Genomic DNA, 1,117,471 nt, shown 5'->3' with positions numbered 1-1,117,471 from the left:
CAGTCAGTAGAGCGCGTGACTCTTGAACTTGGTCGGGGTCATGAGTTCGAGCCTCGTGTTGGGTGTAGAGATTACTTAAAAATAAAATCTTTTTAAAAAAGAAAGAATGATGAAAACACTGGATTACAGGTAAAGGAAAGGATCGGCAGAGTAAAAAATTCTAAAAGAATTAGAGAAGCTCTTACTGGGAAGGTAAATAGGACAAATATGAATGGCCAAACTCCAGTACCGCCTGGTTGGTGACCTAGAAATGGCAGGCAAGGACCCAGTTTGAGGTGGGTACATCTGGTTTGGTATTCTGTCTTCCTGTGTACCTGACTCATGTATGGTCATGAATGAAGAAGCGGGAGATGAGCTCCCTCTGGCCCTTAACTGAAAGGACACAAATCTAAATGATACAAAGTTAGAAACTTGTACTTTAAGGCGAAGTTGCTGATTGTTACCACAAACTGACTAAAATTGACCCCCCAGTTTCCCTGGATTATTTCACAAGAAGGCATAGAGTGTGCCCAACAGCGTCCTTGAGCTTTCTTCAATACCTGGCAGCCTGGGCAGTGACTGTACTGTCCCGTTGGGGGCATTTTCATGTTTCCAGTGGAATCAGCAGAGAAGGAGACAGGGCTTGTTTCCCTTACACATTCATAATAACTCGATACTTTGAAACTGGGAGCTGGAGGTGGTTGTGAGTTGTCAATGGGAACCCCTAGCCAAGGATTCCCCAGGGCCTTAAAGTCTGAAGTGAGGCGCACAGCAGTGCAGACATCCCCGCCGGTAAAACAGATGGGTACAAGAAATGCCCGGGAGCCCACCAGGGCACACGTGCAAATCCTTCTGCATGGCTGGGAAACCACAGCAGCTCATACACCAATGAAGGCTGCAGGCGTGATGTGTCCTTGGGACAACCTACCACAGATGGAGAAAGATGAGCTATGTAAACTAACTATAAAGAGAAAAAGACTTTGTGAGTACTCAGTAAGAACCATGAAATGGTATCATGGTCAGCATTTAAGTGTATAATTTCAAAATTACTTAGTTGACCAATGCCCAAAGCCAAGAATGGCAGCCCTCATCAAAATCAGCTCCCTCATCGAAACTGCCTTACTGTTGCCTGGACCCCACCATAGAGCCCTCAGATCAGAATATTTGATCGGAGGGGAGGTGGGAGAGGCCAGTCAACGGTACTAGTCTTTCCCCTCGATCTAACCTACAATTGAGGCTGAGCACCATGGCTTTTTCGGGAACCTGGGACTCTTGTGCTCTGCTCCGTGACTGTTGCCAATGGGATATGCAGAGAAATACAAGGAAATCCGTGCATTCATGTAGGCCAGTGCCCTTGGGGAGCCACCCTTCTCTCTGGCCACCGTCCCACATACATCCCATCCCTGAGCAGCGTTCTTTCCCAAACGTCATCCTCTCTAACAACTGACTCAGGTGTTTCAGATGCCAGACAGGTTCTTTGCTCTTCTCCAGCGGGGGCCAGTCCATCATCCTTCCAGGCCCGTCTCCTCCTTTGCGGGGCCTTCCCTAGACCAGCCCAATCTTCACAGCCTCACTCTCCTCTCCTTGCAGGGCTTATCCTCGCTCCTGCTTCGGGGGTCTCACACTGCCCTGGGGTGGTGCTGTGCTGAGATCGCCGAGGGCCGGGACTTGTCTTACCCATGCATCCTTGAGTGCAGGACCCAGCACAGGGTGGGTAGTGAGCACTGAATGAACAGGTTTGCGTGTCGTGTGAGTTTGAGGGTGACTGAAGAGCAGCCACAGGAGAGAGAACAGGTGGAAATAATCAGGCCGATGGCTGGGCTGGAGTGGGGCAGGAAAGAGTTCACACTGATGAGTGACTTAGAGTAGTTCCAGCAGACATACCCATGCACGTGAAAATGTGCTTCGTGGAAATGGACCCTTTTAACGCATTTTGGGATGTACTCCTTCCTAACATCAGAGGATCTCCTTTGTCACTTTGGCCTGCAGAACCACCCCGCTTCTCACAAGAAAAGCGCACCCCTCACCCATTCTAAATCGAAGGTGCACTGACCTAGGGTATAAAAATCTGCAGGGCCCCAAACAAAGGGATTATTTGAACTCTTATTTGAATCCCTTAGTGGGGTGCTTAATCCAGGCACCACACCTCCAACCCCGAAACTTTCTACCTTTTCCAGTCTCATTCACTGTTCTGCTGGAGGTGAACCGTGGCCTTAGGAATGGAACCCACTGGCCCTTGTGGGGACATTCTGAAATCAGATACGTGTATTTTAAAGTATTGGGGGCGGCAGTAATGCCAGTTCTCACTTACTGACCTCCCCTTTTCCATTCCTCAATCATTGTCGAAAGAAGGGATTACTCACGAGGGAGATGGCTGACGGGAAATCAGAGCATCAGAACGTTCGCCCCCAGCCTGAGGCTTTCCCTTCGTATTTGCAGTAGTGTCTTCAGAAGAACAATATTTTAATTTTGTGTATTATTTTATTATTATTTATCTTACAGTTTGGGATTTTTCTGTGTCCTATTAAAGAAATCTCTGTTAAATATAGGGTCACTAATAATTTTTCTGTTTTCTTCTAGAATTTTTGTAATTTTTAAAAACATTTATTTGAGGGGCGCCTGGGTAGCGCAGTCGTTAAGCGTCTGCTTTTGGCTCAGGGCGTGATCCCGGCGATCCGGGATCGAGTCCCACATCGGTCTCCGGTAGACGCTTAACCAACCAAGCCACCCAGGCACCCCTAGAATTTTTGTAATTTTAACCATGACATTCAGGTGTTTGATTCATTTTGAACTAAATTTTGTACTACAAACAGCAAAAATTGAAAAAGACATAAATGTAAAGATATATTCATGGGGAAAAAAAGGAAAATCAGAGCATCAGTAAGAAAGATTAACCATCTAAATGGTGCTTTTTTTTTGGCCCTGTATTTAAGCAAAAGTAATTCTTTTCAGCTACGCTCGAGAATTATCCTTAGAAGGAGTTGGCTGGTTAGAAAAGCACCGTGGAACAGCAAAGGCGCTCACGGGTGTGCTTTCTGAGACAACCACACTTTGCAAATTTCACCAGACAAAGCCTGTGGTCATTTGTTACATGACTTCCCTGAGCTATGTGTGTATTACACAAAAAGGTGTTTAAAAGCATAATTATCCAAGCATTTAAAATATTCCAGTGGCAGTCTTGAACTTACTTCGTCTTAGAAAATATTTAGTACGTACTATTTCATATTAGCAAAAAAATAAGACGTATACTAGCTACCAGACCAATTAATTTTTAGCAGTCTGTCCTTACTCTTTCACTAAATACTTGGAAAAAGTTTGATCAGTATGTCTAACAAAATTAATGGAATCACTTTTTAATTGTATACATGATTTGTATTTATTTCCAAACACCAGAGTTCAATATACAGATGTGCACACATGTACCAAAGGAGTATCATTCCTTTCAGCATCCCCTTTGCTCAGAAATAACTTAAAGTTGTAGCTACATATTATATTGCATAAGTAAATGAGAAAAATTTACATAATGAACAATTTCTATTAGCACCACAGCATTTTAATCTTAACTGCTCTTACAGGATTTGTTGCATTCTTTATTTCTCAGTGGTTTTTATTCTATTGCTCAAAATGCATTAACAGTTTATTTGTATTGAAGAAAAAAGTCTGATTTTTTTTTTAATGACAGGAAGTAAGACTGATGTAGTGAATCATTTAGCCTGAATTTGGTAATTAGGTTCCGTGCAGACATTTTCCATTTTTTTGTTATCTAAAGCTGCACCTCCAATGTTTTGATGAAAATACAATTAAAGCACGTGATAATAGGAAAGCATTTTATTTTCAAAAAGATATTGGCAAGGGTGTGTTGAAATTGACGATTGCCCCCAACCCTTCCTGAGCGTAATGGACTAAACAGGGAGCCTGGAAGAGAAAGACGAGTGTCACCAACAGCTGGTTGTTAAGTCTGAGTGATGGAACGCTGAAGCCGAGAAGACATCTGGGCTCCTGTGTGACAGATTTGCCCCAGTGACATGGGCTGCTCACCTCAAGACTGTCATAGGGAAAGAAACACACTTGTCCATTTGACCCATACCAGTTTGAGCAGCGTGAGTCCATTTATATGCAGGGTTTTAAAAATATATATATAAATCCAGTACAGTACTGTAAATGTGTTGTTTCTTCCTTACGATTTTCTTAATAACATTTTCTTTCCTCTGGCTTTATTGTAAGAATACAGAGCATAATGCATATAACATACAAATACATGTTAATCGACTGTTATCAGTAAGGCTTCCAGGAGAGAGTAGGCTGTTAGTCGTGAAGTTTGGGGAGAGTCAAAAGTTCTATGTGGGTTTTCAGCTGCACAGGGTGGGGGATTGGCGCCCTTTACCACCACGTTGTTTAAGGATCAACTGTATATGCTTTAAGCCACTGTATTTAGGGTCTCTGTTTTAGTGGCTTAGCTTTACCCCAAATAATACAATAGGAACCTTGACAGTTTCCTGACCTGGTTGCACAGGTATAGTTATGATATTTTATTTTATTTTATTTTTGAAGATTTTATTTATTTGAGAGAGAGAGCACACATGCATGACCATAAGTGGGGGGAAGGAGCAGAGGGAGAGGGAGAAGCAGACTCCCCGCGAGCAGGGAGCCTGACTTGGGGCTCAATCCCAGGACCCTGAGATCAGGACCTGGGCCAAAGGCAGACGCTTCACCGACTGAGCCACCCAAGTGCCCCTAGTTATGGTATTTTATTTTATTTTATTTTATTTTTTTAAAGATTTATTTATTTATTTATTAGACAGAGAGAGACAGCCAGCGAGAGAGGGAACACAAGCAGAGGGCGTGGGAGAGGAAGAAGCAGGTTCCTAGTGGAGGAGCCTGATGTGGGGCTCCATCCCGGAACGCCGGGATCACGCCCTGAGCCGAAGGCAGACGCTTAACGACTGTGCCACCCAGGCGCCCCTAGTTATGGTATTTTAGATTGCAGTAAACATTTTCACATGTTTTTTTCTGTCAATTCATCTTTATATATATTTAATAATAGAAGATAGTGACATTTTGTAACAAATTCAACACATCCATCCATCCATCCATCCATTCTTTCATTTTACAACCACTTTATGTAATTTTAAGCACAATTTTCAGACATTCTTTGTTTTCACATGCTTTTTTCCTTTCTCTTCTACATGGTCTTACTGTCCAACGCCCCTCTTTTTCCCGTAGGAGTGAATGTAAGCAGTTTTGCGCACACACACGGAATACCTTTATCTCTGGGGCTAAGGTTCTTTGTCTCTCTCCTGTCCCCACCCATCCCTTTATTCTCTTTCAAATAATCATCTCTGTTCTCTTTCGAGAGTGTTGTTTGTTTCGTCAAAAGAGACTATGTGATATGGATCTGGAAGGATAAGCATGTCGAATGTCTTACCTTCCACTTGGAACTTCCGTTATGACGTCACTTTCTTAGGAGAAGACTGACAGATGGCATCGGTGGGGAAAGGTCGCTGGTCAGCCTTGCCTCGCTCCTCGCCATTTTGTTATTTTGGTCCCTGATCACCCGGTGTGTTTGGGATGCTGGTTACACCGGCAGTCGCACCACATACACCTCGGGCTGCGACTCCTGTGGTGCTCTTGCTACCCTGCTGCTTCCGACCCAGGACATCAGCTGCCAGGGTTAAGGCTGCCGCCTGTTCCCTCCTTCCACTGTGGTGGGCCTCAGGGGCCTGGGGTCCACACGGCAGGACCAGCCCCAGCTCTCTCCGCTCTCCAGCAGAGCGGTCTACTTTAGGATTGCTCTAGAAGCTCACATGCGGAAGGGATCCACACATCCGAATCCCAGTGGGGAGCTCTACGAGCACCGAGTTGTTGCCATGGAGTTAAACTTTTATTGCTTCTTCCTGTATCTGATGGCCCCCAAATGGTTATCATAAAACTAACCAGTCATTGCCCTGCTTACTTTCGATAGTCATGGAAGGCTATGGGGTAGAGTCTTGCTGAGGATTCGTGAGGCCCAGCAAATCTGATGGCCAGCCTCAGGCGTATGCCTGGAACAGTGCGGCTTTCTGGTCAACTCTTCCTTGTCTGCGTCCAGAACTATTAAAATAAGGAATGTTCTGTCACGTACCTAAAATCCTCTTGTGAAACATGCTTTGGGAAATACCGATTTAAAGATAGAAACAGGATTTCAGGAAATTATGGCCCAGAGATAATCTCATCCAAACCTCTTAATTTGGTAGAAACGAGTCTCAGAGAAGAAAGGTGACACCCATTATCACAGCTGCTCCTCACAGCAGTCCCCTTGAATTAACCATTATCCTCCTTCCACAGAAAATTGAGGGCATCATGGTTAAGTGACTGTGATTGCCCAGCTAGCAGAGTTGGGACTTCCAGAACTCTTCTTATGCATTGCCCTAAGATGAATTTTGAAGGTAGGCAATTCTGACTCTGATTCTAATACCACACACAGGGCCGCATTTCATTTCTTGCCGGGGTGTAGACTGTAGGAGCCATTCTCCAATACATCAAAAATCCACACTTTTTCCCCAGTGGGCTGGGTGTCTGAATCACCCAATTCTGTGTGATGCATGAGATGTTCCATACTGAGTGGTTCAGGGAAAAATAAACAGATAAAATATTAAATGGAAATATGTATCAAATTTGCAAAACCAAATGAACCCCCAGCCTGCTGGAGTATTCATTTAAGCAGTAAACATGTAAGAAGCAGACTATTTGCTTGCTTCAGATGTATGAAAGTCCTTAAGACTCTAGATTTAAACACTACATATGTATGTTTATGTCCTAACATATGTACACATTCAATATTATTATGAGGTTAAAAATGGAACAGGTTACTTAGAGCCTGGAGATCAGGGACAACCGGATCTCTCAGACAATGCAACCCGGTAGTCTTCCACTAAAAGTCCAGTGTCCAATAAGATCACTGAATTGGAAGTTCTTTATCCCCAGCAGACTGAAGTTCTTTAAAGACAGGGACCATGCCGTATTTCTCTTAATCCCTGCTGCTCATCACAGCGCTTGCATAAAATAGGCATTCAATAAATCTTCATTGAATGAACGATGTCTAAGCTTCTTCTACGTAGGTTTTCTTTGACACAGGACGCATGGCCTCAGTCAGTGCTTGAACCTGCTTTATGCCAACGCCTACTACTATTCAAGGCTCGACTGCCCCCTCTGTTCCAGGCTTGGGCCCCCAGGTGTTTCCCAGAGACCATGGCTCCTGGCTGATGGCTCTCTCCAGGGAAGCTCATTGGTGGAATGGATAGGATGCATACTCCAGGGCTCACTGCTCACTGCCAGCTTCCTTACAGTTGGCTGTGGCCAGAAATGAGGAGGGCCGGCTGGTGAATAAGGGAGGTGCTTGCTGAGAGGGGGTGTTAGGAGGATTGGTCAGACAGTGAGCAGTGTGCAGATGGAAGGACTGGGAGAGAGCCAGAGAAAGGCCAGCAGCACCCACCTTCCACCCCCACAGAGTGCTAGGTAGTTTTAAGACAGGTAATTCTTCCATGTATGCTAATAACAATCATTCCAAGATCCGCTGACATTAGAATGCAGACATATTTGGGGAAGGCTGTTTTACGAGTCCTAGGATGAGACAAGGGCCTAGCCTAAGGCAGAGGCAGAAGAGCAGAGACACCTCGGCAGAGTCTTCCCATCCTGACTTGAAACCACTCAGTTTAGGGTCCCTGCCTAGTTTTATCTTTTTTGTCTTGTGACATAATGAAGCACAAGGAAGGGGGAAAAAACCCCATGATCATCTGAATTGATACAGAAAAAGAATATGATAATACTTAACACCCTTACATGATAAAAACACTCAATAAAATAGAAGCAGTATGGTACTTCCTTAAGATGATAAAGACCATATGAAATGAAACACTCGCAGCTAACATCATGTTCAATGGTGAAAGGCTGAAAGCTTTTCCTCCAAGATCAGAAACGAGGCAAGCATGTCTGCTTTCACCTACTGCTATTCAACATAGTACTGGAAGTTCTAGCCAGAGCAATTAGTCAAGAAGAACAAATAAAAGACATCTAAACTGGAAAGAAGGTAAGATGATGACTGTTCACAGAAGACATCTTCTATGTAGAAAACCTCAAGAATTCACACACACAAAATTGTTAGAGCCAATAAATGAATTCAGTAAAGATTCAAATACAAAATTAACACTCCCAAATCAGTTCTATTTCTATGCATTTGCTGTGAACAATCTAAAAAGGAACTTATGAAATGATTCCGTTTGCCATAGCATTAAACAGAATAAAATACTTAGGAATTGATTTAATCAAGGAGGTAAAAGGCTTGCACACTGAAAACTACAAGACACTGCTGTAAGAAATTAAAGAAGACCTAACTAAATGGAAAGATATCATACATCTATGAATTGAAATATTGTTAAATGTCAGTAGTACCCACAGCAATGTGCGGATTCAATGCAATCCATATTAAAATCTCAATGGCATTTTAATAGAAATAGGAAAACTCACCCTAAAATTCATCTGAAATCTCAAGGAACCTCAAATAGCCAAATAGCTTGAGAAAAAAGAACAAAGTTGAAGGACTCATACTTCCTGATTTCAAAATGTACCACAAAGCTAAGCGGTGTAGTACTGGCATAAGATAAACATATAGGCCAATGGAACAAACTACGGAACCCAAGAATAAACCCTCACATGTATGGTTAATTGATTTTTTGACAAGGATGCCAAGACCATTCAACAGGGAAAGAAAAGTCTTTTCAACAAATTGTGGTGGGAAAATTTGGATTCCACGTGCAAAAGGTAAATTTGGACCCTTATTTTACACCATATGTAAAAATTAACTCAAAATGAATGAGAGACCTAATCTGAATAGCTAAAACTACAAAAATCTTGGAAGAAAACATAGGGAACACAGGGGGAAATGCTCATGCCATTGGATTTAGCAATGATTTCATGGATATAGCACTAAGAGAACAGGTCATAAAATGAAAAAATATATAAATTGGACTTCAACAAAACTAAAAACTTTTGTGCCTCAAGGGACACTATCAAGACAGTGAAAAGACAACCCACAGAATGGGAGAAAATATCCACAAATCATGTGTCTGATAAGGGATTAATATCCAGAATATATAAATATAAATAATACAACAACAAAAAATAACCGAGTTCAAAAATGGGCAAAGGATTTAAGCAGACATTTCTCCAAAGAAGATAGACAAATGGCCAATAAGCACATGAAGGTTATTCGGCATTACTCATCATTAGAGAAATGCAAACCAAAATCACAACGAGATATCATGTGACTCCTATTAAGATGGCTATTATCAATAAGATGAAAAACGACAAGTGTTGGCAAGGTTGCAGAGAAATTAGAACTTTTCTACATTGCTGGTCAGAATGTAAAATGTTGCAGCCACTGTACAAAATGGTTGGGAAGTTCCTCAAAAAGCTAAAGAATTACCACAAAACCCAGTAATTTCAGTTCCCAAGTATATACCCAAAAGGTTGAAAGCAGGGCCTGGAGCAAACACTTGTCAGCTGATGTTCACTGCAGCATTACTCCCAACAGTTACAAGGTGGAAACTATGCACACGTCCGTGAACATCATGGTGTATTCGTACAATGGAATACTATTTGGCCTTAAAAAGGAACAAAGCTCTGATACATGCTACAACGTGAGTGAGCCTTGAAAACATGATGGTTCATGAAATGACTCAGGGACATAAAGGAGGAATTAATTCCATTTACACGAGGTTCCTGGAGTAGTCAAATTCACAGAGACAGAAAGCAGAGTATAGATTACGAGGGACTGGGATGAGGAGGAATGGGGAGTTATTGCTTAATTGTTACAAGGTTTCCGTTTTGGATGGCCAAGAAGTTTTGGAAGTGTATAATGGTGATGGTTGCACCATATTATGACTGTAATCAATGCCACAAATGGTATACTTAAAAAAAGGTTAAAATGCCAAATTTTATGTTATATAACACAATTTAAAAAATGAATAATGTAATACACCAAAAACCATTGAATTGTATGCCTTAAATAAGTGAATTGCACGATATGTGAATTATAGCTCAGTAGATCTGCTTAAAAAAAAAAGCAAGGAAAGAAGGAACAACACAGCAATCAGTTTTAGGGGAAAAGGATGAAATTCAAAAATTTCATAGGTAATCAGCTGTTCAAGTGTGCAAGCAGTAGAAAGACATGTTACATATGGCAGAGCTTAGAACATCTATGTGCCCTTCTTCAACTACTTGTGACCAAGGAATACCCTTTTCCAAGGAAGCTGTCTTGGGCCTTCTTATAAGAGCCTTATCCCGTTCATGAGGGTTCTACTGTCATAACCTAAGCACCGTCCAAAGGCTCCACCTCCCAAAACCATCACATTGGGCATTTGTTCTTTGCATTTTGAATGAACGTCTTCCTTTCCTCCAGCCGATAGCTTTTCATTTGTATTTCCCTTATTCTATCTCTGGTTTGCCTGCTTTGTCTTACTTATTTATAATCTCTCCTTATCTATACTGCAGGATCTTTGGGGTAGAAATCCTATTTTGAAGATTTTATTTATTTGAGAGAGAGAGAGCCAGTGGCAGAGGGAAAGGGAGAAGCAGACTCCTCACTGAGCAAGGAGCCCGATGCAGGACTCGATTCCAGGACCCTGGGATCATGACCTGAGCTGAAGGCAGACGCTTCACGGGCTGAGCCACCAGGTGCTCCTAGAAATCCTGTTTTGAACATTTCTGTATTCCCCCACAGCACCTGACATAGTACTTACCTACTTCCGGCACTTAATTAGTACTTGTTTTATCGAATTTTTTAAAACTCTGCTGTCAATATTAGTTATACATTTTGATAGTCTGAATAATGCCATAGATTTCAATTTCTTTGAAATTAAATTAGCTCCTAGGGAAAAAAAATTCCAAGATTTAACACACTACAGAATTAACCCTGCAGTGCAAATTAATAGTGTTTGACAAGTAGAATGAATAAGTGACTGTTGGTAAGATATTTACTTGAGGAAAAACATAGATTATGTAATGTTTTTGGGCAATATTTCATTTCTGAGAGGCGTCCAAATTAATGGTTTTAATAAGGACTTTATATGAAGGTCCTTAATACCAACAGGTCTTCCAAGTGGAAAGCTACCTCAAATGTCATTAGAAGTACGTGATACTTACACGTGGGCATTCTCAATCATATACCAGGTATACTGTCGTTCTACTTCCAGTGGAAACAACTACCCCAGCATAGTTGTCTGTCTGCAGAGAAGGACCCAGGCAATAGCTGGACGACTCTGGAGGTCAAACCGTGATCTCGGGTGTACATCCCCGCTGCCCCAAACGCAAGGGTAGAGGGCCCCACTAGCGAGGTGGGCGTTCCTGAGTCCCTTCTCCGTGCCTCCATTCCTAACCCATACTCAGCACACCCAATCGCCCCCATTTGCTGAGGAATACCGTGTTTCTTTACTGGGATTAACACCTTTCATTAAAATAGAGTCCGCTTCCTCCGGGGATTATTTTGCTTTATTTAATGTTACCCCTGTGAGACTTATCATTGGAAAATAAAAAAAATCGTATCTCCAATTTTAGAGAATGATTATAGCTTTCAAGTGATATCCTGGTAAAAACAAAAGCAAGCACATCAAATCCTCTCTGTCCCTTCTATAGGGTCCATGTTTCTCCAAGTAACTTCTTTTTTTTTTTTAAGATTTTATTTTTATTTATTTATTTATTTATTTATTTTTTTTAAAGATTTTTTTATTTATTTATTTGACAGAGAGAGACAGCCAGCGAGAGAGGGAACACAAGCAGGGGGAGTGGGAGAGGAAGAAGCAGGCTCATAGCAGAGGAGCCTGATGTGGGGCTCGATCCCAGAATGCCGGGATCACGCCCTGAGCCGAAGGCAAGCGCTTAACCGCTGTGCCACCCAGGCGCCCAAGATTTTATTTTTAAACAATCTCTGGACTCAGTGTGGAGCTCACACTTAACAACCCTGAGATGGAGAGTCTCATGCTCTACCAACCGAACCGGTCAGGCACTCCCCACTAATTCTTGCAAACATTTATGCATTGGCCACTGTGTGCCCAGGGACTAGATGTTGCTGTAGATGTAGTTAGGGCCGAGCCAGAAGAAGTCTGTATTTAATAAGACTTTGCTGGGACGCCTGGGTGGCTCAGTCGGTGAGGCGTCTGCCTTCAGCTCAGGTCCCAATCCCAGAGTTCCAGGATCAAGCTCCGCATGGCATCCGGGAGTCTACTTCTCCCTCTCCTTCTGCCCCTCTCTCTGCTCATGCTCTCCCCCTTGCTCTCAAATATATAAAATCTTAAAAAAAAAAACCCAAAGCAAAACAACTTTCTTAAACTGAATAAAAGGCTTCAGTATGCAAGGCAAGAGGGCAGACAGGGTAGCAGGCAGTGCCTGACCTTCCAGACCTCGGGAAGGTCTTGTCCTAACACTCTGGGGGTGGTTTGTGATCTTCTTTGAACACTGAATTTTTATCTGTCCCCCAAAGCCACGTAGGAGTATCTTCCACTGAAAATGTGGCATACTTAAAATCCCAGGGTTTCTGGAATGAGAATGGTGTTTATTTCACTACTAAGAAAGTGGTAACATTTTTTAAACTCATGTTATATTGTAAATGAGGGCGGGGCTCCTGAGTAACAGCTGAATTGATATGCAATTTGGGACTTCGGCCCTTCTGGGAAGAGGGCTGCCCACAGGGAAGGCTTCGCTCAGCCGCAAAGTGCACAAACACTGAAACCAGTTTTTCCAGGTTTGAGGACCAGCTGCCGTGCCCTGGAAATGTGACCTTGGGCAAGTTGTTTAAGTTCTCTCTTTTTTCTTTTCCTTTTCTTTTAGGTTAATCAGTAAAGCAAGGCAAGTGGAGAAGGAACAAAGAAATCCCTAACTGGCTGTGATCATTGATGACTGGACTCCAACCAAAGTCTCTCTCCCTTGGTTTTTTCATCATGAAACAAGGGTAATAAGAGCACCTAGCTTTTGGAGATCCTCCTCCGTGGCACTAATCTTGCTTTATAATGATATACGTGATTATCATTTTTCCCACGCTCTAGGCTGCAGGACCTGAGTTTCTCATTATTTTAGCTCCAGTGCCTGGGCTGTGTCAACAATTACTTGTTAAACAAACAAATAATAATGCCAACAATTCATAGGATTTCAACAATTGGATGTTTTTTAAAAAAATTATATATATATATATATTTAATATTTATTTATTTGAGAGAGAGCGAGAGATAGAAAGAGAGCACAAGCAGGGGGACTGGCAGGCAGAGGGAGAAGCCACCAGCCGCTGAGCAGGGAGCCTGATGTGGGGCTGGATCCCATGACCCTGAGACCATGACCTGAGCTGAAGGCAGACGTTCAGTCGACTGAGCCACCCAGGCACCCAGTCAGATCTTTAAATGCCGGTACACCACAACTCTTATCTTTAATATCTCTGAATCATGTCCCAAATACCGTAGAAATTCTAGGTTTCAACTTGACTATCTTAATTGGAACTTGCCTCCCTGCTTCCCAAGCAGGGCCAGAAAGTAAAGTTTTAAATCACCTCTATTTTAAAATTTGCCCTTTAGAGGAAAAAAAACCCAAAATATTAACTGGGCTAAAATTGCTGAACTTTTTAAGCACTGAACCCTAATCAATTTCTTTTTGTAGTTGTGAGAAAAGAATTTGTTCTCAATGAACTCTTCTCAATTTAAAATTTTTTTCTGATTTCCCTCCAGGTCTATACTGTAATTTCCAGACTTCAAAGGTAAGACTTTAAAAAGTGTCAGTCACTTTGCCTCCTTATATCTCATTTATAAAAGTAAAAGTTTAGCAGTTAGCTGAAAGTTTAGCTCCCAGTTCATCATCTTACACTGATTAAATACCACGTTCCTGTCTATTAAATAAAAATGTTTGGCTGTACTTCTAGGTCAAATCAACCACCCCCCAAAAACCCAAAACCAAAAAGCCAAACCAAAGCAAATTTTAAAAAGTGAAAACCCAGGATGCCTGGGTGGCTCATAGCCTCTGCCTTTGGCTCAGGTCATGATCTCGGGGTCCTGGGATGGAGCCCCACATGGGGCTCCCTGCTCAGCAGGGAGTTTGTTTTTCTCTCTCCTTCTGCTTCTCCTCCCTTCCCCCGCCTTTGTAAAAGCAAAACCCTTCACACTTTGCTCGGATTTTCTGAAAAAGTTTTAAATATCCTCACAATTAAATCCACAAATGTTCTCCTTTCTGTTTCAGAATTGATATTTTCAGTATTTGGAATTAAGTTTTTGCTTAACTTATAACTTACAGTGTTGGGCTCTGGCTGCCTGGGTCCCTACTCTACTGCTCTTTAGTTGCATGAGCCCTTGGGTATTTCCTTCTTGCTTAATTTCTGCCTCTCTAAAATAGGAACAAATATATGGATCCTATTTTATAAGAATGAAGATTAAAATAAGAGATGGCCCATAAGAACTTTAGAGTTCCATACACGAGAGCCAGTATTATCATGTAACCAGATCAAGCGCATTTTTTGGATTTCCTTTTAGCCAGGTGCGACATACAGGTGCTGGCATAATTGGCCAGGTTAAAGATGAACTACATTTTGATAACTAAGAATGCTATTGGGGGGCGCCTGGGTGGCTCAGTCGGTGAAGTGTCTGCCTTCCACTCAGGTCATGATCCCGGGGTCCTGGGATTGAGCCCCTTCGAGTTGGCTTCTCCTTCTCCCTCTGCCCCTCCCCCCCACTCATGCTCGCTCTCTCTCTCTCAAATAAATAAATAAAATCTTTAGCCAACTGACTTCCTCAGGTGTCAAAGCCCTACAGTGAGAGATGGTAATTGTCTCCGTGCAGGAGGAAAAGTTGGGGGGGGGGGGCAAGGCCTCTCCAGGGCTATTGGTGACAATAAAATAACTTCAAATTTCCTTTGTATTCTTTTTTACTACCTTGTACTTGGCAACAAGACTGTATATCACAGAATCAGTAAATTCAGCTCAATTACTACAATCCATATGGGTTATCAAAGTGCTTGTTGACCTATGTGACTCTGGAGTGGGTCAAAATCTTGAGATTATGAAAGGATTTGAGGGAAGAAGGACAAAGTCAGGGATCTTCTGGGGAAAGCTAATGGTCGCCTTGACACCCCCCTGGGGGTAGCAATCCCTTGTTCCAGAAATGACTCTCAGTTGACATTCTTAGGACTCTGACTAGCAGGACACCAAAGCAACCCAATGGGCTTGACACACAGAGTCAAGCCCATAGAATAATGTTTTTTTTTAAAGATTTTATTTATTTATTTGAGACAGAGAGAGAGAGTGTGAACGCAGACAAGTGGGGAGAAGGGGCAAAGGGAGAGGGAGAAGCAGACTCTCTGCTGAACAGGGAGCCCGATGTGGGGCTTGATCCCAGGACCCTGATATCATGACCCGAGCCGAAGGCAGATGCTTCACCAACTGAGCCACCCAAGGTCCATAGAACAATGTATAAACTGGAATACAGTTTACTTCCTGGCGTACAGTAAGAGTGGGGGATTTAAGTTCACCAATCAGAGCTTCTTTCTGCGAAGACAAACCCACTGGGAGAGAAGCTCAAAACAACCCAAAAACAACCAATGGTTTTTTGGAGCCTTACTCTACATACTGGGTGTGTGATGAATGAGCTTAATGAGAGTGAGGGTGAAGATGCGGGTGGGGGGTGGGCTAGCAGAGTATCATCAAAATAAGGTAATAGATGCTTTGCTACAGAAATAGAGAAATCGAGGCTTTGCCTCGGTGGTCCTACCTCATCTACAGATGTATTTGTATTAGTTTCCTAGGCCTAGTGTAAGAAAGTACCACAGGATGGGTGGCCTAAAACAACAGAATTGTACTGTGTCATAGTTCTGGAAACCACAAGTCCAAAACCAAGGTGTCAGCAGGGCCATGCTGATCTCTGTTTTTGTTGTCACAAGTCTATTTTTTCCTTGTGTATCTCTCTCCTCCCAATAAGGACAGCACTCATGTTGGACTAAGGGTCCATTCTCCTTGGACCTCATCTTAACTAGTTCTGTGTGCACCAACTCTATTTCCAAGTAAGTTCCATTTTGAAGTGGAACGGTTTAGGACTTCAATGCATCTGTTGGGGGACACCCATAACAGATATTTCAACCCATAACAGTGTTCTTGGAACTTTTAAGCTGTGTGAGCTTTTGTACTGGGAATTCACTGCCCCTTTAGTCTTATTCGTTACCCCTTTAAGACTAAGAAAACACTGCCTCTGATAGTTTTAGCTGACAAAGCAAATATTTGATGACTTGCTGAACACAGACTGATCCACCATTCCTGCAATTTCTGCTAAGATAGAGGATACTAAGTAACTAGGTACCCAAAAGATTTTTTTCCCAAGGGACACCTCAACAAAATGTGAGGTAGGTGATAATTTAAAACCTTACAATCTTTTTTTTTTTTTTAAGATTTTATTTATTTATTTGACATAGAGAGAGACATCCAGCGAGAGAGGGAACAGAAGCAGGGGGAGTGGGAGAGGAAGAAGCAGGCTCCCAGCGGAGGAGCCTGATGTGGGGCTCGATCCCAGAAGGCTGGGATCACGCCCTGAGCCAAAGGCAGACGCTTAAAGACTGCACCACCCAGGCGCCCCAAAACCTTACAATCTTAACAAGATCTTCGGCTCTTTAGAGCCATCCTCTCCCTCCCACACTCTTCTTTGCTCCATTCCCCCCCCTCCGGTTTTTCCATCTCCGAGTATGACCGTTTTTGGTAAAGATGCCATACACATTATTATTATTTTAGATATAAAAAATGGAGGTATAATTACATACAGTAAAATAAGAATGGCATGCAAATTTGTACTTCAAAATAAAAAGATTAGTAAACTTCACAATTTGGTCTCCATTTTATTTGTCTAGATTCATTCGCTTTCCTCCCATCTACCATGCTCATCCTTTATTTTCAGATTCTCTCAAGTGCTGTGTCCTACTCCAGGCGCTTCTCCCCGCTGGAGAGCTCCGACTTCAGTCCCCTTCACCTGCCAGAAGCTTCCCCCAGCACCCTTGGCTAACGCAGCTCTTCAGGCACGCTCTAGGTGGTTTTCATTTTCCCCCTGTTCTAGTGTTAGTTTTAACTAGTTTGTGAGTGAGCTGCGGCTTGTCTTTCTTTGCATTGCAAGTGCCTAGCCCAACGCGCGATACATAGTCCAGTGTTCAATAAATTCTACCGTAGATAAGTGAGAATTAACACGCGCATACGTACTTCCGAGTTTCCACGGCGCGTTCGCAGATCTCATTTCCTCCCTACTACAACCCATAAAATAGCAGTTTCCTGCTTGTAGAGTGGGGAGACTGGGGTTAATTATCTAGCCCAGCGCCAGTCAGCAGCAAAACGGGACTCCGAATTCCCCGCTCTAGACAGCACAGCAGGCTGAAGGCGGCACCGACTTCGCACCACGACTTAACTCGGAGAGGCCACGCCGGCGCACTTCCGGACGTCGGGCTTGGAGATGCGCCCAGCCTCCGCAGGACTCACAGTTCTGGGCTTCAGCAACACTGCCTGCGTGCTACCTTGGACTACATCTCCCAGAGAGCCCTGGGGCGAACCCTCAGGTGATTGGTTGAAATGGAGCCGCCAATACAGCCGCGACGTGCGCGTACAGACCAATCATAGGCCAGAAGGGGCAGGACCTCCGCGCAGAGGCTAGATTGAGCGCAGACACGAGCAGCGGGGTTAAGTGTGCCAAAGCCCCAGGGGGTTGAGATCCTGGGTCCCGCGCCCCGGACGCCACGTCGTCCTCCTTTTCGGGTCCAGTCCGCGCCTTTCCTGCGACCCGACGTCGGGTCGCGAGTGTGTGGCCGCCAGTCCCGCTCCGGGGACAGGCCGGGGGACCGGGAAGGAAGCACGTGCTCGAGCGCTGTGGTGGCCGAGGGCGCGCCTGTCCTCGCCACGCCGCGCCTGGGTCCGACGGGAGGCCCTCCACGCTGCTGCGGGGCCCTTGGTGCCCCCAGCGACCTGGGCCGCTGAGGCCGGCTCCCCGGCGCTGGCTGGCGTCGCTGTTGGCCGTGCCTTCCTGTGCAGAGTGCGGCTTCCCGGCTTCGCCCCTGGCCTGCGGAGGAGGAGACTCGGCGGCATGTCGCCCGCACTGCCAGAGCTGACGCCTTCCGGTAACGCTGCCGCCCGCTCTCCGCGGCTGGGTTCTTTATGGAGTCCTGTTGCGGGCTCCTAATCCCTGGGGTAGTTCTCCCCGCCGCCTGGAGTCGCGCGGCCAGGTTTCCCCGCGGGCAGGAGGGCGGCACCTTGGAACTGGCCGAGGAGCCCAGAGGTTCCACGTTGTTCCGCTGGGTTCCCCCCCCCACCCGCACCCCTTCCTTCCCAGGCAAAAAGACCCTCAGCAGACAGGAGGCACCGCTGTCTCCCGCGCGCCCGAAACGCCTCTTCATGTCAAAGTAACTGCAGTTCGGCGCCTCATAGTCCAGCGGGGCGCGAGGGAAGTTTGGCCTGAGTTAACGTTCTCAGTTCAATACGTATTTATTGAGCACCGGCTGTGCTCATCCAAAGGAAGTTCACGGGTCGAGAGACGAGAAGGAAAGCCAGAAAACTATTTAGAACTTAAGTGAACGTTTCTTTTCCACATCAGGGTTAGGGCAGTCGTTCTCCACAAACTCAGGTGTGCATACAATCTCTGTGTAAAAGGAGCAGATCATAGGTCGTGATGGGAAGGAGTAATCTCAAGAGATTCTGGGGTTGATGGTTCTGAGATTAACATTGGGAAAAAACTAGCTCAAGAACTGACAGTAATTTCAGCTTTATAATGAGATCTGGGTTTCTAAGGTCATCCCTGGTTTAAATTTGTGGTCACACATACCCGTAAAAACATGCGAGGACGTAGGAAATGTAGAAAGAAGAGGACCAATCCTAAGTAGCTGGCTGTGATGGAATGAGGGTGTTCATCTTGGGCAGGAGGTGAATACTGAATTCATAACTCGGAAGGAAATTTATCACAGGTGAGCTAGTGACCCTGTTGATTCTAGGGTTCTGGTATGGAACTGGTAAAATTGTTCTTGAAACCAGTGGAAATGTGACCAGAAACATAACATCACTGTTGTTATAAAAGGAGGTAGATTGGAAGATCATATAGTTCTTTGAATAATATCTCTGCCTCATGACTTCTTGCCTTCCTATTTAATTAAGAAAGGAAATACGTGATTTCCTTTTCATCTAAATATATCAGCAGCAGAATACCTCAACTAAATGGCGGAAATGCAGAGATATTGTTTTCACTGTGAGAGATGTTGGGGGAGAATCTGCCCTTTTATTTTATTTTTATTTTTTTAAAGATTTTATTTATTAATTCAACAGAGATAGAGACAACCAGTGAGAGAGGGAACACAGCAGGGGGAGTGGGAGAGGAAGAAGCAGGCTCATAGTGGAGGAGCCTGATGTGGGGCTCGATCCCGTAACGCCAGGATCACGCCCTGAGCCGAAGGCAGACGCTTAACCGCTGTGCCACCCAGGCGCCCCAGAATCTGCCCTTTTAAGAACCTGATTAGTTAGGAGTAAACTGTACAGAATGTTCTGTATGCAGTGAACCAAATACAGATAAATATGAGGGTGTTTTGGTTATCATTGTTCTTCATGGAAGATCTCAGTGACTGCTCACCTTACCAAGGGAAAGGAGAATTGTTAAGGTGACTCACTCTTAGGAGAAGGTTCTGGCAGGGCAGCGGTGATTAGAAGCCAGTGAAAGATAACCCCTACTGGAAAAGCTCAGGGAATGCATCAGGATAAGAACAGTGAACACTTAAACCAACAATCTGGGAGGAAGACCTCTTTCTTTCTCTAAAAGTGAAATCTTATCCCCTAAAGGATAAATAAGCATGTGGATGATGTAGAAGCAGGGGATTTTTAAGGGCCTCAGTTGGAGGGGAGCTTTGTATCCCATGCATGCAATTCCCCTTTTACTATGTATGCCCTTTTATCTCATTTTCTGTTCACAGTTCTCTTGCTCCCACAGTTAGCCTTTTCCCATATTGTCATGTATTCATATGTTTCCTTGTACTCTAGTCTGTGTTTGTATTTTTAACTTATATAAATAATATCTTGGTAGTAGACGATTTCTGACTCTTTCACTCAGTATCCTATCCTTCTCTTACAGCAGTACAGTGTTCCCCACGAGTATCTACCACATTTTACTTGGCCATTTCCCAATGTTGTCTCCAACGTGCCACTCCTACAAACATCCTCTTCCATGTTCTTGATGGATCGATCTGAGATTTTGTTTGGGACATATACCCGGGATTGAGATTGCTGAGTTTTCTGCATACTTAATTTTTACCAAGTTCTGCTAGGCTGCTCTCCAGAATGACTCTGTGCAGCAAGCATACTGGAGGGTTCAGATTTTCTTTGGCATTATCCAGTCTTCTAATTATTGCCCATCTGTTGGGTGCAAATGGATATCTTCTTGTTTTAATTCACATCTGATCGCTAATGAGTTTGAGCATTTCTTCATATAGTTGTTCGGCATTAGTTTCCCCTCCTTGGACTTGACTATTCGTTATCTTTGTAGGAATTCCCTGTACATTATAGCTGTTAGTCCCTTTCGGTTTGAGACATTGCAGAATCTTCCTCCAATCCATAATCTGTTTATTATTTTTGTTTATGGTAACTTTCATTTCATAGGAATCCTTAGTTTTTATCAATCAAATTCATCTTTAAAAAAAATATTATAGGTTGGGCTTTTTGAGACTTAGTCTTTCCCTATTCTAAGTAATGAAGATATTCTATATTTTTCCTTTTTTTATGGGAATATAGTTTTATGGTATATTGTGATATTTAGTGGGCCAAATAACCTCTTTCTACTTTTTCAGAGTTAATTTAGCTTTTTCTGGACTTTTAGTCTTTCACATAAATTATAGAATCTGTCAAATTTCTAATAAAAAAATCAGATGTTTTGTTTTGAGTTTAGGAAAAAAACTTTGATCTCTTGCGTAGATGATGATTCCTTTCACAAGATCTCAGAATTTGTATATGTGGGGATGAGGTTGTTTCATGGTAAATAGTAAAGTGTCTTAAAGACTGGAAACAGTTTCTGTTTCTGGATTGAGAAGTGAATACAGTAGGGACCCCATGGAAAAATGCTTAGATTTCTTATGAAAATGGGAGGAGGAATAGAGGCATGCTGCACTTACCTGCAGTGGGTGCAGAATTGCTCTTCCCTGAGAGCAGAGAGAAGGAAAGTAGCGTGAGCCAAGCTGTAAAAGGATTATGAGGTAGAGGGTGGGGTGAATTTTGGAGCTCCCAGTAGAAGACTTCTTTGGAGGTATTAGGTAGAATCTCCTACAGAGGAGGGAGAGGGATTTGGAGCTAAAAGAGAGCAGGCTTGGGACAGCAGATGTGGGCTGTGTTGAGGGTAGCCAAGAAAAGCTGAACCAAGGAGGGGACTCCACGTTAGGAATTTTCAGGGACTCCAATCAGCATAGTTTTGTGGCTTTCCAGTAGTTCTTAGAAACCTTCTCACATCTTTTTTCCCCTGGTTCTGAAAGTCCACTTTTCACTTCCTTTAAAGCAGGTGTGAAGAAAAGCCTGCAGGATGAGATTGAAGCCATTCTACGGGAGAGGATCATGGTGCTGGATGGAGGGATGGGGACCATGATCCAGAGGCATAAGCTAAGTGAAGAAGACTTCCGAGGTCACGAATTTCAAGATCACGCCAGGCTGCTGAAAGGCAACAATGACATTTTAAGCATAACTCAACCCAGTGTTATTTACCAAATCCATAAGGTACAGTATCCACCATGTCTCCTATTCTTGTTCCATTACTCTTTAAGCCGCTTCATGTACTGAGGGCTCCAGAGGGTGCAGAAGAAAGGTGATTCATTCACAAGGAACGCGTGGGGCACCAGGTAAAGGTCTGGTGCTGCAGTGAGCGTTCAGCATAAGGAGAAAGGTAGCTTTTCTGCCTCCAGGACACTTACACTCCAGTGAAAGACCATAAAAATCTTGGACAAACGGGGGTTTTCACATACACTGTTTTACCTATGTCACCACAACAGCCCCGATAAAGTAAAACCAAAAGGTGGTGGTTATTCTCATTTTGAAGATTTGGAATTTGAGGATCACAGAGGTTCAAGAAGTTTCCTGATGTTAGGGAGGCTTCCTGACCTGAAATCCCACTCTCCTTCCTTCCATTTTTCTGTCTCCAGTGAAAACAGTTAGCCAAGATGAAGAAATCAAGAACAAGTAACTGGGGGCGGTAGACTTTTAAAATTTAGAAGTAAACACAGAATGAAATCGTTTGATAGGTTATCATCAGAATTTCATAGATTTACAACCAGAAGATATATTGAGGTGATTGAATCTGTTTTCCTGGTCTGGATTCAGTTAGAAGGACAAAGCGTATTTACCAGTGGAGTGAGAAAGTTTTATTTTCTGGAGAAGCGTATTGTTATAGGTGTTTCAGGCTCTTCTTAAGGAAGAAAAAAGTCATCTAAACAAATCACTTTGTGATTAAGTGATCCATCGAGAATGGATGGGATCATTCTGTTGTGTGGTCAAGACTTTGTTTTAGGTAAGATGCAGAATGGCGTTCACTTGAAGAAAAGCTAAGAATGCCTTTCCTTTGCTCATAATGGGAATTCTAGGGACTAGAAGATTTAAAATTGGTTCTTGAAAAGGTGTGATTCTGCAGGAAGAATGATAACTTAAGTTTTTCTTCTAGTCCTTGAGAATATGTAGTTAAATCCTAGTATAAAATCCTAGTCTGTTGTAGATTGGGAGTGTCATCATGGGCATGAATTGCTTGATATGGTTACAAATACACTTAAAAAAAAATTCATTTATTAGCGCACAAAGGGGGAGCGGCAGGCAGAGGGAGAGGGAGAAACAGGCTCCCTGCTGAACAGGGAGCCTGACTTGGGGGTGGATTCCAGGACCCTGAGATCATGACCTGAGCCGAAGACAGACACTTAACTGACTGAGCCCCCCAGGTGCCCCTCAAATATACTTCCTGTAATGCAGCTGATGAAATCACATGAACTGTCATGCCCTGTGGCTTTGTCGTTATTGTTCACCTGGATTATCACTACATTATAAGCTCCTGCAGGGCAGGAATTTATGCCTCTTTTTCACTACCGAATCCTTCCTGCCTAGAACATTATCTCCCACATAGGAAGTGCTCAATAAATATTTGTTAGAGGAAAGAATCCTTGCCCTGTGTATTAGGTAGGCATCTAGATGGAACAGTGAGGTTCCCACGATAGGTACATGGAGCGAAAATGGCTGTAAATACAGTAGAGTATACGCGGGTGTCCCATTTCTGGGGGCGCATTTACTAGCTGGAGATATGGAGAGCATGTTGTGTTCATGGGTGAGGAAGGGAAGCAGACCGGGTGTTTTTCACATGTGGCTATTCCTAGTGGAGCTAGTGACCATAGATCAGATCTCCTGATCTTTAATTTTAGTGGAAGGTCCAAGTTACATTTGTAATGGAGGTACCTAACAGTAAGCTGCTTTGGTTGTAATGTAAATGTATGACAGTACATTTGGTTGCCAAGAATCCATTTCAGAGGCATCCATCTTGTATTAAACATGACACAGCTACTCGCTGAACAACTAGATACCAGGCTGCTCCTGCCCATGAGTTCTGCTCTTGGAAACCTTGGATGACCCAGACAACTGACTGGCCCCGTTTTTCCCTTTCCACACCCTGATTCCCACTCTTGTGTTTTAAATTCGGCAATAAAGAGTGAAACTGTGAAACCCTCAGTGCTCCATCTTTGTACCCCTCAAAAAGGCAGAATCCCACATCTGTGCTCACCTTCCCCCCCATTGTGCCCCTTTCCCCTGGAAGCATGGCTCTGGGCATGCCTGTACCCTCCAGGACTTGTGAGTAATACAGCTTTTTCTCCCAGAAGTTCCCTGTGGTTGTTGCTGAGATGCCACAAGGGCTGATGTTGCCACACCTTGGGTTGTGCCCGGGGAACGTTTATGGGAGCTGGCAGCAGGGAGTGCGGGTGAGTGCCTCAGGCATTCCTGGCCCATAGCATCACTCTCACGAAGAAGCAGAATTCAAAACCTCTGTTAGCCTCTAGAAATGCTGTCCTCGATGTCCTTCTTTAATCCTGACAGCTTTCTCCGTGAGAAAAGTGAGGATTAGAGAAATTCAGTAGCTTGCCTCAGATCACAGTGTTTTTTAAATTGGCAAGAATAGGATTGGTATCAAGGGACGTCCTGCCTGGAGTCCATGAGCAGGATATTGAGCTGGGAGAAAAGGCATAGAGAGAGGATGAAGAGCTAGAAGAAATGCCTTCTAAACCGTATATTACGGAAATTTTCAAATCTACACAAAATTGGAGAAAACTGAACTTAGACATTTTTTGCCCTAATTGTAAAGACAGTACATGTTTATTGCTTAAAAAAAAAGTAGATAATATAGAACACCATAAAAGAATTAAAACCAGGAGATACCAATACCAAGATATAACTGCTATTCACATATTTTAACTTATATGTTAATCTAGTTTTTATACTGGGATTTTAAGAATTAAATTTTAATTTTATTCATACTGTTTTATAATTGGCATTTTTATCTGTATACCTGAGCATTAAATATTCTGAGACATGGTTTAATAACTTCATACTATATTCTATGTATATATTATACTTAACTAATTTATGTATTCCTAGGCATAAATGTTGTTTCCAGTTTTTCTTGTTCTTTTTTGAAAAATTTAATTTGCTCTTATAAAACAAAACCCATAGTTGAGGATAAATTCACTTTTGACCATTACGTGAAATTTCTATTTTTTCTCCCGAGATAACCACTTACATTAGTTGATGTATGTCTTTCCAGATCCATTTGTTATGCATTTACGTATATATGCACATATGTTTATGTGTATACATACTTATTTGTAGAAAACTCATACTGTTGTGTACATGTATGCTTTAAACTTAATGGTGTCCTATTTTACATATCAATCAATTTTGGTTTCTACTCAACAATACTTCTAGAGATCTTTCCATGTCAGTATATGTAGATACACACAATGTTTTTAGCTGCCACAAAGCATGTTATAAAGTGGGTACGTTCTAGCTTATTTAGTTTTTTCCACTTGGATATTTAGGATATTTGTGACTTACTATAAATATGTATAAATCTCGGTTTTCATTTCCCAGCCGTTCTGTAGACAGTGTTTATCGGTTTGGAAGGGGTTGGGTTTACTCAGTATTGGAAAATCAAGGGAGTCAAGAGATTCCAGAGTGTTCATCAGGTTGAGCTCGAGGAGGTGTCGTCCAAAGAGTGAAATGAGGAAGACAGGTTTGGAACAGGGAGGGCAGGAAGGCGCTGCTGAGGTTCTAGAGGGAGTGCCGTCGTTCTGGCTCAGAGGGACCCAACAGAGAGACTGAGACAATTATGGGCAGAACTGAGCTCTCAGAGATAGGCCCTCGCCAGCAGGGATCAAATTGTGCGGAGGCTGGAGAGTGCTGTCCTGGGCCAGAGCTTGTGTCATCACACAGCCACCCGTGGAGTTGGGTTCTAGTACTTTCCCCGAGGAAACCGAAACTCAGGGTCTAAGGAACTTGAATCCATTCACCCAGTTTCGCTGTGAACGGTGTCCGAATTTGAGCTCTGCGTTGGTTTCTTTACACCACATTCCTGTCTGTGAAGTCCTTCTGTGTTTTTGCATCTCTGGCCTCTCGTGGCGTGCCTGTGCCTAGTGAGTGCTCTCGAGGTGTTTGGTGGCGGTGGCGGCAGTGGTGGCAGCAAGCAGACATGTTTCTTGTGGAAACTCCGAGCACTGACACTGCTCTCTCTTGTTGCAGGATTACTTGCTGGCTGGGGCAGATATCATCGAAACAAACACTTTCAGCAGCACTAACATTGCCCAAGCAGACTATGGCCTCGAACACTTGGTAAGAATGCCGTTCTCGTATCCAAGATGTTCCTGGGCGTTTGCTGCCTTGACAGTTGCTAGTGAGAAAACTGGCAGAAGCTGCCAAGTCAAGCTGATGCCTTGCTGTCTATTGCTTGTGGTCACACTGGGAAGACGCTTTGTATCTCTTCTGCCTCTGAACACAGCAGACCATTCATTTCTAACGGATTCCTTTTATGGGCAGGTAATCAGGTAAAACTGATACTTGTTATGCCGTGGCTGCTGGTAAAGGCTCAGTGTCGGCTGTGTGTGCACCCTTTTTACGCACCGGGTGGCAGATTTGGTTCTTTTTTTTAATTGTGGGAAAACACCACGTAACATAAGATTGACCATCTTAGCCATTTTTGAGCGTATGGTTCAGTGGGGTTCAGTATATTCACGTGGCTGTGCAACCATCACCACCATCCATCTCCAGAACTCTTGTCATCTTGTAAAATGGAAACTCTGTCTCCACTGCATTCAGTAGTAACTCCCTGTTCTCCCGTCACCCTCCTGGACCCCGGAAACCACCACTGTACTTTCTTTCTCTATGAATTTGACTCCTCTAGGTACCCACGTAAGTGGAGTCGTACAGTTTTTGTCCTTTGGTGACTCTCAGCTTCATGTTTTCAAAGTTCACTCATGTCGTAGCAACAGTCAGCATTTCCTTTTTAAGGCTGAGTAACGCTCCCCTGTATGTATGTGTGTATATATCTAGGCCCGTATGTATATTATCTGTATAGGACATTAGGGTTATCCATTCATTTGTTTGGGACACGTGGGCTTATTCCACCTTTTGGTCATTGTGAACAGTGCTGCTGTGACCATGGGTGTACGGATAATCTGTTTGCATCTCTGCTTTCATTTCCTTTGATTATATACTCAGAAGTGGTAATTCTGTTGCATTGTTTGAGGAACCACCATACTGTGTTCCCCAGTGGCACCATTTTATATTCCCACCAACAGTGCGCAAGGATTCCGAATTTCTTACAGCTTTATCAACACTTGTTATCTTCTGTTTTGGGGGGCTTTTTTGTTTTATTTTTTGATAGTGGGTGTGGGGTGAAGGTTCTGCTTTCTTTTGAATCAACGTTACGCTCCTTTTTCAAATTTTGTAAAATGTGGATGATGCTGCTGTACCCATGTCTGTGTGGGATTTTCCAGACACATGCCTCTGTTTCCATGCAGCATTGATTTCTCGTGTCTTCTGGGTTATCAAGGGAAGATGATTAGTTTTGTGTGATTTAGGACTGGAGTTGGCAAACTTTTTCTGTAAAGGGCCAGATAAGTAAATATTTTAGGCTTTGTGGGCCATATACGGCAAGTACTCAGCTCTGTTATTACAGAAGAACAGCAATAGATAGTATGTAAGCGAATGAGCTTGATTGTATCCCAATAAAACTTTATTTATAAAACCAGCCCAGGATAGCTTTGCCCGGGGAGGTATAGAGTTTGCCAACCCCTGTTTTAGGATATTCTGGTTTCTTTATTACTAAATAACAAAGATCCACAGTGCATAGGATCCAAGAAGGGCTCATGAAGACCACAAGTCTAGGACCTTCTAACCTGATCTGGGAAAGTTTCAGGAGGCCTATGAACCTCTTTAAATTGTAGGCATTACTTGTACGTGTGTGCATACTTTTTATTTCCTAGTGAGGGGGTTCATGGCCCTTTACCAAATTCTAAAGAGGTTAATAATCTGCAGAAAGTTTGGAACCCCTGAGTGCAGACCACCGTACAGTGAAGGAAGTCAGGTCAGAGAAGTTGCTAAGGGAACTGCCTGGGCGGACACTGAGAGAGTTGGTCCTCGAACCCCCGTCTCCTGTCTCTGAAGCCTGTGCTTTTTCCATTCCTGTGCTTTCTCTTAAATACTTGCAGAGTATTTAACTGCATCAGCTTATTCTTTGACATACCAGATGTCCAAGACATTGCCCTTTTTTTTTTTTTTTTTTTAAATCAGCTCATGGCTTAGGGGAAGAAGCTCAGCCCAGAGGAGTTCTCAAGGAGTCTTGGCTCTCCTGTTGCCTTCACGGCTGTGGCAGCTGGGAGGCCTTCTTGGCTAAGATTTCATTCAGACCTCCTATTAATTCACTCGACATTTACTTACCAAATAACACTGGGTTTTATAAGGTCACGAATCCCTGATTTACTAGGTGAGGGGAAGAAGTGCCAGCTCACGTTTGCGTTGATTTGTAGGCCTACCAGATGAACAAATGCTCCGCGGGACTGGCCAGAAAGGCAGCCGAGGAGGTGTCCCTCCAGACAGGTAAGGGCCGTCTGCGATGGTGATTCCTTTGAGATTTGCAATTATCATGTGCTGTCTTCACTGCGCTTTTTTCCTTCCGTGACAAGTGGCCCACTGGTAACACTGCAGACGCTGTTTCGTACTTGTGGGTAGGTGACTTCTTTGCAGTTTGATAATCAAGCCCTCCAGGGTCTCTGTGAATTGATTCTGTCCCTGTGGGCCTTGGGCTCAGGGTTTACTCTCTGTTTACTGTGGGTTCTAGCTTCACTTTGTAGCTGTAGCTACTTTGTATATTTATAGTTACAGCTTCTGATTTTTATAGTTAAGGTGATCTTTTCTCCTTTTGGAAGCACTTTATGAGGTAATTCAGGTGACAGCTGCCTGTTCTGGTTATTTCGATTAACATTAAGATACTTGATCTTATCGGGTATCTTTAAAGCTACCCTCATCCTTGTGATTGTCTTATGTAGGTTAAGAGCTGTTTTCTTAGGAGCATATTCCGCGTCCTATCCCTGATGTCCTTGAAGGCTCTGTGCAGCACACACAGGAGTGTGGCATGAGATCCAGCCTTGCTGGGACGTGAAAAGCGGCCTCTTGAAATAACTAACCTCCTGGCTGGCTGCCATAACATGACTTGGGTGCCAGCTGGTGGGGAGGCTCTGAAGGAGGGAAAGGAATGGAAGAAATCTATGGAGCCCCTTAAGATTTGAAAATGTGAAATTATTGCCAACGGGAGAAAATATAAAGGAAGATTGCTAGGAAGTGAGAGCATACTGATGAAGACGGAAGCAATTTATGGGAACTCTGCTTCTGGGAGATAGTGTTTAAATCCATGGACGTGCATACGCTGTTACTCCAACTGAGTCACAGGTCAGAGAATATGAAACCAGCGAAAGCAGGGAAAGATAGGATATTTTTCTTTTTACTTCTTTTTTTTTTTTTTTTTACTGATTTTTTTTTTTAATGTTTTTTTATTATATTATGTTAGTCACCATACAGTACATCCCTGGTTTCTGATGCAAAGTTCGATGATTCATTAGTTGCGTATAACACCCAGTGCACCATGCAATACGTGCCCTCCTTACCCATCACCAGCCTATCCCATTCCCCCACCCCCCTCCCCTCTGAAGCCCTCAGTTTGTTTCTCAGAGTCCATAGTCTCTCATGCTTCATTCCCCCTTCTGATTACCCCCCCTTTCTTTATCCCTTTCTTCCCCTACCGATCTTCCTAGTTCCTATGTTCCATAGATGAGAGAAATCATATGATAATTGTCTTTCTCTGCTTGACTTATTTCACTTAGCATTATCTCCTCCAGTGCCGTCCATGTTGCAGCAAATGTTGAGAACTTGTTCTTTCTGATAGCTGAGTAATATTCCATTGTATATATGGACCACAGCTTCTTAATCCAGTCATCTGTTGAAGGGCATCTTGGTTCCTTCCATGATTTAGCTATTGTGGACAATGCTACTATGAACATTGGGGTGCATATGGCCCTTCTCTTCACTACGTCTGTATCTTTGGGGTAAATGCCCAGTATTGCAATGGCTGGGTCATAGGGTAGCTCAATTTTGAACTTTTTAAGGGACTTCCGCACTGTTTTCCAGAGTGTCTGCACCAACCTGCATTCCCACCAACAATGTAGGAGGGATCCCCTTTCTCCACATCCTCTCCAACAATTGTGGTTTCTTGCCTTGTCAATTTTTGCCATTCTAACTGGCGTAAGGTGGTATCTTAGTGTGGTTTTGATTTGAATTTCCCTGAGGGCTAATGATTTTGAACATTTTTTCATGTGTCTGTTGGCCATTTGTATGTCTTCATTGGAAAAGTGTCTGTTCATATCTTCTGCCCATTTTATAATTTGTTTATTTATTTCTTGCGTATTGAATTTGAGAAGTTCTTTGTGGATCTTGGATACTAGTCTTTTATCTGTAGCATCATTTGCAAATATCTTCTCCCATTCCGTGGGCTGACTCTTAGTTTTTTTGATTGTTTCCTTGGCTGTGCAGAAGGTTTTTATCTTGATGTAGTCCCACATGTTCATTTTATCTTTTGTTTCTCTTACCTTTGGAGATGCGTAATGAAAAAGGTTGCTTTGGCCGATGTCGTAGAGGTTGCTGCCTATGTTCTCCTCTAGAATTTTGATGGATTCCTGTCTCACATCAAGGTCTTTCATCCATTTGGAGTTTATCTTTGTGTATGGTGTGAGAGAATGGTCAAGTTTCATTCTTTTGCATGTAGCTGTCCAATTTTCCCAGCACCATTTATTGAAGAGACTGTCTTTTTTCCACCGGATGTTTTTTCCTGCTTTATCAAAGACTAGTTGCCCAAAGAGCTGAGGGTCCATTTCTGGGGTCTCTATTCTGTTCCATTGGTCTGTGTGTCTGTTTTTGTGCCAGTACCATGCTGTCTTTGTGATCACAGCTTTGTAGTACAGCTCGAAATCCGGCATTGTGATGCCCCCAGCTTTGTTTTTCCTTTTCAACAGTTCCTTCGTGATTCGGGGCCTTTTCTGGTTCCATTACAAATTTAAGGACTATTTGTTCCAGTTCCTTGAAAAATGTCATCGGTATTTTGATCGGGATGGCATTGAAAGTGTAGATTGCTCTGGGTAGCATGGACATTTTAACTATGTTAATTCTTCCGATCCATGAGCATGGAATATTTTTCCATCTTTTTGTGTCTTCTTCAATGTCTTTCAAGAGTGATTTGTAGTTTCTAGAATATAGATCCTTTACGTCTCTGGTTAAGTTAATTCCAAGGAAACGTATGTTTTTTTTTTTTTTTAAAGATTTATTTATTTATTCGACAGAGATAGAGACAGCCAGCGAGAGAGGGAACACAGGCAGGGGGAGTGGGAGAGGAAGAAGAAGGCTCATAGCAGAGGAGCCTGATGTGGGGCTCGATCCTGGAACGCCAGGATCACGCCCTGAGCCGAAGGCAGACGCTTAACCGCTGTGCCACCCAGGCGCCCCGAAACGTATGGTTGTTGGTGCTATTGTAAATGGGATGGATTCCCTAATTTCTCTTTCTTCAGTCTCATTATTCGTGTATAGAAATGCAACTGATTTGTGAGCACTGATTTTGTATCCTGCCACATTACTGAATTGCTCTATAACTTCTAATAGTTTGGGAGTGGATTCTTTTGGTTTTCCATATAGAGTATCATGTCATCTGCGAAGAGAGACAGTTTGACTTCTTCTTTGCCGATTTGGATACCTTTTATACCTTTTTGTTGTCCGATTGCTGTTGCAAGGACTTCTAGTACTATGTTGAATAATAGTGGCGAGAATGGGCATCCTTGTCATGTTCCTGATCTTAAGGGAAACGCTTCCAGCTTTTCCCCGTTGAGAATAATATTTGCTGTATGTTTTTCATAGATGCCTTTTATGATCTTGAGAAATGTACCGTCTATTCCTACACTCTGAAGGGTTTTAATCAGAAACGATGCTGTATTTTGTCAAATGCTTTTTCTGCATCTATTGAGAGAATCGTATGACTTCTGAATTTTTGTTTCTGGATAAAATCTATGACACTGATAGATTTGTGAATGTTGAACCACCCTTGCATCCCAGGGATGAATCCCACTTGGTCGTGATGGATAATCCTTTTAATGTACAGTTGGATTCTATTAGCCAGGATCTTGTTGAGGATTTTGGCGTCCATATTCATTAGGGAAATCAGTTTATAATTCTCCTTTTTGTTGGGGTCTTTGCCTGGTTTGGGGATCAAGGTAATATTGGCCTCATAGAATGAGTTTGGTAGCTTTCCTTCTGTTTCTATTTTTTGAAATAGCTTTAGGAGAATAGGTATTATTTCTTCTTTGAATGTTTGGTAGAATTCCCCAGGAAAACCATCCGGGCCTGGAGTCTTATTTTTTGGAAGATTGTTTATCACTGACTCAATTTCTTCATAATTAATTGGCCTGTTTAAAAAATCAATTTCTTCCTGTTTCAGTGTTGGTAGTTTATGGGTTTCCAGGAAGGCCTCCATCTCTTCCAGATTGCTTAATTTATTGGCATAAAGCTGTTGATAAAAGTTTCTAATAATCCTTCCAATTTCATTGGTGTTGGTTGTGACCTCTCCTTTTTCATTCATAATTTTATTAATTTGGGTCCTTTCTCTATTCTTTTGGATAAGCCTTGCCAGAGGTCTGTCAATTTTATTAATTCTCTCAAAGAACCAGTTTCTAGTTCTGTTGATCTGCTCTACTGTACTCCTGGTTTCTAATTTGTTGATTTCTGCTCTAATCTTGGTCAGCTGCTTTCTCGTGTGTGGATTAGGCCTGTCCCTCTGTTGCTGTTCCAGGTTCTTGAGGTGAGAATATAAAAACTGCATTTTAGATTTTTCTATTCTTTTGAGTGAGGCTTGGATGGCTATGTATTTCCCCCTTAGGACTGCCTTTGTAGTATCCCATACGTTTTGGACCGTCGTGTTTTCATTCTCGTTGGTCTCCATAAATTAATTTGATTTTTGATTTCCTGTTTTATCGAATCATTCCTGAGCAGGATGGTTCTTAGTCTCCAAGTGTTTGAGTTTTTCCAAATTTTTCCTTGTGGTTGAGTTCCATTTTCAGAGCGTCGTGGTCTGAGAATATGCAGGGAATAATTTCAGTCTTTTGGTATCAGTTGAGACCTGTTTTGTGTCCCAGAAGATGGTCTATTCTTGAGAATGTTCCATGGGCATTAGAATAGAATGAGTATTCTTTGGTTCTGGGGTGTAGTGTTCTATATATATCTATGAGGTCCAACTCGTCAAGGTTGGCATTCAAAGCCTTTGTTCCTTTACTGAGTTTTTGCAAGGGTGTTCTGTCTATTGCTGAGAGTGGAGTGTTGAGGTCCCCTACTATTAATGTATTTTTATCTATATGTCTGTTTATTCTGGTTAAGAGTTGGCTTGTTTGTCTTGCTGCTCCCCGTTGGGGGCATAGATATTTATAATTGTCATCTCCACTTGTTGGATACATCCTTTAAGAATAATATAGTGCCCTTCTGTGTCTCTAACTATAGTCTTTAGTTTAAAATCCAGTCTGTCTGATATGAGAATTGCTACCCCAGCTTTCTTTTGAGGTCCATTGGCATGAAAGATGGTATTCCATCCCTTTACTTTCAGTCTGAATGTATCTTTAGGTTCAAAATGAGTCTCTTATAGACAGCAAATGGATGGATCATGTCTTTTTATCCAATATGCAACCCTGTGGCATTTATGGGAGCATTCAGGCCATTTACGTTGAGACTGAGTATTGAGAGAGATGATTTTATTTTTTATTTTTTTTTAAAGATTTTTTTTTTTAAAGATTTTATTTATTTATTAGACAGAGATAGAGACAGCCAGTGAGAGAGGGAACACAAGCAGGGGGAGTGGGAGAGGAAGGAGCAGGCTCATAGCGGAGGAGCCTGATGTGGGGCTCGATCCCAGAACGCCGGGATCACACCCTGAGCCGAAGGCAGGCGCTTAACCGCTGTGCCACCCAGGTGCCCCGAGAGATATGATTTTAATGATGCCATGTTGCCAGTAAAGTCTTTGTTTCTACAGATTGTGACTGTCCGTTCTGTATCACTCTTGGGGCCTTTTTACTTTTATAGATCCCCCCTTAATATCTCCTGTAGGGCTGGTTTCATGGTTACGAAATTTGTCAATGACTGGCGATTCTGGAAGGTCTTTATCTCTCCATCAATTCTGAATGACAGCCTTGCTGGATAAAGGATCCTTGGCTGCATGTTTTTCTCTGAAAGAGCTTTAAAAATGCCCCCCAACATTTTCTCTCATTCCAGGTCTGTGTAGACAGGTCTGATGTAATCCTGATACTTTTGCCTTGGTACGTGAGAAATTTCTTTGCCCTGGCCGCTTTCAATACTGTATCCTTGGATCTAATATTTGCGAAATGCACTATGACGTGACGTGGCGTAGGTTTGTCGTGGTTGAGCTTGGGAGGGGTCCTCTCTGCCCTTTGGGCACGAATGCTTGTTTCCTTTGCTAGATTAGGTAAGTCTTTAGCTACAAATTGTTCAAATATCTCTTCTAGACCTCTGTTTTTCTCCACCCCCTCGGGGATGCCGATGATTCTGACATTGGATCGTTTCATTGAGTTAGTAATCTCCCGTAACCTACATTCCTGAGCGTGGATTTTTTTGAGTCCAGATTCTATTTTAGCTTTCTCTTCTACTAACCCATCCTCCAATTTGCTAATACGTTCTTCTGCCTCATTCACCCTGGGTGTCAGAGCCTCTAGTTTTGCCTGCATTTGGCTCATAGAATTTTCAATTTCTGCCAGATTCGCTCTCATTTCCGCTCTTAGTGATTCTATATTTTCATTAACATTTTCGTTAGTACTTTTTTCAAGTCTACACATCATCTTGACCATTGTTACTCTGAATTCCATTTCTGATAATTTGGTTATATCCATAGCCATTAGTTAGTTCTGTGGCAGAGGCCACAGACTCATTGTCTTTTCTTTGCTGGAGGGATTTCTCCTTCTCGTCATTCTGATGAGGAGAGGTTGCGGGGTGTCCAGAGCTCAAATTATTGTCCGGTACCCAGGCCGTGCGCCCTTGTTTTATAGGGATCTTAGGGATGTGGGCTTCTTGATTTTTCAGCCTGCCTCCGGGTGGGGGAGGGCTTTCCGCGCCGATACTCAGGCAACCCTATTTAGGTAGAGTCTCTGTGCCCCCTGCGAGGGGGGATGGGAATGGGCACACTGTGAGCCCGTATTTCCAGGCTTTTGTTCTCTGGCGGCTTTCCCTGGCGGTTTGCTGTGCCTCTTCTGAGAGTCAGAGCAGCAGTGGCCGAATCTCAGCCTCTGTCTCAGAACAGAGCGATCGCGGACCGTTCTCCACTGATATTCTTTTTTTTTTTTTTTAAAGATTTTATTTTATTTATTCGACGGAGATAGAGACAGCCAGTGAGAGAGGGAACACAAGCAGGGGGAGTGGGAGAGGAAGAAGCAGGCTCATAGCAGAGGAGCCTGATGTGGGGCTCGATCCCATAACGCCGGGATCACGCCCTGAGCCGAAGGCAGACGCTTAACCGCTGTGCCACCCAGGGGCCCCTCCACTGATATTCTGACCACTTTAACTCTGTTTCTGTTGGTGCTGCTCAACCCTGCAGCGTCCCGGGATGTGCGCCCCACACCCAGCATCCCAGCCCTCACTTCCAGGGCCGGGGCATCTCTGTCCTTTGTGTTTCTAACACCGCCAGCCACCAGCCGCCCCTGCGCGCTCCCGGAGCTCCTGGTCTCAGTCTGGTTCCAGTGAGCACACTGGAGCTCCGTGAGAAGTCTGGTGGCACGGGCTCCCCGCTCACGGTCCCAGGCTGTTCTCTCGCAAGTCCGCGAGTCCTCCCGCTCCCCCGTGCAGGTGGCTACTGCTTCCCGGCGCCCGAATGCAGTGGCTCCAAGGATATTTTTCTTATACACACTTTATTGTTTAGCTTTGGGGAAGGTGACTGTTCAAAGGCTGGGTTAGGAACTCATTGGTAGTCTTCTCCAGTTAAATTGTAAAACGTAACCCAGGTTACTGAGTGGTTACCATCAGCAGAGGTAATGAGCCGTGTACGCCCAGCTTTGGTTATGACATGTAGATGAACCTAACTTTTGAGGCTCTTTTAGAAGCACCTGGACTCTAGCCTGGAGGAAAGGTTACTAAAGAATTTTTAAAAGAATGCTTACAGTAAGATTTGATCTGTTTCATACTTTAATTTTAGGCTTTATAATTGTTAATCTTGATTTAATAGTTTCTCCCCAGTGAAGGGCCTACAGCACGATACTGGAGAGCATTTCAAGTTGAATGCTATTGTGAGGAGCTTTTGTAGAATCTTTAAGTTCAGAACTTTCAAGATTCCTTAAGAATAAGGGGAGATAGGGTGGGGGAGTGGGCTAGCCTGGTGATAGGTAGTAAGGAGGGCACGTGTTGCAATGAATGCTGGGTATTACAGGCAAACGATGAATCACAGAACACTACATCAAAAACTGATGATGTACTGTATGGTGACTAACATAACGTAATAAAAAAATAAAATAAATTTTATAGGAGAGATTAGTCTGCTACCAGAATTCTTTTAATGGTGGTACCCCTAGAAATTCTGTTATATCTCTTGAATTTAATGGTCATACAAAGCTAGCCCTGACTTTCCTGGGGGCCAGAGTAAATTGGGAAATATGATGGGTTAAATAGCTTTTGCTGCCTAGTAGGAGGAAATATACCCATTAATAAAATTTAACAATAAAACAAAAACAAAACAAACAGAAAAAGAGTAAGGGGAGAGAATTTATCCAAACATGGGTGTGGAGATAGAAAAGGCTTAGTTACTAAAATGCTTTGAGGCCAGATAGGAAAAGATTTGGAGTTTTTTGCATGGGCTTGGCAATCATCTGTACAAATCCCTGTATTTCATAGTTTTTGCAGTGGGGTCGGGGATAGCTCCCATCCTCAGATACACATTTGCAGTCAGGTCTGTGCACTGAGGGCATACGGGGTGTGATAGAGACTATAAAGAGTCTCTTGTTGGTTCAGGAGAGGTCAAGTTTTATTGTCAATGAATTAAGAAAATAATTTGTGCCTTTGTATTTCTGAGTTGTGGATAAAGGATTATAGACCTGTGTTCCAGGGGAAAATCTTATAGCCTGTTGAGTCATAACCAAAAGGTCAAGCTATTTAGAAATTTTTACACTTGTTTTTTTTTTTTTCCCAAAGGAATTAAGAGGTTTGTGGCAGGAGCTCTGGGTCCAACTAATAAGACACTGTCAGTGTCTCCGTCGGTGGAGAAACCAGATTACAGGAACATTAGTGAGTATCATAAATAATCTTTGACCTCCTGCAAGTATATCTGTGTTTCAGTGATCTCAAAATCTGTGAAATGGGATCAGTAACAGGCTCTGCCTCAGGGTTATTGTGGCTTAATGGACATAAAGGGCTTACAACAATCCCTAGAATGTAGTAAACATCTAAATAAAAAGTCAGATTTTATTATTAGTAGTACTATTATTATTATTATTTTGAGTTTGCTTTCAATTGTACATGGTATTGTGATCATGCTTCTTTATCAGCTGAGGAAATAAAACTAATCAAGAGAAAACTTTAAACTGAGAAGTTGAGCAAATACGGACACCAGGCCTTGGTCTATTATAGAGTAGCCCACCAGGCCCCCATTTTATGTCAGAAAGCACTCCAAACTATATAAACATAACTAGCATTGTTGACATTATAAACTAGCATACATAAACATACTTACATTGAGATATTATGAAAAGTCTAGACATCTAGGTCAATTTCTTAAGCATCAAGACAATGAAATACAAAAAGAATTAAACTTAGCTAAATAGTACTGGTACTTTGTATGGTGGTGAAGAAATTTGTTCAGATGACAAGTTCAGGCAAGTATGGTTTGTAGGTTTTTGGTTCTAGGACTTTTCATGTGGTGATATCATAGTTCTTCACCAGTGGTTGCTCATACCGGGCTTATGCGTGGTCGATGCCCTCTCTGGTCTAGGTATGACCACGAGGGGCTAAGTTTTCCTTTCTCTTTTGCTGTATACATCAAGCATAAAGGTACTACTGGGGTTTTTCTATTGCATATCCAAGCTTTTTTCTTTTTTTATTGGGAGGTGAATGGGGAGAGGGATGACCTCTCAAATGGAAATGGACAACTCAAGATGTTTGTAACAAAAATTGTACCCAGGAATGATTGAACGCTTTATTTCAGACTGAAATTGCCCCACAAGGCAGGTTTTTCTCAGGCAAGAGTGAAGTCGACAGCACTGAAGCCTTTTACCACAGCGAGTGTGAGAGAATGTGACTAGACCCGCCATGTTCCCAAGGCAGGGTGACGTGTTTCTCTACTTGTGCTCACACTCGTCCCTTAACTGACTGATTAGAACCGTCCCTGGGAAGAATGATCTGCTTGAAAGATGTTGAAAGGAAGGTACAGGGCTCACGAAACCATGTACCTTCCTGCTCGCTCACTCACTCTCAGCTTGTACGTGGGAAGTGGAGGTTGTGTGGTGAGTGTTCAGGAGGAGCTGTGTTCAGTGTACAGGTTTCGTGAACATCACTGCCCCATTTCTTCTTTTGGTTTCTCACAAAAGGTGATGTTGTCCTTAAATTAAGCATTGGAAACCAGCAGTGGTTAGTTGACAGGTGCCAGGCCTGAACACAGCGTGTCCTGGCCATTGAGAGGATTTTGATGACTGACGTCCTGGATGTGATTTATTTTTTGCAGCATTTGATGAACTCGTTGAAGCATACAAAGAGCAGGCCAAAGGGCTTCTGGATGGTGGGGTTGATATCTTACTCATTGAAACTATTTTTGATACCGCCAATGCCAAGGTGAGTTAAGGGAGATGATAGGGACAGTCGGGATGGGAGCTGTGATGAATCCCCCAATGGGGCGAGAAGACCATCACAGCCACTGTCAAAGTTTAATAAAAGTCTTCTGTTCCATTCTATTCATGAGCATGTCTAGTTGAGGCCAGTAGGATGAGAAAAACTTCAGAAGATTATCTTTTTAATTTTCAAAAACATTTTTTTGAAATTATGAAAGTAAATACACATATAGCTGTTAGGTGCACATATGCAGATACAGTAAATATATACACACGGTTCTAAATTTAAAAGGTACATAAATGTATAGAGTGAAAAGTAAATATCCTTCCTTCTCCTGTTCCCTGGGCATCCAGGTCTTTCCTGGGACAGCTACTGTTACCAGCGTGGGGGTCCTGATAGAGATGCTGCACCGGTATAGGATAGTGTGACGGAACATTCCTCTGATGACTGAGGGACAGGTTGCCCCTCTGATGCGTCTGGAATTTATTTTGGAGTGAGGAACATGGTAGAGATCTAACTAGGTACTCTCTTTCTCTAAGGTTTACCTAGTTTTCTTAACACCATCTATTAAATATCCTACCATTTCCCGGTGATAGGAATTGTGTGGGATGTTACCCATACCACCCTAAATTCAGAAGCGCATCTGGGTAGAATCTATTCCAGTCATCTGTCTGATGTCACACTCCCATCCTGCTCTTTTCTGTAACATTGCGATTAAAATACATCTTGAATAACTGGTAGGCTTTCCTAACCTCCCTCCCCTTCTGTTTTTCCCCCAGAATTTCCCTGGCTTTTCTTCCTTGTTTATTTTCCCGTAAGATCTTTAGGATCAATTTGGCTAGTTTTAAAAATAAAATAAAGTAAAATAAAATTCTCATATTGTTGATTTGGTAACTTTCTCTGCAAAAGAACCTATGAAGAAGCACATCCCCATGAAGAGACACATTAAGGACAGGTTGCATTGTGACTTCAGTACATTGTGAAAATGTGCATATCTTAGAATCAGGAAACAGAGTGATCAAAAGAAGAAGATGTTCACTGGAACTCAGTGCAACGTGGGCGTGCCCAGAGTCACTTGGTTCCTTTACAGCCCGTTCTGCGCTCTGTCTCGTTGGCAGTGGTGCCCGCTGTCCGTGTCTGCACCTCCCATGTATCTGTGAGGATGTGCAGGGTGGAGGCACCCTTAGTTAGCTGTTTTTAGTTTCGACTGGGAGAGGGAAGAAAGAGCATAGCTCTTGGGCTCCTCTTGAGAGGAGACAGCAGCTCGTAGGTAAACTCTGAGCCGGCATCTGTTCTGTGTCAGTGTGCACCGTGTTGTACTTGAGAAGGGGGTGTCGGGATCACACCTGACAGGGAGGACCTGCTTCTTCCCCCGAGAAGGCGATGTTGATCTCATCTAAAGAGGTTTTGGGAAAGGGGGTATTCTGATCAGCCAGTCAGACTGACCGGGGACAGAGTCTCTCAGAAATAAAGATGTCCTCCTTTTTGCCCCTGACAGGCAGCCTTGTTCGCACTCCAGACACTTTTTGAAGAGGAGTATTCCCCCCGGCCTATCTTCGTAAGTTCTGAAGTCTACATGATGACGATTTTTGTCTTTTATTAATACTATTTGGAGGGTAGGGTTTTTGTTTTCCTGGCGTAGGAGAACTATCTTTAGTATCTTTAAGGAACCACCCACTTCAGCTTCCTCTGTTCACCTTCCTCCTACCAGCAGCTCGAGACCAGTAGCAGTCTCAGCTCTGGAGATGCGAAGAAGGTGACCCCGAAAGTGGTTGGTGGAAGGCATGCCATTCGAAAGAATCCTGGCTGAATTAGTCCCCTGAAGTCAAAGGCTTTGGGACTCCCTCTGATAGGGGCCCCCTGAGAGGTGGGCTTGTGTGCTGACCGAAGTTCCCAGATCCAGTGACACCAGCCTGCGAGTAGGCAGACCCCTAGGAGAGTCCCAATGTTGCTTGGTGGGAAGAGGCTAGAATCAAATCAAGGGGTGTTAGACGAGCCAGAAGTGTAACAGCCAGGACAGCCTGAGGCCTCTGGGAAGGCCTGCTGCGGTGGGACTGGACGTGTGAATTCCAAAGCTTTGTTGGTCATTGCTCTTGCCTCAGTGACTTTCCCTGTTTTTGGTGTTTATGGCTTTCTGACTCTGCCCCACAAGCCCTTGCCCCAGTCCTTTCTGACCATGATGAAAAGTGCTTCCGGTGGGAGCTCCACACTCCCCTTCCTTGTAAAAGAACAGTCAGCATGCTCATTTTATTTCACGTTTGTGACCGTGTTCTTAGTTCGAGCCTCTATTGTTGACCGAGTTTACTTTGTTAATTCAGATTTCAGGGACAATTATTGATAAAAGTGGGCGAACTCTTTCCGGACAGATGGGAGAGGCATTTGTCATCAGTGTGTCTCACGCAGACCCCCTCTGGTAAGTGATCATTCTTTCCTTGACCCTGTTCCTTTTAGAGAGATCTGATGGCTACAAAAATCGCTCCTGCGTATTTCCACTGAACCATCCCCATGGGATGTCGGCTCCCTGGGAAGTACGTTCAGACTTTTCTTCAGGGCGTCCGAAGAGCCTTGCCTGAAGGGGTTGGTTTGAGGGGTTGGGCGAGTGCTTCTGCCTCTTGGATCCGGCACACGGTTGGCTGTTGTTTGTAAGTGTGCCCCTCACAATCTAAGGCTGTGCTTGGCTCCGTCGTAATGCTGTAGAAACAGTGCTTACCTCCCTGGGGCAGGGCTCTGCAAAGTGTTTTCACTCCCTGCTTATGGAGCAAACGGAAGCAGTCCAGCTTGGAGTAAAGTGGGAATTCTAAAGCTCAGACTTTGATCTTCAAAATTAACCTGGCTTTGGGGCGCCTGGGTGGCTCAGTCAGTTAAGCGGCTGACTCTTTCAGCTCAGGTCATGATCTCAGGGTCCTGGGATCGAGCCCACGTTGGGCTCCACACTCCACATGGAGTGTGCTTGAGATTCTCTCTCCCTCCTGCTCGTGCTCTCTCTCTCAAATAAATTAATAAATCTTTAAAAAATTAACGTGGCTTTTACATTCTATTTTAAAATATCTCCCGATTTTTCTTACCAAAAATATTTTAAATTACATACAGTGAATGAAATAGAACCTCCGAGAATACATACTGTTTTCACCTATGCCTTTTCCACACGTGTACTGATCTTCCTGCCTGGAAGCTGTCCCTCCCGCCCCAACACACACACACACACACACACACACACACACACTCACACACACACACACTCACGCACTCACACACTCACACACTCACACTGTGCTGTCTCCTTGTTAGCCTTTAAGAATCCTCTCCAGTCCTTTCCAGGGAACTTTCCCTCTCTTGACTAGCCCAGGTTGGTGTTCTCAGAGCACTCTGTTTACTTCATTATAGTCTTGCCGTAAAAATAACAGTAGTAGACATTTATTGAGAGTTTGCTGTTTTAAGTGCTTTATGTGAGTTAATTCTTTTAATTCTACCAACAAGACCTTGAGGTGGGCGCTGCTGTTCATGTCCTCATTTTAATGAGAAGGGAACAGAGACGCTCAGAGGTTGTAACTTGCCCAACGTCAAGTCAGTGGCGGATCTAGCGATAAGAGCATGCTCACAACCACGGGGCCGTACCACATTTTACCAGTTATTTGATGTTGTTTTTTTTGTGTTCTAATGTTTCTAATTTCGTGACATGCTTTATAGTTGAGTTAGTGTGGTGGTGTGATTTCTTAAAAGCTGCCATTAATTTAGAGTGCGTTGTTACCCAGTCGACTGGGGCTGATAATTAAGAAAGTGACTGTATTGAACGGGACTGTGATTGACTCCTTAACAGCTTATGAGCTTTTCCAGAGCCATCTCTTCATTATCTCTCTGTCTCTAGTGCTTAATAGAGTTCTTGGCATGTAGGATGGTTGCAGTGAATGTTTAACAGGAAAACTGAAGATAGGAAAATGTAGGAGTCTCTGAGCACAAACGTTATCTAGTTTACTTTGGAATTTTTTTTTGTCTTTCCTCATATTTTGAGCATTCCTCCTTTCATTCTCTTACTCTCTTCCCCACCCTCTTTACTGAGTCTTAATTCGTGTTCTGGTTGGAAGCCCTAGGTATGTACATGAAACCCTTCCATTGCCCCCAGTGTCATGTCAGACTAAAGAGTGCTGGGACTATTCCCAGAGGACATCCTTAGAGGATGTTCTCCTGGCTCCTCCCTCACCTGCGGGAATCCAAGGATGATGTTTTTGTGGAGTTTCAGAAATTTATATTTCTGTTCCTCAAGCAAACACACAGTGAAATCTAACTTTTGACCCACTCAGTGATTCATTTTTTAAAGTTGTTATCCTGTAATTCTTTCTGTGTTTTCTACCTTTATCTGTAGCCCATTCACAGAGAGAATATATCTGGTCTCTGATTTGTTAGGAATCTTACAGACTGAAGGAGTAGATGGGCAGATAGAAGACAGCCCAGGAATTGGAGAATTGTATCAGGTCCTATTTATATTGTTCCATTTTCAGAACTCTGAGTAGTGCCTACTGGTTTCCTTTCTACTTCAGTACTAAAGGTCGATCTCCGTATGGAGGAGTTCTGTTAATAAATATGTGATAATTTTTAAAATACGTGTATGTGCACATATATGCGTATGTATAAACAGTATATAACAAAGTGACTGTAAGAAACTGTTGCTTACTGATTCGTGGTTTTTGCAGACTGTGTGCATGTTCACAAAGTACAGTGGGACCGTCTTTATATTATCACTATTATTAATTCCTCGAGCATTAATTGAAATCCTACTCTGTGTCCTAGAATACAGGCAAATGTGAAACAGTGCACACTAGGAGAAATACGTAAATAAACTAAATATGAAATATCAACTGCTCTACAGAAGTATGAACACAAATCTGGCCGTACGGAGGATGGAGTAATGGTGTCCTTGCGAGATTCAAGAAGGTGACACTTGAGCTGATTTTTGAAGCACGAGTCAGAGTTCGCTGGGCAGAGGCAGATGGATGTCTCAGAATGAGCAAACAGCAGGAGGAGGACTGCGTTTTTCTGAAGCATTTTCGCGTATCTGATTTCACTTCCACTTGACCCTCACTGCTGATCGGGCATTGTTTTCTCAGGCCCCGCATGAGGAACTGAAGCCACCTCACGGTGGAACCTGATAAGTTAGGATTGGAACGGAGTTTACGAAAAGTCTAGGATCCTTTCCGTCCATAGTGTGATGATTTAAAAAATTTTTAGTTTATTACCTGGTGTTGAGTGTGGACGACAGTAGCACAAGATTAAAAAAAAAAAAAGAGTAAAAGCATTCCAAATGGAGACTGATACGGCCCATCAGGTCTCTTCAAGGCTTGTAACTTAGCCGTGCACAGGACCTAGCAATCTTTTTTTTTTTTTTTTTTTAATGGAACCATAGCTGACTTAAAATATTACATTAGTTTCAGGTGTACAACATAGTGGTTTGACATTTGTATACATAGCAAAGTGATGGCCACAGTAAATCGTCTGTCACCATACAAAGTTAACACAGTCTTACTGACTATATTCCCCATGCTGTACGTGACATCCAGTGCCTTATTCTTTTGTAACTGGAAGTTTGTGCTTCTTGATTTGCACCCATTTCCCCTCCACCCCCAAACCCCCCCTCTGGCAGCTATCAGTCTGTTCTCTGTATCTGTGAGTCTGGGTTTCATTTTGTTTGTCTTATTTTATAAATTCTATGTGTCAGTCAAATCACGTGCTGTTTCTGTGTCTGACTTACTTCACTTAGCATCGTACCCTCATTGGCTGTTGTAAGTAATGCTGCAATGAATATGGGGTTACATGTATTTTTTTTTGAATGTGTTTTTATTTTCTTTGGATAGATGACCGGTAGTGGAACTGCTGGGTCATGTGGTGTTTCTGTCTTTAATTTTTTGAGGAACCTTCGTACTGTTTCCTATAGAGGCTGTACCAGTTTGCATTCCTACCAACAATGCACAAAGGCTCCCTTTTCTCCAAATGATCCCCAGCATTTGTTGTTTCTTGTCGTTTTGATACTAGCCACTCTGACAGGTGTCAGGTGATCTCTCATTGGGGATTTGATTTGGATTTCCCTGGTGATGAGCGATGTTGAGCATCTTTTCATGGGCCTGTTGCTTATCTGCATATGTTCTTTGGAGAAAATCCATTCAGATCTTCTGTCCATTTCTTAATTGGATTTTTTTGTTGTTGTTGAGTTGCATGAGTTCTTAATATATTGGGGATATCAGCCCCTTGTCAGATAGATGATTTTCACGTCATCCAGGCACAGGGGCCCTGCTGATCTTCTCTGTGTCGTTCTGATTTAGTACATGAACTGCCAAAGCGAGCACCAGATGGATGATTTGCAGATATCTTCTCCTCTTTCGTGGGCAGCCTTTTAGTTTTGTTGATTGTTTTCTTTACTGTGCAGAAGCTTTTTAGTTTTTTGTCGTCTCAGTTGTTTATTTTCATTTTCATTTCAAGGATTATTCCCTTGTCTTTGGATTCAGATCCAAAAAAAAAAAAAAAAACCTTGTTAAGATGGATATCAGGAAGCTTGCGCCTATCTTTTCTTTCGGGAGTTTTATGGTTTCTGTTCTTACAGTCAAGTCTTTAATCTATTTTGAGTTTGTTTTTGTGTCTGGTGTAAGATGGGGATCCAGTTTCAGTCTTTTTCATGTAGCTGTCCAGTTTTCCCAGCACCATTTATTGAAGAAACTGTCTTTTTCCCAGTGCATATTCTTGCCTCTCTTGTTGTCAATTAAGATAGATGCATGTATCTATATCTATATGTATATGCATGGGTTTATTTCTGGGCTCTCTTTTCTTCCATTGATCTGTGTGTCCGTTTTTAGGCCAATACCACACTGTTTTGATGACTACAGCTTTGTAGTATGGTCTGAAATCCAGGCATGTGATGTCTCCAGGTTTCTTTTTCTTTCTCAAGATTGTTTTGGCTTTGAGGATCTTTCGTGGTTCCATATAAATTTTAGAATTATTTGTTCTAGTTCTCTGAAAAATGCATTGGAACTTTGATGCAGCTTACACTGTGGATTGCTACAGAATCTGTACATTGCTTTGGGTACTGTGGACGTTTTCACGGTATTTTATTCCATGAGCACGGGTATCTTTCTCTTTCTTTGTGTCATCTTCAGTTTTTTTCATCAGTGTCTTACAGTTTTCTGTGTACAGGTTTTTCACTCTCTTGGTTACATTTATTCCTAGGTATTTTGTTCTTTTTGATGTAATCATATGGGATTATTTTCTTAATTTCTCTTTCTGATAGTTTGCTATTAGTGTATAGAAATGCAACGGATTCTTTTTGTATATCAATTTTGTGTCCTGCAACTTCACTGAACTCATTTATTAGTTCTAGCAATTTTTTTTAGTGGAGTCTTTAGGGTTTTCTATATTTAGCATCATATCATCTGCAAATAGTGTGTTTTACTTGTTTCCAATTAGAATGCCTTATATTTCTTTTTCCCTAGTTGCTGCGGCTAGAACCTCCGATACTGTGTTGAATAGAAGTGGAGGAGTTGGCATCCTTGTCTTTTCCTGGTCTTAGAAGAAAAGCTTTAGCTTTTCATCATTGAGTATGACTTTAGCTGTAGGTTTGCCATATATGGTTTTTATAATCTTGAGGTTTGTTCCCTCTACACTCTCTTTGTTGTGAGTTTTTAACATGAGTGGATGTTGAATTTGGCAGATGCTTTTTCTATATCTTCTGAGATGATCATATGATTTTCACGTTTCATTCTGTTCACATGGTATATTACATTGGCTGACTTGCAGATAGGTTTTGGACCATCCTTGCATCCCTGGAATAAATCCCACTTGATCATGGTGTATGATACTTTTAATGTATTGTTGAATTTGGTTTGCTAATATTTTGTTGAGGATTTTTGCATCTGTGTTTATCAGGGATATTGGCCTGTAATTTTCTTCTTTGGGGCTGTCCTTGTCTGGTTTTGGTATCAGGGTAATACTGACCTCTTAAGGAGGTTTGGAAGCATTTCCTCCTCTTCAATTTTTTGAAAGAGTTTGAGAAGAATAGGTATTACATTTTCTTTGAATGTTTTGGTAGAATTCAAGAGTGAAGCCTTCTGGTCCTGGACTTTTGTTTTTTGGGAGGTTTTTGATTACTGTTTCAATCTCTTTACTAGTAATTGGTCTGTTGAGATTTTCTGTTTCTTTATGATTCAGTCTTAGGAGGTTGTTTAAGTGTCTGCGAATTTATCCATTTCTTGCAGGTTCAATTTGTTGGCATATAATTGTTCATAACTCTCTCTTATGATTTTTTGTATTTCTGTGGTGTCAATTGTAACTTATTTTCTTTCATTTCTGATTTTATTTATTTGAGCATTCTCCTTTTTTCTTAGTGAGTTTAGCTGAAGGTTTGTCAATTTTGTTTATCTTTTCCAAGAACCAGCTATCAAACTAATTTCATTGATATTTTCTATTTGTCTTTTTAGTCTCTATTTCATTTTTTTACTTTATTTTTTTAAAGATTTGTTTATTTAGTTGAGAGAGAGAGAGAGAGCACACAAGCAGGGGGAGGGGCAGAGGGAGAGGGAGAGAGAGAATCTCAAGTAGGCTGACTCCCTGCTGAACGTAGAGCCTGACTCAGGGCTCGATCTCACCACCGTGAGATTGTGACCTGAGCCAAAATCAAGAGTTGGCTTCTTAACTGACTGAGCTGCCCAGGTACCCTATTTCATTTATTTTTACTCTGAACTTTATTATTCCCTTCCTTCTACTGACTTTGGGCTTCATTATTCTTATTCTAGTTCCTCTGGTGTAAAGTTAAATTGTTCATTTGAGATTTCTCTTATTTCTTTTTTTTTTTTTAATGTTTTTTTTATTATATTATGTTAGTCACCATACAGTACATCCCTGGTTTCTGATGTAAAGTTTGATGATTCATTAGTTGCGTATAACACCCAGTGCACCATGCAATACGTGCCCTCCTTACTACCCATCACCAGCCTATCCCATTCCCCCAACCCCCTCCCCTCTGAAGCCCTCAGTTTGTTTCCCAGAGTCCATAGTCTCTCGTGGTTCATTCCCCCTTCTGTTTACCCCCCCTTTCTTTATCCCTTTCTTCCCCTACCGATCTTCCTAGTTCTTATGTTCCATAGATGAGAGAAATCATATGATAATTGTCTTTCTCTGCTTGACTTATTTCACATAGCATTATCTCCTCCAGTGCCGTCCATGTTGTAGCAAATGTTGAGAAATCGTTCTTTCTGATAGCTGAGTAATATTCCATTGTATATATGGACCACATCTTCTTAGTCCAGTCATCTGTTGAAGGGCATCTCAGTTCCTTCCACGATTTAGCTATTGTGGACAATGCTGCTATGAACATTGGGGTGCATATGGCCCTTCTCTTCACTACGTCTGTATCTTTGGGGTAGATACCCAGTAGTGCAATGGCTGAATCATAGGGTAGCTCAGTTTTTAGCTTTTTAAGGGACCTCCACACTGTTTTCCATAGTGGCTGTACCAACTTGCATTCCCACCAACAGTGTAGGAGGGATCTCTTTTCTCCACATCCTCTCCAACAATTATTTCTTGCCTTGTCAATTTTTGCCATTCTAACTGGTGTAAGGTGGTATCTCAGTGTGGTTTTGATTTGAATTTCCCTGATGGCTAATGATTTTGAACATTTTTTCATGTGTCTGTTAGCCATTTGTATGTCTTCATTGGAAAAGTGTCTGTTCATATCTCCTGCCCATTTTATGATTTGTTTATTTGTTTCTCATGTATTGAGTTTGAGAAGTTCTTTGTAGATCTTGGATACCAGTCTTTTATCTGTAGTATCATTTGCAAATATCTTCTCCCATTCCGTGGGCTGCCTCTTAGTTTTTTTTGACTGTTTCCTTGGCTGTGCAGAAGCTTTTTATCTTGATGAAGTCCCACAAGTTCATTTTATCTTTTGTTTCTCTTGCCTTTGGAGATGTGTCATGAAAAAGGTTGCTTTGGCCAATGTCGTAGAGGTTGCTGCCTATGTTCTCCTCTAGAATTTTGATGGATTCCTGTCTCACATCGAGTACTTTCATCCATTTGGAGTTTCTCGGTGTGTATGGTGTGAGAGAATGGTCAAGTTTCATTCTTTAGCATGTAACTGTCCAGTTTTCTCAGCACCATTTATTGAAGAGACTGTCTTTTTTCCACTGGATGTTTTTTCCTGCTTTATCAAATATTAGTTGCCCAAAGAGCCGAGGGTCCATTTCTGGGGTCTCTATTCTGTTCCGTTGGACTATGTGTCTGTTTTTGTGCCAGTACCATGCTGTCTTTGTGATCACAGCTTTGTAGTACAGCTCGAAATCCGGCATTGTGATGCCCCCAGCTTTGTTTTTCCTTTTCAACAATTCCTTGGAGATTCGGGGCCTTTTCTGGTTCCATTACAAATTTAAGGACTGTTTGTTCCAGTTATTTGAAAAATGTCATCGGTATTTTGATCGGGATGGCATTGAAAGTGTAGATTGCTCTGGGTAGCATGGATATTTTAACTATGTTAATTCTTCCGATCCATGAGCATGGAATATTTTTCCATCTTTTTGTGTCTTCTTCAATTTCTTTCAAGAGTGATTTGTAGTTTCTAGAATATAGATCCTTTACGTCTCTGGTTTAGTTAATTCCAAGATAGCGTGTGATTTTTGGTGCGACTGTAAATGGGATGGATTCCCTAATTTCTCTTTCTTCAGTCTCATTGTTCGTGTATAGAAATGCAGCTGATTTCTGAGCATTGATTTTGTATCCCGCCACATTACTGAATTGCTCTATAACTTCTAGTAGTTTGGGAGTGGATTCTTTTGGGTTTACATATAGAGTATCATGTCATCTGCGAAGAGAGACAGTTTGACTTCTTCTTTGCCGTTTTGGATACCTTTTATCCCTTTTTGTTGTGTGATTGCTGTTGCAAGGACTTCTAGTACTATGTTGAATAATAATGGTGAGAGTGGGCATCCTTGTCATGTTCCTGATCTTAAGGGAAACGCTTCCAGCTTTTCCCCATTGAGAATATATTTGCTGTAGGCTTTTCATAGATGGTTTTTATGAAATTGAGGAATGTACCTTCTATCCCTACACTCTGAAGGGTTTTAATCAGGAAAGGATGCTGTATTTTGTCAAATGGTTTTTCTGCATCTATTAAGAGGATCATATGATTTTTGGCTTTTTTCTTGTTGATAAAATCTATCACACTGATAGATTTGTGAATGTTGAACCACCCTTGCATCCCAGGGATGAATCCCACTTGGTCATGATGGATAATCCTTTTAATGTACTGTTGGATTCTGTTAGCCAGGATCTTGTTTAGAATTTTGGTGTCCATGTGCATCAGGGAAATCGGTCTGTAATTCTCCTTTTTTATTGGGTCTTTGCCTGGTTTGGGGATCAAGGTAATATTGGTCTCATAGAATGAGTTTGGTAGCTTTCCTTCTGGTTCTATTTTTTGGAATAGCTTTAGGAGAATAGGTATTATTTCTTCTTTGAATGTTTGGTAGAATTCCCCAGGAAATCCATCAGGTCCTGACGTTTTGTTTTTTGGAAGGTGTTTAATCACTGTTTCAATCTCTTCATAATTAATTCGTCTGTTTAAAAAATCAATTTCTTCCTGTTTCAGTGTTGGTAGTTTATGGGTTTCCAGGAAGGCCTCCATCTCTTCCAGATTGCTTAATTTATTGGCATAAAGCTGTTGATAAAAGTTTCTAATAATCCTTCCAAATTAATTGGTGTTGGTTGTGACCTCTCCCTTTTCATTCATAATTTTATTAATTTGGGTCCTTTCTCTATTCTTTTGGATAAGCCTTGTAGTGGTTTCTCAATTTTATTTACTCTTTCAAAGAACCAGCTTCTAGTTCTGTTGATCTGCTCTACTGTGCTCCTGGATTCTAATTTATTGATTTCTGCTCTAATCTTGATCAACTGCTTTCTCGTGCATGGATTAGGCCTGTCCCTCTGTTGCTGTTCCAGGTTCTTGAGGTGAGAATATAAAAACTGCATTTTAGATTTTTCTATTCTTTTGAGTGAGGCTTGGATGGTTGTGTATTTTCCCCTTAGGACTGCCTTTGCAGTGTCACATGGGCTTTGGACCGTTGTGTTTTCATTCTCGTTGGTCTCCATATATTGTTTAAATTGATTTTTGATTTCCTGGTTCATCGAGTCATTTTTGAGCAGGATGGTTCTTAGTCTCCAAGTGTTTGAGTTTTTCCAAATTTTTCCTTGTGGTTCAGTTCCAATTTCAAAGCATTGTGGTCTGAGAATATTCAGGGAATAATTTCAGTCCTTTGGTATCAGTTGAGACCTGTTTTGTGACCCAAAACATGGTCTATTCTTGAGAATGTTCCGTGGGCATTAGAATAGAATGAGTATTCTTTGGTTCTGGAGTGTAGTGTTCTATATATATCTATGAGGTCCAACTCGTCGAATATGGCATTCAAAGCTCTTGTTTCTTTGTCGATTTTCTGCTTAGGTGATCTGTCTATTGCTGATAGTGGAGTATTGAGGTCCCCTACTATTAACGTATTTTTATCTCTATGCCTCTTTATTGTGGTTAAGAGTTGGCTTGTGTATCTTGCTGCTCCCCTGTTGGGGGCATATATATTTATAATTGTCATCTCCACTTGGTGGATACATCCTTTAAGAATAATATAGTGCCTTTCTGTGTCTCTAACTATAGTCTTTAGTTTAAAATCCAATCTGTCTGATATGAGAATTGCTACCCCAGCTTTCTTTTGAGGTTCATTGGCATGAAAGATTGTATTACATCCCTTTACTTTCAGTCTGGATGTATCTTTAGGTTCAAAATGAGTCTCTTGTGGACAGCAAATGGATGGGTCATGTCTTTTTATCCAGTCTGGATCCCTGTGGTGTTTTATGGGAGCACTTAGGCCATTTACATTGAGAATGATTATTGAGAGATATGATTTTAATGATGCCATGTTGCTTGTAAAGTGTTTGTTTCTATAGATTGTGACTTTCTGTTCTGTATCACTCTTGGGGCCTTTTTACTTTTATAGAATCCCCCTTAATATCTCCTGTAGGGCTGGTTTCATGGTTACGAAATTGGTCAGTGACTGGCAATTCTGGTAGGTCTTTATCTCTCCATCAATTCTGAATGACAGCCTTGCTGGATAAAGGATCCTTGGGTGCATGTTTTTCTCTGAAAGAGCTTTAGAAATGCTCCCCCAACCCTTTCTCTCATTCCAGGTCTGTGTAGACAGGTCTGACATAATTCTGATACCTTTGCCTTGGTTGTGAGAAATTTCTTTGCCCTGGCCGCTTTCAATACTGTATCCTTGGATCTAATATTTGCGAAATGCACTATGACGTGACGTGGCGTAGGTTTGTCGTGGTTGAGCTTGGGAGGGGTCCTCTCTGCCTCTTGGACACGAATGCTTGTTTCCGTTGCTAGATTAGGGAAGTTTTCAGCTACAATTTGTTCAAATATCTCTTCTAGACCTCTGTTTTTCTCCACCCCGTCGGGGATTCCGATGATTCTGACATTGGATCGTTTCATTGAGTCCATAATCTCCCGTAACCTACATTCTTGAGATTGGATTTTTTTGAGCCAAGTTTCTATTTTAGCTTTCTCATCTACTAACCAATCCTCCAATTCGCTGATACGTTCTTCTGCCTCATTCACCCTGGCCGTCAGAGCCTCTAATTTTGACTGCATTTGATCCATAGAATTTTTAATTTCTGCCAGATTCGCTCTCATTTCCGCCCTTAGAGAATCTATATTCTTGTTAATATTTTCGTTAATACTTTTTTCAAGTCTACAAATCATCTTGACCTTTGTTACTCTGAACTCCATTTCTGATAATTTGGTTACATCCATATCCATTAGTTCTGTGGCAGAGGCCACTCACTCATTGTCTTTTCTTTGCTGGGGGGGATTTCTCCTTCTCGTCATTCTGATGAGGAGAGGTTGCGGGGTTGCCCAGAGCCCAAATTATTGGCCAGGACCCAGGCAGTGTGCACTTGTTTTATAGGGATCTTAGGGATGTGGACTTCTTGATTTTTCAGCCTGCCTTCTGGGGAGTATCACCTGCTGTGCCGATACTCAGGCAACCTTGTTAGGGTAGAGTGTCCGTGTCCCCTGCGAGTGGGGATGGGGACGGGCACCGTGTGAGCCGGTATTTCCAGGCTTTTGTCCTCTGGTGGCCCACCCTGGCGGTGTTCTGTGCCTCTTCTGAGAGTCAGAGCAGCAGTAGCCGAATCCCAGTCTCTGTCTCAGAACAGAGGGATCATGGACCGGTCTCCACTGGTGTTCTGGACACTTTAACTCTGTTTCTTTTGGTGCTGCTCAACCCTGCAGCATCCTGGGATGTGCGCCCCACACCTGGCGTCCCAGCCCTCACTTCCAGGGCTGGCGCGTCTGTGTCCTTTGTGTTTCTAACACTGCCAGCTGCCCGTCGCCCCTGCGCGCTCCGGAGCTCTCAGTGTGGTTCGCGCACTCTGGAGCTCCAGTTTTCAGACTGGTGGCGCGCGTTCCCCGGCTCACGGTCTCAGTCTCTCTCGCGGGTGCCGGTCCGTGAGTCCGCCCGCTCCCCCATGCGGGTGGCTACCTCTTCCCGGCGCTCCGAACGTGGAGGCTCCCTCCCCCTTCCGTTTATCTTCTAATATTTGTGTGTGTTTTCACGGCTCCCTGCTTCATACCTCAATACTCAGCGCTGGAGATGTTCATTTGTAGAGATCCAGATGTATCTTCCTGCGTCTCAGGCTGATTCTGTGGGTGTTCAGGATGGTCTGGTACCTATCAAGCTTGACTCAGGGGACCGGCTGAAAAAGGGGTCCTGTACTCCTCCGCCATCTTAACTCCTTTGACTACTGGTATTGTGTTTTTAATTTCTAATTTCAGTAGCTCATGGCTGGGATAGAAGTAAACAGTTGACTTTTGCACATTAACCTTGTATTTTGCAACGTTGCTGTCAGTGCTTATTGGTTCCAAGAATTTTTTAGTTGATTCTTTGGGATTTTCTACATCTTATCTGTGAACAAAGATAGTTTTATGTCTTCCTTTCAAATTTGTATACCTTGTATTTTCTTCTCTTCTAGCATTAGCTAGATGTCGATTAGGAGTTAAAAATGGAAATCCTCTGTTTTGTTCCTCATCTTAGGGGGAAAGCATCTAGTTTTACATCAAGTAATGATGTCAACTGTAGGTTTTTTGTAGATATTCTTTATCAAGGTGAGGAAGTTCCCCTCTATTCCTAGTTTGCTGAGAGTTTTTTCATGAATGGGTGTTGTGTGTGTTTGTTAAATAAACTTTTTATTTTGGGGTAATAATCAGATTTACAGAAAAGTTGGAAAGATAGTAGAGAGAATTTCCATATACTCTTCATCTAGTTCTCCCAAATGTTAGCATCTTATGTAACTGTGGTCCTTTTGTCAAAACTAAGAATAGTATTACTATTAACTAAATTCCAGACTTCATTCAGATTTCAGGTGTTTCCACAGTTGCCCTTCTTTCTGCCTCAGGATCTAATCTAGTGTACCACATTGCAGTTAGGAATCATAGTAAAAGTAAAAAATTGGAATATGAAAAACTAAAAGATCAGATAGCCTAGTAGCTTCCTAGTTAATTTCTGAATTCCTGAGGGCCCCAGGGGCCCCCTGAGAGTGGTACTGGAGGGGTTTCAGGCCCTCCACCCTGAAAACTTCAATTAGAGCAGCTCTGCTTGGATCTGTTTTATTTGCGTCCATAGTAAGTTTCATTTGCAAAATGAAACTTGATTTTATAGATAAACCAGCTTCATTTATAAGAGGACAAACTGTAAGTCCAAGGTCACCTTGCAAGTCAGTTACAGAGCAACGATTACTCAGTCTTGGTCTTCTGGACTCCCATGGATCATTACTGTGCCTCCTACCTCCGTGATTTTCCTTTTTCCTTCTCTTAAGTATTGCTTTTAGATCAGATGGCTATTAGCAGTGGTAGTTGGCTGGCACTTCTGTTTTCAGTATACCAGTAACCAAACTGAACTTCTTCAAGGTGATACCATAGGCAGGGTCTTTTAGCTGTAAGATCATCTGACGTTGGAGACATGGACAGAAACATTCAGAGCCTCAGGGTCCTCAGTGAAATGGCTTTGACTGTATCTGAATAAAGGTGCTAAAGCTAAAGTGGGGATTTATTATCTGTTTGGTCTTAGATATAGTCCTTTCTTTACTGTAACATTTTATATACATAAATACCTTGTATCCAAGATGATGCTCCAGATACCTTCTTTTTGTTTTTACAGCATTGGATTAAACTGTGCTCTGGGTGCAGCTGAAATGAGACCTTTTATTGAAACAATTGGAAAATGTACAACAGCCTATGTCCTCTGTTATCCCAATGCAGGTGTGTATTTCTAGGGAGTTGCACATGGGGAAATCCACATACACAACGACAAGGGTAGGTAGGGTTAAGAGAGTTTGGCTGTAAGAGTTTGTTTTGTGGCTCTTGGCACATAGTTGACATTCAGTGGCCATTTTCTAAATGAAGAATATTTGGGTCTAGACCAGTGCTTGCCTCTAGACTTGAAGGAACAATTTGACTCAGCCTGAAAGCTTCAGGATTGGACAGAACTTTGGGGGATGAAACCCAGTTACGTAACTGGCTAGAGCCTTGCTTTAGGTGACAGTGCTGGCCATGTGAACGTGGCCAGAAATGAGTGCAAAGAAGAGGAGAGGGAGCCCTTCTCTCTGTTCTGCTGTATTAACAACCTGTGTGTCAGCTTCTTCCTTTCTAAAAGTTAGCACTTCTAGTTTACTATAACGTGTGTGTATGTATTTTAAAGATATTTATGGACAGTTCTCAAACTATCCATTTAGAAATCGGTAATCCATTCTGGATTAGCCAAATTGCCTGGTAAGTGTTTTTGAGCATTTGCTTAGCTACGTAGGGCTAAAAATAATTTTGCAGCTTTCTTTCTCCAAATATGTATATTTTAATGCACAACAAATTTTATTTCCCACAAGGAGTAAGATAACTGGAAGGAGCTAATAAATAAAACAGGAAATTGGTTAATTCGATGCTAAAATTTTACTTGAGAAAATTTATTTGAAAATTTGAACTTGGGAAAATTTATTTGAGAACTGGTTGTGTTTTGCATTTGTTTTTAATTCATATCGCCAGGTACGTAGTAGTCCCCCAACCTCCACCCCCAAGCAGCTAGCAGACAAGATTGGGTATCCTTTGAGGGAAGGGGAGGGGGTTGAAGAAATTCTGTAGTAGTGACTCCTTTCTTTCAAATGGAAGACAAATAGTCTATGTTTATTTGCCTCTGTGATTTTTTTAGGGGGGATGTGTGGTATCTCTGCATTTACTATGTTTAGTATTAACTAATTTGTCTTTGCAAGTAATCACCATTTAATTGTAAATATAAAATTTTGTAACTTTAAAACTACAGCCTCACAAACACTAACCTATTTGTTAAGATGGTTTTCAGTAATGCCTGAAATATGCTTTTTTTAGGTCTTCCCAACACGTTTGGTGACTACGACGAGACTCCGCATATGATGGCCACGCAACTAAAGGTTAAGGATGGTCTTTCACTTGGTTTTTTTAAGAGAGAGGAAGTGGAATCTTAGATTTAGAATATTTAGGAGTGGAATTTTCTCCTAAAGAGATCCCAGTGTATATATAACAAAAGCTTAACCACTCTGAATTAAGATGGTAGAGGCAGAGGGAGGGGCTCGCCATCACCGTTTTTCTCCCTGTCTGGCCCTGGCAGTTGTTGGAAAATGCCCAGTCAGGCCAGACCCAGACTAACTGAAACTTGGCTGTCTTCTGCACTCCTCTCAGGTGATGGCCCCCCTCCCCCACTCCACCGCAACCAAACCGCTGGGTGGAGTAGATGTCCTCCTTGCTCCCTGCTGTCGCCTGCACACCTTGTCGCTCACACACCTCCCACCTTTGAATCCCAGGTCATGGGACCATAGTGCCCACTAAGCCTTGGGTCACTTCCTCATTCCTTGAACTTTTAGCTTCTGGCTCACTAGCATTCTCTCCTAAATGATTTCTGACTTCCTTCTTGTGATTTCAGTTCCTTATCTAGTAGATGACCTTCCCAGTAGTCTGACTTCTTGGTTTCTTGACTTCCTGTCTCAATTACTGTCCTTCACGAACTGCTGTGTGGTTAAACCCCAGACCCACACTGTCCAGTATGTAGCCAGGAACTACCATGTGGTTATTGGAGAGTTTGAAATGTGACTGAGGAACTGACTTTTTAGTTCTTTTGTTTTTTTAAAGATTTTATTTATGAATTTGAGAAAGAGCACGATTGGGGGGGCGGGCAGAAGCAGAGGAAGAGGGAGAGGGGGAAGAAGACTCCCCGCCAAGCAGGGTGCCTGATGATGATATAGGGCTTGATCCCAGGACCCTGGGATTATGACTTGAGCCAAAGGCAGATGTTTAACCAGAGCACCCAGGCGCCCCTGAAATTTTAGTTCTTTAAAATTAATTTAAACGTAAAAACTGATGCTCACTTTATGTGTTATTTGATACGCTATCCAGCTCACATTCAATCAGCTCAGCATATGGGTAAAAAAATAGTATGCTAAAGTAGGCAAATGGTTATGTCATTATACTTATAAATGGCGTAAAGGATTTCATAGTATCTGAACTATTTTCTGCTTTTAAACTTAAATCTAGGGCATGTGAAACCTTTATATTTGGGATTAAGTATGTTTAACTTTCTCTTTATAATGAAAAATTCTTTATTCAGGAAATGTAGATCTCCTGCTGAATTAGTGGAGGTGAGTTTAGAATTCAGATGGGCTCTGTGAAGCTTTTTTTTTCCCTCAATGCAGGACTTTGCTATGGATGGCTTGGTCAATATAGTGGGTGGCTGCTGTGGTACGACACCTGATCACATCAGGTAAGGGTCCCTTCTAAGTACTCTGTCTTTGGTTATGGGACGAATTGTGTCCTCCACCCCCGACATTCATGGGTTGTAGTGCCAACCTCCAGTTCCTTTGACTGTGACTGTATTTGGAGACAGGATCTTTAAAGAGATAACGAAGGTAAGAGGAGGTCATATGGGTAGATGCTAGTCCGGTGTAACTGGTGTCCCTGTGAGAAGAGAGTCGGACACGAGACACACAGAGGAAGGGGCCGAGTTAACCCAGGGAGAAGCCGGCAAAGCCAGAGAGGCCTGAGAGGAGAGCCGCCTGCCCACATCTTGGTCTCAGACTTCTAGCTCCGGAACCGAGAAATCGCTGTTGTGTGCGCTACGTGGCCTGTGGTATTTTATTTTGGCAGCCCAGGCAAACTGGGATTCCTTTATATTGTGAAAAATTCCAAAAACAAAAGTAGAAAAATAATAAAATGAATCTCCACGTGCCTATCATAGACTTTCCATAATTTTCAAGATTTTGCTCTTCTTATTTTGTCTGTTTTACAACTTTGTCGCCTTAGAATATTGTAAAGTAAATTCCAGATATCATGATATTCTATCCTTAAATACCTAACTAATACTCAGAAAATTAAGGAGGGGCAGTGCATATTTCTTGTGGGCAGATACATTAGTTGTCTCATGGAAGGAGAAGATGGTAAGACAACCAGGCACCTTAAGGTCGAGAGACGTCGCACAGTCATGGCTTAACCCACGTTGTTCTGTGACCCTGTGGAGCATGGGGTGTGGAAGAAGAGCCTGGCGACGTCTGTGTTCAAGTCCTTGCCATTCTGTGGCTTGTAAGAGGATTGCAGTGCAGTGGAATGGAGTACAGTTTCAGACTACTTGTAATTTGTTTTTTCTCTACTGTGACTGATGAGCCTGTTTTGGGCCAGTCATCTTACTGTTCTGAGTCTGTTTTTGTGCAGGCGATGTGTCCACTGTCCTGAATTACCTAATATTTCACTGCTTTCGTTGGCTTCTGTGAGAGACTCTGTGAAGAGCCTATGGAATTTTTAAAATATCTTTAAAATAATATCTAAAAGCTATCAATAGTTGAAGGTAGATTTCTTTTTGTGTTTAAGTCTTTAGATCTCTTTTGTTTTTAAGGTTATCTCCTCCTTTTTAAAAAGAGTCGTTTAAAAAAAACCTGTGTGTGTTTCTGTGTATATGTGTCTGTCACCTACCTCTGTGTGTGTGTGCGTGTGTGTGTGTGTGTTTGCTCCTTTTACTTAGGACTCTGCATGCCGATCTAGGGGGCAGCAGAGTGAGGAGTTAATACTGGCCCTGATAAATTTAGTGCGGTGGCCAGATTTTTCCAGGTTGAACAAAGACATAATTTACTACAGCCACTAAGGTTAAAAAGTGTATACATAACCAAAGCAAATTTTTAAGAGTAATTATCTTGGAGTATTAGTGATGTATTCCTATGGACCCTCCCTACTATGTGCTTTCTGTGCTTGGGGAAAACAGACCTAAAACACAGGCCTCTGCTCCTGGAACCTACGCTGGTCCTTCTCAGCGAGGAAGCCTTTTTTCTTTTAAACCACTAAGAAGCCAGCACATATTTCATGGAGTAAAGGGCATCTATGGGTTTGGGAAAGAAAGGCAGAGATTTGCTGTTTGCATTTGTGTAAACCGTCGCATATCTCAGTTTCTATCTCTAAGGGCAGAAACTGGTGCAGTCAGTACACAGCAGACTGGGAAAATACAGAAAAGTTAAAGCTGACACATTCATTTTCTGCATTGCTGAGAAAACTAAAAGGCATAACTGTTGCTGCACATTTGGAATTAGATATGTAATTATGTGCATAATTATGTAAAATAGACTTAATTTCATAGCTGGGAATTAGTTTAATTAAATTATTTTATTCTGAATTAATGGATGTAGTGTTTTCTCTTTTAACTCAGGGAGATTGCTAAAGCTGTGAGAAACTGTAAGCCTAGAGTTCCACCTGCCACTGTTTTTGAAGAGCATATGTTACTATCTGGTAAGTGGTAAAGACATGATTTTTATCATTTCAGAATGATAATGTGGGTTGATTTCATGTGTTTATCCTGAGTGGTAGTGATGTATGTGCTAAGCAACTTGTTTCTTAGGTCAGAGAAGCATACCTATTTTTTCTTGCATTTAAATGAATCCTAGTGAAGATCAGCGGTGAGAAATGGGCAGAAGGCACAGGTGCTTTGGCCAGGTAGGGCCCTCCCTTAGATTCAGAGCTCACATGGCCCCGGCTCTATGAGGCGCTGCTCTGACAACGTACCCGCGGCCACAGGCTAACTTTCAGTCGTCGGGCTTGCTGTTAGGGAGAATTCCAGACCGTCGAGCCTCCGTGGTCTGTCCTGACGGCAGCCGCTTCGTAGACGATTGTGCTTCCTTCTGTAACATCACTGTCGCCTCCTCAGATCCGCCCCGTGTTCGGGACTTCACACAGGGGTGTGGTATTGACTCTTCCGTTTGGTGCTCACCAGTCCCAGAGGGTGGGCAGCCTCCCTGTTTGAGAATGAGTTTTGATGTTCAAATAAGGAACATTAAAAAAAGAGTTTATCGTGCCAACCATTAGAAACATAACTTTAAGTTTTATGTTTTCCCCGTAATACTTCAGCGATGTATTCTTAGATAGCATTTCTAAGGAATGTGATAATATATATATATGCATGTATATATGTATGTGTGTATGGAAACAGATTCTTAGAGAACCTGCAAATAGCGCACGTGGGAAATTAGGCACCCTGATAATTTAGAATTTAACGTTTCTCTGAATTGAAGTATTTTTGTTCCTTATGTTCCTCTAAGAAAACTGAAATAAAGTACAAGGGACAGCAAAAGAACACCTACTTTTCTCAGTCAGAAAATATTTCATCGAATTCATCCCAGTGAGTGAGTGTGAAGTTGGGTTAAAAACCCTCTTCAGTCTTCCTTGTTTTCTTTTTATTCTCCAGAAAACAGAGAGTGGTGTGGTAGGTTAGTTTATTTCATCCTTAGGTGTTAAAACTATTGACTGACTGCAGCCAGGGACTAACAGTTAAGATAGTTAGCCTTTGCCACAATTGAAACAAGAAGAGAACCATTTAGAATATGATTTTTATTTTTTTAATTTATTTTTTATTAAGGTTTCATTTATTTATTTGGGAGAGAGAGCACAAGCAGGGGGAGGGGAGAGGGAGAAGCAGACTCCCTGCTGATCAAGGAGCCCAAAATGGGGCTCGATCCCAGGACCCTGGGATCATGACCTGAACCGAAGGCAGATGCTTCACTGACTGGGCTGCCCAGGTGCCCCTAGATATGATTTTTAAAAAGAATTTATATGTAAGAATAAAAGAATCCTCTTCTGATTTGAATTTCATGTGCTACTTCTAACTTGCTTTAAAAGTCACCCTCAATCAGATTTTAAAAGAATGATATCAAACATACTCTTTTATAGATTGCGAACTTAAGAAAAATGTAGTTTTTATATGAGACACTTCATGTGTATAACTGATGAGAAGCACTTGGTGCTCATGGGACACGACGCAGGGCCTCTTTAGTATTTACCCGTAGGTACCGTTGTTTGCCTGCCCTGTGAGCCCCGGGATCTGACTAAGGGCTGGGGCCACCCTGAGACTCACATGAAGGGTCACCACCCGTGGGAAGAGATCACAGGACAAAACTGGGAAGGGATAGCCTCCCCAGGCCCTTAAGCAGTCTGGAATACTTCCGTGATTACTCATCTCATATGCATTATTTTCCTCTCCCTGATATTTTGTTCTTCCTCAATCAGTGCTTTGACAAAGGACACAAAAGCCATTTTCTTATTGACAACAACAGCTATGATTGCTGGTGCTAATTTTATGCTTATCAGCGTTCTGTCTCATTTTTACAATAGTGGTATGAAATGTATGAAAAAAAAGTATGAAAAATCATCCTTTTATGTCTTCCATACAATCAGAAGCTATGAGAAAAGTGTTCCTGGGCTGTGCACTGAGACAGCTGGACAGGGCTTTGAACCCGCGGCTGGCTGTCCCTCCATCCTGCCTGTAACCACCCTTGCAAGACCCCCTCGCCTCATACTTTCAATAGAACGAATAGAACAAAAACAGTTAAGGGCTATTTCTGTGGTGTTACTTTACACTGCGTCTCGTTTTTTACCTCCGTGAATGTGTTCGTAATTATAAAGCTGGTATTTGCCCCTCAGTTGACCTGTAATGGGGGAGAAGTTCTGTCCCCTTGTCACATAAGGAGAGAGGTACAGAGAGCCCCGCTTTTCCCAGCGCCAGCTCATGAGTGGGGGCGGCAGCTCCTGTCTCCCAGGGCTCAGCTGGGGTCCTTCCTTGGTTCCCATTCTTCCTTACTGGTTATGGGTTCTTGGCCTCTAGATCAAAGACATAAGGTAAAGCTCTCAACTCATTGCGGTGGGATTACAAAAGCTCGCTCCTTCTGGCTTCAAGCTGATGTCTGAGTGGACAGCTGCAGAGCCATCCTTCCAATTCTAACTTCAGGGCTTCCGCCCCCACTCTCGGTGCAGTAGGGATATGATGACCGTGTTTCCTTGTTTCTCAGAGCTGGTATGAAATTTTGCACCTAAACTGCTAAGATACTTCTTTTGGGAGTTCTGGCTGTCCATGTAGCTGTAACGTGTAGCCTGTGTTGTGTTTAAATATCCCTGGGGGAGAAGGCCACAGTCCTAATCCCACGTCAGGGATCCTGTCTAGTCCTGTGGGCTGTGCCACAGGAACTTCGTTCTCCTGAAAGCATTTGTTTCTGTCTCTCATGTCATCATATGAATTTTTAGAACGTTTTCAAAATGCTTCTCCTTTTAAGGTCTAGAGCCCTTCAGGATCGGACCGTACACCAACTTTGTTAACATTGGAGAGCGCTGTAACGTGGCAGGATCCAGGAAGTTTGCTAAACTCATCATGGCAGGAAACTATGAAGTGAGCATCTCATTAAGACCCTTGAGGCATCTGCCATGTTTTTGGCTAGACAGCATGTAAATGAGACAGCTCTGCGTTCGAGAGTGTTACTAGCAGAGCTCCTGGGGACCGCGAGGAGAACGGTCACGTGTGTCTGCAGCAGGCTGGGCGGGTGGGAGGCTGCGGCTTCGGAAGACCGAAGCTGCTGTTACTAATATTTGTCAAAAAGAGCTGCCTCTGGGATCTGAAAAGGGGTGAGGTGGGAGGGATCCAGGTTCTGGCTGTTTCTATTAACTGTGAAAGAAGTTTAAGAACTTGAGAATACTCTTCCTGTTGGCTTCTCACAAATCCTTCCAGGGACGGGGAAGCCACGAGCATTTCTGGTCACTTCCTCATGACCACATCCAGCAGCTGACTAGTGCGGTGGTCTTGACGCTGCCGGCTCTCGACTAAAATAAACAAGCACACTGAAAAGAAGGAGTAGGCCCCTGCCTTGGAGCATTTACATGACGGGTTAGCCGTAGTATTGCTCAGCTGGGTCACTCTGCAGGTCAGCAAACTCTGATCCCCATAGAGCCTACCCTGAACAGCCAGATAGATTTTTTTTTTCTTATTAAAATAGGAAGTTAAACGTTGGAGGAATTTAGTCTGAGCTTTTATGATGATTTATTTTATCTTCAACTGTCACTTGGAGATTTTGCAAGCTTTAGGAAATAGATTTTCCAGAAACCAGTATCAAAGCAGACTGAATTTTTTTTTAAAGAGTTTATTTATTTATTTGTCAGAGAGAGCAAGCACACAAGCGGGGAGCAGCAGAGGGAGAAGCAGACTCCCTGCTGTGCAGGGAGCCCGATGTGGGGCTCGATCCCAGGACCCTGAGATCATGACCTGAGCCGAAGGCAGACGCTTAACTGACTGAGCCACCCAGGCACCCCAAAGCAGACCGAATTTTAATTACAAAGAAAGGCCCATTTATCATCCTTCATTGAGTTACTAGTTACTGCTCCACGTAGCCCTCGGTGGTGCCCCTCTGCGGCACACGGGCAAGGCTTGCTTAGCTGCTTTGCTGGTTCCTGACAGGTCCCCTCCATCCTGTGCCCTGCGTTCCTGCTGCTGCTTGCTGCCACCGTGAGCTCCTGTCACAGTCCTCCCCCAGATCAGAAGCTTTCACAGGGTCACATTTTGTGCAGATGGGAGAACATCCAAACTCCTTAGGCCACCATTCATTTCGCTCCACTGAGACACCAGCCTGCCTTCCCTTCCGGATCTGTCACCGGAACATTCCAGAAGCCTTGCTTCTACATCCATGCCTTTTTTTTCATGTTTGCTCCCCTCTGAAATCCTGATGACTCTTCGTAGTTTTCTTCAATTAGCCATGATTCTATTTACATTTTGATTCTTAGGGTCATTCTATGGTGTCTCTGTGAGCTGTCAGAGTTGATAGATTTGATACCGAGGACAGAGGGCATCTTAGGAAGACGAAAGCGGATGGGAGTGACAATATCTAGCCTTTAGTAAGGTCTTACTACATGCCAGTCACGGTGTGAGGCACTTTACATCATCACTCACCGAATCCTCACAGATGCATGAGATAGGGACCGTTATTACCCCCATTTCCCCGTGTACATCTGGGGGAAGGTCCACTGCCTGCCTGTTGTTTCACAGCAAGTGGATGAGACCCCGAGTCTACTGTGCTGCCTCTGCCTAGAGGACAGGAGGAGGAGGCAGTGGAATCTGGCAGGCGATCGCTGGGTTCTGACTCTGGTTCTCCTTGAGTTAGTGATCCCTTGAGGCTTTGCGGTTTCACAGAAGGAGCGCTGACCTGTGAAAGAAAGCTGCAGTGCGGATTTTTGCTCACCTTGTACAGATGACTTCATCTTAGTGAGCCCATTTGGGAAGGTTGGACCTCCACGCTTTTACTCGGTAACTCTTCTGGAATAGAAAGGTCAGGTATTCGCATCTCCGCTTTCCAGCTCTTTCTGTCTCTGGTCTCACCGGGTTGCTGGCTGTCTCGCTCTGCTTTTTGCAGTCTGTTCTCCAGGGGCCAGCTGAAGACTCTCCGTCTGAGGTGGCTTCCTCCATTTCAGTCCACAGAGACTGGCCCTCTCCTGCTTTGTGGGCCGTCTCGAGCCTGACTCACCACGGACGGCAGTGCTGCTGTTTGTGCGACTGTGTCCTATGCCCCCAGCTAGATGTAAGCCCTCCAGCCACAGGAATTAGGACACATGCTTTCAATTCTTCATAGTATTTAATACAGTGCTGATGCTGCAAAAACATTTTTTCGATGTGCTGAATTTTATTGTGATCTTTTCCTGTGTAACCTTGGGTCATGACAAATGGTCTTTCCTTGTGGCATATGCCAGAGGGTCTCATGCCTGCTCTGTCACGTTTGCTTAAAATTTCGATGTGGTTTTCTCAAGCTAAGGAAAAATTAGGACAACATCAGAAGCTACTGTTGATTTTGTCCCTTTTTATTTTATTACATTACAAAGTGTACAGTGAAACCCTACAATAAACTGTCTTATCAGTTAGTTCAAAAGCATTATGGAACATGTGTATTTTGCCCAGCATTGTTCAGAGGAGAGCAGGAGAAACCTAAGACCTTTGCAGAGTCCCAGGCACTTACACTCTGTTTTGAGGCGTAAGAAATCATGAAATCCCCAGGAAGCGATGATCTCATAAACCACAGTGTTGTTAGGAAGTTACAGAGGCAGCAGGTCATTGTGGAATAAGCAGTGTTTCCCACCCAAAGTGTGTTCTCCGGAACACTGAGCCTACAGGGTATTCCTTCAGTGGTCACAAGTGGGAAGTGCTGTGTATTCTGTTCTTGGGTATTTACAGTGTGTGACAGTGTATTAACGGATCTGAAAAGCCTTCCCATATAAAAACCTGCTGGATTTTATTTGACTCCTGTTTCATGTAACTCTTACCAACAGCCTGCAACATGCTTGGCATGTCTCGGCAAGGACTGAAGAGTCACAGAAGTTTTGGATGGTTTCTCTGAGGACTTTTTTGGAGGAGCTGGGGCTTGAGCTGGGTCCTAAACAGTATAGAAGGGAAGGGGATTATATCCCAAGCAGAGGGGACAACGTGATCTGTGACCCTGAAGTGGAAATAGATGTGGCTGGCTGAAGGGGACCAGGAGGAGCAGAGTGGGGTCAGGTCACAGAGGGCCTTCAACGCCAGGCTGGGGGAGTTGGGCTTCTTTACGGTAGGAAGACAGAGCCTTTGTGGATTCTGAGTCATGAACTGATGAGAGGAGGGGGCATGGAAGAAAGGCCAGTGGTCAGAGTGTGATGACAGATGGGAGGAGAGCAGTTCCGGACTCGGGGAGGCTGGTTCATCAGTCCGATGTGAGAGGACTGCTGGCGTGGTAGGGATGACTTCTGTAGCCTTCTCTTGAGTCACCTTCTCCTAATGCTGCCGCCTCTGGCATTCTTCCCTCAGGAAGCGCTGAGTGTTGCCAAAGTGCAGGTGGAAATGGGAGCGCAGGTGTTGGATATCAACATGGATGACGGCATGCTGGACGGTTCCAGTGCAATGACCAGATTTTGCAACTTCATTGCTTCCGAGCCCGACATCGCCAAGGTTGTACAAAATGGGGGGATTTCCGTGCCCTCATGTGTCACTCATTTAACTTTGTCATGTGTCCCGGGGTCTGTCGTCTCACACCCTGCCTTTCTGTTTTCCTATAGTGAAAGCCCAACGGTTTCTGTTTGTCACTTTCTCCCCTAATGGTAGCCTTTTGATATAAGCCAGAGAGAGCTGTGACTTACAGTCAGCTCTCTCCAAGGCTTCTGGAATTGCTCACAAGAATTGAGTTTCCTCTGATATCTGGACGGACTGAGAACCTGCTTCCCACGTCATGAAGGATACCCTTGCCTGTCCTCCCAAGATGTTAGTTCCATTCTGAGCACAGGGGGGCTCAGGCAGTTCTTCCTTATCGCGGGAGGAAGAGACCTTCTGGGGCTTATCACAGTAAACAAAATTATAAAACGAGATTAAATCAATGCCTATATGTCAACTTTTACATTAGTTCTTTAAAAGATGAAAGTAAATCTGTGTGTCCAATTCTTCAAAATTTTTTTAGGTGGATTCTAAAATCTTTAGAAATTTTACTTTGTTTCTCTACCATTGAATTTGTGATGAGAAGTGATTTGTGAAGTTCTTTTTTAAAGACACTTCCTAGTGCTTTGAAAGATGGGGCTGTCAGTGTTTCATTAGGCCTTCAGCAAATGCTTAAGTTAGACATCTTGCGGTAAGCAGTGGATTACATTAACCCATCTTTCATGTGTGTCAGTAAAAAGCCTCATCACTCCTCTGGGAGTAAATATTTTGAGAATTTAAGGTGCGGAGAAGCCAAATGACTTGTTCCCAGTCTGTCAGAGTCAAAGGGGGAGCAGCTGTTCATCAGCTGAGCTGTGGGAAAGGGGCTCTGCCAGGAGCTGGGAGACTCTTATGGTCCCTGGCAAGTCAGCTGACTATTGACCGGAGTTTCCTTCCTCTGCCCCGAAGTGGGAGCAGTCGTACCTGCAGTGTCTGACTCTCGAACCGTGAAGATAAAAGTGCCTTCACTGTGAACAGCCTTGTGTAACTTATGACATTATTAATTGTTTCGTAATTTTTTTCCACTATCTTTCCTGGATTGGACCTCCTACCAAAATTTAATTGACCGAATTATGAACAGCTTGAGTCGAGCATCAAAAGGGGTGACTAGCACGTTTTCACTAGCAGAGTTGGGACAGCAGACTCAGCCAGTGCTTTAAAACACGGGCCTGGAGTGGCAGTGGTGATTGACCCCGTTCCTTGCACGCCTGTCGTTACTAGTATGCTAGGAAAGGGTAGAACCGAAGCATCCCTTGTTCCCTTGCGCTCTCTCTCCTTTGGAGGCGTGGCCTGAGGAAGAGCCGACTGCCCTGGGAACCTCTCCTTGAATTCTCCTGCACTGCCCTCTCTGTGCCACGGGTGGGGTCTGGTGCCCCTGAAGCAGGGTTTCAGGACAGCTCTGCTCCTCTCCTGTGCTCACGTTCCCCACACTTCGTGTCGTTATTTGTTAAATCATTTATCTTACAAAGCTTGGGCAAGCCAGGGAGCTGCGTGCTCTGTCATTGTCCCCGGGTCTAGTGTGGGGCCTAATGTGGTTGTCACTTAATTATATATGTACTGAGTGACTTAAGCAATGGAGCTTAGATCAGCCACCCTGTTTCATTTCTGTGCTTGGCTCTAGTCCTGCCTCGAAACCCTTACTTTTGCCTTTCCTTGAACAGAGGCATGAATGCATGGAGACTGTTAAAAATGAACCTGTTCTCATCTGCATTCCTACTTTGTCCGTTATTGTAGTATGTATTATATGATGAACACATTTATTAAATATTATGTCTTTTCCTTTCTAAGAGTAAATCTTTGTTTGCTTGTTTGTTTTTTGCAGTCAGGCACTTGATTTTCTAAAGGGAAGATTGGATTTGAATAACTTGGCTGGAGGGCTGTTCCCGAGGGTGTGAGGCCAAATCTTAATCCCAGAGTCAGAGCAGGGATACCAGAATCCTGTTTGAGGTGTAGGCACTGGAAGGTGTAAACTGATGATGAAGCTGGTGAACTGAGCTCAGTGATTTCGTCCTGGTGTTTAGCTGTGAGCTTTGATTTGTAAATTTCTGGCTCATGCATGGGGTCTCCTGAAGGACTAGAATCACTCCAAGTATTCTGGGCTTTAAAAGATCAAGTACATTAAAATCCTTTTTCTGCCACACTACTATTATTTGCATAGTGTTTCCTTAAATAAGAAATAAGGACTGTTTGAGAGCCGACCCTTGGAAGGGAATCCATGGTGACTTGTGATTTTTCCGTGATTCTTCCCGCCCCTCTGATCTAGGTGCCCTTGTGCATCGACTCTTCCAATTTTGCTGTGATTGAAGCCGGCTTGAAGTGCTGCCAGGGCAAGTGCATTGTCAACAGCATTAGCCTGAAGGAGGGAGAGGAAGACTTCTTGGCGAAGGCTAGAAAGATTAAGAAGTTTGGAGCTGCTGTGGTGGTTATGGCTTTTGATGAAGAAGGACAGGTGAGTGATTTCTTTGAATCTTGCTCCATGGCGTTCCCTGGGCAAGACGGAGCAGTGGAAGAGAACAGAGTCTGAAACAGCCATGTCAACACCATAAATGCCGTGTGTGTACATACATACACACACATGCACATCATACACACATACAGACACTTGGCTCCACGTATGTATGTGAAAATTGGGTGTGTAGTAAAGTCGTTATATTGGTGGAGAAAGGAGTTGTTCAGTAAGTGCTATTAGAATGACTGGCTGTGCATTTGGGAGAAAATAAAGTAGAGCCCTATTCCCACATCTACTAAAATAAAGTCTACGTCGGTGAACGATTGAAATGTATAAAACAAAATTCTAAAGAGTATATGGGCAAATACCTAAGCTTGGGAGGCCTGAAGGAAAATTAATAGAGCTATCGGCATGGGCCTGTAACACTTTCCCTGGTGAAGGGCATAGTGTTACCTGCAGCATGAGTAGGAGCTGCGGGTCAGTGTCCCCAGTAGGCAGCGTTTCTGTAAATCAGAAAATAAAGCACCCAGATCAATGCAGAAGAAGATAAAGGAAATGAAGAAGCAGCTTATAGAAAAAGAAATGCAAATAGCCAATAAATCTATGAGAAGATACTATATTTTGTAGTGGTTAAAGATAGGAAAAAGGAAGCATTAAGGAGATATTTGTTTCTTTCCAGTGAAAGATTGGCACATGGCACCTCTCATAATGTCTCTGCCATGGAATCAGGGAAACATGATGATAGTCAACCAAGGGATGGGTGTGCAGGGATTATATTGTACTGTGGCTGTATTACTTTTTTAAAGATTTATTTATTTATTTTAGAGAGAAAATGTGAATGGGGGAGGGGCAGAGGGAGAGGGAGAGAATCTTAAGTAGACTCTCCACTGAGCTCGGGGCCTGATGTGGGGCGATCTCATGACCCTGAGATCATGACCTGAGCTGAAACCAAGAGTTGGATGCTCAACCGACAGAGCCACCCAGGTGCCCCTATTGTTGCTATATACGTCCTGTGATTTTTATCACTATTTTTGTGTTTATTCAATATTTTTTAAAAAACAATGAAAAAACTCCATTTCTTATGAATCAGCCCCCTCTGGGAATCTCATAATGGGCTCATATGTAAGGGTATGTGTTCACACTTATTGTAGCTCTGTGCCAGCAAAAAATGGGAAATACTCTGAATGTTTTTTAATAGGGGAATGCTTAAATTTTTACTACATGCCACATAATACTGTGTACCAGGTAAGAAGAATGAGGTGATGGAGCCATGGATACAATATATCGAAAAATGGAAACAAAACAGATGACACGATTCTGGTTTTATTTAATAAAGAATTAGATGGGTGTATGTGTGTCTGTATAAGCAGAGAAAAAATTGCTAGTTAACTGGAGGGTAGGGATGGTTTCAGATGGGGACATAGTGACTTCTTATTTTATATAATTGACAAGCGGTGGGATTATATGTGCTTTTTCTTTCTCTGCTTTTTGTATTTTTAGAATAAAATTGTTGGTAACTAAACGATTATTGCATTTGTACAAAAGATGTATTTTGTACAGGAGAGAAATTCAGATAATCCAGAAGAGTCCAGAAGAGAGAATTTCCGTAATGAACGGGTATTGAACTTTTACTCATACCAAGCAGGCACACTTCAGAGGTTCAGTCAGCTTTTCCTCCCAACGTATAAATGTTGGGTGTGTAGTAGTAGTTTTGTATTCCGTGCACTTGAGTCACCGTAGTCGCACAGGTAGCAAGCAGGAGTGCTAGGATTTGAGCCTCGATCAGCCATCCTTCACCAGAGTCCGTGCTAAGTGGTTGGGTCTGTCAGGGAAGAGTGGCTCTTTTAGAAAAAGGGGTCTCATAAAACCCCTCTGAAGAGGGAACATTGAGCACCTGAGTAAAACCAGAAAGCCGCGTGGACATTTAGGGAAAGAGGAGGAGAAGCTCTCAAAAATGGAAAATTTGTACCATGGAGTTTGCATTGGCCCTTCTGGAACTCTTGCCCTCCCTTGGCCGAATGCTGGCATGTTCCCGTCTCAGTAAATGTGAGCTGTAACTCCCATCTTTCCTGGGTGCGTTAGATTCCGGCGTTAGATGGTTTCCTTAGTCTGCTCGTGAATAAAACGATGGTGGTTTCGGATTTCTTAGTGGAATGAATGTGGTCAGCGAATACCCTGATTCATTCAGCTGTTTACCCCTACGCAGTGGCTTTCCTCATGCATCTGTGGAAGTGGGGCTGCAAGGTCAGAGGGCGCGCGCGTGGAACATTCGGGCCCATGCTGTGAAATCGTGCTTCTGCGAAGTTGTTACCCCGTCCTCTTCCACTGCTAGTTCTGTGTGGTGGGATCTTCGGACATAATTTTTATTTTTCCCTCAGATGTCTGTGTGGGTGGTTACAGAGACACATAGTTCTGTGTGGCTCCTTAGGAAAAACAGAAGCCCCCAGCCCTCCAGACCCCCAGAGGCGCCCGCTGTCAGCTTTCTCATCTGCTCGTAGCATTTGCCTCTTTATCTCCAAATCCCAGTCTCAGCTGTTAACGCGTTGCTTCTCTGTAGTGGCGACCGATTTGGCGTTTTTACTCTCCTCTGCCCCCACTTCACACATCTTTCCTTTCCTCCCCCCCACCCTGGCAATACAGTTAATTTTCGTTGCTCCCATCACTAAGCAGCGTACAAGCTGAGACAGTGTGCGACAGCTCCTGTCCTTTCCTGCACCCTGAGGTCAGACTTCTGTCTGCTTTGTTTCTTGCAGATTCTGTGTTCAGAATACCCCCTGCTTGTGTACTTTTCCGACATCCAGTGTATCCAGGCACACTCAGGAAGCGGTCATTTTGATTTCTTGGAAGAGTTCTCCCTGCCGGTCTTCTGACATGGTCTGGAAGATTGTAGACTGGCTGCCCAGCTGGCCCCTGAGCCGCCATCCTAGGGATTCTTCCTGCTCCTCTCTTGGGTTTTAGATCTCATGATGTCCTCCTTCTTGGCTTAATCTCTCTTTTGGTGGAGTGCGTGCTCTGTCAGCTGCCTGGGAAAGAGAACGTGGCATCGGAGTACAAACTTGAAATCACTTGAATTCAAAGTGATTTCTCTGGTGCTCTTCTAGCCCTTAGTTCTTTTTTGCAAAACCTATTTATGTTCCCTCTTTCTGGATGCTTCTTGGACCTTCTATGTCCCTGGTGTTCTGAAATCGCTTGACGATGAGCTGTAACATCCGTGATGTTGGGCACTCATTGGGCCCTTTCATCTGGGAAACTTGCGGCCACATTTGTAGAAAGTTTTCTTGAATGGTTTCATCTTCTCTTTTGGCATATGTGGCATTCAGATATTAGATGTTTTGGAAAGATTGCCTAATTTTCTTTTCCTTCCTGTTTTTTCAGCTCTAGCATTTTGCTCTGCCGAATGTGAGATTTCTACACCTACATTTATTCTCCAAACCCTCTGTTGAGTCTTATTTCTTCTTTTTCTAGGAGCTCTTTTTTTTGTTGTTGCTGTTATCTAAGTGTTCTTTTAAAAATTGATATGGAAATCTGTTATGTTTGATGGAGGCAGATGCTGGCCTTAATTCTTTCAAATATATCTTGAGCACCTAGTGTGTGTCAGGCCCTGGGGAGATAGCAGCGAAAAACCTAGTCTCTGCCCTTGTGCAATTTATATTCTTGGAGGGCAAAAACACAGATCACGCACATCATCCAGCATATATCGATATGTGGTAGATTTCCTTGGGAATAATTTGTACATGGATGGGATTTAAAGCCGTGAGACTGACTCTAACCAAAGGAATGACTGTGGAGCAGAGGTCCTAGGACCAAATGCATCTTGGAGCTGCAGTGCTCAGAGCTGGGGAGAAGAGGACACACCATCATCATCGGGAGGATTTGAGGAGGAGCAGCCTGTTTGGTAGGAGAGGAACCAGAAGACAGGGTTCATTTGGAAGCCAAGAGAAGAACAAGCTTCAAGAAAGGCATGATCTGTGGTAGATCAGGTTGGATGAGACAAAGAATTTGTCATTGGGTTTAGAAATGGGGTAGTTTATGATCTTGCTGTACTGTTTCCAAGGAGATGAAAGCCCGATTAGAGTAGGTTCAAGAGAGAATAGGAGAATTGGAGGCAACAGGTGTAAACAGCTTTTTTTGAGGAGTTTTGTTGTAAAAGAGAACAGAGAAATAGTGGAGAAATAATCTATACCAGAAATGGATAGAAGGTTAAGGAAGGGTGTGTCTGTGTGTCTGTATGTCTCTATGTGTGTCTGTGTATATGTATGTGTGTCTCTGTGTGTGTGTATGTATGTGTGTCTGTGTGTATGTCTGTGTGTGTCTGTGCGTATCTCTGTGTCTCTGTGTGTATGCATGTGTGTATATGTCTGCATATGTGTGTCTGTGTGTGTATGTATGTGTGTCTGTGTGTATGTATGTGTGTCTCTCTGCGTGTGTATGTGTGTCTGCGTGTGTATGTATGTGTGTGTGTGTATCTGTGCGTGTCTGTGTGTGTATGTCTGTGTATGTATTTGTGTCTGTGTGTCTCTGTGTGTGTATGTCTGTGTGTGTATGTATGTGTGTGTGTGTATGTATGTGTATGTATGTGTGTGAGAGAGAGGATGGAGGATGTGACAGTATGCATGTGTAAACTGATGGTGGGGATAATCTGGTAGGGAGGGCAGACTGATGCCAGAGAAAGGGGGCGCTTGCTAGGTCCACGACCTTGTAGGTGGAGAGGGATGGCACTCAGCCTGCTAGTGGAGGGGAGGTAGTTCGCTCACACAGCGGGAGAGAAGGTGGAGTATAAGAGTGCGGATCCAGAAGCACGCTGGGCGGTGTGCTGGTGGGAGTCTGTAATCGCTTCTGTTTTCCCAGTGAAGGTAGGAAGCAAGGTCAGCTCTGAGATGAGAACGCAGTGTTGTGTGCTGTCCTGGAGTTCCTGGCTCAGTGGGCCAGGGGTGAGACCTGGCTTCAGTAATTTTTTTTTTCAAATTTTAAATTCCAGTATAGTTAACATACAGTGTGACATTAATCTCAGGTGTGCAGTACAGCGATTCAGCAGTTCTCTACATGACCTGCTGCTCGTCACGACCCACCACCTGTTTCACTCATCCCCCAACCCCCACCCCTCCGGCGACCATCAGTTGATTCTCTGTAGTTAAGAGTCTGTTTCTTGGTTTGGCCTTCTCTCTTTTTCTTTTGCTCGTTTGTTTTGTTTCTTAAATCTAGCTTCAGGAGTTTTAAAACTGTAGAGGTGATGTATACTCTGGCGGAAAACCACCAGCGGAGTGGGTCTCGGTCCTCATAGCAACCACCTGGTGTAGCTGTCGTCCCATTTTACAGTGAGCCAAGGTCAAATGGCTAGGACAAGCTGGAGCCAAGTTTGGATCCCTGCTCTGCCAGTTTGAAGACTGATGCATGTTTCCAAGTCCTGTGTAATCCCCATGCTTTATCTGTTAGCGTTGCGTAGTGTTCGATCCTGTCTGAGAACAAGCCTTCCCAATTTAGATTTGAATGTGACTATAAATAAAAAGCAAGTGTAGGGAAAAATTTTTTAACTTGCCAGTTATGAAAGAATACAGATTAGAGCAATATTAAGGTAGTGTTTTATCCATACTAAGTTACTAAAAGTAAACTTAAAAATGATCCCGATCTGTGCTGGTCTAGCAGTAGTAAACAGAAAGCTTTACTCATTCTAGACCGTAGCATCAACTGGACGGCCCTTTTGAAAGACACCATAATACCTGCCAAGATATATAAAAATGTTCCTACCCTTTGAGCTAATGATCTCATTTCTGGGAAATTATCCCAATAAAAGAATTCAACAGCATAAGAACGCTATATATGCAAAGATTTTTCACCAGCTTTATTGAAGAAAAAAGCAACCTAAATGCCCAACTGGAGAGAAATGCTAGCTTAGGTTACATCATTCTGTTGGAGTATTATTCAGAGTATCCAGATAGTAATTATGAAGATTATGGAGCAGGATGGCAGTGCTTATAAAATATAAATAAAAAATATAAAACTGAAAATTACTTAGACACCGTGTGTATGACTACTTAAAAACATTTGCTAAAGATGGGAAGAAAATGCTGAAAAGGGAAGTAATTGCTAGAGTAAGGTGGTAGAACTGAAGATTCCTTTTAAATACTGCTTTTCCTATTAGAAAGTAATTTTTCTACTGGACTATAGACTTAAATGCTCACTGCAGGATTGCGGTAATAAGCAGTTATAAAGAGCAGAATTACAAAGAGCAAAACAAAAAACTCATGTATTTGCAAAGCTCAGAACCCAACAGTCTGGAGATTTGGTATAAAGGCGTGTCTTCTGTCGATGAGTTCTCATCACGCTGTTGGGTGTCACCCTCAGTTGAGAACCAGAATTCGTTTTGCATGCGTGACACGGTTGCTTCTAAGGAGAAGGCCGCTCTCTCAAATGGAAAACCACTGTTGCTACTGAACAGAGCAGAGGAGCTCACGCCTGCTTTTGTTGCAGTATCTGGTTGCCGTTTCAGTTCAGGTTTATGATTCATGTTGCAATGAAAACTGCCAAGTCAAAGCCATATGTGGCAGAGGGGACTGGGCCTGAAACTTCCGGAATAAAAGGCGAATAAGGAAGCATTTGTGTGTTTTTTGTTGATGTCAGTAGTTTTGATTGCCTGTTATTTTTTTTTTTTTTTTAAGATTTTATTTCAAAGAGAGAACGCAAGTGGGAGGAGGGGCAGAGGAGAGGGAGAGAGAGTTCCAAGCAGACTCTGTGCTGAGCACAGAATCCAATGCAGGGCTCGATCTCATCACACCAAGATCATGACCTGAGCCGAAATCCAGAGCCGGATGCTTAATAACCGCCTGTTATTTTGACTAACAAAATACTGAACACCTTTATCATTGAAATTTCTATGGCAAAGTAACTTTATTCCTACTTACTTCTAGATTTAATTTTCTTTCCTAATTGAAATGATTATTTTATATGATAATTTTTGATAATGTAAGATTTCTTAGAAATGTAATTATCACATGATAGAATGGGCTGTATCTTTGACTTATGCAACCTATATAAAAAGAAGAATCAATATTCTATAAATGCATCCATTATGTTCAACAAATTTTCCTATTTTAAAATGATCTGAAAAATAATTTTCCAATTTATGGAGAAATAAACCCCCATTGGGATATTGATTAAAATTTAATTAACCGTAACCTAAAAATAATGCTATCTTGGCAATATTCAGAGTTGTCATTCAGGAGCGTGATGTGTCTTTCCAGTTACTGGTAATCGGGTTTTATAGTTGTTCTTAAATAGGAAATCTCAGGAACGTTCCTAGGTGTGTTGTGTTGCTTTGTTGTTGTTGTGACAGGCTTATTTTTCTTTTTGTAAATATTTTCCCTTTGGTAGTGATTTTTTAGGTTTTTGTTTGGTAACAGCCTCTTTATTAAATTTAGATAAATTGATACTGTTTTTCAGTTGAATGTCTTGTATTTTCCAGGAAAATATGCACCATGGTATCATAAATAGTTTTAGGAAATGGAAGTAATAGTTGTTAACATTCCCTTTGTTTTCACCGTGCTAAGGGCAGTTGGACCACACCTAGGAGCTGATTCTTACGCCTTCTCCTCTGATCCTCTGAAAATCCAACCTGTGTTTCTGCATTTCAGGGGCCTCCTTTTTAGTGGCTCTAGAGAGTCCCCACTCCTTGGCTAAGCTTACATGATTGTATCTATTCTTGGGCCTTTCTTTATAAGATGGACTGTAGATCTTAAATTATTTTTTAAGTTTCTTTCTTTCTTTATTTAAGTAATCTCCATACCCAATGTGGGGCTCGAACTCACGACCCCAAGATCAAGAGCTGCGTGCTCCTCTGATGGAGCCAGCCAGGCACCCCAGATCTTAAACTCTTTGTGAGAAAGAGACTTCTCCAGATGACCCCCGGAGGTGGGAGTGCATGCAGAGATGAGAGGGGGCCTCCAAGCACTCAGGCCCAAGACCCCCACGGAGCCTGGGATGTTCACTGACCTCACAAGAGTAATAGCACAGCATACAGCTGGCGTCTCTCCTCAGCTCAGGCTCCCGGTTTCCCGGAACACGCCTAGCATTCCTCTTTGTGACAGAAGCTTCGAACGGGGTTGTGTGCCGCCTGTTAGGACAGGGTGCTGCTTCTCTGGGGCACTTCCAAGCAGGGTTTTCCAGCCAGCAGCCTCTGCCTGTGCTTTCTGGAGAAAAAGCCGTGGGTAGGCGTTGGGTCGTGGTGATGACAATGTGGATGAGTCTGGTTTCTGATTTCCTCCTTTGCTGTGTCATCAGTGGTCCCAGCCGAGACCCTGTTCTCCTCCCTGGTGTTTGCATACTGTGGTGAGTGCCTCTCATTCTTGTTTCTCTGTCTCACGTTGTGTCTGTCTCCGGCTCTGTCCTGAGTCCCTGGCCTCCCTATTCCCTGCTGGATCATGAGCTCTGCTGGGGCCAGTGCCTCACTCTTCCAGGTGGAAAGTGAACCAGGAGATGTTCCAGGTTGACCTTGCATTTCCAGTGACCCCAGCTCACTCTACTCTGCTCTTCTGCCATGGGCGGGGTCTCCCCCATCCTCCCCCCCCCCCCCCGCCCCCGCCCCGTGCCTTGTCTCCTGTCCTTGCAATGCCGCTTCTGTATCCCTTACTCCTGCCCACGGCTGCCTGTGTCTGCACATTTGCCGCAGTGGACGATCCACCCAGAAGATTTGTGAACTAAGCTGATGCCCTCAATGGTTCTGGAAAGCCAGAGTGTTTGTCCTCGTAAACTTCCCTTTCTTCGGCTTTTGTCCATCTGACTCGTCAGTGTCCTCCTGATGGTGGCACAGACGTCCCTTTCCATCACTGCTGTTGGGGACTTGGTGGCAGCAGGATGGGCCTCCTGCCATATTCCCTGGTCCGTGTGAAGCTCATTCCGCGGGGTTTGGAGCCTTTGACCCACCTCCACAGCTGGTCTTGCTCCTTCCCTGTTCCTTGTCAGGCTTCTTACAGAATGCGGGTACCTTCTACCCTGTCCCTCTCTTCCCCCCAGTATTCACCTCGATGAGTCAGTCAGAGATTGTTTTAAGTTGACCTCATTTCTCCCAGAAATATTCTAGCAAAGCCTGACTATTCGCTTCCTTAACTAAAGCGTCTACCAACTGATGGCTGGCTGGCTTTCTGAAGCTCAAGAGTAAACGGGGTAAATCGTAAAACCATTAAAAGTATTTATTCCTTCTTGACCCTTAGATCTGTGGTATTGTCACTGGGTGTTTCTCATAGCTTGACCCGAGAAGGTGGTGGCTCACCGACCTGGGGCCCCGTCCTGGCTGTATGTTAGAGTCACTCGGGGCTCCTAAAAATACTGTTGCTTAGGTCTCTTCTCAAGAGCCTGATCTGATGGGTCTAGGGTGCGGTCCGGGTATCAGCACATGAACAAGAAGCCCCCCAGTGATCATGTGCAACCAGAGCTGAGAGTCCTTGCGAATAGAGGAAGACTCCCGTTCTGTTCTTTCTTGGACCTCTCCTCTGGGTCTGTGAGATCCTCAGGCATGACTGAGACGTACCGATGTGCATATCTCATACCCTGGCCGAGGAACACAACAAAGAAAACCTTGGCGAATCTCACCTGCTATGACCTGCTCCTGGCAAAGGCCTGTACCCTGAAACTGTTCATTCTAAGGTTCTTTGATTTATCCAGCAGACAGGAGTTGTGTGTCTGTCAGTGTGAGAGGCATTCTGCTAGGTGCTACAGGAACAGTTTGACAAGGCCCCATCCTTCTGGGGCTAATGATTGGTGGTTCTGTGCCAGCCCTATAAAAGGATTCCCGTCCTGGGAGGACCCTCGTCCTTGTTGCATGTGTGGTGCTGCCTTCTCATGCGTGGCTGGACTTCTGCTCCTCTGGACGGAGCATACTTACCCTGCCAGACGAGGCCAGGTGTCCTTGGCAGCTCCGAGAAACGAGCAGGATCTTGATTTCTTGACCTGCCAACCAAGCTAGCCTCTGAGAAGCTCTAGCAGCCCCAGTAGCCCCAAACCCCTGTACCTTCTCTCTTAGGGAGCGTAGCGGGGCCATGAACCTGGAACCTCGAATCCTCATTTGGCTCGCTGGTGAAGTGAACCGAAGTCTAAGACTGAAGGCATCTCTGGGTGACCTGCTCCTGACTACTTTCTTCAGGGCCCACATCTTGCTCTTAACCTTGTCACTGTTACTGAAGGAGTAAGTAGGTTGTTGAAGACATTCAGTTAAAGAAGATGAGAGCTTGCCTCCTTCCCTTACCTGGAGCAGTGGGGCCACAGAGCCCACTCCTGTCTCCCTCTCCCTGGGCCCCTTGGTCTGCTACGTCATGGGGACACTGAGCCAGCCAGAGACGAAGTCTAACCCCACCAGCTGTGGGAAGCAGGGAGACATTCGAGACTGAAGGGAGCAGTTGAACGGATGCCAAAGTAGGTCAGCTATTGAAAGCCTCGGTGTAAGAGTGAGCTCTTTGTGTAATTCGACCCTATGGACCATCTGTACACCTTTCTCTGGAGGGTGGGGCCTCCCTGAGTACCCGGAGCTGCAGCTGCGTCCCCACCCTCAGCTGTGTGCTTGCCTGGAGAGCCCTCTCCACCCTCTCCAGAGGTCAGAGTGTGTGTGATCAGGACCTGCGTCTTCACCATGCTTAGTGTCCACATCGAGCCAAGGACGCCCTCCCTCAAAGGAGTCAGCTTGGAGACTCAGCATGCGGTTCAGTGGTGTGGGCCACTTCTCAGGAACATTGTGCACGTCTGTTGAGAGTTGTATGTGACTCGTTTTTTGGGACACACTCTAGTGCTAGCAAGTGTTTTAGTGCTAGCAAGTGTTCAGTTTTTCTTCAGAGCAGATTTGATTTTTTTAGGGTTGTTTGTTTATTTGAGAGAGAGCAGAGCGAGCAAGAACACGAGGGGGGAGGGGCAAAGGGAGCGGGAGAAGCAGGCTCCCTGCTGAGCAGGGAGCCCTATGCGGGACTCCATCCCAGGATCCTGGGATCATCACCTGAGCTGAAGCCAGATGCTTAACTGACTGAGCCACCCAGGTGTCCCAGATTTGATTTCTTATACAAGAAATCACTCAGAATGTAATTTGTGGCATAAGCCCTGTGTTGAGGTAAATTTGATAGGAAGAGAGTCTCCATGACAAAGTTTGGAAAGGCTTTGAGTAAAAAGCAGCATGCATTCATTCAGTGGGCAGACACTGCTCTAGGCTCGGGGGATCCATCAAGCCTGGCATTCTGGCTCAACAAGTTAATAATAAATGACAAAACAGATACAAAATATAAGTTGCCAGATAAATACAAATTCTAGAAAGACAGGTACCGTAAAGAAGACGGAGGAAGCAGGCAAGATGGTGGAGGGGCTGGTTTGGAGTGGGTGAGTGAGGAAGGCCTTACTGGGAAGAGCCGCCTGGGCAGAGAGGCAAGTGACGCGAGGCATAGAGCCACGTCCCCGTGTGTCCCGAGCAGTGGCAGCAGTAAACGAAAGACTCTAAGGGAGGAGGAGCTTGGCAGGTTTCAGGACCCTCAGAGGAGCAGAGGGGAGAGTAGAGTAGAGGAGGGGCAAATGGTAGGAAATCAAGCTGGAGATGTGGGCCCTGATTCTGAGGGTGAGGGGGAGTGACTGGAAGTTCGAGTCTTCGCTGGAGTCAGTTCCTTGCCTTCCAGTGTCATTATTTTGAAGAGCAATACTAATTCATACTGATGGCTTAGGGCCCACGTTACTTAGCTAGTGTTCGGGGGGTTGGGAAGAGGCTGGGGGCACATCCTTGAATCTTTGTGGAATATCAGGCAGGAAGATCCGAGAAGCCTGTGGTAGTGCTGCCTGGGTGATGCGTTAAGGTACCATGGGCAGATCAGGACAGGAGGGGTGCTAATTTGTTAATTGTTCCTTAGTAGCATTTGAATCTTTATCATGTGTGTGTATTTTTTACGAAGTCTGTTTATCAGTCTACCATCTGTGTGTGTGTAAGATGTGATTTTCACAGAAGCAGTGTAGCTGTTGTGTGGATGAAAACACAAAGCGACTTTAAACCGTCTCCTCCTCTGAGATCATTTGATAAATGCTGAGAGGCTGCTTGGCATTTGGATTTCTCTGAAATCCAAGCACTGATAGTTAAGTGCTTCGAAAAGTGAAATGTGCTTCTGTTTTCATAGATAACACTTCATTTTTCTATTTTAAATTACATCTTTTGCTCCTTTCCCCAGGCGACAGAAACAGACACCAAAATCAGCGTGTGCATGCGGGCCTACCATCTACTTGTGAAAAAACTGGGCTTTAATCCAAATGACATCATCTTTGACCCAAACATCCTCACCATTGGTACTGGGATGGAAGAGCACAACTTGTATGCTGTTAATTTTATCCGTGCAACAAAAATCATTAAAGTAAGTGTGGAAATTTATGTCATGGCTCCAGCGAATGGTTTGAGCTAACGTATCTTTATTGGCTGGGAATGTTGACAGTTTACTCTTAGGTAGTAAATTGGTTTTCTGAAAATTAGGGCCCCTTATTATTTTTCTTTGATATGATGTCTTACACTGTGAAGTAGAACATACATACTGGAGAAAATATATAAAAAATATAGGTTATAATAAATAATTATGAAGCACATAATAGCTTTCACTTGGGTCATGAAGCAGAACATGCCTAACGCCCCTGTGACTCTCCTTTTCAGATTACACCCTCAATTCTGAATTTTGTGATGCAGCCATCATCCTGTTTAATGATACCACTTTGTTGCTTTTCTTTATCATTTTATCGCTTATGTACAGTCTGAATTATCTCTGGATTTTGTATTTGCAAGTTCACCTACTTGCCAGAATTTATTTTCGACCCCAAAAATCAATACTCTTGGTGCTTTTGCACTCATTTGCAGATGTAGCCACGTACGGAGAGGTGAACAATTCAAGTGGCCCAACCCACGTGTTCCCAGATGAGGTCGACAAACTCTGCTGCTTGTTTCGACTCTCGTTCTGTAAACAAGTGTCCAGAGCGTGGTCTGTGTAGTGCCATGTTTTTCACAGTTTTGACGTTCTTCTTGGTAATTTATTTCTCTGTCTGAACTGCCCCAAGGATAGTGCTAAAGTGCTTTCTAATGTTCCTGATTGCAGGAAGGCCGTGAGGAGCTTTACGCAGACAGTGCTTGCTTAGATACGCTTTGTTTACACGTGAGTCATTGAGAGCCAGTTGGCCACGAGCTCAGCGTTAGTGAGTCAGTGATACTCGCTAAACAAGATGTCTTTACACAGAAACACGCATAAAACAAGTTTCTATATTGATGAGTAGATGGAAATTACGTGACCAGGGATTCACGGAAGTATAACGCTACTTTCCCCCTGAGGAGCAGTGGTTCTCAGTATCCCTGGATTCATTGTTTACGGTGACTTTATACAATGTAACTACCGCAAATACTGAGAATCGGCTGTAGAAACAGTGCGGTTTAGTTAGGCTGTTTTGACTCACCCAAACTTATTTAAAAAATTCATCTATGTTGTTGCGCTTGGACTTTATTCATTTTTATGAACATAACAGCATTTCATCGTGTAACTGTTCCACGATGAACTGTTCTACTGTTGATAGGCATTGGGTTTGTTTCCAGCTTTCGGACAGCATGAGCAGTGCTGCGGTGATCATTGTTGTAGGTGTGACTTGGGTGCACAGGCGTGAGTTTCTTTATAGTGTATGCCCCAGAAGTGGATGGTCGGGTCACACAGTAGGTACGGCAGGCTGTCTCCCTGAACGCTGGAGCTGCCGGGTACTTTAGCTGACAGGAAGTAAGAGTTCCTGTTGTCCCACATGTGTGCTAATGCTGGACATCGTCCTAGGGTGTGCTGGGAACCTGTTTCATTCTGTCCGGTTAGAACTAGTCACGTTTATGGTGAATTAGGGAGTTGGTTCATTTAGGCTACGGAAGCCTTTGAGTGAATGTCTGTCTGTCTCTGTGTCGTTCTTTCTCTGTTATCTACGGCACACTCATCAGGTACCATGGCCTCATCAGACCCACTGTAGAGATCTGCAGAGATAAGCAGACTTTTTTATTCCCTCAGGGAGATCCGAGTCTAGTAGGAAAAACTACTAGACTAGTGCTTTCGTGATGCCACAATATGGCAAGTTTTGGTCTCTGGCTACAAGAAGCTCCGGATTATGTCGAACTTCATGTTTTTTACTTTACACTCTTACATCTAAAGCTTGAGGGATGGGATTGCTGCTTTTGGCCAAATAGGGAAATCTTTTCACATTTTTAAATTTTTGCTAGGAAACCCTACCTGGAGCCCGAGTAAGTGGAGGTCTTTCCAACTTGTCCTTCTCCTTCCGAGGAATGGAAGCCATTCGAGAAGCAATGCATGGAGTTTTCCTTTACCACGCAATCAAGGTACGCAGAACACCTGTTTGCCCTCTGAGAGCAGCTGTGACCTAGGGCCGGGGTTTGCACACTTTGGCCCACCGACTAACTCTGGCCTGCTGCCAGTCTCTGTGAATTACGTCTTATTCGTGCTTTAAATGCTGTCCGTCGTGGCTTTTCTGGGATAGTCGCAGAGCTGAGTAGCAGTGACAGAGACTGTAGCCTAAAATATTTTCTACAGATGTTTGCTGACCTCTGATATAGAGTATCCCTGGAAATCCTCATTTTTTTCTTTTTCCTGCCCTTAGTTTGGTATGGACATGGGGATAGTGAATGCCGGAAACCTCCCTGTATATGACGATATCCACAAGGAGCTTCTCCAGCTCTGTGAAGATCTCATCTGGAATAAAGACCCTGAGGCCACTGAGAAGCTCCTGCGCTATGCTCAGGTAGAGAGAAGAGTGTCCTGACTAGGGCTTTTCCCGCCTCCGAACTCTCCACCCACTTGCAGTTATTCGACCTCCGCTGTAGAGTGGGAGTGGGCGTCTCGTCCTGTCTCTGGGTCACTGAACATTTCTGCAGAGAGTCGCAGAGCAGGGGTTGCAGTTGAGGCCGAGGGAGCAGAAGCAGAGCACACCCAGCCTGCTTCAGGATTCTGAAATAGGTTTCTTTAAATTTATGTTGAGTTGTAAAATTAATTTTGTCCCATGCCGAGGTAGCACATATTAATTCTAGAAAATTTGCAAAATATAGATAAGCAAAAGAAGAAAATAAAAATCACTCAGAATCCTACCATCCAAAGTTAGCACTGTGGAGATTTTGTTATGACCTTCCAGTCATGGTTTCGGTTTGTCTTGAGAATGATTGTGTCCTTACAGATGTGCACACACACACACACACACACACACTCACTCACATACGTTTTTACAAAAACAGTCCTCTATTCTAGGTGCTTTTTGGCAACCTGTTTGTTTAGCAGTATACTGGGGACATCTTCCCATTTTATGAGATATTTTTCTGCCTCATAATTTAAATGAGCTATTTTGGATTTTCTAGTGTGGCTGTGTTATTACCTGGTGCCCACTGCAGTGTGTTTACATTTGTTTGTGTCGGGATCCGGTCCATCCGTGGCAAGGTTCCGCAGTTCGAGGCTTGGGGTCTGTGCACATTTGATATACAGACATGAGAATATGATCATTAATCCAAAACTCGGTTCCTTGTCTCCCCCTTACCACGTGCCGGGCCGTTGTAGGTACATTAAGTATCTGTCATGGGTGCTGCTTCCCAGAATTCTGTTTCAGGAGAGATGAGATCTTTACCTCAAAAAAACTTGTAAATTTATTTCAGAAAGCAATGGCAAGGTATTTTTTTCACAAGCACGTGGGGAAAGCGGTAGAACGCTTTCATGGATGTTGTCCCCTTTGTTACTGTTTTCCGTGTCAAAATCTGAATATAACTCTGGCTCAGATGTTCACTTGTCCTCTTCCATTGCAGAGGGAGTATTAGAGTTTCTGGAAGAAGGCTGGGACGGGTTAGAATTAGTGCATCCGTGATTTATCAGCTTGATGGGTGACAAGATTTCAATTTCTGCAATTGCCGTAGGCTCAGCGAGGCTGATGGAGATAGACTGTGCTGTGGAGCACAGAACCCTCCTCCCAGTTCCTTAAAAACATTCCTGGTTTCTCTTGTGGGCCCAAGACGGAATGTCTCAGGTCCTGATTATTGCAAATATAGTCACGTTCTGTTCCTTGGCTCAGTGCCTAAGAAACAGTCTCTGGGTGTTTTTTTCCCCTCTTTCCAGGGCTGTTTTTGCTCATCTCGACAAAGTACTTAGCCTCTGAGTGTGGCACAGTACCCTGTGTTCTTCTTCGCCTGTCTTCCACTTAGTGAAATAATTTCACTTTCTTTCCACTGAGTGAAAGAACCCTCAGACAGGGTTCTGTTGAAGGACAGAAGGGTGTCACAGCTTCTAAAAGCACAGAGTGACACTAGAGAGTTCTTAACCCACGCCATCCACGTGCTGTGTCTCTGTGCTCCGCCGTCTCCTGTAGGAGAGATCAGTCTCCTCCGTTGGAAGACTGTCCTCAAGGTGTTGTTGACTTTGTATTTTATGTCCGTCATTCTTTTGGGTCTGTTCACTGTTAGCATTTGTTGACAAGTTTTTCTTTTTTTTTTATAAAATTTTTTTTAAAAAGATTTTATTTATTTATTAGAGATAGAGACAGCCAGCGAGAGAGGGAACACAAGCAGGGGGAGTGGGAGAGGAAGAAGCAGGCTCATAGCGGAGGAGCCTGATGTGGGGCTCGATCCCATAACGCTGGGATCACACCCTGAGCTGAAGGCAGACGCTTAAGGACTGCGCCACCCAGGCGCCCCTGCTTACAAGTTTTTCTTTCTGCATGTTGTGCTGAGCTGTCAAGAGGTTTTGCCCCTGGGGCACAAGCCGAACCAAGGGAAACCTTACAGCAGTAGCAAGAGCTGAACGGTCTATCGTCTAAGAAATCTCCTCCCTTTTAATGTAGCCACACAACTTATTACAAGCCATTGACCCCTCTGTCAAGTAGACTGTCTACGTTCAAGGTGACTTCTGTTACCATTAAGGGAATTAATAACCAAAGCAGGTATACTTAATAAGTCCCAGGAGTTGCCCGCTCTCTAGCATTTTCTCAGGATATACCGAGTGCAAACGGAGCATAAAAAGCAGTGAAATTAAGGGACAAATAAGGGGTGAGGATTTTTTTTTCTTTGTAAGAGAATGATTGTCTCTTTTTGTTACTAAATGATGAAGTCTGCACCCAAGTTTCCTGTGTGACGTATTATTGAAAAGATGGAGGGGTCCCTGATGGCCCAGTTGGTTAAGTGTCTGCCTTGAGCTCAGGGCATGATCTCAGGATCCTGGGATCAAGTCCCACATCGGGCTCCCTGCTCAGCGGGAAGTCTGCTTCTCCCTCTGCTGCTCCCCCTGCTTGTGCTCTCTCTCTCAAATAAATAAATAAAATCTTTAAAAAAAAAAAAAGGAAAGGTGGAAAGAGCCTTTTCTCTTTCTCTAAGCTCTTCAATCCCACTTTGGTGGAGTTAATGGTGTATTGAAAAATAATTATTTAAATTTGGCACAGGCTGACCTGTAGTAAGTAAATTAATTTTGGTAATAAAAACTTCTAGGTGTTGTGGTACTGTATGATTTCCATGGAGTTTCTTTTGCTTGCTTTCTTTCTTTCTTTCTCTCTCTCTCTCTCTTTCTCTCTTTTTTTCTCCCCTCCCCTCCCCTCCCCTCCCCTCCCCTCTCCTCTCCTCTTCTCTCCATGGAGTTTCTTTATTAAGTGGTACCTTAATAGAGGTCATGGCCCCTTGGGCCTGGAAGGATCTCTGCTCTGAATACAGTGGCTCCTGAATGACCTTGGGTTGTGAGAATATTTTTGATACTTTTCTGGGAAAAAAGTTATTGGATCCTTGGTCTGACCTTCATTTCCCTCATTGCCACTGGAGGTCATGTTCTTTTTGTCTTCATCTCGAGCAGTTTACTCCCCTCGATGCCCGCCCAGCTTTTCTGCTTGTCAGAACAAAGCACAGATGCCCGCGGGGACGCTCTGACGCGGCAGCTGCTCTAGAGCGGTAGCGACAGAGACGAGGACCCAGGTGGACGCGGCGGTTGATGGGTCGGTTTGCTCGGTGGCCTCGTGCTTGATGAGCCTCCACGATGCGGCCTGCGTGTGGTCCCACCTGTGCGGATTTTGTACTTAAATCGTGGAGAGCATTCTCGTGAATAACTGGCTGGAAACCAAGCCGGGCTCCGCACGCCATGTTGTAGACCTGAAGTAGCTGCTTTCCGATGTGCCGTTTGTCTTAAGTATTGATGTTCTGAAGCTCGGTCGTCGGGCCGGGTAGTTTCCATTCATTGCAGCCCCCGACACTTGGCCTTCCCGGGACCCTCGGTAGCCACTGTTCACCGTCCCATAGGTCCTGATGGCTGCCCGCCCTGGAGGCGCTGCACACTGTGGCATCTTCCTGGGAACGCACCAGCTCCTTTCTCCGAGAGCGTGTGGAACCCTGTCCTGTTTTCACTCCTCACACTCCATCCCACTGGCAGGAATCGCCTGATGCCGTGGCTAGTGGGGCAGATGGTGCATCACACGTACCTAGTGAGAGGAATGTGAGCTTCAGGAGGACTTTTCTTTTTTCTTTTCTCTTCTCTTCTCCTCTTCTCTCCTCTCTCCTCTCTCCTCCCTCCTCCCTTTTCCTTCCCCTCCCCTCCCCTCTTTTTGGTTTTCTTTCTGCAGTGCCACACAGCTCTAGTTCGGTTTTTTCCTTCTTCATGGCTGAACAGTATGACCTTGTATGTGTCTGCACCACATTTTCTGTATCTGTTCACGCACCCAGCACATTCAGGGTGCTCCCGTGCCCGGCTACTGGCAATAATGCTGCCAATCGTTCTTTTAAAGTCTCCCTCTTCATTTTCTTTGTCTGGGGAGGAAGCCCTTGTGCCATCAGCCTTGCCGCTAGCACCCCCGCCCTGCAGTTCTGCGGGCTCTCCCCGGGTCCTCCCTTCCTTCTCTTCTAACACATCGTCCTTTACATCCTTTGTAACGTCGTTATGCTTGTCCGTCTTTCCTTCCTGTCAGCACCACGGTGGTCCAGGTTGTGACTGTGGGCTGATACGGTCCCCTCCCCTTTCTGGGTGTTCTTAAAATGCTGCTTGGCTCTTCTAGCTTCAGAAGTTTGGATTTGGTCCTGCTCTTCCCCCAATCCCAAAATGCCTGGAAGGTTGAATCCAAACTCGATAGCATGGATTTCTGGTGCTCTGTGGCTTGGCCTCTACTACCCCGCATAAATGTGGCGCCAGAAAATCTGGTTTTGTTGGGCATGAAGTCACTCAGCTAATATTTACTGAACTTTTGTTCTGTGCTATGCACTTGACCGAGCATAGAGGATCTAACCAATAAGAGAGATGGGCCCCTCCAGGGCCGACAGTCCAGCGAGGTTTACGAAAATGCCAGAGGCAGCTGTAACCCAGCGGGGTTGGTGCTGAAATAGGGCGAGTGCAGGGCACTGTGAGAATGCGCAGGAGGGCCGCGGAACCCAAAGGTAGAGGTAGGTGGTTGGGCAGGCTTCCCAGGAGGTGCAGGTCAGGGGAGACTTGAAAGCTACGTGGACTTAGCCAGGTGGGGCTCTGGTGTCGGAGTGCAGGGCTGCCGGTCCCTGCCAGGGCGGGTGCATTTGCATCTAGCCAGGGACCAGCACGGGGGTAGGTGCTGAGTAAGCGTGTGTCACATGAATGAATGTGGAGGCCCAGAGGTGACAGGGATGACAGAGAGTGTGAGGAACTGACATGTTTGGGATAGCTGAGTGTGCTGGGCATGGCAGAAGATGAAGCGATCAGAGAAAGCCAGGTCGGGGCGTCGCATGGCATGGAGACAGCCTTGGAAGGGAGTCCTTGGCACAGAAAGCTCATCTGTCCTGGGAGGAATAGGGCACTTACAATGACTTCTGTCACGTGGGGATGGTTTGATGAGATTTGCAGTTTGGGAAGGTCCGTCTGGTTACAGTGTAGAAGATACACTGCAGACCGGGGAGGGGATTCTGGGCTGCACCAGCCAGGGGCTGAGACCGTGAAAGTGTGGAAACGGGGCAGGGAGAAGTTTAGCGGACGTGCAGCCATTGGGACTTGGCAAGGGACTGAATGAGAGGAATGAATGAGTATTAAAGAATGCTCCCTAGATTTTTGATTGGGGCGACTGATGCCACCAGGTGACGTGGAGGAAACAGATAAGGTCATGCAGTTCACCTGGGAGGCACGTTTTGTCCCTTTGTTGAGTCCATCCATGTCTTCGAAGTCTCTCTTCACTCTGGTTTGTGATGATGACTCGTTGCTCCAAATTCCTGGTCTAGTTTGTGTCCTGCAATAGTCTGTGTTATCTACTCATTTGGCCCTGGCAGGTGTCTTCTCTGGGGGCTTGCCCCCTGCACCTCCCTCAGGATGTGGCCAAGTCCTTGAGGGCGTTGGCCGTGTCCTACAGCTCTTAGCTGCCCACCTCCCGGATGCTGTCTGACTCAGCCCGTCTTCTCTCTGCACATATTTGTGGCTAACGATGCTTCTTGCGGAGGGTTCTGGAGGCCTGTCACATGTGGGGAAGAGCTTCTCTTACTGCCCTCGAAATCCTTCATTTGAAGTTATTACCTTGTAGGAAAGGAAGAACAGGGCCTCACTGTCCTTCTCCTACAAGGTCAAATCCTGAAAGACCTCTCCTTGTCTCTCCTTCCCGCAAATGGTTATTGAGATCTTAAATCATGTTGGGTACTCAGCGAGGTGCTGGCAGTATATGAAAAGAATAAGGTATAGTTTTTTGCTGCTATATAGTTCAATGAGGGCCTGTTGTACCCATCTGTCTGTCCTAATTTCAACTCAGACACATGGCAAAGGAGGGAAGAAAGTCATCCAGACTGATGAGTGGAGGAATGGCCCCATTGAAGAACGCCTGGAGTACGCCCTCGTGAAGGTGAGTTGTGGGGGCCCGGAGTGAGGTGAATGGGATGGCTGGAGGCGCCTCGTGCTTGCCTCATGCTGTTGCTGGAGGGGAGAGTCCCTAGACTACCCCCGAGTGAGTGTGTCCCCCATCCCCCACCCTACCTCCAGCACGGGTAGTCGTGTCTCTAAACTTTTTGGTTGTCACAATAGGGGGCGGGAGGTGTTCCTGGCATCCAGTGGCCAGGAATGCTGTGGACATTCTGTAGTGCACAGGAGGCCCCACATGACAATTGTTCAGCCCTATGTCCTTAGTGCCAAGGTTGAGAAACGCTGTCCTAGACCAGGTTGCTGTCTTTTGATCAACAGGCAAGTCCTGGCTCTTCTGTTGATAATTGGATTTTTCTTTTAAGGTTTTATTTATTTATTTGTCAGAGTGATCTGAGAGAGAGTGCTAGCACAAGTAGGGGGAGGGGCAGATGGAGAGGGAGAAGCAGACTCCCCGCTGAGCAGGGAGTCCTACACGGGGCTCGATCGCAGGACCCTGAGATCATGACCTGAGCCGAAGGCAGATGCTTCACTGACTGAGCCCCCAGGTGTCCTCATAATTGGAATTTTAGACAACATCATCTCTTGGCCTCAGTGTCTTCATTTGTGGTTTGGAGAATTTCAGAGTCCTTTTTTTGTTTTTGGCTCTCGAATTTAACTTTTAACTTCTTGAAGCTTTTGAGGTTTACATATTTGAAGTTGTGGAATCAGTCAGCCATATCCAAGGGGCCTCGAACCGGGGACATGGGAGATTAGGGCTTGATTTTTAGGGCTTGATGTTTTCGGGCTTGATCAGTGAAGACTGGAGAAGTGCGAGGAGGCTTCATGGGTGTGAACTTCACCTCAGGGTCCTGCCCATTGTCCTTCCTCCCCCTGCCCTGGAGCTTCCTAGTGAAACGAGCTGATTTCACGGGAGGTCTTTGGTCATGTATACTCTGCTAAACCACTAGGATGCAAAGTGTGTGAGCTTCCTGGTCTTCCTTCTCTCACTGGTGACTCACTGTTACTGAGCACTTACGTTGTGTCAGCCCAGCCAGCTAAGCACTCTACATAGGGTGTTTTATGTATTCCTCAAGATAACCACCTAGGCAGGTACTGTGTGACATTTTAATTTAGGAAACTGAGGCTTGATAAATTGCTTAGATTAGTGATAGGAGCCTGGATTTGAACTCACGCAGTCTGATTCCAAAACCTGTATCTTAAACATTTCCATGATTCGTTCTTTATGGCTATTTAGACTTAAGCCAATTTTTTTTTTTTTTTTTTTTTAAAGATTTTATTTATTTATTTGACAGAGATAGACAGCCAGCGAGAGAGGGAACACAAGCAGGAGGAGTGGGAGAGGAAGAAGCAGGCTCATAGCAGAGGAGCCTGATGTGGGGCTCGATCCCATAACACCAGGATCACGCCCTGAGCCGAAGGCAGACGCTTAACCGCTGTGCCACCCAGGCGCCCCAAGCCAATTTTTAATGTGATTTTTTTCCTAATTTTTTTTTTATAGGGTATCGAAAAATATATTATTGAGGACACTGAAGAAGCCAGGTTAAACCAGGAAAAGTATCCCCGGCCTCTGAATATAATCGAAGGGCCTCTGATGAACGGCATGAAAGTTGTCGGTGACCTCTTTGGAGCTGGAAAAATGTTTCTACCTCAGGTTGGCAAAAGATCGGGGGGTGGGGTGGGGGGATGTTTACATAGCCGAAAGAAAAAGACTTTGTCTTTTAATAAATAGTAAGTTCGGGCATATTTCTCAAGTTTTGATTTCGGTAAGAGCTTGTGGACATTGGAGATTGGGTCATTTCTCTAAATGTGTTCAGGAATAGTGTCTGGAAGGTCCATCTTTAGGGTGAGGTGCAGGTTAGAGGTCATCTGGAAACTCGTAGCATTCTTTTCTTTTTTAAGATTTTATTTATTTATTTGACAGAGAGACAGCCAGCGAGAGAGGGAACACAGGCAGGGGGAGTGGGAGAGGAAGAAGCAGGCTGCCAGCGGAGTAGGGAGCCCGATGCAGGGCTTGATCCCAAGACCCTGGGATCATGACCTAAGCTGACGGCAGACGCTTAACGACTAAGCCACCCAGGCGCCCCAAAACTGGTAGCATTCTGATCACAGTTTTGATCTTGTGTCCCATCTCTTACTCCCAACACCCATCTGCTCTTCCCCCAAGTTACAATAAAATCCAAGATGAATGTAAAGTTCATAGCATTAGCTTTTGGTTTGACCAGCCAGTAGTCATCTTTAAGGATGTGTGCTTTGAACAAATCGTTCCCATTTAAAATAGTGATATACATTACATTTTATGTTTCAAGAAAGTTAGAACTCTCATTTTGATTTATAGAAGCTGCTGACCATTATCAGTGACCAAACTTTTAGTTGAGCCATCAGGGTTAGGACTGCGAGGTTAGGACTGTGTTTTGTTTCTATTTTTTTATTACTCATTCTGTATTCAGTTAATTGCCCATTTCCTTTATAACATTCACCCCCTTTTTATAAAGCTTTATTGTTTTATAGTTAACATACAACGAAGTGCACATATTTAGAGGATACTGTTTGATAAGTTTTAACACATATGAGCCAGTGAAACTCTCGCCACACTCAAGATAAGGAACATTTCGTTGTCCTGTCCTCTTAATCTCCTCCAACCTGTGGCAGTTCCTCGGTCTTTGCTCTTCATGGTGTTGACCTATTTTTTTACTTTGCATTTTTAAGTTAACATTAGAGATAGAGACAGTTTTCACATGTCGTTTGAACAATGTCTTGTTATCCGTCCCACAACTTCTTCCCCTCATGTTAGTGTTTTTACTTGACCCTCGTGCAGTTAGCAGAACCTGGAAGTTAACATCGATATGATGCCGTTAAAGAAGGACCTCATTCAGATTTCACCAGTTTCTCCACTGCTGTTTTCTTCTTACTCCAGGATCCCATGTTGCTTTTTTGTCCTGCCCTTCTCAGTACAGTAATTATATAGACTGTCCCTCAGTTTGAGCTTGTCTGATGTTTGCTCGTTTTTTGGCAAGAATAAGAGCGATGTTGTGCCCTTCCTAGGGGATCGTATCAGGAGGCCCAGAATGTTGCTGTGTCTTGTTACTGGTTATAGGAACTCTGCTCACTCGGTTCATGGTGTCTGTTAGGTTTCTGCACTGTGAATTTACTTGTAGGGAGAAACTTGGAGACTGTGCACATATCCTGTTTCCCATCATACTTCTTAACCGTATGTTGAAGAATTTTGTTAAAGGCCCTATTCTTGCTTAAGCATGAGCCTTCATTATAAGTGGATTGTAATGCTCGGGATTGAGAAAAGAAGGCTGAGAGGGGGCTCATGGTAGAAAAGGATGCCTAGAACTTGGAGAAGTGATAGACGGCCTTCTAGGCTGAGAAATACTATTGTGTAGAAGTTCAGAAGACAGAAATCACAACATGTGGTTCCTAGCCTTGTTCTCCTTGTTCATTGTCTTTCCCCACAAGGAACTCGTTCCTTATCCTGTCTGCTGTCAAAAGTGGACTCTACTGTGACTGACCTGAGGTCAAAGCTTGCATTCTTGATTTATGCTAAAATGCACAAGTGGCCATTAGCAAACCATTCAGGATCAGGTAAGGATGCCTGACTCCGTGTGTTTTTCCTAGGTTATAAAGTCAGCTCGAGTCATGAAGAAGGCTGTTGGCCACCTTATTCCCTTCATGGAGAAAGAAAGAGAAGAGAACAAAATGCATGCTGGCACAGAAGAAGAAGAGGCAAGTCATTTTGTCCAGGCCACTGGACCCTGTGAGGAATTGACCTCAAAGACTTACTGGGGGGGGGGGGGGGTAGGGACCATGGGGCTTGGCTGTGCTTGTCATTGAAGATAAAATAGAGCAGTGATCTCTTTGACCCAGTATCAGAATACCCTGGGCTTTTCCTTTGAGTGTGGCTTTATTAATTTTTAATATGAATGTAGTTTTTCAGACAGAGCCCATGATTTCAAACCAAAACCAGTTTGTTCGTTCATCTGCTGAACATTTACAGAGCTCCTACTATGTGCCAGGCACAGTGCTCCATGCCGTAGCTATAGAGCTCGGATCCTGCCCTTGAGGTAATGGAGTGATGTTTGGCTTTGGAAGGTCTCTACTGATTTGTCTCTGTAGACTGGTAATGTCCTTGGCACTGTGTCTGGATCCACTTTAATTCCTGTTGGCTGTACCACCAGAGTAAATGATTAAGCTTTGACCTTGTGTAGCTCCCCGTGAAGCTCAGCCAGCTTTGGCCTGTAGGATTCTGCGTTTTGACATTGGTGTGAGTTTGTGAATGGCTCCAACAGACGTAGAATCCCACTTGCCTTGCGTGCCTTTTTCTTTTATCTTTTTCTTTTTAAAAAATGATTTATTTATTCACTCATTCGTTTGGGGAAAGGGGTGCCGTGCCCACAGTGCATACATAGCACAATGGTATTGAAGGAACAAAATATGACGCGATGCCCCTGCCCTGGGCTGTTGAGATGCTGGTTCCAGTTCCAGTGGGACGTATGCACTTGCCAGCTTCTCCCTCTGTTTCCTCGCTCTTCCCTTGCTGCTCACAATGACTGTTTGTCAGACAGCGTTTTTGGACTTAAGAATATGTTCTTCAGCTACGGGACTGTTTTGTAGTTGACCTTAACCTGTTCTTACAGATGATGGAACCCCCGGCTAAAGCTCCCTGGGCCAACCAACTAGACAGGCCTCCTTCACATAGCTCGGGCTCACGGCTTTTCTACTGGCAGAGCACGTGACGTGGGTTCTGGTTCTGTTTTTGAGGTTGTCTCGGTTGTATGAAAGTGCTTTCCATGCCAGCACCTGTCTGGCTCTGGGGAACTGGCGATCTGCTCTAGGTGAGCACAGTGGTGCTCAGCTGTGCGGCTTACTCCCCAGGACCCCTACCAGGGCACCATTGTGTTGGCTACCGTGAAGGGCGACGTGCACGACATAGGCAAGAACATAGTTGGCGTGGTCCTTGGCTGCAATAATTTCAGGTAAGTTCAGACCCACCTCTTTCAACCCCTTTCTTATTTAAAAATTAAAACATTAACAGGATGATTCTTTATTGGTCAGGAGGGGTAGGGTATGGCCGTGGATACTGTAGGTGGTTTTTAATTTCTGTTTCCTGACTGTGTTTTTTACATTTTCTATGTTGAACACACCTTTTCAAATTGAAATAAGTTAGTAATTAATCTGTGATCTGTTTGGTAAGGACAAAAAGAGCAGTAAAAGCTATTCCAGCAGGGTCAGAACAACCAAGAGGCTTCTTGAGAATTGACCTTGGGCCAACGCTCTAATTACTAGGACACTGGGCTCCTGCCCATAGCCAGAAGCCTGGAGCATATTTTGTTCTGCTTCTCGGTAAACTGCCATGTTTCAGAACCGAGATCTTATAAGACTTTGGCTAAATGGGGTTTTATAAGAAGGCTTTGACTGTACAATTCTCTCTTTCCTCTGCTTAGAACAGGACCATGCATCCCTCTTGGAAATAATGAAGCTAGATTTTGGAATGTTGTATAGAAGTAAAATCTCTTGCTGGTATATCTCATTATAGTGAATATTCAGCCTTCAGTTATTTCCATGTGAGGATGACCTATCATAAGTGTGTTTTGCCCAGATTTCAACATATTCTTTATGATCAGAAGCCTAATATAACTAATGCCTTCTCTGGTCCGTGTCCAGCCACCAGTCCTTTTGAGTCAGGGACTTCTTTCCAATGTGCTGTTTTCTCTGTGAAGCAGGGGCCATGGCAGCAGGGCAGCTGTGCCCCTCACAGGCGTCCCCTGCTGTCCCGTGACAAGTACCCATCGAGCGCCTCCCTCCTGTCAACTTGGTTCACCATCTCTGCATTCGAGGCCAGTTCAGTGCAGGCAGGAAGCGCTCAGGAAGGCTGGAAGTGGAGGAGCCGTGTCAGGACGGCACCTTTTTGCCTCTGACTGTCTTCACAGGTGTTCCTATTTGCTGCCTGCTCACTGTCCAAACACTTAGCACCCTCTTCTAGTCCTGGAAATGAGGACTACTGTTCTTGGAATGGATTTATTATTTTTTAAATGATACATATATTGGAGATACAGTGGAGGTTGTTGAAATGAGATTTCACCCATAGAATAAGTATTTGAATAAGGTGTTTGCTTCCTGAAATCTACGAGACATCTCTCCTCTTGTCTCACCTTTTCAAACCCCATGTGGACTTCTGTTTGCATTCATCGAAATTAATTAAAATTGAATTCAGCTCATAAATGTCTATAGATCATCTCCTACACACCACACATTGTACTAGCGACACCAAAAAGGTTTAGTTGACATTTCTCAAGAATTCAAGGAATTTACTGTTTATAAGGCTAAATAGCCAGGTTACATAGTCAGCCATGATCATGGGACAGAAGCTGTTGAAAAAAGCAATTTGTAGGTAAACTTCCTAAAATAATTCTTGAGATATTATTGACATGTGTTCATAATTTTTTATGAACTGGAGAAATGTCTTCTGGTGAAACTGTAATTATTCCTTCTATAAAAACTTGAGTGTGCAAACTTTCTATCCTGTCAAACACCCTTTTGGGTCTTGTGTTTCCTAATACATGGCTCCCCGGTCGGTTTAATTTTATGGTGTCAGCTAGTAGACAAGTGCCCCAAAAGTCTACCTTACGTAGTTAAACGTATACTTTTGCCGAGCATCAGGGTTCTAGGCTGGATCTGGGATGAACCACTCAGCTAGTGAGTGTGTCTGGCAAAAACCATCCAGCACCAGATCCTAATGCAACTTTCTAGTTCCTGGCTCTTTGTCATTGATGCAGAAAATCTCGTAAAATGGTAAGAACTTTCTTCTTTGTGAAGGAAAAAGAAGTAAAGGGTACTGAAGACGGTAGTCCTGTCTAGACAGAGAACATTTTCATGGGGATGACGCATTAGACTCTACGTTATAATAGAGTGTATAAATTTGAGAATTTGAGCAGACTTCAGGGATGTATCCACCGAGAGTCTACTAATACCTCACGTCTGTTTACCACCTCACAAATTAGATAGTGCTTTCACATCACTGATTTTTTTTCTGTCGTCTTTTCCTGATGTTTTTCTTTTCCTTTCTTTTCTTTCATCCTTCTTTTCTTTTTATGGTTGTGATTCTGCTCTGCCTGCCTCAGTTACTGTGTTTCTCACTCTACAGAGAAGGAACTGAGGCTTCGAGAAGTCAGGTGGTGTCTTCATGGTCACACAGCCAGCAGGGACCAGGCCCTGGGCTCAGGGCTTCAGATTCCAGAAGTCAGGACCCCGTGCTCTGTCGGTTTATCTTCCAGTAGTGAGTCTAGTTAGAAAATTAAACAACTTTAACTGTACTGTTTAATGTTGATATTCCAGTTAAATTCCTCTTATGTAATTTAAAATATTCAAAAATGCTTTTTGATTAGGTAGTACATGAAAACAGATATTAGATATACTCCTTACTCATTATTACATAGAAAATCAGATTTTCCCCACTTAATAGGTGATGCACACTGTTTAATTGTGTATGAAAAAGTGGGATATGTCAAAAGAAATTTTAAAATTAGATACCCTATATCTAGTACTTTAAAAATACGGATCTGGTGAAACGTAACAGAGGCCTGTTTATATTTTAACCGGTGGTTGCTAATCTACGTGTGTAGTCTGAGTAAAAATTAAGCAGCGTGCGGCTGTGAGTGCTCAGCTGTACCGAGTCTGACCTGTGCACCACACGTGCTCACTCCATCATTGCTCCCGGGCTTTCAGCCTGACATGGGGGGGGGCGGGGGGGGACATGGTTTTTCAGCTTTACTGAGATGTCGCTGACCAGTGCACCACACGTGCTCACTCGATCATCGCTCCCAGGCTTTCAGCCTGACGTGGGGCGGGGCGGGGGGGGGACATGGTTTTTCAGCTTTACTGAGATGCCGCTGACCTACAGTGTCCTGTAAGTTGAAGGTGTGCGACACACTGGTTTGATACACTTCGTATGACAGTGTGATCGCTGACACCACCATCGCGTCACAAAATTATCATTTCTTTTTTGTGGTGAGAACATTTTCTCCACGTCTTGGCCAACACTTGTCACCACTTTTCTTTTTGGTAGCAGCCGTTCTAACAGGTTTGAGGTGAATCTCGTTACGGGTTTGGTTGGCATTTCCCTGATGCTTAGTGATGCCGGGCATCTTCTCATGCACCTATTGGTCTTTTATGTCTTCCCTGGAGAAATAGCTATTCAGTTTCTCTGCCCAACTTATACTTGAAAGGGAGACTTTCCAGAATTTATTTATTTATTTTTTTAAAGGAGAAATGGAAACAGACCCTATCAGCTTGGCTTAGCGGCAGATTGGAAACGGTCCATGGGGACTGCAGAGTGGTAGGGTACTGCCATCTGGTGGTAGCACCTGTGAATTGCAGGATCAGAAACGAAATTCTTTGTTCGGTTCACTCCCAAAGACCGCAAACAAGAGGCACCCTGCAAGGTTGCAGATGCGTGGCTCTGATTTTCCTTCTTCCAGAGAGTAAAAGGAGCTTTACCTATTACAGTACTTTTTAAATTGCATGCATTCTTAGGTCATATTGGATGCCTTCGCTAAAGCAGCGAGTGCAGCTTACATTTTTTTCTGAATTAAAAGCCCAAATTAAATGCTTGCGTTTACAGTTGTTATAAGCACTTTAGAAAGATGATTTTAAAATCAGCATTTTCCCGTAACATTTATTTTTATTCTCTTTAATCTCTCACGTGGCATAATATAAGAACGTGTATGAGAAGAGGCCTGCAGACATGGGGCATAGAGCTCGAGGTGAAGAAGGGAAACCAAGGGAAAACATAGGGGAATGGAGAATGGAGGTGTGGGGGGAAAAGGACGTGGCCGTGAAGATGAGGGACAGTGGCAAGGGGCGGTGGGAAGCGGGGTGGTGGGAAGCAGTGCGGCAGCCATAGAAGGCAGGGGTGGGTTTGTAACCCATGCCCTCTCCTCCAGGCTTCAGGTCCTTCCTGCAGCCGAAGTTCCCCAGGGCCGGCTGGTTCCTCATTCTGGACCTTAGTGCTAGTCCCTTCCTGGCCTGCCCTCTGTTGTCCTTCATCTAGCTGATATCTACTTATTCTTTCAAAATTCAGCTCAGCTATCGCCCTCCCGGGAATGCTTCAAGCCCCATTTGGATAGCTAAAGAAATCTCAAATTTAGATCAGTCGACTGAGTGACTGACTCTTGGCTTTGGCTCTGGTCATGATCTCAGGGTCATGAGAGCAAACCTGAGGTTGGGCACTGTGCTGGGCGTGGAGCCTGCTTAAAATTCTCTCTCTCTGCCATCCCCCCCATCCCAAATCACTCTCCCTTTTAAGAAAGAAAGAAAGAAAAAGAGAGGAATGGAGGGAAGGAGGGAAGAAGCAAGGAAGGAAGGCATTTCAAACTTAATATTTTGAAAATTGATCTAGTTGTGGCCATTAAGATGTTCCCCCTCCCCCTCTGACCTTTCTGCCTACTGTTTCCTCCTTCCCCCATTTCTCTCTCTCCAGGTCTCCTTAACTGTTCTCAAACCAAGCCAGCATGCATAGATGTTCCTGAAAGACACATTGCTTAAAACAAGAAAAAGAAATGAGAGCAAGTTGATTCTTAATATCATACTGACGATTTTTAATGCAATTTTAAAAATATATAAAATGGAAATGTATGCCTTTTTGTCTTGATTTAAAGACAATATGCTAATTAATTGAATTTAAGTTAAAAAAATAAAGGCAATATGCTATTTTGCTTAGTTTTATATGCAACAGTCTGTATTTAGTCATAGTTTAACAAAAGATCCAATTACCAGATTTTTTCAATATGCTAAAAAAATAAATAAATACAGGTGGTGTCCTCTGACTCTTGTTGTAACCTGTGGCACCGCAGCATTTCCTCTACCAGGTTAATGGTAACATGCTGAATATGGTTACCGTTGATTTGAAATTGTCTTGGTTTTTGCTGGGAAGTCTGTATGTGCTGGTTTATTTTTTAAAAAAATGTTAAGTGACATGGGAACAAGCTAAAAAGTCAGTGTCAAGCTAAAAAGTCAGTGTCAAACGTACGCAGCAGGAAGCAAAGCTCCCCCCTGCCTGGCATCCACAGTTCCCAGATGATACTGTGTCAAGCACTTGTTCCTAAGCACTGATTTTTCTGATGTAAAATTATTTTGCCTATTTTAATGACATTATGAAAGAAGTGAAAATGAATGCTGTGAAATACTTACTCGTGATAAATTGTAAAAATGACTGGCGTGTGGGTGCTTTCTCCATCTTGACGATGGGCGAAGGGGGAATTGTTACTGAATGATCCAAGTTTCTATTTGGGGTGATGACAGGCTATTGAACACAGTGGTGATGGTTGCACAACATTGGGACTGACTGTAGTTTGTGCCATTGGACTGTAAACCTACTGGTTAACAGGGCAAACAATATTTTACATATTTTACCAGAGCTTAAAAAAATAATAACGTCATATGCCGAAAATGATTGAATCATGCGCTTTGAATAGGTGAATTTTATGCTGGGTGAATTCTGTATCAATAAAGCTGCTTTAAAAATCGTAGCATAGCACCTGGCATATGGCAAGTACGTAATAAATGGTCCTTGTAGCTGTGATGATTGTCGATACTTAGGGAGCATGTCGCCGTGACTCCAGCTGACATTAGAGGAGTGTTTGGGCTGAGTGAAAAATGTTCATCTCGGCTTTGTCTCTGATGGGTTCTCATTAATTTCCTCACATCTCCTTTCTGTCCCTCAGAGTTATTGATTTAGGGGTCATGACTCCCTGTGACAAGATCCTGAAAGCTGCTCTTGACCACAAAGCAGGTACTGTGCACCTGTGCGGGGCTTCCCACTGGCTGTGCTCACCCCCAGGGGGTGGCTGGCGGTGGGCGGCGACGCCCCAGCCCACGTGGGACCGCTGGGGCGTTCAGACAGTCAGGTGCCAGCTCCTGTGTGGGGAGCTTGCACTGTCATTTGTCCTGGGGGTTGAATCGGTGAATAGGTAACCGTGAAACTCCTCCTAGCTCTGAAGATGGGGCATGGGAACAGGATTCTTATTACAAGGTCATTCTTGATTTTTCTCTGTGTATCGTCGTTTTTATGTTTCTTCGGACACTGTGAGACATTCAAGTCTGGGAGATCATAAACAACGTATTTTATTTGCATGGCTTCCCCAAACTGTGGCAAGCATGTTATTGCACCTTGAAGCTACAGTCATATTTACTACCAGAAGCAAATAAATAAATTGAAACTCCCCAGAAAAGATGTCCTAGAATTAGAAGTTGGAAATTCATATGAGGTCTTCTGGTCTTTATTACAAAGGTTTTTAAGCGAGTCTTGCGTACTTTTCCACTTTCTCTCATTCTCCTTCTCACTCTCTTTTTTTCTTTTTTGAATTAATAGATATAATTGGCCTATCAGGACTCATCACTCCTTCCCTGGATGAAATGATTTTTGTTGCCAAGGAAATGGAGAGATTGGCTATAAAGATTCCACTGTTGATCGGAGGAGCAACCACATCCAGGTCAGTCATGCTAATGAACAAGTTGCTTTCCTTTAAGTTCATTTAAATGCCAGTGTTTAAAAACAGTGATAAAACCTGTGTTGTGCTCCTCCTGTATACGCACCTGAGCGTTCAGCCTTCCCCTGGACAAGAGCCGGCGTGCTTTTGGAGCACGTCTAGGAAACTCCTTTGTGATCTCCCCACCCTTTGCCTTTTTTTGGATTTCTTTGGCTTGTCATTGTCCTTTCCTTAATCCTCTCACCTCCTATTTGGTTCCTGAGGTTTCTGATAAACACTCCTCTTGAAAGCAAACCAAGTGGAGAAAGGTGTGTCCTTTGGCCTGAAGACAGTGCTTGGATTGTAGCCCACTCTCTGGAAGCGGGTGTCTGATGAATTTACATGTTCCCTTGAAGAAACTCCAGCTTTGTAATAGTTGAGGCAGGAGGCCAAGCTAGCAAGAATGAACCAAAAGATCACCTAGGAAGTTGTTTTTGAAAGGGGGAACCTTTTGAGAAACTCTCAGTTAAGCAGTTGAAAGAGGAGAAAGTTTTAAGTTGGTTACATGACCATTATTCAGTTTGTCAGATTTTTCCTGGGGTCATGATCCTAATGATATGAGAAATATGTTAATTATGGGTACTATTAGACTTTTTCTGACATATTCCTTTTGCCCCGTGTCATTTACTTTGGCAGGGAAAAATGCCCAGGTGGAACACTGAACTTGATGATCCTGTCAGCATGCAGTTTGTTTTTCAGATACAGAAATACCATAGAAGTCCAGTCAAAGATATTCCAAAGTTCCTTTCACACTGGAAGCATTAAGCCGTTTGTATTAATCAGGTTTTCAGAGAAATAGCAGTAGGATGTGTGTGTGTACACGTGTGTGTATGTGTGTGTGTGTGTGTGTGTGTGTGTATGGAGTAATCCGCTTCACTCAGAGTCTACTGATTTAAATGTTGATCACGTCTAAAAAATACCTTCACAAAAGCATCTAGATTGGCGTATGACCAAAACCTAGATCCCATGGTGTGGCCACATTGACACATAAAATGAACCATCATCCCATTTATAATCTGAATGGATTGTTTTCACAAGAGTAACAGTGTTACGTGTCGTTTATTCACACTTTTCATACTTGAAGGACTCCATAATGTGGCCATTGTTGCTCACCTTACAGCTGAGTTTGTTTTCCACCCAGGACTTACCCACTAGGGTATGGGTCAGATTATTCTCCAGGGACTTGACCACCCATCGAGAACTGGGGTTTCAGTGAGCAGGGTCTTGGGTAATTGATGATTTTAATGTGACTAGTCGTCAGCTTAGAGAATGATCCGAGAATTTACAGACTGTTGTGAAGATGAAGTACCTTTTAAGATCATGGTTGTAAAATGGAATAAATAGATGGGATGCTGGTTTCCGAGTAACCCACTTCATAAGGCAGGACACCACACTGAGAAGTTCAACATCAGGAAGCCACGTATTGCGCTGATGAAAATTGGAACATTACCAGTGGTCCATTCTGTTAGATCTCCTACCAAGTAAGGGTCACCAGATTGAAGAAGATTTTACAAAAACATTCAGAAGCAACATAACTAGCTTCCCAAGATATACCATATGCAAAATTAGCCACGAATGCCTCCTAACAGTTAGAACCTGGTCTCTCAAGTTAGAACTAAGCAGATCAGAAGTCACCCCGTCTCCATGCTCCTGCAAAACCTCTGTTCTCACAGGCTGGGAAATGGTGATGTGATCCTCCCCGAAGATGGAAATCTGGGTCCCACGACTTCGCCAAGTTCCTTTATTTTTTATTTTTATTTTTTTAAAGATTTTATTTATTTATTTGACAGAGAGACAGCCAACAAGAGAGGGAACACAAGCAGGAGGAGTGGGAGAGGGAGAAGCAGGCTCCCAGTGGAGGAGCGTGATGTGGGGCTCGATCCCAGGTCTCTGGGATCACGCCCTGAGCCAAAGGCAGACGCTTAACGACTGCGCCACGCACCGCCCCTCGCCAAGTTCCTGTAGTTCTCCAGGGCCTTGTTTCTGTATGAGCTCTGCCTTTCTCGTGCTGGTCTCTCCTTGCCTCTTGCAGTTTCTGGGAAATTAATTGGAAAATAAAAGCCAGTTGCCAGATACACGTTCCCTTCTCCGTTGTTTTGCTAGAACAGCCCTTGCAGGATAGATTCCTGTGCGATCTTTAAGAACCTCAGCGTAAAACTTCCCCGTGCTGATTCCATTCTAACGTAGTGACGGTGAGTGAGGCCTCGCTTCTTGCTTAATCAAGCCCTCTTCTTTAAGGAAGTCTTTTTCCTGAAGTACAAGCATCGTACAGAAAAGTGCATCAGTCAGAGATCTACAACTCGATGAAGTTTTACAAAAATGAAGCCCCTCCGGAAGCACGTCTAGCTCAAGAAATGAACGTTAATGGCACTCTGGGTGCTTGGCTGGGTTCCCCAACCTGGTCGTCCTTCACGGCAAAATGACCACTGTGCTATCTCCTGTCACCGTGGGAAGGTTTTGGCTGCATTTCAGCTTCACAGACGTGAACTCTTGCTGCATGTGTCCCTTTGCGTCCGGCCTATTTTGTGCACCAGTATGCCTGCGGGGCCCAGGTGGTGGCTATGTATATAGAAGTTGTTTTTCCGCTGTGGTGTATATTATATTCTGTCGTATGATACACTATGGCTTAGTTATCCAGGCCACTGCTGGTGCACGTTGGGTGTTCCCAGTTTGGGGCTGTTTGGCAGAATGCTGCTGTGTTCGTATTTCTGCCCTGAAGCAAAGTTGCCGGGTCCTGTGCATACGATCATCAGCATCAGACATTGCTGGGTAGTTTTCCAAAGTGATTGTATTAGTTGACACTCCCACCAGCAATTACAAGAGTTCCAGTTATTCCACACCCTTTTCAGTTTTATCCACGTTAGTAGGTATGTAATAGTGTCTTGGTGTGGTTTTCATTTGTATTTCTCTGCTGACTAATGATGGTGACCTTTTCATGTGTATGTTGACCATTTTTGGATATGCTTTCTAAGTATTTTTTTTTTTAAGTTGGGTATTCTGCCTTTTTTCTTACTGATTGGTATGCATTCTTTATTTATATTGGATGTGAGCCCTTTATTAGAAATATCCGGCAAATAGATTCTTCCATTATGGCTTGCCTTTTGCTGTCCTAGTTGTATTTTTGGATAACAAAGTTTGCAATTTTCAGGAAGTCTGATTGATCAGTCTCTTCCTTTATGGTTAGTGCTTTTTGCATCTCTACTCCTGGGAGAGTCCGCTTTGCTAGAGGGCAAGGAGAGGTGGACTGTCTCAGAAGCCCTCTGAGAGTCCTTATTCTTACCTCCTGCAGACCTTTTGAGAGCCGGGTTCCATTTTTCTGCCTTTGCGAACTGTGATTTGAGCAGATGGCTGCTCAGGACTTCCAAGTTGTCATGAAAGAAGATGAGGAACTATAACATGTCCATGGCTTTTCCAGATCTTAGTGGCCCGTGGTGGCATGATGGAATTAGAACCGTACTCCCAGGACACTCACAAGGAGCCTTACGGCTGACTGGGGGATCCCAGGACGAGTTGAGGTTCCATGCACATGGAAACATGCCTGGAGTTCCCTTTTTAACCTGAAACTCTGAGAGGATGAAAAATGGAATATTCTCTGGTCAGTAACGCATACTGTTCTGCATCACAAGCTAGAAATGACTTGAATGGAAATCTGGCCCTATTAGCTGCACGGCTTCTCAAAGGCACATGTCTGTTAGTCAGCTCTTGATTTTTAAATGGTTTAAAGGCAATAACTGCACAGTATCTTTTTCAGTTATTTTTTTGTGAATAGTGGAGAATTCAAAAGGAAGTCACATCGCTCGAAGAGAGAGGTCATTTCCCGAGTTTTTGTTTTTGTTTTTTTGTGAATTGTTAGGAGGTAAGATGCTGAATCGTGAAACGGGTGTTGTTTTCCTCTTTGTGTTGGGTAAGGGGAAGCTTGGAGCTCAGGCCTGGGGGGAGGATTTCACGGACCCGACTCCTGCATCTGACCCCACTGCTGATTGCCTCCCGTCTTTATTTCCCCTGACTCTCATTTTTCTCATCCAGTTCTAAGGGTTTTTTTGGTCATGCTGCATTTATATAAAACATTTTAATTCTGGAAGGATAAGGCATGAAAAAAAATGCTTCGAAGACTTGTTCTTTTTCAGAGTTTTTCAGAAGACCTTCTGAAGTTAACATTGTCTGCCCGTTTGAAAACCATGGGGGGCGACTCACTGAATCGCCAGTACTGGTGAGGGGCTCAGCAGAGATGGGGCTGAGCTTCAGCCCCCGGGCCCAGTGCTGTGCTGTTGGTCTGTAGGAGGGGAGGAGAGATTCCAGTGTTTTCCATCTTCTCAGGCTTCAGAAAGACATCTGCGTCCTGCTGGAGGAGGCTGCACACATGGAAGCTTAGAGGAAAGTAGAATCAATGTGGTGTTATTTTATAAGGAAACCGGAAGTGCTCCTGGTGGCTGGGCCAGCCCAGATTCCGTGGCCGTGCTCCTTTAGCTTCATCCTTGTGTGTGTGTGTGCTGGGAAGCAGCACTTTGCTTTTATTTGTTGTTGTTTTTAACTAGTGGGATCTATCAGTTTCTTCTCGGTGCCCTTGTCCAGAAGGTCATCAGTGAGAGAATGGCCAGAATTGCACTGGGAATCCTTGGGTGCTTAATAAATACTGTGTGGACTTTAAGATTTAAAACTGTACCGATTCCCTGTAAGAGAAACGTCAGCCAAGTCACATCAGGCTTAATGTTTCCCGGAGGAACTTCATGCAGAATATATGTGGAGGGTATTTGTGTGTTCCAAGAGCTGACCACCTGAGGAACAGCAAGACAGCCTAGTCTCACTTGCGTTCTGTTGAGAAGCCAGAAGCAGTTTCTTCTTTAAAACTTCCTCCTGTTTGAAAATCTTCCACCTTGTAGAATACCGAAGATACTTTCAGATCTTGGTGCGAACAGTGGGTACGAAACAGCACACCCTCAGACGGCAGTGGAGTTGGTGTGGCTGCCTCGGGGCCGTGGTCTGACTCCCCCTGCTGCTCCGCACCCCATCCCCCAGGCCGGAAGAGTCTCTTGCGCCAAGTACCTCCGTTCTTGTGACTTTGCACTTTAGTCCTTGGCCTCCTGTCCGTGTGTGGAGATGCCTGTAGAAAGGGGGCAGGTGAAATGTCAGGGTCTTGTCTGTCTGCTTGGGAATGAACTTTTAGTCCTGAGAAGCCTGTTAAAAGCACACTCACACACGTACTGTGCCTTTAATAGTCTCTTGGTTTTTAAAAATTATCTCAGTAATCCACTTATTATTAGAACACGTCAAACACTTCAGAGGAATGGAAAGTGAAATTGAGTCTCTCCCTTCCCGCCCTCGATCCCCCTGCAGCCTCCATATAACCAGTGTTGACACCTGATGTGTATCTCTGTTTTTTCTAAATGTACAGAATTTACTTACATACAAGGTTGGCAGGTTAGGGCAGGTTAAGGGTGGTAGTGTTTTTTTAATTTAAGAAACAGAATCGTATTAAACATCCTGCTCTATTACTTCGGTTTTTTCCCCATATAGTAGCATATTCTGGCCATCTTTCCAAAGGAAAATACATGTTACTTTGAGGGGGAAGAATAGGAACGCATCTGAGCCCGGGAAGAGTGCTGCTACCTTGGGGAGAAGATGCGGCGAGAAAAGACTGGGAAGGAGGGCCCATCCTGGCCGAGCTACAGCGGCCGGCCTTTAAATGCACTTGTGACAAAGTGCACACTCGCGTCCCACCTTCAGGGCCCTGTGTGACCACTGTCAGGGAGGGTGTACAAGGGGGTCTTCACTTATCACTTTAGGGTACTGTGTTCTATGATGAAAGAGCAGCTGCGGGGCCTGTGCTGTGAGAGTCAGTAATCAGAGGGCAGCTTGCTGCACCCTTGACAGAATGGGGTTAAAGGTGTTTCTTCCCCACTGCTCGAGTTTCCCAGTCTGGCAGTAGGGGTTTGGGGCTCAGCCAATGTGAGCATAGAATGTTGTTGTCGCTTTTACCTCTCTGTGTTACTCGTGTCAAATTGATTCAGGGTCTGAGGTTCCTTACTCCCAAGTCCGAGGTGGGCTTAGGGTGTCCCTCAGGAATGGAGGGCAGCAGCTAGTGCGTGCATCTCCTGCGTGGTGTCTGGTTCCGCGGGGGCCCCGGCTGCTCTCTCAGCTCATTGGGAGGAAGAAACGCAGCCTGACCTTCATGGCAGCAAAGCGCAGTTGCCCGGGCTGGTTAGCTCCCTCAGTCAGACAGGCTGCTAATGAGTGCGAGGTCCCGGTCACGTCCCCGTTGGCAGAGAGCTGACGCTGACGACAGTCTTCCACATTTTGTCACAGACTTTTTTTGTAGCATGAGCCAACAAATCCATGTCTTCCCCCCTTGGTCTCCTCATCTTTTGGTGGGGAGGGAGTCCCCTTGTTTTACAAGGGAAATGGGAAGTTCAGTATTTGTAAGTACCTTAAAATCTTTCCTTGGAAAGCACTCTGTAGAAACACATTATCTCTAATGGTTCCAAACAAGTGTCGTGGAGGAATCAGCCCTGATGGACGTGTTTTTCTTCCTGACCCTTTTTTTCAGAACCCACACGGCAGTGAAAATAGCTCCAAGATACAGCGCACCTGTCATCCACGTCCTGGACGCATCCAAGAGTGTGGTGGTGGTAAGTGTGGGGCCCGGTGTTACTTCAGATAGGTCGTCAGGAGAGGAGAAGATGCAGAGTTCGGGGTATTTCCCAAGATCTTTTATTTTTGTCCAAGTCTATTAAAAAAAATGTGGAGGAAGAGCCTACGGCTTGTCATGGTGTCACTGCGGGGGTGTGCATTGCTGGAAGGGGGGCCAGGTGAGGTGTCCTGTGCTTTGGAAGACCGCGTCCTGAGCTAGCAGCAGAACGCTGGTCCGAGTAACACAGACGTATCAAGACACTTGTGACCTTGACACTGATGCAGAGGGAGAGGGGTTTCAGCCACTTACATGCATTTACAAATATGAATATATACCATCTTAACTCCAAGCCAGCGCTAAAAGGAATGTGGAATTTTAAAAAATGAGCTATTTCCACATAGACCTTTAACCCGGAATGGGCCCGATGACCCTTCCCAAAGAGAGAAGAACATTCTCTGGATGTTCAAAACCCAGAATAATAGATGCTTTTTCTCAGTGAATGTAATAAAAATTTACCCGAGTGTGTTTTTATGCTTCTCTCCATCAGTGAAGCCCAGTATCCTCTCTCGTTGTTACGTGTTCATCGTATAATAGGAAATAATAGCTGGAGGGAATCCGTGCTCCCGTGGTTTCCAGGTTTGTTGTAGCCACAGAAACCTGGTCTGCAAGTACAGCATAGTAGGAATAAGAGCGGCCCCTTCGCTCCAGTTCTCGAAAGAGCACAACTTAAAAACCGCTCATGCTGCTCAGCCTTCAGATTTGCAGGCAAGGAGAGTTACCCGGAGGCCTGCTGATCCGTGAGACTGCCAGCTGACGTCACACAGCCGAACCCGGGTGATCACGGCTCCTGAGCCGTTTTCCAAAGGCATCCTCCAGATCTGTAAATGCATTTATATCGAAGTTGAACAGTAATTGCTGTTATTGGAAATTGATGGTGTGCCAGGCACTGTGCTAGGTGCTTTCCATATAAGCTTTTTTTTTTTTTTTTTTTAAACCCCGTTTGCGAGATGAGGACACAGGAACGGCGAGGGTAGTTCCTCTCTCGAGGCCACACGTCCGTCCAGCAGCAGGTGTGGGGTGAGAAGTCAGGTGGTCTTACTCTATGCCTCATTAAACTTGCTTCCGTTCATATGTAATAATCCTCCTTTATTAAAAAGGATACAGTTAAATCAGACTGGAATCATAAAGTCGCAGTTTTTTATTTGCCATTGACGTAGACTGATGTATAAATAAACTACATTTCTACAATTTCAGAACAGTTTTTTGTAGCTTATATGTGGATTGTGCTTCATAGGGAGCGTATATCGAGTTTACTGTTGAGTAACCAATGGGCCTCTTTTTAATGCTTGTTGTTATTTTTAAACGCTAATGAGTGACTGAACATTTCTCGTTTGGAGACCAGGCTGTTGGCCCTCTTCAAGTCCACAGGGGTAGCGTTGCCCCCGCAAGTAGGGGGAAGACTCTGGCTGGGAAGGAACCAGCCTCTGGATTATGTTTTGAGGGCACTCCGTCACCGTTGTGGGGAGCTCATGCAGCAGGGGCTGAGCGGAAAGCCAGAAGATGCGGCATGGCCACCAGTGCCCTTTCCGGTCGGTCCATCTGGACGCCAGCAGGGGTTCACTCTTCTCAGATACAGAGAGTTGGCCACCTTCTGAAATTACTCAGACAAAAGTGTGATGATAAGTTATTGGAGTTATTGCTGATGACACTTTTCAGGAGTCGATGGTACAATTCGTTTAGGCTGATCGTGGTTCAGAATCTTCCGATCCGACTGCAGTGAGTGTGGCCCAGGCCCGTGATCCGGACCACTGGCTCCAGCATGTGAAATATGCCGAATTGTGGCAGCTGTGCGATCATTGGAGCGTTAGACCTCCGGGTGCCCCTGCTTTTTTTCCTTTCTTTTTAACTAAAAATCGAGGTGCTGGTACTTAGCACCACTGGGAGCTGTCAGAGTCCTGTTAAAAGTTCTTTGGAAGTTTAGAAAATCAGGGTTTTGCTTTCTCAGAGTCTAACATGTAGCAGAGTGCATGTACTGCAGGGAGCTCAAGAGTCGGCATCCCCTTCCTGTCTTCACCTAGCTCTTCTGGCTTTCCCAAGCGAGGACCCCTCGAGCTAAGGTGGAGGGAAGGCTGGGAAGTACTTTGTGGTGTGAATACCATTCAGGAGCCCGTTGTTAGGCTTGTCACAAAGGTCTTTTCTTTGATTAGGTTCCTTAAGGTGATTTGGCTTTACACTAATTCTTAGGGGATTGGATTGCTGTTGGAGATGCTTAGAAAATTCACATAGAATTATAGACCTTTCAAGCCAGTGGGCACTCCAGCCATCGTCCAGTGTGACTTGGTCAGTTTCACATAATGATACTGACCTTCCAGGCTCTTGTGTTGGAAGACCCAGCTGGAGGCTGAGAGAGGAGATGGAGTGACGCAGGGTTTCGAGCTGATGGTGATCAGCCATTTCCTCTTTCTTGGTAGTTGTATTTTGAGCTTTGGGGTGGTTGTTCTCCCACCACCTTGATGACCCCAGTCATAAATGATACTGTGAAACTGTTCCTAGTTTTACAATTGACTGAGTCGCCTCACATTTCCCAGATGATGGGTTTCCTTTCTTTCCTTAGCAGAAGCTCATAGTTGACCGTGAGGATGAGCCTCATTCCTTCAGGAGACGTTTAGTGAGGAGGCACCTTGTATGTGCCAGGCACAGAGCTAGAAGCCGGGGAAGCGAAGGCGGTAAAGGTGCAGCCCTGCCCTCCAAGGGTCATCCTCTAGTGAGCCAAGTAGATACACAGATGCCGACAGCCTGTGGGAAACGCAGTGAGGGAGAGGTGCACCGAGTACCTTTGCAGCACAGAAGAGCGATACCTAACTCGTGTGTGGCAAGGGTCCCCAGGACCACCCTCCGCTTCAGTGATTTCAGAGAGGGACTCACAGAACTCAGAAACACCGTTATACTCACAATCATGCTGTGTTGCCACAAAAGGGTACAGGTTAGCATCAGCAGAGGCGAAAGATACAAAGGGTGGAATCCAGGAAAGACCATGCACCAGGTTCCAGGCATCGTCCCCCCGTGGAGTCCGTGGACAATGCATAATCCTTCCATGAGTGACTCAGGACACCACGGGCAGCGCATTGCCGACCAGGGAAGCTCAGTTGAACCTTGGAATCCGGGGCTTCTGCTGGGAGTCAGTCCGTAGGAATGGAATGCTTTGAGCACCTGACTGGCCTTAGTTAGTCCAGAGGTCAGACAGATCCCACATAAGCCAGGTCTCCCCCGAAATCATATTGTTTGCATAAACTGCCCGGGGTGGCCCAGGGCTCTGGGTGGATGGAGACTTACCAGGCAGAATAGCACAAGGGCTTAGATAAGCTTATCTCTCAGGACCCATTAGGAGCTGGAATGTGTGAGTTGGACGTCCTAGGTCTACTGCGGTAACCCCGACTGCACACCCCGGCAGGACTTAGCGAAGCCGGTGAGGGGTGGGGGATGGCGTGAACGAGGGAAAGCAGAACTGACCAGTGTTGTTCCTGTTTTGTCCCCTGCTGCTTCTCTGTGGTTCTTGAACTTCCATCTTGCCTGTTCAGTGCTCGCAACTGTTAGATGAGAATCTAAAGGATGAATTTTTTGAGGAGATCCTGGAAGAATATGAAGATATTAGACAGGACCATTACGAGTCTCTCAAGGTACGTGACAACAATAGGTCCCTGCTAGTTTGGGCATTAAAATGATCCTATATTTTTTAATATTGTTCTAAGGAGGGCAAAGGTTTAGGATCATTTTAGAGAAGCCCTGTTTTCTAGTTCAAATCGGAATTCTCTGGTGTCTGAGTTCCCGGTAATTTGGGGTTATACTAAAATTAATTTCTTTTATTCCATCAAACATTTATTGGGTACACAGTAGGTGTTAGGTGCTGTGCCAGATAGCAGAGTTGTGAGAACGAATAAAACATACTCAGCAGGAAAACAGGAACTGAGACGGTGTGTGGAAATGACTCCCCTGGATCCATGTTCTTGAAATAATGGAAGAAAATGAAGACGTCAGACAGGACCGTTTCCCCTCTCTCCCTACTGCCCAGCGCAGACAGTGCAGAGCAGTGTTTCAAGCACTGTCCCTCTCTAGATAAGCTTCAGGGAATCCTTGGAAAGCAGGCATAATCACTCATTAGAAGTGATTTCTTCCTGGTTCATCTGCCTGTTGGACCTTGTCCGTGGTGGGGTGCACTTTGGGGGTGGCCAGGTGAGCGAAAGGAGACAACAAACGGTGTGGAGAGAACAGGTGTTTGTGAGGTGTTGACTAGCCCCAAATCCTGTGGTTGGCTTTCCGCCTCTCCTTACATCTGCCTGCCAGTGACAGTTTCTTAGCTCTGCCTTCTGGTCCCAGGGCCGGTTGACAGCAGGCCAGTTAGCCCCAGCCTCAGGTGTTCTAAAAGGACAGGCAGGACGCCGCCCCGTTGCCAGGCTTACCGCGTGGTTAAGGGATCTACATAATGACATTTAATGGTATTTACTGAATCTTTACTCTGTACTGTTCTGCTGCTGATGTGAAGCCATATTGGGTGGAAAAGGAAGAGCTTTTTAGGGTATGCAGTTGTAGTAATAAAAGCATTTGTGGGGTTTCTTTGTGTGTGTGTTTTTTACAAAAGTCATGTACTAGCTTTTTGGACATAATTTCATAGTAGAGACTGAGGAGCTAAGTCTCTGACTAAAATTTTCTTTTTTTCATAGGAGAGAAGATACTTAACCTTAAGTCAAGCTAGAAAAAATGGTTTCCATATTGACTGGCTGTCAGAGCCCCCTCCAGGTCTGTCTGGCTGTCGGTTAGGAAAAGGCTGTGTGTGATAATGTGAGCTGGAGAGGTGTTTGCATTTACTCGGCTACAGAATCAAATAGGCAGTTGGAGACTCTTAATTGTGTCTAATAATGGTGACGAAGGACAGTGATGATTGAAAAGTAAATCGGTACCATTTGCAGAGGACCGGACTGACCACAGCATCTCTGAGTGCTTGACACAACACTGTAGTGAATGTTGTCCCCACTTACATGTGAAGACCCTGTGTTTCGGTCAGGGCACGAAAGGTTACTGGCATTCTCTCTCTGGTGTGTCTTCTGACACACTTTCCTGTGTGCGGGGCTCAAGGGGCCCCCCCGCAGCTTGACGTAAGTTCTGGAGACCTGCCTGGGTGGTGCTGTCGCTGAGTGGCCTGGGTCTCGGGGCAGGCCCAGGTGCAGATGTGGGGTGCCTGCGATTGAAGATGCCCTCACCCTGAACAGGCCTTTGGAACATTCCAGCAAAGCTAGTGCTCCTGTTTCCTGTTCACTCTCTCCTGTTCTCTCTCTGAATGCTTCCCTCTTTTTGTTCTGTTCTGTTCTGTTTTTCCCTTTCTTATTTCCAGCCACCTCTCTTGCCTTGCAGGGGTGTTCATGAGGGAATAAAACATGGGAGATGTTTTGACCCGCTCAGAGAGGCATGAGGTACAAATGCAGAACTGAGACAGGGTGAACAGGGGTTGTATTACTTGCGTCCGTGTTTCTGAGGTAATACCTCAGATCCGCTCTCCTTGCTCATAACATCTGTGTTCCACATTTGCTTGGCAGAGTGGAGAGCATTACATTGGAAATGTGGGTGAGCTTGGTTCTACTGTCAGTCCTGCTGAGTTCAGTGTGGTTCAGTAGCAACAGCGCCACATCGGGAGTCAGGAGGCCCGGGTTCTACTCCCGGTTTGGCTCCTGGCTCCGAGTCACTGAATGACATCGAACGTCTCACTTCCATGGTTGGCAGTTTCTAATGTGTCAAAAGGAGTTACCCTAGAAAGGTTGTGAGGATAAAAGAAGATCAACTTTTGAAAGATGTAAATCACTGTATAGTCCAACTATTATTTTCCCTTTACCTTTCACTATGAAATTAGAAAAACTTCCAAGGGAAAGTCCCATTTTAACCCAAACATCCAACACAATTCCGCAGACACAGTCCTCTGAAGGCCCACGGTGCCAGGCAGCAGTGGTGATACTTTTCGAATGGCCGTCTGTCCCCAGGGTGGGGCCGCTGTGGGCTCTGCATCTGCTGCTTCAGAAGGGCCGAGGCCCTGAGGCACAGCCCGCAGAGATGTTTCTGCGGACAACCCAATCTTCCAGTAGTCACAGGAAGTTGCTAAAGGGAGAAAGAAGGGCTCTTCTCTCAAGGTCCTTGGTGGTAAAATTCCAGAATAGTATCCTTCAGTGACTACAAGGCAAGAGGGAACATTCATCCAGAGGAAATCTGTAGTTTCTTCTTACTGGTCAAACACATGAACGCAATAGAGTATTAAGAAGAGATTGTTCTGAATAGTGAAAAGATGACCAGCAACAAATGAGAAAGAGCTACTGTGAGCATGTATGGGAAGATAGAGCTCTTCAGGCAGAAGTAAGAAGCAGCTCCTACTTTCCCTGGACTTTTCTCCCTCTCACGTCTACTGTGACTATCTGGTGACACAGATGTACTCTTGAGGCTCCGGTGTTATCCCAGAGCACCTGAGCTGAGTAGGAGAGGGTAAGTTCTCTGACCCCTCTTTATGGAGCAGGGACTGAGGACACAGGGGCCAGGAAGCTGGTGGCATGGTTGCCGCATCTGACTCTGGTCCGATGCCCTGCAGGCTTGGGGGGTGGGGTGCAGTAATGCCGCTCCTGGTGTCCCAAAGAGCCCCGGGGCACCGTCTGTCTCCAAATTCTTTGTCATTAATTCACTTATGGTCTATTTTAGATTCGCAGGGAGGTGTAAAGAACAATGTGTTGAACACCCATGTGTACCCACTAGCCACCTAGGAAATAATCTGGTGCGGGGGTGTTGGGTGGCTCAGTCAGTTAGGCGTCTGCCTTCGGCTCAGGTCGTGATCCCAGGGTTCTGGGATTGAGCCCTGTGTAAGGCTCTCTGCTCAGCAGGGAGTCTGCTGCTCCCTCTCCCTCTGTTCCTCCTGTCTGCGTATGTGCTTGCTCTCTCTGACAAATAAATAAAATCTTTAAAAAAGAAAAAGTAATAACCTGGCGCCCATTTTAAAAAAACAAAGCATATGTAGTGGAAGTCTCCCTAGTGCCCCTCTCGATCCTAAATTTCATGCCTTGTTTCTGTGCATTTCGTTATATTTTGCCTGCGTACGTGTATAGCAGTGGGTGGTAGAGATGATTGATTCATGTTTCTAACATTTTTCTAAGTGGCTTACTGCGTGTGTCTTTCTACAGTGACATTTATTGTAGTACTGTCTTCATTCGTGCAGGCGAGGGGAAACCCAAGTCTTTTCTCTTGGACCGGAGGGCTGAGGGAAGAATTTCCAAGGGCAGTGTAGACAGTCAGCTCCCCAGGAAGACTGGTTTAAGATTCGCGGCGGAGTTACTCCTTCTCCGTGATCATTTGAAGTTCCGCTCTTTGTAAAACAAATCCAACAGGCTGGGGCGGGGGGAGCCCCAGAGCCGGGAAGAGCGGGCTGGGGAGGCATCACATGCAGGCAGCTCAGCCCCGGGCCCCCGGCACCGGCCTTGACATCAGGACTTCTTCCTACAGTGAAGCCCACGTTTCTTGGGACTCGGGTCTTCAAAGACTATGACCTGCGGAAGCTGGTGGCCTACATAGACTGGAAACCCTTCTTTGATGTCTGGCAGCTCCGGGGCAAGTACCCGAATCGAAGCTTTCCCAAGATATTTAAGGACAAAACTGTAGGTTAGTTGAGTGAGCCCTTTCTTTCTGCTCTGCTGTTCGAGACGTAGTATTGGGATTTGAAGATGAGAAGCAGAGGGTTTGGATTCTGTCGGATATAGTTTATAGCTATCATCTAACCCATAACATAGGGTATCGTTTACTTGTTCAGCTCTGCTGTGCTTTTAAACTGCTGGATTGGTCCTTATTTATGGGATAATTGGGCATTTTGTGGATCCATTCTTTGATAAATGCTCAATGACGTCAGTTACAAGGCAGGCTCTGTGTCAGGCACCGGGGATGAGCAGAAGGTGATGGGAGTAACCCCTACCCTCCGGTGCGTGACTCCCAGCTGGTGCGGCTGCCAGCGATGGGCAGTTCCTGCGTGGCCCGCCGAGCTCCTGCTGTGGGGCTGAGCCCAGGGCTTTTGTGGTCACAAAATGAGACATCTCAGACTGGGAGTCCAGGGGAGGCTTTCTGGGGGAGGTGGTATGTGAAGTACTTTTTGAAGATGAAGTGGGAGGGATTGGGACTAGGGATATGATATGTCCCTGGAGAAAAAGGTGTCCTGGGCAGAGGAGTTGGAGGAGGGGAAGTCACAGTCACGGGTGCCCTTTGGGGGAAATGCCGGGAGTCCATGGTGCCTGGACAGCCGGTGCGGGGAGGGGGTGAGAAGCTGGAGACGTGGGTGAGCTGGTAAACCACTGGCGCCACTTCTCAGGCCCAGCCCCACCCCCAGACTCTACCCCCAGAGGCCTGGCATCACAGTGCCAAGCCCCTCAGAGGATTAGGAAAGAGCCAGAGGAGAGCAAGGTGGAGGGGTGCTCTGCTGGGAGGTTGGGTGAGGGCCGAGGGGAGCCTGGCACCCCTGCGCGGGGACAGCCACCTGAGTGCAGCACTGAAGCCACACACTTCCCTTGTCCTCCCATTCCGCGGCCCCGGAGGCCATTGTGAGGTCACTGGAGTGATGGGTGCTCGAGGAAGGTCAGTGACGGGAGGATCTGGCCGGCTTCGTTTCACCTGCTGTCTGACTATTGGGCTCTCTGCCCTTCGCTGAACAGAGGCATTTAGGGGCGCTGCAGTCAGCCTGAACCGCTAACCCTCAGCCGCAGACAAGCACCAGTGAAGTATTTGAGGTGAAAGGCGGGGACAGGAGACACGGCTGAGGAGCAGAAGTGGGTTTAAAAGCTGGCTATCATTGGCAGTTTTAAGTGAATTCTTACCATGTTTTCCTAATAGGTGAAGAGGCCAAAAAAGTCTATGACGATGCCCAAAACATGCTGGAAGTGCTGATCAGTCAGAAGAAGCTCCGAGCCAGGGGCGTGGTGGGGTTCTGGCCGGCGCAGAGCGTGGAAGACGACATCCACCTGTACGCGGAGGGTGCCACGCCGCAGGCCGCAGAGCCCATAGCTACCTTCCACGGGCTGAGGCAGCAGGTACGGGGGCCGCGCTGCTACTGACCCACGTGCATGAGAATTAAGTAAGCCTGAGCTGCCCACTCACGATAGGTGTGCCCACCTCACCCCACATGACCACACTCAGGCCCGAGGCCGAGGAGAGAAGGAGCCAGTGTGGGCTGGGAGGCCGGCCCCTCGGGCACCAGCAAGAGAGCAGTGTTTTATGTGCCATTGGACAGTCTGGTGGGACACGCTGTTGCTGCCTCGGGGGTCACACACGGAGGGACACGTCCTTGATCAAAAACATGGGTTTGTGTCCATGCATGTTATTAAAACTGGCCGTGGCTCCCTTTCTCAAGGGGAAGACAGGCGGGAGCACACGTTTGCTGAATGTCTGCGAGGGGCAGGGGCTCAGGCGGGTGCTGGATGGACCGTCTTAATTCATTTGCACATTGCCTTTGCTGGAGACAGTTTATGTTTCCATTCTGCAGGCAGTGGAGGCAGAAGGCTGATGGAGATGGTGCTAAGTGCACAGCTTTAGAGGGGAGGGCCCCGTTCGTGCATGCCTGGTGGCTGTCCCTTCACGGCACTGGCTTCTCTCAGTGTGGCAAGAACGGGCACTTCTCAGCATGGCTGCCTCTCCTGTGTCCCCACCGGGAGAATGCAGATACATGTGCATGTCCCTGTGGCCGCTGTGAGAAATAGTTGTCCTCATCCAGAATTGGAGCCAGAACTCAGCGGAGCCATTAACTAAAGTTACAGTAAATCGTCCTGCAGAGTTCCCCTGCCATTTTCAGTCCTTCAGAAGTGAAGGTGTTGCTTGTAATTATAACCACTGCGTGATTTATAATGACAGGTTGTTTTGCTGTAACAGCATCTGAAGGGGTTCTGAAATTTGGGACATTCATACCATAATAAGAGGGAGGGCAGCTCCATCACTCCTGTCAGCACACAGGCTCCAGCACCAAAGCACACGAGGCTGCCGGCTCTGGTGTTGCGTTCTGCCGATCCTCACCGGCCAGCTGGTGACTTTGCTTCTGCAGGTGTCATTCGGGTCACAGACCTCTGCCCTGGCCTGATTTTTTTATGTCCGACAGCGTTCGTGACCAGGCAGGCTGTGGCAGACTGTGTGAGGGCATTTCATAGAATGACGTCTCGATGTACGTATGTTACGCATTCAGATAGCTCTTGCTGAGGAGGTGCTCTCTTCCAGTGTTCCGGAAGATTCTGGCTGCAGCCACTCACCGCTCTGGCAGGCTTCTGTCTCAGTGCCTGCAGTGGCCGACTCTTCAGAGCTGTGGTGCTCTGTGGCCTGTCTCTCCTTGGGGTGCTGGAAGCTCTGTGTCTCCCTCTGGCTTTTGTTAGCGAAGAATGGTTGATGGACAGAGTACAGCTGGAAAGCCGCTCCTCCCCGCCTAGCAGTCCCTGGGCTCTGTGACATTTCCGGGGGCCATTATCAAACACCTTCTGGCCAGTTAACCATTTTCTGCCCAGTGTCGGTTAGGCTGTGCTGGTTTCCAGAGCCAGCCAGCAAATGACAGCTCTGAAGCCTCTGGTGTGCCACTCATGGATGAAGTGATGAGTCTTAGTGCCATACTGCGGTCAGCACCGTGGGGTGTGGTATCAGACCCCCAGACCTACCACCGTCTGACGCTGAGCCTGCAGATCAAGCTCTGTTGGCCTCAGGCTTCCCATCTGTGCAATGGAGCTGATGGTATCACTTCCTTACTTCATAGTTGTTGACAGCATGAAATTAGCAAATTTGCGTAGGGCAGCAAGAATGGTGCCTGACGTATAGTAAGCAGTCAGTAAACAGCAGTTACTAGCTGTTGGTCTTCTCAGCAAGTGTTTGTTGACTGTGAAATATACGTATGACCTTATTTGTCCTCTTGGTGGCCGGGGTGGGGGTGGGGGGGGAGTCCATCACCAACTGGGAATGAGAAACGGTCAAGGACGGGCACATGGCCTGGAGGAGAGACTCCCAGAAGCTGGGTTGCTGAATCTCGGTTTGCTGTCAGGCCGGCCCAGGGGCGTCCTCCACGGTCTCCTGAGCCACCGCGGCGGGCAGCATGGGGCCCTGGGCTGCTGACCGGACGTTTGTCGAACTGCGTCTGTTGATGCTAAGTAGAGGCTTACGCGTTTAGTGGATCCCTTTTGGATGTAACTTCAGGATTTACTGTTGATCTTGAATTGAAAACATTTTGGGGGAAATTGTTTTTGTATGAATGTTTAGGGTTCTAGTTGCTAGCACAGTGCCTGGAGGAATGTAGTAAATGTGGGAAGGAGCGAATTCATGGTTTCTTGACTGCCTGTCATATCATGTATTTTTTTAGAATCGTATTTCATTTTTTGATTCCACAAATATTTATCGAATACTCGCTACGTATCAGGCCCTCTTCTAAGTACTGGGGATGTAACAGGGAACAAAACAGACGTGCCTCTGTGAAGCTTAGATCTGTCTGAAGAGATTAGATTGCTGTCCTTTGCGTGTTGCCCCCATATCTGTGCTAACGTCCATCTGTCCACTGGTTGGGTTTGAAGGCCGAGAAGGACTCTGCCAGCACGGACCCATACCACTGCCTCTCGGACTTCATCGCTCCGCTGCATTCCGGCGTCCGCGACTACCTGGGCCTGTTTGCCGTCGCCTGCTTCGGGGTGGAGGAGCTGAGCAAGGCCTACGAGCAGGAGTGTGACGACTACAGCAGCATCATGGTCAAGGCTCTGGGAGACCGGCTGGCTGAGGTAGAGCGGCACAGGGGACGGGGCCGGGTGCTGAGCAGCCCTTAGCATCCCTGTCCTGCTGTTCTGTTTCCACTGAGTCAGATAAGGCTGGCGTTAGCATCACACAGTTTTATTTATTTATTTGTTTGTTTATATTTTATTTATTTATTTATTTATTTGAGAGAATGAACACACGTGCAAGAAAGAGAGAGGGAGAGTATAGGCCGGGGGAGGGGCAGAGGGAGTGGCAGAGGGAGAGGGAGAAGCATGCTCTCCACTGAGCAGGGAGCCCGATGGGGAGCTCGATCCCAGGACCCTGAGATCACGGCCTGGGCCGAAGGCAGACGCTTAACGACTGAGCCACCCAGGTGTCCCTCACACACAATTTTAAATCTTCTCGAATTGCTCTCATACATCATCTTTTGACCAAAGAAAGTCTCCAGAGATGCCATGGTTTGTTGCTGTCCTTAGAACTGCGACCTCTTGGCTCTTGTGCTGATGTCTCCCATTGCTTGTTGTGACATTTTCTTGAGGAGCCTGAAAATTCAGGACAGGTTTCTGTGCCAGGCTCCTCGTTCCCATGTTGCGATTGTCTGTAGATTCCTCCTCTTCCTGTACGTGGCCGGGTCCCCTCTCCTTTTCCTGAGGCTGACGGGAGGAACTGGCCGCTGTAATGGTCCCCGCCTCTCCTCCAGGCCACCATCAGGGAAATGTTTCAGTTCAAGGCCCTCGAATCCCCAGAGCCTTGACGAGGATACGTCAGAGCCAGGCTGAGGCCAAAATGAGGCAGAGAGCAGCTAATGAAGCGACTTGCGAGCAGAGAATCTGGTCCGGCCCCTCTTGCCCAGTTCCTCCCAGTTGTGGAGCAGGCGAGGGGTGCCCCGGTTGGCTTTGATGGCGGGGGGGGGGGGTGCGCCGGTGGAGGGGGCTCCTGCCTCTGCCCACGTACGCCTCGTTCCCCGCTGCAGGCCTTTGCGGAGGAGCTCCACGAGCGGGTCCGCCGGGAGCTGTGGGCCTATTGCAGCTGCGAGCAGCTGGATGTTGCCGACCTGCGGCGGCTCCGATACAAGGGCATCCGGCCGGCTCCCGGCTACCCCAGCCAGCCTGACCACAGCGAGAAGCTCACCATGTGGAAGCTCGCCGATGTGGAGCGGTGCACGGGTGCGTGCGGGGAGCGGGGGGCCTGCTTCCCCGTGCGGGTCACGGGTGTGCTGCTATCACAGCAGTGCACACGTGGCCACACGTGTCAACATGGGGAAAGGCTGAGGGTGAAATCCCACCCTTTTTCACATCGAGCTGTTGATCACACTGTTTTACATCCACATTATTGAACAGTCGTCTCGCGCTCCCGCTTTTAGATTGATCCATTTCCTTTACTTTCTCGTAACCTATAACGGATGAGAATTAGTTTATCATACCACCCGCCCATCTGCTGCCCCGATTCCCTGCTACGGGGCTGTCGCTGCTTCTGATCTCTCCATTAGCGACCTTCAGTGACGTCACCTTCTCCTCACGACACCCTCAGACCGCGTCTCTGGACGCTGCTGCCGCCCCCCAGCTCTTTCCTCTCCTGGCTTTTACCCTAAACACAATTAACAGTGTCGGTGGAATAAATGAGGAGCGTGCCATCAGTGCCGATCAGGTGAAACGGACTTGGGTTCAGGTGAGGGGCTGAGGCGTTTGGACGTACATTGGCAGGAATGGCGTGGACTCCCCAGAGTCATGAGATACGGGTTCGAGTCTTTCCCTGCCGTAAACTACCTGGTGATCTCCGGCAAAGTGTTTAAGCTTTCTGCTGTTCTGTCCCTCATCCACAAGATGAGGCAGCCGGTGCTCCCTCTGAGTCCTGCTGTGGGCTCGTTCTCAGGGCCCCACCGTTGGTGCTCCCAAGGGGCAGGAGCCTGGGGTCTAGATGGTGCCTTCCTGCCAGGGCTGGCGCTCCATCTCTGAGAGGCCCAGGCTTAGGAGCACGTGGGGGCGTCTGTCTCTGATGTCGGAGGACTGGTGGGGGGTAGGGTGGGGGGCAGACAGTCTTTTCCAGGCCTGTCCCCCTGGGTTAGAGGAGATTGGCCCGAATTTCATGCTGTGTCATGTGTCCACCTAGAAGGCATGAGCTCACTTTCATTCACCTGTTCCCTCTTACACAAGATCTTACTGGGTGCTGCCAACTGCTGGGCCCTGTGCTAGGTGCTAGGAGAAATCAGCATACCCCCCCTTGTTGCTCTCCAGGCATTAGGTTAACGGAGTCCTTAGCAATGGCACCTGCTTCGGCGGTATCCGGCCTCTACTTCTCCAATTTGAAGTCGAAATACTTTGCAGTGGGGAAAATTTCCAAGGATCAGGTAATTTAGGTGTTTCGTTGTGTATGACTTCTCTAGATGCCTGTCTTGTCTTAAATGGAGCCGTAGAAACTGTTTTATTTGACACGTGAGTGAGAATAAAAAGGGAGGGAAAGTGTGACGAAATTTACCGCGTCAGTCTCAATTTGACGTCGGCTTGTTACCCGGATCTCGCGCTCCCGTTGACACGCGCACGCCCCCCAGCACACACGCTCCAGCCAGCGTCCCGGCACCGTATGTTTACTGCGTGTTGTGTTCTGCCCAGGGAGTGAGGGACGTGGTGACCAGTAAGTACCCATCTCCATTTAGCTCAGTAGACTGCTCTCGAGACAAATGGGAGGCGTTTCACGTTTCCTAGCAAGCCCTGCAGCAGGCCCACTTCGGAAAGTCCGGTCATTTGGGTCTGATACGCCGCTTTCGTCTTTTGCAGATTGAGGACTATGCTGTGCGGAAGAACATGTCCGTGGCCGAGGTTGAGAAATGGCTGGGACCCGTTTTGGGATACGACACAGAGTAACTTTTTCTTTTTTTTAAACCCTTTTCTCTGCTTGCGGATCCTCAAGGAAATATAGTCTAGAGTGCCTTTAAAATGCACAGCGGCAGCGGCAGCACAGGAGCCCGGCTGCCCCTGGGTGACATTCGCTCTGCTTCAGGCTTTGGAAGACTGTTTGGTGGAAGCTTGTAGAGGAGCAGGGCCTTCCTGTGCCCTCGGAAAGCAAGCGGCTCCTTTCCAGGGGACCTTGAACGAAGAGCAGCAAGCAGGGCTCTGGGGGTTTTCCTGGACAGACGAGCTAGAGATAGAGGTCTTCTGCATTTCAATGCAAGTCAGCTTGCTCCTTTCATTCTTGAGTCTAGGAGGCCACTCACTGTTTTTTTTTTTTTCCTTCTCTTGCTCTCTCAGAAAAAGGCCTGAGACTTAGCTGAACAGAGAAACGTATAGAAAAATGTGACCCTGTGGCAAAATCACACTGTGCGAAATGGGGCGTTTTAATCTAAATGGTTGCAACAGCAGACTCTGAGAGGGAAGAAAGTGTAACTCCTCTCCCTCAGGAAGAGCTCATTTTCATTTTCTAAAGTCCCGATTACAGGGGTGCAGAAGTCCCTTTGGCGGACAGCCCGCGCTCACTGTCGACTGCCCAGAAATGCTCGGGCTGTTTGCCCTACTGTGCTCGAACAGGGGGTGTTCCAGTTTCCTGGTCCCTGCCCTGAGGGGGAAGGAGGAGCTGGTTGTTCAGGGTAGTTAGCATCTTGTAGCTGTTTCCTGCAATCGAGCAGGCTCTCGGCTCAGCTGCGGTTTCCTGTGGGCAGAGTTGGCCGGATGAGCAGCATGATTCCACTTGATCCCCCCATTTCTGCGCCGACCCAGCTGCAGATTTTTGCTGTGTAGGAACAGCACGTTGATGTGTTCTTGGTTATTTTGGGGGAAACAGCTCAGAACATGGACTTTGAGGTCAGACATACCTGGATTCACATTTCACCTTTGCCACTGGCTGTGCGACGTGGGCACATGGCTTCCACTCTCCAGCACTGTCTTCTCATCTGTAAAATGGGGACAGCGATACCAGCTCCTCTGTCATGGGCCTGAGGGGCGTGTGAGTGAGGTGATGCACGTGGGGCAGGTAGCCGGGGGTCTGACTCTCAGGACGTGCCTAATAAACGGTAGCTTCTGTAGAGCTCAGTGGGTAGCCTGCAGCTCAGCGCACGGTTCATCTTCCTGGGAAGGGAGTGGATGGGAAGTAGGGAGCACCAGGGGAACAGGTGATAATGACCGATGGACTGCACGAGGTGCCCTTTCTGGGATTAGACCACTGTGACTGGGACGGGGAAGCCGCCTTCGTGTCCTCTGAACTGTCTGCACTCACTCCCTCGGCTCTCGTGGTCCAAGCAGTCCTAGCAAATGTGCCTTCAAGTGCATTGGAGGCGAAGGGAAAAAACCTGACGAGAAGAACTCTGTGCGTCTGCAGTGTATCTGCGTGGACGTAGAGAGTGACGGACCTTTCAGCCATCGCTGCCTCGAAGCGAACGCAGCCGTGAGGTACAGTCAGTCTGTGCGTGAGCGAGAATGGGGCTCGGTTTCCTGAGACACTCAGGGGGAGTCTCTCAGAGGGAGACTTCTTTTCTGTTCCGTAACAAGTGCGTTGTTACTGGTACATTGTTCTGTGAGAAAGAGTAAGCTCCTCCAGATATTTGAATGTATTTCGTCTGAATTAGAGTTGCCTAGAGTCTCCTGATTTCATTATTTACCATCTCTTCCCTCAGCTGGTACGTGACAGAATGGCTTCCTTACATGTACTGTTCATCTGACCCCAGGCGGGATGCCTTTTTTCCCAAAGACAGACACAGTCGTGCAAGTTCAGGCGCATATATGTTTATGAAAGGATATAAAATACAAGTCGAAAACCCCTCCCTTATGTATGTCACACACTTGGAAGGCGGGTAGGTGGCCGTTCTGAACGCGGGGTCCCTTCTGTGTCGGTGCCTGTCCATGCAGAGCCTCTTCTGGGCGTCACTGTCTGGGGCTGTCGCACGAACCCACACACTTGTCGTCATCTTTGCTGAGGATCCCACGTTGTTCTTCCCTCTGAAGCAGCGCTGGTTTGGGTCTCCCTCTCTCTGCTGCTCACTGTGCTGTCCGCTCTGAGGAGTCTGGTTTGTGGGATGGTGGGGAGATGGGGTGTATGACACCAAATTTCTCCTTTGAGATATTCTTCTGTGTCCTCCCTGCGCTCACAGCTGAACTCACGTAGACAATAGTCCACCTTCTTTCTGTCCCCCCCACCTGCCCTCGAACAGATACTGAGTGTCTGCTGTGTGCCCCCCACCTTCTCCCCCTTTCTCTCCCGAGCCCAGTGAGTTAGGTTTTTACCTGCCTCTTCTGGCATCCGTGACCTCTCAGAGGTCAGACCCCGTGGCCTTCCCGGTGATCGTCCTCTGTGTGGCCTTGGACAGCACAAACCCACTTCTTCAGAACTCTCCTTTCCCTGCTTCCGCCTTGGCATCACTCTCTGGTTATCCTTCTGTGTTTGTGATAATTTCTCAGCCATTTTCATAGTTGTTTTTTTTTTCCTCTGCCCATTTAAATCCTGGTGTCGAGGGCCTGTCATTAGTGACGTCCTTAGCATGTAGAGTTTCAGTGGGTGATCTCGCTGACTCCGTATCCCCATCTAAGCTCTGTCCTGAAGAGCTCAGCACACATCCAACAGCCCCTTCCAGGCGGACAGGCGGACATCTCAGACCCAGTGTGTCTCGTCTCATTCCTCTCCAGTCGTGAAATTCAGTCATGAAGAATGGTGCCACCACTGCTTGACCAAACTTCACACTCAGCCTGTATCATCTTTGGCTTAGACTAGTGCAGGGATCTGAAAAGTGAGCACATGAAAGACACACTCAGCCCACTTCAGTCGGGGTGGCGGTAGAGACATTGGGGAAGGCAGTGCTTCAGTGAAGGCCTCATGTGGGACTTGAGGGATCACGATGAAGAGGCAAGGTAGGAACAAATGAAGAGCTGTCTTTGTTCATGACCGGGAGTATGAAGGGTTGAAAAGGTATCAGATCTCCCCAAATTGATCTGTAGGTTCAGTGCCATTTCCAACAGAAATTTCAGGAGAGGTTGTGTTCAGTGTGATAAGCAGATATTTAAATTTATATGGAAAAGCAAAGGACTAAGAATGGCTTAGTGCTTCCAGATGCGAAGAAGAGGTTACGAGGTAGTAGGTTTTGTTGTATGTGGTGCAGAGGCGGGCATTCTGAACGGTACCGTGAACTGAGGCCCCAGAAGGTGAGATGTGCGTGTGTTGACCTTCACGACACGGCACATCTGGGAGGACGGGTGGGGTGACTGCACACGGGGTGCTGGAACCATGCTTATCTGAAGGGAAAGGTGAAGTTTGGTTTCTGCCTCACGTGTTATGCAGCTATCAATTCCAAATATATTAAGGTCTTAAATAAATAATAATAATAATTTCAGTGTTTGTGTGGACAAGCCTTAGAGCAGGAAGGAACCCCTCGAGACATAAAGCACTAACCACAATGAAAAGATGATTAAATCAACTGTTTTTTAAGGCTGATGTTAAGCCAAGAAGCAATTTAAAGTAGTGAAAAGACAAGCCATGACTTGAGATATTTGTAATACACTTAGCTGACAAACGATTAGTAAGCAGAATAGATAGAGAATTTCTGTTTAAGAAAAAAGGGGGGGCACCTGGGTGGCTCAGTCATTAAGCGGCTGCCTTCGGCTCAGGGCGTGATCCCAGGGTCCTGGGATCGAGCCCCATGTCGGGCTCCCTGCTCTGCTAGGAGCCTGCTTCTTCCTCTCCCACTCCCCCTGCTTGTGTTCTCTCTCTCGCTGGCTGTGTCTTTCTCTGTCAAATAAATAAATAAAATCTTAAAAAAAAAAAAAGAAAGAAACTCAACAGAATTAGACTGGAAAAGGCATTTCCCAGAAGAGGAAATACACATGGTTTATAAAAAAGGTGTTCCACAGCATCGGAGACTGGAAATAAGACCTAAGGCCACAATGAGATCCCATTTACATCTGTATTTTGCAGAAGTTAAGGAGCTCGACGATACGGGTTGCTAAAGGAGCTGTGTGAGGACTGTCACAGTGCGGCCTGTGACCAGCACCTCGGCTTCAGAAGACAACACTGCCTCCCAGAGTTGAACTCTCGCACGCCTTAGGACCTGGCTTACAACTCGGACTCGGACAACAGGTCGCTAGCAGACTTGCACACATGCACCTGGAGGTGTGGGCAAGAGTGTTCGTAGAAACATCTTCATAACAGTCAAGGACCGAAAAGCCCAAAATGTCTGTCTGTCTGTCGGGGGATGGGTATGTCCATCAGGTGCATTCACGCTGAAGGCTGTTATTCAGCAGGAGAAGTGAATGAACTGTAGCTGTGTTGAACGGTGAGAATGAATGTCAGGAAATAAGAAAAAAGCAGAGTCCAGGAGACCCTGTGCTGTGATGCTGTCTTTATGGAGCTTGAAAACAAGACCAAAGACTCTATCGTCTGACCGTGTGTAAACCGTAAAACTGTGCTGTAAAGGAAAGAAGCAGCAACAATGATAAACCAAAGCTGAGCAGAGTAGTGACCCCTGAGGGGGGAGCCTGAGCAGGTCGCAGAGGGACACCTCAGTGGATGCAGGTTGTTAGTAATATGCTAGTTCTCGGCTTGTCCGATAGGTTTACGGCTGTTTGTTATTTAACGCTCTATAACAGAGTTTTATATGTATTAAATGTTGTATTTAATGCATGTATTAAGTATATTTTAAATAAAGACAGAATAATAAAAATCTGAGATGGTGACTTTGTATATAATATGGTGTATGTGTCAGATTTTTTTCAGAAAGGAAGAACGTGTCAGCCAGAGTGAACAGCAGTGCAAAGGCAGGGGCAGGGGGTGCTTTGTGCGTGGGCTGCGGTGCCCCGGGGCAAGGGACAGCGTGGCTCCCGTGTGTTGGGCTTAGGCGAATGAGTGCACACAGTACCATTTGCTGTGGAACAGGGTGTAGGAGGAGAGAAGAGGTGAGTTTGGACAAGCTTGACGTGACTGAGTACAGGCAGCCAGATACATGCCTTTGGAATTTAGGAAGACTGTCTGGTCTTAGGATTGGGAGGCTTCAGTGTGGAGATGGAGGTCAGGCCACAATTGTGGACAGGACAGCTTGTGGAGAATGTGAGGAGGAGGGAGCCCAAGACAGAGCTGGACTCCAGGAATGGGGTGGGAGGGCAGCCCTCTGGGAGAGTCCGCATCCGGATGTGCGGGAGAGGGGGTGCGGCTGCCTCATTGTCAGGGACCATGGCGGGTTGAAGAGTGAATGGGAGGTGAGGAAGCTGTTATTTAAAGAACATTGGGTGTTGAGTTTGATTAGTTTGTTATAGATTTTGGATACTAACCCTTTATCAGATATGTCATTTGCAAATATCTTTTTTCATTCCATAGATTATCTTAGTTTTGTTGATTGTTTCCTTTGCTGTGCAGAAGCTTTTTATCTTGCTGTAGTCCCAATAGTTTGTTTTTTGCTTTTGTTTCCCTCGCCTCAGGGGACATAACTCTGAGTAAGAAGTTGCCACAACTGAGGTCACAGAGGTTGCAGCCTTTGGATTTTGATGGATTCCTGTCTCACGTTTAGGTCTTTCACCCATTTTGAATTTATCTTTGTGTATGGTGTCAGAAAGTGGTCCAGTTTCATTCTTCTGCATGTTGCTCTCCAGTATTCCCAACAGCACTTTTTGAAACTCAGCACTGAAATAACAAATAATCCAGTTAAGAAATGGGCAGAAGACATGAATAATGTTTTTCCAAAGAAGACATCCAGGTGGCCAACACACATGAAAACATGCTCATCATCACTCATCATCAGGGAAATACACATCAAAAGTAGAAGGGATATCACCTCACACCAGTCAGAATGGCTAAAATTAACAACACAGGAAACAGCAGGTCTTGGCGAGGATGCTGAGAAAGGGGAACCCTCTTACACTGTTGGTGGGAATGCAAGCTGGTGCAGCCCCTCTGGAAAACAGTATGGAGGGTCCTCGGGATGTTAAAAACAGAGCTACCCTATGACCCAGCAGTTGCACTACTGGGTATTTACCCCAAAGATACAGGTGTAATAAAAAGAAGGGGCACATGCACCCCAGTGTTCATAGCATTATCAACAAGAGCCAAATTACGGAAAGAGCCCAAATGTCCACTGACAGATGAGTAGATAAAGAAGATGTGGTGTGTGCATGCACGGGCGCGGCACACGCACACACATGCACACACACACACACACACACAGGAATATTACTCAGCTATCAAAAAGAATGGACTCTTGCCATTCGCATCAACGTGGATGGAGCTCGCGTGGCTTACGCTAGGCGAGTAAGTCAGTCAGAGATAGGTGAGTACCATATGATTTCACTCATAGGTGGAATGTAGGAAAAGAAACAGGTGAACATGGGAGGGAAAAGAAGCAAACCAAGAAGCAGACTTAACTATAGAGAACAAACTGAAGCTTGCTGGAGGGCAGGTGGGTGGAGGGATGGGTTAAGTGGGTCATGGGTATTAAGGAGGGCACTGTGATGAGCACTGGGTGTTGTATGTAAGTGAGGAGTCACTAAATTCTCCTGAAATTAATATTACACTATATGTAAACTAACTAAAATCTCAATAAAAACTTGAAACAAAAAAAATAACGTTGAAGTGGTAGGTAGAATGGAGAGAGTATTTTAAGATAGAAACCAGGGATGTACTGTATGGTGACTAACATAATATAATAAAAAATCATTAAAAAAAAAAAAGAAAAGGGCTTTTATGCCAAGGGGAAATACAACTTGAGGGTTACAGATAGTGCAAAAATTAAAAAATACATGTCTTTTCACCTAAGTCCAGAGAGACTGTACTTCCATCTACCAGTTCCCCACATTTTAAACATGGGAGAGTTGTCCTTTCCCTCCCTTTTTCTGAAACATCACATCCAGTTGGTGGCCGTACTCGACCATGTTACGCACTACATACCTCTTCAGTCCCTCTGTCCTACCCTCCCCAGGCTTAGATTCTCATTTCTCCTCTGGACTCTGTGTGCTGGGTGGGTTTCCTGGCTCCTACAGCTGTTACCAGCGAGTTCTCAGAACCTTCATGCCCACCTCCATCCTGGGCCCAGATCAGTGTGCCCGTCTTGCCTAGGATCTGTCCAAAGTCCTTACAGACTTGGCAGAGCTTTCTACCTTCTCCCTGTGCGTGCCCTGAAGGAGGTGTCTGCTCACATTGTCTCCACCCCCTGACCTTACCCCGCCCCAAATCTACCTGCAGGCTTCGGGAAAGCTTCCCAACCCTCCACTCCCCGAAAAGCTACGTGACCCCTCCTCCTTCCTGGCAATAGAACCATGCATATTTCCCACTGTTATCGTGGTGACAGAGTAATCTATTTCCCCATTAGACTGGGATTCTTAGGGATGGGTTTGAAACCTTGTTCATCTGTGTATAAGTATGTTTAAAATAGAGCTCAGTTCCTGAGAGGTGCTCAGTCAAGGTTGGCTTCAGTTGATGAACAGATTCTCTCAAGGGGACAGTGGTTTGTAGGGCAGTGCGCTGACTGGGCTTGGAACCCCCAGAGCCTAGCCTGGCACCTGCATGTAGTTCATGACGTAAAGTGTTCTCTTAGTGAGCAGGGGTAGAGCCGTGATGATTTTCTCTTGCTCACAGGGAGACTGGGACATAAAGAAGCCCTAGCGCCCTAAACACTCATCTTCAGGATTTCATAGTAGAGGAAGCAGCTCTGTCCGTATTCTCTATACTGCCCCATGAAGACAGCACCTTAACAGTCCTGCAGAAAAGCCACCTCACTTCATAGCTTACTTGCTACAGATCAGCTGTATATACGGTCAGATTATAGGACACAGTAGTTTTTTAAGATTTTGCTTATTTGTCAGAGCAAGCAGGAGTGAGAGAGCAAGCGAGCACAGGGAGCAGCAGGCAGAGGGAGAAGCAGGCTCCGCACTGAGCAGGGAGCCCGATGGGGACTCGATCCCAGGACCTGGGATCATGACCTGAGCTGAAGGCAGACGCTTAACCAACTGAGCCACCGAGGTGTGTGTTTTAATTCCGTGTGTGTGTGTGTGTGTGTGTGTGTGTGTGTGAGAAAACATGCTAGTACATGCAGTGAAAATGTCTGGAAGGGTACACAAGAATTCTTAAGTGGTTACTTCTGGGGAATGGGACTGGGGGACCAGGGGTGAGGGACTCATGGTTGGGGCATGGCTCGTTTTTTCTGCACTGTTTCAGAGTTCTACAACAAGCGTCTATTGCTGTACTTTAAAAAAAGATTAGCTTGGCAACAAACTCAGCTTGAAATAGATGCTATTTTGAATAATCTGAGTGAAAAGTTAGGATTTAAATCAGTTAAGCCCCAAACTTGGTCCCATTTCTCAACACGTGGAATATCTAATTCCATTTATATTCTCCCTTCTTTGAATGTGATTTTCAAGGCTATCTTTTGCCTCGTCCTTTGCTTTTCAGTATTATTATAGCCTTTTGGAGACTCACAAAACAAGTGATTTCTGTAATTGTTGCTTAGAAAAGGATTGGATTAAATGACTTTTGAGAACCTTAAGATTAGATACCGCGTGAAATGGAAGAAACAGAAACCAGACAGACTGATGAATGATGTTTGTCCCAGTCCCTGCTTTCCGTGATGGGTACGTACAGCAGCCTGCAGCGTGTGAAGCTCATGGCCGCGGAGAAAGGAACTTTGGACTTTGGACAGTCCTGTTCGTTCTTTTACCCAGAGAGTAACTCAGAGGAGAGAAAAGTGACATTTCCTCCCACATTACCTGAAGGATTTCAGTGCTTACCTGTGTTCAGTCACGTGGCATTGTCTATCCTGTTATAGAAAAGAAGAGCCGTTTATTTTGTGCATGTCTTCAGTAAAAACCTGTGAAATCCAGCTCTCCTGGTGCATAGTGCTGAACATCACTGATTAAAAATATTTTTACCTGATGTGCTAGATTGCTTTTTAATTCTGTTGAAATGAGCACATCAAGAAAATGTGAAGAATTTCAGTGAAAAACATCTGAGTGTCAAAAGTGCTTGGTTATTTTTTAAATATTGCAACTCTTTTGAGAAAAGGCAGCAGTTAGCTCTAAGACATTTTTCAGTGGCTTGTCTCATATAAAGCCTTCTGTTCGGTCGTCTGCTTGCTCCTGGCATTGCTCTGGGCAGGTTATAACATACTGCTCTAAAGCTATGCAGGAAGTTGAAGTACAGAAAAGCCAAGTGAGCTTGGTCACGAGGCACTGTTGGTCCCAAGTTTACAGAGTCCCATTTCCCTCCAACATGCCTTCAAATTAATTAAATTTTGAATAAAGTTAGGCATCAGATATCAGTGAGTGAATATATTCCTCGCTCCCTCCCAAATTGATGAGTTATGATAAAAGGAAGGAGATGGGTACAGTTTTAAGTTTTTGAGCGTATCTCAGCTTGACATAGGGATGAGTTTGAGTACAGTTCTCTTTTATAATTAGATAAATGGGGGCGCCTGGGTGGCTCAATCAGTTAAGCATCTGCCTGGAGCTCAGGTCATGATCTCAGGGTCCTGGGATTGAGCCCCGCATCAGGCTCCTGGCTCAGTGGGGAGTCTGCTTCTCCCTCTGCCTGCCACTCCCCTGCTCATGCTGTCTCTCTCTCTCAAATAAATAATAAATCTTTTTTGAAAATTAGCAAAATGGTCAATAAACTGAAAATAATTTAAAAACCCGTTCATGTTTTACACTCTGTGCCTTATTACCCACCAGACCAGATGAGCCAAGAGAAGAGCCCTTGAAACTTCTCCGTCTGCCATAATTGACCATCAAAACAAACCTTTACTGGAAAGTCAGAGGCAAGGAAGCATGGCAGCTCTTCTATTTGATGAGGTACTCGAGGAAGGAGAGCATTTGCAATAGTTAATGAAATTCTGTCAGGCACATAGATGGAACTTAAATATTTGTTGGATGGATGAAATCATACTAGACGCTCGAGCTCCAAGAAACCAGCTAGGAAGGGAGAGAAGTCGGACAGAGAAAGATAAATACTGTATATTCTCACTCGTATGTGGAATCTGAATAAACCTGAACTTGTAAAAGCAGTGGAATGGTGGTTCCCAGGACCTGGGGGGTGGGGGGGACTGGGGAGACGTTGTTTAAGGGTATAAGCTTACAACTAGTAGAGACTTGATACACAGCATAGTGACTATAGTCAACAATACTGTATCATAAACTTCTGAGTTGCTAAGAGACCATGTTATAACTGTTCTCAACATAAAAAAGAAATGATACGTGACCTGGTAAACGTACTAGCTAAGCTCCTGCAATAATCCTATTGTGATATATATATATATATATATATAAATGTATCAAACCAACACACTGTGGGTCTTAAGCTTACACAATGTTATATGTCAGTTGTATTTCAATAATAACAATAATAATAACAAAAACAGCGAGGACTCCCTAGAGCTTTTCCAGGCGCAGACAGAGATTTGCTGCACCTGTTCAATGCAAAGAAATTGAGCTGAAACAAATCTGGTGCACCCGTCAGTGGCCTTTCCAAAACCTACTGCTCAGTGATCACGGATGCTCGGCAGGATGAGTCACAAGTATTGCAGTATTCCCGCAGTGCCTTGTGAATCACCAGACTCGTTAAAATTCAATATCACTCCAGCATTTAGTTCATTTTCCCATGCGAATTACTATATTTGAAGGTTGGCCACCCAAGTATGAGAAGCGTGATTCCTCTCCCTTAACCAGAACACAGACTAAGAATTCTTCCTTCCCCCGTTATGTCCGATACCAGAGTATCCTCTTCTGTTATCACCGTGTGGCCAGAGAGCCCAGCCTGATGGCGTCTAAGCCAGACAGAGGGGCGCTGAAGGGCAGGGGGCTCATCAGGGTGCGTGTAAAGATGCAGGAAAAATGCAGTTACAGGATGAGGGAATGTGTCGTGATAAGGATGTCAGCACATACCCTGGGAGCTTTAGGGGCTGGCGTGGGGCAGGGCTGAGTCACTTAGTGCCACTGGCACTGAGGGGGAGGGAAGATGCTAATTTTGGATGGCTTATAGCCGATTAGCAGAAGTATCTGACTTAAACAGAGTAATGATTGGGTTTTGTTTAGTGACGGCTTTACAAGGTTTACATGCCATCTTTAAACTTTTACTCACAAAGTGTGTGGAGTCCAAGGGGGTGTGGAAAGTTGAGATTTCTGGATGGTGGGAAGTGAGGGTAAATTTTTCCAAAGGGTCTGGTAACAAAAGTAGCAAATATTTGTGGGCATATTTGGGAGAGGGCGGAAGTGAATTTCCCCAAATATTTTCCTACCAGCCTTAGAGGGATAAAGCCTGCCTTCCATAGGGAAAAAGACGTGGGTGTGTATGTCACTGCCAATTGTTTTGCTATTATGAGTACAGTAGTTTCTCTTACTCGTTTCAGGTAAAAATCTGGAAAACTTTTATCTTGTAGAGTTGTTGGTAGCTTGCGATCAGGGCCCTGCTAAGATTTGCAGCCCTAGGGGAAACACCGTTGACATCTACCTTTTTCCTTCTGTCATGAGCTCAGAGAATGCTCATGATATTACAGAGGGGAAATGCTGGCCAGGCAAGTTACCTCTTTTTTGCTCTGGCTGAGATCCCCAAGAGGGGGAATGCATGCCGTAAGATGACGTTTGTGCATTCACTCAAGCTCATTCAATTCATTCATTTCTGTGCTCATACATCCATTATTTACTGGGCCTGGTGCTGTTCTAGGGCTGGGTATGCAAGCATAGCTAAGTGAGTCAGATTCCTGGGCTCAGGGAGAGTAACGTTCTCTGCAGAGTTTGTAGCCAGCTGACTCCCTCCAGTACCTTGTGTCATTCAAGCCTTAGACGTGCCCTCCACTGCAGATTTAAAAGCAGACGAGGCATCCACCCCCTCTTGGTCCCAGTGGTATGGTCTGGAGGAAGAGTGCACCATCCATGCAGATTTCAGGCCTCCTTCCCAAGATTTTGCTGGTGCTTCGGAGGGCAATCCCTGGCGGTTAGGAAGTTTTGACCTTTTGCTTTGTCCGCTCACCACCTCCAGTTTGAGACTCCATCAAGTAAGCTCAGTTGCCTTTCTTCTTGCTTAACCCAGAGTGAAACCAGTGTGCTGCGTAGTACCATCAGAAACACTGGCACAGTCCCCAGTGACAGACCTCGTTCTGAACGTTAATCTCCTTGTTGCTCTGCCAGAATCACGTACAGTGGGTGTGTGTGTGTGCGTGCACACGTGCGTGCAAGCAGCACCCGCCTTTATCTTAGCAGGAGAGGTCTGATCAGCCGTGAGCAGAAGCACGGCTCCGCGTTGCTTCATGAATGCAGATCCAAGAGCAGTTGTCAAGCTCCCCTCCATGCTCCCCTCCGCCTTATCTCACCATGGCCTTTGGGGGACAGAAGTGCACAGACATCCCCCCTGCAGATTAACAAACTATGCTTCCGAAGACTATTTACTGATAAACATCTGCCTCCAGAGAGAAACCATTATTTAACAAACTGCTCCTTAGAGATTTATGATGCAACGTGCCTTCCTGCCATTGCTCTAAATCACGATTCCCTCTTTGTTTCCTCCTCTATGTGTCTTTCCTAAAAATTTGCCTTTTGAGCATTGGTACACGAGGAGATAGGAGTTTCACAGTAACATAAATTTTAAAGAGCCCCGCCTTACTTTACCACATCTTTTCTGTTCTGTCATTGAAGGATATTTATGGTGAGTAAAATCTCTAGAACCCTGGTTTATCACACTAAGCCAGTCTGCCCTGAAATGCCTGGGAAAGATAAATGCCCTTAACCAGCAAATACCCTCCCATGACGAACGCCAGCCTCATGGCTCCCTCAGTTCGTAGGTCTCAGCCCTTCGGCCGTCACTCGCGTGCGGCTCTCTTGAGATTACATATTGCTTTGTAACTCTGTTTACATCATAGGCCATAAGGTATTAGCTCCAAATTAGATTGTAGCATATTTAAAAGGGCAAAAAACTCTCTCTTCTGCTTTCTTTGTATGTTTTGAAACTTTGAAGAGAGCAGATACTTAGGCATTTGTTAGTGAGGAACCCGACCTAGGATGACCAGCTGTGTGAGGGACTCGGGTCAGACTGTTCATCTTCTCGGTGGACAGGTGTGTGATCAGCCGTAGTATAAGTTCTGTGCTGCTTCATGAATGCCCCCCTTCCCCACTCGCGCCTCCAACTACTGCTAGCTTGGGTGACTTTGGTCAGCTGTGTCTATACAAGGACCAGGATGCTAGTGTAAGAACTCGAACGTGGTACTCTGCAGAAAGCACCAGCAACATGGGGCGTGCCGGAAGGCGGCTTGTGCAGGCACACCCCGAATGCCTGTTAACGCTATCCGGGGAAGTAGAGATCCCGTCCTCCCTCTATATTCCCATCAAGCGGAGGGTGTGGAAGAGCATGTACCTCAGCCTTCAAGGTCAAGGGCCCTGGGGTGGTCAAGCTGAAGCATCTCCTTTGTAAGGAACAGTGGATGGCGAGCCCTGATCACCTTGGGATGCTGGCGTTTAAGGAGGGAGAGGCTACAGTCAGTTGCTGGGCTGGTTGCGGCACCATAAAAGCTCGCTGCTTGTAGATCCCAGAGCAGATGCTTTGTCCGGTCAGCTGCTCCTAGACTCCCTGTATCTAAGTTCCCCCAGTACACCTGTGTCTGGATCGCTATCATGTCTTCAGTCTCTGTGGACCATCACCCACCTTTAGCCAAGAGTCCTCTGGGATCCAGCTACACACTTGGCATGGTGCTTCACTTAAAAAAAATCTTCACCAGCTGAAGAATGATAGTGAAGACCCTTGGGAGAGATTTAATTTTTCTCACTTTTTCACCATGCTACCAAAATAATGCAACACCACATCAGATATACCTCATTTACAGGCAATGTGTATAAATCTAATTATGAATGCTAGTGGCACAAGAGTTTAGGGACCAGAGACCTAACTGTGGGGAGACTGGAGACTTTCCAGAAGGAGCCATAAATATTACAGATGAGCCAACTGGGTGCAAACCAAGACCATGCTGGGAATTAAGAGCTGGGTTTTATGAAATGACTTCTAACTGTAGCATCACGTATTTTTATATTAACCTTTTTCTATAGAAGAAATTCATTTTAATTTTGACTGGATTCACGTCTGAACAGAGTTATAAATGGGTAACTTATTTTGGTTCTATGTTATAGACAACATTCCTGTTAGAGGATTGACAGCTACAGATGGATTACTGTGGTCATCGGGAGAGTTGTACAAGATTACGAGTGAAATCCATCCCACACCTGCAAGAGCACTCCCAGGACACTGAGCTATATTTGCATTTTAAGTAGTATTTTTTTATTATATAACTTGTTCATTGCAAAAAGCTTAAAAACCATATAAAAGTATATAGAGGAAAACAATTCATGATTCTAGAATCCACATTTAGCTACTATCACGTTTCATCTGTTATCTTTCCTTCTTTCTTTCCATCCATGTGTGAGTAGGCTGAATAATGGCCCCCAAATGTAGCCATGTCTTAATCCCCAGAACCTGCGAATATTACTTTCTGTGGCGAAAGGATGACTTACCTTCTGTGATGAAAGATGGCCTTAAATTATTTAAGAATCTTGAAATGGAGAGATTATTCTGGATAATCCAATGGGGCCTAAGTGCAGTTACAGGTATCCATAGAAGAGGGAAGCAGGGGGAGATTTGACACAGAAGAAGGCAAAGTCACCATTAAAGCACGATGCCGCTGATGGAGGAAAGGGCCGCGAGCCAAGGAATGCCGGCAGCTTCTAGAAACTGCAAAAGCAAGGAAATGGATTCTCCCTTAGAGCCTCTGGAAAGAGCCCAGCATCGCTGACACCTCGATTTTGGCCCAGCGATATGGAGTTCTGATTTCCAACCCCCAGAACTGTAAGACTGTAACTGTAAACACCAAATTGATGGTAATTTGTTTTAACAGTGATAGGAAATGAATATACCATGAATCTTACCACTGTTTATACCTACTAACCCATTTACCACATGTTGTCTTTTTTTATGACTTACATGTTACTATACACATATACACATAATTATATATACACTATGCATATGTACATTAGATGTTAATCTGTATCATATATTTTAGACATATTGTACACATTCATGTATGTATTTATTGTGATAAAATATACCATTTAAGAGTATGATTCTGTGGCATTAAGTCCATTCACATTGCACAGCCATCAGCACCTCCCATCTCCAGAACTCTGTCATCTTCCCCAGCCGAAACTGTTCTCATTAAACTCTAACTCCCTGTTTCCTCTCCACCCATTCCCAGCCCTTGGCAACCACTGTTCCACTTTCTGTGCTTATGAATTTGACTCCTCTAAGGACCTCATATACTTGGAACTATATGGTATTTATCCTTTTGTGATGGGCTTATTTCACTGAGCATAATGTCTTCAAGATTCGTTCGTTTGGTAGCGTGGGTCAGAATTCCCTTCCTTTTTAAGGCTGAATAATATTCCATTTATGGATGTCCCACATTTTGTTTATCCATTCATTTGTTGACAGACACTTGGGTTGCTTCCATATTTTGGCCATTTTGCATAAAGCTGCTAACAGCATGGATGTACAAATACCTACTTATATCCCTACTTTTATTCTTATGGGGTATATACCCAGAAATGGAATTGCTGGATCATATGGTTATTCTGTGTCTAATTTTTTGAGGAATTGCCATACTGTTTTCCACAGCGCCTGTGTCACTTAACATTATAATCAGCAGAGCACAAGAACTTCAGTTTCTCCACATCTTTGCCAACACTTACTATTTTTTCTTTCTTTCTTTCTTTCTTTCTTTCTTTCTTTCTTTCTTTCTTTCTTTCTTTCTTTCTTTCTTTCTTTCTTTCATAAAGATTTTGTTTATTCATTTGCGAGAGAGACAGAGCACAAGCAGGGTGAGTGGCAGAGATCATGACCTGAGCCAAAAGCAGATGCTTAACCATCTGAACCACCCAGGCACCCCGACATTTACTATATTCTTATTTTTTTTTTATAAAAGCCATCCTAGTGGTGGTTTATACATGTATATTTTCATATTACCTTTTTTCCACTCAGTTTTGTATCAAAGTCTTTAAAGATTTTGTTTTAAAGGCTATATAATAATCTATTCTAGGGAGGCCTGGGTGGCTCAATTGGTTAAGCATCCGCCTCTTGATTTTGGCTCAGGTCAGGATCTTGGGGTCATGAGATTGAGCCCCGTATTGGGCTCTGCACTGGGCGTGGAGCCTGCTTGAGATTCTCTCTCTGCCCTCCTCCCCCATCACTCTCCCTCGCTCTCTTTCAACAACAAAACAAAACCCCTAATCTATTCTAAATAAGTTCTATAATTTATATAACTACTACCCCTTGTGGAACATTAGGCTGTTTCTAATTTTTTGTCATTGTAGATTACAAAAGTGTGAGCATAATTGAGCACTAAACCTTTGTTCACATCTCTGAGAACGTCCTAAGAATGGTTTACTCCAAGGAACATTACATTGAAAACTGTTGGTGTGTTTAACCAGATTACTTTCCAAAAGGATGTTCTGATCAGCAGATAATGAGAGTGGTGAGTAGCACATTCTAAAATACATTTTTTCAGGTATAAAGTATTTCTAGAATACAGCTCAGAATACCTGTGAACTTGAAGACTCATACTGGCATAACCCATTTGTTTATTTGAGGACCAAAGGCTCATTTTTCAATGTTGGAATGTTGAATTTAAAGACAATTAGACCTGGTTTTTCCCTTAGGTTCTCAAGAGAGAGAAGTTCCATATGAAGAAAAAAGGCATATTTCTGAAGAAAAAAATATAATTTGCAAGCAGTTCATAAGATCTGAGTTCTGGTCTGGCTCAGCCACTAAAAACCATGTGACTTTGGCAAGTCATAAAACTGACTGACTTAGTTCAGTTATGTATGAGTGGGTTCAGTCCTCACATTTTAAGTATCATATAATTATGGGTTGTGAGCTCACATTTGGTGGAGCTTTATCTGCCTGTAGGCTTGAGTAAAGATGTGTCCTCTAGACAGTTCTTTCTTTCCAGCATACCAGGGGTATTATCAGCCTGAGATGGCTTTTTTATGTGAATCTTTCAATATAGAAATCCCTACACAAAGGTAGTACAAACGTGAACTGCAGACACAGGAGATAAAAGGTCCATGGATAAAACTCTCAGAGTAGTATTGATTTTAAAGACAGTTAGACTCAAAGCACAGGATGAAACCAGAAAGCTATCTTCTTACGTCTCTTGTCTGATGGGTGATATTCTTAATTCACAGTTTTCCTGAGGATGTCGGCCTTGAGGGTCCTGACTCTTGTTGAGAACTTCTTTTTTTTTTTTTTTAAAGATTTTTAAAATTTATTTGGGAGAGAGAGAGGGAGAGAGAGCATGAGCAGGATGAGGGCAGAGGAAGAGGCAGGCTCCCCACCGAGCAAGGAGCCTGACATGGGGCTCAATCCCAGGACTCCAGGATCATGACCTGAGCTGAAGGCAGATGCTTAACCACCTGAGCCACCCAGGTGCCCCTTGTTAAGAACTTCTGCTCCGTTTTCCTACCATGGTTCCAAGGCTATATTTTTGGTCCTTACATGGCTATTAAAGTGCTAGTTTCTTGGCCATAGGGGGCCAAGGGTAGGCTTCCCAAATGTGCCCTTTTGGCATATTGATGACTTTAAATTAAGAGTTACTTAAGAAACAGCCAATGCAAAAAAGATTCTGAACCCCCTTTGTCTCTAGAAAGCAGGAAATAAATTTCCCATGTAAAAGGTACTTTTCCCTCATACCAGAAGGTAGAACGATATACTCACTACTAGAGATAGGGAATTCAGAGTGGAAATGGCTGTATAAACAACTCTTGTTACTTTACTTACTACCCCAGCCCAAATTTTGTTTAGAATTTCATGCTAATTAAAGCTCCTGAATATAAGTTTTCTTTGTCATGTCAATTCTTCACAGATTTATCATTTATCTGTCTAAAAGGTATAAAAACTGCCTGCCTCAGTCATTTCTTTAGGTGTCAGTTTCATCATTGGGTTGCCATGTGCACTTAATTAAATAGGGTTTTTTCTCCCTGTTAATAGGTCTCATGCCAGTTTAATTCTTAGACCAGCTGGAACAATTTTAAGGGGAAAGAAAGAGTTTCCCTCCCCAATAGCTGTCAAGTCTGGCAAAATTCATAAGGGCTCTCTGAACTTCTGCTTTTTGATTTTGTTTCTGGATTTGCCCTTAGGGATTTCCTTTACTTTCTTGCATGTTTAGTTATGTATTTAAAAGGATGTTTACTATATTTTGTGCATCATTTCCCGGTGGGAAGTTTCTTAGTTATTGTAACCTACCATATTGCCAGAAATGGAAGTCAGCTGTCTAAACTCTATGATTCTGTGGGTATTATACCCCTCTCTCCTATTTAGCTAATTTGGATATTTATCTTATTTCATCTTCATGAATTGGGTCTTCTGAATCCATGATGTGTTGGAACTGTCCTGACTCAGTTCTCTTGGAAGCATCCTGGTAAGAGACAGCATAAATGAACTAAAAGAGCTGAGAGCTAAGGACTTGAACTTTGGTACCTAAGTGCAGTGGCTGAACCTAGCATGAAGAGATGCGATGGTCCTCCCTCAGACATTTCAGCCTATGGCACAATATAGGCCATCAAGTCACTTTTGTTACTGTGCTAAGCAGACACGTATGCTATATTGTAAAGGAACAAATGGCAGCATTGTGTATCAGCAAAGTCCAGTCAGGGATGAACTAAGGAGACTCTAGTTCTCTCTGTGCCTGGCACTGGGGGAGGTCTCACTGCACTTTGGATTGGATATACCCTTGGTTTTCTTAGACACTGGGGATGGACACACCTCAAGAGTGCAGAACGTGATCTTTGGGAGGCCTACAGATTATCAAGCCACTAATTGGAAAGATAGAAGGTAAGTGATTATAGTTTTATCTAGACTAGGTGGAGTAGTTCATGCTAGCTAAACTTTATTTTTCTCTTCCACTGATCTTTTCATTTAAAAAAAATGTTAAAACTTTCTATTATGGAAAAATTTCAAATGTACACAAAAGTAGAATGAATAGTATAATGAACATACTGTCATCATTGCCCAGTGTTACAGGCTGAATTGCATTCCCTCTGAAGTCATATGTTGAAGACCTAATACTCAGTACCTCAGAATGTAAATGTATTTGGAGAAAAGGCCTTTAAAGAGGTAATTAAACTAAAATGAAATCGTATAGGTGGGCTTTAATCCAGTATGACTGGTGTCCTTATAAGAAGAGGAGATTGATTAGGACATATATGTTCCCAGTGGAAAGGCCATTTAAGGGCACAGTGGGAAGGCCCACAATGGAAAGGGGAGAGACCTCAGAAGAAACAAAACATGCCAACACCTTGATCTCAGACTTCCAGCCTCTAGAACTGTGAAGAAATAAATTTCTGTTGTTTAAGTCACTTAATCCGTGTGATTTCATTATGGCAGCCCTAGCAAACAACTATGCTCAACTTTAGCAATTGTTAAAACATGGCTGATCGTTCTTCATCTAAATCCCATGGATTCCCTATTGTAGCAAATCCCAGACATCATTTCATCTGTAAATTTTTTAGTATGTACCTCTAAAAAGGACTTTTTTCCCCATAAAAACACGACCACAATACCATTATGACACCTAAAATTTAACGGTACTTTAATATGTAGTCTGTGTTTACATTTTCCTGATTATGTCTCCATGTTTGTTTTCTTATGGTTTGTTTGTTGAATTGGGTTACAAATAAGGCTCATATATTGCAATTGACAAATGACTGTTAAATCTCTTCGAGTCTATAGATTCTCCTTCCATTTCTTGTTTATGTGTATGGGTTTTTTAAATTGTAATTTTCTTTTTTTTTTTTTAAGATTTTATTTATTTATTTGACAGAGAGAGACAGCCAGCAAGAGAGGGAACACAAGCAGGGGGAGTGGGAGAGGGAGAAGCAGGCTCCCAGAGGAGGAGCCTGATGTGGGGCTCGATCCCAGAACGCCGGGATCACGCCCTGAGCCGAAGGCAGACGCTCAACGACTGAGCCACCCAGGCGCCCCTAAATTGTAATTTTCTTTGAAGAAACTAAGTTGTTTGTCTTGTAGATTTTCCTTGGTCTAGATCTGATCTTGGTCCCCATACTGCTGTTTCATGTGTTCCTCCGTCCCTTATGTTTCATGTAAATTGGCAGAATACCTGTGTATTCAAAGTTTTTGTTTGTCTTTTGTCTTAGTTTTGCCCAACTGCTGCATAGGTGGTGCTGGGAATGTCCATCAAGAAGAATATCCTATCTGGAATGTCTCTTCCTGTGCTGTTCCTGCCATTGATGATCATTGTCTGCATCTGTTAATTCATTAAGAGCTGCAAAATGATGATACTCTCATTCTGCCAGCCCTTTATTTTTTAGCTCAAGTACTTATGTAAATAGAAACTTGTTCTCTTCAATTATTTGGTTACAGTGCAGATAATATAGAAACAGCAAAAACTGATGCTTGATTCTTTTCCCTGTTTGTCATATTTCAAAATAACGTTTCCATCCTCCACAGTTAACCAGTGAGACTTATTGGATGACAGTATGAGCTAACTCATACATATTAACATACTTGAAGTGTTTACGTCCACTTCATTTGTTTTATTTTGATGCTCACATTTTCCTACCTTTGGCCAGATTCACTCCTGAGTCCCTGTGCTGTAAGCATAGTGATCTCTAATAGTGTCTTTGCTCTTGGTGTGATCCAGACTTTTTACATTTCCTTCCCCTTAGAATCAGCTATTTCTCTAAAATTCCTTGTCCTTTTAATGGGAAACAGTATTTCAAAACTACAGTCTTAGCTCAGGGGTGCTGGTTACTATTGTGTTGCTACATTGGTTCTTGTTTCATTCAGTGGAAAGAGCAGGGAAATGTGATTTTTAAAAATCTTTCCATTGAAACACGACTATATACAGAAAAATGCACACATCGTAAGTGAGCAGCTTAGAGAATTTTTACAAATGTAAACACCAGTGTAAGCATCATTCAGATGAGACACAGTACATCACCACCATCTGAGGAGTCAACACCAGTGTAAGCATCATTCAGATGAGACACAGTACATCACCACCATCTGAGGAGTCAACACCAGTGTAAGCATCATTCAGATGAGACACAGTACATCACCACCACCTGAGGAGTCAACACCAGTGTAAGCATCATTCAGATGAGGCACAGTACATCACCACCATCTGAGGAGTCAACACCAGTGTAAGCATCATTCAGGTAAGACACAGTACATCACCACCACCTGAGGAGTCAACACCAGTGTAAGCATCATTCAGATGAGACACAGTACATCACCACCATCTGAGGAGTCAACACCAGTGTGAGCATCATTCAGATGAGACACAGTACATCACCACCATCTGAGGAGTCAACACCAGTGTAAGCATCATTCAGATGAGACACAGTACATCACCACCATCTGAGGAGTCAACACCAGTATAAGCATCATTCAGATGAGACACAGTACATCACCACCATCTGAGGAGTCTCCCTTTTGTTCCTTCCCAGTTACTGTCACTCCCAAATGTAAACATTCTCCATTCTATCCCCACAGATCAGTTTTTGTTCATTATATAAATAGAATCCTATTATATGGACTCTTGGGTCTTGCATTTTTTGCTTAGCATTATATTTCTGAGATTAAAGCATGTGGTGTATCGTAGTAGTCTTTAATTTTTCATCGATGTATTCTAGTGTTTGAATATACAACAGTGTATTCTTTGTGCTATTGGTGGACATTGGGGTTTCCAGTTTCTCCTGTTGCCGTGAAGCGTCTGTGAACATTCTTGTGCCTGTCTGTTGGTGTTCGTACACACTCGTTTACATCAGGCGTCTTCCCAAGAGTACTTGTAGTAGTTACAGTTTGCAGCTCCAGCAGGTGGTTCCAAAAACATTTTTCAAAGTCGTTGCACCAGTTTACACGCCCACCAGTAGTTTATGAGTTCCAGTTACTCCATTCAGTACTCATTTTGGGTCATTGGGTAGACCTCCTGCCAGGATCTGCATCTTTCTTTGCCCAGGGCCTTTCTCTGAAGGCTGGAGCCTGCTCTGCCCATGCCGGTGGCATACTGGAAACACTCGAAGGTTACTGCCTACAGGAGGCGCTCTCAACCAATACTTGGCAGGAGTTGGTCTCTAAACCTGTTAGTTCCCGCACTGCTCAAGTAGGACAACGCTTAAGGCAAGTGTCCCACACTGTCTCTCAGAGTTTCCGTGGGATTAAGCTTCAGTTACCCCCGCTGCTAATTTGCTGGATAAAGCATAATTTATTTTCTGCCTTTCGTTCCCTATTTCTCGTCCATACTTTTCTACTTTCGGATCACATCCCAAATAAATTACCTGCACTTGAAAATTTGTCTCAGCATCAGCCTTTGGGGGAGCTCAAATCTGATGTTCCACATCCTTGCCACACTTGCGCTGCCAGGCCTTTAACATTTTAGCCATTTTGTATATGATGATAAATCACATCGTGTCTTCAATGTGCTTTTCCCTTATGACCATTGATGTTGAGGACTTTTCGTATTTATTTAATGATTTTCTTTAAGGTCATTTCCTCAACATGCATAAGTAAAATTGTTCTTTAGTTTTCTTCTTACAACAGTCTTTATCAGAATGTTGTACCGCTGTTATTCTTGTTTCATAAAGCAGATGTGGTTTTTGTTCCATAATTGTCTAAGTCTAATTGGGAATATCTGAAATTCAAAGGCCTGATGGAAGTACCCTGAGAAACAACCTAGGTTTGGTTTGGTTACTTTGTGTGTGTATATGCAAATAACCATTTTTTTTTTTTCTGTGGTAGGTAGTCTATTAAGACTTTCTGTATCTACTGGGATCAGTTTTTTCAAGCTGTACCTTAAACAATTATTCTTTTCATCTAGCATTTAAAGTTATTTGTGGAGAGTTGTGCAAAGCAGTCTCATAGGTTTTTCCTCACTTTTCTTTTTGTTGGTTATTCCCATTTGTCAAAGATACTTTTGTATATTTATGCTCTATTACTTCTTGTTTTGATTAGGCTGGCTATGGTTTTGCTTCTTGTGTTTAATTGGCTTTTTGATTTGTTATTTATGTTTTTTCCCGTTTTGTAAATCATTAGTTTTTTGTTTGTAGATCTCTTCTGTCCTCTGCTTTCTTTGGTTTTTCTTCCTTTTTTACTTGGGTGTTTACTTCATTTTATTTTAAAATATTTATTGGTGTGACATTTAATGCTCTGATAATGGCTTTAGTTTTATCCCACAGTTTCTGATATATACCGTTCTCATTATTGTTATTTTTTTAAAATTGCAATTTAATTTGTTTCACCTTTTATCCAAAAATTAATAGCATTTTTTTGCTTGTGACCCATACTCTGATTAGCGTTCTTGACTATTCCATGAGCAGTTGACTAAAAAAATTAAAAGATTAAAAAAAAAAAGAAATGCTACTTCATATGTACCATGATGGCTATGCTCAAAAATACAGATAAAATGAGACTGGAACTGTAAAATTCCTAGAAGAAAGCATGGAAGAAAATGTGACACTGGTCTTGCTAATGATTTCTTGGAAATGACACCAAAAACACAGGCAACAAAAGCAAAACCAGACAGGTGGGACCACGTCAAACTGAAAAGCTTCCGCACAGCAAAGGAAACAGCACAATGAAAAGGCAGTCTACAGAATGGGAGAAGATACTTGCAAACCATATATCTAATAAAAGGTTAATTTCCAAAATATATAAAAAACACCTAAAACTCAATAGCAAAAAAAAACAAAAAACAAAAAACCAATCCTTTTTTAAATGGGCAAAGGACTTGAATAAACATTTCTCCAAAGAAACCGAAGCATGCTCCTGTAAGCTTTTTGTGTTATTTGTGAAGTGATATAATACCATTTGAAGGTAGACTGTGATAAAATGTGTACTATAAACCCTAAAATAAACGCTAACATAACACAATAAGGAGTTATTGCTAATAAGACAACAAAGGAGATAACATTGAATAATAAACCCTTAATCAAAAAGCATAAAAAGAGTAAAAAGAATAAAGAACAGATGGAATATACAGAAAACAATAGCTCTATGGAAGATTTAAATCAAACCGTATCAGTTATCACATTAAATATAAATTGTCTAAATATCTAATTCTAATGTAGAGATGATCAGATTTGATAAAACAGAGATACCCAACTATATGCTGCCAACAAGAACCCCTGGGAATGTAAAGAAGCACCTCAGTTAACAAAACAGAACAAACCTACACAGCCACCACTGCCACCTTTGAACAATCTTCACATGATCTTATTTTTAAATCTTATACTATATGCCTTTTTGTAAATCTTTTCTCAGATGAGGCAAGATATATATGTTAAAATATGAATGATAGGATGAAATATACAGCCCTAAACACTTATTTTAAAAAGGAAGAAAGGGTTGCCTGTGTGGCCGTTGGTTAGGAGGCCGACTTCTGGTTTTGGCTCGGGTCGTGATCCTCAGGGTCGTGAGATCGAGCCCAGCGTTTGGGTCCACGCTTAGTGCAGAGTCGGCTTGGGACTCCCTCTTCCTCTCCCCTGCGCTCCCTCACTTGCCTTCTCTCTCTCTTTCTCATAAACAAATAAATCTTTAGATGCTGAAGTTCTTCCTGCCTTTAAAAAAAAATGAAAAAGTGAGTTGTCAATATAAAGAAATTGAGGAAAAAAACCAATAGAATACATCCAAAGAATGTGGAAGGAGAGAGAACATTAAAAATAAGAGCAAAAATCTGTAGTAATTTAAAAAAAAACCCTGAAAGTCATCAATAAAGCCAAAATTTTGTCCTCAAAAGACACTAATAAAATAGTTACATCTCTGGTGAGATTAATCGAGTACTATTGAGAGTGGCAAAAATGATATAACTACAGATATAAGCAAAATTAAAAACAAGGAATATTCCAAATAGGTTTATGTTGATAAATTTGGAAGCTTAGACCGACTGGACAAGTTCATAGAATAATATGACTTACTGAAATCATTTGAAAACAGAGACAGAAAGCCCGAACGGTCCAATATCTATAAAGGAAAGAAATAAAAATAGTAGTTTAAAATTTTCACACAAAGAAAACTCCAAAATCAGAGGATTTTTACAGGCAAATCCCAAGACATTTTCAAAGGACAAATAACTCTAATCTTAGAGATACTCTTTTAGAGAATAATAAAAGATCAGATACTCCGCAGTTTTTTCTGTGACCCGAGCTGAATCTTGATGGCAAAAGCACACATTCTGTTGAGTAGAAGAACCCAGGCATAGTGGAACACATAGTTTGGTGATTCCATTTATATGACGTTCAAGAGTAGGCTGCAGGAATCTTCGCTGATAGGCTTGAGAGCAGTGGTGTGTATGGGGGCTGGGATTGACTAGAAGAAGGGCACAAGGGCAATTTCTTGGAGGATACAAGTATTCTTTATATCATCTTGGTTGGAGTACAGGTTGATCAAACCTCTCTGAATTGTACATCTAAGATGTCTGCATTGTACTTCATGCAAATTTTACCTTAGAGGGGAAATAAATTTAACAAATACTGAACTCTAGTTAGTAGTCTTGCTTTTTGCAGTGGTCTGGGCTAACAATTCTTTTTTTTTTTTTAAGAGTTTATTTGAGAGAGAGAGAGTGAGGGAGAGAGGAGCAGAGGGAGGGGCAGAAGGAGAGGGAGAAGCAGGGTCCTCACTGAGCAGGGAGCCCGATGTGTGGCTAAGGCAGATGCTTAACCAATTGAGCCACCCAGGCATCCTGGGCTAGCAATTCTAAAACTACTTTTATTCACAGCAAAGGAAGCCAACAAAATGAAAAGGCAACCTACAGAATGGGAAAAAAAATATTTGCAAGACACCTATTTGTTAAGGGGCTAATATCCAAAATATACAAGGAATTTTTACACCTCACTAGCAATAAACCAAATAACCCAATTTTTTAAAAACGAACACCAGATCTGAATAGACAAATTTCCAAAGAAGACATAGAGTCAGGAGGTACATGAAAAACAATGAGATATCACCTCAGACCTGTTAGGATGTCTGTGACCAGAAAGATAAGAGATCACAAACCTTGGTGAGATTGCTAGGTGAAATAAACCAGACAGAAAGACTTCTGCATGGTATCACTTATATGTGAAATCTTAAAAAAAAAAAAAAAGTCAAACTCTTAGAAACACGTAGCAGAATGGTGGGGAGTGGGGAAATGGGGAGAGGTTGCCAAAAGGGTCCAAACTCTAAGTTACAACACGAATAAGGTCTGGGGATCTAATCTACAACATGATGACTGTAGTTGATAATAGTGTATTATATAATTGAAATTTGCTAAGAGAGCTTAACAGTTCTCATCAAAAAAGAAAAAAAAGGCAAATAGGTGATGGATGTGTTAATGCGATTGTGGGAATTTTTTGACAGCATATATGTCTATCAAATGATTATGTGTACACTTTTAGTGTATCGCAGCTCTATTATACCTCAATAAAGCTGAAGGAAAACTACTTTTATTAATAAAAAGCATGTTTCTCCTTGCTGGAGAAAACAAATCTGGAAAGAAGGAAAGTCCATTGCCAAAGCCAGCACTGTGGTATCTCTTTTCTAATCTAATTTTTAAAGACCTATTCCAGGGGTTCCTAGGTGGCTCAGTCGGTTAAGCATCTGCCTTTGGCTCAGGTCGTGATCTCAGGGTCCTAGGATTGAGTCCTGCATTGGGCTCCCTGTTCAGCAGGGAACCTACTTCTCCCTCCACCCCTGCTCATGATCTCTCTCTCTCTCTCAAATAAATAAAATATTTAAAAAAATAAAAGTAAATAAAAAACTATCCCAGAATTTGGACACATTTTGGATAAATGGAAATGAATGTAACTTGATAGTTACAGGTTTTTGGTATGTATTGATTGGAGTTTAGGATTATTCTAAGACCACATGTCAGATATCTAATGGATTTTTGCTTTGCTTTGGAGTCTCCAAAGGAAATTCCTTTTAAAAATTATTTCCTGTAAAAAAAAAAATCTTTCTTGCAAAAAAATATAGTGGTTTTTAAAAATGCACTTGACCCTTGAACAACAGGGGTTTGAACTGCACAGGTCCATTTTAATACCTGTTTTTTTTCCATAAATACAGTATAATCCTATAAATGTATTTCCTCTTCCTTAGAATTTTCTTTTCTATAGCTCACTTTAATGTAAGAATACAGTGTATAATACATACACAGAATATGTGTTCGTTGACTGTGTATGTTACCGGTAAAGCTTCTGGTCGAGCGTAGGCTATTAACAAAGTTTTTCGGGGAGTCGGAAGGTCTATGCCCAGGGGCAGGAATCCTGCTCCCCTAACCTCTGCATTGCCCAAGCGCTGACTGTATATGCGGTGGACACAAGGGATTTCCTCTCGAAAGTCGGCGTTGTCCTTGGTGAAGCCTGAATCGTCTGGTGTTTCTACTTCAAGCCTCCTCGCTACATTTCTCTTCCTGTAGAGCAAGAGCAGAGCCCAGAAGAGCAATTTTTCTTCTTTTGTAGAAGCTTCTTTATCTGGCAGAAAATGGTCACTTATCAAACCTGCATCAGAAGGCTACTTTTCAACTCTCGGTCAATATGATGAACATGAAGCATCCATCAAATGAAGGATTGTGAGCAATAACCTTTAAAAATCCGGCTAGGCGACTACTTATTGACTCTGTGTTCAGCCTGATGGATGAATGTGTGACGGCAACAAGTGATTGCAGAAGAGCACAGTTATGGCGGCCTGCCAACTTCTGGCAGGCCCTCTGGCCAGAAAGCACCATTTTTGGCGTTACCAGAAACATGGTGGCTCATAATGACCGGTCAGGATTCGATCCTAGCTGGCGGTCTGCTCTTCCTCGCCTTTCCTTGGGATTTGCAGAAAAGCCCAGAGAACAATTTACAATCAGACTTAATTACCTTTTAACCTGACTGTTTGCATGATTGAGACTATCTGGGGGATGAAGTTTGTGATTTATACCAAGAAGGAAAAAATCAGTATGTTAATAGTATGAAGGCGCTTGTAGGAAGGGCTTAATTTATTTTGGAGATTACATTCATTTCAGGAGCTTTAGAAGCATTGATTCATATTAAGGTAATAAATGTGCTAATTACAGTTTAATCGTTTCACCTCATTAAGCCACGACCATGAGACCTCTCATTAATCACACTACGTTAGTGGGTAAGAATGATTTTAGGTTGTTGTCCAAGGACTCCTGGAGTCAGTCAGCTGGCATACGGCTGAGCTGCCCTTGAACAGAATCAAGAAAGTGAGTGATCTTTCTGGCAGTGTCCTTCTCCCAAAGCCCACTCCTACAGGCATTCAATGCCCTTAGGTTTTCTGCCTTAACACCTCTGAAAGCTTTCCCTGACCAATTACCTTAAGAAGGATCAAGTAAGTGAACTGTGCTTTATTAAGTCACTTGTAACTTGTACGTGGCACTTAGAATGATTTATTTAGGATTCTCTCCCTACCAGACTGTAGCTTGTAGTCAATACATTTTATTGAATAAATTAACATATATTTGATGAAACTTACAAAAATGACGAAATCTATTTTGCCAATTTGAAAGTAATTAAAACTTAACTAGATGGTCAGCTCCTGGGGGACAAAGAGTAGGTCTTATTTAAGTTGCATTCTGAAGGACCACACAATATCTGGCACAAAATTGTTGCTTAATAAATAATAATGGAAAATAATGGTGATGATCTCTTACACGCAGAGGGGCAAGCACTAGTGGGTGAATTCTGACCTTGGATGAGAGCCAGCTTGGATGGGCATCTTTCCAGGCGCCCCTTGGAGTCACATGTCTCCTTCTGGGACCCCCAAAGGGGAAAATACCCACCAGAACCACAGCAAACATCTGCCTGGCACCAGTGAGTTGGCTGTCACTGGCCGTGTTCAGGGAGAATCAGGGATGTGTCAAAGTTGGGGGGCTGGAGTCCCTTCATTGGGAAGATTGCATAATCCCCGAGGTTCTGTGGATCATGAACTTATTTACTCCAGCATTCACAGAGTGACAACAGTGAACTGTCATTACTCTCCAACCAGGGCTCAGCATTACCCAGGACACAACAAGAATGTTTTCCAACACTGAGTGTGAAGTGCTTGTCGCAGCTAGCTGGGGTGCTCAAGCACATAAGTCAATTCCCGTCTTAATTAGTCAGTGTCTGCTGAACACCTTGAAAATGGAAAGAGCCGTAAAACAGAAGTTACATAACAAACCTCCAGCTGCAGCCCATCCCTTGAAAATCCTTGTCGTAACTTTGTTCTGATGATCCGTCTCAGAAATTGTGAACAAGAGGATTAAGGTGAGCAATTAACAAGAAAACATTTCGAAACCTCTCCTCCTGGATGTCATTTGGCTGAGTGACGTATATTTACTGGAGTTGATTGAAAGAGAGAAAAAGAAAAATCATCTGGCCCCATGCGAATCAGCCTCTGAAGTGTCGAGAGGGTGTGATATTTTTACAAAACAGTCCAGCTCGTTCACACTGTGGGTTTAGAGAAAAGTATCCTTTCATCTTCATTCCTAAGTTAAAGGTTTGTTTTGGAAATGGAAGGAAGCGTCATGACTCTCTCTTGTTCCTGGCTAACACTGACATGAGTGATAATGGTAAATTGAGAGACTTGTGTCTTGTGGGTGGGGGAAGGAGAGTATGGTGGTGAATGGTCCCACTTCTTCCCCCATGGCCCCCAAATTCTGTGATAATGAAGCATTTTGTGTATATGTTGTAGACTGTAAACTGACAATACGACTTGGTACTGTGAGGAAAAGGGTAACATCCGTCCTGGTTTAAAAATTTAGTCTGATCTGATCATTTGGTTGTGCCCAGCTTCTATTGACTAAAAATGCTCTTCTCTCAGATGTTTTCTCTCATTTTTCCTCTCTGAGATGGTATGTAGAGTGGAGTGAGGCTTACACATGTCTTGCATGGTGGGGAGTTGTTGGGATGCTTAGCAGGGCTCTGATCATTGGAGGTGACATCTCTTGTCCTCAGAAGCTACTCACCTTGCTAGGGCTTCAGCTGAAGCCTCTGTCTGCCCAGGGGCCAGTCTGGACCCTCTCCCTTCTGAAGCCGGGTTGTGACTCCCACTGTGGTGCCCAGAGCCACCACATTCTTGCTACTGTGACCTCCTCTGGTCAGCTCCCACCCTGCAGACTTGGTCAGTCACTAGGCATCTTATTTATTGAAGGGGAGCAAAACATAAACCCCAAGATATGCCTCTTTGGCATAAGGATTATCTTGAGTTGGTTGCTATTTTTAAGAAACAGCAGACATAGGAACATCTCTGAAAAATAGAGTAGAAGTTATTTTGTGAGGGACATTAACATTTATAAGGGAAATCTCTATCTGTAGGATTGTCTTTCTCTCTGTATCAGGAAGAGGAGAAGAACTAAATCTCTGGAAACTCTTATCAGTGGAGAAGGTACTTAAATCTATGTAACAACCATACCCTTGTTCACTGTGCTTTGCCTGGTTACCTCCCATAACTGGCCTTCCTCTTCCCCTAACACTCTCTTTTGTCTCCACCTGGAGATGGTATTTAAGGTGGTGGCTTGGGGTCATTTTGGGAAGTTACTCAGGTATACATGTTATTAAACTTCTGTTTGTTTTTCTCCTGTTAATCTGTCTTTTTATTTGGGGAGCAGAGGCAGTGATGGTGTCATAGCCTAGAACCTAGAAAGGTAGAGGGAAAATTCTTTTTCCTCCACTACAGTATATCCCACTTGAACTGAGGAAAGCCCAGTCAAGATGTGCCCAAAGCCCACCTGACTATCCTCTGTGGCCCAGTTTACCTAGACATGGCAGCATCCTGGTTTGGTACAAGGAAGCCTATTACTGTGGTCTTCTTCCAGACCCCCAAATGAGAGGGGAAGACACACCTTTCACCTTCTTCCTACAGCCCCTCAGAGTAGACGGGAGGGATTTTCTTCTCATCTTCCCTTGGTCACTATATTAGTTTGCCTGGGCTGCCATGACAAAGTACCACAAACTGGTGGCCTAAGGATCAGAAACGTCTTGTCTCCCGGTTTTGGGGGTTGGAGTCTGAGAGCAAGGTGTCGGCAGGCTTGGTTCCTTCTGAGGGCTGTGAGGGAAGACTCTGTCCCACACCTCTCTTCTTGGCTTGTTGAAGGCCATCTTTATGTTCACATGGCAATCTGCCCGTGTAGCTGTCTGTGTCCAAGTTTCCCCTTCTTATAAGGATGCCAGTCATGTTGAATTAGGGTCCACTCTAATGACTTCATTTTAACTTAATTACCACTGCAAAGCCCTTATCTTCAAATAAGGTGACATTCTGAGGAACTGGGGGTTTAGGACTTCAACATATGAATTTGAGAGGGGAGGCAATTCAACTCATACAGTCACATTCTGCTTCTACCGTAGAAGAACGCAGGTCATGAAATTATCTCCACAACATGGTTGTCATGGGCCAGTGGACTACTTCTTCTTCATTATATGGATAACTGTATGACCCACGTCATCCAGGCTTGATAGTTAATATGCCAACAGAGGAGAGAAAGATGTTTAATCTTTTATTAAACCTGCAGTCTTATTGCAAGACTATTATTGCCTTTGTAGTTAATCCTACTTTAGATGTCAAAAGCTGAATATTAATTGTATTTATCTCTGTACTTTTTCTGTGACATGTTTAATCTTCCCCATAAACATCCCCTCCTCCCAATTTGTGCCTGCCCCTAGGAAAATGGATGCCCTGGACCAACTAGGAAGAAGGTCATGCAATGAGAAAGGTAAAAAATCAAATATTCCTAAGTTTTAAAATATTATCCCCATTACAGTAAATTGATAGATGAAACCAGTAGCCTTTGGAAGGAAGACACCTTCTTGTTCTCTCATTTGCCAAGTTGATTTTTAATCAGGTATTTATTGAAACCCGTGTATCTTGATTTATCATAATACTGATTGAAGGGAGAATCTGGTGTTCAGTTTGGAGAGAAAGAGATATGAAAGCAGAAAACAAAAAATGTAATTCAGGGGAGGAATTGATTCCAGAAACGAAAAAAGTAAGTTCAGCTTAAGACAAAAACACAGATTGAAGATGAGGTGGTTGTAAGTCCTGATCCACTTTCTCTTCTGCCTGCCTCCCCCTCCTTTGTTGACGGTCTTCTCCCCACCCCTTGTCTCTCTCTTTAATTTTCCTTCTGCAGAGCCTGCCTGTAGGCCTTACAACTGAGGGTGGAACAGCTCGTACTTGGATTAACAGCATGTGAGCTGAAAGGGCTCTTATGCATTGGAGCTAACTAAAATTTGTGTTGCTTTTGGTTTCCATTTTTACTTAAAAGATATTACTGCACCAATCGGGGGCCCCTGGCTGGCTCAGTCAGTGGAGCGTGCGACTCTTGATCTCAGGGTTGTAAGTTTGAGCCCCACATTGGGTGTGGAGATCACTTAAAAATAAAATCTTAAAAAACTATAGTATCGCACCATCAAAAGAAAACTTTTGCTCCTATTATTATCCCTTTTATTCCGACTTTAATATAAGGAATTTCATTTTTCTGTGACATGCTCTTGGCAGACCCATATACATGAATATTTCCTTGAAACTGGAAGCTTGGGCCACATACCAGATACATGTTCTGACTCATTATGTCACAAACATTTCCCATGTGACAACATAATTGACATCATAATCGCTTTTAGTATTTGCATAATGTGCACAATGGCACAACACACTGATTTCTCCTAATTTATTTAACCATTTTTCTGTGTGGCACAATTTGATAGTATCTAGTTCTGTAGTTTGATGACAGGAACGATCCTTGAACACCTTGGCTTTTCCCACCCACACCGATTTGGTGGTGTGGGCAGGCTCCCTGCAGTGGGATTCCGGGGTCAGTCATTATAAACACTTCCATGGCTTCCGATAATTAATTTAATTGGAAAATGAACACTGAATTTTCCAAAGAAACTGTCATACAGATAAAATTGTACCATATTGCTGGTTTTGAAATTGAAGACGAGCTATTCTGAATTACACTTGTACTATATAAATCTATGCTTCTGAGTAAAGTATGCCAGATTTGTCAGTCTTCTTATGAGCAGCGTGTTCTTGCTGCAGAGAGCTGCAGGATTGTGCTGGAGGGCAGGATTTCTGCGCCACTTCTGCTCCCTTCCAGTCCCAGGGACGTCCTCAGCCTGCTGGGAATGCTGATAAATGCATGTAGCTGAGTTTTGCCTGTGTGCGGTGGAGCCTGGGAGGGGAGGTGGTGTCGCTAGTGCACTCATGTCTTTTTCCAGAATATTTCTGTAGGCGGAGGAGTAGGTAGTGTTGTCAAGGCCTGAGAAACAGGACCCAGCTGCTTCTCAGAGCTCTCTGAGGAGACGGGAGGTTTCCTAGTGGGCTGTCTGTCCTCTTTCAGACGACGCCACAGTTTGAATATCTCACTAATGGAGTTCTCTGGAGGAGCAGAGGTTCGGTTTTCTCGCGGCAGCCTGCTGCCAACTCTCACATACTTTCAGCAGCTGGCAGGGCTGCCAACAAACATGTCCAGAGATGGATTTGAAAGGGAAGATAGAAATGGCTCTTCCTTGTCTCCCTCCCTCCCTCCCTTCCTTCCCTTTCTATTTTATCTTTCTCTTTTTTTAAGCATTAGAAAGCGCAGAACAGTTGTCTTTATGGGAAGAGCCAACTCTGTACTGCATACTTCAGAACACGATACGTCACTCTGCAGGAGCCGTGGGAAATTTCCGGCTTGTGGGCCCCTCCCCAGAGCAGGGGGCCGGCAGCTCCTCTCTCTCTCCCAGCCTTTACCAGCTAAGATGAACTTAACCCGGAAGCCAGCACGGGGCTGGCAGTGATGTAGGCAGGAGCTTGGACTCAAGCGTGACACCTGCTTTCTAACTCACTGTGGCAGGAGGATGCTGTTGTTCATCTTGAAGTGATGGGTAATGAGGCAGGGCTTGGCTCTGTTAAAGAAGCAACACTGTCTTATTCTGGAAGTAGTTCCAGGTTGGATGGGGATGGCCGTATCCCCTGTGTGTACTATAAGCCATATTGAAGCAGGCTTAGAACAGTGCACATAGGAGGTGCTTGGTAACAACGTGGCATGATGGAATCCTGTTCAATAATCGAAATAACAAACTACTAAGACATGCTGCCATGTGGAGAAACCTCCAAAATGTTATGCTAAGAGAAAAAAAGCCATGCAGGAAAGACTGCATGTTATGTGAGATTTCAAAAAAAAAAAAAAAAAAAAGGAAAAAATAGAGATAAAAAGCCTATCAATGATGACTTCAGGCTGGAATGGGAAGATTGAATACAAATGGTCAAGGCAATGCTTTTTCAGGTGATGGAAATGTTCTAGAACCAAATGATGGAGGTGTTGCACAACTCTGTCAATTTATTAAAAATAATTGTAGCAATATCCAAAAAGATACATGCACCCCAGTGTTTACTGCAGCATTGTCTACAATAGCCAAGATATGGCAGCAGCCCAAGTGTCCATCGACTGATGAATGGATAAAGAAGATATGGTGTGTATACAATGGAGTACTACTCAGTCATGAAAAAGAATGAGATCTTGCCATTTGCAATGATGTGGATGGATCTGGAGAGTATGATGCTAAGTGAAATAAGCCAGACAGAGAAATGCAAAAATGTATGATTTCACCTATATGTGGAATCTAAAACTGAAAAAAGTGAACAAGAAAACAAAACAAAACAGACTCTGGAATACAAAAAACAAACTGGTGGTGGCCAGAGGGGAGGTGAGAGGGAAGTGGGAGAGGTAGATCAAGGGGATTAAGGGGTACAAACTTCCAGTTATAAAATAAAAAAAGTAACGGGGATTAAAAGTACAGCATCCAGAATATAGTCAATAATCGTATAACATTGTATGGTGACAGGGATGTTGAAGTGGCCTTGGGTTGGAGTCCTGGCCTGGCTGATGTCAGGACCCGCGATTTCACTGGAGCTGCTGCTGGGGTGCCGGGAGCCCACCCTAGTGGTCCACACTGGATGCTGCAAGTTCCTCCCTTCCCACCAGAAATGCTATGAACAGTGCAGATTGAGAAGCTGATACACATTTTAGCCTCTAGGGGACCTTCTGTTTTTCAACTCTCTGCTCTCCCAGGGACAGAAACTCAAACCCGTGTTAGGGATGCAATGGAATCTGTGTCACAGACCGCTCCCCTCCTATACAAAGGGTGGGACTTCTGGTTGGAGGAGCTGAGGGACTGTGGGCCTCTGTCCCGGGCTCTCAGGTGGCTCCGTCTCACAGCCAGGGCTCTGAACAGGGAGGGCCAGGCTGTGGTTTGGGAGGAGGGGGCCCTCCAGCCCCCACCCCCAGCCCAACCAAGGAAGGCCAAGTGGAGGTCAGGGTGGGGTCCAGAGAAAAGAGGCCTGGGTGCTACTGAAGAGGCTTCTGCTCTAGACTGAAAGGGCTCAAGGGGGCTCACCGCATGTGCGGTAGCCGGGGCTCTCCAGAGAACAGAAGCAAGAGGAGATGCAGAGGGGAGAGAGAGCGAGCCTGAGACTCTAAGGAATTGGCTTACGTGACTGGGGAGGGGGAAGTCCACAGTCTGCAGGGCGGCCTAGCAGCCTGGAGACCCAGGGAAGAGCTTGTGCTGAAGGCCGTCTTTGGGGATGAATGTGATTTCTTTGGATGCTTCCTTTGCGATGGTCTGTGTTTCCGTGGGATAGATACACTGGACAGCAGAGAGAAGGAATGGAGACCGCCGGGTTTATAGGCGAGCTCTGCCCATAACTGGCAGTGTGGCCTCAGCTAAGCCACTTTCAGGGGGTCCCCTGTAAAGAGAGGGGGTTAGGCCTTGGTCTTTGTCCTCTTCAGCTATAATGTTCCATGAGTCCACACGCCAGTGTTTTCGTGCTAAGATGCACAACAAGGTGTGCCCGCTCATGCTTGGCATCAAGCTGTGTTAGGAAAGTTACCACGCGAGGTGACTCAGCCCTGGGACCGCATAGCTTACAGCTGGGACGTCCGTCGTTCCTGAGAGCAGATGCCTGGTTTCTAACGGATTTCGTTTCTCGTGCTCTTGTCTTGTGTACTGATGCCCCTTCGGCCCCTCACTTCCTGTAGTCTGTACATAGTCAGAGCCTAGAGCCTATTGACATAAGGCCTGCATTCTGAATTCTTCAGAAATTAACTTTTCAGCTTATTTGGAACTTCTGAACGCTACAGCTTTTTTTTTTTAATTGATCTTGCAGAATCATTTCCCTCCCTCCCCAAAAATCTTTTCAATTTTTAATTTGAAATCGCAAATTCAACATTATGAAGTAGAGGGTAGTTTTCTCTGAGAGCAATACCATGCGCCTTGCCTCGTTTTGTAAGAGTTTAAAATTCATGGGCATTTGTTTGAGTGGTCTCTGCTTCCAAGTAGCCAGGACTCAGCTTCGCCCCCCTGTGGTTTGGGCAGGCTCCAGGTCGGGACGGGCTGTCTGAGAGAAGGATGTGCCCATGGTTCGAAGGAGCCACTCTTTCCCTACATTTCTCCAGCTCACGTGCTGTGCTTCAGAGACACAGTCCCCAGGCCACAGAATGACGAGCATGACACTTACATCCATGGGTAAATGAGGTGTAGACTCACAGTTGGATCTCTTTCTTCTTCTCTTCCATAGTCCATTCTCTATTCAGAACACCTGACTTCCCGTTTGTCCCCTGCTTCTAACTGTGTGGCCTTGAGGATGTCACTCAACTTCTCTAGACGTTAGTTCCCTTATGTGTGGATGGGTGCAAGGGACTAATCTGAGAACAGCAAACATACTACCTGCATGTGCCCAGCCACCCAGCTCATGCGAGGAGCAGACATCGCTAATGAACGATAGCTCTGCTAGCTACATAATGATTAATTGATCAGCACAGAAAAGGGCATCTATTTATCACCATTGCATGAAATGATGTGTGAGGCCTGTGAAGGCAGTTTGTTTGAAATGTCAGAAAGTGGAATAGGTTGTCAGTGGGCCAGACTCTAGTTTACCTAGATTTAGGAAAGTCCTACTGGAAGGACAGGGAATGGCTAAAATGACCTTAAAATTCCCCAGCGTATCTATGATTCTGTAGCGATTGAACTCGATTAAGCCAACATGTGTTAAACATCTACTGTGATCAGCGCTCTCTGCTAGGGGACAGTGGAAGGCACAGATAAATGTTAGTCCCTGGCCTCAAGAGACTGAAAATCAACTAGAGGAGGCAGACAGAATGGGAAGGCAGGATGGTCTGAGCATGAATAGCACTCTAAGCAATGCGTGGGAAATGTTTTCTTCCCCTGCTCTGAATGCTTTAAATACAAATCTTGTTCAGTGCTCTCCACAGCTCTGCAAGGAGAAATTTTATCCCTGTTTTTCAGGATGAGGAAACAGACCCAGTGAGACTAAGAAAATTCTCTAAAGTCACACAACTAGTTAGTAGGAAGCCAGGACTAAAACTCAGGTACTCAGGCTCTGAGAGGGGATTCTAAGCAGTTTAGGGTCACTGTTGCAAAGGGTGGACATCTGCCTTGGGAGGTGAGAATGATTTGAATAGACAAGAGAGTAGGGTCTTCCAGGGAACAGAGCCAGCCCTGGGTGGAATCATGGAAGGGCCATGGTGAGTTCCAGGCTCCGGACTGAGCACAGGCTCATGTCCTGTTTACCAATGTTCCTGAGCAGGGGCAGAGGCCCCGGCCCAAGTGGAGGCTTAATAATGTTGGTTCTATAATGGTTAGTGGGATAAATTGTATGCAGTGGGTGATGAGGTTGGAGCCAGCACTCCTGTAGGACTGAGAAGATCCATAAATGGCTGACATTATTTAAGGGTGATAATTCAGGCATTAATGTGATGAGGGCAGATAGGACAGGAAGCTGGTAGACTTTTTCTGGGTCGGGGGAAAGGAGGAGAAACAAAGAAAGTGTCTATGGGACCAAGGGAACAGTGCAGGCTTATGGGGGAGCCGGTGACTGTGGGTGGGCAAGCTGAAGGCTGCTGTTTGTGGTCTGGGTGATGGGGAAGATGGGACACACACACACAGACACGTCTCCGTCCTGGCCTGACTCTGTTCTCAGAATCATTCAGTGGCTAACTGAAATATGCTTTAGGGCAATGAGATCTGACTCCACTATATAGTGGCTCATGAGATTTACTAAATAGAAATGGACCCAACCAAATATGACCCTCCAGTTACTTAGTTTTGGAAGCAGATAGCATGTAAAGGTAGGTAGATACCTACGGAAACAAAGCAAGAGGGTGATACCAACCAGGTATCCCTTCTAGAAGCTGCAGCCCCTGCCTCTTGTTGATCTCAAACAGCGCATTTCCAAAGTGGTTCAGGGAAAGAGTCTATCTGAACACAGTCAAGGCCAGGAAGCAGTGACACGGTGCAGGAATAAAGGTGATGCAAGAAACGGTTAGAATACACATTAGGAGCAGAGAAAAACTCTGGGCTCAGCAGCTCCAGCCCACTTGCCATGCTGAAGTCTGGGTGCTTGTCATGGGAAACCAGAACTGGGGCCTGGGAGCAGTTGTGTCGCTGGGACTGGTTTCCTCCGAATGACAGCCTGCTGAGGTGGTCAGATGAGAGTGACGTGGATGGGAAGCTCTTGCTCCCTTCCTTCCCAGCTGCATGACTTTAGGATCATTCCAACCCTGCAAACGTTGATTTCTTCAGCTGTAACACGATATTAGGGCTCCTTCCTCAGAGGTGGGGCTGGCAGCACGTAGTGCTCCGGAAACAGGAGGCTGTGGCCATCTTGCTGTTCGACTTATCCGCAAATCTGTCTACATAGTTCGTGTGCTTCAGATCTCAGATGATCCAGGTAGAAACTTTATCCGTTAGATTCTGGTTTCTCTGCAGTAGGTTCCGGCAGGAATCTTACAAGTCATTTACTCTCACCTCCAGAAAGAATTCAGAGTATAATGTATGTGTTTCCATTTGTATTTCTTACACAAAGCAAAGCCTCCACACTAGGAGTGGACGTGACGCATGCAGACATCAAACAAACAGCGAGTCCCACAAGGCAGCAGGTGGACAGTGGTCAAGGCAGCTGCTCATGCCAAGGTGGGTGGTGGTGGTAAGCACGGGGACTCCGTGGGGCATAGGCTGCCTGAGTCATGACAAGACTTTCCAGTAACATTCAGGCAACTGTTTATTACCAGGGAGATGTAGGGCAGCAGAGGGGTGGGAGCGGTGGAGAAAGAGAGAGAGAAAGAGAGAGAGAGAGATCTTCTACTCCCCTCGCAGAAACAAGTTTGCAGTACAAACATTGAAGATGAGCCGAGCCTTCTTACATTTTAGCATTTTGACAAAAATGTGCGGCTACTCAGTAGCAGGTGAGAGCAGATCTAACCAGAGCTATGGAGATAATGGTGATGGAAATTCTAGATTGAGCTTGAAGACCTCCTGGTACTGAGACTCAGTTTGCTGGGCTGTCCCAGCTGCCAGCTGTTCTCATGTATCCATCTGAGCAGGTTCAGCTCCTTAGCCACTGTGAGTCAGAGGGGACTTGGGGAGGGGAGGTCCTCGCTCACCAGGTGCCCCCAGGCCACAGGGAGGGAGAGCAGCAGCTTCCTTCCTCCGTTTATGCTAGAATAGTTCTGGCCACCAGTTTCCAGCCCATTTCCCAGCTGGGTGGGGATCCCACCCCTCACCCCAGCCTGGGTGGTTGGGTCCCCGAACTCCTCGGCCAGGTTTTGTCTGCTGCTTCTCTACAGGGTCTAGCGGTCATTACAGCAGTTTGGACAGAACTTTCTGGCTTCTGATCCTTGTTCTTCTGTGGCACAGAGACTCCCTTGGCCGCTCCCCATGCCTCTTCCCAAACGCCTGGTAGGGCAGGTCTGGGTGTAGACGGCGGCCCCAGGTGTGATTTTAGGTTAGCTACTGCCCTTGGATTCTGTGACGGCAGCTGGCCGCCCCGCTTGACAAGGGGGCCCCTTGTGTTCAGGTTAGTGCCTTCCACCCAATTTTGAAGGATCTTTGGAATAAGTCCTTGTATGTGCCTTGGATTAATCCAGGCCTGGGTTTTGGAAAAAAAAAAAAAAAGTGAGGTCATATTGGTTCAATCGACAAATGGTCTGCTCCTAGATAAGGCTCTCCTTCAGGTGTTGTGAGGGCTTCAGAGGGGACCAAGACACATTTCTGGCCCCAAAGTGGGATCCCAGTTGTGGGAGAGGTTGCAGTGTAAAATTGGGCGGTCAAGGGCTGGTTTGGCCCTTTGTTCCTGGGGAAGTCCAGTTCGCACTGGCTGGAGGAGGCTGCATAGTGGCAGAGTGAGTGAGTGCACAGGCTTGACTGCAGCTAACTTGGGAAGCCAGAGACATTGTCTTCAGTGCGTCTCAATGGTGTCAGGTTTGAGTCCCGCTCTGTGGGTGACCTTGAGCAATTCACACATCTTTTCTGAGATTCTGGCTCTTCATCCACAAAATGGAGAATCTGTCTCCCTTACACAGTTGTCAGGATAAAATGTGGAATGTGAAAGTGCTTTGGAACCATATAATCCTGCACAAGGAGCAGATATAAGTGATGTAAGAACCTTCCTTCTTCCCGTTCCCGAGCTCTTCCTCCCAGTCCAACACACCATCCTTCCCACGTGCTCCGCGCCCATAATTCTTTGGGAATCTTCTCCAGACCTTTCCCTTCTTGGGAAGAACCTATTTCTCATTTCTACTCCAAACCTCCGCTAATTGACAAAGAGCTGAGGATTGGATAAAGTAATTTACCTTAAGGTGTGTGTGAGTCTGCTACAAAACACCGCACAAAACACCGCAGACCGAGCAGCTTAACAACAGCACCTTATTTTCTCACAGTCCTGGAGGCTGGAAGTCCAAGATTAAGGTGCTGGCGGGGCTGGTTTCCTCTGAGGCCCCTTTTCTTGACGTGCAGATGGCGGCCTTCACATAGTCTTGTCTCTGTGCTAATGCACCCCTGCATCTCTCGTGTGTCCACATTTCCTCTTCTCATGAGGATGCCAGTCAGATTGGATTAGGGCCCACCGTAAGATGTCACTGAACCTTAATTACTTCTTTAAAGATCCGTTCTCCAAACATAGGCACCTTTTGGGCCTCTGTGGGTTAGAGCTTCAACACAGTGCAGCCCCCAACAAAGAGTTAAGGATCACTGATTTCCCCCTTCTAGAGTTGCTTGCGTTTGTGAAGAGGTTGCTGAAGGAGGAATCGTAGAGGAAAGGAGGGCTGGATACAGGATGGTGGCTTCTAGCGTCTCATGACCAGTTGGGTGTGGGGGGGTGGATTTTTGGCTGGGGATTTTCTTGGCACCCTTCACAGACCAACATATAGGCAGCCACATGCTCTGCCCATGAAACACGGCTGGTGCTGGGTAGATGGACTGCATTTCATTTTCTTCCTGGATTCTAAAGAAATAAGCCACTCTCACCTCCCTGTCTCTAAGGAACACCAGTATTTTTTAAATAGTTCCTTGAACAGCAGCTGTTTCAGCCCTGCCTGGAGAATGGAGCCACCAGCCTTGCCAACTGTTGAGTACTACAGGGAGAGGCAGTATGTGAGTCTGAGAAAGGAAGAACTCCGAAGTGTGCAGCAGAAGGGCATAGCCCTGAATCGGCCACCGCTTCTCCCAGTCGGGAAGCCAGCCCTACTCCAGCTGCAGCAGCAGTGGAGATAAATTCCCTGCTGTGGTTTTGGGGGGAAGCAAGCGAGAAAGGGGATTTTTTTTAGCTTTTTGTGAAAAGAGCCCAGCTCTTGCCTTGGGTCGCTCAGAGACTCAGTGCTAGAATCTGGCTCCATTGTTGGCAGAAAACAGCCAACCGAGCCCTGCAGCGAAAGTGTCCTTCAGAGAAGGGTGTCAGGAAATCCACCTGTTCCCCGAAGAGATGAGGCTTCTTCAAATGATATCTCGGACTCATCCTTCTGTGCCCTGGAGGGACAGAAACTTTTCATTATGACTTTGCTTGGAGAAAATGGGTGTGTGTGTGTGCATGCGCGTGTGTGCACACACACATGCACAGACACCTTCACCACTGTGGCCTTTGAACTCAGAGATCTGTTGGAGCTTCTAGAAACAAATTTTATCTTGCTTATCAGGAGGGATTTGCTTATCCCTTGCTAATCTGAGAGGAAGGCTCTTTCATATCTAAACACACACACACACACACACAAACACACACACACACACACTGGCAGCTAGTATTATGCATTAAAAAAATAGATGAAATATTTTGCTCCAACCTGTCTGTCCTTGTTTGCAGACAATGAGGCTCAGCACATGCAGGCCATGGTAATGAGCATTGCTTTCCTCTTAGTTTTCATACAGCTCTCAAGCTATAATCGTAAGCCTGCTAGAGGATGGCCCAGAATCCACAAGGAACTGCAGCCTTTGCCAGTGGGAGTCACCCGCTGAATTCCCCGGTCAGACGGGACCTGGGGGAGCTTCTCCATCTGTCTGCAGTGGGACTCGGAGCTGAGCTGGCATAATGGCAGAGGTTCAGGGAAGGCTGGGGCCTCAGGCTGTCAGAGAGCTGACGGAGGTAGCTCTTTCCCTAGGACGTGATCTGTAGTCATTTGCTGAGAAACTTCCCTGCTGTGTTGAGCTGTAGCTGTCTGGATAAGAGGTGCTTTCTCAGAGATAAAGAAGGACACCACCTTCAACCAAGATAAATAGGGAATAGGAATAGACACAGAAAAGCTAAGGGGAAGCTACAATTCTGTTGCCAGAAAGAAAGAAAGGAAGCAAAGGTCTCCTGGTGCCAGGATTGAAACAGGAAGTAAATGGTGAAAAGCAAACATGTGAGGAGTTACACGGTGGTGACAAAGAGCCCCAATGTTTCCGCAGCTTCAAACAACACAGGTTTGTTTCTCCGGCACCCTGATTGTTCATCGCAGATCAGCCTGAACCACTGCGTCTTGTGAACATCTGGGAACTGGACCCAGTGAGGCTGCACCTTGACTTTGAGGCAAGAAGACAAGAACATACGTTAAGTTTCTATTGAGCGCCAGGTCTTCAAGCTCCCGCACAAAAGAGATGTGACTGTCACCTGTCACTGCCAAGGCAACACTGGCTCATACCCAATATCCAATTCTCATGACTACCTCAGCAAGCATCAGCGACTGAGAGAAGGATAGAGGAAGACACAGAGAGTGGTGACCAGGACCACACACATCAGAGGAGCTGGGGTCCGGGCTGGCAGGATCCTTGCGTGTGCCCAGGAGGGTGCAAATCTGGCAGGGAAGTCACGTCACCCTGTTCCTACACATGAAATCTTGACTTCAGTACAACCTTGTGCCTAAAGCTGCTGCATTGCGACGAGGAAACACACACACACACACACACACACACACACACACACACACACACACACGAAACCATCGATTCTCATCAGTGAAGTAATACCACTTTTGCCCCATTCTTGGACATAGGTTCCACAACATCAGGACTTCTCACAATGTCCTCTTTGTCTCTTGTTTTCTTTCTCCATCTTTGGGTCTCTCTTTCATCTACTTTTTTTCTGGCCTAGCTTCCAGTTTACATATTTTCTTTCCTGCTCTCTCTAACCTGATATTAAACCTGTGGTCTTCATTTCAGTCAAGATGTTTTTCCACACCAAAATTTCCATTTGGTTCATCTTTTATAATTTTTAACAGAAATTTCCAGTTATCCATCAAAATCCTTCATTCTTTTATTTCTTAAACGTGTTTGTCATGGTTATTTTGAAGTTTGTGTCTGTTTTATTATGTGGACCTGCTGTGGGTCTGTTTCTATTGTCTATTTTTGTCCTCATTTTTGGTCATGTTGTATCTTCTCCATGCCTAATCATGTCTTAATGAGTGCCAGATATTTTATATGAACATCTGCAGACATCACTGAGGCTTTTAACGCTGTGATATTCTTCCAGAGAGGATGCACTTTTGCCTCTGGTAGGCATCTAGGCTACGAACACTCATAATTCCAGATTGCCTTAATTCAATCAGGGATTTAGATTATTCTAAATTGAGCTTCAGACCCTGAGAGAGCTGGTCTGTTGGTTCACACTTATTTCCAAGGCATCCGATAGCCTTGGATAATTTCCTGGGCTTCCCTCCTCCGCTGTCTCTGAAACTCATGGTGTCTCTGTCTCTCTTTCTCTCTCTCTCTCTTTTGTATTGAAGTATAATTGACACACAATGTCATATTAATTTTGGGTGTACAACATAGTGATTTGACAATTCTATGGGTTATGCTCTGCTCATTTCAAGTGAAGTTGCTACCTGTCACCATACAACCCTATTACAGTGTCATCAGTTGTATTCCTTATGCTGTGCCTTTTATTCCCATGATTTATTTATTCCCTATCTGGAAGCCTGTATCTCCCACTCCTCTTCACCCATTTCACCCAACCACCTTCCCACCGCCCCACCCCCACCTCTCCTCCCTCTGGCAACCAGCAGCTTCTTCTCCATATTTCTAGGTCTGATTCTGCTTTTTGTTTGTTTTTCATTTGGTTCATTTTTTAGGTTCTACATATAAATGGCATGATGTAACCCATAGTCTCTTGCAGTGTGGAGAACTCTTCTCAGTTTTTCAGGCTCTCAGCTTCCATGTTCAGAATTTGCATATGCCTCTGAGGACAAGTGGTCCCAGGCGCCAGGCTCACCCTGGGCCTCCTTTCTTTCTTAGAACTGCAATTCCTCGCCGCTTTGGTAGCTCTCTGATGCCTTCAAACAGATGTCGTGATAGCTGCACCAGTTCTTCCTAGCTGTTCTCTGGGGGAGAACCACTTCCAGAAGTGGAAATACGGGAAGTGACATTTGGACTGAGACCCGAGTGAGAAAGAGCTGGCATCATCAGGATCCCAGGAAGAGTGCCAAGGCCGGGAGATATATCAAGAACAATCATTTGCAGGGAGTGAAAACATGGCTATGTTCAAGGAGTAGATAGGCCATTGTGGGTGGGGATCGGTGAGCGAGGAGGAGAATGGTATGGCAAGAGGCCAGCCAGGTAGCAGGGGCCAGATCGTGTGGGTGCTGAGGCCACGGAAAGCACCATAGGTCTTCCCTTAAGGAAGATTCAGAGGGATGTGGACACAGTGCTCCATATGTTTGTGGCATCAGCTGCTGCTGTCATGGCACCATCATTACCATAGAGTGGCTCATGGATGGTGTTCAGTTCGTAGGATATTGAAGTAAATGATCCGAAGGTCCTACTAGTAGACCTGAAAACTAACCAAAAGTCCTAAGTTTTTAGTTTATCCATAAACCAGGCAGTTTCCCTACATCAGAGCATGTGGATGTGGAGACCAAATAAGAACAAACTTGGAAATGCCATTCATTGGCACACTTAGCTGCTGGGGCTCCAGGAAAATGGCCAGTTGACTGGATGCTTTCCCCCTCCCTTTTTTTCTTTTCCTTCTTCTGCCTTCCTTCTCTCCATGACTGTTGCTTTCAGTCCATTCAGCGTGCCAGCCAAAGTCCCCACAATGTCCAGGGCTTCCAGGAAGCTCAAGCCAAGCCTCCAGTTCCCTGAGCTTTATGATTCCAGTGACTTGTGGATCTCTGCCTTGGAAGGTAATAAATATGCACTGAATAAATGTGTGACTGAGTGTCTAGGCAAAGTAATTCACAAAAAGGTCTACTATACCTGACTCTCTGGAGAGAATGTGTTTGCCTAACTGAATGTATTATCCCTAGGTGACATCTCGGAGCTAATTTTGAGCAGAATTTCAAAGTAGTTTTCTTTTCTCAGGAAACCTTCCAGGGAATAGAATGCCTGATCTCAGTGCAAAACCCTGATCAGTTATCTCAGGTCCTCTCTCACCATTTGGAAGTGGCTCAGCATGTCACGAAACTCAGGGAACAGAAGTTACTGCTTCTGGGGACACGCTTTGGTGTGGGAAGGTAGGTACTAAGACATTCAAAACTGGAAATCACGTCTCCATGGATGCAAGGGACTCACACATTGAATTCCATTCATAGGAACTTGAAATAAATGATTCAAAGTCCTACTTGTAGATTGAAGACCTTATCGGTGATGCCTGAAGTTTTGGTATGTTCATAAACCAAGCAGCTTAGCTACGGAACAGACGGCCACACATAGCAGCAGAAGCCACAGCTGGCAGGCCCAACATGAGAGGGAGAACCTCTGTCCAGAAGTTGCTTCTCATGGTGAGCAGGTGACACTTAGCAGGGCCGATCTTCTCTGGGCTTGAGGATCTTAATGTCATACGGTCGTATGATTGATCTGAATACGGGAGTGAATAGCTGCAGGATTATTCCTCCAAGAGGTATCTCTGAAAGAGAGAAAAAAAAAGGAGAAGGAAAATATCTTTCTCTGTATTGGTATTCTCTCTAATGGCGTCTTCTCCTACTGTGTCCTTCAGGCACATCTCATCCGTACTAAAGATCTTGCGAATGTGTCTCGGGCAGGAAATTCAATCCATTCCATTTAAGCGGCCCAGCATGCCTGGTCATGCTCAGCTCGGTGTTTCTTGCCATCTCCTCTCTGGCTGATGACGTGCCCTTGATACAGCTGTGTGTGCAATCTACTGTCCTTTCTGGAAGTAGTAGTTCATTCGAACTCCGGAGCCCTTTGTGAAGACACGTTCCCATGTTTTGTTGTGTCCTGTGACATGTTCGATGAGCTGAGCAGCATTCTGATCATGTCATACCAGGAAGGTAGCTCAATTCTGAGCTCTTTGCAAAGAGAATTCAGTGGTAGAAATCTTCAGGAACAGCAGCTCTGGGCCCCAGAAATGGTGCTGTTTTCCTGCCCCATAGCTTCAATTCAGGCGGTTAGAATCACAGATGGCAGTGGAACAGAGGGCCCTCCTGGAGCATTCTTAGATCTGATTCTAGAGTAAAGACAGCCATTGCACAGGAAGTGCCTGCAAACAAATGTCTTGCATCCATGAGGATGAGGCTCTGTTCCCCGCCTGATCTGCTTCATTGGCACAGGGCCTATCTGTCTGAGCAGAGTTAGGTAAGAAGCATCTCGTGGGAAAGAAGTGAGCAGTGAGAGACATGAAGTGATTTACTCGAGATCACAAGTCAGTGCCAGATTTCCCTGAGAGAACCTCACTTCCTGTTCTCCAAGCTCAAGATCTGGAAGCCTGCTGTCCCCCAGCGTGCAGGATCCAAGGGGCCAAGTCCTGATCTGTTGACACACTCAGTGATTTTAGGGGAGGGGAGTAAGGACATTTCTCATAGCTTCTGATAGCTGATGTGACCCCACATCACAGAACCTTCGTTCTAGAAACACTGTGATCAGTGCTGTGAAGGACCCACACAGGGTGAGGCTCAGGAGTGTCTGAGAGTGGTCAGGGAGGCGCCTCTGAGGAGGGGACATTCAGGATGCCAAGATCAAAGGAAGAGCCGGAGCCAGCCAAGCACAGGAGGGAGAGCACAGGGGTGAGAAGTGGGGAATGCTTTGACATGTTCTAGAAACTGTCGCAGTATCAGCAAGCCTGACAGTGGGGTGAGCAAAGGGCAGAGTGGCAAAGGAAGAAGAGAGACGAGGGAGCTGCCAGGCCGGGCCGGACTCTCTAATAAGTTAGGGACTTGAACTTGACTCTGAGGGCAGCTAGCGAAGCTTTCCAAGCAGGGGTGGCTACAGTTTGTACTTTTAAAAGATCAGTCTGGATGTATATGGAAAACAGACTTTAAGGGGCCAGAGTGGCAACAGGAGCTTACTGCATCATGGGGAGATGACGGGGGTGTGGACCAGGTGGTGGCTACGGGGTGGCGGGAGTGGGCAGAGTCTCGTTATATTCTGGGTGTAGAATTGGCAGGACATACAAATGGTGGGATGTTGGGGTGGGCAGAATGAAAGGACGGGGGAGCCCAGGATGTTACCTAGATTCTTGGCTTCAGCAACTAGCTGAGTTGAGAGAGAGAGCAGAACCCACCCTCAGCAAGATGCCCCTCTCCTGGGGGGGAAGACAAGGGCAGGAACAGGTTTGCAGGACAGGAAATCAGAGCTCTGCATTGCATATCCAAGTGCAGAAGTAAAGCAAGCTGTTGAGTATGTGCATCAGGCACTGAGAGGTGTTGTCGGGGTTCAAGATAAGAATTTGCAAGGCATCAAGGTCTAAACGGTGCTTAGACTACCAGGGAAGAAAACGTAGCTGGAAAGCAGATGTAAACCTGTAGCTCTTCCGAGTTTAAGTGTCTTATGGGGGAAGAGAAGCCCACGGGGTAACCATGCAGGTGTATTTCTTTCCTGTTGCACTGTAACTGATACCATGTACACGGTGGAAAGGCATCTAAACAATGGGAGAAAATATTTGCAAACTGCAAATCCAGTAAGGGGTTAATATTCAGAACATACAAAGACTCATACAACTCATCACAAAAAAACCAAACAATCCAATTGGCCAACAGGTCCACATAGAGATGCTCAGCATCAGTAATCACCAGGGAAACACAGATCAAAACCACAATGAGGTGATCGCCTCATACCTGTGAGCATGGCCATCATAAAAAGACAGGAGGTAGGGGCACCTGGGTGGCGCAGTGGGTTAAGTGTCTGACTCTTGATTTTGGCTCAGGTTGTGATCTCAGGGTTGTGAGATGGAGCCCCTCATCGGGCTTGGCACTGGGCGGGGAGTCTGCTTGAGATTCTCTTTCCCTCTGCCCCCCCCCACTCACTCTCTCTTTCTCTCCCCCTGAAAACAAAGAAAAACAAAAGGCAGGAGATAACAAGTATTGGCGAGGGCGTGGACAAAAGGGAACCCTTGTGCACTGTCGGGTGGGAATGGGAATTGGTGCAGCTGTTGTGGAAAACAGTATGGAGGATCCTCAAAACATTAAAAATGGAAGTACCCTGGGGTCCAGCCCTGGGACAGGCCGCGTGAAAATGTGGCCATGCCAGGTGGAAGGAACCTGCAGGACAGAGGCTCTGAGGTTTGAGAAACAGTAAAAAGGCCGGTATAATCAGGAGTTAGAAAGAGGGAGAGAACAAGGAGATAAGATCAAAAAGAGAGGTTGGCCAGATCATACAGGACCCAGGAGACCATGATAAGGATTTACGCAGGGTGTGATGTGAATCCTGTGGGGGTTTTGAGGAGTAAAATAACAATTTCTGATTTTTTTAATGAAATTTTGAAGTAATTTCAGGTGTATAGAGGAGTTGTGAGGGCAGTGGGGAGAATCCCCACACACTCCCTGCTGCTGTCCAGGCCAGCTTCCCCTCGTGGTGGGTAATGAAGGGGTAAACAGGCATTGTGGTGGGATTAGGACACGTGACCCAAGGGATAGTTTACCCACTAGGTAGAGGTCAGGAGTTGTAGGTAGACTCCCAAACTACCTATCTCCCACTGATTTTCAGTTTGCCCAAATTTCCAACAGGAAGAGGCACATCCTTGGGCAGCATCTGCCCCACCTGCTGTACTCAGGGACTTTGTTGTCAGAACTCTTCCTACAGCCCCAAGATGCCGAGGTTTCAGAAAAGGAAAAGTTTCTTGTCATGAATCGTCAAGAATCTCTTGTTGGTGGCACCTTGTATGAGGTGTTATTCTACTGTGCGTTTTTTCTCTTCTGTACCCAGTGCCTCCCTGAGATTCTGAATACCCTCCTTCCTTCCTCCTTTCCTCCTTTGCTCCTTTCCTCCGTCCCTCCCTCCCTCCTTTCCTCCCTCCCTCCCTCCCTCCTTCCTTTCTTCCCTCTGTCTTGGGATTCACACACTCCGTGGGATTCTCTCTGCCATCTGCCATTGTGGGTGAGCAGGAGCGAGTGCCCAGCCACTCAGTTGCCTGTCTAGCTGCCTCACCTTGCTGGCAAACAGGGCCCATCATGGCATACTGGGAGGAGAGGTCAGGGTGACGATAGAAAAAATTTCCTTTTCTAGTATCCCCTATCTCATAGCTTAGGTCAGTGGCATACTTTGCTTTCCCGGCTTTTGTCGATCACAAACATTTAGGGCTCTCTTCTCCCTCTTTCTGGTAGAAGAGGGGGAGGCAGTGAAAGCTGGGAGAAGGACACCCTGTGTTCCACAAATATAAAAACATAAAAATATCTCTCCTCAAGACGAAGTGATGAGAAAATATGCAAAACCTGGGAGCAGAATTCTTTTCAGGGGGGAAATGTTTTTTAGCACAGCAGTGTGAAAAACCTTTTGGCCTGTGAAATGGCAGCCATTAGATGTGGCTTGAGGAGCCCAAGGGAGCAGCAAGACATTAAAAAGTGTCTGAGCAAGGGTTTCAGGGAGCTGGTGGGAGGGAGATAGGGGGCGTCTGGGGGGAGAGAAGGGGCTGAGAACCATGCCAGAATCCCGGTACCAGGGGAGAAGGGGCCACTTGCGTAGGGATGGCTGAGGAGCTCCAAAGGACAGGGATGTCTGACACTCCACTCTAAGTTATCGGCTGAGCTGGCTTACAGTGTAAACCGCTGGCCTAACCTCCAGAATCCTCAGCAAAGTCTACCATGTCAGTGTGTCAGTGGTGGTGGTGGTTGCGAACTAAGGGGCTGCTTTTGCTCTCTACTTCCTCTGTAAAGTTCTCTGCCTGCAATTTTCCTGGTCCCAAGGAAGAGAAGAAAGGTGGGTGCATTGATATGTGTCATGCCCCCATTCTCTCACTCCATGGAAATTCTCTCCCTATTAATTTTAAGAGCCTCGCGCTTATAGAAGGAGAGCACAGCAGTTCAGGTTGTCATTATTTTTTATATCACCTGGTGAGGGAAAAGTTAAAGCTTTGTCAATGAGTATAAAATCAGCAAGTTTTCTGCTCTCAGAGTAGGCTCTACGGAAGAGCCCCAGGAATGGAGAAGGGCTTAGACGTTAGTGATGATTTTCTGTCATGAAATAGCCAGTCAGATGGGAGAAGTAGTGGTGGGGGGGCAGGGAAGCCCCTTGGTTCAAAAGAATGAAAATGAGAAAGGGATTTTGAGCTGCGTTTAATGAAGCTACCTCCTCAAAGCTGGCTCTAGGGCTAGGCTAACTTGACATTTTAAGAACGAATATCTGAGATGAGACTTGGCAGCAGTAGATGTCGGTGGTACTAGATTCAGTGGGGCCCCCACCGGTAAGGAGATCAGAGACAGACTGCAGAGAATTGGGATGTTTGCTGGTCAGTGGCCAGTAAATGCCAAGAGAGGAGAAAACCACAAAAACGAATCTGATTGTAGATTCTGTATGGACTGCATTAATGCTTAAAAGGTCACTGGGGAGGGGTGGGCAGGGTGGTGATAAATTAGTAAGTTAGGAAGGTTTGCACACACTTTGCATCACAGCTCAAGCACCTAAACTCCTAGAACTTTCTCTAGACCATATTGGATGAGAGAGAAAAGTGCTAATGGGATTATTTTGAGACTTTGGAGCTCAGATGAGATGAAGGTTCCCTCCTGACATGTATGCCCACAGTAGCTCGGCAGGAAAGCCTTACTTACCCTGGGGCACCGGGGTGGCGCAGTCTCTTAAGCATCCATCTGACTCTTGATTTCTGGTTTTCAGTCTGCTTTTGCATTATTGAAATGCAGCATTGCCCCAGAGAATATGGTTCTTTCCAAAGCTAGGGCACAGAGACCTCTCAAGGAGGCTCCTGACTTGGTGTTTGGTACCCTGTCATCTCAGACCTCTTCCAGGCAAGAACACTCCACTCTCTCCCTCAACTCAGTCTCAAAGATCTTTCTGCAGACCTTAGATATGTTCTTTGCAAGCCCAGTCTCCATCCTCCACCCAGTTTACTCCCCCAAAAGAACAGACTCACAAACAGATTAACTGTTGTTTGGCCCAGAGGAACAATCTAGAGCCCTTGTGGGGGTTACTGGGGTCATCCGAGAAAGACGTGAGCTAGGAAGTGACAGATAAGGGTGGGTTTGGAAAGACTAAAAGATATGGCAATGGTGTGTTGGCCTATGGGTCCTTGAAGGTATAGAAAACAAACCAGCATGGATATGGTTGGATAGATGGTGGATGGATGGATGGATGGATGGATGGATGGATGGGAATGATGGCAGGAAGTTCATAATGATCATCATAATTATAATTACAGCACCCGTCAGTTGTGGACTTTTAATTACTACTACACATGATGCTAAGCACTTTACAGGCATGTTCTCAGTTTGTCATCAAAACTTCCCATTTTACAGAAGGGAAAACTAAGACTCAGCAAGACTGGGTAATTTAGTCGAGGTCATCCAGTTAATAAGGCAGAACCAGGCTTGCTGCTTAGGTCTGTGTAATTCCATAGACTGTACTTCTTGGCTCAGGATAACGAAGACTGCTTTCCTGTGAAAGCCATTGCTTTGTTTAGAACATATAACTGACCAATCCAAGTCTTTCCTTATTGTCTTGATGGACTCTAAGAACCTAGGAAGGAAAACACATTGGCTCTGCAAGCATCCCTTTCCCTATCAGTAAGAGAGCATGAAAATCCTCTTATGGAAGAATAAAATAATACTTCTAAGACTAATCCTAATAGAGAAATACATTTATTGGGAAATTACTCACTAATGTCCTATGGCTGAGGTTCTGGAATATACCAGAACATTTTGTGGTTTTTGTCTCTAACTCTGCCTCTGACCTGCTCCTGTAAAAGATCATGTGACAGAGATGAGCTTTGAGTTCCTGTTTTAGCTTAGTTGTTAGAAAATGCTTCTATTATAGAGTAACGGGAGGGGTGAGCCTTTAAAAATGGAAATCAAGAGGCGCCAGGGTGGCTCAGTCAGTTAGGTGTCCAACTCTTGATTTCAGCGTGGGTCATGATCTCAGGGTCATGAGATCGAGCCCCACTTCAGGCTTTGTGCTGGGCATGGAGCGTACTTAAGATTCTCTCTTCCTCTCCCTCTGCTCCTATGCACTCCCACTCTAAAAAAAAAGAGATATTAAAAAATGGAAATCAAGGCATTTCACTCTCTTGCTCAAAGGCCTCCAGAGGTCCTCACCAAGACCTACGGTCCTGTTGGCTCCAGCATCTACTCTGACCTGATTGTCTCCTCACTCCATCCTATGACCCCCACTCTGGCCTCCTTGCTGTTCCTCAGAAACCCCAGGGTTGCTCCTGTGTTTGCACTTGTCTTTTTCTACCTAGAAGCATTTGCCTCCAGGTACCTACAGGGAGCTCCTTGTTTCATCCTGTAGGTCTGTGTGTGCTCCCGGGTCACCTTGTAAGAGGCGCTCTCTCTGACCACCCCATATGAAACTGGACCTCCAAGCTCTGTCTCCCTTCTTTGCCCTATATTTCTTCAGAGCACACCTCTCTTCTGGGCCTAGCACAGAGCCTGGCACACCGTGCTCAATACAATCTTGTTGACTAAATAAATGAATGAATGAATAATTAACATTTGTTCACTCTTACTGCTAAACTGGATCTGGGTTGTGCTTATGTTTTCTTCAGAGAAATATCAGTGTGTAATCATCCTATCATAGAAAATAGAGAAATGAAGCAATTACTGATTTTTCCACTCCCAGGGACAACTTTTACTTAAATGACCTAGAAAATTGAGATCAAACTATATTTTGACCCGAATAGAACAAGAACTGCTTCAAATTACTTCCTCATTTTGTCAGTGACAGCCACGCCCTAATTTGCCAAGATAAATTAGATTTTCGCCCAATGTGGTCATGGATCACTGGCCTAACTAATGATAAGTAAATGTAGTTTCCACTTTATTTATTTTTAAAATGAGTCCAACTTACCAATTTTTTAGATTTAAGACTATGATTTACACTCATAGCTCTTCAGGTCCTCCAAACAGAAAACTGTTTATGTGCGCCGGATTCTTTCAACAGAGAGCTTTTGTTTTAGGGCTGAAATAATCCTGTTTATATACTCTACACTTTGTCTAAATATCAACAGAGTTCCTAGTCATTGCTTATTTGTTGTATATGTGACCCAAGGTCTGCCTCTTCCCTAATTTGAAGGTATTTTTCTCAATTGTATTTAAAAAGAAGAGGTTTGTCTCATGTCCCACCTGAGTCACCTCCTTAGTGTCTATTTTTTTTTAAAAGATTTTATTTATTTATTTGAGAGAGAGAGCGCACGTGAGCAGGGGGAGGGGCAGAGGGAGAGAGAATCCCAAGCAGACTCCGCACTGAGCACGGAGCCCGACACAGGGCTCAATCTCACGACCCTGAGATCAGTACCTGAGCCGAAACCCAAGAGTCGGACGCTCAACTGACTGAGCCCCCCCCCCTTAGTCGCTATTTCTTTCCACTTCATGCTCTGTTCCTTTAATTCAAGACAAAAATAAGATACAAAATATAAAAAAAATGAGATGGAGGGATATTTTATGTTCACTGATAGGAAGACAGTATTGTTAAGATGTCACTTCTTCTCACTTGGTTCCATGCAATTTTAATCACAGTCCCAGCAAGTTCTTTTGTGTTTATTGACAAATTGATTCTACCATTTATGTGAAAAGGCAAAAGACCCAGAACAACCAACACACTCCTGAAAATGGAGACAAAGCCAGAAGGCTGACTTCTTGACATCAAGACATACTGTAAAGCCACAGGAATTCAGACAGTGTTGTACTGGTGAAGGAATAGACTGTGGATTAATGGAACAGAATAGAGAGCCCAGAAACAGACCCACAAGAATGTAGTCAACTTACCTTTGACAGAGGACCAAGGGCAAACAATGGAAGAAAGATATTCTTTTTAATAAACGGTGCTGGAACAAATGCATGACTATATGCAAAAATACACACACACACACACACACACACACACACACACACACACACACCAAAAAAACAAAAGTCTAGACACAGACCATCCAACTTCCATGCAGATTAACCCAGAATACATCTTGGACCTAAATACAGAATGCAAAACTGAAAAAGTTCAAGAAGAAAACAGAAAAAAAATCTAGTAACTTTGGGTTTGGTGATGAGTTTAGATACACCAAAAACATGATCCTCAGAAGAAAAAAGTTGGTAAGTTGGACCCTATTCAAATTAAAAAACACTTTTCTGTAAAAGCTACTGTTAAGAGAATGAAAAGAGAAGACCCAGGCTGGGAGAAAATACTTGCAAAAATGACTCATGTTCAAAATATACAAAGAAATCTTAAAACTCAGTAATAAGAAAAGAAAGAACCCAACTGAAAAAAACTGGGCAAAATATCTGGACACCTCACCAAAGAAGATACACAGATGGCAAATAAGCATATGAAAAGCTGTTCAACATTATTTGTCATTAGGGAATTGCAAATTAAAACAAGATACTATTGTACACTTACTAAAATGGCCAAATTCCAAAAAGCTGACAATACCAAATACTGAAGTCTTTCTTAATGTGTATTTAGAATATATTGTTTCTAAGAATAATTGTATATCTATCCTTGCAAGAGATGAGACAGAGGATATTTGTACCACGAAAATAACCAATAAGATTACTGAAGAATAAGAGATAATTTCTACATATCAATAGGAAAAAGAAAACAACCCAATATAGAAAAATGAGCAAAAAACAGAAAAATGTATTTTATCTAAGACAAACCACATATGGTCGATAAATACATAAAAAGATGGCAGGCCTCGGGGGATTGTACAGCATGTGCACAAGTAGACCCTATTTTAAACCCATGTGAAAAAGTTAAGTCTGACAATGCTAAGTATTAGCAGGAAAAAATGGTCATTGGGATCTCCTCTGTATTGCCAGTGGGAAAATAACAAAGTAATTTGGCATTATCATGTCTATTTCAGTGTTTGCATATTTGCAATTACACTTCTAAGTGAATACCCAAGAGAATCTTTAGCACTTGTGCATGAAGACACATGTGCAAGACTTTTCACGGAGACATTGAAAACAGCCCGATGTCCTTTGACAAGAGAATAGGTAAACTGTGTCATATCCACACAATGGACTACCACACCACCGTGAAAATAGACTAGCGCCAGCCACATGAGACAACTTGGATGAATCTTACCTGCACTTGTGAAATAGCCAGCAAAATCAAACAGTATATTGGTAGACGTACATACATATGGGGCAAAACACACAAAAAGAGGGAAAAGGAGAAGAATGAAAAACACAGAATCCAAGGTGTTAAGTTGCAGGAAGCAGGCGGGAAGGTAGATGAGCACATGGGTGGGTGCATGTCACTGGGGAATTTTTAAGTCTCAGTCGAGGTTGGCTTAGCAGTGTTTCTCATGTAATAAAAATAATCATGAAAGGAAGAGGGGTTATGTAAGGACCAGTGATGATTATGCGTCATGAGCCAAGGATTGCGCTTGGTAAAGTTCCATGCACTTAAGGTGCAAAACTAAGGGTGCCTGCGTGGCTCAGTGGGCTAAATGCTAGACTCGATCTCGGTTCAGGTCTTGATGATCTCAGGGCTGTGAGTTGGAGCCCCGTGGCGGGCCACATGCGGGGCATGGAGCCTACTTAGAAACAAACAAACAGACAAAAAAAAAAAAAAAAAAAAAAAAACCTAAACAGAAATCTAAGTTGGTAACTTTTACGATGATAAAGGCAAAATGTCCAGCCTAATCGTGGGAAACAGAGCTGCATTTGGGGAAAGCCAGCAGAGGGTAGGTGGCAGATTCTGGTGGTGGGAGGCAGGGTTTCTCCTTCTCAGACTTTCTCCTCAAGCCCCAGAAACCCCCAATTTACCCCTGCCCCCAGGGCCATGCCCACACCACCCCGTGCCTGGCCCCATTCTCTGTCCGAGCCTCCCCGTGTCTGTGCGAGTAGATCTGCCAGCCCGTTGCCAGTCCCCAGTGCCCACCGTTCCCCTCGTCGCATGGTTTTCATATTTTCATTTTATTTCCACTCCTAAATTCATATGTGATTTTGCTTTTGCCTCAGAGGTTTATTAATTAATTAATTTTGCTTTTGCCTCAGAGGTTTAGTAATTTTAAGAGTGAACCACAATAAAGCAAAGTGAGTGGAAGCAGAGGACGAGGAGTCAGGCATGCCCACCATGATGTGCTCAGTCCAACCACTGCGTCACCTCCACACGTGTCCCCTTTGTGCCTTTCAGAGAATAACTGGTTTTCATAGCAAATCGCACAAAACTAGGAATCTGGAGATTGGCAGTTTCAGAAGGTGTCGATGCACTGGTTCAACGTAGTCGGGACCCTGGATCAGCCCCTGAGCTGCTCCTGGCTTTCCCTTGCTGGGTGCCCGAGGGCACCAGGCAGCAGCGCTCACGTGGCAACACCAAGCAGAAAGAAGGAGGAGGGTTTCTCCTCACGTGGTTTTCTCGTGTCAGGGAGGGCTCTCTTTCTCGCTGGCCCAGCCACCCCTCCACTGCTTTGCTTTCCTACAGGTGTCACGAATCTGAATGAGGTCACATGCTTACTTCAAAGCAGCAAGGAGGGCACGGGATTACCAGGACTCCTGTGGATCAGTCATGATCCGTTCCTGCGCACCAGCCACAAGGCCACCTGCCAGCTGAGCACAACTGGGGTTCAGCGAGCAAGGACCAAGTAGGGAATGGCCGTCAAGAAGGTAAACAAGGGTGTCTGCCACCCCATTAGTCTCCTGTGTACCTCAGAGTCAGTACTGCAGGGGTAACAACAATGCTGTACAACACAGACTTCACAGTTTGCAGAGTGTTCACGTACATCGTTTCACTGGTTCTCACCAGGAGCAGGAGAGCTAGGACAGCTGTCCTCTCTCACAGAGAGGGGGGACTGAGGATGGTAGGTGGTAAGTGATTCACCCATGATCTTGCAGCTTCTAGAAACAGAGCAAGGGCTTCCGATACTGGCGTGCAGGGTCTCCTACTGTCCACTCAACGGGCATGTGGCAGGGTAACTGGCAGCGCCAGGACGTGGCAGGACTGTAAGTTTGGTGTGACTTTCCTCTAGGAGCCGATGCCCCACGTGCTCCGAGCAGATGTACCGCGACGGGTGCTGTCTGGGCACGGGCAGCTGCAGAGGAGTGGGTGGGGAAACAAAGTTTTTACACAGACACATCTTGTGCAGAGTAAGCGATGCTGGAGCGGAGGATGAGGTCCCACAACCGAGGAGCAGACGTGTGAAGGCTGCCTTCAACCCACGGGGTAGCCAAGGGTTCCAAGAGGCGTCCTGGCGGTCCAACTTGCTGTCAGCGTCGGCACCTAGATGGGATCCAGCTCCTAGCCTCCTCTTAGTGATTTAAACCGAGAAAGATAGAGGCAATGGCTTTCAGGAAGCCCCTGGGAACAAGCGCAGGGGACAAGAAAAGCATCTGCTCACTCTTGAAAACCCAGGACCGATAGCAGCAAGCTCTCCCAGGGTTCCGGCTCTGCCCCGAGGAGGCCCCTGGAATCTTCTTTGACAGAGCACGCTCAGCCATTGCAAGGGACTCTTTCTGCTGGAAGAGTAATTGGGAAATACATATCAAGAAGTAAAAGAATGTTAAGGCCACTTAAACCATGGACAACCCTCTTGAGACCTTCATATTAAGGAAATAACTAAAGGGGAGGGGAAAAGCTATAGATATGATGATGGCTGCTATTTTGTTATACATATATTTTTATACATAGGTGACTGGAAAGTTGGAAGCAAACACTCCACAGCAGGAAATAACCATATGATCTACTCAGTGGAATCTAGGTAGCCTTTAAAATGTATAATTGTGAAGATTAAATTTATTCAAAAAATATGTATTGGACGCCTACAGTACGCCAGGCGCTGAAACAGTGAGCTGAGCCCCCCCCCCCCCCCCCCCCCCGTGCGCCGAGTCTCTGCTTCTGCTAGTTTCTACTCTGGTGTGCAAGGCACAGACAGACAGAAGCAGCAGAGAAGGAATGAGGGTCCAGAATTCAGGGGGAAATGCGGAAAAGAAAGATCGTAAATACAATCCCTTTCTGTGCAATGCATGTACCAATTCTGTGAACAAGGACCAGAAGGAAACAAGGAAAAATACACTGCTGATGGGATGATGTGATCATGAACAAGTTCTTTCCTTTAGTGTTCCAGTGCTTTTAATGCAACTTTGCCCCCCCCAATCTAAACGGGGACAGAAATGATCTGACTCCAGTATTTTGAAACAAGTGTGCTTCTCCAATTTCGTAGAAGTCAAAGGGAAACTATGATAAAAATATTTGAGGAAGGAAGGAAAGGAAAAGGAAGGGTGGAGAAATAGGGCGGGGGGTGGGGGGAGAGAAGGACAGGTGCAGTGTTTAGGTTTGTTTCTGGCTTTAGAAAGACCCCCTTTCATTCATACGTGTCTCTCAAGGTCCAGGCCCATGAGAGTGAGGTGAAAGATCTAAGATGTCCTTCTGACTTAAATTCTTATTTGTTTGGGCAAAAAAGAAGGTTTATACTGTCCCCACCATAGTAGACTAGTGAAATCCAGTAAAGGTATGTTCTCTGAACAATGGCAAAACCAGCAAGCATTTGGTGACAACCTGTAGCCCAATTTGGTCACAACCTTGAAATTGCAAATCTGATTCTAAATATGGAAACTGTGTTTTCATGAATATCTGTTGCCTATGTCCCAGCCACCCAGCCTTCCAGACACAGATGAATTCAGGTAGACTTTGTTGTTGGTATTGTCTGGCTGTGATGTGTATTTTTTTTTTCAAATATCTTTTTTTTTCTTCTTGTTTTCTGGATCCGACACTCCTCTGTTCCAGGTTTCGGGCATTTGGGGTCATGAAGGAATCTGGAGCACTTTGAGTAAAGAAGCCCTTTTTGGCTGCTGGGTTTCTACCATCTGCTCTTTATGTCCCGGCTACTTAGAATCCACCTGCTGCTCCACTCGCTGTGTCATTTGTCTTCGGGTCCTGCACTGAGCTCCTCCGGGCCATTGCCCTGCACTGCAGGACAGCTGCTGGTTCAGCGCAGGCTGCATTTCCGTGAGCTTCAAGGTGGTCCTCGCAGGGGTCTGGTGCATGAGTTGTCAGCTTGCCAAACACTTTGAGACAGGAAGCTAAAAATACACGTGTTCGTGTGTGTATGCGATTCTTCATTGTGATCCTGAGCAGCAAGGGAAAGTGACGAGGGAAGATATGCCGTGGATGGTTGCTGCACCCTTATCATCATCAGATAATATTTAATAAGCTTCTTCTATATGGTGTTAGGGGCCACCGCTGTCATGGTTGGGTGAGTGGCATCCCAGTTGACACATTGCAACAAGAATCATCCTGAGAAAGAAAGGAAGGGAATCTTCTACTAGATTTACCAAATCAATGACCAATGAGCAAGCATCTGCTTTCACAGCTGGAAGAGCACTACAAAACAGGCTGAGCAGGTTTCCAGAAGGGTAGGCTGAGGAGACGAATTTTCCTCGGCATTGTGTTTCTACTGCTTACTCTACCACTTCCCAAAGAGCCTTGGAAGTTATTTCACAAAGGTGAATGATATTTTGGGGGGAGACAGATGGCGGTAAAGAAGACAGATCCTTAGTTATAGAATTGGCTCTTCCAACCAAAAGAATTTCCTTGGGAAAATTAATTTAGTCCAATGTGGAAAATTTAGATTTTCATCATCTAAAATTTTAGAGGGTTGGACCACATGGCACCTAGCCTGTATTAACAGTGACATGCCATGCCAATTTATGGAATTCCAGAGAGCCTTTTGGTCTGACTCTGGCTTTCAGACTGGAATATTCATGCCTGGCGCTCTATTCTGTGGTGGGAAGTCATACTGTAAAACTGTGTTGAGCGTTATTTGCCAGAAAGGGCTCTTCTGGCTTTGTTCTTATGGGAAGTCAAGAGCAGTGAATTGTATGCTTAGTCCCAGCACTAAGCTTTCTCAGACTTGGTCATGGAGAGGACTCTGGATCCCACTTGCACTCTTTCTAGAGAACTGTTCCTTCAGATCTCATAATCCTCAGTAGCCTCTTAGGAGTTACTATCTCTATGGCAACATGTTATACCATCCCATCCCCTTTTGTCCATGAAACTCTCCCATCCTGTGGCTTTCTGATGCTTTCCCCCTCCTATTATCCTACTTATTCTGGGCCACTCTTTTTCTCTCTCTCTGGGTCCCTCTGTGTTCTCCTCTCCTCAGAAGCACACATATCTCAGACTTCTGCCCTTGGCCTTCTCTCCTTTCTCTGTTGTCTCTGTAGGTGAGATTATCTGCTCCTACAACTTCAGCTGTTATTTTTGTGTATCTCTTTCCCAAAACCTATCTGTACCTCTGACCACTTTGTGGAATTCTCAATTTCTAGCCGCTTGCTAAACATTTCACCCAGAGGTCCTGCCAATGCATTGAGGTCAACATATTCAAAATAGACCGCATCAATGTCCCCAAATCAGTCCTGCTTCCTAACCAGTATTCCCCAGGTATTAAGTGTCCAAATTCAAGAGGCATCTATCATTTACCCTTGATGCCTCCCTTCCCCTCAGGCCCCCATTCAGTTTAGCCTCTACAGTGTCTTGGCAAGCCTCTCAACTTCTGAACCTTCTGCATACGCACTTAGCTGGATACCTGCAGCTCTCATCCTTCTTTTCTCATGCCCATGGTTAGAAAGCCTTATTCTTGCTGTGGTTGGTTTCTATAAAGATGCTCTGGATTCTGTCCCATCAGCTTCTTCAGGGACCCCTCTCCATCCCTTCCTCCGTCTGTTTTCTTCTCTCTTCTGTCTTCAAACTTTGTCTCTCTATCAGTATTATAACATCCTTCAAGTTTAAGAAGAAAGAGTTGTCTATACTCTGTCAGCATCTTCCTCCCATTAATTTTTTCTTAATTGAAATATAATTCATATACCATAAAATTCACCTGTTTAAAGTGTACAATTCAGTGGTTTTTAGTACATTCACAAGGTTGTACAACCATCATCCCTGTCTAATTCCAAAACATTTTCATCAACCCAAAAAGAAACCGTGAACCCTTCAGTAGTCACTCCCTTCTTTCCTTTCCCCAGCTCCTGGAAACACTCATCTGCTTTCTGTCTCTATGGATTTGTCCATTCTGGACATTTCCTATAAATGCATTGATACAATCTGTAGTCTTTGTGAGTGGCTTCTTTTAACATAATGTGGTCAAGGTTCGACCCTGTTGTAGCATGTATCAGGACTTCATTTCTATTTTGTGGGTGAATAATAATCCATTGCATGGATATACCACATCTTGTTTATCCGTGTGTTCATTGATGGACATTTGGGTTGTTTCCATCTCTTGAATATTATGAATAATGCTGCTATAAATATTTGTCTGAGCACTTGTTTTCAGTTCTCTTGGACATATACCAAAAATAGGAGTAGAATTGCTGAGTCTATGTTCAACTTTCTGAGAAACTTCAAACTGTTTACTAAACTGGCTGTATCATTTTACATTCCTACCATCGATGTTGAGGGCCCCAATTTCTCCACATTCTGCCAACACCTGTTATTGTCTTTTTAATTCTAACCATCCTAGGGGGTGTGAAGTGGTATCTTATTGGGGTTTTGATTTGCATTTGCATTTCCCTAATGACTAATGATATTGAGTATGTCTTCATGTGATTATTGGCTTTTTAAATATCTTCTTTGAGGTAATGTCTATTCAAATTGTTTATCCATTTTTCCCATTAACTTTTTTTTTAGTAAATTCACTCATTTTTAATGGAAACAATTGACGTTGCTATGAAATTAACTACAGATGGTCCCTGACTTAACAAAGTTTCGACATATGATTTTTCAACTTCACAATGGTACAGAAATGGTACACATTCAGTAGAAAGTAGACTTCGAATTTTGAATTTTGATCATACCACTAGCAAATTGCAGTGGGATGCTCTCTTGCCATGCTGGGCAGCCACAGTGAGCCACAGCTCCCATTAACTATTTTTTTTAAAAGTCAAATTCAAATCTTTGTTTTATTTTTCTGTTGGCTTTTCTTTTTTATTGAGACATAATTGGCATTTAACATTATATTAAATTCAAGTATACAATGAAATGATTTTGTTATTTGCATATGTAATGAAATGATCACCATGATAAGTCTAGTTAACATCCATTACCACACATAGTTACAATTTTTTTTCTTGTGATGAGAACTTTTAAGATCTACTGTCTTAACGACTCTCAGATATACAACACATTATTAACTAGTCACCATGCATTACATCCCCAGTATTTATACCTGTTTTATTCTGGACCATTTTTAAAAATATAAATTCAGGTTTACTGATTTTCCTCCCTCTGCTATGTCTAATAAAACCGGCAAACATTATTCATATCTGATGTTGTGCTTTCCATTTTTGGCATTTCCATTTGACTTTTTAAAAATAGTATCAATCTGCTTAAATAAATTAAGTTCATGCATTGGTCCATCTTTTTTACTAGATCCTGTAACATAAAATTCACAGTTATTTTCCAGTCCTTGTCTAAGAGTTACAACAACTGGGTCATCTCTGAATCTGGTTCTGTTTATTGCTATTTATTGTCTCTTGACCATGGGTTCTGTTTTCTTTGCTTTTCTGTGTGTCTTGTAATTTATTACTGAATGAACATAGAACAGTAGAGACAGGTAAGCAGTATTTACATCTGGAAATAGAAACTCTACTTCATTTGTTGGGCGGTGTCTTAGTGTCTGTGTGTCTGTGTCTGTCTGTGTGTGTGTGTGTGTGTGTGTGTGTGTGGTGGGAATGAGTCAATCTATTTGAGCAAAGTTTGAGTTTTCTTGCTGTTTGTTACCCTCAGTGCACCATGGCTTTGTATTCCTTCAGGGTTGGGCTTTCAGTGGGTTTTTCTCAGTGTTCTCACTCTACTTTCAGCTTTCAGCCATCTTTGTACACCTAAGAAGGCAGGGGTTCTCTCTCCATACTCTTTCCTCTTCTCCATTGGTAAACTGCTATTGTTGATTACTCGGTGCTGAATTTATTAGGAAGGGATAGGGAGGTTCTCATGGTCCTGTTGGTCCAGCCTCAGTTTTAGGCAGGACTTGTGTGCCTCAGGCGTGAGCTTTTCTGGAATTCCTATCTCTGTTCCCATCATAGGCAAACTTTTCCTTCCATCTATAGAAAGTCTTGGACAGGAGAGAGCTTCCTGCCCCTCTCCCACAATAGCAAGATGCCTGCTATGTATTGGTGCAGGATCCTGGGGCCAGAGAATATTTCCTGCCCCTCCTCTAGGGACAGATGATTGATGCTTCTACTCTTCCTCCAGACGCAGTAAATCTTTGGCTCATTGCTGGGGCAAGAAGGAGAGTTTCTACCTCACCCCTAGAAGCAGACAGGTTTCAGCCCTCTTCCTCTGCATGCAGTTTTAGGGAAAGAAAGATTTGCTGTTGCTTTCCATGGCTGAAGGTTTTTGATTCATGTGTGAAGAACATCTGGGGAAGCAGATGATGTTTTGTGCCTGGCCCCAAAGGTAGCATTCACCTCCCACACATCTGTGTCAATGAGAGGAGCTTTCTCAGGTCCTCTGCCCTGCTACCTCCAATCTTTCTTGTGAGCACCAAGGACAGGTTCATGGAAAGGTCTTGGGATGAGTGCAAACTTTCTGTGTGACTCAGGCTCCCAGTTCTAAATTGATGGGCTAGCCACACGTGGCCTTTAGGAATTGGTTCACTTTTTAGCTGATTTCATCTTACGCACTTCTACCACAGCCTCTTTTTCCTCCCATGTTCTTCCAATGGTGAAAGAGGTACTATATCCCATTGTCCTTGGAGGAACTTGTCACTCTTTGGAATTTAGCTCCCTTGATTGCCCCAAAACCACAGCTTTCTGTTGGGTTCAAGACAAGTTAGGATTCTGTGCACTATCCTGGTTTTTCTCATTGTTAATTATAGGAGCAACTTTCTCCTGGAGCTCTGCACAACATAGGTGAGAGAAGGACTCCCAGACTCATCTCCTTGTGCTTTCCCCTTTTTGCATCTCTTTGCCTCTTCTCCAAGCCTTATGTAAGCAGAACATTCTGTGATGTTGACTCAAGGCCTTGCCATTTCCTCCACCAAGAATGTCTTGCTCTATTATTACCTTTTGCTTTAATTTTTCTTGTTGCTTTATTCCATTTTTTTAACAATACAGCTTAAAAGCAAATATTTTAAAAGGCTTGCTAATGAAGGCAACACCCCCTGCTCCTTCTCCCTCCTTTGAGACCCTTTCCCAGAAAGCAACATGTTAAATAAACATGCTAAACTTCTGGATGGTTATTTCTAGATTTTTTTAGCTTTAGATAATATCAATTTATAGTCCATTATCAAAATTGAGTATTTGTCTCTCTTTCATCTTTTCCCCCACTGCAAACATCCACCTATTTGGTCCCCCTCCACCAACTTCCAAAAATATTTGCTTATATCATAATTTTGGTAAGATCAATATTTAGAGTTTACTTTAATATGACCTTTTAAAAACTATTCAAATCTGAGCCATGAAGTAAACTATAATTATTTTAACTTTCCTGAAAAATATTTTGCTTCCTCTAGAGCAGTGTGTTGCTTGCTTATTTGCTTAATTTCTATCACTAATCCAATACTGATCATTAATTCAACCCCAAACTCTGTGTTAATGTCTCAGTTTCTTCTCAATACACTTAGATACAGCAGGTATTGTATCAATTTAATCTTCTTTCTGATGTGATTCAATCTGGGCTGACTAGCTGTTGTATGCCTGGTGCTTTGGTGGTCTTGCTTGATTGAGTCTTGCCTCTATCAGTTAACCTGTTGCGTTCCCTGTTTCCTGTGCCATTTTTTTTTCTTTTTCGGTTTATTTCATTTTTTTGATGGAAAATATACTCGAATAGCTTCCACAGGTAATTAGAGTTTCTAAGGTCTTTGTCATGTAAATGTATAAGGCTTCGCACACCTCAACCTGCCTTTACCTTGTTATCAGAGTGATCATTTGATTGGATGTAGTGCTCTACATGGGCAATAATGCTCCTTTCAAAACTTTAAAACATTTTGACATTGTCCTTAGTTTCTGGTGCCATTTTGACTTCTGCTTTATTGTTTGTCTTTGGTATTCTGAAATTTTATGATGTTATCCTAGTCACTTCCTGGACCCTTTCAAATGGAAACTCATGTCATTAGGTTCTAAGAAATTATATTATTTTGTTGATAATTTCTTTCCTTCACTCTATGAATTACTGTTTGGGTGTTAGACCTTCTAAATTGGTACTTCAAATTTCTTATCATTTCTCTCCTATAATTCATTTCTTTTTTTTTCTGTTTCATTTTCTGAGAGAGTACGTCAATTTTATTTTGCATTGCTTCTGCTTAATTTCTCATTTTTGTTCTCGTGTTTTTAATTCCTTTTTAAAAATTTTTTAAATTTAAATTCAATTAATTAACATATAGTGTATTGTTAGTTTCAGAGGTAGAGGTCAGTGATTCATCAGTCTTATATAACACCCAGTGCTCATTATATCACATACCCTCCTTAATGTCCATCACCCAGTTACTCCATTCCCCCACCTCCTCCTTTCCAGCAAACCTTTATTTGTTTCCTATGATTTAGAATCTCTTATGGTTTGTCTCCCTCTCTGATTTCATCTTGGTTTATGTTTTCCTCTCTTCCCCTATGATCCTCTTTTTTGTTTCTTGAATTCCACATATGAGTGAGATCATATAATTGTCTTTCTCTGATTGATTTATTTCACTTAGCATAATACCCTCTAGTTCCATCCACGTCGTTGCAAATGACAAGATTTCATTTTTGATGGCTGAGTAGTATTCCATTGTATGTATATACCACATCTTTTTTATCCATTCATCTGTCGATGGACATCTGGACTCATTCCACAGTTTGGCTATTGTAGACATTGCTGCTGTAAACATTGGGGCACAAGTGCCCCTTTGGATCACTACATTTGTATCTTGGGGTAGATACCTAGTAGTGCAATTGCTGGGTTGTGGGGTAGCTCTATTTTCAACTTTTTGAGAAACCTTCATACTGTTTTCCAGAGGGACTGCACCAGCTTGCATTCCCACCAACAGTGTAAGAGAGTTCCCCTTTCTTTGCATCCTCGCCAACATTTGTCATTTCCTGACTTCTAATTTTAGCATTTTGACTGGTGTGAGGTGTTATCTCATTGTGGTCTTAATTTGTATTTTCCTGATGCCCAGTGATGTTCAGCATTTTTTCATGTGTCTCTTGGCCATTTGTATGTTTTTGGAGAAGTGTCTATTCATGTCTGCTGAATAGATTATTTGTTCTTTAGGTGTTGAGTTTGATAAGTTCTTTATTGATTTTGGGTACTAGACCTTTATCTGATAAGACATTTGCAAATATCTTTTCCCACTCTAGTGGTTGCCTTTTGGTTTTGTTGACTGTTTCCTTGCTGTACAAAAGCTTTTTCTCTTGATGAAGTCCCAGTAGTTCATTTTTGCCTTTGTTTTCCTTGTTTTGGAGATGTGTCTAGCAAGAAATTGCTGCGGCCGAGGTCACAGAGGTTGCTGCCTGTGTTCTCCTCTAGGATTTTGATGGATTCCTGTCTCACACTTAGGTCTTTCATCCATTTTGAGTCTATTTTTGTGTATGGTGTAAGGAAACGGACCCGTTCATTCTTCTGCATGTGGATGTCCAATTTTCCCAGCATCGTTTGTTTAAGAGACTGTCCTTTTTCCATTGGATATTCTTTCCTACTTTGTCGGAGATTAGCTAACCATAGAGTTGAGGGTCCATTTCTGGGTTCTCTGTTCTGGTCCACTGATCTTTATGTCTGTTTTTGTGCCGGTACCATACTGTCTTGATGATTACAGCTTTGTAATAGCGCTTGAAGTCCAGAATTGTGATGCCACCAGTTTTGGTTTTCCTTTTCAACATTCCTTTGGCTATTCAGGGTCTTTTCTGGTTCCATGCAAATTTTAGGATTATTTGTTCCAGCTCTGTGAAAAAAGTTGGTGATATTTGGATAGGGATTACTTTGAATGTATACATTGCTCTAGGTAGCATAGATATTTGAACAATATTTGTTCTTTTAATCCATGAGCATGAAATGTTTTTCCATTTCTTTGTGTCTTCTTCAGTTTCATTTATGAGTGTTCTATAGTTTTCTCAGTACAGATCCTTTGCCTCTTTGGTTAGGTTTATTCCTAGGTATCTTATGGCTTGTGGTGCAATTGTAAATGGGATCGATTCCCTAATTTCTCTTTCTTCAGTCTCATTGTTAGTGTATAGAAGTGCAACTGATTTCTATGTATTGATTTTATATCATGCCACATTCCTGAATTCCTGTATGAGTTCTGGCAATTTGGGGGTGGGTTCTTTTGGGTTTTCCACATACAGTATTGTGTCATGTGTGAAGAGTGAGAGTTTGACTTCTTTGCCAATTTGAATGCCTTTTATTTCTTTTTATTGTCTGATTGCTGAGGCTAGAACTTCTAGTACTATGTTGAACAACAGTGGTGATGGACATCCCTGCCATGTTCCTGACCTTAGGGGAAAAGCTCTCAGTTTTTCCCTATTGAGAATGATATTTGCTGTTGGCTTTTTGTATGTGGCTTTTATGATATTGTGGTATGTTCCCTCTATCCATACACCGTAGAGAGTTTTAATCAAGAACAGATGCTGTACTTTGTCAAATGCTTTTTCTGTATCTGTTGAGAGGATCATACGGTTCTTGTCCTTTCTTTTATTAATGTGCTGTATCACACTGATTGATTTGCGAGTGTCGAACCACCCTTACAAGCCCAGGAATAAATCCCACTTGGTCATGGTGAATAATCCTTTAAATGTACTGTTGGATCCTATTGGCTAGTATCTTTGGTGAGAATTTTGGTGTCCATGTTCATCGGGGATATCGGTCTGTAATTCTCCTTTTTGGTGGGGTCTTTGTCTGGTTTTGGGATCAAGGTAATGCTGGCCTCATAGAAAGAGTTTGGAAGTTTTCCTTCCATTTCTATTTTTTGAAACAGCTTCGGAAGAACAGATATTAATTCTTCTTTAAATGTTTGCTAGAATTCCCCTGGAAAGCCATCTGGCCCTGGGCTCTTGTTTCTTGGGAGATTTTTTATTACTGCTTCAATTTCCTTGCTGGTGATGGGTCTGTTCAGGTTTTCTATTTCTTCCTGGTTCAGTTTTGGTAGTTTATGTATCTCTAGGAGTGCATCCATTTCTTCCAGATTTTCTAATTTGTTGGCATATAGTTGCTCATAATATGTTCTTATACTTGTATTTCTTTGGTGTTGATTGTGATATCTCCTCTTTCATTCATGATTTTATTTATTTGGGTCCTTTCTCTTTTCTTTTTGATAAGTCTGGCCAGGGGCTTATTGATCTAATTAATTCTTTTGAAGAATCAGCTTCTACTTTCATTGATCTGTTCTGTTGTTCTTTTGGTTTCTGTTTCATTGATTTCTGCTCTAATATTTATTAATTCTCTTCTCCTGCTGCATTTAGGCTTTATTTGCTGTTCTTTTTCCAGCTCCTTTAGGTGTAAGATTATGTTGTGTATTTGAGACCTTTCTTGTTTCTTGAGAAATGCTTGTTTTGCTATATACTTCCCTCTTAGGACCACCTTTGCTGCATCCCAAAGGTTTTGAACAGTTGTGTTTTCAGTTTCATTTGTTCCCATGAATTTTTAAAATTCTTCTTTAATTTCCTGGTTGACCCATTCATTCTTTAGTAGGATGCTCTTTAACCTCCAAGTATTAGAATTCCTTCCAAATTTCCTCTTGTGATTGAGTTCAAGTTTCAAAGCATTGTGGTCTGAAAATATGCAGGAAATGATCCCAATCTTTGGTACTGGTTGAGACCTGATTTGTGACCCAGGATGTGATCTATATTGGGGAAAGTTCCATGTGCATCTGAGAAGAATGTGTATTCTGTTGCTTCAGGATGGTATGCTCTGTATATACCTGTGAAGTCCATCTGGTCCAGTGTGTCATTTAAAGCCCTTGTTTCCTTGTTGATCTTCTGCTTAGGTGATCTGTCCATTGCTGTGAGTGGGGTGTTAAAGTCCCCTACTATTGTTGTATTATTAATCAATGTGTTTCTTTAAATTTGTAATTAATTGGTGTACATAATTGGCTGTTCCCATGTTAGGGGCATACATATTTACACTTGTTAGATCTTGTTGGATAGACCCTTTAATTATGATATAGTATCCTTCCTCATCTTTTATTACTGTCTTTGGTTTAAAATCTAATTTGTCCAATAAGGATTGCTCCCCCAACTTTCTTTTGTTGCCCATTAGCATGATAAATGGTTTTCCATCCCCTCGCTTTCAATCTGTAGGTGTCTTTGGGTTTAAAATGAGTATCTTGCAGACAGCATATTCATGGGTCTTGTTTTTTATCCAATCTTATATTCTGTGTCTTTGATTCGGGCATTTAGCCCATTTGCATTCAGAGTAACTATTGAAAGATATTAATTTAATACCATTGTATTAACTGTAAAGTCAGTTTCTGTATATTGTCTCTGTTCCTTTCTGGGCTATGTTGCTTTTGGGCTCTCTCTTTGCTTAAAGGATCCCTTTTTTCTTGCAGGGCTGGTTTAGTGATCACAAATTATTTTAGTTTTTATTTGTCCTGGAAGCTTTTTTATCGCTCCTTCTATTTTGAATGACATCCTAGCTGGATAAAGTATTCTTGGCTGAATGTTTTTCTCATTTAGCACCTTGAATGTATCATGCCAGTCTTTTTTGGCCTGCCAGGTCTCTGTGGATAGGTCTGCTGCCAGTCTAGTGTTTCTACTCTTGTAGGTTACAGACCTCCTGTCCTGAGCTGCTTTCAGGATTTTCTCTTTGTCTCTGAGATGTGACAGTTTCACTATTATATGTCAGGGTGTTGACCTATTTTTATTGATTTTGAGGGGTCATGTTTTTAATTTCCAAGAGCTTTTTAATTCTCTGAATATCGTTTTATGAAAAAGCATCTAGTTTTTGTTTTGTGGAAGTAATATCTTCTCTCTCTGGTGATATTAAAGAATTTTTTTGAATTTTCTTATGTAGACTTTGTTTCCTTCAAGTTCTTTTTTTTTCTATTTTAAAAAACATGTTTGATTCTTGCACCTATTTTAGGAGCTTTTCTCAGATGTTGGTGATGCTTAGTTCTCTGCTCATATTTCAGAGTAGGATATGAAGAAGATTATTGGAAGCTCTGAGTTTTTGGTGGGGCTTGTAGAATTGTGGGATTCACTGTATGGAATGCAGCTAGGTGTTGCATTAGAAAACTCTGTCAGTAGTGTTAATTCTTCTTTCAGAGCTACTCAGATTCCCCAAGTATCTTCCAATCCCCCACCTCCCAGCATTCTGGGAGCTGAGTTGGTGAAGAAGGCTAGGGATCTCGGCATCTCTAAAAAAAAATGTTCACTTAATCCCCTTGCTTTCAGTATGGGTACTCTCACCCCCATCTGGCCTGCGATCACTAGAGTAGAGACCTTTTTCAGAATAAGCCCCTTTCTCTCAATGGAATGGGAAGGGGCATCCATCCATTTGTATGGCTGGAGTTAGGGAGTGGATCTCAGGTCCTTCTTGGTAAATAATTTAGCACCATTCTACTTGGTCTTGCTTCTCTATCAGTCAACCTGTGTATTCCCTATGTCCCATGCCAGTCTTTTTCTTTTTTGGTTTATTTCATTGTTTTGATGGAGAATAGTCTCATAATATTTACACCTCCCCACCCCCACACATACTTGTCTTCCAGGGGTAACCAGTCCCACCAGTTCCTAAGCCTTTGGCCGGTCTCTGATGTGAAGTAGATTGAGTTTTGGCTTCCCCAATACTCGTTTTCTTGGGTCTTCCAGTTAGTTATCACTTCCAGTAGCTTGCCAGCTACCTATCTTCTCCCATCATCTTATTTTCTTGAAAAGTTTTGCCTTTAAAAATTTTTTCTTTTGCTATTATTTTAGATGGGAACAAAAATAAATGTATAGGTTCAAGCTGCCATCTTTATGCAGAAGGCTCCAGACACCTGTTTTCACTTGGGTAGCTTCCATTAGTCTTCCCCTTGAGCCTTCTCTGATTCTTCTCCTCCATCCCTTCTCTGCCATTCCGGGCCACATGCTTCCATGACATCACTGTGCTCTCTGCAGATAGCTCCTTCATTCATCCATTTGGTAAATATTTATTGGGCACCTACTATGGGAGCATGAGGGCACTAGGGTTACAGAAATAAGTAAAGGACATAGCTGTCATGGAGCTTGCATTCTAGGGGGTTAAACAAACAAATGCCCAGGAAAGCATACAAACAAACATCACAATTTCAAGTAATGATAAGTATTATGAAGAAAATAAAACAGGGTAACAAATAGACCGGGTTGGGAATGGTAGGACCCTTTTATAATGGGTCTAAGACATCTTTTCTGAGGTAGTTAACTCACTCTCGATTTGTGAGAGTGCAAAGTAATCAGGGTCCTCAGAGCCAAGAGGCAAATGAATAGTTGAGAGAAGGGGTTGAAGATATGGAGGAGTGTTTCGACGAAAGAACACAATTTCCTTCCAAAGGACCAGTGGGAGGGTTTGGGTGGGGGAGAAAAACTGAGGACCAGCTTCTGTGAGGGAGGTATGAGTAATGCAGCTGCAGCAGTCAGGCGATGCTGAATGGGAGGTTTGAGCTTCTTGTGGGGTCCGAGGTGAGCAGGGGGAAGGGCCTGCTGGAGTCATTCTGTCGGCGTTTTTGCTGGAAAGTGAGGCAGACGTCCGTACTACACCCCAGTCAGTGTATTTGACCATTCTGAGTTCTCTCTTGTAGGAGGAGCAAGCTCCCCAGAGCCCATGGGAGATGGTGTTCTGGGATCACCAACTCCAGCGGGGTCCCCAGGTGGGGACTCTCAGGGAGCAGAGATGTCCCTGGAGTGAGCACATGGAGCCACACCGGCTTCCTTGAGGTGCTCTGATCAATGTGTGTGGGGAGCACGGGGGGGGTGGTGTACTCATTATTCATTATGATTGGTGAAAGACTTTTGCTAGGCAGAGGTCTGGGGGAGAATATTATAAAAATTCCAGACGCTGAGAAAGCAATCTGTGACCCTTGGTGTCCTTCTCTCCTCTGTGATTGTCTTTCTGGCCAAGTCAGTCACACTAGTTAGATGTTCTCTTGCCCAACTTCCTTGAATGGAGACACAGAGAGCTGTCCGTGTCATGAGTGCCCAGCCAGCGTCTCCTGTGGGTGTCACCCTGCTGTATGTCCCTTGTCACCCTTCCCCTTCTGCTGACAGGACTGTGCTCACAAGTTCTGGCAAAGCCGACAAAGACAGAATAGCTTCTTGTCATTGCTGTTGAGGTAACACCTAGGCAGGGTGGCCTTTTGTCTCCTTCTTGGCTGTGGCCCTTTTGATAGATCAGTGTCCTCATTTCCCCCACGAATCTGAGGTTACTGATATTCTGTGTCACTCAAGGATTTCACATGCCACGAGAAGGGGAATGGGGTCAGGTATGGCATATTTTCTCTTATGTTGGTGTTGCCCGTTAACCCCCAGAGCACTTTGTGGAAGGATGGGCTTTTCCCCAGACTCACAGCTGGGAAAGAAAAGAAGAAAACACTACCTGTTAAATAAAAAGACTCAAAAACTCCACCAGTACAACACCAAGAGTGAACCCTAACATGAACTGTGGATTCTGGGCAATAATGATATGTCAATGTAGGTTCCTTGATTGTAACACACGTACCACTCCAGTGGGGGGATATTCCTAATGGGGGAGGCTGTGCATGTGTGGGGACAGGGAGCGTATAGGAATTCGCTGTCCATCCCTTTCCATTTTCTTGTGAACCTAAACTGCTCTAAAAAGATAAAGTCTTAAAAAAATAAAAGCGCTGTGAATTCCTAATGCAGAATTTAAAAAAACATGGTTTAAATTATAGGACTAAATAAGGTTATCTGACTCTGTGCCTAGAAAATGAGACTGGCTCAGAAGAGCTTTGTTATTATTACCTCATCTGCAAGCCAATGAACCGGGGCAGGTCATGGATGTGCCTCACTGTGCAGAATGCGTGGGGACTGTTGGTTCAGTGCAGGCTGAGGCACACCGGCTCTGGTTCCTCCCAGGCTCTCCCCAGACATCACATGAACACTGAGCAGGATTCCAGTTCTTGTCATCTCTGTCGTTACTCCCAAGGCATAGAGGAAACTAGTGTGCCCAGGGGTCCAGGCAGGGGGAAGGCAGTGGGTGAATCTGAGTATGCTTCTTCCTCTCTCTCCATTCCCACTTGGGGGGGGTACTTTTGAGAGCAAGGAAGTTGGGGTTCCTCTGAAACATGTCACCCCTTGACCTGTCTCCTCAGTACTTTGTGAGACCAGTGGGATTCTGATTGTAACTTGTGTCAGAAAAGCCTATTCAGAGATGGGTCTGAACCAAGACCCTGGCTAAACCTCCCCGATCGTGGGCATCTGTTTTCCTCTCCATACAGTTGGGGGGACCTTGCAGGGCCTTGCAGCTCTGAATACTCTAGCTCTGCTGGCTCTCTGGATGTCCATGGGTGATGCACACTTCTGTTTTGACTTTGCTGGCAGGAGCTGGGACTTTTATTGATTTGGTTTGGCCTGAGGAGAAAGGAAGCCCGGGCACTCGTGTTCTCCTAATCAATATTTCATGCTCCATGAGCAGCTGTGGACCCTCAGATGCTTTTTAGTATCATATACAAGCAGAACTCCCTCACCTCCTGGTCACTGAGTCCCAGTGGGCTACCTGTGGGGGGCGGGGAACACAACACTGTCCCTTCTGTCTTCTCAGAGATAGCGTGGCTGAAAGCAACCAGGGAAGGAGACAGACAGAGGAAAGGCAGAGCAGGGTGGGTGGGGGGAGAAAGTGGGAGAATGTGGGCGGGGGGATGGCTTGAATAATTGAATTGCAGCTGCCCTCCCCAGGATGAAGCCACTCTTGCCCTCCCTGGGCCCGGGGGGTGGTGGTCATTTCCCAGCGGAGAGTTGCTGGAGCACGGGGTGGCCCAGTGGCTTTCCTCCAAGTAATAAACGGCACCATTGCAGCTTGAATTCCTATTGGTTCCCTTTCCTGAGGCAGAGCTGGCTTCTGTCACAAGGGGACATTTTGACCTTTCCAAATCGTCACTGAAGATAGTAATGTGTGTCACCATTTGCTGCCAGAGGACTGTTTCTTATCAGGGAAGTCCTGTGAGTCATTTTCCAGAGGGCTTTGGAGACCCGGTTGGCATGGGGCGCACCTGCGTTGGTGACCATAGCACCCTCCCCACACTTTCTTAAAGCATATGTCACAGTGGTGGGAATTGCTTGTGCTGAATTCCTCCCCCTCTGGATTCTGAAAGCTGTAAAGAGAGGAAGTCTGCCTTCTTTGTCTGGTTCCCAGGATCTCGTTCCGAGCCAGGCACACAGGAGATGCCCATCACACAGCTGTCCAGTGGGTGGGAAATAAAGATGACCCTGGCTTGTATCTTCCCTGGGACTCCTAGGCTCTGGCATGTAGACTGAATGGTCACAGTTTACGGAAGCTGGTTGTGTAAACTGTGGCATGTGAGCGCAGGAAAAGGGGGTCAGCCGAATTAAAGCCCTTCAGTGCGTGAAACGCCCTGGCGTCATTTCCAGGCTTTTTGATGTAGCTGAGAAAATCCACACTCAATTGCAAAATGATCTCCTTAGAGGTCATGTGGTACAATTCCCTCATTTTCTCCAACAAGGAGGTTCAGAGAAAATGAATTTACCAAGTGCCCCATTGGTAAGCGCCCCTTCTAACTGCCCATTAGGAACCCTGTTTTGTCATCCTCTACACATCTGACTGCATTACCCTGACTCCCTGTTTACTCACTTCCTCTAAGAATAGAAATTGCGTGGAATTTTAAAGAACAGAGATTGGAAAACTAGCATAGTAAATGCATTGTAAGGAGAATTTTAGGGGGCTCACTTCAGGATGCAGGTACCCATCTTTGTCTCATTCGTTCGGTTTCCACGAGGGCCTTGGAGGCGTATGTGTCTGGAGAGGACGAAGGAGACACACGTCTATATCCTAGTATCTCCCCCTTTCTTTCTCTCATTCTTAAGGTTTCCTGATGAGTTCTTGTTTGGTTGGTTTGTTAGGTTTGCTCTGTCTGTTTTGAAACGTAGAAGGTAAACTGACCCTATCTTTCTTTTCTCCATTTATGCTCTGGCTGCACCTCCATTCCCAGGTCAAGACTGGCTTTGGAGCTACATTCTTTTCTTTACGTATTTCTTTATGTATTTATTTGAGAGAGAACGAGCACACAAGCAGGGGGAGCAGCAGAGGCAGAGGGAGAAGCAGGCTCCCCGCTGAGCAGGGAGCCCCACGCAGGACTCGATCCCAGGACCCCGGGATCTGGACCTGAGCTGAAGGCAGACGCTTCACCAACAGGGCCCCCCAGGCACCCCTGGCACTACATTCTTGGTGGCTTCCCTCCTTCCTCTGAGTGCTGGTGAGGATGCTGAGGAGGAGGAAGAGGAGAGTAAAGATGAGGAAGAGGACAAGGAGGAGAAAGACAAGAAAACCGACCACCATCCACGTCAGCAAATGAGCAGGCCAGGCTGTCCCTGTCCTTGAGGTGACCGTGGATGGGGCCCTCTGGAGGTGCGTGTGCAGTGACAGCCGCGTTCTACGACTGCCCTGAAGTGAGTAAGCCTGGAGCAAAGGACATTGTTTCCCAAGACCCAGCAACATGCCCTCCTTTGCCTCCTCCTGGGAAGGACGGGGGAAGCTTCACCCTGGCCCTGGGTCTGGATTCAGCCCTCCAGGGAGCAGCTCCTTTCGGTTCAGGCGTTCAGAACCCACCAGCACTTGAGAGATGAGCCCTCCAGGGGCCCGGGGACCAACGTCTGCTGTGATGACTCGGGCCAGGACGAAAGCGGATGCTCACTGAATCCTTTCCCTTATTAGCCCTTCAATCCCCACCACATCCCCCCCTTCACAAACAAGGAAACTGAGGCAAAGTCCACACAGATGGCACCTCTGACGGGGTGCTCTCCCTGTCACAGCCATTTGCTGGGGTGCAGGTCTAGCCCTGCACGATAAGGGGGTTCATTCTCGTGGCTGCTGTCTGGAGGGCCCCACGCCCCCCGTTGTCTCCCTCCCTGGCTAGCACTGCCCTGCTCACTAGGGCTTCTCATGATGCCTCCTCAAAGCCTTGCTCTTTCCGCCAGTTATGTCGGCAACCTTGGGCTGTGGATAGGAGGTTGGAGGCCTTCCATTCAGGAAGGGCCTGAGGCTCCTTCACCCCATTGCGCCATTGTGCTGCGTTGGTCTGCCGACAGCGATGCTGCCATCTAGGAACGCCCGGGCCCATGTGACTCACAGCGAGCTCCCGCAGACCGGCCCTGACCAGAGCTGGTGTGGGGCTGCAGCAGCCCTGCAGTTCCTCGTTTGGTTGCAGGATGCACTTCAGCAGGAACTGTCAGGAAACGTGGAGGAACAAGATTTCTTACAGGCCCTGCAGGGTACATGGCACACGTGAAGGTCACACAGCAAGGTCCTGGGCACAGAAGGGGATGGACCTGGAGATGTGCCCTTGTTAAGGTCTGAGGGCAGGGTGTCTGGTAGGGTTTCTTGAGTTCACTATTTAGTGGCTCATTTAAAGCATAAGAGGGGGAATTAGGGCAACAGGTGGGAGAAGTGGGGCACTCAGACTGTCATTATGTCGCTTACCCAGGACTTTCTTTTTTTTTTTTTAATGTTTTTTTATTATGTTAGTCACCATACAGTACATCCCTGGTTTCTGATGTAAAGTTCGATGATTCATTAGTTGTGTATAACACCCAGTGCACCATGCAATATGTGCCCTCCTTACTACCCATCACCAGTCTATCCCAATCCCCCACCCCCTTCCCGTCTGAAGCCCTCAGTTTGTTTCTCAGAGTCCACAGTCTCTCATGTTTCATTCCCCCTTCTGATTACCCCCCCTTTCTTTATCCCTTTCTTCCCCTACTGATCTTCCTAGTTCTTGTGTTCCATAGATGAGAGAAATCATATGATAGTTGTCTTTCTCTGCTTGACTTATTTCACTTAGCATTATCTCCTCCAGTGCCGTCCATGTTGCAGCAAATGTTGAGAACTCGTTCTTTCTGATAGCTGAGTAATATTCCATTGTATATATGGACCACATCTTCTTAATCCAGTCATCTGTTGAAGGGCATCTCGGTTCCTTCCACGATTTAGCTATTGTGGACAATGCTGCTATGAACATTGGGGTGCATATGGCCCTTGTCTTCACTATGTCTGTACCTTTGGGGTAAATACACAGAAGTGCAATTGCTGGATCATAGGGTAGCTCAATTTTTAACTTTTTAAGGGACCTCCACACTGTTTTCCAGAGTGGCTGTACCAATTTGCATTCCCACCAACAATGTAGGAGGGATCCCCTTTCTCCACATCCTCTTCAGCACTTGTTGTTTCTTGCCTTGTCAATTTTTGCCATTCTGACTGGTGTAAGGTGGTATCTCAGTGTGGTTTTGATTTGAATTTCCCTGATGGCTAATGGTTTTGAACATTTTTTCATGTGTCTGTTAGCCATTTGTATGTCATCATTGGAGAAGTGTCTGTTCATATCTTCTGCCCAATTTATGATTTGTTTGTTTCCTGTGTATTGAGTTTGAGAAGTTCTTTGTAGATCTTGGATACCAGTCTTTTATCTGTAGTATCATTTGCAAATATCTTCTCCCATTCCGTGGGCTGCCTCTTAGTGTTTTTGACTGTTTCCTTGGCTGTGCAGAAGGTTTTAATCTTGATGAAGTCCCACAAGTTCATTTTATCTTTTGTTTCTCTTGCCTTTGGAGATGTGCCATGAAAAAGGTTGCTTTGGCCGATGTCGTAGAGGTTGTTGCCTGTGTTCTCCTCTAGGATTTTGATGGATTCCTGCCTCACATTGAGGTCTTTCATCCATTTGGAGTTTATCTTTGTGTATGGTGTGAGAGAGTGGTCAAGTTTCATTCTTTTGCATGTAGCTGTCCAATTTTCCCAGCACCATTTATTGAAGAGACTGTCTTTTCTCCACTGGATGTTTTTTCCTGCTTTATCAAAGATTAGTTGCCCAAAGAGCCGAGGGTCCATTTCTGGGTTCTCTATTCTGTTCCATTGGTGTATGTGTCTGTTTTTGTGCCAGTACCATGCTGTCTTTGTGATCACAGCTTTGTAGTACAGCTCGAAATCTGGCATTGTGATGCCCCCAGCTTTGTTTTTCCTTTTCAACAGTTCCTTGGCGATTCAGGGCCTTTTCTGGTTCCATACAAATTTAAGGACTATTTGTTCCAGTTCTTTGAAAAATGTCCTCGGTATTTTGATCGGGATAGCATTGAAAGTGTAGATTGCTCTGGGTAGCGTGGACATTTTAACTATGTTAATTCTTCCGATCCATGAGCATGGAATATTTTTCCATCTTTTTGTGTCTTCTTCAATATCTTTCAGGAGTGATTTATAGTTTCTAGAATATAGGTACTTTATGTCTCTGGTTAAGTTAATTCGAAGGTAACATATGGTTTTTGGTGCTATTGTAATGGGATGGATTCCCTAATTTCTCTTTCTTCAGTCTCATTATTCATGTATAGAAATGCAATTGATTTCTGAGCATTGATTTTTGTATCCCGCCACATTACTGAATTGCTCTATAACTTCTAATAGTTTGGGAGTGGATTCTTTTGGGTTTTCCATATAGAGTATCATGTCATCTGCGAAGAGAGACAGTTTGACTTCTTCTTTGCTGATTTGGATACCTTTTATCCCTTTTTGTTGTCTGATTGCTGTTGCAAGGACTTCTAGTACGATGTTGAATAATAGTGGCGAGAGTGGGCATCCTTGCCGTGTTCCTGATCGTAAGGGAAAGGCTTCCAGCTTTTCCTCTTTGAGAATGATATTTGCTGTAGGCTTTTCATAGATGGTTTTTATGAGATTGAGAAATGTACCCTACACTCTGAAGGGTTTTAATTAGGAAAGGATGCTGTATTTTGTCAAATACTTTTTCTGCATCTATTGAGAGAATCGTATGATTCTTGAATTTTTCTTTCTGGATAAAATCTGTGACACTGATTGATTTGTGAATGTTGAACCACCCTTGCATCCCAGGGATGAATCCCACTTGGTCATGAGGGAGAATCCTTTTAATGTATTGTTGGATTCTATTAGCCAGGATCTTGTTGAGGATTTTGGCATCCATTTTCATTAGGGAAATTGGTCTGTAATTCTCCTTTTTGATGGGGTCTTTGCCTGGTTTGGGGATCAAAGTAATATTGGCCTCATAGAACGAGTTTGGTAGCTTTCCTTCTGTTTCTATTTTTTGAAATAGCTTTAGGAGAATAGGTATTATCTCTTTTTTGAATGTTTGGTAGAATTCCCCAGGAAAACCGTCCAGCCCTGGAGTTTTGTTTTTGGGAAGGTTTTTTTTTTTTTATCACTGTTTCAATCTCTTCATAATTAATAGCCTGTTTAAAAAATCAATTTCTTCCTGTTTCAGTCTTGGTAGTTTATAGGTTTCCAGGAAGGCCTCCATCTCTTCCAGATTGCTTAATTTATTGGCATAAAGCTGTTGATAAAAGTTTCTAATAATCCTTCCAATTTCATTGGTGTTGGTTGTGACCTCTCCTTTTTCATTCATAATTTTATTAATTTGGGTCCTTTCTCTATTCTTTTGGATAAGTCTTGCCAGTGGTCTGTCAATTTTATTAATTCTCTCAAAGAACCAACTTCTAGTTCTGTTGATCTGCTCTACTGTACTCCTGGTTTCCAATTCATTGATTTCTGCTCTAATCTTGGTCGACTGCTTCCTCATGCGTGGAGTAGGCCTGTCCCTCTGTTCCTGTTCCAGCTTCTTGAGTGAGAATATAAAAACTGCATTTTAGATTTTTCTGTTCCTTTGAGTGAGGCTTGGATGGCTATGTATTTCCCCCTTAGGACTGCCTTTGCAGTATCCCATAGGTTTTGGACTGTCGTGTTTTCATTCTCATTGGTCTCCATATATTGTTTAAATTGAGTTTTGATTTCCTGGTTTATCGAATCATTCCTGAGCAGGATGGTTCTTAGTCTCCAAATGTTTGAGTTTCTTCCAAATTTTTCCTTGTGGTTGAGTTCCAATTTCAGAGCGTTGTGGTCTGAGAATATGCAGGGGATAATTTCAGTCTTCTGCTATCGGTTGAGACCTCTTTTGTGACCCAGAACATGGTCTATTCTTGAGAATGTTCCATGGGCATTAGAATAGAATGAGTATGCTTTGGTTCTGGGGTGTAGTGTTCTATATATGTCCATGAGGTCCAACTCGTCGAGTATGGCATTCAAAGCCCTTGTTTCTTTGTCGATTTTCTGCATGGGTGCTCTGTCTATTTCTGAGAGTGGAGTGTTGAGGTCCCCTACTACTACGTATTTTTATCTATATGTCTCTTTATTGTGGTTAAGTGTTGGCTTGTTTGTCTTGCTGCTCCCCTGTTGGGGGCATAGATATTTATAATTGTCATATCCACTTGTTGATACATCCTTTAAGAATAATATAGTGCCCTTCTGTGTCTCTAACTATAGTCTTTAGTTTAAAATCCAATCTGTCTGATATGAGAATTGCTACCCCAGCTTTCTTTTGAGGTCCATTGGTGTGAAAGATGGTATTCCATCCCTTTACTTTCAGTCTGAATGTATCTTTAGGTTCAAAATGAGTCTCTTGTGGACAGCAAATGGATGGGTCATGTCTTTTTATCCAGTCTGCAACCCTGCGTCATTATGGGAGCATTTAGGCCATTTACATTGAGACTGATTATTGAGAGATATGATTTTAATGATGCCATGTTGCCTTGTAGAGTCTTTGTTTCTATAGATTGTGACTTTCTGTTCTGTATCACTCTTGGGGCCTTTTTACTTTTATAGAACCCCCCTTAATATCGCCTGTAGGGCTGGTTTCGTGGTTACGAAATTGGTCCATGACTGGCGATTCTGGAAAGTCTTTATCTCTCCATCAATTCTGAATGACAGCCTTGCTGGATAAAGGATCCTTGGCTGCATGATTTTCTCTGAAAGAGCTTTAAAAATGCCCCCCAAGCCTTTCTCTCATTCCAGGTCTGTGTAAACAGGTCTGACGTAATTCTGATACCTTTGCCTTGGTACGTGAGAAATTTTTTTGCCCTGGTCGCTTTCAATACTGTATCCTTGGATCTAATATTTGCGAATTGCACTATGACGTGACGTGGTGTAGGTTTGTCGTGGTTGAGCTTGGGAGGGGTCCTCTCTGTCTCTTGGGCATGAATGCTTGTTTCCTTTGCTAGATTAGGAAAGTTTTCAGCTACAATTGTTCAAATATCTCTTCTAGACCTCTGTTTTTCTCCACCCACCCGGGATGCCGATGATTCTGACATTGGAACGTTTCATTGAGTCAGTAATCTCCTGTAACGTACATCCATGAGAATGGATTTTTTTGAGTCCAGATTCTATTTTAGCTTTCTCTTCTACTAACCCATCCTCCAATTCGCTGATATGTTCTTCTGCCTCATTCACCCTGGCCATCAGAGCCTCTAGTTTTGACTGCATTTGGCTCATAGAATTTTTAATTTCTCCCAAATTCGCTCTCATTTCTGCCCTTAGAGATTCTATATTCTCATTAACATTTTTGTTAATACTTTTTTCAAGTCTACACATCATCTTGACCATTGTTACTCTGAATTCCATTTCTGATAATTTGGTTATATCTGTATCCATTATTTCTGTGGCAGAGGCCACAGACTCATTGTCTTTTCTTTGCTGGGGGGGATTTCTCCTTCTCGTCATTCTGATGAGGAGAGGTTCCGGGGTTTTCCAGAGCCCAAAATATTGACCAGGACCCAGGCAGTGCACACTTGTTTTATAGGGATCCTAGGGATGTGGGCTTCTTGATTTTTCAGCCTGCCTTCTGCGGGAAGGGCCTGCTGCACCGATACTCAGGAAACCCTGTTTGGGTAGAGTCTCCGTGTCCCCTGCGAGGGGGGATGGGGACAGGCACTGTGTGAGCCGGTATTTCCAGGCTTTTGTTCTCCGGCGGCTTTCCCTGGCGGTTTGCTGTGCCTCTTCTGAGAGTCAGAGCAGCAGTACCCGAATCTCAACCTCTGTCTCAGAACAGAGGGATCGTGGACCATTCTCCACTGATGTTCTGGCCACTTTAACTCTGTTTCTTTTGGTGCTGCTCAACCGTCTAGCATCCCGGGATGTGCACCCCACACCCAGAGTCCCAGCCCTCACTTCCAGGGCTGGCGCGTCTCTGTCCTTTGTGTTTCTAACACTGCCAGCCACCAGCCGACGGCCACCCGCGCGTGCTCCTGGAGCTCCTGGTCTCAGTCTGGATCCAGTGAGCACACCAGAGCTCCGTTTCAGTTTGGTGGCGCGCATTCCCCAGCTCACAGTCTCAGTCTGCTCTCTCGCGGGCGCCGGTCCGCGAGTCTGCCCGCTCCCCCGTGCAGGTGGCTACCGCTTCCCAGCCCCCAAATGCAGCGTCTCTCTCCCCCTTCCATTTATCTTCCGATATCTGTGCGCAGTTTCACGGCTCCCCACTTCGTACCCCAATACTCAGCACTGGAGATGTTCATTTGTAGAGATCCATAGGTATCTTCCTGCGTCTCATGCTGATTCTGTGGATGTTCAGAATGGTCTGGTACCTGTCCAGCTCGCCTCAGGGTACCAGCTGAAAAAGGGGTCCCCTACTCCTCTGCCATCTTAACTCCTCCTACCCAGGACTTTCTGAAAGAGGGCACTTCATGGGCCGGGGTGGCCTGATCCCTTGTCTGGCTGTTTTGTCCTACAGCTGGTGGTGGGCTTATTGGAGATGGTTGTCTTTTCAGGGAATATCTTGGCAATGAAAAGCTTCATGTCATGCACCTACGTTACAGTCACAAAGCTTAATGTCACTTGCTTTCACTACATGTATTTTCATCAAACATTCTTGATCAAATATAAAAATATCCAGAGTTGTGTTCCACAAGAGTCCGATGCCTGGCAGCATACAAGGTGAATTTTTTTGCCGATGGAGAAAGTAGAAGTGTGAGAGGAGCTTGGGTGGGGGAGGTGGGAGCCGGGGGTCTCCTGCTGGTCCTTCTCTGCTGCTCTCTCTCCCGGCGACAGACTGAGCTCCAGAGGGGGACTTCCCACTCGCCTCCGGGCAGAATGGCAAAGAAGAGCCTCTGTCCACCACGGACCCCCTAGTTGTAGGAAGAAACGCATTTTTTAGCCAAACTGGATGAACGGTCTTAGTTTCTACTTTTTAATCTCTCAATAGTTTCTAAATGTTCCTTTCCCTTTTGCAGCCCTGAAATGACATGCCATTCTTTAAGGAATGTCAAATCAAACTGGTACACAATGGAATATTTCTTACCATTCTGATACACATAAGCTCTTCAGTGTAATTTTATGGCTATGCTTTCTGACTGAATATAAGTAATAGTCTGAAGTGAAAAGCATAAAAGAGCATTGTTGCCCTTGAGATGCTAAATATGCATAAATGCGTTTTTAGCGTCTAGTGATTTTTTTTTCAGGCTTTTGGGAAGTCTGGCTTGTTGTTTTCTAATTACAACATAACTGAAGGATAGGTCTAAAATTATAGAAGCATGCCTCAAATCATGCCATGTTTATTTTATCCTCATTTTTAGTGCCATTAATATGACTTATCACAGAGATTCAAACTTATGTTACAATTGCGTTTCCAGCAACTGAACACAATCTCTAGTCTTCTCCTCAGTTCAGATCTGCTTCATGTCTTATTTCATGTAAATGTCAGTGCTAGAGAAGAAGACACAATGCCCAGTGTTTCACACGCAGGATGCTGAAGAGCCAGTTGCGTGTCATCCTTGCACAGTTCTGTCCCAACCCTTTTTTTTTTTTAAGATTTACTTGAGAGAGGGAGGGTGAGAGAGAGCGCACACGTGTGAGTGGGTGGGGTGGCAGAGGGAGAGGGAGAGAGAGAATTGCAAGCCAACTCCTCACTGAGCGGGGAGCCTGACTCGGGGCTTGATCACAGGACCCTGAGATTAGGACCTGAGCTGAAATCAAGAGTGGGACGTTCTACTGACTGAGCTACCCAGGCACTGTCCTCACTTCCCAAGCTCTATTTTTTTAAATGCCTTTTTATTTAAGAATAAAAAGGTATTCAGTGACTATTTGTTGAGTGATTAAAAAAAAGAATGAGTGGTTGAATTCAGTGATGCTGATATATAATATTAGGTAAGTCACCTAATTATGAAGCATGTTTTTAAGCATCTATCTATTCCCCTCACTAGGATGAGGCCAGACTTGTCTGCTTTGTTCACAGGTGTATCCCAAGCACCGAGACAGTGTCTGGCACATAGAAGGCACTCCGTAAATATTTCTTGAACTACTAGTGTGTCCGAGACCATAACCACAGTTACCCTCCCTCTTCTCAGCCAGATGGCTCTTAGATGTCTATCTTTGGTCACAAAGGGAATCGGGGGAACTATTTCAGATGCGTTAAAGGATCAAAGCAGGATGCTCTGCTGTTCCTGGTCCTGCTACACAAACGTCACCTGCCCATAGGAGCCCTCGCTCAGAATGCGTGGAAGGCAGTTACAGACATGAGTCTGTGTTTATGTATTTTTAGGAACTCTTGTTTGCTTTACAGTTTCTCACCTGGGATTTTTCACTTTCTGAGTCCTCAAAACAATCACTTCTGGTGACGGCAGGAGCTCCAATGGTTACTTGTACACCCATGTTCACAACAGCATTATTCACAGTAGCCAAAAGGGGCAAGCAACCAGGCGTCCATCGATGGATGGGTGGATAAACAAGGGCATCCAGTGTGGTGCATATCCAGACAGTGAATGCTATGCAGCCTTAGAAAGGAAGGGAGGGTCGGCCCCTGGGTGGCTCAGCCAGTGAAGTGTCTGCCTTCAGCTCAGGTCATGATCCCAGGGTGCTGGGATCGAGTCCCGCATCAGGCTCCCTGCTCAGCGGGGAGCCTGCTTCTCCCTCTGCCTCTGCCCCTGCTTGTGCTCGCTCTCTCTAAAATAAATAAATAAAATCTTAAAAAAAAAAGGAAGGGAATTCTGACAATGCTACAATATGGATGAACCCTGAAAACATAATGTGAGTGAAATAAGCTAGTCACAAAAGCATAAATATTGTATGAATCTACTTTTATGAGGTACCCGGAGTCATCAGATTCATGCAGAAGAAGGCAGCATGGGGGTTGTCAGGGGCTGGAGAAGAGGGACTGGGGAGTTAGTGTTTAGTCGTTACATTCCCTACCCTGAAATGTTTAGAAAGATAAGGCAGTTCTGGAGGTGGACGTTGGTGACGGTTGTGCAGTGACGGGAAAGTCGTCCGTGCCACAGAGCTGTACCCTTGCAAATGGTTAAAATGGTGATTTTGAGGTTTATGTGTGTTTTACCACAATAGGAAAAAACTCAGACTCATTTCTATCTATTTGGCTCAGTGGTTCAGCTCACAACCTTTCCCTTACCCTTGGTTTGAGGTCCCATTTTCGGATAAATCGCCAGTCATGAACCTCAGCCTGCCTAAAGGACTCAGCCTGTGCTGTCTTGGATTTGAGTGGCTTGTTCTCAGGGAGTCCTGAGATGTCACATAAAAAGAACAACAACCCTGTATATGTCTTCCTGGAGAGCCTATGTACTGGGAGTTTGGTCCATGATCCCAGAGGAGCCCAGTTTTCCAGCTGTGCCCACCAAAGGATGGAAGCCATCCTGGAATCTCCCAATCAGGCCACCTGCCAAGTGAGTTCCACTGAGAGACCACGTGGACCAGGAGCATTGCCTGACGAGCCCTTCTGGGATCCTGACCCATGTGACTGTGAGATACTGTAGGAAAAGGTGGCTGTATTAAGCCACAAGGAGTGGGTAATTGTATTGCTGTAGATAACAGCTTTGCCACTCAGAGCAGTTTCACTTTTGGAGATTATCTGCTGTTGTTTCAGCTAACGAGGGTCAATTAATGAGGGAGATTGTCCTGCAAAGCTGCCCTGAGTCTTTAAAAATCTCTGTGTGGCTACATTTCCTCCAGCCAAGCCAAGTGAGCACCATCGAGGTTACCCAGATGATGCGGAAAACCCCACCCTTTCTGCTGCTACCATGCACATATTTGAGGTGATCACAGCCTACCCGTGCTGGGCTGCTCCTTTGCTGGCGGAGACTTGAGCAAGAAAATGAATGGAATAAAATTCCTATTGTATCTTAAAAAAAAAAATTAAGCCCCTGAACTGTTCTGTTGTTGTTGGTGGTGATGTTGTTTTTGTTTTTCATCAGAATAGGAGTGGTGAGAGTGGGCACCCTAGTCTTGTTCCTGATCTTAGAGGGGAAGCTTTCAACCCTCCTCTGTTGAGTATGATGTTAGCGGTGGCTTTGTCATATACGCCTTTATCGCGTTGAGATGTGGTCCTTCTGTGCCCAAATTGTTGGGAGTTTTATCGTGAAAGGATATTGAATGATCTTTTCTTTCATTCTATTCATGGGTATATCACCTTTGTTGATTTCCCTATGTACAATCATCGTTGCTTTCCAGGGAGAGACCCCTCTTGATCATAGTGAATGATCCCTTTAATGCGCTGTTGAATTCAGTTTGCTAGTATTTTGTTGAGAATGTTCTCATTTATGTTCCTTAGGGATATTGGCCCATAGTGTTCTTTCTTGAAGTGCCCTTGTCTAGCTCTGGTATCAAGGTAATGCTGGCTTTGTAAGGTGAGTTAAAGAGTGCTCCCTCCTCTTCAGCTTTTGGGAAGACTTTGAGAAGAATTGGTGTTAATTTTTCTTTAAATGTTTGGTAGACTCTTCTGTGAAGCCATCTGGTCCTGGACTTTTCTTTGTTGGGAGGTTCTTTATAACTGAATCAATCTACTCATTATTGGTCTGTTCAGATTTTGTACTTCTTCATGATTCAGCCTTGGTAGGTTCTATGTTTCCAGATATTTGTTCATTTTTTTCTAGATTACCCAATCTGTTGGCATATAATTTTCCTAAGTAGACTTCGTACTTTTGTAGTATCAGCTGTAATGTCTCCTCTTTCTTTTATAACTTTGAGTCCCCTCTTTTTTTTCGTAGTAAGTCTAGCTAAAGGTTCATAAATTTTGTTTTAAAAAAACCATTGTTTAACTTTGTTGATCTTCTCAATTGTTTTTCTGTACTCTATTTCATGTTTTTCTGCTCTAACCTCCTCCCTTCTAACTTTGGACTTAGTTTGTTCTTGTTTTTCTAGTTCCTTGAGTTGTAAAGTTAGGTGGTTTATTTGATTTTTTTTCTTAATATAAACATTTATTGCTATATACTGCCTTCTTAGCATTGCCTTTTCTTCAGCTCATAAGTTTTGTTATGCTATGTTTCCAGTATTTTTTAGGATCTTTTTAAATTTCATCTTTGACCTATTACTGATTCAGAAGTGGGTTGTTTAATCTCTACATATATGTGAACCTCCCAGTCTTCCTCCTATTAATTGATTTCTAGTGTCATACCATTGTGGTTAGAAAATATACTTGGCTAATGATTTTGAACATTTTTGAACATTTTTTCATGTGCATTTTTCGTAGAGCATTTGCCTCTGCTCTCCTCTAGGATTTTGATGGATTCCTGTCTCACATCGAGGTCTTTCATCCATTTGGAGTTTCTCTTTGTGTATGGTGTGAGAGAGTGGTCAAGTTTCATTGTTTTGCATTAACTGTCCAGTTTTCCCGGCACCATTTATTGAAGAGACTGTCTTTTTTCCACCGGATGTTTTTTCCTGCTTTGTCAAAGATTAGTTAACCAAAGAGCCGAGGGTCCATTTCTGGGTTCTCTATTTTTTTTAATGTTTTTTTATTATATTATGTTACTCACCATACAGTACATCCCCGGTTTCCGATGTAAAGTTCGATGATTCATTAGTTGCGTAACACCCAGTGCACCATGCAATACGTGCCCTCCTTACTACCCATCACCAGTCTATCCCATTCCCCCACGCCTTTCCCCTCTGAAGCCCTCACTTTGTTTCTCAGAGTCCATAGTCTCTCATGCTTCATTCCCCCTTCTGATTACCCCCCCTTCCTTTATCCCTTTCTTCCCCTACCGATCTTCCTAGTTCTTATGTTCCATAGATGAGAGAAATCATATGATAATTGTCTTTCTCTGCTTGACTTATTTCACTTAGCATTATCTCCTCCAGTGCCATCCATGTTGCAGCAAATGTTGAGAACTCGTTCTTTCTGATAGCTGAGTAATATTCCATTGTATATATGGACCACAACCTCTTAATCCAGTCATCTGTTGAAGGGCATCTCGGTTCCTTCCATGATTTGGCTATTGTGGACAACACTGCTATGAACATTGGGGTGCATATGGCCCTTCTCTTCACTACGTCTGTATCTTTGGGGTAAATACCCAGTAGTGCAATGGCTGGGTCATAGGGTAGCTCAATTTTTAACTTTTTAAGGGACCTCCACACTGTTTTCCAAAGTGGCTGCACTAACCTGCATTCCCACCAACAATGTAGGAGGGATCCCCTTTCTCCACATCCTCTTCAGCACTTGTTGTTTCTTGCCTTGTCAATTTTTGCCATTCTAACTGGCATAAGGTGGTATCTTAGTGTGGTTTTGATTTGAATTTCCCTGAGGGCTAATGATTTTGAACATTTTTTCATGTGTCTGTTAGCCATTTGTATGTCATCATTGAAAAAGTGTCTGTTCATATCTTCTGCCCATTTTATGATTTGTTTATTTGTTTCCCATGTATTGAGTTTGAGAAGTTCTTTGTAGATCTTGGATACCAGTCTTTTATCTGTAGCATCATTTGCAAATATCTTCTCCCATTCCGTGGGCTGCCTCTTAGTGTTTTTGATTGTTTCCTTGGCTGTGCAGAAGCTTTTGATCTTGATGAAGTCCCACAAGTTCATTTTATCTTTTGTTTCTCTTGCCTTTGGAGATGTGCCATGAAAAAGGTTGCTTTGGCTGATGTCGTAGAGGTTGTTGCCTATGTTCTTCTCTAGGATTTTGATGGATTCCTGTCTCACATCGAGGTCTTTCATCCATTTGGAGTTTATCTTTGTGTATGGTGTGAGAGAGTGGTCAAGTTTCATTCTTTTGCATGTAGCTGTCCAATTTTCCCAGCACCATTTATTGAAGAGACTGTCTTTTTTCCACCGGATGTTTTTTCCTGCTTTATCAAAGATTAGTTGCCCAAAGAGCCGAGGGTCCATATCCGGGTTCTCTATTCTGTTCCATTGGTGTATGTGTCTGTTTTTGTGCCGGTACTATGCTGTCTTTGTGATCACAGCTTTGTAGTATAGCTTGAAATCCGGCATTGTGATGCCCCCAGCTTTGTTTTTCCTTTTCAACAATTCCTTGGCAATTCGGGGCCTTTTCTGGTTCCACACAAATTTAAGGGCTGTTTGTTCCAGTTCTTTGAAAAATGTCATTGGTATTTTGATCGGGATGGCAATTGAAAGTGTAGATTGCTCTGGGTAGCATAGACATTTTAACTATGTAAATTCTTCTGATCCATGAGAATGGAATATTTTTCCATCTTTTTGTGAAAAAATGGGCAGAAGATATGAACAGACACTTTTCCAATGAAGACATACAAATGGCTAACAGACACATGAATAATGTTCAAAATCACTAGCCATCAGGGAAATTCAAATCAAAACCACCTTGAGATACCAACTTACACCAGTTAGAATGGCAAAATTGACAAGGCAGGAAACAACAAACGTTGGAGAGGATGTGGAGAAAGGGGATTCCTCTTACACTGTTGGTGGGAATGCATGTTGGTACAGCCACTTTGGAAAACAGTGTGGAGGTCCCTTAAAAAGTTAAAAATTGAGCTACCCTATGATCCAGCCATTGCACTACTGGATATTTACCCCAAAGATACAGACGTAGTGAAGAGAAGGGCCATATGCACCCCAATGTTCATGGCAGCATTGTCCACAATAGCTAAATTGTGGAAGGAGCCGAGATGCCCTTCAACAGATGACTGGATTAAGATGTGGTCCATATATACAATGGAATATTACTCAGCCATCAGAAAGAATGGACGGCACTGGAGGAGATAATGCTAAGTGAAATAAGTCAAGCAGAGAAAGGCAATTATCATATAGTTTCACTCATTTATGGAACATAAAAAAGAGGAAGTTTGGTAGGAGAAGGAAGGGAAGAATGAAGGGGGAATAAACAGAAGGGGGAATGAACCATGAGAGACTGTGTACTCTGGGAAACAAACTGAGGGCTTCAGAGGGGAGGAGGGTGGGGGATTGGGTAGGCCAGTGATGGGTAATAAGGAGGGCACATATTGCATGGTACACTGGGTGTTATATGCAAGTAATAAATCATGGAACATTAAATCAAAAACTAGGGATGTACTGTATGGTGGCTAACATAACAATAAAAAATTATTATAAAAAAAAGAAAAGATACTTGGTATGATTTCAGTATTTTTAAATTTGCTGTTTTTATAACCTAACATATGAATGTAACCTAACTTTCTTATCTGGAGAATGTTTCATGTGCACTTAAGATGAATCTGTATTCTGTTACTATTAAAGGGAACGTTCTATATGTCTGTTAGGTTCATTTAGTCTAAACTGTAGTTCAAGTCCAGTGTTTCCTTATTGGTTTTCTGTCTGGATAATCTATGCATTGTTGAAAGGGGGGTATCAAAGCACCTGCTTCTGTTATATTGTTGTCTATTACTCTCTTCAGGTCTGTTAGTATTTGCTTAATATAGGTAGGTGCTCTGATGCTGGTTTCACATATTCTTATAATTGTTATATCCTCTTGATGAAATGACCCCTTTATCATCACAATGACTTTGTCTCTTATTACAGTTTTTAACTTAAAGTCAATTTTGTCTGTTAGAAGTATAGTTGCCTCTGTTCTCTTTTGGTTTCCATTTGCAGGAATATCTCTTTCCTCCTCTTTTCTTTGTGCCTATATGTGTCCTTGAAGTTGAAGTGTGCCTGTTGTAGGCAGCATATAGTTGGGTCTTTGTGTGTGTATATGTGTGTGTGTGTGTGTGTGTGTGTGTTTTCTCTTTGTTGTTTTTTAAAGAATCTGCTCAGCCATACTGCCTTTTAAAAAAATTTTTTTTAAGATTTTTATTTATTTATCTGAAAAAGAGAGAGAGCATGATTGGGGAGGAGAGGGAGAAGCAGGGTTCCCACTGATCAGGGAGCCTGCTGAAGGGCTCGATCCTAGGACCCCCAGGATCAGGACCTGAGCTGAAGACAGATGCTTCACGGACTGAGCCACCCAGGTGTCCCTCACTTTGTGCCTTTCGATTAGAGAATTTCATCCATTTATATACACTTAAAGTAATTATTGATAGGTATAGACTTACTATTGCCATCTTGTTAATTGTTCTGTAGTTCTTTTGTTCCTTTCTTTCTCTTTCGCTGTCTTCCTTTGTGAATTGGTTTTTCCTGTAGTAGCAGATTTTGATTCCTCTGTCTTATGTGTGTGTCTACTATAGGTTTTTGTTTTGTGGTTGTCCTGTGGCTGACTTGAAACATCTCATAGATGTAACAGTCCATTTTAAGCTGATTACATCTTAACTTTGGTCACATACAAAAACTCTATCTTTTTACTCCCTCACCCCCACACTGTTTTTCGTACCAATATTTACATCTTTTTGTATTGTGTGTCCATTAGCAAATTATTGCAGTTATAGTTTTTTTTGTTTCAAATACACAATGTAATGATTTGATATTTGTAAATATTGCAAAATGATCACCACAATAATTCTAGTCAATATCTATCACCATATGTAGTTAATTTTTTTCCACTTGTAATGAGAGCTTTCAAGGCCCATTCTCCTAGTTACTTTGAAATATGCAATATGGTATTATTAACTATAGTCACTCTGCTGTACAGTAATTTGCACTTTTGACCCCCCTTGACCCATTTTGCCCACCTGGGGGTCAGGGCAAGCAGCAAGGGCTGAGGTCAACTGTGGGCACCCTGGCAACTTTGGGGACCCTGGATGTTGGTGTGAACTACCATGTGTGCTGGTTCTCACCATGGGCGCATGGGTGCATGGTGAAGCCAGTGTCAGGAGTCAGGTTGGGGGCATGCAGGTGCGCAGCTGGAGGGCTATCTGCAGGTGAGCTTAGTGGTACAGGCCAGCGACAGGGGACAGGACCAGATCCAGGCCCACGAGCAGCTGCAGGGGCCCTGGCTGTTGGTGTGCCCTCCTGTGACTGAAGGCTCTTCCCATGGATGTGCACATGGCAGTGGAGGCCATCATTGGGCGTCACTGGGGTCTTCCATCACTTCCACTGTGTGGCTGCTATTACTCGCCCCTGCTTTTCTTCCTTGTTCCTAGCCATCCCTCGACATCTGAGCTTTGCCTTTCTGGGTGGGGTGAAATCAAAGCAGGACTTTTGAGCTGTGAGCTAAAAACCTGGGGAAGCTGGTCAGTCACCCCGGCCCCTTTCCTGGTGAGGGAAATTCTTTCTAGCTAGAGAATGCCATCTTGGTGCCCAGCAATGCTGGCTTTGGGGAGGAGACGATGCAGGCAAAAGGAGGCTGTTTTCTCTTCCCATGTGGCTATTCTTTCTTTTTGTTCCATTGTGTTGGTGAGGTTTCTTAAGTGGACTCCAGAGCTGTCTCAGAATTGTTTTCACTCATGGGTGGCTGTCTAATTGTTGATCTTTGCTAGGTAGGGGTCAGAGACTGGGGACCTCAACTCCATCATCTCTGTGACATCACTCTCCCCCATCCACTCTTGAAGTTTGGAGCCTTGACAGAAGGAGCTCCCCTCCTGGCATCCCCTTCACTCTTCCCTAGTGCAGGTTCTGGACAGGAGATTCCTCCACTCTGTTTTTTCTTTTAGCTATTAAAATATTCCATACATGTACCGTATTCTAGAATTTGTCAAAAATTCTGCTTCCTTGATAGTTAACTTTTCCCATTTCTTTTACTTTTTGGGTTTTATTCCGTGTGTATCTTTTTCCCCCCTTAAGTGAATGGGATCTGGAAAGAAAAGAGCAGGAGTCATGTGTGTTCCGTTTGTTCACCTGCTTGAACCCAGAGCAGGGAGTTCACTTTTGACTGTTGTCTGGGTTTAACTCAGGGATTAGCATATGAAAGCTGTTTATTCTGGGATTGGGTATCCATTCAGCATTATTCAAGTCCCACTGAGGAGAAGTTGAAAAGGTTCATGGAAGCAGAAAACAATCAGTAGCTACAGATTATATAGTTACTAGTATAGTGTTGCAGATAGGAAGGGAATATTTTAATAGAATTCATGTATCTATGTACACCACACGCCTTTGAGTCTATATATAAATAAACAAGTGATTCGTACATTTTCTTATTGCTAGTTTCTAGCATGTTAGTTTATGAAGGGTGGGATTCTTGTCTGTTTTGTTCAATAGTCTATTCCCAGTGCCTGTTAGGAATTAGGTGCTCAGTCAACAGTGATCAAGGGAATGAATGAGTAAACTTCACACACACACACACACACACACACACACACAGACACACACACATATGGCCATTGCTGCTTCTGGCCTGTTGCCAAAAAGTATTAAGTATATAGAAACTCAAATCTATTAGAACATTTAGCTCTGGATAGGCTTTCCTTCTTCTTGCCAAACCATAATTGTGTACTGTTGGAAATGTTCTGCTCGTTCTTTGGCAGGTTGTCTTCATTTCTAGACTATTTTATCATCCAAGTTAATTCTCCCTTTCTACGCTGTGTGCATACTTTCAATTTTATGAGCAGGTTGGAAGATAAATTTTAAGGATGTTAATGACTATGTTTTGAGTCTCTAAAGTAGAAAAGCACTGACATTTCCTTTGTACAGTCTTTAATGCTGTAGGGTCCTCACGGCAATTTAACAATTATTTTTAAAGCAGAATATAGAAAGTTATGTGGATGTTTTGGACGTACTGTAATGCAGTAATTATGGGTGTTGGTAATACCAGTTTGTATGCAGCACCCATTATTTGTTACACATTTTATAATTAATTATGTTCCTTCCCTTTAGGTCATTCCTCTAAGGCATATATGTGACTAATCCTTGTAACATTCTTGGGAGCAAAATATTGTGGCTTGAAGGCAACAAATGTCTCAGATATTAACTGATTTGCCATTAAAGGGAAAGGCTGAGAATTCAGGAAGATGGGAGATTATGGTACAAATATTATGAATTGCTCTGAAAATACCTGAAATTCTGCCCAGTCCATTTTGTCCAGCAATCATGCTGTAACTTTTCTATGATTTTAGTTTTTCTTTCAATACAGGGTGGAACTAGATTTTTTTCCCTTTCAAGCAGTGAGTCCCAGCTTCCCTGAGGACAGGGTGCCCGTACTCGGTTTGAAACTCCGCAGATGCTGGGTGCTTCCTGAATGCCAAGAGAGGAGAGGAAAAGGTGGAAGGGAGTTTCATCCTTGAATTGCTACTTTAACGCCAAAGGGGCTTCTCAGGGCTTAAGTAGAGGGCAAAAAATAAAATTTAATAGGAAATGATATGGAAGGGGGCAAGAGTTGGGTGAGGAGGCAGGAATTGGGGGTGCCACTGACTTCTTTAGTTTCCCTATAGCATCATAGCATCTTATCTCGTCCCCCCCCCCATCACCTCCCTCTTCACATCAGCAGCAGGAAAGGGAAGTCAGGGCGAGAGTGCTGGTGAGGGGTCAGACACCCAAAATAGGGGAGGCAGAAGGGGAGGGCTTGCTTCTCACTCCAACAACTCAGTTTCTTCTCTCTGTTCTCTTTACTGGTCCATTTTATTTTCCCACACTGCCAGTCTTTGCATGTACAGCCACAGAGGCTCTTTTGGTTTTTTTCAAGTTTATTTATTTATTTTTTTAGTAATCCCTACACCCAACATGGGGCGTGAACTCACGACCCCTAGATCAAGAGTCACATGCTCTCCTGACGGAGCCAGCCGGGTGTCCCACCACAGAGACTCATGAATACAGCATTACAAATCAAGTTACTTAAAAAAAAATCATGTTACTGAAAGTCAATTTGTCTATGAAAACCAGGCATATAAGATAGATCTCAGTCTCTAACCACTGGAGGACAATGAGCTGAAGGAGTGGAAATGCCATGGGGCTGCACTGACCTCCAATATCCGTCACGTGGAATCCTCGTTCTGCTGGTAAGCAGCAAAATTAGACAGAACCACTTGACCTGGCCAATCAGGGTGAGAGAAGTTCTTTTGAGATTAGGAACCCAAGGCAAGGAGATAAAACTGCAAACAGAACATGCTTCCCACACAGTAACTGTGGCCTTTGCACGTAAGCAGTGGGGCTGTGGCTTAAGTGTCAGCATTTATTGTTAATATTTCTGAAAATGTTATAATCTAGAGTCAGAAAACAACCGCGTGTATCTGAAATGAATAATAAAGAATGAAGTCACTACCAGCTGGACGGCAGCCCATGGATCCGCACACTAAGTCAAACATTTTCTAATTCTTTGTGAGATATAGATTTTAAATGATTTTTAAAACAATTTCTCACATACTCTTACAATAATCCTATAAAGTAGGACGGAAATTATTCACATCCTCATTTGACCAGTGGATTGGCTAAGGGCCCTGCCCTGGTCACCTGACAGCTGGTTCTATCTTTGGGACCAACCATCGCCTGCTCACCCAGTGATTCTGAATCATTTAAAGTGTGTGTCTCCCATTCCTGGGCAATATCTCCCACTTCTTTCAAGATACCCACTTTTCTTCTGCATTCTCGCTGGGTCCTCACCAGTATAGTCCAGAGTCTCCTAGCTGAGGCCTCTCGTTTCCTACTGGCTTCCCCCACCCCCACTGCAATGCCACACCGCCATCATGCCTCTGATGTCAGTGTCCTTTGCTGGTGTCCCTGCGGTGTGTGGCACGTGGCAGGTGCTGAACAGACTCCTTTCACACTGTGTCGGAACTCCCCGGTCTTGCCAACCAGTTCTCTGGGCATGGTCCATTCCCAGGGCCTCCCAGAGCCCACACAGGCTCCCACCCCACGTGGGCTCCCACCCATGCTCCCACGTGGGGCTCTTCATCCAGAAGGTGCTCTGTCTGCTCTTCCCTTGCCCTACATGCAGTTCCCTAACAGTGCAAGGCCAGCCTAACTTCTGCCTCCAGATCCCACCGCCTCTCCCTTGCCCTCATTCCTCTGAACGGTGCATTACTGTGGAACTGTCTTGCAAATTGTCTTACTGGGATCTCACCATACCTTTGGTTTCAATTTTGTGACACCAACTGGATAATAAATCACTTGTGACAAAGGACCAACCATCTCTTCTCCCAGAATCTTATTTACTCCAAACTGTGCTGTAGTGCGCGGTCAACATTTTTTGTTGAGTGACTTGTCCAGGGCAGGGGACTGGGACTCAGGTCTCCAATCCTCTGTCCACAAGCCTGTTGTTCTGGAGGTTACAGCACTTATGTCCTCATTCTATGATATTTTCTATGTTTTGCCAGATAGCATGGAAGACAGTTCTACTAGTCAAGGAAGATCAGAATTATATCATCTCACTGGAAACTAAATAAAACTACTTGCCTTTAGTGGTTCTTATAACCAATTTGACCATATTTGCAAAAAGAGTTTATTTATATTTGAAATCACGTCATATACTTACAGAGATTTGAGTTTTTGTTTTTGTTTTTAAGAAATTGACAAATGGAAACATTTTTCTCTCCTATGATTAAAAAACATTTGAATGTTAATATTTTCTACTTTCTAGATATGATAATCTGAAAGTTGAAGTAATCTGGTCTGGCTTTATTTTATAATTCATATTTTCATTGTAGCACATGTGCAATAGTTTTGAATACTCATGGAGTCACACCATTCCATACTTAGCTCTTTGGAATATAAATAGAACACTATCTTTAAAATAATTTTAATTTGCTGACTAATCTAACAGAGAGGTGGAACGACTTCTTGTTCATCCAAGTTGATGTCTCTGAGTTATAGGGCAATGGCCAAGGGCAAATTCCTCTCCACATTGTTGCTGGTGACCCCACTTTTCTTTTGCCCAGCTTTCCACATCGGGGCCCTGGACAGTTCTTTTGAAGACCAACTTAGCTTCTGTTTCCTAACTAACTTGCATGAATGGTTCTGCCCTTCCTCTATCAGGATTCATAAGGAAGACTGTGAGGTGGGGTCCTGAGTAACACCAGAGCCCCTAGAATAAACCAGCCGTTTCTGTGTGTGGCAACTCCTCCTGCTTTCATCACTTTTTCTCCCAACATTGGAGCATTCTATAGAGTAGGTTTTGGCTGACCCCACACAGGCCGTGTACTCCACCCTCTGACAAGGTATCTAGCGTAGTAGTAGAAACCCAGTAAATTCCAGGCTAAGTGATTGGAGCCAGGAACCTTACCGAATAGGTCCCAGCTGATGACTGAATGTTCAGGTTGTCCCTGACCTTGGTGATCAGATCATTGTGCACTCTCTGTTCCAGAAGGCTGCGTCTTAGAAGTTAGCTTCCATAGTCTCTCAGTGTTCCCAGCTCCTGGTTATCCCTACCAGCACCGTACTGCTGGCAGTAAGCCACCATGTCTATGCGCATGTCCCAAGTTATGACAAGGGTGGGCCTGAACCTATGAATGATTACAATAGTGACAGTTCCATGTATTGAGTATCAGTCATATGCCAAAACATTATATGAGCGCTTGTCAAACATCTTCTTGCTTAACCCTCACAACAAGCCCACAAGGTAAGAATTTCCCCCTCCTTTTTTTGCAGTTGAGGAAACAGAGTCCATAGTATAGGTAACTTGCAAGGATATATAATGAGTAAGTGAAAGTTGGAATCAAATCCAGGGCCACATGAAGTCAAGCTCATATGCTTCACCAAGTGTAGACTTTCGAAAGGGTTTTGGATTTTCTTTCCTTCCTGCAACCATTAAAAAAAAAAAAGACTTAGAAGGTAAAATATGTGAGTCACACAAGCATGAATTTATTGTCTCACTTGCATTGTAACTATGACCGGAGAAGTGTAGGTCTTGTTTGTTTTCATATTTCCGAAGTCCTTTGTTCAGTGCTGTGCATATACTTGACGCACCGTGGCTAGAAACTGACTCATTGATGGTAGAGCCATGTTTCGTAAACATAGAGATAGTAGAGATAGTAGGACCCGGCTCAGGCTTTGTCTCAGAATCTGACACCATTGGCAAAGTCAAGTCCTTGACAATGCAGTAGCCTCTGTGGACTTGGCAATGCATGTACCCGTTGTCTACAAGTACATGTGCTTCATGTGCTGACGTCCAGTCCTGTATAAACATTTCTGTTTTAGAATGAGTTCTTAATTCCTACAGCCCTCAGTTAATCACGAGTTTCTTGAGAAAGTAATCTGTCCAGTCACAGGATGATGATTCAGGCCAGGGATCTGGGCCATTTTCTGGGCAGTAAGTAGCCGGACTTCTGGCCTTGTCCTGTTAGGATCTGAGCCAGCACACCACAGAGAGGGGCTCCTTCCACCCTATGCTACTGACGCCAGCCCTTCTGCTCCTTTCCTCCTGCCCACTCTTGCCTCTGTGGTTTCCAGAGTAACCATAAAAATATTACTCCACATGCTCTAGGAACAAAATGTCAGTGCACTTTACTATTGTTTTAATTTAAAAACTAAAGTGTGAAAATAACTCCAGCCTGGAAGAAATTCCCTTTCTGGCAGACAACTCCCTTTGGAAAGAAGAGATACAAAATCAGTATGAAGAACTCAGGAGTAGCAGCAATACTTAGGCTTATTAAAAGGACCCAAACTCCTACGTTGAGCACAGCAGTCAGTGTGCAATAAATGTGTATTCAGTGAGTGAAAGAATGAGTGAAAAATGTGACAAACTTCACTGAAAAATTTAGGGAAAAAACCTTGAATTTTAAAGTAAACCCCTGGGTGCTATTATAAATTTCAGGATAGTGGGCATAGTGGGGTTGAGTAACATCTCCCCCAAAATTGATGTCCACCTACAACACCTGAATGGACTTTATTTGGCCATAGAATCTTTGCCGATGTAATTAGAGATCTCACCGTAGAATCATTCTGGATTTAAGGTGGACCCTAAATCCCAATGACTAACACCCTTACGAGAAGAGGGGAGGATGCAGAGATAGCTATACACAGAGAGGAAGGACATATGAACATCATGTAAAGACAGGCAGAGATCTGAGCTTTGCTGGCATGAGCCAGGGAACACCAGAAACCAGCAGGAACTGGAAAACAAAAGGATGGATCTCTTCTAGAGTCTCTGGCAGGAGCGTGGCCCTGCCGACAGCTTGACTTCACACTTCTGGCCCCCAGAACTGTGAGAGAATAAATTTCTGTTTTTAACACACCCAGTTTGTGGTAATTTGCAGGCAGCCCTTAGAAAATAATACAGTGGGGACAGTTGCGATTAATACTGACATTTCCTTATTTACTTAGTAGTCAGAGAGCGTATCATGACCTCCCAAGGTATGCGGAAAAGTGAACTTATTATAATGATCATGGTAAAGAAAGATAACCTCTTTTCTGTCTATTTTCTGTTCTTTGGCACATCTTTTTGTCCATACATTTATAGTTGCTCCATGATACAGATGTTATAGGAAGAAAAACAATGGGAAGTTTGGGCTGCCTGGCTAAAGATAAAGGTGAGATGGTAAGGGAGAGGATCTTATGGGTCATGAAGGTGAGGCCTCTGGAGCCTCGTTGAGATTGTCAGTTATTTTAAAGAAGAGTTAAATTGCTTGTCATGAGAAAGTGAGAAAAACTTAGAGTTCTTTTATTTTTATTTATTTATTTATTTTATTATATTATGTTAGTCACCATACGGTACATCCCTAGTTTCTTTTCTTTTTTTTTTTTTTTCAGATGAATTTTAGCAATTTATTTTTTTATTTTTTATTTTTTAAATGATTTTTTATTATATTATGTTAGTCACCATACAGTACATCCCCGGTTTCCGATGTAAGGCTCGATGATTCATTAGTTGTGTATAACACCCAGTGCACCATGCAATACGTGCCCTCCTTACTACCCATCACCAGTCTATCCCATTCCCCCACCCCCCTCCCCTCTGAAGTCCTCAGTTTGTTTCTCATAGTCCATAGTCTCTCATGTTTCATTCCCCCTCTGATTATCCCCCCTTTCTTTATCCCTTTCTTCCCCTACCGATCATCCTAGTTCTTATGTTCCATAGATGAGAGAAATCATATGATAGTTGTCTTTCTCTGCTTGACTTATTTCACTTAGCATTATCTCCTCCAGTGCCATCCATGTAGCAGCAAATGTTGAGAACTCGTTCTTTCTGATAGCTGAGTAATATTCCATTGTATATATGGACCACATCTTCTTAAATCCAGTCATCTGTTGAAGGGCATCTCGGTTCCTTCCACGATTTAGCTATTGTAGACAATGCTGCTATGAACATTGGGGTGCACATGGCCCTTCTCTTCACTATGTCTGTATCTTTGGGGTAAATACCCAGTAGTGCAATGGCTGGATCATAGGGTAGCTCACTTTTTAACTTTTTAAGGGACCTCCACACTGTTTTCCAAAGTGGCTGTACCAACTTGCATTCCCACCAACAATGTAGGAGGAATCCCCTTTCTCCACAGCCTCTCCAGCAGTTGTTGTTTCTTGCCTTGTCAATTTTTGCCATTCTAACTGGCGTAAGGTGGTATCTTAGTGTGGTTTTGATTTGAATTTCCCTGATGGCTAATGATTTTGAACATTTTTCATGTGTCTGTTAGCCGTTTGTATGTCTTCATTGGAAAAGTGTTCATATTTTCTGCCCATTTTATTTTTTTTTTATTTTTATTTTTTTAGTCTGTTAGTCTTTATTTGAATATTTGAGTAGATTCTTTTTTTTTTTAATGATTTTTTATTATATTATGTTAGTCACCATACAGTACATCCCCGGTTTCCGATGTAAGGCTCGATGATTCATTAGTTGTGTATAACACCCAGTGCACCATTTCTGCCCGTTTTATGATTTGTTTATTTGTTTCTTGTGTATTGAGTTTGAGAAGTTCTTTGTAGATCTCGGATACCAGTCTTTTATCTGTAGTATCATTTGCAAATATCTTCTCCCATTCCGTGGGCTGCCTCTTAGTGTTTTTGACTGTTTCCTTGGCTGTGCAGAAGCTTTTGATCTTGATGAAGTCCCACAAGTTCATTTTATCTTTTGTTTCTCTTGCCTTTGGAGATGTGCCATGAAAAAGGTTGCTTTGGCCGATGTCGTAGAGGTTGTTGCCTATGTTCTCCTCTAGGATTTTGATGGATTCCTGTCTCACATTGAGGTCTTTCATCCATTTGGAGTTTATCTTTGTGTATGGTGTGAGAGAGTGGTCAAGTTTCATTCTTTTGCATGTAGCTGTCCAATTTTCCCAGCACGATTTATTGAAGAGACTGTCTTTTTTCCACCGGATGTTTTTTCCTGCTTTATCAAAGATTAGTTGCCCAAAGAGCTGAGGGTCCATTTCTGGGTTCTCTATTCTGTTCCATTGGTCTATGTGTCTGTTTTTGTGCCAGTACCATGCTGTCTTTGTGATCACAGCTTTGTAGTATAGCTTGAAATCCGGCATTGTGATGCCCCCAGCTTTGTTTTTCCTTTTCAACAATTCCTTGGCAATTTGGGGCCTTTTCAGGTTCCATACAAATTCAAGGGCTATTTGTTCCAATTCTTTGAAAAATGTCATTGGTATTTTGATTGGGATTGCATTGAAAGTGTAGATTGCTCTGGGTAGCATGGACATTTTAACTATGTTAATTTTTCTGATCCATGAGCATGGAATATTTTTCCATCTTTTTGTGTCTTCTTCAATGTCTTTCAGGAGTGATTTATACTTTCTACAATATACATCCTTTACGTCTCTGGTTAAGTTAATTCCAAGGTAACCTATGATTTTTGGTGCTATTGTAAATGGGATGGATTCCCTAATTTCTCTTTCTTCAGTCTCATTATTCGTGTATAGAAATGCAACTGATTTCTGAGCATTGATTTTGTATCCCACCACATTACTGAATTGCCCTATAACTTCTAATAGTTTGGGAGTGGATTCTTTTGGGTTTTCTATATAGAGTATCATGTCACCCGCGAAGAGAGACAGTTTACTTCTTCTTTGCCGATTTGGATACCTTTGATCCCTTTTTGTTGTCTGATTGCTGTTGCAAGGACTTCTAGTACTATGTTGAATAATAGTGGCGAGAGTGGGCATCCTTGTCATGTTCCTGATCTTAAGGGAAAGGCTTCCAGCTTTTCCCCATTGAGAATATATTTGCTGTAGGCTTTTCATAGATGGTTTTTATGAGCTTGAGAAATGTACCCTCTATCCCTACACTCTGAAGGGTTTTAATCAGGAAAGGATGCTGTATTTTGTCAAATGCTTTTTCTGCATCTATTGAGAGAATCATATGATTTCTGAATTTTTGTTTCTGGATAAAACCTAAGACACTGATTGATTTGCGAATATTGAACCACCCTTGCATCCCAGGTATGAATCCCACTTGATCGTGGTGGATAATCCTTTTAATGAACTGTTGGATTCTATTAGCAAGTATCTTGTTGAGGATTTTGGCGTCCATATTCATTAGGGAAATCGGTCTGTAATTCTCCTTTTTGAGGGGGTCTTTGCCTGGTTTGGGGATCAGGTAATATTGGCCTCATAGAATGAGTTTGGTAGCTTTCCTTCTGTTTCTATCTTTTGAAATAGCTTTAGGAGAATAGGTATTATTTCTTCTTTGAATGTTTGGTAGAATTCCCCAGGATAACCGTCCGGCCCTGGAGTTTTGTTATTTGAAAGATTGTTTATCACTGTTTCAATCTCTTCTTAATTAATTGGCCTGTTTAAAAGATCAATTTCTTCCTGTTTCAGTCTTGGTAGTTTATAGGTTTCCAGGAAGGCCTCCATCTCTTCCAGATTGCTTAATTTATTGGCATAAAGCCGTTGATAAAAGTTTCTAATAATCCTTCCAATTTCATTGGTGTTGGTTGTGACCTCTCCTTTTTCATTCATAATTTTATTAATTTGGGTCCTTTCTCTATTCTTTTGGATAAGTCTTGCCAGTGGTCTGTCAATTTTATTAATTCTCTCAAAGAACCAGTTTCTAGTTCTGTTGATCTGCTCTACTGTACTCCTGGTTTCCAATTCATTGATTTCTGCTCTAATCTTGGTCAACTTCTTCCTCGTGCGTGGTTTAGGCCTGTCCCTCTGTTCCTGTTCCAGCTTCTTGAGTGAGAATATAAAAACTGCATTTTAGATTTTTCTGTTCTTTTGAGTGAGGCTTGGATGGCTATGTATTTTCCCCTTAGGACTGCCTTTGCAGTATCCCATAGGTTTTGGACTGTCATGTTTTCATTCTCATTGGTCTCCATAAATTGTTTAAATTGAGTTTTGGTTTCCTGGTTTATCGAGTCATTCCTGAGCAGGATCGTTCTTAGTCTCCATGTGTTTGAGTTTCTTCCAAATTTTTCCTTGTGTTGAGTTACAATTTCAAAGCGTTGTGGTCTGAGAACATGCAGGGGATAATTTCAGTCTTTTGGTATCGGTTGAGACCTCTTTTGTGACCCAGAACATGGTCTATTCTTGAGAATGTTCCATGGGCATTAGAATAGAATGAGTATTCTTTGGTTCTAGGGTGTAGTGTTCTATATATATCTATGAGGTCCAACTCATCGAGTATGGCATTCAAAGCCCTTGTTTCTTTGTCGATTTTCTGCATGGGTGCTCTGTCTATTTCTGAGAGTGGAGTGTTGAGGTCCCCTACTATTAACGTATTTTTATCTATATGTCTCTTTATTGTGGTTAAGAGTTGGCTTGTGTATCTTGCTGTTCCCCTGTTGGGGGCATAGATATTTATACTTGTCATATCCACTTGTTGGATACATCCTTTAAGAATAATATAGTGCCCTTCTGTGTCTCTAACTATAGTCTTTAGTTTAAAATCCAATCTGATATGAGAATTGCTACCCCAGCTTTCTTTTGAGGTCCATTGGCGTGAAAGATGGTATTCCATCCCTTTACTTTCAGTCTGAATGTATCTTTAGGTTCAAAATGAGTCTCTTGTGGACAGCAAATGGATGGGTCATGTCTTTTTATCCAATCTGCATCCCTGTGGTGTTTTATGGGAGCATTTAGGCCATTTACATTGAGACTGATTTTTGAGAGAGATGATTTTAATGATGGCATGTTGCCTTGTAGAGTCTTTGTTTCTATAGATTGTGACTTTATGTTCTATATTACTCTTGGGGCCTTTTTACTTTTATAGAACCCCCTTAATATCGCCTGTTGGGCTGGTTTCGTGGTTACGAAATTGGTCCATGACTGACGATTCTGGAAGGTCTTTATCTCTCCATCAATTCTGAATGACAGCCTTGCTGGATAAAGGATCCTTGGCTGCATGATTTTCTCTGAAAGAGCTTTAAAAATGCCCCCCCCCCCCCAGCCTTTCTCTCATTCCAGGTCTGTGTAAATAGGTCTGACGTAATTCTGATACCTTTGCTTTGGTACGTGAGAAATTTCTTTGCCCTGGCCGCTTTCAATACTGTATCCTTGGATCTAATATTTGCGAATTGCACTATGACGTAACGTGGCGTAGGTTTGTCGTGGTTGAGCTTGGGAGGTGTCCTCTCTGCCCTTTGGGCACGAATGCTTGTTTCCTTTGCTAGATTAGGGAAGTTTTCAGCTACAATTTGTTAAAATATCTCTTCTAGACCTCTGTTTTTCTCCACCCCCTCGGGGATGTCGATGATTCTGACATTGGAACGTTTCATTGAGTCAGTAATCTCCCCTAGCCTACATTCTTGTGATTGGAATTTTTTTTAGTCCAGTTTCTATTTTAGCTTTCTCTTCTACTAACCTATCCTCCAATTCACTGATACGTTCTTCTTCCTCATTCACCCTGACCGTCAGCACCTCTAGTTTTGACAGCATTTGGCTCATAGAATTTTTAATTTCTGCCAAATTCGCTCTCATTTCTGCCCTTAGAGATTCTATATTCTCATTAACATTTTTGTTAATATTTTTTTCAAGTCCACACATCATCTTGACCATTGTTACTCTGAATTCCATTTCTGATAATTTGGTTATATCTGTATCCATTATTTCTGTGGCAGAGGCCACAGACTTATTGTCTTTTCTTTGCTGGGGGGGATTTCTCCTTCTCGTCATTCTGATGAGGAGCGGTTGCGGGCTTGTCCAGAGCCCGAATTATTGACTGGGACCCAGGCAGTGCGCACTTGTTTTATAGGGATCTTAGGGATGTGGGCTTCTTGATTTTTCAGCCTGCCTTCTGGGGAAAGGGCCTGCCGCGTCAATACTCAGGCAACCCTGTTTGGGTAGAGGCTCTGTGTCCCCTGCAAGGGGGGATGGGGATGGGCGCACTGTGAGCCGGTATTTCCAGGCTTTTGTTCTCAGGCAGCTTTCCCCGGCAGTTTACTCTGCCTCTTCTGAGAGTCAGAGCAGCAGTAGCCGAATCTCAGCCTCTGTCTCAGAACAGAGGGATCGCGGACCGTTCTCCACTGATGTTCTGGCCACTTTAACTCTGTTTCTGTTGGTGCTGCTCAACCCTGCAGCATCCCGGGATGTTCTCCCCACACCCAGCGTCCCAGCCCTCACTTCCAGGGCTAGCGCGTCTCTGTCCTTTGTATTTCTAACACCGCCAGCCGCCAGCCACCAGCCACCCCCACGCATTCCGGAGCTCCCGGTCTCAGTCTGGTTCCAGTGAGCACACTGGAGCTCTGGTTTTCAGTCTGGTTGCACGCGTTCCCTGGCTCACGGTCTCAGTCTGCTCTGTCGGGTGCCAGTCCCTGAGTCCGCCGGCTCCCTAGTGCAGGTGGCCACCGCTTCCTGTCCCCCAAATGTGGCGGCTCCCTCCCCCTTCCATTTGTCTTCCAATATCTGTGCGTGTTTTCACAGCTCTCCGCTTCATAACTCAGTACTCAGCGCTGGAGATGTTCATTTGTAGAGATCCAGATGTACCTTCCTGCGTCTCATGCTGATTCCGTGGATATTCAGGATGGTCTCGTACCTATCCAACTTGACTCAGGGGACCGGCTGAAAAGGGGTCCCCTACTCCTCTGCCATCTTAACTCTCCATCTAGAGTTCCTTTAGTTAGCCTCAAAGAAAGGGAGAGGGGATCTTGAAAAAACAGAGAAAAGGTGACATATAAAGATGTCAAGGGAGAGAGTGAAAAAAGGTGAGGAGGAAACAGAGAAGAGGTGACTGGAGAGAAATGGAGGGGAGGTGAGAGAAGGGAGGAGAGAGGAGAAATTCCCTAGGGGGGCAGGGGATGTGGTGTGGGGAGAGAGAGAAAGGGGGCAGGGTAGGAAAAAGAGAGAGGGAAGTGGGTAGAGAGAGAGGTTATTTTATCCAATCTGCCTTTTCATTGAAATGTTTGACCATTTACATTTAACGTAATTAGTAACAAGTTGGTCTTAAATCACCATCTTGCTTTTTGTGTTGTTGGTCCCCTTTGTTCTTTGTTTCTGCTTTTCTCTTTTTTGCCTTCCTTTGGATCAATCAAGGATTTTAATTATTGTATTTTATGTACTTTTTTGGGGGGTATATTAGCCAAACCTTTGTTTTACTTATTTGTTTTGTGGTTGCTTTAGGATTGAAAAGACGTATCTTTAACTTTCACAGTTCAGACTGCAAATATCACACCACTTCATATCTAGGGTAAGAATCTTGTAGCTGTATACTTCCATTTCTCCTTCCCATCCATTGTGCTATTATTGTCAAACATTTTACAAAGCATTATAAGGTGTTATAAACTTCATAACACATGGTTATTAGTTTTGTTTTTAATAGTCGACTACCACTTAAAGAAATTTAACAAGGAGAAAAATAAGAATAAATGTTTCTTATTACACACAAAAAATCAGATCATGTTACTTCCTCACTTAAAACGTTTCAACAGTTTCCTATCACACCTTGAATTAAATCTAAACTCAACATGTCCCACAGCTTAAATCTAGTTGGGGGGAGGGAACATGTTTTCAGTATCTAGTTCCATGCTCATTTCATGGAAAGTTCCCAAGATATGATGGCTAGTTTCATTATTAACTTAATTTCTATCTCAGTGTAATTTACATACCCCCAAAGAGGAGTCAATTAGTCTAAATGAGTGCCTAGTTGTAAAAGCTCCCTCCCTTCCTTCCTTTCCTTTCTTCTTCTTCCCCACCCCCCTCTCCCCTCCTCATTAGCTGTTCTTTCAGAAACAAACACTCTGCCACCTAGTCACAGAGGAGTTTTGTTGGAGAATATCACCTTTGGATTTGTCATGTTCCTCCTACATTTACCCTGTGTTTTTTAATAAGGTGTTTTGAAAACATGGGATTTTCTACAAGTTATTTGCTCTTTTATCAAAGACTGCTTTCTTCATCATCAGGGCTCCATATTCTGGTGGGAGGGATTGGCTTGTTCTCTTCTTCAGAACACTGAATTTAATTGTACTGTGGTTTCTGTTACACCAAGCTACTCAGCACCTGTTTCTCTTAACAGTTCAGTGAACACCCTGATATATTTCCTTTCCTTGTGCCCTCTAAAATGACTGGTTCTTGTCCAAAACCTCATTTACATGTGCTCCAGATGAGGCATCCCACCAATCTGTGTGGGTTATTGAAGTTCTCCGTTATTACTAACTGACCCGATTTGATATTTCCCCTGGGCTGCTGGCTTTCCCTGCTCAGTCTGGAGGCTCCGCTCCTGGCATGGTGTTACACCTCCTGGTTCTGCTTTGTCCTTGTTCCAGTCCTTCTCTGTCTTTCCAGCTCTTCCAACTCTCCTGCTGAACAGAAGAACACAAATATTGACACACAAGACCCTCCTTTCCAAACAGCTTCCCCATACTACCATTCCAGGAGAGTTGTCTGTTCACTTAGAAGTTCATTCATTCCTTCTTTCCATCAATGTCCGCAGACTCCCTCCTACAGGCCAGGCACTGGGAATGGAGGGTTCTTTGAGTACAATGAATTAGGTCACTCCCAGCAACCTGTTGGCTCCTCAGAGGCTGTAAGTGTTCTAATTATCAGAACTGGATAAGGAAGTTTGGGCGAGGTCCTCTCCTCTGACTGTATTGATGATGCTACATGGTGATGATGCTACTGTTCCAAGGTTTTGCAGCTCTCGTGTCAATCTGCTCACTGGTCCTTGTCCCCAGTCCTGTGGGGGAGAGGGGTCTACTGCTACTTAATGGGTACCTTGTTACCAAACAGAAGACACTCTTCTTTCAGCTAGAGCTCAAACACTGCAGTAAACATTCCTCATGCCACCTCAGACTCTTCACTTGGACACTTTGCTTCTGTATCACTGTTTGATAATTTGCTCCCTTTATTTTCTCCATTTTTTAAAGTTACCATGAGCTTGATGCCATATTGCTTAGATTGAGACCCCAGGCTTTTGTCTTCGTCTTCTATTCCATCTGTCTTTTGATTCCACTTCTAGGAAATCTCCTCAGTTTTAACTTACAACACTTGATTGAAATTTTTGTTTTGGTTAACATTTGGAATTCCTAAGAACTCTTGTTTTCTTTTTTCTTTCTTTTAAATCTTGTAACAAATTACGCTTCCAATTGTTTTCTGCTTAAACAGTATGTCATAATAAGATTTGCATAACAGTTTTTGCGTTTCTAGTGATAACTGCTTGTTTTTATTATTCCTTTTGCACAGGCACTCGTTCTTGCTTTATGGGTGTGCTATCTTAAAATTAACGATGATATTCTTTGTGGCTGTTGTTGTTATTTTGCTTTATTCTACACCTTGTATTTTTGGTTTCTTGAGGTCCTTTTTCCTGTTTATGCTGGTTTCTCTGTTAGAAACCTTTCCTGTTTATGCTCTTTCTCTTTAAGAAAGCCACTACTGTGGCTTTCTTAAAATATCTTCTTATCTCTGGCTTTGCATTCTTATCTAGTATATGTATAGTGTAAGTTAGGCGTCACGCTCAAGCTTCTGTAACACAGACGTTCCCAAACTACAACTGCCTAAATAAATTAGACGTTTGTTTCTCTCTCTCAGAGAGGAGAGTGGCCCTGTTTGGCGGGGAGCTCAGCTCTACAAGGTCAATAGAGTCCAACCAAAGGTGATTACAGCCATCAGTAGTGCCATGGGTGGGGGGAGGTGTGGTGGAGGGAGGAGGTAGAGATGGGAGAGCCCTGACACAACAAGGAGCTGTGACAGAGGAAAGAGGGGAAAATGAGTAGGGTTGGTGGCAGTTAGAAGCATGGGTGGAGACCTCCCCCAGCCAGCGCATGGTTCAGGGGCCAAGCGCCTGCGCCTGGGGTGCAACCTGACAAAGGCGAGGCACGATCTCAGGCTAGAAAGAGACAAGGAGTCAGAATAGGACTCAGGACAGAGCCCAAGGTGCTGTGCCCAGAGTGACCTAGAACCTTCACAATTAAAGGTTTGCTCCAACTGTGAGGCCACGGCTGTAGAAGGTTTGTTGCCTTGGGCTCTGTGATGGACTGAATGTTTGTGTACTCCCAAAATTCATTGCTGAAACCTAACCCCCGATGTGATGGAATTAGGAGAAGGGGCCTTTGGGAGGTAATTCGGTCCTGAGGGTGGAGCCCTCCTGAATGGGATTCGTGCCCTTACATGAGAGACTTCAGATTCTCCCTCATTCCTTCTGCCCTGGAAGGACCCAGCAAGAAGGTGGCCATCGGCAAACCAGTAGAGATCTGCCGGTGCCTTGCCCTTGGACTTACCAACCTCCAGAACTGTAAGAGATCAATGTTTGTGGCTTAAGCCACTCTATCTATAGTATTCTTGTTATAGTGTAGCAGCCCAGATGGACTAAGACAGGGTCAGACTGATTTAGGGATGCAGGGAAGGGACCCAGCCTATGTATGGGACCAAGTGACCCCTCCTATGATTTCCTAAATAATAAGCTTCTGTTGTTGTTGCTCTGGTTTGACTTTCGATGTTTGGAAACAAGAAAGATCTTAAAAAAAACAAACTAAAAATTTTTTTTAAACTGTTTTTTAAAAAAATTTTATACTGAACAGAATAAGATTGATGGGCAAATAATTAAAATGCATTTAAGGATATGCAAATCGAATTAGTAGAAACTGAAAATGAAATACAGCATGAAGCCAGAGCAGGAAGACTGGACATTTTTGCTTCCACCTTATTAAGAACAATATAGTAATTTCCTTATTTGGAAAAAGAGAAAAAGGAAAACTAATTGACTAAGCAAAATACTTTCTGGGACATGGAATATGAGAATATAATATAATATAATATAATATAATATAATATAATATATATAAATATATATATAATATATATATTGTAATATATAATATATAATATAATATAATATAAATGAGAATATCACAGGAATGAAAGTAGGACAGTTTACTAGAACCGTGAAGCAATGCTGACAGTTAGTAGGTAAAATGAGAAAACCAAAGCAATGTTCAAAGAGGAAAATTTGAGAAGACTAAATGTTTTACTAATAAAAGATAGAAACGAAAGTATTTTTGTTCATTAGACAGACATAGAAATCTGATTTTAAGTGACACCTCCAGGGTGGAGACGTTTGCCTACCACTCCATCCAGGTGCGCATGTCTGTTGCAACGCTACGTGATTTTACTGTGGGCGTATAAACCAAATCTAAAGTAAGGGGGAACATCTGAGGCATATATGTCCAGGAGTTTTGGTTAGCCACAGTTTTACATATAGAGAAGCATCGGTTCATTTTAGAGGATTGGTGGAGGAGAGGTTTGGACAGTAACAAAAACATTAAGTTGCTTTTCACAAAAAGAAGAACCTAGTTGTCTTCAGAATGACAAACACAATCTCCATGTTGGGAAAGAAGCCTGAAGAAAATACTTGTGAAGCCATCTGATAAATATTTGAGTAAGAATGATAGTAAATGGCATGGCTTTAGAAGGAACAAAGGCTGTCAGACTCAATTAGTCTCTTCCTATGACAGAATGACGAGTCTCTGCATTGAGGGGGAGGTAATAGGTATTAGCTAACATGACTGCAGCAAGGACTTCGATTTCTGTCTGGGGAGCAAATAAGTGAGTTAATTTCAGGTGGTGGTAACTAGTTAAGAAGGAAATAGAGCAGAATATTGAGAAGGAAATGGTGGGTGAAGGCCGGTGCCTTAAACATGGTGGTTGGGAGGTTTCTTGGAGAGGCTGCTTGAGCAATAACAACGAGCCCATCATGCAACAGTCCAAGGAGGGAGCAGCTAGTGGGTGACCTTGCCCTGTTTGATGGGTACAGAGAAGGCCAGTGGGGTTGAAGGGTAGTGAACAAAGGTGGGATATGGATGACAAGACGAGTCAGAAGAGACAGAGGATGCTGGACCTTGAGGGTGTGTGATAAAGGGTACGGATTTTAGGATTTTATTTAAGGGCAATGGGAAGGGGTTTGAGGATTGTAAGCAAGGGAATGACGTGATTCAATTTATGTTTGTAAGAAGCCCCCCCTGGCTGCTCTGCAGGGTGGATGAGAGTGGGTGACAGGGGAAGTGGAGAGAGGCCATGGAAGTAGAGCAGAGGGTGAAGCCTTGGACTAGGATGCTGGCTGTGGGCATAGTTCAGAGGGCCAGGTCTGGAACATCGTTAGCGGTGGGATTTGCCAATGGATTACACGCGGGGAGTGAGAAAAGAGAGTTGACCCAAGGACGATGCTTGGGTCTTTGGCTTGATCCACTGTGCATCATTGGCTGAGATGGGAGAAGACTCAGGAAGGAGGGATTTGGGGAAGAAATTGGGAGTTGTCAGTTCTGTTGGGGACATGTTGTGTTTGACTGCCTGCCCTCCACCCACTTGGAGGGGTTGAATAGGCAGTGGGATACTTCTACCAACTACTCTGGAGCTTAGGCGGGAAGGTTAGCATTGGAGAGAGACCACTTGTAAGTCACGGCAGAGAGATGACATTGAGATGACCTCATTTGGATCCTCAGCGTTTCTCTGTGTGGTTGTTACAAATAACAGTAGGTGAGTGGCAGGTATGTAGCAGTCCAGGTGTGACCAGCCGTGTCCATAGAACCCCAAATCCAGGAAGAACAAGAGCAAAGAGTAGGACAGACTACATCAATAAGAGGAATTCCAGGGCCAATCTCTGTCCCACGAGCATAGCTTTACCAGATTTAGCAAATAGAAACATCACATGGGACAGTCTTATACTAAACACATGTATTCGTTATTTATCTGAAATTAATGTGTAACTGGATGTTCCACGTTGTATTTGGCAACCTCACTGAGCATCCACAAGGGTTTGAAGCGCTCCATGTGTCTTCCTCTTCCTCCATCCCATACGTCCCACAACCGTAGTTTTACTTTTCCGTACACTGGGTTCTAGTGGCTGTAATCCTCTTTTCCCTCTTAGACTTTGTATGCCTCCTTCTATAACCTTGTGCAACCGTTACATTGAAAGACCAGCGCCGAGTTCAGAAAGCAACTTTATTCTTTCCTCTCACTGGCCCTTTAAAAGCACTTAAAGGCCTCTTTTGTTGTTGTTTGTTTTTCCCTGTTCCGCAAATGAAATCTCAGGCCCCTCATTTAGAGGACACTGCTGTCACTTTTAGTCACAAGCAGAGTCTTGGTTCAATGCTAGAATGTTTAGTCCAGTTTCATAGTCCTGACTTTAACCTTCATATAGAAACTTTCTCCTCCCCTGGAGCCTGGGAGCATGTGGCAGGGAATCCTAGAGTTGGGGGACAGCGTGGTCCACTTCTCTCTTATTTCCCTACCTTGATCCTCTTCCCCTCCCCCCTCAAAACCTCCAGACTTGGTCGGGGTCCCTGAGAGAGAGGAAGAACTGGAAGGAAGAGCCATGAAATTACTCCCATTTGGCAGGTCCTTAAAGGTGATTCTTTCTCTCCAGGATGTCTCCAGGGATTTTTCAGAGGGCCCACCCCTCCCCACCTCTGCTCCCTATAAGCTGCGATGCATCTCCCCACTGCCACCTCTGCTCCCAGCTTCTGTGCTGAGGTTGTCCTGCCCTGGCAGGAAGCCCTCTTGGGTAGGGTGCCTTAAAAAAAAAGAAAGATCCTAAATCGTAGGAAAATGCCTCTACTTGTGCTAAACGCAGCTGGCTGCTGGGGTGGCTGTGTCTCTTCCCCAGTGAACTCCTCTCACTATTTGCCTTTCTCAGGCGTGAATCCGATATGTATCTCCAGGGGATCCCATCAACCTTTCTGTGTCCCGTGACTGGATTTGAGTGGGGGGTACACACTCTCCTCTCCTCCCCCAGATGGAGTGGTAGGGCCAGGAATTTGGCAGCACTCCCAACTTTCTCCAAAGAAATCAGCTCTCTCAGCCACTTCAAACTCTACCCTTTTATATCCCCAAGGACTAAGGGCTTCAAAGTCAGTTTCCAGCACCTTCTCTGCAAGTCCTACTTGGGTGTTCTGGAGCTTCTCTTTGGAATGTGGGAGTCTTTGCCACTTATTTTGTCGAGTTTGGCTTTGGTGCTTTAGCTGAAGCTGAGATGAAAGACTACTGTCTTACCATCTTTTGTTATATTTGTATTTTTAGCCCCTAGCTCAATGCCTGTCGTAGAGTGTACACCCAATAACTGGTTTTTGTTTTTGTTTTGTTTTTTTAAAGATCTTATTTATTTATTTGACAGAGAGAGAGACAGCCAGTGAGAGAGGGAACACAAGCAGGGGGAGTGGGAGAGGAAGAAGCAGGCTCCCAGCGCAGCAGGGAGCCCAATGTGGGGCTCGATCCCAGGTCCCTGGGATCACGCCCCGAGCCGAAGGCAGACGGCTAATGACTGAGCCACCCAGGTGCCCCCCAATAACTGGATTTTGAACCAATTAATTATTAACAGGAAACTACAGTTAGGAAAGGAGGTTGGCAATTCCCAATCCAGACAATCCATTAATCTAGCAGACACGAAGTATTTCCCTGAACCCTGAGATTTCACAGCTGAAGTGAGACAGGACTTGAGGGAATTCAGAGTGTCTGCTCAATTCCTGACTCCCCTAAGCACAGTATGAAAGAACATCAGTAACAGGCTCTTATGTAATGTGTTGGCCCATTTCAGTTCAAGTGTGAGGCTCTTGGGAGAGTGCCGCCATTTTTCAGCTTCTTAGGCTCCTCCCTGAGATCTCTTCTCTGCCTTGGTCCTTTCTGTGCTCCTCAGTCATAAGGACCATTGCTCTTCCTGTGTCTACCCATCCCCCAAATATGAAGGACACCTCCTTACCTTTCAGCTTACAGATCATTTCCTCCTTATCGTCCTCATCAGCCTGTCCCCCCCAACTCCTCATCCTAGATACGTGGCACAGCACTTACCTTTCTGCATTGCGTACCCCCTAGAAGCTCCGGGGGGGCCAGCATTGGATCCTTCACTCTGCATTCCAAGAAGAGAGTACAGAACCAGGAAGTAAGTAGTAATGACTAAATGAGTGAATGAATGAATGAATGAATGAATGGATTGCTGCCAGAGTGTCACTTGTAAAGGCTCATAGGTTGGGTTTCAGGGTTGGGTGTGTCCTGGCATATGGCCTTCAGCTCTCATTAGAGCCGAACATATGAGCAACCTCATTCTTTATGGCTCTCATTGGCGGCTCAACGCCCCTGCTAACTGAAGTGTAAGTATAGAATTGTGCCCACGAATCGTATCACAGAGCTTGATCAATTACTTTTACCTTGAGGTTTATAGCTCCTTTTCTTATACTCACATTCTTTAGTTCACCAGCTTCAGAAATGTCACTGTGATCATGACATCCAATGGCAAATTAAAAAACATAATTCTGTTCATATCATAACACGGTTATTCAGTTTATATGCAGGTGAGCATTGTAGAAATCAGTGTCAAAATTCTCTTGGACTAGGGCGCCTGGGCAGCTCAGCTGGTTAAGCGTCTGACTCTTGATTTTGGCTCAGGTGATAATCTCAGGGTCCTGGGATCGAGCCCTGTGTCAGGCTCCATACTCAGCAGGGATCCTTCTTAAGGATTCTGTCTCCCTCTCCCTCTGCCCCTCCCCCACTCATGCATGCTCACACCCTCTCTCTCTGTCTCTCAAACAAATAAATAAATGAATAAATATTTTTAAAAATTCCCCTGGACTTTCTACTCTTCCAAAAGTATTACAGTGTTGGATGTGTGTTTCACCTTCTCTTTTCCCAGCACCAGACAAATGAATCTCTTGTTGTGAAATCAAGTTGAAGCTAGAATACGGTAGGAACTTGTGGTTAAAAAAAAGTTAAATATATTATATGGAGAAGAAGTTTAATATGTGTGACAGGAGAATCTGATCAAACTAAATATGAAAACAGGCAGGAGGCTATTTTCGTAAATTACATAATTAATTTTCTTAGGTTTTGGGGAATGCCTAAAGTATTTCCATTTGGGAATTAAGCAAATGGGTGTCCTGATTTGATGACAGAAAATACATTTCTTTTCTTACAGGATTGCAGATGTCCTTGAGGCTACCCTCTTAATGATTAACTTGTAAAATAATGTATGTACCTTGTATGAAAAGACAATTGTAAGAAGGTTGAAATCAAATCTGCTGGCTGCCTACTCAATGTTCATATTCATTTTCTTTCTTACCAACAGAGCCCTCATTTTGTTGAGGCTGTAATGTAACCAGCTAAAACCTGTATTTTGTAGCCCCTCATATAAAGAGATAGGACTTAATTCTGGCCAATGAGATAGAAGGGAAAGTTACTGGGGAATTCTAAGAATGCTCCTTACATGGTGGGTGACCCACCATACACCCCTGATTCCCATCTGGAACTTGGACCTGACATCTGGTGCTACAGCAGCCATTGGCAACAATGAGGCTTAATTCCATGACTTAAGGATGACGGAGCTGAACGATACAAGGACAATGGCACATTGACAACATCATGGAGCTGCTGTGCAAGTTTGGGACTGCCTCGCTTTAGATTTGCTAGTTTCAGGCATGTTACATGAGAGAAATGATCCCCTATGTTGTTTAGGCCCTATCTTTGTTGCCTGTAACCAAAAAAGTTCCAAAAGACAATGGTGTGTTTATTGGAAAGTAGTTCATGGGTGTCCTGCTTGAGAATGTACCAAAGAAACTCTTCTCACATTAATCATCACAAAAAAGTTAGGAACATTTTTATTTTTGAATTTGTTGCACTGAACATACCATCTGATTGATTTTATTTCAGAGAATATAATTACTTTTGGTTCTAAATTCTAAATTACACACACACAAACACACACACAATTCAGTGAGTGTGTCCATATTCCAGGCACTGTATTCTGCAAGTTATATTCATTTATCTCTTTTCACGTTCACAGCAAGCCTGTGAGGTATTATTCTTGTGCTCGTCTTATACGTGGGGACACAGACATTGAGACAAGTAAGTAACTTTGTTTTAAGTTGCAAAGAAAGGCCTAGCACTGAGTTTGTTTAGCCTCAAAGCCCACGTCGATGATCACTACCTTGTCCTAGTTCCTGGGACATGAACAGCTGAGCACGAGCCCTTGTGTTTTCAACATTCGTCAAGTCAACAGCAAGGATGGCGGAACGCAGGGTGCTTTGGTATAACAACAAATACATGTAATCCATCAAGTTGTACCTCCTAGCAAAATTCAACAGATAAAGAGAATTTGTACTCAGAGGGATGATTCCTAATACTCAAGAATTTGACATGCATAGAGCATGCAGGTTCTGGCTAGATGTTGAAGTATGTAGCCAACTGGGCCCAGTTTAAACCAGACTGAGCATACTAGGGCCTTTACCTGAAAACAGAAAACAAAAAACAAAACAACAACAACCCTCCGCCTAAAAAACAACAACAAAATGGTGGGTGTTCCCACTTGGAATGGGGCAGGATATGTACGGTGTTCACTGCCTTCCTGGCCTCATTGCCCACCACCCTCCCGCTCCCCTGCTCTGCGCACTACACTGCCCTTCTTGCTGTCCTACAAACATGCCAGCTCACCTCAAAGCTTTTACACACATCAGTCCCACTGCCTGGAATGCTCTGCCTTTAGATAGCCTTGAGGCTCATTCCTTTACTTGATTCAAGTCACTGCCATGTGACTGTATCAGCCTTCCTCCACCATGTTATCTGCACAATGGTCCCTTCTGTCACTCTCTATCTCCTTGTCTTGCTTTGTATTTCCTCACAGCATTGAATGCATCTGATATAGAGATTTATTTACTTATGTCTATCTCTCCCCTAGAATAAACCCCATGAGCATGGGACAAGGTCTGGTCCACTAAGTATTTGTTGTATGAGTGAATGAATGAATGAATGAATGAACAAAGAGTGAGTTCAAAGAACCTGCTCATGTATTATGTTATTACATGAAAACTTGGAAGACATTGGAGGGATTGGTACTATTTTAGGGTAGATTCTATATTCACAAAGGTTTCTAGGTTACTTTTGTATTGTGAACATATCAAGGTGGTTAGGAGCTTGCAATTCATGAATGACCTCCATGTAGGGGAGGTGATAGAAAAGAAGAATGGTTTCAAACTGGAGTTTCTGAAAAGGAAAATGAAGCTGGAAAACCATGTACAAAGTGGGAACAGTAACTAGCAATCTATGACTATGGACAGAAGAGATCCTTTTTTGGCAGGGGGAAGAAGCAGAGGGAGAGGGAGAGAGAATCTTTTTTTTTATTTTTATGATTTTATTTATTTATGTGTGAGAGAGCAGGAGCAGGGGGAAGGACAAGCAGACTCCCCGCTGAGCAGGGAGCCTGACAGGGGGCTTAATCCCACCACCTGGACTAAAGTCGGATGCTTAACTGACTGAGCCACCCAGGTGCCCTGAGGGAGAGAGAATCTTAAGGAGGCCCCATGCCCAGTGCAGAGCCTGATGTGTGCTCAGTCTCAATGACCCTGAGATCATGACCTGAGCTGCAATCGAGAGTCAGATGCTTAATTGACTGAGACATCCAGGCACCCCAAGAAGAGATTCTTAATTACTACTTATGGAGAATAAGCATGATAAAAAGAAGAAGCCTCTAGGTGGTTGTTGGTGCATTTGGGGGATACTATCCTTAGACACGTAGCTACAATCCTGGGCAATATAGGATGAAGGGCTGTGATTCACAGAAGGGCATTACCATCTCTAGCCAGAGTAACCCAATGCCCAGAAGTGTGTTTTGAATTACTCCTTGGAGGAGGGAAAAGATATTGGCAAGACTTTGTGGCCCTTGGTGTCAGAAGAAAGAGCAAAAGAAAAGGCAGCATTGGTGAATGCCCACATTTTATCTGAGGAACAATAGATTGGTTTGGAGCCAACACAAGAGAGTACTTGAAAGTAAATACTGAAAGGAACGTGAAAGGCTTTATTGTGGAGGGTCTCAAATGCCAAGCTGAGGGCAAATGGAATATGGTAGGTATCTGGGAGTCATTCTTCAATGGCTCCAATTCTTACTGTGCAGGGAAGTAACTCATTGGAAATATTGTTGTAGGAGGTTATTTTGGTGGAGTCTGGAAGATGGCTCACAGTAGAAAAGAGCAAAACCCAGGAAGACTAGTTACAAAGTTTGTGAAAGACAAGAATCAGAAAGATGTCTTTTTACCCATAAAAGGACATTGATGTTGGGTGGTGAAGGTCAGGGATGTCTTAGTCTACTCCAGCTGCCTTAACAAAATCCCACTAACTGGGCAGGCAGCTTAAGCAATAGAATTTTATTTCTTGAGGTTCTGGAGGTGCTCCCAAGGTAGGTTTCATTCTGGGGCCTCTTTTGGCTTGTAGGCAGCTGCCATCTCACTGTGTGCTCACAGAACCTCTTTTTTTGTCTCTTCCTCTTAATATAAGGACATTAATCCCATCATGGGGGCCACACTGTCTTGACCTGATCCAAACTTAATCACCTCCCAAAGGCCCCAGCTCTGATACCATCACCCTGGGGGCTAGGCTTCAATGTATGAATTTTGGGGGGCCACAAACGTTCAGTCTATAATACGAAAGACTCAAAGAGGGCGATTAGCTTTTGGATCCTAGTTGTGGTACAATACGTGTGGGCAAAATCAGGAGGAAGATCTACCTTGGGAGTGTGTGGCAGCCATAATGATCAACCTGTGAAGGCACTGAAGCAATTTGGGATGGCAATGTCTTTGGGGAGCCCATACCTCCTCAGGAACACCTTTCTCAGTAGAGAAGGTGATTAATTAGCAAACTTTTAGTCATGTAGGGTCAATGCTGTCTGTGATGTCAAGGGCTCTGCTTGACCCCAAGAGAGAGATCATGTTCATTTTTATCATCTATATGCAGTTCTGTCCTGACCCTGGATTCCTGAATACTAATTATAGTTTGGGGTTTCACAATTTTTAGCTCAATTTAGGGAACTGATAAGATAATGATGAATACCTTTCAAATCCTGAAAAGCTGATTTCCCCTAAGAATCCTAGCTACAAAGGAGGGCATACGTTGGATTGTATTTCTGGTCACATAATAATCCCTCTTTCCTTCTCCAGAACTCACTTGGGATTCCATGAGCTAGCGGGACCCCGAGGGCTGGCTTGAAATCAGGAATAAATCTCCTGGGGCCGCCAGAGCCTTTTTTAGTTTGTGTTAGTCCAGACTCTTCTTATGCTTTCCATACTGGGATGGGGGAGGGCCAATCACATGAAACAGTGACAATTGCTCCGGTCTGGAGACCTCGGCCTCACTACTCAGCAGCTGTGTAATCTCAGTCTTCATTTAATTTCTTTAAGCCTTGGTCTCCTTTTCTCTAAAATGGCAGTGCTGTAAAGATGGAAAAAGCAATACAAATTAAGTGCCTGGAGCACAGTAAATGCTCAGTAAATGAAACTTCATCATCACTATCAGCATACCCTCATCACCATCACCATCAACACCATCATTACCACCATCATCATCACCATCAACACCATCACCATCATCACCACCATCATCATCACCATCACTATCATCATTAGCATCACCATCATCACCACCATCATCATCACCATCACCATCAGCATCACCATCATCACCACCATCATCATCACCACCATCACCATCATCATCATCATCATCATTAGCATCACCATCATCACCACCATCATCACCATCACCATCATCATTACCATCACCATCACCATTAGCATTACCATCATTACCACCATCATCACCACCATCATCACCATCACCATCATCATCATCGTCACCATCATCATCACCACCACCATCATCATCACCACCACCACCATCATCATCACCATCACTATCACCATCATCACCACCATCATCATCATCACCATCATCATCATATCACCATCATCATCACCATCACTATCATCATTAGCATCACCATCATCACCACCATCACCATCAGCATCACCATCATCACCACCATCATCATCACCATCACCATCAGCATCACCATCACTATCATCATTAGCATCACCATCATCACCACCATCATCATCACCATCACCATCAGCATCACCATCATCACCACCATCATCATCACCATCACCATCATCATCACCATCACTATCTCATCACCACCATCATTCTGACACCATTCCTGACCACTTTGCATTAATGCAGACCCAGAGATTCAGGCTATGCCCTCCAAGGATCTACTGGAGTTTATTTTTAGTTCAGGTCCCCATCAGAACAGAACTATTTTAGTATATACATAATAAAGATGGAAATACAACGGACATTTGCTAAAATATTTGTTTGTTAACTTCCGAAACAGGATTGGAAGAAATGCTGTGAAAACTTCCTTAGGTATTGAAATTAGAAATCCGAGTTGATAAGCAATGGGCTCAGTCTCCAGATATTGGGGCCTTTCCAACCCTAATTTTATAATAATCTAATGACAATTCCAGATGCTTTCACCTCAGAATTAGGGTCTTTCCTTTATGTGATCTTAACTGAAAGAGCTGAATTAAAATGATAACACTGAGTATTTTAGTTCATTTTCTGTGGAGATCTTCAGCAAGAAGTTATTCTTTCTAAGGCCCATATACCTCATTGGTGAGATTAGTAATTTGTAAGCATAAATGAAGAATCTTATATCTGTCTTAATTTTTTCTTCTTTAAGGGTGTCTAGAGTCCCGCCAACTGAACAGTGGGCCACATTTCCCCACTTTGAATTAGATGACAATGGAAAAATTCTAATTGAGAACAAAAAAGGAAATATGTTTTTTCCCCCATCACTTGTAGGATATAATATTGGTCATAAAGTAAAACACTTTCCAGGTTTGGGCTAAAATGTGTGGAAATAATCATCCTCTAAGTTAGTTTATATTATAATTAATGAAGTCCTAAAATGGAATGTTATAGGAAACACATATGTTTCTATAGAATACAAAGATTCCAACAAAGCAATATTAAGATGACAAGTTTCAGTAACAAAAAGCAAAACAAACTATCATGTAATATGCATATAGAAAAAAAGAAACATTTTTAAAAGAACTACAAAAACCAGAGATATTAAGATTGGAGGCTTATGAAAATTATAAATAAACAAAATCTTGTTTTCTATTTTATGAACTATAGTTTTGTACCTGTGAAAATATGTACTTGCCAACTCCTTATAGCTTAAGTCTACAATAAGAATTAAAGATATTGAGTGACACCTGGGTGGCTCAGTCAGTTAAGCATCAGACGCTTGATTTTGGCTCAGGTCATGATCTTAGGGTCGTCAGATCGAACCCTGCATCGGGCTCCGAGCTGAGCGTGGAGCCTGCTTAAAGATTCTCCTTCTCTCTTCCCCCCTCACATGCGCTCACTCTCTCTCTAAAAAAAATACATTGAACATAAACTTTGAGATGTAACGAAAATTATTTTTGTCTCAATTAAAATCATATTTAAAATGGAGATTAGTTTTCATCCCATCATTCTATGATATTTTCAGTCAAAACCAATTTTTCTCACTGTGGTATTTCACCAGAAAAAACTAGGAAATCATATGTGAACTAAATAAACTGAAACAGATTTTTAAAAAAGTTTTTATTTAAATTCCAGTTAGTTAATATACAGCATAATATTAGTTGCAGGTATACAATTTAGTGATTCAACACTTCCATACATCACCCAGTGCTCATCATGACAGGTGCATTCCTTGATCCCCAACATCTATATCCCCCATCCCCCCACCCACCTCCCCTCTGGTGACCATCAGTGTGTTCTCTGTAGTTAAGAGTCTGTTTATTGGTTTGCCTCACTCCTTTTCCCTATGATCATTTGTTTTGTTTCTCAAATTCCACATGTGAGTGAAATTATATGTATTTTTCTTTCTCTGACTGACTTATTTCGCTTAACATAATACCCTCTAGTTCCATCCATGTTGCTGCAAAGGCAAGAGTCCATTCTTTTTTTTTTTTTTTTAAAGATTTTATTTATTTATTTGACAGAGATAGAGACAGCCAGCGAGAGAGGGAACACAAGCAGGGGGAGTGGGAGAGGAAGAAGCAGGCTCATAGCAGAGGAGCCTGATGTGGGGCTCGATCCCATAACGCCAGGATCACGCCCTGAGCCAAAGGCAGACGCCTAACCGCCATGCCACCCAGGCGCCCCGTGAGTCCAATTTTTTTATGGCTGAGTAATATTCCACTGTGTGTATATGTGTGTGTGTGTGTGTGTGTGTGTGTGTGTGTGTGTGTGTAATGGTGTAAGAGGGTTCCCCTTTCTCCACTTGCTCTCCAACACCTGCTGTTTCTTGGGTTGTTTACTTTATTCATTCTGACAGGTGTGAGGTGATATCTCATTGTAGTTTTGATTTGTGTTTCCCTGATGGTGAGTGATGTTGAGCAACTTTTCATGTGTTAAAACAGCCGATTTTTAAAAATACTGTAAGGAAAAAATTCCCATAGCTTTTAGTAACTTTAGTAGTTTTCTTATAAAAACTATCTCAATTTTTATAATTATGAAATATAGAAAACATATCAGAGTACCAAAAATAATATTACACCCATATACTCACCACCAATATTAAACCCCTTGCTGTATTTCCTTCAGTTCTTATAAAAATAAATATGATGTGTCATTCTCGAGCATGTTTTTATACTTTAGTACAGGTTAGAGATCTATAAACCTCATAGTATGTATTATTTGTGGTATTTATACACAATGGAATATTATGCAGATGTGGTATTTATACACAATGGAATATTATGCAGCCACCCAGAAATGAAATCTTGCCATTTGCAATTACGTGGATGGAACTAGAGGGTATTATGCTAAATGAAATAAGTCAATCAGAGAAAGACAATTATCATATGATCTTGCTGATATGCAGAATTTACAAGGCAGAGGATCATAGGGGAAGAGAGGAAAAAAAGGAACAAGAAGAAACCAGAGAGGGAGACAAACCATAAGAGTCTCTTAATCTTAGGAAATGAACTGAGGGTTGCTGGAGGGGAGGGGCTGGGGGGGAGGGGGTAATGGGGTGATGGACATTGGGGAGGGCACCTGATGTAATGAGCACTGGGTATTATGTAAGACTGATGAATCACGGAGCTGTACCCCTGAAACAATACATCAAATGTTAATTTAAAATAGAAGCTGTCTATGTATGCATAGTTCTGCATAAAATACAGAAAATCTCAATTTGATATGTCATAAATTTGGAAGATCAGATTATTTACCATAAAATTATGAGCCAATTTCAGAATATAGTCATCCCTCATGGAGGGCTTTTATCTTTTGTGAGAACTCTGATTGCTCATTTAGAGGTTCCTAGAAGTAAAAATTCACATAAATTGTAATGGTTTAAGAATTAGTTGTCATGGATCACTATCCAAGAATATGTCAAGTACTTAGGTAAGCTGACTAGTATCATTAAATAGAACAGAGCATTACTAGCCTTACCAGGTAGGGAAGTATTTATAACACATATTCTTTTTGGTATTAATTCTACTGGAAATATGCAAAACGAACTCAGCAAGTATAAAGTTGATGAAAGCTGCAAATAAAATGTATGCTACATAGAACTTACTGGTAGTTTTCAGAAACTAATTGGATGCGGCAAACGTGTAAGGTAGGTGTGCTGATGCAAGACCTTCACTTGACAGTGTCGGCATCTTTGTAGGATTCACATTTGGAAACTTCGCATGTACTTATTGTTGAGTATTTTTTTTTAATTATTTATTTGAGAGATCACGAGCTTGTGGGAGGGGTAGAGGGAGAAGCAGACTCCCCACTCAGCGGGGAGCCGGATGCAGGAGTCCCAGGTGACGTCCTGGGATAGTGACCTGAGCCAAAGGCAGGTGCTTAACCCACTGAGCCACCCAGGCGCCCTATTGTTGAATATCTTAAGTGAGAGAGCTGTGGATCAGGAACAAGAGATGAGTGCTTTCTTGTCCAAATTGTCTCAGACCCTGCATTTTGTTAGTCACAGCCGTTTGTCAGATGCGATGCGATGAGATGAGCTATTGCACGGATTTGCGCGAGGCGGCTATTGTTATTTATGCTGGAATTTCTTCAGAAATAAATGGCTTCCTGGTGAGGATAATTGGTACCAAAGTCTGTTTAGCTCATCAGTGATTCATATTTATTTCATCGCCTCCTTTATTGCAATCCCTCGTTGATTTGAAGTTTACAGTTCTCTCACGTCTGCCCTGTACCACAGGTGCCCGGCATAGGCACCCACCATGTATTTGCTGAAAGAGTTTGTTAAAGTTCTCCCCCCCTGCGTTTTGTACAGATGACCAGTGAAAAGCACGGTACACGGAGACTAGATACTGCAGAATTCTCTGTTGGTCAGGAATGGAGGAAATCCAAGTTTAACATACCCCGTCTTGGGTAACTTAATTTTAGATTACCCACTCCGTGCATCCGGGTGCAAGATGATTTTTGCGTGCCATCGGAAGTGCTGCAGCACTTGTCGCTGAAGCCCCCTCCGGGAGGAAGGAACGCTGGGCCCCGGGTTTCAAGGGGCAGGTGCAAGAGCCCCGGGGCTCCAGACCCGCGCCGGCGGAAGGCTGTGCTCTCGTCCGTGCGCTAGGGCCTCGATACCCAGCGCAGCCAGTAAGCGGCGCTGGGCCTCGGGTTTGGCGGGCCGAGCAGCCGGCTGCGGATTACCTGCAGCAGAGGGGAGCCGGCGAGCTCCTCCCCGCCCGCCGCCCCCACTCCCCGCCCCCACCGCGGCACCAGCCCGGGCTCGGCGGGCTCCGCTCACTCGCTCGCGCGAGCCGGGGCCGTGCAGTCCGCCGCGGCAGGCAGGGAGCGCGGGGCCGGCGCGGCTGGGCTGCGGGGTCGCCCTCCTCCCGCACAGTGCGGCGCAGGGAGGCTCCCGCCTCGGCCGCCCCCGCCCGCGCCTCCTCCCCCGCTCTGCAGGCGGGGACCGCCCGGCGCTCGCACCCGGCCGTCGCGGCCCCCTCCGCCCCCGGCTCGGGCGGCGCAGCGGCAGCAGCAGCGGCAGCAGGAGGCAGCGCGAGGGCCGCCAGCGCCGCCGGGCTCCGCGGGGCTCGGGAGGCAGCCCCGGCGAGAAGGCGCGGAGCCATGGCCGATGGGGGAGAGGGCGAGGACGAGATCCAGTTCCTGCGAACTGTAAGCGGCGCGCATCCCGGGGTTCCCCCGGGGACGGGGCGCCGGCGCAGCCACCCGCCGGGCCGGGCCGGGCAGAGCGACGGCGGCAGCGGGGGCGCGCGGGCGGGGCGGGGTGCCCCGGGGGCTCCGGAGGAGCCGCGTGGGGGCGACGGGAGGGCAGGGTGCGTGTCCGTGCGCGCGAGGGGGAAGCCGGGGCCGGAGCGCGGCGGGAGCGCTGCGAGCGGGCGGGAGGCGCGCAGCTTCGGTCCCGGGGCGCCTCGGAGCGGCGCCCCGGAGCCGCGGGAGTCCGTGCGGAGGGGGCCGTCCGGCCTGACCTGTGGCGGGGCTGGCGCCTTCCGGATGGCCGCGGGGGAGGGTGCGGACCGCGTGGTCCGCGGGGTGTCGCCGGGAACTCCGCCTCGGCGCGGTTTCTCTGGCTTGCGGGCTAGACCCGCGCGCTGTCGCGCAACCCGGGGACTCGCCTACTTGGCGTGGAGCGCGCCTCGCCGGCTGGTCCCGGAGGGGGTGCGGGACGCGGCCCCCAGAGTGCCCCCAAGTCCGGGTGCTGCGGAGGGGAGGGGAGTCGCCCCCGCGGTCACCGAGGTGCCCCGGCGCTGGGGCGGTGGTGCTGCGACCGCTTGCAGAACGTGGAAGGGATGGGAGACGAGTGTGTGTGTGTATGTGTGTGTGTGTGTTCGTGTGTGCGCGCGCGCGGGGGTGGCGGGGACGTTGTGAACGTGTCGTTCTCTAAATGCTGGCTTATTGAATGCCTAGTGCAGCAAAGTGTGTGTGCGTGTGTATGTGTGTGTGTAAGGGCAGGGTGGCTGCCCGGAATTTCCACACTGGGTGGCAGCAGGGAAAGGTTGGCTCCACACTAACACAATTTTTTCTCCTTAAGTACCTCTTGGCACTGCTCCTTCCTCTCGCTGATTTGTTCGAACGCTGCAGATACTTCCCAGGCTGAGGCATTGCTCACCTCAAAGGTGGGACTGGAGAACCTCTTGGCAAAAGAAAATGCCGTAACTTCGCGTTAAGAATAACCTAGTTAGCATTCGCAGCATCCTGTCCGTCCTTTTCCTGCACTTGTCTCCGAAAGATACTCCCTTCCAGGATTCCCCCACCCCCGCCTGAGGACTGCAGCTTCTGCTGTCCCTTCTTTCCTCAACAGTGCAAAAGAGATCACTTCCCAATTACCTCCATAGTTACGCATATCATAGACATATTGAAATTTTGAAATATTAAGCAGACAGCAACTTTTAGGTGTGAAAATTGTCTAGGTGATGTATTTGGTAGCTAAACAAATGAAAAGGGTAAATTTGAAAACATTGTGAGTGACTGTTTTTCCTTTTGTTCTCCTAATTGTTTTAAGGCGTTCATTTTCGCTTAATATTTAGGGTGGGGGGGGGGCGGAAATCCTTTGGAAAGGACAAAATCCAGGGTCTGCATCAGATGGAGAATGATCTGAACTAATGGTTGCCTGTTCTGCACCATTACATATGCTGTTAGAAGTACCACTGGCCCAAGATCCAGCTCTGAAGAGCCTGTATGCTAAAACCTTGCTCGTGGGGAATGTTTTAAGCCTACTAGTCATACAGGGTTTTTTTTTTTTTTTTTTTTTAAGTAAAAAACTGTCTATAAGATTTAAAAAAAGTAAGAGGCACATGAAAATATGTTTCTCCAAACCATGAGCTCTTTTGTTCAGGTGGATAAAATATTTAGTTGCTGGGTAATTTTTAAATTCAGGTTTTTTTCCCTTCAAACTCTATAGGGTTAAAATCAGCTAGAAAATTTTGGAAGGCTTCATGCCCTCAAGGGCTTCCTGCAGGCTTAAATGTTAAGCCAAGCTGGTTGGAGGTGGTGTTATCAGAATACTTAATAGAGACCGGGGCAATGTGCTTGCTGATGGGGTTGTGCACATATAAAGTAATGTTAGCTCTGGGCCACTCAACAGCTCCCTGTCAGCCAGAGCAGCACCTTTGATAAGTGGGTCCTGTGTAGAGATCTGGCAGTCCTAGGCTGGGATTTTTCTTTTATAAAACATCCCTAGGTTGTGCTGATGATACATGACCTTGAAGGAGGTGGTACAGTGGAGCAGGAGAATTTTTTTTTCTTTAGGTTTAGCTTAACATCTAAAAGGAAAACATGTGTTTTCCTCTAAGTTTTACAATTTTCATAAGGAAATTCGCAAATCCTTTAACAGCTCCTCTGCCTTCTGCCCTTGCTCCTTTTCATTTTATCCTTTTAACCTGAGTATGTGAATGGCTCAGAAATGGTAAATGGAGTTAGTACTGGAGAGAATGTAGTTCTTACAGTAAATTCATCTCTTTCTTATTTTTTCTGGGCCATTTCTGTAGTGTGCACTCTTGCAGTCTTGTCATGATAAGTCCTGTCCTCCCTTCCCTTTTCTTCCTCTTCCCTTCTTCCTTCCTTCCTTCCTTCCTTCCTTCCTTCCTTCCTTCCTTCCTTTCTTTTTTTCTTTTGCTAATAATCCAGTTAGTATTAACAATCTATATATTGGGTAAAATAATTCGGAATTATGGATAAAGCTATTGTGTTTTAAAAAAAAGAAAATCAGTTAGTCAATAGGAGACCTCAACTGTGAAGCTGACTGATCATTTCCTGTATCTGATTAGAGCACTGTAAGTATCATCTTGGATTTTTATTCAAGCAGTGTTGCTCATTGATGCATCCTTGGCATCCTGCTGTCCACGGAAAGCTATTCTTCTTTTTCTAGAAGAGGATTGCGATCATTGTTAAAGGAAGCAAAGGTGAAATCTTTAATGAACTGTGTGCATGAGTTATGGCCACTGCTGTGAATTCATTCTTCATCTGTGAAGGGAGTTTTGTCACTGGTTAGTCTGCGCCAGGCCCTCTCCCATCTCTTTTCCATTATGCAATTGTGAGTTTGCTAACATTCCTTTCAAGTGCTTCTGTAGATGAACGATCAGCTTTGATTCAGTGGCTCCCCCACCAGCTGGAAGCATGCCCACTCTGATGTATTTATCTCTGAGAGAAATTGAGAGTGGACCAGTAGAGTCTGGGTGTGCTGGAGCAGAACCCGATCATAAAATGAGCCCTCAGCCTATAATGGGTTTGTTCGCTGTCCTATCCCCACATGCTCATGATTTGGAACGTGTGGTTTGTTTTATTGTGAAATGTTCATTAACGGCCTCGTGTGTCACTGAGCTGTGATTTGGTATTTAAAACCATGGATCTCCATAGTGATGTTCCTCTTTTTCAAGCAATCTTACAACGTTTTAGAGAAGGAATCCTTGACTTGAAGAAAACCCATGATGTAAAATGACCTTGGTCAAGGGTCGATTCTTTCATTTGCGTGGACAAGTTGAGTGGCATCTGCTTTTGTACTTATGCATAGACTGAGATTGAGAACTGAATTGGGGCTGCAAAAATTATTCTGATGGGAATGCGTGAGCTTTCTCCAGCCTTCCTTTGCAGAATGAATTCTTTCACTGTGGATTTCTTCACAGTGCGTGTTCATCTTGCTGATAATGATAAGAAGCATTTAATAGTAAGCAATTAATAGTAAGAGTCATAAAGTATAAACATCAGTGCATGGTGGTGTAAAAGAGATGGGCCAGAATGTTTCGCCCCTTTGTGGAGGCACAAGAAGGTTAATTGTGCAGAGTCAGGGACTCAGCAGTGCAGAACTAAGACTAAAACTCAGATCTTAGGTTTGCGTCCTTTCCAGGAGAGAAGGGCTGCTTATCAGCGGTTCAAGTCTGTGTTAGCTTTGCAGCAAACAGGGTACCCAATCGCTTTTGTCAGCTGTAGAAATGTCAGCGAGTACAAAGGAAAAGACTCTGAGTGAGTGGTGGGAATTTGCACCTTTTGCTCTCTTGGTAATGAAGGCATGAGGAGCGTTAGATAGACATGCACTGTGCTATTTTTTTTTAAGGATCTGCTGGAAGGCACGCCCACGCTTACATAATCAGGCTTTTTTTTTTTTTAACTCAAAAATTGGTGTGTATACATTCGCAGGAAGGGCAGACTCTGAAACAGTTAGGGCACTAATTTACTTGACATTCAGTCTTACTTGTCCTTGGGCTTCCGATAAGTGTTTTTTATCAAGGCTGAATTCACTGAGAAAAGATTGCAACTTCTGGGGACTGCGCTCCTGTAGGTATAGCCCTTGGGGAGAGGGAGAGACACCGAAGCACACATTGGTTTCCTGAAAGTGTGGCATTCTGGGCGTTTTATTAATTCAGAGAAACATTTGTCGAACACCTTCTGTATGCATGGTGTGATATTCGGTGTTAAGCATCCGAAGTAAGGAGAGATGTGGTTTGCAATTGTAATTGCAAAGGAAAGATTTAGGGGCTGGCATGGGACAAGCAGGAGGAAAAACACATGTAAAAATTCTAGGATATTAGGGGCATATTAGGGGATATTAGGGGCACCTGGGTGGCTCAGTCGGTTGTGGTCCCGGGGGCGGGGTTCTGGGATCGACCCCCCCATTAGGCTTCCTGCTCAGCGGGGAGCCTGCATCTCCCTCTCCTGCTCCCCCTGCTTGTGCAGTCTTTCTCTTTCTCTCTCTCTGTCAAATGAATAAATAAAATCTTTAAAAAAATTAAAAAAAATTCTAGGATGTTAGGGAAGGAGGAGACCTTTAGAAAACATCACCTGGTCTACCTCTGCCTCCCGCTCCCCCATCATTTTACAGATAAGGAAGCCAAAGTGTAGAGAGCTGAGATGCTTTGGCCCAGTGTCATCCTCCAAATTAGGGGCTGTCTTGGTGACGGTGCTATAACAATACCATAGATTCAGTGGCTTCAACAGCAAAGATTTATTTTGTTACAGGTCTGGAGGTCGGGGAATCCAAGATCAAGGTGCTGTGACAGGTGTGACCCCTTCCTGGTTTGCAGATGGTCCTCTTGTCATATCCTCATATGGCTGAGAGAGAAAAAGCATATCAGCTGTGTTTCTTTTTCTAAGGGCATGAATTCCATTCGTAAGGTTCGCAGCCTCTTGACCTGCTGAGCTCCTACAGACCCCACCTCCTAATAGCATCCCACTGGGAGTTACCATTTCAGTGTATGAATTTTAGGGGGGTGCAGACATTCAGTCCGTAACAGTGGTGTAGAGTCACACAGAGGGGGTGAAAATTTCTGAAGAATGGTCAGAAACGTCATTTACAGAACACTGTTCTTCCTTACAGAGTAGATTTAAACCCACTGTCCCGTTTTACCCTTCTCTTCCCCTTCCCAGGGTTCACCGTCCAAATCTGCTCCCGTCCTTCCAGCCCCTGGAAGAAGTCGCAGTTTCTCATGTGTCCTAGACCGCAATGCTTGCCCCCTGGTCCAGGATGGGACTCTCCTACACATTGTCCATCCTTTCTTTGCCTCCCTCACCACTCTTCCTTCTGGTTGATCTTGAAGCACGGTCATTTCTTTTTCTTTCTTTTTTTCCTGGTCGTTTCTCCCACCTCACAGTGTCTGGGTTTGACCCCAGTGCGTCACTTAGCTGCTCAGCTCTTCCCAGTGTGGTCTCCACCCACTGCTTGTCTCTTCCCCTGCTAGTAATTGCTATCTAGCTTCTTTTATCCGTTGGAACTACTCTGCTGGATGTTTCCAGTAACCTCCTCCATGCCAAGTAAAAATGCTCCCTACCGCCCCTGTTTCTTTAGAACCCCTCACACTCTGCTAACTTCGCCCTCCCTTCGGAAGCTCCTCTGTTGGCCTTGGGACACGTGGCACATTCGGAGTCATTTTTATACATTTCTGTTCATGCTTTTTGGGGCTCTTTTTGCTTCTTGAACTCCAAGTCTGTGATGATCCCCAAAGGTTCTCCGGTTTCCTGTTCTGTCTCTTCTGCCCTCGTGAGCTTATCTGTGCCACTGAGTCTGGGATCCTGGGAATAAGAGTTTGAAAAGACTTAACAATGACCTCCTCCAACTCTGAGAGCCAGAGAAATTATAGGAACGTTCTCAAGATCTTTCCTTCCTGTAGGAGAAACCCACCACCGATCTGAGAGTCCTCATCCCCTTATTTCCAGCTCTGGCGGCCTCTGTTTTGACTCCCCTCCTGCCTCCAGACACAGCATCCTGGGCTCATGCGTATTTGGTCCTGAGTGGCCTTTCCTCCCCGTGGCTCTCTGTCGGCCAGCGGGGCTCCCTTTTTAAGCTCTGGCTCCGAAACACCAGTCAGGTCCTCACCTCCAGAAGACCTGGGTCTGAGGCCTTTCTCCACCAGCACCTAGCTTAGGTGCCTGAGGAAAATTTGAAAATGTTAAAGATCGTATTAGGCATCTCAGAGGGATTTTTGACGGTCACGTGATAGGATTCTTGTGAAGCAGCTCTTCCAGTGCCTGGCCATGGGAGACGCTGCATGCATTGGTTGAGCTCTTTTCTCCTCCTCCCATATCTCATTTGGCATTGTCTCCTGTGGTGTTTTCTTGGCATCTAGCTCAGATTTAGATTTCTTTCATACCCCAGTACTTGTTCTGACCTTCATCGGCCCCTCGCCGCCACCAGCCACTAGCAACCCGCCTTGAATTCTCCTGCCATCTGAATCATCCTAAAGCCCCGTGTTCATGCCACCCCTGCCCAGTCCCAGATTCCTGTCACAGGCAGTGTAACCGCTCTCCTTGGCCCGCGACCCTCTGCAACCTGACTTTTCAGAGCTTCCTTAGTTCCCCAGCCTGCTGCAGCTTTAGGACTTCTCCAGCCAGTTCCGATTTTAGCTTTCTCGGACCGTCTCTTGAGCGTCCCAGTTCCACACATTTTACCACTCATTCGTGGTGCCCTGGTGCTCTGTGGGAGGGTTGCAACTGTCTAGGTGAGTGGTGGTGGTGGTGGTGGTGGTGGGGGGGGCATTCATTTCCCATGATGCTTAGCACAGTGTTACCTACAAGGACAGGTTTGAGAGGAATCGTTTGGCGATGGAAGACCAGGACAAGAGAAAAGTTCCTCCCTCTCTCCTCCCGAGTTAGATGTGAAAGTCACGTGAGTGTGTTCAGGTGCAGAAAGAAGGGATCTGTGATGAGGGAAGGAGGCCAACGGTGGGGTGGGGAGTGTTAGTAAGATCCCTCCTAGAGGCAGAAGAGTAGGAGGTGGGCGGTTAGATTTCGAGAGGAGGAGAGAGGAGGGTGTGGGTGAGACAGGCACGATGGCTGGCTTGGGGGGCTGTGGGAGGGCTGCAGGGGCTCCTGGGCCGGCTGGGGAGGGCATCAGGCGCCAGGCGTGTGAGGAGCATTTGAGAGAAGGAAGTTACCGAGACAGGTGACCTAAGGAGAGAAAGAATAAACGAAGGCTTCAGTAGGTCTGAGAGAGGAAGAGAGACCCTGGGTCCCTGTCAGAATTTGTATTTCAAGTGAGAAGCTTCTAGGTGGTGAGGTGACTTCCAGGCCACGGCGGAGGCATCCCGTGGAGCAGTTTCATCCCCTTATTTTCATGTCTGTTAATCATGGGAAGAACACAGGAACATGAGGGCTTGTGTGGCTTTGGGGTCGGAGGTGTCCAAGCGGAGACTAGCTCTGAGGGGCGCTCTGAGGTGGCTTCACGTTGCCATGCTGAGTTCCTGGGGTCGGCCAAACTCAAGTCATTGAGAAGGATGACTATAGAAACAAAACTAAACAAACCTTGCCCTTTAGCTGGAGATGCATACTTTTAGTGATTCGGGGATCCCTGGAAATCCTCATCCTGCTAGATCACAGGGTTGGTCGGTCACTGAACTCCAGGTGAACTTCTTTGCTGATCTTCTCTACTGTCTCAGCTTCGAAGGGCTGCTCTGGCTTGGGTTAGTGAACGAGTGACCCATATATCTGGGGTTTTCTAAAACACGACAGTTGGCCTCAAAGTCCAGGTGGAAGGTGGATTTCCTGGTTCCTGTGGCCCAGTGTAAGTTCTGTAGTGATGTTTTTTGCAATGAAACGGAAATTGGCAAGTTTTCCCTGCTACTAACTTGGAGTGTCCCGGGCACCTGGCTGTCATTGCCTCCACACCCGCTAACCAAGCAGGGTTCTCGCCAGAGGAAGGGGCCCAGAGAGCCAGAGCCCCTGGCTGCCCGGGTGAGACCTCCCCTAGGTGGCTGTGCACAGTGACCCATTGATGGTGAGTATTTGCCAAGTTACCGGAAGAAACCTTAAATCCAGCTGGGGAGCCACGCGGATGCAGGGCCGCGTGCCCCAAACAGGAGACCGCGCTGTAGGAACTCGCAGGGCGATGGGGCCCTGCTGGGTCTGAGGAGGGCCGAAGCGGGAGTTCCCCAGGGGTGCTGTGAGCGCACACTCGTTCACAAGGACACACACTTCCTGATGTGCGCACGGGGAGAGTCACGTGGGGTTGGTGAGTGAGGGACACAGGCTCACACACCCCCGTCGACACGGCCGGAGTATTACTGTGGCCAATTTATTTTGTCTCCTACAGCAAGTACTTTTCTTTTTCCTTACAAAAGTTTACGATTTAAAAGACTTTTTGCATATTTGTTTCACTTCCTAGGAAATTTTAAAATATTTTATTTCCCCCTGAATTTAGAATCTGACTCCTAATATTCACGTGAACCCATGCATTTCATTCATATTTTAATACGTAACTCAAGATATAGAACAAAAGATATGTTTTTGGAGGACAAAAAAATAAAAGAGACAGGAAAACGGAACATTACAGGAAAAATAAAATCCTTGAGTGCTCAGTAAGTTGGGACATTGTTAACGTCAGTACTAACTGTCACACTGACTTCATAGCCATTATAAGTTGTGCTCACTGGTTTTCCACGGCAGGTTTCTGGTTACCACACTAAAAGGAATTAGGATTTAACTTCTGTGAAATTTCACTGGAGTTTGTATTTCTTTCACATTCAAAGAAATTTTCATTAAAAAATTTTGGTCTCTCACATACACACACAAAACACACTCACTCTCCTGAGAGAAAGATAGTACTCCATGGTTCTTTTTACCAAATTTTGACCCTAACGTGAAATTCCTTTGAAGTAGTTCATGGGTGGCAATGAGATGTTGGTCTCTGGTGCTGCTTCTAGTTCTTTGAAGGTCTTGGTTTTGTTTTTTGAAGGGAGTAAGCGACAGGGCCTGTGGGGGCACTGGCTGTGAGAGATGGCATTTCGGTAGTGGCAGGGCCAGAGACACACCGGCACCATTCCACGTGTCTTTCTTTGGTTGTCTGGGCGATTCTTAGGGACACCGGACAGTTCTAGAGGCTGATGGGAGTCGTCTGAAGTATGGTGGCAGCCCTGAAGGGTTACCTTCTCTCTGGAGTGGTCAGGAGGCCAGAGCTATTTTATGTAGTTACCTACTTATACTGTTGGTGACTATTTCTGGCAGGTTCATTTTTTTTATTATGTTCAATTAGCCAGCATATAGTGCATTATTAGTTTTTGATGTAGTGTTCAATGATTCATTAGTTGTGCATAACACCCAGTGCTCAACACCACACGTGCCCTCCTTAATGCCCATCACCCTGTTACCCTGTCCCTCCAGCCCCCTCCCCTCTGAAACCCTCAGTTCGTTTCCTGGGGTCCATAGTCTCTCATGGTTTGTCTCCCTCTCTGATTTTTTTCCCCTTCAGATTTCCTTCCTTCCCCTATGATCCTCTGTGCTGTTCCTTACGTTCCACATAGGAATGAAACCATATGATCATTGTCTTTTTCCTTGACTTACTTCACTTAGCATAATCCCCTCCAGTGCCGTCCATGTTGTCGCAAATGTTGTATAATCATTCTTTCTGATAGCTGAGTAATATTCCATTGTGTATATGGACCACATCTTCTTAATCCAGTCATCTGTTGAAGGGCATCTCGGCTCCTTCCACGATTTAGCTATTGTGGACATTGCTGCTATGAACATTGGGGTGCATATGGCCCTTCTTTTCACTGCATCTGTATCTTTGGGGTAAATACCCAGGAGCACAATTGCTGGGTCATAGGGTAGCTCTATTTTTAACATCCTGAGGACCCTCCACACTGTTTCCAGAGGGGCTGCACCAGCTTGCATTCCCACCAACAGTGTAAGAGGGATCCCCTTTGTCCACATCCTCTCCAATGTTTGTTGTTTCCTGTCTTGTTAATTTTTGGCAGGTTCATTTATATGCACTGTCCAGAATGTCTGCTCTAAGTATCTTACATGTATTTTCTCATGAAATCCTTACAAAAATCCCTCAGAGTCAGGGATGAAGAAGTTCAGTCATCTGACCCCTGTGGGCAGGTCCAGGCCGGGAGCTAGGGTTTCAGGCCCAGGCAGTGGGCTCTAGAACCCATACGCTCAGAGACTCTTTGGGGTCCCTTTCTGCTGTAGATTAATGTGCTTTAACAGAGGAGGGGAACTCGATGCCGTGCTTCCCTCTGTGGGAATGTACTGTATAGTATCGAGTGTGAATTTCTGGAACCACCAGCACCTCCCAGGAGACGTACCACATGACAGGCACTCATTAAATGTTTGTGGAATTGAATGGAACGGATTCGGTGAGCCGGTACTCGGATGATAAATACAGAATAGAGCATCATATGCACAGTTGACTCGGTTACCCTAACTCAAGATGCGCACGTTGGGAGCTCAGTTTGTTCCCTGCGTAATACCAGGTACGTGGGAGACACTTGGGACGTAGAAGATGGGCCCGTAGAGCTGAGGTGTCCGAAGCGCGGAGCCTTGTGCGCATCAGCTTGGGAGCCGTGAGCTCACGGCCCCGGAGGCCCGTGGTCTGTGTCATTCAGGGGGGCAGAAGGTGAAGAGGTGATGAGCGCGGCCATCACGGCGGCTCAAAGACCCCACCTCCATGAGGCGGGCTAAGCGGCCTTGAAAACAGACCAGCTTTCACACGAGATGTGAGAATTACACAGAGACCACATCCGGAATGTAGGACGACACTTAAGACGGGAATTGAAACTTAAATAAAATGCCACATAGATCTCTGAAAATAGCCCCAAATCCCACTTGTAGAGTTTCTGAAAAATTTTGATTCATTTTATTTTTGGAACAGTTGAAATTTGGGGGAATAGGCTAACGGGTGAAAATACACATCAAAGTGCCTTTTGGGGTTATTTATTTTTAAAGATTTTATTTATTTGTTTGAGAGAGAGAGAACACAAGTGAGAGGCAGAGGGAGAAGCAGGCTCTCCACTGAGCTGGGAGCCCCACACGGGGCTTGATCCCAGGACCCTGAGATCATGACCTGAGCCGAAGGCAGACGCTTAACCAACTGAACCACCTAGGCACCCCTCAAAGTAAGTGCCTTTTTGAAAGGAAAGACAGTATTTTGTTTCATGTTATGTTATTATTTATTTATTTTTAAAGATTTTATTTATTTATTTGAGAGAGAGAGCACAAGCAGGGAGAGGGGCAAAGGGAGAAGCAGACTCCCCACTGAGCAGGGAGGCTGACGTGGGGGACTCCATCCCAGGACCCTGAGATCATGACCTGAGCTGAAGGCAGATGCTTAACTGGGCCACCCAGGTGTCCCTGAAAGGAAAGACAGTATTTTAAAGAATTGTACTCTAGGGACATGTATTGTTATGAACCTATAGGGCAGATCATAATTTTTTTCTTTCAGAGAAGAGCAGCATATTGAAGGATGATTGAGCCACTTGAAAAATTCAGCAGACACACACACATGCATGCACAGACACACACACACATGCACGCACACACGCACATATAGACACACGCACGCACAGGCACGCACAGACACGTGCACACATGCACGCACAGACACACACATGCATGCACACACACAGACACACACGCATGTACAGACACACACACATGCACGCAGAGACACACACACAGACACATGCACGCACAGACACACACATGCACGCACACGTACACAGATGCACGCACAGACACACATGCACGCACAGACACACACGCACACGTGCACGCACAGACACGCACACACATGCACGCACAGACACACATGCATGGACAGACACACACATGCATGCACACACAGACACGCATGTACAGACACACACACACATGCATGCACAGACACACATGCACGCACATGTACACACATGCACGCACACACACGCACGCACAGACACACATGCACGCACATGTACACACATGCACGCACAGACACACATGCACGCACACACATGCACACACAGACACATGCATGCACAGACACACACGCACACACATGCACGCAGAGACACGCATGCACAGACACACATGCACGCACAGACACACACACACATGCACGCACACTCACACACATACTTGCGCATGTACGGATATGCACTCACACACTTACGGGATTTGATCCTCGATGCCATTTTGCATTCTTCCTTACTCTCTTTTAGAATATCCCTTCCATCCCCTCTCGTCCTGGACACATCTGACGTGATTTGTCTTCAGGGACAGTGCCCGCGGTTGGGAGTTTTGATCAGCTTACAAGTTCTGAGTCGTAGGTTCGGTGAAACATCAGGAGACTCTTTCTCCCTGAGTCACAGACAAATGAAAAGCTGAGATGAATACTTTCTGATTGACGGCTGTCAAGGCAGCTGAAAGCATCCTGTTCAACTGCTGTCCTCTTTGTGACAGTAAAGGGGGCCATCATCTCCTGGAGAAGAGGTGTCATTGAGTATAAAAGCTGATGCAGGGAACAGCGTCCCTCAGGAAAGCCTGCAGAATTGGCCTCACTTAAGTCCTGTTTAGGCAGAAGAAGGTACAGAAATTGGTAAAGGAGAAGAGAGAATTGTGGTTTTACCCTTCTGGCTCCAGGGCCCTGTCTTGTCTTTTCTGCCCCCCACAGGACTGCTCTAGGATGTACGTATGTATGTTTGTGTATTTTATTTATTTGAGATGTAGTTGACGGATAACATTAATTTCCCGCGTATAACATCATGATTCGCTATTTGTACATATTGTGGAATGGTCACCATGACAGGTCTCCAGGTCTCATTAACACCCATCACCATGCACAGCTACAAAATATTTTTCTCTTGTGATGAGAAATTTTAAGATCTACTGGTCTTAGCAACTTTCTAATTGATACAGTATTATTATCAATAATCACCATTCTGTACATTATATTCCCAGGACTTCACTTATTTATAACTGGAAGTTTGTCCCTTTTGATGCCCTTCACCCATTTCACCCACCCTCCCATCCCCCACCCCGGTCACTAGCCATCTGTTCTCTGTATCTGTGAGTTTGGTTTTTTGGTTTGGCTTTTGTTTTTACTTTCCACATATAAGTGAGTTCGTACAGTATTTGTTTTTGTCTGACTTATTGCACTTGGTATAATGCCCTTGAGGTCCATCTGTATTGTCACAAATGGCAAGATTTCATTCTTTTTCTGTGGTTGAATAATATTCCATTGGATATATACCACATCTTCTTTATCCATTCATGGACACTTAGGTTGCTTCTGTGTCTTGGCTGTTGTAAGTATCTGCAGGGAACATGGGGTGCAGATACCTTTTTCAGTTAGTGTTTTCATTTCATTCAGTTAAATACCTAGAAGTGGTGTTGCTGGATCTCATGGTAGCTCTATTTTTATTTCTTGAGGACCTTCCATACTGTTTTCCATAGTGGTTGCCCCAATTCCCATTCCCATCAACAGTGCACAAGGGTTCCCCTTTTCTTGAACACTTGTTATTTTTTGTCTTTTTGATAATAGCCATTCTAACAGGTGTGAGGGGATAGCTCATTGTGGTTTTTACCTGCCTTTTCTTTTAGTTCATTTTGAAATATTTGTTGACTACCTGCTCTGTGCTGAGCACCACACTGGGTGCTGGGACTCAAATCGGTCTGAGCCTGTTCTCCTTGGTGGAGTTTAATTCTGTCTCTGGTGGGCGGGATGGGAAACACGGGAAAGGCAAATGTCCTACTACTGAAAACTGCTATGGGAGAGGATTTTGAGGAGGGAGGGATCCGTGTCTGATAATTCCAGTTGTCCAAGGCTTCCTGGAGGAGGCAACATTTATAGTCACAGAATTTTCGGACTCAATAGGAGCGTCAGGTCTAACTCCAGGATTTTACGGTGAAGGGAAGTGAAAGTTTCTCGGGTGTTCCGGCTACCATTTATTGAGTTCAGACAGGACAGCCACCATCCATTTGATTCCTGTAGCAGTTCGGTTCGTGCGTAGAGCAGCTGAGTGCTTTTGTGCACCTCAGGAAGGAGTGGCACAGCGGTGACACGACTCGCTCGAGGACAGCGAGGGACGACGCGATGTTGGTCGGGAGCCCGCGGTCCTTCCGGTGCCAGAGCCCTTTTCTATCCTTCCCTCTCTCCCTCCTTCCATCCTCTCCTTCCATCCTTCCTTCCAACGGTCAGGAAAGTTGTGGAAGACTGCGAACATGGCCAACAAAAAGAGGACTGTGGGTGTCCCATCTGCCTCACTCACCCATTTGGGTGATCGCTGCCTCTCACTTGTCTTTGAGCTGTTCTACGATTCTGTATGGTGGGAAGCACGTAGCGGTGACTCGCGAGTGCTTGGTTCTCGGTCACAGGAAGTGCACGCTGTGTCTGGTGGAACGCGGTGGCCACGCTGCGTGGTTTTGCACTCAGCAGGCAGATTCGTGTCACTTTTCCTGGTGGACTTTCATATGTGCTCATTCTCTGGATTCTCTCTTGAACTTTTTTTTTTTTTTGGGAGAGAGAACAGGAGTGCTCAGGTGGGGGGGGGGCAGAGGGACAGGAAGGGGGAGAGGGAGAGCATCCCAGGCAGGCTCTCCACTCACCGTGGAGTCCAGAGCAGGGCTTGATCCCGTGACCCGGAGATCATGACCTGAGCTGAAATCAAGAGTCGGACGCTCAACGGGCTGAGTCACCTAGGTGCCCCCGGGTACTCTTTTGAACTTCCTGTAACATAATATTGGTTCTTTCATTACTTAGGAATTCCATAAAATCTCAGACACGTGTTCATTTTATATTTATTTACATTGTGTTTTTACGTTTTTAAAATCAATCTTTAATGTCACCCATCTGCCTTATAAAGAAGGGTAGGAGGGTGGGCAGACAGGATCCCAGGTGAACGAGAGTGGAGGCAGAGCGTTACCGTTCTCTGTTTTCCCATCCCTGACGCATTTCCCCCTCGTTTTGGCCCTGCTCTGGTCCAGGAGGCACCTGTTTTCCCTGAGCCCTGGGAACAGTTTACTCCCCTTGTTGCCCCAGACACAGGGCTGGTAACAGCTCCCCACTGTTGCCGCTTCCTCTCTGTTGGGACCCTGTCACCCTCCCTGCCCACTCCTCACTCCTTCATTAAACACCTTGCCATGAAAAACCCTTTGCAAGTGTCTCTTTTCTTGGCAGGTTCCCAGCTGAGACAGCCAGGAGACACCCGGGGCCGGGGCGAGGGGCATGGGTGTGAGCTATGGTAGTCCTGGAAGGGTGGGGGGCCTTGACACCGCCAGGGGCAGGGATTTATACTGAATTCATAAGGTAACAAGGGCCTTTGAAGTTATTCCTCTGTTCTCTTTTTCTTTTTTCCCCTCTCTGGGGAGGGAGCTGGGTGAGAGCTGTCTTTTAGGAAGATTAATGTGGCAGCAATTTATAAGATGAATTGGTATATGGAGAGATCAGACAGAGACCGCAGGCCGGAAGCCTACTAGGGGATAGTCGCCATGCAGTTGGTGCAAGATAATGTGGCCTAAATTTGTGTGGTGGCTGTGGGAATGAAGAGGCGGGGAGGAATTTAGGGGATGCTGTGGAAGAAGGATGGGTAATTGATAAGGAGAAGAATAAGACCAAAATGAGTTTAGGAGACTCCAGGAAACATGGTCCAAATGAAGGTTTCAGGGGAGGGCAGTGGGGTTAGTTTTGGAAAAAACTGAATTTGAGGTACGCTGTAGATGGCTTGTGTCCTCCCCAAGACAATACCTTGGAGTTCTAATCCTCAGCACCTCTGAACGTGATCTTATTTGGAGATGGGGTCTTTAAGGAGGTGATCAGTTAAAATAAGGTCATTAGGGTCAGCCCCAATCCAAGATGATTGGTGTCCTTATAAAAGGGGCATTTGGACTCCAACGTGTGCAGAAGGAAGAGGATGTGAAGACACACAGGGAGATCGCCATATGAAGACAGGGTTGGGGCCCTGCACCTGTGCCCCGAGGAATGCCTGAGGCCGCCAGAACCAGGAGAGAGACCTCACGGCCACCTGAGGGACCCCTCCCTGCTGACCCTTGGTCTCGGACATCTGGCCTCTGCAGCTGGGAGAGGATGAATTCCTGGACCACGCAGTTGTAGCAGTTCCCTGTTCTGGCGGCCCTGGGGAGCTAATGTGGTTGCGGTGTCAGGAAGGTGCATTTACTGTTTTGGAGAGGCTGGCCTGAGGATACAGCTCTTCGACACCGTGCCTGTGGTATGGAAACGGTGCAGTTGGATCAGGGCCTCTAGAGCACTGGGGCCAAGGCTCAGAGGAAGGCGACTGGAAGTACCTTTGATGTGGGCTCTAAGGAGGGTGGAGGGGGAAGGCAGGAAAGCCGCGAGGGGGCAGGAAGCCGGGGTAGAAGGCACAGAGGTAGATGGCAGCGACGACCCTTTCATCCTGAGATGGATGAGGGGGAGGAGGAGGGAGAGGAGGTGTTAGTGAGCTCCATGGAGTTACCGATTGCTCTTTTCCCACGAGGGAGACCATCATCCAAGTGCGGGAGGAGGAGGGGTAGTTGACGGAGTGAGGGTGTAGGTACAGGACAGGGGAGAGAGACAGAGACAGCCGTCCACCTGCGTCCGTGACCGCACATGGACACACTGACGCACCCCCTTTGTTGCAGCGGCCTAACTGGGGCTTTCCCTAATTTGGGAGCACACGCTTATTTTCGTTTGGTTTTAGATTAGCTTTGCATAATTTCGTTTTCTGCTGGAGACCTTTGGGGAAGCAGTTAAAGTCAGAGCTTCGTTGGTTCTGAACGGGCCGTGTTTGGTGTGGATGCCACGTGGCCTGGTGTCGGTGCTTGAAGAATCCACCTAGGCTGAAGCAAGCATGTCTCTTTACGGGGTGTGGACATTTATGTGGCTGGTGTTTTAAAAAGTTTTTCCCCTTAGCTACTGACTCAAAAAATGACAGGGTTTGTATAGGTATTTACAAATAATTTTTAGCCCATGGATAGCCTCGGAATACATGAGAACAATTCTCTGACAGTTCAGATCAGGGAACTGAAATATCTCAGGAAACAAAGTGATTGGGCTGAAAGCAACTGCCCTTGGCTCTCCTACTATGATAAATAGCTTCGCTGGCTAAACAAGCTTCATTTTTTAGAAAATTAAGCAATTTAAGTTTTCTGAGATATTTTAATTTCCATAAAACTCACATTTTTATCTAATTGACATTATACTGCAGATGTAATTTATAGCTTGCAAAGTTGTTATTTTTTTAAATCTAAGTAGTAAAGGCATATAGAAAATAAAAGCTTTCAGCCAATGTCTGTACTTAACAAAAGAATGTATCTTAATCTCTTTATTGCCCTCAATCACTGTCTGCAACACTTTCTTCAAATGAAACTGCTTTTGAGATGATTATTACAGGATCTGTCCAAACCTAGCCAAACCACATGCTCACCATGCATCAATACAACATTAAGATGAAAGTATGTCCCCTTTTGCCCCTATTAAATTAGATACAATACGTCTTACCTTGTCCAATGTATATAGATACGTCATTATGTCTAATAGATGTGTATGCCAAATGTCAAAAGAATTTATATACTCTGTAACATTTTATTTATTTATTTAAGAGGTGGGGAGAGCAGGGGGAGGAGCAAGGAGGGGGAGATAGTGAGGGGGAACGAATCTCAAGCCAACTCCACACTGAGTGTGGAGCCTGGCATGGGGCTTGATCTCACAACCCTGAGATCATGATCTGAGCCAAAATCAAGAGTCGGACACTTAACGGACTGAGCCAGCCAGGTGCCCCTACTCTGTAACTTTTTAAGAACTTTCTTCAATCAGTAAAGTACTAGGAGAAGCGTTCAGGCTCATCGTCTGTCGTTTGGGTCTTGCAGGGATGTACATGGGGCTGCTGACATTAGCTACATAAGCAGAGGTCCTTACAGTTCAAAGGTCAAAGATCCTACCTTTCCAGGTGCCAGAATTAAATTTTGGAATGAACCCCAGACTCAGACTTACCAAACCACACATATCTAGTTCTCACTCCTTTCTTAGAAAATGAAATCACTCTTGTGCAAATGTAAAAGAGGGTTTGGGCATGCCACGGGAGGAAAAAGGGGCTGGACCAAATGACCTAGCGGCTTCTTCCTGCCTATCCCTGGGACTCTCCCATCTTTTCACCTGGTTACACTGCTTATGGATGCTGATCCAGAGAAGGGAGATGAGGAGGATGGTAACACTGAAGCACAAATGAGAAGGTGGGAGATAGCTACCCAACATTTCATTATAGAGTGGTAAGAAACTGCCGTATCTACTGTTAGTGGAACATTTTCTCATTTCAGTCCTGCCAAGGACATTTTCTACAGAACAAAATTTTGAGTGTTTCACAGGATTGGCCGAGCAAGAAACATGGCATAAGTTATATCAAGCAAAAATATTGCTCTGGAAAGGCCTCAAGCAAGGACCTGAATGTCAGCAGAGAGCAGTACCGGTGATCCCATAAATCACACCAGTGTCATGCAGTCACACAGTGGGGATGGAGCAGGGAGACCCTTTGTCCCTTGCCCCTACTGATGGGCAGCCCGCAGCCCAGAGTTCTGTAAGAGGGGTCATGTCTACAGATAACCCGATGACTCAGGGTATGGAAATCGGCTTTAAAATCTCAGCGTTAACGGTGATGCTGCTGTCGCCCTCTGCTGTGAATAAGGGAGCCAGCTAAGATTGACCCAAACGGAGTCCGGTCAATAAATCATGGAGAAGGACTTGCAGATGTTTGCATAAGAGAGAAAATGAGTAATGGCACCCTCTTTCGCCTGTTCAGCCCATCAGGAGTCAACATAATTTAATAGTACAACTTCCAAGTTGGGGCCAATATTGTGGATAAATGGAGTCTATTTTTAAAGTTAGATAAATTCAGCCTATTTTTATAGGCAGAGGAAAATTATTGCTGACGTGTTTTTGATAAGATTGTTTGATGCCATAAACTGAACTACTGAGAACATAACAGTTTTTCACATGAGTGAGAGAGAGGGACGTAAAACTACTGTAAATTATAGGAGACGAAGGCTTTGTTTATATTTGGGCATTGAATTAATACGTTTTTGGGCACTCATTTTTATTTAACTACACGATTGGCTTTGTGGTGGCTCCAGTTCATTATGAATGCCATAAATATTGGATTGGCCATTTTTTAGGCTGATGTTTTCACTGAATGGTGATATTCTGAATTTACTGAGTGAGAGGGACCATGATTATCTCTGTGTGTGTGTTTCTGCATTCAGCAAGAATGTATTCACTACCTCCCATGTATCAGGTATATGTGAGGTGCTGTGGGCTTATCCTAGAGCTTCCTTCTTCATTTGTATTTTTAAAATAGTTTCCATAGAGTCGCTAATGAGTCTCTTAAACAGGAAAGGGCTGAGGCTAGAATCCAGTGGCCAACCTAAGATTTCCTTGTAAATCAATGTCAAATCAGTTCAACATTACAATCAAACAGTCCACATTTTTCCATTTTGTCCAAGGAGAAATTAACGAGGATGATCAAATACTGGCTGGAAGCCTTGGTATTTGTATCCATAGAAATAGAAATTACACATAAATTTATATATTGCTATTATTATTATCATGTTCTTAGTATTTCTAAATACCTGTTATTTGCAAGACATTGTACTTGACTCCATGACAGAATGAGATATATAAGCCGTATTTCTTGCCTGTAAATGACTATTCCTAAGACTAGTTTATTTGCCTTTCATAGACTTTTTTCCTGTCGAATTTTTCTTAAGTAAATTAAAAAAATTTTTTAAAAATCAAAGTGTATATAGAACATACTTATAGTAAAGCATGTAAATCTTTTTTAAGTTGGTTGAGTGCATTTTTATTAGTTTAGAAAAAAGTTTTTTTCAATATAGTTGGCACACAATGTTACATTAGTTTCAGGGGTACAACTTAGAGATTTGCCAAGTTCACAGAGGATGCTGTGTTTACCACGAGCGCGACTACCGTCTGCCCCATGACATTGCTGTTACAGTATCATTGACCAGAAATCTTAAGTGTAGAGAATTTTTGTAGCATGAACACACCCGTGTAACTACCACTCAGATCAATGTGTAAGATGTGGTGTGCGCTTGGAAGCCTCCCTCAAACTCCCTGCCAGTGTTTACCTGCCTCTCAAAGGGAACCACCATTCTGACTTCTATCAAAGTAGATTAGTTGTGTCTGTTGTTGCATTTTATGTAAATTGGAAGAATATAATATATGCTCTCTTGTGTCTGGTTTCTTTTCTTATTACGTCTGTGAGATGTGTTCGTCTTGCTGTATCAAGTGGTGGATCGTTACTGTCATTGTTTTATGCTGCAATTTGATGAGTCATTGGGTTGGTAGACATTGGGTTGTTTCCAGTTTTTACTGTTATGAATAGAGCTGGTATTTTGAATAATGCTGGTGTTCTCAAATATTACATGTTGACTGATCCCCTCAAGTACAGGTGCGTGTGCATTTCTCTTGGATGTGCGACTATGAGTGGGATTACTGACTGGGGATACTTAGGCTCAGCCTCTAAATACTTTCCTGAGGTGTGCACCAGTCAGTGCTCCCACCAACAGGACTTCGTTAATGTTAGTCTCTAAGGAAATTTGTCACTATGGTGTATTTCATTGTGATTTTGATTTGCACTTCATGATAACTCATAATATTGCACTCCTTTTTGTATCTTTCATGACCATTTGGATATTCTCTTGTGAAGTACCTATTCAAGTTTTGACCTATTTTTAAATAAAGTTATCTTTTTCTCGTTAATCTGTTGAGAGTTTTTCTGCATCTGAGCCTTTTGTCAAATACATCTATTGCAAATCTGTTCTCCAACACAGTTGCTGTCCCCTTTTACTGGCATTTTGTTCTTGTGGTGGTTGAGCCTCAGTTTTTCATTTCAATGAATTTCAAGTGATCGGGTTTTTCATTCATGATTTGTGTATTTTGTACCCTGTTTAAGAAATCTTTGCCCACCCAAAGGCCAGGAAGATTTTCTCCCATGTTTTCTTCTAGAGCTTATTTTAATGTTGACCTTGATGTCTGTAATCCATCTAGAATTGATTTTCCATTATAGCCTGAGTTAGAGTTCAGTACCCCCCCTGCACGCCCATGGGTGTGCACTCGATCCAGTACCAGTTATTACAAAGACCCCCTTTCCCCCCATTTTTTGCTGTCACCCTGTGACTGTTAAAGGCTCTAGTTTTGCATTGACTTGTTGTATGCTGGTGTTAGTTCTCTGCCTGTGCTCTCATTCTTCAGACTTTTCTTTGCTACTCTTGGCTCCTTTCATTTCAGCTTAAATTTTGGAATTAGCTTGTAAATTCCAACAAAATAAATGGCTGGGATTTTTAATGAGATGGCATTGACTCTATAGACTAATTTGGGAAGAACTGGCATCTTCACAGTATTAAGTCTTCCAGTCCCAGGAACATGAGTTCTTCTGTTTAAATTTAGCTATTCTTAGATCTCTCTCAGGAATTACATTTAGGTCACTATGAGGCATTTTGATAGTTTTTGGATGAGGTTTATTCCACAGTGCTTGATACTTGCTGACGTTAATGTAAATGTTATCATGTGAAAATAATTTTTCTAGTGGGGCACCTACCTGGGTGGCTCAGTCAGTTAAGTGTCTGACTCTTAATTTCGGCTTGAGTCATGATCTCAGGGTCATGAGATTGAGCCCCGCATTGGGCTCTGCATTCAGTGGGGGAGTCTGCTTAGGATTCTCTCTCTCCCTCTTCCTTTGCCCCCCCCCCCCGCTCATGCATGTGTGTGCACACGTGCTCTTCCTATCATTCTCTCTCTAATAAAAAAATAAAATCTTTTTTTTTAAAGATTTTATTTATTTATTTGACAGAGATAGAGACAGCCAGCGAGAGAGGGAACACAGCAGGGGAGTGGGAGAGGAAGAAGCAGGCTCCCAGCGGAGGAGCCTGATGCGGGGCTCGATCCCAGAACGCCGGAATCATGCCCTGAGCCGAGGCTGACGCTTAACGACGGAGCCACCCAGGCGCCCCCCAAAAATAAATAAAATCTTAAAAAAAATAAGAATTATTTTCTAGAATGTAAAATATAGGGAGCTTGGGTGGCTTAGTTGGTTACTCAGCTGCCTTCAGCCCAGGTCATGATCCCAGGGTCCTGGGATCCAGTCCCACATTGGGCTCCCTGCCAGCGGTGAGCCTGCTTCTGCCTCTCTGTCTGCGTGTTTTCTCTCTCTCCCCCTCTCTCTGTCAAATAAATAAAATCTTTAAAAATATATATATATATAGTTGGCATTACCTAATGACCTTGTATCCAGCAACCTTGCCAAGTTCACTTATTAATTCTAATAGATTGTCGGTTCTTTTGTTTCGGTCTACCCAGTTATGTCCTCTATACATAATGATCATTTTATTTCTTGCCTCTTCCCAGTGTTATTTCTTGCTCTTGCACTCAGTAAATGATGACTGGAAAATATGATAGCAGATCTTTGATCCTTTCCCTCAATGTCTGGGAAACTTAGAGAATTTCAAAGTTGCTGTGGTTTGCTAAGAGGTTTTGTTTTGTTGTTGCTTTAAGCAGCTGAACTCTGCCTGGTATGGGGAGTCCTACCTTGTGCCCATGCAGCTAAAAATACATGGATTTAAATCTATTATCTTACTTTTTCCTCTGTTAGTTCTCTGTACCTCTTTATTTTTTTTAAAATATTTTCCTTCTTTTAGATTAATCGCAATTGATTGATTTGTAATTATCTTGGTATATTAAAAAATATTTAATTTTCAGCAGGTGAAACATGATCTTTGAAATGTAGAAATCCATGGTGAACATTTATCAGTTGAGGGTCATCTGGAGTGGGACCAGTTGGAGAAGGCAGGGGCAGAGTGCAGAGTATGGTGGTGGGGCAGTGAGTGTCCCCCTGTTTGCAAAGGCCAGTGTCCCCAGTGCCAGTGGGGGGCGGCAGCGGGGGTTCATCTGGAAATTGGCTAGAATCAAGTCTTCCATTAACACAAGCTTGTGAGTTACATGTTCTTTTATCGCGCTTTCAGTGTTTATGGTAGAGATTACAGCATATATTCTTAACTTATTAGTGTCTACCTAAAATTGGAACTTTTCTGTTTTTCTAGAGAAAAATAGTGTTGTTGCAAGTCCGCATAACATTTTAACTTCATTTACCCCCTCCTGCTTTTTTGTGCTCTTGTGATCATGTATTTTAATTCTATATATATATTTAAACTCCACAAGACATTATTATTGTTCTTTTAACAGTCAGTACTCATTTAGGTTTATCTGTATGGGAGGCTGGCTCATATCTTTCCTTCCTCCTGGCATTACCAGGCTACATCTGGGATCATTCTTCTGCTGAAGAACTCCCTTAGGATTTTTTTTTTTTTAAATCATGGGTCTACTTAAAATAAATTCTCTGTTTTGTTGTTTGAAAACATCTTATTTCTCCTGGTCCGAGTGTAGAATTGGCAGTTGTTGGTGGCTTTTCCCCCCCAGCACTTCTGGCTTCTGCTGTTTCTATTTGGAAGGTCACCTGTAAGCCTTATTGTTTTCGTTTTTCAAAGTGATATTTTCATTCTGCTTGTCCTGTCTGGGATTTGTGACGTCACTTGAATTTGTGGCTTGATACTACTTTTCATCCATCTTGACTAGGCTTTCTTCAGACGTTGTTTCTGCCTCACTTTCTCTCTTCCCTCTTTTTTTTCTTGGAACTCCAATGATACATATTTGGTTCCTTTCCCTATGTCTGTTTCTATATTCTTTTTTCTATGTTTACTTTTTTCCCCTCTTTGTCCATCAATCTGGATGTTGTCTTCTGTCCTTTCTACCAGTTCCGAAGTCTCTCTTGCTTTATCAAGCTCGTGAACCCATGTCTTGAATTCTTAACTTTTCCGTGATTTTACTGTTTAGTAACAAGTCTTGCTTTGATCCGTTTCCTATGTGCATACTTTCTTGTGCTAGTCTTCCTCTCTCTGTTTGCAAAGATATTTTTAATAGCAGTTTTGTAATAGATAATTCCAATGTTTGTGTACATGTAGATTTATTTTTATTGTCTTTTGTTTTTCCTCTTGGTTTTCAGTCATTTGGTCTCATTTTCTGGCATCCATGGTATTTTTTAAATTGAACTCTGGGCGTTATATACGGAAAATTGTAGAGGTGGGGATGGTGTTCTCTTTTCCACAGAATATTTCACGTTCTGCCACAGATATACTAGTTAATATCCGGCAGGTAGGTAGAGTATGGGTACATCACATTATTCTAACTGAGGTTGGTTTGTTTCTAGACTGCCTGTACTGAGAGGCATACCTCTTCCAGAGTCTTTACTGAAATGCCTGAAAAACTCTGACCTGCAGGGATTGGGCTTGTGGCTGGGGTCTCACTTACCAATAGGCAAAATTTGTGCTATGGCCAAAATACTAGTTTTATGGGTCATGAACCTTGGCCGTGGCTTATGAAGAGTTGAGAGTGCTGTTGTTACATACATGCTACTGAGACTTCCTACGATGATGAGACTGTTCTGTTGTCCACTGCCCCTCGCCACTGTGGGCGTTTGTCCAAATACTCTGTTTCATTCTGCAGTTCCACATTTCCACACGTGGGTGGATGTTCTCTATTCGTAGGCGTTAAAAAAAAACAGGGTCATTTGTTAATTGAGTGTCATCCATAGGAATATAGATTCCTATCGTGGTTATATTTGTCCTGACTTTTGCAAAATGGGTTTGGGTATGGGATTTTTTTTTCTTTCCATTTCTTTTTTTTTTTTTTCACAGATTTTATTTATTTATTTGTCAGAGAGAGAGAGAGCGAGCACAAGCAGGGGGAGCAGCAGCGGGAGAGGGAGAAGCAGGCTCCCCGCTGAGCAAGGAGCCTGATGTGGGACTCAGTCGCAGGACTCTGGGATCATGACCTGAGCCAAAGGCAGATGCTTCACCGACTGAGCTGCCCAGGCACCCCCGGGAATGGGAATTTCTTTAAGAAAGTTCTGCTCTGTTATGATGGAAGCGAATATTGAAGTGAATTCTTATTCACCAAAATCCATTTTTACTTTGAGCTTAAGTAGTTTCAGGGATTCTCTTTTTTTGGCTTTTGTCGTGTATACTATGAACTTTCTGTTACTGTTTTTAGAATCTCTCTCTCCTGTGGCCTTTCACTGACATTGTCCTCCAACCTGCTTCTCGGTGAGCCAGTTGAGAAGAGATACATACAGCGGAGACATTGCTCTGGGGCAAAGTCCCCTGTATCTCTGAGAGTTTGGCATGATTGTAGTAATTGCAGGTAACAGCCTTTTTCTGAAAAGAGCTTGTTTGAATAAGAAAAGTTTAATGATGGATGGGGGAGAGCGGCTCTTCAGGACATTATGATCTCGAGCTGCTGATATTTTTTAAATGGAATTAAGGTCTTGTCTTTAGAGGCTGCTCTGGAAGAGTGTTGGTGAATGTATTGTAGGCCCAGGAAACATCGAGGTGATGTATTTGCAGCTTATCCGGGTTACGCATCGCGTGCTGATAACCTGGCTGCCTTGTGGTAAGAAAAAGTGAAGGGAATACGGAGAAAATCACTCAGATGTTTAGCACTAGAATTTAAAGGGAGTGGTTTTAAAAGGGTAATTTTGTCTTGTGTATTGATACACAAACGTACTTTTTATGGGATTTACTAGTTTAAAAAATTATTTGCATCTAGTATAAGTAATACATTCAGAGTGGGTACAGAAAGTTGGACATTTGTAGCTTGTGTGATGGGTACAGAGCGGACTTTAGTACCGGACTTAATTATTAATGTCTGTCATCTGGATGGCTAAAAGTAGTCCAAAGAAATCAGGAATGTTTATATAACATTTAACTTAAGAGAGAAATATTTCCCAAGGAAAATCCTTCATGATGCTTTTTATCAGCCAGCGCTGTTGCTTTTCACAGTTTTTTTTTTTTTTTAAACTTAAGACAAGTACTGAATTATTGGGAGTGAATACTTTCCTTCAATATTTTGACAAAGTCCATTTTTTTTGGTCTTATGAACAGTGTTAGCCGAGTTTGGACATTTTTTTTTTAGAGGTTTTATTTTCAAAGTTATTTACTTCCGCTCATTTTTATGAGGCTGTTTCTCAAAGAATATGTTTTGCTTTTTCACTTCCATACTGGTTTCTCCCTAACCATTGCTTTTATCAGGAAGTTATTATTATTATTTTTAACTTCTATTTGAAATTGAAATCCACATAGAGTGTGGTCTGGTGTTAGCAAACATTTTCCTTTATTCTCCTCACCCTAAATTTTTAATCATTTTCCGTGGTTCATCATCTTATCCTAAACTCATCACCCACTCTGAAGAAGGACCTGTGTGCCCCGGGAAGCGGTTGCGGGTGGTTTGACGTGCTGACGTGCGCGCGCAACTTTTTCCTTCTCCATTTTTTCATGTTGCTTGCTGACCTGAAGCAGACTTGGCTGCACATTCTGTCCATCCACTCAGTGCACGGCACGTCGCTCCGGGGAATTAGAAGCAGCAGGATAGACAGGCGCTGGGCTCGGGGATCCTCCAGGGCAGAAGCGGAGGGCACGCTGGCTGCCTAACCTTGTGAAGTGCGTATAATTGATGCCCAGAGAATTGTGCAGCTTTCAAAGTCAGGGGGAGTTTGGGAAGTTCTTCCCACCGGTCAGGATAGGCTTCCTGGCATCGTAGATGAGCAGATCAGGTGAGGGAGACATGGGGGACGGGGTACGACCAGCCTTGAGGCGTGCCCAGCTGCCACCCAGCAGCCAGGGCTGCTAGAGTATTTTCATCTGTGTGCCAGCCAGCACGCTGCTGGGAGTGGTTGGAGGTTTGCTCGCATCTGTTTTAAAGCTGCTCACTATTAGCACAGAATTTCTATTTGGAGACTTGTATTTAATCTTAACAACCGGGTGGGGTTTTCGGCTTCTCTTTCAGGGTGTATCAGAGCATTTTAATATAAAACTACTTTAAAATACTCAGCAGCTGGTTTAACTGGTGCTCTGGGAAGATGAGCATGTTCACTCTGTGACCTTTTACGACCTTCAACCCCCCCCCCCCCCCCCCCCCCCCCCGTGCACGCTGCAGTAGACATCTGGGACCTGAGTAGAGGCGCTACAGGTGGGAAGGTGGGGGAGTGAAAGCCTAACCTGAATGTCATCTTAAGGACTTTGCATTTCATCTTAGAGTACTTAACTCACTGACTGTTTAACAAACATTTACTGGATGTCTAATTCATGGTAGGTATTGACAGTACCAATATGGCTCCTACTTTGGGTGGGCCGCTGCCTTGAGCAAGTGAGTCAGATCATGTTAGGTGGATTAATCCAGCGGCAACATGGAACAGGGGTGGTGAGAGTGCGCCCAGGCCAGAGTGAGAGAACGTGCAGTCAGAGGACCACGTAGCAAGTTAGTGGCAGGGTCTGTATTCAAATTAATCATTAGTGTGTTTGGTATCCAATATGGTAGCCACTTGCCACGTGTGGCTGTTGAACACTTGAAACGTGGCTAGTGGGAACTGAGATGTTCTGTAATGTGTAAAACACACACCAGTTGTCAAAGACTTAGTGTGGCAAAAACAATGTAAAATAGCTCATTAATACTTTTTCAATAGGGATTGCATGTTGAAATAATATTTTGGACATTCTCAGTTTTATAAAGTATATGGTTAAAATTAACTTCACCTTTTTCTTTTCATCTTTTTTTTTTAACCATGGCTGTAAGAAAACTTAAAATTATATATGTGGCTTGCAATGTGTATATATATATATATATATATATATATATATATATATATATTTTTTTTTTTTTTTTAAGAGAGAGAGAGTGTCCAAGTTGGGGGAAGAGGGCCAGAAGAGAGAGAGAATCTCAAGCAGGCTCCACACTCAGCACAGAGCCCAATGCAGGGCTTGAACTCACAACCCTGTGATCGTGACCTGAGCTAAAATCAAGAGTCAGATGCTTAACTGACTGAGCCCCCCAGGCACCACTTGCATTGTATTTGATGAGACGGTGCTGCCCTAAGCTATGTGACAGCCGTGGGCGCAGGAAGCATGGGTGGATCCTTGGGGAGGAAGATGTGGCAGTGGTAGGAGACACATGAGGCTTCTTTAAACCACAGGGGCCTCGAGCAGGACTTACCATGAGGTCATTTGCCTGCATCCAGCTTCACCTGCTGCTTTTTACATAACCTGCTTCAGATGGTCTGCTGTTGCCCCAACTTCTCCCCGCTCAGATGTATTTATGCTGTTGTATGACCGGTCGTTCACCACGGGTATAATATATATTCAAATGCAACATCAACTCTGACCAGTGTTGAGCCAAGGTGGCCACCTGCTTTGTCCAGTGTAGAGTGTGGCCCATGCCGGGTCACTGAGGGTCAGGGAAAACCGTCCATCAGCGATGACTCAAGAGGTTTTATGTGTGTGTGATGGGAGCTCTGCTTGTCTTACTAATAGAGGTTGCAGGAGAGGGCGATGAGTCCTTGACTTCGAAGCTGCTGTGTGTCTTCAGTAGCAATATGTGGCTGGAATTGTGTGGCCGGGCCTCGAGGGAGGGGTCAGGGCTGACCCCAGTGTTTGGGAGCCCTGTCCAGATGGAGAATGGCCTATGGGAGTCAGCCTGTTGCTAGGGGCGTAGGCACTCCAGAACCGAGCCCTCCCTGCTGTGGGTTGCATGCTCAGATGCCAGTGTTGGGATTTTAAAATCTGAGGCCCTGAGCAAAGTTTTGGAAATTGTGTTTCATATTTCCGCTTCTTCAGGGTTTTCCACCTTTTCTGCCTTTGTATTTTTTTTCTATTTTCAGAAGAGGGTAAAATGTGGGAAGGAAGTTTGTGGGAAAGGATGTCAACAAAAGCTCTGAGCCACAGACGGGATGTATCTACCTTTGCTCTGGTTCAGGGTGCTGGGGTTCGTTCCTTAGTGGTCGTGCGAGGACACCCAGCACCCACCTTTCAAGGAGGGACTGTAAGCTGTGAAGGGACAAGCTGCACCTGTGAGAAGTCTCTCCCTTTGTACATATACGTAGACACACACATACGCATCTCCATATGTCTACACGCCTATAGACATGCGTACACACGTCTGTGTTTGTATACATGTGTCTGGAGTAAGTTACCAAACAAAATTCCTCCTGACAATGTAGAAATTTCTTGTTGAATTTATGCCTAAGATATGTTGGCTGTGTCACACATCTCTTGTCATAGTATCGTACCCCCAGTGACCCATCCGGACTGAAAGATGGTTTTGTTGGCGATTGTCCGGAAATGGGCACCTCCCATTGATCCCCTTGCTTCTGTCGGTAGAAGACCGCCACCTAAGGGCTGAAGACGCCAGACCTCCGCTCCTGGAAAATCATCGGTTTCTTCTCCCAGCGCCGCCGCTCCTCTCCTGCCTGCCCTCACTGGGCTCCTTTTGTCTCTTTAAGGACTCCTTGGACGGCAGGCCTTATCAGGATCTTGAGGAGGGAAAAACTAACAGCTGCAAAGCTCACCGTGAGTGTTTGACGGGGAGAGGAGGACGTGGGGGCAAGACGTTCTTCAGAGGGGAAGTCTGCCGGCCCTTGTCTGTGAGGCCCCCAGCCGGAATCCTGGCTTGTGCCGGTGAGGCTCTCCTACGCTGAACAGATTACAATGCTGCTGGCGTCAGAGAGCGCCCTATCATTACCTCCGTTTTCCCTGAGGCACGGGGAGGTGAGCCCACACAGTTCATCCTTTCCAGCCGGTGCTCGAGACCCGTGCCGGGCCTGCGTGCTCGCAGCTGTGCTAGACTGCTTTCAGGCAGAGGGATCTCGTAGGGGCCGTCCGTGAGCAGGGATGCTGACTCTTTCTGGTGGTCTGGAAGCGACGCATTGAACTGTTGTTGTCGGGGCACCTTTGTATTGATTCGTTGGTGCTGCTTTTACGCACTGCCCCATTGTGTTGCGGAATGAAAACCCCGGTATTCTGTTTCTTCGACGAGGAAGAAAATTCTATGTGCATTGTAGCAAAGAGGTGAGTGCTGTCCTAGCTGCCCCTCCAGCAGTTCTGCGGTGATACCAAGTTCTCAGTACCACGAGGTTAACCGTCAGGGCTCAGTAAGCAGATGTGTGGGCTTCCCTGCGAGTTTCTTCTGCACGTCAAAAGTGTCAGGTTGGACCCTGCTGTTGTTACGGTTTGTCTCGAGGCATTTAATAGTAAGGGAAATAAAGGGAAAGTTTGTCATTTGCACAAGTTATGTGTGAAATGAATGTTTGCATCCACACCCGCAGTGTCAGGTGACTTTAATTCTGTGTCTCTTGCTGTTCTTATAAAATGCTAGAGAGATCACAGAAGCATGAATGAAGTCTCGTTGTTTATGAAACGAAGGCTGGATGTTTCAACACGCTGCTACATGACTTACCTTCTCTATTCGCCTGTTCTCTGTTTTCTGGGAGTGTCCGTAATGTCCTGTGGGGATGAGAACGTGAATTTGCGGGACAGCAGGTCTGTGTCTCGCTGGGAAGCGAGGGGGCTGGCATCGCTGTTTATAAACATTCACAGGTCTTCCTTTTCGTATGCCACACAACAAAATGTCCCTTAACTGCACTTCACTGTCTCCCTGCCAGAAATGTCTACACGCGGCAAGGCTTTATTTACTCACTGCGCCTGATGCAGTACGGCTCACCACTTTCCGGACCGGCTGAAAGATCACCTGTGGGCAATCACTGTCCCTCAGCATTAGTCACCTTGAACTTTCCTAATAGACATGGGACTGTCCATTTATTTATTTATTTATTTACTTTTTTAAAGTTTTTTTTTTTTTTTAATTTATTCGACAGAGATAGAGACAGCCAGCAAGAGAGGGAACACAAGCAGGGGAGTGGGAGAGGAAGAAGCAGGCTCATAGCAGAGGAGCCTGATGTGGGGCTCGATCCCATAATGCCAGGATCATGCCCTGAGCCGAAGGCAGACGCTTAACCGCTGTGCCACCCAGGCGCCCCGGGACTGTCCATTTAGGCCTCAAGATCCAGTGTGAATTTTATACTTAGAGCACATCTCACTGTGGGCCAGCCACACTTCAGGTGCCCAATGGCCACACGTGATGAGCCCTTCTGGACAGCGCGGCTCAAAACCGTGGTCATTTCCCTACCCAGCCTGGTTTCCTTCGGCTTCCCATGGTTCTCCAACGGCCCGATGTGAATACCTCGAGAGTCTGGCCCTGGGTCTTGCCTCATTTGCACACTTTTCCCCTTTGACGCTCTCATCCCTGCCAGCCACCAGGGCCCTGGGGCGAGGACGCCACCCCGTGCCTTGTCTCCATTGTACCAGGTGCCCCATTGTTGCCTGCAGTTCAGCTTGTCCAAAGTCAGATGCATCCATACAAAGCTGGCCTCTCTGCTTACGTCCCTGCTTCTTGTATTTTCCTGGCCTCTAATGTTGCCTCTAATTTTATAAGGCAGTGAGAGAACCGTCAGGCCATGTAAGCAAAAAGCTGTGAACACTGAGAAGCCAAGAGCTGAGGGCGTTGTGGAGACTGAATGGCACTTACGAGAAAGCCCCGCGTACTTAATGATGTGCGTAGTTCTCCCAGGCCGCAAGGTGGCTCGGGGTGTGGAGCTATTCCTGAGCCTTACGGTGGTGACTGCTTTCATTCCTAGGCAGGGCGAGCATTTTGGGCGCAGGTGGGAGAGCGGGGGAGGGAGTGGCTTACACCCCTGCTCCCCTCCTTGTCGCTAGGAGGGGTTGATGCTCTGCTTCCATCAGTTCGAGTCCTGGGAGGAGCCGGTCTTGCTGTGTTGGTGCCGTCACTGTTCCCAGTTTTACTGCCCAGAGACTCGTGCTTTGCTTTCAGTCAGGCATTTCCTGGACGTGCGCATCCCTCTTCAGGTCTCAGGAAAGGAAACTAAATTATGAGCTGATCTGGGGCTCATTCTGAGGTGAGGTTAACTGCTGACTTGCCCTGCTGGCCCCAGGCGGGAGGCTGCGGCTGGCTCTGTCACGGACCCTGGCCTCTGAGAGCCCTCGTCCCCCGAGCCGTAGCCCCCAGAGGCTGAAGAAGGACGGGAGAGCACGGGGTGCACCTTGCCTTCTTATTAGTCCGCCTTCCGTTGAGTTGTCGTCCAGTGAAAACTATTCAAGGGCGCGATCGTCGTGTTTAGCATGATTTGTAAAATTTGAGGTGAGCGCCTCGTTTCTCTGCACGCTTACATAGTAGAGAGCGTCTGATGAATCCCAACTTAACCTTGATCTGTGTGGATGTGAGACTAGTGTTTGCAGTGACGTTCCCCCTTGAATAGAACTATTTTATAAACATCGGGCCATCTCAGCTGCAGGAAGGAAGCTGTGGCACTGGGGGGGAAAAAGAAGGACTTTGCAGTCAGAAATATCTGGGTTCAGTTCCTGGTTCCGTTCCACCGATTTGGGAAAGTTACTTTAATCTCTCCGAGTCCCTTTCCTTTTGCATAAAATAAAATCTGCCTCGTAAGATGAAAATTCTTCACTTGCTCCATAGATGTCGATGTCTTCTCTGGTGTTCTGGAAGCTGGAGGGGGCAGAAGGAAGCCGCTGCGTGCACAACAGCTGTGCTTTTGAAACACTGTAATTGTGTGTGTGTGCGTGTTTTCTTTTTTGTTGTTTTGTTTTTTTCTTGAATTTTTAAGAATTGAAATATAGTTAACACACAGTGTTCCCTTAGTTTCAGGTGTACAAATAGTGATTCAACAATTCTATATATTATGCGTGCGTGTGTTTAATCAGATTGCTTTTCTTTTTCTTTTTTAAAGATTTTATTTATTTTTATGAGAAAGAGAGAGAGAACGGGGGGGGAGGCGCAGAGGGAGAGGGACAATCAGACTCTGCACTAAGGTAGGACCCCGATGTCGGGCTCGATCCCAAGACCCCGAGATCATGACCTGAGATCACGACCTGAGCCGAAGGCAGCTGCTTAGCCGACTGAGCCACCCAGATGCCCCAGTCAGCTTTCTCTTCTTTCTTTTCTTTTCTTCTTTTCTTTTCTTTTCTTTTCTTTTCTTTTCTTTTCTTTCTTTTTTCTCTTCTCTTCTCTTCAGATTTTATTTATTTGTCAGAGAGAGAGAGAGAGCACGTGCACAAGCAGGGGGAGCAGAAGGCAGAGGGAGAGGGAGAAGCAGACTCCCCACTGAGCAGGGAGCCTGACACGGGACTTGATCCCAGGACGCTGAGATCATGACTTAAGCCGAAGGCAGATGCTTCACCAACTGAGCCCCCAGGTGCCCCTCAGGTTGCTTTTCCAATATCAAGAGCCAGGAGGGTTTTGGGGGAAATACTCTGTTACCTGTTTCAGGTGGGGGGGACAGTATGAAGACGTGGATTCTAGGGACTCGAAGGAGTATTGGGGGCTGACCACTGTGTAGACAGGGCAGGAAGAGTGCCAGGCAACTCCAGACGCTAGTCTAGGCATGGCCCATTCCTTCCTTTGGTCGTCGGCCGGGGTGGCCACAATGAAGCACTGGGGGCCTAAATGAGGTGTTGGTTTTCTCAGGGTTCTGGAAGCTCGAAGGCCAGGAGCACTGCGTTGGGAGGTCTGGCTTCCCCGAAGGCTCCTCCACCCGGCCTGTAGAGGGCAGTGTTCCCACTGGCGGCTCCACACTGTCTCTCCTCGGTAGGTATGCGTCCGCAGCCTCATTTTCTCTTCTAAGGACGCTGGTCAGATCGGATCAGGGCCACCCTCATACCTCATAGCCTCATTTTCCCTTAATTACCTCTTCATAGAGTTGACATCCAAATATGGTCACATTCTGTGTTACTGGTAGTTAGGGCTTCAACATATATATTTTGGGGGAGCACAATTCAGTCCCTAACACTTCTAGTGACTAAGATATTTTTTTAAAAGATTTTATTATTTATTTGTCAGAGACAGAGAGAGAAGGGGAGATAGCATAAGAGGGGGAGAGGCAGAGGGAGAAGCAGGCTCCCCACTGAGCAAGGAGCCTGATGTGGGCTTGATCCCAGGACCCTGGGGTCATGACCTGAGCTGAAGGCAGACGCTTCACCGACTGAGCCACCCAGGCGCCCTGAGACCAAAACGTAATTCTTTTGTGTTCTGGATTCATCTTTTCCTCCGTCCCCTTCTGTTACCTTCTCTTACTAAGGTATCTTGGTGGGAAAGAAGGGGGGGAGCTGACCTGAAGGGGGGCAGGTCAATTAATTCAAGCCAGGGCTTGCTCAGGGGAATCTGATTCCTCCAGTATCACTGGAGCCTTGATCGGGGCCCATCACCGTGCTCTGGGAGGCTGGGAGCAGCGGCGCCCTGGGAAGACAGGTGCCGGGTGGCGTAAGGGTCTCTGTGTGCAAAGACACAAGGGCCTTCATCCTCTGGCTGCGGCGGACCCCCGGCCCTAGAAATGGGCAGGTTCACGCTAAGCCTGAAGGAGTATGAGCTGCCCGTTTTTGTGGGTCCGCATACGTCCACCTCTCCGGTCACAGCTGTGGCCGGCTGTGGCGGGAACTCTCTCTGCAGATGGCACAGTGTATCTTCACGGCCTGGGCCGCGACGCAGCGTCTCCACCTGCATGTGTGAAAGACAGGAGGGCGGCCTTCACGTGAAAGCCTCAGTTCCCCCGCAGGAGGGGCGGCGCGAGGGGGAACTTGCACGTCGCCCTCTGGTTGCTTGTTGCTTTTTCTGGCAGCGCCTGAACCAGCATCTGGGCTGAGAGAGGAACGTGCTTAACGTGCCTTCCTTCGCTGGGGCAGGTGTTCATAGCGCGTTCCTAGCGGGCTGTAGGCTGTTACGTACTGTTTTGCTTTAAGGCGCAATCCGAGTCTGAAGAGACACTGCATGTTTGGCTTTGCTCCTGTCCTTCCTCCCCGCCCCCCATTGTTTTCTTTTCTTTTCTTTCTTTCTTCCTTCCTCTCTTTCTTTCTTTCCTTCTTTCTTTTTTAAAAAATTTTACTAACCTGGTACCTGCCTGTGATGAATCATCTGGTTTTATAGTCTAGTAAAGTCAGGATAAAACATGTCAATGTTTTTGTTTAAATGGAGATGCAAAGTGGGAGAACTGTAATGCGTAGTGATTCACTCTTCCAGGACCATGTGTGGATGTAGATTTATTCCTAATACCAGATGCACAGGACACATTTTTTTTTTTTCTCTTCAGCCCACAGAGATGTCAAGAAGCAGAAAATGGCGTTCCCACATTTTCTTTCAGACGCTGAGTGTACAGGAGAGAAACCGACTGGATCTCACCACATTCTTGGGCTTGAACTGTTGACGGAATTGATGTCCCTCTTTGCGTCTGGGTGGCCGTCTTCAGTCCCTCCTACCACAGTGGGCTTGGATGTGTTTCTAAAATGAGCCGTAACAAAAATTTGAGATCTCCATTCAGCTTTCTGTGGTTTTCATCTCAGAAACCCTTCTCTTGATTGAGAATAGAGAAAACATTCTGGACACTTTTAGAAGACAGTGGTCACTGCCATTGTTTGTCTGGGAATGTTGGCGGAAGTCCCTGGTGGAGTTGCCATCCGCTTGGTGTCTGCCAGCATCAGCCGAGAACTGTGTGGAGTGATGTGGAGTGATGGCTGCGAGTGCTATTCCTGTCTTTCAGGGAAGGCTGGAAGTTGAGGTAAATAGATGGAGGACATGATACTCACCGAATTTCTTCCCCCAGTTCCCAGCCGCCGATGAGCTACTCACACAGACGTGCCTAGCACGTGTGCATTCATGGGTTGGCAGCCTTCGGTGTTTGGGCAAAGTGTGGATGGTCAGTGAGGGCCTCCTGGCCACCACCGCTCTGTGACCACGACTCCTAAGTCTCGGGGCCTGACTGGGAGCGATGGGGAGCCAGTTTTTGTCCTGTGCTTTCCTGCAAGAGTGGGTCCTGTTCAGTAAATGTGCAAATGTATGTTGGGTGTCTGCCCGGTGTTGAGCAACAGGGGCAATGCTTCTCATGACCTGTCAGCCCACACACAGCCGTACGAGACAAAACCAAAGCCAAAACCAAGCCAGGGGCATTGGTGTTGTCCCTGACTTTTCTCAGGTTGTTCTATGGTTTATCATTCCATGTTTTTGGGTTCTGTTACTGCGTAAAAGATTAAACTGGGGATGTACAAATTAGCCTGTATTGGTTTTATGTTTTTTTTTTTTTTAAAGATTTTTATTTATGTATTTGACAGAGAGAGACAGCCAGCGAGAGAGGGAACACAAGCAGGGGGAGTGGGAGAGGAAGAAGCAGGCTCCCAGCAGAGGAGCCCCATGCGGGATCATGCCTTGAGCCGAAGGCAGATGCTTAACGACTGCGCCACCCAGGCGCCCCTTGTTTTATGTTTTTGAAGGAAATATTCAAGGGGCAAAGCAAGTTTTCTACCCATCGGGTTCTTTCCCGCCGGGCTTGTGTGGTAGGTAGTAGTTTTTCTGTAGGACTTAACGTGTTTAGACGAAGCTCTCACATGAAGGATACAAACGGTGGTTTATAATATATTGCCTTCGAAGGACGTGACAGGTCAGTATTCTGAGACATAGCATTTTATTGAATTTCAGTGAAGTGTCTGTATTATTTATAAAGCCAAAATAACCCTTTCTTGGCTGAGTTTTTACTCCAGCAGGAAAAACGCTCTTGCTCCTAAATGGTGATGAAACTTCTGTGGGTCACACGAAGCGGAGCCTCGCATCTGGGTTCAGAAGTGCTCTAGACTCACGAGAGGCACCGTGTGGTTTCTTGACTGTTTTGCTGCTGAGTTCTACCTTTTAAGTATTTCAGACCTTTCAGGAGCTGTGTGCTCACGCCGTCCTTTTCATCTGCCTCTGTACTAACCTGTTCCTAATGCAGTGGCTTTATTCCCTCATCGATGTCACACCAGTTTTCCTGAGGTGTAAATGAAGAAAGCTGACATCTTGGTAAGCACGTCTGAGAAGAAGCAGAGCCCGTTCTTCCCATTCCTTTGTCAGATTTTCAGATGCATTTCCAAATAAGATAGTGGTGTTAAAATGAATAACCATCCCTTTTTCTCAAAGACTTTTATCATTGGAAATCATTTTTTTTTTCAGCCTGGGACTCGTTCAGATTTGTCACTAAGAGGTAGTGAATCAGTAAGAAGTAACCAAAAGCCACATGATTTTATTTTTTTAATTAAAAAAAAAGATTTTGTCAGAGAGAGAGATAGAGAATGCGTGCAAGTAGGGGGAGTGGCAGGCGGAGGGAGAAGCAGACTCCCCGCTGAGCAGGGAGCCCGATGCGGGGCTCGATCCCAGGACCCTGAGATCATGACCTGAGCCGAAGGCAGACGCTTCACCGACTGAGCCACCCAGGCGCCCCAAAAGCCACATGATTTTAAAGAAATAAGTTACTACACTGTATCATGTTGGGTTTACGTGTGACCTCACATTTTATCACCAGAATCCCTCAAAGGATTCAACAGAATCACCACCAGTTTTGACAAATGAAAATTACATATTAGTTTAAGAAATATGGAAAGGTCAATAGTCTGTAGTTTAGAAAAATAATGCACATTGCTTAACTATTCCCAGTGTGTCCCTTGTGATGGTGCAAGTATAATACTTCAGTTGGTGAGACTACATGTAATGGATTTTTAGTCAATCCCTGGCACTTTAGAAGATTATTCTTAATCGGGTAGTTTGCAGAGATAAATTTATAAGGCTGGTGTGCTAGACAGAATATGCCCCTTTCCCCCAAAATCCATGTCTTAACCTATGGAACCTGTGAATGTTAGCATACAAGGCCACAGGGATTTTGCGGATGTGGTGACATTAAGGCTCTTGAGATGGGAAGATTATCCCGGATTATTTGGTGGCTCCAGCATCATCCCAGGGTTCTGAGAAGAGGGGGGCAGGAAGGAGGCTCAGAGGTAGAGAAGCTGCGCTGGTGGAGGCGGAGGTCAGACAGAGAGAGTAGAAGGTGCTGCACGGCTGGCTTTGAAAATGGAGGAAGGGGCGACGAGCCAACACATGGGCCCTCGGAGTCTTGAGAAGGAATGCAGCCTTGCCGACGCATTTTAGACCTCCAGCCTCCAGAGCCGTAAGAGGACAAATCTGCACTGTTTTAAGCAACTCTGTGCTAATTGGTTACATCAGCGATAGGAAACTAATACGCTGGGTGTAGACGTAAGGCTTCATAACAGGCACCCTTGGTGCCATCTGCTTGGATGGTGTGAGGCTTTGTGTACCTTCGGTTATCAGTGACTGACTGTCCTCTCTGATCTCTAAGTGGAGCGCAGTATGTGATTTGATTTCTAAATGTGAAATGTTTTTCAGTTTCCGAAAGGTCACCAAAAGGTCTTTCGACTTGGGCAAGTGTTTCAGGAGGAAGGTCCAGTGTCAAAAAGAAAGTTTGGCGATGGAACCGAAAGGGTCAGGTTATAACGCGGTGTCACGGTTACGGTGCAGTGACTTGAGAGCATTGCCGCACGTGCATTACAACTTCGAGTTAAACAGTTATGTACTTGCATTTGGTCTTGAACATTTATTCTTTTAAAAAAAATTTTTTTATTATGTTATGTTAGTCACTATACAGTACATCCTTAGTTTTTAATGCAATGTTCCATGATTCATTGTTTGCGTATAACACCCAGGGCTCCATGCAATATGTGCCTTCCTTACTACCCATCACCAGCCTATCCCATTCCCCCACCCCCCTCCCCCGTGAAGCCCTCAGCTTGTTTCTCAGAGTCCATAGTCTCTCATGCTTCATTCCCCCTTCTGATTACCCCCCCTTCTCCTACCGATCTTCCTACTTCTTATGTTCCATAAATGAGTGAAGCCATATGATAATTGTCTTTCTCTGCCTGACTTATTTCACTTAGCATAATCTCCTCCAGTCCCGTCCATGTTGCTGCAAATGTTGTGTAATCGTTCTTTCTGATGGCTGAGTAATATTCCATTGTATATATGGACGCATCTTCTTTTTTTTTTTTTTTAAAGATTTTATTTATTTATTCGACAGAGATAGAGACAGCCAGCGAGAGAGGGAACACAAGCAGGGGGAGTGGGAGAGGAGGAAGCAGACTCATAACGGAGGAGCCTGATATGGGGCTCGATCCCATAACACAGGGATCACGCCCTGAGCCGAAGGCAGACACTTGCCGCTGTGCCATCCAGGCGCCCCTGGACCGTATCTTCTTAATCCAGTCATCTGTTGAAGGGCATCTCGGTTCCTTCCACGATTTAGCTATTGTGGACAATGCTGCTATGAACATTGGGGTGCATATGGCCCTTCTCTTCACTACGTCTGTATCTTTGGGGTAAATACCTGGTAGTGCAATGGCTGGATCATAGGGTAGCTCAATTTTTAACTTTTTAAGGGACCTCCACACTGTTTTCCAGAGTGGCTGTACCAACTTGCATTCCCACCAACAGTGTAGGAGGGATCCCCTTTCTCCACATCCTCTCCAGCACTTGTTGTTTCTTCCCTTGTCAATTTTTGCCATTCTAACTGGTGTAAGGTGGTATCTCAGTGTGGTTTTGATTTGAATTTCCCTGATGGCTAATGACGTTGAACATTTTTCATGTGTCTGTTAGTCATTTGTATGTCATCATTGGAAAAGTGTCTGTTCATATGTTCTGCCCATTTTATGATTTGATTATTTGTTTCCCATGTATTGAGTTTGAGAAGTTCTTTGTAGATCTTGGATACCAGTCTTTTATCTGTAGTGTCATTTGCAAATATCTTCTCCCATTCCGTGGGCTACCTCTTAGTTTTTTTGACTGTTTCCTTGGCTGTGCAGAAGCTTTTGATCTTGATGAAGTCCCACAAGTTCATTTTTTCTTTTGTTTCTCTTGCCTTTGGAGATGTGTCATGAAGAAAGTTGTTGTAGCTGATTTAGACATTTATTCTTGAAAAAATCTTCACATGTTTGTATAGCGTAAGAGTTTTGGTTGGTGAAGGAGTGGTCTTATTTTGGAGGAAGATGTTAACATTGAGTTTGAAAATGTGGCTTGGCAAATGGATGGAATGGTAAGAAATCTGAGACCAATCACCTCTGATAACTCTAGGGGGGGGGCTCTAGAAACATCTAGAAAAAAAGGGTAGCTGCTGTAGGTTGATATGATATGCTGTTCTTCTGAGACCTGTTCTTCAAATCCTAAACCATGGCCGAACCTGAGCTTCTACTCTTGCTTCCTCTGAGTCCTGCCCTTGCCCTTGCCCTTGAAATTCTAGACCTGTGCCAGAGCACTGTTGTAGGAACAGCGCTCTGGAAGCAAAAGGCATAGCTCTTAAACCCAGGGTCCGTGGTGACGAAAAGAATATGGAGAGAGGAGCAGAGAATCAACAGGGGATGGGTTATAAAGGGAGGTATGTTTTTGATATGATACATTCTTTTATCCTTTTTTTGGTCCTGTTTTTTCCCAATCCTCTCTGGTCTTGATTTGACATGAGTACAGCTGGAAGGACAGTTGCCTGATGGACATGCCCTGGAGCACCTTTACAACACCGCTGTCGGAGGACAGGAGTCTTCGTAGAGAATTCGTTGTATAATAGGATGTGGTCTGTCCGCATCTGGGTTAAGACTGGGTCAGTGTTACCTGGGAGTCGTGTAGAGAGTTTTTAAGGTAAATAAAGGAATATAAAAACAGGTCGGAATATGCTTAGACAGTATCTACAGGGCTTTTCTGATACTTTTTAAAAGTCCCTCAAATTAAAGAATGTTCGTTTCCTTGAGAGAGAATGTCCACTGACTTCCCGCTTTGTATTTTTTCCTGTGTGTCTTTGCATATGCCATTCTGTCCCGTGAAATGTGCCCCTTTCAAACCATTTTATTTAAAATATACGTAATGTCTATTTTCCATTCCTTGTACATGCAAAGTACTGTACAGTATAAGGTAGCGTCATCATGATTTCCAAACGTAGTTCGAAACTAGCTCCCTTCATGGCATTGCTTGGATAAATCCCCTTTTTGTGCCGAACCTTGCCGCAGATATTGTGTATAAATCAGTGCCCTGTAAGAGCACCGTCCCAGAGAACTCTCCACGATGACGGGCTTGTTTATCTTCATCATCCAATCCAGTACTATAGCCGCTAGGTGCATGTGGCCATTAAGTCCTTGACATGTGGCAAGTGCCACTGAGGAATGGAGTCTATCATTGCATTTAATTTGAATTCATTTGAATGTAACTAGCCATGTGAGGCTAAGGGCTGCCATATTGGACAGCACTGCTCGATAGGATCATTTGAATAGAGAGAGTGACCAGAATCTTAGAGCCTACATGGGAAGCTCTTTGAGGGGTGTGTAGGGATTTTGGACTGGACTTTTAGATGGAGCCCAGGATAATGGTCCTCTGGGGGGAAGAGCTAAGGAGAAACTGAGACTTGAAGGAAACCATGAATATAAAAAGATGGAGGTTGATTCGCTCATGACATGAGATGCCTGGTCATTCAACCAGGAAAGAGGCGAAGAATATGGGAGATCAGGGCAGCCCACAGGGACAGTGGTCGGAGAAGTGGCAACTCAGAGAGCTTCTGTGGGGGTCCAAGCTGACACCGGCAGAGAGCAGTGCCAGCTGTGAGGACATGGGCTCATAGAGAAACCCCTCTGTTGCTGTGACCATGGGCTCTTGGGAATTGCCCCCAGCCGTGGAGGTGGGAATGAATGTTGGGGTCCTGGCAGGGAGGAGGAGGGACAGGGTGAGTCTTAGCGATTGGAGCTTCAAGGGCAGCCAGAGTATTGGAATCCTGAATATTTGAAGGGTGGATCTGTGAACTCCAAGGAGGGACAACGGAGGAGGTCTGGTAGGCTGTAGGGAGGAGCATCAGTTTGGAGCAGGGGCAGGGGAGCTGGGCCACCCCTCTGCATTTCCACCTCTGTGTTTTTGCATGGATACGTCTGGCTTTATAGGTAGGGGTATTCCTGATATGCTGAGTTGAATGATAAAGGAAAGTCAACGTACAGCTTAAATGCACTTGGGGGAGGCTTGCTACATACAACAACTCTGAAAAATTCTTTTTTTCTTGCAGATGATTGCCTCCTCACATGGTTTGTGTAGGTGCTCTGCGCTGTGCTCCACGCGTGATCTCCAGACGCTCTCCTGTGCTCTTTAAGGGTGTTCCATGCATCAGTGACTGACTAAGGAGTGAAATCCTTATGAGAAAGGAGCATAGGTGTCTTTTTTTTTCTTTTTGGGGAGAGGGTTGGAGAGTACTGTTTCTTGATAGAATTCTTAAATGTGAGAGTCTTAGTCCATTCTTAGCACCACAGACTGGGGGGCTTACAAACAACAGACATTTATTTCTGGAGCTGGGAAGTCCAAGATCAAGGCACCAGCAGGTCTGGTGTCTGGTGAGGACCTGCTTTCTGGTTCATCGATGGAACCTACTCACTTGCTGTGTTGGCACGGGGCGAGGGAATGTTCTAGGGTCTCTGCTCATGACCTGTTCACCTCTCTAATTCCCCGCCTCCCAACACTATCACCTTTGGGGGTTGGGATGTCAACATCCAAATCGGGGGTGGGGGGAGCGCAGACATTCAGACCAGACCAGTGAAGGTACTCGATAAATATTGATTGACAGAGTGACTTAATTTTATCAAGCGTCCTGTAGTTTTGCAAATGTGAACATTTGTTTTGTCTTTCCAAACAGTAGTGGCAAATAATCTACATGTTGTGTTTTGAGCACTTCTTGGGTGCCTTGTGCCGTGCTAAGCGCCTTCTATGGCTTGCGTCGCATAAACCCGGACAGCCTCCTGAGGAAAGCGTTATCCTCGTTTTATACATGGGACTTCTGAGGCTCAGAGAGCTTAAGTACCGTCTTCAGGCTGTAGCTGCCAATTAAAATGTTGGAAATACTAGATTTCTCCCTCCGCTAATTTCTCCCCCAAGTTCTAGAGAAAGATCAGGACAGGCAGAAAGTTGCAGGTGGTTGAGTTGGGGTTCCCCGAAACCTGCCTCACTCCACAGTCCTTATTTCTCCTGCCACCTGTGGATTCGATGGGCAGGAGGGAAAGGAAGCAGAGTGATGGTTCATCGCTTCTTAGGTTGGAGAGCCACAGAATGGAGTGCATTAGGGACCCAGCTGCTGGGGGCCCGCTGACGGCATTGGGTAAGGGAAGATGTGGGGCGTGCAGGAGAGACCCCGCCCACCATGAGACTGGGGCTGTGCACAAAGTGGAGATGGCAAGTTAGCTGGTGTTCCCACTAGACCACATGCCTCTAGGAAATTGCAGTCTTAAAAATAACATCATACACATAGCGACCTTTTCTCCCTTCAGCAATTTTTCCTTAGATTTTTTAGAGACAACAACGGGCACAGGGCATGTCAAGGGGATTGGAGATAAAATTTGTAAACTTAATCACGTTGCCTTGCAAAGGGAAGCCTTGGCTTCAACTTCGAAACTTGGATTATGTAAGCCAGAGTTGGGCACCGCATATTTCTAGAATTTGGTCTTCAACTAGAATACTATAAATACTCCCAAGTATGTAGCACATACTTCTTCTGTGGGGCCAGGCAGCACTCTTCCAACAGCGATGATGCAGAAGTTACAGACGACTGTCCTCCTGTGCGTGTGGGAAAAGTGTCACATTTTACTGGGACCTTGTCTGAAATCACTCTGTAGCCTAAACGTGCTACGCAAAAGAAAAGGGTTATTTATGATCATTTTAGCTGACTGCAAGGCTGCGGACACCTGTTTCTCACTGAAGGGAATGCCCTCTAGGCACACTAGTGCGTCCCCTAGCCTGGTACCTGAAGAGCAAGGAGCTAACTGTTAGCGTGCCATCTGGGAGGGGGGTTGGCTTTGGGCGGCATTACCCTCCAGCCGGGGCCACACAGTGCTCCCAGCTGGGGAGAAGTTCCACGTGGAGGAAATCAGTCGGAAAACGAGAAGGCCTGCAGTGGTGCCGGCTCAGCCTGGGTCCCGCGGGGACTCAGACAAGAGCAGCCGCCGAGTGCTAAGGCTATCGTGGTCATACAGGGAAGTAGACTTACGGTTGACCTTGAACTCTGGACATGGCAGGCAGGAGGGACACCGTGAGTCCAGAGAAAACTAAGTGTCACTTGAATTGTTCTACTAGAATAGTTTTCCTTTTTTTCATGCAGAGGTCTGAGTCTTCCAATAAATTATCGTGACAAGTTGGACTTACAGACTGTCACAGAAAAACGGTGAAGGTCGTGGCCCCTGGGATCCTGAAAATTATTTTGTGTTTTCATAGACTTTCACAGCCCTGGATTTATGGGAAGGAGGAATAAAAACTGGATTTGACCGTCTCTTCCTTCAACAGAAAGGACATGCCTTTGAGTTTATGACATTAAACAATGCCCTGTTTCAAATACCTTCCACGGAAGAAAGAGTGCCCCTCTCTGTTCAACTACCAGCCTGGGAAACCTCTCCCTGGACTTGTTTTGTTGGGGATTAAACCCCATGCAACTCCTCCCTCCATCTCTTGCTGTTTTACTAGAGACACTCCTACTTCCTCCCCATGTAATTTTTCTTTTAAACCAGAAATGAGGACTTCTAGTTCATGGTTCCTGGGGGAATAGCTTCTTTACGGCACCATGTGGAAGATAACAAGACTTCAAGTACTTGGGACGACATGCTTTTCTGTTCTCATTTCCCTGATCAGCTTTGCCTTTTGGCAAGGGAATGGACATTGCTCTCTTATTTTTCTAACCGCAGTAATGGTATCTGGGAGTGGTGTTGACTTTTATGCAGGTTATTCTGTGATCGGTGATCTGCTCAGAAAAAAAAAGTCTGAAGAACCTTCACTGTAAAATTAAGTCACTGTGAGATTACTCGGGTAACGGATGAAAGTCCCCAGAGTACGAAGTGTTTGAACGTGTCTTCTGGGACCTAGCCGCTAGAGGGCAACAGCTCATGCCCCCTTTCAGTCTGGGGGGTGTGTTCCAGAAAGCCCTTCTCCTGACTTGTGTTGAATAAGGCGCTGGGGTGGAAGTCCTGCCCCCCGGGTGGGCTGTGGGAGTACAGTCCCCAGTGGAAGCTGTTCAGTCGCACTTGTGATGTTAGTCTATTTTCGTCTAGCCTGTTTGTTCAGAACCTTACTAAAATTGGAATTGACTAATGGCCTTCTTTTAAAATTGGATTGATTTTAGCTTGAATATATATTTTCTTTTCTTTCTCCCCTTCTGGATGGCTCATGTTCCAACCGGGATGATTCAAGTATTCCAGTGCAGTAAAGGATCCAAACTATGTCCCTTAGGTAGATAAATAAATAGAGAGTGGAATTCTTTAGAGTTGCCAGACTGACCTTTTCCATCAGCGCCAAACTCTGAAAAATGGTACAGAGATTTAAAGCCTGGAGTTAAAAGGGGATGAGACCTAGCTATTTGAGTTAAGGAATCCAGAACAATCTATCCTGTCGGGTTCTTCATGCTCGTGTCTTAATTAGTTTTTCTTCTGCTCAGCGGGCACATCCATTAGCCTTAAACACAAGACCGGGTAGGTCCCCGGGAGACCACGCCCACAAGGTCGCAGGGTCCCCTCCAGGGCTCCACTTCCTGGACCAGCCAGTATGTGAGGATTTCTAGCTGCCGTGGGTCCCACTCGGTGATGCTAACTGGCTGCTAATTTTTAATAAGGAAGTGAACCCCAGATGACAGAACGGATTTTCTTTTATTGGGTGACTGTTGCGATCTATTCTGTTGCTTAAATCAGGTTAAATAAGAAAGAATTATGTTTTGGTAAGCCTGGCCTCTGGGTCTCTGGTATATTTACAGAGATTTCTACTTACGACCTATTTCTGTTTCTCAGGGATCCTCGAGACACCTCCCTCTTCTATAAGAGATTGAAAGGATAAGACAAAAGGAAAATATCCTTTATAATACAATGAAAGCAACTTTAATTTTTTTTGGCAGGGAGAATGTGGGGCTTATGTAAAGGACTTCATTTCACTCCTTCTGGGGATTTATTCTTTTTATCCGAGTGTGTACTCCATGTTCATCCATTAGCAGTGACGTCAGTGATCGCCAGTTGGGCTGGAGACCTGGAGAAACCAAACCTTGGGTCTTGGCAAGCAAATGCAGTCCTGCTGGCCTTTGTGTTGCCATGGTTTTATTGGTGCACATTTGTATTTGATAGATAAATTGGGTCATGATTTGAATTTCCAGTTGAATTTCCCTTTCCAGTTTCTTTCTCGAAAGGTATGCATTAAAATGTTTGTACTTCAGGTAAAAACCAAGATCAGCTCTGATGGTCTCTTTGGCTCCCTATTCATTTCACCTAGGAATGGTAAAAAATTTAATTATTCATGTAGGAAAATGGCATTTAAGACCTTGAAAATGGAGACTAGATGGAAGGGAAAGTCACTTGTGCCATAAGATTTCTGAACAGAGAAGAAAGGCCCGTGGTGTGTCCTTGACCACAAGAGAGGTCCAGGAGACCTGGAGCGGACCCTGCTGTCTAGGCAGCAGGGCCCAGCACGGCCTCCCCTCCCCACATCTCCCTCCTTGTCTCTGCCGCTGTCACATGCCCTGTGCCCACCACATGTGTTGGGAAAGGAATCCAGCAGCCACCCGGGTTCTTTGCCTGCGTGGACTCCACGTCCCACTACCCTTCTGATAAATGAATGGTCCTAACAATCATCTTCCAACAACGAGAACATGGTGCGAACGTTAAGGAAAAATAAAATAACTCAGGAAATGCAGTATCAGTGTAAAGCAGTCTGTAGGTCAGTTCAGCCTAGCTGGCCAGCAGACATTGCTGCTGTCCCCACATTCCAGAACCAGATGGCCAGCCAGCCTCCGTGGCTGCTTCTGGAGCTCTGTGCAGGATGAACCCAGGGGCAGGGCACACCGGTAAGGACCGATTCTAAATTAGTACCCCTGCTCTGTTTCACATCCCCTGTGGTGGATCAGTAGAGCCTTCTTTTGCTCTGATAAACATTGCATCTTGAAACAAATATTTAGATATTTATTTGGGGAGTAATGAAAGGAGGAAGGGGTGAGTATTTAGTGCCAGTCACTATTCCAAGTACTTATGTAATTTTTCCAAAAATACGATCAAGTAAGCACTTTTTTTTCTGTTTTACAAATATGGAAACTGAGGCAGAGAGGACTTTTTGTAACCACCCCCAGGGTAAGCAGCCAGTTAGAAGCAGAGCTGGTCTCGGGCCCGCTCACAGTGTCCCCCAGTTCCTGGGGTAAGGGGAGCTGCTGCCTCCATGCCTTCCCCCTCGGCCGTGCACCTGCCCTCGGAACAGCTCAGGTTAGGAGTGGGGTAGTTTCCATTTCTCTTGGGTCCCCATCAGGGCCAGTTTGGAGTTTTTCAGGGAACACTTATGGGAAAAATAAGGGGCCAGGAGCGGATGTGAGATGAGAGCGAGGTCAGTGGAAAAGCAGAGAAGGAGCTAGATAAGGTGAGAGACAGTGGACTTCTTTCCCTCCTCCTCACGTCCTGCTCTGAGCCTCTCCCGCACATCTGGGCTTTCAAGGGGTTCCCCAGCTAGAACGTAAACGGGCAGCTGCTCGGAGCAGTGGCCAGGCCGAGAAAGGCATTGTGTACCTGGAGTTCTTGGGGTCTCTGAGGCAGCCACTGACACTTACCTTTTCGTGTGGCCCTTTGGGGTCCCTCTGAAGTTACCCCGGCCCCTGAGGATGGAAGATACTTCTGCACATGGCACTGCCCCACCTCTTCCCTCCCTGCTGCTCTGACCTCTTAGTCACCCCTTCCGTCCTCTCCGTCCATGCCCCAAAGTCTCCCCTCACCCCAGACCCGTTCTCCATCCAGCTTGGTCGATCCAGGGGGGATTGTTCGCAGGGCCTGTGTTTGCCCCCACCCTGCTCAGCTGACCGAGGCTGTCATAGAGGCTGCTGACTCAGTGCTGCATGACGGTGTCTCCTTGCAGGGTCCAGAAGCTTCTCTTTTGGCGTCTGGCCTACTGCCTAATGGCCCTGTTGTCTGTGTGAGCGACAGCTCTCCCTTTTAGCTCACTGGCATGACTTCCAGGCCTGCGGCTCAGTGAATAAGCAAGTTCAGACACTTGGCTCTGGCCATTTTGTTCTCTTAGACTCGTCCCTTTGTTGCCTCCGGGGCCATTACCTGCCAGATTTAACTTCAACAAAACCTCACGCACAAAACTCTTTTTCTTTTGGGTGGAGGCAACCACGTGTGGTCTCACCATTAGGGAAGCAGTCTCATCTCTGTTTTCTGTTCTTTTAGCTGGTAGTTACCTATTTATTGAGCACTTACTAGGTTCTGTCGAGGTCACACACACACACCGAGCGAGAGAGAGAATTCCTGCTCCCATCACGTTTTCAATCTTGTGTAAAGCACATAGACGCAGAAGAGGCTAGTGAATAGTGTGAGTGCCGCAAGACGGCGCAGGAGACCTGCAGCGGACCCCGCTCGCAAGTCAGCAGGGCCCGACACCGGGTCCAGTACCACCCAAACCTTTATTTGTACAAAACCAAAAGCAAGTGCCCCGTTGTTAATAGAGGACTTATTGCCCCACATGACCCAGGAAGCTCTTACAGAATTACACAAAAGGCTTTTTTTTTTCAAGATTTTATTTTTCTTTATTTGAGAAAAAGCGAGAGAGAGAGAGAGAGAGAGTGCACGCACGCACAGGAGTGGGGGGGGGGGCAGAGGGAGAAGCAGACTCCCTGCTGAGCAGGGAGCCCCATGTGGGGCTCGATCCCAGGACCCTGGGATCATGACCTGAGCCGAAGGCAGACACTTCACTGACTGAGCCACCCAGTCGCCCGCAAATGGGACTTTATGTCTGTTTTTCACTACTTCTGTTTTTCACTGTTTAAGTAGATGGGGGCTGAGGTGAGCCCTCAGAGTTTAGACAGGGTGTTGGCAGGTCGATGGGGAACAGGACAGCAGGTGGGGGGAACACCCAAAGAGGATGAGGAATGGGAGCGGGAATGCATCAGTCTGCCCAGAGTCGGGAGTTTGTTTAGGGGAGAGGTGGTGCTTTTCTGCCTGCAGAAATACCCAGAAAGGTCGAGAACAGGTTTCTGTCCCCTACCCCAGTCCTGCGTGCATGTGCACACACACATGAACGCACCAACGATCCTTCCGCAGTCAGTGCGTCTTCCTTCCAAATGCAAAGTCCAAATCCACGTACGGCACCCAACAGTGAGAGAGGCCGGTTGCTGGGGCACGGATCGCGGAGCCTGAAGTCAGTGACGCGAGGAGCCAGGGGACGGGCTGGCGCACACTCTGGTGTGGGCGCTGGGGCACCCTAACTGCTCCCGTGTGGCTCTTGGCTGTGGGCCTTGTTCTGGCTGCCAGCTTCCTTGGGTTCCTTCCGAGCCAGGTGTTCCCTTTCCCCCGTGAGCACCCCTCAGCATTCCGGCCCAGTTAACTGTTCTCTCATTTGCAGCCAGGAGCTCTGGGCTCTCTCTGGTCTGCTTGTCTGTCTGTGGTTGCCCAGGCCTTTCCTGGTCTACATCATCCCAGGCTGAAGAGCCCCAGGGGGTCCCCCATCTCCTGTGGCTGTGACCCCATCCTTATGGCCTGTGCAGTAGGCCAGCCCCTCGTCATTTCTCACCGGGACCAGGTTGAGGTTCTCCGTGTCCAGCCCATCTCCTGCCCTTTCTGTTTGTAGTGGGACCAGGAGGGGGCCGCAGTAACCTCTCATCCCTGGCAGGTGCCTGCTGGAGGCTTGGACTGTGGGGATTTGTGTCCCTCCACTTTGCATTCGGTGCTCAGGAACTCCCCTCTGTGGCCGCCAGCTGTCCCAGCCCTGCAGGAGCTTTGCGTCATGCTCTGGGCTCTTTTCTTCTCTTCACCAAAGTGCCTTCTCCCACTTCCCGGAGTCTTCCTCAGTGGTTGGCTGGATGATTCTAGCTCATAGATCTCTCCTCGCCGCTCCTGCCTTGGTCCCAGCATACCTGGTTTCTCCCTGGGGCTCCTATGACGGCCTTTTCATTTAGGGCCTGCCAGTGAGGTCTCTTCCCTCCAGCGCCCCCTCCTGCCTGCCCCTGGCTCCCCCCAGATCTGCCCTGTTCACACACCCCACCACCTTCTCCGACCTGTAAGACAGAGCCAGCGCTCTCTCCCTTCGGCCTCATCTCACCCCGCTCCTTCCAGGTGATACTCCAGAGCAGTGACTTTATCAGCACTGTGGTTTAGAGGTGCCCTGCTGCTGACACGCTTGGTGGCTTTGCAGGGGCTGTTCCCTCCTCCTCTTTTCTTTGCCTGGCAGATTCTGGTGGTTCATCAGCCATTTGTCTTCTGTGATACTGAGGATGCCGTGCACGACTGTATTTGACCATACGGTGCTTCAGCTGTCTGTGAGCGCACGTGTCTCCCTGCTGAGACCCCGACAGCTTTGAAGGTGGGGACCGAGCCCCCTGTGAAGTTAGTGCTGCGTTTCCAAGCATGGAGCTGGCGCACGGCAGTCCCTCTGTGTGTGCTTACTGTTGTGGGTCAGAGGCTCAAGCAGACTGACAAGTTCTCGGGTGGAAATGACCGTGAGGGTCTCACCACGGTCTCTCCTCCGTAGAGGCCCCATTGATGGTCTCCTTGATATGCGAGAATTTCAGGCACTCTGGCCGACTGTTGGGAGAGAAACTTTGGTACAGAAGGGCCTTCTGGAACCTTGCAAGTAAGGCCTCAGGTCAGGGTGGCTGCTCCCTGCATGTGGGTCATGCCTCCCCCTGAGAGAAGGTTCCCGTCTGGCAAACATGGTTGGGCCAAGTGGAGCAGAGCGGGGTGGTAGCTCGGCCTCTGCCTTCGGCTCGTGCTTGGGGAAGACGCTGGGGTTTACGGAGCACCTGCTACCTTCTCGGTGACTGAGATACACTGTTGAATACACACTGTGCCCTCATGGAGCTTGGATTCTGGTGGGGGACACAGTAAAAAATAACCCTACCGAGTAAAGCGCACGGTATGTCAGGAGGTACCGTGGGGGGGAAGACGGGAAGTAGAACAGGAGACGGGGGTGAAGGAGGGAACGACTGTGAGTCCAAATACGTGGTCATCGGGATGGGTCTTCTTTAAATGGTGCGGCTGGGGCTGACGTGGAGAGGCGAGTCCAGGGGCCTCCCAGAGGAAGGAACGGCCACGCACGGAGACCTGGGTGTGCCTGGAGAGTCCAAGCAGACACAGGAGAGCAGGAAGGAGGACCCGGCTTCTGGTCAGTAGCAACCGGGGAATCACGGCAGGGTTTTGAGCGGAGGGATGACTTGTTCCTTGCCACTCTAGAAGGGCCGGTCTGGCTGCTGTGATGGGAAGAGAGGGTGGAGAGGTGAGGGGGGCAGCAGGTGGAAACGGTGCCAAGTGGCAGGACTCCGGAGGCCTTCGGGTCCTCAACGACGCACGAGTTCCTGGCGGTTCTGATGTGGGCTCTGAGGCAGCAGGAGGGTCAGGGATCTCTGTGAGGTTCCGGCAGGGGCGGTGTTGCCATTGGCTGAGACGGGCGAGCTGCGGGACGAGCAGGGCTGGCCGGAGTGCGGCCTGGAGGTTGGTTCTGGGCACGTGGGCGTTTTCCGCAGCTGCCGGGGAGTCAGGTGCAGCTGCCGCTCGGTGGTCAGTGTGGGGCTCAGGAGACAGGTCTGGAGAGACGAACCTGCCCTCGGTGTGGCGCATGTACCGTATCCCTTCCCCAGACTTGCGGACGTTATGTTGGAGTAAGAAATCTGAGACCACGTGGGGTAAGGAGGGCTGGAGGACTGAAGTCAGGAGTGACCCAGTGGAGTCTCTAATGAACATTATTACGCTGCTTGAAACCGACTGGCGCGTTACAGAACGAGATCGAGATGCTAGTGACAGCGGGGCCTCACTGCGCCGTGTTCTGTCCTTCACTTAGAGGTCATGGGAGCTGCCCTATGAATGCCCAGTTGTGAGTCCTTGCTTAGTGGGAAACATTCCCTGCAACTGTAGTTTTTCTGAGACGCTTAAAACACACCTTGTGGGGCGTCTGGGTGGCTCTGTGGGTAAAGCATCTGCCTTCGGCTCAGGTCATGGTCCCAGGGTCCTGGGATCGAGTCCTGCGTTGGGCTCCCTGCTCAGCGGGGAGCCTGCTTCTCCCTCTCCCCCTGCCGTGTGCTCTCTTGCCCCCAAATAAATAAATAAAATCTTAAAAAAAGAACAACAGAAGAAACACAGCTTGCCCTATTACAGTCACTTCTGATTTCTGGCTTAGCGCTGGTGACTTCCATCCCTGATGCCCCCCCCCCCCCCAGCACACTCAGGCTCGGACGTGGCCACAGAGATCACAGAGCTGCAGAGAGCTGCAGAGAGCTGCAGGGGCTGGGGTAGACGGCACGTCGGGGAGCCGCTGTCCCCACAGCGCAGCTCCCCCTGTCTTCTCCACTGCCCTGGACACTCTCCAGGCTGAACTTGACTTTCCCTAGCCTTCGCTTGCATCCCTGGAGCTGTCATTGGAGAACCTCTCCTCCCCTGCTGGGCTGCTTTACCTCCTGGCAGAAAGGTTCCAGCCTGGGCTCAGATTCTCTAGTTTCCCCTGTGGGGGTGGTTCGGGCCGAACTCCTCAATATGCTGTAAACCTTGGTGCAGCTGGCTCATACATACCCACATTTTGCATAACAGGGAAACTGAATTCTATAATGTTCTTTCGGGCAGTATTCCCCCGAGTTTCCAGATAGCATGAATGTCCTGGGCTCTTCGGAAAGCATCAGACTTACCTGAGCATAGTACCCGGGGGGGGGGGCAGGGAAGAGTCTGCCTCATTAGACCACACCTGGGGGGAGGTATTTGAGGGGCCCAAGGTCCACAAGTCCTCTTTCCTGCCCAGGTTCTGAGCAAACTGAGAAGAAAAACAGTGACTAGGACAAAAGGGAGGTCAAAATGTCCCTTGTTCCCTAATAGAGGCTTGGCTGGAGGGTGTTGTGTTAAGTCAGCTAGCCTCAGAGGCCTGCGGATTGAATTCCTGGAATGAGGCTTGTTTGCCTGAGTCCTGAGCAGACCCTCCCTTGGGACAGAGGCTCTGGAGCGGCCCCAGAGCCTTGCAGGCTGCAGAAGCTCACTTCCAAAGGGGATGGGGGGCCCTGGCTGGAGCTGAGCTCAGCTGAGCAGGTTGCAAGAAAATGTGCAGGGAAGTGCCATGTGCCCCTCTCTTTAAAAATTTTTATTTTTTTACTTTTTTAAAAAAGATTGTTTGAGAGATCGCGCAACCATGAGATTGAGAATGAGCAGGGAGAGGGGCAGAGGGAGAGGGACAAGCAGACTCCCTGCTCTGCATAGATCCCGACGTGGGGCTCGATCCCAAGACCCTGAGATCATGACCTGAGCCGAAGGCAGATGCTTAACTGACAGAGCCACCCAGGCGCCCCTAATTTAACTTTTTTTTTTTTTTAAAGATTTTATTTATTTATTTGACAGAGAGAGACAGCCAGCGAGAGAGGGAACACAAGCAGGGGGAGTGGGAGAGGAAGAAACAGGCTCATAGCAGAAGAGCCTGATGTGGGGCTCGATCCCATCACGCTGGGATCACGCCCAGAGCCGAAGGCAGATGCTTAACGACTGAGCCACCCAGGTGCCCCCATAATTTAACTTTTTTAAATCGAAAAAAATTTTTTTAAAGCTGGTAAGGGAACATGCGGTGAATTTCAGGCAGTTATTCAGAAAAGGGATTTGAAAAGGAAGAAGTTTTTCTTGCATTGACTTTCATCTGTGACGTTAGCTGTATGTTTTGGAGAATCTAAAAGGAGTATCTGAGTATCTGTCCTTCACATCCCCCCATCCACCAGCACGCCTGCCCATTCTCCAGACGGGCCTCCGCGGCGGCCTGGTCAGAGGGGCGGCAGGCAGCCTCTTCTCCCTGCAGCAAATGTGCGACTCTGTTGATCTGGGACGCTAGGGCAGGTGGGGGAAATGGGGAACGTTAGATGACCGCTGGCCTCCTATTTTCCAAAGAAGGGTACCTCCAAGAGCGCTGTTTGCCTCAGACGCCATCTCACAGTGTTCAGCGGCATTTATGGGGTGTGGGACCCAGCTTCGAGCTCAGGAGAATTGGCCGGTATTACAGGTTCCCGAGTTTCGCCTTGAGATGTTCACGTGGCCGGTGCACCCTCTTTGCTAAGCTGAGAAGCTCTCCTCCCCCTGCTGTGCTTTCCAAGGGTAGGGATGCTGGAGACCCCACGTCCTATATTAACTTTCCTTCTAGAATGCAGAGGCCCAGAACTAAATGGTCTGTGCTCCCGGCTTTGCTCCCTGGTGGTTCTCAAACTTGAGCAGGCCCCAGAAACTTCTGGAGGGCTCGTTAAAGCAGCGATTCTAATTAGGAGGGCCTGGGGCGCGTTTCTGACGCGTTCTCAGGCGGTGCCCGTGCTGCTGGTCGGGGACCACACTTCCAGAAGCACTGCTCTAGGCAGAGCTGGCAAATTCAGTCGGTCCCTGGTGCGCACCGCCTACCCTCCCAGGTGAGCGTTGCTCCGTCCGTCTGGTTCTTCTTGGCTTCCTTCCTCCCTCCGGTGCTTGGGGATGCCCTGGGGTGGAATCCAGCTTTACGTCGGATTAGTGCAGACTCAGTGTCCGTGGGTGTCAGCGTATCCGTGCGCACTGCTGCTGCTGGGCCATGGGCTGTGCTGCAAGGTGCCCCATTTGGCTACCTCCGCCACCCCCTCCCGAGCCAACTCCTGGGAGTCTCCCTGCCCCGAGACCAGTTCAGTGTCTTTATCAAGGTCCAGCGAGGGGATGGGTCTCAAACTCGCAGCCTCTGTGCTGGGCCCGCTGTCCTCCCTGTCGCTGTTATTAAAAAACAAAGTTCGACCGTGTGTCTTTGAAGATCTAATTGGCTTTACTAAATGATTCATGACTTGGGCAGCAGCCCATCTAGGGGCCTTGTCCGGCGGACCACCTCATCCCTTCGTTGGGGGTGGGGTGGAAAGGGCCCCCTCTGGCAGACTCTGGCGCTTGTTAGAAATTTCCTGACCAATCTTAAGCCCTTGCTGAGGGAGGCTGAAACTGCAGTTAGATTAAATGTTAAGTCCTGGTTTGGGGATTTGGCCGAAAGGATGCCATTTTGGGCCTAGGTTTGCTTCTCAATGCTGTGAGGTCTTTCTCTGGTATTTGTGTCCCGTAGGAGGAACTGGAGGGTGGAGTGCCGGGCCTGAGTATGTGTCGTGAATACCTGCTCTGAACGTGTATTTGGGGAAATTTCTGACACCGCTGTGTCCGGCTGCTCCAGGGACCACACTTTGCTGGAGGGATGTTCACGGCACTGTCTGTTCACTTGCAGGATTACCCATCCCAGCTGTTCTACTTTGCTGTCCTTTCTCTCCAAAGCAGCGGAGTGCGGAGAAGACACTGTATTTGTTTCTGAGAGGAAATGATTATACTTCACTCCTTCCCGCCGCCGACTTCCCACAAAACCTTCCATGTGTGACTGGGGATTTCCGGGGTCCTAGGCAGTGGCCTTTGCTGTGAGGATATGGCTTTTCAGGTAGTTCTTGAGGGCAAGTAAAAGTCTGAAGTCCTGAGTGTGAAGTGTGCCTCAGGAGAGGGCCTGGAAATAGAAATGGAGAATACCAAGTGGAAGTCTCTGCTACCTTTGGGATTCTCTTCAGTTTTTGCTCATTTTCGCCTCTCTGGCCAGTGACCATACAGGGTCACAGAAAGCGCATGCATTTGAGGTCCTATAAACCTGCGTGGTCTATGCCCTGAGTCTGCCCATGAGGCTCTTGGGTGAGTTGTAGGGTTGGGTGTCCCAGACTGTACAACTGGGATAAGACGTCGCTCAGACCGCAGTAGGCTGCATGGAAGCAGACACCACATTCGTCGGGTACCCTGGTGGTGTCCCTCGTGCCACCCAGCAGCCTTCAGACAGACACCTAGTAGGTGATCCTGCCAGTGGGTGGGGGGCAGAGGCTGGCCCCGGTGGCTGGTCAGGAGGAGTAAGTGAGATAATGGGTGTATGGAGGGAAGGAAGTGTCCCTGTCACTAGTTCTTTCCTCTTCTTCTCCATCTCTACTCTCTGGTTCCTTTAAAAAATTTACCTTTTCTACTAACATTTTTTAAAAAATTTAATTTTTCTGGAGAGTGAGCACTCATGGGGTGCGGTGGGCGTTGGGCAGAGGGAAAGGGAGAGAGAATCTTAAGCAGGTCCCACGCTGAGTATGGAGCCCGAGGTGGGGCTCGATCCGACGACCCTGAGATCATGAGCTGAAATCAAGACCCAGTCACTTAACCTACTAAGTGACCCAGGCGCCTCCCACCCCCACTAATGCTTTTTTGCCTCGCCTATGCCTTAGCCAAGAAGTCCAACTCAGCCTCTTTTTTTTTTTTCTGAACTACACCATTTAAAAAAATTAGTTAATGGCTCACCCCTTCCAGGAGAATTTCTGGGATTCAGTGGTTAATGTTTTCTTCCTCTGACACAAGGCTCCCCTTTCCAGCCTACATGTAGTAATCGTTCTAGTTTTACATTTCTGGGGGTCTGCGTGTGTTTGATTTATCTCCCTAGGAGGATGTAAGCCTCTTAGGAATGGGGCCCACGATGCTGTCATGACACGTGGCTGATTTTTAAAATAACAGTTGAGTTTCTGGCTCCTGTTTAGTTTATGCTTCACTGTGTAATTTGCTGTCATTCTTATGTTTAGCTGGTTTATCCTTAATCCTGTGTCATGGTTGTTTGCATTTTTTTTTTTTTTAATCCCGAAGTGCCCTACCTCACGGAGCCTAGGCATTCTATAAACATTTATTAAATACGCTTCCCAGAGTCTTCCCAGGGCTGTGTTTGCATATCTCCCCAGTGTGCTCCTTCCCACATGGGCCTGGCACTTTCTGCACCTTAGATACGATACTCTGTAGTGTAGCGAGTCAACCCCTGCTCTTCGCGTACCGAGAATTTCTGAGGTTCGGCTTTCCCCCTCCAACTGGCCGTAGGATGTCGCTGGTTCCGCTGTTACGGGACCCCATCCCGCGGTCCTGTAAGGATGATCTTTGCAGGTCAGGGTCATGTTGTACTTCTGCGTCTACCAGCACCTTGCGTGGTCCCTGGTCTGCAGAGGTCACCTCCTAAATGTTGAGTGGACTTGAAACTGCCATGCGATAGGGTAGAGAAGCATGCAGCACACGTGTGAGGAAAGGGAGATGACCAGAAATTTGCAGGCGGAGGAGTAGAGAGAGCTGGAAGGTGGAATTCCTCAGGCCAACACCTGTTGGGTGGTAGAGAGATGAATTTCAGTGACCTTTTTTTCAGTATCTCAGAGTGCATTATTTTTAAAGATCACATGAGAATAAATACTTCTTAAAATTACAGTACTGCTAGGCTGGCTCACATTTCTTTGTTGAAGTGAGGGAAAGGAAAAATCTCAGCAGGGCCCTAGGCTTGGGCAGAGCAGGTGGCCTGGGCATGACACCTGGTCGGTGTTTTCTTTCTTGCTCCAAACAGGCAGGCACCTTGCGTCTTCCTGTCTCAGCTGTTTGCCGAACTAACACAAGGTCAACCAGGTACTTCTTTGTGAAGGGGGCAGAGACTTTTATTTCACAAACAGAATATTTAAAAAACACAGATGTCCTTGGGAAACCTAATAATCTAGCTGATCTAAATTCACATCTAAGTTGTACAGACGTGATTCTACTTGGTTAGATGTCTTCACAGGGGTGTGGAGAGAGGGGAAAGGTCAAGAGGCCAGGGTCCCCCAAGATGAGACCTGGGCTGGTCACTATGACAAAGACTGACCTTGCTGCTGACCATTCTTGACATTTTGTTTATATTTTCTTATTTATCAAAAATCTTGTTAAAATTTTTTTTAAAGATTTTATTTGAAAGGGGGGGGAGTGAGAGAGGGAGGGAGGGAGAGGGAATGAGCACAAGCAGGGGGAGGGCCAGAGGGAGAGGGAGAAGCAGACTCCCCACTGAGCAGGGAGCCTGATGCTGGACTCGATCCCAGGACCCTGAGATCATGACCCGAGCCAAAGGCAGATGCTTCACGACTGAGCCATCCAGGTGCCCCAAAAATCTTGTTAAATTTGATACATAAAACGTTTTCTCCTTAAAATTTTAACTAACACAGATAACCTTTTACGTAAAAAGTCTCAGATTAACAAAAGACTTTCTACCACGTGAGAGTTTTCAAAAATAATGACACTGAAGATCTCTGTACCTTTTGGCAAGTGATACTGAATTCTAGAAGTTTCTATTTTAGAATGTAAGTGAGCTATTGGAGTTTGGACACTGCAGCTGTGTCAGAACTTGAAAACACTTGCCTGTTGAAGCTGTGATTCTTCTATCTGCCTCACCAGGGAATCCTTTTAGAAACCCTGCTCTTAAGGGAGAAAGACCTAGGGTGGATGGAGCATGACTCCACTGAAAAATGTTAGTTCAGGAAAGTAATGGGGGGAGGGGTGGTTTAGAGGGTTAAAGCCCGTGCTCTGGGGCCAGACAGCCTGGCTTCACGTCCCAGCCCCACCACCTTGCACCTGGCACAGTGGCCTTGGACCAGTCACTCAGCCTCTCAGAGCCTCGGTAGCTTCTTTCTCTGTAAAATGGGCACAGGGATGGTATTTGCCCTCGAGGGTTGTTGGGAGGATTACATGAGTTAATGCAGGTGAAGGTATGGGTAAGCAGAAGGTAACGGCTGAATGTGCATTGAACTCTGGGCTCTTGATGGTAAAGCTTATGCAGGAAACCAGAAAGGGTGAGGTAGTCCTCACCCAGGACTAGGACTTGGGGAGGGTTCCCAGACTTGGAGATCGAATGCAAAGGGGTGTGGAAGGAAAGGAGGGCCAGGTGAGGTGAGGACTCTGGGCCAGCTGGCAGCCCTCTGCTCTTGGGGGTCGGTCCGTCTGCTTTCCGGGCACTGTTTGTTGTCCCTGACAGATGTGGAGGAGAAGGCCTCTTAAGCGTCTGGATCACAGAGAGCAGCCCCTGCGCCAGCAGGCTCGTTCCTGCGAACACGAGCCCCCAGCTCAGCTTGACTGAAGCACAGAGGACCACGCAGGGCAGTTAAACAAAGAATGGGAAGTTCTGTCAAGCCTTTCTTCAGAAAATGGGATAGAATAGTTTTCCTTGTAGGACGAAAGTGTTCTTTTTGGAAATGAAGTCGATTTTGTAGTGACAACCCCTAAAGACAAAGGCTGGTTTTTGTTGTTGTTTTGGTTTTTTTCCCCACGCAGAAACTGTGTAACCCCAAACACTAGAGCTCAGCTCTGATGACGGAAAGAGGTGTGAGTGTACCGTTGCCTCTGGGCGAGAGTGAGCTTGTAGTTTGTAGTGCTGTCAAAGAGGTGACATGTTATTCTTCAAAATCTGCAAAAACTTAATAAACTCAAACTTTGCTCCAAGTTGTTGTTGTTTTTAAATCCAGTTTAAATAGGAAGGTTGAACATGATGTTGATGTGAACATACTGCCCTTTTTGGTTTTTGTGGCTCAGTTAGTTCTGTATTTTGAGCAAGGCCTTTCTTGTGTATGCTTGTCTATGGCTGAAAAGTGAAAGACCATGTGGGCCCACGAGAAAAGAGGAGGGGCCCCCGGGTGGCTCAGGCGGTTGAGCGTCAGACTCTTGATTTTGGCTCCGGTCATGATCTCGGGGTCCTGGGATCGAGCTCCACATCGGGCTCTGCACTCGGCGTGGAGTCTGCTTGGGATTCTCTTTCTCCTTCTGCCCCTACCCCCCGACTTGCATTCTCTCTCTCTCTCAAAATTGAAGATTGAGGATAGTTTAATAGGGTCAAAAGATGACTTCAGTTGATCTTAAGGTCTGCAGTTAGGATATCGGGATCTGAATACCTTCTGTTGAAGAGCTGGGATTCTTTGAAGTGATCTTTGTAAGCCTTTGGTGTTGATCCTTGTAAGGAGCCTGTAAAGAAAGGTTAGTTATGATCACGGTCTCTGTTTTTTTGCAAGGGAAAGTGAGCCAGGCAAAGTGACCTGCCCACCACCCCACCAAGCTTGCATGGACTTGTCCCCGAGGGAGAGAAGAAGCAGGTGGGAGAATTGTTCCTGCCCTTTCTTCGTTGGGGATCTGTTCCGTGTCAGAAGCGTGGCCAGGCCTTGGAGACTGGCTGCTGGCCAGGGCACCTCGTCCTCCGGGAGGCTGGTCCAGAGGAGGAGGCAGACGTCCCGGGAGACGCTGATCTAGCAGAGGCGTGAGCAGATGGTCTGCACTCCCAGATCGTAGCGGCATACCTCCGTGCGCCTGAGTCAAGGAAGACTCAGATCGTGGGGGGGCTGCGTCTAGAAGGGTAAATAAAAGACGCTCCAATAAAGGTGATGAAGAAGGAAGAGAGAACATCAAATGTAAAAATGGAGAGGGAAAGTTCTGCGAGAATTTTAGAGAACAGCGAGCAGTAGGATGTGAAGTACGTCTGGGGCAGGATGGAGGGGTTAGGTGGGTTCACATCACGGGAGACCTTCTCTGTACGCCGTGGGCTTCTGACCTGTTTCTCCAGGCCGCGGAGGTCCGCGGAGGTTCGTAAAAACAGGAGAAACTTCAGGTTGTGTTGTGAGGAAGATAAAGGTGGTAGCAGCGTGGAGGATGGCGGGTTGGGTGGAGGGACCCCTTCTGTTTGATCCTCTACCTAAATTGGGTATTTTGTTCCCTCGATGAAGTGAAGGAAGGCCTTTGCCAGGGTTGCGATGTTGGGCATCTTGGCCCTTGCTTTAATCAGTTTTTAGCCTTTATGAATTTACAGCATGTACACCAAGACCCGCAAATACCCTTTCTCCCGTTTCAAAAGAACTTGGAGGAATACGCACACGTGTAGGTACGTTTTAAATGAGAGTTGGTTGGAATTTATTTACTTTTTTTTTTTTAAAGAAATTTTGACACGGGGCTTGAACTCACAACCCTGAGGTCAAGACCTGAGCTGAGATCAAGAGTCTGATGCTTAACCCACTGAGCCACCCAGGCGCCCCTAAAGAAATTCCTTGAATTAGATTCCCAGGTGCATCTGAAACTACAGCTGGGACGGAGGATGGTCGACCTTCCCACCGACGTAACACGAAGTACTCTTCCACATCGTGGGGGCCACGTAATGGAAGCCGCAGACATTTCCCAGACGTAGCAAAGCAACTGCTGTTTTCATCATTCAGTAATTTGTTTCAACTACGTACTGGGTGCTGTGCTTGGCCCTGGGGAAACAAAAATAAAATTATTCATGGTCCCTGCCTCCAAGGGACAGGCTCATTAGTCAAAAAGGCTGACTCTGTAGTCAAATTAATAGAGATAGAAAGTAGAACGGTGGTTGCCTGGGGCTGGGGGAGGAGAAGATGAGGAGTCCTTGTTTGATGGGTGCAGTTGCAGTTTTGCAAGATGAGCAGAGGGCTGGAGGTTGGTGGCACGAGAGCAAGTGTACCTAACGGGACGCACTGCACACTTAGAAATGGTTAAGATGGTAAATTCCATAGGGTGTGGCTTTTAACCCCAGTTAAAACAAAAGCTTTGTGTGTATGTGTGCATGTAAGTTAATTACTTTTGTAAGATTTATTAGTGCGCTTGTGAGCACACGCAAGGAGGAGGGGCCGAGGGAGAAGGAGAAGCAGACTTCCCACTGAGCAGGGAGCTCAACTCGTGGCTCGACCCCAGGCCCCGGGGATCATGACCTGAGCTGAAGGCGGATGCTTCACTGACTGAGCCACCCAGGCGCCCCAGTAACTGAATTATTTTCAAAGCCGGTTTTCCATACATTGGTTGTAAGTACTTCAGGAGGACTTAGTGTCCTCACTTCTTAGGTGAGAATACTTTGTCTCAGGGACTTGGAGTGTCTACACCACGATCACACAGCCAAATCAAAAGAGACAAGATTAAAATTGTTTTCTCTTCTAAAAAATTTTTAAAAAGCTAACAGCAGCAATGAAGATTCCCTTACCCTTCTTGAGATAGTTTTGGCCTGCATCCCTATGCCTATACTGTATATGAATGTACTGTATTTTAAAAATTGGCCTCATTTTGAACATACTGTTTTGTAACTCACATTGTTTACTTAGTATGTTATGAATTTTTTCTCAGTCCTATACATTCTTCCACTACATGATTTTTAATGGCTATAAAAGAAGCCATAACACAATTTATTTAATGAGTTATTTAAATGTTGGACATTCTAGGATGTTTCTACAGGTTGCTAGAATAAAGCATGATAGGATGAACTTCCTTTTATATAAATGTTCAGAGTACTTCTGTACAAGTGGAGTTGTTGGGTCAAAGGGATGATATATATATATATATATATATATATATATATGTATGTATGTATTTTAAATATAAAATAAATATTGTAAATATTTTAAAGATTTTATTTGTCAGAGGGCACATGAGTGAGCAAGCATGAGCAGGAGAAGGGCAAGAGGGAGAAGCAGGCTCCCTTGCTGAGTGGGGAGCCCGTTGCAGGGCTCGATCCCAGGACCCTGGGATCATGACCTGAGCCGAAGGCAGATGCTTAACTGACTGGGCCACCCAGGCGTCCCAGGGATGATATATTTTTAAGGATTTTTTTTTTCTTTCTACTTATTAACATTATTCAAGTAGTTATGGCCAAATATTTAAAGGAAACTAAATTAATTTTTTGAACCTAATTCATGTGAAAAAGGAAAAAAATGAACGTGGAATGCAGTTCTGACTAGTTCTAAAGAAGTTCATTTTTAAAAAAATTTTTTATTATTATTTTTTTTGATGTAAAGTTCGATGATTCATTTGTTGCGTATAACACCCAGTGCACCATGCAATATGTGCCCTCCTTACTACCCATCACCAGCCTATCCCATTATGGGCTGAATTAGGTGGCCCCAAAATTTGTATGTTGGAGTTCTAACACCCAGTACCTCAGACTGTGACTGGAGACTGGGCCTTTATTTTTTTTTTATTTTTTTTTATTTTTTTTTTTTAATGATTTTTTATTATATTATGTTAGTCACCATACAGTACATCCCCGGTTTCCGATGTAAGGCTCGATGATTCATTAGTTGTGTATAACACCCAGTGCACCATGCAATACGTGCCCTCCTTACTACCCATCACCGGTCTATCCCATTCCCCCACCCCCCTCCCCTCTGAAGTCCTCAGTTTGTTTCTCATAGTCCATAGGGAGACTGGGCCTTTAAAGATGCTGTTCAGTTAGCACGAGGTCATGAGAGTAGGTCCTGATCCAGTATGACTAGTGTCCTTGTAGAAGTGATGAAGCTAGGACACACCGGGTCATGTGAAGGCACAGGGTGAAGGCCATCATCTGTAAGCCACGGAGAAGAGGCCTCAGAAGAAACCAACCCTGTTGATGCCTTTTATCACCAGCTGCTAGCCTCCAGGACTTAGAGAGTTCCCCTTGTTTAAGCTAGCAGTGTGTAGTGCTCAGCTCCTTAGACAAGACAGCGGGTCCTTGCTAACATCACATACACGCACACGTGTGTTCCCGTCCTGACTCACCCGAGTGAGCATGGGATCCTGGGCTGGTCCAAACAGACTGGACTCCAGGTGCCCACAGATAACCTGCAGGTGCACTGGCAGGTGGGCCATCCAGGCTCAGTGGGTCCCTCTTTGTGTGGTGGTCCATTTGTTTGGGGGATCCACACACATTTGATGAATGGAAGGACAGGCTAGCTTGGCCTCAGTGGGTATGGGGCTGCTCTGCTGTTCATGTTTTATCGGTGGAAGTCGGGGCTAGAAAAAGGGGCTGTAGTAAGGGAAGGGCCAGCCTTTGAGTACCAGGGACACCGGGAGGAAAGGCTCGTTCCCCTGGGTCTCTGAAGCTTGTCTGTGGGAACCACATCTCACTGGATCTCATCTGCGATGACTGTTACTCATAGTTTTGGGTTTGTTCACAACACGTATGCTGTTAAGTGATAAATTATTTATCGTGACACAGGTTATTAAAGGATCGAGCAGCCCCCTTTCCCTGAGTACAAACAAATGCTTTAGGCCAAACACTCAGGTGTTTGTTCTGTGAGGTTTATTTTTGTGGTCTCTGGAGTCTGACCACTTGGTTTTGACTCCTGTCTCCCCTGTTCACTTTGTATCCTTTAGAGAATTGATCAGCTTCTCTGACCCTCAGTCTCCTCATCTATGAAGTGGTTTAATAGTAGTCTTTTTAGTCCTGGGGCATTGGGAGGATTAACGAGGTAATTTATTTGTGGTCGTGTCCCGTTGTCTGACACACATAAGAGACTGATAAATGCCGGCTAGTATTATCAGCATTTAAACATCCCATTAAGAAGTACCTTAGGAGTTGCAGTATTGGGAAATGATCTTTGAGTTCCAACGACCCTGGACTACTTGGCTCAGAAATATAGGCTTGTGTCAGAAATACAGATGTGATGTCGCGGACTCACTTTAAGATACAGTTGTTCACGAGTCTGAAAAGGGACACTGTGTGCAAAAGAGTTTCACACGTGCATGGGATCTCGTAAGTGCCCCCAAATGGTGGCTCAGCGTGTACAGAGTAGAGGCACGGTGGGTCTGGGCTTGGTTTGGGTCCTTCCACGTTGTTCAAGTGTCCCTGGTAGAACCTGCCTTCTTAGGTTGATTTGAGGCCAACTGTGGTTCACGGAGCTTTGTGTTATTTTTGCTGCTGTCACTGATGTTTCCCTGATCTCCCCGCTGACTTAACTATGTGATGGCTAATGAGGGGTAAGGGCCTTCGAAAGCAGAGTTCCGCGCGGCTGTGAGCAGTCTGTGTGGTGCACCTGGCCCTGCTGGTTGCCAGGGGATCTGGAGATCTGTGAGGCCTCCTCTCCCTTCATGCCGTGCGCATCCCTCCTGAGGCTGTGAGCTGCATCCAAGAAGATGACCTTTCAGACAGGAGGGCAGCTCTGCAGGCAAAGAAGAGGGAGGAGCTTCCTTCTCCTGTTAGAACCCACAGATCTGTTAGAACTGCAGGTGTAAGCTGCGGGCTGTGTGTGTGCACGTGTGTGTTTAGTCAGACCTCTGACACAGGTGATGTGTCGAAGGCACGGTACTGACTTGTAAGGGTCAACAGAAAGGATAGATATCTCAGAGATGAGGCTCGTGCAATTTGCAGAATGCAGACAAACCAACAGACGCCATCTTTTTGGGGTTGTATTTAGGTCAAGGAGAAAAATGAAAAAGGGTTACTTTGGCTCCTGGGGAAATTGGGGAGGGAAGATAGCAAATGTTTTTAAATACCAGCTTAGTGCCAAGCTTTGAGACTGGCATTGGACAAAAATTCTCTCCTTCAGCGTAAGAGTAACTGAAGATAGAACAATCCCCTCCTTTCTTCGCTTCTGTTTTCTTGGTCAAGGAGAAGGCTGAAAAAGCTTACTTGTAAGAGAACTGAAGCCCAGGGAAGATAAACTCCAGATAAGTTGGTTTCCTGATCCAGACCAGTTCCTTCCTGGGAGTTTTCCAGAATCTGTGGCGAAGTCTCTGAACCATTGTCGTTGGTCACTGAGGTGCTGTGGAAAGTGAGGTGGTACAAGACCTAGAGTGGAACCTTACGAACTTTAGGTAGAGGTTTTGGTGTTAGTCTCCGATAACAACGTTCTGGCCCGATTGTCAAATCTATGTTCTGTGAGAAAGGGAAGCAGTAACCAACAGAGCCCATCATGGGTTCGCTCCAGCCACTGTGGTGGATTCCTAAATAGTCCTACCACACTGGAGACTGTGGCCGACTGTTGTAACTGTGGGATATACAGATTCAGACATGGTGCACTTGATCAGGTCTCTCTTGGCACCCTTGTGGGAAAGGGAGTTGAGGCGTTAAAGAAAGTACTGTGGATGCAAAACTGTTCAATTGCTGTTTTCTCAGAGTATTAGGTGGTGGGTTGGGATCTCCCCCGGGGGAAGCCTGCCTTAGCAGCTTTGGGTTCAGCTGTTCATCAGCGCCTTGAATGATGGTAGGCTTACCAGGTTTGTGGAACATGGAGCATTAATGTGAGCTGCCAGAGAAATGGGGGGCAATTAAAGGACGGGGACGCTGATGGGCACGATCCCGTCAAGATGGAAGTAATTCAGAGGCCAGGGTCCTATTTTAGCAGTGAGGTACCCTCACATAAACCTCACTGATTCAAAATGAAAAATGGGTTTCTAAATAAGGAAAGACTTAACAGAATTAGGGGTTTTTCAAAAGCTGAAAGGGACATGCACAGAAATGATGGCGTATATAGGATGAATCAAGGTTTATTCAGGAAATTCTCTGGTCCTCACTGAGGCAGGAGAAGCAGTTCGCTCTGTCCCAGGCACGCTGCTTGATTTCTGTTAGGTTTTGCAGCAGGACTAATTGTGTGATTGCGCATGGGGGTAAGCCACGTGTAAGTGTGCCGTCTCCCTCCTCGGATAATTTTTACTGGAAGTTAACACGTTTCATCTTTAAAAACTTTTCAGATGAAAACCTTATCTACAAGGGCCATGATGAATTTTCTAGAGACTGAGATGGAAAGACATTTATATCTTCCTTGAAGTTAATTAATGAACATGTGTCCATGTTCTAGCAGTTGTGAGTGATACAACTCCGCTACACACACATCTAAGACCGCGTTCGCCTTTCCTTCTAAATGATGTGGCCCTGTCTTTCCACTCCAGCGACTCAGACTCTTTGGGCTGCGACCTCAAGGAAGGAGCGTATTCTGCGCGGTGATCAGTGTGTGTCCACACACACACATACGCTCACACTCACACGCTCACACACTTCATGCAGAGCTGAAACAAAAATTCACAAATTCTAACCCTGTGTTGGATACTTCCTAATATTTTCTGCTTTGTTTGAATCTATACTGTTCATCCTGGTGAAGACCTCCTTTATTGACCCCCCCCCCCAGTCTCACTATTTTAAAAGTACTGCTCTAGCAGCGCCTCAGTCTATGTTTAAAAACTGTAGTTGTTCCTTCTGAGGAGAAATTTTTATATTATCATCCTACATTGCATCTTTATAAAGCATGTCAAGTGAAATGCTTCTAGATAGCTGGGAATTTCTATTTTACAGATGGAGGGCAGTTCCAGTGACCGGTCGCCACTGTCAGGAAACAAACTGGAGTCTGGTCGTTGGTTTATGGCCCATGTGGGGATGATTTGCCTCAAACCTGTCAGCTACCTCATGGTAGGAAGCCGGGAGAAACTGTTACCTTACAGGTCCTTAACGTTGTAAGGGGTTGTAGAAGTCTGTTATGACTTGTTGCTCAACTCGGGGCTCCTTCTGTGGTATCCTCACCGTTGACCAGTGTCTGCTTGATTACCTTTGGAAATGGGCCGCTCACTGCGTTAGTTTTCCTTTGCTCCTGTAATAAATTACCACCAATTCAGTGGCTTAAACACAAATTGATTATCTTGCTGGTTTGTAATTCAGCGGTCTGAAATGGGTCTCACTGGACTAAATTCAAAGTGGTGGCAGGGCTGTGTTCTTTCTGCAGATCCTAGAAAGAATCTGTTTTCATGCCTTTCCAGCTTCTGTAGGCTGCCTGCATTCATTGGCTTTGTTCCATCTTCAAATCCAGCAATGGCCAGCTGAATCTCACATCCCAAGAATCTGACTCTTTGATCTGCTTCTGTCTTCCACTTTTAAAGGAGCCTTGTGATTCCATTAGGTTGACTCAGGTAATTTCTTTATTTGAAGACTAGCTAATCTGATTAGCAGCCTCAATTCTATCTGCAACCTTAATTTTCCCTTGCCAGGTAAGGTAATCTATTCACAGGCTCCGGGGATTATACCCTGGGTGTCTTTGGGGGCCAGTACTGTGCTTGCCACACTTGGTCTTCTGAGCTAGTCCAGATTGTGTGTCGATTCTAATGTTGGCAAATACATGCCGTTGACTTATGACAAGGAGTGTAACAGGTGAGTTTTTAAACGTAGAATAAGGAAACTTGGGGATCTTCAAGAAAACCAGCAGTGTTGAATGCTGAGAAGGAGGAAAAACAATGGTGGGCCCTAATTCCTAGGAAGTACGGTCTCTCTCCACTGGCTGTGATGGTACTCGATGCATTTTGAAGAAAGCGGTATTTGCTTGGTGTTTGACGGAAAGAGGAGAAACCATGGATCTTGAATAAAGAGCCCAGAAGAATCTGTAAGACACTGGGCTCGTCACTCTCTTAGTTGCTGAGGTTGGAAAGTCATTTTTAAGGTGGCTGCCACCTTAGGCCCAGGGGTTGGTGGGTTGTGAGTGATTGTCGAGGATTCTTGGACTGTTCTGACCTCGTTAGAGATTCTAATCTGCTGAGCCACGTGAATGCGGTCTGCTGTCTGTGACTGTCGGCCACAGAGTGGAAATACCGAAGCAAAGTGATGACTTAGTAAAGGCTGGTGTCTTTGTTTTTTTGTTTTTTGTTTTTTTGTTTTGTGCTTTTTTTTAAACAACCCTGTGATTTACTGCTTCGTTCTGTTAACACTGAAATTACAACAGCCGAGTAACCCTTGAAGGTATTCTACTCTGAAGGGAATGGCTTCATTTTGGAGAGATTAAAATTTAATTACAGACTGAAACTGATAAGGGATATAAAAGTGTTAGCAACAGTGTTATATTAAGTTCCTCAAATGGCATTTAGAAAGTTATCAATGAAAAATCAATTTAGACAGTTCCCCCCCCACCAAATGTAGGTCCTTTATGACAAGCAAAATAAACCTGTAATAAACGGAATTCTTCTTTTTTCTTTGGTGCTGATTTCAGTTTTAATTTAGCATGGGCAAGAAGAGACCTTTGTTACTTATGAATGAAAACCTCTCTTTTCAAAATGTTATTTTCTCTAAGGAACAAAATAAAGAAAATGTTGACAGAAAGCACATGGTAGCCGTGGATGTCTGCTGCCGCTCAGCTCTGCCCTCCCCCTTCCGGAGGACCTGCTGTGAAGGAGTAGTGGGTGACAGACAGCCTTCAGCTGCTGGATTTTCAGGTGTGCTGTAGGTCGCACCCAGTCCACTCTCTGCCTGGCCAGCTTCCATCCGAGGACGGAGTCTGGCAAACCAAGCTCGGCTGCTCCCGCCCTTCGCAGGACTCTTCTGATGGGCAGTCTTTGCTCTCCCGTCCTCTACCCCTGACCGGCCTTGCCAGGACTTGCTCAGAGCTGCACTGCAGCCTGAGGCCTTCGCCTCCGGCCCTTTCGCAGATGTCAGATCTGTGTCTGGGTCTGCATGTTCTCCCTGCCTACTTCTGCTTCGTTTCCCCTTCATCTTTCATGGGTGTCTCCCCAGAAAATGGCTGTGTGTCTAAATCTTCTTTGGTGTCGGTTCTTTGGAGGACCCAAAGTGTTATACCTGTAAAGAATCCTGGAATGATTAAAAAAAATTTTTTTTTAAAAAAGATTTTATTTGAGAGAGCACAAGTGAGGTGAGGGGCAGAGGGAGAAGCAGGCTCCCCACTGAGCAGGGAGCCCAATGTGGGGCTTGATCCCGGGACTCCAGGATCATGACCTGAGCCAAAGGCAGATGCATAACCTACTGAGCCACCCGGTATCCCCAGTCATTGAATGAATTTTAAGATTGTTTCAGGGCGTTGTTGACTACCCCTTGCCAGTCTTGGGGTGCAGTTGACCCAACTCCTGTAGGTCTGCCTGAGACCTTGTGCGTTTTAGCTTTGGAGGTCATGTGTTTTATGAACCTTATCCGGGGTGAACTGTGAAAGCTGTCCACCCCAGTTGTGGTGTGTACACATGTATCTATTGATTGACATTTTCAGTTTTTTCCCCAAAGGGTTTGGAATAGCTCTCAATCAAGGACTTACATAAGTTAATGTTAAAACATTTATAGAATCAGGATTGAGCAGAGGAGGAAGCAAATATGCTTACCATAAGCACTAATCTATTTTGGGGAAACACTGTTTTTCTTGGCATTATATTAAAGGAATTTCCTACATGGGACTTCATAGAAGGACAATAAGCAGTGTAAACACTGTCCTTCTCAGTAGTTCTTTGGTAAAATCAAAAACGTTTTCATGTGGCCCTTTCTTTTGGTGATGATTGATGACAACCGGACGTATGCTATTTAGGTGTGTCTTGGCAGTGTTGATTTTATGAGGTTCTTGACTAATGAAATATAAATATACAGTGTTCTCATCTGGAGTTATCCAAAGAAAAAACTTTGAATTCCAGGAGAAGTAGATGATAGATGGTCTTAAACCTTAGAAAAGTAGCTCTCAGAGATGAAGAAACAGGCTCAAAATTTGCTCCTACTAAATCTATTTAATTAATGCCCTTGAAATTTACCATAAATGACAAATGTGACAGAATAGTTAAAAACAGAAATACTCATTTTAGGTAGAAATGGGCTTTTTGTTTCTATCAATGCATGAGACCCCAGAACTTTGAGAGGATGATTTCTGGAGCGCAAGATCAAAGATATGGAAGTTTAAAGACTACCACATTCATCCATTCAACAAATACTTATTTGTTGGATTCTGGTCAGGGTCCTGGAGATACACCAACAAACAATTTCTTATGTGGAACCTAGATCCTGGTGGGAGTAGATAGGCATGAATAAGTTTAAACAATGTATTTATGTATATGGGCATGTATAAATAAGTTAACAAAATGTATGTCAGATGGCAAAAAGTGCTATGAAGAAAAATAAAGTAGGGAAGAAAATTTTCAGTAGATCTTTGAGGAAGGCCTCATTGAGAAGGTTCATTTACAAAAAGAGCTGGAGCAAGCCAGATGACCAGGCCTTGCCCTCTGCTTGGTCATGTGTTCTGAGGAAAGCCATCCTTCTATGTGATAAAGACACTCAAGCAATCCACAGAGGGGCCAGGTGAAGAGGAACCATGGTCTTCTACCCACAACCAGCACTATGGGAGTAAGTCCTCTGGGGAGCAGATCCTCCAGCTTCAGCCAGTCCTTCAGATGACCCCAGTGTTGGATGACGTTGACACCACTTCATGAGAGGCCCTGAGCCAGAACCATCAACGAGGGTATTTTTAATTCCCAATTCACAGAAACCGTGCTTCAAGCCACTTAGTTTTGGGTTGATTTATTATATAGTAATGGGTAGCTAATATAGATGGGCTTATAAACAGGCTGGACACTTCAGAGGACAGAATCTGAACTGGAAGATGGGTCAATAAAAGTTAAACCAGAACTCAAACAATGAGAATGGAAAAACAGAACAAAATAACAGTACATGTGAAATATGTGGAGCAAATATCAAATACATGCATTTGGGTTCTCAGAAGGAAAAGAGATAAAGGTATAGGAGAAGTGTGTTTAAAAATAATTGGTAAGGGCTTTTCAAAGTTAATGAAAGACCACAAACCTCAGATCCAAGAATTTAGAGAACTCCAAGAAGGATAATTACATAGGAAAAATATACCTAGGCACATTAAGTAGTCAAACTGTTGAGAACCAAAGATAAAATTTTTGGTATACAGAGGAATAAAGGTAATGATGATGTCTGCCTTCTCCTTTGCTATCCAAGTCAGAGGACAATGGCGTGCTCTCTTTAAAGTACTGAAAGAAAAATCAACCTAGATGTTGTACCTAGATGAAACATCCTTCAAAAATGAAGATAAAATGAAGACCTTTTCAGACAGGTAAAATCTGAGCAAATTCCTTGCCAACAGACTAAGAGTAGTTGAACTTTTAAATGAAGGTCATCAGGCAGATGGAAAATAATAACGGATGGATTCTAGGTTTTGATCTCCTTTAATAATTGACTGTCTAAAGAGAAGTGTATTGTGGAGTTTATAACCTATGAACATGTGACAACAATAGCACAAAGGGCAGGAGGTTGCAAGCACAATTAAACTGTACCTTATGTGAGGTAGACAGGATAATGTATATTATAAATGCTGGATAAATAACAAATGAAGGGATATAGTTAATAGTGAATTCATAGAGCTAAAAAAATAATTCTTTTTTAAAAAAACACTTGAGAGAGAAAGTGAGTGAGGGAGAACATGAGAGTGGCAGATGGAGAAGCAGACTCCCTGCTGAGCAGGGAGCCCGATGTGGGACTCAGTCCCAGGACCCGGGGATCATGACTTAAGCTGAAAGCAGATGCTTAACTGACTGAGCCACCCAGGTGCCCCTAAAAAAAAAAAAAAAAAAAAAAAAAAAAGAATTCTTAATGGGAAAAGAAAGATACAACAAATAAAAAATGAATAGCAAATGGTAAATACACATTGAGCATATTGATGATTATATTTAATGTAAATAACTTAAATGCTTAAAAGGCAGAGGTTGTTAACTTGGATAATAAAGCAGGAACCCAAGTCTATGCTTTCCATAGGAAACCCACTTTAAATATAAAGATATGTATCAGTATTGAAAAAATATTCTCTTCAAACACTAAAAATTGGAATTCTAGGTAAATACTTAAATTCTAGATAAATATTACAAGGGATACAGAATATTACATGATAAAGGCATCAATCCATCAAAAAGATATAATTTTAGGTGTACATTCATCTAATCACAGAACTTCACAATACATAAAAGAAAAACTGATAGAATTGAAAGATCAACAAATTAACAATTATAGTTGGATAGTTCAACACTCCAGTCTCCATAATTAGTAGAAGAAATAGAAAAGCAATAAAGAATATAGAAGACTTCAACAGCATTATCCATCAACAACGTTTATAGAACACTCAGTGCTGCTCAGTAGTACCTTTCAAATACTCATGGGTCTTCATCAAGGCTGATCATATTCTGGATCCTTAAAAAAAAATAAAAAAACAAAATAAAAAACCCTCAAGTTTAAGAGGATTGAAATCCCAAAGTATGTTCCTCTGTTCAAAATAGAATTAAGCTAGAAATGAATACAATAAAGGTAACTACAAAATATCCAAATATTTGGCATTAACACATTTTAAAACCATGGACTAAAGAAGAAATGACAAGGGAAATTAGGTATTTATTCAGCTAAAAATATTTTCTAACAATAAATCTTCTAAGTCATTTCAAAAGGAGGCAACAAAGGAGGGAAGTGGAGATGGGACAAATAAAAAGCAAATGGAAAGGTAGTATATTTAAACCAAAGTACATCAGTAATTTCGTTAAATGAAAATCTAAAATTGCCAGTTGAAAGACGAGGATTGTCAGCCTGGATAAATGAATGAAACTCAAATACATACTGTTTACAAGAGACACATTCACAACATAAGGACACAAAAATTTGAGTGAAAAACTGGAGAAAGCTATACTATGTGAACACTCTATTTATTTATCTTTGAAAGACTTTATTTATTTGACAGAGCATGAGCTGGGGGTGGGAGGGAGAGGGAGAAGCAGACTCCCCGCTGAGCAGGGAGCCTGACACAGGGCTCAATCCCAGGACCCTGCGATCATGACCTGAGCTGAAGGCAGACGCTTAACCGACTGAGCCATGCATCATGGCTCTGAAGGAAAGGACAAAAACAGGATGATAGCTGGATTGGGAAGCGAAGTCAAGAGAATTTCAGTATGGGAGAAATAAAAGCATAGGGGTTCGTTGATGTGAAGGATCCAATTGAGAGGAAATATTTGATGATGCAGGAGAGAGGAGAGTAATGTCCTTGACCAGGAGAAAAGGAGGGTTGGGGTCTGGTGTTTCTAGCGAAGGGTGGAGCTTGCCAGGAGCTAAGAGAGTCATCCATTTAAACAGGAGAGAAGGCAGAGCCTATGGGTACAGTTGCACTTAGGGAATGGGTGGGAAGGAGCCTGGGCAATTTTTCTGATTGCATCTGTTTTCTTGGTGAAATAAGAGGCCTGGGCTTCCACTGACCACAGGGATTGGGGAGATGTTGAGTTTTCATGAGAGAGGAAAAATGAAGTAGCCTAAGATGGTGTGAGATTGAACAGGAAGAAGACCGAGGGATTCCCCGTAGCCCCACTTAGTTTAGCGCTTAGGTGAAATTGGACTGTTACCAGGGATGGTTTTGTCAGGCAAGTGGATGGAAGGAAGAGAGGACAGGAAATGGGGGTGGGGTGTATGCCAGGGAGTGATGCTGTGATGGCGTGTACTTACACTGAGTGAGCAGGAAGGGAGGACTTTGGAGGAGTGGAGATGGGGGTTGGAGTCCAGTGACGGGTGGCAAGATCAGGGATTGTGAGGTTCAGGGTGTCACGTACATCCTGCAGACAGAGGACTAGCAGGAATGTGAGTCAGGTGCTTGAAAGTGAGCTGCTGGTGGAGTTACCCTTAGTAAGGTCTGGGTCATGACCTTAGATAGGAGGGGTGGGCATCCGGTGGAGAACACGATCATTGGAAGAGAAGAAGTGCTAGGCCACTTGCTTGGAATTGAGATTGGACCATTGGTTTAGAATGTGCAACCCTGACTGCTTTTCTTACTTGGGATTTGGTAGGAGTTAGTAAACAGTTTTTCTAGGCTGAAACAGGAGGTAGGTTGAACCCTCTTACGGAAATCGAGTGGTCTAGTGTTCACACCCATTCCGAATGCCTTTAGGAGAACGTAGGCACAAGAAGGAAGTGTGTTGAGCCGTGGGTATCTCAGCCTTTACATAGTGGGTGTTCAGGGCCGGACTGCCTCTCAAAGGGCAAGTAGACCTTCCCCAGTGGTTTGTAGGGAGCGAGTGTGGGGGAGCCCCTGTGAAGGTGGTGGTCATCCCTGAGGAAGAGCAAGAAGGCACGTGTTCTGTTGCTCCCATTTCTGTTTGCAGCTGATAGAGGTGCTTCCTTGGTTCTGAAACACTGTGCTTGTTGGGATGACTTTTGCACGATTCATCCACTGATTGGATTGAGTCAGCATTTGGGCTGCATGGAGTGTATTGGGCTGCTTCTGGGATGCCATGGCGGGGGAGGCCTGCGACGTTCCTGGCTCTGAATACTACCCTGGACACCATTGCTGCCCACCCTGGCTTGGTGGACTCCTCCAGTCCAGCCCTGTGGTGGGCCCCTTCCTCAGAAAGAGCAACAACTGATTTTTGGTGTTGAGTTATTTTTCAGTTGAGTTGTCTGATGCTTTCTTTATAATGTATGTGTAAAATAGAATTTAATATTTCCTTTCAAAGCAAGTGGTCAAGGTACTACCAACACTTTTGATTCTGTAATAATGATATAACCCCAAACAGCCGTAGAAGGTGCCAGGGACTGTTACAAAGCCTCGGTTTATCAGCCCCTTTCATCCTTGGAACACTTTCTTGTTAGTGTCCCATCCACTCTACAGGTGGGAAAACCGAGTCCTGGAGCTAGTAAATGGCCGGGCTGGGCTTCAAAGCCACATCATTGGTCTCTAAACTCTTGGCCCTACTCGCTATCCTGTGTTCTGATGATGGCAGGAAACAGAGCTGATGGAACACAGCCAAGCCAGCAGCTTGAAAGTGGGGTGAAGTCCAGAAACCCGAAAACTGGGATCCCTTCTAGTTAACAAGTCAGCCGTTTGTAACATACCTAGTATGTGAGCTCTGGGGCCTAGATGCCTCACACCTTCAGTTCCATTTTGTGTATTTTCAGGTGTCTTCAAGAAATCTTAGCAACAGCAACCAAGGATGGTTTAGCATCACTCCTCATTTATCTTTGTGATAGAGTACCATGAGGCAAGGGAAGAAAGTTCCCGTGATAGAATTTCGCAGGGAGCAGAGGTTTCTTGATGTTCTTGTGGCTTTGAAATTCTAGGCTCATGGTCCAGCTTCTCCCATATTCTTAATACTGCTGGTGTTTTACACCAAGTTTTGATGTCTGGCTTATCGAGCATCCTTAATTTTGAGAGATTTTTCTCTCGTACAGTCTTCCGTTTCCTACATCATATCTACGTGGATGCCTCGGGAGGGTCTTACAGTGATGAATGAAGTCTTTCAAGTTGATAACACGCAGCAGAGAGAAAGGGCAGAGCCTCCGCTGGGGCTGGGCATGCAGGGGTATTAGCTTGTGACCACATCTCCGCTTGGTCACAGGGTCCTTGGGAAGAAGTGAAAGCTGCCGCAGCCCGAGGGATAGGCAGAGAAGCGCCACTCAGATCCTGCTGCCGTGCTCCTTACTAGCTCTTGGGAAAGAAAGAGGAGTGTCGTTAACTTCCTACCGTGACGCCAGTGTCCATGACGAACCGCCCTCTTAGCCTGACCCAAAGCATCAGTTTTGCCCATTGAAGTTCATGCGTGTTATTTGACGTGTGAACAAAGTAGGAGCCCTGCTCTGCTGCGTGCTCCCAGTGCAGTTGCCGCGTAAAGGGAGTGATGTGCGGTACGACAGTGCCACGATACAGAGGTTCTTGGAGAAACACCTAGTGCAGACCGGAAGGGTGCAAGGCTCTAAGTAACCGTGGGTTATTCCTACTGTCAACAGTCCTGTCCCCTCTTTCCTGTGGTCACCTGCCTGGGCGGGGTGACAGCGTACATGCTGGGTCAGAGGGCTTCTGAGGGCTCCAAATGAAGGGCCAGATCCAACCTTTCTGTCTTGCCTTTCTCCACCGTATGGATTGTCAGAGTCCCGACACGCTTATAGGGAGCACACCCTGCTTCCTCCAGCAGGTCCCAGGCAGGCTCGCCGTCTTGCACAGGGATGATTATTGAGGATGTGTGCTCAATGCATCGGATCTTTCTAGAGCAGGCTGTGCGTGGGAGGGGCAGGTACTGGGGGGGAGGCGGAGGGGGTTGCCTGCTCAAGTACAGGGCAAGGTGAAAGCAAAGTTACCGTTCTTAGTACATCAGAGGTTACAGATTGGTGGTTAAAAAGGAATCCTGAAGAAAATATTGTCGATCCCTCTAGCCAGTGTCCTCAAACTTAATGTTCATGGCCTTGTTCTAGGGACCTTGCAAAATTTTGCTTTGCTTCGTGAGTCACCAAGTAATATGATTGTGTGTGTGCACGTGCACCCCACTATAACCATTAATTTCACTTCTCTTAATGAAGGATTCTTTGCCAGTGGTATGAGTCTGAGTCAGCGAGAGTGGGGAGCGTTACTCACCCTGTCATTGTCTCTAGCACCTTGTTGCATATGTTTGTTCTGCTGGGCTGACCTTGAAGTCCGCAACTCTAAAATAATTTGCCAGAGAGCAGGCTCGGGGCTGCCAAGCAGTGTAAATATTAAGGCTTTTAGTATCTCATGTGAGATGTCCTTGCTGCTGCTAATAATTTCCTGGTGACGAGGAAGAGCAGGTGTGACCCTTGGGTTGTGCTTGGTTGAGAGTTGTCAAGCATGTCATGGATTTTATGATGTTGCAATCGATGTAATTTTCAGTAAATTGGCAGCAAATGATGTTTATTAAAGGGGAGTCACTTTGAAAAATGGGTTCTCTTTGAAGGCGAGGCTTCTGTAGAGAATAAATTGAGATGTGCAATGTGGTCTCCATTCAAAGAAGTATGAAGGATCGAAGGGAGATAATTCTCTCCTTTTAATTGTCAGCTGTGGGTGGATTTTAAGCAGTTTCTTTTGTAAAGCAAGATCTCCCACTTGATTATAAGTTTGCATGAGTAAGAATTTATTTTTAAACTTTTTTATTGTGAAATACATATATTTACAAGCAATTAAATAAATAAGAGGAGAATATTTGTTTAATCACGACCCAACGTAGCACGTTGTCGGCACCACAGAAGCTTGAAACGTGCACCCTTCTAGAGTAACCGCTATCCTGACTTTTCTGATAATCATTTATTTGTTTTACTTTCTAGTTTCACTACTTTTATGCTGGGCATATTATAAAATGTGTCTAAGATTTTTTAAATTGATTTTGTTATTGTTTATCTTATTCTGTTAGAGCTGTAGTCTGGGAGATAAGGAAGTTATTTACTTTTCATTGTTTACTGATTCATTTACTTAGACTTGCTTACTTCTTATTTCCCCTTTCCTTTTGCCCTCCAACCAAATCTAGTTTTTTTCGTTTAGAGTCTCTGGGATTATTTTCTTATATGTGGAAAAAACAAAAGAGATTTGGTTTAGATTAGTGGTTTCATACTGTTTGTTTTGTTTTTGGTAAGATGTTGTTTATGAAACTCTAATATAAGAGCAAATACATTAGTATTATGTAAGGTCAGATTTATAAAACTTAGTCATTATAAAATCAATAAATGAGAACACATTAGCACTTGGCAGTATTAAGTATGTTAAACTTTGTAATCTGGAGGTCCCTTATTTTGAAGTAATCCCATTTTCAAGGTGTGTAAAAATTGAATGTGCAGTAGCCAGTAAGCACATGGAAAGATACTTAACATCATTAGTTATTAAGGAAATGCAAATCAGGGGCGCCTGGGTGACTCAGCGGGTTAAGCGTCTGACTCTTGATTTCAGCTCGGGTCATGGTCTCGGAGTTGGGGGATCGAGCCCCATGTTGGGCTCTACACCCAGCATGGAGCTTGCTTGAGATTCTCTCCCTCTCCCTCTGCCCCTGGCCTCCCCCCATTCACACGTGCTCTCTTTCTCTCTCTCAGAATAAATAAATAAAATCTTAAAAAAAAAAAAGGAAATGCAAATCAAAACCACAGTGAGATACTACATACGTCCTAGGAGGACTATAATAAAAAAGACAAGTGTTGGCGAGAATGTGAAGGAATCGGGACCCTCATATGCTGCTGGTGACCGTGGAAGATGGTACAACCTGGCATTCCTTAAATGGTGGGACACAGAGTCATCAGATGACCCAGCAGTTCTACTCTTAGCTATACACCCAAGCCAAAGGAGGACCTATGTCCACATAAAAACTTGCACACAAATGTTAATAGCGGCATTATTCATAACAACCCGCAAAAAGGAGGAACAAGGCAAATATCCATCAACTCACGTATGGCTAGACAAAATATATGTTATGCAATGGAATATCATTTGGTTGCCGCAACATGGATGATTCTTGAAAACGTAAGAGTGAAGGAAGCCAGACACACAAGACCACATGTTGTGTGATTCAGTTAATAGGAAGTATCCAGAATGGGCACATCTTTAGAGATGGAAAGTAGATTAGTGGGTGCTAGGGCCTGAGAATGCTGGGAAGACTTGGGGGGTGGCCTCTAAAGGGTGCAGAATTTCTTTTCGGGGTGATGAACATATTCTAAAATAGACCGCAGACCACAGTTCTGGGGACATACTGAAAACTACTCCGTTGCCCATTTGTAAATGGATGAATTGTATGGCAGAAGAATCCTAGCTCAATGAAGCCATCATGAAAAAGTTGGATGTGCCAAATTGAGATAAGGATCATGCATGATCCAGCAGGAGGTAGAAAAAGGACTCTGAGAAGAACACCAGCGCAAAGTCCGTGTGAGCCGCTGGGATCTGTATCCAGCAGGCCTGCCTTTCCACACTAGTCAAGACTTAGAGACCTCTTGTCTGGCTTGCCTAGTGCCTAATGACTTTCTTGGTCTCCATTATCACTAGACATTGCATTTTCAAAATATTTATACTTATATTCATGTTTTTATAAACGTCAAGAGCAAGATGCAGAAACAGTTTCAAATAATTTCACAAACATTGTGATACTTTGTTTCATTAGTAGGGGGATGTTAACAGCATGGAATTACTGACTGGCAGGCACGGCTTGGTGATGGGATTGGCCAAAATGTGTGTACAGAGATGCACTCAAGTTCAAACTCAAGGATGAGAAGGTGATGTTTATGTTTAAGTGAGGTTTGTTCAAAAGCTGAACATAAAGTTGATGATGGAGTATAATTTACATTTGAATATATAGCTTTCTTTATTGCTTTCTTTTCTTTTATCCTTTTTTTTTTTTTTAAAGATTTTAGTTTACTCATTTGAGAAAAAGATAGATCAAGGAGGCAGAGAGAGAAGCAGGCTCCCCGCTGAGCAGGGAGCCCAATGTGGGGCTGGACCCCAGGACCCTGGGATCATGACCTGAGCTGAAGGCAGACGCTTAACCCACTGAGCCACCCAGGCGCCCCTATATCGCTTTCTTTAAGTTTGAAATCTATCAGGAAAAGAAGTCAGAATCGAATGTTCCTGGAACCCCGAAGCACTGTTGTAGAGCATAGTTTGTAAACCACTAGATTATTAATATTTTTCAGCTTTCATGTTTTGTTACTTAGTTTACACGTGAATATTTACCTCCATCCAAAGGACTTGATGGGTTGACTTTTTTGAGTAGAATAATCCTTTGTGCTTGATTATTTGCATGGCAGAGTTTAAAATTATTTTTAGTTGTATTGCATAACAAACTTTAAAAAATAAGGACTTGTAAATTTATTATTATTCTTATTTTTTTAAGATTTTATTTATTTATTTGACAGAGACAGCCAGTGAGAGAGGGAACACAAGCAGGGGGAGTGGGAGAGGAAGAAGCAGGCTCCCAGCGGAGGAGCCTGATGTGGGGCTCGATCCCAGGACCCTGGGATCACTCCCTGAGCCGAAGACAGACGCTTAACGACTGAGCCACCCAGGCGCCCCTTGTAAATTTATTATTAAGCTGGTTATCACAAGTTAGATTGTGATGAATTGTTCTCCACACTACCCTGTTAAACTGAATTTTCTCTCAAAAAGCTTAAAACACCGCTGATCTATCTGAGGGTGTCTAAGAAGCCCCAGCACAACAGCTGTTATGTATAGTTTTATTTATATTCTTACAGGAGACAAGAGTGGCGGTTAGCGATGATGTTTACAACTTTCTATTTCGAAACAGTTTGACATTGGGCACGTCTAGTTGGTGGCATTTCTTGGTGAAGTCTATGGCATCATTAAAGATTTGAGTTTAAGGTACATGAAAAAATTTTAAATATTTTGAATATTCCAGACAAGGTTTGGAAATCTGTGGAATTTCTGGGTCCAGACCATGTTTGTGCTAATTATTATCAGATGGCTTTGAACTACGACAGCTGAGTTGGCTCCCTTTGGACCATAGGCTATCTTTGGATTATCTGCATAAAAGTATGTATAGTATGGGGACTCCACGTCACCTTTCCCAGCCTCTCTGTGTCCCCTAGATATGCAGAGCTGGGCCGAGTCTGGTTTTTCTCTGTCAGCAGCTCTGGGTTAAGCAGTGTACCTGCTGTGTTCTAGTCCCTTGTAGAAACATATTGCAATTTTCAAACACATTTTCCTGTTGGTGGACATTTGGGTTGTTTCCCTTTTAACCATTTCTGCTTACAAAACAGTTCTGCAAGGCACAATCTTGTGCATGTACCTTTGTGTGCAGTGTGAGAATGTCTTCCAGACATGCTTAGGAATGGATGGCTGAGTGATAGAGCACAGGCCTATTTTATTTCTCTTTATTATCTGACTGTGCCTTCTAGAATTTCTAGCACCATAGGGAATAAAGTTCCTGCCTTTAAAGGGGATTTCTGATGTTTCACCATTAAGATGTTTCCTATAGGTTTTTGGTAGACCTCTCTGTCAGGTCAGGTAAAGGAAATTCTCTTATTCCTTGTTCGGAAAGATTTTTTTTTTTGGAAAGATTTTATTTTTATTTATTTGAGCGGGGGGAGAAGAGGGGAGAGTGGGGAAGAACGAACAAGCAGGTAGAGCAGCAGGCAGAGAGAGAGAGAGAGAGAGAGAGAGAGAGAAGAATTGAATAATAGAACTTACCGAGGAGGGAGCCCCATGAGGACTCAGTCCCAGGATCCTGGGATCATGACCTGAGCCGAGGCAGACCCTCCACCGACTGAGCCACCCAGGAGCCCCGGAAAGATTTTTTTTTTTAACTGTAAGTGGTGGCTGAATTTTATCCAATGTGTTTTAGCCAACTTTGTTTTAATCTAGTCTTCCAACTTCAAATGGGGCATCCTTCCAATTTCCTCATGTCTCTTATTTATAGGGTAGCCTGGGGGCCTCCAGTCATTTAAATTAAGCCTTTATATCTTGGGGAGGAGTCCTATAACTTTCATTTAGCCACAGCCTACCAGGAACCCCTGCTCTCCTATTCCCCTAGAGCATTTGCGGGATTCATCAACACATTCTTCCTTAAAACCAGCCAGTCAGATGTATTCTCAAAAAGCTTCGCACTGGAGATAACTTCTGGTCGGGAGGGGCCCCATATTGCACTGATTTATTGGGTCCTGTCCTCAGTCGTTGGAAGGACAGGGTGACTTCAGTAACCACAGGGGAGGTGTCTGAGCACCCCTCCCTTCTATTTGTTACACTCTTGTACAGTCGGACAGTTTATCAGGTGCTTGTATGAAACCAAGCCATTCATGGACAAAAAGAGAAATGCTGATATTTCATAACATTTTATGTCCAGTGTCCTATTGGCTCTAAAGGAACGTCCAACAAGGCTAGAAGCTGGAGCTGTGAGTTAAGGAAATGACCTCTTGTTCCATTTAGCTTAGGTAAATGTGAATAATATTTCTGGGCATGGACCTCAGGGAGGGAAGCGGTCTGGGAGGATTAAGGCAAATACTCTGTAATGTGAAGCATTCCACGGAGGCATGCAGGAAAGGGGAGTGGAACATCATTGCGAGCAGCACTGCTAGAGGTCCTGCTGCCCTGGGAGACGGGTCAGTTGGCAGGAGCACACCGATCTCTTAGAATAAAGAGATCTTTCATGCTGGGGGTCTTTGATCGCCTCTTCTCAATGAGCTCAAGGTCATGTGTACAGAAGGGGCTCTGATTGCCAGAGCACAGCAAGGTTGCTCCCTATTGACAGTTTATTTTATTTTGTCTTCTTTCTGTTTTGCTGGAAGCTGTGAATGGGGAGAGTGTGTCTGGCATCTCAGGGCTCAGTCCTCTCCAGTACAGATGGAAACCAGTTCTGCAGGTGATCTCTGCCTGTCGGACAGGCCGACGCCCATCAGCTCCCTGCCTGGAACACTGGTGGGCTCCACGTAGCTGAGACTATCTTCCAGATTCCTTCTTCCTTGAAGAGGAAAGGAAGGTTCAGTAGTTCCTTGGTGTTTTTAAATTTAACATTTGCAGTTTGGTGAGTTACCCCTACTGAAGTGTGTGACAGCACATGTGTAGATTTGCCAAGTCACAGAAGTACCCATATTTCCCTGTTGTTTTATGGCTCTGATTTGATGGTGCAGAAGCGGAAATTATTGTGCAAAACCTGAATAAAGCCATTCCTTTCAAGTTTTCCAGTAGCTTCCCAATGCATTCAGGATAAACCCCAAGCTCCCTCATACGGGCTAGCACACCTCTAGCCTCAGGGTCCTGCCTGGCTCAGGACCTTCTATAAAATCCCACTTGGAGAGTTTTGCTTCCCAATGCAGACCCCCGCAGCTCTTCCATGGAAGAGCTTCCTTTACCTGTTGTGCATGGTTGCTTTGCTTACAGCAGTGGGTATTAGTGAATTTATGTCCCTGGCCGTCCCCCAGCTCTCCCTAACTGTTCTTTATGGGGACATGAAAGCCCAGCTTCTTGCTGAGGTGGAATTTACACTCCAGAGTTCCCCTGTGGAATCAGAAACTTCAGCGGCCATAGCCTCTTTGCTTGGCTTCGCCACTCCCCCGTCCCCCTGCCCTCGCCTCCCCCAGATTCCATCCCTAAGCCAGGAAGCTAGCTTCCTGGGAGCATTTCCCTGCTAATCGTCCTGCACACAACTCTTCCCTCTAGGGTCTGCTTCATGGGACTCTAACTTAAGACCCAATTTCAGTAGCCCCTCTCCAACCACTCTTGGGGAAATGGAATTAAAAACTAAATCTTCAAAAAATAAAAAAGAAATGCCCTTCCAATCCAGAGATCTTCTCTACAGAAGTAGTAGAGAAAAAAAATAGTTCTATTATTGAATAAGCATTAACCAAAATGTGATGGGCCCATGGGCCATCTGCTAAGACAGCAAAGACTGGGAAATCTCACCTTTTTATACAGTGAAGTAGACACAGCCCACTGCATGCATGATCACAAGTCAGACGGCAGCTAGTCCCCAGGGAAGACAACAGCACCGTTTATTACACGGTTCATTCCAAATTCACCTGGCCATTGGGTGATCACCAGTGTTAACTGGTTTAACAAAGAAAGAGTTTATTTTTCTTATCTTTAGGACAGGAGATAATTTTGCAACTGGAGCCAGGCGCAGCCCACAAAGTGGGACTCCTCCCCTCCCACAGAGAGTGGGAGATGGGGGTGCGACCTCCCTTGGATGCTAACATTCCGAGGACTTGGTTCTCAGGTCCTTGAGAAAGAACTAACTGGGTCATAAAGCTGGTAGAGCCTTATTTAGCTGTAAAACAATTTACATGTATTTCAAAGAGACAAGAAAAAATCTATAATTACAAATTTTCTAAAGAAAAATACTCAAAAGGGAGATAGTACATCACTTCCCGTATTTTTAACAGTGGGAATTAAGCTTATTTTAAATGTTTATTTGCCCTTACACCATGTTTCAGTCCTAGCTGCCTTAGAGACTCTATCCTGTTACTTTCTTTATAGCTTTCTGGATGTAATACTTGATACATAATACTATGTAACACCTAACTAAGATAGAAAGCCTAGTAGTAAAATGAATACTTGTGAACCCAGCACCCAGCTTGAGCACTAAGCCTTGGGGGATCCTCTGTTCTACCCTTTGAGTCCCTTCCAGAGACTTCCTAACCTGAATTTTCTGTTTATTTCCTCGCTTGTACCACCTATTGCATATTTCCCTAACCACTAGTTCTAAACTAAACCACTAGTTTAGCTCCGCTTAGTTTTGCACTTAAAAAAAAAAAAAAAGTACAGTGTAGGTGGTCTTTGGGACTAGCCTTTCTCAATTAGTATCCTAAGACTCACCTTATTATTGCCTGCAGCTGTGTGGATTTTTGCCAGTATCTGATCCTCCATGATGGGATGTAGAAACATTTGTCCATTTTCCTTTCTGGATGACTGGGCTGATTGCCTCTTCTGTGAGAATCTGGGAACATTCTCATGGTATCTCCTGGCACCATATGCGGGAGTTGCTGATGTGTGCTAGGGGTGGAATGATGAGGCACCTGTTCGATTTTCCCTCTAGCACGACGCCTCTGAAGATGCCTTGTTCATCTGTTTGTTTCCTTGCTTATTGTGTATCTGCTCACCTCCTGCTCCAGTGTGAGCCCTGTTCGAGCGGGCTTCTGTCTCAGTCCGCCATGTGTGCATGTCGGGTCTAGACCTGCTCTACATGTGAACAGCAGTGACCCAAACCGAATCCTGATGTTGGCTTTTTCTAAAAAGACTCTCCAGGGAAAACCAACTCTTCATTCTGGTGAAGGCAGTGAAGGAAAAAAAAAAAAAAAAGAACACTAGGAAACTGATTGTTGCTAGCCCTAAAATAGACGTTTTAAGGGAGAAATTATATGTCTTGGCTGTATCTTTAAATGTAGGGGTTTCTGACTATCAAGATCTATTATTAAAGTTGAAAGGGCGTTCTCTTCCAGCTGCCACTGTGTTGGAGTAAACAATCATGTTTGAGGCATTGAAGTCGCAGTAAACAGAGTAATGTAAGTATTAATATGAATGTTAGGGTGAGATGTGCCAAGAGGTAGGTGTGCAGATATGAGATACTGACTGAAGAGGGATCCTGGATTGGCATTCCTGTGATAGGTGGCGTGTCTTTGGTGTCATGCAAACAGAATCAGCTGCTGAATTTCTCTGAAAAAGCCATCTTTTTAGAAGGCGTGGAAAAACTTCATCGGATGGCAGGGTTTGGAAACTTAGGGAGATGTCCAAGTGTGATTTAAAATCTGACTTCACTGATTTCCCTGTTTTTAATCCCACATTCTAATTTGGTGCGTGGTTGTCTATGGGCTGTAAAAAAGCTGTCTGAGGAACGCGCCGTGCTGCGGAATGCGGCGTGTGCTTTGTGTCTTTGAGAAAGTCATTCGGCTGACATGGGGAGGAATGCCTGAGAAAGTTGTTCTGAGGGTCACGGACACGGCTCTCCCGGGAGGCCCCATCCACTCCGCTGATAACGTGGTGGCCCGCATTCCGGGAGGAGACCGTTCCCACACCGTTCCCACCGGGTGTCAGATGGGTTTCTTCTCACAGCGCTTTGCTGTACTGCCAGCAGTTCTCCCTGACTAGCTCATTGGTGGCAATTTAAATCCTTTTAAAATTCATTTTCTCTTTTACCAGTTTCTGTCCACTAGTAAAAATACTTCTAGCCCTACTGGGAATTGGGCTTTTGTGAACTGTCATTTTGCCAGATTTTTCTTTTTTTTTTGTCGTTCACTTGGCTGAATGTGTTAATCTATTTCCAGAATGCATTTTAAGTATTGCCCTCTCTGTTCTAGTGGTTTAATTTTTGAATTTTAAACTTCCAAATTCGTCCTCCTGTTGAATCTTTGAACAAAGAGACTATAGTCTGGAGCTGGTGGTTTTTTCCCTCCGCTTAAAATCTGGAATAATCACCCATTTATAATTCGTTTAGCATTAAACATAATACCTTTCAAAATCTTCATTCGCCCTTAATTTTATGCCAGCTTTAAAATTGGGGTGCTGTAAATTCCCTTTATTCTGGACTGGGGATGATGAATGCCTAAAAACAAATCTCTTAGTAAGAGTCTTGGAAATATGGATTTAAAATAAGAGGAAATTCTTTTTACCCAGAAGTATTGAGTCCAGGAAGGATAGAGGATACCTCGCTGAATTATATATTTACATAAGAGGGACTGAGAAATCTTTGATTAATAGCTAAAAGGACTTTTACTGCATTTTTAGTTTAGCTTAATAATTAAGCAAGCCAGCACCTTGTTAGTCTTACTAATTTTGATAGATTCGCCTATTTCTGTTACCATAAGAGGGAAAGGGTTTGTAGCTGTTCTGGTAATTTAGCGATAGCCAATGAAATAGAGCGTTTCCAGAGGGCAGCAGGCAGGATATACACACAATGACCTGCTTAGGGTAAACTTCCTTCCATCTTTTCACTTAAACTTTTCCTCCTCACTAATCCATCCTCCTCCTGCACAAAGGATGAGTATTGTACACCTTCAGCAATTTGAATTTGTTTAGGGGTAGCCGTGTAATTTTGAGATTTTAAAATTAATTGTAGCTTTTCACGAAGAGGTTGCAGCCTCTTCCGTGATGCCTAAAGTAACCGGAAGCTCCTTGAGAAAACCATTTCTTAACTGCTTGTGCGCTCTCCTCTGGCGTGTCTGGCACAAAGTCCTCGTGCCCCGAGGGTGTGTTGAACAGAATGTTTTGGAATCCTGGAGCACTGCAGTTGTCGGAGAATCTGTTTTAACTGCATAGAGCAAAGACCAAACATGTGGTCAGGGATTGCAAAGGCTTCTTAGGTTGGGCCATAACCAAGCAAGTGATGTTCAATTTCAGTGGTGTTTCCGTAAAAAGACCTCTCCTGCTGCCTTGACTTGACCTTGGTCTCCTTGTGGCACCCCACCTGGTTTTATTTTGGCCAGACTTAACCCAACCAGTGGGCTTGCTCACTGTAATTATCTGAAAATTGGATGGTACAATAGTTTTCTAGCAGACTGTTCCACCACAAGCTGGGGAGATCGCAGGGGCATGTAAATGGGCTTTGGCTGAAGTGTCCAGGGTCTAATAAACACCAGACGGTGGGATAAATAGTTAATTAAAACACCACCACCACCACCCACCTTTCCTTCCTCATCTCCCTTTCCTTGGGAGTGGTTTTTCCTCCATCTGCATATGTGGATGACTGTGGGTAAGCAGACGTTTATTAGAAAGTGGGAAGAATATTCTGAAGCCACGTGGGATTGTGTTTGAGTCAAGTTCTGCCCTTGTCATCCTTGGACCAGTCACTCTGAGCTTCCATTTCCTCATGTAAAAATGGTGGTAATTGTATCTATGGGTTGTGGGATTGTTATCCTGATGAGGGCTGATGAATAAAGGGCCTGGTACACAGTAAGTGTGAAATGGTAGGAGTTACTTGTATTGTTCTTGGAATTGCCCTGCTCTTGAAGATCTAGACCCTCATTTTTCACAGTGGACAATCCAGTGCCCTACCTAAAATGGGAATTCTTCAAGTTCTTATATTTGTGTGTGCTGGTGCCAAGCCCCAGCTTCTTCTGGATTACCTTTCTCTTTAGAGCGAGCAGATAAAATAGGAGACCCTTCAGAGCATCGATGGAATGTTCAGAGAGTCACATGTACTGGGAGATAGTACCTTCAAAACTAAGGCAGTAATTGATATCAAACATGGTTGAGGATACATTGTTAGATCTGGGGAGTTTGTTCAAAAGGTGCCTTTTACATTATTTTTTATGCCTGTATGTATCCTTGAAATATCAGAAAATTAAAAGAAAAATTTAAAGGTGCCAGAATAGGACATGTATGAAGTACTTGATATGGCTAGTTAGCTTATAGGGATGTTTTGGTGAGATTTACCAGTTAGGTCCCCAAAACACACTTGCCAGTGAAGTGCTGTAAGTAAAATGACAGATGCATTTAATAAAATTAGCCACAGGCAGTACTGTGAGAAGAGTACAGACCATAGCAGGGTACTGTTGGATCTCGTAAAGAGGGCGATGAGGGATTTCTTATTCTCCTTTGGAATGCACAGAAGTCCCCTGGCCCCCCATATCTGTTATAGACCACCACGATATAATGTATTAATTTAACTTTTATTTTGACTTACCCATTTAACTGGAACATCAGGACATTTCATAACTGGCCTTTGGTTATCATACTACCTTGTTTTCTTGTGAAATGAAACCCACAACTATTTACTTAAAGATACCTTGAGACAGTGCCCCCTGGGAAATTTTGGCAGGGGGGAAGATAAACACCAGTATTTTCAAATATAAGACATTGCCATTATGATTCACACACTGGCCTATTTTCCACTCAAGAAAGCTCGTTACTGGGGTTTTGAGAACCTACATGTGCTAGGCCCCTTGCTAAATATTCTCTCTACGTCCTTGCTTGTGACAACCTTGTGAAGTACATTCTTTCACTATTGTCCTTTGTTCCTCTCCTATCCCAAGGCTTAGAGACATCAAATCACTTTCCCAAGGACATACAAGGGTAAACAGCAGAGCTGCAACTTGAACAAGGCCTGTCTTACTTCAGAGCTGGGCTCTTGACTGTTGCTCTGTATCTCCTTCTTGACATGTTCAAATTTAAAAGCATACAGACAAGGAGAGCATTTGATTTCATGTTGGTTTGGCCTCCCCGTGAGCAACGTTATGATGGAGTGAGGTCCTAGGGTGGAAGGTTCTTTGAATGCAAGCCTCTGGATAGGGCTGAGACCAAGCCTTTCAGTTTTGTGTCCTTAAGCACTTAACATAACACTAGCCTGTAGAAAGCCCTTGAACATAAGTAAGGTGGGTACTTTTTTTAGACTAGCAGTTGGAAAGTTTTGTTTTTTTTTTTTTTTTCCAAATGGCATGGTCCACACAACTATCTTCTTTTTTCTGTGAAAGAAAACACTACAGGTAGAAATGAGGCTAATGGAAATATTCAATCTATGGTACATTTTACTGATTTTTGATAATGTATTTAGGGAGTTTGAAAATGCAGGGAGGAAGCTCTTGAGTGTTTCAGTTGGAGGATTCTGGAAATCCTCCTGGATTTCATGTCTGGAGGAATTAATAGAAAATCCCACAGATTTTTGGCTTCAAAAGCTTTGACTTTGCTTTTGATTGTCAGGTGTCTACTTCTTGTACTGCTGGAGGAAGAGAATGCTCATTTGCTGACAGTAGGGGTCAAGGGTTTAAATCTGTGCCTTTAGTTTTACTTTGATGACTTTCAGATCTCAGGGTCATGATTTTGAAGGTGAAATGTAACAAACAGGAATCACAGGAGAAAATAGATTGAGTTGATTGGTTTTCATCTTGATTTTTACTTCTGATTAATTTTAGATCTAGGCATAATGATGCTGTCAGGAAAATAGTTTTAGGGGCCATTTAATTTTGCATTACAATGGTACTGTGCCTGATTTTTAATTTAAAATTTAGTATCTAGACATTAGTATTCAGATGCTGTTCTGCAACTGTCAGAACTCTCCAGAGACCAAAGCGTACTTCTTCTTCTGAAAGAAAGTTATCAATTAAAACAGAAACTGGGTGTCTCTGTCTGCTCCAGTGATGGGTACGTCCGAGTGGAGGAATTACCTTAACAGAGGGAGCCACCCAAACTTTTGGCATTTTGACTCTAAAGAAAATGACTTTCAGTAATGCTTAAGGCACCTCTCAAAATGCTCTGTGAGTGGTCACTTCTAAATGTTACTTTGAAGTAATAAATGGTGCTCCCCTGCTCTAATGGAGCTTCATTCTGAAAGACCTGAGTTCAAGTGTTGCTACTTGCAATCTTTCTGTATTTCCTTGTAACCCCTAATTTTCTTTTATCTGCTGAGGATATACATAGTTAAAAAAAATGTCAAGGTGTATGATATTTAGCTCAGTGTGGGACCATTATTGCTGCTGTTGTTGTTGCTTATAATAATGGAAATGTCAAGGTGGCTGTTGATGGAGGGGCAAGGACCTAATAATTGATGCCCTTTGGGAAAGGGAGGGGGGCAAAGTGTGGAATCAGAGGTTTTTAAGCAGTGGGACACAGCCTCTGTTGATCCAGCAGATACTGATTAAGGTCCTTTACGATAGTCACTATGCTAGGTGCTGGATCACATTTGCTTTTTTTTTTTTTTTTGTAGATTTTATTTAGAGCATGCACAAGTGCATGTGTGTGAGTGGGGGGAGGGGGAGAGGGAGAGAGAGAGAATCTCAAGCAGAGTCCCTGCTGAGCGTGGGACCTGACGTAGGGCTTGATCTCGTGACCCTGAGCCAAAATCAAGAGTTGCATGCCCAACTGACTGAGCCAACCAGGTGCCCATCACATTTGCTTTTTAAAAAGGTGACTCGGGATACCTGGGTGGCTCCATCAACCTAGGTGCCCATCACATTTGCTTTTTATTTTCTATTTATTTTTAAAGATCTTATTTCTTTGAGAGAGAGTGGAAGTGAGAGAGTGCAAGCAGGGGAAGCAGCAGAGGGACAGGAAGAAACGGGCTCCCTGGTGAGCAGAGAGCCAGACTCAGGGTTTGATCCCAGGACCCCAAGATCATGACCTGAGCCAAAAGGCAGATGCTTAACCAACTGACCCACCCAGGCACCCCCACATTTGTGTTTTAAAAAGGTGAATTCAAGGGGCACCTGGGTGTCTCAGTTGGTTAAGTGACCAACAGGGAGTCTGCTTGAGATTCTCTCTTTCTCTGCCCCTCTTCCCCCTCAAAAAATAAATAAAAAGGTGATTCAAGGTGTAGATACAGAGAGACTGGAAATAGGGAGAATGGACACTCTTGTATGGACTGGTGGAAGATAATGAAAGACTGGACAAAGAGTAGATGAGCACAGAGACTGGAGCAAGAATGGACAGAAGGCAGATGAATTGGAGGGAGGAAATGCTGGAGAGGGAGAAGAATGAATTATGAATGAATTAAAGATTTCTAGTGTTGGCGCTTAGGTAAATGATGACTTTATTAATGGAGAGGATGGGCTATATGGGACATTAGGAGCAAGTTGGTAAGATAAGGGAAAGGAGACAGTTGTCTTTTCTGGGACTTCTTTAATTGAAACCTGATTTTTTTTTTTTTATAATCATGGGTCTTTATTGCCCATCATTATTCTGACAGTTCAAATTAGGTCATAATATTTCTCTTAAATAATTCTGGTGTGCTGATGTAATAATACATTTGAAATAATGAATTTAACGTTGAGTCTGCTGGCACAAACAGTCATAGGTAGTATGAGGAATGTGTATGAAGAGCATATTTTTTGGGTAGTTCTTGAAGGTTATAAATCACAACTCAATAAATATCTTTTAGGGGCACCTGGGTGGCTCAGTGGGTTAAGTGTCTGACTCGATTTCAGCTCAGGTCATGATCTCAGGGTTGTGGGTTAGAGCCCCATGTTGAGCTCGGCTCTGGGTGTGGAACCTGCTTAAGACTCTCTCTCCCTCTCCCTCTGCCTCTCCCTCCCTCTCTCCTAAAAAAATTATATATGTATATAATATTATATAAATATCTTTTAGTTTTTCCAGTAAGTTTGCCTGTAACTGCAAAACCATTTTTAGGCAATGGGTAGCAATTGAACATCATAAATTTAGATGATGCTTCTTTGAGTTGTTAACATATTTTTCATTTAAATCACCCCAAGGCTGTGTTTGTATTAGGCATAAAAAAGTAGTCTTCTCCTGTAGAAGTTCGGCTTCACAGTGGGCAAAGAGTGCTTTTCGATTCTACAAAGGCTACATTAAAATAATAGGTCTCTTAAGATTTTCTGGGTTGGTACTTACTACTTTCAAAAATTGTCATCCTAGAGGTGCTGTAGATTTAAAGGATGGATGACCTTGGGAAGCAGCTTTGCCATAAACTGATAAATGCGATTTACGGGGAAGATGAGTATGAATAAAAATTCTGCAGCCTGGGACAGGGACTTCGGGCTGCATTGCTGTCACCAGATAGCATTGCTCACCTCCAGTTGTAGCCGTGAAGGGAAGCAGTCGTGGGATTTGTGGATTGTGCAGTTTTCTCTGCAAATGAGTTGCTGGCCTTCTCTGCACTTCCGGGTTCTGAGCGCTCCTGCTGGGGCTGGCTTGTTGGTTCGTTGTTACTTTGCAATGACACCAGTAAGTGTGCCAGTGCCGGCGAGTGATTCATTGCTTCTCTGAACAAAGTGTTGCTGGTGGGGCGGTCTGAGATCTATGGAGATCTGCAGTGATTTGATGTGAAGCTTTCCAGCTGTTCCATGATGAGGTTGCCCCTTGGGTGCCACGGAAGATCTGTGGGCTAAGGAAAGTTAGCTGCAGCTTATTTTAAGTTTTTATTTTGTTTTTGTTTTTTGTTTTGGTGTTGTTTTTAGACAAAAACAGTTTCTGTATTGCAGAAGTTTTCAGAGTGTTTAGGGTGAATCTACAACTAGGAAATACAGTAGATGGCTTTTTATGAAATTGCTTGACTTTTTTTTGTATTCAGGATTTTTAATATTTTATTTTTATTGAGGTATAATTGACATGCCACATTAGATTGGTTTCGGGTGTACAACACAATGGTTGGATATTTGCATCGATTATGACGTGATCACCATGATATGTCTAGTTAACAGCCGTCACTATACATAGTTACAAAATTTTTTCTTGCGATGAGGACTTTTAGGATCTACTTTTTTTTTTTTTAAGACTTTATTTGAGAGAGAAAGAGAGAGAGAGAGGGAGAACACGAGCAGGAGGAGGGGCAGAGGGAGAAGCAGGCTCTCCCCTGAGCAGGGAGCCCGATGTGGGGCTCAATCCCAGGACTCTGGGATGGTGACCTGAGCCACCTAGGTGCCTCTAGGATCTATTTTTTTTTAGCAACTTTCAAATATGCTGCACAGTATTAGGTCATGCCGTACGTTACATCCTCAGTATTAATTTTATAATTGGAAGTTTGTACCTTTTGACCCCCTTCACCCATTTGGTCCTTCCCCTCCCCCCCACCTCTGACAAGCACACCTCTGTATTCAGGTTCTATGAGCTGGTTGGCTGGTTGGTTGGTTTTTAGATTCCACAGCAGAAGTTATTTTCCGTTTCTGATTGGCCAGTGAAACACCGTTAAACTGCTTACCCAGCTTTCTGAAGATTTAAGCTGAGGAATTCAGGAATGACCTTTGCGGATTTGGACCTTCTTTCTAAGAGGTTTTATAGACTGCAGTGTGCATAACATACATGGTTTAAAGTAGATTATACTTGTATATGTTTTTACTCTCTTCCCATTGGTTTGAAGAGTGAAATAGGATTTTTAAACATGTGTGTCCCTCTGTAGCAAGCCACCATCCTTGTTACTGAGAATGAGAGGAAGACCACCTCCTCACTGTTCACATTCTTCCTGCTTTTACTGAAGTCTCTGATGGCACTGGGACCCATTGTATTTCACGTCTCAGGGGTCTTAGGTCTTTTGGGGTTTACTTTGGGTGATGGTTGTCTTTTTGTTTCTCAAATTGAGCTCTCTGATAAAAGAAGGGAAGTGAAATAAATTAAGACATGAAACCAACAGTGGGATCTCAAACTAGAGAAAGAGATTAGGTTTGATTTTGGAATTTTCTTTAGGAGACAGAATAGATGGCTTGATTGGAAACAGGTGGATGTTTCTAGTTTTGTATGGGAGGAGAGCTTATTAAGTTTTTACCGAGTAATGTCAGCGTTCGCCTGAATGTTCCTGTGGTTTGTATCTAAACGATGTAGTAATTTAGGAATGTGTGCGTGGCCAGATATTTAATGGTCCTTCATGTGGTTGAAGAGCTGGTGGGGAGGGATTGGAACGGTGAGTGGGTTGCCGCTCCTCCCTGCTGAGAACAGAAGTCAAATTGTGTGAGCCTCCAGAAATTATAAGAGTTTATCATCGTCCTGGCATTCACGAAAGTAACACAGGCATCAGCTAGTCCTCTCGTTGTCCAGCGTCCTTACCACGTGACCATGCGCTAATGTGGTTTACAGCTCCGTCTCTGCGGGCCTGTGAGTAATTTTCGTAGCCCTGAGGATGCATTGTCATACTCAAAGCTTGGCCTTTACATTACTGTCCATTCTGTTCAACCTCACTTCTCTCTTTTCTGCCTAACTCTTGAGCTGCAGGTGTCTGGTTGACCATTTGGCCTCTTTGTTGGAGAGACTGGCCCTGGTGCATTATTTAGTGGGTGGGGCCAACTTCTCCAAGAGTCCCAGACATCCCTGGCCATGGTCCCGACCATCCTGTTGCAGATCTATCAAAATGTGTTCTTTGGGACCCTCTCACTGGTGGTACCCTCCATAAAATCTGTGGTCACAAAGTTCTGGAATGGATGCTAATGATATTTGCACAACATGGTCAATGTACTTAAAGCCAGTGAATTGTACAGGAAAACATGGTTAAAAGTCTAAATTTTCCCAAACAACAACAAAAAAAGAAAGTCTGCAAAATACTTACACTGACTTCCAGGAGATTTTACATTAATCTGAGAAATCTTAAAAACCTCTTCCACTTTGCTTGACTCAGTGTTCCCAGTGCTGAGATATTTTTTAAAAAGCACCATTACCTGTTAATGTCCAGCTAATATTCTCTGGGACATTTAAATGGCAGTTGCCTGCTTAATTGTGCCTCTCCTACACTACACGGTGATCTTTTTGAGTGTACGGACAGGGCAACTTTCATAGTCCTAGAACATGGGTCAGAATAAGCCTTCATAAATCTATGTTGAATGACACTCTTAAATCCATATGCTAACCTGTAGATGACTGTGGGATAGTGAGCGGAAGGTGGAGACCCAGAGCACGCTCACACTTACCGTGGGGCTTCCATTGACAACTTGACCTCTGTCCTCTGATGTCTTCATTTGGTAAGTGTACAGTGAGAACCCCTTATGAGGATTAAAAGCATTAATGCAGTTGAAGTGTCTGGCGTTGAAAGTAAACAAATGCTAGTTGCTTTCTCTTGCCATGGAAAATTAAATTAACATAAACTGTTGATAGATGAAGTGATCTGGGTGTTCAGGCTGAGATTTCCTCCAGCTGTGGGAATGGGGGAACGTTGTGCATGTGGAGGCATTCAGGGATTGATGGATTTTGGACGGTGCAGATAAAGGGAGAACACATAAGAGAGTGAGAACAAGATGAATAAATGTCTGGAGGCAAGAGAAGAGAGTACGCATGGACTCTGGAGAAAAATGGGTCACTTCCACATTTTATTCTTTCAAATACTGTTTCTCCCTGAGTCCTCAGTGGGAAATTGGTGATGTTTCTCTCTTGACACATCAATCTATCAAGATCGGACAGTTACGTTCCATTCTCTCCCTTTTTCTTTTCCTCCTGCTCCTACAGGTGCCTTGGCGTTGGCTTCCTCACCTTCAGCTGTTAGCATTTTGGTATGCTGTATCTTTTTCCAAAATACTCTTGCTCTGTCTTGATTAACACTTGAACTAACAGGCTGTGAGCTCTTTTAAGGCAAGAATCACATTCATTTTCATTCCTTCAGTGCTTAACATCGTACTCAACCCAGAGTAGTGACAGACTAAATGATGGCCACCTGAATGAATGAGTGAATGAGTGAGTGAATGAATGAGTGAGTGAACGAATGAGTGAATGAATGAGTGAGTAAATGAGTGAGTGAATGAATGAGTGGATGAATGAGTGAATGAAGGAATGAGTGAGTGAAGGAAGGAAGGAAGGAAGGGAGAAAAGACTGGGTTGGGCTCTCTGTATCTAAGACTGAGGCTAAGGGTCTCTCGTGAGTGTATGTGAAGTGCTAGGTGGGAGCCAGTATTAGAAAGCAAGTCCTTTGTTTGGGACTTGATGCTGGCGAGACATACCGTGTAATCCAGGCTGTCCACTGGTGTTCGAGGGGCCTGAGACAAAGCAAGAAGAGAAATGGGAACTAATTTGTAGGCACGTTAGGGCCAGGAGAGGGTATGGTCTGAGGGGCAGCAGGGATCGAGTAGACAGGAGAGTCCTGTTAAATGGGTGAATTGCTTTGATGACAAATGCACTTATATTTCTGTGGCACTCGTGACTCAGCTCATTAAATGCCTGATTTAAATGCATACTCAGCAAGGAGCTGGGAATCAGGGGGATACAAAGACCTTATGATAGATTGGTCCTATGGGAAATTTTCAATTTTGCAGAGAAAATATACAAGTTCTGAGCTAGCTTTTAAGGCCCATATCACCATCTCATCCATAACATCCCCAGGGAACTCAAAATCCTATGAAATTATTAATGTGCCGTTGGAAACTTAATTTTGTGTCCTATTATTTACTAACTGCTTCCTATGTGGGTATTAGCTTTGTTTTCCCTTCCAGATTGAACATTGGAAGTCAGGGACCATGAGTTACTAATGGAACGAGGAGTATGACACGTTAATAGAACAATCTTACATGATTCCTAAAGTCTCTAACGATCAATTTTTGACAGATACATACTATATTAGCCATGGAATCTTTGTATTGTCTTAACACTAAAGAATACTTTAATTTTGGGATAAAGTCATTCAATTTATAAAACAACTTTCTATGTACTATTCATATTAATTGCATTAGGGTCTGGAGTGTACACATTAATAATATATTTTAGAAACGAAAGATTGTCAGTTTTTAGACCAAATGCCAATATAGTTCAACAATTTTATCATGATCTTCAATTTCATTTTCCTCCTTATTTCTGAAATACTATTTTAATTCTTAAATTCTACTCATCAGTAATATGAAGTGATGCTCTTTTCTACTCAGTTATCTAGATTTTGCCATCTTTAAGGCAGTGAGATCTGATTTTCTGATCTCTGAGTCCTTGTTTTGAACTTGAAACAAATGTTTGTGATTTTTTTTTTGTTAATGGAAGGGATGTTTGAGAGTGTGGCCCTGACTGTCTGACTCTGTCTTCATCCTGTTGCTAATGGAGTCGTCCATTTCACTAATGTCTACTGACAACCTGTCATTGATCTTTATCGTTCTTTTCTGGGAAGGTAAGATTTTACAAGCTCGAGGTGACTGGTATAAACTAGGGATTTCCGTGTGTGCCATCCCCCCACCCCCTCGCCATGATAAAGCAAAACAGGAAACTAAGAATTGATTCTGAAAACTGATAAAAGAAAGAATTATTCTCTGTAACTTAATTCTAAACCATTACAGTTTTACTTTATTAATTATTCGTGCATGTAGAAACATAATAAGACTCCAGGGGGTTTATGCACATTCCTGGATGTTAGACTCGTGATGGGATTTTGTATAGAGTTTTATTGCCCAATGCAGTTGTTTTCTTGAGGGGCATTTGTGAAATCCTATAATTTAAACTTGCTTAGTAGATAACTAAGTTACACACGGAATGGAGTGCTGTATTAAGAGATTCTGATTTTTATAGATTAGGGATCATTTGTTTGAGCTGTGGGGTATGCATGCAGTTATAGATAAAGGGGCTAAGCATGTGAAAACCAGGTGTGACCACATGAATTGGTGGTTGTACTGTGTATTTGATTAGGATTTTACTCACTGCTACAAACAAAATGAATGAAGCCTCTTCTGGGCTTGTGGAGAAGCATGGGCTGTTTCGTCTCTCCTTAGTATCCTACTGTGTTTGAATTGATTTTCCAAACTGGTATACAGCTTCTTCTGGGGAGATGGCATAAGGAAGCAGTTACCCAGCTTAGTCTTTTTGTGGATTATTTATGAGGCTGGCATTTGTAACTAAATATAGTATGTTGATACAGAATAATCATGCCATCACATAATGGCATAATTCATCCAAGAAATCTTCATGGGACTTCTGTGTCAGGTAACATCCCCCCTTCCCCACTGCCAGGAATAACCCTAAAGTCTGTGATCAAGGTGCTATAAGAAAAAAAAAGGCTAAATAGAGACAATTAGGGATGTGAGGACCGAAATCCTCTTTAAATTTAACAAACGTAAGTAATTTAAACCTAACGAATATCTGATGACCAAAAGCATGTTTAGACTTAATGAACATTAGCCAGCAGGTTCTGATGATAAGTTGCTCTGGTTTTCCTTTAAGAAAATATTTGGATTAAATGAAGAAATGTTTGAGTAGTAACATTTTGATAGGAAATGAAGTCACACATTGCAGGAAAATGCCAACATAACTGTTCTCAAACGTTTGAAATGCTCAAGTACTATGATACATGATTATCTGAGTGTCCTAGCCAACTGAGGGACTCTTGACATGGATGCCTTGATCTTTTTCACGTTTAAATCAATGGCGCCATTTGGTGCTTTTATTATAAAATAAAAGGCCTTAAATGTAATTGGCCCCAGCCTTAACCTTTTTAGCTGTTTTTGGTACTTGTATTATGTAAGTATGGTATAAAAGTCACATTGCCATTTCAAAAATAGAACCTCATAAAGATATAATTCTTTAAAATCCTTTTTTCTTCTGAAAAGAAAAAAAAAGGAAGGAAGATAAGAAGGAAGAAAGGGAACTAGCATTTGATGCCTCAGTTCTGCAGACACACTTGGTCTTAAAGATGTAGAAATGCCGATAGGCTAATTTTTTGTTTAGGTGAATTACAGTTATGAATATTTACTGTATTAGAAAATAAAAGACATTTATTAATCATTTAAACCAGTTATAATCATGTTAACATAAGCAATGTATTTCTTAATGAAAAAATTAAAAATAGAAGAATAACATTATTTTAGAATTTTGTTAATTTTTAATGTTTGGCTTTAGAGAGGACAACTGGATTCTTAGATCTGCTTTTTGTATTCAGTCTGTGTTGTGCTACTTAAGGCACTTGGTTGAAGTATTTGAAGAAAATAGAGCCTCACATACATACGTGGTTGGAAAAGAGATGACGGGGTCCCCTTGGGGTCCTCACACTAAAGGTTGGGGAACCATGATTCTCCTCTATAAATTGCCAAGTTTTTACCATCAGTGGTACTCAGTTTGACCAAAGGTTGCCACCCCTATAGGCTCCAGGCTTAGTATATCCATAGAACGTCATGGATTGAATCCATTTAATGTTTAGTAGATATCGAGGTAGTGTAGGCTACAATTCCAGAATGTCCTCCCCCCCCATTATATAGTAAAAAGGGAGTTAGTTGAATGTTGAGTGTAACTCGGGGCTGTTTTAAATGAGGGAAACAGGGCTATTGTAAAGCAGAAGGTACTCACCCTGCTGTGTGGTGGAACCGTGTTTTAGTAGGATGGTTATGCCAGCTGGAAAAATGAAGTGCAATGAACATCTCATTATCTAAACCAACTGTAGGTAGAGTGACAGTTTTCTCTAGGGTCCAATCTGGCTGTCACAAGGGTAGCTAAGTAGTTTTAGAACATCCAAGAAGCAGAGGCTTCATCTGGCGTACATTACTGATTTCCACAACTGTTACGTCAGTGGAACGGGGGTGAGTCAGAAATGCTCCATCTCCTTCATCCAGTGGTCAGTCTAGTGGTATTTGGTCTTACGGTTATTATCTATGCATTTTACTGGATAGAGGCAGAGACTGAGCAACAGAGTGGCCTGAGATAGGTTCCTCTTTCAGCTTTTAAGGGGAACACACCAGCACCCATACCAAGGCTCTTCACCAACTGCCAGTGTTGGGAATCCACGGAGACTTCTAAATATCTTTAACGCCCACCTACCCTCAGAGTTAACCCGTGGTTCCTCCTCTTTACCCACCTAAAGGATACGCCATACCACATTCCCATCAGTAGCATTCCTTAGAAGTTGTAGAAGAGATCACAGTGGGCAAACCGTCCCCATTCTCACCCCTGCCAGGTGTTTTCCAGAAAGCACAAGGTGTGCGTGGGCAAGCTCCAGACCCCTTGGGTCTCCCCTGGGAATTACTGACGTAAACACCACAGGTTTTACGACTGTGCTTGGATTATGTCCCTGCACACATCGGTGCTGCCATCGCTTCACGTTTAAGTAAGTAATTCTCTTGAAGGTCATTCCCCTTTCCCTTTCTTTTTAAAGTGCTGTTTACTTGAGGAAACTCAGTTCCCGAAGTCAGGTTGGTGAGTGGTGGTTGGTGGTTGGTGAATTGGTCTTTCCGTCTGAAAACCAGACAAAAGCGGGAGCTGGAGTACAACCTAGTTGTTCACTCCCGTGTGTGTTAGCTTACCACAAACAGTTGATGCATGTTTCAGAGATCAGGGATTGGCTACTTGCTTCAGCCACTGGATGTAAGATCTAACCGTTTGTGTGCACGTTGATAGGTGGGAAGATGCAGGAGGTCAGCTGAGGGGCGGAGGGGCAGGTGGGGGTGGAGGTCTGCCTTTGCCTCTTGCAAGATCTGAAAAATAATTTTATAGGAGGTTCCTGGAGGGAATCAGATTCACTGCCTCAAACTCAGAAAGCTCACAACGCTGAGGAATACCATCAGAACATTGACTTTGTTCATGGACGCAGAGAAATGTTACCATCAGCTGGACTGGACGTTTGCAGCTGCCCAGCTGTGGACTCGGGGAGCCATGTGACTCTTTGTTCATCAAACAATAACTTTAGGCTCTTTGGGTACAATGTGAACAAGACCCACATTGTAGGGTGTGCCGAGAGGGAGGCAGGGTGAGGGAGTGGGGCTGGGCAACACATAGACAAAAGACTAAGAGAACTACTAGATAACGACGTGTGCCGCATAGAAGGGGACAGTTGGAGGCTGTGACATCGAGCAGCCGGGTTGCTGGCCTATGTTGCTCTGGTCAGCCGAAGTCCTTCTGGCAGTGAAGCAGAAGGGTGCTTGGTGGGGTTGGAGTGAAGGACCCCTGGGACTCCTTAACTTTTTGACAGATAGGCTTTCTGTAGTTAGGTTTATAAATACAATCTAGTTCAGGCCAAAGCACTCTAAGTTGATTTTTGCTTTTTTTTTTCCCTACAATTTTCTTCTACTCTGTATGCTAATTCTCAAAAGGCAGTTCCCCACACCCCCCCTTCTTTTTCCCCCTAGAATCATCAGAGCTCTGTTTAACTCCTGTGCACACCCTGTGTGCCTGGTATGATCAATTGAAAATCATGAAATAATCTGGCCCTGAGTTAGACTGTTTCAGAAAATTATTTGCCATGTTACTGCTTTCAGGTTTCATGTTACTTATTATTCATTTGGTTTTTATTCCTGGAATGAGCATACCGTTGGGGATGGCAGGACAGTGAGGGGAAGTGCTAGGTGATTGAAAATCAGTAACATGATAGAAATGAATTTGTTTTCAGGAGAAAACCATTAGTATTTTTTAACAAATTAATGTACAAATTCCTGTTGAATAGAGATGAAACCTCTTAAAATGGATCAGCATCTCTTTGCTTCTGACTAGCCTCATTTGAAGGCAGATTTGTGAATTATAAATCTTGAGACTGTCAAAAATAGGGCTGGGCTTCTTAAGGTTGGGGTAAATTATGAACCGCCTATCCCCAAATTACCCAATATTGTTAATATATTTTAAATATTCTTTCATTTATTATTAAAACTTCAAAGTGGGAAACTGTATGAGGCTGACCTTCATGCCATAGCACCCACAGACGTGTGGGTGTCCCTTGTGGGCCCCAGTTGGCTTGTCATCAGCATGAGTTTTTATGGGACTGGCCTGATCCTGGGAGCTTAGCTTCTGAGGAAAAGGTTCCAGTCGCCTCACCTAGAACAGCTGGGTGTTTTGCCATCTTCCCCTTGGTTATCCGATACTATTTGTGAGCAGTCTTTTGAAAATTGTATTAGACGACACCAGCAATAAAACAGATACTTTCTGCATGAATGTTTTTGGAGGCAGAAAGATGAGCCAATTAAGCATTTTGTTTTCTTATATTTATTTATTTATTTATTATTTTTTATTATATTATGTTAGTCACCATACAGTACATCCCTGTTTTTTTTTTTTAAAGATTTTATTTATTTATTTGTTTGACAGAGAGAGACAGCCAGCGAGAGAGGGGACACAAGCAGGGGGAGTGGGAGAGGAAGAAGCAGGCCTCCAGCGGAGGAGCCTGATGTGGGGCTCGATCCCATAACGCCGGGATCACGCCCTGAGCCAAAGACAGACGCCCAACAACCGAGCCACCCAGGCGCCCCTACATCCCTGGTTTTTGATGTAAAGTTCAATGATTCATTAGTTGTGTATAACACTCAGTGCACCATGCAGTGTGTGCCCTCCTTACTACCCATCACCAGCCTATCCCAATCCCCCACCAGCCTATCCCAATCCCCCACCCCCCTCCCCTCTGAAGCCCTCGGTTTGTTTCTCAGAGTCCACAGTCTCATATGCTTCATTTTGTTTTCTGATGCATATGAAACATTTGTACACATGGATGGTGTTTTTGAAATTTGTAATTTGCTACCGTTGACAATGATATTCAGACTGAAGTCTCTCAGGGATGGACCCCAGGTTTTTAAGTTATTTGGAAGATTTTTTTTTTTTAAGTGCAAAACTCTAAGTGAAATTGGCCCTCTATTCTAAAATGGGTGAACAGGGTTGACTGTTGAGAGGCAGGTAAAATCTAACAATGTATTTTTCTTTTAGACCGGTTACATTCCTGAGTCACGTGAAGGAGTATTTAAGAAAACCGTAATTCTGTGGCCCACCTAGATTTCACGTTGCCAGCTGGGCATACGAGCATTTGTGCCTCTAGTTACAAATTGTACTGGAGTGCAGAAGGTCCGGTTGAGCTGAGAGCGTTTGCTGCCTCAGCCTCACGTATCAGTTCAGAGGAGGAAAGAAAAACAGCAGGTGTGCTGGTAGCTTCTGGAGCCTTGGGTTCAGTCTCTGGATAGCAGGACTTAACGAGAATCCATGGTCACGAGAGCCTGTCCTTGGCATTAAATTACACACGATGAAACTACATGTCTTTATTTGGGTTTGAACAAAAACATACTGAAAAGTAATGAAGCAAGAAATACACTAACAACGCCATCCTCGTCACCGCGGACTGGCTGTTAGCACTTAGCATTCTAAGATGGTCCAAAGAAGCGTATAACCAGAGCTCTCTTACTTGATTTCCGAAGCCTGCTTTGTTGAATATTTGATGAAACAGACTGCGGATATCTGCAGTGGTGTTTTGGTGAATCCCTGCTGGCAGCTTCAGGAGTCCGTCCTTCTGGAGATTTTCAGGGGTTGATCTCCATCTGGGGAAGAGAGGAGAGAAGCGTGATTGTTAACCGTCACACGAGAGAGTACCGGAACGATGTGTGAACACTCAGAATTTCCCATCTTCCAGTAAAACGTCGACACACAGTTCGAGGAGGGGCCTCGCATTGAACAGAATAGTGGTCCAGCTTTTCTTAGAGGAACAAAGCCCGCTTTAGCAGTTTGTCTCCAGTGAGGACAGTTCTGCTGAGTAATTTTTCTGGGCACGATGGTGAGGATCCTTTGGTGTGCTATAACTTTTTTCGATTTGATGAATTGTGATAGCTTGATCATTCTTGCCTGGAAGACCAAGAATAAGTAATGCAGTCTGTCAATAGTTGTTTTCTCTAAATCAGGGCATCCCTGTAGCTCTGTGATGTCGGTTTGCGTATAGGGAGCCCGTGGGGATTTCTTTTTGAGGGCTGTGATTTTTTTTTTAAAGCTATGATTCTAGGTACAGCCTGACTTTCTTTCTCTTAAAACCAAAAAAACCCCTACAAGAATAGTTCCTTCTTTTCCTGGATCCCCACCTGGCTAAAGGGAAACTGATTTCACTGGGATCCTGGCCTCAGGAGAGCAGGAGTCCTGGGGACGGGGGTGGCTGGAGCTGATGGCTGTCACAGTTGTCTTAGGAGAGGCTTGGTGTTCAGTCAATTCCCCTGCAGTCTGTGTGCCTCCCGCCTGGGGTGGGCACCTGAGAGCTGCCGAGTAGACTGTGGGTGTTAGCTGCCCCCCCACCCCCCCGCCCCCCAAGCCAGTGCTGTCCTTCTCCGGTTCCTGGGAGTGACTCATGAAATATTTCATTAGGGATGAAGCTTTACGAAGAATGGGTCTGATGTTGATAGATTTCCAAAGACTTCTTCTCCTCTACATCACCTCTTCTTCAGCCTTTCCATGAGAGGACTATCAGTGCCTTATGAGGATGGAGGTGAAAATATGTGTAGTACATAATACTTGAATATAGTTATGGGGCAGACTTTCATGGTGTAATCTGAAATCTCTAGATTTCAATGATCTGTCTTTGCTAATTTTGTTTGCCAGTGCAAGGAACAGCAGAGCTGGCTGCCATTTTATTTGTCCTGTTTTCCGATGTTAAATACTCTGTGTTAGCTCTAGATTTAATTTGACAGTAAAAAGCAGTTTTGCCTTTTGATATTTTAGGAGGCTAATGTAAATACACTGGGATATAAGTATCGAATATCTAAGTCTATCCAGTTCTCTCCTCCCCACGGTGCCCAGACCATTGGAAAAAATTTGGCTATTGATTATTCTGTTTTTGTTTTATTCCTGAGTCCTCCAAAAAGAACAGAGTTGATTAAATGTTTCATTTGAGATATTTCACTCTATGACCTTTTTTTTTTTCATCTTTGGGTCTTCTGTAATAAGAATGGAAATTTTAAGTACCTTTGATACGCCATGGTGATTTCTTTTTTCTTTCAATAATGATTGACTGAGCTGTCTGTTATTGCATAACATATTAAATTGTTATTAAATTATAGTTAGGATGAACATGCATTCATCACTTTCTAAATGTCATCTAATCAGATTTCTAATTTAATTTCCTCACACACACCAAAAGATCATTTTGTTTTTGTCTTGGCTGCTTATGATACAAATGGGCTTCTGTGTGCAATTGCTTTTTTACCAGGTGAAATAAACTTCTAATTTTTTTGCTGAGTGAATATGAATGGAATTTTACTTTTGCATTTCTGAATGCGTAACATAATTGAAATATTTTAAGCACAAAATGATCAAGTAAGCAGATCTTCTTGGAGCTTTAGAAATAATTGTACCATTTGTACCTAGGTAGATTTTTGTTATAAGGATAATTCACATACTAGAGGCATGAATATGATTTTATTGAAAATTGTGAGTGAATGCTACTTAAAATCCTACCTTCTGTGAACTGCTAGACACCACAAAAAACTTCATATCTAAAAATTCCTCTAAAATTTGCTGTTTAATATTGATTTAGCCACAGTTTGGACTTTTTTTTTCCTCCTTTGTTCATTGCTTGTTGGGTCAAGTCATTATTCTAGGTGCTGGGGTTAGATTCAGGGCTGAACAAAACTGACAAATGCCCTTCTCCATGGGAAGCCTACCTTGGACGATGTGAAGATTCTGACAGTGAACAAAATCAGTGAACAAGAGAATTGAAGGTGGGGATATTGTTTTGAAGAACAACAACCGAGTAATGAGAGAAAGAGCAACATGGAGTTTGGGGGCAAGAGGAGGAGGTATTTTAGGCAGGTTGATCCTTTTATTCATTTCTATGGACATGCTATTTGAGTGATGAAAAAGAGCCAGCCCTGAAAACACCTAGGGGAAGAGCCTTCCACACAGAGAAGCAGCAAGTGCCAAGCTCTTCAGTGGGAAGAAGCTTGGCAGGCCAGAGGGCATGGTAGTGGAAGCATATCCAGTGTGTAAGGTGGGGGTGGGGGCAGGGTTGCAATGAGGACTGGAACTGTTACCACACTTAGAGCAGTTACTGGCCTCAGCATCAGCAGGTGGTCTGGGGGTTGTCTGTGGCTCACAGAAGACTGGTAGGATAATCATAAAATGTGACTGAAGAGAAACAACGTTGTAGGTCATAGAAGTGTATATTTCACTTCACCCTCATAATGAGATTTAAAAAAAATCTTTACAGTAAATGAAGTGCTTTGTGAGGAGATGAAAGAAATTAGGAAGCAAAGAGGTTATTACCCTCTGGATAGAGAAAATGTTTCAAAAAACAGTGAGCACAACTTAGTCAGATATTGAGCTCCTGTGTTGCAGAGCTGGCTGAAGCTAGAGCTGATGGAAAACATGAAGCCTGCCTGAACTTGAAAGTGGTTCTAGGAAACAGTTGTATAAGCATATGTGTAGGAGCAGGTGTGATGAAGGCGCAGGTGTGGGTGTCGGGGAAGGAGGAGAGGTGCATTCATGCCACCAGTGTTGTTAATCTGTATTCTAAGTGGTTGTGGGACTTCTTAGAGATTCCTGGAGAGAGATTGGTCATGGTAGAGAGGAGAGGGGGGCCAAATGGGTGGACTTTTCTTGCAAATAGGTCCTCCTATTAAGAAGAAAAAGTTTTAAAATACTCTTCTCTAGAATGTCCATCTTTGGCATGAGGTAATTGCAATATGAGTGAAACAGAATCACGTTTATGGATATAGAGGACTTGTCTTAGTTTAAGCACACATTTGGCCATACGTTTATAGCTCACTGAGCCTGTCCTGTCAAGGACCACCTCCAGAGGAAGCACGGGAGTGATAGTAACATCTGCATCAGGATGCCTACCACTGATTTTATCTCCCTTCCACGTGTACTCATTTTCTTCCTAGGTGTTACAGACTTTTGTAGCTCGATGTCCTAGGTAGCCTGCCTGTTGATATTTTAGCTGTTAGCCTTTTGTACTACCAAAATATTATCAGATGTTATCTAGGGACCAGCAGAAATCTCTTAAGACTCGTCTGGAACTTATTCAAAGCCTGCTTTCATCAGAGTTTCTGTAATTACGCAGAGCAGTGGTTCAGAGAAAGGCTGTGGTAGATTCACCCGTACTTTCCCCCATGGCTTCGGAGTTTTATGTTACACAATCAGTAGTGCTGTGTTTTTGCTTCCCCAGTTGAAGATCGCAGAGCTCAATGCAAACAGAAGTCATTTGGTCATTGGAATATCCATGCTTTCCTTCCCGGGGTTCTCTGCTTTGCTCCCATGAGGTTAAAAGCCCTTTCCAGGGTGCCTGGGTAGTGCAGTCGTTAAGCGTCTGCCTTCGGCTCAGGGCGTGATCCTGGCATTCCGGGATCGAGTCCCACATCGGGCTCCTCCGCTGGGAGCCTGCTTCTTCCTCTCCCACTCCCCCTGCTGTGTTCCCTCTCTCGCTGGCTGTCTCTCTGTCACATAAATAAATAAAATCTTTAAAAGAAAAAAAAAAAAGCCCTTTCCGTTCTTCTCAGCACTGTGTGTCCTGGACCTTGGCGCTGTTCGCCTTGATGTCAGTGTCTGCGAAGCAGCGGGTTTGGCTGGGCTGTGCCCTTACAAGTATGGAGACCTTTGAGAAGAGCACAGCGAGTTCATCAGAGTCTGGCTTAAATGGTCTCCATGTTGAGCATGAGTGTTTGGGCATCATGAAAGCACGGCTCAGTTTGTTCTGTTGGAAGAGATCTTGTTCCTCTCTAAGCTCTTAAAGTATAGCTATAAAAGATGCATTTAATCAGTAGGCTCTTTCACTAGACTTTGGATTCTGATTGCTGTTGGGTCACTGAAACTCCTTTTGCTTCTCAGGTGTGGATCCAGACACAGCTTTCCATCATTAACCTAGCCTCCGTTGGTGGATCAAGGTAAAAACTGGTTAGCACCTGTGAGAAGCAGGTTTTCAGAGGTCATAGGTGAGATCTAAGGGTTTATACGGCAGTGTGCACAGGAAACAAAAGAGATGATGGTTTTAAAACTGCTTTCATCTTAAATACCTGTTTTGATTTCTCTTTTGAAAGAGGAAAACCAGTGCTCCAATGAGTACAACATCCTTCTAAAGCCAGTGAGGCCAGAATAGAATATCTTGATTAGGAGGAGTAATAAGACATGTGAAAAGCAAAAACAAACAAACAAACAAACACCTTTCGGTTTACCAAACTTCTTTTGCCCTGGGATGCTTGTGGGAAGACCAGTTGTACTGACTTATTTAAGTGCTGTAGAATGTTGAAGCAGGAGGAACTGTCCCATCATCTAGGTATACATGTGACTATGGCCCCGGGGAGGTTCCCGAGGAGTCCCCATTTCCCTTTTCTGGGGTAGTCATTTGTAGCATGCCATGCTATGTACACAGAATGATAGGTAGACCTACATCCTAAGAGCCTTCACTGTGTTCAAGGTCTCGGGATATCAAATGTCAGAGACCTGCTTGTGGGGGCTGTAGGCTAGTTTTTGTGCATCAAAGCAATCCTATTGTCCACTTAATCCTTGTGGTAACTCTTGTAAGGTTATTATTACCACTAAGGTATTATTATTTTATTTTTTAAAAAAAGATTTTATTTGCTTGAGAGAGGGGAAAGGAGCATGAGCAGGGGAGGAGTATGAGAGGGAGAGGGAGAAACAGACTCCCCGCCGAGCAGGGAGCCCAACGCAGGGCTGGATCCCAGGACCCTGGGATCATGACCTGAGCCCAAGGCAGATGCTTAACCGACTGAGCCACCCGGGCGCCCCACCACGAAGGTGTTATTGACCTGGCGTTTCAGATGAGGTTCAGCAACACCAACCTGAAACCAGGTGCCTTGCTATAGATGCTGTGGAGTCAAGTAATGACTCTTTACTGAGCAGCTCAGTGTACGTGGACTGGGTTAGATGCGCTTCTGAGAAGTAAAAAGGAAGCATTAGCACAGTTTTCTGGTGTCTTGCTTCATGGCTAACTGGGGTTGCCATGGGTAACCCCAGTTGCTCCTACTGGGGTTTGGTACTGAAGACCGTTAGTTTGGGGCTGGGCGCTTTTGCTATTAGCTGTGTGTCTTGGGCACAGTACTTAATCTCTCCAAACCTTAATGTCCCCATTTGTAAAACAAGAATGGGGAGAACAGAACCCATCTCCCTGGGCTGTGCTGAGTCACAGGGGGTATGTGTCAGTCAGCTCTCCATGACTGTCAGCTCCTGATGTTACTGTGCTTACTTTGTCGACAGCACACATTGACCGTGAGTCAGAGGAGCTGCAGGAGAGAGTAGCAGGATCCGGCGGCAGTCGTCCACCACGGGAGTTACTGGTTTCTTTCTCTGTGCCTTGAATTTTCCACATAGATGGGCCGGGACGCGTCATCCACACAACGTGACTGTCTGTATAGGGCACAGGTGGTTTCTGTGCATGATTCTTTTCGTTTTTTTATTTAAATTCCAGTTAACATACAGTGTTATATTAGTTTCAGGTGTAGAATGTAGTGATTCAGCACTTACATACAACACCCTGTGTTCACCACAAGTGCCCTCCTTAATCTCATCACCTATTTAAACTGCCCCCCCCCCCGGCTCTGGTGACCATCCCTTTGTTCTCTGTAGTTAAGAGTCTGTTTCTCGGTTTGCCTCTCTCTCTTCTTTTATCCCCCCTTTGATTGTTTTGTTTCTTAAATTCCAAATATGAGTGAAATCATGATATTTTTCTTTCTCTGACTTATTTCACTTACATTATACTCTCTAGCTCCATCCACATCATTGCAAATGGCAAGATTTCACTCTTTTTTTATGGCTGAGTAATACTCCAGTGTGTGTGTTTTGTATGTGTGTGTGGCACACGCACGCCCACACACACATCCTTATCCATCAGTTGTTGGACACCTGGGCTGTTTCTGTAATTTGGCTATTGTAGATAATATGCATGATTCTTAATTGCTGTGTAGGCGTTAGAGAATTGGACAGACTCATTAAAAGAGAGTCAACCTTCGTGATAAAAAATTAACATGATTTAAGAGATCATTCCAAGGATACGTGATTATGGTAAAGTGTTCAGCATTATGAGAATTAAACACAAATGTTTCATTTTTCATCATTCAGTGTAGTTTAATATTTAAGAAGAAGGTTTTTAATGGGTTAAACCGTGAGTAGTGCCTTTATAATAAAGCAGTGTGGCTCAGAGTTTTCCTCAAGTATTTTGAGTTTTAATCTGTCCTCAGATTAGTGGTAGTATTAACAAATTGTAAACAGCCAGAATATTTTTTCTAATATCGAGCTGGCTCATAATGCTGTTTATGTTCTGGTTTCCATCTAGCTCAAAATATTCAGTCCCTTGCTCCTAAACAAGGTTCCCTTTGAACCAAACTTTGAGTTCCCATGCACCTACCTACTCTCTCCCGATGTTGGTCTTTCACACTGAGGAACCTCCCTTCACCCCCTGCCCACCTGCTGCACCTGCCCCTGCTCTCAGCCTGTGCTGACCTCACTCACCCCGCTGTGGTGCTTCCCTGTGCTAGCACTTAAGAGAATGAACAGCTGCCTGCTTTGTTCTTTACCTTAACAGTAGACCGAATCTGCAACTTACCATTTTCATGCTCTAACCTATCTGCTGCTTTTAGCAGTCAGCAGAGTGGGGAGGGTGCATTTAATTTGTGCTACATAGTTAGAAGTAATCTCGTAATGGGACTCTTTTAGACCATGCTGTTAGAAATACCCAAATGATGATATAGGGTGGAGATTAAGGAACATTTGTAAAATCCTTTTTTTTTTTTTTTTAAAAGATTGTGTTTATTTATTTGAGACAGGGAGAGGGGATCTGAAACTGACTCTGCACTGACCACAGAGCCCGGGGCAGGACTCGATCCCACAACAGCGAGATCATGACCTGAGCCGAAACCAAGAGTTGAACATTAAACCGACTGAGCCCCCCCATGTGCCCCACATTTGTACAATGTTTGGATGACTAGTAAGGGAAAGGGTAGCTTCCACTTAAAAAGGCCTCCACTTAAAAACAACCGAGTCACTGACTTAGTTAAGTTAATCACTGAAGGTTAAAAAAACCATGTTAGGATTTTCTGTTTGCAACATTTCCTAACAAATATTTTTCTTCAGATTTTAAGTGTAGGATCATGAGTCAACCTTTATGATTGCAAAGCCTTAGTCTTATTAATAATGTTGTCACTTCTACATGAATCGTGTGCTTATGCATAGCATTTAAATATGCAAGTCTTACAATTCTCCTAATCTGAGGGCTCCTATTTTTATTTAAAAAATGTTATGTCTCGTTTGCATTACATTTTATAGATATATTATCTACCATATAATCTCTACATGCCACATTCAGTCTAGATAGTATCCCCTGGGGCACCTTAATTATATGCTATAGTTCTTGAATTTTTTATGTATTTTTCAGAAATAATTTTTTTCTTTATTTTCCTTATGGTGGAACTTAAAATAGCAAATGTGGTTCCTCTGAAACCCGCTGTGATACATGCCAGTCTGCTGGAAGTGTTCCAGGTTTATTTTCTCTTTTGGCCTTTAGAACATTTAGTATTTAGAGTCATGCTCATAACCCACATATGATTTTTTTCGCTTGGTGTGTATCCGTCTCACTGCACCTGCCTACTTGTATGCACACTCTTGCATGTGCTCTGTAATCTAGTCGAACTGGTTGTGTTGTGCTTGTTCTAGCAGAGATGATGGAACCGGTGATGTGAATTCTTTTGGAATATAAAGCAGCATTCTTAATGCCTGTGACATAGCTTATATGTAATTTCGAATGACTTTGATCAGAGCTTTAAGATCAGATTTGCTGTTTCATCATGTCCTAACCCATAGAGCAGTTCCAGAGTAGACAGCGGGGCACCAGTTCCGAAGGACCTGGGCGGAGATCTCGCCAGCAGGAGAGCAGGGACATCTACTCCGGCAGTCGTCGAAACCAGAGTAACTATTCTGAAGCTAAAAGTATTTCTGATTCCAAGCAGAGTGCCCTGCTCACTAAGACAGCCCCAGACAGCACAAGCTTGGCTGGGCTCCAGGTTCATCCTGGTCTGGCTCCGGTGATTCCTCGTTTATAGACAGAGGGGGCCTCTTAATAGGACCTCTTTCCTCTATTGACAGTTGTGATTTGGAGAGCCCATGGCGGGTCTTCTCCTCTGGTGCTCTGTAGCGTTATCACCGTCAGGTACTTCATCGATCAGATAGTTTGGGAAGCTACTTTTTAAATCAAAATGATTTCCTGTTGACTCAGACAAATGGCAAAAGTGTCATTTCACTCACATTCAGGTTGTAAAATTTTCTCAGATAATTTTGTCTAATTACAATTGACAGTGGTTCCTACTTTACTTTAAAATATACTATCCTGGGGCGCCTGGGTGGTTCAGTCAGTGAAGCATCTGCCTTCGGCTCAGGTCACGATCTCAGGGTCCTGGGATCGAGTCCCGTGTTGGGCTCACTGCTTAGCGGAGAGTCTGCTTCTCCCTCTGCCTGCCACTCCGCCTGCTTGCGCTCTCTCTCTCTGTAAATAAAATCTTAAAATACACTATCCTATCTAACTATTTATGGATCTCCTTTTACGAAAATCATAGAAACAGCCTCAAGGTGATTTTATTGGATTCTGTCACTTAGTGCACTGAGTATTGTTTGAAAGAAGTAAACCCTAGGTTTTGAGACATGCAAGTCTTGCTATTTAAAAAACAAACTTTAATATCACAGTTTTTTTTTAGAGTATTACTTTATAATTTCCACTAACTGCCCAGTTTGTCCCATTCCCGATCAAGCTGTTAATATTTTCTGTCTCTGGGGAACTACAGGTTGAAACAGTAGAAGTCTTTAGCACTGCAGGGTGTTAACTTGTTTCTTGGGATCCCAGGGAAGATACTGACATTTGATACTGTTGGTAGCAAATGCTTACTTTGCATTTGACTGCCCTGTTTCTGGTGAAGATGTTCTTGAAGGTTGTGTGAGGGCGTAGTAGAAGTTACAAGAACACAGTGTTTCAGGAAAACTGTGTCTGATCCAAGTTAATACTGGGAATAGGCATGTGTCAGATGTTTAATTGTAGGGAAATAAATAATATTTTGATATTTATTGAGATCACCAGAGATTTTTGCAGATAAACTAACTAGATCTCTTTGTAAATAAAAAGGCAGGCTTCAGTGTATGTTCTGCTGTCCTTCAATATAGTCCCTCCTCATCAACCTGACAGCGTGGAGCCTGGTTTGGGTGACTCTTGGAGTATTTCTTTGCTCTCCAACGACAGTATCTTTGCCCGAGTCCTTCTGATTTGGCTACTGCACACTGAAGTCAGCTGTCTGCTTTGGATTGCTCTGTGATTTTGGGACATGATACGAATAGCAAATTGGATCTTAAAATTCTTTTCAGAATTATTAAGCTTTAGATATTCAAAGTGATGTCACAGATATGTAAATTATAAAAGCTAGCAATAAGCTGAAAATGTGTGAGCACACCCTCCAATTTAAGAAGCATTGCCAGCTTCATTACTTCCCCCTGTGAGCTTTTTCCTGATAGAAATTCTCATTTCCCAATAGATAATATCTATCCTGAATCTCTTTTTCTCATTTTCTTGCTTTTCCTGTTTTTTAAAACCACGTATGAGTGTGTTATTTGCTTGTTTCTAAGCTTTAAAAGTGATTTCTCATGCTATAAATGTATTTCTCTTGCAACTTGTTAATTTCACTGAACATGGTTTCTCATTGGTTCACACCAGTGTTCGTTGCTGTATGTCATTCATTTGCACAAGTGTATAGTATTTCATTTTGTGAACAAATAACAATTTATTATACAAACTATCGCCTGTCATTAGACTGTTCATTTTTTTTTAAGTAGCTGCTATGAACAGTATCATAAATGTTGTCTTAGGTACATGTGTAAGAATTTCTTTAGGGTTTCTACCTAGAAAGGAACTTACTGGGTTGTAGGGTATGGGCATGGGCATGTTCACAAGATAATGCCAAACTGTTTTCCAGTATGTTCTCTCACCAGTGCTGTGTAAGAATTCTGCTTCCTCTACATCTTTACCGTACTTGACATTTTCAGACATTATTTTTTTGCCAACATGAGGGATGTAACATAAATTCTCACTGTAGCTTTAATTACCATTTCTCTGATTCATCACGTGCTTGAATATCTTTTCACATGGTTGTTGGCTGTTGATTTTTCTTCTTCTGGAAATATTTATTTGTCTATTCAGTTGTCATTTTTCTTGTTTGTCTGTTCAGTTCTTTGTCAGTGTCATGTACCATAAACATCTCTCTTCCTCCAATTATTGGCTTGTCTTTTCCACTCTCTCTGGAGTTTTATGGTGAACAGGCATTTTTAATTCTTACAGTAGGATAATTTGTCTATTTTTCTTCATAGTTAGGACTCTTCTGGCTTGAAGAAATCCTTCTCTCCTCCAAGGTCATAGTTTTTAAAAAAAATTCCTTCTAAAAAAATCTCAACGTCTTATTTGCTAACATTTAGGTTCTTAATAACCATTTAAAAAATGTATAGTGCATGGCATGAGGTATATATCCAATGTTGTTTTTAAAAATCTGTATAAATGATGGTCCTAGTACTATCTATTGAATAGGCCATCTTTGCCCATTGCCACCTTTTGTCATACGTGCATTTCTGAGTTCTCTATCCTGTAGGTTTGTCTGTCTCTCTGCCAACACTCTCCTGTGTGAATTACAACAGCCACTGTGATAAGTTTGATATCTTTCAGGGCAATCTTGCTCCTCTTCTCCAAGAGTGTCCTGGTTAGCAAGTTTTATCTCCACCATGTGACAGGTCACAGTGACACAGAAATAGTACTAGGATGTCCACATTGCTTTCACTCATTTTCAGAAATATTTCAAATTGTTGAGAGACCTACTCGTAGAGCTTGTTGGATAAAGATTCACTAAAACTATGATCTGCTGATAAGGTTAATCACAGTGTAACTCAACCTTTCATACATTATATATATATATATATATATATATTTTTTTTTTTTAACAGGCAAGCTTGAAGATTTAGCAAGAAATTTAGAAGCTGGTATTATATTCTAGATCTCCCAGGAAATTCTTTTAGGAGACCAGGAATGCCTTCAGAATCTTGTGTGATAGTTCTCTGGAAGTAGGGGTGGGAAAGGAGGAGGAAGCAGAAGGGAAGAGCCTAATATACATGGGAACCTGTAACCTTCAGCTACTCCATTAAGCCCTTTGTCTGCATTACTTACTTACCTTCCTAGCACCTTTGCGATGGGATCCTGCCTCTTGTCCTGTGGCTGAGAAAGCAGACTTGGAGTGTGTGGAGGAACTGCGGGGAAGTCCTGTAGCTCCCAGGTGTCGGATTAGGGCTCCATTTGCCTTCTGTCTCCACCCAGAACCTGCGTGGTCTCACTCACACCTGCTGCCCAGCGGCACCTGAGCGCTGCCGACTGGGTTCTGGGATAGACACACAGGGATGTACGGAGGAGTGGGGCAGCCATCCAGATTTGGTCTGCATGCTGTGACTGTCTTTGCAGGGCTCCATGCCAGGATGGGGTGCTGCTTGACTGACCAAGAGGAAGTGAAGAGTCACATGGGTCGGCATGCCCTCTGTGGGCCTGGAGGGTAGAGCAAAGTGCCAAGTGACCTGGCTTTCTGACCAGACTGCGGGTCTGTGGCACTGAGTGACAAGGCTTTGACTCTGGGTGTGTGGTTGGTGTGGGGTAGGGGTCTGGGGAGCCAGGGTCACTGGTGGCCAATGACCATGGATTCCTGGCTGCCCATCCCTAGCTTAGTCTGTCCTCCCTCCCCTTTCAGTGGGAGACCCTGGGCCGCTGTGTGGCTTGCGTTTCACATTCTTCTCTTCTTGGACCTTGGTTTCTCTTTGTTTGTTCTTTGGTTACTGAACCTCTGGCCACTTCATTTCTAATATGTCATATCACTTTATGTCTCTCTTTGACTTCGCTGACTTTTGATCATTCAGTGTGACCTCTCTTTTTATGCTTTGTCTTTCTGGTCAGCTCAGATAATTACTAATGCTATTACCTCTGGTCAGCTTGGGTAATGACTGTGTGCTGCCCCTCACTGAGTGGATTCGGCCACTGCTCTCGCTGCATTATCTAATCTTTACGACAGCCCTAGTGAGAGGTTCCAACGATTATTGTCCTCTGAAGTCCTTTACTCAAGGTCAAGCTTGCGGGTGAGTGGGGGAGCCATGACTAGAACTCAGGGAGCTCTTTAACATGTAAGTATCCCTCGAGACAGGCCAGGAGACGTCAGAACTGCTCAGGGCATGTCAGGCGATGGGACAGAGCTGGGGACTCCCAGGGCTCAAGGTCACGCAGTTGGCTGGGGGCTGAGGCTCATGACTCAACTAGAAATCAAGTGGTATGAAGGGTACAGAACCAGCCAACCTACCAGCCTCCATGTCCTAGGAAGATAATCACTGCACGATGGCTGCTGAAGGGACTTGCGGGTGTCCTAAATATGCCGGGTGAGTGCAAAGTAGGGTCTGTATACAAAGGGTTGAGAAACTGCAAGGTAGAGTTTTGAATAAGGGAAGGATTAGTGGTGACATAATTTTACTCCCATCTGCAATTCCTGTAATAGCCGACTGGTTGTGGGGTGGCTAACCCAGAAGGACTAGGATCTTGGCAGGAGAGAGCAGAGTCTTGCTGTTGCCAGAGCTGGGGCCGGGTGAACTGAATTACAGTGTGGTTCCAGGCAGCCATCGTGTGGCACAGCAAACTTGGTCTTAAATTTCTCTTTAAATTATGGTACACTGGGTACATACGAAAGAATGCATGTTACATGTATATATATAGGGTATGTGGCTTAGACAGAAAAGGTAGCTCTCTGGGGCTTCTTCTTGGTCCCATCCCAGGGCTCATCTCCCTCTCCTAGAAACTGCTACCATTCTGTCCTGAGTTTCTCATTCTCTTGCTTTCCTTTATTTTTATCACAAGAATAGAAGGTATTCCTAAATAATGTATTTTTAGATTTGCTTGCTTTTGGATTTTATAGAGATGGTGTCACATACGATCACATACATTCTTCAGGGATTTGATGGATACTCTTCTGCTGTGTGAACATACACATCCCAGTTTTTCTGATTTCGGAGTTTGGATCCAGGGGGGTGTCTTTGAGGGACCCACAAAGAAGGTCAGGAAGATTCAAAAGGTAGGCAGAGACCAAACCTTTAGGCATTGCCGCCCAGCGTAAGGAATGTAGATTTTATTCTAAATATAGTGAGACTCCATCAAGGTGTTCTAAGTAGGGACCTGAATATGATAATACCAGAATACCAGAACTGATAATGAATAACCTCCTATTATATTTTAGGGTATGCCACTTCTCTGAGGAAACAACCACAGAAACAGAACTCTGGTGTAGTGTGATAAGTGAACATCCGAGTGGACAGCCAGACTGCAGTGGAATTTACTGTGCTCTAGCCCTGCCGAGATCCTGACTCTAGTCCTTCTGGACTAACCACCCTGTACCAGGTGGGCTGTCCAGGCATTGCAGATCTGAATGGAGTCGTAAGGCACCTCTGATCATTCTTTTCAAAAGTGTAACGTCCCCGTTCTGTAACCCCTTGCGTGCAGAACTCACTTGGCATTCATCTGTGCATTTCGAGCAGAATCCTAGCGCAAGCCCTAGTTAAAAGTTGTGGGGAGGAGGGAGGCTCTAGAAGGGACTGGGAAAGATCAGTAAGAGGAAGAGAACCAGAGGCGGGAGAGAAGAATTTAGGGGAAGATGGAGTTTGCCATATAAAGGAGGCAGTGACTAGCAGAATCAAACAAAGTCTCTTAGGGTAAAACTTCTTATAGTCTGTGGGTCAGCCAGCTGGGGCCATGGGTGACCTTAAGATAGCAGTTTTGGGAAAGATGAGGGGGTAGAACCCACTGAGTACTCATGAAGGAAAGTGTATTTAAATGTTAATATGGGGAGAGGGAGTTAAGATGGCGGAGGAGTAGGGGACCCCTTTTTCAGCCGGTCCCCTGAGTCGAGCTGGATAGGTACCAGACCAGCCTAAATAACCACGGAATCAGCCTGAGACACAGGATGATGCATCTGGATCTCTACAAATGAACATCTCCAGCGCTAAGTATTGAGGTACAAAGAGGGGAGCTATAAACCGTGCACAGATATCGGAAGATAAACGGAAGGGGGAGGGAGCCGCCGCGTTTGGGCGCCGGGAAGCGGCAGCCACCTGCACGGGGGAGCGGGCGGACTCACAGAGGGCACCCGCGAGAGAGCGGACTGAGACCGGTGAGCCGTGAACGCGCGCCACCAGGCATCTCCCGGAACACCGGAATCCCGGTGTGCTCACGGGATCCAGACTGAGACCGGGAACTCCCGGAGCGCGCGCGGGGCGGCTGGCGGCTGGCGGGCCACCTGCACGGGGGAACGGGCGGACTCGCGGTCGGCACCTGCGAAACAGCAGACTGAGACCCTGAACCGGGTGCGCGCGCCACCAGGCTTCTCATGGAACTCCGGAATCGAGGTGTGCTCACCGGGCATAGACTGAGACCGGGAGACCCGGGAGCGTGCGGGGCGGCCGGTGGCTGGCGGCATTAGAAACACAAAGGACAGAGAGGCGCTGGCCCTGGAAGTGAGGGCAGGGACGCCAAGTTGGTGCGCACATCCCGGGACGACGCTGCAGGGTTGAGCAGCACCAACAGTAATAGAGTTAAAGTGGCCAGAACATCAGTGGAGAACGGGCCGCAATCCCTCTGTTCTGTGACAATGCAGCCTCTGCTGCTCTGACCCTCAGAAGAGGCATAGCCGGCCGCCAGGGAAAGCCGCCAGAGAACAAAAGCCTGGAAATACCGGCCCAGAGAGTGCCCATCCCCATCCTCCCTCGCAGGGGACACGGAGACTCTAACCAAACAGGGTTGCCTGAGTATCGGCGCGGCAGGCCCCTCCCCCAGAAGGCAGGCTGAAAAATCAAGAAGCCCACAACCGGAGGCGCCTGGGTGGCGCAGTCATTGAGCGCCTGTCTCCGGCTTAGGGCGTGATCCCAGCATTCCGGAAAGGAGTCCCTCATCGGGCTCCTCCGCTGGGAGCCTGCTTCTTCCTCTCCCACTCCCCTGCTTCTGTTCCGTTCTTGCTGACTGTCTATCTCCCTCTCTCAGATAAGTAAATAAATAAAATCTTTAAAGAAGAAGCCCACATCTCTAAGATCCCTATAAAACAAGGGGCATGGCCTGGGACCCAGTCAATAATTTTGAGCTCTGGACAACCCCGCAACCTCCCCTCATCAGAATGACAAGAAGGAGAAGCCCCCTCCAGCAAAGAAAAGACAGTGAGTCAGTGGCCTCTGCCACAGAAGTAACGGATATGGATGTAACCAAATTATCAGAAATGGAATTCAGAGTAACAATGGTCAAGATAATGAGTAGACTTGAAAAAAGTATTCAGGAAAATGTTACTGAGAATATAGAATCCCTAAGGGCGGAAATGAGAGCGAATTTGACAGAAATTAAAAATTCTATGAGCCAAATGCAGGCAAAACTAGAGGCTCTGACGGCCAGGGTCACGGAAGCGGAGGAAAGGGTTAGTGAATTGGAGGATGGGTTAATAGAGGAAAAAATAAAAATAGAAGATGGTCTTAAAAAAATCCACGCCCACGAATGTTGGCTACGGGAGATTACTGACTCAATGAAACGATCCAATGTTAGAATCATCGGCATCCCCGAGGGGGTGGAGAAAAACAGAGGTCTAGAAGAGATATTTGAACAAATTGTAGCTGAAAACTTCCCTAATCTAGCAAGGTAAACAAAAATTCGTGTCCAAGAGGCAGAGAGGACCACTCCCAAGCTCAACCATGACAGACCTACACCACGTCACGTCATAGTGCAACTCGCAAATATGAGATCCAAGGATACAGTATTGAAAGCGGCCAGGGCAAAGAAATTTCTCACGTACCAAGGCAAAGGCATCAGAATTACGTCAGACCTGTCTACACAGACCTGGAATGAGAGAAAGGGTTGGGGGAGCATTTTTAAAGCTCTTTCAGAGAAAAACATGCAGCCAAGGATCCTTTATCCAGCAAGGCTGTCATTCAGAATTGATGGAGAAATAAAGACATTTCAGAATCGACAGTCACTAGCCAATTTCGTAACCACGAAACCAGCCCTACAGGAGGTATTACGGGGGGTTCTATAAAAGTAAAAAGGCCCCAAGAGTGATACAAAACAGAAAGTCACAGCCAATACAAACAAAGACTTTACTGACAACATGGCAGAATTAAAAGCATATCTCTCAGTACTCAGCCTTAACATTAATGGTTTAAATTCTTGCTTTAAACGCCACAGGGTTGCAGATTGGATAAAAATAAATGACCCATCCATTTGCTGTCTACAAGAGACTCATTTCGAACCCAAAGATGCATTCAGACTGAGAGTAAGGGGATGGAGTACCATCTTTCACGCAAATGGACCTCAAAAGAAAGCTGGGGTAGCAATTCTCATATCAGATAAACTGGATTTTAAACTACAGACTATAGTTAGAGATGCAGAAGGGCACTATATTATTCTTAAAGGAAGTATTCAACAAGTGGATATGACAATTATAAATATATATGCCCCCAACAGGGGAGCAGCAAGATACACAAGCCAACTCTTAACCACAATAAAGAGACATATAGATAAAAATACGTTAATAGTAGGGGACCTCAACACTCCACTCTCAGAAATAGACAGAACACCCTGGCAAAAACTAAGCAAAGAATCAAAGGCTTTGAATGCCATACTCGACGAGTTGGACCTCTTAGATATATATAGAACACTACACCCCAGAACCAAAGAATACTCATTCTATTCTAATGCCCATGGAACATTTTCAAGAATAGACCATGTTCTGGGACACAAAACAGGTCTCAGCCGATACCAAAAGATTGAAATTATCCCCTGCATATTCTCAGACCACAACGCTCTGAAATTGGAACTCAACCACAAGGAAAAATTTGGAAGAAACCCAAACACTTGGAGACTAAGAACCATCCTGCTCAGGAATGACTCGATAAACCAGGAAATCAAAAAGCAAATTAAACAATTTATGGAGACCAATGAGAATGAAAATACAACAGTCCAAAACCTATGGGATACTGCAAAGGCAGTCCTAAGGGGGAAATACATAGCCATCCAAGCCTCACTCAAAAGAATAGAAAAATCTAAAATGCAGTTTTTATATTCTCACCTCAAGAAGCTGGAACAGCAACAGAGGGACAGGCCTAATCCACGCACAAGGAAGCAGTTGACCAAAATTAAAGCTGAAATCAATCAAGCAGAAACCAGAAGTACAGTAGAGCAGATCAACAGGACTAGAAGCTGGTTCTTGGAGAGAATCAATAAAATTGACAGACCACTGGCAAGACTTATCCAAAAGAAAAGAGAAAGGACCCAGATTATTAAAATTATGAATGAAAAAGGAGAGGTCATGACGAACACCATTGAAATTGGAAGGATTATTAGAAATTTTATCAACAGCTATATGCCAATAAACTAAGCAATCTGGAAGAGATGGAATCCTTCCTGGAAACCTATAAACTACCAAGATTGAAACAGGAAGAAATTGATTTCTTAAACAGGCCAATTAATTATGAAGAAATTGAGTCAGTGATAAACAACCTTCCAAATAACAAAACTCCAGGCCCGGACAGTTTTCCTGGGGAATTCTACCAAACATTCAAAGAAGAAATAATACCTATTCTCCTAAAGCTATTTCAAAAAATAGAAACAGAAGGAAAGCTACCAAACTCATTCTATGAGACCAATATTACCTTGATCCCCAAACCAGGCAAAGACCCCCTCAAAAAGGAGAATTACAGACCGATTTCCCTAATGAATATGGACGCCAAAATCCACAACAAGATACTTGCTAATAGAATCCAACAGTTCATTAAAAGGATTATCCACCACGATCAAGTGGGATTCATACCTGGGATGCAAGGGTGGTTCAATATTCGCAAATCAATCAGCGTGATAGATCATATCAACAAGAAAAGACTCAAGAACCATATGATCCTCTCAATCGATGCCGAAAAAGCATTTGACAAAATACAGCATCCTTTCCTGATTAAAACCCTTCAGAGTGTAGGAATAGAAGGTACATTTCTCAATCTCATAAAAGCCATCTATGAAAAGCCTACTGCAAATATTATTCTCAATGGGGAAAAGCTGGAAGCCTTTCCCTTAAGATCAGGAACACGACAAGGATGCCCACTCTCGCCACTATTATTCAACATAGTACTAGAAGTCCTTGCAACAGCAATCAGACAACAAAAAGGGATCAAAGGTATTCAAATCGGCAAAGAAGAAGTCAAAATGTCTCTCTTCGCAGATGACATGATACTCTATATGGAAAACCCAAAAGAAGCCACTCCCAAACTATTAGAAGTTATAGAGCAATTCAGTAACGTGGCGGGATACAAAATCAATGCTCAGAAATCAGTTGCATTTCTGTACACGAATAATGAGAACGAAGAAAGAGAAATTAGGGAATCCATCCCATTTACAATAGCACCAAAAACCATACGTTACCTTGGAATTAACTTAACCAGAGACGTAAAGGACCTTTATTCTAGAAACTATAAATCACTCTTAAAAGACATTGAGGAAGACATAAAAAGATGGAAAGATATTCCATGCTCATGGATTGGAAGAATTAACATAGTTAAAATGTCCATGCTACCCAGAGCAATCTACACTTTCAGTGCTATCCCGATCAAAATACCGAGAACGTTTTTCAAAGAACTGGAACAAATAGTCCTTAAATTTGTATGGAACCAGAAAAGACCCCGAATCTCCAAGGAACTGTTGAAAAGGAAAAACAAAGCTGGGGGCATCACAATGCCGGATTTCGAGCTGTACTACAAAGCTGTGATCACAAAGACAGCATGGTACTGGCACAAAAACAGACACATAGACCAGTGGAACAGAATAGAGAGCCCAGAAATGGACCCTCAGCTCTTTGGGCAACTAACATTTGATAAAGCAGGAAAAAACATCCGGTGGGAAAAAGACAGTCTCTTCAATAAATGGTGCTGGGAAAATTGGACAGCTACATGCAAAAGAATGAAACTTGACCACTATCTCACACCATACACAAAAATAAACTCCAAATGGATGAAAGACCTCGATGTGAGACAGGAATCCATCAAAATCCTAGAGGAGAACATAGGCAGCAACCTCTACAACATCGGCCAAAGCAACCTTTTTCATGATACATCCCCAAAGGCAAGAGAAACAAAAGATAAAATGAATTTATGGGACTTCATCAAGATTAAAAGTTTCTGCACAGCCAAGGAAACAGTCAGAAAAACTAAGAGGCAGCCCACGGAATGGGAGAAGATATTTGCAAATGACACTACAGATAAAGGACTGGTATCCAAGATCTACAAAGAACTTCTCAAATTCAATACACGAGAAACAAATAAACAAATCAAAAAATGGGCAGAAGATATGAACAGACACTTTATCAATGAAGACATACAAATGGCTAACAGACACATGAAAAAATGTTCAAAATCATTAGCCATCAAGGAAATTCAAATCAAAACCACACTGAGATACCACCTTACGCCAGTTAGAATGGCAAAAATAGACAAGGCAAGAAACAACAATTGTTGGAGAGGATGTGGAGAAAGGGGATCCCTCCTACATTGTTGGTGGGAATGCAAGTTGGTACAGCCACTCTGGAAAACAGTGTGGAGGTCCCTTAAAAAGTTAAAAATTGAGCTACCCTATGATCCAGCCATTGCACTACTGGGTGTTTACCCCAAAGATACAGACGTAGTGAAGAGAAGGGCCATATGCACCCCAATGTTCATAGCAGCAATGTCCACAATAGCTAAATCGTGGAAGGAACCGAGATGCCCTTCAACAGATGACTGGATTAAGAAGTTGTGGTCCATATATACAATGGAATATTACTCAGCAATCAGAAAGAATGAGTTCTCAACATTTGCTACAACATGGACGGCACTGGAGGAGATAATGCTTAGTGAAATAAGTCAAGCAGAGAAAGACAACTATCATATGATTTCTCTCATCTATGGAACATAAGAACTAGAATGATCAGTAGGGGAAGAAAGGGATAAAGAAAGGGGGGGTAATCAGAAGGGGGAATGAAACATGAGGGACTATGGACTATGAGAAACAAACTGAGGGCTACAGAGGGGAGGGGGGGTGGGGGAATGGGATAGACCGGTGATGGGTAGTAAGAAGGGCACATATTGCATGGTGCACTGGGTGTTATACACAACTAATGAATCATTGAGCCTTACATCGAAAACCGGGGATGTACTGTATGGTGACTAACATAATATAATAAAAAAATCATTATTAAATGTTAATATGACATATTCAGGTTAGGAGAAAGAATTTCCAGGTAATAAAGAGAAGGAATATACATAGAAATGAGTTTTGGGGACTCTTCTAAGGTCACCTTGGGGAGAAAAAAGTAAAATGTTTAAAATTTAGTCTAGTGGAGAAAGACAGGAATGGACCAGGGGAACTTTCAGTGCCCTTCCCAAATGTTGACACAATATTATGTCTCCTCTTTTGTTCCATTTTAGAGACTAAAATTGCTAAAATACCAGTGACCTGGGACAAGTGTGAAAGAGCAGGGAGGGCTTTTCTCTGTAAATGAGGGCAGCTGTTACGAATTCGATTTTCCATGACCCCTTTGGGTTCACCTGACGACTGAAGACCTAGCTTCCTGTTGGTTATCGCCAGTCGTCAGAAGTCTGAAACCCCATTTACTTACGGGAGGGAGGCTCCTTACACTGGAAGGGCTTGCAGTGAATTGATCAGGATTTATGACCAATCCTTTCCACATCATTTCCTGCTTCTAGGAAGCCACCTGTGTCCCTGTCCCCTTCTGGGAGTACCTGTGCTGCTGTTGATGTGTTACCTTTGAATGGGGTGTGCTGGGCGTCGAGATGGCAGGAGGTCAGGGTCACTGGAGCAGACAAGGCTGGCGTACCGCGTGGGCCCTCTGGGGGCACTCTGCTTCCCCCGGAAGAGCTTATTTTTCAAGGCTTAGGGTGGCTGTAAAGAAAGATGTTGGGTGCAGAGCAGGGGAGGTGACTGGAGTAGGGAAGAGACTGAAGAATGAATTCTCTCACTGCGGTCCTGGGAGGGCATGTGGCTCCTGCCCTTTCTCCCAGTTACAGGATGAGAAGATGCTGACTCAGCTTTATCTGCTCGCGATGATGCAAGTTTTCTCAAATTATGGAATATATTTACAAGAAAAGAACTACTTTCCAGGAACCATTAATTTAACCAAGAGTGTATTTTTTTGGAGGCTTACATAATTTATTTTCTGTTAAATAATAGGCATAATTGCATGACTTGTAAGTTCTTGGCAGCATGGATAGTCTTTGACAAAAATAATAGTTATGTGGTCTGCTTTTACTTAAAAATTAGATCGTGATTGACTTCAGCTATTACTGAAGCTCCATGTGGGGTATGTTGATAAGACTACCTGTAATGATCTGGGATGTTCACAGTCTCGTTTTTGTAAATTAATGTTGATCATATGATAATGCTTCTGTTTCCCTAGGATGATAAATTTTTGGTTTTTTATTTTTATTGTTTACATTTTTTAATTAAAATTTATGGAACCCCCTACAGTCTCACTGAAAGCGGTGCCAGTTTCTTCTTTAGTTGAGTTGAAGGATCTCTGTCCCATCTGAAGGAGTCTTTATATAAAAAGAAGTCCCAAGCATCACTGTTCTATAGATATACGTAGCATAATGTATTTAGATTTTGCCATGTTTTTTCAAGTGTACTTGGGTTAGGTTTTGTGCTGTTATGGACTGAATGTTTGTGTCGTCTTCCAAATTAACATGTGGAAACTTTGCTCCTCAGCTGATAGTGTTAGGAGGTGGGGTCTTTGGGAGGTGATAGGGTCATGGGGGTAGAGGCCTCCTGAATGGGATTCGTGCTCTTACGGACGAGCCCCCGGATTGCTCCCTGTGCTCCCTGCCATGAAGGACACAGCGAGACGTCAGCAGTATGCAGCCTGGTAGAGGGCTTTCACCAGAACCGGGCTGTGCTGTCCCCGTCACCTCAGACTGCCCTCCTCTAGACCAGTGAAAAAGTCTCCTGTCTGCAAACCACCCCGCGTGTGGTATGTTGGTGTAGCAGCCCGAACAGACTAAGCAATGCCCCATAGAGCAAAAGCAGAGTTCATTACCTTCGCTCAGAACTAGGGAACCCACAGATTCCCCGTTACCAGCCCCTTCACCTGTGCTCTTTAGGTTGGGACCCCTTGGGTTTGAACTGGGTGGCTCAGTCTCTCTCTGTCTTCCTGCCATTGGTCTAATAACCAAGAGCAAACCGCTGAGCACTTACTTACGTGTACCGTGGGGATAGGACTGTGGAGAAGACCAATCCCCTTGCTCTGTAGCTTCATGGTCCATTTGGGAAGGTCAGGGATGCACGTGGCTGTGCGTGCTTGGCAGAAGGGAAGTGGAGGTTCGTGGGCAATTGTCAGGATTCGTCTCTCTGGGGCCATTAGACTCGCATAGTTAACACATGCTGCCAAGGCCACCAAAAGCCCGGGAAGCATGAAACTTTGCCTGTCCTTTTGCTGCTCTGTGCACCACAGTCGGAACACAACACGGCCTCCAGAACTTCTGGTGTACAATTCCCAGTGTATGTGAACTTGTACAGCCTGGGGAACCATAGAGCTTGTCCCCTTGGGAGCCTGGTGAAAGGGTTGTGTTTCCAGGACTGTACTGACACAGTCTGTCTCTGGGTCTTTGGCCCTTGATTTCTTGGGTTTCAGGGGTCTGAGGGCTGCGGCTCCAGGACCTCCTGGGTCTGCAACGTGGGAGCTGCCCACCCCCCCCCCAATGAAATATCAAGCCCTTTTTGGGTAAGTGATGCATCTTGATTCATGAGAGATGAGATCTTGTCCTGCGGGGCTTTCTAGTTGTGAATTAGGAAAACACTTTTCTCTCTCCTTCTTTTTCCCGGTTTGCAATTTCCAGACATAATTACCGCCTGTGGCAAAGCCTCCCCATTAGTACAGATAGAACATTTGGAGCTATTTTAACGTAAGCATTATGGTTATGTTTGCCTCTTTTATAATATACAGTTGCATATGCAAGAACAAATACATGGTCCTCCGAGACGCTTAGTACAGGGAGAAGTCTGGTCCCCATGGTGGCGTCTAGTTTCAGCTCAGCTGGCCCACACTGAACATGTGAATCTGAGTACTGAAGTTGCTTTAATATTTTTTTTGACTTTTAAGGTGTCCATGAACCTGAATTTTTGGTTCGATGCTTTACTTTATATTGGTCTTTTTCTCTGCTTTGATGACCCAGATTGAAAGGTAGATTCTGGAGGACGATTCTGGGCCTTCCTTGTAAAAGAACAACAGAAACAGAATAAGATCTAGTTGTGTCACAGGCCACACCCCTGTGCCCGAAAGTACAGGCTGTCCTTTCCCGTGCATCCCCCCAGATCCCATTGTCTTGATTTACTGTGGAAAGTAGAGAAGGGCTTTAAAGAGATAATTGTTAGCTCTTCCCTGTGGTGCTGTCGCGAAGTCTGCAGTAAGTCTGCAGCATCCAGACGTACTTGTGTCAAACGGCTGCAGAGGACTCAGCCTGCGTCGCGTGGCCTCCGGAGAGCCTCGATCCACTGCAGCATTCTGAGGAGGAGCTCTGTGGCCTGCACCACGGGCGAGAGCCACCCGAGGAACGAGACCAGCTCTCGGCCACGTGCGGCAGCCACACTGCAGAGCTCACGGCAGCCTTGCTGAGTGAAGCCTGGCTCCTGGCTAAGTTCCCAAAGTAAATCTGTGGGACCCTTGCCGCCCCACCCCCTGAGCGCACATTCGCATTATCATAGAAATGTGGTAAGAATGGCATATAGACCGATAATTGTGAAATTGCTCTCTGGGCAAAGGTAGGTGGCAGAATGGCACAGTCTTCTGTGGACCAACAGACGGGATTATTTTAAGAATTGGAGGTCCTCCCCAAACTCTATCAGAGCAGGGATTTTTTTTTTTAAAGATTTTATTTATTTGACACAGAGAGAGAGAGACAGTCAGTGAGAGAGGGAACGCAAGCAGGGGGAGCGGGAGAGGAAGAAGCAGGCTCTCAGTGGAACAGGGAGCCCGACGCGGGGCTCGATCCCAGGACCCCGGGATCACGCCCTGAGCCGAAGGCAGACGCTTAATGACTGAGCCACCCAGACACCCCAAGAGCAGTGATTTCTTATACTTGATTTTTTAGGTGCAATTTGCATCTTGGTTGTTATGTCCATGAAAAATCTTCAAGCCCTTTGTTGTCCGTCATGTTATGCATACTTCTAAACCATCCCCTTTTCGTAGTTGGATTTAACTTGTTCCCTTTACCCAGATCACTAAAGCCGTGTGACCCAGCCAGCAGCCTTAGCTGCGTCTCTCCCCCGAGGCCTTGAGCAGCTAGTTTGAGATGAGAAAACTGAAATCGATCTGGTCTCATTGACTCTGTTCTCCATGAAGGACCGTAATGATGTATGCCTACCGTAGCTGTGCCGTGCAAGATCGGTGGCTGAGCGTGCCTCAACTGTCCGTGTGTTGCCCCCAGGGGGTTTTCTAGCATCTATTTATTAATTTAGGTCAAAAAGAAAGGAGCAGAGTGAGGGACTCTTCATGTGGGGTTAGCTATTGGAGGCTCTATGATAAGAAAGGGAAATTGACATGGGCACCTCTATTTCATTTTCCCAAGCCCAGAATTGCTTGTTGGCTATTGATTCGTGTTTAATTAGGAAAAGATGACGTCGGTGGTGGGTTTCATTCTCTGGCCCATGCAAGTGCTTAATTGGAGAAGGTATTAGATCAAGCAACATGCAGTGTGACACTCGTGAGCACGGGCTGGGGTCATGCAGCTCTCAGCAGACTGTGACCTCTCCAGGCCTCAATATTTGCATTAATTGGACATGATAATTCTGATCCAGCTATTGGGATTGTTAACTGAGAAAAGTCATGTCAAGCTCTTGGCACTGCGTCTCACGTGTATGTCCACTCAATGTTAGCGTCATCATTATGTCATTTAGAATGGATTTTTAGGCGACTTTATCTGGGGAGTCTAGTGTTGCAGTATAATTTTGTCGTCTCAATATTAACACCCTTAAATCTTTTTAACAGGCTTTTTGTTTTGTGTCTTTTTTAAAATTATGGTAATAAACACACAACATTAAAATTTCCATTTTCAAAGTGTACAGTTCATTAATATATTCACATTGTTGTTCAGACAAGTCTCCACAATGTCATCTTGCAAAACTGAAACTCAATGCCTCTTAAGCCCTAATTCCTTTTTTCCTTCTTCCCCAGCCCTTGGCAACCACCTTTATACTTCCCGTTGCTATGATTTTAATGACATTAGAGATGCCATAGGGGAGGAATACTGTAGTATTTGCCCTTTTGTGACTGGCTTATTTTGCTTAGTCCTCCAGGCTTACATATGTTGTAGAATGTGACAGGATTTTCTTTTTTTAAGGCTGTGTAATATTCCATTGTGTGTAGAAACCACGTTTTCTTTATCTGTGTATCCATTGATGGATATTTGGGTTGCTTCCATGCTTGTGTGGTGAATAATGCTGCAGGAGATGTGTGTGCAAATATCTTCAATATCCTGCTTCAAATTTTTTTGGATGAATACTTAGAAGTGGAATTGCTGGGTCATATGGTAATTCTATTTTTCACTCTCGGAGTCCCCTTTATACTGTTTTACCATAACAGCTGCACCATTTCTCCCAGCAACACTGCCCAGGGTTCCAGTTTCTCTGCATTCTTACCAACACTTGTTCTTTTCTCTTCTGGGAGGTCGTATTTCTTTGTGGTTTTGATTGACGTTTCTCTTATGGTTCGTGGTGTTCGGGCATCTTTACATTTGCTTGTTGACACTTTGTATATCTCTGAAGAATTTCCTGTCCAAGTCTTTGGCCCATTTTTAAATTGGACGATTATTTTTTCATATTGACATGTGGAAGCTACTTACGTGTTCTAGATATTATCCCCTTAAAAGATAGATGATTTCTAAATATTTTACCCCATTATATAGGTTGACTTTTCAGTCTGTTGAACATTTCCTTTGATGTGGAGTTTTTAAGTTTCATATAGTCCCTTTTATCTTATTTTTTTCTTTTGTTGCTTGTGCTTTTGGGGTCCTATCCAAGAAATCATGGCTAAATCCAATGAACTGAAGCTTTTTTTTTTTTTTAATAGCTTTCTTCCTGTTTTCTTCTAGGAGACTTTCTAGTTTTAGGTCTTAAGTTTAGGTCTTTAACCCATTTTCAGTTAATTTTGTATTTGGTGTGAGGTGAGGATCCAGCTTCATTCTTCGGCATGGGGGTATCCAGTTTCCCCACCATCCTTTGTTGTCCTTTCCCCATAGTGTGGTCTTGGCACTCTTGTTGATAATCATTGGGCCGTATGCGCAGAGGTTTTCTTCTGGACTCTGTTCTGTTTCGCTGGTCAGTATATCTGTCTTGATGCCAGTACCACACCATCTCGATTACCACTGCACTGTGGTATGTCTTGAAATCAGGAAGTGTGAGGCCTCCAGGTTCAGTCTTCCTTTTGCAAGCTTGTCCTGAAACAATCTCAAGTAAGTCCTGTGAGATTCAGTATGAATTTTAGGATTTTTTTCTATTTCTGCAAAGAATATTATTGGAATATTGATAGGAATTGTGTTGAATCTTGACTGCCTTAGATTTTATCAGACAAAACTGTTCATCAGACTTGGCAAGGAATGTGAGCTGTTGGCAACAAAACCTTTCTTTCGCAGTAAGGTGGTCTGTGTTGTTCTGACTGAGGCCAGATGAGAGAAAAGAGCAGCGCCCCCAAACCATGAGGCCAATCTGTAGACAAATGTTCTCTCGCTCTAAATGATGAAGAGATGATTTGTAGCAACTTTTTGACTTAATGGTAAGAGCAGTGAGCATTTATTATTCTTGCTGACAGATATATTTTATGTTGAAAAACTCTGAATTAACTTTTTATTTTTTAAAGATTTATTTTAGAGAGCACAAGCACAAGTGTGCGCATGTGTGAGTAGGGGGAGGGGCAGAGGAGAGGGAGAGAGAATCTTTATTTTTAAAACAAATATTGTGTTTATTTTTTTGTCAGAGACACAGAGAGGGAGAGAGACAGCACAAGCAGGGGGAGCGGCAGGGAGAGGGAGAAGCAAGCAGGCTCCCCACTGAGCAAGGAGTCTGATGTGGGACTTGATGCCAGGACCCTGAGATCATGACTTGAGCCAAAGGCAGATGCTTAACCGACTGAGCCACCCAGGCCTCCCGGGAAAGAGAATCTTAAACAGACTCCCTGTAGAGCGCAGAGGGGGATGCTGGGCTCCATCTCAGGACCTGCGCTGAAATCAAGAGTCGATGCCTAACCCACTGAGCCACCCAGGTGCACCTCAATTAACTATTGAAAATAGCCAATGTCTCATGGAGATGTTTGACAGAGGAAGACATAGGTGATAGTTTTCTATTGTTGCTGTCATTGTCATTGTCACTTGCTGAGTAATATTTTCCATATGTTTGGGTCACATCCCTTAAGTAAGAAGAGGTGGGGTTTATGTATTTAAGTCCCACCTCTTCAAACACATTTTTTAATTTCTTCCACAGCTCCATCCCAACACCTGTGGTGGGATGGAAAAAACAGGAGTTTCTAGAAAACACTCAGTGTGAGGAGGGAGACATAGCTCAGAGGCGTTAGGTCATGTGTCCAAGGTCTGATGGCTGCTAGGGGCAGAACCAAGACTTGACCGCATGCTCTGTGACAGCACGACTCTTCTGCTCTTAACAAAATCATTTTAGATGGCATTTGGCCAGTTCAGTAGTAATCTCCAATTTGGTGAACTCTCTTACCTAACAGAGACTCTGTATTCAACTGCTAAGCCAGTTAATTAGCCTTTGGACAGTGCCTTCACATGGGGGTCAGAAGATCATGGGAGACCTTAATCATGTTAAAATTTAAGGATGGGAAGAAGCCAGAGTGCATTTATTTTCAGCTCACAACTTTGGAACCAGAGACATATGACTATTAAATATAATTTACTGAAAGCCAATTTTCTTGATTTTTCTTTTACTCTTCTTAAATGTACTTCTTCAGGTTGAGAATAACCGAATAGTCATCGATCATGCGTCATCTATAATAGTATTCTAGATATCATATGTAGTTAACTTAGTCAATGTTATTTGGAAGCCAAACATAATGACATAGATGAAGCAGGCATACTGTTTAGTGCCCTCCCAAATGTAAACACTCCGGGTCCCAAGATGCCTGTTTGGAGTTTCTCTGAAAATTACCTTTTTCTGCCTTTGAAGAAAATCCTGAATGTTTTTTAGAGGCTTCTAACTGGTTAACATCATCACTGTGACAAAGTAAAATGGTTAATCGAGGGGGAATTCATTGCCCTCCGCAGATAGGTACCCTTACTCCCGCACTAGACGCTCCGTGTTGCTTTTTGGGGAAGGAGCTGTTGTCAGTTATAGATTAATTTGGATCTCATTTTTATGTAACTCACATTTCTTATTTTTTATAAACTCTGAGAACTTTGTGGAAATGAGATGCACATTTTCTAATGTCAACACAGGGAAGTCCTTATAAAGAGACTTCTAAAACACCCTACAACAAAATTGTAGGCATCAGGACCTTGACCAAATTCAAGAATATATTTGTTTTTCTCACTGCATTTCTAGTAGTTTAATAAAAAACTGAAAGGAAGGGGAGATTTTCTTTCTCTTGAGTCACGCATTGCCTCATCCCTGCTGTGCCGTCTTTACCTTCTCTTTTTTCCCTCAAAACTTTGAGGAAGCAGGACCCGTGGATGTCTTTGAGCACAGGCCATTGATTAGAGCACTTGAAAAGAAATTCTGCTTGGAAATGTCTTTCTTCTGCATTCTCAAGCATTTCCTTTGCATAAATGCATTTAATTTCTTCTTCTCTTGACCTTGATGTAGTTGCTGCCAGCATACAGATGATTTTATAGTTCCTTGGCATTCGCTGATTTCCTTTTCTTCTCCTAGACACACCGGCAGGGCGGAGGGACCTGGAATAGAAATCCAGAGAAGAAGAGAGATCTTGTGGCTATCACAGTTGTGTCAGGGACAAAGTCAAGATCATTAATGAATTAATTATTCTGAAGCCCTTGTTGAACCCCAGTGTGTACGTGGATGAGACACAGCCCTCAAGTGCTAATTGTCTAGTCCCTGAGATTGTTGTGAGGAGGGGTAGCTCTGGAAGCATTGGATGCTGATGGCATGTCTGGGGGAAGAAGGGGTGCCTGGCTGACATAGAAGTGTACCTGCAGGGCCCATGGCATTAGGCAGGCAGGTACTTAGGTCAGAGAGCTAAGGAAATCAGTACTGATCATTGATGCAGACCCTCCCCCCAGAGGCAGGCTTACACTCACTTCTGGATGGATTTAGGGAGCGAGCAGGGCCCACAGAACCATGTTGTTGCTGGAGAGAAGGATGACAAAGCATCTTTGCTCCTTGAGTCTGAGAGCCAGGAGTCTGAAGTGGTATTTTGGGTTCTAGTTTGCAAACATCAAGGCTGTCCCCAGTGGAAACTTTCCTTGATCTGATGAAAGGCAGCTGATGACCAGTGGGAGGGGCACTGGGCTGGAATCCTGCTCCCTCTCAGAGTCCTCTGAACACCAATTTCTTCATAGGGAAAGTGGGGTTCATCTCGGTAAGCACACGTAATGACGTGACGTTTGCACAAGGGACTCGCACAGTGCCTGGCCCCTTTCAGGTGACTGGGAAATGTTCATTGAATCTGATCAGTGAATAGATGTTGTAACATTTACCCAAACACTTGGAACTCCTAAGCTGTTATTCAGGCTGTTAGTTTCATGCATGTAAGTGTATTTTCTTGTGACTTTTCCAATATGTTTTCTCTAACTATAAAATTTGAACATGCTCACTGTATAGATTTTGGAAACCACAGAAAGAATCCATTAAAATCTTCAGTTATTAAAATTAATTTAATTTGAAATGAAAATGAAATCACCCACCATTCTGGCGCTTAGAAGAACCAGTATTAGAATTTCAGTCTCCTTCATTGTTTTCTTCTGCATTTTCCTTTTTGTAGTTGGAGGGTGCTGTGTTCGCCTTTCACACACATGTATCCATGTAATGAGACGGTCCTGCATAGTGACTAAAAATACCAGATTTGGCATCAAGCAGGACCTACCTTCTGGTTCACTTCTACTATGAGTGATTGCATAATCTTAGGTTAGCTGTTTGTCGTCACCTGTCAGAGACCCAGTAGTCATTGTGTAGATATGAGGAATAAATGAGCTCAGGTATGTGAAGGGCTTAGCATGATACCCAGGAAACAGCCGTCAGTTAATATTGACTGTACTGCTTATTATTGAATAGTGAATATGAACGAGGAAATCAGACAATTCTTTGGGAAAAGTCCTTTATAATTTTATTCTTCAAATACCTCCCCACTGAATAGTACCCTTGTCTGGCAGGTTGTTGACATCCTTGGGTACTGAAAGGAATCTGTTCATTTCTTTTCCAATCTCAAGACTCACCTTTCAAGGGCGTCATAGAAGTGCTTTCTTTTTTCATAATGCAAAAGTCAGGGTAAGCTAAGAAGTCATAATTACACGTGTCGAATAAATGACAACTTAAGGAACAACTGAATATACTATGGTTTAAGAATATTGGAAATGGACTTTGGTAGGCTTTTAACGTTCCAATAACACATTATTTTTACTGACATTTTAACTGTATTAAACACATTGAAACAAGGAAAAGTAAAAAATGTTTCTTGAGTTGGGTGACCTGGGTAGAATAATTACACGTGGGAACATACTTTACTGGCTTTATAATACTTATAATATTGCCTCTTAAATATTTGTGATATGCTTTGTGCGAAGCCTTTCACAGTGTTTTTGTATGCATTATCTTATTTGATTTTCTACAAAGTTTTCATAGATTGGAACTAAAGCCTTCTCTCTAATTCAACCATCTTTTACTGAAACCATTGTATGTCGGTTACACAGGGTAGGATGTTTGTGATTTGGCTACTCGGATTTTTCTACATGGAGAAAAATCTTTTGGCTTTAAAAACAAACTCATATTTTTGATACTGTATTAATAAGTTAATTAATAACAGTAAACTTTCCAAGTTTAATTTATAAAAATTAATTTAAAATGCAATTAAGATTAATTCTAGACTTTTTAAATGAACTTGTGCTTTCTGTTTTAAAAATTATTCATTGTTTATTAGTATTTTAAAAGATTTTACCCATAGCTGGCTTAGGCTCTATCTTTAGGAACACAGACTGGAACTGGACTGATGATACAGAACAGTTCCTTAAATACAGGTTGTAATTTTTCTTTTTTCTTTTTTTTAAAAAAACTCTGTTGTATGATTTATGTACAGTTAAATGCATCCATTTTTAGGTGTTCATTTCTGTACGTTTTGACAAACGTACACCAGGGTAACAGTTAATAGAACATTGACATTCCTTCAAAGGGTTTTCTTGTGTCTCTTTAAAACTTATACAAACTTTTCAATAATATTTTTACAAATAGTAGAGAGGGAAAATCATAACTGGTTATATCAAGGTTTCTCAGAATTTGGTGCTTTTGACATTTTGGACCAGATAATACCTTGCCGTGGACGGTCTGTCCTGTGTGTTGTAGGATTCTAGCAGATCCCTGACCTCTCCCTCCAAGATGTCACTGACCCCCTCCATGTCCACGGTGGTCACTGTCCTAAATGTCTGATGGCCAGATATCCCCAGAGAATGGGGATGGGGCAAAACCGCCTTGGTTGGGGGTCAATGGGCTAGAAAAAACATGTAATATAGAGAGAGCATACAGCAGAAAATAAAGTTTGTAGGGCTGCCCCAACTTTGTACATAGTATTAAATAAATAAACTATTTGGGATAGTTTTTTAAACCTTCTCCATTTGGAGGGTACTAAACTAGTACTTTAAGGGAAAGATTTCCGGTGATTGCAAAGATTTCAATGAGAGTGTGTGCCATCTCCGTGTATCGTGTAACAGTTTACGAAAATTATATCGGTCCCTTAACTAGAACAGCAACAACAACACCCCAGGTACTGTTACTATCCTGTTTTAACAGGTGGGAAAACTGACACTACCTTCTAGAAAGCAATATTTTACATAATCACAGTTTTAGGATGATGAAGGACAATTTAGTAGATATTTAGTCCATATTCTCAGAGTTTGAAACTGTGGCTCAAACAGCTGGACTTGAGTGGTGTCCCTGTAATTTCATTCCTACATCTTACTGGAAGCGGATTCTTTAGCATTGAGTGAAAGGATGCAGGAAATTATATATATATATATATATATATATATATATATATAGTTTTTTTACTTAATAGTTTTTTTTTTACTAATATTGTATTTAAAAATTATAGACATGGATTGAAGAATGGGGGTTTTTAATGTATATCACATATTTTTCAAATTTAAAATTTAAAAATACTGCTTGTGGTCACTAAAGACTGAATTTATTCCTTTTTTTTTTCAAGAATTTATTTATTTATTTGACAGAGATAGAGACAGCCAGCGAGAGAGGGAACACAAGCAGGGGGAGTGGGAGAGGAAGAAGCAGGCTCATAGCGGAGGAGCCTGATGTGGGGCTCGATCCCATAACGCCGGAATCACGCCCTGAGCCGAAGGCAGACGCTTAACCGCTGTGCCACCCAGGCGCCCGAAGACTGAATTTATTCCTATAACGCATTCAAGAAATAATTTGAATTGTCACAGTCTCTGCAAAGAAGTTAGAGAATATTCTAGGTTAGACTACATAGGATGTGACAAAGCTAAAACCATGGCAATGGCAAACGCTATGAGTGGAAGACAGAGGAAACAGAAGGAAAAACTGGATAATTGCATTGTGAAGAACTTGATTTTTGATTGCCTGTCAAAGCTGTATAGGTAATGTTCCTTATGATAATTTTAAGACTCTTTATGATCACTTTATGGTTTAAGAGCTCATCCTTTTTTATAGCAGTGTCAGGGAAACTCATGAACCACTCTGATTAAAATTTGGTGAGGGGTAATTAAACATCCTTTCCACCTGATCTTGCTATCATGGAGATGTTTACACAGGTTTGAATCTGATTTAGTTTTGTGGGGTGAAAGGTAAATGGTTGGCCTTTGGTCTAATCTGGATTTTCTTGGTGAAAACTTCACTGGTTGCTATAGTCCCTGCTTAATGTCTTTTACTTTAAGATTTCTCTCTCTCTCTTTTTTATAAAGCTCTTAAAAAGTAATGAAATATTTTAGGCGTACAAAAAAGTATGAAGAATATTTTAACAAACACTCATGTGCCCTCTACCCAGTTTAAGGAAAAGATTCACAGCTACTGGTGAAATTCCCCGTGTCCTCCTCCCAGCTCCCATTCCCTTCCTGCCTTGATTCTCCTGAATTTGATGGTTATCATTGATGGGCATGTTTTCCTTATGCATCCATACATAAGCAATATATAGTATGTTTTAAAACGTGATAAAACATTTTTTTGTGTTCTTCTGTAACTTGCTTTATTTCTTTAATGTTTTGTGATGTTTTCCAGGTCCTCCAGCTCACTGACTTGTCATTGCATGGTACTCCTGCACTGTAATCATATTGCATATACCACAGTGTATTCATCTGTTCTCCTGTCTTTGGGCATTTATGTTGTTTTCAAGTGTTTTTGTTTTCATTTTTTCTCTTTGAGACACTGCTCCAGTGAACAGTCTTCATGTTTCCTTGGGCAGGTGCACAGAGATTCTCTTGGGCATAAGCCTAGGGCCAGAATTGCCAAGTCTGAGGGCTTTGTGCATTTTTGACTTTTCTAGCTGTTGAGAAATTGTTATCCTGAAAGTTTGTGCCAATTACTCTTCTATCTGTGGTGAAGAAGAAAGAGTTCCTCCCTCTTCCTATCTTTGCCCAAAGTTTGTATTATCAGACTTTTAATTATTTTGCCAATCTGAGGTTTATAATAAAGTTATCTTGAAGTTTTAAATTTACATTTTCCTCACTCTTAGTGAGTTTAAACATCTGTCTGTATATTTATTTGACATTTGGGTTCCTTCTGTGAATTTCCTATTTATATTCTTGGTCCATTTACCATTGGGTGGTTTTCCTTGGTTTATACTATGCTGTGGATATAAATATTTTTTCTTCCATATTGTAACTGTTTTTTCTCAGTTGTTGGTTTATCTTTTAACATGACATCTTATGATACAGAGAATTTTACAGTTTTAACAAAGTTAGAATTCTCAGCCTTTTTATGGTTTGTGTTCTTTTACCTAAGAAATTTTTTTATATTCGAAGTCATGAAATTTTGTCTTTTTTTTTTCTAGGTGTTGCTTTACACAGTTACTCATTGAATTCATCTGAAATTTCTTTTGGAAGTTTATTTTTTCCATATTAATGATACACTGCTGTTCATCTTTACCCCAGTTATCTGTACTTTAGCTCTGACATGTTTCAAGTTTCTCTGTACGTACGGGTCTCATTGGGTCCTTCCAAGTCTGTTCCAGGTCTGTGCCATTATTACATGGTGTCTTTATAATAAGGCTTGATAATAAGTCCTCTCTCTTATTTTTAGCATGTTCTTAACTATTCTGGGCACTTTACATTTTGGTATAGGTTTAAGAATCAGCTTGTCAAGGTCTGTGAAATACACTGTTGGTATTTTAATTAGAATGTCATTGAATTGATGGTTCAACTTGGGAACAGCTTGTATCTTTAAAATCCTGACTTTTCCATGAAAATCATATCTCTCCATTTATTTTGTTCCCTTTAGTGTGTATCTATCAGGTTTCATAATTCTCTTAATAAGGTCTCCTGCATCTTTTCTTACATTTATTCTTAGATACTTCTTATATTTTTCTGGCTGTTGTAATTTTTTAAAAAGTTTGCATTTACATATTCTGTTTGTTCCTGGTATATAGGAAGCAAATGGATTTTTTTTGTGTGTGTGAACTGATGTGATAATAGCTACTTTACTGAGCTCTTACCCAAATAATTTTAACACTGTAGCCAATCATATTGTCTGTGAACAATGTCTTTTGTAATCCTCATCTGTGTATTTTTTCTTGTCTCATTGTATAGCTTAGATTTTTAGCAGAAAGTTCAGTAGAAGTGGTATAAAGTGGGCATTAACTATGATATTTGCTTGAGAGTTTTGATAACATTTTCTCATGTTGAGAAAATTCCCATTCATCCCAATTTCACCAAGAGATATTTCTTTTAAATTGGTGCTGAATTTTTTTTTAAACTGCTTTTCTACTTTTATTGATTGACCAAACTTTTCTGTCTCTTAATCTCTTAACTATATATTTCCTAATTATATAATCACCTAATAATATTGAGGCAGGAACTTTCTGGATGAAAAGGACAAGCATAATAAACCAAGCAAGTTCCTGAAAGATACATTTGTGTAGGTGTGGACCTATCATGGAACTGATGTGGATAGGAGGCAGTGGAAATGGGAGTGGTAGGCGTTGAGCGGAGGGCTGAAAGAGGCGGTGAACTTTTGGAGTTGTAGTTGGGGGAACAGGAAGTAAAATGAATCCTAGCACACACAACTAAGGTTAAAATGACATTTTTATTAGCATTACTTAGTTTTAGGAGTTTAATACAATAGTGTTCCGAAACTGGAGTCTGGGGGCATAGTACAGGACTTCAGGTAGCCGGATTCATCTACAGATATGAGTGTGCAAGGTGGTTGTAGCATAATGGCAAGGCAAGTAGGGAATTAAGGAGGGAACGGTTCAAAAGAGTAGCTGATTTGATCCATCCTGGGTGTGGGATTCCTTTAAGAAGGAAGAGAAGTCGGAACAGGATTGATACTCCTGGACACACTTTTGGTAATGAGGCAGTGGGAAAGATAGAGGGAAGGAGGTTGTTATCTGACGGGGAAGTGAAGGTATAGGATTTAAAAGAGAATTGTTTGCAGGTGTTGATTGAGGAAGTGCATTTCAGAGCTTGTGACAGAGTGGTTTCCAGAGAGCACTGTAGATGCGTAAGTTATGCAGACTGTCTGCGGATAGAGTGGCCCGCTTGTTGCCATCCGAAATCAATGCCCTTTGATTACCGTAGGTCTATCGAACTTATGCATTGAGTCTACGCAAGTGTGGAGCTGGTTTTCTGTTGTCGTACAAATGTGTTACCACCTGAACTATGCTGCAGTTTCCTGACATGGATCGTGGCGTTAGGCTGTTTAATCTTCGCATTTTAAAGGAATTGGATTTATAATTGTCCTTATTAAGTATGTTTGGATACATTGTTGACTTATTTTTTTGTGGGGGGTGGTCTTTTTCTTAGAATTCTTTGTGTGCTAGTTTGTATCCCTTTCAAATTTATAAATAAGAAGAAACAAAGATTTCAAAGATTTCATTTTCTCAAATCACATTCCACTCTGAGAAGTGTTGACAAATATGAAAAGAGTAGGTTTTCAACTTGGAGGATGGATTTATTCATTACTGGTGTTTTGGAAAGGACCAGTGTCCAGAATTTATTTTTTCATCCACAATTTTTAGGCTCTTGAAAAATTGGAAAAGGATTCAGAAGATCACGATGGAAGGAATGTTTTTTTTTTTTTTTTTTTTTTTTAGATATATTTGCTTTTTTTTTTTTTAAACCCCTGGAGAAATGATAGTTCATGTGTGACTTAAGGAAGGTTTTCAACAAATCGCAAGATTAGAGTTTAACCAAATTCACCAGGTTTTCTATATTTACAGTAAGAATTTAACAAACTTAATTCCAGGCCAATGCCCTAATGATTGTTAGATTAATCCAATTAGGATTAATCCTGTTAACTTGACAAGTGTCAGCCTCATGCCAAATAGTTTGCAAGGTCCTGCAGAGCGTATAAAGTGAAAGTCTGATATGGCTTTTGTCTTCAAGGCATTTTACTTTCACAATAGAAAAATGGATTGGAAAATATAACTACAGAACAGCATAGGATTATGCCACCAATTTTTTAGGATTCTTTCGACTCTGTGGATCTATGAGAAATATGTCTGCAAACCTCTCTGATTCATGGGGAAAAAAACCGAATATAAGAGTTCCCTACTAAAAATTAAATGATATATCCGGATCTCCATTATATTAAATTCAAAAATATGCTAATGTGAATTTATTTCAGAAATGTATGTTAATGAGCTGCTTTTTGTTTGTTGCAATAAATGTTTCTATAGCACTCATTCTGTATCTGTACTAAGAAACTGTCATGGGAACCCTATGAGCTAGGTCTGTTACTATAAGGAAACCAGAGAGTTTAAGTAATTTGCCCAAAGTCACGCAGCAAATGCATACACAGTACAGCTGGGTTTTAATCCTGGGATTCGAGCTCTACAGTGCCTCTTTGTTTTTAGTTTCTTCCATTTTATTCTTTACCACCTATTTTTGGTATTATCTTTTAGTGAATGAAGTAGATACTCATCAGAAAAAAAGTAGGAAATTCGAAAATTTGGGGGGGATTACTTTTGCCCTTCTGGGCATTTTCTTAATAGTTGCCAGTATGTTGACACTTTGGGTTTATATCCCTTCCACCCCTAGCAAAAACAAAGAAAGAAACCGTGGAAAGCAACAGTTATGTAACGATAATGTCATTTTGAATGCTTATTTCTCTGAATTTGGTTCAGAGGAACCTCGACCCCCCCCCCATCAATTGCTAAAATCACACATTCTAAGACTGTCTCTTACAGTGTTTACTCCCTGAACTGATCGCTCATGGGTCTCATCCAGTAAGGAACGTGCTGATGGGGCTGAGATTTCTGTCATTAAGGAATGTCTGGCTTCACAGAGAGTAATCAGTGTAAGCGTCCCTAATCCAGTTATTTCTGTTCCCTCCCACGTGGGTTTTAACGATACAGGATAACATTTGTGGGAAGAGAGTGAGTTTAATCAGAAACATCAGAGTGTCATTTTCTTGAGTTATGTTTTTAAAATAAGTCGGTTTCCGCCGAGAATTGAAAATGACTGGCCCAAGACATGTTTGACCTGAGTCTGTCACTGCCTTCCTTGCTAGCAAGGGAATAAAAGAAATTAGCCTGACTCGATGCCTGTTTACTCCTGCACTCTATTAGTGTCATTCCGAGGTCCTGACACTGCCCTTGCTGTTACTCAAGGTCTCGTTTTCCTGGCAGAACTTGGTCTTGACAGCTGTCTCTTTGCCCCCTTCTAATAGTTCTGGACAGATAGGTTGATTTGTAACATAAGATGAGTTGCATACTTGGCAGCTGAGACAAAAATAGCTTTGAACTCTCCTTTGTGTTTTTCTGGCTATTAGAGGGAAATTGCAAGCAGACATGGGTAGGATCTTCTTTTCCTAAAAGCTTGATTGCACTAAGTATGAAATTAATGGTTAGTTGATAGGTTTGGTGTTTACAGTAAGTCGGGCAAGCGCCTTCCATAAACCGGCATCAGTTTCCGCCTTACCTGCTGCCCCCCACCCCTCATCAGCCTCTTTATCACCGAGGTTTAAAAGAAGGTCCACTCTTGCATGTGGAATGGTCACTGAATAACGCGCCCTCAGGGCTGCTGACGTTCTCCTCTCTTGTCTGCGTGAGCACTCTGCCACTGGAGTGCAGGAAGCTTTAGGACACGCCTGTGATGTGCTAACACGGTCTGACAGGGGATGGACTGAGAGAGAGAGTATACTCAGAGTGAGTTTGGTGAGCACCGTTAGGTTCTTCCCAGGCTTTTCCATCATGTCTGTGATCGGCTGCCTTGCCTGCCAGGTGACAGAAAGACAGGCAATCAGGATTTGGCTGGATTTTCTCAGAGAAGGCAGCTCCTCAGAATGTGAGTGGAAGCTATAAAACATTGTTAATGCAGAAGTCGCAGAAATAAGACTGACATAGACAAACACTGTAGCAGAAGTCCCAAGAGATACTATTGGTTATGGTGAATTTTATTATATGGGAGGAAAGCTTTTCATCCTAACGTCATCAAGATCCTGTCCCTTATAAACTTGGCATTATAGGATTTTCCTCAAGATAGACGCGTGTGCGATGTCACGGATAATTTCTGTCTGATATTCAGATCTCATTTCTTTGTCACTCATTTCTACTTTCAAGACTTTCTCCCACATGGTTTTGATTCTGAGCCGTTCTGCATCAGGAATAGATTTGTTGATCTCTTAGCATGATTTACATTTTCCCCTAGTCCATTTCCTTTGCAAATGATACACGGAGTTTCCTTTGAAAAAGGTTCCTTTGAAAAAGGACTTGTTGACTAAAAGCTGATTCTGAACAGTATTCATTCAGAAATTTTGAAGATGGCTGTCTTCATCTTTCGAGTGTTGTTTCTACTCAAATTTTACTCTCTGAAATGTGGAGAAGGCAGGAGGATGGCAGGCAGGCAAGGAGGACCATGTTGTGAGTGCTCAACCCTCCTTGAGGAAATGTCTACTATAGGAAGACCTTTCTAAAGTAACATAATGAAAGTTTTCTTTCTTTCTTTTCTTTCTTTTCTCTCTTCTCTTTCTTCCTCCCCTCCTCCCCTCCTTCCTTCCTCCCTTCCTCCCCTCCTTCTTTTTTTTTCTTTTCTTTTTTTTCTCTTTTCTTCCTTTTTTTTTTTTTTTTTAAGATTTTAATTATTTGACAGGGAGAGTCCAAGCAGGGGGAGCCAGAGGGAGGGTGAGAAGCAGGCTCCCCACTGAGCAGGGAGGCTGACTCAGGGCTCCATCCCTGGACCCTGCCACTGTGACCTGAGTGGAAAGGCAGACACTACCTACTGAGCCACATAGACACCTGATGAAAGTTTTCCTTAAAGAGTTTTTCACCACCCTTTTACGCTAATACACCAACTACATTTGCATGTGTATTTAATTATAGTCCACATAGATAATTAATAGGATAGATGTATTTTCATAGGTTGACTTGTATGCTTAATATTGTGCCATACTGTTCATCCCATGATTTAAATCCTCAGTAATATTGTTCGGTGTTAGGTATACCTTAACTTATGAGAATATTCCCCTATTGTGAGTGATTTAGGTCATGTTAACTCTGTAGCTATTTCAAAGATTATTTATTTATTTATTTATTTATTTATTTGACAGAGACAGAGACAGCCAGCGAGAGAGGGAACACAAGCAGGGGAAGTGGGAGAGGAAGAAGCAGGCTCCCAGCGGAGGAGCCTGATGTGGGGCTGGATCCCATAACGCCGGGATCACGCCCTGAGCCGAAGGCAGACGCTTAACGACTGCGCCACCCAGGCGCCCCTCTGTAGCTATTTCAAACAATGCACATTAGTTTATTCAGAAAACCTTTGTTCGAGCAGTCGTCAATCCACTGTTGGACACTTTCCTCAGCATTGTATTTTTATGGATGAAGCCAAATATTTGAAAGATCAGTGGTGATGAGTTCTGTGGGAATAGCTTTTATGGGAAAAGTACTTTTTGTGAAATACTTTGTTAGTTTACCCAACTCCATATGATGCTGATCTTTCCTAAATTTTCCTAATACGAACTACGAAAAAATATCTGCTAATAGTATCCAACACTCTAAAAGGTTTCCATGCTGTTTGACTTTGTACGTAATTACAAAAGTATAGTAGTATATTGTTATTTTTCAACTTAGGCTTTTTGAAAATAGCTGAGGTCTAATAGGTTCTAGAACGATTTCAGGATTCCGATTTGCTTGGTGAGGCCCTTGTGGCCGTAGTCAACCGTCCCACCTGGGATGGGCTGAGGTTCGGTTGACCAGTGAGAATTGCAGGGACAAGGTCACGTACAAGGGCACATGGGCTCTATTGCAGCCAGACCCACTGCACCATAGGTGGGCATTTTGGGATGATTTTTAATGTCTTGGTGGACGAAGATATGTGTAGAGTAGCTAAACCTTTCAGAGTTCTCTCTGCTAACCGTTGAGCCAGTGAATAAAACAGGTTGGGAGTTTGTGGACTCCACGATTTGTTCACAATGGTGACACTTCTGAATGTCCAAGACTGTGCTAACATGAGGAGCTGAGTGATTTCCTTTTGTGTGTGGGGGTGCGTGTTTTCTTCAGTAGAAGCACTATGTACTCTATTACATAAGATGTTGAGATGCATATGTGATGTGATTTCTTTTGAAAAATTCTTGAACAATACAGTGGTTGAACTAGAAGTGTGCATGCTTCTTGAGATGCCATGTATATAATATGTATGTTAGAAATATGTATTATAGGGGCGCCTGGGTAGCGCAGTCATTAAGCATCTGCCTTCGGCTCAGGGCGTGATCCCGGCATTCCGGGATCGAGTCCCACATCGGGCTCCTCCGCTGGGAGCCTGCTTCTTCCTCTCCCACTCCCCCTGCTTGTGTTCCCTCTCTTGCTGGCTGTCTCTCTGTCACGTAAATAAATAAAATCTTTTTTTAAAAAAGAAATATGTATTATATATCCTATATATATGTATATGCCTATATGATATATATATTTCTATATATTATATATATAATATATATATTTTTTCTAGCATTTTGTTGGGCAGATAGGATTTTGGAAAATGCCATCATCTTAAATTTTTATTTTATGTGGTAAATGAGAAGAATCTTTAGAAGTTACATATAATATATGTGCATATGTGTTTACATACATGAAAGCTTTGTTCTCTTACTCTAGTTTTGCTATAGTGTAAAATCAGTATCCGTATTATTTTCCTTTGGGAAGTATGAATCCAATGAATTGCCAAGTACCAGAGATGGGAGAGGTGATACACCTGAAACGTACTTAGGATTTTAGAAGGATTCTTTCCATCTCTTAATTCCTAACGGTATTTTTAAAATCAGAAATTTAACATGTAGAAAATTTGAAAAGTATAAACATGTGCAGAAGAAGATAAAAACTGCTTGTAATCTTGCTACCCGGGGATAAACTGCTGTTAATATATTTAATGTATTTTATTCCATTCTTTTTTGTATATGTCTATGTTTATATTCTTTTTCTTTCCTTTTTATATCACTCTATTTGTTTCATCGTGGTAAGTGTACTCTTTCATCCCCGTCCCCTCTTTCCCCCTTGCCCACACCCCACGGGTACCCCTGGTAGCCGCCAGTGTGTGCTCTATAGTTAAGAGTCTGCTTCTTTTTCTATTTTCCTTTGCTAGTTTGTTTTGTTTCTTAAATTCCACATATGAGTGAAATCGTGTGCTATTTGTCTTTTTCTGACTGACTTGTTTTGCTTAGCATTATTTTCTTTAGCGCCCCCATGTTGTTGCAAATGGCAAGATTGCATTCTTAGGGCTGAACAATAGTGCATTGTATAGCTACACCACACCTTATCCATTCGTCCGCTGAGGGACACTGGGGCTGCTTCCACAGTCTGGCTCTTGAAATAATATTGCAATAATGATAGGGGCGCATGTATCCCTTTGAATTAGTGCTTTTGTGATTTTTTTTTTTTTTGGTAAATACCCAATAGTGTGATTTAAGGTAGTTTTAGTTTTAATTTTTTTTTTAAGATTTTGTTTAGTTTAGAGAAAGAGAGAGCTTGAGCAGGGGGAGGGGCAGAGGAAGAGGCAGAGAATCTCAAGCGGACTCCATGCTGAGTGCCAAGCCCAATGCAGGGCTCAGTCTCATGACCCTGAGATCACGACCTGAGCCGAAACTAGGAGTCAGACGCCCCTCTAGTTTTAATCTTTTGAGGAATCTCTGTACTGTTTCACAGTCGCTGCACCAATTTGCATTCCCACCAACAGAGCAAGAGCATTCCTTTTTCTCCACATCCTCACCAACATCTGTTGTTTCTTTGATTAGTCATTCTGACAGGTGTGAGGTTATATCTCATTGGAGGTTTGATTTGCATTTCCCTGATGATGAGTGATGTTGAACATCTTGTCCTGTGTCTGCTGGCCATCTGGATGTGTTCTCTGAGAAGTGTCTGTTCATGTCTTCTCCCCATTTTTTAAATTGGATTATTTGTTTTTTGGATTGAGTTGTAACAGTTCTCTATATATTTTGGATATTAACCCCTTATCAGGTATCATTTGCAAGCATGCTCCCATGCAGTAGGTTGCATTGTAGCTTTGTTGATTGTTTTTCTTCACTGTGCAGAAACTTTTCATTTTGATGAAGTCCCAATAGTTTATTTTTGCTTTTATTTCCCTTGCCTCAGGAGACCTACCTAGAAAAATGTTGTTGTGGCTGATGTCAGGAAGATTACTGCCTGTGCTCTCCTCTAGGATTTTTATGGTTTCAGGTCTCACATTTAGGTCCTTAATCCATTTTGAGTTTATTTTTATGTGTGGTGTCAGAAAGTGGTCCAGTTTCATTCTTTTGAATGTAGCTGTCCAGTTTTCCGAGCACCGTTTGAAGAGACCGTCCTTTTCACATTGCATATTCTTGCCTCCTTAGTCAAAGATTAATTGACCATATAATTGTGGATGTATTTCTGGGTTTTCTGGTCTATTTCATTGACCTATGTGTCTGTTTTTATGCTAGTTCTGTACTGTTTTAATTACTACCACTTTGTAATATAACTTGAAATCTGGAATTATGATGCCTCCAGCTTTTTCTTTTTTAAGGTTGTTTTAGCTATCTGGGGTCTTTTGTAATCCATACAAATTTCAGGATTATTTGTCTTACCTCTGTGAAAAATGCTGTTGGTATGTTGATAGGGGTTGCATTTAATGTGTAGATTGCTTTGGGTACGGTGGATGTTTTAACCGTATTTGTTCTTCCAGCCCATGAGCATGGGGTGTCTTTCCATTTCTTTGCATCTTCTTTTTTTTTTTTCTTTCTTTTTTTAAAAGATTTTATTTATTTGAGAGAGTGAGAGCACAAGAGCAGGGGGAGGGAGAAGCAGGCTCCCCACTGAGCAGGGAACTTGATGATGCGGGTCTCAATCCCAGGACCCTGGGATCATGACCTGAGCTGAAGGCAGATGCCTAACTGACTGAGGCACCCAGGCACCCTGCATCTTCTTTTCTTTATTAAAAAAAAAAAAAATTAGGAGTCATCTTATCCATATAATGCATGTCTTGTTTTCCCCCCCACTTTTTATATCATTATCATCTCTACTAATAAACTCTCTGTAAATATAATTTTTAGCATGGCTGTATTACTGTCTTCTGGCCTGTGTCTTGAGGCTGCCTGTGTTTTCCTTCTGAATGCTGGGGATTCTGTTTCACATCACTCTTTTCTTGGATACCATTTTTCTCTGCGTGCCCACCCTTGAATAACAGAGCCAATTTTTTTAAACAACTATCCCTTTATGCTTGAATGCTCCTAAAACCTCTTCTCTGGTCTGGAGGTCAAGTGGAGATGCCTAGCCCTGGCTGATATCTGACGTTGAGCTTGTGTGGCTCTGGGGCTGATCTTGGACTGAGTCAGCATTTCCTCTTGATCCTCCTATGAAGGTAGAACCCTGTAACCATGATTTTCTGCTGGCCTTGTGTCCTGAGGCAAATGGACTCCCCCAGTCCCTGTTCTTGCTGGGTTTGCCGTACCGGGTGCAAAGAGGTTCCACCTGCTAGCCTGGAGCTGTGTGGAAGGAACTGTTCCCACCATGTTTTGTTTCTGTTTTTTTTTAAAGATTTCTTTATTTATTTTAGAGCATGAGAAGGAGGGGCAGAGGGCGAGGGAGAGAGAATCCCAAGCAGACTCCCCACTAAGGGCAGGGCCCAATGTGGGGCTTGATCTCATGACCCTGAGATCACAAGCTGAGCTGAAACTAAGAGTCGGATGCTTAACCGACCGAGCCGCCGAGGTGCCCCTGGTCCCCCCACTTCTGAAAGCAGACTCTGGGGCCAGGAGTCCAGCACTATCCCTTGGGGAGGCAGGAGGGGGCCACCCGGGCCAAAGGTGGGGATAATTCCACAGAGCCTGGTAACTACTTACTTCATTTTCCTCGTTTTTAGTGGTGGTCTGTCTTGGCAGCCTTTATGTGTTGTCATGGATATTTCTGTTGGAAACTGTGGGAGAACAAATGAAGCTGAGTGAGTTGGCTCCCATCGCAACAGAGGCGTACATGCTGGGGGGAGGGTCTGATTGAGCTCCGTGTCCTTCTCACTCAGCCTTGGCCCTGGACACTGCCGAGGCTCTCAGATGGCATTCCTGGATGAAGACCAGACTGGGATGAGTGTGCCTTTCTTCCCTGTTGGAATAGGGCATAGAAACTTTGTCTTTTCTGTAGATCACACAGTTCTAGGCTCAGCACAGCACCCCCATGGTTTCTAGTGTGTGGTGCTGCCATCCCATGGCATGGATTCGGGAGCTTGGGCCATGCCCACACTTCGCTTTGACCATATCTGTACAACTAATCACTTTACTTGGCAATGATTGTAGAGACACTACAGTTTGTAGGGATTGGTAATGCTGTTTGAGTCCTCCTTTTTGGCATGATCATTTTCCCCAGATAATCCTGATATTTTTTCAGAGTTAATATTCTTTCAGGCAGAGAAATGAAGCCTATGCCTAGGCTTCCCAGAGTTCTCATAGCTAGTGTGGGGTGCAGTTGGGATGAAAAGCTGGTTTTCCCTGTACCAAGTCTGGTGTTCTGTCTACCGTTGTACCAATTCTTGAACCAAATCACTGAACCATTCGTTTCGTTTTCTGGAAGGCAGTTTCATTGCAATGGATTTATTCTTTGCTTTATCATTTATCCACTTGACAGGTCTCTGAACCATGATTGCCCCACTTTTAAGAAATACCAATGTCACGCTTGATTTACCTGAATGCCAAAGTGCTTCTGTGTGTATTGAATAATTGCGGTGTGTGTTTAAGGATTATTCTTCGTGACTCACCCTCCGCCCTTAATTTCCCTCTGGTTAGCATGATTTATTACTCCTGAGGATGGTTGATAAGTAGGATACTCACTGGAGGGAAGTGTCACCTTTTAAGTGGGACGTACTTAGGATAAAGTTGATGATCGAAACAAATGAAGTTAATTAGGTGGGAGGAATTAAATAGATAAATAAGATATTTGCAGTCAGATTTGCAAAGAGCTAATAAAGGTATCTACTAATTTTATGATTGTGCCATTTTAAATCGGTTTGGCAGGTGACCAAGCATTAAAAACAATTGCAGACACCTGTCTTGTTTCTGTTTCTTGCAGTTTTTTTTCTTGTTTACAAAGAGTATTCTATGATAAAAGTTCAGAGAGTGTTAAAATGATACAGAAAAAACTAAGCTCACTCTTAATCTGATAATCCAGAGAGAAGTTCCTCCCGTGTTTTTTTTTTTTATATTATATGTAACAATTTTTTTTTCTCTGTTAAAACTGCATTGTGGACATGTCTCCTGGCTGGACATTAATAACATCATTTATCCACCCCCGTTTGTAATGGCTTCAGGGTATTCTATTGTATCTGTCCTCTCATTAATGAACTTTTAAGCTTTTCCAATTTTTCACCTTTATTTATAAGTAATGTTACAGAGAATATCCTGTTACATGTACTTACCTTTGTGAATTTACTAAATTCGTAAGAAAGTTTTCTAGAAATAACATTGTTAGACCAATGGTACACACATTTTAGTCTTTTGAAACATTTTGCTAAAAAAAGTAACAGTGTGCACTTCCAGCGGTGGAAAATAATTCTCATTTCCCTGCGTGTTAACCACCGTTGGTTAGTACTAATCCTTTTCACTTGGCAGCCTGTGGGTTAAAAAAAAGAACCCAGAACTTGATTGGTTTATTCTCATAGTTTTGTATTTCAGTAGTGAGGTCGAACTCTTTCTCTCTAGTTGAGCGTATTGCTTCTTCCGTGAATTTTCTCCTTCATAGTCTTTGCCTGTGTTTTTCTGTTGGGAAGCTCTTCTTCTCCATGTGTGGAGCTGTTTATACGATAAGAGTATTTACTCTCAGTGATTTGTATCTGACCGCTTTTTCCAGGCTGTCATTTACCTTAATTGGGCTTGTGGTGCTCTTAACCACATGTTTCTCTCTTCTTGTCTAGGCTTCATTAATATAGTTTGTCCTTTCCCCAGTTTTTAGGACTTATGTGAGAACTAGGAACTAGATTATGTTCTCATAGAAAGGGCATCTTGGAGCACATGTCTAGCTAGGAGTTTGACGTTGACATTAGAAATTTGCAAGGTCTTGAGCAGGAAAAAGAAAATGGCCCAAGGAATGTGCTCCTCTCATGAGATGATGTCAGCCTGGAGAAGGTGAGGATCCATGTGGTTTAAATTCATTCTGTTCAGTAAACAAGAAATGGCAACTTAATTCCGCCACCCATGGTACCTTCATTTGGCGCAAGAATTGAACCAGCAATCCCAGGGTAAAGCAACCTTGAGGTTTTTGTCCCGGCCAGAGTCATTTGAAAAACTTCCCAGGAGGAAGATCTTAGCATTGGAAGAATCTGAGTGAACTCCTGCGTTCTCCTTGTTTAAGTGCACATGAAAAGGTTGTGTGTCTCATTCATCACCCTCCCGGGCCACAGTTCCGACTGGTTTCCTAGGCACTTGTAAGTCTATGCTTAAAAAAGAACAGCACTCTTAAAATCCAGTCTAAGTAATTAAAACTAAGCTGACATCTCTCACAAGTTACTGTCTTGTCATGTCTTCCCACCTACACTTTCTTTAATCTCGTTTTAGGTCCCACTGTTGGTCAAGTCATGATTAATTCTTTAGTATTTTTTAGTTGTCCTGATGGTATTTAACATTTTTTAGTTTTAAAATATCTTCTGGGTGTTTCTGCATGTATTGTATAAAAATGTAACTGGAAGTTAATAAATGAGATGACTATTTCTCATTGTCATTCTTTTCCCTTCAGAGTTACTGTATTGTTTGTATTTAAAATTTTTTTCATGTGAATAAAGTCAAAACCGGAGAGAGAATATATGCCACATTTTATCTTATTTATTTTTAAAGATTTTATTTATTTGAGAGAGAGAGAGGCGCACATGAGCTGGGGAGAGGGGCAGAAGGAGAGGGACAAGCAGACTCCCCACTGAGCAGGGAGCCCGATGTGGGACTCGATCCCAGGACCCTGGATTATGACCTGAGCCAGAGGCAGATGCTTAACCATGTGAGCCACGCCGGTGCCCCTAGATTTTAAATTTGGAAATGAAATAGCCAAGGCTCAGCTCAACTCCAGCCTCACAGTGATTTTTGATATTTCATATAGGTACAAGGCAGAAGCATATTTAGTACAGAAAACCAACACGTGTTTTAGAGTCTTGCAGAATGCTATATTTGCAGGTTCTAAGCTCTTTAAATATTGATTAGTGGTGGTATGACTCTGTGGGTTGTTACACCTTGTTTTCAGGGTGTATATTATCATTCTTTTCTAGAACAAGCGAAGGCGCTCTAAATGAGGATTGTTTTCATCGGTGGTCCTGGAATCCTATGGAGTATGTGTCTTCACGTAGTGATACGTACAAATTTCCCTGTATTATTTCCCATTTCTTTCTTTTCTCCTTGTAACTCAGGGTTCCGGCTCAGTGGTCATCACTGTAAACGTATTAAAATACTTCTATTGTATTCACACACAAATGAAGGGAGAAAACAGACTAGGTTTTGAAGACCAGTAGAGAGCGGTTTCCTAGTCGTGTAACCTTGGGAAATGATTATATTCTCATCTGTCTACTGCAGACCCGTGTTGCCAGACTTTGATATTTTAATGGATTAACATTTTAGTAGAAGTATGGACTGAACTTGACAGGTTATTTGTTGAAAGTTCTCCAAATATTTTCTATTATAATCTAGAAGTTCTATCCTTAAAGTTGTGTTAGGTCACAAAGTTTAAGGAATTACAAATATAGAACTGTCTAGTATCACCTCATGCTAGTATCACTAATGGTCCAGTTTGTGCAAGTTAATTTGAAGTTTAGGGAAGTCTAAATAAAAAATATGTAGTGAAAGGACATGTTATCGTTCTCAATCTAAATCCTGTAATGACATATGGAATGAAAAATATTTGTCCAAAGGACCTCTTGCCTTCAAATTAGCCTCAGTTATGGTTTTTGAAGACTTTTCGGGTTCATAGCTGAATTTTCGGATCCACATGACCTCTGAAGCTCTGAATCCAGTGTACTCCACCTACTTATCTCTTTGAGTAGGTGCATTGAAGGCCTGCCACGCTCCGCCTTGAATATTGGATTTTAAAACAAAAGTTTCTATGCTTTTAAAAAAAATCAATAGAATCATATTTTAGGGACCTAAAATAAAACCTAGAAAAATGAAAATTCTTCGCCTTATGGTAGGTGTTAGATGATTGTATCTTTTGAAAACTGTAATGTATTCAGTATGTTTATATAGATAATGCGATTGAAAGCGTTCAGTATACAGCGCGGTGTACCCTGTGCTTAGTGAATGGTTAGCACAGTGCCCTCCACATGTAAATATTCAGTTAATGTTTAAATGAATGACTGTCCCCCAGATCTTTCCAGGCTGCCTAGAATTCCAGCTACTGGACAGTATAGTCTTTGCTCTCTGATAAGAACTAGGATTCTCACACAGTGGTGGGGGCTGGTGAGAAAAGTCGTTCTGGACCTCTTCCCTGGGGAAAGCTTCTCCAATGGGGACCTTGACTTCTAGGTCACTGAACTTCCTGGGTGGAAAAGGGGCCTCCAAAAGGGCGATGAGGTTGGCTCAGCTGTCCCAGTTCTGATATGTGGAATTTACTTGGTTTTTCTTTCAGAGAAGTCCTTTATGATACTTGTTTTCTTCCTCTGCCCTGTATAATGCTAGTTCCTGGTGACATTACTACAAGAACTTCTTTCTCCTCTTGGTGAGTCGGGCTTCAGGGGACTCGTTGATCTACTTGTCCTCTTGATGTTAGAGTCTAAAAGACTTTTTCTAAAGATCCTGGATGGGAAGTGAGATGGACCTAAAGTGACCATAGGGATATTTGGGAATGTTTAGTTTGGATAGCAGCTAGTTGTTACCAAGGGCTTTAGGTGGTGGTTAAAAGTCGAGAGTCTGCGGTCAGTGGGCCTGGCTTTGACTCCTGGCTGCATCCCACTTACTAGCCCTCCGACCCTGGCCTTGAAGTTGTCTGTGCCTCCGTTTTCTCCTCTGTCACACTGGGACAATGATAGATAGCACCTACTTCGCCAGATTGCGTAGTACTTAAGCGGAGGCTGGGACAGTCTAAGAGCCAGCTCCGTAAGTGTTAATGGTGGTGATGATGACCCAGTGGGTGCAGTTTGCAAGGTGCCCTGCTGGCGTAGTGGGCTAGCTGTGTCCGGTGACTAAATGGGAGCCACGGCTGCTGACCCCCCTCCTGCCCCCCAGAGGGGACCATCCTTTCTCACGTACCCCGAGTCCCCAGTGGGAGAGAGCAGTGATTTGCACTTAGGATTTGTGGTCCCCATACGCAGGCTTTGCTGTATTTTTTGGCTCCAAGGGCTTATTGCCGTGGGCGTTCAGGATGTGAAATAATAGTTAATGGAGACAAGGGGATTAATGGCAAAATTTAAAATCACTTAGTGACTAATACCTTAGTGGCCTATGAGATCTGTATCTTGATATGCAGGGTGGCTCTCCTATTAACATTTCTAAGCTGTTTAGAAATCGGCTGGATACACATTCATTTGTCATCTCTATCAGTAGGGTTTAATAATTCCTTGTCATTTCTGGAAAGATAAATCAGATTATAGATTATTAAGGGTTATTTTTCATGTTGATGGTGGATAAACATGAAGACGAGTCCTTGGTGGACGGAGACTGACTTACCGATTATGATCACAGGATTAATGAGGCCACTCAGATACTTCTCAGAGGTTCTTTCTAGTGTTACTGGGGGTGGATCCAGGAATACTATTAACTATGATTCTGTACTGATTATTGAACATCTGCTACCCACACGAGCTTCCCAGAGGAGGTATTTGATAGTTGAGGAAGTGCAGTCTGGGAGAGGTCGAACAACTGACCCAAGATGTTACCAGTTTCAACTCCAAGCTTGTTTTCATACTTTGCAAATCAAGGCTCTTGACACAATTGACTACTTAAAAAAGAAAAAATTAACTCTGTTAAAATCTAGCCTTCCATAGGAGTCCGTTCACCGTGGCAAATTTGGCATTTGAGTCCTAGAGTCCAATTCTGAGCTATGGGGGATTAAATTAAATAATGTATATCAAATATCTGGGGGGGGGGACCTGCCGCATAGTCAGTGCTTTATCTTCCCCTCGGCCTCTAGTGCTGGGTGGGGCTCCTGTTGAACCTTTTGAGGTCTGCTGGAATATAGGAACCAAGAGAGCAAGCTGAGAGCAAACAGGCCTAGGTGTTAATATGGCGCCCTCTAACTTTGGGCTGTAGACCATGTGGGGGGATTTTGGTTGCAAACAAGAGACCCTTATTTCTAATTGCCTTGTACCAAAGTGAGTTTCTTCACTGAAGTCTGGAGGTGGAGCCTTTCCAGAACTGGCTGTTCCAGGTGATACATCGGTCTTCTCTGCTACAGTTGGTGTTAATCCATCTCTTAACTCCTAGCAAGATGGCCGAAGGACTTCTCGGCATCATGCAGATGTGGCACTGTCCAGAGGAAGAGACCAGACCATTTCTCCTGGGGGCTGTTTCCTAGTAGAAAGGAAAACTTTTCCAGAAACCGAGCTTCTCTTGTGTCTCAGTAACTAGAGTTTGGTAAAATGCCCGTTTCTGAAATAATTGCTAACGAAGTGAAAATAGCCTCCCCTTGGAGCGCATGGCTTTGTGGGGGAGGAACGTGGGTAGCTGCACAAAACTGAGATCCTGTTAGACAGGAAGGAGCGAAAGGATGCTAATCTCCTCTCCAAGTCTCGATCTCCTCACATGTAAATGAGGGAGGCGACCGGTGGTCAAGCAAGATAGGCACCGAAGACCAGCATCAGAACAAGGGATGATCATGCATTTGAAGGTGCAGGGGACCATGTTCCAGCCTCTGCTTAGGCTTACTGACTGAAAGCTGTGCAGTTTTAAGCAATCTTGAGCTCCCTTTTTCCCCCATTCTTCAACAGCTGTCTTTTGAGAGGCTGCCATGTGGTGGGCATCGTGCTGGGAACCACACAGCACCTTCCTGTCCCATATGTATGTATGTGTGTGCATACTAGCAGCTAGAGTTATGTGTTTCACAGTACGTATGATGGATTAGTGAACACCTGTTGTGCCCTACCCTCTATTATACGTGCATTGTATGTATTCATGGGGCTCACAACAGCGTCTCAGAGCAGTGTTTCCCCATTGAGGAAATGCATGTAGGAATGTTAAGTGAATATTATCAAGTGCTGGCTGGGGTCAAAACTCCTTGTTCCGAAGGAGTCCTGCAGGTTAAAGTCAACTTGTCTCTTTCATTAATAGACGTTGGGAATCTGTCTGGTTCCCTGGAAGGCTGATAGCTAAACTATTTCATGTATTTATGTTCTTTAAGATCTGTAACTTTTCTGTTAATGTGAATTTATTATTACGGTTAGGAATAGACTTGAGTGAAACACTGATTTGATGAAACCCCACACCAGCTAATCTATGCTTTTGCTTATTTAAGACATTAAATTTAGTTTGTGAAATATACCAGCAGCAGAGTGATTTTTCTGAGGAAAGCAGTCCGTATTAGAAATAGCGATTTGGTTAACTTTGTGTGGGTCACAAGCATGACATTTCTAACACAGCGTACTTCCTAGGAATCAAGATTGTAAGGAAAGATTGGATTTTAAAAAGTGAAAGGCCTGAAAATACTGGGAAATTTCAGGACATCTCAAACCTTTGGCTAATTGCACCAATATTTGATTTAGTCACAAGTACTGCCAGTTTTCCAAGAAGAAAATTCTTTCACCATTTGCCTGATTAGGTACATATTCAGAGGTCAAATTAGTAATTGGGTTCTTATCTGTTTCTGGATTTAAAGCATATCTAAAGCATCTGTGTGATTTCACAAGAAAGGAGATGTTTTTATCTCTTTATCCCGCATCTCACTGAAGTGACATTTTCTGGGGGGTGGTCAGCACACACATGTTGTTTTGTATTGTTTTGTTTTGTTTCCCCCCACGACAGAGGGTCACCTAGGGGGAATGGTGTGTTGACATTTTCCATTTTGTCAATGATATCATAGTCTTTTTACTTTTTTGAAAAGTGAATTCAGAGCAGGTAGAAGGTGCCAGAACAGACAGACCCTGCTAGGCTTTAGTAAGGAAGATGGGCTTATTCTAAGTGGCTGGGAAACCATTGGGGAGTTTTAAGATTCTTTATGTATTTATTTGCCAGAGAGAGAGAGCGTGAGCACATGCATGCGTGCGAGCATACAAGCAGGCAGAGGGAGTAACAGACTCACTGCTGAGCAGGGAGCTTGATGCAGGACTTGATCGCAGAACCCTGAGATCATGACCTGAGCCAAAGGCAGATGCTTCACCGACTGAGCCACCCAGGAGTCCCGGTATCATGGTTTTTCAGTGTAATGGTTAGTGACCCTGGTTAATTTTTTTTTTTTTGGAAGACACACATTTGGAATGTTAAGGAACAGCTTCGTCCAGAGCAGATGGTGTGTGAGGCTTGAGAATAACCATTGGCAGGTACTATGGAGGGAGCCAGTGGGCTCCGGGAGGACTTGTGTGCCTGTTTTATCCTGGGAATATTGCATTTGTGTGATGCTTTGTATCCTCTTTCAGACATAGGAAAATGGAGGCTTGGGGCCAGTGTTGGGGATACGTTGGCGCATAATAAATGGGCCAGAGAGAAGCTCTCAGTGTTGTATCTTCAGACATACTCTAAACGTATTGCGTTGGGCCAGCCACAGTTGTATCTTTTTGCTGTTACTGTCCTCTCTTTTCCTCGGATTTTTGCTTATATATTGGAAAGAAACGTCTCTCCTCTTCCTTGAGGTTTTCAGTCTATGTTTAAGGTTTTGACAATACCTGTGATGTAGGTAGACGCCAGCTGGGGAAAAAATTTTAGTAGCCCAGTAGCAACGACGTTTCCCGACCTGAACTTGTGTTTCTTCTTCATATTATTGTTTTAAGGGTAAATGTGAGATCCGGTTTGCCCTAAGTTAATTTAGAGACACTGTGCTTTTCTAAAAATGAGGTGCTTCCCCAGGCTTCCCGCTGAGCAGTGGTCCTCTTGTAGAGCGAGTCGACCCCTAAAGATAACGTGTGGCCTGAACACCAGTGCTGGTGACTCACTGGAGCCGATTACCGGTGCTCTGTATGGCTCTGGGATCGGCAGGGAGGCCCTCGTGTTCCCCAGGTTGGGCAGAACCATTCAGTTACTAATGAGATGAAAGGTCTCCCACAACCCAGTTAGCATTTTAGCCGTAGGCCTGTTTGGTCAGTTAAAATGCACTCTGGTGCCTCAAGTAGCAGAATTTTCTTTTCTCCTATTTTATTTGAGTGCATGGAAGAGGGAGAGAAGGAACTGGTCGTGGGTGGTAGAAAACCCTGAGCAGAAAGGATGCATAGGTTTTCTTCCATCACCCAGACACATTTGACCACAGCTTAGGTTGGTCTCAATCGTTCTATCGTCAGGCAGATGCATGCACGTCACAAATCTGGAGACCAGGCGGTAGGCAATGACTGACATGAAGAGCAACAAGAAACACAAAGATCTCTGGTGCAGGTGCCACGTGGTGTGTGCTCAGGGAGTCTCCTCTGCTTGGGAGGCAGAACTGCTGTTCCAGACGGCTGTGCCCACGGTGGGCCCACTGACCCCTTTTCCTACAGTATCTCCAGTTTAGTTTGTCCATCATTCTTGGTGCCCACTGTACACATGTTAGAACCTATCATGGATGAGTACTTTCTTTCAAGTCTTGTGGGACAAGATAATAATAGTAATAATGAGGAAAATGGTAATCTATGTAGTGGTACTAAAATTTACTTAGTTTATTATGTCCAGGCACTGTTCTAAGGCCTTTACAAATAGTAATAATCACATGAGTTACTATTATCTCCATTTTACAGGTGAGGAAACTGAGACCCAGCAAAGTTAAGAATTTTACCCAAACTTCTAGCTGGCAGAGAGGGTTTCAAATATTGCATCCTAGTTTTTAAAATAGTTTTTATTGATTTAGAGAGAGCAAGTGCGAGCAGGGGGAGGGGCAAAGGAAGAAGGGCGGGGAGAGAGAGAATCTCAAGCAGACTTCCCACTGAGTACAGAGCCCATCGCGGGGCTTGATCTCACAACCTTGAGATTACGACCTGAGCCAAAACCAAGAGTTGGGTGCTTAACTGGCTGAGCCACCCAGGTGCCCCTTACATCCCAGTTTTAGATTCTCTACTTTTAACCACTGGACTGTGTTTCCAAAGGCTAGATTTTGTTTGCGTCTTCTTGGGAGCTGGTACCGTTTCAGTATCTCTGGGCAGGCCCAGCCAATTGCACCCATTTTCTTGCTTGGGTTTTGAAGAATGTGGGAAATAAAAGAATAGAGCACATGAAGGATTATGACATCACTTTTATTACCGATTCGGTGGCCCATTCTTGTGGACAGCCGGTTCCCAAGAGGAGGAAAACATACCTACTTATTCCTGGGTTTACCGGTCTGCTAGGTTAAGCCATCTCCTGGGGGTGCAGGGGAGGAAGGGACACAGAGGCCTGAGAGAATCCTTCCTGTTGGAAACCAGGGATGGGGAAAAGGGGCTCCCTCCGCACTTCAGCATTAGGAGTTCATCAAGTCTGGAATCTAGGTAAAAGTTAGCAGTCCTGTTACAGGGGTTGCCATGATGTTTGTAATACTTTTGTGGTTTGGTGGAAAAATTGCATGGTGGTATAAATATAGTTGGAATCCTCCTGAGTTTGTATTAAATTACTGCATATTTCACCTCTCCCTGATTTCTGGAACTCCAGGTGTATCCTTCTGGACCCATGTACTTTTGTTTCCTTTCTGTGTCCTTGAAGTGCTTCGTCTTTTCCCTTCTGTTTTCAAAGCCGTTGCTTACCTGTTTTTTGTTTTGTTTTGTTTTTACTGACAATGTGACCACTTCTTATGCCTTAGAAGGCATGATTGTCTTAGTGAATGTTTTGTGATATAAATAGTAATTCTATTCATTTAGAAAAGCACCTCAGATCTCAAAGCAGTATGGAGAGCTTAGGAACAGTGTCTAATAGATGGTTGTGAGAGATAACTTAGTAGATCATTAGACTTTACCTTGTTCCCTATTGCAATAACCATTTAGGAGTATTTAAAATTGTGGCACGTGGGTGGCTTCTTCTGCTCAGGTCATGACCCCAGCATCCTGGTATCAAGCCCCACATTTGGCTCTCTGTTCAGAGGGGAGTCTGCTTCTCCCTCTCCCCCTCCTCCCACTCATTCTTGCTCCCTCGTGCTCTCTCTCTCTCTCTGCCTCTCTGAAATAAATAAAATTAAAAAAAAATGCCAGTGCTAGTTTGCAGTATAGGCAAGAAAGGATTAGTGGTGAAATTTGTGTGTGTGTGTGTGTGTGTGTGTGTGTGTGTTTTAAAGATTTATTTGAGAGCGAGAGAGCACAAGCAGGGAGAGCAGCAGAGGGAGACTGAGAATCAGACTCTCTGCTGAGCAGGGACCCTGATGTGGGGCTCGAACCCAGGACCCTGGAATCATGACCTGAGCTGAAGGCAGATGCTTTACCGACTGAGTCCCCTGAGCACCCTGAAATCTGTGGTTCTTGAGACTGACAGGACAGCGTTGGAGGCCAGATGCTCCTTGGTAGGTGCCCTCTGGAATGGGGTGGGGGAGGCACGTATGTCACATACTGTTTAATAATAATTATGCAGAAGTAGTAAGGACTTGTGCTGTCCAAAATTTATATAAAATGTTCTCTAAAACACATGACACGTGCTCTTCCTTTTCATGGTTTTCAAATGCTCTTTGGCGTAGAGCTTGAACGAGAAGCCTGCAGTGAGGTGAAGGAAATGGGGAAGAGAGAACAGCGTTAGCTAACACGTATTACATTTCACAGTGTGCCTCGGACTGCTGGTCCCTTTAATCACGGCTTCCGTAGTTCCGTTGTATTCTTCACCATTTACAGACTCGGAATCTCAGACTTTCGGTAGCGAAGCTAGTTCCCCATGGTCCTGCAGGTGATCGCCAGGCTTGGGTGGCCTGGGTGTGAGCACGCTAGGACCTCCTCAAGGGAGTTGAATGTGTTTGTATCCTCCGCTGAGGCACCCTGGGCCCAGCCTGCTTGCCTGGGGCTGGGGAGGTGGCATTTTATGCCAGTTTGGTTCACTTCTTAAGTTTCATACTCTGAGAGGTTCTCATTGGCACTTGGTGCTCAAAACACAGTGAAATAAAACCCAGGAGGCTTTGGACGGAAATTCACCATTGCTCCAAATGTAGACTGAAGTGGCCCGGCGCACCTTGGTGGGTTCTAGACGTGACGAGATGCCCCACCAGCCCTGCCTCTGCTCCTGGGCAGGTGAAGACCTTGTGTGTTGGCTTGTCTAGAAAAACACCAGCCTAGGAAACAGTCTTCCTTGTGTTTTTTTTTTTTAATGGAGCTCTGCCTTCTGCCTTGACTGCCATTAGATGTCTTCCTTATGTCATCCTATCTTGTTAATCTGAAAGGTGAATAAAATGTCGAACTATTACATTACCCTAAGGAAAATAACGAATTAATTAGAAAAAGCAACTATCTTTTATTTATACTGGAGGAAATACTGAGTGGAGAAAAAACAAACTTAAACTGTGGCTAACATAGAGAGGGCAAATGTCCCCCTAGTGATCGTTCCAATACTTTAAAAAAAAATAAATATTTCTAATATTATCCATAAGGCTATTTGGTTTATTTAAAAGAGAATGTTGACTTTAATCTCTCTTCTACATGTGAGTTATAGGAGTTTCAGACTTGCTACCAAGTCATTTATGCCAAATACCTTTAGAAAAATGAAAAACAACAGCCAGCAATCACTTAAAATGAATAGTAAAGTCTCCCAACATTATGTTAATTTTTTTACCAAATGGGAAATTTCCCAGAATTTAAGGAATCGTCCTTGACAGTAGACACCTAATTCAGTTTTTAAAAAACATGTTTATCTGTTAACCAACTATAGATTTGGTTCTGCCCCTGATAGATGGCTTAATAGAAGTCGTTTGTGTACTGGGATGTTTGTTTTTAAAATGATACTCCTAAAACTGTGACTAGTTGTAATTTGAAGTCTAGTTAAACCCGTGGTAATTTTAAGAGCATGATTTTAGCGTAATGAGTGAGGATCATGAGATTTGTTTATGTAGGTGATTGTTCTGTCTGTGAGCAGCTTTATATCATGAAAATCAAAGAACTGGATATTTTTATTTTTTGCATCATATTTTCCTGTTTATTTTTTAAGCCAGTTAAATGCCTTCCTGAACAGAGGTGTGTGAAGTGAATTAGAGCTTCTTAAACTGTCGTCAACGTAGGCCCCGAATCAAGACCTGTGGTTTGCTGTAGCTGTTGGTTTCAAACAGGAGCCAAGACTGATGCGTTTCTGTGGTCTGTTAGCCATTCAGCAACCCGGTGGGAGTGGCTTGTTCAATTGGAAGAACATAGTTTATGGAAAGCAAACAAAAACTTCGTCAACCACGGTAGTTCATGTTGATTAGATGTATGTGGATCTGTAATGGAGAGCCCAGTTTTAGCATCAGCAGCACCTATGGTTTATTAAAAACGTATCATACCTTTCCTGTATTTTGTTTTACCCACATAAATTCCCCTGAACCCTGAAACTTGGTTAATCTCTCCACAGTACTGGTTATGAATACAGAAGATGCTTTTACATGTTCCCCAGTGAAAGGAGATGTGTATGGCGTTAGAAGACCCATAGTCAGGCACTCTGGACCTGACTGCCCTATTAGGAGGCTTATGTCCTCAAGTCTGCAGTCATGGCCTAAGTAGGTCACTGTGTGTTGTCAAGCCTTTTCCACCTCCCCACACCCTCCCACCCAATCCTACTCTACTTTGGTTTTTCAAGGAGTCACCATGAGTACTGATTTTCTTTGCTGTGGATCAGGGTGGTGATGGACAAATCACTTAGCGTCTCTGGGCTTCGGGGCTTTTTCTCTGAGGGGAAGGAGGCCTGTTTTCCCCCACTAGATGCCCGATAAGATGAGGTCTTTTCACTACTGACCCAGTGTTCTGTAGCTCATTTCTGATAAATTGACGTTTTTCTAGTTTTAGATCGCAGCTCCTGTAGTCTACACGATGATGTCTTATCCGATTGGGCTGCTTTAACAGAGCACCATAGACTGGGTGGCTTATAAGTCCCACAACGTATTGCTTACAGTTCTGGAGGCTGGAGTCTGAGGTCAGGGTGCCGGCATGGTTGGGTGGGGGCTGTCTTCTGGGTCACAGACTTCTCACTCTGTCCTCACATGGTGGAAGGGCCAGGGAGCCTTGTGGGGTCTCTTTTACAAGGACACGAACACCATTCATGAGGTCTTCATGTTCATGACCTAAGCACCTCCCAAAGCACCCCCTCCCCCCCCGCACCATCGCTTGGGCATTAGGATTCCAACGTGTGAATCTTGGGGGATTCAAGCATTTAGACCATAGCATCTTAGAAAATGTGAACAGAGGAGAGAAAGTTTTGGGTGCTAGAGTGATAGGAAATTATGCTTGAATGTACTTCAACACTGAAGACATTTTTGTTCACGGCATCATCCACAGGATGTTTCAGATACCACACATAAGTGATATTTTTATCAGCTTTGCAGAGTAGGATAGGATATTTGCGGAGAAATCTGGGAGCCTATGGGGAAAGAATGTGAAGATTAAAGAAACACCAGTTTCTGGTTAGGGCATATTTGTTAAGAGGAAATACCCTGAGATAATTTCTGTATTCTCATGAAAATTGTAAATTACTGTTTGGTAAGGGTCTCCAATTCATTTCAGTGCCCAAAAGTTTTTAATTCTGTGAGAACACATGACTGAATTGGAACTTAGACTGTTTTTAGAGGTTCGCAGATTGCTTTATCCATCTTGAAATTCCTCCTTTTGCAACCTTAAACCTATCAGTTGAACAGAATTGTTTGTTGTTTTGGAGAGAGAGGTTTATGGTATAAATGATCCTTTTAGGTATTTAGGTAGCTTTTTCTTTTTCTCTTGGTCTTATCTAGTAATTTGTTATTAGTGTTAATGGACCCTTTTTCTGGTGACTTTTTATACTCTGTTTCCATTGGGTGAATTTCTGAATAATGTTCTCTGTATTTTTATGCATGTGTCATGGCTGGAACATGCATTATTCAAGTGTAATGGCTATTAGTCTTGCCATTCCCAGCTTGGTGGTCTTATACTTGTTATTTTTGTTGTTTATATGTCCCTGGGAGTGTTTCTTAGGATACACCCTTTTTAATGTAACTTGTTTAGAAATTCTGAAAATCAAAGCGCCCATTTAAATACAGCTCTCCTAACCGTTCATAATATCAACTGTAAGAATGTATGTTGGTAAGCATGTTATCTACCAGAGAGTTGGGTATTCAGTTGTTTTTAAGGTATTAGTAGTGCTCTACAGAGACTGTAGACCTTTGCTTTAGTCCTCTAGCTAGAACCCCGGGTCATGTATCCTACTGGACAGTTCCATGTGGTTCTCCCACTTAGATAATCACCAGCAAAGTACGAAAAGATGAGAAACTTCCTGAAGTTTCTTTTAGAAGAAGTTCTAAGTAAACTGACGTCTGTAGGAACAACGGCTTTGTGCTCCTACCTTCAAGGTCCCCAGAGACTTTTCACCTTCTAGGAGGAAGATGCTCTCATCTACTAAAATTTTGCCCTGCCTTCTTTCGACAGGAAGACCTACCTCCTGCCCTCTGATGAAGCTGATCCTATAATCTCCAAATCCTTGCTTTTTTCCAGGACATTATATAACCCAAGCCCTACCAGCTACAGCAAACAAATAATTAAAATTAAAACAAACAAACAAACCATGGTGCCCATTTTTTCTTAATTGATTGTGATGGGTTACGCTTCAATTCTGTCTTTGACATTTTGTTATTTTGTATGCAGAAGATTTGGTGTTAATTCTTTATTTGAATTACTTTATAAATCATTACGTTTGCTGAGAGTGACAGAGTACTGAATTTAGTCCATAAATGTTTATTGAGGACATACAAGATACTGGGCCTACTGGGCAGTACTAGGCATTCATACATGAAATACCAAGTAACTGACTTCAGGGAACTCATAAGGAATGCACTTAGTGTGCATTTTCCTAGATTAGTAGAGCCACGGACATTTGATTTCTAGAATATCCTGAATTTTTTTTTAAAGATTTTATTTATTTATTTGACAGAGAGAGAGACAGCCAGCGAGAGAGGGAACACAAGCAGGGGGAGTGGGAGAGGAAGAAGCAGGCTCCCAGCGGAAGAGCCTGACGTGGGGCTCGATACCAGAACTCTGGGATCACGCCCTGAGCCAAAGGCAGACGCTTAACGACTGAGCCACCCAGGCGCCCCTAGAATATCCTGAATTAATCTTAACCCTAGAGTAAAACCCTTTATTTGAATTCAGCAAGAATCAAGTCTCCTCCCTGCTTCTGTGCCTTTTCTCCTAAAGATACAACTACTTATGTAATATGGCTGTGGAGCCATAGGATTTGGATGGAACGGTCAAAGTGAACCTTTGAACCTTCCTGAGTCACTCCCACACTTTGTTCATCAACCCTTTGGCTATGTCTAGACAGAATTCACAGTACTTCCCAGAAAGTAGTTTTGGCTTATTAGTAAATTGTGGTATTTAATTCCTTCATGAATTCCTTCCCACACAGAGCCTGTAAAATATTCAAAAGTTTACATCTGAAGTGTCTGTTCAGTGGGAATTGGCTTGTCATCAGATCTCAGGTGTTAAAACGTTTTTACATGCTCTATATTGGAACGATCGCAAATTTCTTAACTGTGGGGATGAATTAAAATATGTAAATTGAAAGTTGTAAACATACTCATGATTGTGAATTAATTTTCTTTTTGCTGTGAATATTAAACAGGTGGTAGATTCACGGTTAATATTCTAGGAAATAGAAAACATTTCTAGGTAGCCTAATCTTGTTAGATGTATGGAAGTAGAGAATCCTTCATTCAGTCATTTTTTTTTTCTTTCAGTAACATTTAGTGTTAGACATTGCAATAAACGTAGGGGAGTCAGATGATGTATGTGGCCCCCAGGAAACTCACAATTTTGTGATTTTTGTTTTTTATGGTCAAAAATCTCATTTTTATTTTCTTATTCTAAAATTTTTACTTTTTTAAAGATTTAGAGCACATGTGTGCTCTTGCACATGTGAGTTGGGGAGAGGGCAGAGGGTGAGGAAGAGGAAGAGGGAATGAATCCCAAGCAGACTGAGCATGGAGCCTGACACAGGGCTCGATTTCAGGACCCTGAGATCATTAGCTGAACCAAAACAAAGAGTCAGATGTTCAACTGACTGAGCCACCCAGGTGCCCCAAAGTCTAGTTAATTTTTAAAGAAGCTTATGGATACTGTGAAAAATGTGACCTCTACTCTTAATGATTTAGGTGCTTAAAAGCACTAATGTAGCCCTCTTTGGGATTTGGGGTCTATCTTTGAAGAGTCTTGATGCAGAAGCCCAGGCATCATCTCCAAAATTCTGACTAAATGTTAAAAAGACTAGGTTTTACTATTTGATCTCTTCTCTCGACTTCAGTCCATATGCATTGACTTTTCCTTTTTGTATAGTACTTATGAAAAGTAGAAAAAATGATTCTAGAGAGCTGTCCTTTAAATAAGAGGTGTTTTCCTACTTTTAGCCAAAGGCCTATCTCAGGGTGGGAAGGTCCCGGTACTGAGTCTTCCTGACTTGCCTTCTCCTGGTCATTGATGCACAGTTGTTCTTGAAATCAGGAGTGGGTATTCAGGTACTAAGATCAATGGGGATCCCTATCACTTCTGGCCTTATCAGTCAGATTCTTTATCATGATTTGTTTTATGGTTTCTATACATTGTAGAGCTGCTTCTCAAAATGGTTTCTGGGTATTAACACCAATTCATGTGAATTCATGGCACCATTCCTCATCACTAACAAGCAAAGTAGAGATTGTGGAGTGAACTCTTTATCAAACATTTGGAGAAGTTTGGGTTTGACTACTGCAAATGCAATGTTGATTGGCTCCCCAAGCATGTGTGAACATCCCAAAGCTATGATCATTCATATCATCTAGGTAGCAAAGGTCTAAGAGAAGGATAGATCATTGAGATGCTTTCCCATCATCCCTTAAGGCTAGACACCATGGTCGTTAAAATAGTTTTTAGAGCAAAGGGTAGGGTACAGATGTGCCATCATTTAAACAGACAAATGCTAACTTTTAACGTGTCATGCGTATGTATATTTGAGGAAAGCCTGAGAAGCAAGCCTCGATGTTCATCACATACTTACCTTTATCCCAGTGTTGTTTTGCATTATGTGTAGGAATTTCCCAACCTTTATTCATTCCAGCATATTCTGAGAGTATATGGGGAGTCCACATACACAAACTTCTCTTCACCTCCGTAGCGTTCCATCATCTGTCAACTTTTCAGAGTAACAGTAAAACACCAAAAACCTGATTTACAAATTGGAAAGGTTTATTTCTAATGACTAATTGATGGCTTTCATTAGCTCTGATACAAGGAGGAAAAGGAAGGGTGTACCTTCCATGTTTCAGACACTTAGTGGTTCCATGTTAGCTCACCTCCCATTCACCTGTAGCTGTTATTGTGAGATAGGAGGTCAGTGAATAGCATTGAAATTTTGTGTTGGATTCTTTTTATTTGCATCTTTATTAATTTTTTTTCTTGGGAAGTGCCAGGAAAGAATTAGGAACTTAGAAAAAAATGCACACAGGGCACATATTTAAAGAGCTAGAACAGAGTCTAGGGAACCAACCTAGAGTTACAGGATGAACATTGACTTGGTAAAAGCCTTAGGTATCCTTAAATTTGTTCTGATACTTTATTTTGTAGAGGAAGAAATTTAGGCCTAGGAAAATTAAATAGTTTATCCAAGCTGATAAAGATGGTTACTGGTTAAAAAAAAAAATCATCTGAAGTTCTTTTTAGAATTAAGAATAAGTAACAAAAAGTCCTGAAGATAAAAGGCAGTAAAGTCTTTATCCTTGCAGCAGTAAAATAGAAAAAAAGAAGTGACATTGAATTTAGGTAATTCAATAGAAAGTGTTTGATAATAGAAGTTTTTACTAATGGCTTCGAGATATTGCAAGAGAAAATGTTTTTGGTATGGTCCTTTCCTAAAAGGTGGGGTGGGGGTGATAAGTGGAGGCCGTGTCAGTGTCCTTTAATTATTTACTGTGGTGTGCTAGGAGGATCCCATAGTTGAGAGAAGGAAAATATTGATCACTGGGTATTGAGAATCCTAACCTGTCCCTTGGTCTTGGCCTCCTCCACTGTGAGGAGCCATGGTGAGGTCTGTGGGACCACCTGCCAGGCCAGCCGCACAGGAGTTCTATTCTTTTGGTCTGTAGCTGCTGGGTATGTCCAGGTTAATAACAGACCTGCGATTCCCCTCAGATCTGGACTAGAGTTGCAGTTGACCTTTGACTTTGTCTTAAATTGAATAATAACCTATTATCCAGTGTATTTATTAGCATTTGTAAGTTGAGTGTGAAAAACCACAGATGGGGGTCGTAACCAATTAGGGTGATTTGGGAGTGTCCAGGCGAACGATCGTCTACCTGGGTCAACATCAGCACTTTTCCCAATCATACTTTCTTCTTGCCTTCTCTTTTCAGTAGACACACATAAACTTCGCATTTCTAAAGTGTAAAAGACAGGTGAACTTTTGCCTATATGTGGAAATACGTATTTTTGCTCTTGGTTTTCTTTGGAAAACTGCTTCTGAACCCATGCAGTTGGGGGGTCCCCAGATGTTGACGGTCATACAACAGTGCCCTTGAGCAAGGCTCTTTAATGTTTCTTTCTTAGTCGTTACTGCACTATGGAGCGTATACCCCAAGAAAGGATCTCGTTTTTTCATCAGGAATTTACTCTGCAAGGTTGCAAAGACTGTGAGGAATAATTAAGATTTAAATATTCCCAGCAGGGAGGGAAGGAGCTTAGATAAAAGAATATCTTTCCCTTTCTCTTTTAGGATTTGGTCATGGGAAGAGATCCTTTGGCTTGCTCATTAAGACTGCCATTAATGCTGAAGCACAAAAGAAAGTCACAGGCTTTTGCCATATGTAGTTGTTTTCATCTGGTGTTTAATTCTCTGCTATCACAAAATCATCGAATTCTATGTTTTTTTCCCAGAATTGTAGGAGTTCTGCTGGTAGGAGGTCACCATTGTCATGTTACTATGAAGTATAAAGGGATTAAGAAAATACATAACATAGATTGTTGCAGAGGGGTAGTGACCTTACAGAAATCACTTCACTGCAAGGTCCCCATGGAAGTTTCCTACAGAAAGTGATCTCCTTTCATTGAAAAGGTGTTTTGAATTTCTGATATTGCCAATGCTATAATGATTTACTCAAGTTACTGGTGGAACTCTTTGAGATTGCAGAAACCCAACTCACCATTGGTTTAAGCCAAAATAAAGGAGGGTTGTGTTCCTGACTCATGTGATTGAAAGGGCCAGGGAAGGTCTAAGTTAATGCAGTTGGATCCCATTTCCAGGGATCCAACTGATGCCATTATGACTGGTCCCCTTGGTTCTTGGCTATGCTTTCCTCAGTGTTGGCTTCAGATGCAGATGGGTTTTTCCTCTGACACAGCCAGATGGTCACAAGCAGCTCCAGGCCCACATTCTACTACCTTTGAGACTGGGAGAAGGCGAGAGCTTCATCTTCCTAGTAATTCCACTGTTGGGATTGAGTCTCACTGCACCAACTTGGTCATGTCACCAGGCTGGAAGCGACTGGTCACAAGTGTGCCCCACAGAGGAGTGGGAGTGCATGATCTATTTTACCCAAATCACCTGGACTGAGAGTCTGGAAGGAGAAGTTCATTCCAAAGAGGAAAATCAAGGTATATTACCAGAATGGGCGGCAACTACTGGTCTATCCAAATAACACATTGCTGCTCCCTTCTGCTTTAAATATTCCTGTCCGTTTGCATTCACGCACAAGGTGGTATTTCAAAATTTAGAAAAAGAAGTAACCTTTCCACATTTAGTGCTTCCCGTCCAGTCCCACTAGTTCAAATGGGGGCTCCCTCCTTGAAAGCCATTTATAGTGAAGCTTTTAAGGTATGTTTATCTCCTAAAAAAAATGAGGGATTATTTTATTTTAAACATAATTTTTAATAATTTATTGTTTTTAGTCTTACCAGTACTTGTTAAAGGTAATTTATGCGTGTATTATGATGGCCCCTTCAGACACTCCTTTGTTTCTGTTGGAATGCCTCTCTGGAGCTTGGGCAAGGCAGAGCCCACCACGCACGGAGCAGCCCTGTGAGACAATTTCTACATAGGCTTCTAAAGGCAAACATGCACCTGTTAATGTAGAAATAAGATTCACCTCTCTTTCCATATTGGCCAGGATCATGGAACAGTAAGGATGCAGGGTTGCTTAGCACGTGCAGGGAAAGTTCATTTCCGTTAAAACTTAAATAGATGGAGGCCACAGATTGTCAAAAGCAAGACTTCTATGAATTGAGGCTTGGATTTGATGTAAATTGAGGAGTTTTAAATACGGTGTCAGGGTGGGAGGGAAACCTCAACACAAGAGACTATTAAGAAAGCTCAGTGCCTAGTGAAGATCCATCCACTAATTCTGCACTGGGAGGGCTCTGTTCTCGCTCTTCGCTCTTCGTGGAATCTCAACAAGCAGCCACTGAACGTTTGTTGTCATTGCAGAAGCAGCTTTAATCAGACATCAGATGACACCCTGAGTGTTTTAGTCTGTTTTCTTTCTTTGCGCTGCTCTGCGGTCACTCTGGTTGACCCTGTCTGTGCCAGCGGCATTATCTGGAGCTTGCGAGTGCTCTTTGTTTTCAGGTAGTTGCACTTTCCGCACACCAGTGTTGTTTATGAAATACTGGAATCCTCAAGTGTCACATGCACAGTTTGTACTCACTTTGAAAGTAATTGAACCTCCCTCCCCTTTTGTGGGTTTTTTTTTTTTTGGCTTGGTTGTTTATGGCTTTTGTCTTCTTACCATATTAGATTTGGTTTTTGCTCAGACATAGGATTACATATGATAATTTTTACTTTTTTAATTCTATTTGTTTTTAATGGTTTCCATGGTCTTTAAAATTTTCGTGTTTTTTTTGTTGTTGTTTTTCGTGGGTTTTTTGTTTTAATTTTTTATTTATTTTTGTTTCCATGATTTAATGACCACTTGCTTAATTTGGTAGTTCAGCCAAGTAATGGAGAATTTAAAATACTCGATTGCTAATTTCAGTGGGAGATAGATAAAACTTTTTGTCCTCATGACTACCTTATTTCTTGTGGTTCTGTATATTATTTTGCAAGTGATTCTTGGTCCTAACTGAAAGATATTTTTTAAATTTTACTTTGTTGAGGACTGGCACTTGTATAAATGTTGCTTTTACCTACTTTTAATTTAAAAGGAGGATATATAAATGATGGACGGTTTAATCAGTTTGACAATAATTTTTTTCTGATTTTTCTGTGAGATTGCATGAGAAGAAGGGAAAGGAAAAAGCCCTCAAAATTATTTAATAGTGCAGGAAGAGGAAGCATGTTGAGCTCCTGAAAAAAAAATAATTGTTTCTTTAAAATGAGCTTTCTAGCTACAGCCCCACTTTTCTTGTCATTTCCGTTTGCTGTGGAATTTAAATTACATAGACTTTCACATTGAGAGTGCCCACTCTCCCTGTCCTGCCCATTTATTGTGGAAGGGCCCCGGTGAGGGGCAATCTTTGATAAAAAGAGGTAGTTATAGTAACTACTGGGTAAAAGAAACATTAGAAATGGAGCCCACTCAGATGTCGTAGACCTTTGAGGTGCTGGTGGGTTGGAGGCTTCATTATGTTTAGCTGCACAAGAGACTTCCTCTTTCCAGAGTTGATTACGAAAAGGGACTCAGATGATGGCTTAATAAGCTGTCCCTTGCTGGCCATTGTAGATAAATTACAAGTGTGCTGCAGCATGGGAAGAACACACAAAGGGGAAACCTTTTGTAGAACAAAGACCATGCCACAGGGTATTTGGGTAACAGGAGAAAGGTGCATAGAGCCTTGTGGGGGGATGGAGGGGAGAAACGATAGTTTCTTTTTGTTTTTTCTTATAATATTTTTTATTATATTATGTTAGTCACCATACAGTACATCCCTGGTTTTTGATGTAAAGTTCGATGATTCATTAGTTGTATATAACACTCAGTGCACCATGCAATACATGCCCTCCTTACTACCCATCACCAGCCTATCCCATTCCCCCACCCTCCTCCCCCTGAAGCCCTCAGTTTGTTTCTCAGAGTCCATAGTCTCTCATGCATCATTCCCCCTTTTGATTACCCCCCTTTCTTTATCCCTTACTTCTCCTACCGATCTTCCTAGTTCTTATGTTCCATAGATGAGAGAAACCATATGATAATTGTCTTTCTCTGCTTGACTTATTTCACTTAGCATTATCTCCTCCAGTGCCATCCATGTTGCAGCAAATGTTGAGAAATCGTTCTTTCTGATAGCTGAGTAATATTCCATTGTATTTATGGACCACATCTTCTTAGTCCAGTCATCTGTTGAAGGGCATCTCGGTTCCTTCCACGATTTAGCTATTGTGGACAATGCTGCTATGAACATTGGGGTGCATGTGGCCCTTCTCTTCATTACGTCTGTATCTTTGGGGTAGATACCCAGTAGTGCCCTGAATCATAGGGTAGCTCAGTTTTTAGCTTTTTAAGGGACCTCCACACTGTTTTCCATAGTGGCTGTACCAACTTGTATTCCCACCAACAATGTAGGAGGGATCCCCTTTCTCACATCCTCTCCAACAATTGTTGTTTCTTGCCTTGTCAATTTTTGCCATTCTAACTGGCATAAGGTGGTATCTTAGTGTGGTTTTGATTTGAATTTCCCTGATGGCTAATGATTTTGAACATTTTTTCATGTGTCTGTTAGCCATTTGTATGTCTTCGTTGGAAAAGTGTCCACATCTTCCGCCCATTTTATGATTTGTTTATTTGTTTCTTGTGTATTGAGTTTGAGAAGTTCTTTGTAGATCTTGGATACCAGTCCTTTATCTGTAGTGTCATTTACAAATATCTTCTCCCATTCCATGGGCTGCCTTTTTTTTTTCCTTGACTGTGCAGAAGCTTTTTATCTTGATGAAGTCCCAATAGTTCATTTTTGCTTTTGTTTCCCTTGCCCTTGATGATGTGTCTAGCAAGAGGTTGCTGTGGCCGAGGTCGAAAAGGTTGCTGCTTGTGTTCTCCTTGAGAATTTTGATGGATTCCTGTCTCACATTTAGGTCTTTTGTCCATTTTGAACAAGTGAATTTAATCCTTACGGAAATAAGAATCATGAAACAGCAATTATTAATCTTTAATATTCTGAGCACCCTATCCTGTGTAGTTTGTAAATATAGTTTTTGATTAATCTCTCGCAATGACCCTCTAAGGTAGGTATTCCCTTGATAGATGAAAATACTGAAAATCACAGTGAGTAGGAAAGAGAGCTGGGCATTTAAACTCTGATTTTAGTCCAAAAATAATGCTTTTTCCCCTTAGCTTGCATTATTTCTTATTTTAAGTTAATGTGTTTTGGACAATTCATGACAATTTACTATTAGGTAATGTATGATTTCCACCTAATAGACGAAAACCATGAGGATCAAGTGATTGTGAATTGCCTGGGGTCACACAACCAGGAAGGGCTGAACGCGGGCTTCTGATCCTGGGTTCTGATGGGGCTCTTACCCTGCAACATGAGGTTTCTGGAACAGGCATTTGTGTGTTTCACTTTATCTGGGTGGCATTTCTTTGCCATCCATTTTGTTTGACCCTATGTAATCTGGCCTTTGTGAATTCAACGCTAAAGTTTCCAAAATCTAGTCCTAAATTTTATGTCATAAATTTGCTTACAAGTTAACCTTTTGCTGATCTCTATAGTACTTGTGTAGGCTGAGTGAAAACAACCAAGAGCTGAAATTTGATACTTTGCTTGTACTCTCTGAAGCATAAATGTACCCAACTCTTATCAGGAAGAGTTTCGTGCTCAGGTATCATTGGCTGGTTCATTGATTCATTCCCAGGGCAGAGAAAAGCCCTCAGCTGAGATATTCACTGATTGCAAGGGAAGGGAGCTAAATTACTGGAAGCTTCTGAAAATACAGAGGTTTTGGTGCCTGGTATACCGGACGGTAATCTCCCTTTCTGTTACAGACTTACATTTATAATTAGCAAGAACAGAATTTAATAGGTTTGTCAATTACAGAAATAAACTGGAGGCTGAAACTGTAAACTAGTATTTCACCGTGTTCCGAAAGCAAATCTAGAAATTCATGGATCAGTGTTATATCTATACATTTTGTGCACTGAACCTTTGTATAAAAGGGCAAGTGGGGAGATAATGTATCGAAACATATCCCAGAAGCAAGACTAAAATAGGTTCTGTGAATCTCGCTATCCCATGTCCCGTGTTTTTGCTGAAAACTGTGGTGTCTGTTCTCCTGTGTGTGATACACATATTTTGTATCTGTCCAGACTGCCATTCTATATTTTTTGGGATCAGTTTTGAAAATTGGTCCCTGTGTTATGCAATATAAGAAAAATATACTCACTGGAGGTCATGGAGTTGTCTATGTAACACCTAAAGAGGGAGGGAGGCAGGACGGGAGAGACAGAGAGCAAGTGCTTGCGTGTGTGCAAGAAACCATAACGTCTGAAATTGCCTTATCTTGAAATAATATATATGTATTATGGATATGTACATTCAGATCTTGAAAATTGCTTCTAAAATTACTTCTATATCTTTTTAGAATTCTTACTTAAAATATAATCTTTTTGGTATTCTTCCTTAGTGCTGGGATAATTAGTACATAGTAGTTTTCTCCTCAGGATTTTGACGTGGTTTATACAATGCGACTCTAGTATGGATCTCTGAGCACCTGTGCCACTCGGTCACTGCAGCCTCTGCCCTTCCTCAGAGAGGAGGAGGCAGACGTCTGATCGTCTAAAATATGCACGCAGTCTCAACCAATCTATTACGCATGATATCTACCTATATTTATACTTACAGGTGAGTCTTATCTGCTCTGCACAGATACGGAATATTTCAGAGGAGTAAGACTGAATGTGTTTAATTTTTCATAGAAGCACACTATCTCATAAATGGTTCATACAGTAGGTGACCCTCTGGTCTAATTGCAGAATGAATCCTAAGGGGTCAGCCCATCTGGTGCCGTCTTTGGTCTCTTCATACTTCATGCCTGAGTGTCAGCCAGGTGACAGGGAGACATTACTGAGCGCCAAATTACTCTGCTTGTCTCTGTGTTTGACTTTAATGCTGTATGTGCGAAGAGGAACACTCATTTTCTTTAGTAGCGGTTTCTTTGGTTGTGTTCCATGTATAGGTGTGAGAAAGTCAGAATAACACTCCTATACCCAGCACATACCCATACCCAGCACATTTTAACAGGACTTTTCTCTCTGTGGCAATCTTCAGTGCCAAGTAGGAGTTTCAGATCATTTCAGAGCTGGGAACATAGGCTTCGATTTTATGCATGATATTTTCCAAGTGGAAAAGAGAAACAGATACGTTTCTGTTGACGTTACTGTTGGTGAATGTATCTGTCAAATTCAATCTCTATCTGGCACGAAGCAGACACTGAGAATGTGTGAAATATATTCAGTCTTTCTAGATCTGATTTTTTTACTTGCAAGGCAGTTTTCTTATGATCAAGGTCAAGTTAAATGCTTAATTTTTGTAAGCTGTTTCCACTGTACAGTTCTACATATATGACCTCACATATTGTCCAAGCCATTTTCAGCTCTTGAATTCCCTTTATCTTTTTTAATTCTAAATTTTGTTATATCACAGCTATGAAACTATTTCAGAAATTTATTTTCAAAGATTTATGATAGGAACAAAAATTTCATTTACCCCATGGTTTCTGGGTAACTGTTCTTCTTCTAGGTGATATTTGTGAGGGTAGTTTCAATGTTTTTTCCCCACCCCACACATTTTGAAATAAAATTTCGCTAAAGAATAGATGGGCTATGTCGTATCAGGATACTGGAATGGATTTTTCATGTGGTCTTATGAGTTTATCAGTGCTGACCTACCTCAGTTCTTTTGTAGTTGGGATCTGATCGATTACAGGATTGTACTTGTATCCATAAATTATTGGGGAGATATTCGAGTTGTGCTGTTTGGTATACTAGCCTGTGAATGCGTGCATGTGTGTGTATGTGTGTGTGCAGGTTTCCTCTAGTGATTCAGCAGCTCTAATATTAGGTGACCTATCTTGTTGGAGGAGGAGATGTACTGGAGGGAACAGTCAACCAGGCAGGAAGCAGTGTATTTCCTAACTGTTGAGAATTGCCTGTGCATGCTGATAGTAAAAATCAGGCTGACTTTGCTGGGTTTTATTACAGTTTTGACTGTCTGTGTAGAGAGTACTGCCTTCTTGCCTGCCCCTGGGGCAGACCTGTACCTGTGACCTTCTGCCATCTTTGTTCAGCTCCTATTTCTTATTCCCGCCCTGGGCTTTAGGGTAGCGTGGAAACATAGGAAAGCAATTATTGAAGAAGAAGATGCTCTAGAGTTCTAAGTGGACAACTTTATTTTGTCAAGTATTTCGATGAGTTCCAGAGGATGTGGCAAATGTCAGTACATTAATTCTTTCTACAATAGCCCAGAAAAAGTTTTACGTTAGTATTACTCCATCTTACTAGAGGAAACCTGCACACACACATACACATACATGCACGCATTCACAGGCTAGTATACCAAACAGCACAACTCGAATATCTCCCCAATAATTTATGGATACAAGTACAATCCTGTAATCAATCAGATCCCAACTACAAAAGAACTGAGGTAGGTCAGCACTGATAAACCCATAAGACCACATGAAAAATCCATTCCAGTATCCTGATACGACATAGCCCATCTATTCTTTAGTGAAATTTTATTTCAAAATGTGTGGGGGCGGGGAAAAAACATTGAAACTACCCTCACAATGTGAAAGTTAAAAAGGTCCGTTTTCCTTTTCTGTCCCTCTGCCTCTACTTAGATTTTTAAGGAAGGTCAGAACAAAGCAGTTGAGCAGCATCACTTTCGACTGCCCTTTCTTAGTTTAACTTCTGACTATTGACTAAATTTTACTTATTAATGATACATCCAACCTTCTTTCTCATCTCACCACTTCCTGCTACTCTTCCATTCAAATTAATTTGCTTGTTTCAGTATGTTTTCGCTCGATTTAAAAAATATATATATTTAATTTTAGGGAGCAGGAGGAGGGGCAGAAGGAGAGAAAATCTCAAGCAGACCATGCTGAGCACAGAGCCGAATTTGGGGCTCGATCACATGACCCTGAGATCAGTTTCCTGAGTGCAAACCAAGAGTCGGACACTCAACTGACTGAGCCCCCCAGAAGCCCCTCAGTTGATTTTGTTTATAACACAGTTCAGTCTGCGTATAGTAACTTTGTTCACTTTACGTAGCCCCAGCATCAAACATATTTGATAAAAGGAAATTGGAGGATTAGGTTCAGTTTCTGGGTTGATTCCTTAATTTCCCCGGGCAGACTTTCGGTGCAATGATTTTACGTCAATACGTGTAGAATTGTGAGCACAGAGGTTCGAGGATAGGCTTTCAGTCCCATTCCACCACACCCCAGCTGGGTAACCGTGGGCAAGTGGTTTACTGTCAGGATGCCTTTTTCTCACTGTAAAGTGGCCGTGGTAATAGCACCTACTCATACTCATGAGCACAGTGACAGTACCTGACTCCTAGAGCTCTTCATTTACTTGTTCTGGGCCAGATGGTATGCTCTGTGATCAGTAGAAGTTGCTAAGTAGAACTGACCTAGGTCTTCCCCTGACGTGTCATTGAGGAAATGCACAGCACATGGGACATAGGTTCTTCGTGGCTGTTAGCTCTCCCTGGGAAGGAGGCAGGTCTAGCAAACAATCAATGGCAGTTCTTTTCCCTTTTAAAGGGATAGAAAGAATCCATTCATTCTTTTATTCTTCAGATATCCTTTAGGAATGCCTACTGTGTGCTGGGCACTAGGGATCAGTATAAACAAGGTAGGCAGAGCTCTTTGTTCATGGCGTGTACGTAATTTTAGGGGAGAAGACAATGAGCAAGAAAACAGTCAAGTAAAGAAGACAATTACAGAGCATAACCATGGCATAAAGGAATGAGAGTGCTGAGGCTGGAGTAGGGTGGTAAGCAACAGAGAGGACTGTAAGGTAAGACCTCGATAATGGGAAGGAGCAGACTTGGCAAAGGTCTAGAGGAAGGATATTTCTGCAAAGGGAGAAACAAGGCAGAAAAGGGCTTTCCACATTTGAGGAATAGACAGGAGATGTGTATGGCTGGATTATAACCGGTGATATAGGGAAAGATATGAGAGATAGTTGTAGAGGGGGAGAAAATAGAGCATGTGGGGCCTGATAGACTATGAGAATGAGCTGACTTGCACAAAGCCTGGAGTGGTGGGAGGGCAGGTGAAAGGAACACAGAAGTTAGTAGCAGGAAGTTAGGTTATCTGTTTTGTTTTGTTTTTAAAGATTTTTTAAATTTAGAGAGATAGAAAGTGTGAGCGGGAGAGGGGCAGATGGAGAGGGGGAGAGAGAATCCCAAGCAGACTCTCCACTGAGCATGGAGCCTGATGTGGGGCTCGATCCTAGGACCCTGAGATCATGACCTGAGCCAAAATCAAGAGTCAGACGCTTAATCGACTGAGTCATGCCCGGTGCCCCAAGGTGTCTGGTTTTAATTCATTGACTGACAGTACTGCCTATGGAGATAAGAAACAATGAGGGATGGCAAAATTGGGGGGAATTTCAGGATGATTTACATTTTGGGTATGCCAAATTCCAAGAGGAATATAGACCTATTAAAGTGTGATCGTTATTTGTGACTTCATAAGATAAAGACATATCTGTATCTTGTTTGATGTTTCTGTTGGTTTCTGCAGCACTTAAGAAAGGTATTCAAGACCTCTGTAGGTGATTCCAGCTTTTCATTTTTGCCGAATCTTAGTTGGTAGGAAGCTAAAACTCTACATCCCTAAAGCTTGCTGCTGGCCTGTGAGGAGCACAGCAGGGTCAGACTGTACTCCGTAGGTTAGAACAGGGCAGCTCCCGGAGAAGCTGTAGGGTTTCCCTAAAGCTTATTGATGCACTAAATTTACTCCCCGTTGACGGGTTTCCTGATACAGCATATCAAGATGAAAGAGGTAAAGTTCCTCTCTAATGCAAGTGTTTATTTCTACCAGACTGGGAGTAGAAAGGCATTGATGAAGTGTTTATATGTTCAGAGGAAACCTTCTGCCTCGTGCCTTACGTTTGGATAGCTGCCGCTTGTGACTTGGAAATTAAGAAGAGGTCTTATGTCTTGATCGTCTCCGATATTCGGGGGTTTCTGTCCAGCTCCCCTCAGCTGACATTACCCAGGCACATGCCTGTGCTGCCCTTACAGCTCCTCCGCTCGTATATTGCTATTTTGTGTACGCACTTCTGCCCGATTGTCATCAGCACTGAACCACGGATTACTTCTGTAACAGGTGAAAGAGATTTAAAAAAAAAAGTGCTACTATCCTTTTGTATAAAACCACATACACAGCATGAATAGCCAAGGATGCTAATGAGATATCCTTTAGTTGCCTCTACCAAAAAAAGGGGGAAAAAAAAAGGAAGCTAGAGATAATTTACAGAGTAAAAGTGTGAAAGGTACACGTAATTGCTGTCTCTGAATTTCTACCAGAGAGGAATTCTCTCTTCTCCTTTTGTCTTTTCCACAGAACCATAAAATGCAAGTGCTGGAAGGGATCTGGAAGGATGTTTGGTTCATTTACTGGTGAGGAGCTGAGGACTGAGCAGTCACACTGGGGTGCAAATGGAATCATATCCCTGCAAATAAAAATATTACTCAGGAGACTACCTTTTCCCCCAAGCTTCTGCAGTGTTGATTCATTGGTGCTTCCCATGCTTCAGTGGGCTTGACATACCCTCTTGTTCTCTGTGTGTGAGAGATTATGAGTCTTTAGTTTTGCCCCAGTGCCCTTAGATTCATTGCAAAGCATATGTCTTTTTTTGCGAGGAGTCCTGAACTAGTCACTTGAGGAATCTGGTGCCCTTCTAGACTTCGATGTCCTGGTTGCTCTCTTTTTCCAAGACTTGTGACCATTTTGCTGATGTCCAGCTCAGCTTGGACCCTTGAGCTTGCCATGTCTGCCGCCAAATCACAGGATGGACACCACAAAAGAGAGTCCTTCCGGAATACCCTATTTGTGGGCTCCCTTCTGAAATGCTCACCTCAGCCCATTCCCTGGTTTCCCGTCTTATTGCTGATTCTGTTCAATGTGATGGTTAGCACCATTGCTCATTCATGATTTCAAACATTATTACATGTGTAAATAAACAAGATTTTTCTCTGGGGTATTTATTTAGGAAGGGAACTGCTAGGTTGCAAGGCATGCAGTTTCAACTTTGATGCCAAATTGCTTCCTGAAATGGTTTTTAGCCATTTATTTTCCCATCAGAGACATGTACAAGAGTTCCCATTTTTCCACATTGGTGCCAACACTTGGTATTGTCAGACTCCCCCCGCCCCCTTGGCAGTCTGGAGAATATAAAATGGATTTTATTTCCCTGTTAGTCTGTATTTTTCTAACTACTAATGAGATTAAACCTCTTTTCTTATAGTTCACCATTTGTATTTCATTTTCTGCTGAAATGCTATTCATGGCTTTTGCCTATGTTTCTATTTTTTCTTTCCCCAGTGACTTTTATAAATCATTCATGTGTATATTTGTTTCTAGTATGAATTTCAAATATCTTCTCATAGATTTTGGTTTGTTGTTTTACTTTACGGTGACTTTTATTGAACAGAGGTTCTTAGTAAAGTTGAATTTCTCAGTCTTTTTTGTGTTCTTTGTGTCCTGCTTGAACAATCCTCTTTCATTATAAACTTACACCGATATTCACCCATATTCTCTTCTTAAAGTCTAAGTTTGCTTTTACAATTTAAATCTTTAATTCTTTTTTTAATATTAATTTTTATTTATTAGAGAGGGATCACGAGCATGGGGAGGGGCAGAGGGAGAAGCAGATTCCTCACTGAGCGTGGAGCCTGACACTGAGCTGAAGGCAGATGCTTAACCCAGGTGCCCCAAATCTTTAATCCTTAGAATTATTTTTGTGTATGATAGGATATAGGAATCTGATTTTATTTATTTTTTAATAAATTATGTATTTAGGATTCTATTCACTCTTGTGTTATTACATACTTTAACACTTCTGTAATAAAGGTGCATTATTTTGTATTCTACATTTTTTAGTTGCATTGAGTTATTTTCTGATTAACGTAAGCATTTATAATTATGTTTAGTGCTGCATAAATGGCAGGAACCATCTAACTGATCAATAGGGAGGGATTGTTAATGGAGAAAATGGCCCATTTTCAGCATATTTTCATGGTTATGTCAAGATAAATAGCAACGTCTTAGATTTTCAACAATTTTTACTGCATTCATATTCACAAGTACACATTTATTGAGGAGCATGTTTTTACTTATTGTTTAATTGATATTGTTAAAATTTTATTGTTCGTTACCAAATTCTGCACTCACCGTTTCTCACAGTGTTACCTCTTTTATCTTACGTCTTTTCAGTAATAGGGCCATTTGGCGGTTGGTGCTAGCATTGGGCTCTTTATGGAGTGCCTTCCCAGTGTGGGTTTTCTGTTGTGCGCTCCAGCTGAAGCTCGGCTTGACTTGAACAGTGTCTCCTCAGGGGAAGTCTTTAATGTTGATTAAGGAATGAGCGATCATGGAGGATAGCTCTTCATTCCCGATGCTCGGATTGTCTTGTGCATTTTGAATCCATTCCTGTCTCACAGGACTTGCTCTGTGATTGGAGGGTCTCAGATGCTTTCTTCACGGATAAGCTCTTGGAGCAGTAATTACCTGGCATTCTCCAAGAGACTTGTACCTCCTGGTAAACAGTACTTTGCCTTCTTTCTTAAAGATGATGACTTTTTGCAGTTTTCTTATACGCACACCGGGGCTGGAGCTCACCCGAAGCCCGTCTACAGTGATCACAGAGATGGACCTTCTCTCTAGTGCAAATTTGCTTGTGTTTTTTATTTATCAGTGAAGGCCTTTCCACACTGATTGGAAGCATAGAGTTTCTCTATCATATGAATTCTTTAGTGTGATTAAATGTTAGTCTTCTGGCTGGTGTCTTCCCCACAGTCATTATATTCATATAGTCTTTCCCCGTGCATGGATTCTCTGGTGCCTCTCTATGTGTGTGCTCTGGCCGAGGGCTCTTCCGTGTTCACCACATTTATAGGATTTCTCTCCACTGTGAAGTCTCTGATGTTATCTAGGGACAGAGGATGCGTGAAAGGCTTTACCATAGAAATGACATTCTTAATGTATTTTTACTAGTGTGAATTTAAAAATGTACTTTTTAGGCTGAATGATGACTGAAGGCTTTTATACCAAAAATGTAGTCATAGGGTATCTCCCTGTCTGAGTATCTGGGTGGGCATAAAGGTTCAATCTGTGGTTGAAGGCTTTTCTGCATTCATTTTATTTATAGGGTTTCTCTAGTGTGACAGTTTTATTTTTGTCCAGTTGTACAACCACAGTTTCTGAAATAGTAGCTTTCTGGATTTTTTTTTCATAAAATTTGTCAGCAAATCCTGCTACTTCAACCTTGATAATACATTGTGTTCAAATTGTGCATCTGTAGTAGGTTCTCGATAAACACAGGTGACCACCTGCACTTTGCATGCTTATCAGAGGCACAATTTCAGTTGGCAGGGTTTGGTAAAATGGCATCAGTACCCCAACATCATGGTTCAAATTTCACTTACTACGATATATTAACTGTGAGTAACTGCATATGAATCACCATCAGATACATACCCGATGGACATCATGATTCGTGATCAGTCACGGCAGTTCTTTCAAAGTCTGTGGTGATTGGTCCCTGCACCGCTGATCTTCGCAAGTCCCACGCAGACCACACCTGTACAGTTGTATTAATTACCTCCTCGTCTCCCTGTGAGCAAGGCTTGGGGCGTTTCTCAAACATGGAGAAGTGGGGATTAGCCAACAAAAATGAAAGTGTAGTAAAGAAGAAGTAGGAATGCTGGAAACGAAATTCTGATGGAATGTAAGTGGAGTCGTAGAAGAGGTATTGGGGTGTGGGAGTGTGGACACAGTTGCCCCTTGAGGAACCACAGATATGCAGCCAGAGGGACCGAGTGAAGGTGACCTTATCGATATAAATGAGGAACGTGGTTGTGACAGAGAGGATGGACATGTCCCAGAGGAAGTGACACTGGTTAAGAAATTCACATTAGACTCTGAAAATGCTGGAGAATGATCCAAATGTAGGAGTATGACCATTTGCCGAGACACGGAGGAGGTGCTCCTTCCAGAAGGAAAGTTACGTAATGAGAAGGATAAGCAGGCCACGTTCAGACTGCTCTTGATAAGTGTTTTACAAAGCACAAAAACACCTTAATCTCTGTGTTTTTAATGTTATAGATTATAGGGGACTAAATATTTGACTTTTTTTTTCATTTCTTCGTACTTTTATAACTGATAGTAAGAGTTTTTAATGTTTGGACAAGAATTTTTAAAGATCATGGAACAATCGTAAACAATATTTCCATAGATGGTTTTGTATGGTCATTTTTATGGTTGTACTAATGAGCAAACTGAGGACAGTCTGTATTTTTTAAATGAATGAATATAAACTCAGTGCAAGACCAAAAATAGGGGCTTCTTTTTTTTTAATCGTTTTGACACATTTGCTCTAAGAACCACATATTTGCTGTATGAAAAACCTATAATAGAGATAACATTTTATTTGGCCATTTGCCAGGAAAGCCAGATGTGATGATGACAAACTTGTAACCACTTACCACAGTTCCTGCTATATAGGTGGCACTCGATAAATGCAACACATGTCTAGAATTGGCTCACTTCGGTCTGCTTCCACTGCTACACCGTAGTCTGAATCCCCCTCTGCTCCCCTGAATGGCTGAAGTAACCCGCTTTAGGTTAGTCTGCTCCCTCCTCGTCTCCCTACAGTGTGGATTTAGTACACCACCCAGTGGTCCTCCCGTTCCCTCAGTAGAAGCCAAAGGTCTGACACTGAGCTCAACACATTTCACGACCGGGCCCCACCTATTACCTCACACCCTCCTCCCTCTGACTCTCTTCCAGCCACAAGGACAGCCTCTGTGTCCTTGAACATGCTGGATGCTGTCCTGCCTTGGGGACTTTCATTGGCCATCCCTCAACCTGCAGTGTCCATTCTCCTTCCCTGCTTCACATCTCGCTCAGAACTCATCCCCTCAATGAGGACTGACAGTTCTATTTATAATTTCAGCCTTCCCACCACAGCAGCACTCCTGATCTCCCCTATACTGTTTCATTTTTTCCCCATAGAACTTTTTGCCTTTGACGTAATTTACACATCTATTGTGTTTTTTTTTTTTATTGTCCCTCTTCCCCTACCAGAATGTAGGCCTAATGAGTTCAGGGATCTTTGATTTATACATTGACTTATCTCAAGCGCTTAGGACATACCCTATTACATATTAGATCCTCAGTAAATATTTATTAAATGAAAAATGAATGTCTGAAAGAAGCTGCTGCTGTTGTTTGATAATTATCTCCCATGCTGTACTATTCCAGCAGACTTGGCAGCCTTTGTTCTAGAAATCATGTCTTATTTACTCATCACAGAATTGCCTGGAATGCAGCATTAATCTCTGTTCTAAAGAGTTGTCAGGTCACAGGAAGAATAAAAGAGCATTTAACAAAAGGAATTCAATCCAGCGTGTATTTATGGAGCCTTTACTATATCTAAATTGCATGATGTGATTGCCTCGGGTTTTAACTGAAGCACTTTTCTTTTTCAAGTGTGTGTGTGTGCATCGGGTCGGGGGGGGTAGTGGGGGGAGAGAAAGAGAGAGAGAGACGGAAAGAGAGAGAATCCCAAGCAGGCTCCATGTTCAATGCAAAGCCAGAGGCAGGGTTCAATCCCACAGCCATGAGATCATGACCTGAGCTGAAATCAAGAGTCGGACACCTAACTGACTGAGCCACATAGGCACCCCCAAAACACTTTTTGTCAGTGGACACCTGGTTTCCATGGAATTCAATATGACCTACTTGACCAATAGCCAGCATAAGATACAATATATATAGTGAGTTTTTTGAGTTGGAGGCAATTGTGGAAAAATTATTAAGACCTAACCGAGGAAGAAGACAAGTTACAGAAGGTCTGGACATGGATAAACATTTCAAAAGACAAGCATTATAAACATCTAAGAAAAGTCCTGGTGTGATTTGAGGGACTTTTTAATGGCACGAGTTATGAAGAATATCCCATGACTTTTCTTTTCTTTTCTTTTCTTTTTTTTTTTAAAGATTTTATTTATTTATTCGACAGAGATAGAGACAGCCAGCGAGAGAGGGAACACAAGCAGGGGGAGTGGGAGAGGAAGAAGCAGGCTCATAGCCGAGGAGCCTGATGTGGGGCTCGATCCCAGAACGCCGGGATCATGCCCTGAGCCGAAGGCAGACGCTTAACCGCTGTGCCACCCAGGCGCCCCAATATTCCATGACTTTTCAAGAGGACAGTAGGCTTGATTTGCTTAGATTGCATATGGAAAGAGTTGTAACCAAAGTTTTATTATGTTTATGGGGAAATGAGAGACTAGACTGCTTTTTTCCCCCAGTAATCCCATTGGCCTTTATATTGATGCTACAGGTGCTTATAATCCATTAAAATTTGTCACAGATATGATAGAATCAGCAATTTTCATCAAATACTGCCCTATTTCCTGGCCGAATATAACCGGAAAATCACTTAATGCGGTCATACCATGCTAGCTTTAATTGGTAAGGTAGGGTCTTATCTTGGCAATTCCAAAACGCAGCTCAGCTTGTCAGAACAGAGCACGTATTTGTGAGCAAGCATGAAGTGGGTGAGGATAATCATGGACGAGTGTGTTCTATTTGCCCAGTGCAACGTTAGGCACTGTCACTCAATAATGTCATGGTGCATTCAGTTGTGTACACTGAAGGAATATAGTGGTCTAGGAGCTCAACACGGGGGGAACTGATATAGCCTGGTGAGTTAGGGAAGGCCTCAGGAAGGGATGCTTGAGTTAAGATTTGAAAGATGATCCATGAGCATGGAATGTTCTTCCATCTTTTTGTGTCTTCTTCAATGTCTTGCATCAGTGTTCTGTAGTTTCTAGAGTATAGATCCTTTACCTCTCTGGTTAAGTTTATTCCGAGATCTCTTATGGTTTTTAGTGCTATTGTAAATGGAATGGATTCCCTAATTTCTCTTTCTTCAGTCTCATTGTGTGTGTATAGAAATGCAACTGATTTCTGAGCATTGATTTTGTATCCTGCCACATTACTGAATTGCTCTATAAGTTCTAGTAGTTTGTGGGTGGAGTCTTTTGGGTTTTCTCTATAGAGTATCATGTCATCTATGAAGAGAGACAGTTTGACTTCTTCTTTGCCAATTTGGACACTTTTTATCCCTTTTTGTTGTCTGATTGCAGTTGCAAGGACTTCTAGTTCTGTGTTGAATAATAGTGGCGAGAGTGGGCATCCTTGTCGTGTTCCTGATCTTAAGGGAAAGGCTTTCAGCTTTTCCCATTGAGAGTGATATTCGCTGTAGGCTTTTCATAGATGGTTTTCATGAACTTGAGGAATGTACCCTCTATCCCTACACTCTGAAGGGTTTTAACCAGGAAAGGATGCTGTATTTTGTCAAATGCTTTTTCTGCATCAATTGAGAGGATTATGTGGTTCTTCTCTCTTCTCTTATTAATGTGTTCTATCACACTGATCAATTTGCGAATGTCGAACTACCCTTGCATCCTAGGGATGAATCCCACTTGGTCATGATGGATAATCCTTTTAATGTACTGTTGGATTCTATTAGCTAGGATCCTGTTGAGAATTTTGGCATCCATATTCATCAGGGATATCGGTCTGTAATTCTCCTTTTTGATGGGGTCTTTGCCTGGTTTGGGGATCGAGGTAATACTGGCCTCATAGAATGAGTTTGGTAGTTTTCCTTCTGTTTCTTTTTTTTGTAACAGCTTCAGGAGAATATATATTATTTCTTCTTTGAATGTTTGGTAGAATTCCCCAGGGAATCCATCAGGCCCTGGACTCTTGTTTTTTTGGGAGGTTTTTGATCACTGCTTCAATCTCTTCATGGTTAATCTGTCTTAAGTAGAGGAGGGAGAAAGGGTTTAATAGCATGTGCAAACTCCTGTAGGAGCATAGGGAGGAAGGAAGGAAGGTAGGTAGGTAGGTTGGTTGGAGGAAATGTCAGGCTGGTACTCGTCTAAGCAGTGCAGGGCCTTGTAGACTAGAGGAGTTTTTTGGTCTTTTTCCTTAGAGCAATGGGAAGCCATTAAAAGATTTTAAGCCAGGAAACATTACAGTCAGGTTGATGGGGTGACCTTGAGGTGAAGCACCATTAGAAGGGAATTTGCAGTGTGGAACACTATTCCCTGGGTTTGAAGATAATAACCGAGAGGTGACGGTAGCTGGCATGGTGCGAAATTGATGGATTTGAAATTGCTGTATTTGGCATAGGATCCATAGGACTTGGGGATCGTAAACCAGATAGCACTCTCACTGAAGCACTATTTATCTTCACAAAGTTCATGAAGGTTCTCCTAGAATTTTTTTTTTTACAATTTATTTTATTCAAAATTTGTAAAACAGGGGCGCCTGGGTAGCGCAGTCGTTAAAGCGTCTGCCTTCGGCTCAGGGCGTGATCCTGGCGTACCGGGATCGAGTCCCACATCAGGCTCCTCTGCTATGAGCCTGCTTCTTCCTCTCCTACTCCCCCTGCTGTGTTCCCTCTCTCGCTGGCTGTCTCTCTCTGTCAAATAAATAAATAAAATCTTTAAAAAAAAACAAAAACAAAAAACAAAATTTGTAAAACAAACCAAAAAACCAATTAGTAATTTAATTTTTTCCAGTTTTATATAAAATGGACAATGGTGTAGGTTCAAATGTTTCCAGTAAAGTTCTAATATCATCATGCTAGTTGTTCATAGTTAATTAACAGACTTTGAAATTTAAAAAAAAGAAACAATAGAATGTAGGCAGAATATACTTTTGTAGCATTTTGGTTAAGGAATATGATTTCTTGTGAGTTGAATCAAAATTTGTCACCCTAGGTACTAGGCCTAAGAGACAGGGACTCAAACAAAGACTACTGGAAGGTCAATATTTAAGGAAGATTTTAGTTTTTATGGGTGAAGGCTGGACAAGTGATGGCCGTTGTGTGCATTTTGGCACTCCGGTGCACCAATAGCACATGCACTTGAAGTGTGAAGACTGGAAATGAGAGTTAGGAGCCTGGACCTCAGGCCAGGTGGCAGAGACTAATTCAGAAGGCTTATGACCCAAGGGACACACTTTAACTATAGCCTTATTGTTCTGTTACCTTAACAGTGTTAACTCTGTGGATCCCATCAGTATGAGGCTGTGCTTAGTCTTTGTTCTTGGAATAGAAAAGAGATTTCATGTACGTGTGTGCCTATGTCCATAGGCCCACATGTATGTGTTGGCAAAAACCAGATTTACCGTACATGGGTTCTAGTACATTAAAAAGCTACTTACCGAGACTTTCCCAATGCGTAGTCAGTAGGCTCTCCAAGCAGAATGGTTCTGGAGAAAGATGATGCTTCGAGATGAATGATGGGTTAATTCAAGGGAACTGGCAGGTATTTATGCATTGGTGTTGGGCCCGTCCAATGCTCCGTGTATTTTACTTTCTGTCAGAAAGGAACCCTCTGCTTACTGGAATATAAACTAAAAACAGCTCCCAGGCAAACTAGAAAAAGCCTTATAAGTACGTCAGGCTTGGTTCTGTCCTTCAAAGTGGAATCGTGATTGGACGTTGTCATCAGAGCCTCTCTCCTTGGCAGGGTGGCAGTGCACTCTTGAATGTCATGTTGCTTTGCGGCCAGGCGCTCCATCACACAGTGTTAAGGAACTAGGTTAAACGACACTTGGCACAAGTGATTTGGTTTAATAAACGTAGTAGGGTAGTTCCGTATATGATTTATATTTGTTCCCTTCCCTAATAGGGTTGGTACGAACCGCATAGTAATGAGCATCTCCACATGTGCTCTTAGTTCTTGTTCTGTCCAAAAGATATGGACTTCTTTTCATATTCAGCTGTCGTTGATGGCTTGCAAGCTCTCAGACTGCTCACATGTCTCCTGGGATCTCCATCCTTTCTGGGACCCGTTGGGGATCCTAGCTCCTCAGATCCACTGGTCTGAAATGCAGAATCGGCTGATCAGAACCAGAATCTGCATTTCCCATGGGTGATAGGATGCACATTAAAGATGGAGGGGTACTTTTCTCGCTAACAAATGTAGTCAAAAGATCAGTGGAGCATCTAGAAGCCGCCTGGGGCTGAGGACTTTAGATTCAGATAAATTAGGTTGAATGATCTGTTCCTAGACATCTGTATGATCAGCCCTCTCTGAGCAACAGGTTACCTTGAGCCTCTTGTCATCATCTGGATTTGCGTGGATAATCTTTACGTCCCCGATGTTGTGAAGAACAAATCAGTTAATGCCAGGACCGACAGACCCTATACTTCTTGGCAAATATGATGTGCCTCCTCTTCTTTTGGGGGCGTCCTGAGTAGCACTGTTATTCTCGCCTGTCCTGTACCTTTCTATTTTCTCTTCTTCTCATTCCCAAACTGTCTTTAATGAGTGCGTTAAAGTCATTATTTCCTAAATGGAATTTAGATGGTCTCCAACATCCAGAGGAGCCCACTTTACCCAAGAGTGTAGTTTGCATGCTTGAGTTAGTTCCAGAGGGTAAGACAAGATAGTAAAGGCTGGGGACATTTGGTAAGACATGGAGCACATTAGCACAATTCGGTTCTTCGTTATTACGCTGCACATTTGGAAGACAAAATATATCTTTGATTTTGCAGATTATGTAAGCAACAAAAACCGTTCATTATTTTTATTATAGCCATGCTGAGCATGAATTAATATTCAGATGACTCGTTGTATGAAAATAATGCTGTTTTTTTTTAGCGGATGACTTCTTAAATGTAACAGTCGAATGTTCACTGGAAATTAATGAGCACCTGGCGGGAGAGCTGGGAGGTGATTATTAAGAGATTGGACTTTGCCTGTGACTGGTGCTGTGAGCCAGCTAGTAGGTATTACTGCGCTGTATAGCAAATAAAGCAAACCTGTAGCATTATAAAGGTTTTGAATGCAGATTGGAGTTGTACTTTTCCATTTGATACACTTATTCTTTGGGTTAACCCAAGAGGCTTGTTTTCTGCTTTTGAATTCTTACCATGTCTCATCACTCCCACTCTGCCGTTCTTCCATGATGAGGGTCTTCTAGGGTAAACTTGTTTGTCCCCTTTCTCTCCCATTCTAATTAAAAAGATCAGTGGATATATTGTTCTTTGACTGCTTTGTTACGTGTCCTGTTCCTTTGCATCTGAGATGTCAAAATACAAGTGGTTAGACTTTCTAGGCAATCGCGACTTAGAACTTGTGAAACTGAGGTATTTTGTTGAAAAATGACAATGATATCTCCCACTTGTCTGTTTAGCGCCTTTTGCAGGTCAGTCCCTGTGTAACTCATTTACCTTGTCGTCTTAGAGATTCCGTACACTGGCGGGGATCTTTCAGCGGCTGATGGCAGAGCCCGGATGGCAGTCCAGTTGTCCGTGCTTCTTGCAGTCCTCATGCTGCCTACACGGAGTCGTCCCACTTATCATCTTTTCCCTTGTGTAACTTGTCCTGTAACGCTGCTTAGTTAACTGGAAACCAGTGTGGATTTCACGGGACTGAGCTAGCAGATCCTCTCTCTGCACATTTTTAAGCAACCAAGGGTCATTTCAAATGTGGACAAGGAGCCAATGTGTGGATGTGCTGAGACATCTTTCCAGGTCGATGTGAACCTAGGTGTTCTGTCCTTGCCCTGGTTTCTGGTGCTGGTTTTGCGAGTGCTGTGCGTGCCTGCTGTTGGAACCAGTGCTGTTCCTGCGGATACTTGATGCCAGACAATTCTTGGTAATTTTGGTGATTAAAACCGCGTGTGACAGTGCTCATCGTTCATCGTGTGGGTTGCCCCTGAGGATCCGTAACGATAGTGAGAAAACTGTTGGCTGCCTGAGTGGCAGTCAGCTCTTTCTCCTCCTTCCACCCAGTTACCTTTTTTTACAAGGAAGAATTCTCTAGGGGTTGATTCTGTGTGGGTTTTTTGGATAGTTGCTGTTACGTTTTCCTCTGATTTTTAGTAGGCGCTCAAATAACGGTCGTCTCGGTCTGATTTAGACCGTCTGTCACATCACGTCTCACTCCCTCCCCTCTTCTCCTCCCCTCTGCAGGACGACGAGGTGGTCCTGCAATGCACCGCTACCATCCACAAGGAACAACAGAAACTGTGTTTGGCCGCAGAAGGGTTTGGCAACCGACTCTGTTTCTTGGAGTCCACTTCGAATTCCAAGGTGGGATAATGCCTTTTGAGGCTCCTCCGATACTCGGGTTCTACTAGTGGTATTGAAATTATTTCCAGGCTCTCTGTTATTGTCTGTGGAACAGATACACGGAAGGGGATTTGAAAATGTGCTTACTATTCATTAAACAAATTTCTGGTTGAGTCCCAGCTTTTTGCAAGCAAGTCAGGTGAGGTTGTTGACAAGAATGAGACTGAGCCCTCGCCCCCATGGTGTTTACATTCTAGTGGAAAAGTAAACAAGTACATAAATGGTGTAATTTCAGAACTAGGGGCTATGGGGAAAGCAGAATAATGGGGATAGAGTGATGGCGAAAGGACTCACCCTTTCATGAAGGGTATTTGGGGAAGGCATTCTGAGGCAGTGACACGTGAGCAACCTGGAATAAACTGAGAGAGAGAGTGAGCGGTCCCGAGTACTCTGGAACATTCCAGAAAGAGGAACCATGTACTGCCTGGGCTCCTAGTTAGGAAGAGGCGGTCTCAACCAGAACTGGTCACCCACAGCCAGGAGTTGAGGTTTCTTTCTAAGATGAAGGGAGGCCATTGGAACCGGTGAGTGGTGCCGTTTGATTTAGACATTGCAAAGATCATCTTGGCTCTTAACGTGAATGGAGGATGTAGAGAGAGCAAGCATGGAAGCAGGGAGATGGAAATTTGGCTGGGAGCTGCTGGTTCTTCGGACTGCAGTGATGGTGGGGGACCTGGGGGATATTGAGAATATGCCTTGGGGATGTACATGATGTGCTAAAAGACCAGACATGTGGAAGAAGGGAAAGAGGAAGACGTCTCATGGGTAGGAAGTCATCCAGAAATCAGTCCATGTAGTCTCCTTTTCTGCAAACTTTTTGTTCTATGGAGTCCTTTGACAGATAGTCTCATTCAGCTGTTGCAGTAAGAGTGTGTATAGTTCTTGCTGTCAGATTCACTGTACAGATGGGGATGTGGGAAGCTCATAGAGGTCAGGTACTGTGCCTAAAATGCTTAATGTGACCCAAAGCCATAGTGTTAGCAATGGTTTTTCATGCTTATGCCTTGGCCTTTTGGCTTCAAATCCCTGATTCTTTCCTGTATACCACAGTACCTCTTTGGTTATTCTGTGAAACAACACTGGGCAATGTATACGTATGACTCATTTATTATAATAAGTCAATGCCAAGTAACACGGTTAACATTGTAATAGCAGGTGGCAAAACATGATGCGTTTGATGGCCGTGCTTAGATGCGTTTTTGATTCGAGAAGTGGTTATAGAGCGTTCTGTTGTACAGATTACTGTGATAGGTGTCAGTTGTGAAAAGTATTCTCCTTAGGAAGAAAATATTAAGCATTTTAACATTTAGCACGTCCCCTGTGGTTTCTGATATTCTGTAGTGGCTAGAACCAGGCACACCATTTAGCTAGCTGGTTTTGACTTTCACGTTATGTTGAACACTGAACGTAAGAAACAATAGTTCTCTTGTTCCTTTAATGTTGAACACTGAACGTAAGAAACAATAGTTCTCTTGTTCCTTTAATGTAAGAGCCGGGGTTTCTAACACGAAAAACAAATGCTCCTGATTTGTAGTAGGCATTTCACGTGGTGATCAAGGCATTGATTAGGGTGAGGCATCCATTTAAACTGGTTGGTTCCTAGGAGGGATACTTGACACTCCCATTGTTAACTGAGGGTGTCCTCCTTAGCCGACCATTTTGACCATTTTTGTTGTCATCCTATTTCATTCTTTTCTAGCATCTTTGCACATTTGCGTGTAGGATGAGATACTGAGATTGTTTATCAAGTGTGGAATGAATGGCAATTGAAATAGCAATTGAAGTTCAGTAATTCTAGTCGAACTTTTTTTTTGTAAGTTCTTACAACGTAAATACTACTCTAACTTGAAAAACCCCTAGTATGTCATTGTTTTTTTTTTTCTTTTCCCATAGTTCCATTGGTCTTTGTTGTCCCCGTGCCTTATGTCCTTGCTGTACTTCTCTGCCAGCTGAAATGCTGCTTGTCCTCAAAGCCTATTTCAAATAGTCCCTCTTCTGGGTTTGCTTTTTTTGAAGATCCCTGAGTTCTGTTCTCTGCGCTTAAGTGCTTTGTTTATTCTTCTGTTATGTTGCCAGTTGGGCTTAATTCTGTATAATATCCACACCACCTTCTCACCTACTCTCAGATACATACATCAGCTTCTGAAATCCCTGAGGACCAGAGCATATCTCATTTATTTTCTTACCTCTTTTCACTTAGTACCAAGCACAGTGCCTTGAACTAGTAAGTCATCCACAAAATTTAGTGGATCATTAAGTTTGAAAGGGGACTGCTAGTCTAAGCCCAGTTATATCTTTTATTGACTTTTAATTTTCTATAATTACAGAGAGTCAAAACTCAGGATCTCCGTTCATGTTTAAAATATGTAAGCCTGGGTTGAGATGTGTTTTATGCAGATATATCTGGATTTGAGTTTCATTGGTGGGTAATGGGAGATGGCCCTTCCCCCCCCCGCCCTTCCTCTCAAGTTTGTTGTCTCCTACATTTATTAAAATGGTGTAGAAAACAAAGTTGTTGTTGGCAGTGAGTAGACAGTCACTGTAAATTATAAATTATATACGTGTTCCTGGAAATGATCCTAGAAATGTCTTAAGCTACAGAATCTTTTAATCAAAAGCAGGACTGACTTTTTCCAGAAGACTGTTTCATGTTCCTGGGATATCTCTTCATGCTGATTTCTGCCTGAAAGAGGATGGATCATAACTCCAGCATAGGTTTTCCTGTAGAACGTGCAAACATCAAATCTGATGATATGCAGCTAGTCATTCTTAAATTATAATCATGCATACTTACTGTGCATTCTTTATATGAATGATTTTTCCTTTTCTGTCCTTTACGAGTGAGACATTGGGCTTTTGCTTTTGGGAACCTAGTCACTTTCAGATAGACTCCCCTTGTTATCGTTTGAGGGGGAAATGAGAAGGTGTCAGAGAGGCATAGGTTTTCATCTCCACGAATCCTGACATAGAAGCAGGCAGAGCTTGGAAGATAGCAGAACTGTCCACACAGACAACATACCATCTAGAATAAACTAGATGACATGTTGTCCCCACATAGGGTGTCCAGACGTGTATTGCGAGAAGGGGAGGAAAGGCAGCCCAGTTTCTGTCGTGTCCAAAAATCGGTTACATGTCCTCCCGGAGGACGTGGTGGACCAATGTGGAGACAGCAGCTGAAACCAGGAGGGGATGAGGGAGACATGGTAAAGATGAGCCAGGACCTGTTCAAGCCCCTCCTAGATAGCCTTGCTTGGAGGAGACGTGATCGAGAATCAAGTATGGATTGAGCAGAGGCAAAGGATGGGGAAGTATCAGGTAAGGGGGGGGGAACAGAGCCAACGGCTCTCATGAGAGCATGGTTGTGTTTTGAATACTGGGTGAAAATAGAAGGATAGGTTACTCTTGAGTCACCTCCTTTTCTATGAGAAGGCGCCTTCCAGTTCTAGCTGTTTATCTGCTATTTCCTTATTGGCTGTGAACATAATTCTGCTCCTGATTGGTGTCTCTTTTTATTTTATATAAATGTATACCTATGTATACTGCACATATACTGTCTATCTATCTATCTATCTATCTATCTATCTATCTAATATATAAAACCATTATATATACATGTATCACTATATGTAATTATGTGTAGCTTCTGTATAATAATGAGTGGAGTAATCTACTTTATATTTATTTACATAATTATTTGCAGTTACCTTTTACATATAATTTATATATATATATATGTAATTTTATATGTCAAAGAGACAGAACAAGGAGCATAATAATATTTATAGGCACTGCAAGTCCACCAGATTTAAAACTGTTACATGATGTTCCAAAATGAACCAAAAGAAATTCAGAGAAGAGAGCTGCTCTAAGGGAACAGAATAGATTATAAACTCAGAAATAAGCCAAGTGGAGAAGAGAAAGATTTGAAAAGAGTTGAAAGGTAACAGGACAGAATTATAAATCATGGAGAAACTAACTTTAGAAATGGAGACTGAACTAGAAAGGACACGAGAGCATATAAACCCATGGGTAATGCCTTAAAAATAATAGAAGATGGAAAAGTGAAAACGTGTAAAAAAAAAAAAAATCCAAAGGAAATGAAGAGACAAAAGCACATGAGAGACTTCCAGGTTCCTGTCCAGCTTGGAAGGTCACCACTCTGTCCTAACAAGTAAAAAGTTGGGCAAAGTGTAAAATCAATAACCCTTCTTAGATCCATGAGACAAGTGAGGTCACAGCAAACTTCTATCCCCCAAATCAGAGAGACTGACAGGCAGGTAAAGAGAATCACAGCTCACGCGACCAGCAACCGCTGCAGAAACCAGTGCTGGGTGGGAAAGCCTGGATTGGAACTGGGAAATTGCCTGAGGCTCAGTGTGGACCACCATGAGTTAGAAAATGCAGGGGGATCCAGCTATGCAGGGGCCCCACGCTTTTGTGATTTTTACCTCCTGGGGTTCTACCAGGTTCTCACAGTGAATATTGGAGAAAAATTCCCTTGTACTTCTGCCAGGGAGAGGGAAGAAGAACCATTTTGAAGTGATCCAGAGTATTATGTTCTTAATAAGGTCTGCCCTCCAGAGAGACTGTTTTGCCAGAACTCAACCTGTTGGGATTGTATCAGTGACTAACGTAACTGGGGGACGGGAAATACCCAATTCCAGCCCACTCTTGCCATCCTGTCCCACCTAAGGGGGGGGGGGCTGAGAAACATGTGAAGTTCACAGTCCAGGGGCACAAGCTCACTGAGAGACTGAGACTTACTGGCACCCTCAAACACGTCCTCCTCTCACCCCTTACCATCACATTACTAAAGGCTTGTTGACAGCAGTTCCCTTTACCCAAAATATCCTGTGTGGCTATCAAGAAAATCACATACTAAAAGGCAACAAACACAGTTGGAAGAGACAGAGCAGGGATCAGAACCAGACTCTAATATGGCAGCAGTGTTGGAATTACCAGACCAGGAATTTAAAACAACTATGGTTAATATGCTAAAGGCTCCAGTTCATAAAATAGACAGGCTTTGAGAACAGATGGGCAATGTAAGCAGAGATGGAATTCAAAGAAAGAAAAAAGAAATGCTGGAGAACAAAAACATTGGCAGAAATTAAGAATGCCTTTGATGGCTTATTATTAGACTGGACTTGGCTGAGCAAAGAATCTGTGAGTTTAAGGATATCTCCATAGAAACATCCAAAACTGAAAAGGAAAGAGAAAAGGATTGGATTAACCTCCCCCCCCCCACAACAGGACAGAATATTCAAGAACTGTAGGACAACTACCAACGAGCTCTAGAAACATGAAGAAAGGAATAGAAGAAATATTTGAAACAGTAATGACTGAGAATTTCTGCAACTTAATGTCTAACATCTAACCACAGATCCAGGAAGTTAAGACAACACCAAGAAGAAGGAATGCAAAAACCCCACTACATGTAGGCATATCATTTTCAAGGTACGGAAAACTAAAGATAATGAAAAAATCCTGAAAGAAGCCAGAAGGAAAAAAACCTTTCCTATAAAAGATAAGAATTTACATCCAATTTTTAAGAAAGAGTGGAAGCAAGAAGAGAATGAAATATTTAAAATGTTGGGAGGGAAAAGCTGTCAACCTAGAATTCTGTATCCTGCAAAATTGCCCTTTAAGAATGAAGGAGAAAGGACTTTCTCAGACAGACAAAAATTGAAGAAATTTGTTGCCAGTAGACCTGGCTTACAAGAAATGTTGAAAAAAGCTCTTCTGCAAGAAGGAAGCTCAGAAACTTGAGTTTATATAAAGGAAGGAAGAAAGCATTGGTGAAGGTAAAGTTAAAATTTTTCATGTTTCTTATTCTTAATTGATATAACAGATAAAAGTGTGCTCAGAGGAATAACAGCAATTCTGTATTTGCCTGTGTATGCTTACGTGTAAGTGAAATGAATAACAGCAATGCTACAAAGGATGAGAGGGATGAATTAGGATTATTTTGTTATGAGGTATGTTCACTATCCACGAAATAGAGTATAATGTTATTTGAAAGTGGATTTGGATTAGTTGTAAATGCATTTTGCAGACTCGAAGGAAACCACTTTCAAAAAGTAAACAGAAAAAAAAAAGCGTAACTTATATGTGAAGGAGAGAAAATAAAATCATATGAAATGTTCAGTTAAAGCCAGTAAAGGCAGAAAAATAGTGGAAAACAAAGGTGGAGAGAAAAAATAAGACCAACAAATAGAAAACATAAACAAATATGGTAGACCTTAATCCACTTATATCAATAATTACTTCGAACATCAGTGGTTTAAATGCACCAATTTAAAGACAGAGTATGTCAGAGTGGATAAAAAATGACACCCAACTCTTTCTTGCCTACGGGAAACTCACCTCAAATATAAAGACACATAGATTAAAAGCAAATAGATGGAGAAAGATATATATCATGCTAATAATAATCATAATAAAAAGTAGGAATAGCAGGCTTCAAGGTAAGGAAAGTTATCGGGGATAAAGAAGGGCATTACATGATTATAAAGGCATCAGTTCTAACAATGCTTAACATGTATGTGTCTAACAACAGCATCAAAGTCTGTGAGGCAAAAATAGAACTACAAGGAAAAAAAAATGAATCCATTGTCTTGTTGGAGACTTCAACACCCCTTTATCAGAAATGGGGAGATCTAAAAGGAAGAAAGTTGGTAAGGGCATAGTTGAACTACACAACTCTGTCAATCAACTGGATATAATGGGCATGTATGGTTTCCTTCATCCAGCAATAGCAAAATACACATTTTTCTCAAGCTCGTATGGACACATTCACCAAGATAGACCATATTCTGGGCCTTAACATACAACTTAACAAATTTAAAAGAACAGAAGTCATACAATATCTGATCTCAGACAACAATTGAATTAAAATAGAAAGGTGAAAAATGTCAGAACACTTGGAGGTTAACACGCTTTTAAATAACACATGGTTAATAAACCTGTGATAAATTAAATAATATTTTGAACTAAATGAAAATGAAACCACAACTCATCAAAATTTGTGAGATGCAGCAAAAGCAATGTTTAGGGGGGAAATGTAAAGTACTGAGTGCATCTATTAAAAAAGAGGAAGATCTAAAATCAATAATCTAAACTTCCACCTTAGGAAATTAGAAAGAGAAGAACAAATTAAGTCCAAAGTAAGCAGAAGAAAAGAAAAATAATTCGAGCAGAAGTCAATGAAATTGAAAACAGAAAATCAAAGAAAATCAATTAAAAAATTGTTTCATTGAAAAGATCAATAAAATTAATAAGCTAGGCAGGCTAGCTAAGAAAAAAAGAGAATATAAATTACTAATACCAGAAACAAGAGCCAGCACTATAGACCCCATGAACATTAAGAAGATAATAAAGCAATATTATAAATAATTCTATGCCCACAAATTTTATAAACTAGGTGAAATGGACCAATTCCTTGAAAGACACAATCTGCCTAAATGCACACAAGATAAAGACAATCTGAATAGGCTGATAGGTATTAAATTGAATGAGCAGTTAATAACTTTCCATACTAAAAGCAGCAGGCCCAGATGGATTCACTTGTGAATTCTATCAAACATTTAAAGAAGAAACCACATGGGTTCACTGTAATCTTTCAGAAGATAGAAGCAAAAGAAATACTTCTTAACTTATTCTCTGAGGCCATGCTTACTCTAAAATCAAACTGACAAATACATTGCAAGAAAAAACAAGAAATATAGATCAATACCTTTCATAAACATAAATATAAATAAAATTATTAGCAAATTGAGTCCAACAGTATATAAAAAGAATTATATGCCATGACCACAGACGGTTTATTATCCCAGGTAAGCAAGGCTAGTTCAAATTCAAAAATCAACTCCTATAATCTATCACATCAACTGAGAAAAAAGGAAAAATCACAGGGTCATATTATTAGGTATAGAAATAGCATTTGACAAAACCCAACACCCATTCATGGTAAAAACTCTCAGTAAACTAGGAATAGAGGGGAACTTTCTCAACTTCATGAAGACTGTAGAAAACCTACAGCTAACATCTTAGTATTGAGAAGCTTGAAGGTTTCCCACTAAGATCTGAAACAAGCCAAAGATGTCCACTCTCACCACTGATTGTCAACATTATGCTGGAAATCTTAGCTAATGCAATAAGATAAGAAAGAGAAGGGACACCTGGGTGGCTTGGTCAGTGAAGTGTCTGCCTTCGGCTCAGGTCATGATCCCCGGGGTCCTGGGATTGAGCTTTGCTTTGGGCTGCTTGCTCAGTGGGGAGTCTGCTTTTCCCTCTGTTCCCCCACCCCATGTACTTTTTCTTTCTCAAATAAATAAAATCTTTAGAAAAGGTAAAGAGAAATAAAAGGCATACAGATGGGAAAGGAAGAAATATAACTCTGTTTGCAGATGGTCTGCTTATCTATGTAGAAAAACTGAAAGAATCAACTAAGAACTAAACAATTATGGCAAAGTTGCAGGATACAAATTTAATATGCAAAAGTCAATTACTTTCCTAAATACGAGCAATGAACAACTAGAATTTGGAATTTAAAACATAATACCTTGGGGCGCCTGGGTGGCTCAGTTGGTTAAGTGTCTGCCTTAGGCTCAGGTCATTATCCCAGGGTTCTGGGATCGAGCCCAGTGTTAGGCTCCTTGCTCAGTGGGGAGCCTGCTTTTCCTGTTTTCTCTGTCCCTCTGTCCCTCCTCCTGCTCCTGCTCCTTGGCTTGTTCTCTCTCGTCTCTCAAATAAAATCTTTAAAAAATAAAATAAACACAATCCCCCCCCAAAAAAAACCCCACAAAAACTTAGTTATAAACATAAGAAAGTATTACAAGATCTGTAAGATAAAAAACTATAAAACTCAGGTGAAAAATATCAAATAAGAACTAAATAAATGGAGAGATATTCTGTGTTCATGAATAGAAAGACTCAGTATTATCAAAACGTTATTTCTGTCAGACTTGATCTTTAGACTTAATGCAATGCCTATCAAAATCCGAGCAAATTATTTTGCAGATATTGACAAACTATTTATGAAGTTTATTTGGAGCATCCAAAGACCCAGAATAGACAGCATAATATTGAAAGAGAAAACACAGTTTTCTTAAAAAGCTATAGTATTAAGGACAGTGTGTTATTGGTGAAAGAATGTGCTAGTAGATCAGTGGAACGGAATAGAGAGTCCAGAAATAGACTCATAAATATAGTCAACTGATCTTTGTCAAAGAAACAAAAGGAATACAATGGAACAAGGGTAGCTTTTCCAACAAGTGGTACTGGAATAACTGGACATTTTAATGCAAAAAAAAAAAAAAAGAATCTAGACAGACATTATGACCTTCACAAAAATTAACTCAAAATGAATCGCAGACTTTAAAATGCAAAACTGTAAAATCCTAGAAAATAACATAGTAGAAAACCTAGGTCATGTCGGGTATGGTGATGACTTTTTACATAAAACACCGAAAGTGGGACCCATGAGAACTCATTAAAATTAGAAACCTGTGCTCTGGGGAAGCCAATGTTAAATGAATGAGAAGATGAGCCTCAGACTGGGAGAAAAAACTGGCAAAAGACACATCTGGTAAAGGACTGTTAGCCAAAATATCGAAAGAACTCTTGAAACTCAAAAGTAAGAAAACAAACAAACTGATAAACAAGTGGGCCAAGCACCTCACCAAAGAAGATGTCCACATGACAAATCAGCACACGAAAAAATGCTGCATGTGGTATGTCATCAGGGCAGTGCAAATGAAAATGAGATACCGCTAGACCTGGTAGAATGGCCTGATTCCAGAACTGGCAACACCAAAGGCTGGTGAGCAACAGGAATTCTCCTTTATGATCTGTGAGGATGGAGACTGGTTCTGCCACTTTGGAAGACAGTGTGGTGGTTTCTTACAAAACTAAATATACTCTTGCCATGATCCAGCGATTGTGCTCCTTGGTATTTACCCAAAGGTGTTAAAAACTTACGTCCACACAAAAACTTGCACGTGGGTGTTGATAGAAGCTTTATTCATAATTGCCAAAACTTGCAAGCAATCAAGATATCCTTCAGTAAATGAATGGATAAACTGTAGTATATGCAGATGATGGAGTATTATTCATCATTAAAAAGAAATGAACTATCCAGCCACAAAAGGACATGGAGAAAATTTAAATACATACTAATGAGTGAAAGAGGCCAATCTGAAAAGGCTGTGAACTGTATGATTCTTGCTATATGGCGCCTGGAACAGAAAAAACTCTATAGACAGTGAAAAGATCAGTGGTTGCCAAGGGTTAGGGAGACGGGAAGGATGAAAAGGTGGAACATGGAGGATTTTTAGAACAGCAAATCTGTTCTGTATGATAATATAATGATGGATGCGTGTCATTATATATTTGTCAAAATTCATAAGATGGATAGCACCAAGACTAAACCCTAATGTGAACTATGGACTTTGGGCAATTAGATGTGTCACTGCAGGTTCATATGTCGTAACAGATATACCGCTATGGCGGGAGATGTTAATAATGGGAAGGCTGAGCAGATGTGCAGGCAGGGAATGTGTGGGAAAATCTCTGTACCTTCCATGCAGTTTTGCTGCGAACCTAAATCTGTAAAAGATAGTCCATTTATGGGGGCACCTGGGTGGCTCAGTTGGTTGAGTGACTCTTGAGTTCAAGCATCATGTTGGGCTCCATGCTGGGCATGGAGCCTGCAAGAAAAAAAGAAAAAAAATTCTATCTATTAAAAAACAAACAAACAAACAAAAACCACAACAGAACATGTTAGAAGAACATCTAATGTGCTTATAGTAAAAGACCCTGGGAAGAATACCAAAGCTCAGGAACGCTTGCTTGAAACTACACGTTGAAAATGCATAGCGCATACCTTGGGAAACCAACTTCTTCTCTGGCCAACGCAGATATTCTAGTAAAGTATATTCATTAAAGGTAAAGAAAAAAAAATCTGTGGAACCCAGACAAAAAGGCAAGTCACTTTTAAAGGAAAGGAGGTCACTTGTCATCAGATTTGATGATACCAATGCTTTGTGCCAAGTGAAAATGGAGTAATGTATTAAGAAACTCAAGGAAAGGAAATTTGAGTCGAGGATTCCAGCCAAACTGACTTTTCATGTAAAAGCCAGAAACCAACGATTATGAATGTGAAAAAATTTAGGGATATTGTTTCTGTGAGCCCTTCTTGAGGAATTTACTGGAGAATGAGCTCCAGTAGAGACTCTGGCGGGAGGATTGGCTGGAAGCAGGCGATGTGCCTTGATTCCAGTTGTTGAGACTCCAGATGATTGTGAAGGAGAGAGCATCACGCGACTCAACACTGTGAAGTTGGTAAACTACCAAAAATGGGAGAAGGGTGGGGAGAGTTTGCAAAAAGTATATTAAACTTTCATATAAATAATTGTAAGTGGACTTGACTGACCTATTAAAATACGAAGAACTTAAGATTTTAGGATTGATTAACAAAGCCAAATGTGACATTATATGTACTAAAACAGATACAGAAAGTACAAATAAAAGGATGGACGAAGGTATGCTAAGAAGCACAAATAAAAATAAAGTGCATTTCTCAAACTCATTATTGGATAAGGCATCATCCGACCAAAAACCTTGCAAAGAGACAAAGAAGGGTATCTAATAATTTTAAGGGGTATACTTCTCAGTGAAAATGAAGTAGGTATATGCACCCAGTAACAGAAACCACTTCCACAAGCCAGAAACTAAAGATTCCAAGAGAATAGAGTACAAATTCATAATAGGAGATACAACACACTTCAGGTAGAAAAAATAAGTAAAATGCTTAGTATAAAAGCTCAATGAGGCTGACCTTATGAGACATGTCAAGACCCGAACCTCAGAGTATATGTTTTTAAAAGGTTCGCATAAAACATTAAAGAATATTGACCATATTTTAGGTCATACGGACACTCACAAACACAGTAAATTCAAAAGAGTGGCAATAATATAAACATCAGTCTAAAGAAATAAAACTAGAAATTAATTTTTCCAAAAAAAATAAAAAACCCAACACCCCACAGAAGCCCCTTTGACATAAGAACTAAAAGGTCACACTATCTTGAACATAGTGAAAATGAATAATGATGTTGTCGAATATGTGGGACACAGCTTAGAAAGTTATGAGAATAGAGATTTTAGCATTAAATGTATATACCACTAAAAATGAAAAAAATAAATGAATTAACCATGTTAAAAACTAGAAAAAATAACGGAGTAAACAAAAGAAAGCAAGAGGATGGAATTAACAAAGTAAAAAGGAAGTGGATGCGTTAATTTAAAGATTGGTTCTTTGAAAAAAATCAATAGGCCAACCACTAATTCAATAAAAAAAAAAGCACAAATATTCAAATATTAAAAGTTTCAGGGCGCCTGGGTGGCACAGTGGTTAAGCATCTGCCTTCGGCTCAGGGCGTGATCCCGGCGTTATGGGATCGAGCCCCACATCAGGCTCCTCTGCTGTGAGCCTGCTTCTTCCTCTCCCACTCCCCTGCTGTGTTCCCTCTCTCGCTGGCTGTCTCTATCTCTGTCGAATAAATAAATAAAAAAAATCTTTAAAAAAAAAGTTTCATAAAGGTAAGAGGGGGATAATGATAGAAACAGAGGAAATTAAATCCTAAGAGACCATTTGCTCAATTATATGAAAGTGGATTTGAAGATCTTCATGAAATGAATCATTTTCTAGAAAAAATTAAATTTACCACAGAAAATCTAAACAGGCTAATTATCAGATAAATAAAGCAGTAGAAGAATTTTCTGATAAATACACCAGAGTCAGATTATCCTTACTTATGTATATTATCCAAATTATTCCAAAGCCTAAGAAAGAAAACCTCCAAATTTATTTCATCAAGTAAGTTATAAAATAGATTCTAAAAATCTTTAAAAAAATTACTTTGGATAATTATTGATCAGTTTCACTTATGAATATTGATACAGAAATCTGAAAATATTTTTTTAAAGAAACCAATGTTGCATTAAAACATACATCATGACCAGGTGGTTTATTCCAGGAATCCAAGAGTGGCTCAGTACCAAAATACGTATGTATATATATATATATATATATATATATATATACACACAAAATATATACATATATATACATATATACATATATATACAAAATACATATATATATATACATATATATATATGTACATATATATGAATATATATATATTCTTCATATTGGTAGCGGTAAGGAAAAGAATCCTTTGGACATCTCTGAAGATAAGGAAAAGTCACTTGACAAAATTCAGAGTGTATGTTTCAGAAGTTAATAAAAATAGGAGCTGGTGGCTGGCTCACTAACGTTATTTTACAAACAGAGACTACAATTCAAAAGTCAATACTTTGTTTACAGGGGAACACTCATCAGAATTAAGTGTAAGTTAAGGATATTTATTATCTCTCTGTTGTCCATGTGTGTGTTGGAGGCTTGAGTCAATATAATTCACATAGAGATTTAAGTTTGGGTATGAAGAGACAGTTGCAGATAATTTGATGATATATGTTGAAGTCCCAAGAAGACCAGTGGAAAAACTGTAAAATGGATTTTTGAGAGAAATCCATATATACAACAGCTGCTTCTAAAATGAAGATCTCAATAGCCTTCATGTATATTGCCCAGTTAGAAAGGATATTGAGACATACGCATGTATGGAATGATACTTGGCGTGCCCACACATACACATGTGTGTACGAATTCAAGTGTCTATTAAGTTAGAAAGAGAATCAGTAATAGTCTTAGGTCAGTCATTTGTCAATAGTCGTGAAGTCTCCCAAAAGAGAAAATTTATTCAAAAAACTTCTTGTTTAATGATCTCATTTCTGCAAGCATAGTTTTCTGGTATTACTCTTTGTGGACTCAGGACAAAGATAATAAGAATTTTTAAGATCTGTGTCAGCCTAACACTTCAGTGATACTGGATTTCTAAGACTGGTCCATATCCACTGCATGTATGAAACAACACTGTTGATTATTATCAGGCTTCCAAAAAGGAAGTTGAGCCGTGTCCATAGAACAATCTCAAGAGCTCTTTCCATTTCTTCTAATTTCTGTGGCATCACTTTAATTAAAAGTATTTTTTCCCTTAATGGAACATGAGAGCAATATTTTATCTTCAGTGACTTCTCATTTCAGGATATTATTCACCACTATAAATAATGCATTAGGATATTAATGATGCATAATAGTTGTGATATTCCAGATGAACTGTTCTTCTTATTCAAGTGAAAATTTTTGAATAATAAAAATGTCAGTATAAAATAAATGCCAGATGATGTAAGGAAGATCCACTTTAAAAATAAAGTTTACGAAATGTTTTAAGCAACCGATGGTAGTTTCTCAACGTGTTTCCTCTAAAAATTAATTGAAGTAATAAAATATAATTATGGGAAAATAAATATTAACATTATTGTTTTGTTCTATTGACTTTATTGTGATTTTCACAGAATTTTGCTTTGGGCAAAAGGGAGGAAAAAGGCCAAGGTGGTTGGAAAAGAACGTAAATGATCGGTAGCCATAGTCGTTTCTCAAAATCCTTGGGTTTTAGTTATATAATTATTTCTTTGCCAGTGTTTTAAGAGGAAAACAAAGGCGATGGTAGGTGTGGCAGAAAGGAAACATCCTAATTATGAATATCCAGTCAACAAAGAATCAACGATTTCAGATTTACACAAAGTTCTGGAATGGAAGCATCATGAGGACATGCCTAACAATTTTTAACCGATTATTGATGGGCAGAGTAGAATTATTCATTAACTTGTAAATTCTAAGCTGTGCGGAAGTGGTTGTTCTTAGTGTCTTACATACACATGGATGCTGCTACCCAGTTAGGAAAGGGGTTGTGACACAGAAGGACAGAGATGACATCATTGAAATCCCCCAAGTAGGAAGCATTCTTTGGGATACTTAATACCACAATCAAAAATTGTCTTATGAGCTATAGACTCATTCTTGGAATCTTTTAAAGACTGAAGAATTCTTATTATAGTCTAAAATGAGCTTCTGATGCCCTTTATGTTTCTTGAAATAAAAACTTGAGAAAACACTAAAATCTAAGACTGGGAAACCATCTAAAATCTGGGAAAGATATCTACTAGTTATAAGGCAGATGGAACTAGTTGGAGAAAAACACAGTGGAGTTCACCGCTGATACACAGAGGTTCACCTCAGACACTGTAGAGAGGTTGGCAGACACTTGAATCCACCTAGCCAACCCATCTGCCTTTGCTCAAGGGACTGTGCCAACAAGGATAGTGAACAGCATTGTGTCCCTCCAGTGACTCCATCACCTCAGTTCACACTCCCGCCAAACGGCATGGGTGCGGTAGGCGTGAAGCTGGTGATGACCTGTTGCATTTTGGAAGCTTTGGTCCTCACAAAGTACCTAACGCATATGCAGAGACAGGAGCAGCATCGGCAGAGCCACAGGCTAGGACTTGTGACTTTGATGATGGCATATTCATTCTAAGAATAGAGAACAGAACCAAGAGAAGGGAAGGAGAAGCTGCCAACTTAGACGATCGGGGCTGAATGAAAGGACAGCCTGTAAAAACCCGAAACCTGCAGGAGGGTCTTATGCACTGTTTTCCTTTCTCGATCTGAAAGTATGGTTTAGCCATCACTGGAGTGAACACCACTGTGGCAAATGATGATCTCACAAAGGGCCTGGCACACTTTCCTATAAAAAGCCAAGTAATAGGCTCTGTGGGTCATATGATTTTGTCGCAGCTACTCACCTGTGATGTTGTAGCGTGAGAACAGCCACAGACTGCACGTAAGCAAATGAGCATCCTTGTGTTCCTTAAAAACTATATGGGCATTTAAGTTTGAATTTCTATTAATTTTTTGTGTCATAAAATATTCATGGGATTTTTTTTTCAACTATTAAAGTTTTCAAAGCCACTCTCTGCTCATGTCCTATGCAGAAACCAAAAGTGGGCCAGATTTGGTCCATGGCATGTGGAGTGTCTATACCTGATAGTGTGTCTATACCTGATACCTGATAGGGAAAATTTTATGTTCTTAAAGGAGAAGCTAGAACAATGCAATCGGGGCAATAATTAAAGATATGATACAAGAAAAATGTTCTGTCTGCAGGTTAAATGTCTTCATGCTCTCCTAAAGTTTGGAAAGAGTGCTTCTGGCTGGAATTCTTACAGGTTTTATGAAAGTTAGAGGCAGGGCATGTGACCTGGACTTCTTGACAATGGTAATTAAGAGTTAATGAATGTGTTTGACATATGAATGAGAGAAAAAAGGAGTGAAATACAAATAGAGATAAATAGAATGTGAAGTGGAAAGAAGAATTGCATAAGGAGGGTAAGGACAAAGGAACAGAGGAGAGGCCTTTGTCTGTGAATAGGAATTCCTAAGTGTTCTGTTGGGGTGGGGCAGGGCTTCAAATACCAGGTAACCCTTACAACTCTATTTGAAAGATAAAGAGAGCTACTGAAAGCTTTAGAACAATGGACTGCGTTATTTCAGGCTCTGCTACTGTCAGAGAGGATCAAAGCCAGAAGCTGGATATCATTATAAGGACAGATTTTAATCAACAATATACTGTTGCAGTGGGGAAGGCAGTCCAAGGCTCAATTTTGATGTGTATGGAGGTGACTGGGTATGTTATAGGAGGAAGGGGGGAGAACAGAGGGGGTAAGGTGAGGGCTTAGTAGAGTAATAGAAGTGAATGCTGTTTAGGCCAGCTGTGTTGGCTAGCTGGTAGTTATTGAAGTTAGGAGTCTCTTCTCTTCTATTGGGATCCCTGCCAGGACTGGGGAGCAGAGATCCTGTCTTTCCTGCTGATTACAAATATGTCAAGGGAATGGCTTGCAGGTTTTCAAGAAAGACCCTCTTGAGTTGCAGGAGATCTAGGTATATCCATCCCAAAGGGACAGAGGAAGGATTCACAGGGATTCACAAGGATTTACAAAGTTGTAAAGCCTTTTTAGTAAATGCTCTAAGAAAGGGTAGTAGGGCCTATAGCCAGGTGTTGGCTAGAACAAACTATAAAATCTTTTGGCAGCCTTGAGCTTTCTCAGATAGGCTGTTAATGGTGGCTAGGATCCTTCTAGGGGTATGTCTTTCAGCTTTAGAAACTATGTTACTGAATAAGTCTTTTAACGTGTAGGGGAGGGGTATGGACAAAATCATTTTTGTTGAGAGTGTCTAGTTTTAATAGGCCGGTGTTGAGGCCTAGTCTAAAATAGGGTTCTGAGGGCCTGCTAAGAGTTTGGTCAAGGAGCTAATCATTGTCATTACTCACTGATTTGTATATTTGGACATGCATAACCTTCCCTGGAGTTGTAAACAATCCAGCCTGAGTTTACTGGAAGAAAACTTGCCTCCGTGTGTGCTCGGTCCTCTCTCCTCCTAGAACGCCCCTGTGCATTGCCTCTCCTGAAGGAAGCCTTCTCACCCTCTAGGCCGCTGTCCAGATGGGCCTGCCTGTGTCATACCATCCTGCATTTATAATGCATCCTTCCAAAGAATGCATAGACACTGTCTTCATGATTTAAGGAGTTAACTTAATGATTTTGATTTCGCAGGGTAAATATTCATACTTGTGATTCTAATAGTGCTTAATCCAGTACAGACTGGTAATGGATTTGGTACAGTGTGTTGCAGGAATAATTAATTTTCTGCTTTATGTAAAGAGTGAATCTTTGTCAGCATGCTCAGACATAATTAAAAATATAGTTGAAAAAGTTGATACAGAATGAAATGCTAGGATTTTTTTTTTGCCAGTGTAAGTATCATGGCCTAGACATTTTTAAATTTCATGTGTTTTATAGTAAGTGGTAAAGAATTTGAGATTATATTTCTGTTTTATTTTGCTTAATCTATATGATAGGCAACATTACTAATAAAATGCTTAGCATGTATGTTACTATTAAAATATCCTCTTTCTGGAAAAACTTAATCAGGCTCACATTGGAGGGAAAAAAAGACCTAAAATAGCGAGAGAACAACAGAAGAGATTTATTTAATCAGATGCACTGGTGGATCAGTTAGGAATCGTGGCAGGTTGTGTAGAACATCAGATAAGGGAAAGACCACTATGAGCTGGGTTGTCAACAAAGATGGCGGAGGTGAGATTTTCTAGAGGCAGGCTCTAGCTGGATCGGTGAGGCAGGTCTTGCAGAAAGGGAAAGAGAGTGAATCATGGATGAACTTGACGGTGACCAAGAAGGGGCTCAAGATGAGAACAAGGAGAGCGTGAAGAAGAAGACAGGCTAGTTCAGAGTCAAAAGGTCAAGGGAGGAGAGTATTTTTGGTGGGAACAAAGGGATAAATAGTATCAACTATAGCTGAGGGGATAAGAAGTGGGAAAAGTCCGTATGTGCAGGATGCCTTTGGAGAAGTTGGAGTCTTTTCAGTGTTTCACTGAAACTGAAGCACATGTTCCTGAAGGAGGCAAGTAAGCCCGTGAAAAGATGATCAATGTCGTCAGTTGTCAGGGCAGAGCATACTGAAACCACAGTGGCATACCCCTTGCACAGCTGCTGCAACAGCCCACGTGGAAAAGACATGTATGACCAAGAGTCGGCAATACCGAGAGCAACTGCAGCTCTCCCAGTGTCGATGGCAGTGCAAAATGGCACATTTAGGAAACAGGTTGGCAGTTTTTAAGCATAAATGTATGTAGAATGCACCAATCCATTCCCACCTCTTTATCTGAGTTGCATACCCATGTTTCCGCCAGAAGTTCTAAGTTTGGAGTAGCTTTATTAGTAAGCCCAAATTTCCAACAACTTACAAAGGGATCCTGTTTAGCAATAAAAGGAATGAACTATTAATCTGTGCAACAATGTAGATGCAACTCAGAGCTTTAAATCAAGCGACTGAAGCAACACAGTTAACGCTATACAGCGCGTGATTCTGTGCATATTAAATGGTAGGATGACAAAGGCCCAGCAGCAAAAAGCAGATCAGTGGTTGCCAAGGGCTGGAGGAAGGAGGTGGGAAATTCTGCAGAGACACACAGTTGTTTTGATTCCATAAAATAGATGGAAATGTTTTTTTTTGTGTGTGTGTGTGTCGTGGTGATGGTTACATGGCTGTAGACAAATGTTAAAGCTCATTAAGTTGTATACCTTTAAGTGGCAAATTTTATTGCACAATTTATGTCGAGATAAATTATATCTCGACAGAGTCGATGCTGTCATCAATCCAAAAAAGCACAAAACACAAAGTAAAATAAGTACATACTTGATCACATTAAAATTAAAGACTTCTGGATATCAACAGAAACTTGTGGAAAAAGAGTGCCTCAGATTGGGAGAAGTTATTTTTAACATGTGTGTATATATAAAACTGATAAGATGTTACAATTCAGAATATATAAGGAACTTCTACCAATTAATAAAGAAGAATATCCAAGTACAAAACATTTGAAGAAGTAGTCCACAGAAAAGAACAGTCAGATGGCTTCCAAATATTTAAAAACATGCTCAAGATCATTAGCAATAAGGGATGTGCAAATTAAAATCACATTCTAATTCTCAGGCATGAAATTGGCAGAAGTTGGTAAGTCTAGCAGTGTCAAACGGTGGAAAAGATGGATTAGTGGACGTATTCACATAATCCTGTTAGGAGTATAAGTTGATACAGCTACTTTGGAGAGCAATATTATACCTAATTATTGTATATCTATTGGTATTAGTTAAATAATTATACCAGTATTATACCTAAATATTTAAAATTATAATATCCAGAACTTCACAAATACACTCCAAGAAATATGCCTGGCCTAGACCAACTCTTGCACACAGGCTTATGAAAATGAGTAAATGCATGTTCATTTCAACATTTTTTGTAGTAACAAAAGCAATCAAAAGACTGCTTACTTACCTATTAGAATGGTAATATCCAAAACCCTGGCAATACCAAATGCTGACAAGGATGTGAAGCAACGGGGATTCTCATTCATTATTGGTGAAAATGCAAAATGGGGACTGCCTGGGCTGCTCAGCTGGTTAAGCTTCTGCCTTTGGCTCAGGTCATGATTGCAGGGTCCTGGGATCAAGCCTCAAGTCGGGCTCCCTGCTCAGCAAGAGTCTTCTCACTCTCCCTCTGCCCCTGCTTGTGTGCTCTCACTCACTCACTCACTCACTCTCAAATAAATAAATAAAATCTTTAAAAAAAATGCAAAATGGAAGAGGCACTTTGAAGGACAATTTGCCAGATTCTTGCAAAGCTAAACTTAGTCTTACCATACGATCCAGTAGTTGTGCTCTATGTTATTTACCCAAATGACTTGAAAATTTACATTTATATGAAAGTTTGCACAGTTTTTTTTAAATAAGCAATTAAAAAATATTTTAGAGAGAGCGTGGGAGTGGGGGGAGGGACAGAGGGAGAGAAAATCCTCAAGTGGACTCTACGCTGAGTGGGGAACCCAACATGGGGCTTGATCCCAGGACCCTGAGATCATGACCTGAGCAGAAATCAAGAGTTGGTGCTTGACTGAGTCACCCAGGTGCCCTGCATACAGTTGTTTATAGCAGCTTCATTTGTGGGTGATTGCCAAAACCCGGAAGCAGCTAAGGTCTTCTGCAGTAGATGACTGTGTGTACAAACTGTGGTTCATCCAGACAATGGAGTATTATTCAGCACTGAAAAGAAATGAGACATCAAGCCATGAAAAGACATGGAGGTGCCTTAAAGGCATATTACTAAGTGATAGAAGCCCGTCTGCAAAGGTTACATACTGCAGGATTCCAACTGATTGACATTCTGGAAAAAGGAAAACTATGGAGGCATTGAAAGGATCAATGGTCACCAGGTGGCAGGTAGGAGGCTAGGATGAATAGGTGGAGCCCAGGGGATTTTTAGAGCCGTGAGAATATGCTCTATGATATTGTAACGGTGGATACATGGCATTGTATATTTTTCAAAACCCATAGAATCTACAGCACCAGGAGTGAACTCTAACGTAAATGATATACTTTGAGTGATAATGATGTGTCAGCGTAGCTTCACCAGTTGTAGTGAAGGGACAGCTCTGGTGTGGGGAGATTGTGTGTTGGGAGGGATGGCGGTGGAGGCATATATGGGAACCTTTTGTGTTCGCTGATGCATTTTGCTGTAAACCTGAGACAGCTCAAAAAATGTTTACTTTTGGAAACATACATACCAAAGATCTCAGGGAAATTCTCAGGGAAATTGATAATTAAATTGTAGTATATTTAAGCAATGTTAAGTATTTACAGTGAAACTATGAACATATCAACAAAAATAAATCCCAAGAACATAATGTTGAGCAAAACTAAAAAATCAAATTGCAGATGGATACACAGTATGCTACTGTTTATTTATGTCATGTTACAACGTTAAAAACAAGTCTATAGCTAATACTACAATATAGGCCTATATAGTAAAATTCTAAAAAAATTCTAATAAATGCTAAGTTCAGCTGAATGGTTCGTACTTCTTCAGGGGAATGAGCAGAATAAAATCAGGTCAGGGTACCTAGATGGCTTCACCTGGTTGTGATAATTTATTTCTTAGCTGGGTATTGAAACATGGGTGTTTATTTATTTTTTTAAGATTTTACTTACTTATTTGAGAGAGAGCCAGAGAGCATAAGCAGGGGGAGTAGCTGAGGGAGAAGCAGACTCCCCGACACGGAGCTCGATCCCAGGACCCAAGGATCATGACCTGAGCACAAGACAGATGTTTAACCAGCTGAGCCACCCGGGCGCCTGTGGGTGCTTATTATGGTACTTTTTTTTTTTTTTTTTTACTATTTTGTATTTCTGAAATTCTCCATTTAAAAATAGTTCATGGAAAGTAATGTTTGATTAATAGCTAGAACATTTTTTAAAGTTTTTATTTAATTCCAGTTCGTTAACATCAGCATAATATGAGTTTCAGGTGTACAATATAGTGATTCAACACTTCCATACATCACCCCATGCTCATCACAAAGGCGCTCCTTAAGCCTGTCCCACCTCCTCTCTGGTAACCATCAGTTTGTTCTCTATAGTTAAGAGTCTGTTGGTTGGTTTGCCTGCATCTCTTTTTTTCCCCTTTGCTCATTTGTTTCTTAAAGTCCACATATGAGTGAAATCATACAGTATTTACCTTTCTCTGACCGACTTATTTCACTTAGCATAATACCCTCTAGCTCCACCATGCGCACGCGTGTGTGTGTGTGTGTGTGTGTATGTGTGTGCATGCGTGCGCGTGCTCTCATGCCATTTACAACTACATGGGTGGAGCTAGAGAGTATATATATCATCTTTATCCATTGATCAATCGATGGGCACTTGGGCTATTTCCATAATTTGGCTATTATAGATAATGCTGCTGTAAACATTGAGGTACATGTATCCTTTTGAATTAGTGTTTTTGTATTCTTTGGGTAAATACCTAGTAGTGCAACTGCTGGGTCGTAGGGTAGTTCTATTTTTAACTTTTTGAGGAACGTCCATATTGTTTTCCACAGTGGCTGCACCAGTTTGCATTCCCACCACCAGTGTAAGAAGGTTCCCCTTTCTCTGCATCCTTGCCAACATCTGTTGTTTCCTGAGTTGTTAATTTTAGTCTTTTTGACTGGTATGAGGTGATACCTCATTGTGGTTTTGATTTGCATTTCCCTGACGATAAGCAATGGTGAGCATCTTCTCATGTGTCTGTTGGCCATCTGTGTGTCTTCTTCGGAGAAATGTCTTCATGTTTCTGCCCATTTTTTAATCAGATTATTAGAACATTTAAAAAATGAATAGTAAACAAGTAATCTAGGAGGTTTTGATGTTATGTGTAATAACTTTTTGCCTTTTTAGATTTACATTTTCTAGGTTATGCCTTAAAAGCTTGCAGAAGAAATTGATTCACTGGAAATTCATTCTAACTGAAAGTTTACTGTTGGGGTAAGATAGTCAACTTGGTGGATAGGAATGTAGGAATGGACAAGAGCTAAGGATATTGACGATAGAGACTGTGGTGCAGCTGTTAGTATTAGCAGACAACTGCTTGGACTTACTGCTCATGCCACTACTAACTAAAGTTTCTCTCCAGTCTTGTAGTTTGTAAGCTTCAGTTTGCATAATACTTAAGACCTAAGTCAGGCTTCCAGGTTTCATCCAATCCTTCACACTTGTGGAGATGTTGACGTGTACGGCATTCCTTTCTAACTTTCTCCGACATAGCCTCTCAGTATATTTAACACACATTGTTTCAGGTAGCTATTACCAATCAGTTGTACCTGAAATGAAACTGATTTGCCATCCTGGGTTAATCAGAATGGGCTAAGTTATGCTTAATAAGAAAAAAAATTCATGAACCCCCAAATCTCAGTGGCTTTCTCTACAGGAAAGATTTAATTCACATACATCATACACGTTCAACACTGGTTAGGGGGCTTTTCTGCAGATGGTCCCTTGGGAACCCCAGGTAACAAACACTTCACATCTAGAATGGCTTCAATTATCATGGCAGAAGAAGAAAAGAGTATGGAGAACTAACTTGCTTTTTTTTTTTTTAATGCTTTGGTCCCAAGGAAGATACATGTCATCTCTGCTTATAGCCAATTGCTAGAGCTAATGGTCTGACATAACTGCAAGGAAGCTGGGAAATTAGGGGGATCTCACGTCTATTCAGTAAGTAGTATGTGCTTCTGCCACTTGGGCATATTTGCAGCGTAGGAGGCTTCCTACTCTTTAGAAGGGCACAGTCAAAAGGAACTGCGTTGAGTGAAGGGCAGGATGGGATATAACCTGGTGTTCTATGTGTATATAATATAATTTAGGAAATTTAGAATAAATGAACATTTTTTAAAAAATCACCTGACTCAAGTTTTATAAATGAACAGAGTGAATCCTAGTAACGGACTCAAGATCGTACAGATAGTGGGCAGTGTTGGGTCTAAAATGAAAAAGAATCAAACTGTCAATGTATGGAGACAATATGATTGTCTACAGGGAAAATATAAGAGACTCTGCAGATGAATCATTAGGATTGATATGTTCATTCTGCAAAGTTGCTGTAATAGGATTCATAGGCAGTAACATGACCATACTCTAGCAACAACCAAGTAGAAAATGGATTAGAAAAAGTCACTCACAGTAACACCAGAAATGATAAGACATACGAAACCAAGTCGTAAAAGGATGTTTGGACCTCTGGTGAAAATGTCAGTCTTGTTAAGAGACATGAGGAAAGAAGAGAATGAAAGAGGATGTATTCTTTGGGTAAACATGTATATAATAATAGAAATCGTAACAACTTCTTACACATAATAAATAAATCCGAAGTGCTTTGAACAGTGCTTTTTAATGTGCACAGTAAATGTAACCAGTGGTTTGTACTGCTCATTATTATTTCTAACTAGGATACTAATTGCTACAGAAAATTAAAAGTACATATATTCTAAAAATTAGTTTGGATAGTTTTCTTGAAGACTTTATCTTAAAGTTAGTTTAAGTTAGTATTTGAAAATAACCCCTGTAAACATTATTGTAGATTTTCTATTTTCAGAAGTAGCAGAGCATGTCTTGGATAGTTTGGAAATTACTGGTTTTCAATTAGAAAGGAGGACATCCTCCCCCTTAAATTTCCTATGTGTTCTGTGAATTTTGGAACCGTTTAATTAATTCAACAAATGTTTATTGAGCATTTAGTAAAGTTTTGGACTCCAAGGATAAAGTTGTGAATCCCTTCACATGAAAACAACATCCCTTTATTGTGAAAAACAACATGATCCTTACTATTGTTTCTATGCCTGGTTTGGGGACAGGAAGGAAATATTTCTTTACAAATGGTAAGTGCTATCCAGAGTCCAGGATAAGATGCTAATAGAACCTACAGGAAGGTCATCTTGCCCAGTCTTAGCATTTTGGATAAAGTGATGCCTGAGTCAAGCCCTGAAGAGTATGTGAGCTTATTTTGGGAAAAAACCTATAGATTAGTAGACCACGGCTATACAGAAAGCTTGCTTATTATAGAAACACAGAGGGTAGATCAGCCCTGCAGAAGGGAGTAAAACTTAGTTTTATCTTTGGGTGTGCACTCTCTGGGCAAACACAGAAATACAGAAATAGACTCACTTTTCACAAATATAGAGCTTACCTACTATGTGAGATGCACTTTTAAGGTTTAAGTCAACTTTTTAAGGATAGTTGTGTGAGGAGATTTTTGAATGCAGTCAACTTTTTAAGATACTGTTTTAAAATATTGACATTTTATATCCATTATATATATTGTATTTCATTATTACTTTTTCAAGGATTTGACTGCTTGTATTGAGTGTCTCCTATTTTTATTTCTGGTGAATAAAGTGAAATTGGTGATAAGTTTTAATAAACAATAAGTTAAGTAGTTTAAAATGAATAAGTTGGTAAATTTACTACTATGGTACATTATGGTACACTGATGGCTTTCCTTATATATCTAAAGGTAAAAAATGATGAGCCCTGTGTTGTAAAAAAAAATCTGTTTCAATTCATGTTTAAATTTTTTTGTTCATTTTTGGTTTAGAGGTCCTCTCAAGTAATTTTCCATCAGTGTTGATGAGAATAGTAGTAGCACTTTCCAGACTTAACAGAGTGAAGTATTAGAGGTTTTTAGGGATATCTTTAATATTTTTTTCTTTCTCACTTAATATTTTAGTAAAGTGTGAGTCTAGTTAAAATATAAAAATTATTTATCTTAATTGGATCAAATTGGCCCAATACTTATTAAGGTGTGTGATGGGCTGATGGTTAGAAAATCTTACTTTATTAGGGGGATTTCTTTTTTTTTTTAAATGATTTTTTATTATATTATGTTAGTCACCATATAGTACATCCCCGGTTTCCGATGTAAAGCTCGATGATTCATTAGTTGCGTATAACACCCAGTGCACCATGCAATACGTGCCCTCCTCACCACCCATCACCGGTCTATCCCACTCTCCCACCCCCCTCCCCTCTGAGGCCCTCAGTCTGTTTCTCATAGTCCGCAGTCTCTCATGTTTCATTCCCCTCTCCGACCACCCCCCTTTCATCCCCTTCCTCCCCCACCGATCATCCTAGTTCTTATGTTCCATAGATGAGAGAAATCATATGATAGTTGTCTTTCTCTGCTTGACTTATTTCACTTAGCATTATCTCCTCCAGTGCCGTCCATGTTGCAGCAAATGTTGAGAATTCGTTCTTTCTGATAGCTGAGTAATATTTATTAGGGGGATTTCTAAGGCACTGTATGTTGACAATTGCTTTGGAATGGGAAGGACATGGGTTGGAAGCACAGTGTTGTTTGTATTATGAGTTGAATTAAAGAAAAAAATGTGGGAGAGCATCTGAAAATATGAACCCCTTTTGAATGTCAAAAAGCTTTTAGGACTTTAATGTCATTGTAGTTATATCTTTGGTGTTCATTTTTTGAGAAAATGGGGCATGACTGAAAGTGCTATTTTTAGTAACTACTGCTTATTTAAATAAAATGTCTTATCTGATTAATCAAATACATTTTTTTTAAAGATTTTATTTATTTATTCGACAGAGATAGAGACAGCCAGCGAGAGAGGGAACACAAGCAGGGGGAGTGGGAGAGGAAGAAGCAGGCTCATAGCGGAGGAGCCTGATGTGGGGCTCGATCCCATAACGCCGGGATCATGCCCTGAGCCGAAGGCAGACGCTTAACCGCTGTGCCACCCAGGCGCCCCAATCAAATACATTTTTAAATAGTATATGCTGTTGCACATATGTGTGTATGTATTTACACACATACCCACACATAGGTAGACAAATATGTACATTTTATTTATTTATTTTTTTTTAAAAGATTTTATTTATTTATTTGGCAGAGATAGAGACAGCCAGCGAGAGAGGGAACACAAGCAGGGGGAACGGGAGAGGAAGAAGCAGGCTCATAGCTGAAGAGCCTGATGTGGGGCTCGATCCCATAACGCCGGGATCACGCCCTGAGCCGAAGGCAGACGCTTAACCACTGTGCCACCCAGGCGCCCCATCAAATATGTACATTTTAATATGTATAAATGATTCAGTATACAGACAATGCTTCTGGAATGTATGGTGGTTTCCCTGATTCCTTCTTAAAATCCCTAATCTCTGGCGTGCAGATTGGCAGCCATTGAATTATGTGTTGGAGATTTCAGAAAGAGTTATTTAACCTCGAGCATAAGGTCTTCGTGGGAAGAGTTACTGAAATAATATTAATGAATGTGGGTTTGTTTTTCTTTTTTCTTTTTGAACAAGGGAGTGGCCTAAATAAAATGCTCTATCTATTGTACTTATAGCGTTTGGATCAAAAATGGAGTAAGGGAAGAAAGGAAGATAAATCTTGCAGCATTACGTATAAGGTAGTGAAAAATCTGATTTGCATTGGTACAAAAGGAAAGGGGTACAAAAAATTTGGAGAGAAAACCATAGCAGGCCTCAGTGATATATTTCACATTGCCAGTAAAAGTCCCATAACATTGAGATTAAATTCCTTAGGATAAAGGATAGGATAAAGGATAAAAACATAGGATATTTTGGATAACATAGACATTGAGGTTTGGGCTATCTGCATTCCTGTTAATTATTTAAAATATAATTTAGAATGTATAATTAATATCCTGTAGGGTTTGGAGATACCATAGTTTCTGGAATATTTTAAACATTGTACTGTGATATTTTAATATTCTTTCCTGGCTAAAATTTCCATGAAATTTGTCTAAAATAGATAAGTTTGATTGAGATCTTTTAGTACATGTGGTAACTTTGTATAAAAAGGAGAAAGAAAATCAGTGCCATGACTTCATAAGTTCGGTTTGTGTTTAAAATAAATTGCTAAAATTCATTCATTCAGTAAGCATTCTGCGTACTTACCTACTATGTGCCAGGCATGTCCAAAATCATGGGGGCTAGAGCAGTGATTGAGACAGAGTTCATTTTAATGGATGAAAACAACAATTTTGTCACATTGGTGAAATGTGCTGTAGAGAATAGGCACATTAAACTAGGTAAGGTGATAGTAAACCATGGGATCGCTCCATTAGATTGGTTTGGCTGTAGCGGCCTTTTGGATCACCGAATCACGAAAGGAGCGAGCCATTGGAAGTGTAGAGAGAGCAGCGGTGTAGGCAGATGGAGACATGGTGTGAAGAGACTCTAAGTTGAGGAGGAGTCTGGACAGTTCAAAGCACAGAAAGAGGCTGGCATGATTGGCGTCTAGCATGTGAAGGCATGAGAAGAGAAGTCACAGAGAAGGGCAGGGGCCAAGTCATCAAGTGCTTTTGCAAACTACAGTAAGAGATTTGGTTTGTATTGTGAGTTCAGTAGAAAGCCATTGGATGGTTGTGAGCAAATGTGTTACATGATTTATGTTTCTAATTTTTGTGCTGGTTGCTACAGGGAGAGGGGATTGGAGAAGACCAAAGATGACAGTAGCTTGAACTGGAGTGGTAGGAAAGGCAATAGAAGTGTTGAATTCAGAATCTTTATTAGATGAAAGGAAAGAGAGGAATCAAAGCTTTCTGATTTGAGCATATTGTTGCGATGAGGAAGTTTGTTGGAAAACACAGAGAAAGGAAGAGATTAACATTCAGTTCTGTTTTGACTATGGCAGGTTTGTGACATCTGAGTAGGGATGTCACATAAGCACCTCAGTGTTAGCCTGGACTATCAGGGAGAGGTCAGGTTCGGTGACATAGACTTGAGAGTCATTTGGTGATACTGTGGTCACAGGTTTGGGTCAGAATCACCAAGGGAGTTAGCAGTTATGCCAGAGAAGGGGCCTCAGTCAAGCACTTCCAGAATTTAGAGGTACGTCAAGGGGATCATGACTCAGCAAAAGTGGCAGGTTTTTTTGTTTTTATCTTCTAAGAATATCACAAAATTTCTTGCAATACTTATTGTCCAAAAAATTGGAAGAATGGACTGTGAGTTAAATGTAGATACTTCATACAGTTGAATTGTAGTGATAAAAGTTAGAGAGTGCATGATGAGCACAAAAAATCATACTTTTTGGGGTGCCTGGGTGGTGCAGTCAGTTGGACATACGATTCTAATTGTGATCTTGGCATTGTGAACTCAGGGTGTGATCTAGGCATCGTGAGATAGAGCCTTGTGTTGGGCTCTGTCCTCCGTGCAGAGTCTGCTTGGAACTTTCTCTGCCCTTCTCCCCTCTCCCCCATAAATAAATAAATCTTCAAAAAATAAAACAAAATCACACTTTTGGAAACTATTTAACAGATGGATGTATTTGGAAGAAGTAAGGAATGTAAAAGGAACAAAATAGTTGTCAAAAATACAAATGATGAAAGCAAGGATATAATTACAGTCCTATTTCTTATGTGGGAGAGGAAAGAAAAGTGAAGGTAGTGGAAAACCCCATCCCAGAAATAGAAATACTTGAGAGGGAGAAGATTGATTTGTAAAGAAAAGGAGGGAAAAGAACAAAAGACAAAGCCATGAGGCTCATGCATGGATTTAAATAATTAGAGGGAGAGGCTGACTGTGATCTTTGTTCTCTGCTCTAGCAAACTACAGGAACGGGTAAGGCCTAAGCTCTTTAGTGTGTTTTAACACAGAGTAATGACTTACATAAAGGTTAAAACCACCATCCTCCATTTGCACAATAGCCTACCTGCAGAAAAAGGAGGTAAAGGTGGGTGTTTGGCTTAAAGACTTCAATGCACTTCCAAAACCCAGGAAGAACAACTATTTCAAATAGTTAAAAAGCATTTGCAGTAGAATCGAGTCCATTGGGAGCATAAAGTGATGGCTTGGTTCAGAATAAGTTGAAAGCCATGTAGCCACTCTTAAATTCCAGTAACTTTGATTTCAAAGTTTCTTAGTTTTAAAAAAGTACCCTGAACTCATGTTGAGAATTTCACTGTGAAGAGAGTATTCATCATGTATTGGGACCACTCACGTATAAATTTAGTCATTTCCTTTCAAAAGACCAAGTTTTTTCTTTGTATACTTTTTATATATTACAATGATGCTACTGATGCATTTGGATCATTCATTTCTTCAGGAGCAAGTTGCACTGTTCCCTTAACCAATCAAATTATTCTTTGTGGCGATCATTCAGTCATCACTTGACCATGGGCACCCCCTGTCACAATCAGCTCTGCCACCGTCTGGACACAGGCTTGGTGCTTGGTGCTGGTGTGGAAGGATGAAGATGAGAATCCTGACCTCAGGAGGTCATGGTTTCCTACAGGGACTCTAATGGTTCAAGGATGGCTTGTGGTGACTTGAACTCCTTTGAAGTTGTATGAGGTCTGTGATCAAAAAGAAAAAAAAGAGGTAATAACCGCTGGCCCAGGTTCTACAAATATATTGTGTAACTGGAAGACCTAGTGTTGTTTTTGTGTTGGTTTTCAAATTCTCCTAATCTTGTTAGGGAATCAAAATCCTTTTTTTTTTTTTTTAATTCAGTTAGCCACTGTGCTTAGTATTATATGCTATGGACTTTTCTGCCTTTATTCTCTTCATTCTGCTGGTGGAACTGAGAATTCTCATTGATCAGTGTTTTTATTCTAATGTGGCTCCCAGAAGGTGACCTTCTGCTAGAGAGAAAGGGACTAAGAATGATGAAACTTGCCCAAATTTGAGCATAGGAGAAGAAAAGTGTAAGATTTGAGTTGCAGAGAGGTCATAATAAAGAGGAGAAATGATACAAAATAAGGTCATTGGAACATGGGTGGCTCAGTCGTTTAAGCGTCTGCTCTTGATTTCCACTCAGGTCATGATCTTGGGGTTCTCAGATGGAGCTGCACATCAGGCTATGTGCTGGGTGTGAAGCCTGCTTAAGATACCGCCCCTTACCGCCCTATTCCCCAACCCGCTCTCTTAAAAAAAAAAAAAAAAGAAAAAAAAAAGAAAGGTCATTAGGAGGGGTTCTTTGAACATGCAAGTTCTCTTAGAAGTGCAGTGGAAAATTCTCAGCCCTGTGATGACACTTTGGCATGATGGAATTCTGGGCCAGAAGAGGTTTTCTGATGCCCCCGAGGTAGTTTTCCCACTTCCATTAGTTCAAAGTCGTAAACAGGACTGGCTGGATCTAAGTAAAGTATCCCTGAGTGGTGAGTTACACCATCTGCTAATAAAAAGTTTTACTCTTTGACATGTTCTGCTAAGTTTTTATTGTGGGTTGTGAATGTTTAATGTCCTCCTAAGGGCTTTTAGGAGACTATGTTTTCACAGCACATGTGGTGCCATTATACTGTGAACCAAACTAATGGGTTTTAATTATGCCAAGGCTGTGGATCCTGGAGCTGCTGACAAATTCATAATGTGTTTTAAATTGCTGTGATGGAAAGCACAAACCAAAGATTTAACCTGGAATAATGTTTTCAAAATAATTTCCTTTGTGGAGATGCCACCCATCATTTTTATTTCTCAAGTTGAAGAATAGTTGACTCATGCAGCATTCTCATCCGCATGGCGGAGAAGAGAAAGAAGGGCTGCTCTTGACTTTGGGAGGCTGATTGTAGGCCAGGGTTTTCACTTCCTTTCTGTCTGATTTGAACAAGTCGTCTGACATGAAGCACTTCATTAAGCCTTAGCTATATTTGTAAGAGCTATAATATAGGGGCTTACTGAGGATTATTCACAGAATCCAATAAGATGCTACCTGGACAAACAATGAAAATTTGAGCAAGCTCTTACCTATTGTTCTGAGGAAGGGGGTTTAAGTCATAACTACCAGAGCCACTAGGAGTCTCTGCCTGGGTGGGAATCTGGTTATTTTTGTTAATATTTCCCCCTTCTGATTGCTATTCTAGCTCTCCCGTTTTCTGTATTCCCTTAGTCTGTTACGCATAGCTGTTGGGGGGTGAGCTGGACTCTGTTTGCATCCAAGCTGATGTGTAGGTGTATGTAATTTTGGTATTTCTCTGATGTCTTCGTTCTAAAAATTGCAGAGACCAAACATCACCCTTGTTGCTAGCATACTGAGTAAAGCTCTGCTCCACTGCAGACTTGTCAGGGGTTGTGTACGTTCACTGACTGTCGTGAGTTGTGGGCAACCCACAAAGCAGAGATCTTTGATGCTGACTTAGGCAACGTGCTTCTATCCTGATTTTCCTGATAGCGCCTCTACAGTTTGTCATTAGATGGTTATAATGATGGAATTCGTTGGTGCCAGTGGGGATATATGTGACTTCTCCACTTTTTAATAAAATACTTACGGACCTGCTGTAGAGCCCCATCCTTATTCCCTCATTGCTGAGAGGACATCAGGGCATTCATGAAGTCTGTTGAGTTTTCTGCCAGTTAGTCCTAGGTATAACTGAGTCTTCGTAACTGTCTTACAATAACTGAAATGAATTTAATGGAAAAGTAGAGTTCTTGCCATATACTAGGTACTGATGAAATGTTTTTGGAATTGAGTTGATAAGGACTCCTGTTCCCCAAGGGGAAGGGAGTGGGTATGCTGTGAATGTTGTGACATATGCCTTTGATTTAAACATATGCCAGCTTTGTAATAACCAGTCAATTGCCTTACACTCCTTAAACACTGATAGAATCAGATAATTAGACGATTTAAAAAATAACTATAATCTTAATTAAAATTCGACTTGGAGCCTAAAAAAAAATACCTCTGCTATTCTTTACCTTATACTCATGTGAGATCTTCCTCAATTGAATACATACCTCTCATCCCTGTAAAACTCAAGGTTGAAAATACTTAGTATTGGAATTGGTAGTTTCTTGTGTTTTCAAGAGGGTTCTAAATATTGTCTACAGCTACAGCATACTATTTGCGAAAGAATTGAAGACAAAAGCTTGTGATAAAGCTGTTGCAGGAACTTCCTTTGATATGGATGGTAGAAAGGTTATTACCAGCCGTTGTAGGAAAGAATTCATAATCTTGATAATGCCAGAGCTTTCCAAGTCGTTGATAGGTGTTTAAAAAGTTAAGTAGCCCTCTTTACGAAAATCAATAACAGTTACCTGTTAACAATTAGAAAATTTCTTGTTTACGGTTTTTTCCCTGCTATTAAATAGTACTGATTTCTTAGTAATGAGGTTAATAAGACACAGTCTAGTTTGATGACTTTTGCATCTTCCTAATGACAAAAGACAAAAATGTAATTATTACTTCAGATAGAAAGTTTGGCCGTAGGTAAATGCTTGTGATAAAGCCAGGAGCCTCAGTGACTAAGGCCCATCCACCTAAGAGTATCTTACTAGGCTGTCATTCTATTCTAGTTGATAATATTGTCATTAAATGTTTTGAAGCTCTTCTCTTTGAACAACAAACTCTGGTTCATACCATTCTACCTACGGCCCAATTTAATTGAAATTTGAATATAGTAAATATATTATTGTAATATGTTTCTACTTAATTCATGATATTTTTAATGATAAGGTAATTGATCATGTGTCTTTTTAAAAATGCCAAATCTCAACTTCCTGTTCAAAAGCTTTTCTGTTATTTTACTGATTTGTGAATTTATTTGCTGTCAAATTAATAAAAATTAAATTAAAACTGAGAAACTTTTACATATTTGACTTCCCTTTACCACCAGGGGGAGGAAATAACAGGAAGGTTGTTAGGGTAGGAGAATTGAATCCAATTTAGGAGAGATACAGGCACTGAAGGCAAAAGGCCTTCAGTTAAAATCTCAGCTTTATCATTTATGTATTTTCAGATTTATTTTTTTTGCTATTATAAACAACACTGCAGTAAATATCCACATATAAATATATCTGGGCACTGTTTGATTATTTCCTTGGACTAAATTCCTAGAAATGGGTTTTCTTAGTTAAAGGCATATAGTTTTTAGGGCTTTGATATTTACTACCCTATCAATCCTCCAGAATAGTTTACAATCCTACAAGCTGTATTTCTGTTCATCCATTTTCCCATTCCACTGTCTGATGCAGGCATTTTAATTTAAAATAAGAAGCAGCCTGCCAATCTGAAAGGGAAAAGGTCTCTGTTTTGGAAAAATTGTACTTTTTTGATTACTGATAAGACTGACCATTTTTCATGCTTATGTGTTTGCATGAATTTCCTGTTCATAGCCTTTTCCAATTTTTTTGGAGTATTTGTGGTTTTTTTTTTTTTTGGTATGAAACTGTCATTTATACACACATGCACACACAGTCATATGCATGTAAAGTTTCTTATTAGCATATTGTTTTTGTTAATATTTTTGTCATATTGAAGTTTAAAAAATGTATTTAGTAAAGCTGTCGATTTTGTTTGTTATATTTCTGCCTTTTGAAAGGACTTTAGAAATATATATTCAAAAAGAGGACTTATATCAACCACTAAAGAGCCACGTATTTTATGAAAATGTATTTTAACAAGAAAGCAAACAGAATAAACCATTAAGGAAAACCCAATTTTCTTATTTGGTTTGCTGCATGCCAAAACATAAAATTGAAGACCTAGAAGTGTCCACAATACATTGAATATTGCTGTCAATCAATATGAGAATGACAGATACCCTGAAAGAAAAAAACAAAACAAAACACAAGAGATGCACAGGAATAGGAGTTTCATGGAAGAGGAAACACAGATGGGCCATGATACTATTGAAGAATCGGTCATCCTCCCCTATGCTAGCAAAGAGGATTAAATGCCATTTTAATAATTTTCCGGTCATCTGTTTACTTCTCTCAAGACGAAAATGTGGGCATCCTGAGTTCTAGTACTTCATTTCTTCTGTATCCATCGTGCCTTAATATGACGACTCATTGTAACAAAAAACATATAATTTAATGAGTGGAAAGATAATTTTAACTTTATGAGGTACACAGTTATACTCCAACACTTTCATTAACTTGTACCTGAGAAATTAGCAATACCTCGGGAGCCATATTGAGTTTATTTTCTCTATCGTGTGTTCGGTACGATACGAGGCCATTTGTCTACTGCACTTGAACTCAGCCAGTATTTTCTTTTCTGCCTTAAAAGCTTTAGAATATTAACCTTATTATCCCTTGTTCCATGCACATAGTGTATTAGGATTCTGTGTTTTTCACTTTTTACATTGTGAGGAAGAATCTGAAATTCAGAGAGTTTGGGTGATTTACCCAAGAGCACACAGTAGCTGAGTTGCAGAGCAAGAATTCTAACCCAGTTCTTTCGAATTACAACAGGATGAATTGTCTTGAGCAGGAAATAATCATTTGACTCAGTAGTGAATGCATAGGTGTTCTTAAATTGAAAAGCAACAGGAAATGCTGGTCTAGATTTTCATAGTATGATGGTGACCAGGTCACATGGACAGACGTGAACTTCTACAGTAATTCTGAAATTGTGACCATGAATATGTCCAATATGGTTTAGCTTCTGTGTGTATGTATTGGTTTATTTGCTTATTGAACTTTGTCATTTATTTATTAGGCTCCTTTGAACTTTGTTCCTGTTTTCCGTATTAGCATTCTGTAGAATTTCATGGCCCCTGATATAGTCAGTGCTTTGACCTTAGAGTCTGCTTTATTCCTTCTGATATTTATATGGATCCTGAGAATGGCTGCTTCCAGTACTAAATACAGTTTAATATCACGTTATATATATATGAAAGACATTTCATATATATGTGAGATATATATATAATGTATATAACATATATTTGTAATATATATTGGAATATAAGTATATATATTTGTAAGTTATATTTGAACTATTAATAATTACCTTAAAGTATGAGCCTTCAGTCAACTGTACTGTCTGTTCAATATTATTTTTCACTTACTGTAGTCTATAATATCATAGACTTTTACTATCTCTAGTACTGGTCTCCAGTGTAAAGTTTTGCCTCTAGGAGTTATACAGATAATTCAGTGGGTATGGGAAGATATTATAATAGCTCTTTGAATTATTTTTATTAAGAAAGAAGAAACCAGATTTCATTACCAATCGTGACATGAATTGAAAGTCTCTTTCTTTCTTGGTTTGAATGACATTTGGTTACACATCACCATCATTTGTTGCCTGGAGTGTGTGAGATATCCTGGAGATGAGCAGAAGTTTCACAATTAGGATTTGCTGGATTTTAGTATATCATAACAAAGTTTAGTAGATACCTACCTTATATAATTTTCTAGATGAATTTAATTAATAAATGTCAAGGGCTTACAGGTGTAACAGGCACAGAGTAGGCATCAGCTGAGTGTTAGCCATTATGACTACTTATTATTATTACTATTAAATATTCTAATTCTATCTAAATTAGCTCAAAAAGTGAACAGTTGGCATTAAGATATTCTGTGGAGACACACAAATTGAAAACTATCCTAGCAGTGTAAGCACAAATGAAAAAGAGGAAAATAAGAGTTGCTATTTTCATTTCTGTCACCAACTCTTTGCCAGGTGTATTACGAGGTCAAACAATGACAGTAATTAGATCTAATAAGAAAATGGTCAAAAACACTCAAATCTATCAGAAGGTATATATGGATTTATATTTTAATCACCTGTCTTACGGTTCAGTTGTTCCTTGAGCCACATACATTAATCAGAGCGTGTGGTCATCACAATTAGTAAGACAGTTCAGAACTAAACATTTGGAACTTGAAATTTAAGTATCCTAGGACTTGGGTGTGTTCCTGAAAAATATCTAGAAACTCCTACTTTGTCTTCTTTAATAGAAGACAAAATGTCACATTCCTTTGGGAGTCCTAAAACTGGCTGAAATACTACTAGGAAACCATATTGTCACGTGCTAACACGCATTCTCATGCTAGGACATATTGTTGGAAGATGTATGGAAAATGTTGCTGGATAAGTGAAAAATATCTGGAATATTACTCAGCAGGGGGGATCATCTCTAGAACTGCATTGGTTGTGTTTCAACAGTGAAATTCATGAAGAGCTAGTTCGTTTAAAAAAAGAATGGAAACATGAGGGAGAAAGATACATTCTCAGTCGTCTGGTAAGTCTCTGGTAAAGGCAAGGAGTTTTTGGAGATGAGGATGGTGTTCATGAAGGGAAACAGCCAGATAGACTCACTAGAGGATTGGCTGGTTCACTGGAAGTAAGAATCCTGGGGTGAGTTCACAGAATGAGCTGCTTACGAGGAATTCATGGTGTCTTTCGTAGGCAAAGCTGTTGTAGCAAAAGAAGTTGGAACCAGAATGTAAGATATTAATAGTACTTTATCATGAAATATGCAATGACGAGATCATGAACAGTCTTCTTGCAGTCTTGTGGCAAAATACTTAAAGTGCTTCATTTTACAGAAATTGGAAGTGCTGCAGACTTGCAAGGAGAATCAGGAGTATTTTTTTTTTTAACATATTCCCTCCGATAGTTCCAAGGTGAAGCTGACACTTTTGTACAGCGTAAAAGTACTTGCTTTCCAGGTGATCTTATTATGGAAAGAACATTTTAAAAATGAATGTTTATGTACATTTCCTCATTCCATGAATGTGTTGCTGAGAAGGATCTAAATGTGTCACGTATAAAAACTCTGACGTAAGCAGACTTTAAAAACTCGAATGTAGGATTTTCTAATTCTCCAAATAAAGAGATAAAGTGAAATATGAATCCATTTATTAAACATGCAAAAAATGAAAAATTGTGTGATTAATTTGTAAGAACTGATTGAAAATAGGGAAAATAGGAAGTTACTAGCTGAATATTAATAAAATCCTTTTGTAATTGGTGAATTAAAGTGAAAAATAAGAATCCTTTCCCATATGAATCTGTGCATATTTGTCACATTTGTTTCTCAGCTTTAAAAGCCATTAAAACAGATTTTTATTGCAATTTAACTTCACTGGAAACCAGCCTTTCATATTGTTGTATCACAACTTTTTAAGCCATGATTTTGAAAAATCACGAAGCATGTTCAGTCATATACCATTTATAACCGAGCGAAAAATTATTTGTTCTGTTCAAATAAAATAAGTTATAGAAAATATTTTAGTTGCATTTTTAATATTTTATAGTATATCTGTATTAGTACTGGAATACAGATACAAGGTTAAAACAACATTTTAATACGCTCGGTTTTGCAAATGTAGGTTCAAAATACTTGCTTATGGAGTGTGTGCTAGGCTAAATTGATGCCACAGGTACACAAGTACACAGATCCTCATCCCTGTAACCTGTGAATGCATTATAATGCCAAGGGGATTTGCAGATGTGGCCAGGTTAAGCATCTTGACATGAGAGATTGTCCCGGACTAGCTGGGTAACTTCTGTGTGTAATCACAAGTGTCCTTCTAAGAAGGAGGCCCAGAAAAATTTGACTATGGGAGGGGAGAAGGAGAAGTGGGGACTCCGTAATTAGAGGAATGTGCTTTGAAGGTGGGAGAGGGGCCACAAGTCAAGGAATACAGGTGGTTCGTGACCCCTGAAAAAGGCAGGAAACCAGAGCCTCCCTTCAGAGCCAGGAGGAACAACCTTGCTTATACCTTGATGTTAAACTAATGAAACCAATTTCAGGCTCTGACCTCTCAATTGGAAGGGAATAAATTTGTGTTGCCACTAAATTCATGGTAGTTGGTTCAGCAGCATTAGGAAAGTCATACAGAGTGTACAGTGGGAGAGGTTTGGAGACAGTCGTATCTATTTCAGTTTCCAACTTGATCAAATACTCCTGCCTGAGGTTACTGAAATTAACCTTAGGTGTTTTAGGGCATCGTGTTTTACTTCATTGGGTTTCTTTTGATAGCTGTCTACCACCATATTGCTGATTTCCATGAGTTACTCCACTTCAAAAAAAAAAAATTTCAGAAGTTCTTTTGAAAAATGATCTGAAAAACTTAGTAGGAAAATCGTATTTAAAAATCAAATTCAGAAAGCATGAATCTTCAAAGGCAAAAACATGTTCAATTAGGCATCCTCGAAAAATAAAACTTGATTTAAGTAGCAGAGTTTTTATACTATTTTTGTTAAGTGTGTTTACAGCTGAAGTTTTAAATATGAGTAAAAAGTGGTACTAGCTTTCCAGGTGCTCAGACTGCCATTTGAATTTGAGTATACTATGATAAATACTGTTAGCTCTAGTTAGCATATATCCATTCGGTGTTAGTTGTTTAAGTTAGTGGTACAGGCATATTGTAAACTGCAAAAGTTTGAGCAATTTCATGCTTAAAGATGAGTATGTTTTGTCCAACAGAGAAGGAGGCTTTCCTGAAGTCCCTGATAAATTACGTGCTTGCTTTTCACTGGTGGTTATGGCCTTTTGCTCTGTCATAAAGGAAATGAAATTGGTTTCTGTAGGAAGTGAGATCAGTCCAACGAAGATGCATTTCAGCAGGCACCAAAAACTTAACTAGATCATTCTTTAAGTACTTATGGGTATAAACATAAACTGTGGTTAATGTGAATGAAATTAATACAAACTGGGATTAGCTTGTAGAAAATAGATGGCTGGTTATTTTAATGGGTGTTTTTATCATTGAACCTTTCTACTAGGATTAAACCTGGCATCAGTCATTCAATTCTGTTACGGTATTTGCCAAATGAAAGATTTAGAGATGTATAATTTTATCACTAAAGAATTTACCTCTGTAGAGATCCAGTGGATCTTTCAGGTTAGTGACCTACATGTGAATGTATTAGGTGAGTATGAATCCATCTAATTTCCCGCAATAGAGGATCTTGAAAGATTGTAATTAAATTCTGTGCAGGTAAATTTGATTTTTTCAAAACAAGGTTTTTTTAAAGATTTTATTTATTTGAAAGAGAGAGAAAGAGCATGAGCAGGGGGAAGGAGGCAGAGAGAGAGGGAGAAGCAGGCTCCCTGCTAAGCAGGGATTCCGATGTGGGACTTGATCCCAGGACCCTGAGATCATGACCTGAGCCGAAGGCAGATACTTCACCAACTGAACCACCGAGGGTCCCCGATACATTTGGTTTTTTAATGTTCAGTCTTATAAACGTATTACTTATCTTCAAAATCAGCATATTGGGGCGCCTGGGTGGCGCAGTCGTTAAGCCTCTGCCTTCGGCTCAGGGAGTGATCCCGGCGTTTCGGGGTCGAGTCCCACATCAGGCTCCTCCGCTGGGAGCCTGCTTCTTCCTCTGCCACTCCCCCTGCTATGTTCCCTCTCTCGCTGGCTGTCTCTCTGTCACATAAATAAATAAAATTAAAAAAAAAACTCAGCATAAATGAGAATTTTTAGACCATCATGAAAATACTGGTTTTTGCATTGTTTTAACATGTTTACCTTTGAAAAATCATTTCTACATTATTTAAAATTCATCAGTTAAATTTTTAAAAGTAATTTGATTAAAAAATACTTCTAGGGCTTATTTACAAGTATTTTTTCAGTGAGATGGTATATGTATCATGTCACAATATTGTGCTGCTTTAATGGACTTTGCACTTGAAACACAGGCAGCATTGTTAAGAATATTCAACAAGATACATAGCAAGTAAAGCGTTGTGGAGGGTAACAAAGTCTCATTAGCTTAGTAAGTAGTGAGAAGGATGTGTTGCATACAAAGAAACATAATACAAGTCAGTTTGAGTCTTGGAGAGAGGCTTCACAGATGAGGTAGTATTTGAGCTTGGAGTTGAAAGTTGAGTAGGAATTGGACAAAGGAGAAAGATGGGAAAAGGAGCTATGTTTGTGAAAGGTAAAGAGTTGTCCAATTTAGCCTAATTGTAGTAAGCATTAAATATAGACTGGAAAGTTAGGTTGGATCCCGAATATGGACACCAGGAAGGGAGCTTGGACTAATTTATTAGGCAACGGGATTCCCCCCGACCCCCAGTTTTATTGAGGTTGTCATTGACAAATTAAAATTGTATATATTTAAGGTATAAAATGTGATATATATAGTAATTACCACTGTCGAGCCAATTAACATGTCCCTTACCTCACACAGGATTGTTTTTTATGTGGTGTGAATCCTTAAGATTAACTCTCAACAAATTTCAAATATGCAATACAGTGTTATTAACTGCAGTTCCCATGCTGTACATTAGATCTGTAGAATCATTCATTCTGCAAAACGGAAATGTGGGGCCCCTTGACTAACATCTTCCCATTTCCCCTGCCCCTAGCCATAACTATTCTACTCTCTGCTTCTGTGAGTTTGACTATTAGAAACTACTTGCAAGTGAAATCATGCTGTGTTTGTCTGAGTCCAACTGAGTTCACCGAGTGTAATCCCAGGATCATTGATGTTGCAAATGACAGGATTTCCCTTTTTTTGAGGTTGAATACTATTTCTCCATGTGTGTATTATATACTTTATTTTTTATTCAAGTATAATTAATATCCACTCCAATAATATCATTCCAATAATAATAATCTGTTGCGTGTGTATGTATACACATAGTGTTTTTTTTTTCTTTTTCTCATATTTTCTTTTTAAAAATATGTAGGGAATGGTTGGATTTACATTTGCCATTTTGCTTTTTGTTTATATGCCTCCTCTTTGTTGTTTTTTGTTCTTTTGTATAAAATGGTTAGTGTGCCATTTTGAAACCTTTCGGTTTTTTACTAAAAATGTCTTGAGTTGTGTTCTTAATAGTTACTCTAGGAATTACAATATGAGTTATTTCAACCTATCATTGTAACTTCACAATATACTTCAGAGTAATACTAATTTATTTCCAGTAAAATAAAGAAGCTTGTTTTTGCACTATTTTTTAATCTTACATAAGTGTTGTAAATCCAATAATGTAGTATTATAACTGTTTTTTTATATAATTTTGTCTTTTCCCCAGCTTTATTGAGGTATAATTGACGTCTGTCCTTGTGTCAGTTTAAGGTGTACAGCATGTTGACTCGATACACTTACATATTGCAACAGGACTGCCACCATGGCGTTGCCTCACATCCCCATCGCATCGTGTAATTACCATTCCTTTGTTGTGGTGAGCACCTTAAGATCTAATCTCTCAGCAATGTCCAAGTATATAATACAGCGTTATCAACCGTATTCACTGTGCTGTAATTAGATCCTCAGAATTTATTCATCTTAAACTAGAAGTTTGTACTCGTTGACCATCACCTTCCTATCTCCCTCTCCCCGCAGTCCTTGGTAACCACCATTCTAGTCTCTGAATTTGGCTTTTTTAGATCCCACATATAAGTGATATGCAGTATTTGTCTTTGTCTGTCTGACTTAGCTCACTTAGGATAGGGCCCTCAAGTTCAATCCATGTTGTTGCAAATGGGGGCTGGGTAATACACCATTGTTTCTATACCACCTCTTCTTTAGCCATATATCCATCAACAAATCCTTAGGTTGTTCCCGTATCTTAAATATTTTGAAAAATGCTGCCATGAACATGGGAATGCAGATACCTCTTTAAGGTACTGTTTTCATTGCCTCTGGATCTACACCCAGAAGGAGAATTCCTGGATTGTATGGTATTTCTGTTTTTAATTTTTTGACAAACCTCTACATTGTTTTCCACAGTGGCTACACCAATTTATGCTTCCATCAAGAGTGAAAAGGGTTCCTTTTTCTCCACATCCTTGCCAATATTGATTTCTTGTCTTTTTCATAGCAACCATTCTAACATGTGTGAGGTGATATCTCGTTGTGGTTTTTATTTTCATTTTCCTGATAACTAGTGTTTTGAGCACTTTTATGTACTTTTCAGCCATTTGAATGTCTTCTGTGGAAAAATCTTTATTCAGGTCCTCTTGCCCATTTTTAAATTAGATTATTTGTTTGCTGTTGAGTTGTATGCATTCTTTACATTTTGGATGTTAGTCCTTTATCAGATACATGTTTTTCTTTTTCATTTTGTTGATGATTTCCTTTACTGTGCAGCTTTTTAGTTTGATGTAGTCCCATTGGTTTATTTTCACTTTTGGTGTCAGATCCAAAAAATGATTGCCAAAATTGATGTCAAGTTCTAGGAGTATTATGGCTTCAGGTCTGACCAAGTATTTCATATATTTTGTGTTACATTTTGTATATGGTGCAAGAGGGTGGTCCCGTTTCATTCTTTTACACGTGCCCATCCAGTTTTTCCAACACCATTAATTGTTCCCCATTGTATATTCTTGGCTCCATTGCTATAAATTAATTGACTATATATGCATAGGCTTATTTCTGGGTCTCTGTTCTGTTCTATTGATCAATGTGTCTTTTTTTATGCCAATACTATATGGTTTGATTACTGTAGCTTTGTAATCTAGCTTGACATCAGGAAGCATGATGCGTCCAGCTTTGTTCTTCTTTCTCCAGATTGCTTTGGTTATTTGGGGTCTTTTGTGGTTCCATACAGATTTTAGGATTATTTGCTCCATTTCTGTGAAAAATGCTGTTGGAATTTTGATAGGGATTGTATTGAATCTGAAGATCACTTTAGGTAGTATAGACATTTTAATATTTCTTCCAGTCTGTAAACACAGAATATCTTTACACCTTTTGTGTCTTATTCTATTTCTTTTGCCAATATCATATAGTTTTCACTGTGTAGATTTTTATCTTTTTGGTTAAATTTATGCTGAAGTATTTTATTCTTTTTGATGAAATTGTAAATGGAATTTTTTTCTTAATTGCTGATAGTTTTTTGTTTGTGTATAGAAACACAACTGAGTTTATATATTGAAAATTTTATCTCATAGATTTATTGAGTTCATTTATTAGTTCTAACAGATTTTTGGTGGAGTTTTAGGGTTTTCTGTATATAGTGTCATCTGCAAATAGAGACCATTTTACTTTCTCCTTTACAATCTGGATGCTTTTTATTTCATTTTCTTGCCTAATTGCATTGGTCAGGATTTCTGGTACTATGTTGAATAAAAGTGTTTAGAGTGGGCATTCTTGCCTTCTTTCCAATCTTAAAGGAAACGCTTTCAGTTTATTATGTTGAAGTACCTTTCCTTTGTACCCAGTTTATTGAGAATTTTTATACATGAAAGAGTGTTGTATTTTGTCAGATACTTTTTCTGCATCTGTTGAAATGGTCATATAATTTTTCCCTACATTTTGTTAATGTGGTGCATCATACTGATTGATTTGTGGATGTTGAACCATCCTTACATCCCTGAATAATCCCATTTGATAATGATGTATAAACCTTTTACCATTTTTTTCCTTGTGATAAGGACTTTTAAGATTTGTAGTCTTAGCAACTTTTTCTCTTTCTTTCTTTTTTCTTTTTCTTTTTCTTTTTTTTAAGATTTTACTTATTTGAGAGAGATAGAAAGTGAGTATGAGCAGGGAGAGGGGTTGAGAGAGAGAGACGAGCAGACTCCCCCGAGCAGGAGCTGGATATGGGGCTTGATCCCTGGACCCTGAGATCATGACCTGAGCCAAAGTCATATGCTTAACTGACTGAGCCACCCAGGTGCCCCTCTTTTTTTTTCCTAAGTAGGGTCCACACCCAACATGGGGCTTACACTTACAATCCAGAGATCAAGAGTCACATGCCCTACTGAGCCAGCCAGGCACCCCAGTGTATGATACTTTTAATGTACTCTTGAGTTTGCTTTTCTAATATTTTGTTAAGGATTTTTGCATCTGTGCTCATCAGGGATATTGGCCTGTAATTTTCCTATGGTGTCCTTGTATGGCTTTGGTATCAGGGTAATTCTGGCCTCAAAAAATTAGTATGGAAATTATCCTTCATCTTCTGTTTTTTTTATTTTTGTTTGTTTGTTTTTTGTTTTTTGGGGGGAAGATTTTGAGGGAATTGATATTTAGTTCTTTCTTAAATGTTTGGTAGAACTCACCAGTGAAGCCAACTGGTCCTGGACTTTTATTTATTGGGAGGGTTTTGATTGCTGTTTAATTGTGCTTACTAGTGGAGGCTAGGAAGATGGTGCAGTAGGAGAACCCTAAGCTTACCTCCTACCCTGGATACAGCTAGATAACATTCACATCAACATAAATAACCCAGAAAACAGTCCAAAGACTGGCAGAATAAATCACACAGCTGAAGATCAAGATCGAAGAAGGCAGGAAGGGTGGAGATGTGGTCGGGAGCAAAAGGGACCACAGCTGTCCATGGCTGGGAGGGAGCCACAGGCACAGAAGTCCCCCATAACATATGACTTTGAAAGCAAGGGGGACAAATTTCATGAGTTGTTACAACCAGTGGGATTTAAAACCCGGAATTTAAATATCAGTGGGCTCTGTTCTGGGAGAGCTGAGGTAGACTGTGGGAAGCTGAGTCACTGCCCTCAGAGAGCCAGCAGAACAAACAATCCACAGAGATACACACAGAAGCTGCAGTTTGAAAAGTGCCTTGGGAATACAGGAGGGGGACTTATTCATCTCAGAGTTTGTCCCAAAGGTACAGGGTTTACAGGGAGATTCCTCCAGGAACAAAGGAGCTGACCACTATATAATTTGCTTACAGCAAGCCCTACCAACCCCCCTCCCACCCTAACCTGTGGATCTACCCTTTCCAGTCATACTTGCCTCAGTCCCAGCTCTTCCAGTCCCTTCCTCTGGAAAACTGGTGCAAACCTTGCCAACATCATGTCTCCCCACCTGTACTTTTTGAGGGGCCTGGGTTCCAGTGGCATTGGAGGTGGCCTGGCAGAAGCCCCAGGCACCCCCTGTTAAAGTTGCATGCCCTGCCCAGGCAGCAGCAGGTCTCATTTTGCAAGCAGACCAGTGGGCACCTTGGTGAAACTGTGCACTCCACCCCAGCTGGGAACCAAACACTGCTCATGATAGGCAGAGCGAGTCTCTGCAGTCAATGGGACTGAAGAAAAGAGAGGCCAGGACGAAACAGGGCACATGTATCACACATAGGAGATACCTTCTGAAGTGCCAGGTTCTGGGGAACAGGGTACACTGCACTGCAGAGCACTACAGGACCTCTTCTTCAGAAGGTCATTACTTTCAAGAGCAGGAGATTGGCTGACTTTCCTAACACACAGAAACAGACCTAGAGAGTTATTAAAAATGAGGAAAGAGAGGATTATGTCCCAAATGAAAGTACAGGTCACAACCACAGCACAAGACCTAAGCAAAATGGATATAAGTAATATGCCTGATAGAGAATTTAAGGTAATGATCATAAAGATACTCACTGGACTTGAGAAGAGTGGAGGACATCAGTGAGACCCTTAACACAGAGATAGAAAGAGAACTAATCAGAGATGAAGAACACAATAAATGAAATTAAAAATACACCATAAATGGAATAACTAGCAGGCTAGAGGATGCAGGAATGAATCAGCAACTTGGAAGAGAGAGTAGCAGAAAGTAATCAAGTTGAGCAGGTGAGAGAAAACAATTATGCAAAAGAGAATAGACTTAGGGAACTCAGTGACTCCATCAAGCATAGTAACATTTGCATTATAGGGATCTCAGGAGACAAAATTTATTTGAAAAGTAATAGCTAAAAACTTCCCTAATCTAGGGAACGAAACAGATATTGAGATTCAGGAGGCACGGAGAACCCCCAACAAAATCAACCCAAGGTGGTCCACACTAGACACACAGTAATTAAAATGTCAAAAATTAGTGGTAAAGAATTTTAAAAGCATCTAGAAAGGGGTGCCTGGGTGGGTCAGTAGGTTAAGCCTCTGCCTTCGATTCAGGTTATGATCTCAGAGTCCTGGGATCCAGCCTTTCATCAGGCTCTCTGCTCAGCTGGGAGTCTGTTTCTCCCTCACTCTCTCCCTCTGTGATCTCTCTCACTCTCGCTCTCAAATAAATAAAATCTTAAAAAAAAAGCATCAAGAGAAAAGAGGACAGTTGCACATATAAGGAAACTCCATCAGACTATCAGTGGCTTCTTCAGCATAAACTTTGCAGACTAGAAGGAACTGGCATGATATATTCAAAGCACAGAAAGGAAAAAAATGTGTAGCCAAGAATATTCCATCCAGCAAGGAGAATAGAAGGAGAGGTAAAGAGTTCCTCAGACAAATGAAAACTAAAGGAGTTCATGACTACTACACCTGAGCCACAAGAAATGTTAAAGGGGACTCTTTGAGAGAAAAAAAAGACCATAAGAGTATGGAAAGTAGAAAACACAAAAGCAGTAAAAATAAGTATATCTGTAAAAAAAAGGAATTAAGAAAAGGATGTAAAGTATTACAGCAGATACCTAAAACATGGTGGAGATAAGAGTAAAGAATGAGTTCAAACATAAGCAACCATCAACCTAATTAGACTGCTATATGCAGAAGATGATATAGACAAACCAAATGGTAACCACAAATCAAAAACCAGTAAATATACAAAGAATAAAGACAAAGGAATCCAAGTATATCACTAAAGAAAGGCAGCAATCCATGAAAGAGAGCAAAAGAAGAAAGGATCAGAGAAAATCTGTAGAAACAACCACAAAACAAGTAAAAAATGACAATAAATACATATCTATCAATAATTACTTAGAATGCAAATGGAGTAAATGCTCCAAACAAAAACCATGTGGGGACGGAATAGAAAAAAACAGACAAACAAGACCCATCTATAGGATGTGTACAAGAGACTCAGACCTAAAGACACACGCAGATTGAAAGTGAGGGGATGGAGAAACATTTGCCATGCAAATGAATGTCATAAGAAAGCTGGGATAGCTATAATTATATCAGACAAAATGGACTTTAAAACATAGATTGTAGTAGACAAAGAAGAAAACTACATAATAATAAATAGAATAGTCCAACAAGAAGATACAATTGTTAAATTATACATCCAACATAGGAGCGTCTAAATACATAAAACAGTCAATAAAAACATCAAGGGACAGATGGATAGTAATACAATAGTAGTAGGGGACTTTAACACCCCACTTTCATCAGTGGACATATTATCCAAACAAAGTTAACAAGGAAACAGTGGCTTTGAATGACACACAGGACCACGTGGATTTAACAGATATGTTCAGAACATTCCATCCTACAGGAGCAAAATACACATTCTTTTCAAGTGCACATGGAGCATTCTCCAAAATAGACCTCATATTAGGCCACAAAACAAGTCTCAAAAAATTGAAAAAAGATTGAAGTCATACCATGTATCTTTTCTAAGCACAACGCTATGAAACTAGAAATCAACTACAAGAAGAAATCTGGAAAGGCCACAAATACATGAAGGTCAAATAACAGCTACTAAACAATCAATGGGTCGACCAAGAAATAAAAAAAGAAACCAAAAATTACATGGAGAGAAATGAAAATGAAAACACAATGGTCCAAAATCTTTGGGATGAGGCAAAAATGGTTCTAAGAAGGAAGTTTATAGCAACGCAATCCTACTGCAAGAAGCAAGAAAAATCTCAAACAACCTAACCTTACATCTAAAGGAGCTAGAAAACGAACAACAACAAAACCCCTCAAAACCAGCAGAATGGAGGAAGTAATAAAGATTAGAGCAGAAATAAATGATACAGAAACTAAAACAGATCAATGAAACTAGGACCTGGTTCTTTGACAAGAACAACAAAATTAATACATCTCTAGCCATACCCAAGAAGAAGAAGAATACTCAAATAAACAAAATCAAATAAAAGAGAAATAACAATGGACACCACAGAAACACAAACACTTGTAAGAGAATTTTATGAAAAATTATATGCCAACAAATTGGACAACCTAGAAGAAATGGACAAATTCTAGAAACATAAAACCTACCAAAAATGAAGGAGGAAGAAATAAAAAATTTGAATAGACTGATTACCAGCAATGACATTGAATCAATACTAAAAAAATTCCCAATAAACAAAAGTCCAGGACCAGATGGCTTCACAGGTGAATTCTATTAAACATTTCAAGAAGAATTAATACCTATTGTTTTCAAACTACTCCAAAACAAAAGGAAGGAACACTCCCACATTCATTCTATGAGGCCAGCAATTACCCAGATGCCAAAACCAGATGAAGATACCACCAAAAAAATGAAACTATAGGCCAGTATCCCTGATGACAATGGATGCGAAACTTCTCAAAATAGAAGCAAACCCAATCCAACAATACATTAATAAAATCATTCACCATGATCAAGTGGGATTTATTGCTGGGTTGCAAGGGTGGTTCAATATTTGCAAATCTTCCAATGTGATATATCACACCGAAAATAGAAAGGATAAATACCATATAATCATCTCAACAGATGCAGAAAAAGCATTTGGCAAAGTACACCATCATTCGTGATAACAGTCTTCAACAAAATAGGTTTAGAGAGATCATGTTTCAACATAAGAAAGGCCATGCATGAAAAACCCACAGCAAACATTATACTCAACGTGGAAAAACTGACCCCTTTCTCCCTAAGGTAAGGAACAAGACAAGAATGTCCACTCTCACTACTTTTATTCACCATAGTACTGGAAATCCTAGCTACAGTGGTTAGACAACAAAAATAAAATAAAAGGCATCCAAATTGGTAAGAAAGAATAAAACTTTTACTATTTTCAGATGACATAATACTCTATATAGAAAACCCCAAAGACTCCCAACAAAAAACTATTGGAACTGATAAATGAATTCAGTATAACTGCAATGCACAAAATTAATGTACAGAAATCTGTTGCATTCCCATATACTAATAATGAAGCAGCAGAAAGAGAAGATAAATCAATCCCATTTACAATTGCACCAAAAATAATGATAGCTAGGAATAAGTCTAACCAAAGAGGTGAAAGACCTATACTCTGAAAACTATAAAACACCATTGAAAGAAATTGAAGAGGACACAAAGAAATGGAAAGACATTCCATTCTCATGGATTAGAACAAATATTGTTAATATGTTTATACTGCCCAAAGCAGTCTACATGTTTAATGCAATTCTATCAAAATACCAACAGATTTTTTTCACAGAACTACAACAAATAATCCTAAAATTTGTATGGAACCACAAAAGACTGCATAGCCAAAGCAATCATGGAAAAGAAAACAAAACGGGAGGTATTATGATTCCAGACTTGAGGTTGTATTACAAAGCTGTACTCACCAAAACAGTGTGGTACTGGCACGAAAATAGACATATAAATCAATGGAACAGAATAGAAAGCCCATAAATAAACCCACAATTATGTTGTCAGTTAATCTTTTACAAAGAAGAAAAGAATATTCAGTGGGAAAGGAAACTGTCTTCAGTAAAGAGTGTTGGGAAGACTGGATAAGCTACATGCATAAGAATGAAACTGGATCACTTTCTTACACCATACACAAAAATAATCTCAAAATGGACCAAGGACCTAAATGTGAGACCTGAAACCATGAAAATCTTAGAAGAGAGCACAGCCAGTAATTTCTCTGACATCAGTCATAGTAACATCTTTGTATATATTCTTCCGAGGCAAGGGGAAACAAAAGCAAAAATAAACTATTGGGACTAAATCAAAATAAGAAAAAGCTTCAGCATAGCAAAGGAACAAACAACAAAACTAAAAGACAGCCTATTGAATGGGAGAAGATATTTTGCAAATGACATATCTGATAAAGGGTTAGTATCCAAAATATATAAAGAACTTACAACTCAATACCAAAAAACTCCCAAATAATGCAATTAGAAAATGAACAGACATTTCTCCAAAGAGGACCTATAGACAGCCATCAGATACATGAAAATATTCTCAACATCGCTCATCATGAAGGAAGTTTCAAATCAAAACCACAATGAGGTATTACTTCACACCTGCCAGAATGGCTAAAATAAAAAACTCAAGAAGCAACAAGTGTTGGTGAGGATGTGGAGAAAAAGGAACCCTCGTGCCCTGTTGGCGGGAATGCAAACTGGTGCAGCCACTGTGGAAGATATTATGGATGTTCTTAAAAAATTAAAAACAGAACTACCATATGATCCCATAATCACACTATTGGATATTTACCCAAAGAATACAAAGACGCTAATTTGAAGGGATACATGCATGCCTTTGTTTATTGCAGCATTATTTGCCATAGCCAAACTATGAAAATAGCTCGTGTATATAGACATATAACAAAATGGAATATTGTTCAGCCAAAAAGAAGAGTGGAATCTTACCATTTGCAGCAACATGGATGGATCTAGAAAGTATAATGCTAATCAGTTAAGCCAGTCAGAGAAAGACAAATAGCATATGACTTCACTCATATGCAAAATTAAGGAACAAAACAAATGAACAAAGGAAATAAAAAGAGACAAACTAAGAGACAGTCCGCTAACTAAGATAACAAGCAGATGGTTACCAGAGGGGAGGTGTGTGTGGGGGATGGGTGAAATAGTGGAAGGGAATTAAGAGTACACTTACCTTGATAGTCACTGAGTAATAACGCAACTGTTGAATCACTATATTGTACATCTGAAACTAATATAGCCCTGTATATTAACCACACTGGAATAAAAAATTTTTGAAAAGTGTGTGAAGGTAACAGTAACAAGAAAATGCAGAGCTAACACTTCTTTTATTCCAAGAGATGAGTTCTTCAGCCATGTTGCTAGTTAAAAAAAAAAAAAAAAGCAAATGAGAAAATACTTTTTGGCCAAAAATGATCATGATAAGTTTATGAAATTTAGATTCATACCTAATATCTCTTACAGTGAACTCTATCCTTAGCCTTTTTGAAATAAATACTAAAATAATGAAGTGTTAAAATTGAATTTGTGTATTAAATGTACCAAATAAAAAAATTAAAAGCTTCTTCAATCTCACACAAAATCCTGCTTACTAGTAGTTGGTCTGGTATGATTTTTAATTTCTTTATGACTCAGTCTTGATAGGTTGTATGTTTCTATGCATTCAACCATTTCTTCTGAGTTATCCAATTTGTTGGATTATAATGGTTAATAGTAACCTCTAGTAGTTTTTTTTTTTGTATTTCTATTTTATCTGTTGTAAAACTCCTCTTCCATTTATAATTTTATTTGAACCCACTATTTTTTTTTCTTGGATAGTTTGCTTGAAAGTTTGGCTTATTTTGCTTATCTTTTCACCCATTAGTTTCATTGATCATTGCTATGTCTTTTTAGACATTTCATTTATTTCTGCTCTGAACTTTATTATTTTCTTCCTTCTGAAAACTATGGGCTTAGATTTTTTCTTTTTGTTCCTACAGTCTTCTGTCCTTTAAGGAAGTTAGTTGATAAAATAAGAACAATATTTCTAGAGTCTTTTACATTAGTCCATTTACTTACTTACTTACTTATTTCTGGTGCTTTTCATTTCTTCAATTTTATGAATGTTCCTGAAGGATTTCCTCTATCATTTCTTGTGAGCTGTGGTAGCAATACATTCTCCATCCTTGTTTATCTTGGAATGTCTTTATTTTACTTCATGTTTGAAAAGTAATTTAACTGGATATTGATTTTTTGATTCACAGTTTTTTCTTTCAGCTATATGAATATGTCCTCCAACTGTCTTCTGTCTTCATTTCAAATGATAAATCAGCAATTAATCATATTGATTCCCCATTGTATGTGATGAGTAATTTTCTTCTTGCTTCTTTAGATGTTTTCTTTTCTATTTTTTTTTTGTCTTTGACTCTTAATAGTTTGACTATTATTTGTCTAGGTGTGAATTTCTTTGTATTTATCCTACTTGGGATTTGTTGTGATTCTTGAATGTGTGGCTATGTAAACTAATTGTTTTCCTAGAATTTTAGAAGTTTTTGGCCATTATTTCCTCAACTGTATCTTGTTTCTTAAATTCCATGTATGAGTGAAGTCATAGTATTTGTCTTTCTCTGACTTATTTTGCTCAGCATAACTCTCTGTCTCCATTCATGTCATTGTAAAATGGCAAGATTTCATTCCTTTTATGGTTGAGTAATATTCCATCGTGTGTGTGTGCATGTGTGTGTGTGTGTGGTGTGTACACTGCATCTTCTTTATCCGTTCGTCAACTGATGGGCATTTGGGTTATTTCCATGATTTGGCTATTGTAGGTAATGCTGTTATAAACATCAGGGGGCATATATCCCTTTGAATCAGGATTTTTGTATCCTCTGGGTAAAAACCTCGTAGTGCAATTACTAGTAGAGTAGTTCTATTTTTAACTTTCTGAGGCACCTCCATACTGTTTTCCAGAGTGGCTGCAGGACACCTGAACCCAATATTACACTGTATGCTAACTAACTGGAATTTAGATAAAAACTTAAAATATGTACATATCTTCTGGCCTTTTCTTTTTATCCTGTTCTTCTTGGACACCCATTACATGTATATTGATACATTTTATATTATTCCAGAGGTTTTTGAGGCTTGTTAAGTTTTTTCCATGTTTTTTCCTTTGTGCACAAACGATTGAATAATTTCTATTGGTTGGTCTTTAAGTTCACTGCTTCTTTCTCCTTTTATCTCAGATCTGATGTTGAGACCCTCCAGTATATTTATTATTTCAGTTAGTATGCTCAAATCCAGAATTTCCATTTGGTTCTCTTTGTGTAATTCCTGTATCCTTATTGAGAATTTTTTATTTGTTGATTCATTATTATAGCACTTTCCTTTATTTATTTAAACACAGCTTCCTTTGGTTCTTTAAACATACTTATATGTTTAAATGTTGCTTTGAAGACTTCCTCTGCTAACTCCAGCATCTCGGGACACTCAGGGACAGTTTCTCTTGACTTTTTTTTTCCCCCTCAGGATTGGTATACTTCTCTGGTGTATTTTTTTGTTTTGTTTTTTTGTTTGTTTGTTTTGTTTTGTTTTGTTTGTTTTGTTTTTGCCTATGGCACATTTTTGGAGGGGTTAAAGATATAATATTGAAAGAAGAATAAATTTTGACATTTCCCCAATTCAAGGTGGTGTTGTGGTTAATTTGTCTTTCTTTTTTCAGTGACTTGCCTGGCCTAAATCTGTGAAATCTGTCTCCCCTGTGATATTTTGACACTGATGTCACTTCTCCAGTTTTTTTTTTTTCTATTCTTGTTTTCATTTAAACCTGGATTCCTGTAAGTTGCCCTGTTCATGTATAGCTTAGAGTTAGGGCAATGACCATACAGATGTTACACACTGATACATTAGCACCAAGGTTTCTGTCCTCAGCAGATGGACCTGTGTGGGGGGAGAGAAGTGCATGAGAAGTTCAGGTTATTTGAACTCTGCTTTGGATTTACTTTGTGTTGGGTTCTTTGTATCTCTTTGTGCACATGCTGCTTCAGGTTAGCCTGTGGTCTGTGAATAACTTGGGACTATTTTGCATGCTTGTTTATTGAGTCAGGAATGTACTGAGTCAGGGGGCACTTGGATGGCTCAGTCGGTTAAGTGTCCAACTCTTGATTTCTGCTCAGGTCATGATCTCAGGGTTATGAGATCGAGCCCCGCATTGGGCTCCATGCTAAGCATGAGAGAATCTCTCTCTCCCTCTGTCCCTCCCCACCCCCATCTTGCACACTCCCCTCCCTCTCTCTCTCTCTCTCAATAAAAAAAAAAAGGGATTGTACTGAATCAGTCTAGAAGAGCTGTCAGTTCTTGCTGGAAAGTGTCACTTTCACAGACAAGGTAGTATGCATGGCATCTACTCCACATCAAGTGAGCTCCCTTCCGTGATGTGGTACAGCTTCTGGTCCTTACAAATAACCCCATGCCACACTCTGGTAGAATCTCCACAGCAGCTGAGCTGAGGGGAGGTGGAAGAAGGCTTGAGACATGGCACCATCAACTCTTAGTGTTCCTATCTGATGTTCAGCAGTTTTCAAGAAAAAAGTTTGTCACATATATTTTTTAATGTCTTTGGTGGAGTTCCACAGCTCTGAAAGGTTATTTGTGTCAGTTTCATCCACCGTGCTTCTCAGGGGGAAGATTAACCAACCTCTACACTCAGCCATAAGAGGAAGTCCCCATAATTTTTTTAAATGCAGCTCATCAACCTTTTTATCTTCTTTGAATTGATTCTTGAATATCAAAAAGTGTCACACTGTGGCTCTAATTAATCATGTACCTAGCTGTTAGAGTTGTCTTCCTAAAATATCCTCTAATTTCTTTGTGTTACCTCTACCCCCTTCTGAGCCAAAATACATGTTAGGCAAGATGGAATTTTTGGTTATCCAAACTATTTGTATTCTGTTATCTTAAGCTGTATGTTTATAGTGTATATGGATTAATTGAACTCTGAAGTATGTCCAGATCACCTAACATTATGTCAGGGTTAAATTTCACCAAAACAGCTTTGGTTTCAGCTCTGTTTTACTTGCCTGAAGCATCTATCCTGACTTAGTTTTTTAATTCCACTATATACTTCTGTCATCAGTTAGAAAATGCTGTACCTCTTACCTAAGTGGTGATTCTCTTTTTCAGATGAGGGAAAGATGCCTGTATCCAAATACACCCACAAGGCATCCGTATAGAAAGGACCATTATTTTAATGCCTTACTACAATTTTACTCCAGCTAACACATTCCCAGAGGGGCTCACACCAGGTTATGAGCTTTTAAAATGTCCCACAAGCCCAAATCTTAGAGTTTGGGTTACACCTGACTCAGCTTCTGTATGTAAGCTCTTTTAGAGTGTGAACACTGTCATGTTAGGTTTAATTTATCAGTAGTAACTACTACCACAAACGGTTGGAAAACAAAACAGCTGAGAACCAGGCTGATGTTCCCTTGAGAGTGGCAGTGTGGTATGGGTTTTAGGCTAAGCAGATATGCCTGTTAATAGTTTCTGGCTTAGATCAAGTCATTGAATTTCCTGACTCACCATTTACTCATTTCTGAAGTGGGGATAATATTGCTTCTCTTGTAGGATTGTGATGAGAATTAGGACCTAGCATGCAGAAAACACTCAAAAAGTGATATAGCCATTATTATCTGCATAATTGTTTCTACGTGGTTATATTTATTTTACATTCTTGAAACTACATAGAAATTCCATGCTAGCAGAATTCCTAGTAAGAATTCCCTGGTGCTGAAGGTCTCAATTTGAGTCTACTTGTAGTTCTAGGGTCCAAGTGATGTTACTGAGTTCATTCTAGCTTGATTTGTTCAGACTGATAGCAATTAATTTAGCTCTTGCCATTTTAAATTAATTTAAATAACATCATCCAGCACATTTTCATGGAGTGAGATACCTATAAAGGGTGAGATGGTTGGTATTTGTATGATTAAGCCTGAATAAATCTGTACTCTATTACATAATTAAATGTGCAGACATCATCTTATTGTCTACATAACTTGATTTGGAAGCCATAATTCTTGTTTTCATTTTTTTCTTCTTCTCTTGACTTACTGTGGAGCTCTAGGTGATTTCAGAATCTGTTGATTGCCCTTTCCACAAGTTTGTGTGAATTCTTTCCTCTTCTTTAAGCAGATTATGAGACCAGGTCTAGGATTATTGTAGCAAAAAGTCATATGGCAGACAATTAGGTTGACCTGGTTATGGTAAAATTTATTTTTTCCCCAAGTACTTTCAAGCAATGAGCCTGTGAATAGATTCTACCTAAATCTCCCTTTCACAAAACTCCCTGGAGACGGCACTGTTGACCATCAGAAATTTTCACTGGAGGATCTACCAAGGTTGAGCACTGTCTTTGCTTCACTGGATCTTAGCATGGAACAAGGCTGAGATGTCACTGATTCTGATGGTCAGCAAATACTGGGGCCACACAGTATTTTTGTCTTACTTATTTGTCAGTGTGTACTTACTGTCACGACAATGCCAGTTCCTTCCTGCGTATGTAATGGACAGGTATGCATTTTGCCAATTCTTGAAAAATCTCTTTTGAGTAGAGTGAAACTTTGCTCCAAAATAATTTGTGGTGGCTTGCACTACAGCAATGGCTCCAGTGTTTGCACTAATTTATTTGTTCTTGGGGTTATATATATTTACTCAAATAGCTCTAAAGTCTCTGAATTTAGTGGTGAGACTTTAGCTTTTTAAATAGATTTTTTTTAAGGGATGCCTGGATGGCACAATTGGTTAAGCGACTGCCTTTGGCTCAGGTCATGATCCCAGGATTCTGGGATCGAGTTCCGCATCAGGCTCCTTGCTTCTCCCTCTGCCACTCCCCCTGCTTGTGCTCTCACTCTGACAAATAAATAAATAAAATCGTTTTAAAAAAAGATTTTTTTAACTTGGAGCCCACATCCCTAGAACATCATCTTGAGATACTTACAGGACTAGAAATGATGTGTTTTAGATGCAAATTACGGAAGTGGGCCATTACCTAGAGTCTGAGAGTTAGGCTGTTATCAAGATTGTGACTGACAGACAGGTTTGACTTAGCAGTGTTTAGAAGCTGGGGGCTAGATCCAGGGAACCATTAGTAGCATGTCTGATTTTTAAGATACCTACATATTGAGGCTTAATTCATAGCAGAAGTCTCTCCTCTGGTTTTCTTTTGAGTGTTTTGCTTCCAACATATCATGTACTTGTGTTCTCACCAACAGCGGCTCCCAGTCCAGGTGTGTGAACAGATTTGACCTGAGATGATATCCCTGTGGTGATGGTAGCACAGGAGGGGTGACACGTGATGGATGTCAGTCACACTAGTGTGTACTTCTGGGTTTGCACTGACATGTGAGTCATGCAAATGTTAGAATAATTGTAAAAACAAGATAGATTGGTGTATCTACTTAACATTATGGTTATATGTTGTATAAAAGATGTGTGCCAATGGGCAAAATGAACACGGAGCAAATCCTGGGAGACCCTACCAATTCGCTTGGGATTTTCCTAATGAACTGCTGAACTGACAGAGTTACGGCTGTGTGTAAAGCTGGTTTACACTAATTACGAGTCATTTCAGCCTGCTAATAGATCCTTCCCCACCTAGACCTGTGTGGTCAAGAATGCCAAGCTCAATGACTTGAGTTTTTCTGAAGAGATTCGCAGGCTTTAGACCTGGGAAAACCCAGACATTATCAGTTTCATCTGTTACAATTACAGTTAGCCTTGTAATAAAAAAGCTGATCTAAAAGAATTAGTTTACAGAGGGCAAATATTTCTTTCTCTAAGGCAATGTCTTGTTAACCTTTGATGTGACGTGGGATGAAAGGAAAAAGAATATGACACACAAAAAAACCCAAAACCCCCCAAAAAACAACAAAAACCAAACCAAAACAAAACGAAACTACCCAGAACTGTGAGCTCCCATGGAAAAGCGTGAAGCTCTTGTAATAACCACATTGTCAGGCTGGGAATATGGTGAAGTGTTATCATTGGAGTTTTGAAGACCTATAAAGAGGAAACAGTCAATTATGATTTTCCTTATATCCTGCTTGATACTTCTTTTTACAGTATTTTATGTAAGTGAATGGATTACAACACCATAATTTTATTGGAATTGTATAGAATACACAAATGCTTTAAAGAATATTATTCCCCATCTGGTAGGTGAAATTTTTGTCTGGTTCCTGTTTCTACTTGGCAACTTAAAAAAAAAAACAACAAGTCTATTTTTTTTTTGGAGAAGATGCAGTTTGGTACCTCCATAGTTTGTGGAGAAGTTGACTCTCCGTGGTTATAGTGCCTTTGCCAAAGGCCACTCAGCAGATGGGTGGCTGAGCAAAACCCAATCTGTCTCAACGTCAGACCATCTGCTCCACTCTAAAATATACTATCTTCACATTTCTTGATAGAAGAGTCGCTCTTCTCTTAACGTACGTCTCTGTGATTTGGAGCTTTCTGTCTGATTTAGGTTTTTCTTAAATTAGGCAGATAAAATTTTATTGGCAATTTTTGGTTTTCAATGCATTGATTTTATTTGAACCCCAGAACAATTCTTTAAAATATGTTAAATATTTTGCCACTTAACTGATGAGAAAGCTCAGACTGATTTACCTGAAATCCCTTGGCGAGTTAGTCACTGGATCTGAATCCCATGTCCTCTGATGCAGTGACTTACTCATTTCCCATGCTGTCAAATCATCAAGATTGAATACCCCATTAATTTTCAAAGTATATTTTGAGATCTCTGAGTTACCCTACAGGTTATGTGGAGCACATTTGAAAGACACTGTAAAAAGGTAAATTAACTTGTCTTTGTATTAGAAATCTAGGAGTTCTAAAACAGAAACAAAAGTAGAGACCTGTCATTAGGGCTGTAACTATCTGTATCCCTATATGCAGATTTGCTTAATTTTCCAGAAATAGATCGACTCAGAGCTGGAGGTCAACTCAAGGAAATAGTGAGCACCTTCTTTTGTAAGCCAACATGTTAGGCTGGTAGTGGTGGTTGGGAGGGTAAGGGTCCAAGTTGCATAACAGTGTTACATCGCACAGAACTTGAACCAGTCTTCAGGAGGAGTACGGTATATCCAGATTCTCTAGCAGTTGTGAAGAATCACGTAGATATAGACCTACTAATCGGCAATGATCTCTAAAATGTATTAGTAAATTAAAATATGTAAATTGTACAAAGTGAGCCTTTAATGGGAAAAGCCATTCTATATACTTGTATATGAGCATATGTAGGTAAACACATAGAAAAAGGCCTGAAAAAGTACACATCCAAAAGGTCATTAAACTCCATGTGGTGATGCCTGGGAGGGAGGATAAGGGAGAATGAATATAATTTGGAAAGAGAGAGTTTTCAGTTTTTCGATACTGTTTGAATTTTCAATAAGGAAAATGTTTTTGTATGTGAATTTTATTTACGTGTGATTCAAAAACATGCAGTATTTTCCATATTGGAGACCTGGAAATGGATCTTTTAGGCTAAAAGAGGAAGAACATGAGCAAAGGTATGAGGATGCTGAAATAGAGTGGTTTGTTACTATGCAATTTTTATACAGTGATAACGAGAGAGATGATCTGTGATTTACGTAGTCCCAAATTATCTGTTGCAGTTGACTTAAGGTAATGGCGTGTTTCAATAGGTTTTTAAGTGGGTTTGGCAGATCTATCTGTGGGAGCCAAATGGTTTGATGGATACCTCAGTTGGAAACCTAATTGATTTCACACGGGCTCTCCAGTGCCAACAAAGCCAGATGTTGTATGTGGTTCTTCTTGAGAATGTTCTCCCTTTAAGTCTAGGCAATTGTCAGGCAGAGGAGAAAGGTGACCAGTTTATATTTTAAAAGGAAGAAAAGGCACATAGCCAGGCTGCTAGTTTAAGGTTTGTTTTTTTTGCAAAAGCATACACGTCCCTAGTAAATTGGGGTTGTCTCCACATGAATTGTATTACTAACCTTTTGCTTGCTTCCTTTGGGTACTGCTCTGGGCAGCCTAGGTAGACATTTAGACAGAAGCACTTTCTCGGACTGAATTTTGCAGGAAAATAAATGTTATGTATAATGTATAAGAAGCAGATAGGCATACATGCTGTGCTGTATTTCTTTTACATTCTGACGTGGTTTGTTTTGAAGCACTTGATAATGTAAGGCATAGAACCTAAGGGTTGCTTTTACACCTTAGGTATGCTCATTGTAAGGGCAAGCAACGCTCTTTCCTAGTGAAGTTGGGAAACTTAAATTTCTCAGTTATAGTAAGACTTGATTAAGAAATAAAAGCTGAAGGGCAAGATGATAGCTTGCAGATGTTTGTGAGTTGGAGCTCTCCAGAGGTTTATACAATGTTACACTTTATTTCTTGTGCCTGGTGTTGGGAGGCATTTTGATTTCTGGCCATTTAGTTGGTCTTTAAAGAATGAGTGAGACCCTTTACTTTCCCTTGAGTTAACTTTGTTTCTGGGAAGTGGGAACAAAGGCTTAACATAAATGCCATAGTGTGGTTTAGCTATAAAACGTTCAAGGTTATTTGAAGAAACACTCACCCAAATTAAGGAATACTTTTGGTAGTTCATTTTTAAAGGTCACAAGTTAGGGTAATGATTCTGTTGCCTAAAATAACCAGACTATTTTTCTTTAGAGCAAAACAAACAGATAATAATACAGAGCTTGAATGTATTGTTTCACATTTTCCTAAAAGGGGTGAACAGTATGTTCTTCCTGCTCAGCTTTTCTATTACATCTGTGTGTATTTTGAGGAGGAGAAGGGCAAAGGGAGAGGGAGAAGAGGAAGATGGGTCAGAAGAAAGTGGGTTGAGTCTCTGAGAGACAGAGAGTTGCCCGTATGGATTGTCTGTTTACTCTTGCTAACTCCCACTATCTGGAAAAATATCTTGTAACAGGCATGTCAGTCTGTGGCAAAATGAAATTTTTGTGGCAGGATTAATTCATTCCAAATCCCTGTGGTTTTCAAGGATCTTTAAAATAAATGCAAACTAGTACAGTGATCCATACTTGAACATTTTGAGCAAAGTGAAACATGAAACCATTTAAATACATCCAGTATATAAACTTCACCAAAAACAACCTTTTCTTGAAAATACTAGAGCATTTTGGGTATTATGAACAGGTGCCTAATTATTGATTTGTGTTTTCAAACACTATTTCTCCAAAGTAGAATCCATTTAAGAATCAATTTTAAGAAATGAGCGGTACTTCCTTAGTGCCACAGAGAGAAATGGCAATATATAAAACTTAGGACAGTGGCTCCCTTAGTTTGAGTTCTTGTTATGTTCTTGACACTGTGATAAGCTCTTCACTTACATTATCTCATTTATGTTTCACAGAACTCTATGGGGATGGTATAGTTATTATAATTACTATATCATTTTCCAGAGAAGGAAACCAAAGATTAGAAAAGTTAGCAGGTAGTAAGTAGTGAGGCCAGGATTCTTGCGTAGGTAACTGTTTATAGAATCCAGGTTCTTAACTGTTACATTACGGTCATTCTGAAGCAATTAATGGATATGGGTCTGAAATCATTCCAGTGGTGCCCTGGGAAGAGTTCTCGGAGATTCCTGAGGGCTATGTGTTACATATTTAGGAATTTTATGAGCTGATTTATAAACTTCGACTTTGAAATCAGCAGTTATTATTTATGTCATAGGAATGGGCAAATGCTACAAATTAAGGCAATTTTTTTTGAGGGATTGGTTCAGTAGCACACCATTTAATAACATAGGATTCTACCAGCACTGTTTGTCAGAGTATAGCTTGCAAACCCTCACATTTTATTTATTTTATTTTTTTAAAAGATTTTATTTATTTATTCGACAGAGATAGAGACAGCCAGCGAGAGAGGGAACACAAGCAGGGGGAGTGGGAGAGGAAGAGGCAGGCTCACAGCGGAGGAGCCTGATGTGGGGCTCGATCCCAGAATGCCGGGATCACGCCCTGAGCCGAAGGCAGACGCTTAACCGCTGTACCACCCAGGCGCCCCGAACCCTCACATTTTAAATGGATAAGAATGGGATACATTCTTTGAGTATCAGATTTTTTACCCAGTAGCATTTGTCTTGATCTGATAAATTGCAATTAATATAGTCAGAACTGAGAAAGTTAAATTTAAAGGAATTTATTCCTAAATGTCAAGGGAAAAGAGAGGGTCTTAGCTTCCTGTCTTTTATCTGAGGATTTTGGAAAGAAAGCTCTTGTCTGGCTGACTGCAGATTATGAAGGCTGTAGCTGTGCCCAGATCTGGGAGTTTGTGTTGGCCACTAGCTGAGGTAGTCTGGAGAGGAGTGGAAAGACATTTGGCCAGGGACACAGAAGCCCATGGCGGGAGGATGGAGGATTCCAGCAAGGGAAAGTTCATTAAAAAAAATAAAATGAAGCAGAACAAAACATGGATGCCAGGGAGGTTCGTGGGGTATGAGTAATGCTAGTGGCCAAGATGACATGCTTCTTTCATCGACAGAAGAATTTTAATTCTGGAACCCTAGCTCTTCATCTTGCCTTGAACCCATAAAGCATCATTGTCTGCCGTTAAGAGTCATTCTAACATTGTTGGTGGGAATGCAAGTTGGTACAGCCACTCTGGAAAACAGTGTGGAGGTCCCTTAAAAAGTTAAAAATTGAGCTACCCTATGATCCAGCCATTGCACTACTGGGTATTTACCCCAAAGATACAGACGTAGTGAAGAGAAGGGCCATATGCACCCCAATGTTCATAGCAGCATTGTCCACAATAGCTAAATCGTGGAAGGAGCCGAGATGCCCTTCAACAGATGACTGGATTAAAATGGAATATTACTCAGCTATCAAAAAGAACGATTTCTCAACATTTGCTGCCACATGGATGGCACTGGAGGAGATAATGCTAAGTGAAATAAGTCAAGCAGAGAAAGACAACTATCATATGGTTTCTCTCATCTATGGAACATAAGAACTGGAAGATCGGTAGGAGAAGGAATGGATAAAGAAAGGGGGGGTAATCAGAAGGGGGAATGAAGCATGAGAGACTATGGACTCTGAGAAACAAACTGAGGGCTTCTGAGGGGAGGGGGGGTGGGGGAATGGGATAGACTGGTGATGGGTAGTAAGGAGGGCACGTATTGCATGGTGCACTGGGTGTTATACGCAACTAATGAATCATTGAACTTTACATCAAAAACCAGGGATGTACTGTATGGTGACTAACATAATATAATAAAAAATATTATTATAATAAAAAAAGTCATTCTAATGGTAGTATTTCAATTTAATAAATACTTAAACATTGAAAATTGTAATTTTGATACATTATATCAGGTTATCAGATTTATCCTTCTGATGTTCTTTTTATGAAGAAGACATCGTCTCACTTACATCTAGTGTTTAATGTATATTTAATGTTCTTCTGTAAAGAAAATCCTCCTTTGAGCATCTTGGCAGACCCAGTTGGATTGCCTGCTGGATCTTGCTTATCTAAAGCAAAAGTGTACTTGTTCCTAATTGGGGTAGTTCAAACTCACCAGGTAGCTCCTACCCTGTTTCCTTCACCACCTTGATAGTTACCTTTTGGGATTTTCAGAATTTATGGGGTTATTGATTGGAGTGGAAGTTTCAAAGGAAGGAAAGAGAAGGGGAAAAGTATGATTGAGAAAAACAACACATACAGACACACACCCATCCAACCATCCATCCATCCATCCGTCTGTCTGTCCCAGAACAGAACAGAAAATCACATTGTCGCATCTCAATTTAGAGGCCAAATACGTATCCAACTTGAGTAAAACAAAGTAATTGTTTTCTTTCTGGATGAAGAGAAGCCTGTGTAAAAGGCTCTTTTGTACCAATTGAATTTTCTATTTATTAACTTCAATATTAGTTTGAGGTAAGTGTTTTTCTGTTCTTTATATTTTTTAATCAGCTGACTGCATGGTAGATTAGAACTGATGCTTGAGAGTACAAGAAATGTGGGTTTTTAATACTGCCTTGAAAAATTTAGTTATTGTGACTTTGGAAAAGTAACCTAACTTCTCTGTTTTCTTGTCCGCACAACGGTAGTAATAGTTGTTATACACAAGCACAGGAGTTACTGATAAAGCTCTGAGTGCAATGCCTAGAATAGTCACTCAATAAATGGTTAGTTGTGGTAATCCATAAAGTCAAAAATGGATTAAGTGTGAGGGAATAGATAATGTATTTTGATGACTTAGGAGCTGATATTAGAGAATTGACAAGTATTCTTTTTTTTTTTTTATGAATGGAACTGATATAAGGTGACTTGGGTCTGTTTCCTTGATGATGATGGTGGTGGCAGCAGCAATGATGGTGTCTTTTCCTCTTTCCATGCAGAATGTCCCCCCAGACCTCTCCATCTGCACCTTCGTGCTGGAACAGTCTCTCTCTGTCCGCGCCCTGCAGGAGATGCTGGCTAACACCGTGGAGAAGTCAGAAGGGGCAAGTACTTAATTTATATCAACTTGTAGTGTTTTAACGAACTAATTGACTGTATGAATGATTTCGTTCATAGGCATACAAGGTTTTCTTTTTGCTGAAATAAGTCAGTGTGTTTTACCTGTGATTTCTTCAAGTTTGACTTTCTGCTTTGTCCAGCAGACCTGTGATATCTTAAAGAACTTAAAAAATATAATCCAGCCTCAAGGTGATGTGTGTCATTGAACCTCATGCTTGTGTCTGTGTTTTAAAACAGAATCTTTCTTTGAGCAATTCGTGTGTTTTCTTATATTTTCAGAGCTGTTATTGTTCCTATGGTAATTAATTGCTTTATGCATGGCTATTTGTCATTAACCTTTGTTTCATTTTCAAATGCCTCTAACCATGTGACTATGTTCTAAGCTTCTTTATGGCAAGTAAAATTTCATGGCACTCATATATTTTAAGTAATAAAATTATGGCAATATGGCTTTAATCAATTATAGTTTTGTAAACAGCTAAGAATTTTCTTCTGAAAATTGAAATTCTTATTCTGTCCCTGAATGAAGACATTTTTCTTTGAAATCTGATTTGGTAATTAAAATTTTTTTTCCATGCTATAACTTGATATGACTGATGTCTGGGCTACTTTTATTCTTAACCAGTTCATTAAAGTTTAGAATTAAGCAGAGGATGGATGGCCAAATGTTGGTTTCTTGTTTTTTGTTTGCTTATTTTTTGTACTGTAATTACTGCAGTGTATCGTTTAAATGAAACTTAAAAATTTCTCTTGCCATTATTGGTCTATGTGTTACTGTTGTGGCTCTTAATCATTGCTCTAGTTTTGATAAGTAAGAGCATTGAAAAATAACACATAGTTCTACAGAAAATGAGTGATCAGTTAGGATGTAATGTATTTGCATTAGCCTTGTAATTTTGAAAGACTTAGTTTCACAACAAAATTTAATTGGTTTGTGCATTAATTCTAAATTCATTTTAAATGTTAATAGTACACTAGTGAGTATGGAGGACAAACTTATTGATTTTTATTTGCTATTAGAATAACAGCTTATTTTACAAAGATCCAAATATATGTGGTCTAACTTTTCAAGTTAACTTTTGGTTACAAAAAGTTTGAAATTACTGTATTAAAGTATATAGTGTTTTTTAAGACTTCTCTTCTTTAATGCAAAACTTTTAGAGTAGGCTTAAATAGCAGTAAAACATTTCTCAGTTCAACTAGTTTTGTTTCTACCTGGAATAAACTCTTTCGATTTTTAAACATCACTGAGGCATGTCAGCTTTGAAATTCAAATCTGTTTTTACAAGGAAAAAATCATTTTTCTTTTACATAACCATCTAGGAAATTATGCAGTGTCATTTACTTATCTTTGTTGTAGGTACCAACTTATGGATGAAATGGTCATAAATTCAGTTTTTAAAGTGTGAAGCTAATTTTTCTAAATTTAACGTCTTTGAAAAGATGTTCTATCCCCCTAAAGTCATGGGGTTGGACTAGGCAAGCTCTAAATTTTCTGTATGTATAGGAAGTGTTGGAAATACTGTTTTAAGAGTTATGTTTTTAAGATATTTGTTAGAATTTCTGCACCCTCTCCTCAGTATTCTTATTTTGCTATATTTTATTTTGAATTGATCGCCATCTGTAGGTGTCTGTCAGTTTCTGAAGTGGCAATTTATGTGATGTGTGGAACACTATGTTTTAAAGCCCAGCATAGTTACCATAAGGTATTAATTTGAAAATGTAAGTTGAGAAAAATATGCTACAGGGAAGGGACATATTTTATTAGCTGAATGTTACTTGCAGATGAGTAACTTTTAGGAGGAAACCGCTGTCCAATAGCTCAAGGGGAGCCTATATTTTGGAGAAAGAAAGATACTCTCCTAGATCACAGAGGAGTTTCGATTATAATCTGAAATGATACTCAAAGTACTTAACAACTTTGGAACAGGTGCCAATTAGAGTGGACCTCAGCTATAATGCTAGAGGCTAAGTCCTGGAGAGATTTGGGGGTGGTCCCAGTGATTTTGGGGTGGCCTAAGGTAGCCCTGGGGTGGTCAGATTTAGGGAACAGTCGGGATTTGGTGCTGTGACTATGTACCAAGAAGGAGAGTTCTCCACCTTAACCATCTTAATCATAATAGTGCAATATGGCTAAATAGAATGTCTGATTACATGCTATAGTGGATGTTTTTGACACTTGTAGGAGTCGTCTTTTGGACTTTATAGGTATCTGTAGCCTCATTACTAGTTCTGCTTTGAATTCATTAGAGGAACCTATGGCAAATCCTTTTGTCAAGCAAATTGTCCTCTCCAACTTAATAAACTGTAGACAGTAGATTTGCTTAAAGGAAGATCCACGTTTACCAGGAGGAAGCATATCAACAGAGTAATGCTGATTTTCATGAAATCATTTTTTTTCCTTACAAATTACCAGTGTATCAAAAAGAACCTCCAGTAATACCCAATTCCCTAACTCATTCATAATCAATTTTATTTACAAAGCCTTGTCCTTTTTTTAAAAAAGTAATTGTTTCTAAATTCTTTATATAATTCAGTAAATTGCATAATACTATTTAATGTCCAAAATGTCATATGCACATAGCAATACAAACACACTAGATGATGATATGGGGGAAAAAATTCCAGTTAGAACTGTGCCTTTTCATTTTGTGGTTAACCCGTTTTGCTCATATTCTTGGGTCTCTTTGAATAAATGCATGGTTTTCATAAAGCTTCAGGAAACTAGCTAGAAATTCCCAACATCACTTGTGCCAAAACAAATCGAGAAAATTACTGATAACAAAAGGATATGTGTAAGGTGAAACAGGGAAAAATATCATTACCTAACTTATGAAGTTTTGATTCCATAGAGCTGCTTATTGTGACTATTAGTGAAGTAACTAATATGTTTGTGGCACAAAAGCATTCTGAAGGATTTTATCTAAAGGGATTTCTAAAATACCTGTTTAGTAAAATGTAGTAAGATCTAGATCATATATACATATATATACATATATATATATATGTATATATATGTATTTATCCATTGAATATCATTCAGATTTTATTCTTATTCAAAGCATATCAATATTAAAGAGGCTAAGACCCATTTATCTGAGTAGCTGCTCTTAGAGCCTTTAAAATTTTGAGGGTGGAGATGATACACGTAAAACAAGGAGGAAATAACCCCTGGAGCAGTGCCCGTCCCTTTGGGCGACTTTCTCCTGGGCTTCTGTATGTGGGCATCCTTGCTTCTGTTACACCTTCTGTCCTCCCCCTGGGTTCGTGTGGTCTATGAACTTGTTGGTCTGTGAACCCGCATCTGTCTATCTGTTCTCACTCTTCTGATTGCTTTTGCGTGCCGGTTAAATAGCACAGGGCCAATAGCAGGGCTTTGTAGAATTACAGAAATATTTTAGAATGCCAGTTCTGCTGTGTATTCGCTGTGGCTTTGGGGCAGAAAAGTCTTTATCATCAGGTTGGTTGAGGGCACATGTAGACTATTGCTGGTATAGCATATATTTAACAGGGACTTATTATTCTTTTACTTATTCTTTTTCTCATCCCTGAATGCTCCATCGGTAGGACCGTTACTAATTTCTGACTGCCTTTTCCTTGGCCCTGGCATGTTCCTCCTCTGCCGTCTTGGCTGGTCCAGTTCTCCATCCCTCTTCCTCCAACATCCCAACCCACTTCTGGCACATGGGTCTGCCAGTTTAACAATGGCATCATTATGTTAAACGATAGAGTCAAGGTTGTAGTGAATAAAGTTTAATGACTTAGGTGATCTTACGCTTTGGGCTATTTTACTATACTTTTGTTAATTCACAAACATTTTGGATGAACGCTTTCTCCACGTGGTTGTATTTCTTTTAAGGTCTAGTTTAAGGATTCCATTTTACAGGAGCACAGATATGAAGTGAGAGGGCACAGAGCGTAGTGGAAAGAGCTTTGTTTTTCTAGTCTGTGCAGTTTATTGAAAAGTCTTACTTTTTCAAATAACAATTTTAATAATTACCGTTTGTTGAAAAGGCGTTGATTTTTTTTTAATGCCATGAGTATATCAAGTGGCTTACTTGTATATTGTGTTTAGGAGAATATGTTTTAAATTTGTAATGTTGACTGGCCTTTCTGTCTTTTGGTTTAGTGGCTTCTGGAAGAATTATAAGACCCTGTCTCTTTTGAATTTGCCTTGTGTCCACTTGACTCTATTGGTTCCTTGTTGTTTGAATTTTATAGCTTGAACCAGGAGAAATTACCTAAAATTAAACCAGTATTTGCCCCTCCTGTACTGCTGTTTGGGGAGGTAGGTTGAAATTTATAAGTTAGGTGATTGTGGTTGGTATCATTGATTAATTTATATCCTATTTTCCTCATATTGTAGGTAATTTACTATAATTTAAATTACAAATAATACTTTAAATATCTATAACATTTAGAATGTAAAATATTAGGAATAAAATCATTCAGTTCTCATCATTCATTTATTTATTGTAAACTTTCTGAACATTTATAAGGTATACTTTAGAAGACTGTTTGGATAGAAAGATGAATAATAAGTGATTTTTGTCATCGTGGGTCCTCAGTCTAATGCAGGTGTAGAAAAACAATTACAGTACAGCTTGATGTGTGTTACCATGTAAGTATATACACTCATAGTGTAAGCACAATGAAGGGCTTGGGTATGTGGAACCTGTCATTCCTTTGAATTTTCTTTGGACTTTTTCTGATCATTTCTAAGACAAGTAGGAATAATACTAAAAGTGTTAATATTAAAATCATTTTAAATTTTTCTCCAAAGAAGAATTTGATCTCGTTTGGCTTTTTTTTTAGAATTCTAGTAGAAAACCATACTTGCCAGGAGGACAATGCCTAACATATCCAGAGATATTCTTAAAATGATTTTTATGTCTCAATTTACTAAAATGGTTTATTATTTTATATGCAATTCTAAGACTGTTTCATATTTCTAAATTATATACTGTTTGTAATTAAAGGTACAAGATACTACAATGATTTAATTATCCATAGAAATCTACATCAGACTCAGACATGTCCAGTTTTTAGGAGAAATGAAGTTCTAGAATGGAAAGTATTATTAATACAACTGTGTCATTCTTCTCACAAAACCTTTGTCCTGTTGAAGCATGTGCTCAGAATATCAAAAACACATCCAGAGAGCTGCTAGCTAAGTTTACTGGTAAGGGAGTCTTTTAAAAGTAGGATTTTTAAACACTGAAGCACCATAAATGCGTTTCTGGGAAGTACCTTTATCGAACAGCGAAGCACCAGTTTCAGGCACGTGATTGCATTTAAGATCATTTTGTATAAATGCAAGAGCAGCAGCTGAAGATCAGGAAGACCTGTGTGGATTTCAGAGTCGTGTGAACAGGTGGATTCTGGAACACACTCATCAAGTTCTTGGGAGTCTTAGGAAAGCTGCTTGACCTTTCTATCCCTCAGTTTCTTCATTTATAAAGAGAAATAGTAATATCTCCTTGATAGTGTTGATGTGAGAATCTGGTAACTTAAGGTAACTAACGTGCATCAGCCAGTCGCTGCACACGGAAGACACTAGAGCTGTGATCATTCTCAGGATTTTTGCCTGCCTCTGCCTGCACAAGCTCCTACCAGACCTGACTCTTCTGGAGGAAGAACTATGAACTTTGGACCAAATCTTAAAAATCAGAACAAAGAAGAGCAAACCTGCCAAGCACCTGAAGGCTCTGGAGAGTTGGACAAAGCAGTCAGATTCTGGAGAGGAGTCAGACTTGGCAAATGGGATCCATGTGGATGAGTTTCCTCATTTTAAGGCTTTTAGCCTGAAGGTGGACTAAAGTCAGTGCTATGTGGCAGCTCAGAGGCCGAGAGAATACCCACAGTCTCTCTGGAAACAGAATTTGGGGCCTTGGGAAAGTCAAGGAACAATCCTGAAAAAGAGACGTCCAGAGACGGGGAGCCCCAGATTCTGTGTATAAACTGCTTAGCCTCTTGCTGGTGCTTAACCCATGCATGAGGGGAAGATGTCAATTCAGATGCCATTGCTGAGGACAATACTGGGCTGAGATCTGTGCTGCCACCCGGTATCATGCAGTATGAGTTTCACCAAGGTAATTACCTGTTAAATCGCTCAACATTCTTCAGAGGTGTATAGCAGAATCCAGAATTGCAACATCACTAAAAGACAGGATACAATCCACAACTGGTTGACATGGGAAGAAACATGCAAATGTGATCCAATCTTAAGAGAAAAAGCAACCAAAACCAACCTTGAATTGTTCTCACTAGACAAAAGTATAAAGCAGCTATTATAACTATGTTCAATGAAATAAAAGATTCAAATACTTAACATAGAAGAATTATTCAGAGAAACAAAATGGAATTTCTAGACCTGGAAACCACAATATCTGGAAGGATCACAGAGAGAGCATGTGGTAGAATTGGGCTACAAATCCATGCCCTTTGGGCTCTGAAGTCTTTGCTTTTAAGCTCTTAACTATGGAGTGTCCATGTGATAAAAATAGTAGAGGAGTCTGAGGGGAATATTGCTATTAAAGCAGTGGGAAGAAGAGGAGAAGGATCCTTTGGAAGGCTCTGGTAAGGTATGGTCTGAGAGATGAGGAGAACCAGGAGAAAAGGGTTACAGAAGCCACATGTATTAGTTTCTATGGCTTCTGTAAAAGATTGCCATAAACCAGATGGCTTAAGAGGCCATAAATTTATTATCTTACAGTTCTTGAGGGCAGAAGTCTAAAATTAATCTCAGTGAGCTGCAATGAAGGTGTCAGCAGGACTGCATTCCTTATAGGGGCTCTGGGGAGGAGTCTGTTTTCTTGCCTTTTCTAGTTTGCATTCTTGGTTTGTGGCCCATCCTCTTACCTTCAAAACGAACTACATTCTACCATGTAACATACAGATTCTGGGAATTAGGATGTGGATGTCTTTGGGGTACCATTATTCAGCCTACTTACTACTTCTGTGATGTAGCTGGAAGATGTTGTTGACAAGATCAGATGAAAATCAGAGTAGTCTACATGAATAAGGACTGAAAAATGAACCTCCCCAAAAACAAGAGTCCAGGGCCTGATGGATTCCCCCAGGGAATTCTACCAAACATTCAAAGAAGAAATAATACCTATTCTCCTAAAGCTGTTTCAAAAAATAGAAACAGAAGGAAAACTACCAAACTCATTCTATGAGGCCAGTATTACCTTGATCCCCAAACCAGGCAAAGACCCCATCAAAAAGGAGAATGACAGACCAATTTCCCTGATGAATATGGACGCAAAATTCTCAACAATAGGTTGAGAATAACTAAGAGTATCCAACAGATCGTGATCCATCATGACCAAGTGGGATTCCTCCCTGGGATGCAAGGGTGGTTCAACATTCGCACATTGATCAGTGTGATAGATCATATCAACAAGAAAAGAGTCAAGAACCATATGATCCTCTCAACTGATGCAGAAAAAGCATTTGACAAAATACAGCATCCTTTCCTGATTAAAACCCTTCAGAGTGTAGGGATAGAGGGTACATTCCTCAATTTCATAAAAACCATCTATGAAAAGCCTACATCTATATCATTCTCAATGGGAAAAGCTGAAAGCCTTTCCCTTAAGATCAGGAATGGTACAAGGATGCCCACTCTCACCATTATTATTCAACATAGTACTAGAAGTCCTTGCAACTGCAATCAGACAAAAAAAGGGGATAAAAAGTATCCAAATTAGCAAAGAAGTCAAACTGTCTCTCTTCGTAGATGACATGATACTCTATAGAGAAAACCCAAAAGTCTCCACCCCCAAACTACTAGAACTTATAGAGCAATTCAGTAATGTGGCGGGATACAAAATCAATGCTCAGAAATCAGTTGCATTTCCATACATGAACAATGGGACTGAAGAAAGAGAAATTATGGAATCCATTCCATTAACAATTGCACCAAAAATCATATGTTATCTTGGAATTAACCAGAGACGTAAAGGATCTATATTCTAGAAACTACAGATCACTCTTGAGAGATGTTGAAGAAGACAAAAAGGTGGAAAAAACATTCCATGCTCTTGGATTGTAAGAATAAACATAGTTAAAATGTCTGTGCTACCCAGAGCAATCTACACTTTCAATGCCATCCTGATCAAAATACCAATGACATTTTTCAAAGAACTGGAACAAACAGCCCTTAAATTTGTGTGGAACCAGAAAAGGCCCCGAATTGCCAAGGAATTGTTGAAAAGGAAAAACAAGCTGGGAGGCATCACGTTGCCAGATTTCAAGCTATACTACAAAGCTGTGATCACAAAGACAGCATGGTACTGGCACAAAAACAGACACATTTATGGAACATAAGAAGTAGGAAGATCAGTAGGAGAAGAAAGGGAAGAAGGAGGGGGGGGTAAAAAGAAGAGGGAATGAACCATGAGAGACTATGGACTCTGGGAAACAAACTGAGGGCTTTAGAGGGGAGGGGGGGTGGGGGATCGGGATAGGCTGGTGATGGGTATTAAGGAGGGCACGTATTGCATGGTGCACTGGGTGTTATACACTAGTAATGAATCATGGAACTTTACATCAAAAACTTGGGATGTACTGTATAGCGACTAACATAATAAAAAATTTTTATAAAAAAAGGTCAAAAGAAGAATATTTTATAATACATTTAAAATGCATAAACTTCAAATTTCCGTGCCCATAAATAAATAAAACTTTATTGGAATGCTAAAAAACAAAACAAAACAAAACAAAAAACAGACACATAGACCAATGGAATAGAATAGAGAACCCAGAAATGGACCCTCGGCTCTTTGGGCAACTAATCTTCAATAAAGCAGGAAAAAACATCCAGTGGAAAAAAGACAGTCTCTTCAATAAATGGTGCTGGGAAAATTGGACAGCTATATGCAAAAGAATGAAACTTGACCACTCTCTCACACCATACACAAAGATAAACTCCAAATGGATGAAAGACCTCGATGTGAGGCAGGGATCCATTGAAATCCTAGAGGAGAACATAGGCTGCCACCTCTACGACATCGGCCACAGCAACCTTTTTCATGACACATCTCCAAAGGCAAGAGAAACAAAAGAAAAAATGAACTTGTGGGACTTCATCAAGATAAAAAGCTTCTGCACAGCCAAGGAAAGAGTCAAAAAAACTAAAAGGCAGCCCATGGATTGGGAGAAGATATTTGCAAATGACACTCTGGATAAAAGACTAGTATCCAAGATCTACAAAGAACTTCTCAAACTCAATACACGAGAAACAAATAATCAAATCAAAAAATGGGCAGAAATTATGAACAGACACTTTTCCAATGAAGACATACAAATGGCTAACAGACACATGAAAAAGTGTTCAAAATCATTAGTCATCAGGGAAATTCAAATCAAAACCACCTTGAAATACCACCTTACACCAGTTAGAATGGCAGAAATTGACAAGGCAGGAAACAACAAACGTTGGAGAGGATGTGGAGAAAGGAGATCCCTCTTACACTCTTGGTGGGAATGCAAGTTGGTACAGCCACTTTGGAAAACAGTATGAAGGTCCCTTAGAAAGTTAAAAATAGAGCTACCCTATGATCTAGCAATTGCGCTACTGGGTATTTACTCCAGGGATACAGACGTAGTGAAAAGAAGGGCCATATGCACCCCAATGTTCATAGCAGCATTGTCCACAATAGCTAAATCGTGGAAGGAGCCGAGATGCCCTTCAATAGATGACTGGATTAAGAAGATGTGGTCCATATATATAATGGAATATTACTCAGCCATCAGAAAGAATGATTACACAACATTTGCAGCAACATGGACGGCACTGGAGGAGATCATACTAAGTGAAATAAGTCAAGCAGAGAAAGACAATTATCATATGGTTTCACTCATTTATGGAACATAAGGAATAGCAGGGAGATTGGTAGGAGAAGGAAGGGAAGAATGAAGCGGGGTAAACAGAATGGGGAATGAACCATGAGAGACTGTGGACTCTAGGAAACAAACTGAGGGCTTCAGAGGGGAGAGGGGTGGGGGATTGGGATAGGCCAGTGATGGGTATTAAGGAGGGCACATATTGCATGGTGCACTGGGTGTTATACGCAAATAATGAATCATGGAACATTGCATCAAAAACTGGAGATGTACTTTATGGTGACTAACAACAAAATAAAAATTATTAAAGAAAATAAAGAACTGTTCAACAGATAGGTTATTTTCTTTACTACAATAAATAAAAGATTATTATGAACAAAAAAAAAGGATGAAAAGTGTACTTTCTTTTAAACCAATCAATGTTAGTATCGGTCTGTCTTATATATACACACCAATTCATAGGTACACACATATTTAAAAGACCGTGTTCTCTGAAGAGTTTGAGTTTTCAGTATTTATTGGGCATTCCAAAAGTGGATCTTATTGTTTCTTTTCTATCCTTATTTTTCTGGTGTTTTGGTATATGCCCAGTGGCACTGCAGGTTAAAGACTTATTTGTTCAAGCTCTTAGGCAGATCAGAAATTAAAAGAGTTAATGTTCTGTCCACCCCAGTTGAGGTTTATTTCCATCTTGATTTTTTTTTCCATTTGCTTTCCTTCTCATTAAACTGAATTTTGATAGTGTGCTGGGAAGACAAAGGGTTGAAGACCTTGCTTGTGATTCATGTAATATAGATTGTGTTCTGTACATTATTAAAAGTAAGTTTCTCAGACGGCTGAGCTAATGACTCACTGGAAAAAAGTGAAGTTAACTTAAACAGTTGCTGTTGTTCATCCATTTTTAAGTATTTTACTGCTCTGAATGTCCTAAGTCTCCATTAAAATACAGAACCAAATGATTAGTATTTTTAAATATCATGGCAGTAGATACCTGACTCTGAAAGATCAGAGCCAAAGACTGAATTAGGGATACTTTTTTTTTTTTAAGATTTTATTTATTTATTTGGCAGAGAGAGAGACAGCCAGCGAGAGAGGGAACAGAAGCAGGGGGAGTGGGAGAGGAAGAAGCAGGCTCCCAGCGGAGAATCCTGATGTGGGGCTCGATCCCAGAAGGCCAGGATCACACCCTGAGCCGAAGGCAGACGCTTAACGACTGCACCACCCAGGTGCCCCTGAATTAGGGATACTTTTTAATAAAAATAATACCATACTCACAATTTTTATTTTTGCTTCAGCAAGATGCCTGGCTCGAACATTGTTGGGATTAAATAAATTTTATAAATATAAATATAGATACATATACATGTCCTCATTTGTTTATTTACTTGCTTGATTAATGGTATCTCAAAGCTAAGTTTTTTGCCATTAGCTGTAGCAACATCTTTCTAGATATGTCTCCAGAGGCAAGGGCAACAGAAACAAAATAAACTGTTGGGACCACATCAAAATAAAAAGCTCCTGCATAATCATCAAACATCAAGAAAACTAAAAGGCACCCTACAGAATGGGAAAAGGTGTTTGCAGTGACATATGTGATAAAGGGTAGTATCCAAAATCTAGAAAGAACGTATTCAACTGAACACCCAAAACCCAAATAATCCCATTAAAATGGGCAGAAAACATGAACATTTCTACAAAGAAACAGATGGGCAATAGACACATGAAAAGATGCTCGCCATCACTTATCAGGGAAATGCAAATCAAAACTACACTGAGATATCACCTCACACCTACCAAATGGCTAAAATCAACAACACAGGAAACGGCAGGGGTTGGCAAAGACGTGGAGAAAAAGGAACCTCTTGCACTGTTGGTGGGAAGTCAAACTGGTGCAGCCACTGTGGAAAACACTGTGGAGCTTCCTCAAGAAGTTAAATGTAGAACTACTTTATGATCTAGCAATCACACTACTGGGTATTTACCCAAAGAATACAAAAATACTAGTTCTAAAGGGATTCATGCATCCCTATGTTTATAGCAGCATTATTTACAAAAGCCAAGATTTGGAAACAGGCCAAGTGTCCATTGATAGATGAATTGATAAAGAAGATGTTTGTGTGTTTGTGTGTGTGTGTTTGTGTGTGTGTGTGTGTGTGTATATATGTATATTGTACACATATATGTATGTATGCAATGGAATATTACTCAGCCATAAAAAAGAAATCTTGCCATTTACAATGGCAGGGATACAGCTAGAGGAAAATAAGAGGTCACGCAGATGGCCAACAGGTACATGGAAAGATGCTCAACATCCCTAGTCATTAAGGAAATACAAATCAAAATCGCAATGAGATACCGTTGCACACCCATTAGGATGTCCATCATCAAATAGACAAGAGATGACAAACACTGGCAAAGATGTGGAGAAAAGGGAGCTCTTGTGCACTGTTGATGGGATTGTAACTTGGTGTAGCCATTGTGGAAAAAAGTATGGAAAGTCCTCAAAGAAATAGAAATAGAATTACTGTATGATTCAGCCATTCTACTTCCAGGACTATATCCAAAGGAAACAAAAACAGTAAGTCAAAAAGGTATCTGCCCCCCGTGTTCACTGCACCATCGTTTACAATAGCCAAGACACAGAAACAACATTGTGTCCATTGATGGATGAATAGGTGAAAAAGGGGTGTGTGTGTGTGTGTGTGTAAGAGAATATTACTCAGCCATAAAAAAGAATGAAATCTTGCCATTTGCAGCAACATGGGTGGACCTTGAGGACATTATGTTAAGTTAAATAAGTCAGACAGAGACAAATACTGTATGAAATCACTTATATGTGGAATCTATAAAAACAAAATAAAAACAAACACATAGAAAAAGAGATCAGATTTGTGGTCACCAGAGGTGGGATGAGGGAGAATTGGAGGGGGGGTGGTCAGAACATAACAACTTCCACTTATGAGATGAGTAAGTTCGGGTGCTGTCATGGGCGACATGATGCCCATAGTTAACCCTTGCCGTGTGGTGTGTAGGACATTTGCCAAGAGAATAAATCCTAAGGGTGCTCATCACAACGAAATTTTTTCCCTTTTTTTCCTTTCTTTTTTCCTTGTATCTAGATTGAGATGATGGATGCTACCTAAACTTATGCAATAATCATTTTATAACGTGTGTAAATCAAACCATTATGCCGAACATCTTAAGCTTATATTACAGTGATGTGTATCAGTTATCTCTCAGTAAAGCTGGGGGAAAACACATTAGTACCTGCCATGCATGCGGTATAAAAGTACACTTAAGTTTCAGTTAAAATTTAAATTCCAGAACCATTTCAATCTTTTATCCTCATAATAGTAATATAGCAGAGTACTGAATGCAAATATTCGCTTCATAATCCTCCTGTCCCCTGAAGACAACCATCGCTGAAAGATTGGTTTACATCCATCTAGAGCATCATGTATAAAAATATGTTTACATAAACAGGATCATATTACAGACTGTTGTGTCCTCTTTTACAACTTAATCATGTATGGCTTAAAAAAAAAATGACATGAAATGTCCAAATGCAGATAATCCAGTTTTAATTGATCAGGGCTCCTTGGCTTAGGTTTTCTGTAGTTTTCTTCACCCTGTTCTGTTTGCTGGGTTCCTAGGCTAGTTTCCCTGTGATTACAACAGAGCTGTAGCAATTGCAGGGATGATCTCTAAATTCAACATCTTCCATAAGCTCAAAAAGGAGCTGACTTTGTGTGTTTTTCTGTTTATGAGAGTAAAGAAACCTGTCGGTAGAATTTCCCTCATGCACAGTGTTGCATGCTTATGACTTATTTATCGGAGGAAATGTGGTCAACACAACTGGCTCATGGGAGGGAGAAAAGAAAGGTACATCTACAAAATTAGGTTCTTTTTTTTTTCCAGAAGAAGAAAGACAGTTGTATGTGTAAATGAACATTGGATCATTTCTAACTTTGCTACAGTACATAGCAGACATGGAGTTAGCATCCTTATGCCTTAATTGGAACTATTTATTTCTATTTGAGATTCTCCAGGTTCTTGAGCCAAACTAGGTCTAACAAGTTAAATCCTTGTCTAGAAAAAATAGATCAAAGTCTATGCTTCCCTTGTCTCCATAACAGAAATGGAAAAGCCATGTCCCTTTTCCACCCAACTGATTCAAGCGGCATTCGTTCCACAAAAGTCTGTTGAGTTGCTGTTGTGAACTCTGGGCTGGAGCTACAGAGGTGAATAAGAATGAATCTTTGCTGTTGAGAAATGTAGTGATCTAATCGTGAAGAGGAAATTTTCTCAATGAAAGTACAGAGGAAGGAGTTTCTCATTCCTTAGCCAGCACTATTCCCCTGTGTCTAGTCATACATCACATCACAAATGGCTCATGGTGTCCTCAATAGGTAAAAACTGGGAAAAGCTTAATGGATTCGTCTGTTTATATTGCAGACAATTGGATGTTATTATTTATATTGAAACAGCAATTCCCAAATATCTACTATAACTTAACATTTTCTTTCCAGAGGCTGATTTCTATTTATCTTCCTGTTCAGGAACATTCTCGGTAAAGCACAAATACTGCTTTGGGAATGGTGTTAGAATGCAAATAAATTAAGAAATGACTAGCTTGATGTGGTTGGCCACCAGCATCTTGTCTAAAGCCTCTGTGCACAGCCTGGTACCTGTCTTTCATCTGTGAACTTGGTGCGGTGATATAAAGATGAATGTGATTATAATCTCCTGTAGGGCGTATAGCTGAAAGTATTCACTGAGCAACCATTAGTTATCTGCCACTTATGTGAATGTGAGTGTTTGTCTGTGGTTAAAATGCACATCTTCTTTTACTAGATGTTGTCTGTTTGATGGTCTCTATGCAGAAAGACTACTTTCTACTCCGACGCTAAGGATACTACATATTTCTGTGTATTTGAGTGATGCGGCTTCCAGAGACTGCAGCATCAAACTCAATAAGGAGGCTGATTTAATTCACACGTAATTTAATCACGGTGGTACAGTTATGCACTGTTTTAGATTATGAATCTTGAATGTATAGATTATTTTATTTGATTACGCTCATTCAATTTGGGCATCTTCCTCAGATTTTTTTTTTGTGTGTGTGTGTTTAAAATTAAAAAAAAATAGCTTGCATGTGGAAATCTTTGATATCAAATGAATCAGATGGTAAATTCATGTGATCAACTGTTCCCGAGTTTACTAGTGATTTGAAGAGATTCATAACATTTTGAGACAGCTGTCCCCTAATTTTTATTTGCTTAAATTTCTGCCTTATTTTCCTAAAACATTCTAGTCTTATTTGATAAAATACTTTTTTCTTTCACCAGTGATTATCAAATGATAATCACCCATTACTCCCACCCAGACATCACCCATTTTACTCCCCTCATTCCCTAACTAGTACTTCTCCTTAGCTTGCTTGAGTTTTCCCCAAAGCACTCTTACCTTTTGACATACTATGTCCTTCTATTTTTATTTTCTTTTCTATTGTTCTTCTGGACCACCTATCCCCATTAGAGTGTAAACCCCATGAAGGCCGGGCTTTCAGTCTGTTGTGATCACCTGCTCTAACACACTTAATTCCTGCTGGATTCCTGCTACTTCTCCTTTGTAACGTCCAAAGTGTCTCAGTCTGCATGAGAATTTACATGGGCATCCCTGGGCATGGTGCCTTTGTGAACCAGATGAAAGTTCTAGTACCTTTCCCCAGAAGAAAACACAGATAACATGCACAGGTACAAAATCTCTTACATAATTTTGGATGTGACGATTTAAAAGGAGGCCACAGAGCTCCTCTGAGTTGCAGACACATGGTCTCAGAAGCTGTCCTGTTTTATAAGGAACCTCACAGCTGTAAGAGAAAGACAAAGACCTGTGGGATCTGCATAACCTGAGGATTCAAGAGACCAGATGGAACATGGAAGCCAGGACTGGTGGTCCACCGAGGTTATGTTCAGCTCAGATGAGGCCAGTAGCTCTAAGACTTCATGGAGCCGTGGGCCCATTCTCTACAGGATTGGGAAGCCTCAGGGCTGCCCCTAGACCATGCACAGAGTGCAAAAAGCAGCACCCCAAGGGTGCACGGAAAGGGCTGAGTATCGTAGCGTACGGATTCTCATAGTTCTGGAGAACATAATGAAAGTGTTGCATTATCTGACATTAGAGAAGAGTGTCCTGATGAGATTAGACAGTACAGAGAGAGGAAAATGATAGCTAAGTAACAGAAGAAGCTGCAGTGAGCCAGGGAAGTTCAGCACTTCATAGGCTGGGGTTCGTTGCCTTTGTTCACCCTAAGGATGAGTAACCACAGTCCGGGGTCTGTACAGAGTAAACGGTGAGAGAGAGTCTGAAAGCCGGACAGGATGTGAGTGGGATGTGTGCATTGCAGACACTAAGTAAATGCTTTTTGGGGAGTGAAGGAATACAAATAAGGTTTCAGGGATGAAGATAAAAATGGGATTGGCTGTGCAAGTCCATGGCTTGGAAATTTTGGTTTGTTTCTAACAGTTTACAGAATGGAATTGTTAGTGTGTATAACAATTACAGGAGTAGGGAAATGAATTCTGTAATTTATTTCTTCATGAACTGTAGTTGCTGAACTTCCTCAGGGTGGATTTGAGGAGGACGCTGCACAGATATGTAAATTGGGTCGATTTGTTTGTGTTTCCCGCTAGGAGTTGTTAGTTCCTCTGAGAACGACTCGGGTATGGATTAGGGAGGACTCTCTGGACGGATCAAGCCAGTCGTTAGTCACCCTCTTACTGTTCTGTCCAGGATTGCTTTGATATGTCCACTTTCTAGGACTTTCACTGGCGTGTGATGGTTGCACACCTGTCCCCTGGGCACTCTGTTCCTAATTTAACTGTTGCTGTGTGATCTCTGTGTTTGTGAAAGAATTTAGGCTCTGCTTTTTCTTTCTGTCTCCCTTTCGTTAGTACTTTCTTCTGTCCATTCACATCCAAACTGGACTGACTCCCTGAATATGCTCCGTTTTCTGTAGATACCATTTCTTGTATTTACCACACTCATGCCTTAACGTGGAATTCTGGATCCTTCAGAGGTTCACCCCCTTGTTCTAGGCACGTGCTCCAAGTGTCCTCTTCCTTGAACCCTTTTGTAAAGTTCCCGGCCAGCAGTACTGTTTCCACTCACAGAGCCCCCATCACTGGGTTTTTACATTCGCTTACACTTCTCTCATATTATGTAACAATTATTTGGTATAGACTATATCCACTTTTTTATATTAAAAAATATATATTTTTTACGTCTGAAAAAGTTTTTATTTCACTTATTTTTTATAGAGCAGCTTTGGGTTTACAGAAAATTGTTGCGAACGTTTTCATACTCCCTGCGCCCAGTTCCCCTGTAATTACGGTCTTGCATTTGTGTGGTGCGTCTGTTACGACTCGGCGAGCCACCGTTGGTGTGTCCTGGTCACAGAAAGGCCCGTCGTTTACACTGGGATTTGCTCTTTGTGCTGAACGTTCTAGGAGTTTTGACAAAGGTTTAATGTCATGTATCCACTGTGATTATGTCATACAGAATGGTTTCACTGCCCTAAAAATCCCCTGTGCTTCCCCCGTTTCTCCCCACTCCCCCACCCACTGAAAACCACTGATCTGTTACTGTTTCCATCATTGTGCCTTTTCCCTAATTTCATGTAGTTGGAATCATACAGTACATAGTCTTTTCATACTGGTTTCTTTCACACAGCAATGTGCATTTGATATCCCTCCATGTCTTCTCCTAGCTTGATAGCTTATTTCTTTTTATTGCTGAATAGTATTCCATTGTATGGAGGCCCCACAGTCTACCCATTCACCTGTTGAAGAACGTCTTGGTTGCTTCCGAGTTTTGGCAATTATGAATAAAATTGCTGTAAACTCACGTGCAGGTTTTCATGCAGACATAAGCTTTAAATTCCTTCAGGTGAATATTAAGGAATGTGATTGCTGGATCACAATGTTAACAGTAGGTTTATTTTTGTAAGAGACTTTCTTCCAAAGTGGCTGCACCGTGTTGCATTTCTACTAACAATGAATGAGCGTTCCTGTTGCTCCACATGTCCTCAGCATTTGATGCTGTCAATCTTTGGATTTTAGCCGTTCTTACGGTGGATGTGTAGTGGTATCTCATTGTGACTTTAATGTGCAATTCCCTGATAGCATACTATGTTGAGCATGTTTTCGTGTGCTTATTTGCCATCTGATGTCTTCTTTGGTGAGGTGCCTATGAGATCTTTTGCCAAATTTTTAATTGGGCTCTTTATATTTCTATTGTTGTGTTTGAAGAGTTCTTTGTCTATTCTGGATGCCAGTCCTTTATCATATGTGTATTTTGCAAAGATTTTCTCCCATGTATGGTTTGCCTTTCCATTTGGCTAACAGTATCTTTAACAGAGCAGAAGATTTAATTTTAACAAAGCCCAATTTCTCAATTTTTTTTTTTCTCATGGATCATGCTTTTGTGGTGTTATCTAAAAAGTCAAGCAAAACCCAAGGTCATGAAGATTTTTGCCTGTGATTCTCTTCTAGGGGTTTTATTGTTTTATGTGTTACATTTCAGTATGTGATCCATTTTTAATTAATTTTTGCAAAGGGTTTTAAGGTCTGTATCTAGATTCTGTGCTGTTGGGGTTTTTTGTTTGTTTTTGCACAAGAATGTCCAGTTGTTCTGGCATTATTTGGTAAAAAGACCACCCTTTTTTCATTGAATTACCTTTGATCCTTGGCCAAAGATCAAGTGACTGTATTTATGTGGGTCTGTTTCTGGGCTTTCTCTTCTGTTCTAGTGATTTATTTGTTCTTTTGCCAGTCTCATACTGTCTTGATGACCATAGGTTTAGAGTATGTCTTGATGTTCTTAATTTTTCTCCTTCAGGGTTGTGTTGGTTATTCTGGGTGTTTTTGCATTCCCACATAAGCTTAGAATCAGTTTGTCAGTATCCATAACTTGCTGGGGTTTTCATTGGAATTGTTTTGTTAGAATCAGTGTATCCTTTGCATCCCTCACCTTTTTTTTTTTTAAGATTTTATTTATTTGACAGAGAGAAAGAGAGCGAGCGAGCATGATCGGGGGAGGGGCACGGGGAGAAGCAGGCTCTGCACTGAGCATGGAGCCCAATGTGGGACTTCATCCCAGGACTCTGGGATCCCAGGACTCTGAGCTAAAGGCAGATGCTTAACCAACTGAGCTACCCAGGCGTCCTGCATCCCTTTCTTTTTTATAGTAAATGAATCTGGAATTTATTAGTTTATTATTATATGGAGTTTATTATTACTCATAGATTCATTTAGAGTTCATTTAAGGTTAGTATTTCAGTTAATTTCCCCCCCCAATAGCTAAGCAAAAGTTCCATCCTTGTTCATGACTGATGATTCCCTTTCTTATTGATTGTGATGCTTTTCTAGTCATACATTAAATTCATACATTCCCAAATATGTTACTCTAAATTAAATATTCTGTCATTCATGTCTGTCCATTATTATGTCCAGACAGCCTGATTTGATCGCTGTATTTTGGAAATGTTTTAATAGGGTAAGTTCCACCTCATTACCTTTTTCCCCTCACAGATTGTTCATACTTTTTTTGATGATTTATTTTCCCAAATGAGTTTACTTGTGTTACTTAATTGAATGTGGTAATTCTCGTGAGAATCTATCTGGAAGAGAGCTACTATATTATTTGTTAGCACCTGTTTGGATTGGTTGACATTAAAGTGTACGCACTGAGCCATTTTGACATATTCTGTACTTAAAGAGAAAGTAGGTGTTCCTGAGGATTTGGACAAATTCAGAAAGCGTTTGAAGCAGGATCACAGGAACTGTTCCTTTTCTAAAATTGGAATAATTTAGGAAGCGATAGCTCTTAGTCCTCTATGACTTTGTTCAACTTTTAGAAGGAAAACAATCACTTTTGAGTGGATTTTCTAAACTCTTTCCTGCAGTTAAGGTAAATGTGGTAGTGTGGGAGATTGCCAAGTTTACTGTATTGTGTTAAAGCTGCTTCATTGTTTCACAAACTCCCCAACATGTGAAGGCTTCTGCCTGATTAATAAAAAAAAAAATCAGAATAAAGCCAAGAAATTGGACTAAAGTGTAATTCAGTGAATTTTACTGGACTGCATTTTTGTGATTTCATTTGCTTAATTAAGTTTATGAGCTTTATTTTTTTTTCCTTCCAGTGATGGCAGAAAGGACTTTGGGGTCTGATGTGGTTTGAAATACAAACCACATTCAGTATTGGAGACATGCTTTTTTTAAAAATTATAATTTCCTCAGCATTAGCGCTACATCTGCTCTTTCTAATTTAATACTTTGTATTGTCCATTTTAATAGTACTTGGCTCCCTCCTGAGAGCATTTAGGTAAATACCCCAGTTTGAGATCCAGTGAATCTCCAATTCTGTTATTCGTAAATATAAATGAAAATTAAAAAGAAAACAGAAATAAAAAAAATACTTGCTAATTGTTAAAACTGATAGTTACAGGGGAGAAAGTGAGTATAAAAATACCCAGCACAGTATCATGGCAGTAGGTTCTTAATAAGTATTAGTTTCTTTTCCCTTCCTGCTGCCAAGGGATAAACTCACTGCTTATTGAGATGTAATTGACCTATCTACATGCCAGTATTTTAATAAAAGTGTGTAATGTGGATTTATTTTAATTCCTTATTAATTGGCAGTTGGGTAACTAATTCAACAAATAACTAGGCACCAAGGGATCTATGTTTTGTTTTGGGGAGGCAGGAGAAAGGAAATGTGTAAGCCAAAGCAAAGTAGTGTTCTTTTTAAATTTAAATCCAATTAGGCAACATATAGTACATCATTAGTTTCAGATGTAGAGTTCAGTAATTCATCAGTTGTGTATAACACCCAGTGCTCATTACATCACGTGCCCTCCTTGATGTCCATCACCCAGTTACCCCATCCCACATCCCACGTCCCCTCCAGCAACCCTCAGTTTGTTTCCTAGAGTGAAGAGTCTCTTATGGTTTGTCTCCCTCTCTGATTTCTTCCCATTCAGTTTTCCCTCCCTTCCTCTGTGGTCCTCCACACTACTTCTTAAATTCCACATATGAGTGAAACCACATGATAATTGTCTTTCTCTGTTGGACTTATTTCACTTAACATAATACCCTCTAGGTCCATCCACGTCATTGCAAATGGCAAGATTTCATTTTTTTGATGGCTGAGTAGTATTCCATTATGTGTGTGTGTGTGTGTGTGTGTGTGTGTGTGTGTGTATGTGTACACATATACACATATATACATACATACATACATACCACATCTTCTTTATCCATTCGTCTGTTGAAGGGCATCTCAGCTCCTTCCACAGTTTGGCTGTTGTTGACAATGCTGCTATGAACATTGGGGTGCACGTGCCCCTTCTTTTACTACATCTGTATCTTTGGGGTAAATACCCAGTAGTGTAATTGCTGGGTCATAGGATAGCTCTATTTTTAACTTCTTGAGGAACCTCTACACTGTTCTCCAGAGTGGCTGCACCAGCTTGCATTCCCACCAACAGTGTAAGAAGGTTCCCCTTTTTCCACGTCCTCGGCAACATCTGTCATTTCCTGACTTGTCAATTTTAGCCATTGTGGCTGGTGTGAGGGGTATCTCATCACGGTTTTGGTTTGTATTTCCCTGATGCCGAGTGATGCAAAACCAAGTAGTTGATTTTGGATTTTTACTGTTTGGGTCAGACTGGTTTGAAAAATGGGGGGAAAATTTCAGTAGTTCCATTTCCAAGTTGCAGCAAAGGGTAAGTAAATTGTGATATGTTCATACAATAGAATGTTATAAAGCTGGGAAAATGAATTAATTACTACCACATGTGACAATGTGATGAATTTTATAAACCTACTGTCAGCGAAAGGAGCCAGATAAAAAGAACATAACATAGTCTTTATTTTCAAAATAAGAAAAGGCAAAACTAATTAATAGTGATAGAATAATGGTTACCTTTAGGGAGGATGTGAAGTTAACCTCTAGGTCATAGTAGTGTCCTATAATTAGATCTGGGTGCTGAGTACATGGGTTTGTTTACTCAGTAAAATTTCAGCAAACTATATACTCATGACTTAGATATTTTTCCGAACTCATTATATTCACTAAAAACATGGCCTCTCCAAATCATAATTTACTTTAAAAAATCTAGATGACTTCATCATATTTTGAATCCAGGAACACAGTGTGCAAATTTTCATGTCCCCGCCCCCTCCCTTGCAGTCTTAATAATAAACAGCCTGTGTGGTGGAGAATTATTCATAGGGTAGAACATTTTTTTTCTTTTCACTTTTCTGTAATTTATTACTTAAAAAAAATTTAACAGCACGGTAGTAGATTGTAGGCTTGCATTAAATATTTTAATTACTTTTTTGTGTTATGCCTTGATATTAAAAACTGTATATTCATGAGGAATGCTTTATTGTTGCAGTGTAATTATTTAGAAATATATCTATGCAGAAAACCAAACCTGCCTTGAACAACTGAAACTAAATAACATCTTTGATGTTACAAGAATTTGGGGCACCTTGCTGGCTCAGTCCCTAGAGCAGCTGGCTCTTGATCCAGGGTCGTGAGTTCGAGGTCCAGATGGGGCACGGAGCCTACTTAAAAAAATCTCTAGGTACATTTTACTTTTTCTTGTCTTGATGTGAACACATTGTATTGGGTGGCACTTACCAGAAGAAATTGGCTGTAGAGCAATTTCAAATTAAATGAGGAATAAAGTTTTGAAACGAAAGAGACTTGTGGCTCAGTGGGTTGGGCATCTGCCTTCAGCTCAGGTCATGATCCCAGTGTCCTGGGATCGAGTGTGGCATCAGGCTCCCTGCTTGGTGAAGAGACTGCTTCTCCTTTTCCCTGTGCCCCTCCCCCCTGCTCGTGTGCACTGTCTTTCTGTCTCTGTCTCTCTCTCTCAAATAAACAAAAATCTTAAAAAAAAAAAAAAGAGGGAAAAAAGATGATGTAACTTGCATATGGTGTACCTGGTAGTGGCATGGGAGTATGGGGCTTTGAAGTCAGAGACCCAATTTCAGGTCAAGTTCCATTATTTAGTAGCTAAGTAACATTTTTTTTCATTGTGTTTGTAACTCGTTTATATGTCCTTTGTTTCTTGTTATTGTAAATGCAGACAGTAAGATTACATGTAAGGCATTTAGTTCAAAGTGTGGCATGTAGTAACTACTTAATGGGTGGCTTATAGATTTAATAACAATAAAATACTTCACCTTACACAGTAAAATGAGTTAGGCAATTTGGAAGAATCTGCCAATTTTTTTTAAGGTTACGGACTAGTTCATGTTAATATGTCCTAAATGTATTAATTAAAATATGAATATAAAAATAGAGATGCCATATGAATATTCCATCTTTCATATAATGATATAATTTAGAATTAATTACTTTTGTATTATATATATATTTTTTAAAGATTTTATTTATTTATTTGACAGAGATAGAGACAGCCAGCGAGAGAGGGAACACAAGCAGGGGGAGCGGGAGAGGAAGAAACAGGCTCATAACTGAAGAGCCTGATGTGGGGCTCGATCCCATAACGCCGGGATCACGCCCTGAGCCGAAGGCAGGCGCTTAACCGCTGTGCCACCCAGGCGCCCCACTTTTGTATTATATTTTTAACTCCTGTCCTCTCTGCTAAATCAGGTTGGAATTTAATTTTTGTTTTTCTTAATGGAAGTTTTGTTCTATTTGAAAAATGAGGTTGCCCTTTCTTTAGTTTTATTATGATAGAATATTTGATATAATTTCCTGGAGATATTGAAATATTTATTTTCTCTAAATTAATGAAATCTCTGTGTTTTTTAAAAATCTCAAATGTTTGAATAATAAATGATCAGAAAGAATGTTCATTTGTCTTATATGCTTTATGGATTTGGTAATTATTTAAACTATAAAATTAATCAAGGTTATTGTGAACTTTAAATTTCCCTTCCTCAATTAACTCCACAGAAATCATTCTCCTCTTTACCATTTGCAGGCATTTAATGAAATGATTCTTGTTAACATTAATAAGAAATGTGTCATGAAATCTTTCTGCATCGCTTATGCATAATTACAACTTTATTGCACTTTCGGCTTGTAAATCTGTGGGCCGTTTGTCCTGTTGTGTGTGTTGATCTGATAATTCATCCACGGCACGTGCTGTTGCTAAACCTTTTTTTGGGTACTGGGATATTGAGTTTGTTATACTGCTACTACTAATTCTTGCTACTTAAGAACGGTTTCTCTTTGTAAATATACATCATTAAAGAACTTCTACTAATCGTAGTTATGACTCTTGATTATAAGTTCTCTTTCTTCTAGAAAAATCCTGCAACCCCTTATTTTTTCACTGATGCCAGTGTGTGTGTGAGCGCGCGCGTGTGCGTGTGTGTGTGCGTGGGTGTGAGAAAGAGAACATTTAACATTTAGGAGTGAAAATAATGATGGGCTAATAAAATGTCTTTGCTAATGATTGAAGTCACTGAAATGGCATATTCTTTTCCTGACAAATATTTAAAGGAAATCATTTCACATTTCCTTGAATTGTTGTTTTTGAAAGACAATAAACATAAGAATTTGTCCTTTTGGAGGTAGAAAAGTAAATGGCAATTATTTTATAACTGACTAAATTGCTTCCCTTTGCCCCAGAATCCAGAGAAATAAATTCATCACTCTAATAGGTTAACGTTTAAAATGAGGACTTGAACTTTATATCACAGCCAAATCCCTTAAAAACGTCTAGTGAAAACCAGGCCTTTCCCGTTCAGTAAATTTGTCTTTCTTAATGTGTGTTTAAAATGCAAAGATTGGGAGGAGGCTTAGACCAGGTTTTTCAGAGGATGAACCAAATTGTTAAATAAATCAAAGTGCTCTATTACAAGAAATTTAAGTGGATTGAATTTCACCAGGGCTTCAAAACAATTCCACCTGCATATTTAGGTTGATATTTTTATATCACTTTATAATATCTTACAAATAACCACTCTGTATATTTTATGCACATTTGCTCCTAGGAGCTTGCTTCCCAAGGGAGGCAGATTCTTAGCTATGGCCCAACAGTTCAGCCTCAATAGCATTAGATTCTTCCTTGATTAATGGTTTTTCTAAGGGAAATGGTTACAAATAAATGTATGAAAAATCTGAAGCAATCCTCCAAGTGTCACAGGACACCAATCATATGTGTTAGAGAAGGGTGGTGGGGCATGGAAACTTAGCTCTGAGACAGAGTATGCCCCTCAGTGTTGAATTTTATTTTATTTTATTATTTTATTTTATTTTATTTTATTTTATTTTATTTTATTTTATTTTATTTTATTTTATTTTATTTTATTTTATTTTTGTTCTGATTGATTTGCTAGGAATCCGAGGGCATTGTAGAAGACAGTCTTTGTTGATGTATGGTTTTTTTATTCTATTTTACACTTTGGAGTATAATTATATTCATTCAGTTTTTTAAAGAATCACATAATGATTATGAGGATGCTGATATAATTTCAGGATTATTTGGCAAGGCATGCCTTTTGTTATATTGTGACATTTTATACAATATTAGGAAGATTGGAGTAAGAGAAATTTTATATTACATGAAAGATTTTTATAGTTAGATGCTGTATTTCTAAAGTGAACTTTTTCATTAAATAGATGCTTAGAGGAGAATAGGCATCCCTAAATCGGGAGGCCTGTTAGGTTCGAGAATTAGGCGAAGGTTCATGTTTGCTTTTGAATATGTTGGATTATTATTATTTCATGTACCTGGTGCTTTTCTAGCCTAAGAACTTTAGAAGTTCCCATTACTAAATTAATTGAGTTTTCTTTTTGTTTGTTTGAGGAGTTTCAATGTTATTAATGAAAATTTTGGATACTTTTATTATCCATGAGAATTGGAAGTAGATTTTGGTGCAGGGACCACATTTCAGTTTACTTAAGTGACATTAATTGAAATGTTACATGGTATTTATTTGTTTGCTTATTATTTATTTTGGCTTTTTCTTTCCACAGCAAGTTGATGTGGAAAAATGGGTATGTGTTTCCATGTATCTACAAAGAAATTGTGATCTAAGCGAGTGCATGTTTGCTGTTGCTTCTAATCTCTCTGCTTTGCTCCCAGCGTGGCTTGGACTCTGAGTCTTCAAACTAACTGCTGTCTTGCAATGAACCAATACTTTACTGATCTCTAGTTAGAACCTTGTGAATGTTTGGTTTTTCTTCATCTGAAATGAGGTAGACTGAGATCCTCTCCATACTTTAGAAGCATAAGCGGCTCTATCAGTGGCTTTGTGATTATGATATGCTTCTGATCAAAGGAAGGCTTTCATTATTAATATTGTATATCTCTCATCCAAAACACTTGACTATTTCAAGTCCTACTTCTTGGCTCCTCTGTTTTTCCAGGTACTATAGAACGGTTTGTTATCTGTATGAATGTAATCTTAAAAAGCAAGGGTGAATGACAGGAGAGGAAAGGTGCCGTCGCAGGATTCTGGAGGCTAAGTCTGGACCAACATTGTGACCAGTTGTGTGAAGTGGTCACATTACCACATTGGTGTCACTTTCCTCTTCTCTTAAAAAGAGAGGGAGGGAGAAGGATCCTTCCAGTCCTGAAGACCCTGAATATCCCGAATAGTTCTGAATGGGAATTAGAGTCTCACCAACACTGATGTTCCCGATCCGCTTTTTTCCAGAGCATGCAAAACAGTGAGGCATATTGCATTATTTTCATTGTTGTATTGTTTTGTGTTTATTTGCTTTGTGACTTAAGAGGATGACTTTTTAATGTTGACTTAACGAATGGGTTTCATTTTATCTTTATTATTTTTCCTGATTCTGGGATCTGATTCTTTTGATAGTCCCCATATTGTGAACATTTGGCTACTTTTTCAGGAGACTTTCAGTGGTGTTTCTCAAACGAGTACACGTTCACCTCTTTTTGTGAATCATGGTTCTTTTGCACTTACTCTATCCCTTTATATTCATGGAAACCTTTCTTTTTTTTTTTTTTTAATAAGTGGCCATTTCCATGATGATGACACCTGTGTATTGACTTTGAGAGCCATTGCTTCTATATTATATTTCTGGCAACAATTTAAATTCATTATCTATTCATAGCTCAACTATTCCTAATTTTGTTCAATTTGTTTTTGTTTTGAAATTTCGTATCTTCTGTGCCTGTAGTTAAAGTTCTGATCCACGCTTTACATTGTTCTTTTCTTGGTAACGAAAGCCTGTTTCTCAGAACATGTTTGTCACCTTTTTGGGTCCCCCGGCAATATCAGCCATCCTGAAACAAGTCTCTTTGTGTTTTCTCATCTTTGTACCCCTTCGCTTCCCTTACACTATTTCTGTGCTGTATCTAGATCTCTTTTTCTTGAACCAACCGTTCAAACCACTTTTAAATCTCCTGGGAATAGGATGCCCACACAAATAGAAACCCCCTTTGCCATTGTCTGTAAGTATCCCCCTTTCTTCCTCTGTGTAACTGGTTACTTTTGAGCTGCCTCCCTATGTGGCTTTTCTCTTTTATTTTTTTTTACAATTTCGCATCTCAAAATTAAGTTTATTTGTAAATCTTTGCAGAATCTCTTTCTGATTCTCAGAAAGTAATGGAAGTAATATTGAGCTGGAAAATCATGCAGTTCCTCACCCTATCAGCCCTATGTAGGCTCTCTGTGGACTGTAATCTTGGCTGTAGGGCTAGAATCTGGACTGGTCCTTTCTTGTTCTAAAATATTACCATATATTAATAATAAAACATTGAGGCTGGAATATACTGTCATTTAGGTATCATATAATTAAAATACCCTGCTGAATTTGTTTGAGAAAACTGATAATCACTCTGAGTCAATGACTCAGTAAATTTTAGATTTGAGCTCTTTCTTTCTTTGAAGACCTATGTAGTTCAAATCTCATGCATTTGTCATTAGAAGTTTGAAATTCTGTGACAGGTACCTTGAAGGATAACAGAAAACAAATTAACCCCCTGCCTATCTACCTGCTCTGTGGGGCTTATTCACCAATGTCCCACTGGTTAAATTAGGATGGGTCCCATGACCTTTCCTACATTCAGACCATGAGACACCCCTGAGTCATTTCAAGTCAAGAAAGTCGCATTTTGGTAATAAAATCGCCCAATCCTGTGTATGAGGTGAAGTCTGAAGTTCATGCACATTACTTGTCTTGGGGCTCAGGCTGCCCCAGGCGGGAGGGCTGGAGGAGAAGGGGCTGTGGGAAGCTGCCTTCACTTTACGCCGCTGGCTTCCTCACACCTCTGCCCCTTGTCCAGAGCTCCTGTCCCTCTCCGGGTGCAGCAGGAACATGGGCGAAGAGGAGAGTTGGCAGGAAGTCATTCTTGATGGCAGTGCCCTTCATCATGTCGGGTGTTAGAGCTGACCCTCTTTGGGGGCATTAGGGAGGGTGTTCTGGGGAGTGCCCATCACCAGAAATCTGACCTGTGGTTCTCTTGCTGCTGCAGCCGGTTGTCCCCCAGCTGGTCGGTGGTGATGACTGCCTTGTCCTAAGGTCTCTTGGGGGCATCACGGACATCCGCAGGCTGGCTCTTTCTAGGACAGCTGGTCTGCTTGTTGGAGCAAGCCCACCTCTGGCGGCAGCCCTGCGCTCTGCTGACACAGCCTACCTAGCCTGTCTCTTCATCTTGATCTTCAGGCACAGATGCTCGTCTCTAGTGTCCTCTTTCCTGAGGACACAGGTGTCCCTGCCACTCTCGCTAGGCTTGAGGTGAGGGCAGGCTTGGGCATGGGGGAGAGCAGGACTCTGAGCCTACCAAAACTTCCCTCCCAGAAACCATCTCTTTGCTCCCCATCTACTTATGGAAGACCAGAACTGGGGGTCCACCAAGGGCTGCAAGTGGGTTTTCAGCCATCCCTTTGGTGTCTGTGCTTAGGTGGTATAACAGTGTGGTTTAGCCTGTGGCTGTAATTGCCATCACTTCATTCTGAGACAGGTGTCCTACTTTAACACTGTTATACTTAACTATGTAGTCCATTAACAACCCCAGCTGAGGACCTTTAGGAGCATTCTAAAACTTAAATATATATGGAAATTAAGATGGCTTCTTTATACATTTTCTGATAGCATGATTCTGGATAGCTTCATCCAAGGTCAATCAATCAGTCTTAATCAATCTCTTCCTCCCTCCTTTCCTCTCTGCACTTGTTTCCCAGTGTCTCTCTGAGCATCTTTGAGTATTTTGCATTTAATAATGAACCTATTGAGTAATCAAATGCTGCTCTTCATGCACCAAGGGAGAATGACGTTGGTGAGTTCTGGATTAACAGGTGATTGATTGCCTGTTATTTTCTGCTACTCCACCCCAGCCTTCTGGCATGTCTAACCCATAGCATTGGTCTCTAACACGGGGCCTGGGATTGCTGGTCACAGGTGGAGTTGGGGAGAAGGGATGGAAAGTAGTGTGATATTTTTATGTGTGAAGCATTGTCTATAGACCGAATAAGGTCTCATATATTTACTTGCTCTTTTCAAGAATACATTGATGCCGTTGTAATTGTTAAAATAAAAAATTCTTTCAAATGTTCCTAACTCAGTAGCAGTTTTCAAAAAATAATGTGTTTTCATGTGCAAGTGCTATTATGGGAGGGTCTGTGAAATGCTCTCTTGTTATCAATGTTCATTCCTGTTTGGAATGATCTGAAAAAGAATAGAATCATCTGTGTCTTGGTGTACACAGTGTTCTGTACGTAGGGGGTGGTCTGAGCACAGGTGAGGCTTTATGTATCTTCAGGTCCTTATGATCCATATCTTCTGTGTAGGGGTCAATTTTTTTGTTTTTGATTTAAGAAATATTTTTCACGAGACAAGCTACGCAAAGAGGAAAACCCTAGATAATTCTTCTACTTTGCATTTTGGATGTTCATGCAGCTGAGTGATTTACAAATACGTGTGTGAGAGAGAAAATGGGAGGATTTAGAGTAGCTTATCAGAATCATTTATTTCCCTGTACCCTTCTCAAGAAGACCTAGATAATTCCACACACATATATGTCAAACCCATTACACTCAAAAGAAAAGGCAGTCCATTTAAACCCTGCCTGGACAGACGTGTCAGTAGGATGAAAATGACAACATTACTATCGATCTGCCCCCCAAAATATAATGAATTTTTTAAAAGATACCAGCATGCCCATATCACTAGATGCCAGGGATCGTCATTAATATGACACGTAGCCTCGCATAGCCCTGGGCTTTATCATTACAGGTACCATTGCTCTTTCATGGGCTGGAAGCTGAGCCCCTTTTAGATGTTTTCTGGGCTTACAGTCAACATGTCTGTCCATCAGTTCAGTCTTGGATAACGAGAAGGCATTTCACAGACCCTTATTTTCTAGGGGGATCCCTAGAAAGTTAAGCATTTACATACAATGTAGTCATCATAAGGGAAATAGTTGAGGGTTTTGTTTTTACAAATGTATATCCATATATCCTAGTAGATAGTCTATATTGATACACACTTGGAACTTGGAGTTAAACTTCTTTTGTTCCCTGAAATATGTTGGGAACATTAACTTAAAACAGCCACCAATGTGGATGGGCCTACAGGGTATTATGATAAGTAAGTCTTGGATACATACTGTATCATTTCACTTATATGTGGAATCTAAAAAACAAAACAAATGAACAAACAACAATAACAAAAACCAGAAATAGACTCATAAATGCAGAGAACAAACTAGTAGTGGCCAGAGAGGAGGTGAGGGGGGAGATGGGTGAAATAGGTGAAGGGGATTAAGGCGTATAGACTTTCAGTTATAAAATAAGTCCCAGGGATGAAAAGCACAGCACAGGGAATATAGGCAGTAAAGTTGTAGTAATGTAGAGTGACTACACTTATTACGGGGAGTGTCGAGTAATGTATGGACTGTTGAATGAATATGTGGTACACCTGAAACTAATACAACATTGCATGTCAGGTAGACTCCAGTTAAAAAAAAATAGCCATCAATAACCCCAAATCTTTGGTGGTTAAATAACTTTTTCTTTTCTCGACTTAATGAAGTTTACCAGATGGATCCTCACTCACAAAGTAGAGGTTACCAGTTGAAAGATTATGGAGAAATCTTAGCATCTTGAGACGTGGAGAGAAGGTGACCCGTGAGGTGACATTCGATGGATAGCTTGTGTGCAGAGTAGGACATTTCATTCCTCTAATGGAAACTTCATCTTAAAAGGACTCCTGAGTCAAAATTTTGCACTAGTCTCTTAGATTGTCATATTGGATAATTCTCCTTAGTGATAAGCCCCCCAGTTTTCATTTTGTGCTAATTCTATATCTATATAATTTTTAAAAAGGCATTTCAGAAAAGTTCTTTTAAAACTTCTAAAACAGGTCCATAGACAGAAGTATTAATTTTTTTTAATCAACTGTCATTTCACAAAATTGAAATAACAGTTTAAAAAACTCCAGGTTGAACTGAAAGGCATAATTATGGTGGAGGAGCTTTTTATATCACCTGAATCACTGTTTCTTTATACCACCAGCAGATTGAATGTAATTATGCATTCTCTTGATGTCCGGTGTTTGATTACAATTTTCAGAGTGGAGTATTGCTATTTGATTTGTTTTTCTACTCATGATCATTTGCATATGCTAAGAAAATCTCTGAGGTCTTTCTGATGTGCTAGATCAAATGACATACTCTTCTAGACGGAAGACTCTTCTTATTCTGCTTGAGTTTGCCATCCATTAGACCCCCGGGGCCATCTTTGTTGGAGTTAAAGTGAAAGAAGTGCTATTTCTCTTGCTGGTTCACGTTTATTTTGCGTGATGCGTGGTACGCCTCCACTCTCGGTCACATTCGAAGCTTCATCTGACTGCCAATTCTGAAGTAATTACACTAAACCGGGGACATTGAGGGGTACGGTTACTTGCAATTTCACCCTAAAGAACTAAAATCTCCCCCTTTGGGTTTCATCCTCTACCAGTCTCTTGTAAGACAGAAAGCAGTGTCAGTCCATGTTGGTGCCTGGGCTCTAATTGTGTTTGTATTCCTGCATTTCTGTATCTTGTCTAATAGAATTTTAGCTTTTATCTAATTATCTTTCCATGAGGGAGATAAATAAGTGTAAACTTGTAAGCATAAGGTGATATTCTTCTAACCTACATCAAGCCTGTCCTCTTCAATATTTATCTTTATGCATGGGTTTCTTTCTTTCTTTCTTTCTTTCTTTCTTTCTTTCTTTCTTTCTTTCTTTCTTCTTTCTTTCTTTCTTTCTTTCTTTCTTTCTTTCTTTCTTTCTTCTTTTTTTATCATGTCAGCAATGTTTAAATGATTTTTGTTACTTTTCTGTTGCTTTTTATCATACCTATGCAGTGTTTACATTGAGATTAAAATAACATATTTATCCTTTTTGTTTTAATGTATCTTACTTCCTTTTTTGCCCTTGAATGATCCGTTTTGAATTTCTCACAATGTTACCACTTTGTTATCACTAGCCCTTCAGCCAAATGGACCAACAGATGATTTGTACAAAAAGCTAATGTCAGTAATGCCACTAAGCCTTTCATGTTTCTGATTATCTTTTGATAATGTGAGTCTATTACACCTGCTGTTCTTTCTCAGTCTACAGATGGATATTTCGGCCTTTGCTGATTTTCAGTTTTTGTTCTCTTTTACCCTATATCTGGATTATTCTCTCCTGTGACTTGCCCTTCTTGCAGTTAGACACAACTTAGAATCTGTGAATAGCAGACCTCGGACTCCCCTGACCATTCTTTTTTTCTATTTACTACAGTCCTGAAGTAGTTTAACCTGAGATAACTGAAAAAATTGGCTGAGAACATTTCTCAAGGAAAAGTCTCCAAAACCTAGATCAATTAAAAAAAACTCATGAATTAAGTATCTGTCATAAACCATGATCTGTAGCAAAAGTTTGGATTTTTGTTTTACTTTGAATTAAAGCTTGTAAATGACTTTTTCCTAATTCCTCATGTAGTGATAGCTATATATCACCAGAGATCACATTTAGGATGTGATTGGCCAGTTTCCTCATGGAAAACAAATTTTCTCATGTCATTTACCATTGATATCACCTACAAAAATGTAACCAAACAGCCTATATTTTTAAAGCTAAGAATGAAATGGCTCTTTACACTTTTTCCTTAAAATTATAATAGCACAAGGGTGCCTGGCTGGCTCAGTCAGAAGAGCGTGCAACTCTTGATCTTGGGGTTGTGAGTTTGAGCCCCATGTTGGGTGTAGAGATTACTTAAATAAATAAAACTTTAACCAAATTATAATATTAAAAGTGAAAAAAAAAACCCAGTCACAGTAGAGTTGCAATTTGATTATATATAAATTACTATGCATGTATGTTTCAGGAATATTACTGTGGTATTTACAAATATCTGTGTTAGAAAACTTCCCTTTGCTATTTTCTTTAAAATGAATGTAAATATGTGTATCTTTCTCTGTAGGGCTTACACACTGTGACAACTAAATTTAACCCTATGTTTGGAAATATAATATCGTTTTCCTTCTTAGCTCTTTTTCATCTGTGTGCTTCTCCTAAGAAGAGGGCGTCAAACTCTATGGGTCTAAAGGAAAATGAAGAAATGCCATGTACATATTATGTTTTCGAAGCAAAAAAGAGCTATTATCATTTATGTAAATCATGAGATGAGGCTGTGTCATTTTAAGGGAAAAAGAAATTTTTGTGATTTTTCTTTGAAATCCACATCTCACAATATGCAGTGCGTAGGACTTGCTTAGTGTTCTTTTGCATGAACTATGAGCAGCTTATCACAGCATTTTAGTTTACAATCCACCTTACCTGCTTCTAATCCACTCTTTTTACGAAACTTCGTTGGGTTGCTGTTTCTATCATGGCATTTTTATGCAAAAGATGAAATCAAAAAAATTTTAAAGCATTTTCAGAGTATAATTTTTGAGATTTTACCTTTGGATTTTTGGTGCTTGGCTATGTTGTAAATGAAATCACACATTAAAGTAGAGAAGCATGTTTTCACACGAACAGGAAAAACTCATGTGAAGTCATTTTTAAAGAGTTTGCTTGCCACAGCTTTTCTTTAGCATGTAGTTGATGTTAAATTTCCTTGTGACACCACAGTGCGTGTGGTTTTTATGCTTATTGTTCACATAACTCCATCTGAAACAGTGGAATCTTTATAAATAAGATGTATTTTAAAATACAAGCCTTTGAAATAATGTGTATTTAATATTTTCTCTCTTTTCCTTATGCCCCTACAGAAATTCATGATGAAGGTAAGCCATTGGACCATCTCTTATGTAGGTAATAATTTGTGCATTTTAAGTTTGGTTACAGGTATTTGTTTATTTTTGAATTCATGACACTTTTCACATTTTCAAGTCAGTAAGTCAAATTTTGGAACTTGCAAATTTAAATAAATAAATCACACATTTAGATTTGACAGCTTAATGAACGACATTTGATATCTTGGGTCATATTGTAACATGTTAAGTTTTATTTAGCCATTGTTAGGAATTTCTCCTGTTAAAACATATATTTTTTTCAACAGCTTTCCTCTCGAGTTTTCACTCGGAGAGTAGGGGGAGGGGTGGGGTGCCTGGGTGACTTGTTCGCTTGGGATCCGACTCTTAATCTCAGCTCAGGTCTTGATCTCAGAGTTGTGAGCTCAAGCCCCACCTTGGGCTCCATGCTGGGTGCGGAGCCTACTTAAAAAAAAAAAAAAAAAAAGGAAAGAGTTTTCACTCTGTGGATTATATTGACTGTTTTGTTTTTAAGCTGTCTTGCATGAGTACAGGAGGAGATTTCTACTCTGGGAAATTAGAAGAGGCACCAAAAAGCTACTATCGAATTACCTACTCTGGGAGAAGTGAAAATAATTTAACTCCTTTTCATTTCTTAACCAAATTAGAAAAATGGAAAGGTTTTAAAAGGAGACAAACTCGAAGAGGAGAGTAAAGTACATGGTCATGTTTTTGAAGAAAATATGCAGAAGAAGAAGGGGAAGAGTAGAATGTCATTCTTTTGACACATAAACTAGAATTTTTTTTTTGTTTCATTTTTACCTACCTATCCTATTTCTCATATAACGTTCATGAAGTATAATTTTTTATCCTAAAAGCCAAGAAACAGTATATAGAGAAACTTACTGTATTCACTTAGTAAAAGCTTAATATAATTTAAAAATTCAAAGGAATATCATTTAAAAAGATATAAACTATAAGGCCTGTTAAATCAAAATTCTGGATGTAGATTAAAAAGGTGGACTCAAATAAATAAATAAAATCTTAAAAAAATAAAAAGGTGGCATGTAAAGAAGGAAGCAGAGTGTTTGTGTCAGTCCATGAAGTTACTTTGCTAAGCCTGTCCTATATATTTTCCGAAACTCTGAACCAGGAACATTGTGGGGACCTGACAACTGGACCTCTTCCTGAACATTAGGAATTTCACAGTTTGGATGGGCTGACAGAGCTGAGCCTTCATTGAAGCCATCTGTCAACAAGGACACAAGACATTTTCCAAAATTTCAAATAACTGCAGCTATTAGTTTTCAGTACAAGATACTAATTATAACACTGGGGAGACAGGACATTAACCACTTAGTTAAACATAGTGAAACAAGCATTTTAGTTGGCACAACGGTATAAATAGCGGCAAAACCCGAATATATCCTCTCCTTGCAAATATTAACAGATAACTAATGAAACTGGGTTTGAATAATTCAGCGTTTCTTGCCAAATCTGCATTTACTGTACTCCTTTTATCATCCTTCCATTTTATCACATCAATCCCTTATCCAATGCCATCTACTTCCCCTTGGAAGAGGGTGAATGGAATAGTTACCTGAAACTTCTGTTCCAAGCTCTTTCATGAGAGCAGATCATATAAAAGTCAATGCAAACAGCAAGATAATGTGCAGAATCAATTTAAACCAGGTAGCATACCTAAAATAATTTAATTAGGCTCTAATTCCTTTTCACTGCAAAGCCAGAAGCCCAGTGGCTTATTTTCTTACCTGCGTTGGGTAAACATCTGAGCAGAGGGCATATGCATGAAATTATAGTAATTTAAGCCACTTAAAAGGGAAAAGATGCTGAATTTTCTTCAGCAGTCACCTTTCAGTCATGATTTGCTTTGGGTTTCATACCTGGACAGGCATCATTTAACCCCCTAGAACCAGACAGATGCTTCCTTATGGTGGGAGCCCATTTGTGCTCGTGGCACAATGGTTGGTCAGTACTGCATTGACCTTAGATGTGCCCCCGAGCCCCAGAGGCTTTTGCTTAAGACCCCATCAGAAGTAAGCCATCCAGTGCCACATGGCTGTTTTGACAATGTTCAACTGGCTTTGTCAGACATGTTTATTTTGCACTGAAGCCAGACTTCTCATTAATAATTACAGTCATCCTGTGAACCTGCTATGTGATTCACTATTACAGACGGCAGGACTGTGAGTATCTCCCCTGCTGGGGGACCCACGGGTTGACCAGAAGACCAGGCTCCGTAATTCTGCACTGGTTGCAGCTCTGGTTGATCTTGAGCCATTCATGTTTGCATTTTTCTCAGATGATTTGAAAGCTTAAGCGTGGAGATATTTTTCTATTTTTCTCCCCGGAACAACTCATTTCTCAAGTTTTAGTATTTCAGGGTAAATTGAAAAGCTTCTCTGCTTAAACATCTGAACACAATGAGAGAAGTTCTCTGATGCAAATTTCTTATCCTCGTTGTCTGTTGTTTTAAATTTTGGCAGCTTAGCTAAGTATTACCCTCAGGAATAAATTCCTGTTAAGATTTCATTGTTTTACTTCTAAAATGGTATGTTATGTCATAGCAGTCAAGGGCTGTGGAGAAGTTGTGTAGTCTGACTTATTAAAAAAAAACAATGTTTGCATAATAAGGGCCTGGAATGATGAGGAATGTCCCCCATTTGTTAACATAGCATTTCTGTACCGGAAAAAAAAACCCTACAAAAACAAAACAGAATATTTAGATATTATGTGGTTAGTAAATTAGATAGCTTTAAATAGCAGCCATACTAGTGACATGTTAATAAGCCAATATATAACACAAACACATATTTAAAGAACACAGAGCTAAAAAGAAAAAAAAAAAAAAAAACCAACCCCAAACAACAGAAACACAGTGCCAATTTTTATCTGTGTATGAAGCCCTTTAGTTTATCTTAGTCATTGCTATTATGGTTTTATGTTTTATACTTTTCTGCTCTTACATTTTAAAGTTCTAATAGTAATACTTCAGATGTAGTTACAGGGATCCTATTTGTCCTCCGTCCCACAGAGGATAAGAGATGAATAAATTATGCCCATCGACTGCATATTGTTCTGAATAAGCATAAATGTAGACGCATTTACATCAGAGCTTTTACTTATAACATGGGTCCCCTCATCGGACATCTTCGGCAAGGTCCTGGCAAGCTAGAGGCGTAGGGATGCCTATTAATACTAAATTGATATTAAGATAATTTGCATAGAGCGAGGCTGGTTTAGAGCACATTCAGCAGCGTTGCTTACGTTGGAATGTGTTCTGGACTCTCTTACCCACTTGCAGCTCATGAGCTCTTGTTTTTTACTCTGCTGTGTACCATTCACCCTGTCAGTCATTTCAGGGGGCCTGGGGACCAAACACACACACAGAAATGAAAGCAGGTTTTTTTTTTTTAAAGATTTTATTTATTTATTCGACAAATAGAGACAGCCAGCGAGAGAGGGAACACAAGCAGGGGGAGTGGGAGAGGAAGAAGCAGGCTCATAGCGGAGGAGCCTGATGTGGGGCTCGATCCCAGAACTCCGGGATCACGCCCTGAGCCGAAGGCAGATGCTTAACCGCTGTGCCACCCAGGCGCCCCTGAAAGCAGGTTTTTAACTGTTATTTTCAAAAAGTCAGATTTTACCTTTTAATAACTGATGCTTAGCTCTCCAGCATCAGAAATACGGAGTTTGGAGATGACAGTTGTTTTCCCTAAGAGGGTAGCAGCTCCTGCACGTAGACCCCCTCACTGCAGGAGGCCACAGTCCTCTAGCAGAAGCTGACTGCTGGATCCTGGTTCTGCCTGGGGCCAGCTCACTAGCCAATAGCACAAGCTCTAGCAAACCCAGGGGTGGGGCGGGGCTACGGTGATTGACAGCTGCATTTTCAGGAACTCTTAGGGCCTAAGTCACACTTGGAAATGTCCTTCAAGGACATGTAAGTTTCAGGTACTACTTGTGCAGAAAGGATCTGATAATCCATCACATAGTTGGAGGCATTAAGAAGCACACCATTATTTGGATGTTAAAGCTTTAACTTCATTTTCTTTGCTCTTAGTGTGCAAATACTCGAAGGAAACTCCATGGGATCCAGTATATAATTGTTGAGCAAATAAAATACTTAGGGTTTTCAGAGAAAACGTTCATTCCCAATGCAGAAGGAAATATGATGTGACTTATTATGCATGATACCCTTGGCATCAGGTGTATCGAACCTCTGACAGTAGCCTTCAAATAAACGGTTTTTGAATGAATAGGACCGAGTACAAAACTTTCTTTCCTGTAATGCTGGAGAATCAGCAGGACTAGTTAAAGTATAGACGGCATTAGTGTGAATTGAAAGTGTATTCGCCTTATGTAAAATTTAATTTTCTACTTCTTTTTCCAATGGCGCAATTGCAAGGCCTGCTCACTTTACCCATGTGTTAGCAGTGAACACGCTAACTTCAAAGGAATGCCGAGGTTTTCTTTTCCCGTGTGTGGTCTTGGGAGGCAGGCCAGCCTTGAGCTTCCTGCTCCATGAGTTTGAGTAACTCCTATCTAGTTGGTCCTAGCGGGATTCTCATAGCGCAATAATGGTCCTATAGCTGAGTGCTTATAGGTTTGGGTCTGGGGGGCAAAAGGGAAAATGGACCTTTGTTCCGCCATCCTGAACTACAACTGCTTGGGATATCACCCAGCAGTGATGGTCTTTTTCTCATTGAAATTGCTCTAGGGGATTCCAACAGTCCACACAAGGCACACTGTTGTAGAATCTGGAAGGGATAACCCTAGAAATGGCTACCAGAAATTCCCTACAACAGAGGAAGTCCCTAAATATTTGCTCACTTCAGTTAAAGCAAGGAGCAGGCCAAATTTAACAAAAAAATTAACAGGATTGACCAAAAAAACACAGAAAAGAACCAAGGTACCTCTTTGAATGCATCTCACATACATAATTTTTTTGATAAATGTTTGTTGAATGAACAGGTTATCCAGTCTGCTCAAGAGTGGAAATTACACATTTTTTCTCTGATTCAGCGCCAGAGTAGTATCTTTTAAAATGACAAGTTAGAAGAAACATATTGCAGACCCTGTGACAGAAATTGCCTTCACTTGGTGTTAACAGAGTTCTGTTAAGTAACAGAGTTACTGTAGTGTGGGCTGTCTGCATACTTTCACGGGAGTTCTATTAAAACTAAATCTGCGGCATGAATTTGTATTTAAGTAGTGCGGAAATCTATAGTGTAAATATCTATAATTCTGTAATTGTGTAAAATCTATAGTTGAAAGAAAACTCAGACACTAAGTATCTGCATTAGCTTAACCAATTTGAACATTTATGTGTGTGTGTGTGTGTGTGTGTGTGTGTGTGTGTTTATGTGTGTGTATGTAATATATAAGTGAACTCTGTAGGCCACGCTTTAGAGGAAAAGGAGCACTTGCCACTTTTGGGTTAAATCTAAGGCCTTGTCCTTCATTTCTAAAAAAATCTTGTTTTGATTGGTGTGACTGTTGCGTGTTATTCAAGGTCAGGAGTATTTTATGGCTTTAGAGCCCACATGTGGTAGGAAAAGGTAAGCTCCTCTCAGAGTGATCCAGATCAGACAAGGTGAATACAGTTGTCCTTAGCCACACTAAATCAAGCATATTATTTAAAAAATGAAGGTACTTTTTAAAGAGGGCCTCGTTCTGAGGAGGAATATAATTTTGCAAAGTAGATTTTTGCCTTTTACTCTCCGTATATGAGAAAAGTGATTCTCCTTTTTTTAAAAAAGCAGTTTTTCTTATTTGAATACCTTTCCATACCTGTTTTAAGAATGGTCCTGAGGTCTTTTAAACATAACATGAAAATAAAGTTATTTTTAGAAACTATGTGTAACAATAGGGAGGGGGATATCTTTTGAGTGAAAAGAGGTATAGTAGTATTAGATATTAACGTATACACAAGTTAGTATCCTCACTTTTTATCCTAAGCTCTCCTAGTGATTTGTAAGCATGCTGATTTGAGAAGCCTTCCTCTATTTCATATAAAACATGTGAACTCTTTTTTTAAAAACAGTTGGAGGGCATGAAAAAAATCTTAAACCTGTAGATGATTTGATCAATTCTGTGTTTTAGGGAGAGTCATTCATTGAACAAATATTTATCCTTATTGTGTGCCAGGCATTTTGCTAGGAACCTGGGAGAGGATGGTGAATATGGTACCATAGTCCCTACCCAATGCAGATCATGTAATAATAATAATGGGAAATACAGGCAATAAATAACTCTGAATAAATAATTACAAATTATGCTAAGTACTTACCAAAATCAAGTTCATTCTTGGAGGACTAGATCAGCTGCCAGCCCCACAGTAGGGATTTTCTTGATAGCCTTATTACAGTTTAAATATTCTTTCAACAGAACTTTGCTTAGTTTTACTTTGTTCTTTCCTATTAAACTTTTCCTTGAAAACAAGAGACTATCTTATTGACTTAGTTTACTCTTTTTTTTTTTTTCTTGTGGACCCTTTCTTTTCTTCCCGCAGACCGCTCAAGGTGGTGGTCATCGAACACTCCTCTACGGACACGCCATATTGCTGCGCCATTCCTATAGTGGCATGGTGAGTAGGCGTTTTGATATCATCTTGTATAGGGTCCATTTAGACACACGTCATCAGGAAATGTTGGTAATAGCCTTTCTAGTGATGGTATTAATGAGTTCTGTAATTGTATGTGTTCTTTAATGTTTTTGTACCTTGTTTAATTTTCTCATTCATAAAATAAGAGTTAGCTTAGGTGACCTGTGAAGTCCTTCAATTCTATCATTTGTGACGCCTGATTTTTAGTATCTTTTAATAGACTGGTTTTAGGAGGCGAGAGGTGTAAGAGTCAAATAAGAAATATTTCTCATTTCTGATTATTTTTAATTTATTAGAAAATTAACTTACATGGTTAAATGAATTAAACAGATAAGATAGAAAAAGCTATATCCACATGGGTAGTCCTTATAGGTATAGATACCCATATACATTTCCATCTATCTATCTAGGTATATGTGTACTTCTGTATATTTTTATGTATATAAAATGATACATTATTTTATATATTTTATAAAATATATAATTCTGTTCTTTTAAAAGCTTTAAAAAGTTATAAAGGCAGTATATATTCATTTTATGAAATTTGGAAATTACAGAAGACACAAATCTTCATGATCATGTTAATGAGAGAAAGTGTGGTGACTTTTAAAAAATTGTAATCTTTTCTGTTCTTAAGAATTTTTTTACATAATTGAGATCTTACTACATAACCAAACTTATTTTTTTTTAAATTTTTTATTATGTTATGTTAGTCACCATACAGTATATCTTTAAACTTTGATGTAGTGTTCTATGATTCATTGTTTGCGTATAACACCCAGTGCACCATGCAATACGTGCCCTCCTTAATACGCATCACCGGCCTATCCTAATCCCCCACCCCCTCCCCTCTGAAGCCCTTAGTTTGTTTCCCAGAGTCCATCGTCTCTCATCATAACTAAACTTATATCCTGATTTTTTAAAACCTATTGTGGCATAAACATTTTCTATATTATTTAAATTTTTCATCAATATAATTTTTGTGAATACCTGATGGTCCAACATTTGGAAGTGTAATATAATTGATTATTCCTTCTTGAAGGAGATAATTTGATATTATTTAAATCGCACCAGAACAGGTGACTAAGCATAGCCTCGATGTCAATACCCAAAACATATAAAAAATTGTCAGTCTTAATCAGAAATACCAATGTGAACATCTGACAATATTCTGGTTAATAGAATTCAAAAGTATAGGCAGAGAAGTATAGGAAAAGTATAGGTAATTTTAACGATGACTTGATAATATGATTTCTATTTGTGTGCTTTATCATATGAATAGAATCAAATAAGAAAAATGGGCACGTATTGCATGGTGCACTGGGTGTTATACGCAACTAATGAATTATCGAACTTTACATCAAAAACCAGGGATGTACTGTATGGTGACTAACATAATATAATTAAAAAAAAAAGGGAAAAATTGTGATCATCTTAACAGGTGCTGAAAAAGGATTTAATAAAACTCAACATCCATTTCTAATAAAAACTAAGCATTGATGATTAATTTCTCCATGATAAAATATAAATGTCAAATCAGTAATCAACATCAATCGTAATTGTCAAACATTAAAGTGATTCTTGATAAAACTAATTCAAATAAATAAATAAACAAAACCAAAAAAATCTGAAATGGTTCCAGAAATCTTGGCTGACCAGTAAGATATGAAATAAAATTAAGGAATGTACTCTATGAAACTGGCTAGGTACTAGATAAATACATAAATACAACCTATTTGCATACAGCGATTATGCATTAAAAATTCATGGAAAGAATTCTATTTCTAATACCAATCAAAACGCAAAAACTGCATTAAATAATAAACTTGCGGGTCTGTTCTAAGAAAACTACTCTCTCTACATAGCGTGTTAGGAGCCTGGACTTGGTCAGTAGATCCAGGTTGAGGCTTACTTTCCCATATGCTGCTCAGCCTTGGAGACCAGGCTGAACTTCTTTAAGCTTATAATTGCATGTTAACATTTTACTGATTTATTCAATAAATATTATTTAGCACCTGTGTGCTAGGCACTGTTCAAAGTGCTGTATATCGTAGTGAGGAAGATCATGTCCTTGTCCTCATGGAACTTAATGAACATTCAGTGGAATAATTATATTACCTACCTCACAGTTGCAGTGAACACTATTGGAAGAGAAAATGTATGTTAATAATTACAGTGACGAGTATTGTAATATTATTTCAAAATATCACAGAACGCTTTAATAGGATAAAAGCAGACATTTAATATGTTTAGATCTAAAGTCTGTAAACCTCATGTACCCCCAAGGGCAGCCCTTCTCAAGGTCAGATTCACACTCCTACACTGGCTAAGAACGTGTTTGGGGACCCTCTTCTATAACCTTGGGAGACAGTGTTTTGCCATTAAGAGACAGAGATTGGAATCTCCAGGTTAATTTGATTTTATATCCCCATGGCACTGACTTCCACTTAATATGCCAGCACATCTATGCCCTCATTGGTTCATCTCCTGCTGCCTCACACTCACAGACACCCACTGAGGTGGATGGACCAATTTCCCAGTAAGAATTTTCTAGGCTTTGCATAATTTGTCCAGTGACTCTGGGAGAGCTGGGCTTGCTCAGTGCCTGGAATTGGCTCTGAGTACTCTTTGCAGGGCTCCTGTCCTTGCTGACAGCACACTTGTTTGCTGTAGATGGTAGAGTATCTCGACCTCATACTATATTCATCCTTGTGTCCTCATTCTTATACCAGTTAACAAGGTTTTTGAGGTTGGGATGCATTTAAGGATTGACAAATTATCCTCAACTTTATGTCCAAGAATATTCAGTTAAGGAATCCGAAGGAGGAGAGGAGATACAAGGAGATGAGGGTGTGTTGCAAGAGTTGAATTGTTCTTGGGGAAACACACACGTGCACACACGAGTGAGGTGACATGCTGCACACCAAAATGAGTTCCGGATGGATTTCAGAGAGTTCAAATTTTAAAAAATGAAAACAAATCTAGAAGATGAGAGTGAATCGTTTTCCAATTTCTGTTGGGAAGAAAGATTTCCAACTGTCAGATCAGGTTCCCCTTTGGTTATGGTCATGAATATCACATGAAGTGAGAGATGTACAAACATATCCCCAGTTAGGTGTCTTCTTTTACCGACAGAACACATTTCCTCAGTCTTTTCATGGGCAGGGCTGGGGTGGGTGGGGGAGGATGCATCCCCTTTAGAACGTTGCTCCTAATGAATGCTGTAAAGTGTTATTCTACCTCCCAATGAAGAACCTGGGCTTTGCACAGAAGCATCCAGATGTGAAGGAAAAGACTGATAGAGCAGAGATTGACTGAGAGCAAAGTATGCATCAGAATTAGACTCCCACAGGACTAAACATGTTCAGTGACAACTACTGATTCTATATCTTTTAGTATCTGTGCTGCCTGTCCACCTCCCGGTCTTCAACTGATAAACTGGCTTTTGATGTTGGCTTGCAAGAGGACACAACAGGTGAGCACCTTGGGCCCCGAAGAGCTGTGTTCAGAGAGAGCATGGCAGGGATGGGACTGGAAGAAGCCATAAGACACAAAGCTACATTAGATAAATGTTCTTATGGATGGAGTCAGGGGAAAACAAAACCAAAAACAATGACTGCCTTTCTAAGGAGAGTTTTTCGTAGAAGGAGGAAGTGTGTATTGTTCCTCTTGGTTTGTCATTCCCACGTAATTAGCTGGATTTTCAAACTATACCTCAAACTTTATTCTTTTTAGGGATTTGGCTAGAAAAGAAATACTTCACACTTTACTGGCTGTTAACCATATTAGAGTGCACTGATCTGTTCATGAAATATAACTGCATATCTCTTTTATCTTAAAAATAGTTTGTCTAAAAAAATGAAGCATACTTAATGTCAGCATTCAAACAAAAAGATAGAAAATGAAAGTCTGCTTCATTTCTGTGTCCAAAGGGATACATATCTGTCTGAATACACGTGTATTTTTATATTTTGAAACAAAATGTATACATAAACACGTGTATCCTTTCAGAAAATCAAAATAGGACAGAGGCTCTATTTATGTTTCTGTTACACTTTATACACCTCTGTACAATGTGATTATTTTATCTTTTACAATGAGCATGTGTGACCTTGGAGTTAAAAATAAGTAAAAGACCAAGTAGGAAAAAAAGGAGGGCAATAGTCCAGCTCTTATTAAGTACTTCCTTTCAGAGGTGGGATCAAACTATGGCCCCCACACCTAGCTCCTCTGCCTGTGTTTTAAAAGAGTTTCCCAGGGGCACCTGGGTGGCTCAGTTGGTTACGTGTCTGCCTTCGGCTCAGGTCATGATCCCAGGGTCCTGGGATGGAGCCCTGCATTGTACTCCCTTGCTCAGCAGGGAGTCTGCTTCTCCCTCTTCCTCTGCCCCCCCCCCACCTTGTGCTTTCTCTTGCTTGCTCTCTCTCTCTCAAATAAATGAAATCTTTAAAAAAATATACTTTCCCATACTCTAAATTTTTCACAGACAACAAATGGATAAAAATAAAGTAATATTCACCAACCTAATTCACTTTAAGAGACCAACACATCACTATGCATGACAAATTCCAGAATCCTAGGCACCAAAAAGATAAGTACTATTTCCTTTGGTTTTTTTTTTTTAAGATTTTATTTATTTATTTTGGAGAGAGAAAGAGGGAAAGAGGGAGAGTGGGGGGTGGGGCAGAGGGAGCTGACTCCCTGCTGAGTGTGGAGCCTGCTGTGGGGCTCATCCCAGGACCCTGAGATCATGACCTGAGCTGAAACCAAGAGTCAGATGCTTAACTGACTGAGCCACCCAGGCGCCCCAAGATAAATACTGTTTTGATTTTTATTTCATTTTACGGAAGTTCAGTCAATCCTCTGTGTTTTTGCTGGTTTTTAAAAATTTTCTCATTTCGATTTACTTCAGCAGCAGCTACATGAAAAAGTCTTCAGTTTTCTCTCTCAAAAGGGGTAAAGGACATGCATGATTGGTAATTTGTTTTCATACATTGAGATGATTATATAATAGTCAAAACAACAAAACAAGGCAGTCCCTCCGCCTAAATCTTATCCCCTTATGCTACTGTTTCCCCATAGCTTTTTATTTCATCTGAATTGCTGAATTATTAGATTTATTATTTGTTGTGTGCCTGCCTTGATCAAGACTAAACTCATCAGGCAGATGACTTTTTCTTCCTTGTTTATCGATGCATCCCCAGCTACTAAAGCAATGATTGACAAATAGTGGGTGCTTCATAAATGTTTGAGTGAATGAATGAAAACTCCCTGCAACTCTAAAAATGTGAATGGAATGAATAATGAATCCTGTAAGGTGACATTCAAGGAAGACTGTGGTTTGTGTAAGAAAAGCATCTCAGGGCACATTACAGACTGGCTGTAAGAATGCTTAAGAAATGTTATTGGATGATTAATTTACCCATTTATGCAAATTGAATTTTTATTTAGTGCATACAGTATGCTAGTAAGAGCTGGGGAAACCCCAGTGAGCTAAACACACAAAGTCCCTGCTATTTCGGAGCTTAAATTCTGACATTGGGGAATTAGTGAAGAAGAAAAAATAAGTGTTAGGGAAAAACAATAAAGCTGGTCAAAGGGGCAGAGTAAGTATTAGATAACCGATATCACTGACATCTAGTCTCATTTTTGTATAGAACTTACATTTAGATTCTAAAAGGAACTACAAACAGATTGAAGAATTGTTTGCCTAAGTTTATATCTTAGCTAATGGGTCTGGAGAATGAATTGATATGTGGCTCACGAGGCTTATGCTTGACTTGTTCTAGAAGAAATGATTTGATTTAATGTGCACCCAGGTATTTTTATAATGTATCCTTCTATAATAGGCTTCTCTTATAAGTTACCCTCAGATTAGTGGAAACTAGCACATATTAAAATAAAGAATAAAACAAGGCACAGAATAGTAAGCTTTCAGTGACAACACGGCATCTATTTTTAATCCGTATCCACCACAAGTACAGAGTTTTAAAGCTGCTGTGACACAACTGTCACATTACAAAACCCCAAGCCCTTTTGAAAATCATGTGCCAGAAAACTAGATGTTAGTACAGAGAGCAATGAACATGTGATTCTGTAAAGGATGCAGTAAGATGCGCATGACTGGTAAATTTGGCCTCATGGTAGCATAAATAAATATCCTTTTAAGCAATGCCTAGCGGAGGGGATGACACCAAACTTCGCAAAATGCCACAACCAGTTTCCATGAAGAGAATCCTTGCATTTCAGTTTGTCTTCTTCCTCGGTTAATTTGGCCCAAGTCTTTGGATTTTCATGGTCTGCGAGATGAACTTGCAGTCAGTTTGAAACTTCGGGAAGCTGTGTGGGAAGCACCGTGTTATTTACTTATCAGGAGATTGATTTGGAAGCCTTATTTTATTTGCCTCTTTTCCTTTGGAGTTGCTGGCAAAGAAAATCGGTTTTATCGTAAGAGAGCCTGTCTGTGCTCACCCTGCAGGGGAGGCCTGTTGGTGGACCATCCATCCTGCCTCAAAGCAGCGGTCAGAAGGAGAGAAGGTGCGAGTTGGAGATGACCTCATCTTGGTCAGCGTGTCCTCGGAGAGGTACCTGGTAAGTGGGCCCGTGAAGTTGCGTGTTTGGCGATAGGATCAAGCACAGGCCCATCCAGCTTGCTCTGTAAACCTTAGATGGCAAATTATCCAGGGAAGTTGTTTAGAAATAAGTCCGTATTTCTCTTTGATGAGTGACAGCTCCCCAGGAAGGGGAATCGTGAAAACTCTGCGGAAGCGTGGCTCTCCAGGTTTATTTAGACAGGCTTACCTGGTACCCTCAGTTTGTGTGTCCGTGATCCTGAGAGCACCAGTTCTTAGATGCTTGTATTAATGGCATGTAAATGCAGTCTAATCAGGAATTCAAAATTCCACGGACCTTATTTTGTGCCCACTGAGGAAGGCTATACTAGGAGATTGTGATTGCAATTTTGACATTTATGAAAGCAAGTTATTCTATGACAAACTCGTGCCATGTTGAGAAAGGAGAAATAGACAAGATGAAAACCAGCTCCAGTCTCTCATCCCACACGACATCGTTTCAGAGGGCAGGGGTTAGAAATGGGAGAAGGAGAAAAGAAGTTTATATTTCATTTTTGAAGCTATATTTTACTTTTGTGGCAAGACCATAACTTACTTAATAAACTGTATTTTTGCTAAAGAACAATCATATACTTAAGTTTGCAAAAGAATTTAATCCGTGGGAGTGTGAAGGATGACAGTGCAAAGTAGTCTTTTTATTTTAAGGTTGAAAAAGTAATTAGACCAGCAGGAGTGCTTGGATGGCTCAGTCGGTAGAGTGTGCGACTCTTGATCTCGGGGTCATGAGTTGAAGCCTCACTTTGGGTGTAGAGAATACTTAAATAAATCTTTAAAAAAAGAGAAAGTAATTAAACAGATATAAATGGGAGTATTATAAACCTAACATGAATATTTCTTTAAAAAATTCCAAACATCATAGTGGATGATGCTTGAAATAAAAATTAGAAGTAAACATTGTTTCAGTTAAGCACACATTGATTTGTAGAAAGTGTATTCCAACTGCCATAAATCAAAATATTATTTGTGTGTCATGGATTTAGGATTAAATTGGTAATTGGTACCCCTTGCTCTATGAACATGGAGTTAGAGTGGCTTTGGGAATATTGGAAGTCAGGTTTTGCTTACCAACCCATTTAGTTCCAATTTTGAGACAAGAACCGTTTTGTTTTACTTGCTTTGTGGAAAGAGGTAATGCTGAAGACAGAGAAATGACGGAACAGTATTCGTGTAACTGACAGGGAGTATTAAATTAAATGGAACACCTCACATGACCTCGCTAAAGGGAGGCCTGGAGCTGTTCTCTCCTTCTGTCTCTTAACTAGTACAGGTGGAAACAGGCACCATGCACATTTCTAGGACAATACAAGTGTGTCAGCTTGTCAAATAAGCATTTATTAAACCCTTGCTGTGTGCATATGCTGTGTATTAAGGTGCTGTATGTCTTGATCAGGAGATAGACATTTTGAGTTGTAGTTTTACACAGAAATCAATAGCAGCTAAAAATAATCCGTGCATACTTTTAAATATCTACAGATCTTACTTTGATTTTGGCATAACTGTGCATGTTTTTGCTGTACGACTTGTACTTCCCACTGTAGGAGTAGAAAACTTGCAACCTCACAGGGGCCGGGGCTGCTAGCATCAGTTCTGCCACCACCTGTTGGAGACAGTCATGTGATTCCCCGAATTCTGGCTTTCTCATTTGCAAAATGGTGATGATTATACTTAACACAAGGTTCCTGGGATGAAGCAATGAGATAATGAATTTGAATGTGGTTTGATTGAAAAAAGCACTATACAAATAAGAGCAATAATCCTAATGCATGAGGTTCACCTTCTCTTGCCTTTAGAAATCAATAAACCTCGTGATTAATGAAATTCACACATTATGTTCAAGCTACATTTTATCCAATTTATGCAAGTTCCTTTTCTGGTAACCTTTTAGAGAGCTACACACAGTGGCCAACCAGACTGTTAAGATTTCCCTTTCATTGGGTAATGAAGTCAGAGCTTTTAGTGTTCATCTCTGAATACCTAGCATGTTGTAGAAACCATAGGAAGGACCAAGGGTACGTTGTACGTGGTTTCTACCATCAAAGCATTAGTGGAAGAAATGAACCAAACACCTAGGGAACTGTACGAGAATACTACAAAGCAGTAAGTACATGTTACCGTTTAGGTTATGGGTATAGGATATAGAGATGGTTAACTATTATCTCATGTTGCCTCTGTGGTTGATTAGAAGGATCCAGAGAAAGTGCATATGGGCAAGAAGTGAGGGAGTAATAGGTCTTTGGAATATGGCAGTTGGAATAATCCAATACTGAAAGTGGATAACTAAAAATGGGCTCTGTGTGTCTATGTATTTGTTGGTGTAGGGCCTGGTAAGTATGAGCCTGGGCCAGTCACGTAACTTCGTAAAACCCTCAGTTTCTTCATCTGCAGTAAGGTGGTAATAAACCTAGTTCACTGGGGTGTTAAGAGGATTAAATGCTTTGACCCAGCCAAGACTCATAGCTCTGTGAATGTACATGTAGAAATTGCTTATGAGTTGCTATCACTGTTTACCTAGGAGGTTTGTACTTACTGAGAATGGTTAAGGAAACAGCAGATATTTAACCAGAAGAGAAAGTTGGAAAGGGAGCAGTGAAGGGAGTAGGATAGCTAATTTTAAATAAAGGTCTATCACAGAAAGTCAGGTTCACATTCTGGGAAGTCGCTGATATGTTTCAAAGTAAACAAGTTAAGAACTTTGGCTGAAAACGCATTATTTAAAACTAAAAACTAAGAGGCAGCCCACGGAATGGGAGAAGATATTTGCAAATGAAACTACAGAGAAAAGGCTGGTATCTAAGATCTACAAAGAACTTCTCAAACTCAATACACAAGAAACAAATAATCAAATTAAAAAATGGGCAGAAGATATGAACACTTTTCCAATGAAGAAATACAAATGGCTAATAGACACATAAAAAATGTTCAACATCATTAGCCATCAGGGAAATTCAAATCAAAACAGCATTGAGATACCACCTTACGCCAGTTAGAATGGCAAAAATTGAAGGCAAGAAACAGCAAATGTTGGAGAGGATGTGGAGAAAGGGGAACCCTCTTACACTGTTGGTGGGAATGCAAGTTGGTACAGCCACTTTGGAAAACAGTGTGGAGGTCCCTTAAAAAGTTAAAAATAGAGCTACCCTATGACCCAGCCATTGCACTACTGGGTATTTACCCCAAGGATACAGACGTAGTGAAGAGAAGGGCCATATGCACCCCAATGTTCATAGCAGCATTGTCTACAATAGCTAAATCGTGGAAGGAGCCGAGATGCCCTTCAACAGATGACTGGATTAAGAAGATGTGGTCCATATATACAATGGAATATTGCTCAGCTATCAGAAAGAACGAGTTCTCAACATTTGCTGCAACATGGACGGCACTGGAGGAGATTATGCTAAGTGAAATAAGTCAAGCAGAGAAAGACAATTATATGGTTTCACTCATTTATGGAACATAAAGAATAGCACGGAGATAGGTAGGAGAAGGAAGAGAAGAATGAAGGTGGTAAACAGAAGGGGGAATGAACCACGAGAGACTGTGGACTTTGAGAAACAAACTGAGGGCTCCAGGGGGGAGGCGAGTGGGGGATTGGGATAGGCCGGTGATGGGTATTAAAGAGGACACGTATTGCATGGAGCCCTGGGTGTTATACGCAAACAATGAATCATGGAACACTACATCAAAAACCAGGGATGTACTGTATGGTGACTAACATAACATAATAAAAAATAAAAATAAAAAAAAAAAAACCCAAACCCACTAACTACTCTAAATAAACATTTCTAGTCATTGGTTTTGTAACTTTTAGTCATTAGTGTCTATTCACCTTCGATCTGTTTTTTGCCCACTAACGGTGGTTAATCTGAAGTTAAACTATCGAATGTGCATCTGGTACTCTAATATGGCTCATAACTATGGGGTGCTCAGTGAGGTAAAATGGACTGTAAGAGACTGATTTTCACCCTGTGCTCTGCACAGGTGCCTCATGGACAAAAGAGGGTGCTGTGTTGGGCACCTGGTGCCCCAGGCTCTGCCCTCCTCTACACGTTGGACCTCTGTGCAGGATTTCCCAGTAAAAAGGGTCTTATCTCTAGAAATGGTTGTAAAGCACTCATCCAAATACTGTCCTTTCTCATCTGGTTGCTTCATATTCTAATGTGGAATGATATCTTAATCCTCTTCCCAGGGATATCCAAGAGGAAAAAAATTCCTCTGCTCCTACTGGAGCTACATATTTTTTCTTTTTAAGAAGACTTGGGCAAAGCAGCGTAAGTATAAGAGAAGTGACAATTTAAAATAGAGAAAACATGGTCAAGTAGGTATTGCTGACTGTGACTCTATTTCAAAATAAACAAAATGAAGTAAAGCAAACAAAACAATTTTTACTGGTTTAGAAAGACGTAAAATCACCCTGGTGTGCCCTGAAGTCTTCAATTTGTGGCTTGGATTGCTTGCATTGGAAACATTGATTTTTGACTAATTTTTTTCTTAATAGGTCACCAATAGAAATAGGTTGTTCTTTTTTTTTTTTTTTTGAAGATCTGTGAAAACATTGCTGAACAAACAAATACATTAGGAAGAGCAGAACCCCACAGTCTAAAGAGTGATGACAGCTGCTTAAAGAAGACTCTTCTGGGCTTCCTAAGAATTTCCTTACTCTCCCCTCCCCATCTCTGAATTTCTGATAAGAGATACTAGGTGTTTTGATGGCAGAATAAGTTGCTGAACTCCTCAAGTTGCATAAAAATATCGATAACTAAAAAGGACCGCGATCATAAGTATTTCCGAGCTAATTATGGCATCAGCCAATGCATTATTTACTGTGAGCCCTTTTCTTTTTTCTCTCTGTGGCTCAGGTGATGGAAGCGTAGACTATCTATCACATATGGAAAGAGTGTCTGGGCTGTGCCCCTCATTTTTTCTCAGAAGAAAACAAATGAAGCCCGTGGGGTGATATGTCTTGCCTACTTGTGATCCGTGTCACTGGATGATAATTTATCCAGAATGTTGCTCACCAGGCCCAAGTGCCTGATGCTTAGAGAAACAGATGTGTTGAATACATGCATCTGATGAGGGTTGAATTCGGATCTTCTTAAACATTTTTGTGCCGTAGACCCCCTTGGCAATCTGAGAAAGCTTATCGACCACTTATCATCATAAGGTTTTAAAATGCATAAAATATAATAGGGTTACAAAGAAAACTAAAAGTTACAACTTGAAGTTCAGTTGTTTAGACTATTCTATTTCTGAGATTTTGTGCTTCTATCTGTAATGTCCTGTTACTCAAACAAAACATCGTTTTGGGGCCAGCAGCCTTGGGTTGCCCACACCCCCCAGCCTTCCTGGGTGGAAATTAGCATTCTTTGACAAGATCCTCACCTGTTTCCTGTGGGTATTAGATCTTGAGAGTCACTAACAGAAAGGTCAAGGTGACCTTTGCTGGCAGGTTGATGCCACCACAGTGTGTGAACTCTAGAGTGCTTACATGTTTCAGCCTAAGGCCCACTCTACTTTCAACCTCTGGCAACATCTGTCTTGCTTTAAGGACAACGCTTCTTCCTTTTAATAATTGAAATTGTTACTGCATCTGAATATTTAATGCCACAGGCCTGACTTGATTTGTTCTTCCTCAGATTTCCCTTCGCTGTTTAAACAGCAAAATTAATTAGAAGCATCCAAAATAGTTATGCCTAGAGAATAGTGTCTTGAGAAGAGTGAACGTTATCTAGATAAATTTATACGGTGTAATACGATCTTAAGGATATTTTTGGACTTTGTCTGGCACTGAAATTGTCATATTTTTATGGTCCTGTCATAGGTATTATTTATCTTTTGGCTTTGATAGGATTTGAAGATTGCCTCTTAACCCTCCTTCCCACCCCTGTTGTTTTCCCCAGCAGTGGCTCCTTATTGTCTGAAAGTATGAGGCCCCTGTCCTGGTGCCTTCTTCTCTCCAGATCCCTCTCTCACTGTATTCCTAGCATGTGCTCTAAGCCCCACAGGTGACACTCTCTGCTATACTTGATGTTCCTGTATCCCTGCCCCTTTGGGGACCCTCTAGTCTTTGTCGTAGCATTCCCCTTATCAGAGCCTCTTGGAGGACCAGGGAGGTCCGAGCCACTTCCCATTACCAGGTTTCTGGTATATTAAAAATGAAAATCTCCGAACTGGTTTACAAAATGTAAATTGTCGCGTAAAAATGTTGCCGCGTTTTCAACCTTTCTAGTTAGCACGTTAACATTAATACATGTACCCAAATCCAACGTATGTACAAACTTACTTGGGGACAACATCTTTCAATATAGAAATGTGAGAGACCCAGACCACACGGTCCTTCTGGCCCCTCGAAGCCCTCATGCCCCTGGAAGTACATGTGCAGTACTTGTGCAGACGCTGCGCGTTCTCAAGGTTCGGGGCAGTGAACCGTGTTCCAGTTGGATTGGCTGAAGGGTTCTCTTTTCTCCATTCCTGTTGCAGTCTGATTACATTTCACCCAACATTTAAAAAAAATGCTGACCTGTAGCATTTTGCGTATATATTTTACCTCCCCTTCCATGTGACAAGCACCCTCAGGGTAGAGAGTGTGTTCTATTAATATTTAACACAGGGCTTCATGCATAGCATATTCAGTGACACGTGATGAATTAACACATGATCGTAACCTGTTTATCATAACGTGGCTCGAGCCTTCACTCGAATTCAAAAGTAAAAGTATAAGCATTGGTATTTTGAATCGTCTTCTCATGGTTTCGTAAAATCCATATGGATTTGTGTGTGTGTGTGTGTGTGTGTGTGTGTGTGTGTGTGTGTGTACGAGCTGTTAGTTTGACTCAGGTCATTGAAATAGGAATATTTATGGAATAACTTCAGGTATTTTTTTGGTTTATCCTACCCTGATTTTAAAGGTTCGGTTGGCTTCTACACATACTTGCTTAGTGAACAACTCTGCTCGATGTGAGGTATACAGTCGTGAACCCATGTCTAATAACTTATGGGATGGGGGAAGAAAAATACACAGAACAATTACATCATGTGATGATTGCTTGGAAGGAACATGTATTTTTCTTGGTTGTGGAAGCAGAGTGCATATGATTTATTTGTAAATAGTTGAAGAATTTTAATACTGGGGAAGAAATTGAATAACCAGATCTCAGCTGGGATTTTGTGTCAGTGGGACAGGCTGAGGCGAAGAGGTTGTAAGCAGGCACATAGCTGGTTGAGATGAGGAGGGGGTCAGAGCAAGTGACCGCTAGATCTGATGCATCAACTGGTACACTTGATTTTATTGATCGGAAGATGATTGATAAGATGGCTGCATACGGGTCAAATGTCAAAACTTTCTTTGGTTTTGTTCCTAAGAGAAAGATAGTGAAATATCTATTTTTGCTAGTGACTTGAGAATGGTGTTTAGGTAAGAGAATGTTAGGGTCCTGATCGGCTTGTGGAGTCTGTCAGTGTGACCGTGATTCCTCTTCATCTAACTAGGAGGGTCCGATTTCTGGGGAAAATCTAGTACAATTAGACTTTAAAAGCTCAGGCTGTCATCAGCTTTGGAGAAGTGTTGCAGAAACATTACAGGAATATTGGTGATGTTTACTGAGATGACGCTAAGGAAAAAGTGGTAGTTCTACGTATATTTGAAATTCATAGAGGCAGCCAAGTCGTGATTAGAAAAATGAGCAATGCATAATTTTGTTTTTCTTTATAATTATTTGATAACTCATATGATGGTGCTCATAGATAGGAAATATGGTATTATTTTATTACATTTCTGTTTTTAAGAAGGAAAATCTGAAATTTCTAATATCTGAATTTTGGAGGAAATTTATTGCCCAGGTTTCAGATGCGTATTGGGAAACATTGCCACCTAATGGTTATTATATCAAATTGCAGATAAAATTTCCCAAAGGACCCTATAAAACTAAGACATTGGTCCAGTAGATTTTACCTACCTCAGGGTCAAAAAACTGTCGCAGTGTGATATGTAGAACACTTAATTACAGTTTTGATGGTAAGTGCCCACTCCCTGAACAATTTTGTCCATCAATAAACCTTAAAATAGTTTGTTTTAACACACATACTTATTTCCGTAGTCTTGTTTGTGTGTTTTCCGATGAGTAGCTTAGAATGATGCTGAAAAATACCTACAGCCAAATAGAAACTCTACTTTTCCTTCTGCTGGTCTCTTAATGACTCAGTGACAGGACTGAAACAGATGCTCTTAGGGGACGTTTCCAGATCTGCAGTGTTAGGTTCCAGCTCCCAGGAGCACCTACGTAGTGAGACTTTCCAGGCGCCTGAAGAGATGTCTCCTTTTGCCTCTCCCACAGCACCTGTCTTATGGCAACGGCAGTTTACACGTGGACGCGGCTTTCCAGCAGACTCTCTGGAGCGTGGCCCCCATCAGCTCAGGAAGCGAAGCCGCCCAAGGTAAAAACTCCACTTCTACCAGAGGCCTTGTCCTGGATGTACAGTTGACAGTCATCTCTGCAATTGTAATGATGAGCAGATTGGTAATTAGAGCATTCTGTGTCAGAATATTCTGGAATGCAGATATGTGACATATAAGAATCTTGTTTAAATTGGTATTTGACAGTGAAGTTTGTGTGAAGATTGTTTTTTTTTTTTAATTTTTTAAAATTCTTCTGCTACTGCCAGCTTTTGCTTATTTGTGTGTGGTTTATATGCGCGCTTTCTAGATGTTATTTGCTCCAGTGTTTTGGCCTCAGGGTATTGCTCAGTTAGGCTAACATCGAGGTCTCTCATCTTCCATGGTTGGGTGACTTAGAGCCAGACAGCAGCGTTTATGCATCAGGATTTCTTGGGAAATATCTGCATTTGTGTTCTGATTATTCTCACTTAGTACACGTTTAAATCTGAACCTGTCCATGCTTGTATGTTTAAAGAGAGGATTTTGGGGGGGTTGAGGTCACGTTTTCTGGTGGGAACATCACTAACTGAGGGACTTGGGAACCCTGAGCTCAGAGGCACCAGGCAGGTGGCACCCTTCGTCCTTGGGATTTTGGCCAGGTACTGAAGCCTCTCTAAACTTTTATTTCTCTGTCTATGAAAATAGAAGGTTGGACCAGACGATCTGTCCAGCTATCAGCATCTGACCATGACCGTTCAAATGTGACTGAATTCCAATTCTTACAGGGTATCTCATTGGTGGTGACGTCCTCAGGTTGCTGCACGGACACATGGACGAGTGCCTCACTGTCCCTTCAGGAGAACACGGGGAAGAGCAGCGGAGGTTGGTACCAAGCCCCACGCCTTGAGCCTTGCACTTTCTTGCCTTGATATAATCGTTGGAATTAAGGGTATGTCTGTTCAGGCCATTCACATAATACAAAGTGGGTCACTGACACTCCCCTCTCCACTGAAGGGATCCATGTGTTGGCCTCTTTAGAAGTTTTCTCTTACGTTCTGTTTTTATTACCTCTTGATAGAATTGCTGAAAATTTTTGTAAAGTAAAACATGGTCAGAAGTATTGACTAAAATATACAGAGTGGAAGGAGTAAACACATTAAGCTACTTAAAACTTAAATGTTCATTAGTCTTGATTAATTTTTCTTTCTGGCATATTTAGTCTCAAATTCAGTTTCAAAGTCAGAGTTCTCAAGTGGCTCAGAAGCTTGGGACCTTTTTCTGTGATCTCCCACTTATATACATACACAGTAAAATTGACCACTCTCTCTAATATTTTATGTGATTATAATACTCTTTCTCACACATTAATATTTGTTGGCATTGGGTGGAGACTGAAGTCATCTGAATCACTGGGCAAAGTGCAAAGCCATAAAATATTTGATTTGAATGTTCTGTTTTGCTTGATGAATTAATGGGTGAATACTAAGTTGAACACACAAGAGATTACTGTGAGGGAACGCATTGTCTGGATGGTTTATTACAGGCTTTTAATTGTTTTAATGGACATTGCTCATAATGGAAACATGTAGAGAGAGATAACTATTGTACATATTTATTTCTGTAACTTGGGGAACATTTAGAAAGTTAGTACTTATTTCACTAGCTGTTTAACCCTGGGAAAAGCCCCTTGGAGACCTGGGTGTCAGTCATGCATCTCTCACCAGGCAGACCTGACTTATAGTGAAGAGTGAAGTGCAGAGCCTGGAAAATCCTGTGAATAAAAAATGCTGCTTCTAGTAGGTTGGGAAGAGGATGTTGATGGTGCTGATAGGGTTTTTATGAAAGATGAGAGGGAATTCAAAAGAGTTGATTTGAGGAATTAATTCCAAAGAGAAGAATAAACGTAAGATGCAAGGGGATGGCAGTGTGTTCTGGGACTAGCAGTTCTCCCACAGTGACCAGGGGAAGGCTAGACTCAGAGGTGGAAAGTAGACAAGAGAGACCAGTGTGGGCAGCTTTTATACGATCCTCGGTGCTATTCCCACGGCTGGCTTTTACTCTGGGAGTTAGGAAGGAGCGTGGGATGGGGGTGAAGTGGTCCGGTCTCTTGTAAAGCAATCAATAGATCTGATGGGCAGGAGGACCTTGGATCCAAGATCAGGAGATTCCAAATCAGGTACACCAACCAGGACAGGGCTGTTTTTAGGCATTTGTGTGAGAGGAAGGGAGAAACTTGACCTGGAGAGTGGCCATCAGAATGGAGAAGTCTGCCCAGACCAGAGACATGCTAGGTCATATTGATTATTTTAGGGATGAACTGCTGTGGACTGTGAGGGGATGTATCCGATCCAGGGTGTCCTGATGTTTCTGACTCGAGCGAAGAGAGAATGTGCTAAGGATTGTATGACACATGTGTATTTCATACTAAGGATTGAGTTAAAGTTTGGACAGCGGTGAGTACAAGGGGTCTGTGGGACATCCTGCAGGAAATTAGAATTTTGAGTCTTTTACTTAGACAAAGCTTGGCTTGGATGTAAATCCCAAGCACCCAGGGAATCATTGAGGAATGGGAGTTCTAGGTAGGGAGGGCAGCGCTGGAATTAGGGGAATGTGTTTGTCAGTTTGGACATTGCTTTCAAAAGCCTGTAAAACCTTGGAATAGATTAACGAGAGAGGAGGGCAAGGGTGGAACTCCAGAGAGCGCTGACATTTAGGATGTGGCTGGACTAAGATGCATCGGCATGATGGTTAAGTGGAGAACCAGGGAAGTTAGTCATGGAAGCCAAAGGAGGATTGGGGGACAGATGTGTTAAATGCTGTGTTATGTTTATATAGACGTAGGAGCAAAAAGAGGTTGTGTCGTAGTCTTTGCGGTCTTTATTCCCTGAATTGTTAAATGAAACACTTAAGTGATTCTTAGAGCCTTTTTTTTTTAAAAGATTTTATTTATTTATTTGACAGAGGGAGAGACAAAAAGAGCACAAGCAGGGGGATCGGAAAAGGGAGAAGCAGGCTCCCCGCTGAGCAGGGAGCCCAATGCAGGAGATCCCAGGACCCTGGGATCATGACCTGAGCCAAAGGCAGATGCCTGACCACTGAGCCACCCAGGAACCCCTCTTAGAGAGTTTCTGTTCTTTCTACAGACACTTGAGAGAGTTGTAGTTAAAGAAATGGGCTCTGGAGCTTGACAGCCCTGGGTTTGGGCCTCAGCTCTGCCACTTCCTAGTTGTAGGACTCATGCAGGTGACTGAATTTCTTGAACCATTGCTTTGCTCCTCTGTAAAATGCAGCTTAAATATTAGCTGCTGCTCTGTGGGATTGTTGTGAAGATTCAGGAAGAAAAGGCGGGGAGAATACCTGACGCATATTATGAGATCAACAGATTTTTTGTCACTGGCATTATTATCTAGACAGAAGAGCAGCATTTAGTCAGATAGGGAAAGATTTGAGGGACCCGGGCATGTGGATGAAAGCTTCATAGGACATCGGCTTTGGAGGAAGGGAGGCTAAACTATAGCAAAGAAAATCCTCTCTTCTTTGCATCGAATGGTGTACGTGTGGGGCGAGGAAGGGCTCTCACTTCTTGCTAAGGTTTGGAAGCCAGGAATGGGTGCGCGTAGTTTTTTGTTGTAACTATTGAATGTTTTCAATCTCAAATGAGAATATTCAGTGTCCGATAGAGCCCGTATTTCCTCAGCTAAACTCCCTGGCAATGAGGACACTTTTCCGTATCTCCTGGACGTTAGAGAACCTGTACGTTCAGGAGGTGTTTTCTTATAGAGTAGGTTTTTCTCCTGATTCTGTAGGTAGCTGGTTATTACTGCAGGGAAAACTGGGGGCCATTTCAAAGGTATTTTCCTATCGTTCTGGACCCATTTCCCCATTGCACACATGTTAAAGTCTGTCCTTTCTCATATCATTCTTGATGTAATGTTGTTCATTTCTGTATCAAATTCTTCTCAATATGTATTCAGCTCAGCACATCGCGGCTCTTTCTAGGGAGTGATGTCAGTAACAACACATCCGACTGTGCCCTTTGTACAGCGTGTTTACACACTGTACAAATTAGATTTCCAGAGATGTCGGATCATGACTCGAGGGAGAAAATGAGGCAGAAATCGGCAGCAAGAGCCCGAGGAGTGTTGCTTCTGAAAGGAGAGTTGCATTTGCCTTGATTAAATAGTGAGATGGGGCATTGATTTGCATGTAACGATAAAAATAATTTCTTCAATTTTACATTCACCGAGCACTCTATTATTTCCAATCTTGTTAATACCGTAGTGTAGAAATGTCTTTATCTCTGTCTCTTATCCGGAGTCATTTCGGTGCCGTAGGCGACTCGGGGAGGCAAAGGGCAGCTCGGCCTGAAGGCAGGAGTTCTGTAATTGATATGAATCCCTACTGGGGGAGAAAAACAGCATGATAACCGAGGAATATATATCTTGATTCATTAAAAAAAAAGGGAAAATAATTTGACCTTTGGACAGCGACTTGAAAGCTGGAGAAGTTCCAGGGAAATACGTAAACATTTCTTTTACCTCAAGGCCTTTGCTGTCCTTGTGGTCTGCTTATGCTTATTAATGTGTCATATTATTAACGTCAAAGAACTAAAGTCAAACCAGATTTGTTATAGGAAGCAGTGGAAATGGGGAGGTGGCCAGAAGTAACCGTTACTTCCGAGTAAGTTAGGAGCATTTGGTCTTAAATGCTCTGTTCCTGACCGGCGTGGTCCGTCTGCCCATGCCTCGTTCCGCTGACACGACTGTAATCGTAGCCATTGAAAATGCAGTTCGGGGATGGGTTCTGAAAGTCTAGAGACCAATGGAGCGGTCTTTACTTTCCTCTTCTCATTTAGATTTGTATGTGTAAGTGCTTACTTACATATTCTTATGAGAGGATTCAAAAAACTCTTAGAACGAAGAGCATAAGCATACAGTGTCCCTTTCAATTAAGTGGAATTGGGGGGGCGAATGAGGCCCTACCCAAGTTAAACTAAATGCACACTTTTCTCCACTCTTCTTGCTCATCTTTTGTTTATAGATTGAATTCTGACTTTTTTTGTGAAATTCAGCAGCACTATAGATTTATTTTAAATTTGAGATTTTTTTCTGGGAAGAACTGTGGCTCTAAAATCATGTACGGTGTATAACTGGTCTAAATAATAGTACACTTATAATGTACAGGCATTGTGAGCATTTGGGTAGAAGGGACGGATACTTTGAGCATTAGCTTTAAATTGTGATTTCTTAGTTCTTACTCAGGTTCTTCAGATAGTGAGAATACATTCAGGAGAAACAGGGATTTGTTCAGATCCAACATAGTGTTTTAATTATTGACTTGAAAATAAGCTTTTGTTCTGGAGGCTTGAAATTTGATGATTAGTTTTCATTTCGAGCATGACATATTTTGTATAGGGAGTGTTTTCTGCCCTAGATCCTGTCTCTGGATTGCGTCTTATTACTTTTGTCCATTTTTAAGCGAAGCATCATGAAGTATCAGTAAAGGCCTTTCCTTTATGTGCATACACACACTTACTTTTGCATTAAACGTGCACTATCTGAATTAAGTATGCCATATTTTTAAGTTCATGAATTTTAAAATGGATAAACTAGGGGAATATTACTGGGAATGATTATTTGATATCTCAGTATTAGGGAAACTTTTTGAAAAACATCATTTGTGATTTTTTAAAAGATTTTATTTATTTTAGTGAGAGAGAGAGCAGGGGGAGGAACAGAAGGAGAGAGAGAGAGAGAGAGAGAGAGAGAGAGAAACTCAGGCAGGCTCCCCACTGAGGATGGAGCCTGACGCGGGGCTCCATCTCATGAACCTGAGATCATGACCTGAGCCAAAATCTAGTTGGACACTTAACTGACCGAGCCACCCAGGTGCCCCTAAAAAAGCATCATTTGTATGTTAAAGCAGGTTATGCTACACAGTTCATGGGTAGTTTTATTGATTCAGTAACAATTTGTGGAATGACCATCATGTGCTGGAGTTAGAGTAGGATATAAAAAGATGCAACGTCTCTTTTCTCAAGGAGTTTGCATTCTAATGGCGATACGGGACAACAAAAACATAAGTGCTCTTATTTGTAAATGCACACACATATGTGTGCACCCGCAGGTAATCTACAAGGTGATGATGAGGGCTTTGGAAAAAAAATAAAGGAGACAAAGGAATGCAGAGGGTCCATGTTTGTGTGTGTGTTTGAGGGAGAGAAGAGGGAAGAAAAGGACAGAGAGAGAGGGAGAGAGGGAGTGATCAGAGAGAGGTTATTCTGTTTCTGTCCTATCAGGCTTTATTATTGGCATATGCTTGCTCTGTCTTGCTACTTTCAAATGCAGGACAATTACATTATTGTTTCTGACGGTATCTGGAAATCAGTGCTGTATTTGCTTTTCAGAACGTGACTCAGCAGGCAGAAGCTGTGCCATATGTATGCATATGACAGTATTTTTGTCTCCTTGCCCCTTTTATGATTTTATGATGATTTAATGAGCTTTAGTTGTAAATAATTGATAAGGCGTGAGATGGGTTTGATACCATGAATTAAATGTCTCCCAGTCTGGCTTAGAAAGAGATGCATTGTTTATGTCTGCATACACAATTGGATGACTAATATACTTGCAGGATTTGTATGCCCTCAGTTACCACCTAGGAGAAAGCTTGTAAAGCTGCCTCCTGTGCTCCTGAAGGATCAGGGAGATAAAGTTTCCACACGAGGGCTTCTCTTCCACCCCCTTCCCCTTCATGACCTGTGTGTACCTGTTCGGCCCGGGACTGGGAGCTAAGCAGTTCTGATGAAAGAGTAAGTACCTAGCAGAGAGCTGTTCTCTATTCTCTGCCTCTTCTCCCTTGAGAGAGGTTCACTCTTCCCCCCAAACTTGAACTCCCTGCTGGTTGCCAAGAGCACAGCACTTTCTTTCAGCCTGTCCTCTCAAGGAAAGACTGGGCTGGAATGCACTGTTTTAAAAAACATAGGCCTTGAAGGCCAAAGATTTAAAATATTCACAGAGGGGCTCCTGGGTGCCCCAGTCGGTTAAGCGTCTGCTTTCGGCTCAGGGCATGATCCTAGGATCCTGGGATTGAGTCTGGCATCTGGCTCAGCGGGGAGCCTGCTTCTCCCTCTGCCTGCTGCTCCTGCTGCTAGTACTGTCTTTCTCTCAAATATATAAATACAATCTTAAAAAATACATTCACAGGAATTGGAGCCATTGGATTTCAGTAAAAATGAAAAAAAAATTGGAATGTTGGCTATTCTTAAAGTTGAGTGAATTGAAAAAGAGACAATAGAATAAAAACATCAACATTAAAAAGAGAAATCCTTCAGTTATTTTCTCAATGAAGTTTATAAAAAAATTTAAAGATTTCTTATTTATTTGAGAGAGAATGAGAGAGCATGAGCAGGGGGAGGAGCAGAGGGAGAGGGACAAGTAGACTCCCCACTGAGCATGGAGCCCAACACAGGGCTCAGTCCCACGACCTTGAGATCGTGACCTGAGCCAAAACTGAGAGTCGGAAGCTTAACCAACCGAGACACCCAGGTGCCCCTGTCAATGAAATTTAAGACCATTTTTTACTTACCCATGTTTCGTTTATTCACTTAATCTGGATGTATAAGCAATATCTTTCAGAAAAAAAAAAGAAAAAGAAAAGCTTCCTCTTCTTTTTAATTTCCAGATGCCTTTGTGGTTATATTCTGGTTGGAGTGAAAAGTAAAAGTAGCAACATCTATTTTGCTGTTTTTCTGCTCTAGTCTATTTACATGATTCTTTATAGTAATGATTTGGAGTAGAAGGGTGCTGTTTTTAATCCACGATGATTCATTTACATTTATTCAGATGTGTCGTCTCAAAACATACCTGTTTTCTCTTGTACAGCGATTTGAATAGAAATATCATCACAGACTCAGCCCCTGAGTGAATACATAATGCTTCTTTCAACACTGGGTAGGCATGTATTTCTTGATTTCACTGTTGCTATGAAGACGCTGCCGACAGCTTGCTTTAGCACCTGCCCGTAGCTCAGCTGCTCAGCCAAACACCCTCGTAGGCACAGAGCAGAGTGTTGCAGAGGCACGAATCCGACGGTGACAAATGTGTAAACTCAAACACTTATAATTTCACTCCGGAATAACCTTTGAATTCTGGGCCTACTTTTCAGTCACTTCAACTCTGTTCCTTTAATGCTTATTGAGGGACTGGTATGGTGTAGGCATTTTGGTGTGTGCTGTGCATGATGAATGAGAGGCAGCCCCTGTCTTGAAGGAGCTCACGGTCTAGTAAGATCTCCACACTACGTCCAGGAAGAAGCAAATGTGAATCTGAGAGAGGCCAATCACAGTCTTTTAAAAAATTAAATGGTAGAAAACATCTCTTACCTTCCTACCCTTTGAGGAAGATTAGCAAGGCAGGAATCTTTGTCGATCTTTGATTTTGAAGCAATAAGTTTGTTAGCGTATACAAGTTAGTAAAATAAGCCTCTCTTTCTACTAACTGGTATGAATCTGCTATTCAGTATCAACTGTAAATAGAAATTGTGTGTGGGTCATTTTTCTGTGAATCTAATTATTTTTCAGAAAATTCATAGATGAAGCCTCAATACCTAGGGTCTGGCGATACATTAGCACAGCTGAACTTAATTTGGTTGGGGCCATGGTGGTGGTAGGACTATCTTTACCCCATACAGATAATGGCACTTGTCAGAAGCTACCATTTATTACCTTTATGGCTGATCAGCCTCTTCTGTTGATCATCTTTTCAGTGTTCAGCCAGGTCTACTTTATTCATTCTTGTAAATCTTTTACACAGTGACATGTATATGGGAATCTGCACACAAATGCTTATTCTTCGGTATTTGTGAAAGAAAGAAACGGAGGGAAAAAGTCATGCACTTTACTTTGTTCAAGGAGAGCAATGGGGTGTCTGCCTTGACCACCACTCTGACTCACTCAGCAAGATCAGAGGTCTCCCACTTGTATTATTTTGGTGACTCCTGAAAGATTGTGATCTGCTTGTACTTTGGGGAGGGGAAGAAAAGGTATCTTATTAAATCAGCACACCAACCTGAGTGATAGAAAACTACTTTGGGGCCTGTGAGTCCCACATCCTTGGCTCAGAGCCTTCTCTATTGGAAGCATCTTGACGTCAAACCACTCCACAGGGAAGAGTCCCTATTCTTGTAGCAGGAAGCTGAGCCTTGAAAACAGTGATTTTTTAAAAAAAAAAAGAAGAAGAAAAGAAAAAAGAACAGGGTGGTTGTGGGTATCTTTGACAATCTGATGCATGTTACACACTTCGCATACTTGCCAGCGTGGAAAATTGTGCCTGTGGGGTAATTTCTGTGATGTTAATGTAGGTATTCTCACTGAATTTTCTCTGTTGTTTTTCCCCATCTAAGCAGTTAGCAGTGCCAATGCTTTTTATTCCCCTCCCCCCCCCAACAGGAAGTTTGTGACTTCACAGAAAGCTTAAGTTTTGTATAAGGTACTTTCCTTCCTGACTCTTATTCCCTAAAGACTACATTCAAAGAGGTTGTTCTGTCTAGTGTCTTAGAAGGGAGAGAGACAGATTATCTCTGATAGAAAAAGAAGAAAAGAAGGGATTTTTCAACTTAAAAGACATTCAGGTGGAACAAATGGATGCCCACAGGCAAAAAAATTAACAGAAAAAAAAAAGGAACTTTAACCCAAAATTTATATAAAAACTAACTCTAAATGGATCATGGACAGAAATGTAAAACATAAAACTATAAAACTTTCAGAAAAAATAGGAAAAAAGTCTTCGAGATCATAGAGTTTTAAAACTTGACACTAGAAGTACATCTTCATAAAAGGAAAACATGGATCAACTGGATATCATATAAATGAGAAACTTCTGTAAATGTCCACGTGAAGAGGATGAAAAGACAAGTTCTAGAGTGGCAGAAAATATTTGCAGGTATTATGTCCAACAAAGGACTAGAATCTAAAGCTATACAAAGAACTCTCAAAGCTCAGCAGTTAAAAAAAAAAAAGGCAACCTAATTAGAAAAGGGGCAAAAGAATGCATTGGTATTTCACAGAGAGGACATGAAGAGTGCGAGTAAGCACATGGGAAGATGTGCAGCATCTTTAGTCATTGTGGTAAATGCAGACCGCAAGGAGTGATCAATACATGCTAAACAGACTGACCAACACACACAAAAATACTGATAGCCAAATGCTGGCGAGGATGCAGAAAAACTGAATCACATAAATTGCTTGCAAAGTGGTACAGCTACTCTGGAAAGCATTTTGGCAGTTGCTTCGATCTCTCAACGTACACTATCATGTGACCTAGCAATTGCATCCCTGGGTGTTTATCCTGCAGAAATGAACACTGTGTTCACACAAACACGTGTACACAAATATTTAGTGTAAAGTAGCTTTTTTGTAATTGCCAAAAACTGGAATCAGCCCAGCTGTCCTTCACCTAGTGAATGGTTGAGCGATGCTTGTTACAGCGATAGCCTGGGATATTACTCGGCAACTAAAAGCAGGGCCTTGTGGATAAAGCAACTTGGATGAATCTTCAGGCAATTATGCTGTGTGAACAACGTCAATCCCAGAGTCATACATACTATATGATTCCACATCTATAACATTTTTAAAGTGGTAAAATCTTAGAAATGGAAGAGATGGTTGTCCAGAGTTAGGGAAGCAGGAGCGGGGGAGAGAGGGAATTGGGTGTAACAATAAAAGGGCATATGAGGAATCCTTGTGGTATAGGACATTCCCACTATGAGGATTCAGGAACTAACATAAATGACAAAATGGTGTAGAATTTAATACAGGCACGTACACACACACACACACACACACAAACAAAATGGGGTTAATCTAGGGAGATGAAGGGATTGTATCAAATCCAATATCCTTGATGAAAGACTAGTCTATATCTTAAAAATATTATTATTAGGGGAAACTAAACAAATGTTCAAGAACAAAATGTTCAAAAATACCTTTCTGTACTATTTTTTCAACTGCATGTGAATCTGTAGTTATCTTAAACTATTTTTCACCCATCCCCTCACCAACTTCCCCTCTGGCAACCACCAATTTGTTCTCTGGATTTAAGAGTCTGGTTTTTGTTGTTGTTGTTGTAGTTCATATGGCTCTTTTTCCTTTGTTCATTTGTTTCTTAAAGTCTACACAAGAGTGAAATCATATGGTGTTAGTCTTTCTCTGTCTGACTTAATTCATTTAGCATTATATACTGTAGGTCCATCCATGTTGTTGCATATGGCAAGATTTCATTCTTTCATGGCTGAGTAATATTCCAGTGTGTGTGTGTGTGTGTGTGTGTGTGTGTGTGTGTGTTTATATACCACATCTTCTTTATCGATTCATATATCAATGGACACTTGGGCTGCTTCAATATCTTGGTTATAATAATAATTCTGCATTAAACATAGGGGTGCATATATCATTTCAAATTATGCTTTGGGGTTTTTTGGGTAAATACCCAGGAGTGGAATTACTGGATCACATGACTGTTTTTCACAGTGGCTGCACCACTTTTGCATTCCCACCAACAGTGCACGGGGGTTACTTTTTCTCTGAATCCTTACCTACACTTGTCATTTCTTAACCTTTTTTGGTTGTAGCCATTCTGACAGGTGTAAGGTGATCTCTTATTGTGGTTTTGATTTGCATTCCCCTGAGGATTAGTGATGTTGAGCATCTTTTCATGTGTCTGTTGGCCATGCATATGTCATCTTTGGAAAAACATCTTTTCAGGTCCTCTGCCTCTTTTTTAATTAGATTGTTTTTCTGGTGTTAAGTTATACAAGTTCTTTATATATTTTAGATATTAATCTAAATATCATCAGATATATCATTTGCAAATATCTTTTCCCATTTAGTAGGTTGCCTTGTCATTTTGTTGGTGATACCTTCACCGTGCTAATGGTTTTTATTTTGCTGTAATCCCAATAGTTTGATTTTGCTTTGGTTCCCCTTGCCTCAGAAGACATACCTAGAAAAAATGTTTCTATGGTTGATGTAAAAAAAAAAAATGCTGCCTATGTTTTCTTGTAGGATTTTTATGGTTTCAGTTCTCACTTTTATGTCTTTATTCCAATTTGAGTTTATTTTTGTGTATGGTGTAAGGAAGTGGTTCAGTTCCATTCTTTTGCATGTTGTCCAGTTTTCCCAAGACCATTTGTTGAAGAGATTGTCTTTTTCCCATTGGGCATTCTTTCCTGGTTTGTCAAAGATTAAGTGATCATAGATTTGTGGGTTCGTTTCTGGGTTTTCTATTCTGTTTCATTGATCTATGTGTTTTTGTGCCGGCACTATTTTGATTACTACAGCTCTGTAATACAATTTGACACCTGGGATTGTGATGCCTCCAGATTTATTCTTTTTCAAGATTGCTTTGGCTATGTGGGATCTTTGTGGTTCCATACAAATTTTGGGATTTTTTTTCTAGTTCTGTGAAAAATGCTATTGGTATTTTTATAGGGATTGCATTGAATCTGTAGATTGCTTTAGGTAGTGTGGATAGTTTAACAGGATTCGTTCTCCCACTCCACGAGCATGGACTATCTTTCCGTTTATTTATGTCATCTTCAGTTTCTTTCATCAGTGTTTTCTGGTCTTCAGAATATACATATTTTCCCTCTTTGGTATATTATTCTTTTTGGTGTAATTATAAATGGATTGTTTTCTTAATTTTCCTTTCTGCTACTTCATTATTAGTGTATAGAAATGCAAGAGATTCCTTTATATTAATTTTGTGTCCTTTGACTTTATTGGATTCATTGATCCGTTCTGATAGTTTTCTTGATGGGCTCTTTAAAGCTTTCTATTTATAGTATTGTGTCATCTGCAAATAGTGTTAAGTTTCACTTCTTTCTTACCAATTTGGATGCCTTCTATTTCTTTTTCTTGACTGATTGCTGCACCTAGGGCTTCCAGTACTATGTTGAATAAAAGTGGTGAGAGTATACCTCCTTGGCTTGTTCTTGATGTTAGAAGAAAAGGTCTTAGTTTTTCACCATTGAGGATGATGCTAGCTGTGGTGTTTTTTTTTTTAATATATGGTTTTTACTATATCAAGGCATGTTCCCTCTATACCTACTTTGTTGAGAATTTTTATCATGAACGGGTGTTGTACTTTGTGAAATGCTTTTTCTGCATCAGTTGAGATGACCATATGGTTTTTATCCTTTCAGTTGTTAATGTGATAGATCATGTTGATTGATTCATAAATGTTGAACCACCCTTGCATCCCTGGAATAAATCCCACCTGATCATGGTGAATGAATTTTTTAACATGTTGTTGGATTTGATTTGCTGGTGTTCTGTTGAGGATTTTTGCATCTCTGTTCATCAGGGATATTGGCCTGCAGTTCTCTTTTTTTCTCTTTTCTTTTTTCTTTTCTTTTCTTTAATTTTCTTTTCTTTTCTTTTCTTTTCTTTGTAGTGTCTTTGTCTTGTTTTGGTAAGAGGGTAATGATGGCCTTATAGAATGAGTTTGGAAGCTTTCCTTGCTCTTCTATTTTTTGGAATAATTTGAGAAGCATAGGTATCAGCTCACCTTTGAATGTTTGGTAGAATTTACCTGCGAAGCCAGTCTGGTCTTGGACTTTTGCTGGTTCAGAGTTTTTTGATTACTGATTCAATTTTGTTGCTGGTAATTGGTCTGTTCAAATTTTCTATTTCTTCACTACTCAGTTTTGGAGAGTTGTATGTTTCTAGGAATTTGTCCATTTCTTCTGGGTTGTACAGTTTGTTGTCATATGGTTTTTCTTATTTTCTTAATAATCTTTTGTATTCTGTGGTGTTGGTTTAAAACAAATTTTAAGACATTTGCAGAGAGGGAGCATTTTTCTGGGTTCCATTTTTAGGATGACTACTGTCTACTACCTGATTGCTTTCTACTCCCCATTTCATCTCCCCTTATAAGGAGATGGCAAGAAGTCAGAGTCAGTGGCTGTGAAGGTTTTTTTTTTTACTTCAGCAAAATGTCTTGTACCTCTCAAGTGAATGGAAAGCATCAGGCCTCAGCCTGGAAGGCAGTATGTGGATGAAGACCTTGTATATAGATCGAACAAGTGAACTGGTCTTACGCAGTGTCTGAAGTTACTGCAGTTACCCTAGCAAGAATAATTAGCACTTGAATTCCCCCACTAGCATAATGGACTCAAAGCAGAAAGTAATTATAGTGTAAAGAGAAATTTATCTACCTATTTATTTATTTATTTCTAAAAGTTTTATTTATTTATTTTTAGAGAGAGAGTGAGCGAGGGGGAGGAGGAGGGACAACAGACTCTGTGCCGAGCACAGAGCCTGAAGCCGGGCTTGATCTCAGGACTCTGACATCATGACCTGAGCTGAAACCAAGAGTCAGACACCCAACTGATACACCACCCATGCACCCCTTAAAGATAATTTATAAAAGTATTATTGGTAATAATAGGAGATAGGTTATTTCAAACCAGTGTCCCCCTAACAACAACGAGAAAAGGTAAACCACTGCCTAAAATCTGTTTGAAGATAATGGAGAGCAAAAAAAAAAGCAGTGAAATGTGTGGGGTCAATGCCCCAAAATACAAGGAGACCAGAGAATTGGGTTCAGCATTTGGAGCCTCCTCTTCTCTCTGGGGGGTTGCAGTGGCTGAAGAGCAGGGCTTTTGAAAGAATCAGATTGGAAGTGGATCAAAGCTGGTACAGGACCCCCCGTAGGAGAGGCACTTTCCGAACTACAGGTATCACTTCAAGAGCGATCCCCTTGAAGCAGTGGTGACCCGGAAAGACCAGCCCTCACAAGTATTTGGACTGAGCCTAAAATAATACTAGTTGCTGTTTGGATTAAGATGATGTGAGATTGCTGGTGACCTTAGACCTCTGAACCTGCCAGAAGCAAAAACGTGTATCTTTTGGGAGAAAATAAGAAATAGAACTCAAATGATCTCTATAATTTTATATATACGTTGTGTGATAGTCAAAATTAAATGAGCGCTCCTGTTTCAATGCCAGTTGGTGTACTACAGTAATGTTCTGGCACTAACTACCCAGAGTTACCAGATTGTACAAGTTAAGGTCTTAGTTCTCTACAAAACTGTCCTTATCTCAGACTCTAGGTACAAGTTGGGGGTGGGATCCTCAGACCATCTGTGCTTCTAACCAACTGGCCACAAATTTGGGGGTTCCCCAAATCTCTTTCTATTCAGGAACTCAGGACAGTGCTATAATTATGATTCCAGTTTTATTCTAAAGCATACAAATCAGACCAGCCAGATGAAGATACATAAGGTGAGTTCTGGGAGGGCCTGAATGCAGAGCTTCTCAGCTCTCTCCCTGTGGACTAGGAACTCTTAAATCACTGTGTCCACCATTCAGGAAACTCAGTTGGGCTTTGGTTCCACGGTGTTTTTATTGGGATTTTATTATGTAGGAATGATTCATTAAATATTTGACTGCATGGCTGAACTGTCTCTAGCACCTGTCACTCCCCAGAGGTCAGGCTGGATCAAACTTCCAACCTTCTAGTCTTCTTACTGGTCTTTCCAGCATGGCCAACCCCCATGTTGAAGCCATCTAGGGCTGCCATGTGTGAACTTATGAGCCTAAATTGAGTTGTGATCCAGGGGGCTCCTGAGTAACTCTTCTTTCATGTGGGAACTTGCAAGGGTTTAAAGTCTCCCTCCCAGAAACCAGGGACATTGGTCAGCCAGTTGTTTGTTATATGACACAGGCATATAAGATAAGAGTTGACCAAGGAGCAAGAACAAACATACACTGTAGAAGAAGTCACACAGGTCACAGATACACAGATAGTAGAATTATCACAAATAGAATTTAAAATACTTACGATTATTATGATCTAAGAGTTAAAAGAGAAGATGAAGAAATTTGGTAGAGAATTGAAAGCTATAAAGGGATCATAAAGACATCCCTAGACTGAAACTGAAGATTAAAGTAACTGATATTAGAAACTCAATAGACTTTTTTTTTTAAATTATATTATGTTAGTCACCATACAGTACATCCCTGGTTTTTGATGTAAAGTTCGATGATTCATTAGTTGCGTAGAACACCCAGTGCACCATGCAATACATGCCCTCCTTACTACCCATCACCAGCCTATCCCAGTCCCCCACCCCTCCCCTCTGAAGCCCTCAGTTTGTTTCTCAGAGTCCATAGTCTCTCATGCTTCATTCCCCCTTCTGATTACCCCCCCTTTCTTTATCCCTTCCTTCTCCTACCGATCTTCCTAGTTCTTATGTTCCATAGATGAGAGAAACCATATGATAATTGTCTTTCTCTGCTTGACTTATTTCACTTAGCATTATCTCCTCCAGTGCCATCCATGTGGCGGCAAATGTTGAGAAATCGTTCTTTTTGATAGCTGAGTAATATTCCATTGTATGTATGGTCCACAACTTCTTAATCCAGTCATCTGTTGAAGGGCATCTTGGTTCCTTCCACGATTTAGCTATTGTGGACAATGCTGCTATGAACATTGGGGTGCATATGGCCCTTCTCTTCACTACGTCTGTATCTTTGGGGTAAATACCCAGTAGTGCAATGGCTGGGTCATAGGGTAGCTCAATTTTTAACTTTTTAAGGGACCTCCACACTGTCTTCCAGAGTGGCTGTACCAACTTGCATTCCTACCAACAATGTAGGAGGGATCCTCTTTCTCCACATCCTCTCCAGCAATTGTTGTTTCTTGCCTTGTCCATTTTTGCCATTCTAACTGGCATAAGGTGGTATCTTAGTGTGGTTTTGATTTGAATTTCCCTGATGCCTAATGATTTTGAACCTTTTTTCATGTGTCTGTTAGCCATTTGTATGTCTTCATTGGAAAAGTGTCTGTTCATATCTTCTGCCCATTTTATGATTTGTTTATTTGTTTCTCGCATATTGAGTTCGCAGATGACATGATACTCTATATGGAAAACCCAAAAGAAGCCACTCCCAAACTATTAGAAGTTATAGAGCAATTCAGTAATGTGGCGGGATACAAAATCAATGCTCAGAAATCAGTTGCATTTCTATATACGAATAATGAGATTGAAGAAAGAGAAATTAGGGAATCCATCCCATTTACAATAGCACCAAAAACCATACGTTACCTTGGAATTAACTTAACCAGAGATGTAAAGGATCTATATTCTAGAAACTATAAATCACTCTTGAAAGACTTTGAAGAAGACACAAAAAGATGTAAAAATATTCCATGCTCATGGATCGGGAGAATTAACATAGTTAAAATGTCTGTGCTACCCAGAGCAATGTACACTTTCAGTGCCATCCTGATCAAATACCAATGACATTTTTCAAAGAACTGGAACAAATAGTCCTTAAATTTGTATGGAACCAGAAAAGGCCCCGGATTGCCAAGGAACTGTTGAAAAGGAAAAACAAAGCTGGGGGCATCACAATGCTGGATTTTGAGCTGTAGTACAAAGCTGTGATCACAAAGACAGCATGGTACTGGCATAAAAACAGACACATAGACCAATGGAACAGAATAGAGAACACAGAAATGGACCCTCGGCTCTTTGGGCAACTAATCTTTGATAAAGCAGGGAAAAAACATCCGGTGGAAGAAAGACAGTCTCTTCAATAAATGGTGCTGGGAAAATTGGAGAATATATTTGCAAATGATACTACAGATAACAGACTGGTATCCAAGATCTAAAAAGAACTTCTCAAACTCAATATGTAAGAAACTCAATAGACTTAACATCAGCTTAGAAGTAGCTGAAAAGAGAATTAGTGAACTGGAGATTAGGTCAGAATTCAGACTGAAACACGGATGGTTAACAGATTGGGAAATATGATAGAAGAGAGAATAAGAAAATATATGAGGAATGATGAATGTTCTATCATACATGTAATTGGAGTGCCCAAATAAAAAGATGAAGAATGGAGGGGAGCATCAGGGGAACAAGAGAAGGAGGGAGAGCAAGAACAAGAAAGCTTGCAAATACACTAGGACACAGGCAATATGGAATACAACTGCTTAAGGATTCCACACAACTGACTAGATATATTAAGGCACGGATTTAAGAAAGACTGTGAATCCTAAGTAAGATGGATAGAAAGAATATTTAGGACCATGAGAGTAAAACTACTACTGAAAAGTAAACACAAAATGAAACACTTAAATACATAGCAAAAAAAGTATAGTACCTTTAAAGTGACAACAGTAGGGTTTGCATCTCACTTTGTCAAGGAAACAATTGGAGACATGAGATAAAAACTTCAAAGTGCTTAAGGAAAATAACTGCCAACCTGACGACCATTTTATCTACTGAAATGACAATTTTTTAAAGATTTTATTTGAGAAAGTGAGAGAGAGAGGGAGGGAGAGAGAGATCATGAGCAGGGGTGGGAGGGGTAGAGGGAGAAGCAGACTCCTTGGTGAATGGGGAGCCCAACATGGGGCTCGATCCCAGGACCCTGGGATCATGACCTGAGCCAAAGGCAGATGCTTAACCGACTGAGCCACCTAGGCACCCCCTAAAATAGTTTAAAATTTTTTTAAAGACAAAGCTGAGGTAGTTTATTACCAGGCTATAGCAAAGGAAATATTGAAGGGTGTTCTTCAAGTAGAAGAAAATTATCTCAGATATAATTTTGGAGATACAGAAAGGGGAGAAAAGAGCAGAAGGAAGGCAAATATGAGGAAAACTTGTAAAGACTGTTGTGATTAAGTAGAATGATGATGATGATGGCAGTTGTAAATCCTGGTCTTAAAAACTATAGAAAAATAAAAAACTATAGAGAACAAAATTCATTATAATAGTAGCACATGAGTCAGGAGGAGAGTATGTAGAACTAAATGACAGTTCTTGTGTTGTCTGAGAAGTGGTAAAATTAATAATTAAATCATTTTTTGATAACCAAGCACACATATTGTAATCTTTATAGTAATCAGTGAAAATATCGTAAAAAGGATATAAAATAATAACGGGGAAACCAGAAAGATAATGATGAAAAAATACTTAATTCAAAAGAAAGGAGGCACGTTTAGAAGGAGTAGGACAAATGGAGAGTGAAGATTGAATTGAGGTGGCCCCCAAGATTCCTGCTCCCTGCTTTACATGCTTTGTATAATCCCCTCCTGTTTTGTGTGTGGATCATGAGTATGGGGGAATTTTACTCCCATGATCAGGTAACATTATTTAACAAAGCTGGAAAGATGTTGCAAATGTAATTAAGTGTTTGAGTCTGCTGACCTTGAGTTAATCAAAGGGGAGATTTTTCTCGGTGGGCCTGACCTAATCAGGTGAGCCATTAATGGAAGGAACTAAGCCTGCTGAAGTCAGAGATTCAAAGTGTGAAAAAGATTCTCCTGCCAGCCTTGAAGAAGTAAGCTGCCATGTTATGAGAGGGTCTATGGAGGAGGCCATGTGGCCAGGATCTGAGGGCAACCTTTAGTTGTTGAAAGAGGTCCCCACCTGACAGTTGGCAAGAAAACAGAGACCATATGGGTACAAGCAACTGACTTCTACCAACCACCAGTGAGGTTAAGAGAATACCCTGAGCTCCAGGCAAGAATGCAGCCCCAACCAAAATTCTGATTTCAGCCTGTGAGACACTGAGCAGGAAATCCAGCTATGCCACATCCAGACTTCTAACCTACAAGCTACAGGATAATAAATGAGGATTGTTTGCAACTAATAAGTCAGTGGTAAGTTGTTGCACAATAATAGAAAACTAACAATTCCTGGGTGATAGCACTTTATTAGTGAGGATAACAAAAAGAAAGACACAAGTAGATATTGAAAATGCTTGGGGCACCTGGGTGTCTCAGTTGGTTAGGCATCCGCCTTCAGCTCAGTTCATGATTCCAGGGTCCTGGGATTGAGCCCCACATTGGGCTCCCTGCTCAGCAGGAAGTCTGCTTCTCCCTTTCCCTCTGTGCCCCCAACTCGTGCTGTCTCTTTCAAATAAATAAAATCGTAAAAAAAAAAAAAAGAGTTGTCTATATCCTATTGGTTCTCTTTCTCTGAAGAACCCTAACTAATACAGTTATGAAAAACTGCAGACCTCAGATTTCATCTAGCTGGTTCTCAGATTAAAATTACCAATAATGTGGGCAGGATCTTTTAGACCAGGGTTTGCACACTGTGGTAGTATGTGGGTCAAATGCAGCCCACTGCCTGTTTTTCTAAATAAAGTTTAATTGGAACATGGACATGCACATTTCTGTACATATTGTCCATTAATATGCTTTCAGAGTTAAGTATGAAAAAACAAACAAACATATGGCCATTCAACCTAAGGTATTTACTAGCCCTTTACAGAAGAGTTTGCCAGCTCATGTTCTAGAACTCCTTTTCATAGTGGCCGTGAACGTCTTGGCTGGGCTGTCAGCCCCAACAGTCCTGGGGACATAGGGCAGCCCTGTGCTGAGAGCCACAGTTAGGATGACTGCAGGAGTAGATCTTTGCAAGAGGGCTAGGAAAAAAAGTATCCTTTTAATCCATGTAATGTGCATATTCTTTTCAGAACTTGAGTTTTCTCTGGTGTCCTGCAATAGGTGCCCAAAAAAGTCCTATTGATTTGTAGGTGAATTTTGAGACCCCAGAGATACAAAATGAAGAGTCGCTTTGATACATAGAACTACTGGAAGCAAAAAGAGTATGTGGATGATGGCTGAAAAGGAACGCTAGAACCACACGATTGTACGGTAGAAGAATCTAGCAAGGAGGTCGTCTGAATGATGGCTTTATCTCCTTCTTAGGTTGTCCTGAGCAATTTTAATTTAGGACTTACTATACCTTTGTGTATAAACAAGGATATGATACTGTCGTCAGGTCAATTCAACAAACAATGTTGAGTCTTTATATTTGGAGAGATTGAATGTGGCACCCCCTCCTCCCCCTCCTCCACACCCTCAGAGCCCCGTTTGCTGTGAAAGGAGTCTTCTCAGAGGTCTCCGTGGGTTCTATCTTCCAGTTCTTCCTCACAGTAACCCAGGGACCATTAGCTTCGCTTTGTGTGTGAAAAAAATGAGGCATGGAGGAATTCACTGACTTGGCACAAGTTCATATAAAGAAGTGCCATGTTCAGAAAGCTAGTCTCCATCAAGTGTGAGAGAGTTTGTCCACTTCTCGGTGCCTTATCATAGATGTGAGCTAAGAATTGTGATGCCATCTAATGACCGTAATGACTGTGCCCTGTGGCAGCACTCACAAAGGGAAAAAGTCTTTTCCTCCAGGGCAAAGGGTTCTCTTGACTGCGTTGATCTTTTATTAATCATGTTTCATGGTTCTGTGTGAAAGTCCACTAACTGGAGTTGTGTATCTTATAAAATTCTTATAAATATATACCAATAGAAGCCAACCTGTCATGCTCTGAAGCGCCCCTAAGGACTGTGTTTTTATTACTATGCTAATGCTCGTGTTTCCTGGGCTCGGGTTCTGAAGATGACCTATCCTGGCTGTCAAAGTGCCTGCTTTTTACTGAAAAACAAGTGGTTTGACGATTGAGATTAGACTTAAATTGTATTTTGTAAACTGAAAATGCAAAAATAGCTCACTACTTTTATTTCAGTGGACAACGTTATAATACTTATGAGAAGTGGAGTTGATGACATAATAGGAATAATTTGTGCTTATTCAAAGAATAACCTGAAAGGGCCTCTTCAGGCCATTTAATGTGATCAGCCTGAAATAGGAGCTCCTTAATGAAGCGTATTGTATGGGGAGATAATGTGTTACGTAGGCATAATTTACAGCCTGAAGCCTGGAATTTTTCAAAGTACTGTTGAATAAGGCACACACTGTTGGTTATTAGGTGCGTGTATTTAAAAAATTCGTAGTCAGTGAAATTACAGTGACTTTGAGTTTTTTCTGATTTATGAGGTGGAAGGTTCTTTGGAAAAAAAAATTCTGCTACAAGTGACATTAATGACCAGTTATCTTTTTTTCCTTATAATAATATTTTTTTATTATATTGTTAGTCACCATACAGTACATCCCTGGTTTTTTATGTAAAGTTCTATGATTCATTAGTTGCGTATAACACCCAGTGCACCATGCAATACGTGCCCTCCTTACTACCCATCACCAGCCTATCCCATTCCCCCACCTCCCTCCCCTCTGAAGCCCTCAGTTTCATCTTAACACACCTTTTTCTCATTAGCAGTAACGCTGTTGTAGTTCATTGCAAAAACAGTCTTTGAGTGAGCAGAGAGCTGCATCATGCCCTTGTGTTTCATATCCAGTTGATCTTCCCTTAAATTTTGATGTCCTTGCCACTGTTTGCACTGAGATCTCCTGGGATGCTGAGCTCCAAAGGTGCTCTCGCTCTGGGTCTCTTCAGTTTCTGAGAGAATCTTTCTCTCTCTGTCTTCCCGTTGACAAAAGCACTTGCTATGATGATGATCATTTAGTTGTATGGGTTTAAATAGGGTCTGTAATACCATTTTTTAAACTTGTGGGTATTTAAAACAAGTGTTTTCTTGGATTCTGATTGGATAGAGACACATTGCAGGGGAAAGGAATGATCCATTCAGAGAAACAGGTGTATCTGTCCAGGTAAACTGATTTCTAAATAAGTTTAAATGCCCTTAGTGTCGTTTACGATGGACTGATTCTTATAGTATTTAGGATCTTGCTATCGGGAAGCCAATTTTCAGTCTGAAATAGCCTATGAATACTTGATTAGACAACCGGTGACATGCCATGTATTTATATGGAGAGACTCTGTATAATAGGAAAGATTTCCCCAGTTGGCAACGAAGAATTGCTACGTCATCAGATTTTCTACACTGCCAATGAAACATTTAAGAAAATAAAAAGAAATAATTAAAGGCAGGAGGTCCCTTTAGGAGACAAATATTCAGGAAGCCACCCAGGTGAAAGTAAAAATATTTCAGGTAAGAAAGAGGATCCAATTTTCCTTTTGACTTTTTATTTGTGTTTTAAATATTAGTTTCCTCCTAAATTAAAATATCATTAGATTTCTACATATACAAATAATGAAAAGATCGTTGTTAAAATCAGCTAATAAAGGAAAAGCAATGCAAGAGTAAAACATTCGGAGGGTAATTCTTCATATACCTTATTATGTATAATATTTACAATGTAATGTAACCATTATTCATGCTATTTGAATCTTAGAGTCCATTTAATTCTCAAGCTTAGCTCCTATATAACTTTTATTATGTAATTAGCATTACTAGCTTGGCGTTCATTGCTCAACAGCTCTCTCCATGTTCACGCAGAGAATATTTCTGCATGTACACATACATATATGCTGTAAGGTTATTTACTGTTGTACAGAAAATGCTTATTGGTTACAGTCTTGCACTTAACTTACATACATCATAGAATCCCTTTTTATTTCCTGTTGGTTTATTTTGTTCTCTGTTTAATCTCTTTAGACAACTCTTGAATTTTGCTTTCATTACTTCTTTAATAATTAAGGGATTTCAGGCCTGAATTTTTCAAAGTTTACCTATGAATCCTAGACTTGTTATGAAGTGTTCTTGTCCTCATTACATTCTAGGAAGGGTGTGATTTCTATTTCCTCTTTGACCCATGAATTATTTACAAGAGTGTCTGAGTTTTCCAAGTTGTTAAATTATAAAAATCTTTTTAGTATTTATTTCCAAGTGTTATTGGTTATCATTAGAAAATATGATGAGTAAATAGCTTTAGTTTAAAAAAATCAGATAAAATTTTCTTTATGGCTGCATATAAGATCTTTATGAAAGGTCTGACTGATTTAAAAATCTTTCTGTGTATCTATCTATATATGTATACACACACACACACCTCTATATTTTGCCATTTATTTTTAAGTATATATCCAGAGATTCTGATTTAATTTGTCTAGAATTGTCTGTGCATTGGAGTTTTTAAAGCTTTCCATGTGATTCTAATATATAACCACGGCTAAGAATCCCTGCCCTAATAAAATAACGATACTAGTCCCGTGGTTCTCAGAATGTGGACCAGTTGCACCAAGGTCACCTGGGAACTTACTAGGAATACAAATTCTTGTGCCTTACCCTAGATCTACTGAATTGGGAACTTGGGGGCAGGGGTGCCCAGCAATATGTGTTCTAAAAAGCCTGCAAGATAATCCTGATACTGACTAAAGATTGCGAGCCATTAATCTATACCAGTGGCTCAACAGTGGGGTTGGTTTTGTCCCCCAGAAGACATTTGGTAACATCTGGAACAGTTTTAGTTGTTACAACTTGGGGGTGGTCGTGGAGGAGACAGCTCCTGCTTGCATTTGGTTGGTAGGGGCTAGGGATCAGTGAACACCCTACAGTGCACTGGACAGCCCGCCACAGCAAAGAATTATCTGCCCCAAAATATCAATAGAGCTGCTGTTTAGAAACTGATCCGGACCATGATTTCCAAACGTGACTTTCTCACAACCACCAGTTGGAGAGCTTTTAAAAATCCTGACTCCAGATGTAGTTTAATTGGTCATTGGTGAGGGCATGGCATCACATTTTAAAAAGGTATCCACATAATTATATCTGCAGCCATGATTGAAAACCACTGCTATGGCATAGTTCATTGGTACAGGTAAAACTCTTATAATGGATGGATCAAAGTCATTCTGAACCTACTGATCAATTTTAATATAAAAAGATAGAGAAGTCGTCATTATTACCTTCAGATGTGTTGTAGCAGGGAGTATAAAACACTAGATCTAGAAATCTAACTACCGTGTTCGAGGTACATGTTAAAAACCACTGTGAGGATGTCATCAACAAAATCCAGAATATAGAAACTCCAAGACAGAGAATACAGATTTTTATCAAGAAATAATGCCAACAGGGGAAAAAAGAAAGGAGAACTGTTTTAAGAGGAATTTAAGGCACCTAACCAATTGTGCATCTAGTTTCGTTCTTGATTTGAAAGACCAACAGAAAAACAAAATATTTTTGAAAATTTGAACAGAGTGGCTATTTCATGAAAGTGAATTTTATGTGTGTGTGTGCGTGTGTGTGTGCGTGTTGTATACACACATATATATGTTTTCTTTTTTTTTTTTTGGAGTTGTATGTAGAGGGGTAACTAGAGGTTATATGTAAAACAAGATTGGCCCTGTGTTGATCCTTGTTGACACTGTGTGCTCGGCATATGGAGATTTATTATAATTTTATACTTTTGTGTATATTTGAAAATTTCCATAATAAAAATAGTGAGAGGGAATATCTAAGTATGTGAGAGGAAAAGCAGGTGAGAATGGTGTTAGAAAAACTGTCAAGACAGTAGGAGTTTCCACAGTGTAAAAAAATAAATAAATAAACAATAAACCAACAACAGTCCATTGGATTTGGGACATGAATGTCACTGGTTGTCTCTAGCAAATCTGTTTCGTTGGAGAAGTGGGTCTGAAAGCAAGATTGGACGCACAGAGAAGTGAGAGGGTGATCATGAAGCACATAAAGTGGGGTGAGCAGCAGAGCAGAATATGGTCAAGTGTGTTGTTATGTTTGAGACAGGGTAGTGTTATGTGTGTTTGAATGATGAAAGAGATCCAGTGGAGACAGAGATATCGAGTCTCAGGGAGGAAACGGAGCACGCGTAGCATCGGTTTCCTTAACATTCCTTAGCACCACCTCAACGGGATGGCACAGAGTTCAGTTTGGATAATGTATATAAATTACTTAGCATTACTTCTACCATATTAACAGATTATCATAATGAGAGCTTTGGAATTTGCGTATGTGTGATGTTCATTCAAAGTTATTTCTCTTCTGTGTGTGACTTTTTTGTTGATGTTTATATTTTTAGTGATCCTTATACTTTTCTTTCATCATTTGGCAGGTTCTTATAATAAAGCACTAAAATTAATATGTTTTTACATAAACTTCACAAAGTTTAATATATCTAAACCAGAATTAGAACCACAAATAATTATATGTGTGTTGAAATAGCAAGATATTAAACTATATATAAACTCATAGCTGAGTACTTTTATGGACCTAAATTAAATAAATAAGGTGAATGTATTTACTGGGAAAGAAGGGGGGAGAGTCGGGCAGGGGAAGAGGTTGGCAGGGAGAGGGAGAGGGAGAGGAAATGAATGGGAGTGGAGGAAGAAAACGATGAGAGAATATGTGGAAGTGTTTATTCGGGACAAACTTAAGTTGATCACTGTTACTGTGATTTCTGTTATTTTAATTTCCAGCTATGCTGTCTCATGCCAAAAAGTATAACTTTATCTAAAGGCCTTCTGTTTGCTTCTCTCTTGTAATTGGCTTGAGAAAATAGAGTCCAGGAATGACCCATGTTAAAAATTGGGCTTTTTTTTTTCTTTTTTTAACCAGAACTGTTCACTATGAAGGTGGTGCTGTATCCGTCCATGCACGTTCCCTGTGGAGACTAGAGACGCTAAGAGTTGCGTAAGTAGAATTTGTAAATACAGCCAGGTGTTCCAAGTGTACAAAATACTTCCAGCACTGTGGACTTGAGCTTTTATATGAAAGCTCACGCTAACAACTACAGCAAACAGGAAATGAAACGTTGAGAAAGTGGTGGAGAGTTTCTCTCCTCTTGCCCTTCTGCCAACCTTTATTCTGCTTTCTTTAGCCTAAATTCACTAGGCAGCACACAGTAGTTCTGTATGATCTGCTCTTGTCTTTATCCTGATTTGTTTTGGTAACATCCTCTCAACCCCGTCAGTGCATCTCCCGGCAGAAGGCGCTCCTAGGACAGAGTGACTTAAGGTTTGGAAACAGGGCAAATGGTTTCAAGCCTGTTAAACGTTTCAAGACTGACATTGTCTGGGTTTAACAGTCTAAAGGCACATGTGAAACAGGAAACTTGAACATGAACGAGAGTACAAGGGTTGTTACTGGCAGTCACTATCTTTATTTACAAATATCTTGATAGCTGAGTAAGAAATCTGGATTGCAATACAAAGCCACTGTGTATTCGTTCATTACACAAATATATATATATATTCATATACCTACATATATATTCATATTCTTTTTTTCCCTTTTTGGTGTCTTCAAAAAGTTGTTCAGAGGTTGACTTTTAGTTCCTGTAGATAAATGCAATATTGGTGAAAAAGGTGTCATTTTGAACTATTTTAAATAGAATTAAAATATTAGATTTTTTTTGTTGATTAGAAGGTTCATTCCTTTGCCTAAAAAGCAACAAGTTTTCAGTGTATTTGTTCCCGATTACATTACACTTTTAGGAAATTATTGATTTAAGGTTATAACTTCCATGAATGGGTGTGGGGAACTATTTTAGTATAGAATAGCTCTCTTTATAGACCTAATATTTTGAGATTAATGCTTATCTAATGATGATTAAAATAGTTTAGTGGTCTTCAGTTGCATTTGCTTATATAACACATACATCAGTTTTGAAAAAGTTTGGAAAGTGTATCCTTGAACATTGTAAGGTTTGACATACATTTTTCATTATCAGTTTATTTTTTTGTTACCAGTTTAAATAGATGAATAGAATATAACTTACAGTTTATTATAAGTACTGATATTTAAAAATGAAATAGGGATGCCACTCTTTTTTTTCCATAATAATATTTTTATTATATTATGTTATTCACCATACAGTACATCCTTGGTTTTTGATGTAAAGTTCGATGATTCATTAGTTGCGTGTAACACCCAGTGCACCATGTAATACATGCCCTCCTTACTACCCATCACCAGTCTATCCCATTCCCCCACCCCCCTCCCCTCTGAAGCCCTCAGTTTGTTTCTCATAGTCCATAGTCTCTCATGCTTCATTCCCCCTTCTGATTATCCCCTCTTTCTTTATCCCTTTCTTCTCCTACTGATCTTCCTAGTTCTTATGTTCTGTAGATGAGAGAAACCATATGATAATTGTCTTTCTCTGCTTGACTTATTTCACTTAGCATTATCTCCTCCAGTGCCATCCATGTGGCAGCAAATGTTGAGAAATCGTTCTTTCTGATAGCTGAGTAATAGTCCATTGTATATATGGACCACATCTTCTTAATCCAGTCATCTGTTGAAGGGCATCTTGGCTCCTTCCATGATTTAGTTATTGTGGACAGAGCTGCTATGAACATTGGGGTGCTTTTACAAGTACCTCATTGACTCTAAATACTGCCATGATTTAATACCCATGTTTGTTTATTTAAAAGTACGGGAACATAGCCTTCCTTAACAGTAGAAATTATATACTCTTTCTCATTCATGAGATTTGTTACTTTCCCATGACAGAGTTCTTTATCCCAAATCATACTTTTCTTATGACTGAAAGACTTTTTTTGCTTACTCTAGCAAATGCCTATGCAACAAAAATAGGTATGCAAGGTATTTTTATATTTCCAATGAGAGTAAGTCTGTAACTTTAAAAAGTTCTCCTATATTAACCCCAATAATTATTAATTAGCTGATAATAAATTCTTCTATATAAATACATAGTTGATGAAATCACCTAAGTACTAAAACTTTTGGTAAGCATTGAACTTACAAGTAAAATTTTACTGGAAATGCATCTCTGAAGAAAGAGAGAGAAGTGGCGGCTTCATAAAACAAAGGAAGGAGATCTCAGTGCTTTCTTGTGCTTCATAAATTATTCAGAGAATTGAGGGAAAGGGATTTTAAAGATGTACATGTATTTCCTTTACCTTGTGTTGTATAAAAATGACAGTTTAATTAGAGAAATGAAATCGTCAATAAAAGTGACGTTTAGATAGGTGTTGCTGCCATTAGAAAACAGACTCCAGATGTGTTTTCAAATTTAGAGCTATCTCTCCCCTTTGTGATTATTGTGTGCTTAAAGAAATGGGTTTGTTGCTTTGTTTGTTTTGAGCAAAGGAGGCCCTAAATCTGTCTCATTCTGTAGATTAAGAAACCAGAAGGAGGTGAACTCCTGACAACCAGGCAGGGCTTCCTTTTTGTTGTCAGCGTTGTTTTTGATGAACTGTAATTCCGTAAATCGGGATCTTTCTGCACATCCTTCCATTATGTGCTCTTGATTCTTTTTCTCTACTGTTCCCTAATGTTTGAAGCTGGAAGTGGGAGGTGTGGGGTCTGTTTTAACTTGAATGGGGGTGACTGAGAATATAGGAAGAGCCTGATCTCCTGGTCAGCCAGAGGTGAAAGGGGGCACCTCTGCTGATTGCCTCAGAACCCAAATGACAGCAAAGGGAACCTACCACCAGCAAGCAGAGCAGGGAGTTTTTCAGCCATTTAAAAGATGAAAGAGAGATGTTTCTGTTGGCCTCTGTGACCCTTGATTTACACCATTGCGTCTTCCTGTCACCTCAGAAAAGCAGGAGGTTCACTTGTAATGAATGTAATTATGTTAAGTGTGTTTTCCAGGTTCAGATTCTGTTGAATTTTTGAATGACTTTGACTTCATTGTAAATGTACACATTATGTAACTTCTTACATGCATTGGCCGTGAAAATACTCATTACTTAGAAAATGATAGCCAAAGATCCTGCTTATGTTTATAACTGAATTTTATACCTGAAGGTCAATATTTATACTATGACATTTGGGATGTTCTTTTTTCCCCCTCCAATCAGGTCTCAAACTATATTATATTTGATATAATTTATGCAGCCTAGTAATTATATAGTTTATATTGCATACTCCTAACAAATAAAATTAATGTTGTCAAAAGTTTTTCGGTATCATGAACATTTTAATAAGGTAAGTTTTAATGTTGGGAGTTAAATATAATAGAAAACAGATTCCAGATTGTACCCCAATGTAAAGCTATAAGAACGTTGTAAGTACAATATATGTTGGTTTCTGCAGTAGGAATGATCACTGAAATTAAAAATATGCATTATGTATGCTTCGTTTTTTAAAATAATTTTTATTATGTTATGTTATTCACCATACGGTACATCACTAGTTTTTGATGCAATGTTTCATGATTCATTATTTGCATATAACACCCAGTGCACCATTCAATACGTGCCCTCCTTAATACCCATCACTGGCCTATCCCAATCCCCATCCCCTCTCCCCTCTGAAGCCCTCAGTTTGTTTCCCAGACTCCACAGTCTCTTGTGGTTCATTCCCCCTTCTGTTTACCCCCCTTTCTTTATCACTTCCTTCTCCTACCCATCTTCCTCTTTCTTATGTTCCATAAATGAGTGAAACCATGCGATAATTGTCTTTCTCTGCTTGACTTATTTCACTTAGCATAATTTCCTCCAGTCCTGTCCATGTTGGTGCAAATGTTGGGTAATTGTTCTTTCTGATGGCTGAATAATATTCCATTGTATATATGGACCACATATTCTTAATCCAGTCATCTGTTGAAGGGCATCTCGGCTCCTTCCACGATTTAGCTATTGTGGACAATGCTGCTATGAACATTGGGGTGCATATGGCCCTTCACTTCACTATGTCTGTATCTTTGGGGTAAACACCCAGTAGTGCAATGGCTGGGTCATAGGGTAGCTCAATTTTTAACTTTTTAAGGGACCTCCACACTGTTTTCCAGAGTGGCTGTACCAACTTGCATTCCCACCAACGGTGTAAGAGGGATCCCCTTTCTCCACATTCTCTCCAACATTTGTTGTTTCTTGCCTTGTCCATTTTTGCCATTCTAACTGGCATAAGGTGGTATCTTAGTGTGGTTTTGATTTGAATTTCCCTGATGGCTAATGATTTTGAACATTTTTTCATGTGTCTGTTAGCCATTTGTATGTCTTCATTGGAAAAGTGTCTGTTCATATCTTCTGCACATTTTTTTAAAAGATTTTATTTATTTATTTGACAGAGATAGAGACAGCCAGCGAGAGAGGGAACACAAGCAGGGGGAGTGGGAGAGGAAGAAGCAGGCTCCTAGTGGAGAAGCCTGATGTGGGGCTCGATCCCAGAACGCTGGGATCACGCCCTGAGCCGAAGGCAGACGCTTAACGACTGTGCCACCCAGGCGCCCCTGCCCATTTTTTGATTTGATTATTTGTTTCTCATTTATTGAGTTTGAGAAGTTTTTGTAGATCTTGGATAACAGTCTTTTATCTGTAGTATCATTTGCAAATATCTTCTCCCATTCCGTGGTCTGCCTCTTAGTTTTTTTGACTGTTTCCTTGGCTGTGCAGAAGCTTTTTATCTTGATGAAGTCCCACAAGTTCATTTTATCTTTTGTTTCTCTTGCCTTTGGAGATATGTCATTCAAAAAGTTGCTGTGGCCGATATCGTAGAGGTTCCTGCCTATGCTCTCCTCTAGGATTTCAATGGATTCCTGCCTCACATCGAAGTCTTTCATCCATTTGGAGTTTATCTTTGTGTATGGTGTGAGAGAGTGGTCAAGTTACGTTCTTTTGCATATAGCTGTCCAATTTTCCCAGCACCATTTATTGAAGAGACTGTCTTTTTTCCACTGGATGTTTTTTCCTGCTTTGTCAAAGATTAGTTACCCAAAGAGCCAAGGGTCCATTTTTGGGTTCTCTATTCTGTTCCTTTGGTCTATGTGTCTGTTTTTGTGCCAGTACCATCCTGTCTTGGTGATCACAGCTTTGTAGTATAGCTTGAAATCTAGCAACGTGATGCCCCCAGCTTTGTTTTTCCTTTTCAACAATTCCTTGGTGATTCGGGGCCTTTTCTGGTTCCAAGCAAATTTAAGGGCTGTTTGTTGCAGCTCCTTGAAAAATGTCATTGGTATTTTGATCAGGATGGCATTGAATGTGTAGATTACTCTGGGTAGCGTAGACATTTTAACTGTTTATTCTTCCAGTCCAAGAGCATGGAATGTTTTTCCATTTCTTTTGTCCCCTTCAATGTCTTTCAAGAGTGATTTGTAGTTTCTAGAATATAGATCCTTTACGTCTCTCGTTAAGTTAATTCCGAGATAACGTATGATTTTTGGTGCTATTATAAATGGAATCGATTCCCTAATTTTTCTTTCTTCAGTCTCATTGTTTGTGTATAGAAATGCAACTGATTTCTGAGTATTGATTTTGTATCCCTCCACATTACTGAATTGCTCTATAAGTTCTAGTTTTTGGGGGTAGAGTCCTTTGGGTTTTCTATATATAGTATCATGTCATCTGCAAAGAGAGACCGTTTGACTTCTTCTTTGCCGAATACCTTCTGTCCCTTTTTGTTGTCTGATTGCAGTTGCAAGGACTTCTAGTACTATGTTGAACAATAATGGCGATAGTGGGCATCCTTGTTGTGTTCCTGATCTTAAGGGAAAGGCTTTCAGCTTTTCCCCATTGAGAATGATTTTTGCTGTAGGCTTTGCATAGATGGTTTTTATGAAATTGAGGAATGTACCCTCTATCCCTACACTCTGAAGGGTTTTAATCAGGAAAGGATGCTGTATTTTGTCAAATGCTTTTTCTGCATCAATTGAGAGGATCATATGGTTCTTGACTCTTTTCTTGTTGATATGATCTATCACACTGATCGATTTGTGAATGTTGAACCACCCTTGCATCCCAGGGATGAATCCCACTTGGTCATGATGGACAATCCTTTTAATGTACTGTTGGATCCTGTTAGCTAGGATCTTGTTGAGAATTTTGGCGTCCATATTTATCAGGGATATCGGTCTGTAATTCTCCTTTTGGATGGGGTCTTTGCCTGGTTTGGGGATCAAGGTAATACTGGTCTTATAGAATGAGATTGGTAGTTTTCCTTCTGTTTCTATTTTTTGAAACAGCTTCAGGAGAATAGGTATTATTTCTTCTTTGAATGTTTGGTAGAATTCTCCGGGGAATCCATCAGGCCCTGGTCTCTTGTTTTTGGGGAAGTTTTTGATCACTGCTTCAATCTCTTCATAACTAATCAGTCTATTTAAATAATCAGTTTCTTCCTGTTCAGTCTTGGTAGTTTATAGGTTTCCAGGAAAGCATCCATTTCTTCCAGTTGTTTAATTTATTGGCATAAAGTTGTTGATAAAAGTTTCTAATGATCCTTCCTATTTCATTGATGTTGGTCCTGATCTCTCCCCTTTCATTCATAATTTTATTAATTTAGGTCCTTTTTCTTTTCTTTTGAATAAGTCTGGCCAGTGGCTTATCAATCTTACTTATTCTTTCAAAGAACCAGCTTCTAGTTCTATTGTTCTGCTCTACTGTGCTCCCGGTGTCTAATTCATTGATCTCTGCTCTGATCTTGATCAACTGCCTTCTTGTGCATGGATTAGGCCTGTTTTTCTGTTCCAGCTCCAGCTTCTTGAGGTGAGAATATAAAAACTGCATTTTAGATTTTTCTATTCTTTTGAGTGAGGCTTGGATGGCTATGTATTTTCCCCTTAGGACTGCCTTTGCAGTATCCCATAGGTTTTGGACCATTGTGTTTTCATTCTCATTGGTTTCCCAAAATTGCTTAATCTCATTTTTAATTCCCTGGTTTACTCAATCATTCTTAATTGGGATGCTTCTTAGTATCCAAGTGTTTGAGTTTCTTCCAAATTTTTCCTTGTGATTGAGTTCCAGTTTCAAAGCACTGTGGTCTGAGAATATGCAGGGAATAATTTCAGTCTTTTGGTATCAGTTGAGACCTGTTTTGTGACCCAGGATATGGTCTATTCTTGAGAATGTTCCATGTGCATTCGAAAAGAATGAGTATTCTGTTGTTCTGGGGTGTAGTGTTCTGTATATATCTATGAGGTCCATCTGGTCTAGTATGTCATCCAAAGCTCTTGTTTCTTTGTTGATTTTCTGCTTAGGTGATCTGTCTATTGCTGAGGGCAGACTGTTGAGGTCCCCTACTATTAACGTATTATTATCTATATGTCTCTTTATTCTGGTTAAGAGTTGGCTTATGTATCTTTCTGCTCCCCTGTTGGGGGCATAGATATTTATAATTGTCATATCCACTTGTTGGATACATCCTTTAAGAATAATATAGTGTCCTTCTGTATCTCTAACTATAGTCTTTAGTTTAAAATCTAATCTGTCTGATATGAGAATTGCTCCCCCAGCTTTCTTTTGAGGTCCATTGGCATGAAAAATGGTTCTTCATCCCTTCACTTTCAGTCTGGAGGTATCTTTAGGTTCAAAATGAGTCTCTTGTAAACAGCATATGGATGGGTCATGTCTTTTTATTGAATCTGCAACCCTGTGGCATTTTATGGGAGCAATTAGGCCATTCACATTGAGAATGATTATTGAGAGATATGATTTGAATGATGTCATGCTGCCTGTGAAGTCTTTGTTTCTATAGATTGTAAATTTCTGTTCTGTATCACTCTTGGGATATTTTTACTTTTATAGAACCCCCTTTAATATTTCTTGTAGGGCTGGCTTGGTGGTCACATATTCTTTCAGTTTCTGCTGGTCTTGGAAGGTCCTTGTCTCTCCACTCCTCCACTCCTCCACCATCTTTTTCTGACCCCACATTATGTATGCTTCAAATTCCACTTTCCTATATGTTACAAAGAACCCACAAAATCAAAGGTGGACATATTATGAAAACTGACCAAATACTTCCTGTTTCTTTGAGGTAATTTCAAGTGAATATAGGTAATACCAAGGAAGAGTTTTCTGCTATGTCACCATAGGAAATTGCTTTGTATTACTCTGTTACTATTACCGTTTTCAGTTTTTACCAAATATTTTGTAGCCCTCTGATTCTGCTGGACTTGTCCTCTTTTCTTCTGGGCTATGGGCATTGGAGGCCAGCTAATTTGACGGCTGTATGCTAAAGAAACTGTACTTAGACTTTACAGTGTTTTGCTGATAATTGGCCAAATTTATTCCATTTCTAACATAATCCTCTTGGTGACTTGAAAGGCGTGCTTGTAAATATGCACCCTGTTAAGTAGATTTGTACACAGTATCCAGAATACCCTCTAGAAAATCTGATACAAAGTATTACTTGGTCAAAATTTGGAACTATTTTGAAAATGAATTTGTTTTTTACAATGATTAAGATGAGTCATTACTTAGAAAAAACATTTTGATGGTTCTTCAAATAATGAAAGTGAATATTAAAAATAATTGTTTCTCATAACATCTGCAAAGAATACACTTAATTTTATAAGAGGGGAATAAACAAAGCTTGTTTATTTACTGCACTAGAAATGATTTATTCTGTTGTTGGTAAACAAACTTTAATTTCATTTTTAATAATCCTGTGCTATTAGGGTTTATTGGTACATGGTTATTACTTTAGTTGGGGGACTTGTCCAATTTAATTGCCTTTATAAACAAATCCATGTAATAATAATCTTATCACAATATCATTCTATTATTTTTCCCTGCTAATATTCAAAATGAAAAATCCAAGTTTGGAAATCAGAATAAAATGACTTACAATTTACTAAGATTGGTGAATTTGAAAAAAGTATTCTCAATTTGTAGAATAAGACGACCCTATATTTTTTGATGTCCTTTTTAATCACCTTATATTAAAACAAGCTTATTAATTAATAAAATCATGTTAAAATTCTCCATATTTCCATTTTTTGTCTGTTTGATTCATTACATAGTGATAAAAGCTTCTACTGTAATTATTTTTATAAGTAATTATCTTTTCCTTTTGTCTCATTTTTTCTTTTCCATTGTGAATCTTCATGACATGTGTTCTTTTTAGAGTACGTTTTTTCTCTTTATAATAAACCTGACCATATCCCCTTTATGTGTTTTGCCTTAAACTCTAATTTGTTTAATATCAACTTTCTCATCACTATTTCCTTTTGAATTGATATGCATGATAAATCTTTTACTTTCATTTATTTTTAGTGCTTGAAAAAATTATGTGATTTTCAGCATATTTCTTATCGGTGATAAGAGGCCATTGTTGTTTTGTACATCACCATGTTAACCGAAATGTGTGCACATCGGAGCCTTGTTTTCCTTCTGTACCGCCGTAGTGAGCTCAAGCTTCGGATATATGCGATTTTCAGTTAACACAGCACTGCACACCACAAGGATAGTCTGTATCCTGATTTTTGTTCTCTACCCTATCTGAAAGTCACTTTAAAAACAGATTTTAATGGTCATAACTTTGCTTTTTATCTTTTTTCTGCAACCTTAGTTTGTATGTTGTTTATTGCATTTTATTTTTTTCCTTTTTTTTCCCTCTTGACCTTTTAAGAATTCTCATTTTCTTGGTTTGTCTTTTTTGTTGATCAGTTTTTAATGATATAATTGTTCCACATTATTAAAATTCAATGCATAGGAATAGGGTTCAAGTAAATCTATACTTTTATTTATATATATGAGTTCCAGTTAATCATAATTAGGCATTGACTGAATTACCACTATTTTTCAAATCTGCAAATCCAATAAGATTTTTTATATATATATATATTTTTTTTAGATTTTATTTATTTATTCGACAGAGAGAGACAGCCAGCGAGAGAGGGAACACAAGCAGGGGGAGTGGGAGAGGAAGAAGCAGGCTCATAGCGGAAGAGCCTGATGTGGGACTCGATCCCATAACGCCGGGATCACGCCCTGAGCCGAAGGCAGACGATTAACCGCTGTGCCACCCAGGCGCCCCAGATTTTTTATATTTAAATTTTATTTATATTATGTTAGTCACCATACAGTACATCATTAGTTTCTGATGTAGTGTTCCAACAAAAGTTTTTAACTAGTAAATTCTAAAGTATTCTTTACACTTATAATTTCTATATCTGTGACTCGTGATTAGATGTTAACTTCGACCACAAGTCCTTAGTCCTCTTTGCACGGGGTAGTAAATAGTGTAGATGGCATTCTATTTAAAGTCAAAGTCTTTGAGTTAAATTTGCTTCTATTTACTGTTAGCTGTGTAACATTGTCTATTACTTAATCATTCTGGATAACCATTTTGTTGTTTGTGCAGTGAAATTCATACCACCAACATCACAAGGTTTTTGAGAACATTAAAGGAGACAATATGTGCTAAGCAAAGTTCATTGTCTCCAACATGTACATTTTAACTGCTTTTTCTCCTGTGATTGTGGATGAGATTGGATCAAGTCTTAACTGCGTTTGTTAGGTGGAGTGGAAGCCACATAAGATGGGGCCAGCCTTTCCGACTACGCCACGTCACAACAGGAAAATACTTGAGTCTCATGGAAGACAAAAGCCTTCTACTCATGGACAAAGAAAAGGCTGATGTAAAATCAACAGCATTTACCTTCCGATCTTCCAAGGTAAGACAGAAAATATAATTTTGGATTACCTGTAATTATGTCCCTACCATATTTCTTTTGATGTTAGAAATGCAAAGAGAAATGATACATCATTTTTTTACATGTATTTCTAAATCTCCAGTTTCTCTTCCATCTATTCCTTTCCAGTAAAACTAATTTCCTAAACCACTGAAACCTGCCCAGGTGTCTCACCTGGTTTATAGTTCTTTGTTTGTTTACATATAACACATTCATCTAGCTTGTTTCTGTTTACCTAGGCTTTGACAAGCACACTTAGCACAAACTTCATGCTGTTGTCCTATAACAACATGTCGGTAAAGCATGTTGGAACCTCAAAGGCACATTTACACATCTGCTCTTACATCCAGACCTTCCTTCTTAGGTCTTTCGAATCATTTGTAGGGGGAAAAACCTCTAAGAAAACTGTTTAGATCTCTAATAAGAGTTCCTCCAAGCCAGATGATGAGTAGAATAGGAAAAAACACATCTGCAGCAAAGTCAAGTTGGAATGGTGGTGCTCCCGCCCAGCGGGTCCCCTCGGTACCTCACGCGTGGTCCCGACATACCAAGCCCACAATGCAATGGATTCCTACTCCGGAATCAGCAGAATAAATAATGTCCTGAACAGTGCGATGTCTCAGGAATAGTTGAAAATCACATGTTGAGTGGACAGATGCCAAGCATGTGTATTCATTTTCATCCTAATTATCTATTGCGTCCTTAATCTAATGAGGGATGTGAAACTTGAGCATAATGGTAGGAACGAGCCTGGATTACTCATTAGCTTTTGTCGCAGAGATGCAAAACCTGATGTCCCTGTTACAGCTAAAGGGAAGTTTGGGTGAGTCCAGAAGTAACTGTGAGAAGATGGTAGCCTGAGTGCCCATCCCAGCGCCATCCTGTTAGTTCTCCTGCTCTGCAGTGTCCAGGACGCTGGAATGTGCTCCACACCCTTGAGTTCCCCAGAGATTTCCGGGAGAGACAGCGGTGTGGATCCCTCTTTTGTAGGGTGAGAATAGGGAGGCGAGCTGGTAAACCCCAAGGGACAATCTCACAAAGGACTCACGTGTGGCTGTTTCTTGTGTGGACTCATAGATGGCTCTGAATGCTGTATTCCGTGGACCCCTGGGGGGTAGTTGCGCTTTGTCTGTGTAGATGGAAAGCGCAACTGGTCTTACTGTGAGTGAGCTTAGTGTTGAGGGGCTTTTTCCTTAAGCCTAACTAAGCAGAAGGCGGGAGTTTGTTAGTTTATCCATTGATAACACCTGAGTCCAAAAAAGGGAAAAAAATTCAGCTCAACCAAGAGGAATTAGTTACCTGATGGTAGAAGCTCTCTTTAAGTAAAAAAAGATGGTACCTATTAAAACAACACACAGCTTTAAGGCAGAAAATTAGAAAAACTAAAGGAAATGCATGGCATCCTAGCAAAATATAATTTAGCAAAATGTAATTTAGCAAAACAAAACCCCAGAGAAGTAGAGAACCTGAACAGGCCTCTCCCAATGGAAGATGTTGGAAAAGTTCTTCAAGGTATAGCATCTACAGAGACAAAGTCTAGCAAAAATTGGAGGCAAAAGGGAAAAAGTCAAAGGGGTAGTAAGTGCTGTGATTGCCTCCCATGAAACAGAAGACAAGTAATATTTTTTAAAACTGAAAAGTCAGGTAATAGAAGTACAAGGTATTTAACAGTAAAAAGGCAACACTAAAGTATAATGAAATTTACTAAAATAACGTGGTGGAAGAGAGAAGATTTGGTGAAAAAAAGAGGAAAATACTACCCTTGTCATTATCCATAATCCAGTCCAGTAGAAAGAGGACAAGGCAAAAAGAATCATAGACACACACAGCTACAGAAACCCACAGTCAACAGAGACAGGAGGCCACATAGCAACGAACTAGAAAACATAAATGTGACAGCAGAAAACCTAAAATGTGATAGAGTGGAGACCCAATGTATTAGCCTTACCAACACATAAAAATGGGCTAAAATCACAAGGTAAAATAAAAATTTCATATTGAATGGTGAAGTATAAATTATGCTGACATTAAGAGACACCTCCAAAACAATTTTATTTGGGAAGTATGTAAATAAAAAGATGGCTAATGGAATACCAGGAAAATACAAATAAGGAAAAGAAGGGTGTCTGATTTAATATCAGATGAGAAATTAGGCAAAAGAAAGTATCGAGTGAGGTAAAGGATACTTCATAGTATCAAAGAATGCAATTCCCTGAGGATGTAACAGTTAACCAAATCTATGTATCAAATAAAATGACATAGTATTAATATTCATGAAACAAAACCTCTAGGAGATACAAGAGGAAATAAACAGAAAAACTGGTAGTAGGAGACATGAAGTCACTGTTTCTCAGTTTGTGATGGATAGACAAATAACATACAGAAGACGTAAACAACATGTAATAAGGAACATATATGTATTCCATACCACTGAGGAACTTTAGGGTGTCTGAGCCTGGGGAGCCCACCCAGGGGCCCTGCCCCTAAGTAGACATTCATTCACTTTGGAACATTTAAGGACTGCCTTGACCTGGCTTGGGGACACACAGGGACCCTTTCTTCCCCTACTCCTTGGCTTTTTGAAGACAGTAATTGCTACATTTCTGTGACCTCTTGTAAGTCTTCCCACAGAGCTGGACACTCGTTGTACACCCATTTCACAGGTGGGAGAACCAAGGGAAGGAGGGATGAGTCACTTGTCCAAGTCACTGGACTTGAAGCCTGGAAGAGGCAGTGGACAGGAGGTTATCTCTGCCCCAAACCTCCTGTCCAGGGTGGGTTTAAATAACCACACTCTGGCTCCAGGCTTGGAACCCTGAACTGAATAGTTTACTCATCTCCCCAGACCCCTTGCCTGGCCGCCACAGGAGTCTGGAGGTGTGCCCTTCACCTTGCAGGGCCTCACACAGCTGAGGCACCACCCCACCCCTCTGCAGGCTCCCAGGAAAAAATTCTATTTTGTTGTAGAAATCTGAATACTGAGTTCATCTTTCTGTTTTCGTTATTTCTGTAACAGCCATATTCCCGTGGTCTCCAAAAATCCTGTTGCTGTAGAAATCTGAAACTGATACTACCTTTCTCCTTTTATTCTTTCTATAGCAGTCCTGTTCTCCAGGAAGTAAATGGTTGCCAGTGGCAAAGTGGGCTAGGTTATTCAAATGGATATTGAAAATACTGAAGAGAAATGTATATTGACGTATTTTTAAACGTTCTTGCATACATACAGCCCCTGAGCTAGCAATTCTTCTTAATGAGGGGAGGTTGTCTTCCTGATATAAAATAAAACTAGTGCAAGTTAATGTCATCATTCTTTGTCATGGCAAAAAAATTGGAAAAGACTCAAATATTCAGCAAATACAGTCGATAGCTAAGTGGTATTAGCTCTCAGAATATACTGATCTGGAAAAATATCCATCATAATACTGTTGAATTAAAAAAAAAGCAAATCATAATGTCCTTTAAAAAACTATTTTTTCCTTAAAAAATTTATTGTGTTTGTATATGATTATATAATCGATGTAGAAGGATCTACACTCATCTTTTAATTTTGAGTGCTTTAGAAAAATCAAAATAAAAGGTATGTAAGAACAAATATGGTAGAAATTTTTTGTTTAACTTTTAAAAAACAAATCTCTGGATTATTTTGCTTGTTACAATAGCCATATTTCTTCTGCAAGAACAAAGCATCAGTTAAAGAAGAAAACCATTGCACTGACATTCTTGGATGTAAGCTTGATGCACGTTGTTGTTGTGGTTGGGTGCCTAGAAGTGGAAGTACTCAAAAACTAGGAATACTTTCCTCTGGACAGAAGTTCTTGCCCCAAATAGAAAATTTTGAAACATTTCCCCCCCAGTATCTCTGCTAATATTCTGTGTTAGAGTATAGCTGACATTTGAGGAATTTTAACTGGCTAGCTCTTTCTCAACCTCTCTGCTCAGGGATTCTGTTTCTGGATTTTGGCGACCGTGTAATGTCATAGCTTACACTGGAAGTGGAGAGCAAGGATCCCAGTGATACTTACTAGTGAGCTATTCAGTTTCTCTAAAGCTAATCTCCTGTTAAATCACTCTAATATGCAGGTAGTTAATAATTCACTGTCCTATACTCCACTTTTTAAATTCACCATGGTAATTATATATGATAACATGGTTGAGAGTAGTGAAGGTAGATGTGAAAGCCAGGAAAACATTTTACTTCTACAATCACAGAATTTTCATTTTAAAATCACTGGCAAATTAGGTAATAACGTTTTTTCCGTGATACAGATAGTAACTCTATCATTTCTTTCTAAAATTACTTTTTTATTACGTATAATAGTCACAAAAAATTTTTAAAGGGAATTAAAAAAATGTAGTGAGGGGAAAATTACATTCCATTACTCAAAAACAACTGTATTGTATGTGTGTGTTATTAGCAAATATATACATATTTTGATATTTAAGCTAATTATTTAAACTGAAATCTATTTGAGTAAAATTGCTTTCTGCAATTCACAATAAAGAATCATTGAACTAAGAACCAACTAAAACAGAATAAAAATAGTCTCTAATTGTAAATGAAATTATATATTTTTGAAATAAAGTATTTTTATAGTATCAAGATTTTAGAAAAAATAGTAGTAAATAGATTTTCTCATTCGTTTGTTAATTATCACATTTGATCATGGCCCCTGGTCTTTGAAATAATACTGGGTTCACTTAAAGGTGTATATATATATATTTTTTTCACTTAAAGATATATTTGTTGCTTTTTTTCCTTTAGTGCTATTTACATATTTTTATTATACTATTTCCAATAAAAATAATAAGTATTTCAATTTCTGGAAGGCAAAGACTTTTTTTTAATATAACATTTCTTTGATTCTTAGTATATTTTGAGTACACAATAAACGATTATTGATTGACATAACTACTATGTTGCAAATCACATCTTCATTACTGTGATGAAAAATTTAACTGTTCTAGAGCAACTGAAAATACCAACTTTTATCTTGGATTTAGGGTATGGTTTTGGAAACTCTAGAAGTAAAAATCATCTGTCATGATCCTTTGTACTTATATTAGCAGTGCCTTACCTATAACTGTTGAGACCCCTTTGAAAGTATATCCTTAAAATTTAGCAAATCATTAAGATTATTCTTAAAAGTATAAGTGAAAGTGGCTTTAAAAAACTATTCAACTAGTAAATATAAGGAGCAATTTTTTTTTGATTGCCATTGGGATGTCTTTGACACTAATGTGAGCACTCAATACCCAATCTCAAATTCATAATTTTTTTTAAAGATTTTTATTTATTATTTATTCGACAGAGATAGAAACAGCCAGCGAGAGAGGGAACACAAGCAGGGGGAGTGGGAGAGGAAGAACAGGCTCATAGTGGAAGAGCCTGATGTGGGGCTCGATCCCATAACGCCGGGATCACGCCCTGAGCCGAAGGCGGACACTTAACCGCTGTGCCACCCAGGCGCCCCTCAAATTCATAATTTGACAGGAGACTCAACAGTTGTTGATAAGTGTATATCTTCAGAATACACAGAATAAAGTACAAAATAGTTTATAATACAGCCTATGTTCTTTTTTTTTTCCAGCTTTATTGAGATATCATTGGCATAAAGCATTGTATAAGTTTAAGGTATACAACATGATGATTTGATACATGTATATATTGCAAAGTGATTATGTTGGCCTTCCATTAAAGACAACATTTTACATAATGAAGAATTCAATTTGATTTATGTAGATTTCCTTAGACCCAGTATTCTTCAGTTTCTCTACTCCTAGAACTTGAATGATCACTTTTCCAGTATGTTGAAATGTCAGTTTTAATCATTGGTAGGTTTTGCCAATTACAAATGTATTATATTCCCTCAAGATGTAATTTTTCTTTAGCTTACTATGCCACTAAAATATTCCCCTGTAAGTGATTTTCTCCAGTTTTTCTCTCTCACACACCCTGAACAAAAACCTTTTGGTACTGAAATGATGGAATACCTACCTCAAATAAGACTGCCATTGAGATGACAAGGGTTACAGGTCACATGGCAGAAATAGAACATTTCAGGACATAGTTTTTAGTATGTCATTTTTATTTGGGATTTTTAAAATTTTTGGTTCAAAAATGTTTAAGATGTTTTAAAATATACATACACAGTGAAAATAAGTATAACAGCTAAAGTTTATTATATGCCAAGTAATGTGCTAAGCACCTTACATGCATTATCTTGTTTAATCCTCGATCAAGCCTATGAAGCTTAGATAATACTTTTAATCTTCATTATGCAGATGAGTATTTGAGGCTTGGTTGAGTTATGTGCCAGTTCCAGACTTTGGATGAAAATACTAAAACTAAAACCCTCTTTAATAAGAAAATTAAAGATTTAATAATAATGATAATGTCAGATAGAAAAGATAACATTGCTCATCTGTGATCATCTGACTATTATGGTTGTTTAGTGATTGATTCAGTATCTAAAAAATAAAAGCAGAATGGAGAATTTGGGGTTTTTCTTATCAAAATAGTTATGCAAAGTCATCGATGGAGATGGATTTTGCATTTAATCAGGATTACATTCAAAATAAATTTTTCCAGTCACCCTTTTTCAAGGGGTGTTGATGGCGTCATAGAAAATAATGCCAATTATGGTTTCATAGAAGATATAGAAATTAAGTTAGAGTTTTTATACTGATCCTTCTTAGTGGCAGTCAGCCCGAGAATGAGCTCACTGAAACGTTCTCTGGTTAAGATGAGGTGTATCAGTCAAAGTTCAACCAGAGAAGCAGAGCCAGCATGAAATACATGTATATTAAGGGATTTTTATTGTGCGGATTTGCTTTATGAGATTGTGAGGGCTGGTTGAGGAAGCCTGGAGTCCATCCTGCAGGTGGCCAGAGAGGAAGATCATGATGAGGATGGGACCCCGTGGGCACTAGCTTCTTGCTGTCTATGAGCTCAGGGAAAGCCTATGCCCTCTTTAAAGGGCTCACCTGATTGTCACTCATACTGGGTATTAGCTCACAGTCAACTGAATAGGACCTTAATTACATCTGTAAGATCTTTTCACTTTGTCTATCATGTAATCTGATCATGAGTGCTCTTGCATCATGTTCATTGGCCCAACCCACACTCAGGGGGCCAGGATTACACAGATAAGAGAGGGCTTCTCCTAAGGGGCTGTGATCTTGTTTTATTGCTGCTATGAAAGCCCATCAAAGGCCCTCCCAGAACAAGAAATTTTTTAAAGCCCTTCTCTCCACAAACCCACCCACCAGAGTGTCTCCTCAGATTTCTGAACACCAGGGATGAATAAAGCTATGTATTTTTTATAACCCTGCTTTGGATGGGCGAAACTTGGCCTGGTCTATCTGTTCTAGTAATTTCTCTGACCCTTTTGCATTGTTAGACTCCCCTGTTCTCAGCGACTACTTTGTGTTTAAGTGTGGCACCATAAAGAAGCCCAAAAATTTTTGACCTCTTAATTTTCCTCACTTCAACCACTGTTTGTCTTAAGCAGAACTGTCTATGACAAAAACAAACTCTCCATCCTTTAAGGATAAAGGCCTTTCCCCCCCCCTTCCTGTCAGTCACCTGAGAGAATAATTTGGAAGGATTTAAGGATGATTTCTATTAGTACTAGAAGAATCTCTCTGACCTACCTTGTCCATATAATAAGAACAAAATCATACGTGACTAATTTAAAAATCTTAATGAGCCTCGGGGCGCCTGGGTAGCTCAGTTGGTTAAGTGTCCGACTCTTGATTTTGGATCAGGTCATGATCTCAGGGTCATGAATTCGAGCCCCAGGAAGGCTCCATGCTGGGTGTGGAGTCTGCTTACGATTCTCCTTCTCCTTCTGCCCTTATCCCCTCTAAAACAAATCTTAATGGGCTTCATTTGGTATATATAATGCCCGTGTATCACTTAATATGGACGGTTGTCAGAAATAGTTTTGGCCTTATGGGCCAGTTTGGTGTGACCAATGCCAAAATATCACTTAATATTTTTCTTGCTGGTCTTTTTTACTTCTAGAATCATTTGATATTCATTAGGAAATCAGATTTTCTAAGCATTCATAAGTAGAATTATTTAAATGTTAGGAATGGGAGTAGTTTATACGTATATTTTCTGTGGGAAATCGGATGGGGTATGTGATTTTCTTCCAAAAATTTATTTATTCATTTAATAAGTCTTTATTGAGAATCTAATATTTGCAGGCTCCATTCTGCTCCTGGGGACATGGGCCATTGGAGTGAAGGAACCAGACATATGATTCCTGCCCTTGAAAAACTAATTAATAGTCAAGTGGGGAAGAAGGCTGTCGAGAAGCAATTTCAGTAAAATGCCAACATTTCTCTCATAGTTGAAGTATAGCATGCTGAGGTTGTCCGTGAAGCAAAAGAGAAAATATCTATCCAAAAAATCCTCTAATAGTAAAAAAAAGGAATCTTTTCAGCAGCTCTAGACTGTATTAAAAAGAGTTGTTTCCTTTTTGAACATTTTCGTGGCTCTCAAATCTCAAGATTATTCTTATAGGATGGACGATTAGACTATTTAAACATTTATGGATGTTAGTGAATGCCAAGATAATAGTGAGGATCTAAACATTTCCTAAGTTAAATGCAGGAGGTATGGGAATTAAATCTTATATAGTGTTTTGAGGAACGTTTCCACTTAATGGCAAAGTGCCTGTTATGTCCGAGTGCTCTTAAAGGCAAACTGATCTTGGGGGCGCCTGGGTAGTACAGTCGGTTAAGTGTCTGACTCTTGGTTTTCACTCAGGTCATGAACCCGGTGTCTTGGCATCGAGCCCCACATCAGGCTCCTCACTCAGCATGGAGTCTGCTTAGGACTCTCTCTCCCTCTGTGTCCTCTCTCTCTCTCTGTCTAAGTAAATAAATCTTAAAAAAAAAGAGTCTGATCTTGAGATTCAAAAATTGCTATTAATCTGTTTTCAACTGCATTGACTCCTTAGTCTGTAATTCCAATCTGATGTTATGTTGATCCAATTAATTTTGTATTTCAATTATTATTTCCATTTTGCTATTACAATGCATTTTACATAGTTTCTATTTCTCAACTGAGATTCCCATCAGTTTATTCATTATGCATGTGTTTTCCTTCATGTCCGTGAATGTATTTTATATTTATAATATTTGCTAATTGTGAAGGCTATCTTTGCATCATTTCTATTACCTGTTATTTTTTCTTTGGTATGGGTCACATTTGGTTTTGTTTTCTTAATTTAGTATAGATCACCTTTTCTTTTTTTTTTTTTTGACAGTATATACTGGATATTAGAAATGATATGTTATAGAGACTCTTAATTTTGTTAAGGGTTTGTTTGTTTTTGTGAAGAGTGATTTTACTTTCAGCAGGCACTTAACCTGCTGGACTGAATCTCCAGTTTTGTTCTTTCCTTTGCAGGGGCAATGCCTTATATTCCTGCTCAGTTATTTCAGCTTTCATCTGCGGCTGTTCCACAAGGCATAGTTTAGTGGTCAGCAAGAATTTGGGTGAATTTTATAATCAGACTTTCCAGATACTTTTTTGGTCCAGGATTTAGGTCATCTAATTTTCTGGCTGCTTGTGAGCGCTAAAGTGTGTTCTCTGATATGTCAAGCCAGTAAAGCAGCAGATTTCTTCTCCCTGCACTGCAGGCAGATTGGGCAGGGCATACCCCATGGCAAAAGGCAGCTTTTAAGAAATCACCTGGGTACCGTTTTCCTCTAGAGAGAAAATATTCTCCAATTTCTCCCTGCTTTTGGTCTCTCTCAAGGATCTTCTGATAGATTCTGGAAAGGATTTTTTTTCTCCAAATTTTATAATTGCTATCTACGGGAGGATTAGTGTAACTTAACTACTCTGTGATTTCCTAAAGTCAGAGTAAGTAAAACAAAAACAGAAACAAAAGAATAAAAAAGAATGAAAAAAGAAATAAAGAAGTGATGCCAAAACCAAAGTCTGCTAATTTTGATACAGTGTAGATAATACAGAGTATTAGTAAAATTGTTACTTGTGTAATCTGGACAATGTATTTCTAGTAATACAGGCTAATTTTATGTTAGAGGCTTTTAGTAGCTGTCACACTCTCGACTCATGTTATGCTTATGCTTATAGTTGTTCAAAGCATCGAGATTATTCCCACCTGAATATCTCCTTCTCTTAAATCTGACTTACAGAAAATGACAGTAAATAAAAGAAGGAAAGACCATGAATGGCTTGTGTTCTTTCGTACAGCAAATAATCACGCTTTACTTTTTTCTAATGTTACTTTAGCAGATCTTCCCTGACCTGAGCATCAGAGATAGTTACTAAAGCAATTCTTCCTGAAATATCATTATTATAACTTGTAACCCACAGAGTGATGTGAGCTACTTAATAAAAACCAAAGCATAACTTTACAATTAGTAGTTGTGACTTCTCAAAACACAATCCATAGTCTATAAGTAGACCACCAACTAATTCCCTTGGATAAAAGAAAAACAAAAAGTTAGAATGTTAGGGGCTCATTGTTTTATTCTGAGGAGATAATTACATTGTTATATTTTCCCCTAGAATTTAATTTTCCCATTGATAGGTTTGGCGTAAGCAGATTAGTAGTTTATCTTCTTTGATAGAATGAAGTTGGAATGGCTTAATTATCTGTTTTATTGCAGAGTCTTAGAATAGTGTTTCAAATTATTTGCATAATGGTTACATCAGCTGATAATTTTATTCATTTTCTTATATGACCTTGACTCTTTGTATTAAGAATTTCAGTTCATTTTAATTTTCAAATGTTGGCATATTCCTAATCATTTTAGAATTATTAGTACAGTGTGCAAATGGCATGAACAAAATCTATCAAAATTTTGTTCTACTTGAATTATTTCTTTTGGTATAGGAAACAGCCATAAAGTTTACTGCAACCTAATCTTAAAAAAACATTTGTGTAATTTCCAACTAATTAGTAATTTCCAACTAATTGTGTAACTGTTACTCCAAACTTATCTTCAAAAACATTTGTCTAACTATTATGAAAGCTAAATAAGGAAAGACACAGATGAAATGTAAAGTAAATTTAACAACAAAAGCTAGACCAAGGAGAAGAATAAGAAACCACAGAGGGAGGAACAGCAACCAAAAGAACATTAGTTGTTGTTGTTGTTGTTGTTGTTGTTGTTGTTTTTGCTGTTATTTTAAGGACTGTATAGAACTTGAAGACATCATGGGTGCCTGAAGACCAGAGTTAAGTGTGGGAGGGAAAACTGAAAGAGCGTGTTAAAGGAGGAAGCATTAAAATAGGGAGGGATTTGTATAGTTAGTTGGAGTCAGAGGAGTGGTTGGCTGCTCATAGCACAGGGAACTTACCCTAGTAGCCCTGGGAGCAAATGGGTCTGTAGTCCCCATTGGAAGTTGCAGTTGTAGAAACTGAGTTATGGCTTTGATCAGTTCAAGAAAAATCAGCACTGTTATTAACATCCTTAGTAACATCACCATCAACATTTATCAACACCATTTTCATGGTCAGAATCATTAAAATTTATGTATATTTATTTTATCCCAGGCTGAACACTTTATGTGCATTATCTCATTATCTCATTTTTTTCTGATACTATGGGTGAGATATTTTTGTTAACTTTATTTACAGATGAGAAGCCTGAGGCTTAAAAGGTTTAAATTGTCTTGAGGTCACAGAGGTAATCAGTGGCAGAGATTGAACTCAAAACTGGATTTTCTGTTCCCCTAAACCTATGCTCTTAACCGCCAATAATGAAAAAAAAAAATCTGTAAAGAATATGAAGCGTAAGCTACTAATTTTAAGATCTCTGGTTTGGAGTTTGCCATTAAGCAATATAAAATTTTATGTTAGGGCCAAAATAATTTTCTACCAGCATCAATAATTCAAAGTATGTTTATTTATCTTTACAATTTCCCACTTTGATTTTTCAGTATCAGTTGAACTGCTAGAATAGAGTATTTGACATTATTTTAAAGGATGTCAGACTGCTGAATTTTTCAAGGAACATATTTACAAAAAGGCAAAGTTCTTTCAATATAAACTAGTAGTTTGGGCTCCTGGGTGGTTCAGGAGTCGTGGGATGGAGCCCCGCATCTGGCTCCCTGCTCCATAGGGAGCCTGCCTCTCCTTTAGCCTCTGCCCCCCTCTCTCCCTGTCTCTCATGAATAAATAAATAAAATCTTTAAGATATATATATATAGATTATGTTTTATATATATAAATATATATAAATTTATAAATATATAAGAAAATATCTATATATATATATAAACTAGTATATATATTATACTAGTATTTTTAAGACTTTTGCTTATCTTCTTTTTTTTTTTTTTCTCTTTCTCTCCTTAGGAAAAATTGGATGTAGGAGTGAGAAAAGAAGTCGATGGCATGGGGACATCTGAAATAAAATACGGAGACTCAGTATGCTATATACAGCATATAAATACAGGCCTATGGCTTACTTACCAGTCTGTGGATGTGAAATCAGTGAGAATGGGGTCCATACAACGTAAGGTAAGATTATGTAAAAACACAATTTATAGCTGCCATTATGTATGACAAAAATACACAAATGCAAAACAGCAAGAGGTAGCTAACACTTTGAGCCACCTGCTAAACGTGCAAAAAGATCAAATCCCACCATAATAATCTCTTTAGTTTTTGTGAGGTGAGCAATGCTGGATGTTACATCATGGCTTTAAATATTAAGCCAAGAAATAGACTCTTTTCTGGATTCTAGCATCTACGTACTTCACTTTGTTCTCTGTGCTCCTGCCAGGGTTATGTCTCTAAAATACAGGAGGGCTCATGCACTCTAGCTAATTAATTAATCTAAGTTTAAAGGCTTACACTTGATTAAGTTATTAGAAGATTTTTGTGCATGTTTGGGATAACTTAGGTATGTGAATATACTTTTCCAACTATAAATGTCATCAATTCTAAAACAGGTATTTTCAGTAATAATTTGGTATCTAAATCAAGATATTCTATAAGTATAAAAAATAAATACATAAGTATAAAAAATACACTGGATTTTGAAGGCAAAGGAGAACAACAAAAAGAATGTTAAATACTTTAGTAACAGCTTTGTTCTGTTTATTATGTGTTGAAATAATAATATTGTATATATATATATATATATTAGGGTAAATCAAATATATAATTAAAATTTTACCTTTTTAAAAAAAATTTTTGATGTGTGTTCTGGAAAATTTAAATTTGCATATTTTAGAAACAGTTTCTGCCACCCTTCTCCCCCACCCCATGCTTCCTTCCAATACTACCACACCGAAGGACAGATGCTATCATTGCTTGTAATACTGGAGATGAGTTTTGTGCAGGCCTTTTTTATTATTTTATGAATGGTGATTTTATTGGATTTGCCATATGGCATTCTATATTGTTATACCTCAGTATTTACCAGAAAGGTTAATGTTCAAAGTATGATTGCACAAATCATAATAAACAGAAAGAGGGAAGAAAGTAAAATTCTTAACTCAGTTATTACTTTCTGTGAGCTCTTGTCTAATTCCACATTTTCTTTATAGTTTTAATTGAGAGTTGAATATGATAAATGGTTATGAGAAAAATATAGGTAGAAACGATAACATGTAGACACATTTTTTAAAAGATTTATTTCTTTATCAGGGGGGAAGCAGAGAGAGAGAGAATCTCAAGCAGACTCCCCACTGAGTGCAGAGCCCAATGCAGGGCTCTATCCCAGGACCCCAAGACCATGACCTGAGCTGAAACCAAGAGTGGGACACTTAAACAGCTGAGCCACCCAGGGGCCCATCGTATTTTTGCAAAGATAGAAATAAGTTTTAATCAGATCACTAGAAACTTTAGGTGTCATTTCCCCATTCTCTATACTTAAGTGGTAAATGCAATATATATATATTAACAATTGTCTTAAACAATTGTCTTCAATCTTTTTTTGCTCAAGTACCACTTGAATGAATTTTTAAAACCACACACCTCATGACATAGTTTTTGCTATAAATTTAAATAGTTGCAAATAAAATTATTTCCGACTTATTGTAAATAGGAACATTTTAAACCAAACTCTTTTAAATATTTTTTAAAATGTCTTTTAAATATTTTGCATGGGAATTAAATACCAAGAGTTTCCATAATTACCTTTCTGCTGAATTACATTCTGCTGAATTCAAAGAAAGCACCAAGCCCTGGAAATGTTATCTTCTAAGTGGACCTCAAAGTAATTCCCTCTGCCCCATCCCTACAGATCTAGTTCAGCCTTTCTCATCCTTTGTGTGCTCTATTTCCAGAGCCTCTTAACCAGTGTGTCTGCCTGCCTTCAGTCTTACTTTTCTCTCCAATCTATTCTGGCTTTACGACCGCCATGTTTAAAACCCATCATGGCTGAGCTTTACTTCCTGTGGTAATTCCAGCCTCTTTACCACGACAAACCAGATCACTGCTTAATCAGTCCTTTCTCTGTCTTCAGTCCATTGCAGTTTATTCTGGGGTTCTTAATCCTTACTCCACTATCTGATTCCTTAACCATGGGTGAAAGTCAAAGTGGGACTTAGCCTCACCACCATAGGTCTTTCCTTCTAGAAAGCTAAGGGTGTTGAGAAGTTAACCAGTCTTAAGTTAGAGAAGACAGACTTTATAGGCCATAGAAGAGATAATCTAGTAAAATCTCTACTGTAGACTTATTACCACTTGGAGAACCATCTACTATAGTAAATCCTTAGGGGAAGACTTCAGTGTGGTCACCATATATGAGAACTTCTCAGTCCAGATCTCCTATGTTTTATATACTTCCCAGTTAGCTAGTGGCTTCAAATCATTTTAATTTTCAAGAAAAGCATGTTGGTCATATATTTGCCAGATTTTTACATATTTGAAACTGGCTTTCTGTTGTTTCATATAAATAAAAACTTGGTTAGTTAAAAAATGTCTGAATCACTATTCATAGCTTTAATGTATCCCACATCATGTGAATATTCATGTTTTGCTGCAGAAATATAAATTTATTGATTGCAGAGTGATGCACAGACCACGCTAGTGTTACAAATAGTATACAGTTTATATACTGTATTACCTTTTTAAGAAAATCTGAAAACATCTGTCACCAAGAATTTTTAATTAGCACACATATGTCTTTTTAAAACTGAGAGAATTGTACAACCTCTGTTTTCCTTCTGTTTGTTAGTTTCTTTCTCAGGAAATGGGCTTGTTCCTCTTCTCCGTGTTGGCTGTCTTCTCTTTCTGTATTTTTATCTTTCTTCCTAGTTTCTAGATCACATTACTCATTTTGTTGTGTTTGGTGCTCATCTCCTTAAGTTCTTTCAGTGCCTTTGAAATTTCACTTTTCTTGTAATGTTTCATGATCTCGTCCCCAATCACTTTTTCTGTCAGCTTTCTATTTTTCATCTATTCTGCTTGCTCATCTCATGTGCTTTCTTATTGTGAATCTCACTCCTATTTCACGGAAATTATACTTTCTTGCATCCCTCAGACAATTGGAATAGTTTATGTATGTAAGTGATATCCTACTATTCCTGTTTTTCTGGCTTTTTAAAAACTTAGGAATTATTGCTGAATTTTATCAATTAGAGGAATTATACATCATGTTTTAGCATCCTTCAGTTTGTTGATAAATAAAGTTAATAGACATTACGATATTGAAGAATCCATAAAGGCATAGATGAAACCCTACTTGGCCATAGTTTATTATGCTTTTTAAATATTATTAGATCTTATTCATGTTTTATTTAGAATTATTACATATATATTCAGAGATAAAACCAACTTTCCTTCGTTAGGGATACAAATTTGAATTTGAAATTTGAATGCCATGGAATTTTCGTATATCACAAAATATTCTGTTTCTGGTCTTTTTCAACCATTTAAAAATGTAAAATTCATTAAAAGCTCACAGACTGTACTGAAAAAGGCAACAGGCCATAGTTTTCTCACCTCTGGTCTGAGAGGGCCAGTTTACCATGAAAATTCTCTGTTCTTTGAAGATTCTTTAGAGCTCACTTGTAAACCTGGGATCTTTTAAATAGTAACTCTTAAAGTTCCTTTCTAGTCTCTCTTAAATAAGCTGATCTCATCAAATTTTCTACTGTATTTAATTCTTAATTTGCTAGGAAGCCATCTGTTTCCTCTGGGATATTAACTTACATGGTTTGCCATTGAGTTGTAAATAGTATTGACTTATGACAGTACTACAGTTTTAATGTGTTTTGTGTCATATCTTATTCTGGTTTTTTTTTTCTTCTTTTAAAAAATTTTATCTTTAGCCTGGCTTGTGAAAGGTATATCTATTTTATTTATCTTCTTAAAGAATCAAATTTTGGGTTATTCATCCTTTTTAGCACTTTATTTGGTTTCTGGTCCATTAATTCCTCTTTTTATCTTCCTTAATTCCACTCTTCCACTTTGTGTTTGTTTGCTTGTTTTTTGAGTCTTACAACAAGTAATATGTGCCTTCATTTAAATCATTTTTTTTCTTTGTCAGTGAAGACATGTAAGGCTACAGAGTTGCCTTTTAATACAGACATAGCTCTGTCTCATTGATTTTCGTCTAACGAGTTCCTCTTTACTTTCTAGATAGTATATAATTTTAATTCTAGTCATTAATCGTAGTTCAGTACACCTGCTTAGATATGCTGAAATGTCTTGCTACAAGCATTGAGTGAAGGAAGCTAGATACACGTAGTCCCATTTATGTGTAGTACACAACTGACCTTTGTTATGAAGAGTCGGGAAGGTGGGGAGTAGTATGGAGGATGAGGCCAGTAAGGGTGCCCTAGGGGAGACTTTAAGGTACTATAATGTTCTCTTTCTTGATTGGGGTGTTGGTTGCATGGTGTGTTCATTTAGCTGTTCACCTAAGATTTCTACACTTATGTTATTACTTCTGTAGAAAGTTCAAAAACATAAAGCCAAACAAAAGAACTAATAAAATTATGTTTTTTAAAGAACTTAGATGCCCTGGAAACAATGATCAGTACTTATTACTCAGGCTATGTTCAGAACTGGTAACTGGCATACCAATGCAACATTTTCCTTTACTGCTTTTTTCAGAGTTTGCTTAGACTGTGGTTCAGTCATTGAACGTAAATATGTGAGATCTGGTGTCTGTTTTGTTTAACTCATTTATTGACTCACTTTTTAAAAGAAAAACTCAATGAATATATTGAGTGAGTGGTTTGTAAGAGAACTGTGCATATTATTTTAAATGTACAGATCAGCTTATTGTCCCTTGCACCTGCCTTTTGATTCTGTTTATTGTTAGGACTTACCTTTGGAGTGCACGTCTTCTTAACACCTATTTAGAAAGGAGATGGGAGTCATGGTGTTATTTCTGCGTTTCTGTAGGCTATTATGCATCATGAAGGTCACATGGATGATGGCTTAAATTTATCTAGATCTCAGCATGAAGAATCACGGACTGCACGTGTCATCCGGAGTACAGTCTTCCTTTTCAATAGATTTATAAGGTACATTTTCTTCTGTTGTAGTAGTGGTTTGACATTTTATTTCAATGTCCTTATTGGATTTACAAATACACAATTCTAAAATATACTGTGGTGGTAAACCCATAATTTCGTAGGTTGGCAGTACACATTAGAAAATGATAGATGATTTTATGTCTTTCTTATAAATAAACTTTTTAAAAGGGAATGTGATTTTTAGAAATTGTGTGTGTAATTTATAATTCATAGCTGGGGTTCAGGATTATTCTATAATATACCCTTATGCTGCAACTACTTAAATTTGCTTTCACACTGAGAGTAATGAAACCTAGATACTTGTGAGTTTTGAACTTTATTTATTTATTTATTTTAAAGGGTTTGGGGAGGGGCAGAGGGAGAGGAGGAGGGAGAATCTTAAACAGTCTCCAAGCTCCGTGTGGAGTCCAATGCAAGCCTCGATCTCACAACCCTGAGATCATGACCTCAGCTGAAATCAAGAGTCGAACACTTAACCAACTGAACCCACCCAGGCACTCCTTGAATGATATTTAAAAATGATTCTTGTAGTAAATAAGTTTTCCTACCTCATAACGGAAACAGTTGCAGATCTGCAAACTAAATCAAACTTGTGGTCAAGGTATTTCCTGGTAACATTAAACCAATATACTTTCTGGCTTATGATGGATATATCCTATGTCTTTTTAAACTTTCAGATTTGATGGGAAAAATATTTGTTTTATTAGTGTAGTCTTATTTACTATTAAGATCCTGATTTTTAAAAAAGTATTGGCAGATTTCTGTTTTTCTATTCTTAGAGTGGAAGTCAAGGTCATTTAGATTTTCTTCATTTGAGTTTTCTTATGTAGTTTCTTTTTAAGATTTTATTTATTTTAGAGAAAGAGCATGCACGAGCGAGTGCATGCTTGAATGAGGGGAGGGGCAGAGGGAGAGGAAAAGAATCCTAAGCGGACTCCACACTGAGCATGGAGCCTCATGTGGGGCTCAATCTCACAACCCTGAGATCATGACCTAAGCCAAAACCAAGAGTTGGATGCTTAACTGACTGAGTCACCCAGCTACCCCTATAGTTTCTTTTCTGTGACCCTTCTGGTCTCTGTCTTCTAGGTCAGGGTAGTGGTGGTGGTGGTGGAATTGTGTGTGTGTGTGTGTGTGTGTGTGTGTGTGTGTATGTGCGTGTTTGCCTTTGGGTTGTGAGAAAGGATTTTATTCTTCTGGACTGCAAGAAATACATATAAAACCTTCTTTTCCTTTAGGTATATTAATAAATGTATTCTGAAAGTTATATTAGGGAGGAATCTGTGTTTAGTAGTAATATTGTTTAATCTTCAAAGTGCAAAATGTAGAGATGGAATTCATGGCTTTAATCTTTGCTCTGATATAGTATGATTCTACCACCTTTGGTTTTCCTCAATTATTCTCTTCATTTTTCTGTTCTTGATAAATTAAGATGGTGAATGTCTTTATAGGAGACAGACATTATAAAACTTACATAATTAACAATTTTAGGAGTTTTGCATAGTATTTGTCTGACAAGAGGCTTCTAGAAAGTAATGATTACATTGTAAGAGAACTGTGCATATTATTTTAAATGTACACATCAGCTTATTGTCCCTTGTACCTGCCTTTTGATTCTGTTTATTGTTAGGGCTTACCTTTGGAGTGCACGTCTTCTTAACACCTATTTAGAAAGGAGATGGGAGTGATGGTGTTATTTATGTATGTAGATACTGTAGATACTGTATGTAGATACTATATTTGATGGGGCACCTGGGTGGCTCAGTTGGTTGAGCATCCGACTGTTTTGACTTGGGTCGTGCTCTTGGGGTCATGGGATTGAGGTTCCCGTCGGGCTCACACCGAATATGGAGTCTGCTTGTCCATCTCCCCTCCCCCCCAACCCTCCTGCTCACACACATGCATGCTTGGCTCATGCACGTGCTCTTTCTCAAAAAACTCTTTAAAAAAATGTAACTAGTATATTTGAATCACTTTTGAATTTCATTCACTTTAGTATGAGAGTTGAGTTTAACTTCTTTATAAATATATTTATGATTCAACTAAGGTTTAATAAGATAAAATGTTTAGAACAAAAGTATATCATCGTATATAAATTTTTATTATGAAAGGGGAGAAATAATTTTCTTCTGAAAAGTCATTTCTATTACTTTTTGAGCATAGAAAGACTTTTAGAGATGATAAAACTAGGTAATAGATAAATTCCATTGTAATTGATTTGAAATTGTGGACAAAAACTTTAGGAGAGTTGTACAGTTTTCCTATTTCTACTGTTTATAAGGCTGAATTCAATTATTTCAAAATTTTTTGTAATCTTTTGTAATTGATGATACATTTTAAATTATATTTGTGAGTATTGTAAATTCAAAGATTAGCTAATTCTCATTTATGAGGCCCTTATTGTTTTTAAAATGTAAATTCTAAAACAGATAATTAGCCAGGAACATTTCCTTGGAGTAAAATATTGCCACATAATTTTGCTGTTGCAGAGTGCAGGAAAGGAAGTATAATATTTTATGCATTAAATTTTGTCATGCCTAATATGAGTATTGCTATATCAGCTATAGTATATGCATTCGCCCATTCTTTTATGGTGTCTGTTGTCTGTTTTTAAATAAACTTCTTATTTTGAAATCATTTTGATTTACAAATACCCTATTTTAAAGTTTTTTCCATGTACATTCAAAGCTATGAATTTTAAGACTCAGAATCTCAGAAAGCTTAACAAATTAACCCTTTGACTTGCCAGTAATATGTTTTTCTTTGAAGAAAATGCAACACGATGTTCTTAATCCAATTTTAAATACTTTTTTTTCAGATTAGAGAAAAGCATTTTAATATATTACTTTCTGATTAATAAGAAATTTTTAAAAATTAACATCGTTGGAATGTATTTTTAAATAGGCAGGAATTTTCAGAATGTCAGTGAGGGTCACTGATCATGTAGCAGTTAACAATTCCTTCTCCAAAAACAAAACAGAACAAATGAAGTCAGAATTATGAAGCTGGGAAGCTGCATCTTAAACCTTGAAGTGTATGTAGTGATTTAAAATGAAAATTAATTGGTTTCTAAATATTGAGACCTTTGGCTCTGTAGGAATTGGTTCTCAAGGCCCTTTATGTTTTTGTCTAGATGAGTTTCTCTTGATACTGTGTTTTTTAGTATAGCATTGTATATACTTGATAAAATTTACAATTTTTGTTTGAATATATTAATTATTGGTCTTTGAGGAAAACAAGGACCTTGCTTATGGGTTCCTTTAACGGTGGTGTAGGGAGAGAGAGTAAAGCTTTATATACTCTGTGGTCTAAAAAATAATAAGATTGCAGATCGCTGATGTAGAGAAATGTTTGCTGTTTATTTTAGGGGCCTTGATGCACTCAGCAAAAAAGTGAAGGCTTCCACGGTGGACCTCCCTATAGAATCTGTGAGTCTAAGTCTGCAGGACCTGATTGGCTACTTTCATCCCCCAGATGAACATTTAGAGCATGAAGACAAGCAGAACAGATTACGAGCTCTAAAGAACCGGCAGAATCTCTTCCAGGAAGAGGTGAGTTTCTACCAACATTCATCTCTTTATGCAGCTGTCTGGAAAGGAAAACAACTTCTCTGTGGGGCAGTTGTCTGACAGGTTTGCATTTTGAGTTGGATGAGCTGGTAAACTATGGCCTAAGGGAACCAGGCCTCGGAGGAATCCTGCAATTATTTTTATTTCTCTGTCAGGGAGTGCTCATTTTAAAAAATGGAACTCTTCACTCCCCTGGCAAAGGACATTTTATTTTGCTGTCTGCTCAGCCTTCATGCTGATCATACATTGCACTGCAGTTTAGTTCACGTTTATTATATAAATGCAGTATCTTGAAGTGTCTAAATAAATACAAGCTTTGGAAAACAAGAAGGTTTTTAGACTGTTGAGCAGGTTCTTGAGGTTACTTGGACGTGTCTGAGGACCCACAAGGAGCTTTGTGTTGGGAGGGAAGCTGCCCAGGAGAGGGCAGGACACCTGAGGGATGCAGAGCTCAGGGCTCTCTGCTTAGAGCAGCCCCACTTACTACTTTTTTGTGTATTCAGTTTTTGTGTGTGATTTTATTTCATGCACATTCCAGTTAAAAAGAGCTCAAGTGCCATATTTCATAGACAGAAGGACTGAGGGATATGTTTAATGACCCTAAAATGAGTGTCGGAATTAGTACTGTATATTCAAGAGTTTCAGTGGGAGGATGTCAGTGGTGAGCTGGCAAATCAGGCCAGCTCAGCAGGTGCTCCCATTCTTCTCAGTGCTCCCTATATGTGGAATAATGAATGTGTCTGAGTGAAAGCATCTTTGTAAAAGTAGCTAAGAAAAAAGTTAGAGAATTGCTGAGGACCCATGAGCCCTAACTCTACATTCTTCTAGTTTTAAAACATTTCCTGCTTTTCTGTTGAAGGCCTTTGAACTTCACATCAATTTTTGAGGACTTTTCACTGTGTATACAAAAAACTGATATGTTTAGAGACCATAGTGGTATGAAAACACAGGGCAGGTCAACCTGAGCCAGTAACAACATGGAGTACTTTGTTGGGCCCTTTTCATTTGGTGTGTGCCAAAATGTTAGACTATGTTGCATTCATTTAGTGTCTAGAAAAACTAAAATGAAATACTGGTGTGTGAAATTTTGAAGTATTGATTTTGATATATTTTTTTCAATTTCTCATGGAAGACAGCATGGATGGAGACCTAGAAATGTGTTTAGGTCCATGGTGCCTCTTACAACTCTGTGAGAAATGGGTTCCCTTGATCAATCAACTAGAACTAGCTCATCCTTTCATGTGTGTTGCCTCATTTTGGCAACCTTGATCTAGCATTAATAATAAAAGCATAATTTCAAATGCATACAGCATCTTACAAAGCTCTATAATGCACTTTTGATTAGCGTCAAAGATCTCTTTTCATGAGCTTTTTTCATTTATTAGATCTTTCATTTAATATTAAAAATAATGATGATCATCATGATCATGATGATGCCTGCCCTAAGAACCAGGATTCTTAGCTCTTATGCTTTTCTAGGGGAGGAAAAGAAGTCATTTTCCTCTACTCCTGTTAGGTTCATTAGTTGGGGTCCTGCAGATTAGAGTGACAAAGACAGATATATAAGAGAAAACAAAATGTTTATTAACATGTGAATCATGCATATCCATGGGAGCACTCAGTGATGAGCAACTCAAAGGAGTGGTTAGAACTCAGGCTTATACAGCATCTTAACAAAAGGACAGTAAATGTGTAGAAAAATAAAGAGACAAGGAAAGGAGTTTTGAGCTTCTAGGGGCAGAAAGTTGTGGGAAGGTGAATATATAGGGGAACTAGTGAAAGTTAAGGGTGAGTTAGTAAAGTTATGTAGATTCCTTTGTGAAGCCTCTGGGCTGATAAGTGTTGGGCCTTGTTTCTTGTGATGAAGCATCTCCTGTCCTTCCTGGTAGAGGAAAAGGGCAGAGAATTTTTCTTGTGTCTGCTTTTTCTCAGTTGCCTTCAGCTCAAAATAATCCTTATGCCAAAGTGACATATCTTGGGGTGGCATTCCCTGAACCTCTTCATTTACTCACGGTAAAATACAGTTGTGACCAATCCATAAATCCAGTAGTAAACCTTGCAAATAGAAGTATAAAGCACATATTTTTGTATTGTTCTTCTGCTTCTATTTGAGAATAGCCCTCAGGATTTAAAAACCATTTGAATTATGTCAAAAACATTTTATTTCTCGTGCAAGTGTGTTTCTTTCTGACATTTAAATAATATGACCTCAATTTTCTTTATGATTAACAGTCTTAATTTAAGCCAGACTTTTTTTTTTTTTTAATCAACTTAACATTTTTTTTTGTCTGTGAGCAAAATCACAGTTTCTTACGGTAATTTGTATCAACCTTCCAGGGAATGATCAACCTCGTGCTCGAATGTATAGACAGGCTGCACGTGTACAGCAGTGCGGCCCACTTTGCTGACGTCGCCGGGAGAGAAGCCGGCGAGTCCTGGAAGTCAATTCTGAATTCTCTCTATGAGTTGCTAGGTAAGAAGTATGATGGTTTTCAAGGCAACTGACTCACATCTATTTGAAAGGATCACACAGCAATTAATGTAGTTTCATGATGTGCTTCTTCATCGAGGCTTTTGGTGTTTACTGGTGTTGCACTTAAAGCCAAGTGATGTTTATAATACTTACGTCCATCTCTGAGTGTGGACTGTGGCCAGAGCAGATTGGTCTTTGGTTTATGGAGGGGGTTCTTCGAGGATGTGAGTTTATGGGTAAGGGGCCTCTGTGTGAATATGCATGAAATATTTCCTTTGTGATTCTCAGGCTAGTCTCACAAGACCCCTCTTTCTGCCTCACAAGAATCTTGTCAGGAACCTTCTCCCTTCTCCTTCAGTAGTCTTTTTGAGATTTGTGTTTTCACCTTCTAGGTGTGCTTGAGGTAAATTAAGAAACACTTGTGGTGTTTGGTGCTGCATTCCTATTGACTGTATGCAAACATATGTCCTTATTATTTTTGGCCTGGGCTATTCTACTAGTTTCACTTGTCTCTTGTCAAGAACTATGAACTCACAAGTTAGTGAGCTGGCCTCCAATGAGGATAAAGAGGAATAGTTTATTTCTCAAAGCAATGGATGAAGCCAAAATATCAGCATTTGGGGGCTGGTTCCTTGAACTGCCCTTCTCATAGGACAATATGAAGGGAAAAGTTGACATGCAGTCGGTTGAGTCACAGGAAAGGAATTGTGAGCTTGGGAGTCCAAATCAGTTACACTGGAAATATGCCTGCTCCCCCTTTTGCTTTGGATGGAGACACCATCTCTCTCTTCCAAGGCTGCTTGCTACAAACATCCTTGAAAAGAAAGCCCAAAACAAAGGCTTTCAGAGGCTCCTTTCACAGGACATGCAAAAACAGGAGACACATGGAGAATGACCGCTCTCTTCACTCACGCTCAGTTCCGAAATCCCAGATTCATCTGGTACACCATAGCCACACATCTCTTCCATTTAGAAATTTCTCACCTTTTCTCATCATTCTAGAAGGTGAAGTTTAATTTGCTCTGCCTGGTACATGAGGCCCCGGTGAACTCTTCCAGACTGGTCCTTGTCATTGTTTTTCCCCTTTCTCTAGCCAGACCCATTTCTGAGTGTCCTGTCCACACTTCAGTGACATTTTTCTACTCCCACCTTTTCTAGAATTCCTTTATGTCCTATGAAGCCCAGTTCATGCCTGGCTTTTTGGAAGTTAATCTTGGCCTTTTTTCTAACTCTCAAGCTTGGTTAAACAGTTCTTTCTCTGTCTCTCTCTCTCTCTACTTTTTTGGCACTTAGTATTTACTTGTGCTATGGCACTTACCCATTTCTGACTTAGTTACATATGTGCCTGTGATCTCCAGGGCAAGAATGGCACCTTTTCTGATTTTTGCATCTCTGTCCTTTAACTTCATGTCTGGCACATACTCAGTAAAACGTTTACTGATTAAATAAATTGAGTTCTGATAGAGTAGGAAAGTATACGCCTAAGTGGAGAAAAGAGGTCTTGAGGCATTTTTTCTTAATATGAAGAATGAAAGGTAGTCAAAATATTTGGCAATTCTCTATAATCTAATTGAAACTCATTAAAACTTAATAATACTATTTAGCAAATAGAGCTCTTGTGCCTGCTAGCATTTCTAATATACTCCCTTTAGGTGGGCTATTTGATCTGCCATGAAAATTAAACACATGTAGTTTGGTACTTTCAGAATAAGGGGAAACACTGGCTAGCATTTCTTTGAGCAGGACCCAGGCCACAGAGTCTTTCTAGGAATCTGGATTTATTATTTTAGCCATGAAATCATTAGGACAAGGATTTTACAATGCCAACATTCTAGGGGCTGCATTTCTTTTCCAGAGAAGAAATTATGCACTGAATTTCTATATTTCTATATTTCTATATGTGTGGTAGTGTTTTAACACCACAGTATAACATCTTCACTTGCTATGACATGGGATTCGTTTCTGTGACAAACTAGTTGCTTAGGGTCAAGAGGTGGCTCATCTGCGTGTGTTTGAGGGTAGGAAGTATTATGTGCAGAGACAGTGTTGTAGAGAAATCTGGATAATGCATATCTTACTTATATTTCCACATCAGCTCTTTCCATAGTCTGTAACTTTTTTTGTTTCATCCAGTCTGTGTGCTCATGTGTCCATAAGTAATAAAAATGTACAGAGAGAATTATAATGATTTTTCCAAAATCATAGAAAAATCTAATCCAGCAAAGTCAGCACTTGACTTTTATCATTTTGGGCTATGTATCCCTCAAGTTTATATTCCTTTCACAGACAGTGAAGGTCAGCTGTGACCAGGATATAGTCCCTGCTCCCATGGAGTTAATGGTTGAACAAGAGACACACAGTGTAAATAACAAAGCTAGCCATGATGCCGTGCAGTTACTGACTTTACTGCCTTGACCATCTTGATGCAAGTTATTGTTAAATCATGTTAGTAAGTGATTAATACAAGACTGATAAATTTGACTATGCAAAAATGAAAATTTTATGATAAATAATATCATTAAAAATAAAAAAGGTGGAAATTTTGTAAAATATGCCATTTATATGAAAGACAAAAGCTCAGTTTCTGTAATATATAGAGTTTTCATAAATTCATAAAAAAGGAAATATTATCTAATGTAAAAACAGACAAAAGATGGAAACGGTTCCCAGAATAACAAATAAAATAATAAAAGATTCTCAACATGACAAATAACTACAAATGAAGATAATGAATACAGATCATTTTTCATTTATTAGCTTGGCAGAGATAAAAAATTTGATAACACCCGTTATTGGGGAAAACATTGGGTAATATGTTTTTGGTGGGAGTGTACATTGTTGGAATTTAAAACAAACTTTGGTTGGCAGTACACATAAAACTTGAAGTGTATTTCCTTTTATTCTAGAAAATCTACTTTAAGATATGTATTCTAGAGAAATATTTGCACAAGTGTGGGAAGGATGTCCACTACAAAATTGTTTATAAATTGCATAAAATTGAAAGCTATTTTTCTGTCAACAGGGGATTGGTTACAAAAATAATAGTGTAGTACTATGTTATCATTGAAAATCGAGATAAACAAATCATCAGGAAAACTATATAAGACAGGCCAGATTGCTGTTCTTTTTTAACATGGCCGTCTAGGATATGGTATTAAATGAAAAAAAAAAAAAAAGAAAGAAAAGATGAACACTGTATGGACATTAAGATTCCAATTGCATTGTATTAGAAATATGTAGAGGGGCACCTGAGTGCCTCAGTTGGTTAAGTGTCTGCCTTAGGCTCAGGTCATGATCCCAGGGTCCTAGGATCAAGCCCCACATAGGGCTCCTTGCTCAGCAGGGAGCCTGCTTCTCTCTCTCCTCCCTGCTCATGCTCTCTTTGTCTCTCTCCCTCAAATAAATAAATAAGTAAGTAAATAAATAAATAAATAAATAAATAAATAAATAAAATCTTAAAAAAAAAAGAAATATGTAGAAAAAGATACGTTCTTGTACACCCTATATGTTTCTGGAAGGATGCACAGAAAACTGCTAGTTGACTGCTTTTTGGGGGACAGATCTTTTACTTTCCTACGTGTTCTATTATGTATTTATTCTTACCCTATTTACACAATTACTTCTATAATTGAAGAAGTCGTTAACATAAATGTGTAATATTATACAATCGAGGATGAAAGGGAAAGCTAGTGTATTAATTCAGTTGAGTGAAGAAATGGAGTATTTATAATTCAGCACATGTATGTAAGGAGAATCTCTTTCAGTCTATACATGGTAGGTTCACTAGTGGTTGTTCGAGGTGAAGAGAATGATGAGAGATTTTGTGGCTTAAACGTTTCTTTGGCTACTCTTGATTTTCCCTTTTTATTGTAGTGAACACTGATTTCTTGATTAGAAAAAAAACATGAGTACAGTCTTAGGTTGACTTAAGAACCTAAGTGGCCAATAATTTTTACTGATGTCATTGTGATCATAATAAGATAAGCAGCCATCCGTACGCGAGGCTATGCTTCAGTCTGCCTACAGAAGTATCAGACCTGCGACAGTATTTGGAGTTCATAAGATATTCATACCTCACAGTCCTTCCTTACGCAGCTATCAGGAAGTTTGGCTCAAGTGTCATTAACTTCAGATTGTTAAACCTCCTTCCCATGCTTCCAACCAGGTAGACAGTAGTTCTGTCTTGGCTTTCTGTGTGGAAATAGCCTTCTTTTTTTTTTTTTTTCTCCTTCAGCAGGTTTATTTAGCATGGAGAGAGCAGGTAGGAATGATAATCTATACCAATTTTAAAATCTGACATGGATATATTTAATATGTGTTTTAGACAAACGTAGATTTATGAGCCTGCTGCGTGGAGGAACTGAGGATCTTAGAGATGCCGATATTCATAGTTTGAAAGTCTTGCTCTAGCATGCTTTTGTCTTTTCTGAAATCTGCACAATTAATCTGTAGGAGGCTTGCAAGCCAGGATGGTTTTCTAAAGATGCCTGAGACGTGGCTCTTTGGCAGACTGTCTCTATGAATTCTCATTTTATGGAGATGGAAAGGATGAAACAAACAGCAAAGACCACAGCCCTCTCAGGAAGGCAGAAGTTGCTGGTTTCTGAATGCTCTAACACGTGGAAAGAGTATGGTGATGAAGGATTTTGGCACATCTGGAGCATTCTCCTGGTGTCATAAGGTGGCATATCTTCCGAAATGCCGTAAAGCACTGGGGAAGGTGGTCGGGAGATGTAAAAGGGGGACTTGCTTCAAACTCGCTTGTACCAGGTACTACTCTGGTGTCTGCACTTACACGTTTCCGTGTTGTCCTCCAGGACATCCTGAAAGACAGTTTATAAACAAAACACATTACTTCAACTTGGTAATAATCTCATGTCTATGAAATGACTGTGACGGTCACTAATCCATTTTTAATGGAAATGCACTTTGTAATCTATTTTGTGAGATGGCTTCTTAATGTGTTATACACGACCAGGATCCCACTCCTCCTAATCTCTTCTAGATTGGGGGTTCCAGCAGGAAGAGACTGGTGGGGGTGGTCAGCGTAGACTGGACCTGAGTGTGGACTCTGGAATTAAAATCGCCTGGCTTTAAAGTCTTGGCTCCACTATGAGCTGTGTGAGCAGGAACACACCGCTGTCTCTGCTTGCCTTCTCCACGAGCCAGCTGTCGTTTGCCTCCTGATGACAGGAGAGAGGGAGGAGAGGACATAGCACGGTTGTTACTTGGTTGTGTGGCTGCCTCTTTGGCTCTAGCCAGAAGGTTAAACCTGCCATCCCCGGTGGGGGGATTGGAGGGACGGGCAGTGGCTGGGAGCTGACTTTTTCGGGTGGGCATGTTAGATATTTTGAGCCAAGTCCCTGCTCGTGGGACAGGATAGCTGCAAGTCTGTTCTGGGTGGCTGTTGGCAGCTCCTTGCTTGGCCATGTCCAGCTAGTAGTCTACCTCCAGCCTCGTCTTCCTGAAGTCTTCCCGATGCTCCTGATGGCTCTACTGAGTGGACTCAGGACGAGTCCACAGAGATGCTGTCCCCCCAGGATCCATGAGAAATGCCCATGCATTCCTGGTCCAACACAGTGTTATAGGCCAGTCTATGCAAAGCAGGTGTTCATTTCTTCTCTTACCCTGTCCACTTCCTGGGCAGGGTCATCAAACCTGAGTTCACAAGGTCCCCAAACTGCACGGACGCTTCCTCAAGCTTTCCAAGAAGTTTCCATGGCACAGCACTCTTAAAATTTTCAACAACATTCTAGAGTTTTTGTTTGTGTTTGGTTTCTAGGGTTATCAGGACTTACGAGCAACCACTTGTTAATCTGAATTTTAAAAATTTAAATTAAATTTAAATTAAAAATCTTAATTTAAAAAAATCTTTCTAGATTCTAGTTCTTTGGTCCCTCATTTGTCTGTGCTGGAATGATTAGTATTTCCAGACTTTGCCTGCAAGCTCCAAAGGAGAACCTCATTTGATTTCCTGCTGTATCACTTACATGTAGAGCCGTGCCAGATGCAAAGCCAGGTAATCAGTATTTATTGAATAAATTTTATTTTTTATTTTATTTTATTTTATTTATTTATTTTTAAAGATTTTATTTGTTTATTTGACAGAGATAGAGACAGCCAGAGAGAGAGGGAACACAAGCAGGGGGAGTGGGAGAGGAAGAAGCAGGCTCATAGCGGAGGAGCCTGATGTGGGGCTTGATCCCATAACACCGGGATCACGCCCTGAGCCGAAGGCAGACACTTAACGACTGTGCCACCCAGGCACCCCTATTGAATAAATTTTAAAAGTGAGAGTTTTCTTGGAAGATCTTATACCTTAATCTATCTGTAGTTTTCTGATTCTTTGAGTATATTGAGAAGTTTTGAGTCTTGGAGCTTAAAGACACTAAAGCATGAGGACACAGGGATGTTAGAATACAAATAAGAAATGCAGAATGGAGGCGCACCTGCGTGGCTCAGTTGTTAAGCATCTGCCTTCGGCTCAGGTCATGATCCCAGGGTCTTGGGATCGAGCCCCGCATTGGGCTCCCTGCTCAGCGGGAAGACTGCTTCTCCCTCTCCCACTCCCCCTGCTGCTGTTCCCTCTCTCACTGTGTCTCTGTCTAATAAATAAATAAAATCTTAAAAAAAGAGAAAGAAATGCAGAATGGAGTATTTTTTATAATCATAATTTTTCAATTGACTGCCAATATTACCTGCATTTTATTTTCTGATTGGATACAAGTTCAGAGATTTCATTAGTTATTCAACATGAAAAAAATTGGTTCAGTGAACTACCACTTTCTTTTTTAGAGCTTAGTTCAAACTGTTTTTATAGTATTTAGGTTGTACTACACTTAAACCACAGATGTTCTTGTTCCGTAAGAGACTGGATGCTATTTATCCATTCACTATATTAAGAAATAACATGCCTTCCAAATTTCAGGCCATGTACAGAGATGTAATAAGACAGAGTGTCAAATATAAAAGAACCTGAAATATGCTAGAAGAAGACCCTCAAACCATTGTATTATTGCATTGTATTATATAATATATATGTCATATATATATTATATATTATTATATATATTATACATTATATTATATTCAAGCTCATACTCACAAGTGCCAGCTGTGGTGCCTGATGCATTTACAGTCATTTTTTAACAGATTCTATTTTTAAGCACTCTGTACAGCCAGCGTGGGGCTCAAACCCACAACCCTGAGATCAAGAGTCACACATGCCACCCACTGAGCCAGCCAGGTGCCCCCTACCTTCATATTTTTTAAATAAATAAGGAAAAATAGAGATGTATAGAAGATGAAAGGTCTTGACCACCTTTAAGACCCATTAGCCAGCAATGAAGGAGGATTTGAAGGGGTTTAGCATGCTTCCCCTGCATGAGGAAGGACGTTTGTCTTGAGTTGGTTTCTGCATCTTCACCTTGAAGCACCATGAGATCAAAGTTGCCATTGTGGCTTGGTCTTGAGACATCCGACAGCAGTTGTCAGTAAAAATGATGTTTTACCTTTTCTTCTTGAAAAGAAAGTAACTTTGTATTGTATTATTTGATTTTAAAATTAATACTTCATTATAAAAATTAGATAATAAGAGAAAAACGTAGAAACCTTGTTTAAAATGTAACTACCCATTTTAATGTATAACCTTTTGAAAATGTTTCTTTGAACCTATAGGACATTATACACATATGAAACTTTACACACCCACGTGCACACACCTACTAAAGCATTGTCTGTTCACACCTGTGCAAATCCAGCATCGCTAAGACATCAGTTGGGGCCCTCCTCTCCTGAAGGCTTAGTTAGCTCACTCCAAATTCCAATTTCAGGGATTGAGACAGGCTTAATTCTCCTCTTTGACATCTGTACATTTTGGGGGATTATTAGGACACAGTGTTTCCCATTTCATGCTTCTTCAATATCCTCTGTCTAAGGTTACATAATATCTTGGCCACAGAACTCCCCCTCCTTACAGGTGCGTACAAAACAAACTGCCGTTCTTACTGAGCATTTTTTATTTTATTTTTTCCAATGGAAGTTATTATGGCTTCAGGGGTCTTTGTGAAGGAACACATCACAGAGCATGATCCTTTCCCCCCGCCTGGCTTTATTCATCTTCTTTCCTATTTTAAAATAAGACCATGTTCCCTATTGAACTGGGAAAGCAGTCCCACCCTTATCAATGTTCTTTACGGTCTGTGCTTCTGTTCCAGGGACTGATCAGGATATAGTTCCCAGAGGCAGTTCTCATTCTCCAAGAAATATTCTGAAAAAACATGATTTTTCCATGCTATGCATATACTTACATTGACTATCTATATTTACTTCACAAAATGGGATCATACGATCAATATTCCTTTATAGCATTTGTTTGCACGGCCTTCTGTATTGTGGGCATCTCTTCTTGGCGGTAAATGATGACCCTTCATCAGGTTCTAGTGGATATATACTAGCCTACTGAAGGGATGTGCCGTTGACTTAGCCCACACTCAGGCCGTTTCCAGTATTTTGCTATTATAAACTGTATTGTGCTGAACTTCCCTATAATTCTCGGTGTAGTTTTCATTTACTTTAGAAATTCACTTAACTGATGTCTTCTTAACCAACTTGCTGAATTTTAATGTTTCACACACTCTATTTATCTGTAAAGCATGCTGTCTACCTGCACTCAGATATACACACACACGGAGAAGGTTCAGGACGCATTCTTTCTAACGGAGCTTAATTTATTTTTCATTAGGAATATATATTTTGTCAGAGTCTGTTGAGATCATCACATTTTGTCTGTGACTTATTAACAAATTTCTTACTACATTTCTGTCTCATTGGAGAAACGAACCCCTACTTGAATTAATGTTGCTAATGTTTTACTGAATATTATTTGTAAATACCATCCTTTTGTAAGATTTTTGGATCGATATTTGTAAGTAAGAGTTCCCTCTAGTTTTCTCATGTGCATACTTTGTTAGGCATTGATGTCAAAGTTATACTGTCTTGGTAAAATAATTAGGGAGGTTTCCTTAGTTTCTTTACTTTGAAATAGTTTAGAAATAACTTATTTCTTGAGTATAGAGAAAAAGGTTTTGGTCTTTCACTACTCAATATTAATCATGATTTATTTTTCTATTTAGATTTTTCCCTTTAGATTTTTCTTCTTTGGATCAGTTTTGGTGAAAAGAAATGTATATCTATGCATAATTGGAAGCCATTCTTTTTCCTAGATGTTTAAAAATTCTAGTACAGAGATCTGTGTAGTGGCTGTGTTTATAATTCCTATTTATTCTTAATTTTGTCTTTTTCCTTCATGATTAGAGCAGTTGGTATTTAGCACATATTTAAAAAAAATCTTGACTCTATTGATCAGTCCTACCATTTTAATGTATTACATTGATCACTTTTTCTATCTCTAATGTTTTTCTTTTTTGCTATTTCTTTTTCCTATGTTACTTATATTTATTGATGTTATTTCTTAAATCTTGAAAGGATGTTTAGGTAACATTTTTCACCCGGTTGGTTAGCAGTGAAAGAAAGTGTTTTGAGTACAGTTTTGACCATCTACCACTGATTGTATTAGGTAACATTTCTGTATTTGCTATTTACTAGATAGTCTATAATTGTGGTATTGATTCCCTACTGACTCAACAATTATTAATGAGACAGTTTAAATTATTAAGTTCTTGGACTTTATGTGTGTTTTTAATTTTCTTACTAATTTCTAGTTTCATTACATTACTATCAGTGGGCTAGGCCAACATGGGCTATACCATTTCTGTTTGCAGTAAATTTAATGAAGTTTTCTTTTTGTGGCTTACTATATGATTTTCTTAAATGTTTCGTGGTTTATTGAAAGGATTCATTCTTACATTGTTCGTTTCTTCAAAAAGCACCTTATCTCTAATATCTGACCTCTAGAAAACATTTATTATCTTTAATTTTAAAACTCAGAGATTAAAGAGTGAGTTAAAGTTTAAACAAATGAGACTCTAAATATTCAAAAGCTTTACTGTATACTCTCCTTCAATGGCTGTTGTTGTAAGTCATGAACAGATATTCTTATGGATTAAAATTAGAAACCTCGTGGAGCACATAGGACTCCTTATCATTCTACACTTCATCCTTGACATTTGTCCCTGGCACCTGTCACTTGTTTGTGTGTGTGTGTAGCTGCTTGCTGGTTCTTGCTGGGGCTCTGGTTCCAGGGAGTCTAAGTAATCAAGTGCATCATTGTTTAATCTTCACACAAAATAAATAAGTCTTTAAGATTAATTGCACTCTGTTACAATAGGGACTCCTCTGTCTTGTTGTTACTAAGGAGATAATCAGGCAGTACCCTCAAACTTCAGTTCCTTCCGACTGCTTCCTAGCACTACCAGATTTTACATAGTGATTGTTTTCTCACGGCAACATCCTTTTCCCATTAAATATCCTATGTCAACACCTCACCAACCCTTTATAAACAGTTGTACTGTTTTGGAACAATCTCATGGGCAAGAATAGAATTTTTATAAAATATTTACCAGATTTGCTTTGGAAGAATTGCATGATTGTGAGACATTGAAAGTTTTAAATGGATTATGTAAATTGGGTTGAAGGAGATCATAAAGCTTGTATAAGAATTTCATGTAAGATGGCTTCTTTCATCAAGCACATGTCAGAAACACTCAGTGAAGCAAAGTTAGAACAGCTGACTTGACTACAGGAGTTCTGAGTCCTTTAAGTGCATTGTGAACTTTATAGGGAAGTAGAGATACAGGAGCAAAACAACATTTTCAAACTTACTAGCCATCTGCACTCCCACTCTTCTTTCCAGGTAGCAATTAATTATATCTCTCTGTGTGCCTGTTATAGTTACTAACTATATCTCCTAGTATTTTGTGCTACATTTTCAGGAAAACTCATGTGCTCTTAACTTCTTCATTATATACGTAAGAAAGTTGAGCTCCAGGGAAATTAAATAATTTAGTCTCACGGCTAATTAAAAGCAATGAGTATCAGAACCCAAGTGAGGAGACTCCCAGGACACTGGTTTTTCCATTATCCTTTATCATTTCCTCCCAATATGAAATGTTACTTTCTCAAAATATATTCCTTCTAATGAGCTATGTGGTTTTCCAGTCCCTATTAATAAATATCAATTCTTTTTAAAAAAAAGTCTCAGTACCACCTCACACCAGTCACAATGGCTGAAATTCACAAGTGACAGATGTTGACGAGACAGATGTTGACGAGAATGTGGAGAAAGGGAATCCCTCTTACACTGTTGGTGGGAATGCAAGTTGGTACAGTCACTTTGGAAAACAGTATGGAGGTTCCTCAAAACGGTGAAAATAGAGCTACCCTATGATCCAGCAATTGTGCTACTGGGTATTTACCCCAAAGATACAGACATAGTGAAAAGAAGGAGCACCTGTACCTCAGTGTTTATAGCAGCAATGTCCACAGTAGCCAAACTGTGGAAAGAGCCCAGATGTCCATTGACAGATGAAAAGATAACGAAGATGTGGTATGTGTACACACACACACACACACACACACACACACACACACACTATGAAATATTACTCAGCCATCAAAAAGAATGAAGTCTTGCCATTTGCTACAGTGTGGATGGAACCAGATGGTATTATGCTAAGTGAAATAAGTCAGGCAGAGAAAGACAATTATCAGATGGTTTCATATGTGGAATTTAAGAAACAAAGCAGAGGATCATAGGGGAAGAGAGGAAAAAATAAGATGACACCAGAGAGGGAGACAAACCACAAGAGACTCTTAATTGTAGGAAACAAACTGAGGGTTGCTGAGGAGAAAGGGGTGGGGGAAAGGGGTAACTGTGTGATGGGCATTAAGGAGGGCACGTGATGTAATGAGCACTGGGTGTTATATAAGACTGATGAGTCACTGAACTCTGCTTCTGAAACTAATAATACACTATGTTAATGGAATTTAAATTTTAAAAAATCTCAATTTTGTATATGTAGATGTGTCTATATATTTGTATATGTCTCAGATGTAAAGTCAAAGTATATTGTTCTTGTTCCAGCATTTAGGGTTTACTACCAGCTTACCTTGCATTTTAAACTGGAGAGTCACATAACTGTGATGTCTGTTTTTTTCTTTTTTTTTCCAGCGGCACTAATTAGAGGAAATCGTAAAAACTGTGCTCAGTTTTCTGGCTCCCTTGACTGGTTGATCAGCCGATTGGAAAGACTGGAAGCTTCTTCTGGTATGTTTTCTGGTTATCTCCTTGTCCTTACGCATTATTCCTGTTTTCTTCTATTTTACGTTCTTTAAGATATAAAAACAAATTCTGAGCATCAGTGCCATTTAAATGTTTTCCTTTTAATAGTTTAAAATTTTTACTTATTGTTAAAATCATTGGTATTTTATTATTTCTGAAAAGCAATTTTACAGTTCATTTACATTAAAAAAAAATGAAGTCCCTGAATGTAGTCAGAATTCCCATTCTTTTTCAAATCAGTTACTCCACGTGTATTATATAAACAAAAAAACTGGTTTGAAACTTCTACTTTTAACTTGTGTTCAAAAGATTACTTGGATAATAGCCTAAAATCTGATTTTTTCCAAATCCTACAGCACAATATTTTAAAGTGATTGAATGGATATTAATATTAGTAGTCTTTGTCATAGCAAAATAGTTACAGGCAATGAACCTGATCTCTCTCTCTCTCACAAGTATGTTATTCTTTTTTGTTGTTGTTGTTCTTAAAATCTTTTTTTAAATATTTTTTATTATATTATGTTAGTCACCATACAGTACATCCCTGGTTTTTGATGTAAAGTTCGATGATTCATTAGTTGCGTACAACACCCAGTGCGCCATGCAATACATGCCCTCCTTACAAGTATGTTATTCTTATTTGGGTGTTGTGGAAACTTAAAATTGATAACCAGGCCTGCCTGAGCTTGTCTAGCAACATAGATTGTATCAGCGACACCCCAAACCAAAATGGATTGCTCCTCCCTCTTTGCACAGCATCTCATTAGTTGCCATTCTATATCACTAATGCCCCTTTATGTTACGTACTTTTCCTCCAATGAGCTCCTTGAGGCTGGGGACATCATTTCATTCATCTTTGGGTCGGTGCTTCACAGTATTTATTGAATGGTTGAATAAATGAACGTATGAATGAATGTTTGAATTCACTTAAGAAAATGCTTATCAATAGAGACATAATTTCATGACTTTTGCATAAGAAAGACTCACTCAAGGATAGGTTTGTTGGAATTGAATGAATAGAAGAACGGATGGTTGTAGTCAAAGAGGGAAATTTTAAGTCACAGAGTGAAATTTTAGTGTTTAAGATATAGGAGGAGGGGAAATTTGAGTCACACACTGAGTTTTAAGGCATTGCTGGATTGTTGGGTTGCAGATATAAGGAAGGAGATTGTTGAACTAAAAAAAGGCAGAAGAATCATAAGATGAGGGTTTTCAGGGTATTGCAACATGAACGGGATGACTGTGAACCAATACAGAATATCTGGAATAAGGAGAAAAGTGAATAAATGCTAGGAGGAAGGGGTCAAGTTAGTGGCAACAAAATGATGGCAAGATTGCAAAAATGGATACATTATTGGGTCAAAGTATCCAGAACTGTTGGCAATCTCTAGTAGATACAAAAAAGTATGCTGATCCCCTTTTCTGGGCACAGGGAATCTCCAGACAGGGGGACCGAGCTACCTTCAGGACAGTGTTAATGTTAGATGAATCAGAGGCTTCGCTTAACACACACACACACACACACACACACACACACACACACACAGAGTGCTCACAGCAGAAGAGAGAGAGGGAAGGAAAGAACAGAGTGGAGCACCCTTTAAACTCAGCCAAGTAGAATCCAGTGTCTAGTGTCTTCAGTTGAGTTGGTTATAGGCACAGTTCCACTGGATACAAATTGCTCTTTGCTATGATCTTTGTCCAATGCAGCTGTTGGTCACGGGCACTTCTATGTCAGGTAGACGTCCCGTGCGCTCAGAAAGCACAGGGAACGTCAGGAGTATGAAGGACCTTTGGAGAACACTGAACCTGACATGGCACTTTAGAGGAAAGGAAATCGAGGCACAGTGCATTCAAATGACTGATTGGAGAATTAATTGTTGTAACAAAGATGAAACCCCAACTCATAATCTTACCTCAGGCTTGAAGTATGTTCGCTGTACCGTATAGCCTCCTACTTTGTACGTATCTGAAATGTTTTTCACTAAGCAGATTTTCTCTACTGCGGTTAAGTTCATGCTTTCAATGAACTGCTTTTCTTTCCTAAAGGAAGTAGAATACTGCGGAGTTTTTAGAGACAGTAACAGTAATGATATGCATAAGACATATACACACATGCATAACTTTATTTCAGTCGTACATTATTGTTTGCTGAGTGCTCACATATGCATCATCTTTCTCTCTCTCTGAGACTCCTGAACATGCTCTCCTCAGCTCGTCCACTTCCAGCTGCGTTGCTGGTCTCTGTGTCTGTGTATGAGCCACAGAGCAGAGCGAGGGGCCCTATGAGCTTTAGATTTCCTTCAGTTAACAGGCTTTTGCACAGCAAAGAAAACAGTTGACAAAGCCAGAAGACAACCTACAGAACGGGAGAAGATATTTGCAAATGTCTAATCAGATAAAGGGCTAATATCCAAAATATATAAAGAACTAATCAAACTCAACACCCAAAGAACAAATAATCCAGTCAAGAAATGGGCAGAAGACATGAACAGACACACTTCTCCAAAGAAGACATCCTAATGGCCATCAGGCACATGAAAAAAATGCTCTCAATACCACTTGTCATCAGGGAAATACAAATCAAAACCACAATGAGATACCACCTTACACCAGTCAGAATGGCTAAAATTCACAAGACAGGGAACAACAAATGTGGGTCAGGATGTGGAGAAAGGGGATCTCTCTTACACTGTTGGTGGGAATGCAAGCTAGTACAGCCACTTTGGAAAACAGTATGGAGGTTCCTCAAAAAGTTAAAAATAGAGCTACCCTATGACCCAGTAATTGCACTACTAGGGATTTACCCCAAAGATACAGATGTAGTGATGCAAACGGACACCTGCACCCTTAATGTTTACAGCCAAACCCAATGCCCACAACAGCCAGACTATGGAAGCAGCCCAAATGTCCATCGACAGATGAATGGATAAAGAAGATGTGGTGTATATATATATATGTGTGTGTGTGTGTGTGTGTGTGTGTGTGTGTGTGTGTATGTAAAATGGAATATTACTCAGCCATCCAAAGGAATGAAATTTTGCCATTTGCAACGACGTGGATGAAACTAGAGGGTATCATGCTAAGTGAAATTATAGAAAGAAAATTATTATATGATTTCACTCATATATGGAATTTAAGAAACAAAACAGAGGATCATAGGGGAAGGGAGGGAAAAATAAAACAAGACGTAATCAGAGAGGGAGACAAACCATAAGAGACTCTTAACTCTAGGAAATAAACTGAGGGTTGCTGGAGGGGATGTGGGAGGTGGGGGGATAGGGTAACTGGGTGATGGGCATTAAGGAGGACACATGATGTAATGAGCACTGGGTGTTATATAAGACTGATGAATCATTGACCTCTACCTCTGAAACCAATAATACATATGTATTTATTAATTGAATTTAAATTTTAAAAAAAGATTTCCTTCAGAAAAGGTCAGTGGACAAAAATCAGAATAAATTGGTGCATACTTAGTGATCTGATGAAGACCTGCAAAGGGTCAGCAGAAGGGTGTGATAATGAAGAAGCTTAGGTTCATTTGGTGCCCGCAGTCGACCTTAGGAAAGGTTTAAAGGTTTATTTGGGAAGTGAGTCCACATGAGACATGGTGGAGACAGAGTGCAAGGGGGTGTGTTGATGAGCAAGTTACCCCCCTGGGTCACTGGAGCTTTTCTCTTGGGGAATTCTGGGAAAATCTGTAGGACATGTGCCTTTCAGTTCTTCCACCTGGGGTGGGGGAGGGAGACATTTAGGGTGTTTACCGCCCACTTTTCTCTGTCACTGAATGGTGCTGCTCCCAGAGAGCATGAGTTCTGTGGCTTTTCCAGCTGCCACTGTGCTCAGAGCAAATCTTGAAGAAGAGAACTGCCGAAGCCGGCCGCTGACAGTTCATTGAACACAGAGGATGGGAATTTGAGCAGGGCCCTGACGGTATCTTGTACCCAGCCAACTACTGTTTATCTTATTATATAATCGTGGGGGCTCAGAAGGAGGAGTGAGCATTTTTTTTATGCATGTTCTGATTCATTGAAAATTGACTAGTATTGCAAGTGCACAAGGCATAGTATCTGATCAGTCTGTAAAAACAGCCACTGTGAATTTCTTGGGAAGAAAAAAGATCAGTTAGACCTTTCCCCACGCTTCCTGTGTGACTGTGTCTCTAGGCCAAATTTAATTGAAAAGACGGGATGTGTATGAGCAAGTCCAGGGGATTGAACTGATATGTTTCCCAAGGCTGGGTCTCCACACTGAGGATGCTCTCACACTTGAAATGCTCTTTGGGCATCTCAAGGGACAGCTGACGAAGCATAGTCCACAGGTCAGGAGGCTGCACACCTTCTCTGGGTCTTACTTTTGTACAGTCTGTTCTGCAGATAGTTTTGCAGTGGTGAGAGTGGCTTTCCTGGGGATTCCTGCCAACCTCTCCCCACTCCTAGTCAGTGCCATGAAGGAAGTTCCCTCTGGGTTCAAGCAGAAGAAGGAATTTTGGGGGGATCGAACTGCCTGAGCGTGTGCTCACACACCATACAGCATGTGGTACCTGGAAATACGATAGTTTAAAGCTTCCAGAGATGTCACAAGTAATTCTAGCAGAGCATAAGCTCCTCATTTTTCAAAAGGGAAAAATGTTACTTGTGAATAATCTGACCCAGAATGTTGTGTGTCAGGAGCCTCTTCCTTAATACATACGTAGGTAAAGAGGCGCTTGGGTGGCTCAGTTGGTTGAGTGTCTGCCTTCGGCTCAGGTCATGGTCCCAGGGTCCTGGGATCAAGCCCCACATAGGGCTCCTTGCTCTGTGGGGAGCCTGCTTCTCTCTCTCTCTCTCTCCCTGCCACTCCCCCTGGTTGTGCTCTCTCTCACTGTCTCTCTCTGTCAAATACATAAATAAAATCTTTAATTTAAAAAAAAAAACTATAAAAAATATGTACTTAGGTCTGAACAATTGAGTTAGAAAAAGCAGGAGCCCACAGAATATTGTATGAGACCCACCGTTGGTGATGCAGAAATCCTAGCTAACCTTTCGGAATGGTATCCGCAGTTTAAACAACACATAATGAGGCCACAGAAATGGACAATTTTCCAGGAGGTAACTTTGAAGAAGGCAACTTCAGCCCTTGGTTGATTCAAATCTTTTTCTTTTAAGATTTTATTTATTTATTACAGAGCACGTGAGGGGGAGGGGCAGAGGGGGAGGGAGAAGCAGGCTCCCCATGGAGCATGGAGGCACTGGGCTCAATCCCGGAACCCCGGGATCATGACCTGAGCTGAAGGCAGACGGTTAACCGAGTGAGCCACCCAGGTGCCCCGATTCAAATCGTTCGATTGTGCGGAAAGTCAGCTCTGGTTATAGCCAGGAGACTGTGCACTTGACCCTTATGAGAAACATAAAATGAGAATCATGATGATGTTGCAGACTTTGTAAAGAAAACCTTTTGTGATAGCTGTTGGGGTCAATACCTGCTTGACCCTACCATCCCACCATGATGTAATCACCCATCTGCCTGTGTTGCTTCATTTAGAACACATTACAATGACTGGTGTTTTTAATAATGACCTGGGTCATCATGATAGTAAATTACATTTGATGCTGATGGATCACTTATGACAGGGAAACATAGTGTACATTTTTCAAGGATATTCGCTCAATGTTTGAAATAATGTATTAGCAATTAAAGGTTACTAATTTAATAGCCAGCTAAGTCCCTTGTCAAAAATGACTCTTTTTTGAACGATGCTGGAAGAGTCCTCATACAGCTGTACTCCTTCCTTTCTCAGCGAAGCATTAAGTTATAGCTGGAAAGAACAAGAGAACAGAGAATGGGGAATCTAGATTCGGAGGGCTTTTTAAAAAATATATTTTACCAGCAATGTGAAACATGAAAAAAAAAAAAGTCCCTCCAGGTAAGTCCAAGTGAAACAGAACGTTCTTTTCTGAATGAAAAAAGTGATCAGTGTTGCCTTGTTATCTGGAGTCTCTGTGCTTTTTAGAATGCTCTTCTAAAAGCCTGTGTGTGGTAGATAGATGGCAAATTGTGTTTTTAGAAATGGTTCTTCTTTTTTTTGATAATAATTTTTTATTATGTTATGTTAGTCACCATACAGTACATTCCTAGTTTTTGATGTAATGTTCCATGATTCATTACTTGTGTATAACACCCAGTTATCCATGCAATACGTACCCTCCTTATATACCCAACACCAGCCTATCCCAATCCCCCACCCCCCACCCCTGTGAAACCCTCAGTTTGTTTCCCAGAGTTCACAGTCTCTCATGGTTCATTCCCTCTTCTGTTTACCCCCCTTCATTCTTCCCTTCCTTTTCTTACCGATCTTCCTGCTATTTCTTATGTTCCATAAATGAGTGAAACCATATGATAATTGTCTTTCTCTGCTTGACTTATTTCACTTAGCATAATCTCCTCCAGTCCCATCCATGTTGCTGCAAATGTTGGGTAATCGTTCTTTCTGATGGTTGAGTAATATTCCATTGTATATGGACCACATCTTCTTAATCCACTCATCTGTTGAAGGGCATCTCGGCTCCTTCCACAATTTAGCTATTGTGAACAGTGCTGCCATGAACATTGGGGTGCATATGGCCCTTCTCTTCACTATGTCTGTATCTTTGGGGTAAACACCCAGTAGTGCAATTGCTGGATCATAGGGTAGCTCAATTTTTAACTTTTTAAGGGACCTCCACTCTGTTTTCTAAAGTGGGGGTACCAACTTGCATTCCCACCAACAGTGTAAGAGGGATCCCCTTTCTCCACAACCTCTCCAACATTTGTTGTTTCTTGCCTTGTCAATTTTTGCCATTCTAACTGGCGTAAGGTGGTATCTCAATGTGGTTTTGATTTGAATTTCCCTGATGGCTAATGATTTTGAACATTTTTTCATGTGTCAGTTAGGCATTTGTATGTCTTCATTGGAGAAGTGTCTGTTCGTATCTTCTGCCCATTTTTTGATTTGATTATTTGTTTCCTGTGTATTGAGTTTGAGAAGTTCCTTGTAGATCTTGGATCCAGTCTTTTATCTGTAGCGTCATTTGCAAATATCTTCTCCCATTCCGTGGGCTGCCTCTTAGTTTTTTTGACTGTTTCCTTGGCTGTGCAGAAGCTTTTGATCTTGATGAAGTCCCACAAGTTCATTTTATCTTTTGTTTCTCTTGCCTTTGGAGACGTGTCATGACAAAAGTTGCTGTGGCCAATGTCAAAGAGGTTGCAGCCTATGTTCTCCTCTAGGATTTTGATGGAATCCTGTCTCACATCGAGGCCTTTCATCCATTTGGAGTTTATCTTTGTGTATGGTGTGAGAAAGTGGTCAAGTTTCATTCTTTTGCATATAACTGTCCAGTTTTCCCAGCACCATTTATTGAAGAGACCATCTTTTTTCCACTGGATGTTTTTTCCTGCTTTGTCAAAGATTAGTTGCCCAAAGAGCTGAGGGTCCATTTCTGGGTTCTCTATTCTGTTCCATTGGTCTATGTGTCTGTTTTTGTGCCAGTACCATGCTGTCTTGGTGATCATAGCTTTGTAGTATAGCTTGAAATCCGGCATTGTGATGCCCCCAGCTTTGTTTTTCCTTTTCAACAATTCCTTGGCGATTCGGGGCCTTTTCTGGTTCCACACAAATTTAAGGGCTGTTTCTTCCAGTTCTTTGAAAAATGTCATTGATATTTTGATCAGGATGGCTTTGAAAGTACAGATTGGTCTGGGTAGCATAGACATTTTAACTATGTTAATTCTTCCGATCCATGAGCATGGAATATTTTTCCATCTTTTTGTGTCTTCTTCAATGTCTTTCAAGAGTGATTTGTAGTTCCTAGAATATAGATCCTTTACATCTCTGGTTCAGTTAATTCTGAGATAACGTATGATTTTTGGTGCTATTGTAAATGGAATGGATTCCCTAATTTCTCTTTCTTCAGTCTCATTGTTTGTATATAGAAATGCAACTGATTTCTGAGCATTGATTTTGTATCCCGCCACACTCCCTCCTAGAAATGGTTCTTCTGAGATGAAAAAAATCTTCAACTGTCTCACATTTGAGAAGAAAACTATCCTGTTCTGAGATGCGGTTGGTTGGTTTTATAATCATTTCCCACAGTTATTTGTTAACTGTAGGACTCACCTCTGGCCCAGGGTGTTAGAGTTTGAAGGAGCCCGGAAGTGACGGGGTGAAGGGCGTCCCAGGGTTTCATAGACAGGTGGAGTCTGGTGGCCTTGTTCCCGGGTGGTGAGGATTTGCAAGGCCTTGGTTCCTTTCATGTGTTTTGATATGAAAGAGGAAGTTGATGATATTCACAACAAGTGTTTAATTCTTGCATCTGTCTGTCATCTTTGTTTTATGTTCTTGTTCTGCTTGACATTTCTGCCTCAGTGGTCAGTGAACTTGTGTGTTCCTGGGGGTGCCCATTTCTCAGATAGGTCTGATGGCAGGAGGGCCAACGCCAGGCTCAGTCTTTGTCAACCAGTCTGTTTAAGCAGCGAGGAGAAAGTGAGCCCCAGGGTGAGAGTTGGCAGGTGCCCTCGTGCTGCTCACTCCATTTTTGCCAACATGGCCGGGATGCTGGTCAGGGCTTTCTACCTCAGAGGCATAACTGAACAGAGATGGTTTTAATTAACTAGGCTTTAATTAGCCAGCCTCCTGAGGATTTGGATGAGGAAAGGATAAAAGATTGAAAGCCCAAGATCATTTGGCCCCTTTTTAGTCACTTCCTGGCCTGAAGTGGGGTCTACTGCTCTCCTGACATTACTCCATACTGGCCCCAATGGCCACCAAAGGGCACATGATTGTCCTAAGGCAATGGGGAGAGGAGTTTACACGTGAAGCCTGCCCCCACCTGTCCTGTGGACATGCTCTGCCTCCAGGCTGCAGCCACCCACCTCTAACCTCCTACCAATTCAGGAGAGCCTTTGTCCCTGGGGGTATTCTTGGACAGTTCCTGGAATCCAGGTTTCCATCCTGCTTCCTTTCATTCCCCAGGGTCGGTTTGGAGGTTGGAGCATTGGACCCTTTTGCTGACTTTATTTCTCCCCACACACAGCCAGTTAGGGAGGTGTCCTACAAACGCCTGGTTAGCTGGAAGAAGAGAAGAGGAAGCTTTGTCTCCCAGAAACTATGTTATCTTGGAAGCGCTCGCTTGACGAAAGCTTATTAAAAACAAAATCACAGACAGTGATTGCTGCCATCGACTCAGACGGTTTCTTGTCCTCTTGGGTGCTGTGGACAGAGCGGAGGCTTGAGCTCTAATGAGCGGCTATGGATGGATGGCTGTTTAATGCCAGTGTCTGGTCTGACTGGTTTTAGCTCATACCGTGCTGGGTATTAAATACTTTCAGCATCGTCTTTGGTGAAATAATTGTGCTGTGTCACTCGCTTTCAGTCATGCTTAAAGTTAAGTGTCTGTGACCTCCCTTGGGTGCATTATCCTGGCTTAAGGACTTTGTCTTGAACTGAGTTCATTAAAATTTCTTTGCAATGTGTATCACTTATCCCAGTTTTCTCAAGCCAACTTGCTTCTTGATTGAATTGAGCCTTTTAAGTACCGAGGCTTTTAAAGTGGGTTCTATTTACTTGGACCCAGTAGTCAAAAGAAGGAAGTCGATCACTACCCAAGGCAGATGTACACTCTTCACGTGCCTTCCCTCAGGGTTGATGTGATACAGGAAATGTAATCTTGATGGACATTAGCTTGGCTGCCTGGGTGCCCACTGGATGTGGCCACACTGGAGAAAGGTGGGTAGTGTTAGATCTCAGGGTATAGACGAGGCAGTAGGAAATGATGTCTCAGTTGAGGACAGTGGGCCCTTCTCCTGTTCCCGGTCTCCCAATTGGGTTTCCTACCATTTCATCATCAAAAACAGGGTGGAGCTCTGCCAAGACTGCCTCATCAGAAATGGCAGCTCGGTTTTTAATCATCTCTTGTTTCTGCCTACTTTTACACTGTGTTAGGAGAAGCAGAGCTTAAGATTAATTACCAGTCTGGATTCTGAGTTGGACTGGTTAAGTTCCAGTTCCAGCATCATCCTTGATAGCTGCATGATCTTAACCCTTTTGTATCTCATATTATACATATATTTGTAAAATGGGGATTGTAATAATACCTGTCTCAGAAGGATTGTTAGTCAACACTATGGATGTGTTCATTATGTTAAATGAACCAAAATATTACAATAAGTGTTTCACACCTTTTTCATTTGTCATTAGCAGTTGTTTTAACTACAAGATCACTTTTATTTTCTTAAGAGAGCAGTGTATAAATAAACTAGACAGGTGTTCTATCTTCTACAATAAAGATAGTGAAGACCACTGAGCGCTCAGGTGAAAAGTGTGCCTTCAGCACAGGGTGGGGGTGGGGTGGGGGACAATTAGATATTGGGTGCCAGATCTGTGCATGAATGTGGAGGTGCAGACTTGTACTCTATGCACAGTACAAAGACCATTAGCCAAAAACTTATAAAACAAACAAACAAACAAACAAACTTGGGGGTGCCTGGGTGGCTTCCAGGTTAAGCATTTGACCGGCTCAGGTCATGATTTCAGGGTCTTGGGATCAAGCCCCACGTCAGGCTCCCTGCTCAGCAGGGAGTCTGCTTCTCCATCTCCCTCTGCCCCTCTGCCAGTTCGTGCTCTCTCTCTCTCAAATAAATAAATATTTTAAAAAAATAATAAAATTAGGTCAGTTTTTAAAAACATTTTAATTGTACTTTGCTCTGTACATAATGTTTCATCTCAGGACCACATACCCTTCTGCATGTAATACGCTCTCTAAAATTTGTGAGTTTCGGAACACCTGGATGGCTCAGCAGAGCACGCAACTCTTGATCTTGGGGTTATGGGTTTGAGCCCCACATTGGGTGTAAAGATTACTTAAAAAAAATCTTTAAAAATTTTGTGTTTTGTTAAATGATGTGTTGTACAACGTTTCCCCTTTCCTTATTCCACACTTGCCAAGTATTCAGAAATAGTTATTTTATGCACTTTCATTTTTTTTCTTTTGTGCTTATTGGAAATGAGACCCCTGGGCTGTCTTCATACTGCAGGAGAACTCCCCCTGCCTGATTTTATTGTCGACACAGTTGACACACATCACTGTGTAAGTTTAAAGTGTACAGCGAAATGGTTTGGCTTGCATAGATTGTGAAATTATTACTCTAACAGGTTTAGTTTGCATCCATCATCTCATATACATACATTTTTTTAAAGAAAGTAAAAGAAAAAACAGGAACACCTGGGTGGCTCAGTCCGTTAAGCATCTGACTCTTGGTTTCACTCAGGTTGTGATCTCAGAGTCGGGGGATTGAGCCCTGCATCGGGGTCTGCACTCAGCATGGAGTCTGCTTCTCCCTCTCCTACTGCTTCTCCCCCTGCTTGTATGTGCGCACATGCTCTCTCTCTCTGTCTCTCAAATAAATAAGTAAAATCTTAAAAAAAAAAAAAGGTAAAAGAAAAAACAAAAAAGAACTTTCCTTGTGATGAAAACTCTTAGGGTTTATCCTCTTACCAACTTTCCTGTGTATCATAGAGCAGTCTTAGTGACCCTCATCATCTTGGACGTTACAGCCCTAGTACTTAGTGATTTTTTCCTCTGCCACGACTCCCTGCCTCTGGAGACCACACATCTGATCTCTTTTTCTCTAAGGGTTTTGGAGTTTTTTGTTGTTTTTGCTTTTGGGTTTTTTTTTTTTTTTTGGCGTTTTTGATTCATATCTTGTCTATCCCAGCTATTTTTAGTAAATAATGCTGCTATGAACATGGAGATGCAGGTATCTTTTACAAGTTAGTGTTTTTGTTTTCTAAGGGTTTATTTATTAGAGAGAGAGTTGGGGGGGCAGAGGGAGAGGGAGAGGGAGAGAATCTCAAGTAGGCTCCATGCTGAATGCCGAGCCTGATGTGGGGCTCAATCCCATGACCCTGAGATCACAACCTGAGGTGAAATCAAGAGCTGGCCGCTGAACCAACTGAGCCACCCAGGTGCCCCAGTGTTTTTGTTTTCTTTGGGTATATTCCTGGAACTGGAATTGCTGGATCATATGGTAGTTCCGTTTTTAATTTGGGGGGATCCTCTATATTGTTTTCCACTGTGGCTGCACCAGTTTTCATTCCCACCAGCAGGGCTCCAGGGTTCCCTTTTCTTCAATCCACACCATCATCTGTTTCCTCGTCTTTTTGATGATGGCCATTCTGATGGGTGTGCAATGATGTCTCATTGTGGTTTTGATTTACTTCTCCCTGATGACTAGTAATGTTGACCATCTTTTCATTTATCTTTTGGCCATTCGTATAGCTTCTATGGTAAAATGTCTACTTGGGTCTTTTGCCTATTTTAATTGGATTATTTTTTTTCTGATGAGTTCTTTATATATTTTGGATATTAGCCCTTTATCAGATATTTGGTTTGCACTTTCCCCCCTCCCATTCTGCAGGTTGTCTTTTTACTTTATTGATGGTTTCTTTTGTTGTGCAGAAGCTTTTTAGTTTGATGTGGTCCACTTAATTTTTTTTTAAGATTTTATTTATTCACAAGAAGGAGAGACAAAGACAGAGAGAGAGAGAGAGAGAGAGAATGTGCACACAAGCAGTGGGGAGGGGAGGAGGAAGAGGGAGAAGCAGGCTCCCCAGCGAGCAAGGAGCCTGATGCGGGGCTTAATCTGAGGACCCAGGGATCATGACCTGAGCTGAAGGCAGACACTTCACCGATTGAGCCACCCAGGTGCCCCTGATGTGGTCCCACTTATTTTTTTATTTTGTTGCTTGTGCTTTAGGTGTCCTATCTGAAAGATCATTGCCAATTCCTATATCAAGGAGGTTTTTTTCTAGAAATTTCATGTTATCAGGGCTATATATTTATATTTGTATCTTCTAATACATTTTGAGTTAATTTTTGTGAGTGGTGTAGGATAGGTTCTGGTTTCATTCTTTTACGTGTAAATGTCCAGTTTTCCCAGAGCCGTTTATTGAAGAAGCTGCTTTTTATAAGAGAATGTTTAAAGTTGACCCAAAGCTCAGTCAGACGTGGTGATCATTTGACATTCCTGCTCAAAATAATAGTTCTCAATAAATATTTGCTGCTTTGGGGTAAGTATCTTTTTGAAGAGCTGATTAATCTGCATTTCTCTTGCCCTGGAAGATGCATCTTAAAAGTACTCAGATGTATGTATCTTTGAAAATTTTATTTAAAGGCCTCTATAGCAATTACATCAGCCAGCATTTTTACAGGCTCTCATATTTCACAGAGAGGCACGTTTTTGTTTTTCGAACATGTAAAGGGCACATTGTGTGGCCAAGGAAATCTTAGGTGAATTTAGGGTACTGTGCTGAGAAGCCATATGTATTACTTCACTGCGTCCCACAGGACTCTATACGGTAGGTTCCATCATCATTTCTATTTTACAAGTGAAGAATCTGAAGCCAAGACCTTTTCAAGGTCAAATGAAAGTAACGGAGTGAGGACTAAATTTGTGTGGTCTGTAAAGTCCACAAAAGCAGGGATAATATCAATTTCTACTGCTCATTTTACTTACATCCAGAACCTAAACTCATTGAATGGTCCCTTTTATGGATTAAGTGATAATTGAACACGTAAATGGGGGAAAAACACCCAAGAGTAAATAACAACATAAGAACATGTTCAAGTATTTGTGATTTCTTGTCTGGCACTTAGACCTCTGTGGGTTTTGAGACGTGCAATTTATACAAATAAATATTTGTGTGGCATAACATTTCTAACATTATTATTTAGCTGTTGCATCATGAACTGCCTTTAATTGACATTTTATTTTTTTAATTGTCCTTAACTCCTCTAATTTGTCTTTTATAAAATATTGCTTCCTAAATTGAAAGCAGCAAACCATCAGAAGCCTAATTAAGGCTGAATAGTACACTATAATTACATTCATGATCTTCTAGCTTTCTATATATGAGTAAAAATGTGATATATACCTTTATATTCACCAACTTCCACTTTTATTAATGTTCCTAATTTTGTCAAATTTTGTTACATTTTAATCATACCTCTGTCACGTTTTCTTTCCTTTCTCAGCTTTTTGTTAGCTCAGGATTTAATGAGCTTATTTTCTTCTTATGCCTCAAAACCATTCTAAAAAAAATGGAAGGATACATAATTATGTGTTTCCCTAATTTGGCTTGAGACCCCCACGTCCTGAAATTGTAATTCCTAAGCCTCTGTATATCTTAATATTGATATCAACTTAGCCCATTTTTCTCTTTCTGTTTGGGTGAGATATGGAAACTCAGTGTTTATTTTACAAGTAGGGACGACTTGGGTGCAATCCATGGTTTATCACTCACTGGCAGTTCTATTCAAATTAGTGGAATAGGACAGAAGAGGTGTGTCTCTGCAGAGCCTTCTCGGATGCACAGGCCCAGGAACAAATTAACGCCTTTGTACATAACTCAGATTCTTTCTCCCTTGCCCCCCCCTTTGGTGTGTAGCCAAAAAGACCTCCCAAACTCCTCAGACCCTTTGTCGACATGGAGCTAGCTGGACTTCTCTTCTGCTTTCTCTAACTGCTGGCCACTTCCTTTGCATGTTTGTTCATTTTAATACCAAGAGAGGGGGTTCTTGTCAAAGGACTTTATGCCTTTTCAGCATTTATTAGCCAATAGGTCTACTTGTTGTAACCTTTCATGGTATTTTTGGCCCAACAGTCCTGCCGTCCCCAGAAGGTAGTTTCCTGCCGTTCTGTCTGTTGCCCTACATGTGCGTCTCTGTCTTTCCCTCAATGTCTACTATTCTGGTGTAATTTCTCCTGGATTTACTAATTTAACTATTTTGATAATCTAACTTTGGTTTCATTTCTCCATAGTGATCAATAAATATTTTCCCTGGGTTTCCCTTCCGATCAGTGTGGTTCCTTCAGCATTTCTCTACCTTTTCCTGATGGAACGTTTTTAATCTCTGTATAAAAAGAAGCCTAGTTGTCAGATTTCTTAGTCGATCCTTTTTCATTCCATTTCATTTGTCATTTCTATTATTTTGTTACAACCATAAGATAAGAGCAGATGCTTACATTGCACTGTTCGAATCCAGGCCTTTTCCTAAAAGCTTTACACGTGTTAATTCCTCACAACAGCTTCCCCCCCGGGGTTTGTACCATTATTAGAATTCGGTTTTAGAAATGGGGACACTGGAGCACAGAGAAGTTAAGTAACTTGCCTAAAATCCGCCAGGACTCAAATGGGGCACATTGGCTTGAGTCCTTGGTTATAACTATTACGTAAGGCAACAGGGTAATAGCAACACCTTTTGCTATTATAGTTTCTCATGAAGCCTAGTACATATCCAGGATGTCAGCCCCCCTCCTGAGAGGATGACGGTCCATGACATAGACAGCTTTGGCCTGGTGTTTCGTGTTCTGTGTTGTCATGTTATTTCTCAGTGCCTTTCCCCCAGTCTTTTTACTTAAGTCATTTTGTTTACGTGAATTATCCATGACAAAAAGTACAACTTTCCTTCTTTCCATTTGCCTTCAGTGAGCCCTGGGCATGTGACTAATAAGGTCTGACTGAAAGGTTAAGAAGGATTTTAACCGCTAGATAAGGAAAAAGTAGAAATGCAACCTGTGATTTGAGTGATTTGGAATTCACAGTCTCTCTAATTGTGATTGTTGCTGACTCTGCAAGTGGTCATTGCAGCTCTTTCTGTTATCTGTGCGGCGTCCCCAGCCTTTCTGTCACTGGGGGACAGTCTAATAAATACCGATTAGCACCCAGGTTGAAGCCTTCTGTTTGCTTGCCCATTAGACAGGAGACTTCCATGTTAAAATTGTCAGCTACGGCCATGTGCTCCATTAGGAGTGGAGTCCTTTCCCAAAGCTGAATAATACCCGTGTGTCCCTCTTGCAGTGAGAACTGCGTTCCATCTAAACCCACATATACCTTGGTATTCTGAGATTTTTTTAATTTTGTTTTATTTTTGCTAAACACTTGTAATTGCAGGTGAAAAAGCAATTTCTGTTGGCATTGTCTTCCGAGTCAACTGGTTTTCCTTGTTTTCCTGAGATGATAAGGGGAGCTGTATCTCCACACTGGCCACCTGTGCCTGGTTCTATTCACTTCACTCAAATGTGCAAGACTCACCACTGAGCTTGTGCCTACTGGGTATTGGGCAAAATCGCCAGGCTAGATTCTTTCTGTCATATAAAGTCAGACCAAATATGGCATTTCTGTTCTATGGCTTGCGTTCTGTTTTTCCATGTAGACCCTCAGCCTTGGACAGCTCTGGGCATGCCCCACCATAGCACTTGGGTCCTTCCAATACCATTAGGTTATTTCCAGACATTTTGTTACACTCTCAGAGATTTTTCTTTGTCATGAGTCCTATAAATAATTCAGAAAGTTACAACCATAAAAGTTTTAAGGCAAAGAGCTAAATATTTCATGTGTCTTACGTATAAAGGGCTTATACCATTAGTTTTGAATTTTGTGCATGACCCCCACAGACATAGACTAACGCCTACAAAAGTTCCTGTCATTCAGTGAGGAAATACTGGAACTAAGAAATATAAATTCTCCATCGGTGTTTTATCATATGTCTTCTCTACCTTATAAAAAAAAATTTAATATTAAAATCTCTAGATAGAAAATATGCCAAAGTAGCTATTGTGTATACTCTTCATAATAATGAATCTTGCTGTGATTGAATAAGCAAATCACAGGTTTATGTAGTTTAAACTGAAAGTGTGTACTAATAGTCCATTTATATTCATTCACTTACTCAGTTGGCGAACATGAAATGGGCCTGCCTGGGCCCCAGTGTGCTGGGTGATAAGGAGACAGTATTCAACACGTCTCTACTCTCAAGGACTCCTTCTCCAGTGGAAGATTGAAATGAGCATAAATGATTTTAACGCAATGTGATCAATACTACCAAGAAAGAATAATTCATTCTAGGGTGTTGGTAAAAACCCATCAAATGAGGTGACTTTCTGCCTTTACAAGATGATTCAGATTTTGCAACCTCCAAAGAGGGAAGTGTATTTCAGTCTGAGAATAATATGTGCAAAACATGGAGGGTGGGACAGAGCTGACAAGCTCCCACTGGGCCCTGGCAGGCCTTGGTTGCTGACGGTCCCACTGCCTAGAACGGTTCCTGGTAGATGGTTAATAAATATAGCAGTGTATTGTAAATGCATTAGTACCTAAGCATTTTTATAATATGCAGTTTGAAGTAAAGTATATACTGACTGTGCTTTGTCAGAGGAGTTGGTGGGAGTTGAGGCGGTAAAGTAGGGTTGGGTCACCCAGCGAAGCAGCTGATGTACCCTGCTCTGGGGAATGCACTTTTGCCTTGGATGGGCCAGGAAGCCATGGGAGCTTTTAAGCAAGGAGTGACATCAATTAAAAGTGTGCTTTAGTTGGGGCACCTGCATGGGGCCGTGGGTTGAGCCGCTGGCTCTTGTCATGATCTCAGGATGCTGGGCTCCATGCTCAGTGCAAAGTCTGCTTCAGGATTCTCTCCCTCTCTCCCTCTGCCCCTCCCCCAGCTCACTTGTACTCTCTGTCTCTCCCTAAAATAAATAAAGAAATCTTTAAAAAATAAATAAAATGGAAATAGACCTTACTTCCTATTTTGTTGTGGTCCTTTCTAAAAATATTTCTTACTGTAAAAGTAATGCATACTCATTTCCTAGAATTCATCAAGTATTGGAAGAGAGGTATACTAATCCAGCAATGACCAGCACCCACGTTCTGGCATACTAACTCCTGGTGCTTTTTGAAAGGCACATTTTATACACATAATGTATTTTACATAGTTGCAGTCCTAATGTATATCCAGTCGTGTGTCTACTTATGAAAGTTTACATTATACATTATGTGTTCTGCATGTTCTTAAAATTTTTGCTAAAATAATTTCTGTAAATTTATCAGAATTTATAAAATCAGATTATATGTTCAAATTACAAAATCTTGTTTTGTCTTGCTAGTTTTTCTGTGTGTGTATGTGTTTTTGACAGTTTATGTTCATAATTCATTCTGGTAATACTTTTATGGTCTACCAAGCTTTAAATGTATCCCTTGAGAATCTGGCAATAGTGTTACGGACTATTCCCATTTCTGGGTCTTATTCAGTCTGTTTAGAATCTAATTGCCAAATCATCGTTAGTTAAATGTTGCCATTGTAATATTTATTAAGCCCTGTTCCTCTGACTCTTTTTTCACCAAAGTGTTTGAGACATATATTGGCATAATTTACATATACATATAATATAGTCAGTCTAGCTAGTCTTTATTTGTTTGAGAATGAGTCTTGGTATTTCTAATTTGTTTACTTTTAGGAATTTCTAACCACACACAACAAATAAGTTTATTTGCTGTTTATTCCAACACTTGAAAATAAAAATAGTTTTCTCTACCTTTTACTGTCAGACTTAGAGGCAGTCAATGCTTTTCAACTAAATGTTTATTTGTTGGATCTGATGTAACAGTGTTACATCCCAAAGTCTGGAAGCCTTCGATGTAAGCAGAATATGGGAAAAATCAGATTTCTTTTTTTTTTTAAGATTTTATTTATTTGACAGAGAGAGAGACAGCCAGCGAGAGAGGGAACACAAGCAGGGGACTGGGAGAGGAAGAAGCAGGCTCCCAGCAGAGCAGGGAGCCCGATGCAGGGCTTAACCCCAGGACACTGGGATCATGCCCTGAGCCGAAGGCAGACGCTTAACGACTGAGCCACCCAGGCGCCCCATATTTTCATATTTTATATTGCCAGTCTTGCGTTTTTGATCTCTGCTGTTCATTTTTCCAATCCAGTCTTAAATCTTTTCAGATATATTCAAGTTTTTGAATGCTATTGGTTTTCATGTATATTTATTTACAAAGAGAATTTATCTTTCTTGTGGTCTTCTACTTTTTGGTCTTTAGTCTTAATGGTTCTATTAACTCTGTAAGTAGAGATTGGCAAACTTTTTTCTGTAAAAGGCCAGGTGGTAAGTATTTTATGCTCTGTAGACCATAGGGCTCTGTTGTTGCAGCTGCCCAGTTCTGCCTGCTTAATGCAAAAGCAACCATAGATGACATGTAAACAAATGAGCATGGATGATACACAGTATAATTTTCATTTGCAAATACAGGCAGCTGTATTTGTGCTCTGCAGTAACAGGTAACAGGGAGAAAACAGATATCAGGATAAAATATGAGTAATCTATTAAAAATGCTTTTCTTTTTCTATTATTTAGTTTATTTTAGCTAAGAATGAATGAGTTTATTTTATTACCCCATTTTTAATAGCAGAAGCATTCAGCTTAAGTACCCTTATATAAACATCTTTATCCATTAGCTTGTATTATTTTCTGTCTTGGATTTTTTTTTTGATGTATACATTTTATAATAACCTCTGCGAATCAAATGAGATACCATATGTGATGGCACTTTGCAAGCTGTGTGCTCTTCAAATTAAGGCATTAATTTCATTGCTGTTACTATGTTTTTATTTATATAGGTAGCTTATTGTTATTGTTTTTTTATAATAATTTTTATTATGTTAGTCACCATACAGTATATCCTTAGTTTTTTATGTAAAGTTCCATGATTGATTATTTGCGTATAACACCCAGTGCAACATGCAGTACGTGCCCTCCTTAATACCCATCACCAGTCTATCCCAATCCCCCACTCCCTTCCCCTCTGAAGCCCTCAGTTTGTTTCTCAGAGTCCATAGTCTCTATGCTTCATTCCCCCTTCTGATTACCCCCCCTTCATTCTTCCCTTCCCCTACCGATCTTCCTAGTTCTTATGTTCCATAGATGAGTGAAACCATATGATAATTGTCTTTCTCTGCTTGACTTATTTCACTTAGCATTATCTCCTCCAGTCCTCTATCTTGGATTTTTAACTGGCATGGATTGTTGGAACACAGCAGTTGATTTCAAAAAATTATCTCATCTTTTTGGGTATTTTTTTTAACTGAATGTACATTCATATCATACTTCACCAAGTTAAGTCATCAGTAAAGAAATTAGCATTAATAGCCCCTGTCCTATAATGGTTTGGGATTTGGATCAAATATAGATTGTGGCAGCTGTAGTCTACCATTACTTCTGTATTCTGCCATTTGTAAACCTGAGCACTTTTCCAAGAGGTCCACTGGAGATGTATAAACCTTTCTGCGGATTTCCTTCCCACCCTTCATGATAGCTCTCAGAGATCACATTTTCTGAATGTTATAGCTAAGTGCTACAAGTGGTCTGCACTCTCATTAGTGACAAAGCAGGCTTGCTCGGAAACAGTGAATACATATGTACACATTCAACTTTCCCAGTTCACACTAAAAATTCTGATAATGAAAATTATTTTCTATTCTCTCTCTTAAGCTTTAAGATAAGAAAGGGTATATTCCATTTTATTTTCTCTGGTGGCTAATACTTTAAAATACCCCATTCTTGGGGAGCCTGGGTGGCTCAGTCGGTGAAGCATCTGCCTTTGGCTCAGGTCATGGTCTCAGGGTCCTGAGATGGAGTTCCACATCGGGCTCCCTGCTCAGCGGGAAGTCTGCTTCCCCCTCTGCCTGTGTTCCTCCCCCTGCTTGTGCTCTCTCTGTCTCGCTGTCTTTCTCAAATAAGTAAATAAAATCTTGGGGGAAAAATACCCCCATTCTAAATCAGGTTTTGTAATTGTATATCTCTATGTATTTTTATATTATTCTCTATACTTCTCTTGTTCTGTAAACTAAGAAACATTCTTACATTTACCTCCGGGAGAATGTAATGATCTTTGTGGGTTAGGATGCACTGTTTAGGGCTGTACTTTCAAGCTGAGAAACTTCGTAAGCTGTTCCTAACCTATTACCTGTCTTGTCCCCTACTTGCTCTATACTCCAGACACCCCAGGTGTGCATTCTATTCAAGACTTCATTCAACCTCATACTGCCCTAACTTTCCTGTCTGGAAAATGGTCATGACTGTGTCCCTCTGAGGCTCGAGTCATACCCTCCCAGGCAGGGATACCCGCTTACTCTGCTCACACTGCCTTTTCCTCACTACACTAGGACTGCATCATCTTCAGTTATCCGTCCCGTCACAAACATCACTTGTCCCCTATCACAGTGCCCTGTGACAAACACATCGAGCCCATGATAATTACATGTTGACCTGCAGGAACACCTAGAGAAAAGGAAAGACACTGATCATTATAGACTCTTTAACCATACTTTTTTTCTTTATCTTTAGGTATTCTTGAAGTTTTACACTGTGTGTTAGTAGAAAGTCCAGAAGCTCTAAATATTATTAAGGAAGGACACATTAAATCCATAATCTCACTTTTAGACAAGCATGGGAGAAACCACAAGGTAAGGGGATGAATGTATTGCCATGGATGAATTCTGGAATAATTTTGAATATATTTTTTAAATAAGATAACTTTTAAAAGGTGTGTCAAATGTGTCATGAGTGTTTTCATTTCTTAGTTACAATCAGTAATACTGATGTAGCACCATTGAGACACTGAGCAGTTCTCAGTGTGTATCTAAGAGAAACGTGGACGATCCGTGACCTTGTGGCTGTCATGTTCCAATGGCTGGGTCAGAGGGAACGTGTTTGCATTCCCGAGAAGGGCTGGGATGCTCAGATATGAGTAAGGGAATTAGTCGGCTGACAGTGCTTTCCCTCGTCAGGTCCTGGACGTCTTGTGCTCCCTGTGTGTCTGCCATGGAGTGGCAGTCCGTTCTAACCAGCATCTCATCTGTGACAATCTGCTGCCAGGAAGAGATCTACTGTTGCAGACGCGTCTTGTGAACCATGTCAGCAGGTAGACTCGGATACATACTGGCACCAAATGGGCGGCCTAACCAGGAACTCACGTTTTAGCTCTGTAGTTAAGGCGTCCTGTGGTCTGTTTGTTTTACTAGGTTATTTTACATATTATCTCAGGGAATAGCGCAGTTTTCCTATCAGTGGAATGGGATAATAACAATAGGTGAACCAAGAAGAATGTGCATTTATCACAAGGCTGTAGACTTTCATATTCACATTCGTGTGAGGCTGGCTAATCCCTGACATCTTCAGGAGCAGCCTGACAGTTCTACAGGGATGCCTTTACATATAATTATGTCTTGTGCTTTCTTAGAATCTAAGTAAAAACGCTACCCTTCAATGCCAACTTTGAAGTGGCTACTATGTGTAACAGAAAAGTTGCATCGGAATGTCTAAGATATAATAAATTCCATAAAAAAACAATAAAAGGACATTTTTGGTTAGATGTCCCTTCCAAGATATCAGACATTCCTTGAGTACTGTGTGCCGGCCACTATTCTCTATGCTTTATATGTATCCTACACTGTGTTTGTACCGGGTTCAACTAGTCCAATTAGGATTAAAATGTTGGACTGGAAATGGAGCTCAAGTCTAATGCCAGAGACTGAGCCCTTGAATACCAAGCCGCGTTGCCTTCCTTATACCAAATAGTATAATAAAAATAATACCACTTACAATTAAGAAAATATTTTGTGTGATAGTAATAATTTTGTTATGTCTAGCAGCTATCCAGGAAGTACTCACTACCTTACCCTGTTTTAAACAAAAATGTAGGATTTGGTGTATATTTCCATATTGTGTTTTTTTTTTTTAAACAGGATTGATTTAAGCCTTCCTGAATGGCCGTTTGTATAACAGACGTGCTGTTTTTGAGTGGTATTTCCTGAGACCATTACTAATCCTAAGCATTAACAGAGGGTCTAAGCCCCTTAGAAATGGAATTAAATACAACCACCTAGAAATTCTTCTGCCCTCAGAGGAGGCATTGAGAGAACAACAAAGCTGCTTATCATCCTGGTTCCTTTACCAACAACATGGCTTTTCGGCCTCGCACCTTCCCTGACCCACAGCTTAGTTAGGAAGATGTCTGCATGTCCTGAATTAATAATAACTCCACGAGTTCTAAGGGCCTGTTATCCTGAGCAGCTCACCTTAAACATGATTGATGGTATAAAATATGCCGAAGAATAGTTCAGAAAAAATCATCTCAGATCCCTGAGGGACATTGCCAAGTAACCCGAAAAGCAGGCACCCATCGCTGGATGCTAACTGGAGGCTGCCTCAGTGACTTGGTAATTTTGTAGTACTGAAGGAAAACCTCGATTTCATATGTTGCATCTTGGAGAAACAGGACTATGTTCAAAATAGACGTAAATGAACACAGCAGGAAGTTTGTCCAGAGTTTCTCATGTGCTCTTTCTGTCTCTTTAAAGCATGAGACCCAATATTTTTCTGGGCGTCAGTGAAGGCTCCGCTCAGTACAAGAAGTGGTACTATGAGCTGATGGTGGACCACACGGAGCCGTTCGTGACCGCCGAAGCCACGCACCTGCGGGTGGGCTGGGCTTCCACCGAAGGGTACTCTCCCTACCCAGGAGGCGGTGAGGAGTGGGGTGGAAACGGAGTTGGAGACGATCTCTTCTCCTACGGATTCGACGGCCTTCACCTCTGGTCAGGTCAGCAGCACCCCGCGTCTTCCCCTGCACGTGTGAAGGAAGTCTGTTGCCCTTGCTCCGTGTTTCCAGAAGCTATCCGTGCCGTGTATATTCAGATACATTTATTCTTCAGAAATTTACCATGGAAACGATGAGTGAGAATGTTAAGTAAAAAGCAGAATTTCACTCGGGGGAAAAACAAAACTGTTAAAGTTATAGTGTATTTCCAAAAGATTATATTGTTGATGAACAGTATGTTCAAAAAGTGGCATTTTGATTCATAATCAACCACAAAAAAACGAAAAACAGAACAAACACACCAAATTTATGTGTTTCCTCTTGCTTTAACAGGTGTGTGTGAAGCTTTAGCTTCCAATATAAAAACCAAGAAACAGGTCCTGGAAAATAATTGGAGGAAATAGATTAAGTTCCACCTCCTGGTAGATAATGCAACGTTCGGAAACCGGTCATTTGTGATGTGTTCTGTGAGGAGAGTCCGTTTATAATCAGATGACACTTGGTTTGGAACTGTTTAAAAATAAGTGTATAGTTCATTTCACTAGCCATCAGCCTGAACTTTGAGAGCTGAGTATATAGTAAGAATGAGTGATAGATATAAAAAATCATATCCTTTTCTCTAATTTAATAGAAGGTGCATTTTAGTTGGCTCCATTTAAAAGTTTAGTTCTTAACGAAGTAGCTGTTTCTTAAAAACTGGAATTCATCTGAATTCTGCAGACGTACGCTTGTGCTCATAAAGCTGCATTTAGAATACAGTTCTCATAATATTTTGTAACATGTTAAGCATAGGGAAAATATGGAAAGTATATGTGTTTTTATATATAAAAAGCTGAAATCTGTCTCTTAGGGGGTACAAGTGATATTTATTAATGCTTTAGAGGGCTGGTAGCTTATGAACATTTTAAAAGTTAAAATGAATTAAATCTGAGAGTTTATGGTAATGGATTTATAAATAAAAGCCCTTCGTGTCATTGTATTTTATCATTAATACTTACTGAATTTTTCCTCTATTCAGTGCCGGTAGCTCAGTAGTCGGGAAGAGGTGAGGCTCCGTGTTGGATGTGTCATCTAGCCATGGGGAGTGTAGTTGGGGCCCAGTAGGAGAGTGGCGTGTCTTATACAAGCGGTACTGTCTGGCCAGAGTAGAGTCAGAGAGCCTGTTCCCACAGTACAATTTTCCTACTGACCAAACAAAGACAAAGGGCACTAACATCAGAAGGCCTAACAAACATAAAGTTGAGGTAATGTCTCTTTTATAATACATTTTATTTTTCTTTTTTTATTTTTATTTTTTTTTTAAGATTTTTATTTATTTATTTGACAGAGAGAGAGACAGCCAGTGAGAGAGGGAACACAAGCAGGGGGAGTGGGAGAGGAAGAAGCAGGCTCACAGCAGAAGAGCCTGATGTGGGGCTCGATCCTGTAATGCTGGGATCATGCCCTGAGCCGAAGGCAGACGCTCAACAACTGCGCCACCCAGGCACCCCATAATACATTTTAATTCTCACCCTTCAGATTTTCTCTCTCCTCTCTTTACCTCCTACCATGGCCCCACATGCCATGGGTACTCAGGTAAATGCATGAAACACGTTAACTTGTTTTCCCATTACACAGAAATGAGGGGGAAGATTACTCTGATAAAATAATGCTGAATTGCTTCTAATTATTTTAACCGTACAATGACACTTCATTTTCATTTTTGCATTTAGTTTGAAGCTTTTTCTTTCAACTCACAAAAGGCACCCTACACTCATGGAGTTGACCTGTATGCCTCACACTTTTTATTACAAGGTGTCTGTTAAATAAAACAGTAAGAACGACAACAAAAATATTCAGTGTATCTATGAATGTATCTCAGGGAGGAGGATGGGTTGTAGAATTCAGGAGAAAATCATTTGAAACTTTATATCAGGAGAAAATATTCAACTCTTTTTTTTCCTTTTTTTTTTTTAATGGCAAGAAAGTATGCACAGTGTCTTGCCTGTAGTTGAGAGGTATGGTCTCTCAAGCTACTGGGGTCTATCAGTCAGACAACAGAAAGAAATAAGTGGCATCCAAATATTTTGGTAAGGGAGAAGTAAAACTTTCTCTATTTATCGTTGACATGCTACTAAATATATAGAAAACCTGAACTACTCCACCAAAAAAACTGCTAGAACCCATAAATGAATTCAGTAAAGGATACAAAATTAATGTGCAGAAATGTTTTGCATTTCTATACACCAATAGTGAAGCAGCAGAAAAAGAAAACAATCCCATTTACAATTGCACAAAAACCATAACATCATTAGGGATAAGCCTAACCAAAGAGGTGAAAGGCCTATACTCTGAAAACTGTAAAACACTGACAAAAGAAACTGAATCGACATAAAGAAATGGAAAGACATCTCATGTTCATGGATTGGAAGAGCAAATATTGTTAAAATGTCTATACTACCCAAAGCAAGCTACATATTTAATGCAATCCCTAGCAAATGCCAGTAGCACTAGAACAAAAAATTCCTAAAATTTACACGGAACCAGAAAAGACTCCAAATTGCCAAAATAATTTTGAAAAAGAAAAGCAAAGCTGGTGGTATCACAATTCTGAACTTCAAGCTATATTACAAAGCTGTAGTAATCAAGACAGTTTGGGCTGGCACAAAAATAGACACATAGATCAATAGAATGGAATTTAAAAAAAGCAGAAACAAACCCACAATTATATGGTCGATTAATCTTCAACAAAGCAGGAAAGAATATTTAATGGGAAAAAGACAGTCTCTTCAACAGATAGTGTTGGGAAAATTGGACAGCAACATGGAAAAGAATGAAACTGGACCACTTTCTTTTACCATATACAAAATAAATTCAAAATGTATCAAATTCCTAAATGTGTGACCTGAAACCATAAAAATGCTGGGAGAGAGCATAGGCAGTAATTTCTCTGGCATCAGCCGTATTAAATGCTTTCCTAGTGTTAGATTCATACTCAACAAAGACAAAGCTAAATTGATTGGCTTCTAACTGATTTACCAAGATCAGAGCCATAGTAATTCAGATAATTGTCTTGGGGTCACTCTCCTGTTCTGTTTCTTTTTAATAGTTAAAGTAGAATTTAAATCTGGATTTCTGGTATAGAGCACATTCCTTACCACTTATCCTACTATAATTTAAGGGTGGTGATTTTTTGGAACGAGAATTGGGCTCATGAGTAAAAGTTTTGAGCTTTGTCTTCACTTATCCTTTCCAATTTAAACTCCCTTCTGTGAATGCAGAACTGGATTTTGGGCATCCAAGTTCCAAGTGTTTGTAAGGGAGGGCCAAAAGTGTGAAAAATCTTGGTGCTTTGGGAGCTTTTAAATATGGAAGTGTGGAAGAATGTCCTAGAACAGTGGAAGTGAAAGATGGGTACAGATTTCTAATCCAGGAGTGATAAATCAGACTGTTGCTGTCTTCCTTTTGTGGCTAATGCAGAGAACAGGAATGTGGTTCTCATCTGGATGTGACAGGTTTGCATAAATGTGACCTGACAATGCCTTTAAGAGGATTCAGGGGTGTGAGTGCCATTGAAATTGTTGGCCTGAGGTTGTTCACTAGTGATCTTCTCCATCTTACCTCTTTGTTTCAGGTGTCACAAGAGAGTTTGCCATGGTGGTTTTAGTAATATCCCTCGGACTGAGCAGTATGCTTGGTGCATACAAATATCTGTGTGATAACATTTTTATTAGCTATAGACCTTGATGCAAACAAGGGTATAGACCTTTTTATGTGAGTTGCATCTCTTTTATATGATTTTTTAAAAAGCCATCTTTATTATATTTGGGGAATTTTAGAAGTACTACTTGATAATGGATTTATTGCTTGCAGATTTGAATATTGGTAAAACAGAACACTGACACATTTTAAAAAGTAGATATGTTCTACCATTGGCATTGCAGATATGCCGTTGGTGAAAATTTTGACATGCTAGAAATTTTAAAAAGGTCTCATAAAAATGCAAATCTTGTTTTGTGAAATCTCTCTCTCTTTGCTCAAATTGAGAAATTTTATATGCATTTGTGAGCATGTGTTTGAGAGAGCCTTTCCTTCATGTCTTCCAGTGTATCCACAGAGACTAATTAGCAAAGGAGTTTTGACATAGTCAAGAATGAGCGTAGGCCACAGGTTGGCCGGGGCAAGAAATGACATTTATCAAATAATCATTGTCACACCTCAGCTCGTATCCTGCTGTTCTCAGGAAGCCAACCAAGATCTTGTGTGAAATAAATTGTAAAACAAACCAGTTGGCATGCATTTGCCTCTCAGCAAACAGTGCACGAATGAACACATTTTCTGCTTTCCTTATCCCTATTGTTTTTATTTTATAAAACAAAGGGGACTGAATATTTGGAAAGGGTCCTGACATGCAAGTCCTGCTGTGTCTGAGACTCTGTGTTCTTTTAAACCATTCATTTAATCATCATAACGACTCTGCAAGGTGATGACATTTGGCTTCCAGGAAATCAGGGTGTAGAGAGGTTATGTAATTTGCTGATGGTCATACAAGTAGGAGGTGGTGAAGCATCTGTTGGAACTCAAGTCTCTCCCTGAAGATTTCTCTCTGACATCATTATATTATCAGCTTAAGCTGATTTCTGCATCAGACGCCATCCTTCTCCAAGCAGAAGTTTCTTTGCGTATCAGAAGGTCCATTTTACAATAAGGAGAGCAACATGGCTCCTGGGGGGGAAGGAAAAGCAACAGTTTTTGGACAAAGGATTTAACATAGAGCATTAATATGCCTTCAAGTTTTATTCTCTTCCAGTATTGTGCATTGATTTGTCAGTACCTACTCGAATCTTTGCCTCTGAAGATGATTCTGTGAGGGTAAAAAAAAAAATCACTGCCCTTACTGTTTTTCCTCCATAGGCTGTATTGCTCGTACTGTCAGCTCACCAAACCAGCATCTGCTGAGAACCGATGACGTCATCAGTTGCTGTCTAGATCTCAGTGCCCCGAGCATCTCATTCCGAATTAACGGACAACCTGTTCAAGGAATGTTTGAGAATTTCAACATTGATGGCCTCTTCTTTCCAGTTGTTAGTTTCTCTGCAGGAATAAAGTTAGTATTTCTATGTGTTTTGGTCTGTGTCCCTTCTGACTTCTCATACTTTCCCAGAAGGCTGCACTGCCATGCCCCATGCTCTGCTCGCCTTCTGCCTCACTCCTGGGTGTCTGTCCCCAGGGCGTTTTTCTTGTTCCTTGGCGGAAGAGGTAAGATTCACCCAAGAGGGATGTCTTGGGAGGCTGAATGCTTTGTCCACCTGTTCTACCATTTAGACGGGGCAGTCTGCTGACCATACCCCAAATCTGTGTCCTGAAATATTTCAAGCCTATTTCAGTTTACTTTTTTATTTAAGAAGGGAAAATGAACAACAGTGCATAAGAAAATACCACTTATTTCCTTATATTTCATTAATTTTCCTTTTCTTGTCATCATATTGCCCCACCCCACTCCAAACCCCCTCATTTTTATAGAAACTAAGTGGATTTTTTTTGTTGCTGCTTATCAGGTCAAGATATCTCCTCTCTGTGTTACCCTCTACCTGTTGCACTTGTAAATTATCTGCTGTGATAGCTGGGTCAGGATGGTTTCCTCTAACCTTTGCTTTCTTGCTGTTACCAGATGGAAAGAGATAAATGATAATTTTTTGGAATTCTGCAAAGAGAACTTTGTTTTTTAAAGATTTTATTTATTTGGGAGAGAACGAGAGAGAGAGAGAGAGAGAGAGAGCATGAGGTGGGGAGGGTCAGAGGGAGAAGCAGACTCCCCACTGAGCAGGGAGCCTGACGTGGGACTCGATCCTGGGACTCCAGGATCATGACCTGAGCTGAAGGCAGTTGCTTAATCAACCGAGCCACCCAGGTGCCCCACAAAGAGAACTTAAACAAGTGATGGTCTGTTGTGATAAGGGGCTATGCTGTCACCTATTAATATGGGTATGTAGCTACCTCATGAGAGTGGTTCCCTTATTATGACTGGCCATCGAGTTATTCTGGTTATTCTTCCCATTATAATTCTATTCATATGAATAATTCATGGTTATAGAAGCACCATATTGAGGAGGCGACAGAGAAAGCATGAAATGCACCAATGACCTTTTCTGGTGTGTTCGTACAAATTATATTTCTTTTTATAAGCTCCTGGAATGTTTTAAAATTTTTGTTTTCCTCATTTTTTGCCCTTTGCTTTTTATTTTCTTTGCTTTTTTGTTATTATTTTTGACCTGGAAATGAAACACAAATTAGAAAAAGAATTGTAAGGAAAATGAAAATTTGATTTTATTTTTGTAAGCTGAGGGCCCATGAAATCAGTATTGTTTAGCTGTGTTTTATAAAACATTGTTCAATGGAACTTAGATTAAATTATTTTTAATTAAAGGACTTTGATGTATAAGGTTTTTTTGTCATCGAAGAAGAAATAAGGTGATATTCTTTCTTCCACAAAGGAAGTATCATTTGAGTCCCCCTTAAGGAATTTCACTGGGAAGTTGGACACTGGAAAGTGGCTATTTTTTCTTTTTATCAGACCTTATCCAGTCCAGCCCTGTAATTTTAAGTATAATAACGTCTGCTCTCTGTTGACTATTTGGGCCCCTGGAGACATTAAATGACTAATTACTGTGCACAGCTATTCCTCCTGTAGGAATATGATGCAAGTGCTTTTGCTATTTCTCCAGGGAGTGAGAAGTTTTCTCAGATCCATCAGGGTAATGTAATCAGCTTTTCCTCCCATCCTGTTTTACCTTTTGTGCTTAGAGGCTCTTAGACTCCAAGGTGCCCACACTCTGATGGTACTCGGGGGCAAGTGTGGCTTCTGATGAAGTTAATTTTGTGCTGATCGTTTATTCCATGTGTTTTGTGGATTAGGGAACTTTCTGTACACCCGAGCTAGAACTGACCCTGACATGCATCCTTTTTAGGGTACGCTTTCTGCTTGGGGGGAGACACGGAGAATTTAAATTCCTCCCGCCACCTGGGTATGCTCCTTGTTATGAAGCCGTTCTGCCGAAAGAAAAGTTGAAAGTGGAGCACAGCCGAGAGTACAAGCAAGAAAGAACGTACACACGGGACCTGCTGGGCCCCACAGTCTCCCTGACGCAGGCCGCCTTCACGCCGATCCCGGTGGATACCAGTCAGGTACCCAGAGCACCTGTCATGGCGGCCGTTGGTGCTGTCGTCCTCTTGTGGTGTTGTTCTGTGTGCCGTGGCTTTCTGACTCTTTCAACCGCAACCCACAGGAACACATCTGAGAGTCATACAGTTTATACGCAGAATCGAAGAAAGTTTTGTAAAATAAAGCTTACCTTTATCAGATCCACTCACCTATTTTGTATTCAGTTCTATTCTGTTTTTTTAAGAGTGATCTCAAGCCACTACCTTGATTTCATGATGCACTAATGTGGGTCACAATTGGAGGTAATGCATGCTAATTTTAGGGTGCACTTTCTACATATGGTGGACATGGAGTTTATTTCTTCAGCCTTCTAGATATACTATTATTTTGAAGCAATTCAGCTGACCTTTATCTTAAGTAGAGCTGCAGATCCTGGACTCTAGAGTCAGAGTGCCTGGGGTCAACTGCCTACTTTGGGAGCAAATCCTTGTTCAGCTCCTTGAACTCTGTGTTCTGTTTTGTCATGCTGGCCCTTTTATATTATTGAGTAAAAGAAGCAAGCTTTGTTCATGGCAAATTTCAGTGTGTGAGTAGTAAACACGATTAGGAGGCTAGAAATGGACTGGAATGGAAGATTAGATTATGCAGTGGGAGCACATTGAGGATTTCCTACGACATAGATTATCTCCACCATTGTGGGGAAAGGGAGCAGTGATAGCCTGCTCCCTGGGGACACTGTCTCATCAGTGAATGCTGTAGGCAATCGCCTGCTCTCTGTTTGTGGAGGGACTGGCTGTGGGGTGACACCTAAGTGCATTGCCAAACACTAACAACCAACCCCTGACCTTGAAAACCCTTCATGTTCTTTATGAAGAGGTCATTAAACTTCCTCTTTTGAATGAGAACATGCAAAGATTGTTTTCCCTGGAAGCTTGTTCTTGGAAACCACTAGAAATAACAGAAACAAGTCAAGGGAAAAACATAAATCACTGCAAACATTTACAGGCTCAAAGAGCCAATGGATTATTTTATTTTTTTTAAAGATTTTATTCATTTATTTGATATAGGGAGAGCAGGAGAGCACAGGCAGGGAGAGCAGCAGAGGGAGAGGGAGAAGCAGGCCTCCCGCTGAGCAGGGAGCTCAATGTGGGGCTCGATCCCAGGACCTGGGATCATGACCTGAGCCGAAGGCAGACGCTCAACAAACTGAGCCACCCAGGTGCCCCAGAGCCAATAGATTATTAACCTTTGGTCACTGAATTGCCTTCATTCTGGCATATGGGTAATGGCCAGGTTAGTTTAAGAACTTTGGGGTGATTTATCTTCTTAAGTGATGCACGCTCTGGTGGTTACATCCCACATTCATAACAGCATTGTTTTTAATGGTGACTGTCCCCACCAACACCCGTGTTTTCCTTCTTCCCAACTTTTGTTCGTAAATTCACTTGGGAACCCAAGCTGTCACACCACAAAGTCCCCAAATTACCTAAACAATTTTTAGATATACCTAGTTATATTTTTACAACTACATTAGAAGGGTTAGAATCTAGTCATATTATTAACATTTTAATGGTTTACGATGGTTTTATTTGGTTCAATTCACAGTAAGGACAATTAGCGGGGTTTAATTGCATTTGTTTCTGATGTGTTTTCTTTCTTATTTTAGATTGTGTTGCCTCCTCATCTAGAGAGAATAAGAGAAAAACTGGCAGAGAATATCCATGAACTCTGGGTTATGAATAAAATTGAACTTGGCTGGCAGTATGGTCCGGTATGTAATTTTGAAATTTATTTTCAGATTTATTAATACATCTTTCTAAAAAAAATAACTTTTTCTCACTCATCCTGCTATGTGTTGACATGAATAGATTAGATTGATTTTTTTCCCCCTACACATTAAGTTTTCATTCAGTTTTTCTTTACAAGAGGGAATGACATTATTGGCATGTTTGTTGAAGGATGGCTCAGTTGCCTAGACAATTGAAAAGTCGTCATTCTTGAGGCTGAAAGTTGTATTTTTAAATCAAGGTCAACATATACAGACAATAGGCATTGATTTCTAAGCCACTGAGGGAAAAAAAAAAAAAAGCTCATTGAAATTGAATGTGAAAGCTGAAAATGGAAAGAAATTAGTCATTTTACTTTTCCTTTATCTGGTGCTCTGCTTCTTTTATTATTTTATTTTATTTTATTTTAATTTTTAAAGATTTTATTTATTTATTTGACAGAGAGAGACAGCCAGCGAGAGAGGGAACACAGTAAGGGGGAGTGGGAGAGGAAGAAGCAGGCTCCCAGTGGAGGAGCCTGATGTGGGGCTCGATCCCAGAACGCTGGGATCATGCCCTGAGCCAAAGGCAGATGCTTAACGACTGTGCCACCCAGACGCCCCGCTCTGCTTCTTTTAGTCTTACCTGTGTATAGCGGTCAGTACAGGGCCTGTCGGCAGACGGCCACAGTTGGTTTCATAGGTGGAAGACTGGCTGAGATGTAATGATTGAATATATTTCCAAATTATTATTTAAAGATCTTAGGGGGCGCCTGGGTGGCTCAATTGGTCAAGCATCTGACTCTTGACTTCAGCTCAGGTCATGATTTCAGGGTTGTGAGTTTGAGCCCCCTGTCAGGCTCGGTGCTCAGCAGGGAGTTTGCTTTGAGATTCTCTCTCTCTCCCTTTCCCTCTGTCCACCCTCTCCCCCCACCCCGTGCTCACTCACTGTCTCTCAAATAAATAAATAAATAGAATCCAAAAAAAAAAAATCTTAGTTTACGGTTTGTCAATAAAATTTATATTTAAAAAATTTCCTATGTAATTCCTGTGTATCATATACCTATTTTCGGCAAGACTGTGGCAGTACTTTTTTAATAATATTATTAGTCTAAGTATCCCAAAGGTTGTAACACTTTCTTATGTATTTGACTGAACAGAGAAAGGAGTGCATTCACTTTGGCATAGTTTATTGCATTGAGCTCTAAAGAAAGAACATTTTTTGTTAGTAATAGTGGTGAATACTGTATGCTATTTAGAGCTTCCCATTTTCACATACACAGTCACAGGTTATTGGGTTAAATGTTCATAACAGTACACGGAGCTGTTATCAGTTTTGCTGGTAATGACATCTCTGAGAGTCAGGCCTTGACAGCAGTTGCAGAGCTCATGAGGGTCTAGGACTGGGGTCCAGACTTTCTAGCTTTTACTGGAGAACTGTTTTCGCTGTAAGACTTGCCAACGCCCTTATGGTGGCCAAGGTGGGAGATGGCAAGGTTCACAACTGTGTGCCTGGAACTGGGAGGGGAGACATGATTGTGAGACTTGTATTAGAGTTCACGTACGGGGTATGGGCAAGAGAGGGAGGGAAGTCTGGCCAAATTTCTGGTTTTAATTTGGACACCCGAGAGGACGGTGGTGTCCGTGATTCTCCTGTGTGGAGAATAGAGGCAAAGTGGACATTACATAAATGGGGAGTAGATTATCTCAGGACTTGGACACCTTTATTTCTGCTTTCATGTTTAGAACTTAGAGTGAAATTTTGCAATTCTAGACTTCATTGCCGGACCTATGCATTTAATCAAGTACATAGGATATGTGCTTTTTTGTAAGCCCTGTTCATGTGTAAAGATCACTAGGAAGGAAAAATAATATGTTATTTTTAACTTAGCAATGCCTGAAGAGTTTAAAAAAGTCCTTGCTTAGGTTCGTATACTTTTTAGGTGGCATTTCAGAACCTGGTAATTATTCTCGTGGACTAGTTTTATACCCCAGCAGCACGTGGCTGTCACCCAGGGGTTACCACACAGCAGTGCCTGTGTCATTTAGGGCTTCAAGAAGACAATCTGCTTACTAGCGCAAGGATCTAGAACATCTTTCTCGTTAGTTCATTCCTAAAATCTTGGATTTTGTTCACTCTGATAATATACACTTCCAAGGATTAATATGAAAAGTGCCTGCAAGGCTGATTTTGTGAAGGTAAAGGAATGATTTGCGATATCTGCACGTGACTTACAGTGGGTGAGATGGACAGCTGGGACCACCGCAAAGACTTTAGTTCAGTCAGTCATGTCATCGATCGACATCTCTAGTCCATCTGGCTCTAAACACATAAATTTACTACACGTAAGTCAGCACTATACCTTTCTCACATAGACTTCATTTCAGTGTATGAAACATATGTTGGGTGCCTACCAAGGGCCAGGCGTGTTCTAGGTCCTGGAATACATCAAAGAAGAAAAAAGAACAAAATCCCTCTTTTCTTTCGTCTTACAGTCTTTTTTTTTTTTTTAAAGATTTTATTTATTTATTTAACAGAGAGAGAGAGACAGCCAGTGAGAGAGGGAACACAAGCAGGGGGAGTGGGAGAGGAAGAAGCAGGCTCCCAGCGGAGGAGCCTGATGCAGGGCTCGATCCCAGGACCCTGGGATCACGCCCTGAGCCGAAGGCAGACGCTTAATGACCGAGCCACCCCCTGGTCTTACAGTCTAGTATTAGGAGATAGATGGTAAACCAGTGAGTCTCTGGTTCTGCCAGCAGGTGGAATTTGTTACAGAAGAAAACGAAAGTGTAGGGCGAGTGGGCAGATGGCCGTATTGGGAAGGGGGACAGGATGAACCTGGTTGAGAAAGTGAGATTTAAGCAAACACTGGAGGGGGCTGAGAGGGTGAGCATGTGGGTGTCAGGGTAGAGCAGGCATGGGCCCTGGGGCCAGGAACTCTACTGAACAGAACAGGGGGCCCAGATGACGCCAGGTTTTACCACTGGCCACAAACATTAGCGTGCCTAGGGGCTTACAGGGGCAGCTTTGCTGGGGTGATGAGCTGAGCCTTTCTTCTTGCTTTTCCCCTTTATTTTCTGCTGCGCAGTGGGATTGCCATTGCTGGTGTCTGAAATTTGAGACTATTTTTTTAAATGCATTTAAATTTTATTTTATTATTATTATTTTTAATAATAATATTTTTTATTATATTATGTTAGTCACCATACAGTACATCCCTGGTTTTTGATGTAAAGTTCAATGATTCATTAGTTGCGTATAACACCCAGTGCACCATGCAATACGTGCCCTCCTTACTACCCATCACCAGTCTATCCCATTCCCCCAGCCCCCTCCCCTCTGAAGCCCTCAGTTTGTTTCTCAGAGTCCATAGTCTCTCATGTTTCATTCCCTCTTCTGATTACCCCCCCTTTCTTTATCCCTTTCTTCCCCTACCGATCTTCCTACTTCTTATGTTCCATAAATGAGTGAAACCATATGATAATTGTCTTTCTCTGCTTGACTTATTTCACTTAGCATTATCTCCTCCAGGGCCGTCCATGAAATTTGAGACTATTATTATGAGGATTTTCTGTCCCGTTCCAGGTTAGAGATGACAATAAGAGACAACACCCATGTCTGGTGGAGTTCTCCAAGCTGCCCGAACAGGAGCGCAATTACAACTTGCAGATGTCGCTTGAGACCCTGAAGTGAGTTTCTTAACTTTTCCTATTTTCTGATCTGCCTGACCTGAAATAAACAAGGTATCAATACAGTTTAATTCAGTTAGAATTAAATTAATTAACTCCGAACTTTTCATAATGCACAGGTGGATTGGGTCAATATTTGTTGGGAATTAGACTTCTGACCCTGCTATTTTATGTCTTTATGCTTTATAAAGTATTTACCAAAGAGCGGTCTGTGGACACTTTCCGTATTGCGGAATACGAGGGTTCTGTGATCAGATGCGGTGCTACTCGCAGTGTGAGCCAAGGGCCAGGTCTGTCACGGGTTGTTTTTGATTTGTGACAACATTAAGTGAAGATACTAATAGTAAGTGTCGAGAAACTTTTGTACCAATTTAAGGGAACAATTTTATGTCTTATTGAACCTCATAATTTATAAAATGTAGGCTTATATTTTATATGTCTCCATTTAAAAATTTTAATGATCTCTAACAAGTTTTTTTTGTATTTTATCAGAGAATCAGGCCACAATACGTTGGAAATGAAAAGAAAACTGGCCCTTCGTCACAGACAGACAGTCATGCTGAGTTAAAAATCATTGTTTATTTTATTGATGGGTTTTTCAGTGCTGTTTGTCTCTACAATGGGATGGAGTCCGTTTACGACATTTCAAACTTATTTAACCATGCCATCTTTTTTTTTTGGAGAGTGCCTTGGGACCATGTGCCCGAGGAACACACTTTGAGAAAAGCTCCCTTAGACCGTTTGCATGTCATCTTTGAGGGCACATTTGCTTTTCAGTGACTGCTAACTGCTTTCAGGAAATTCGCCACTTACTGTTGCAAATGAAAGAACGAGGTGGGGTAAAATAAAGCAAGCAAAATATTTTAAATTTTAATATAAAAAGTTTAGAGAAGGGGCGCCTGGGTGGCTCAGTTAGTTAAGCATCTGGCTTTTGATTTTGGCTCAGGTCATGATCTCAGGGTTGTGAGATCGAGCCCCGTGTGTGGCTCTGTGCTGGGTGTGGAGCCTGCTTAAGAGTCTCTCCCTCTGCCCCTCCTCTCTCTCTCTCTCAAAAAGAAAAGAAAAGAAAATTCAGAAAATGTTCTGGAGAAGACTATAACATTTCTTTAATTCCTTTTCCTATGCTTGGTGGCTTCTAGAACTAGATTTATTCAAATAGGTCACTTACCCTAATGCACGTTTATATGAGGCTTGTATACTGGTGTCCATTTTTGTTTCAGTTTTGTTAAGAGTAAGGAGTTGCTCCCTTGGAGCAATTTTACTAAGGACTCAGGACGTAAAACGTCACCACCGCGTCATGCTGTAGTTTTTTAGTTCAGGTGTATTTCTTCAAAGATGTGATCGTAATAAGTGTTATGGAAATTAACATATTGGGCACAGAGTGAGTTTAGGTGCTACTAGTAATTTAAAAGGAAAGGGAAATATATACAAACCGGTAAATTGAGAACCTCGCAGAGATAAAAATTGACGGAGCTTGCCTGGGATGAAGAATGCATAATGCATGGCTGTTGATGGGGTTTTGGAATATCGGTGAGGTTCCGTAGGGTGGAGTCCAGAGCCCACGACCAAGACGGAATTCTTGAGATGTCTTTGGTGCGAAATGGTGGTTTATTAAAGCACGGGGTCAGGACCCGTGGGCAGAAAGAGCTGCTGCCCTGGGTTGTGAGGGTGGCTGATCACATACTATGGGGTTGGAGGAGGTAAGGAAATGGAAGTTGAGAAAGAAGACTCATAGGATATGGGAGGCCTGGCCATTGTCAAGTGAAGGTTGCTTTCCCCTTGCTAGAGCATTGAGATAGCTGGGGGCTTCCTGGAGGAATGTCACCCAGGTCCCACCTGGGAGTGGGGGCTGGGGGGAGGTCACAGGGTGTCAGCTTGTGCTTTGTCCTCAGCCAGCTTCTGCTCCTCCTCAGCTGCGCCCTGTGTACTACCGTACGGTGTGTTTAGGACCCATCTCTCTTTGTAGTCATGATGAGAGGCTTGCCCATGCCACTAAGTGATTCACAGCAGCTCACCATTTGCTCATCTTTTACAACAAGATGTTTTATTGAAAGGTCACGGTCTAAGATAATTTAGTTAAATTTGCAGTGCATTCCCTATAATTTTAGTGATTGACAACTAAACCAGCTATTGCAAAGGACAAATCCCAGCAAGCAGGGAAGTGGAGAAGTCTCCGTATTTGCATAGCATGTGGAGTCCCTCTGCCTGTAATCCGATCTCATTCCAGAGAGAGACTGGTAGCTGGTTTGATTAATCATCACACTGTATGTGCCCTGGTGCTGTTGCCCATGGTGAATATTAATGACCTTTTCCATGAGTAATCCTCAATATTTTATGATTTTACGAGGAGCTGATCTAACCTATTTCTTTAAAATTTAAATTAGAACAGGGAGAACCCCTACTTCTCCAAAATTCACACTTAGCCCAATCTCAGTAGTTGAGAGTAAGCAGGGTAGTTTCTTTCTGTATTTCCCTTAGAGCCTTCTGTAGTTGGTAGCCCCCAGAGCAGAGTAAGTGAGAACACAGGCTTTGGTGTTGGATGGCATGGGGTCAAGGACTTGCTGCTCCAAAGGGAAACTTAGATTTTCCGAACCTTAGATTTCTCCCATCCATAAAGTGGGAGTCATGGTGCATGTACTTCATGGAATTGTGGTGGGGACTAAATCCTATAATGTTGATCGAGCTTTGAGCACCATATGTCTGATACACTCCATAAAAATATCATGGGAAGGATCAAAACTTTATTCATTTGAATTCTGAGAAAGGCCAAGTGACAAAGAAGCCAAAGATTACTCCAGAATATCCCTTATTTTGGACTGAAGAGTGATTTCATGTGAATGTGAATTTGAGATGCTTTCTGTGATTCAGATTTGCTGGTCATACGTGTAGTGCAAACTTCTGGCACCCTCTCTCAGGACAACAGAGTGCTTACAGCACGCCAGTGAGCCCCACCCCCACTTCAACCAGTGTCACTAAAGGTTTAATTTCTGCTTTACTTACGGTAGTTTCTGAATTCCAGGTCTTAATTTTTGAGTCAATGCCTTATGTTTAGGAAATGAACATCTTAACATCTCATACACTTTCAGAGAATCTTTCTTTGGAAGTTAACAAAAATAGAGCAAGACTAGAACAATATTTTTCTTCTGGTCAAGTAGTTTTTTCCTTAAAATTGATTTTGGGAAATGCAATGTGTTTGTATGTATACGTAGGGAGCGATGGGAGGCATAAGGACACAGGGACACCAAGCAGAGCAATAGGGAAGGGAGAAAAGTAGTTAGGGAAGAGGCATGATTTTTGTCTAAAAGAACAGGTTTATTTAAGCAGTTTTATGGCTTCAGTCAGTTCTTGATCTCTCCGTAGTTATGCAGGTTAAAACTTGAAGGGTGATCTCACAAGGTCATCTTGATTTTGACATGTATAACCTAAAATTTAATGTGATAACAGTGTTTGTATAAATACATGCAGCTCTATCTACCTATACCATCTGTCTGTCTGTCTCCAGATTTTCATTTTTCAGATGATGTGAGGGTAAGCGTAAGTGGACTGTAGATATTTGCCACATCCGTATTGGAACTGGCTAGACCCTAGAAATTCTGTAATCCCAAAAGGATAAGCCATTGTATCTTAACTCTGTTGAGATAGGAGAAACACACTCATTGTCATGGATAGTAAAGTCATATTGTTCTATATAAACCTAGAGGACTCTAAAGGTTGAGTTTGGCATGTGAATTTGAAGTATCTTTCTTGGGAAAATCAACAGAAGGTCATTCAGGGGAGGGGAAGAAACACAGAGTATCTTAAAAAATGGACAAATAGCTCCTGGCAAACGGGGACCCGGATATGTCATTTGAAAATGAGATTTGTTTCTAGACTAGAAAGTCCCCTAAAGGATTAAAAACATATGGGGAATTTGTATCTAAGAAGGTTGCATTTCAAACCAGGGGTAAAAGATAGATTATTTGGTAAATATTTCATGGAGAATTAGGTATTCTGGAAAAAAAAATAAAGTTACATTTTCCTTTAAATGATTTTACAAATGGGGAATTTCTGAGTGCCATATAAAACCCAAAAGCCATAGAAAAGATGGGAAACTTCAGTTATATAAAAACAGATTTGGAATTATGCTTAGAAATAACAATATAAAGAAAGTAAAAAGACAAACTAGAGAAAAATATTTGCAACTCATACCTCAGACACAGGAAGAGCTTCTAAAATGCAATTAAAAACCCATATCTAATGGAAAGTTGAACAAAGAATATTTTCACAGAAAAAAGGTAAGTACAGATATCAAGCATATGAAAAAGGAGCTCAAATACAATTATTTAAAGAAAAAAACGGTGGTGCCTGGCTGGCTCAGTTGGTGGAATGTGCACTCTTGATCTTGGGATTACAAATTCAAGCCCCATGTTGGGTGTAAGAGATTACTTAAAAATAAAATCTTAAAAAAAATACAAATTAAAATGATAATGAGATGGCTTTTCTCTATTTTTTTTAAAAGATTTATTTGTCAGAGAGAGTGAGAGAGAGCACAAGAAGCAGGGAGAGTGGCAGGCAGAGAAGGAGCATGATTCAGGACTCGATCCCAGGACCCTGGGATCAGGACCTGAGCCAAAGGCAGACGCTTAAATGACTGAGCGACCCAGGTGCCCCTAATGAGATACCTTTTTGACCTACCAATTGACAACATTCAAGCCGTTTGAGAACTGTATGGGAAGGAGGCAATGTCATACATGGCTGGTAGGTGTAAATGTAAATGACTACCAACCGTATAGACATTTGACAATATTTGTGAATCTTTAAAATGTATTATACTCTATGACCCAGTAATCCCATGTCTAGGAATTTTTAACTTATAGATGAAGGACATAGTACATGTATTAAATGTATGAAGTTATTCATTGGAGCATTGTTTGTAATAACAAGAGACTATGAACAAAGAACATGATGTGAAAACATTGTGACCCATCCAACTAATGCAATACTTCAGAGCTGTTGAAAAATAAACCAGCTTTATGTGAAAGAACAGTATATTAGAGTTACCACGTAAAATCAAGATAGAAAAATCCAGAGAGGGGCGCCTGGGTGGCTCAGTCGTTGAGCGTCTGCCTTTAGCTCAGGGCGTGATCCCAGAGTCCTGGGATCGAGCCCCACATCAGGCTCCTCTGCTGGGAGCCTGCTTCTTCCTCTCCCACTCCCCCTGTGTTCCCTCTCGCGCTGGCTGTCTCTCTCTCTCTCTCTCTCTCAAATAAATAAATAAAAAATCTTTAAAAAAAAAAAAAAGAAAAAGAAAAATCCAGAGAACGGTCTCTTGTGTAAAAGGGGGAAAAGGAAACCATATGCATGCCCATGTGCACGCACACGCACATAAACTTGTGTTAGTATTTGCACAGATTGGAGCAGGATATTCAAGAATTAGTAGCAATCAGTGCCTTTAGGGAAAGAAACAGGACTACAGGGAGGGGATTGGAGAAGGACTTACTATTCAATACATTGCTTTTTGTGATATTTCAGTTTTCAATGACTTGCTCATTACCCAAAAGTAAATGACTTATAAATAAACGGTTATTTTTTTCCTTTGCTTTAAAGGCAATTTCTGTTCTGCTTTCAGGGTGGACTGTTACACCTGATTCCCCTCCAACATTATGTTGGGTTATTCTGGAGATAGAGAAGGAGTTCTTGCAGCTTATCTCGGGTTTTGTTTTCCAGGACTTTGCTGGCACTAGGATGTCATGTGGGTATCTCAGATGAGCATGCTGAAGAAAAGGTGAAAAAAATGAAGCTTCCCAAGAAGTAAGTTGGATGTCTAAGCAATATTAAATATTCTGTGCATTGATTCAATCGTGCATTCAGTTGGAAAATCCATTTGCACCCAAGGAGCTCTTGATGGATACCTAGATGACTTGCCCAGAGAGGAAATAAAGCTCAGAAAATATCAGGATTATGTGTAAAAAGTGTTTTATTTTCCTTGTATGTAGGTATGCACGAATACACCAGTGCCTATATCTGTAACTGCTTATGTCTGGTTTTCCACTATGCACCAAAAGATATTTTTATAATTTAATTTGATTTTTTAAAGATTTATTTGAGAGAGAAAAAAAATGCAAGTGTGGGAAGGGGCAAAGGAGAGGGAGAAAGAGAACCCTGGCAGGCTCCATGCCCATTGCGGAGCCTGACATGGGCCTTCGTCTCAGGACCCTGAGATCACGACCTGAGCCGAAACCAAAAATAGATGTGTAACCTCCTGCACCACCAGGCACCCCTAATTTAATGTTTCTTTCTTTCTTTCTTTCTTTCTTTTTTTTTTTTTTACCAAAAGAACATATTTTAGAAAGAGTTATAAAGTTGGTATTATTATCTCCATTTTAAGCTGAGTAAACAGAGGCCATGAACACTGTAGGGATGATTTGGCCTGCCGGGCTATAACCTCTGTCTGTGATCCTGTTGAACTTCTTAAAACTTCAGCTTTCTCAGTTGCTACCAGGTGATGCCTTTTTCCTGGGGAAACTTTGGGTATTAAATGAGTGAGTGCTCGAGACATGATTGCTGTTTTGCGTTATTGTTTTTGTTTTGTTTTAATTTCCAAGGCCTGTCTGTGCCTTAGAGATAGCAGGTCTGGCCATGGGTTAAGTAATACCATGAGGATAAAGCAAAGCCACCACCCCTTACTCTCCCTCAGTCACCCTGGCCTCAAGTTACCCCCGATAGATGTAAGATCAAAGTGCAAATCATGAGCCTGCTTTGCAGATGCCGATTCAGGCAAGTCCTCTAGTTCAACAAACACTCTTGCTCAGGGACTCCATGAAAAATGTGTACAAGCTATGTTATTATCTAGCATATTTTTAGGTACTAAAAGTTTTTTTCAAAAGTTTAAGCACTTCCATTGGATGCTATTTTATGACATTTTCAAGTATTTACATTTTGAAATGACACTTCTATGTCAGTGTTGAGTGTCACTAGTAAAAGCAGATCCACAGTGATTAGATATGTACCATCATCTACTGAAAACTATACATAAACGTTGATAATATGTTTTTTGCATCATTTTGTTTTTCTCTTTGAATTGTATTTCCAATCCATTTCCCTCACAAAATGTTACCCTATTAAAATATATTTTGATTGATCACTCTGTCATACTTCTTTATAACCAAATCTAAATTGGATTTTGTTTTGTTTTCTGTGATCACAGTCAGTAAATGTTGACATTTTTCTTCTGAGGTATTATGATTAATTGGGTATGCAAGTCTTCAAAATAAACTCATTTTTGATAAAAATCAATGTAAAAAGGAAGATTTTACTGGAAACAGTACATAATGAAATGGATTCAGCTATTCTTTTTCCATTTATCATGTACCCATGTGTAAACATTTATTGCTAAAAAGAGACTAGTTCTGGGTCATTTGCGTTCTTTGCTTACATAAACAAAGAAGTTTTTCTTTAAAAAATCGTTCAATTCAAAGAAAAAAATCTGTTGAAAGAATGAAAGAAAGTAAGAAAAAAAAATCAGTTCAGTGAACTGAAACTTCATAGTGGGTCATCCTCAGAAATCATGTTTAATGACCTATCACACAATGACACAGTCATGTCCTTCCTTGTCCAGTTTTTTAAAAGCAAAAAAAAATTAGAAACTACCTTACATGAGAAATAATTTATTATCTTCTTATTAAAGTCACTATCTCAGTTTTTTGATAAATATCGTAAAGGCATTATTAAGATGAAAACAACAACAGGAACTAGTAGTTGTACCTGTTACTCATTTACTTAGAGACACCTTACTTAACATAATGTACGTAAGGATAAGAGGATGGAAATGTTAATTTCAGATTACCTTTGCCAGCATTCTCTATTTAAGAAATTATTATAATCATGTGCTGTGTAAGTGTGTGTGTGTGTGTGTGTGTGTGTGTGTGTGTGTCTTGTTAAAACTTTGGGGCAAAGTAGTCAGTCTGAAAAGTATGAAAATATACTGTATGATTCCATGTATATGACATTCTGGAGAAGGCAACACTAGAGAGTCGATAAAAATATCAGTGGTTGCCAGGGCTTGGGAGGTAGGAAGAGATGAATGGTCAGAGCACAGAGGATTTTTAGGACAGTGAAAATACTCTGTATGACACTATAATGACTAGATAGTGTCATTATACATTTATCTAAACCCATGAAATGTACAATACCTAATATAAGCCAGGGGCTTTGGATGATAATGTCTCAATGTAGGTTCATGAATTGTAACAAATGTACCACTTTGCTTGGAGAATGTTGATAATGGGGAAAGCTTTGTGTGTGGAGGCCGAGGATATCTCTGTATCTTCCACTCAATTCTGCTATGAACATAAAACTGCTCCAAAAAATTTCAAAAAACAAAAAATCCCATCTGGGGTCAGAATTGAGCTTATGCAATTTATGGAATTCATTTGCCATAAAATCTAATTGGTAAAACCAGTTTTCACTGTGAAAACCATCAGTTTAAATAGGATTATCTTTGGTCAGAAAATGTCAAGCTTCTTTTTTCTGTTGAAATAGATGAGTTAATATATGTTTCTGTGATAGCCACCTCAATTCTGATCTCTAAATCCGAGATAAATAGAAACCAAATGATTGATCAATGGATACATAGAGCATAGGGTTTGCACTAGGTTAGTCTTGTTGAGGAATGGATTAAAGTCCTCCGCCTTCATAATTTTTTTACTGATGCCTTTTGTGTTGCTTTTAGTAGTTCTGCATTACTTGAAAATAGATGGGGAAATGGACACAATGATGTCATTCAATGAAAACTGTTCACATCTGCTGGTAGTCTAGACTGAATCTCAATTTTCCATGAGGTGCCATTTTATTATTTATTGGAAAAAATTAAGAAATTTGATAATAACAAGGATTGATGTGGATGTAGATTCACACAAGTTTAAAAGGTTGAAGTGTGTTTCCATTTTAAAGCAGTTTGGCATAATTGTATAAAATTAAACATTTGTACATCTTGTTACCCAGCAATCACTCCTAGAGATATGCCCAGAGAAAGTCCATACCAACAAACATGAAAGCTGTTATTTTTAGAGATATTATTTGTAATGGCATGAAAATAAGGGAGAGGAATAGGAGAAATATTATTCAGTAGGAAGATGAGTCGAGTTGGATATAATCACATAATAAAACTAATGAATTATTGTCATAAATGGCAACATAGATGAACCTAAAAAATAATGTTGAGGATGGATAAAAATATATCCCACAAGGCTATATAAGTATAATACTATCTTTAAGACTGAAAAACAAATAAAACATATTTATATATAATACACACACACACACACAAATACACACACACACACACGGGAGCACACATATAGATACAGTGGTATTAATAATATTCTAATTCTTAACATGGTGATGGATTAATGGAATTCATTTTATTATAAGGCTTTAAAGGATACACTTTTGTTTGTATCAAGAATAGTTATTTTAAAAAATAAAAGTATGACAGAGAAAAATCCAAGTATATCAGTAATCACTGTAAATGCAAATGGATTTATTTCTTCAGGTAAGATGCAGAGATTGTCAGATTGGAGTAAAAAAATAACTCATGTTGTATGCACCCCACAAAAATAAAACTTAGCTATGGGAGACACATCAATAAATTTAGAAAAATGTAACTACTTTAGGATCCAGCAATTGCACTACCAGGTATTTACCCAAAGAATACAAAAAATGCTAATTCAGAGGGATACATGCAGCCTGATATTTATAGCAGGATTATCTATAATAGCTAAATTATAGAAACAGCCCAAGTGTCCATCAGCTGATGAATGGATAAGGAAGATGCGGTGTGTATATACAATGGAATATTACTCAGCCATAAAAAAGAATGAAATCTTGCCATTTGCTACAGCATGGATAGAACTAGAGAATGTTATGCTAAGTGAAATAAGTCAGTCAAAGAAAGACAAATACCATATGATTTCACTCATATGTGGAATTTAAGAAAGAAATCAAATCTTTGTGGTTTCCAGACCTTGCACCTTCTGCAAGGGACCCAAGAGGAATCTCACTCACCAGTGCAGATGTTAGGAGACAGACAAACTCCATAGAAACTATGGAACCTGTGTAGCTGGTGAAACTGCCTGGACCCTTCTTGGGGCAAATGGGCAAGAATTGAGTGAGTGCTGAACTGAGCAGGCACTCCTTGACCACAGAGAACTTGCAGAAATCCAGCCTTCCAAAAGGCAGATGCCAACACACTGTTGAAGAAGAAAGGAAAAGGAAAAAGGAAAATAGGAGTTTAGTTATAGTGAAAGTGGTAAGAGAAACTTTCTAGGCAGTGCCCTACCTCCAAGAAGGAGTCTTTGGGGGCTGATTTTTGGTATAGGTGACCTTTCCTCCAGGCAAAGAGGCAGATGGTAAGAGAGGATTTAGCTTCCTCAGTTGGCAGGATGCAGCTTGAGAAACCCATTTCTGTCCACCAGCACCCAGAGTACTAGGTGGGAACTTAGTCATGAGAGCTTAGGGAAGATTTTTGGAAAGAGATAGATAAGAATTTCAAACACTCTTGAATCTTCTCAGCAGAAAGTCCACCCACAAGCCTTTGGGGGTGACATGCCCTACCCCATCTCCCTACAAAGTCCATGGGCATGCCTAACTCTGTGTTAAATTGATACTTCCCCCAGCTCTGTTGTCAGCTGTGTGTGCTCCTGAGTATGTCCAGAAAGGCAAGCTTCAGGAGGTGGGGAGCATGCTCAGAAAACAGGCCACATTTGGTGGTCAAGGGAGAAAACAAACTTGAAATGTAGCAAGCACCCCCCTCTGGAAAAAAAAAAAGTTTCTAATAACCTGCCTAGCAAACTGTAAGAACCAGAGAAGGTACAAAGCTAATTAAGAGGGTCTTGGCTACTTCAAATGCAAAAGCAAAAATGTGTACCTTACAAGTAATATGAAAAATCAAAGAAATATGGCATCACAAAGGGAAAATAATTTTCCAACAACCAAGCTCAAAGGCATAGAGTATTACAATCTGATAAAGAAATCAAAACAGCTGTTAAGAAATTCAGTAAGCTACAAGAAAACTCACAAAGACAAGCCAATGAAATCAGGAGTAAAGTTAATGAACAGAAGGAGCTCTTTACCAACGCGATTGAGATTCTAAAAAAAAGAACCAAATGGAAATACTGGACCTGAAGAATTTAGTGATGAGATGAAGAATGTAGAGGAAAACAATGTGTCTCAGGGCAACTCAGGTAGAGGAAGAATAGTGGCTTGGAGGATACAAATATAGAATGAATACAGGTAGAAGAGGAGTGAGAACTAAGTTTAAAAAGAGAGAAGCAAGCCTAAAAAACAGCTCTCGGATTCTACCAGAAAAGCAAATATCTGAATGATCAGGCTCTAGAAGAAGGGAAGGAGAAGTGGCAAAGTTTCCTTAAAGAAATAATAGCCAAGAACCTCCCAAACCCAGAGAAAGACTTGGACGTACAAGTGCACGAAGCTAATAGCATACCATGTAATCTCAGTGTAGAAGCACCTTCTCCAAAACACCTGTTAATGAAGCAGTCAGAAATCAACCATGAAGAATCTTGAAGCCAGGGAAAAAAGAAATTAACTGACAAAGGAAACCACATTAGGCTATCATCAGATTTCTCAACAGAAACTCTGACAGGCCAGGAGAGAGTGGAATGATGTCTTCAAAGTGTTGAAAGATAAAAATTGCCAGCCAACAATAGTCTATCTGGCAAAGTTATCCTTCAGATATGAAAGAGAAATAAAGGCTTTCCCAGACAAAAGCTGAGGGAGTTCACTGCCTCTAGACCTGCCTTGCAAGAAAGGCTGAAGGGAATTCTTCATGCTGAAATGGGAAGATGCTAATCCAGATGCTATACTGTTTATATAGACATAGCACATGTACCAAATTCAGTTTATGTAAATATTTACCTACGTGAAAGATGGTGTCACAAATACAGTTGGATTTTTTCTTTAATGAAGCAGCACGTGAAAGCTAACAGGACACTGGTCATTGGGAAAAATCAGACAGACTTAGAGACTGTAACTCTATATTCGGATGGTGTGTTAACCATGCAACTGTAGTATGGAAGTCAAAGGAGAAGAGTAAAAAGAAATACAGGTACTGGGGCTCCTGGGTGACTCAGTTGGTTGAGTGTCCAACTCTTGAGTTCAGCTCAGGTCATGATCTCAGGGTCGTGAGATGGAGCCCCACGTCGGGCTCCCTGCTCAGCGTGGAGTCTGCTTGGGAATCTCTTTACCTCTCCTTCTGCCCCTCCTCCCACTCACATGCTCGCGTGCTCTCTTTCAATAAATAAGTAAACAAATAATAAAATCTTAAAAAACTATAGCTCTCTAATTTATTAATGCATGACGCAAAAAGAGGTAAATATATGAGAGTGTAAAAGTGGAGACTTTATAGATGTTTGAAGATAAGTTACTATCAGCCTAAAATGGACTGTTTTATCTATAAGATGTTTTATGTAATTCACAAGGTAACCACAAAGCACTCGCCTTGAGTGGATCTGCAATAGACAAAGGGAGACAGCATACCTCCATGGAGTATAACGGATGTTCAAAAGTTGGCATGAATGGAGGGGGGGAGATACAGTGGAAATACAAAAGGACCAGAAAGCAATGAATAAGATGGCATTCATTACTAAGTTCTTACCTATCAACAATTACTCTAAATGTACATGGATTGAATTTACCAATCAAAAGGCACAGAGTGGCTGAATGGAAAAAAAAAATCCAACTACGTGCTACCTACAAGAGACTGATTTCAGATATAAGGACGCACATAGACTCAAAGTGTCATTGAATTATACGCTGCATTTCCTATTTGAAAATAGGCTATTTGAGTATTAGTTTTTCCTTATGTAAAATACACATCATTTCATTAAAAATCCTTAAGGACTTTTGTGGAATGTGTGATTCATTGTCATTCTTCTCCCCCTTTCTTCTCATTCCTCCTCTAAAGAAACAAGCAGGCAATTGGAGAGTGTAACATATTATCAACAATTCTTAATTCATAAATCTTCCTACATTTACTGTGAAGTGATGCTCTTGACCACTGCATAGTTTGATGAGCACAGAGTCCATTTACTGTAGGGACAAAGAAAAATACAGTGGGAAGAATCTACTTTGAGAATTCGTGATTGCCAATTTCTAATATGCCTGAGTAATTGAGATTTAAAAACAGAACAGAATTATAGGTTTAAATGAAAAAGAAAATCTGGGGCACCTGGGTGGCCCAGTGGTTTAAGTGCCTGCCTTCGGTTCAGGTGATGATCCCAGGGTCCTGGGATCAAGTCCTGTATTGTGCTCCCTGGTCAGCAGGGAGTCTACCTCTCCCTCTCCCTCTGCCTCTCCCCTGGCTTGTGCGCGCGCTCTCTCTCTCTCTCTCAAATAAATAAATAAAATCTTTTAAAAAAATGAAAAAATTGTCTGAATATCAATGCCATTTATTAAAACTTTTCTTAATTTAGCACTTATCTGTGTTATTAAAACAGCACAGAACATAGTAGATCAGGAACTAGTTACCTGTATATATCACTGGGAAATAACAGGTAGTGTTGAGTTATGACTTGGTAGTGTTTAGAATTGTCTGAGTGGTTTTTAAATCCAGTGGTAAATTCCCTCTGTCCACTATCACCTTCTTACCACTAATGCTATGAAGCCCCTGGTAGTGATGGGAAGTGGAGGGGTGGGTGGTATCTCAGGCATATGGGGCACTTTCTCACTGCTATACGTCTATATAAATGACTTTCTGAGATGAAGGCTTGGATGCTGAATGTGTAGGCCCATGATATATATAGATATAGATATAGATGATATAGATATAGATATAGATATAGATATAGATATAGATATAGATAGATATATCTATAGATAGATAGATAGATAGATATAGATAGATAGATATACTGTTTATATAGACATAGCGTATGTACCAAATTCACTTTATGTAAATATTTACATACGTGAAAGATGGTGTTACAAATACAGTTGGATTTTTTCTTTAATGATGAAGCACTGTGATCATGAAGGAATAAAAAAAACAGGTTTATACACTCCTTTTATGTGTAATGAGTAAATTTCACAAACCACAAATTTAAAAATGTAAATATGTAGTGTTCTTTATTTTCTCTGATCAGGTTTAATTTCGTATTTAAGACCAACGGAACTTGCTCCAGAATGAAGCTTAGTATTAGAAACTTAATCCTAGTCTGTTCAGTGAAAATTCTGTTAAAATCAGTGTTTTCTGTGTTTATTTTCACCTTTAAGTTTTGATTCAAATGTCATCTTCTCAAAGCAATCTTTCTTCACCTCTTCAAGATTATTCCCTATTTAATTAAAAAAAATTGCTCCCTATTTAAAATTATACATTTCCCCATGCTGCCTTTTCTCTATTTTTCCCACAGCACTTACATCTTCTAACATACTATTGTTTTACACTTACTTTGTTTGTCTGATTCTGCATCAGAACAGAATTCCTATAGACTATTTTGTCCATGTTATTCAACGATATATATTAGTTTCTACAATAGGGCCTAAAACATTCTACCACTGAATGAGTATTTGTTGTAGAATTTGCATTCAATGTCTACCCCCCTCTTACCACGGGGGCTACCTGTGTTTGGGATACTCACCCATTGGGGAGGAGACATTGGACATTGGATCCATGGTCCATCTCCTTTGATTTTGCTGTCATGACTGAATTATGTCAAAGCAAACCAGAGCTGGACAGAAGTTAAAGCTGTAAAGGCAAATTTTATTCAGGAACTATTGCAATAGGGGAAGAGAGACCTCTGTATTAAACTGAACTCCATTCTGAATCCAACAAGGATGAATGGTGATTTATCGCCAAGGAGAAGTGTCAGGGGTGGGGGTGGGCAGTGGATAGAAGATTACTAATAGAAAACATCAAGGAGAAGGGGGATTCTGCAAAACGAATTTGATAGGATTCTTGTTGAAGGTAGACCCAGTAATAAGATGTCAGGAGTGGGAGATGAAGAATGTGATCTGATATCAAGGGTAGAGGATTTTCATTAAACTGATCCAGTAGGGTTCTTGCAAAAATGGAACTAATTGGAACAAGGACAGAGCCCAGGGTCAGAGTCCCAGTCCAAAAGAGGGCTCAGGGGAGCCTGACTCAAGTTTAGTCAGAGGACAATGTCTTTGTCAATTGTCTTCATTCATCACTACTGGCATCTTACGGGATGCCTGCTTTCTCCCACTGGTCTTTGGTAATGGGTCTACACAGGGGGTTTCTTCTTCTCATTTCTGTGAGTGCCCAGGTCATTGCTCTTCTTTTAGCTTCCTTTAAGCCTATTTAGGGAGTGCCAGAAACCTAAGAATACTCTTTCTGGCAATTTGGGTATTGCAGTCTGATGGTGGAGGGAGTAGGGAACATCACCTGTCAGCCTAGACTTGGTTGGTTGCCATATCTATTTTTCTGAAGTTGTGCTGTGCAGGGAAGGGGTTGTGTGTGAGAGATTCTAGCACCTGGCCATTTTCCTCAGTATGCACTGAGAAGCAAGGCAGAAATTCACCTTGGCCCTGGGATCTACCTGGTCTCTACCTGTAGGTGTGGGGGAGCTTTGGCTTTGGAAGCTTTAGGCTCTGGTACATGTCTGGGCAGGAGAAAGAGTCTTTATCTGGTTTTCCTCAAGTTTCAAGGCATCTGGGCTTGCTTTTTTGATATGCAGAAGCATAGCATTTGATATCAGACGGCCTTTTATCTAAAAGACTCTTGTCTCTGCAGTGAATTTTCAAAGCCTATTTTAAAAATCCAAAAGCCAAGAATGGCTTTCTTTGGTCTCTCTCTTGAGATGACCGCTTCTTGGGGCATCGGATACCTTGTGGTTTTCTTTCAAAGGGGCTGTGGAGTAGCGGAAGGCCTTGGAGTAAAAAGAAATTGATAAAAACGGATTTGGGGTGGCAGGGTGGGGAGGCCTCCCAGGCTCATCATCATATTACATTGACTTAAAAAACAAAGAAGTGAGGTAGTAGATAAAATAGATCCCTTGTCTGTTTCCTTTCGGATTTCTACATTGAAATTAACTCTCCTGTATTTGTTTTCTGGACAAGGGTTTTTGAATTCTCTCTCTCTCTCTCTTCGTTCTGTGACAATGTCAGCCCAGTATGCATTTTGAGTAGATGTGCTTCTAGCAAAACTTGTCCTTAATATCTCTGGTGTGCAGTCATCTGAGATTTTCCCATTTGTTCCAAGGTACTTGAAGGGCTGATTTGGTTTTGAAATTTACACCTAACATCCACTGAACTTGGACATAATCTTTTCATGTTTCCTGCACATCTTTCACAGTATAATGATTTCCAAGCTTCATTTAACCTGATTCCTACTAAACAAGTAAGCTGGAGAGGTTGGAGAGGCTAGAGAAAAAAAAAAGGGGGGGTTCTGCTTAATGTCTTTGGTATTCTGCCATGTTTTTTGTACACCACTTTAATTGCCCCTTTAGTGATATTATATTGAACACTTTTTTTCAAAGGCTCCTTTAGGAATACCTGCTTAGGAAAAATGTGGGTTAGGTGGGAGTGAAGCACAAAACTAAACTGCTGCTTAACATGACAGCTCATCAGTGGGGCCAAGTGCTGTCATTTTTTTGTTTGTGTGTTTGGTAATTTGATGCAGGTGAAACTGGCAGTTTGCCAGTTACGTTTTGCTTTATTTTTCCGGGCAAAAAGGTGCTTTAAAAAAGAAAATGAAGCCCCGTATATGTAGTTTATTAATCTTACTGTTTAAATTATTGCATTGTACACTACATCAAAATTGTGAGCTAATAACTGCAAAAGAATTTTGATACCTTAGAAAGTGAGTATATTGAATGTATTTATTTAGTTCCATATATATTCCTCGTACACTAAATCAGGATGATTGATGGAATGGGGACTTTGCATATTAAGGCAAAGGAAATTAAAAGGATGCCTACTAAGCAGATAGATTGCAGGAGAAAGATATCTGTTGACTGATTCTGGTAGAATGTTCCCAGGAAGCTCAAGAAGGTAGACTGTAACGCATGGATGTCTTTAATATGAACTGTGTGCATTTTGTGTTAACATAATTACTAATGATATTACTTTTCCCTATTACCTGGGCTATGAAATTCTACTTCCCAAGAATTGGTACAGCAGTCTTTGTTTCATTTCTTTTAAATTTCTGGAAATTAATCTGAAACTTTACTTGAAACCACTTAGCTTCCAAGGCTTGTATCAGTCACCTTTTACTCAAAAGGTTTGCTTTTTGTTCTATTTCAACCACAAGAAAATAACAGTTCCTATTAGCAGTTGGTTGATCTTTATGTACCTAATGAAACTATATAAGTAAGGTGAAATGCACATTATTTGCCAAAGTTCATTTATGCTCTTTAAAAAAAAATCTTGTTTTGATGTAGTGGTTTGATTCTTTGTCAACATGTACTACAAACAGAAAAAGAGTTCCATAAATCATTATTGATACTGATTCATAGTAGTTAGGCATTCATGATGTCAGCATTTTAATCAAATACAGTAGGTTGAAGTCTATGACTTTCAAAGATATTTATATTTGTTTTTACTGTAGACAGTTTGAAGTATAACAGTATGGAAGTAAGGTTCAGGTGAAATGGGAGTAGTGTAACTTTAATTTGGATGGAATTATTAGCCATTTAAAAGAATCACTTCATTGCTGTTGCAGCTTCTTGAGGTGAGAATATAAAAACTGCATTTTGGATTTTTCTATTCTTTTGAGTGAGGCTTGGATGGCTATGTATTTTCCCCTTAGGACTGCCTTTGCAGTATCCCATAGGTTTTGGACCGTTCTGTTTTCATTCTCGTTGGTCTCCATAAATTGTTTAAGTTGAGTTTTGATTTCCTGGTTTATCGAATCATTCTTGAGCAGGATGGTTCTTAGTCTCCAAGTGTTTGAGTTTCTTCCAAATTTTTCCTTGTGGTTCAGTTCCAATTTCAAAGCGTTGTGGTCTGAGAATATTCAGGGAATAATTTCCATCCTTTGGTATCAGTTGAGACCTGTTTTGTGACCCAAAACATGGTCTATTCTTGAGAATGTTCCATGGGCATTAGAATAGAATGAGTATTCTTTGGTTCTGGGCTGTAGTGTTCTATATATGTCTATGAGGTCCAACTCGTCGAGTATGGCATTCAAAGCTCTTGTTTGTTTGCTGATTTTCTGCTTAGGTGCTCTGTCTATTTCTGATAGTGGAGTATTGAGGTCGCCTACTATTAACGTATTTTTATCTATATGTCTGTTTATTCTGGTTAAGGGTTGGCTTGTGTATCTTGCTGCTCCCCTGTTGGAGGCATATATATTTATAATAGTCATATCCACTTGTTGGATACATCCTTTAAGAATAATATAGTGTCCTTCTGTATCTCTAACTATAGTCTTTAGTTTAAAATCCAATCTGTCTGATATGAGAATTGCTACCCCAGCTTTCTTTTGAAGTCCATTGGCATGAAAGATGGTATTCCATCCCTTTACTTTCAGTCTGAATGTATCTTTAGGTTCACAATGAGTCTCTTGTAGACAGCAAATGGATGGGTCATGTCTTTTTATCCGATCTGCAACCCTGTGGCGCTTTATGGGAGGATTTAGGCCATTTACATTGAGACTGATTATTGAGAGATATGATTTTAATGATGCCATGCTGCTTGTAAAGTCTTTGTTTCTATAGATTGTGACTTTCTGTTCTGTATCACTCTTGGGGGCTTTTTACCTTTATAGAACCCCCCTTAATATCTCCTGTAGGGCTGGTTTCGTGGTTACGAAATTGGTCAATGACTGGCGATTCTGGAAGGTCTTTATCTCTCCATCAATTCTGAATGACAGCCTTGCTGGATAAAGGATCCTTGGCTGCATGTTTTTCTCTGAAAGAGCTTTAAAAATGCCCCAACCCTTTCTCTCATTCCAGGTCTGTGTAGACAGGTCTGATGTAATTCTGATGCCTTTGCCTTGGTACGTGAGAAATTTCTTTGCCCTGGCCGCTTTCAATACTGTATCGTTGGGTCTAATATTTGTGAATTGCACTATGACGTGACGTGGTGTAGGTTTGTCATGGTTGAGCTTGGGAGGGGTCCTCTCTGCCTCTTGGACACGAATGCTTGTTTCCTTTGCTAGATTAGGGAAGTTTTCAGCTACAATTCATCAAGATAAAAAGCTTCTGCACAGCCAAGGAAACAAGTAAAAAAAAACTAAGAGGCAGCCCACGGAATGGGAGAATATCTTTGCAAATGATACTACAGCTAAAAGACTGGTATCCAAGATCTACAAAGAACTTCTCAAACTCAATAAACGAGAAACAAATAAACAAATCATAAAATGGGCAGAAGATATGAACAGACACTTTTCCAATGAAGACATACAAATGGCTAACAGACACATGAAAAAATGTTCAACATCATTACCCATCAGGGAAATTGAAATCAAAACCACACTAAGATACCACCTTACACCAGTTAGAATGGCAAAAATTGACAAGGCAAGAAACAACAATTGCTGGAGAGGATGTGGAGAAAGGGAATCCTTCCTACATCATTGGTGGGAATGCAAGTTGGTACAGCCACTCTGGAAAACAGTGTGGAGGTCCCGTAAAAAACTAAAAATTGAGCTACCCTATGAGCCAGCCATTGCACTACTGGGTATTTACCCCAAAGATACAGATGTAGTGAAGAGAAGGGCCATATGCACCCCAATGTTCATAGCAGCTCTGTCCACAATAGCTAAATTGTGGAAGGAGCCGAGATGCCCTTCAACAGATGACTGGATTAAGAAGTTGTGGTCCATATATACAATGGAATATTATTCAGCTATCAAAAAGAACGATTTCTCAACATTTGCTGCAACATGGACGGCACTGGAGGAGATAATACTAAGTGAAATAAGTCAAGCAGAGAAAGACAATTATCATATGGTTTCTCTCATCTATGGAACATAAGAACTAGGAAGATCAGTAGGAGAAGAAAGGGATAAAGAAAGGGGGGTAATCAGAAGGAGGAATGAAGTATGAGAGACTATGGACTCTGAGAAACAAACTGAGGGCTTCAGAGGGGACGGGGGTGGGGGAATGGGATGGGCTACGATGGGTAGTAAGGAGGGCACGTATTGCATGGTGCACTGGGTGTTATACGCAACTAATGAATCATCGAACTTTACATAAAAAACCAGGGATGTACTGTATGGTCACTAACAAAATAAAAAAAAATTAAAAAAAAAGAATCACTTGAACCTTCAAATCCTTTCTTGCACAGGGTTATTTAGAAAAGTAAAATAGGGATGCCAGGGTGGCTCAGCCGTTAAGCGTCTGCCTTCGGCTCAGGTCATGATCCCAGGGTCCTGGGATCGAGCCCCACATCAGGCTCCCTGCTCAGCGGGGTGCCTGCTTCTCCCTCTCACACTCCCCTTGCTTGTGTTCCCTCTCTTATGTCTCTCTCTGTCAAATAAATAAATAAATAAAATCTTAAAAGAAAAGTAAAATGAATTGTAGTCTACATCTGATAGTGAGCGTGAACTAATTAATTACTGTGCTGTTTTAAATCAACAGTTGCAAATACATCTCCATGGGTTTACATTGTGATCACAGATGAAAGCAGCTCTTGTAGCTGTTCCATGTAGGAAGGGAAAAATTTAGAAAATCAGGAGAAACGTGTATGTCCTATATTATTGAGCTTTACACCTAAGTAGAACTCATCTATAATGTTTGGGAAGGACCTCCTTCCCATCCTCCACCTTTTAACATACACCCTCCATTCTATATAAGATATTGTGGGAGGTCTACCATTAAAATCGGTTGCCAGAGAGGATTATTCCTCTTTTCAGATGTACACATCACTCATTAAGATGGCTTAGGCTTTAATCAGGTTTTTATGGATTAGTTTCAAAAGTCTGTCCTGGGTGTCTCCTCTGTGTGATGGCGAGGAGGGCTCAGGTCCATTGGAAAATGGGAGAAGAAAGAATTGTGTGCTGTTGGGCTACCCCATGCTGGCGATTGTGGGGAAATCGGGAGGGGACGGCATCAAGCAGAGACAGGAAGATAGTACAGTAGAGAGGACAGTTCTTTGTCATTGCTCCTAACGCTGCTTCCAACTTGGAAATTAGACCCTGCCAGTTTGATTATGTCAGTGCATTGGAAATGTATTGGGGGCCCTTTCTTGAAAAAAATATTTTCTAAATGAGAACTTATATATAGCCTGTGCTTACACTTTACAGATTTATCTATTTATAATCAGAATTCTGTAACATACAGTGATTTGTACGAGCAATTAAAAAATCCTATGCGGGATGCCTGGGTGGCTCAGTCTGGTTAAGTGTCTGCCTTCGGCTCAGATAATGATCCTGGGGTCCTGGGATCGAGTCTCGCATTAAGCTCTTTGCTCAGCGGGGAGCCTGCTTCTCCCTCTGCCTGCCGCTCCCCCTGCTTGTGCTCTCTCTCTGACAAATAAACAAATAAAATCTTTTTTAAAAAAGTAAAAAATCCCATGTGGCTTCTTTATTATTTATATATATATATATATAGTTAATTACCCAACCATGCAGAATTCTGATTTAAAACAGAACAAAATTTCTCATCTATAAATGTAGCTTGTGATGTAAATTGAATGACATAAGGCCGTAATTAGCCATAATTGTTACAATTGCCAGACTAATCTAATCTGCTTAAACAAAACAAAATAGTTCTAATACTTTTGTCTATAGATAAATGATTTATAAAATACAAGATATCTTATAATGAAATAGTAACTAAGGCAATCTCAGCTTTCTTCATGCTTAAAAATGATTTATTGCTATACCACATCGATTCATTCAACATATTTTTATTGAATGCCTACCATGAATCAGAAACTATTCTCCATTTTGTGTATAGCAAGGAACAAAGCAGTGGAACTCCCTACCATAAAGAAGCTTACCTGGTAGTTCTGCTAGCCATAGCCCAAAATACTTAAAAGAAAAAAGATGACATAGTTTTATCTCAGCATTTTCTCATGTTCTGATCTTTTGTTTAATTTGGCATAATTTGGTGAATTTTCTATGTACAAAGGAGAATCTTTGAGATGAAGATGCATGTACCTTTATATTAATTTGGCATATAAAGTTAATTTTTTAAATTTAAATTCAATTAGCCAACATATAGTACATCATTAGTTTCAGATACAGTGTTCAGTAATTTATCAGTTGCGTATAATACCCAGTGCTCATCACATCACATGTCCTGCTTAATGCCCATCAGCCAGTTACCCCATCCCCCCACCCACCTCCCCTTCAGCAGCCCTCAATTTGTTTCCTAGAGGGAAGAGTGTCTCATGATTTTTCTCCCTCTCTGGTAACCTCCCATTCAGTTTTCCCTCCCTTCCCCTGTGAACCTCTACGCTGTTTCTTATATTCCACATATGAGTAAAACCATATGATAACTGAGTTATTTCGCTCAGCATAATACCCTCCAGTTCTATCCACATCAATATAAATATTCATCCTTCCTGATGGCTGAGTAATATATATGTGTGTATATATGAATACACACACACACACACACACACACACACACACACACACACACCACATCTTCTTTACCCATTCATCTGTTGATGGACATCTTGGGTCTTTCTACAGTTTGGCTATTGTAGACATTGCTGCTATGAACATTGGGTTACAGGTGCCCCTTCAGATCACTACATTTGTATCTTTGGGGTAAATACATAGTAGTGCAAGTGCTGGGTCATAGGGTAGCTCTATTTTTAACTTCTTGAGGAACCTCCACACTGTTTTTCAGAGGGGCTGCACCAGCTTGCATTCCCAACAATGGTGTAAGAGGGTTCCCCTTTCTCTGCATCCTCGCCAACATCTGTTGTTTCCTGAGTTGTTAATTTTAGTCTTTCTGACTGCTGTGACGTGGTATCTCATTGTGGTTTTGATATGTATTTCCCTGATGCCAAGGGATGTGGAGCAGTTTTTCATGTGTCTGTTGGCTTCTTATTTGTATGTCTTCTTTGGAGAAACATCTGTTCATGTCTTCTGCCCCTTTCTTGACTAGATTATTTGTTTTTTTGGGGTGTTGAGTTTGATAAGTTCTTTATAGATCATGGACACTAGCTCTTTATTTGATATGTCATTTGCAGAAATCTTCTTCCATTCTTCCATTCCATAGGTTACCTTTTAGTTTTGTTGACTGTTTCCTTGCTGTGCAGAAGCTTTGGATCTTGATAAAGTCTCCAAAATTCATTTTTGCTTTTGTTTCCCTTGCCTTTGGAGACATGTCTAGCAAAAAGTTGCTGTGGCCAAGGAAACAGAAAATGCTGTGTTGTTTTCTGGTATTTTGATGGATTCCTGTCTCACATTTAGGTCTTCCATCCATTTTGAGTTTATCTTTGTGTGGTGTAAGAAAATGGTCCAGTTTCATTATTCTACATGTGGCTGTCCAATTTTCCCAGCACCATTTATTGAAGAGACTGTCCTTTTTCCATTGGATCTTCTTTCCTGCCTTATTAAAGATTAGTTGACCGTAGAGTTGAGAGTCCATTTCTGGATTCCCTATTCTGTTGCATTGATCTATGCATCTGTTTTTGTACCAATACCGTACTCTCTTGATAATTTAGCTTTATAATACAGCTTTAAATCTGGCAATGTGATGCCACGAGTTTTGGTTTTCTTTTTCAACACTCCTCTGGCTATTCAGGGTCTTTTCTGGTTCCCTACAAATTTAGGATTATTTGTTCCAGCTCTATGAAAAAAGTTGGTATTTTGGTAGGGATTACGTTGAATGTATAGATGGCCCTAGGTAACATAGACATTTTAACAATATTTATTCTTCTAGTCATGAGCATGGAATATTTTTCCATTTCTTTGTGTCTTCCTTAATTTCTTTCATTAGTGTTCTGTAGTTTTTAGAGTACAGATCCTGTCTCTTTGGTCAAGTTTATTCCTAGATATCTTATGGTTTTTGGCACAATTGTAAATGAGATCAACTCCTTAATTTATCTTTCTTCTATCTCCTTGTTAGTGCATAATGCACATAATGCAACTGATTTCTGTGCATTGATTTTATATCGTGCCACATTGCTGAATTCTGTATGAGTTCCAGCAATTTTGGGGTGGAGTCTTTTGATCTTTTTCCACATAAAGTATCACATCATCTGAGAAGAGTGAGTTTGACTTCTGTATTGCCAGTTTGCATGCCTTTTATTTCTTTTTGTTATCTGAATGCCGAGGCTAGGACTACTAGTACTATTTTGAACAACAATGGTGAGAGTGGGCATCCCTGTCGTGTTCCTAACCTTAGGGGAAAAGCTCTCAGTTTTTCCCCATTGAGAATGATATTTGCTGTGGGCTTTTCATAGATGGCTTTTATGATATTGAGGTATGTTCCCTCCATTCTTACACTGTGGACAGTTTTAATTAAGAAAGGATTCTATATTTTGTCAAATGCCTTTTCTGCATCAGTTGAGAAGATTATATGGTTCTTGTCCCTTCTTTTATTAATGTGATGTATCACGTTTTTTTCTTCCAGTCCATGAGCATGGAAAGTTTTTGTGAATGTTTGTGATTTGTGAATGTTGAACCACACTTGCAGCCCAGGAATAAATCCCACTTGGTCATGGTGAATAATCCTTTTAATGTACTGTTGGATCCTGTTGGCTAGGATCTTGGTGATTATGTTGGTATCCATGTTCATAAGGGATATTGGTCTGTAATTCTCCTTTTTGATGGGGTCTTTGTCTGCTTTTGGGATCAAGGTAATGCTGGCCTCAAAGAATGAGTTTGGAAGTTTTCCTTCCCTTTCTATTTTTGAAACAGCTTCAGAAGAATAGGTGTTAGTTCTTTTTAAATGTTTGGTAGAATTCCCCTGGAAAGCCATCCGGCCCTGGGCTCTTGTTTCTTGGGAGATTTTTTTATTACTATTTCAATTTCCTTGCTGGTGATGGGTCTGTTCAGGTTTTCTATTTCTTCCTGTTTCAATTTTGGTAGTTTTTACATCTCTAGGAATGCATCCATTTCTTCCAGATTGCTTAACTTGTTTGCATATAGTTGCTCATAATATGTTCTTATAATTGCACGTATTTTTTCAGTGTTGGTTGTGATCTCTCCTCTTTCATTCATGATTTTATTTATTTGTGTCCTTTCTCTTTTCTTTTTGATAAGTCTGGCTAGGGGTTTTGGTTTTGTTGATCTGTTCTACTGTTCTTTTGGTTTCTATTTCTTTGATTTCTGCTCTAATCTTCATTATTTCTCTCCTCCTGCTTGGTTTAGTCTTTATTTGCTGTTCTTTCTCCAGTTCCTTTAGGTATAAGGCTAGCTTACATATTTGAAACTTTTCTAATTTTTTGAGAAAGATTTGTATTGCTATGTACTTCCCTCTTAGGGCCACCTTTGCTGCATCCCAAAGGTTTTGAACAGTTGTGTTTTCATTTTCATTTGTTCCCATGAATTTTTAAAAAAATTCTTCTTTAATTTCCTGGTCGAGTCATTAATTCTTTAGTAGGATGCTCTTTAACCTCCAGGTGTTTGAGTTCCTTCCAAATTTTCTCTTGTGAATGAGTTCAAGTTTCAATGCATTGTGGTCTGAAAATATGCAGGGAATAATCCCAGTCTTCTAGTTCTGGTTGAGGCCTGATTTGTGACCCAGTATGTGATCAGTTCTGGAGAATGTTCCATGTGCACTTGAGAAGAATGTGTATTCTGTTTCTTTAGGATAAAATGCTCTGTATATATCTGTGAAGTCCAACTGGTCCAGTGTGTCATTCAAACCCCTTATTTCCTTGTTGATCTGCTTAGATGAGCTGCCCATTGATGTGAGTGGGGTGAAGTCCCCTACTATTATTGTAATATTATCAATGTGTTTCTTTAATTTTGTTATTAATTGGTTTGTATAGTTGGCTGCTCCCAAATTAGGAACATAAATATTTATAATTGTTAGATCTTCTTGTTGGATAGACCCTTTAAGTATGATATAGTGTCCCTCTTCATCATTTACTACTGTTTGGTTTAAAATCTTATTTGTCTGATAGGAGGATTGCTACCCCAGCTTTCTTACGATGTCCATTGTCATGATAAATGGTTCTCCACCCCCTCACTTTCAATCTGGAGGTATCTTTAGGTCTAAAATCCATCTCTTGTAGGCAACATATGGATTGGTCTTGCTTTTTTATCCAATCTGATACCCTCTGTCTTTTGACTGTAGCATTTAGCCCATTTACATTTAGAGTAGCTATTGAAGGATATGAATGTAGTGTCATTGTATTACTTGTAAAGTCCCTGTTTCTCTAGATTGTCTGTTTCTTTCTGGTCTATGTTACTTTTGGGCTCTCCCTTCACTTACAGGATCCCCTTTAATATTTCTTGGGGGGGCTGGTTTAGTGATCACTGATTCTTTTATTTCTGTTTGTCCTGAAAGCTCTTTATCTTTCCTTCCATTCTGAATGACACATTATCTGGATAAAGCATTCTTAGCTGCATGTTTTTCTAATTTAGTACCATGAATATATCATGCCAGCCCTTTCTGGCCTGCCACATCTCTGTGGATAGGTCTGATGCCAGTCTAATGTTTCTATCATTGTAGGTTAAGGAGTTCTTGCCTCAAGCTGCTTTCAGGATTTTCTCTTTATCTCTGAAATTCGCATGCTTCACTATAATATGTTGGGGTGTTGATCTATTTTTATTGATTTTGTGGGGCATGCTCTCTACCTCTTGGACTTGAATGCCTGTTTCCTTCCCCCAGATTAGGAAAGTTCTCAGCTATGATTTGCTCAACTATACTTTCTGTCCCGCTCTCTCTTTCTTCTTTCTCTGGGACCAAAATAATTCTAATATTGTTTGCTTTACGGTATCGTTGATTTTTTGAAGCCTCCCTTCATGATCCATTACTTGTTTTTCCCTCTATTCCTCAGCTTCCTTCCTTTATGTCATCTTGTCTTCTATGTCACTGACTCTGTCTTCTGCCTCATTTACCCTAGCTGTTAGAACACCCAATTTAGAATGTATCTCAGTTAAAGCATTTTTAAATTTCAGCCTGATTAGATTTTATTTCTGCACTTAGAGATTCCCTGTGTCTTTTATGCTTTTTTCAAGCCCAGCTAGTAACTTTATAATTGTTATCCTGAATTTCAACTCTGATAGTTTACTTATATCCATATTGTTTAGATCTGTGGCAGAGAGTATTACTTCGTGTTCTTTCCTTTGTTGTGAGTTCCTCCTTCTAGTCATTTTGCCCAGAGAAGAATGGATGAACGAGAGAAAAAAATCAGAAATACCAACTACAACCCAAACGAAATACCTACTAGACAAATCTGAAGACGTCAGAAACCAAAAAAGAAAAGAAAAAGAAACAAATAGGGGTTGGGGGTGGAGAAGAGAGAATATAATTTCCCAGGTGGACAAAACAGGGTGATCCAGTTGGTCCTGGGTGTATTTTGCTCTGTTTGTTAGAAAACCCTAAATTCCAAAATTGCAAAGAAAGCAAAACTTATATACATACAAAAATAAAATTGAATACAATGAAAGGAAGCCAAAAAGGAAGACTATACCTATAAAATGTAAATGTAAAAATGAAAGGTAAAAAAAAGACTTAAAAACAAAGAGTTGATAAAATAAGAAACTAGCTGAAAAGGAAAAAAAAGAAAAGTAAAATTTTAAACTGAAAGATAAAAGAATCATGAGAAATAAATTTCAAATTCTAAATACTACTTTCTCCTAGCACTGGAGTTTTGCAGTTCTGTGTGCTTGGTAAACTTGGTAATCCCCTGATGTTATAGCTGTTCTTCTGGGGGAGGGGGCTGCTGCACTGATTCTCAGGGGTCTTGGCCTGGGCGGAGTTGCACCACCCCTTGCCAGGGGGCTGGGCTCAATGTAAGCTGCTTTGGGTTGCTCTATGTGGCTTTTGTCCCCTGAAGGCTTTCTGAGCCCCATTAGAGGATGAAAATAAAAATGGCCCCATTCTGATCTCCAGCCCTGGAACTTGACCCCCTAACTTCAGTAAACCCTCAGGGAAAAACAGTCTTCACTTTTGTGTGCACCTAACTCTGGAGACGCCTGCGAAGCACATCGTGCTTATCCTCCTGGGGGAGAGAGGAGGGTTCTCACGGGCCTGCCACTTACAGGGCCCTGATCTGAGAGCAGTTGCCTGATTGTACTGCCATTCACGGTTTATGGCAAATGGAGCTGAGAGCCCACTCCTGGGCTCACTGACCATAACCAGTTTCCCTGCTCCAATGCTTGGGAACTTTGCCAGCTCAGGCACCCTCATTCTTTCCATGACCCTGGGGATCCTGAGACCACACTGTCCTACCTAGGATTTTGCCCTGCTTTGCCAGCTGAGCACCTTTCAGGCAAGGATGACTGTCACTGGAGCAGATTTTTAAAAGTACTGATTTTGTGCTCCGGGGCTCTATCACTCTCTGGTAGCTGGCTTACAGAGACTCCCTCCCCCTGCTGTTTATCTTCCAATATAGCCCCTCTGATTCACTTCTCTGCACCTCCTACCTTTCCAAAAGTGGTCGCTTTTCTATTTGTAGAATTCCGGCAATTCTTTTCTTAATCTCAGTTTGAATTCTTACGTTTTTCAGAACGATTTGATAGTTATCTAGCCAAATGCAAGGCACCAGATGAAACAAGTTTCCCTACTCTTCTGCCATCTTGCTTCCCCCCACTAATTCTTTAAAAAACTATAGATGTAAAGGCTGATTACCTGCCATGCACTATTTCAAGTATAATGGCAGTTAGAAAAATGGATTAGAAACAAATCCTGACCTCCAGGCCTAGTTGATTATAGGGAATATAACAACAGAAGAATGGAAAGAAGCAGCTATAAAATATGTTTTGTTGGAATCTCAGTAATTAAGTAGAATGAAGTGACTCTGTATGTCTGTAGGGAGCAGGGCAGTATTATTGCCCGAATATGTACATACTGAAAATTTTACATTTTCAATTTTATATTTTTTCTGAAAGATGAAAACCTAAACTCATTTTAGTCCTCTCTCTCCATTTCAGAGTATGGAAGTAGTCTCTTACTTGTAAGAGTTCCTTAAAATCCAGGCCTTAATAATTTTTTAGATGGTTAAATACCTGGGATCTTCTATTCTCTTATCCAGAGGCTTCCTAAATTATACAACTAGGAAAGGCAAATAAAATAATTTATAAATGCATTAAAATTTCTCTATAAAATAATGAACAGCTAGTATCTGTAAGTATCCTGTAAATATTAAAATTAATATAACATTTAAAAGTTGAAGAAAATGAGACTAGGAAGAGAAATCCATCAGATGTTTTCATTGGTAACCAATATTTTGGTTTGTACTATAGAAAAGCCTCAACAGTTAGGGACTCAATAAATCCTTCTCAACTTTGAGAGATAGGTAAGTTGTCTCATTTCACTTTTATTGGCATAAAAATGAAGACCAAGATTGTGTGGTCTTTCTATCTAATGAGTTATTAGCTTAAGTGAAACGTTCCAGGCTTGCTAACCAGTGGTAACCACTGTGGTTAAACAAACCATTAGAAGTAGGTTGGGGCCATTAAAAAGACTGTTATAGGGATTTTTAAGCTTTGACTTTTTCAAAAAGGCCAATGATATATTTCTTTTGTTTTGCTTTGTAGTTACCAGCTGACAAGTGGGTATAAGCCTGCCCCAATGGACCTGAGCTTCATTAAACTCACCCCATCTCAGGAAGCGATGGTGGACAAGTTGGCAGAAAATGCCCATAATGTGTGGGCCCGGGATCGAATCCGGCAGGGCTGGACTTACGGCATCCAACAGGTACATGGGAATTTAGCTTATGGAGGCTGAGATTTGCTTGCGTGGTGATCAGCATAATTCCTAACAGGAGAGGTGAGGATGATGACTGTTTTGAACCTCACATATATGTCTTAATGTACATATTTCCAGTTCAGTGCTGGACTCCAGAAGTCAGATGACTGTAACCCTCAGTGTTCCCATGAGGTACACGGTGAGTTTTAATCAGAACAGTGATTTATAACGTGGTTTCATGGCATTTCTCTCTCTGAGGTTGTATTTAAGGAGAACCTTCTGAAATATGAGAAGGTTGAGATGAAAGAATAATAAAAGAGGTCCCAGTTCCTCATTTGAACCCCCCGGGGCCAGATGAATGTCAGAACCCAGATACCTTTCAGCTTCCAGGATGGCACTACGGTGATGTGGTCTGTGTTTCTTAGCGCTCTCAGCAGGACAGCGGAATGCGAAACACTGTTCAGCACAGTGTAGGCATGATGACACCGAGAGAGATAAATAAGCCTATAAACAGGCTTGCAGCAATTCAGATCATGCTTTACCACCAACTGAGTTTTTGTTGAACTTAGTAAAGGACGAGTTTTCTGAGGTTTCTGGATGTCAGAGGCACGGATCTCTGTTAGTGGTGGTGCTGGCGGGGTGACTAACGGTCACTGAGTACGTCCTGAGGGGGCAGTGCAGAGGGGCCAAAGAGCAAATATGGGCCTCACCTCTGAGTCACTGTGCAACCCCCGGCAGCCTCCTTAAATTCTCCGCACCACTGTTTTCCTCATCAGTAGGGGATTTAATGTCACCGTATGACTTCATGTCTGAGAAAGGCTCAAAGCCATGCCCGGGCCAGACCAAACGAGCACAGCCATTTACTGTTCAGTTAGATGGCCGTCCCCATGTCTAGGGTTTTGCACACATTCTCTTTAACTCTGACAACAGTTCCGTGAGGGAGGGATAATTTTTATTCCCAGTTCACATATGGTGCCCGGGGAGCCCTCGCGGGAGCAGTTTGCCCAGGGCTACACAGTTAGCAGGTGGCAGACCCTGCTTGGGATCGAGCCTTCTGACTCCAGAGCCCAAACTCTTCACTTCCTTGTTGCAGTGCCTCTTGCTAGCTCACTTTGGGCTGCTTTTACTTAACATTTTTCAGGAATAAAATGGATTCTTACTTACAGGCTTAGGCTGTGGTCCAGGATACAGCCTAAGTGTTCATTTGAAAAAAAATGAACTTCGAAAATCCTTCCAAGCCAGTGACTTTTTGCTACTGGGAAGGCTAAAGAAAAATTGAAGAGCCTTGATGTGCCTCATAAAATATATTTTTATATTGAATTAAGCTGGTCGTAACTGATGAGAATGTCAACACTACATCTGCTCCAGCATTGTGTGTGTGTGTGTGTGTGTGTGTGTGTGTGTGTGTGTGTGGTGAGAGAACCTGAACCTTATACCCCAGACGGATCAGGGGTCCACACTGGCTCTTTGCCAGAGGAGGGCTTCCTTGCCTTGAAGACCACGTAGCTCTGTCAGACAAACCAGAATTTCCCTGAGGTCCCTCTGTTCCTGGGCGGGGGCGGGGGGAGTGCTCCTTCCTGTGCATGCGGTTCCTCAAGGCTGTGTTTGAGCCTGCCAGAACTCTCATTTGAATCATTTCCCCATTCCTTCCCCCAGGCCGCACCCCATCCCTGCATCCCCACTGACGTAGCCCATGTTTGCCGGATTACTTGAAGGAGTGTTGTCTTGAATTTTCCATCGCCTTCTTGTTAACGTAATCTAGTTTAGAACTTCATTGAAAGTCCTTTAAAGCAGTTTCCTTGAATTACCTCTTCTCTGTCTGTCTAGCACAGCTGCTTTCAAACATGAGTGTGCATCGACTCCCCTGGGGAGCTCCTTTTCACAAAGTCCCAGGACACCATCTCTAGAGAGGATGAGCCATTCAAGGCTTCAGACTTTCTGTAGAGGAAAAGTTTGGGGGCTAAAACCACATTGAAAGAGAGGAGTTGCAGGGTCATGTTTACACCATTGGTTTATTTGGGGTGGCTTTGGAGTGGTGCTCCCAGCCTAATGACCTAGGTGATCTTGACTCCCGGTGTGTCAGTCCATGTTCACGTATTCAGGAGCAGGTATTTAGTACAAATGTGTAGAGAGGGGAGAAGACCGTATGAAAAGCTGTCCTTGCTCCTACCGAACCAAGACAAACCCCTTCCACCATGTAGCGTATTTGTTTCGAGAAGCTTGGGAGGTCCCACAGCCTCCTCACTCTTAGTCACGCTCAGGTTAACCTGAGAATTGGGAATGCTTCCTGAAATATGGAAAGTCCGGCCAAATCTGCAGCAGAGTCTCAGGGAGTGGATGGAAGGAAGTGATTTCTTTTGCCAGGATAGTGGGATCGTCTACTTTCTTGCTTTGCCAACACCAGTTCCACCATATTTAAACCTGGAGCCTCTTTTGTCATAAATAAATTGTCAGTTTTTTAGGTATTTCAGTACTTCTGCTATTAACTCGTTTCACAGGTTGATGGAGTCACCCTAATGCATGTTGTTCAGGCTCTTTGAGTTTATAGAACAGCTGTCTACAACACACTGGGTTTTTCTGAGAAAGAGACAGCAGCCGTATGTTGTTTGTAGGCTAAAATCACTGAGAGGTGACCAGTGATCATTGGGCTGTTCTTGTAACAAAGACTTGTCTGTCAATTGTGCAAGGAAATTCTTTTTTCTCTAAATTCGCCCGTTGCCCTGTGACCCCTGCAGATGGAAGGTGGTTGAAGAGATCCTTCCAGTTGGCTTTTGTTGTTGCCATATTTTACTTTTTCTTCAGCTGGGGAGGGCCTGCAGTTACTCATTTGATTCCATCTTTTATATTGCTCGGGGTCCATAACTTCTGTAATCTGAGAAGACCAAGGGGGTGGGGGAGGGGCAGCTTTTACCTCCTTGGCTTCACATTCTATTGTATTTGGCGGCCATCTCATCACCAAAACGATTGTTTTAGTACTGCTTTGATGACCAACACCTTTCCTCTTCCTGTAGGATGTAAAGAACAGGAGAAACCCTCGCCTGGTGCCCTACGCCCTTCTGGATGACCGCACCAAGAAATCCAATAAGGACAGCCTCCGTGAGGCTGTGCGCACGCTGCTGGGGTATGGCTACAACCTGGAGGCACCAGATCAGGATCCCGGTATTGTTTTTCAAAGATTTTTTTTATTTATTGGAGAGGGAGAGAGAGATAATGAGAGAGAGCACGGGCAGGGGGAGGGGCAGAGGGAGAGGAAGAAGCACACTCCCCACTGAGCAGGGAGCCCGATGCGGGACTCGATCCCAGCACCCTGGGATCATGACCTGAGCTGAAGGCTTCACCGACTGAGCCATCCAGGGACCCAGAATCATGGTATTTTGGTTTTCCTTTCTTCCTCTTGGGTTGCAAAGTTGTGTAGTAGTTCTTCAAAGCCAAATAACGAAAAGGAGGGGAGTACAAGATGAGTCCTTCGGGATGTCATCTGGTTTGTAATTTGTGGTTTAGAGCATTTTTTTCCTGAAGGACACTTGAGGGATTAGACTCATCTCTTAATAGTGTGTCTCAGGACCACAGTGATTCTGCCGGGGGAAGAAACGGGGTTAACCTTCCCTAAGAGTTTGAGATGAGCAGTTAACTCTCTTAACTCTGGTATTGCCCCCACCCGACCCCACCAGTTCTTCTTCAAAAGAGTTGGTTTAGTTGTTTAGCTAGTGTCTTCTGAACCTTCATTATTTATACTCCTACCTACAGGCAGTATTAACTAATTAGTGCAATATTTTGCTTTAAGATAAGCACATTAGGGTGGGCAGTCAGTAAATCTGTGTTGAAGAAATGGGTTTTCAGAGGTTTTATAAAGAACACATTTCCCTTAAATAATACCTTGTAAGTATATGGTTTAAAATATCAATTCCTTTATCCTTTGCTTGAAGTTTGAGTTAGTATGAATATCTATATTTTGAAATTGGCAAAGTGAAATAAACAATGTATGTTTCCTTATAGTGCCTATATTTTTTGATAGAAAGTTTTTAAAAATGTATCCTAAATATTCTCTAAGGACTAGTATTTTCAGTGTTGTACCTGTGCATAGAAATCCAGGCTGTAAGTAGTAATAATAGCTAACGTTTATGTAGTGCTTTCGTGTGCAGCAAGTGTTTCTAAGACCTTTACAATTACATAATCATCGCAGTAGTAACCCTGTGGGGGTGGTCCATGCAGTATGCTCAGTTTACAGATTAGGAACCTGACATTCAGAGACTTCCCTGCCTTTCCATTCACTAGGTTGTATATGCAGAATTCCATCCCCAGGCATTCTGACTCCAGAGTTCAATCCGTGCAGTTGATCCAGTATGTAGTTAACATTTAATAGCTCTTACTAGATACTGAACCCTTACATTTGCTCAAATAAAATGAGATATTTCCTTGATAACAGTAATATTCATAATCATAATATAACTCCTTATTTTATCTTGAGGTCAGTTTCATAGCAACAAATATTTGGTTGACCCTTATGAACCAGATGCTACCAGGTATGAAAGGTACCAGGATCCCTGTCTTAAAGAGTCTGTAGTCCACATGACCACTGGAATGGAAATACATAATACAAGGCTTCTAAGCTAAGATGTAACAGAATTACTGAATAGTATTCTCTTCTAATAAACTGTAAGTTTTTTTATCCATGCTTCCGTTGATGAAGATTTGGGTTGTTTCCAGGTTTTGGCTATTATGAATAAAATTGCTATGAACACTTGTAGACAGACTTTGTGAAGTCTTAGACTTTTCATTTCTCTTTAGGTAAATATCTAGGGAGTAAAATTAATGAATCATGGGACAGATATAGTCTTTATAAGAAGATTCCAGATGGTTCTGTGAAGTTACTCCCATGACATTGTATGAGGGTGCCAGTTGCTCCCACATTCTGGCCAAGAATTGGTAGTGAATCTTTCTGATTTTAACCATTCTGGTAGATGCAAAATGGGATCTTACAGTTTTAATTCTCATTCCTCTTGTGAATAATAATGTTGAAATTTTTTCTTGTACTTTTTGGCCATTGGTATAAGTATTTTTTTTTCAAATCTATATCCATTTAAAATATTCGGTTGTTTTGTCTTCTTTTTATTGAATTGTAAGTATATGTAATTGTATATATTTTATACACATACGCACACACACACACACACAAATTTTCTGGATATAAGGACTATGTCAGATACTGGAAATAATTCCTCACAGTTTGTGGGTTGTGCTTTCATTTTCTCAGTGAAATCTTTCAGAGAGCAGAACATTCTTAATTTTAATGAAGTCCATTTACGATTTTTTCCCCTTTATGGTTGTATATTTTATGTCCTGAGAAATCTTTACCTATGCAAAAACAAAGATTTTCTCTTGTGCTTTCTTCTAGAAGTTATATTATTTTATTTTTCATTTAGGTCTGTAGTCTAATTTGAGTTGGGTTTTGTTTGTGATGAAAGACTAAGGTCAAGATTCATTTTTGTCCAGATAGATATCCAGCTGTCTCGGCATCATTTATTGGAACAAATTATCCTTTCCTCATTAAATTACTGTGGCACCTTTGTCAAGTATCTATTGCCCATTGGGTTCTATTGATCTGTATGTCTATCCTTAAGTCAATACCACACTACTGTCTTTATTATGGTAACCTTATAACAAATCTTAAAATCAGGTAGGGTAGGTCCTCTAACTTTTTCTTTAAGAGGTTTTTCAGTCTCCTTTTTTCCTTGCATTTCTTTATGAATTTTAGATTCCACTTGTAAATTTGGTTTTGGTGAGATTACAGTGGACTTTGTCAGTCAATTAGGGGAGAATTGACATTTTAACAATATTTAATCTACCAGTTCATGAATGTGGCCTATCTTTCCATTTATTTTGGTCCTCTTTAGTTTGTCTCCTACTTTCAGAGTGGAGGTCTCGCCCATTATTTTTTAGAGGTATCTGATATTTTGGAAATATGATAAATGAAATTAGTTTTCATTTCACTTCATCTTCCAGTTGTTTACTGTGAATATGAGAAACACAGCATGTATATATTATTATTACATCCTGTGGTCTGACAGAATTCATCTTACATTTTTTCTTTCTTTTTGTCTTTTTTTTGTGTGTGTAAAGCATATAGGTTTTTCTACCTACATAACCATGATGTCTCCCCCCTCTCCCCACAAAAAAATTTTTACTTTTTCCTTTATAATTATCATGCCTTTTTGTCTTTTGACTTATTGAACAGGAAAAGACTTACAGTGTTTAACAGAAGGTGTGAGAGAGGTTATCCTGCCTTGTTGCCAGTCTTAAGGGAGAAAGTCGTAATGTTTCACTAGGAAGTATGATCTTAACTGTAGGTCTAGATGCCCTTTATCACAGTGAAGAAATTCCTTTTTCTTCCTAGTTTGTTGGGAGCTTTTATCATGAATGGGATGTTGAATGTTGAAGTCTGTCAGATACTTATTTTTTTTTTTTGCCATTCATTGAGATGGTTATATATTATTCTCCTTTATTCTTCTAATATTGTGAATAACATTGATTTTTTTAATGTTAGAGTTTGCATTCCTGGTATAACTCTACCTGGTCATGGTGTATTATGCTTTTTTATATATAGCTGGATTCTATTTGCTATTTTGTTAAGGAATTTTGTATATATGTCATAAGGAATACTGGTATGTAATTTCCTTTTCTTGCAACATCTCTTTGTCAGTTATTGATATGAGAGTAGTAATGGCTTCATGATATAAGTTAGGAAATGTTCCCCCTGTTTTCTGATTTTGGGTTAGTTTTTTATTCTTACTTAAATGTCTTATAGAATTTATCATTAAAACTGGGCATATAGTTTTATCTTTAGGAAATGTATTTGATTATGAATTCAATTTCTTTAATAATTATGGAAGATATTTAGATTTTCTATTTCTTCTTATGTCACTTTTGATAAGTCATACTTTTTCAATAAGTCCGTTTCATTTAAATTGCCATATTTACTGGCATAAAGTTGTTCTAATGCCCCCTTATGATCCTTTTGATGTTCATAGGGTCTCTAGTGGCACCTCTTTTTATTCTTGGTGTTGACAGTTTATGTTTCTCTTTTTTTGTCATGGTCAGTCTTCTTATGGATCTATTGACTTTATAAATCTTTCAAAGAGTGAATTGATCTTAAATGTATTTTTTTTGGTTCAACTTTCAGACATTTATTTATTCTCCCACATTACCAATCATGGATTATTATTAGTCAATTTTCATAATTATGAGTGGCTACATCTCCCATTTCCTCAGGAAAATGGCACTGTTGAGTGACTGGCATCCAGTGAGAACTCCAGTCTTTGGTCAGTGTTACAACTCTTGGCTTCACAGCCCCATGAGCCCTCTTTGAGGTGACCTACTAATTGTAAATTTTGATGAACAACTGGATATATCAGGCATATAAACATTTATTAATACCTATGATAACATAGCACTGTTAACTAGGCTTGTAATGATCATTTTGCAATATATACAAATATCAGATTGTTATGTTGTACATGTGAAACTAATACAATGGCACATGTCAGTTATACCTTAATTAAAAAAAAAAGACAAATAGGCAATATATCTGAATAGTAAGGGAAACATCATAGATTGAAAAATATATGAAGATATTTCAAATTTCCCCAATTGTTAGAGAAATACAACATGAAGTAATTATTTGTAGCTTTATATCCAACAAATTAAAATAATTAAAAAGCTATATGATCTCAAGTGTTGACAAGGATTTGACACAATAGGAACCCCATATGTTTTTGTTAAAAGTATAACTTGGCAAAGCTGATGTGTGAAAAGCTTGTATTATATAGAAACCATGAGTATGTCCCAGAAAATGCTACATACACTTGGATGTAGAAACAGTCCTGTATGGTCAGTCAGGGGTGTGTAGGAATGTGTTTATTACAGCATTATTTATGATCATGAAAGCTGGAAGCATCCTATGTGTTTATTTCTGAGAAATATTATTAGATAAAAATAATAGAAATGTTAAAAAACAGAGCATGCAGCAATTAAGAAGCAGTGAAGTATGGAATAGAGTATAATGTAATACCATTAGTATCATTTATAAGTATTCTACAGCTTACAAAAATGCAAAACTATCCAAGGAAAAACACCACATATATTAGAATGACATCAGTGGTGGAGAAAGGAGTGAGAAAATGTATTTTGTGATCAAGGATTAAGAAAAAGGGGGAAAAAAAGCAATAGAGGAGACTTACACAGTCCAACAGAATAATATGAATGGACTGAATAGCGTAGTCTCTGTTTGAGGTCCCAACACATACTCATACACACACACACACACACACACACACACACACACACCCACCCCAAGAAGTAAAACAAAAAGCCAGATTAGCTAACGTTCTGGTATCGGAGCTGGTTAAAAATACAATGGTACATTCATACAATGGAATATTATGAAGCTGTTAAATACAGTGAAATGCCGATAGGGAACAATCTCAAGTGTTTCATATTAAGTTTAATAGCACAGTTGTGAACTCTGCGAAGAGCATGGTACTATTTGAGTTATAACAAAGAGTATATGTGAACGCTTGCACATGCACAGACGGATTCTGGATAGACACAGAAAACAATGGTGACAGTGATTGCTTCCAGGAAGGATAGCTAGATAACCGACGGACAGCTGTGGGAGGGGAGATTTACATTTTGCCGCATATCATTTCTGTTTAATTTTATACCCTATTTGCATTACCCATTCAAGCAAACAAAAGAAATGCACTGTTAAAAAAATTAGGGTTGATATTGAAGAAAGGGTGTGCATTTTACCCTGTATAAGGAAATGTGCAGTATATGCCAGAAAAAAATAACTAGTGATGATTATATTTTAGACATTATCAGTCAAGGGCATAGACTGTGTCAGTTACATCTGATGTATTCATTTTTAGGGATAACCTTATTCCCTGGATACTGCATAAGATGTTATCCTTATGACATATAATTTTACAGTATTTACAGTGTATAATTTTGTCTTCTTCGCACCCTTGTGAGGCAATGTATGGCTACCTTACAGTTACCTACTTTCTTATTGCTTATGTGAATTTCAGGAAGAAAGGGAAAGAGTTCATAGTTATAAAATCCATGTTTGGGTTTCATGTCACTTCCATATTTCAAATCATCCTCATTTTCATTTGATGTTAATACATAGTTATAGAACATCTACTATGCCTAGTTCTGGGGATTCAAAAATGAGTAAAGCCATTTTTGCCCACAGATAGCTCTCAGGGGAGGCGAGGAAGAAAGACTAAATTTTCAACATTATTAAATGGTATAAGCATTAACGCTCAAGTGTCACAGCGCAGACGGTTTAACTCAGCTTGGTGATGTCAGAGCAGTCTTCGTAGAGGAAGTGTGTTAGTTATCTATTGCTGTGGAACAAATTTCCCCCAAAACTTAATGATTTAATGAACATTTGTTATCTCAAAGTTTCCGTGTTTTGGAATTTGAGAGTGGCTTAGTCAGGTAGTTCTGGATCATGGTCTCTCTTGAGGTTGCTGTTAAGTTGGTCAGGGAAATGGGCATCTGAAGACTTCAGTGGGGCTGGAGGATTTGCTTCTAGGAGAGCTCATTGCATAATTGTTGGCCAAAGGATTCAGTTTCTCTCTGGCTGTTAGCAAGAGGCCTAAGTTCCTTGCCAGTAGACCACCTCAGAGATGCTTGAGTGCCTTCACATAGCAGCTGACTTCCCCTAGTGTGAATAAGAGATAGCGTGAAGGAGAGACATCAATGCCCATTACAATTACTTCTATCATATTCTGTTTGCTACAAGTGAGTCAGTAAAGCAGCCACACTCAAGCCCACAGTTTTTGAAAGGCACTGTGACAAAACATTTGCAGACATGTTTTAAAACCACCTACTTTACCTACTTTAAAGTAGGTAAAGCTAGGGTAAAATTTAGAAGGATGAATAGGAATCACCCAGGTTCCATGTATTCCAAGAGAATGGTATGTCTAAAAGCTTGGAGCCACAAGGGAGCCTTGCACATGGGGATTTCAGCTTTGTGTGGCTAAATGTAGAGTTTGAGAAGTGGCAGGTAATGAAGTAGAGGAGGCAGAGATTGGGGAAAAAAATAAAGGTTTCTCTATTTAAAAAAAATAATCTAATGACTCTTGGGAGAATGGGTTGAATGTGAACATAAGTGGAGGTGAGGACAACAGTTCGGAGGCTATAAAAGAAGTGTAGATGAGGAGTGTTGAAGCCCCAAGCTTAGGCAGTACTGTGCACAGAGCAGACAGGACAGAATCATTTGACATTTAGAAGTAGAATCAGCAGAAGGACAAAGGGGGTGTCAGGGATGGTTTCTGGGTTGGTAGATGTCAAGTACATCCACATTCACACGGAACACAGGGGTCAGAGCAGAGAGAGATGGGATATTGGGGAGATTCCAAGTTTGACTTTAAACATGTTGAGTTTGGGGCGCCTGAGTGGCTCAGTCAGTCAAGGGTCTGAGTCTTGATTTCAGCTCAGGTCATGATCTCAGAGTTGTGCTCTACATGGAGCCTGCTTAAGATTCTCCTTCTCCCTCTGTCCTTCCCCTATCCTCTCTCTCTCTCTTCCTCTCTAAAAAAAAATAATAAGAAGAATAAAATAAACATGTTGAGTTTGAAATGCTTGTGAGACACTGGACAGACTCAGTTCCATTTGTAAGTATAAAGCTGAGGCTGTCTGCTAGAGAGGAAGAAAGGGTTAACGATTTTATTTATTAACTTATTTTTTAATGGGAGACTTTGGACATTTTTTATGCTAAGGGAAAGAACCAGCAGCAAGCAGGAGGTTGAAGATAAAGGAAAGGAGCTGGATGAAGTATAATGTCTGAGAGGGTGAGGGCTGAATTCAGAGCATGGATGAAGGGACTGGCCTAATATAATAGGGAGAACACCTGCTCCCCTAAATTTGGTGGGAAAGAGGTAAGGATTGAAGGAAATGTTGAAACCTGTGTTCATGGAAAGTCAGGACAAAGCACAGAATTCTTGCTACATGGGTCCTATTTTCTGTTGAAATATAAAATGAGCTCATTTGCTAAGGGGGCAGAGCGGGAGAGGGCTGGCCTGTGTTGGAAGCCTTGAAGAGAACAATGAAGATTTGCCAAATGTAGCATTCTAGGTTGGCTTTTCTTTTTTTTGCCTCCAGCACTATGTATATGTCCTCCCACTGCCTTCAGGCCCCCCGTGTTTTCTGATGAGACACTGGCTGTTAGTCTTATTGAAGATCCTTGGATGGGTTGTGTTGCTTCTCTCCTGGTCCTTTCAAGATTCTTTGTCCTTCAGTAGTTTGATTATAATGCGTCCAGTGTGGATTTCTTTGAGTTTGCCCTACTTGGATTTTGTTGAGCTTCTTGGAACTGTAAGTGAATGTTTGTCATCACATTTGGAGAGTGGTCATTGTTTCTTTAAATATTCTTTCTACCCGTTTCCTCTCTTCTCCTGCTGAGATGTCCATTATGTGTATGTTGGCACACTTGATTGTGTCCCACAGGCCTCTGAGGCTGTTTATTTTTTCATTCCTTTTTTCCCCCATTTTTCATACTTGATAATTTCAGTGGCTCTATCCTCAGGTTCATTGACTCTGTCTTTTGCTCGTTTAAACCTACAGGTGAGCCCCTCTAGTGGATTTTTATTTTTGGTTATTGTATTTTTCCAGAATTTGTTTGGTTCTTTTTTATAATCTCAGTCTCTTTATTGATATTCTCTATTTGGCAAGACATCATTCTCATACATTCCTTTTGTTCTTTAGACATGGTTTATTTTAGTTCTTTGAACACATTTAAAATAGCTAATTAAAAACCTTTGTCTAATAAGTCAGGGGCGATTTCTGACTCATATTTTCCCCTGTAGGAGACATACTTTCTTGTCTCCTTGCATGTCTCACTATTTTTGTTGAAAACCAGATATTTTAAATAATATAATATGCCATCTCTGGAATCTCCCCTCACCCGTGTTTTGTTATTATGCTTGTTGTAATTGTCATCATTTGTTTAATGACTTTCTTAACTAGTTTTGCACACTTTTTTTTTCTTTTTTATGTGTGGCCCCTGGAGTCTCTAATGAAAGTTTCATTAGCCTTATAGTCAGTTAGGGTTTGGGCAGAGACTTCCCTAAATGTCTGGCACTTTCAAGTCTCCCAGTCTTTGTTGAGAGAGGGGCTTTTTGTGCCTGTTGGGACATGCCTCCAACATACCAGCAGGCAGTCCTCACTTTAGCCTTCACTTACTGCCTGTGCGGAGCCTTAAGGTATCCCAGCGTTGAGAACTTATGGACTTCTCGGGTCTTTCCTGAACACACACACACACACACACACACACACACACACACACAGGCCTGGACATGAGCATTGCATTCTGGATTGCCAGGATTACACTGGAACTTTTCACAACCTGCTATGGACATGTCATTCCTCAGCTATTCTTTTTAAATTTTTGGTCATCTTGATGTTTGCCTCACTATTACTGCTGCCTCAGGCAGCTGCACTGTTAAAAAATTGCCTCTGATTATTGTCAACAAATGCCCTTGGGGAAATGATTGTTTGCACTGGGCAAAACAAAGGTCAAATAGAGAGAAGCCTTGCAGATGGGATTTTCCAAGGAACTACCATTAAGGGAAAAATAATGATAGTTATCTGTGAATTGGGCTTTGGAGGAATTCTGACTCCATTCTGTTCCCCTCTCGAGGTGTCTAGGTTGGTGATTTTCACCGTAATTGAGAGGCTGTTGGTTTTCATTGTGCCATGTAGCTGGGAAGAAGGGGCTAGCAGCAAAGCAAGTGAAAACCCCAGTAAGCCTGCTGTCCTTGCAAACATTCATCCACTTTGATCAAATAACATGTCCCAGCTTGTTGCCAGACTGTGGCTAATTTCCAGAGCTCTGAAAAAGTTGACTTTGACAGTTTTTTCCAGTGTCCTCCTTGGTTTTATGAAAGAGGATTTTTGGAGGTCTCTACTCTCCTGCTGATGACACTCAGCAATAAAAACTAGAAATAGCTGTTTTGTGGGATGTAACAGAGAGCTCGTTGCGAACAGATAAAAAGATTGCAGAGAAACATTAATGGTCCCATCGAGATTGGAGACTATGAGTCAGTCTAGTGGCAGTGCCAATCTGTCGTGTGCATGTGCTTTCCAGCAAGGTCAGCAGAGCAAGTAGAGATGTTGAGGACAATGAAGTACTTGAAATCAGGCAAAGGTTGGGGTTGACAGCAACTAAGGAGAAGAGAAATAGGGCAGAAGACACCGAAGGCTATTTAGATAAGGGAAGCTAACGTGTTCAAGGAGTGAATGTGTTTGTGCAGGAAATGAGGAAACTAGGAAGAAAAAGTGGTGATGAGAGGATGGCATGGTATCTGAAAGTTGGGAAGAACCATGTCGAGAGAATCATGTCGAGAGAACCATTGATTGTTGGTTGGCGAGGTGGTGTCACCGAAGTTCCATGGGCAATAGACAGGCTAGTGTAGTATACCCCACCGTGAAGGCTGAGATCCTGTTTCTTGTCCACCAGTGTGTCCCCGTATACAATAGAGTGCCTACCTCGTAGTAGGGATTTGACTGTTCTTTATGGAAACTACATAAGAAAGATTTATTTTCTAATTGAAGGAATCAATAAGGGGAGAAAACGACGTCTGAGTTAGGTGTTGAAGGGATCAAAAATGTCAAGTAGAGAGTATTTGAGGCAGAGCATTTCTGCCAGAGGGAAAGTATATCTGATGTAATGAAGTATAGAAGGAGTTGAGGGGTGATTGGTAGTCTAGTTGGGCTAAATTATGAGCTACAAGTGAGAAAACACGACTGGATGAAGGGGAAGGATTAGGACAAAATATGGAATAGCTTGAAAGCCTAGCTAAGAAATGTGGATAAATTTGTGCAAGGAATTCTAGCCCCAGGAAGTTTTAAAGCAAAAGCTCGATGTGTGATCACAGTTTACAATAGCAATAAAACTATGGCAACAGTGGGAAGGAACAGATTGGAGGGGGAGAGTGCTCGGAGATAGAGAGACCAGTTGGGAGGCTTTGGAAAATTTGCGATTTTCAGAACAAGAATGGTGAACGTGGAAATTGAAAGATGTGAGAGATTTTATGGAATAAAGCAAAATAAATCTGGTGATCACTGAGATAAGATTAAAAACATAACTGTCTCTGCTGCCCTTGCTGACATTAAAAAAAAAGTTAAGGACATAAAAATTTTGATAAAATTGAATCTAACTCTACGTACTTAAATGTAGGTTAAAACTTATTTTCTATTCATCAGCAAAATGCTTATATAATACACACTGAATATGAACTCAGTATGTGAAACGTACTATCTTTGGAGTATTGTTCTAACTAACGTTTTAAGACATTTGAAAAAGTAGGTAAGGTATTCTTATCTCAAGGTTTTATCAAGGTTTGAATTGTTTGATTAGAAATAATACCAGGCAGTTGAAAGGATAACTGGTTAGTATCAATAATTTTAATAATTGTTATGTAAACACACCTGAAGGATTTTAGATATGTGTAAAAAAATTTTTAGGTATGTATAAAATTTTAAAGATACTAGCTTGCCTTCCTTCATAGCTTAATTTAAGTAACTTACATTTTTAATACATAATTAGATCTTGACTGCCCCCTAGTGGTAAGTATCTTTTAAAAGTAGGGTTTGGAGTGCAGCATGTATGGACGCTTTAGGTCCCATTTGGTTAGTCATTGGCGTCTGCCCTCTTTGTGCTGGGATCCCTGGGGCCCCGGGAACACAGGATTTTATCAGGCCTTACCATTTATCTTGAGGTGGTTTGCTAAAGGCATAATTCCTGAATTTCTTCTTTGAGTATCAATATCCTTGATAAAATTCACTGGGAATACATCTGCTAATGGCTCTTTTTTTTTTTAAATGTAAATTATTATTATGTTCATTATAACATTTATACATACTTACATGAGTTAGAATCACTTACCAAACTTCTATGAATGTATAGTGTTTAAAATTAAGGAAGGCATAAGAATTACGTATTTGGGGGAGAGCTCTATGACTTTGAGACTAGCACTGCCCGTTAGGTATTTGCCGGAGCTCCTGTGTCTGGGCTCAGGAAAGTCTTTGTTCCTAGATTCAATCTCCTAGGTACTTAAAGAGCACCTACTCTGTGTCCAGCTGATCGATGCTACAGGGTATGCAAAAGAAATTGTGACAGGTTGCCTGGGATCTTTCTTTTTTTAACTTCTATAGATTCAGATTTCCATTTAATATTAGTATTTTATCAAGAAATAGAATGTTGAACTGTTGCTTCTGGCAACCATGGTTGTAAGTGCCCTAAACTAAATGTAAAAAATACAGAGTAGGAGCTATGAATCATACAGACATTTGGAGGCAGATCCGTGGAGGTTACAAGTCCCTTGCATAATGGTGTCTGTGAATAGCATGTGTGTTTCCAGTTCAGGGCGAGTCTGATCGATGAGTGGAAGAATAATGTGGAAGCTAAGGTCAGGAAAAAAATACCAGGACCAAGAAATTCTGCATTGTCACCTGTGATTCCCACACATTTTCCATATGCTGCCCCCTATTTTCATTATCAGTGTATAGAGATGATTCATGGTAAATCTTATTACCAAGAGAAGTTTGTAGTGGCTTTTACAGAAATGATCTGTTACATTTTTATACCAAACTTGCCTTCCAACATATTTGATTTAAGCTCATATGAAAATTTGTTTGCTTTCCTTGAAAACACTGTGTATGGGAGTGGGGTCCGATGGCCTGAAAACATAAAAAGGGAGAAAAGAACCTGTGAGTTTTTTAGTATTTCAGTTTTTTAAAGAACAGAATATTTTATCCTTAGAAAATTGGGAGTTTAATTTATTAGTGCATGCTGGAATATGGTGTACGATTTTACCTGCAAATGTTGACATAATTAAAAATATGGATAACTACATGGGAGCTTTTTTCTTTCATGAAAAGTAAGTTCCAAATGTCCATGTGGATCACGGTTCATATTCTGTATGCCTTAGATTAGTTCAGGGAAGGTTGCAACCATGACTTAAGGAAGTAATGGATCAGTGTGCTGGTACTTCCGGAAATACTACATCTGAAAATTTGACTTCTGTTTTTTTTTTTACTGCACTATTTAGATTTTTTTTTTTTTTAAGTAGGCTCCACACCCAATGTGAGGCTTGAACTCATAATGTTGGGATCAAGCATTGCGTGCTCTACCGACAGCCAGCCAGGCTCCCCCCAAGACTATTTTCTTAATAGCAGTAACTGCCTCGAAGTATCATAAAATCTGATAATATTTTTTTCCTCAAAAAGCAGTTTGCTTTCCTATCTCTAAAAAATCATTGTTACTAAGTAACAGACATGAGAGTTTTTTATCCTTCACGATAGAGATGTTTCCCATTCAGGCTCCTGTCGTCCACCCCCAACCTGAATGTATTAGAACCAAACTTTTTCCTCTTCAGAGGATTTCATACATGCAGCGTTCTCCATATACTATTATAAATGTCTTATGTTTAAACTCTATTAACATATTTATTTTTCAGCAAGCTCTTTGCATGTATTGCATGATGTGAGTCTGTGTGTGTGTGTGTGTGTGTGTGTGTGTGTGTGTGTGTGAGCATGCGTGCAAGGTGGCATTTTGAATTTGAGGCTGTCTCTACTGGAGACATGACAGGTGCTTGGAGCAGACTAGGTGATTAGGGGTGTGTATGGGTGTGTATGGGGGGGAGGGAGATGGAACAACAAAGTGTTGCCTATTCAGAAGCTTAACCCAGCTTTTGAAAGATTTTCAAGAGATACAGTTCACCTGTATGTCCTGCAATCAATAGAAACACCTTAGTCTGTTGTTTCTTTATGCCAGTCTAAATCTTCAGTAGGTGATCTGGCTGTGTGTTTGTTGGCACCCTTGAAAGCTTATTTGGATTATTTTCATAGTCCTTGTTTGTTCATATCAAATCAGTGGTAAAGTTATACAACTTCTATTACTCGTAAGATCTTTCCCAGCTCCTAAAAGGAGAGCACGTGAGAACTAATACTTAAAGAGCACCTGTTGATTCTGTGTCTGCCATGGGAGGAGGAGTGGAAAGAACAGGGGCTGCAGCATTAGGCAGCTCTGGAATTCTTCCATCTGGGCATTGTGTGACTTGGGTCAACGTCACTTCAGTGTTCTCTTCTGTCTAACCCAGATCTTAGCTGAGCTGACGGTATATCCTTTTTGACCTGTCAGCTCAGTGGACCCTTGTCTCCATGCCCTGTGATTACCTAGGGGCTTATGTTCTCATGGCTGTCCTGGCTCCAGGCCCCTTGGTCTGAGGCTTTGTACTCTTGGCATTTTCAATCCATATGCATCTTATTTTTACAAATATATATATATATTCTCCACCCTCCCTTTGCACCACACTGGTCCTTGATGTTGGAGTGACACTTTTCTTTCTCCCTCGAAACTTAAGCACAACATTTGTGTGTGTAGCACATTACAGTGAAGGAGTGAGATATTAGTAAAGTTTTTCCTTTAGCCATCCTGCCTGGGAAATTTGTCACTGGTTACCCTCTGCTATTCATCTCTTTACCTTGTTGCTTTCTCTCTCCTCCTCACCTTCTGGCTGCTTCTTCCTTCTTCTCTCTCACCCACAAATATTTATTCATATCTTGGGCAGAACAGTTCAGATCTCTTTTATTGGCTTCTCTCCGTCCATGCCCTCGAGTTCACCTCAGATTCCACTGCCAAACCCCAAGAGGCTGGGAGGCTTTTTCCTGCAGTTAGCTCCCTCCTGAACCAGGGACTTATGGAGGAAGCCTTGCCCAACCTTGCAACGTGACTGAGGTGTGATGACCAGTCTCTCCAGGGGAAGCCCTTGTGCTTCCCTTTCTCCAAGCTGGTTCCGTGGGATGGGGGCTGATTATCTGTATGAAAACAGTTCATAAAATGTGAGCCCCGGTAAGAAAGACGGTATGGTTACCATCATCCCTGTAAGTTTAATTGCAGATGTTACCGGTCGTTCTCCCCGCCTTCAGTTTCCCATCTGGTGATGCCCAGGATCTCTTTGCCTTCACAGGGGCCAGAGCCGAAGTGTGCAGCGGCACCGGGGAGAGGTTCCGAATCTTCCGCGCCGAGAAGACCTATGCTGTCAAGGCAGGAAGGTGGTATTTTGAGTTCGAGGCCGTCACTGCCGGCGACATGAGGGTTGGCTGGAGCAGGCCTGGCTGTCAACCTGATCAAGAGCTTGGCTCCGACGAACGTGCCTTTGCTTTTGATGGCTTCAAGGTGAGTGGACTTGGCTGAGCCCCAGATGCCCAAGTTTGTAGGCTCCTGATTTTGTAGACTGCCATGACCCGGGGCAGTACCCCTGGGTGTGCCTTCCCTGCTGTCGCTCCTTTGGGGAGGGCAGGAAAATGAGGACTTTCTGGAGCACAAACCCGGAAAAAATAGTTCCTGGGGAAACTCTTTTCCTTGTGATCTCAAAATATTTCCCCCTCCCCCACAGTTAAATTCAAGAAGTGAAACATTACTTTTCCATTGTTATCCAAAAAAAAGGAATCATCTTTGTCTATCAGGAGTGTTAAAAATGCATATGCTGATTAAAAATGCATAGGCTTTAACATAGCAATTCCACAGAAGGACTTATCCTCAAGCAATAGTAAATGATAGGTATGCACATTTAATAGCCATGAGAATGCTGAAGACAATGTTTAAAATCACAAAAAGTTTTCATTTTCAATATTATTAGTAGCTTTTCTTAAGGTGGATGGAAGCTGGTCAGGTGCTTGTTTTATCATTTTCTTGGACATTATATAAATATTTAAAAATTATTTTATCGTATAAAATATTTTAAAATAAAAAATATGTGTATATGACTAGCTACAGTAGGATAATGATAGCCATTTTTGATTGATAAAATTATATTTTATTCCTCTATCTTATTTTTCTTATTTTTGTGAATTTACATTCCTTCTCATATGAAGGGGAAAAGTTATTTTTAATTACAAAAAGAAAATTACAATACCTAAACAATCATGAGGAGATTTGACATTTGGATCCTGAGGGCTGCATGTGAGGGGAGCATTTCTGGCTAGAAGTTAATATTGTCTCTTCTAGAACAGCTGACCCACTTCATTCTGAAACACCACATTTCCTGAACCTGCTTTTTACATCATGTGGAAGATTTAACATCTTTGTTACCTAATTCACTGGAATAGATTTTTCTTTAAAAGTACAATGGGTTGTGCTCGGGAATAATCCTACCATTGCTTTGCATTGGTGACTGTACCCCCTTACCTATCAATTCACAGTGGAGGCGATTCTTAAGCGGAAAAATGAAAAGATTTATTTGACAAAATAATATAACTAATTTTGTACCCATAAATCAGTGGAATAAGCTTAGAGATCCAGCAGTCACATTATCAAAACTATGTTTGAGATGTATTTGTAATATGGGATTTCACCTATGTATAAAAGACATTGTTGGAGTATATATTTAATTTTTGGTTCATTATTTCAGTAAATATCTTAAGAATATTTTTAGGTTTGATTTGAAGCTTTTTCGGTTTTAGTATATATTGAAATGCTTCAAGATTTCTATTTTGTTGATGGATCAGTGCCCTTGGTTCCAACGAATGGGATTTTATTTTGAAATAGATGAAAATTAGAATGTCATTTTCAATGATAAATGCTCAGCTTCGTTCTTTGTATTTTGGGGAATAGAGAAAAACAACCCATATCCTGGGTAGTATTTGTTTTAGTGAGAAAAATTAATTTCTAAAGACTTAGAGGTTTTTTTTTTTTAATAGAAAATATTTTGGGTTAGATTTTTAAATTAATCGTTTCTCAAAATAATGAAATAGCCTTGGGGTCTTTCCTCAAGATTCAATAACATACGATGTTAGTATGAGGCATTCGGAATTCCCAGGCAACGGCCCGTCAGCCAGGGCATCAGGCCACACTGGTGCTTGCGTTGACCTGAGCCCCTCCTCCTGCTGCGTTCATAGAGGGAGCTACTGGGAGTCATGCCAGCAGTGGTGGGTGGGTGGGTCCCGTTCTCCTGGCTTTTCCTGTGACAGGTGACTCTTCTGTCCCTAGGCCCAGCGGTGGCACCAGGGTAACGAACACTACGGGCGCTCTTGGCAAGCGGGCGACGTTGTGGGGTGCATGGTAGATATGACAGAGCACACCATGATGTTCACGCTGAATGGTGAAATCCTTCTTGACGATTCGGGCTCAGAGCTGGCATTCAAGGACTTTGATGTTGGTGATGGTGAGTATTCTGCGTTTGGTGTTGCTTTTAGGTTTGCAGCGCGATGGAGCGAGCGTTTGCTCTCCTGCTTCATAACCGGCCATCTCTGAGGGTGAGCGAGCAGACGGGTTGCAGCTGTAAATTGCAAGGTTGCCATATGGCTTATCTGATCAGACACCCTTGGAATTACTTTAGCAGAAACACCACCTCTGCTGCTTAGCTAGGATTTCAGTAAGGTAGGAATGGCTTTTATGCGTCTGAATAAGAAAATAGATGGCAGGCGAAAGGATAGTTTTCCACAAACGTGAAATTTTCGCTTAGAACTTCCCTGTATAATCAGCTACTGATAGCTCCTTTCTGTTCATTCATTTCACAAAAATGTAATGAGAACCTGCCACGGGTCATGCCCTTTGCCGGATGCTGAGACGGCAGAGTTTAGTAAGCCATTGTCCCATTTTTATGTAGATTCCAGTATACCAAGGGAAGTCAGTACTGGAGTGCTCTCTGTTTAGTGGAGAAGCTCTGAATTGCAGAGCAGTCTGCGGAAGCACGCGGCAGGTCTCTGAGATGACCTTGAGCAAGGTTGTAAAGAAAAGGTGAAAGCCCTCTGTGAAACAAATGGAAAATGAAAGCGCATTTATTCATCAGAGCTGTACTTCCAGGGAGGTGGCCACTGGCCACATGGGGTTATTTGAATTCACATTGATTGAAATGAAATACTGTCAAACTTGAGTTTCCTTGTTCCATTTCAAGTACTCAGTGCCCACCTGTGGCTAATGGTACCCTCCTTGAGCAGCACCGATGGAGAACACTTAGGGCATCACAGAAAGTTGTATTTGATGGTGTTGCTGTGGAGCATGTAAACAAGGCAGTACAAAAATACAGGACAAAAAGTAAAATATTATATAAATATCTCATTTTATAATGAACTAACACATTTTATTTTCAAAATGGCTTTTGGAGGGGTGCCTGGGTGGCTCAGTTGGTTAAGCGACCAACTCTTGATTTCACTTGGCTCAGGTCATGGTCTCGGGGTTTATCGAGCCCCACAAGCCTCACGTCCACCTCAGTTCCTTGCTCAGTGGGGATTCTGCTTCTCCCTCTCCTTCTCCCCTCCCCCTTGTTCATGTGCATGCGTGCGCGCACGCTCTCTCAAACAGATGAATAAAATCTTAAAAAAAAAAAGTCCCTGATCCTCAAAAAGTTAGCCCCCTCATTATTTGCATTAAGTTCTATATTCATTCATTCATTAAGCTTGTAAGCAGGTATGACCGTCATTTCTCAAATACAGATTTGCAAAAGTGATAGGAATTCTACATTTTTTTTAAAGATTGTATTTATCCGGGAGAGGGAGAAGCAGACTCCCATTGAGCAGGGAACTTGATGTGGGGCTTGATCCCAGGACCCTGAGATCATGACCTGAGCCGAAGGCAGATGATGAACCGACTGAGCCACCCAGATGCCCCAGAATTCTACATTTTTATAATTTAATTTCTATTTTGCACACCTGTATCTCTGGGTGGTGAAACTGCCCTCTACTAACCCATCACCCATTTCCCTTTTTATGGCATTGTCTTTATGAGTGTTGGTGTATCAGGGGGAAGGTGGGAGAGGAACTTTTTCTGTGTTTTCTGTCTATACTGATGGATATGACCTGAGCTTCTATTTTTTTAATTGGTTGTTATTTAAAAATTATCATATACCATGCCTTCCTTCATTCGAAGGAAATGCCTGCGTGAGTTCCATTTGCTTAGCTTATTCCACATAGATTCAGAGAATGATGTTAGAATTACAAACAATGTGGAATGCCCATCCATACTATTTAAGCACATAGGAGATGTGAATGCTTGCAGTACTGTTTGCAAAGTCCGATCAGTCACCATCGTGGAGGTGAGACTCTAAGCGAGTCTGGCCAGTACAGTCTTATAAACATCGTTTTTGACTTTACAGAATTTTTAAGATTTAAAAAATGACTGGAAACTGATTTTGGTACCCCTATTATAGAGTTAGCATAGCATTCTGATGAATTGTCTGAAAATTTTATGGTGCGTATTGTTGGGCTTTTGTTGGAGGTGTTGGGGAGGTATCCTTTTGGTCTCCAAGGCAGGTGATTATTTTCACATAGCTATGATCATTCACAATTAACTTCATAGAGGCCACTCATAATTCTAAATCTTCTTCCATAAAATGGAGTTTATCCATGCCTGTGACTTGAAAATGCTTTTTGGAGTGGAATTTTCCATTTCCCTCTCAATTAACTTTACACAGCTTACTGAAAAATAAGAAATTCAATGGGCCTGTTCTGGGTATAACTGTAACGGGAGGCCCTGAGATGGGCTCCTTAATTTACCCATCACCACTGAGTGATAGCCCTTGAGACAACTAGGGTTCAAAAGAGCAAGTATGAAAAACCACAGGGACATGCTGTTGTTGCTGAAGTACTGGCAAGGGCCTCCTTGGAGCCAGTCTGCTCAGCGGGAGAGAGGAGAGGAACTTGAGCACGTGTGGTGCAGCCTCAAGCGCTCCTCTTGGTCGGGAATCACTTAGATGTGTACGTAATTCTCCCAGTCCATATGCTCTTAGCTAATCAGGAGTCGTTTTTATCACAAACCGTGTTGCCTACAGTGGCTGGCGTTCATACCGTGACCCCCAGCGTTCTAGTAGCCAGTCCAGCTCAGACACCTGTCCCTACGGAGGAACCTGAAATGAGTTCTGACTGAGTCTAGTCTATCTCAGGAAAGCCAGAGATGATTGCCCCAAATCAAATTTGGAACTAAAGCTTTTTTTTTTTAAGTAATCATTTTTATATGGGGCATTTCTTAATATCCTTCCTCAAAAACACAGTGGAGGTGATTCCTACCATGTTAGGTGGGGGACAAGAACAGGGCTAGTAGAGATTGGATACACACACACATACACACACACACATACATACACACACATACATACACACACACATACACACACATTTCCATTGATCTTACCACATAGTTCTTTTGATTGCTTTAATAACCTGTGTGTGTGTGTGTGTGTGTATGTTTGAGTTCATGTCTCTGTAGCAATAAGGAGAAATGATGATGATGGTAAAACATGCCAAATCAAGCATGGCACAGATATAAAGACATGTAGATGTAAGAAGAATTTAAATATAGAACACTTACAAAATCTTTTAGTACTTTAGCAACTATAGTACATTCCTGTGCTAAGAAGACTGTTATAAAAAAAAAAAGGTCTGTCGTAGTAAATTCTTTTTCAAACTTGTGATATGACAAGAAACGAAATTGGAAGTGATAAGAATTGGAATAAAGGGAACAACAAATCTATCATTATTTGTGGATAATGTAATTATTTGCAGGGAAAATGGAAAGAATCTATAGACGTTTCTAGGAATAATTGAAGCATTTAGCAAGTTAGTGTTTCTATACTAGATGCAAACCTGAAACTAAATTAAAGAGAAGATAACAGTCACAGTAACATCAGGTATTTTCAGTAACTAGTTATCACTCTAACAGAAGGTGTACAATGCCTTTACAGAGAAAATCATTAAACTTTATTGAGAGAGTGACTTTATTAGAAATTTATCATATATGGTCAGCTCATCTTTGACAAGGATACCAAGAATACGTGATTGGATAGTCCGTTCAATAACTGGTGTTGGGAAAACTGGATTTCCATGTATAAAAAAAGCAATTGGACCCTTTATCCAATTTTGGACCATATACAATGTTTTTGTGACTGTCCGCAAAAATCAGCTCAAAATGGACTAAAGACTTAACCATAAGACCTGAAAGTGAAATTACAAGAGGAAACAGGGGGAAAGCTATTTGGCAGTGGCCTTAGCAATGATTTTTTTGGATATGACACCAAAAGCAGTCAAGAAAAGGAAAAATGGATAAGTGGAATTACATCAAATTAAAAACTTTTTGCGCAAGAAAGGATGCCATCAACACAATGAAAAGGCAACCTATGGAATGGGAAAAAATATTTGCAAGCCATATATCTGATAAAGGGTAATTTTCAAAATATACAAGGAGCTCCTGCAACTCATTGGCAAAAACAACAACAAATAGCCTATTTAAAAAATGGACAAAGGAGCTGACCAGATTTTTCTCCAAAGAAGACATACAAGTGGCCAACTGTTATATGGAAAGGTGCTCAACATCACTAATCACCAGGGAAATGCAAATCAACACCATAATAAGATATCACTTCACACCTGTCAGGATGGCTATAATCAAAGGAAAAAAAAACTAAAGATAGGAAATGTTGGTGAGGGTGTGGAGAAAAGGAAACCCTCTGCACTGTTGGTGGGAATGTCAACTGGTACATTGCAGTACCCAAGGTAAGAAAACAACTTAAGTGTCTGTTGACAGATGAATGAATAAAGAAAATGTGAAATACACATACATGGAATATTACTCAGCCTTAAAAAGAAGTAAATTCTGCCATTTGTGACGACATGGATAGCTGGAGGACATTATACTAAGTGAAATAAGCCAGATGCAGAAGAATAAATATTAAGTACTACATGATACACTTAGATGATGTATCTAAAATGTTATAGAAGTAGAGAGTAGAATGGTGACTACCAGGGGCTAAAGAAAGGGAGAAATAGAGAAGTATTAGTCAAAGGATATAAAGCTTCGGTTATACAAGATGAGTAAGTCCTAGAGAGCTCCTGCCTTAACTGTAGGCCTGAATTACATGCCTAAAATTTTGCAAAGAAGGTAGATCTTAAGCGTTCTTATCTTACCCCCCACACTAATAATGATGATGATAATGATGATAAAAATAAGAGGGCAGGGGTAAGCTTTTGGAGATGATCGATATGTTTATGGTGTAGATTGTGATGATTTCATGGGTGTATACTTACCTCTAAACTTGGCAAGTTGTACACACTAAGTATGTATAGCCTTTGATATGTCAATCATTCCTTAATAAAATGGTTTAAAAAAGAGATTTATTACTCAATAGGTGAGAACTGTATTATGTTCAGGGAGAAGACAATAGCCTTAAGATACTAATTCTTCCAAAATTGATATATAGATTCCATCCAAACATCATGCTTTGTCTTATAAAGTCTCAAGAAGTTTCTCATGGGGCTTGATATAATGTTTCCAAAATGTATATAGAAGGGTAAAAGATCAAAATCTCTAGATTACTTATGGTAAAGAGCAAGGATAGGGTATATGTTCTATTGTATTTATTTTGAAGGATAAAATAAATAAGGTTTTTTTAAAGATTGATTTATTTATTTTAGAGAGAGAGAGTGCATGCGTGTACGTGCATGCAGCGGGGTGGAGGGGGAGAGGAGGAGAGAGAGAGAGAGAGAGAATCTTAAGCAGACTCCATGCTGAGCATGGAGCAGGATGCAGGGCTTGATCTCATGACCCTGAGATCAGGACCTGAGCTGAAACCAAGAGTTGGATGCTTTACCAACTGAGCCACCCAGGCATCCCAGTAAGGATTTATTTTGAATCTGTAATCAGTAAGACAGAGTAGTATTAGTTCAGGGATAGGCAAATGAATCAATAGGATGAAGTAGAGAGGATAGAAGAACCCATCAGCCCATGTATGGAACCTTATAATATGATGGGTGGCATTGTCAGAGTGATGGGGAAAGGGAGATTGGGATAAGTGGGATTTGAATGAAAAAGATGAGACTGAATCCTTTCCTCACATCATATATGTGACAGCCAGCCCCAAATGGACTAAGGTTTTAAATGTCAAAATTAAACTTTTCAGTTCTTGATAGGAAATATAGGTAAATCTTTTTAGACGATGGGGTAGGAAACCTTTATCTTAGAGTAGAACAAACAAATAGAAACAAAAACCCTGTGGCTATAAAAGACTGCTAAATCTAACAAGTTTAAGAACTTTCATTAAAAAACAACCAAAAAAAAAAAAACCTTAAAGGGAATGAAAACACAATTTGGGTAGGGGAACCCAAATGCAATGTAAACAACTGAAAAAAAATGTTAGTATTAAAAAAAATCATAAAGAACTGAAAACACTAAGAAAAACGACAAAAAGCCATGAGTAGACATCTCATAGGAGAAATTCAGATGGACAATAAACATTTGAGGAAATATTTGTTATTATTAATGATCAAGGAAATGTAAACCATAATTAGATGCTATTTTAGATAGATTCTGTTGGCAAAATTTTTTTAGAGTTTGGGCAATACCAAGTGTTGACCTTCCCTAGGATCTCTTTCCATTGCTCTTAGGAGTGCACATGGTGCTGTCACTTAAAAAAACAGAAAAAAAAAAAAGAAACAGTTTGACAGTATCTCTGAAAGTTGAATATTTACATTCTCATACTCATGACCCAGAAATTTTGCTCCATTCCCCAATGACCTTTATATGTCTCTACAGCAGAAGACATGAACAAGAATGTTCATAGGAACACTGCTCTCAGTGGCCAAAGCCAGGAAGCCATCCAATCAATATACACCTGTAGGAGCATGGATGCATAAACCGGGACCTGCAGTGACAGGTGCAATGGGAATATTTCAAGGAGGGAAGTAAGTGCTGAAAGATAACTCTGGTAGGCAAAGACAGTGCCCCGGAAAGATGTCCATGTCCTAATCCCTAAAACCTGTCGGTAGATTACCTTACGTGGCAAAGGGATTTCACAGATGTGATTAAGGTAAGGATCTTGTGATTGGAAGATTCTCCTGGATTTTCTGGGTGGTTCCAATGTAATCACAAGGTCCTTTCAAGAGGAAGGCAGGAGTTTGCGGGGGGTGGGGCACAAGAGAGAGAAGGAGGGATCTGAAGATGCTGGTTCTGAAGGAGTAAAGCGTCAGGGTCAGGGAAGGTGGGAAGTCTCTAGAAACTAGAAAGGGCAGGGAACAGATCCTTCCCAGAGTCCAGAGTCCCTAGAAGGAACACAAGCCCTGTGGACACTTTGTAGCCCAGTAAAATCCATTTTGGACTTCTGGCCTTCAGAAATAGGAGCTAAGAAATTGGTTTTGTCTTAAGCCACTAAATTTGTGATGCTTTGTTACAAAAACAATAGGAAATGAATACAAGAATCATACAGGATGTTACCATTTTTGTAAAAGTTACAAACAACCAAAACTTTCAAAGTGTATTTTTAAAGTACATATAAAAAAAGTAAGAGACTGCTGATTTTAGGATTTGGGGTGATGGTTTCTTCAGGTGGATGGAGGCAGGGAGATGGGAAAATCAACATAATATGGTTAGATGTAGGCTATCATGAAGGCTCTAGGTTTTCCAATGGTGGTGGGTTAGCAGATGCTTATTACAGTGTCTAAAAAGGTTCAACTAAAGAACAAAGCAAAAGCAGGTCATGATGAGACTGTGTCAGGAGCAACAGTTTGTAACTAATTCGCCTTCCACTTCTGTGCCCTTGAGATTCTTAAAGAAGAAATAAGATTCATGTGCATGTGTGTAGAGTTTTGGGAATAATCTGGTAGAGAGGGAGAAATTGATGGTGAAAGTTTGAGAGACGATATTAACTGAAGTTCCTGATAAGGTGAAGTGGATGTGATCTCCAGCACAAATTATCAAGAATTTTTCCTTTTACAGCAGAGAAATTACAGGTCTGGGTATAAGGAATAGTAATGGCCTGTGTCTTATGAGCAAGTGCCTCGTGTTTGCAGATGAGCCCGCCAAGTAAAATGAACGGCGTCGTGTTTCCCACAGTCCCAGGTTTCTTTTCTTTGCTTTTTTCCATCTCCCTCAACTCCCTAATATTTGGTTGCCTTGTGTCCTACCTGTTACCTTGGTGCTTGTTACTTTCTTCTCTAGAATCCTATTTCTGGGGAGAGGTCTCCCATCCACGTTCCCACACAGGTCTCCAGGAGATAATACTTTTCAAAAGATTTGTGAACAGGAATTATAATGATGTGTCTCCCCTTTGGGGGATGTTTATCTCACTGAAATCTCTTCTCCCATTCTGCAGTTTTGGTGAGGTCGTGGGAATGGGATGATTCCCCCTGCCCTCTGTTCTTAAGGTCAGTCTGAGGCCCCCTCAGGGAGGGAGGAGCCCTTCATCGAATGCCTGAAGCTGCTCGAGACTTCAGGGAGAAATGACCTTTTCCTTGGTGAGCTTTAGGGGTGGTTTCATCTCTTGCTTTTTGGTACCATCAGAACGGCAGAATCTCAAAGCCTGAGATTTGGTTTATTAGCCTAGAGAAGAGAAGCTAGGAAGAGTAGCCAGTGGCTTTTTCTCTGGGTCTCTGGAGAAACTGAAGGAAATCTTGTGGTCCACACATGATATAACCCAGTGCCCCAATTTAAAAACAGAGTCTTAATCCCAAATACCAGCTCATAGCAAATTGTACTTTTTATTAGCCCTGTGCCTCCTTCCCTGCCTTCCGAGGGTAATTTATTACTTAAAAGCACACTCATAGGGCAAATTTCCATGGGTCAAAAACTAATTATCGCTAATTTCAATTGGAATAATATGGATGGATTCCCGAGCCTCCCAGTTAAACCTCATTTATACTAAAGCCATACCATCCCCCTAAAATTATGTGAGTAGTACATGGAGTCATACCCTAACTTAAAAGGCATTCCCTCCTTTCTTGGTTCCTTAGTTTGGTTGTTGACCAGATCTACTCAGTCACTTTCTTAAGTGTCACACACTATACATTTCAGATTCCCTCACAAAATATAAATGTAGAGAAAAATGTAAATGTAAGAAAAGCAAAACAAAGTAGCAACAGTAAAGCAAAAAAGGAAACAAGGACAAAGTAACAGTGGTGAAACGTGCAAATGGTATGACATTTCCCTGACACACTAATGGTGCACAGAATTTCCTCTAATATGTAACTCGTGTCCCACACTTATTTGAAAGAAAAATTTGTGTAATATGAGCCAATTCTTACTACCGTGACGATGAATGCATGTCTGACTTCTGCCAGGGCTTGCCATCTCCTGATGCGTATGAAAAATCAGCTAGGCTTACTTAAAAAAAAAAGAAATGCCCTGTGTAAGTATTAACTGAAATTCTTCCTAGAGTTCAGATTCTTCTAATCCAGGGGTTCCTTTGAGAGCCCATGCTTGGGGCTCAGCAAGCATGGCTTCAGAGAAGGTGTGTCTGCTGGGGAATACAGCAGTCTGCTGAATTCAATCACTCGAACCCACCTGTTACAGCCTGAATTGTGCCCCGTCCCCACCCAGACTCATATGTTGAAGTCCTAACCCCCTGATGTGACTGTATTTGGACCTTTAAAGAAATCATGAAGGTCAGATGAGTTCATAAGGGTCAGGCCCTAATCGGGGATGACTGGTCCTTACAAGAAGATGAAGAGACACCAGGGGTGCCCAGGCACAGAGGAAAGGCCATGGGAAGGCAGCCATCCCCAAGTCATGGAGAGAGGCTTCCGGAGAAACCAAACCTGTGGACGCCCTGATCTTGGACTTTCTGTCTCCAGAAATGTGAGAATAGATTTCTATTTAACCCAGCTAGTCTGTGGCATTTTGTAATTTGGCGGCCCTAGGAAACTAATACACTGATACACTGGCCCTCCGCACATGTGCCCTACTAACCTGGTAGCCCTCTTGATTTATGTGCGGAGCCTTCTGTTAGCAGTGGTTTGAAGAGCTAATCATACCCTGGATTTAGAGCAAGGAAGAGAGCCGTTTAAGATCTTGCCATATGGTGGAAGAATGGTTATTTGGTCTGGAGATTACCTGCATTTGACAAAGTCGGCTGTAGGTACATATCTTATGTTGTGTAAATGCGTCATCATATGGGAGCATTTCAGCCTCGTTGTCTCTTCTGTAAGTAAAGATCAGCTCCGGGCCCTCATGTTGTACATCTGTAATGATTATAACCAAATCCCGAACTGATGCTTTTGATGCTGTTTCTGCCACCTTGAAGGACAGTGAGCAAAACTGAATTCCTGGGGCTCAGACCGCATGGAATTCCTTTCCATGGGAGCAAAACAGAAGAATATTGTTGTAATTAAAATAACTGCATAGCTTCAAGCTGAAAAGCCCTGTAAGGAAAAAGAGGGGGAAGCATAACTTTCCATTACTGATTTTTATCATGCTACCTTTAAAAAAGAAAGAAGGAAACAAGAACATGGAACTGTCAGACTAACATATTCTTTTATGCTCTATTGAAATACTCCAACAGTTTAACCACTTCGTGGATACAGATTTAGAAAGTTTTCAACATGACATGAATTTAAGAGTAAAAGGACCTACCCGCCCCAGCTCCCCGCCTTCCAGCTCTCCCATAACATTTGTCCTTTCTGTCACTCTGCAAAACCTGCCATTGATACAGACCTCAGATGAATGTCTGTATCGCACCTGGGACAGTAACTTATTAAGGATATCCCTAGTTAAAAATTAGCGGGAGAGGAAGTCAAGACTGTGAGTCACTGCAGTGGGGCCATCCAAACAGCCCCAAGGACACTGGATTTTTTGAGTGACGATAAATGCAGTTAGTTATAAGGTGGTAGAAAAATTCTAGAGTCTGAAGATTTTGTGAACTGGCATAACCTGTTTCATAGTTTTGTCTAGAATCAGAAAAGAGATTCTAGAAATTCTTTGGACTTCTCCAGGAATAAAACTTTTAAATATGTACAACTTTAACAAATGAGGGCAGCTTTTATTTTGATTATTTAGAGTTAAATTTCAGATGATCTCGTTTCTGTCTTTTTGAGTTTACGTGTATATTTTCCACACATGTTATTTGGGGAAATTCACTGTGAGATGATTGGTGAGTTCAGTGAAAACTAAAGTCTGCTTAGCTTAAACTGACCAGTTAATTGATGTATGCGTTGTATATGTGGATGAAAAAAGGACACTTAATAGTATTCAGAATAAAAAATAAAACTGCCTACTGATCTTGATTATCTGAGGTGAGCCAAGAGCCTGGAAGAAAGTGTGGGAATGTCCCTGTTTGTGCCAAAGCTGGTTTTACAAAGTCTCTGCACTAAAGATGCACTTGAAACATCGTAAATTCCCCAACTCCTTACTCAGTGTATTTGTTAAGTCATTTTCTAAGCCAAAGTGGAATAGAAACAGCATATTTCACGTCTGAACTCCTGGGTTCTAGACCCAATTCTGAAAATAATTCTTGTATGGCTTTGGGCAAATAGCCTCTTTGTTTTCATTTTCTTAAAATAAAAAGCTCTAACTGGAAATGATCTCTTTATGCCCCTTCCCGTTCTAAAGAGCCCAGAAATCTAAGGCAAGTGTGTCTTATTTCCGTTTTACCCTCCCTCTTGCATTCTTGATTCAAAGTCTTGCTTCCCATTTAACCAGCTATAGGACCTTAGACAAATGATTTAACATCTTATTTGTTGAAATAAATAAAATAAAAGATGTTAAATCATCTTGAAAAATGAGGTTAATAACTTATAATAAATGGGAAAGTGCTTATACATTATCTGGCACACTCTAAGCCAGTATTAAGTGTTATTCTTCCTTCTCATCAAAGAATTCCAATGTACATTTTAGTCTAATATTGGCCATTTTTACCGCTTCTGGCCATTTGGTTTGTGTTATAAATGTGGATTCGTATCTGTAGTTCAGAAATTTCGAAGTCTGAAACCGTATGTTCTTATAACAAGCTGGTATGCTTGTGATCTGCTTTCTCTTCTTTCAGTTTAGCCCCTGCCACAGATTTCCCGCCCGCATCACACCCCCACATCCTGTGACTGCCAGCTCCTTTGCTGGACTTGCACGCTTGTCACATACCCCTCTGCTCCAGAACAGGGAGGCTTAGCAACGGAGAAAGTTAAAATTTGCTGAAGCCATCTGTCTTTTGTTGGAGGAAGCAGTGTAACCATACGTTGTAGCTACTGTTTTAACAGATTTACAAATGGCTAGGGTGGGTCTGGCTCAGCCCCAAGAAACCAGTTGGACTCATGTGTACTAAATTTAAGCTCCACTGCCAGGAAGAAAACTTCCCTTAGATATCAGCAGGCTTTGTTACTTGCAGGGTGTCAGTTAAGGTAACTGGAATAGAAAGTGCAGAACGCAAAGCACAGGAAGGTAGAACCAAAATTTCACTTATGCCGAGGTGTATGCCTGAATTCGTGGAAATCTGTCGTCTCATGTTGGAGTATTTGTGTGTTCAGCTTATTTCGAACTAATAAAGAATTGAACCTCAGTTACCATGTTTTGCTATGGGCAGTTATTAAGAGGGATGTCATTTATCGACCCATCTTGTTTAATTTATGGCAAACGTTCAGTAAGTCTTGATAGCATTTGTCATTTCCTGATGTTCTATTTTATATATGTATGTGTAACTATTTACTTATTATGCCTACCCGAAGGTAAGCTCCAGAAAGGGACTTTTTTCCATTCTGTTCACGGCTGCAACCCCAGCCAAGAACAGTGCTTGGCACATGGCAGGTGTTCATTAAATACTTACTGAATGGTGGGACCTGATACTGTATGGAGACAATGTTGAATAGTAACTTAGAGCAGGTGTTGGCATACTAAGGCCTGAAGCAGATCCAGTTTGCCACCTGTTTTTGTAAATAAAGTTTTATTGGAATACAGTCACGCTCATTCATTTATTTATATGGCTTCTTTTGCACTTCAGCTCATGTTTGAGTGGTATTGACAGACTGTGTGGCCCATGAAACCTAAAGGCTCTCCTCTGTGGTTATGTATGGCCCTGGCTGAAAGCATGGACCTCAGGATATGACAGGTTTGGGTTTCTTTTCTGGCCACTTAGTTGTGAGCAAGCAATTTAAGCTAAAATGTTGGTTGCCTTGCCTGGGAAGTGATATTAATGATTCCAATCTCAACCAATGTTTGTTAACGTGCAGTGAGAGGAGCATCAGGTACAAACACTCGGGGACCATTAGCCACTACTAGGGAGCCTCATGTGACGGGCATGTCATCCCTTGTCTGCACCTTTATTTGCAAGGCACTTTGCCAAGTACTGGCGAAATGCAAGTGCCTGAGGCCTGGTCCTTCTGTCATGTGCCTGAAAAATACCTGTAGTTTTCCTCCATTCTCTTCCCTGACATCAAGGCCACCCAGTTGTTCCTGCTGTGCATATGCTAATTTAAAAACATGCAATTTTTAGAAATACTGGTTGTCTTATTATCACAGAGGTTTTAGGAAATCTGCATCTTCAGTGGCACCTGGGGGGCTCAGTTGGTTAAGCGGCTGACTCTTACTTTCAGCTCAGGTCATGCTCTCAGGGTTGTGAGATTGAGCCCTTCGTCTGGCTTCGTGCTGCACATGGAGCCTGCTTATGATTCTCTCTTCCTTCTACTCCTTCCCACCTCCCACAGCTGGCTCTCTCTCTCCCTCTCTCTCTTTCTCTCTCCCTCTCTACAAACAAAACAAAACTGCATCTTCAGAAGTCACAGTATGATTTAACTTTTATTAAGTTCTACTTCATCTAAATTAAAAAGAGAAAAAAAACATATGCCAATTTCTACTTAAGGATATACTTCCATGAATACATTCCTTGAAAGGGGCCTAAAACAGGAAAGCAGTAGAAATACCATGTGCAAGTGTATATCTGCTGGAAACTAATGAAAAATTACATCTATGTATTAAGAAGTAATAAATTCTGGTCAAATATTTGGAAAATACAAAGGAGTATAATGAAAATGGCTAAAAACTATATATGTTCCCATTACTCAGAGAGAAATTTGACTTTAATGTATTTTTCTTCCATTTAAAGCTTTGAGATGTAAAAATTATTTTCTCCAGCCACCTTTTTAACTTAATGTTATAAATGTAGGCTGGTAATGGGTAATAAGGAGGGCACGTATTGCATGGTGCACTGGGTGTTACATGCAAGTAATGAATCATGGAACTTTACATCAAAAACTAGGGATGTACTGTATGGTGACTAACATAATATAATAAAAAATTATTATAGAAAAAAAGACATAAAAACATTTTAAACCTAACTTTTGACTTTTTTAACCAACCTTATATTTTGGGAAGTAGCCTTTCAGAAAAGTGTAAGAATAGTGCAATCAACACCTGTTTACCCTTCAGCTGGAATCACCACTTGTTTCTATTTTGTTATATTTGTTTCCTCTCTCCCTGCCGTTATATTCCGATGAGTCCTAAACATGATCTTTAATGCCCCCACATACTCCATTTTGTGCATGTACCATAATTGCCCATTTCTTTTATTGTGGGTATTTAGTTACTTTTACCTACCCCCCGCCCATTTTCAAATTTTGTTCACTGAGCATCCGTGTTTAAGCACTATCTGCAGAGGATCTTATTTTTAAAACTGTAATCCTGTGGGGTAGATGTTACAGAAGAAGGGATTAAAGCTTAGAGAATTTAAGTACCTTGTCAAGGGTCAAATAGCTGAGAATTGGTGGAACGAGATTTCGATGCAGGTCTCTCAGACCCGAAGCTCTGGGATCTTGGTCATTCCATAGGACCTACGCCCGTCTGCCATCTTGGATGATAACTCCTCAGAAACTGCCCTGAATTTCATCTCTCTGCTCTTAGCACCCCATCTCCGTTCATGGCTCAGGTGGTGTAAGTTCTTTGTCTGTCTTCCCACCTCATTAGACGGTGAGAACCTTTGGGCTGCTGTCTGTGTGCTAGTCAACTCTTGTCCCAGTTTCTGGGGTACACTTATGGCAGGTGCTCATAAGTATTGATTGGATAAGGAGATGAATGGTGGAAAGTGTCTTAATGCATATTACTAAATTGCTCTTCATAAGTCTTGTACTCATTTGATTTTATTGGCAAGATTTCTGGTACTGAGCTCACTGCCCATCCAGCAGCGTTGAGAGCTTGATCTTCAAGAGGCTGAACTTGTTTGACTGTTTTATACCCACACTACTCATGTTTCTGCATGAGAAAGATGTAGGTATTTTCTGCTTCTTCAGTTTATTAAATGAATAGTTTATTTTTACAAAGGATCTCACTTGTTTTCATAGTAAGTTACATATTCAGTGAAGAAAATTTAAATCGAGAGGCAGAAAAAGAAAGAACAAAGAGTGTTAAAAATACCACCATTCTGTAACTTTTTTCCCCATTTTGTCACTTTTTTAATTAAAAAAACTTCTAGTGCTTTCCCAGGTTTGAAAATAAATCATATGCTGTATCTTTCTTTCATAAAATAATATTTACTACGAATATTTTTTCTGTATATTAATGAACCTTTGAAAACCAGATTCAAAGACTAAATAGTATTACAGCTCAAGGAAAAAACATATTTATTGTGCAGATAATATTCTCTGGGATCATAAATGCAGCCATAGCGAACAGTTTGGGACGTGACTCTTTGTGTGCAAACCAGGTTACTTGTTTTTTTTTTTTAAATGAAAATATTTCAGACATACAGATAAGCTCAAATATTAGTATAACAAATACCCAAAGATCTCTATGCAGGTATTTATAGCTTCATTTATAGAGTAGGGATTCCTTCTTCACGTAAAGTGACTAGCAAGAAATAAGTCTTTACGATCCGAGATGTTTCTATCTTGGTATCCCCTAGTTTATGTCAAATGGATGTTCGATTTGCCAATTTGTGCAAATGTGGCTCAAGCTGTCTCAGGTCTATTGTATTTATCCAGTCCTTTCCGTGGATTCCTTTGGGGACACTTATTTCAAACAATTTCCCTTGACTGCTGCTTCAAGAGCTATCACAGCTGCAGAGACAGCTGTGGATTTTAGTTTTAACTAGAAACTCATCATTCACACTTCCTTGAACACAGCTGGGTGTGTTCTTGCTTCCCGGTCGGTAGCACTGTTCTACAACCATTTATCTGCGCATATATCGCCATGAATACAAACTGAGTGAAATCATTATGAATTATAGGATGTAATTTTTACTGTCTCCTGCCATTTTGAGGGTTATATATTGCTCTTATTGTCACTAATTTCAGCAAGGGGAGAAGTGTCTCTCATAGTGGTAGACGGTTTCTAGCTTTTTCTTAGGATCCACTGCTTTTTTGATCCTCTGCTCTGTAGTGCGTATTCCAATAGCAACTGTGTTTATTGTGCTGAGTACTTGAATTTCTGTGTAAAATATTCTAGAAGGAAATGAAGAGTATGTAAACATCCCTCCACATCCCCCCATACTGAAACATTTCATCTTAGCCCCTTGCTAAAAACAAATTGAATTCCAAAGAATTCAAAGAAACAATGAACAGAATTAATGTAGTTTCCCCTTTTTATTCAGTAGTGGAAAGATTTACTAATCCTGCCACACGTTAGATTAGCTGATGAAGTATTTTGGTTTTTGCCCCTATTGCTTATTGCCGTTGCTTTTGGTTTAGTTTCTTGTTTACTTTTAACTTATACTTTGATTTCATATCATAATTATTTAGGTCAGATGTGAATTGCCCTCCTTAACCTATAATGGCAGTGATGTCAAAGGGAAGGGGACAGATGGAGGAGTTTCAGTGGGATTTGTAGCAACTACTTCTGAGTATTTATTTATTTACGTATGTTGTCTATACTTAGATCTAATGTACCCCAGAAAAAAAAGGGCACAATTTTCCTCAAAGATCAAAGCAGCTATAAGTGAATGCAAACTTTTAAAAACGTTGCCTTTCATCCTTTTTCCTTCAGTTATATGTGAAGAAATCTGTGGCTCAGGCTGGGCTTAGTACTTGCAAGTTTCAAGTGCTTACTCTAGACTGGAAAGCAACACACTTTGGCATTGACTTCTTACCTTCCCTCTGTGACGGAGCCCCATGCATTCCTGAACTACGAGGCGGTGGGATGGGGACGTCCTTCTGTTACTGTCCACCCTGAGATCCCTGGAGGACCAGGGGCTGCTGAGCACTAATCTCGTTTTACAGAACTCCAGGGTGAAAGAAGGGTCTTAGCTAGGGGCCATGTTCAGTAAATTACGATCAAACCCTGGTCTTCTGACCCTTACATTTAATACTTAGCATCAGTGGTCTCTTTTCTCCAAATATTGTTTTACCTTATGCCAACGTCTCTCCCAAAGACCAGAGTTCTGGAGCAGTGCTTTTGGAAATTCCATACAAACAGGCTATCATATGAATTATACTGAACATTTGATTTTTTTTTTTTCTTCCCAGGATTCATTCCTGTCTGTAGCCTTGGAGTGGCTCAAGTGGGCAGGATGAACTTTGGAAAAGATGTCAGCACCTTGAAATATTTCACCATCTGTGGCTTACAAGAGGGCTATGAACCGTTTGCTGTTAACACAAACAGGGATATTACCATGTGGCTAAGCAAGAGGCTTCCTCAGTTTCTCCAGGTCCCATCAAATCATGAGCATATCGAGGTTTGCTTTTTCTTTGAAATTCAGACCACTGCCAAAAACCAGGGGTGGAATGTCTTCATACATGGCAATTCCCACTTGGACAATTATTACCACTTACTTAAAAAGGTGGCCCTATAGTGTTACGTAATAGTGGAATCCAAGCACAGCATTAGCTTCTGATTTTACGTACTTTATGAGTACCTGATTAGACCGATTAACAATAATCAATTCTCTTTTTATATAGGCAACTCTAGGCTCCATCTGAATAAATATACTTGTAACATGAATTTCCCAAACTGTCTTTTGAATTAGGAGCAGAGCTATGAGTCTGTCTGTAACACAGTAGTACTCCCTGTGTTTAATCATGTCATTTACAAAATTATGCCACGTGTGGGCTGTGTTTGGGGTTTGAAAGACATGATGTCTGCTTGAGATTTTTAGAATCAGGAGGTCGACAGTCGACAGTGTTGATTCACATTTGACCTCTCACGTCATCATTTCCTAGGTGACCAGAATAGACGGCACCATCGACAGTTCTCCGTGTTTAAAGGTGACTCAGAAGTCCTTCGGTTCTCAGAACAGCAGCACGGACATCATGTTCTATCGCCTGAGCATGCCCATCGAGTGCGCAGAAGTGTTCTCCAAGATGGTGGCCGGGGGACTCCCAGGCGCTGGCCTCTTTGGGCCCAAGAATGATCTGGAGGACTACGATGCAGATTCCGACTTTGAGGTTCTAATGAAGACGGCTCATGGCCATCTGGTGCCAGATCGCGTTGACAAAGACAAGGAAGCCACAAAACCAGAGTTTAATAACCACAAAGATTACGCTCAGGAAAAGCCCTCTCGTCTGAAACAAAGGTCACTGATACATACAACATGAGTGTAAATGTGTAGTTATTATGTGGGGAGGGGGACAGAAGAGAGCAAGGGATTTCCCAGTGTCAATTTCTTCTTCCTCCTCCTCCTCTACGTATAAAGAGTTCAACAGGGGACAGTAAAGCAATCTGTTTGCCATCTCGTTTGTTACCACAGACAGAATCTATCCCAAGAGTTACTTACTTAAGGCATTTCTTTATTGTGGTAATAAACACATAACAAAATTTGCCATTTTAGCCATTTTTTAAGTGTACTGTTGAGTAGCATGAGGTAGATTCACATTGTTGTGAGACAGGTCTCCAGAACTTTTTCATCTTGCAAAATTAAAACTCAGTACCCATTAAACAACTCTCCTTTTCCACCTCCCTGCCAGCCTGTGGTAATCACTGTTCTATTTTTTCTTTCTATGAATTTGGCCACTTTATAAAGTGGAATCATGCTGTATTTTTTTTTCCTGTGTGTGATTGACTTAACTGACTTAGCATAATGTCCTCAAGGTTCATCCATGTTGTTGCATGTGTCAAGACTTTCTTCCTTCATAAGGCTGGATATTGTCCCATTGAGCGTAGACACATTTTGTTTACCTGTCCATCCACTGATGGACATTTGGATTGATTCTGCCTCTTGGCTATTGTGAATAGTACTGATGTGAACATGCGTGTGCAAATTTATTTTCAACCTATTTCAAATTATTCTGCATATACACCCAGAAGTGGAATTGTTGCTAGTTCTAAGTTTTTGAGGAATCTTCATACTGTTTTCCACAGCAGTTGCACCATTTTATATTCCCACCAACAGTGCACAAGGGTTCCAATTTCTCCCCATTCTTAGCAACTCTTATTGCTTTCTGATTTTTTGAAAATGGTCATCCTAATGGCTGTGAAGTGATATCTCTGCTGTGGTTTTGATTTGCATTTCCCTGATTCTTAACGATGTGGAATATCTTTTCATATACTTATAGGCCATTTGTGGATCATCTTTGGATAAATATCTTTTCAGGTTCCTTGCCCTTTTTTCTTAATTGGGTTATTTGCTTCTTTGTTGTTGAGTTGTAGGAGTTCTTTATATATTCTGGATATCAACCCCTTATCAGATATATAATTTACAAGTATTTTTTCCTAAGAGTTAGTTTTTAAGATATTTATGTTTATGTTCTTGGTTGAAACTTAAAGAGTATTCTAAGTAGTAGTTTTTTATAGACAAGAAGGCAAGTTACTTTAGCATCCTTTTTTTTGCACTAAGTTGTAATTTCTCAACCTCGGCGTGATCAACGCTCTGGGTCAGATAATTACTTGTTGTGACAGTCTGACCTGTTAACTGAAGGATGTTCAGTTCATCCCTGGCCCCCACCCACTAGATGTCAATGGCACACACCCCCAGCTGTGTCAACCAAAGATGTCTTCAGATAGTACCAGATGTCCTCTGGGGGGGGGGGGCAAAATCACCCTGGTTTTGAACCACTCTACTAAGATGATTATATGTTATGTTCCAATGAGGCGGAACATTTTAGTGTTGCTTATTCTCAGTCCTGTAATATGTTTCAGATTTTTGCTTAGAAGAACAAAGCCGGATTACAGCACAAGCCATTCTGCAAGACTCACTGAAGACGTGCTTGCAGATGATCGGGATGATTACGATTACTTGATGCAAACGTCCACGGTATGAGGTGGCAGCTTTTGTCGCTTACTCCTCTTTGTCAGTTATTATGTGTTACATTTCAAAGAGTTCAGTTTTCATTCATCCTATTTAGCCAGCTTATTTTAAAATAAGTATTCAGTTATATTTTGGGGACTGAAAATTTGAAAAATATAGGTATATTCTGATGTGTATTATGTACTAAGAGAACTATGTTAGGCAAAATATCCTAATGGTACGTTTAATCCTGATTTTGCTATCCCATTTCTTGGAAAATTTTTAATTTCCATTTAATTTTTCCAAGTGCATATGATTTCTTTCATCTTAGTGATATGTCTAAAGGAAGACGATTTAAAATATTTTGTTGGAGGTCGTGTTTTGCCATCTGCCATTTACATTTTTCAAAACAACTTTTCCTCAATTGCCAAATGGGAAAAAATATGTAGTTCTGCCCCTCGTAGAGTGCCCCCATGTTTGAGCTAGGTTGTCACTTATTAGTTCTGAACTATGTCAAAGTGATGTTAAGATGTTAAAATATTATGTTATCGATAGGAAAGGTGCAGCATATTCAAAGAGATGGGTGACAGGTATAAGAACTCAGCATTGATCGGTGTGCTTCTGTAAGCCTCAAGAATGTGAAGCTTACCTGCCTAGTTGGATTATTTTTTACGTAAAGTTACTATATATGTACATATACATTTGTATGTATGTTATGGATGTACATAAAACATATACGTAGGAGTATAAAAAGTTTCAAGTCACTTAGAATGTTTGCTCCGACAAACTCTTTTCTCTTTTCCCCATTATTTCTGATTTAATTTGCCTTCGCTCTGTTTTAAGACCTATCTCACAGTGTCAGTTCTTTGTACATATAACATTTGAATTAGGCCAAATGATTTTAAACAAAGAAATACAGTCTTAGGCAGTTCAAAGACATTGCATATCAAAGTTTTGTTTCTTCTTACGTTGCCAACCCTTGTTTTTACTGTCTTGACAGTACTATTACTCAGTGAGAATCTTTCCTGGCCAAGAACCTGCTAACGTCTGGGTAGGCTGGATTACATCAGATTTCCATCAATATGATACAGGCTTTGACTTGGACAGAGTTCGCACAGTAACCGTTACTCTAGGAGATGAAAAGGGAAAAGTACATGAAAGGTCAGTTTTTCTCAATTTTCTTTGTATATGAATGATATCTGATGAAAATGTTGATAAACCTAGGTATATTTTTTCCCCTCTTGGATTTCATATCCAGGATAATATTGTATTGATAGGAGGAATATCATCAAACCATTAATGTCGGTGTCCTTTTTGTTACTCCTACAAACCAGTAAGAAATCTAAGTATATTAAAAGTGAAAAACATTATAAAGTAAGAACAGTGCATCCTTTTTGTGTAATAATCATCTATTCCTTCAGGGGACACTGTATGTGACTAACAGTTTGGGTTACCCGTACTTAGCCTTTGTTTTAGGGATTAGTGATGGGTGAATGTGAGACCTCTGTGGTCTGAAATTTGTCTTGGGAATGGTTTATGTGGTGGGGAGAAGAAAGTGAAGACGATATGGGCTAGTAGTTGAGACCAGGTGGACGCGTTTGAACTCAGACTGAGGAGTAGTGGGTTCTTTCCTCAGCTTTGCCATTGACTCGCTGTGTGGCTTTGGGTAAGTCACTTACACTTTCTGTGCCATCCTTTTTCATTTGTAAGACAAAACCAAACTCAAACCAAACCTTCAAAAAAGTGAAGAAGGCTATCTTCCTTGCAGAATAAGACAAGAGAAGATCTGACCATTTGCATCTACCTTTTGTGCCCATGCATCCTCTCTGATCTGCTGTGACAGGTCTCATAGAGAAAGTCCTCCATAACCTTGCTTCTCTTCTATCCTGCACCATCATCTGTGGTGACTGGAAGCTCACTCTCCTGCCTTCAGTTGTGACACTGGAGCCCATGAGACAGTGGGCCGAGCCAAAATCTCCAGTCCAGCGGGCTTTACATCAGTATGGGGGTCCCAAACCACCTGTCTCCAGGAATATTCTTGCAGGACACATTTGACTTTCAGAGATGGCAACAGTATAAGGAAATAACCCAACAGAGAGATGGGATACCTGAGAGAGGAGTTTAGCGTAAGAAATAGAGGGTAGGGAAGGGTGGTCAAATCTTATGGAAGGAGTGCAAAGAAACAGAGCCAACTTGATTTTTCCAAAACTGACTTTATCTCAGCCTTTTTCTTTTCCTCCTACTTGCCTGCCTTTGACTTTTTTTGCTAGTTTCACGAACACATTCACTCTGTTGTGACAGAGAAAGGGAAGGAGGCCAAGCTCACATCACTTATGTTTATTACCATCTCTGATAAAGGTTTCTGTGAGGTTGAAACAAGGGTTTGTTGTTAATATCACTGATTTTATGCATATTCTAGTTAATTCTTTCTCTCATAACAGATCACTGGGAATTGTCCACAAAGGGGCATTTTACCCAAATTTTCAATATAGTGACTCACTGATGGCTCACATAGAATTTGCCTAAGGACTTTGATAGTGTTTGGAAATGAATGCTTCTCGTCCCTGAACAAGTGGTTTAAAAAAAAAACAAAAAAACAAACCCTATGAGAATGAAAATTGCAAATTTGGATGATTATTAAATAGTTAAACTTTTTTGAACCTCAGAAAAAGGTCCAGTTTGGTTTGAGTTTTTGGAGGGAAGGTGCAGGTCAGTTTTTACTTGGTTCCAACTTGTTGACCTGTGTCCATTAGGTGCCAAATTCAGAGACGTGTAAGACCTGATTCAGAATGTCCACGAAGTCAATGGAGTTTTGCTCAGAATCACAGAATCGGGCCCATTGTGCACCTCTCCCATTACAGCATGAGCTTGTTGCTTGCGCAGCATAATTTAGGTTTAGTTTGCAAGATATACATGCTTTCTGTCGTGTCTGTGGTCGTACGAAGATGAAAATGTGTTTTTTTTTTTTGAAATTCAGCATCAAACGCAGCAACTGCTATATGGTGTGTGCGGGTGAGAGCATGAGCCCGGGGCAAGGACGCAACAACAATGGCCTGGAGATCGGGTGCGTGGTGGATGCCGCCAGTGGGCTGCTTACATTCACCGCCAACGGCAAGGAGCTGGGCACATACTACCAGGTCTGTGGGCAGAGATGGTGGCATGCTTCCACAAAGAAAGCCTTTTCTCCCCATGAGAGGAAAACACATTTTAAATCAAAAAGTACATTAGGAATGAGAAGAGAACAATGGGGTGCCTGGATGGCTCAGTTGCTTAAGCCTCGAGTCTTGATTTCGGCTCAGGTCATGATCTCAAGGTTGTGGGGTCAGCCCTGGCTCGGGCTCCAAGCTCAGCAGTTAGTCTGCTTGGGATTCTCTCTCCCTCCTTCTCCCTCTGCCCCTCCTGCTTGCATGCGATCACTCTCTCTCTTTTTTTCTCTCTCTCTCAATTAAATAAATAAAATCGTAAAAGAAATTAGAAGAAATGAAAACAGAAATGAGTTTAATTCTGCCCTGTTTACCTCTGTTTGAATAATAACAGTGCCTTTCAGAGGAAACAGTACATTCCTCCAAAAATGTTCATATGATAACGCCAATAGTCCAAATCATTATCGAACGAGGGTATTTATCTGAGAGAATGCAAATGTCCAGTCCCCTTCTGTAAAGTGTTCCTTAGTCATTATAAAGAAAATATTCTATCTTTGTGTTCCTTCATTGACTAATCTTAACCAAATTCATTTGTTTATTTAAGGTGGAACCAAGTACAAAATTATTTCCTGCAGTGTTTGCACAAGCTACAAGTCCCAATGTTTTCCAGTTTGAGTTGGGAAGAATAAAGGTAAGAAAGACTCATTGCTGATATTATATTTGGGGTCTTTCTATTAGGGAATAGCAGTTACTTCTTAAATGAATTCAGTATTTATTTTAGTACTGATATTACTTACATAAATGACCCTTTAAAAGAAAGGTAAGCCATGTTCAGGTCACGGGGGCAATGAAATTAATTAGAAAGGGTTTCTGCGATGATTTAAAGTATTTATTAATTCATTAAAATAGTTAAGAACAAAAAAGGGTTTCTCTGTGGTTATCATAAATATATTATTCAATAAAACTAGGCTTATTTGGAAAAAAAGTGCCAAATAACATACCGTTCAATAATCGTTGAACTCAGGTGAACTAGTAAATGGGCTTAAAGACATAAGAGTGCTACGTAATGATCAGTGCTAGACTAGGGCGGGTGTAGGTACTGCGGGAACAAATGAAGAACAAAGAGGTTGGAGGTTGGAGGGAGAGGATCAGGTAAAGCTAAAAGAAGAGGGGACATGTGGGTTGATTCTTAACTGTCGAATAAGAGATCTCAGAATATATTTAGTAGGAGAGGCCACTAGACAGAGGGCACAAGAAAGCAAAAGGATGTGAGTCAGAGTGCTGGAGGTTAAGGAATTCAATGCGACTCTAACCAAGGGTGCCTTCTAGTATGTGGCTGGAGATTAATGTGGATAGAAGGGAGACTGAATCCAAGCTGGAAAGGCCTTGAATGCCATGCTAAGAAGTTGGCACCTATCATGTAGACAGTGTTGATCAATTGGAAACTTGAAGCAGGGGCCGGAGTAGAATCAAACCTGTTTTGGAAAAATATATTGGCAGTCATGCGGCGGTGGCAATACGGAGAAGTATCTGCTCTTTCAAGAGCGAGAACAGGCAGGAACAATGAGGAATTGCCGATTTGATACTGTCTGCAAGGGACAAGATGATGAGAGCCGTGGAAGTTGTAATGGAGAGTGAATGATAAATGAGAAGATGCTGTAAAGGAGAAATGAATAAAATGTGACAAATAATTGGATTGATAGGATTTGTTGCTGAATTGGATTCAAGTACTCAAGGAGAATGAAGAATCAGGGATTAAATTATTATAATCTTTTTAGTTTGGACAACTAAGGGATGCTAATACAACAAGCAGAAGAGCTTGTCGAATTGCAGGAAAAGGAACTGAATTGAATTTTGCAATTGTAAATTTGAGATGCTAGGCACACATCAGGATGGATACAGTAGACAGTTTTACAGGACTGGCTTGGTGACCTTGGACATGTTCCTTCAACTGTGTGAGCTCAGTTTCTGCCTTTGTAAAATGAGATTCTCAGCAGCCACAGGAAGGCAAATATAATATGGACTAAAGGAATCCATGACTCTTATTCATTAGGAAGGCTTCCGTGACCTTGCCAGAAGAATTTCAGCAAAATGATGGATGAAGCTGTATTATAGCCAATTCAGGATTAAAAATGAGAGACAGCAAATTTGGATGGTTTTATATATATATACATACACACACACACACACACACAAAATGTATATTGTATATATGTATATATATGTATTATGTATATTTATATATACATGTATATATATAAATTATATATATATGTATGTATGTATGTATGTATAATTTAACCAAGAAAGTGGGCATTTCTTAGAACTCTGACTCATATGTTGGTCTATTTGACATTTCCGCCTGGGTGTTTTACAGACATCTCAAATTAAATATGTCTAAATATGTCCAAAGGGGAAATGCGGACCATCATACCTCCTCCTCCTAACCTGTCTGATCTACAGTCTTCTTTCTGTCAGTTAATAGCAAACCCACTTGCTCAGGCCTACAACCTTGAGGTCATCCTTGACTTCTCTCCTTGACATTCCGCATCCCAGTTCCATCTGCCAGCAAATCCCCAGCCTGCAACCTGTCACCATTGCCCCTTCTGATGACCACACCGACCTCCATCACCATCATTCCTCATCAGGTTCCTCCAGTAGCCTCTTGATGGGGTCTCCTGAATTCCTCCTTGCCCATCTGTTCATCACAAAACAATCTGAGTGACTGTCACTGCTCTCAAATAGAAATCAGATTGTGCCATTCCACTGCTTGAAATCCTCTTTCCCTGAGCGTAAAAATCCGAGGTGTCATGATGGTTCTCAAGTCTAAACAGTCTGCTCTTCTATTACCTCCCTGACTTCATCTCCTGCTGCTCTCCCCTTCTTCGCCCCAGTCCAGCCACCCTGGCCTCCAGCTCTTCCTCAGAATTGCCAGGCAGACTTCCTCCTTGGATCCTTTGTGTTGACCATCCCTTCTGCATGGAAATTTCTTCCGCTGCATGTCCACATGGTTCTTCTTCTTTGGGTCTTTCTTTAAATGTCACCTTCTCAGTGACCCCCCTCTTCTGACTGCCCTGTTTATTATTGCTGCCCTCCATTCTGGTTCTTCCATCCTGGGTCTACTCTTGAATCTGCCTTCTGACTTTGTTTATTTTAGGTCTCCAATTAAAAAAAAAAAAGAATGGAAGCTGGAGGAGAGGAGGGATTTTTGCGTGTTTTGTTCATTCAGTGCCTAAAGCAGTGCTAGGCTTCCCCCCCCCCCCATTGGAAGAGAATAGGAAAGTAGCTTGGGGATGAGACCATCTAAACGTGAGCAGTAGACAAGGCTTTACAGGAGACGGAGACAGTGAAGGTAATGGGGAAGGTGAGGTCATTGTTTCTATATGGCTCCTAAGAGGCAGGCAGAGGTGGTATCAAGGTCATAAGTGAATGAATAAGCTTTGGCACAGTAGAGACCTCTCTTTCCCTGAGACCAGATTGAAGGAAGTAGGAAGGCTGAATATGATACATATGGGAAGTAGAGGAAGGTGAAGGACAAATAAATTATGTTCCTGTCCGATTAATTCTGTTTCCTTGTGTGATGGTCCCGTTTATCTGTTGAGCTGTCTCTGGTGTACCACCGGCTACTAAAGCCTGATAAACCTGACAGCGAGTGGGTGAGTGGTTGAAGGAGGAGGTAGGTGACGGGACAGATGAGGAGAGAGAGCCAAGTGGAGGTAACTCTTTCTGGAGTTGGGCACCAAAAGCAACCTGAAGGCTTGCTGGATTTCACCAAGGGCCCAGCTCGGTAAAGAAGTATGAAGATTCTGGGACACCTGGGTGGCTCAGTTGGTTAAGCAGCTGCCTTCGTCTCAGGTCATAATCCCAGGGTCCTGGGATTGAGTCCCGCATCTGGCTCCTTGCTCAACGGGGAGCCTGCTTCTCCCTCTGCCTGCCTCTCCCCCTGCTTGTGCTCTCTCTCTGCCTCTCTCTCCCTCTCTCTGACAAATAAGTAAAAATTAAAAAAAAAAAACACCTTTAAAGAAGTGTGAAGATTCTGTGGTTATACTTATTCCATTGCATTCCCGGTGAACCAGAGAGTGTATACGAAAGCAATAGCCCCAAACCAGTTTTAGATAAGTTCTCTCATAATATTTTCTCTCTTGTCCTTGCAGGAGCAATTCAATCCAAGTTCTATTATTTCTTGTATTGACTGAACGTGAAGGGTATCTTACTTCCAGGATCTCTTTCCTGTGCAGGACTGTGGTCATGACTTCACTAGCCCCATGGATTGTTATAAATGAATTCTTTTTCTCTCCCCCATTCCCTAGAATGTGATGCCTCTGTCGGCGGGATTATTCAAGAGCGAGCACAAAAACCCTGTGCCACAGTGTCCGCCGCGTCTCCACGTGCAATTTCTTTCCCATGTCCTATGGAGCAGGATGCCTAACCAGTTCTTGAAGGTAGATGTCTCTCGAATCAGTGAGCGCCAAGGCTGGCTGGTGCAGTGTTTGGATCCTCTGCAGTTCATGTCTCTTCATATCCCAGAGGAGAACAGGTCAGCCCTGCGTGCCCTTTACTGTGCAATCGGGACCCTTTGAATTACACTGTTGGCCAGGGGTTTGGGGGTGTTGCTGGGGAAACAAAATAAAGCTTACAAAATATCTAATTTCTTGGGGCAATGGAGATATGATTTCACATATTCCAAGTTGAAATCTCTTTCTCAACCAATTTGTTACTGAAACAAAATTATTATACTGCCCTTGGAGGAGCCATAGGATATTGTTCCTTTCCTCTTGTTTTATCTACACTAAGAGCAGGTAAACATTCAGACAAGTACAGCTGCAATCTGACTTAAGGCTTAGTAGCTGTGCGATGTCATCAAATATGATATTATAAGATATTAGGGGCAGAACCATAGAAATCACTTAGTTCAGCCCTTTATTTGAAAGATGTGAAAAACTGAGACTAAAAGATATTCGTGAAAGAAAATTGTGAAAAGATATGGAGGCCTTGGAAACAAGGTTGTAGGCATTCTAGGCAATGATAGTAGTGATATAAAGTACAATAAATATTCAAAGGTAGCTTTGCTTATGACTCTCTGTTTTTCCATGCTATAGCTGACTAAATTGGAGAGATTTCATTTTAGCAGACTTATTATCAATAAAGAGCTAAGGTGCTAAGTTTTGGACCAAGATTTCCTTCCCAAAATGTCATTAAAAAGTTCAGTCACAAACTAAGTAAAAACATTGCATGAAAACAATGCAAAGATAGACATATTTGTTATCCTGGTGTTTTAAGTCTTTAATCTGAAAATGGTTGTAGGAGCTGTGTCTGTTTTTATGTATTTAGAAATGCTTGGCCTTCTTTTACTTTTTTAACCTGTAGTTTGGAAAAACAATTTATCATTTCCTCAGAAATGGAAATATGAGAGTTACCACATGACCCATTAGGTCCACTCCTAGGTATGTACTCAAGAGAAATGAAAATATGACCATGCAAAAAATTGTACATGAACTTTCATAGGCAAAATGTGAGAACAAGCCAACTGATGCATTGATGAATAAAATGTGCAATATCCATACACTATTATTTGGCAATAAAAAGGAATGAAGTACTTATACATAGTATAGAATGGATGAACCTTAAAAATACTCTACCAAGTTAAAGAAGCCAGTTACAGAAAACACATTGTAGGATTCCATTTACGTGAAAAGCCCATAATAGGTTTATCTTTAGGAAGAGAAAGTAGGTTGGTAATTACTTAGGGCGGTGGTGTCAGTGGACTTGAGGAGCGGCTGCTAATGAGTATTGGGTTACTTTGGGGTAATGAGAATGTTCTAAACTTCAATTATGATTCTGTTTGCACAACTCCATTAATATACTAAAATTACTGAATTGTGTATATTTCATGTATACACAATATATTTTAAATAGGTAAATTATATAGTGTGTAAATTATATCTCAGTAAAAACATTTCAAACAAAAGAAATCCACAAAGAAAAATTAATCTGGCCAGATGAACTTTTTCATGCATAAGTACTTATTTACATATTTTAAGTGAAATAATTATAAAGATGTATCATTCATAATGTCATCTTTGGATGATTAGATCTTATTTTAATTTCATACTTATTTTATGTATGAAAAGTTGTACTGAAATATTGCATCTGATGATTTAAAAAAACAACAACTCAATAACAAAAAGAAAGGTAACATTTGGGAAGGGAGTTTTCTTTGTGAGGGAAGATACTGTACTAAGCAGGGAATTTTAAGACTGCAGTTTAATATGTTGGCATGCCATAATCAGAAAGCCAACATATCCTCCTGCCATAGTAATTTATGATTTATATTAATTACCTGTGATAAGTTTATATGTAAGTAGATGGATAAATTTTTTTTGTAAAAATAGTATAATGCTTAAAAATAGATGGATAATTTAAACTCTTACTATAGACCGTGAAGAATTCAACTCCGTCTTCCAAAATGTATGAAACACAAATGCAGGATATGAGTCAGATTTGCAAGGAAGGTGAAGACGGGAAGATAAAGCCCATGGTGTGACTGGCACATGGTCACTTGTGTGGTTGGTAAAGTCTGGTCCCATGGTGGCTTCAGGCTTCCCAGAAGTCAAAGAAAAATCTGATGAGTTTCAAAATCCAGATTGCAAAAGTGATGTTACAACTAGTTGTTGAGTTAGAATCTTTTCCTCATGCCCTGATGACATGGCAAATAATTAATATTTACAAATTTGGGATTGTCCTAGATGTGTGTCAGTCCTCTCTTTCCTTCAGGTCACATATCACAGTTCATAATTTAATTTACCTATTTTTTGGTTGAGGTTTCCCTCCTCAACTAGACAGTAAGCTCCCTTAGGGCAGGAATTGTGTTTCCATTGTTAACCATCGTTATCACCATTGCACAATGCTCAATCCATAACAGACCCTCTGTAACATTTGATGAAGAAAAAAGTGATACTGACTTATGAAAAATATTTCCACATGGAGGACTGTTAGAGTATAATGTATTATATTAGCCTTTATTGCAAAAACAACCCCCAGATCTCAGTGGCTTGTAAACAGACATGTAGTTTTTGCTCATGGCCCACTGTAGGTCTGCTCCAGGCTGGGATGGGCTATGCATGTGGTCCATGTGCCTTTTTACCCTGAGACCCAAGCTGATGGGGCAGCTCCAGTCTGAGACCTAGAGTTTCCGTGGCCAAGTGTGGATGTACCAGATGGTTATCAGACACTGGAGTCTCTGAGAACTTCTTGCTTATGGCAGATGTTATGTTCACTCGGGTTTTATTGACCCAAGCAAGTCCTATAGTCAAGCCCAAAGTAAGTAGGGCAGAGAAGATTACTCCACATACAGGGAAGAAGGAAGAAGGAGAATATTTATAAAGGACAGTATAATCTATATCATGTGCTAAGGAGGTGTTTTATTTTATATTCAGTATTGCCCTTGTAACAGATAAAATAATGAGTTATATCCTTTGCTATCCTCCAGTTATAGTCGTAGTTCATTAACATATGAATATTGCTACAGGGAGTTGGCATGGAAAGACAGATTAAACTGGTCAAGGTGTATGCTTTGGTTTGCCTTGACCTAAGTGTAAAATTAGGAGATGTAGACTGTAAATCCTTCTGACTTCTCTTATTCATTCATTCCACAAGTATGTGTTAGTTCCCACTGTGTCCTTGGCACTGGATAGTAAACAGTGTACAAAACAGACATTACTTTCACCTTAAAAGATTTCATGGTCCAGTAGGGAGGAGAGGTGCTTTAAAGGAGGGAACAGGGTGCCATAAAGTGCATAATGGGGGGAGCAAGTTGAAAGGTGGCAGCGACATGTAAATTGTAGAGTCCTTAGATGTTGTTTCTAGAAACTGACAATTTGAGAGTGATTGGACCGTAGTGGAAGTTTTGTTCTTCAGTAAGAACCTAGAATGCAGATGTTCTGTGTTGCTACAATGAACAGGTTTTTCTATATTTGACCATTGGCCAGGCTAACAGTCTTCGTGAGAGACTGGGGGGCCCAGCTAAGATGTGGGAATCATTGTCCACTATACTTTGAGGGAGAAAGCCTGCTCAATTATACCTTCCTAAAAATTGGGTGCTAGCAGCTGGGCCCCACGGTTGTGTAGTTTCCTGGAGTCCTGGTGGTAATCATTCACTTCGGGTTTCTAATGCATAAAGCTTCTGATTCTGAGATTTGGGAAGTGTGGTCTGGAACAATTCTGCACCACCAAGCTTTCAGTGGAATACGTGTGAGCCGGGCACCATAGATACAGTAGCTGGGCTTGGACAGGATGATAGAGTAGCTAAGGACAGTGACAGAGCTTAACAGCAAATAATCAGAAAGAATTACTCAGCACCTACTGTGTACCAGGCTAAGTGTGGGATGAATATTAATACACAAATCCTATAATAGCCCATGTTCTGATGAGTTTATATTACAGTCTCACCAAGGACACTTTCCTAGATGAATGAGTCATTCCCCTTATTGTGACTATATCAAATTTCTACTTTTAACTCTACATTATCACCCATGAGCCATCTTAATAATTTAAATAAATAGTGTAAAAAAATTAGCACCTCTAAAGGAATTATGTGCTCTTAATATTGACTTTTGAAAAGAACAGCGTTACTTTAGGTATATTCTGGCCATACTTTTAAGGTTTTATGTGTTGGAAATAAATAGTATGTGGTAGAAGCAAAATGACCTGAATTAAGAGCCCAGTGTAACCAGATTCCCACTAGAAACTTTCCCAAGTGCAATGTCACAGAGAGTGTTTGTTTCCTGAGCTGCACAGACTTGGTGGAAACCAGGGCTTCGTTGGTCCACGTGTGGGGCTGTGAGGGATGTATGAGAAGGTAACTCACGTCAGAGGAATTAGCATTCCATTCACTTACTGCTGACTGGTCATGCTAATAGCTCATGATGGGTCGGGGACACGGGCAGCATAGACTAAGGCAGAATTTTCTGGCTTCTTGAGCCATTTTGGCCTAGTTGGAAAGGGACATTCAGGATTTTCCAAGGAGTGCTCATGTTTTGAAAGAAAGGGAGTCCCCACATTCAGAGGAGACTATATTGAAAAGAGGTGCCCCAAACCTTGGGACGATGGAAGATGAAGAAGGTCAAAGTGCTACCGGTTGGAAATTTCCAACATAAGATGTACGTGGAGGAAAACTTGTAACCTATGTAATACTGATGAAGAAAAACAAAGCAAAACAAAAACCACCATGCTATCATGAAACCTGTCATAGAAAACTACTAAAGTGTCTGTTTCCGTAACTTTTTGAAATTTATGACGTACACAGATTTCTCCTCTGATTCAGAATTGTGAAAAATGTTCCATGCTTAACCTTCCACAGATCTGTCGACATACTGGAATTGACAGAGCAGGAGGAGCTGCTAAAATTCCACTATCACACTCTCCGCCTTTACTCCGCCGTCTGCGCTCTTGGGAACCACCGGGTGGCACATGCCTTGTGCAGCCACGTGGATGAGCCTCAGCTGCTCTACGCCATCGAGAACAAGTACATGCCCGGTTTGCTGCGCGCCGGCTACTATGACCTGCTGATCGACATCCACCTTAGCTCCTACGCCACGGCCAGGCTCATGATGAACAGTGAGTTCATCGTGCCCATGACGGAGGAGACCAAGAGCATCACCCTTTTCCCTGATGAGAACAAAAAACATGGCCTCCCGGGGATTGGCCTCAGCACCTCCCTTAGGCCACGGATACAGTTTTCCTCCCCCAGTTTTGTAAGCGTTAACAATGAATGTTACCAGTATAGTCCAGAGTTCCCGCTGGACATCCTCAAGGCCAAAACCATTCAGATGTTGACAGAAGCTGTTAAAGAGGGCAGCCTTCATGCCCGGGACCCCGTTGGGGGGACCACTGAGTTCCTCTTTGTACCTCTCATCAAGCTTTTCTATACTCTGCTCATCATGGGGATCTTCCACAATGAGGACTTGAAACACATCTTGCGATTGATAGAGCCCAGTGTGTTCAAGGAAGCCACCACTCTGGATGAGGAGACAGACGCGCTGGAGAAAGAGCCCAGCCCAGAAGATGCCAGACCAGAAGGAGCTGGTGAAGAAGAAGCCAAAGGGGGTAAGAGGCCCAAGGAAGGCCTGCTCCAGATGAAACTGCCTGAGCCAGTTAAATTGCAGGTAATCAGGAAAAATGATTTTAGTGAATTTCAGAGTCACTAACTATGAAAGTATTAATATTTACCTTTGTCTCTTTTCTCTTGGGGGTTGTATGTGTACTTTTGTGTTCCTATATAATGATAGTTTTTCATAAAATTAACCAACTTCTTGTACTTTCGGATGTACCAGTATAAATTTGTTGCATTTAGAATGGAATTTGTGAATTTTCCAATAGCATCAATTGACAATAGTTAATGATTTAGTAATTTGTATCTGTGTGTGTAGGTGTATGTGTCTACCTGCCAGCTGTTTTTCTCCTGCCTCTTCTTTAGCAATTTCTTTGTTGGAATGCCTGAAATAGAAGAACCTTGTACCCTTTCTTACCCCGCCCCCACTCTTGCCAACTGTCAACTACTTATTTACCAGTAGGTGTGCCCATTCTCACACAGAAAGGTTTTGCTTCCTGCATGTATGTTTTTAAGAAGGTAAAGACATCACCTGTTTCTTGTGTTCATCAGGATGTCTGAAGGATCCTTTCTTAACATCTCTTAAGTTCATTAAAGTCAATTTAATGTCTTGCATCATTGACAAGCTCCCTTGCTCTTCATTCCTTCGTTGACATTGATTGAGGTCTTCCTCTCGAGCCAGACACTTGATTCTGGATGGAGGCAACAGATGTGGACTCTACCTTCCAGAAGTTCACAGTCTCTAAGGGAAATACACTCTTGTTTATCTCTTTATGTTAAAATATTTTATTGCAAATTGCATTAAATGATCTGAAGGAAAAGAATGAGTTACTAGAAAAAAGAAAATCTCAACTGGATTATTGCAGGAAAGAGGGGGGGACCTCTCTGAGATGGTGGCTTTTAAGCTGAGGTCAGATGGATTGAGCCAGAGCCCAGTAGATGTGAAGAAAGAGCAGAAGGAATGTTCTAGGAGTTTTTCACATAGAGCACATAGCACAACAATGGTTCTGAGGCAGAAAAAGACCAGTTAGCTTAGTGAGCTAAGGAGAGAGGGTAAAGTAGGCAGAGGGCAGTTCATGTAGACTCTAGGCATTTGCTAAAACCAGCCATATGATGGGCTTTAAATTTTATTCTAAGTTCAGTTAAAATCACTGAAGAATTTTTTTTAATCACTGAAGAATTTTAACAGGAAAATTTTCTTCTAAAAATCTGTGATAAAAATCGATGAGGAGAGAAAGGGAGGGCCATCCAGAATCCACTTAGTCAAGAAGCTGTCATGTTGGTCCAGACCCAAGGGGATGATGCTTACCATAGGGTAGGTGAAGGACATGAAGAAGGGGCGTAAATGATAGGGCTACCTCAGAGTTGGCATCGACAGGAATGTGCCTGTTGTGGTTGTAAAGTTCTCTTTAACACCGCCTTGTATTTATGTCACAATTGGTACTGCATGTATTTAAATGTTTTCCTAAGCACAGGAAGAGCATTCTCTTATATGCATGTTTCTACCAACATACTCTATCAGTTAAAAATCCTTTTGGCTTCGGGTAGAAGAATACCCAACTAACCATTTGATGAATAAGCAATGAAACCATTTAAATAATTTACGTGCAAAGTCTGGAGGTACACAGTTCTAGAATTAGTATAGGAGCTCAATAATGTCCTTAGGAACCCAGCTCTTAATATTTTCCTGTGCTCCTCAGTGTGTGGTTTTCATCCTCAGGTGAAATCATCAGGTCACTCACTACCCAGTTATACCCATTTTGAGCAAAAGGTGTTCTAGTCTTTTATTATTGATGGGGAATCTTTCCCACAGGCCCCCTGGCTAACTTCTTCTTATATATCTTATTCGCCATAGTACTTGTAGCTGCAGAGGAGGCCAGGATGGTAACTGTCCACCGGGAGAATGTGTATTTACCCTTTCGGCTTAGAAAAACTATGTTTTATCCCCCGGGATCAAGCACAGTGCTGCCTACACAAAATCCAAATTCTGTTCATAGAAGAGTTGACCACTAAGCATGTCGGCCACGGATTTTGGTTTGATACACATTACCCATTTAAAGATCCAGAAATTAAATCTGATGTCTTTTTCATCATCTTTTTAGATGTGCCTGCTGCTTCAGTACCTCTGTGACTGTCAGGTCCGACACCGGATAGAAGCCATCGTGGCCTTTTCAGATGACTTTGTAGCAAAGCTCCAAGACAATCAGCGCTTCCGATACAACGAAGTGATGCAAGCCTTAAACATGTCAGCTGCCCTCACCGCCAGGAAAACGAAGGAATTTAGATCACCACCTCAAGAGCAGGTACAAGAAGGAAATGGAAACTCTTCCTTCTTACTGTGGGTTTTACTTCATTCAGGATCCATACCTTGAGAAATTATATCATAAGTTACAAATGTGATTTTTTTTCCTGTTCTTTAAACTAAGCCAGATTGATTTAGTTAGTAATTCTTAGTTTCACCAAAAAAACAACAAAAAGCAAATAAACAAACAAACAAAAAACAAAAAAAAACTACCCAGTTAGTCTAAACAAACAAGAGACTTGCTGAAAGGGATCATGTGTGTCGTAGACTCTTGGACGAGATCTGTGTTCCAGATTCTGAAGCTCTGCAAATAGAAACAATATGCAGCCACAGGTGGATCTTCTTTGGCTGACAAAGCACCACCCCAGTGGAAAGGAACCCCTCCCTCCTAAGACTCAATGTCAGATACTTTCTGTTTGGTCCCTCCTGAAAGACCAGATGTCATTGCCCCAAGGCTTGCTGAAAGATGGGTCACCTGTTTATGGTTCTTCTGGTTGCTCACTCCAGACCCAGCTCTCTCCCTAGGGTAGAGTAGAACCAGGGGCACATGCCTGAACCAGACTATGAGCAAGTCTGGAATCTACTTCAAGGTGGTATACATACTGTAGGAAATTACCAAGATGGTGGTGAAGAGGTGTAACTGCCAGATCTCATCTTCAGTCTCTTATCCTTAGCATTTCCCTGTCTATCATGATATCTCCAGGTGAAATGTTTAGGGACTAATAGCAGAATTTGTTTTCTCACCAGAATGAAATTTCTTTGAGGGAGGGGATGTGGAATTTTGTTCATTGCCCTAAACAACATTTATTGAGCAGAAATCAAGTCCAAGCTCTCCCAGGTTCACTCCATTTCTCAAACTGCTCTTGGGAGGCTCCTGCTTCTGGAAAGATAGAGTACATGTGCCTTTCCTTATTCTTCCTTCTAAGTACAACCATAACTCTGGAAATTACATTAAAGACAAGATAGGAAGACTCTAAAAGATAGAAGCAAGGAGACTGGCTATGGAACTTTGGGACCTGAGGAACACCATGGTGGTGAGTCCCTTGGCTTTTCTTTTTGCTTCATCTATCCCAGACTTGGGGCTAAAGAAGCCAGCAACCCAGAAATGCCAATTGGCATTAATAAGAAAAGCCCCAACAAGAGCCTTCTATGTCTAGCCAGAAGACCAAGAAAACTGTCTAGCAAAACTGAAAACTTGTAGGTACTAACCATACTACTCCAGCTGAACACTAGACAGAACTGTGCCCCACCCCCACCCGAACCAGCAGACATTGAGTGGGGAGCCTAGACTTCCACCCTCATCAGGCTGTAATGAGGTGCTCCAGGCGGAACTGTGGGGAGCTGGGACTTCATCCCTGATGAGTGGTAATGTGGCCTGCTTCTTCTGAAGTGTCAGTAGAGGCCAGAGAGGGAGAAGTATATGGTACTCTCGCCCTTCCAGCCAGGCTTATATGAGTACGGGTCTAGTGGGGAACTGGATACTCCAGCCTCGTCCAGTGAGAACAAGGTCATCTTCCTCTCTCAAGTGTCCATGGAAGCTGAGTGAGGAAATGGGCTTCCATTCCCACTTGGCAGTAGCAAGTAATAAGACAGCTCAAACTCTTCTCCTGCTAGCTAGTGTCAGAAGAAGCTGGACATTTAAATAAGATCCAGAAGTCTCACAAGATGAAAATGTCAAGATTTCAATGAAAAAAATCACTCATCACCCCAAGAACCAGGAAAAACTTGAATGAAGAAAAGACAATCAATAGATACCAACTCTGAGGTGACAAAGATGTTAAATTTGTCTGACAAGGCTTTTAAAGTAGCCATCATAAAACTGCTTTGAAATGGGGAGGAAGTCCTCAGAAAGAAATAAAGATAGAGGAACCAAATGGAAATTTTAGAACTGAAAAATAACCATAATAAAGAAACCTTCAGTGAATGGACTTAGCAACAGAAGGAAGGAGAAAGAGAAAGGAACCACTGAACTGGAGAGAGAACAACAAGAATTACCCAGTCTAGGGATGTCTTGGTGGCTCAGTTGGTTAGGGGTCTGACTTGTGATTTTGGCTCAGGTCATGATTTCAGGGTTGTGAGATCGAGCCCCACATCAGGCTCTGTGATCAGCTGGGAGTCTGCTTGAGATTCTCTCTTTCCCCCACTCTCTTCCCCTTCCCTGCTTCTGCATACTCTCTCTCTCTCTCTCTCTCAAATAAATAATCAATCGATCTTTAAAAAAATAAAAAAAGAATTACCCAGTCTGAAAAACAAAATAATAAAAAAGCCTCAGGAACCTGCATATAACATAAGATCTGACATTTGTGACATTAGAGTCTGAGAGATAGGAGAAAGAGGGGGAACTGGAAAAAAAAAACTTAGAAAAATAGTGGCTGAAACTTTTCAAGTTTGGCAAAAGATAAGAAAGAGATTCAAGAAGCTGAATAAACCAGATACCCAAAGAGATCTAAACCAAGACACATCATTGTCAAACCTCTGAAAACTAAGGACACAGTTTTCAACTGAAAAAGACTGAAAACCCAGAATTCTATAGGGAGTGAAAACATCCTTCAAGAATGCAGGGGAGATCAAGACAGTCTCCAGTGAAGGAAAACACTGAGCATTGGAATACAGCAGACCGGCCCTGAAAGAATCCTAAACAGAGTCCTTGAAACAGAGAGAAAAATGATAGAAGAAAATTGTGAAAATCTGGAATGAAGAAAGAAGTATGGAAGGTGTTAAAGCATGGATAAATATAATGCATTTTCCTTTTCATTTTGAGTTTTCTAAGTTATATTTGATGGCTGAAGCAAAAATGATAAAGCTGTCTAATGTGTTCTAAATGTACTTATAGGAAATATTTAAGACGTGTATTTTTTTAATTTTTTAAAAAGATTTTATTTATTTTGGAGAGAGAGTATGTGCACATGAGCTAGAGCAAACTGGGGGAGGGGAGGAGCAAAGGGGAAGGGAAAGTAGACTCCGCGCTGAGCCTAGAGCCTGATGTGGGGCTGGATCCCATGACCCTGAGACCATGACCTGAGCTGAAACCAAGAGCTGGATGCTTAACTGACTGAGCCACCCAGGCGCCCCAAGACATTTATATTTTAAATGAAGGAGGATAAGGGGTATAAAGGGAGATGAGTTTTCTGTGCTTCACTCAAGCTGATAAGATATTGATGCCAGTAGTCTGTGATGAATTATGTATCATGTAATATCCAGAGCAACCACTTAAAAAGCTATACATAGAGATATACTTAAAAAATGCAGGGATAACTCAAAATGAGATCCTAAAAAATAGTTCAAGGAACCCACAGCAAGTTGGGAAAAATAAAGCAGAACAAACAAAAAAGCATGTAAAATTACAGGCTTAAGTCATAGCATATCAGTAAGGTCATGAATATAAATAAATACACTAATTAGAAGACAGAGATTGGCAGAGTGGATTTTAAATCTTGGCCTGACCATATGCTATTAGGTTTCTATGAGATATTTCCATGATGGGATGTTTCTAGGAGAAACTGACATCAAATAGAATGATGTAGATAGGTTGAATGTAAAAGGATGAAAAAAAATATATATCTTATATATAGACATATATTTTTTTAATTTAAATTTTAGGTAGTTAACATACAGAGCAATACTGGTTTCTAGAGTAGAATGCAATGATTCATCACTTACATACAACACCCAGTGCTCACCACAGCAAGTACCCTCCTTAATACCTACCACCCATCTAGTCAATCCCCCTCCCGCACCCCTCCGTCAACCCTCCGTTTGTTCTGTGTCATTAAGAGTCTCTTATAACTTGTTTCCCTCTCTCCTTTTTTTCTTTTCTCCCTTCCCATATGTTCATCTGTCTTCTTTCTTAAAGTCCACATATGTGTGAGATCATATGGTATTTGTCTTTCTCTAACTGACTTATTTCACTTAGTATAATATACCCTAGCTCTATCCATGTCATTGCAAAAGGCAAGGTTTCATTCTTTTTTATGGCTGAGTGATATTCCATTGCGTGCGCGCGCGCGCGCGCGCGCGTGTGTGTGTGTGTGTGTGTGTGTGTGTGTGTGTGTGTATCTTCTTTATCCATTCATCAGTCGGTAGACATTTGGGCTCTCCCCATAGTTTGGCTAATGTTGACAATGCTGCTATAAATACCTATGTTATGTAGCCCTTCAAATCTGTGAAAAAAGATACATTATGAAAAATTAAAAGAAAGTAAGTGTATATCAGAACAAAGAAATTACCAGAGGCAGACAGGAACATTATACCATGATAAAAGAGCAACTCACCAAGAAGACAAACGTACATGTACTAAATAATAGAGCTGAAAAATATGTGAAGTCTACACAGGTAGGACTGAAAGAAGAAATATATAAATACACAATTATATTTGGAGTCTTCAGTACCCCTCTGGCAATAATTGATAGAAAAGCTAGACAAAAGTCAGCAAGAATATAGGAAAACACAACACTGTCACCACCTAGCAGGATCTTTGGATATTTGTAGAACACTCCACCCAAGAACATAATACACTTTTTTTTTTCAAGTTCCCATGAAACATTCTCAATGATGGACTATGTCCTGGGCCATAAAAAAAACCTAAACAGATTTAAAAGCATTGGATTTTTTTAATACAGAATCTTTTTTTCTGACCACAGTGTAGATAAAAGAAAGATAACAGGACAATCTCCCAATACTAGGAAACTAAAGAACACGCTTTTAAATAACTAATGGTGGAAGTCTCAGGGGAAAACTTAAAAATACATTGAACTGAAAATGAAAATATCACATCAAAATTTGTGGGAACAGCTAAAGCAGTGCTGAGAGGATAACTTATGACACTAAATATTTACATTTAAAGGGAGAAGAACACTCAAGTCAATAAGCTAAGCTTTCATCAGAAGCATTTAGAAAAAGAAGAGTAAAATAAACCAAAGCAAGCAGAAGGAAGGCAATAATAGAGATAAAAGCAGAAATCAATGAAACTGAAAACAGGACAATTATTAAAAAATAAAGAATCTAAAAACTGGTTACTTAAAAATAAAATCTACAAACCACTGAAAAGGTTAACAAAAAGAGAGAAGACACAAATTACCAATATCAGGAATGAAATGAGGTATCACTACAGACCCTGCAGACATCATAGGATCAGATGGGAATGTATGCATGCATACTGTATGATTCCATTTATGTAACATTCTTGAAATGACAATAATACAGAAATGGACAACAGATTAGTGACTGACAGGAATAAGTGATGAGCAGGCAGGAGGGTAGTAGATGTGGTTATAAAGGGGTAGCAGGAATGATCCTTCAGGTAATCAGTTGTTCTCTGTTTTGACCATCAATGTCAGTGTCCTTGTTGCGATATTGTACTGCTATTTTGTAAGATGTTACCTATTCCCAAGGGGAACTGGGTAAAGGGTATATAGTATCTCTTTGATCGTTTCTTACAATAGCATATGCATGTGCTTATCTCAAAATATAAGTTAAACAAAAAATTCATATAAAAAACTCTACAAGCAGACTTAACAATTGTTTCCTCTGGGGAAATGATGAAACAGCAATATTCCTTTCTTTTCTTCATTCATAAATGTGTTTTTGTGTCTAAAGCTAAAACAAATGGAGGATAGTTTCTTGAAGTTTATTTAATTGAACCATTAATGTTAATAAAAGCATAGCTCTCTGTTATATTTTCTATTTGGATTTTTCTTCATCTTTGCTGCTATATCCTTCTCAAAAAGTATTCTTTAAAATAATCCACGAAGTTTAGAAATCAGCAAGAAAAAAAAGGAAATCTAGGAGAAGCATAATAAAATATTTTTTAAAAATAATATTAGATTTTAACATACTGTGGAATTGAGAAAAAGGAAGCAAATTATGTGACTATTTTGCAGCAAACTAAGCTTTGTATAGTTTTATTTATTTTTTGGTATTCATTGTATTCAGTTATAATGATTTTTCATATGTTAGGCATGAATTTATGAATACTCAAGGGTTTGAATATCTTTGGTTTTTATGATTCTTTTTGCTGTGTCATTCCTGAATTCACTGTTCTTTTGCTCTTGTTCTCCTCTTTCTTGTTTTTCCAAACTTTCAGATCAATATGCTTCTCAATTTTAAGGATGACAAAAGTGAATGTCCATGTCCTGAAGAAATCCGTGACCAACTCTTAGATTTTCATGAAGATTTGATGACACATTGTGGTAAAGTCTTCTTGACTTATAACTCTTATTAGATGTGTTATTTATTTATTTATTTATTTATTTATTTATTTATTTATTGAGAAATAATTATATTGGGAAATAATTGACATACACCACTGTATAAGTTTAAGATGTACATTGTGATTGTTTGATTCACTCATATTGTGAAATGATTACCATAATAGGTTTGGCTAACATCCATCTTCTCATATAGATGCAATAAAAAGAAAAGAAAAGAAGAAGAAATAAAGGCAAAAACTTTTTCCTTGTCAAATACTCTTAGGATTTACCCTCTTAAAAGAACTTTCCTGTATATCATACAGCAGTGTTAGCTACAGTCATCATGCTGTATGTTGCACTCCTAGTACTTATTTAAAGTTTGTAACTTTTGACCACTTTCCTTCAATTCCCTTCTCCCTACTATCAAACTTCTGATGACAACTGTGATCACTTTTTCTCTGAGTTCGTTTGTTTTTAGTTTCCACATATAAGTGAGATCACACAGTATTACTCTTTTCTCTGACTTATTTCTCATAGCATAGTGCCTTCAAGTTCTGCCCGTGTTGTCACAGATAACAGTTCCTTGTTTTTTTGGCTAAATAATATTCCATTGTATGTATATGCCACAACTTCTTTATCCATTCATTTGTCGATGGACACTTAACTTGTTTCCATATCTTGGCTATCATAAATAATGCTGCTGTGAACATGACAATGTAGATACCTTTTTCAAGTTAGTGTTTTAATTTCCTTTGGCTGTTTTCCCAGAAGTGAATTACTGCGTCATATGGTAATTCTATTTTTAAATTTTTTTGAGGATCCTTTATACTATTTTATTTGTTTGTTTTTTGCTGTGTGTTTTGGATATTAAATCCTTATCAGATATGTAGTTTACTTACATTTTTTCCCCATTCCGTGGCTTATCTTTTCACTTTGTTAGTGGTTTCTTTTGTTTTTTATGGAAGCTGTTTAGTTTGATGTAGTCCCATATGTTTATTTTTGCTATGCTGCTTGTGGTTTAGGTGTCTTATCCAAAAAATCATTACCAAAATCCATATCAAGGAGCTTTGTCTTTACATTTTTTCTAAGAGTTTCATGATATCAAGTTGTACATTTAAGTCTTTTATCTATTTTTAGTCAGTTTTTATTAGTGGTTAAGATGTGGGTCCAGTTTCATTCCTTTAAATGTGAAGATCCAATCATCCCAGCACTGTTTACTGAAGACTATCTTTTCTCCATTGGGTATTCTTGGCTCCCTTGTCAACTATTAGTAGACCATATATACTTGGGTTTATTTCTGGGCTCTCAATTCTTTTCCATTTATCTATTGGTCCATTTTTATGGACCATCTGTTTTGCAGTACCATCTGTTTTGATGACTATAGCTTTACTAGATTAGCTTGTAATCAGGAAGTGTGATACTTCTTACTTTATTCTTTCTCAGGATTTCTTTGGCTATTAGGGAGACTTTGTGATTTCATATAAATTTTAGGAAGGTTTTTTCCTACTTCTTTAAAAAAATGCTATTGGAATTTTGATAGGGATTGCATTGAATCTATAGATAGCTTTTGATAATATTACCATTTTACAATATTAATTCTTTCAAAGCCATTAATAGAGGATGCCTTTCCATGTATTAGTATCCTCTTCTCTTCTTTTCACCAGTCTCTTGTAATTTTTAGGATAGAGATCTTTCACCTCCTTAGTTAAACTTATTTCTAAGTTTTGTATTGTTCTTGATGTTATTGTAAATGAGATCAATTTCTTAATTTCTTTTTCAGAAATTTCATTTTTAGTTTATAAAAATACTACATATTGTCGTATGTTAACTTCATGTCTTGCAACTTTATTGAATTCATTGATTAGGTTTAACAGTTTTTTGGTTGAGATTTTAGGATTTTATATGAATAAAATCATGTTGTCTGCAAATAGAGGGCATTTTTCTTCTTCCTTCTCAATTCAGGAACCTTGTATTTCTTTTTCTTGCTTGATAACTCTAGCTGGGACTTCCAGGAATGGTGAGAGAGTGGATGCCTTTGTCTTGTTCCTGATCTTTGAGGAAAATTTTTCAATCTTTCACCACTGGGAATGATATTAGCTGTGGGCTGATCATATATGGCCTTTGTATGTTGAGATATATTCCTTCTGTGCCTAATTTGTTAAGAATTTTTTCACGAATGGATGTTAAAATTTTTGAGTGCTTTTTCTAAAGTGCCTACTGAGATGACCATATGATTCTTTTCATTCATTCTGTTATTGTGGTGTGTCACATTGATTGGCTCACATATGTTGGACCATCCTAGCATCCCAGTGATAAATCTTGTTTGATCATGGTGAATGATCCTTTTAATATGCTGTTGAATTCAGTTTGCTGGTATTTTATTGAGAAATTTTGCATCTGTGTTCATCAGGGATAGTGGCCTGTGATTTTCTTTTCTAGTAGTGTCCTTTTGCATTTTTGGTATGAGGATAATGCTGTTCTACTAAAGTGATTTGGGGAGTGTTTCCTCCTCTTTGATTTGTTTGGAAGAGTTTGAGAAGAATTGGTGTAATTCTTCTTTAAATGTTTAGTAAAATTCACCAATAAAGCTTTACTTCATTGTGAGATTTTGATTATTGATTCACTCTCCTTACAAATAATTGGTCTAATCAGATTTTCCATTTTTTTCCTTGATAAGTCATATGTTTCTAAGAACTTTCCATTTCTTCTAGGTTGTCCAGTTTGTTTGCTTATAATGTTTATTGTAACCTTTTACAGTCCTTTGAATTTATGTGGTATTTTTCATTTTTTTATTTATAATGTCTCCTTTTTCATTTATAATGTTGTTGATTTGAGTCCTGTCTTTTTTCCCCTTGGTTAGGCTAACTAAAGGTTTGTCAATTTTTTTTTTCCAGAGAACTTAGTTTGGTTAATCTTTTATATTGTTTTTTAAATTTCTATTTCAATAATCTCTGCTCTAACCTTTCTTCTACTTTCGGGCTTTGTTCTTTTTTCCTAGTTTCTTAAGGTGTAGAGTTAGGTCATTTATTTGAGATCTTTCTTTCTTCTTAATGTAGGCATTTATTGCTGTGAACTTCCCTCTTAGAAGTGCTTTAGCTGCACCCGTTAATTCTGGCATGTTGTATTTCCAGTTTTGTTTGTCTCAATAAATTCTTTTATTTCCCATTAAATTTCTTCGTGGATTCCTTGGTTGTTAAAGAGAGTGTTGCTTAATTTCTCTGCATCTAAAAATTTTCCAGTTTTCCCATTGTCATTGATTTCTAGTTGCATGCCCTTGTGGTCAGAGAAGATTACTGGTATAATTTCAACCCTCTTGAATTTGCTAAGACTTGTTTTATGGCCTAAGACATATTCTATCCTAGAAAATGTTCCATGTGCACTTGAGAAGAATGTGTATTCTGCTGTTGCTTGATAGAATATTTATATATGTCTGTTAGGTCCATTTGGTCTACAGTGTTGTTAAAATCCACTCTTTCCTTATTGATTCTCTCCTGTATGATCTATTCATTAAGAGTGGGATACTAATGTCCCCAATTATTACTGTACTACTCCTTATTTCCCCTTTTAGTTTTTTTAGTTTTTGCTTTATATGATTAGGTACTCTGGTATTGGATGCATAAATATTTATAATTGTTATATCTTCTTGGTGTATTGATCCCTTTGTCATTATATAATGACCTTTGTCTCTTTTTAACATGTTTAAACTCTATTTTGTCTGATATAAGTATAGCTTCCCCTGTTGTTGTTGTTGTTTTGTTGTTGTTGTTGTTGTTGTGTTGTTTTGTTTGATTACCACTTGCTTGAAATGTCATATTTCATCCCTTTGCTCAGTCTTTGTGTGTCTTTAAGGCTAGTGTGGATCTCTTATTGGTTAGATCTTGTTTTTTTATTCAACTGTTCTATGTCTTATGGTTGGAGAATTTTATCCATTTATACTTAAAGTCATTATATTGATAAGTAAGGACTTACTATGCTATTTTGTTAATTTTTGTTTTGTTTTGTTTTGTTGTGTAGATCTGTTTTTCCTTGTTTCCTATCTTGCTGTATTTTGTGTATGTATGTGTTGATATATTTGTTATGAGTATGCTTTGGCTTCTTTATTGTGTTCTTTTGTATAATTACCGCAAGATTTTCCCTTGTGGTTAACATGAGGTTTACATACAGTATCTTAAAGTTATAACAACCTATTTTAATTCATTTAAAAAAATTTAAACTAGAGTCATGAGTTATAAACCCCTATCACCATATTGCAGAATCTAACTTTGAGTATATGTTTATCATTACCAGTGAGATCTATACTACCTTTTTGTGTATTTACAATGTTAATTAGTGTTCTTCGACATCCATTCAAAGAACTTCCTCTGTCATTCCATGTAATGCACATCTGGTATGAATGAACTTCCTCACCCTCTGTTTGTTGGGAAAAGTCTCTATCCCTCCTCCCTTTTCTGAAGGACAGCTTCACTGGGTATAGAATTCTTGGTTGACAGTTACTTTCTTTCAATATTTTGAATATGTGATCTCATTCTCTCCTGTCTTGAAAAGTTTCTGGGGGTGTCTGGGTGGCTCAGTCGTTAAGTGTCTGCCTTCAGCTCAGGTCATGATCCATGGGTCCTGGGATTGAGCCCCATGTCAGGGAGCCTGTTTCTCCCTCTCCCACTTCCCCTGCTTGTGTTCCCTCTCTCGCTGTCTCTCTCTCTCTATTTCTGTCAAATAAATAAATAAAATCTTAAAAAAAAGTTTCTGATGAGAAATCTGCCAATAGTCTTATGGGAATTCCCTTTAATGTAACTTCTCTCTTTTCTCTTGCTCATTTTTAAAATTCCTTCTTTGCCTTTGCCTTTGCCTTTTGACATCTAATTATAATGTGTCTCAGTGTAGCCCTTTTCAAGTTCGGTACATTTTGGGAGTTATGGGCCTCATCGATCTGCATGTCCATTTCTCTCCCCAGGTTTGGGAAGTTCAGCCATAATTACTTTAAATATACTTTCTGTCCCTTTTTATTTCTTGTTGCCTTCTGGAATTCCCATAATCTGAATATTGTTTTTTTTCCATTGTGTCCCATAATCTCATAGGCCTTCCACACACTGCACGATTTTCATTGACCTATTCTTCTGGTTGTTGATTCTTTCTTCTGCATGGTTAAGTCTACTTTTGAAACTCTCAATTGAATTGTTCAGTTATTGTATTTTTCAACTCCAGGATTTCTGTTTGTTCATTTTGATTTACTATTTCCTTGTAAAACTTCTTGTTTTGTTTTGAACTATTTTCATAATATTGTTTAGTTGCCAAATGTGTATTTTTCATATATATATATATATATATATATATATATATATATATATATACACACACACACACACTGGTACAAAAGCTCATATATATGTAAATAGATTCATAAATATACTTGATGCCTGTTAGGAGTTCATGTAAGAATATTTATTATTCTTAATGGTTAACTGAACCTATTTGGGAAGTCATGACAGGTAGAGAGATCAGAAAGGCTTTAAGACTTGGAGCGCCTGGGTGGTTCAATCATTAAGTGTCTGTCTTCAGCTCAGGGCATGATCCCAGAGTTCTAGGATCAAGCCCTGTATCAGGCTCCCTGCTCCACTAGGAGCCTGCTTCTTCCTCTCCTACTTCCTCTGCTTGTGTTCCCTCTCTCGCTGGCTGTCTCTCTCTCTCTGTCAAATGAATAAATAGAATCTTAAAAGGAGAAAGAAAGAAAGAAAGAAAGAAAGAAAGAAAGAAAGAAAGAAAGAAGAAAGAAAGAAAGAAAGAAAGAAAGAAAGAAAGAAGAAAGAAAGAAAGAAGAAAGGAAGGAAGGAAGGAAGGAAGGAAGGAAGGAAGGAAGGAAGAAAGAAAGAAAGAAAGAAAGAAAGAAAGAAAGAAAGAAAGAAAGACTTTAAGACCAATTAGGAGATAACCAAAATTTTATTTCTTTTCTCTCTTCTCCTTAGTGGTAGAGAATAGGAAGGGGAAATGGGGACTTGTAACCAGATGCTTTCAGCAGAGAGATGAGTGTTAGGTTGATTTAGTCTAAAGACATTTGATCACAAATAGTTGTATTTAAAGCAGTTGTGGGGCACTTTTTAGGATTGGCTTAGTAAATGCAGCATGTAGCTTTTGAAATTAATTAATGTCTAAGGAAATCCTTTGTTAAGTTTATGTCAGTAGCCCAAATTTATTAAGGGAGAGTCCCCCTCCTTTTGCTCTAAGAACTTTTAAACTAGAATTTATTTGATGTTCTCAATTTGTGGTTGTTTTCCCTTTAAGCAGTGATATGGACAAAGTGTTCCAGTGAAAGAAAATGAATTAACCATCTCTTAAGTGATGTGTAGCACCAATTGCATTATTTTTATTTTATTTTAATGAAGAGAATATAAGCATCATCTTGCATATTAATTCAGCTTATGAATAGAGAGCCACTAAACGAGTGCCAGAAAGTTATATTATCTACTATAAATAAAGGGGTACTCTAAAATGGTAGTATTATTGCTTCAGACATAAAGCATTCTCTGGTTTACAATACTTAATTATGCCTGCTGTCTCTTCTCTCAATTTATTAAAATGACACTGTGATTATTAGAGGCAAATGAGGAGGCTGAAAGTCTGGTAGGGTTTTTTTGCAGGTAAAACTGTAGGTCTAGGAAGATAGCAGCTAAAGGCAGACATGCCTCAGGGTCAGCCTAAGGGTCAGACCAAATAGCAGAATTGATCTTGGCTCCTAAGAGCATCTTTTTGCTGTCTGCTTAGTTTTATATTTTGTGTTGGCTACTAATAGCCCTGGGCCCATTGGAACAGGGGAGAAAGTGAAAGGAGGACAAGAGGCCAGTGAGTGGATTTTACCCAAGAGCTAGCGAGCAGGAGTGCTTTACTCAGTGTTGTCAAATGTTTTGGACCATGGCAGCATTGCTTTAAGCTATGAATGGCAAAGGTTGCAAAACCAGAGAATTATTTCTCCTAAATGTATTTTTCTTTCTCTTTGCTTTTCTCATGCTAGGAATTGAGCTGGATGAAGATGGGTCTTTAGATGGAAACAGTGACTTAACAATTCGAGGACGCCTGCTGTCCCTGGTAGAAAAGGTGACATACCTGAAGAAGAAACAAGCTGAGAAACCAGTTGAGAGTGACTCCAAGAAGTCCTGTAAGCAGTACGGAAGGGTGCTGGCAAAGTGATTCTGTGACATTTATTCATCCTTTGAACTAACATCATAGTAGATGAGCCAGTGAGAACATTGAGTTGGAAGCTTCCAAGAATCAGATTCTTAAGTAGACGCCTATGCCTGCCAGAAGTAGACAGCTGCATCCAACTGTGCTTGTAGGAAAAGATTGAGAGGTAGCAATATTTATAAGGGTGGGTGGGCTCTCCAGAGCACTACTAATTTAGATATTTGATCAGACTATCAAGAGGAAGTACAAAGGGAGTAATTTAGCTTTCCTGTCTAAATATTATGCCATTGGCTTTCAAATATTCTTGTACTATATTTTGGTTCTGAGATATTTTCTCAACCGTTATGCATTTCTGGTTCATTTTTATCCTATTTAACTGAAGAGTAACAGCTGATACTGTGAAAACAAGCACTGGGACAATGAGTCTCAGATGTGGCACTCATCTAGAAGGGGTTCAAGTAATAGGTTGGTGAGATCCGTCTTACTACCTTACACCTCAGTCCCCATTCATTCTATGATGCAGCACTGGTTTAGGAACAGTTTTTACTGAAAGAAGAAAAATCAACTCATGAAAAATTTTAGGGTTGTTTTTTTTTGGCACTAACTTAAAATGGAAACTCTTTATCCTTACGATGACCTCTAAATTTATTCTTTAGTATCACAGTCAAATTTATTTGAATCAAGTCCTCTTCAAAATGAAAGTTCAAGGTTTCATATGAACCACTTTTTGTTACCATCAGGTTTATGATTTTGACCTATTAGAAATGTCAGCATGGTTTTGAGGCATGCGCAAGTATACTGGCATTTTATCTGCATTTTGGGTTCGGTTAAAATTGGTTGTTTTTGTTTGTGCTTAAATAATGTATAGATTAAGGCAGGGATGAAAATCTGCCAATGTATCAATGATAGGAATTAGTACCTCATTACGTACATGTTGATCACATCAACCCTACTTAGCTTTGATAATTTTGCTATTTATTTTAGGGGTTTGGAAGTTCTGTTGCTTTTATGCATACTACACTGCATGGCACATTGCAAGTAATCTATGTGTAGAATAGTTTTTCACTTTAATACAGCTTCACAATCAAAACATTTTAAGTGACAATTAAGGATCCAAATTATAGTAAAAGTATAATTATGTGAGGTCACTTTTGCAAATGGCTCAAATGAGGAGACAGAAAAGTAGATAATTCCTTGGATGCCCATGACTGACTTTATAAGGATATATGATGTCAAATCTTCTGGGCAGAAAAGAATGGAACAAAGAAAATAAAAGTAAAATAATAGGACAACTTATATTGGTTGCCCTATGGATTGCCAGCAGTAGTTTTGAAAAAGTAGCTATAAATTCTGAACAGCTTAAATTCCTTAATAAGAGTAGTTTTTAAGGAAAAGCTTGTATATATTTATCCTTGCATGTTCATAACTCATTTTTATTGATATATAAAATGTTTAAATTAAGCTTGTTTACCAATTCTGGTATAAATATAGATATTAGTTTGGGACTATGAGAGGCACAGTTGAAATGCCCAACTAATTTGCCTTTTCTTATTATTTTCCTTTTAAAAAAAATCCATAATGACTTTGCAGCCACTCTTCAGCAGTTGATTTCTGAGACCATGGTCCGATGGGCACAAGAGTCTGTCATTGAAGACCCTGAATTGGTGAGGGCCATGTTTGTGTTGCTCCATCGGCAGTATGATGGCATTGGTGGTCTGGTCCGGGCTCTGCCAAAGACCTACACTATCAATGGTGTCTCCGTGGAGGATACCATCAACCTGCTGGCATCTCTTGGTCAGATTCGTTCTCTGCTGAGTGTAAGAATGGGCAAAGAAGAAGAGAAGCTTATGATTCGTGGATTAGGGTAATTTATTTGACTATTACAACCTTTGTCTTATACATGTCTTCTCTCTACTTATTTATCCCAGTAGTTGCACCGTAGGTGTATTAATACAAATCCACTAATTCAATTACAGGCATGCCTCATTTTATTGTTCCTTGCTTTATTGCACTTCGCAGATAGTGTGTTTTTACAAATTGAAGGTTTGTGACTACCTTGCATTGAGCAAGTCTATCGGCACCACTTTTTTAATGGCATTTGCTCACTTTGTGTCTCTATGAGTCACATGTTAGCAATTCTCACAGTATTTCCAACTTTTTATTATTATCATAACTGTTATGGTGACCTGTGATCAATGGTTATGACTCACTGAACATTCGGGAGATGGTTAGCACTTTTAGTAATAAAGTATTTTTTAATTAAGGTATGTACCTTGATTTTTCAAACATAATACTGTTACACTCTTAGTAGACTATATAGTCTATTGTAAACATAACTTTTCTATGAACTGGAAAACCAAAAAAAAAATTATTTGATTTGCTTTATTGCAATATTTGCTTTATTACCGTGAGCTGGAACCAAATCTGCCATTTTTGTGAGGCATACCTGTATATGATTATTAAATGAGATTGTTGCTTTTCTAGACATTATGTTTTAAAGCTAAATAGAAAAGATGCTCACCAGCAAAACGTGACTAATTTTGCAACTAGATGCTAAGGTGGCTATGATATGCAGCACACATTTTAGAGGTTTGTAAAATTAATTTTTCAGTAATGTACAATCATATATAAAAATACAGGTTAATAAAAACACATTAAAGTCCATGCAGAGACAAACACTCACCAGCAGGAAATGATAAGGAATTGTGTCTATATCAACTGGGCCTTGAAAAAAGAATGGGGAAAACAGTGCAATTCTTTTGATAGTTCAATGTCATAGGTGTGCCTCATGTGAATTTGGGAATTAATGTTTATATCACATATGTAGTGTACGGATTCCCAAACCGAGAACATAACAATTGGCCCTGGAGGTATACTTTCTCAACTCAACTCACTGGGAAATCTTGGGGGAAAAAACTAAATACTACCAATGGTTAGCTTGCAGTCAAAATTGCAAAGCACATAAGGGAACAATCCTCCATAAGCAAGGATCTGCAGATACAATAAGAGTGGGGTCAGAACACCTGTTTCCAAAACTTCAGATAATACAATACCAGAAAGAGAAAATAAGTTACTATATTTAAAATGGTTAAAAATACAAAGGAATAAATCAGTTCTCCAAAAATAAGGTGTGGAGAAAAGTCCACGAAGATTTGTAAAAGATCCAAATAGTTTCTAGAAATGAAAAATATAATAAATGACATTAAAAAACCATGAATTAAACAAACTGGATGAGGTATAGCTGAAGAGAAAATTAATAAGTTGGATCATAGATCTGACAAAATTACTTAGTACTGTAGCACTGAGAGGTAAAGGTAAGTAAATTTGAAAGAGCAGTTACGAGACCTAAGGGATAATATAAGGAGGCCCAGAATACGGTAAACAGGATTTCTGGAAAAGACAGAATAGATGATTTATGGAATGGGAATATTTCAAGAGCTGTTGTCTTGAGATTTCCACAGTTGATAAAGAGCATGAATTCACAAAATATCCCAAAGCACAAGTACTTCCACATCCTCACCTGGATAGGCTGGCGAAACTGGAATAAAACCAGTGATAAATAGGCTATTTTAAAAGCAAGTTGAAAGAAAAGCTGGAATACTGACAAAACCAACCAACAAACAAACAAACCAACAAAACAAAACAAAACAAAAACTAGCAGTATATGGAATTCTCAATGGCAAAACTAGACATCATTCCTCAATGGAATACCACACTCACAAATTCTCATGGAAAATAACCATCAATTTAGAATATGTTACTCAACTGAGAATGCCCCACGATGACCTTGTGCTTCATGGAGATTTGGAGATGAGGATTTATATCCCATATTTAAGAGTGAGGGCAAAACAAAGATATTTCAGAACATTTACTTACAGTCCATTGAAAGACCTTCTAAAGGCTGTACATTAAAGATAATGGAATTCAGAGAGAAAGAATGGGAAGCAGAAGTTTTAGTAATTGCATTATTGGCACATATATGCAGTAATCTAGGAATCATTCCTGAGCTTGCGTAGTTTGGGAATATGAAAATAGAAGAACAATGGAAGCTTAAATTAAGCTTTATGATGTCTGCAGGAAAAAAATACCAAAATATAAGGATGTAGAAATCAAATATAAAATGTTGAAATGTGAGATACAATACAAATATTCTGCCAAAAAAGTTGATCTAGTTACATAAATATTAGATAAAGAAGAGAGAATGAAAGAAAGAGAATGAAAGTAACTATTGACATGGATAAAAAAGGATGTAAAGAAACAGTAAAAAGGTTTAAGAAACCTAGAGTTGGCTTTTCAAAAAACTAATGGAATAGAATAACCACTGTTTTCTTTGGTCTAAAAAATAATCCTGTGGGTAAAAAACAAACAATAGAAAGACTCAGTTTGTGTAGTATTATTTATGTACATTCTAAATTCAGAACACAATACTATGTATTGCCCTTGGACCTATTAGGTGTTTGAAATCATTATAATAAGCCTGAAGGTTATATTCCAAAATCGTTATCATATTGCACACTAAAAATAAATATACCAACAGAACAAAATAAGGAGAACAGAAAAGCTTAAACAACAAAAGCAGATTTGGATGTCTTTATAATTGTGTGAGCGTGAATCTTTTTTTTGGATACTAATACTTCAGTCTAACCAAAAAGGGCCTCACATAAGTGATCTTAACCAAATGAGAAAGGAAGCCTTCCAGGAAACGCAGGGCACTTCTCAAATGAATATATAACAGTAATATGTGCTGTTAACAAGTAACTCACTCAAGTGATAAAACTTAAAATGATTTTAAACAAAATAAAAAGTAATGTTTTTGTGGTATTAGAAATATTTCTCAAAGGACACATTTAATAAGTGACAAGTTGCCTACCAGGTGGTAGAATTAGAAATCCACTTAATTTACCTGGAACTAAAGACAAACAAGACTTTTTCAATACAATATTGTCCAAAGTTGGGTCATACAAAAGGATTTGAAATAATGAAAGAACAAATCCTGTGATTACAACTGTGGTTTGAATATTGAAGGTTCTCCTACTACATATGTTGTTGTCTTATGTGAAGGAAAAGGAGGCCTTCCTTCATTCGTTCTTGAACAAAATAGATCAGCCCTATTTTAGTCCTCAGCCCCCATGTCATTTTTTTGAGTTGTGCTATCTAAAAACTCTTGTTATTAAAGCAAAGCTAAATTCAATTAAAAGCAAAAAACTAAAACTAAAAAAAAAGGAAGAAGAAGAAATCATCATACAAGAATCATACTGTTTGACCATTTTGCTATACCTGGAGTAACTAAAAGTTAGCATATGACCAAATGAAGAGGTGAGTCAACCAAGGAGATGAGAGCTGCAGGGAAAGTTTGTTTTCCTGCAGGCTCTGCATTATAATCTTCTTGTTAAAGCTGTGACAGGAAGTGTTTTGTAGAAAAAAACTCTCATATTGATTTGATTTACGTTTGAATAAAAATCAGCAGAGTTCTTTATTTTTAATGACTACTGAGCATTAATATCCTTAGGAATACCTTTACATACATAGTATAACATGTAATGAAATAATGATAATTTGAAACATTTTGGGTATCATCTGCTGCTGGTTTTTCAAATCAAATGTCTATTTTAATTTGTTGCATTACTTGTACCTGGACTTGATGTGTATTCAGTTTCTCTTTGAGAATATGAGTCCTTTACAAGCAGTTTTCTGGAAAGATAACACAAATGTAGTAAGAAATAATACTACTGTTATTAATCATACAAATACTGAATGTGGTGCTAAAAATATCCTACATGAAAAGCAGATACTTATATATTAAAAATTTACATAGGAATTTTCATAGAATATGGTATAACAGCGATTCATATTTCTATGCTAAAGAAGATTGAACAGATATTTGGATTACATAAAATTAGGAATGATAAGTGTCCACAAATATATTTCATATAGATGAATGTTTACATATGTAGTACATTTCTTGTAACTGAAAAGAACAGATAACTTGTATACTATTTTTGAGAGGCTATCAATATTTTTTGAGGAGAACTCAGTTAATTGTTCTTACTAACTTTTGTTTTTATTCACTTTAATCATGATTGCATGTACTTTTCTGTTCATGCCAGTAATTATTTCCAAGATATTTATCAGGGTCTCAGATAAATTTTCATTTAAATTTTTCTCTGCCCTCCGTGCTTCTCCTCACCAAACCTATATTGTCCTTTCTAGGGATATCATGAATAATAAAGTGTTTTACCAGCACCCTAATCTCATGAGGGCCCTTGGGATGCATGAGACGGTGATGGAGGTCATGGTGAATGTCCTTGGAGGTGGAGAGTCCAAGGTAAAGGAAAACCTTTGATTATTAAGATGCCAATGAATATGACTCCTGGAGTACATGCACTGCATATTCTTAATGAAGATTTCTTTAAATCCTCTTAGGAGGACTGTTTTTTAAAGAACACCTTATGCAAAAAAAGAAAAAAACAAAGCAAAGCAAACCTTATAGATTGAGAATTGGATATGCTATTAGTTATTTTTTCCTTTGATATTTATAATAATTTCTGTCTTATGCTGTGTAATTGGCTGTCTCCTAAACTTTTCCTATTTAGTGGTTAGTTAGAAACTTTAAACATTAATACTATACTATTTTTAAATTCTTAATTATATATTAATATCCATCACATTAAAAGACCAAAACACAAACATGTTCTTCAGACCTAGATATTCCCCTTGATTTAGATGGCAGTTGGTTTCACTCAAGTCCTGATCCCGGCCAAAATTTGAAGATGATGTTCTGGAGCATTTGTTTTAAGACATAAAGTGAATTTTTTAACTGATTTAAAGTTGAAATAAAGTGAAACCTTTCAAACTTTCAGACCTGCAAAACCAAGTGAATAGAGTAATATAACAATTTCATATGAATCAGTATAATTCTATGATCTATGATGTCCAAAACATTTCACTATTTTTTGAAATTTTAAGATGTATTTTTCAAAATATGGAAGAGTTCATATTTCTTTTTTTTTAATTTTATTATGTTAGTCACCATACAGTACGTGGTACATCATTAGTTTTTGACGTAGTGTTCCATGATTCATTGTTTGTGTGTAACACCCAGTGCTCCATGCAATATGTGCCCTCCTTAATGCCCAGTTTACCAGTTAGACAGACTTATAAAGATATTTTAAAATATTCTGTTAAGGAGGGATTCCAGGGATCATCTGGGGTATCCTAGAATAAGATTAGATGCTTAGGGGAGATGTATTTGATGGGGTCTAGCATGCAGGCCTTCTGGTCAGGGTGCTCATCATAGCACACAAGTCGTGTGCAAATCAGGAAAGGTGTGACTCCTAGAATCTTAAAAACAACAACATTTATGATAGGAATGCCCTAATGTGGTTTCAGGTATGAAATACAGTATTTCTTACAAAGGGTCTCATTGAACTTTTCCTCTCTTACCTAAATTAAGTATTAGTATCCATTTTATTCCAGTTTTACAGAACTGACTCAATGAGACTAAATATTCTCCCAAGGAAGCACAGCTAATAGTGTTAGTCAGGAGTCACAACCCAGTCTGCCTGATTGCTAAATCAGATTTATGCCACTAGAGATTCAGGGCTGTAGATTAGTTCAGATCACCCCCTTGATGGTAATGAGGTTTCTGAATTAATGCCGGGCTTGATTTTCAGTGGCTCAAGGACTAGATGAGTTGAAATATAGACAATTGAAGGTCTTTGGTATCTGAGGCTTGGCAGACATGGTCCCACATGGATTGACGAGGTGATTGGACCTCAACTTCTGAACTTAGTTTTCTGAAGACCATTTGCTCTCCCAGCTAACTGTATGCTCTTTATGTAGGAAATCACTTTTCCCAAGATGGTGGCCAACTGTTGCCGTTTCCTTTGTTACTTCTGTCGTATAAGTAGGCAGAATCAAAAAGCTATGTTTGATCATCTCAGCTATTTATTGGAGAATAGCAGTGTTGGCCTTGGTAAGTAAATTATGGCTTTTATTTACTCTTTAAGATAAAAAGAGTATACATACTACGTTCAATTTTAAACTTTAATGCAAAGTAATTTTAGATTAATGTAGTATGTGGTGTATTTAGAAATGAAATTTTAAGGGACAGTGTGTTTTTATATGGAATTTGTAGTTGTAGCACAATCCAGGCTTTGTCTCATCTTCGTTTGAATTAACAGCCTCACCAGCTATGAGGGGCTCAACACCACTGGATGTGGCAGCTGCCTCGGTGATGGATAATAACGAACTGGCCTTAGCACTGCGTGAGCCAGATTTGGAAAAGGTAAGCAGCATGCTTGCCCCTTGTGTTTGTGTGAGTTATGCTTGCTTATAGTTGTTTCTCAAGATTATTGATGATGTATAACCATAATAGAGTTATAATTATATTGACACAATTATAATGTATCTTATATATTATAAATGTGTTACATATATTACATAGAACATATAATTGTAAATTACAAAGAACAAGAAATTTGAGATGAAGTGTTTCCTCTGACCACATACATTTGTCTCTGGAAAGGGAATCAACTTTTCTATCTGTATTCTTGTGGGTTTCTCTCCTTTCATGGTATCTGTTGTTACTTTTGCTTTAGTCATACGGTTTAAATTTTTTCAGAGGTTGTTTTAACATCTCAAAGTACATTTTGTATCATGTAGACATATATTCCAATGCAAGGCATCACTAACATACTATGACTCTGTGCTCTAACTAGGCATACATGTTTGCTGGAACATAGATAAATTTCCCCTGTGTTATCATCATGATTGCATTCTAAGTGGTCTTCCTGATCCTTCCCTGCTCCCCTACTTAGCAGCTGGAATGAACCTCTTACAAATATAGTATTAATCCTGTGTCCACAACTCTTCCAGAGATTTCCGATCTCACTTCAAGTAAAAGCTAAAGGCATTGTGATGGCTTCTAACCCATCTGATTTCACATATCCCTCTTATTACCTGCTGTTCTGATCTTTTCTATTTGCTCCAGGCACACTGGTCTCCTTGCTCTTGCGGGAGCTTGCCAGGTATGCTCCTGCCTCAGGGACTTTGTGCTTGCTGTTCCTTCCATCTGCAATATTCTTTCGTCAGATGTCTTCATGGCTCTTTTCCTGATGTCCTTCCAGTCATTGATCCAAGTCACATTTTGTTAGCTCTTCATGTCCGTGCCATTTAAAATTGAAACCTCTTCTCTGTTTACTGTCTTGTCTTCTTTGCTGCTTTATTTTCCAACAGTTGAAAAAATATATTTGTGTATTATAGATGGAAATACACATTTTCATATTATTATGTAACATCTATACATTTAAGTATTTTTAAAAATCAACTCCCTGTCATAACATAAGGCCAGTGAGTTCAGGGCATGTTTTTTCTCTATTGTTCACTACTCTGTCCCAGTCTTCGAGAACAGCATTGGCATTGGATAGGTAATCAATGCATAGCTATTGAAGGCAAGAGAAAGTGAGCTCTTTCCCAAACCCTTTTGACTTGCCGGTCATGGATCACAAAGCTTTGTATCTTCGACTAATCTCAGGAGCATTTTTTCTCATATATATTTGAAAATCTTTTTATCTATTTACTGAAATATGGCTGATATTTAAGAAGTTGACAACACCAAACATTTTGGAGGACGTGGAGCAACTGAACTGTTGAGATGAAAAATGGTAGCGTCATGGGGCGCCTAGGTGGCGCACTTGTTAAGCGTCTGCCTTGGGCTCAGGGCGTTATCCCGGCGTTCTGGGATCCAGCCCCGCATCGGGCTCCTCCGCTGGAGCCTGCTTCTTCCTCTGCCACTCCCCCTGCTTGTGTTCCCTCTCTCGCTGGCTGTCTCTCTCTCTGTCAAATAAATAAATAAAATCTTAAAAAAAAAAAAAGAAAAATGGTAGAGTCAGTTTGCAAAGCAGGTCGGCAGGTTCTTAACAAATTTAACTTAAATTCTTTTTTTTTTTTGAGAGAGAGAGCATACTGGGGGAGGGCAGAGGGAGGGGAGAGAGAGAATCCTAAGCAGACTCCATGCTCAATGCAGAGCCTGATGCAGGAAGGGCTTGTTCTCACAACCCTGAGATCATGACCCAAGCCGAGATCAAGAGTGGGACGCTTAACTGGCTGAGCCATACAGGTGCCCCAACTTAATAAATTCTTAGCCAATAAGTTTCTTCACAAAACACATACCTATCATAAACATATACCTAGCCTTCCCACTTGGAGATACTTCCTCAACTGAAATAGAAATGTGTGTCCACACAAAGGCCTGTATGTGAATGTTGGTAACAACGTTATTCATCTTAGCCAAAAACTGGGGACAATTCAAATGTCTATCAACTCATGAACGGATAAGGAAATATGGGCTATTTCCATGGGCAGTGGAGTGCTGTTATTCAGTAAGAAGGAACGGCGTACTACATGGGGTACAATGTAAATGAATCTCAGAATCATTATTCTGAGTGAAAGAAGCCAGCATAAAAAGAGATATACGGGATGATTGCACATATAAATGTTGTAGAATGCACAAGCTAATTTTTAGTGTTACAAAGCAGCTTGTTAAGGCCTTCGCATGCAGGGGGGGACGGATGGGGCCCGAGGAGTGATGGAAATGTTCTGCATCTTGGCTGCGGTGTGTTTTTACAGATGTATAAATCTCTCAGAGCTCACTGAATTTGTACTTTAATTTTTTATTTCTTTTTTAGAGAAAGAGAGCACGCATGCGCATGCACAAGTGGGGTGGGGGGGAGGGCCAGAAGGAGAGGGAGAAAGAGAAAAACTTATTCAGGTTCCACACTCAGTGCAGAGCGCTTTGTGGGGTTCAGTTTCACAACACTGGGATCATGACCTGAGCTGAAATCAAGAGTCAAATGCTTAACCTAAGACTGAGCCACCCAGGGACCCCAATTTATATTTTAAATTGATGAGTTTATTGTACATAAATTATTCTTAAAGTTGGTACAAAATATTTTTAGCTATATTACTTGTTTTTAAAGCCGGCTTAGCTTGAGCTGGGTGTAACTTGATTGGTAAGTTGCTTGTTTAACAATCTACTACCGTTGATAATAACTTAGGGATTTCTTTTAAAACTGGATCAGTTATGAAATATTGTCAAGGATCAACACTCACATAAAACAATACTTTAAAAGGCAAAGACAGGCAGAAAATTTAATGTGTTAAATTCAGTGATACTTAAAGGTAGTTAATACTACCCGAAATTTTATAGACTGTGAAATCATGGCACAAAATGATCCAGTAAGTCATGCAGGACAGATTTGAGCCCAAGGATATTTGAATCTAAGCTTAGTTTTTTCTATTTCTCTATGTGTTTTCTCAAATATATCCCCCCTCCACATTAAATTGATATCATTTTGGAAGTAAATTCACTTCTCTGAAATATTACTGTATCTCAGATGGGTCTTTCAGTATCTCAGATGGATTTAGGCTTTACACTGGGTCAGAGGTCTTTAGATGCTTTTGAAGTCTATCAAATGCCCTGGTGTTTATAGTACGTGTTTTGTTTTTGTTTTTATGTAAGCTCTACACCCAGTATGGGCTTCAGTCTCATGACCCTGAGATCAAGACTGGCATGCTTTCCTGACAGAGCCAGCCAGGCACCCCAAATATCATGACATTTATAGATAGAAGTTTCAAATTAAATGATATGAAACTTAGGAATATTTTTCTTTCATAGAGTTGGTTCATAAATACTTTTATTGTGATAGCACTTTGTTACGGTTCGTAAATATTCCTTAACTCTAAGGTTTTACTACAGGGAGTTCATGTGGATCGTCATGGGATTAAGCAGAACTTGCAGAACCACATGCATTTTAAACCGACCTATAAGGATATCACTTATCATGTGTAGTGCTCGCATCTAATGACTCCTCACTCACGGGATAACACTTTTGCTTGTCATCTTGTTTGTAGGTAGTTCGATATTTGGCTGGTTGTGGACTGCAGAGCTGCCAGATGCTGGTGTCTAAGGGTTATCCAGACATTGGATGGAATCCAGTTGAAGGAGAGAGATATCTTGACTTTCTCCGATTTGCTGTCTTCTGTAATGGTAGGACTGATCGCTTGGGGTCTTTCTGGTCATGATTAAAACTGCATAAAAATAGATACATTAAAAATGGTATATCCCAGCATTTTCATGAAGTAATTAGAAAAAAAATTGAATATTTAATAATCAGTACTATTTTTTACAGTAACAATTTAATTTCTGATATGTGCTTCAGTAGTGATGCTTTACCTTTACTATTAAATTAAAATTTTTAGGCAGTTACAAATTCTTGTAAATTTTTATAATTGAGTTCTAATAATAGGTGGGCTTATGGCTTCATTTCCTATAACAAATTAACAAAAATGAATTTTTTCTGCCCCTATAATGCTCTTCTTTACTTTGAAAATTTTAAGTACAAAAGAAGAAACTTACTGTGTCTTGTGCACATAAAACTAGTGATTTGAATTGAATTTTAACTTTATTACTAACTGTGTTCTTTGGTTTTAGTTGTTATACTAATTCATTTATATTTAAAGAAATTATGTGTTTGCTCAGAACATCCACATAACCAATGTTTGTTTACTCTTGTTCCTCCTTTGATTTTAGGGGAGAGTGTGGAAGAGAACGCTAATGTCGTGGTGAGGTTGCTTATCCGGAGGCCCGAGTGTTTTGGTCCTGCTTTGAGAGGGGAAGGTGGGAACGGTCTGCTCGCAGCCATGGAGGAAGCCATAAAAATAGCTGAGGATCCTTCTCGAGATGGTCCCTCACCAACTAGCGGATCCAGTAAAACACTGTAGGTCTAATATACACACTGTCATTTAAGAGTAATTCATATTCCTTGACTGGAAATTTTACAAAATATGATTTGCCTACTGTCAATTGCAATGTAATTTCTGGTCCTCAGGATTTCTGCCCTTGAAAATAAAATGCATTAGACTTGGAAAAATGGGTGGAATTTGCTGCAGGAATAAGTTGAGTGAAAGAGAGACAACTAAGAAAGACTATATGGATTTAGTAGGGAGAAGTTTAGATTGTAGGATGAGGTGTATTTTGTGAATTTTTCCAGGAGGCTATGGCAAAGGGAGTTATTACAATTAATGGCAGGTGATCCTCTGAAATTGTAGTTAGGTTTTAGTGTGAAGCTAGCTGGAATGAGTTTTCAAGATAATAGTAAGAAAGTAAGACCTTTAGCAAGGGAATGGGGGGTTTAACCAAACTGCTATGGTGGTAAAGTCCAGAAAAGGGGATATTGTCATTCGGAGGAGGAGAATGCTTGGTTAAGGTATTAGGCCAGAGAAGGCAGTCAGTAACTACCTTACATTTCTCCACAATATACATTACTAATACTTGATTCCAGCAGTAGACGTAAGTCAATCCAGGCATGTCACTTTGCAGTTTTTATCTGTGGAGGTGAATGTCCTACTCGCAGGTCATGTCCTATACTACTAATACCACTGGGGAAGATAGAACAGAGAGCTTATTGGAGGCAAATTTCCAAGCAGAGCAGTTCTGCAAACTGTCCTTCTTCCATACACAGACTGCACATAGATGTTCTGTCCACGCCAAGGCCACGATGGTTTCAGACTGGGAGGTCCTCCAAGAGCTTGTTACATGTTTGTCAATTAGCCATAGAGGGACTAGGGGACCCTCAGTTTCTCTAAGTAACGGAAAATGTATCAAGAGATCTTTGGCCCAGGACCACAGCAGCGGGTGTGCACAGGAGGGCCCTGGGAGCAGTGTGGCATGCCGGATGATGTTTTCGAGGCCAGGTTGTCACGCTGCAGACTGCTGAGCCCAGCTGAGTCACCAAGGGAGGAAAATAATGGGATCTTCCAAGGCCATTTAGATTTATCTCTTATCTGCAAGATAATGGATAATGGACTCTTTATGTCTTTCTTACAAAGATGCGAGGGAGACAGTTTGGGTATTTTGGGTGGGTGGGTGAGGTAGAGTAGATGGTAAAGAGATAGGTAAGTAAATGATATCACATTTCTGAAGTCCTTTCTCTGGGCCAAGCACTGTCCTGGGTGCCTTACCTATGTTATCTTATAGGACAGATCTTTATCACCCTCTTTCTAAATGTATGCTCTTTACACAGGTAGTCTAAACTTACCAGGTCTTTCCATTAGCTATTTTCTTTGTTAAAACAAAGCTTGTCTGCGTCTAGAAATAAGCAGAATCCATCAAATTAGCAATTCCTCTTTTTCCCTTTTGAAGGACTCTTCATATCAAATTTCTCGCAACTGGTCTTTAAACTCATTTTCCTTTAAAAATGTCCATGTACAAATTAATTGTACATATGAAAAGTAGCAGAAGAGGCAGAACGAGCTATCTTAGGGGTCCCTTTCCTCTGAGAAGTATGTAATACATCTGAAATGTCACTTTATTATCCTGTTTGCTTTACTTTGTTTCTTCTGAAAAATCTATGAAAGTGATGCAGAAGAGGAGGAGGATGACACTATCCACATGGGGAATGCCATCATGACCTTTTACGCAGCCTTGATTGACCTGTTAGGACGCTGTGCTCCTGAAATGCATGTGAGTGCTTTGCAGCCCAAGAGCGGCGATCCTGGTTTACCCATCTATGTGAAGAAATCCGTAGCTGGCAAAGATGATAACAGCATCCAAAACCAATAATCTCCACGCTCCATTAAAAATAATAGCTGCCACCTAATTGCTGAACGAGTGTTTATTTAGTTGGAAATGTCTTGGTTGTAAAAATTAGTAATGAGATTTCAGTACAAGTCATTAATAGAATAGGCAGTTACTTGTGTACTTTCAAAACTCAGACAGCCTCCCCACACTTTAAGAAGAAAAGAACACATTTTTCCTATAAATTTCCTCTCCTCATTTAGTGCGTGCGGGGAGCAGCCACTCCTGTCCAGTCATTTTCTTTGTTTGTACTGTTTCTTCTGTGTGAGGGAGCTGCCACGTGCCCGCCATTGGCTGAGGGGACAGTGGGGGTGGGGGCAGTTACTGGGAAGGAAACGCTCTTCAGACTCGACGGCTTGGCGTTTTCTACAGCATTTCGATCAAGAAGAAATTAAGTTCCATGAAACAGCACTTCCTTTTACTCTGTAATACATTCAGATAGTTTTTACTCTATTTTATTCTGATATATTCTGTTTCATTCTATTATATTCATTTTGAAAATGCTAGTTAGGGCTCATAAAATTAGCTTCGTGACCTGGTAATGGGAAGCAGCACAGAGACTGAAACGCTGTGAGTGGTGGTGCCGGGGGAGAAGGCAGATCGGCTTCTAACCTGGTCTAAGCATGAGCCAGAGGAACCACTGCTTCCAGAGCACGTCTTTCTCTTTGCCCTTAGCATCTGTGGCGGTTTTGTGTGTTTGTTTTGTGTTTTCTTTTCTTTTTTGGGGGGGGGTGGGGAGGGAATCCCTTTCACAGCTGTACGGTAAAACTTCCATGTTTTCTTGATATAACCTTTCATTATGAATAGAGAGGAATCACAGCGTGGAGAAATGTCAGAATGTTAGCAGACCTAGAGCATGATTTTTGTAAAAGCTTAACTTGCTGCTGATGAGATTTTCATCCTAGGCGATGGGAGTAGATTCTCAAAAATTTGTAGGCTGGAGGTGATTGCAGACAAAAAAACTTTATGCTCACAGTATTCGTTCTTTTTCCATTAAAGTGAAAGAGCAAAAGAACCAAGAAATTAGCTAATAAATAGTTTTTTATTCTATTAAAGTAGGAGAAAAACCCCAAGAGATTCAATAAGGGACTAACCTTGCACTTCTGAAATTTGCTCACCTTCTGTAGCTGTCGGTTGAGGACCCCCTGTGTGTCGCTGTCTGCTCCAGAGCCTAGCTGAGATTTTTTTTTTTTAAGATTTTATTTATTTATTTGACAGAGAGAGACAGTGAGAGAGGGAACACAAGCAGGGGCAGAGGGAGAGGGAGAAGGAGGCTTCCCTCGAGCAGGGAGCCCGATGCGGGGCTTGATCCCAGGACCCTGGGATCATGACCCAAGCCAAAGGCAGACGCTCAATGACTGAGCCACCCAGGCGCCCCCTGGCTAAGATTCTTGATGGGTCAGATTCATGGTCCTCACAGGTGCTTGGTTAGCCAGTGACGGTCTGAAAGACCTGTTATGATTCCTATTCACCATTCCCCCCAACACACACACACATTATACACCCTTCCTTGGGAGAAATCCTTGTGGAATGTAGATGGATTTACAATTACATTTTCAACCCCAAACAAGAAAAGAGGCTAAATCAGTCATAAATATTACTATATGTTCTGGGTCTAAAGATAATTTTTTTCTTTGTAATACATAATTCAGCATATGCTGGTGTCAGCAAAACTGTGGGCAAGTAAATATCTGTCTGTAATGTAAGCCTGAAACAACAGCTTCTACCAGAGGTCTAATTTTATATGTATGATGAACAGAAAAATATTTTAGACTTGGATTCCCATACTTGAGATTTTCTAGATGAAATTATAACATTGATTTCACGAAGATTTTCTAATGTTCCTTTATTTTTCTTCCCATAGTTGATTCATGCTGGTAAGGGGGAAGCCATCAGAATCCGGTCCATTTTGAGATCCCTAATTCCACTGGGAGATTTGGTGGGAGTAATCAGCATTGCTTTTCAGATGCCAACAATAGCCAAAGGTAAGGCCAACTTCCATTCTTTGTAATTCGGTGGGACATTGGAGGACAGGAGTTTTAAATAATATTATCAGCATCCACATTTCCCCCCCACACCCTACCCTGTCCTACAGCATAGTTACTAGATTTCAGTTTCTTTAAGAAAAGAACTATAAAGTACATTATTTTGATTGAATCAAAAAAGCTCTATTCCCATATTCTTCACATATGTATACAAACATTTATATATAATTGAAAAAGGATACTTTTTTATAAAGTATTTTCTGTTCTCATTGTTTTGAAACAGCTGTTTTCAATGAGATTTTTATCATTTTTAAATAGCTGTTTTCAATGAGATTTTAGTAATTTTTTACATGACATTTCTGATAGTTTCCCCAAGAAGAGGAAATATATACCTCACCTGTCTTACCTAATTTCTTTCCTACTGTTTTTGGTCCCCATTCTTCTCTTTCTTGACTGCAATTCTTTTATTCACCCTTTTGGATAGTTTTCATTACCATTTTCTTAATGACGCTTTTTTCCCCTCAAAATTATCATAGCTTTTGACTTAGAGATTAAAAAAAATTCCCAGTGTGTTGAAAGAAATGCTCTTTTCAAGACTAAGGAGAAAACTTTAAAAATAAAAATGTTACCATTTTCCCCAAATGTTTATTGTCCGTTTACATTATGTCATTTTGGTCTAGCAACTGTTTGTGATTAGTTTTTTTGTTTGTTTGTTTTTAAAGATTTTATTTTATTTATTTATTTTGGGGGGGAGAGTGTGAGTGGGGGGAGGAGTAGAGGGAGAGGGAGACAGAATCTCAAGCAGACTCTTCACTGACCCTGGAATCTGACCCGGGGCTCGATCTTATGACCCTGAGATCATGACCTGAGCCAAAACCAAGAGTTGGTTGCTTGCTTAACTGACTGAGCCATGCAGGTGCCATGATTAGTTTTTAATATTAAGTCAGAAGCATGGAGAATGCAGTTATACCCTGTTCTCTACATAAATGCCAGCAAATGCGGTAGCCCAGATCGGGTTGGGGAAGAAGGAGGGCTCAGGCAGCACTGAGTGAAGTGTAGGTGCTGCACTGTGGAGGTGGCTGGAGGGCCTCCGTGGACGCCCTCACTGACCCCTGCAGCGCCCCAAGCTACAGCAGAAATGGCAGGTGGCAGAGGCCCGAGGCCCAGGCCCCTGGTCATGGTTTACACTCTGCCTCCCGTAGAAACAAAGATTTGAGAGTTATCGAAGACAAGCGTTGGTTAGATTCCAGATTACACTTTAGTTTTCCTTTTTCCAGCTTCAGTCCTGTTCACTTTTCAACACTTTATTGGATATTGTTGCACATATCATTTTTACCTAAACTTCTAATTTGAGAAGAAAATGCGGTTAGGTAGAACGTGCATGTTATGATCATTTCCTTGCATCAGTTATGCCCCAGAGAGGATTAGCTGTTATCTGAAGTCTAGAATGCAGGGACCGCTGCGTAACTGAGGCTGGCTGCCCCTCCTTGCCAGCCTTCTGAGGATGAGAAAGTAATGTTTCCTATGTGCCCAGCTCACGGACCCAAGCCTTCCTTCCGGGTGACATAAGCAGCCACGGTAGCTGACCGTTCATTATGATGTGAGGGAAAGCTGCAGCTGAAAAATTGTCCCCTGGCTTGTCGCCTTCTCCCCTTGGGGCGATTTCTTCCTTTTGCATCCATACGAGATCTTGTGTACTGTTCATTTACTCAAATAAGGCGTCTTTTCTTTGCCCTACATTCTGAGCCTCAAAATTGACACTGTCAGAAAAAGATAATACCATGATACACAAATTAGGGAGTAGAGAAGTACTACATTTTAAGGTAAAATTAGTAATAATGAAGAACCAAGAACATAGGCGATAAGAGAAGCCAAGTGTCCAGTTCAGAATTCCCCCAAAGTCTCTGTATGTCTCCCACTTTTGCTCCACTTATCTGCCTTTATCAGCCTTTACTATTTTTCAAGTTGGTTTCTTTCCTCTTCCACTTAGTTCTATAATCGTATTATTTGGTGATGTGTTCCTTCATAAATACGCACTATATTGTCTACCTTGGGATTTAAAGGATTTTTTTGTGTGTGGGTGAACTATCAAAGTCATGATGAAGGTTAACTTTTAAAACCAGTCCATTGGTTATTATTGAATTTCTACATGTTTCTTTTACCACTTTCCTTTTATGGAAAATATAGACAGAAACTGTGTGTTTTTTATTTTGCCGCGGCATGCATTTAAATCAACTTCAAAACTGAAATCAGTAATGTGTTTTTTTTTTTATGTTCCAGTGACACAGCAGCTGGTTCTTTAAACATCACCAATTATCAGTGATATTTGTATGTTCTATATTTAGCATGTGAAGTTTGCCTCTTCCTCCCTTCGTGGTAGCTGAGGCCTTTCTCAAAATCTTTTATCACACCTATTTTAGAACTAGGGCATGGCCCCAAAATAACGCAAGTGGGAGGGGTTCGGAACCCTGAGGGCAAGCACACGACCTCAAAAGTCGATGTCCAGTGCCTGCAGCACTTGGCCCTGGCACGTTTGGACAGACTGTCCGAGGCCGTAACTGCAGGTGGATGAATACTGCAGGTGTCACAGGGTAAGACCAGTGCACCTGGCCCTCCTCCTTCCAGTTCAAAAGCCAGAAGTCGGACAGGAGGCAGTTCCTCAACTTTATTGGTCTCCATGGTGTTCAGGAGATGGTGAAGATAAAACCGTAGCTGTAGCAAATCGATGATTCTTGAGTTCCAGGCGTATGGAGCTGTAACACGCCTGAAAACAAATGTCTGCGCAAAAGAGTGTTTGAAACAGAAATCTTATTTTAGGATCAATGGGTGGCTTACTATTTCCTTAGGCACAACTGTATATTAAAATCGTAGAATCTGTTACATTTAAATTCCCTAATAATGTGATTTTTAGGAGAATTAAATGGGAATTTCATACAGACTTTTAATTAAAAAGTATACCACACTGATTTAACATTACTGGTTGGGCTTTAAATCTGATTTTCCTTGGTTTAAATCTAACTTCGCCAGTTGCTAGGTGTACGACCCTGGGAAGGTTACTTAACTTTCCCGAAGGTCAGTTGTCATCTGTTAAACGTAGCTAAGAATACCAGCCTCACAGTGTGCTCTTGAAAACTGTGTAAGATCATGTCTGGAACATTCCTAGCAGAGTGCCTGATAACAACACAAATAAGAGCTATTATTCCCATTATTTTAATTATAGGAAGAAAAGTAGTAGGTATAGTGGGTATTATAATTTAATAAGGATGGAAGCTATTTCATATTAACCTTTAATATAATTTCCCTTAAAATATTGTTTCTTATTTATTTTCATGATTCAAATAAGAAATCCATTCCTTAATTATGAAGGAAAATAAAAAAGTTGTGACTTTATTTTTTCAGGATGATTGTAGTCATGTATCCTCTTTCCCTGGGTCCCTTTTTCTTCAACACTGCATCAATATTAAAGATTCTGTGATATTATTTGTAGAATCTTACAGTGTGTCATCAGTAGCAGAGTATTTGGCATCATTATTATCACATGGTCGAACAGGAAACACATCTGCCCTGCAATATTTTAAACTGGTACATAATCCCCAAATTCCTCGTATCAGTGGTTGCCAACCTGTGAATCTATGGAATTCTTCTAAGAGGTTCACTCATCTATATAGGCACCAAATATTGATTAACAGAGAAAAATAATGTGACTCTCAAATATGTCTTAAATGTTGTTAAATGCTATTATGAATAATGAAACATACTTAAAGTCAAACTGATTCATAGAGTTGTTTCATCATTTTGTAATTGTCTAACCCATAAATACATAAATGAATCATGGTTATCATACAGGGATATGTGAGTTTTATTACTGTTTGAAAGAGGCTCTCATTTTTGAAAACAGTGAAAACTTTACAATTTAACTTTTTATGGAATTTACTGCTAGTTTTACAATGTAGATTTTGGATGCCTTTTTGTTTCCTTCTATTATCTAGCAATACTACGTCTTTGATCCTACATGCAATTAATATGAATGGATTCCCAAATCACATTTTGAATGACCTTGAATTTAAATTGCACTGGCATAATTCCTCAGCCAATTCCCAGCACTTGCTTGTGGGTAGTAGAAGGGACAAAAATCCATTCAAATGATAACTTGACTGTTTTAAAACTTGAGAAGCCTGGAGAGAAGCCATTTGCAATCCATTAACAATGATGTGTCACCTTCTCTCTTTTAGATGGGAATGTGGTGGAGCCTGACATGTCTGCGGGGTTTTGCCCAGATCACAAGGCAGCCATGGTTTTGTTCCTTGACAGGGTCTATGGGATTGAGGTTCAAGATTTCCTCCTCCATCTTCTCGAGGTTGGCTTTCTGCCAGATCTCCGGGCTGCTGCTTCTTTAGACACGGTAATGATTTGAAAAGTTGACATCCTCAACTTTTGACTCTTCATTCTCTGGCTTGTGATATTCTCCATAAATATATTCATTCATTTATACATTGTCACCAAATGTTTATTGAATACCTATTATGTTTTTAGGCAGGCAGTGGGTAAACTAAAAATAAAATAGACCGTGTCCTAAGAAATTCACTGAATAGTGGAGAAAACTTAGAACCTCAGGAGTATGATAAGAATTCTGATCAGGTACTACAGAAGACAATAAGTTTATATCACCCTAATTTGGGAAGTCACAGTGGCTCCTTTTAACCTCCAAATTGGCCTAAAGAATTACGCCTCTCACTGAAAGCAGTTATGGTATTATGAATGTTTAATGTACATTGTTGAGTTGTGCCAATTATAATGTCATCCCAGTATCTTTATTTTTAAAGCACAGATAAGTCTGAAATCTCTCCTATCCATCCAGTGGCCCACATTGAAAATCTGTCATGACAGGTGTAAATATTCTACTCTTGGAAGCATTATAGAATAAGCTGAAGCTCTAAATGTTATTTCAGTAGTTATACTAATACCTGCTTTTATTGTCAATTAAATGGATCTTTTTGATTCCAGAGGGAATCAGATCTTGAGTTGATAATAGCTCTTTCAGGAAGGTCAAGAGAGGAGAATCATAAAAAGAAACTGAAATTTCTTTTTTCTTTGTTGGGTATGTTCACATGAAATTCTGACCTAAACAGGATAGCTGAGAACATAATAAGACAATCAGCCTTTGGCTATTAATTCTGCTGGTCATGAGCTAAAATATAAATGTTAATAAGTCACATTCCTAAGTGTCGTTAGTGTCTTCATCTCATATCCATCCTCCCCTTGTACCTTATTATAGAATGTGAGCCTCTTGGGTTTCTTGAGGGGGGAGCAAGCACTATAGCTATCATTTCATTTTTATCTCATAAACAGAGCAATTGAAAGTTGATTGTTTCTAATGGTAAAAAAATCATATGAACCACACTTAAAGATATAACCGAGGAGTACATCTCCATTGTTCATGTACTTGTCATTTTCTGGAGAATGAAATCCCATGTCCACATAGTCATCCCTTTGAGAGTAGTCTACTGCCAAACACTAATGACTCTCTACTCTCACAATTGCTTTCTAGGCTGCTCTGAGTGCTACAGACATGGCCTTGGCCCTCAATCGGTACCTTTGCACAGCCGTGCTGCCTCTGTTAACGAGATGTGCCCCTCTTTTTGCGGGCACAGAGCACCATGCCTCTCTCATTGACTCCTTACTTCACACTGTGTACAGACTCTCTAAGGGCTGCTCTCTTACCAAAGCTCAGCGGGATGCCATAGAAGTTTGTTTGCTCTCTATTTGTGGGTAAGTGGGGAACGAACTCCTCCGTATCAAGCTGCTGCTTCTTTGAGAAAGAGAATTTACTACATGGCCCTTGACAAATAGTTAGGAACTTTGGAAGAAATTTCTGTACCGAAAAACGAATCCATTTTAGGTAGTCCCCTTACCCGAGGTTAGAGTCCTATCAGAGCACCCTTGCTCCTGGTCAATTTCAGAAGTCTTCCTCCGGGCATCTGTAGGGTATTTGGCCATTGGAGAGAGTGCTGGACCAGTGTTACTGTTCTGGATGTTGGTGGGTAGGGGAACTGTGTGAGGAGTCCCTGGCCACTTGAGTGTAAGATTAGTAGATTCTCCCTTTCGACTATGTATGATGATTTTAACTCCTCTTCTAGTAGAGAAAAGAAAAAAGAGACTTATTAAATATAAAAGATGATACAGTATAATATTAAAGCATTACTTACTGTGGCAATCATGAAGGCTGACTATTTCCTCATCCTGGAAAACCACTTCCTAGAGGTAGAAGTGTTCAAATGTCTTACTCTGAAAGCCAGAACATACCTTCTCCTGTTGGGGTTCTGACAACTAAAGTGGCAGTTTCTCAAGCCCCTGGCTGGGGTGATGGTTTCCTTCTAATTGCAAGAGCAGGTGAAGGCGTGTGGCCTATCGGTGCACTGGTGAGGAAATGTTTTCACTCATAGCGAAGTATGTGGGTTTAGAAGCCAGATGGGACTGAAGGAGATGAAAAATTAGGGGTTATGTCTCTAACTCCCCGACCTTAAAATTCTGTAAAATGGGACCAAAATAACTATCTCACAGAGTTTATCTACTTATTAAACAAGGTGAAGCATTCAGGATGACCAGACACAATAGATATGTGTGAGTTTTCTTTTCCATCCTCCTCTGGCCGAATTTCTGCCTCAGCCTTTTCCCCCTCCCTCCTGTTTCAACACTCCCTCTTGTGTTTGCTTCTAATTCAGTCACCGAAGACCCTTCCCAGCCAGTGGAGTGAGGGAAGAAGCACTTACTATAATTACTGGAGCAAGGGTCTCAGAAAACAGTGGGGTCTGTGGTTGTGGGTGGTTGGGAAGTGAAGGGGAGATGAGGAACATCTGTAGCAAATAAGGAGTGGGCTTCAGATCGAGCAGATAGAGAGGACTTGGAAATGTAACCCTTTGTACAATTGTGTGGTGGCGGGTTCATCTTTGGATTGGGGGCACCTAATTAACACCATCTGAAGAGAGGTGTAGGTACAGGTTCTTGGCTTATATAATTTAGCTCATGAATTCTTTCCTTAGTTTAGAGACATTTCTCTTCGTTATTAAAATGAGCTTTGTCCCACCAGCCAATTGAGACCTTCTATGATGCAACACTTGCTCCGAAGATTAGTATTTGATGTCCCATTATTAAATGAACATGCAAAGATGCCTCTTAAGGTAAGTAGAGGAAAGTCCGCAGTTATGTGAATTCTGGGTCCTCTGATTTTTCTTCTCTTACGCTATGTACAGCTCTTAGAAGCACCATGCTTGATTTTTGATGCTGGAAAATTTCTTCCAATTCTTGAAAGTGGGCATATAAATTTGAGAAATGTGTATATCATAATAAAATAAGCCCTAAAAGATCATAGAAGTTCTAAGATTGATTTCCTGTAGATAAATGGAAATGGAAACCAATGGGAAAAATGCACAACAAAGAAAACATGAGCCAAGCTACTCTTAAAGATGGAAAACATGTAGTAGGTATGGCCCGAAATATTAGCAACCTCAAGGGATAAAGAGCAGGCTTTCAAAACACCCATTTTCTAAGTTGGTAGTCACATGGCAGTTTCCAAATGTTACATCATAGGGTTCAAGGATAACCTCTCTGTCTATGCAGTTGCCGTTTGTCACCGAGTATAGAAGGATCACTGATGTTTTCTCTGTCCGGCTTCATTATTCTGCTCATGAATGATCGGGGCTCATAGTGTCTTACTGACTTGAAAATATATTTCTGTCATCTAATATCGCAATCCAGATGTAGGATTAGAATATTCGGTGTGTCCTACTACATCTAGTAGCATGGTCTGTGGATGGAGGTCATAGGCATATAGTGGACTGTTTTATGGGGAGCCTTTCTGTACTGTCATCTGGTAAACCTCATTTTTCCTCATGGCCACCCAGTACCAGTGTTGGAAAAAAGAAGTCTGAGATATGAGTTGGTATTTTGAGCTGCTGTTACTCTAAGCATCCGTAGATATTTAGCAAATACAGTCTTTCTCCCTGAAAATTCATTTTTGTTTAGTAAATTTAGATTAATGAATGATGCAAAATAAATGATATCCTTGCTAAAAATCCCATTTTAACAGTTTTTATCGTCTAGAAGAGCTCTTGCCATACAAAATTTTCTTCATACTAATGATCTGGAAGGTACCTGAGAAAAAGAGATAGTATTACTTTTTGTGATAAACTCTTTTAGGTTGTAGATATTTCCAAGTTAATCCAAACACATTAGATCTCAATATTTCATTATTCGAGATTTCTAAATTGTGTGTGTGTGTGTGTATTATAATTGAGAGGGAGACCAAACTGGAAGTATTTCTCTAATAAGAGATGTAGTTTGTTTTAATAACATCAATCCTTTTTGATCTATTTCCCTCCTTAGTTACAGAAAAGAGAGCCCAAAAATTTATAGTTGATTCATAAAGATCATTTTATTAATTCAGCAAGTAGTTGTGAATATCTGTTAGTTTAAAGATCTAAAGTGAATTATGAAAGAACTACTGAAGAATTAGAAGATTCTACTTTGTCTTTGAACTTACAGTTTAGCCCTAAACAAACAAAATGTACATAGATGAAAACCGAAGATGAACACAGACACTCGACAAGATAATAAACTGCATCCATAACCACCAAATAAAGATAAGTAAAGAAATTACTGAAACAGAGTAGTTTAGGAGGTTTATTGAGAGAGAGAAGTTCTGCAGCGAAGCCTAAAGTGTGGTGATTAAGGATTGGCAAAAAGGAAGCAAAAATATTCAGAGGTAGATTTCCCTTAGAATGTACATTTCAGGTGTTGTACCCTAGACATACTTCCTTGTGCCCCTGGGTCACCCTGGCATCAGTCCTTTCCTTAAGTGCAGATGCGCATATCCAGGGGATGGCGACTCATAAAACTGAGTAAATGATAGCAACTTATATAGGACCCAGGGATACATCCATACCCAGCCTTGTAAAGAATGCTGTTCAAGATGCACTTATGTGTAAAATTGGGCATGGGGCCCGCATACTGTGACCAGTGTTGAATTTTAAAGAGGCATGGTATATAAGGTAACAGTATTCTCCAGAAGAATTCATTTAGGATTGAGCAGTTTTGTTTCAGTTGACCTTATTACATGGCATTTGAGTATCAAATGGGAAGAAATGGGAAAAAATATGAAAGGTATCTTTCACTCATTGCTTTTATAATTGTTTTCTCCCGTAGCTGCTGACAAATCATTATGAAAGATGCTGGAAATATTACTGCCTGCCTGGAGGGTGGGGGAACTTTGGAGCTGCCTCAGAGGAAGAGCTTCATTTATCAAGAAAGTTGTTTTGGGGCATTTTTGACGCCCTGTCTCAAAAGGTGATTTAAGATTTTGTGACCTTTGTGTGATAAAAATTTAAAAGCCATAAATATTCCTAGTGGAATATTATCTTTACTTATTAAGACTTAGTTCTTTTTCAGTGTCTAACAAATGTTGAGAATGCAGTTTATATTTAATTTCAGTAATCATTATGGTAACATGTTCCTTGTGATCATAACACCTTCAGAACTTAAAATGGCTAAGCATTTCAGGAAATTATGCACGTGGTTAAGTTTCTGGTGTATTTGGATTTACCCAGACTCAAACCCTCCCTAGTCACCCAGATCTTAAAACCATGAAGAAATCTAATCAAATAAAAAATACAGTCTCATGAAATTGCAATGTTCCAGTGGCCTTACTGACTTTTCTCACTATGCAGCTATGGAGGCTTAAGTCACTCCACTCTGTGTTGCTTTCTATATGTGACATTCTGTAACAGTTGGCATATTTATAAAGAATAGTTCATATATTTTCAGAAGGCGAGGGGTGGGGATCGTTCTTCAGGGAAAATCAGAACAGCTTTGTATGCTTCTGCTTAAATTATTAATCAAAATCAGATATCCTGGAGCAGGATATCCAGAAGTTTGCTATGTAATAGAGTGAAGTTCACCCGTGATTACAGTTGAAAGCTACGTCTTGATGCTTTTTGTCACTGAATTGCCTTTGGTAAACTGAGGATCCTTTTAAAATAATATGTAGAAGGCAGTTTTAGGAGGATTTACAACATTAATTCAAAACAACACTTAAAAGTGAGATAATTCTTAAATAATGATTATTTTTTACTTTTTAAAAAATCTATAAATACACGTTTAGTCCCTTACATAATTAATATACAAATAACACTTTCCAGAAATTTTGATTGTGCATATTCCCCATAGAATTTCTTTCTCGGTTTAGAATTTTATTTTCCATACCTTTGTCATGTGATACAAATCAGTTAAAATTTCTTACTCTCTGGAATGATCCTTTATGTGTGTTTCAGGTATAGTCTTTACAACACGGTGTAGCAATATTCTATAATTCTGCTATTTGTTGACTGAAATTACATTTACGTTATGAAGACATGTTATACATTTAGAATATTCAGGTTTATTTCATAAAATATTGGAGAAAAACTCTTGGGGAAGCAAAGATTTTCTTACGTGACAACTTCGGCCTCTCTCCTGTTTGGTGGGGTTTCAGGCTATATGTTTCATTTGCTAGAGAAAGAATCTGTTAAGGGAGTTAGGTTAGCCCAGCGTAATTCTGATTTTCTCTTAAAACATCTTGCCAGCCACAGCAATCATTTTGACAACTTTTGCTCAATAGTAATGCAGGTTTTTTGTGTTTTGGTGTTTGTATTGTTTTGTCTTGTTTTTTTTTTTTTTGGTTTTGTTTTTTTGTTTTTTTGTTTGTTTGTTTTTTTTTTTTTGGTCCTCCATTTCTTCCCAGAAATATGAACAAGAACTTTTCAAACTGGCACTGCCTTGCCTGAGTGCAGTTGCGGGAGCTTTGCCTCCAGACTACATGGAGTCAAATTATGTCAGTATGATGGAAAAACAGTCATCAATGGATTCTGAAGGGAACTTTAACCCACAACCTGTTGATACCTCAAAGTATGGACTCTTTCTATTGCAGCAGATTTTTATTGTAAATGATGTGTGAAGTCTGAAATTGAATAAGGTACTAAAGTGAACTTTCTCTAATCCATGCCCCCTTTGAATTGGTATCCTTTTGATAGGAGTCCCTTTACTTGATGGAATGATAGTAGTAATAATAATGATTATGCAAATTTCAGAAGTAGATAAGATGTACCTTCTAGGATACTTAACCCAGATTCTCCATATGTAACCCCATGGAAATATCTACAATAATGAGAATCAAGAAAGTATATCAGCTATATTTTTAGTTGAAAATTGACCCTAAATCTTAATACTTATAGCCAACCTCTACCGTCTTTGACTGGGGGTGATAGCAGCACACAGGGCAAAGGTGTTCCTGTGAGCTGCGGGAAGTCACTCCACCATCACTACATCTCAGCAAAGCCTAGGGGTAGCAGCTAATGTTCAGCATCATAAAGCAAAGCATGAGATTCCAGGGAATATCAAATGAGAATATTGGTGGAAAATTGAGCATGCCGTTATAATGCAGTGTGACAACCTTAATCACAGATAAAATGTTACTTAACATTATAAAACTTCTTACTTGTACTTAGTTGCATAAATCATTTTACAAGTGGGATGTCTCAGTACTTCAGGTGTTTGGGAGTCTCAGCATTTTTGTTGTTACTGTCTTTGAGTAGGACCATGGTTTCCCATTTGGGAGGAAAGCTGACTCTTCATGCTACATTATCTTGTCGATTCCATGGTGACTTCCGCACGATCAGTGGTTAGCAAGGTAGTCACTTGGTAGCCACCATCCACAGCATCTGAATTTGCTTGGAAGTTCAACTTTTAGGCTTCTGGGCGGCCCCCGGCTGGTTTAGCTTCCATAACAGATCAAACTTTCAACCCGAGTGGTATGCCATTAGTTGGATAATGCCTTACATTTGCATGTTTGGTATTTGATGACAGTCCTGTGAGAAAAGACTCTACCCCCCAGTATTTGGCTTATGTGATTGATCCTTTGTATCTCTTCCAATGTAAGTAAATCAGAATATCACATGTTCAGTTCCTACATGGGTAAGTTTGTGGTTTGCTAATGTACAATATAATCCAGGATTTTAAAATAACATCAGAACACGTCATGGTCTCAGTGTTGATTAACAATCTAATTAATTAACAACTGTTGGGCATGTGTCTTCATTTACCGAGGCTTGCCCCTTTGGGGAATTCTTACCAGATTAGGTTTACTCAGTGATGTCAATCATTTCTACATCTTTGTGATTTTTACATATTGTTTCTTAAGTATGTCTGTGTCCTATAGTTCAATCACTGACTGATAATATTGTTGAAAAAGAACAGTGACCCATCTCATTATGCTAGGTTTTATTTAGAATTCAGTTCTCAGTGTTAATTGTGTTAATAAGTTATGTGTGTGAATGAATGGAATTATATATATATATGTGTGTCTATTTAATTTTCCATTCATCAATATATTTAATATTCCCAAGTCCCATATTTACCATCAGACTTGGTCATCACTTGCATGAACTCAACATCTATTCAAGAGATCAAATATCGATTAAATATGAAAGGAATAAGAAATAAGTGTTAAGGTCACAAAGCATGAGTAGGTTACTTTTCACTATAATCCATATTAACAACAATTAGAATGTTGTATGTGGACCACAAAATTTAAAATCATTAACACATCATTAGTTGTATGACATTAACTTAAAATTTTAGTACATTTAAAAAATGTAACCAGATTTCAGCCATTTTTTATCCACTTATAGTTGTTGCAGATGAGACTTAAGTCAAAAAGGGAGAATAACTTCAAAGAGTGAATATGGAAGAGAAGTATGTCTTTAAGCTCATTGAGTCTAACCATATCTTGATTCAGGTTTAAAAATTTTTTTGGTATAATCTATTGTCCTTATCTTTGAATACATTTTAATTATTTTTATTTATATTATATATAATTTTTATCAAATATAACTTATGTTGAGCCATAATAATGTATGAATTAATATAAGATGAACAGATAGAATATTATGGCTTGAGTTTAACTTTGTTCCTACACTATGGAAAAGTAATACCTTGTTAAGATGATTTTTTAACACTTGTGCATTGAATGGGATTTATGCAATCATAAGCTGTGAGTAAATTATTGGTATGATTTCCTGTAAATCCTATAAAAATCAAGCTTTTTTTCCTTTATTTTTCTCATAGTATCACAATTCCTGAGAAGTTGGAATACTTCATTAACAAATATGCGGAACATTCTCATGACAAGTGGTCAATGGACAAGGTAAAAGTCAGAGTATCATGTTCTAACTCAGTACTGAATGTACCTAATGATGGGTCACTGGTCAAATATTTCTGACCATGACAACTTTCCACTTTAAAGTGAAAGCTTCATCTAGATTAGGAAAGAACATTCAGTTACGATTTGCTGATATAGTAGTTAGTTCTGCCAGTAACACATGTGTAATACACATATGAATAAGGATATTTGTTCATAAAGGGGCGCCTGGGTGGCTCAGTTAATCAAGCAACAGGCTCTTGGTGTGGTCTCAGCTTAGGATCTCAGGGTTGTGGGATCAAGCCCCAAGTCTGCCTCAGTGGGGAGTCTGCTTGAGGATTCTCTCCCTCTGTCCCTTCCCCCAGTCTGTCTTTCTCAAATAAATAAATAAAATCTTTAAAAAAAAAAAGTATTTGCTCATAAGCAGCACAGTTTTAGGAATAAAAATTCTATTAATGAAGTCATAAATACAGTTTTTAGCACATTATTTATGAGAGTATAAAGTAATAATCATAAGTACAAGTAGTAATTATGGCAAATGGATGGATTTTTGGAGAAATATATTCAGACTCATCTAAAGTTCAACCATTAATGAAACCATATAAACTATTATCTGAAAAGGTGACTCCAGGTCAAAAATCTTTTAAAGAAACTTTGACTTTATATATAATTTTATATTAGATAAAACCTTGAAAATTGTTCATTGGAATTGAGTGTTTACACCTTCTACTCCTCCGTTGTGTGTTTTATTACCACGTAGATCGGCAGGTCTCTAAGAATAAATCACATGGCAAGATGACATGTTTGTGTTGTTAAAAAAGGAGTGCAAGCAAATGAGATAAGTAACACATGTCCTACCCACCATGAAATTCTCTAAAAGAAAGCTTGTGGCTGAATAGTCACACTACGTTGAGCCTGGTTAAATTTGAGAGATGATGTTTGTGAAGGTTTGTCAGAGAAATGGAGCTGAGGAGGAGACGGGAATCTAAGATAAGCGTGTGCTGTTGGCGACATGACAATGAAACATGACGGGTTGTGAGGTGTCTGTAGAGCCGCTCTGTATCATCCGGCTAGACTTTCTATTCAGTTTCAGTTCTTGCCTTAACCAATTGGTCTCCTTCTCCTAAGAAACCCTCTTTTTTGCTTGATAAGTATGTGGCTCTTTGTTCAGTAATTTACTTATGAAGTGAGTCAGTATGAGTTATGTTCTGTTTCATATAAAGACTCTGTTGGGTGCTGAGCTGGTGGTGATGGAGAGGAAATGTCCAGGAAGGCTGTCCTGAGCAAATTCAGTCTAGTTACTCACATTCCAGAGGCAGACATGAGAGGAGACAGGGAAATGGTGATGGGTACAGGATATGTACATGGGCAAGATAATGTGGAACAAACGTGTTGAGAGATCACTGAATACTGGAGAGGACAAAACAGGCAGCATTATTCAGAGAATCTTCCACATAAAGCAGAATAGTCCAGGTTTCCTGTTTAAAACGAGCATTTCAAAAAAATATTTAGAAAAAGTAATAAAAAGAGCATCTCAGGAGGAGGGTCCAAAAATGGGGCAGAATCGGTATCATGGGGGCCATGCACCCCATAGTCTGCTCCTGGCGGGGAGGGGGGGAGTGCTTATGACACAATCACAGACCTGGATCTGTTTGAGGTAGACTGGGTGTGTTTAATCTTTGGATGAAAAGAATAGCTCTCAGTGATTACTCAAAAATAATCTTGGTTAGGATGGAAATCTTTATATTGACTTATGCTGGGTCAAATTCAAACCTTAATCAATGTCTTGGTTTATTTTAGATTTATTTTTACCAAATACACTTAAACACATGCACACCTACACTCAAAAACTAATCCATGTAAAATAATTTTGATGATTTTTTTTTAAGTTGGCAAATGGATGGATTTATGGAGAAATATATTCAGACTCGTCTAAAGTTCAACCATTAATGAAGCCATATAAACTATTATCTGAAAAGGTGAGGTTTTTTTTTTTTTATTGTTGTCAGGTTTTTTTGGTTTTGTAGTTTTAATTTATTTTGAATTTTTTTCTTTATTATATAATTTCTTATTAAAATATACTATTTGTATATGCTTTAAAAAACACCTTTATTTAAATGTGTTGAGATGAGCCCTGGGTGTTATACACAATTAATGAATCGTTGAACATGACATCAGAAACTAATGATGTTCTATATGCTGGCTAACTGAACATAATAATAATAAAAAAAATAAAGGCCCCATTTTTTTTATCTTTTATCTAGTCATTTTTTTCTCTATTCCCATTTTCTATCCATATTTAATTGGTTGTTCCCTCCTTAATATTTTTCTGTCCCTTTTTAATTTGTATTCCTCCCCAATATTTTTAAGGACATTAGAAAATATTCTTATCATGCTTAAGAGTTTCTTGATGAGGGATAATGAAGTAATTTACAATGATTGTTATTTATAAGTTTTCCTGTATTTTACTTCATTGGGGGTGACAATCAGTATCTTGACAAATGAGGTGAAAAGGACTTTGTAGCTTGGTGTTTATGGAGGAAGAGTTATTCTTGTCTGTTTATTCAGATGGTGGAAAAGCCCATGTATCATATAATCTGGCACTGTTGCTCCTTTTTAGTTTCTATCTAAAGTATCAGAAGCTAAAGGAAATTAACCTCCACACAGTAATAAGCTGAGATCCCTCTTAGCAGTCTTAGTCAAACTAGATCTCAGCTCACATTGCACTTTTCAGAACTTTTACTTTAGTTTTTCATTTTTAAATAAACAATGCCAATCTTTTTCTTTAAGTGTAGGCAGTCTCTTTCACATTTTTTATTTTCATTCAGATTCATAATACCCACCCCCTTATTTTCCTCTTTCTTTTTGTCACTAGGAAAAAGAAATTTATCGCTGGCCTATCAAAGAGTCTTTAAAAACCATGCTGGCGTGGGGTTGGAGGATTGAGAGAACGCGGGAGGGAGACAGCATGGCACTCTATAACCGGACTCGTCGCATTTCTCAGACAAGCCAGGTAAGAACCACACTGGTGAATCCGCTGCTCATGCCTCATTCTGGTTTTTATCAGTTTTGAGACATACGTTTGCCATAGTACCTGTGAGATTAGGAATCATTTTATCATCATGAAGTTGATGAAGTAAGGCTTGGTGCTTCGGGGAATACTAAGACAAGGAAGGCTCAGTCCATGCCCACAGAATTTTCCTGTATAGCAGAAAAATCAAGAGAATAACAAACATTTTGTAAATACAGTTCTGACAACAGAATGAGGAATGAATTAGAGAGGGGGGAGATTGAACACAGAAAGGCAGATTCCTTGGGAGGATACCATAGACATGCCATGAAACAAAACAGAAGTGTTAAATATCTGAATTAGAGCAAAGATAGTGGAAATGGAGGGAAGTGGATATATCCTGGAGATATTTTTGAAATAGAAAAAACAGAATTTTGTGACTGTCTGATACATGATTATGGATGAAGAGGAGTAATCAATGGTAACTGCCATGGACCCAGGCTGGACTGCCAGGTGGCTGGTAATGTTAATAGGTAAGGTAGGGAACACAGCAGCACTCAGAGATGACAAGGAAAGAACAAGAATTGATTACAGTTGCTGTGTTAGGCAGAATACAGCTCCCAAAGATGATCCCCAGTTGCTGGAATCTGTGAAAATGTTGCTTCACTTGGGCTTTTGCCTGTGTGATCAAGGTTAAAGACCTTGAGATTGGGGGTGGAGGCAGTAGGGTGCCTGGGTGGCTCAGTTGGTTGAGTACCTGACTTGTGATTTCGCTCAGGACGTGGTCTCAGGGCCATGGGATCGAGCCCCACGTTGGGCTCCGCACTCAGCAGGGAGCCTGCTTGAGATTCCCTCTCTCCCTCTTCCAACTCACATGCTCACACTCTCTCCCTAAAATAAACAAATAAATCTTTTTATTTGACAGGGGAGATTATAGTGAATTATCTGTGGGTCCAGTATAATCTCAAGGGTTCTTAGGAGTGGAATAACTTCTCTGGCTTTGGGCAAGGGAGATGTGATTACAGAAAGATGGCCAGGAGAGATACCGCCTTGCTGGCTTTGAAGATGGAGGAAAGGGGCCATGAGCCAGGGAATGTGGGCAATCTTCAGGGAGTTGATAGAGGAGTTGCCGCAGAGGGAGCCTGAGGAAATGTGGTCAGGAGAAGCTGAGCAGAGAGACAGGAGGATGGCGTTCATGAAATGAGGAGCCGGAGAGCAGGGATTCCTAGTGTCATATCTAGAAGGACCGGTTTGGTGGCAGCTGGAAAGAGGCCTTTGAATCTAGCAACTGGGAAACTGGTAATGTTTGAGAGGGCAGTGAGAGTAGAAGGGTGGGAAAAAACATATTCTAGTATGTTGAGGGCGTAAGAGGTGACAGCAAGAGGGAAGTGGTCCCAGTGTCAGACAGCTTGAGTTGGAATTCTGCCAGCTCAGCTCCGTAGCTCTGTGACCTTTGGTAAGTCCCGTATGTTCTTTAAGTCTCAAATTTCCTTTTAGGGAGTATTTATAGGAGAAAAAAAATGTGATTTTTTTACATGTTCCACAATTAGGTGGTGACAGGCAGTGGTGAAGGCTCAGAAGCCAGGGGTTAGTCAAAACTGACCAGTAAGTTGAGCATAACCCATGAGCCCATTACTAATGGTAGCATAACGTTAGACTCTCTTTTGTTCTAAAAGCACAGATGGGAGCTATAGTGTACCTTTTATTTATTTATTTTTTTGGCTTTTCCCTGTCTAACAAGAGAATATACATATGAAATATAGTAATGTAAATACAAATACATTATGAAATACGTCAGGATAGAACTTGAGATTTAAGGTATGAACCAGGGGTCGCCTGGGTGGCTCAGTCATTAAGCATCTGTCTTCTGCTCAGGTCATGATCCTGGGGTCCTGGGATTGAGCCCCACATCGGGCTTCCTGCTCGGCGGGGAGCCTGTTTCTCCCTCTCCCTCTGCCCTCCCCCCGCCCCCGCCACGTCTCAAATAAATATATCTTAAAAGAAAAAAAGAATGCAGGACAGTATGAGAAATCTTCTTACAGTTGATGAGAAGATATGTTTCATTTTTAAACTGCCAAAATTCAGAAATTACGAAAAGTCAGAAATTAAGTCTTGTTGTTATTTGGAATAACTTTGTTAACTGTTGATTACTGTATGATGTACTTTTAAAATTAAAGAGTTGATTGTATTTTATCTTAACATTTAGCCCATTGAGACATTTGTAAATATTGCCCTCTTTGATTAATTACTGTTTCTACAAGGAAGAGTGAATTTTGTTGCAGCCAATTTGAATCTGTAAGAAACTGAACAATAGAGTGATCATTTGATGAAGGTAATGTTTCAGAATCTTGGATTCATTGCACCATTTGTTGGATTCTGATAATTAGCTTTCGGGATTGAGATCTCAAATCCCTGAGATGTTGGTATGTATCATTCAGTCATAACTGAAATGATCAGACACCCAAACATAATTTAATTTGCTAGATATGTTTGTGCACGAAGTTTGTAGAGATGCTTGCCGGTTTCATCTAATGGAACATTACGTGCAGAAGTTTATTTTTCCTGCATTTCTGACGTTTGTTTTAAATTTCTCTCCACTGGGTTTTTTTAATTAGACTTCATTTTTTTCACATAAATCATCTAGGTTTCTGTAGATGCCGCGCATGGCTATAGCCCCCGAGCCATTGACATGAGCAATGTCACACTGTCCAGAGACCTGCACGTGAGTATTACAGACTTTTTTAAAGTATCCTGCAGAGGTGCTTGGGTGGCTCAGTCAGTGAAGCGTCTGCCTTTGGCTCAGGTCCTGGGATCGAGCTCCACATCGGGCTCCTTGCTCAGCGGGGAGTGTGCTTCTCCCTCTCCTTCAGCCTCTCCTTCTGTCTGCCACTCTGCCTGCTTGTGTTCTCTCTATTAAATAAATAAATAAAATCTTTTAAAAAAAGTATCCTGCAAATTTCATTTTTAAAAAGCATACTGTAGTACTTTCCTGCATATATTTTTCTGCATGAATTATTTGAATGGGGTGATCATAGAAAGGGTCTATGGAACTTATAGATTATAGACCTTAACATTTTAATTGCTTTTAAAGTTGATATAACTTTTTCTAGGATGTTTCTCCTAGATAACATATTTTCCTCAAAGATAATTTAAAAAAAAGATAATGTCCATTAAAAAATCCTATTATAATGAAGTAGTTGTGTATGAGAAGAGAATAAATCAGGAATTAGTGATGCTCTGCTTGAGGGTAAGCTGTTACTCATTAAAGAAGATGTATTTTAAGTCATTTATCCAGGGAAACTGGAGGCATTCTGTCTGCTCCATCCATAGTTGTATCTATTCTCCTTTGTCCCTAAGGAACATAGTTTGAAATGGCTGATTTGAGTAAAAGAAAATGTGTTGTCTTGGATCAGAAGTTGTCGGGTCGATATACTGATCAAACAACAATACTGGCATTGTTAGTATTATTCCAAGAGAAATGAGTACGTAAAGACAAACCCCGTGTAGTAGGTCATGTTAATTATGTTAAATTGTTTGACTCTGTCGTTCCCGTTGCTCCGTAGGGACGGATGTCTTACAATGAGATAGTGAACTTGAAAATCAAAAGGGAAAAAGAGAATCTTAGAGGCAATCTTATCAGAAAGCAAAAGGCCACAGGGCGTGCCTGGGTGGCTCAGTCAGTGGAATGTCTGACTTTTGATTTTAGCTCAGGTCAAGGTCTCATGGTTGTGAGATTGAGCCCTGTGTTGGGCTCCGCACTCAAGTGGGAGTCTGCTTGGGATTCTTTCCCTCTGCCCCTCCCCCTACGCACATGCATGCTCTCTTTCTCTCTCTTAAATAAATAAATTAAAAAAACAAAACAAAAAAAGAAGCACAAGTCCACAGAAAGGTTAGTGTGGCCCTGTCCAAGGTCTCTGGTCTCTCCCCAAGTTTGGGGCGGCCATGGAATCTAGACTGTCCCTCTAGGTTCTTTGCGTTCGTTGTTTCATAGGGTTTAGATTGTCTTTTAAAGCTTTGCCGATTACAATAAGAACTTGTAAGTAAATAGATTTTTTATTAAAGTTCACAGCTCATTTGAAGTTTTCTTATTGAATTAATAAAACCTGTATCCTTGAACATTACAAAGAACAAGAATCGTTCCCATCAGATCACCTCTGCTATTTCCTACTGTGCAGTGTCATGGGCCGTGAGGGTTATCTGCGGTTCAGATTCCAAATAAGAGTTGTGTTCGATTATCTTTTAGAGGGATTTTAGCACTGACACACAATGATTTATTAATTTAAAGTATGTTATGATATTACATATTGGCAAGCAAAGTCCTCTATTTCTACTCATTCAGTTATAACTTATTTGCTAAATATTTCATTCATTTCAGGCTATGGCAGAAATGATGGCTGAAAACTACCATAATATTTGGGCCAAGAAAAAGAAAATGGAACTGGAATCCAAAGGTAATATTTTCTGAAAATCCTGATTAAGAAACAGAGTGTGATTCTGTGAATCTCTGATATGCATAAAATAGTCTTTTTAGAATGAGAGCTTATTATACCTTTGTTTTCTTAGAATGGTTCAAATGTGCCTGTAACAGTTTCAGGTGGAAATTCCATCATTCTCTGATTGCAAGTGTACATTTCTTCATGTCTCAGAATTCCAATGGCTCTCTCTTGCCCATTTTAGCTTGTAGGTACCTGTTTCTTGCCCTAATGTTCAGGTATTCCGTGATTTACTTAGACCTTGCTCACTGACTTCTATCCCTAACTTAAATATTTTTCTCCCGTCTTCCCTTCCCACCTCCGGTCTCACCCCCTTGCTTGGTCCAGTCCAATTATGTTCTTGTCTCTTACATGCTTTTGCTTTTCTTTTCTGCTGTTTTTCTTAAATACTTAAAAAGACTAAATATTTTTAGTCGTTTCTCAAATCTTTTCTTAACTTATTTGCATAAATAATTTCTTCACTTTAGTGCATCCTACACTGATGATCTCTTTCATTGTTATTTCTTCAATATTGGTCTATAAACGTATTTGTGTGTGTATGCGTGTACACACACACCTCTCTGATTACTTCCTATATGGGCTTCTTTCCCCAAATGAGGATATAATTGTCTCAAGGTCAGGACCACAACTTCTGTTACTTTTGTAATTTTTACTCTACAGTTCTAGGCATCAAGAAACTCTATTTCTTATTTATTGGCATAGGTAAAAATATATGGGACATAGTATTGAAGGGCTGGGGTATCTTAGAGTGAAAAGTATAGCTGTGATATTACAGGGCGCTACGAGGCACCAACACTAGGAAACAGAGTAGCATGAATTAGAGTCGGTCATGGAAATGAACAGAGAGGATTCTTTACACCAAAATTGCCTATTGCAAAAATTAACTTAGGGCTAGGCCTGTTTTTCTAGAATCATTTCATGAATGTTTGTTAAATGAGTGATCAAGTGTTTGGCTGGCTGGCTGACGGATGGATGGATGGATGGACGGATGGATGGATGGACGGACGGACAGATGGATGGCTAGGTTAGTCATAGTGGCATAGAGTTTTGCTTAGTGGAATTCTTGAAGAGGCATCATTCACATGACTACTAAACAAAATCCCTATTTTTCACATGAGCAGATGACATGAGAAAAATGCGTTCTCTTTTTTTCCAAGTAGGTTTCAGTCACTATGGCTTGGTCAGTTTCTGGGCCAGCCATTAGGTGTCCCAGAGGCAGTGTTTTCTTGAACGCATGCCACCTGTAAGTGAGACACTCAGACCTCTGCAGGCAGCTTCTATTGGTCCAGATTCAGACCGTGTGGTTGGGAGACAAGCCTGGCTGTGCCTGGCTAAACGGTGAGGTGGTGATGGTAGTCCTCAGAACCTTTAATCCTTCTCACTCCACATAACCGTCTCCTTTTGAAGGAGAAAGCAAGTGGTTGAGGACCAAAACAGCAGACCAGGAGGAAAGGTGTTGGAATATACAGCACTGGATCTTGGTTTTTGGTTGTTGAGACTAATGAAGGTGAGAGACGAGTCTTAGAAAGAAGATAAACTAGAGGCTGTGGACAGCTTTAGGAGAGAAACGACTTGTGTCTTTTCTCAAATTTGTTCTCTCCCCTGGGGACTTTGACACCAACTTGTGGTCTGATAACTCTGCTTCTCTTCTGAGATCTGGGTTGGCGTGTGGGAGATGTCTGTCACCATCCCTGTGTCTTGGTGCCTGTGGTGTGCGCACACACGTGTGTGGGGGTGGAAGGGAGGAAAGGGAGGAAGGGAGGGACGGAGCAAGGAACAGCAGGAGGAAGCATAGGAAATCGGTAACAAGGAGACAGCTAGAAACAGTCATTTACAATCTGTCACACACCTAGACACCTCAAAGAATCCATTCAGGAGCTGCACATTTCAGTTTCCACCCCATCTTGGGCTCTTTATTTTCTCTCCTGCCTTCTCTCTCCCTCCTTCAGTAACCTATTGGTATCTGACCTGAAATCACTGTGGTTGCCAAATTAATATAATTTTCTAGAAATAAAGGACTAAATGCAATAGGGGAGTTCAAAATAGGAGATGATTGCAGGATGATTAAATTAGATGTTTGATTTACAATTTTTTTTCATAACACATCCTGTTACAGCTTTGATTATGGTAGAAGTCAGATCTGCTCAGTGTGCTTAATAACATATTCTGTATCCTTCTTGCTGCTCACAGAATGCTGGTTTCTGTTATCTTCCAACGATTGCATTATAGCCGATACTATTAATACCGAACTATAAAATGACTGATGGCTCCTTAATGTGCCTAGTGTTTGTTGGCTTGGTGGCTGCGGACTGTGCCTTTGCATTTATGATAGTATAGTGTCACCTAATGGTGAGAAAGCTCAGTGCGCGATCGCGTTTCTGTGGATGGCACTCTCAGGCCAAGCAAACTCCAGAAAACATGGCGTTTTCTCCTTTGCCTTTTTGATTGCTTCTTTCATGCATCAGGCGAATACATTGTTTATGATTGTCTTAGTGGCTCCTGGTGACATCATATTGGATGCTGATCTAACAGGCTCTACGTTGTCCCCACAAATAAATATTTGTTTCGAAGTATTTTTTTTTCTGAAATTCCCATTAGCAGCTTGGTTTCAAGGAATTTCAGCATCCCACCGAAAATATATTCCCATACGTGCTTTATAAACTTTATATCCGGGGCACACTGCTCACCACATCTTTACATCTGGAATTACTGGGGTGTGTTCTGAAACTGTTATAAATATTACACAATTTTTTACAAAATCTGTAATTTTATAAACACATTTTTCATTTTTAGTTTTTTAAAAATCTCAATATTTTCTAAATCTAAAAGGATGCTCTTTTGTATTTTTCACTAAAATAGGTAAACTAGAAACCTAGATGCTTGCCAAAATTTTTAATCCATCAAGTATGTATGCTACTGTGATTAGATACTTGAGAGATTAATTTTTAACCTAGCAGCGAAGTGTACGGTTTGTGTGGCACACGTGACTCTAATGTGCTCTTTAATCTGGAAGGCGTACTAAAAATTCCATATTTAAGACATTTTTTTCCTCTTTCTCAGGGTTGGAAAATGAAGCCCATCCCTTGAAACATGCCTTGTAATTTCACTAGCTCACGCTGTGTGTGTCTTAGTGTGTATTTACACACTCCACACCCAGAGTTCATTTGAATGGTGAGGGGAACATGGCTTCTTCTCCCTTCTCCTGTGATTGCAGATGTCATTGGCAGTTGATATCACAAATGCCTGTGTGTCCTTATTTTAATTGCCTCTTAGAAGGCATATGCAGTCTTTCTTTGAATGGATTTCCTAAATTAATTAGAACATTAAAGGCACTGGAGAGGCAAGAGCCTTGTATGACTTGTATATACTCTGTGTATAATAGGAAGATACCAGAAGTTCTGTAGTGTGGTCCGATTACACGTGCCACTCTATCACATTTCTGATTATTTTCTAATTGCGATGCTATGTTCTTGTCTTGGTATGCTCTTAGGAGGTGGAAACCATCCCCTGCTGGTTCCCTATGACACGCTCACAGCCAAAGAGAAAGCCAAGGATAGGGAGAAAGCACAGGACATCCTCAAGTTCTTGCAGATCAATGGCTATGCGGTGTCCAGGTAAAAGCACACCTACCGTTACATGTTTTGTTATAAGACTGAATGCCCACATATCCCTGTCAGATTTCGTGCTGACAATGGTTCAGGGATCCCTTTAAACCTTAGAGCTACTGTTAGGATCTTCAAAATACCCACGTCAGAAACATTAACGCCCTTGGCTGTTTGCCACCTCATTGGTTCCTTTCACTACTGAGATTAAATCCTGTCCATCTTTTAAGCAAGAATTTTTGGAGAAAATGACCCTCTGTTTCTCTAAAGGTGACCTTTTTTGCATAATAATAGAGTTATTCCCTAGAGTTTTACATCAGATGCAAAGTATTCCTTATGAATTAAATCTCACTTTTGCCTTTAGCTACAAGGACATTAGGTCATCTTCCATTTTTTTTATCTACCATATAGACTTTTTAAGCAGAATTGTACCTTCCAATAGTCTTTGTAGGAACTGATTTCCATATTTCGTTTTTGCTGCTCTAGAGGATTCAAGGACCTGGAGTTGGACACACCTTCCATTGAGAAACGATTTGCCTATAGCTTCCTTCAGCAACTCATTCGCTATGTGGATGAAGCCCATCAGTACATCCTGGAGTTTGGTAGGGCACCATTGTCCTATTCCTGACAGTCCCGTGTTTGTTATTCCTCACGTGGACAACATCAGGGTCTAGAACAACACAGACTGCCAGGCTGGTTTTGGTCTGTTCCCTGGAGATATAAACACTGTCTACACGTCCTATTACTAAATGGAGTCTAACAGTCAGGAGGCAAACACGTTCTTAGGGATGGGTAAATTTAGAAACCTTAAAAAAAAACAATCGAACATACCATTCTTTTCTCCTTCTAATGTTTATTGGCATTGACTTTATTTTTGAAAGGCACATTGGATGGACATCAGAATTTAAGATACAGTTAAATCCTTCCTTATGAGATTAATGGCCAAGCTCTTGAAAAAACTGAAACTGTGGATCCCCAAACTTTCTAGGCAATGTGACGGCCTTGAGTTTAGCCTTTGTAGGGATACACATGTATACTAGAGTAACTACGATGAGAAACACTTTGTTATCCTGTTAAAATAAAATGGAAGACCTCCTCTCCACGTGGCCCCATGCTACTGAAGTATGAAAAGAATTTCTTGTTTTATTTATCTATTTAAAGATTTTATTTATTTATTTGAGAGAGAGAGAGAGGGAACATGAGTGGGCAGAGGGAGAGGGAGAAGCAGGCTCCCTGCTTAGTAGAGAGCCGATGCGGGGCTCGATCCCAGGACCCTGGGATCATGACCTGAACTGAAGGCAGACACTTAACTGATCGAGCCACCCAGGTGCCTCAAGAATTCCTTGTTTTAAATCTTAGACTTAAAACAGAACATATTTTCAAGATAGCCTCATCTCATATCTTATTTCATGATTGTCCTCAGCACCATTGACTTAAAATATGAGTTTTTAATTACTGAGCTTCATGTCAATCACTTTCCAGCCACTGCTTGATATTAAGATAGAAGGATTAAGGATTAAGATAGAATCTGCCCCTTTGAAAGAACAAGTGTGTTCTGGTGATCAACTTTTTATTTTCTTTTTCATGCTTTTTTTTTTAGTTGTTATTTTTGTTTTTTAATCCTCATTCTTTTTGCTTTTCAGTACTTCTCCCCAGGGCCCATAGTCCTAGATCCCTTAGCAATAAATACATCCTCCACAAACCCATCCTGATCAAGGGCTCTTTTTGCTACTGTTTTCTTAGGATTTAGGACTTAGTTTTTGGCACGTCAGATGAAAGCTCATAGAAATTCGAGCTCTGCTATTTTCTTGTTCCTGGTCTCCTGTATCCTAAATGTGATGAAAGATTTTCCAGTTGAGTATTGTTCTCTTAAAGAACCTCCTTCTCTCTCAACCTGCTCTGTATTTGTAGCCAAGTGCTGTACTTTGTCTTCTTAAGTATCTTTTTCACAAAAGCCAGCTGTGCAAACTAATTTATAATATGTAATCTCTCTGTAGCTCATACAATGATTTTTTAAAAAATATGATTTATGAGTCACCCTTAAACGTGACCAAATTAGTCTCAATTAAGAAAATTTGATTAAAAAGATGAAGCCATGGTGAATTTTTGAAGGCTTTGTGCATATAGCTAACTACTGAAATTCCTCAAGCACATTAAAAGTATCTGATACGAATAGCAACTGAAATTCAGTCTTCTTTTTGTCAAGAGAGAAGGAAAGCAAAATCAGGGTATTAAGAAAAACACTTTCTTTTTTAACCCGGCGTGGATAACAGAAACAGAAATTTGACGGGTGAAAGTGTTTGGGTTTTATCCACATTGTATTCAAGTTTCTGAATAAACCAATGTTAGTGCAGAGGGAGTGGTGAGAACCTGGCTGCGAATTCGCCCACTTAGCACATTTCTTTATTTCCACGGGGTAGAGAGTCTTCTAATCCCAATGCTGGGGAGAGAGTGAGGCTAGGTCAATATAGAGCCCAAGAAATTAAGGTTTTTACCATGGCTAGTGTCACATGTCCCTTTTTCAGATGGCTGTGACTGAGAACTCTGTTAGAGGAGCAGAGTTGGGATTGTTTACATTTAATTTAATTTCCATCTTTCATTGTCACTGCAAGTGAAACTTCTATCATGCCTTCTTTTGTCTTTAAATTTACTGCCTTTGCAACACATCTGAGGCTAATGGCCATAGAAAGAATATGCATGTGCCCTTTTCTGATTTTGGTATTACATCTAGATCATTTTCTCTCCATCAGCATTTTGCACATAAGCATTTTTGTTAAAATGTAAAATGTAAAAAGAAAAGATGTTTCCTATTTAATTCCTTGAAATGTTAGCATGTTTAGCTATGTGCAAAACTCTGTTTTGACATAGTTTATCTGAGAAAGTCCTTTAAATAGATCAAGACATTTTACATAATATTCTTGAGAGAGATGGAATGTAAAAGCGATACAAAAATGAAATCTGTGAGTATAAAAAAGGCATGATTTTCTTTTACTTATTCATGGCAAGAGCATTGTTCTAATATTACAAAATATTACCTAAATTTCTTAAAAATTATCCCCAACTCATGTCTCAGATTTAATGAAATGTATGTCAAATTGCTTTTAGAAATTTCTGTTTACAAAAGAACTTTTTCAAGCAAAAGTCCGTTTGATTCTTATAAAATAGGGTAGCTCTGCTTACAAATTTTACTAACACTTTATATGCAATTCTGAATGGTTTTTTGCTCTGCAGCGTGTTCTGCATATTGTCTTGGTTGTTATAGTTATTGCTACCTCTTCCATATTCAGGAAGCCTCCTCTGTATGCATGAAGCAGATGCAGAAGCCCACTTCTCAGCCAAATGCATGAGGTCAATCAGTTCTTAACCTCAAAATCATTTTCTAAACCCTGGGGAAAACTTGGGTGTCTTTGCTTTGCTTATGGAAATTGTCTTGTGACATCAGTGAACCTCCTTCTTCCTGAGCAGCATGTCAGTTTTCCAATCCAATGTTGTGGGGATCCTCCCTCCCAGCCCAAGCTTGTTTCCTGCAGCTTTTTAGTTGGTACATTAATATTGTAAGTCTCAGTCACAGCAAGAAGTAACTATCTTTATTAGAGGCCGGGGTTAAAATGTCACCAATTTTGTATCCTTGCTTTATACTCCCTGTTCTCACCCCGGTGAGCTCCTTTCTGACTGAAAGGAGACAGTGGGATTTTTACTTTATTCTATTTCAGTAGTCCCCTGCATGTCAAGATCATAAAGCTACGCCAGTGTGTGTGTGCTCTTAATCCCATGTAATCAAAATTTTTGATTTTGATTTGGGTATTTTTTAATTGTTTTTTTATTACATTATGTTAGTCACCATACAGTACATTCTTAGTTTTTGATGTAAAGTTCCATGATTCATTATTTGCCTAGAACCCCCAGTGCTCCATGCAATACGTGCCCTCCTTACTACCCATCACCGGCCTAGCCCAGTCCCCTACCCCCCTCCCCTCTGAAGCCCTCAGTTTGTTTCCCAGAGTCCATAGTCTCTCATGGTTTGTCTCCCCCTCTGGTTTCCCTCCCTTCGTTTTTCACTTGATAGGAGTATTTTTTTTTAAATCCTTTTTAAAAATTATCCTGCTGAATGAAGTTAACCTTGATATTTTGGATGGCTTTCCATGTTCAGTTTACCGGGATAGGACATTGAGCAGTGTGTTCAAATGTTGCATTTTCGGTGAATAGCTTGTCATGTTTGAAGTCAGACATGTTCCTAACAACTCTTCTTATCTCCAGATGGTGGGAGTAGAAGCAAAGGAGAGCATTTCCCTTACGAACAAGAAATCAAGTTCTTCGCTAAAGTACAGTATACAGTCCATTTTGTTTTTGCTACAGTATGTTTACAAAGTATACTCTGTCGGCCTTTGCCTCTTTCCAGAGCCTAGGGGTCTACAAATGTGGCTCTACTACAAGTAAATATTCTCTGGCACAGAAATAACTGCGCGAATCATGTGGGGTAAATTTGCTGCCAGGATACTTGGTCATACTGTAACGCACTGTTCCTTCTGCCATAACTCTCAAATCACTTCTGTTTATATGAAGTTTAATTCAAAGCTCCCCTTTTTGGGGCTTTTATCAAATGACATAGAAGAAAAATATCTACTTCTTAGTATTTGATGGTTGTTAGGATTTAAACATGTATGAGCCTTTCTTCTATACAGAGGAAAAGCATTTGTTCATTTATAAATTACAAATTTTAGAAGTTTTACATTATAAGAAGGTTTACTATATCATCTTTATTGTGGGACCTGTGTCCTCCGCCTTTTACAGATGAGGAAGTGGAGTTTATCCTCAGAGAGGATCCACTGTATATATCAAGTAAACCCATTTTTGTCATTCGTTCCATTTAATAAGAATTTATTGATAATCTGCTCTTTGCCTGGAACATTCGTGACTCTCAGCCCGTAAGGGAGGGAGACAGCGTGTTGCAGGTTCTCCACATTGGTTCACTCCCTTACGCAGTGCGTACCGTGCGCCTCGTCTCTGTCCACTCTTAGACTGCATCCCGGGGTTACTCTCGTGGACGCAGAATGCGCTTGGGAAGATTTCCTGTTGCAGCATAGCCCCCTGGGAAGACTTGATGCGTTCTGTCGATTTACTTTCAAAGTACTTGTGTTTGGTGGTTACTATAGATCATTTCCAAAATGGCATGTTATTTCAATTGATTAATATTCAGCTTCTATGACATGTTTTCAGAATTGTGCCCTTTCTGGAAGGGAGATTTTTCTGATCACTCAATATGGTGCACAAAATCTGTATCTAGTGTCTCTCGTTTGTGTTGAGCTACATATTGCTAGTTATCTGTTCTGGGTTGGAATCCACCTAATAGCCAATTATTACAAATGCTGTATTCATGGCCTCTAATCATACAGTTAATTAAAATACACTCTTGTATCACCCTATGTATTCAGCACCCCTAGTGATTTGGTTTGCAGGTGCCTCATGTGGTTTAATTTCTTCTGAGTCTGTGATTCATCCATTCACATATTTATTGATTAGCTATTATGTGCCAGTCACTAAGTTCAAGCAGTGCCACAACATTCTAGGAAGATCACAAAAGATGTGTATTTTGCTGTTATATATAAATATTCTACACCACATTGTAGGAAAAAAATGTAGTTAGAGTTGAATCTACATACTAGTAATGCCAGTTATTATTACTTTTTTCATTTATTTCTTTTTTTTTAAGATTTTATTTATTTATTTGACATAGAGAGAGACAGCCAGCGAGAGAGGGAACACGAGCAGGGGGAGTGGGAGAGGAAGAAGCAGGCTCATAGCAGAGGAGCCTGATGTGGGGCTCGATCCCATAACGCCGGGATCACGCCCTGAGCCGAAGGCAGACGCTCAACCGCTGTGCCACCCAGGCGCCCCTTTTTCATTTATTTCTTAACAGATATTTATCTAGTAGGTCCTACAAAGTCCTAAGTGCTGGTGATCCTGTGGTAAACAAAACAGAGCAAAGAGTGGTCATAGAGGCCAGGAGAGGGCAGTAATGGGAAACAAATCCAGAAATGCCTATTGTTCATACATATCTTATAGACTCTTATGGAGAGAGACTAATTCAAAATCAAGGGTTTGGTTTTGTTTTTTGTTTTTGCTTTTTTTGCAAATGATGCTATAAGAACAGAAAATATGGGGATTTTATCTAGTTAAGGACATCAGTGAAGGATTATCTGATGGAGTGTCACTGAGCTGAGGTCTGCAGGAGGGGAGTGAATGGATTATGAGGCGTGGGAAGAGCATTTCAGACATAGGGAATGGCATAAGCAAAGCCTTGTGGTGGGAGCACACAGGGTGAAGAGGAGGAATTCGCCAAAGGCCAGCAGTATTAGCATACAGCAGCATTAGCATACAGCAATATTAGCATACAGCAACATTAGCATACAGCAGCATTAGCATACAGCAGCATTAGCATACAACAGCGTTAGCATACAGGAATGGCAAGTGGGCTTTGAGGGAGGCCAGGTAGGAAGAACACTGTGGAGGTGGGTAAGTGGCAGCGTGACTTTGAGTAAGTCGCTCACTTTCTGCGCCTCCATTGAATCCCTATAAAACAGGGATGATGATACTTAACCATACAGAGTCCTTGCTAGGGAAAAGAAATGACAGTATGTCAGCTGTGACCTTCACACATAGTAGAGACTCAATAGATGGTAGTTATTGATTATTTTTGAACCTATCCGGCACTGAGCTACATTAGATGAAAATACTAAGAATATTTCATTTTGAAAAGATATTGAAAGTAATTCCAAACAGTTGAAAATTGGGTACGTTCCCCTTAATCACGTGCTGTCTCACGTCTGCACACGTGCATACCTACACATGCACAGGGACCGGAGACAGGGTGAGATTTAAGAGAAGTGTGCTCTAAACTCGTGCTGACTGGCGTGGCTAGGGGTCTTGGGGGAGCTGCTGGGTGTGCGTGGAGCGCGCAGCTCCAGAGCCTCAGCCGACCGTGTAGATCTGTTCTCTTTTCCTTTCTTTCAGGTTGTGCTTCCTCTAATTGACCAGTACTTCAAAAACCATCGCTTATACTTCTTATCTGCAGCAAGCAGACCTCTCTGCTCTGGAGGACATGCATCAAACAAGGAGAAAGAAATGGTGACTAGGTAAACAGCTACAGAAAATAAAGACTGTTGTTGATTGAAGTGTATTTGTATTGGAGAGAGAGCAGCTGGGGACCTTATAATGGGAGCACGCAGAGTGCCCACCCAGCTTCCCTGACCCCGGGCCCTTTGGAATCAAACACCGTGAGGAGGATGCTCTCTGCAAGTTGATACATGTGTTCTAAATGTTGAGTTTTCCTCTATTTTGCTGCTAAATATAATGCCGAATAGAAGGAATAAGGCACCCAGTACAGAATCCACAAGTAGACACATCACTGGATTAGTATTTGTGATACATGGTGCTTTTAACATTACTTCCTTTAAAATGTCTCCAGATCTATTATTTTTGCCAAAATTTTGAAAAATACAGGCATTTTTCTGGAGGGCAAAATCCCATTTACAGAAATTATCTTTTCCAATGTTTGTTTGAAAATAATGGCCAATCATGGAAGAAAATGATGTAAAAATATGTACTTTCTGAAGGTTTCCCCTCCTGACACTCAGGCCTGCCTCTTAGTAATGCTTTCTCATTTCTGTTTGAACACGAGTATTCCTCGTAGATTTATTTGGGATTCTGCTGGGTATTTCAAGTCTGATTTTTCAAAATTCTGCCAAAATTAAGTACTGGTGAGAATCGATTACTCAGCAGATCTATTTCTGTATTATCGAATTGTACAGGAGTCCATAGCTAGCTGTTAGGTGGTGTTCGAAAAAAGCTTTCTATAAAACTGAGTGGCCCGGACAAAGCAGAATACAAGCTTCCCTTGGACTTGACTTTAATGCTCTGTGATGTCATGTGATGTAAGAGTGCAACAGCATTAAAAATGGCCCCAAACTTTTTCGAATAATCTTCCTGTGAAGTTGGTCAAACCCATTATGGTTAAAGAAACAGAGAATCCATCCAGTGGCACATTGTTTCCACCAAAAACTTTGTTGTTTCCACCGGAAAAAAAGGAGTGAAGGGCTACTTTCTAAGATGTGAACCTCCCCTTCCCTTTGGCATGGTCTTCTTTCCTCTTTCCCCAGGAGAGAGAGGCCCATCTCTCTGCATTTCACAGGCTCACCATCCCCAGTGGACTGGGAGTGTCTCAGCAGCTAGAAAATGCCAGGGCATCGAGTTTCCTTTAAACACCCTGCAGCCCATACTGCAAAGTCTCCTCACCGGCCCCTGGGTCAGAGTAGCCTTTTGTAACGGTATCTTTGTTACCAGAGTTGTTGTTGATGTAGACGTCACTCAATTACGTAAACCAAGAGACAGCACAGTCAGAGAATGTAGGAAAAAATACAAGTACAATTATGCAAATTCTGTTCTTTCCCCTCTCCTGTATTGTGTTTTTTCTCCATTACGTTTCATTCTTCGAAGTGTTCCCTGACTTCAGAAGTAACTAATTTCCCCTTGCTGACTCTCCTTCAGAGAATAAATCGGAAGAGCATTGCTGTTCTGTGCTAGCCTCCGTTGATGTTGGTTTGGGGGCCTGAGACACTCCCTCTTCATAAACACTGCACCAGAATGTTTTCCATAATATCATCTTCAGTTTTTCTTCACCTCCTGGAAAGGTGGTTGGCACATTTTACTTTTCCCGTTACCATTTCCAAAAGAGAAATAAATACCATCTAAAATTCCAATGTATAAGACTGAGACACACATTAATAAAAGTAGCTTAATTTCATCACAGCACCTGTGCACCTATAACATAGGTAGAATTTAACCTCAAAAAAATTCTAGAATGAAAAAATGAATTATAGGTAATAACAAAGTATGGAACATGCAAAATGCTGTTCAGTCATTAAAATTATGCATGCAAATATGTAATAGTTAAAGACAATGATTATTTAAGAAATAAAATGCATAGTTAAGTCATATGGATCCAGATTTTTTAAAAACCAAATTTGTATGCGTAGTAGAATACTGGTAGGGAAGAAACTTGATTTTAATAGTTGTTTCCTTTAGGGGTAGTATTGTATATATTCTTCTTACTACTTTTATATATTTTTAAAGTGAACATGGAAAACCTTACTTTTATAATCATAAAAATATGTTTTAAAACAACCCAAATCACCATCACACTAACAAAAACCAACTAAAAATTTTGTTTGACATGTTAAAATGGAGTCACTGAAATTTATGAACGTGTGATTTCTTACCACTTCAGTTAAATATTACTTCGGTGAATAAAATAGGTAAAAAAAAAAAAAAGTTAAAATACAACAAAAAATACTGGCCCTGCTCCTGTGGATAAGCAGTCATGCCCTCATACACAGGTTGAACACCGGAGCGATCGTTTTAATTTGTATTTAACAGTGTGTGTGGCAGTCATTGTGTGGGTCTAAGTTCACTTGCACTTTTAAGAACGGTTGTTTCCTTTGGATGTTTAGGAACTTCTTGGCACTAGACATCATGCATTGAGCATTTACTATACGGTCATGTCTGTGACAAAGAGGACGGTGCGGCCTCTGCACTCTGGGAGCGTACCTGGCAGTAGCTGGGTATGTGAGTAGAAGTGTGACTCTAGAAAGAAGCCACACAGTGCTGTGGGGTTCAGAGTAAAGTGAGACCACATTGGATGGGTGTGGACGGGCTAGAGATACGGGAGATCCATGGTAATTCACAGTTGATCTTAAAGAACATGTAAGTCATGGATTCAGAAGGGGGACTATTTTCTACATGTGAATGACAACATAGAGAGTGTAGAATGTAGTAATTTAGGGGCAATGTGGGTTATGTCGATTCATTATGGAATACTGTAATTGATAGTAACTGCCAGAATAAGGCTTCTTCTTCATTTTTTCTTTTTAATTTTTACACTTGGTCTTTTTTACTTAATCCATTAGCCCTAGGAAGCCATTGGGATAGAGGGCAGCCTGGCAACAAAAGTGGAATGGAGAAGAGTCAGCTTGCTAGGAGGCCTTGATAGCAGTGCAGGCTGTGGAGACAGAACTGCTTCCTCAAAGAGGTGTTTCTGCCCACTGATTCATTTAGCACGTATTTCTGAGTGCCTGCCATGGGCAAGATGCTGTCCTGGGCTTGAGGATAAACACACACATACGACAATGTGGTTCCCACCTCCAGTGCACTTAACAGTGCAGCTGAGTACCTGCTTACATGCACAGCTAAGCACTTAATCAGTTGTGATGAGTAATGGAAACATATAAAGAACCGGGAATATAGAGGAGATGCACATGCAGAGTGGGGCTGGATGTGGGAAGCACAGATGAGAGAGCATCACAGGACACGGCATTGAGTCCTGTGGAAGGTAGGAAGAAGGAGGTCAACATGGCACTAGAGTTTCGATGCTGAGTGGTTGGAACAATATTGGTGGCAACAGCAAAACGAAATGACAGAAGAACTGGTTTTGAGAAGAAGGGGTTAAATTTGGCTGGGGAATCATTGATGTATAAGTAAGTACTAGCAGGTCATTCTGCTGGAGATGTCCAGCAGAAAGTTGGAAAGGAGTGTTTGGTGTTGGTGGAGAGACCAGAGCAAGAAATGACATATTTGGAGATTGTCTGTATCCATGTAATGTTCCAAATTCTGAAAGCAGAGGGAGGAGGGAGTGGAGAGGGAAGCAAAAAGATCTGAATACCAAAACTTGGAGAATTATTCCATCTGAAGGGTTTTCAGAAGTGGGTTTTTGAAGAACACTGAGAATGATTAATTAGAGAAAAGCGGGAACTACATTGCTGTAAAACAGAATTCAGAGTGTCTGAGGTTGAAATAGTTGGTGATGCCAAGTACCCTAGAGAGCTCTTCAGGACAGAGGTTGAAAAGGTGTTATTAGATTTGCTGATTGACAGGTATTGAGACTATCTAGGGAGCATTTCAGTAGAGCAATGAAGTGAAAAGCAAAACAACAAAGCAAGGCATCAAAGCCAAGGAAGTGTAGATGCATTAGAAATTCTTAAGAGTGTTAGTCATGATGGGATATACAGAAAGGGCATAACAGCATCGTGGAAACTATTTTTGGAGAGACGATCGGCCAAAGCTTACAGTAGTGAAACCTTTTAGTCTGTATAGAAACTACACTCTGCCAGTGGATGGCACAGGAGGGGAAAAAGATATAATTGTCTTTTGGGTGGACTTGGTTTTCTGCATACCCTTATTCCCCTCTGGTAGCACATTGACTACTGATTAGGAGCAACCAAAGTTAAGAAGCAGTTGCTACTATAAGAAGTCATTTTTCTCAGACAGACTCTCAGACATTCAATCTCCGAGAGAATGGGATACAGAACAGTTCTGTTTTCCATCACAGCAAAATGTTCTAGGTCTGGATGCCTTGGGTTAAAATGTGATCCTAGTGTCATCAATTCAACATTATCTCCAAATGTTTCATGCTGATCCTAGTGAGTCTCAGTAAAGAGGTAAAAGAGGTCACTTAAAATAGGTCGTTATACATTTAGGGATCCAAAATGCGTACCACTCTGAAAGTCATCACTCTCTTCAAAGGGAGACAGACCTTTGTTGAGTTAGCATGCACAGGGCTCAGGGATGAGGGCACCTGGAGAAAGTTGCTTTTGGTTTATTGTCTTTTTCTCCTTATAATAAAGCACAAAGATGAATAATGCAGCTCAGGAGGTTGATGTCTCATTTTAAATTCCGATATCCACTTGAACAGATCATTGTTCAAAACTTTTGGAACCGCTAGATTTCTCAAGACCTCAAATTCACTTAGATATTTGTCGATGAATGTTCTCTTGGAAAAGCTATACAATGCCCTATATAATTAATTTTCATTCATACCTTATTGGCATAGTTACTGAAATGAGAAATGGTAGCCGAAACTTCCTGTTGAGAAGGTCAGTATCACCAAGGCGATTTTCTGTCTCCTTTCTCCCATCCTGCCATGAGCACGTGACTCCATTTTTTCCCCCATGGCATAGCGTGTATCCCTAATCCTGACGAGTGTATGTCTGCACACTGCTGTTCATGGGAGAGCTTCGCAAGACAGAATGGAACGTCAGGATGTAGCTGTCACCATTATTGGGACAGTCGAGCTGGGTGTGGGTAGCACTGTACAAATGGATCATCAAGGCTAGAGCTTTGTTTGGTAAGCTCCGGCTATGCAGAGCCCATGTTCTCCAAGAGCTCAGGAGTGTGTAGGTAGATGTGAAACTAGTATCAGTTGGAATATGGGAGGATAGGTATCATGATAGAGATTTCAAATGGCCCTTGGAAGAGGTTGACATGGGAACACTTTCAGCTTGGGCTGGGAGTGGTGAAGGAGCACTGGGTATTAGCAAAGGCTTGTTGGAGTGGACTTGTCCGGTGCTGAATCCTGTGGGATGAGTAGAAGGCGGTGTAGCAGGGAAGTGAGTGAAGGGTATTCCTGAGAAGACTTGCAAGGAGCCTACCAGACTGCAGCCTGGTGACAAGCCAGGACAGTCGGAGGTCTTGCCCAGGTTCTGGGATCTGATGTAAGAGTCAGTGCACACTGGCACTATCATGCTGAACTCTGAATGCTGAATGAAGGCCACCCTTCCTTGGACTCTCCCACTACTGATTCCCCAGGGAAGACACAGAGACCTAGGATGTGGGTCTGGAGGAGTTAAGAAACAAGCTCAACTCAAGCCTTAGCATTAAGATCCCTTGAAGTTATACCATCTATAATATTTTTCTCTGAGTGATTATCAGTGGTTCAAATTCTGTCTCTCCTTCACTGTGTTCAAATTCACTGAATGCTTTGGTATATGTGTAAGGGGTGTGGTCAAGGTTGGAAAAAAAGAAAGTTCAAATGATAAACATACTGAAACTTCAGGTAACATTTTATGCCCAATGCGCCATACTTTTGGGTTTAAATATTGTCCATAACAACAATAACAAAATTCTAGAATTCCAGTGATATATTTGGACAGATAAAATTTAAGTGTTTTCCTTGTGGTATTTGAGTAGTTATATTCTTATGGAGTTCATATAGATGGCTTTTATAATTAGCTTTGCTTTCAAATTTTTTTTGGTTTCTTTACTTATAATATGTGCTTTTTTAACCATGTTTGTTAAAGATATGCACTCAAAGATCCTTTCTTTAATACCTTTACTCCACATTCTGCTCAGAGAATTGATTCTTTCTGCGTGACATCATGTTGCTTTTTTCCTGCTCATATATCAGCTGTTTATTTTTCTTTTTTTTTCTTCTTTTTTTAAAATTTTATTTTAATTTCTCCCTGTCTTTTCTACCTTCCCTCCTCCTCCCTCCCCCTTTTGTTTTTCTTTTGTCTTCAGCCTATTCTGCAAACTTGGAGTTCTTGTCAGGCATAGGATTTCACTATTTGGTAAGGAGACCCTTGAAACAAATACGAGCATGGCCATCACTTGGTTTTCTTTGCCAGTTTTGCACCGTGTCGTGTGCTGCTATGTTGCATGAACGCATGTTTGCATGGCTGCATGCATGGTCGTCGCAGGCCAAGATAAGGTCCTCGAGGTTGTTTGTAAGTAGCGTTATCCGCGTTGAAATGGAAGACTGTAACTTCTTCATGCTGGTCCAAAGCACATTTGAAAATCAAAAGGTTTTATTATGAAAGAGAACATGAATGCAACTGGCAGCTTCTGCCATATCTTATTTCAGAGGGGTGAAGCGGAACGGGGCCCTCGAATTCGTTTGTCTAGTTCTAATAGATTACAGAATGAGCTGTCATAAATCAAAAAATTCTAACTGCACTTATTATTTTATTTTTTTGTAATGCTCTTAACTACAGATGTGCATGTTGACTGCATTCCAAACATGGGCGCCTCATAGTAGAGACAGTGAGGCAAGGACTTCACTTGGCAAAAGGGACTTTTCAAGTCCATTTTTGTTTGTCTGGGAATTCATGTAACTGAAGTCCACAAACCCGAGCACCTGCTTTTGGACAGCTGTGCAGGGCGGTCACTCCCTTTCCACAGATCCTCCTTGCTGTGGGGCTGTAGGACTCGAGATCAGCTGGCGGAATTTGTGTTTTCATTTCCTGCATCTGCTTTTAAAAACCTCAAAAGCAAACTTCAGCCCTGTGCACTCTAGGTTGTGAGACAGTGTTGGGGTAATTTCAGTCATGAACCATTGAGTGTATGGATACAGATGTTACAAGTTCAATTCCATTTACAGGAAGAACTAAGGATTATGTCATTTCTTTAAAAGCCACAGTGAATGAACTAAGGAATACACACACACACACACACACACACGCATTATTTTTAAGTTCTTTAAAACAGTCTCTTTTTTGAGAAATGACAGTTTCTGGATATAATTCCTTAAAGCTTTGTTTGGTTTCTAATTTTATTAGATCCAATATTTGGTGCTCTTAAAGTTAGTAATTAAAAGTTATATTTCATTTAAATTGCCTGAGTTTTTGCATTAATGTTTCCGTTATCCCAAATCAATGGGCAGATTATCTTCAAGATAATTTCTAGTTGACTGACCTTTGTTTGACTTCTCTTCAACATAGAAAAATTTCTATGAACATAGTGCAGACAGAATTGTTACATACTCTTCAACTTTCTTGTAATAACAGTGGATTCAAGTGTCCTCCATTTGTCTTATTATATATCATTCTGACGGGGACCCCATTTCTCAAGTGCAGTGTTTGCATTCTTACTAATGAGCATAGTAATATTTTCTTTCGTGCTGTTTCTAACTTCTTGCCTGTTGTAAATTCTTGGTTTTCTACGTTATATATTACTATAATTTTCTTTAAAACATTTTTAAGGTATTCCATATATAGAACAAAGTACACAAATCTTGAAGATGGCTTAATGATAGCATTTGTTGAAATTTTCCATATATATATCCATTTCCTCGGATAAAGACATAGAACATTGCCAGCATCCCAGAAGTCTCCCTTGTGCCATTTCCCAATTTATAACCTTCTGCAAAGGAACTATATGTAGACCTCCATTACCATGGGTTAATTTTGTCTATTCTTTAATCTCCTGTTTTTTTTAAGGTTCCAGTAATTGAAGATAAACGCATAATAGAACTTGTCGTACATCTCAGTATGGACTGAGACTTTAACATCTATTCCGTCCCTATGTGATGCTGATATCCCATTTAGACATTGTATTTTAAATCCCTTAGCCTTTAAATACTATTATTTTTATTTTTAACAGGAATTTACTGGAGAGCTACTCTGTGTCTTTGCCTCAAAAGTGTATCTGTGTGTCCTCTTTATATTATTCTAGCCTCTCTTGCTTTCATTGTTTCAAATTTGCTTTGACATTTGCCTGTAACGTAATGCAGACTTCAAGAGGCCTTCTTCCTTAATCAAACATTTTCTAATACAGACTGGTCAAACCATCGGAATCTTTAAGTCTTTTCCATGTCATCTTTACACTTGACAGTTGTAACCTGACTTTAGACACTAATAGGATGTCCTGGGAAAATAGTGGGCTTTGAATCAGAAAACCTAGATGTAAGTGCTGTATTTTGGAACTGGAGCAGATGAATGATTTGGATGAGGGACTTGACTTCTCTGAACCCTAGTGTTTTTGTTTTTGTTTTTTTCATTTTTAAAGTAGGTTAAAATGACCCTTGATCTTAGAGATCAGTTGCACATAGCTGACCTAATGTAGGGTAATGGTAATCAAGTGCTGTGGAAACTGTAACCTTACAGCTTTCAAATCTAAGGGATTCCTAGTCTTAACTGCACAGTTTTTATTTATATAAATCAAACAACAAACGCACTAGACTAGGGGACTTGGCTATTTAACGTACCTGCACGACGAAGGCTTTTTAATCTGCCCATTTCAACAGTGAAAAGGAAGTGATATGCCAAGTATTTATTTTTGATGTATCAGATCTGCCATTGTGGATTTCCCTAAAGAGACAGACCTAATGATATATACACACAGTGGTCCTTTACACTCCTATTAATCTCTTGTTTTTTCCTTTTTCCCTTCTTTTATAAGATATCATTTTCCGGTATTCTGGTGGACAATACACTGATGATCAAAATGTTTTTCCTGTACTGACTTAGTTCAAAAAACTATTTATGACTTAAGCTAAGGGTAAATTAACATAGTTAAAAATGAAGGTTAGCAAAGAAATACCTGGGCTTTGTGTCTTAGGAACAATGAGCAAAGGTAAAGATGTAAAAGATACGCATTAACCCTTCAACATATCAGGAAGGTGGGATTGGAGACACGAGGGGAACATTAGCATAAACTAACAGACAAAATAGTTGTGGTGAGTTCAGGGTGTGATGAGTAATGGACTGTTTATTCCAAGCTGGCTTCCATGTTGTCTTTGTACCTCCAGACTTCATCCGTAGTTGAAACTTATCTGACAGATTGAAGAGTCTCCCAATTTGGACTTCTGTTAGTGTATATATCTCACCTACTTTAAAATATGTTCTAAACATTGAGGCCCACTAAGAATTAAAGAGAACGGTCATGTTCTTATGCTTCATATATTCTTTTGGAGGTGTTTAAGCCATTTCATTTTATGTTTGAAAAAGGGAAGTTTTTTAAAAAGGGGGAACAAGTCAGATTCCCCACAGAACAGTAGTTCTGGTGTACATATTAAAATACTTTATGAGAAAAAAATAATAAATTGGTATCTTCACTATATATGTAGGCTTTTTGTTTGAATTCTGAAATGCTTGCCAGTGGTTGTAAGTTGGTGCACTCTAGTATTTTAGAAAATTGGTTAAGACACGGATAAGACCCAGGCAAGTTGAATATTGGTAAGGATCCCATTGGCCATTTTCAAGGACCCATTGTTGACTAATGGAATATTGCTTTTAATCCCATCATTTTCTCCCACTTCTACTAAGTGGAAATTCTGATTACTAATGTCGAGGCAGTTAGAAAAACATAAGCCCTCCTATGACAACCCATTTCAGCCTTTCAGTCAGATTTAGAGGCAGCAGAATCCATTAACTAAGCCTCCAGCAGGGACAGCGATGGTGCCACAGGTGTATGCCTACCAGGGCTTCTTAAGGGGCTCTATTTTTATACCTGAAAATAAATCTAATGTCTTAGTGACATTCATTTGACACATTCATTCAATAAACATATTGTGTTCTGCTGTGTGGGAGGCACTCTTTCAGGCTGTGGGGATGGGAAAGTGAGGATTTCTACACCTGTCCACTGAGAGCAGGCCACTCCAGGCGTCTGTCACCTGGCCACTCCAAGAGCAAACTGACCATTCTGTCTGCCCTCTTGCTCTTCCAAACCATGCTCCACAACAGTCCAGTCGTCCCAACACCCAGTCTCTCCTGTCACACTCCTATGTATTCGATGGCTTCCCTTAGCTTGAGAACAAAAATTCTCAATAGTGTTTCATAGATTATCCCCTGGGTACCGCTCCATGCTCCTTTCCTGGCACGTTTCCACTTGCTCTCTTTGCTTCTGCCTAAGTGGCCGTCTCTCTGCTTCTTCATAGTATTCCTTTCTGCACAAGGTCTTTGCAATGTTGTAATACCTGACTGGCATGGGGTCCCCACATGTAGCCGTCACCTCTCTGGTCCTCTACACCCATAATGGAGCAAACCGCTCATCCTTGACTTCAACCCAAATATTACTCTGTCCAATCCAATTACTTCTCCAATCTCCCCGATTTTACTCCCTCCCCCTCCTATTACCACACTCTCACAGGTCCCAGTACCTTTCCTTCATCTCAGCGATGATGTCACCAGATTCCCATCTCCTTCCTGCACAAACCTCTCAGCTCGCTGAGGGCTTATTGTTGTATCTGGCACATTTTATCATTATCTGATGACTGAATGAGTGAACCAACTAGGTCCTGCCTTCAGGAAGCCTACAGTCTAATAGAGAAGAGCAAACACTATGAACGATGTAGTAAGAGCTCTTGAATTAGAACTTCCTCGCATTCAGGAATAACGTAACTTTTACTTTTTTTTTTTTTTTGCTTATGAGATTATTAAGAAAAACATAGCACCCAGTTATCCCACAATTTAAAAGAATCACTTTTTTTTTTAATTCTTTAAGCTGTCCGAGAAAACACTGAGGGTACTGACACTGACGAGGAAGTAAGGCATAATTAACTAATGAGTCTTCAAACATGATCATTAAACCCAACCAACAGTGATCCTTTCTGTTCCAGGACCGGTTTGAGGAGGATGGCACAAAACAGTTGTCATTTGGAGGCCTTCTCTTCTTTCCCATTTTCTGGTGAATTTTTAAGGTATTAGTGAGATAGCAAATTGTCCAGAGTTACTGGAGAGGTTCCAAAGTTGATGGCAGAGGGACTGCTAGGAATGCCTGGACTCCAGCAAGCACTCGGGAACATAATGAGCATAGCCACTCCAAAATTTCTTCCGGTTTGACCTCAGTGACCCTAGCACCCTACGTGGCACATCATTAACTGCACTCCGGTATTAGCCGCAGGGCTATTGAACAAGCTAGGGGTTGCCATGGATTTAAATGAAGCAGTAGTTCTTGTTAAAATGTTGGGTCCCCCCCCCAGGTGGGGGTGCCTGATTTAAACTGCTGCCCCAATCTCAATGTTATGTTTAGAAGAGTTTCAAGAGTGAAGTTATTATTCTATCAGTGGGTATCTCTCCTTGATTAAAAAATCAGTGGGTCAAGTTTATGTTGATCTGTCTGTTACCCACCAACCCCTAAAACCCACTGAGGTGTTTAAAATGAGGACTGCCATCTCGTTCAGGAGATATTAGAGAACTAGTCCATGTACGTATTATCCCTAAGAAGGTTCAGATCGTGCTCACTTTTGTTTCCTAGGACACATACTGAAAGGAAAATTACTTGAAGTACTCCGAGTCTCTGAAGGTAGTGCATATTTGATAACTGAACCCGCCGTTGTGCTGGTTATCTATCTAATGGTTCAGTTTTACACAATCAGCTCCTTTGATTATCATTGTCATCGCTGAAGATCCACTAAGGTCTTTCCCTAATGTAACAGTTCTGTAGTTTGATGACAGTATACATGGCAAAGACAAGAGTTTCCTGGATTTAACTTGTTTTATATGTTATATAAAAAATAACCTATTTCTTACAGAGAGATACATTAGGTCAGAAATACCAGAATTAAAAACCTATAATGAAGATCATATCAGAAAAACAGTATTAGAGCGATAGAGATATTTCTTTCCCCTGGACATATCCCTATGAGAAAATGTCCTGACTTTAGAGTAAATAAATAGAATATGTAATTATGTAAAATGTATTTTCAGTTTAATTGAAACTTCTCACCAACTTCAAGTTTCAGTAGTTTTATTCTGTTCAGGATTGCAGATTTCAGAAGTAATAAAGTCATTGGCACTTTTCAGTTTCTCTCCATCCCCTCCTAATTTGAGAGAAGTTTGTATCTCTAGCATAATTTTATTCCACATTATTATGAGGATTATGCCAAGATTAATCATTTCTTCAAAGGAGAGAATGCAATGAGGTATTGTGGCAAGAGCCATGCAAGAAAGTGAGGAAAAAGAACGAAACTTAGAATGGTTGTTACTGCTTTCCCAGTGGAGGGGAAAGTGAACATTCTGATAATACCTGATATGACAGATTGCAAAACAGAAACAAGACATCATATGTCACATTGTGGATAATACTGAAAACTCCTGAGTTACAGAAACCTTACATTAAAAACCACAAAGCAATTTGGGAGTAAAATACAGAAAGAATATTTTGACTATAACATCTTTAACTTCGTTATTTTTATTTAGAGAGTTACAGCATTGTATGAGAGTCGGTACAATGATTTTAAAAACCAGTTGCTTACCATCTGATACTGTTAGACTCAGGTATAAGTTACGATTTTAATTATTTACCTTTTATGCTTTACACATTGATGCAAACACACAATCTTAAAGACAAATAGGCAATCCACAGGTGTTTCCCTAGGTGTTTAGAGGTGATGCAGGTATGTCTGAAGACAAGAGAAATAGTTTGGACCTTGAAAGAGTGTGAGTTGAAAAATATCAAACTTTTGGCTTTTATTCTCATCTGAGTAGTGAAGCAATTACATGTAGTTAAATACTTGAAAATACAATCATCACTTTAAAATTTTATCATCGTACTACACTTTCACTTGTCTTTCCTGTTCTTACTGATAGCGTGTTTGACATTTCTGGTGATGGTGATCTGGAGAGCCTTAAGAAGGGCAGGATGCGAATTCTTATTTTATTTAAAACTCCTACTACAAGCTTTATCTCTTCAAGACTAACCATCAGTTTGGCTTTCACCTATGCTGATAGAATGGATGCTTTTGCTTGGTCTACACCACAAAATGTTGAAGATTCCATTATTACTTTTCCTGCATTTGTTAGGGTCCTTTCTCCACCATTTTTCGCACTGCGATGTTTTCATTTGAAGTTATACTCATCTCATATGGAGCACACTGAAATGTGTTGATTCATGGAGCTTATGGCTTGTGACTTTGCAATCACAGAAATTTCACATTCACCATACGCGTTTTCATTTGACCCATAGAACTTTTCTGGCCACTGGTACTTTTTCCTCTTCTTCACAACCTACAAGATTCAACCGAATGCCTGCTGTAGGCCAGACAAGTATCCTAGGGGCCAGACACTATCCTAGGGGCTGGCCTATAGCAGGGAACAAAAGTCCTGTCTCACGAGTTCTTACAAACGGAGGTTTAAAATACCCCAGCCAGTCCTTTGGAAAAGGGCATGGTCAGGCTCAGTACAAAGTACAAACACTGGTCATCTATCCGAGGAGCCAGCAGACTGGAAGGGAAAGGGTAAAAAGAACTGTGCGTTTTAGGATGAGAGTGAGGGGCCAGCCTCTCTGACTTGGCACTAAATAATAGTTGCACATTGCCTTGTGTCCCATCTTCCTCCTGGGCCTCTCTCTTTCTCCTTTTCTGTGCTGCATTCTCCTCATCTTTCCCACTTCCAAACATTGGAGGCCCCAGACCTTTTTTCTTCTGTATTTATGTACATGCTGGCTTATTTCATGCAGACCCACCATTTTTTAAAGTATCTGGATGCTTATGGGCCCAGGTGGATAGCTCTAGCTCAGATCTGTTCCCTGCACTCCAGATTTGTGTACCAACTGCCCATTGTGCTTCTCTACCTGAGATCCACAAGCCCATCATGCTCAACCTGTCCAAAGCAGAGCATGCTACCCGCCCCCCACCCCTCCTCTCCTCCCTCCTTCAGCTCCTTTCTTGGGCTTTATCCACATCAGGAAATCTTACCACCATGCACCCAATTGCTCATACAAGTGCTCACCCAAACAGTCTTGGAGCTATCCTTGACTCCTTCCCGTCTCATCTCACGTTCAGGCCATAAGCAAATCTTTAAAATAAATTCTTCACTTCTTCACTGTGAATATCCTAATCCAAATTCACTACCATCAATCCTGTGATTCTAGACGACTCTAGTAGCTTCCTAACCGACTTCACTCTTGCCCTTCCAGAGTTTTGCACATCGTGAATTAATCCTTTTAAAATATAAATCAGATCCCATCCTGTTTAAAACCTCAAGAATGTCCTCCTGTTGCACCTGGGGGGGACAAAAAAAGATTCAAAGTTCTTGTGCTTGTTGCAAGGTTCTAGAACCTGGCCATTCCCTTCCTCTCTACCTCATAAGGTCCTTTCCCCTGAGTCTTGATCATGCATCAGCCACCTCGACTTCCTTGCCTGGAACACCAGCTTCATTTTCTGTCTCAGACCCTCTGCACATGCTGGTCCCTCTGCCTAGGTGCTTCTCCCAGATCTATGCATGATTCGTTCCTTCATTCAAATCTTTGCTCAGGTGTCACCTTCTTAGAAAGGGCTTCGTGACCACTCAGCCTATCACTCTGTCCAGTTGCTCTAATCCCTATTTCCTGATATATATAAATATTAATTATATAACATATAATATATATCAATTATTTAATTTATATATAATTAATTATATATAATTAATATATTATATTGTTAAATATATTTAATTTATATATTATTATTTAATTATATAAAATTAATATAATCTACAAATATAAAATACTTATTTTAGTGTAGCCTGATATGTTTCATATTGATTTTTTTCTTAATATTTTATTACTTGTGTCCCTCATTAAAATGCAAGTACCGTGGAAACTTTCTTTTACTTGTTACTGGAACATTGAGAATACCTGGTATTTGACAAGTATTTATTGAGTGAATGAATCATTAAATGAAGAATACTTCTGTGGACCACAATGGAAGTTCTAGGACTGCCACTAATCAGTAGACAAGGACGTAACAAATTCTGCCTTTCTGCTGATTTTTGTCTTCATTATTACCAGAAATTCTGAAAATCAAAGCATAAGATGAATGGAACATTTTCTTTAAGAACTCGGAGTCTAGCAATGAGTACCTTATTTTTTTTTCTTATTTGTATCGTAACACTAAACTGGCTTGTCCAGATTCCAAGGTAGTTGTTAATTTTCATGCATATTTAATTCATTTTAGGGTTTTTTTTTTTTGCATAAAGAGTATAACATACTCAAACGTAATAACAACTTACATCCCAATGGCAGTTATTAATCTTCTGGGCCCAGGAAATGACTATGTATATTATAAGTAGGAAAGTGTAAAATGAGGAAGTAACAGTATCAGACTGTATTGGGAGTGGTCAGATTGCTTTCTAACTTTGCATTCATCATTGTGTTTATTTTCTCTCATGTATCTTTCTCACAAAGTAGAATGGATATAGTCATTGTATAATTCATATTTCTGTACTTTCTGATAAAACATGCCAATCAAAATGGGTGAGTTTCATCCTACTTTCAAGGAAAGTTGTCCCCATTTCAATTATCTCATTAAGAAGAGGATTTAACTTCCTCAGCTGCTGATGCTTATTTACAGGACAGTTTGGTGGCTCTTATTCACCAAAGACCAAAAACATGCAGGCAAATTAATTCATCGTAGTGCAGTTGAATGGAATAAGAAAGCAGAGACACTTGGGTAATTAAAAGGGAATTAAATTTATTAGACTTTTAGCCCTCCTCCGTTCATAAACATAGGAGCTCACTTGAAGATTGACACACAATACGACTCAGAAAGAAGATGAGCCAGTATGGGGAGGCAAGTGTATTTGAAAAATTGAGTTAAAACACCTGAGCCTGGCACAGTGCTTTGAATGCTTCTTGACTCTGTCAGCTATTTGATGAGACATGCTTTTATCGCTTTTCTACTTACATTTGCATATCCACTTCCAAGCAGAAAAACTGCATGATTCCAAACTTGATTATCAGAAAACCTTTTTAATCGAGTTATTATTGAAATGTACCATTGACTCATTTTTGGTTCACAAATCTTACTAGAAAAGAACAGTGAGAAACCCTCAGGGTAATTTATACAGCCTTTTGTTTCCTCTTTAGGAAATGATGCCACATCAATTGTCAACTGCCTTCACATTTTGGGTCAGACTTTGGATGCCAGGTAAGTGACATTTTTGTCTACATGACTGTGGGAATGCTACGCAAGAGTATGAAGACTCACCTTGTCTCTTGATTTTTTTCTTTGGAATTGTAATAAAGACTTATGTGTGGGTGAAAACATATTTTGTAAATGACGAATACAATGGCATATTATTATTTTTATGATCTTGTAGAAATTGTTATTCAAATTTCAAGTAATTTCTGTAGCAGCTAGGTGTGTAACAGAGGGTTGAATTGGGAATGTTTCAGGTGAAGTAGAAATGGTAAACTCCAACCTGAAAGGTTTTAGTAGCTTCTGGGTGTGGTTTGTGATAACAGTTAGCTTCATAGGAACAGGGTTTTACTCTTACTTTACAGATGAGTAAAGTGAAGCTTAAGATTGCACAGTAAGTGTGGAAGGAGACCAATTCCCAAGTGTGTGTACTTTGTACTCTACCCTCCCAGCAACATGACTGGAAATCCAACAGGTTGCCTAAGTACAAAATCAGTGTATCTCACAAGGTTGATTCAGCCTCTGAGACATACATGTATTTCATTTATTTTCCAGGATAAATCTAAATAAAAATTCCTAAATGTCTCCTACAGGGAATATGCCATGATGCTCTTTATTTATTTTCATGTTTAAAATTTGATGTGCGGTATTTTGTATAATAAATGACAAAAGTAGATGCTCTTGCATACCTTCATTTCCTACTAGTCATGGCGGCCTCAGAGAATCGCTTCTGTACGAAGTTCAGCCTTTGGAGGCTCATCTAGCTGATGGCTACACTTAAAGCACAGAACATCCCTATCATTTGATGACTTGGTTGAGCTGGGGTTAAATGTTTCTTTCACACACAGTGCCTCAGGACTCGTTCTGGTTGTGTTGGATTTGGGATTAACTCAACTGGCTCAAAAGCTGTGTTTTGTCCAAGTATAAAACACTCTGAAAAGTTGAAAACACTGGTAGAAAATATGAAGCATTAGCACTGCCTTTTGATCTGGGTCCAAGGCATTTCACAGGGCATTTGGTAAAGGTGATGCATTTACAGAGCGATACAGCTCTAAGCTCAAGTACACTGAAAAGATTGGGAGTGAATTAAAAAGATATAGTTGACTGAGTGACTGTAATGGGTACAGAGTAGACGCATGTTTTATTTGTGTTCCACTTGCTCCTTTTGCAAGGTGTATGTTCTCCCTTCTTTCCTTCCTAGGACTGTGATGAAGACTGGCCTCGAGAGTGTTAAAAGTGCACTCCGAGCTTTTCTGGACAACGCCGCGGAGGATCTGGAGAAGACCATGGAGAATCTCAAGCAAGGCCAGTTCACCCACACCCGAAACCAACCCAGAGGTGTCACTCAGATTATCAATTACACCACGGTGGCTCTGTTGCCGATGCTGTCGTCATTATTTGAGCACATTGGCCAGCATCAGTTTGGAGAAGATCTAATATGTATGTAAATCTAGTACTTAGAGTTTCGTTATCTAACAGTACAATGACTAATTGTAAAAGCTCCATCTGGTTACTCAAACACTGCCTATTCATTAAAATGCACTCCCTTCCCCTCCCCCCTCCTCCCGCCCCGAACAGTAGGTTGACATTTGAGTTACAGAAACCATTCTTATAGAGATAGATCCCTGAGCCACATGGATTCATGGAAAGGACCAGTAATGTGGTGGTTGTGGGCAGTAATTCCCACCTTGTTGAAGTGCAGGTTCCAAATTTTACAATTTCTGTGTTTTCTGTTTCCATGGAATTTTTCCAATGCAGTTTGAGCATGAGTCATGCAACATTAAATGTTTTCGAAATATCTCTGAGTCAGTGCCGATTGTTTCCACAAGCTGTGTGATCAACAACTATGAAGGCTACAGAGACAAAGTCCATGTCTAAATCGTTGGTCTACTAGGGTGGCTCACATATTTTTTTTTTTGTTTATAGGTTTCAGTCCATTTTCATGGATTTAATCAGCTGTTTTTGCCTGGAACCATAATTATGAAAAATATCCACAGATTGCTCAAAACAATGTGGAAATACAAATAATATCAGACCTGCCCCAATTTCCTGCTTTTCTGCTGATATGAACATGAAAGCTATAGACCCTTGTTAAACAGTCAAGTGGGTCTTGACTAGAGACACACCTACTCAGACCCTCAACCTTGTGGGTCTCCCAGGTGAAGCAGAGCTCTGGGTGGAAAGCACTGCATTACTCAGTGGGTAGCACAACCACTACTCACCCATTTCCTTGAACCATTGTAGGAGCATTGCGTTCAGTGCAGCGTGGACATGGAAACAGGTCTGGAGCACAAGAATGATTTCTCCATTCCTATCGTGGTAGATTCTCCAGGAAATGGTTGAAGAATTAGAATTAGAAATCCAGGGTTCTTAGATTTTTTTTTTTTTTGCCTCTTAGATATGTCTTACTGGATCACAGATCATATGTAAGATTTTATTTTATTTTCTGGCTACACTATAGGGTTGATTTACTTATGCCTTGAACGTCAGGTCAGACATAACTAACTCACTACTTCCGCCAGCATTGTCATTGTTTTCGTAGGTGTTAAAATAAAAGACACAGTCTTTATATACCTTCAGAGCAGGAGACAAAATCTACCTGTCCTCCCAGATAGTTTTGTGCTTGATTTTATTCTCGACGAAATCCTTTTTTCTTCTGTCTAGAGAAACATTATTTAAAAAAAATGTTCCTGAGAATGTTCTAAATAATTATAGTACATTCATTAGAATGCTTTCAGCTCCTTAAAGAAAAGAATTCAGTTTGAGAAATAGTTTTTATATTTCATTTTACCTATTTGTTCTAGTTTTGTTTTTTTTAAATGTTAAAATATTAGTATGCCCTCAGTATGGAATTTTGGTTTCAACCTAAACTTTCTTAGGACAACATATAAATAACAATGGTTTTTGTTCTTGTTTCTGTTTTTCCTTAGTGGAAGATGTACAGGTGTCATGTTACAGAATTCTGACTAGCTTATATGCTTTGGGAACCAGCAAAAGTATTTATGTGGAAAGGTAAGATTTTAAAAGTTTAACTTTGTATTAATAGCTGTTTCAAGTGTTATAGCTCTTTATTTCAAGTCTTTCCATTATCAGTTTTTCCTTAGTTATAAACTAAACAACCAGATTAACCTGTTGAATCCCTTGGGAGTAATAGAACAATCTTCAAGCTAAATTTGAATTTATATAATAAGAGTCAATCAAATTATGTAAAAAAAAAAGGTAAAGCAATAATGGTAAAGCCCATATTGAACATAAAGATTGAAGAGGGTGTTTATGAGTTTTACGAAGGAATCTGCTGGGACAGCTTCTCATTATATATCTGAAAAGCAAAATAAGCATGAATATCAGCCGTTATTAGAATGAGCTTTTTTTTTTTTCACGTTCTCACGTTCAAGAGGAAGAGAGTATCAGATGGTGTGGACAGGTCAAGATAAGGACTCCCCACTGCATTTAAGATAAGAGGTCACTGGTGAGTCCAGTAAAAGATTTCTGTGAAAAGAAGAGAAAAAGAGGGCAGTTTTTTAGAAGCCTAAAGAAAATGACTTTCAGAGAGAGGACTGATAAATAAAATAAATAAATGAAAGGATATTCTGATGGAATAACATTGAAAAGATATAAATTCTCCCCAAATTAATCTGTAATTAATTACAATAAAATTTCAAGTAGAAATGTGCTTTTTATTGAACTTGACAAAACAATTTGAAAGTTCATTTGAGAGAATAACTCATTAGATTGGCCAATAAAATTTTGAGAGAGGGAAAAAGTAATGGAAAGGTACTCATTTGGCCTACCAAATATTAAAACTTATAAAGTATCAACAATTAAAATAGAGTGGCAGGTGCATAGAGACAGGACAGTAAACCAATATAAAAGGATAACTCGGTTCACACTGCATATTTTTTACCTGCATTTTTTTTTAAGATTTATTTATTCGTTCTGGAGAGAGCGTGTGCGCACGAGGGAGTGGGAGCGCAAGGGGTAGGGTGAGGGGCAGACAGAGAGGCAGAGAGAATGTTAAGCAGACTCTGTCCTGAGTGCAGAGCCTGACACAAGCCTTAATCCCATGATCCTGAGATCATGACCTGAGCCAAAATCAAGAGTCCATAGCTTAACTGACTGCACCACCCTGGTGCTCCTTAGCTGCCTTTTTAATTAGTCTTTTATTTTCATATGACTTTTATAGCTTCAAAATATTTTATACTAAGAAAGTTTTATAATTTATTGAAATATTATTTTTGATTTATAGGCTGTTGTTTTCATTTCCATAAATCATGCTAAATCTGTTCATTGTTTTCTGCGTATATTTATTTTTATTAATTTTAGCTATATTCTCAGAATTTAGAAATGTAGGTTAAAAAGTAGACAGAGGATTCTGATACATATCTCACTGTCTTTTCAGAAAATTGATTCGGTTGACACTGTCAGGTTTTGCAAGAGAATCCTTTTTCCTCATATTTTCCTCACTTCTGATTACTATTCTTTTTACTATTTAAAAAGTATAATAGTTAAAAATGGGATTCCAGGGGTGCCTGGGTGGCTCAGTTGTTAAGCGTCTGCCTTCGGCTCAGGGCGTGATCCCGGCGTTCTGGGATCGAGCCCCACATCAGGCTCCGCTGCTGGGAGCCTGCTTCTTCCTCTTCCACTCCCCCTGCTTGTCTCTCTCTCACTGGCTGTCTCTCTCACTGGCTGTCTCTGTGTCAAATAAATAAATAAAATCTTTAAAATAAATAAATAAATAAAAATGGGATTCCATTTTTCTTTTCAAATGTATTTCCCTAATTTCTGGTTTCCAGCCATTTTTTTGTGTTTTCTTTGCCATTTTTATTTTTTTGTTTTGTGAATTGACTTTTGTATCTGTCATACATTTTTTACTAGTGTGCTGATTAATGAATTTGATTTATTAAAACTATTAACCTCTTGCTGTTACTTCTACCATCTTTGTGACATTTAGCATTGTAGTGATTATATGTAAAACTGTGTACAGTAGTGTACCTGGAATTATGACCTGGGAATTTTTATTTTTAGATAACCTGTCAATTATGTCTTGGATTCTTATTCCCCTTCGTTTAATGTTTTTAGACAGGTTATACCATAACTCATAACAGCTAGAAATTCAAATATTTATTCTCTTAGGTTTTTCTACTCCTTCAGTTGTATAAATTCAGCTTTTTAATCCTTTGCTCATTCAATAAATATTAAATGCCAGGTTCTGTGATACAGCAGTAAGCAAGATAGATGCCTATTCTCAAAGAGCTCACACCTAGTGGGGAAACGGAACACAAAACAAATAAAGTGGAAAATGTGATACTGGCAGGTTATCGTGTGTGAATAAGCACACAATAAAGAGAATGACGTGGGGTACTCAAGAACGCATGTTTGAGAAAATGATTTTTTAAGCTCAGAGCTTTCCTCCATTCAACGGAAAGCAGGTAGTAGATACATCAGGTATACGTAGGTATGTGTCAGATATCTTCCATTTTCCCTATGAAGTATGCCTCAGCCAAGTGACAGTTGAGAAGGGAAATGTAAGAAGTTCGAGGAAAGTAGAGAATATCTGAAGTGCCCATCCCTGGAGTAAGAAGGGAATTTACTAGAAGTGAATCTGAATTTCATAGTTCTCTTTAGTGTTACATGGAATTCAAATTAAATGTTTAAATTCATCCACCATGTGGAAAGTATTGATTTTTAATTGGAATGTAGTTGGCATATGATGTCCCATTAGTTTCAGGTGTACAGCATAGTGATTGGACAATTCTATACGTTACTCTGTGTTCGCCCCCATAAACATAGTTACATATGTCACCGTGCAACGTTATTACAGTATTATTGACTGTATTCCCTATGCTGCACTTTTCGTCTCTGTGACTTGTTTTATTGTTTTTAAAGCTTTATTTATTTTAGAGAGAGAGTGAGCGCAATGAGGTGGGGAGATTCGAGGCAGAGGGAGAGAATCCTTAAGCAGACTCCCCACAGAGCACGGAGCCCTATGTGGGGCTCAATCCCACAACCCTGAGATCATGACCTGATCCAAAATTAAGTCAGACACTTAACTGACCGAGCCATCCGAGTGCCCCTCTGTGACTTATTTTATATCTAGAAGTTTATACCTCTTAATCCCCTTTACCTATTTCACTTATCCCCCCAACTTCCTCCCCAAGTAGTAATTTATTAAATATTTCTTTTATATGCTGGTTTGAAATAAAATCTTCATCATATTCTGAGGTAATATATTTCCTACATCGTATTTCTAGAATCTCTATTCTGTTCTATTATTTGATTTTTTAAATGACTAGATTGGTACTGTAGACTGAATGGTTAGTAGTTTGTAATACATTTTAATATCTGGTAATTCAAAATCGCTCATTACCTTAGCAGTGCTGTTGTTGCTCTTTTTACTTCTGTTTTTTTTTGTTGTTGGTTTTTGTTTTTTTGGTTTTTGAGGTTTTTTGGTTGAATTTGGAATCCTTTTGTTAGGTTCTAAAAGAAGATACATATTTTTTTCTTTGTTTGCAATTATAAAGTCATTTGGGGAAAATATGAAAATCGAAAGAGGAGTAAAAGATATTTGGGAAAAAATGAAAAAATGACACCATAATTGAGAAAAATGTAGATATTGGGGTGCCTGGGTGGCTCAGTCAGTTAAGCATCCATCTCTTGATTTCAGCTCAGGTCATGATCTCAGGGTTGTGAGATCGAGCCCCGAGTCAGGCTGTGTACTGAGCACAGAGTCTGCTTGAGAGTCTCTCTCTCTCTCTCTCTCTCTGCCCCTCTCCCCACTTGTTCTGTCTCTCACTCACTAAGTAAATAAATTTTTTTTAAAAAAAGAAAAATGTAGATATTTTAATAAGAGTCATCTAAAAAAACTTGCTATTTCCAGAATACCAACACAAATGATCAGAGTTGGTCTGAGAATTACTAATTGAATCAAAATTTTAAAGTAAATTATTAAATAGGTCACATGAATTATTAATGAAATAAAAGGACTTGTCCAGTCAGATGTAAGAGAATAAACTACTTTGGGGTCATACAGGAAACATTTTAGGCTATTAAATTCTTGAATAAATGTATTCATTATTTTCAAACATTTATTGAACTTATGTGCCACAAATTTTGCAATTCTGCATCCCTATTTTTGGGTGAGGAAAGCAAAACATAGAGTAAGTAATTTTCCTGTAGTGACACAAGTATTAGGAATAAGTTTGGCACTCAGGTTTGTCTGAAAGCCTGTACCCTACTTTGTAATTTCTTGATATCCTAAGTTATTTTTAACAACGTAATGTTATTCAATGTCATTCTATGAAGGGATATTTTCTCCTAGCTGACTAAATGTCTAATCATTTTTAGTGAAAATATTAGACAATCAGGCATTGTTAATTTTAAGTAATCGTATATTTTTCAGTTAGAAATTTAGAACTACCTAAGTGAATTATGTAATCTTTTCTTAATTAGATACATTTTGTTGACTTGGAAAATAAAAACATTTATATAGAATAATTTAAGGAGGTCATAATATGCTGAAATAACTCTCATATTGTTCTACATTTAATAATGTGCCAGCGAATCTTCAGATGCCATAGGTAACCAAGGGAGAGAGAGAATTTTTGTCAGTGGGAGAGGGAGCCTTGGGTCTACCCTGCCCTGAATCAACTGATCACAGAGTGATTCCTTAAACCTCTTCCTTCCTTAAAAATGATAAATCAATTTTGAGTGTTATTAATAGTTTTGGGCATTTATTACGTCTTAATATTTCATAGCTACCCTGAAATTACTTGTACATAGTAAATTTTCAAAAAATTGTGTTCATGTATTGGTAACAGTACTTTATTTTTTTAATATGTATCAGTGCATTTATTCACCTAGGAAGAATTCTTCATCAGGTCATTATATTTTTAAAAAGAAGATGCAAAGAAAGAAAGAAAAGCAAAAGAAATGTCCAAACTTGTGGGGGGATTTGACAGGGTTTTCTTGTGATTTTGGTCTTCTTTTTTACTAACAGATAATTTAGTTTTTTTTTTTTTAAATGGCGGGGACTTTACTATTGAAAGTATATGATGTTTTATGTACAGAAATTGGATTTTGGAGTTAATTTTATTAGTTACACTAGTATTATCCCTCTTGTAGGTTAAACAGGTCAATTGTAGTATAACTTCTTCATTCACTTGGAAGACATAAAATACATAAATATTTTCCACTTCTAGGCAACGCTCTGCATTAGGAGAATGTCTCGCGGCTTTTGCGGGTGCCTTTCCTGTAGCGTTTTTGGAAACTCATCTCGACAAACATAATGTTTACTCTATCTACAATACTAAGTCCTCACGAGAAAGAGCAGGTAACACAGAAGCATGTTCAGTATTTGAGATATGAAGTTAAAACTTAATGACATTTATTGTATTTTCCTGCAATGATTTTTTTAATGGGCCATTTCAATTTATTATCTCCAGTGCTACTGAGTCTTAAATGTTATTATTAGGATTTTTTTTGGAATGTTAGATACTATTCCTATAGTGTCCATAAAAGAAAATTCGTTTAATTTCTTCTAAGTTAATGAGTCACAAATTCATACTCTTAAGAATAAGATAAAATAATGGGCAGAAATGGAAAAGAGCAATCTGATTTCTGATTCAGTTATCTCTTATAGGTAGTCAGCAAGTGTGTGGTGTTCTTAATTTGTTACGTTTATGGATTTGTACCCTTCGGGGGTTTTTGTTCACCAGATATGTCCATCTTATTGGGACAATTTTATTCCATATGATTTTTTTGTCATAGTTTAGTCCAGTTATTAACATTTAAAAAACTTATAAATCTGAGACACAATTAATCAGTGACTTCAATTTGAACCCCACCTTAGCATGAGTATGTTTAAGACTTTCATTTCTGTATGTATACCAGGCATTTATAAAGATAACAGGCCTCATGTTGCTTTTCACTTGGGAAAATCTGTTTTTCTGAGTAGGTAGGCTTATTTTTTCCACTATCGCAGTTGAAAAGCTCTTAGAGCCATTGCTAATGATTTCAAGGATTGTTCTGTGAGAACCTATTAGAAGCACTGAGAGACATATGTGATAGAATCCAGAATAAAGAACACGAAGGACACCAAAATGCAGTTTTAGCGAGGACCCTAGGAAAAATCAACTGAGTTGATTCAAGAGGAATCTCGAAATTAGGAACACTGAAACTCTGGTGCATTTGGAGACACTTAAAGCCCATGGTAGCGGGGGCCACCATTGTGGGTGGGGGTAGTCAGAAGGGAGGAAAGGATGGAAAACCAGGTGAAGTAGGCTTTCTATGTCAGGGAAGGAGTGGGCATTGTATCAACACAAACAGGTTCCTTCTGTGCGCTTTAAGACATGAATAGGTCCGCATTGTAGAAATCCATCATGACAGAAATTGGGAAGAAGAATGGGTGTGCGTCACTAACTCAGAGAATGGTTGTGGTAATTCAGGAGAGATGGGATTGAGAAAGGCCCCTTAGGTGGAAGATACCGTGGTTGCCAGCCATCCTGGAGGTCCTGTCCTGTTGTGTGGGAAATGCGGGAACATGGCGGCCTGGAAACTTTTTCTCCATTTCTAGTCCTGGAGACTGACTGGATAATGTTGTCTTCACCAAGACATGCTCAGGAGGTGGGCGGGAGAGGAAAGGTCAAGTTAATTTTAGATCCGCTGTGTTTTAAGTTGCTTTTGAGATATTCAGTATTACATGCAAACGTTTTAAGAAATCGGGCTTTGAGAGCTATTAGCTTATAGCAGAAGCACATAGGAATGGCCACAACTACCCAGGCAAACACAGAAGGTGAAAAAGACAAGAGGATTCAAGGTAAATCTGTAAAAAACCCACAACATTTAAAAGTTCATCAAGGAGCAAACAGCCAGGAAGGAAGCCTGACAGAGCTCAGGAGGGATCAGGATGACCGAATGCATTGAAGTTAAGAAAAAGGAATTCTGTCAGTGATGGGAAAGCCCGCCTATCAGTGAGTAGAGTCAGGGTTTGTGAGAGAGGGAAATCTTAAGTGGTGGGACGCAGAGGCCCTCATGTCTGGAAAGCTAACGAGTCCAGGGAGATCGGCAGCATAGCTACAGCTGCTGGGGAGGAGAGGCTCCAGAGGGAGGGGCGCAAGGCCCAGCAAGGCCCCTGCAGTGGGGAAGCCTCCTCCTTGAGAACACAGGCCGAACCTCGAACAGCGACCTCACAGCTCCTTGCGCTGAAAATGGGGAGCGGACACAGGAGGATGGGCCCTACAGAAGGCTTGTAGGCAGAGACATTTGGTATTCTGGTTTGCTCTGAAGTAGAAGAAGTGGTCATTTTCTGGTCTTAAGGGACCAGTGGTACGAAAGGAACTCGTGAAAAAGAACGTTTGAAACAGCTGCCGTGAGTAAAGAGAGAAGGAGCCTGCTGAAGGCATGCCCGGTCTTGCTGAGGTTTGAAGCCCAGCTTGAAATTGTTGCTTGTGTCTTCTAGAAATAGTGGAAATCTGGCTGTCACTGTCAGTCAGTTCTTTCACTGAACACAGTTCATTTTTATGTGTTTCTCTAGCTCTCAATTTGCCAACTAATGTGGAAGATGTTTGCCCAAATATACCCTCTTTGGAGAAGCTCATGGAAGAAATTGTGGAACTAGCCGAGTCTGGTATTCGATACACACAAATGCCACATGTAATGGAAGTCATACTGCCCATGCTTTGCAGCTACATGTCCCGTTGGTGGGAGCACGGACCTGAAAACAACCCGGAGAGGGCCGAGATGTGCTGCACAGCGCTGAGCTCTGAGCACATGAACACACTCCTGGGGAACATACTGAAAATCATCTATAATAACTTGGGAATTGATGAGGGCGCCTGGATGAAGAGGTTAGCAGGTAAGAATTGGAAAGGAATGCACTACTTGGATTTGTTTTATTTCCAAAAGGATTTTATTTTTTTAAAAAGATTTTATTTATTTATTTGAATGATAGAGACAGACAGCGAGAGAGGGAACACAAGCAGGGGGAGTGGGAGAGGAAGAAGCAGGCTCATAGCGGAGGAGCCTGATGTGGGGCTCGATCCCATAACGCTGGGATCACGCCCTGAGCCGAAGGCAGACGCTTAACGGCTGTGCCACCCAGGCGCCCCTCCAAAAGGATTTTAAATCAGAAAACTAGGGGCTCCTGGCTGCTCGGTCAGTAGAACATGCAGCTCTTGATCTCGGGGTCATGAGTTCGAGCCCCACGTTGGGTGTAGAGATTACCTAAATAAGCAGCCTTAAAAAAAAAAAAACGAAATACAGAAGATTGGAACGTTCCTATCTTAGTCTTTTCAGTATTTTCTTCTGTTGTCAAAAATATTAAAAATATTATTTCTGGCATGCTGTTCTTTAAAAAAATGTAGATTTAATTAGGCATCAGGTAACTTGCCTTTTCATTACAACTTTTTTGTTGTTGTTGTTGTTACAACTTTTAAGCAAGTTAACATTTTCCTGACCGAACACTCTCTGTAAGATTAATCAGTAAATGCAGGGTGAAAACTAATGATTCTCTAGACAGAAAAATAAAACTGGATTTTGGAATAACCCCCTTCTAGCAATTCGCCTTTTCAGGAGTGGGGGAAGAAAATCGAAACAGGCAATCAAGAATTTGCATGTGTTTATCATTGCACTATTTACATTGGATGATGGAAAGCAATTTCTTTTTATTTATTTTTCTTAATATTTTATTTATTATTTGAGAGAGAGAGCACAAGCAGGGAGAGGGAAAGGGAGAAGCAGATTCCCTGCTGAGCAGGGAACTGGACACGGGGCTCCATTCCAGGACCCTGAGATCATGGCCTGAGCTGGAGGCAGATGCTTAACCAACTGAGCCATCCATGTGTCCCAGGAAGCAATTTCAAGGATGAAAAGAAGGGTTTTTAAAGAATTGAATTCAGAAAGAAAGAGAGAAGGAAGGGAGAGAGGAAAGGGAAAGGAAGGGAAGGGAAAGGAAAGGAAGGAGAGGGAGGGAAGGAAGGAAGGAAGGAAGGAAGGAAGGAAGGAAGGAAGGAAGGAAAGAAGGAAGGAAATTAGTCATTTACTTTAAAAACTCCAGAGTAATACAGCAATGTCTTACTAATTTACGGTAGGGTGTTTTCTCTTTTACATTTATTAGTAGTAAATAAAAGAACAGTGTCCTGGGCAATGTAAGTCTCCCATTGGGGCAAGGATGGGAAAGCAGACCTGATATGACTGGATGTAATCTCATAATTATTCAGTGGTGCATATTCCTTATAAAGAAAGGACCAGAGGAACTTTACCATTTGGGGATTTTTTTTTCTTCTTTTTGTGAGAATAATTGATTTCTGAAGTGAATGAACATGTTTCTGTTTTTTTCTCTTTTTTTCCTATTCCAAATGAATAGGAAAAACAAAATTAAAGCTGCCAATTAAAAACAAAAAACAAGAAAGCACATCAAATTCAATTCAGTAATCATTTTTGAACAGCAACTGTGCAATTAGGTTTAGGACTGGAAAAACGGCTGAAGCATGGGCTGAATCCTGAAAGAAGCCATGTGCTGGGGGAGGGGGGGGCGTAAATCATGCAATTACAATTGTAATTATAATCTATCTTCATTTTAACGAATGTTGATGCAGGGCAGAATATTAATGTCTGTCTTCAAACAGTTTTCTCGCAGCCCATTATAAATAAAGTGAAACCTCAGCTCCTGAAAACTCATTTCTTGCCATTAATGGAGAAACTCAAGAAAAAAGCAGCGATGGTTGTGTCTGAGGAGGACCATCTGAAGGCCGAGGCCAGGGGGGATATGTCCGAGGCAGAACTTCTCATTCTTGATGAGTTCACCACGCTGGCCAGAGATCTCTATGCCTTCTACCCACTCTTGATTAGATTCGTGGATTATAACAGGTACAGGGTCCAAAAGTGATGCATTTCCCTGATTCAGTCATGACCTTGCTGGGTTTGTTGTGTCTCAGTGGAACTGCTTCTTTGTGTGATGAGCTTGTCCATGATTGTGACATAACCGAATGTTTATAGACAGGGCGATTGTCACCAAGCATCTCAGAATTGCAGTGGGAAATCACATTCTGGAGCAGGCTGCCTTTTGCAGGTTAAAGTTAGCACTTTGGCAGTTACGATGTTTAAATTATTTTAAATGTTAAACAAGTGGACTCTGAAACCACTTGTGAGCTCTGTGGGCAGCAGGCTCACCCTTAGTTGACTTGGTTTCAAATTTGACGTTGAGTGGGTGATTAAAAAAAAAAAAAGGATTCGAAGGAATAACTGAGAAACCACTTTATTTATTACATGATCTAGGGCAAAGTGGCTAAAAGAGCCTAACCCAGAAGCAGAGGACCTGTTCCGCATGGTGGCCGAAGTGTTTATCTACTGGTCGAAATCCCATGTAAGTAGGAAAATATCGACAGTGCTTGCTGTTTATGTTGAGGGCTTTCAAGTTTTTGACCAATTTTCCGGTCCCTTTAGTAAATACCTAGGACCATGTTTCTCAAGCTTGCTTTCTAGGTGTCATTTAACTGGTGTGGAGAGAGAACAGATTCCCCTAGGTAGTTTGAGGCAATGTAAACCTTCTTTTGAATTTAGGAAAAATCACAGGGGTTTTTAGTTGCACTCCATTATTGTGTTTGTGGGTTTTCTCCCCACTGTTTGCCCCTCAGTCTTAGGGCAACATGGACCTAGAGATGTGGCCTTTTATCCTTCAGGCTTTCCTCTGTGTAGATGTCTTGCTAAGCCCCCGGGAGCCCTCAGCCTAGTTTGAAAAATGCTATGGTGGACTTTTGCTTTTCAATCACAAGATAACACTTATTTACTTGAAAAGGTACTACTTCTTTAAATTTGTTCCAGCAGTACGTACTTTTGTTTCTACCAGAGTTTAGTTTTGCTCACATGCTAGAATAAAATATAGTTCCTGCTAGGAATTCTGATTTCTGTTGATAGAATTTATAAACTACATCTTTAGTGAATTTTCACTATTTTGTATGTTGCAAGTAGAACTCTATATTTTTAAATCTGAAAAAGATTTCAGTAATAAGAACTTGATAGAGTATTCTGTAAATATTTCAAATAACTAGCAGAATATGGGTAAGTGAGCATTTATTCCAAATTATTTCAAAAGCTTAGAATTTTGAGGTCAATTATAATTCTCGATGGCACTTTGCAAATGGGAGACTCCAAGAAAATAAAAATAAAGCCTCAACCTCAGCTTCATTATTTGAGGTGACTTCCCAATTTATTTTATCAGATTGTTATACAAATTCTTTTATTTTAGAAACGTCATATTTTTTAAAAAAATAAAATTTTCCTACTTATTGTTTAGGATAATAAATATTATTTATTACCTACTTCTGAGGAGTCTGTCAAACTTGATACCAAAAGGTGTATAAAACACAACTACACTGAAATAATATGTGAAATCATGCCTTTTTAAAATATATGCACTTATATCTTCACATTGACTTTCATTTTCCATGATGTCTAAAATTCTTTTAGAACCTTTATGCTCCTCTAGATACAAGCAAATGATCTCTGAGCCTGTATAACTCATGTTGAGAGGGTGCGTTAGATCATTCAGGGTGCTTCTGAAGGAACATTTGAAATCCAGAGCCCAGGAGTAAATCACTTAAGAAAACTAAAAACTGCATATTTTTCCTTCAAGAACTGAGACTCTTCAACTTCATCAATCACCAAAATACCAAAAAAGCTTCTTGAAATTTATATGCAAGACAAAATTTTGGAACAAGTATTTGGAGGAGTATTTATCGCAATCAGTAGATTTTTAGATGAATGTCTAATGATAATTTCAAGAGTAAGAAAAAAATCTGAATTATGTACTTTTGAATCTCGTGGGTATATTTAAAACCCAAATCTGTTAGTATGTGTCATATATATTCTTCCCCAGATATTTAAAGGTGAAACATCTCTGAGCAACCGTATTATTATGAATGGTAAGATCAGAATGTTAATGTGAGCTGAATGAAAATCAAAGCTTAGTCCTTTCACTGTCCTTCACACAAAATCTTTTATTACTCATCAGTTATTAACGTATTTGGATACTTACTAGGAAATCATTTTGTTTGGGTTTTGCTCATCGCAGAGTCAGGCATATGTTGAGATCATTAACTTCTCTTTTTAAAACTCTGATTATCCCTGCTTTCATTTTGTGTTTGCCGTCTTTACTATCACTGCCCAAGCACTTGACTTTGCCTGTGTTCTTATGTCCCTGAATTAAAAATGAATAAAATAATGTTATAGTAGATAATGTGAGATATAGTAATGCAGTAGATAATAATGAGAAAGTAGATAAAATATCTGACAGAATGGGAAGTTACATCGTAGACGTGCGTGCCCTGTGTTTCTCCCAAGAAGCAATGTATGCCTTTCGCCAGCTAAATTGGGATTTGAGTACTCATTCTACCCCTCAGTAGGTGTGTGACATTGGTACTTAAATAGTCTGGATCTTAGTTTTCCTACCCTCGAAGCACACGTATTTATATGTAGTTCCCAGAATTGTTGCCCCAAGCCAAGCACCCTCATTGGATATTTAAAAGAAATATTTGTTCCCCTTTCTTGGTAAGTCTTACATATCAAATTACTACTTATCTTTGTAGAAACTTTTGGGTCCTGTGTAACCCTCTAATTACAGGGACTTCTTGTCTATGTGGTTTTAACTGAAATTTTCTTTGCAACTTCTCAGAATTTCAAAAGAGAAGAGCAGAACTTCGTGGTACAGAATGAAATCAACAATATGTCTTTCCTTATCACTGACACCAAGTCAAAGATGTCAAAGGTATTACTATAGTCTCTTGCAGTGTTCTAAAATTTTTGAATGTAACTTTCATTGGTTGATTTTTTCTACATTTTTTTGTAATGTTTGCTGATTAAATGCACACATGCATACACACAGTTTTAAGGGTGCCCAGGATTTGTTTTGAGTAGGTATGGTAAGACACATAGACACAGAAATGACTGTCGTGAAGGAAGAAGTTTTTACTCGCAGTTCCCTAAAAACCGAAGGCATGGCATATGGTGAGGGATGCGGGAGAGGGAACAAGGGGGAAAAGGTGGGCAGGAACTTTGATTGAGGTTTCTGTGGGAAGGGACAGGCAAAGCAGGTTAAGGAGGTTTAGGATTGGCTAGTTTGAGTGATTTCAATGGACTCTGGGGTATAGGGGCATCCCTGTTGTCTGGTTCCTGGCCCTGGAGCAGTTAGGGCAGGAGGATCGAGACCCAGGTAAAAGATATAATTAGGGAATATGAGACTCTGGGTTGGTTGGTTTGTATATGAAAAGCATGCTTGCAGGAAAGTAATTGATTATCTGTAGGAAAAGACCAGCATTGGGAGGCACAGTCAAAGATCAGCAACACCCCAAGATGTCAAAGCATCAGAGTAAAAAGACATACTCAACACACACACACACACACACACACACACACACACACACACACACTCTTGCAGGTCAGTGTAATATACATATAATTAATCAATACCGTCTATTCATCAATATTAAATATATGTGCATTTATGTGTGCCAAATATGTAAACATCAAATAATTAGTTAACACTATTTAAGAACCACATGCATGAATTCCGGGTTCTCACATATGAGATGGGGTGCATGACTCTAGATTTTTGTTTTCTCTGTCACTCATGTTGGGGAGGGGAAGAACATTCAAAACACTTTAAAATTCACACCTTTATTGTTCAAATTACCACTAAATAAGAAAATGAATATATTACATGGGGGTAATATAGAAAGTATCCTGCTGAATGGCCAGAGATGCAAAATAGTGTGCGTCTGGACAAGGAAATCAGTCTCTACCAACTCTGTCAATGATGCGAGAGAGTTCAAGTGGGAAGGACACCTACTTCCCTGAACCCCAGGAATGACTAATAGCTGTCCCCTGCTTCGTTGGTGGCCATGAGGACAGCTGCCTAGCATCACTCAATGCTCCTAGTCTTGTTTAGAGTTTTAAACGCCAAGTATTTGACACCACTACACATGAGCTAAAAGCTAAGCCTGGCTGAAGGTTTGCATACCTAGAACACCTGTCCACCTGAGAAGCTATTTATGTGCCTGTGCTCTGCAAACAGACATAAAAGATGAGAACTGTTCTCTCCTTGGGTCTGCCAGTTAGCCTGAAGAGCGAGCTGATGCGTCATGAGGTGCGGTGCTAGGAATACATGTCTCGTGGATGTTTTGAACTGAAGACTGTTAGTGAATGTCTCTGCTTTGACAGCATGTTGTCAACTTAGGACTGTATTAACAAAGGCATAGAGAGAGAGCAAAATGGGTCAGGGTTTCATTTCAGAGGATGAGCATGATCCTGGTCTATCCTGAAACTCACGATAAGTGCAATGTCTTTAGAGCTGAGGAGCTCTGACTCTCCTTACACAGATATCCTCTTCCCTTTTTCCTCATTGCAGTCCAGTGATCCTCAAAGCATACGCTCAGCGTGCTGTGTATCCTGGAAGCCAGACAGGGGTATCGGTACAGACCGAGTCAGAGTGACATTTACTCCCATTTGCAGGGAGAAAATGCCAAGTAATGGGTAGAAGCAGCTTAATATCCGCCCCCGTTCCCCCTCCACGCGCTACATTTTCTCAAAGCTTTCCAATTCTTTACCATGTGACTGCTGACACTCTGAGACAGGATACATAGGAAGTAACAGCAATATTGACGAAGTACTTATTTATTTATTTTAATTTTTTTTAAAGATCTTATTTATTTATTTGAGAAAGAGAACAGGAGCAGGGGGAAGGGTAGAGGGAGAGGGAGAAGCAGACTCCCTTCTGAGCAGGGAGCCCGATGTGGGGCTCGACCCCAAGACCCTGAGATCATGACCTGAGCAGAAGGCAGACCCTTCACCAACTGAGCCACCCAGGAGACCTTGACGAAGTTTGTAGAAATGAGTGATCATGCTTTCCTTCCTTGTTTTTAAGATGTGTTGTTGGTTTTGTCTGCATATGTGCTTGAAATTTATATCGCATAAGTACCATGAACTTTTATCCTAGTTGTAATGTTTCTAGTTTAAATAATGAAATCCAATATACCAACATGTTATATTGTCTTACCAAAGGAATCATGATGTCCTTGTGTTCCAGCATTTGGACAGATTTGGAAGTCCCTGTGTTGGCCAAAGTAGCATCATAACTATACTTTTATCAATGTCGTTGAGGTGCTCTGCCAAGGCCAGATGGCATGAAGGACCCGAAAGTGGGTGTGGTCAGGGGATGGGTAACATCTTTCCTAGGAGGCTGTCCTGTTCAGATCTAGTGCCAAGAATGGGTAACAGGACGGCAGCCATAGGTCTGACATCCGAAGCTGAAATGGACAGGAGGTGTCCCCCCCTGCAATGCTGAGAACAGAATGATGCAGAAGGCTTCAGGGATTCCTCTGACAAAGCCTCAAACTGTCTGCCACAGACATCACAGTACCAATCGATCCATTCCCCAGAGTCCAGAAGAAAAAAGGAACTCTTTTGAATGGAGATTCAGACCCAAACATAAACCACAGAACAAATTGTCTTATATCAGTCTTCAGCCAGACGTCCAACCAGGGATGATTGCTTCTTGTATGGCATACCATTTCCACACTTGATAAGACAGAAAATAGGTGATTATAGGTAAACGATGGACATAGACAGCTGAAGCCAGCAGGCCAATTCGGATGATGGTAATTTGGGATTGGGAACCTCATTTTGACTTAATATGTACATAGTCTATACGGCAGAGAGAGGCCAGTGAGTATGAGATTGGCCATGGCACCCTTTGGAGAGGCCGACCCTGCATGTGCGGTGTGGCAGCCCAGCTGTGCCTTTGTCCGGAGCATGGGGAAGGCAGCTGCTGACTGCAGCAAGGGGCTATTAGTATACTTCCCCAGTTGTTAACATGTAGGGTGGTAAGGGCCCTCCCTCCAGCGAAGCCTGTCCCCTCCTGCCCCCTGCTCTTGCTCTGAGCCCTTGCTTCCAGCAGAGCCCTGGGCCCTTGTGTGCAGCCCCTCTGTGACTTCTTTTAGACAGAACGTTCTACAAAGACAGGGAACATGTCTTATTGACTTGGTAACTCTGAAGCTCAGTGCAGTGCTTGGTGCATAATGGCTTCTTCATTAATATGGATAAATCAAGTGAAAATTTGAATTTAAAGAGTTTGAGATTCGGTCCTTCACCTGGGCATTTGTGTGTGTCTTACTCTACTGTTGTTTTTCCAGACTCACTGCTGCATTGGTACAAAGTATATAACATTGTGTCATTATATGGCTAGCATTGCTGAAGTTTTTAATTTCATAACTTGTTTTAAAAACACATGCAGGTAGCATCTATTACAAATCCTGTTTGTTGATGTGAGAAAAAAGTAGTGGGTTTTGCCTATTGTGCTATAGAATTATATTGTATTTTGTATTAAGATTTCAGTTCCTGTTGAAATGTAACAGCTGACCTTAGTTATTTAAAGGCCCACTATTTTTCCCAGCTTTATTAAAATACAATTGGCATATAACATTATGTAATGTAAGGTAAACAAGTCAACAACATATTGATTTGATACATTTCTATATTGCAACCTGATTATCAGCATAGCATTAGTTAACACCCACATCATGGCATATTAATTACTATTCATTTTTTGTGGTGAGGACACTTAAGATCTATTCTCTTGACAACTTTCAAGTCGATAACATAGTATCATTAACTCTAATCACTCTGCTGTATCTGAGATCCCCAGAACTTATTCATCTTTTAACTGGAGTTATAAACCCTTTGATCAGCATCTCCCCATTCCCCCCACTTCCCGGCCCCTGGGAACCCCCACCTGCTCTCTGTTTTTCTCAGTTTGGCTCTTTTAGATTCCACATATGATATCATATCATATCATATGGTATTTGTCTTTCTCTAACTTATTCACTTAGCACGATGCCCTCAAGGTTCACCCTTGTTGTTGCAGTGGCAGGATTTCTGTCTGTCTCACAGTTGAATAACACTCCACTGTGTGTATATATCCGTGCATGAACTCATAGGTTGTTTCTGTATCTTGGCTATTGTAAATAATGCTGCAGTGAACAGGAGAGTGCACATATCTCTTTGAGGCCCTGTTTTCATTTCCTTTGAATGAATACCTGGCAGTGTAATTGCTGAATCACAGAGTAGGTCTATTTTTAACTTTTTTAGGAACGTCCACACTGTTTTCCGTAGTGGCTGCACCAGTTTGCATTCCCACCAACAGTGTAAGAGGGTTCCTTTTCTCCACATCCTTGCCACCATTTGTTATCTGTTGTCTTTTTGATCATTAGCCTCATTTTTATAATTAATATATCTAAAATATCATTTAAAACCATTAATAAATATCTCTGATTTTTGTTTCGGTAGGCTATTTCAGTGTAGGAATATTAGAAAATGCTTCCCTTTTTTCCTGATACTGATTAAACTTTAGATTATTTTAGGTGAAATTGATAGAGTTATTTTTTTTGTGTGTGAGAGAGACAGAAACAGAGACACAGAGACTGATTGATGACAGAGATCAGTTTGTCCTACTTTCCTCTTTAAGTATGCCCATATATTGACCATGCTGTTGGATGTTCATCTCTGATTCAAAGGTTAGGAAGTGGTCAAAAATGAAATATCATGCAAATCCAGTGGCTTTGGCAGTTCTGCTCAAATTACTGAGCAGCTCCTATGTGCAAGGCAAAGTGCTTGGTTCTGAATAGATGGAAAGGAACAAAACAGGTGTAACCACTGCCCTAACAGAGCTCCGTAGTCTGGGGAGGAAACGGGCACTGAAGAGAGAAAAAACCCAACCGACATAGATGTACTTGAGGATATTTGTTTGTTTGTAGGTTTAATTTCTTTATACTAGAAGTGGACATATCACTCGTAAGTGTTCAAATATATAGCAAATTCTCTTTTCAGTTTATACATTTCCTGTGGTATAAGTAGGAATTTATTTATCTGGTGCTTCTCAAAATTGAGTGATTTGTAGTTGCCCTTAGTGTTGATTTTAATTATTTTTATTACATGGCACTTAAATATTTATAAATATCAAACCAGGTGAAAGCTCCTTGTGCTTATATAGACATAAAACCAAAAGAACTTTACAAGTTAAAATCAAAGAAAACCGCAACACCAACAAAATGTAGACATTAACATATCGTATGCTGTCGTTTTGCTGGAGTGAAACTACCAGAATTGGATAGAAATATGTTTGCATAATATGTATCAATTTGTTTAATTTTTTAGGATGTTGGTTCCTTATCTGGGTAATTATTTTTATCACTGTGGTTGCATTTCCTTTAGCAAAGAGCTCATTTAAAACCACTGATCCATTTTTTATGGGTTAATCAATGTAATAGTAAGAATAATTATTCATTGGGTTTTTTCTACTATTTTCTACTGAAAATAATTTCTTACAAATTGGTAAAGATAAGAACAGGATCCATGCTATAAGTACATCTGTTTGGAAAGTGAATACAATTTTTATTGCTATAGTTCAGATATTATAGGTTTGATATATCAAGATATAATATATACCATAGTAAATACATTACATAATATTAATAATATAATATATAAGCTACCATTACTTTATGATGGCAGCTATTTACTGCTTTACTACATGTTGTGATAGATTTTTGTCTCTTTGGGGGAAAGCAAATCATTTGTATATTAAATTCTCTTCTGTTTTTTTTTTTTTTCTCAGTAGGCCAAAGCTATTACAGTATGTCATTATCCTGAAAATATCTTCGCTGTTTTATTGCTTCAAAGAAATTTAACATGCACAAGGAAGTGCATAGGGGACAATTATTTTAATTTTGATGTTTAAGTATGCCCTTCTAATAGAATAATACTCATTACCCAGTGAAAATTAGACTCTGCATTTAAAGTGACCCTGAGGCATGAACATAAAATTTAACAAAAAAATATGGAAGAACCGTGAAGTAGCATGGCGGTATTCAGATGTAAGCAGGTCATCCAGAGATAATCCTGAATACTTACGTTGCACCAATTAGTATATTACGTCTGTTCCCACTGGAGACGGGTTAATGCCCTGGGGAGACAAGTCTGCAAACTATATGAAAGGCTAATATATTTTATAATAGTTTTATATATACCACGTACATGTGTGAGAGAGTTTATATTTCAAAACAAGCATCTGTCAAAACAAAAATAAACCATATATTCTTACATTGTTCCTCATAAGCATTGAAAACTATAAAACAGGGGCGCCTGGGTGGCTCAGTCGTTAAGCTTGATCAGGGCGTGATCCCAGTGTTCTGGGATCGAGCCCCACATCGGGCTCCTCCGCTAGGAGCCTGCTTCTTCCTCTCCCACTCCCCCTGCTTGTGTTCCCTCTCTCACTGGCTGTCTCTATCTGTCAAATAAATAAATAAAATCTTTAAAAAAAAAAGAAAACTATAAAACATACAATATTTGAAATGACCATGGATTTTTACATATCCATCTGCTCCTCTGAAATCGCCATGTGCATTCTCCTTCTCAAAGGGTATGGAAAGCACACCAGTGAGTTGTCATGACCTGGGAATCTGAAAGTAGGACTTGCAAATGAGCAAGAGATGTTAAGAAGGAAAGAGGATAAGAATTCTCAACAATAGGGACCAACAGAAAATAAGGAAGATGGACCCTGGTCAAGTTAGAAGAGGTTCATAGTTCTGAATGGGAGAAAAGCAGTCACAGAGTCCAGCCCTTGGTTTGTTCCGTAGGCGGCTGTTTCTGACCAGGAAAGGAAGAAAATGAAGCGCAGAGGAGATCGGTACTCCATGCAGACTTCTCTAATAGTGGCAGCTCTGAAGCGACTGCTGCCCATCGGGTTGAACATCTGTGCCCCGGGGGACCAGGAGCTCATTGCTCTGGCCAAAAACCGATTCAGTATGGTAAGTTTCCTGTTCATACCAGTTCTGACCATCGCTTGACCTCCACGCTCTCAAATGTGTACACTCCTTTTGCTCACTGCTCTGTGTCAATATTTCATGTGCATTAAATGTTCTGTTAAGCATTTCACTGCATAGACTTTACCATTCAAATACAGAGACTGCCTATTTTTTTGTGGCTGTGTTTTATTTCTAAATTATGTTAGTCACTTTCAGGGAATACTGAGGAACCAAAGAGAAAAGATGCAAACAAGTTCCCGGTAGTGAAAAAAAAAAAGAATTTCATATGAACTCCTCTATAATAAAATTTGTTATGAGAAGTCTATTCAAATTTTTGAGGGGTAATTTTTCAAAGTGAGAAGAATCATCTGTGCTGATTGTAGTTGGGTACGGTGTTGACTTTTAAATCAGCAGCTCTTTGCCTTTGCAAGCTTCAAAATTTAAGTTCTCTAGATCTCTTTAGGGCCCCTGTGCTTTCTCTTCATGGCCATGCAGATGCAATTTTACAAAAATAGACACTGGGGTTACTATTTTATATTTAGGGAAATTGGAGTGCATATTCGTCTCTGCCTATTGCCACACTGAATGAAGGCCCTCTCTGTGTATCCAGAGTTGGATACCGTGAGATAACCAAATTGTGGGGAGGTTGTAGCGGAGTGGGCTGCATGGATGCATTTCTGTGGACGGTTCTAGTATTTGATTCTCAGGATACACTCCTTGTTATTACTGGGTCTTGGGGGATATCATTAAGTGCCAAAATTCCTTGGTGGAGATTTCAGCGAATGATGGAGACAGACTTCTGTTTGAACCCAAGGGGAGCCTATGTCTGCCCCACTTCTTGTGAACTGGAAATTCTGTTCCACTGAGTCATAAGGCACTTACTGTAGAATTAAAGTAGGTTGTTACCATGTTTCTAGTCACAGCAGTATCAAGAAATGATCTGAAAAAGAACCCCCCAGATGATATGTATTTAAATCCTGTAAATATGTTTATTCAGACATATACACTATTACAAAAGAGGTTAGAGTTATTTCTGTTGACTTGTGACAGTTGATGCATTGTAAGACTTCTTTTAGGTAACATTTATTTCTTGACAGAAAGACACGGAGGATGAAGTACGAGATATAATCCGCAGTAATATTCACTTACAAGGCAAGGTAAGCCAGATTTAAGCACATTTAGTATTTATGAATTAGTTAATCTCTCTTTAGAATAGTACTACAAATAATGTTACTTTAGCAGTTAACGTGGAAATACATTATTTTAATCAGTCTTTATTCTACTTGCAAATCTTTCGGTATTAAAGACTCTCAAGATAAGAAATGATGGATTTTTAAAGTAAATCATTGAAGATTCTCATAATTTGAAGAAAATATGTCACCATTTGAAATAAAGTTTGGAAATTTCCTTCCTTAGGTGTTTGAGGACTTTTGGGACATGGAGACAGATGTCCACAAGAATTTGAACTTTTACATCTAGTGACCAGAAACTAAATATGCGTACTTCAGAGTCATTAGTACGTAGGAGATATTAAGACTTGCTGTGTTAGGAATAAATGAATTTACCTAGGGAAGTGAAGGAAAACATGAATAGAAATCATGAGAACAGCTACTTATTAATGTTGGGTTAAAAAAATTGCTGGAAGTACGTTTCATAGTCCAGTGAGCATTTACTATTATTTGGAAATTTTTTACTAGGAGATAAATTGTTCATTTGTTTATGGAACCCACTATGCAGTGTAAGAAGTCTAGCAGTTTATTATATTTGCTTCCATTCTGGTGTCCCTCCTGGAGAATTTTCTCAATTATGAAAATGTCCAAATGTCAAAAAGTAGTGACTACAGTATGATGTTTGCTTTTCTGGGTACTCAAATGTTCCTTTCCAAGATCAAAACCATATTCTTTTTCTTTTAACACCGAGGACTACAGTATGATAAAGGTGAGACGTGCCTTTCCAGTATTCACAAGAAACAAATATTGATTTAGGACAAATTTCATGGGCACTTTGATGAGTATGTACTCAGTCATACATTTAGTTATAAACTTGTCCAGAACAGGAGATGAATTCCCATTAGAGCGTGATCCCTTTTCAGATAGCAAAAAGGTTTTGAACATTTTAAAATGTACTAATAAAGCTTGCAGCTAAACCTCAAGGGAAGGGTTTATGCTACATACATGGGTGTTTGCGGAGATCATGTAGTCCTTGAAAGGGTCTCCATGGGGACTCAAGACCACGCTTTGAGAACCATGGTTTAGGACAATCACTACTGAGTAGTGATTAAGGAAGGTTCTCTCGGTAAATAATCAAATGAAAACGGTTGTTTTGAAGAAGCAGAAGGAAATTCTTCCATTATATTCTAGAGGTTACTTAGGAGTACTCTGGACAATTTATATTGTGTACTGGGGCGTCAGGAAAAAAGAGGAGAGCAGAGTAGGAAAAACGTTTCTAATCAGCATTTCACCTCCAAATGACTGAGACCTGGAAATAAAGTGGTAATGAATACACAGATTTTCTTTTTGGCATTTCAGTTTATCCTTGCTGTGCTGTGAGGTAGGCACACGTATCACGGGGCCGTACAGACTTAACTGAAGATGAATTCTTTCGTGCCGAACACCTTCGCAAATATATTGTTTTGAGATTGTAGGACTGGTAATCCTGGAAGCCAGAAGGGGTAATTTTATATTAGAAAGAATAAAGATCTGCTCATTTAGCCAAGTACAAGTAAACATGTGTATTAAAATCTAGAAGGACCAAACACAGTCCTCAGATGAAAAAGTATATGGAGGAAAAACATTTCGTTTTATCAAAGGACAAATGGTGTTTACAAGTCATTCAGTGTGCAAAACTCTGTGTTTGCCTCTAGGTGAAAGTTATTTTTCACATTTCTAACTATGCTTTCTCAGACTAGGAGTTCTGCAGTTTCGGATGTTGTCCATTTACTTCTGCTTCATTGCCCTTGGTCTCCCATTCTTAATGGAAATTTGAAAGGGGGAGAGGAATATAAGGGGATTGCTTTGTCTGTTTTTAATGACATAGTTATTTCTATATTATTTCTTTGAAGTAATGTGATCTATTCCTTGTAAGCATGCTTATATTTTTCAGTTTCTATGATTTTATAATAATCTTTCTCAAAAACATACAGAATTCAATTATATCTCCCACTCAGGATATTTGACAGTATTAAAAAGACTCCTTTATTATAGAATATGATTTTATTAGCCCTCCATCGGTTTATATTGATATCTTTGTTTCAGTGAGACGAAGCTCGGTTGTAGAGTCCCTATATTTATAGATAAGTGTGATCCCATATCATTGCCTGTGAAAGTAAGTATGTAGATCTTTCAGTGTTTGTGAAACGGGAAGAGAAATTTAGAAGATTGCTTTGTCTGCTTCCTTGCCTTGACTCTGTCCAGCTCATCCTTACATCTTAGGCAAAACTTCCCTTGTCCAGGGGAACCTTACAAACCACCAGCAGGTTAGCTTGAAGCTCACAATACCTTCTATTTCTCTTGAGTAGCCTGCAGCACAATTGTACATATTTAATTTCTGTCTTCTCCACTAGATGATTAATTTTGTGAGTCCGAGCTCATTCTCTGCCCTGATCTCTGCACAGAGTTTTGATACTGGGCTACACTCAATAAAGTGGTCTTCCCCTCTTTAAGTCATAACCTTGTATTTTTGAAACTTTTCCCTTCTTCCTGCAGTTGGAGGATCCTGCTATCAGATGGCAAATGGCTCTTTACAAAGACTTACCGAACAGGACTGAAGATACATCAGATCCGGAGAAGACTGTGGAAAGAGTATTAGACATAGCGAATGTGCTTTTTCATCTCGAGCAGGTTAGATTCTGCATTGATTCCATTGTATTTGCCTTAACCATGTAAGAGCATTTTAAAGACAATGTGTGTTAATTGATAGCTCTGGGCCAAAAAACATATATGTTCAGCATATTCGTTATACAGGATATATGATTCAGGAGTGCATATATCTAATAAGCAAAATTTCCAAGCTTCTAATTTTTACAGCTCTATATAGCTAATGTATTTTGGGATATCACGGCCTTTGTTTTATTGTTTTTTTCTCAAAATATTTCTGTAATTATACAGATAAATAGGATTATATACTTAAGTTTAAATCATTCTAACAAAAATTTCAGGAGTTACCTGATTGCATGTTCTACGTATCATTTTTTATTACTGCTCATAACAACACGTTTGGGATTCTTTCACTAGTTTAATATTTGAATTTCTTTGGTCATTTGCTTCACCTTTCCTTTTATTAGAGATATTTTTGAGTTAATTTGCTCCAGGATCAGCAATAAATTACATTTAGAGCAGAGCAGTGCATTGATATTAAAACTATGCGAGAATAGTGTTTTTATAGAATTACTCAGTTGTATCCTACTTCTAAACTACGAAGTTCACTATGTGTTTGATTTCTTTATTCATTATTCAGCAGTTCTCAAACCAATAATATTTGAAACGTTATCCACCTGTGGGTTATATTTTTGTGTAAGGAATCTTCTGGTTTAGGTAAAATATCTGCAATACGGAGACATCATCCCTATTTCTCATGAGGTCCATTCAGCAAAATGACACCAAGTGAGGGAGCTCAGTGTGACCCCACCAGTGTGATCTGTCCTTGGGCCTTCATGATAGGCCTCACATGACATGGCAGGTCTCTCATTTTACAACAAATATAAAATAGTAAAAGGGCATATGTCCTCTCAGGAACTTTGTCACCCAAATGTTTTGCAGACCATATTGGCATAACAATAAAAAACATTTTTCTTTGATTCCTATCTTATATCATCTGGTGATCTCTTATCCCTGACTCAACCAGTTAAATAACCTAAGGATATCACTTAATGTTGTACCCTCTTATTTTCCTTCTTGCTTACTCAAGTGCCCCTCAAACATTAATAACTTCTCCCATGCCGTGCCGTTTATCACTGCACCTGATGAGATTTAACTGGCATACCCTTAAACCACGTGGCTATTGACTTGTATTTACATTGTGTAACACCACAATATTAATATATAAAAAAAATTTAGGAAACTTAATATTCCCCTAAGTATTTCCATAATATTTTCATGAAATATTAAATAAGTACAAATTATCACTCAGCAGATGAAAAGATTTAAGGTAATGAAATTTTGATAACATATAAAGTCATAGAGTTGTTTTTCCAGAATTTTATACATATTCAAGAAGACTATTAAATGTCTATTTAATGTGTACCAGAGAATTATTTCTGGCAGCAATACACTACCATAGATTTGTTTTGTTGTTGTTGTTGTTTTAAATTTTTTTAGAGAGGGTGGGGGATGGGCAAAGGAAGAGGGAGAGAGAGAATCCCAAGCAGGCTCCACACCCAGCATAGAGCCTGATGCAGGGCTCGATCTCATGACCCTGAGAGGAAATCCAGTCAGATGCTCAACCAACTGAGCCACCCAGTTGCCCCATACTGTAAGGTTTTAATTCTTCCTAGTTTTCATGTCTGGATTTTTTAATGAATCTTAGATACGTTAAATGAAGCTTATTGAAATCTGATGATGTTTTATTCTATTGATGACTGGATTCAATTGTAATGAACGAAGTGACCTGTAAAGTAGTGAGATTCATTTTATGATGGAGCCATTCCCTCCGTGAACATTTATTGCATGCATGACCGTATGGCAGCCTTTAACTCTGTAGATTCCAGGGATCGAACGCTGTCTCTCTACTCAAGTTAGGTCATGCCATTTAGTAGAGCATGTGGACACATAAATAGATGAAGATGTGATGATACAGACGTGCCAGGATACAAAATGTGCTCAATAGATTCTAAAAGGAGTCCAGACTTAATCTAGTTGCCAAGTAGGTGATCCCTGTGATCTTAAAGGAATTTTCTAGCAAAAGGTAAGTGGGTCAGATTTTAGTTACGGTCAACTATTCACTTTGTTAAGAATATGAGTAAGGAGAAATCATCAATTATCAAAGACTAGAAAAGAGTGAAAGATGGGCCACAAGAGGATTTCATGCCTTCAGCACCTCTATTATAACGTTAAGTAGTCACTTGGTCATAGAGTAGCTTGCAAAGAATATCTTCACTTGCTAAACTCAGTGCCAAAATAATGGGTGCATAGCAGATACTTGATTTAACTTATCTCTGGTATCAGCAACCTTTGCAATTGTATATTTTATACTGCCCATCTGGTCATTGGTCCCATGAGAGTAACCTGTCCCCGTGCAATTTCCTAGTACTCAAACTCGAGCCCCACTGACACATCAGCACCTCCTGGCATTCGGACAGTTAGAAGAAACCTCTCTGTTCTGGGACTTCTCATGTATAATAAAATGCTCTGCCAAGTGGTAAGTTTCCTGATGGCAGACACCTTTTCTACCATGTTCGCTACTGGATCTTCAGTGCTTTGGTACTTTATTGTGATTGTTGACCGTCACCCATGCTGATCAGAATGCTGATTCCCACAAAGAGCTGGTGCATACAGCCTGGGTCTCAACATGGAACTTGAATGCATTGGATCTAGTTGACCAGTACTACCCTCGATTCACTTAACACAATCATCCAGAGGAAAACTGAAGTGGACAATTATCAGAAAGTGTGGAGGGATGACCATCACAGAAATAAGTGTTTTCCAATTATACAAGTTGACCAGTACTACCCTCGATTCACTTAACACAATCATCCAGAGGAAAACTGAAGTGGACACTTATCAGAAAGTGTGGAGGGATGACCATCACAGAAATAAGTGTTTTCCAATTATACAAGTTCAAAACCACTGTAGTCCAGACATTGTTAATGTTTTCTTCAGGCATTATGACATTCATATTTTGACCCTTTACTGCAAAGGATAATAGACTTTATTTTTATTTATTTTAGCTAACGTAACATTTTTATTTCTTCCAGAAATCTACATGTATGCGCCGGAGATATTACAGTCTGGGAAGTACAGTGTTCAATTACCTAGAGACTACTAATTAATTTAGAATTACATGTTGGGGTTTTTTTTCTCTCTAATACTTATAATTAATCTCTTTTTCGTCTTAGAGCTCCAAACACCATTAGCTAAATAAATAGCTTGCTTGCCTCATTTACTGCAACTTTGAATTCTCATTTGTCCCTCTCTAACAAAATAATTACGTATTTTAACATTTTTGTAAAATTTAATTCTTTACTTCATTCCTAGTAATGTGTTCCCGAAGCCTTGTCATCTTCTTTCCATCCTATTATATTAAGGAACAGTTGAATTTTCAGTAGAATTTTCTGTGTCTGCCTCTATTCGTGTTGACTGCTGTAACGCTTAGGATAAAATTTGTTAAAATGGATACATAAATAAGAATAGGTTAATTTTTCATATAGACGAAAAATATGTTTTGGCACCATAACCAAATTCTGAAAACATGACTTTATGTAAAATGGTCCTATATTTCCTTGGTTTTTAGAGATGACATAGCTTCTAAAGTACACACTACTGGGGAAATACTATATTTTGACTAAAGAAAATCTGAAACATTCAAACCTATTTCCAGTTTAGCATTGGGTTACTTCTAGGACATGGGTTTTTCCCTAATACTTGTAAGGTACTTTTGGAATTGAAGTTCCAAAAGTTTTTAATCTAAAAGGCACAGGTTTTTAATACTATATTTTGGAGGGTAGTTTGGGGTTTAAATATTTAAAAATTTTGGGCATCGTTTTACCTCAGGTGGAGCACCCACAGAGATCGAAGAAGGCAGTATGGCACAAGCTGTTGTCCAAGCAGAGGAAGAGGGCGGTGGTCGCCTGCTTCAGGATGGCTCCTTTATACAATCTGCCAAGGTCAGACTTTTTTAATGTCTGTAATACATTAAAGTTATTTTTTTCCCTACTAAGCAGTAGGAGTATAGTGTCTATTTTAATATGAGTACAATAGTCTGAGGGACAGACAGAAGCGATGCCTTGGTTCTTCTGTGTAATACTTGAGTTTGTTTTCCTTCGTTGTGTGTTCCCAATGGACTGTGGTCTACAGTGTGATTGTGAAATTCTCGTAAATACCAAGGAAAATCTGCTCACCTATGTGAGTCAGGGTGGGGTAATGAGGAGCTCAGACTGCCTTGATTTGAATTCTGGCATCTCAGCTGATAGCGGCCTGACATTGGTCAGTTTCTTACCTGACTGTTCAGGTTGCCTCATGTGTACCATGATGAGATTTGCCTCTTGCACTTGGTCAGATGACTTAATGGGTTGAGGGTGCTTAGAGCGGAACTTAACACTATACATGTTAATTGTTGTGTATTATTTTTTGGGATTGTCCATCTTGGGGAGAAGAACCGATATGGAACTAGTTCATGGGAATAATGTCAGTGCCTTTAACAGACCCCACACCTTCTCTTATAGTGAGCGTACTTGTTAATAGAGAAACAACCTGGTACATTTGAGTCTGGCTCCATGGCCGAGGTACCAGTTCAGCCTCCTTGTAGTTTTCCCAAGAAACTGTGCTTTCCACTCAGAGCTTTGTATCATGGGCCTCACCCCCACATCTGCCAAACAGGACTCGGCTCAGCGGCATCTCTTTTTTGGAACATCTGGCCAAACCATGCCCTTCCACTCCTTGCAGATGGAACCCTTCTCCTCTTTGTTTCTAGGATGCTTTTCCAGACCTCTAGCTGTGGGCAGGTTCCTGGAGTGTTGGGCCTGTCTGTCCCTCTGATTCAGACTTTGAGATCCTTTAGAGTTGTGTTCAATTTTATATCCTCAGCACCTAGAACACTGACTTTCAGTATATATTTGAATAAATAAATGAGTCGGGGATTAAAACAAAATGAAAATACCCCTGCTCCACCCCCCCCCAAACAAAGCAAAGAAACTTCACACAATCCCATTTCACTAAGCCAGCTGGATTCCTTGCCCTGGCACACTCACTGAGTATGAAAATACATGAATTTTCCCTCACACCACCTGCTCCTTTTAATTCTCTGACTCCATTATGGTGTCACCAGTTAGTCAATAGAAATTAACCTCGAATTCATACTCTTATTCCTTTTCTGGTCACTCCTATCCAGTCATGCTCCAAGTTCCGCCAGATTTTTCTTTGATCTGTTTCACATGGCCTCTCTTCCCTTTATGACCACCTCTTCAGCTCACTTGTTTATTGCCTCTTGTCAGGTTGATGGCAGCAGATTCCGAGCTTATTTCCCCGAAGTCACAGAGTCTGCTGATCCACTGTCTCTGATAAAACCTTTTCAAAATTGTATCCCTTTTTACGGTGGTTCTCAAACCTGGTGTTCTGGGGAAATACACTCAAATTCATTGCAGAAGCGCCCAAGCTTCAACCTATTGAGTCAGCATTTCTCTGAGTGTTTAGCAAGTGTCTTGTGCAAAGCTGCTCAGGTGACTCTGCTGTCCCAGGAAGGCTGAGCCCATCTTTTGTCATGACTGTTTCATGCACAGGACTTTACGGCGATTTCTAGCAGTTCCAGGGGCATCGTCAGTTCCTCCCGTTGGTTTTCCAGGCCCTTCATAAACCTATCTGACCATATGTTTCATGACCCCATAGCCCACCATTATTAGTACTGCTACGCTCAGCTTTCCATCCCATGATAGCAGGTCTCCTTTTAACACTTCTGATATTCTCTCATGATGTTTCCTTATGGTCATGACTTTCTTTTATACTTTCTTATGGTGGAGTCTTATCCGTACCGTTCATCAACTTCATGATGAGTTTATTGATTCTTTTAGTATTCGGTGCTCTTTTATTTCATAGGCAACCATTTATCTTCAGTGTTCTAGGGTGTAGTCTTTGGATACATACTCCTATTAAGTTCACATAGTACATTTTGTTTTGCAATCCTCAGGGCCTGTATCTAATGTTAACCCAAACACTGAATAATTCCTTTATTAATGTTTATTACATGGTTTATCCAGAGCCACCTTATGTCATAATAGCCACCCCTTAATGACCATCTATCTACCCAAACGTGCTTTACATTGTTTATTTCCTTTTACTTCTTACAAAACTGAAGTGCAGATGGGGTTCTCCTAGTTTTATCAATGGAAAAAGTGAAAGTTGGTAAAGTTAATAACTTGGCCAGTGTTATGAAGCTTAGAAATGGTGGAGCCAGCATTTAAATGTAAGTCAATCATGATTAGGAAATGTATTGTTTTATCTTTTTTAGTGCATGGAGAGTCCAGTGACACAGCACTAGAATACTTTTCCAATGTATTTTTAAAAATTCTTTGTTTGGAATTGTTCTTATCTTTTAGGCATCGGGCTGTCAATCTCTTTCTTCAGGGATATGAAAAGTCTTGGATTGAAACAGAAGAACACTATTTTGAAGATAAACTGATAGAAGATTTAGCAGTATGTTTTAATGGGGTTATAAGATGAAAGAGGCTTTGGGTTTGGTGGACTAACATGGGTGTGAGCACTTATCATATCATATCAAAGAGAAAATATCATTGTAGTGCATTCGTCCTGGGAAACTTATTCTTGTCATTGCATTCAGCGTCTAGGGAAAATTTTATCCTTCTTTCAAGGAGATGTCTTCAACATCATGCAATTCAGAAGTTAAGCTGAATGGTAGAAGTTTATTATTAACCAAATGTTGATTCCATTATTCTTTTAAATTCTTCCTCAAAGCCCCTTTAACCACCTGAGAACTAGTATAGACCTATAAAAGCTGAACCATAATGGAGTTATTCACCAAACATAAGTGCAGGTTAACAAAAGCCAATGAAAAGTAGCTGTTTTTTATAAACACTCAGGGAAGAGAGTGATAGACTGGATACAAGAACAGGAAGTCATGGTAAATGTAGTAGATGGCAAGCAGATTTTTGGTCCCACCATGCTGTGCTGGCAACGATGCTCTTGTATTGAGAGCAGAGCACTCTGGGAAGCCATTGTCTTAATCTTTTCTAAGTTGTGGACCTGCTAAAAACCTGATAAAAGCCATCTTCTCAGGAAAATTTATAAGCATATGGTCAGGTAGAATTTTGCAGACTTTTTGGAGCCTTCATGATTCCCAAGTTAAAGACCTCTTCTCTAAAAGTTATTTTTTTAATTCACAAGTTATCAGGGAATATTGGATAAACTGATATAATTCATGAAAGCTTGATCTTGATTATCTCCATATATTTTAAGTGAATTCAGTTTGTCTTTAGAACCAAAACAACCCATAGAATATTAGATATCTTGTAGAAATTTACCCTGTATCTACAATATTAAACCATAAATCCAGGAAAAGAAGATCTTTTATGCAGAGAAAAAAATCAGTCTGAATGGGTAAGGCAATAGAGATATAAAAGTCATTAAACCATTCAACAGTCACGATTAATTCTACATTGAGTAAAAATGCTTAATACTTTTCCTCATGTTAAAAGTTCTAACAGTACAAAATTATTCTTTTTAAGTTTAAAGTAACTGAAAATAAAAAATGTGTAAGTGGCTCAAGCATGAAGTCATTTAGCATTCTTTACCTGCCATTGTTTGCATAGGCAAGGAAAATGTTTCTTTTAGTAATAATCAGTTTTCACTGCTCTGTGAACTAAATGTTTATACTTGGAGTGACTTAGGATTTTATTGGAATTCTTTGTAAATTGAGCACTCCCTAAAGCTGAAATCTCTGTACCAAATACACTCCCAGCTGTGAATCTGCTTCTGAGAATAGCATTCAGAATTTTTAAATGATGTGAGTCATCCTTGCTCACAGTGTTTTTTGGTCCAATTATTAAATATCTATTTTTTAAGCTGCATAGTTTCACATTGATTAATGTAACACACAGACATGCGTGCATGCACAATGCATGTAAAACACACACATACACACACACATGCACACACACACACACACACACACCAGAGCAGGAAGAAAATGGCTTTCTTTTGAGTCATTCTTCCGAGCCTCATATTACTTCTGGGTTTGTGTGCACATTTCATTTAATGTGAAATTTTATCAATGTGGCTTTTTTTGTAGAAGCCTGGAGCCGACCCTCCAGAAGAAGAGGAAGGCACGAAGAGAGTTGATCCCCTCCATCAGCTCATCCTTCTGTTTAGTCGAACAGCTTTAACAGAGAAATGGTATGGTTGGGAGGGTTCATGTGAGCATAGGAAGAACAGATAAAGAAACCCATGTCTGAGTATCTTGTAGTTCACACATTCATGTTGCAATTTCATCTTGTTCTTGTTAGGAGAGAGAATTGTCCCGAGATAAGACCAGTCTGCCATACACCTGGGGACCAACATTCATTCAAGTTCAGGCTTTAATGTCTACCTATAAGCTCCAGTTTGGGTAACAATTTTGTCATTAGCTGATGCAGTTGATCCTGAATCTTATGATTTATTTTTCTTTATCACAAATGGCCTTTATAAATAAAACTGAGGAGCCCAGAGCAAATTCCAGTCTGAAAAAATGTGTGGAGGCCAATGGTGACCCAAATATTCTGGGTAGATTGTGTCTCCATTGTGCGGTGGGTCTCAGGAAACCTTTAGGAGGTGGGTAAGCCATCATCTCAACAGAAGTTTCTTTGAGGTCTATTTTAAGGGCATTCTCCATTTTCTGTGGCTTCTACAGTCTTATTTAGATGAATTCGCCAAAGCCACAAAGGCCGAACCTCTGTGTAGTTAAACCTCTGTGTCCTCAGATGGGCTTAGCATTTGCTCATAATAGGGAGCACTGCAGAGATTCTGTGGGTGAAACCTTTCAGAGGTTATAAAACATTTCTCTGCCTCTGTGCCATGCAGAAGGGAGCCTACTTTGCCCTGGGCTTCACTCATTCCTACAGAAGCTGGAAGATAATGTAATGATCAGTCCAATCCTCATGAGTCTTTTGAGAGTGTAGACAAGTTCATTTGACCTCTACTCATGCCACAATAATGCACATTTCTGCCTCGTAGCCAATGTGATCCATCCTTCTCTCACAATGTCTCTCTCTCTCTCTTATTATTTCCTAACTAACAAAATCATCTCATCCCTAAGCATAGAGCAACCCTCTGTCTGGCATTGTCAGGTAATGAGGTATTTTCATGAGTGAATTTTTCTGATGGCTGAACCTTTGAATTGCTAAAATAACTTTGCAAATATTAGGTATTTTGGGATGGAAACCTTTCTTCATGGATTCATGGTTTCCATACTTCTTATGAAGAAGCTGTTAAACATATTTCTTAATTTTTAAGAATCACTATGACTGTTGTATTTTTGAACAGTGTAGTAGCGTAGTAATTTGGGGAGTCTTTCCATCAAATGTCAAATATCACTTCTGCTGTCAAAAGCCCCTACCTCATTTAAACTTGCTTGTTTCAGCTTGTGTAGTTTCAAGAAAATCAGAGCTCTTATATTTGTGTGTAAATCAATAGACCATTTATTTTGTGAGACTTGAAGGCTTCTTCTGGAAGGTAAGATGGGTCAACTGTTTAGGTCTGATATCTTTGCTGTCTGATTCTACCATATTTTTGAATGATGACTTTGCCTAGGTTTTGTGTTTATTTCATTTTAAAAAGGCATACTGGCTGAAAAATAAAGGTTATTTAATACAGTGATGGCTATTTTGCATATGACTAGCCTTATGACTAACCTTATACTTAAAAACTCAGGTTTTCTTCTTGTTTTTCATAGCAAACTGGAGGAAGATTTTTTATACATGGCTTATGCAGATATTATGGCAAAGGTAAGTAAATATATCTTGATTTTAATGTTTATTTTAATAAAGGAAAATCATTTTCATCTGACAAAGGATAAAGAATCTATATATTTCCAAGTATATCTTCCAAATATATATTCCAAATAAAATACTGTTAAATCTTAGAAATCTAAGGGGTATTAATCTTAATTTTCCACTTGTTGCATGAGTCTCTGTTCTGACTTCCTTGACAGGTAATCATTGTTTGCTCTCTTAATATTTTATTTATGGGGAGCTCGTTAATTTTCCAAACATTTGTTCATTCATTTAACAAATACTCATGGGGCATCAAAGTGTTGGAGGTAACACAGCGAATAAGAAGGAAATGCACACACTCTTCCTGGAGTTTATAGTCTGATGGAGAAGACAAAATTTAAATAGGTGATTGCAAAAGCTCTGCCAAGAGGCACTATTAGGGGTACAGGGACGAGGTCACACCGGAGAGTAGTGAGGGTTGCTTAGGCTAAGGCTTAAGGAAGTCCTCGACTGCCTAATGACGAGTGGACCATGCAGAAATAGGAACAGCTTGTATGTCCTGAGTGTTTATTTCATTTATATCTCATCAGAGGAGGGTGAATGAGGTGATGAGTTTAAAAGAGGAGTCGGGTGTCTCTGAAGCCTCTGATGAGGGTGACTGGGTACATAGTGGTGCCAGACACTGAGATGGGGAGCCCTAGAAGAATTGCAGGCCTGAAATGAAGGGGAGAGATGGCAAATTGCATTTTGGACATGTTAGTTAAAAATGCCTGTGAGGGGCGCCTGGGTGGCACAGCGGTTAAGCGTCTGCCTTCGGCTCAGGGCGTGATCCTGGCATTATGGGATCGAGCCCCACATCAGTCTCCTCCGCTATGAGCCTGCTTCTTCCTCTCCCACTCCCCCTGCTTGTGTTCCCTCTCTCGTTGGCTGTCTCTATCTCTATCGAATAAATAAATAAAATCTTAAAAAAAAAATGCCTGTGAGCCAACGCAGTGCAGAGGTCAGATATGTGATGAGGCATTCCTGTCTATCATTCAGCATCTCAGGGATATCTTATAAATACAGACTTGGGATTTTTCCACATTTGAAGGGAATTGAAGGCAGATGAGTGGATAGTCTTGCCCCAGGCAGAGAAGGCATCTTGAGAAGGAAAGGCCCACGACCACGCCTCTAAGGACATGGGTATATAAGAGATGATAAGAAGAAAAGGAACCCATAAAGAAAGGGGGTGGGGGGAGAATCTTAAATGTGAGCATATATGGGAGCTATGGGCCTAAGTGGGTGCCCAGCAGAACCATATGCTGCTGAGGGTATGGATGAAGAAGGTGAGGACTGAGACTTCTTTGGGATTTAGTCCATATGCATCATGTGACCATGGTAAGAACAGTTTCAGGAGTATATGGAGAGAGGCCACTGGAAATTGTAGGGAAGAACGGAGAGATTCACGTGTGAGGAGATGTGTCCTAGACATTTCTTTACTAGAAGATTGAGAGAAGGGAGAAATGATATAAAGTGATCACTATCTAGATGGAATTATGATGTTGAAGGGGGATTATTGTTATTTGTTTGCCATTGTTTACTTTTATGTGACAGAAAGATTTGAACATGCTTCTCTCCTGGTGGAAAGGAACCAATAGGAAGGACAAGGGAGTAACTTGTGGTGTGAGGTCTTGAGTGAACGGGAGCAGGGGGAGAGGACAGGTTACAGAGCATAAGGAAAAGTTGTGGCTTTCCAACTTTATTTTAAACCATAAGCCCCCAATAAGAAATACATTTACCCAGTATATTTATGGAAATGTAAAAATAGATACATTGAAAGAAAATTTTCATGAAATTCTACCCTTCCTATGAGCAGTAGATTCTGATATTTTTCTATTCTATCTAAATAAAAAAAATTATTTTAGATCCTGACTCATTAAATAGGTTCCACATCTAATTAATGGGCTGAAACCCATAGTTTAAAAAACACTGAGTTAAAAGATGAAAGACGGAAAGATATTTCCTCCTTGATCTTGGACTCTTAACTAGGATAAATAAGGGCATGAGAAGTAGGGAGCTGACAAATGAGGTTGTTGTCCTCGTACTTGAAGAACCACCAAGCAGATGGGCTACCAAGGTAGACTCTCAGGATTTGAGGATTAGATATTCCTGATCGTTGAAGTTCTTCTTGTGGGTGAAGAGGAATCTGTCTCCCCCTGGTTCTCCTTGTATCCTAAAGCAACTCATCTCTTTTGATAGATGGTCAAGTGTTTGGTGTTGCTCACTTTCTCTCAAGATTTTCTTCTTGATAATTAAATCACCTTGCTCCTTATTGTTAGAGGTATCCCAGGAGTGTCAGTCTTCCATCACTCAGTTCATTCTACTCCACACATACTCTAGTTCTTCAATATGTGCTACCCAAAAATTAATTGAACACAGTATACTAATTGTGAGTTCACCTGTGTAGCGCCTATTGGGACCATATCCTCTTTGCACTGCTTAGGATCCCATATATTTACAATAAATTGTGAGAACTCATTAATTTGTCATTTTTTGCCTCCTTTTGAGCTTGCCTGTCCACCAAAATCCAAACGCATTTATGAATTTTTATTGAATTTCATCTCCTACCTATATTGACCATTGATATTTTAAATTTTAATAATTCTTTTTGGTTTTGTTTTTATTTTTATTTTTTTTAAGTAGATTCCACTCCCAGCATGGAACCCATTGCGGGGCTTGAACTCGCGACCCTGAGATTAAGACCTGAGTCGAGATCAAGAGTTGGACACTTAGCCGACCAAAGCACCCAGGCCTCAATTTTAATAATTTTTAATATGTGTCATCATTTCTCTAATTAGAGTCAGACCATAGTCCAAGGCCAAAATATTTTTAAAGTTCAGCTCTATCATTCAGTGTGAAATAGCTCTTTACATTCATGCTAGGCACAAACTTGATAATTGTGCTTTCCCTGTGTTTATCTCAGTTGCTAGTTTTGCTGATTGATATCCAACTTCTTAAAAAAGAATCTCTGGAGGTGGCCTTTCTTCACTTTGAAAATCATCCCAAAAGCCACTATGAAGCATCTACTATGGAAAGCAGAATGGAGGTTCCTCAAAAAATCAAAATTAGAACTACCCTATGATCCGGTAATTGCACTACAGGATATTTACCCGAAAAATACAAATTCAGAGGGATCCATGTATGTTTAGAGCAGCGTTATTTACAATAGTCAAACTATGGAAACAGCCCATGTCCATTGATTGATGAATGGATAAAGAAGATGTGGTGTGTATATACATGAAATATTATTCAGCCATAAAATAAAATGAAATCTTGACATTTCCAGCAACATGGATAGAGCTAGAGGGTATAATGCTAGGTGAAATAAGTCAGAGAAAGGCAAATACCATATGATTTCATTCATATGTAGAATTAAAAAAAAAAAACAAGCAAAGGAAAAAAAGAAGACAAACCAAGAAACAGACTAACTATAGAGAACAAACTGATGGTTCCCAAAGGGGTGAGGGCAGGGGGTGGTGACATAGGTGAAGGGGATTAAAGAATGCACTTATCATGATGAAGAAAAAAAGAATACAAAAAGAATAAATAGATGAGTATTAGTTCAGTCAGCATTATGAAATACGAATGTAGACTCACTTTACTGACACTTCCATTGAAAATCGTGCACTGCCTATGTAGAAGAGTTTGAAGAGAGGACTACTTTTTTTTAAGTACTATGAATTTGTTTTTTGCAAAAAATAGATTTTTTTGGCTTTGCTATTGTGGACATTATGGTCATCATTGCTTTTAATTTTTAACTATGTGCTTAATCAATAAAAGTATTTTTAGATTCATTCACAGGTATAGACCAGAAAGTGAGAGTTAAAGAATTAGTTCTTTGGGGAGCTGTTTTGGGGGGAAAATCTAGTGACCACAAAGTCCTTAAATTAAGTATGAAAACACAAAGAGAATTTCTAAAGTGGGCCAAATAAAGACCTTTTATCTCACGTTTTCTTAATTACAATTCTTATTTGCTATTCATATTTGATTTCCCCACTGTGACCTCATTAAGATTAAGAAATAGAGCAATGTTTATCAGGAGAAGATAAATATATATATTTTTTCATGAGTTGAGGAAGCACCATGAAGACTCTCTTGTTTAAAACTACAACAACAAAAAAAAAAAAAAAAAAAAGAAAGAAAGAAAAGAAAATCAGCATCCCAGAGTCTGAGACTTTCCTCTTGGCCTTCCTGGTTCCTCGGAGTTTACCAAAGTCATTTTATATTCACACGATGATTATCTTTGCCTTGAGTCTTAGAGCTTGAGCTCCCTTCCAGAGACGTATGCTTTTGTGTCTTCTTTCACAAACATCAGTTTCTTTTTGAAGGCACCACTCACATCTCAGTTGGGTTTTTATTTTCAGTCTTGCTGTTTTAACCACAGGTGCACAGAACTGGCTTAAATCAAAGCTCTGGATTCCATGTGAGATTCTCATCATTGGTCCATTATAGAGGCCCACTTTTACTAAGTTAGTGACTTAGTCATTTCTAATAATGTAGCAACTACCCATAAATGCACAGCATACAAGAAAAGTTAAGACCTTCATAATAACTTACATGTAATCGTATGGTCCCCCCATTAACCCATACCCTGTCTCCCCATAGAAGGAAGCCATCATCCTGAATCCTATGTTCCAGATACCCTTGCTTTCCTTGTATATCATTTTCACTTATCATATGTATTTATTAATACATATATATCACGTAAATACGAATGGGAATATATTCTAATATAATTAGAAATGTAATTATAAATTTTTTCAATTTTAGTTGTTTTTAACTTTTAAAAGGACAGTTTGCTATATATAATCTCCTGGTACTTGTACTGTTTTCTAAGATTCATTGACACTTGTGTGTATTGCTAGAGTTCATTGGATTTGACCATCACATTATATTCCATTATGCAACTACACCAAAGTCTATTTACTTGCTTTTCTGTTGATAGCCTTTTGTGTTGAATCTATGGTGTCGCTAATGTGGAAGGGCTCAAAATTCCTATTCTTTTTTTTTTTTTTAATAAACGATACACATTTATTTCTCATAGGCTGGGAAGTCTAAATCTTGCTGTGTCCTCGCATGGCAGAAGGGGCAAGGGAGCTCCCTGGGATTTCTTTTGTAAGGGCAGTAATCCCACTCATGGGGCCCCTCCCTCATGATGTAATTACCTCCCAAAAGCCGCAACTCCAAATACCATCACATAGGGGACTAGGTTTCAACATAAAATTTTTGTGGGGGAAAGTTAAGCATATAACATATTAACGTTAGCATATAGAGCATATAGGAAGTGATCTCAGGAAATACTAGTAAATCACTGTGGGAAATGAGATAAAGAAAGGAAGGCATCATGAGTGGGTTTTTTTATATTGATTTTTTAAAATTAATATATAATGTATTATTACTTTCAGAGGTAAAGGTCAGTGATTCATCAGTTTTATATAATACCCAGTGCTCATTACATCCCATGCCCTCTAAAACAGAGGACCATTAGGGGAAGAGAGGAAAAAATAGAACAAGATGAAATCAGAGAGGGAGACAAAGCATAAGAGACTCGTAATCATAGGAAACAAACGGAGGGTTGCTGGAGGGGAGAGGGTGGGGGCATGGGGTAACTGGGTCAAAATTCCTATTCTTACTCATTTCCACTATTGTATGAGAGGCAAGCACTGTAGTAAGGTGTAAGAATGTTCAGTTTCAGAAGAAAATGGCAAATGATTTTTCCAGGTTTATTGCATCAAATTACATTCTTACCAACAATGTTTGAGAGATTCTGATGATCCACATCTTTCCAGTATTTGATATTATAGGATTTCTCAATTTTTGTCAACCAGGGAATAAAATGGTCTTTCATTGGGTTCTTAGTTTTCATTTCTCTTGGCTAATTTCTGTATTTAGAAATCACTTCCTGGGGTGTGTGGGTGGCTTGATCAGTTGAGCTTTTGGCTCTTGGTTTTGACTGAGGTCATGGTCTCAGGGTTTTGGGATTGGGCCCTGTGTCCCGATCGCTCAGCGCGTGGAGCCTGGGTGGGATTCTCTCTCCCCCTCCCTCTCTGCCCGTCCCTGCACTCACACAGTTTTTAAAAATAATAAGTAAGTAAGTAAGTAAATAAATATCACCTCTCTTTGGTGGTAAAATCCGAAGCAAACAGCTGATAAGTAGCTCTGCCCTTCTCTGTTATTCACAGCATCTGCTCCAAGTCCTGCACTTACTGTGCCTCATTCTTCTTGCTTTGACTATATCGTGAAAAAAATCATCTTAAATATTTGTATTTTTTGAGCCATACTTTATCTTAAACCTGAGATTAATCTTTTCTTCCCCCCGTCCATCTTTTCAACTCTCTACTTCTGTCGTGTACCAACACTTTAAAACCTGAGAGAATTTCCAGTGTGTCCACACTGGCTTGCTGTTGCCATCCTCACGGCGCCTCCCGCTCGATTCCCAGAATACCTCAGTATTACCCATTATCTCTCCTCAACCGTCTGAAGCCCTTTCATCTGACTGGGATGTTTCTACCAATATGAACAAGACAACCATGTAGAAATTTCTAGAATGATACCATCATAAGTTAAACACTCAACGGTGTTTCCGCTGTTTTGAGTTTCTGGCTGAGAAAATCTTTTCCTCATCCTTCTCTTACTGACTTGGTGAAATGCTCAGGATCCACATTAAGTTATGCCGGTGTTCCATCCTTTGTTGGTTAAAACGATCTAATGCTAGGGTCACTTTCTCAGGAGATTTCTCTCGCTTCTGTCTCACCCAGTAGCTTTTAGATTTAAATCCATACTAAAAGTTCCTGGTTTTGCTTTCTCTATCTTCTGAGGAGTGCCCCAGTCAGAAAGGCAACTTAAAAATGTGTGAAATATATTTGCTTTGCAGAAAGAAATTCCCAGCAGACGCTGGCAAGGTGAAGTGCCCTATTTACTACTTACGGATTATCATCACCAATTTTGAATTTTGATCTGGACCCCTGAAGGGTCTGAAGTATCCTCTGTTTTAGTTTTCGCTTTCTTTTTTTTTTCCTTCTAAATTCTCTTATTCCTTGCTCTGCCCCTTTGTGTATGGATTTTACTCATTTTTTCCCTCCTAGCATATGGTAGAACTCCTCGATGCCTGGAGTTTGTCATTGTGATGCAGAAAGCTAAAGCCATCTAATGGAACTCCCTGTTTACTTACCATATATACTATATGGATGCAATTTGCTGGTGAAAAACATATCTCCTATACCTATAAATCCTTTTTCTTCCCAGTACATTAAAAAATTGCAGATCTGCTATAGTTTTCTTGTGGTCCCAGTGTATCCTCAATATAGCCAATCAAAATAATTTATAGGTTTGATGAGTTTTGTCAGCAATCTACTCCAAATTTATGTAAGCTAAATAGGTCCTAAAAATCACAACTTTTAACCTTATTAGAAGCAAATCTTACTAAATTTTCATAGATTTTTAAAATAGTTTATTTAAAAATAAATCTTTGTTCAAAAAATTAAAATAAATCTTTGTAAAAAATATTTGTCAACTGGAGCTCCGAATTTTTGAAGGAATTCCAAAAGCAAGCATCTCATATGAATTTTATCAATTAAAGTGTATCATTATAACCCAAAATATTTTTTCTGAATGTATTCTTCATCTCAAAACTTGTTTCTTCTCTATATTTCTAAAGATAATGAAGTTTTTATAGGAGATAATTTGAGAAAATTTAAAACCATATTATTTCTTAAACTTCACATTCTTTTTTTTAAGGTTTTATTTATTTATTTGGCAGAGAGAGCAGGAGCAGGGCGAGCAGCAGGCAGATGGGGAGGGAGAAGTAGACTCCCCACTCTGCGGGGAGCCTGACGTGGGATTCAATCCCAGGACCCTGGGGTCATGACTTGAGCCCAAGGCAGACGCTTAAGTTATTGAGCCACCCAGGCATCCCTAAATTTTACATTCTCAAGAGACAGATTAGTGTTCTAATTTGCTTAAATAGTAAACATGCTTGTTATCTGATAAAATGTCTGTGCTTCACTTCTGATTGCTAATGCAGAAGAAGGAAACATCACATAGGTAATCTTAGAGGGCAGATAAGCCAAAATTCCTCTGTGTTTAACATTAGATGTGCAGTATTTACAGAGGACCACAGATGTGCCTATCAGATAAATTTTGCTCAAGTTTTCATGGGTTCTTTTTTTTTTAATTCCTGGTTAACTGATGGCATGGGCGCCAAGGTGACGTTAGCACGTAGCAGAACATTTTCTGCACTCTTGAATAAATAATTAACATCCTTGTTTCTGTGGGGAAACATGCTATGGAACACCTTTCCCAAACAGCGGGATCATTTATTTTCTTCTTTGCAAACCATGTTGTCAGTCTTCTTATTCTAAATTGGAGAGAATGATTGATAGTATTTGGTGAGTGAACAAAAGAACATGACAGACCTTTAGAATTTATCTTTGTGCGTGGGTAGAAGGATCATGTTTTGTGCCCTCCCTCCCATTCCCACTTCATCTCCAGACTCAAAATACTGGGAATCATTGAATTGAAACTGTTTTTCTGATTTGTCGCTTAAATTTAATGACTTGCCACCATTCACTTCACTGATGGACTGAGTGCTTGTGGACCAGGAGAAATCCTTAGAAGGGTTGGAACAATGTAACTTTGAAGAGCTATAGGTTTTTTCGTGCCACAGGTATTGGTTACTGACCAGCTTCCTTTGGTCAACGTGATACTTTCTATTCCCAACCATAATAATACTAGCAGTTGAGATTTATTAAGTGCTTATTATTTTTTGACACTTACTTCTGAGTGCCAAGTAATTTGCATATGTTGATTTGTATAGTCCTCTCAGGAGCCCTGGTCCTCTTTTTCTTAGTTCTACCTTAAATATGAGGAAAGGGAGACCCAGAGAGGTAAAGAAACTTGCTCCAAGCTGAACAGCTAATCATTGGCAGCATCAGGATTTGAAGCAGGCACTCTGTGTCCTCAGGCCATATTCCAAATCACCACACCCCTCTTCCTTAAATTTAGCAAGCAAAAACTTTAGCTTTGCAATTAGATAAGAATACATGCATGGATTAGCATAACTCCTTTATGTTTTTTGGGGAAATAACTCAAAATAATGGATTAGTCAGTTATTTTTCTATAAGAGAATAGTATTAGTAGGAGGCAGAATTTCATTTTTTTCCTTTGAACCAGTTACAATAAAAAATGAACGTAAAGGATTACAAGATTCACTTTAAACAATGGACATGCTTTCTGTTAATTTTAATTCACAGTTATTGCATGTATCCATATTCATGCATTGTATTGGCAACATAAAATAAGAGAAAACAATGATCCTTGTCTTCAAGGCTTGCAGTTTGGTTTGAACAAGGCAATAATTGCATGAGTAAGAGGTACATGTACTATGGTTGGGATCTTGTCAGTATCTATGCAATGCATAAGATTGGCAGTTTACTATTTTGATTTTGTAAAAGCACAGTATAATCTTTTAGGTCCTGAATTCGTTGATGATGCCATCTACATTTACTGATTCTAATACCTCTGTTTAAACAATGTCAATGACACTTAATACGGATGATTTGGTATTCCATGCTGCATTGTTTTGTACTTTCTGCCTGAACATATTCTAATCCTGCTGACCTTTTCTTAATGTTTTCCATGTCTCAGAGTTGTCATGATGAGGAAGATGATGATGGTGAAGAAGAAGTGAAGAGTTTTGAAGTAAGATGGATCTTTCTAGACTTGTCCTCTTTTCTACTTTGAAACATTGTTTCATAGCTTATAACTGACATTTATGTTTCTTGCTTCATGGCTTATTGCAGCTTATTGTGTCAAGGAACTGCATGTCAGAAGCTGGATGGACAAATCTGAGTCCTAACATTTGCTAAAGACCAAGAAACGTAGAATAATGAAATAATCAAATAAAACCCATATGTTCAGAATGAGTGTCCCTGAGAACTCTCAGAGATGAGAGTGCTCCAAACTCTTCTATCTCAGTGAATGTTGTGATCTGAAATTTCCAATGGACATATGAGGAAAATATTTATTGAAGAGCAATATGACATTGAGTTTTTAATCAAACCCTTGGTTGGCTATTTTCTTCTGAATTGAAGAAGTCTTAAAGATCTGGCCTCTTTTGACCCAATTAAGTCACTCATTCCCTGTACATATGTAGACAGTGGCACACAATGCCGTTTGCTTGCATGAGGTAGGAGTGCGTATATTCCTAGGACTGTGTTCTATTTTATGATTATTTTCTCGGATGTTCTCAGTTTTTAAATATCCAGAAAATTAGAAATACTGCTCAATGCTAATTAGCTAGAAGGAAAGTAAATATTATTTGACCCCGTTTGTTTAGACTTTGCTTTTGCTTTCTCTGAAGAAAAGAGTTGTTGCTAACTACCACTTCTCTCCGTTTCTTTTTCTTTTCTTTTTTTTCCTCTCTCTCTCTCTTTTTTTTAGAATTTTCAGAAAGAAATGAGGTAGAAGGAAATAGATTACATTATTATTTTTTTCTATTACGTATCTGGAATTTGAGTTAGAAGTCTGGAAATATATTAGTAACCAGCAGTCAGTCCTTAATGACAGTTGTCCCACCAAAAGGTACAGGTTGAGGGGTGGGCATAGAGTAGGGCCCCTTCCACGAACAATTCGATACAGCATCTCTGCAGCATTGAAATCAATGTGTAGAAAGTACAAGAGCTAATCTGAGAACAACCCTTGAATATTGCTGAGAAAAATGCCATAAGATTAATTTCCTAAGTGACACTATAATCATTCCCAGTGTATGTGTGTCCTATTCTCAAATCCGTCTTTGTTGATAAGAAACTGAGGTAAATTAGAATGAGCTCTGAGCAGCAAATAATACTGTGTTTTCTGAAGTGCACACCATTTATGGTCTACCAGTTGTCTTCTGAGCAATTGTTTATTGCTATTTTGCTTCTTGTCCTCATCCTTCCTTAAGGTCACAGGATCCCAACGCAGCAAGGTAAAACTATATATATGTGTGTATTTGTCCGGGTCTGAGTTTCAGTTTCTTGTGACATTTACCTTTGTTAGACCCAACATCTTGGATTCTTTTGTAATAATAGGTCTTGCTATCTTTCTACAAGTTTGTAGCTCCCATGTAATTGGTCTCTTCAGTACCCCTTCCTTGACATGGGTTTATTCTTCTTGGAGTTTAAATGACTCATAATTTGAAATTTTATCCTACATGTGAACTCTGAGCTGCATGCTGTACTCGGCTAAAAAGGGGCCAGCCCTTTAGCTGTTAACTTTTAGCTCGGGACCTTTCAGAACCTCATTCTGGCCTCATCCCCTCTTGATGCTTATTAAATACAAGTCTTGTTACCTGAAACAAGACATGATAAATGGCATCACTGGTGAGATTGGAAAGAAGTCTGCTTTCCCATTGTGCTAGTAATATTTCCAGTTAGTAATTGGAGAGGATGTTCCACAATGTTAATGTTGATTTCAGCATTTCATTACAGGGAAGAACTTGATGCTTATTTCGATCTCTTAATATTTTGAATAGCTAAGTGCTTGGAACATTTGCTAAGAAAAAAGCATTTTGATCTAGCATCACAAAAATTTTTCTTTGATTGGAACCCCATAAAACTTATATTTTATTTTCATGAGACTAATTCATAGGAAAATTGATCAGAACATCCCAGGGGAAAAAATATCTGTCATGGCTTTAGTTTAAAAAAAAATTGCTGTTAAAATGAATTTAGAATGTCATGAAGAATCTATTTAGAAGAAACAAATGATAATATTTTAACTCACTGTTATATTTAGAGGAATATATTATTCTTACACTAAGATCCTTATAAATTTAAAAATTTGAATTCATACAGCTATCAGAGATAGCTCTAGTTGGATGGCTATAATAGTTAATGGCATATAATAGACATAACAATAATATATTCTGGGCTTAAATAGTAGGTAATAATGAGTATGGTACTAAGTTGGTATTTATGCTTTTATCACTAATTATCTCAAATAGAATTCTTGTGGATTATTGAGGGTCAAAAACATGAAGGGACCTCCTAACAGCAACCAAAGATTTGATGTCCTAGCACCAAAATTCATACCTCAAGAGTGTATTGATATCCGTGGGATAAGAGTAGATAAGAAAGGTCAGGATCCGAAGGCATTGCTGGTTAAGAAAACCATCTTCCTCTGAAAGAGAAATGCGGTTTCAGGGGGCTCTAGAAGCAAATCCAGTTTTGTAAATAGGGTCAAATTTGGTGACATTAGTGAGGTTCCCAATTCAGAAAAGCAGTCTAGGAATGGCTAGTGGAATCTGTTTTTAGAGTCTAGGATTCAGGTCAGACTGAAGACAAGAAATCAGGTGAGGATATGGAGCCTGACCTGAGAGAACAAGCCACATGGCCTGGATTTAGGATGATGGGCAAGACATTCATCCAGTGGTGAAGCCTGGCAGTTAACTGCAGGAAAGAGACTATACACCAGCAGGTATAACTGTCCCCCCATGAAACATAATTTTAAACTTTCTTATAATCACTACTTACTCATAAGCATAACACCATAGACAAGATCTGGGAATTTGTACTTCTTAACCAGATATTTTACTGAATTTCCATGTGATTTGGGACTATAACTTACTATGTATGCCTGATTTGTGTAGCATGCTACTTTCCACAAACTATGGCCTCTGTGAGTAAGGCATAGGAACTCTTACCAAGTTGAGAAACAGAGATGTGCAGGGGCTCACCTATGAAGATACTCTTGTCCAAGGTTGACTCTGTGATACCAGCAAAACCACTGAAAATTTGACCAGACAACTGGATTATTACTTTCTCTTTCTAAATTTAGTCACATGCCAGACTTTTTAGTTGAAGTGTCTGGTTGTTTAATATCATTTAGAGATAGTCTCACACTGGAATTTTTCATCTACGTTATAATAAATCTGAAAGGTTATCTGGCAGTTTGAAGAATTCTTAAAATTATGTTAAATAAATTTGGGAGTAACATAAAGTGTGTGATAATTGAACTTTATTCCCATAACTGATTATTAATAGTTGCTGTACTTTCTACTTGAATTATTTATTCAATGTATTCAATGAAGATATGGAGAAGAAAGTAGGCATTTTTAAAAGGGGCATTATAATTTCCATGAGGAATGAAACTAAGCTTAAGAAACATGAAACATAGAAAATGGGGACTAAAATGCTGAGTATTTGTCAGCTCTTTTCTTATTCCATCACATGTATGTTTTACTGATGGGCTTTCTGTTAAAACTTGCAAAGAGATTTAACTTGATGATTTAATTTCCTGCTTCATCAATAATATATGTAAATATTCTCTCCCTACAACTCTTTATTTAAAAACTGCCAATTTAGTTAAGTATGTATAACTTTTTTAGATTTGAGACTACTTCAGTACTAAAACTACAGAGAAGGACTGTTAAATCTTATAAAGAGGCCGGGAGTAACTGAAAGGGAAGAAATATTTTAGCAGTGACTCAAAATGTTCATTACTAGAGTTGAGTGCTTTATTTAGCTTTGAATTTTTATAAGCCAAAGCAAATAGTAATAACAACAACAAATTCATAATGTTGCAAGTCAAATAACTTCATTTTTCTGAGCACCATGGGTTTTTCTCACCTAGATTAACAAAGAGATTTGGTATCAGAACAAGCCACGTTTTTAAACTATGATTTTGCAAAATACACACAAACGTTCCCCAGACAGTTGCTTCTTCACTAATGCCATTCTCTAAAATCCAAGCATGTGGCATTAGATGCTAGTTCAATGAAAGCATTTTTGTGGACTATTAAGGTATATAATATAAATTTATTACTTAATAAAAACCAAAATTAATGACAGTGGAGCTTAAATAAGCTAGAGGAATGGAGCATTGACTTGCCTTTTAGACCATCTTTCTCAAATATTAGGCAAGTTGCATCATCCTTTGGCAAATGCCCAATTTCTAATTCACAGGTGAATTCTCTGCTGAGTCCCTCAGGTCCTATTATTCTGTACTGTTGGTTAAAGAAAATAGCTTGTGTCTTAAATACTAAATATGCCTATGGCAGAGTTGGCATTCTGTAATAAAAGACTTAGGAGACTAATTTATATTCTCTCCCAGATGAGCCTCAGGCGTAACTAAAATAACATCATACCTGCTAAAGTATTCAGACCAATACCAGCTCATACTCCAAAATATGCATCACTAAGTGTGGAAGAATCAATTTAGGCCCCTGTGTCTTAAGGTCTGTTGTTCTTTAGCTCTCCCCAGGGATAAAATCACCTCTATCTGCCCCTCCAGTGATCTGATTTTGAACAAAATTTCATTCCTTGGCAATCCTGCAGGAATGAATTGGCTGTAAGTTGTACCCTCTCCAATAGCTATATGATTTGATCTTTGAATGGGTGTATTTAGTTCTGTTCATGGGAACAAAGCAATTTAACTTAGAAGGGCTCCCTGAATCGTACCAAAGACAACCCTTATATACATATATAAAAAAAAAATCAAAGATACTGCTATGGATATAGAACATTGAAACAATGATTCCTTTTATTAGGTAAACTTAATAGTTATTTAGTTTCTACTACAGAAGCACCGTGGCATCCCAAATAGGGACTGAAGTGTTGAGTTGCTTGTTGTAACTGTTGAATTGTAGAGGGGAAGGGAGAAGGAGTTTTGATGGCCACTGTTCTCATGCTTTTTGGTGCAGCCTGCTAACTGCATTGTTACATACCGAAATTATCGGCCAAAAGTAATACCCTCATGTCTTAGCCCAGGTTCCTTAGAAAACAGAGCAAAGAGAATCCATGCTAACACTTTATTGGGGTTGAGGGATGAGAAAATCCCAGGGGAGTAAGAGTGAGGGGAAAAAGAGCAGATTATCTAAGGAAGGAGGGAGAGCAAATACAAGGTAATGTGTTCTTGAGCTGACCGTGGCTAGTCAACATAGTGGGAGGTGGCCCTAGAAAACCCATATATATGCATCATGGAACAGTGCCTCTTGGGGAAGATAGGAAGTGGGAACTGGTTCTGTCCCACCTCCTATCTTTTATTGGTCATAGGTCCTATCTTTTATTGTTTCACAGTTCTGATGTTAAGCAGATTTTCCAGGCACCCCCCAGGGAAGCCAAAGCCAGCTTGGGTCCAGCCTACCGAGTGTTCAGGCACTGCAGTCTCTGTGTATGGAGCTCCTTAGTGGGTGGTAGAGGTGGTAGGAGCCCCCTTTTATAACCACAGTAATGGTGTGGGCCATTTCTAGGGCCCACTCTGTCTGAGAAGCAAGGCACATTGCCAAGTCTTGGGGAGAAAGGGCATATAGGGTGCAAAGGAGTACTGGTCCTGGCATGAGGAAAATTCCCAGAAAGCACAGTCGTCTTTATTGTGCATGGTAATTCATGCATATTGAGTGTGTGGACCTAAAGAGCAAACTGTATAGAAAATATATTTAAGCGTATAGCTGTGCATTTTTGATACACACAGTAGTTTGACGTCATGTGCTATTATTTAAAAAATAATCCCAGTTGATAATAATCAATCCCATTATGCTTGACTGCATTGTATAGCAGAATCATTCAGAGCACAGACATTTGAAGGAACCACCTGTGTTTGAATCCCAGCTCCACCACCTACCTGTGTGATCTCAAGCCTCAGTTTTCCTGTCTATAAAATGGGGCTAATTAAAATCTCTATTTCACGGGATTGTGGTGAAGATTAAATTAGTTAATATATATAATACACTCTGAACATTGGCTATCACATAACAAGCTCTATAGGTATTTACTGTTATTATTACTCATAATCAATTTTACCTTCCTACTAAAATCAAGCCCTTAGAAAAACTTCCACAGCGAACACAGCACTACACAGGACAGGAGACCTGGGATCTCATGCGGGTGCTGACCAGGTGACCTTGAGCAGGTCACATTTAAATTACTCTATGTCTCAGCCTTTTCTTCTTTGAACTGAAAGCTTTGACCTAGATGTTCTCAGGGGTCATACCCACCTTTAAAAGTGTCTGCTCTGGTGTTCATGAGTAAGTTCTTTTCATTTTTCAGGGCAATTTCATAATGCTCCTAAATGCATGAATATTGATAGAAACATGTACATTTTTGGTATTTTTTTCCTTCCAATCTTTTGTGGAGGAGTGAAAAAGAAAATAAACTTCATATTATTTAGACTAGTAATGTCACATAAAAATACTTTATAGACAATAGCGTAGCTTCTGTACATATATATCTCTCTACCTTTTCCTGGTTTACTGTTTAAGGTATCACACAGTTATACCTGATAGAGTTAGATATAGAAGGAGAGGGTGTCGAGGGATGAAAGGAGTTCAGGGACACCAAGTGGAGCCTTCTAAGAATGAGGTTAGTCCAGAAACCGATGCCTTGGACTCTTGCTAATTAGCGGGAGTTTGTCAGCACTACTGATCCCAAGCTTTCTGGGTGTGAACACCAAGTCACAGAAATTTCCCAGTTTACTGTATCAATGAAATAAATGCAATCTTCTTGTTTGGGAGAAACAAAAATTCCTGAGGATCTCTGTGAGGCGACAACATGTCATATAATCTGCACCAATTCAATAGAGGTAATAATTTGAGAATTTATGCAATGCAGTCCAGATGTCCAGGTGACATGTGAGGATGGCTGAGCATAGAGGAAGTACCAGGAGTCTCGAAGAATGGAAGACTGTGTGTCTTTAAGACAGTCTCCAGAAAATCCCTCTTTCAGCTGAACGGGTAACATTTGGCAGGGAGTTGGTGACATATCGAGTATTTATAGAGTTCACAGAGCTGTTTCTCAAGGGTCATCTGGAGTAGGACCAGTAACCATGTGTGAAAACTTAGAATTACAAACACTAAAACAGCTAGAACTGAGAGAACTCAAACTCCAAATAATGACTTGTCCTGATCTGCTCTCTGATAAAATTTATTCTAACTCCTCTTTTTCCCGCAAATTATTCCAACATTCTGGCACCTTCATGGTCCAACCATACCTTCGTGTTACAGAGGTCATCAACCACCTTACTGTTCTTATTCTCTCTTTTGTCAGGCCGTATGCTAGTAGACCTACATAGCATATTCTTTCTGTGTTCAAGGCAGTATTCGGTACTTTTAAATCTTAAACAAACAAATAGGTAAATGAAGGCTGTTCTCAATCAATTTGGTGCTCAGAACAAACCCCATTCCCTGTAATGATAATTCAGTATAACTTTGCTAATTTGATACCTTCTGATTTTATAGTTGTTCATTTTTTCCCTCCTACTTTATAGGTTGTTTGGGAAGCTTTTGGTGATGTAGTATAAATTTTGTCAACAGGACCCTGAAATAGAAAATTGTTTCAACGCAGCTAGGTTTGATTGTTTCAGCATAGTGCTAATTAGTCTAAATATGCTGAATCCAAGGGAACAAGATTTTAACAAGCGTGGACGTATAAATGATGAAGTAAGCCATAGTGCCACTAGACAGCACGTCCAAGCTTCAGAGCCTCCAACACATTAACTGAACTACATTTTTCTGCTTCAGCATCTTTGTCCTCTCTGAGTGTCTATTAGTAAAACTTTGGCATTTAAACAAAGTTGACTTTGGATAAAAACATATTTATTTTCTTTCTTTCTTCTTTCTTTCTTTCTTTCTTTCTTTCTTTCTTTCTTTCTTTCTTTTGTTCTTTCTTTCTTTCTTTCTTTCTTTCTTTCTTTCTTTCTTTCTTCTTTTGTTAAAGAGAGAGTTTTAGAAACTATGCCCATCCTATTGAAAAATAGAACTCTGGAAGATTATTATACCATTCAGTATTCAGCAACAAAGACAATGGGTAATACAGGTACAGACAATAAATTAATGAGCTAAAACCCCACAATTTGAGAATTATTATTTGCATGTGTATAATTCTTGACCTCTTTGACCCTGTACCAAAAACAAACTAGATGTTTCACATTCTACTATCTTTGTAGCTCTTCCGATAACAAGATAACATTTGCAGTTTCATATTAATTGTACATACTACATGATATCACATTATTTAGTTCTGTTATTCATTCATCACATTTTCTTGAACACCTATTATGTGCAGAGAGCTTTCCTGGATATGTAGTGTATGTACACTTGTGGTTAAAACAAGCAAACAAAACCTTTGGAGACCCTGTCGTTATGGAGACTTGCAAGAAACTCCATATACATTTAAGTTTTTAAAAATTAAATTTAAAATTTATAAATTTGAGGAACCATCCATTTTTAAACAAAGTTATAATCTGAAGTGTTTTCCTAGCACTGTAAGTCCATTCTTTTTGAATGTGGCCAACCTACAGTGTCAGAAACTAGAAGACTGAACAAAATTAATTGAAATGGACAACGTGACTCTTACTTATATGTTTGTTTTCCCTTAGTCTGATTTGGCTTCTTTGTGTTGTAATCAAATTATTAGTACCATTTCACGGCCATTCGCTTTTGTCTTTGTAGTTATCCACTTGAATCTCCTATATTTCCATTTTTTTTTCTTATACTGTTGAGATTCAACATTACCTTGTAGGTTATGATTACATTTAAGATGCCAGATCAGAATATTGAAGTTGATTTATTGTGAAATTATGGGAAATGTTTTTAAAAAGAGTTCGGCTGCTGGAGATTTCTGTTCTCTTACAGCTAGCTTCCACATGCAGCTGAGGAGAAAAACATTATGAAAACCTTTTCAGCAGTTGCTGAAGGCTTGGAAACGCAAAGAAAAAAAGCCAGCCCAGTGGGCTTGTGTGGTGTTAGGCACAGACTGAGCCGGGATGCACAAACCTCCCCGAATGCCCACATCACTGAGGAGGGCCTGTCAGAAACAGGGGACAAGTTTGCTGTCAAAAGGCTTCTCTGGTTTAAAATATCGTTCATCTCCATTGTAGGGATAAACTATTTTCTCCATCAAGAAGAGAGGGGCAGTTGTAATTTATTATTTTTTTTATTTCAGTATTTTTTTCCCATGTAAGACAAATTGCTGAAGAACTGAATGGATTTTTTTTTTCTTCAGGCCTTCTACTCCCCTCCCCCATCAAATGCTAAAAGTGAGGCAGCCTGGGGAAAAAGTGAAAGAATAGTAGCAATTTTTTTACCGACTCAGTCATACTAAAAGCAGTCATGATGTAGAATTCTTCCCACTCAATGTCTGCAGCTTGATCATGAGTTTGACTCATCACCACCATTGACCTTGAAAAGACTCATAACAATCTTATTAGGAAAACAGCAGAGAATTCCTGGTTGCTCTTGGCAATCAGAACTTTTTGCCTAAGGGAAAATTGAAATTGTGGAGCTCCTCCCCCACCCCAACCTTTTTTTTTTTTTTTTTTTTTTGTAACTTTTGTAACTTTAGAATCATTGAAAGACAGAACTTCAAGTAGAAGGCATGTTTATTTAAGACCCTCCGGCAGTTTAGGTGGAATCTGGGATGGGGCAGGAAACTTACTTTTAAAAGATGCTTCAAATAGGTTCTTTCAAGGTGCTGTTTCCCTGAGTAAAATACTTTAAAAATATCTATCCTCAGTTTTCTCAGTAAAGCTAATCTGCAGTAAATTTGAAATTAAAGAACTTTCTTTCTTTCCACATAATCCATCATTTTATTGTCTGAAAACTTTCTGGTTTAGCTTTCAAGGTTTTATTATGCTGTGATAAAATCTCCAATGGTGAGATTGAATTACATGCCCAGAAGCACTTCTCACAGGACAAAGTACCAGAAAGAAATAATATTAAATATCTTCTGAAGAGAAAGCTTCCCATTCAGTATGACAGAGAAAAAATTCAACCGAGAGGTCCACTGGATCCCTCTTTATGAAGTATGGGTCTCCTGCTTCTAGATCACCATATCTTTTTTAGCTCAATACTTTTTTCAGAGGAATCTCATCGTCTCCCCTGAAGTATTTATTATTATTGAAATTTAGGTGCTGTGTGAGAAAAATGAGGGTGATCTTTGCCCAGAGAGTTTATTCTTTTAAAGAAGGCAATTCGATACCCTGTCTCTTGATCCTCCTGACATTCATCCATCAGGCATGATTTCAGTTACCGAAGAGGATAGTGGGATCTGGAATGTACTGTGCACGTCGTTCTGGCAAATCTTTGAGCTGGTCCACCCACTTTGGGAGCACAAATGGCAAAGGGTTTGCGGTTTTTGTTTTTGTTTTTTTTTTTCCTCAAGAATATGTGGCATGCCGCCATCTTTCATCTTTGGGTTTCCTGATGACATATCTTCATATGTTCTATTGGGTCAATCGAAGAATCAGTCTTTCTAACTCCCTTGTCTCTTTCGTTGATGAAAACGATAGGGCAGTTCCTTAGCCAATCATTTCTTATCGCTGTCTTCCTGAAAACGTCTTCCACAAAAGGAATCGGTCACGCTGGGAAGCAGAAGGGCAAAGCTCGTACCTAGCTCTGGCAATGGGAGGAAAGTGAAAGATTGTTGGGTCTAAAAGGAGGGATCAAATGTTGCTGACCAATTTTAAACCACACCTGAAGAGCAGGCGAAAGGGTCTTCTTTCCGTTTTTCTGAACCTGTGTTGTACGGACAATATGGTTTTGTGTGTCTGTGTGGTTTTGTTTCCGTTTTGTTCTTGACTTTGCAGGAAGAGGTTTAAACATGAAGGCCAACCTTGTAGATGTTAGCATGGCTACAGATGAAGCAAAGCTGCCTTTTTGTTTTGTTTTCTTTTCTCTGCTTCCATTTAGACCTATCACATAATTTAAGAGAAAAAAATAAAACTTTAACCGCAGGAGCTCTAACTATAGTGTGAAAAAAAACCCTGATCAATTTTGTTTTCGCAGCACGATATTATCAAAGATTTAAGAAACAAATTTGCCAGCCTCGGCGAGAACTCTCTGGTAACAGCATAAATGTCTGTGTTGGTTGCTTTTGATTTGAAGGTTTCTTTTTTCATTTGTTTGAGCCCATTTCTTTTCGCCCCCTCCTTTTAGTTTACTTTCTTTTTCATATTCTGTAACTAGCAAGCCTTCATTTTTTAAACCTCTTCCATCTTCCTGTGTCTATTCTCCGTACTCTGGATGGAACGTTTACAGCAGCAAAGCTGTCCCTCGCTACTGCTGCAGCTCTTCCTGCTCTTAGGTCATATATGTTTTGGCCGTTGTGTTTATGGACATGATACTAATTGACCGTTTCATGTCCCATTGACTAAGCTTCTCTACCACGCCATTTGATGGACGCGCTGTCCTAGGGCTCTATGCAACTTTCATTTTGCAACTTATACTGCTTAGTTCCGTCTCAATTCTCCAGCGAACGGGATAGCTCAAGTGAATGATCCTACCAGTCTTGAACTTGCTGTGCCTTTATATTTTATTTCTATTTTCTTCTGTATGTTTTCAGTGGTAGTTTAAGTGGAAAAGAACAAACCCCAGCCATTTGCACTGGCAGCACCATGCAGTATTGTTTGTCACCACCAGAGAATACAAAATATAAAGGCACATTGCTTCTTTTATTCTTGGGGGGGTGACCGGGGAGATCTGTATCATAAGTCTGCTCCTTCGTTGAAGCCTCCCTTTTTATTCATATCAGCTTTCAATTTCGCTTAAACTCCAACACGTCTCAGTTAATGTTTTTCTGTCATTTAGTGATAACTTGCAACTCGAACCATTTGCTGAGCAGTATCAAGTTATGGCCATGGCATGGGAGATGATTGAAAATGTAACAAACTGATGCACAAATGTATCATTCAGAAAGTGCAAGTTTCAATGACGAAGTACAGTACTTCAAAACTGTGATACAGGCTTTGGACTAATCAAACAATTACAATTGAGAAAATCCATCCTGATAAGCCAGTACCAAAAGTATATCAAGAAAAATATAAAGGGCAAAACCAAGAGTTGAATATTGTTAACATCTGTTGAATAACATTGTTGGTGTTGAAATGGTCCATAATGTTGTCATAGAGCCCATACATGAAGAGATGACTAAAAATATGGTTTAGAGTAAGAAAGCTGCTATGCTTAATGACAGCAACAACATAAATGGTTGGGATTTGTGTTCAGGAGAAAGAAATGGAAAAGCAAAAGCTTCTCTACCAGCAAGCCAGGCTGCACGACCGCGGGGCTGCTGAGATGGTGCTGCAGACCATCAGCGCCAGCAAAGGTGAGGGTCGCCGCTCTCCGCGGATGTCTTTACTCCATGGGAGCACCCTTCTTTACATTCTACTGATGGAGTTAGTCCTGAATTTCTTGTTCATCGCTAGGTCAGGTGACTTCAGGAATACAGGCTCTCATTAACCCAGTCCAACATTGGGGTTTTTTCAGAGTCTTATTAGGAGGTTTATTTCTGTTCATTAAGTTTTGGAAATTACATCGTGACCCAAGCCTAACACACCATATAAATCAGGGATGGGGAAACGTTTTCTGTGAGAGGCCAGCTGGTAAACCTTTTTGGCTTTGCTGGCCATGGGTCTCTGTCACAACCCTTCGACTCTGCCATAGTAGCAGGGAAGCAGCAGCTAGAGGCAATATGTAACCAAACTGTGTGGCTGAGTTCCAGTAAAACTTTATTTACAAAAAACATGTGACAGGCTGGACTTGACCCTTTAGTCCGTAGTTTGCTGACCCTTGATGTAAAAGTTTAGACTTTTTAAGTGGCCCTTCTTAACAATTAAAATATTTTTGTATTTTTCAGTGCCAGCCAAGATAATTTTCTTACATTAGTAATATCTCCTTTGTGAAAACATTTTTACTATAATCTGGATAATGGAGTGGGGAAATAACAGCTATACATTCTGTTATGAAGCACCCCTTTCCCAGTTTTCTAAGATATTTCTATCTCTATTATTGTTTCTATTTCTATTTTTTCTGTATTCTGTTTCTAAGATAAATAGAGGTGAATAATGTAAAAATTAAATATACTCAATGATAGACACCTGGTTGGATTTAAAATTTCATCATTACTGGGGCGCCTCGCTAGCTCAGTCAGAAGAGCATGCAACTCGATCTCAGGGTCATGAGTTTGAGCCCCATGTTGGGTGTAGAGATTACTAAAAAAAAATAAATAAACTTAAAATCTTGTCATTATTATTTGAATGACTTAAAATTGTGACCAGTCATCCTGATAAAGCAATACTATAAACAGAGTAAGATAAAAGTGCTGAAACAAAAATGATAAAAGTTGTTCAAACATAATATTGAAGGGAGAGGGAGAGAAATTTTCCTTAAAAACCTTAGGTAGCTCTTATTCATTTCGAGTATTATTTTAATGTACGTGACTAGTTTTGAATCTTTATAGTTTTAAGCTTCTATTTCAAAATCAATTGTTTCTGTTTTTTTCTTAAATTTTCTGGTAAAGATTTTCTTACAGAGTGTGCATGCAAGTAAGAGGGAGGGGCAGAGGGAGAGAACGAATCTCAAGCAGACTCTGTACCGAGCATGGAACCCGAGCTCACAACCCTGAGATCATGACCTAAGCTGAAATCAAGAGTTGGATGCTTAACCAACTGAGCCACCCAGGCGCCCCCCTGTTTTTGTTTTTTTTAATGTCCTCATACAGTTCCTGGATACATTACACAGAATTTAATAAAAACATTGACGGCAGAATATGCATTATTACTCTTTTAATGTTTTTTGGTACATAAGTCAGTCTGTCTTGCATCATTATGCTGATTTGTAGGGGAGTGATAATTTTAAAAGTGTACATTTTGAAACAGAAACGGTTAATGTAGTAGGTGAAGTGATATAAGGAATGCTATTTTTTATATTTTTCAGGTGATACTGGACCAATGGTAGCTGCGACTTTGAAACTTGGAATTGCTATCTTAAATGGTGGGAACTCCACAGTCCAGCAGGTAATGTCTTTAAGCCATCCCCATAATGTGCTCTTCAAACAGACCATATTGTCATCCCACTGAACTGTTTTAGTCATCCCAGAAGAACTATTAGTTGTAAAATTTTTCATTTTCTGTGTAAAAAATGTCTTAATTTGATGGCCATCTCGTCGCAGGATTCAAACATCTAGGTCGTACCCTGCCATATGCGTCACTAATGCTCTTGAGAAGTCTGAAGTCCTATCAGATGGTATCATCATGTGGAGTTTGCATTTCATGTGAATAAGTCAGCATGAAATGGTTTGTTTTAATACTGGAAAAAAGTGAATATTCTTACCTCGGGAGCCTAGCTTGGCAACACGTTTTATAGTGTTATACCATCTGTTTCATACTTGTCTATATTGGCTTCTGTGTGAGAAAGAACAGTTTCTGAACATGGAACTAATAACTGTTGTTTCTTGGGTAAGCTTTGGCGAGGCAGAGAAAGGGCTTTCCTGATGGGAGGAAAGGAAGGCTAGTGGAAACCTTAGGATATTTGACTTACAGTTGCTATGAGCCCCAGAATCACGACATTGGGACAAAGCCCTGAATAAGTTCCTAGAAGACCTTTGATTCTAAGCAAAGCACAGAGAATTTGAAGGTTAGGTTGGTGAAGATTTGGACTAGGTTAAGTTAGCAACCCAGAATAGCTGAAAAATTTATCTTTACATTGTTCTCAAATTGTGTGCTTCTTTTTCTGCAAATACAGTTGTGACATTTTCGGACTGGAGGAGTACATAGGCCTAATCTAAGCCAGGGTGCCTAACTTTTTCTTTTTAATGCCTCTGACAGTGTAGTGAAGCATCTGGATGCTTCGGGGTGTCATGTTTTTAAATTGAAAAGTGAAATTGCACAGTTTTATGGAAGAAACCACACCTAGTGAAATGTGGTTATCCAAATATTATAAACAGGGTTTTGATAAAGTAATTTGTGTTCCTTTATGAATTCATTAAATAAAAGATCTTGTACTTGTCTAATTATTGAAAAGAAATGATTAGTCTAAATATTTTTAAATCACTTCAGCAATGACTATGATGTGATATGAAGATCTCTGAAATTTCTGTTGGTGACGATATCAGAGTCTGTGTTTCTTGCTTATTTTAATAGTCGAAAGGAATGCTAAGTTTCCATTAGAACTTAGTGAAAATAATGAATGTCTTTTTTTCCCCATCCAATTTACAGATGTCCCTTTTTTGATTTCCATAGTAAATAACTACATGACTTAAAAGAAAAAAAAGGAAAACTGAAGAAAACCCCTCTACTGCTCTCTATAATATTTAGCACAAAATAATTTCCCTTTACGTTTTACTTCAAAAGTCCTTAATTATGTAGCAGATAGATTCAGAAATCCTTGGAGCTGAAAGGAGCTATGAGAGATCATGTAAAACACGTGCTTGTCTATACAGGCTTTTCTTTTCTCTATAAACCTTCAGATGCATATTCTACAGCGTCCCTTTAACTCTGAGCCATATGCCTTGTGTTTTAAAAGTCCAGTGATTAATAAATGCTTCATGTCTTCTTAGACCAGTAACCTACCATACTCCCCCCCCCCCCAAAATGGCCAGGTGTTTGTGTATATCTCGGTGTGTACGTATTTGTGTGTGTACTACACACTCTCTCTCTACAGTATATATATATACACTATAGTGTATACTATATAGTATAGCATATATATAGTATGTGTGTATATACATATGGTATATACTACAGCGTATAGTATACATGTATACTATGTGTTTGTGTGTGTGCAGCCTTTACATGTTTAGTACCTAACATAACCTTTCGTTCAAATTTCTGGAAACCAAATTACTACCAAATGTTGACTGTTTCAGCACTGATAATAGGAATTACTCACCTCCATTCAAGATTCGGAGAAGAGCAGTATCTTTATTTTCTTCAAACCTTTGGTGTGCCTACTGTCATTTTATCATCTTGTATGTACTTCTTGTTTGAGACTTCCAACACATTCCATCCACGTTCCAAGCAGCTGTTTCAGTGTAATATGTAGTGATAAGCTAAGAAGGTGGAGCCATGCGTTGCTTTCACATTTTTTACTTTTGTGTTTAATCAAAATTTTGACCACAGAATCTGGATATCATTCAGACAACACAGAAGAAAAATTTAGAAGTCAAATGATTCCTACCATTCCTTGGGTTTAGAGAGCATAATAACGGAAACTAAATTTCTGTCTGTAGCATTAGCATATGGTAGTCAACACTGCCCGCGTTTAAGGAACTCACTTTTGTATGGAAATCTATGACTAGCATCTAGGTGGACCTTCTTCCCAGTAAGCTTGAACTAAATTTCTGAATCTTCAAATACTTAAAGAGTGACTAGAAGAGAGTTAAGAGTATTATTATGCCCTGGATATCCATGGTGCTTATGATGTTTATATAAAGCAAGTCCCTTGTTCCAAGCCACTTCTACTGACGTCGAAATACACAACCATCTTGCCATGACATGCGCATCACTGTTTCCTGGTAAAGTTACGGTCATGTTTGTATGCACTGAGTTTTTTAAATCTTTATTCCAGCATAGAAAGCATGTTTTGTTGTTTCTTATTTAACAAAAACTAAGATTCGTGTTCAATGTGGCCCTGTGGTTTATATATTTACTATAGAAAATGCTTGACTACCTCAAGGAGAAAAAGGATGTGGGCTTCTTTCAGAGTCTGGCTGGCCTGATGCAGTCATGTAGGTAAGCACACACCTCCCTTGTTTTGGTTCTACTCAGTGGGTTCGGTCTTTCAAGGTTTTTGTTTTACATTGCTGACAGTAATGATACAGAGAATATTTTTAATGATTAAGTACACATTAAAGTGGGACAATAGAGGATGTCTTATTTTCTATCTTGTTGTTAGCTGTTAGTAATGTCTTAATTATTAACTTACTCAGTGTTAATGATGTCTTATAATAGTCTTCCCTGTGATTAAATAGGGACCTTGGGGAACTAATGTGTATTCTTCATACTTGAAAATGAGCAGTATATGAATCTTAAAAGAGGAAAAGGAAAGTTCTAATGAGTTTTATTTGGGAGCTTGTAGACCATTTCTCATTTTCCCTGAATAAATGATCCTTAACCAACTAATTTATGATAATCATTTTCTATTTTTTACAGTATTTAAAATCATTCAGACAGTGTTTGACAAAGGAATCTGACAGATACTTAATGTAATAAGCTATTCCAGCTGGAAAAACATGATTATTATAATTCTATTTCAGTGTGTCTGCTAACTTTGTAATGGACTCCCAAAGTTGAAACCCATTAATGCCTGTGTTTGCCTTTCACACGTATCATTTCAGTGCAGACCTTGGGGAGAGACTGGGTTGCCTCTAGGAAAGTATGGTTGATAAACATTGAACTGGGGCATGTCTTCAGTGTATGTTAATATTTGGTTCACAGTTCACAATATACGATTTGTAGACATTTGCTCTCTTGAAGAAAGAAGATTTTCTATTAGTCCTCTAAGTATCTTTCTCCCTGTTATTGTAGTGTCCTCGACCTAAATGCATTTGAGCGCCAAAACAAAGCTGAAGGACTTGGAATGGTGACCGAGGAAGGATCAGGTATTGATCACTTAAATTAAAAGGATCACCTGCCCCCACCCTTTCTTGAAATGAGTCAGTTACAATTACCTTTTCAATACAGAGAGATACAAGGTTTTTTTTTAATGGCCAAAATGCTTATGTGATTCATTTAAAAGTTCATAATTGCACACTCACTCAGGTCACACCCAAAACTCAACCTTCCTTATTGGCCATTAACTCCTTCTTGTTCCAGACCTACTGTAAGTCGCCTTTCCCTTAGTTGGGTAGTAGATCAAATCCCTTATTAGAGAATTATCTGTAAAACTATAAAGCACATGGATGAACCAAATTAGAGGATGTTTGGCGTCTTGTGGCTACTTTGGCAAACTGCCAAACTCTCACATTCTTCTCTGTCCTTAGAATAGTGATGCTTTGAGATCCTTCCGTTAGCCATCATTCCGACCGTCACCTCACTCTTAGCACAGATATCTCATACAGCCATATGTCTTTGCAAGTCCAAATTTGCTGAAAAAAATTAAGGACTCATTTTTAATGTTTAAATTATCCTGATCACTTAATTTACATGTGCACAAATAGAATGACTCACATAATCCTAGAGTTTTTCTCTCTGTAAATAGATGTGTGTATAAACTAGAAAATTTAGCACACCAGGACATTGAAAGCAGAAATAACTATTGCTGCACTTTCATTTCAGTATTTATTAAGAAAAAAACCTTTAATATTTTTTTGTCTTGATTTGCTTTTATTCTTTTGTGTTTGACTTTTTCAATTAATTTAGTTTCAGTGAGGCCCTGTGTGTTTCTCTGTTTTTGTTTGCTTGGTCTTATTTGGAGTGGTCATCTTATCAATGTATTAGTTTTGGAACATCGGATCTTTAATAAAACTAATCCTGTTGCAAAAAGTAAATTTTAACCCATCTGCCATTTGTAGTCTCCGTACCTTTCTGAAATATTTTAGAATTAAGTAATCTCTGTAATTATTTCTGTATATTTTTATTCTCACAATAGGTGAAAGAATTAGTTGCGTATTTCTTAACCGTTTTCCAAAAATTAACACTTATGTATATTTTAATGCCGCTACTACGATACAGCTCCTGTGTGCTCTTGTTTTCTGCTTGACGTTTGAATGTATAGGTTCAATCCTCAACTCTCCGTCATGCAGTTACCTAATTGTGTCAGCTAACTTTAAGAAAAATTGCCAACAGCACTCTAAACTCATTCAAATTTTCTGAAATGAATATCCAGCCACACCTCTTCATTATTAAGGGTTGTGTCAACAGTTGTGACACCCAGCCTGAGGGCCCCATCTAGAGAACTCAGAGTCCTTACAAATCTCAGGTCCCATACCTGCCTGCCTCTCAGGTCTCCAGAAGCCCTGGGCATTTTCCTTGAGCTATAAAGTGCCTGAAAATGAATGAATTCTCTGTCTAAAGTCTGACTTCCCTGCCTTGGAATTAGAAATCAATTTCATTTTCCCTGCAGTTATTACTTAATGTTCCAGAAGCATGAACACGGTCCCATTAATCATGCTTCATCATCATTCATGCTGGTTCCCAGGTAGGGACAGTGGGCCTGCAGGCTTAGTTTACTGGGTCTCCTGTCCTTTGTCAGCCAGGTAGGGATCGGAATACCATTTGTGAGCCCGGAATCAGAAATAGTTTGGAGAGAATGACCACTGTGATGCGAGAAGTAGTCACATCTCTCAATATGAGATTGGTTTGATTTGTTTATTCTTTTTCAACACACACAAATAATTGCCCAAGCTGATTAACACTTTTTCTATTTTACTTCCTTACAAACAGCAAGACAAAAACAACATCTCAACTTCTTTTTTTCCCCCATTTCCTTTTCTTTCAACTATAAATGTACCTTCCTCCCTTCCTCAGTCATCACACATGAGCGTGGTAATTATTACAAATGATCTGCCTTTTCTTTATTTGCTCCTTCATCTGTCATTAGCTTTGTGTATAGTCTTGACAGTGATAGTTTTTTTGTGCTTTTTTTCCTTTTCTAGGCTGTTTAGCAAATAGATTATTTCATTTCCATCATTATGCATCCTTTTATTTTAAAACTCATATACCAAGCTTTCCTTTTTATTTCTTTCCATGAGGATGTCCAGTTATTTACATATGAGACATGGAGGGGCAAGAAGTATTTCAGTTACGTTTTTGGATTTGTTTTGTTCTATTTCTTTCATTTTGAAAAAATCTGGTGGACCCAGTTTTTGCTACTGTTGTGTAAATGAATGAATCATAGATGTGTGCCGTAGTCTCCCTGTGTGTTTCTGTCTTGGACATACTGTGGCTTTATGGCTGCACCAAGGGGTGCATGGGAAAATCAGTGGTGATCTGGCAGGGGGAGGGGGCGCTGTGACTGGCTGAGTCTCCTCTTGGCCAGGGGACTCTACCACTTTCCTTCCACATATTGAGACATCTACAGAGTTTCACTCTATTCCTTTGAAAACACCACACATTAAAAACCTTCTTAACAGGAAAACTGTTTTTCATTCTTGAGACTGAATTCAAAGAATGGTAGAAACAGTTGCAAACTAATATAATAATACGGATGGTAGTTTCTAAAAGACATGATATGCAATGGTAATAAACAAGGGATGAGATTTTTGAACGGTGCCTAGTATATCAACCAGGCTTTAAAGATCAGATCGAGCTCTCTGAATATTCAGCCTTACCTTTATCAAGAGGCCGATTAGAACACATGATAATAATTCACTTGCTCTATGAATAATAAACCACTTTCCAAATTAAGAACACTTAGAGCAACTCTATCTTTTGGCATATTTTTAAAATGTCTGTGACATACCCATTGTTTTGTTTAAGGGTCTACAGAAGTTAGGAAAAGTTTGTACCCTTGTAGGAGAAGGAAAATCGATCAGCCCTCCCAGAATACATAGAGAAGTTTGAAAAATCTCAATCTATTAGTGCTGTTGTAACTTTAAACTCAGCCCTGAGAAAATCATCTGATGATCTAACTTTTCTCCATCCTAACCAACTGTCTCTGTTAGGCTCAATCTCTTCCTGATGATGATAAAATGACCATAAATTATATAGCCATGGAAAATGTTTAATCTCAATGTACCTTTTGATACCTACAACCACCAGTAAGATATTGTCCCCATTTTATAGGTAAGGAGACTGAGGGATAGAAAGGTTACATGGCTTCTCCAGTATCATGCAGTGAAATGCCAGGGTCAAGACTGAAATGCAGGCCTTCTGCCTCCCAGTGTTACCAATTTCACGAGCCAGTCCCCTCCTCCATCTTTTACTCTCTACCGGGGGAGCTTATTTTATGTTAACCATATTGGTTTAGGTAGGATTTTTTACTTCTTTACTTACGGCTCATTCCTCCCTTCAAAGACACTAATGCATTGCCAATTTTTGCACTTAATGTTGAAGTTGTAAAATCAGTTTGGTGCTTTGTATGGTTACATGTGATACTCCTAATCTTGTATTGAGATACCATTGGGAAATATGTGCCTTTTTAAGGTTTGTATGTAAGGATTTCAGACTCATCGTTTAACACTCCTTTTTCCACTGCTGTTACCATCATGGAAGTTTGCCAGTATTACCATCCCTGCTTCCTAAATTTCCCCCATTTCTACAAAAGCCTGGACCTCTCACTTATTTAAAAAACAAAACAAAACAAAACAGTTTTCTTTGGCAGGTGTGTTTAGTAGATGTGCTCGGTGTTGTCCTCTCTGTATATTTTTTAGCCATATGTGTTTTCCTTTAACATATAATGAAGTTCAAAACCAAAAACCTATGTGAATATTTAAAATTTCATTCCATCCATGGATCTTTTTTTCCTCAAAACCATTAAACCTCATTACGTGAGCTTGAAAGTGCAATTTTTCTTCTTTCAAACTTCTTGGAATATAGTAGAAGATATTTTATTTTTTTGATCTTTTGTGGTGGTCCTAGACTTCATCAGCAAGATGAAATCTTGAAGCTGATCTCATTTCTCAGAAAGTGTTTGATTTTAAAAAAATTCTATGTAAAACATTAACTACCAGTTAATCTTTCTAAGTTTCCATCTGTATCTGCTAATGCACTGAATCGAGGTTCTTACTTGGCGTGTTTATAGTGACCTCAATCAAGTTTGTCTGAAGTTGCAGCAAAAGAATTGTTAATTAATCAAAACAATAATTAACACAACCTCTCAATATTGGCTATCCTAATTTTTTGTTAGTAGTTAAGTTACTTAGTACTTTAATTATTTATTGGCTATCTCCCACCCCAGATTTGCAAAGTCCAATGCACGTGTAGTTCAGTTTACCCCCTGAGTTCTGACTACACTGCTCTGCCCTTCCTGTGGGTCAAGTTTCTTTTCAAGAAAAGCCTGTGATATTAGTTCATGGCACTAAATAGATTTTCCTAACATCCTTGCACAGTTTTTAAACAGTAAAGCACTGATCGAAATGTGAGTGGCTATTATGTGCTAGACGCTGTCCTAGGCATTGGAGTTCTTTATGGGCTCAGTGCAGACAGACTTGTAAACAAGTAACTTAGAAACCCATGATCTGTGTGTATGAGTGAACTGAGTTGAAGTGCTTGGCTGCCAGGCTCATGTGGTAAGGATCACAGTGGATGTAACAGATGGCCTGAAGTAGGTGTTTACCTGGTAAATAAGGAAGGCAAAGAAAGACATTTCAATGGAAGGGAACCGCGTCTACAATGCTTACGGTACAAAGCATGACAAAGAACATCACTGACCTAATATGGTTGGAGAGAAGACTAGAGGGGAAATCTAGTTTGTGGGACACTGTGAAAACCTTTTGTGCCATGCCAAGGAATTCTGTGCTTTCTTCCTGCGGCCACGAAGAGTCATTACATAAGTAACAATCAGTAGTATTATGTGTTATATGATAACCCACCTGGCATTAAGTTGCTAGCATCCATTGTTCAAACCAGCAACATTCAAGTGCACTGATTACTCACTCCTCAGTAATGCTAGTATTCTAAATAGACCCTGACTCTTAAAAAGATAGTGGGCAGCATGATTTCCTTCATGGAAGTTGGGAAGCTCTGAGGTTATTCTGTTTAATGATAGATTGAAGGAATCTTTGAGAGTATATTTTTCATAATTACTGTTAAAGGAATCCATCTGTTTATTGGGAAAGTGTTATAATTAGATTGCCTACGAGTGTTGTAGGCAACAGTGTGTAAGATGGATATCACAATCTGAGGGCAGGGAGATCAGTTAGGATGTTGGTGGTTAGAATGGATGAAGAACAGTAAGGATTCCAGTTAGAGTAATGAGAGCTGAAAGGCATTAAGAGGTTATAAGAGAAATAATCTTCAAATCACATTTGAAAGCAAAGGGATGTCTTCCTCCATAAGTAACATGTACTTTAATTCTGTTATACCTAATTTAGTTCACATAGTGGTCATTTTTGCTGTCTTGGGATCTGAAAGAGGAGTACTTTATGTGCTGGTCTCAACTTGAGTGTATGGAATATGTAGATTATTTATCACATCCATAACCCACTGAAAGTCTATATTTTAGAAACCTAAGTCTTTTGAACCTATGACTTCATGCTGCTGAAATGTCACTTTTATTCCTATTGTGCTTTGCATGTTTCAAAGCAATTGTAGTTGCTCGAACCAATTTTATTCTCCCAGGAACCCTATGAAGTAAGGAGTTCAGGTGATTGTTAATTCCCATATCAAAATGATGAAACAAAGGCTCAGAAAATTTATAAAAACAAGTAGGAGTTCACAGTTTAACTAACATATGGTACATGTAGTCAATGATTGTTACCCAAAGATCTTATCAATTTACTGATGTGAGCTTTAGGAAGTTTAGAAACTATGTTTATAAACTATACTTAGGAAGTATAGAAACTATACTGGACTCAGAAAGACCTTATGATATTGAAATGACCTTTTCCATTAGACTATGAACTTCTTCAGGTTCAGGCTTGTCTGTTAGTCTTTATATGCCCAGGACCTCACAAGGTGCCTATAGCATATAGGCGACACTTATGAATGTTTATTGAAATTTACTGGACTCAAACCCTTTACTAGTTAATAACTATAGGACCTTAATCAAGTTACTTAATTTCTCAATTGTTTACTGAACCACCTGTATCACCTGATTCATAGGATTATTGCAAACCTGAAATGAAATGATGAGAAAGTATATCTAGCACAATGCCTAGCACACTGTAGTCACTAACTAAACATTAATTGTGAATCCATTTAAAAAATTGTATCCTTTGCTGGTTGAGCGGTAGTATAATTTAAGCAGCCAGTTAAACTGTTTAAGCAGTGACTTTAAAATCACCCACATGGAATCAAGTTCGTGACTTTTCATTAGTTAAAAATATTTTTATCTTAATCTTTCACTTTTGCTATTGTACAAAATAGATATTTGAGTCCTCTGAAGATCAGTGATCAGAACTATTTATTCCATGGGGGTGGTGGGGTGAGGGGCGGTGGGGAAACACTCTTGAGTTCCACTTGACCAGCTTTTGTAGGGAGTTCTTTGATGCAGCCAGTCTTCTATTTCATGCACTCACCCTTTTAGCTTTCCATTACTGGAGACACTGCCATGAAAAGACCTTAAAACAAAGAGGATCTTAGTCTTCTGGTCTATTTATCCTAATTCAATTGTTTTTGTATATCACTAGGTAGTCTTTTCACTCATTGCATTCATTTTATTAACAATTATTGATAACGTTTTGCAACTAATAACAATTAAACCAAGCCTCTCAAGGCCACAGCATTGAGCTATGACCAAGGATGTTTTCAGTAACCAATAAAAACAAACACTTAAGCAAAACCCTTGTATACTTTTCTATTAATTAGGTAAACCAATTGTGAGTAGAATGGGTGGCTCAGTTGGTTGAGCATACAACTCTTGGTTTCAGCTCAGCTCATGATGTCATGCATCGTGAGATTGAGCTCCACTTGGGCTCTGCATTCAGCAGGGAGTCTGCTTGAAGATTTTCTCCCTGTGCCCCTACCCTCACTTGCACTCTCTCTCTCAAATAATAAATAAATAAATCTTTAAAAAAATAAGTGATTTGATTTTTAAAATAGGAATTAATTTTACTGGTAGCTTGAAGAAAGACAGTCTAATATTATTTATAAGTGAAAATCTATGTTTTTGAGAATATTTTGGTCCATTAAAATTAAAATGGCTTTCTAGAAATATTAAACACATTTAATAAATATGTTCAAATAACCATATTCATCACCTAGGCATGTTGTTCCCATCTTTATTTAGTGTTATTGCCACTGCTATTAATAATTGTAACCATTCCACAATTTCTAAAAATGGTCCCACAAATTATGAGGCACTAGTGAGGTAGGCAGTGTACATGTTCTCATTTCATAGATGAGAACACTAAGGCACAAAAAACCATCTCATCAGCAGCAACAGTGTTGAAATAACTCTCCTTTTATTATGGTATTAGAAATTGTAAGCCCCTTATAATTAAAAATGAAACCAAAAGAATGCTCTTTACCATATTTGCATTCGACCGTCACACAGCTATTACAAATACTATTTTAAGAATGACAGAGCACTTTCAACTACATTTTACTCCATTTCGTTATGTTATTAATCTTGGTTTCCACCTTACAATGGAATTTCTTTTGCATACATCACAAAACAGACTGTTGATCCTGTACCTTCTGCAGACATAAAGCCATCATCCATCTCTGTTACTGTCCCACTTACATGCAGCATGGGGAATGGCAGCATTTTAATCAGACAGTAATGTGTCCATTAAGCGGTGGCACCCGTTTATACCTCGTATCACCTGATGGTCAATAAAGGCTTGCCCCCCTCCCACTCTCCTCTTCCTGTTGTTCTGCTCTGTGCAGCGTGTTCTTATGTAAGTAAAGTTACTTGTATGTGTTTTGGTATACAGCCATGAAAATACTGTGCATGCAGACAATAAACACAGCCTCCTCTTATAAATCAGTGTGCAGTGTGCAGAGCATTTTTAGGAACACAGGTAGACTGTATGATTTTTTTTTCATTGTTAACTTTTTTGAATACTTTCTCTCAAGGTTACTTACTCCACATTGAGCATATATGAACATTGAAAGTACATGGTCTATTGATGCAATTTTCTAGAAAAAAAGCATTTTCGATGGGCTCACAAGGAGAGAATCCATAAGTCTGTGTAACTAGCTCATGATATTTTGATTTAAATATCATGTTAAAGACGCTTCTGATTCAAATAGTTCATGGAAACATACTAAGTGTCATCAAGATTTCAGTTTATTAGCCTAGACTTGTTCTCCCTTTCTTCGCTATCCCGCCACGAATGTAGGCACTGAGGAATGGGCTTATCAGCCATGGATTGAGAGTCAAAGCAATGTGCACTTAAAGTTGAACTTGCCACATGACTAATCTGTTTGCATGGTGATTTTAGCTTGGTCACCAAATATCATATCTTGCAGGGAAATCAGTACAGTGATTTTATGTACTTCTTTTAATGTTTATATTAGTTTTCAAAATGGTTTTGCTTCCTAACCCTCCCATTATATGAAGCCTCTCACTTTGAAAGTCACAGACTGCAGACTGGTAAGTCCGTCAGCTCTCTGTCCTTATAATCATCCATACTTTTAGTTAAAGTGAACACATGGTCATTGCATAGTTTTCTTTCTTGGCCCAAAGTATTTCCAGTCTGAAAAGTTATTCGCATTTTTTTTAAAGACATACGTACATCCATCCACTTGCCGAACAACATTGTTGTGTCCTTTTGATTTCTAAACAACAAATTTAGGCGCCAGCGCATACACTCATAACATTGACAGTTTTTCCGCGGACACCCTATGCTTTTAAAATCAACTTTCATTTGTGTGGTGCTGTTTTTCCGTTTGTTTCTTTCTTTGTGTTTTTGCTTTCAGAGTGACTTGTGATCAAGATACATTTTGATTGAAATGTAGGTAAACTAGCTGAACACTTTTCTGAAGCGTCATGCTCGCCCCACAAATAGTTTTTTTAATGGTCCTGAATAGCTTCTGTGGCTCTGAGCCAACCGTCTTTTCGCCTTTCCTGGTTAGATTTACTCACAGAGCATGAGCCACCAAAGCCTTTCTTTTGGCTTGATATATATAATTAGGTCTGTTTGCCAGTTCTCTCTCCTTTGGAAGTAATGCTCCAACCCATGACGTCTCTGTATCAGATTTCTGAAGCCTTTACTTTTTTAAAATCCATAGGCCGGCTAATGAGACCATTAATTGAAATGAATTAAGAAACATTTTCTAGTCATTTACAATTTCTACAAGATTGTTTTAATTATTCTTTAAATAAAAGAAACTCTTGGCCCTGTTTTCTATATGCATTGAATGCCTTTGCACTGAATCATTTGGTCATACTCTGGGAACAAAGCAGACTTTGGTGTTTTTAAGAGATGTAGAGATCATTCTTACACACACCTTACCCAAAAAAAGAAGAAAAAAAAAGTTTAAATCTTCAGGTTTTTTCTAAAATGTTGCCAAACCCATGCTGCTACTTTTAACAGAGAGAAACCTGAGTTTTAAGATTCAAATGTTCTTTTCTGACAAAGAAAAAGTGCATCTATCTGCCAAGTGCATGATCGTATGAGCTTCAGATAGAAAAGCGGCTATGATTCGTGACTGGTTTTGGTTCAGAACAATGCTAGATCGACATGCAAGTTTTATGGAGGTGGGGATAGCAAGGGAGGGACAGGCCGGGCTAGTTGATCATGTCTGATTTCTCTGGACTTTCTGCAGGAGAAAAGGTTCTCCAGGATGACGAGTTCACTTGCGACCTCTTCCGCTTCCTACAACTGCTTTGTGAGGGACACAACTCAGGTTCGTGAGCCCCCAGACTATGTGATGGTACCAGGGAGTCAGAATTTGGAAACCGGTAATGACCGGGGCCTGCTAGTTCTAACGCTTCATCCCTGAGTCAAAAACTGTCTTGAGCCTTTGTCACTATGCTCAGTATATGCAGTATGACATTTTATGTTTTACATTCCTACTTCCAAAATCCTTTGCTCGCCACTTCACTTAATTCCCATCAGTTGTTCTTCTGCTAGAGAAGACAGGTAGAAAAAAGATATAGATAGATATCTACAGAGAAATATATAGCTTTATTTCTTTTATACTAGTTTTTATCTGGGGAGTCTACTTCATTGTATTGCTTAGCATAATGTATTTTCCTTTGTGGTTGATACAGACTTGTGCAGCTGTGTAGACAGGAACTGTATCTTAATTCTATCTTTGTTTCCCCAGCACTGAGCACGGTACTGAGGAACAAATGATAACTGAATACGAAATTTAATTGCTATGTCCTAAAAGACGGAACCCCTTCCAGCGATTCACATGCCCAGAGCTCTAGAGCTAGGAATTAGGAAACAGATGTTAGCCACCTCTTAGACAAAAAATGAATACTGATATTCTGTGGAGCACCTCGATGTGTCTGGGATACCCACTGAAAACACTCCTCTTGGATAAAGCACCACTCAGCCACAGTGATTTTGCTGGAGACATCATTTGCTTTTGCAGTTCTTCAAATAACTCATTTTAACCTGTTGAGGAAGCTTTAGTAATGTCTTTTGATCTTATGTAGATTTTCAAAATTATCTGAGAACTCAGACCGGCAATAACACAACCGTCAACATAATCATCTCTACCGTAGACTACCTCCTGAGAGTCCAGGTACGTTGCCTTCTGTTAGGAAAAAATGGAAGGGGTTGGTTAGTTGAAGTAATGGGGCAGAGTTACTAAGCTAACGTGTTGTAATGTGTTTTGATGGATGACTAGACAGAATGTTTTGAGATATTTTGTCTTTGATCACAGCCTTCCACCGAGTCTTAGGGTGAAACTGCTCCTGTTGTCTTTGCCTCTGACCCTCACTCCTCCTTTGCTCGTTATTTTCTTTCTATAAGTGGGAACTTTCTCCCCATAGTTTTTAGCTTGATGGCATTTTAAATGCATTTTCATTTTGCAAAGTACTTACATGCTCTGCTCCTTCTGCTACAGTTGATAGAGAAATGAGGGCAGGGTGTTTGAAACATTTTCAAAAGTGAGAAAGAAAGGCTTTCAAAATACCTACGATAAATTTACATTTAACAGGTAGTTCTTTTCAGCTGTCCTGATACTTGAATTAATTTTAAAATTCGGCTTAAGACTCCATCACTTAAAAATCTCCCCGATTTTGTAGTAATCTTTCACACGTTAATAAAACTATTATTTTTTGAATCTGAAGGCATAGGCTTCAGATTTTCATTATTTTTTGAATCTGAAGGCATAGGCTCCTACGTATTGGGAGCCCTGTACAAATTTTATTTCCCTCATCTTATTTATAAGAGTGGCCAGATAGAGTAGTTTAAAACCCACACGTTCAAACTTTCAGTTTCTTTTTGAGTATGTAAAAGTACAATATTTTTATTACCTAAATGTTCCATTTTTGAAGCAAATTACAAAAAAATATTGCTGAAAACATATTGGTGATTTTTAAAATCATATCTCAAAACCCAAATGTAGTGTGCTTGCTAGACTACATTGTGTTATTCCTTCAGCCAACTAAAATTCCTTCCAGTCTAAGTTATTGTTGAAAACATCCCATTTAGAAAGGTTGGTCTTGTTCAGATGTCTGTTTATGGTTGTTGTCAGTGTTTTTAAGTAGTCTAATCAGTTTCTTGAGGGGCGTTTATAGGAACAAGGAACATTTTTGTGTTCTCATGAGGAAACGATACGGGCTTTGTTGGAGAAGAAGGCCTGATGTCTGTAACCCAAAACACACCCCTGACTTGTCTAATTTTTGTGCTTACATAGTAAACATTTAACTCTGCTCAGTGGATAAATATGTGTTAATCTTATGTCTGTGAAGTTCAAGGTCATCAGAAACAGAAAGTCATTTTTAAAGCTAAGTTTTCTGCTTCTTCTCTCCAGCTGTTGTTTCTGTCTAGGGAGGACAGGTTAGTGGTAGCTTTAGAATGTATCTAAATCCTATCATCCCTCTTTTCCAGGAATCCATTAGTGATTTCTATTGGTATTATTCTGGGAAAGATGTTATTGATGAACAAGGACAACGGAATTTCTCCAAAGCAATTCAAGTAGCAAAGCAAGTCTTTAACACTCTCACGGAGTATATTCAGGTAAACATTTAAATATTTCTGCTGTTTGAAGAAAAAAATGGAAAAGAGTCAACTGGTTAGCTTTGAATTCCACGGAAAATGCAATATGCCTATTTTCCTGCCATGATCCACATTTGTTATTAACATTTCGTATAGATTCTTAGCCAATGATGATAATTAAATATCAGGTTGAGATGTGAATTTACAGGGACTGAGTTTGCTTTACTGTTTGGCAGATCAAGATATTATTGACTCCTTTGAGGGATGAACGAGGATGTTGACTATGTTGTATCTCTAGGGCTTGGTATTAAGCACTCAGTACGTATTAAAGAAAGGAGGGAGAAAAAAAAAAGAAGAAGAAGGGAAAGAGAAAGGACAGAGCATTAGATTACTCTTTATTGTGTTCCAGTAAAAATAAGAAAGGAGTTTCATAGAAACTTTAAATGAAAGAGAATAGCAAAACTTTATGTTAAACACATACGTGTGTCAATGCACATACACACGGTACATATAAAATCGTAGAGTAATGTGTAGTACAGGTAGAGTTCCAAGAGCCATGAATAAAATATCTTTTCTTTAAACATCAATTTGTTTTATATTCTTCTTAGGCTAAACTTCTAGACTTAACCTGCAGATTTTTAAAAGATTTTATAAAATTTTGTTTTTTTCAACACGTGGAACTGCTGTTTCCTAGGGGATGGTCAGCCATCTTTCTGTGTTCTGTCTCCATGGCCACTATTACTCTGAATCAGTCAGTCACTGTGTGTGAAGTGCCATCTGCCAAGGAGACAACAGGAGGAATACATTTAGTTTGTTTCATTAGACTAAACATAATCTCGTGGCGGGAAGAAGTGAAGTAAAAATAACAGATGGTCCCCCAGGGCCTCGCACAGGTGCAGGTGTTTATAGAATGACTGAGTGCATGAGCACGCAGGGCCAAGGGAGGCCGGCCCAGGAGGGGTGCTGCAGAGCTGGGAGTGGAGGGGAAGGACATGACCCTCACCTCTTCCAGCTCATTCTCTCCTCTGTGGTTGTACCTTGGAAGGATCTTACTTTCTGTATTCTCTCCCTGGGCGGGGAAGAGGATCCTTATCTGACATTTCAAAATGGAAACGTCACACTTGATCATTCTGAGAATTTTTCTTTAAATCAAATAAAAGCGAAAGTTAAAATATGTGTCAGGCGGCTCACATTCCTATTTCCTTGTCTTCGCTGGCATCCACTGTTCCCTTCATATTCTCACACATGTCTCACAAGGTATCACGATAGAGCGTTCTGTGTGAATTCTCTTGATTAAAGTCTTTTTTAGAAAAATGTTTATTCAGATCCTCTGCTCATTTTTTAATCAGGTTATTTTTCGCTGTTGAGTTGTATGAGTTTTTATATATTTTGGTTATTAACCCTTTATCAGATATATGATTTACATATATTTTTCTCATTCAGTAGGTTGCCTTTTCATTTTGTTGATGGTTTCCTTTGCTGTGCAGAAGCCTTTTCGTTTGATGTAGTCCCACTTGTTTGTTTTTGCTTTTGTGGCCTTTGTTTCTGGCATCAAATCCAAAAAAGAATTATTGCCAAGACTTATGTCACGGATCTTACCACTGTTTTTTCTTTAAAGAGCTTTCTGGTTTTCAGATCTTACATTCAAGTCTTTAATACATTTTGAGTTCATTTTTGTGTATGGTGTAAGGTAGGGGTCCAGTTTTGTTCTTGTGTGTGTGGTATATGTTGTTTTCCCAACACAATTTATGGAAGAGACTGTCCTTTCCCATTGTATATTCTTGGGTTTTTGTCATAAATTAACTAACTACATATGTGTGGATTTATTTTTTGACTGTCTTTACAGTTCTGTCGATCTGCAGGTCTGTTTTTACGCCAGTACAACCCTGCTTTCATTACTGTAGCTTCATGGTATAGTTTGACATCAAGGAGCATGATACCTCCTGATTTCACAAGTTTGCTTTGGCTATTCAGGGTCTTTTGTGGTTCCATGCAAATTTTAGGATTGTTCTAGTTCGTGAAAAATGCCATTGGATTTTTAAGAGGCATTGCATTGAATCAATAGATTGCTTGGGTAGTATGGACATTTTAACAATATACAGTCTTTCAATCCATGAGCATGGGATAGCTTTGCATTCGTTTCTATCTTTCCTACATCAGTGGCTTGTGGTTAGCACTGTATAAATCTTTTACCTCCTTGGTTAAATTTGTTCCTAGGTATTTTAATCTTTTGATGCAACTGTATGTAGGATTGCTGCCCTAATTTCTCTTTCTGGTAGTTTATTATTAGTTTATAGGAAGACAACAGATTTCTGTATATTGATTTTGTATCCTGCAGCCTTATTGAATTGATTTATTCTCACCATTTTTTGGTGGAGTGTATTAGGGTTTTCTATATACAATTTCTTGTCCTCATGCAAATAGTAACAGTTTTGCTTCTTTCTTTCCAATTTGGATGTCTTTTATTTCTCTTGCCTAGTAGCTATGCCTAAGACTTCCAGTACTACATTGAATAAAAATGTGGTCCCACTTGTTTGTTTTTGATTTTACAAAACTCACTTTTGTAAGGAGTGGGCATCCTTGACTTATTCCTGGTCTTAAAGGAAAAGTTTATGCTGAAAGGATTTGCCAGTAGTTTTATGGAGGTTTTCTCGCATGTAACAAGTTGTTTTTCTCTTGCTACTTTTAAGAATCTCTTCTTGTCTTTAACTTTTGATGATTTAATTATAATGTGCCTTGGTCTCTTTTGGTGCTTCTTATTTGGTTACTTTCCCCAGGTTAGGGAAGTTTTCAGCCATTATCTCTTCAAATAAGTTTTCTGTCCCTGTCTCTTCTCCTTCTGGGGCCCTTGTGATGTGAATGTTAGTTGGCTTAATGTTGTCCTGTAAGTCCCTTAAGCTATCTTTACTTTTTTTTTTCATTCTTTTTCATTTTTGCTGCTCTGACTGGGCGAGTTCCGCTGCTCTGTCTTCAAGTTCTGTTCCTCTCTTCTCCATCTTGTCTGCTACTGAACCCCTCTTATATATTTTTCAGTGCAGTTATTGTCTTCTTCAGCTCTGTGACTTCTGTTTGGAATATTCTTATACTTTCTTTCTTTGTTGAATTTCTCACTTTTCTTATCCATTTTTTCCCCTGAGTTTGGGCATTATCTTTATGACTATTCCTTTGAATGCCATATTGTTTCATTAATATTTTTTTTCTGAGGTTTTATCTTGTTATTTCATTTGAAACATATTCCTCCTCCTCCTCCTTCTGCTCTCCTCTCCCCTCCTCCTCCCCCACCCCCTTAGCTTCTGTGAATTGGATGAAACAGCCACCCCTCCTAGTCTTGAAGGAGTGGCCTTCTGTAGGAGATGAACTTTATTGTTCAACCCTGTTGAGACAAGAACCCCGTGTTCTTGTCTCAAACCGTCATGATTGCCCAAACAGTGTATTTTATTTTTAATAACTGACGGTAGTTGAAGGAGTGCCAGGCCAGTCAGTGTCTCAAAGGGGAAGAATTTAGCACCTAGCTTCAGGGTGGTTGGAAGCTAGATCTCCTCAGGGAGCAGCTTTTTTAAAAATGCAAATGTATACAGTCCTGTGGGATGGCAAGCATAAACCCTGTTGGCCCCAGAGCAAGACAACCTGGAGGTGTCCCCTGGGCAGCAGTTGTAAAAATCAGGGCTCCAGATGAGTGTGCATGCTCCTTTCTAGGAACTACTAAGGAACTGTGGTAAAGCAGAGGGGGGAGGGCACAATGAAGGGATCCCTTGGCCTGTGTTCCCTGAGAATACCTTCTTGGCTCCTAGAGGTGTACCAAACCTGAGGCCTGCCCCCAAGACCAAAGCTCCAGGAATAGCAAGTACACCTCTGTCATGGAAAGGCTAGGGATATGTTTCTGTCTGCTCCCTGTGCAGTGCTATGGGGGTGGTAGCCTGCCAGGAGCTGTTTCTCTGCTTGTTACTGTCCAATGAGACCCAGGAACCCAAGCCACCGTGCTCTCCAGAGCCAAGTGATCCAGGGGTGTCCCCTGGCAGCAGCCACACAAAGCAGGGTACCCAACATAGAAACTAGGCACATGTAAGATCTCCCCTCAGAGAGACGCTGGCTCTCTGGAATGTTTCAGAAGGAGAGTGCAAAGATAATGCATGCCCTCCAAGGTCTCAGAAAGGATTTATAGTCAGCCCTTAGTTTATTAATGAGAAGCCAGCCCCTCAGGCTACAGCTCAGTTGATAAGCTAATAGACCTCTGTCCCAGAAAGATTGAGCTCCTGGGTCTATTGCAGCTTGCTGTGCCCTGGGGGTGGTATAGCTTTTAAAAACTCTTACCTCATTGGTTATAATCCTGAGTTCCTCTGAGCTTAAGCCTCACTGGCCACCAGAGCCAGGCAACGTAGAGGTGTTCCCTGTCAGCAGCCACAAACTCAGGGCACCAGAGAAGAGTGCAAGCACCTTTCCGTAAGATACCGGTTTGCTAGAGTGAGGGAGAGGGAGAACACAAAGATTGCGTTCACCGGCCTTCCTTCCCTGAGTGCAGCTCCATAGGCCCCTGTAAGTGTATCACCCCAGAAGCCTGCCCCCTGCTGGCTGGCACCTACACAAACACACAGGTCTCTTCTCTGAAACATGTGTTTCTACCTGCTCTCTGTGCGGTGCCCTGGGCATGGTGGCCTGCCAAGAACTCCTCTCTGGTTGTTATCATCTCATGGGACCCAGGATCGCAAGTCCACCAGATGTGTGTAAACGCTCCCCTCTGGAGATACTGGCGCTCCCAAGCACAGCAGAGGGAGATCACAAAGATAGCACTCAGTGGCTGGAGTGAGGCAGAGGGGAAGTGTAAACACGGTACACACCAGAAAAAAGGGAGGAGGAAGAGGAGAAGGAAAAGAAGAAAATATTAAAAGGACAAGAAAAAAAAGATGGCACCCACCATGAGAGAGCCCACAGACTGGAAAATAGAGATGGTGCCCGCTAACATTAGCAAGGCAGAGGAGAAATGGGGAGATGGCAGCCTCCCTGCCCAGAGAGCATCCTGGCGGGCCCCTGCCCCTCAGACCCATGCTTCGGAATTAGGAGATGAGTCTCTTTCACATGAAGTCTGGGTGCTTACAAGGGGCTCCTTCTGCGCTGGGCCCTGGTGTCGGTGAGTCTACTCAAGGGTACCTTAAGAGCTTTTCTTTCCTTAGTTCACCAGGGCGCCATAGGTCTTGTGGGCGGGAGCCCCATTGGTCTTAAAAGCCAAATGTTTTGGGGGGCTCATTTCTCAGGTACTGGTATTAATAGTTGGGGTGCCCAGTGTAGGGTACAAATCCCTTTGCTCCTCAGGAAGAAACTCTGGGTTTTGAGTGTTCTTCCAGTGGTGGGGAATCATACCTGGAGTGGGGTTTATGGAGAGACTGCTCAGCCTTTCCTGCCTGCTACCATGTGCTTTCTGTCTCATTTGCAGACAAGTAGGGGTCGGTCCACCAATTTTTAGGTTTTTTCAAAGGAAATTATTCCACACGTAGCTATAGATGTGGCGTAGCCATGGGGGGACATGAGTTCGGGATCCTCCTATGTCACCATCTTGAACTGGAACCCCAAACTTTATTCTCACTTGTTCATGTAACAGAGAACATTCTATATGAGCATTCAAGGGATAAAGTAGCTTGGCTTATTATGGTGTGTTCATTCTTTTTAAGATTTTTTTAAAATTTATTTATTTGAGAAAGCAGGAGCAGGGAAGGAGAAGCAGGCTCCCCACTGAGCAGGGAGCCCAACGCAGGGCTCGATTCCACGACCCTGGGATCATGACCTGAGCTGAAGGCAGACGCTCAACTGACTGAGCCACCCAGGCGCCCCATGGCTTGTTCATCTTTTAACTTCTTATTACTCCTAGTTTACATGGCATTTTTATATAAATTAATCATTTCTGAAATATATGTTAATAAAAATTTTGTTATGATTTTAGATCTACAGAAAAGTTGCAAAGAAAAAGTAAAGGTCTCCATGTAAGATTCACCCAGCTCTCCCTAACATTGACATTTTATGTAATTTTGACACATACATCACAAGCAAGAAATAGAAATAGAATCTTCTCATCTAAATTACAGACTCTGTACTGACTTTACCAGTTTTTCCACGAATGTCCTTTTTCTGTTCCAGGAACCAGTCCAAGCTACCACATCGAATTTAATGAAATCTATTTTGAAGAAGCTTGTGTTAGCATCATATTTACTGACTGTTATTAATACTGTGAATACAAGCTCATCATTAGCTTCATGCTTATTTTGGACTGCCTTTTAGATTACCGTCTTGCTTACTGCTTTTTGAGTCAGATTTTTGCTAACCATAGAGAATTTTCTAAGAGGGAGATCCAAAACCAGTGAAATCAAGGTAATCATCCATAGGATTCCATGCCAGCTTTAGTAAAGGGGGAAGAATTAGAATTGCTTGAATAAGAGGACATTATATTGTCTAAGTTCCTGAAGTAAGAACACAGAATCATTGGTGAGAAAAGAGAAAGTTTTAGTTGTCATTGCCAGAAGTTCAGTCTGAAGGTAAGACCAGCCCACCCTCTGGCAGTCAGTGAAAGTTTTATATGATGCAGGCACCGAGGAGATGGGAGAAATAAGAATGTTCCACAGTAGGGGAGGCACATGCTCAATCCAGATTAGTCATCATTTCCCAGAAGTGCACAGCCTGGGCTTGAGCAGGTCCTAGAAAGTAATGTAAGTTCTCTACGTTTCAGCTTTAGAAGGAAAAATGGGTAGGTTGGCCTTAGGTCTTCAGCTCCGTCACCTCGGGGTTGCAAAAGCAACTCTTGGTCACCTAGAGTTTGCAGAAGATCTGAGTCCTTTGTCATATAATAGTTTAACCTTTGGTTAAAATAGTAAATACTACATGAAGAAAATTTGTCCTGACTTGAGGAAAAATCAAGCTTATTTTCTTTGAAATGGCACTTAATTTACTTTTATTTTTAAATATTTGTTTACTGAAGTAATCCCTACACCCAAGGTGGGGCTCGAACTAATGATCCTGAGGTCAAGAGTCACACGCCCCCCCCCCCCGACTGATCCAGCCAGGTGCCCCTGACATGGCATTTTCCTGTTCACGCTGTGGCCCCTGTACTTTGCACCCTTGCAGGTGTTTGCGCCATGAAGCACTGTGCAGACACTTGACGTGAGCCCCCATGGAATCCTGAAGATCCATTGCTTTGAAACCAGAGTTGTAGGAGCCAGACAGGACTGAAGTACGCAGTCAAGTCCCTGTAGCCTGGTCCCTTGTATGGCCTCCATGTATTAAGCTGGAAGCGAAAATCGCCTGACTTCTCCTCCCCGCTTTCTCTCACACTTATTCTGTGGGCCATTTCTTTACCACTCTTTGAACGGATCTTGTGTGCTGGCCACTCTCAGATAAATAAAACTCCTTCAGTCTCCTTGTCACAGGAAGAGTCCCACTCCATCATAGCCCAGTAGCACACTCAGCTCTTATCCCACTTGAAATCTCCCCTCGCCGTTGGGCTGGAAATGCCTCTGATGTGAGTGAGGGTGGGGGGCCAGGCATATGATCTGCGCTTCTCTTCTGTCTCCCCACAGGATTCTTTTCTTCTTCCTTCTTCCCCTCCTTCCGCTCAGCCTCTGTCATCCACAGGGTTGGATTGGAACTGTGCAAGAGGAAGACGTGAGGGCCGGGTGGTGGTGAGGGTGGAGAAGGTCTTTCTTCCTGTGGGTCATGTGTAATTCAGGACTGCACAGCGGAGCTGGGTCTGGGGGCATATTGTGTTCTTTCTCGGATAAGTGGGCTTGGCCCGCTGACTGCTGCTAGCACCTGGAAATGCCTCTTTTCCCACCGAGACCCTGTGCATCCCGTGGCATCTGTCTACCCACCTGGGAATCACATCACCCTTTCAATCAGTGTTGCTGGGCAAGATCCCACCATCTTGGTGGAAGTGTTGCTTCCTCCTTAGGAGCCTGTATGAGAAACACGTACCTTTTTTTGCCACTCTGTGTCTTTCACACTTTCTAATACCCAGCTTCAGGACAGATGCCAAGCACTCCGCCCTGGAAGGCTCCTTGCTCACTTGGTGCAAAGGATGCAGTGTCTCTCCTCTTCTGTCACAGCAGGGGTGGAAGGTGGAGATGCCCAGCACGTGGCGAGCTCTCCAAAGTCTCTCACTTTTCGCTTTCATCCCATTTATGTCCTTAAGGTGGAACGATCTATTTAGTCTACCCCTTTGCACATACTGAGTCTAGCACCTTGCTTTTGAAATATGGAGGTACCTGGCACTTACTGTCTTTTACTGTCAGCTTTAGGAGAAAATAGAAGCTGAGAACAGGACACAATTCAATATCTTGTCAGTATTTGCACCATGGTCATCTCTTCTGGTCACTTGTTCCTACAGTAAATGTGTTTTAATGTTCTCTCAAATTTATACTCCTTATGAGTCATTTGTCAAAAGGAACAAATGAATTGGAAGTTAAGAACCATGTTGTATATATATTTTTCTTTTTTTAATAAAATCCCTGTTATTTATTTCCCTGGTCAGTGTAAGTGTGTTTGCAAAACTTAGTGGTTGTAGAATTTTTCCTTGGGAAATAAAAATAGAGGCGGTCTCTGTTCAAGCATCCTGCCTGCGACAACGCGTCCTCTCTGCTGTCACGTAAAGATCACTTCTGAAGTGTGAGCTAAGGGAGCAAAGTTAGGTTCCAATTACCCTGGATTCTGGGTTCGTGAAGTTAATGACTGAGTAATAATCTTTTTAAAATCTCAGTGGTTGTAAGATTGGTAAAACAGCTGTACACTCAAGAAATCGTTGAAGAGGACTTTTTCCTTGACATGAATGCTTTGTCCAGGTTACTATTTAGCAATAAGAAGTAATTGCCTCTTATCTTAAGCTTAGTCTCAGATCCTACACCAGGTAGTAACTACTGATTGAATTGACTTATAACCAAAACAACTGTATCCTACCATCTTCCTCTAAATAAAAGAAACTAAAACCCAGACATACATGAAGTAATTCACCATTCTTTTTTTGTCACTGTTTTATTATGCATACAGAAAGAGAACATGAAAATCCTTGAGAAACTGTTTTTAGAATTTGTTATATGTAAACACTAAGTTAATTTTGTCCCTGATTATTAGTGTAAGGTTTATTTTGGCAGTTAAGTTATTGAGAATGACTACTGTCTGTCTGTTTCTGGTGCAGGGTCCTTGCACTGGGAATCAGCAGAGCTTGGCCCATAGCAGGCTGTGGGATGCGGTTGTGGGCTTTCTTCATGTATTTGCCCACATGCAGATGAAGCTGTCTCAGGTAAATGGCCTTCTTCCACCCTAAGTGACAAATTCTATAAACATTGGCAAATTCAACATGCTACCTTTGTTTGAATATGATCTTTCTTAAATCACTTCTTTATACACCTTTTACTCTCTACATATTTTTTAAAGGTTTTATTTACTTTAGAGAGAGAGAGAGTGGCAGGGGACGAGCAGAGGGAGAGGGAGAGAGAGAATCATAAGCAGACTCCATGTTGAGCGCAGAGCCCAATGTGGGGCTTGATCTCATGACCCTAAGTTCACGACCTCAGCCAAAATCAAGAATCAGATGCTTGACCAACTGAGCCACCCAGATGCCTTTCTTTTACTCTATATATTTTTTAAAAATTTTAATGAAAGAATTTAATACAGGCTAAGAATAGATGGGAGCCATTATTGAAATTTGAGAACAAAGGATATTAAGGAATTAAATACAATGGAGAAATAACACAGTGTAGTCCTCAAACACTGTACATTTTACAATCCTTCATAGACCCACCTCTTGGTGATTGTTCACTGGAATTTTCCTTCTTCCCCCAGGTAATTGAAAAAGGATTTGTAATCGGCAAATCCCTTGTTAGAGACAGTTTTCTTACTGAGTCATGAATGAGCAGCTGTTCTCAATAGATGGCATTCACTCATTAACAGGACATTTAACTTTGTGAAAGTCAAAGAAAAAATATGTAGGGATCAGCACATAAAGAACAAATTTACAGAAAAGAGTAAATAAGCCCCTTTGATGTGGTGAACTTTGATGATGGTCCTGAGATCTGACATACCTGTCAGGGCGTGTGTGTTCGCCAGGTGTCAGGTAGAGGAAAGAATGCTGGATTTAGGGCCAGACCATTGCCACTCCTGTCCAGTGTTTTCACTCACGTGTCCTGACAGTATGCATGTGGCAGCTCCCTTTCCTCCGGTGAAGTGAGGACACGTGCACCTGCACGCCCCCCCCCACCCGCCCTCACACCAGTGGCCTACAAGCCGGAGCATATTGTCAGAGATCAACAACCCAGGGCATTGGTTACAGTGGTGAGGACAAGTTTTAATCAGTAATAGATATCACAGTAGGGAAAAGAGTCCAGCATGAACAGAGCTCCACTATGATTTGTACAGAGCTGACTGGGTGTTTTAAAGGGAGAATGAGGAAACAGGCAGGGGGCCGGTAGCGGCAGGAAGGGAGAAATCACAAAGGGTTGGCTGGTATAGATACGATTAGGCCAGCTGTGTCCGCAGGCTGGCAATTTTTGAAGTTTATCTCCTACCCTCACACAGAGACTGGGAGATGAGACCAGTCCCCAGGTGTCAGCAGGCAGAAATAGGACAATTATTTTATTTTATGTTATGTTATGTTAATTTTTTAAGCAGCCTTGAGTTTTCCCAGGCAGTCCCTCTAAGGTGGGCTAGGATCATCCTAGGAATGCAGCCTTGAGCTGGTAGAAACTATATTAGTCTTTTGTTCAAGTCTTTATAGCCCAAGATTAAACCCTAGTTGAAAAGAGGACTCAAAAGAACCTGGCTTGAGTTTTGTCAACATCTAGTTATTGGTAACTTCCACCAAATAAGGAAATAACATGTTTCTTCCATCTAATCACTAATGACATTTTAGTAAATAAAGAAAACCAACATGAACCAAATTTATACACTTACAAGAGAGTTCTCATTCTGGTGTAGTTCCACTGTTTTATTCACGTCTGGTGCTACCCAGCAGTTGTTCAGTTTGTAGACCTAGCCACGGGAACACTATTTAGAAAGAAAGTCTCATTCTTCCAGCCATAGAGAAATTTAGCCTTATGTGTAGCAAAATCTAAATGAACAAAATGATACCTTGTATATATTTTTTAAAAAGAAACAAAGCATAGTTTCAAAGAAAAAGAAAATTTGATGATTCATAATGTTGAAATGTTGATGTAAGTACATTTTGTGTTTCTAGATACTGAATTTAAGCAGTGATGTTTGGACACAACATATCTTTGTAAACAAATTTTTTTCATGGTGAAAAATCAAAGGCAAACACAAACAAACAAAAAACCCAGAAAATCTTAACCAGAGAAATATCAGGGAGTTTAACAAAATTGGTAAATAAGATACATTAGACATTGTTTCTATATTTTGGGGTATATTTTTGTTAAGTTTATATAAAATAAACTTGTCATATCACTGTTATACCTATTTTTTCAGAATAAGTTTTATAAAATGTATAGCATTTTTGTGTAATAAGTTAGGAAGAAGGAAAAACAAGGACAGTCTTCAAGTAAAAGAAAGGTGTCAGGTGTATGGAGGGACCTGAGTCTTGTGTGGTGCTGCTTTCATCCTTGTGTTAGACTTGTTCATTGTCCTCAGACATACTTTAATAAAATGAGGTAGAATCAGTAATAAATACTAATTCTGAAGTGTATCTCTTTGCAGTAAGCTTATACTTTATTGCATGGCCTTTCTTTTGTTCTCTAATTCTGGAAAGTCTTTACAATTGGTAAACTAGTACTCTTTGTGAAAATAAGTGTGTTGTTCTTGCTACATAATCTTCTCATATTATCTCAAATGCAATATATATGCTACGTATTAAATGACATATATTATGTATTATGTGTGTATGTATTATATGTTAATGTAACATATGTTAATATTTTCAGGATTCCAGTCAAATTGAGCTATTAAAAGAATTAATGGATCTTCAGAAGGATATGGTGGTCATGCTGCTGTCCATGTTAGAAGGTAGTTTCGATTTATATTTTCAAGTTCCCATTATTCTTTTATTTCAAGGATTAATAGGTGCTTGCTTATGAAGTCAGCATGCCACAGAGGATAAAATATCAACCCTGAGATGTGACAGATACCTTGGATTTATCGCCAACTTTATTACTGTTTTCTCAAAGTTATCTTTTTTAAAGGAGATATCCTGTATATCTCAGTTTATATAGCGATGGGATGAAACCCATAGTAACGTATAGCGACACTTTTCATCTCATAGTGATGGCCTAAAGAACACGCTCTCCAGACACGTAGTATATGAAGATTTTATTTGTTAGTCTCTTTGTGATCAGTGGGGACTACAGGCATTTGGATAAACTCCAACTGTGTAAACCACTGCCATGAGCTGGGTGCACTGTGACTCCCAAGGGTTATTCACGTCCTGCAGGAGAAGGAGAACAGAGGGCATCACACCCCACAGTGGCCTCTGGTGGCAATCTCGTGTTTCCACCACGTGCCTCCCTCAGCTCTCATTCTCTCTCTTTTCTCTTTCCAACTTGTCTTTCTCTGCTACTGCATTTCTCTTCCGTGTCAGGCAGTAATAAGCATGGTGGTCAAGAGCTTGGGTTTGAATCTCCACTTTCCCACTTCCTAGCAGTGCGACCCTTGCACTAGTTCCTTCTCTGTTTCCTCCTCCGCGAAATGGAAGTAATGACAGAGGGAATGTGAGAAGTCAGTGAAATCACAGGAATACGACCAAAGCTACTAAAAACTGTTTGCTCTCCATACCTATACTTTTTTCTTAAAGCCCTCCGAATTTTTCTCTGGTTCTTAGTCTGCCATGCTTTGCATAACTGCACTTCGATTAATGAAGGCAGGAGGCGTGCCTTGTGCTAGGACTTCAAATATGCCACATTTGCAGAAACCCTGAGGTGGCAGCCACTGTATACCTTCTGAGCACAGGACCCTTTACCATGACGTCAAATCAAATTTTAGTCTAGATAATAGTAACCACAAGTAGAAAAACAGCAGGAGCAGCAGTGAGTGCACCTGTGACAACGTAAATTCACCCGCTATCATGTATTGGCTCCTCATTTAATCCTCATGCCAGGATTAAGAGTTTGATAGTATCATTACCGCTGTTTTGCAAAAGGGGAAACTGAGGCACCGAAATCTAACCAGGTTGCTCAACTAGTAGATGGTGGAGCCTGGATGCAAACCCAGCAGTGTGGCTCCTGAGCCTGCACTCTTAACTGTGGTGTTTACCGCAGCACAGGCGGACTCCAGCAGACCTCACCATGGGTCTTTGTACTGTTTCTGTCTTTATGTTGCACTGCACATTCTGTTCAAGGAATAAAAGCGTCTGTGTCTCTATAATTTAGGATAATATCTAATTTTCTCAAGCCTATCAGCGATCTTTCATTTTCTGACAATAAATATTCTGGACCATGAAGAAACGTAGGGAGAGGGCTTTACATTGTAAATCAGAAAGAGCATATAATTTGCTTTCAGAGAATCTGTTGGAAGTCCTGGCATTCCCCCCTCACTAATCCTGTCACAACGGGCATATTGATTTAGTCTTGCTACACTTCATTTTCTTCCATAGTCAAATCAGAATTAATAAAAAGTACCTGCCTTACAGACCTAGAAACATTAAATCAGGTATTGTCTACAAGTAGTGATTTTTCAATCCTAAAAAGCTGTCCAAATGCTCCTTTTTATTAACATGAAACTGAACTTCAGTTTCTGGCTTTAGGATATAAATGTTTACACTGTTTTCTCTATCCGAGAACATGTCGCTTTCTTGATCAATTTGAGGGAAAAACAAACAAACAAAAAAAACCCTTTTGTTCAAATATTGTTGTACTCGTGTTAGTCTAACCTCTTTGCAAGTATGGTTTTGCATGTGTTTATGTAATTGTTCCTTTAAACTGGAGTTTACAAATCACTATCCATCTTTTCCTGAGACTTCATGCAGTGGAAGATAAACAAGGAGCTATCCTTGGTTCAGATGTCAAGTAAGATTTATATTGTCATTTTTTTCTGTAGATACTAGTTTTACCAAAAATGTTTCCTTGAACACATGCAATTCTTTACCACCAGGTAATGTTGTTAATGGAACCATTGGCAAACAGATGGTCGATATGCTCGTGGAATCTTCCAACAATGTGGAGATGATTCTCAAGTTTTTTGACATGTTCTTAAAACTAAAGGATTTGACATCCTCTGACACGTTTAAGGAATACGATCCCGATGGCAAGGGAGTCATTTCCAAGAGGGACTTCCATAAAGCGATGGAAAGCCATAAGCACTACACACAGTCGGAAACCGAGTTTCTTCTGTCCTGTGCAGAGACCGATGAAAATGAGACCCTCGACTATGAGGAGTTTGTCAAACGGTTCCATGAGCCCGCAAAGGACATCGGCTTCAACGTCGCCGTTCTCCTGACCAACCTGTCCGAACACATGCCCAATGACACGCGACTGCAGACTTTCCTGGAGTTGGCAGAGAGCGTGCTGAATTACTTCCAGCCCTTTCTGGGCCGCATCGAGATCATGGGCAGTGCCAAACGCATCGAGAGGGTTTATTTCGAAATCAGTGAGTCCAGCCGCACCCAGTGGGAGAAGCCCCAGGTCAAGGAGTCCAAACGGCAGTTCATATTTGACGTGGTCAATGAAGGGGGAGAAAAGGAGAAGATGGAGCTTTTCGTCAACTTCTGTGAGGACACCATATTTGAAATGCAGCTGGCGGCACAGATCTCAGAGTCGGATCTGAATGAAAGGTCAGCGAATAAGGACGAAAGTGAGAAGGAGAAGCCCGAAGAGCAGGGACCCAGGATGGGTTTCTTTTCCATTCTGACGGTCAAGTCGGCCCTGCTGGCTCTCAGGTACAATATCTTGACCCTCATGCGGATGCTAAGCCTGAAGAGCCTGAAGAAACAGATGAAGAAGGTGAAGAAGATGACCGTGAAGGATATGGTCACAGCCGCCTTTTCATCCTACTGGAGTATATTCCTGAGCCTCCTGCATTTCGTGGCCAGCGTTTCCAGAGGCTTTTTCCGCATTGTTTGCAGCCTGCTGCTGGGGGGCAGCCTGGTAGAAGGAGCAAAAAAGATCAGAGTGGCAGAGCTCTTAGCCAACATGCCGGACCCCACTCAGGATGAGGTGAGGGGGGACGGCGAGGAGGGGGACAGGAAGCCCATGGAAGCCGCCCTGCCCTCGGAAGACCTGACGGACCTAAAGGAACTGACAGAGGAAAGTGACCTTCTTTCGGACATATTTGGCTTGGATCTAAAGAGAGAAGGAGGACAGTACAAACTCATTCCTCATAACCCAAACGCTGGCCTCAGTGACCTCATGAGCAACCCGGTCCCCATTCCTGACGTGCAAGAAAAATTCCAGGTAATGGACTCTAAGTCACCGTAGCCTTCTGGACTTCAGGTGGGCATGCTAAATGAACTTTGCACCCGTTCTTGGGCTGGTGTCAGAGTGGTATTAAATACGTGACTTGAAGTAATCTTAAACCGTTAAGGTATAAGCTCGAGTCCCCACCCTAATGACAGCAGTCAGCTGAGCCATCATCCCATCCACACATAGTTTATGAGTCTTTACCACGGGCCTAACGCCACTGGCTATCATAGCGCATTCAAGGAAATATAAGATGTGACCACTGCTTTCAAATTGCCTTAAAGAGTTTGTTAGAAAGATATAACTAACACTCATGGAAAAACAAGGAAATTAGGAAGGGCTCAGCAGTGTAGACACTAGACTGTAGAGGTCACCTACGTTGAGAAAGCGGAGATATCATTATGGTTGGGCGTAGTTCGGTGAAGCTTAAAGGGTGAGTAACGTTTGAGTAGGTGGAGAGGTAAAGAAGGTACTTCTGAAGTACGAAAAGAAACTGAGAAGGAGCCCAGGGGGTCTGTACTTATTGCTGGCATGGGAGGGACGAGTGGAGAAGAAGGGCGAGAGTTTAGACCAGCAGAGTGAAGGGCGTGTGTGACAGGCGGGTATCATCTGTAGGTTATGACTTGGCTCGTGGCCACAGAGTTCCGTCAACTAACTCAAAGGTGAAGTGTAATCCTGCTTTTCTTTCTTCTCCCCCTTGGTTCATTGAAGGAACAGAAGGCGAAAGAGGACGAAAAGGAGGAAAAAGAAGAAAACAAATCTGAACCAGAAAAGGCCGAGTATGTGTCGTTTCTGTATACTTCCCTTTGTTTCAGTTAGTCTCCGTTACTTGCACTCTCCCTCCCTTCTGGGAATGTGATGGACAGTCTCGTGCTACACGATAAAGTCCGCCGTCCCAGAGGAGAGGCTCTCGGGGGAGGACCCCTCAGGCTGCCACGCCAGCCCTTCCTCCTTGTTCCAGGAGGATTCTGTTTGTGGACGACTCCAGCGATTTCCGTGTAGTGCGTCCACAAGGGCATGGACTGCTTCCGTTCTGCCCCTAAAACCCTGCAGATACTTCTGTCCTCGTAAGCCAGGGAGGAGACGAGTATTCTGAACACCACTGCATAGAATTCTTGCAGTGACGTCCCTCAGAGCGTGGCCCCACAGCCACATGAATAAAAATGGCCTGGCAAATTTGTTAAAAACAAAGATCCATCACTGGGCCCCAGCGCAGGACTCCCTGATTCAGCAGGTCTGGTGTGGGACCCAGAAACCTTCAGTCCCCCGCCCTGCCCCCCACGCTCCTGCTGCTTCGGAGCAGTAAGAAATAAAGAGCTGAATGCGAAGTAATAAAAATGGATCACTTCCTCATAACCCCGGCTTTCTGTTAATCATTGAAACCTACGTCTTTCCCCCAGTTTACATAGTTTCATAACCACACTTTTAAAAATCAGTGGAGTCAAATTTGCAGTGCCTGTAGGAGCCTCTATGCTTCCATAGCACTTTTATTTTTTTCCTCATTGTTATTTTCTTTGACTATTCTCTACAGTTGGCACTATTTATAGGTCCTGCACGGTTGTAAAAATGGCCACGTTAATGACTGTTGTAGTGAAATGTAACAGCGTGACAGTCATTTCAGGGACAATTCTTTCATGTTAAAAATAATGTTAGATAGACCTAACACAGGTTAAGTATGGCTTATGTATATGTGACTACCCATAAAGATGGTTTCATGAAGGATTGGGATTTTTGCATCCAGAAGAGTTGTAGGTGTCAAATTTTGGTGTTTCTAATTCCATAATTGTCTGCAGAATGAGTATCTTGACATGCTTGATACACACAAACAACCAGATGCATATGCCTCTGATTTTAAGTCCTAATGGCTGGTCAGTGTTAAAACTGAAACATTAAAATCATAATTTAAAGATAAGGTTGTTGGAAAGTCACAGCAAAAAATAAAAGTGTCTTCATGGGTATTCTCTTTTTCTTAAATGTGTTTATGGCAGAATTGGAAGGGAATGCACCCCATACAGCTGTAAAGACACTTCAAGCCTGTAAAATGTCCTTTAGATTTGAACTTCACAGGATTGTCCATCTACGGGAAGCAAGAAATCCTCACCCTCATTCTAGAATTCTGAATATGATAATGTACTAGTTTTCAACAAGGATACTGTGATTTACATATTTGTTCATGTGTATAATTTGGCACAAACCTGTTCACCTCTCTAGTTTCTGGATGGCTTGTATTTCATTCATTTGTGTTCGTAGGGGAGAAGATGGAGAAAAAGAAGAAAAAGCCAAAGAAGATAAGGGTAAACAGAAGTTGAGGCAGCTCCACACGCACAGATACGGAGAGCCCGAAGTTCCCGAGTCAGCGTTCTGGAAGAAGATCATAGCGTATCAACAGAAACTTCTAGTAAGATGTTTTAGAGTGAATATCGTTATTGATATATTGTGAGACCACAATAATTCAGGCCCAGTAAATATTCATGGACCTTTTCTTGGGTGGCAGTCAGGGGACCAAGTCAGTCCTACAAGTGTGTTTTATTTGCTCACCTGAGTATGTTCATCTTTTATCATAAATGCCTTTGGTCCACTGCTCCCTGTCATCAAACCAGAACCTCCACACACACCCACATTACGTGAAGCCATCTGGTTTAGGGACCGCCAGCACAGTATAACCAGTGTCTTCCCACAGACACTTTAGGGCAGATTAATAGATATACTCTGCAGGACACTGGGTGAGGCTCCGTGGTGCAGGAAAGCCAAACACGACGTTGAGGGTACAGGTGATTCATATTGATGTTCCAGAACTGGGTTCATCAGTTTTTCTAGGACATCACCTTTTTATTAAAAGCCCAGTTACCAAAACATTAATGTAGTGAGCCAACTTCCTATTGATAATAAGAAGGTCTATTCAAAATTATTCTCTAAGTAGAAACAAGGAAAAGAAGGGAATGAAAAGAGAGAAGACAGTTCTTTATGTAGTGTCCTATATATTTTGCAGAAATGCTCCCCAAATTAATAAAATGCATATTCGTATTTGAAAAACCAAGAAAGGAGGTCTAGTTCTCTGTTCAAAGTCATACAAGATGGAATTCATAAACATTTTGGTTGAAAGGCCTTTTATTATAACATGTACACTTTTTTAAAGCAGGAAAATATTGGGAGACAAATGTGTAGAATAAACCTACAAGAGGTGCTACTGATAATGTCAGCCCTAGAAACCAAGGCCAGCATTCCTCATAATAATACCGTTTGAAAGACAAAATCATGTTTAATGTTTTACAGCCTTTGCAAAATCAAAAATAGACAAAGAAACTCAGTATATTATATTGCCTTCATTATATTCCCTTCATCTATAAGGGAAATGGATTGTCCTCAGTAATTCAATAATCTGCTTATGTAGAAATAAATATTACACATTCTTATATAATTTATGCAAACATATTTTAATTAATAGTTTCAACTATGTCTTCTTAAACTGTCTTGTATTTTCCCCATGTTGTTTAGCACAAAGTATCCCAAACGTAAACATTTTGTAGATACCTCTGGATAATCTCTGATTTGCTGGGTTGTGATAGTTGCCATGGCGGCAGGGGCAGCATGGATGGTAGGGCATGAGGTTGAATGGGCTCCCCAATAACCCGCCATAGCCCCCGTGGGTTCCTGAAGACTGCGTTTAACTATAGTCGTGCAAAGCAAGTCCGTGAGGTCTGTCTTCCATCATCTGCCTCAGGCTCACGTGTTCTCTCTTTTCCTGCTTCTCTTTCCAATATGAGTTTCTCTGCCCACCGTTTTGCCTACACAAGACTAATCATGGCCGCATCAGGCTACTGCAGGCCCCTTGTCCCTCAAGTCTTTGTGACCTGCCAGCTCAGATAACCAAGGTTACTAACTCAGCCTCCATGACCCAGATCCAGCCTTCCACAAGGAGAACCAATGTGACTAGGCTGTGGTAGGCTGCTTTGGTCCATAAGCCATGGCGGTAAAGGCAGGGTCCTGTGTGCGAGATGCTGCCACCCAAATGGAGTGTGTACATGGAGACAGATAATGGGGTACGTTACGTTGTCCTCTTGATATGACCTATCATGCTCAAGCCCTGGCACGTCCCCTTAGATACCTCATAGACCTCTCCCCCTTCATAGTAAAGCAGATACTTGATATTTCCCATCTCCTTTTTCCTTAAACCTACTTCTCCTCTAGGTGTTTTTTCCAGCCCATTAATGGCACCATTTACGGAGTTGCTCTGACCCCAAATCCAGAAGTTACCATCTCTGAGTCCTCTCTTTCTTTCCTCCCTCAAATCCAGTGCAGTGGGAATTCTTCCCTGTTCTGTCTTCCAAGCAGGGCTAATCACTCAGTTCTTCCATCTGCACGGCTCCTCCCAGGCCAGGCCACCGCCATCACTGTCATCCCTCCTGCTCTCCTGCAGTAGCTCTAAGTAGTCCCTTGCTTCCATGCTTGCCTCCTCTCTGTCTCCCACACAACAATTGGAATGCTCTTTCTCAATTATAATCTGGTTGTTATCAAGCCCTCTTCAGATCCCCCAATAGCTTGCCATCCCACCCGAATAAAGGAATAATTCCAGTTACAATAACAAGAATAATAACGAACTTTCCCTCAGTGAACTTACGTTCAGAGCAAACCTCTGTGGAAGGTTCTGTTGTTATGCCCACTTTCCAGATGATCAAAGTGATAGTACAGGAGTGGTTAAGTGCTTGTCTGCATCTGCAGTGAGTCAGTGGTGAGGGGGGGGCTCCACAGCTGGGCAGCATGGCCCCAGGGGTCATAAACCAACCTGTTGCACTGGAAGGAACGTTACAAATTTTTATCAGAAGCCTGTAAGCCTATGTCCCCCTCACCTCTCTGACCTCATTCCCTCCCACTCCTTCCTCTCCTCTCTCACTCAAGCACACTGTCACTCTGAACTCAGAGCCTTCGTGCCCCCCAACCTATCCATGCTCCCTCTCTCTCTCCCTCTCTCTCTCTGATACACTCTCCCCCCACTTGTTCACTTGCCTAGCTCTCCCGTGGTATTCAGGCCTCTGCTCAAATGTCACTTCTTAAGATAAGCCTTCCCTGACCACCTACCTAAAATAGCACCCCCACTCCCTAAACCCTTAACCTGATGGATTTTTCTTCATAGTATTTAGCATCCCTTGAGATTATGTTTTGTTTCATTTTATCTTTAATCTGTGGATGTGTTTCTTTATCACTTGTGTCCTCCATGGTGGCCCAAATTTTCTTATTTGCTGTTATGTCTACAGCACCAAGAATGCTACTTGATATATAGTAGGCTCTCAAAAAATAGTTTTGGGTAAATAAAGGAATGCTTGATTTAAATTGCGCATGTCCATCTCTTGATTCAGTGACCTTTTAATCATTTTTTTCACCTTCAGAACTATTTTGCTCGCAACTTTTACAACATGAGAATGTTAGCCTTATTTGTCGCATTTGCAATCAATTTCATCTTGCTCTTTTATAAGGTACGTACATCTTCATCTTTTAGTAACCATTATGAAAGTACGGATGGACTGAATTGCATGCATAGATTTCACAGATCCACTAATGAGCACGTCTAAACCTATTCTAAAATATGTTTTGATGAAAGAGGAAACCTAGAGGTCAAGCACATGACTAATGGTCTAGTGGCAGGAGTGGATTTGCTCCTCCAAACTAAGCAGGAAATGCCTCACTGATGCGCATTTGGTTCAGCAGAGGGTCTCCCCAGTGTCCCTAGCCTAATTTGGCCAAATATCTCACTCGTTACCATATCTGGGTGTGCATAACTTAATTACGTTAAATTCTTTGGATAACTGGGAATGCAGCTTAGCCCTCCGTTCTCACCCCCCCTCCCCGCCCAACCCCGCATGTGTTAGAATCCTCATAACTCTTGCTTGGATTAGAAGGAATTTTAAAGAGTGTGCTCATTATTTGCCATCGGTTTTTGAAAAGCTATCTTTTTATTTTTAGCCTTTGCTTTTAGTCTTTTCATGGGACATGGGCTTCATCTCTGGCTCTTTGCTGATAAGGCTGGGTTCCCACTGTTTCTTATTGGCGCCCATATCTTAGAGGAAATGAACTGACTCTACTTTAAATGGTTTGAATCAGGTCTCCACTTCTTCTGTGGTTGAAGGAAAGGAGCTCCCCACTCGCAGTTCGAGTGAAAATGCCAAAGTTAGCAGCCTAGACAGCAGCTCGCCCAGAATCATGGCGGTTCACTACGTCCTGGAGGAGAGCAGTGGCTACATGGAGCCCACGCTGAAGATCTTAGCTATTCTGCACACGGTCATTTCTTTCTTCTGCATCATCGGATACTACTGCTTGAAAGTAAGCTAGTAAGACACCAAGGGACCCGTGTGTGTCTGTGTGCGCATGTGTCTATTGCAGGTTGGACTTCCAAGAAAGCCGACTCTGAGATGGGAAATTGACCTGCATGAGGATTATTAGGGACTGTTCTATGAGTCAACAGATGTGGGGCAAGGGAAGGAAGTAGAGGGCAACAGAGGGAAAAGTGGGGCTACCATTCAAACGTGACAGGGCACATGCATGGGCCTCAGTCCGTGAAGCTGGGATGCCCTTCCAGGGTTGTCTTGGGCTGGGACATTGGAGTCTGGCCTTCAGAGCTCCATGTTGGCTGCAGGCTGTCCCAGGAAGGGCAGGTGGCTTTAGGCCTGCTTGTTGTAGCTTTCTGTCATGTCTTGGTAATTATTCATATATTGGCCAGTTTCACCAAAACTTGACCCCATAGAAGTAACCCACCATGTCCTAGCGCGGCTCTGATGTATTAGAGTTAGAGTGCATCATGTGGAAACTTCCACCGTTGTTTTGATTGTCCTGTTATTAGGTGCCTATTTAATGCCATCATTAGCAGAAATGCTTTATAGTTTGTCACATTTCACCCAGAAAATAACACAGCTCTATCCCTAGATCCCTACCAAGAGAATAATATAATTTGGTGAATAGAACTCAAGAGTCTCCGAGTGCTCAGGGCTGCCCGTTACTTTTGCAAACCTCTTTATTTTTTCCTAGCAAGACACATTTCATGGTAATACTTTACTTCACTATCTCCTGCCTCTGATTGTGCAGCTTCTAGAAGACTTTGAAAAACCAGATCCCAGAGTAAAAGACTAAAATGTAAAATTTTCTTCAAAAATTCCTCTCCCTCCTTTTCTTTCCTTTGTCTTATGAGTTGGGGCAGGGGGAGATATGCTTGGATACTTCCAGAACGTCTGCATCCTTCTTGTATCTGTGCCTTGTGTAAAATCTGTCCAGATGAGAAGATGAGATGAATCAATATGTTCTGGAAACATTTTGGCAAACTGACAAAGATTTTTGCTGATGCTGAAATAAAAATTTATTTCAAAATGCATATGGACACTCTAAGAATGGAATCATTCAAGAGATTTTGCAAATAAAACTGCACTTTTTAGAAGCATGCATTTTGGAACATTGGTACCATTGCTATATTTTATTGTAGCTGTTCATGTCTCGTATATATAAATATATATAATAAATATATTATAATAAAAGATATATCGAATCTTTTTCTCTTTAATATTTAAAGATGATTTCTTTAGTGCAAATATCTGTAAATTTCTATGTGTTTAGAAACATAGGATTATATAGGATATCTATTCCATTTCTGTTTTTCCTAAGCCTCTAGATGTTTCTTTCTGCCTAAATATAACCAATTCATTTTCACTCAGTTTTACCCTCCTGGAAGTAACATGGGAAATATTTCTTTTTCCAAAAAGCTGTTTTGTACAGAGAGTGACCACAAGAGATGCCAGTAAATCTAAACTAATTTCAACGTGTTTATTTTTTCAAATGTAGGTCCCACTGGTTATTTTTAAGCGAGAAAAGGAAGTAGCTCGAAAATTGGAATTTGATGGGCTTTATATTACAGAACAGCCTTCAGAAGATGATATTAAAGGCCAGTGGGATAGACTTGTAATCAACACACAGTGAGTAAAGAATTATGTGAGACATTTCTATGCTCAAAAATTTCAAGACAAAAGAAAAACTTTGCTGGAGTTCCTACAGATTTGTCAAAAGTTTAGCAGAGGTGACTAATAGTTATATTTTCGGCCAAGAAAATCAAAAGACTAAGTGCTCTCAGCTCCTTAATGGATGCCATCAATTGTTTTCCCATCTGTGTTTTGAATTGCTTAATAAAAAATGGCTTTGAGTCCATTTTCACAGCACTGATGGAACGTGACATCCATGACTCAGTGTTGAGGGAAGAGTGTGGCTGCAGGTACATAACCTACAGTGCAGGGTTCTCTCCTCCCAGAGCACAGAGGTGGCAAAAGTTAAGGAAAGAGTTGTAGCATTAAGAGCAAGAAAACTGAATTTCATACTTTTCCTGTACCTAAGTTGTCAACCTGCTGTTGGTGCCATCAAGCAGCTGGGCATCAAACTAGCCAAGGAGTATGACCTGTAAAACTTAAGGCAGAGAAACAAATACTTCTTCTATACAGCAAATATTTAGCCTTGTGAGATCAAAACCCAAACTGCTAGCTGTTGCTCCAGGTATAAACCCGTCACAGAAGTACCATTGTCTACCGCTAAGGGTATTAGTGATGCAATAGTTCTTGAGTAGTTTGTACTCAAGTGTGAAATATCTTTTTATTGTCATCAGTTTTGCTTATTCTTAAAAGGTTAAAATTTCTAATAAGCTCTAAGTTTTCAAACAGGGATGATTTATTTGTGCATTATAAATGTTTACTCTGAATGCTCAGTGTTTTATTTACAACTCTAGCTGTTTATACTAAGTCAGATTGTGTTGTAATATCAAGGTGCCAGAACCGGGTTTTGGTCCCATGCTCTGTTTCCTTGAGGATAACTGATGGGAATGAGATATTTTTATGTCATAGGAAAAACAATGACAAATTTTTAGATACTTTAATTTTGAAACAGAATTAACAAAAAAATGTATGTCATTTGACACATTACAAATGACATATATTGACAAGCAAGTAAATAGAACAAGACTGCTCCTTAATAAATATGCTCATATTCTTTTCCATTAAGATAGTATCCCAGTCTTTTTGTGATTTTGCATGTATATATTGATAGAGTAGCATTTAAATAACATTTGATCTACCTATGATATAGAAAAATTATGGGATAAGATGGGACATAAATTTATTATGATTTTTGTGATTGGAAGAATGTATGTTTATATATTAAGTATGTTGTATATTCCAAACAATATATCATTATCATTTTTTCAAATATTATTTTACTTTTATGCTTTTGTATTTTTTAGGTCATTTCCCAACAACTACTGGGACAAATTTGTTAAAAGAAAGGTAATACTTCTCAAAAGGAATGCATTCTTGGTTTCTTTTCTAGAGCATAATTCAGATTTGAATTTGATGTGGCTCATACGTAAAATGAAATATCGAGGGGTGCTTTATCTGTCAACGTCATTTCAAGTGGCAGTGGAACTGAATATGAATTTCAAAAATTGCACGTAAAAAAACCCATACTCTGTAGCTATAAAATAAATAAGCACTGCTTCATCCCCTGTCCTCTGACTCAGGCTATCGAACAGTGCTCAGTCTGCCCAGTAACAGGACTTGGTGAGAATTTTCTCTCAGATTGTCTGAGAGTAGCTGATGGCCATTTTCCGGTATCGCCAGGGCTGGAATCCTGCTTTATATTACAGAAGTCAAGTCATTGCATGACAACAATGGGTTGAATTTTATTAACGTTATATAAACTTGAAAGATCTTTTTATTTTCATCAAGTTTTAGTCTCCTGATGCCCACTGCCTCAGAGTGTAGTAGGAAGAACTCCGGTACGGAGTCAGTGGTACTCTGGCACCTGCTAGCTCTCTGATTTTGAGTGTCAAGGATCATCTCTGCTCTTCCCACCACACAGGATTTTAATGTTAGATCACATTTTTGAATGAAATAATATATGTGCCATTGCTTGTATGTTGTAAAATACTATAATGATGACACGCCAGCTCCCACTTATTCTTTGAACCTTTCTAATTGCCACACTGACCCAGCTCACCCTCAGTTCTGTGATGGGTTCCAGCCCCAGGGATGCCGTCTGCACTGAATAGGCAGAAGCACCTGCCAAGGGAAGTGGTCATGTTCCCTTAGATTCCACCAGTTTAGTGTTACTCAGGACGGTTCGCAACGAGCAGCCGCAAATTTTGTGTTACCAATCTGCAGGGAGATAGAGGGCTTGCCCCAACAATGTAAATCAGGTAGATGATAAAACATGTTGACTTTTTTTTTTTAATAACAAGACTTTTTAGTTGAGAGAAGTAGCGTGTTTGTCGATTTTTATTTTGGTGCAAGTTTTTTGTCTCCTTGTGTGACCTGGCATTTTGAGAAGCATTGCGCTACCGCCTATGAGCACATCCAAAGTAGGCCAAAGCTTTGAAAGACTTATTTTTAAATAATTTTAAATAGATAATTTGAACATTTTAGTCTCCTTAATTATTTAACGAGGAAGCAGCTTTAAATTGTTAAAGCACAAGTTTCTCGGAAGGAAACTGCATATTCAGAATCAAATAAATAAATTGTAATTGGAGTTAGGACTATTCATGGCATTCCTACTGTGTGCGTGCGTGTGTGTGTGTGTGTGTGTGTGTGTGTGTGTTGCCGGGTGTGTTCTCCTGGGAATGAGGTGAGAACACAGTCCAGAGGGAACAACCACTCGGCTCATCCCAGCCCATCTGTAGTGCCGGGAGAATAACACAGAACAAATGTTTTCATGAACCTTTGTAATCAGTGTTCATAGACTCTTTACTCTTTCATATTTTCATTTACCTTGATTATATACATTTAGAGAAAGCTGATTTCTATTTCTTTCCTTAAAGATTTATTTTAGAGAGAGAGTGAGAGAATAGGGTGGGGGGAGGGGCAGAGGGAGAGAGAGAATTTCAAGCAGACACCCCGCTGACCGCAGAGCTAGACACAGGGCTCCATCCCACGACCCTGAGATCAGGACCCGAGCCGAATCAAGAGTAGGAACCCTTAACTGACTGAGCCACCCAGATGCCCCTGATTTTTATTTCTGCTAGTCCCTTCTTCCTTTCCACTAACATATTTCTTCATCCACTCTCTTCTTTCACTTTGGCATTCCCTGCGTCCTTTCCCTGTGTTCTCATTTCCTCCTTTCCTTCTGCCCTCCTTGTGCCCTCCTTTCCTACCCTCTTTACCCCTCAGCGGCTGGTCCTCTCTCCTGCTTTTGTCTCCTTACTCTTTCCATTGCCTCCACTTTCACTGCATGGGGGACCCTCATGGTCTGTCAACGTTGGGCCAAGAGTGGCTGTGTCATGGAGCTGCACCGCCTGGGCTCGGGGGTGAGCTGTGTGTGTGTGTGGGGGTCATTCAGAAGGGATTCAGATGGTGCCCAGGAACCCATGCTAGGATTTCATTGAAGACATGAGGGGGGCAACAAGGCCCCAGGGGTTACTGAAGGGCTGCTCCAGTCAGGAAACAACGGGAGTGTTGACTGGTGGTAACTGAGACCCCAGAGTGGATGCCATCACAAGTGGCCCGCCCTTGGCCAGGGGTGGGCTGTGCAGATCTTGGCTGCGGGTCAGACCCCGCCTGGTGGCTTTCTCAGCCTGTCTCTTGCCAAGCTTAGTAACCTTGAGCATGTTCTGTTTACTAAGACACAACCTCTTTATCGGCAGAACAGGGTGCTAATAACAGGAAACTCATATACTGTGACAATCCCATGAGCGAAAGTAAGTCAAAGTTCTTACCATAATTCCTGGCACAAAGAACAAATTTGGTTGAAGTTCCTTTCATTCCATCTTCTTTCTCTTCTTCTGTACTTGGCCCACCCTCTTCCTTTTGCATGCCTCCCTCTCGAGTAAGAAATCTTGTTCCTCTGAGAGGTATTATGCTGTAAGCTTGCTGTGACCTATTAAGCAGTGTGATCACAGAAAAGGAGCCATAAACAAGAATTTTAAGTGAACTTGAACATAAAGCAAATATATAGTAAGTGTAAAAATAGAGGTTTGTATACATATGCATACAGGGGGTTAGTTAATGCAGGAGGCCAGTAAAGTGCTTTCATTCCTGTCCCCCAGGTTATGGACAAGTACGGAGAGTTCTATGGCCGGGACAGAATCAGCGAGCTCCTGGGTATGGACAAAGCCGCTCTGGACTTCAGCGATGCCCGGGAGAAGAAGAAGCCGAAGAAAGACAGCTCCCTATCGGCCGTGTGAGTGTTGCTTATGCCCTTTCCTATAGCCCTACACTAAAAAAAGAAATTCAGGCATTTCTGAACGTCCTAGTGCACTGATTTTTTTTCCCTCAATGTCTGAGGAATAGAGAGAAGGGAAACAGAAAACGTAACTAAGGTCTAATTTAAACTTCGAGTATTTTCAGCTATGGAATGATTATATTTTTTCCCTACTAATTTTGGAAGGTGACTTTTTTGTTATTTACATAAAGCAAAAATAAATAAAGATTTGTGTTCTTAATTTAATTTGCTTTTTCTAATCCCTAAATTCCACTTAAGTCAAAGTCAAACATACGCAGAAGCACAATATTTTTCTTTTCTGATGCTTCCTGCCTGAAAAGAAGTTAATCTTTCTTATGTTTTAGAAGAGGGACCTGTGTAGCCTTTGTATTAGAAATGTTTGAAGTTCATATTCTTTTATTATAATGTGTTTCATTTACATAGCAAAGACTCATACGCCAGAAATACTATGTTGTCATGCTGTTACTTGGAAATTTAATTTTAAAACGAGGCACTCCTAATACTGTGCTTTAATGGAATAATATATAACTAGAAGGATGTCAACCAGTTGAACTGAATTTGTCTGAGATTGAATTTCACACAGACACATATGTAGTGTGAGTGTACATATATATATATATATATATATATATACATATATATATATATATATATACATATATATATATATATATGTATTTTGCAAATTGGATGACTTGTAATTCTGGAATAAATGTAAAGCATATGTGCTTTTAGAAATGTATTTTCTTATTGTAGCCACTTAATGATTTTAGAGGAAACATAACAGTCACCTTCCCTTTAAAACATGTCAACCTTTCTTATTTGTGTATTTATGGTCTCAGTTAACGAGGGATGTGATGACTTTGAAACTGTAGTAATTTGTAGGGCTCTGTAGGGCAGTATTACTTTGTCTCAGATTAATATTTTAGCTAGCATTTAAAAAAACAACATTTTGACTGACGTTTCTCATTGGTCATATATTTTTTAATCTACCTGAAAAGTTGTTAGAGTTACAGGGTTTTTACGAATAAAATCAGACAAGCAAATATATGACAGAAACTGCGAATTTAGATCCAAAATATCACCTGGGCACTTTAAGAAAACGCATGTGGGACTTAAAGACCATGTTGGTGTATAGAAAATGGAGCATACTGACGGTGCTGAGAACTAAGACCCTTACGGTAGAATTTCACAGAAAACAAGGACTGTGGTCAGAGTGGTGCTGAGCTTTCTACTAACATTTTCAGATCTCTGAATATAAGACTACGTCTTCTTAAATAATGAAAAAGATGGAGAAAAAATAAACAATGTGGTAAAATGCTTGAGAGCATGATTATTTTCCAAGAGAGTGATCTAAAACAACAGAAGTATTTCTGTCAGGATGCCTGAATGTCGTAGGGCAGTTTCTTACTTGATTTAAAACACTTATTATTTTTCATCCCTATCAAACACTAGGATGACATGTTTGCTATCAGCTTCATGAAGTACTGCTGTTGGAGTGGGGCTGACCCACCCCGAGGGACGGGTCATAACTGATCTAGGCCAGCCAGGGCAAGCATTTAACCTCGGGGAAACTATAAGCCAGAAGTGGAGGAGTTTTGCTAGATGGTTTTGGGATATGAGTCCCCATAAAGACACAAGTGAAATGAAGAAGATGCAGGCTGCTGGCAGCCATTCTATCCCCAGGAGGTAATCTGGCCACCTATTTATTTGATTGACAAGCCCTATATATTTGATTGGCAAATAAATATATACAAAAACAGATACATGAATCATCCTTGTATTCATTCACATTAAGATAATATTAATACACAAACCAGATAATCTTTTAAAAATTCATCTTTCTAAATGTTTTAAATAAACACTACCTGTAACTCTTTCCTAGTTGTGGACATTATTTACTAGATCTGTATTCTTCTAATTTTATTATCGATATTTAAAGCCTGCATCTTCTTCATTTCATTTGTGTCTTTATGGGGACTCATATCCCAAAACCATCTAGCAAAACTCCTCCGCTTCTGGCTTATAGTTTCCCGGAGGTTAAATGCTTGCCCTGGCTGGCCTAGATCAGTTATGATCCGTCCCTCGGGGTGGGTCAGCCCCACTCCAACAGCAGTACTTCATGAAGCTGATAGCAAACATGTCATCCTAGTGTTTGATAGGGATGAAAAATAATAAGTGTTTTAAATCAAGTAAGAAACTGCCCTACGACATTCAGGCATCCTGACAGAAATACTTCTGTTGTTTTAGATCACTCTCTTGGAAAATAATCATGCTCTCAAGCATTTTACCACATTGTTTATTTTTTCTCCATCTTTTTCATTATTTAAGAAGATGTAGTCATATATTGAAACCTATTATAAATATTTATGGAACTTTCATTTATTTGTTTTTGAGGGTTCAGAAACTGCTGTTCTTTATTAAATATCTAAACTTGTCCTTAGAAATTTTTTTTAATGTTATGTTAGTTACCATTCATGGAACTTTTAAAAAACATTCTTTAGTAGGGGCGCCTGGGTGCCTCAGGTGGTTGAGCATCAGACTCTTGGTTTTGGCTCAGGTCATGATCTCAGGGTTGTGGGATCAAGCCCCGTGTAGGGCTCCACGCTCAGCAGGGAGTCTGCTTGAGATTCTCTCTCCTTCTGCCCCTCCCCCAATAAATGTTTTTAAAATCTTTATTAAAAAAATCTTCTTTAGTAATAAAATTGATTCTAGCTCACAGATAACTTTATTTCCTTAAAATAAAAAGTCCTGGGCTAAGGTGAATTAAAACTTAACCTTTGGGAGTGAAGTCTCCTAAGAAGTCAGTTTTGGTTAGCAGTGATTGATCCTAGCACTTATAATTTAAGATTGGCCTTCTTAAAAGAAATGACTAAAGAAGTAATCAAAGACTAAAACAGCAAAGTCTAGAGAAGCCCTTTTGAAAATAATACTGATATTATATTGTGTTATATCAGTTACCTGGAATATTGGAAAAGCTAACAAAGTTGTAATTTTTGGCCCATAGATCAGTGGCAAGTTCTGAAAAAAATGAAAATTAGAAAGTGTGTTTTAATACACGTATATTTAATCTGCAAAGATCATGAATATTTATGCTAAGATGTATTCACTCAACATGTATTTACTGAGAGACATTCCATGTATCACATAATGTGCTTGGTGGGCTCGGGAGTTCACAGACTAGGGAGAAAGGCACAAATGTTCATACATAGATATCTATACACCCACAACCACAGAACAAGTGGGAAATCATAGTAAGTCTAAGTCTACAAGGTGAATCCCTTCTTGGGTAGAGAATGCTTTTGAAAATAAAAAGAAACACAAACAAGATGAAAAAGCCCTTTCATTGGCAAATTAACTATAGCTGTAAAATGAATGTCCCTGTTTATGCAAGTTTTTATTAGTGTAAGTAAAAATTATTTTGTTGGAATGCATTTACCATCTATAATGAAAGCTAGTGAGGACACTTGATGCACTCATGCTGGTTAATTTGGCAGAGTTTTCAGGAATCATTCTTACATAAGAAGTGAGTTTACCTTAAATTTGATGTAGGACAACAAAGGGCTATTCTTAAATCTTGAAGTTGAAGGTGGCGATGCTTTGTTTTGTTTTGTTTTCCAAGATCCCTCTGAAAAGCCATCACAAAACCCTGGAACACATCATCCACCCGGGAAGGAACTAATTTCCTGACATGGTTGCCAGTTTCATCCCATGGAAGGAATTTTGGCAGGCTTTTGCGAGCCTCTGTCTCTGCTTCACGTGCCTATCTACAAATCCTTCTTTTTTGTCTTTCCAGACTGAACTCTATCGACGTAAAGTATCAGATGTGGAAACTAGGAGTCGTCTTCACCGACAACGTAAGCCCTCTTTTGTTTCCACAATGTATACTGCACTCACATTAGATGAGTTGGCTGGGCTTCTGCATATGGATCCACAGTTCGTTAAGAAAGTTAATCAAATACCAATTCATTTAATACACATCATTACTTGACAATGACCAGGGAAACATATGATTAATTAAGCCAATCTCTCATTCCATTTCTTTCAATAGCCAAAAAATTAACATGAAAATGTATTTATACAAGAAAAATTTGAAACTGAGTTGCAAATTCATGTGCATTTTCATTTAGGTTTTATTTTTTTTATGTTTTTTTCTTTTTCTTTTTTTTTTTTCATTTAGGTTTTAGTTGGGCAAGGGTATACTTCAAAGTTTTCTAGAGGTTAAAACAAAAGTTCTAAATAAATAAAAATTTTAAAACATTAGTTGTGATAAATTTAAGTGTCCCCCAATTGAGTACATTAAATTATTATATTTTTTGTTCTTGATTGATCTTTCTTTTCTCAAAGAGCCTACGAGCCTATGAACTAAACATAGAGCCCAAGTATATGTCCAAATATAAGGAAAAAAAACACCTAGAACTAAAAGCCACCACTGTCAGCTCAGACAGTCCCATTTTACTACCCTGACTTGCTCAATAGCTTGATATTTTTGACTTTTAGAATTTTCAGTTTAAAAAACTGTTACTATCACTTGTTTTTATCGTCCCATTTGCTGTCTATGGGAAGTTGCTGGAGACAGTCATGAAACTCTGATGGATGGATCAACTACAAATCTTTGCTGTTGGGCTCAGCTCATCTCCCAATGACTCATAATCCTCTTACCATCCTCACGCACTTCCCTATGAAGGGGAGCGTAGGAACACACCCAGAGGCCTAGCCCTAGACCTTCCACTGTTCTTGCCTCTGTGCTTTCTCCCTTGGATGTCTCATTTAGTCTCAAAATGTCACTATAATTAGCACTGACTTTTATAGTGAATGTTAGTTCTACTCTCCTAAAGGCCATGACAGCTCTCAAATTCTCCTGCCTCTATCTCCACCCCTACCACACCCAGCCATGAGCCTAGAACTCTGGATCTCTTAAAGAACTCTCCAAAGAGCTCAAAAACGAGTCTTGTAAGTATCCTTCAGAACTGTCAACTGTTACCTTATTAACTAATTTCTCATCTAATAATGGAAGCAACTCCCTTGAGTAAAAAGGAGACCTCCTCATCTCCAGCACTGGTGTTTTCCATTCAAGTAGCCCTGCCATCTTGACCTCTGTCTGCGAAGGTCAATCCTCCTTGACCTCCTCATGTGCCATAGTACTTGCAGCGTGCCCAATATTCACCTTGCCATGCAGTTTTCTTGTTCTCCAGAGAACTGGGGCATGGACAGACTTCTTCAGACTTCTTCCTGATATATTATTATATCATTAATCCTCCTACAGTTTCATGGCTTCTGTTTGGCCAGTCACCGCTCAACATGTCTTCAGTCTTCAATAGTGTAGTTTCTGTCTGAAACACAGCTGGGGTTACCAGATGTAGCAGTACATGATTCCTAGTTAAATTTAAATTTCAGATAACTAAATGTAGACACTTTTATATTTATATCCCAAATACTGCATGGGACATACTTAATCTAAAAATTATTTATTCTTGGGGCACCTGGCTGGCCGTCAGTGGAGCAAGTGACTCTTGATCTTGACGTTGTAGGTTTGAGCCCCACATTGGGCCGGGAGATTACTTAAAAATAAAGTCATCTCTCTCTTAATTAAATGAATAAAAACTTTAAAATGGGGGGGGTACCTGGGTGGCTCAGTCGATTAAAAATAAAATCTTTAAAAATAAATAAATAAATAATAAAAACTAGTTCTTCTTTATGTGATGTTTCACTGTAACTGGGCGGCCTGTGTTTTTATTTGCTGAATCTGGATGTCTAAGCAAAATCCCCGTGTAGTCTACACACGTACCCTTGGCTCAGTTTATCACCTGTATTAGGTTCCTTACCCATCTTATGCTTACAAACCTGTCCTTTCTCCTCACCCTTTGCCTTTCTTAATAGCCTGCTAGATGTGTCCATCCAGATGCCCTGTGACAAATGTGTCCTCCCCTCTCCTTCCCACTAAATGCAGTCCCCATCCGCCATTTTCTCTTTCTCTCAGTATTTTGTTGTTCTTGTTACCTGCACTCAAATGACCAGCTTGGACTCCTCCTTTTCCTTCTCCTACCACTATATACACTTAATTATGTGCCTAATCGGATTGTCATTCTGTCCTCTGTGATTCCCCCTTCTGCCCTGGTCAGTTCTGCTGCTAGTCATGGCTCTCATAACCTTGCCAACCTGTGGGGTCAGCCAGTGGTGTCCTAATGTAATGGCTCTGCCACTTGCACCTTCTTTTAGGAAAGAGCTTGACCTGAGTTAGCTCACTTGCCTTATTTGTAAATTTGGGGCTAAAATTGCTTGCTTATCAGGGGTCTTGCTAGAATAAAACGAGAGACTGTATGTGCAAATATATGGGGCCGTGACCAGCACTTGGCAGGCATGCCAAACACTTTCATTAGATGCTTTTCATACACCATTATTCTGTACGATACTCCAGGGGCTCTCATGGGCCAAAAGATGTGCCCACATCCCTTCATGTGGCCTTGAGGCCTTCCAGCCCTGCTGTACATGTCCAGACTCATCTTCTGAAACAGAAACTGTCATTCTTGAGCGAGCACATTCTGCATAGACTTATCTCAGTGTCTGTTTTCAAATATTGTTTTCTTTTTTTCAGCCTGATTTTTAACTTCAGCCCCAAGCTGCCCATAAAAACTCTGTACCACTTCACCCCCCTCTGTCTTGTTTTTGTTCTAAGACTGAAGATATATTCTAGTCAAAATGAAGGTTTCCACCCTTTCCCAAAATAGGCATCTCCTGACCCCACTGACAAAACATGACTTTTGCCCAAGAGACTCTAATCCAGAAGTAAGCATGATCACAGTATCTTTTCTTCTACTTTATTCATTCTCCTCCCCTCAAAAAGCATATACATTTTCTAGCCTCTGTAAAGTTAATCCTGTATGTTGATTGTAATCAAAATTTCTACATTTCATACCAACTGTATTATTAAGTTTATTATAGCCTTCAGTGACATTAAATAGTATTTGCATTTTTCTCCTCAACTTGCTTTGGCTCATGTAAAGTGAGATGCTTGGTTAAGACACCACATATAATCTCTTATAACTAGTAGGTCTCTACAAACACGGATTTAGTGAGTACGTAAATAAAAAATGAAAGAGCAAAGGAAAAGAAGAAGGGAACGTCTATTGGTTCTTTGGTTGACTGTAGAGCAGGGGCTCCCAGCAGAGCAGGGGCTCCCAGCAGGGGCAGTTTTGTCCCCCAAGTGACATTTGGCAATGTCCGGGGACATCTTTGGTGGCCATAGCTACCAAGGGAGAAGGGAGCTACTAGCATCTGGCGAGTAGAGACCAGGGTTGCTACTAACTATCCCACAATGCCCCGAACAGCGCCCACAACAAAGAATTATCCAGTGTAAACTGTCAGCAGCGCTGAGGTAGAGACACTTTGCTACCAAATATTAAGTCAATAAAATTTTCTCTGTGGCAAGATTTGCAAGAACACTCTCTCTGATATAAAGGAGAGAATGACATTGAACCTCTCAGAACAAACCAAAAGAAAATAAAATACACAAACCGATGTCACTAATTAGAATGATGTAAATGTATAGACTAAGAAGGTAAAGTAAATGAAGTGATTATAGTAGAATGAAATCAGAATAGCTTTTGACAATAGTCACTCATTCTATCTTCTGATATGCTTCCCTCCTGTTTTGTCTTCTCAGTCCTTCCTCTACCTGGCCTGGTATATGACTATGTCCGTTCTTGGACACTATAACAACTTTTTTTTTGCTGCTCATCTTCTTGACATTGCTATGGGATTCAAGACGCTAAGAACCATCTTGTCATCGGTAACGCACAATGGCAAGCAGGTAAAAGCTGATCTTTTTTCCCTCCTGCAAAAACCAAGAAAACCCAACAAATAGCTAACCCAAATAAACCCAACCTCCAATGGCAATGTACAGTTGTAAAGATTTTTTTGAATGGAGGGTCTGCATTTTTTTCTTTTATAAACCATGAGGATTATTAGTTGAAGAGTCCCCTAAACCCACATTCAAGTCATGGCTTGACTGATTCTCTGAGTGACCTTGGATCACTAACTCATTGAACATTTTTAAATCTCTACTCATTTTGTAAAATGAATGCAATAAAAATACCTGCCTTTTAGATTTGGAGAAAATTAAATAAAAACATAAATGTGGAGGTGTTAGCACAGGCCCCGGCACATACAAAACACCCCAGGAAATAATTTTTTCCCAATATGATGTTCACTCCATTTGATACTATAGGAACCAAACTGTGTAGCATCCTGCGGCACTAGCTGTAATAGTAATAAAGCACGAGATGCCTCGTTCTTAATTTAATGTACTATTTCAAAAGTGGGTATCTGGGTATTCTTTTCTCGACTTTTACATTGGGCAGACAAAATAATATAGTTTCATGCTTGACAGGGTCATACTTAGAGTACGTACATGATGGCTTAGTTTCAGATAATCAATGTACGTTTTAATGGAGCCCAACTGTAATGTGAAAACTTTCATTATTAATAAACTTACCATAGAGGCATGTAGTAATTGATTCATTCTCTATCAAGTGTCCACTGGGAAGTAACACATTCTTTGTCAGTTATTTGGCTTAACAGAGTCCTTTTCCATAATTGTATAATCCAGTAAATCGACGGCCCTGCAAAAAACTGGAACTGTGTCCTCTGTTAAATTCATATGATTCACAGTTAAATTTTCATGACCTTTAGTTTCCTAAATTTCAGCACATTGTTCTTACATACGTCTCTTTAGTTTCTGAACGTATGACATCAGCAAAAAAGCGTTACTGTGCTTATTCATTGACAGCATTGAATTCCTAATATATTTTAAAAACTGGAGATGCTGTGTCTATTGTGTATTTTCACACAAAAGTTCTGGCACTAGTTTCAATTAACTTCTAAAATTTTGTTGTGATTATTCCTTTTTTTTTTTTTTTGAGCTATCAGTTTTTCATTTGCAGAAATCTAGACAGCTTCATAGTCCTTCTAGGTAAAACATGCAGAAATTCACAGTGACATTGTACTTAATTTGTAGAAGTGAATTAAGCCCTCTATTCAAATAACATGTTTTCTCCAGATAATTATAAAGTGATTTTTTTAAAGATTTTATGTATTTATTTGACAGAGAGACAGCCAGTGAGAGAGGGAACACAAGCAGGGGGAGTGGGAGAGGAAGAAGCAGGCTCCCAGCAGAGGAGCCTGATGTGGGGCTCGATCCCAGGACTCTGGGATCACGCCCTGAGTCGAAGGCAGACGCTTAACGACTGAGCCACCCAGGTGCCCTTATAAAGTGATTTTTGAACGACTTAATGTATGCTGCCACAGTCCAGAACATAGGGATTTGTTGTAGTCAGAGGAAGGAGACAGAAAAAAGAATGCATTTTGGTCTGTTTAGAGTTTCTGTGATAAAACTTGAAATATATTTTCACCAAGTTGGTGAAAGTCATGTTTTCAACATATGCATACTATGATCAATTTGGACGTAAAAGTAAATCAGAGTTTATTCCTATTGTAGCTGTAGTATGCATTTACTAGCCAATTAAGTAGGCAAGTTGTGCATGAAATAGTCTGAAAACTTGATAAAATGAAGAGAATATGAAAATAAATTTCCCCCCTTAGGGGGTAAGAAAGGTATGGAATGAGGTATGGATTCCATTACTTTCCAGTCAACAAATCCAGCTATGTGCTCATAGAATGCTTTCCTCACACACTAATGTCAGCTATGCCAGTCCTGCATTTCTAATGCATCTTCAATGTCACATTTCTTTCCAGCTTGTATTAACTGTTGGCTTATTAGCTGTTGTCGTATACCTATATACTGTGGTGGCATTCAATTTTTTCCGAAAATTCTACAATAAAAGCGAAGACGGTGACACTCCAGATATGAAATGTGATGACATGCTAACGGTAAGTTCATACACTTGATCTCGTATGAATGAAAAATTTCTCCTGCTTCTTCAGTCTGAGTGGCTGTGTAGTCACTCTTCAGCCACGTGGAAGAGAAAACAGCACACACAGTAAAAAGTTATGTGGCATACAAAAAACCGTTTTTCAATGTTTATGGAACATAAAGGACCATTTCTACCATTTTTGCACATCTGCTGCACCAAACTGATAATGAATAGATTTCCTACATAAATAACTTAGAATTTGAAGGATTAATATCAGGGCTTTAGCTTTAGATTCCAGGACAGCAGGTAACATTATTTCCTTGGGTAATATTTTGAAGCCTTAGTGACTTGTTCACTTTAATGGTATTAACATTCCTGAAGTCCAGATATTAAGTGACATCACTTAAGTCCAAAAATATATCTCTTAACTGTTGGCTTTTGCTTTTATATTCAGTATCCTGGCTTGAATTACCTTTTTAGTCTTGGTTTTAAAATCAGTGGATGTGAAAGTTTTCATGTTACTCTGTCACTGTTCCGTAACCCACCTCTCTGAAAATGGCAAATCGTTAGGTTATGCAACATGAGCTCTTAGACTGGAAATATTTACCTCTACCTGAAAGGAGATGACTCTTCAATGAGCACCAAATCAAAATACCTATATAAATGGGGTTAGTGGGGTAAAAGACTAACAACATGATAGTTAGATTACTCTAGAAAAAATAAACATCCCAAAAAAGTAGTGAGAGAGAACTAATATTATAAAAACGAATACTTCAGGCATGTTTTGAATTAGAAAATGATAAATCTGTGGGGTAGGATAGAGAGTCTAGAAAAACATTAAGATAAACTTGGAAATTAGAAATATGATAAAAGTGGCTTTTGAAATCATGAATGAAAAAGAATTCAATAAATGGTATCGGTACTATGGATGTGCTTTTGAGGAAATTTTGATAAAAACTGCTACCAGCCTAGTTCTTTAAATAAAGATAAATTCTAAATGAAACAAATATTTTAATGCAAAAAAAGAACAGAATTTGACTTTTGAAATAATAACAATTTTTAAATGGGAAATGGTATTTCTGAGTATGACATAAAACCTAAGATGCACAGAAGCCTAAAACCTTACTTTAAAAAGGAATAACTGTAAGCAAAATCTTAAAGACAAATGAGAAACTGGGGAAAATATACTCAACACTATAACAAAGGGCCAGTGTCCTTAATTTACTGAGTCCTTATCACATCACTAGGAAAGAAACAAGCCAATAGAAAAATAAACAGACTATGTCTAGACAACACGTGGTAAAATTCAATCAGCTTATAAATTGGGAAAATACTTACCCTCTATTGTAATTAAAGAAATGCAAATCAAAACAACTGAGCGCCACTTTTTACCTATCAGGTTTGCAAAATGTTTAAGTTTGTTAATACCCACAGTTGTTTAATTGAGGGAAAACTGGCACTTTCATGAACAGTTGTTGGGAATTTAAATTAACACTGTAATTTTAGAGAAATTTTGCAATATCTCTCACATTTTTAATTGTACTTACCCTTTGCCTTGTCAGTTCCACTGCTAGTATTGATTTAAGTATTTATTTACAAATATGCCCCCGTATGTTCAAGGATACTCGCTGTTATCACAAACTGGAAATAATCTAAATTATCAGGAGTCCCGATTAAGTCAATTATGGCAAATCCATACAATGGAAAAGTAGTAGCTATTTAAAAATAATACAGATCTGCACATGTTGATATAGAAAAGCATACAAATTGCATTTAAGTTGGGGGGAAAGCAGATCTTGAACAGTATTATGATAAGATCCTAATTGTGTGTACACACACACACACACACGCACTAGAATGTACATATTAGATATGCTATAATATGGATACAGTGTTTCTGGAAGGATACGTAGGAAACTGTTAACAAGGGTTCCTATAGGGAGTAGGACCATAGATTAAGCAGAAAGTAAACTTACACAGTAAGACACTGGTCATTGGTTAAAGCATAACACCCACCAGAGTCGCTAACACGCAACACTTTACAATCAGTAAGGAAGTACTTTAGAGATCCTTTACCTCCTCTTCTGGGAGCTGCTTTTAATATTCACCTTGCCTTCCCTACCTGAGGACCCTGAAGACTAGGGGTAGCAGCTGGCTAGAGGCAGGGTGGGGATCAGAAGGCTGGAGGAGGTGGCAAGGCACAAAAGAAACTCAGGAAGTACTAATACCAGGTTGTTGTGTCTCCACTGACACCAGGGAGATTCATTTTTAGTCCAGGAGAACCCCCTCCCACCCCATCCCCTGTGGATCTAAATCTCAAAGTCCACACTCATTGGTCCAAAGGTTTACTGAGGTCATGCATTCTCAGAGGGTATGGTCCTCATGCATTGCTGAAGAATGCTGGAAAGGTGGGATGACTTCAGGTAGTGGCATTGAGGGGCCTGTCTTAGGGAGTAGGAACAGTGTGGCCTTCATCCCCCTGCCTCCTACCACACTGGGACCCCTGCAATATCCTAGTCTCTCCTTCTAACGTCATGAGTCAGATTTGACCTGTTCAATTATCCTAATGGTATCCTTGGATGACTACTTTTTGAATATCACTCTATGTGTTTCCATTGCTTTTGTAAATTTTGCCAATGTGCTTATTATGAGAAGAATACAAGCATGATTTGAATAAGAGGTGGGTTAGAAAGACAGCTAGCTGCCTTTACCAACTGCATGGGGCGTGAATGGAAAAGGCAGACAAATTTGCCTCGCTCTAGGATGAGGGAATAAAGCTTCTTGAAATTTTCAACTATGGGCTCAGGACTGAGCCTGGATTCTGCCTCAGTGGAAGGGATTTCTGCCCTTACCAGTGAGACTACCTACCACCAGCTCTGTTGTGCGTGTTTGTATCTCTAGGCATAATGACAAGCTTTCTGTCTTGCCTTTGGCTGGGGCGAGGTTGGGGACATCACAAGGATACCTCTTAGATGTGTTTTCTTGCAAAATTAGACTCAGTGCCAAGATACAAACATCTCAGCTGCCAGCTCTGTCACAACTGTGTATGGCTGACGAGCGGGCCATCCACACAGGAGGCTGCGTACCGTTGCACACGCCCACATCTAGCTGATTGTTCTTAAAAACTATCGCATCAGAAGCCATATTGCCTAGATTTCCCTTACAGTGTTAGGTCTCAAAATGCCTTTTAATTTGCCTGTTACTGATACTTGTGCAGCGAGGTTTGAACAAGCCAACAACATGTAAAACGTAACTGATCGCTTATGGTAGTGCTCATCAGAAGTCATGGCTTAGCAAAACCAAGTAGCTAGCAAGACAGAAGGATGGAGTAGGAGGTGGTCAGGTTTGATTTCTTTCATGAACTTCTCAAAAGAGAATCTTTCCTTTATATCCGTCTCCAGCATTTAGTCTTCACGGAGGGAAGCCTAGTATTGTTTGCTTGAGATAGGTTTTCTTCACTCTTGCCCTACTTTCTGGGCATCATGCTGAGCTTCCACTGCCTTTGTTATTTCTGGTTGTTTCCTAGTATTGCAGGAACATTTTAGATTTTCACCGGGTCCTGGTTCACCGGCCAGTGTTTCAAACCTAACAGCAGGTGGCGCTGTAGCTGCAGTTTTCCAGACTAGCTGCCGATGCTTCAGACTTCGCTGGCCTCCTCCCTCTCTCTCCTCCTTCTTTCCTTCCTCCCCTCCTCTCTCTTTCTTCTTTCCTTTCTTCCTTCTTTTCTTTCTCTACTTATTTATTTAGGATCATGCTGTTTTGAGCCTGAGAATCTAATTAAGCCAGCAGTATCCGAAAAGAATTTGAACCTCCTCTCGAAGAACTTAGGAGAAGAAAGTGAAAAATGACCCAAAGTTCCAAAGCCCTGGGCAGAAAGATGATTGGAGCTAGACAGCCAGGGAGACCGGCATGCCATATATAAAGACATTCGTCTCAAAAGGGGTGGTTCTCAACCTCCAATGCATAGACCATTCACCAGGGCAGCTCTGTATGAATCCACAGGTCGGTGAGGCCACCCCCAGATCCCTTGAGTCAGAAACTGCAGGGAAGGTGTCAAGACCTGTGTATTTGGGGGAGGGGGGGCAAAAAAGCCCAAAAAACTTTCCAGGTGGTTGAGATAACATGGCACTCCTAGGGAAGTAACCAGCTTAGATGATTGTTCTTTTCTTTTTTCAAGATTTATTTATTTATGAGAATGAGAGTGTGCCAGGGAGCAGGGGGAGCAGGAGGAACAGGAGGGGCGGAGGGAGACAAACCCCATGCTGAGTGGGGAGCCCTACGCAGGGCTCGATCCCACGACCCTGAGATCATGACCTAAGCCAAAATCGAGTCGGACGCTGAACCGACTGAGCCATCCGGGCACCCGCATTCCAAATCACTTATTTTACTCTCTCAACAAGTAATCTGTCTCTGTCTCTATCTCTCCCCCCCCACCCCTTTTCTCTTTGGTCAGGATAAAGATCTTATAAAGATCTTCACCAATCGACCAGAAACTGTTCCTCCTCCGTTTTCCTAACGCTGCCGTAAACAGTGTTTAACCCCGACATGAGTCCATTGAGATGACTGGGGGAGAAGCCACAGAATAGTAAATTTTGAGAATTAACAACTATTTCCAGCATCTGTAGTGCCAGGCACCTTCCTTCCTTGTGACTCAGATTCTCCTGGAATGACATCTTTCCATTCTCCAGCTCTGACAATCAGGTCGGAGCTGATTTTGTGAGAAGGAAGCTGAACAAGAAGTTTTCTGGGGCGCCTGGGTAGTGCAGTGGTTAAGCATCTGCCTTTGGCTCAGGGCATGATCCCAGTGTTCTGCGTTCGAGCCCCACATCAGGCTCCTCCACTAAGAGCCTGCTTCTTCCTCTCCCACTCCCCCTGCTTGTGTTCCCTCTCTCGCTGGCTGTCTCTCTGTGTCAAATAAATAAATAAAATCTTTGAAAAAAAAAAAAAAAGAGGTTTTCCATTTTCCAGAGCAGAATGATAACCTGATGGCCCCCTGCTCACAGTGTTTACCACACTATCTCATACTCCACCGCAGCAGCCATCTACCTACTATTTCTGGGGATAACCAGGTAGTGAAGGTTAAGGTTGGTAAAATAAGTATCAAAATCCCACAGGTGAACCATGCATTTTATTCTTTTACAACATAGTATCTTATTAAGCCTAAATAATCAAATCCATAAGACTACCTATCTTTTCCGCGTGGCCATAAGCCTATTATTGAAATATGGTGGAATCCCTTTTTTGGCATGGGAGTTGCCACAGAATCAAGGTGAACAGAGAGACAGGGATATTGCTGGGAGAGGCTAGATGACTGAGATCTGAAAATCTTAGAATAGTTAACAGTCGACATTTACTTTGGTAATTCAGCCCCATTTCCATGGTCTTGTCTCCAGCTGTGCATGTCTAGAAAGTAAAAGTGAATCATTCTCTTGAGGACAGACTCCTAATAACCAGGCTCCTAAGAGTGAGATGTATGAGTCAGAATACCAACATCCTACTCATCAAGAGTTTGTGCCACACGTCAACACAAACTCTATGTTGGAAGCCAAATTATACTCCAAAGTCTTGGTTAGCAAGATTTAGCAAAAGGAAGGAGCTAGATGATCTTCGTCCCCTACATGTCACAGAAGCAGGACTTGGAGAGCTAGGACATTCCAGAACCTGGATGGGGAGTTGCAGTGATACACTGTTGGCCCAACATGGATATAGTATGAGTGTGGGAGCCAAAGGGCCAGAACTGGATATGGAGAAGTGCCAGACCAGAGCCAGGCAGAGTGTCAGAACTGAGTCCAATCCAGAGAGGGGATTGCAAACAAAGGTAAGTATGGTGAAGCCAGGAAAGGATGGCCTATGTTCACTAAGTGAGGAGCAGGCAGCTGCAATAATTATCTATGTCCCGTGGCCACGACTGAGCATATACGAAGACAGATCTGGAGAAAAACGTACAACCCGATCTTTTTCTTAATAAAAATAAATGCTTATGGTAAAAATAATCCTAACAGTATGCAAGAGTATACAGTGAAAATAAAATTTCCTCTTCCTACAGATCCACTGTTCTGAGTTTCAAGCACTGTTTTAGACACACAGCTATTGGAAATTAATGCAGTGTCCCAAGGGTACTGTTTTAAGTGACTGTCTTCAAAATTTTACTCCAGAGTTTGGTTCAGTATGGGGTACCCAGAATCCCAGTGTTTGTGCCTCTAGGAGATCCAGGTGCATGGTTTGGTTTAGGCACCATTGGGCTCACTGGGTTCCAGAGAATGATTTTCTGGGCCTCTCTGCAAGAGGGACCCCGTACCTGAGCTCCAGAACAGTTCTGCAGGGTGGGGGGAGGGGGAACAGTAGCAGAGCTGCCTTGTGATAATCTGTTCATGGTGTGCCAGGCTGACAAACTTCCTTTCTGAGTGATCCGATCTTTTTTTAAATTCTGTTCATTAAATTCCAGGCGTCTGACCCAGGAAACCTTTTATCTGTATCTATCACGATTAGCTGTTGAACTATGAGCATTTTGGTGTTCCCTTGCTGCCGGTCCTATGCCTGCACCTTGTGCTTTTTAAGGTGATCTGAGAATTTGAGGTTTATGGGTCGAGGCAATGAAGTCTCCATGAGAACGCTGATCAGTCATGACTTTCACTCCTCATTCATTCCACAAGTGATTTATAAGTTCCTGTCATGTGGTGGACATTCTTTTAGGCACTGATAACAGAGGAGTAACCAAAACAGTTCTTCTTGTAATGAAGCAATCCTATTGGAGTGAGGAGATCATAAAGCATCAGAAATAGGTAAATTGGAAATACAGGTCTGAAATTCAGGAAGGAGACCCACGGTGTAAATAGAAATGTTTTTAAGTGATTAGCACAGAGATGAGAACTTAAGTATGAACCTGGGCAAGGGAGTGTCCTAACAGAAGAAAGGTCAGAGAACCCAGTGCTCGGGCATTGGTTCATGAAAAGACAGGGAGACAGGCAGAAGTGGCCAAGGAGGCTGAGAAGGAACGGGCAGAAATGTAGAAGAAAACCAGGGGACTGTGATGTCTCCCCAAGAGAAGACACTGTCTCAAGGCCTTTGCCCCTTCATTATGGCAGACAGTGGGTAAATGGGTCTTGCACTGGTGGGGGACATTGGTTGGGTAAATTAGCGTGTCTGGAACAGTTTAAGAAGGTGTCATGGAGGAAGGATTATTAACTGAGAGTCAAAGGGATGAAAGGAAGGGATGAGAATGGGAAATGATTTTTCAAGAAAAGGAGAATGTGCAAGCCAAGATCTAGCATTGGGGATAGTATCAGAGGGGCGTGGGTAGGGGGCAGGGTGGTGTTTGGGAGCATGAATGATCAGCAGAGAGGGGTGAAATGTTGCTAAATCTGAGGCCCTGAATGAAGATAAACTACGATGCTTTCAGCCATTGGCTCTCAACTGTTGAGATTTTGCCCCCCAGGGGACAACTGGCAATGCCTGCAGACATTCTTGGTTATCCGCGGGATGGGTGCAATTGGCATTGAGGGGTAGAGCCCAGGGATCTTTCTAAAATATCCTCGATGCACAGGACAGACCCCACACAAAGAATGATCTAGCCCAGAATGTCGACAGTGCTGATGCGGAGAACCCCTCCCTTTTCTGCAGCGGGCACTTGGAGCTGTACTTATTATTGCTTGCTTTAATGTTTCACACTCTAAACCATGAGCTGTTATTACCTCACTGCCGCTCCCCTCTGTCTTTCTTCATTATTCTTCACGTTCGAGTAGCAAAATTTCAGCATCATATCCCATACATGACAGATGAGGGTTATCCGGTCTGTTTTTTCTCGCTTCATTTCTGAGATTCCATCTTATTATGCTTTTACTTCCTCTCTCCTATGTCTGTTATGCTGAAAACATGAACAGGGCGATTAAACATAGTTTTGCGGACTTAAATGTGATTACCTTGTGCCAGATGCTCGTGAGGTGCTTCTCATTCTCCGCAAAGTGTGACAGAAGGCGCTAAGCAGAGTGTGCAGTGCGGACTTTTGTTTAAAAGGCAGCAGAGTGTAAGAGCCAAGTGTTTGCGTCACAATCACAGATACCGAAACAAAAAGAGGCAATGCAGAATGCAAGAGTCTCACCGATTCCAGAGTGAGGATTAGGAGCTAGAGGGAGAATCTTAGCTTTGTGGAATGTGAGAACAGGCAGTGTTCCTCCAAGAAGTGACCATTTCTCTCTTTTCCAGTGCTATATGTTCCACATGTACGTCGGGGTACGTGCCGGAGGGGGTATCGGTGATGAAATCGAAGACCCAGCAGGCGACGAATATGAGATCTATCGAATCATCTTTGACATCACCTTCTTCTTCTTTGTGATTGTCATTCTCTTGGCCATAATACAAGGTAAGCCCTGTCTTCACTGAAGTGCAAGAGGATCTAGAATCTGAGCCACCTGTTGTTTAAGCTAGTATTAAGGTAGGGAAGAATGTCAAGTCCTTTCTGGAAAATCCAAATAGAACTTCTTCTTTCAGGATTTCTTCATTTGAAATCTGTAGAGGGAAAATCAAAGAAGCATGGATGCTGGTGTAGGGGAAGATAGATACAGGTTTCTTTGGACTCTTTTCCCAGAACCTGATGGAAAGAGCACTTTCCTCAGTTTGACTGCCTTGCCACTTACTGACTTTACAACGTTGGGTGGGTGAGCCATGTAACTCCTTTGGGTCTGTCGAATGGAAATTATATAAATCTCTAAGCCATTGTATTACTGAAAATTTGTTTTTCTTTTAAAGAAGTGATATATATACAAGTACCCAGCACAGTACCTAATGCACAATTAGTGCCTCCTCAGTAACCCTAAGCCTACCATTGTCGGATATGTTCCATGTGCCTGGCACATGCATTAACTCAGTTTACCCTCGTGCGTCCTGTGAGAATGGTGGTGGTGTTTATATTTGGAGAAACTGAGCCATAAGAAGTCTAAGTAACCTGGCTGAAGTGCACAGTTAAGTGTCAGGGCTGGAATCCAAACCCAGGGTGTCTGGACCCAGAGCCCCGACTTAAAACCAGAGTCCATATCGACCCACCAGTTCTTCCCTTTACTACAAGGACACTTGGAATGTGGTGTTTTCCTCCCTCAGAAAAAAAATCACTCTTCTTTTTCTGCTCATCCACTGATTCTGGCTTGAATTAAATGTCTACACACATGGTATTATCCTCTAAGTTCTACAGGCACAAAAACGAACTTTTTTTTCAGTAAAGTACATGAACAAGTTTAAAGGACTCATAATCCATCCTCTGTGTCTTTACTGAGTGTGACAGTGATGTGTTTTTGTATGAGAGCAAACTTGTAAATCCCTCGGAAGAAGAGGTGCAGCCATGAGTCAGAGGAGGAAGAGGGTCTGAGGGGAAACAGCGCGGGGCGTTTAGTGCCTGGTGACACAGTTAATAACGTGAGGGCAAGTTTGTCAGGACCTTGTGAAAAGAATGATTTGAGGCATGTTCCTCAGTTAATATGGTAATGTTTGATTTCCAGATTGGTACCTGAAAATCTCCTTCGTGGAGTTTTCTGCACTTTCCAACCAGAAATCACAATTACTCTTTCTCAGAGTAAAGGGACGGGAAACCTACCCTCTGTGTGGGTAACGGAAGGTTTTTTCTGCTCTGTCCCTTCATTTTGAAACCCCTCCTGCCCCCAAAGAGAGAATGCTGCCACCCTAGGAGGACTATGGGGTGTGTGCTCACAAGTTATTCCACGTCCTGAGCATTTCCGGGCATGGCTGTACCTTCTCCCTGTCCTTGAAAGGATGAGCCGAGGGGCTGTGAATTTAATTATTTTTCTCTGGTTGATAAAGATTAGAGTGCGTTTTTATTGCACACTAGGTTTAATTATTGATGCTTTCGGAGAACTGAGAGACCAGCAGGAGCAAGTCAAAGAAGACATGGAGGTGAGTCTTTCCGTGTCTGGCTCAGCTTTGTTGCCATGGGCACTTGTTTTACTTCCTGTCTTTATCCAAGGATCATGAATGCGGGAGAAAGGAGGAGGAGGACATAAGTGACATGTGACTGCCTTGGCCTGTTTCCAATCCGGGCAATACATACCACCGGCCAGTGTGCCAGGTGGGAACCGTGGCAGGCTCTGGCTGCATCCAAACTAATATGGCCCTGTCCACCCCTCAAGGAGCAGGAGAACCACCCCTTCAAAATGATGGATTCACTGACATATAAGTACACAGGCAATTGCAGAGCAGTACGTTGAACCCTTTATAGTAACTCAAAGGAGAACTTTATAGGATAACTTACAGGCTGTGGAAAATCAGAAATGAGTTTTAAGCAGGGTGGTGGGCTTTACATTTTACAAAGATAACTGTGGTTTAAAACCTGGGGAGTACATTAGCAACTGGTGAGATCAGGGGCAGGGAAGCGGGCTGCGAGCAGTTTTTCAGCGAGAGATTATGCAGCTCCTGCTGAAGAAATGCACTGAAGATGTAGGAACCAGATGGAGTTGGCGTGAGAAGTGGGTGATTAGCCAGATGTAGAGGATAAGGGGTTTGGAGCAAGCAGGGAGGATACCCGGATTTCCAGCATGAACTATCAGACAGATGGTGGCTCAGTTACCCCCAGAGTAACTGCGAGAGGTAACACAGAGGAGGGGCAGGCTCAGGGGTGAGCTGTTAAGTATGTACCCATTTAGTTAAGACATCCAGTGCTGTAAAGACTTATTGCTGACTATGGCCTATCGCTGCCCGCAGTTGTTGATCAATAAGGCAGAGAGAATTTAATAAATTAATCATCTGAAGTCGAGGTCCTAGAATCTATGGCATCGTAAACATGCCTTCAATGGTATTAAATAGTTTCTAATTTGCAAGGAAGATGAACATCTGGAGCCACATGAGGGCCACAGTGATTCAATTCACTCGAGTTGATACATATGAAATTCTAGTAAAACCGAAAGCCTGCTTCTCCGTGGGTTTTGTGTGCCAGTCCTGCGGATGGCAGACCGAAGCAGGTGCTGCTCTAAGAGATTCGCAGAGAACAAGCAGGGAGCAGAAAGAGCAGCACCCCATCCCTAGAGTAGAAAGTTACCCCAGTACCTGTTCACTGGTTAATTCTGTACCTAGCACGGTGCCTGGCACACAGCAGACCCTCTAACAGTCATGGATTGAACACCCCACAGCTTGGTATTTGATTTGGCCCTTTCCGAATGGGAGTCATCTATACCTTTCTCCCTTTGGTCATCAGACTTTATTCAGGTAGGTACCAAGATTGTGGTCTCAGTTGAGGATACACTGAATCCTGCCTACATGACTTCAATCAATGTGCTGGACAAGAGTGATCGCTAAGTGTGGACATTCTCACTTAGGCTGGAGAAAATAAGGAAAAGATAGCGCTTCACAGCCATCATTATTCTGTGCACTTAGTTCTCCACCTGCTGGTACTTGTGTCCTTTAAGCCTCCAGCAAGATACAGTTGAGGCAACAGTTACATTAATATTCATGTGCTTGGCACAGCCTTCCCTCATGAAGTCATACAAATATCGAGTAAACCAAACAGCTGCCCCTACATGGTGGGTTGTGTGTTCCTTTGTTTTGCTTTTTGAAATCTGACATTTTAATATTTCCCTTTGTCTTCTAGACCAAATGCTTCATCTGTGGGATAGGGAACGATTACTTCGACACAGTGCCACATGGCTTTGAAACCCACACTTTACAGGAACACAACCTGGCCAATTACCTGTGAGTGTGCCTGTCTCAGACTCTTCAGCCTCTCGCTGTCTCATCAGTGCCCCCTTCTCAGCACGCCTGAGAAGAAGAGAGATATGGCTTCCTTTTCGTTATATGATGAGCTCGGGCTTTGAGAGAAAGTCCCACAGCTAGTGGTTCCCTTGTCCCCAAGAGGAGGTTCACATAAGAAAAGAACTTGCAGCCCTTTATGTGAATACCTTCTAGAACATGAAATGGAAATATGGAAAAGAAGAAGTGGAACACACACTCAGCCTCTCAGAGAGCATTGGCCATGTTTCCCATTTCAAGTAGGAAGATTCCAGCTGCTTCCTAGAGATCTATGAATCTCCATTTTTCTTTTCTGAGGACCTACAGATCTCTTGAGGCACCATTATCTCTTTAGGCACTATATTTTAACATGGTTAAAAGTTGCATTTTTTTTTAATACATAGAAATCTGGCTATTGTTTATGACCAGCCCAAACTGCAGTTCGGTAAAATACAACTCTTAGTTTTTAGCCCAATTTTAATATCAAACAGAAGACATGCGGAGTAGCACTGTAGCAAAAGAAAAAAAAAAAACTGGGCTTTGGAATTCACAGCTGTGGGGCATTTGGCAAGTTATTTAAACTTTTTGATCCCTGGTTTTCTAAGTGGAGATTGTGATTCCTAGCCCATGAAGAATAGATGCGGATACCGCTGAAGGTGGGATCTGGCACCAAGCCTGGCAGATAGCCGTTCCCAGGAGGTGTAACATGATCTGTGCACACACTTTAGCTCCTTTGAAAAAATACTTTTAAAAAATGTTAAGCTTTTGGTTCCCATGTCATTTTTTTTTTGATCCATTTCTTTGCCCTGCTGACAGCTTGTAGGCCCATCAGAAGTATCTGTGTATGCTGAGATTGCCATTCCATCCATCTCTGATTAGTCTCTCTGTATCTTTAGGTTTTTTCTGATGTATCTTATAAACAAAGATGAAACAGAGCACACAGGACAGGTAGGTAAACAGTGACCATATACCACCTTCTGAAAGAAGTGATAGAGAACGCAGTGGCAATACGTGTACATGAGACATGAAGAGTTGGAATTACTTTCAGATATTAGTCCTAGTATCTTAATAAAAATTCCTCTTATCCTGGACGAGTGCGCAAAGATCCCCTTTGTAGAAAAAGTAAAATTGTAAGTTCACATAAAAAACTTAAGCTTTTATTAGCTGAACATGCTGAGTTTGGGTTTTGCCAAGTGTAATGTCCTTGACTGCTTAATCAGATAGCAAATGATTTCAGATGAACTTCAACCCACAGTATTACGGTCAGTCAAAAATAATTGTGTATGAAATGTCTAAGGTTCTCCTGAAGTATTTGAAATCTTCCTCTGCAGATATTTGCCTCCAGTTAATAGTTTGAAGGTTACAATTAATAGTAATATCTTTAAAAGAACTCTAAAAATCATATACCACAAATAGGTTTTTAAATCATTATATTATGGTCCAGATGAAGATTGATTATTAATAGCATTAAGTGAGGTCTGGTATGGTTAGGAACTCTCTAAATGAATATGGGCTTCTCCAATCATGTAAATTATGTGTAATTACACAGTTACCTAGATATTTGATATATAGATGCAACAAATTTATGTTTCTTTCTGTCTTCTGTTTTGTGGTAATGCACAGATTCTGGGGAAGGACCTGATGTTAATACATTTCCTTTACTTTTCCAGGAATCTTATGTCTGGAAGATGTATCAAGAAAGGTGTTGGGAATTTTTCCCAGCAGGGGACTGTTTCCGGAAACAGTATGAGGACCAGCTAAATTAGACTCAGACTCAGATTACTTCTGAAAACCAAAACATGCACATTCACTCTTTCTGTCTGTCTCGGTCTCTCTCTCTCTGCTCTCTTGGAAACATCTTGCTGAATCTGTGAATTGCCAGCATTCTATGCTTTCTGGGAGCAGTGAACTGTTTCTGAAGACCTGACTGTGCTTTTCCCCCCACCTTGTGTATTTTCTTTGAGAATAAAGACTGAAGAATAACCTAAATTCATACACAGACAAACTAGGAACTCTGGAAAGAACACAGTTTCGAACACTCTCAATCATAACTCTGATTTCCTTCCGAGACTCCTGAAAGTCCCTTTGAGCTATGGGACAGTCACAGAGAAGCGTGACAGCCACACTCATCCGGCCTCTTTATTTCACCATCCTGAAAGGAACTCTCTAATGGTCACAGAGCACTGTAGCACTTAAGAGATTGCCGTGGACACCAGTTACGAAGGGAAATAGTGCCTTACTATATGTGGGTTGAGCTATGCAGAAGATATGTGCATGAAAAAACATCTTTATTTTCTTTATGTCGATCTTTTTTTTTTCCTTAGATTGATTTTGTGGGTTTTTTTTCTTTATTCTTTTGTCTGGTGGGGGAGGGTAAGAAAAGCATTTTGTGTGCACCTTTTTAAAAAAAGACGGGTGGCTTGTCTCAGGACGAGAGGAGGCTCTTCTCATTCGCTAAATTCACATTTACCCTCCCCATGTGCTCCTGCTCTTATTTTGGTAATGCTCTGATGCAACATTGCAACTTTATGAAATCTTTGTATGAAAACAAAAAGACTGCAAAAAAATATACTTTCAAAAGAAATAATTCATTGCATGTTTATTATGCAAGTTTAAAAGAACAAAGAAAACCTCCAGAAGCAAGTTGATCAACGTGAGAGAAGTTTCATGATAATTATATTCATAGTAATAAAGTGTTGTGGGCTTAATTGTATATTTGGAGCCAGTGTCATCCACCAACAATGTGATACATTATGAACTTGACAGTAGTTTTGGGTTTTTCTCTTTTCTTTTGGCCACCTGTGATCAGTTGCTGATTAAGGACTTCCTGTCAGGCCATTTTTTAATATCAAAGCTGAAGCAATATCCATTCAGGGATTTCATCAGTTGCATCAAAAAACACGGATGATAATTATCAATCACTCCATTTTGAGTCCTTTTAAATGTAATGCTTATCTTTACAAATAAAAAGACAGATTCAGAATGGAAGCAAGATCATTTTGCAAACATTGGAGCTCTTTTATTACAAGTCTGCTTGTTAATTTTAGAATTGTAAAACTGCTCTGATTAAACTATTTAACTAATGTTCTCACTCTCTTCTTTCCCCATTTCACTTACAGTGGGGACGCTTTATAAAACCTGGAGCTTTTAACCTGAGGGTGGTCTACCTAGGGCAATGCAAACCCTGCCCTATGGCCTTTAATACCATGAACACTTGCCCGTGGCCAAGTTCCCGCCTTTAGGATTACAGAACCTCAGAGTTGGCAGGCACTGGCCCCACCTGGCCCCACCCCTGTCATTTCCCTGACTTGGGACCAACCCGAGTTCCTTAATAGGATACCACCAATGACAGAAAAATCACTGTCTCCCAAATCACTTAAGTTTCATACAGCTGTCATTTGTTTCCCTGTAATAGGAGGGGTTCATTTTCTGCCTTCATATGAAAGAGAAATGGTACACTAGGAAGTGGTGTATTAAACACTCAACACTAATTGAACACTCACTGTGCCAAGCACTGTGCTGGGTATCACCTGTCATTTGTCACCTTACTGACCAGGGCTGTGGTACCTAGATTTTGCATTTGTCTTTTGGTATCATTTTTATTTGGGAGAAGGAATGGAATCAATTTGGCCACACCATGAGAACTCCCAGGGAGGTGCTCTTAGGTTCCGAGTAGTCTGAATAAAATAGATCAGTTCCCTAAAACATCAGAAAGAACGTTCCCCTTTGCCACAATACACAGCAGAGGAAGCACACAGAAAGGAGGAATAAGTATTTCTCCAGGACATAAAATCTGCTGATAGATTCAGGTCTTCTATTTATAAGGCAAAGGCAGATTTGATATGAAACAACAGCACAGGTGAGAGGTGAATGAAGAAATCCCTAGTCATCACCTGGCCTGGATTTTACAGACTTGTTGACTCTCCTAATGGATCGCTCCTGGCTTTACTGCCTGGGAAGGTGACCGTGCTCACAGAGAAGCAAGAAAAAGGCTGAATTCTAAGAGCCAGTCACTTCAGAAAGCCACCCACTGTCCAGCCTCATCAGAGCTAACACTTAGAGGAGGTCACCTCTCCATTCTCTTCTCAAGGCCTCGAGGGAACAGAGGGCTTTTCTGTAGCAGCATTATTAATTCTCCCAGGAAATGTCACATGAAGTCAATGAGGCTCTCCACTTCTCTGATTAAACTCAGGGCTGCCTGACTCAAGCTCCACAAATGTAATCCGTTTAGAGATTTTGTATTATACAAATATTCAGACCTTCACAACAGATGTTATAATGTCTACATATTTCCATCTGAACACACATTTTTCGGCCATTCTTCTTTTTCTCCTCCCCTCATCCGTACCAGAAACATCTCTTGATCCAACTCCATCAAACAAATTTAGAATCGTAGTTGAAGTTTTCCAAATGCACTAAATGGTACTTAGTCATTTGACTGATGCTCATCATTTCTCATGTGCAGGAGGCAGTTCTTAGCCCCTCAAAACCTCATTTAAAAGTCATATTGTAATGAGAATACTTTCTTCCTGATTGTAAAAGCATACCTATGAAAATGATACTTTTTTATTATCTTGCTTAACTGGGGTAAGTGTTCCAATTCTTTAAACTCTAATTTTCTGGGTGAATATACGAATATGCCCTTCCCCCATTGCCGGAAAGGGCTTTGGGTGGCTGTCAGTGTGGCGAGTGCCTCATTTACTCTGGACACAGTAAAGGAGAACTTAAAAATATATAATTTAGTACATTTACCTAAGCCTGGTGTAACTTGGAAAGCTTTGGACATTCTCCCAATTATAAGTATCTATTGTGTGGTGAAGAGGATGACCTCCCTGTCCCTTTACTGGTGACATTTCTGTCCAGCAGTCTGCAATATCTATGACAGAAGCTGGAAAAGGATCGTCTCCATGTTGGGACAAGTGCATGCATAGCACCCAGTTTTTTAAAGGCCGTAAATATAAATAACACATTTATTAATGGGACAAGGTCTGAACCTATCATTTAGTCCCATAATATTTGGCTGTGTGCTAATGTGAGTAGGTCCTTCAAATTCCATGTTCCCCAAACCACAGGATATTTATAATGTCACAACTCAAAACATAAACAGCAGCAGAAGCACTACTTTCCTCATATGTATAACATCTGAGGCTTTCTAGAACATTAGAGCTGGAAAGGATTTGAGCAATCATGTTTCAGACAAGCAATCTAGGCAGGTTAAATGTCACAACTCTGGTCAGTGGCAGAGCTGGAGCTTTCTCTAAAAAGCCAGGTTTCTGTTTAATCCTTTTCCTATTGTGGCCAAAATGGTTTGAAAAATGACAGGTTCTTTATGACCCAGCAAAAATGAAACTGGAAAGCAGTTAGTTACAAAAGCTTTGATGAAATGTCACCAGTGCTCACCGACATTCTGCATCTGTGATAAGGAGAATTCTGGAAGTGATTATCAAATGAATAGCTGGTTTCAGAATGCACCATTGAACAGCTATTTCTGAGAAAAAGAAACAGCATTTATTTTAATCTAAGATAGGCAAGATGGCAGAGGAGTAGGGGACCCCATTTCAATCAGTCCCCTGAATTTAGCTGAATATCTACCAAACCATTCTGAGCACACAGGAAATCAGGTTGACATGTAAGAATATTTATCTGGATCTCTACAAGCAGAAAAACACCACCTATTGCAAGGTGGGAAGGGTGGAGTCGTGAATCTGCAGGGGGATATCTGAAGATAAACAGAAGAGGAAGGGAGCGCCATAAGCTGGCAGCTGGAGAGTGATAGAACACTGGAGTGCAAAAGCGTACTGCCCCGGGGACCTGGCAAAAACTCAGGGTGGTAGCGGTGGGGAAAGGCCTTAGAGCAGTGCTTAGGCAGGATCCAGGAGCCTTGGGTGCATGTGCCCTCGAGCCAGGGGCCCCTCCCAAGTTTAGAAGCACAAAGGGAAATGCCCAGGTCCCTGAGACAATCTCTGAGAGTGTCTCTGTGGGCGCGCACCTTGGGAGGTGGCAGTTTTCAGCAGCACATATGGAAATGGAGACTGATTGGGTGGATTTAGTGAAGAGAACAGACTGCAATTTCTCTGCTCTGGGACAGAGGTTTGGGTGCAGCCATTTTTGCTCTGACCCTCGGAAGAGGCACGAAAGCCACCAGAGAACAAAAGCTCAAAAAACTGTTTCCACAAAGCCCAGCCCCCTAACAGGTGTCAGGACAACTTTGCCCAAGCAGGGCAGGCCCCTTCCCCAGAAGCAGGCTGGAAGAACAAGAGGACAACAACACTATGGTTCCTATAAAACTGTAAAATCCAACACCACGGGAAAATAGCATATTGAGCTCCAGTCATTGCCTCACAGCTTATTTTTCAGATACAACTCTTTTTAATTGTTTCTCTTATGCTTCTTCTATGTTTTTTTCTTTTTACCTTTTTCTCATTTCAACTAGATGCTTAATATACCATACTTCATAATAGCTCCTTAACTTGTACTTTTTCACATCTATATTTATAGATATATGCTTCAATGTAGTCCATTTTTCCCTATTCAATATTACCTTCACACACACACACACACACACACACACACACACACACACACACACACAAAGTTTTACTTTCCCTGTAATTTTAGGAAGTAGTGTCCTCTGACAAACTGAACAAAATACACCCAGGAACACCTGAAACACACTACTTTGTCCACAGTGAGAGATTATAGCCCCCCTTCTCCACAACCCCCCTTTAATTTTTAATTTTTTTCTGAATTATTTTTAATTTTGGAAGTTCTATTATTAGGTTTCATTTTGGCTTTGTCTTTTTGGCAATGGCTTCCAACCACTCAGGATTTTCCTAGAGTGCATTTTGCTTGGGTCATGGTTGATATTTTGGACTCCATACATCCCCTAATCATCCCTCAACAGAATGACTAGGAGGAGGCAACTCCCAACAAAGAGAGGAACCAGAGACAATGGCCTCTGCCACAGACCTAATGGATATGGATACAAGTAAGATGTCAGAGATGGACTTCAGGGTGCCAATTATGAAGTCAATAGCTAGGCTTGAGAAAACCATTAACAACAATATGACTCTCTGAGGGCAGAAATGAAATCTAATCAGGTCAAACTTAAGAATGCTATGAATGAGGTACAGTCTAAACTGGATACTCTAACAGTGAGCGTAAATGAGGCAGACGAACAAATTAGCAAGCTAGAAGATAAGCTGATAGAAAGGAAGGAAGTTGAGGAGGATAGAGATAAACAGCTAGAAGCATGAGATCAGACTTAGATCAAGGACGCCATGAAATGTTCCAATGTAAGCATTATTGGGATTTCTGAGGGGGTGGAGAGAGAGGACCAGAAGGTATATTTGAGAAAATCATAGCTGAGAACTTCCCTAATACGGGGAAGGAAACAAGCATTCGTGTCCAAAAGGCAGAGAAAACCCCTCCCAAGATCAATAAAATTAGACCAACACCCTGGCACATAACAGTAAAACTTGCAAATCTTAGAGCCAAGGAAGCTATCGTGAAAGCAGCTAAGGGAAAGAGATTTCTTACATATGGAGGGAGGAACATCAAAATAATGTCAGACCTATCCACAGAGACCTGGCAAGCCAGAAGGGGCTGGCAAGACATATTCAGGGTACTAAATGAGAAGAACATGCAGCAAAGAATACTTTATCCAGCAAGGCTCTCATTCAGAACAGACGGAGAGACAAACAGCTTCCAGGAACAACAGAAACTGAAAGAATATGTGGCCACCAAGCCACCCCTGCAAGAAATTTTAAGAGGGAATGCTATAAAAGAAGACAGACCCCAAGAGTAACACAGACCAGAAATTTACACAGACAATCTATAGAAATAGGGATGTTACAGGCAATATGATGGCACTAAATTCATATCTTTCAATAGTTACCCTCAATGTCAACAGCCTAAATGCTCCCATGAAATGGCACAGGGTTGCAGATTACATAAAAAGATAAGACCCATCCATATGCTGTCTACAAGAGACTCATTTTGAACCTAAATCACCTCTGGATTGAAAGGGAGGTGATGGAGAACCATTTATCATGCCAATGGACCTCAAAGAAAGTGGGCGTAGCAATTCTCATATCAGACAAATTAGATTTTTAAACCAAAGACTGTAGTAAGAGATGTAGTGGGACACTAGATCATACTTAAAGGGTCTTTCCAACAAGAAAATCTAACAATTGTAAATATCTATGCCCCCAACAGGGGAGCAGCCAACTACATAAGCCAAATGCTAACCAAAATTAAGAATCAGATTGATAATAATACATTAATAGTAGGAGACCTTAACACTCCACTCTCAGCAATGGACAGATCATCTAAGCAGAAAATCAACAAAGAAACAAGAGCTTTGAATGACACATTGGACCAGATGGACTTCATAGTATATACAGAACATTCCACCCTAAAACAATGGAATACTCATTCTTCTCAAGTGCACATGGAACTTACTCCAGAATAGACCACATACTGGGTCACAAATCAGGTCTCGACTGATACCAAAAGATTGAGATTATTCCCTGCATATTATCAGGCCACAGTGCTTTGAAACTGAAACTCAGTCACAAGAAAAAACTTGGAAGGAATTCAAATACTCAGAAGTTAAAGAGCATACTGCTAAAAAATGTTTGGTCAATGAGAAAATTAAAGAACTTAAACAATTCATGGAAACCACTGGGAATGAAAACACTTCAGTCCAAAACCTATAGGATACAGCAAAGGTGATCCTAAGGGGGAAATACATAGCCATCCAAGCCTCTCTCCAAAAACTAGAAAAATCACAAATGCACAAGCTAACCTTACATCTAAAGAAGCTGGAGAAAGAACAGCAAATACAACCTAAACCAAGCAGAAGAAGAGAAATAATAAAGATTAGAGCAGAGATCAATGAAATAGAAACCAAAGAAACAGTAGAACATATCAATGAAATTAGAAGCTAGTTCTTTTAAAGAATTAATAAGATCGATAAACCTGTGGCCAGACTTATCTGAAAGAAAAGAGAAAGGACCCAAATTAATAAAATCATGAATGAAAGGGGAGAGATCATGACTAATACCAAGGAAATAGAAACAATCATCAGAAATTATTACCAGCAACCATATGCCAACAAATTAAGCAATCTGGAAGAAATGGATGCCTTCCTGAAAACTTATAAACTACCAAGACTGAAACAGGAAGAAATAAACAATCTGACTAGACCAAATAACCAGTAGCAAAATTAAAGCAGTAATCAAAAACCTCCCAAAAAACAAGAGTCCACGGCCAGATGGCTTCCCAGGAGATTCTACCAAACATTTAAAGAAGAAATAATACCTATTCTACTGAAGCTGTTTCAAAAACTAGAAACAAAAGGAAAATTTCCAAACTTGTTCTATCCCAAAATCAGGCAAAAACTCCTTCAAAAAGGAGAATTACACTCCAATATCCTTGATGAACATGGGTGCTGAAATACTCAAAAAGATCCTAGCCAATAGGATCCAACAGTACATTAAAAGGATTATTCACCACAACCAGATGGGATTTATTCCTGAGATGCAAGGGTGGTTCAACATTCACAAATCAACCAACGTGATAGAGCATATTAAAAAAAAGAAGAGACCGGAACCATATGATCCTCTCAGTTGATGCAGAAAAAGCATTTGACAAAACACAGCATCCTTTCCTGACTAAAACTCTTCAGGGTGTAGGGATAGAGGAAATGTTCCTCAATATCATAAAGACCATCTATGAAAAGCCTACAGAAAATATCATTCTCAATGGGGAAAAACTCTCTCCTTTAAGGTCAGGAACACGACAGGGTTGCCCACTCTCACGACTATTGTTCAACATAGTACTAGAAGTCCTAGCATCAGCAAGCAGACAACAAAAAGAAATAAAAGACATTCAAACTGGCAAAGAAGTCAAACTATCTCTTCGCAGATGACATGATACATTATGTGGAAAACCCGAAAGACTCCACCTCCAAATTACTAGAACTCATACAGCAATTCAGCAATGTGGCAGGACACAAAATCAATGCACAGAAATCAGTTGCTTCTCTATATACTAACAATGTAACTGTAGAAATGGAAATTAAGGAATCAATTCCATTTACAATAGTACCAAAAACCATAAAATATATAGGAATAAAGCTAACCTAAGAGTTAAAGGATCTATACTCTAGAAACTACAGGACACTCAAGAAATTGAGGATGACACAAAGAGATGGAAAAGCATTCCATGTGCATGGATTGAAAGAATAAACATTGTTAAAATGTCTAAGCTGCCCAGAGCATTCTACACTTTCAATGCCATCCTTATTAAACTACCACTGGCATTGTTCAAAGAGCTGGAACAAACAATCCTTAAATTTGTATGGAACCAGAAAAGACCTTGAATCACCAGGAGAATGTTGAAATAGAAAAACAAAGCTGGGGCATCACGTTGCCTGACTTCATGCTATATTACAAAGCTGTGATCACCAAGACAGCATGGTATTGGCACAAAAACAGACACATAGATCAATGGAATAGAATAGAGACTCCAGAAATGGACCCTCAACTCCATGGTCAACTAATCTTTGACAAATCAGGAAAAAATATCCAATGGAAAAGAAGACAGTTTCTTCAATAAATGGTGCTGGGAAAATTGGACAGCTACATACAGGAGAATGAAACTCAACCATTCTCTTACACCACACACAAAGACAAAATCAAAACATATGAAAGACCTCACTGTGAAACAGGAATCCTCTAGATCATAGGCAGTAACCTCTTTGACCTCGGCCAGAGCAACTTCTTTCAGGACACAGCTCCAAAGGCAAGGGAAAAAAAAGCAAAAATGAATTTTTAGGACTTCATCAAGATAAAAAGCTTCTACACAGCAAAGGAAACAGTCAACAAAACTAAGAGGCAACTCATGGAATGGGAGAAGATATTTGCAAATGACACTACAGATAAAGGGCTGGTATCCAAGATCTATAAAAAACTTCTCAAACTCAACACTCAAAAAACAAATAACCCAGTCAAAAAATGGGCAGAAGACATGAACAGACACTTCTCTGAAGAAGACATACGAATGGCTAACAGACATATGAAAAAATGTTCAACATCATTAACCATCAGGGAAATTCAAATCAAAACCACAATGAGATACCACCCTTACATCAGTTAGAATGGCAAAAATTAACAAGACAGGAAACAACAAATGTTTGCGGGGATGTGGAGAAAGGGGAACCCTCTTACACTGTTGGTGGGAATGCAAGCTTGTATAGCCACTTTGGAAAACAGCGTAGAGGTTCCTCAAAAAGTTAAAAATAGAGCTACCCTAAGACCCAGCAATTGCACTACTAGGTATTTACCCCAGAAAGAGAGATATAGTTAAAAGAAGGGGCACATGAATCCCAACGTTCATAGCAACAATGTCCACAATAGCCAAACTGTGGAAGGAGACGAGATGCCCTTCAACAGATGAATGGATAACGAATATGTGGTCCATATATACAATGGAATATTACTTAGCCATCAGAAAGGATGATTACCCAACATTTGCATCAACGTGGATGGAACTGGAGGCGATTATGCTAATTGAGGTAAATCAAGCAGAGAAAGACAATTATCATATGGTTTCACTCATATGAGGAGCATAAAGAATAGCATGGAGGACATTAGGAGAAGGAAGGGAAAAATGAAGTGGGGGGGGGAATCAGAGGGAGAGACAAACCATGAGAGACTATGGACTCCAGGAAACAAACTGTGGGTTTCAGAGGGGAGGGGGTGACAGAATGGCATAGTCAGGTGATGGGTATTAAGGAGGGCACATGTGATGAGCACTGGGTGTTACACGCAACTACTGAATCACTGAACACTACATCAAAAACTAATGATGTACTATGTGGTGGCTAACAACATAATAAAAATTTTTTTTTTCATTCCAAGACAGTAGGAAAGTCTCATGTTGATATTTTGTTTCAGTATCTACCTTACTTTTTGATGGTGTTCTGTTGGATGTTTCATTGGTTTTCCTAATGGTCATAAGTTACCTTATTGTGGCTAACGGATCAGTTCCCATTGTAATATTCACCATGACTAAAGTAATTGGGACTCAGGGGCACCTGGGTGGCTCAGATGGTTAAGCATCCAACTCTTGATTTCAGCTCAGGTCATGATCTCGGGGTCGTGAGACTGAGCCCTGCATCAAGCTCCACGCTGGACATGGAGTCTGCTTACGATACACTCTCTCCCTCTGCTCCTCCCTCCACCCTGCTAGCATGCACATGCATGTACACCTTCTCTCTCTCTCTCTCAAAGGAAACAATTTGGGTTCATATTTTCTTCTTGAACATTCTGGGTATCATCAGTTGAGGAAATGTTTGAGGGAATTGAATCCTACATGTTATCATGTCAAAGTTTTTTTTTTTTTTAAGATTTTATTTATTTGAGAGGGATGGAGGGAGAGAGCAAGAGCGAGAGTGAGAGAGAGAATGAGAGCAGGGTGAGGGCCAGAGGGAGAAGCAGAATCCCCACTGAGCAGGGAGCCTAATGCAGTGCTCAATCCCAGGACTTCAGGATCGTGACCTGATCTGCAGGCAGATGCTTAACTGACTGAGCCACCCAGGCATCCCCTCAAAGGTATTTTAACAGCAAAGGAGCATCAGATTTGCCTTTCTTGTCTATCAACTCCCACACACCCACAGTATGTTCTGATTCCTTCCACACATCATAAAATTTATTTTCCTCCAAGAAATTTGTAAACTTGATATATGTGCCCTCCCTTTGCATTAGCATGGCTAAATGGGCCTTTGAATTTTTGTTTGTAGAGAAAAAAATTTACTTTTTACAGACCTGGTTAACACTATTAAGTATTATAAAGTGTGATGCTCCTAACATGAACAATACTCTATTAACATGTAAGTAGAAACACGAGAGTTAATGACTTTTTAAAAAGACTATCAAATCTCCGGTGATGGGTATTAAGGAGGGCACATATTGCATGGTGCACTGCGTGTTATACGCAAATAATGAATCACGGAACACTACATCAAAAACTAGGGATGTACTGTATGGTGACTAACATAACATAATAAAAAATTATTATTGAAAAATAAAGACTACCAAATCTGGAAGTTATTGCACATTGTGACATGAATTACCTGTAGTTTTCAACCTAAGTTTCAAAATTGTGTTAACATTAGGTAGACCTAATACTTTATATATAAATTCAAAAATACAGGAAGATATAATGTCAAGAAGAAAAGTAATCGATGGTCTGGAGATGTTACATTCTTTATTGGCAGAAAGAGGAATTGGAGATATCTATTTAAGCTTTTAATACTATGACCAAGCTAAGGGCCTCCCTCCTACATAAAATAAATATGAATAGAGCAGAAGCCTTGGCAAGATATCATATTACAAATTAATAAAAATTCATATCTAGATGATTTGTCATTATTTTTATACACACAGAAGAAAAACAATTATTTAAGCTTTTTTTTTTCCCACCAGTGAGGTAAACTGCTAGAAACTCTTACCATTTTGTTTGAAGAGTATAAATCATGAGGAGACTGCCCACATATAAAAATGTCATGAAGGCCAAGTTTAGAATGAGCTGAGACAAAATGCTACACACACACAAATAATTTATATTCCATACAAGGCATAATAGCATGAAAGGAACTATTTCCTAATTATGCCAGCTAGTGCCTACATGGTTTTATCCTAGCCTAGGTTCTCTAGAATGCAGCCTGAGGCAAGGATGGAAGTGATTATGCTTTATTGGGAAAGCCAAGCAACAAGGGTGAGTCAAGGAAGGATGTGTAGCAATGCAAACTAATGCATGAATGAAATGGCCACACTCCACCCTGAGTCCAGAAGAGAAAAAGCTGCTTGGCTGGTGTGTCCAGTTGGCATGCTGGGACCTCACATGACATTCCATAAAAAGAAATTGTACCTTGGAATAGTCCACAGGAAGGAGATAGGGCAGGGACTACATCTGTCATTTCTCCTCCATCTCCTTTTTCCCATGGGTCAAAGTTCGCTCTGAGGCACATCAAGTCCCCCTCCACTCACCACTGCACTGAATTATCTGGCTTCTAGGAGCCCACTCTGAGCATCAGATCCATATGCTCTAGCGGGCAGGTGGATCCAAGGTGGAAAGTAGGAAGAGGAGTCACTCAGCCTGAATGCACACAGAGGACCTAGAGGAGGCCAATGTGTCCAGGGCAAGAGATTGGTCAGCCCCAGGCAGCAGAACCATGACGGCTTAAAAAAAAAAGTCTGGTGCAGGAGGCTGAGGCAGAGTGAGAGGCTGGTGGCCCCAGAAGCAGGTGGCATGGAGAAATCGGAAGAAGGAAATGAGGTCTGGGTCTGATACAAGTGTCCATCGTATGAGTTTTCATTTGTTTTTTATATACTTGAAATACTTAACAGTCAAAAATGAAAGACAAGAAAAAAGGAGCTTCAAAGCTTAGGGGAACACGGCCTCATGCTAACAGGTCACAGAGAACAAAGTTTTCTTACTTTCTTACATTTACTTTACTTTCATTTTCTCCAATGAGGAGAATGGTTCGATTAATTGCTTGAATGAAAGCATAGATGATCTGCTCATCAAATTTGAAAAATACAAGTTTCTGAAGTTGTCATAGGAGAAAGAAAAACCATTTTTGTTCCAAAAAAGTGTAACCACTTGTCAGAAGTAATATATAGATAAATTTTTCTCAACTTTCCAATGGCCTTTTAATACTTCTGCCCAACACTGAGCTGGGAAAATTTGGGAGATGATACTCCCTTGAGAAGTATTAAAGTAGAGACTACAGGGCAATTTTTCACCATTCCTAGAAGAGAGATTCTCAGTCTAGGAGCATAAATCATCTGGGAATTCGTAAGTATTCAGATGCTTCAGCAATACTCCAAAATATTCTGATTTGGGAGGCCTGATAAGGCCTGCATTTCAAGTCAGTATTCAGTCTGCCCCAGTGCACAATATTTGGTACAAGTGGTTCACTGGCTATAGTTGAAGGGAAAGTTGCATTAAATGATCTTGAAGCCCCTAAAATCCTATGACTATCTGCTGAGAAAAGGAGACATTGGCCTTCAGTATGATGTGTTAGAGTGCTGACCTAGAGTCAGGTGACCTGAATTTCAGCCTCAGCTCTGACACTCACGAGCTATATACATTTGGTAAATTTATTTGACCTGCATTGATGAATTCATTTAACCTGGCTAAGACTGGGTTGCTTTATCTGATACTTAATGGCAGAATTTTGAGGATCAAAGTTTATGCAAATATTAACAATTAAAAAACAATTCAAAGCAAGGGACTTGACATTATTAACTTTCACAATGTAGCTAAATGAGATTTTTGCAAGAGATAACTAGCACTCCTAAACCTAAAGTTTTCCTAGGACTAAGGAGGAAATTTTTATCAGTTCAGTGTGTTCATAACTATAATTCAGTGCCTTAACTTTTGAATAATTGCCTCATTAAGTAAAACTAGAATGGTGCATTTTCTCTAATTCTGATCATTTAATTGTTTCTACTTTATTCTCTGTGGTTGTAAAAGAATATTTAGATTTTATGTTTATTATCTTATATGAACATTGTTTATTTATTACATGGTTCTTATTGTTCCTCTGAGAAACTACCAAAAGGGTAAGGAGTATTACCTTTCCAGGGCAACTGAGTTCACCCAGGTCCAAGATTCAGAAAGGAGCCAGTCATTGACCACTTATTTTGAACTTCATCGTTGGCTGTAATACTGGATAAAGGGACATTATGGGAAAAGGAATTCGCAAGTTCTTGGTTAAAGGCCTTAACATGGAAGGAAGGTGAGGAGATGGGATTGATGGCTCCCTTTCTCTCCCAAACCTATAAAAATCAAAGGCCAGAAGCTGGATAAGAACTAGAGAATAGGGACCATTATTATAAGAACTTTGCCACTTTCTCCTATTTGTCATTATTGTTAGCCCTGTCTTGCCACTTGAAATAAAAACCTTAAAAGGAAAATTTTAGAAATTAGAAGTTATTTCAAGAAGAATGAGAAGTAAAATTGAGCATATCAAAATTTATGGGATGTAGCTAAAGCTCTAGGTTGAGGCAAATTTATAGCTTAAATGTTTATATTAGTAAAAAGTAGAAGTTTAAAAATAAATTCCATAGGTTTCTATATTTAGAAGTTAGAAAAGAGAAATTAAACCCAAAATAAGTAGAAATAAGATATGAGCTGAAATCGACAAAATAAAAGCAAAAAATAGAGAAGAGTAATCAAGCCAAAATTGGTTCTTTGAGAGGAACACAGCATGAAAAAAGGAAAGAGAGAAACATGATTTACTAGTATCAGGAATAAAAGAAAGGATATCACTATGGATACTAGGTACCCAAAGGATAATAAGTATTAAGAACAACTATATGACAATAAACTTGACAGTTTAGTTTTTCTAAGATGAAATGGACACATTCCTGAAAAACACCATACCACACTGACAAGACTGAATTTGTCATTAAAAACGTTCCTTTAAAGGTGGTTTTATTAGCGGTGAATTCTATCTAATTGTGTCTTCCCTACTATTTCAAGTATCCTTTTGTTCTGATTCCAATTATTCTTGCATAAGAAGAGCCTTTTTATATTGTTCAAAGATGGTCAGCAATGAAGTAACCAAGTCCTTGACCCTGTGATTGCTACAGAGGCAGGCAGTTGACTTATGATGGTCCATCAGAAGTAAGCTTGGGACTTTTATCTGATAGTTATGGGACTAGATATGATATATCCCCTTGACTACAAATTTATCATGTTGGATCTGCATGGCAAGCATTGAGCTCCAACAGTTTAGACAGACATTTTGCTACTGCAAGAGAAGGCAGCCCAAGAATGATGCTGGTAGAAGGGGAAGGCACAAGAGTGAAGCATAGAGAAACAGAGCTATGCTCCAAATGTCATTGTGAACATCTAGACTAAAGCATTACCAGAAGACTGCCATACAGCTTTTCATTTATATAAAACACTAACATTTTCATTACTGCTTAAGCTGGTTTGAACTAATTTTCTGTTGCTTGCAACGAGAAGTGTTGAACAAATCCTATAGTAGGGCCATATTTTAATCACTAAACCTTCAAATGTTTTAATATATAATAGATCAAGCCCTCCCTTCATCCTCATTTGTTATTCCTCCCCAAACTCTTGATTTATCTAATGATTTAATTCTCTTCAGATAATACCTAAATCATTTTCACAAGTTCCAAAAAATTCCTATTAGGGTTTGATTTTAATGTTAAAATTATTGACTAATTTGTAGAAAACTGACATCTTTCCAGTTGTCAAACTAGAAAGCATGTTCAATGCTCAGTTTGTTTATATTCTCTTCAATCTAAGTGGCTTAAACAGAAATTTATTGTCTCAGTTCATTCTGAACTCGCATTTCCCCGAGTCTACCCTACACCTACACCACGTCTCTGCCCCAGCAAACACCATGCTTCTGCTGTTTGCTGGACATCTTTGATGTGACTTCACTATGTCAGTGCAACTTTAACCTTCATATGGCATTCTCCCTGTGTCTGTGTCCATATTTCCCTTTTTTATAAGGACACCTGTCATATTGGATTAACCCCCCTCCCCCATAATGATCCCATTTTAATTGATTACTTCTGTAAAGACCCCATCTTTAAATAAGTCCACATTATGAGGCACTGGGTACCAGCACATCTTTTGTTGGAAGGACACAATTCAACCTGTAACAGTCCTGAAATAATGATTTTGGATTTCTTCATATAGATCAGTATTTCTCAAACTGATGCTCAAGGATATAATCTTTGCTGTCAGTGAATATAAGAATTTAAATTTTTGATATTTCCAACTCAATATAAATCAATTATTTAAGGTAGTGCTGGTTAATTTCCCTTACTCAAAACAACACTACCACCTTGTCTAAGTTAAGGAAATGTTGCTAGGAGTCTGGGGAGGCCAACAGTGGTTAGTGTTCTATGGGAAGAGATGGAGAGAGAGAGAGAAATCTCTGTGATGTGTAGAGAGTCCCTGTGAGAAAAATACCTAAGGCCAGGAAAAACAAACAAACGAAAACAAACAACAAAAAAACACCTGAAAGAATTTCCTCAGGCTGAAGGAAATTAGAGAGACTGAAAGTGTGACAACAACTTAAACCAGAGGTGCCGGCTTTAAAGATAGAGAATAGCTGGGACAGGAAATGCAGGTGACCTCTAGAAGCTGAGAATGACCCTGGCCAACAGCCAGCAAGGAAACAGCAGCTCTGACCTATAGCAGCATGGAAATAAATTCGCCAACGTCCTGAATGAACTTGGAAGTATATTCATCCTGAGAGCCTCCAGAGCGGAATGTAGCCCTGCCAACACCTTGAGTTCAACCCTGTAAGACACAAAGCTTAGAATCCGCTGAGTTACACAGTGCCTGGATTTCTGACCTACAGAACTATGAGATAATAAAAGTTGTTTTCAGGTGCCAAATTTGTAGTAATTTGTTCTGACAACAATAGAAAACAAGTACCAGGAGAGACACAGTAATGTAATGACAGTGTCTGAGATGACAGGTATGTGGGATGGGATTAACAAAAGCTTATAGTACAGAAGAAAAGACTAGGGAACTTGAAGATCACAATGAACACTACTGAAAGTAAATCATGGAGAGAAAAAAACTGAAAATAGGATCTTTACTTAAAAAATGAACAAAGCATGGGGCGCCTGGATGGTGCAGTCAGTTAAGCCTCTGCCTTTGGCTCAGGTCATGATCTCAGGGTCCTGGAATTGAGCCCTGTGTGTCCGGTTTCATGCTCAGTGGGGAGTCTGCTTCTCCTTCTCCCTCATCCCCTCACCACCCGCCCTCCACTTGTGCTCTCTCTCAAATAAAATTAAAAAAGAAAAAAAGGATAAAGCACAAAAAAAAATGATCATCTCAACAGATGCAGAAAAACCATTTAGCAAAATCCAACAGCCTTTCATGATGAAAACACTCAACAAACAAGAAATAAGGAGGAATTTCCTCAACCTGATAACATCTGCAAAAACCCCTCAACTAACATTACAATTAATGATGAAAGACAGAATGTTTTCCCCTTAGCATCAGTAACAAAATTAAAATCTCTATTCTCACCATTTCTATTCAACTTTATATTAGAGGTCCTAGCCAGGGAAACTAGGCAAGAAAAAGAAAAGGCATTCAGGGGGCACCTGGGTAGCTCAGTTGGTTAAGTATCCAACTCTTGGTTTCGACTCAGGTTGTGATCTCAGGGTCATGGGATCGAGCCCCAAGTCAGGCTCTGTGCTCAGCAGGGAGTCTGGTTGGGATTCTCTCTCTCTTCCTCTAAAATAAATAAATCTTTTTTTTAAAAAAGACATCCAGATTGAAAAGGAAGAAGTAAAACTATCCCTATCACAGTGGACAAACCTAGGAGATAGATGTATATTTCCACCCACGCACACTTACATCCTCATCTATATTTATTCCTATATTTCTACATACTGAAAACAATGAATTTACACGGTATCTCCAACTTCAATACAAAGCCACAGAGTTTATTCTAGAATCTCTCTTTACATATTTGTAAGCTTTTTCTCCAGGAGAAATTATTAGATGGATACTCTATGTAACCAATCTCCTATTGCCACATCATCCTCCATTTGGCCCCTCTCCTCACCTCACTCAGATTCTGATCTTTCTACCAGGCTGCTCATGCCTATGCAGCCACCCCATGTCCAATCACTGCTGCTATGAGCTTGGTCACTTTCCTCCAACCTGGACACCTTCCTCATCCCTCAACAGCCCTCTCTGAGCTGCTCCCACCCTCCTCATCTTCACTCTCACTCTCCCTTGAAGCTATTGTCCTCACTTCTTTGGGATTCCTATAGCCCACACAGGAATGCTACCACTGCCCCCTTCTTACCCAGATGCCCCACCTAATGATTTTTAGGCTGAATTATTAAGCAAGGATAGGTAAGAGGAAGGGAGGGAGGGAGGGAGGGAGGGAGGGAGAAAGGGTGTGTTCTTTGTCTTCCAACTATTTCTTACTTTCTTGCCAATTCATCCACTGTTTAATAAGATGAATTTTCTGCATGATGATACCTAAAATGTGATCACATGCATATCCTGTGAACCATAAATTCCACTACTAGACACTAGATATATACCTGACTGTACATATGTGCACCAAAAAATATATACAATAGTTTTCATAGAAGCATTATTTGTAATAGCTAAACACTGCAGGAAAATGTCCTTCAACAATTCAGTAAACAAATCAATTCCAAATTTATGTTCTATATTCACACAATGGAATACTATGTCCCAATGAGAATGAATGAACTACTGCACATGGAACAATATGAATGACTCTCATAGTTGAAAGAAGCTAGATCTGAAAACAATAAATACTATATAACTCCCAATCAGGCAAAAATACCCTATTATTTTAAAATCAACTTGGGAAGAGGAGAGGCTTTGTGGCTGAGAGCAGGCACAGGCTAGCCTTTAAAATGCAAGCAGGGTTACACTGTTGATCTGGGTGGTTACCCAGATGTGTTCACTTTGTGCTAATTATGCAATTACTGGAATATTTTTCTCTATGCATGATATACTTTAATAAAAATGTTTATTTAGGTTGTCTGGGTGGCTCAGTTGGTTAAGCATCTGCCTTCAGCTCAGGTCATGATCCCAGGATCCTGGAATCTAGTCCCACGTCTGGCTCCCTGCTCAGTGGGGAGTCTGCTGCTCCCTCTCCCTCTCCCCCATTCTTGTCCCCTCCCCCTCAAATAAATATATATTTAAAAAATGTTTATTTAAACCACAGTTGGCTATTGTATTTTGTTCAGTGTTTTCATTTGTTTTTCCTAGGACAGATGATCAGGATAGATAGCCTAGTTATACCACCAGAAAGGACGTCTCCCTCTCCCTGTACTTCGTATGAATACTTACCACTTCACTGAAATATTTTTACAAAAACAAGGCAAGGCATAATCAGAGCCAGGAAAAGGCAACTGAACTGAGTTAAAGACATGCAGCTTCTCCTAGCATCAAGTTTCAGGTTGGATGTCTGTCTCCCTGGGGATCACTAAGGGAGGAACCTAGCAAGGAGCAACGGTAAAGCAGTCCTGCAAGGTGTGTTTGCTGGCCTCCAGTTTGCCTCCAGACACCATATTCGACTCCTGACATAATTCTCATCCAATTATGGTGTGCCAAGTGGAGACAATTTGTCTTCCTCCTTGAAGATGCACAAATGAACATGGGATAGGACTTCTCCTTACTGGGGTGGACATGGCATACATCACCTCTGCTGCATGATTCTGATTTTATTCTTTCTCAATTCATGTTTTGAGACTTTTCTGAAGGTCTTCATTTCTGTCTCCTCTGAACATGGTTTCTTTTTCTCTCCTGACTCCCAACCCCTTTAAAAAAAACACTGTGATGACTGCCTGACTGGTAAATAATTTGTGGTTTATTTGTAAGGATGAGTTTTTGCAAGACTTTAATATACCTACCCTCTAATGAGTTTTTAAGCCCATCTTGAATGTAGGCACTAATTTTTGGTTTGGAAAATGAGGGAAACGCCAAATTGCAAGTTTCATCTACTTTCTCTGTAGGTGTTTGGGTTTTTTTGGTAGATATCCCATTGGATTAGCCATCGAAGCCCCAAAGAAAGAATGTAGCTTACTTGTCTCAGTGGCACTTAAAGTTATTAATACTACTAAACTCTCCTTTCAAACTATATTTCACAGTCCTATTAGTTATAAGCAATAGAGTGGAGACCTTAAAGATCTGGCATTAGGTAGCCCAGGATGTGAGTCCAGGCATTGCCACTTCATTTGTTCCTTCCTTCCTCTATTCATCATTCATTCATTCATCATTCACTCAGTAGATAGTCACTAAATACCTTTATTTGCCAGACACTAGATGAGGTACATTCACACAGGGGTGAATGAAACTGAATATGGCACATTTCCTAGCCCTTTTAAATCTGACTTTTCTCTACCGTAGAATGAAGATAACAGTGCCCAACCTCACTGCATTGTCACGAGACTTAAATGAGATTAAGCACCCAACATTACTAAGAGCCTGAACAATGCTCAGTAAATATTAATCTTTATCATATCTGTTAATAATCTGTATCCATGCTTCAAACAGGTGGTAAATCAAATGCTCTGAATTCTCCTTGCTGTTTTTGTTGTTTCAGTAGTTTAAAATACTGAAAAATCTACTGTGATTAGGGTTTCTGGTTACATTATAATAATCTTCACAATGGCATTGCAATAAACTGTGCGTGCTTCAACCATCCTTCGGTATTCAAGAGAAAGTTTATGGTTGTTCTTTTCATTTATTATTTTATTTGCTTACTGAAAGCTGATAACCTCTAAAAGTTTCTCTTGTGTTCCTTAACTGGAATTTGTTTTACATATGATTTGCATTTGATGTTCTCAAGTCAATTATAAAGTATTTTGTATTTTTAAAATTTATTTTTTAAATCGTCTTGATAAGAATTTAATGAGGTTAATTACATTTATAAACATGTTGGCAGTCTGGTTTTATGTGGAAGCCTCCCAGAACATCTCTCTCTCCCTCTTTCACACACACACACACACACACACACACACACACACACACACACACACACAGTAATCTTTCTTTTCCTATTATTATCAAGCCTAGCCTGAGCTTTTTGCCATGTCTCCAGTTCCAAAACAGCAAGGGTTAAACTTCTCAATTGTTATTGGAGCAGGAGAGTAAAATCATGGCTTTTCTTATCCTTAATCATTTTTATTGAGTTAGAGCTAAATGTATCCATAGCTTGCAGCTAAATCCCTCATTCTTATAAATATGCTTTTAGCATAACCTTCTTGTCCATATCTTGCTTTCAGCTTCCAAAATAAACTTCCTAAATTGCCTTTGTTTCTTAAGGCCTTGACCTTGCCTATCCCTTTCTCAACATTTTATCTTCTGTCTTTACTGCCCATACTGTCTAAAGACGACAAACCTCACAAATATCCCTTCCTAGTTTTTGCCCTACCTCCGATATCCTGCCTCCAACACTTCCCCACCTGCTTCGCTCCATCATTCTCTGGATGGATCCCCCTTCTGACTTTCTCTTTCTCCACGGTGTCATCTGGGACATCAACTTTCTTCAATTATCCATTGTCTCAGATTAGAACTAGCATAGACAAATACCTTAAGGTCTGTTCTCCAGAAATTATACCACACGTCAAAGTTTTTTTCAGGCTTTAGACTGACCCTTTTCAGGTAAATATCCCACTATCTTGTCCTGGAAACGTCCTCAGAATGAGAAATCACAGCTGATGAAAACTGTAACCACAGTTTATATAGCCAAGTAGCTCACTTTTCTGTGGGCTAGAGGATTGTTGCTTTTCCTCAGGGCAATGCATCGTGTTCTTTCATTAACTTAGATGGTGAAGGTCATGTTTTCTCTACAGATCTGAATGTAAGCCTCCTCCTACCAGTTACCATGGGTGTGACTTTTAACCAAAGCAGAGTAATTGATTTTTGAAGACACTGTGGCCTTTACATATTTGCCTGTCTTCCTTAGTGTAATTCATCTCATTTTTCAAATACATGACTAGCCACAATGTGGTAAGTATATAAATCAACTCCCTGTCCTCTAGAGTCTTGCGCATTTAAATTTAGACTCTAAATTACTTTTGTTATGCTGAAGAAATATAAAAATGCTCCATCTGAATCACATGTGAGGCACTTCAGAAGCAGACAACAGTTTCCTGCATTGCCAGAGGAAAATATTTTCCCAAATATGTTCTGTTTGGCAAGGAAGCATTCATTCTATCTGCACCTCCATCACTGTGGGTTTGAAGCTACCTCGCTCCCTACTCTAAAGAGTATTTGGAGTCAGTGGCACAAGCTTTCCAGGCAGCCACTAGCTTCCACAGGACAGTGTCAAGGCAGCTGTGGTGCTTTAAGCAAACTCCTAATGCTTTATGAGGGGGACATCTCGGTGCTGCTTGACTCCATGACAGGCCTCCCTCCCCAACTCACTACTCCTCTTAAATGTGTGCTATCCTATTTTCAAACACAATTTCAAATGTGTTTTACAATATGTTCTTGAAATAATTGACAGCACCCAGAATGCCATTAAATATTAGTGCTGAGAATCAACTTAATTTTCCTTCTAAACTTCAGTTCAGAAATGAGTAGCACCAGATATGGGATTTGAGAAAGGGTTGTATCATTTGTGGAATCAGACTGGAAGTAGAAGATCAAAAGGGCTGAAGGTATATGCCAGTTTGATTTCTAGTGCATACCTCCTGTCCTTGTGCTTCCATGCAGGTGTCTGCCAGCATCCGGCTGCTGCTTCCTGCAGCCCCTTGCCACGGACCTGTTGCTTCCTTCTCTGGGCTTTTCTGCCACTGCAACATGACAAGCCTGAGGTTTCTATCACCTCTGGGGTTACTCATACACCTGCCACCCCAAAGTACAACCCGAGGAGTTAAGTCCTAGAAGGAGAAGACTAGCTGAAGACAAAGCACAAGCTGACACCCTGCAACCTCCCTCCACCTCCCACTCCTGGGTGGGACATGTGTGACATTCTTTCGGAATCTCCCAACTATCTTAGTGTTAACACCTTGCTAGAGGGGATAACAACCTTAACTTGTCAAAGGCAAGACCTCTATTATCTTGTAGGTGGGTCCTCTTTAGCATATGAAAGTTCTTTTGAAACTTCCCTAGCCTTACTTCCCCCAACTCCTGAGTATATAATCACCACTCAAGACCCTGGTGCAGCAGCTCTTTCTGCCCAAGGGTCCTGTCCTCGTGCTTTAATAAACCACCCTTCTGCACCAGACACAAGAATTCTTTCTTGGTCCTAGGCTCTGGACCTCACCCCACCGAACCTCACCTATATTCCAAAACCACATCACTATGACTGATAGGGAGCCAGGGTCCTCCTGCTTCCTGCCTCCTACTTCCCTGGAAAGCCATTCAGAGCCACAGGGCAGAAAGATCCTCAGAAAATCCCAGTGTTGCCAAACCCTGAAGTCAGATTTTTGGGTCCAATGCACAGAAGCAGAGAAAGCTTTATAATCAGAAGGGCAGTCCAATGAGGAGGCAGGGGACAGGTCCCAAATCTGCCTTGCCCTATTGAGCCTAGGAACAGTTTATATATTATTAGCAAAGCATGTGGAAGTTAAGGCAGGACTTGGATAGACCTCAAAACTTCTCTAGGTTACAAGTTGTTGCTGCCATCCTACCACCATCTGGGGCTTCTGGTTTGTTACATGTTAACCTCATGTCTGATATCAGTTCTGTAAGACAGACATTATCAACTGGCATCCCAACCCTGGTCCCTGTGATTAACTTCAGGAAAAAGAACAAAAGGACAAGATTAATAAAACAGCTAGCCCACTCAAGGTCCTGGAAACCTTGCTTCCAAAATTCCTTAGACGCTTATGCTATCCCTAACCCCCTCCCAACTTGTAGGTATATAATCACCGCCCCTCACAACCCCATTGGAGCTCTTTCTGCACACGGGTCCTGTCCCCATGCCTTAATAAAATCACCCTTTTGCACCCAAGATGTCTCAAGAATTCTTTCTTGGCCATCGGCTTCAAACCGTAACATCTTTCCTACATCATATGGTGTCCGAACGTGGAGCTTTGAGTCCAGAGTCTCATGGGAAGCCTCAGTGCAAACTTGGTGAGTATGTTCTCTCCTCTTCCTTTACTCTCATTCCAGGGGCTCTTCAAGGAGTGTGGTCTTATTGGAACAATTTCGTGCTGATTGCTAAGGATGTAATCCTCTAGCCCATGGCTACTCTACAGGGAGGAAAAAGTCTGCCCTTTGGCTGGAAGTTAGTACCCTGAGGGCTGGGATGGTAATAAGACCCAGAAACTTGATGCCCTCTCTTTATTCCTATCCTTCTACAAAGTTGTCTGTCTGGGCACAGGAAGGACACCTCAGTCAGCAGGACAGCTGCCACTCTTAAGTCTCCCCTGTGAGGTTTCCTCCTGATTGATCTAATGTGATCCCCTCCACATCTCTGGTCTAGCTGCTTCTGGCCACAGGACCTCCACTGGGAACCAGCGGAAACCATTATCCAACAAAATTAAAACCCAACCGGGGCGGGGCACCTGGGTGGCTCAGTCGGTTAAAGGGCTGCCTTTGGCTCAGGTCATGATCCCAGGATCCTGGCATTCTGGGATCGAGCCCCAAGTCAGGCTCCCTGCTCAGCAGGGAGTCTGCTTCTCCTTCTGACCCTCCCCCCCTTGTACCCTCTCTCTCTCAAATACATGAATAAAATTTAAAAAAAAACAAAACAAAAACCCAACCAGGGACTGTTTTCTAGGGAAGCTGGCTGTAAGGACTACCTGTGGTGGAATGTCACTTAGACCATGATGGAGTTCCATCTTGACTGTTTTCTGTCAATGTCCTCTACTAACTACTTAAAGCTACAAAATTTGGTAATTTTCCCCTTGTAAAACTTTTCTAATATTTTCCAAGGGTTAAAAATGGCAGGGTAGAACGCAACCTTCAGGGCATACAGGTATTTCAGTCCAATCACCAGGCTCCCATTGGCAGCCTAGGAAGCAATGAGGTTGGGGAGGGACCCCGGCATCCCTCCTATGGGGCCTTTTACGGCAGGAAAGCCTTCACGGGAAGGCGGGATTGTGATCAATAGCAATGTCTTGTTTGAGGGACACCACCAGTTGCTTTTGACACACAGGAACCTCTGACATATCCTGCGTGGGATGCCACCCAAGAGTCGGTGTGTGTGTGGGGGGGATTCAGTAATGGACCTTCTTTACTTTTCTGGGAGCACAGCCTCCAGTAGCTTCTCCTTTGGTTCCAAAGGACTTTCTCATGCGGTGCCTTTTAACCCACTGGAAACAACTCAGACTGCAAAATTTAGGAAAGGACTGAGCTCCTGTAACACTGTATGGCCTCCATAGGCTCTGTCAGATCTCTCCTGTAGGAAAAGGGCAGAATGTGTTTGTCTGAACATGTCTGGCTAGTAACCCCCCCCCCCCCCAACATACTGGATGATAATTCTCTAAATAGGCTTCCTCCTAGTAAACCCAGGTTTTTGGAGGAAACACAGACCACGCATAGCAAAGGGGACTCTAACTCTCTATCACTGTTCCTCCTAATAGATGTGGGGGCTTCTCCCTCACTCTTTTCTGGGGTTAATGGCTATAACTGAAGCCAACTATGGTTAGTCTCCCTCAGGAGGGGGACTTTAGGCAATGTTCCCAAGCAGCTGCCAAAACTCCCTTTGTTTCAGGGAAATTCTCTGCCTTCTCTGGCCTGATATGGACTGCCTATTCCCCCCTTGTTGGCGGGAAAACATGGCATCTGCTCCTCTGTTGGAGCTGGTGAGCTCTAGAACTGGGAACCCTTTCTCTGCCTTCTGGCAGCACTCTGCCTCTTCTTTCTCCCTTCCCCCTTCTGTTTCTGCACCACCTTGGGTGCAGCCTACATAACTGGCTTCTAGGCCATCTTCAATGCCTCAGGCACCATAGCTCCTTCTCCCTTCACAGCCCCTGGACCTAACACCATCCACTCCCGATTTCCCCACCAGTGTCTCAAGTAAAAACTGACAATGGGGAGGATCCAGGTGGAACATAATTCAGTATTTAAACGAAGTTAAGTCTGCTGGTTTAATTAAGATAGACATGTTTTTTAAGTTATCAGCAGTAAACATGAAACTTTTATTCTACTGAGGCTTGCTGAAGGTCAAATAAGCTCATGTTTTCTCTTGCAATTTGTTAGCAAAAAGAAGACTAAAACGATGGTTAATTGTCTATCTCATCAAAGTTTTCATGAGTAATTGTTAAGATAGTTTTCAAAGTCTTTGGTAACCTGAAACTTTAAAGTTTTGCTTGGATGATAAATAGGATTGAATTCATTGGACATCTAGGTCTTTTCCAAATAGGATAAAGCACTAAATCATTGATAACTGGACATAGGTTTGTGCTTTTTGACTTCTTATTGCAAAGAAACTAAGGATATTTAAATCTGTTGGTAAATACGTTTTGTGCTTAATTGATTCATAAATTTGCCATCTAAAGAATTCTGGTGTAACAGTTCACAACTGGTTACTACTTAGACTTCTCTGGAGACTAAGGTTTCTAAGAGTGCAAAATTCTGCTTAATGTAATTAAGACTGATGGAAATAAGGGAAGCAACTCTGTATGTAGAAAAGTAGGAGATATGTAAGAAAGATATAAGGAATGTGAATGCATTTTTTTGAAGGTAAAAAAAAGGTAATTTTGTCCTGAAGACTGGTTGTTTGGAAAGAAATGACTTGGGACAAAATCTGAATGCAAAGGAAAGTTGCAGAAGGTTTGTGATGGGAAAACTTTGGAACAGAATTTTAGGTGTGGTCAGGCTAGACGAAGGTTGAAATGAATGAATTTTAAAGTACACCAGCATAAGATCACAAAAAGTCTGCTTTCTCTGTTCGAAAAGACAAGTTCTGTTGAATTATTGGTCTGCTCTTAATAAGAAAATACAGTTGTTTTCTCTTCGTCTGTCCAGAAAAATCAGTTTTATGTTTTACCTTTATCAGTTCTTTGATAATCCTGATCTTATTTAGGTATGTGCTTTAAAACTTCCTGAGGTTTTACCAAACTTCCCCAAGATTTAAATCATGAACAAAGTCTCGTTGGCTAATTAGGCTTCATTGTTTGGTTATGTTACGTTCTGGTATAAAGTCATCATCACTCCATATTCTGGATATTGAAATGTTATGTGTCACAGTAATAACTGAGTTTCCTTGTCAATTTTATCATAATGAACTTTCATATCAGATCATTAACAACATCCAATTTATAATTGTTCTTATTATCTTGAAAAATGAGTTTTATCTTCAAGGAGGTTCACATAAAGGACTTTAGGACAATACAAGTATTCAATATCTTTAAGATCATAAAACTGAAATGGGTAAGAATTTCCAGAACTAACTAAAAGCTTCATTTAAACTGAACAAGAATTAGTAACATGGGACAAAATGAACTAAAAAGATGATTACAGTGTTGTGACTGTTGTTTGAAACATTCCTGTTTCTCTAATGATACTCTTCCAGATTAAGGAAACTTTGTCTTAAGATATCTATGACTTACAGGAACGTGATGAAATATTCATTGTGAACAAACTGAAGCATTTAACTTTTCTCTCTACCTGAACCCTCCGAAATTAAAAAGGTCTCAGTAAGTATTCTTTCTTCCATGGCAATCATAGTCATTTGCATAAGTTCAATGAGAATCTGTTTTCCTTGTAACAGGCCATTGGAAACATTGGTTATTGTAAACATTGGAAACATTGGTTATTTTACCAAGACTTTGACTGGAATGTCATATTTGAGAAAGACATGCATAGACTCAGATATGACCAAACAGCTTTAAGGAACTAAGGTTGACTTAATGAAACATGGAGCCATAAAGCCCCTTGGAACTGCTGGCCTGATACCTTGCTTACAGAGTTCCCAGCGGCCTCACCAGGTGAGTAAAGAATGTCACTTCCTGGCAAGTGCAGGAAATTCAGGATACTGGGTTGGGGACCTCATGAAGAGGAATCCGCCCACAGCTACAGGTATTGCAGGCATGTCTGATGGCAAGTACTTGGCTTGGCTTCTGGCCTGGAGAGGTTACTGCAAGTTCAACCTAGAGATTCCTTATGAAAGTTCCAGCAAAGCAGATTCTAAAAGGTCCATATGATCAATCATTATTCTTGCTGAGCTTATGTAAATGATTAGGCCAAGTTTGTTAAAACTGGACTTGTTTTTCAAATAAATTAGTCCTGATTTGGCTATCTCTGATTAAAAATGAGGGTTATTTTAGAGAAAAATTATGTTTCAAAAACACACCTTTGTGGATGTTAAATTCTAGATCTGATTGTCTTTAAATGTTTGCTGTTCACCTAAGCTAGACAACTTGAGGTAAACTTTAGAGAAATTGCACAATACCTCATATAGACAAAATTCATGCATTTTATTCTGTGGGGATAACAACAAGACCCCATGGACATATGATTATTTGAACTGGAAAATGGGATTGGTTCCCCAATGATTGTATAACTCAATTAGCGCCTTGACCAATTATGCATGGCTGGGATGATGAATCTGTTCCTTAAAAGCCAGAGCATACCCCACTGGATAGGGTTAACCATGGGCTTGTGGAGATAATGGATGATGCACTTGGGGATGCCCTTATCTCTGGACAAATCTTCTCCCATTTGTCAGTGATTCCTTATTATTAGGATACTGTTAAGGCTGGACCTCAAACAAAAAGGGCTTCTTGATGGTTTCATCCATCATAGTCCTATTTATCCTAAAAGCTGCCTCTATGGATGTACAATTGTAAACAAAGGATTTACCCAAGCATACAGCAGCCCTCCTGGTAAAAGCAGCCTCAAAGCTCACTACGAGACAGCCCCTAACTGTAATAATTTCAAATCAGGTCCAGGATACCTTAGAGACCAAAGGCCATGAATAGATGATGGGAGGTCAACTTATTAACTACCAGGCTACACCTATAGATATGCCTGAAATAATACTTGAAACCCGTCAGACTTTAAACCTAGCTACACTTAAGCCTGGACCTGACTATCGTACTTCTATAGAGCATAACTGTTCAGAGGTTATTGATCTTGTTTATGCTAGTCAACCAGATTTAAAAGATGCCCCTATTGAAAATACAAATGACAGGTGGTTTACTGATGGCAATAGTTTCACAGAAAAGGGAATAAGAAAAGCTGGGTATGCTATAGTGCTCACTTGTGCTTTCAATTGCCAAAACCTTAAAAATTAATATTTATACTGACTCCAAATATGCTTTCCTAGTCCTACATGCTCACAGAGCACTTTGGAAGAAAATGGGATTATTATCAAGCCATAACTCCCCAATCAAATATGGGCCTGAAATTATTACTCTTCTTAAGGCTGTACACCTACCTAAGGAGGTAGCTGTGATTCACCTCAAAGGATATGACCTTAGGAACCACTGAAAGTAATAGAAGGTTTACACCAGAATACTGATTTGGGTAAAAAGGCCATGGAGGTGACAAAAACTTTGCTAAGAAAAACTGTCCCTACATTTCGACTCCCTTGGTCCCTACAAAGTAAAAAGAGACTGTATTTGACTGTCTTTGATTACAAACTCAAGATATGGCCCTCCAAAACTAAATAGTCCTTGGTATCTTGACTGCAGTTAAAGGAGGCCCAGAATTAGATGACTGTCTTCTAATGGGACCCAGTGGTTATGTGACTCTAACTTGTGTCCATAGCCTCCCCCAGGCTGGAAGGCCACTGTACTTTGGGTTTTGCCTGGGTGCACAGATACGTTATTAAAACCATTACCAACCTGGCCAACCTTCCAAATTTAAAACAATGGTGGGCACGTTCTGTGTCTCACTGGGATGACCAATTAACATCCATTTTTATTCCCTCTTTGGGACTGGAGGTAGTGTTTGGCACATGGAAGCTCTCAGTAAGGACATGGTTAAAGACCTAAGCGATACTCAAAATGGCATTTCCCTATTAAATACTGAAGTGACACAAATGCATAAAGCAGTTTGACAAAACAGAATGGCATTAGATGTGTTTTTTTTTATAATTATTTTTTATGTTATGTTAGTCACCATACAGTACATCCCAAGTTTTTGATGTAAAGTTCGATGATTCATTACTTGCATATAACACCCAGCGCACCATGCAATACGTGCCCTCCTTACTACCCATCACCAGCATTAGATGTTTTAACTGCTACACAAGGTGAAAGCTGTGGTATCACAAACACAGAACGCTATGTAAATGTTCCAGATTACCACAAAATACTTCTGGGTTTCTGACATAAATACTCAAATTGGAGCTTTAAATGATCCCTCTTTTTCCTTAATGATTGGTTAAACTTCTGGACTGGAAAAGGATTTTTGTCAACTACCAAAGGACTCTTACTTGGGCTTTTCTTTTTGTCACACTAATCATGTTTTGCTGTTTTCTCCCTTCTCTCTCCACCCGGTATCAAGACCCCTTCACTGCCATCACTTCCAGCCAAGACATGATCCTTTCCACTCAGGGAGATCCACACATGCAGTCTCCCTTGGATTCAACCAACTCTTCCTTTTGTGACTCCTGTACCTATATAAGCCCCAACTGACCAAGGTTGACCCATAGGTAGGGACCTCTCTATACCCCTATTCAGCAGGAACAAGTAAAGAAGATGAGACCTTCTACCCTCAGCAACCTTAAAGATTTAAGGGTCAGAACTGTTCAGGAGGAAATGATATGGGAAACTAAGGCAGAAGAAAAATTATTAAATTTCCTTGCTACCTATAGCCTATTGACAAGTCTTTGAAGCAGACAGAGTGACACTCCTCTAGGGACTCAACTGCCTCAATGTTAATAGTTTGCTAAGGGCAAAAGGCAATCCTAGCCCAAACCCCCTTTCCCCAACCAGGATCCTGTAAGTCTACCTTAACATATAAAAATTCCTTTGGAAACTTCATGTTTCCTTTGGAAACAACCCCCCAAGATACGTGTTGGCAATCATCCCCCAAGCATATGGCCCACCAATATACATCTGAAGGGTCTCATGACTAAGGTTTTATTAGATGGTAATAAATGACCTTTTCCCAACAATAGATAGCCCACTCAAGGTCCTGAAAACCTTGCTTCCAAAATTACTTAGACACTGATTCTATCCCTAACGTCCCCCCCCACTCATAGGTATATAATCACCACCCCTCACGACCCCATTGCAGCTCTTTCTGCCCACAAGTCCTGTCCCATGCCTTAATAAAATCACCTTTTTGCACCAAAGATGTCTCAAGAATTCTTTCTTGGCCATCGGCTTCGAACCCTGTCTTTCCTACATTACAAACTACCTGCCCAGAAGACTTTGTCTCAGTCTTCACTTCAGAGGAACCCTGGCTAAGACACCAATGGTTTAACCAGTTCAAAACTTCTCTTCCTACCAAGTCTCTCCTTTGGAGAGAAAGGGGAAGGACACAACTAGTATCAACACAGAGGATTCACAAGGCCACCCAGCTGCAGAGACATGTTAGGGAACAAAAGATTCAGGAACTAATCATACTCTCCTGAAGGAAAGCAAATCAGTAATTAGGATAAAATCTCCAGGGAGGGTAGGGGGAGAAGGGAAATGACTTTAGCAAATGCATATTTAATGACTTACCAAGATAAAATAATTAGGCATAGTTGACTGAACTGTGGGCAGGAGTGCGGGGGGGGGGGGTGGGAAAGCTGTCACAACCGAGATATCAAGTAATTAAGTCTCAAGTGCTGTTGTGGCCCAAAGAGATTTAACTTTTTAGAAATTTTAATATTTGACTCAACTTTTGAAAAGCTGGTCATATCTAAGCCTTAAGGCAAGTTAGCTGTGAGGGGAGCAGAGGGGCATTTGGAAATCTTGTTGCACTGGGAGGTGGGCGTTCAGCAGCAGGAGTTGGGCCCTGCCTGAGCTGGCAAACCGGGTAGAACAAGAAGAGAAATGTGCAGGGCACCTGGGTGGCTCAGCGTCAAGCATCTGACTCTTGATTTGGGCTCAGGTCATGATCTCAGGGTTGTGGGATCTGACCCTGCATCTGGCTCTGTGTTGGGCATCGAGCCAGCTTGGGACTCTCTCCCTCCCTCTGTGCAACCCCCCCCCCCAAGCACGCTCTTTCAAACAAAACAAAACAACAACAACAAAAAAACAAAAAACAAAATAAAACAAAAAGAGAGAGAAAGGGAACTTGAGGCAGGGTCCCTGCTAAGTGCTTGAGGTGCATTCCCTATTCAACTCCACAATAACCCTTGGAGGAAGGTAACCCGAACCCCGTGGCACAAACAAGCTGAGGGGCAAGTTGGGTTATTTGAGCTTGGATATGTTCCAAATTTGACACTTCAAGACTTGGGTCCCAGGGTGTCCTGCACACATTGACTATAGCTTGACTGTAATTATTCCTTGCTGAAAGAGGAGGAGGATATGAAGGTAGCGTTGATGTTTTTTATATTCCTTATGCAAATGGCACAGGTTGTAATATAAATCGGGTGAAATGTGCTTAAGCCCACAGACTGAGGTAGGATTATGGCACTGAGTTTCCCACAGGCAGAAAATAAATGCACTGATCACGGTTAGCCAACCATTCGCCTTCCCCTGGCAATCACAGATTTTATGGCAAGTTGAAGAATTAATGTTCTAGTTTTCTCCCCAGAGTCTATTGACTTTATTTTGTTTGAGTTTGTGTCAATTCCTGAGAGATGAATCAAGTCAGAAGCACTCGATATAAAGTTTCTGAATCTATCAAGTTTGTGGACCTGAATGTGGCGGATGCCCCAGTTCTTTTAGTAATTCCAGGCCTGGTCAGCGGGCCATCGCCTGTCAGCCTCTCAGCCCAGGCAGAGCTTAGCCTGGAGTCTCTAGGGCAGTGAAAGTAGCTGAGAAGCGGTATGGGAAGCCCCCATCAGCAGAGATGGTAGGACTCTGACAGAATTATTATCACATTAAATTATAAGTCAACATCAGTCACGTGCCAACCAACCCATGAGGAAACTATTGATTCAAAAATTATTTATGAAATGATATCTATATGCTGGTTGCTATGTGTACACAGATTAATATTAATAATGAAAAGAATAACAGCTAAAATTTATAGTGTATACTGTGTGCCAAGTACTATTCTAAATATATATTTCTAAATATATGTAATCTATATACACAAAAATATATACTCTAAATATACATGTCCTAAATATATATTCTAAATATATGTAATCTCTATATATGTAATCTATATACATACATATATTCTAAATATTTTAAACATATATTCTTAAATACACATATACTCTATTTAGAATATATGTATTCTAAGCACACATAATCTATATAAAATGAACCCTGTTAACAGAGTGAGACAAAGAACAAAAAAGTAAATACAGAGTGTTACAGAAAGAGGGCATCAAATATTCAGTGTACTTTCAAAAACCTGAATTAAACTTGGGTGAGCAGATGCAACATTAAAGCCATGAGTAACTTACAACTTAGCATCTGTGGTATTATGAGCTAATTTTCTTTCCTGTCATTAGTTAGCTTCAAGACGTGAAGAAAATGAAGATTCCTTTGGCTGCAAGTAAAATTAACCTAAATTAGACTCCTTCAAGCAAAGGAAAAGTATTGACTGTTGATAAGGGTGGCACTTCTGGGGCAGGTGTATCAGAGGTACAAAGGAAGTCACTTTCATGCTGCTCTCTTCTTTCTCTCTCCCTCCCGCCCTCCCTCCCCCCACCTCCCCTCTCTCTCCTGTAAGGGGTATCACCACCCCCCCCAGGTTCTTCATAAATGGCCCCTCTGGCTATAAGAATAAAGACAGGAGAAGCAATAGGACCCTGACCAATCTATTTTTTCTTACTGTGCTAGGACCAAACACTGTGCTTCTAATGCTTCAAGATCATTTTTTGAGGGTCACCCTGACAGAGCAGACAATGGAACCCCTGCTGGCATAGGTACCAAATCCCACAGCTTTGAATCTGTGGCTTTTATGGCAGAGACAAATGAATCAAAAAGAAAAAAACAAACAAAAACAAAAACAAAAGACCCCATATTCTCATTTTCCCCCTTCCACATCTGTAAATTTTCTTGCTGATCTCCAAATCATGGACCAGGCCACAACTTCACAACTTAGGGAGTAGTCTCTGCCTACTTTATCAAGTGACGGCTGATGGGGTGTCACTTTGGCTGCCTTATGATCCTCAGCAAGTACATGAGGAAAATTGGATGTCCTTTGCCTATTCTAGTCTCCAAAGCCTGTAAGAATCTAAGTTGTAATATCAAGATAGACAACTAGCTGATGAAAGAATTCTCTCTTCCTCTCATCTTTTATATTTAATAAGTGCTAGAGATACGTATTTTGTAGAGGCCAGAACTTTCTACAATGATGGAAAATGTCCTCTATCCGTACAACTCAATGTAGGAGCCATTAGTCACATGTGTTACTGAGATCCAGATATGTGGCTAGGGTCAAAGAGAAACTGGATTTTTAAATTTTATTTTATCTCAGTTAATTTGAATTTAGATTCCCATCATCTTATGGATTTAATAACTCCACCAGAGACCTCTATCATCTAGAGGCCAGGGCTATGCAACAGAACATTCTACAGTGATGGACATGTTCCTGATCTTTACCTGTGCAATTCAGTGTAGTCATCACTAGTCACAGGAACACCTGAAATGTGGGTAGTGTAAATGAGAAACTGGATTTTTTAATGCAACTTTATTTCAATCAATTTGAATTTCTGCGTGTGGCTAGTGGCTACCATGTTAGACAGCACAGCTGGACACACTCTGACGCTAAGGGAATCTGCCCCACCCACACTTCAGTGCCCAGGGTTTGTCACCTTCCCCGCCTACCCACAGACTGGACCAGGGGTGGTTAGTGCCTCAAGGACAGCCAGTCAGGGGCTGCTAGTAATTAGAGAGATCTGACTCCAAGGAAGAGCTGCTCCCATCGTATTTCCCTGCAAAGAGTTTGGGATTGGGAAATAGAAAGTGGGCTGGCTCTGGGGAACTGATCATAAAGTTCCTGCAATAGCATCAGGGTCCTGGTCAGCATTAGGAGCTGTAAAGACACAGGGATCCCAGCTGGTCAGCGCGGGGGTGGGCGGTGGGGGTGGGTTAGTAGGCATCAGGGGACAATGGGGCAGAAGTGCCCAGAGGAGCAGAAGCTGGGAGGGGTGCTCACAGCCCATGAGATGGGGAGGCCATGTCAGAGAGCAGCACCAGCTCCTGATGACTCCCATTCCTTTCCCTGACGCCTGGGCGGATTTCAGCTTGTGTCCCTGGCTTCTCCTGAGATTCCCTTCCTCACTTCTCCTTTCCGGGCAAACCCCCTTAACATGAGCCAGTATGAATGCAACCCTGTTCCCTGTGTTTTAAACTACTGTTAATGGAATCATGACAATTCTAATACAAATTGTCAAATTTGGAGATAAACATCTTATGTACCCCAGAAATAAATACAATATTCCTGAGACGGAAGGAAATTTAGGAATCATGAAGTTCAACCTTGTCATTCTTTAAAAAATTTATTTGAGAGAGAGAGAGCACATGCATGAGCGGAAGAGGGGCTGAGGGAGAGGATCTCAGGCAGATTCTGCAGCTGAGGGTGGACCAGACTCCACGCTCGATCTCACAATTGGGAGATCGTGCCCTGGGCAGAAACAAGAGCCTAGCACTCAACCCACAGAGCCACCCACGTACCCCTTATCATTTTTAACTATCAGAAAAACAGAGCCATGAAAGGCCTCTAGGTGAGGTCACATGGCTTATTTCTGAGAAAATTTCATGTTAATTTTATCTCTGGACGTTTATTAAGAATAAAAACAAATAAGCAAACAAAAACCCTATCGTTATTTACTTTTAGTAAGAGCAAAAATCAAATAGAATGAATAAATCACTTTTAAGTGTAATTTTTTTCCAGGCCTTGCTAGCTTAAGGGGGCTACAGTCACAGGCATAATCCAAATTTGTTGTTGTTTGCACCTGCATGAATAACGTGGGGCCTCTATTTTCTATAAATATCATCCTCCCACCCAAGTACTACTCCTGATAGATCCATGCTCGCTGTCCCCCTAGATGCTGTCTTCTGCTTCCCACCCACTTGGGGGCACTGCTTTGCCACCGCCTTGTCTGCACGCTGTCGGAGTTTTGACCTCTGGGCCAAGGCCACTGTTTCTGGACTGCTGCCAAAGCACTGCTGGCCTTCGGTGGTTCCTGATTAACCAAAGCCGTGTTGGAGGTGACAAGCCTGGCTGAGCAGGAGAGTGAGGCTGGGACCAAACCGGGGTGGGTGTGTGTTGAGTGTATTTTGGAGGCAATAAAGAAATCATGAACATTTAAAAAGGAGAGAATGGGATCAGATTTGTGTTTTGGGAATGCCACTCCAGCCACAGAGGACAGTTACACAGGCAGGAGGGGCGGACTGAGAAGCAGGGCAGAACGATGAGACAGGGAGATTAACTAGATGGACGGAGTTAGCAGAGTCCTGGGTTTCTGGCCAAGGAAAAGGATGCATGTTGGGGTCACCAACCAAGACTGGAAACATCCAAAGAAGAGGGTCAGAAAAGAGCAATTCTGGTCTAATCGCTTGTGGTGTTTATGTTGTGTGTGGGTTTTTTTTTTATATATATATTAATGGACATATAGTTGACTGGCATTGTGATTTTATACTCACTGTGACTTTTTTCCCATTAAAGATTGTTTTTAATGATAACATGTACTAATATTTTGTTTTCTGAAAAACATTTATCTTTCATTTATTTTATGTCAAATAAGTCAGGAGACTTTTTGAGGCCACTCCTGGGTTTTGAACGACAGGGGCTGAAGGAGGCTGCTTACCTTCCTGTTTGCTGAGAGGAGGGGGCACTCACAGTAAGAATGCCGAAACACACTTTTTTTTAAAAGATTTTATTTATTTATTTGACAGAGAGAGATAGCCAGCAAGAGAGGGAACACAAGCAGGGGGAGTGGGAGAGGAAGAAGCAGGCTCCCAGCAGAGGAGCCTGATGCGGGGCTCGATCCCATAACGCCAGGATCGCGCCCTGAGCCAAAGGCAGACGCTTAACGACTGAGCCACTCAGGCACCCCCGAAACACACTATTTGTGTCTGATTTTGATCAAAAAGCTGCCTAGGCTCCAATGGGAACTGGACCAGTAACGATGAGCATTCTCCTTGCGGCATCTGCTCGTTCTTCAGCGAGTACCTGTGTGAAGCTGCTTTACTAGAAGCTGTGCTTGGACACAAAACAGACTGACAGCACCTGTTTGCCAATTTCTATCACGTGCCTTATAGTTGAGTGGGTGAACTGACCCCTGATGAATAACTGCTGTGGGATCAGCGCTGTGATGGAAGCTTATCGAACCTTCATGCAGTCATTAGCTGTCCCTCGATTACAGCGCTGGTCAGACCTGTGCTGCTGAGACAGTAAGACAATGCTACGGTCCCTGTCCTTGTCCGTCTGTCCATCCTGCCCTGTCCAAGCTGGCACTGCCAGCTTCCTCCTTCTCTCCCTTTCCCTGTGGAAATGAATTCAACCACTGCAGTAATTGGCTAGCACTTCCAAACAGGACAATAAAACAAGCTTTGCCCCTTGGAAACTCTTCCTGGGCTCCAGGCTTTGACTCTTATCTCTCGGTACCAGATCATGCCCCCAGGTAACCTTAAGACTACCTGCTTTCCCAATCCTGTCTGTCCTTTAGTGGCTCCAAGTTTCTTGTCCCTTTGTTTGAAAGCGGGAAATATGTAAATTGGTTTCAGTCATGTAAAGAAGATTTAATTGGTCACTTCAAGAGTCTCGTGTTTTTCTTCAATTCAGAAACTGGAATGGGATGATTCTTGTCTGGACCTACACTGCCTCCTCCTAGGAGTACTGACTGAAGTGAGGCTAATGCCGTTGTTGCTAGGACACGCCCCCGAGCCAGGAGTTTGGGTCTTCTCCTATTGTGCTCATCCACCCTCGGGGACTGGGGCTGTCCCCTTTACTTGGAGATGAGGGAAAGGACTCCGATTTCATTTCCCATTCCTCCCCTTGAGGGCAGAAGAGAAGGAAATCATGGGATTGCACGCTGAAGGCAACACCTAATTCTAAGCAATTCCATTAATTAGCCTAGGACTATGTACTAGGTCCCCCAGGAATGGCGGGGTGGGGTGAGGTCCGCGGGGAGCCTGGGTTCTGGACTGCGAAGGAAGCAATCTGGGCGCAAATCTCAGTTTGGGAATTGGCAGCCTGAGAACACGATTCCTTTTACTTTTCCTGTTTGGATCTTTGTTGTGTTATGACCTGCCTTTAATTGTAAGGGTCCGTTCTTTGAGGCGCCCGCAAAGGGTGCTTTTATTAAAGCACAGGGACAGGACCCGTGGGCAGAAAGAGCTGCATTGGGATTGTGAGGGGTCACTGATTATATACTTTTTAGTTAGTGGGGGTTGGGGTAGGGTAGGTCTCTAAGGAGTTTGTGCGTATTAGAAGCAAGGTCTCCAGGACCTTGCAGGGCTAGCTGCTGTGAGCATAAGGTTGCTTTTATTTTGTCTAGTAAAACCTTAGTCATGAGATCCTTCAGATGTACGTCAGTGGGCCATATGTTTGAAGGATGATTGCTAACATATATTTTGAGGGAGGAAGTTTATGGTTATCGTAGTGAAGCGACACTAACTAGAGTAAGGCTATAGTGGTAAACCATTAAAGCAAGTCCTTAAGGGACCAGTAGGAGTTACAATCTGTACACCTCAGGAATCCTGCCTGGAGCCTAGGAGCTGCGACACAGTCTGGCCTTTGTTTCTTTTTCTCCCATTATTCCCAACGGCCACACGGAAATAAGTTCTTTTCTTGCCTCACCACCGCTCATGTCAGCCTTTGGATTTTATCAGTGGTGGGTGACTGAACCTGATCTGTTTGGGATCCCTGGAGGCAAGTGCTCTTGCAAAGTTCGACCCCGGTTACAGAATAATTGGAACAGGGCGTGAAAAATATATGTAAAGGACATTCATCTCTGAATTGTTTATAATACAAAAAAAAATGGCCCATGGCATAAGAACATGATTTTAAAAAGTCTGGTATAGACATACATTGGAACATTATGGCATTGTTTACAGCGATGTCTATTACTTGCTTTAAAATATTTCGCTATAGGCAGTGTTTTAAAAGTTACACCCTAGAGGGGCGCCCTGCTAGCTCAGTCAGTGGAGCATGCACCTCTTGATCTCAAGGTTGTGAGTACGAGCCCTGTGTTGAGTGTAGCGATTACTTAAAAAAAAAATCTTAAAAAAAAAAAAGATACACCCTGGATATAGTTGTTTATTCGCTCAGAAATTTGAACCCTGCAGATATAGTCAGCTAACATTCTAATCATGAAGTCCCCACTCAGTGTGACCGCAGCCAGGGATTCTCTCTCATCACTTCCTCAGCCCCACAGACTTTGCTAATTACCCTATGATTGTTAGAGATGGGCCTCATTGGTGAAATCAGTGGTATTTAAGATCATGGGTTGAATTCATTATGTGAAATACCTCCTACCTTCACCTGAAAAGGGTGTAAGAATTTAGCAAGGCCTATGACCCACACCGGAAGGGGTGACACCCTGAAGTTTCATCCTAAAAAAAATCCGGTGGCTGATTCAAGTTGGTCTTTCAACAGTGCTCCATTTGGGTCTGGATTCTGGTTTCTGGTTGCCCAGGCTGACTGAACTCAGGATATTCTGTGTTGCCAGACTGAAGCTTTCATTCAAGACATAACCAAATCAATGTGAGTTTGCTCCTTGGTGAGACACAGAAACTTAACACGAAGGAAACTTTATTTGCAGCAAATAAGGAAATCGCAGGGAATAATTCCCAAAGTTGGGACTCCCTAGCCAAGGTGGATGGGTTCCTTTTATTTAGGGTTAGAATGAATATTCAGACAGGGGAGCCTTGTCATCATATGTAGAGACAGGCATGACGCTGCCCATGTGCCTTAAGAAAACATGCCAGTACACACATTGCATGTTATGTAAACGAGACGGAGGCTCTTCTTTGGGTGGAAATTTTAGTATTGTAATGAAGTAGAGGGAGCTAAGTCACTCCATGGTACATCGGCCCAGGCGTGGAGTCAAGGGGTTTAGCTCAAACTGGTCTGGCTAGTTTAGGCCACTGGAGCTCTTCCTGTGGGCAGTCACTGCTGCTTCAGGGGTAGTTTCATTTTCCATCATGCGATGTTATGCCCCTCAGGTCCTTTGCCTGAGTTAAGAAATAATTTGGAAAGAAAAGCTTAAGGAAAAATGTGGCACGAAGGTCCGTGGGTACAAGTAGATGAGCAGTACAGGTCAGGTCTTGGAGTCTAGCTGATGACAAAGATGGTAAAGAAAGAAAAGAAAAGAAAGAAAACAAAAGGAAAGGAAAGGAAAGGAAAGGAAAGGAAAGGAAAGGAAAGGAAAGGAAAGGAAAGGAAACCCCACAGAGCTGGGCCTTCACCTAGCTCATTGTACAAATGGCATTGCTTGTCTTTGTATGTGTGTGGGTGTGAATTTGGGCTGAGCCTTGCTTTCATTCGTGGTGGGAAGTAGCTAACTCTCAATTACCTAAACACTCTGTGGCTACTATTATCTACCAAAAAGAACTTAAGGGTTGTACATGGTCAGATTGGCTAAGGTCGGTTTGCCACACCATTTAATAATGCAGACTAATATACGTGAACATTGAGATGTCCATGATATATTGGTGTATTTATTTGTTTTTTATTTTTTTTTTGCCATACAACAGAAGACAGAAGCAATATCTTTTTTATGACCTGGCTTTAGAAGTCATACTCTGTCCTTCCAACATACCGTCTTGGTTAGAAGCCAGGCTTAGTGAAGCCTGACCCACATTCAGGGGAAGGAATAAGGCTTTACCTCTTAATGGGGGAAATGTCAAAGAAATACTTTAAAACAACTACGAGGGTTGGGGTAGTAAAAGGGAAACACAGAACATAAATTACAGTCCTATTTTGGTAAAAAGAAAAATAACATATAAGAATTTTGGAAGAGTATGCTCCCAAGGGTAATGTTTGTTATCTTTTTACTTTATATGTTTTCTAAATGTTCAATGCACATGTCTACTTTTACAGTCACGAAAAGGAGTAAAGAATTTCTATGTTCATTAAACATACATAATATATAAATACGTTGTAAAGAATTCAAAAAATATACTGAAAGAGTGAAAAGTGAAATCCCTCAGCATTTCTGTAATGATTAGAAATGCTACTTTTTTTTATATACAAAATTCACTGATATAAATGGTTTTCTTTCAGCTCTCTGGTCTGTTTGACCATTCTAGAACCATTTTCACAGTGTTTACAGATTGATAGCTTTATCATATGCTTTGGCATCTGTTGGATACATTGGGCTGTTTGTTGCCTCCCCCTGACTTTGATCATGCTTTTTATTCTGTTTGGAATGTCCTCCTTTATCTCCTTCTAAGCCCCTAGCCCTCTCTCTGTCCCTCCCACCGCAATTATTCACCAATTTCACCCCCAGCTTTTTAAGCCCTCACATTTTGGGTCCCTGCATCGCTGGGTGGTCATAGTCAGTACCCTTCCTCATCTCTATCTGTGTATTACAATAACCTCAGTGAGTTATTCTGTAGAATGTGTATTCTGATCCTCAGTACCTCCCTCACACAGCGCCTGGCGAGAGAGTGGGTTTTTTTTTTAAGATTTTACTTATTATTTATGAGAGAGAGAGAGAGAGCAAGCACTCACATGCAAGTGAGAGCACAGGGGGAGGGGCAGGGGGAGAGGGAGAAGCAGACTCCCCACTGAGCAGGGAGCCCAACTCGGGGCTCGATCCCAGGACCCTGAGATCATGACCGGAGCCAAAGACAGACACGTAACCAATCGAACCACCCAGACACCGTGAAAGAGTGTTTAAGAGAATGTCTTTGAACAATAAATTTTACTTGAATTTTACTTTGGCTTCCATGAAGGAAAGTACCAGGTGGGTGGGAAAACAAAGCAATGTTAGGCAACCTCCCATGATAAACTCAAAAGAGATCTTTGGGTACATAATTTAAGAGTCTGCTTTCCTATGATTATCTGATCTTTTGTAAGATGGCAGCATACTATAAATATTCAGCAGGTTTTGCTATTTTTGCCTCTGTGTCTACATATTTAACAACTGTGGTATATTTGAGGGGTATTTGTCTTAAACAAAAAGGACATCTGTTACCACATATAACTACAAGTCCAGGGATTGTGTGGCTCAGAGATGTCACTAGGAACGCCGGTACTTTTCCCTCACTTCACTCTGTCCCCTAAGGCTCAGCATTTGAAGGTAGAGAGAAAGCACACAGGCCTCAGCAGTGCCAGCTGTCAGAGCTCCACGCACAGTTACCTGGAGGAAGAGGAGAGTATCCTGATAGCTGTCCCTTAGGAGTGAGGAGTTTCTTCCAAATTCCCTCAGCAGGAATTCCCCAGCCTCAAAGCTGGGGTGTGCTCACACATTCACTCCAGAACCAGCTATTAATAAAGGCGGTGGGATGACTCTTAGACCAACGAGGCCACCTCCTCGAGTAGGGGTGGGGTCAGCTTCACCTAAGAACACGGAGGTGTGGGGTGAGGTAGTTTCAAATGACCATTCTGTCAGGAAGGAGGGATGGAAGTGGGTCCTGGATAGCTCATTAGTTTTGCTCATTTTTTCTTAGATGCAGTGTATTTCTGTACTGAAAGTATAATATTTAATAAGCATCCCATGGTGATAATAGTGAAGCTGTCAATACTACGAATCTTTACCATTTTTGTGGGTGAAGTGCACTGTGCTAAGCTGATAAAACATATCCCATTTAATTCTCATAACCCTTTTCTATATATGAATGTCATCTGACTTTTCCATCTTCCCAAAGTATACTCTGGAACTTCCTGCAAATAGTGCGTTTTGAACAGGGGTTTGAAGGCAGAGAGGAAGAGCGTGCTCCAGTCAGAGCAGGGTCATGGGTTCTCAGCAAATGACCTAACAGAGGCAGCTGAAGCCTCAGGGGCCAGGAAGGACAAGGAGCACAATTTGGTGAAGGCGGTTATCAGATTGGAGGGTCTGGAAGGTCCTGCTGTGAACTGTTGGGATAGAAGAGCTCCTTTTTTTTTTTATATTTTTAAGATTTTATTTATTTATGAGAGAGAGCGGGAGAGTGGGAGAGCAGGGGGAGTAGAGCAAGAGGGACAAGCAGACTCCCCACTGAGCACTATACTTGACATGGGGCGTGATCTCAGGACCCTGAGATCACTACCTGAGCTGAAACCAAGAGTCGGACACTCAATGAACTGAGCCAGCCGGGAGCTCCTAGAAGAGCTACTTTTGAGACAAATTGCTTAGATCCTCAAAGTCTTGGTAGGAGTTGAATTGTGATAAATTAAAAGTCAAGGTATCTCATATTAGTGACTTAAGCCACAGGTTGTTTGAACATCCTGCTGATGGAGATAAGGATGCAGAAGTAGCTATCCCAATACACTAACCAATAAAATATACCTACCAACAGAAGGGCTGAGGGGAGAAGGCTCTCCTACTGAGCTTCAAGGAGGGGAGTGCAGACACGGAGGCCACTGGCTGCTATTTATAATTTCTGTGCAAGCCCCTAAACAGAGGTATGGAGCCAAGGCTTAAGTGGAATACTGTAATTTGATACTTCCAAATTCAAGTGGAGAAAATAAAAAGAAATATACGAATGAGGAAGAATGTAGGGAAGGGCTACAGTAGAAAGGACATGCTCTTTGGAATTGGGAAAATTCAAATCCAAATTTGGATTACCAAGTGGATTAATGACCACTCTGGGTTTCAGTTTCTGAAGCTGCGTAGGAAGCTGACAAGTAACAAAAGAAAAATTCAAAAAGCATTTTGAGGTGGAATATATGGGCATGTCCTGCAAAGTTAGGGATTTGATTGGTTTCTTCTTTAGTTCCCTGACTCTTAGAACTGAAAGAGTGTTGACCCCTGGGTCAGCCTGCTTGGTTCTGTGGTGTTGGCCACGGACAACATTAATTCGCCATTCACTCGTGAACTATTCCTTGCAGGTCTACTGTATAAACCATGCTCTCTGTGGCGCCTCAGCTTTATAAAACCCAGAAATCTCTCTCTCTCTTTTTTTTTAAGGTGTTGTTCATAATATTGCCTACTTCATAGATCATTGTGAGCATTAAATAAAATCATCCGTGGAAATTGCTTACACAGTGTTTGGCGTGTTGTATGTGCTAAAAAATGGTAATTGTTATTTTATGCTTTCTAAACATTTGCTTCAGGGGTTAAAATGCACAGATTAATATTTTCCTTTCAACACCATCTGTTTCATAGAATAACCTTTCACTTGGATAAGTTCATCACAGTGGACTCATGATTAATTCTGCATCTCATTTTTTATTAATCTTACCCAGTGCATCATTAACATGAAATAAATATTTATTGCAATTGTCATATTTAAGTCACACTGTTTTTGTGCTCTGTCCACTTTTCCATTAATATATACTCGTATATTGTTTATCAGACCTCAGCTGGAGAAGTACTTTCATTGTGCTCCCACATTCTAGATTTTATTTTTCTTTTGTGGCCAGAAGAAGATGTTTCCTGAGGTACCAGAGATTTAAAAAAAAAAGGAAAGAAAAGAGTAAAGTGAGAATTTAGGGAATTATAATGTTGCCAGTGGGGTAAGATGAGGGGAAGGACTCATTCACAGGAAACATAGAACATTAAGTCAGTTGGCCCCAAACCAAGGGCACCGAGTCATCCCGGAGGTGTCTCAGGGCTTCAGTGTCATCTTACGGAGGCCACTCCAATAGATTATATTAAGCTTGTCTGCATGGTAATTGCAAAAAGGGTTGACTCATCGAATTTAAATGTGACTTTGACAGAGGGCTTTTTCTCTGGCCTTCATTACGGACGGACTTATTTATGAGCACTTTTCCATCACTTGTCTCTGCAGCTCCCTGGGTAACAGCAAATGCCAGAAACAGCATGCGTGCAGGTATAAACCATTTGAAGGAGACAAGGAAGATGATGTGCAGAGTATTAGCAGGAGCATGGAGCCTAATCTAATAGCCTAATGTGGAATATGATGCAAGCCCATAAAAGCACCACTGACCCTGGCCTCTGCCTTCTGCAAACCCAGGACTTACTTTAGAGTGCTCAGCAAAAAAGCCAACACACACGCTCCTCCTTCCCACCACTGTCAAAGAAAAGTGATCTGTGACAATAGCTTTCCTCTGTGCAGAGTGCTTGACGAGGCCTGCGGGAAGACACAGCGGAGCAGATATACTACCTTCAGGACTCCTGATGGGCATGCTGGGCTTCCTGTGCCAGCATGTCCTTATTTTCTGGAGACTGTAGGCCTTTTGGACAAGAGGCAGCTAACATATACTGTAGGGAAAATAACAGTGATAGCTGTGTACAGGAGGGCACAAGGAGGGTTGTCACCGTTGTGTAAACTGAAACACACATGCACTCGAGACTTGTTTCAGGACTGACGTGCTGGATACCACTGAAGACAGTTGCTTTCAGGAGGAACAAGTGGGGGTAGGGGATGGTGGGAGTTCTTTTCATTTGGCTTTTGCATATAGTTTGAATTATTTTGAGTCATACACTTTAATATTTTTATTGGTAGGATTATGGGCTCTTTCATTGTCTTTATACTTTCTTGTATTTAAAAAGAGTTTACAAATGTTGCCTTATAGTTATGAGATAAAAAGGTGGGTAATAGGTGTTGGTGAGGATGTGGAGAAATGGGACCCTCATACACTCCTGGTAGGAATATAAAATGGTGCAGCCACTTTGCAAAACACTCATGAAGCTCCTAAAATGTTAAACATAGAGTTACCACATGACCCCCATAATCTCCTAGGTCTAGATCCAACAGAAATAAAAACCGATGTCTGCACAAGAACTTGTACACAAACGTTCATAGCAGCATTATTCCTAATGGCCAAAGATGAAAACCCAAATGCCCATCAACTAAAAAATGAAACAAGGAATATTATCTAGCCATAAAAGGAATGGAAGTATTGACCATGATACAGCATAAATCAACCTTGAAAATCTTACGTTAATGAAAGAAGCCAGTCACAAAGGGCCATATAATGTAAGATTTCATTTATGTGAGGTATTCCAGAATAGACAAATCTCTAAAGACAAAAAGTAGATTAGTGGATGTCAGGGCCTGGGGAGAGGAGCGGCAGGCGAGTGACTGCTAATGGTATTTCTGTTGGGCTGATGAAAATGTTCTAAAATCGAGTGTAGTTGTGGTTGCACAACTCTGAGTATACTAAAAATCATGGAAGTACACATTTTAAATTGTATGGAATGTGAGTTCTATCTCAATAAAGCTATTAAATTATATGAGAGCCAAAGACTAGGTTTCTGAAGAGAAAAGAGGGCTATAGTTGCCATTGGATTTGTAATTTTTCTTTGTGGCATTTTTATGCTTTGGTCAAGTACCTTTCCTCAAAGGGGGAAAAATGAGTTGTGGGTGTTTTAATAGGATATCAAAGTCTGTGGGTTTTCTAATTGTCAAAAGATTAAGACACTGAAGTTTGTTCAAAGGGACAGTCCTTTGTTTATCCTGAAGCATTTTCCATTCCTGTGAACCACGAGGACTCAGGGAGTGAAGGAGGGGTTGCTAACAGAAGTAGACCATGTCCATGTCCTACAAGGGTAGCCTGGTCAGGAATTCCCACCGTAGGGAATGAGTATGTTCTGAATAAATTCAGCCATTCTCTGGGGATTTTCTAGGCTCCTTTAAATCTGGTTAAATTATGTCCTAGTTTGGTGTGATTCACTCAGCAAATGTTCCCTGAACTCCTGGGCTGTGCCAGGCCCTTTGTCCTGGAGAAGGACAAGGGAATTTTTAGGCTGAGAGTCTGACTTTGAGAAGGTCTGGGTGGCACAACCAGCTGTGAAGGCAACTGGCAACAGGAACCAGACCTCCCAACAGCCATGTTGTCGGTCTCCAGGCACTTCCTGGGCACGCCCTTTGCCACTGTGAGGAAATAGTGACTGGTAGGTTGGTGCTTGTTCCCTCACCCCCTCCTTGCCAACACCCCTAGGTTTACCTTGCAGAACACAATCAGGCCAAATAATCATGAGGGTAAGAGAAGAGATGCTTCTTTGAAAACTAAACTCATAGGTATTTTTGACCCATGGAAAATCAAGTTAACATCCCAAGAGAGCCCCATATGTACGGATGAGGGGATGAATTACCAGACAGGCACATGAGAAGAACAGCCGGAAACATGCAGTGGTAGCTATTATAATCCAGCCCTTACTCCAATAGTGAGATTAGAAGATAAAACTTGACCTCTATATTTCATTTTGTCTAGTATCATTGAAGCCTAATTCTTCATTTGACCACCACCCATCTTTTTACAGTCAGCCCTTTACCCTCTGCTTCCCCCCTCCCCAACCTATTTGAGAGACTTCACTGGATTTGGCCATCTCTTGTCACGTAACTCAGCTATTGGGGGCGCTGGGGAAGGTGGTTTATTTCTCTTTGTCAAGGTCTTCAGTCCCTTCCATAACAGCAAGGATAAAAGAACAGTACTTCTTGGAAATAGTGGGAAGAGAAGAGGTTGGTAACTGGCAGGACCTTCTATTTTCTGCTCCCCCTGGCCTGTGGCTATTGCAATAAGGCTTCCTCAGACTTTTATTGAAAAACAGCAAGGCTTTAGCTCTCAGAAGGCTGAAGTCTGAAATGTGCTGTGGTGTAGGACAAAAGCACATTGCCAGCTCACAGCATGAAAATCCTGAGCAAGGAATTAGGGAAGCAGAATTTCCAAGGTATAGCCAGGAATCAAGACCAACAAAATGACCAAAGGAGATTCAGAAAATTCTAAGAGCCAAGAATTTAAATCCAGAAAGATAGAAATAATTTAGTCCTTATTTCAGATGTGAGAAAGTCAAGTCTGTAGAGGTTAAATGTTTTACAGTAGTCATGTAGCTAGTACTCTGGTCTGAATATTTTGGGTGAAGATGGGGGCAGTGGGGGCTGATCTCTATTAAAAACAATAGGCTTTCTCCAGAATGGTCACTGTGATATCAGGTTCAATTTCTGGTTCTCTGTTGTTTCTCCTGTTCTCAGACCATGTAAGTTCTCTGTTGGTCATTGAAATAGATCACTCTAATTTCAATTCCTAATACAAAAGGGAGTTTATTTTGTTGAACATGAAGATCCAAAAAAATAGTTTCGATACACAGTACTAAAGTCAAGATGCCTTTTCCCATCCTCTGCCAATTGCTTTGGTTTTTCTTCAGTTTGTCCTAAGAGGAAATTCTGTTTCTCTGGAAAGTGACAGAATGATGGAATCTTAACACTTCTTAGGTCCCTAAGTGGTCAATGGCCAGCAGATTTCCATCCTTATTGATGGAAAATGTTACTTTTTGTCTCTCAATTTTATAGGTTTTATGAATCTAAGATATTTCATTGGCTTATTTTAAAGCTCCCTTGTTTATGGGCTGATTAGACACAGGGAGAAACACCCCCCCCACCCAGCTTGCTAACACTGAGGACATAGTAGTCTAATAGGATCTGCAGTCACCAAGTCACACATTATCAGAAACTAGAGTGACAGCAGCGGGGACCCCGTAGGCTGGACTAGGTACAGCCTAAGGAGGAGGAAGTGACACTTGGGCTATAGCAGATCTTACCTCTGAAAATAGATGCCTAGCCTTAAGGGATTTAGAGCAATTAGAACTCTTTTACATATCTAATAGCTAGTCTGAGTGTAAAAAGAGAAATGCTTTGGAAAACAGCTTGGCAGTTGCTTATGAAGTATACACTTCCTCATGACTGAACAGTTCTATTCTTTCACATCCAAGATGAGATATCTCCACAAAAGAACAAACAAAAACTTAACATTAGCTATCTATTGTACCTTAAAAAAAGTCACCCCAGAAATGTAGTGTCTTGTAAGAGTAATAATCATTTTTTTGTTATGTTCAGTTAGCCACTGTATCATTAATTTTTGATGTATTCAATGATTCATTAGTTACGTATAACACCCATTGCACATCACAACACGTGCCCTCCTTAAACCCATTACCCTCTTACCCCATCTCCCCCTCCCTTCCCCTCTGAGACCCTCAGTTCATTTCCCAGAGTCCATAGTCTCTCATAGTTCATTTCCCTCTCTGATTTCTCCCCCTTCAGATTTCCTTCCCTTCCCCCTATGGTCCTCCATGCTATTGCTTATGTTCCACATATGAATGACACCATATAATTGTCTTTCTCTGCTTGACTTACTTCAGTTAGCATAATGCCCTCCATGTCGATGCAAATGGTGGGTATTCATCCTTTCTGATGGCTGAGTAATATTCCATTGTATATATGAACCACATCTTCTTTATCCATTCATCTCTTGAAGGACATCTCGGCTCCTTCCACAGTTTGGCTATTGTGGACAATGCTGCTATGAACATTGGTGTTCATGTGCCCCTTCTTTTACTACATCTGTATCTTTGGGGTAAATACCTAGTAGTGCAATTGCTTGGTAATAGGGTAGCTGTATTTTTAACATCTTGAGGAACCTCTATACTGTTTTCCAGAGTGGCTGCACCAGCTTGCATTCCCACCAACAGTGTAAGAGGGTTCCCCTTTCTCCACATCCTTGCCAACATTTGTTGTTTCCTGTCTTGTTAATTTTTGCCATTCTAACTGGCGTAAGGTGGTATCTCATTGTGGTTTTGATTTGAATTTCCCTGATGGCTAATGATGTTGAACATTTTTTCATGTGTCTGTTAGCCATTTGTATGTCTTCCTTGGAGAAGTGTCTGTTCATGTCTTCTGCCCATTTTTTGACTGGGTTATTTGTTTTTTGGTTGTTGAGTTTGAGAAGTTCTTTATAGATCTTAGATACCAGCCCTTTATCTGTAATGTCATTTGCAAATATCTTCTCCCATTCCATGAGTTGCCTTTTAGTTTTGTTGACTGCATTCCTTTCTCATGGTTGTGGTAAAGCAGGTATTCAGAACCAGCTCAGCTGGGTGGTTCCAGTGCAAGGTCTTTTATAGGGTTGCAGGCAGATGTGGACTGGGCCTGGAGGATTCCCTTCCAAGGAGGTGCTCACATGGTTGTTGGCTGGTGAGGCGCTCAGTCCCCTGCTTCAGCATCCTTACTGTGGCAGGACAACTGGCTTCTCCAAAGACAAGGCAGAAGCTGAACAGTGTTTTATAACCTATGCCCAGGCACATTGTCACTTTTACTATGTTCCATCATCACAGGGCCAGTTTGGTTCAGAGTAGGAGGAAATTACATAAGCTTTTTGTACAGTAGGAAGGAGGCTGGTTATCAGTGATTAATAACTCCAAACTGGATACAACTCAAATGCCATCAATAAGAGAAAAAATAAAAATATGAGTGTATTCCTTTTTTTTTTTTTTTAAGATTTTGAGAGAGCGAGAGAGAGAGGAGATCATGAACAGGGGGGAATGGTGGAGGGAGAAACAGACTCCCCACTGAGTGGAGAGCCTGAAAAGGGACTCAATCCCAGGACCCCAGGATCGTGACCTGAGCCAGAGGCAGACGCTTAACTGACTGAGCACCCAGATGCCCTAAGCTCATATTTTTTAATGATTTTATTAGAGAGAGATAAAGGGGGAGGAGAGAGAGAGAGTGCACAAGAGTGAGCTGGCGGAGGAGCAGAGGGAAAGGGATAAGCAGACTCTGTGCTGAGTGCAGAGCCTGGTAGGGGCCTCAGTCTCATGACCCTGAGATCATGACCTGAACCAAAACCCAAGAGTCAGATGTTTAACTGACTGAAACACCCAGGCACCTCTAAACTGATATTTTTAATGTAATGTAGTACATAAAAGAACTATTGACACATGCAATGTAGATCTCAGACACTAAAGAGTCTAAATAGAAGAATGTATGGTTCCATTTATATGAAGTTCAAGAACAAGTAAAACTAATCTCTGCTGAATAGTTAGCACCTCTAGGAAATGTTGACTGGGAATAAAAATGAAGAAACTTTCTGGGGTTTCTTTGTTTATCTTTTGATCAGGGTGGTAGTTAGATATATATTCAGCAGGCTCTCTACAACATTGGTACACCTTATATGTTTCATTGTATGTATATTAGGACTCGACACGTTAAAAAAAAATCAGGAACTGTTAAACACTTGATCTTTTTGTTATATGACTAGGGGATTTACTTTCTTCCACCCTGGCAGTGAACAGATGGACCTGGGACTAGGGATTCCTGGAATTTAGGGGTGTTAGAAACCGTGGAAAATGTAATTAAGTGTTATAGACATAGACTCTTCCAGTGTTACTTTGAACAAGTAGATCCATAAAAATGGGGAAGAAATAGGAACACTGGTAATTTGTGGTCTAAGTTGGAGCTTATTAGTCTTTGCAGTCACACAGAGCTTCCAGCTGGCTTTTGTACCATGTGAAATGGACAAGATTGATATTTGAAGACATACTAACAAGAAAAATGGTGATAGAGAATATTCTAAGTTCTAAAGCATATGGAATAGCCAGAGACAGGAGATCAGAAGTCACAATAACAGGGTGCAACACTGAAACCTGGAAGTCAACAGAGCAATACCTTCAAAATAGAGAATAGGCCACTCATCTATAATTTGGGATCTAGCTAAACTGCCAAGAGCCATCTTGGGGGAGCGGCAGGGGGAAAGAAACTCTCAGGCATCCAAGTTCTTAAAGTTTGCCTTCCATGCCATTCTTTTTCAAATGGATACAAGAAATGGTATATGCTGTCAGAGCTAAGTAACAAACTGAAACATGACCTAGGATTCATCCAAGAGAAATGGAAGACATCAAAGGGAAAGCTTAGGCTGACTGCTGTGTGACAGCCCTAGGGACCAACGTAGAGAGGCTAGGTTATCATGTAAAGACTGTACAAGATAAGTTAGTGATAGGCACACAGAGGAATAAACAGCAGTGAATTTATTCAGGAAAAACCAAAAATATACAAGAGTAAATTACATTATTCTGGCTAGATTTGAACAATCCTTTAGTCAATGGGTAATGAGTTATTACCTAGGAATCAGTTTCATTAAGTTTGGAGGGTATCATGAAGGTAGGGAAGAGTCTGGGGTGGCAATATAAGCTTATAAGAAGTTACCAGAAAAAGCCTCTTAAAATTAGACAAATGCCAAAAAGTATTATGAATTTGAGAATGTTCAAGAATTATTCCCTCTAGGGATAATAAACTTTCCAATTTAAGAGACTATACATTAATAAGCTACTCAAGTTAACGGTCCCAACTGATATTTCACTTTAGAGCAATGATTTAACTTTAAGCTAGGTAGTTTTGGCCAGGGGCTTTTCAGTTCAGAGGTACAGTGTAATTTCTCCCTGCAATATTCCTTTCTCCCTGTTGAGCAGGCTAAGTTCCAATAAGGATTCCATGGTTAGGAAAGCAGAAACACCCTAGATCTATAGAAGTACGTTCTATAGAACACTACTCCTATAAGATTCTCTGAAAAAAAGCTTCCATCATCAAATATGTTTGGGAAATAGTTTTTAGGTCCCTTTGGAAGCTCACAGGACATTAATATAATCAATCTGAGAAGCCCTGCTAGAGAGAACCTGGCAGGTTCTAGGTCAAGGCTTAAGCGCCAGGATTTTTTTTTTCTTTGATTGGATCTAGTATAAATATAGATGTTACCATCTTTCCTCAAAAAAAAAAAAAAAAAGTGGGGACACCTGGGTGGCTCAGGCAGTTAAGCATCCAACTCTTGGTTTTGGTTCAGGTCATGATCTCAGGGTCATGGGATCAAGCCCCATGTTGGACATGAGCTCAGTACAGAGTCTACTTGGGATTTTCTCCCTCCCCTTGCTCATGTTCTCTTTCTAAATTAAAAAAAAAAAAAGTCCATTGTCATTGAGTGAATAACTCACATGTCAGGTACTCTGCTATAGGAGCCTTCTTTTCTCTGTTGTAAATCCAGATACTTGGCATAATCAAATTAGTTTCATTTACAGGACCCCACACATTGGCTTTGTTTTAAGTGGGATAAGCCAAGAACTCATGACCATACCCACTTAGTTTTCTCACAGGCAGAGCAGGACAGGACTTAGCAATTCCCTTTTCCCGATCATTCTTTTGATTTTTTCCCCCTTATTTACCATCAGACATTTGTCTGCCTTTGTTGCTGTGACATCTTTCGTGGTTTATGTTGCTTTACTTCCCACGCTAGTAAATGCCTGTCACATAGGATGTCTGGTACGTATTTAAGTTCAGTGACTTCACTCATGCTGTAGCTCCTAGCTCAAGTAGCTCCCAGCCGGATGTGACTATAGACACAAGAGGTGTGCTAGTATAAGAATTTTGATTAAGTTTGGAAACACCTACTTTGTTCAGCTACAAGAAAACTCATTTATGTTTGGAACAATTTGGATGAGTGAACCTATTTTTTCAATGGTAAATCTTAGGAGACCTAAAAAAATATGGTACTTCTAGTTAATTTTTAATCTGTAAATTGAGATGTACTGTAAATACACATGGATATAAAAATCTCAAATTATGCTTTACCTAAGTTATCAAAATTTGTGATTTATTTTAATTGTATTTAATACATCTATTCATGATTGCCCAGGTAACCTACAGTTATACTTGCTTAGTGACCAAGTTAACCACTACCTCCACTGCAATCCAAGACCATTGTACTTCCTCTTTAGCACAGGATAGTCATTTGTCCCAGACCTTTGTTCTAGGCATCTATTTTATCAGTATCCCCCAAGCAAGCATCAGGCAAACAGGCAAGCTTCAGAAAAACTTTGGTCAGGCTGAACCTCTGTACCACGGGAAATTGGTCCTATGGAAGAACTGAGTATTTTCAGTAGAATATGGAGTTAAAAGCACAATATCTGAAATCAGACTGAATTCATGGTCCAGCCATGCCATTAGTTGACTAAGTGATGCTGGGTAAGAGATTTGGCTTGATAGGTGTTCCAAATCCTGGAAATCAGGGATGAATATTTACGTCATTAGGTTTTCATGAAGCTCAAGTGTGTTATCAAGCATCTAGGGTAGTTCCTGTCACATAAAAAGCATATAGTGTTCCTGTCAGTTGAATAAGGAAATCTTCATTCCCTGCTTAGAAGCAGCTTGAAGTGGAGTTGACTTGCCTACAAAGCAGGTATTTAAGTACCAAGATTAATGCTTTTAACTTTGCTGAAATATAAGGCAACCTACAAGTTACTCCCTGAAGACAAATGGGGAAACTTTGTTAACCAGGATTATTTTCAGAACTCCACCGTGATGAGAGTAGAGACTGCTAGAGGATGGCCAACAATGTTAGTTACTAAAGAGTTCTTTGAGCAGGATTTTTACCTTGAGAAATCACCATGTATTTCTATTAGTATTTCTATTTCTATTTAAAGACTATTAAACTAGGGAATTACTTGTTGTTCTGGCTCAAAACTCAGACTCTTTTGATGAAACCACTTCCAGTTGGCCAATCCATAATCAGATAACTTCCTTTTAATCACTGTTCTAAACATTAGTTTTCAGTGTGATGCTTAGAGTAAGATCATAATCACCTGAGAGATGGTTAGAAAGGCAAGTTTTTAAGCCTTAGCTCAGACCTACTTAAACTCTGGGGGTGGGGCCAGTAATTGATTTTCATCAGCCCTCCTTTGATTCTGATGCACACTAAAGTTGGAGAACTAGTGGTCCAGAGGATTCCAGACTAGCTCTAGGCTAATTCTACCTTAGTTTGATTGATCTTGTGGAAGAGTTTTGTTCTATACCCCTCTTAAGCTTGTAACCTTCTCTGTATTTACTTCTTGTATATACTACCTAACTTGCCAACCAGCTATGAATCTACTGAAACATTCTATTCAGAAGCTAGAAGGTCTGGAGTAGAGGCCTAGGGTATCATGGCTGTTATTCTGTTGTCATCCAAAATACTGCCCCAAACTGGAAAGAGGAGATATGAACAGCAGATAGCTTGCTTACTTTCTCTCAAATGAGAAGCTGGGCACAGGCTGGTAGCACAATCTAGTTTTATTAACACAACTGGAATAATTCATCTCCATTTCCTGATAGCCAAGTAGGACACTAACAAGGCTCCAATGATTAAGGTCCCAGAAAGGCCTGCCATCCACAGAGCTTGGGAGTTTACAGGAGAACCTGTAGGGCAGGAAGGTAGGTTAAAGTATGGCAAAACCAAGTGACTCTAGATCCTGAAAAAGACTGATGGTCTTTAGCTATAGGAAAAATAAGCTATTCAATTTGAGATTCACACTGGTCATATCAGAAAGGAATAAAAAGTAGGGAGATCAGGAAGTAGCTTTGGCTTGACTAGTGGTTCAGATAAGGGGCTTCCAGTAGCTACTTAAGTCTCCACCTACTCACCTGAGTTTTTATGGAGGTTTTCTGAGGAGTCCTTAGTGGCTTGGAGTAGAATCATGGGGCCCTTGCTAGAAATGTTAGCAGTATGGTTGTAAAAATGGATGTTAGAGTTTCTTCTTCCTGTTGGATAGAGGAAAGCTAGGGGTTAGAATTTTTTGCACATGGTGGGGTAGGAATGGGAGAGTTAGGTCCTTCAATATGTACAGCTCTGTTCTGTGTCTTAAGTGTGTAATATAAACTCAAACAGATCTAAGACTTTGTTTCTAAGACTGCTGCCTCATTTTCACCAGACTTTGGTAATAGAGATTATGATATTAGACTTTCCCCATACTGTCATTCTTCCCTAAAAGAGGTATTTGGACAGTAAAATGTTAATACTAAGACCTTTCCCTAAACTACAAAGGTAACTGGAAAGACAGTAACAAAGCAAAGCTGTTTGAATCCCATTTCTATTGACAGTTATAGGACCTTGGAAAAGTCAATCTAAGTTTTCTTTTAGAAGGGTATATATTTTGGGGTGCCTGGGTGGCTCAATCTGTTAAACGTCTACCTTTTGGACTCAGGTCATGATCCCAGAGTCCTGGGATCAAGCCCAGAATTGGGCTCTCTTCCTGGTGGGAAGCCTGCTTCTCCCTCTCCCTCTGCCTGCCAATCCCCCTACTTGTGCTCTCTCTAATAAAATCCTTAAAGACAAAAGAAAAACAAAACAAAACAAAAAGGTATATGCTTTTTTTTTTAGAAGGGTATATGCTTTTTTTTAAAGAAGAGTATAGAATATATGTCATGGGAGTGAGGTTCTGAACATTTAATGCAGTATTTTGTAACTATCATTACAGTACTATGAGTCACCCCCTCACCCCAAGAAGGGACTTGAAGCTTTAGGGATCATGAATCCCAATTAATTCAGGGGCTAGACAGGGTACATGTTAGTGGACCAGGTAGGAGTACACATACATTATAGGAAGACTGGGTCTGACCAACTAGAGTACCTACTCTGTAGTACGCCTCCTATAGATCTTCAGGCCATGTTGCTAGACATGCCTTCAAGCAGGTGTAAACAGCTCAATTTGTGAACTAGCCAGATAAGTGTTTCATTAGACTGAGCCATGTGTAGGTCATAAGCCAGTTTGATTCCTCGCTTGGTTTTTTCCATATACATTTTGACTAAGGCTGAGACTTACCGGAGGATTTATAGCTTATATTTAAAAGGCCTGGAATTCTAGGAAGCTGATTGTCTGTTCTACTGCATCGTAAAAAACACCTAAAGCAGCCTCATTAGTAAGATGAATCTTTGCTTTGAATCATTTGCCCACAGGCTAAAGAAGGTTAGCAGTGGGACTCAAGATTATTTCAAGTTTGTCCTCCAGTGTGGACAGCTTGGATACTCACGCCTGGCAACAGGACAGGTTATCATACAGGATGGTGTCCCAGCAGGCTGGCAGACGGATGCGCTACAGTGTAGATACACCTGGAAGCCAATAGAATTGAGATCATGGTATAGAACCACATCACAAGTCTTCAGACTTAACTCCCCCAGAAGAAGTTGAAAGAAAGTTACCAGAGAATCTTGACATTCCAAGCTGATATCATAAGAACACTAAAGAACTAGAGTCTAGTAGGCAAATGTCACTCATGCCTTTGGGATCAATGATGGCTCTGAAGGAGTACCAACAGCCCCGATTAAAGGGCACCCCTGACCAGAGAGTGGTAGGATATGGAAACAATTCTGAGTTGGGGGGTTCTGAGCCCTAAGAAACACAGTTGGAAGCATCGTACCGGTCCCCCAAGTGCCCTCTTTGTCACTGAGTCCACAAAGCTGAAGGTGAAGATGCTGAAGCGCTGATAGTAAGATGGAAACGGAGGATCCAAGGCTTTCTGGACAGGGATCAGCTGCGTCTGATAGTTGTCTCCAGTGTAGGGGCATCTAAGCAAAGATATCCGGCAGTCAGGAGGGGCTTTTTGGAGGGGCTTTTCTGAGGGACTCCAGCACAGGTGCATGGAAGAGCTGCTTACCCTTTCACCAGCATGGGCCACTGGAGGTGATGCTGAGGGTTTGTGCTGGGTGTGGCCCAACAGTAATGGAGGAGCAGCCCCAGGTAGGGGTCTGTTCTGTGCCGGAGAGAGACCTCCACGTAAATGGGATCCCGAAGTAGCTTCACCACTGGGTAGTCACCAGCAGTGTAGTAGGAGCCATAGTGCTTATCTGCAAGAGGCCGAAAGGGGTTGAAGCAATAACACCAGAATTAGGAACCTCTAGATGCTGGAGAGAGAGCATATATACATAAAAACCTCTAGCAAGTATTTTATTACCAAGTTGTTCCCTTAATGCCCAGAAAAGAGATAGGGCTTTAGACTGTAGGCCAGATGCTCCAGCCAAGAGGGTCTTACCTTTGGCAATCTTGAGTTCCAGAGTGAGGGGTCCAGGCTGGGTCTCAGGATGGGGTGGTGGGAGCGTAAAAACCTGGACATTAACCGGGAAGGCATTGCTACTGATCGAGTAGCTGCAGCTAACTCGAAGCCTAGAGAGAAACAAGAGCTTTGTTAGCTAGTGTGGGTGATAGGATAGGCCATGTCACCTTTCAGTTTTTAAAGGTTTTAGGAACCATTACATGCTAGGAGCTGGACAAGTTTGTAAACATGAGGGGTATGTTACCTGAGCTTGTAGGAGCTAGATCTTAGTTGGGGAGACCAATATGTAGATGGGATCAGAGTCCATGTAGTACTATGAGAAACATGTGCTTTCTGTAGAGAGGGTAGTCAGGGGAGAGCTTGCAGGGAGAAGACTTGAAGGAAGATAGAAAGTAACGGAGGTAAGAAGAGGGAGAGAAACAGCTGACAGAACAGAGAATGGAGACCAGGGTTTGTCCTTCTGTAGGATCTTCATGGGACTTCAGTCTGATGTTGCGGAATAGTGAGTGAGGGGTGGAGGATGTTCGAGGAGGTTGGGCTGGAGAGGGAAGTAAGAGGTGTTTCACACAGGGTCCTTCAGGTTATGTTCATGATGTCAAGTTTAAGCTGTGGCAAGAAAATGAGGAAGCTTTAAGTGTGCAGTCTTCTTGGAGGTGTTGAGGGGATTCTTTTTGTTACAGCATGGACCATGGAGGGAGAAAGCCAAAATGAGAAAAAGGAAGTCCCAGCAAGTGAAATAGGAGTCCAGGGAGTTTGAGGCTTAGAAGAGCTTGGTGGCAGTGATGCGGGGTGACTTGATCAAATAATGGTCCATGAGATTGGACAACCAAGGCAGGAGACAGGTTCTCTTGTCATGAGGAGAGGTTCTGTAGATTCAGGGCTTTCCCTAGAAGTCCTGTTTTATGGAAGGGAAGGCATTCTGGTCAAGTGGCCTCAGGTTAGCCTAGGACCTTACCTGAAAATACTGTCACGGGTGATAGAACCATGGCTCCAAGTTCTCACATCTTGAGTTGCTACCAGCTCATTTTCATATACTGCCTGGTCTCCAATGATCTAGAAGTATGGGGAAAGAGTATTATAATTCCTGCTAGCCAGGTACTACTTCACTCAGAACTTGCTCTGAGTCAAGTACTTCTTTTTTTTTTTTTTTTTTTTTTAAGATTTTATTTGACAGAGAGAGACAGCCAGCGAGAGAGGGAACACAAGCAGGGGGAGTGGGAGAGGAAGAGGCAGGCTCCCAGCGGAGGAGCCTGATGTGAGGCTCGATCCCAGAACTCCGGGATCACACCCTGAGCTGAAGGCAGACGCTTAATGACTGAGCCACCCAGGCACCCCTGAGTCAAGTACTTCTGATTTTAGGCTGCATTTTCTGTTCCTTGAGCAGAGGCAAAAGCAGGTGGCAACTAGCCTGGGACTAACTTTACCTCAGGATAAGGCAATAGGGCTTTGAGTACTCAAATGAGGCAGCCAGGAACATGACCACCAATGTCAGCCAACCTCCCTGCTTGCTTCCTGGGCAATGTGGAAAGAAGAACTTATTACTTGTTCCTCTGGTCTATGGCTTGGTAGAAGTGCCAGCCCCTTGCTGGAGCACAGCTGTGGTCTTAGATGAACGTCCAGGGGAGGTTTCTGCTTTCTCAGTGATGAAGCATTCTTCTGTCCTAGAGACCATCATATACACCAAGCAGTGGTCAGCTGTCTCCTTCATGGCTAAGATATTCCACTTCTCCCTCCAGTCACTAGGACATTTCTATCTGACTTCTAGAGTTAGGAACAGAGCCAAAGGTCAACTGTTCTTACCCGTCTCGTGGTCCCACAGGAATTAAATGGAAACCAGAAGAGGGCAAAGGTACGTGTTGCCATCACAGGAGTACATTCATGGTCATTCCTGAAGGCCAAGCGCACAGAATTTAAGAGCAGCGGGGGTGAGGTCACCTTCCGAGACACGGCAATGGAGAAGTGGCCATCTTGGGTACAGTGTGAGGTCACTGAAAAACCAGAGTGACTGTGCTGAAAACAGGTCATACCTCCTGTTACTGAGCCAGCTAAATATTTGGTTTTGGTCCCTCCCCCTGAGAGATTGGCAGTCCCACCTAGTGGACTCTGCAAGTTCAGCTGTCCAGAGCTTAACTGAAGCACTGAAGGAGCACTTGAACGGAGCCCCTCGATTTGAATGTTGCCTCCACTGCTTACTGGGCAACCTTAGGCAAAGCATCTAACCTCCTTGCTCTAGCTTCATTTATAAAATGGGGATAATAGTACTTGCTTTGTTTTACTTACCAGTATTCAGAGCTTAGAATAGAATGTGACATATACATGTTTTGCATTAGAAAACCTTAGAGTAGGATTTGGGAGACACAGGAGGCAGTCTTTGAAAGGAGGTCCTCTAGGCACTTAACCTATTCCCAAGGTGGCTGATAGTCTTAAATTTCTGTCAATTAGCTATTATATTGCAAGTAGACTTAGCTTCTGGAGTTCATTGAATATTTTGGTTTCTAGGGGAAATGACAAGGCAAGGCTGTGGAAAGTGATCACTTGGGGTCAAGTATTCTAGGATACGCTCATTGCTTATACACTAACTTCTGGTTGTCTTTAACATTTGTCTTCTGGGGGTAGGCTGAAGGGAAGATCACTCTTCTCCGGATTTAATTGCAAGTTATTGGTACTTTTCTTTAGCTGGTTTCAGAGATGCATTAACTCACCTGTGTTTCCATAGTAACAGGAATTCACCTCCAAATTGTAGCAGCAACCAACCTTTTCACAGTCTCCTTGAGTGATGGGTGAAGGAGCACATGGCAGCCTGTCCCACACTGGGACAGAGTTACACAGGTCAGCGTTTGGAGCATCTAGGGCTACATTTTGAAGAGGGGAGCTAGATAACAAAGTTGGGTCTTAAAAAAAAAAAAAGAAGATGATCATTTCATTACAAAGTATCAAAATTCCCACCGATGTCCAGATGATCAGGGTAGGTCCATATTATATACTAGCGATTAAGTTTTAGAAACTTAAGTAAATATTAAGTCCCCTGAAATTAGTACTTTTTGAAAGAACACCAGCAAGATCAGTAGAAGCAGTGGGGAGCTTTTTTCCTTCAAGCTAAGGATTCTTCTGTTCCGTAGAGGTGCTTCTCAATCCTCCTGTACCGTGAGTTACCGGGGGATCTTTGAAATGCAGGTTCTAGTACGGCAGATCTGGTCTGGGGACTGGGGTTCTGCATTTTATCAGTGTTACCCCTCTGGATTATATTTTGGGTACAAGGCAGAGGAGAAGAGTGAGCTACAAGTTTGAATCCCTTAAGACTTTGAGGTAGGGCTTGCAGAGGGCAAGACAAGATTTGCTGAAGCTGAGTAGGGGTCACACTTCCTGCTAATTCCCCAATTAAGTGATTAAGTAGCCTCCAGCTGAAAGGGCTGAGCCGTGTTTTCAGGGCACAGTTGATTCTCAGAGGCATTTGCCAAGTATCCTTAATAGCTTTAGCTTCCTTCCCTACACTTAAGGCCCAGGAGCTCCTGGTTTTGGACTGATTCTTGTTTGAATCCCAGCTCTGCCGCTCACCAAGAGCTTACCAGTGGGGGGCAGCAGTAGTACGTACAGTACTGGGTTGGGGCGGGGACGGTGAAGCCCACTGCCTCCCCAGTGCCTCGCACCAAGTAATCGAATCACTCAAGTGGTAGTTATCTTAAGGACCGCATGTGCAGGGTAGCTGGATGTCACTGTCACCACACAGAGCTGGTAGAAGAGGCCCAAGAGCACCTTCCAGGAAGCTCAGCACCACCCAGACCCTGCCAGTTTCCAGCCTTTACCTGGGGAATCCACAGGACACTTGAGCAGCTTTGTCTTTGTAACCATGCTGCGCCCAGACACATCTACTCCTTCAACTCCAAGTAGCATGATATAGTGGGGGTCCTGGGGAGTCTCCTCTGATGGTGGTGCAGAGGGTCTCAGCATTCCTGGTGACTGGGTCGTCCTCACCCACTCAGTGATGTAGCAGCCGCTGTAAGAGGCTTCTAACACCAGGGAGCTGCCTGGGCCCTCCCTTAGCCAGGTACCACAGCCAGAGTCATTCTGCAGCCTGTGTGGCTGCCCAAGGTTGTCTGCAGGGCAGGGAGGAGCAAAAAGCACAGGTGGTCAGTCGCCACAGTCCTCAGTGCTGGGCAAGGACAGCCGGCTTTGCTGTCAGACCCCAAGGGGCAGCAGCAAGAAGAGAGAGGAACAAGAGGGGACTCCAGTTGGGAAGAGAAGTTATATTTTAGACGATTCAGTCTGTAGGCAAGGCTGCAGAGTTTACCAAAGGGGGAAAGTGTTAGGAGGGGAAGCTAGAGGGCTAAGCCGAGTGAGTCATCAAACTTACCCCAAGCTATTAGTGTAGGAGCCGCTGTCCCCTGGCTCAGGTTTATGGTGAACTGAAGACTCCATAGCCCGCAGTGGAGTTCACCAGGATAATCTGGTTCCTTGGTCTTCTGGTGGCCACTCAAAGCAAGAGACAAGGGAAAACAGAGCAAGATGGACTGTAGCAGCCACATAGCGCCGCTAGGAGCCCCCACTGGCCGTAAGACCTGCCGAGTTTCCCAAGAACCAGAGCTCCCCATGCTCCGTGAGGTTCTTTATATACATAAGGAACTGGCTTCAGGAGCACACCTGTGTATGTGCAGGTGGGGCTCCTTTGGAAAGGGTGATTCTTCCAGCTTCATTCACTTCAGGCCATAGTCTGCAGCTGCATCACTCTAAACATTGCAATCCGGGCAATTCTGAGCTCAAGAAAAATGTGGTACCTTTTAGCTAAAAGAGGCTTCCCCAAAGTTGCTCAGGGTAGCACTTATTCTAGTATTTTATTGACTTTAGAAGTCTGTCGTCTAGCATTTTGCACATTTGGGTATGAATCTGAGCTCTGCCATTTGGCTAAGTTAAAATCTTTTGGAAACTCATTTTTCTCCTGTAAAATGGGAATAATATCTCTGGGTAGTTGTAGTCTTGAGGGTTAAGTGAGATATTCTGTGTAAAGTGTGTGGCAAATACTTAGCCAAAGAGCACTCAGTCAACCCTTTTGGGACCTTTAAGGACCCCCATCACCTTCATGGTTCTAAGCTTTCCCAAGAAGTCACTGCACATTTGGAGCCTGGCTTGAAATTTCACAGAAGTTTAACCTTGATTCCGAAAAAAAGCTGATTTAGAACCTTTCCCTGGTCCTAAGAGAGAGTTCCACCACTGGAGTCTTTTCTTGACAAATTCTAAAGCTTTTATTTGCCATAGTTATCCCATTGGGCTGCCCTATAGGACCTAAGTGAAAATGTGGATCACAGTGTGAATTCCCCAAAGGAATTTTTCCTCTTATGGATATTTCAAAATCTCTCAACACTTCCCTGTGTTTTAGACATATTTTCATAAATATGTAGGAGTTTCTTATTTGCTTGGTTTCCACATTGTTGTTCTCCTTACAAAGTATATGGTTTATGTGTTCTGGGCCATAGCATCAGACCAGGTTCTAGAGACATTCTAAGAGATTGAGGAATGGATGGATATCCTCCTCACTGGTGAGTCAGGGCCATGAAAACTGGCTTCCATGGTTTTTCCCCAAAATGACCTTCTGATTATATTTAGCCCAATATTTATCATACAAAAACATTGCCCAAGTCAGCAGAAGTCTAGCCAAACACTGAGAATGTATGTACAGGTATCTCTAATTCTCGTCAACTAGTAGAAGAGAGCAAATAAGCATTATCTTCCCAGGGAAGCTGGATGACTCATTTAACCATGTGGTAACAGAAAACATTGAAGGAATGCAGACTCTGCCCTCCTGGGTGGGATGTGGCTTCCTGAGATCCTCTGTCTACACTGGATTTGGCCACTGGCCTGACACACCCCATTTACTCGCTCACAGGACTTACCCCGTTGGATTCTAAGGGCCTCTTATTTTTCATTACAACCTGAATGCCTTAGACAGTGTGTACTCCGTGTTCACTGAGTCAAGAATGAAATCAGCGAATGTGCTTTCATTGGTGGCCATGTCCTAAGGCTAACCGCCTTGAAAATGTGGCTCCAACTCAACCTCGAGCTGTTTTTCCTCCAAGTCCCTGTATATGTGATTTCAAGTTTAAGAAAGAAAGGGATGTGTGTTATGTCTTGGTAGCTTAAAGGCCAGTCTCCCCACTAGACTTACGAGTGCTGTTCTCTAAAGTGGGGAAAGATCAAGGAGAGCTGCTCTTTTTGGAAATGCTCTGGGGCAGTGTAGCATCATGGTGATTTGGATTTTGGCGACGAATGAAGCTGGGTACAAATTCTCAGTCATTACTGCCTAGCCCTGTGACCTCTGTCAGTGAGTTACAGCTTTCACATCTGTGAAGTGGGGATAGTAACACCTACCTCACATGTGAGGTATTAGTACAACACAGAGATGTTGTTTGGTGAAATAAGATAATATGTGTACAGCACTTGTTACAACACTTGCTGCATAACTGTTACTTGTCAGAGTGTTGGAATGTCAGCAAGACCAGTCCACCTGCTTGGGACACAAAGGTGAAGCAGGTGCCAAGCAGTGGCCTCCTTGGATTGGTGGGGAGTCTGAGGGACCAGCCTGTCCTGGTGGGATCACATTCTCTAGTGAGGTTGTGTGTTTACAGAATTAAGAAATGAACATATAAATCTGAAACTGGTTTGAGATATCTGAAGGTCCACCCAGGCTCATAGCAGTCACCCTGATGCCACAGAGGATGAAGGATGAGTTCCCAGGAGAATTTGCCAGCAGGGCTGGGGTTGGGTGGTTTCATGCTTGCTCACTCCTGTGCTAAATCCTCTGAAGACACATTCATTCAACTACACCACTCAATTTCGGGAGAGAAAATGCACTGATAGCATGTGATCCACTTTGAGGAGCCCCAAGTTTAACTGATAAGACATCCTGTCCCCCTATTATCTCCAAAGTAATGCTCTGCTTTTTGAATTTTGGAACGACAAGTGCTGTTTTATATTAAAATCACTCGATCACTTAAAAATAATGTTAGTGGAATTACATACAGAATACAAACTGACATAACTTGTAGAGACTTACCAAAAGCCCTGTAATCATGGTAACATTCCTTTGACCCATAGTTTATAGGCATATTTAAGGATCCACCTTGTGTCATCTACCAAAGGACTGGGGAGTTCTACACAGCCAGCTAAACTGCCTGTAGTGGTTAATTTTATGTGTTAACTTGATTGTGACATGGAGTGCCCAGATTAAACATTTCTGGGTATGCCTGTGAGGGTGTTTCTGGATGGCATTAGCATTTGAATCTGTGAGCTCAGAAGATTGCCCTCCCCCATGTGGCCTAAATGGAACAACAGATGAGAAAGGAAGAACCCCCCCTCCCTGCCCCAACTCTGGCCACCTTTTTAATTCCTGCCTAGTTGCTTGAGCTGGGGTAGTGATCTTACCCTGCTCTTGGACTAGAATTTACACCCTTCGCTCCCTGGGTTCCCAGCACTTCAGACTTGGACTGGAATTATGCCACTGGCTTTCCAAGGCCTCCAAGTTTATAGACAGCAGATCACAGGACTTCTCAGCCTTCATAAATATGTGAGCCAATTGCTCATAATAAATCTCTATGTGTGTATATATATATATATATATATATATATATATATATATATACAATTCCTTCTGTTTCTCTGGAGAACCTTGACTAAGACCCTGCCCACTCCTCATTTCCAAGTCTGCCACTGAGGGTCCCTGTAAGAGGGAAGGACAGGGTAGTTTCTGCCCTTGGGAGAAGGCAAACTGTGATTTCCAGAAACCTTGTTCAATCAGGGCATATTTTCCCTGAGTCATATTTGAAGGTTTCAATTTAAACTAGAGAGCAAGGGTATCGCTATGCAGTTTGCTAATGTTCCCTTTATAGGAATATGGGCACACACAGTGATTTCTCTAGAGATTGGTTGCATTTTTTTCTTTCTTAAAGTTATTTATTAGAAAGAGAGAGAGAACACATGAGCAGGGGCGTGGGGGAAGGAGAAGAAGGAGAAGCAAACTCCCTGCTGAGCAGGGAGCCCAACGTGGGTCTTGATCCTAGGACCCCGGGAGCACGACCTGAGCCGAAGGCAGACACTTAACTGACCGAGCCATCCAGGCGCCCCTAGAGATTGGTTGCATTTTGATAGTACTGGGGTTGCTATAGAGCTTTCTGGCCATTCCTCGGGATAGGCACTTACAGTGTTTCCCTTGCTGTGACTGGAGTGTGTCCTCCTGGCTGGAGGGTGAGGTATGGGGTAAACAAAGCCCCAGGAAACACTCTTCAAGTCTGATAAAGCAATAATCAAAATTATCCCCAAATATGGAGGAGCGATTAGACCATTGTGTGTGCTAATCAGTAATTAGGGAGCAGTGAGGGAGCACCCAGCTGCTCTCGGCATGTGGTGGAAATTAGGACACTTCTCTTCTGAAGGAAGATGTCAAACTTAATTTGCTGTAAGTACTTACATGGTTTCTCTTTTCAACAAGCAAGAATGAGATGCAAGCCTGAGTCAGTTGTGAGGTGATGAGTCCCATTGCTGGGCCTCTTCTTTCGACTCCCTGTCTCCATCCTGGGCCACACAATACACCTCCCTAGTGCCCACTCTGCTCTGAGCTTGTCTTGCCCCTCCTCTCCACCCCTTTCTTTGCCACCAGGACCAGTGGCCACCTGTAAGGAGAAAGATCCTTCCCCTTTCACAGGCAGGAAAACCCAGCCAGAGAGCTTTTTGGACTTTGAGAGGAATGTCAGCATATTGGTATTCCTCTCTCTTGAAGTGGAAGGGGAGTTTAAGAAAGAGGTAGGAGAGTAAATTGCTAAAAAAAAGAAAAAGAGCTGAAATTAAGGACTTTGGGGTAGGGATTTACGGATACAGTTGCTGTTTCTGGTTCATATAGGGTGTCACCTGAAGTGATGCCCCCCACTCCTTCATTACGCTCATCTACTGAAGGGTAGGGCACCAGTCATATTGGATTAAGGCCCATTAATTATGACCTCATTTTAACTTCATTACCTCTGTAAAGACCCTATCTTTAACATGTCTTTGTTAGGCATAATTCAACTCAAAACGTCTTGCAAAACATTGTAAAGCTGCATCAACAAAACCAATCTTTGTTTGGGCCTTTTTTTCCCTTAATATTTGGATGACATGAGAAATGTGTGCATGTGAATGCCTTTGTTTCTTCACTTTCAGAATTTTTATTTCCTTGTTAAAATTCCTTTTAAAAATTCCCAACCATGCTTTGGCAAAACCGAAGGGATTTTTATTCATTTTTTATCTGTTTATTGTTTAAAGTTTTTATTTTTATTTATTTACTTTTTTTTTAGAGAGGAGAGAGGGAAGGGGGAAAGGGGCTGAGATCATGACCCAAGCTGAAATCAAGAGTTGGATGCTCAACTTACTGAGCCACCCAGGTGCCGTATGATGATCATATGGTTCTTACCCTTTCTTTTATTGATATGATGTATCATGTTGATTGATTTGTGAATCCTGAGCCACCCTTGAAGCCCGGGAATAAATCCCATTTGATCATGGTGAATGACTTTTTTTTAATGTACTGCTGCATTCTGAATGGTAGTATTTTGTTGAGGATTTTTGCATCTATGTTCATCAGGGATATTGGTCTGTAGTTCTCTTTTTTCATGGTGTCTTTATCTGGTTTTGGTATCAGGGTAATGCTGACCTCATGGGATGAATTTGGAAATTTTCCTTCTAAACTAAAGGGATTTTAATGTTCCTTTTTGTTTAGAAGAAAGGGATTAGTAATGCACACCATGGCTGAGTTGGTTGGTACCAATGGACTGTTCTGGTTTAGAAAGCAGGGCAGACCTGGTGAGCCAGGACAGCTGAAGGATAGAAAATTTAGGGGTAGAGGTGCAGCCCACTTGGAAGTCATGCCCACTTTGGTCATTGCAATTGTTCTCAGCTGACTGCAGTCAATTGGGTAATTAGTTTACAAATGTTATATCTCATGATATACTCAGGTTTCTTAAATTCTACCCTAACTTGTAACCAGGATATAGTCTTGCTTTTCTAACCCGGAGCATTTACTCTTCATGTGATGACTACGGTCTCACCTCTGTTGGACCAGCTCCCTACTTTCACTTGGAGCTTATGTTCTCCAAAGACTTGTCCCTGGACCAGCAGTGTCAGCCTCAGCTGGCGACGTATTAGAAGTGTAAATTTGAGAGTCTGGCTCCAGACCTGGTGAATCAGAAGCTCTGGTGTGGGCACCAGTAGTGTGTGATTAAGTCTTCTAGGTAGTTCTGACACATATTCAAGTTTTGGAACCAGGGCCTTGGCGTAGGCCCTCTTCTCCTCTTCTCTTCTCCATGAGCCATTTCCTGATCCCCAAACTGGGGATCATTGCCTCTTGATTTGGTTTCCAGTGCTCTCTGTGTACCTCTTGGGACCATTACAATCTGGTATTCTTCTTCCCCTCATGGATTATAATGTCTTTGAAGGCCGTGTCATACTCACCTTTGAATTCTCCACATGATTTGCTCATGTGCTCAGACAGTATTTTTGAGATGAGAGAACTCTGAGTATGTATTTATTTATTGCACCATGCTTCCAAGGGGAGCCAGTTTTGCACGCCCTACTTCACATTTGCCACCAGCCTGTGTTTTTGTGCTTATCTCACCATGTGAGTAAAAACTTCCTGTTATCTTCAGGCTAAGATGCAGGCTCCTTGGCATGGCCCCCAAATCCTCCCCAATCATGTCCCTGCCCACAGGCCCAGGGCAGCCTTTTTGGTCCTGGTGGCTGGACAAATGGAATTTCTCTGAGGTTTCCCAAACCTACTCTGACGTCTCCTACCCTGTGCTGTGGCCTGTGCTGTTTTTTCTTCTGGAACACCCTCTCTAGCTGTGTCTGCTTGTATGCTCCTGCTTGGCTTATTTTAACCTACGTCATTGCATTGTAAAAAAGTGTATTTATTTATTTATTTATTTACTTGAGAGACAGAGCACACAAGTGGGGGGAGGGGCAGGGGGAGAGAGAGAATCTCAAGTAGCCTCCCCATTGAGTGTGGAGCCCAACCTGAGATCATGACCTGAGCCGAAATCAGGAGTCAGACACTCAACCAACTGAGAACACCAGGCGCCCTGTCTTTGCATCTTATTCTTTCATATGTGTGGCTGAAGCATCACCTCCTCTGGAAATCCTTCTCTGGCCACAGGCCCCTGGGGCTGGGCTGGGGGCTGTGTTGTGGGGCGCCTCAGTGCCTCGTGTTCCTACAGCCCTTCTCAGTGCATCTTAATTGTTACTTCCTCTGTCTGGGGCCTTCTCAGCTGTACGGTCTTGTGTCCCTTCTACTTTAGTGCCTTCAACACAGCAAGGCCTCAATAAATAATTCCAGAATGGGCAGATAATGTTCTGGGAATAAGGCTTAAAGGAAATTTAAGTAACCTATAGAATGCACCTCCTACCCTCTTGCATCTGTCCTGCATTCTACACTGCTGACTAGCAGTCCTATTTGCATCCAGTTAAATAGAGTTTTCTTTACTTTCTTTACAATCTTCCCCAGAAGTGGGACTAGTTAAATGATTCTGCCAAAGCATATTTGTGCATATACAAAAATATATCTTGGAGACGAGCAGCCGCTAACTGGGTTCGTTTCACTCTAAGCAAATATCAATGGAAGCATAACATTTTTCTGTTAAGATCTTTTTATCCAACCCGAACACAAATTACTCAAGTCATACAGTTAGTGAATGTTCTGGGAATCAATCATGTTAATTAATGTGGCACCTGGGTGGCTCAGTAAGTTGAGCATCCAACTCTGGATTTCAGCTCTGGTCATGATCTCCAGGTCATGAGATCGAGCCCTCCATCAGGCTCCATGCTGGGCTGGGTGGGGACTCTGCTTAAGATTCTCTCTCTCTCCCTCTTCCCCTCTGTCTCCTGGCTCACTTATACCTGCACTCTCTCTCTCTCCCTCTCTCTCAAAAAACACATCTGTTATGGGTGGGGACTCTGCTTAAGATTCTCTCTCTCTCCCTCTTCCCCTCTGTCTCCTGGCTCACTTATATCTGCACTCTCTCTCTCACCCTCTCTCTCAAAAAACACGTCTGTTAATTCCACTCTATGTACAAACAACAAGTAACATTCACTGAGCTGCTATTCTGGATCAGGTATTTTCCTAGATTGTGGGGATGGAACTCCGCTTTCTCCTGCCCTCATTTTCCTGTTCTCCTCAGACATACTCCCTGCCACATACTATGCTAGGCTCGGGGGGTCTAGTAGTAAATAGGAGGTACTCGGTCTCATGGAATTTACAGATGAGATGCTTTCTGAACAACAGTTAATCACACATGGATTCCTATGCCTAGCCCAGTATCTGGCAATGGAAACTTGAAGAATGAATAAATGAATACAGCTATAAAATCATGGATAAACCAATTTCAAATGTTTCTGTACATTTCAGTTAAGAACAACCAGCAGCCAGTTTTATCAGGGCATGTGGTTTGGGGGCTGTCCTTTCTGACAAGGTGCCAAGTATTCCAGAGAATGCCTCCAGTATTCATCTCCTCCATGTATTTCTCACTCTCCTCCTTTTCCTTTCTTCCTTCACGTGACCGAGGAGTGATAGGTTCGAATCCAAGCTAGAAAACCTATTCAAGGTTGCTTTTTTATTTCCCCTCAAACTTCAAAGCCCTCATTTTACAAAGGCATCTGATTTCCTTGATGCCAATAAAATTTTAAGGAAGATTCCTCCAAATTCAGCAGGAGCCTATGAACAACTAGCTTTTGGGCTGGTGTCTCTGACTGGGGGATACACAGGTTCCAAAGGCCAAGGGGGTTGCCCCTGTGAGTCTCCACTAGAAACTGACTGCAGACTCACCCAGTGTCCTCTGATGGAGGACACACAGCCCCTCCTTGCTCCCTTACCTCCACTCCTACTGATACTTTGCACAGCTTTATTACAGAAATTTCTCCAGAACTGATGAAAATCGTTGCAGGGACAAATTGAGGTAACAGCTGGAGAAAGATTGCTTGTGGATCGGAGATGCAAATTGGCCACGGCATTGGGTAATAAATGACTCCAATCTGTGTAAGAGGCTGGGGTCATGCTTATTACAGCCCCATGCACCCACACTGGTGAGAGCTAGACTCTGGCAGGGATTTATCACAGAGTCTATTAAAAATGTCATTAGTGAAAAATTAATATTACAAAACATTTTAGAAGGGCTGAAGCAATCATGTCACTTTAATAACACACGACAGTTCCCATAAATACCCTTTATTTTTTCCTTAAGCAGAAAATGAGGAACAGGCCAGGATTATCAGAGCTCACCCTCGCTTTCCAAATTGCAAACTGAAACTGTTGATCATTTCGTTTCTTTCTTCTTAAATTGGGTTGTGTTGTTGACTTGTTGTGTGACAGGTAATGCCTTCCCTTTATTTAAAAACATAGAAGACTGTGGCCTTTGGAGGTAAAGCAATTGCTTCTCATCAGTTGAAAATCATAAGCTTGAAGATGGATTTTTAGGGAGCTTTTTTCTTGCAGTAAGTACCGAGCTATGTGTATAGCATCCTTTTCGGTGCTTTGAACGGGGGAAAAGAAGACATTTTGATGGAGTTCACAGCTTAATAGCAAAAGCCTTAGGAGTTGAGGGACCCTTCCAAAGACACCTCATTTCAACCCTTGGAATTCAGGCACTTCCACAGAGTAGCCAGGGAAATGATCTCACTGGCCTCATTTAAACTCTCTCCTTGATTAAGCATCTGCAGTTGATCCTTGAACAATGTAAGGATTAGGGTGCTGGCCCCCTACAGAGTTGAAAATCCATGTATAAATTTTGACTCCCTCAAAACTATTGCCTGTTGTTGACCAGAAACCTTACCGATAACATAAACAATTAATACCGATCTTATATGTTCCAGGCTGTATTCTTAAATAAAGTAAGCTAAAGAAAATAAAACGTTAAGAAAATCGTAAGAGAAAATACGTTTATAGTACTGTACTTATCGAAAAAAATCTACCTACATAGAAGTGGACCCGTGCATGGGGCACCTGGGTGGCTCAGTCATTAAGCATCTGCCTTTGGCTCAGGGCGTGATCCCGGCGTTCTGGGATCAAGCCCCACATCAGGCTCCTCCGCTGGAAGCCTGCTTCTTCCTCTCCCACTCCCCCTGCTTGTGTTCCCTCTCTCACTGGCTGTCTCTCTTTCTGTCAAATGAATAAATAAAATCTTTAAAAAAAAAAAAAGTGGACCTGTGCAGTTCAAAGTTGTGTTGTTCAAGGGACAACTATATGATATGCTATAATTGTGCTAGGAATTGAAAGGAGTGATAATAATAATAATAAAACTCAAAGGAACAAATCTAAATTTTTGAACAGTAAAGAAAATCTCAGACTTACTATTAGAGATGGAAGCAGTTTTAAAGATCTTATTTTTTATCTAAGAAAATGGAAGATTGTTGGTTTTGCTCAGAGTAGTTAGGAATGGCTGAGAATTGGAACAAGAAACTAGGGCTTTTGATTATATAGAGTACGAGTTCAGAACTCAGATGGGAGCCAAGGCAAACCCAATGAAGCAATGAATAAATAATGCAAACAAATTCTAAACAATAACATAAGATGTTATATAACCAAGTGAAAAATGCGTGATGCTAGCGAAGGAGTGAGGACTTCAGAGTAGGGTGAGGCCAATGACATTGGAATTGAAGCTGTCCAGAGGTGGAATTTGGGTTCTTGCTGAGGATGGTCTGGTGGGAAAGGAAAGATGGTAAGGAAGGAGGTTAGTCTAGATTTGATGAATGAGTGACCAGTGAAAACTCAATGACTAAAGCCATGAAGGAACACTCAGAACCAGGAATCAACAAGATGTAGGTGGGAAACAGTAAAGTATCATGCCTGGTGGAGCAGGTTTCTGTTGGGAGATACATTTAACAGGAGCTGCCCTTTAGCTCCTTTCACGTGCCTTGCATCGGGAGCAAATGTACAGGGTGAGTAATTTAGATCTGGAGATGTATATACTTGAATGTCAGACCTGGAACCAGAATCTAGCTCTCCTAAAACTAATCCTAAGGACTTTTCCATGGAAACAAATACCTTCTTCCAGCTGTGTTCTCGGGTGGTGTGTACATATGCATTTTCCTTTGTGTATTTCAAAAACGTGGATTCTTGCTTGCCAAGTTATATAAGGAATCTGGATTTTGTCTCAGCTTGGGAAACCATCAGTTAATTAAGAAAAAAAAAGAAATTTAAAAGGAAAACACCAAGATGACAGTGATGATGATGGTGTTGTGGATTTCAGGAAGGGGTCAGAGTGTGAGAGAGAATTTGGAGTAAATACTATCAAAATAAAAACAGAGACAGTTTGGGGGAGGTGAGGCAGTTCTTCAGGCCTCCTCTTTTATCTACATACTAATGATACCTTTCCCTGAAACTGTAAGGAATTCATTTTGGTTGGAAATTCCAAGTTTTCTCCCAAGTGATCAGGCTGATTGCTCATGCTTCCCCTATCCCATCTGCAGCCTTTTCTCTCCTGCTAAATGATGTGGCAAATTGACATTTCTGTAACAGCACAGAAAGAAAAAAACAACCAATAACCTGTTTTTGATTTATGCACTGCATTTTCATGCTCCGGGGCATAGTTAATTTAGCAGAGGCTTGAAATGAAGGAGAAAGCATTCAAAGTCATGTGGGGATTTGATAATACCATTGGATTTAAAGTTATTTGTATGACTTTGGAAATAATTAATTCTCCAAACCTTCTTTATTTTCAAACAGAGGTTTTTAGTCTATGGGTATACAAATAACCCCTTGACAATAAGTGAAACCCTCAGAGTGTGGGATGTTGGCCAGGTGTTCGCTAATGCAACCAGGCATTGAATGCCATTCCAATTCAACGTCCCAAAGGGAGCAGAGGCTATTGCAACCGCCTGTCTTCTAGGAAGGAAGAAAATTTGGCCAGGGATTGAGGAGGCCTGGGTCCTAGTTCCAGTAGATTATTCTACGTGCAATGTCTTCATCCTTGGACTTGCTGTCTGAGGGCTCGCATGTCAGAGTTGTGAACTCACGTGTTGCTGAATGCATGACAAGCTAGTTGTGGGATCTTGGGATCTTGTACATTTGCTTGTCTGGGTGTCACTTTCCTCTGCTGGGAAATAAAAACATCCTCGTTGATCATCTTTCCTGCACTAAAATCCTATGACTTAGGCCTTGTGTAACTGAAGCTTATTTTATTTAATTATCATTTTGACTCATTCTGGTAAAAATGTTAGCTGTGGCCTGTGATGTATAAATTGAAGTTTTCCTAACAATTTTGCTTATGATGAAAATTCTGTTTTGGGCAACCTCACTTTTTAAAAAAAATTATATGTAGATAGTATGAATTGTTAGGTGTAAGAGATCATACCAAGACCAGTGAAATAAAATATTATTTTAAAAAATGGATAGTTTTCTGTTAAATGTTTGTCAGGGCACATTACCTTGATCCATTCAGCTTTATTTCTAATTCTAAAAATTAATCCAAATGAGGGATTTTACCATTATAAGTTACCTAGTAAGATAAAGGTAATGAAAGAAAAGCTTTATCTGACATAAGAACTTAAGAAATCCTAGGGGCACCTGGGTGGCACAGCGGTTGAGCGTCTGCCTTCGGCTCAGGGCGTGATCCCGGAGTTCTGGGATCGAGCCCCACATCAGGCTCCTCTGCTATGAGCCTGCTTCTTCCTCTCCCACTCCTCCTGCTTGTGTTCCCTCTCTCGCTGGCTGTCTCTATCTCTGTCAAATAAATAAATAAAATCTTTAAAAAAAAAAAGAACTTAAGAAATCCATGTCAAGTCCATTGGTGAATATGGGATGTGGGCTCAAGATGCTTTATGTTATTTTTGTGTATTCTCTATAGATACAAGGGGATGCCCTTCTAAAAATTATATTTGTACCTTTTTTTTCTCTCCTGAAAGGAGAGCCAGGAAAGTGCTTTGGAACTCCAGAAGGGAAAATGCTACTTTCTCCAGCCTGGGTTTTGGCCTCCCTGAAATCCCTGCCAGAACTCCCCTGGAAGGGGTTGGAGCATCTGGGATGTTGAAGAAGCTTCTTTTAGATGGGTATTGCTGAGCAGTAACCCTGCTCGTGTAGAAAAGTGAGTGTACTCAGATTCTTTATATTTTGTGTATTTAGAAGGAAAGGCCTGGGACCCCTAAAGTGTGGATTCCTAGGAAAGTTGGGGGGGAGGGCAGTGGCTGAGAAGAAGAGGAGCATACCATGGTTCTGGACCAGTGAGAGGTGAGGTGATTGAGCACATCAGAACCAGCCCTGAGTCCACATGAGAAAACCAGCTGGTTCCCTGGGAGGTGGCTAAGTGTGGCAACAGGAAGATCCAACCCTAAATTCTGCAGCCTCAGGTGCATGTTGGATTATTGAAGGAGGAGTGGGTGACCCTACTGTAGAGAGCCCCTAGGTGGGCAGCCATTCCCTAGAGGCTCAGATCCTGCTGTTGGTATGAGCACAGGACATGCCTCCCATAGGGATAGAGCCTTCAAAAGGTAGGCTCTGGCGCTAGACCTGCTTCAGTAATGAGCTCTCTGCCCTCCCCTCAACCCTCACCCCCATCCGCTTTGGGAGTGCTAAAGTGCTGGACGATTCTGGAGGTAAGGGGCAGCTCAGCAGTAAATAATGATTCAAGCCATTAATTTAAAATCATTAATTTAAAAAGTGACTATATGGCAACTTGAGTTGATGGAACAATTCATACTATTTTTATAAGTAATACGTATACATTTAGAAGATGAGGAAAATGCAGAGAGGTAGGAAAAGAAAGATAATCATTCAGCCTCCTAAACCCAATGACAACCCCTGTTAAAATTTTGGTGTGACTATCTATTCTAAGAAAAGAATGTTTTAACAGGGAGACTGCGAGTCTTCGAGGGGAGACCAACTGTACATCTTTTGATGGGGACGTCTTGTGCCAAGTGGTAGGTTGGGGCTACTCCTCAGTTACTGAAGTCTGCCAGATTTTACAGGCACCTAGGTTTGGTTTTCACTGTGGACTAAAAGTGTGGTGAGGGTTTTTATTTTGTTCACTGGGGAGCCTTAGCAGCTAGAACAGAGACCAGCTCACAGTTGGCACTCAAATATATTGGAATAATGAATGAGTGAATGAATGAACCAATGAGTGGACTTTGGTTCGGGGTATCAGATTCAAAAAATAAATAGGCAGCACACCCAGTAAGTCCGAATTTCTAATGAATGAATACTTTTTTAAGTATAACTATCTAAATATTGCATGGACATATTTACATTACAAATTATTTGTTGTTTATCTGAAATCTAGAGTTAAGTGAGCACCCCGTACTTGATCTGGCATCTTTTTTCTGAGGTTCCGTATTCCTGCTGGATTTCTTGCTGCCTTGTTATTGCAAGATTGAAGCTGTCCTTCCTAGGAGAAAGGAGATGGGTGACTGGCATGTGACTTTCAGAAAGCAGAGGCGGCTAGTCATAGCCTCTTCACTCGTGAGGGTCCTTTGTTCACATTCCTGCCAGCCTCTCAGACAGTGAAAACTTCACAGTTGGCAGATGTGTGTGTGACACACCTGAGGGAGCCATGCCTCGGGGACCTATGGAGTAAACTTGATGATTATTTTCTATTGCATATCTGTGAAAACAAGTGAAGTTGGTACTTATTTCACCCTAGGTTAGGGGGTGAGTCTCTACGCCATATGGAAAGGATGACAGTATATCCACGAGAAATTTCATACTCTGTTCTGTTAATAATTCAGGAGAAATAAGTAAAATTGGCGGGGGGGATAGCCTATGTTAAAAAAATACCTTTCCAGAGCTACTTAAAATATGCCATATTGGCTTAATTTCCTACAACCTTAACGACCCTGCACGTTCTTTCTTGGGTATCCATGAAAGGCAGCTCTCTCAGGGAGCTCTCTTGGATCTACTTCTCTTCTCATTATAGTTGAATTTATCTTCTCCTGTAGTTTTAACTGATTAATCACAAATCTAATATCCTTAATTCAGATATTCATCCAATAGATGTGTGGGGAACACCGGCTACGTGTGACCAAAATGCTGAGGGATAATTTTAAAAACTGTTTTTTTGGGGGCACCTGGGTGGCTCAGTCGTTAAGCGTCTGCCTTCGGCTCAGGGCGTGATCCCAGGGTCCTGGGATCGAGCCCCACATCAGGCTCCGTGCTCCACTGGGAGCCTGCTTCTTCCTCTCCCACTCCCCCTGCTTGTGTTCCCTCTCTTGCTGGCTGTCTCTCTCTCTGTCAAATAAATAAATAAAATCCTTAAAAAAATAAAAATAAAAAATAAAAACTGTTTTTTGGAAAAGACAGATAATCAAGTACTCCAAAAATAAATATGTAAAACTTATGATAAAAGCAATGAATTAAAAATGAAGAGTGCTATCAGACTGGCTGAGAATACCAAAGAAAGTTGGTGTGGCTGGAGTGGAGAGAGGGGAGGGGGGTGCTGTGAGGACATGTCTGGGTCAGATCACGCAGAGCCTTGGAGAACACATCAGATATTTTTTCCTTATCATGAGAGCAGTGGGAGTTCATCACGAGGTTTTAAGCTAGAGAGTGAAATGAGCAGATCACTGTTTGAAAAGCTTACTCTGGCTGTGGTGTGAAGAACGGATTGAAGGTCAATTTTATTTATGGGCAGGGCCAATTAGAAAGCTTGCGCACTTCTCCAGGTAAGATAAGATGGTAGTTTGGTCTAGGGTGGTAGTGGTGGAGACGGAGTGAAGGATGTGGAAATTAGGTAAGTAGACACTGGCAGGGCTGGAAGAAGAGGGTGTGGTGTCAGGATTGGCTCTTAGGTTTCTGGTGTGTGTAGCCTGATGGTATTGGCGGCCATTCACTAAGATATGGAAGGCTAGAGGGAGACTAGGATTTTGGGGAAGATCCTGTTTGGTTTGGGCCATGCTGACTTTAATGTGCCGTCAGGGCTTCACGTGGTAATGTTGAGTAGGTAGTTGGATGTATTGGTATTGGAACTCCAAGAAAAGGTCTGGGTTGCATAGTTAAGTTGGAGCTCGTTGACATCTGGATGGTGTTTGAAGCCACAAGATTGCCTAAACAAAGAGTATAAAGTGAAAACAGAGGGAGGACTTACGGCTAATTCCTGAGGAGCCCCCTCTTATTTAAAAGGGTGTTCAGAGAAGGATGAATTAATCAAGGAGATTGGCGAGTAGCCAGAGGAAACCCATAGTGTGTAGTGTCATCAGAGCTGGTAGAAGAGAACATTTTAAGAAGGAAAGCTGATGGTGGAGTCTCTGGAAAGGTTAAGTGAGATGAAGACTGAACAATTTAATTGGATTTATTGTTACTGCAGTCATTGACAACCTCTGGCTGGTTGTTTTGATAGAGAAAGAGATGAAAGTCATATGGAAAAGAATGGAGTTTAGGGAGGTGAGAAACAGAGATAGTGAGTTAATACAAGGATTATATTGATATTTCCGTGTCAAGGAGGAGACAGGGCAGTGACTGCAAGAGTAAGTAGTAAAGGTAGAAGGAGTTTTATTTTAGGATGTAGGAGACTTCAAACTGTTTAAAAGCTGATGGAATGAGGGGCGCCTGGGTGGCACAGCGGTTAAGCGTCTGCCTTCGGCTCAGGGTGTGATCCCGGCGTTATGGGATCGAGCCCCACATCAGGCTCCTCTGCTATGAGCCTGCTTCTTCCTCTCCCACTCCCCCTGCTTGTGTTCCCTCTCTCGCTGGCTGTCTCTATCTCTGTCAAATAAATAAATAAAATCTTAAAAAAAAAAAGAAATCCTTAAAAAAAAAAACCTGATGGAATGAAATCATTAACTAGAAAGAAAAGAAAAAATGCAGGGAAAGAAGTGGTCATTGATAGTGTAAGTAAGAATCCAGCAAAGGCAAGAGAAAATGAGCCCAGAGCATAAACTGAGGAACTGACCTTACATTGGAGAAGGGACATAGCAATAGGGAGAAGCAGACATGTTTTACCTCCAGAATGTGTGTGCTTCTGGTAGTAGAAAGCTGAGCTCTCTATTCTTGTGACATAGGAGATGAGGCTGTTCATCTCCTGAGAGGAAGGGAACTGGGCAGTACAGGTTCCTAAGTGGATCGATTGGGTAATATTGTCCCTAAGGAAATGCCACTAGTGCTTACCACAGGCATCCAATCAGAAGGGTAATTGGAACCCACCCTGAACTCGAGTCCTTTTTGTTGGACGATTAGAACAGAGGCAGCGTACACGCTCCTTTTGTAAAACTTTCTGACATGCACACCACTAGTGTTTTCTTACTCCCAACGTTTTTAGCATATAATAATCTATCTCTGTAAGTAATGTATCTAATACAAAAAAGTTAGAATTCCCCTCAAATATAATTAATTTTGTCACAAAGCTAAAAAATTAGATTGGAAAAGTTATTTGCATTATATAATGTGATGACCATGTAAGAAAATGCCTGCACTTGCTCCACTTTTATGCTTAGAGCTGATTAGTAGTTATTATTAACAGCAAAACTCTTCTGAGACCACTGAATTGGAATTAACTTTACAATGGCATGTGAGATGTTAAGAATGTGAATGACCAATGTTAATGAACAAAATATAACTTCTTTTGAGTCTTTTCTTAAAACTATGTCTTTCTTTTAAAAGTACAAAGAAAAGTAATTACAAATACCAATGTTTGAGGGAAAAGTGAAAGTTGAACTGTTCATTGAATAAGAATAAAGTATCTCAGAAAGGTTAGTTTTTCTTGCACTCTGTATTAAATGAAGCAGGAATTATATCAGAATGTTTTTTTCCTCCTCATTTAACAATTTTCCATTCATGCAGAATATGTATATTAAGACTTTAAAGCTACTATGGTCATTTGCCTTAATGTGAATGTTCTGAAGTTAAATTGAGGGCTGAAAAATGTTTTGTTAACCTTGTTCAAACTCATGTCAATATAGAATTACTTTATGGCTGATAAAACAATTCCATAAAAACTTTTCAACTAGTTTGCTGAGATCTGTGAGCCAGTTCTTTTCTCCAACATTCTGATGGTTTTTGTTTGTCTGTTTGTTTGAGGCTTTTATTAGGGGCTGTCAGTCATGTGTGTGTGTGAACTTGTGTTAATCGTGCTGCCAGAGGCTTTTTTTTTTTTTTTTTTTTACTGCAGAGAAATGTGCATCTTTGCAATTGGGACCAGATCAAATAAGATGATGGTGGTAGAAAGATGCTGAGATTAATAACAGTGTGATACATAGTTAGGCATGCAGGACCTTATCAGAATGTAGAGTTTTCACTGCATGTGGTCACCGAGGTTCATCAAATAATCATTTCTTGAGCACGTACTAAATTCTGGGCCCTGTGCTGGAGGCTAGGGAAGATGAACACATATTTTGCCCTTAAACATCCAGTATAACCAAGAGATAGCTTGGAAGAACAGATGGCTCATGAAATCCTGATAATTTGAGAAGACGCAAAGTGGGAAATGATGTTAGCTCAATTTGTTAAGCAAATCATCTAGTGAGAGAAACTCAGGAAATTCAGTCCTCTGTCCCTTTACAAGGAGATATGGAAATTTCCTTCTGTTTTTCTCCTCTCAAAAGTAGCATGAGCCTCTTCCTCACCTTCAGGGTTTCCCTTACTTCTTACTTCTTTGTGAAGTCTTCCCTGGATGGTGGAATGAGGTACTAACTCCATATGTGTGTCCCACACCAGCCCGCACACAACCTTCACCTTCCCTCCTCTGTCACCACCATTTCCCCTTCAGATTGATGGACTTGTCCAAGCCTTTGTTCAGTTAATGCATTTAATCAATGGATATTTATCTGTGCTTTCTTTTTTGAACTTGAGAGTAGCATTAATAATTTCAGACTCTAAGATGTCTGAGTGTGAGCAGTATGCTTGTCTGTTGTTTGTCTGTACGGCCTTCAGTATGCTATCATGTGATAAACAATAGTTGATATTTATTTAATATTGATTTGATGCTAATATTATGAATATTTAATATTGATTTGAGGCTAATATTCTGAATAGGGCTCCATACAGTTCTAATGAGCCACAACTTGTAGCCACTTACTGCGTTTTAGACACTATGCTAAGTGCTCCTTATGTATGCTCTCATTTAATTATTCCGACAGTCCTGTGAGATAATTCACTCCACTCTACAGATGATAACAACACTGAGGCCACACAACTAAAAGTGAAAAACCTTGGATTTGAGTCCAAGTTTTCCTGACTCTGACCTTGAATGCATAACCACTAAATTTGTGATTATTAGCATGATGGGGAAGAGCAGAGACTCAGCGCTCAGGCCATTTGGCTCTGCCTCTCTAGCAACTGTGTGTCCCCAATCACTTAAACTCAGTTTCCCTATCTGTAAAAAGAGGGGTAATAATAGCACTTGTTGTATGGAGGCTTTTACAAGAGATATCGGAGTTCATAGATGTAATAGAATTCCTTAAATAGTATCTGGTACATAGTAAGTGCTGTTGACGTCAGCTATGATATCATTACTATCAATCTTGGATTTAGCTTTTCTGATGCTGAAGTGGTAGAAACAGAAGTCAAAAGCAGGTCTATAATGTTCTTACCAGCATGTTCTGAAATCACATGGCACATATAGTAGTGGGAGAATGATAGGCCATTTTTTTAAAGATTTACTTATTTATTTTAGAGAGAAAGAGAGCACAAGTGGGAGGGGCAGAAGGAGAGAGGGAGAGAATGTGAAGCAGACTCCATGCTGAGTGCGAGGCTCGATCTCATGACCCTCAGATCACAACCTGAGCCAAAACCAAGAGTAAGATACTTAACAACCGACTGAGCCACCCAGGTGCCCCTGAACAAGGCTGTTAATGCAGGTTTGATGAAAGTATTGAAGGGGTGAGCGGATTAAGTGAGATGAGAGGGCTGTGTCCCTGTCTTGTATAGGCTGTGATGGAAGTCTTTGGCACAGTGAAATTTTATCGAAGTGAAGAAGGAAACAAAACCCAAGAACCCTTTAAGAGTCATACACATAAAAGCCATAGAGAGGAATCTGAAATACCTGTTTGTCCTACTGCACAGCTTGATTCTGTACAGAGAAGCCAGAAGAGGTTTCTGGTACACATGTTGAATTCCACATGAAAGAGCAGTTATTGGCATTACTGATTGGGTTAAGGGTAACTTCTGGACCCAAAGGAAGTCAGTACTTTACAGACTGGGCTTCAGGAAGACCAGCAGCCTGTGAGAAATCCTACTGTGAGCCTGTAACAGATGGCTTCTATGTGGAGTGACAGCCCATCATGTCTCCTCTTACTCAGAATCTGAATGTAAACACTTCAGGGAGGGACACTCAGACAAGGGAGAATGCAGAGGTCCCTGTGAGTCAGGAGAACCCACATGGAAGCAGAATCCATGAGCGGAACAACCATGGTGTGGGCAGAGCCTCAGTGGAGGGAGTTGAAGCTCACACAGACTGAGACCCCAGAGTGGATCGCTCCAGGGTTATTTTTAGAACGAAAGTTGCTTGTGGATCTCTACCTGACATCGCAGGCCTTCCAGGGGCCTCACTGAAGTTGGAGCTGGATTTCTGTGGTTCATTAATGTATTGAGTACCTGTACAGCCAATCTTCCTACCTGGAGTGGCAGACCTTGATCTTGAGTCTGTGCCTTGGGATCCGGGTTCCCTAACACCTGGACAGGCTCATTCACAAACACACTGGATCTTCCATTCTGGCTGCATCACAAATGGATTGTTGCAGTTCCAGGTTTTGTTTTTTTTTTTCCCCCTTCTGGGACTCTGCTTAAAAGTACGTTATTACAATGACTTCTGGTACCAACTAGCCAGAGATAGGCCAAACATCACAAGTGAAGGTCACAGTCTGTCCTTGCTTCAGACACCAACCACAAGCTTAGGGGTCCCCAGGCCTCCTGTACTCCTAACAAACTGACTACAAGTTCAGGGGTTTCCCTCTACCTTCTCGGATTCCATAATTCACTAGAATGACTCCTAGAACTCAGGAAAAAGCTATACTTATTATTACAGATTTATTATGGCAGAAAGGATACAAATCGATACCAGCCAAAAAGAGAAATGGTTAGAACAAAGTCTGAGGGGGTCCCAGATGTGGAACTTCTTGTCCTTTCCTTGTGAAGTCAGGGTGTATCACCTTCCCAGCACATTGTTATGTAAGAATATGCACAGAGCATCATTAACCAGGGAGGCTCACCTGAGCTTAGTGTGCAGAACTGTTACTCGAGTCTCATCGAAGCATGATTGATTGAATCAGTGGCCATGTAACTGAACACAATCTCCAGCCTCCCTCCCCTCTGTGGATATTGGGCTGATGTCACATGACTCAAAACCCCCACTGCCCTAACATGGTGGATCTTTGTGGTGGGGCCAGCCCCCCATCTGAGTCTCTCATTAGCATTAACTATCTAGGGGCCCACCACCAGCCACTGTGATAGTGTAAGCTATTGGAGTACACCCTAAAAACAAAGACATTGCCACCACTGGGGTACTTCCAAAGATTCAGAGACTTCCTCTCAGGAACTGGGGGCAAATGGCAGCCACGTTCTTTAGAACACTTCTCTCATTCTAGGTTTCTATATTATTTAATCCCTCTTTCATATTTTTATCTTCAGTCTCTCTGAGCTTCAATTTTTAAGTAATGATTTCACATCTGTCTTCCCACTGCCAAATTCCCAATTTTTTCCTTGACTGTGGCCTAATATAATTTTTAACCCCTCCACTGCGTTTTTTGGTTTAAAAAATATGTTTTGTTTCTAATAGTTATATTTAGATCTTTTTTATATCTGCCTATTCATTTTTGATAGCTTCTTCTTTCTTGGTCTTTCCTCTACTTTTATTTTATTTTAATTATTTTATTTTTTAATGTTTCATACATACTTTCTGTTCTGTATCCAATAATTTTGTTGACTGTGGTTCTAGGGGCTCTAAGTGTATTATCAGTTGTTTGTCACCATCAGATCTGTTTCCTTAAAGATTTGGGGATCTTTGGTTATAAGTTTTTGTTTAGTTAACCCTTATCTGTGGGGATCAAGAGTGCTTAAGTTGGGGCACCTGGGTGGCTCAGCAGTTTAACGTCTGCCTTCAGCTCAGGTCATGATCCCAGGGTCCTGGGATTGAGCCCTGTGTCGGGCTCCCTGCTTGGTGGGGAACCTGCTTCTCCCTCTGTCTGCTGCTCCCCCTGCTTGTGCTCTCTCTCTCTGTGTCAAATAAATAAATAAAATCTTTAAAAAAAGAGTGCTTAAGTTGAGGATGCTTTCCCTCCAGACCTTTGCGCCTTGCCCTAACGTTTTCACCACCGGTTGGGAGAGATAATAATTAATAGTTTTGTTTTCTATACTGCTCTTCCTACTATGACATTAAAGAATAATATGAATTAAACACAAGAAGTTTACAAGAAAGTATTTTAAAACCTTAGGAATCCATCTCCTTTAGAAATTCGGTGAAAAGGGGATGTTTTCACAGACTAGGGGATGTGAAGAATTTCAATTAAATAGCAGAGAAATTGTTCTTCCTTCTGAGGTGGGCCCTTGGAAAGTGTCTGAATACAGTGTAGGTGAGGGGAGGCTGAGGAGGAGGGAACTCAGTCCCAGATCAGAGGAGCAGACGTCATCGTGAGCTGGCTCTACACCGCGGTGATAGTTATGGGCAGTGTATATAGCATAGGCCATCAGAGACACAGTGAGATCCAGGAAGCACTGAGTACGTAGGGTGGCCTCGTGTGTTGGAGGTGGAAAGGGGACTGCTCTGAGCTGATGTCCCTGACTTGGGCCTGAATTGCCAATATATTAGTCCCATGACCTTGGAAAGCCATTGCCTCTTCCCCAAGAAAATGTCCGTATCCTCCTTGGTTAAAAAGAGAATGCAACCACTGCCATTATTATTCGCTACGAAATATCTCACAGGGCTATTTCATTTTGCAAAAGCAGATGCGATGACAAGTAGAAATGGCTCTAAAGTGCTAGATGTAATTATTAATTCGTTGGGGAAAATTCCATCTTTGACATCACATGATTGATTCCTTTTGGTTTAAGGGTTAAAGGCTAACTTCCAAATGTCAGTGTTAACTTGTTAAAGCCTCAGCCCAAATACCTTTGCTCAGTTAGCCTCTGCAGGGTTCTATCAGATGGCGTGAGGCCCAGTGGGCATTTATTCAAGTAGGCGTGGAGGAAAGTGGTTCTGGACCTTGAAGATAGGAAGGAGGGGCGGGCACTGAGCACCTAGCTGTGGACATTAAGAGAGGTGGGACCAAGCACCTGCTTCACTGCCTCGCCTTAGCTTAACCCTGGATGCAGACAACCCTTACCCAAATCTACAGTTTGAAAATAAATGGAGTAACAACTCCTTCTGGTTACCATGCTTCTGTCTCATTCCTTACTTTCCTGTTTATTTAATTTCATTGACTTTTATTTTTTATTATGTTATGTTAGTCACCATACAGTACATCATTAGTTTTTGATGTAGTGTTCCATCATTCATTATTTGCGTATAACACCCAGTGCTCACTGCAACACGTGCCCTCCTTCATACCCATCACTGGGCTAGCCCATCCCCCCAGCCGCCCTCCCCTCTGAAAATCTGATTGTTTCCCGGAGTCCATAGTCTTTCATGGTTTGTCTCCCCCTCTGATTTTCAGTCAGAGACGAGTCTGTAAAATATTTGGAAGAGAAAATAAAGTAGAACACTGAGAATTCAAAGGGACAGAATAGAAATAGTGAATATAATTTCCCTGGTCAGTTATTTCTTGTTGCCTTTGTGTCTTTATCAAAGGAACACTCTCAGAGGCCTGAGCAAGTCCTCCTTGTGGTCCTTAAACCTTGATGAAGTCACATTCCTCCCTTTGCAGGAGCTTTGTTACCAGGGAAATGAAAACCAGGCCAAAAATATAAATGATGTCGATTTGCAGAATCCTAAAGGAAACAGAAAAACTGGCAACAATGGACAAGCCACTCTCAGTGGGCTCATTTTTCCCTGATAAACAAGCTTTAATTTAAGAATCATCCTTGTTATAATATTAATAGTTCAAGTAAGATTTGCAAATTTAAACATTAGTTAAAATTGATGAGACAAGCTTAAGAATGGGCAGATTTTTTTCCATTTAATTAAGCAGCAAAAACGCCAGACTAATTATTAAACAAATTAATGGAAAGGTCAAAGGATTTATGTTGCAAATTTAACACATTTGGCTATCTTCCCTCTAAGAACTCATTCATGGGATTATTTTGTACAAACATCTGTAAGATGTTTTTCTTTGCAAAAGTGCTTTCTGCTCCTATCAGTGGAATCTGTTCTTTCATGTCTGGTGGGAAGTTTCCAGAAAGCAAGAGTTATGGAGCTTTTTTCCAGCTTTTTGGAGAATCTTGTTAGCATAGGATGAGTCCATGCCGTTCTGACTATGCCAACAAGGAAGAAAAGTGGGACTAAAACAAGAAAGAAAAAAGAAATGAAGCACTTCGTATGCCCAGAAATGACATGAAGGTATTGTGTTTTCACTGACATCAGCACCTTACAGCTCTCTGTTGTTGGAAAGGGAATTTCCAATGACTACCTTGAAATGACCCAGAAAATGTTTTTCACCACCATTGAATCTGTTTTTACTATGCCAGTAATACGAGATAAGATGAGGCAAGACAACACAACAGGACACTATACAACCAACTTCTTCAGTTGTAGCGTGGGTACTTCAGCCTAAAATGCAGATGGCTAGAATCCCATTAACTCGTGTGAGAAGTGCAGAAAGACTGTAGTATGCGTTACGGACACCCAAAAAAGGGATTATAAATTGGTTCTTTGAAATGGAATTGATAACATCATTATTCCGCTAGCAGTGGAGATGTCGAGGCCAGCAACAGAAAAGGAAGAAAAAAACCACTAAGGAAACAAAATATTATCTTGTGTTTACAAATAAGTGGTGGTTGTTTGCATAAAATGGTGTTGCCTGGGGCTGAAGAATGTTGTGGGACTACTCGGACCTGGAGGACATTTCAGGGAGCAGAGAAGGCATCAGCTCGGAGCTGCTCACTAGTGATGTTGGGGGGCTGTTCATGTGCCTGTGTTCTGCAGGGAGACAGCTGGGACTGATTCTTTGTGACCTCAGACAGGGTATTTACCCTGAATCTCAATTTTTTTATCTTTAAAATGGAGATAATAGTGCCTAATTTATAGGTTGGTTGCATGTATGAAATGATACATGTATAATGATGATGATTCTAGTTATTGTAATCATCATCTTCTCTCTTCATCAGTGGTTGGACAGAGCTATTGCTTCTTTCTGAATACTGAGGAACATGAGTGGGTGGTATTGATTCGGCAGATCATTCCAGGTAATGAGGAGTGGGTGAACAGCATGTCATTGAAATCCAGTCTTTTTGCCACAAGACATTTCTGGACAAATATTATGAAGCCTTATCCTGAAGCTGCTTGTAATTTCCCATGAGAACACTATTATAATTTAATTCTAAAAATGTGAATTGAGTGCCATTATGTCCCAGGCATTGTGCCAGGGGCTGGTGAGGTAGAAGGAAGAATAAGAGGATGCTTTTCCACCCCGTGCCCACCCCTCATCTCCAGATTCACAGTCAAATGAGAAGAGCAGGCCGTCCAGAAACTAGTAACCTGAATACAGTTAGGAATCTGGCCTGTGGGATCAAGAGCCCAGGGCTAGTTTCAGAGTCAGTCTCCCTGGGTTTGAATCCCAGCTCTACCTCTTTTGAGAAGTGTCTTCCTAAAATTTCCACACCTGTTTTTCTTACCTGTAAAATTGGGATTAATAAGATTTTCATTATGTGGGATATTGGGAGGATTAAATGAGGTGATCTTTGTGTTGGTTTGCAGCCATCTCTGGAGCTGCCACGGTGAAATCTGAAACTGCCCTCTGTACATGGAGGGCAGGAAGGGACTGAAGAAAGAGGCAGGCCACTCTGGGTTGGTAGGTGGCAGTTTTAATAAGCAAAGGGAACTTACATATGAGGCTTGTCTTGGATGGTAGCAAGACGAATGGATCCCCACACCCGTCCACCAAATCTTAAAAGTTTATAAAGAGGCTTTAACTAGGTTCAGTCATGTTTAGCATATGGATGTTATCAACACCACATCACTTTCTCAAGGCTGTGTCCTTGGAGCAGCCTCTGGGAGTGGGAAGGGCAGGAGGTACCCACATTTCAAGGACAGGCGAGGAGATGAGGAACCTCTGAGTGCCTGGGTCCACCTCGTGGGTCATTTGGCAGTCTTGTCTTTTTGATGACTTTCCCCACCACTTTGTGGCGTTTAACATCAGAGCCTGCCCCACAGTAAACCCTTGATATGTTAGATTTACCATTTTTATTCAGTTGGAACACAGAGAAAATGATGGAGGGAATAAGAAAGAAAGTTCCTTTAGACTTTGTTGCTTTTGTTTTTTAAGTTAGATATAGTAGGACTTTGATTACTGGAGGAAGATGGAACAAAAGAGAGGGAGGGAGGGGGAGAGAGAGAGAATAAGGGAGAGAGAAAGAAAAAAGAAAAGAAAAGAAACATGAAACAAAGAAAGAAAGAAAGAAAGAAAGAAAGAAAGAAAGAAAGAGAAAGAAAGAAAGAAAGAGAAAGAAAGAAAGAAAGAAAGAAAGAAAGAAAGAAAGAAAGAAAGAAAGAAAGAAAGGAAGGAATGAGAGGGAGTAACAGGCAGAGAGAACTTTCCAGAATGAGTGTCCTGCCCCTCTAGGAAACAGCAAGTATGCTGGAAGATGGATTGGAGAGGCTAAGCAGCTGGGTAGTTTAGGTCAGAGTACTAAGAACTCCCTCAGTGTCTACACTAATGTTGCTTTCTTGTCCAGGGATTCAACTTCAATAAAGGAGAGCTTTGTGCTGGGCAAAAGAAAGCTAGCACAACTAAAAACCTATGATTGTTTAAAATGCCAAAATGCAGGTCCAAATCTTATAACATGGGTCTAAGTAGACAGGGATTATATAAGAGGACATCAAATATTTGGATGTACTGAATAGGCAAACGAGTACCAACAACAAATAGAACTAACACTAGTGCTAATATTGATAAGGGTTTAATGAGAGGTTGCCTCTAGAATTGACAAGGGCTTAGCTGAGTATGATTTGCACAGGTGTGTAAAAGTGACCTTTGACATTTTAATGTTCGAATTCATAAAATTCCTTTGATTTGAGGCCTATTCTGAAAGATGAGATCTCCAGTCAATTGCTTCAAAGTAGCCACTACAGAGTGGAATTGATGGGTCATATGAAAATTCCATTTTGAGTAAGTGCCTCATTATTTCCTAAGGTGGCCGCATCATTTTACACCCCAGCAGCAGTGCATGAGGGTTCAATGTCTTCACATCTCACCAACATTAGTCATTGTCTATCTTTTTTATCATATACATCCATGTGGGTATGAGGGGGGTATCTCATAATGGTTCTGATTTGCATTTCCCTAATGGCTAATGATGTTAAATGTCTTTTCATGAGCTTATTGGTCATTTCCATATCTTATTTGGAGAAATGCCTATTCAAGTCTTTTGCCCATTTTAAAATTGGGTCATTTGTCTTTTTATAGTGGGGTAGTAAGATTTTTAAAAAATATATTGTGGATATAAGTCTCTTAAGTGACATGTGATTTGAAAATGTTTTCTCCCAATTCGTGAGTTCTTTGCACTTTCTTGATGGTGCTGTCATTTGAAGCAAAACAATTTTTCAGTGTTCATGATGTCAGATTTATCTTTTTTCTTTTCCTTCCTTTCCTCCTTCCTTCATTTCCTCCTTCCTTCCTTTCTTCCTCCCTCCCTCCTCCTCTCCTCTCTCTTTTTCTTTTGTCAACTTGTGCTTTTGATGTCCTATCTAGAAAATCGCTGCCTAATCCTCAGTCACAGATTTATGCTTATGTTTCTTTCTAAGTGGTTTATAGTTCTAGCTCTTACATTTAGGTCTACATATGTTGAGTTAATTTTTGTATGTGGTATGAGGTAGGAGTCAAACTTCATTCTTTTGTATGTAAATATCCAGTTGTCCCAGCACCATTTGTTGAAAAGAACTGTCTTGGTACCCTTGTCAAAAGTCAGTTGACCATATGTGAACTTTTATTTTTGGTTTCTCTATTTTATTTCATAGATCTATATATCTACCCTATGCCAGTACCACATCATCTTGATTAGTGTCTTTGTAGTAAGGTTTGAGACCAGTATATATGAGTCCTCATACTTGATTCTTCTTTTTCAAGATTGTTTTGTCTACTTGAGTCCCTTGCATTTCTACATGAATTTTAGGACTAGCTTGTCAATTTATGTGAAAAAGCAAGCTGAAACTTTGACAGAGATTGTATTGAGTCTATAGATCAACTTGGATAGTGCGGCTATCTTGACAATGCTGAATCTCTCAAACCATGAAATTTATTCGTATTATATTCTTTTGAATATTATTGTAAATGGAATTATTTTCTTTATTTAGTATTTTGGATCTTTCAATGTTATTCTATATAAATTCAATTGATTTTTGTAAATTGATCTTATATTCTACAATCTTGCTAAACTTGCTTATTATTTCTAGTTTTTAAAACACATTCCTTAGAATTATCAATATTTAAGATTATACCATCTGTAAATATAGTTTTACTTCTTCCTTTCCAATTTGGATGCCTTTTATTTCTTTTTCTTGTCTAATTGCCCTGGCAAAAATGATTTAGATATAATTTTGACAAGATCCATCTTTGTGTCTGCTAACATCATTTACTTTCATCTTTAGTATTTTGTATTTCTAGACTTTAGAAATGAAGCTGATGGCCTTCAGATTACATGAATATGTGTTAGTCAAGCTACAGAAAGGTAACCCTGCCAGAGATTTCCATGCAGCAGTAAACTGGGACAAATGGAATGACAATTTATTTCCTTTCCCCCCTCCCTTTCTACTTTGAAGATTATATAGAAAAGCAAGTTAAGAACAGCTAATAATTACTATGTGCAAAACTAAGAGCTTTATATTGATGATCTTAACGATAAGTCAATGAGGATATTATGATAAATATTTCCATTTAATAAAGAAAACTAAGTTTAGAGGTCCATTAGTTTGTTTCAAGTCATGTGGCTTGGAGATTGTGGCTGCATAAGTGGAGAAATTGATGGATGAGGCTGTTCTACAGAGAAAACAATGATATCACCTAAGAGGAATCTTCTATTTGAAATCTAAAGCTGTCTTATCAATGTACGTGGATCTACTTTTAAAGATACAAGCATCCTGTCATTATTATGGGATAGTGATGTCCTTAAAAATAGGGATTTCTGCATGAATTGGGTTCTAAATAGTGGATTGTGAGAAAAATAAAAAGTGTGACATTGCCTATAAGCTCAATAAAGTTCTTCAAATGTCTTTACCCTATTTAAGTTATCTGACCTTCATATAGATCTTATATATTTTGCTATATTTATGCTTAAGTATTTCATTTTTTGGTACTAATGTAAATGGCATACTTATTTTTAATTTCAAATTCCAATTGTTCATTGCTGGTATACAAAAAGTGTCTGGCTTTTGTATATTAGTATTGTATCCTGCAACCTTTTTATAATCACTTATTCCAATTTTTTATTGTTTTGTTATTGATTCTTTGGGATCTTCTACACAGACAATTATATCATCTGAGAACAAAAAAGTTTTATTTCTTCCTTCCCAATCTGTATACCTTTTATTTCTTCTCTTATTACATTAACTGGGACTTCCAGTGCAATGTTGAATACAAGGGGTGGGAAGGGAAATCCTTGCCTTGTTCCTGATCTTAGTGGAAAAACAGAATAGTTTCTCTCCATTAAATATAATGTCAGCTATAGGTTTTTCTGTAGATGTGCTTTATCAAGTTGAGGAAGTTAGCCTCTCTTCCTAGTTTTCTATGAGAGTTTTTATCATATATCGGTGTTAGATTTTGTCAAATGCTTTTTCTACTTATATTAATATGATAATATAAATTTTCTCCTTTAGCTTGTTGATATGATGGATTAATTGTTACCATTTACCATAGTGTATATTCTTTGTATATGTTGTTGGATTTGATTTGCTAGTATTTTGTTGAGGAGTTTTGCATCTATTTTCATAAGAGATCTTGGTCTGTCATTTGCTTTTCTTGTAATGTCTTTATCTACTTTTGGTATTAGGTAACACTGGCCGCATAGAAAGAATAAAGTATTCCTTCTGCTTTTCTTTTCTGGAAGAGATTGTAGAGAATTGTTATTATTTCTTCCTAAAATATTTGGTAGAATTCACCAAGGAAACCGTCTTGCCCTGATGCTTTCTATTTTAGAAGATGATTAATTAGTGATTCAATTTCTTTAATAGCTATAGGTCAATTAACATTATCTCTTTCTTCTTGTGTGAGTTTTGGTAGATTGCATCTTTCAAGGAATTGATCCATTTCATCTAAGTTATCAAACTTGTGGGCATAGGTTACTCATAATATTCCCTTATTAATCCTTTTACTGTTCATGGGATCAATAGCAAGAGCCCCTTTTATATTTTATAATAGAAGAAAAGACATTTTAGAATATAAAAATCATGGACTTTAGAGTAGTAGGATAGTCCATTTCAAATAATAATAAAGAATCGGATCTCCAATCAACAAATATTTACTGAGCACTTATAAATATTACCATAAATGACTTTAGCATTGCACTGAACAAATTGATGTTCCTTGTATTCACTGTGGCCACCTTCGTTCCATTGGGAGAGAGGGACAGTAAGGGATACCTATATATTGAATTTTTTAAAAGTCCATCATAATTAAGATCTTTACCATATGTCACACACTATGCTAAACACTGCTGCACATTTCATTTCAAACTTAGGATAACCTTGTGGTACTTATGACAAAAATTAAACCTAGACAAAACATGTAATGCCTTAGGTCTCACAGTCACAGATTGGAAAAGTCAAAATTTTAACCAAATCTGATTTCAGAGCCCTGACCCTGAAAGTTCTGATGTTCATATCAGTTATTCAGATGTTAACATTAGATATTTTAAATAACAAAATTATGTTTTTCTGAGAAAGACCTCTTTAGCTTTTCCTTATAATTAGAAACTCTACAATTTTTCAAATAGAAAATACTTAGAACTTTCCAAGAATCTTTAATTTTGTGTAATAATATATAAATTGATTAGGTCTATTATTTAGAATGATTGGAGCTGTGGGAGCACTCTCTGCAAAACCTTTGGAATTGATTTTAAAAATGTGCTGTAATCTGAGAGCAGTCGTTGATTTGCTATATCATTCCAAAGTTCCCTGTTATTTTCTGCGACACTTCTCAAGTCACCTAGAGAATTCAAGCTGTTAGAACAGCTTCTTTTATCAGCCATCTCCAGTGGCTCACCCAACTGAGACTTGTATAATTTTTTTGGAATCCATGTGGACCTTGCCAAAGATGGACCTTTTGGAAGATGATAGTGTTGATGTCTAGTCTCTAGTTAAGATCAACACTTGCTGGGTGATTTTTTATATTAAATAAAGCAGCTAGCTTAATGCTAAATCTTTGTTCTTTGAAAGAGTAAAGAAGATTTTCTTACAACAGAGTAACCACAGTTGGAGAGTTATCAACTGGTATTGTTTAATATGAAAATTCAATGATAACCTCACTTTTAAAATAAATTTATTTGGGGTGCCTGCGTGGCTCAGTCGTTTAAGTGTCTGCCTTTGGCTTAGGTCAGGATCCTGGGGTCCTGGGTTTAAGCCCCTTGTAGAGCTCCCTGCTCCGCGGGAAATCTGCTTTTCCCTCTGCCTCTGCCACTCCACAACTCATATTCTCTCCTTCTTTCTCTCTTCTTTTTCTTTCCTCTCTCTCTCTCAAATAAACAAATAAAATCTTTAAAAAAATTAAATTTATTCTTCATATCCCATTACCCAAATTTGTACTTTCTCATTATATATTTATAATACTATGTGCATTCACATTGACTTAAGTATCTTCACAAGCAACCAATAGACAGTTTTAAAAAATAGTACGTGTTTTACTTTAAATTTTTTTCTGTCGGTTTGAAAAGAAATAATTAACATTGCTCAGAAGACCACTGCTTTATGGCATCTATTTTTGTCCTTTATAAGCTAAATAAAGAAATGAAAAGTTTTTTTTTAATTGGCAAATTTAAGCTAAGGGAATGTGATTGTTCCAAAGGAATTGTAATCAAAACAAATAATCTGTACTCATACAATAAGTGTCAGTGGACCCGCTTTGGGTGGTGTTTCTCAGGAGCTGAATGAAGAGAGTTTAGGAGATTGGGAAAGAGGGATCTGACTTGCCTGGTCTAATCTTGAACCTCCGAGTGACTGCAGAAGCACCAGTTATTCATTCCGAGCTAATGTTTAACATAGATGCACCCAAAGTAAACTTCTCTCTAGTTCCCTTTGTTTTGATTTATCTAGCTGGTGCTTCCAAAAGTATCAGTTTAAAATCACTCTTCCATAGTAGTTTATATAGCTTCTGGCATCAAATATAATCTCTTTTCTTCTTGCCCCAAGATTCATTTCTAGATGAAGCACTGCAAAAGGGATATATAGGTCACAGAAGTTTCAGGAAAGCACCTTGATGATTTCCAGCTATGAAAATTATATGCTTCATGTGAGATTTTATTTTCTGCTTTGGCAGGAGAAATCCTGAAATAGTATGGGGACAGAAGTTAAAATACTACAGGTTTGGCTACCCTATATCACCCAGAAAAGGATAACACCAGCTTTTTGTGCCTTCCAGTATTTTGGGAAAAATACAATAGCATCTTAAATAAAGTTCAGGGTCATACAAAGTGAGACTCAGGGAGAGGTAACCGAGGCCAGAAGTGTTTGTTGCATATTTACTATGTGTAAACTGAAGCTGTAGCAGATGCGAACAGGTAAATATACCATTTAAACTTCATGATAACCCTAAGGAATAGAAAAGCTTTAGAGGAGAGGTAAGACTGGAGTAGATTAATAATACTCATTGAATAAATAGAAGAGACATGAAAGCTGTACAATTCAGATAAATTATATCTAGTTGGGGGATGAATTCCAGACTGCACATCAACAAGAAGATGGGATTTCATTTTGCTTTTAAAGGGTGTAAACATTTGACTAGAAAAGCAGAGAGGGTGGGGTGCAGAATGGCAACGAGAACGAGAATGAATTCTAGGTCGGTCGGTGGTGTAAACAATTAAAGACAGATTTCAGAGGTAGAAGAACCCTAGTTGCATTCAGTGGATGTTGAGCGAAGGGTTTAGCTGGAGCCCTGACTTGATAAAGGTGAAAAATCAAGAGAGAAGCATCTTGAGGCTGGACGATTGAGGTCCTTAAGGCCCTGAGCTTTTGGAAGGATTGGCAGGGGTGATTCTTAAATATTCTCAGGAATGAAGTAAATTTAGGAGGTTAGGGGATGTGGATTTGAAATGCTGGTCTAATCTTGTACTCTGCAAGTGGAAGAGTTTTTTAGGATGATTAACTTGTGTGCATGATAGACTAGGAAGAGCTGTAGAGGAGAAGGCATTTGTGAGTCTGTGGCTGAAAATGGTCTGGGCCATTTTGGTATGAAGAAGTTTGGTATGGTGGTGATTGCTACTTCTCTACCCCAACATCCATTATCCCATTGCTGTCTGTGACCTAGGAACAGAAGCCTGGTTTTCCCCTGAGCACAGGTCCAGCCAGCTAAGATGTATTTGTCAACATCCTTGCAGTTCACTGTGGCACATACCTGAGTTCTGTCCAGTGAAATGTAAGCAGAAGTCTATGTGGCTGTCCAGGAAGGGACAGACTCACTCTGTTTATTACTTTCCTCCCATTGGCTTAGAAGAGGCACATGATGGCAGGAGCACCACTTACCATCCTGGACCACAGGGTGCTCTGGCAGACGGCAGACGTGTGCAGGGATGCTGGAGCAGGACGGGTGGTCGGTATGCAGTCCCTGATCACCTCATGGGGCTGCCCCACCAGGCCTCATGCCTAATGCAGGGCTTTATTTATTTATTTTTAATGGGAGAAGGGAATGAACCATTATCTTGTTTAGGCCACTCTTAGTTGAAGTTTTTCTGCTTTATGAAACCAAACTTGACCCCACCTAAGAAAATGGTTGGTAACAGAAGAAGAGATGGTAGATGCAAAAATTAACCATTAGTGTTAGTTGGAGGAGTGACAGGTTGCTAGGAAGCTGGTGGCCTCCTCCAAGTGCCCGAGAGTTGCCCAGCCTCTGCCTGGGTACTCCATCTGAGGCAACTTTTGGACTCTATCTGTTTTTATTCATAAGATAATGCCTATTCTTGATTAAAGCATTTGGAGCCTTTCCCCTTCTAAAAATTGTGTATTTAACATTCCTTTTATTCTAAAGGAAGGGAATTGATATCAACTGAGCACTTACTATGTGGCAAGTGGTGTGACATGTTTTACATATTTTATCCTTTTAAAATTCTCATAAAAGACCATTGAGGGAGTTATGAACTGTATTTTCCAAAAGAAAAACTGACACTTAGTGCAGACGATGTTTACAAAGCTACAGACGGAGGGGAACCCAGACCATGGCCTGTAGGAACTCACAGTCTATACCTTCCCATCGCAAGATCGAATGTGAGGGGCTTGAAAAATCCATGTGACGTCATAGCCAAGTGGGAAATACGGTAGGCTTTATACGTGTGTGTGCGGTACAGTTATAAAATAAGACCAGTCTTTCACATCAAAGTTCTGCTACCACGTTCTCTCTTTTAAAAAGTATTGCAAATCATATGCTGTTGTCATGTCAGTTTCATCTGCTAGGATCAGTGTGAATTAAACGATGATATTTTACAGTAGACACATTTCTCTAGATAATTGAGTATTCTTCAAATTAATAAAATTAAAAGCAACATTGTATTTAAGGCCGAATGTCCCTGAAGCAATAAGCCGGGCCTGCATTTCATAATCGCCCATTGGAGCATGTGACTTTTGAGTGTCTAGCCTGTTCATGATTTACTGACTGCCCTTTTTGGGGGTGGTGTGAATTCTCTCTTTACCACTAATCCATAGGGCAGGCTTCCGGCACTGCCTCTGCATCTCTCTCTTTTTTTTTTTTTTTAAAGATTTTATTTATTTGTTTGACAGAGAGACAGCCAGCGAGAGAGGAAACACAAGCAGGGGGAGTGGGAGAGGAAGAAGCAGACTCATAGCGGAGGAGCCTGATGTGGGGCTCGATCCCATAACGCCGGGATCACGCCCTGAGCCGAAGGCAGACACTTAACCGCTGTGCCACCCAGGCGCCCCTGCCTCTGCATCTCTTAACCCAGCTTCCCTAAACACAGTTCAGGCTTGGAGTAGACACCCAACCCAGGCTGGGCCACTTCGATTCTTTCTGAGAAATTTGAATTGGGACTGACGGCCAGCCAGTCAATTTCTTTAGAGGTATGGGGTGGCCATATTCCACCCTAGGGACTGGAGCGAAGCAGAGCCAAAAGAAATGGGATGGGAGTGCAGACAGAAGCAAGGAGACAGAAACGTGGATGCAGACCCCTGAGAGCTTTGCTGGTCCTAGTTTCAGGCTTCCGGACACTCAGAAGAATTTCTCCTCTGTGGTTCCATGAAATATCCCTCTTTTCTCAAAATAAAACCTTTATAGCTTACGCTAGCTCAGATTGGTTTCACTTGATTTGCCATCACGTGGTTTCTATAAAGAGCACACCTAATTTCAGTATTCTCTTCAGTACAGCAGTCTGAGCTCCTGGTGCGGGGTCACAGAGAGCCCCAGCTGGGACGTGAAGTCTGGACGATCAAGGTGGCATTTTTTCCAGGTCACATGGTACACCCAGGATTTACCTGTCCTCTTCCTGGGCTGTGTCAGCTCCCAGCAAAGCTTTGGGAACAAGGACATAACCAGTAGAAGGGTTTCTTTGCACTTCCCATGTACCTCAGCATTATAGACCACTAAATGTGGGTTTGGATGTCATGACCTGAAACTTGGTTGTGACAAATATCAAGTGGGAAGTGGGAGAGCACACTTGCCATGAGTCGGGTAACCAGGCAGCAGCTGAATGGTGGAGGGGTCCCCAAGGGGGATGCAGTGCCACCTCTGACGCTCACTGATTTAATAGCAATAAAATATCATAATAGGCATTTTGTGTTTCTCCTTTTATTACCATGCATGTATAGCTGTGTTCTCACATGCATTGAAGACACATGGACAGAGAAAGCTTTCCTTTTTCAAATTTGGGAACGAGATAGCATATTAACAGGGAAGCAGACCATTTCCGTATTAAGAATGACTTCAACTTTGTTCTCTGCTTTCTATAAACCAATCAACGAATCTTTTCTTTTTTTTAACTTAGAGACAGCTAGGATTGAAAATGTTTTATGATTCATGATGTGCTTAAAATGTTAGCAAGCTGCCAAAAAGCTGCAGGACACATCAAGTTTTTAAGTCTCCCACACACACCCCCCCGCCCCAACTCCCTTTATGCCACTAGGGTAAGACATGGGGGAAGAGATTGCTCAAATGCTTTGAGATTCTGTAGCCAGGAGCGAGGCAGTGAAATATATTGCAATGGGAATTGGAATTAAGATGTTTCCTTGGTCATTCATTGTAAAAAATTGAGGATTATTCTGCCAGAAGTGCACATTTAAAAATCTTTTATGTATAATAAATTGCTTGTCATGAAGTGTGAAGAACTATAGGAAGTGTAAACATGTCAGTATTTCAGAGATGAATATTAATGCTGGGCACAACCTTTGTTCACATGTTTAGGCAAAATCGGAGGTATTTGATTTGCTGTTAGCTTAGTTTATGTGGAAAGCAATTAATGGTAAAAAAAAAAAAACCTCTTTATTTCTCTTCTTTTGGCTGTTGGAAACATCTGAGGGCCCCAATGATAAAAGAGTATAATTTTGGGTTGATTTAGACTTCTTTGAACGCAGCTCGCTTTCTGCATGGTAGCACATTATTCTGCCTTAGAAAAATTCTGCAAATTCCCCATGTGTCAGAAGGGGACAAACGAAATTCTGAGTTTTCTCCCTGGGTGTGTTTGGCTGAGGCCAGGAGAAAGGGAATGGGGAGGGGCAGCTGCCTCACACACCATCCACGTGTACGAGAGAGTACCCAGGTACTCAGTGCCCAGATACTCATACTTTAGATACCCAGACGCTCACTTCAAATACTTGATGCAAGATCTGGGTCATAAATTGGGCTGTCAGATTTATTTTCAAATTTGTTTTTCTTTTCTCCTTGTTTTTGGTACATTTCAGGAAAAGAATGCTCCATTCGGTACCCGATTAAACATAAAATTGTTATTTTCTTAGATTGCCTATTATCAAAGGTAAGCATTAAGCTAGCTGTTAAGTGTTTGAAATTATTCAGGTTGTATAAGCACTATGGTTTTGTGGATATTCATGGTTCTTAAAATTAGAAGACATAAAAGGGCCCATTCTGTGGAGACTGGAACAGATCTGGGACGAGGGGAACTGGTAGGTATTCAGGGACAGACTTTTAAATTGCTAACTGTATATATATATATATATATATATATATAAACTTTTTAAGTTAAGAATGGTGTATTTTTATAGTTAAATTATACACTCAAAATCACACTGAGTATGTTAATTTTGCTCTCAGCTTAGTTCCTGCTTCCGCGTTTGGGGGAGTTCTGGTCATAGCATATGCAATATATGATTTTCCGCCAAATAGTATAAAATAAGTTTATGAAAGTTGTTCCAAAGGACAGTGAGCTGCTCCATGAAAGAAGGGTTCTACAGTTTAAGAATTTGGACGAAATGCTTGGTTTATGTTCTCCCTTTGGGATTTACAAAGTAAATTCTCATGGAAGTCTTTTAATAAAAAAAAAAAGTGTTTAACCTGGAACTTACCAAGCAAGAATACTTTTCTAAATATTATTTATTGATGGCTTACAAAACTCTTTGGGAAATCCTGGTGGAAGATACTGTAATTTGATCTATTGTGCTGGGGCCTCTTATAGAGTTTCCCCAATTGTTGATGGAGCCATCTTGGGATGAGCCTATTCCAATGGCAGGATTCTCATGCACCAGTAGCTAGATTGCTGTGTTAAGTTCTTTTCTGCCTGTTTTTGCTGCTTTCCAGCTTAGGGCCTAGGGACTAGGTCACTGTTAGTTCTCTGTAACAAAAGCCCTGACTGATACCCCAATACTTTTAGAAATATGACTATTTTCTTTGAGCCCTTGCACTCTTGGAACCAGGTCTCTGGGGGCAAGGGAAGGGCACTGAGTATGCTGAAGGATTGCTAAGGGATTGCCTGCCACTTGTATGTCTGCTCATTGCTTGCTGGTTAGACTGCCAGTAATAGACTGGATTCCTTCTCTTTGCACAAAAATCCTGGCTATTGGATGTTATTCCTTTAACAAATGTTTATTGAATGCCTACTTTATGCAGGACATTGACTTGACTCTTGACTCTGGGTACAGCAGTGAATATATCAGATAGAACTTTGTTCTAATGGAGCTGATATTGGGGGCAGCAGGCAACAAACACATAAATGAGTAAACAGTGATGTATGCTATGAATAGAAATAAAGCAGGGCAAGAAGTTTGAAAATCTAGAGTGACAGAATGCATGGCTATTTTAGATGGTGTGGGTTAAACAAATCTTCCTGAGAATCTGTTCTCAGGATAGTCCCACTATCTAGATATGTCTCTCTGGTGATCTGATAAGGGTAAAAATACCAACTATGTTATTAAGCAAATGTACTTATGATACACATGATGCCATATTGGTCAATTGCATCTGAACTAGGAGGTACCACAAATAAACCCTAAGTATCTGATGGAGATGCCATGCTTTGGGCTTCTCTGAGTCTGTGAGTCTTACAGCCAGCATGTTGGTTTCGGAGATTCTGTAAGATATGCCCGTGAATTTATTGTAAGAGTTATTGGCTCCTGTGGGGTAGGAGGCTTTTACGCCTGGGCAGTTCCCACACCACCTGTGCAGCTTTCTTCTCCTTGCCCCGGTATGGAGTGCAGCGTCTGACTTGCTGCAACATCGCCCACTGGTGAAGACAAACACCCAGGGCTATGGTTTGGCAGACTCAGATTGGTTCCTGTCACACAGCCTTCTCGGGAAACTGGTGCCTCGTGTGACTGCAGTCGTCGTCTGAGACCGCATGTTTAATTTAACCTTCGAAGATCTCCTGGTGGGCATAGCAGAAGGGGTGGTCCTAATGAGAAGAGGAATGAGGGGGTGAGCTGGGGGAAAAGCATTTTAGCCAGGGGAATAGCAGGTCCAGAGGCCCTAAAGCAGGAACAAGTTTACTGTGATTGAAGAAAAGCAGGAAGACTAGTGTAACCTGAGCAAAGATTCCAGAGAATTTTCATACCCATGATTTCATTTCTGTGACTAGACTTTTGGAGAAGTAGGTGTGGTCAGAAGAGAGCTTTCCAAAGGCAGTGATCTCCAGGTTCCACTGGGAATCACTGCTTTTTTTTTCTTTTTCTTTTTAAAAATGGTCGTTCATGATTAAAAAAATGTATTTTTATGTTGTTTTAAAGCAACTTAACTGCAATTTATGTTTTATAATGTATACACCTGCTTTCATGTGCTTTTGTGGTAAATATCACATTCCCTTACAGCCACACGTTTTTCCCCAGTCTGGGAAATTGGGGGAGAGATTGCTGCCCTTTCTATTACCTTCTCTTTCTGCAACTTTCCCCTTTTCCATATACGTTTTATATAACTGACACAAGCCCAGGTAAGATAAGCAATATTGTCTACAGTGTTCAGATGGAAAAGTTATGACCCAGCTTAAGGCGGTAGAGCAGAGACGGGAACACAGATCTTTTGACGATTTTTTTCCACTGCCACCTGGTGGTTGGATTTTTGACTAATGAGATTTGTATCTGGCTGGCTTGCTCTCTTACTGTAGTCTGTAGGTGAATTTCTTGGCTCAGAATCTTCCTGTTGTTCCCCTCTGCCTCCCAAAGAGCCAGTTCCTGCTCTGAATCTCCTGTTTGGACCCCTAACAGCCATCTGCCTTGCTCTGGCTGTTTCTAGTTGTGGCCTCAGCCGTTCCACTGCCACTACCCCTTTCCACACCTGGTGGTTGGTAAGCTATCATTGGCATGGATCACCTTCTTCTGATGCTTTATTGGTGAGTTGCTGGTGGAATTCCTTGAGCTGCTATATTCCAACAGAAGGTAGATTCCTAGGGAATAGAGGGAGAGATTTGGTGGTCTTCTCACATTCCTATTCTAAATTTGATCTCTTGATGTGCATCTCTAGAACTCTGAAGAAACTAAGCTTGCTACAGGTAATGGGGTTTGTCTAGAAGAACTGAAATCCAGCTGAGGGTTCAGAGGTTTCCCAGCAACAACAGTGGGCGGTAGTGGGTTGTTGCAGAGGGGAGACTGTGGCTGCCTGAGAGAGGAACAGTGACTCCACGACATGAAAGCCAGATGCAGACTGCAGCCAGGAGCCAGCAATTAAGGAAGATGGAGGACTGTATGGACTTGAAAATGAAGTAGGAAGCCAGGCAGAATGGAGGACGACAGAAGGACCAAAGATGGAAGCTGGAAGCACCATCGAATAGAAATACAATGCAAGCCACAAAGAAGAGCCGCAGGTGTGGTTAAATTTTCCAGTAGCCACATTACAAAAAAGTAAAAAGAAACATGTGAAACTAATTTTAACAATGTATATATTTTATTTGATTGATTTTTTTAGTATAGGTGCAAATTAGGTTTCTTTTATTTTTTAAATTTAGAATCAATTAACACACAGTGTATTATTGGTTTCAGAGGTAGAGGGTTTTTTTTGTTTTTTTTTTTTTTTAAGATTTTATTTATCTATTTGACAGAGAGAGAGACAGCCAGCAAGAGAGGGAACACAAGCAGGGGGAGTGGGAGAGGAAGAAGCAGGCTCCCAGCAGAGCAGGGAGCCCGATGCGGGACTCAATCCCAGGACCCTGGGATCATGCCCTGAGCCGAACACAGATGCTTAACAGCTGAGCCACCCAGGCACCCCTCAGAGGTAGAGTTTAGTGATTCACCAGTTGCATATAACACCCAGTGCTCATTACATCACGTGTCCTTCTTAATGCTCATCATCCAGTTTCCCCATCCTCCCACCCACCTCCCCTCCAGCAACCCTCAGTGTGTTTCCTAGAGTTTAGAGTCTCTTCTGGTTTGAGTTCCTCTCTGATTTTGTCTTGTTTTATTTTTCCCTCCCTTCCCCTATGATACTCTGTTTTGTTTCTTAAATTCCACATATGAGTGAGATCATCTGATAATTATCTTTTTCTGATTGACTTAATTTGCTCAGCATAATACCGTCTGGTTCCATCCATGTCATTACAAATGGTGAGATGTCATTCTTTTTTGACGGCTGAGTAACTTTCCGTTGTATATATACAGCACATCTTCTTTATCCATTCATCTGTCGATGGACATCTGGGCTCTTTCGATAGTTTGGCTATTGTGGGTATTGTTGTTATAAACATTGAGGCACATGTGCCCCTTCAAATCACTTTGTATCCTTTGGATAAATACCTAGTAGTGCAGTTGCTGGGTTGTAGGGTAGTTGTATTTTTAACTTTTTGAGGAACCTCCATACTGTTCTCCAGAGTGGCTGCACCAGTTTACATTCCCACCAGATAAAAGGCTAGTATCCAAAAATCTATAAAGAGCTTATTAAACTCAATGCCCAAAAAACCAAATAATCTAATCAAGAAATGGACAGAAGACATGGACAGACATTTCTCTAAAGAAGACATACAAATGGCCAGCAGACACATGAAAAAATGCTTAACATCACTGGACATCAGGGAAATACAAATCAAAACCACAATGAGATACCACCTTACACCAGTCAGAATGGCTAAAATTCACAAGTCAGGAAACAACAGGTAGTGGTGAGGATGCAGAGAAAGGGGAACCCTCTTACACTGTTGGTGGGAATGCTAACAAAATTTATATATTTTTTAAAAATCTTTATTGTTTTTAAGTGATCTCTATGCCCAATGTGGGGCTCAAACTCACAATCCTGAGTTCCAGAGTCGCATGCTCTTCTGACTGAGCCAGCCAGGTGCCCCAACAATATATTTTATTTGACTCAGTGTATCCAAAATACTATGATGTCACTGTGTGACCAACATAAGACATTATTAATGAGATACTTTCTCTTTTTCATACCACATCTTCAAAACCTAGAGAGTAATTTATACTTAAAGCACATTTCAGTTAGAACTAGCTCATAGTTCATGTGGATAGCACTATCGTATCAGACAGGGCAGGTCTAAGATACGCCAGAAGAGACAGTGAGGCAGAGATGGTTGGGGAAGGTAAGTCAGGGAGGGAGGCACAGACAAGCCCTGACTGCCAGTTGGACTCTTCTGATAAGGTGACATCTTGAAACTTCATTCTTCAGCTAGGATTTTGACTTTTCTAATTCATTATGTATACATTATATTTTTATTTTATTTACATTTATTTAAAATTCTTATTCTAAAGACATGTTATTATAAAACTCTTTAACAGGGATGGGTAGGAATTATAGGCTATCTGAGCTGGAAATTTTCTTGGAGATAAGATGCTGAATTTCAAGAACTGAACTTTGTTTTCATCTCCTGAATGAACTCCGATCAATTGGTTGAGCTTCAACCCCAGAGCTCAGTGTTGAGCAGGATTCTGAGTAACGTCTTTTCTCAGTGGGAAAGAGCGCTGTGATTATCTGCCAGGGCGGTGGCACATGTTTGCCATCCCTGATATGCTAAAACGATCTGCAGTTTCTGGAGCCCTTGGGGAATGCTTCATGAATTGTTGAACATTACTGAGTTCAGTTTTCTTCATTGGTAAAATAGGGATAATTGTCAGTGCTGTTTAGGATATCAATGCTCCTTTCCTTCTCAGTTTCTGTTTTATTATTTAGTCAGTACTGGTTGAGGGTCCAGTTTGTACTTGGTATTCTTCTGTTAATCTGGGGATTGTGATATGCGAAACCCTGTCCTTACCCGTAAGGATCCAGGTTAAAAAAGTTATGACATATTAAATAGTGAATAGTCCTCTGTAATACACACTTATTGCCTTATTATGCCTTATTATGGTTCAGAATGTGTGTTATTACTGTTAAAAGGAAAGAAAAGGAGAGTCAGAGGAACCTTTGTGAAGGATGCAGATCTTGCATTGAACAGATACGTAACCATTCATGACATTCACAAGAAATAGACTATTTTAAAGGACACAGATGAGAACTGTCCAATTAATTCTCAAAGTGACCTCTTAAGCCTTTCAATTCAAACCCTGCGAATCGATGAGCACATTTTGGAGATGTGGCTTATGTTGAGTTAGCGGAGTTAATACTGTATTTTACCGTCTGTTGTGGATATCACAGTGTCTTGTTTCATGAAGTTGTTAATGGTCAAAAGTCAAAACAGAAATTTTTTCTTGTGTCCTAAATTTATGTATGCCATGCAAAGGCGGAGGAATGGTTCCAACAGCAGTTGTCTCCTCTGATTATCTCTTCTTGTGGAGATTCCTTGGAAGGGAAGAGACTTGTACCAGAGCAGTGGTTGAGCCATTTTGCATTTCCGCTGCTTCAATGCCATCATCTTTAATTCCAAATCATTTTATTTCCTGCGGCCAAAATGAGTCTTTGAACTTTGCAGTCTTTAATCAGAAGATTCATTATTCCAGAGACATGCCTAGTTTTATGATTAAAATAAGTCAGGCTGCACACATTTCATTTTTCCTGTAAGAACCCAGCAGCAGGCAGTAAAGAATCTGTCAAAGGTTTGCTTTTAACAAATATGGAGGCCAGCTACTTGGAGCCCTGAAGCTGTTGGAGAGAGTCCAGACTTAATGGATTTATGCATTAAACTTTGTTTCTTTACTTTTTTTTTTTTTTTTTAAGTACAGAGGGATTTTAGGGGAACTTTGGAATTCTGCTTTTCTAAAGGCCCCTTTCCCTGGATCAGTTGCTTTCTACTGAAAGTGGAGTTTCATAATCCAACACCTCTGTTTACTTTGTGATGTGCTTGTTATTCTCTATTCCTTTCTCTTCTTATAGGTTTCCTGAAAAATGAAATGAATTTCACAATCACTGAGGGGTTGTGGCCTGTACTCTGAAGTCTGGGTCTTGTCTAGATGTAACGGCTTTCAAAGGGTATGCAGTCCTTGTAGTTAGGAGGAACCTGGGTCAAATTTACCACTAGTAGGCAGCAAAGGAGCATCGTAGGGTCTCACCCATAAAGGTAGGGGTTTGGGCGGGGCCTGAGAAGGAAAACCAAGATAGGACACTGGCTTCGTCCAAAGTCTCAAACCTTTGGCCGTGCTATAGATTTCAGTTTTCAAAAGGTCAGGAATTATTTCTGCTGAAGGTACCTGTTTCAGATTACATCATGCAATGTAGTATTAAGCATATTTTAGAACTGTTTCTTCAATTAGCTGGTTATTATGACCTATCACTAAGGGGAAAAAATCACATAATGCAATAGTACATATACTGTGATCCTATTCTGTGGAAGATAAGCATATATGTATAGAAAAATGTTTGTATTTATACGTGTGTATGTATGTCTCTACATATACATGTATGTGTACATATATGTATATATATGAGATTGAGAGGATATAAATTTTATTATTGCCTTTTTTTCTAATGAGAAAAACTATTATTACTAAAATACAGATATTTACATGTTACTCTAACTCCACAAACTAGTCTCAAGCTCTTCGTGCCCTGTGACATTCTGTGGAGAAGAATGGCCTAAGTCGTGTAGATGGTGCCACCAGAGAGCAAGCACAGGGAAAAGAACAAAATGATAGCCCTGGTTTGAAATGTGACTGATTTCGACTTGTGCAAAATATGGACACTGCCCCCCCAACCTTGCTTAGCGTTGGTGGGAAATTGGCCCCTTCCTCTCTGGTCCCCTGGTGCCCACCAGCAGAAAGGCTGTTGGCGCTTGGGCATTTTATCTTCAGCGACAGACTTAGGTGAAACGAAGTGGCACACGTGGGGTCAAATCTTGACTTTGGCTCATTAACATCTTGTACCACCAGGGGATTTAATAGCTCAAGTGAAATTTATGAGTTGGTGGGAACACTGTGTACAAACTTGCACAGCTCACTGATCTTCATTCTTGCTTCAGTGTTAGACATCGGGAAGGTCGTGCAGTGGAACCTCTCAATTCAAAATACCGGGGGATTGACAAGTTTATTATAATCTACAACCTAGACTTAGTTGAATTTTAACACACCTAATCCATTTTCCCTCTAGTTTTTACGTGCAACATCTTATCGCATTAGCTTCAGATGATTGGCAAGGCGAGCAGCTGCTAATATATTCGTGTCGTGTCACTATCTATTTACAGTCTTTAACATACAGCTGTTTGACACAATACAAGTCAGCACCTCTGCTGAAACTATGAGACTGTGACTTCACACTATCTATCCAGGGAATCGTTCACGCTATGCTCTTGATGTAATGTGCCATATTGGTTCCTTGGGTGTAGTTACAGTTTATTTTGCCAATTTGTATGTAGGAATCACATAACATCCTGGTCCATGTGAGCAGAGTAGTAACAAGCACTAATGATTCCCAGGCACTTTGCTGAGTGCAAGCAGCCAATGGATGTGTTTTACAAAAGCAGCAATGTGTGGAACCGAAATGTTTTTCCCGGCTGCCTTGTGACGACAAGGGTGTCTTATCTCTCAGCCCCGTGTTCCTGCGGTGCAACAGATCGCCATGTAATTAATGCCAGTGCATGCCATCACCCTTTTGTGTTTGGACTAAGGTGGCACCTGCTTTCTCAACAGTGATGACCTTGGTGTCTCTATGGCCGTACCTGGTAGCAGGATTTGCATAGACCTGAACTCCCTTTAAGAAGCTGTTGGCATTTCTCCCTGTTCTGTGTGTGAGGCCTTGTTCTGGAGAGGAAGCCTGAGCTCTGGGCCAAGACGTCTTGCCAGCGCCCACCAGCAGGCTTTGCTTTAGCCCCTTGCGGTATCTCTACTGCCTCGACTTAACTATCTTATGATGTATTTACTCAATTTTTACTTTTGGGAGCTTCTAGCAAAAGCACACTTTATCCAGTCATAAAATATAAATGAGAATACACATGTTAGCTTCAGAGAAATATATATCAAGTACGAATTATAATTACAAGGAGTATTTTCTCTCCCAGAAATCCCTAACATTTTCAGTTTTGAATGACTTTGGAGTCTAATAATAACTAGAGAACTTATTGCCAAAAAAAAAAATGTACACACCCACACAGCAATTGTTGCTGACAATTCTACAATTTCAGGTCTTCTTGCATTCTCTGAAGTCCAAGCATGAGCCAGTAGAGGTGCACTGGACCCACGTTAAGACCCTTGCGTAAGACTTGCTTTGTTTGTAGAATATCAGCTGAGATAGGGGGACTCATCACAGAGAGTACATGTCCTACAGCAACATTCGTCAGCATGTGGGCTTCCTGGTGCTAAGGAGGACTGAACTCGCGTGCTAAGGAATATATGCAGTGACCCAGACCCAGATCCAAGGTAAATACATGTTATTTCCTGAATTGGGGGCAGATATTTTAACGATTGGCCTTGGTGATTTATTTGCTGAATTCAGACGGTGCTTCACTGATGAACCCCAAGGGAGGCGATGAATGGTCGTACAGAACTAAATACTACACGGTATTGTAGCCTCTCTTCCTCTGTTTCTTAGTACACCACAGAACCAGCTTTTTCTTTGTTCATGATTACTGATTTCCCTAAGTCTTCTGAAAGACATTTTAATTGCAAGTCCTCCAAAATACAGGCTCTCCTTTAGGAGGACAAACTTTTACTTCCTATTCTCTTCTCACCCCCCACCTCATGTAACAAAGCAGGCATAAAGTAACAGGTATTAGGGTGGCAGAAGGATTACTGGCTTTAACGCCAGACAGAATTAGTTTTAAAACCCGACCTCACCATGTAGTGACTGCGTGTGACCTTGGTCAATGTCATGGAACAACTGTGTGAACCTTAAGTAACATGCTACCATGTATGTAGTTAGTAACCAATATATCATAGCTTTCCAGCTTTCCTAGTCTTTCTGAACCCTTCTGCCTTGAAGGCTTAGAGCAATTAACCGGTGTCAAGGGAAAAGGATTGAGGAATTCATTTGTTCATCTGTTCACTCATTAATTTGTTCCTTCAATTCTGTAAACCGGCTTGAGTCTTTATAGGCCTTAGGTACTAAACAGAAGGGAGTAAGTTATGGTCTCTGTTCTCAAAGGAATTATAGCCTGGGGACATATCCATAAGTGACTAACCCTAGTTGGCATGTGATTACTTCCCTAAATATCCCCCCCCCCCTTTGGATCTGCTAACTAAGCTCTTTCCCTCTAGGAAGGTCCTTACTCCATTTTAATAGCTAAAGTTTAAGACAAAAGGAGCAGGGGGACTTTCAAATTGTATCTCAGTCCTACCGCGTGGAGCGGGAAAAGGAATTGACAAATCCACAGTGATCAGATGGAAGGCCCGAGGCAAAAAGATGGCCTGCGTTCTGCCCAATAGTCTGACTGATGACTTAAACAGCTAATCAACAAAAAAACTCAGATTATTGGTTTAGTCTAATTCCTTATGGATCTAAATAATGGGTAGGTTGAGTTTGCATTTAGTCTTAAAGTCTATGTCATGTAAAAGTAGAAGCCTGTGGTAAGAAATATGAAATACGTAAATAGTAACCATGAATGACTTTGGTTCTCAAAATTCTTCCAGTTTTGAGACCTTCCTTTTGTGTGGATGGCTCCCTGGTAAGCACTTAGGTACAAGTGGAAGAACATTAATTTGGCCCTCAGGGTTTGCCTTTTAGTCTGGGTTAGCTTCACGAGGCGTTTAACTTCAAAGAAATTATATATGTTCCAGGGAGAGTAGAGTGCATTATTTTTAAAGACTTTAGTTGCTACTCTGTATATTTTTTTTTCTTAAAAAAGGCTCACAAGTAATAGTTTGCTATTTTCTAATGTTAATAAACTCAATTCCTATTCCTTGCATTTGAAATGAGAAAATTATAAAAACCCTTGAGTTGCCCCAGAGAACGTTAAGTTTAAAATGTCAATGGAAATTAATGGAGATGGTTTGATTTTTAATTGTGGTAAAGCAAAAACATCTGCTATCTCCAAAAAAAAAAAATTAAAAAGTAAGAAAAAGCCCTCTAGATTATGGAGTTTAGAAGCTCTTAGAGAAATTGTGACTATTGATGAGAGCTTTACTAATTTTTTTGAAACTTTCTGAAATAGAGCACAAGAATCAACATCTTTTTTTTTTCCTATAATATTCTCCCTATCAAGAGGAAGCTTGTAATGTCAAGGAAATCTATGCATTTGAACCATAATATGGCTATAACATCATCAGATTTTTGTTATTAAATGTAGTAAAGAGCCAATAAGAGGGAAAATTAACATTCAAGAATTTGTGACCATTTTTGAGCTCTGGAAAAAAAAATGTTTACCAGTTCCTCATTTCTAGTTTAGTCCCTTTCTCTACTAGGATATACAATTTTTTTTTCTTCAATGGCTGTCCTTTAGGGCAAAGTCTCAAAGCTCAGTTTATGGTAATTTTTTCTCACTAATGTTCGACAGAGTTCTCATGATGCGCCTCTCTAGGATTTCTTTTCTTCCTGAGATAATAGAATGCCTTGCTATCTAGGAAAACACATCATTTTTGTTGAGAAAAGGACAGAACTTCTATACTTGGCAAGGGAAAACAATTTAAAATTCTAAGATTTTTCCTGATGAGGCCAATTTAAAGAGAGGGCATTTATACTAAATGCAAACAGTTGACATTGCCAGTAAACATGATAGATTTCTCCTGCTGTTATTGCTGCTGCTGCTGTTTTAACAAAAGTTATTCTGGTCACTATCCATCTTCCCTGTTTAGCAAAAAGGATCCAATATCTATGTAGTAAGATTCGAAGCACCCCACTGGAGAAAGTTGTTTGGGGCTAGGTAACTTGAGAGAGGCCTATAGATTCATAGTAACTCCAAACCAAAAGTGCTCCTATGAGGCTAAAAGATGTTTGTAAATATATACAGATCTTTCTTGACTTATGGTAAGGTTACATCTCAAGAAACTCATTGTGAGTTGAAAGTATCATAAATCGAAAATGTATTTAATATGTCTAACCTACCAAACACCATAGATTAGCCTAGCCTACCTTAAATGTGTTCAGAACACTTACATTAGAATAGAGTTGGGCAAAATCATCTAACAGAAAGTGTATTTGTTTAAAAATTTATTTAGAGAGAGAGAATGCGAGCTGGGGAAGGGGAGAGGGAGACCGAGAACGTCAGGCAGACTGCGCCAAGCATGGAGCCCAACCCCAGGCTCAATCCCATGGCCCTGAGCTGAAATCGAAAGTCAGATGCTCAGCCAACTGAGCTACCCAGGCACCCCCAGAAAGTGTATTTTAATAAAGTGTTGATTATTTCATGTGATTTATTGAATACCGTACTGAAAGGGAAAAACAGAACGGCCATGTGGATGCAGAATGGTGGTATGTGTATCGGTTGTCACCCCTGTGATTCATGGCGGCCTAGGAGCTGTGCGGGATGCTCTGCCCAGCATCACGGGAGAGCATTGTACCGCATAGCTCGTGTTAAGTGTTCCCACCACAAAACAAACAAATGAAGGGCCTCAAGGAAACTTTGGGAGCTGCTGGATATATCTGTTACCTTGATTATGATGATGGCATCCTGGGCGTTTGCATTATGTCCAAATTCATCAAACCATACACACTAAATACGTGCAGTTCTTTTATATCAATCGTAAACTCAATAAGGTTGTTAAAATGTTAATTACGTAAGAGAAGTAACAACAGCAGCAGCAGTAGTAAAGAAAAGAAAATCAAGACTATAAATGGCACACTCCAACACACTCCAAAGGTGAAAATCAATATAATTCAGTGGGATCAAGAAAAAAAATTTTCACCAATACTCGTTTTAGAGAAGGAACTATATCTGTTTATAAAATCTCCCTGGTGAGTATTGAGGTAAAAGAGGGGCCCCCCAGGTGTGTGTAGAGTTGCTCAGCACATGGTTCTGGACGGCTGCTCTTCTAAGGCTACAGGAAGGAAGGATGAGTGATGGAAGAGAAAGAGAAAGTTGGTGGATGTGGAGCCAGAGAGACGGCTAATTCCATCCCTTCCTGCAAATGTACATTGTCAGTACATCCAGAACATTTCTTATGGAGCTGGTGACAGTGAGCACCACTGAGCACCAGATGTATGTGGCATGGGGCGGGGGGGGGTGCAGAGAGAAGCAGAGAGACTCATGGACTCCGAGGGAACTCTTGGGGAGTGGCTGTGAGTGGTCACTGGCCAAGGAATTGAAGTCAGGTCAACTTTCAGAAGTTACCTCAAGGGCAGCTAACATGTCTGACTTACACGACAAACCCAACTCGCATCTTGCCCCAAATACCAGCTTCCACTTCTGTCAGGAGAGTCACAATATTTCATGGTTTTCTTCTCTTGCTTCAGATCCAGCCAGTGCTTGAGCCCTGGCAAATTTCTTATTCAGCTATCAGCAGAAGTTATACATAATATGCTCAAATCAGTCATTTCTAACCCTGACATTTTTTTCCTTGCCAATTTAAATTGGTTTCCGGGGAGTCTGGACTACATTTAACATTTAGAGTTATTAAATACAGCCTAGTCATGATCTTACTAGCATCCCAGCTATTTAAAAAATATCACTGTCATTTTGTACAGAATTATAGATACTCGGTCCACTATTTGTTTAGGACAAACAGTGTCATTTTAATGGGCAGTCGTTAGTTTTGCCCTCAGGGAAGGTTTTGTTTTAGTTACACATGCTGCTAGGAGAAAAAAAAATGAGGTTGTAAAGGGTAAGGGTGATTGATGAGGGAGTTTCCTGGGCACAGGGATCCCCAACTAATTAACCTGAGTTCTGCCCAGGGGTTCAATGTCAACTCAAGGTTATTTATAGACTAAATGACAGCCCTGGTTTTCATCAGTTATTGGATCCTTTTATTATTGTTGTTTGCTTGTTGTGGCAGGAGATATTCTGCCGGTCATCTGGGCTTTGTTTCCTGCCTTAGTTTTAATCAGGCTGCCCAGAGAAGGGAAGAATTAGTGAGCAGATCCTAAGGCAGTGCGTTCAACAACTCTTGCTCCGTAGAGTCAGCGCTAAGGGAAAAGGCAACTGTAATGGAACCAGATTCCATGTCTTTCCTATCTGTTAGTTATCTTTTGAAAATATCTCCAAGGAATTTGTCATTGAGATGTTGGTGACTCTCCCATACCTTCTTGTTAATTAGAAAACTTAACAATGTTCTTGTATTAACTAAAATGATCTATTCTCTTATAAGTACACCCTAAAGGATGATTTGGATCAATGTAGACTGATTCAGTTATTCTACCCAACTGATGTTGGGTTTATATTTTCTAGTTCGGACATTTAATCAAATTCATTATGAGACAAGTGGTGATGCCCAAGGCAGGGGAAAATGAGGAATGGAGAACAGAAAAGAGTAGGAAGCATACTAAATAAGTGAGTGCATGGAACAGGTGGCAGTGGGAAATCCAAAGTAGTACAAGTAGGGCCGGGGGAGACTTGATGGGGCAGGATCAGCATTGTCCATGAAAGGTGTAATCACATGTCCAGGCAGACATATGGGGCTGCCTAAACACTGGTGTGGTCATACCATGGAGCAGGGAGCAGAGACAGCAACAGGGAGGGCTTTGAGAGGGATGTGAAAACAGAGGTGAGTCTGAGATCAACAGATCACATCTTGAAAAGAACAGCCGGGCTAATCACCTCAGCCAAGGCCTTTGTCCAAGCCAGGACCTGGGGAGATTTGTGACTCTAAAGGCTCAGAGAACAAGCAACTGGAGAAGGCTAAAGCAGGCAGATGGACAGCTTGAGAAAGAGAAACTACAGTTCCACAGAAACAACAGCCTGGTTTATGGAGATGTCAGGCGGCCTCAGGCAACCAAGCAAATGTGTGTTAGGGAAGAACTGAGGTACCAGTTCAGTACTGCTATCTACTAGACATGGCAGTGTGTCATGTTCCCTCTTGGTCTGCCTGTCTCCCCTGCACCACACCTTCTTGAGAGCAAGGCTGTCTTATTTCCCTTTGTGTCTCTAACCCTCAGGTATAGTTCTTGACACAGGTAGATATTTAGGAAATTTAATTAAATGGATTCAATCATGGACTGATTCAGGGGCACAAACCGGCAGCTTGAAGAAGCAGAAGTCCCAAATCAGGGGAAGACCAGTGGCAAGGTGGCTCACTGTTGGCCACGTGCATAACTGCCCTAGGGCTATGTCAACATTAGGGTCAAAATTGGGCCTAGCTTCTGAGGTATACTCTACTTCTAGATGTGTGATGAAGAACCTCTTAACTGGATTTGAAGAGTGATGGCAGTGGGAATCTGGTCATTAATTATATAGATTTATTTTTTTGGTGTGACTATCTCAGGAGGAATAAAAAACAGAAAAGAGGGACACCTGGGTGGCACAGTGGTTAAGCGTCTGCCTTCGGCTCAGGGCGTGATCCCGGCGTTATGGGATCGAGTCCCACGTCAGGCTCCTCCACTATGAGCCTGCTTCTTCCTCTCCCACTCTCCCTGCTTGTGTTCCCTCTCTCGCTGGCTGTCTCTATCTCTGTTGAATAAATAAATAAAATCTTTAAAAAAAAACACAGAAAAGATGATTGTTATCAGTTAACTTCTGTTGCATAATAATCCATCCCAAAACAATGACTTGAAAGAACAAACATTTACTATTTCTTATGACTGTGTGGATTTTTCCAATGATTCTTCCAGTGTGGGCTGGCCCAGCTGGGGCTGGGTCATCTGCAGTGGCCTCACCCACATGTGTGATGTTTGGCAGACTGGTTGATCTGTGAAGGGCCTCTGATAAGACAGTTTATCTTTGTTCCACGTGGCTCTCATCTTTCAGCAGCCTAGCTTGGACTTTTCACATGGCTATCTCAAAGTTCCAAGTCTCTGCTTGCATTTCCTATTGTCCCATTGGCTGAGGCAAGATAATGACCAAGTCCAGACTTAGGGGAAGAGAAATAGAGTCCAGTCCTTGATGGGAGAAACTGCAAACATCACACTACAAAGAAATGAGCATGCAAGAATGGGAAGCACATGAAGACTCCTTTGCAATCATTTTCCCGGTACTGTGTTTCCAGATATTTATGTTTCCATTCTATAGGATTATAGGGAATGGGAGAGAGAAGAGCAAAGAAGTGGGGACATTAAAGCAAAGCAAATAATCTTTTGGTAGGAGGCAAATAAATAATCCAAAAAAATATGTTTGCCATAGAGGAACAGGCATGGTTTTTGAATCTCCTCTTTTCAATCTGTGAAGCATTTTTATAATTATGGGATAATTACCTGGTGTCTTCCAGGCTTCTCCACTGTAGAATTGCTTCTTTCCCTCGTCATACTCAGTCACTAAGACCTGCTGACACTAGAGAGGAGAGGAATTAAGGTCCACCTTTTATGGGAGCACTATCTGCATATATTACATGGAATTCTTCTATAATGAAGAGTTGTCCCCTTTTCTTATTTTTTAAAAAGATTTATTTATTTATTTTAGAGAGACAGAGAGAGAGAGTGAGAGAGAGTGAATGGGGGGATGGAGAGGGAGAGAATTTTCACGTAGACTCCCTGCCGGTTGCAGAGTCCCACGTGGGCTCAATCCTCAAGACCCATGAGCTCATGACCCTGAGTTCATGACATGAGCTGAAATCAAGAGCAGGAGGCTTAACCAACTGAACCACCCAGGCACTCTTTCTTATTTTTTAGATGTCTTTGGGGTGTTACCAATGTCCTCCTTCTCATTCCTGATACTAATTATTTGTTCATTCTGTCTTTTTCTTGATTAGTCCAGTTGGGGCTTATGCATTTTATGAATACTTTCAAAGAAACTACTATTAGTTTTAAGGAAACTACTTTAAAAATTTTCTCTGTTGTGTTTTGTTTTCCATTTCTACTTATTTTCTTTCTTGTTTTCCTAATTCTACATTCTTTGCTTCTAATTTGCTATTAATTTTGTAGCTTTTTGAGTTGTATTATGAGGACATTGTTTTGTGGGTTTTTTGTTTTTTGTTTTTTGTCTTTCTTCTTTGCAAATATATTTATTCGAGGTTACAACTTTTCCAGAAGTATGGGTTCAGCTGCAGGCCACAGTTTGGGTATGTGTCTTTTTTACGTTAGAATTTAGTGGAAAATATTTTCAGATTTTCATTATGATTTTTCCTTTGACCCATGGATTTTTTGAGATCATTAGTTTCTAAATATTTGGAAATTTTCTAGCTTCTTGTTGTTGCTTCTTAGCTTATTCTACTATGGCTGAAAAATATAATCTACGAGATTGCCATACCCTGAATTTTTTTGAGATTTGCTTCAGGCCTGGTCAATGGCCAGTTTCTGCAAATGTTCCAGGTGCAGGTCAATACAACATGTATTTTATATCCATTTGCTGTTCTACTCTATGTTTGCCAGTCATGTCAAATTTGTCAGTTGTGTTGTTCAGGTTCCCTGTGTCCCTTTTGATTTATTATCTGTTTTGTTATCAGTTATCGAGAGTCATGTTAATATCTCTAAAAAGGTGGCTTTTTCCACATCTTGTAGTTTTGCTATGGTTGACTTTATATATTTTTAGACTATGTTACTAGGTAAACATCAATTTCAGATTGTTGCATTTTTATTTAGAATTGACATTTTATCTTTAGGAAATGTGCCTTTTTTAACCTAGTGATAGTGTCTTCCTTTAAAGTCCACAGGTCTAAATATTAGTAGGGTCCATGTCGGCTCTCTTTTGGTGAATGTTCACATAATATACCTTCTGGTTTGTTTGTTTCTGATTTCAAACTTTCCCTGTCTTTCTTGTGTGTAGTATATAGTGGGATTGAAAAAATATCTGGTCTGAGAGTCTTTTTAATTGGGGTGCTTAAACATTTATGTTTAAAAACATACTGATGCATTTGGGTTTGTATCTATTATATATTATTTCTTTTCAGTTTGTCTCATCTGTTTTTGTTCTTTTCTCCTCCCTTGTTTCTTGACTAATTTTTATTGATTGATTGATTGATTGACTTTAAAGACTGTTTTTAACTCATCTCTACATCCAACATGGGACTCAAACTCACGACCCTGAGATCAAGAGTTGTGCATTCCACCTACTGAGCCAGACTGGCACCTGTTAGCTTACTTTTAGGTTAATCAAATTTTTAAAACTTATTCCATTTTCCTTTTTATTTACTTTATAACAAAGCAAATATGCTTTTATTATACTTCTAAATTATACTTACAAAAGGAAATAAAATATGTATCTCCTTAAGGATTTTTGGTCCTATTTGGGACTATATATGATATACTCATAGGTAGGATGATCAAATAACTTACTGTTCAAACCTGTAGCAAAGAGGGCACTCTCGATTTTTTAAAAAAAAAAAATTTATTTATTTGAGAGGGGGGAGGGGGACAGAGGGACAGGGAAAGTCCTCAAGCAGACTGCCCGCTGAACACAGAGCCCATTTGGGGCTTGATCCCAGGACCCTGAGATCATGACCTGAGCCGAAATCAAGAGTCCACCACTTAACTGACTGAGTCACCCAGGTGTCCCAGCACTCTTCATCTTTGAGTGTGAGAGGGAAACTGTGCACGGTCATATTGGGACACCAGCTATAAACCAGTCCTTCACAGGCCAGCTTCTTCATATGTCACGCTCTGAAGAAGACACCCATTGCTAAAGACACCATGTAAAATCACTGAGTGCTTAATCAGGAGGTGGTTCTAGGTGTTGGAGAGTCAAGTAAGATATTGTTTCTCCTTGTAGTTTTTTGTATTACGCTTTTCAGCCTTGAAGTCCATATATCTGAGTCTTTCCCTCACATCCATAAAACGTGAGTGTTGGATAAGCAGGGAGAGAAAAGAGTGTTAGTGTAGACAGAGCACAGAACATGGGCAAAGGGTCAATCAGAGGATAAGAACCCCATGAATTAATGCACATGGTGAGCAGTTTGAAAATAAGGATGAGAAGAAACGCATTGAAGACAGTTAGGGGAAAGCTTTTATAAGCTGAGGAGATGTTATCTAGAAGGAAAAATGAAACAAGTTGCTGGAGAGGGAAGAGTTGAGGAAGCTCCTGGGGCGGGGAGAGGGGAGGGCTGAGAATAAGATTAAGATCCTTTAGGGAGGAGAGAAATGGGTATCAGCCTCCTGAGGAAGCTCCACGGTCTGTTTAAACACAGAGGATGCCCTCGATTTGGGGTGATACACAGCAGGAAGACTGTATCTGTGTCTTTGGAACCACTGTTTTCCTTCCCCAAATCATTATTTGAGCCAGTCGGTTATGAGAGATGCTTTATTCATTACACTGGGGATAGCAAATAAGCTGTATCCATTTACAACACTCTTGTCTGCCTCAGGAAACATAAAGAACTTGTGATCAATGTTCAGTGTAAACAGATTGGGAAGGAGGCCCTGAGCAATGTGATATGTTTTCAGAGTTGTAAACTGTTAGTGAATTTTGATTGTGTGGGGAGTGTCTGTATCTGTGTGCGTGTAAGTGTGTACTGGATTTTTTGAACTTCTTTCCATTCCCTATAAGTTCATCCTACTGAAGAATTCATAACTGCAGCAGTTTTTATATGTGTTTAGTAACATTAAGAAAAACCCTCTTAGCTAAATTAGATAAAACTCAAGTTATCAACCTTCTACATCCACCCTGAGCCCCACCTGCTACCAGCCAGAAGGCCAAGGACTATAATCACCCCACATGTCTTATTGTCAGAGAAGTTGCTTTTGAGAAAATCCACTTTTACATCAGTACCCAATTTAAGTTGGCTTTTCTTTCTTTCTTTTTTTCTTTTTTTTTTTTTTAAGATTTTATTTATTCATTCGACAGAGAGAGAAACAGCCAGCGAGAGAGGGAACACAAGCAGGGGAGTAGGAGAGGAAGAAGCAGGCTCCCAGCAGAGGAGCCTGATGTGGGGCTCAATCACAGAACGCCGGGATCACGCCCTGAGCCAAAGGCAGATGCTTAATGACTGAGCCACCCAGGTGCCCCTAAGTTGGCTTTTCTTCTCCCACAGAAAAAAAAAAAAGAACGAAAGAAAAAAAAAACTTTTGTCACTTTTTAGAAAAACGCAATCAAATAAAATGGCTTTGAATCAGTTCCAAAAATATATATCTGCTACTTCAATTCAGGCCAACTGATACTCTCACCTGAAGCAGAGATGGTTGGTGGGGGAGGGTAGAGCTAGATTGTGCTACTCTGCTTCCAGGGATAGCGCTGCCTGGGAGGGTCCTGTGCGAATTGGTGTGGCAGGTTTGTACTGATGCCAGCAGGATGCGTCAAGGACCCAGAGGGGTTCCCGCAGGACCAGCCAAGAAGGTCTCTGGTTGCACACAGGATAGAAATCAACCGTGAACCAGCAGGAGGTGAGAGCAGTTTATTGAAGGTATAGAGGGAGTGCAGGTACAGACAGACTCAGAAGGGAAAGGAGGGAGTCTTTACTTGGGGTCTGGGGTGTTTTAGTGAGGATCGTGGTCTGGTGTTTGTGTCCCCTCAGGCATCCAGGAGCCATGAGAACAAAGACAATGGCCCATGTGTTATTCCTTGGAGCCAGGGGTCTTGGTGTCGAGATGGCTAGCTCTGGCGGTCTGGAATACACAGATGGTAATTTCATCAGGTTGTTCTCACGTGGTCCTTCCTTAGATGTTATCTATTCTTGAGACATCACTGACTCCTTGTCCCTCAGGAGAAGGACATGCACTATTTGTACTACGCGGCATGTGTAAAGTGGGGGTGCAAGTCCTAGCAAGATTAGAAGCAGACAAAGGAGCAAAGAGAAGCTTTTTATGGAGTCCTTCAGTTTCCCTATCTCAGTACTGCTAAGATTCTCTCTGTCAGGTAGAATCATTCCCGTTTCCTTTCATCTGCATTAAAATCACTGAAATCTTAGTCTCCTTAGAAACGTTGCCATGCAAACAGAAAGACAGAAACTCCAGTTGTCCGCATTTTCCTCTTCCATTTGTCTCTAAATGCAGCTGGTGTCATGGAGAGCAGGGTGCTGGGGGGGGGGGGGAGGGAAGAATGGGAGAGAATGGGATAGGGCAGATGGTCTGTCAAAGGATATGGATGCCGAGCTATAAACATTGTAAAGCATATTTTTTTCATGACAGTATTAATTCCTTGATGGAATCCATGAGGCTTGATGTTGGCAGCTGTGAAAGTCCCTCTGGGGCTGTCACATGAGTGGCTGTTACCAAGAAGGCCCAACAGTCTCGCCTTCTCTTTCCTGATGGACATACACAGGGTTCTGTTAAGTAACCTGTGGCTCGAAGGGACCAGCATTCTCTTCACCTTGGCAAATAAGCCCTCCCACAAGATTTCTCAGCTATGAAACAAGGCCTAGCTAAAGTCTGACACAGCCTCAGTGGGTTCCAAAATTCACTGCTTTCTTGAAATAACTTTAAAGTGATTAGAACTTGTGTGTGTGTGTGTTTCTGTGTATTCTGTGGTTCTTCAAACAATGTGAGCTCATACTTACAATTTTGTGGGTAAAGAAAAACTAGACCAAAAAAAGCATAACTTGAGAATTTAGCTTTGAAATACTATGCTGTTTCCAGCTCTCTGAGGGACACATATCAGTAACATTTGTGATAATATTACCTTGATGTCATATAGGACTTATGTAGGAAAAAAGATTACATGGGTCACTTTTCTATAATGGAGTTCTTTCTTGAGGATCATACATTTTGCTTGGATACTTGAACTGTTAGACAAATGTGCTGTAAATTCAATGTTTTATCGTAAACATTGCATATTGTGAGGTATGAGAATGCTAACATTTTAGTCCTTCTACAGTTATGATAATTTAGGTTACGAATGATAAATCTCAACTCAGACTTTGGAAAAGGGATGCATTTACTGCAAGCATATGTGGGCATTTCATATATTTGAATGAAGACTTGAACAATGACGTCCTGAGGTGTTGAGATACACCTCAGAGAGACTTTCAGAATCTCTGACCCCAGAGGTCTGAACACCTCCAGAAAATTCTGTCACCAGTATTTTCTTCTGTTTCTCTCAGTTTGCTTAGTTCTCATCCACTGAACCGGTTTCCTACAGATGGCGGGAAGCGTGGCAATAATAACTTCTGATGTTCACTTCTTATGGTTCTTACACCAGAGAAGATGCTCCTATGTTTACAAGTCCCAGGGGAGGCATTTCATTAATCCCACTGGGCAAGGTGTGTAACCCCACACCAATTAGCAATGGCTAAGAAAGTGAGGTGTTAGAGGGACCCCGTTTGGGTCATGTGTCCACCTTTGAACCAATGAATGTGGCCGGGGACAGAATTGGCAAGACTCTGGGAGCTCTGTGGACATAAAGGTGATAGAGGAGAGCTCCCACAAGAAGAAAGAATGCTTGAGGAAACAATATGGTAAATGCTCCCTAGGGTCCCATGGCATTAGAAATAGTTGAAAGACAATGAGTCACACTGAAGGGAAGGGAAAGGTGTAGCGTCATTTCTGTGACCTTACTCATGGAACTTCACATCTTCACATTCTGTTCATCTAAGCCCATGAACAGATTTTCTAAATTTGGCACCACAGGAAGATTTCATTTTCTAGTTCCCCTTTCAAGGGAAGACTGGGGAGATGGACATTTCTGTTTGCTCCCTCTGCAGTGAGCCCTGGGGTGATAGCCAGTTAAGAACTGTTTCTTTGTTGGCTACTGTCCCGTTGAACCTGTAAACACAAGCCCCACTACTAACTGGAGCCGGGCTGTCGAGGGCTGTGTCCTCTGAGTGGCAGCCACCAAAGCCAGGGTGCCAGACAGGTCCTCAAGCTCTTTTCTTGGAGACACTGAGGACCTGGAATGGGACAACAGCGCAAAGATGGTATCCCTGGTCTCCTTGGTTTCTGGAGAGGATTGTTGTCTGCCCTGAAATGTGTGTGTAATTGGAAGCCTGCCAGTCTGGTCACAGCTATAAAGATAAGGTAATGCGCCTCCTTCACGGGAAGACTGGGGATGAATTTCAGTCTGTTGTCTCTGCAGTATGTCCTGGGGACAGAGGGCAGTAGCTGATTAAGGACTGTTTTCCTCACTTGTTCAAGTCCTGTGGGACCCATGAATATAAGCCCCACAGGCCACCAGAACTAGGCAATCCAGTGGTGTCCCCTGGGTAACAGCCACAAAAATTGGGGCACCAGAGGAGTGTACAAACTCCCTTGTTCGGGATACCAGCGACCTGGAGTGAGGCAGAGGGAGGATGCGAACAGCTGCTGCTGGCTGCAGGCTTCGTAGAGTATCGCAGGAAACCCTGCATGTGTGTTAGATTAGATGTCTGCCCCTCAGGCCCAAGTTTTAAGAGAAGTAAACAGCCTCATTCACAGAAGGATTGGGAGCTTTTCAGTTGGCTGCCCCTGTGCTGAATCCTGGTGGGAGAGTCTGTGGGAACCCTGTAAAAACGGTTTCTCAGGGCACCTGGGTGGTTCAGTTGGTTAGGTGTCTGAATCTTGATCTCAGCTCAGGTCTTGATCTTAGGGTCATGAGTTCAAGCCCTGTGTTGGGCCCCAGCTGGGCCTGGAGCCTACTTAAAAAAAACAAAACAAAATTGTTTTTCATATTGGTATACCATTGTGGGTCTCGTGGACATAAGCACTATTGGTTTTCAAAGCTGGATGTTTTGGGGTCTCATCTCTCAGTTATAGATCTTAAAAGTTGGGGTCCCAGATATGGGGTTCAAACCCTTCACTCTTCAGGGAGAAACTCAGGGTTGTGAGTTCCCTCCCAGTTGTGGGCTCTGCTGCTCCAGGGGTGGGATGATTCCATAGCAGGAGGTGAGTTCAGAATCCTCTTATGTGGTCATTTGAACTGGTCTGATGGGTCTGATTTAAAATGCTGGAAAAAGTAATCACTAATGGAATGAAAAAATATGGTACGAATTCTAAGTTAGCTGTAGATTATTGTCCTAATAGCATCAAATAAACTTAGGCAATTATGTCAAATAATATATTGGCAAATAAGGTCAGATAAAAAAATAACAAAAACAGGATAAAAGTAATCAATATAAAGTAAGATGAAAATAATAAAGTGGCATAAATAAGACCAAATGCGAATTCTTCAAAGAAGCAGAAGAATTGATAGGCTAGTCAATATGAGTTAAAGATAACCTACACTGCTGTTATGGATCCAATATTAGGATAAACAAGCCTGTGGGGATAGTCTTATATCAGTCCACGAGATAATGCAGAACAGTTTTCTTTTTCTATTGTCGTCTCCTTTCAGTGCAAATAAGTTCACCCCAATTTGAGTGTCCTGGGATCTTGTCTTTTTCTGCTCTTCTTCCCTTTTTCCATCCCCACCCATAACCCCCTCAATCCTGCCCCCAAGGTCTTGGCTATGTCCTCAGTGCAGGACCAGCTTCATAATTTGTGGAGCCAAGTGAAAACAAAAATTCAAGTCCCCTAATAAAAAAAAAAAAGTAAGAATGTCAAGTTGGTGATAGCAGAGGCACTAAACCAAATGCAGGGACCATCTGAGGGCTCGGTGTGATTGCGTGGGTTGCTTGCCCGAGAAGCTGGACCGGCTTCCAGGTTCTGAGCACTTTTCCTACTCTATCCTTGAGAAGAACCAGTAGGATCTTCCCATGCATCTGGGTCTCTGAGACCAACCCAAGTAGGAGACAACTCCCTAATGTTGGCCACCTCTCTTCCTGTGACTCACTTGCAATAGTATGCTCAACTCTGTCTCCAACAAAAGAACCACCTCCTCACCAGGGTTGAGGGAGGAAGAAAAGATATATTAAAGTGAAATCATAATTTTGTTTTGCTGAAAACTATGTGGTTGGAGACTAAATCATCTAGGATTTTAAACATTACATTCTCCATTTCCTGGGGGTAATTAAATGAGCCATTGGAAGATGAGTCAGGTTCACTGTGATGATGTTGTGTTTGGCTGTTACAATGAGGTCTTACTGAGATTGCAGCAGGTGTTCACTGAGGTGAAGAGAGGGTACGTTTCAGGGTTATAAAATAATTTTATGTCAATTGCCTTATCACTGATTAGAGATATTCCATAAAACCAATCACAACACCTGATTACATCATTTATCCTGTACACACTTCACACATGAAAAGCTCAGTTATTTAAACCCATCACAGAGAAACTTTGCTGGCAATGCTTCAAAGTAGCTAATCAACTATCAAAATCTGTGCTAACACTGCCTCACTGTAGCTGTTGGTGTATAGCAATCAGCATCCTTCAGATACTTATTTCAGTAGATTAAGGAGTGCTTGACGGCTGTTCTATGTGTTGAATCACAAAGCAGCACACGGTTTTGCCCTTGAGGTCCCAGGTAATCTTCCCTTCCTCCAGGATTTCCAGCCATGCGCACTGATTGTCCAGTAAGTGTACCACACGGTCACAGGTGGGACTAGTTTCTGTGGCAGAGAAATTATTTACGGGTCAATCCTGGTGCGCAGACAGTGCAATGTAATGTAAAAACATGAATGATCGAGTTACAGGACATGGGCTTTGCCAATTAACTTCCTTTTCCCCTATTTTTATTATGAAATCAATTAGGAATTTGGCAAAAATCCAAATATCTTATCAAATTATAAAATAAAATAGCAAAAATCTCCTGCCCCCATCCTCGTCATGTTGCAAAGAGGTGATCCTCTCAACTATTTCTTGGTTCAGTTCTACCGGTTTCCTCCAGAATCCTAAATGGTATTATTACACATTTAGGTATCCATTTGTCAATTTTAAACATTATCTGTTGATTTCCCCATAAAACTACTCTCCCCAACTGTTATGATCTATATTCTATTGGCCAACTTAAATAGGCTTCTTGCCTATCCAGTAGAAAGGTGGCAGTAAATACCTACCATAGAGACTTGCTGTAAGAATTAAATGAGGTAATCTATGTGCAATATTTAGCATGTTTAGTGTCTGGTAGAGAGTGAGTATGCAAGTAAACATCAGTGGCTATGCCAGCTCGTGACCTGTCTGTCCTTAGACCCATCCTCACTCTCCCGTTTGAGGCTCTGCCAACCTCTTCAGGCTGTGCTCACAGAGCCGTGTGTCTGCCGGCTTCTGGAAGGAGAGAGAAGCCAGTGAGAAGCCAGCTATGTCTCCTCCTCCCTTTCTAACTCAGGCGCGCTTCTGACAGTTTCCTTTGTCTTTCCACTGCTTCAGCCCCAAAGGTGATGACCGCTGTGCTTTCAGCATCTCCTGGGTAAGGAGACCCCCAGGTTCCAAAAGCACTGCCTCATCTTTTTGTGGGTGGCAGTGGCTTCCTGGGATGGCTGATTTGTTAGTTACCTGATTATTCTTTGGTCGGCTGTTGAGACTGTTTCATCTCCTATGAAACCAATTCCCCGTATTAAATGGTCTCTGTACTGAAAAGGTCAGATGGTTTGGTTGCTCTGGTTGGATAGTGACTGACAAGGTGTTAAGCATAGAAGCCTCTTCTCTGGTTTTGTTTCGTTTGGACAAGCTTCCATGGGAATAGTGTTTTTGGGGTCTTACCCCCAAGGGCGAGCGGTGATTAGTCTGATCGGTGACTTTGTGAGGAGGGAAGGGTGATACATAGTTCATCTCCTTCCTTTTCTCTTTGTTCTTCGGGGCCAACCAACCTGTAGAGAGCATGCATTTTGCTCTGCTCTCTGGGGAGAGGGGCCAGCCCCAGGGAGTGGTCCTGCCATAGCTAGGTTGGTGGGCCTTCCTAATTCTGGGGTGTAGACTATAAGCCAGGCCCTTGGCTCCTGGAGATCTAATTCAGGATTTCCAGTTGCTTTTTTATTAATAAAGTTAATGTTTTGCCCTCTGTCAGACTGACTCTGTTGTCTATGTCCCAAGGGGTTCCACAGTCAGGTAGAAACAGAGGCTATCCACACACAAAGGATGTTAGCGATCATTTTATTACAGTGATGATGATGATGGTGATGATGTTGGTGAAGGCTCAGCCCATCAGCCTACCACACCCTTCCAGTGGACTGGTGGGCTTATTGAAACTCCGCATGTGTGCATGGCATGCTGTGCAGGCTCTGCTTCAGAGCACACGCGTGCGGAGCCAGCAGGCTGGAGCAGCCCCACCGGATTGGCCCTGTGGCAGAGGAGAGAGGGAAACAGATACCCACGAGAGGGACACTAGCCCTCCTGTAGGAAATCATTCAATTGCTTCAGGAGGCAGACTCCCAGGAATCTCACATGATAAATGTCCCCTTTGCCAGGTGGTCTGCAGGTATGGTGGTGGGTGAGGCTTCTGGGTGGTCTGACTGGCAAAGCTATTCTCTAGATGTGTCTTCAATAACATGCTGTTCTCTGTCATTCCTTCCACTCCCACCTCCGTCCCTGAGTATCAGAATAAGGAGCTGACTCTACGGGACCCCTCCCTCCCACTCTGTTTTATTGGTTCTTCTTTTGTTTGAGAAACGCAACAAATCTTGCTTCCACAATATCTCTCCTTTTCATCGCCTGGTTATAAATTTATTCCCTTTTCTTCTTTGCATGTTGTTGGTATATAATCTTGAAACTGAAACCTTTACTGAAACTTTCACAGTCTCAGATTCTTTTTTGAAATTCAGGGAAAATCATATTGAACTTTTTAAAAAAGGACTCAGGGGTATACTTTCTGCTTATTAGGAACTCCATAAATGACAACTTTCCTTCTTATTATTTATGTGGTATAGGTGGTGGTTTTGGTCCCTTTGTTGGTAATAAAAGCAACACTCAAATGAGCTTTCTTTATGTGGAACCATTACGACTGTTCACAGATATTCTAGAGATTCTGGCTTTCTCTCCTTGCAGGCTCATGGTAAGACCACACTCCCCCACCCATGCTTGCAGTTAGGGGTATCCACAGGACTTGTTTTAGCCAATTGAATGTGCTTGGGAGACGTGTTTGTTCATACTGCAAATGTGTTCTCAAGCTCTCTTAAACCCTTGTCTTGGTGGCCAGAATATATCAAGATAGTGGCTGCTGAATTATCCTGGTCCCTGGAAAGATGACTGGACCCAAGCTGACTCTCAGTGAGGTAGAATATAGGAAGAAAAAAAATCGTTGTGCTTTTAAACTTCTGAGTTTTGGGGGATCATTTGTTGTTCAACATAATGCAGACTATTTTAAATGATTCATGTTACATCAAACCCTTCCTCCCTGTTTGGAGCTTCCCTCCTCTGTGTAAATGCCCCTCTTCATTCTCATTGTGAAATTTCATTTCCCTCTTATTGCCATATATCCAAGGCACAGACTTAATTATTCACCCTGCTTTACAGGTCTTGTACTAGGTTTTGAATGTGGGTGTGACTAAAATGAAGGGGGGGGGGTAAACAGAAGGGGAAATGAACCATGAGAGACTATGGATTCTGGGAAATAAACTGAGGGTTTCAGAGGGGAGGGGGGTGGAGGGATGGGCTGGCCTGGTAATGGGTATTAAGGAGGGCACGTATTGCATGGTGCACTGGGTGTTATATACAAACAATGAATCATGGAACACTACATCAAAAACTAAGGATGTACTGTATGGTGACTAACATAACATAATAAAAAAAATTCTTAAATTTCAAACACGTTAAAGAACGATGACACTAGTGGCAGCTTTTTGAGACACTGTTTTGTAACAGGAAAGGTATGATTTTGAAATCAGACCAGAGTTTGACTCCCAGATCTATCAGTGGCTATAGTACCTTATGCATCTTTCTTCATCTCTCTGGAACTTAATTTCATCATCTGAATGAAATAAGGATACGAATATCTCACCTCTAAGGACTGGACCCTTTATTTTGGAAATTGTGAACAAGCATCTTCATCTAAATTAGTGTTATTTCTGACTGTCAGTATGAGCAGACACTAAAGTCATATATTGCATTGAAGTAGCTGCATAAAGTCTTGTCCTAAAATCCCATCCCTCTCAGCAAGCTGGAGGCTTGTCATGGTCACCAAATTTTTGAGACAGGGTCAGCATTCTAAGATGCATTGTGCATATTTGGAGAAGAGGATAATCTGGTCATTTGCCCCCAGGCTGTAGGGATGCTTGTTCTTTCCTCCTGGTGGCATGATGAGGCAAGAGAAGCTGCCTGTTCTAGTGATGGAGGTAAGTCAACCCAGGAAATGTCCTGTTACATCCTAGCCCAGAATCACAGGTGTCCACTTGCCTTGTCACTGAAGTAATCACACGCAGAACAAAGATGTGTTCGAGAGTGACTTACTATGGCCTCTCTGTGCTCGTTGTGGTCTGGGTCACAGCTTTGGTAAGGCTCTGTCCCCCTCTTGATTGACCCTGGTTCTCTAGGATTTGCATCTGAGAGCCTAAAGAATTTTCTGGAGTCCTTCCCCACCATGGGCCACTAAATTTCATCTTTGTCTCATGAAACCACTGAAAACCCCATTCTGCTTTTCAGAGGGTTTTTTTCTTAGGAGTCCAGTGTGCCACCCCACTCCCTCCCCCCCCCCCGCCCCCCCCCCGCCCCCCCCCCCCCCGCCAGATATTGACAGATGACCTGGGGAGAAAGCAGGCTGCTGGACTGGGACTGTTGGAGTCTCTGCCAGAGCGTCCATGACAGTAGCCCATGAGGGGGCCAAGCCCTACTCTGACCCTTGTGTCTGTGCTCCCAACAGGCAAATGCTTTATGGTAGAAGCAGCTGCAGAGTCAACTCCACCCAGTGTCCATGTTTTCCCTTAACTCTCTCTACTTGTCCTGGCACCTCGCTACTGCCTTCACACACATCAACTCTGCACATCAGGTGTTTTTCACTCTGCATTTTAACTCTGGCTTTTCTGTTTATTCTCAGTGGGAGGCTGGTCTGTCCTAAGTTATTGCTGCCCACCAGAAGAATTATACTTTTGCTTTTTCCACCTCTCTTTCATTTTGACATAGTTATATTCTGCATGTCTAATTTTGGAATTGCTTCTATTACCTAGAAGTATGTGTTGGTGATCTTTGGAAAATTGGCATCTTTGGATCCATTTTTGGAACTTTGGACTTTTCCAAACCAAATAATACAGTCTTTGGATTCAATTTTCAACATTTCTCATCTTTCTTGATAATCCTTTTTTTTTTAAGATTTTATTTATTTATATGAGAGAGAGAGAGAGAGAGAGCATGGGCTGGGAGAAGAGGCAGAGGGAGAGGGAGACACAGACTCCCCACTGAGCAGGGAGCCCAATGAGGGGCTCAATCCCAGGACCCTGAGATCATGACCTGAGCCGAAGGTAGATGCTTAACTGACTGAGCCACCCAAGGGCCCCTCTTGATAATCTTTATACACACACCTGCACACACACACATTTGATATATGTACGTGGTAATCTATCTGTTTATGTATCTATCTATATATAGTTCTCTTAATCTGAAAGGTAGTATTCCACATTACAATTGTACTCCGATTCTTTTAATACTTTCTCTTTTGATTGATATAAGGGTGATTTCATTTTCTTAAAATTTTATTTATTTTAGAATTGTAAACAAGGATAAAGTACTGAAGGATTGGTAATGTATTAATTTTTTTTAAGATTTAATATATTTTAGAGCAAGAGCGAGAGACAGCACAAGTGGGAGGGGCAGAGGGAGAGGAGAGAGAATCTGAAGCAGACAGCATGCTGAGCGTGGAGCCCATTTGGGGCTGTATCTCACGACGCTGAGATCAGAACCTGAGAGGAAACCAAGAGTCAGAGACTTAACTGACTGCATCATCCAGGCGCCCTGGTCGTGTGTTAAAATTTTTAATAAGTATTCTAAATTGCATTCTACCGTGTCAAAACATAAAAATAAAATATCATTTATTTTCAGTTACATCACATGGTAACAGGAACAAAGAAAGAGGATAAGGTCCATAAGAGGTCTAGTTACATTTTCTAGTTTTCTCTTCATGCACACAGATAATTCCAACTACTGAATAAAGACCGAACGACTGTTCTTGTACTTACTAAAAGGATTAGTTGGGGGAGGAATGAATGAGACCTTGCTTATGAACAAATATGGTGATGATGTGAAATGAGACATTTAATTGTCATAATTTATGGAGCTCTGATGGCCTTGAATCATAAGAGGTGATAAGGAATATCAGCTATATTTTACCTGGACCATAGAGATCTGGTTTACATACTCCTAGCATTTTCTTGTAAGTTTTATCTTTATAGCTACTTTGGGTTATATTTTATCAATATTTACTACTTAAATGGATCTGATATTAAAGGTAAATGATGTTTTAGTAGATTTAATGTGCTTTGCCCTTAGAATATGTATCAAAAGAGTCACCATGTTTACTGGACAGTTTTAATATTTTTAAAGATGTATATATTTATTTGAGATAGAGTGAGACCACAAGCAGGGGAAGGGCAGAGGGAGAGGAAGAAGAAGAGAATCTCAGGCAGATTCCCCACTGAGTGTGGGGCCCTACACAAGGATTGACCTCAAGATCTCAAGACCCTGAGATTATGACCTGAGCCAAAACCATGAGTCAGTCACTTAACTAACTGAGCCACCCAGGTGCCCCCAGTTATAACTAAATTTGAGTAAAATATCAGAGAGAGGGAGGGGAGAGATAAAATGAAATAGAATTAAAGAGAGAGGGGGAGAGGAAGGAGCAAGAGACAAATAGAGAAAGAGATGGATTTGACTCTATTTATATAGATCACAGGTGAGAATGGAAACCTTTCTTACTATTATAATCATGAGGATGTTGTTCTCTGTGTCCAGGATTACAATGCATATGAAATTCCTGGGACTCATTGCTTGACTGTGAAAGCATAGCTTTTTAAATTGATAGAACAAAGTCCCAGTGGTTACATGTCTCCAGAACATGCCAATTCACTTAGCACTGTATATACAAAGTTATCTGGAATGCTGCATGTGCTGTTTCCTTTTAATCGTCATGTCTTTCAAATCAATGAACTTCTTCTGAAAGTGTTCATTAATTGGTCAGTATAAAAGGGAAAGCTAGTAATAGGACACCCATTAATAGGACACTCTAAAATAGAATGCACAAGGTCGACATTACCTTCTTAGGGAGAAACCTGTGCTTAATGCTTAATGTGTCTTTTTGCTGTAGCAAAAGTAGTTCACTTTGAAGGAATTTTTGAAAATAATCAAATCATAGCCTCTTTTCTTTCCTTCATCCAGTTCCTCTGCCTGTGACTTATTTTCACAAAAGGTATATTTCTTGCTAGAAAGTACTTTAGCTATTTTGTATTAGTGAATGTTAGGAAGTACTTCAGTTATTTTACATTAATAAATGTTAATATTAAATTATTGAGCCTGAACCAGAACTTGGTTAATTGTATTTTTCTTCATTTTGATCCCTTTTTTCTGTGAAGATTCTTAAGCAGAAATACTGTAAAGGGTTTTAGATAAGGCGAAAGTAAAATACTTTGGTTTTACTGGTAATAATAGGAACAGACGAAACTGAAAAGATTGAAACTAGAAGGAGAGGGAAAGAATACAGTGGTAGAAAAAAGGGACAGGAGTCCTTTGGTTCAAAATGACATGCTGAAAAACTCCTGGAATTAATAAGCACTTATAGCAAGGTGGTAAGATACAGGATTAATATATGAAAGTCAGTTGCCTTCCTAAATAGCAACAGTGAACATGTGGAATTGAGATTAAAAAAAAAAAAAAAAGAAAAAACCACCAAACATTTACTTTAGAACCTCCCAAAATGAGGTACTTAGTTATAAATCTAACAAGATATGCACAAAATCTATGTGAGGAAAACTAAGAAACCTCTAATGAAAGAAACCAAAAAAAATAAATAGATGGAGAGATACTCCATGTTCATGAATAGGAAAACTCAATATTCTCAAGATGTCAGTTCTTCCCAACTTGATCTATTGATACATTACAACTCTAATCAAAATCCCCCCAAATTATTTTATGGATATTGATAAATGGATTCAAAAATTTACATGGAGAGGCAAAAGTCCCAAAATAGCCAACTAAAGATTGAAGGAGTAAAACAAAATGAGGGCTTCAGGTTTTATTGTACAGTTACTATAAAGTAATTAAGACAGTTTGGTATTGACAAAATAATAGACAAATATGCCAGTGGAACAGAATAGAGAGTCTGGAAATAGACTCACATAAATATAGTCAAAGGCTTCTTTTGACACAGAAGCAAAGGCAATACAATGGAGAAAAGGCAGTCTTTCTAACATATGGTACTGGAACAACTGGATATCCACATGCAGGAAAAAAAGAAGAATATAGACACAGAGTTTACACCCTTTACAAAAACTAGCTCAAAATGGATCATAGGCCTAAATACAAAATGCAAAACTATAAAACTCCTAGGAGATAACACAGGTGCAAATTTAGATGATGCATTGGGTATGGCAATGCCTTTTTAGATATAACACCAAACACATTGACAAAAGAGAGATTGGTTAAGTGGTACTCTGTTAAAATTAAAAATGACTCTGCAAAAGAGAATATCAAGAGAATTATGAGACAAGACATTGACTGGGAGAAAATACATGCAGAAGACACATCTGGTAAAGGACTGTTATCCAAAATATACAAAGAATTCTTAAAGCTCAACAATAAGACAAGAAACAAATTGGCTGAAAAAAAGGGCACCTTACCAAAGAAGATATAGAGATGGCAAATAAGTATATGAGCAGATGCTCCACATCATGTGTCATCAGTGAGATGCAAATTAAAGCAATAAGATACCACTACTCACCTGTTAGAATGGCCAAAATCTAGAACACTGACACACCAAATGCTGGTGAGAATGTGGAACAACAGAACTCTCCTTCATTGCTGGAGGGAATGTGAAATGTTACAGCCACTTTGAAATACTGTATGGCAATTTCTTTAAAAAAGAAAACAATACATATTCTTACCATATGATCTAACAATTGTGCTCCTGTGTATTTACCCAAAGCAGATGAAAATTTATGTCCACAAAAAGCCTACATATGGACATAGTAGCTTTATTTATAATTGTTAAATCTTAGAAGCAATGAATATGTCCTTTAGTAGAGGAATGGGTAAATGAACTGTGGTACATGCAGACAGTGGAATATTATTCAGTGCTAACAAGAAATGTGCTGTCTAGCCATGAAAAGACATGGAAGAAACTTAAATACATATTACTAAATGAAAGAAGCCATCTGAAAAGGCTTGATAGTGTATAACTCCAACTGTAGGACTTTCTGGGAAAAGGCAAAACCATGGATACAATAAAAAGATCAATGGGAGCGCTTGGGTGGCTCCTTTGGTTGTGTCTGCCTTCAGCTCAAGTCATGACCTCGGGGTCTTGGGATAGAGCCCGGTGTTGTGCTCCCTGCTCAGAGGGGAGTCTGCTTCTCCCCCTCCCTCTGCCCTTCCATGCCCGTCCCCCACCTGTGATCTCTCTCTCTCAAATAAATAGAGGAAATCATTTTAAAAAAGGGCTCAAAGTTTGCCAGGCGTGTATTGTTGTATTTGGTGGGGAGAGATGAATAAGAGAACACAGAGGAATTTTAGGGTAGTAAATGTATTCTGTATGATATCATAATGATGAATTTATGTCGTCATACTTCTGTCCAAACCCATAGAATTACAATACCAAGAGTGAACTCTAAAGCAAACTATGAACTTCGGTTGATTATGATGTGTCAGTGGAGGTTCATCCTTGATTTAAAAAAAAAAAGTACCATTCTGTGAACAATGTTGATAATGGGAGAGTCTTTGCCTGTGTCGAGGTAGGGGGTATATGAGAAAGCTCTGTACCTTCCTCTCAATTTTGTTGTAGACCTACAACTACTTCTAAAGTCTTGAAAATAAAATTTAAAAAAAGAGAAAAAAGTCAGGCTAAGAACAGCTGTGACTGTCCTTCCTTCTTAAGCAAACAACAAAATGATTTAAGAATGGAATGACCCATGTAGTGAGGAGAATGAGTGGTAGATTATAAACTTCTGGAAGGCTGAGGCAGAAGCTTGTTGGATGAGAGAAAGCAAAGAAACTGCAGAAAAGAACACACAGGGTGGGGGATAGAATAAAAGAGAACTCTGCCCAGGGAATTGTGGAAGCCTCTGGATCAAGGTAGAGGTGGATACCCGGGGCACGTGAGAAGTGTAGGGGAACAGTTGTGTTCCCCTGGCCACCATGTTGCTCTGCAAACAAATAACTGGAGAACTCCTTTATCCTACTAAATTTAATGACTTGCCTTGGGAAAATTAAAGCAGCTAAATAAAGTTGGTACATGAATCCCAAATAAAGTTCTCCTCATTCAGACATCTAGAGCCCACAGCATAAAGACACACTCTCTATCCAGGTATTCACAGGTCCAAGCTGACTTCTTCAGGGAAAGCAGACCTACACGAAAAGTAGGCTTTCTGCACGCTTGTGGTTCATCGTTTGCTCTTACACCTGCTCGGGGCCCTTAGCTGCTCTTAGATCATGAGCAAAGAGTGCCTGGTGTCCTCTTCAGGGAAACTCACCTGGTTGTTTGATCTAGAATATTATTGGCCTGTTTATGACTCTGAGTGGATGGCACTCAAACCTGTGGATTTCTCAGGGTTACAGGATAATCTGTGCAAAACTTCTGCTAGAAATTGAGGTTTTTTTTTTTCAATAACAAAGTTACTAATCCGTTTTTGTGGAAAATGTACAATTCACTGAAACAGCATTGCATAAAATAACTCTGCCTTTATCCTGAGGATAAATCTAATCAACTAATGCAAATTAGCTTAACTAAAGAATATTGATATCAAAATCTTCATGCTAAACTGTTCACTGATATTACCATTGGGAAAATTTTCTGAAAGCTCCAACATGATGAGATAATGTCACTAATAATAATGTGACAGCATGGAATTAATTGTAGTTAGGCAGTAAGAGTGAAATGTAAATATTAAATTGATAATATATTCATTATGACATCAGTGATAAAATTCTGTACATAGCGATTTTACAGCTGTTTTAAAGCATTTGCTAACATTAAATACTTCTAATTCTCTGAAATTCATCTAATGCAACATTTTTGTAATGGAGGTAATAGTTTGAAAAATATTTAATTTGCTTTTTTCTTTTTTTCCCCTGTATCATTAGTTCAGGAACCTGTAGGGAAGTGATATTCATTTTCTGGCTTTTATAAATAGGATCTGCTACAAGAACATAAGGTCGAGGGACAGGAATTCCTGGGAGAGAACTGATTTCCTAAATTCCTTTATCCCTGCCTCAGCATCTCACCATCCAAGCCTGGGGGGTTCCTACACCCAGGGCCCTCCATAGAGTTGTGTGCATAATTAATTTTGTATCATACTACGTTTGCATCACAAAAGTGGATGTGATTTATCCTTGGAAAGTCATTGGTATGCAGTCATTGTTCAATGACAAAACAGTACAATTGACCCTTGAACAACATGGGTTTGAAATTTACAGGTCCCCTTATACTTGAATTCTTTTCAATAAGCCCAGTACAGTATTATAAATGTATTTTCTCTCCCTTATGGTTTTCTTAGTGATATTTCCCTTTCTCTAGCTTACTTTATTGTAGGAATACAGTATATAATACATATAACATACAAAGAATATGTTAATCAACTGTTAAAATTCATCGGGAAGACTTCTAATCAATAGTAGGCTATTAGTAGTTAAATTTTGGGGGAGTCAAAAGTTATGCATGGATCTTGACAGCATGGGGGTTGGTGCCCCAGCCCCCACATTGTTAAAGGGTCAACTGTAGTTGGTACTTAGTTACAGTGCTTTGCTATACATGAATCACAGTAAACATCATCAACTTATGTTGTCTAGAAAATTGCAGGGCTTTCTAGTTTCCCCAGCATCGAGTTTCTACCAGTTGTTCAAGGTGAAGAAGACTAAATACGAAGTTTGACTTTTGGGCTTTCATGAGAGTGTAAATTGCTGCTCCCTAAGACTGTGTGTGGAAGTTTTTAATTGGACTCTAATCACAGATGAAAACTTCATGTTAATTTACTTACAAAAGGAGATACAGCACTAATTATGAAAATCTAAAAGCTAGCAGTTCCTCATTTAAGCCATGTTAATAGAATTATCTTTACTGGTTTATCATCAGGGTACACTTTTCAAATTATAGCTGATTTCCATCAGTTTCTCTTTTTCTCTTTTCCTGCTTCCCCTCCTCTCAGAATCAAGCTCTGGGCTTATTGCCCATCAACCATTCACCTAATGGTTTTAACATCAATTTTCGCCTTACTCAGTAATTTCCTTAGAATTTGAAAAATGGTACCATTTCTTTTTTTTTTCTACCTTAAATATATACAATTTTTATTTGTCAGCCATACTTCAGTAAATCTCTAGTCAATAAATCAATGCAGATTTCGTATTATTGAAATAATGCAATGGCATAAACATGAAAAATGATATCATTTCTTAGACATTTAACTGGAATTCTTCTAAAGAGCTTTTGCTGGTCAACAGGGGCCTTTGGTTATCCTGAAATTCAGTTCTTACTGAATAATTGCTTCCTTCATTCCCTTCAATTGCCAATTTTCATATTGAGGGGTTGATTTAATAGCCTTTTGAATAGTGAAAGAATAGGGTTTCCTGGCCTTTTTAAGTGTCATTAGGGACTCCTGCGTGTATGTAGACGCGATGGGTTACACTCACCTTCTCTTCCTGCTCATGGGCAAACTGGCATTATTGAAGCCCCTGGGCACACTTCGGGCTGGCCACCATGTCCTATGGACACAGCACTGGAAGCTTCTTTGCCTTCTGACCCACCAAAATGTCCTAAGCCCATCTTTTGCCTTCCCTGTCTTAGGCACAAAATCAGCCATTTATCCAAGAAAGTTCATCCTGTTTGTGTGAATGTTATTAGAGAGAAAAATCTACGTGAAGGAAGCTCATTGCTTAGGTACCATTTCATGGAACATGGTCAGAAGACACAGGTTTAGAAATCATAAGCTCATACTGATAATTTTCAATTTCATTTGAATATTATAGCATTTTAATTCTTCTTTGATTTCTCAATTGTACCTTTTCCCCTAAGCTGAAAATCTTGTTTTTAACATTAACCAAATTACATATTTTGCTTATTTTCATAATGTAAAAGAAAAATATCAAAATAACAAGATATTATTACTAACAATAACTCTACAAGATTTACTCTAGTGAAACACCAGTGAAATATGAAATTTCTGGATCATTCTTTTCAATCCTAGACAACATCCCACTAAATATGTATAAAGTATTAAAAAAAAGCTCTCTAATATCAACAATTAGATATACAATTACATTCATTTGTTTGGGGTTTTCATTTTTAGGTTTTGTTTAAAGGTAACTCTTTTTAACTTCTATTTTGAAATAATTTCAGGCTTAGAGAAGAAATTTAAAAATAGTACAAAGATTCCCCCATATATCCTTCACCCCAATTCCTCAAATATTAGAAATTCATCTCTTTTGCTTTATTATTTTGAGATTTCTCTCTATACATACATTTAGACTTTTTTCCCCTGATGCATATGAGATGTAATGCCCCTTTACCACTAAATATTTCATGTTTGCTTCCTAAGAATAAAGACATTCTCATTCTGGCGCCGTATTCACCTGTGAATTCCATCATGCCTCTGTAGTGTTCTTTTATCTGTGACATCCCTCATTGTTGTCTTACCTCCATGATCTTGACATTTTTGAAGAGTACAGGCCATTTATTTTGTAGGACATCCTTCAGTTTGGGTGTGAGTGATGTTTCCTCATGATTTGATGCATGTTACATATTAAACAAAACAAAACTCAGGAGTACCACACAAGTGCCGTGGTGTCCTTCCAGTATATGGATGGTGTCAGGAGGAACATGATGGTTCTTGTCCCGTTATGTGATGCTAACTTTAGTAATGCTAACTTTAGTCACTTGGTAAAGGTTAAGTCTGCTGGGTTTCTGTACTGCAAACTAACAATTCTTTCCCTTTGGTGATTAATCAATACATTGTAAAAAGATACATCTAAACGTCCTGTTTATTATTGAATTTTTTTCACTAGTTTTAGCAAATATTGGTGATTCTTGCCTAAAATAATTATTTATTGGTTGCTTGATAATGATTTTATAATTTCATCATTCTTTCTATATTAGTGTTCTAAGGAAGATGTTTTTCTCTTCCTTTTTTCCTTCCTTCCTCCCTCCCTCCCTCTTTCTTTCTTTCTCTCTCTCTTTTTCTTTCTCTCTCTCTTTCTTTCTTTCTTTCTTTCTTTCTTTCTTTCTTTCTTTCTTTTTCTTCTTTTTCTTGCTGGAGTCTTATTTTCTTCAGTGTGTCATACTGTGTTATCACCATTACCTATTTTCATGCTCATACTGTCTGTCCCAGACTGGTTAATGGGAGCTCCTTCATGCTGATATCTGTGACCTTCTGCATACCCCCATTACTTTTTAGCACTTTCTTTTAGTATTAGCTTTTCTGCATATCTTTGTTTGGGGCATGTTTCTTTTACATCACATATAGTTGGATCTTACTTTGAGAGCCAAAAAGAAAATATTTTTCTTTTAACAGTTTAAGTTGTGCCCATTGATATTTATTGATATGACTGAATTACTTTGTCTCCGTTCTGTCATATATTTTATGTTAGAGTTATTATGGTATATTTGCCATGTTTCTTTGTGTGATTTATTTTCTGTGATCTTTTAAGAATTCTTTGGGTATCCAGGAGAGTTTGTTTTTTTGTTTTAATAATTATCTTTGTACTTACACAGTTCTTAATGCCCTTGGTCCCATTTCTTTTCATTTCACCTTTTAATCTGATTTCATTCATTCATTTTCAACATTCATACAATGTTTAACATCCTCCTCTTGTCTGTACAATAAGCAATGATCTGTTCAACTTTTCTTTTTCCTGCTTCTTTCTACTTGTTTTAAGTTGCTTTATTCCTATATATCAGAGCATGCAACACATGACATGTTACTTACAATATATAACTTATTTATTTATTGTCCCGACTTCATTTCCACTTTTTAATTTTAAATAAACTTCCTTCAGTTTGTTTTGATGTACAGGCAGGTTTGGAATCCATCAGTCTGGATTTCCTTCTCCAAGCTGAAACTAAATGATTATTCAGCTCTTTATGGACATAATCTTTGAATAAGATCATTTACCTGGTATGTATCTAGTTATACCATCACCTACCTTACATCTTGTCCACAAATAGGTTATAAGAGACTTATTTCCAGGCAAAAGGGAGTAAAGAGAAACTTGAAGGCACATTGTCTATGTGAATGAAGTAAATTTTAAGAAATAGTCAGATCTCGGTGAGGAAACTGAAGAGTTGCATAATATTATAACCCATGTGGATTCATGCATCTTGAAGTCTCAGTCACATGTATATTGATATGTGGGGAAGGAGAACAGATATTAATTGAGCAGTTATGATCTGCTGTAGGTGCTGGACTATAACAATGAGAGAGACATACAATATTCATGGCTTAATAAATCTTTATTCTAATGTAGAGCCAGACAACAAATACTTAAATAAATATTGTTTATGAACACGTATACCATCATTATAAGAACAAATGTGGAGGACAAATAAGAAATAAGACACATTGGAAAAGGAGAGACAAAAATAATTGGTGGGAAGTAGAACCTATTTAGGCCTTAAAATTTTTTCATTTGAACTTCTTTCAACATAGAACCTGAAATAGCCATAATATTATAGTTAACTTGCAGAAAAGACTCTTCTTAAACATTTATTCATTCTTTTTTGAAGATATTTCTTGATTATTCAGTGTATAGAAATCATCTTTATTTGATCCCTTTTAGTTTACATTTTTTATTAGTCAATAAAAGTTTTTATCATTTTAGATATTACACACAAAGAAGGTAGTAATTTATTGCAAAACTAGCAAGCATGTGGAAAACAACCACATGTGTTTCTCTTTCTACTACTTGAGTGTGCTCATAAGAAATCATATCGAGAATCTTAATTGTTCTTTCTTTATGAAAGATTAAAAAGATTTAATATGATCACACTTAACATGCCTAATAGCCATGGCTAAAGCACTGAATGGCTAAGGATAAAGAAGAATGAATTTAATTTCATGAATTTAAGGTTGCCTCTTTGTTTTTAGTAACTTACTGGTGATAGAAGGCTAAAACACTCAATATTATTCAGTCATATTGACCTTTTGGTTTTATTGAAATTATTGATGGAACATGCAGCAAAGCTGAGGCAGAAAAAAAGCCTAATGAAGGCAGAATTCTCATAGGATTGCCACTTACCCTGACTGTTATAATATAGTAGAAGTACTGAATTCAGGCATTGATATATTTTGTAACATTATTTATAAGATGTTCCTTAACTTGGAATCTTATGAACATTGTATATGATTTAATGTGAATGGCTAAATCAAACTCTGTAGTAATAAAATATAAAATGTGTAGGAAATGAATTATAAAAGACGGAGTGGATTCTAACCACGTAGGAGTTCCAGACTAGGTCCATGTTTTTGAAGAAAATCAGAAGGAATTAAAATTTATGATTTTCTTTGAGGCTCGTGTAGGGCCGATGAAATTTTAGTACATGTACAAGTGTCAAAAATAACAAGTGTGGGCATCCTATTTATTTTCTACATTTTCTCCTCATTCCTACGTTCTGGAGGTAGAGGCTCTCCCTTGGGTAGACTCTGTGGTTAGGAGGATGTGAGGGAATGAGCTCTTCTCAGAGACTTCTTGGCAGACCTGGTGATGGTGGCCCATATCTGTTGGCAGATGTGTCCTTAGACAGATGTGCCCCTACATTTCCTGTCTGACTCAGGGTAGGAATTCAGCTTTTATCACCAAAATTTTATGTTACTTAAGGCCAGTATGATAAGGGCTGCGTTTGTAAAAGATTTTAAAGATTCCTTCTCCTGTTGAATAAATGAGACCTTATGACAACTATCATGAACACTATCTCAGCACACGCAGGGAAGTTATGACAACGCTGATACAGTTAAAAAAAAAAGCAGTGAAATCAATATGACAATAATGAACTTAAATCCCACCAGACAATAAAAAGTGAGAAGTAATCATAAAGATATCCTGAAGCTTAAAATCATATCTCTTTAAAAGTTTTGTCCCACAATAACAAATTTTGTAAGAATGTTTTATTTGCACTTTAAATTGTAATTGATTATCAGGAAAATACTGTTTTATGTAACACCAAATAGCGAAGATAATAATTTAACCAGTTTTAAATAAATGTGTGGTGCTTAATAGTTTGTTTTTTTAAATAAAACACAACCCATCCTCCCTATAAAAATTTGGCAAATGCATAATTGGAAGGAGAAAGAACATCTATAATTGTATTCCTAGAAAAAACTTTGTTAATATTTTGTTATATCTGTATCCTGTTTTTTTAAATAGTTAAGATCAAAATGTATAATTTGAGCTTTTATAATTTTATTATTTTTTTTTAAGATTTATTTATTTGAGAGAAAGGGAGAGCAAGTGGGGGAGGGGCAGAGGGAGAGAATCTTCAAGCCAGCTCCCTGCTGAGAGCAGAGCTTCCACTAGGGGTAGATATCAGGACTCTGAGATTTGGATGGTTATGCAACTGAGCAACCCAATGTCCTGAACTTTTGTAATTTTAATTTAGTATCATACAAGAAACCTTTCCTCATGTTTATCCTATTTACATTTTGAATGGAGTTTCTTATAGTTGCTATACTATCTCTTTATAACTATTCTTTCCATGAAAAATATTAACTTGAAAAACAGAAGCTAAGTTCAGGAGAAATATAGGTGACAAAACAGTCTTTGGTGTACAATATGGGTAAACAAAACCCAAGAATTAATCACAATAAAAAATTATGTGTGTTGAAAATTAGAGGGATAAAGAGCTTACTAACAGAACAGAACCCAAGGGCCTATGGCATACAAGGTCATTTTGAGCAGTGTCTGAAACAATATTAAATGGCTTTTGTAATGTCTTATCCTTTAATATCAAAGGCATGTTGGTTGTACCATCAATGGTAAAAATGTTTGATACTATATGACATAAATAAACAGGGTTAACTTTCATAATCTCCTGGATATGATTTCATGATAAAATGCTTATGTAGGTGGCAGAGGTAGAAAAGAAGTCAACAAATTTATATATATTTCTATGAGTATAGAATATTTCTATGAATTTATATATTTTTCTGTGGTTGTCACTGCATTGAATTCCTAATTTTAAATCTGACTTCAAGGAACTGCAGGACATTCAAGAACATGACAAAATCAACATTCAGGGATGTAAGATTTTTGGCAAAGCTTTTTAAGAGATGAGATACCATCTAATTGTCTGTTGCTTAGCTGTTCATCTCTTAAAGTTCACATTGCATAATTTTCTGCTGTGGCCTAAAAACAACTGTAATATAGGACCAAGTCTTTTCAGCTAACTTTGTACAAAGCAGAAACATAGCAACTCTGCTGTTGTTAAGACCTGAGATTATAATCAAATTGAACAGGTAGGTAAAATTGTTTTGTTAAATGAGAGAACAAAGAAAATCAAGCCCCAGGAGAGAAGAGATGTTGGAAATTGTTTTTGTGAGAAACAGACTCACTCCAATTAACTGGAGAGAATTAGTGCTTCTGGTAAAGACTCTTGTAGCTGGAAACGAGAAACATAGGCTCTAGGGCAACACTAGGAACCATCTGTCTCCCTCTGGGTGTCTCTTTCATTCTCTTCTCCCAGTTGGATACTATCTCAACTACTGTCTGCGTCTTTTTGACTTCCTTATACCTGCCCCTTGAGAATGTATTTGGCTCACTAGGGTCTCAGCTTGCTCTTTGGCATCCTTTTACCTTTGACTCCACTACCAGCTGCCTTAATCTCTTTAGTTCCCAATTCCCTATTCCTGTGAGAGTAATATGAAGGGCAAAAATCACATTTTAAAGACTGGCCACACTGATGGTAGGTTTATTGGCCATTCCATGATTTGGCTGTGCTTGGGTCAGGTGACAGACATAAACGCCATTAGGTCTTTGGAGCCGTGGTGGTCTGTCTACATTACATGAGATATGGGCAAGCAAACCTGTAAAATGTCCAGTATAGAAGCCAAACTCAGGTGCATTATATTTACCATATATGCAAAAAGAATGATGTCAAGGTCAAATCAGTTGATTTTGTACTGGGCACTGGACAGACTTTCAGGTGACTCTAGTTGATCCCCACCTCCTGATGTTCACACCCTTGTATAATTTCTTCCCCTTGCATGTGGGTAGGGCTGGTAGTTTACTTCAAACGATAGAATATAGCAAAGGTGAAGGAATGTCACTTCTGTTACTACATTATACAGTAGAAAAATTTGTCTTGCTAACAGACTCACGTTAGGGACTCTCTCTTTCTTGCCAGCTTTGATGAAGCAGTTGGCCATGTTGGGTGTTTTGGATGGTGAGGAATTGTGGGTAGTCCCTAGGATCTGCTGGTACAGCCAGCAATAAGCCACAGCCCTTGGTTCTATAGCTTCAAAGAAGCAAAATCCACCAATGACCTGAGTGAGAAATAGGTGGACTCTTTCCCAGGTGAGCCATGAGATGAGATCCCATTCCTGATTGTTGCCTTGCAGAGAACCCAACTAAATGGTCCTGGACTGCTGACCCACAGGGACAGTGATATAGTACATGTGTGTTGTTTTACACTGCAAGATATGTGGTCATTTGTTATGCAGCAATAGACAGCAAATACACATCGCTTCCTGGTTTAACAGGCAGCAGAGCCAATACAATTTGGATGCTGAAGATTTCAGAATCAAAGCCATCATAGAAAAGCCACATTTCCTCTGTCTTTTCCACCATTTGTAACCTAGACATCTATCACTTTCCATTTGACTCTCTGTATCTGCATCCCACACTCCTCCACCATTTAGGCTGACCCATTTAGATTCGCCTCTGAATTCTCGTTCCATTTAGTCTATGGGGGCCCCAGTAAAAATTGTATTGGCTGAGAGGAGAGTGAGCCATTTATTTCTTTGACGTCTTAACACCTCTTCCAAAGATCACAGTCTTCCTCAGGTCACTCTTTCTAAACAATAATCTCTTTGGGTCAGGTAACCACCCACAACCCTTTACCCCTTAAGGCTTAGGGGTGCTGATGGCTCCCCCTATTCTAAGCTCCATAGCACCGCCTCATACCTTGATGCTTTCCCAAAACTCTTGATTCCTTCTTTGTAAATAGTCCCCTTATTAAACTAACATCAACTTATCCAATTTGAGTGTGCTGTTTTCTGGTAAATAATAAAAAGTTCAACTATTTTTTCCATATAGCCTTGTCCAGAATTAAAAGTGGATGTCTGTATATGTAGATTCTGACTTAGGAGAGGGAGCTTTCTAAGGGGAAGGAAGATGAGGGGGAGTATTGTTCCTCAGTACCTGTCCAGCGTTACAGCTCTATGTGAATATGGCATGTCAAAGAATGAACTAGAAATGCCTTCCTGGGGATCCCATTTTGTAGATTGTAGGCCAAAGGTGGGGAGTGTTGTCATTGAAACCTGCATGGAGAACACTCCATTCTTTCATAAAGAACGTTGAACACAGACTGATGAGGATTAAGAAGACAAACTGAAATACCTCCTTTTCCAGAGACTTCAGAAAAGGAGAGACAACCACATGTCTGGACAGGGAGGCGTGCAGAGCTGCATGGACGATTCCTTGATTCATTTCTTTTTTTTTCAGAGGTTTGAAAGCAAACGTTAGAACAAAATTGCTGAATGCCATGCATGACATTCTATTTCAAATGTGTATGACACACAAGATGCGTCTGAGAGCTCAATATGATGTTTAGATTTTAAAGGAATCTGGCTTGTTCGTAAGTTCACAAAAGGTGGGAACAAGAAGAGCAAGTCCGTCTTAGAGGAGCTTCCTGATGCCTTGGGAAGTGACTATTTCTCTCCAGTGTAGTACAGCTGTGGGATCTGAACAAACCAGGAGAATGCCATGTTGACAGAGTACAACATTTAGGGAAGCAGATGGGCTGGGAAGATGTATGTGCCCCTGTATATGCCTCCTCTCTCACCATGGCTGTTGCAATAGAATACCAGAGCTGAGATGGGCCTAAGGGATCGACTAATCATCATTTATTTTCCAGATGAGGAAACTAAGCCATTGAAAATTACATGGATTCACCTCAAGGCACAGAATGTGTGCGAGTTTGGTTAAGCCTTATTTTCTATTTCTGAGCAGATTCTTCTCCATCTGAATGAACTGGACCTTCACATAGAAATGCACGCTGACAAGTTACACATTAAACTCAAACTAGCTTTAGGCCTTCTTCTGTGTTTCTGTAAATCTGTAAGGAATGAAAGGGGAGGACCCTTAGCTAATGAGGAGAGTAAAATGTCACAGTGGTCACCCTCCTGGCAGGTCGCACATCCCATAGCAGTATCACAGGGACTGTCAGAGGGACCCAGGGGGCCCTGAGAGAATCCAGGCCTTCCCATCCCATCCAGGGAAAAGTAACTACTTAGCCTTAATACCATATTTTGTCCTTGGATTAATGGTGATTGGGCTCGATTTATGGGTTCATTTGAGAATGGTCTTGAGACTCCCTAAACTTGGCATGACCTTCAGAACCAGGCTGCCCTGGGAAAATGAATTCATCAATAATTTCTAAATATGCTGCCAAATGCCTGTCATACACCTAGACTTTAAACACTGTTTGTGTTTCAGTTCAAATTGCTGAATTATAATAGTTATTGGAGCAAGTTTTATATTTAATACTAATACTAATATCCAATTAGTTTTGAGGACCAAAGAAAAAAGATTTGTTACAGAGTGATTTTATGTGAGGCTTGGAACCCATCCCTCCTGAATAAGTTGCCCCAGAAGCACTTGCTTCTAGCTGCAACACACTCCCCCTCACACGCACAGACACACACACACACTCCCCCTCCTCACAGAGAGACATGCATTCCCTCTCACACACATAAACATACATACACACTCCTACACACACACACACACACATACTCCCCCTCATACACACACACACACACACACCCCTCTCACACATATACATACACACTCCCCCCACACACACACACTTCCCCAATCCCCCTCTCACACACAGAGCCAAACTAACTCACATCCTTGGACTCACACTTCGGTGCTCCCTTCTCAGTGCAATGTTCTAGCTTTACATGAGAAAATATAATGCAGTAAAAATACTTTCTTCTTGGCCCAAGCTACATTTTCAGATAAGATGAATTGTGAGTTACTTACCTTAGTCTACAACCTGATCTATGCAAGAAAAAAACCATCTTGATATTTAAAAATCAGTTAAATTTTATTATGCCTGTCCATGTCAGTGATCAGAGTCAGTTCAGGGAAAGCATTTCCCCTGGTGCTCCTCATGTCCTGGGCATCGGGGACGGGGATGTTTTTCTCTGCCAGTCCAATCATCCTCTTTTACATCTGCCATCTTCTCAGGTCTGCCATTCTCCTGGGTCACAGCTGTGTCACTCTTCATTCCTAATCATAAGTCCTCTTCTGTTGAGGCTCTCAGCTGCCTCAGGGACCTCCTCAGGGCACATAGGTGTCCTAATGCTGCTTCCCTCCACCCTTAGGCACGGGAAATTTGATGTGGCTATCTTAGGACCAAGATGCGTACATTCTCCACATTGCCATTTTTCTTCCAGAGCATTTCTCTTGTGAGTAAGCTCATGTATTCCTGAAAGCTTTCGGATTTCTGTCAGACCCTACATCCCAGAAGCAGGTGTTGGGCCTCTTCTCAATGCTCAGTCCTATCTAAGCTCTCCTTGCTCCTCATCTATCCATCCTCTCTGCTACTGTGCCCCAACTTGTGGACTTTTTTGTCTTGGGACATGGAAGTCCTTTCCAGATGCATCAGATATTCTCCTAAATCTAAGAGATTTATGCCCAGAGTATCTTGCCAGATTTTAGACCTGTCTGTTTTGTCATCCCTCTTTTGAGTTGGTGAACATGCATTACTTAGGTGCATTGGGGAAAGAGCCAGAGGTAAAAGAAAATACCAAGAACAGAAAACTTTGATAGTATTTCAAAAATGTTATATCACCACAGAGGTATTATCAAAAACATTTTATTTTGAAAAGTTCAGACTCTCAACTAAAAACAAAATAGTCTACACTAAAAAATGAGGTTTACAGAACTTCTAGAGTTGGACATTTCAGTATTTTAAACTGGGACACTGACTTGAGGTTATGCCATTGCTTTCTTTCAACCTGACTGTCTGATAAACACTTTAGACTCATAGCCCAAAATGTTTATATTTGTGTTCCCTCAACAAAAGGGGGAAGGGCAGAGGCACAGATTCTTCAAATAAATCCCTTATATAAGAATCTCCAGGTGGTGGTGAGGATGTGGAGAAAGGGGAACCCCCTTGTACTGTTGGTGGGAATGCAAATTGGTAAAGCCACTCTGAAAAGCAGTATGGAGGTTCCTCAAAAAGTTAAAAATAGAACTATCTTATGACCCATCAATTGCACTGCTAGGTATTTACCCAAAGGATACAAAAAATATAGGTTTGAAAGGAAATATGAACCCCCGTGTTGATAGCAGCATTATCTACAACAGCCAAATTATGGAGAGAGCCCAAATGTCCATCAACCATAGAATGGATAAAGAAGAGGTGGGGTATACACAATGGAATATTACTCAGCCATAAGTAAGAGTGAAATCTTGCCATTTGCAATGACATGGATGGAGCTAGAGTGTTTTATGGAGGTGAAATACGTGGGCCAGAGAAAGACAAATACCATATGATTCCACTCATGTGGAATTTAAGAAACAAAACAAATGATCATGTGGCGATAAAAAGAGAGAAGCAAACAAGAAACAAACTCTTAACTACAGAGAACAAACTGATGGCTACCAGAGGGGAGGTGGGTGGGGGATGGGGGAAATAGGGGATGGGGGCTAAGGAGGGCACTTGTGATGAGCACAACCAAGTGTCAAATCACTAAATTGTACACCTGAAACTAATATTACACTGTCTGTTAACTAACTGGAATTTAAATAAAAACTTAAGAAAAAGGAATCTCCATCTCAAGTCCTACTTCTAGGGAATCCAATTTGAGACACAGATGGACAGTCATAGAATAAGGGAGTCTAAAACTGAGTGGGTGTCATATGCTCATTCAGGTGTCATCAGTGTCCACCATGAGAGCAGGTGCTATCACGCAGGGCAAGCATCGAGTAGACATGCTTTGAGCTCAAACACAAAGTCCTGAGGGACATGAGCTTTAGGTAATGAGTAAATGGAGCGGGGAGAGGGAAGGAGACTTGCACAGTCGAGCCCAAAATAAGGAGGAGTGTCACAGAGGTCTAGGGAGGAGAGAATTTTATATTAAGTTTCAACGTATTCATTTTCTCTCTCTCCCTCTGCTGCTCCCCCTGCTTGTACTCTCTCTCTGCCTCTTTCTCTGTCAAATGAATAAATAAAATCGTTAAAAAAAAGAGGAGTTAAAAAAGTAAGAATTGATGTGACTGTTTGACAAGTGGGACGTCACTGGTGATCGTTGCCTGAGTGGTTTCACTGCGAAGGTAGGGTGCACAAGAACCAAACTGCTACCAGCTGGATAGTGAACGGGAACTCAGGCAGTGGATACAGTGAGTGCAGACAGCAGGTGCTTCTTATTATTTCTAATTTTTGCAGCATCAGAGAGACTTCAGACTACTTGTAGGCAGAGGAAGGAGAACCAGAAGAGGATTAGAACTGAAAAGAGAACAATGAGACATGAATGGTTGTAGGATCAGAGGAGATCATAGAGGCTAACGTCAGGACTCTGTTCTCCCTGCTGATCTGGGTCTAGCAGTCTCTTGGGTATCATATCGTATTATATTTTTCATTCGTTCGTCATTTATTAAGTACCTGTCATATGATGTATTAGGCAAACTTTATTTTTAAAGATTTATTTATTTATTAATTGAGAGAGATAGACTGTGTGTGTGTGTACGCATGTGTGCACGGGTGGGGGGAAGGGCAGAGGCAGAGATTCTTCAAGCAGACTCCTGGCTGAGCCCAATGTGGGGCTCAATTTCGTGACTCATGAGATCATGACCTGAGCCAAAACCAAGAGTCCAATGCTTAACTGACTGAGCCACCCAAGTGCCCCAGTGTACTTTTTTTTTTTAAAGTCAAGATCCCAGTCCTACAGAGGTTCATAACTTAGTCATTAGACTTTAGTGGAAAAATGGACCGAAGAACAATCTTGAAGCAGTGCTGTAAAAAACGGTGAAAAGTGCTGTGGAAGTGCAGGAGTGAAGCCAGTGATTCTGATGGCAGATGACAAAATGATTTGCAGAGGGGATAAAGTTTGACCTGCGAACTGAAGGGTGAGTTTAAAGTGCCCTTTGGGCATGAGGAGTGGGTGTCTGCATATGTGAACTGGGCCCCAACCGATGATTAATTTGTCTGTTAAGAAGTCCATATTCTGTGTCAGGCAGTCATTCATCTTTCCCTTGATATCTCAAGTGCAAAATCTATTTGGACATTACTTTTAAAAAATGCTTTCTCTAAAAAAAGCTATAACTGAGAACAGTAGAGAGAAGGTAAAAGAAGGAGAAAATGAGTAATTTTTCTCCTGGCAAGGGATCTTACAGAATTGTTATCTTGGGTGAAGTAAGGAAACTGGTCTATTTATACTTTTGAACTAAGCAGACACCTTTGCATGCTGCCTTCAGTAAACAACAGACAGATCTGTAAAATATTTAAGCAATTGACTGCCCCACTCAGGCATGCCTTCTCTAATCTTTTCTACCTGTGAAAATCCCACTTGAGCTGAAAAACCCTGTCAAGTTTCAGATCTTCCATAAAGGCAGTCCAAAGTTACTCTCCCATTTCCACTTCTCCCAGAACTTACTTTCATTGATATTTTTTAAAATACTGTCATTAACTCAGTACGTTTATGTGTTTATGTTGAGACATCCTTCTACTGTGGCCATTAAATATCTTGATTGGCTCAGTAATGAGTTGGGATGTGGGTAGTAGAGTCTTTTAGAATCAGGCATTAGGGGCACCTGGGTGGCTCAGTCGGTTGAGCATCTGACTCTTGGTTTTGTCTCAGGTCATGATCTCGGGGTCATGGGTCGAGCCCCAAAACAAGCCCTGTTGGGCTCATGCTCAGCAAGGAGTCTGCTTATGTTTTTCTCTTCTCCTCCCTCTGCCCTGTACCCCCTGCATGCACTCTCTCTCAAACAAATCAATCTTTTTAAAAAAAAGGCATTGAACATGTATTAATCAGAGAGTTAAGTGTTACTTATTTGAATATCAAATTATAAATATTTCTTTTCCAGTGATGTGGCACATGACTTAATTCTGTTAAAAAACAATATCCAATTACAAAAGAGAAGCAACCAAGGTCCATGTGTGTGTGTGTGTGTGAGAGAGAGAGAGAGAGAGAGAGAGAGAGAAAGGCAGAGGGAGAGAGAGAACGATTTCCTTGGTGGTTTCTTTCTTCCATACCCCACCTTTTCTATTCTTAGCTACTAATTATTGCCATCAGCTAAGGGATCAGAAGAATCAACTTATTTAAGAAGCAGTCACTTTGTCTTGGCTGGAATATGAAAGACGGAAAATAAGCTCTAGTTCTTATCTTTCTTATTTCTTCATCTCTAATACATTTGGTTCTCAAATTCAGGGTGCATAAAAATCACATAAGGTGCATATAAACATGCAGTGCCTTGGGTAATGTCTTGGGTATTCTTACTCGTAGTGTGGAACTGAAGTCCTAGAATTTGAGTTTTTAAAAAATGTTTCAGGGAGGAGCACCTGGGTGGCTCAGTCAGTTAAGCATCCTGAGACTCCTGATTTAAGCTCAGGTCATGATCTCAGGGTCTTGAGATCTAGCCCCAAGTCAGGCTCCAGGCTCCGCGGCGAGTCTGGTTGAGATTCTCTCCCTCCCTTTGTTCCTCTCCTACATGTTTTCTCTCTCTTTCATGAATAAATAAGTCTTTAAAATAAATAAATAAAAGTGTCTCAGAGAATTCTGATGTGTTCAGTCCAGAGTCGAACCTTTGTGGAAACTGCTCTGTTTCTCATTTCTTCTGAAAGAACCCCAGAGTGGACCCTCAAACCCAGGAGACCATGGTGCCTGAGTGATGTGGATCTCACTTCCAAAATTCAGAGATTTTATTCTTGAAATTTGAAAGGAAATGGAATCCTAAATGTAAATACTGCTCTTTAGCATCTTACAATCCATTCACCAGTCCAGCTGTGTTCTTTACACTTAGGGTTGTAGCTTAACCTTCAGCTCATAGAAAAGAGTGTGCAGAACCTTGGTTAACAGGAGATGAAGTGAGCTTGACATTGGTTATAAAAAGGCAGTTGAGACATTGTTTAAGATTGTGAGAAGCACAGTTCTGTTTGTTTTACTAAAGCTGCATTACTCTGAAGAACTGCCAACCTCTAGTTGGGAAGGGAGAGAAACCAAAAAAGCAAAATCACCATTAAAGAAAATTATGTTAAATGGAATTTTAAAAGCACACCATTCCCAGCGACATCTTCATTATTTCAATCTCAAAGAATTGTTTTTTCAGTCATCAGGGAAGAAAGGTCATGTTGTGCCTGAACATTGAAAGCCATCTTTCATAGAAATGCATTTCTAATAAGCAGCCTTTACAGCTAGAGACATTTTTAGCATGTTTGAAACCAGCACAGATCAAGTTTAATGGTAAAAGGATGCAGTGTAATTCTGGAAATGACTTTTCAACAACTCAGAATCTCTTCTTTATGCTGTTTCATTTTAAAAAGTCACAGAAAGTATTTTTCTTTTCCTTAAGTATCTTTCTTGCAAGAAACAGTCGAAGGAAACTTGGCATGCACAATATCGAGAAGACCCGTGACTCTCCGTCAGCGGAGAGTCAGTGAAGAAGAGCTGATGAGGGCCCATCAGGAAAGGATTCCCCGAGTTGGGGAAATAAAGGGAACTGGGTCTGTTTAAAAGTGAAAAAAGGCCTGCATGGAAGCAAAGACACTTCACCAGGCATCGTAGAGTATTGCCCTGGAGGTCCGTCTTCCTGGCATGGTGTCAGAGGGTGTGTGTGTTTGCACAACTCATAGATTCATTTATGTCCATGGCATTCGATTTCAAGAGACCACAGAGAGAAGCAACGGAAGTTCTGAAGCTAGTGTAGAAGATACCAATTACAGAAAAGGGAGTATCTCCCACCTGGAGTCCCTCTACTGGCGTGAGTCCTGAATGACCAAAAGAGACAAAGAGCCATTAAACGTTTTCTCCTTTTCATAAATCTGTTCCAATTTATTGAACATGTGGCATGTTCCAGATTCAAATGCATTTTCCAGGGAAACAGGACTCTGTTTCCTTTGCACGTTAATCCCCAGTGTCTAGAACAGTGTCTGGAAAATTCTAATTGCCCAGTAAATATTTAAGCACTTGAATTAATTGGTGAACGCAAAACTCTATGCTGTGGAGGAAAAAAAGAGGTTGGTGGCATATAGTTCTTATCTCTGTGAAGCCTACTTCTCTTATTTTTAGGGAGTGAAACAATTGAAGGGTAGATTATTTTTGAAAAGTGCACGCGTAGCTTTAATATAGTCACTGCAGTCGTCAGTGTGTTCTCGGCTCACCCATGGGGTATGCCTGTTTCTTTCTCTTCGCTACTCGGCAGCTCACTAGCATCTCTCCTGGCTTAATGAGGAGCTACCGAAAATGAGATTAGGGTCCAGCATGTATTTGTTGGAGATGTTCAAATAGGCCCTGCATATTTTAAAGCGCATTTTAAAGTCTTATTAAATTCAAAAATAAGAATCAATGTTAGAGAAGAAATCATACTAATAACACAAATTTCCTTCCCTTCTCATATGCAGTGATATTGCCCTGCAGGCATTTCTGTTGGGTAAATAAATTTCTTTTCTCATAAAATACCATGAACTCACTTATACAATTGAGCAATCACATTTTGCTATGCAAATGGCAGTCTACACAGTGAGTGTGTGAGTTGTGTGTGTACTGTATATTAGAAAGACTCCTGTTGTAATGAAGCCTAATAAATCATAGTGGGGTAAAGAGGGGCTGGTTTAGTAGAAGTAAACACTTAACATTTGAATGCTAGCTATTATTACTGCTGGAGAGTAGCCTATATTTATGCTATATTTAGAAAAGAATACATACGTTTTGTTCTTATGGGGTTTCTTGTCAGTATTCTGTCAGATCTCATTAATCCTTATGCATCCATAAAAGATGGGTTTGCTTTAAATAATGGAGGGAAAACCTATGTGGGAGAAAGACAAATAGTTTTCACAAAATTAAGAGTAGCCTCATCTTGTCTTCAGCTCAGAGCAGAAGCCAGGTGGCAACAGTGGAGGCTGGGCAGATTGTATGGTTTAAAGTGGGAAGAGCCATTTTTATAAGTTATAGTAAGAAACACATAAAGTAAAATTGACCATCTTAACCCATTTCTAAGTGTATATTTCTGTGGCGTTATGTGCATTCACATTGTGGTGCGGCCGTCACCACCATCCATCTCCAGAACACTTCTCATCTTGCAAAACTGAAGCTCTGCCCCCATTAGACAACAACTCCCCATTCCCTTGTCCCCGCAGCTCCTGGCCATCACCATTCTACTTTCTGTCTCTATGAATTTGACTCTTCTTGGTACTTCGTGCAAGTGGAATCATACGGTATCTGTTCTTTTGTGACTGGCTTATTTCATTTGGTATAATGCCCTCAAGATTCATCCGTGTTGGAGCCTGTGTCAGAATGTCTTCCTTTTAAGGCTGAGTAGTATTTCACTATATTGTGTACATCACATTTTATTTATTCATCTGTTAATGGACACGCAGTATGCTTCTACCCTCTGCCTCTCTTGAACAGACTGCTGTGAACGTGGGTGTAACGAATATCTGTTCAAGTCCTGTATAAACGCAGAGGTGGAATTGCTGGATCAGATGACAGGTCTATTTTTAATATTTTCAGGAGCTGCCATACTGTTTTCCATTGGGGCAGGAGTGCCATTTTTGAGCTTTATGGAAGCTCAAAGAGATCTAATAACCATGAAAATTTTCTTCCTTTTCATCTTTTTCCTTTTACCAAATTTAAAACTACCTTCATTTGTGGTTGGCTAAACTTGAGGTGCCATCGCCAATCAGCAGAATTGTGAGATTGTACAGGACATACAAAAATATGCCATTTAACTTAATTGCCCTCACATCATCAAGCCTTAAAAATACACATAAAAGTTCTACACTCTGGCGGTTTATAAAATGTGAAGCTAAACAGGATTTTCGTCTCCACAAAGAGGATTGCGTCGCACAATGAACACATACCCATTAAACAATTAGCTGTCCACAGAGGAGACGCAGTGGTAGAGAGTTTATTTAAAAATCACTTTAAAATGAACATTTTCACCCACGCCAAAATATTCACCCTTTAACAACAAACCTGCTGGAAGCAGTCCGTCCTGTGGAAGGGTACAGTGTAACTTTTTTCCAGTTTTAAAACGGCCAGAGGTGTTGTCCACAGCAAAGCTGATAGGCTTTCTAAGCAGGTTGCAGTTGTAACTGGATACACTTCAGATTAAACATTAAATAAACATAAACGGGTTAAATAAATATGTCACTGCAAAAAGAACAGTAGATAGGTTTCCCCCTTCATTCTTGAAAAGAGACATGAACTGGCCTATGAATGGTTGGTTTCACTGGTGCTATTTCTATTCATTTTCTCTGGAGTTCATCAGCACACCTCCCGCTCCCCTGTTTGAAAAACTCTATTACTTTCCAAATGAAAAAGAAAGCTGGGTTATGGGTTGCTGTGGAAAATGCTAGTTTCCAGGTAGTATTCTTGATAAAAGGATAAAAAAATGAAACTGAGGTTGAAGTTTACTTATTGCTATGATGTCACATCACCTTTTATAAAACTACCTAACAAGTATTGAATACCTACTATGTACCACAGGCTTTGTAAATATGGAACAATGAAATTTGTTTTGTGTTTTAAAATGAATCCCTTGGAGTCACTTATTTTTTTAGAAGATTTATTTATTTATTTGAGAGAGAGAGAGAGATAGCATGAGTGGGAGGGGCAGAGGGAGAGAGAGAATCTCAAGCAGACTCCATGCTGAGCTCAGAGCCTGATGTGGCCTTGATCTCATGACCCTGAGATCATGACTTGAGCAAAAGAGTCAGATGCCTAACTGACTGAGCCACCCAGGCGCCCCTTGATTCACTTATTTTATGTTTACTTCCACAAATATCATACCTACAAATAATGTCTTAACTTATAAACCATAGTCATATATTACAATATATTATCATAATTTCTAAGTTCTTATGTTACAATATGTTATAATAAGATCTAAGAGGCCACAATTAGCAGGTTAATTTTCAAGATGTGTATGAGAAAACACAATTTTTTTTTGACAAATGTGTAGTCCGATTGCCATTCTAATTTCTTCTTTGACTCATAAGTTATTTATCTGAATTGTTGATTTCCAGTTGAACTTCATGTGGCCGGATAATGTGCACTGCTAGATACTAATTCTTTGGAATTTGTTGAGACTTCTTTCATGTTCTAAGACATTGTTAAGTTCTCAGTGGAAATGGTTTTGAAATCCTTTTTCTCCCCCCATCCAGAGCTTGTGTGGAGAGCAGTTTCTTGTCGTTTTGGCAGTTAAGACATTTTCCTCCCCTTACTCCCTGATTCATTGTAGGTGTAATAATCGAGAACTTTATGTGGAGACCTAATTTCCAACTTCTAACATTCTGTGTAGCCAAGATTATGTCTTCTGTGCTCTGAGTGGTTGTGTGGTGGGAAATGCCTGCACATCAGGCTTCTGGCTCTGTCGCATCTCCTGGGACAGCTATGGGTTCAGTGCTAATTCACCACTTGATTTTCAGCTCCCTCTTCATTTTAGGTCCCTGAGTTGTATCTACTTACATTCTTGGACGCTCAACTATATTTTTAAAGGACACCTGTTGAAATATTATCCATCATCTAGATATTTTCTAGTAGGAAGGATTATCAGAATATCTATTCTACCATATTTCCGGGAATGGAAGATTCTTATTCTCCCAAACAAAGGGTTAACTTAGTGCTTTGTACCATCAAAGGTAGTTGTGAGTAGTAGTTTTGTCTCTCCTCATTTGTTATTGAAAATGATTGCTTACAGTTTTAACCATCATTTTATAAAGGGAAAAAATCACATAGTATTGGGTTTGTGATAATGCTACTTCATTTGGTTTTATGCTACCTAATCTCATATTACTTAATCTTCATGCTAATTCTAAGATATACACATTGCCATCATGATTTTTATTTTATTTTATTTTTTATTTTGTCTTGTCATGATAAGCATACTCTTTAATCCCCATTCCCCCACTTCCCTCCCTTCTGGTAACCATCAATTTGTTCTCTATAGTTAAGAGTCTGTTAAAGAAAAAAAAAAGAAAAATCTTGGTGTGTCTCTCTTTTTTCTTCCTTTGCTCATTTGTTTTATTTCTTAAATTCCACATATACATGAGATCATATAGTTTTTGTCTTTCTCTGACTTGTTTCACTCGGCATTATACTGTAGCTCCATGTTGTTGCAAATAACAAGATTGCATTCTTTTTTATGGCTGAATAATAGTCCATCCTATCTCTCTATCTATCTCTCTATCTGTCTCACATTTTCTTTACCCATTCATCTATCAATAGACACTTGGGCTGCTTACATAGTTTGGCTGTTTTAAATAATGCTGCAATAAACATAAAGGTACATGTATCCCTTTGAATTAGTGTTTTTGTATTTTGGGAGTAAATAGCCAGTAGTATGATTACTGGATTATAAGGTAGATCTACTTTTAATTTTTTGAGAAACCTCTATACAGTTTTCCACAATGGCTGCACCATTTGCATTCCTAAGAACAATGTAAGAGGGTTCCTTTTTCTCCACATCCTTGCCAACACTTGCTGTTTCTTGTGTTTTTAATTTTAGCCGTTCTGACAGGTGATATCTCCTTATAGTTCTGATTTGCATTTCCCTGATGATCAGTGACATTGAGCATCTTTCATATGTCTCTTTTGGCCATCTGGATGTCTTCTTTGGAGAAACGTCTGTTCATGTCTTCTGCCCATTTTTAATTGGATTGTGTTTTTTTGTGTTGAGTTATATAAGTTCTTTATATATTTTGGATACTAACCCTTTATGGAATATGTCATTTGCAAATATCTTCTCCTATTCTGTACATTGCCTTTTAGTTTTGTTTATTGTTTCCTTTGCTGTGCAGAGCTTTTTATTTTGATGTAGTCCCAATAGTTTATTTTTGCTTTAATTTCCCTTGCCTCAGGAGACGTGTCTAGAAAAATGTTGCTACAATCGATCTCAGAGAGATTACTGCCTGTGCTCTCTTACAGAATTTTTATGGTTTCAGGTCTCATGTTTAGGTCTTTAATCTGTCTTGAATTCATTTTTGTGTATAGGGAAAGAAAGTGATCCAGTTTCTTTCTTTTGTATGTGGCTGTCTAGTTCTCCCAACACCATTTATTGAAGAGACTGTCTTTTTCCCATTGTATATTCATTCTTCCCTTGCCAAAGATTACTTGACCATATGACTGTGGTTTTATTTCTGGGTTTTCTATTCTCTTCCATTGATCTATGTGTCTATTTTTATGCCAGTATCATACTGTTTTGCTTACTACTACTTTGTAATAAAATTTGACATAGGGAATTATAATACCCTCCAATTTTGTTTTTCTTTTTCAATTGCTTTGGCTATTCAAGGTTTTTTGTGGTTCCATACAAATTTTAGGATTGTTTGTTCTACATTACTTTTATTTGAATTGAGAGAAACAAGGTGTTGCCCCAATGCCCATAAGCAGCAAAACCAAAGTAGATCGCATGTATATCTGAATTTATACCGAATTCAAAGTGCTTGCACCTTTCCATTTCAGTTTTGTTCCACAAACATTTACTAAATTTCTATGACATGTGAGTTGTCATTTATTCTGTTTATATGATTGTGTTAGATGCTGGGGGATAAAGTTATATTAGAAACAGTCATTACTATAAAAAAATAAATAACACAGAATTTCAGAACAATCTGGTGAATATTGAGAGCTAAGCATGGATCCTAGGATTGATACCCTAATGTACTGAATGTTATACCTCCCAGGAGTCACATGATACAGATTCTTTGTCTCTGGTTTTAATTGTATTTTTAAATATTTTTTAAATTTATGAAATCCAAGATAGACTTATTCTCCACTACAAAATAGTTAAAGTTGTAATCATTTGATTTTTTCCTAATAAAAATGTTCATCTGTGTTAGTATCCCAAATCTATCTTTGATGACTTTCTGAAGTAAGAACAAAATACACATTATGAAGTAAAATGTAAAGTAGATTGATGCACTCCAGTATATTGGAAAACAATGTGTTAACAAACCAAGACTTTTATTAACTTCTTTGCCAACCATTATTGGGACTATGATGATAAGAGAATATTTTATTTTTAAACTAAATTTTTTTAAACTAAATTTTATTTTTAAACTAAATATTTTATTTCTAAACTTTTATTTTTAAACTAAGCTCCACACCCAGAGTGGATCCCGGGGCTCAAACTCACAACCCTGACATCAAGACCTGAGCTGAGATCGAGTCGGACATTTTACTGACTCAGCCACCCAGATACCCCAAGAATATCAGACTCTTAATTAGGCCAGAGCACTACCCCTCCCAATGCCCTTTCATAAGTTACATTTTTGGCTACATTGTTTTCTACAGATAAATATTAGTAAGGAAAACATTGAATTCCAGTTCCCCATAGAACAATGTTTCTCTACATGATGTCTATGATGGTTGGATACTTGTGTTTATATAGATTTGGTAGTCATGTGTCTAGAACTGACAGTTGATGCTATAGAGCGTCTAGATTGGAAAGATACCTGGAGATAGAACTCTGGGCAATGCCTAGCAATTAAGGAAAGGGAAAAGTACAGGAGCCTGTGAAAAGATGGATTACCAAAGTATGAGAAAAACCAGGAGCTGGTATCTTAGAAGCCTAAGATGGAGGGAATAGTCAAGAGTATCAAAGCAGAAGATGAGCTTTTGACAAAGGGATTCAGCTTGTATTGAGAGTATGGGAGAACAAGAGAAACAGAATGGAAGAAGACATAGGTAAGGTGTCTGCAGGTCTCAAGAGAAGGAAAATATTGTCATTCGAGGAGTGAGTCCATGACATAGTCATGATTAAGGTTTTGATTTCCAATGATACATCTGTTTACCTTGTGCTATAGTCCATGGATTTGGAATGAAACTCAGATCTTGTGCTCCAACTAGGCATATATACCTAACATATGCCCCTTTTCCTTATTGAATTCTGTTTTTGTTTTACTTTGATGGCTGCTAGAATTGTGTGTGTGTGTGTGTGTGTGTGTGTGTGTGTGTGTGTGTTATTACATCCAACATAGAGACAGCTTGTAACCTGGATGGTGTTCTATTTAACAGCCTGTTTTCCTCAAGCTACTTGAAAGCATATTTTCTAAAAACAAATCCAATTTTTTTTTGGCCCAAAAGTTGTGCATTTTGTAATCTCCAGGTTTTTTCCTGTTACATTGTGAAAATGAAATAAATTAAATTCTGTCTGTAATTTCTTTCTTTTGTTCTTTTTTTTTTTTACCTTTGTTATAATGCTACTCTTGGTTTTATGCTAGCTAATCTCATGTTATTTAATCTTCATGCTAACTCTAGGATATACACATTGCCAGCATGATTTTTATTTGAGTTGAGAGAAACAAGGTATTGTCCCAGTTCCCCTAAGCAGCAAAACCAGACTGGGTCCCACATATATCTGAATTCATACACTATGTTTCCTTGCTTTTCAAAGTGCTGGACACCTTTCCATTTCAGGTTTGTTTCATAAACATTTTAATTTCTCTGACAGGGGCGCCTGAGTAGTACAGTCATTAAGCGTCTGCCTTCGGCTCAGGGCGTGATCCTGGCGATCTGGGATCGAGCCCCAAGTCAGGTTCCTCCGCTGGGAGCCTGCTTCTTCCTCTCCCAATCCCCCTGCTTGTGTTCCCTCTCTCACTGGCTGTCTCTCTGTCAAATAAATAAATAAAATCTTTAAAAAAAAAAGTTTCTTTGACATGTGAGTTGTCATTTATTATGTATATATGACTGTGCTGGATGCTGGGGAATAAAGATATATTAGACTTGCTATATGTTAACTAACTGGAATAAAAATAAAAACTTAAAAAAAGATACATTAAAAATAATTAAGTTAGCATGCCTCTAGTCTCCTCCGTAGACATGCAAGACAAAAATCTCAGCCATTTATATGAATACTTATGCATGTTTTCTGTATTTTGCATGCATTCTGGAAGAATCTTTCAGCTTAAACTTCAGCTCTCTATTTAAACTTTCTGTAGGTCAGTTCTGCTATTCAGCTCATCTGTTGCATTTTTAAAAAATTTCAACCATCATATTTTAAATTTGCAAAACCGCTATTTTTTCTTTATATACTTCTTTGGATTTTGAAGAAGATGTCTTAACTTTCCCTGAGAATACAAATTAATCTTATTTTTATGTTTTCTTCTGTTTACTGTATTAACTCTGAATCTTTTAGCTCTTTTTGTTGGCTTTGGGGTGGCCTCTCTTGCAGGTATTGATTTTCCTCAAATGCTTGGGCACATTTGATTGACTGTTGCTATTTCTTATTGGCAGTTCTTGTTTGCTTGTCGTTGAGTGTAGGCTCTGGTGATGGGAGCCTCCTTCTTATAATTAATTGTGTAGGAGGCCTGGCATGGATGTGAAGTCTGAAGCACAGGCGCAGGACGCTTATCTTCTAGATTTGGGTGCTCCCGCCCTCCTGTCTCCTCTGATCTGTGACAGTTCCCCTGTCTTCCTTTATCTCTCCTGACTGTGACGGTGGGAAAGCTGGACATGTCTGAT

The 1,117,471-nt window shown here is 40.9% G+C and overlaps 4 protein-coding genes and 1 non-coding gene across 12 annotated transcripts; 3 read left to right on the top strand and 2 right to left on the bottom strand.

Moving 5' to 3' along the window:
• Window positions 1-17,631: 17,631 nt before the first annotated feature.
• On the top strand, window positions 17,632-126,637 carry MTR (5-methyltetrahydrofolate-homocysteine methyltransferase). 7 transcript variants are annotated; one of them, XM_026504033.4, is made up of 34 exons: window positions 17,632-18,120; window positions 21,522-21,736; window positions 25,781-25,870; window positions 28,066-28,135; window positions 36,803-36,895; window positions 38,328-38,434; window positions 39,930-39,989; window positions 40,750-40,844; window positions 54,667-54,767; window positions 55,884-55,945; window positions 57,221-57,288; window positions 59,215-59,294; window positions 62,105-62,217; window positions 65,644-65,784; window positions 68,066-68,251; window positions 80,428-80,607; window positions 82,479-82,595; window positions 82,874-83,014; window positions 88,970-89,059; window positions 90,575-90,727; window positions 92,698-92,805; window positions 93,955-94,055; window positions 99,801-99,868; window positions 100,448-100,568; window positions 107,149-107,230; window positions 110,811-110,909; window positions 111,951-112,026; window positions 114,757-114,912; window positions 116,128-116,324; window positions 118,827-119,027; window positions 119,975-120,167; window positions 121,236-121,348; window positions 121,776-121,858; window positions 125,893-126,637. In XM_026504033.4, exons 1-34 carry the CDS (start codon window positions 18,087-18,089, stop codon window positions 125,897-125,899), a joined length of 3,801 nt encoding a protein of 1,266 aa, XP_026359818.1. In that variant the 5' UTR covers window positions 17,632-18,086; the 3' UTR covers window positions 125,900-126,637. The 7 variants fall into 7 exon arrangements, 6 of the variants coding, with proteins under 6 accessions (XP_026359818.1, XP_044241921.1, XP_048074913.1 ...); XM_044385986.3 differs by having other exon boundaries at window positions 17,644-18,120; window positions 21,525-21,736; XR_006410063.3 differs by having other exon boundaries at window positions 17,645-18,120; window positions 121,776-123,380.
• Window positions 126,638-247,127: 120,490 nt separating this feature from the next.
• LOC113259266 (translation initiation factor IF-2-like) lies at window positions 247,128-247,701 on the bottom strand. The gene is made up of 2 exons (XM_026504645.1): window positions 247,377-247,701; window positions 247,128-247,279 (listed from the first exon to the last, which is right to left on the bottom strand). Exons 1-2 carry the CDS (start codon window positions 247,699-247,701, stop codon window positions 247,128-247,130), a joined length of 477 nt encoding a protein of 158 aa, XP_026360430.1.
• On the top strand, window positions 247,399-958,891 carry RYR2 (ryanodine receptor 2). 2 transcript variants are annotated; one of them, XM_057308485.1, is made up of 106 exons: window positions 247,399-247,747; window positions 438,378-438,497; window positions 502,796-502,900; window positions 528,798-528,818; window positions 537,037-537,051; window positions 543,551-543,625; window positions 547,040-547,118; window positions 550,122-550,234; window positions 558,606-558,705; window positions 559,432-559,528; window positions 584,941-585,015; window positions 595,528-595,684; window positions 608,050-608,214; window positions 613,060-613,181; window positions 616,561-616,744; window positions 619,100-619,235; window positions 631,366-631,461; window positions 652,675-652,793; window positions 653,118-653,251; window positions 654,690-654,931; window positions 659,822-660,014; window positions 661,876-662,092; window positions 663,736-663,840; window positions 667,421-667,524; window positions 673,231-673,314; window positions 697,103-697,262; window positions 700,265-700,412; window positions 715,292-715,500; window positions 717,313-717,487; window positions 734,457-734,665; window positions 735,150-735,502; window positions 737,065-737,179; window positions 738,153-738,313; window positions 740,130-740,289; window positions 740,900-740,986; window positions 744,606-744,832; window positions 749,654-750,458; window positions 752,506-752,706; window positions 758,788-758,893; window positions 765,897-766,040; window positions 767,657-767,930; window positions 772,277-772,391; window positions 773,909-774,041; window positions 774,250-774,353; window positions 777,980-778,115; window positions 778,659-778,845; window positions 780,485-780,590; window positions 782,569-782,689; window positions 786,922-787,091; window positions 788,238-788,458; window positions 789,777-789,867; window positions 791,891-792,031; window positions 793,464-793,627; window positions 795,845-795,923; window positions 797,807-797,896; window positions 798,793-798,930; window positions 801,572-801,649; window positions 803,303-803,378; window positions 806,911-807,034; window positions 807,509-807,624; window positions 811,280-811,344; window positions 814,034-814,155; window positions 820,370-820,419; window positions 830,417-830,477; window positions 831,670-831,908; window positions 833,399-833,480; window positions 838,667-838,797; window positions 841,000-841,320; window positions 843,092-843,332; window positions 843,741-843,828; window positions 846,136-846,228; window positions 853,151-853,321; window positions 854,416-854,475; window positions 857,023-857,157; window positions 860,229-860,265; window positions 861,026-861,137; window positions 863,562-863,658; window positions 865,271-865,374; window positions 866,909-866,960; window positions 876,633-876,686; window positions 877,930-877,953; window positions 888,964-889,063; window positions 890,674-890,753; window positions 893,392-893,468; window positions 894,264-894,337; window positions 904,053-904,133; window positions 904,894-904,982; window positions 906,296-906,424; window positions 915,573-915,677; window positions 918,310-918,391; window positions 920,471-921,768; window positions 922,486-922,553; window positions 924,025-924,172; window positions 927,159-927,245; window positions 927,871-928,089; window positions 929,596-929,726; window positions 931,034-931,076; window positions 933,830-933,963; window positions 937,802-937,862; window positions 941,669-941,815; window positions 943,759-943,893; window positions 952,080-952,236; window positions 953,713-953,777; window positions 955,465-955,565; window positions 956,498-956,549; window positions 957,272-958,891. In XM_057308485.1, exons 1-106 carry the CDS (start codon window positions 247,700-247,702, stop codon window positions 957,365-957,367), a joined length of 14,928 nt encoding a protein of 4,975 aa, XP_057164468.1. In that variant the 5' UTR covers window positions 247,399-247,699; the 3' UTR covers window positions 957,368-958,891. The 2 variants fall into 2 exon arrangements, with proteins under 2 accessions (XP_057164468.1, XP_057164469.1); XM_057308486.1 differs by lacking the exon at window positions 877,930-877,953.
• On the top strand, window positions 409,245-409,377 carry LOC113259319 (small nucleolar RNA SNORA2/SNORA34 family). The gene has a single exon (XR_003317560.1). It is a non-coding gene; the product is annotated as a small nucleolar RNA SNORA2/SNORA34 family (small nucleolar RNA).
• Window positions 958,892-1,012,091: 53,200 nt separating the features above from the next.
• Window positions 1,012,092-1,019,349, bottom strand: ZP4 (zona pellucida glycoprotein 4). The gene is made up of 11 exons (XM_026503989.2): window positions 1,019,178-1,019,349; window positions 1,018,630-1,018,920; window positions 1,017,529-1,017,717; window positions 1,016,627-1,016,814; window positions 1,015,782-1,015,879; window positions 1,014,806-1,014,936; window positions 1,014,431-1,014,620; window positions 1,014,194-1,014,341; window positions 1,013,807-1,013,885; window positions 1,012,421-1,012,537; window positions 1,012,092-1,012,195 (listed from the first exon to the last, which is right to left on the bottom strand). Exons 1-11 carry the CDS (start codon window positions 1,019,347-1,019,349, stop codon window positions 1,012,092-1,012,094), a joined length of 1,707 nt encoding a protein of 568 aa, XP_026359774.2.
• Window positions 1,019,350-1,117,471: the final 98,122 nt, after the last annotated feature.

The sequence above is a fragment of the Ursus arctos genome, unplaced genomic scaffold (assembly GCF_023065955.2).
Source record: "Ursus arctos isolate Adak ecotype North America unplaced genomic scaffold, UrsArc2.0 scaffold_7, whole genome shotgun sequence".
Classification (NCBI taxonomy): Eukaryota; Metazoa; Chordata; class Mammalia; order Carnivora; family Ursidae; genus Ursus; species Ursus arctos.
Note: the sequence above shows the minus strand (reverse complement) of the source record. Positions and strands in the feature narration are given on the sequence as shown.

Bases quoted from the DNA above. Each gene is read 5' to 3' on its own strand.
- LOC113259266 (XM_026504645.1), bottom strand. From the start codon at position 247,701: ATGGCTCCGCGCCTTCTCGCCGGGGCTGCCTCCCGAGCCCCGCGGAGC. The intron at 247,280-247,376 runs GTGAGCGGAGCC...CCTCTGCTGCAG, and splicing joins GCCCCGGCTCGCGCGAGCGA to GTAATCCGCAGCCGGCTGCT.
- RYR2 (XM_057308485.1), top strand. From the start codon at position 247,700: ATGGCCGATGGGGGAGAGGGCGAGGACGAGATCCAGTTCCTGCGAACT. The intron at 585,016-595,527 runs GTAAGTAGAATT...TGCGTTTGTTAG, and splicing joins CTAGAGACGCTAAGAGTTGC to GTGGAGTGGAAGCCACATAA. The intron at 715,501-717,312 runs GTGAGTGGACTT...TTCTGTCCCTAG, and splicing joins TTGCTTTTGATGGCTTCAAG to GCCCAGCGGTGGCACCAGGG.
- ZP4 (XM_026503989.2), bottom strand. From the start codon at position 1,019,349: ATGTGGCTGCTACAGTCCATCTTGCTCTGTTTTCCCTTGTCTCTTGCT. The intron at 1,016,815-1,017,528 runs GTGAGTTAATGC...CTGGTTTTTCAG, and splicing joins CTGTTACTATGGAAACACAG to TGACCTCACACTGTACCCAA. The intron at 1,014,937-1,015,781 runs GTAAGGTCCTAG...GTTTCTCTCTAG, and splicing joins ACCCGTGACAGTATTTTCAG to GCTTCGAGTTAGCTGCAGCT.
- MTR (XM_026504033.4), top strand. From the start codon at position 18,087: ATGTCGCCCGCACTGCCAGAGCTGACGCCTTCCG. The intron at 21,737-25,780 runs GTACAGTATCCA...CTCTTGTTGCAG, and splicing joins TTATTTACCAAATCCATAAG to GATTACTTGCTGGCTGGGGC. The intron at 28,136-36,802 runs GTAAGGGCCGTC...TTTTTCCCAAAG, and splicing joins GGAGGTGTCCCTCCAGACAG to GAATTAAGAGGTTTGTGGCA.